Raw genomic sequence first — 1,110,325 nt, forward strand, 5'->3', positions numbered from 1 at the left:
CTTAGGCTATTTCCATGTTCTGGCTATTATGAATAAGGCTGCTATAAACATGGTTGAGCAAATTTTCTTGTTGTGTGCTGGAGCATCTTCTGGGTATATTCCAAGGAGTGGAATAGCTGGGTCTTGAGGAAGCCCTATTCCCATTTTTCTGACATAGCACCAGATAGATTTCCAAAGTGGCTGTACTAGTTTGCATTCCCACCAGCAATGAAGGAGTGTTCCTCTCTCTCCACATCCTCGCCAGCATGTGTTGTTACGTGAATTTTTGATCTTAGTCATTCTGAAGGGTGTAAGATGGAATCTCAGAGTTGTTTTGATTTGCATTTCCCTGATGACTAAGGAGGTTGAGCATTTCTTTAAGTGTTTCTCAGCCATTTGATATTCCTCTGTTGAGAATTCTCTGTTTAATTCTGAGCCCCATTTCTCAATTGGGTTATTTGGTTTGGTGGCAATTAATTTCTTGAGTTCTTTATAAAGTTTGGATATTAGACCTTTGTCAGATGCAGGGTTGGTGAAGATTATTTCCCAGTTGGTAGGCTGTCACTTTGTTCTTTTGACAGTGTCTCCTGCCTTACAGAAGCTTCTCAGCCTCATGAGGTCCCATTTATTAATGGTTGACATTAAGGCCTGGGCCATTGGTTTTCTGTTCAGGAAGTTGTCTCCTGTGCCAATGTGTTCCAGGCTCTTCCCCACTTTTTCTTCTAACTGATTTAGTGTCTCTGATTTTATATTGAGGTCTTTAATTCATTTGGACTTGAGCCTTGTGCATGGTGACAAGTATGGGTCCAATTGCATTTTTCTACATGTAGAAATCCAGTTAGACCAGCACCATTTGTTGAAGATGCTATCCTTTTTCCATTGAATAGATTTGGCTTCTTTGTCAAAAATCAGGTGACTATATGTGTGTGGATTCATATCGGGGTCTTCAATTCGATTCCATTGATCAACCAGCCTATTGCTGTGCCAGTACCATGCTGTTTTAATTACTATTGTTCTATAGTACAGCTTGAAATCAGGTATGGAGATTCCTCCTGAGGATCTTTTATTGTATAAGATTGTTTTTAGCTATTCTGGGTTTTTGTTTTTCCATATAAAGTTAAGAATTGACCTTTCAATGTCTTTAAAAAATTGTGTAGGTATTTTGATAGGGATTGCATTGAATCTGTAAATTGCTTTTGGTAAAATGGCCATTTTTACTATATTGATTCTCCCAATCCACGAACAAGGGAGATCCCTCCATCTTCTCAAGTCACCTTCAATCTCTTTCTTTAGGGACTTAAAGTTTTTTTCAAACAAGTCTTTCACTTGCTTGGTTAGCGTTACTCCTAGGTATTTTAAATTGCTTGTGGCTAACGTGAAGGGTGTAGATTTCCTAATTTCTTCCTCTGTATGATTGTCATTTGTCATAGGAAGGCTACTGATTTTTTTGAGTTAATTTTGTAATCAGACAGTTTGCTGAACATGCTTATCAACTGAAGGAGTTCTCTGGTGGAATTTTGGGGGTCACTTATGTACACTATCATATCATCTGCAAATAGGGATAGCTTGACTTCTTCCTTTCCCATTTGGATCCCCTTGATCTTGTGTTATCTTATTGCTCTGGCTAGGACTTCAAGAACTATATTGAAGAGATATGGAGAAAGTGGGCAGCCTTGTCTGGTCCCTGATTTTAGAGGAATTTCCTTGAGTATCTCTCCATTTACTTTGATTTTGGCTATTGGCTTGCTGTATATAGCCTTTATTATGTTTAGATAAGTGCCTTGTATCCTTGATCTCTCCAACACTTTAAACATGAATGGGTGTTGGATTTTGTCAAATGCTTTATCTGCATCTAAGGAGATGATCATGTGGTTTTTTTTTTCCTTTAGTTTGTTTATATGGTGGATTACATTGATGGATTTCCGTATATTAAACCATCCCTCCATGCCTGGAATGAAGCCTACCTGGTCATGATGAATGATATCTTTGATATGTTCTTGTATTCATTTTGCGAGTATTTTATTGAGTATCTTTGCGTCTATGTTCATAAGAGAAATCGGTCTGAAGTTCTCTTTTTTTGTTGGGTCTTTGTGAGGTTTAGGTATCAACATGACTGTGGCCTCATAGAAAGAATTTGGTAATGTTCCATCCAATTCTATCTTTTGGAGTAGCTTGAAGAGTATCAGTATTAGCTCCTCTTTGAAGGTCTGATAGAATTCTGCACTGAAACCATCTGGCCCTGGGCTTTTTTTGGTTGGGAGACTATCAATGATTGCTTCTATTTCTATAGGAGAAATAAGCCTATTTAATTTGTTTATCTGATCTTGATTCAATTTTGGCAAGTGGAATCGATCAAGAAAAATGTCCATTTCCCTTAGATTTTCAAATTTTGTGGCATATATGCCTTCAAAGTAGGATCTTATGATTCTTTGTATTTCTTTGGTGTCTGTTGTTATGACTCCCTTTTCATTTCTGATTTTGTTGATTTGGATACTGTCCCTCTGCCTTTTAATTAGTTTGGCTAACAGTTTGTCTATTTTGTTGATTTTCTCACAAAACCAGCTCCTGGTTTTGTTGATTCTTTGAATTGTTCTTTTTGTTTCTAATTTATTGATATCAGCTCTGAGTTTGATTATTTCCAGATGTCTACTCCTCTTGGGTGATTCTGCTTTTTTCTTTTCTAGGGCATCCAGTTGTGTTGTTAAGTTGCTTATGTGGGATGTTTCCATTTTTTTTAAAGGCACTTAGTGCTATGAATTTTCCTCTTAGCACTGCTTTCACTGTGTCCCACAAATTTGGGTATGTTGTTCCATCATTTTCATTGAATTTCAGGAAGTCTTTTATTTCTTCCTTTATTTCTTCCATGACCCACATGTTATTAAGTAGAAAGTTGTTTAGTTTCCATGTGTGAGTAGGCTTTTTGTTATTTCTGTTGTTGTTGAAGTCCAGCCTTAGACCATGGTGATCTGATAAGATACAAGGTATTATTTCAATATTCTTGTATCTGTTGAGGCTTGCTTTGTGACCTACTATGTGATCAATTTTGGAAAATGTTCCATGGGGTGCTGAGAAGAAAGTATAGTCTTTTGTGTTTGGGTGGAAAGTTCTGTACACATCTGTTAGATCCATTTGATTCATGGTGTTGTAGTGATGTTATTTCTCGGCTTAGTTTCTGTTTCAAAGACCTATCCTTCAGTGAAAGTGGAGTGTTGAAGTCTCCCACTATTAATGTGTTGGAATCAATGAGTGGTTTAAGCTTTGTTAATAGTTCTTTTACAAATGTGGGTGCCCTTGTATTTGGAGCATAGATGTTCAGAATTGTGATGTCATCTTGGTTGATTTTACCCTTGATGAGTATGAAGTGTCTTCCTCGTCTCTTTTGATTAATTTTGGTTGAAAGTCTATTTTGTTGGATATTAGGATGGCTACACCTGCTTGCTTCCTGTGACCATTAGCTTGGAATATTTTTGCCCAGCCTTTTACCCTGAGGTAATGTCTGTCCTTGTGGGTGAAATGTGTTTCTTGGATGCAGAAGAATGTTGGGTCTTGTTTATGCAACCATTCTGTTAATCTATGTCTTTTTATTGGAGAATTGAGACCATTGATGTTCAGAGATATTAATGACCAGTGACTGTTAAGTCGTTTCATTTTGATGTTTGTTTAAGTTGAGGGTTTGTGAGGTTGTGATTTTGTGATGGTGTAGTTATCTATTTCCTGTGTAGTTTTGGTGGTAACTCATTCCTGTGTAGTGGAGTTTTCCTTCTAGTAGCTTCTGTAATGCTGGATTTGTGGATAGGTATTGGTTGAATTTGTTCCTGTCATGGAATATTTTGTTTTCTCCATCTACGGTTATTGATAGTTTTGCTGGATACAATAGTCTAGCCTGGCATCTGTGGTCTCTTAGGGTTTGCAGGACCTCTGTCCACGCCCTTCTGGCTTTCATGGTCTCAGCTGAGAAGTCGGGTGTAATTCTGATAGGTTTGCCATTGTATGTTACTCTGTCTTTTTCCCTTGCAGCTTTTAAAATTTTTTCTTTAGTCTGTATATTTTGTGTTTTGATTATTATATGGTGGGAAGATTTTCTTTTCTGATCTATTCTATTTGGTGTTCTATAGGCCTCTTGTATGTTCATATGCATCTCGTTCTTCAGATTGGGAAAATTTTCTTGTATAATTTGATTGAAGATATTTTCTGGGCCATGGAGTCGGACGTCTTCTCTATCCTCTATGCCTATTATTCTCAGGTTTCTTCTTTTCATGGTGTCCTTGATTTCTTGGATGTTCTGTGTTAGGAACTTTTCTGATTTAGCATTTTCCTTGATGGTTGATTCAAGTTCTACAATTGTATCTTCAAGTCCGGAAATTCATTCCTCCGTTTCCTGGATTCTGTTTGAGAAGGCCATCTCTTTGTTGGCTGCTTTCTTCTCTATGGTCTCTCGGTCACATTTTTCTTCTGTGTGTTCCTTTATCATAGATTCCGTTTTTGTCCTCAGATCTTGAAGTATATTTTTTATTTCCTTCATCTGTCTGTTTGTATTTTCCTGAAATTCTTCCAGTGCCTTTCTATATGACTCTTTTATGTCCTCCACCTGCTTGGTTGCCTCCTCCTGCAGTTGTTTACAGATTTCATTCCTTTCTTCCATTATCATCTTCCTTACTAAGGACTTGAGGTCATTTTCTTGTATTTCAATTGGTTTTGGGTTCTCCAGGTTGCTTTCATTGGGATTGTTGGGATCTGGAGATTCCAAACTTTTTTGGTTTTTGGTTTTATTCTTTCACTGTCCTTTTGTCATTTTGGTGTCTCTGATGTTGGGAGGTAGCTTCTGGTGACCTTCACTGGTTGAGAGTGGATAATTGGTGAATGATTATTGGTCACGTGCTCTTGCCTGTAGGGATAAGGTAGTTTTCCTCCTGACACAGGCAGGTGACCTAGTTTCCACTCCTGGAGACTTTGCTCTACACCTTAGGCTCTGGGCTGGGTCAGCAGAAGTAGGCTTCTGACTGGTTCCTTTCACATTAGTGTTGTGATTCAGGCCTGCTGTTATGGGGTCTCAGATCGAGGCTGGCAAGCTCTGATTGGGCAAGATGTGCTCAGTTGTCTGCACTACCCGCGGCCCTGTAGCTCAGACCTCGCCCAGCTCAGACCCACTGAGCTAAATGAGCCTTTTAAACCAGCATAAACACACCTCTGGGGTGTCCAGCCTTTCCAGAGGGGGTGGGAGATCCTACCAAGGCTGTGTGTAGTGTCCACACTAAGTTCTAACTGCTGGGATCTGCAGGCTTAGGCCCTGCGCTCTGTTCCAATATGGGCCCTGTATGGCCCCACTGGCTGCACGCTGCTATCTCTGAGCTAGATGGACCCAAGCAGCTCAGTAACCAGCACTCTGTTCCAAAGTGTGCCTGGTTTGGCGCCACGGGTTGTGTGCACTCTCTCTGATCTAGGCGGACCCCAAGCAGCTCAGTATCCTGTGCACTGTTCCAAAGTGGGCAGGGTATGGTGCCGCAGGTTGGACACCCCTCTCTCTGAGCTAGGTGGATCCAAGCAGCTCTGTAACCCGTGCACTGTTCCAAAGTGGGCAGGGTATGGCGCCACAGGTCGGGCACCGCTCTATCTGAGCGAGGCAGACAAAGCAGCTCAGTTTCTGTGTATTGTTCCAAAGTGTGCCTGCTTTGGCGCCACGGGTTGTGCACATTCTCTCTGAGCAAGGCGGACCCAAGCAGCTCAATATCCCATGCACTGTTCCGAAGTGGTCAGGGTATGGCGCCGCAGGCTGGGCGCCTCTCTCTCTAAGCTAGGTGGGCCCAGTTGCCCGTGTTTCCATGCGGCGTGGGGGTCCTCAGTAGATTTGCGTGGGGCACGTGGATGGGACCAAGGGCAGCTTCTCCTGTTTCCCTGTAACTTCCACAGGCCCGGGGCTCCGGTACCAACCCGCACTCTGAACTCGGGCTTTATCTACCAGCTTCAGCCCGCAGGTGGGTTCCATCCGAGCGTCCAGAGAGTGGGTTCAGGGCCTCCGTGGACTGATACTTGCCTCGGGGCCGGGCCCGCCGGTGGTCTGCACTGTGCGGGACCCAACTCACCTAAAGTTCCCTGGATTTAACAGTCTGGCTCCATTCAAGTCCCTGGTCTACGTGCAGTTGATCAGATACAGTGCTTGCTGGGCGCCGCCATCTTGAGGATCCCTCTTGTAGTATATTTTAATAAGTATGTTGGTTAGTTTTTACTGTTAGCCTGACACAAACTAGAGTCAAATGGCAAAAGGGAGTTCAATTGAAGAACTGATTTTGTCAAATTGTCCTCTGGGCTTGTTTATGGTGAACTATGAACATGACTGGTTGATTTGAGGGGGCAAGCCCACTATGGGTAGCACCATCCCTAGGCCAGTGGGCCTCAGCTGTTTAAGTAAGCTCACTGAACAAGAATCTCGGAACAAGCCAGTAAGCAGAATTCTGTGGTAGCTGCCTAAAGTTCCTACCTTGAGTTCCTCCCCTGACTTCCATCAATGATGAACTGTGATGACAAGTGTAATATTAAAATAAATCATTTTAGCCTCAAGTTTCTTTTGGTCATATCACAGCAGCATATACAAGTAAATATAACAATGAGGAAGCTTGAGGTTGATGTCTCTACTGTTGTCAGTTGGTTACATTATTATTTCATCAACATAAATTCCACACTTTCTTTTTGAATAACATCATGTGAAGGGCACCCATATTTGTCTTTTATATCAGTTGAAATTTAAGACGAATGTATTTTAGGCAGAAGATTTTGGATAATGTTCAAAAATAGCACTTTTACAAAGTTGTGCAGACAAATAATGAGATTTCAAATGTGTATTTCAATTTCAGACTAGCAATTGCTGCCTGGCAGATTTTTTTTTTAAACCAGTAAAGCTCAACTAAATTATACAGATGACAAATTCAGAAGTTCATCACTTTCCTTTATCTAACAGTCTATTGTTGGTACAAGAGAAAATGGTTGACATATTTTTGAACAGTGATAACATTTCCAGAAAATGAGATGTTCAATTATCTTTACATCTAAAATTCCACTCAGGGAAGAAAATGCCATAACAGAGATGTTTCTTGTAGTCCGTATGTGAATTCAATGCTTAAATCAGAATGTAACAACCACACATGTATAAATCACAAAAAGAACACACTTTACCCAGATAATTTATACCAAACTGTTCTTAACAAGTAAAATTTACTTAGAAGCAGGGCTTTTGAAAATGTCTCTGATGTTCTAGGCCTTCTATACAGATTTATAAATTTGCTGTGTTATTTACCTTTCCACTGCTTTGACAAAATATTTGAGATAATCAAGTTATATGAAATAAAAAATTTTTTGACCCTTGGATTCAGAGATTTCAGTTCATGGTGAATTGGCCCCATTGCTTTAGGCATGAGGCAAAGTAAGTCAGGACAGGAACTCAAACAGGGCAGGAACCTGGAGGCAGATGCTGATACAGAGGTCATGGAGGAGTGCTGTTTACTGGCTTGCTCTCCATGACTTGATTAGCCTACTTTGTTACAGAACTCAGGACCATGCACCAGCCATAATGGACTGAGCCCTCCCCCATCAATCACTAATTAAGAAAATGCCCTACAGGCATACCTGCAGTGTGATATTGTGGAGAATTTTTCTCAATTAGGCTTCCTCCTCTCAGATGTCTTTAGCTTGTGTCACATTGACATAAGGCTCTGCAGCACATTTCCATGTTATAATGTAAAATGCACTCAATCCAAGTTTTAAGTCCGCATTGAGTCCAGAGCCTTTCTCTAAAGGTATGTGATTATGCAGCAGAGATTTCTCTTTGATAGAGCTAATCTTATTAACAATTACAGCTGCTGTGTTGACTGTACTCTTTGTCTTATATTGTGTATTTGCTCACATGCCTTTTCTCTGGCACTGCTGTTGCTGCTGCTCATGACGATGACGACAACGACGATGACAACGATGATGATGATGATGTTAGCAATAATCAATTATCTTTGAAATCAACTTCTCTCGAGTTCACACGGCACAGCCACAATGAAGCAGGATTCTATCGTAGGAACAGTCCCTATTCCAACTCCTTATAAAGGCGTTGTCCCCTCTGAAGCCTTGAGAGCAAGGTCTCCACTGTCAACATTCTCTCAGCACTCTAAAATCCTCCAATCAGAATGTCCCATTAACCATTATTTCCAGCATGCTATGTCATTTCTAGCCCAAAGTAACAGTTTTTTCTACGTTCTGGCCAAAGGACAGTCTGCAAAACGTTAATTTTTTTTCCTAGGATAAAACCACCTGACAAAAGCAACTTATGGGAGGATTTATTTTGGCTCACAATGCCAAGACATAAAATACCACAACGTGGACATCACAACATCGGAAGCTTGAGGAAGCTGTCCATATGTTGTCCACAACGAAGAGCAGAGAGCATGGCGAGTGTGTGCTTCCTGCTCAGTTTCATTTCTCTAACAATAATATCCAACATCCCAGCAAGAAAATAGTGTCACAGTAGGAGTGTCATCCTAACTCTGCAAATGTAATTTAAATATTCCTCTAAGAATATGAAAAAGTCCATCTTCAGAGTTGTTTTAGACCCTGCGGTGTTGAAAAATATAACCATACAACTACTAAGTAATTAAAGTCGATCAGATGTGAATAATAGCGTCATAGTCTTCTTGCCACTATGCCATCTAAAAGGTAGACCTTGGGGAGTTTCCAAGATGGCTGCACAGATTGCACAGTGCATCTGATTAGCAGGAAATACAGGATTGATTGAGCAGAGACCTAACGACCAAACAGCGAACTCCAAAACACCAGTGCTTCTGATTATCAGGAAAGAGGGATCCAAATTTTGTGGGGCACGGGTGGGTCTGACCCCCGGCCACACAGCTAACCCATGGAAAAATCCCTGGGAACAGCCCACATTAGTCGTCATCTTGGGAAGGACTGTGGGAAATGCCTGCAGCTTCACTGCTGGCTATCGCTTGCAGGACACAGACAGAAAAACTGTGGGATATACTTGCAGTTCTGGGCTCTCACTTCTCTACTCCAGCCCCCTTCCATGTCCGCTGCTTGCTAGATCTGGGGTAGGGACTGAACACACAGAGTTTGGTCCCGGCACAGGACACAATCTACATTAGCTGCCTCCTGAGAAAAGAGTGCAGGGGCACCAAGTACCTCTGAGCTCTGAGCTACCTCAGACACCTAGCTGCTCGCTGGCCTAGACTGGCTGGGTCATGGAGCAGATAAATATACCCCTGCCATCCCAAGAGGGCCTGTGGAACTTATGAGCAGCTTGGAGACCCAATCTTTTACAACAGCCCCAACTGCCTACTAGCTGGGAAAAACCTTATGGCTGGTGGAGCTGAATCCAGCTCCAGCCACAGTCCACATTAGGAGCCATCCTACGAGCAACTTCATGCCTTGGTCTGTATATGCACACCCACCTGAAGCACACCCTCAGATACAGCTGAGACCCAAGGCAAGCCTACTGAGCAGAGACCAACATGTGCCACATTACCTATTAACTGAAATCCGGCCCTGACCTGGATCTGGCCTGATCTGACCAGCATCTGGTGCTGATCTCACACCACCCACCTACAGCCTATTGGCCAAATCCACCTAGGTCACAGACCAGAGATTTTTGCAGGCCACACCCCACATTCACTACTGTTTCCTGAGAAGCTAGGAGCTCTAATCTCACTCCCTTGGCCTTACCCGAATGGGGCACAGACAACCATCTGTAACACAGCAGATAGACAGAGCCCTTCCATCTTGAAAAGGGCTGTAGGGTTTCTAAGCAATTTTGGGCTTAGAAATATATCAGCTCAATCCTCCCCTGCCTGACCCAACTGGCATACAGTCAGGGAAACCAGCTGAGTTGGGTTCAGGCTCTAACACCCACTGCCCAACATCCTAAGTAGGCCTCTGGGGAGCCCTAGCCAACAACTTTTGGCTTGGAGTTCTCCTTACTTGCTCTCAATCTGCCTGGCCAACCTGGGACACAGATAGCGACCTCATTGGAGGAACCCCTATGACTGCTAACACCAGAGACAACCAGACGACTAGAGAACAGCTCAGGAAGATTAGCAACAAAAATGAGAGCCCTATAACAACACAGGAAACCAGTGATCCTAACACAGCAAGCCCTGGAGATATGAACACCCAGGAAACACAAAAAGAAGGCTTTAAATCTGATGTGATGAAAAGGATAGAAGCTTTGAAAGAGGAAAATAAACCACTCAAAGAAACACAGGAGAATACAATCAATAGATGAAGGAACTGAATAAATCCTATAAAGAACTACAGGAAAATACATCCAAAGATATCAAAGAGATGAAGGAATTGAATAAATCCTATAAAGAATTACAGGAAAGTACAACCAAACAGATGAAGGAATTGAATAAATCCTATAAAGAACTAGAGGAAAATACATCCAAAAAGATCAAAGAGATGAAGGAATTGAATGAATCCTATAAAGAATTACAGGAAAATTCAACCAAATGTGAGAAAGAAATGAATAAGAGTATTTAAGACCTAAACAGGGAATTAGAAGCAACAAAGAAAGTTCAAGCTGGAGGCAATCTCAGAGTTGGAAAACATAGGGAAGAGAACAGGAATTATGGACATAAGTCACACCAACCTAATATAAGAAATGGAATAGAGACTCTAAAGTGTGGAAAATATGATCAAAGTTATCATTATATCAGTCAAAGAAAATGTTAAAACTAAAAAGTTCCTGACACAAAACACCCAAGAAATCTAGGATACTATTAAAAAGGCCAAATCTAAGAATAATATGTATAGAAGAAAGAGAAGACTCCAAGCTCCAAGGTCCAGAAAAATTTTTCAACAAAATCATAGAAGAAAACTTCACCAACCTAAAGAAAGAAATGCCCATTAGCATACAAGAAGCCTACAGAACTTCAAATAGATTTGACCAGAAAAGAAAATCCTCCCACCACATAATAATCAAAACATTAAATGTACAGAACAAAGAAAGAATATTAAACACTGCAAGAGAAAAAAGTCAAGTCATATACAAAGGCAAACCCATCAGAATTACACCTGACTTCTCAACAGAAACTATGGAAGCTAGAAGGGCCTGGACAGATGCCATGCAAACATTAAGAAACCACAGATGCCAACCCAGACTATTATACACAGCAAAACTTTCAATCACAATAGAAGATGAAAACAAGACATTCCATGACAAAACCAAATTTAATCCATACCTAACTACAAACCTAGCCTTACAGAAGGTACTAGAAGGAAAACTCCAGCCCAAGAAGGCTAACTACACCCAGGAAAACACAGGAAATAAATAACTGCACACTCACAAATCCAAAACACAGAAATACACACACTCTACCACCACCACCATCAAAACAAAAGGAACTAACAAACACTGGTCATTAATATCTCTTAACATCAATGGCTTCAACTCCCCAGTAAAAAGACACAGGCTGTCAGAATGGATGTGAAAACAGGATCCATCATTCGTCTCCATACAGGAAACACACCTCAGCAATAAAGATAAACATTACCTCAGAGAAAAGGGTTGGAAAACTGTATTCCAAGCAAATGAAACTAAGAAATAAGCTGGAATAGCCATTCTAGTATCTGACAAAATAGACTTTCAACCAAAGTTAATCAAAATAGATGGGGAAGGTCACTACATCCTCATCAAAGAAAAAATATGCCAAGATAATTTTTCAATTGTGAATATCTATGCCCAAAACATAGGAGCAACCACAATTATAAAAGACACATTACTAAAACTGAAAGCACACATCAAACCCGACACATTAATAGTGGGAGACTTCAACACTCCACTCTCACCAATAGACAGATCATCAAGACAGAAACTAAATGAAGAAACAAGGAAACTAAGAGACATCATGAAACAAATGGACTTAACTGATATCTACAGAACATTTCACCCAAACACAAAAGATTATACCTTCTTTTCAGCACCTCACGGAACCTTCTCCAAAATTGACCACATAATTGGCCACAAAGCAAACCTTTACAGATACAAGAAAATTTAAATTATCTCTTGCATCTTATGAGACCACCATGAATTAAAGATGGAACCCAACAACCAAATAAACAACAGAAGCCTACAAACTCATGGAAACTGAACAACTACCAACTTAATAACATATGGGTGAGAGATGAAATAAAAAGAGAAACTAAAAGCTTCCTAGAATTCAATGAAACAGAAGACACAACGTACCCAAACCTATGGGACACAATGAAAACAGTGCTAAGAAGAAAGCTCATACCACTAAGTGCCTTTATAAAGAAACTGGAGAGATCCAATACTAGCAAGTTAACAGCACACCTGAAAGTTCTAGAACAGAAGGAGAGAGACACACCTAAGAAGAGTAGATGGCTGGAAAACATCAAATTTGGGGCTGAAATCAATAATTGGAAAACAAAGAAAATAATTCAAAGAATCAATGAAACCAAGAGCTGGTTCTTTGAGAAAATCAACAAGATTGACAAACCTTTAGCCAATCTAACTAAAAGGTAGGCAGATAGAGTTCAAATAAAAAATATCAGAAATTCAAAGGGAGAGATAACGAAAGACACTGAGGAAATCCAAAGAAACATCAGGTCTTACTTCAAAAGCATATATGACACAAAATTTGAAAACCAAAATGAAATGGACAATTTTCTTGGTAGCTACCAACTACCAAAATTGAATCAAGATCAGGTAAACAAATTGAATAGTCCTATCACACCTGAGGAAATAGAGGTAGTCATCAAAAGTCTCCCAACCAAAAAAAAAAAAAAATGCCCAGGACCAGATGGATTAAACACAGAATTCTACCAAACCTTCAGAGAAAAGTTAATACCAATTATCTTCAAACTATTAAGTAAAATAGAAACAGAAGGAACATTACCAAACTCATTCTATGATGTCACAGCCACCTTGACCTCATAAGACCTCACCTTGACCACAGAAAGACTCAACAAAGAAAGAAATTTCTGACCAATTTCTCTTATGAATATTGAAGCAAAAATACTCATTAAAACACTCGCAAACTGAATTCAAGAACAAAAAACTGTCATTCACTATGACCAAGTAAGCTTCATCCCAGACATAGGGGAGTGGTTCAATATAGGGAAATCCATCAACATACTCCATCATATATGTAAACTGAAGGATCATCTCTTTAGATGCTGAAAAAGCATTCTACAAAATCTAACACCCATTCATGTTAAAAGTCCTGGAGAGAGCAAGGGTAAAGGCACATACCTAAATATAATAAAGACAATATACAGAAAGACCATAGTCAACAGAAAACTAAATGGAGAGAAACAAATCAATTCCACTGAAATTAGGGACAAGACAAGGCTGTCCACTCTCTCCATGTCTCTTCAATATAGTACTTGAAGTCGTACCCAAAGAAATATGAAAACTAAAGGAGATCAAGGGGATACAAATCGGAAAAGAAGAAGTTAAGCTATCACTATTTGAAGATATGATAGTTTACATAAGTGACCTCAAAAATTCTATCAAGGAACTCCTACAGCTGATAAACATCTTCAGCAAAGGGGCTGGATACAAACTCAACCCAAAAAAATCAGTAGCTCTCCTGTATATAAGTGACAAAGAGGCTGAGTAAGAAGTTAGGGAAACTACACCCTTCACAATAGCCCAAATAACATAAAGTATCTTGATGTAACTCTAACCAAGAAAGTGAAAGATTTGTATGAAAAAAAAAAAACGCTTCAAATCTCAGAAGAAAGAATTTGAAGAAGATTTCAGAAGATGGAAGGATATCCCATGCTCATGGATCAGGAGAATCAATACAGTAAAAATGGACACCTTACTAAAAGCAATCTATAGATTCAATGCAACTCCCATCAAAATACCCAAAAAATCTTTACTGACTTGAAAGACTAATTCTCAACTTAATATGGAAAATCAGAAAAACCAGAATAGATAAAATGATTGTGTACAATAAAAGGTCTTCTGGAGGAATCTCCATCCCAGATCTCAAGCTATACTATAGAGCAACAGCATGGTACTGGCATAGAAATAGGCTGGTTGATCAATGGAATTGAATCAGAGACCCAGAAAAAAACCACATACCTATGGACACTTGATTTTTGACAAAGAAGCCCAATCCATACAATGGAAAAATTATAGCATCCTAAATGGTGCTGGTCTAACTGGATGGCTACATGTAGAAAAATGAAAATAGATCCATATCTATCACTCTGCACAAAACTGAAGTCCAAATGGATTAAAAACCTCAACATAAGAAGACATATTAAATTAGCTAGAAGAAAAAGTGGGGAAGAGCTTTGAGTTTATTGTCACAAGAGACAACTTCCTGAACAGAACACCAACAGCTCAGGCCCTAAGATCAACCATCAATAAATGAGACCTTATGAAACTAAAAAGCTTCTGTAAGGTGAAGAACACTGCCAACAGAACAAAACAGCCTACAAACTGGGAAAAGATCTTCATCAACCTGACATTGGACAAAGGGCTAATATCCAAAATATATAAAGAACTGAAAAAATTAAACAACACCAAACCAAATAATCCAATTAAAAATGGGGTTCAGGACCAGAGAATTCTCAACAGAAAATATAGAATGGCTGACAAACACTTAAAGAAATGCTCAACATCCTTAGTTATCAGGGAAATGCAACTCGAAACAACTCTAAGATTCCATCTTACACCTATCTGAACAGCTAGGATCAAAAACTCAGGTGACAGAACATGCTGGTGAGGATGTAGAGAAAGGGGAATGCTCCTCCATTGCTGGTGGGAGTGCAAACTTGTACAACCACTTTGGAAATCAATCTGGTCCTTTCTCAGGAAATTGGAAATAACTCTACCTCAAGACCCAGCCATTCTACTCCTGAGAATATACCCAAAAAATGCTCTGCCATACAACAAGGACATTTGCTCAACAATGTTCATTGCAGCTTTATTTGTAATATCCAGAATCTAGAAACAACCTAGATGTCTCTCAGCCACAGAAAACTGTGGTCTATCTACACAATGGACCAGCTATTAAACACAAGGAAATCTTGAAATTTGTGGGCAAATGGATGGGACTAGAAAAGATCATCCTAAGTGAGGTTATGCAGATTCAGAAAGACACACATGGTATATACTCACTCATAATCAGACATTAGCCACATAATACAAGATAACTGCACTACAAAACAGAGTCAGAAACATCAACCAAGGACAAATGCTTAGATGTAGTAACACAGTCTCCTTGTGGATCTCATGTCTGGGTAATAGGGACTACTTCAGCCATATACTCTGGCCACTGAACTTCAATTCCTCCCTGGCAAGATGGCCATGCCAAGCTACAGAGGAAGCGTTTATAGTTAATACAGATGAGATTGATAGGCTGAGGTCAGATATTAGGAGAAGAGGGCTCCCCTGTCTGAGTACTAAGGGAAGGAAGAGGAGGTGATGAGGGAGAGAGGATTGGGAGGGAATGAGGGAGGCGGCCACAATCAGGATGTGAAGAATTTAAACTGCAGAAGAAGCAGGAAACATATATAGCTAATCCTACCATATGGGACTACCTCTGACCTGTCTGAAACGTGAATGTCTAGGCATAGACAATGATTCTCGTTGACTAAAGAACCACTATGAATTACTATTAGATGCCATTCTTCATATGTCATGAATGAAGATTTACAGATGTCTTCTTTTCCTGCTCATACAAAGAGCAGAAATCCAGCCTTAATTGTTCCATGCATCACTCACACATTTTAAACACTTATAATTTTAGGGCTGTATACTGCTTGTGAGAAATTATATGCTTTCATAACAAAAGAACCAGACACTGACATTGGATCAGACCTGACAGGAAGCATTCCTCAGAGCATACTGGGCATTGACACCCTGTTTGGAGAAAGTGGTTGAAAGGAAGGAGAGGGAATATAGACATGTACATGGAAGATAGAACAAAAATTAGATTAGTGAATCTACTCCTCAACTTGATGCCTCAATTGTCAATCACAGGATATTTTTAATTCACTGATATTGAATTTTATATATAGATGCAAAATAAGTTCCAGGTACAGTGGTATAGAATTCAAATGTAAGATTATTCTTTTCATAATATATATATATTTCTACTCTAATATGAGTTATTGTACCCATATAACTCAATTATAATACAAGGTTTACTTCCAATGTGTTGAAAGTGTTATCGAGCCATTTATGAGAAATAAGCTATACAATTTAAATGTTAGTTGATTAAATCATGCTCATGTCAATTTCTAGTCTACTTTTATCACAAGAATATGCATCTTAAGTACAGCAGATAGATATAACTCTATAGAAAAACAAGGTCTTCAAAAAACCCCAGAGACATGCAGAATATTGCATTTTTGCATTTAAAATTTTTTTATTACTTTAAAGATTCATTGACAATGAGACAGGTTAACTCCTGACAATACCCAGCCTACCTCAAAGAAGATGATGAGAATCAAAGAACCTCCTTATGGAGATGGCTTCAAATGTGGCAACCTAGCCACAGGGTAAAAGGTCCTCATTTCTACCACAGACAGAATTTTCCCTTAAACAAGGGCAAGCTTGGATGCAGGCAGAGTCAATGGCCAAACTCTGCCAAGACAAGGTAAGCAAGTCCTCAATAGTTCCTACCTCACAAATATGTCTGTCAGATATATTGGGCCAGAAGGCTGAAGAAGAGTTTTGGGTGACTACTCAGGTAGAAAACTGTCTCTGTCATCTTTTCATTTGGAAAGCTACTAATCTCCATTCCCAGCATACTCAGATAATCAAGTTTACTCCTTCTCAAGTCTCTGAGGGAGTTGAAAACCAGGTAGCTTAGTTTTACAATCAAGCTTAATTGTTTAGGGGTTTTAGGTCTAGATAGGTGTTCTAAGATGAGAATGACAATATGTGATGGAGATTAATGTACAATCAGAAATTTAGATGCACCAAGATAGGAAAGATGTCTTCTTCAAGACTGTCAAATACTGGCCATGTCCCCTTGATGGGGAGGCCTGATGGCACTTGGAGGAAGGATAGCAGACTACCAAGAAGAGACTTGATACCCTAGCATCACATTCAGGGGGAGGAGGTCCCCCTCAGTCACAGTCATAGGGAAGAGGAATGAGGTGAAAGTGGGAGGGAGAGAGGAATGGGAGGATGCATGGAATGGGGTAGCAAATGAGATGTAATATGAATGATTTTCATTTTTCAATTAAAAAAAGACTGTCAAATACAAATAGCCAAAACACTAAGTATGTAACATTTCTATAATTCCTGACTGTGTCGTGGTTCTTCCTGCCATAGGTAATCTATTGTATATATGTGCAATAATATAAATGTATATGTACAAAAATAAAATACTTTTTAAAAAAGTAGACCTCAGTTCATAGCATTGAAGCCGAAGTATAATACTGTGAATGTAAGCCTAAAATGGTCTCCAACAAATCTGAATTCAAAGACATGTGCTAAAATAAGCAGTGTTACTTCAAAGTAATAAAATATGAATAAATATTTAATATGGATGGAGATTGCAGAGATGTTTACATAAATGCAACAAAGAATTCTGGATAGTAATTTACATAAATAACTTACATAAGCTTCCAAAATGTCATTAAAGTCTATATATTGATTATTGGCACTATGCAAAAGCTAATTTTAAAGTTTTATTAATTATTTCAGATACTTTAAAGATACTTGAAATAAAAGATATAATGATCAATCTTCTGGCACAGTCTTATAGTCCCTTTTCATGGCAGCTGAAGGAAACCTTGAGATACAAGTTCAAGGCCCAGCCTTGAGTTCAAAACCAGCCTGTACAAATGGTAGGCAGGTATGCTTTCATGCAGCAGCTTTCTGGTGTAATGTCTAACTATCTGTCCTTAAGCATATCCTAGCATGCCTTTTTCCTGACAGCACAACCTCCATAAGCACAGGCATTGTTATAACAGGCCAGCCTTCCAGAAGAATCTAGCATCCCACTCAGTGTACATACATGTTCAGTGAAGGAGAGAGGGAGTGAAACATTCAGTCAATCAAATTGTAACAGTGTATAGCAAAAAATAAATATGAGTTTTCAATAAATAATTTATGGTAATCCATAATATAGTATATAACTTTGTTGGCTTCTCTTTTTAAATTTTTATTAATTAAGTAATTAATTACTTTACATCTCAACTGCGGTTTCCCTTCCTCTTCTCCTGTCAGTCCTTCCCTTCCCCCCGCCCCCAGTCCCATCTACTCCTCTTCACATTCTTTTCAGAAAATGGAGGCCTCCCATGGATATCGCCCAGCCTTGTCATATAAAGTTGCAGGGAGACTAGGAACATCTGCATCTTGTTCTATTGAAGCTAGAAAAGGCAACCCAGTAGGAAGAAAGGGCCCAAAGGCAGGAAACAGTCAGAGACAGCCTCTGTTTTAGCTGTTAGGAGTCCGACACAAACACCAAGCTGCACAGCTGTTACATGTGCAGAAGGCTGCAGGAGCCAGTGTGATGCATGCTCCCTGGTTGGCAGTTCTAATGAGAAATCCTTGTGTGTCTGACTTTCTCCTTCTTCTACTAGTTACTCAAACAGATTCACTCAATAGTGAGAACTCAATAGTAACTTCTTTTCTCTGTAGTCACCATTCAACACAGAATTTTCCCCCAAAAGTTTGGAAGAAAGTTTAACCTGATTTTCTCAGCTTTTACAGTCCCTCGGAGATAACAAACAGGCTGCAAGTCATTCTCAAGCACACATTATTTTTGCTTCTGAATGAAAGCTCCAATCCCAAATTATCCTGAACTAGACTATATTGTGATCTGTGCTCATGAAATTTGTAACACACTAATAGGAAACATGACAGAATTGAATCTTCATTCCCAGGGTTAGTAGGCATCATGGAGACAATTGTTTGGTGCTTTTGAACAATTTAAGTGGCCACAGATGCACTGACTATTCACTTCTAAAATATACTATAAAAGACAAAAGATTTATATGATCTGAAGAGAAACCAGAGTGTATGGTGGCACACGCCTTTAATCCCAGCACTTGGGAGACAGAGGCAGGTGGATCACTGTGAGTTCGAGGCCAGCCTTGTCTAGAAAGTGAGTCAAGGACAGCCAAGATAACACAGAGAAACCTTGTCTTGAAAAAAACAAAATAATAATAATAATAATAATAATAATAATAATAATAATAATAATAATAATAATAATAATAATAATAATAATAATAATAAATAAAAATATACTGTAAAGTTCTGGATGATGCTGAATTTAGGATGTATATACTATATGGAATAGTACCATAGACCATGTCACTTAAGTGCAGATCTCATGTGCTGACAGTTCTGGAAGTGGGAAGCACACATTCATAGCACCTGCCCCATTGATGTTGGGAGACCATTTCCATGTTTGAAATCCAGAGCCTCCAACACCCAGTCCCAAAGCCGTATTCAAATTTTGTTGGTATTTATTACAGATGATGTTCTTCACTTCTCAGCATCAATTTTTCTCTCTTAATTTACTGAGTTATAAAAATATTATGAGTGACTTATAAATAATAGCTGTTGATTTCTCACAGCTGTGAAGCTTGGAAGATGGTGACCAAGGTGTCCTCAAACACAGTCTGCTGAGGCCTCAGTTCCTGCTTCATATTGTGGAAAAGGAGGGTTCCCGACCCTAAGATGCCACCTCTAAATATCAGTGATCATAGTTCAACTGTGACAACTAAGGTGAAATAACCAGTCTAAACCATAGTTTTAGCATCTCTAGTTTAACTGGGCACTTACTTCACCATAGCAAAAAATGGGAAAACAATTTTTTAAATCTGGCCAAGAAAACAAACAAATGAACACCAACAGAAAAGCTCCATTGAAAATCCTTTCATGAGTAAAGGAGAAAATAACAGAAACACACTTTTCAAAGGGAGTGGTTGAATACAGAAGATAATGCAATGGGGGTTTCAAATGTAGAAAACATAGTCAAGTTAGCTCTCATCTTCCATTAACTATCACTCAACAACCAACTTGAAATGGTTTTCTTCCAGAAAGACCAAAGACTTTATGATGAGCATAAAGGTAATATAGTTAAGTTCTTGAGTTCATGGCTTTCAGAAAGAGGCAGTCCTATATAGAGAAAAATCAATGTACAATCAAGAGCAAAGCGGGGATTAAAAAGAAAAGAAATAGACGCATAAGGACTTAGTCACATTGAATGTGGTGTTTGATAATGGTAAGCCACAGATGCTCTCCCTCCTCATGGCTGTTCTTCATTCTAGCTAGCCAGGGTCTCTTCTGCTGAGTAGATCACAGTTGTTGTCTAAAAGATAAACACACCGAAAGTAACAGCAAATTGTGACTTCGGAGGGTTTTTCGGGAGTAAAAGAGTAAAATGATTTTATTAAAAGTATCATCAAACACTATTAGCGTCACTCTCTATCCCAGCTCCATGAGAAATAAACAAAATGTGCCACAAATAAAAAATTGAGAAATTTAGACATTCCTAGAAATAAATGATCTTAAATTAGTGCCCTTTTGGTGTGCAGTATTATAAAAGTGTGTATAGCTTTTTACAAATTGATAATAAAACCTATGAATTACACAAATATTAATTATACATTTACTACCTTTGATGCGTAAAGTAACACATTTGAGAAAATACCAAAAGACGGGATGTCAATCAAACAGAATTCAGGGGGATTGTAGGTGCAGGTTTTCTCCATATTCTGTAAATATAAAGTATTCTGTCCAAAATAAATTAAACAAAAATAAATGGTTAATAAATTATCAATTCATAATGCTATAATAATTTGAAATATTATTTAAATTAATTATCTATATGTCTGGCTTTATGGTAGTGAAGAAGACATTCATCAACCAGCAGTGTGACTGCCATCAACTCTTACGTTTGCTGTTGCCCTACATTTTATCACATTTGGTTCACAAATTTGAAGTCTAACCCTATCTATATAACTTTAGCAACATGTTTAAAATAAAATTTTTACTGTTACAAATTTACTCCTGCGACCAATCGAATAACTTATTTTTATTGTTTGAGGATTTTATACATACATATAATGCTTTTTTAAAATCAAATCCTCTACCCTCTCCCCTCCAACTCTTCCCATATTCCCCACATCTAGATGCAATATCTTACCTTAATTTTAATAATTATGTTTAAAACTTTGTCTAAATCATATATTAATATAAATATATTTAATTTTGTACTAAATATTTTCTTAGAGGCCAAACAGTTTTTAGCCACTGAGAAGATAGTCTTGTCTAATATTTTTTTGTAGACTGTGTTTATTAGAATTATCTCCAGCACACAACTGCAGTGGCTCGAAGAATTCTTAAATAGAACATGTGAACTCTTCTCTGTGAAATGAGAAAACAAAGAAGACACTGCAGACTATGGAAGGAAACACCATAGTCAACATTAAAGTGAAACATTGTTAATTTTTAATGTTGCAGTTTTTATGGTACGGATCACAGTAGAGTAATCAAGCATGTCAGAGGTGAGGCTGGAGCAGAGTTAACCCTTCTTCCAGTTCTGTGTCCCTGAAGAGAGGTGGGGAAATTTGAGGGGCGGGTAAAGGATAAAAGCTAAAGATCTCTGTAATTAATAGCTCACCTAGTTTCAGACTCAACAGAACCTGCAAAGTGTGGAGATTAATGAGAACAGTGGTGCACTTAAAATATATGAGGTTATTCCAAAGTTGGATATGTGGCCAGGGCAGCTGTGACCCTGCAACTGAGATTTGGATTTGTTGAGAATAAGTAAAGACCCCTCAATAAACAGACAGACAGAGAAAATACATGCACACACAAACATGCAAATGTGCACACGAAGAGGAAACTTACTTTGCTCCACCATGAGCCAAGAATCCTTCTCATGTTTCTGCACAACAGTCATATGCCAACATATTTTGTACATGACATCTGCATACAATGAGTGCAGGTTGTGTGCTATGTAGGGAAAACCTTGTCTTCTCTTATTTTAAGAGCTCAGGGCAGGATAGCTATCAACATTTACTGTGTTGTGGCAAAGGCAGAAATATTAAACAAAACACAGAAATGAAAACCGCAGTGACAAATGCTGCACAGTGGAACCTATCAGCATCATTTATCAAGTAAGGTGGCATTATTATTTAAGAAGTATAAGGCTTAGGTGATATATAGAGATAGTAATAGAAAGGTAAGATTGTGTCATTTCTGCTCCATGAAGTATGTGGGGAAACACATGGCTTGCCTGGCCACATAAAATAAATCAGGAAAATTCTATCAACATATTTTTATTACTAAACTATCTGCATTGATTAATATCTCTGCATAACAATTACTCATCTGGGGATATTTCTTACGTTTCTAAAAGTAATTATATATGTTAAGAATAAAATAAGTGAGGTGGCTTGTGCTTTTGGCATGTTGAGACACAAAGTCACAATTTCGAGGCCAGGCTTAGCTATATTGCAAGACTGACTCAAAAACAAACAGGTTGACTCACAGCTATAATTCCAAGGAATGAGGATTGCTGCAAGCCTGGCCCACATACTTGTGTCCTGGACTATATAGAGTGACCCTGTTTCAAGCAGAGATACACAAAAATCTTATGGGTCCAAAAAACAAAACACTCAAGAGAAAAAAAAAAGATTACTGTTTTACTTGGAGTTTCTAATGTGATATTTTGTAAATTCTTTGAGAATCCCATACAGTGTATTTTGATCATATATACTCCCTTATTCCTCCCAGACCCACCATACTGCCCACCTTCACACAACTTCATGGTTTTTTTTTATAGCCTAAGTCCAGTTTTTGTTGGTCATACACTCATAGACATGACACCATCTACTGGAGTGTCAGACCACCATACCTTAACAAAATAGGCTTTCCCTCTCCCAGAAACCATAGACTATCAGTAGGTCCTCAGTTAGGGGCGGGGCTTCGTCATCCCCTCCCCATCCCATGGGTTGGTCTTGTGCAGGGACCACAGCTGCTTTATGTTCATTGGTGCAGGGTCCTGTCAGGTAAGAACCTTTAACACCAAGAGCATCAGACTGTACTTTATAAATTTGTAGAAAATAGTAATGAAAACATTACTTGCTGTAAATTATGGAATTAGAACTTAAAGTTTATAAAAAATTGTTCAGACCCAAATATGCATTTTTTCACTTACCCAAATGGACTTAAAATATATTAGTTGGGTACTTAATTTCAAATCTTAGAAACAGACTGCAAACACAACCTGATAACAGTCAAGATAAAGTATTAGGAAAAATCAAAACGGAAAATAATAGCAATAAATATTGGCAAAGAACAATACAAAAATGTTAATGATTTAATTTAAGGGACACAAAGTTTCATCTAAGCAATGGGTATCTAATATACAAGATGAACTCCACTTAGCAGTAGAGCTTAACTGTGCTAAGAGTGGTCTTAAATGGACTTAACATATTACACACAATGGTAATTGTGAAGTGTACATGTTAATTACCCTGATATTTGTAACATTTCATGGTGTGTCCATGCAGAAAGTCATATTTTATTTATACACAATTTGTCAGTTGTGCCTGCATAAAGGTTTGAAAATGTTGAGAAAATATTAATTTTATTTACTTTAAATCTACAAACAAAACAACTAATTGAATGTTTTAAAAAAAGAAGCTTAGATTTATAAGAAAATTATAATCTCCTAAATAAAAAATATGCATTTAAGAAATATAAATTTAAAATTTATATCTAAATCTAATACTCTTCCCTAACATATAAGTAAGCAAGGTTTAATTGAGATGGAAAAGACAACAAAATGGTAAGAACTGACAAGGAAACACGTTCGCAAGTAGAAAGATAAGAAACTTGTCAACTCAATGCATTGAAACCGTCATTAAAGATAATAGAAGTACTTTGGGAACACTCGATGCACAATTCTGATGAGTGTGTCTGAAGAAACAAAAGCTCCCTCATGGTAAACATCTCCATCAAGTCCAGACTGAAGGTCACCCTTGAAGGAAAAACCCCTAAAGCATTTCTCTTAAATGTTAAGAATAAGACAAAAACAACGGCCACTTTGGCAAATAGTGTGAAAATGTTAATCATTTAATTTAAGGGACACAAAGTTTCATCTAAGCAATGGGTATCTAATATACAAGATGGTGACTCCAGTTAGCAATAGAGCTTAACTCTGCCAAGGTAGTCTTAAATGTAGTTAACATATTACACACAATGGTATCTATGAAGTGTAGATGTTAATTATACTGATATTTGTAACACTTCTTGGTGCGTCCTTGCAGAAAGTACCACTGTATACTGTACCACCTGTATACTGTTCATTGCAGAGTAATAGAGAAAAACTGAATTGATCATGATGGCTATCAATATTGCTGGTTATAATTTAATATGTAAAAATACATAACCTTTAATTAAACTGTAACAATCAGAAAAGCTATTGACACAGTGAATTCCTCATTCTGATGCAACATAAAATAGCAAGCTCCTAAGGCTAAATCTTAACAAACAACACATAAAACTTCTATAGAACCGTTATGAAGTTCAAATATTATGATGAATATAATATCAAAAATTTACATATAATTGTATGGTACTAGAATTTTAAAATCTAAATTGCAGAATCTCATTGCAAATTATGGGCTAGGTTTCAAGTGGCTATTGTCAACAGTATCTCGAGGGTTTTTTTTTTTCCAAAAATTTTTAATTAATTTATTCATATTACATCTCAATTGTTAGCCCATCCCTTGTATCCTCCCATTCCTCCCTCCCTCCCACTTCCCCCCTTCTCCCCTCCCCTATGTCTGTGACTGAGGGGAACCTCCTCCCCCTGTATACGCTCATAGGGTATCCAGTCTCTTCTTGGTGACCTGTTATCCTTCCTCTGAGTGCCACCAGGCCTCCCCATCAAGAGGACATGGTCAGAAATGGGGCACCAGAATTTGTATGAAAGTCAGACCTCACTCTCCACTCAACGGTGGAGAATGTCTTGTCCATCAGTTAGGTCTGGGTAAGGTTTCAAAGTTTACTGCCTATATTTTCCTTGGCTGGTGCCATAGTTTGAGCAAGGCCCCTGGGCCCAGATCTGCCCATCATAATGTTCTTCTTGTAGGTTTCCAGGACCCTCTGGATCCTTCTATTTCCCCATTCTCCCATGCTTCTCTCACATAAGTCTCAATAGGATGTCCTCCCCTCTGACCCACATTCCTGGTAAGTAAAGTCTTTGATGAAACATACCCCTTGGGCTAGTGTCTCGATATAAGTGAGTATATACCAATTGTTTCTTTTTGCTTCTGCATGAACTCACTCATTATGAGTTTTAAGAGCATACTTTATGGCTCTTTAAATACAGAGGATGCTCCAAAACTGAAAGTACCAGTGCTCAGAGGCACCGTGTTAGATAAGACATTGTTTAATGAGTCCTTCTAATACACACATTTCAATATGAAGCAAGATACTTGCTGTGTGGGCTCCTTAGTGAATGACTAAAAGACTTAAAACAATGCAGTTTCTATAGAATGCTTTGTGCTGGCCAGCCAGGCCGCGTGGTCTTCTTTCAATTCCTCACAAGCATCTGATATTTGCATAGTCCCAAACTGAACTGGCATCTCTCAGAGATCTATCTCAGCACAAACTGTGATGTACAGTTGCATATGTTTATTCTTCTTTTTCTTTCACAAAAAGCTTCAAAAACAGTTGCGATCTCCTTGGCCTGGTAGAGATATTTGAAATGTGGGCCTGTGCTGTTGGCACCATGGCTACTGCTCTGAAGGGTTTTAAAGAACTGCACTAATTTTAAGAAGTTTGGCTTGAGAAGTGATTATAAAATGAGCAATAAACCGGCGCTAACTCAGCGGAGCCGGAGTTCAACTGTTGTGACGCAGGCTAGGGGGAGCGCTCAGTTCCACCACCGGCACTGACTCAGCGCAGCTGCAGTTCTGCTGCTGTGGCCCAGGCTGGACAGAGCGCTCGGTTCCACCACCCGCACAGGCTCAGCGCAAATGGTATATACTCACTTATATCTGCATACTAGCCCAAGGAGCATGTCCCACGAAAGCCTTCACTTACCAGGAAACTGGGACAGAGGGGAGGACATCCTATGGGGACTCTAAATGAGAGAAGCATGGGAGAATAGCAAAATAAAAGGATCCAGAGCATCCTAGAAACCTACAAGTAGAACATTATGATAGGCTGATTTGGGCCCAGGGGTCCCGCTCAAACTAAGGCACCAGCCAAGGACAATACAGGCGGTAAACTTTAAACCCCTTCCCAGATCTAGCCAATGGTCAGAACATTCTCCACAGTTGAGTGGAGAGTGGGATATGACTTTCTCACATACTCTGGTGCCTCACAATTGACCATATCCCCTGGAGGGGGAGACCTGGTGGCACTCAGAGGAAGGACAGCAGATTGCCAAGAAGAGACTTGATACCCTATGAGAATATACAGGGGGAGGTAATCCCCCTCAGGAACAGTCATAGCGGAGGGGAATAATGGGAAAATTGGGGGGGGGAGAATGGGAGGATATAAGGGATGGGATAAACATTGAGATGTAACAAGAATAAATTAATAAAAAAATGAGCAATAAAACCAGATCAATGGCTTAAGTTAAATACAGTATTTTTTTTTTTATTGATTTTTGATTTGTACACAAAATAATAGATTTCCCTTTGGCATTTTTATGTATGTTTTGTGCTCCCTGTCTCATTGGCTCTTCCTACCCTTTTGCTTACCATCTTATTTATCCCTTCTCATAGGCTCCTTTATATCATTTTTGTACCAGTAGCCAAGTATACCCACAAAAATAAGCATGTATAGCAATTAGTTGGTCCATCTGAATATAAGAACACATGATAGTTGTCTTTTTGTTTTATGGTGGCTTATCTCAATATATTTCATTATCATCAATTTTCTTGTAATTTTTCAATTTTCTTTATGAATAAATAAAATTCCTTTATGTACATGGACTGCATTTTCATGATGTGTTCATCTATTGATGAACACCTAGGCTGAATTCATTGCATTGCATCCGTGACAGAACAGCAGCAAAAACAGACTTGGCAAATGTCCCTGTGATAGGGTACAGGGTCCTTTTTGTCTTTACCCAGTAGTGGTAGAGAAGGTCGCCTCAAAGGGTAGAATCTTTCACATTGGTCCAGATCAACACATGTGGACATGTGGGGCCAAAGAGCATTGGACGGGGGAGGGGGAGCTATCACCAAGATTGACAAGAGTAGAACAGCTCCCCGGACTGCTACCCTAGGCCTGCATGTCCCAGGACCTGTAGTCCTGTTCCCTGCCTTTCCTCTGCTGGAGAAGCTCATGTAGCTTGGTAGCAAAGTTAAATTTTCTCTCTCCTTATAAGGTCATGTCTAGCAGCACTGGGCATCCCTCCTCATGCAAATGATGCATCCCCAGATCTCTGGTCCCAGACAATGATGTACACTCAGCCCGAAAGTCCCTACCCACCCAGCAAAGGTTTAAGTAGCCTTTGTTCCCTCCAATTATGCAAGCCTGCCACTGGAGAGTCTGTTCTCATTGCACTCACAGCCACTGAGGTCTCTTTCACCCTGCTGTGGTTCCTGACTTGGCTTCCCCTCTCGGGATCCACCAGTCATGTTTGTTGGCCAATGGTACCATTATGAGCAGGGAAATGGAGCCTGAATGGCAGCTGCTGCTGCACCATGGTGCTCAGAGACTATCAGAGGAAAGGTAAGCGATCTCCTCAGAGGGGACATTAGTCGCATCTCTGAGCTGGATCTGGACTCTCCGTGATGAGAGCTGTCAGCCTGATGTTTCCTTCTCTCTCTCTTACTTGTGGTTTATGCCACTGCAAGGGACTGGTTATGGTAAAGACGAATGACAACTTCTGGCCAAGAATACTCCTTGGCATTGATAGACGTCCCCCTGACTTCAGATCCTGATAGATTGCTTCAGTGTCAGCCATAACACACACGTACTCCCTCCCTCCCTCCCTCCCTCCCTCCCTCCCTCTCTCTCTCTCTCTCTCTCTTCTCTCTCTGTCTCTGTCTCTCCTCTCTTTTCCTCTCCTTTTCTCTTCTCTTCTCTTTTCTCCTCTTCTCTTCTCTTCTCCTCCTCCTCTTCTTCTTCTTCTTTCTCTCTCTCTCTCTCTCTCTCTCTCTCTCTCTCTCTCTCTCTCTCTCTCTCTCTCCCCTAGAAATAAAATCTGGTGACATAATGTCCAGTTAAAAGCCCTTAGGAAGATTCACCAATTTCTCTGAAATTTGTGGACAGGCTTGTGCTAGGATTTTGGAGAATCCTCTGCAGATCTGCACCCCACTACACATGTTGCCTTTTTACCCTGGTGTTGATAAACTTTCTCTGTTGTGGGAAACCCTTCATCTCATAAAAAGGAATCCCAGATCAGGAGACTAAAGGTTTAAACCAAAACTTGTGGCATGAAACTTACCCCAAAGCAAGCCACCTCCTTCTGAGAAGAAGTCCTTGAGGCAGCCCCTGGGATGGTCGTGGGTGACCTTTACAGCCCTGCAGTACATGGACTTGAGTGACTTATCTCACCCAAAACCAAGATAGTCAGGAAGGAAAGCACCACTCCCTCCATTTTCTGCCCATTGTAGCTGCCCTCCACTAATGTGTGCATCCCACTGAGCCCACCAAAGACACTTTCCTCCCTCCCCCCATCAAATGATGATGAATGCCCTGAGGAGCAGCATCCTTTTGCAGACTCCAAGCGCTGGAAAAGGCCATAGACTGAGATTCATCAAACAATTGTCTCCTCAGTCTCAGCAACACACCCAATCAGCACTGAGCCTTCCCTGTGCTGCACCACAGGACAGTTCTCCCTGAGCCCCTCCCACTACCACCCAGCAGCTCTGGGACCAAAGTCATATTGCCACTTTAATCATGCCCCAGGATTGGCGAGGTATCTGCCTTTCCTCTTCAGCCACCTGCTCTTCCTACGGGAGGCTCTTCGCAGAAACGAATGCCTCCAGCAGGTCAGGCAGAATCATACGGAGGTAATATCCCATGGAGTGGTGATGAGTTTTCAGCTAGGGAGCTCTCTACATGGGAGCCCGAAAGACAGCTCAGCCAACAGGATATTACAACTGGATGCGCCTCTGCACACTTCAAGCCTGGGACAGAATACCCCGCCGTTCAGCTTACAAGACACTGTCTCTTCCCTGCTTTTCCTCAGTCAAAAAAACGAAAGAAACTCTTTGACTTTATTCATTCATAGAACTATATTCTAAACTAATACAAGTTTAGAAATAAAAATCCCTGGGCCTGTCTGTAGCCAAACACTCCCTTCTTAAAAACATCATTTGGGAGGGTAGGACTTCTGAGTGCAGGTTCACTTACCAAGACCTCAAAGATGAACACTAGAATAGATGGATTGCGGCCACTCAGGATATTGGGACAGAGTCACATCAGGCTGTTTCCATTGCCCCGGCCTTCACAGCAGTGATAAAAACAGAAGGAGCTTACTTATAAGTATGGAGAGAAGAAACACTTGAAAGGTGAATGACCTAAGAGGGCCTCCTTTACCAGAAATGTCACCGTCCCCAAGATAGTCTGTCCCCAATATAGGGGCTTCCACTGGAGGAGGGATTGTTGCTCCCATTATAACAAGGATGGGATGTCACTGAAGCCTTTAACCTAGAAGTTGGGCAGCCTTCAACCCCAACAGTAAGAGGGTAAAGTGTTCCAATAGAGGCCTTATGGATTTCCAGCATCTCAGAAGGCTCTCACCCAAAGATAACCATGAAATTAAATGACAAACCATTCAAATACCTTATTGATACTGGAGCAGATAAAAACAACTTTAAGACTACAAGAGCACATAAAAACAACTTTAAGACCACAAGAGATCCCACAAGACTGGAAACTAACTCTCAAGCCTCAACGTCTAGGCATAGGAGGTTTCTCCCAAACCATTACCACCAAACCAGCCTACACATGGGAGTGTCTACAAGCATGATACACCTTCTTGTGGTCAACATTGCCACCAAACTTCTAGAAGGAGATATTCTGGAGGGCTTTGAAAGTTACTCTCACTAGTCAGCCAAATGAAAATTACAGTAGGGTAAATGATTATACCCATAGTTAAAAATTATATTCATAAAAACATTTAAAACCCTCTCCCAGGTTTACCATCAATTCTAAGGAAGGACTGATATTAAATATAATACTCTTTGCATCAATTAGCTTGCTAACTAGCCTATCTGTGTTGAACAATGGCCTCTGTTGAGGAAGAAACTTAAGTGACTCACACAGTAGGTAAAAAGAACTCTCCTTTCCCACAGTCCGTGGAACACCCCTGCATTCGCTATAAGAAAGAGCTCAGGGGGATGGAGACTGCTACCAATTTAAGGGTGATTAATAATCCCATTTGGGTTTGGAGATCCCCCCAAATGGTGCTACCTCTCATCTCCACCATCCCTGCCAATGCCCTGTCTTAGCAATAGACATTAAAGATTCCTTTTTCTCTATCCCTCTCCACTCACAGGATTGACAGTGCTTTGCATTCTCAGTACCTCTCATTAAGAACTCTGGGCTGGCCTTATGATATGAGTGCACAGTCCTCCTGCAAGGGATGGCAAACATTTGCGCCATCTGCCAAAAGGCCATTTGCCACAGCATTAAGGCCATACTTAGACAAATGTCTCTCTATTTATCATTATATGGATAATATCTTGGTTTGGGGAGACTTCCACCCTCCCAACTTAAGAATAAACTAATAACTTCCCTATCCACCCTAGGATTTAAAAAGTTCCTCACAAAATACAGCTTGTGTCACACATTGCGTTTTAGAAAACAGAAAATTTCCTCTCCTCAATATGCCCTCTTAAACCCACCCTTTCCTTCCCTCAAATCGTAACTCTGGCCTCCCTCCAGATCTTTTTGGGAAACCTTAGTTGGCTTCAACCATGTCTTTCAAGGTTTGATATCTGATGAAAATGCCCTGGCTGACTGGATCACTTGTAGGCTTAGCTTTTTTACAGACCTACTTTATTTAGGGTTCTTAAATGCTTCTCTCTCCCTTCCAAGCCACCCTCCAGAGGTAGAGGAGAAGGAAGTTTAATAGGAAAAGGGAGTTGTGTACCTGTGTACCTGTTTCAAAATAGTGTCTTGGGGTGATTTCATTCTTTGTCAGGGTACCAGCAGTCCAGTCCAATAGCAAACATCAAACAGCAACATGAATCAGTAGCAATGACAGGATCCAGCAGAAACAGCAAGACTGTTGAATCAGCAAGAGCTAGTGGGAGAAGCCATACTCAGCTGGAGCACCAGAAGAAGTTCTCTAGAACATTTCTCTCTGCAAAGTAAAGACCAGCAAAGCGATGTAAATCATTGCCTGGCGTAGCAATGCAAAAGCGTTGTTGCACTGTCCGTGGGGCTCTATTCATATTCTTTCTAAACATCACAAGCATGCCCTCTCACATGTCTGCTTTCAGCAAAACCTCATCACATGCCCTCTCACAGGACAGCTTCCAGTAAAACATTGCATGCCCTCTTAAGAGTCTGTTCTCCACTAACAAAGGTCAAGAGACTGTCTTCAGTGGTGGAAAAAGAGTTCCACATCCTATACTTGGGACCAAAACAAAAAACACAAAAGAAACCAAAACTTTCACCACAGTCATCTCTACAGGAATGCTCACAGCCTCTGTCAAGCAAGTAGACCAATTCTGTTCACACACACACACACACACACACACACACACACACACACACACAAAAGGGCTTCACGTTCATCTCCCCCATATCTCTCTTGCTCAACTCAGAAGATAATAAAAACATGATTCTCTTGTGCATGCCTTATTACTACTCCATCTTTACAAACTATGGGCAGTAAACCCCTAAGAGCTCATATCCAATGCCCTCTGGTAAATTGATGTCACACACACTCTCCAACTCGGCTGTCCGAAATTTGTCTTTGTTACTGTTAACACATATTCATATTTCATATGAGCTATAGCCCAAATGGGAGAAAGCTCAAAAAAATTAATTCACCACATGCTCTCTACCTTTGCTATCATGGGATTTCCTCCACAGGTTAAAACCTGATAATGGCCCATTTTTTACTAGCGCACAATTCAAAACCTTCTTTTTACAATGGGAGATTGCCCATCACATGGGGATTCCTTCCAATCCCCAGAGCCAATGAATCATAGAAAGAACACATCAAACTCTAAAAGCCCAACCAAAGAAACAAAAAACAATCACCTACCCCCTAACATACAATTAGCAGTGGCCGTATTCACTCTAAGTATATATAATATTTATAAAAGTTCCAAACATCCTTCTATCTCCATCCACTGGCAAACACTTGGAATGACTCCTCCCATCCTGGTTCATGATGCTATAATCCCTAGACAGAATATAGAAAGGACCTGAACCCTCTCCTCACAGTGGGAAGGGCTCTTGTTTGTGTCTTTCCATAGGACCTGCTCAGGCCTATATGAGTCCCAGCCAGAAATGTTTGATATCATCTCACCAACCAAGAAGATGGCCCATCTATTGATGACTGGTCAAGGTGAAGGAGACTCTACCCCTGACAGGACAAGATCTCCTGGAAAGACACCCATGATCTGTAGCAGCTGCCCAAGCCATGCACTCAACACAGGTCTCTCTTTCCCCCATTCTTGTAGCTGTCTTTGTTATTCTCCATTCTAACTCTGCAACTACTAAGCTCTTCTCCAATCCTCCCACCACTGGATGGATATATATATATATACACACACACATCTGTATAAACAAAGTTACAGAAACAGGGGATTGCCCTCCAAAGGTTCCAGGAGCCTTTGAGAATCCCAATACATCTGGAGTCTCATGGCCTTCTTCCTCCTGTCCCCCCATTTCATCCAATTTCTAAAACACTGAGTAAGCATCATTGCCAATGTTACCATCAACCAGATTCTGTTTCAATTCTAAACCATTCATAATCAAGATGCTGACAACTATGATGATATGTCCCTTTACAAAACAGCAGGGAGGGTGTGGGGCTGGGGAGCCGTGGGACCACTCCCCCCACACGCTGCACTGGACCAGCATTTCAAGCAGCCTGATAGTCAGGTTAAACTTCTCTCCTAATAAAATCTGGGCAATACTTGGCTTCCTCCTCATGCAAAATGAGGTATCCCCGGCACCCTGGCCCCAGCCAAAGATGTACACTCACCCCCAAAGCCCCTATCTGTTCCCCAAAATTTTAAGTAGCCTTTGTCTCTCCCCCCCCTCCCAATTAAATGGGCTGTCTCACTCAAGATGTCTTCCAAGTCTGTTTCTCGCTGTGTTCTCAGCACCCTGAGGTCTCTTTCACCTCCAGATGTTCCTGCCTCTGCTTCCCCTTTCAGGATCCATAGGACGTGGTCTTGGTTTCAAGTGGATCTTGGCATAAAGGAAGTAGAGGAGCTGGAATAACAAATGAATGCTTTGCAGTGCTTTCTTCTGGGAGCAAATAAAACTGTGCCCCCTTTACTGAGTGTATTTTTTAAATACACTTAGAGTCACACTTACTAATTTGTATGTTTGCATACCACTGAAATTGAAATGCACATTTTTGAAACTGTGTCCTCAACATGATGTGCCCATGCCAACTACACACAGAACTATATAGTCCCTTTTGATATGTGTTCTTTTGTTTGTTTGTTTGTTTGTTTGATCAGTTGTCTGCTTATTTGTTTGTTGAGATGAGGTTTCACTTTGTAGCCAAGACTCGTCTCATACTTTATGGCAATCTTCCTGCCTCAGAGTCCCAAGTGCTGGGATTGCAGATTTGAGCTACCATGGCCATCATTATTATGTCAAAAATAAAATAAAATAATATGTTACTGAATTAAAATATATTATAAATCTGTGCCAATATTCCCCTGCACATACATCTTTCCCCTGCCTGCCCCATGATTGAAATATGTACAGTCATGGAGTCAGATAACAAAACTGTAGAAGTAACAAAGGGAAGATGGCATCTCAGAGGCTCTTCAACCAGTAGGGCATCAGGAATCCTGAAAACTATATTTAGAAGGCACCTCTTGAAATATGTACTTCAAAAACCATTTACCAACCAAATTCTTCCAGGAGAAATTGATACCCTGACTGGCTGTCTAATTACCCATAATAAAAACCAAAATAAATGAACTATACAAAAATGCCAACAGTAATAAAAATGACGCCTCCAGCTCTCATAGATAGTTTAAATGTTTTAATACAAATACAGGAAATCTTCCATTAGAAATAGGAGTTTATGTGTTGACATACTTTCAACTATACAAAACACAGAACAAAACAAAAAACAGAAGGGTTTCTAACTAAGGAAATGCCAGTAATAAACTAGCAAAGAAGATTTATATATAAATGGATATGTTCTCAGAAACATGGGCTAATAAAAGATCATGAAATTTTAATGTGGTAAAATAAGCTGTTTTTAATTATTTCAAACCAATTTTGAACCTCTAAAAATAATGTTGTATATTTTTAAATCAATTTTATAGTTTCAGAAACAGAAAAAAGACTTTTTTTTTTTTACCATTATCACACACATATTTTTTGAACAAATCTCTCAAATACCAATTCATCATAAAAGTTTAAAATAGTTGAACCTTCAAAATATATGGGCAATTGATTATGTTTATGTAAATTATTTTTCAAAAACTCTAATCATCTCCCAGTAGTTTTTTAGTGTATTTCTATCTCAAACAACATATTATTCTGCTTTTAATCATAGTTCATTCATCACAAATATTATTTCTCAAGAATTTAGAAATTACATAATAATATTACTAATTTTTTATTATCTTCAATTTTCTCAAGTGATTGTATATTTGAAATGAGAAAAACAAAAGCTTTTTTTCCTTTTCACATAATACTTTTTTTCTTTCACAAAATAACTGAAATAATAGTGAGGGCTAAGTGGATGTAAAGCACTGATAACTGGAATTTTTTTTTTCTGTCCAAATTGCCCTTCATTGTGTTTGCTTTACAATCCACAAGCTTCATGTTTAATTTATAAACGACTCTAATGTTCCCAAGAAAAGAAAAAAAGAACATGCTCTTAACAGGTGGGATGACACTTATGTTATCCTCCATGCTGTTACAAATGGCTTTTCATGCTAAATATGAAAAAAATAATTTCAGGGCTGTCTTTGTGCAATAAATCTACCCTTGAAATATGAACAGCCATGCCCCTGGGCACAGTTCAGTGGGTAGGCCATGACACCAAAGTAGCAAAATGGTAAGTACCCATTCTAAGATAAGTTTGTACAGTTCTAGAATATTCTTTAAAGTCAATTCTATTGTGATGGAAGATATATTAACAGTCAGTGTTGTATAACACCCTATAGGTAATTATCACAAAATTCTAACTTTCATGCACATTCTAAAAAATGGTAGCATTTCCTCAAAATAATACCTCATGACATGGATCATTAATATCAAAACCAGCCATGGATTCTGGAAGGAAAATGTTTAAAAATGAAAATAATAAAGCCATAACATTTCCTGAAAGAACTTGAAATGACATATCTATAGAGAGTATTATTTTAATAAGGAAAGTGTGTATACATACGGTGCTAAAACTAGTACAAAATGGCACTGAAGGAGAGTCAGTGAAGGAGACAGGGAAGTTTTCAAATTTAAAAAAGATAAATAAAAATAGAAGGAAGAGATAAAAAGAAAAGCCAACTCTCCAGAAAGGACGTAATTCACACCTTTTATAGCGTGGAGTAGGCCTAACAAAATGGCTTAGCTTGTGAGGAGAAAGCTTGCTGCAAAGACTCCATAGACCTGAGCTAAATCTTCACAGTCACATGTTGGAATAAGAAATCAACTTTGATACACACACATACACACACACACACACACACACACACACACACACACACACACACAGTGGTCTACTCATGTCCCCTGCACACAAAAAGAATTAAAAATATAATTTTTACACTTAAATAAGGACATACATATTATTGCAGAAAACATAAAGTTAGTATTTTTATGTCTCTAAAGTGCTTCAGATTCACTCTCCTACCAGCTCTATGTGAAAATAACAGTGAGAAGAGAAATAAAAACCATTTAGAGAAGCATGAATGTACTGAATAATAAAACTTGTTGCCGAATACCTGTAAAATGTGCTAAAGTAACTGAAATTGTGCTGGGTTTGGGTATGTTAGACAAAGTATCTCAGTTTCTCACTTCCTAAACTTTAACAGTGTCCATCCATTCACCTACAAGGATGCTTCCAATTCATTTCAGTGACAATCTGAGTGACTGTCAGGCATCTATGGAAATCCAAAGTTGCTTTGCAGTGTACTTCAAAAACAGAAATCAATTTTTCTTACACAGAAAGTAGGGCCAACTAGCTTCCCAAACCTTGTACTATTTCAGTGATTACAAGTTAATTGGTCTCTCCACTGTGAAAAAACAGCTGAAATTCACAGTTCCTCCTAGGCACTGTAATGAGAAATCATCTCTCTTAGGAGGTAGAGAGATTTTTAAGGCAATTTTCTGGAAGGGATCAGAAGGGAGATTTCTGTGTCAACATCTCCATTGTTGAAAATGTACAGTTAATTTTTACAATAATTTTATTTGGAACCAAGCTATAGGAATATCTCATTAGATATTGAAAAGTAAAGGTTCAAAGAAATAAGTGAGAAGGAAAACAAACTGGCCACACATCTAAAATCAGATATTTAGTGTTTATTGTCAGATTTCTTTTGTATACATAAATAGAGATGATGAAGTTTTGTTTTCTATTAAAAACTTGCATGTGAATGTTATGCACTTGTGTTCATGAGCTCCAACAATAGAATAAAAGCTACAAACAAATAACAACAGCAGAACAGTAAAGCCAAGGAAGCTTGGGCAGGTGTCATGTGAGGATCCAATAGCAACAGGACTGCACCAAGCTGTGAACTTCTCTCATGACATTGCATTTTCTTTTTTGCATTTTTTATTCATTCATTCATATATCATCTCAATTGCTATCCCATCCCTTGTATCCTCCCATTCCTCCCTCCCTCCTCTCCCATGACTTTGAAAAGGTGTCCATGTCTACACACTTCCTTGATCAGAAATAGGAGTAAAAGAACACCATCTTCCTTTTACTTACACAACAGGTGAGATGACCAAAATAAGGCTAATTCTGGCTCCTCTGTAGAAAATATACAACATTTCCTGTTGTTAATGTTGTATTATTTCTACCCCTATGTTATATGAAGTTAATACAACTTTCACAAATCACAGAGTAGGATCATATTATATTCTCATGGACAAACTGAGCCTTTATACTTTCCTTTATAAAAAACATTTGAACTTGAACACTACTGGGATGTCACATTTAATTATATTTTCAGAATTTTGAAAAGCCTTATGAAAACCTCAGTTAAGAGGAAGCTGTATATTGGAAGTAGTAAGAGTCAGATGAGCGATGACTAAATAAGCAAATGTCCAGACATTCATGACAATCTCAACATGTTCCTTAAACAAAAATTACCCTTAGCTCTAAGAACAAAATAATCTTGTATAATGGCACAAGGATACTTTTAGCATAGGTTCCGGAGACTGAGTTCGTAAAGTGCTTGCCTTGCAAACCTAAAGATCTGAGTTCAAGGCCCAGACCTCACATTTCAGCACCAGGTGTGCTTTCCTCCCATGCCACCTTATACAGCACACTTTGGTTAATATGAGAAATAGTCCCCAGTGAGGAAGCTCCTAGATTAATTCTCACTTTATTCCTGTAAGTATTGTGTCCAGATTGTGTAATATTTTCAATAAGAGTATACAACAAAATAATGAGCAGCCTGGAAATACATCCCCATTGATAGAATTAGTGCTACATTTATCTGAGGGGTAACAAACAGACGTCTAGTTGGATTTAAGACCCACCCGAAAGGAGACAATCAGTTTTTGGTACTGTGAATCTAGCAAACTATCACCGGCTAGTGTGGCTACAGGTGCTAGAGAAGAGCCAGTCACTGTCACTTTACTAAGTCAATTTATTTCTAATTGTCCTCTGGATACTTATCCTAGTACCTATAGATAAGTATGCTTTTACCTCTCATCCAAGAAACTTCTGCAGCTGATTACTACGAAGCTCTTCAATGAGTCAAAATGCAGAGAATGAGGGACTAGAGTACTCAGGCTCACTTAGTACATCTATAAAAAATAAAATACCCTTAAAGCTCAGAGAACATCCTAGAAGTAGGAGTAGAAAGATTGTAAAAGCCAGAAGAGCAGAAATGTATTGGTAGATAGTGTCTTCTAGACATGGCGGTAAACTGTATCCGTGAAATCGCATCAATATGGTTGTCTAAATAAGGGCTGAACAATCGATACTGAGAGATGGAGAACCTCCAGGGATACACCTTCCGATGGGTTATCTAATCCTAAGTATTCAGCCCTGAGTACAAGTACACGCAAGAACACTAAATGAATCTCTCTCTCTCTCTCTCTCTCTCTCTCTCTCTCTCTCTCTCTCTCTCTCTCTCTCTCTCTGTGTGTGTGTGTGTGTGTGTGTGTGTGTGTGTGTGTGTGTGTAACAGTAGTAATTCTAAAAGCAGAAGTTGTGGATTGAATTTGAGAGTGGGTGAGAGGACAGGAATGGGCAAGAAGGTGAAATGATGCACATATAACACACATGTAAAATAAAAATCTCAAAGCTTAAAAAAGCAAATTTATTAAAAACCCGGGTGTGGTGGCTCTTTCTTGCAAACCCAGTACTTCACAGATAGACACAGGACGAGCCCTACAGCTAGTCTCCCAGCCAGTGTAGAAGACTGAGTGACTTCAGAAGATGAAAGACTGTCTCAAGAGATAAGAGTGGATAGCACTTGATGAACAACACTAGCTGTCTCCTGGCTTCCAAGAGCATGCATATATATAATATATAATATATAATATATATATATATATATACCTATGTGAACATACACCCACATCCATAAATGAGCACAAAATCACTTGATTTGCTATTTTCAGAAGTTTTCTGATGGACATTCTTTCAGCTCATCCATAACTTGGATATTATATTTTCTCTTTTGGTCCTTTAAACATTTATAATTCACTCACAGATGTCTTAATCACAGATTTGTGAAGAAAAAGGTTGTTTTGAAAATAATTTAAAGCCATTTTTGTCGTTGGCAGGAAATCTGGATAACATAAAAATATTGTAATATGTTCCAGATGCCTACTGACAAATAACGGAATGCAATAAAGTTCTAGTATCATACTCACTCTATTGTTTGATGATAAAATAACTGCTACCAATGAAATACTTGTTAGTTTCATATCTGTTGATAAGTATTGAGAATAGTCACAATAGTCTGACTGCTTCACAAACTATACTTTAAATGAAAATAGAGATTTCCTTAATGTCAGTGCTGGAAAATTAAGAAAGAAAAAGGCAGCAAGCAATAAGAATTCAAGTAAGAATTACATTTCATGCCTCTTAAAAATGAATGTGATTATAAGCTCCAGTCAGTTAATGTCAACATCTGCAACAATATCTCTTTGTTGTTATCCCTAGCACATAAGAACATAAGTTGGAAGACTTACTGTTAATGAATTATTCCATTGTTGTTTTAAGGTTTTATATGACAATAGAAAGTCCATTAAAATAAATATTACTTCAAAGTCATGATGCATCTTATAAATTATTTTAGTATACATACCAGATGATATTGTTTTTTCCTTTACAATAAAACCTGAAATGTGCCAAATAGACTGCCCTACACACTACAATAATGTCAACGGTGTTGTTTTATCATCTTAACAGAGTTTCCACGCAGTAACACATGAAAGCAGGAGATTATAAAAACTAAAAATAACAATATGAAATCAGTTGATTCTAAGTCCCAGGTGTAAAGCTGCAGTATCTTCTGAAGCCAGTTCCCAAAGGAACAGAGAACATTTAGGGCAATTAAATGACACTATCTTTTATCTCGTGAAAGGGTCAAATTCTATTTTTGCATTCAGAAGCAATTATTGGCCCATTATCCCATATTTACTCCTGAGGATATTTCACCATCTTCGTTCTCCCCCAACACTTGGGCTCATCAGCCTTAAGGGAAATGCCATCAAAATGCAAAGGGAAGAAGGCTCAGCAATGGCCATTTGGGAAATAATGATATAATTGGCGAGATGAGTTTGCTTAGAGTATTAATACAACCATCTGGAAATGCACACCAAAAATATATGAGCAGGCACAGATTATTCTAATATGGCAGCATTTTAGGGAATCCTGACATAAATCACACTTTGTTTAATCATTTCATAGAAATAGATACAGGGTCTATGATGTAGAAAGCACTGCTGCTGCGTACTGCTGCTGCCATGAGCTCAACTTTAAAAGCAGAACTCAGCCTGCCTTGAGATTTAGTGGGAGCAAGTTCAGACAGGTAATGATTTCAAAGTGGGGTGTAATTATGAGCGGGTCAGGCCACGCTGCACAGTTATTGTCATTTATGGGGCTCTAACTAGAGCATCCAGGGACCAGGTAATAAAAGAAGAAACACCTCAGAGCTGCATTCTTCTTGGGGGGATCTCAAAGACACCAACACAGGGCAACTTTATTTCAGTGTGTTTTCTGATCCAGCTCAGATGAGAGCAGCATCTCTATGATTCAAACACCTTTTTGCTCCAGGCTATTATGGAAATTATTAACACATTAATCTTAAGAACGAATCATGGCTGCGCTTTCCAATCTTGCAGGTGCATGGTGTTCTAGGACGCCACAGACTTTGGCTGGCCGAGACCAGAAGGTTGTTCTGCTCCTGATCAACCAAATAGTATTAGGTTTCTTGGGAAAGGGGCAAGAAGCAGTCTCAGTGGTTTTGGCATCCCTGAGATTTAGAAATTATTCCACCTTGAGGAAAGAGCCCTAATTCTCTTGCACTCGGTGGCATAGCGTAGTAAGAGCTGACTGGATTCACTTGAGACACTCACTGTTTCTGCATTTCCTGGAATGTGACTCCACTGTTTAAAAACTCCCAAGATGGGAAAAGCAATCCCGGGTATCACCGCTATGCACTTTGTTTTACCCAGAGCTTCCTCTCCAGATATTGATCCAACTGGCTTCTCGTCTCCTCGCTGAGCCAGCACTTACACAAATTGACTACAGGACAGAGGACGGTCTCCAGGCTAGCAGCAAGGTGGTAGGAAGGCTAAGAGCTCTCTATTGTTCATGTCACTATTAAGCATGCTTATTTGTTTTTAGAATATTCTAGCTAATCAAGATGGGGGAATCTTCATAACACTTGCTTCTGACTAAATTTAAAAGATGAGGCTGAGGAGATAGCTCAGAATGTGGACCTGATGTCAGGTCCTCAGCACCTGTGTAAAAAAGATGGATGCCACATACACCGTTTCCCAGAACTTAGGGAGGAAAAAAAAAAAAACAAGTGGATCCCAAGAGTTTACTAGCCAAATGGTATAACTGAATCAGTTGGTAAATTCTAGTGTCAGTGAGAAACTTTGTCTCAAAAAAATAAACAAATAAATGACATGGAGAGTGTTTGAAGAAGGCACCCAATGCTTACCTCTGAGCTACGTGTGTACATGCATATGCATACATGCAAATGTGAACACATATGTATAACACACATAAATACCATAAAATAAAATCTTTTATATAATGTTTGTTTGTGCTCTAATATGATTTGTCATTATACTGACATATTTCACTATTTGTACACATTTACTTTATAAAACAATTATTCACTGTTTATTGTTTGGTCGATGAAATAAGTTATTTCAAGTGTAATAAAGAGAACAGGATGTGCCAGACATACATATGTTCCTGATAAAGCGATTTGGCACCCTTATAGATTCCTTAAATGTGAGGTTCAGCACGCAAAGTAACATGATCTACTTGGATTAAAAATTATATAGGCTCATTAATAGAAAAACTAAATAGCAAGACATTGGAGGAAATGTAGTGCCGCAAAACTAGGAAATTGGAGCTTTACTTTGAAAAATAAAAAGTATAAAGATTTTTACAGGAAAGTGAGGTGGTCAGATCTAGCCTTAAGGAAAATTAATCTGACAGCAATGGTTATGTTGAATTGGAATGAGCGTGACTGGAGTGTGGGAGAGCGTTTACTTAGACGAATTTAATGAGAATCTAAATTAGAGATGTGTCAGTGGAACTAAAGAGCAAGAGAGAGCTATGCAGAATGTTTTTGGAGTCAGACGCAGCTGCACTCAGACATTAACTAATGATGCAGCAACAAAGGAAAGGCAGGCATGCTCATCTAAAGTTCCAGGAGTGTGGTATCTACCTGACACGTTTATGGGGAAGGAGGGAGATGTGGGAAGAGAAGTAAAATTCTGAGAAGATGACCATCTCAGATGGACAACACAACACAACGAACATTAGCGAAACAGCATCTGGGCTTTTAAGAGATATGCATGGATTTCCATCCAAAATGAAAGAATTTAAAATACCCATAGAGACAAAGAAAACCTTGATGCAATGGATGTCTAGGAGAGATGTATAGAGAAAGACAAAGTGGGCCAAAGGCTTTCTTCTTCTTCTTTTCTTTTTAAAAATATTTTATTAATTTATTCATATTACATCTCAATCATTATCCCATCCTTTGTATCCTCCCATTCCTCCCTCCCTCCAGCTTTCCCCCTACTCCTCTCCCCTGTGTCTGGCTGAGGGGGTACCTTCTCCCCCTGTATATGCTCATAGGGTATCTTCTTTTAGAGGATCACAGTCCTCTATAAAACTATACTGATGCTTATGCAGCCCAAGTTCCTGGGTGCCAATGGGAAAATTATACTGGCTTTTGAGAGATTTTGAAAGGAAGACTTAGTTTGAGGAGGACCCCAGGACCCAGATCTGCCTGTCATAAAGTTCTTCTTGTAGGTTTCCAGGACCCTGTGGGTCCTACTATTTCCGTATTCTTCCATGTTACTCTCGCCTAAAGTCTCAATAGGATATCCTCTCCTCTGACCCACTTTCTTGGTAAGTAATGTTTTTCATAGTACGTATCCCTTGGACTAGTGTTTTGATATAAGTGAGTATATACCATTTGTCTCTTTTTGCTTCTGGGTGAACTCACTCATTATAATCATTTCTAGATCAATCCATTTGTCCACAAATTTCAGGAATTCCTTGTTTTTAATAGCTGAGTAGTATTCCATCGTGTAAATGTACCACAGTTTCTTAGTCCATTCTTCTACTGAGGGACACTTAGGCTATTTCCATGTTCTGGCTATTATGTATAAAGCAGCTATGAACATGGTTGAGTATATGTCCAGCCGAGGAGAATATAGGCATTAAACTTCGAACCCCTACCAAGACCTAGCCAACGATCATGATATTCTCCACCGTTGAGTGGAGAGTGAGATCTGACTCTCACATGAACTCTGGTGCCCCTTTACAGACCATGTCCCCTGGATGGGGAGGCCTGGCGGCACTCAGAGGAAGGATAGCAAGTTACCAAGAAGAGACTCGATATTCTAAGAGCATATATAGGGGGAGGAGGTCTCCCTCAATCACAGACATAGGGGAGGGGAGAAGGGGGGAAGTGGGAGGGAGGGAAGAATGGGAGGAAACAGAGGAAGGGCTAACAAGCGAGATGTAATATGAATAAAATAATAAAATGGAAAAAAAAGCCCAGAAAATAAAAGAAGAAAGGAAGATTTCCAAAACTTATTTCTTATTATAGGGTTGGATTCCCTCAATATGTTAGCCAAGGGATTTATATCTGCGATTATGGAGGCATTAATGAGGCTGATTTTGTTCCAGATGTTTCTGCTCCAATGTTTGAAACTACAGTGGGTTTATAACATCTCACTTATGAAATGTCTAATGATCAGTCCTGAAGGGAGGCTGAGGAGAGAAATTCTGACCAGTGGAGGATAGCAAAACAGGAAAACTGTCACTTCAGCAACCAGATCAGTAGGCCAAGAACAGCCTCTGCAACATGAAACCCACTCAGACCAGAATCTCATCAATGACTGTCAGCCCTAGCAACTGCTGCTGTAGTTTCCAACCCAGGATCAACTAGAGGAACAACATGCAGTGAGAGAAATCATATGAGAACTTCCCTTTCATTGAGTTGCGGTCCCCAAACAGATCTTCCTCAAAGACCTCTGCTTGTTCCTTGGTTGGCTGGCTTGGTTACTGTGTTATGTCAGTAAGCCTTTCTCTGTCTCCGTCTGCCTTTAGACCTCAGGCAAACACAAAGGATGACGGTTTGCCCGCTTGCTTTAGGCAACTCTGAACAGATACTTTATGTGTTTATTTGCTTTTAAATTTTAGGTGGTATTCACTTATTTCTAAAGTTTTCATGAAAAAACCATCAGGAAACAACGTCTTCAACTTTCAAGCAAGTACAGGGTCCACAACCTTTTGTGACTGTGGCTTGTCAAATGTGTGCTGGCATGCTAAGTTAGAACAAGTCAGGGTTGGAGCCCTTTGTGCAGAGTCCCCTTGGAACTCTTATGTTCGTGCTCAGATGTTGTTTAGATCTCATGTGAATCCCTCATGGAATCAGGCCATTAGGTTCCATCCATCTTGGCTCCTTTCTTTCTTCCTATCTTGTGCCATTCTGTGTAAATGCAGTGTTGTACATGAGGCGAATTTCGCTGTAGAATACAGCAGTCTCTGTTACCTTGCTGCAGAGCTGCCTTCATAGACTACTGAGCTTGGGGCTTTGGCCTTTTGGCATCCATCCAAACATTCCCATGAGTCACCAAGAAAACTGGATGTAATTCTATCTACTTGAATATTTCCTTCCTAAGATTATGACCGTACCCTAAGGAATGATTTCAACCCACAGAAAAGCAGAGAGTGCTGAGTCTTAACTTGAAGATGGCCGTTAAGTTCCTAGCCCAAAACACAAAGAACCCAATGGTCTCTGACTCGCCATTGCCACCAGACACAATGTCATTTGTGCTCTAGTAAAACCATACCTTGCATTGTAAAACATATTTCCTTTGTTTCTATGGAGAAAACTTTGTGTCTGTGTCTTATATCAATTCTCACTGAAATACCAATTTTTGTATCTAGCATAGAACTTGTTGAAAGTGGCTTGAAATAAATTTATTACAAGAAAAAAAATGAAATTATAGTCTGATGAGTCAATAAGTAAGATGGTTTTCATTGAGGCCGTCTTTTTACCTCCTTGTCTAGGTCTATTGCTAGAATTTATTTTGAGACTAATGAATGGGGGAGGTGTCCCCCCATGATTTCTTTTTCCACATGTTTTATTGTTATATAGAAAGATTACCAGTTTTATATGTTGACTTTGCATCTTGTCACTTTGCTGAAATTGATTGTGTCTAGACATTTTGTAGTAGACATTTTGGGATCTCTTATATATAAAATATCGCACCACTTATAAAGAAGGATAGTCTGAGTTTCCTTTTGCTTTTCTTCTCTTGTCATATTGCTCCAGCTAAAACTTCAAACACCATCTTCAAGAGGAGTGGAGATTGTAGACAGCCCTGTATCATTCCTGATTTTAAGAGAATTCCTACCAGTTTTTCTTTATTTAGAATGATGTTGGCTGTGGTTTGTCATATTATAGCCTTGACTATGCTGAAGTGTGTTCCCTCCAGTCCTATTCTCTCTTTTATCATGAAGTTATGTTTCATTTTCTCAAAGGCCTTCTATACATGTATTGAATCATACTAGTTTTGCCTTCAAGTACACTCATAAACTTCATTATACTTATAAACTTCTATATGTTGAGCCTTCTCTACTCCTAAGATAAAACAAAAGACCATACTGAATGACTTTTTAAGACTATATGACTGTATTCATTTTGAAAATAGTTAACTGAGAATTTTTCCACCTATTTTGCTCAACAATACTTACCTTTGGTTCTCCTTTGCTGCTGCTTTCTCTTTGCCTCACTTTCACAGAGTATTGTTAGCTTTGTAGGAATTTGGGGGTCCCCTTTTGTTTCTTTCTTTTTATTATTATTATTATTTTTTAATGATTTGAAAGGGATTGGTGGGGGTTCTTTTAAGGTAACGTAGAATCCTACAGTAAATGCATATAGAACTGGGTTCTGTTGTTGTGGAAGGGCTTTGTTACTTTCAACCTTTGTCTTTTTTATGAGTCTGTTTTAGTAGTTGAGAGGGTAAAAGTAAGGAAGAGGCAAATTGGACCTCAACCCAAATGATTATCTATTGATGAGGAGATAGGGTAACAGAAGACATACCAAATTTTTTAAGGTTTCAGCTTATAACAGGAAATGCAACACAAAGAAAAGACCCACTAGTTAGACTTCTTTAAATACACTCCAAAGAAGAAAAGTTATGTTTAATATCCTGTTTTTTTCTTGAATAATCAAGATGAACTATGTATATAAAAGGTCAACCTCATCAGTTCTTGGTACATATAGGTTCCATTATTTCTACACTAGTCCTTCTCTTTTTCCAGAGTAAATGTTCACACAGTCAGGAAGTATTTCAAATAAACCATAGATCTTTCTTAACTTCAGACCATAACTTTAACACTATGGTATTTATTCTTGGTTGAAGTACATTCCTTCAAACTCTCTAATCATAGCCATGCAAATCTGATAGTATGAAACATACTTTGCAAGAGAAATGACCAAAGAATATGTTTCAGAACACTAAGAACTTACTCAGTCATCATCACCACCACCACCACTACCCACACAAGGCTCAAGTCATCATGAAAGAAAGAACATAAAGATTATAAGAGCTGGAGGTTGAAGAAAATGGGAGCCAAACGCAGTATTCTGGACATGACAGAACTACTACACTCATGAAATTACAGCAGCTGTGGTTGCCTGCACAAATCCTGCGCTAGATCAAGGCAGTCAACATTCCTGTATGGTGGGAGAGGGATTTGGTCTCACAAGGCTCTACCCTAACAAGGAGCCAGCTGTTGACAGTTAGTGGGTTCTAGCAGAAGGAGGGTCAGTTTTCTTTAAAGCTGTGCTCCCTGGTAGGTTGACCACACTCCAGCAGAAAGCCTCACAAGCACTAGTATGTGGAGAGCACACATTGGACTTGGTAGATGTTTTAATAGGTCCGGGGGAGTGATGGGGAGTAGTTTTAGAGTTGAAAACAATCAAAACAATTTGTATGGAATTCTCAAAGAATTATTAAAAGTATCACACTCCAAAACCTTAAAGATTCAAGATGTACTCATAAGGTGCTAGACTCTTCACACTTCTAATCTTCTGGAAATGGCAAAAAAAAAAAAAAAAAAAAAAAAAAAATGGCATCCACATTTGAAACCAGCAAAGCTTTTAGAAATCCTTGAGCTCCTTTCTTCCCAGGAAGTCGCACTATACTTCACAGCAATAAGATCCATTCCACTGGGCCCTCATCACCTGTCTCCCTATGAGTGGCTGATTAGAAGACTCATAGCCATAGAGATTCCCTCTGAAATCTTAGATTCTTCCCTGCAGCACAAATAGGACACATGAAGAGACTTCAAGGGATTCAAATTTGTAGCCCAAATAATACAGCAGTTCAGTTCAACTTCATGCAACAAGTGCATCTTTGTTCCTAGCTCTCCAAGCATTGTTCATACTATACTTCTTTCCTTGTGTAGTGTCCTGACCTGTTTGCTTCATACCATAGAGTGGGCCCACCTGGTCCTGAATCTAGGACAGCCAGAGCTCCAGAGAAAACCCCTCTTTGGGGCAGATCTGGGCCCAGGGGTTCTGCTCAAACTATGGCACCAACCAAGGACAATGCGTGCAGTAAACATCGAACCCTTACCCAGATCTAGCCAATGACGAATGAGGACTGACTTTCACATAAACTCCGGTGCCCCATATTTGACCACATCCTCTGGATGGGGAGGCCCGGTGGCACTCAGAGGAAGGATAGCAGGCTTCCAAGAAGAGACTTGATACCCTATGAGCATATACAGGGGAAGGAGGTCCCCCTCAGTCACAGTCACAGGGGAGGGGAATAGGGTGAAAAGTGGGAGGGAGGGAGGAATGGGAGGATAGAAGGAATGGGATAACAATTGAGATGTAATATGAGTTCATTAATAAGTAAATAAATTTTTTAAAAAGAAATGAAAAAAAAAACCTGTCTTGAAAAACAAAAACAAAAACAAACAAACAAACAATTTGCCCCACACCCCACACTCTGAGACACTCTCACTAGAATATTCAGATTGTGTACACTAACTCTTTGTTGTTCAGTTTGTATCCATGATCACAACTTAGGACCAGCCTCTTCAAGCTTGATCACCTCTAACTTTGCCAGGTCAACACCCTCAAACAGTGCACACCTGAAGCTGCCCACTCCCTTTTCCATTATAAAGCACTTCCATGTTTCTTGGCTCATAGTTCTGCCAAATACAGAGCACATACCCTGGGGCAGGTATTATTGCACATGTCTTCTGACAACTCTGAGTTTTTCAAAATGCATACCTGCTTGGAGATAAGGTCTTTGAATAGATTGTTGAGTTAGTAAGAAACCACTGGGGTGAGATTTTCTAATATGACAAGTGTTCTTTTAACAAAAGAACAAAACCTAAAAAAACTACAAACAGAAAGGTGAGAACACAGCCTGAACATGGTTAGCCCCAAGCCAATTAGACACCAGGGGATAATTAGACATACTGGCATCATTATCTTGACCCTCCAGCTTTCATAACTATGGAGAAATGAATGTCTGCAAGAGGCTCCTGGACAGTGCCATTTTGTTACATCATCACCAGAGTACCACAGATACCTTTTCAGGTTTGAGTGGCATTCTCTTGACTTGCATTTAGTTGTGGGGATTATTTTTTGTTCTAATAGAGTGTTATAAACCAGGTACTTTCTGTTAGACTTTCAATACCATGATCAAAATATCTAGCCTAAACAACTTAAAGCAAAAAAGAATCAATACTGGCTCACAGTTTCAAAGGTACCATCCATCCTTAGTGGGATTGAGGCTTTGGTGTAGAGCAATTTACATCACAACAGGCAAGAGGTAAAGAAGGGGATGCTCCAGGCATGCCTGGCTTCCTCCTTTTTCTCTTGTTATTCTATCTAGGGCTGGAGCTCCCAGATGGCATTGGCCACATGCAGAGATGGTGTCCCACAAAAGTTAATCCTTTCTCTAAATATTCTCACCATCACACCCAGAGGAATGCCTTGTCAATCTCCAATAGGATTCTAAATCATGGCAGGCTGAAGATTAGGCACCACTTTCCTTACTCTGTGATACAAACACAGTGAACAGAGATCTGCATCTGGATTGCCTGTCCTGTGATCTTCTTAACCAACTAGGTAACAACAGCACCAGAAATCTAAATAAAAGTGTCCCCTCTCCTTAACTTTACAGCAAGCACCTCTCATTTATTTCAATGACTACTCTTTGGAAGAACTAATGGTATACATAAACAAACAAACAAAGTTCTCATCTCAAGCTACTTTAAATTTCTTTTTTATATTAATTAAACATTTTTTTATTTTTACATATACACTTATATTATTACAGGTATATACAATAAACTACCTATAAGAAGAAGAACCATAACACAATCAGGAATTATACAAATGTTACATTCTTTGTGTTTTGCCTTTAAACTTCTTCTCAGTACAAAACCCACTAAAATGTTATTTGATTTGCCAATCCAATTGGACTTACTTCCATGCTATTTCATGTGACCTTGAAGATACTTACTTGCTGGTTGTATGCATCGTGCCATACATCACAGAGAAACTCTTCACTTTCTTTGCTCTGGTCCCTCATATTATTAGATCACACATGCCACTGCAATTCCCCTGGTCCAATAACATTTCTTCTATTAAAACATAAGCTGGTGGTGTTTTGACCTCTATGCACATTCCTGAAGTTTCTTCTAATTATACATCTTAGACAGCAAGACTGCACAGCAAGGCTGAGACAACAGGGAGACCCGTCTCTCACCAGGCCACTGGGCAAAGGTCAAGAATTGTAATCAGGGCAACTAATGATGTTGAAATGAATAATAATTCTTATTATAAGCACTCCCTCTGCTGCTTATGTTCTTATAAGAAAAATGTTGGGGAAGGGGATGTTTTGACTCCCTGACTGACAGATTTTGGATGTTCACTGCTTCCTGCTGCCTTGAACAAAGGAGCACGAACCAAATGACCATCTGGGATGCCCTTAAGCCAGTGTTGGCTACTTTGAACACTGTAGGAAGTTGTACCCGGCTGTGACTATTTTATAGGATGTTCAGTTTGTACCAAATTTTTTGCCCTTACAAATCTTGGTGAATTATAGATAATTCTGGAATTTTTTCCAGCTAGACTAGAGAAAGAGCTCTTCACAGTGGCCTACCAGAGAGACTGCTATAACTGACAATGTGAAGACTAACAGAAAGATTCATCTGCATGGCAGACATACCACGTTTGGTGCCGATAGCTCCTTTCTAGCTAGAAAAGTGGCTATTCACTTGTTTACTGTTAGAAACCAGGTCAAACCCCAGCCCTCCCTCAGCTATTTAGTGCCACAGCCACCAAATGTGACACATTTCCACAGTTAGAGTACCCTTTACATAAGCCCACGCCATCATGGTCCCTTCTGTCTCTGTCTCTGTCTCTCTGTCTGTGTCTGTCTGTGTCTCTGTGTCTGTCTGTCTGTATCTCTCTCTCTCTCTCTCTCTCTCTCTCTCTCTCTCTCTCTCTCTCTCTCTCTCTCTCTCTCTCTCTCTCTCTCTCTCTTTCATCCCCATTCAGTGGGAGGCAGGCTTTCTCACATCGTCACACCCTACAGTAAAGATTTTGTGTGAGGTCTATTGCTATGATGTGATGTCTGGGGCATTCCTTGCCTCCATCCACTAAGGTACTCTTTTTCCACAAAACAAAATATCCTCTTGTGTCACGTGGTTTTGAGTCATCTTACCCTCTGTTGGCAGAGCAGGTTGAATTGCCAATGTAACGACTTCAATGAATGATCTTACATCCATTTACACACAGGCAGTCAGCACTAATTGAATTCAATGAGTTATAAAGAGAAAGAAAAAACACTAAGTGAAGTTGGGAGGAGATGGGAGATCTGAATTAAGTTGGAGCATGCTCAGTATGACAAAACTTATTGCATGTATGTATGGCAGTCTCAAAGAGGTAAATAAACAATTTAAAACTAATTGAAGGTGGAGAGACTAGCAGCCTGAGCCCCAGAGACGTCAGAGCAGGGAGTTCCTTCTAACTGACAGGAAGGTAGAGCTAAGCAGGCAGTAGGCCAAGCTGCAAGAGATGCAGAGTGGCTGGTGACTGCTGCAAAGGAGACAGAGCTGCAACTCCTGCCGCTGACAGTAGCAGCAGCAGCAAAAGGAGCCACAGAAGCTGCTTTGTAACATGTCACCCACGGCTATGGCCAGAAAGACAGCATGGCTTGGCAGCTCAAGAGAGTGACCTAGACAGGAAGAAGGACAACAGAATCAAGTTGGAAGGCAAGAGAGGGCATAGAGGACAGGTTACGGAAAAATAGAGAAACCTACTTATGGCTACTCGATCTGTCTCCCTTCCAAGCTTGCTGCTGTCAAATCTAAGGGATACAAATTTTCAGTTCTGAAGATAAAAACAATATTATAAAGACTGAGCAGGTTATACTTCTGTATTTAAGGGTGTGTGTGTGTGTGTGTGTGTGTGTGTGTGTGTGTGTGTGTGTGTGTGTACATATATAACAACAATTAAACAAATAAAGACACAAGAAATAAAAGGACATAAATTTGAAAAACTGAGCAAGGGTGAGGAGGTATGTGGCAAAGTTTGGAGGGACAAAATGAAGGGAAAATGGTATGATCATACATTTTTTAATTAATGCATTCATATTACATCTCAATAGTTATCCCATCCCTGTATCCTCCCATTCCTTCTGCTTTCCCCCTACTCCCCTCCCCTATAATTGTGACTGAGGGGGACCTCCTCCCCCTGTATATGCTCATAGAGTATCAAGTCTCTTCTTGGTAGCCTGCTATCCTTCCTCTGAGTGCCATCAAGTCTCCTCATCAAGGGGACATGGTCAAATATGGGACACCAGAGTTTTTGTGAAAGTCAGTCCCCACTCTCCACTCAACTGGGGAGAATGCCCTTTCCATTGGCTAGATCTGGGTCGAGGTTGCGACGGCCTTATTCATAACAGGCAGAACATGGAAACAGCCTAAGTGTCCCTCAGTAGAAGATTGGATAAAGAAACTGTGGTACATTTACACTATGTGATACTACTCATCTATTAAAAACAAGGAATTCCAGAAATTTGTTGACAAATGGACTGAACTGGAAATGTTCATAATGAGTGAGTTAACCTAGAAGCAGAAAGAGTCAAATGGTATATACTCATTTATATCTGGGCACTAGTGCAAGGGGCATGTCCCATGAAAGTCTTCAGTTATCAGGAAAGTGGGACAGAGGAGAGGACATCCTATTTGGACTTTAGACGAGAGAAGCATGGGAGAATGGGGAAATAGAAGGATCCAGAGGGTCCTGGAAACCTATAAGAAGAATGTTATGACAGGCGGATCTGGGCCCAGGGGTCCTGCTCAAATTATGGCACCAGTCAAGAACTGTATGTGATCATACATGTTTAAAAGCTGAGGGATTTAGAGCCACTGAAGACTAGCCTGGATGAGCTTCCCTCCACCCATGATCTTGTCTGTCAGAGCCTGATTGGTAGCAAAGATATGGCTCGTGAGAGCAGAGGACACTGGAGTCCACTGATAAATTGCCTGTGGTTGTTGGAGCACATATTTTCTTTTCTTATGTTCTAGTTTTGATTTTCTTAATCTGTAAAATGAAGAACATGGAATAGATGAGCAAAATGACACCATAGGTGGTAAATCCAAAGCAAGGAAAGCACTACTCCTGTTCTATGTGCCAGTGCATTTCCTGATAAACTTTACACTCCTGGCAATGCTCACCCACTAATTAGGTTTTTGCAATTAATAAAGTTTTCCTGGCTTTGAAAGGTGGGTGATGATGGAATACTTCACCAAGGGTTTCCAACGTGCTGGTGTTTGACAAAGTCCCTTGGAAAGGAAAATGAACTCTCAAGGCCATGTTTCCTAAATAGACACTTAAGCTAAACCACTGGACCAGACACATCTCTGCCACATTAATCTGGCACAATGATGTCAGGAAGCCATTGTATGTTTACCAATAAGTTAATTTTAAATATGTGCTCACAACATATCACATTGATGTTGAAAGTGCATTTACCAAAGGAAGCTTGCTGCTTCATAGTGGCTCCCTAAGGGTAAGATAAATCAACAGTTTGCTACTTAGTTGTAAAGATTATAAAAGGGCCTTTGAAAACATCCCATCACATTTTACTCATTCAGTGATAGTGACTTTTGTCTATCAATATGTTATAGAAGCATAAAACTAAATACAATCTGAAAATAATATTCTGTGAAAAATCCACTTAAAGTTGGTATTGTTGTACAGACTTTGGATTTAGTATCTGTAATAATAAGAACAAAAGCTAGTGTTGAGTATCCACTTCTGCTTCTAGAGATCACATTTGCTGAAAAAAATTCTAAGCAAAAGCATAGTCCCAGTAGGGTGTCCCAAGTGTTCGTTTTGATCAATTTGCTTCTCATAATTAATTGCACTCATAAAAACCAAACAAAATCAACTCTTCTTTGTTTACTGGTAAGATCACCTTTTTTTTTTAACCTTGCCCAAGGCATATTTAAATAACTTCTTAAAACACTCTTTTTACACAATATTCTTAATTACTAAGTGACCAAATTTAACTTTTATTTTATATCAAGTCCAAACATCTGACAATTATCATGGCCTTTTTCAAGATGTATCTGGATAGAATATAGATGCCAACAAACATCAAAACATTGAATGAATAATTCCATGATGATGGTGATGATGATGATGATGATGGTGGTGATGATGATGATGGTGGTGGTGGTGGTGGTGGTGATGATGATGATGGTGATGGTGGTAGTGGTGGTGATGAGGATGATGGTGATGATGATGATGATGGTGGTGGTGGTGATGATGATGGTGATGGTGGTAGTGGTGGTGATAAGGATGATGATGGTGGTGATGGTGGTAGTGATGTTAAATGGTGCTAACATGTTCTTAAAAATAATTTAAAAAGTCTTTAATGTTCAAAGCAGGACTTAGTACCCACTGTCTTATAAAACTATGTTTTCAAATGGTGTTCCTATCCTCTATTGATATGTGAGAAAATGAGGTACAGCAAAGATTTTTTCCATGAGACTCAAGTTAGTCCAGGGACTGGAAAGATGGCTCAATGATTAAAGCTCTGTTTGCCCTTCCAGAGAACTCAGATCCCACGTTTCAGAGGACTCCCAGCATCCACATAGTGGTTCACAACTATCTAGAAGTCCAGTCTCCCGGAAGATCTGATGTCCTCTTCTGGCCTCTGCAGGCACAAGACAAACATCTGATATGCAGGCACATGCAGGCAAAACACCCATACACAAAAAAATACAATTTTTATGAGAAGTTGCGTCATGTGATAGAGCATTATTTTCAGTCTGGACCACACAGCTAAGCACACTTAGTACCTCAACACATTAATCACCATATTTTCATTCAGCATCAGATAACCCATGTAAACTAGGTGAAGTATTATAAAAATTAGGCAGATTCAACTTAGTTTGTGTATGTTTATCACCCATAGATATGAAAAGGCTCTTACAAAATTAGAATATGCCCATCTCCTCATAAAAGGATTGTTTATTAATTTTCATTTCTATTCTACATGTGGGTGTTAATGGATTTGTACATTTTGTTGTTGTTGTTGTAGCTGTTGTTTTGTGACAGAGTTTTATTGTGTAGCCACAGTTGGCTTGTAATTCACTATGTAGACTGGACTAGCCTTTAACTCAGAGATGTACCTGCCTCTGCCTCTGGGATGTTGAGATTGAAGGCGTGTGCTACCACACCAAGCTGAATTTCATGTTTTCTTATCCAGAAAATGTGTTTAATTAATGAATTAGTTTTAACAATCTTTTGGTGGAGTCTGTAGAGTTTTCTACCTATAAAACTATGTTCTATAAAACCAGAACTATTTTTACTTTTCCTTCCCAGGAATATTGCTTTTGTTTTCTTCAAACAAATGTGCTAGTAAGAACCCTCAGTATCATACTCAATACAAGGTAGAGCAAGCATCTTTGTTTTATTCATGATTTTACAGGGAAACTTACAAGTTTCCACTATTAACTGTGGATTAGTTTTAGATTTTTAAGAACAGGTTGTATTGTGTACAGATCAATCCTTATGGATCCCGTTTGTAATATATTTTTATTAAGGAAGAATTCTGAATTCTAAAACCTACATCTATTCAAATTGAGTTTATTTCTATAATGTGGTTTGTACATGAATTGATTTCCATATAAAAAACCACGATTTCATCTCAGAGAATAAATCCCACTGGATTATGGGGTAACGTCTTTTAAGTTTGCTGGTAAATTCCATTTGCTGGTATTGTGTTGAGAATTTATTGTACATATGTTCATCAAGCTTATATTTTTATGGGGAAATTTCTCATCTTCCTTTCACTTATGAAAGATAATTTTACCAGGCATTTTGTTGACTTTTGTGTCTTTATTACTTTGAATATACCATTGTAATTTCTTCTCCTTTATTTACATATGTTTTATTTATTTATTTAAGTATGTATATGCAAGGAATGACAGTGGATGTCAGATGATAACTTTAGGAGTCCGTTCTTTCCCTTTTTCATGATGTTTTCAGAATAAGCTCAGTTTGTCAAGCATGACAACTATTACCTTTCCCCACCAGGCCATCTCACTTGTCCAACCCTTGTTCTGTTTGAAAGCTTTGTTTAGACGTTGGTATTGGAAATGGGTTCCCTCGTCTGTGTGAGTTTCTTCTTCTCTGAGGAAAAAAAGTGGGCTCTTTGCTTTTTATTTTTAACCACTTAGTGGTAATATTATTTATTGATGCACAATTATTTGAGTTTATTATTTTGGAGACTTCATGAATTAAAATGTTCATTTTCTTCTCCAAATTTGAGAAGTCTACTGGCACTTTTATTATAGACTTCCTGGCCTTCTTTCTACCTTTCCTGAGAAAAATGATGTATGTGAGCACATCATGGCTGGGTATTCTCTGCATGTCATGTCTGTGCTCTGCTATGTTTTTTCACCTGTATCAAATTGACATCAAATTTCCTGTCCTTCTGCTTCTGAACTGTCTCCTTGATGAAGTCTGTTATTAAAGCCATTTGTTAATTTTTGCCTCAATATTTATACTCTTTTTAGAACTTTTATTTATTTATTCACTTCACATTTGTAAAACAGCCCCCCCCTCGTCTCCTCCCAGTTCTACCCTCCCATTCTCTTCCCCTTTCTCCCTCTTCTTCTCCTCAGAAAAGGGTGACCACCACCACCACTCGCCCCATCATACCAACCCACACATCAAGTTACATCAGGACTAATTGCATCCTCCTCCACGAGGCCCAACAAGGCAGCACAGCAAGGGGGACATGATCCATTTAACTCCAAAATATCTGTTTAGACTTCTTTAAAAATTTCTTTTCCACAGTTTTCATTCTGTTGTTTTATTTTCATAATGGTGTCTTGATTTTTGTTTCTCTATCTGTGTCCTCTTGTAGCTGACTGAGATGTGAGACAATTGTACTGACACTATAATGGACAATTAGGACCCTACATTTCTTTAGAACCATATGGTGAGTATTTATATTTTATTATTTTGAGTGTGTCACTGTTTCTAATTTATTTATGTCCCTTGTATATGCATGACTTTAGCATTTGAAGAAACAACTACCTTTGCCTTGTTCTGTATCAAAATTTTAACAGGAAGAGACCAGCAGTCTACATAATGATACTGAGGTGCTTTTTCATCCTGTCTCAGGTGTATTCTTGGATTTGGGTATGCTCCTAGTGGGTGGTGTTTGGGGCTTTGTTTTCAGAAGCCTATAACCTCTGTTCTTTCTGTTCTTTAACTGTAGAGTCATAGGTTGAGGTGTTGGAAGAGGCTTCAATTCCTATCCCATATTGCCCCTGAAGAAACCACTTGGTTCAAACTGTGTACAGGAAGTCTCTTGTCTATTTCCATTTGCTTGTAGCTGATGGCATCAAACTCTATCAGTCCCTTGTGTGGTCCATGTTAAATGAGACGGAGACAACCCCTTTGGGATGTGGGAAGCTGTACAGACACTTCTTCCTCTATCTCTCTAGGAGGTCAAGCCTCAAGCATGGTACCTTCTGCCATGCTCACGCACAGGCAGCCATATCCTCAGCGGCAGCAGGTGTCCCTGCTCTGCTGCCTTTTTTTCTTAACTATACCCAGGCACCTGAATTATGCCAGTTCTGCCAAAGCCTGAAATAAATTGAAGAAGAATCCAGCTACCCAGGCAGCAAAATGATAGTCCTGGGTTCAGGCCATTTCAGTAAGTGCTGAGTGCTGGTGGCTTGGAGGAAGATGAGAAGCTTATAAAGTAAGATTGTTCCTACACAGACCATTGCAGCCGCTCATAGGAGTCTAGCATATGGACCAAAGAGAGGATCAAGCTTTTGAAACTTTATTATATAACATTATTATACTTATTATTTGCACATATTTTATTATATATTGAAAGTATATTTCTATTTATTACACTTATCATATTATACACTGCTATACTTTTCAATGTATTATGAAGTTTAGAAGTTTATTATGTTTGTAGGTGGAAACTTTAGAGAAAGAGAACAAGAAGAGATGGGGTGCCATCTAAAGTACCTACCTGATTGTTCATAAGCATTTCTGGGTTGATACAGGCAGCAAACCGGTCAGGTTATGGGCTGATCATTCCAAGTGGTCAACCAATAAGGTGTTCAGGTGCCTCTTCATTTCAGTCATGTCCTCCTATAGAGCTTCTAGAAAGTGCTACTCATTTACATTGTATAGAAGAAAGATCATAAGAACCGGATGAAGAACCAGAGCTGCTGCCTGATGTTTCTGGCCCCTGGCCAGGGCAGAACCAAGAGCATTTCAAGTTTGACCCAGGGACAGGATTTGCCCTTGACTCTAAAACTGCATGATCAGTTTCTATATGGTTTTCTCACCACTTCTTATGAAAGAATAAGAGTCCAGGCTTTGAGCAATAGCATCTTTCTGGTGTCACCTTTACTACTGCTTCAACCCTTGCTTCTCTTTGTGTCTGGGTACTGGAAATCCTCACTGCATTCATCATCCTCTGTAACTTTGCTTTAGTATGTCAACTAAGTTTGTATCCATCTAGTTTCTTACATAATTGTGTGTGTGCATGTACGTGTATGTAAGTATAGGCAAGCAGCCTGTAAGTTTGTCTCCAGCCTAACCTTGGGTCCTTATATTGATTAACAGAAAGTCTCTCTCTCTTTTTTTTTGTTTTGTTTTGTTTTGTTGTTATCGTTGTTGGTAGCAGTAATCAAGGAAGAATGAAAGCTGGAAGCATCCAGCCTAAGAAAACATTAACCAGTGTTGATGGCAATAAGAAAATTTAAACTGGTACCTTAGTTTGAGCGGGACCCCTGGGCCCAAATCTGCCTATCATAATGTTCTATTTGTAGGTTTCTAGGACCCTCTGGATCTTTCTACTTTGCTACTCTCCCATGCTTCTCTCATTTAGAGTCCGAACAGGCAGTAAACTTTAAACCCCTACCCAGCTCTAGCCAATGATCAGAACATTCTCCACAGTTGAGTGGAGAGTGGGGTATGACTTTCACACGTACTCTGGTGCCTCACATTTGACCATGTCCCCTGGAGGGGGAGACCTGGTGGCACTCAGAGGAAGGATAGCAGGTTACCAAGAAAAGACTTGATACCCTATGAGCATATACAGGGGGAGGAAATCCCCCTCAGGAACAGTCATAGGGGAGGGGAATAATGGGAAAATGGGAGGGAGGGAAGAATGGGAGGATACAAGGGATGGGATAAACATTGAGATGTAACAAGAATAAATTAATAAAAAAATTTTAAAAAATTTAAACTGGCTTTTTTCTCCTGGAGCCAGAGCTGTAGAAAGAGACTTTCTCAGCAAGGGGTTCCCGCCCCGCTGATTGTGTTGGAATTAAAGACAAGTGTTATCATTGCCTTGTTTAATTTTTTTTTACTTCAAATCTAGTCAAAAACCTTTGAAAATCTCATATTTTAGCAATGTCAAACACCTGCTATCAGGAAAAACAAAAACTTTCAGGAAAAATTAAAGCAAAGAGACAAGAACATTTTTAAGTTTTGGGCCAGTTGTGCCATCCCGGCTGCAGTGGTGGAGCCCTGTCTACCATTACTTGGAATGTAGGTGTTGTTAAAGAGTATTGGTGAGTCTTACTCAGGAAGATTTCACAAACATCTTGAAGCTACAGATTGCCAAGCTCCAGTTGCCATCAATTTTCTATTATCTATCGGACAGGGTTTCATTTCTTCCATTTTTATTGTCCATAACTTAGCATTCCATCCCTTGGCTTTTTCCCCCACGTCCTATCTGAACTTTTGTAGAAAGGGCATGGAAAGATGTGGTTGCCATTAAACACATTGCAACCAGTTCCATGACAACAACTGGCAGAACAAAGCCAGAAAAGGTCCAAGCACCCTCTGCCATGTTACTTTCCATTTTAACTGTAGTTCTAGGCCTAGCTCTGTCTAGAAGGCTGTCAGCCTCCAACTTTTGCCTCTCCAACCCACCATGTTTGCACAGCTGCTGCTGTCCTGTGAGAGTTGAGCCCATGGGTGGCAGCAGGAAATAGCGCTTGGGAAATGCATTTGTCTTTGATTCCCTGTTCTTAGAGGTTGTCTTTTACCTAGGATTTCTCAGGCTATAAACTTAGATTTAAAGATTCACATTGGGTGCCAATATGTTGTGGCTTATTTAAGTGGTATGCAGAATAAATGTTTATTATTAGGTTATAATTAATATGGTGGTGTTCTCTAACCTGCTCTCAATCAAATAAAAACACAGACACCATTGTGTTTTTCAGAATAAGCCTTTACCTAGGGGCATGGCAGATACTAACCTTCTACACTAACTTTACCTCTCATCCTCACCTCACTCTACCTTCCATCCACGATCCCAGAATACTTTGTTAATGTTCTCCATCTCCTCCACCCATGCTGACCCAACTATGGGCTCTTTTCCCATGCTAACCTATGGCACCAGTCCATTTCCTTCTCCGTAGATCCTGTGTTGCTTCCTCCTCCTTCTCCTCCCTCCCTCATGGTCCTTTAAGCCCAGCCTTTGAAGCCCAAACTCTGTCTCATTTTCTTCTGCCAAATCCCAGGCTTTAGCATTTTTTGATTAACTTTAAATTAGGGGAAGCACAGTTTATACAAGAAGGACAGGTATACATGAGAATATGCTCTTTTGAGCAAGAACCAGATCTTGGAGGCCAGTGATTAGCATTAAAATACATAGCATCAGACCAACACCCAGCTACAATAACAACAGCAATTAGAACAACAACAATAATATAAAACAAGCAAACTAGAATAGACAAAACATAAAAATGAGCCAAAGAAAAAGCACAAGAAACATTTAAAAATGCAGATACACATTCACACATATGGAAATCCCATAAAAACATAAAATTGACAAGTATACTATTTATGATAATATTTACCTGTAGGTTAAGAAAAGCTCAGACAAATCATATATGTATATGCATATACATATACATGTGTATATATAAATATATTATATAATATATGTCAATATTATAGATATGCAAAAATAGGCATATTTATTTTATATGTAATGTGTTACCACAATTATTGTTGTCCTGACCACCTCCCCAAAAGAAATGTGTATTACTCTTCTTAATCTGCCATACCAAAATACCATTGGCTAGTGATTTAAACAACAGGAGTTTATTTTTTCATGGTTTTACATGGCAAGTCCAAGATCAAGTTCCAGTGGGGTCAGTTTCTCCTGAGGATGCTCAACCTTCAATTGGATCCCTGTAACCAGGTCCTCACATGCCTTTTCTTTGTACATATTAGATGCGTAGAGACAAAATAGATAAATGTTTGTGTCATATCATCCTCCTTTATATAAGGATGTCAGCCCTATTAAACTAGACTCCACTTTCAAGATCTCCATTTCCTTAATTTCCTAAAAGGTCTCTTTCAGGACCTAGATGTTATAAGAACTCTTCCAGAAGATCAACAGAGCCAACTAGCCATGGCCCAGAGAGGACTGTGGAGTCTGAAGCACCAACAAAGGACCATGCATGGACTGGACCTAGGTCCTCTATGCATACGTACCCAATGGACACCTCAGGCTTCAGGTGGATCCATTAGTAAGGAGAGCAGGAGCTATCTCTGACACTGACTCTATCGCCTGCTTTTTGATAACTTTCTCCTGACAGGGCTGCCTTGCCAGGCCACAGCGAAAGAGGATGAACTCAATTCTGATGTGACTTAATGAGCTGGGGTGGGTGGGTAGGGTAGCTCCCTTTTGCTGAGGAGGAGGGGAGGGGAGAGGGGAAGCTAGGATGGGACTGGGAGGAGAAGAGAGAGGGGGTTATGACTGGGAGGTAAAGTGAATAAATAAATAAATAATTTAATTTAAAATAGAAAATATATTTTTCTAAGCACAAGGACATTGATGGGTGAATCTTCAAAGTATAAGTATGTAAGGATGCCTATTTTAGTACATAACAAATTCCTCAAACTTTTGCACAATTATACATTATCTCAAGTGGTGACATTTCAAATTGACTTTGCATAATATCCAGATTATACACAGTGGCCATTGCCATATTTTAACTATTCACTGTTTTTATCACTAATGAGACCACCATGCATGGCAATGTATTAACAGTCATAAATGATTGTCAGCATTTCCTAATATCCTATTCAAACTCTTAAAATTTAATTTTTATTTTATTAAAGAAAGATCAATAGTATTTTACTAAATCACACTACTAAACTTGAAAACTAATCACATTTTGTAGTTTTAGTTGTTACTAAACAAAGAATTTAAAGCATTTCTATGAATAGCATCTCAGAACTAAATTTTTAAAAATGTATTTTTGCAGGAATATTATTTGAATGGGTTGTCATAAATATTTGATGTTTACCTATAGTTATTCTCATGTATCTAATTGATTTTTTTATGTGCAGTATATTTTCAGAATAGTAACTTGTTTTTCTCCTTTACAGTCTGGAAAATAGTATTTTTGTGACTTTGGAAAATATTATTATTACAAAAAGAAAACTAAGAAATGAAGATATATATTCAATGTCTTCTTGAAATAAATATGAACTGGCTTTGATGAAGCTGTCCTAATTTTCAAGTGTGTGTGTGTGTGTGTGTGTGTGTGTGTGTGTGTGTGCGCGCGCGCGCTCGCATGTGTGCTTCCATCTTTTCAGCAAATGTAGGCTAGTGGCAACAGCTTCCCATGATATCATGAATTTTAAGGAGTATGTGCTTGTATCAAATTGCTTAGGAAACTTACAATGCTCTCAGCAATCCATTCTCATTTTCATGGTAACCTGCTATTATCACTATATTCAAACTAAATGGCACAATCCTTTTGACTGAGGGCAGGTCATGTTATTGGACTATCTCCCTGTATTGTTCAGTAGTAGATCTATCAAATAATAGGACTATGTTGATAGCAATGCTGTGTTTGTAGTGTATTTGCATCTTTCTAATAGTATTTAGTTAAAAATGGGTTATGATTAATGTGTGGCTTGTGGTCTGAAGTCTACCCTAACTCTTTCAACCTTTGACAAATAATTTATCTCCTTTATGCTTCAGATACAAAATAAGGGAGATCACATAAGTGATTTATAACACCCTTTTAGATGAAACAATCTAGGATAATCTTGTGAAATTAAAAACTAATTTCCTTCAGGCAACAAACATTTTAATCAGACTCATAGAAAAAAGCCTTGTGCTTAATGGCCCCTCTTAGCCAAAATATGATTTCAAATTCAGTCTCTCCCCTTTTAAAAATAATAAATATACATTAGCATCAAATATACATGTATTGAATCTATTAAAATGACAGATCAAAATTGAAAAAGTAATCATTGACCAGAAGTCCACTCTCTGCATCTGTACCTTGCTTCTTTCTATGAACAGGAATTCAAAGGCTCCTGGGGCTGCTCTGTCATCAGCACAAGGCTTGCAGTGCAGTGCACTTGCAGTCTCAAGTATTCAGGTATTCTCGTGTAGCTTGAGTGAGTTCCCAAGAGAAACAAGAGACTTTCTTAATACGTGTCTCGTGGACACACTACAAAGATTCTATAAGAAACGTCTATAATTTGCTCAAAGAAGCTTCAGCATTCGTGTAGATGGAGTGTGTGTGTGTGTGTGTGTGTGTGTGTGTGTGTGAGGATTCTTCTGTGCCTGCAACTTGGTGCATGTTTGCACAGTGGCCATGCCAGTTTACTCGGGTAGCTCACAATTTTTCTTAGCAAGCGAAGTACTTTAATCTGCACACAGACAGGCCCATCTGCATTTCTCTTGCTACATTTCCTGGGACTCTCTATCTATGGAGGATGGTAGATCCAACCTATAGCTTCAGCTTTCAGCTTTCAGTTAACTATGGGCAACTGGACTGTGTAAAAATGTTAAGTAGAAAAGTTAGTTATTGTTTGCTGTACCATGCTTAGTGTATAGACTAAGCTTTCGTAGCAATGGATACATGTGAAAAACACATTGTGTGTATGTGATGCATTGAATAGTAAAATAACGCCCCCTCCCCATAGGCTCAAATATTTGCACACTGCTTGGCCATTAGGCAATGGCAGTGAAGCTACTTGAGAGAGATTAAGAAGCTTGGCCTTGTTAGAGTAGATGTGACCTTGTTAAAGGAAGTGTGTCACCCAGCTTTGGGGTTTCAGGAACTCAGTGTCTCTCTTCCTGCTGCCTGCAAATCCAGATGTAGCAATATCAGCTCCTTCTCCAGCACATGTGTGCCTGCCTGCTGGTATGCCTCCCACAATGATGAAAACGGAATAAACTTCAGAATTGGAAGCCAGCCCCAATTAAATGCTTTCCTTTATAAGAGTTGCAGTGGTTGTGGTGTCTCTTCACAGCAAGAGGGCATTGATTGAAACAGTGGAGGTTTTAGTACTACCTGGATTTTATGCCCTGAGCTAGTAAAGCACAAGCTTTGTGGGTTAGGAAGGACTTCTGAACACTACAGTGAAGCCGTCTGTGCTGTTATGCAACCATTTTTAGAGCACAGCCTCTGTTTTGTTACCTTCTTTGTTTTCATGGGCAGTCTGACAGAAGCACCACAGTGTAAAGAAACCCAAGGTGCACAGAGATATCCAATAGATATTGGCATCTGGAGTTTCAGAAGATAGGTAGCATCATGTCTAGACTCCCAGAAGAAGAGCCATCCGCTCACCTTCCCCTACCATCTGTGCTTCTGTCAAACCTTCAGACTTAGGGCAGAAATGAACAACCCTCTATATCTGGGTCAAATCTTTATCCATATAAAAATAGGTCAATAAATGAATACTGGTGCTTCCTTTGTTTATTTGCTTAAGTGTCACAACTTTTTAAATGGTTCTTTCAACAACCTAATAGATGTTAAATTCTGACTGAATGAAATTACCACAAAATCCATTTCACAGGCATTGAATAGGGTACTACCCACACAAAATTATAATCATAATAGAAAACTCATTATTATCATAAAGATAATGATTTTTATATTGAACCGTAAAAGGGAGCCATGGTAAACAGAGGCATAACATGATTGACTCTGAAATTCTTCCTTTATGTATCAGTAGAAAAACACACATAATACTAATTGTACTATTACTTAAATTATTATTCATCAAAGATGTTAATTAAACAAAAAGACACTATTTCTTACCTTTTCTTGCTGTCCTTACTAAGCTTTAGTCCCTACCACTCTTAGCAACATGGAATTTTACATGATCTAGGGTGTGGCCAAGAGATCCACTAAATGGCCACAAAAGGTATAAGATCAGTCAGTTATCCTTGGGATAAACACATCTTGTTACATTCTCCATGACCCAGAAGTAACTGGACAGGAAGAGCAGTGGCATGGAACAGCAGAGGTAAAGATAGAGGACTCGGGTAAGAAGTAATAACCTGGGATTAGAGTTGCTTACCTGGGACAGTGCTAATGGTCCTCCAGATCTGTAGGCTCCATAGACATAAATTCAAACAACATTTGGTGGAAGACAATTGTAAATGGTGCACTGACTATGTGCAAATTTTCACTTGTCATTATTCCTAAATGACAAAGGGTCCCTAGTGTAACATTGACATGGTGCATTACTCAGGGATTTCATTCACTCTGACAAATGTCCAAGGAAATGATTTAAAGTGAGGATGAGTTTGTTTATGCTCAGAACTTCTGTGGGTTTAGTACTTGGCTACCTTCCTTCCTTCCTTTGGGCCTCTGGAAAAGCAGGGTACTATGGTGGCAGGAAGAAGAGAGGAAATGGTGCTCATCTCATGGCAGCCAAGAAACGTAGCAAGGCAGACACGATGGGGCAAGGGACAAGATACTTCTTTCAAGGGCATGTTCACAGCAATCTGCTTCCTACCCCAACTCCTACAGCTTACCCAACTCCCAATAACACCATCAAATTAAGAATGAATCAATGGATTGATTCATTGATAAAGGAGAGCCACCATTAGCCATCACTTCTCAAAAGGCAATCTATGAAGACTTCTTTCATGAACCAAGCCTTTAGTACATCTGATGGATGATGTTCTTGTGGACCGTGTACAGTTTGTCCTTGCTCATTCAAATGCTGATTCTCTACCTCACTATCTGGTTTCAATCTGAACATTGCACTGTGATGTTTATCCTAAGTCTTTCCTGGAAACATGCCACCTTTTGTTCTCTGTTTTGCCAATAAAAGACAACTAGCCAATGCTGAGCAATATAGAGAATAGGGTGGAGCAAGAAAGAGCAGGAAGGACAGGAGGGATGCATGTAGAGAGGACCAAGAAATATCAGGAGGAATGAGCTAGACCTAGGATATGAGTAAAACACAAGTATAATGTGCAAAATCTGAATGGAGGAAACTATACCAGCTTGGAGGTTTAGGATGGCGTAATTATTACACAGCATTGTGCTCTAGGGTAAATAAATATATCCTAGTCTCTCTGTATGGTTATTTGGGTATATAACTTGCTAAGGAGCAATCGCTGATTATACTAAAATTGTAAATCAATATCTAGTATTAATAATCACTCAACATATATCTTTTTAGGGAACACTTTATATCCAAATGTATTATATTAAGTATTATATATTTTAAGTAATCTAGAGATAATTTAAATGGAAAAACATTTGTGTAGGTTATATGCAAATTCTATGTCATTTATGTAAGAGAACCGATGATTTGCTGATTCTGTTATTAATGGGTGTCCTATATCCATAAACACTTAGAGATAACTGTGTATACATTCACTCAGAGGCATATATTTGTGGGTGCCTGAGTAGACACACACACACACATACACACACACACAGAGAGAGAGAGGAGAGAGAGAGAGAGAGAGAGAGAGAGAGAGAGAGAGAGAGAGAGAGAGAGAGAGAGAGACTTAGAAAGAAGCATACATAGGATCAAGTATCACAGGTTAAGAACAAAAACAGGACAGGGGCCAGAGCATTACCTAGGTGATTAAAAGGCCTTGTTTCTTTTGCAGAGAATCTTGAGTTCCATCCCCAGCATCTACATGGTGGCTCACAATCATCTGAAACTCTAGTCTCCAGAGATCCAGGACCACATTTTTACTTCTGTGGGCACCAGGCACACACATGGTACATATACATACTTGCAGGAAAAAATAGCCAAACACATAGAATAATGGAGAGGTGTGTGTGTGTGTGTGTGTGTGTGTGTGTGTGTGTGTGTGTGTGTACAATGTTTCACAAATATTTTTTAAAACCAGAAACAGCTTTGTGTTGTGGGTTTGTGTTTTCTGTTCCTATGATGCTCAAAGCCTTAGAGCCCAGAAAGTAACAAGGCACAGAATGGCCTTCCGTGCAAGGACAGACAAATAAAGAGGTCTCTAGAGGAACTCATGACAAGTCCTCACAGGGTAGTTAAAGAAGAATTAATTTAGTCTCTAATTTCATTCTGGAGGCTGAAATAAAAGAACTGAAAGAGACTCAGATCCTCTGAAGGTTCTTCGGTGGAATTCTTTGGTCTTTCCCAACCTGGAAGGCCCAGCCATAATTCCAGGTGTTTTAAGCTTCTAATCACTTCACTCTAGTCTCTGCCTCCATCTCGTGTGGTCTTCTTCCCGTCATATATCTGACTGTATTCTCTCTTCTTATAAAGATACTACTTTTGGAATTGAGTTCACCTAAAACCAATGTAACTTTATCTTAACCTTCTTACTTGTATTTATAAAAATCCTTTTTTCATGTATATGACCTTTTGAAGCTATAGATAGAGATAAATTTCAGGGGCTATGATGGTTTATTATATATACATATAATATATTATATATATTATGTTATTAGCATATGTTATAGTACATACATATGGTATGTATGTTATAATATGTTATAAATGACTGATTATTTGATATTCATATAGAATGTTATTTCTGATGCATCTCCATGCAATATCTCCTGCCCTTGAGTAGGCTCTGTATTTTGGATCTATTGGTTTCTAGGCCTTCATGTTCAGATTGTGCTATATGTTTCACTCATCTGAGGCTAGCTTAGAGCTGGCCAATCAAGAGATTAATGAGCCTCCATGCCATGTTGAGTCAGCCCCTCATATGTTATAAACTTGGTTCAGTTTCCAATTCCAGGTGGCATAATTTCTGATCCTTCTATTTAACAATAGAGTTAAAGCACACCCATGGACTGCTCTATTTCTGCCTTGCCCTGAAGTAATAAGAAAATCACACTAAATAAAGCTGAATTTGCATTGGATGACTTTTCCCCATTGTAAGCATTCCTACAGCATTTAAAATATGCTGTGGTGAATATTTCAGAAACATATATAACACATTTTCTATCTAATATTTAACTTTTTTGGTTTATGGGCATAGAATCCCACGGTAAATCAGGGAGTGCGTGCGTGTGTGTGTGTGTGTGTGTGTGTGTGTGTGTGTGTGTGGTGTTTCTTTAGGGAATGATACAGTGTAGTAACCCACGTTGAGGTATCACTGTCCTAGATGGGTTAATTGACTATGGCCACTAGGCAATTGGAGGTTCATAAACAAAGAGAATACAGTAAAATAATGACATTTAAGACATCCATAAAAATGTACTCTGTGATTTTATTTAACAGTTGTTAGTGTCCATATATTTGCAGATATTTCTGTCTATATTGGAATTCTAGCTCTATTAGTTTTGACAAACTTATTAGGATTTCTTTCTAGTTCAAGGAAAGTGAAACTTCCAGGGTTATATAAGAGGAAAATAATTTTGTGCTGGTAAATCATGTTGGTGACCCATATGGTGTCTAATGATAATATGTATTTCAATGCAAGAGGTTAATATTTTTTATCTGTGAAGTCTTTAAAAGTTGTACTGAGTTACACAGAGCTGATATTAAAAACTGCATGTGCACATGGGTGAGGTTTCCCAATAATACTTCCACCACACTAAGGATGGTCTCAGAAGTTCTTCATATACTAGCAGAGCTGAGATTTCAGATGTTATACCTATAACCCACTTTGTTCTCAGCCTGTAATTTTGTCAAAAGGTTTTCAGTCCTGTTCTGGGAAAACAATCTTCAAAATAATGTAGATGTCCCTGGCCAATCAGATAGATGGTATGCTCAGAGAGTCAACAGGACTGTGTCTTAGTGATAGCCAAGCTCCCCAGGCAGCTGAAAACATAGCAGTTGTTATACATAAATAGTGTGAGGATTGCATCCACCCCTACCATGCTACACTGAGCACAAGCTCCTTCTTGCTTTCACTCCACACATTAATATGAACAGCTTGTTAATATGGGGACCTTAAAAATAAACCATCAACACAAACTTAAATACATGTAGAGACCATTACTAAAATAAGAGGGAACAAACAAGTGTCATCAAGTGTTTAAAATGCAGACTTTTTTATCGAGACACCCAGGAAAAAACTAACCCAGTGAGGAAAAATAAAAATTTATCTTGAATCTGACATAATTTGTGTTTGCCCAAGAAACATAGTCAGGTGAAAAGCAAATGGTTTGGGAAACTTTATACACAGAGAGAAACCACAGAAAAATAACATCTAAAACCGTGGTCCTGTGGTGTAAAATATTATAGAAAATATTCCACAAACCATTATAATTCAAGGTAAGATTTTAGAAAAATTGCAATCAGGGTCAGAGTGAGATCATGCTGTTATTACTTCTTCCCAGCCGAATTATCAAGCAGAGTTATGGATTCTGAAGACCAATAATACTGAACAGGGTGTATGAGACTGGAAGGGGGGAAACACTAATAGATACTTATGCCTTAACAACATAATGGCAAAACTTGCCGTAGCGAACCTGGAAATCGTTAGAGAATTAAGTCATCAAGGTTACTACTTTCCAACATTAGAATGCGATTTGTGGTGGTTTAAGAACCATCACCTCTTTTTTAAAATTTTTATTTAATTAATTTATTCAGAATATATCTCAATTGTTATTCCCTCACTTGTATTTTCCCATTCCTCCTTCCCTCCCTCTTTCACTCTATTCCCCTCCCCTACATCTGGACAGAAAGGGACCTCCTACCCACTATATAGTCACAGCCTATCAAGTCTTATCCTGGTAGCCTGCTTATCCTTTCTCTGAACGGGAAGATTTTCTTTTCATGTCTATTCTATTTGGTGTTCTGTAGGCCTCTTGTATGTTTTTATGCAGCTCCTTCTTTAAATTGGGGACATTTTCTTCTATGACTTTGTTGAAAATATTTTCTGGGCCTTGGAGCTGGGTGTCTTCTCTTTCCTCAATGCCTATTATCCTCAGGTTCCATCTTTTTATGGTGTCATTGATTTCTTGGATGTTTTGTATCAGGAATTTTTCAGATTTAGCATTTTCTTTGATGGTTGCTTCAGGTTCTACGATTGTATCCTCTAGTTCTGAGATTTGTTCCTTCATCTCTTGAATTCTGCTAGGGAAGCTTACCTCTGTATTACTTGATTTCTTCTGTACGTTCTCTTGTTCCTGTCTTTCTTCTGTCTGTGCTTTTATCGTTGTTTCCATTTTTATCTTCAGATCTTGAACTGTTTTATTGACTTTCTTCATCTGATTGTTTGTATTTTCCTGAATTTCTTCCAGTGCCACTCTATAATCCTTTTTAATGTCTTCAACCTGTTTGGCTGCATCTTCCTGCATTTGTTTATGGATTTTATTAGTCTCCTCCATTATCATCTTCATGACTAAGGATTTGAGATCATTTGTGTGTGTGTGTGTGTGTGTGTGTGTGTGTGTGTGTGTGTGTGTGTGTGTGTGTGTGTGTGTGCGTGTGAGAGAGTTTCAATTGTGTTTGAGTTCTCAGGGTTCATTTCTTTGGATAGCTGGGATCTGGAGAAGCCATACTGTTTTGGTTTTTGTTGTTTGTATTTTTACACTGGCATTCAGTCATCTGGCTTTCTCTGATGTTGGAAGGTAGCTTCTGGTGTCACTCACTGGTCATTGAGAGCGGTTTGATGGTGAGTGACTATAGGTCAAGGGTCCTTGCCTGTGGGGATGAGGGGACTCCCGGGAAGAGGCAGGTGACCTGGTTTCAGCTCCAGGGAATTTTACTCCACACCCAGGGCTACTCACTGGGTCAGCAGAGGTAGGTTCTGGTGCTCTGCAGCCCCAGATTGGGCTGCAGATCAGTTTGAAATAGTGCAGGTAGAGCCGGTTAGCCTGTCTTTGGCTGGGCTTTGAATACCTTGCCTTGAGGCTTTGTGTCCTAGTGTCAGATCACCCTAGAGTGCCTGAAGCCCTGCCAGCTTATAGTAGTTGTTTGGGCTTCTGCCTGATCCATCTAGGCTGTGGGGCCTAGGTTCTACCCTCCAGGGAGAGAACAGATACTGGCTTCTGGTTGTTGTTGTTTGACTAGGTTTCTGCCCTATCCCCTCAGGATGGTTCACCCTCTCCCAAGAGCATGAGAGTCCCTGCTGTGCTGTGGAGATTGACTAGGCTCGATCAGTTCAGCTAAAATGTGCAGGAACAGTTCTCTGGGGCAGGTAGCTACATTTCTGCCCTATTGGTTTAGACTGAGTAGCTGTCGTTGCTCAGTCCCATCTGACCACACCGGAACTTCTGTTGGGTTAGGACTGATGGTTACTTTTCTGCTTTACCCCCTCAGGCCAGCCCAGCCTCTCCAGAGATCATGGAGGCCCTGCTGGGCTGTGGAGGCTGATAGGCCGGGTCAGACCAGCTGGGGCAGGTAGTTAGGTTTCTGCCCGATCTGGTTCAGACCACGTAGTTGTGGCTGGATGACGTGTCCACAGCCGCCTGGACCCCTGTGTGGCACCCGAGGCTTTCTGTGGACTGGCACAGGGCTGGGGAGGGGGATTAGATCAACCCCTTTTCCTGAGATTTCCCCAGGCCAGGAGCTCTGGTGTTTCACCTCCCAGAGTTCAGTCCCAGATACCGAGTTCTTGCTGCAAGTCACAGATGGGTTCGGGTCCAGACTCTGGGGACTAGGCACCCATCCTTCATGGGCCACTGGACGACCTGAGACCAGACCCACCTGTGCTCTGTACTGTGAAGACTCCTCTCACCTAGGGCTCTCTAGGTCTGGTGGTCTGTAGCTCCCAGTTGGGTCCTTAGTCTCCGTCCTGTAGATCAGATACAATGCATGTTTGGTGCCGCCATCTTGTAATCACCTGGCAATTTCCATCTCCTCTTTTAATTCCAATCCTTTCTCAGCTCCCCATGTTTCCCACTAACTGGAGCTTAGAGTTCTAAGGCCGGTTTCAGTCAGGAGAGCAACACTAATGCAGCTTTCCATGCCACGTGAACACTAGGATTTATGAACCCATTAATCTTATATCAAAATGAAAGTGCTGTGCACCATATAATAAAAATACTCCGCCAATATTTATTAGCCCCGCCAACAGTTTATCCCTTCTTTTTGCACCTACCAGGAGTCTCAAGGCGGCTTCTTACAACTTGCTCTATCTCTGGGATGTACATTTCTTAAAGAGAAGGAAGCACTCTGAATTGGGATTAAGTTGTCCGAACGGATGTGTCAGAGCTAATCCAATTGTCAAGTGGATAATATCTAGAATCATCTAGGCGATAGAGCCCTGAATATACCTCTGAGGGATTATCTACATTAGGTCAATCCCAAGGCTTGTATTGATTGTGTAATTTGAGGTGGAGTCCTGGGCTGGATTAAAAGAGAGAGAGAATAAGCAGAGAGAACATGAGAATTTGTCCCTCACTGGTCCTTGAATGTTGATGCAGTGTGACCAGCTGCCTCCTGCTCCTGCTTCTGTGGCTTCCCAGAGGTATGGACTGTAAGTGAGACCGTGAATCAAAATGAATTCTCTTTCTTATTGGGGATTGTTGCTGGGACCCATGCCCAGGACCCTGACCGGGGGGCAGGGCAGAGGTGAGCTGGTGCAGAGTCAAAGACACAGACTCTGGGAGTCCTGCATAAGGCAGAAGCAGATTCATTCATTGCTGAAACAGGGCATGCCTTTATAGACCCCTCTCAGTGTCCCAGTGGCTCCCAAATGGGGAGCTGCTGCTGTGGCTCCCCCTTTTTGATTCTCATCATGATGTCACCAGATTCTGGGCAGTCAGTGTCTGGGCACACCAGGGCATGTCCAAGTGACTCTACATGAAGGCCCCCTTCTGCACATGCATGTTGCCAGGAGGTTCTTGTTCCTACTCAAGGCAGGTCTCATTCCTCCTATGGGGGACCATGTGGGAGGAACAGCAAAACAGCTCTAGAATTCATGGAACATGGCCCACCGGTTAGCATACCCTTAATGGGAATGTCCTGGGTGAGGCGTAACCTTGAGAGCTATGTGTTCTAAGGACTTTATGCTATTATAGAGCATAGCTCTGCTTGCTACCTTTGCAATCCTCATAATCCTCCAAATATATGAATTGTGTGAGTGCTATGAGGGGTGCTTCCAGCCCCTCACTGGGCGATATCCCTGGCACTCACAATAACCATGCTTGATCTCTTTCAGGCATTGCTGCTGGAACAGAGTAATGATTCAACCACTAGCCTTGAAAAGAACCTGAAGATGTAGATTACTAATAATGACCCTTAGGAAAAAAATTGGGAAAATAGATTGTTTAACAAGGTTAGGTAAAGATGCTTTTTATACTGGCTCTGATGCAGAGAATCTTAAGGAACAATTTGAAGTTAAGAAAAAAAAATACACTCTTAACAGTAAAGCTAGGGATTTTTTGTAGTTGGTGAGCAAAGACAACACACCAATTAGCACTCTCCCTGAAGCTGGACTTCAAGATGACTAATTTTTATACTTATTTTTTTGCCCTCAGCTTCCTAATATGATTTTATAAAAATTATTAGTGAGTGCATGAGCACCTTTAGGATTTAAAGTAGAAATGGCTGTTTTTTTTTCATAGAGAGAAGTTTATACTTGTGATTTTTATAAGATTACTTTTTAAGATAACTGATTTCTTCCTTGTAACTGCAAATTGAAGCCTGCCAGTAAAGAAAAGTTGGCTGAGAAAATACCTTGCTTGCTTATACTCTGTTAGTTAAAAATGTATATGGGTTCTTGGAAATAAGTAACTTTTCATGTTTGTTTCTTACCCATAATACGTAAAACATTTGATCACAGGAAGGTATCATGATTTTCTTACATAAACTCATTGTAATCATTCACTTAAAGAGAAATAGAATGTAAGCACACTGTGATTTTTATACTGCTTGAAAGATCTTTCTGGAATATATAAGCTGTGAGAGAAATAATAAAGTTGTAACTCACTCTTTGGAGTTTGTTCCAGCCACCAAATGTATATATGTGCATATGTGCAATAGCTGGTTGAGTTGGAACTTGCTCTTTGTAGTTTGTTCCTCCACCATGATTGTACCTGTACCTGTACCTGTACATGTACATGTATATGTATGTGTGTAAGTTTGTTGGAGTCCATTTCCATCCACCCAATATGGGAATGAATGAGTGTACACACACATACACACACACACGTCTGTATGTATGTATACATACAGACATATACTATGTGTGTGTGTGTGTGTGTGTGTATGTGTGATTGTGTAACATAAGAGAAGCTTGGAAGAAGAAGCTTGTTGGACCCTACCTGCTGGAGTCTGTCTTTATCATCAAGGGTAAGTGTAAGTGTGTGTGTGTGTGTGTGTTTTCTGTCCTTCTTCCCATTTTTTAGATCTTGCTTCCATCCCTGGAAGTTCCCTCTAGGAGCCATCACCCTTAGCCCCCTGCTCACATGGTAGCTGTAAGTCCTTGCCAGGAAACTATCAGCACTGTCCTGCCATCAGCAATTTAATTATGGCCCCTCAATCCACCACTATCAGTAGAAGCCATTGCCAGTAATAATCAGTTCTGGGCTGGAAAGTTGCCCTCAGAGAAAGTCTGCAGGGAACCCAGCCAGCTGCTGGATCTATGCCCCTCCTCAGTTTCCCCAGTTGATGTGGAATCTGGTCTTTGATACTTTTGTCAGGGTCTTTGTTTTTACAGCAACAGGAAAAGAATTGAGACAGCCTGCATGCCCCTCAGGGCAGGACTCTCCCACTCCCAACAGGAGCTGTGCCTCTCTGACTCTTTTAGATTCTCCAGTCAGGAATATGACAGGCAGCACCCAAGAATAACCATGATGAAGAACACTCATAGCCTGTGAAACCGAAGTTTCATTGTCCACTGTCCAGGAATACCTACCCAGCCCTTTGGCATGATGCTCAGAATTACTATCTGTCATTAGAGTTTAGAAAACCACTGTACAAGTTTGTATACAATCCATTTTCTTGCAATGGATCATTGACTTTCTTTTTTCTTGTCTTTCTTTTTTTTTTTTTTTTTTTTTAATTTACTTTCCAGTAGCCCCAGATGCTGAGAGTTAAGAGCAAGGGTTGAGATTATTCTCTTTTGAACAGCACGCACCAAGCCCTTTTGCCATGAAGTTTGTCCTCTATGGTGCCCTGGCTGCTCTCTCTGCGAGTGGCTGTGCTGTGACCTTTTCTTATTAGGACACAGTTGAGAATGATGGTTGAGCTCAGTGCTTTAATGCTTGTCTGCTATGGATGATCCCTGAGATCAACTCCAGTGGCACAAACATGAATAAACAAATAATAAGGCAGTATAGTAGATTATGGCCCATACTTAATGACCTCTCTCTAATTTCAGTTGTCTCTTTCAAAGATCTTACCTTCAAAATATAGCCACATTCTGAGGAACTGCTGATTTGAACCTCAAATAACAATTTTTAGAAGAAAGTATCAAGGTGCCCCCCACCAAAATCCTTAAATATTTTTCATTGTATATGAACTTGTTGCATGTTGTTACTTGGCTGATACTCTTACGAACTGTGTGCTCTTGCATTCCTATTGGGTTTTTGATTATGCATTTTACTCATGACCACTAGGAAAGGCTTTATAGTGTTTATATATTTCACTAATACCAGATCTATGGTCAAAGTGAAACTAAAATAACAAAAGCATTTCTCAACCTCCCAAATCCAATACTTATTACCACATCCCACCTCTGAGAGAGAGAGAGAGAGAGAGAGAGAGAGAGAGAGAGAGAGAGAGAGAGAGAGAGAGAGAGATGACAGAGATAATGAGCCTCTAGCACCAAACAGACCTTGCTTGGGCTATACAGAGTTTCTGATCTCCAAGCATTTTACCACTCGCCTACAACATTCTCCCATAAAGCTCTATTTATTAAAAAAATATGTAAAGACTCAAAGGAAATAACTTCCCAGAAAAACTTTCTTTTCTCATTACCAACAGGGTCAAGGACTGGCAGCATTGTAAGATTTGGGTAATCTGGGACCTGACACTCCTTACAATGCTTACCTCTATTTATATCTTTCTCATCTTTGTCCTGGTTTGTACAAAAGCGTCATTCTACCTACTTGCTCCTCCGAGTGTTCCCTAGGCAGCAAATAGAACATTATATGAAGGCTTTAGATAAAATCATAGGAGGACCTGGTCAAAATCCAGCTATGCCCCTTCATCTTTGCAGCATAGAGGTTTTCCTCTGACCTAAACATTATGCATATACCGTGCTTGTTTTCCTCTGTCTTTTATATTTGCTACAACAGCCTTCTAGCTCTTACCATTGCTGTGCCATCTATTTAGAATGCATGCATCCAAGACGTTTACAAGATTTTTCTCTGTATTCAGACCTGAAACGCCGTCTACTCAGAGAAGTGCCTCCTAAACACATAATCAAAACCAACATGCTGTAAAATCTAACACTGACTCCCATGTTTTTAGGACTTAGGAACTGACATAGGATGCTATAATATGGAGGAGTCTGTTTCCCTACTCATTGCCTTTGTCCTCCTCTAGAGTATTAGTTCCCAGATAGCAGTGGTGACTGCCTGCCACTCCTGGCCCCACAACATGGCCTACAATTGAATAAGCCCTTAATATTTGATGAGCTAATGAATGAATGAATAATGAATTGATAGGGTTAGTGAAAGAGATCTGAACCCTCAGTTACCATTACAGACACCCAGCAGATGGTCACTCTTATGCTTAGAATAGTGGCCCATTCCCAAATTGAAGCCTTGATTTTCATAGCTTAGATTATGACTACTTTTGGAGACAAGGCCATGGAGGATGTAATTAGATTAAAACTAGAGGTGAAAATGCAGGAATCATAATCCCACCACATAAGAGAAGAGCAAAACAAGAGTTCAGAGGAAACTGAAAGAGGGCAGCCATTGGAAAGCCAGGGGCAGTCTCCATGGAAACCATACCTGCACACACCTTGATCTTGTAATTGTATCCATCTGTGGTGGGTTTTTTTCCCCCTTGGCATCTTTTGTAACCTAACATAGAATTTGAACTGTAGAGGAAGAGACCTAATGTTGGTGTGTAAATGTGAATGGCAAAACAAAGGGCATGCCTGATTATAGTGTGGTAGGCATGTTAAGCTGTGATGTAAAATCTACGTTTGAAAAGTTATATGTTGTTAACATTCAAATAACACAAAATTTTTCCTTTAGTTCTTTTTTGAAATGGTGTAAATTAAAATCCTAAAGGAAAAAAATTTCTATCTTCTTATGTATTAATTTCTGGCTTAATTATAGTGTTGTGTACGAACATAGTCTCATTTGATCTAAACATGTAAATCGTCTGAAATTTTCATACAGTCTAGTGAATTGTTTGTTGACTGTTTAGAAAATGTCCTTATCTAAGGTATTGAATAAAATCAAATTAGCTTCGATTATTTCACTCACATTCTTGGATTCAGAAAAGTTAGCCTCACAAATTCCAATGTTTTGGTGAATTTGTTCATCTTTTCTGTTTCTTTATCACTTCCTTGGCTTCTTTATTACTTTCAGCATATAGATCAATACCATTCTAAACATCCTGTCTCCTGATTCCAACGTGTGCAGCATCAGTGAGTCCATTTCTCGTCCATATGTGTTCATTAGATTTTGGTTGTTATTTTGTAGACATTGTTCACAGTCCTGACTAAGAAGTTGCACTGAGTAATAGGCCATATGTTTATAACATTGTGGAAATCTGCCTAAAAGAGCCTCACACTTTCCCCACTTTTCCCAGGCAGAGGGATCGCCTGTTCACCCTTTGTGTTCAGGGAATTCACTCATTAAAGATGAACCACTATAAACATACACCGTTATTATTCATTCAACTTGAGGTCCAATAAAAACAGCAAGACCTCTGCCAACTCCTTTCCTAAACCGTGGCTCTCTACCTCAAATCGCAACCTCTTCCACTGCTCTAGACTGGCAGAAGCTCCTGAGGAAGAGCAGGAATGTAATGTCAGCTCTGCTGCGCACATTTTGTTGTCTGGGATCTTGGCTCCTCTGTCTCTTTTTATTTCAGCAAGGCTCAGGACTTTTAAGGGAATATTTCTGCTCTTCATTCAAGATGTCTACTTATACCCAATGGAGACTGAGACTGGACACAGGCTAATCCATTCTTATAAACTCATATAGAAACTATTCACAACTGAAATGTCTATCTTTTAAAGTAATTGAGGAAGTCTTCATTAAATGTTTCTTGACATGTAAAACCACAGATAAAATGAAATGGTGGATATTTAGGGATGATCTTGCCTTGGAATAGATGCATGTTAGAAACAGAATTTAAAAGTATAAAGATACGGTTTTAAGTGAACACAAGGGTAGACATTTTATACTGTATCTCAATTAAAAAAAATATGAGATGAAAATAATACCGAAGTGTTTTGAGAGGAGGTGGTCTTGGTTTTTTATAAATTTATGAATTTTCTATTTTATTTAGGTAAGACTTGCTATTTTTATAACAATGAAAACAGAAAATATAATATATATATATATATATATATATATATATATATATACTGTAAACATTTGTTTAAAGAAATATAAAATATCACTCCTATGTATCCTGTGTGCAGAGACAAGGTCTCTTAAAATACAGATATCATTGGATAATGTATCTGTGAGTAAATCAGAGTGATGGACCCATACAGAACAAACAAAAACATCTAAAGAAGTATGATATTATGAGAAATAAAAAGGTAGGTAAGCTCCTTGAGTCTGGGGCATAGACTTGCTCATTTCAATTCCTTAAAATTCAGTGAAGGCATTTAATAGAGCTACTCTACATGGTGGAACTGATTGTGAAATCTCATATTAATCTGCATGATGCAATTGCCTGTGTGTATAAGAAATTCAGCTAATGTTTATTTGAAAAAGTGAATTTTAAAACACTTCGTTGCAACATTGCATGTTCTCTCTGTCCTAAAGAAAATAAAGGCAATATGTGTGTTTTGCTACAGGTAGACGAAGACAGCAGCAGTGAAGGGCATTTCAATGTCACTGCTCACACCAGCCATCAATTAACTGTGTCCATGGTCAGGCGCGGCAGCACTGACTATGGTAGGCTTATTCCCACTCAGCAGACCAGGCAACAGCATTTTGTTTTTTTAGTCAATAAAAAGAAACACTCAAGGGCTTTAGTTTACTGAGTAGGTTCACTTCATATTGTTTTTCTGCATACCATGTTGAGAGTAACACTTGAGTGGGTGGAAAACATGAAGCTGATTGATATCTAAGAAAGAAAAAAATTATCCATTAGTGAAGATGATAAAATATCACTGAAGTGGATGCTTTACACAAACTTCTGAATAAGATTTCATGTGTGAATCAGTTAACAAACACATCACATCCCATGCCAGTCACTGGCGTCCATTCTTATATGAGATTTTAGGCCACACCAAATATTTATTTAACTGAAAAGGTTTAATTTTAATTTAAGAGAAAATCTACATGAGGAAAACACTCACACAATTATCTTTAGTATGAGAAAGAAAGGGATTACAGGCAATCTCCACCTGGAATTATATATTATATATATTTGAAAATAGATGTGTTCATACAATATATTCTGATTGTGGTTTCCCCTCTCCTAAGTCCTCCTAGATCTTCTCCATTTTTTCTCTTATTCACATCCACAACCCTTCTCTCCTTTTAGGAAACAAACAGGCATCTACAGAATAGTATTAAAATTCAAAAAAAAAAAAACCAAACAATCCATAATGGGATAAAAACAAACAGAATAAAAGAGAGCAAAGGAAAACACATAATAAATGCATACGGAAGCAAAAATACACGTTTGCAAACACAGGAATCCCATAGAAAACACAAAACCAGAAGCAATAATATATACATAAATCCCTTGTAATTTAAAAGAAAGAAGGAAGGAAGGAAGGAAAGAAAGAAAGAAAGAAAGAAAGAAAGAAAAAAGTCCTACAAAACATTACAAGGCAGGGAACAGGAACCTCTGAAGATGACATTGAGTCCACTACTCCTCTCAGCTCTGGGACCCCATTTTGGCCCAGATCCATGAAGGTGCTATGCAAGCTACCACAGACCTTGTGAATTCATAAGTGCACTGGTCCTGTTATGTTGTATGTAGAAGGCTTTGTTCCCTTGGTGTCCTCCAGGCCCGCTGGACAGTACTTTCTCTCTGACTCTTCTTCTCCAGGGTTCCCTGAATCCTTCAGGGAGGGAATTGCTGAAGACATTCCATTTAAGACTCAGTGTTAGCAGGTCTCCACTCTCTGCACAATGTCCTGTTTCTGCCTTTGTTCCCTTCTACTGCAGGGGAAGGCTACTCTGATGATGGCCGAACGAGGCACTGATCTTTGAGTATATCAGAATATTGTTAGGAGTTGTTTATGGCTATTTTTCTGTAGCAGAACACTAGTATTTAGTTTCACTCTCGGCCCCTGGCCTGCCTGATCTCAGGTTCTCGGACACTTGAACAGCATAAGGGAGGGTCTTAAATACATGGAGTGGGCCTTAAATACAACCAGTTACTGGTTGGTTACTCTCACAAGTTTTGTGCCACTAATGCACCAGTCTATCTTGCAGACACATCGGTATTTTATATTGAAGACTATGTAGCTGGGTTGGTGTTTACCTTTCTCTTATGGTAGCATACAGAGCACATCCTACTCAGTAGAGGTGAAGGCTCTAGCTGGGCACCAGTTTGACTCCTTCCTGTTTAATGAGTTATGTTGGTGTTGTCTTCAGCAACGGGGCCTTACTATCAGTCTGGGGAAAGCAACTAAATGCTTTGGCAATAGTTTTGGTTGTTGGGGCATTTTCATTGTTGGGCATTTCACGGGGCTATTTTGGACAACAATTTGATTAGATGTAACCCTTTTCTGGTACAGGAAGCTTCATTTGGTGACAAGAGATGTCCAGTTGGGCTCTCTCTTCCCCATTATTTCATTTAGATTGCCTTCTTACATGTCTATTTTTTAGGGTGCACACACACACACACACACACACACACACACACATGCACACACAGTTCTGCTGTATTAGGTTTCCTCAAATGGCCCTTAATTTTATCTGACCCTGTATTCTTCTATCATTTATCCCTTCCTAGTTTGATCCTCCCATTACTACTCCACCCTTGTGCATCCACAGGAATTTATTCTATTTCCCTTCCTTAGGAAGATCCATCTCTCTTCCTCATGCCCTTACTCAATACCTAACCTCTGTGGTTATATGATAAAGATTTAACTACTAGCATCCATATATAAACAAATACACTCCATATTCATCTTTCTGAGTCTAGATTACTTCACTCAATATGATCTTTCTAGTTGAATCTAATAAATTTAATAAAATCATCTTTAATGGCTATATAGTAGTCTATTGTGTAAATATGTGTAAAAAATGTGGCAACATTTTCTTTATCCATTCATTCATTGATGGACATCTTGGTTGCTCCTAATTTCTGGCAATAATGAATAAAGCAGCAATGAGCATGGACGAGCAAGTGGCTCTGCAGAAGGCTAAACAGCTCTTTGGGTTTAGGTCCAAGAGTGAGTGGTTCAGCTGGATATCGAAGTAAATCAGTTCCTATCTTCCTGATGAACTGCTATACTGATTTACACAGGAGCTGTACATGGTTGCACTACCACCAGCAAAGCATGAGTGTTCCTCTTACTCCACATCCTCACCAGTGTGAACTGTCAGTTGTTTTATAACCCTTAGCTGTTCTGAAATGTCTCAGGGTAGTTTTCATTGTCTTGCTCCTGGGACCATGCCATCACGCCTTCATCGTGAACTTTAACCTTTGGAACCATGAACTTTTTTCTATAAGTTGCCTTGGCCAAGGTGTTTCATCACAGCAATAGAAAAGTAAGTGCCACAGAATATGTTCCAGCATCCAGGTAAAGCCCCCTCTCCTGATGGCGGTGGGGGTAATGCTGAATGGTCCTGGGGACTTTGTGCCCAGTCTCATCACTGTAATATAATGCAGTTTTGTAAATATTGCAAAGTCATCAAGTCCTGTTGGCCTAGACCCATGAACCACAGTCTATTTCTGATGATTAATGTGTGTCCTTTTCTATATATTACCCCGTCATATAAAACTCAGAGATTTAAGTACGGACAGTGTCCTTGATTCCTGCAAGGGCCTTTATTAGACCCCTCACTGAGTCCTGCATCTTCCTGTGTAAGTACTGGTTTCATTGTGTATCAAAAGAATTTGGCTCTTATATAACATGGCATGTCCTGGTTTTGTGTTAGGGCTTCAGGCACTATTTGCTTCCATGCTACCTATGGTGGTTTAAATAATGGACCCATAGGCTCAAATATTTGAATACTTGGTCTCAATTTGGTGCCTGTTTGGGCAGAATTAAAAGGTCTGACCTTGCTGGAAGACACCTGTCACTGATGTAGGTTTTACAGTTTCAAAAGACTATTTTGAGTTCTCTCTCTCTCTCTCTCTCTCTCTCTCTCTCTCTCTCTCTCTCTCTCTCTCTCTCTCTCTCTCTCTCCCTTTCTCTCTCTCCTCCCATCTCTTCTTTTCTGTTCAAGATGTAAGCTCTCAGCAGTTCCTGCCATCAAGCCTTCCCTTTACCATCATGGATTGGAACCCTTAAAACAACAAGCTCAATTAAATGCTTTCTTTTACAAGTTGCCTTAGTTACATGTTTTTTTTTTTTTTTTTTTTTTTTTTTTTTTATTCTGGAAATAAAAATGTAACTAACACGCCACTCATGCCCTGGCATAGTGAAGAAAACTGCTTGAGGAGACATAAACAATTAAGAAACATCAGAAGCACATCCAAGGAAGGTGGAAGAGGAGGAGGAGCAGGAGGAGGAGGAGGAGGAGGATGTTTTCAATCATAGGCTCTGCTGGATCTTCCTTTGATGCTTTCTTCTATTCTTATCCAATATCTCTAGTTTATAGTCACAGAGAATTTATCATCTGCTCTATTGTTCCTTATTGATTGTTTAAACTTATCCCAGTAGTAAACCACAATAGATACCCAATAAGCATTTTCTGAATGAATAAATAAAAGAATGTTCCTTTCTCATATGAACTTTGTAATAAAGGCAGATTACTTGGAGTGTGAAGCTTTTAATCAAATGGTGAAATGACCCTTACACTGATCTTCACAAGTGTGGTTAATGAAGATTTGTTACCCAGTTGTTTTACTGTCCTCAAAAAATAGTATCATTCTGACGTAGCGTGCTGTGTATTTCATGCTTAGTATATATTTGTATCATATAAATCATATGGCATGATTACACTCATGTGTTATTGTTATGAAAACTTTGTTGTAGAATTTAAATCATAATATTTAAAAGGCTTTATTTTTTAATTATGTATACATATGTATTTGCATTAAAGTGCAGTGTGTGTAGAGGCTAGAAGTGGGTGTCAGGTCTTCTAAAACTTGATTTATAGGTGGTTGTGCACTGTCCAACATGGATGCTAGAAACAAATTAAGATCTTTTTCAAGAGAAGTTGTGTTCTTAATCTCTGAGACATCTCTCCAAAATTATGAATTTAAAGACTTATTGGGAATCCCTGTATAAAATACAAGACAGCAACTAACATTGCTGACATGTAGTTATACTTCCCAATTTCAAAAGAAGTTTTTTTTTATCAATAGGTAATACGCTTTAAAAATGGTAAACCACTATTTTTAGTTGATTACATTTTACTAATATTAACACAGCTTGAACTCTGAATTATGATATGTCACTTCATAAAATCTTTTTCATTATTATATTTTACTCTCAAAATATAAGTCAAACTTTCATGTAAAAATATATTTGCTGAGAAAGTGCCAGATTGAGAAAGCGCCAGATTGATTTCCAAAGTGGCACTTTCTCAGAAAACTGAGAATAGGGCTACCTCAAGACCCAGCTATTTCACTCCTTGGAATATACTCAAAAGATGCCCCACCACAAAACAAGGACCATGTTCATAGCAGCCTTATTCGTAGTAGCCAGAACCTGGAAACAACCTAGATGTCCCTCAGCTGAATAATGGATAAAGAAACTGTGGCACATTTACATTATGGAATACTACTCAGCTATTAAAAACAAGGACATCCTGAAATTTGCAGGCAAATGGATGGAACTAGAGATGATCATCCTGAGCGAGATAACCCAGACCCAGAAGGATACACATGGCATATACTCACTTACAATTAGACACTAGCCCAATAGAGTTGTCCCCTGAAAGTCCTCACTTAGCCGGAGATTGGGATAGATATTGGGACTTGCTATTGGAATGCTATGTGAGAGAAGTAAGGAAGAATGGGGAAATAGAAGGATCCAGAGGGTCCTAGAAACCTACAAGAAGACCATTAAGGCTAACTGATCTGCACCCAGGAGAGTCACCTCAAACTGGGTTACCAACCAAGGACAATGCATGCAGTAAACCTAGACCCTCTAGCCAATGGACAACACATTCTCCACAGTTGTGTGGAGACCAGGAACTGACTTGGACATGAACTTTGGTGCCCCCTATTTGACCACTTCCCCTTGGTGGGGAGGCCTGGTGCCACTCGGAGGAAGGTAAGCAGGCTACCAGGAAGAGACCTGATAAGCTGTGATGTTATATTGGGGGACGAGGTCCCCTTATGTCACAGATGTAGGGGACGGGAATGGGAAGATATAAGTGAGGGGATAACATTTGCGATGTAATATGAATAAATTACTTAAATAAAAATTAAAAAAAATATGTTTGCTTTATGTTTTAAGTTGATTTGGATGTTATTTCTATAACCCAGTACTCTAATAAAGTGCAAACAGAAGATCAGCAGCAACAAGTTTTCATTTAGCAATGATTGGTATAATTTGAACAGAATAACAGTCTTCTGGACTCACAGTGAGTGTGAAAATTCAGGATGCTGCTTGTGAATAGAACCACCAGAAGCAGGAAGCAAAAGATGGCAGTAGCGAGTCATCCCCAGGCTCAGCATCACACAGGAACATTTCACCCTATTTTTTCAAAATCATCTAATTGAGAATTTAATACTATCTCCAGTTACAAATTATTCTGGAAAAACAGAAATGACAAATGTTTCAATGAAATGCATAGAATAATAAATTAACTCACTGCAACCCAGGCAAGGCATTTCTGCTTCTTAAGTACCCCACACCCACCATAAGAAGTTCTTCAGGGACTGCTCATGGGTGTTGCCACAATGGGCAATAAAAAAATCAATGGGAATTTTCCAATTGCTCATTAAACAAAAGAAAAGAAAAACTTTGGAAGAGCATTTTCTCACACTGCATCTGTTTGGACATAAAAATATGTGTATTTTCTGAGCATAGGATCTGTGCATCTACTACAATAACTGATTTCACCTTAATTTGCTCCCTCTACTCACTGACTGAGTTAAAATATACAAAGAAAAAAATTAGTGGCCCAGAGAGATGGCTCAGTAAGTAAATGTGTTTGTTCTGCAAGTGTAAGAATCTGAGTTGGGATCGCCCCACCCACACAAAAAGCCTGGTGAGGCCAAGCACAGGCCGCTATCTCAGTCTTGCAGGGACCTGGAGACTGGAGGATTTCTGGGGCTTGGTGGCCTCCAATATTATTTCTGCAGGTTCAGTGGAAGACTGTGCCTTAAAGGATAAGGCCAAGTGGGACAGAAAAGAGCAATAATTTCTCCCCGGATCTCCAGGCACCAGAACACACATTCACATATACCACATGCCTGACATACATACATACACATGCCTCTCCCCCAGGCTAGCACACACAAAACCACCAGCTGACAACAACAGGCACACTAAGCACATCTTTTTTATTAATATATATTAATATATATATATATCTCGGTGCTAGCTTGCCTTACAAGTCCCAAATTCATTTGGAGCTGATGTAAATTAACACCTGAAAAATGACCACGTATCTTCCCTCAAGGGAAGCCCGCTATGTTAATGTCATTCCAACTTCAGAGTAGTACCCACACTGCATAACTACTTCTGCGAGTGACACCAAGCCTACCAGAGGTAGGCGGGATGGTGGATTACATTTCACTGTTGAGAACAGTCTTTGCTCAGTCTCCTGCCTCTTCTTTACTCGTTGAGTCAGTTAACTCAGCTTTTAACCAACTCTAGAGAATAATAGAAGATGTGTGAGATTTAATAGCAGTAATTTGACTTTGTTGGATAATCTCTTTCGGACTGTTTAGAAACATCCCTAGGATTACTGAAGCTGGGACCCCTCTTACTACAAGTTTGTGGTTTCTGTGCCGGTTATTTCTGTCTCAGAAAACGGCTCTACGAAGGGGGTGGAGTGCAGTGGGATCTTCGGGGTTAGGAGAGATGAGTAGTGGGGGTACTGACAGGCTTTGCAGTAACACAGGAACATAGGTGAAGGTCCTGAGGGCTCTCTGGGCACAGGGCACGGTTTTATTTTTTAATAAGATTTTTTTCATTGTGTGACTTTGCTTGCTAGGTGTTGCACTCTGTGTGGCCTAATGGCTGCTGGAGAGACATACAGAAAACTCAGTTGGAAATGGAGAAAGCTGCACAGGCTTCTCCGGGATCTGTGGAGTAGGAACACCAAAGTTTCCATTTTAGCAAGGGGCAATGAGAAGAGGAGAGGGGGAAAGTTGTTGAGGTGTAGAAGAGGACAATTGGATAAAATGTGACGTGAGAACTAGGAGAAATGTTTAAAGCTCTCGATCCAGAAGCGACTTCCTTGTAGGAAGTTTATCCGTTTTCCAGATTTGAGAACAGACTGAGTTTGCATAAGGGGCAAAGTGTATGTGAAAATCATAATCAGAACAGTGGAGGTGGTGGAGACAAGGCAGAAGTCCTGAAGTGAAGAGAACCTCTCACAGAGGTAAAACCGTTCTTTGCTTTGGAACCCTAGAATCCGCAAGAGCATCCACACCCATCCACTAGCTTGCATGGCTGGCTTGGTACTCTCCTTAACTCACAAGCTATTCCAGAACCCCTCAACTGTCCCTTTGCATACTGGCGTCTGCCCCGCCAAAATCAACACTCCACATCAGCTCCAGCCCGGGTGCTGTGCGCTCCCGAGGATGCAGGGTCCTCTTCCAACCTGCGCCGCCTCCTCCCATCTCTGCTGCCGTTACTGCCGCCGCGAAAACCAGAAGTGGAATTCGCGTGGCGAAGCGCCCGCTCTTTCGGCGGCACTGGGCATGCTCCGCACCCGGGGCAGGTTTCGGCGGCGGCGGGGCGGACGCTCCCTCACTAGCCAGGCGCCGGAGCCGGCCGCCGCGGCTGAGCCGGAGGCTGAGCTGTGGCGTGCGGCGGGAGGAGCCTCGCTCTCGGCGGCGGCGGCGGCGGCACAGGTGGCGCGGGCCGCGCGCAGGGCGCAGCTCGGGAGCGCTCGGCGCCAGGCGCCAGGGCGGCCCAGGCTCGCGCCCGCGGCGACAACCGGCCGAGCGGAGCGGCGGGCGCGGCGGCTGGGTAGCCCAGCCAGAGCCCGGGGAGCCCCGCGGAACCCCGAGGAGCCCGCGGCGCCCGCGGAGTCGGGCAGGGGGCGCTACGCTCGCCGCGCTCGGAGGGGCGGCCGGGCCGGGCGCTGCGCACTCGCGTCGGGAGCCGCCTCTCGCCTGCCGCGCTCGCCCCTGCTCCCAGCCAGCATCACTTGTCCCGCGGCCGCGCTCCGACAACAAAAGCGGAGGATGCTGCAGCTGGGCAAGGTCAGGACCTTGCTCTGAAGCCGGGCGGCGGCGCGCACGCCTTTCCCCTGACTGAGGAGCTGTCTTTGGCGGCGGGTGCATGTTCGCCAGGAAGCAGTCGGGCGCCGCGCCGTTCGGTGAGTTGCCTTAGCTGAGCTGCTGGAGCCAAGCGCATCCTCCGGGCGTCGTCCTCGTGCTCACACCGCCGGTGGGGGTTGGTCCTCCGCTGCCTGCCGTGCCAGGGGTGGCGGCGGTGGCTGTGGGGTGCTGTCTGCCCCGGGGGAGGACCGGGATCGTGCCGGGTCCCCTCTCGGAAGAAGGCTTTGCCCGGAACGGGGTCCGGGGCCAGTGTCTTTCTTGGAGCGGTTACCAAGTGGCTTCTCCGCGTGCTCCCCTCCCTACCACCCCTCTCCCCAAGAGAACGCGTATGTAGGGCAACACCGGCTGTTCCCCGCCACCCTCCAGAGCAACCCGGTTGCATTCATGACGTCCCTAATATACTGGAGAAGACGGGGTGGGGGTGGGGAAGACTTCCTTCCAGTCTTTTGCCCTTATGTTCAATGTCATTACGATGTTTGGGTAGAACAAAATGGAAAGACTTAGTCATATGCGTCCATGGCCATTTCTTCAGTCTCCCGCTGCTCGCCAGACTCAGACCCCCTTGGTCTATATTTAGCGTTTCCGAGGACGCATTTTCAGAGGGATTCAAGGCTTCCAGGGCTTCTCTGTCCTGACAATAGATAGCGAGGCTCTGGAAAGCGCTGCCTAAGAGGCAGGTTTGGCAAGGGTGCTTGTGCATGGGAGATATGCGTAGTGATATTTGGGTGATTCGTAATTAATGGCTGAAAGCAAAGCTGCGTTTCGCTCTCACCCCCCCTCCCCTCCCCGACCTTCCTCCTCTTCTGGTGTGTAATGTGTTTTCATCGATTGCTACTCAGCATGTTTGAGCCCCTCTGTTCAGAATAAAGTCTCTAGGAAGGAGGTGCAACCTCTCTGGTCTGAGGGTGGGGGTCGGAAAACAGACTTGGGGGCTTAGGGGGTGTGTATCCCTGTATTTTCCACAAAGAGCCACTTATTTCTCAAATGCCCAAAGTTGCGTTTCACTGTAAACATCGGGGTAATGAAGGGTGTGGAAGAAGAGGATAATAGAGGGGGAGGCTGTGCTCCCTCATATGAGCTGATCTGGTGTGCTTTAGCTTTGCAAGGCTTTATAAATATGCATGCCTAATGTTCTCAAACAAATATGTTGGCTTAGAAAAGAGATGTGTAATGAGCAAAAAATCAGGCCTCATAAGCATGACGGCCAGTTCACTTTTAGGAACTGTGTGACTGGTATGTAAGACACCGGAAATTTTCTGCATTGACTTCCATGAAACAGGGAGGTGTTGCCACTGCCTGTGAGTTACCTCATTGTGCACTCTTCCACTGGCGGTAGTTGAGTGGATGCCTGTCTGCTGGCGGGCAGGAATTTGCATAACTAGAAGGATTCCCAGCCACAGTACTAAAATCTCCTGGAAGATTGTTTGATATGACTCCTTTTGGGGTTGCCAAAATAGATCTGGGCATGATTTGGGGGGGATCCAGTCTATGGAAAGTATGGCCAATAGGGGCCAGAATTCTTGTGTATGGCATAGCTGCCTTCAACTGCTGGACGGCTCTTCCTTTGGTGTTTCTCTGTGCCAAACAGAATCCATTATTAATGTTGACCAGTTCCCTGACTGCTCTGCGGGTGACAAGGTCCAGTGCTTGAAGGGAGATGGCTATGTTTGGACTTAGTTGTTGGAATTTATAAGGACTGTAGTTTTGCTAATAACAAGTGAGCGAGCGTGGGAAAGCACTGCCCGAGGCCACACTGCTCCACCTAAGGGAACGCTTTTACCAACATCGGTGTAGTTTCACCTTCATTCATGTTCCGGGAACTTCATAGGAGCCCTTTGAGCACACTGTTGTATCCCTTGCATTATATTAATGTAAATATTCTTTCAGAAGCATGCCTTAGAAGGAGGAATGCTTTTCTCCTCTTTTCCTACCCCCCCCCCCCAAATCTGGTGTTTCACTGTTAGCCGTGGCTCTTAGAGACCAGTTGACACCAGTGTGTGCCCGTCTGTGCCTTCAGAGAGCAGCTGCTGGGTGTGAGGCAAACTCCATGTATTCTGCATGCAGCTTTTATGCCACGGTGTGGGTTGAAAGTGATAGCACCTGACTGAATGGCACTTACAGGAAGCGAATGAGGTTATTGCCATAATGAAATTGTCTTGGTCTTGTGGAAAGGGGTTATTTAATTGTGTGCGTGTTTGTGCAGTTGTAAAACCCAGTCATTATAGATGTCACTAATGTTTGCATTGTTTGCAATAAAAGTCATGCACAGTCAGATTCCAGCATTACCAACTACACATCTTTCGGTATAGAAGAGAAGTCAACAGTTCTTTCTCACAGTTTAGTAGTTTATCACAGACAGGAAAAAAATGAAATTAAAAAATAGTGGTTGAAAAAGGCAATTTTTAGTTTTGTTAAATATTTTTCTATGTATAATATCACTTTCATAATGCAATGTAAAAGTGAAAAGTGAACTTATAGTATTCTCCAAGAATTTCTTCTTGTGCATGTAATTGAATCTGTGGGGCCTCTCTCAAAAATGCAACTCTTTGTGTTTGGCATGTATGTGGAATTATTGAAGATTTTTTGCACAGTTTTTTTGGGGGTCAGGTTCTTCTTATAAAGGACAATCATTACTTTTAAATTTGGAATGACTTGTAGTATTTTGTTTACAAAACCACACATTCTTTGTGTGGATCAGTATATCTAGTTGTGACAAGACTACTGAAACCAAGTTAGAAAATGTTACATTTCCAGAGCCCCCAAATGTCCCCCCACCCCCATTATGAAGAGAGTATGAACACACCTTCTTGGAGCTTTCTCTGTGGTAATGCATATGGAGCCATGGCGAGAACACTGGTTTTCAGTGAATGCCAACTCTTGTCTCTTAGCCGCTCGCCCTTGACCATTAATGTGGTCATCAGACCCAGCTTATTTACCTGTAAGATGGGTACAGTAATGTAGAATATCTCAAAATGGTGATTTGAATATAAAGTCACTTGTCGGTTTTAAAGGAAAGTAATGCTTGTCTTGCCCTTGCGGACATAATTTTTGTTTTAAAGAGACCCCTCATAGTTGGACATACTTAAACTCAAATTCAAACTATGAATACAATCCAACCACACACTTGTCAGTTATTTCTTTTAAGCCTGTAGTTTGGTTGAAGGTATCATGCAATGGGTTTCTGTTAACTGGCTTCTGAGTAAGCAAACTTTAAGTCCAGATTGTTCATTGTACTGGCTTCCGTGGGAGTTGTCCCTATCCGTATTCCAAAGGTGAAGCACTTTGATGAAGGCATGAGCTGTGTGTTGTTGTGTGTGAAAAGTTGATTTCAGGAAAACAGTTCATGATTCTTGTTGCTAGCTTCAAGTTTATCTGATTAGATGCCAAAGTAGCAGCTTTTTATGACTATAAAACATTAAACATGTCATACATAAATAGTTTCCATCATATTGTCTGCCAGTCCAGCCTACTGGTTAATAAGCTGCCGGGTTAGGTTTAATGAATCCAATTATATTCGCAAATAATACCTCCAACATGGGAAACTCATAGGAATATTTTTATCATTCTGTGGTTTAAAATATGAGACGATGATGACTCCAGCTTTTTGTCTTTTAATCACATGGAGGCTGAGGTGATTTCAAGGTTTATATCTTGGTTAATTAATCTATAGGAAATGGTTCAACATTAGGATATTGAAATTATATTCTGTGTCAATTATGTTTTGACAGGTTGCAAACAATGACCAAATAAGTGAGACAGTGAGTCCTAGAAACTTCTGTCTTAAACATGCATTCACCCATTTATTACCCTGGTAAAGTTGTGTGCTAAATGCTAAACGTGTGTGTGTGTGTGTGTTTGTGTGTGTGTGTGTGTGTATCACATATTGTAATACATCCCAGTATTTCAAATTCATACAGCGATCACATACAGGTTGTAGGGCATGGGCCAATTTTTTCTGTATATTTAGGATCTGCTATAAAAGTTATTAGAAAAGTGAATTTCAGTAATGCAATGCTGTCTTGCATTCTCCTAATGCATATGGAGCTATGGAGAGAACATTGGTTTTCAGTGAACGCCAACTCTTGTCTCTTAGCCGTTTGCTCTTGACCATTAATGTGGTCATCACATTACCTGTAAGATGGGTACAGTAATGCAGAATATCTCAAAATGGTGATTTGAATATAAAATATGTGAAAGAATGACTTGTAAATTTGTACTTATTAAGACATGTGTTATTAAATAGGTTATGGACATTAAATGATTCCTGTCTTCTCTATCTAAGATTAGACAGTGCTGTAATATTATTTGATATTGATACAGCATTGTAAAATCTGTATTTTATAGCTTGGCATGCAAAATAGCAAGTTTTCTGTCTTGAATATCTTGCAATTCTTTCATATATTGAAACATATAATCATTAAGGTAAAGGAAATTAAGTTATATCTCCCAGCACTGTTTTTCTTAAACAATTGTCACATCCCAGCAGTGAGACATTTCAAGACTTTGATATTCTTTATTATTGTTATGTCAGCCTCCTGATTAAGATCAAATTTTCTGCAAAGATTAATGTTCTACAGAGAATGTTATAGACTGTTTAATCAGCATCACTCTGTGAGGTCAGATATTCAACAGCTGCTCAGTTTAGACGCCGAGAGCTGAGTTCTCAGCCGAAAACCACTGTAAAGGAATATAAAGAAACAGAAGCAGCAAAAATTGTATGGAAAGGAGAGTGCATCCTCCTTTAAAGGATATCGCTAAGAACAGCACCGAGGATGTACACTGGTGCCTTGTACATCAGAGGTCGTTTCCACGGATTCCTTCATCCTCAGGATCTGCAGTGGAGGCTGGCATGTGGGTCCTCCAGGTTTGAGGGTGCCCAGCTCCTGGGTATCACTGAGTTCTCCCAAGTTGTTGTAACTGTGACCTTCTGCAGCATAAGCTTTAAGGTCACCACACTGTGATATGCCTTAGAATTTGTTACAGAATGCAACCCCATGTGAGAGCAGGCTAATTTATCTCTAGCCAAGAAAGTGTTTTGGCAATCAGCATCATTATTTACATTCAGATTTAGGTTTGGTTGTGAGAACTGCCAATTATCTTTCCAGAGTAAAATACATATTGTAGCGAGACGCATTACTTAAAAAAAAAAAAAAGTAAACAGGTAAACCAAATATATTTTGTTAAAATCAGTGTAGGTGTCTGTGTGTCAACTATTTCTACAAGTTTTGAATGATATAGACATACCACTTTCTGAGAGCAATGGTTCATAGTGCTAGATCAAGAGTGACATCGTGTCATTGAAATTACTAAGTATGGTTGTCCTTCATATGCAAGGGCTGAGATTTCTCAATAGCCCTGTTTTATTTGTGTAATCATTGCGGTGACCACACTGACCTCAGAAATTACATTTAAAAGATGCATGTTGGATGACTTTAAGCCCCTACCCAGATCTAGCCAGTGGTCAGAACATTCTCCACAGTTGAGTGGAGAGTGGGGTATGACTTTCTCACGTACTCTGGTGCCTCACATTTGACCATGTCCCCTGGAGGGGGAGACCTGGTGGCACTCAGAGGAAGGACAGCAGGTAGCCAACAAGAGACTTGATACCCTATGAGCATATACAAGGGGAGGTAATCCCCCTCAGGAACAGTCATAGGGGAGGGGAGTAAGGGGAAAATGGGGGGGGGGAGGGAAGAATGGGAGGATACAAGGGATGGGATAACCATTGAGATGTAACAAGAATAAATTAATAACAAAAACAAACAAACAAACAAAAAAGATGCATGTTGGTCAGCATACATTTCTGTAGATGTTCTCTCTAGTTTGTTCTCTTAGTTCAGGATATGCTTCATGTCTGCTGAAATACCTCCTCTCATATGTATGCATAGCAACGTTAAGAAATATTTATAGTCTGTTTTAAAACTATGAAATGCACAGAAGTATCGATTACTGATGTCTTTAAGGAGCCAAATAAATAACCCTACCCCCTTGTTCTGGGCGGGATGGGAAATTAGAAGCGGGTGGGGAGATAATAAAGGAATCCTCTCCAGGGACCAACCCACAGCTTTGTGTGACCACTGAGTGACATCCCAGGTCCTTGGTTCATTATCTTTCTTCTTCTCCTTGGAGATTGAGCTGCCCCTGAGCTGGCAGAGCCTAGCCTTGCTCTCCTGCAGACAAGGATATATCCAGAGGAAGAAAGAAGCCAGGCAATGAGATCCTGTATTCTTCCGGGGCCAGGAAAGTGAAGGGTTGGACAGAGGCCAGAAGTGTTTCATTAATTAAGTTCCCTTCACCTGGAAGGAAGCCTCAGAAGTAAGAAAGAAGTGTTCCCTATTGGCATGGTCTACAAAGAATTCTGCTTTGTAGAATTCAGGGCATAGAAGCATTCAAGCATTTCATTTAGTAGTTGAGCTCTTTAAATATTTCACGCTGTTTTGTGACTATATGAGTAAATGCCAAGGGAGCGCCTACTGCCCTGGCGGACTTACAGTGAGGATGATTCATGAAATTCAGCTGAGTTACGAACGGTTAACTAAAGTAACCTGTCCTCGGGGCTTCATTCTCATGCTTCATGTTAGTGTTTAACTAAAATCAATTTCATGGCCTCTGAAGTGACAAACATTGACCTGTCAGAAGCTAACTTCCCAAATCACTATGTTAGTACTGATCAAGATAGCTCTAACCCAGAGCATCCTTTCCCTCAGTGGAGTTACTTAGACTGTGATTGGTATTCAGTGTCTCAGGACTAACAGGCACAATCATGGGCAGAGTTAAGAAAGGAAAATTTTACATTAGAAATAAATATGTTTTACGTGAGTCGGAGTGTGACTGCTCAATCTAAAAATGTCTGCTCCTTATAATACTTTTTATTCTTTATCAAATATTTTATTTGGTCCTTCAAATATTAGGGTAACATAGTATTCATTACCTTCAACATAGAATAATTTAACTCCCAGAAAGAACAGTTCTTCCACAGTAACCCAAGTTGTCCAAATAAAAGAGAGCTATAAAGTGGTGACCTGGTGGCGCATGCCTGTAATCCCAGTCCTCTGGGAGGCAGAGGCAGGCAGATCTCTGAGTTTGAGGCCAGCCTGGTCTACAAAGGGAGTCCAGGACAGCCAAGGATATGCAGAGAAACCCCATGTTTTTTTTTTTAAAGCTATAATTTAGCCCCGATACAGAGCATATTCCTTGAGCCTTAGGGAGACTAGTTGAGAATTTTCCAGATGTTGTCAATGTGTCTTCCAAAGAAGTCGTATCATTTATATGTCAGCACAGAAAGAGTAAGATTACTCCCCCATGATGTCGACCACAGTGGGCATTGTAATTATAAAGCAAATGCCCAGCACACTGCAAAATCACTATGTTTTCCTGAGATTTAGTTTGATTCTTAAAAAATAAATAAAGGCAAGGCTAAGCATTTCATCAGTTTGTGTACTTTTCTTCTGAGAATTCTTTACTGTATACCCACTTCTCCTTTTCTGTGCTTGACTCTTGTCTTAGTGATTTAAATTGCACTAATTATCTTTCCCTTTCCCTTTCATTTTGTTAATTTGTATTTTGGGGAGCAGGGTTCTATTGTGCTTTTATTAAAGAGAATACCTCACCACTCACTGGTTTGTGTCTTTGTGATAAGTAAAGCAATGGGGGTGGATATCAAGAGGCTAGCTACAAGATAGACCCCCAAGAAGTGGGTTGCTACTGTCACAATGAGTTTAGGGGACACACCAATTCCTACATTTACTGGTTGCGTTGAGGGAAAATTACAAAATCATGTACTTAAAATACTTAGCAAAATACCTAATAAAGGAACAACAAGAGTGTTAGCTATTCTTTCTATGAAATAATAAAATGTCATTGTTTTTATAATTTCTACTTCCCCCCCCCACCCCCAGTATGCTTAACTAGGCACCTGCACCCGTATAGGGGCGTCTTCTTGAGAAAGCTAGGTGGTTGCGACCATCCTGGCTTGAGTAGATGGTCCTTACCTATATTACAGATGCATTTTTCAGTGCTGTTTCATAGTTCCCTTCTTGTCAGGTGCAAGCTCACTGGGGAAGGAGAGTTTGGCATCAGTCTAAGGAAAAATACATTTTTAAAACTTACATTCTTTTTTTTCTCCCAGAGATGTGTGCCTATCCCCGCCCCCTGGTTACATACAGTAGGTTTTCCACCATAATTAGCCCACTTAGGAATTTATTTTATTATTGATTCTCAAATTTTAGGTAGTGATTGACACATAGTAAATATGCTAAGAATTACAAGTTATATGCATCACTCTGTTTTTATTGTCTAAAGTGGTTCATGAACCTTCATAAGGTTTAGCTGTTGTTTGCTTTGGGTTAATTTTGGATGTTGAGATGAAACTCTGAGGAGTTGCAGATACCATACAGCAATTAATGTGAAAACTGTATGGGCCACGCTTAAGTTCAAAATGTGTTTTGGAACTTTTAATGTACTCCAAAAATATGGTTTAACTGTTATGAGTTGGAATAAAAGTGTTTCCTAGCCTGTAAAACAGAGTGTTTGAACTCCATTTCAAAGACAGTTACAACATGGCCACCTCGCTAATGGCTGCAGTGACTGCGGTATGGCGTAGAGGAAGGAGTCTCGGTGGCAGTGTATTTGTTAGTTCTTTATACAACTTCAAATGTTGAAAGCTATGCTAAATAGGTTCAGGAAACTTCGCTGCAATTTTCTTTTTGCACGAAAATTTGGTACTTTAAAAAGGGGGTGGCGTAAAGCCTCCATTGCTCTTCAGCAGGGAAATCTGTCAAGCTATCTCTGGAATATTATTTTCTCTCCTGGAGGGCTGCTGTGTCTGGCGCTGGTGAGGCTTTATCAGAACAGTTTTAGAAGTGTGAACTGTGCTTGGGCTTCCTTTATTTTTTTTTTATTTTTTTATTTTTTGTCTTCAGCATATTTCTTTAAAAATACTTTCAATAGAATTGCAGAGATTCTTAGCACTCCCAACTTCAGCCTGCCAATAGGAAGAAGTAAAGGAAGTTACAGAACTTGAGTTTCTTCCATTCTCCAAATTCTCGAAGGAAATAAGGAGGAGAAGGGAAAACTCCCTACTGAGAATATGCTACTTAGTGGGTAGCATGAGTTTAAGCACTGGAGGAGACATGGTTTTGTTGTTGTTTGTATCAGGCTTCGTGGTCTATTCCCCTTACAAATCTAAAGTACTTTCCTGCCACTCGGGTGCATGATAACGTGTAGAATAACACCGCTTTCCCCATTGGAGCATATGCAGGAGGTAACCTTACCTTGCTCTTTGGACACTGGATAGAAGTAGGCTGTGGAAGGAAAGAGCGGGAAGAAGGGGTGACACCCCTTGCTCAGCAGGATTATATGTGCACACACTGGATAGGCATGCGGTGGAGAATACTGATCTGGGGCCTCTGTTAAAAAGTGAAGACATGTTTGAAAACTGTAAAAGAATGAGCCAGTGGCTTTCCCTAACTACTTTCCCTAAACTGAGCAGAATTAAGGTTTGGATAAGTAAGAAACCTTAAAGGGGAACAAACAACATGTTCTGGGTATGTTCCCGCAGAGCAAGATATGCTGGCTTCCCTTTGAGGTGGGGGGGGGGGTTGTTTTTCTACATGAAGGATTGCAACTCTCCTGTTCCAAATCAGTTTTAAATGGTGGTACAGCCTTATTTCCCATCAGGTCTGACATAGTTGTGCAAGCTCCCCTAAAATACAGTAATAGTCATAAGGACTCTAGATCATTCGTGTTAAAAGTCCTCTCCGCCTCTCACAGTGAAGCATAAGGCGCTTACCTGTCTCTCCTGTGGATTGACACACTGTCTGTTACAGCATCCCAGTTTGTACACACAGAATGGCAGCTGATGCCAAGTTACAAGAGGGGGAACTGCTGACAGAGCCAAGCAGCACTGGCTTTCTTAGAAGAGGGCTCCTGCAGGAAATGAAAGCAAAGTTATTACTTTGAGCTTTCATAGCACTTGAGTTTTTACATGTGTATTCTAATATAGCCTAGCACTTAAAAATGATAACTATTTTGAAAACAGCATTAACAGATTTCTGTCCAGTGTATTTTGCTGTGCTCACAGATCTTCAGAACACCCTTCCATGATGGCTACCTGATTGCGAATAGCAGGAGGAAATATCCAGGCATTTGTCTTTGTAGCTTTTGAGGTGGGGTGAGTCAGGGTTTAATGACTTGCCTTGTGAGATTTGCAGCTCTGGTCCAAAGAAGATGCTAACACTAAGCTATCATCACATACTCTCTTAGTATCCTTCTTGTGTACACAACTGTATCTGTTGCATGTTACCCTTCCTTCTCCTTCTTAGTATTTAGAACAAATTGTTGTGTGGACTATGAGTGTGGTTTTTAAATTTGCTATAGCTTACAAATGCTCAACACGCACGCCCATAACTTAGGTTAAGGAGGATGCTCACATGCCATAGGAGTGATTTCAGTTTTACTGCCGAGTAACAGAGTGATGCTACCTAGGTGTTTATTGCTGATGTGTTTTTGAGGATGGCTCGCTGCAGGTCATGTTGAAATAATGCGGCTGCTTCTAAGTTCATTGCATGACATCAAGAAGGATGCTCCAGCTGGGTTCTGCACATGCTGCACAGCAGTTTGTAGTGGTTCTACCAGCTACCACTACAGTCAGCATGGAAGCTGTACTTTCACCCTGGTTTCAAATAGGGCCACACAATAGGGTTTCAGATGTTATAGGGTATGGTGGACAAGTGTGCAGAGTCCCATGATGCCAGAAGATTTTGGTTTTAAGGCAGCAGATAGTGTTTTTGCAAAGTGTCTGTGGATGATCAGTAACATTGGAACTTGAATAGAACACTGAACGGCATAAATCATACCTAAGTCAAGACTTAGGGACACACCATGTTTCCCTCCATTAGGTAAAGTCATGACAAAGGGCATTGTGTCTGTGGTTCCACCCGGCTTTGCAGAGCTTAGGCTTCTGTGACTTTGTGTATCCCTGGTGACCTTCAGCAAACCCCAGTCTAGTCATTGCCACAGCTCAGAAATGGTCAGATGCATATTTGCTGAGATGAGTGACGTCTCTATAGACAAGATGGCCAACCACTTCCCTAGTGAATGATAATGTTCAGTAGATAGTGTTGGCAATTCTTCAAATGGCTTAAAATTATTTTTCAGGTCTTGTTAAATTTATAAACCATAGATGATTGCGTGAAACTTGCTATGGAGCACTAGGCACACGTGTGTGTTAATTAATGTTCTGCAGAGTTATTTTTACATGTATCGTTCCAACTTAGGTGGATGCTTCTCATCTTGGTTGAACTTCTTGCTTCTCTTTACTTGAATTCATGATGCTGGTCCAGGGGCCTCCCTCTTGGATTTCTACTGCAGACTCCTGATGGCAGGAACACTTGCCTTCTCCTGGCCTCTCTCCAGTACATCATCCTCACAGCTTCCAGAAGGCTGGAATGTTGCCTTTGCTTATGACCCCTGTAAAGATGATCAAGTAAAGGATCAAACCTTCTGATTCTCACATTTCCCCCATCTATCACTGTCCTTGATTATTCAGCTACAGCTACTTTGACCGTTTTCCTGCTTTTTCAAGGCTAACACAGACATTTTTTCTAGTTAAAAAGTACCCCCCCCCATTTAATAGCCTTCACAATATACGTGTGAGCTAGATGCCATCTCATCTACTTATTAGGGTGCAAGGTGGTTTTCATGTTTTCATCCTTGAGGGTCGATCCTTAAAATATTTTAAGGGAAACATAATTGGGTACAGAACAAATGCACTATATGAACACTAATGCATGCCTGGCTTTTAGGCACATGCCTTATGAAAGATACATTTTTAATATATGATCACCACTGAAGCCTGCCTTAAGTGTGAGCTGAAAGCAGAGGAAAAGTTAGAAAGCACATAACCTAGTTGTGGATGGCTGTGAGGTCACTACAGATGTCAGTTAACAAGAGTTGGACCAAGTTTCCATAAATAGGGTTTTACAACTGCTTCCCCTGGTAAGTTAGCTGCCTTGTGTTACTTGACATCCTGGGACACAGCAGGTTGTTTCTCAAGGGCAGATCATCTCACCAAAAATAGGATTCAAAGATCCTGGGTACTTTGTTGCAGGATAACAGTAAGCAAACTTTTAGACCTTTACCCACTTCACATTTTCATGGAAAAAATGAGTGTTATCTCAAAGAAAAGTTGCATGCCATGAACCACATGGGAGATGCTGCCTTGCTTAAGGACTCGGAGACCATTCTACAAATATCATTTTAAGGGTATGCGTAGTTGAATAATGGTAACATTAGAAATGATTAGCACCGCATTGAAGTATCAAAAGCAGACTTATTTCCCCAAAGTATGTATTTTCTGTTGGATTTAAATTTCAGTTACTGTCCATGCAATAGAAATATGAGCCTGGAAAATAACTGATTTCAAACTCAAGCTGTGTCCAATGTTGATTCTGAGATAAGACCTTGATTGCCACATGTGGAGCACATTGTATTGTCTTTCATAAGGAATACATTTTAGTGTGTTTTGGTTAGTAGTAGCTTTTGAATACTGCAACAGAATAAAAATGCTAGGTCCTAATTATGTTACTTTAAGAGTAGAATTTTGGTTTCATATACTTTAAGTTTCCTGTTCTTTAATGAATTGTCTTCTAAACAGAAAACTTTCACATTTTGACTGTGTTATTGTAAAACATGTCATTACTTTGGGGAAAGTTCTTTTGACCTAGTAATTGTATTTCAAGTCAGTTTCCTTGTGAAGTTGTGTCCACTCAAAGAGCAGAGTGGACTGAGCGTTTCCTTCTTGGGGTGCTATAACACCTTGGGCTTTTGGGTAATTCATCTTGCTAAGTTCTGCTCACCCCTGACTCAGTTTACTTCTAGAGAGTGTTCTGGGTTTCCTCACTTAGTTTTCATTCTCAGTAGCTGTTCAAAGAGGCTGGTCACATCAGGGTTGGGCAGCAGAGACACTCTGGCCTCTCCTTGCCACCTTCATGTGCATTTTTGGCAATCTGTGTGCTATTGCAGATTTTGTCTTTGGGTCTCACGGAGGTAAGAAAAGGAGCACTCAGCTGACTATTTGCTAAAGCTGTCTCATGCCTTGAAAGTGTATGTTTAAGTTACTCAGAGAATCTGCAAAATACATGTTCTGTCCTGCTTTACCAGTGTTCACAAGGATGTGGGAATCCCTGAGGTGTGTCCTTTCCCTCCCCTTTATTCCTTTCATGTTTCTTTTCTTGAGATAGGGTCTCACACTATATAGATCTGCTAGTTTGTAACTCGCTGTGTAGCCCAGGCTGGCCTTAGAATGTCCATACTTCTGCATCAGCCTTGTGCGTGCTGAAATCAGAGCTGTGAGATACCATGCATAGCTTTTTGTCCATCTTTTGACTACAAAAAATAAAATCAAATTTCAATCTAATAATTTTTATTCTTCTTAATGGAGGAACTAATTAATAATTTGATACAACGTTTAAGTTTTTTTTTCCTCCACTGAAAACTTCCATTTGGTGGCTTACCAAGTAAGACACTCAAATCCTCCTGGGTTTTCAAACCACTAAGGGAGATGTGCCAATTGCTAGGTCACAGAGGACCTCATGATTGGATTAACATTGGTGTGGCTAGAAAGAATTATATGAAGTCCCCAAGCGACTCAAGAAAGTTTCGGCTGTGTGCCTCAGAGGACAGTTCTAGAGTCAGTCAGTCAGTCTCTCAGTCATAGGCAATTGTTTTACAAAAGCACTTGTAGCTTTCCTGGTTTGTTTGTTTTTTGAGATGGAGTTTCTTTGTGTAGCCCTGACTGTCCTGGATGCATTGTGTAAGGATAGCCTTAAACTCACAGTGATTCATCTGCCTCTCCCTCCCGTAATATAGGTTTCATATTTACTCTTCAGAGAACTTTACAAATATCCTTATAATATTCTAGCATTGTTTAGGAAAATTTTATTTACTGTTTGTCATTCATTTTCTTTCTTTCTTTCCTTCTCTCTCTCTCTGTCTCTCTCTTTAACTTATTCTTCTTTCATTCATTATATCCAGACCACACTTTTCTTTTCATTCCTGTATTCCTACCAACCTTTCCATCACCTTCCCTCTTCCCTAAATCCACTTCTCCCCAGTTTCCCTTCAGGAAAGGGCAGGCCTTTCAGGAATATCAACTAAACATGACATAATAGGTTACAATAAGGATAGGCACAAACACTTTTTATCAAGGCTCAGCCAGGCAACCCAGTAGGAGGAAAAGGGTCCCAAGAGAAGGCAAAGACTCAGAGTCCCTGATACTCCTGTTGTTAGGAGCCAAACAAGAACATTAAACTACACAATAGTAACATATATGTAGACCAAGCTCAGACCCCTAGTTTTATGTTGTCAATATTTGCAAGTGAAAGTGCTTAAGGAGTATTTGAAATAAAATTCTAATTTATATAAGATACTACTCAGTTACACAATACATTTTGGGCGAGGGATATGGTTGGGTGGGTAAGGGCTCTTGCCACTAATCCTGACAACCTGAGTATAGTGCTGGGAACCATGATGGAAGGAGAGAACCTGTGTGAGTTGTGTACGTGCGAGAGTTCCTGACCAAGAGTTCACTGCACTCTGGATATTTCGATGGCATATCTGGTCTTCTGTATCAGGTATTCTGCAACCAAGGACCAAATCAAACCTGAACAAAAGTAAAAACAGACTAATATTAGTACCTATACTAACTATACACAGAGCTATTTTTATTGTTTCTGTTTCTTAAAAAAAATATACAATGTGATAACTGATCACCTAGTGTTTGCATTGTTTCCAATGTTGTGGTATAAAAAGCTGTTATATACCTAAAGACCGTGTGCATAGGTCTTATAGACACTGCATCATTTTGCCTAAAGGGCTTGAATATCCAAGTACCATGGCAGGTGGCAGAGCAAATGCACTATGCATAGTGAAGGACCGCTGTACCAAGTTGTGAGCATTAAAATATAGTGGTGCATTCAAGAATATGAGTGAGCAGTTTACAAAGTTGTCAGTAACAAATATCCAGTTTGTGATCCTGATAAAATGTGCTGAAAGAAGCACTTGATCTTTGTGGGTTCCTGCAAGGATTGTTAAGGTCCTCAGAAAAAAGAGAAGTCTAAAGTATGGTCTAAGTTGACAGGAGCCCACGTAGATCTGATGGCTAAATATAGTGTGGGGTCCCCTGTGGGCTCCTCAAGAAGTAAGAGGACATTAGGAGAAGATGAGGTAAATTTAAAGTAACTCTAGACTTTAGATAATAGCAGTGCTTAAGTATTGGTTTATTAATTGTAGCAAATATACCATAACAAGTAGGGTGACTTGAGTACTAAAAGATAAGTTCCATATTAGAAGTTCAAATATTCCTAGTCAGAGTTTTCAAAGACTTCAGTAAGGAAGAGGTGGCTCACTTTACTGAATAATCTTGTACCCTACTCTAGTATTTGATGCTTGTTATTCAAACCTGACTTGCCGTTTATTAAATGGCAAATCAGCATAATATAATTATTGTCACCAGAAGTGCCATAGGTTTCTTGCTCCAGTAGCAGAGGGAAAGGGAATATGAAAACTGTTTTAAAGCAATAGATATATTTTTCATTGTCTTTTTTGGTTTCTTGTGATCGTGGGAAGAAGATAACTCAAAAGCTGCCGGACGTCTCGATTCGGCGTGGTTTTAGAGCAGGCCTTTCACAGAGGCAAAGGGCATTCCCATTTTTTCTTTTGAAGTCACTTTAACCAGTTATTAGGAATATTTTCTTCCTTTCCACAAACAAAACCAAAAGTAAAAAATAGTCTATGTCTTGTGAGTAATTTTTCTAAGAAGTCTCAAGGCCTCCCACTAACCTGTTCCACAAACTTATTCCACACCCAGGTTCTTGCTACCCAGGCTTAGAGTGGTTACATTCAGCAAATGGAGATATAAGATATAGGTAAAATAAGACTTTAAGCAACTACATTTCAATGTCATTGTTTTAAGGTTGTGTGTGTGTGTGTGTGTGTGTGTGTGTGTGTGTGTGTGTGTGTGTGTGTGTAAAATGTGCCCAGAATACTGTGTTGGCTATATACATTGAAAAAATGAACTTTTCTGCTAAAGTCCAAATTTAACTTGCACTAACCATGTGGAGTCTTTTGGTTGCAGAATCACAGTTCTCTCCTTTCACTCCACTGACATGGCTATTGGTAGTGCTGCTAACACTGGCAGTGGACCCTTGGCCACATTTTAGACCCCCACAGTTGTGATAGGATGCTTCTCTGTCTAGCGCCTCCTCAGCAGCGTCACTGTCTTAAGTGTCACTTCCTTGTGAAAATTCATCTAGTCCTAACCCCAGCCCTGTGGAACTCACACAGAAAGCTGCTTCCTGTTGAAGAGCATTGCCTTTTCTAGTAATTATGTGCTTGTCCACTTGGACACCAGGAGAGTCCGTTATAACTCTCTGGTCTCCTAATGGTAATGGCTGATAATGTCTTCAGTGGAATATTTTGTAACGTAGCGAGGAGAATGTGTGTCTGTGTGGGTACACTGAGTTATGCTGCTTGAGAAAACGGTCCCTGGTTTCAGCAGATGAAAGGAAAGCTTGGTGCGTTTGCTGTTTGGATTATCAAGGGCTTGAAATGCAGTCTTATATAATACTACTAACTTGGTTACTAGTGGTTCTATCAAAAAACATACACCTGGTTTCAGAACTCTTGTATTTAAGGCGAAACTTTGGTTTTTGTACATAAGTAAGAAAAAAGTGAAGCTTCACTTTGTCAGTGGCACAGACTTGCATGTGAATCATGACTGAGTATCAATGCGGTGATAATGTGCTCAAATAAAGTGGTAGCACGTTCCAAAGCAATCTTGTTGGCTTTCAAGAATTACTGCTTTGGGATATTATGAAAATCCAGACCCATTTTTGTATAATAGAGACCCTTGTGTGACCATGTTTGTTCCTGCGTATCTTAAACACATATTTGTGTGTATTTGGGTGATAGAGAGGTTGATTAGTGCATTGATTTTTATTTATTTTATTTTTAGTTATTTAATTACCCATTTGTTTGTCCCTGAGTTGGTTTTATTTGCATCAGCTGCATTCATGGGCCAGAGGAGACCAGAAGAAAGTCTCAGAACCTCTGGAACTGGAATTCCTAACGCTTTGGGTCCTAAGAGGTTGTGAGCTACCATATGGGTGCTGGAAACCAAACCACGCTCTCTGAAAGAATAGTAGGTACCCTTAGCTGTTGAGCTATCTTCTAGCCCTAGTAGATTGGATATTTGAATATTCCTGGAGACCTAGAATTTTGTCTCATTTTGGTAGAAGCAACGGATCATATCCAGAAACACTTGCTCAGTTTAAATGTCTCTCTTCTCATGTCACCCTTGCTGACCTCTCCCTGCATCTTCCTTGTCTATCACCCGTACCTCAAGAGTGGTGGTTCAGCTGTCATGTTTCCCTGGTCCACTTGGCAACTACCTCACCCTCCCTCTTTTCATGCTGGCGTGGTCTCCATGGCAACCCCAGGCTGCTCCACAGGCAGCTCACCATGCAAGATGGCTGAAGCTGGCTGGCAGAAGCGATCAAAGAGTGAGGAGGCCTTGAAGAGCCCTGGGAAAAGCTTCTGGTGAAATTGCAGCAACAGAAATGAAAAAAAAATGTTATTAATGTGAAATAGTCAGGCTGGTGGTGCAGGTCTCAGGAGGACCTGTCTTCCATCTGCATCTTGCAAATGCTAGTCTTCTCAGGTCCCCGTCTTCCTTCCATGGGTAGGTTTACTCTGTTGATAATGCAAAAAATATGGGGTAGGCAGGTTGAACATTGAGTAAGGGCCAGTGTCTGCACAGGGCAACTGTCACTGCCTTAGTTTACACACTTTAGAGTCTTTTGATTCACTTGTACTCAGTGTAAAGTCTAGAGTATAGAACGTTGTCAAACAGTTGCTGGTCCTGCGTCCTTTAGGCATCGATTTATCCTGAAGATGTAAGTGAAGCTGCAAAACAAGCTGCTTATTCCTTGGGCTCCTCTTAACCTTGCTTTGCTTGATTGACCTTTCTCCAGGGAGCCCACCCCAGAGACAAGTTAGCAAATGTTTACAAGAAATCGTGCACATAGTGGTGCAGAATGAGAGCAAAGATTGGGGGTGGTAGGGGGGATAGGGGCAGCGTGGGGTGGGGTGGGGTGAGATCAGGGTGTGGGGATAGGGCAGGACACACTCTTTCGGGACGAGGTTCAAGGAAAACATACTATAGTTATATTCCAGCTTAAGATACGTTCCCTGCAAGCGTTGGCTGCTTTGTGCTTCTTAATGCATAGAGCTGTTGTTTTTTCAAAACAAAGTGAAATACAATTTAGAAAAGATATAACTACGTCTTTAACCAGATTTCTTACTGCTTCTAAAATACGTTCCTTTTCACATGTCTGTGTGTGGTACGGATTTTAAAAGGATAAAGCTTGAATAGAAGGCAGTTGTTTCCTATGTTTCTTTTCTCATAGCATTCAGTTAACCCCACTATCAGAAAACACTAATAATTTTACTTAATGCTCTGTGGTGCTGAAACATTTTCAGTTATTAGGTTAATATTTATGTGTGTATACCACATTTGTATAAAATAATACATAAAAAGTGTATGGAATTTATAATTTATCTGAATTTCCTTTCACCTGTACTGTGGAGATTTTCCTAATGTAAATTAAGTATATGCACTCATTGTTTCAAGGTTTGGTAATGTTACTTGTCTTAAAAAATATTTGATATCCTCAAACAGACTTTAATGATGTGATAATGGCAATAACAGATTATCATCAAGTATGACAAATATTTTTCATGGATTGGATGGTGTCATGAAGTCAATGTTTTGCAATAAATAACTTCAGAATTATAGACAGAACACTTCTAAGGATATTCAAATATTGATAATAATGGCAACTGAAAATTACTTCTTTATCTTTCAAAACATTTCTTTTATGAGTTAAGTCTGATTTGCAGTGCTAATTCAAAAATTTTAACAGTAACTCTGAGATACCACAATGGCTTGTGGAAACCATATACTTTCATTTCCATTAAAAAAGCAAGTGTAACTCAAAGAACCAACCTAGCCAGACCTGACATTCGATAGCATTTAATGCATGTCCTGGAAGAGAAAAGTGTCTGATGGGTAGTGAGCACGTGCTTATCTGAAGACGTTAGCGGAAACGATGGTAACAAGTGAAAGAAAGCAGGTGAAAACTGGCCATTACCAGCGAGTGTGCTATTATCATACCTGAGAACCTAGAAATTGTTTAATAATTAAAAACGATCAGTTACAAGTCACTTCATCCGAGTGTCAGCTTACAAGTCAGCTTACAACAGGGAGAATTTAAAGGAGAGCATTGGGTGCATCGTTGTAGAAAAGCTGAGAAGCCAAACAAGAGAGTGGAGAATCTACTTAGGAACTGGCCTAAGAAGAATTCTGCCTGCTTTAGCCTCAGTCACTGGTCCTCACCTTGGACTATTTGAGGTCTCCACTGCCAGTTTGCTCACTAGCAGTCCTAACATCATAATCCATGTATTCACTCAAGGGAATATGAGGAAGCAGTAGCTCTTCTCTTCCGCTTTTGTAAATAAACATACTATTGAATATATTATAAAGAGAAGCCACTTGATATTTTTCTGTCATGATATGAAAATATAAAGCGTATACTTTTTTTTTACTACTTTATCTGCTGAATTCATCACCAAGAATGGTCTTTATAAGATTGTATTGAAGCAAAGTACAGCTTTGTCAGAGAACCAGCATTTGAGGTCTTGTATTGTTGTAGTAAGAATCAGAGTCTATCCATTATCGTGGTGTTAGTCACCTTGGGCTACTGTAGAAAGATAAAGAACGCATTCTGGTGTCCTTTTTTCTTCCAAGGACACTCACCACATCACAAGACCCCTGAAGTCCTAAAATTCTGCAAACCTTATTTCCTCCCCCAAAGTCCTGTCTGTCAGCAGCACCACAGTGGGAGTTCAAGTGTCCTCTGTGAGCTGAGGGAAAGAGAGCACACTCAGTCCACTTTAGTCACTGATCCGAGAGTCTGAAATGCTCCCAAACATTCATTCTTCGTTCTAGGCATGAAAGCTTTGAACAGAGGTACACGTACTTTGACTAACTGCCGTAAGAAGCGGTGAGTATGTGTTTGCAAATCTAACCAGGAATTACGGAGTTAGGAAGCAAGATCTGAGGTTGTGGGTAAAGCAAATAATTTCAAGTTGAAGAACTGAATACAATAGTAGACTAATAGTTAGCCTGAATGTAAGGTTGGAACGCAGAAGAATACAGGTTTCCACCAGAATTATTCAACAGTGTGGAAACCTTTGTTTGTGAGAGAATAGGGGCTTTGTACTTTTATGCAAGAAATATTTTAAAGCTGTCTACCTAAGCTAAGGGAATACAGCCATGAATACCATCTGAGGCCAAAAATCTTACTTGTCCTCTGTCTGTGCAAACCAACTTGGGATAAATAATTTAATTATTATAATAAGTGTTTGGGATACTCAAATTAGTCACCAATACTAAACATTCTTTCATGTCTATTTTTAAATCTATCTTGGTCACACTTTCTTTTCAAAGTTAATAAGAAGACTTGCCTTGCTTTAGGGCAAGCTACCTGGCTGACAAGTTACAGAACTGATTGCCTGGATTAAAAACCATCACATCTTCCTGGATCCATGATTCTTTTTTTTTAAAAATAATTTATTTATTTTTATTGTATGTGCATTGATGTTTTGTATGCATGTATGTCTGTGTGAGGGTGTCAGATCTTGCAGTTATAGACAGTTGTGAGCTGCCACATGGGTGCTGGGAATTGAACCCAGTTCCTTTGGAAGAGCAGTCTGTGCTCTTAACCGCTGAGCCATCTCTCCAGCCCTGGATCCATGATTCTTGATCCTTAGTGTATGTTTTCTGTGGTATGGACGTCAGGAGGCATGTTTCATGAAGAAGTGTTCAGGATGAGAAAAATATTAAGTCTTACTATTTTCTTTTTTAATATATTTTATTAATTTATTCATATTACATCTCAATTGTTATCCCCCGCCCTTGTATCCTCCCATTCCTCCCTCCCTCCCATTTTCCCCTTACTCCCCTCCCCTATGACTGTGGTACATTTACACTATGGAATACTACTCAGCTATTAAAAACAAGGAATTCCCGAAACTTGTGGTCAAATGGATTAAACTAGAAATGATCATAGTGAGTGAGTTAACCCAGAAGCAGAAGGACTCAAATGGTATATACTCATTTATATCTGGACACTAGCCCAAGTAAGTCTTCACTTACTAGGAAAGTGGGACAGAGGAGAAGACATCCTATTGGGACTCTAGGTGAGAGAAGCATGGGAGAATGGGGAACTGGAAGGATGCAGAGGGTCCTAGAAACCTACAAGAAGAACATTATGACAGGCGGATCTGGGCCCAGGGGTCCTGCTCAAACTATGGCACCAGCCAAGGACAATATGTGCAGTAAACTTCAAACCCCTACCCAGATCTAGCCAATGGACAGGCCATTCTCCACAGTTGAGTGGGGAGTGGGGTCTGACTTTCACACGAACTCTGGTGCCTCATATTTGACCACGTCCCCTGGATAGGGAGACCTGGTGGCACTCAGAGGAAGGATAGCAGGCTACCAAGAAGAGACTTGATACCCTATGAGCATATACAGGGGGAAGAGGTCCCCCTAAGTCTTACTATTTTCACTTGATGGTGACTGAGGCATAGATCTTCGAAGTTTGGCTTCTGAATTCCAAATTCTCCTTTGTTCTCTCTGTTTTCCTGGGGAAAGTATGTAAAAATTCTCACTCTTTTCACTGAGGAATTAGTGGCCTCAGAGAGAATGTGGGAAGGTGCTTCGTTTTCACCCCTCTTCCAAGTTTCTGTAGAAGCTCCCCCCTTTCCTTTATGCTATTAGTCTTTCTCTGCAGAGGCTGCCTTCTAAGGCATCCATAGATGACTACAGCTGCAGCTGATCCTGAGCCAGGTGTATCTGAGAAGCAATGTTTATACTAAAGGGCTGTGGGATAGGAGGCATATACAGCAGGGCCATTCTTTACATTTTAAATTTAATTTATTTTTCTTTATGTGTATGGGTATTTTGCCTGAAAGTGTCTGTGTACCAAACACATGAAATGTCCACGGACAGAAGAGGGCATTAGATCTCCTGGGTCAGTTGTTACAGATGGCTCTGACCCTCCCTGTGGGTACTAGGAATTGGAGCAGGGCCCCTCCAAAGAGCAGTCTGTGCTCTTAACCACTAAGTCATCTTTCCAGCCCCAACATGACCACTTTAACAAAGGGGTGAATCATATTTAGGGAGGAATAAGGAATCCTTATCACAATTTTCAGAAAAATGTGCAGCTTCAAACTTTATCTTTAGAATTTTCCTGTACATTAAAAAAAGTACATGTAAGGATATTTTGCCTACCTGCTTGTCTGCACCACATGCTTGCCTGCTGCCTACAGAGATCAGAAGAGGGTGCTGCATCTCCTGCAGCTGGGTTTGCTTAAGATTATGAACCACTATTTGGGTGCTGGAATTGAACTTAGGTCTTCTGCCAGAGCAGCCAGTGCTCTAATCAACCGAACCATCTCTCCACTTCCTAGAATCTTTTTTTTAAACTCTTTAAATTTTGGTTAAGTAGCGGTAACAAAAACTGGAGAAAGATAAACCATAGATAACAAGGGGTTACTAAGCTTTTCGTTTGACATTGGAGGGAGCAACACCCACCAGCTCCACTGTGTTAAACAGGTGAGTTGAAAATCAGACTTTTTTTTTTTTTCCTGCAAGGTTGACACTGAGCTGTGTGCACACTCCATCTGGCCACTTTCGTGCTGGTTGGTGTCATGGGGGCAGACTTGTCTTGACCACTTCCTCAGCTGGAAGGGTTTCAGTTGAAAGACAAGTTGTGGGATGCACGCTCTGGCTCCTGCCTCTGGCGGTTTTTCTCCTTCAGTAGTATGGTGGATGCTGTATTTTCAACTATTACATTTTATAACTGGTTCAAAATGAAGTGTCTTATATGCTGTGTATTCATATTTATTTTACTACTGTGATAAGGTGGTAAACTCAAGGACTGTCAATTAAAAAAATAATCTTTTGTGGCTTACTTTACATCGGAAGATACATGCATACTAACCACGTCAAGCAGGATACGTTAACTAGACTTAAGTCTGAGTGCTCCACAGTTCAGCCTTCCTTACGCTGCCTTTTTCAGATAGGACAAAATGGCATTTGCATCCTTCAGTCTGAGTCCTGGCCATTTCAGGAAAAATTATGATATTGTTTACCATTTATTTATTTTCAGATTAATTTTTAAAATGTAAATGTATGTGTGTGTGTGTGTGTGTGTGTGTGTGTGTGTGTGTGTGTGTGTTCCAAATTTGTGTGTGCCTGCAGAGCCCAGAATAGGCTGCAGTCTCCCCTGAAGGTAGCGTTACATGCTGTTGTGAACGCTTAGAGATGGGTCCTGGGAACTGGACTTCAGTCCTCTGGGAGAGCAGCAAGTGCTCTCAACTGCTGTGCCATCTGTCCGGCCTTCCTTGCACTGTAAATATGTCAACTTAAATGTGCTGCATTTTTCTCTCCGAAACCTTCTGCTTTTTTGTGGTGTTTAGAATGCTTTCAATGAATCTATTGCATCACTGTTTAAAGAAAATAGATTTTCTAGGAAATGTATCCAGAAAGTGTCTTCCCAGACACATCACTTCTTTTCCTTTCCTGAACAGTGTAGAGAAAACTCCTCCCTCTTGTTTTAACTGCTTTGCCCTGAAGACTCAATGAGTGCTAAAGATATGTTATATTTTAATTTATCAAAATATAAACAACATCACAGAAGGAAACAAATATTTAATGGCCAAGGTGAAGTCTTAAGAGGTGCTAGGGTGAGTCTCTTTGGGATAGCTCAGCTTTTCAGTATTTCCTCATCTTGTACTTTGTAGTGTAATATATTTATTTATCCTATGAGGATTTCAAACTTGCATACAATTTAATTTGATCATGTTCACCCTGTACTACTTTTCTCAGATATCACCTCCACCTCTACACCCCTTTCTAATTTAATGTCTCTCTGTCTGTCTGTCTGTCTGTCTCTCTCTCTCTCTTTCACACACACACACATACACACACACACCCCCACCGCCACCGCTACCACCACTGCCACAGCCACTGCCACAGCCACCACCAATTTCAATTTGTGCTGACTAGAAACTGGTGGGTGTGGAGCCAGCCACTAGAGAAGTCACACCCCCAGGAGCCACACTCATACAGAAAACTAAAACCTCCCTGCCCCTCAGAAACTGCCAACTGCCATTCGCTCCCGATGATCATGAATGTGTTGCTTCTTAAAGGACTAGATGACATGTAGAAAGCAGAGGATCTCTAGCCAACATCCTTACTGAGCCTGTCATGGACAGCGAAGGGATGCGATCTGTGTCAGACATCCTCACTCAGTGCTCGTGCACAGGTCAGCTGACCCTGACAACCTAGAGCACAATTACAGCCGTAGACAAGAGAGGATTCTCTTGTTGTCTAGGTGTGTGTGTGTGTGTGTGTGTGTGTGTGTTGTGTGTGTGAGAGAGAGAGAGAGAGAGAGAGAGAGAGAGAGAGAGAGAGAGAGAGAGAGAGAGAGTCACATGTTTCTTGCTGTGACCTGCAAAGCCAAACTGGCTCTGGAAATATTTTTAGCAACTTTTTGTACAGAGGAGCGTGTCCGAAGAGCTTCCATTTATCATCAGGCCTGTTTATGTCAGGGGGTGTTGCAAAAGCATGTGTGCAAAAAAGAGATTTAGGACTCCTGATATCTCTGACTGTGCAGTTTGGTCACCATGTCCGTGTTGTTCCATTTTTAATGGAATGAGTAAGCTCAACAGACTCTGTTTTCATATCGCCCACGTTTGTCCACCTTAGTACTATTGACAGTGTGGACTGAATGACATCCGAATGTCCTTTGCATTACAGGACTTTCTAAGCAACCTTCTTAGCCTCTATCTCACTGAGTGAGTGTTGGATTCCATCTCCCAGTTGTCACAGCTAATGATGTCAGTAGGCGTGGTATTTGTCTGCTGGAGAGAGTCACAGATGCGTAAGTAAAGAGCCTTTGTGGGAGCCCAAGCCCTGCACCTACACCCTGTGGCCCTGCCAACAGGTTGGGAGGCAGGATGCGGCCCCTGCAATTTGACCACTCCCTACTCAAGACATGAAGCTCATATTTCCCAAGTGGATGTCCTGCCTCAGGAAGGCCTCTGTCATCTCCAGAGTGCAGCTCTTCGGTCTGCTGTGAAGAGACATCATGACCACGGCAACTCTTGCAGAGGAAAGCATTGAATTGGGGCTGGACACAGTTCAGAGGTTTAGGCCATTATTGTGAGGGAGGGAAGCATGGGAGCATGCAGGCGGATGTGGTGCTGGAGAAGGAGCTAAAAGTTCTTCGTGCAGATCACCGGGAAGCAGGAAGTGAACTGACTTGAGCTTCTGAGATCTCAGAGCCCACCCCTGAGAGTGGCACACTTCTTTCAACAAGGCCACACCTACTCCATCAAGGCCACACCTCCTAATTGTGCCACTCCCTATGGACCAAATATTCAAGCACACCGGTCTAAGGTGGCCATTCCTATTCCAACCACCACAGTCATCTTCTAGAGGGACAGGCACTTTGAGATTTTTGTACCAATATCAATTAGTGACTGTATCTAAAGAGGTAGAAGGGGTAGTTTTTTTTTTTTTTTTCTTTTTTGCTTTCTTAATTTTTCTTATTGTATTCCCAATGCGTTAGTGTTACAGTGCTATTGTGCAAAGAATTAAAACATAAAATCTTCTATTCTGTGACCAACAGCCAAAGAGATTGGTCCTTGGAGCTTCTTTCAGCACTAATAAATGGTAATTTTAAAAGTGCTGATCTCTTACTGCTCACACGGTAGCCCCAGCGTCTTCTGCCAAACTGAACTGCCATCATCTCCCTGTGAAGGGGATAAAGGAGATCTTAAACAGCTCATTAAGGCTCTGATTGGCTGATTATAATAATCTGACATGTTCTTCTGAGCCTGCAATGTTTTCTGTGATTTGTATTTTCTTCTTCCAAATAAAAACAAAACCAGCAATTATTTCTTCCTTCAAATAATCATTGGATGTTTCCTCTGAAATGAGTCCAACATCTGAGCAAAGGGCATTTTTTTTTTCTGGCTAGAATTAATGTGATATAAAATTAGCACTTGAGCCGTTAGCGAGTTCACGCTTTTTTGGAATAACTTGACTTGTTGAATCTCTCCCTGGCTTCAGGGCATTTTTTGCGTCAGCCAACCGGCGGGGCCATTTTCCGGCAAGGTCATTGTGCTTTGGCAGTCCAGGAAGAGTGAAACCTCAAGCCTTGATCAGAATCATGTGGCACGATAGACAAGCTTGTGGTACTAAAAGGAAGCTGGGAAGGGAAGGTATAAAGCCGTGTCCTGCATCTGTCACGACGATGATAGATGTGTTTACAGATACCTGGAGAGATTGCTCCAGCTTTTCTCCAGCTCCTGCTAAGGTGTCACAGAGGCGGCTGCTTGGATTGTGCGCGTGATGATTGGAATCACGTATTGATTGGGAGCACACAGAGTAGCGCACAGTGATCGATCGTCCTAAGACTTCTAAGAGTGGCAGAGTGACACGTGACATCCCCCTCCGCCTGTGCATTTTGCATGGGCACCTGTAAGGTTTTTGATGAACTCAACACAGGAAGGGAACCACAGAGTTTCCCTGTCTGTCTATGAGAAAACACAATAGAAGGTCTGCAATAAGCATTTATTTAGAACTTAGGATGCTTCAGGCACTCTGCTCCACATTTCAGATGTAAAACCTCTTCAGATTTGTCCAGTAGCTCCCTAAAGTGAATTTTTAAAAACAATTTCAGTATTGTGAATATAACCTAAATTCTGATTATTTTATAGAGCATTAACTTGGCTTACACTGATTTTTATATAACCATTGAGGGTTCGGCATTCTGCATTAGGAAGTTTTTGTTCATTTTGGTTGGTCAGCTTGCTTAGACTTCCATGGCTTTCTTATATCCGATGGCAATAGATCTCTGTTGCCCGTTGCTGCTGAAACAAATCACTGTGCTGCAGTGCCAGAAAACATCACATTCAGCTCTAACGTGCTGAATACCAGAACTCTACCTTGAGTCTCGCTTAAATCCAGGTGCCGCCCAAGCTCTGATTCTTGTGGAGGCTCCTGGAGAGAATCCATTTCCTTCCTTTTCCACCTTCTGGGGTGGCCATGTTCCTTGACTGGCTTACTGGTCTTTCTTTCTTTCTTTCTTTCTTTCTTTCTTTCTTTCTTTCTTTCCTTCTTTCTTTCTTTCTTTCAAAGCCAGAGGCCGCAGAATAAGTCCTTTGCACTGTACATTGATTCCACCCTCTTCTTCTACCTCTTCTGTCGGTCTCATTCCCCTTTTTCATGCTTCCATTCTTTCTCGAGTCGATATGTTATTTCTTGAACCAGACAGTGTTTCTGAGTTGTGGAGGATTCTCTTCCTCTCAACAGCACAGGATGGACCAATGGTGGAGGGTGGTAAAAACAACTTCTGGGCAGTTCAGTGATCATCCTGAAAGGACTATCTGTGAGTAGACTACGTCTTCTTTTGTAACCCGCTTTATAAATGTAAATCAATAAAACATATCACCTGAGGTTTGATGGGTTGCTTGTGGTAGTTTCTCAATGGTGGATGCTGATGCTCATCCATCATGATTTTAGGCACTGACTGGGACTTTTTTTTTCTCAGCTGGGCATGAGGGATGGCACTGCTCTTGGTCTCTAGGTTCTAGAGTCCAGAGAAGTTTAGCATCTTGCCTTGTGTAGAGCCTCCATAGTGAAGGACTGTCTAGTCCACTGTATTGTTAGCATCCTAACACAAGTTGTATAGAGATAAGTGCTCAATCCAGTAAAGTTAACTGTGAAGCCACTGCCAGGTCTGCCAGACTGTCCCAGGGGGCTTGAGACTGAGAATGAAGCTTTTCTTTTGAGAGATGACACCTTGGGATACAACTGTAATTTTTCTCGCTAGAAGCTACTGTACTCGTGTTTTATGAATCATGATCAGGAGATTTCTAAATTTATCATACGGTGCTTTCTTTGCTTGATGTTAGTTCCACATTTTTTTGTGGTACTATGATGATTTTCAGTAAATACATTTCGTATGAGTTTCTAGGAATTTGCAGCATCATTTGTTGGACTTAACATGTGACTACTTGCTTCTGTCTTTTTTCTGACCTGGCTCTTGGAACTTTGGTTTTTCTTTTGAGGAAATGGCATCTGTTATTAATGAACACAGAGAAATCAAGCATCAACTTGTACATGGAGAAGCTGATCTGAGTCCTCTAAAAAACACATCAGTGTTTGATGGAGCTGTAAGAGGCCAGAAGAGCAGACCTAAGCTGTTGAAAGGATGACAGGTCTGTCCCTAGTGGACATGAAACCATGAATAAGTGCCTGTTAGCCTAGGTGTACTTCTGACATCAAATACTCACACCTCTTTCATACATCATTGTTGAATGAACTCTAGAATTTGGTGCTTTGGATGCGTCCCTTTGTCTCCAACAACCCAGTTTTATACTATCTTTAATTGTGCATTATCTTGTTTTCTTCATATACGTGATTATAATATTTTGGGATACAGTCTGGATAGAAATTACACTTTTATGGAAAAAGGAAAGCCTAGATGACAGCTTGAATTTTATATTGAATATGTGCTTCCAGTATACTCATGTTTATTTTGGAACTGATAGCTTCATTTTTCTGGGCTTGGGTTTAACTTTTTTTTTATATAAAAGTCAAGATTAATAAGAAAGAACTCCACTCCATTCTTGGTCTGACCATAGAGCTTATATGTAATCACCTATTATCTGAATAACTGAATTTACTGTGGGAAGTTATTAATAATTTTACTGTGCTAGTAGCATCTGCCCATGTAATGCCTATTTCAATCAAAAATAATTGGTTCCTTAGCTAGGGAATCTATTGTGTTTGGGGTCCTGGTGTGATATTTCTGGCCCTGTAATTTGATTTATTCCTGTTGAGCAAAATCCTTTGAGACCTACATTCCCAAGCTCTAAAAGAGAATATTTTCACTATACAACCTTCCTGCTAAGAAACAGCAATTGTTTGACAATCAGCAGTTTTATTATTGAGTATCTATTTGCATAACAATGTGCTGGGTACCATGGAAATGCAGATGGATATCGATGCATGATTCATTTTCTTGAAGAGAAAGTTTTCATCTTTATTGGGAAGAAACCACTTAAACAGATCAAATTCAAGGGTTAAAGGAAATGTGAGAGGAGAGATGACATCTGGCTACATTGCTGAAGTAGAATGGAGCCTACCATTCCGAGCTTCCGAGTCTAATTCTGAGCTCTGTTCCCCCACTCCGGAAGTCTGAATGGACTTACTATGTGATTTTTAGCCCTAACTTTCCTACTGAATTGGATGTAGAGGGTTTTTGATTTTAACTTAGGTCTCCAAGTGACATTCACTCTATTTGATTCATGTTCAATTTAATGTAGCTCTTGTTTGTATCACTGTCAATGTATTCAAAATGGATTTACAATAACTATAAAGCAGTTTAGGAATTGTCAAGAGGCTAAGAATGGAAGGGTTTCCTCATGTGCAGAAGGAAATAGATTGGAGTTAAACCTAGAGGCAATGCTAATAGCTATGATAAACAGAAGCCCCCTTTGACGGAAGGGTTGGAGTGTGAATGGAAGGTGTAGTCAGCAGCAGCAAGAAGATTATTGTTTTTTTGAGTTACTTTTCAAAATGCTCACCCATTTTATAATCATGGGTAAAGGACTAAAATAACTGCTTTAGTACTAATGATAAGGAATGCATCAACATTTTAAGTTTCCCAAATATGTATATATAGTGTGAGCTCTTTCAGCATATGAAATTTGAGGACTATTCTCTGTTGTTTAGTTTTTTTTCCAAAACTATGGGTCTTTTGAAGTGGACAGGGGTCATGTGGTTAGCGTACACTTTAGTGTTTCCAAGGAGCTCTGTATGGGAAATGTTTCAGCAAATATACGTAATAATTGAAAAACCTTCATATATTAAATGAAAAAATACTAGGGTTATGTTATATTAAAAAAAGGATTTGAAGAATTATTTTAAACTAATGACCCAAATTAACAGAGTACACCTATAAAAATGAGGTTAAATGTACACTTAAAAGAAGTCCTGACTTTTCTTTTTCATTGAATCCAGTCTTACACAATTTGAGTCTAAGAGATTTTTCAGGAGGTGGTATGTGTCTTTCAGGAGATGATGTGTCATAAGCAACCATAAAGCAACGTGTAAGGGTTGTGTACTTGAAGGTAAGGCATTGTTTTTGTTGTTGTTGTTGTTGTTGTTGTTGTAAATAGAGAGATCAGAGATGCTCATTGGAAAGATGTCATTTAAGATAAAATTTCAGGAAGGTGGGACAATAGACAGTAGATGCATGGGTAATTATGAGACAGTCAAGGAACCAGTATCTTAGCTTCCTGAAGACTGAGAAGGTCGAGACTACATGCGAATGCCAAGGAGATTAACTGGCTGGAGTGTGTGGGCAGGACATCCAATAAGAGATGCAGGAATGACATTGAGTTAAAATGGGAGGTCATACCAAGTGGTCTTTGTGATTCACTATGAAGGTTTTATAGCCTTTATTCTATAGGGGTTTGATAAGTGGCACAATCTAGTTGACGTTTTAAAAGGGTTATTTTTCTTCCTTAACTGTTTGGGGAGCCAAGGTTGGAACAGCTAGCTCAGTCAGGAGACCCTTACAGGGACCTTGACAAGGGCTGAGTTGGTCTGTGGATAACACTGGTTGAATTCTGCATGTAGGTTTCCAACAGATAAGGTATGGTGGAAGAAATGGTGCAATAAAAGGTGACTGTAGTAAGGTTGGGCATGGCAGAGTCTTCCAAGCTGTCTTTGAGAGTGCACTGAGTTACACCCGAGGGGGAGAAGAGTTCAGTAGATCGGCATCACACCGAGATATAGCAGTTAAACTTCATTGTGTTAGGCTATGCTCTCGTATGGAGGTTTACCAGATCTTTAAGTAGAGGGCCTGTTAGGTAACATGCTGCAAATATCTGGCATTAAGCAAAGAAACCTCATTGGGACTCTAAATATGAATGTGTATATAAAGGGCATTAATAAGAGAAGAATGAAATATTCTGTTAATATTCTGCAGAAATAAAAGTGGGCTGCACATAATGAGGGTGTGTAGGGGATTGTTTTCTACCTAAGCCATTTCCTAAAGTTTAAAAGTTACAGAATAGTGGGAACAAGAACATGCTTTTGCCCTTTAGAGTTACAGTAACTTATGATTGTCAACAGAGATTTCTGAAAATGTTCTCTTTATTTATCCTTTAGAATACAAATGAATTATGTTGTAGTCAGTTTATAGACACTCCACTGTAGTAGTAATGTGTTAGTGGCCATTTAGGCAGAGGCAGTGAGACAAGTTATGCTTATTATATTGATATGGTGGAGTATTTTATACAAAACTTTGAATAATGGAGATTTGGCAGCTATCTTTAAGAACTATTGTATTTAAATACTACATTGCAGCCATTGAGGTCATTGCTTGAATAAAAGTAAATTGCAAGTTCTAATTGGTTTCAAAATTAGTCAGTTTAGCTTCTTTTTACATGTATTGCGAGGTAGATTTTCACACTTGTATAAAAACAACCAGCCTACTTCTAGTTCCCATAGGAAACGGTTTATAAATAAAAGCAAGTACAGGAGCTTTACTTCTTCTTAATTTGTAATTGAATATTTCTCACCTCTTTTACATAATTTTAACTGTAACTATACAGTATTCAATTAAAATAAGTTACTAAAATTGCAAAATTAGAAATGAGCTTAGAAACATGTAATTCTTTAGATAGTTTGTTGCAAATCTGAATGTTAAGAAAAAAAGTACATCACTTGTCTTTTACAATATTCCAAACATGGCGTAAAGGCAGAGCCGTTGTCACAGAGCTTTTGCCCACTAAGAGCTGAGTTGTACAGTTAATGCAGTTAATGTAATTATGCAAGTGGTTTGAATAGTTTCATATAAGCACAAACAAGCAAACAACAAAACCAAAACTCTTTGTATGAAATAATTGTTGCTATCCCCATCATAATATTTAATCTCTTATCAATAGAAGAGTTAAAATAAGGCTAAGTTGCTGCTATGGCCAAGGATCTTTCTTATAAAGCATCTCTGCTGTAAAATTTTGCTGTTTATTATTATAATCAACACACTCATCTTTCTAAGGATTCAGAAATACTATAATACCATTAATACTTAGTAAAACCACATGCTACCTGAGTTCAGCAAACGTAGTGTACCGTGAACACTGCTGATGAAAATGCGCTTTAGAGTGCTAATTGCCTGTAGGAGCTAGTAATGTTTTTTAATTTTATAATTCCTGTATTTTATGTTTCCATGAGAAATTGAAGTGGAAGTGGGAAACGCTGATGGGAGCATCCTCCGGCAAGCATTTGGGAGTCAGGTTAGACACAACATATAAATCCATAAGTAGGAAGCACTGTCCATTCTTTGATGGAATCTGTAAGTTTACTGTCCAATAAAGTTGTTTGCGGTGTCACATTGTTATTTTAGTATAATCCCATTGGGCCTTGATCATTTTAAGAGACTTAATCTGATGGACTCATGAATGACACGTCAAACTCCAGTTTTCTTCTTATTGTGATGAGTCTTAAAATAAATGACAAATAAAAGATCAGGGGGAAAAAGTAGTCAGTCCATTCCTGGTAGAACCTACATAACAACAATACTGTAGGTTCTACACACACTGGGAGTTTAAAAAACATAGACCTAGCTTCTACTCACAGGGTGCTCAGTTTTAGCTAGAGGAAGAGGTTAGCCTGTGAACGATTGGATTTTGAATATTGAGAAAAAATTAAGTGTGAAGAAAACTGGATTGTGGGAGAGAGAGGGATTATGGAGACAAAAGCTCATGTTCTATAAGGTGCCTTCAAAGAAGAGGAATGTGGGTCTAGTGGATGACAAAGTGAGAGAATAAAGTTCTGCGGAAACAAGTCTAAAATACTTTGAGGCGATTTCCTGACTTGAAAGAAGATCCATGGGATGAGGGATGGTAAACAGTGAAACTCTGCTTCTGTGTAGAGATCCAGGGATTTCTAGTATGTAAAAGGCATTGAATTTTGCTAAGAATGAGGAGCTGATTCTTATAATCCTTGAATCTGGTGAGTGATGGTGGGATATTTCATTCTTCCTGTCGTTGTTTTGTTTTGTTTTTTGCTTTTGTTTTTTTTTTGTACTTCATGGCATTTTACCAAATCTGCTCTAGGAAGGTTGTTATATGGAATGTAACTCCTGCAGTGTCATATGATAATTTAGAAGTGAACTGTTCCAGTCATGCATTGAAAAGAAACAACTAGCTAGGACCAAAGCTAGGTCACACTCAAGATGAGAATCTCACAGTAAATTGTGCACTTCTTTGCCACCCTGCTCTTATTTGGCCGATGATGGGTAGATTAAAGGACTTTTAGGTTCTCTATGGAGTTGCCTACGTCTTTGGTGGACTTTGGGAAATACAATTTGACCTAATCTCACTGAACATGGAGGAGTTGGGATCTGAAGGGAACTGAAGATTCTATGCATACACGAGGGAGCTTAGGCTGTGAGTAGGCCACCAGGCCTGAAGCAGGCACTAGTCACACATTTGTAATAAAGGCCCAGGCTCCTCAGGATTGCAAGAGCCATCTTAAGCCTTGATCAGACGTAAGTGGATGAGGCCATGAAGATGAGACATTTAATCTGAGGACAACATATAGAAGCTCGCTGAAATATTAAATACCTTTAAAAAAATTGCTCTTTTGATTTTGTTTTGTTATTTAATTAAGTTGATAAAAAGAAAGGTTAGATGGGCTGAGGATATTTATAGTTTTGGAGATAAGATTGTGGGTCTGCGATAAGACTGGAGATCGATAAAAATGTATATACTATTAGCAGATAAGACGACAGAGAATGGAGCAATGTTGCTATATTTTTCCCTATATTGAGACCTCACATTGCAGGTAGAAATTATGCATCAGTTATTTCATAAACATTTCAAGGTTTTATGAACCATCCTTCTATTTTTTAATACCATTTCCCAGCAATTGGACATTTACCTTTTAAATTATGGCACTTTCTCTGTGTGCGTGTACATTGACATCACTTAAAGGAGCCATCTATTTTTGTTGTTAATTAGAGTCCTATGTTTAGGGAGATGTTTAAGAAGGCTTCTAGAGATACCATGGCAACTAGAAAAACCAATTTAAAACTAGAGAGGGAAGTGAGTGGAAAACAAGGACGAGCAATCCCCAAATAAAGTAACTTTAAAAAAGGTATATAGCTGTCTATGGTTGGATTCTACTGCAGTCATGCTGAGTGTCTGACTACCATTCTGATGCCATTAAGAGTCCCAGCCTGGTGCTGGCCCCTAATAACTATTCCTAAGGAAACACAATGTGTGCTTTCCACTCTAAAGTTTTCTTTGTTCCTTTAGGATTTGATGACTTGATCAGACCCCGTCAGGTTTTTGTGGATTTCTGTTGGAAAGATTGTGCTGAAAAATATTCACAATATATTCTGTTTTGGTTTTCATGTTCTTTTTTTTACATGCATGCGTGTGTATTATTTCACGCCACACCACAGAGCAGATAGGTGTAACTTCCCTTACATAAGACTTTTTTTTTTTTTTATAGCATGAGTAACCCTGATCAGACATGCAGAGCTCAGATTTGTTAAACATGACAATAAGTAGGTTAATCCACACTTAATTCATATCAACTCTGATGCTTGCTGACCAGAAAGTTCAGAGACATAGGATGAGTCAGAAGCTTTACGTTATCCTAGGTCTCATTAGAAAGCAAGTGTGGAGTCACTGGCAAGGGGCAGTCACATTCTGTTATCTTCCTGCTCAGTGCTCTCCCCATCCTCACGTGCACCAAGCAGAGCATCTTTCACATAGCCTGCAAGCCTATGGCCCCAGCCCTATTACTAGATTCCTCTTTCATACAAAACACGCCAATGACTGTCTCAGTACCTTTGTATCCGACATTCATTCCCCCACGAATAGAGCTTACCATCCTAAGCTCTTTCCATGAGGACATTACTGTCTTGGTCACGTTAGAGTACATAAGATTAAAACATGAAAACCAATGTAGAAATTATTTACTACACATGTAGGACATTGAGAATACAACCTATATATCAGTGATATAAAACTGCCTTTTAAAGCCAGGTGTGACAGTGCATGTCTGCAGGAGGCAGAAGCAGGTACATGTCTTCAGTTTGAGGCCATCCTGACCTCCATAGCAAGTTCTAGGGCAGATGTACATGGCCTCAAAAGAAAATAAAAAGATTTTTAAGTATATGTGGCTAACATGAATGATAGAAAAGAAATAAAACTCATGGTTTTTAAATCTACTAATTTTTTAAATCTACTAATTTTAATCTTCTAATGATCACTAGTTTCTAAAGTCCCTGATTCATAGATCAAGCACTCATGCTGTCACATTACCTGTGGTCCCAGAACATAAGAGGCTGAGTGGGAGGGTTTGAATTTCCAGGTCAGCCTTGACCACATAGAAAGACCTTTTTTTACAAAAATGAAAGACATGAGTTGTGTATATACTTCCTACACCTCCTCAGCTTTAGATTTTCTTTGCATTTTTAACCTATGAAGAATCTGTACAACCGCCCTTTCACTGACAGTCATTGGTTTGGAGGAGAAAATGCTCTGAGTTGGTGTGTTAAGCTTGTGTTTCCCCGTGCTTACCTGCCCAGAGCAATTGTTGCTGAGCTGGTAACTTGATTCCTGTGTGGATGTTGACCAATCCTCATAAGGATCCTGTGGCTTGTTCTTCCCTGTTTTCAGAGAAGGAAGATCAGGTTATAGGTTCATTGTAATGTGCAAAAGAAAGGCTGATGAACCAAGATCCTCGGCTGTGTCTGTGGACTTTGTATCCCATGATTGATTCTCTGCGCTCTCTGTTGCTGAAACAAGCTGCGGTTGCCCCTGTTTCAGCCTGTGAGATGATGTCTTTCCACTGATTCTTTTGGCATCTCCTATTAATCCCTGGCTGAAGGCTGCCCTCTGGGCATTAGCGGAGTTTTCTGCTTGAGTAGGAAGTCCCAAGTAGCCATCATTCTTTTAGGAACCGTGACTTAATAAGATTGATTTGGGGCTTTGAATGCAGCTGCACCTTATAATTATGGTATGTATTTTAACGGTTTATGAAAAGTGACAGCACATCGCAACTGGCCGTGTTCAGAAGGAAATAGTGGGTGGTCCTCACAGCCATCATATAACCTCCCCTTTGTGACTGTGTAACTCGACTGTATCAACATTACTTAATCTTGTAACCAGAACAACAAAAGCTGTGGAAAGGTGCTCTTGATTTTATAAAGAACTTTGTAAAAGAGAAGTTGAAGAAATTCTTCAAGGCTGAAAACCTAAAAGCCTTAAAACCTGCATCCAAGCCCAGCGCAGGCTTTGCGCTCTAGTTTTGTTTTGTTTTGTTTTGTTGTTTTGTTTTTCAGGATAGCTGATGTATGTCGTGAAATGGGATATTTACCTTTTATATAATTTAGGAAGACTTTTTTTTTCAGTAGCTCACTACAATTGCTATTTTATTCTCCTTCTGAGTAAAATAATGTTTGCTGAGTTTCTTGTTTTAAGTTAGAGGGTCTTGGAACTTCTTGGAATGTGTCAGTGACCAAAACACAACGGGACCTGTTTTCATGGAGTTCTGAGTGTGGTGGTTGGGAGAATGAGAGTGACAGCAAATTATATTGTATGGAAACTTCTATGTGCTATGGGAAATGAAGTGACAGTACGGTAGGGTTAGAAAGAGTGGAGTCCAGGCCATGGGAAAGTGGCGAGAATTTGCCTCAGGTTGCATAGAGGTGACACATAAAAAAGTGAAGGATGTCTGGAAATTGGTCCTGTCTGAGAAATCACTGATCCAGACATAGAGCACAGTGAGGGCCCTGGGACACATATGGGGGTACTTATGCTTCTTTAGGACTAGAGTCTTGGATGCTGCGGCAATAAGTAGAGCAATAGAGGACACTTCAGGGAGCCAATCAGCAGCTAGATGTCACAGGTCCTTGTAGCCGAGGGAAGGCTTTGAATTAATAGGGAATAATTGGACACAGCCTTAGGTCAGTCTAGTTCTATGATAAGGAAGGAATGGAGGTCCCAGGAAGACCTGTTAACAAACTGTGTGATCACTGCAGGTGATGGGTCATGCTAGGACAGGACAGTAAAGTAGAGAGGTGACCACATGTTGGTTCTATCAGAATGACAGAGTTTGGTAAATCACTTAGTCCATTGGCTACAGAATGGGAGACAGAATGGTAAGATCAAGATAGGCAGAGGTAGTGCAAGGACCAAGTGAGGGGGAAAACAATATGGGTTGAGCAGATTTGAGAGATGAATCAACGTATGATAAAGGTTTTGAATTCAAAAGTCCCATCAGGCAAGAAGACATCAGTGAAGAATATATGTATGGATAGAAGCAGGGTCCAGCTGGAGGCAGTATCTGAAGATTTATTAACATATGCATGGCATCTATTTAGACAGTCTAGAGTGCATGTCACCCTTGAGGAAGTGAGGGTACCTAGGGAGGAGCTTATAGGACCACTGAGCGAGAGTGGCATACACCAGCAAAGGCATCAGGGAGAACACCTGACAATCAGCCAGAGACTGTTTAAGCTGTGCTTCTCAGAGACTATGTCATAACTCCTTGTGACGAAAGGAGTTAGGATCAAGTGATAGAAGCAGAAATGTTTTAGAGTGAGCTTTTCATAATACAGGAGATTGGGTGAGGGGAGGGTGCAGAACAGGTGTGTTCTTTGCAGGTTTCCAGCTACTTTCCAGTTTTAAGAGGCTCTAAGTTCTACAAGTGTAAAAATGTGCTTCCCTTATTTGAAGCTGATTTAACAAGAGAGGGGAAAACAAAAACATTGGAAGAGAGACAGGGAAGTAGGTAAGAAAGACACTCAGTAAGAAACGGAAATAATATCTCTCCCTCCCTCTCTCTCTCTCTCTCTCTCTCTCTCTCTCTCTCTCTCTCTCTCCCCCCCCCCAATCTCTTATACATAAACATACTATCATTGCTTATTCCCAGCTGCCTCTTCTCTTTCTGGTAAATAATTAACAAATTTATGAACAAAAATTCAAATATGTATATTTTGGTCCTCTATGGTTTTTTCTTGACTGTGTCTTCATATGTACACCATAATTCAGTAAGATTCCAGCACGTACGGCATTTTCCCATGACAAATAGGGTTCTGAAAGTGGCATGTGCATTATCTTTTCACTAGATGCATGGATGTGGGTGGGACATTGCTCAGATCACCCCCAAGGCCTTATGCTCTATGGTGGTGGTAATTTCACAGTGTAAATTGTCAGTTACACTTTCTTCTCACTGTAGGTAGAAGTGCCCTGTGTTTACACAGGTGCATCCTCCCACTGTGTCTCTTCACTTTCCCTGTAAATTCTTATTGTGTTTTGGTTTCTGCCACTAGACTTTCTTTTAGGGTCAAGATAGGAAAAGTGTGTGGCTGTGATTTTTTTTTTTTTTTTTTTTTGAATTTGAAGAATAGACTTTTGGGATTTATTTTATTTTGAGATAATGTTGTGTAGCCTCGAACGACTTTAAGCTCAGTAGCATTTACTCTATAGGTGAGGGTGAGCTTTGACTAAAGATTCTCCTAAGTCTCCTTCCCTAGTGCTTCTATCATAGGTATATGATAGAACACAGTAGCTCTTTAGGTTCATTTGTGTTTTTTAATAATCGATTTTTTGTTATAATGAAGTGTATTACAAAGTTGCATTTGTGACATTCATATGGTATTTTGTAGGTTGTTGCTTGGGCTGTAGTAGGCATTGAGAAATTAACAACTGAAAATGAATAGACAAGAAGTTGTGGGTACACATCAGTAGGAAAAGAGTTTGCTTCACATGCAGCAAGCCTTGGGTGAATTCCCCAGTGGTGTACACATCTAGTCCCAGCACTTGGGAGGAGGAGTCAGGAAGAGCTCAAGTTCACAGTCATTCTCGGCTGTATAACAAATCCAAGGCCAATCTGAATGACATGAGACCTTGTCTCAAATAGCAAACTAACAACAAAAACAGGACCAGAGAAAGAAGACATTACATACATCATGTACATATAAGAGTTTAGGACAGTTAAGAGGAAGAAACCTATTTTAATGTACAGACGGAGAGCAGAAGTAAATGAACAAGGGAGAAAAACATAGATGACTTCAGGAAGAAAAATAAAATGCATCAAGGCTGACTGACTGGAAATACACTCAGAATCTTTTACTTGCCCTTTCTGGAAATCGTGGAATGAATTCAGCTGCCCTTTGTCCTCACCAAATTGTCTCATGCTGATTGAAAAATAAATAGCTTGTACTAGCCAGGGTTTTTAATATCAAGATAGTTTTTTGGGGGGGCGGGATGGAATTCCTTTTCCGATCAGTACCTTTTGAACATATTGTGTTTACCAAAATCACAAATGGAACCCACATTGCCCAAGTGAAGACTTGGCAGCAACAACAGGCCAAGCAAATTCCAGAAACACAAACACGCCTGCAGACTGATGGAAAGCCACAGCCACAAGACAGCACACTGCAGCAGGACCTGGGTAGAGTTGGATTACCAAATAGTCTTGGTATGAACATGGCCTCATAAGGCATGGCACTCCTGGATGGAGAATGGATGGAGTAAGTTGCCATGAAGGCCAACAGTGGGCTGAGGACACCTAGTTGAGGTCACTTTGCTCCATTTTCTTCAGTCATGGAGAATTCATACTTGTCATGGAAAGTGACTGTGCCCCGATGCCTGACAAGAAGTGACTTGAGAGAGTAAGGGTTTCTTATTGGGTGCATTTCAAGAGGCTCATTCTTTCTTGGTTGGGGAAGGCATGGAGTCAGGACCAAGATAGCTGGTCATATTTCACCTACAGTTTGGAATCAGAGAGTGAGCAAGAAGTGGGACTTGGCTACAAATCCTCCATACCAGCCTCCATTGATTAACTTCCTCCAGTGAGGCTCCACACCTCAGACTCTACAACTGCCCAAACTGAACACTTTCTTGGAACTAAATGTTCCAAATCATGAGCCCGTAGAGGATATTTCTTATTGAAACCACAGTAGTAGGATTCAGCCAAGATGTTTGCAGCGACGCTTAAATATCAAAGGAGAGAGCACTCCTGAGAAAAAGAACAGATGTACACACATTAGTAAAATGCATGATGTATGCGTATGTTCTGTGCATGTGCACACGTGTGCGTGGGGACTGTACTGTCAAATTGTTTGGCGCCTGGTTCTGTCATCTCATTAGTATTCAGTGTCATACAGGATTTCAAAATAAATGAAAATTTCCTGTTATTTTCTATAAAAATAGATAACCATTCTGCATACACACATACAGATCGTGTATTTCCACGAAAGAAGATCAGTTTAAAAAATAGACCAGATCATCAAAATTGACAAGTACACAATCTCTAGGACAGGAAACAGACTGTGAATTCAGGTAGGAGTTGAAGTCAAATATGAAGGGTGAAATCTGCCCACAGGTTCCATCCCAAGGAACAAGTCCTTCTGTGGGATGCTTCTGTCACAAGCACACTAGGTTAGAAGTATAATATGGACATGCTAGATCTTTCAGTGATGTGAGAAGTTCTTGAATAACAATAAATTCATGAGGTGGTTTTTTTTTTAAACCAGTAATTTTTCAAGTAGTCCAACTTCCCTTGATAGCTGCTCAAGGCAGATGTGTGGTCTTTTGTTCCAATATTACTTACTAATACTAACTCTCAGAACACATGCTGTCATTATGCAGTAAAGTTGACTGCCTGCCTGCCTGTCTGTCCGTCCGTCCATCCGTCCATTCATCTTTCTTCCTTCCTTCCTTTCTTTCTTTCTTTCTTTCTTTCTTTCTTTCTTTCTTTCTATCTATGTTACATAATGGTTTGTAAAGCTTTACCTATGCCCCATTAGAGTTTACAATGTTTAAAAGAGGACCAGGAGACAGTAGCTGAGAGAGATGCAAAGAGCATTTCTGTAAGCATACAATAATTACTGCAGTCTGAACTTCTGCTGGTGAGGCTACTGCTGTCATAGAATCTGGCTGCTAGATCACAGTTGGGCTATATCTGCAAGAGGTGCTATAGGATATAGCAATGATTGAACAGGAAAAACGTTGAATGGCAGGTCTACATTGGGTAAACAGGAGAGTAAACAGGAGACAGTTTGAGTAGGCCACATCAAGTGTATGGATTGAGTTGAGCTAAAGTTTGAGACAGTGGTATTTCTCTCACTGTAAATCCCTTGAGGTATACACAGGATTGAAAGAAGATAGGTCAGTGAGACCATTGCCATCACAGTGCTGCATTAATGACCAATTCTTAGTAAGGGCAAGATGAGGGACTTGCATATTCTTCTGTCTGGTGTGTCCAATACACTTTCAGACCTAGTTTCTCCTCATGGGATCTTAGTATGCACACATAGCCCTGTAATCCTGATTGACTTTGACATATTTGTAGGGTGGCAGACTTTCTACTTCCAAGGAATTGTTATTTATTAGTCTGCATCATGTAAGTGTTGCTAGGCAGGTGTACTGTTCCTGCTTCTATCAAGATGCAATGCCATCCTTCTTCCTGCAGATGTAGTCAAAGATGAATGTCTTAGGGGACAGCACAGGCTGAAAACACTGTTTTACGGAATATAGAGTAACCTTGGACTGGGCAAGGCCTCGTCTCCACACTTGTGTGCTATCTGATGTTGGATACATCCCTTGGCTAAGCTGACATGTATGGTTATCTATCACAGTGGACACATGTGGAAGCTAGAGATGTATTTACTTTATAAAACAGACACTATGTTTGACCTCTAAGGGAGACCATCTTATAGGATGCATAATGTTCTTCATGTTACAGAGTTGTGCTACTTGTTAAATGAAATGCAAATGCGTGGGGACTGTACTGTGAAGTTGAGTTGGCACTTGGTACTGTCCTCTCCATTAGTACTCAGTGTCATAAAGGATTTCAAAATCAATTAAGAAATAGTCCTGTTATTTTCTTGAGGAAAAAACAACCATTCTGCATTAATGCCATTTGCATCCATTCTCATTCCCCAATGCAATGTGTTCTGCCAATGCGATTATTAATTGTTATAAAGGAGGAGTTGTGTAAAACTGCTTCTGTCCCTTGTGAGCATAAATAATGCAAATTAGTCCCTGCCTTCATATAAAGGAGAAGCTGGTCATTACTAGCTTTTGTGTCACCCATCCATTATCATGGAATTATATCTTTGGGAAATTAATTTTTCTTTGCAATATAAAATACATTCATCAATCTTAATTGCCACAAAACTAGAGCCTACCCTTCCATTCACACACGTCCCTCTTTTCCTTGAAGGTTTTGGTGCAGAGGAGATGCAGGCCTTTCTACAGTGTTCTGTGTTGGGGCTTAGAGTACAAAGAAATCTGTGTTATCCACATTGCTTCTCATCCCTCTCATCCCTTCCTCTCAGCTGGTTGGTGTGTTTGAGAACATGTGCATCATATTCTGGTTGTTGGGGGAACCCTGTGACTGTTGGCCTGGGTGTGGCTAGTCAGTCTGCCAAGCCTCTTGATTTTCCGATCCATCCATTCCAAGTTCCGTCCATAGGTGGCTTGTGCCTTCTGTTTCTCAGGGTTTCTAGGCACAAAATCATTTGCTCTTTAGAAAGACTTGATGAAGGCTATGGAAATCCTCCCGAGTGCTCTGACCTGTCCCTCGAACCTGCACCTCGAGTTCTGGGGCATGTGGCAAGAGTTTGCTTGTGGCGTTGCAAACAGAGAGTAAATCTAAACCCTTCGCAAGATCCAACCAGGTCTGTGTTTCGCTCTGTGGGGACTTCCCAGGTCACTCTCTGGTTAGTTGAGGCTCCTTTTATTAAGAACAGGAAAAGCAATTTCAATCAGAATAGCTGGAAACATAGAGCTTGTTGACTCCGAACTCGAGAGCTGTGGTTTGATCCTTCCCATGTTTATCAGTGCTCACTTCTCTATTCCCATATTACGATCATATGTCTTCTTTCTGAGAGTCATCTTCAGCATGCTTTTGATGGGTGGTGCCAATATACTAATAGGCATACTAACACTTTGACCCAGGAAGTGAACAGACTTTTTTTTCTGTGGTTCCAGGTGCTTATGAAGTATGGCCTTTTCATGGTCCAGTTTGGATCTGAGGAGAAAGTCAAGCATAGTGGTGCATTCCTTTAATCCTAGCACCCAGGGGACAGAGGCGGGCAGGCATGAGAGTTAGAGTAAGTCCCAGGACAGCCAGGGCTACATAAGTAGGTCTCACAGGAATCAGTTTGGCAAAGAGAATGAAGTACCTAGTGCGTCCCTGAACATGACAAGCATGCCACCTATAGTGTGTCCTCCACGGCATTCCTAGCCTTTGCAGGTGGACATATACACGAAGGCCTGTGTTTCAGCAGTTCTGAGTATAGAGCAGATGTCCCACATGAAGAGCATGTGAAATAGCATGGTGGTGGTGGTGGTGGGGGCGGATAAGACATTTCAGCCCTCAGAGATCCAATAAGGAGCAGAGGCTCATGAAGAGAGCAGACATTGGGCTAGAGAAAAAAATCAAGGAAACATCAGGGTGCCTGTACCCCTGAGACCAAGGAAGAATTGGTCAACAGGAACATGTGGAGCGCAGCTAAGCCTGCCAGAGCGTCAGTGTGTGTTAGGCATAGGGACATGGAGCTGATTTGCCAACGTCATGAGCAGGACATTGTAGTAAAGTAGTGTAGGCAAGGCCATCTGGGGTATGCTAAGTAGAGACTTATACATATGTCTGCATCAGTGTTTTAAATCACCAGTACAGTGATATTTCTATAAGAAAGACCAAAGGTTGGCTGAGGATACCTACAAAAATGAAGACCACTGTGTCGGGATGAAGTTAAGATTTATTGTCTGAAAAAAAGTAGAATTGACACCACATTCCAAGAAATTAATATCTTGTCAGCCAGGCCCCAGATTCATGTGTTGTTGGTCACTTATCATTCACAACAAATATTATCAAATGCTATGTTAATACCATTTATTTGTATCTTATTTATTATATAATAATGAATAAAGTGCTTTTAGCTGAGTTGCGCATGATTAGGACACTAGAATAAGCATAATTTAAAACTGGATGTCTAATTTATTTTCTTGAAAGACGTGGTTTTGTGGAGCATGCAATTTTTTCCTCAAAAATGGCAATATTTGAATATAAGAAAGTAATTTGATAAATAGTTTAAAACTCATTGTGAACTAAAATAAATAAGTAGAAGGAGTAGGGCACAAAATTATACCTTCAATTGAAGTCAGCCTCTGAAAATGGTTTGTAAAAATGCAAAGAGCCTGTCTACTTCAGTCTCCATGACCCCTGCTACCTAGAGTCACCCGCATATCCTCCCAGAAGCCTACCCTGCCACAGGTCTCCAGTTTGTCACAGAAAAGCTCCCCCACCTATGATTTCTCAGTAACAACCCACCCACAAAAACATCAACCCATAATTCACCCTGCCTACAAGATATGCAGGGATAAAATAGAGCAGAGATTGAGGAAATGTCCAACCATGCTGGGCCCAACCTGAGACCCACCCCATGGAAGAGAGCCAACCCCTGACACTGTTAATGATACTCTGCTATGCTTGCAGACAGGAGCCTAGCATAGCTGTCCCTGACAGGCTCCAGCCAGCAGCAGATTGAAACAGATGCTGAGACTGAGAGCCAAACATTGGGTGGAGCAGAGGGAGACCTGAGGAAGAGTGGGAGGAAATATAGAAGGAAGGAGGCAGGAGCTCCACTAATGAGGGCCCAGGGGGCATACAGAGACTGAAGTACAAACACAGATGTAGGTGATGGACAGCTTGGTCTTCATGTGGGCTCCTAGGAAGGGGAGGGGAGCCTGTCTCTGACGTGGACGCTGTTTCCTGCTTTTTGTTTTTGCTTTATGTGTATTGATGTCTTTGCCTGCATGTGTGTCTGTGTGAGCGTGTCCATGTAGTTGCTGGGAATTGAACCCAGGTCCTCTGAAAGAGCAGTCAGGGCTCTTAACCACAGAGCCATCATCTCTCCAGCCACTGTTGCCTCTTGCCTGCTTTTTGATTACTTCCTCCTGTCAGGGATGCCTTGCCAAGCCACAGGGGAAGAGGATGTGTTCATTCCTGAAGAGAATTGATGTGATGGGGGTGGGCTGGTTGGGGGAGGGGCTCGCCTTTTCTGAGGCGTATGATGAGATAGGAGGAAGAAGGAGGGAAGTGAGACCAGGAGGCGAAGATGGAGGGGGCTACGATTGGGATGTAAAGTGAATCAATACATTTAGAAAATGAAAAGAGCATCTTGGATAAGAAGGATCTCAACTCCATTAATATTAAACTAGGTTGAAGGTAAGCACTAAATAATGTTTATAGAGTAGTAAAAAATTGGTAGTTTTAACAAAATATGATTATTGAAACATTTTCTTTCTGTCCATTGACAATGCCATCCACAAGTGATTAATTTGGAAAGGTACTGTGTATGTGTCTGCAAATTCATCTTTTTTAAAATGTGTGCTTTCTGCCTCTACATTGTACGTCTTTTAATCAGCTCTTTAAGAACACAGCAACTTTGCCACCTGCACAGTATGTGATAAAGTTTGGTAAATAGTTCTTTGATACATTCCAAATCCCATTGTGTTTGTGTGCTTGTACTTTTCTCTTGTGGACAACATATGAAATTTTTTCCTTAATTGTGTGTGTGTGTGTGTGTGTGTGTGTGTGTGTGTGTGTGTGTGTGTGTTACAGTTGATTAAAACATATGAAGTAGTTGTTTCTTGTACCTACTTCTGGTTTGGAGTTCTGATTTTTAGTATTTTGTGAAGTTAGTATTTCACTTGCTTGTGTATTTTGAATTATTCTTTTCTGCATTATATTTGTTTTTTCCCCTAAAGGTGTGTAATGTTTGTTTCTTTATTTCTCAAAGGGCTTCTGCTAATTTTTTTGACCAATTTAATTGATCTCTCCTTACTTCTTTGAGAGCAAACAGACACTATGCATTAAAATCTAGATATTGAATCTTAGCAATGTATTGCTTAACTTTTTTTTTTTTTTTTTTTTTTTTTGGTTTTGGAACACTGTTCATTTTATTTAAAACTTAAAAATCCTAGTTCCTTTAATAAAATCAAGGTACAGACTGTCTAGGCTACATTACTGCTTCTCGAACAACGGCCACAAAAATGCACTGCCCACTTCCAGCTCTGCAGCTTGGAAGCCTAGGCCTCCAGTGTCCTTCAGGACCAAGAGGGGAATGCTGCAGCTCTTCTCCAGCTCCGTGTGGCAGTCTTTGGTGCGATTGCTCTGTATCACTGCTGTCGTCTTCCAGGGATGTTCTCTTCCAAGTGGGCACTGGTCATTTCGAGTGCCAGCCTAGTTGCTGCACTCTTAGGACTTGTTTTCAGTGGCCGCATTGCAATGACGCCTTCTATTTCCAAATGAGTAAGACATTCTGAGGTAGTGAGGGAGTAAGGGCATCTATGTAGGAATTTTTTTGTGTGTGTGTGAGTCTATGGGATCTACATCAATTTATAGCGGCTACCACTGAGTGGAGGAGACTTATTTTATTGAACAAATATTTGCTGCTTATCTACTAAGTCCTGTGATAGGATGAGCCATGCAGTGTGCACAGGAAATAAATTAGATTAAAGCCCTCCTTCCCTTATAGCAAGTCCGCTTCTCAGTGGTAAAGAGGCGTGGACATCCTGGCTGTACAGGTCTAGAAGTTGAAGGCCGTGTCCACTTGTCTTAGATCTACCCTCCTAACACAAGTCTGTTTTCCTTCTCTGTCTCCAGATGTCCAGCACCAGAGAGTCAGGGCCCATTGACATGTCACTCGGGTGACTTTCATGGTAGGGTAGTGCCTGCTCGTGAATATGATAGCCCTTTGTGTAAGGTGGACTCTGATCTTCACCTGATACACATGAGCACCTTCCCAAGAAAGTTGACTAAAAATACTAAGAGAACTTATTGTAGATGAAGTTTGGGAGTGAAAAGTTATATCCTGTGGCTAGAGAGATTGGTTCAGTGGTTAAGAGCACTGCCTGCTCTTCCAGAGAATCCAGGTTCAATTCCCAGTACCCATATGGCAGCTCACAAGCATCTGTAACACCAGTTTCAGGGTATCCAAGACCCTCCTCTGACCTACACAGTAGCAGACATGTATGTAGCACACAGATGTACATGCAAGGAAAAAAATCATACATATAAAATATTATAATTAAAAAAAATGGTCCCCTGGGTAAATGTAGTCATTAATTAGAAAAAAAATGCCAGTTGTTGAGCTTTTGTTTTATTTTTTTGACCCTTCAATTCTTCTGAAACCTGACATTAGAATATGTCTGGCTTCTGTGAAAAACCCACTAATGTGAACAAAGTACTGCATGGATGGATTTGTGTCTATAATTAGAAACAAAGTGAGATAAAATTTCTGGCCTGAGCTGCTTTACCCGGGACATAGCTTCGAAATCTCAGAAAGAATGAGATACTTTCAGTTGGAGATCTACTTCATTTAAATGGGGATCTGCATGTGCCAATCCTAACTGGCATCAGGAGCTGCCTGATTAGACTTCAGAATCTGTCAAGGAATGTTGTGTGTGTGTGTGTTTCAATCTAACATTCACTACTTAGAGGTCATCATAATGCATTCAAGATAAATGACTTTATTGTTTTTATAAATGTCTTTGGGGAGTATCATGCAAACTTCTTAGAAACACCTCTTAAGCCTTCTAAAACTTTATTTCTTCTTAAATATCACCCACAGTTCTATTTGAGTAGATTTGGGCTTTATTTGACTAAACATTACACACTTGTCCATTTATATGAAAGTATGGAATATAGAAAGTTAGAGGTAGGAAGAAGCTAGGCAACACACCTGTCTCAGAGACAGATTGGGTGTGATGAGAATGGTGTTTTCTTTGAATTCCTTTGTTTGCAAGTTTTTAATCTTTTTAAAAAATATATTTTATTAATTTATTCATATTACATCTCAATTGTTATCCCATCCCTTCTATCCTCCCATTCTTCCCTCCCTGCCTCCCATTCTCCCCTTACTCCCCTCCCCTATGACTGTGACTGAGGGGGACCTTCTCCCCCTGTATATGCTCCTAGAGTATCAAGTCTCTTCTTGGTAACCTGCTATCTTTCCTCTAAGTGCCACCAGGCCTCCCTATCCAGGGGATGTGATCAACTATGGGGCACCAGAGTTTGTGTGAAAGTCAGACTCCACTCTCTACTCAACTGTGGAGAATGTCCTGTCCATTGGCTAGATCTGGGTAGGGGTTTGACAAGTTTTTAATCTTAAGAAGAGCAGTGCTTTAACCATTCTGAGTTACTGATAATTCATAATTTGGAGATAGATCAAACTACAACTATTTCATTTTCTTGTTTTTATATGTGGAAACAAGACAAAATACTTGACTTGAAAGTCAAATTATTATTACTAAGGACTGGGAAGGGTTTAAAGTGGGAAGAGGAATGGAAGAAAGATGGCAAGAACACAGTGCACCCATAAAAACCTTCAACCCCTAACCCTTTCTCACGTACTCTGGTGCCTCACATTTGACCATGTCCCCTGGAGGGGGAGACCTGGTGGCACTCAGAGGAAGGACAGCAGGTTGCCAAGAAGAGACTTGATACCCTATGAGAATATACAGGGGGAGGTAATCCCCCTCAGGAACAGTCATAGGGGAGGGGAATAATGGGAAAATGGGGGGGGGGGAGAAATGGGAGGATACAAAGGATGGGATAAACATTGAGATGTAACAAGAATAAATTAATAAAAAGAAAAAAAAACCTTCAACCCAAAAATTTTCTTGACTACAAGAAGTGTAGGGATAAAGATGGAACAGAGATTTAGGGAATGGCAAACCTATGACTGGCCCAATTGGGACTCATCCTGTAGGAGAGACCCAATCCCCCACAGTATTAGTGATACTTGGCTATAGTTTCAGGCAAGAACCTAGCATAACTATCTTTTGAGAAAGTCTATCCAGCAGCTGATGGAAACAGATGCAGAGACCCACAGCCAAACAGTAGACAGAGTTCAAGGAGCTCTGTGGAAGAGTGGAAGGAAGGGTAGAGAGAGGCAGAGGGGTCAAGGACACCACAAGAAGACTTACAGAATAAACTAACTTGGCCCATGGGAACTCACAGAGACTAACCCATCAACCAAAGAGCGTGCATGGCCTCTTAACATTTCCCCTAACAGTGGGAGCAGGTGCTGTCTCGGATTCTGTTGTCTATCTCTGGATCCTTCACCCCCTCCCACCCCAGCTAGCTTGCCTTGTCAGGCACCAGTGGGAGAGGATATGTTTAGTTTTGCTGTGACTTGAGATGCCAGGATGGATTGGTACCCATTGGGAGCCTTCCCTTCTCTGAGAAAAAGGAGAGGGGTGCATGTGGGGAGGGTGGGAGAAGAGGAGGGAGAGGACTGGGATCAGCCTGTAAAAAGATTAAATTAATTAATTAAAAAGAAAACAGTGTAAACTTACACATCTGTGGTGATATCACTGTAAATTCCATTAAAATTAGAATGCACAGTAAGTTTGTAAATCCTTTGAATGTGTCTTTGACGCAGTGTATTAGTACATATCAAATAGCATTTCTGGTGTACTTCTAGATAGAAGAAAAAGTACTTAGAATTAGTGAGATAGGAGCGAAAATGTAAGGTTTTAAGTATAATAAAAGGGAAGTAGTTATTTGCTTAAATTACAGTGTATTCCTGACAAAAGCATGTTGGAGGAGGAATGGCTTATTTTGTTTCACAGTTCGGAGCAGAGGCCCGTTGTGGTGACAGGAGTCTGAGCAGCTGGTTCTGGTGCATTTACAGTCAGGGAGCAGAGAGAGATGAGTGCCAGTGCTTGACTCCCTTTCTCCTTTCCAGTGAGTCCAAGACTCCAACCCACTGAAGCAAACTGCCTACCTTACGGTGAACCTTGCCACCTCACTGAATGTAAACTAGATGATCACTCACAGTCACGCTCGGCGGCCTGTCCTCTAGGTGACTGTGGATTCTGTCAGGTTGGCAATCTGTATTGATGATCACACATGACATCCTAATGATACTTGCATTATTTATTGTAGAACATTGTTGTCAGTCTGGATGCCACCTAGTTTAGGTCAGCATTGTAGACACAGGGTGATTTTATTCATTTGCTTTCACTCTGACACTGAAACAGGCTGACAGGAAGCTGGTTAGTTTCAGTACAACAAGAAGATGAGGATATTTGGCAAGAGCCAAAGGCATCAGCAGGAGTATATTCCCTTGGAGTTAAGAACACTCCTTCCTCTGGTGCTGTGGCTTTCTGTCTATCCAGTCACCATTCTCGACACACTCCATGATGATGACGTCACCAGGGGGAGTCAAATGGAGGATAGATCAGGACCTGCTCACAAGACACCGGTGTTGGATGGACTTGGCCCTCTCGTGCCATTGCCACCTGTGCAGATGCTTTTACAAGATAGAAAATGCAGCTTTTCACAAGTATGTGGATGGTGCTCAGTGTGAGTGATTACACAACACCTGGTGTTTGAGGAAAGAATGGTTCCTTTTGCATTTATGCACACAGTAAGATCCAAGCTTGGTTCTAATCCTGGTCTCTGGCTAGGCTGGCACTTCTGCTACTCACCAGTGCTCCACACGTGTAACGAGAATTATCTTACAGGTGTCAGCTTGACGGTAAAGCTGAGCTTTTCAGTAGGAATAAAACATGTTCCACGGAGGTAATTTTACCTTTCTAGTAGTTACATTGACAAGAAAAATAAATAAAAAAAAATTATCTTAGTCATCTATTAACATTTAATAAAATCCCAAATCATATTTCAATAAAATTACAGGACACATACTTTAAATTGCTTTCTCTTCCTGGTGTCCCAGAGTTTGTAGTTTGTTTTTGGTATACTCTACCTTACCAAGATTATCCTGATTTTTAACTCCTGAAAGCCAAACATGGCTAGGCCCACTGTATTTGTAGTACATTATGAATTAAACACTGCAAGTTTGGGGGTTATTCTTTTAGTTTCAGAGGTTCAAGCTTGTTTGTGAGCTGGTCCAAATGACCGGTGTCGTAATTGTGTCTCTTGGACCTTGGTGGAAGGGGTGTGCCCATTCTAGATGAAAGCTTCGAACCTTATTGGTAAGCCTTGGAAACTGTTTCTCCAGTCTTGGTGTGCACATCTTGGCAACCTGCAAATACTGATTCTATGGAGATAATGAAACCTGATTTTGTGTTCTGAATTCCCAGGCCATCCTCACACACCTGGGCCACACTGGGTAGTGGCAGCCTGGGGTGACTGTTCTGGGGAACCTCTTACTGTTGGTTACTTGGCTTTATACATCTATTTCTAAAAGTTCTAAGAACACTTTCTCCATATACATCATCACGGAGTTGTGGGTTTCATACAGTTTTTGGTCTATTTGCTTTTCTAAATTCAAGTCTAGAGCTGTGCATTTGTCTGTCTAGACTCAGCCCATCAAGGGTGAGAGGTCACTGTGTGCCTTCCTTCTTCAATGGATGTATTCAGAATTGGCTCCTCCCTTCAAATAGTCCCTATAGTACTGATTCCATGTACTAAATATGACGCTTTGTGCCAAAAAGTGGTCAATAGTTTTTGCACTGGCAACGAATCAAAGATATTTGTGAGTTGTGAGAATTTGGACAGTAATTAATAAATAGATTACACCACTATCTTTCTAGAGAAACTCAGCACCAGCCAATGTGGAATCCTGGAAAACTGTTTGGTGATCTTCAGAAACCCAGTGTCTCTCATGCTTAAATATTTATTACTAAATCTTAATGGATTGAAAAGAAGGGAGCAGCCATTCACTGCTGGGGAAAGGTGATACGTATAGAGGGATATGTTAGGACACTGTTGGAAGAGCTGGTCACTGTGAAGGTGTCTAGTGCTGAAAGGTGTCAAGTCACAGGATTTCAGAGCCTGCAGTTGCATGCTGTGCTACTCGAGTCTAGTTTTATAGATCAGCAGGCTTGGACATGAAGTGTCTACAACAGTAGTTTCTGGGGAAACTATGTCACCTTGGTAGAACTGGCACCAGCTGGGGGAGCCCTGCCATGACAGTCTCTTTCCTTTCCCCATCTCACTTTCTATTGCCTTTTAGCCTGCTGTGTCTCCACTTGCGCTAGGACATATAACAGTGACCTTTGAACTTAGTGCCCTGGTGCCTGACAGAGTGTGTATGTATGGTCAGAAACTAGTCTTACTGGTTTAATCAACCTATGGTCTAAATATAGAAACCCATATTAAACATATAGATAAAATATTTACCTATAATGACTAATGGGACTATGATTTTTTTTATCTGAAAATAATTAGTTGCCAATCACAAAGACTCTTGCGTGCCTGGAAGCATGTAACTGATTAGGGACTGTTGTGAGTGAAGATGACTAAAGCTGACTAGGGAGGGGAGGGTGACAGGTGCACACAGGGGTTATTTTACTTTTCCCTTCTTTGTTATTTATTGTGAAATGTCCAGATGACCTTTGTATCATTGTGAGAACTAGATGGTCAGTACAGTGGGTGCCTTGGATCCAGAAGAGAAGGAATGTTCCTCGCTGTATGGGCTTGCATTAATAGTGTACTCCTGACATTGGAGATCTCTTCAAATACACTGTGCTGTGTTGATCCTTGTGGAAGTTAATTTGATGGAGACAACCCTCTTCGCATATCTATGAAGGATTATCTTGATTCGATTAATTGAGATGGAATGGCCCACCTTGGTGCTGGGATTCTGGACTACATAAATGAGAGAACATGGTCTGAGCACTGAAATTCACTTTTCTCTCTTTCATAAGTGTGGATTCAGTGTGACCAGCTTCCTCATGCCCCTGCTGCCATGTCTTGCCAAACAGTGATACCTTGTAACTGTGAATCAAGATAAACCCGTCCTTCCTTACGTTGCTTGTTTCTGCTTGTTGAATCCAGACAAGTAACTAACAGTTGTTATTATAGTGCTCATAATTAATACAGCCCCAAGGACATGAAAATACGCTGTAAAGTTTGCTAGCGGCTGCTTGGCATGAAGCTATATACAGTGATGAGTATATATGCATAGATCTGTATGTATATATATATATATATATATATTCATACATACATACATGCATACATACATACATACATATGTACATACGGTCAAGAGTAGTTTCTACCATAACCCATAGGTACCTGAGCCTTTAGATTTTAGATAATTTCTATTTTAAAATTAAAGGCATTATTTACCAACATTCATTTCTAATAATCCTATAGCATTCCCCTGTGCCTACTTATCCTCATTGGCCCTTTATTACAGAATGCTAATTTTGGAAACATTTCTTCTCAAATAGCAAGGTGCTCTCGGTTTACATAGTCTCTGTTAACAATATTTGTATCAATTTTTGAGAATGGTATACAATATATTTTGATTATATTTAACTTCCCTTTCCCCAACTCCTTCCAAGTCCACCCCACTCAACCTGGTTCCTTCCCTTCTTCCCCCAACCCAGTTCAACTTTGCTGCCCAAATACTCTTGACTGTACAGCCACCATGGAACATAGGTGATTCTTGTGGGATTATTGGGTGAGTTTACATTTCAGCATTTGAATCTTAAGTTTTACAGTTGGGTTGAGATCACAAAGAGTGAGTGTTTGCCCATAAATGTTAATTTATTTCTGAAAATATAAAAGCATACAGGACATTTAATGTCTTTATTATTCAGATTGTTAGACTTCATTATTTACCTGTATGTAAAAATTCAATAAAAAGTTGTTACCTACTAATCTTAGATAATTTTAAGGACACCAATAATTTCATAGTATGTTCTGGAAAGTTTTTTTGTATCCAGTAATAAACAGTTAATCCTATAGGGGAAGCATTATTTAAGATTATTAACTTAAGAATCTGTTGAGAGATTCCAAATTAGTCTAACTTGTGTTTAAGGAAATGCCTGCATCCTGTGTGTTTGTATGTGTGCCTGTATGCATATGTATGTGTTTAATTGTGTGTGCATGCATGTGCTTGTTATGTGTATATGCATCTTATTATAAATGTGTTAATGTAACTTGTATGTATGTATGTGAATGCATATGTGTATATGTGTTTGATTTTTTTAGTTCTCCAATATGTATGTTTGTGTGCACATGCAAGCATATGTGTGTTTGTGAGTTGTCACACATGAATGTATATGTGTATATTCACTTGTAGGTCTATGAATGCATACATGTTTTTATGTGGGTGCATATTTTAACTCTTCTATGTGTGTTTGTGTATGTACATTCATGTGTTTGCATCTGAGTGTTTGCATCTGTGTGCTTGTTAATTCTCCCACACACATGTATCTGTTTACTTGTGTGTGTGCTTGAGTGTTCTTGAACATGTGTGTGTGTGCAGCAGAATACTTTGCCCTTTATTGAAGTCAGTTATGTACTTAGATGATGAACTTTCTCTACTCTGTATATTTCATTTCCCTACTATTTATATTTGAAATGCCTCTTCATGCTGGTTTAAAACTGTATCAATACGTTTAGGGGTTATACTGCTAAAGACTGGTTTTCGTGAGTTATTTCTAATCAGTGTGAAACCATTGCCTCGGTTACTGAGAAAGGACTAAAAAAGCTCTACACTTCACAGATTCTCAGGCTGTCTGTTCCTCCCTTGCCCCTCCCCCATTACCTGCCTCCTCTTCTTGTCTCTCCCCCTTTCGGAGCTTTGACTCTACTTATAAGGAGTGTGACTTCCCTGAAGTCAGGGACAGATTGAAAAGAGTGATCAGATCCTGTGTTGCCACTCCAGCTGCTCTAGTCTTTTCATCCAGGCACCACACCTGGGAACCACATCTAGATCCTAAATGAACTCCATATATCCAAACTGGAGCAACAGAACATAGAGGTGATAGTGAAAAGGATGTGTGTGGTGCCACTAACTCTGCGTCATTTGTTAGTCCAGAAAAGTCCATTTCTGTAGGATTCTCATCATCAAGCTGAGTTTTATAATGCTTAGATTAAGAAACAACTCATGGATGTGATGTGGCTCAGGCACTACCCTTCCCCAGATCTATAGATCAAATTGAGAATTAGAAGAAATAAATCTCACTCCCTTATTTGATAAGACACAATGTAAAATTAGAGAATAAGTGACTCTGTCATTCTCATCCCTAAGTGGGACGCGGGGTGTATATGTTAGGTCCATTCCTTCCACAGCTCAGAGAACACTGTGGAAGAGGGGGTGGAATTATTCTAAGAGGCAGAGTTTGTGGACATGTGCTTCTGAGCAAAGTTCTCTGGACATGAGAAGGCCATTGTATACATGAAATCATAGTGGCTTTGATTGCCTGCACAAGACCTACATGGTCAAATCAATTATGACTCAGCACAGCTGAAGGGCGTAAGGGGGGCTCACAAAGCTCACTTCTAGCTAAGAAACCATTGGCTGCTGAGGGGAGTGAGAGTCAATTTTCTTTAAAGACTTGACCCTGGTAAGTTGCCCATGGTCCAATGGATGGCCCTACCCACCATCCTGGCAGCACTAATCTATCTCAGTGAGTTAAAACAAAAATGAAGACATGAATCTGAACGGGAGAAATGGTAGAGTTTTTTTGTTTGTTTGTTTGTTTGTTTTTAATGGAATTAGAGGAGAGATTGAGGAATGGATATGGTCAAAGTAGTTTGAAATTCTCTAAGAATAAAAGTATATTTGAAAAGATATCAGTTACCTGGATATATGTATGTGTCTATATGTGTGTGTGTGTGTAGCTTCATCATCATCATCATTATCTATCTAATATACATAAATATAATATTTATTATTGAGTTTAATAATATGTCATTATATCACCTTATTTTCATAGTACTAGTTGAGTGATTTGGTAATTTCTTCTTTTTTACTTTGATTTCAAGTAATATTAGTTTGCTGCGGCACTTACCTAATTCTAAGAAAACGTGACTGCAATGCACACCATTACGGTGTACCTTACAGTGACGTGAAAGAAGTGGCACAATTTGAAGTGGCAAAATTAGGACATGACCTAATATCAAACACAATCAAATGTGAAAACATTCTCTCCAAGGTGGGTTCAGCACAATGTTTAATGCTATCTCATAATTACCAAAGAGTATTTGGAAAAAAAAAAAAAAAAGGACAGACTTCAGAGTGGGCGTGCATTGAGTGGACCTGGCCTTAGTCCTAAAGCATAGAATGTAAGGCATCTGTTAGAACTGCTTTCCTTGGCAGCTGAAGCGTGTTACCTCTAAATCCCAGAGATGCCGTTTATGTATGAATACATATCCCAATCCTTATCCTGAGTGCTTCTGAATCACAGACAGCCCGGACTTGTCATTTCACTAAATTGCCAGGCGACTCTGATACCCACTGGGGTGTCAGAAGCAGTATTCTGGTGCATACAACATCTGTCACTGATAATGGTGCATTTCAGATCTTGTAAGCATAGGTAGGGGCTCCTATCATGGAGAGTTAGGAAGGGAGAAGCATTCCACTGAGCATAGAAGTCAACCTAGGAACTGTAGTTTAGTGCAGGTGGGAGAATTAGTTATTGGGAAACTGATAATCACTTTTTTCCCTATGATACATTGGAAATGACAAATTTTCTGGGAAAGGATCAGGAAGATACAAAGGAGATAAAAATCAAAGGGTGTTGGTGTTATTAAAGATAAGTTGTGTACAAAATTAATACCCCCCAGTACAGTGGGTGACTGGAGTCGGGGAGCCAGTGCTTGGGCCTGCACGGTCAAGCTACAAGCTGAAGACAGTGTAAGCTTGCCATAGAGGAGTGGCTCCCACCAAGGCAAAGTAGAGAGCTGGAAGTACAGGGGATCAGGAATCTGCACTTGATTGTTTTCAGAAGTGAGTTCTTGTCAAGAGATGAACCAAAATTCCCAGCTTCACCTGCCTGTGGACATAGAAAATCAATATAGAAGGGGGGGGGGGGAGGAGAAAGAAATAAAGAAAAAAAGAAAAAGAGAAAGAAACCCAAAAAGTCTTTGACTTGAGGGCGTCAGGAGGAAGCAAAAAAAATTTTTTTAATTTCATGTGCCAAAGCTCTGACTGGTCTCTAAAAATACTCATTCAACACCTGGGCAGGATGGAGATGGCCTCCCTGGATAGGTATTCAGGGTGCCTCATCCTGCTGTGACTTTGCCTTCTGCCTACAAGGCATTTGTCCTAACCCTGCCTTCACATACTAATCAGGGGCAATGTTGCACCAGTCAGTATTTATGATTTGCAAAGCTTTTCCACTTACATTTTTCCTATTGAAAAATTCTTTCTATTGAATAAAATAAATTTCACATCAATAGCTTGCTATCCGATGCAAGTAATAAAATATAAAAAATAGGTAATTAAAAAAAACACCCAGTGCTCTGAGCCTAGCATTTTTTTCTTCCTGGTAGTTATAATTATACATTGTTATGGGCTGATGTGTGATGATTTTGTAGATTTATGCACAGCACACTGGTCAACTTGAGTACATAAACTATCACTCACTTTAAACACTTGTGGTCTGAGGTATTTTAATTCAAGTTCTTTGCACTTTCTCTTCCTTACCAGTTTTCCTCAAATCCTTGAAACTAGTTACCTAGTACATATTGAGTCACATAATAATATTTTTTTAATTGGAAAAGAGGTTGCAAAAGCTTGATGTTTGCAGTTTTATTTATTGCCAAGTCCTATTTTAACGCTAATAAAAGTGGAACCATGCAAACATAAAGGTAGCTTGACTAAAATTTAAACATATCAAACAAGTTCAAAAGTCAGGCTCTGCTGGTTCCCTGACTATTCTGAGAGACTCTCCTCTTCCATTTGCTGTACATATCATCTTCTGTCCCAACTCCACTTACTGCTGCTTACCACCGATCCCTGAGTTCCTCCGCCTGGAGCTTTGGGCCTCTGAACATGGCCCATATTTGGAAATGGATGTTTTCCTGTTAAATGTAAAATGCAAAAGAAGAGATATCCCAGATTCAGCTAAAGAACTTAGAAAAAGAAGAGATATGGCATCTTGACTGGTAAGATATAATGAAAATGATATTAAAAAGCTATGGGATTTCTCAGAGATAACTATTAGTGAAAAATAACAAAACGTGTATTTAGGGTGGTTAGATCTCTTTCAAACACTTTTTTAAAAAACTACAGCAAGAAAAGTTTGGTTTTTTTACTCACCAGTCCACAGGGTTCAATCCAATGCTGTTTGAGTCCATTGGTCCTGGGACTCGTTGGACAGGATATCATGATGAAGAGTGTCTGGTGGACAAAGTGCAGAGAAAATAGAAGAAAGGCCTGAGATCACTATGCCATTCCTAAAAGTTCTACTACTCCAGGTGTGCAACAGGGTAGAGACCATCCTTCTGTATGGGAACTTGTGGGGGCATGTGAAATCCAAAATGTAATAGGAATAATCAATGCTTTTAAGAATTCTAACATAAGAAGACAGAAATTACCAGTGTCAGAAAGCAAATGAGAAATGTTACCACTGATCCTGTAGATAATAAAATAAGAGGTACCATGGACAGCTCTCTGCATGCATTGCTCTGGCAAGTTGAATGTAATAGAACACATTGCGAAGACTTAGAAACTGTGAACACAAAGTTGTAATCAAATAGGTGTCCTGGATGCTCCTACTGCTATTATTAACATTGAACCCATAATTTAAAACTTCCTAGGTGAGACTCTTCCAATGAAGAGTTATGAAACATATTGAAAGTGGAAATAGCATCAATTTATATGACATCTTCTTTTGTGTCGAAAACAGAACACAGAAAGCACTTGCCAACTAATTTCATGAAGCTGCATTATCCTAATCCTAGCTCAGACAAACTTAACGGAGAAAAACTGCAGGCCAAGATAACCACCTAGGATAGATGATTATCCAATCAAATCCAAAAATGTATGAAATGAATAATTTGCCATGACCATCTTGTCTCGAGTGCATGTTTCAAAGTTGGGTCAAGATTAAAAACTAATTAGTATAATGCATGTATTATTATCTGTCTTAGGAGGGAAACTCACATAATCCTATCAGTTGATGCAATAATTAACATTTTCAAAAGAAACAATAACTATTCGTGATAAAAATGAATAGAAGAAACTATAATTTGGGAAAGAGCCATATGCAAAATACCTAAGCTATTTTACTTAGCAAAGAACAATTGATATACAACTACATGCTTTCCCTAGGACTAAAATAAAATAAGTGTGTCTATTCTCAACAGTGCTCACCAGGAGTGTGCTGAAGGTATTATCAGTGCGATAATGGAAGAAAATGTAGCTACACAGATTAAGGAGGAAAAAAATAAGGTTCTCACAGAAGATAGGATGGTGCTGGTCTGTGTAGAACACCTCAAATAGTTTACAAAGAGCTTGGTAGTAGATACAGGCTCAACATACACCAGTTTTATGATATTTAAATGCACCATCTATTAGAAATATTTTTAAAGTGACTTATTAATCTTCTAACAGAAATATGTGTACATCATGCTGAGCAAGCCACAAAATGCCTATAAAAGAAGTTTGTGATGTTTACAATAGAGGGACCAACAGATTCTTGCTGGCAGATGGTGAGATCGACATAGTCTGTGTGGTCAGTCTTATCTGTGGGGTCTCACCACACCTATGCAGAAGCCTTTGCAAATGTCAGTACTAAACGTCATCGTCATTATATGGAAAAGGAAAAATATCCTGTTTTTAAAGTAAGTTAGGTCTGAGCAATCAGTAGCTAATGTTAAGCTTCTTGACCACATACAGTCGGCAAGACACGTTAGTATTGGAAGGAAACCGATCAGGGCAAAAGAATAAAGACTCCAGTAATAGCTTTGCATAAATGCATCCGTTTGATTTTCAGGAAGCTGCTAGGGAACTAAGTGTAATAGCAAGTGGTTTCGTTCAGCTTGATAGTCACATTTAAAACGAAGACCTTTCTATTTAAATTTGACAAAATTAAATAAAAAATATCTCATACATATATATATCTAAGAAAACAACACAGTTAAATAATGTCTAAAGATTACTGTGGTGGTGTGTGCCTCTATTTGAAGCACTTAGGAGGCTGAGGTTGGAGGATTGTGAGTGTAAGGACAGCCTGGGTCACATAGCAAGGGCCTGCCTCAAAATTTAATGACGGCTGCCATGATGATGATGACGACAACGACGACGATGACGATGATGATGACAGGTGAAAAAATCAGAATGTCACCTTAGTAAAAAAGACTTGCTGTGGTGTTTTATGTTCTTTCCTTCATTTAAATATTTCCTCTTGGACAGAGGAGAGGGGTTCAATTGACTTACCACGTTTAGGAAAGTTCCGAGACTTTGGAAAGGTCAGATACTTACAAGATTGACAAGGCCCCTTTCCAGGATTACTACTGCTTTTTCGCAGTGACCAACGGCTAAGAAGAGAATCTGCAATAGAACTGCCTACAACTTGGGCAGGATGTTCTAGCTCTGTAGCTTTTCTGGGTTCCCACCCATGCACGTTTGGACTTTGCAGTGGTGCAGCTGTCTTTGGTTCACCATGTTGCTCTAAGAAATCCCATTGAGGTCACTGTGCCACCAAGATGAATTTGGGTTGGAGTGTGTCTTTGATCTGTGACTTGTGTCCTAAGCAGGATGACTGGACATTTCTCAACTTCTCCTCAGGAAGACTCACACATCATATAACAAATAAATCAACATGAATAGCAAACATTAAAAGATGGTAGAGATAATTTGAGTGTTAAGGAAATAACAATTAAAACCATAGTAGATTTCAATTTTTATATCTCATAGAATGACTCAAATAAGTAATAACAATAATAATTAACACGAGCTTTGGGATCTTAGAACAAGTAGGAGTCTTGGAGTTTCCTAGTATGAATTCAAAATGCCTTAGCCACCTGAAAAAGAATTTTGACATTTTAAAAGTATTTAAATTTACTTAAATATTCAAATATATACTATATTCTGTATATACATGTATTATGTGATCCAGAAATACACACATTCAATAGTATGTTGTAGAATATAAGTACATCTAAACTTGTAAAATTAAAAAGTTTTATTTACATATAAACTTGTAAATGAGTTTTTAAATGAGCTCTATTCACAATTCCCCTACATAGAACTGTATGGTGTCCTTTAATGAAGGGACATACTAATACAGTTTATTCAAGCCATTTTTTTTTCAGTGATAAAAATGAAAGAGTGCGAAACACCATTCTGACCCAACCTATGGGGAGTAGGGGAATGGTTAAGCCCAGTTGCCTGGGCTGTATAGGAGGAGTAGCTGGGCAAGTCGGGGGAAATGTGGCTTCTGCTTCAAGTTCCTGCCTTGGATATTCTCAATGACGGACTATAAACTATAAGCTAAAATAAAGCCTTTCCTTTCCCTTTTAACTTCCATGAACACGGGGACCTTATATGATTGTTGTCCTCATGATTTTTCTTTTCTAGGGTTTAACGTACATAGAATTATACTGCTTAGCTTTTCTGTGGTGGGTTCCTGCCATTTTGCTTAATGTATTGGAAATTACAATGCACCGCTTATTGTGGCACACACCAATACGGCATTAAAAAAACATCAGATTGATATTCACTGCAAAAATGTATCACACTTACTTATCCACTCAGTATTTAATGGGCTTTTGTATTGTTTCTGCTGTACAGCTATTACAAATAAATTGTAATAAATATTTCCTTACAGACATCAAATATTTTTCTTTAGCTTTATGCCAGAAATAGAGTATAGTTTGTGTGTGTGGGGCGGGTACTGGGAAGTGAACCTAGGATGCTACAAATGCCAAGCAGTTGCTGGACCACTGAGCTGTATCTCATCTAAATTTTAACTGTTTGTTTGTTTGGTTTGTTGATTGATTAGAGGGAGGCCTTCACTTATTTGTTCTCATTGTCCGTGGTCTCACCTTGTAGCTAGGGTGATTCTTGAACTTGAGGGCCTCCTGTCCTGGCTTTCGAAGCAGCTGCTGTTACAGGCCAGTGCCACCAGTCCTAGCAGGGATACATATTCCTAGCTGTGTATAACCTTTTCTCCTGCATCATACCCTCCCAAACTCTCAGCACATGTGTTTGTTTTGACCAGCAATGCCAAAGGGTTCTAATTCTCTGCATCTTTGAAAGCCGAGTTAGTTTTCTTCATACTTTGATTTCATTCATGCTAGCTGATGGGTTGTGATACTTCATTGTGGTTTTTCCAGCCCATCTCTAATGGACACTAATATTGAACACCTCCTTAGATGCTGTCTGTGATCTGCACCCTTTCTTCCATGATGTCTATCAGGATCCTTTGCCAACGTTTTAATTGAGACATTATTCTTAAAGCTTACAGTAGGGAGGTTTCTTTTTTCTGCATATGTTTCCTGGGTATATCCTCTCATCTAATGAACGTTTGAATTTATCTTCACTCAGTCTGTGGCTTACTTTTTCATTTTTGATAGAATATTTCGAAGAACAGATGTTTTATTTTGTTGTTCTTTGTTCTCATTGTTTTCTGATTTCTGAGTTTCAAGTTCTGTATTTGAAAACTTTTACTTGTAATTTGGATTTTTTAAAGAGACATTTGCCAATGGTATCATTAAGTCTTTGCAGCTTGAAGCAGCTTGTGTACAGTAGGAAATCTTTTGAACATCTGCCTCAGAGTTTGTCCGGATAAATAATCAAGTTGTTGGAAACAGCTTCTGGTTTGCTGAGGCCTTAATAGAAAATCTGCTGACCCTCTTATATGAATGTATGTATTTCTGAAATTTCATTATACCCTTATTTTACAAATATTGTCTTATGTCAAGGGGATACAATCTGACTCAGTTAAGTTTGAACGGGGACTTGAAATTTGGTGCTGCTCCCCTGCCCCCACATTTCATTTCTTAAAAGCCATGAAAAGATTCACTATTACCATGTGAAATGTTTGTATCAGATGCCCCATTTATGTGGAAGTGCCTACTGTAATTTTGACTAGAATTGTACTGAATGCAAGGAGGAGTCATTTGGAAAGAACTGTTGTACAGCCCACATCAAGTCTTTGAATCCAGTGCCATCATCCACACTTGTGAACATACTTTTAATTCTTTAGATTGTTGTTTTTTAGAGCCCTCCCTTTGTAACTCTTAACAATTACATTTATCCTTATATAATCCGTGTGGTTTAATGTTATAAATAGTTTTGGTTTATTTCAATATATAGCTGTGAATGATAAGTATATATTTAAAGCACGGCTTTCTTTTTGCATTGAGCTTTGTCCTGCATACTTATTCTTCTAGTAAATTTTTTATAGATCCTTTGAGAGCATTATCTAATGCATCTAATGCATCTAATATGTGAGTAATTGCTATTTTCTTTATTTTAGTCAAACAGTGCACCTTTTTATTTTTTATTAGTGTGCATTCCTGATTCTTGTTCACACCAGCAGGGAGACCGTCTGCCCATGCGACCCATCCATCACTGAATGCTTCAACTCAGGCCTTAGTCATTACCGTGCCCAGACTTCATAGCATTTTAAATCTACCTTGATTGACAGTGTTCTCTTTCATTCCTGGCTTGCATGATTTTTATTTTTCTGTTCAAAGTGATTTTTCATGTATTTATAATGATAATTTAATTTATGCTTTGTGTTCTTCAATACGAGTTGTATTTATTAATTTCTGCATCTAACTTTCTTCTATTAGAAAGTAGTGTTGAGTTACATAATGGAAACAGTGGATTTTTTTCTTTTCTCTATCCATTTCTTTTTTTTTTTTCCTCTATGCACTTCTATGCACTTTATTTTATATAAAGATCTGAATTTTGTGTCCGTATACAGAGAAGATTCTTATGTCATCATCATCATCATCATCATTATCATCATCATTTTGAAACTAGATATTAAACCCATTGTCTTTGTGTGCTAAGTAATGATCTACCAGTAGTTTCTTCTTGCATCTTCTGGATGGATTAGTTATCCTACACTAGTCCTTGTACTTATTATTTTGGAAGCTCTCATGTTTAGCAGAATGTTCCCAACCTAGGCATCCTTTGCCCGATATTCGATGTTACACAGGACCTGTTTCCTAATTACTATCTCACACGGTATCATTTTATACCTATTTTCATACATGCTGGCCACAAAGCGCATTGCAGGTGTGATGTTTCCCCTTAGGAATGTGTGGCCTACAGAGCTTCTGCTCCCTGATAGAAGTCAAGGTCCCAAAAAGTGTACGTTATGTAGAATGCATACCCTTCTTCACCGTAACAAGAAATCCAGAAGAGGAGCTGTTCTGCGTGGAGGCATCTGATGTGAGGGTCGCATGAAGCTTCTGCTGCTGTGTTTCTCACAGGTTTCTTCACTGCTTTGGACTAATTGGGGTTCCTCTCAAAGTGTTCCCTGGTCACTGCCACTGATGTACTCATCATGCTGCTTTCTTTTATGATTGTGCTTATAATGTAGACCTTTCACTTTTTGTTTATTTTTGGTTTCTCGAAACAGGGTTTCTGTGTAGCTTTGCCTGTCCGGCACTGGCTTTGTGGACCAGGCTGGCCTCAAACTCACTGTGATCTACCTCCCTCTGCCTCCCTAGTGCTGGGATTAAAGGTGGTGCCAACACACCTAGCTCCATTTTACATTTTATTGCACAGCTTATATATTTCAAGAAACTAAACATAATGTATTTTACTTTTATTAATTATATATTCTGTGCCATGGTTTGCATATGCTTTCCTCTAGTGTATCAAACCCCACAAGACAGCACCACATTATTTTAGTCGATTGTCTTTTAAATGATTAAAATACTTGGATATGAAATATCTGCCTACTGATTTTTTATTAAGAACATTTTTCTGTGTTTACATTGTATATCTGTGTTTACATTGTATAGCTCGCTGATTGCATGAACTTTTCCATGTATGCCATTCATAACTCTCCCATAGAGTTAAGTATTAAAGTTTTTCTGAGCAATGTATGCTATCCAATGGCCTAGAAGGCTTTTAAACACTCCTATGAACAATGGGTTTCACACTCTCTGACATCAAAGCATTGTTCTCCCTTATGAAATATTTATTAAATAAAGAAAATGTGTGACAGGAACTTTGGTAACAAAAATATGCTATGTACTATCTGAACATATGATAATTTTATAATGTCTCATATTTCTTTCTTCAGTTCAACAATGAAATTCACTGCTTATAATTTGGGCTGGCTTCTAGTGTGAATTTTTAGCTGTAGCTGCAACAATTTCAGGATCGTGCTAAAAAAACAAATTGTGTCTAGGGACAGATTTGAGTTAAGAAATTTTCTGATTGACAGTAACACTCCTTTGTTGTTGAAATTAGATTCATCTCTCTTACAATACCTCCCAAACACAGTTCCCCCTCCCTCTACCCCTCCTCTCCTTCACTTTCCCTCAGATCCATCCCCCCCCCCCCCGTCATTTTCCGTTTTCCTTCACAAAGTAGCAGTCCTCCAATAAGACTATAACACTGTTTATTACACACACAAAGCAAAATCCAAACTACAGTAATTGAAAAAAATCATCTGTTGTTAATGGTTTCCTATATCTATCTTTATATTAGTTGTTTGCAGGATACTAAATGTCAGTTTGAAATCTTTATTCCGTGCAGTTGGAGTCCTCATGTAACCCAGTAGTCTCAGATGTCCTACTCATTTAAAATCCCAAGTTGTTGATGAGAGTATTAAAGTTATGACTATAAAATGGTGTCAAGAAAATTATAAATAAATAAAAATTGTTAATACCTAAAGAATATGAATCATCTTAAAACAGCAGCTGATTATATGAAAAATCTATTGTTAACAAAATATTGCATATTCTAGTGGCCTATAATGTCAAATATCAGGGGTTGTAGAGGTGGCTCCTTGGCTAAGTGTGCCTATTGCTCTTGCAGAGGACCTAAGTTCAGTTCCCCAGACTCAAATCAGATGGGCCGCACTGCTTGTATTTCTAGGTCTAGGAGGATCAGGTGCCCTTTTCTGGGTGCCTCAGGCAACTGTATCTGTATGCACATACATCCACATAGACACACATGCATACACATAATTAAAAATACATCTTTGAAAAAATTTTGTGATGGTGCTGGGATTACAGCTGTTTGTCATTGCCCCTGGCTTAAAATATTTCTTGCCAAACTGGCAGTGATTGTCTGTTTATACAGATTGCTTGATGTTCTTTATATTAGAATTAAGATTCCTGGGAAATTTTCAACTCACATCTTATTTAACATTTTAAAAATAAATATATCATTAAAATTTCATCTTAGCCGAAGGTACTGTTGTTTCACCATAATACAACCTCTAGGGCAAGGGATGTAGTCCAGTTGGTAGAATGTTTGCCTAGCATGTATGAAACCCTAAGTCTGAGCCTTCGTATCATATAAACTGATGTGATAGCTCACACCTTTAATCCTAGGACTTGGTAGGTAGTAACAGGAGGGTCAGAAGGCCAACATTATCTCCAAAGTAATAGTAAGTTCAAGCCCAGTCTGGAACAAAATAATAGTAGGAGAGAGGAGAAAAAGAGAGACAGAAGAGGAAGGAAAAAGGAGTTACCCCACAGAAGGTAGTGTAAGACATAGACCAAGTTGGGTGTTATCACAGCCCCTCAGAGGCTTAGGAAAGAGCATCCCAAGTTCAAGTCTAGCCTAAATATATAGGGGTCTTGCTGGTAATATACATGCATACATATGTGTGTATAATGGTCAAGTTATTGTAAGAATAAAAATAGGCACAATGTCGAATTAATGTGTGATTTCATTCAAACTCCTGTCCAACCACTGTTTTTTTTTCTATTTCATCAATATTCTCGTGTGTGTGTGTGTGTGTGTGTGTGTGTGTGTGTGTGTGTGTGTGTGTGTGTGTGTGTGTGTGTGTGTTTTCAGATGGAGATAATAATGACCTTTTGGACAGTTTTATAGTTTATATAAGATGATAAAATAAAGCCTAAATGCCTTACAACTGCACTATAGTTTGTTCTGTGAATCAATACTATGCATACCGCTCCTCAGGGAAAGAGGAGCCCTGCTCTATTGATGAAAACCTACTAACTCCTTTTTAGTTAGCTGTGTTCTTTACTTACTGGGGCGGGGGGCAGTTCTGCTCTTATAATGGATTGTTAAGACGTAGTTCCAGCATATGCCCTGCTAAATTAGATGGTTAAAATAACATAATGCTAAATTAAACTTGAATGGCGTTAGATTTTTTCTCAATTAAATAGAAATGTCAATATTTCTAATTGACATGACAATGTGAGTTTAAGTGTCTCTTATGCTGATTTTAGGTCATTGACATTGACACTTAGCTTAGAAATTATTCCCAAGTGATGTATAATAGGGGTGGGGTAGGGTGGTAAATCATAGAAAGAAAGCCCAGCAGCTAAAACAGTGAGGTTCCAAACTAATAACTAACCAACAGTTCACATGTAGAAGATATGATGTTAAGCCTTGGGTTAAAATTTCTAGAATTTAATTTCTAGAAACTAACAGTAGAAACTTTAACACTACAAAATGTTGAATTTTCTGGTGATCAGCCACGCACCATTGTAATATAAATGACAGTTTACTACATTAACTTTTTCACATTTCAATTCATTCTGTGACTTGCTCTTCCACCAATCTGTCATTGGTGTCTGCTTCTTGGACACATGCACTGCACATGCTGTACATTAACTATTTTAGGTTGTGTACCTTCAGCTCCAACTCACGTTCTGACAAAAGGCTTTTAATCCTCAGCCTTTACATGATGAAAACAAGAGTTTTGTGACTTGATAACTGTTTAAAGTGTTTGGACAGTAATGTTCTCACTAAGAATGTTACAGATACAAGACTTAGTTTATAATGTGGGGTGGACGTTGTCAAAGACCGATGTGGACATTAGCAGCTTGACCATTGGTCCCTGGTTCTGAACAGTGCATGCCTGTGCAAGCCTTCCTTCCCTTTCAGAATCACTCCCATTGCTGGAGTAAGACTGACCGTATGAGGTTACAGTGGATTATCTGGTGGGACAAGCCTGGCATTGCTTTGTTTCATAGGATACCTTTCAAAGCCTACCATGTATAACTCCTCCGGTTTGACAGAATTCATTTCAAAGTTGTGTATGTCTTATAGACCAAAGTGGGAAAAAAATCTGATTTGTAGACAGCTCTTCTTACAGGAAGAAAAGTCTTTAGTTAGGGTACTGGCCAAGTGAATTTCACTTGAGACTAACTGTCTAATGAACTAAGTTAACATAGAATTAAATACGATTTGTGAGAACAAGTCCATGAGAAGAAAGTGATATAAAACATGGATGATATTTTGGAAATTAAGTACTTTCTTTTAGTTTATTTGTATGAACTTCTCTGGTACCATTTTTGTTTCTAAGCGCCATCTTATTAGGTATAGTGCTGTGGGGGATGAGAGCATTGCATCAAGAGGTAAGGCAACTTTGGGTCTCAGATGGGCTTTCCTGTCCTTTTCAAAATAAAGTAACCATAAATGTCATGGGTTGTATAGTCAGAAAAGGTTGTCTCTAAATTCCTATAATCCATGCACTAAATCAGCATTAAATACTGGCAGATTAGAATATATCACATTTCAGGTTGGGTCCAAGCAAACAAGAAACAAGAAGTTTACAGTGAGCGTGGGATGAGGCAGGCGTAGGGGTGGAGTAATATATGAAAACCAGACTGAGATACGTGTCACTGTAGCTGTGCTTCTAACCTGAAGGAAGGAGCTGTGTGTTCAGGGGGAATCCAGCACCAGAGGGCACTGAATTTACCTTACTGAGACGAAGCCAGCTGCGTGGGTTGCATTCCACTGTGAGACAGACTCCATTGGGGGTGTAGGCCTGTTTTTATTCATCCTATGCTTTGCTGAGTCTCCCCTAGTAACCAATCATAAGGTAGCAAGATCAGGGTGGACGTCTGCTGAGATGGTTCCGGGAGTGTGTCAAGATTGCTGCCATGACCTTGTTCAGGGGACACTGTCAAGAAGTCCTTTCTTTGGCTTAGAGTGATCCAGAACATATGCATAGGACAGCAGTTGCTTCAGCAGCCATGCAGGGAAATGACCAAGCCCTGGCTCACTAGGCAGAGATGATTCAGGAGTGAACAGCCTCTAGCTGCCCTTGCTCATGCTGACAGAACAGTACTGGAGCTGGTTTGCTGGCACTGCCCTGGGCACCCTCATTCTTCAGCAGCTCATTGGAAAGTCCTAGATGGAGAATCACACTTGCTGCTGCCCATGACCTAACTGAGGTGAGCACAGGAAAATCCACCAGCCTAGTTCCTGCTTTTCTTAAAGTTCTGGGGAAAACATTTCCTCTGGTCGTGGCAGTGTTTCTTTTTCTACTATGAGGCTTAAAGTGGTGTTGTTTTTAAACAAAATCCTGATTTTAACCAATAAAGACTCAGGAGTCGGGTGCTGGGCTGAAAGCTTACTAGCTCAGAGAGACAGAGAAAACACCCAGCTGACCCTCTCTGACTTAGCAGACATCCTAGAAGAAAGAAAAAAACAACAACAACAACAAAAAAAACAAACAAAAAAAAACCCTGCCCCCTCCTCCTCTTGCATGTCTTTTAAAAAATCAAATTGAATGTTCTTTTTTCCTGTTTCCTGTCTCTCTATCAGTCTTCTGAACCTCCTCTCACTCTCTTTGGTCTTTTTCTTATGTTCACTTCCTATCATCTGGTTGTTTGTTGGCCTCTTGATTTAGGGTTTTTGGATTAAAGAAGTGTGTTAGGTTTGCGCCACACCACAACTAGAAACAGTTTTTTTTCCTAGTACACAATCTTGGGGTTCACAGTGTGATCAAATGTCATGCAACAAAGTAGGGATGGAGAGATAGTGCCACAGTGAAGGGCACACACTTTTCTTACAGCGAGGCTGGGTTTGGTTTCCAGCACTCACAGAAGTCCATCTCAGACCACCTGTAGCTCCAGCTTCAGATCTCAGGCTCTTCTGGCTTCTGCAGGAAATTGGACTCATGTGCACATATGCACATGTGCATAATTTAAATAGCATTTAAAGGGAAAAAGATTTTAATGTATTTCTTAAGTTCTTTTACACTCTGTGCTCCTTTATTGTTCTAGATTTCCAAGACTTGATACCATCCTGCTAATTAAATATTTATTAGATTACCACTGTACAGATATATTTATATAGTGACTTCCTGGACCAACCCATAGAACCTGTCTACAAAGAACCATGTTCAAAGAGGAAAGTAGGGCAGTAAACACCATTTGGACTGAAAGGGGGAAGGTGTAGGCCCTTGTGACAATCTGTAAGTTTTTCTCACCTCCCCACTTCTTACCCTCATGACTATGGTTCCCTGCTGTTATGAGATAGTGTGCAATGACTGAGCACCTGCTGTTTTCTTTTGTTTTCATTTCATCATATTTGTTCCTCAGATTTAAGGGTGAATTTTACATGAGAGATGGACTTTCTGTATGTTGGTGTGTAGTCTATGATCTCCTGTCTGGGTGCATTTCTTATTCTGTTAGACATGTGTGTTTCAACATGTCATTGCTACTTCATTGCAACAGGGTGTGGAGGTTAAGAGTTCAGGTTGGAAAGAGAATGAGGCAGTCCAGATGTGACTTGGTAAGGTGAGGTCAGATGATAGGGGAGGAGGGCTCCCCCTTTCTGAGGATTAGGGGAAGTGAGGAAGGGGTATGAGGGAGGGCCTGTGGGACCAGAGGCGGCGAGGGAAGGGGCTACAATTGGGATATGAAGTGAACAAATTAAAAATAAATAAATAATTTTTTTCAAAAAGAAAAAAAGTTCAGGTTGGTCAAATTAAATTCTATTTACCAGCTGTGTGTTCTGAATATTAATGCATTTGTGACATTCCTTTATTCATGTTAAATCCATTATAATTATACCTAGATTATAATTACGACAGGTCCTTTTGTCTGTCCATCTTTCCTTCACACATACCTTTTACCTACTGCTAATTGGTTTCCATATTATAAACTATAAGAGTATATTAAGGAGCCACACTCATTTCCCAAGATAATGACATATATGTTCTCTGAGAATAAATATAATGTAGTCATAATATTAGGTTGAAGAGAAATGGCACACATCATTTCTCTAACATGAGCTTCTCTTAGTCAAAACTCAAACTCCCCAGAAATAGTTTTCTTATTGGAGCTGTAATTTGTTCATATGCTCCAATTCTGGTTGTGGATTATACCCAAGAAATATATATATATTTCAGGGCAAAGAATGTGCTGTTTAACATGAGTTCAGAATCCTATTTGAGCTGCATGCTCTCATGCAACAAGCAAGTGGACTCAGCTGCACTGGCTCCTAGAGTCCTTCCTGCCTCTCTCCACCTACTCTTTCACTTTCAGCAGAACTGTGGAATCCCTAACTACTTCCCTAATCTGCACACACAGAGCACAGAAACTCTATCCCAGATAATGGACTAAGTCAGGTTTTAATAACCCTATGACTTTCATTATTTTATGTTTTTATTATGTAAATCAAATGCTATTTTCTCTCTCTTTTTTTCCTTAATCAACTCAGTCTTGACCTAAGGGATATGGAGAATGTTCTTTCTCTGTCTCTCTCTCCCTCTCTCTATTCCTCCCCCCCCCCCCGTACCTCCCTCCCTCCCTCTCTCTCCTTCTCTTTTCCACTCCTTTCTGGGATAAGAGGAGGGGAGGACATAAGGGAAACTATCAGTACTTACCCAGACAACAGCAAGCCATCCATTTTGACAAATACCCTATGAGGCATCTCGGTATTGTGAAGTTTTATGTAGACTCTGGTCCATGAACTTTGCAGTTTAGCTGGTGGCAGGGAACACTAGAATACTGTCTTTACCTCTGCCCATCATAGAGCTTATTGTTTATCTTGCGTGCCCCATTGGCAGCTTGAGGATTGGCGGCATGAAGATTGTTGGCAGAGCCTTGCTCAATGCCGTTCTGACACAAGAAAGTCCATATCTCCCAGTAGCAAACACACGGGGATCAGTCATCTCACATGTGCTCCTGAAAATGAGCACCTGCTTTGGACCTTTGAGGAAATGTCCATGCAATAGGAGAGCTAAATCCTTCATCCTGCTAAACTAGCAAATTGGTAGCCCAGGCCATTTTACTTGAAAATAATACTTGATGTGTCCGGAGCTATTGCTAAATACTAATTCTTTCCAGTTAGAGGGTGGTACAATGTAATAGAGCAGAGAGAAAAATAGAAGCTCAGTCCACTTAGTTTTGATTGTGTAGCAAGAAGAATAACTGTTCTATAATTAGGTTTTCCTAAGATAAAGTTCTTAATGTTGGTCGATTAGTTAAAATAGAAATTGTGAGATAGTATCTCTTTTATATGCATTTGCTTGTGCTCATGTGATGAGGAAAGTAGCCTTAGTGACAGCAGTTATCTTCCCAGTTCACAATGGAGAGTGAGTTACAAAACATCAGTGAAAGTTCTACACTAAGATTCATTTAAATTTAGATTTAATGCACCTATTCTTTGTTGACACACACACACACACACACACACACACACACACACACACACACAAATGACATTTCTCCCCGGGTTTGAGTTAATTTAAATGTAGTTTCACTTTGCTTTTACCCATGGTTTTTATCATGCAATTTCTACATCTGAATACATGTTACTTTTTCAAATACATTATTTTGATTACATTTTTATTTACTTTGTGTGTTCATCTATGTGTCCATGTGGGCAAAAACACCCCCTCCCCCATGTGTGGAAAACAGAGGGCAATTTGTGGGAGTCAGGCTTAAGGATAGATGCCTCTTTTCTGCTAAGCCATCTTGACAGCACACATGTCACTTCTTAATAATATTTCCTGTCTTCATGAATTTTCATTTCATAGGGATTTTGTATTTGTATATAAGTTTTAGGTTGAATCCTTTTAGCAAGTATAACCTGGCATTCCGATAACTATAACTTGAGAGAACTTTAAAACAAATCCTTCAAATAGCTTTTATACCTGTAATACTCATCTATTGTTTTGGTTTATACCTCAACTCCCATTGATCTTGATAATGGAAATATGGACTCATTTATCTTATTTAGAAGTCTTAAGCATAATCTATATTGTGACTTTAAAGCCAGATATTTGGAGGTATTTTTGTAGTATGCTCCTTTGACATATTATTTTATTCTGTCATCCAGACCCGCTTCCCATTTGGGCAACCGTGTGCTCTGATTTAGGGTGAGGCTGGGGCTTGGCTAGGAAGATTGTTGTCATTAGTCCATTAAAACCTTCAGCTTGAATGTGATTGCAAACAGTTTTGATGTTAATAGAACTGTTTAAGTTAGCAGCCAGCCCATCACACTGTAAATGTTCACATTCCTCAATGGTACCCCACCCATGTGCAGTAGATAGAAGATGTGTAGAAGATAGAAGAAGAGGGCAAGGTTCTGGAGAGAAGGCTCAGCAGTCAATAAAAAGGCTACTCATGAAGAAGACCAAGGTTCAATTCCTAGCAGCTACAAGGTGGTTCACTACCTTCTAGTAACTTCTTTTTCAGAGATCTTATGCCATACTCTGGCTTCTGTGTCTTTCAAAAATAAATGCAAGATACAAGCATAAGGGGAAAATGTCTGTAATGGAAATACCATCCTGTTGGCAATTATTTCATAGTCATATTTGATTATACATTCAAATAATTATTCATATTCTTATAGGATTTTTCTGGATCAGTGAATAAATGTGGGCCTCATTGATTTTGAGTAAAGAGTAAAAATTGTAGTTTCATTTTAAAGCCTTGTTGATTTTTAGTTAAAATACTTTTAAAATCTTTGTTCTAAAACAGATGTGGACTATTTTAGAAAGTGGATGTGGCATAAAAGAATATACAGTGCCAGTTGACAGGAGATACGTTGATATGCATTTCAGCTTATACAAAACCCAATTAAAGGCAGAAATAATTGACTTCATTTTTTATAACAAGTAGAAGAGGAAGAGGGTTACTAAGTTTTATAAAATGAACAATTAACAGAGATCACTTGAGATTGTGAAAATGTTGCATAGTCTGATGGATGAGGCAGTCTGTTCTAGAAGAATAAAATATGAACATTATTCCATAAAAATTGATTGTATAGCCACAGCATTGTTGTTTTTGGTGGATGTGGTGGAAGTGGAGGAGGAGGTGGTAATGGAAGATCTAGTGGTAGTGGTGGAGGTGGTAGTGGTGGATGTGGTGATGGTGGTGGAGGAGGTGGTGGAGGTGGTGGAGGAGGAGGTAGTGGTGGAGGAGGTGGTGGAGGTGGGTGGAGGAGGAGATGGTGGAAGTGGTGGAGGTGGTGGAGGAGGAGGTAGTGGTGGAGGAGGTGGTGGAGGTGGTGATGGTGGTGATGATGGTGGTGGAGGTGGTGGTGTTAGTGGTGTTGGTGGAGGTGGTGCTAGTAGAGGTTATGGTGGTAGAGGTTGTGGTAGTGGTTGAGGTGGTGGTGGTGGTGGAGGAGGTGGTGGTGTGTATGTTCCAGAGTAGTGGTAATTTTTAATCTTTTGTGACCAATAAACAGGAAGTCATAAGACATTAACTTATCATAGGACTTTATTATTTGACATGTCTGCTAATGTCCTATTACTGTGGGTTTCCGGCATTCCATGATCAGCACTCCGATTACTTTTCTGTGATTGGCATCATGCTGCCCTGTGCTAAAATGTGGTTTGATCCTACCCAGGCTTTTGCTATAAAGCAGAGACTACCACAGTACTGAGTCTCACATGCTCAAATATATCAACCAAAGGAAGGAAACCTCTGTTTCTTGATCACCAAGCAATATGTTCACACTGCTGTCACTTTTCTTTTTTTGTCTACACCCAAGCTCTTCACAAGTCTAGTTTTGAAACTTGCTTAAGTGCCTACCATTGAAATCCCCAGTGTTTAGATTCAGTTCAGTGCAAAAGTCATGGCCATTGACAATGAGATAGAACACGATCCAATGTTGGAGAAAGTCTGTTTTTGAGGAGAGAGTGGAATATGAAGCATGGAAGATAAAATAGGCTGTGTGTGTGTCAGCCTGGGGCAGCTTCCCTCAGAAAAGACCCATTTTCAAGCTAACAACAACTTTTTCTTGTTCTTCTTGTTCTTGTTCTTCTTCTTCTTCTTTTCTTCTTCTTGTTTTTCTTCTTCTCGTTCTCCTTCTCCTTCTCCTTCTTCTTCTCTTGTTTTTCTTTGCTTCTCCTTCCGTCTTCGTTCTTCGTTCTTCTGCTTCTTCTTCTTCTTCTTCTTCTTCTTCTTCTTCTTCTTCTTCTTTTCTTTCTTCTCCTCTTCCTCTTGCTCCTCCTCCTCCTTCTTCCTCTTCAACACAGTTTCTTTGTGTAGCCTTGGGAGTCCTGGACTTGTCTTGTAGACCAGGCTGGCCTCGAACTCACAAAGATCCATTTGACTGTGCCTTCTCTTGTGCTGGAATTACAGGTGTGTGCCACTGCACTGGGCTCAAACTAACTTCTTAACAAGAGAGTAGTTTTACAGACTCTTCTATTTAATATGAAAGCTAAAAAGGGGAGCAGAGTGGAAAGGATTAGAAATGAGTCAAGAAAAACAAGAGTAAATTGAATATAAAGTTTTAGATTCCTACCCCTCAGATGCTACTGCACCCTTAGTAACATGACATTCTCAAGGACAGTGTGATCATTTAAAGAGCAATACTTACCCACTTCCCTTCTGCCTTTAAATTCACCCCACAGTGAAACATACATATTTTACTGCTTTGTTTCTACCTGTTTATTTTGCCCCTCTAGAAAATAAGCCACACAGAGGCACTGACAGGTCTTCCATTCGATGAAGAGCTTAGTGATCATTTGACAGGCATGTTACTCCGAATTCTTTCATAACATGGTAGCAACACTTGAAATTTACGGGAAATCACACGTCATAAAATAATAATCATTGTATATGAAAAGACATGTCTTTTTTTTTCCTGTCCGCATTTCTAAACCAAGATGTCCAATTTCTGCTCTTCAGCCAAGGATAGCTAACCTGTTGATCAGTGTTCGGGGCAAGTCTGCAACAAACAACCCGGAAGTTAGAAGCAACAGTGGATGCAGTGTCCTAGAGTCTTGCTAACCAGATCCGCACAGAATAAAAATAGGAAATGCATGGCCCGGTGTTCCACTTTCTTTACATTTCAAAAGGAAAGTAGATTATAAGCTTAATTTCTTTTTTATTCACTTTATAAGCAATCAAGGACTCCATGTGATCATGAGTGAATGAATAAATGAATGAATGGATGGATGGGTGGAAATTTGTAGGTAGAGATTTGCAGTGGACGAAACAGAAATGTTTCAAGCCTTAGAAATATCTTCACTTATGCATGGGGACTTCCGATGCAGATGAGCATTCTGTGTTCAGGCACTATCTTGATGACAACCTATGGAAACCCAACCTAAGGTGTGTAAGTAGTTAGTTATGAACATACCCACCCAGGATGGGTAGAAAATAGCCTAGTTCCATGCACAGTGTCAGTGTCCCCTTATGCAGGAACCTGGAGTTGATATTGTAAGTTCCAAAGCAGATCGAACTAACTTCTCTGAATTTAATAGTTTCCACCCAGCTCTGTATGAGCCAGGCTGTGTTGCTAAGAAGTGAGCATGATGCCTTAGTTGGAAAACTATGGGCAAGGTGAGCTCAGCCAGAACTTATGTGTGGAGGTTTGCATGATGTTTGTTGTGAATCCACAGATCTCTTCCTTCTTCTAGACTTACGTAGACCTCAAAGCTAGTGGGTCACTAAGAAATCAAGGCACTGTGGTTTGGCAAATTATGAAATCCACATAACTTTAGAATATTGGTTTTTAAGTACAAACATTCCATTTTTAATGTGGTCTCTTAAGGTTTACAATATAACGAACATACAGAACATTATACACATTATATAACAGGTCAAATGATCTGCTCAAACTATAACATTATTATTATTATAACAAGCATCCTCTCTGTCACATGTCATAAAGTTTACCATTCATTAAAAATAGTTTTCTGGGTGCCAAAACGAAGTGTTGCCTAATTTACTCTGATTGTAAGCTCTCATTTTAGGTGATATGACAATACTTAATTAACTAACTTAAGTGGTGTGTTGCTTTTAATTTTAATCAGTAGAATACATGTATGTAAATGCATACACAGGCACACCACCAATTTGGTTGGTTTCCAAATTACTTGTGTCTCGTAATAAGCATTAGAAACAAAGTTGTTTTTCAAGTTAATGATTTTTCTGACATGACACAATTGATGTACTTGCAAATTATGTTTTATAATGAGTGGAAAATATGCTCATTTTTAATTTAGAAATCAACGTTTGTTAAAAGTAGTAATCTACATTAAAACATTTAATTCAATGCACATTTAATTTTCAAAACATTGCTTCAGGCAAAGGTTTGACATTTACTTACAATTATAAGATTGATTTTCAGGATTAAGCTGGGAAAAAAAAGTTAATTTGCGATAGCAAATCCTTGATAAAAATATGAACACAATCCCAAACTTTATACCCATCTTTAATGAAGGGCTTTGTTCTTTGTCAAAGTCAGTGTCATAGTTACACTTAATTACTCTTTAAGCTTATGTCATAATCACAGCAATTTAGCTTAAATTAACACGATTGCTCAGATGGCAACATTAGCAAATGCTCCAGAAACATGCTTAACACCATGGGAAAACAGACTCAGTAAACACTGGAAGTGGCTTGTCTAATAGATTTAGGAAGATGGAATAGATATGGTGTCACACACCTGGGATCCCAGCTCTTGGGAGGCAGAGGCGGGAGGATTAGGAAATTATGGCCATCTTTGGCTACACAGTGGGTTTGAAGTCAGCTCAACTACAACTGGCCCTCCCTCAAGACAGCTGAAACCCAATGTATTTTAAGTAAGAAATATGAAATACAAAGCGTATGGGTGCTATCTTGTGTATAAATCCTTATATTTAAGTTGGTCAGGGGACAAGTTTTTCTCCCTGTTTAGAGTATAACGTATTGTCAGGTCAGATGTTCTTATTTAGGCATTGGCACTTTCTTTGGTACATTTCCTAAATGATTAAGGCAAACATTTATTTACACTTGCCAATGCAGCTTAAGGTACATTTTTCAAATGGAAAGGCTCCTTCCCTACTGTGACAGTATTGTTTTGCGTGCAGAGCGTATTGACCATCTCCACTTTTCCTACCACTGAGTTATTACTGTTTGTCGTGTTTACTTGGCCAGATATCATTCTGTTTACACTTGCTCTTCTGTTCCACCTAACTAAACTGTGAAACTTTTACAAGCCGTGACTCATCCCTATACCCTGGCCTTCTGAACGCCTGGTGGTTAGACACTATTTGGGCAAAATTAGGAAGTAATATCTGGAGTCCCATTATATTCCCTGGCTCCATTTCTCTCTTTGCTGGCACCATATCCACTTTTCTAAGCTGACTTACTTTTATTATTATTTGCGAAGGTTATGCTTATTAGCATCTAGTCATGGCACCGAGATTGTAAGATACATTCTAAGTAACAATTACTTAAGCCTTCCATCACGTCAGCTACACGCATGCGAATTTACAGTGTTGGGCTTCACAGCTTTGTAAGATTTACTTAGAAGTCATATTTGTGCACTTTCATAACGGGTCATTTAATATCAGTAACAGAGTAATGCGCTAGCATTAGTGAATACACGTTTAGAGTGTGATGTTTCAATATCCCAAAAGGCATCAAAATAATATGGGCACCATGAAAAGCTAGACTATGAAAGCATCCAGGATCCCCGTCTATATCTGAGAAACCCATGCTTTCACACATTTCACAACTATTTACAGTTTAGTGTAATGTTTAACGTATCTCATCAGTGAATTACAGTCCAAGAACATTTTCCTCATTGTTTCTAGTCATAGGGATAATCATACCAGCTTTTCTTCTGACTTCTGTTGCTGCCTCAAAAATATGTATATACACATATATAATCAAACATATGTATTATCAAGTATATTATACATACATATACTTGATTATATTTAGTATACATACATATACATGATTATATACATAAATTAGTATCTTTTCAGTTCTTTTGTTTGTAGTTGTTAATACTCCTGGGGTTTTAATCATTGTTGCTGTTTCAATAAGCATATAGTCGATTCATTAGTCCACTTACTGATCTGAAAATTATATGTGTATTTCATTTTTTTAGTTCACTGTTGGTGCTAGATATGAATACCCTATTGGGTGTATACTTGGCAAAGCTGTTCCTCATTTTGTCAACTGTCATTTCTCTTTGTTTATTGTTTATTTTGCTGTAGAGGTGCATTTTAATTGAATTCATTCCCTTCTGTAAATACTTGGGGATGTTTCCTATATTATTAGAATCCTTTTCATGAAATCTTTACCTATTCCTAAGTCTTGATGTGTTTTGCCTATATTTTTTCTAGTGATTTGAGAATTTCAGATCATTCATTTAGGTCCTTTATTCATTTTGAATTGATTTTGTATAAAATAAGAGATATAAATCTTTTAATTCCTTTACATATGAATTTCCCCCATGTACTACATTTTAGTGATATTTTCAACTTATTTTACAATGTCTGGTTTTGATATCTTTTGGCAAATAGGTGATTAATTATGTCACTGTGGGTCTATTTCTAGGTCCTCTATTCCATTAGTCTACAATTCTCTTTTGCTGACAGTTCTATGTTGTTTTATTACTATTGATTAGCAGTGTGTGTGCTGAGATCAGATATTAAATGATCAGTTGTTGGGTCATTGAATGAATAAGGAGTGAAATTTAGAAATCCATGGAACTAAGCAAAAAAGCGTACTATGTAAGAATCTTTAGGATATAGTGAAGGCAGTTCTAAAATGAAAGTTTGTATTTCTGAGTGCATACATTAAAACTCAGGCAGATCCCAAACAAACAACTTAATGATGTATCTCAAGGTCTTGGAAAAACACGAGCATGTCAAACCCTACAGCAGTGGGTAACCAGAAATAATCTACATAAGGGCAACAAATAAATGCAGCCTAAGGGAACAATCCTTAGGATCATCAAAGAGTTGGCTCTTTGGGAAAAAAATCAGCAAATCAACATACTTTTAGCTGACCTAACCAAAATAAAAAGAAGACCCATATTAATAAGTTAGAAATAAAATAAGATATGCTATAACACACTCCTGTGAAATTCAGAGTGTCATTAAGGGAGTACTTTGAAAACATTAGGGAATAAAACCAACCAAGCAAACGAACAAACAATGGCTCCCTATGGTGGATAATCTTCCTCCAGTCACCCTGCTTGAAAGGTCTCCTGTCTCTGCTTTCTAAAGCTGGGGTTACAGACAGACTTTACTTACCTGAGTCACTTCGTTTGTGGAGTCCTGAACTCTCTTCTTGTTGCTTGTGTGACATATTTTAACCAGCAGCCAATTCCACATGACTCCAGTGCGTTATTCTGTTTTGGATCCTGTGTTGGATAAGGGTATGCTGTGTATCAGAGCTGTTTTCACTGCAGTGGGTCCCCTACTTTGCATGTCAATATTCTCTGTTGGCCACATTCTGCTTTATAGTCTGTGCACTGGTAAGGTTTGCTCTCCACCTCCCAACTTCCAGATCATAGTTGCAAATAATCCCCCTGGGTGCAGTGGTAAATGCTCTAGCTGTCATATGTCACAAAGGGGTTATAAGTGGATGAAGCTTTGGTGTCGCTGCATGTGGAAGCTCTACTATCATACTTTCTCTATCTTGTAAGTACTGATCACCCCATGGAAGAATATCACAGTACACATAAAGTTTCCCACTAGAATTTCACAGATCTCTGGATACTACAGAAATGCATATTGGCATATGTATTTCCAGAGACTGAGCCACTTTTTGACCCCAGGTAAAGCCTTATCAACCTCCACATTAATTCTTTGTTGATGAGGTTCAACTCTGTTGCTTGTGGGTAGGTTCTCTTTCCCTTTGCATTTCGCTAACTAAAGTCCAGTCGTTGCCAGCATCTGTTTTCCTGTATCTCCACACCTTCATCTGGGCTACAGGCTGGTCCTGAGTGTGTGATGTAGTTATCTTTCTCCAGGGCCTATGGTCTAGCTTTCGGATGAGGCTTCTGTTTCTCTGCTCATTAGAGAGCTGTGCAGTCTGAGCTGTGTTCCATTTGCCTTTCTTCTCCTTTGCTAACTCACCTGTCTTTTCCCCCTGACTTTTTAGCTGATCTTTTCTTAATTTTGTGAACTTTTGAAACTCTCTTTGGAAGAGTCTTTTTAAATTAATTAATTAGTTAATTATACAATTTACATCCCGATCATAGGATCATAGCTCCCTTACTCCTCTCCTCCCGATTCTACCCTCCTCACCTCTTACCCCCATCTCCCTTCCCTACCCCTCAGAAAAGAGATTCCCAACCACCACCAACCAGCCCCAGCACATCAAATTGCATCAGGACTGAACATACTCTCTTCCTCTGGGGCCTGGCCAGGCAGCCCTTCCAGGAGCCAATGATCAAAAAGAAGTCAAAAAATCCATGTGTAAAACAGCCCCCTCTCCCCTTACTAGGGGACCCACATGAAGAGCGAGTTGCCCACAGTCTGCATCTATGTAGGGGGCCTGGGTTCAGTCTGTGTATCTTTGGTTGTGATTCTTTCTTTCTTTTTTTTTTTTTTTTTCTATCTTGTTTGACTCCCATTAACCAGGTCACATTTAAGAAGCTTGGAGTCCACTCTCTTACTCAAAACTTACCCAATATTATTTTTTTAACCTTCTCATATTAGATTGAGATACTGTTGATAATGCCCCCATGCTAATGTGGAGTGAAAGCCTCAGGTGCCTTACCTGAAGTTTGGAGCTGCCATAGTGCTGAAAATTGTAAGTTCATTCATATTTTCATGGACATCATGTGGGGCAAAGAGCTGATTTGTAATTATCTTGTATGTCTTGCATATTGTATATATTCATAATCTTGCTTCATAACTATCAACATAATTTGTACCAAGTGTTACCTGAGGCCAACCTTACTAGGAGTTACATAAAAATGATACATTTATTTTTAAATATCCAAAAAATAATTGCACATGGAAACATGTGGAATTTCAGAAAATTAATAGTTGATTTTGGGCTTAGGAGATGAGTGAGCAGTTAAGAGCACTAGTGTTTTATCTACAGATTCCAAGTTCAACTCTTAGCGCACACATGGTGGGTCACAACTATCTGTAACTCCATTCCCAGGGGATCCCATGCCCTCTTCTAGACTCCTCAGACACCAGGCACACATGCAGTACTCCACATCAATACAACATGAACACCCATACACAATATATACAATAACATGAAAGGACAGCAGGTAGCCAAGAAGAGACTTGATACCCTATGAGAATATATAGGGGGAGGTAATCCCCCTCAGGAACAGTCATAGGGGAGGGGAATAATGGGAAAATGGGGCGGGGGGGGGGAGGAATGGGAGGATACAAGGGATGGGATAAACACTGAGATGTAAAAAGAATAAATTAATAATAAAAAAAAAAGAGTCTGATAGAACAGGAGAGAGGCATATTTGCTTTCTAGAATTGGACAGAGGCATTCTTCCCCTGCCTCGAGCCATGAGAATCTGGGTTCTCAGGCCTTAGGTCCTGCAAGTTACAGCAGAGGGCCCACAGGCTGAGCTAGTTAACCTGTCTGCTCCCCTAGCTCTCAGGCCTTTGGACTCAGACTGAGCTGTGCTCTGGACTCCTAGGTTCTCCAGCTTAGAGACAGCGTATCATGGGACCCCTGGACCTCAATAACCACATGAACTAGTTCTTACACTAAATGCCTTCTTATGTAAAAAAATAAAAATAAAAATAAAAATAAATAAAGTGGTTCTTTATTTTAAGTAGCTGATTTTACTAAATAAAGAATTATTCACAGTCAGGCATAGAGTAATGTTACCATGGTTAAGTAAATGCAGACATTTTGCTACATATGTCTAAGTCTTTTGAGTGACTGTAATTTATATATTTTTTCAGTGTCTGTGTCTCTGGTAGAGAGCCGGAGAAAAACAGAGGCAGGTGCCTCCGAGGTGGTCGACACACCAGCTGGAAGGGGAGGCATTAGAATAGAAACCATGTAGTTGTAACAGACTTCAAGTTCTGGCAGCTATGGAAAAATACCACAGAACAGTTGGCACAGAGCTGCTCAAAGACTCAGGGCTACAGAAAAACCCGGAGAGGAGCTGATTCCAAGTGAAAGAATCCCCCATGGGGACTAGGGCTAGTTTGAGTAATGATTGATCTTGGTTCAGATTCTGCTTCGGTTGTAATTGCCTGTTTATATCTCTGTGCCCTCTCTAGACTGTGAGCGTGGGCAGCAATCTGTCTGTGCTACTGAGGGGGTTGGGGAGGGTGTGCACTCCTCAGACATCATCTGGCAGGTGGTGGGCGTTCATTAGCTATTTGGCAATATGTGAATGAAGTATGGTTAGCTAGGGTCCCATGACTTCAAATCTGCACATCACGTTTTCAGTGTTTGAATATTAATGAGTGGGTCACAGTTGGGCCACGGAAAGGAAGGTGCTGTGAGCCCCTAGACATTTAGGAGGAAGCGCATTGGAAGGACGGTAAGACTAATTTGACTTCACTGCTTATGACATCCTTCGAAGCTCCCATATATGATCATAGTCAGGATATTCCATGTCTGATGCGACTTGTTAATGCACAGCCACTGTGACTGATAGGCTCTTTTCCCTATTTGTTCAGTTCTGACATGGAAAATAAGGGTGAGAACAACTTCAGGGAAGTTCAGGGAAGAGGTCCACATCTTACTCAAACACATTAATGAATGATGAAGGTTAATCTATGGGCTTAAGGATTGTAATAGCAATGCCTGTTTTAATCTTTGCTGAAGAGTAAACCATGCCGTGCATGCATTCCTTTCGGTCAGTTGGGCCCTGGAAATTATATAGACAGGACCAGTTGGCCGGTGTGCCTCCAGTCCTAAAGCTGAGTATGTGCAGAAGACAGACAAAATTCTGAATGGAAGTTCTGTGGGACAAAAGAGTGTATATATATGTATGTATGTATGTATACATACATACATATTATACATGTGTGAATGCATGCATGCATGTGTACATAATTTAAAGCAATTTTCAGATTCAAATATATTTTGATCATATTCTTCCACTCCCTCAAGTCCTTCCAGATTCTCATCCCCTCTTTACCCACCAAACCTTAAGTTCTTGCTCAAAAAACAAAAACAAAAACAAAACACAGACACTGTTACAACAAAAATTCAACCTAAAACCAAGAAAACAACTCCCCCCAAACTGTATAATGAACACAGCTGTTTGTGTGCTTTTATTTGGTTACAGGCTAGTTGGGTTTTGAACATGCTTAATGCTAGTTGCCCCTCCTCTGCCTCCTCCTCGGCCCTAGCCTCCTAACCTCTCCTCATTGGTGTTTCCCTTTCACACCACCTCTGTTCTATTATCCCTCTTCTCTGAGATTATTCCTTACTCACAAAAGCAATGGCCATTAGCAGAATAGACTACTTCAAGTACTTTGTAGCAGTATGTCATCTTTGTTGTAGTGTGCAATATATTGCTAAACATAAATTACTTCTAGCTGAAATAAGCAATTTCTTGGAAATGCTGGCATCAATCTTTGTATAGCTTATTCCAGAAACCATGAAGACTCGCAAAGGGTGAAACAGATCCTTGAATCTTCAGAACAATGATCAGACCAGTATCTAGAATTTGTAGGCATCTTTTACTGACTAGATGGTAGTAGGGAGAATGAGTGAAAAGAAAAAAAAAAAGACAAATATAGCTGTTCACGTAAGGGAAAGAGTTGAAATTAGCAATAGACTGCAGAAGTCTGTATAAATGTGGCATAAATGTCAATATAGTAGTCCTAGGACAATTAATGTGTGATTACAATTTTAGTAATTTTCTATGTTTATTACAGTTCTATCCATGGTGAAAGAAAATAATTATGTATTTAACAATAGAAAATTGTTAAATAAATAAGTTTAAATCAACATAAATCTTTAGGACACAACAGGACTGATGCGTATATGAACTCACAGAGACTGGCAGCATGCACCGGGCCTGCACACATTCAAGCCAGATGGGGTACAGTGCTGGGAGAGGAAGGGGACAAAGGCTTCCATTTCTAATCAAGACGCTATTTCCAATTGACAACTTTTTGCAAAGAAAAAGTTAAGTTTCTCCAACAGAGTCTCACTGAGCATATTAACCACAATAGGTCCCGTGCCGAGCAATAGATAGGCTGCAGGAACTCAATGGTATTTTTGAAAGACTTTAGTCTAATTCTACTTTGTTTTGGCATTTTTCTTACTGGTCTTTTGTTTGTATATTATGGTTTCAAATTTTGTGTACTTAGGGAGTTTTTTTGTTTGTTTGTTTCTTGTGTTTTTCTTTAATTTTGGTTTGTATGTTTGGTTTGTTTGCCTGTTTAGAGAGAGGAGAGGAGAGGAAGAGTGGGAAGAGTGGGCAGGGAATTGGGTGGGCACAGAGGTGGGGAGGATATGGGATGAGATGGAAAATAAGATACTGTGATCAGAATATATTTAATGATTTTTTTTCATTAAAAGGAATCAATGTAGAGCCATATAGTAGATTGTTTTATAACAGTTGATATACTTTAATTGTATGTGATATGATAAAGTATACACTCTATAAGACCTTGCAACAAATAAAAAGGTATATATAATGTTATAAAAACATGGAATTACAGATGTCTGGAGAAAATTATTCAAATTCCTAGAGTTGTGTATGTATATTTTTCATATTTTATGAATATATCATTAATCATGAAATTGTTTTTAACCGCTATAATAATTAATATATAATTCTGTGTTATGAACTGTGAATTACTGATTCTTATTCACTTATTTGATATTTTAGGATTACACTTATTTTGATACTAAAACAGTACTATTTTGTGTTTATTGAAAAAAAATTTTTTTCTCATACAATGTATCCTGTTTAAAGTTTCCTTTCTCTTTACTTCTTCCAGTTCTTCCCCATCTCCCCTTCTATCTAGATCCATTCCCTTTCCTTCACTTTAAAAAAGAATAGGCTTCTAAGAGATAACAACCATGTATGACAAAATAAAATATGAGATAAAATAGAAATCATCACATTAAGGCTAGACCAGGCAACCCAACAGAAGGAAAAGAATCCCATGAGCAGGAACAAGAATCAGAGACCTTTACAGTTCATAACTCAAGAGTCCCATAAAAATACTAAGCTGAAAGCCATAATATATATGCATAGGACTAGTGAAGACCCTTGTATGGCCCTGTACTGCTGCCTCAGTCTCTGTGAGTTCATATGAGCCTTGCACACTTGATTCAGAGGGCCTTGTTCTCCTCCTGTCCTCCATCCCTTCAGGCTCTTACACTCTTCTGTCTCTTCTTTCATGTGGGTCCCTGGGGTCAAAGAGGAGAGATTTGATGAAGACATGCCATTTAGATCTGTGTGTTCAAGGACTCTCTCTTTCTTTGTCTGTTTAATGTCTGACTTTGGGTCTCTGCATCTGTTCTCTTCTGCTGCAGAGTAAAGCTTCTCTGATGGTGACTGAATTAACTCACTGACCTGTAAAAATAGCAGAATATCACGAAGAGTCATTTTCTTGATACCATTTTTTGGACTAGTGGTGTTTGGTTTTACCCTGGGTATCTGTATTATCTAGTCTCTGGTTCTTGGTCACTGGTTTTGGATATGGGTTCTATCTCATGGAAAGGCAAATAAGTCAAGTCAGACATTGATTGGCTCCTCCCACAAGTTCTGTGCCACCATCACCGTGGCATATCTTGCAGTCAGGACGTATTTTAGATCAAATGTCTTGGGACTGGGCTGCTGTTTACATTTCTGTTTTGGTAGCCTATTGGGTACCTTCCTACAACATAGACAGTAGGACATAGGGGTGAAGGATTCATGTAGGCACTCATTTTCAGTGAGTTGTGTGGGTGCTGGTTTCAGCAATGGGGCACAACTATCAGTTTGTGGAAATCCACCCAGTGTCCTGGCAATGGCCTAGGTTGTTTGGAGATTTCCATGTGACTCCCTTGGCCAACAACTCAATTAAACGTAACCCAGTCATGGTACTGGAAGCGTTGTTTGAGGACAAGAGACAGCCAGTTGGAACTCTATCTATCCCATTATGAGAAGGCTTCACTAGTATCACCTTCACAGTGTAAGGAAGTTTCCAGTGCACTAGGTTCCATGCCATCCCTCGAATGTCCCTCAATCTCAACTGTCTCTCCCTCCATCCTTCCTCAACCACATTTCCCTCCCATCACCACCTGATCTTCCTGTTCCTTTCCCCTACTCCACTCATAAAATCTATTCTATTTTCCCCTCCCAGGAAGAGCTGTGGTTTCCCCCAGTCCCTTCCTCTTAACTTCTCTTGGTCTGTGAATTGTAGGTTGGGTAACATTTATTTAATGGCTAATATACACATTTAAGTGAATAGATACTATATGTATCTTTCTGGGGCATTTTAATACTAACTCATGTGTAGTGAATATCCAAGTGCTTCCTGTACAGCACAACACAGTTAAGTGCCTATTAGCAGACACCAAAATATAATTAATATTGTTAGTAAGTTTGGTTTCTGCCTATGGAGTCCCCATTGCACACCTGGAGGGTATCAATCATGATTGCGTTGTACAAATGGAAACTGTAGTTGTCGAATTATTGTAGGTAAGAAAATCCTACCCTTGGCTTTACACTTCCTATTCCTACTCAGTTAAACTGTTAACTACTAAGGAAATGGCCCTTTTTGTTGGTGGTGGTGGCGTTTGGATCCAAAAGCAGCTGTACTGTCAGTCTGATGTTGAACCCTTGGTAAATGTAGTTGTCAGTGTTACTCGCTGTAAGTGATGGAGACTTTGCTCATTAATACATTTGTTCTGTATTGGCTCAGAAAACGCAACCACTGTGAATGCTTACACAGAAGCGCTACGCTTAACTGGTACCTGTCGGCTAGCAAGACATTCTGCCAGCATGCTATTTAACAAAAGGAACAACAACAACAAATGAATGTGTTCATCTGGGGAGATACAATCGTAAAAGATAATTACGGCAGAACAGCCCTAAACATGTCTAAGCCTTGTATTATGCCTGTAGGAGATGAGATTCTTAAATCGGTTCTTTCTTTATCACAGGTGGATGCAAAGATCATCTTCAACAAAGAGTCAGGAAACACTGTCTGCACATTCTGGTTAGAAATGTTCACACTGTGGCTTCCTAGCTGCAGTGCTCTCTGAAAGTACTGGGTAGGAGAAGGGAATCATACAGTGTTTACATGGGTTATAAATGTGACTTGTTAAGTGTCTACTGCTTTGCGTTTGGCTTTCAGATGTAATACTCAATTTGAGATAAGAATGTTCAGGATTCCAAAGGTTTGAAAATGTTGGGAGGAGGTGCTATTGTTTTGCTGAAAACAGACTATCTTTGCCTGATTATCTCAATTGGATTCATCTTTATCAATCCCTGTCGTGCGTATCGAGGAGCTCAATGAAAGCTTCATTTCAAGAGCATCACCAGTGGGATGAAGCGCAACCTGCTCCCCACTGTCACTGTCACCCGGTCACAGGATGGGGCCACTGCCACTGTCACCCAGTCACAGGAGGGGGCACAGCAACTGTCTTAGAGCTTTTATGTTGGTCTGCTTCTCTTTATTAACTGGATCAAAGGACTACCGATATCCTCCTTAGTCATCACGTGATTCTGTGACCATAGCACTGAGGACATTACATTTATATGAGGTTTAGGAAAATCTTCCCAGCGCTTACACCATGAAGCACTGTGAATGATATGTAATTCCCATTAGTTAGTATCCTGGCATCTTTCAGCCTCAATGTACCAAAGCACTCTTGTCTCCAACTGATCTAAAAATTACTCAAATAACGGCAGAACAACTAAAGATGCAAGTTCATGAAAATTTACATTCCATCTAAGAAATACTTACTCAATTGCTGTGCTATGGCAGCATTTAACCATGCTTTATTTTATTTTATCATCTTACTGCCCTGTTTGGTTGATATTATCACTCACAATCTGAAAAAGAAAAAAAACTACACATGAGACTAAGTAGCTTTTGTTCAGTTGATATAAAGTCATACATAGCCACTGTTGAAAGTCCACAATTCCGAAATGACAAGCTTTACCCTACTATCCTGTGCCATATTGGAATACTTTGACAAGAGGTGACACGTGTGACCATGCATGGGTGTATTGTCACAGTCAGATTATAGCACTGGCTGTTTGAGTATTGTACAAGAGATTAAAGCAAGGGATATTTTCAAACTCATATCCCTTTGTAGATGGTAACTTGTCTGGCACAGGAATATTGCTCTCCATACTATCAGCACACTGTTTTATTATCCTTACAGATATTGTTGGACCCTATAAAACATCATATGCCCATTCATTAGCCAAGGAAATGTCTAGACAGAGAAAAGTCGGTCTTCACAGAATTATAGAAGAAACATATAACATATTCCAATAAATCTTTCAAAATATGTACATGTTGTTGCAGAAAAAAAATAAGTGCATCAAAGATAAAGCAATACATCAAAATGATGTAGGAGAAATCTTAACAAAAGCCATAGGAGATAGCGGAGTGACTTGAAATTACACTCATATTTTCAAGAGGGCATGACACAATAAAAGTTTGTAATAGATTGAATAATATATGACACCATGACACAGAAATAATAATCAGAGTAACTGGTAAAGAACCAGAACCTTCACTCTAACATATAGAAAGGAGAGAAAACAATAAATTAAAATAACATACAATGCTAATGACACAGATTTCTGTAGGAATTAGACACCGAAAGGAAAGTTAAACTAGTGAGGTTCAAAAATTAACCATGGACGAACTACAGGAGGTGGGAGAATTCTTTAAAAGGAAACCAAGTAGATGACAGATAATTGGCATTCATAGGGAAGAACTGAAGTCTAATAGGTGTGTAGTTTCTCAGAGGTAAAGAACACATCGTGATGAAATAGCCACATATGGACATCCAAAGCAGATGGAGAAATTGGATTTTCAGTTAGAAATCATTTTATATAACTTAAAATATAACCAGGAGGCAATGAAAAGCAAATTACCATTCAGTTTTTAAATGGGAATATGAAGTATTGAACGATATTAATTGGAAATGGCTTATATGCAAATAAACTATTTTTAGTTTTTATGTATAATGGCAGGGGTGAGTTGATACATATAAACATTGAAGCATGGGTTTTGTACATCACTAAGTAGATGTGTAAATAACATGGTGGTTTTATTTTATGCGTTTTCTCATGTAGTGCTGAGATAAATTGATTTGGTGAGAAAGAACATTTCACCTCAGTGACTCTCTCACACTTCAGAAGCATGCTTACTCTTGAATGGAAGGTGGAACTGTTACTGTGGAAATACATGAATGGTGAATTTGCCAGCCAGGCAATTTTATAATGATGCCATGCCTTAAGAACTAGGGGCTTAGATGAAATACCTAAAAAGTCCAAAGTTTATCTCAGCACGATCTCAAGATGTTAATGGATGTCAGTAATTCAGGCATCAGTTGAAAATCCTGTTTGCACCCAAAGGGACTTGTTAATGGCCTAAGACAGACAACAACTTACATTTCTTTCCCCTGGTCTCTTAAATTGTGATATGATGACTCACCGAAGCCATTCCTTTTTTACTGAAATAAAGACTCCTCACTCATTGTAGCCACTAAAATATGAAGTAATTGTTAGCAAACCCAACTGCAATTAATTATACATGTGGCCTATAAAAAACATGAGTAGTAATTTGCTGGGTTTTTTTTTTTCAGCAGTGTTTGGGGCATAACCTGTAGCATTTGTCCCTGGCCTTGACTGTGCTGTGTATGGTCATGTGCTTTGAAAATAAAGTCATAAGCAGGCTACCAAGATGAGACTTGAAAGCCTATGACTATATAGAGGGAGAGGAGGTGCCCCTTGGTCATAGACCTAGGGCAGTGGAATAGGGTGAAATCGGGAGGGAGGGAGGAATGGGAGGATACAAGTGATGTGATAACAGTTTGGTTGTAATCTGAATAACTTAATTAAAAAAAGAAAGAAAGAAAGCAAAGTCGAACACTGCACTCACAAGTAATTTCTTGAATCATATAATGAAAAGAACTGCTGTCCTACCCGAGGCTGCTGCTTGCCTCATATTCCTTGGTTCCTGGGGACCTGTGTGCCCCAGCATATTTCCAATTGATACAGTAACTAGTTATCAGTATTGTTAGCAAAGCATCCCCACTACTAATAATGATTAAAATCTTAAGTACTTTTCCTTAGGAAAGTGCTACAAAGTGAAGTTCATATGTTTTCAATGTTTCAACATACTACTTACACTGAAACTGAGCCTGTTTTGGGGGGAAACCATTGAATAGCTTCTACAGACGTAGTCACTTCAAGATGAGCAATGGAAGTTCGTGTAGTGTGCACAGTGCTAAGTTCCCTGGGGAACAACGATGAAGACAAAGTGCATGAAGGAGAACTCACTTTGCTTAGAATGCCCTTGTTAATGTTTTATGAGAAAGCTAGCTTTTAGTTGTTTAAAATATATTCGTTTTAAAAATACTTTTTTAGAAGTCTGTACTAAAATGTTTGGAAAGTATGAACTAAAAATTGAATGTACCAGGCAATTTCTTTGTAGATTTTTCTCTTTCACACAGAAACATGCCACTCACTACTTACCACAAAAGTAATGTATGTCAAAATAATTTCCACTAAAATAAAAGTTTGTCACAAGCATATAATAGGAAATTAATATCTTGGTTTGAAGAAACACAAGTTATTAAAGTATACCCTCTCCATAATTTTGCTAGAAATATCTATCATAAATTTCTTTCTATCTGATAAACATTCATACCTACTCTGTAGTTACCACAGGAGTATTATATACCAAAGTAATGTCCAAAAGAATAAAATATAGTATATAAAGTCATAAAATAGTAAACCAATATCATTTAAAAACAAGTTGTTAAAATATTTTATCTCCTTACTTTTGAACAGTGCCTCAAAATCCATTTTTTAAAATAAAAAGTCATGCATAATATGTTCCAAGATTTCATCATCACCCAGGAGCAAGGGACCATGGAGCATCTGCTGGGTTTCACACACGCGCGCGCGCGCGCGCACACACACACACACACACACACACACATACACACACACACACTCCAAAAGCCAAAAATCACTTATTGGTTTAAATTTGTTCTTCACCTCAGAATCACTCCGTAACAGCCTATAGTTTGGAGACTGCAGAGATCAATTGTGGTTAAAAGACTCTCGCTGGCCTTTCTGAGGACCTGTGTTTACTTCCTCATATTAACAGCTGCCTGTAACCCTGCTTCCAAGGGAACCCACGTTGTCTTGCGTCCTCAGGGTCTTGCGTTCATGGGGCACCATAAACCCACATAAATATACAGCTGTCACATATACATAACCAAATACATAAAATAAAGAAATATATTAAAATATCACATTATTCTTGATTAAAAACAACTACTTTAACCTATTCCTATGCCATTTAAATAAGCATATGGAGCCCTTTCACCTACATTTATTACCCACACATTGGTGGGAAGTAACATTTACAACTGAGTTCACAGCAGATAGGATGATGGTGGTACAATACTATCATGCAAATTTTGTTTCAAAATTGAGTGATTCAATAAGTTTTATAATCCCTGGAGAGTATTGTGTTTCTTTCTTCCAAATTTCATAAGGTTGTGATGAGGAGAAATTGACATAGACGGAAATATGAGATTAATAAATATGAGCACAGTGTTGTTTGAAAGTGGATATTATTGCATTAATTTTCCATGGGGATAATAACATGAGTTATTAAATTAAGCCTTCTTATCATTACCACAAGGGTTTGAACCATTATGAATACATATGTTCATCCAAGTGGATGAAACCCCTACCTGTGAAGGAGCAGAACCTAGCCAGTGGGGAAAACCTATCTCATAGAGTCCTACAAATTTATTCCACAACCCATCAGTCACTCCTTTGCTGGCGCATATATGATATAAAGTCCAACTTAGTCAATGGCTGCCATTGATAGTTCTTGTCCTCTACTGATGGAAAGTTCTCATCTTTCACTTCTATTGAAAGTGGTCCTTGTGGACAAAGATGTTTAAGTATGCTTTCAAGTTTTAAATGAATTCTAAGCACTTAATATCCCAAACAGAGATTAATCCACAGACAACAAAGCAATCCAAAGAGAGAAACACAAAGGCACACAGCAAGACTCTTGTGCTCTGGCCAGCACTCATTGATCTAAGGCTGCTCTGATCTCTTACAGGGTGTAACATCTGCGCCCACAGTTCAGCCCCTGATTACACAGTGTGTTGCTCAGTAACGATCATTTCTCAGGTTCACAATCTGATTTGTTTTGAAAGATTAGCTCAGTTTCTACATTTTGAACAAACCAAAAGATGAATAAAATATGAATATCCACAAAGCCTGAGAACTAAACTTGCCACCATCTCATCCCTGGGAAAGACAATAACAAAGGAAACTGGCTTGTGAATAATGAATGCTAATTTGAGAGCTTGGGGTGATTTGGGGAAATAGAACCTCCTCCATGACTGGCATGGAGTGGTTGGATGAGCATGTTTACTGTGGGCCAGCCAGGGTACAGGGAACATCAAAACATGCATGGTACTTTGTCATAATTCTTAGCAGTAAATCTGAAATAATGATGTCATGTGCATAGAGGTTCAGTTGAAACTGACACTGTTTCTCAGAAAAATTTCTCATGATAAAAAGTCTAAGAGCAAGCCTATTAGAGGTGAGCATCTGCAGGGATTGTTTCTGTGGGTGCATAAAATATGTAGTTTTGGCTGAGTCAGTGAATACAGTCCAAGTTTATTGGGATATCTTTTCAAAACATGTTGGCCTGGGTGGCATACAACAACAGAGTTTTTTTTTGTTTTTTTTTACTGTTTTAGAGGCCAGAAGTTTAAGGTCAGGATGTCAGCTAGTCTGGGCTTTTCTGAACTTGCTAGGGAGTCTGATTCAGGCCTGGGTCTTAAGTTTCTTGCCTGGTAGAAACAGAATTCCAAAGATCAGATGACCAGTTCCAAATCTCAATTGAACCTTATGCTTGTGCATTTATTTATCTGTGTCCAACAGGTATGTAAGATTGGGGGGTTCACAGTACTCCAGTATGAATTTTTTTAAATAATTACATTTATTTAAAAAAAAACAAAACAAAAAAAACCCTCCATTTCAAATACAATCATATCCTGTTGAATTGAGGGCTAGGATGTTAATTAACATAGGAATTTAAGAGTGAGGCCAGTTTAACATGACCAGTAGAATCTGGAAAATGAAGAAAGGAGTCAAGGATGAGTAAGACTCTAGAATGTGCAACTACAAGAGTAGATGAAATACTTACTAGAAAAAGAAAACAGGGAAGATCAAATTGGTGGTCTGTCAGAGGCTAGGCTTTAGGAAGATTGATCTGGAAGAGCTCATGTGAATTGTGCTGTGTCTATACTGTGAACCAAGTATCACAAGCCCATCAAATGGTAAACCATGAAATATTTATTTAATTAAAAATTCTATTAATAGCTCAATATCTCTCTGTAGGGAGATTACAGAACTGATTTTGGTGACCTAAACTTGTACTGACATGCTGCACTAATAGATCATGGTGTGCACTCCTTGTTTGGCAAAGGTGAGCTTTTTACTCCTTCATAAATAAGGCTTATGTATTTATCCATGAGTCGGCTTACCATTTCAAGCCCTCTTGGCAAGATCTTGTTGACTGTGAATGGGATCTGGCAGAGGAGCTTCCCTTAGGGGACAAGGAAGTGCAAGGAGAATGGAAGCATTGTAAGCTGCTAGAATATTTTTCTTTCAACAGGACATTGCTGTTTTATTGGTGGAAGTAACCATGGAATTTGATAATTAAAAGAAAGAATAAGCAAAATTCTAGGCAACAAGAAGTGAGAATTTTTAAAAAGCTCTGTCAAGCATGAATAATATCTTGCACACACAATTCACTGGCCTTGATAAGCTTTCTTTTAGACCCCTGCTGTAATTGTATTTGAATATCTACAGATTTTCACGCTTACACAAAAAGATATAGGGAAAAAAGTGTTCAAGACTTTTCCAGTCTCTTATGCTAGGAGACCCTAGGATCATCGTAACCGTGTATTCTCTCATTTCATTGGTACTTTTGAATTACTTGAAAATCAAAACTCAACATAACATAGACCTAATTGTCATAGTTAAAATTTGGGCTACAGTGATTATTAACAATGAATTTTAATAGGCGTATTCAGACTTCTAAAATATGTGTGAATATATTTTAGAGGAAATGGGATCCTGGTGTCTAAATCAGCATCGCCTAACAGCTTATAAGTGTAGAACATTGCCATAATTATTATCAGTCCTTCTTGACTATGTAATTAGAGCACTGAGTTTGGCAGGAGTTCCCTCATTTAAATTGATTATCATCTGAGAATAAAAACTTTGAGACTGGATGGTCTAGCGAAGAGAAAGGAGAATTGATGGGGAGAAATTCTGGTTCCATTCCCAGATTTAGAATAGCTCCATCATATGACTTGGACAGCAAGTCAATTAATTCTATTTATGGAGTGTTAAATGCAGCCACCCCCTTCCTTGGCATGGCATCTATGTTGCTGGTCCTGTTTGGGCAGAGGGAATGCAGCATGACTTCCCTTTGCTTGCCTAGTGTGTCTGACCAGTACACACTAGTTGACTTTTCCCTACTCATCAATCAGAAAATAAAACTCCAGAGAGTAACAGCCATCCTCTGCAAGAATAATTTTGGATTTCAACATTCATCAGGGATGGACTGAGAGGACATAAGGGACAAGGGGAGGATGAGTTCCCATGCCCAAGATGTATTGTAAGGAGCAACTCTTATTGATACACTGGAGATTATGTTTGCATCTTTATGGCCCATGGAGTTAGACATTATTTTATTCTATGGCAGGAGAGTTAAGCATGTCATTATTCTGTGGCATCATTTTCAAAATACATTAACAAATCTGTTTAGCAGTTAGAAACAAAAGCATCACCCAGGAGAACTGAAAACCCTCAAATACAATGGGAGTAAACCCATCGCACTTAGGCATCATGCCTCAAGTGGCTGTGATTTTTGTTACCTTCCATCCACCCCGCTACATTTGCTCTGGCTTGCATGCAGTCAGGACATGCTCCTGTTTCTCTCCCAGTCGGGATAACATCTGACTTCCTGTCAGCATTTCTTGTTGCTGGTGGCATACCATCTGGCCCTCTGTTTACTTCATTCACATCCCGAATCTCTACCTCCTCTCCTGGCTCTGAGCCTTAGCACCACCTTCCCTGTGGCTCCCTGAATAAGGCAACATCCACGGGCATTTCAGAATAACGGAAGTGTATTAACCTCAGGCTTCTGGAGAATGAAGGGCTGAGATCAACGTATTGGCTGGACAGGAGGATCCTTCCATGCCATTCCCAGCCTCCAGCAGCCCCTTTGTTAGTAGTTGCATCAGCTCTGATTCTTCCTGTCACCCTGTAGCATTCATTTGGGTGCTACTATCCTTTGAAAGCTTTCACCAAGTTGGATCGGGCTCATCCTCATCCAGTGTGATTTCATTTTAGCCAGTTGTATCTGCAGAACTCCTTCTTCTAAATAATGCTATGTCTATGGATAGTGTGGAGTTATGCAGACCCTCTTCCTCTTGGTGGTGATGACGGTTACCTCTGCATACTTGCTTTCCTAGGTTGCTAGTTCTACCATATGATTTTTACTTTCTAAGGAGAAAGAGTGATGCACGGTCTGCATCAGATTCACGGCTCCAGGTTTTTCTCATAAGAGTACCAGTAGCCTTTCTTACATGGATGTTGTGGTAACTTAATGCAAGATTTTCACCTCTTAATAAGCACAAAAGAGCCAGGAATCAAAGGAATAAAAATAAATATATGAAGGACAACACTGAAGACAATTCCTAAGGGAGTGTTTCCTCAAGCAAGCAGAGTGAGGGCCTTTATTGGGAGCACTAGCTGCCAGTGCATTCTCACACAGGATGAAGCTCTCAAAAATATGTGTAGTGAATACATAACGCTTAGTTCTATATAGCTCTTCATACAGTAAGTACGCAAAAGAAGTAGCCTCTAACCCCGTTTACGTGGGATGCTCATGCAAGAAGATGAGAAATTCTAAGACTCTAGAGTAACTTCAAACACAGTTTAGTCAAATTACAGAGACTTGTCTCCAAATTTAAAACCAGTAAAAACAGACGTGGATACAGTTCATTGTTAAAGTACATAAGAGGCTCTAAGCTCAGTCCTCAATACTGGGGAGCAGGGAAGTATGAAAGCTTCACTCAGAGAGTTTAGTATGATAGTGATCAAAATTTGCCTCTGGGTCACATGCGTTGTTGTGTCACCGTTCATCTCAGACTGTCTGTAGGTGTAAAGGCTTGTGCAGGGTGCCACCTTCTGTATTGCAAGCTTAGGTGATTGCGTTTGAAAGAAGCAAATGATTATAGTGCATGTCTCCAGTTTATGCACAACGTTTTGTGCAGAGACCAAAATTGACAGAGAAACTATTTATGTCCCATTCATCAAGAAAAATTATCATCATTATGGATCGGGAGCCAGGGGGTGTCTGCTCAAACTATTGCACTAATCAAGGGCAATACAAGTAGTAAACATTGAACCCCTACTCTGATCTACCCAATGGACAGGACATTCTCCACAGTTATGCAGAGAGCAGGGACTGACTCAGACACAAACTCTGGTGCTCTATATTTGACCACCTCCCCTTGATGGGGAGGCCTGATGACACTCAAAGGAAGAATAAGCAGGCTACCAAGATGAGACTTGATAGCCTATGACAATATAGTGGGGGAGGAGGTCCCCCTCGGTCATAGACGTAGGGGAGGGGAATAAGGTGAAAGCGGGAGCAAGGGATGAATGGGAGGATGCAATGGATGGGAATAGCACTTGAGTTGTAATCTGAATAAATTAATAAAATTAAAAATAAAAAACAATCATCACCATCACCATTTACAGAAATGGTCTGTGAGCTTAGCCAGTTAGCAGAGCAGCGTGGAGACATGTGGTCATACACAACTGGCAGGGGAAGAGAACGTGAATAACGGCAGCTCCTCCCATAACAGGTCAAAGGTTCATGCTTATTCCATGTATCAAGAACGTCATCACTCACCAGGGGCATCTGGACTAGAACAAAGTATAGTGTTCTCTTGGTGGTCTCTCGTACCACACAGGCAGTACTCAGTAACTGGGTAAAACAAAATCTGTGGGATGGGTGGGAGTTAGGAGAAGCCAGTGAAACAGTATAAACCAAATTGAGTAAGCCAAGAATGTTTTCTCAGAGAATTTCATTTTTATTACAATTTTGAATTCAAGAGTCTAATGAGTGTAGAATAAACAGTACCTGTAACCAGAGATCAACCTCCGTTTTTGTCTTCTGAACAAAACTCAGAACAAAGCCGAAGTGCTCAACCTAATCCTAGGAAGGTGAGTCCGATTTCAGGAAGGCAGAGGTGGCTCAATTTTAGAAAACTAATGAGTTAAACTTAGGGGGTTAATAGGCATCAGCAGGACAAGCTTTATTTTCTTGCCAAATCATATCAAAATACATGTGAGAAACTATTTAATTAATAATTATGATCTAAAAATAATTATCTTACCAGAAAAACACAGTTATTTAACTTGTTAAGGTAGAGCAATATAAATGTTTTCAATAGTGAAATATTAGAAATGTTCCTGTTGGATTCTAGAATTGTAAGCATTGCATAATTAGTAACACTGAAGATTAAGATACTAATGGATCTTTAGAGTCAGGGGTAAGAGCCTGGAGAAGCACAAGGCATACAGTCATTAAGACTTTGTAAGCATGCATCCAGGAAACCTAGAGGAATAACCTGTAGGTCGCTGGAGCTAACACATGAGTGCATTCAAATGCTCAGATAAAATCTCAAACATAAAAACCCGAGATATTTACATAACAGATATAACTAGAAAATATAAAATGCAGCATTTTCAAAATCAAGTAAAATGATAAGAAACAGGTAAAATCCAAGTGGAATTATGAAAAACACTCTAGGAGAAAATTATAAAGCTTATTGGAGTTCATAAAAGAAACAAGAATAAACTTGGGCTATAACTGCTTTATGAGTGGGAAGGCTCAGCATACAAGTCTCGTCTAAAAGGATTAATGTTAGTCAACAGGTGTATTAGTCAGAATATCTAAGGTGTTTCAGGAACAGCAGAAAAGCCTTAAATATTAATTATTACACACACAGGAAAATGAGTAAAGTAATCTAAAACTATTAAAAATCGATGATTATCATGGGAAAGAACATGTAGATGTTGCTGGCTTCCATTCACGTGTTATTTCATTAAATCTCAAAACTATAATGCGTTATAACACATATCATATAATTAAGACAATGTGTACATGCGAGCATGTGCATGTGTATGCTAATACGTGTGCATGTGGGTGTGTGCATGTGTATGTGTGTGCATGTGCGTGCATGCATGTGTGTGTGAACATGCCTGTGCATGTGTGTGTGTGTGCATGTGAATACATGAGTGTGTGTGTGTAGTTTCCTCTGTGGGAGCAAAGGAAGAAACTCAAATTCAGTGCCACTTTACAATGTTGGGGCATTGAGTATCTGTCTGGAGGAGCAAGGCAAGATTGGGCTCTTTGTTTTGCACCATGAACATGAATTCCAGGTTGATTAGACTTGGAAGTCAATGTTTTTAATTTATAAAATGTTAAGTAAGGTTTCTGTAATTTGGTCTATGCTCAAGTTAATAGCCTCATCCCTTCCACAGTTTTTAATGAAAGATTCAACTTCCTTTACACTGTTGTGGATAGGAATTTAGTGGATTAATTAAAGTACAATGTGTAGGAATATGTTTACTAGCCAGACAGGGAAAGTCTGGAGTTTTGAATAGGTACATATCTATATATTTAACTTCTATCTATCTATCTATCTATCTATCTATCATCTATCTATTATATATGTGTCTATCTATCATCTATCTATGTATCTATCATTTATCTATTTATCTACCTATATAGCTACAAATGTCTGGGGTCTGGAAGATATCTATATTAACATAGTTAAACTTATGCATATGAATTATAGTATATGTATATACTTAGTTGCACTACTTTTAAAATCTTCTAAAAAGACTTTGAAATAACATTTTTATAAGAGAAATTTCTTGCGTTTTAAGTGCTGTCTTCTCCACTAACAGGAATCTCGAAGGACAATATTCTACAGACAACTGATTACCTTGTACTTTCTTGGAAATTGTCTTCTGATGAGCCCAGTGCACACTCATACTCATTTATTTCCACTTTCAAGTAAGAGCAAGTAGACATGTTGTTAACAGGAGATACAAATGTCCACACCAATAAAAAAGATGATGTGCCTGATGATGTGCCTGTATTTCACTCTTCTTATTGGAAGTTCAAGACTATCTATATATAGTAGCCTCCCTAGTGCTAATCCTTCCTAATGTATCTTCAGCCTAGAATCTATATGACTAAGAGGTCTACATACTCACAGGAAACACACATACCATGTCTATGTTAAAGGCTAGAAGTCCAGTGATTTCTAATATAATTAGTAAAACATTCTAAATATCATTCCAATAACTGTTCTTAATTTAAAAGCACAGATGCTCAAAGGGCCTACTGAGCAGTGAAAAGTAAATATTCTGAGTGTCTCAGGACCACGGTCCTTCCTAAGACAGAGAGTCAGTGTGGTCCTGACTGGAGACCCTGGCTCCAGTGTATGCTGCCATGTGACCTGTTCCTTGGGAAAGTGATCAAAGTTCAGTAAGTAAATAACAAGTTATAGTCCTGCTGTGGCTGCTTTTCCCTTACCTAGAGCTTATGTTCATTTCACAAAATCATTCGCAAGTTCGTAATGTTCCTGGAGACATTTACAGTGTCTTGATTGTCCACAGATGGTTCTATGTCAGTGTATGGCTGTATATCAGTTGTGCTTAGCTCCATTTGACTAGAGCATTGCTTAATGACAATGTTTTAACATCTGCTGTATTTACACCATCCAGGGAGTGGGGTAAGAATGCCATTGTTTAAATTGGGTACAGTTACAGATGTTAATAAAATCTTGTTCTTCTCTCCCACTTCAGAGTTTTAATAACTTGCCCACTGGCGAATGGCCCTGAAGTCTTATGAGAGGGTCTTGAGATCATTTCATTCATATCTCAAATAGATGTAAAAGTCTAGCGTGGGGAGAAATAAGCTGTAGCTTGCCACTTGTATGACATCTCTTTATTGTTTAGTAGTTGAATCTTTGTGAACACTGGTCAGTTCCTTTGTCTGATGCTGTGATAAAATACTCTGACAAAAGCTATGCCAGTGAGCAAGGGTTTATCCAGCATGGCAGGGGAGTGATGCTGGCAGGAGCTTGCAGTGGCAGGAGCTTGCAGCGGCTGCTCCTATCACTTCCACAGTCAGGAGCAGAGTGAGGAAACATTGCTTCTCTGGCTTGTTTTTTCCTATGTAGTCCTGGACACAAAATGAGGGAATGGCGCTGAACACTTCTGGAATAGGTCTTTCCACCTTATTTAGGCCAATCTGCATAATCCATAACAGGCATGCCCAGAGGCTAAATAGTCCTCACAGTATGCTTATGGGCTTATTGCCTAATTCAAGCTTCTGACGACTATCTGAACACTATCACACTTAGTATGTCTTCCTCAGACATTCTAACGATCATATTTCTTCCTGAAACTGTATTTAAATATTAGGTGAAAAATGTTGTCACTTAGTATAATAAAATTAAAATACTGTTACCCTAAAACCTACCCAGGATGCATAAGTCCAATTAGTACAGCTTCAGGACTTTAAGATTTGCTAAAGTAAATCCATGGAATTTATGGAGGGGAAGATCAAAATCTTAAGGAAAAGCATCCTGAGAAGAAGCTGCCTTTTCTTTTTTCTTCCTTTTATATTATTTTCTTTCTCTTTAGAGAAATCTTCAGCTTATTTTGACCAAAATAAGTTATAAGTGTGATGATCCTTGCATAGTTACAGGTTTTTCTTTCTATCCAGGGTCAGAGCCTGTTGTGTAACTGCATAGCTTATACACTTTTTAATGTAGGAAAAGAACTGAATTATTGGCATCAATTAAGTTTTCTAACATCTCTCTGGAAAAACAGTGGCACTTAGCTTTCTGGGTTAGGTACTGAGGGATTTAAGGTGTAATGCTTTATTTATAACCACCTCAGTGATTTATCTGACAGAAAGAATTGTAGGAAGCTGCCTCTCTTTAAAAAGTGTTAATAAATTAATGGCTTTCTGAAAGAAATCTCCATGAACTATGTAAATTGAATAATTCCCTTCTGAGAGGGAATTCAGCTATAGAAGTGTGCTATGATTACTGTGAGAAAAAAAAGCATCTCCTGCCCTTCCAGAGGAGATCCAGTACTCTAAGGGGTGTCTGTGGAGGGAATGGGCTGGCCAGGCACCCATAGCTCAGCCTAAGTGCTATCCTGTCATACATACTCTCTCTCTCTCTCACTCTCTCTCACACACACACACACACACACACACACACACAGAGAGAGAGAGAGAGAGAGAGAGAGAGAGACAGACAGACAGACAGACAGACAGACACACACACACACACACACACACACACACACACACACACGCAGAATTAAAATAAAATTACCCTATAGTTGGTCAGCAATGCCCCTACTAGGCATCCTAAGAAAACAAAAAACCAAATGCCAAGAATAAGTTACCTCTAAGTTGACCAGTGTGGTCTCATAGGTACTATTACTTGTTAATCTCCAGAACTTGACAGTAAGACTTTTGCTTAAGATGCCACATACTTAAATCATAGAACATGGCATTAATCTGGTACTGCTGGAAGCGCCATTCCTACTGGCCAAATTTCATAGCGCTGGAAGGTGCAAGTACTGGAGAAGAAAAGTAATCATCAATCATACTCAACAGTGAACCCTACAAACTACAGTGATGACTGGCCTGAAAAGACATCCCCACTGGTGCAATAGTGACATGAGCATTGTGGGCAATCATACTCAACAGTGAACCCTACAAACTACAGTGCAATAGTTACATGAGCATTGTGGGAATAACTAACTGCTTTCTGATTGAATGTCCATCCCGCTCTACAAGATGAATCCCATACCTGTCATCATTGCTAACTAGCTTTCTTGTATAGCACGAGCCCATCTGCCCAGGGGATGGTTCCCCTCAAAATGGTCTGAGTCTTCCTACATTGTTTTAGTTTTCATTCCATTCCTGTGAGAAAGACATGGAACAGACGCAAGTTGGAGAGGAAGGGGTATACTTGCCTTACACATGCAGATCATAGTCCGTCACTGAGGGACATCAGGACAGGTCTGAATGAAGCAGAGCAAGAGCCTGGAGCCAGGAACTTAAGCAGAGACCATGGAGAAATGTTGCTTATTACAAGTGGGGTCATCTGAAAAGATCTTTTTTCTCAGCTGGGAAAAATGCATCTATCAGATTGGCCTTTAGACAAGTCTGTGGGGGCATTTCCTTAATTGATGGTTAATGGAGAAGAGCCCACCTTGCTGTGGGCAGTGGCATCTCTAGGCAGGTGATCTGGGTTGTATAAGCAAGCAGACTGATATGGCCATGGAGAGCAGGCTAGTGAGCAGCACCCCTTCATGGTGTCTGCTTCAGTTCCTGCCTCCAGATTCCTGCCCTGGAGTTAATTCACAGTGGATCCTAAGGTGTAAGATGAAAGTAAACCATTTCCTCTCTAAGTTGTCTTGGGTCATGATCAATAGACCATTAGACAGGTATATAAAGCAAAATATAAAATATATCCATTAACAATGAAGACAAGCCCTCACAGATAAACCCACAGGACAGTCTGGTCTGGGCAACACCCCCCCCCCCAAGACTAGCTTTTTAAGTAACTCTAGGGCTTATCAAGTTGACAGTCAATTCTAGTAGGATACTCAACCAAACCAATTTCTTCTGCAAGATAAATTCTAATACTTATGAATTTTATACTATTTAAACCACAAGTGTAGGATCTGCCTTCACAGTTTTCTTCCCCTTACTAAAAATATGTTCACAGCATATTTCCATCCTGCTTTCTACTTGTTAAATTCTGTAGAATCACTTTGATGGACACATATTATGCAACCGACTCATACTTTATTCACTTTAAGCTAGGACTTAACTTTTTGAAGCAGTTTTTATATTTGATGTGCACATTGTTGGATAGCACTTTGAATGGCTATTTTGAGAATCTATATTAACAATTTTTTTACTTCAGCCATTATTATTTATGAACTTTCCATTTAGAATCTCTGTATAAGCTGCTTCTAAATATATATCTTACAAAATAATTATCTAAAACCACATTTAAATATGTTGGTAGCAGGAAATACAAATAAGTTTGACTGTATTTCTCTTATTGCAAGGCAAGAAGGGATGTAGGTACTACTCTTCATATCACTTATCCTTAATGATTTCTATTTCTTCTATTTTTGAGATTATCGTTAGATCACTTTTCATTACTTTTCCTTCCTCCAAACACTTCCATATACTCTTTTGTTCTCTTTCAAATGCATACCATCTTTTTTCCATTAATTATTATCATATAATGATGTAAATATATATATCCATATAATTTTCTAAATATAATCTGCTTGGTCTATGTTATTTGCATGTATGTCTTCAGGGCTGAGTGTTTGGTACTGGATAACCAATTGGTGTGCTGTTCCCTGGAGAAGATTAATTTATCCTGCTATCAGCATTCTTAGTTGCTTGCACTTTTTGTGTAGTGTTGAGGCCTTTGGGGCCTTTTCATTTTCACATTAACATATCTATTACTTTTATTGTTCTGCTCCTGTTTTGGCAGTCATGTTGGCAAGATTCTATGAGTGTAGCTTCTGCCCTTCCAAGGAGACACATTCTCACATTAATCCCCCTGCTCCTCAGGCTCTTGGAGTCTTTCTGCCTCCTCTTCTGCAATGGCCACTGAGACTTAGGTTTGGGAATTGTTTTATAGATATATCCATTAAGCAATGGCCTCCACAATTCTATATTTTTTAGATGAAGGAAGGAAGGAAGGGAGGAAGGAAGGAAGAAGGAAGGAACTTTACATCCGGACCACAGTTTTCCCTCCTTCGTGTCCTCCCAGTCCTTTCCTCCCCTCCCTCCTCCACTCCTCCTCCCTATCTCTTTTGTAAATGGAAGGCCTCTCATGGATATCAACCAGCCTTGCCATATCAAGTTGGAGTCAGACTAGATGTATCTTCTTCTATAGAGTCTAGACGAAGAAGCCCATTGACTGAAAACTTACACGTCTCTGAAAGTGTAGCTGTTAAGAAACGCATGACTGTGTAATATTTTAAACTAATAATATATATATATATATAAAATCACTCTTTTTACCTTGCATGAACATGGGTACTGAGTATTCATACATGTATGCACTTAATTATGTTGTGAGGCCAATGGGGGGAAAAACAGTTGCACACATTGTTTCAGTGTCAGTGTTTTTATTTCTATACTTTTAAAATCTTTTCCAAAACATTGTGTTACATATATTTCTTTACCCTGTATGTTTCTCCTTACAGGTTGCATATGCAGAAGGTCACCTGCCATCAGGTCTTCAAGGAGAAGGAACTTTTTCCAGGGTTTCTCTTTCCATGGGGAAGCCACACTCGGGAAATAGATGTAGTTTTTCTTGATCCCTCATTCTTCTTTTCCTGGGAAGGTTAGGGACCCAAAAGAAGATGAGAGTGTATGGTACCCCACTCTTTTCTTCCTGGGTTCAGTTATTTTCTCAATAAAATACATTTAGATGACCAAACGTCCTGAGTGGTTTTTGGTCCATCTCTGCATGATCTTTGACATTTATGGTCCCCTGGATCACAGCTCTAAATCCTGTTCTTCAAAAATCTATTAGACCAGCACACAAAAAGTATATTTTTCACATCTACAGAATCTCTTCTTTAGTCTTCTGGATCTGAACTTGAACACAGCTATAAGTAGCAAATTCCTCAGTTCACTGAAATGCAAACATTGTTTCCGGGTAACTCATTCTAATTGTGTGAACTAAGAATCAGCCTGTGAAAAGAAAAATGAAACCCAAACCTAAGAATAGAATATAGTAACTGTATATATAAGTTACTGACCATTTCCTAACTAAAGGAGATTACTCTAAGACCCAAAGCAAAGGTTACATTACACATAAGTGAATGATTTGGGAGCTGTTGGTGGGAATAAGTTTGTGGTCCCTGGGACATAATATTTATTAAAATATTTGAGTAGTTGGCAACAGAGTGTGAAATTTGATAAAAGAAGCAGACATGAAGCAGAGTCTTCGTGCTTCTGTGTGGATTCAGGGTACTTGTAGATGGAGTTTAAGCAAAGTTTCTACCATGCCAATCTCTCAAACCTTCCCTGTGTTCATGCATATGTAGTCAGAAATGTAGCCCCGGATGGATTAGTGACTCACTATGTCGCTGAGGATGAACTCAAACTATCTCCCTGCCATCTCTCACATGGTAGGATTACAAGGTGTCACCATGTTGACTCAATTTCACTTCCTTTAAAAAATTTTAAATGTACTAAATTTATGAAAGTGTGTCTTGTTTTAGTTAGTGGCACAGTGGTTGTCAGCCATTGAGCTTCTTCTTTCTTCTTCTTCTTCTTCTTCTTCTTCTTCTTCTTCTTCTTTTTTTTTTTTACAAATTTTAATTAAATATTTTTACATATACATTTGTATTATTACACATATATGCAATAAACTACCTACTGCAAGAACCATGAAACATTCAGGAATTATATAAATGTTACATTCATTGGGAGTTTTTTTGGCTATTTTTATTTGACAGCCTTGAAGAGAACATGTTTCCTATCTTAGTGCATCTAAAATTTTGAATGTAAGTCAATATCTGTCATATGTCATCATTATCAACTTAAAACATCTATCTAGAACTAAAAACATATCAAACTCTAAACAACTAAGCTCAATTGTAAAAACTAAACTATCTCTTCTTCAACTCCATTGGAGACTTGAGAAGAAATAAAATTAATTATCTGAGCAGACAGGGAGAGCAGGTTGGCAGCTTCCCAGATGAGAAGATGATAGAGACAGTTTACTGCCTGAGTAGCTACCCATAACTCTCTATTACTTTTTTATTATTTTATTTTATTAATTTATTCAAATTACAACTCTATTGTTATCTCATCACTTATATCTTCCCATTGCTACCTCCCTCCCACTTTCACCCTTTGTTGGAGCATCTTCTTCAGCCTTCTGGCCCAATATATCTGGCAGGCATGTTTGTGAGGCAGGAACTATTGAGGACTTGCTTATCCTGTCTTGTCAGAGTTTGGCCGTTGACTCTGCCTGCATCCAAGCCTGATCATTTTTAAGCAGTATTCTGTCTGTGGTAGAAATGAGGATATTTTGCTCAGTGGCTCGTTTGCCACATTTGGAGCCATCTCCATAAGGAGGTTCTTTGATGCTCATCATCTTCTTTGATGTAGGCTAGGTGTTGCCAGAAGTTAACCTGCCTCATTGTAAATGAATCTTTAAAATAATAAAAACATCTTTAAATGCCATGTTCTGTATGTCTCTGAGGTTTTTGAAGACCTTATCTAAATATTTTTACCATATCTTTCTATAGAATCGTATCTATCTGTTACATCTAAGATATATATTCTTGTGATAAAAATAGACTAGGAATTGATTTGATCAACTGATAATTAATTTATATAATTTACTTATCCTAAACAGCCTGCAATAGCACTTTCGAAGTATTGGAAGTAAACCTTGTATTATAATTGAGTTGTATGTATACAATACCTCATATTAGAGTAGAAATATACATAATGTGTGTGAAGAATATTCTCAAATTTGAATTGTTTACAAGTGTTGTAAAATTAATCTTACTTTGGATTTATATAAAAAATTCTAAACCAGTAAATTAAAAATATTCTTTTGCGTAACAATTAAGGCATTAATTTGAGGAGTAGATTCAATAATCTACTTTTTCTCCTATCTTCCCTCTATATTTCTATATTCCCTCTTCTTTCTTTTCAACCCCTATCTCCAAACTTAAGAATGAGAAAGATAAAGGAAAGGAGAGACAACCCTTAGTCCAACCTCATTTTTCTCTCTAAATAACACCAATAATAACTTATAACCAACTCCCAATGAAAATAAACATCTATTGCTCAAGAAAGCAACCAAAAACCTACCCAACCCCCTTAAGGAAAATTGGGCATAGTTCCCTTATGGTTTCTTCTGGCTGATTTGGGACAAATAATACCTTTGTAAGGGCCCAAATGAAATTGGGGAAAATGGTTAAACAAGCTAGGAATAGCATTTGTGGTCAATTCCAGGCTTAATTAGAGTCCTGCTTAGGATAGTCTGAAATGCTGGACCAATTGAGATTGGACGTTTTCTTTGAGGCTGTCCTGGGAGCTGTTCTGATGAAGAACAGCAGTTGAAGCACTTGGTGCTGGAACATGAAGGATGCAAGATGTCAGTGTCCAGCATGCTGATAGGAAAGAATCCTGTCAGGTCTTGTCTAGCATCAGTGTCCAGTTCTTTTGTTCTGAAAAACATATACTTTCTCACAACATTATACAGTCATAAAATCATAAATGTATAAGGTGTGCGTGATGCACAGAACAACTGAGACTGGTTCTCCCCTCTTTTTATGAGCAGGAAAAAAAGACGTCTGTTAATCTTCATTCATGCCATACAAAGAATAGCATCTAATAATTCATAGGGATTTCGTAGCCAACAAGAAGCATTGTCTATGCATAGACATTCATGACCGTTGAGCTTCTTAACATTGATTCCCTGGCCCAGACCATAGCCCATTCTAGTTAGTTCAGTATCTTAAATGTCAATTTTGTTTTGTAAACCCAGCTATAGCTTAAAAGTTGTGCATTGCTTAAAGCATTTTAAGGTAGAAATGTTGGGAAATGAGTATATAAGGCTAAATGTAATCTTGTTGTGTGTCATTGTGAGCATACTGCTGTGTGGAAAAATTGCAAAGGATAATAAGTTGATGTTTACCTGTATTCACAGTTGAAAATCAGTTGTAAATATGTGTGAATAATTTTATTTTGTGAATTAGCTATTAAATATATTACAGAGAAAAGTATAGATTTTCTTTCACATATTACTTTTTGTTTTATAGTGTGCTTTAATGTGTGTTCACAGGTTGCTATACGATTTTCTGACAATCTCCAAATTTAAAAATATTAATTACTGCAAAAGGCATTTGATGTACAGTGTACCACAAAATACAGCCTATGTCAGGAGGACAATTCTTCAGTTGGGAATAGTTTTTTGTGGCTTTGAAACACCTTGACTTTATCTAATAAACTCAGTTTTCAGCAACTGACCATCTTCAAGATATTACAGATGGAAATACCATAATAAAATAGCAGCATGGGAGGGAGGGATGGAAGTTACATAAGTATAGCATTCAAGTATGGAAGCCTCGACAAATAAAAAAAATAAAGAAAATGGTAACATGAAATTGGAAAGATAGATTTTGTTTTGTTTTGTTTTTCACAAGTTAGTTGAGCACAAGTTTGTGTTACTGCATTGTTTCTTCCTAGGTAAAGCACTAGTGTTTATTGTCTGTTGCTGGGAAGGTGATCTGAGGTATTTTCAGACCCCTAGTGACTGTCAGTAATAGGTATCTGTTTTAAAATTTAATTTATTAAAATATATTCAGATTACAACCTGATTGTGATCCCCTCATCTTCCCAGTACCACCCTCCCTCTCTCTTCCACCCTATTCCCCTCCCCTAGACCTCTGACAGAAGAGAACCTCCTCCCCCACCGTCTGACCACTGCCTATGGGGTCTCATCCTGACAGACTGCTTCCTTTCCTCTGTGTGTTTGCTTTTGATGAACATGACAGTTGCTAGGAGTACTACTCAGGCATTTTATGGAATATTCTTTCTTTGGTATCTGTCTCGTGTTTTTCTCATGATAAGTCTAGAGTTATGAATTTTGGGGGAACTTCATGACTTGGCTTCAGCATATCATTTTATGGGCTGTTGTTTCAGTACAATGTGTCCTTGTTGATGATGTTCAGTGGACCAGTGCTTATGATCTCAGTCACATTAAGAAAATGCTGGTCACTCAAACCCTAGGAGCTTGGAGTTCTGATCCCCAAATGAAAAGCTAGAGACTCTCTGTGGCCTGAGACAAATGCTACATGGATGTACTGCTTTATCTCCCAAGAGGGCAGGGCAGAAACTGTGTGAATCCAGGACCCATGCATGGGATTCTCAAAATATTAAATAAAAATTGTCCCCACAGTTGACTGGAGAGTGGGAAATGACTTTCTCATGTACTCTGGTGCCTCACATTTGACCATGTCCCCTGGAGGGGGAGACCTGGTGGCACTCAGAGGAAAGACAGCAGGTTGCCAAGAAGAGACTTGATACCCTATGAGCATATACAGGGGGAGGTAATCCCCCTCAGGAACAGTCATAGGGGAGGGGAATAATGGGAAAATGGGAGGGAGGAAAAATGGGAGAATACAAGGGATGGGATAAACATTGAGATGTAACAAGAATAAATTAATAAAAAAATTTAAAAAAAAGAAAGTTATTAATCTCTGAAAAATCACATGCTGCAACCATCTCATAATGGAAAGCCAGCTGCTGAAACATGCTTCTAGAATAGACCATGGGATGTCAAACAGTAGGGTATGTCAGATTAATTTGGAGGCATTAGCAAAGTGCTTTGAACAAGGCATGGGGCTGTTTACAGAACCAAGGCGACTCCATGTTTTTTCTTTTTATTAAATGAAAATTTAATTTTATTAATTTTTTCAGATTACAACTCAATTGTTATCCCATCACTTGTATCCTCCCATTCATCCCTCCCTCCTGCTTTCACCCTATTCCCCTCCCCTAGGTCTATGACCAAGGGGGACCTCCTCCCCCATTATATGGTCAAAGGCTATCAAGTCTCATCTTGGTAGCCTGCTTATTCTTTCTTTGAGTGCCATCAGGCCTCCCCACCAAGGGGAGGTGGTCAAATATGGAGCACCAGAGTTCATGTCAAAGACAGTCCCTGCTTTCCACATAATTGTGGAGAATGTCCTGTCCATTGGGTAGATCTGAGTAGGGGTTCAATGTTTACTATTGTATTGTCCTTGGTTAGTGCGATAGTTTGAGCATACCTCCCTGTGCCCCGATCCACCCATCATGATGTTCTTCTTGTAGGTTTCTAGGACCCTCTGGGTCCTTCTGTTTCCCCATCTCCTATATTTCTCTTATGTAGAGTCTCAGTAGGATGTCCTCACATCTATCCCAATCTCCTGGTAAGTGAAGACTTTTGTGGAACATGCCTTTTGGGCTAGTGCCCAATTATAAGTGGGTATATACCATGTGAGTCTTTCTGCTTCTGGGTTAACTCACTCAGTATAATCATTTCTAGTCCCATCCATTTGTCCACAGATTTTGGGACTCCATAGTGTAAATGTACCACACTTTCTTTATCCATTCTTCAACTCAGGGACATTTAGGCTGTTTCCAGGTTCTGAGTATTGTGAATAAGGCTGCTATGAACACAGTTGAGCAAATGTCCTTGTTGTGTGATGGAGCATTTTCTGGGTATATTCCAAGGAGTGGAATAGTGGGGTCTTGAGGAAGTCCTATTCCCAGTTTTCTGAGATAGCACCAGATAGATTTCCAAAGTGGTTGTACTAGTTTGCATTCCCACCAACAGTGAAGGAGTGTTCCTCTTTCTCCACATCCTAGCCAGCGTGTGGGGTCACTTGAATTTTTTATCTTAGCCATTCTGATAGGTGTAAGATGGAATCTCAGAGTCGTTTTGATTTGCGTTTCTCTGATGACTAAAGACACTGAGCATTTCTTTAAGTGTTTCTCAGCCATTCGCTATTCCTCTGTTGAGAATTCTCTGTTTAGTTCTTAGCCCTGTTCTTTCTAGAGGGGAATTCTGAAAGTTGGGAGTAGGGTATTTTTGCTGTGGAAAGATGGCTGTTGCTTTTTTCCTGTCCCTCATTCAATCCCCTGCTTCCTACAGCTCTCACCACTGATAAGAGAATATAGCCCCCCTCTCCTTTTTTATGATTTTCTGCTAAGACTCTGATTCTGGAATGAGAGTTTGGGCAAAATGCACCTGTCAGTTTACCCTATATTCGTAGTCTCAGAAGTCTGTGAAGGGCTGGAAACACTGACAGAAACCAGCATGCCTAGCCACAGATACACCAGGGGAGGCAACGGTGGACTACAAACGTTTTGCCCTCTGCAGCTCAAAACATACATTCTTTACACCAGGAAAGAATGGGTTTTGTTTCCATTCACAAGTGAAACTGTAAGTGACTAGAAGTGTCATGGCCACTAGGATGGCCAATCAATATTTCAGAATTGACCAAAAGCATTTTGTTTTTTATCAACAATGGTATGCTCTTGAAGTATATCCCAATGCACGTGTGTGTGTGTGTGTGTGTGTGTGTGTGTGTGTGTGTGTATTTCAATAATAAAGAATACAGTGTTTATTGAGTTGTTTCAGTTTTTAAAAAAAATGAAGCTACTACTTGGATTCTTTTTGCTCAATCACTTGATGACCATTCATGACCCTACATATTAATGTGGTTTCTCATCTTGTTTTGCTACCCATTGAGTGTTTTCTGTCAAGTAATGAAATGTTTAGAATATAAGTGTAAATTTTAGAAACTACATTCCATGGGCTAGCCTTTTACTGCTTAGTCTCTTACTATTAATTAATAATAATAATTAATAATAACACTTATTACTATTATTAGATTCTACATCGTCGTGGTTTTTTAAATGGATTGGTTCTGGATTTATACATTTCCTGTGTGCTTCCTTATTAAATCCTTATATATGGTACCTTAGTGAAATTAAAAAAAACCCAAAATTTCAGTATTCTGACTATGAATAGCATCTGATGCCAGAGCTGCATTTTGCATCCAGATAGTTTCAAACTCACTTGGCTGAAGAGATGATTAAATAATACCTGACTCTTTTCAGCAGTGTTATTATTCACTCTCCCAGTTTGCAATCCTGTACAAAACAGAAAAACTAAGGAAACTGAGCTTACTTCTTGATGGAGCATCAGTGTTTATGTAGATTTTGGGGTAGGTTGAACATGTTTGCAGATTTTTTTCTCCATCACTTACTAATTCAAGTGAGTGAAGCTAAGTCAGTCAGAGAAGTTATTGGAGTTCACTTTTCTCCACTGGCATTTGTGTTGGCTTTATAAAAGTCAACAGAAACTGTTGCGCGCGCGCGCACACACACACACACACACACACACACACACACCCTACATCATCACTCTGAGTTTGCAGGGAATCCAGTCTTGTTGAGGACACTGGCTTGGGTCATATCCTAGAAAAGTGCCCATTTGTCTTATTTAATCCAAAATGTAATTTATCTCTGATCCTAAGACCAGAGCCAGTCTGAAGTGCATGTGGCATTCTGGACTCGCTTTCGTCCAGCGGAAGAGCCTGGGTTCTGAAGGCATGGGTACCTTGAGCATGTCTGAATGCACAGTTTTTGTAATTCTTCAGTAGGTTCTGAACTCTCTTGTGAAACTTTCTAGAAAGATGCCCTTTCTCTGTTTGGCTGAGCGTGAGAGGAGGATCACTCACCTCCCAGAAAATTTTGAAAAGAACCTGAAACTTCTTAGTAAATAGATAAACGTCAGAGACAACTTCAAAGAAATAATGCACTCTGAGCTTTTCCAAAGGCTCAACAGTATGACCTCTTTCTACATTTCATATTTCTATTAACATTTCTTCCTTCTAAATTTGATATTTCTATTAACATTTAATTTCACCACAACAAAGCTAGGAGGAAAAAAACTCATGGCCTTTACTTTCCCAAAATGATCCATAGAATGGCTCTCACCTTAATATAACTTCAGAAATGAGAGAAGCTGTGAGTAATCATTTGTATAATTATGGAAGAGCAAAGACAGAGACAGAAAGAAAAAATAAATATTTAATTCATGTTTGAAAATCCTCTGTAAAATGTACTATGTATGAAAATAAGGAAAATTGTGGTAGATAGTGTGTTATTTAAAATACTCATAAGAAGAATGTTTGTAAAAAGAATTGCTGTCTCTGTAATTGAAAAAGGATCAAAGATCTCACATGTGGAGATTGCTAAATAAGAAATAACAATTTTTTAGTGTGACCCATCATTTCTTCTCTTCCTTATCCTTCCATCCCCTCCCATGTCCCCACTCTGCTCTCATTCAAATCACCACTTCCTGTTCCTCGGTTGTTGGTTTGTGTTTAATATGAATAGCAAAAAGACAATTATTCATTTCTTTAAAGATTTCCAAGAGGGGTGTAGGTGTTCATTCCCCTCCCATGGAGAACAAACCTGCTTTACTGACCCTCTGATAATCAGACTTGAAGAGCAAGCTGGGTACTTAACAGTTAGTCTCCTGCTCTACCCAGCACTCTCTTGAGAGAGGGATGCTTTCCTGTTTCAGAACTCCTAAAAGTGGTACAGTAATCTAAGCCCAAAGAAATGTGTTGCTTTATATTTGAGGTGTATGGGAGTCAGAGGGCAGCTTGTGGGAGTCAGTTATCACCTCCTTCCGTGAGGGGCCTGGGGACTGAACTCAGGTAGCAAGTCCTTCTTCTCCATCACCTACTGAGCCATTTTGACAGCCTCTCTCTTCCCTGAGAGTTTGTCTTCCTGACATGTATGGGTTTCTAAAGCTTCCTCTATATTCCGTAACTGGAAGTGGGGGACACCTTAGCTATGCAGAGCACTAGGACAGGTGAATACACTGTAAGCATCAGCTGTGGCTAGGGGATAACACCACTAAAATGACCACACAAATGATTTCAGCGTAGCAGGGGATCAGGAGAATGTATTAGCCGAGGAGTACACGTTATAAAACAACATCATGTAACATTACCCGTGTGTCTGTGAAAAACAACTCAATATCGGTATATTAATATTGATTTATGTGAACATTGATTTTTAAATAATGTGATTATTTTGTGAGTATGTTCCTTTTCTTTTAAATTCAAATCAATACAGCACCAGTGGTGCCCAGCAGAGGGCATTGTATCCCTGGAACTGATTTATACATGATTAAGAGCTGTCATGTGTGCGCTAAGAACCAAACCCATCATTGTTTTTCTTTCTTTCTTTCTTTCTTTTTTTTTTTTTCTTTCTTTCTTTAATGCACATATTTTCATTCCATGTTCTGAGACTTTGAGTTGTCATAATAGCAGTGCTGTTTGGTTGTGGCATCGCTCAACTCATACACATTTAGTAAAGGCAGTGGTTTTGTTTGATTTTAAATGGGTTTAGTAGCTTTTTTCATAGGCCAAGACAGGAGCAGAACTGAGTCCAAGGATTCACTGACACTCCCTGCTGCTCCTTCAGGGGCAGCTCCAGTGCCTGCTCCCACCCATTCCCTCTTCCCCCTTCTCCTTCTCTTCCTCACTTTCACCCCATCTGTATGGTTCAACGTTCAGATACATCTCTCACACATGACATCTTACAGCTCTCTTCGCTGGGAAGCCATGTGGCTAAGGTAGGGGGAACTGGAGGCAGTGGGATTCCCCAGTCTCAGGTCAGACTCTGTCTGTCCCAGACAGGTGACTCTGGTTGGATGCAGGTGGCACACCAGCTCCTTGCGTTACCGGTGTCACTTGCACAGCTCAGACCAACCCCCTTGCTAGTGAGAAGTCCCTAATCAAAATTACAAACATATTTACCATTTTCCAGAACATCTGGATTTTCTTTGGCATGCCACGTAACAAACTAAACCTGGATCTTCCTTGATGTTTTGAAGCCTTGACACATGCTAATTGTGTTTGTTTTATGTAGTCTTTCTTCAATACCCAGTATGCACAGTGAGATGACAAGATGAGTTCCTGTCAGGCTGTATGAGTTATGTCCCTCAGTTCAGGATCTGTACTGACAGCATTTCCTGTACTTTGCTCCAGTCTGTGATGCTGCTGCTCTGGTCTGTTCGGGTCCAGGGTGTCTGTATCTCCAGTTCTCTGCAAACACTTCCTCAGCTCTTCCTCCTTAGCGGTTTAACCCAGGATCTGATTATGTTCTTTGAAATCCATTAACCATTTTAGGTTTTATGATTTCCTCCTGAAACTTAGCAGTGACTATTCCTGAAAATACACAGAAAGTTATTAAACCTGGAATTAGACTGCCAACATATTTTCAAATCGAATGTTTAATTTCATAATTGGAAAATGATACATCTGCCTAGAGAAAATCAGTGGGGTTGGAAAACAAATTATGTCCACAGTGTTGGTACAGAAAGATTATACATATTTATGAATGGCCAAATCATCTTATTACTGGGATTTGAAAATATAATTATTAACTATTTATAATGTAGTGATTTCAACTGAATGCCTTATTCTGCAGCATGGATTTTGTGTGTGTGGACATGTGTGTTTGTGTGTGTGTGTATGTGTGTGTGTGCGTGGACATTTGCATATTTAGATTGACAATGGTATAGGGATCTCTGGTTAACATCTCATTTGATCTTTAAACATTTATTACTTATAACCCAGCGTCTGGTGAGCTAGCTGAGTGTGTGCTTCATTGTTATAGGCGAATAGGCACAAAGTGATATGATTGGTAAAGCAATTTGATATTTTAATCTCTAGAAGAGTGCTCTAATTTACAGCATCGTAACAAGGTGTGTAATTTACTCCTTAAGATCCTCATGCTATGTGTGCATATACCATATTAAACTGAGTTCCTTTAAGGGTATAGTTGTTACGATTAGAGTGAACTGGTTGTGTTCTGTTGAGGAGGTGTGGTTGGAGTTAATGATGAACACAGGTGTGCTATCCACCTAAGCTTCTGTTAATGTGGCTGGGAACCTTGTGCTCTCACCTTCAGGAAAGTCCTCTGGAGGGCAACAGGACAACCCCCTCACCAAGCTGCCCCCAAGACTCAGCTTCTTTCCTATGTCTGGGCTTTCATGTGAGGTTCAGGGTGGAAACGAACCAGTCTTGTGGCCCTAGAGCAATTAGAGAACTTTATACATCAGGTTTTCTGAGCATGCTGCCTAGAATTCTGGCGTGCAATGAATTTTGAGACCCACTGACTTGATGTGCAGGGAAAGGGGGTCTGTTCTAGCGTGTAGAATGAGCGAGAAGAAAACCCTCTCCTCTTCCTTATAAGAGGTAATTACTCTGTTACGTCAGCCAAGGGGGCCCTTTTCTGCAGCAACAGAGTCTGTGCCGAACAGTGAGGGCTGCACTTCCTCCACTGTATTCTCCATGTGTATGTGGGAAGAGGTGGGCCTGATGATGCTGGGAATCAGGCCTGTGGGAACTGTGGGAGTCTGTTTCTCTGGAGGCCTCCGATTCATTAAACGTTAACGTCTGTTGGTTCTCAGAAATAATTGTAGGCTTGTTGTTGTTGTTGCTGCTGCTGCTGCTATTATTATTATTATTATTATTATTATTATTATTATTATTATTATTATTATTATTATTATATTTTAGTAAGCTTGGAGTATTGTCTTGGTAAAAATCAGGATGGTGTGTTTGCTGAGAAAAGTCTCTTGCTGAGCAGGACTGTGTGAGTTCTTGCCCAGGTTTAGCCGGACTTGGTTGATAGGAACCTTCTCTGTGTCCCCTGTGCTCCGCTGTGTCTTGTTTGCTTCTTGACTTCCCGAGTGGGATGGATGCTCTCTGGCCCTGGATGCCCTTCATGGGCATGTTCAGTAGAGTCCTTCCATAACAGGGTGGAGGGCACTTGTCACAAAGGACATACGCTAATGAGGTGGCTGTATAGGACCTGCTGCACTTAATTGTGAAAAGCTTCAAATGAAGAAAGCCCTGTAGACGATTAGTACTGTATTGAAAATTTGCTATGACAAGATATGTCAGCCCCGTTTTGGATTATTAATGGAAGTAAAGGAACTTGTCATTTCAACCCAGAATCTTTATATTGTTGTTAGGGATTTAGTGCAAAATGATTGGAGTGTTGCCATAGTTGACAAATAAACGTGGGATATATTTCTGTCTTTGTCCTGTATTTGGCAAATACTGTCTGGGGAACATAAGATGAAGTAGCTAAGGGATGTTGTAATAAAGGCTTAGTCAACAGATGGAATAGGTAGCAGGTTCTGTAATGTGGGCTCAGTCAACAGAAGAAGTAGATAGGGGTTGTTGTAATACAGGCTCAGTCAACGGATAGAGTAGCTACAGTTGCTGTAATGCAGGATCAGTTGGCATACTTTGCAGAGCGATTTGTTAGACTGCCAAATAGCAAGTTGACCTTCCTAGCCTTTCGGGATACCTTCAAACGTCAGTTGAAAAGTAGCACAGATTCAAGGACAAATATGCCTTATGGTGCTTTCCTTTGATGTGTGAGCCCTGGAATCCACACTCAAAGTGCCTAAAAGTAGACGGAAACATGCAGAGATACTAAAAGGCAGTACGCAGACATCCATCTAACTCCCTCTGATGAGGAAACACTGTTTGCATTTAAAATAATCCCTTATAATATAACATACACACTCTGTGGTCTATTTTCGTTCTCGTTTTATAGATACTACTGGCCAAGAATGAAAGGAGATTGCAGAAATTCCTTGTTCGTCTATGACCAGATGAACTTATGTGCATGTTTACCTGCCTACACATACCTGATGCCACAGGGCACACTATTAATTAGTAGGTCACATGTAGCTAGTGGGTGTCTTGCATTAAAGCATCACAGATTTTATACACACCCACACACACCTATCTATATAGGTCTAGATTTAGATCTATAACTTAGTGAAAGCTAGAGACCATGAATTGGAAAGAAAGAAATGAGTGGTATATGGAGAGTTTGGAGGCAGAGAAGGGAAAGATGAAATGATATAATCATATAATCTCAAAAATAATGTTAAAAAAATAAAGAACTTAAAATTAATCAACAACACTGTGAAATATTATGATGCTGAGAGCTGCAGGGTCCTTGCCTTCTACAAGTTGATCAATTCACACTTCCTGCGCCCTACACTTGGCTTTTGAGCTCACAGTGATGGTTCTATTCATCAGTGTGGAGAGAGGTGGCATTTGCTACCTAAGCTGAGCTCTGTAAGAACCCGGAGACAGTGGGGATGATTTCTGGTCACAGCTGCACATGTTAGACACCGGCCAGCTTCCTGTGGCTTGTGAGTAAGGTGCACGTGGCTGTGAAGACTCCTCACCCACAAGTGTTCTCTCTGCTGCAGAGTGTGTTTGAGGCCTTGCGTCATTACGTTTTGTTTCTAGGATAGAGAGAAAGTAGAATTTGCAGCATATCTGTCTCGAGTGTGTGTATTCTTTCATCTTCCATTGGCAGTAACAGAATGCCACAGCCTTGGGGACTAAAAATGGAAAGATGCTTTACAGCTCTGCCTTCATCTGGTGACACCTGCCTTGCTGACAGAGTCCCAGGGCTGTACATGATATCATGAGTTGGAAACTACAGTGTGGCCCTTCTACCCACTCTAAAAAAGCCAATAGGATTCAATTGTGGGGTTGCTTTTTGGTGACTTTATCTCATCCTGATTTGCCCGCCCCCAAAGGTCCCACCTCTTCTACCCTTTTTAATGCTTCACAATAATGACTAAATCTTAGGGCCATATACATAAATCATACCCAGACCATACCAGGTGATGAAACAGGAGGGATTCCCACTATGGTGTTGTGGGATTTTCCATAATACCCTGGTTCAAAAGAAAAACCATTTCATTTTGCCCAGGCCACCAAGGTTGAGTATCACTCGCTCTGTCCTTACTTACACTAATACCACTGCAATTTGGGTTCCTATCCATACTGAATGCTTTCCACTTATTCTCATCATGGATCTGCTCCCGTTATCAGCTGAAGAAGTGCTGAACACCCAATAAACGGAGATACTCTTCAACATATTAACTGAAAGACCATCATATATGACTAAATATTCATTACAGGAGTCAGTGCACACTGTATGATTTTCTCTGGCTGGTATGCATTTTGCCAAACCCAAGTTTCTCTTTCCAGGATTGCTGGAAATGTTAATCATTAAGAAGTAATTCAAACCCCACAGTGAGTAAGTAGCAAAGCAGGCAGGCCGCAGCGAGGAAGGGGGTGAATAAGGAAGAAAGGAAGAGAAATAGAGAGGCAGAAAGGAGAAAGACCAAAGGAAAGATAGGAAGAGGGAGGGAGGAGGGAAAACAAGAAGAGAGGATGGAGGGATGATGGACCTAGTGAGAATATCAGTTACTTAATTCCGGAAGGCAGCCATTGAAGTGTTCACAGCAGCACAGGACTAATGGATGCTGACCAACTTACAGTCTGAGTTTGTACCATGAAATCAGGTTTCTTGCTGTTTGTCAGGACACTTTTTTTTCTGGTATTAGTTTAACTTCCTACTGCTCAAGTGTACAGTGTGGACTACAACATAAATGATAGTAAAACTACTTTTGTTGCTGACTTCCTGACCCCACAGCTCAGCCACTATCTGGCTCTCAGAAAATATATTTGAATTGTGCAACCAACCAAAGACCTTGCATAAGTATCTGAATGAATTGACCACTGCCTTTAGCATCTTTGCTACAGAGGAAAGACATTCAAGATTTGTTTAACGATGAAAAGAAAAGTAATTTCTGGGAACTGTATAAGGAAATCAAAAAGAAAAAGAAAAAGACAGCGATATGGACAGATGGATGGATGGACAGACAGACAGGTGGATAGACAGGAAGAAATGTCTAGAAGTCTGGAATGCAGAGACTCAGGAGAACTCCTGGGATACCGAGAGCAGGGATTGTTCCACTGTGCCACTGCAGGGTCACGTTGCATCGTTCATGAGGTTGTGTTTCTTCTCTAGGGTTTTACCAGCCTCCATTGGGCTGAGACTCACCTGCAGTTGGCCTTGGGAAGACAGTGTGTTAGTTTCCATTGGCTTCTATGAAAACTTATCATGAGTGAGGGAACACGAAGATACAAGTGAGAGGATAACAATTGGGGTATAATATGAATAAATTATAATAAATAAATAAATATTTTAAAAAGAAAAATATTCCTCTTAGTTTGAGAAGCCACACTATCATTTCATACTCTCTGACATCAGCGTTCTGAAGTTGGCATGTCCAGGCTAAAGTCTTGATGCTGAAAATGCTGCAGTGCTTCTGGAGTCTGCAGGAGAAGGGGTGTTTCCTCACAATTCTTGGTATCTGAACACTGGTGACAGCCTTTGACTCCTGGCTCCCTTCTGCCTTCAACACCAGCATGGCCTTGTTCCAGCATCTCTTGTTATGCCTTCTCCTCTGTCTCGTTCTCTGACTTGACTCACTTCTACTTACAATGGCTTTGTGACTTCATTGGGTTCAGCCTGGTCTCACAGTTAACTAATGTCCAGCTTACTCCCATCCACTTAGTATAGGCACAAGCCCTAGAGAGTAGAACAGTGATATCTAGGGGGACTATTGGTCCGCTTCACATAGACGATAACCCTTCACTAGAAGCCACCTGAGAAGCATGCAGCGCTGTATAAATACATTTAAGTTGCATTTCAAAGACACAGGGAGAGAGCTGAATACAGAAACAAAACACAAATTTTCACTACACATATTCACGTTCGTATTGTCTGTGTGTGTTGCTGAAGAGGGCATTTTAAGGGTGTTTCTCTATGAAGTGAGGAAGTATTTAAAATATTGTCCAGGTAAGGTGTTCTCTCTTATTTCTTCCTTTCTCAACCTAGAAGCTCTTCTAGCACTCTTTGGCAAACTGTGACAAGCAATTAAAGTCTGAAAGCTTGGGGAGAAAGGGATCTATTTCATCCTGCAACTCTCAAGTCATACTCCATCACAGGGAGAAGTCATTTCAGGAACATGAGCAAGGAACCTGGAGGCAGGAACTGAAGCAGAAGCCAAAGAGGAATGCTGCTCCCTGGCTTGCTCGGGTTATACCCCAGAGTCGCTTTCCTAGGGTCAGCACCACCAGGACTGGGCTGGGTCTTTCCATATCAAAGTCAACCAAGCAAATGAACCACTCATTGGCCTGCCTATAGGCGAGTCTCATGGAGGCTTTTTCTCAATTAAGATTCTGCTTTCTAGGAGACATGTCTAGTTAAAGGGTGGCCTCTTTGGTCTACATGACCCCCGCTACGTGGAATCTTAGCTAGAGTCACCCCCATATCCTCCCAGAAGCCTACCCTCTGTTAGTTCTCCAGATTGTCATGGAGATGCCCCCACCCGTGTTTTTTCTTCTCTCTGTGGGCCCTTTGTCCTGCCCCCACTATCTCTAAGTCTGCTCTCCACCCTCATTTCTCTCTGCCCTCCCTCTTCTATCTTGTTCCATCTCGCCAACCACTTCTTCTGTCTATTCCATTTACCTTTCTGGGTGAGATTTAAGCATCCTTGGTTCCTCTTTGCTCTTATCTTCTTTTGGTCTTTGAATTGTAGTATGTTTATCCTGTACTATATGGCTAAAATCTGCTTTTAAGTGAGTACATACTCTATATGACTTTCTGGGTCTGAGTTACTTCACTCAGGATGATCTTTTCTAGTTCAATCCATTTGCCTGAAATTTTCATGATTTCCTTGTTTCCTTTTAATAACTGAGTAGTATTCCATTGTGTAAATGTACCATAATTTCTTTATCCATTCTTTGGTTGAGGGACATCTAGGTTGTTTCCAGATAGTGGCTATTATGAATAAAGCTGCTATGAATATAGTTGAGTAAATTACCTTTTGTCTGGTGGAAGGAGGAGAACACCAAGTCATGCACAAAAAAAACTTTCACCCAAAACTTACCCTGCCTACAAGATGTGCAGGGACAAAATAGAACAGATGTTGAGGGAATGCACAATCAATGCCTGGCCCAACCTCAGACCCACCCCATGGGAGAGAGCCAGCCCTGACACTGTTAATGATACTCTGCTATGCTCACAGACAGGACCCTTGCATGGCTGTCCTCGGAGTGGCTCCACCCAGCAGTGGATCAAATGAGATTCTGAGACTCACAACTAATCACTGGGCAAAGCATAGGGGGTTTTGTTAAAAAGTGGGGGGAAAGATAGAAGGACGTGGAGGGGACAGGAGCTCTACAAGATGACCAGCAGAGCCAACTAACCAGGGCCCAGGGGTGCTTGTGGAGACCTCAGCCTCAATGAAGCACCTTGCATAGATTGGATCTTGGCCCTCTACACAGATGTACATGATGGGCAGGTGGGTCTTCATGTGTGTCCCCTAGTAAGGGAAACAGGGGCTGTCTCTGACATGGACTGTGTTGCCTGCTTTTTGTTCGCTTCCCTCTGGTGTGCCTTTCTCACCAGGCCGCAGGGAAAGAGGATAAGCTCAATTCTAATATGACTTAGTGTATTGGGGTGGGTGGGTTGGAGGGGCTCCCTTCTTCTAGGGGATGGGGGAAGGGGGTGAGGGAAGAGGGAGGGAGGGTGGAACTAGGCGGAGAGGAGGGAGGGGGCTACCAATGGGGATGTAAAGTGAATAAATATTTTTTTTTGTTTTTTTTGAGACAGTGTTTTTCCTGTAGTCCTGGCTGTCCTGGACTAACTTTGTAGACCAGGCTGGCCTCAAACTCACAGCAATCCACCTGCCTCTGCCTCCCGAGTGCTGAGATTAAAGGTGTCCACCACCACTCCTGGCTTAAATAAATAAATTTATTAGTTAAAAAGATTCTTCTTTCTTTATAACTCGAGCTCCTGCCATGTTAATAACAAAAGCAAGACAGTCAAGCAAGCAAACAAACAAACCAGGAAGCTCACAACTGCCTGTAACTCTGATCTCAGGGGTATCCAACACATGTGCTCTCCATGGCACTGGGACTCATGTACACACACACACACATACACATGCACGCAAGTACATGCTCCCCACACTTAATTAAAGGCAAACGAATCTTTAAAAGCAACACTGAATGATAAAGGTAAGTTGGCCTTCTATTGTCTTCTACAATAGTTTGCCTCACCAGCAGAGCCATAGGCCAACTGATAACAAACCAAATAGCTAGGTGACCCAGCCATAAGATGACATAAAGGGCTTGAGTCAGCTGCTCGTTTTCATAGCACTATGTGATTTGTATTACAGAGCAGAAAAAGTAATCACTAAGGAAGACTGGTTCCTCCTATTCTCATTGCCGTTTTTCTAAACCATCTCTCGCAGTAAGAAGAAAGGTAGTTACTGCCTAGATTAAGAACATGTATGGTTTATTTCATGAATTATTTTTTTTTCTTGCAAACTGTGGTTTAATTCAAACCCATTTGTGAGCTGGAGTGAAGAACAGGACAGGAAGATGTAGCTTCCCTTTGCTCATGCAGCAGCCACACCCCGTGAAAGGAGTTGCTTTAGGCAAGTTTGAGAATTTTCAACTTGTAATTTAAAACGGTCTATACAAATGTGCAACGTCACTGCAGAGCACGAGTGAAAGCAACCAAGGTGGAAATATGCTCCAGTGCTGGCTTCCATCTTAGGCTTTCCTTTGGAAAGTGCAGTGCACATTTACGGAGTCTCTCATTGATTTTTAAGATACTCCCTTTATGGGTCATGTAGCATCTTAGATAAGGAGGTGTTTGCTCTTAATCTGTGTAGCTCACCCGACGCCGAGTGCTTCATTTTTGGTACTTTTACAAGAGTGGAAGGTTTTAAGCATCCCCTGGACATTACACTTTGTATCTAGCAGCCAAAACTTATGGTTTTGTTCTCTGCCCCATTAAAGACTCCGGGTATGACCTTGGAAATATTACTTAATTCTTTTATGCCTCATTACCCACCCACTTACGTTGTCCCTGCAAAGAGTCCTTCCTCTCCTTGGGGCTGCTCAAGGACCACTCCCGTGCTTCTGAGCCCTTTGTTCTGTGCCAAGAAGAAATGTGTAGAATGGCTCCCATTATTTTAGGGGACTCTAGAATTGACAAGGGAAAATTGGAATTTCACCTCATCAAACCAGTAAATACTTTTCACATTTAAAACCACATTTCTCCCTGCACAAGAGGCACTAAACGTGTTAGAAATAACTTATGTAGCCACAGATGGCGGCATACAAAGGCGTGCAAAGGGCAGCAGGAAGACTGCTGGTTTAGGTCAGCCTGGGACTATATAGCACGATCCTACCTGAAAAACAAAGCGCACCAATGAAGTCACACATATCTGTAGACAGCATGTTTTATGACGGATTCCAACCACATAGGTTCTTGTAGTTTTATTCTCTAGCTTTTCATGATTACGTCATGATTATGGAATCAATTATTTTCACTAATGTGGCCAGTTTTAAGGTTAAACTGGTCGTTCTCTTGATGACCAATATAATCTACACATTTCACCCAGTATAAAATAGTCTGCGGCAATAATTGCCCACAGGTCCCATTGATGACGTGTGGCTGTCCGGTGATCTCTCATAGAAGCGGGACAGACTCCACTGTGCTCTGAGGGGGCTGTCTATAGTAGTGTTGGCCCTAACTCATGTGGAAACCTTGGATTCAGTGGTGTGTTTGCATATGATGGTGCAAATTTAGATATATAAAGTTCAGTATTTTGTTACTCGTCTTCTCTAGGTGTCTATCCATGTAGTTAACTAGTGACTTACCCATGAGTTTGTTCTTATCTTGAAAATAAAATTTACAAATACATTTCTAATTGGTGTTCATCCTCCTACTTTATTCAGTGTCTTCACTGTATCATTGGGACCTTAATTGTGTGCTCAGAGTTCAGAGAGCTGCTCCACTTTTTTTTTTTTTTTTTAAATAACTAAATGAGAGACATCTTTTCTCAATTGTGCAAATTATATGTGTGGTGCGTAGAAATTAGATAACGGTTTGCCAGTAAGATGATGTGTAGATTGGTTATTCGAAATTGAAATTCAGTCACTTGTACAATTTAAATTTAGCATCGTTCTGAGAGTAATTACCACTCCATAAACTCAGCCCGTCTGTGTCGCCTCTAGTGGATGTCATGCAGAAACACCCTTCCATGGGAGCAGAGGCAGAGTCCCCATAAACACAAAAAGGCCTTTAGAACTAGCCTTTCTTTTCCCTGGAGGAATTACTGACATCATCAAATGCCAGTAGCCACTTGGTTGTTTTTTTTTTTTTTTTTTAAATTTAGTTAATAAATGACTAGTTGATCCAAAAAGTAAATGATTCCAGGCAAAATACACATATTATGAAAAGATCTACTAGAAACAATCATTTAACAGATGGAATTGCTTTAAAACATGATGCAGTCACCCATCCCTCATTCTCTCGTCACTCCTTCCACAGATATTCCTGAAACACTAGTGGGAAAACAAACAAACAACCTTTCTCCCAGCTGAGCTGTGGAGACACGTGGGCTTTGACTAGCCATTCCAGTTAGGGAACCATCAACTCTGCGTGCTGTATTCCTTTCGGCTCACCAACCTTACAACAACCAGATTATTTTCTGAACTAGGAGCCCGTTCCCATGTATGCCAAATGAACATTCTAGCCCTGCATCCTCCTATTTGTAGTTTCTGTCTCTTTAAGGAGAGCAGGGGAATGTAAAACACTGGCGAGGCGTGCTGACAGGAGAGCCATTTCCATGTTTGTAATGTGTCCCTGGACATTTAACATCGGCTCCTCTGTAACTAATTTCACGGTGCTTTAATGGTTTATCTTAAAGGGGTTTTACCGAAGTGGGCGTTTAACAACAAAATAATAAAACCCTCTTCTTGGTTTGCAAATGTTTATTTGAATAATTATGAATTAAATGAGATAAGTGGGTTTGGAAGCACCTTAGCTAGCTTCTAGTAATATGCCTTACAGTCATTTTTGGGAAGGAATCCCAGGCTCCTGAGGCCAGCAGATGACCACAGGTGCTGGGACCTCTGGACAACAAGGGTGACAAGAGGAGATAAGTGAAAGTGCTTTTTTAACGTATTTTTTCATAGACACTGAAACACCTAAATCCTAAGCTTGCTGGAGAGCTTCGTGCTGCTAAGCGGTCTCTCTTCCTAACAAATATCTGAATGCTGTAACCGGTCACTGCGTGCACACTTTCTCCAGGCATTACTTCTCAGCAGGGATTTATCTCTTTCTTTTAGCAACAGTGGCTCTTTCTGGACCTGGATTGTCTCTGAGTAAGAGCTACCTTCTTCTTTGCTGTTCCGCAGTAAGGGGACTCCCACGGAGTTACAGCACAGCCTAGAGACTGGCAACCACAGGGTTTACAGAACAGCTCTTCCCTCTGATTCTCTGCAGGTGTCACTTCTCTGGTTCTCAGCCCTGCCCTCTGGACAAGGTTTGGTGGAGGGGATGACACTAGAACAGCCTCAGCTTGTGTGTTAATGAGTTAGTGTTGCTGAAGGGGTTAGCCTGGTGCACAGTAAGTGTTCGGTTAGTGCTTCTAGTACATGCGTTTGTGAAAAGAATTTGTTTCCATGTAACTTAAAACTTGGACTGTTGAAGCTGGAGAGAAGGCGCGGCATGAAGAGCATCAGCTGCTCTTCGAAAGGACCAGAGTTTGGTGCCTGGCATTTACAGCCACATGTAATTCCAGATCCAGGGGACCTGATGCCCTCTTCTGCTAGGCATGCACATGATGCACACGCATAGTTGCAGGAAAAACACTCACACACATAAACTCTTTAAAAATAAGTACAAATTTGAGCATACAGTCATTTTTTTTACCTCCTTTATATAAACATCTATGTGAATTTAATATTTTTTAGAACAATTGTTAAGGCTGAAAGTGCAAACTTTCAATTGCACTTTAGTCTAAGAAACACAGCAATGGATTGATATGGAAACTCCCTGGAAAAAAAGAAAGAAAGGATAAGTTGTTAAATGTTTGTGCATTTGTGTGTGGGGGGGGGCTCAAAGTCTACATACCTACAGTGTTTATTTTTAGGTTTTTTAAAAACCTATATTTGGAGTTATAGGCATCCCAGACTGGCCTTGAACTTCCTATGTAGCTGAATATAAAATTGAACTTATTCTCCTGCCTCTATCTCACCAGCTCTGGAATTACAGGTGTGCACCAGCTCACCTGGCTTAATGCAGTACTGAACATTGAACTCAGGGATTCACGCAAGCTTTCTAAAGTGTTTATGTAATGGAGAATTTTAAATTCACAGAGAAACAGAGGGATAGAACGGGTCACTTAATTTTTGGCATACAGTTTTCTTCTTTGGACAGCTGTATAAAAACAAACAAACATTAATCTCAAGAATTTGCTATTGTGTCTTGATAACAAGCTCAGGGCAAAAGGGTTTTCCTACTGGAAAGAATGCAAAATTACTCCTTCAGCTTTAGAAAAGTAATGCAGGTACTGATTAAAATCTTACCTAACAGTCATCTTTAGAGATAGGGGAAGTTAATCAACAAGGCAGAGATAGAAACAAACAAACAAACAAAAAAACTAGTTAATCTAATTAACTATTGGACCTTTCAATTCAATAAAGGCATAATTCAAAAGTTTTTGTTCCATATAGAAAGATAAGTATTTCCTCCCACCTAAAAATCAATTGTTTTAGTTAAACAATAATGCCACAGTTTTTTTCCTAATTGTCAAACTTCCTTGCTTTAAGTTTGTTTAAATATTTTAATGCTAGTAACAGACTATTTTAATCACAACTATACATCGTAATATTTAACATTTTATTCAATATTATAATCCTGTGAAGCATGGAAAATAATGCATAGGAAGAAAAAGAAGGAAGCAGAAAATGGAAAACCTAGTGGCAGGGGGAGAGTTTTCCCAAAGGCAGACTCACACATGATACAGTGCTCCAAAAGGACAGATTTTGAGGTAGAAATAAATTTTCACATGCTATGTATTATTATTAATCTTTAAATAAATAATCCTACATAAGTCTTTACACTCATCAGTGACTTAGAAGGTAATGTAATTACATAAAAACAATTGTACATATGAAGAAAACTTGTTTTTTAATAACTTTGTTGAACCTACCTTTTCAGCAATAATAGTCTCTAAAAGGTGGCAGACTTCACAACATTGGGAAGGTCTTCTGGGTGATGACTGGATTACCACTTGCCGAGGCACTAAAAATTCTAAATGTTGATCATAGGATTCAAAGTCTCCAGATACACTTTAGGGATTTATTGCATAGAACAGTGGGTATAATTATAATATATGTTATGTTCCTAATATTTGCATTTCAAAAATAAAAATCTCAGGTAAATGTACAAATTTAATTCTTTTTTTTCCTTTTTTTTTTATTAATTTATTCTTGTTACATCTCAATGTTTATCCCATCCCTTGTATCCTCCCATTCCTCCCCCCCCCCATTTTCCCATTATTCCCCTCCCCTATGACTGTTCCTGAGGGGGATTACGTCCCCCTGTATATTCTCATAGGGTATCAAGTCTCTTCTTGGCTACTTGCTGTCCTTCCTCTGAGTGCCACCAGGTCTCCCCCTCCAGGGGACATGGTCAAATGTGAGGCAAGAGACGCATGGGAGAACAGCAAAACAAATTTAATTCTTTATGATCATTTTACAGTGCTAACATAGGTGATAACATACTAGTCTAGCCTATACAATATACATAATATTATTTGTTAATTAGAATTTTACTTAAAAGATATCTGATACTGTAGTGGCTAAAAATTGTAGCATCCTATCTCTGGCTCTCAAAAGCAATTAGTATCTTAAGGGTGCATCTCACTCACATGTACACCGACACACACACACACACACACACACACACACACAAGACAGATATCTTGGCCCATGCCTATAATTCCAGCTACATGGACGGACACTGATGTTGGCAGATTTCAAGTACAAGACCTGCCGCAAGGGTACAGTGTCAAGCCCACCTTGAGCAACTTAATGAAGCTCTAATAAAAAAAATATCTTGGAATATAGCTCCATTGAAGAGCACATGCCAGATACCACAAGGCTCTAGGTCTGATCCGCAGTATGGCAAAAACAAAAATAAAACAAAACCCCAAACACTTGAAAGTTAAAACAAATGAGTATAGTTTAAAAGTAAGACTTGTAATATAAAATACTTACGGCACTTGTGACCCCCAAAGTTAGCTCTGTCTGTTAAATGTTTGCCTAGCAAGCCCAAGGACCTGCACTCAATCCTCAGAACCAGGAAATGTGGTAAAAAATAATAATAATAATAATGCCAGACACACTGAGGCAGACTTGATATCATCTTGCTAGGGAGAAAGAGACAAGGGAGGAATGTCGACCACCCAATTTAGTGGAATTCCTAAGCTTCAGGCCAAGCCAGACTGCCTCAACAGAGGTGAATGCTTTCCTTATAATGACATTTGAGGTTGTCCTCTGGGTCCTTATCTACCTGTACTTAGGATTATTCACACCTGCACAGACATGGTCCACTCCCCCTCACACAGGCATTAAAGAAAAATGAATTATCACAGTGAAGCATTAATAATGATGCAGAATAACCAAAAATTTAGTGCAAAATATTGGACTGAGAAGATGGATACATTTGCTCAACTATGCTTATAGGAGCTTTATTCATAATAGCCAGAATCTGGAAACAACCTAGATGTCCCAGTAACCATTGGCTATATCTAAAATGTAAGGTACTAAGAAGATATTTAAAACAGGTTTTCTTAAATCTTAGACTCAACTTAATAATAATTTTAATACCTAGACAAGAACTTCATAATTTCCAAAGTTTAATAATGAGAACAGTTTCGAAACTGACATAATCCTTGAACAGATATTATTCCCTGTTCTGTCAATTACAGCGGGGCATGAAAGTGTTTTTCCCAATGGTATGGTAATTAAACCTGATCACTTTCAACTCCTTAGTCTGCCACAAATTGCAGCCATGGGTTTCCAACCCTAAAGCAACAGAGAATAAAGGAAAGTGAAGAGCAAAATTTGTCGTTAAAAGAAGTAAGTATTCCCATGTCTTTCTCGCTGAGGATTCTTTGTGAGTGTGCTTCATCAGGACCTCTGTGTGGTGTGTTGGTCAGTACAAGCTCAGAATGGTGGAATAACATTCTCAAAAGCCCAGCGGCTTTCTCGAGGCAATGCCTGTTTGATATCCCAGGTGGTGTTTCTAGTGGAGTAGAATAAAACTTGGGATGGGATAAACATTGAGATGTAACAAGAATAAATTAATAATAATAAAAAAAAAACTTTGGCTTTTCGTAGCCATTCTTCAAATGTCATGCCTCTACCATCCACACACAATGCACAGACCTTTCCTAGAGCAAGGGAAAACATAGAATGAAGATTCACGAACTGATTTTGAAATACGTTTACTCAACCAGGTGTGTTAGAGAGTGCATAAAATTCTCTTTGTCATAAGGATCGATGGCAGGCATGCTTTTGGGTCTGTATGAGTTTACTAAGCGCACAGCAAGCAAAGGCAAATGAATGCATGTCAAGTAGCAAACAAACTTCAGAGTCATCCAGAATCACCAAATTCAAATAGGCACTTAGAGCATCCAGAATCTGTGACTGTAGAATCCCATCTGAAGCATCCATTCAGACAGTGGAGAGTAGAGTGTGATCTCCCCAAAGATGAGCTTCTAGCTTCTTGTTTCTAAGATGAACATTTTTATACCATTGAATAAATCATAGTGACCACAATTGGAAATGGTTCATTTATTGTCTGTTTCCACATGTGCAGTGCTTTTGGTTTCTACAGTTTTTTTTTCTTCTATCCCCTTGTTACATAGCTAGGAAGACAGTATAATGCAAGAAACGGTAGTGCCTTCCAGGTTCCAAAGTCTACTTTCAAAAAGTGCATATTCTGTGGGATGATTTACAGTAGAGTTTGTATTACAGTATACATATTCATCTTCTCACGAGGCTGAGACAGGAGCATCTCAGGTTTAAGTTGAGCCTTCAGCTACAGAGTGAGTTCAAGAACAGATTGAGTAACTTGGTTAGACTGTCTCAAAGTGAAAAAAAAACACAAAAGGAGTGGGGATGTAGCTCAGTATTAGACCTGGATTCATTCCCACAGAGGACAAACATAGATAAATTAATAAATATATGAATAAGAAAAGTGCATGTAGCCAATCATAATCCTAGTATCATGTCTGGTTTTAATGAACTATTTTCCTAGATATAACTTACAACAGAGAACCAAAAGCAACATCCATTTCTATCTAGGTACAATTTCACACCATCTTGTGTTGGTAAAGAATGCAATTGTTTCAGGCTAGCAGAAAAACAGAAACAGGCTTATGTGTCTAATGACTGGTTTCAACTTGAACACATCACAAGAAGTGAACAGGACACGCCAAGAGACTGTCATAAAAATACTTTCAGAAAATGCATCCCTGAAAGCTCAGTGGCAGCCTTAGCTGGGTAATTGAGTGTTATTTGGGCATTCACCAAGGGGGAACAATTGAAACTGTAATGCATAAAGATATATTTTTATATATTTGAGGTGAAGTATTTGAATAAGATTAGACCATTTTAGAATATTAAAACATTTTGTTCCCATCACAATTCAAATAAAATAGAGCACTGTTTTATGCATATTTTATGAAAATTATAGAATAGATTCATGCAAATTAACAGGATATCCAAAAATATCATAAATATAGCAATAACATGAACTACTTTGTAAATGTGTGCAGTGTTCACTCTGGTCTCTAGAAGACACAAGTTAAATGTCTTATGATGCCATTTTTATACTCAACTAATCATTAATACATGTTCTTGTTGATTTCTCAGTACTCTTGGGCTTTTAATGAAGGATGGTTTCCTATTGGAAATGATGAGTTTGTGATGCTAGCCTGGGTGTGGGAAATCTCATGGCTCTCCAGCCTTTGACAAGGAGCTAAAAGCAGCTGAATTCTGCCAAGAGGGGAAGAATTAGTCTTCCCCAGGGACAAGATCCGTGATTGTTTACCCAGCAGCATGTGGTCAGCCCTAAAACACATACATGTAAGCAAAACTACATAAACTTATCAGGTTATACTTATTTTATATACATGTGGTGTGTGCATGTGTGCGTGCGTGCGTGCATGCATGCATGCGTGTGCCTGTGCGTGTGTGTGTATGTGTATTTAGCAATAATAGGCCGTGTATTTGAGGGAGGCATAAAAGAGGTTGGAAGAAAGAGACGGAAATGGGAACTGATGAAATTTTAATTAAAAATAAAATGAATTTTAAAATAAAATAAAAGCAAAGAATGAGCTTATAAGTCATAAACTTTAAGCAGTTACCTGGAATAGATCTGGAGGTTGAAGGAATGAGTGTCTGGCCTGCCTTGTTTGTGGTTCATTCCACAAGGTCTTTCAAGAGGGCTGTCAGAATAATGTTAGCGTGGCATGGAGCATTCAAGCACATAAGAACTGACACTCATCTCACTATTGGTCATTTGTTGGTATAGAACATACTGCCCAAGAATATAGACAAACTAATACTTATCTTTTAGTTTTGTTGGCCACGAATCTCATAGCAGCTTAGGTACATGTCTATGTGTCTATGTTTCTAATACTGTATCCATGAGGCTGTCATTCAGGAATTTGTCCTCTGAAGAGCACCTGGCCGACCTTCCACCATAACCCTGTTATACTACTACACTTGTAGGCATCTGATTTTGGCCCTTGATGGAGCAGGCTGTGATTTCTGTGTATATATACTTCTTCGTGGGGATGTTCGAACTTTCTTTCAATGTGACAGTTTGTTCCATGAGCAAACAGCACAAATGGAAGTCACAACAATTTTTTTGCCATTCAGTGTCACAATCACACATCACCCTTTCTACCATTTTCTTTTGAAAGAATCACCAAATATTGTTTACTCTCAGGGAAAGTGTGTTGATTCCAGTTTCTAAAGACAACAATACCAAAGGATTTGTCAGCATATACCCTATGAGAATATACAGGGGGAGGTAATCCCCCTCAGGAACAGTCATAGGGGAGGGGAATAATGGGAAAATGGGGCGGGGGAGGAATGGGAGGATACAAGGGATGGGATAAACATTGAGATGTAACAAGAATAAATTAATAAAATAAAAAAAAAATAATCACAGTCTCCTAAATAGCCTAAGAAAATATTTTGAATCTATTAGCACATAAAATGTGCATGGAGGTGAAAGGCAAATGTTTATCACTAATTGATAAATCCATATTTACACCATGTAGCACTGATGCCACCCCATCATTATAGAGGCAGCAATGCTCTACATTCTAAAGATTAAACAGGGGCTGAGGTATTGGGTCCCTACAAATGGAACACTTGAAGCACACAGAACAGCCATGAGCTTCAGGAGAAACCTCCTTTTCTCTAAACTCCTTATAATTTCCAACCTTGAACTTTTGCAGCCAGTTTTGAGATCCCAGCTGTATGTGGTCCTTATTACAATGCAGCATTATAGTTGGTTTTTTTCCCGGAGGTTCTCAACAGACGTTAATCTTTTGGAGGAAACAGTGGTGTAAAATAATGAAAGAAATGGGAGCATGATTCTTGAAAAGCAGACCTATGTTTCTATGGGCAGTGTACGGATGTCTCTGTGAATAAGTAGGCATCTGGAATGGTGATATAATGTGATGGTATTTGGTCATTACATTGTAGCTTAATGTTTGCTGTTTATGTTTTATATAAAATGATGCAAATTTGATCTTGATCATCAGTCTTTGAACCAAGAACACTTAAAAGCCTTGTAATTTCCAGAGTCTAAAGGCAACAAGAGTATCTTATGTCATTCATAATAAGCTGCTTTCAAGCATAACTTGCTTTATGCTAATGAGATAACTCTTGATGGGCCCCTCGGTAGTATTAGGATGGGAGTTGACTATCAGAGCAAACAGCTATGTCATTTTACTAATAGAAATTTAAGCCCTTCCTTAACCTCTAGGCCCAGGGGACAAATATTATTCAATTACCAAATGGTGAAATGGGTTAATATGTTATGGATTTGTAATAGATATAAAGACTCCAAATGATGAGGAGGCTCCCAGCCTCTCTAGGTTGAGAAATACATGCCTAAAGAGTCCCATGTCCCATACGTGCAGTCATCATCAAACCCCTACCCACATCTAGCCAGGGGACAGAACATTCTCCACAGTTAAGTGTAGACTGAGGACTGACTTTCACACGAACTCTGGTGCCTCATATTTGGCCATGTCCCCTTGATGGGAAGGCCCGATGGCACTCGGAGGAAGGATAGCAGGCTACCAAGAAGACTTGATACCCTAGCATCATATTCAGGGGGAGAAGGTCCCCTTCAGTCACAGTCATACGGGAGGGGAATGGGGTGAAAGCAAGAGGGAGGGAGGAATGGGAGGATGCATGGGATGGGATAGCAAATGAGATGTAATGTGAATTATTTTATTTTTCAATAAAAAATGTGGGAAAAAAAAGAGTCCCATGTCCCATTGAATACTATCAACCCCACGCAGAACCCTTCCGAATCTGGTCCTGTGAACCTCCATCTATGATCCTCCATTGTATAATTTGACTAGTGTGTTCCTAATAAATAGTAATAAGATAAAGGAAATTGAAGAACGGTGCCAATAACTAAGATTCTCATTTTTCAGAAAAGGGGAAATTTGTGATTAAATTCTGTAACTGATGCTTGATGATAGTAATGATATTTGCAAATTCAAAGACTAGACAATGGGAAACACAGGTTTCAAGTATAGTACTAATGACTGAGAATTATCTTGCTGTAGCATCCAATTGTTTTTTATTTAAAATTATCTACTGATTACACAGTATGATTCTTGAACATCTAAAATATAGTATTAAATGACTATATATTTATTCTTACTCAAAAAAGAATGTTTTCCTATTTTGCAAGTTTCATAACAACAACAAAACATAGAAGACACCATACCCATGAAGAGATGGTGAACGCTCACTGGACTTAATGGGTTTAACTAATTAGTTAATTACAAAGGAAGGAAATAAAATTGGGGAGAGCCTGAGAGGAATTTGCAGCAGGGTGAAGAATGCAAATTGTTAAGATAGGTTATATGGGCATATGGAACTTTCCAAAGAATGAATTTTTTTGTACAGTTACAATTTAGAAGCAACACTTTCTCACTTTGTTATTTTCTTAAAGTTATATGTTCTAGTAAGTAGGATATGCAGCTTAAGATTTAGACACTCCATTGTGTTTCCAATATTTGTCTTATTACCTCTGAAGACCTAAAGGAATATATTTTTTAAAAAGTATTCCAAGCCAATCAAGGCAACTAAAGTTGCATAATATTAGTAGAAACCCTTTCCTCTCTCATTAGCAATGGCCCTGTTGGGATGATTAAGTATGTTGTCGGACAATGACTGTTTACTCACAGTGCGAATTCTGACCTTGGAAGCTCACTGATTGCCATGAGGGTGGCGTGGGAGGGTGTCAAGTGGTTTCCAGCATCCTCAGCAATGGTGACATGTCACATGGATTTTTTTTTTTTTTTTTTTTTTGTGATCAACATGAAGGGCAAATTGCTGTAATTTGAGAGGACACTTTGAAGTAGGACACGGTAAGAACTCGATGCTGACCAGTATAGGGCCAGTGTTTGGTGCTTTCCATTTAATGGATACTGACAGTCAGAACTGGTAATTCACAGGAGCTAAACTTTTGAGGACTGGCTGCTGTGCATCATGGAACATGCTTTATAAACTGAGATTTCATCTGAAAATCCATAATTGAGTATAACAATAGAATATAAATCTACATATTATTTGAGATATGGTTAAAGAGAGTATTTTGGAAGGCGTATTCTATTCAATGTCAAACTTACATTGTCCATCATCTTGCATAGTCTCAAATATTAGCTGGGCGTTCAGACTGCAGGACCTGAGACAGGAATTCTCAATATTCTGAGACAGTGACAACCTCCAAGGACACTCACTGTGTAATATGCACTGTGTGGTGAGAGGTTTTTTTTTTTTTTCATTTTATTTTAAGTTTCAGCTAAAATCATATTCAACTAACCTGATATTCTTCACCACATAGTTCATGAGAACCTCTCATATATAGAAAGTCAAATATTAATGTTGCCTTGCCCATTTTATGCCCACCCCAATGCCATTTACTACATCTTAGTACACCCTGGTCAGCTTGGAAATGCATCTGTGTTGTCTTGAGGAATGAGTGTGGATGTTGATCCCAGAGGCGACAATCTCTAAGTTTTACTTAGTATGAACTTGAAATGCTACTTTATTATCATCACTACTTTCACTTCGATATTTCTGTTGCAAATGGAGGCACAGTCAGCTGTGTGACTAGCAAAAATACAGTGTTTGAGTACTTTAATATTTGGTGTATTGCCCAAGTGTATTAATTTGTCAATTTTACAAACCTGGAAAGATTTATAGGACTTTTTTCTTTTTACAACAGTTTTAGGTCTAAAATTTCTTGACATTTTTAAATAAGGCTGCTGATTAATTGCCACTATATTCCTATTTTGATGTATTCAATATACGCTAATCAAGTCAAGACTTTTTAGGGCACAATTCTAGGCACCGGCATCATAAATATGAATGCGACAGTTTGCAAGCTCAAAGAATCTGTGATTTAATTAGGAGACATAAACTTTACATTTACAGTGTTTCCATAAATTGAAGTGTATCTTTGATTTAATAGCACTTTCAGTTACAAATGACACAAAAGCCTATCCAAATAACTTAAAGGAGAAGGGGACCATAGCCATATCAAATATTGTCTCAATTTCAAAAACATTAAATGACCTTTGAAAGAAAATTCCAGAGGGGATAGTTAGATATCACAGTGATAAACGCAGTGCCGGAGGAGAGCTCACACATCAAGATAAAAGTGAGGAGGAAGTGATTCAGACTGTCTGGGGTTTCCCAGAAGGGCCTCAGAAAGGAAAAAAATGTATGGATGAAACAAACAAAGAGAAAGTAGTGGTCTCGGTGATGATTAATACACGCAGGAGAACGTTATGTAGGGAGGATTCGGTGTAGTAAGGTAAACTGTAATGATAAACGCGTGAGTGGAAGTACCTGTGGACCTGTGTCTTATCCTTGGGACCTATATGGTGGAAGGAGAGAACCAAGCCCTGCACATGCCTGTGTTCACACACATATCACACACACACAAGAGAGAGAGACAGCAACAGAGAGAGACAGAAAGAGAGAGAAATGATAAAAAAAAAAAAAAAACAGGTGTACATAGAACTACAACAATCTGTGTCTATACCAGTAAGGTGTGGTGGGGGAGGGGGCACTGCTGGAGTATGTAAAGCAAGATTTAAGATTGGAGAAACAAACATAGTTCAGACAAGGACCACTGCTCCCAAGGCCAGACTTTATGCTTTATACCAGTGGTTTGCAATTGTTTCAAAAGTCATTTATTTATTTGGTGTGGGGTGGGGAGCAGAGCCATGTGCACTCCAATAGCAGAGACATGTGCACTCCAATGATCCTGGAGATGTCAGAGGCCAGCCTGTAAGAGTCCACTGTCCTTCTGCTATGTGCATCCCAGGGATTGAATAGGCATCGAGGCTTCGCATCACACCTGCTGAGCCATCTCGCTGGCACCATTACATCGTTTTTAATGAAATGGAAGGAAAGAGAATAGAAAGTGTAACAAGTCACACTTTGTGAGGCTTAATATTTGATGAGGTTTTTTTTTTCCCGTAAAAATTGTGTCTATGTTCTATTGTATGATAATTTAAAATATACTTTCTGCTCCAATAACCGGAAAGCTCCTTTGCAAGTGTCAGAGTTCAAGGAAACAAAGAGAACAGACTGGAATGACCAGATGATTGACAGAGAAAACTGACTCTCCTGGTAAAGGTTGTAATTGGAGGAGGCGGATGCATGATTCTGGGTGATTTTTGTTACTAGTCTGCTAAGACATAAGGAACTGTGCTAAGCATGGTGTCTGTGGCGTTCCCAGGGAGCAGGAGATGACAGAACATGACCTGCATGGATGGTGGGCTTCTACTCACAGTAAACTTACAGGTCCTCGTTTGCATATCCAGACTCAAATGAGTTGGGCTTTTCCATGGTGGAGTGTAGACAAGGTGCGGTGACACGCAGCAGGAGGTTGTACTGCTGGCAATGGCTCGAGTGAAGGTTCTGGATTTCAGTCTTAGTGGGCTGTGCACCAGAAGCACACAATGTATAGATTTCCTCCTGTCAGTCGGTAATGACATATTCAGCATGTTACAGATGGGTCGCTGTCTAACGTAACAAACTCACAACCATTAGCAAAGTCAAAGCTGTCACGGCACTCTAAGCTTGAATGCTGCCTGCAATTTCATTTTCCTTGATCTTCTCATCTTAATGTATTCAGTCTAGCCTTTCTTCTTTGCCATACTCCACTTTTCTGCTCCTCACTATTCAACCTTCTGCCGCGTTTCGCCCTCTCTCTGAATGCTTAGATTCCGGAGATCTTGATTGCACTGGAGGAAGTTGCCAGCTCTCACTGTGAACTTTTTCTGGTGGTTGACTTTGTCCACCTCCGGGTTAGTATTGGCATCTCAGGATTCGGGTGCAGAGCTGCTCACCGTCAGCTGCTCACCGGTTTTACTCAAAGGATCACTTTTTGCAAAAATAAATATTTGGATACCTTGTTGACAGATTCCTTTTGGCTATGTGGAAACAAAGTATCTCGTACTTAAAAGGAAAAGTATCAAAAGAGAGGAGGCCCCTCCTTTCTTATAGTCCTTGCTGTTCTAGAATGTGGTTGTGCAACTGCCTTTCCCTGTTGTAGCCTCCACAGGCCCTTCCATTTGACCTACAGATGGAATGTATGCCACTAAGAAACAACACAGACCTTAGGTGTGTGGCGATATTGAGTTTGGCTCCACCTTCCTTGATGAACAGCAAACAGGTCATGCAATGATACAGAATGTGTCTGTAGCTCTCCCAAGCTGTGATTCCCACAGGTATAATGTCTCTGAGCGCACAGGTAGAACACTTATCCTTAGTTTGTCGTGTGACTGGATGCAGTACTCACCCCAACAGTTCCTCATGCTGCCATCACGTGTTCCATCAAAGTAATGAATTGCAGCTGGGATTGTGAATTCTTCAAGTTCCTGTGTGGAAGTGTCCATCTCCAGACCCCCAGGCTTGGCTCTTGCTGTTCCGTGTTCTGAATATCGTGCAGTTTCTCATGCTTTCCGTCCCTCAATAGGATGCTGCATGCAGTTTTTTCTGGATTCTGTTTTCATGTATTAAGTCTCAAAAGGCTGTTTGATTGATGGTTGTACCTTAGCAGCCAGATAGCCAGGATTCACGACTGTAGGGAGCCGACTGAAGCCAAAGCCCTCAACTAGTCTTAGGATTTCTGAAAATCTTTCCTAAGACAAAATAAATCACTCAAGTACTGTATAGAGAAGTGCTTCCAACGAAAAGCCCATTTTGCTTATGTTACATGCTCTAGTAAGCAGCCTTTATTGATTTTACTCTAATAGTTCGTACATTAACTCAACAGATATTAACTGGCTGCTATATATCAACTGCTGAGCTAGGTTTGGCAAATTGAACACAGATCAAGACAGATCACACTTCTATCCTAATTACTCAGTTTTGACAGTGTCTAGCTATTATCTTGTTTATATTTTGACAAGCAGTTATTTTAAATTTTTCTTTTAAAGGACAGAAGAAAAGAGAGATGTATTTTATGGGTGCAGAGCTAATCTGATGGAGGACAGTGTTTTGCCTTTCTTTGTAATGACATATTATTTACACATTTAGGATTCAGCTTGAATGTCCACAGTGATCACCAAATGAGGAGTGTGATGTTGGTGTTTTGGTGCTAATCTGTACCAGCCATCGATTCTATATGGTTTTCTTTTCATAAAGATGTTAATGCTTATTCTTAAAGTCTTTGAAGTATTGCAACTGGGGTAAAAAATAGAAAGTTAAACATTGAAACATATTAAACTTTTAAACATCAAGTTGCTCATATCCATACATATTTAAATGGCAATACTTGAAGTGCTTCATTATTTAGTATTAATTTGATGTGAGTGATGATCCATTATGAAAGGACTAATGGAAGTAAAGCCGTCTGTTATTGCAGTGTGTTTGTGTTTTAGAGCAGGAGCAGGAGTGTGCTTTTGTGAGCTGGCTGGTCTCCACAGCGGCAACACAGGGATTCTAATGTGGTGCGAGGAGGAGTCCAGGGGAGTGATACGGCTTTTATTGAGTTGAAGTCATGTGTTGAAAGTAGGGAAGAGAATGCCAGAAGATGTGTAGACATCTTCCAGGCGATACTACAAAGCAGAAACCACCCAAGAGCTGGTTGGTCAAAAAGTGCAGTGAGAAATTTGAATGGCACATTTTTATAATATATATCGGGTAAAATGATGCAAAATGAGTTTTCTTAGGTTTTCATATCTCAATATTGTTAAATAACTGTAATGTATAACATAGAGTAAGATCATCTATGGAAATTATATTTCAGTATCAAAGCTAGGGTGTTCAGAGTGGGATAGCAGAGAATACTCTGATTAAGTCAACCGCACTGGCCCCAGAGGGACATGAAATACAGTTGCATGGGTTTGAAAATTACTTTTATTCCTCCTTAGCCTTTTATTAGGAGTCCACAGTTAGATGTTGTCATCGTTTTCTAATGCTTCCTGCATTGGTGACCATTGCTAGAGGAGATAAGCATCTGAAAAAGTAGTCTGTTTCTTAATCCATTCAAGCTGCCAGTGATGGAGTGCTTGCCTGCTGTGTAGAAGACCCTGGGTTCAGTCCTGAGCACTACTAAAATACATACATATGTACACACACACACACACACACACACGCACACACACACACACACACTTATCATCATCATCATCATCAAATCATCATCATCTCTCATGGTTATAGAGAATCAAGAAGTCCAAGGTCAAGGCATGGCAGAGTCAGTGTCTGGTGAGGGCCTACATCCTTGTGCATAGATGATTCTTTTCACTGTTTTCATATTATGGGATGGGGAGGGGTCCTTTTTGGTCCTCTTTACAATAGCACCAACAAGTTCATTTGAGTTTTTACCCAATAGCCTAATCAATTACCAAAGGCCCCACCACCTAATGCCATTACCTAAAGAGGTAAAATTTGAATTTCTGTAAGTTTGACCAATATAATGGCACGAAAGTAACTTTGGAGAATTTTATTTTAAGCCTGGATCAGTGTGTTCATTTTGCATTGGTGCTAACCTGGGTTGAGTTTCTGTTTTTTCCTTCATAAATTCAGACAAAACCAGCTGAAAAATAAAAGGGTCCCTGCTTGGTGTAAAGGCATGTTGTCTGCTCTCTGTCAGGATGTGAATGTCATAAACTATTAGTGGGATGGGCCGGCTGTTTAATGCACTTCACAATACCAACTAAGCTTCTTTCGGGTACCTCTTTAGTTACTGATAATAATTGCCCATTTACGTTGTGTGATTGCTTTTCCTTTAAATGGGGATATGTACTAGATCGTCTTCTGAGTTGAAAATATACCAAGAGAATAAAGTGATGAATCCGTGTAAGACAGATGCCAATCTGTAATTATATTAGATCCTTAGACCCAGTGTTTTGTCCCTTTTCTCATCATTATAATCTTGCTTCTACCTTATCGTAATGTGTCATCCTATGTACCAGATGACAGAGCACAAAAGTGTGCCTGTGCTACCTCAGACTTGTTCAGTCGGCCTTGATACAAAGTGACATTTGATTTGACTTCATTGTTTCATAATTACGTCACACTTGTCAGGACAGCCTGTCACTTTCACTCTTCCAACTATACTCGTCATAGCTGTGTCTGTTTACAGTGCTGTCTGGCTGGTCTGAACTTGTTCTCTTGTGTTATAGGAGCTATGCCTGTCCCGGACCAGCCTCCGTCAGCCTCAGAGAAGAACAGCTCCTTGAGCCCAGGCTTGAACACCTCCAATGGGGACGGCTCTGAAACAGAAACCACCTCTGCTATTCTGGCCTCTGTCAAAGAACAGGTAGACGCTTTCCATCTATGTGGCGTTCGTGGGGGGGGGGCATGTAAAAATGGCTTCTTTGGGTGGACATGGTTGCTCACTTTGCTTGAGAATCATATCATGCTAGTGCTTGTTACATAAAAAATACTAAAATGAGCTTCCAGTTGTTCCTGAGTTCATGTGTTACTAAGGATTTAGGTAGCTTTCTGAAAAACATAGTCGAACATAAGGAGGAGGAATGCACTCATGTAGGTGGACTTTTGGAAAATATGTTGATCAACTTGACATGTGTTGTTCTGGAAGGTTTCGGGTGAAATAGTTGGTGTGCGGAAGATATTTTCTAATAAACTCTCAATATTTACCCAGAAAGATAAAAATCACCACTATGTTGATAATAGTTGAGTATCGCAGTAGGTGAAAGGAAATTGCCCTTCTGGTGTTTCTTTGTGACTAGTCATATTTTTTAGAGGTGGGCAGAAACTGGATCTCACTGGTACATTAAAGATTGTGTGAAAACATAAATATTTGAGAGTTCAAGGAAAAAATCTATAGAATTCATCATATAAAACATGTTAGTTACAATACAGGAAAATTCAACAGCCTTCCCTGTCAAAGTCATCAAAATATAAATAACTTCTCAAACATGACATCACTCTAAAATGAATAAATAAGTAAAATCCAAGTGTGAGATTTAAAAGAAACTGTTCTATGAAAGCTATGTTTCTTCTAATTCAAGGATAGCAGGTGATTACAGATATCTGGATCAAGATTCGTATTTAATCCTGAGGATATGCTGGAGAATAAAGCAGGATTCTTAATTTTTTTAAGTGTAGTTGACATGTAACTTTTGTACTGATATAGAGAATACAGTAGAATAGCTGGAAACAAGCCCTGAATAATCTATAGATTGCTAATAAGCTTGTCCACCTGTAGTATGAGATGAATTAACTAGCATTTCTAACTGTGATGTGAATTCAGGCTTTTATACCCCAGTTATTTTGAAGTTAATGATGAATTCTTGCGTACTTTACACTGTGGTGCGGTAGAACATTAGAGCAATTCTTTGGTTTAATTAAATTCTGGTGTCCAGTATTCTACCTCGCTGTCCCTGCACACTCTGGTCTCTGAGGACCTTGCTCTGCTTTCTGTTCGCTTTGAGTTGTTTTCTTCCATGATGCTAGAGCTTTGCAAAAGCAGGAATGCTGTGGCACAGCACAGCCCCAAGGTGGGGCAGTGAAGAACTAACTGTTCTGTATGCAGAATGAACCGCTGCGCTGCAGACGGAGCAGATGATGCTTAATCAGAAGGGCTGATTAGATAAAGTATAAGAAGCCACCTATGTGTCAATCTATTGGTAGAACTAAAAGGGGATGCCATTGAGAGGAAAGATCGATGATACTGTCAGAAGTGTCCTCGCTTCAGGAACTGTATGGCTAAATAGGTCCACAGAGAAGAGCTGAATAGATCGATTTATAGTCTAGAGTGAGAAAATATTAAGTAGCAGCATGAATTTGCTAGTGAAAATCCCACTCATGTGTTTTCCGGTGTCTGTAAGGAATAGTGGACGTGGACGCCAACAGGGGCCCGTGACGTGGGCGCCAGCAGGGGCCGTGACGTCGGAGCCAGCAGGGGCCCGTGACATGGGAGCCAGCAGGGGCCTGTGACGTGGGAGCCAGCAGGGGCCGTAACGTGGCAGGTTGTGGAACGTGAGGTGCTTCCTCACTGCGGCCGAGCTTGCCTGGTGTCTTACTTACCTTTGAACTGGAAGTCCTTCCTGACTTTAGTTCAGTGACAAAAATAAGAAAAGGAAGGTGAAAACTTAGCAAGAAAATGGCAAGACAGACATGCCTGATGACACAGTGTTTTATGGTGGGACTCTTTCATAGTATAATTTATAATGAGTGAAAGTCATGCCATGTCAAGGTCCTGTGTGGAAAAACTTGAGGTCATTCACAGTCTTGCCATCCCCCAAAGAGACACATAAAGTTAGACGATTGTTTAGTTGTTGTTTTGACGTAGCCTTGTGTAACCCAGTCTGGGCTTAAGCTCACTTTGTGTCTAAAGAAATTGACTTTGAGTTTCTGATTCCTCTGGCTAGAATTACAAGCATGCACCAACATGCTTGGTTTATCAGATTCTGAGGATTGGATCCAGTGTTTCTTGCATGCTCAGCACACGCTCTACTAGGTTACATGTCCTGCCCATGTTTAGGCAGTTGTGAACTATTTGTTCACAAATTATATTTTAAAATCTTGTGGATGTATGAATATTTGAAGATTCAAAGAAGGATGGCGTCTACTTTAGCAAACACACTTATCAAAGTACTGCATAAATGGGTGCGAATAGGAAGCTGTATCTGTGTAGGGGATAAGGAAGGCCTTATTACAGATTCAGATGGGAGGAAGGACCCAATTCCTCTCCAGATAGTATTTCAGTTTACCACAGAGGAGTACTTAAATAATGTCAGTGCGAATCAACATCTTAAATAAAATTATTGACTTACAACATATAGAAAAATGTCCAGGGGAAAACAGTGCAGCCATAAACATGAAAAATAAGCATATCTGAAGAAATATGGACAGATAGTTGATAGAAGGCAGTGGGAAGGAGGGTGGTTAGGCAGAAAATGCAAATTCTCAGGGAATGTGTGATGTGTGAGGCAGTGGAGTAGTAACAATAATAAGGTTAACTAATCATTAAAATTTTTAAAAAGTTGGCTGAGAGATGTCTCAGTGGGTAAGAGCACTGGCTGTTCTTGCAGAGGACCTAAGCTCCATCCTCAGCACTGACATGGCAGTTCACAATGGTCTCTGCGGCTCTAAGGAGTCTGTGTCCTCTTCTGCCATCTGCAGGCACCATGAACATGGTGCACATATATAAAGGCAGGCAAAACAACTCATATACATAAATTTAGAATAAAATTATTTAGTTAAAAGTAGAAAATATCCAAGAGGAAATATGTACCACAGTGTCAGAAAATGTTGATAGGGCTAATATAACACATTTTAAGGTTGATGAGATAATGAATAGACAAGACTAGAAAACTAAGTAAGCCATAAACACAACATTCACAGAAGAAAATACAAATAAGCTATGGGTTTGTATTTACCTTTGCATGTACTCACTGTGAATGCTGAATTTGAAATACAAACAAATTCTTGTTTGAGTCTATCAACCAGTGGGGGGAAAGTGATATTTTTCTAGCTAGTTGTTAAGGTGTAAGGAAATCCTCCTTCCCCCCCCCCCCCAAGTTAAAGTGAATTGCTGTCTGTTTTCTTTGGTCAAATGATCTGTTTGTATGAACTGGCATTGGAAGTGACATTTTAAATAACCATTAAGAGTGCTGAGTCCTTCAAAGTTTAGACATATCTTCTACAATTTCAGATCCTATTTATTATTTATCTGTCTGTCTATCTATCTATCTGTCATCTGTCATTATGCCATATGTATCATCTATCTGTCATCAAGCCATATCTACCTTTCATCTATCTATAAATTATCTATCTATCTATCTATCTATCTATCTATCTATCATTTATACATGTATATTTCATATAGATAATCTGTCATCAACCTAATATGTAGATATTTAATACAATGATTATTAGGGGGGGTCACAAAAACTACAACAATATTGCCTAGCAAAGAGTTGAAGCAATAACAAACTTTTTCTGTTAATTATATTAGCATTAATAAACATGAGTTGGAGCTATATGTGCAGCATTTAAAAACAAAATTATGAGACATTGTATAAGGAAATTATCTATGATAGTGTTAGCATCTTTTTTAAAAAAAGAGAATAAACTAGGATTTAAAAACAAATAGTTGAAACTGGTTGGATAGGGAGTTGATGATCTCAGAGGAGTTGAGGAAGAGGAAAGAATATGATCAAAATATATTATATAAAAATAATAAACAAATAAACTTTAAAGTTACATGTCTCTGCTCTTCTAGAGAAGGTAGCAGGAAAAGGAAAAAGGTGTTAACTGTGATTGTTGTGTGTGATTACTTAGGCAGATATGTGACTATCCTGTGTTCATAGAGGTACAAAAGTCAGAAGTTAGTGTGTGGACTTTGTAAAATAAATATTTGTAAGATTTTATCACTAGGAATTGCGCTTCAGGCCGAGATAGTGTTGGATCAATATTGAGAACTTAGATGATGCACGTAATGCCAACTTCATTGCTGTAAATAAAATAGCTTCAACACCCCCTCCCCACGTGTACACGCTTTTTTCCATTATTGAGGTTGAGTCCAAATTCCCATTCATACAAAGCTAGGCCAGTAACACTGAGATACACTTCTACTCTCAAAATTCTTGAGGCGGAGAAAAATATAATAAAAACCTCAGAATTGATTTTTCTAAGTAATTAAAGAATTCAGTGTTTGGCTTTGAGGAACAAAATTAAGAATCTTTATAGTAGTTGATTAAAATGAGAGGGAATCAAATTCTTTCCTGGGAACTTAACAGAGTGAGCTGACGGGCCCAGGGGAGGCTTGTGATCTGATGTGCAGTGTTTGGTTAGGTGGGATGAGAAACCCACAAGAAAAATATAGAAACGTTCTTAGGGTGGCTTGATACAGACAGCCCATCACTTCTGCATTGGGAGATTTTAGTACTAAAGCAATTATAAGCATTGTTTTGTCTCTTCCTTAAGTATAACTTTTATCCATACAGTTTAAACAAATTAAACACTACGAGTTTAGAAAGAACTGGTTTTCATGTGTATGTATCCGTGTCTGTGTAAGTGTATGCCGTTGTTGCAAGTGCCCTTGAATATCAAAAAAAAAAAAAAAAAAAAGTATTGGCTCTGCTGCTGCAGTTATGGGTAGCTGTGTGACACCATCATGGATACTGGGAACTGATGAAATCTTCTGCAGGACCAGTACATACCCTTAACTGCTTAGCCTCCTCTACAGCCCCAAGTTATGCGTTTTCGTCATTAGCAATAACATATACAACATATCTCTGTATTTTTTTCATTTAAAGAATATAAATTTTCTGCTTTCTATAGGTAATTATGAAAACTGGCTTTCTTGAGTAGAACTTCAAGTATGATATTTTATGATATTACATCATGTTCTAATCCAGTCTCTTTTGGAGTCATTCATTCCTGCAACATGGAAGTCATTCTTTGTACAGCAGGCATATGCCCTGAATTATCATGCAGAAAGTTGAATAATTCATTAACCCATCTAGAAAACACCCTAAGAACTTTATACTGTCCGCAGACAATGCAGTAATATGTGCAATGAAAATCAGTAGAGAGTGTTCATTAGGATAAGTTGTTAATGGGACTTAGGCTGGTCGTTAACGTTGAATGGAAATAAATTCTAGTTTCTAACCACAGATTGAAACACAAGCCATGATGCGCCATGATTTATAAAATGCTCACTACCTCACAGGAAGGCATGAGTGAAATGTCTGTAAGATGAGTCCTTGAGCGCAGCAGTCATGCATTGTTCAACACGAATGTGCTCATTGATTTTCCTCTATGTCGCAATTTCCTATCTTGATTGCCATTTAACTGGTGGATTTTCCACTTTCATTTTAGCATAAGTAGAACCATGATAGATGATTACTTAAATCCCATGGATATGTTTCCTCGTCTCAGAATCCCTGCCTCATTTCCAGCTGTTACCAAGCCTCTCCTCCTATGAGGTTTTTGAGAGACACCTAATCTTCACTTACTGTCCTGTAATTGAGTGCGCCTCACCAAGGGAATAGGGAGGGATGGAGTTCATCGTGTGGTGAGGTTGTGAGGCCAAATATTTGGATAAACAACAGATGGTCATGGGTACCTTCCTTGATGTCAAAAGACATTATTCAGTAGTGTTGATCAGGACCCTACTGTTTGCTCAGGGTTGTGATATTCGTGTGGTTCTCGGGTTTGGAATCTGCCTTCATGACAGATATGTGATAGTTTTAGAATGCAAGGATGGCTGGGAGCATGTGGGTGAGAAGGCTCAGGTTTTCTTTCTGAGTCTTACACTGCTTGGTGAGTGAAAACAATCACTGACCGAAATGCTGATAGAGACAATGGATAACTGGAAAGCAACCATTGATAATGCCAAGGCTCTTGCAAAAAATCATAGAAATGAGAAAATTGAATAAAAAAGGGAGGCAGCACACCTCATATGTGTTCCCTTCTTACAGCTGGTGTGAGATGGAGCTGTGAGGAAGGCCTGGCACTCTCTCCAGTGTGAAAGAGAGAGAGAGGAGAGAGAAGGGGAGGGAGGAAGGGAGGGAGACGGGAAAGAGAGAGAAAGAGAGAGAGAGAGAGACGGAGGGAGGGAGGGAGAGAGAGAGAGGGAGGGAGGGAGGGAAGAAGGGAGGGAGGGACGGAGGGAGGGAGAGAGAGAGAGAGAGTTTATTCCTCACTACCAGAGAATAAGCTTGCCTGCCTGTGACCTTCTGAATCTCTCTTAGACAACAACTTATATCCAACCATGCTTTACAGCAGTTGCCTCTGTTTTATTTGCCTGCTCCATGGCTGGGATTACAAGAGGGCTAGCACACGTACCCAGCATTTCAGTAGGTGCCAGGAACCCAGACTCCGGCCCTTGCCATGGCATGGCTAGTGCTTTTTCTTTAATCCCTGGAGTCATCTCCCCAATCCTCCAAGGTGTCTTTTTGTATAAGGCAGAAGAAATTAATTGAGTTTTACATTCTTAGGTTGTGCTTATTGATATTTTCAAACCACGTTAGCTAGGCAAATGGCTTTTGAAGTAATTCTATCAGTTACATACACTGAAAAGTGACCAGGACGCACATGGTTTCTAGGTACATGCTAGTCTGTTTAAAGACATTTTCTGGGAATGTTTACCAGGCTCCCACTGTGTGCTCAGGGTTGTGATGACATAGGTCAATTCTTAGACTTGGAGTTTGCCTTCATGACAAGTAATTGATGAGTTTGTAATGTAAACATTCCAAAGTTTTACGCCTTATTAAATTTCAAAAGATTTATACAGAAAGGCACTTAAAGTTGTGAATATTCTTAGGTACTGGTGCCTTATTGCTGAACCAATTTTACTTATTCTTCCAGTATCACAAACATTGTAAAGAATATTCCTGATCTTAATGGTATTTTATGGGCCAGTGTTCAGTATGCTGATGACTCCTAGATAGGAAAAATAGTTCTCTTGTTTCTAGTCACTTACTCTATTCAACTTGAAAAAAGGAAAAGACAGGAATAAAAGCATTTCTGAGTTTTCACTCTGACCAAACCACTCTGCTGTATACTTGACATATAGTGTACCATAGGAAAATATATGTAAATTATGAGAGAAATCCCCCCTCTTCTGTGACTCACCCTTGAAAGCCCATTTCCACACTGGAGTCAGCCTGACTATTCCCCAACCAGTTGTCTTCTTGTTAAACCTTTATGATTCAAATACATGGTAAGCACATCTCCCAATCAACTCCAACTCTGATTCAAAACCTTTCTAATTTTATGTAAAACTAAAAGAAATTTCCATATTTCGTTCTGATCCATCAGAAGATGTCATACCTCCTTTTTTCATAGCGTCTACATTTATAATTTTAAAGAATGTTAAGACTATAGAAAAAATACTATTTTAAAGATAAGATTATCTCTTACCCTTATAAAATATTCTTTTAATTACTGTTCCCCAGTTCTGCATATCGTTGCACAATCTCTTGACATAATTAGTGTTACTGAGAAGACAGCTGTAGCACCGATAACACAATATGGAATATGACTGAGCCCTGCTAAGCATCCTCCAAACAGTATTTTGGAAAAGCATTTTGTGAAAGTAATGACAGAATTATTATCCATGGAGAAAAGGAAATTAAAACACCTTTGGGAAAGGTCAAGAACAGAGAGGATTATCTGCAGAAACCAGTGAACTTTAGATTCATTTAGTCAGAAAGGCGAGGATTATACATACCATAGTGCTTGCAGGGAAGTTTTTCCACATGTCAAAATTAAAAAGAAAGTTACTTTAGTCTTGACTTTTAAACTTTGTATCTTGTTTCGAGCTTAGCAAAGATCAAGGAGGATGGTTGCCCCTACACTTTCTTACTAAATCAGCTGCTGCTTTAGGAGCAGTGTGATTTTCAGGGTGTGGATTCAAATGTGAACGCATGACTGGAAGCCTACGTAGTGGGGGGGGGGGTCTCAGTAGTTTAAAATACACTTTATAACAAAGACAGGACAGAACCTCAGAGCAAGACCTACGGTCACAGACAAGGATGATGGGGCTGTGACGAGTTCTGTGTTCTGGAGTTCTGTGGACAGAGGAAAAGGACAGAATGGTGAGCCTATTGATTCCATGCACCTGACGGGGGATGAGTAAGCCTAGAAATGAGGGAGAAACAAGGTAACAAGCTATCAGAAACTGGGGAGTTAATGCTACCCATAACACTTAGGAGACAGTAAATGTAGACACACCATCTTTCTCTTCCACGCTGACCCCAGCTCATTTATATGTGCTTTGTTATGCCCTATGAGGATTTCATCTTTGTCTCCTAAAATATATTTTTTCCAAAAGTTTCTGAATGCATCTCTCCTCAGTACCTTCCTATATCTACTCATCTGTTTGAAAATCTCAACTCCATTCTAAGAGTGAACACATTGGCTGTCCTTGTACCCCTTTCTCTATAACTGTCCATTGTGAAGATCATATGACACCAGAGGCTGTGACAGTTCAGCTTTGCATGCTAAGTAGGAAGGATGCTTTCAGCACATAGGGTTCTGAAAAATGCTTCAGCACCTCTCATTGTTCTTTCATGTTTTCAAATGAAAGCATTGTTAGTATTCATCATGTGAAATCATATTAAATATTTTCAATGTGATATTTTAGTGTTCTATGCATTCCATGATGAAGGTGACCATTGACAATTATGGGAAATCTACAAATACCAAAATTTTCTTCTTTGAGTTTTATATCAAAGTATGATTATTGAGATACAATGTTTATTTTGCTTGATAACCTTTTGAACCTATCTTTACTAACTTGACATATCACTAGTATTTTTATATCATTAAATATTCTTTTTAACCTTTTTCTAATAGATATGAAATATAGAATCATTGTGACTCATTTAATAGTATAATTTTATTTGAATTTTATACTGTTGGGCTTTTCAGTTGATTCAGTTTTTTTTTAGTATGAACAATGTAGCAGCATGTCATACTTCCCTGTACATAAGTCACTGGGTCTGCTTCGACAGAGTCAGCCTGGAGCTAAGTTTTGAAAAAGAGTTTAATGACCCTTACAAACTCACTGGGAAAATATGTCATACTTAATTACTGATAAGGGCCTTGGGCAGGACAACAAAAGAGGAACTATTGGCGTATAAAAATCAATGCCTCCTAAGTGTTTTTTTTTTTTTTTTTTTCAGAGTAGAAAATGAACACATAGCAGTCCAAAGAGAGTAAACAGGCAAAGCACTTGTTCCTCAGGGAAACAGAGCCAAATTCTGCCAGCTTAGGATAGGCTTGTTCACAGCTCAGATGTATGGTAGGAATAACTGAGGTAACACACAACTTATTATAGAACCAGGAGGCAATTTGAAACAGTATGTCAAATAAAAATGCTTTTATTATTTTTTAAATTTTATTAATTTATTCAGATTACATCTCAATTGTTATCCCATCACTTGTATCCTCCCATTCCTCCTTCCCTCCCGCTTTCACCCTATTCCTCTCTCCCCTAGGTCTAAGACCAAGGGGGATCTCCTCCCCCACTATATGGTCATAGGCTATCAAGTCTCATCTCAGTAGCCTGTTTATTCTTTCTTTGAGTGCCATCGGACCTCTCCACCAAGGAGAGGTGGTCAAATATGGGGCACCAGAGTTCATGTCAGAGTCAGTCCCCGCTCTCCACATAACTGTGGAGAATGTCCTGTCCATTGGGTAGATCAGAGCAGGAGTTCGATGTTTACTACTTGTATTGTCCTTGGTTAGTGCAATAGTTTGAGCAGACCCCCCTGGGCCCCGATCCACACATCAAGATGTTCTTGTTGTAGGTTTCTAGGACCCACTGGATCCTTCTATTTCCCCAACACTTATATTTCTCTTTACTAGAGTCTCAGTAAGATGTCCTCACATCTATCCCTATCTCCTGGTAAGTGAAGACTTTTATGGGACATGCCTTTTGGGCTAGTGCCCAATTATAAGTGAGTATATACCATGTGAGTCTTTCTGCTTCTGGGTTAATTCACTCATTATGATCATTTCTAGTTCCATCCATTTGTTTACAAATTTCGGGATTTCCTTGTTTTTAATAGCTGAGTAGTATTCCATAGCGTAAATGTACCACAGTTTCTTTATCCATTCTTCTACTGAGGGATATTTAGGCTGTTTCCAGGTTCTGGCTATTATGAATAAGGCTGCAATGAACATGCTTGAACATATGTCCTTGTTGTGTGGTGGAGCATTTTCTGGGTATATTCCAAGGAGTGGAATAGCTGGGTCTTGAGGAAGCCCTATTTCCAGTTTTCTGAGATAGCACCAGATAGATTTCCAAAGTGGTTGTACAAGTTTGCATTCCCACCAGCAATGAAGGAGTGTTCCTCTCTTTCCACATCCTTGCCAGCATGTGGTGTCACTTGAATTTTTGATCTTAGCCATTCTGATAGGTGTAAGATGGAATCTCAGAGTTGTTTTGTTTTAAAAATGCTTTTAAAAAAGAGTACACATTAAGCTTCTTTAAAATGGCATTATTTAAAAAATACATTCATTAATTACTGTTATAAATTCACATGCAAGTCATTCTGCCAGGCATGTAATTAAATAAAAACATGTTTTATTTTGATTTTTTTCTTAATATTTTTGTTTGTAACAAAAATTCCTAAGACTAAAAGTTTTTCAGCTTACCTAATAAAAACTATATTCAAGGAGCTTGCTAGGAAACTTTAATAATCATCAGAGTGTTTTCTGTGGTTGCTTTAACTGCAGTACAAAGCCTCATTTCTTAAATATAACAATCGACTTGTGATATGCTGACCTTCCTAAGGAAATATTTTTCTACTATAAAGGTCCTTCTTACATTAAGTGGTCTGAGTCCCATTGTGATAGGGGAAGAGAGGGGCTGGTAGTTTGATTAGCAGTATCTGAACGGTCGTTAACAAGGATCTGATCAGTACTTGGACCCATCACTATCAGTGAGTTAGTTTTGCAGACTGTGTGTACTCCTCAGTGAAAACTGAGTTAAACACAGTTCTGCCTCACTGGAACATCCCTGTCACTGAGAGTCAGTGTTTTGGATGGGGGTTATCTGTATCATGCATCAATGACATAGGTAAGTATGCCCAAGGCAGGCTATCAATCATGTTCAAGTTGCTGTCACTAGGCTGCAATCACAAAAGGTATGTGCAGGTTCAAGCCTTGGACTCTAATAGAGCTTGCCCCGTGGCCTGCTGCCACCAAAAAGTGAAGATCAGCATTCTCCTTTTTCACTAATGATGGGTTCTGACTTCTACACTCATGACCTTAGGAAACAGCTGGACCACTTGCCTAATTATTGTGATAAAAGAACAGCTCGATACCAATAGGGCAAAAAGAGAAAAATTGCTTTTGGCACGTGATCCTCCCCATGTAGATAGACAGGGATAAATAGCGCCATTTACCAAGTCAATAGATTGAGTCAAGTGGGGTTGCATTTGCATCCTCCACAACTGGTGTGTTATGCTACTGGACGAAGAGGTTAGACTCAAGTGAATAAGTCAATGTCAGCTTATTCCAGAGTCGTTTTAGGCAATCACAGACAATTTCATGTGCAATTTTGACACTCATCTCTTCTGTTTGAGGTGATAGTGTGGGCCCCATGTGCTGTCCCCTGAAGCTGCACATCTATGGCAGAGGACAGAAGCCCTCTCCACAAACAAGTCTGCTTGATACTTAGATTACATATTAGCAAAGGAAAGCACCACTAACTAACAAATTAGACTGCTGCTCTGAGTTCTTGTCAGAGACCTGGAATTGCCTACTATCGGCCTCCTGCCAGAAGACCCAGGCAATTTATTCTTAAAATTAATAATCTTGATTGAAAAATCCTCACTCTTTCTTTTGAGAGCTCTGGTCAAATTGGGAGCAGCACCTCAGCCCTCCATGGAAAGCTGTCGGAGCGTTCGGCTTGAGTAACACCAGTGATAACATATAAGTGCACATTTAAGATAGTGCACAATGAGAAATAGCTATTCTAGGAGCTTTGCTAGGTTGTACAGAAGGCAGGCATCAGACACCTTTCCTATGCTGTGACTATTTAATATTAAAACGAAATTAGAAGTAGACATACAGTCCTGTTGAACTGGTAATAATGACTGATAGGAATTAACATGTTATGACACTTGGGCTAACTAATTCTCTCTCTCTCTCTCTCTCTCTCTCTCTCTCTCTCTCTCTCTCTCTCTCTCTCTCTCTCTCTCTCTCTCTCTCTCTCTCTCTCTCTCTCTCTCTTAGCGTGCATCCAAATCCTAACAAGTTTTGTAGCCAAATTATATCTTTGTGTTGCCATATATCACACTTCATTGGTCCACTCACCTGTTGAAAGTCATCTGGATTTCTTTAACTGTTGTGTGAAACTGTTCCTTGGAACTAGGAGCAAACATTACTCACCCCAGATAGGGAACCAAAGACAGACCAAAGGAAGGGCACCATCAAAGTCCAGCCTGGTGAGCCGATGAGTTTTATAGAGACCACTTACAGGAGTGGGCGTCGGGGTTACTTACAAGGACAAAGCCCACCCCAGAGTAGTGACAGTTCACAAAAGCTTGCAGGCAGCTCAGTTGGCCTGTGCCTCTTCTAGGTCTGGCTTGTCTAAGAGTATCTCTCAGCAGTCCTTACTGCGAATGCAAGCATTTCTTGTTTAGCAGGAGTAATAATGCAGTGAATATCCATGATCCCGATTTTGTATGGATTGTGCTTTATTTATCTTGGGTTAAGAGCCAAGAATAAAATGCTGCTCTACATGACAATTTGGTTCCAGTTCCTTTACAACTTTTCTAATGTTTGCTGACATCTTTCTATTAGACCTATACTAATAGGATAAAAACATCTGAAATGAACTTGATTTAATGTTTGATATAGAGTACATTTAAATAATGAACAAAATACAATGTGTTTCCTTTATTAATGGTATACATTTCATTATTATAATATTTCATTATCTTATTGTAACTAAATTACAACACATCTTGTCTAGATTTATGTTTTTTCAGAAAAGTTTTTCTTTTTTTATTTATTTGGGTCTTTTGTTTTGCTTTGTTTTGAGTCAGGATCTCACTTCTGGCCCTTAGTTGGGCTCAAACTCACAGAGCTCTGGCTGCTTCGGCATCCCTAGTGCTGAGAATAGAGTCAGGTGGATTTCAAATTAATAATAATGTGCTGTCACAACTGGCATGGGGCTCTGGTCTGTTTTGATCTCCGACTTGACAAGATCTGGAATCATCTTGGAGGCAAATCCATACATCCATTTCTGAGGGGTTTTCTAGAACAAGTTAATTAAGTTGGGAGGGTAGACCCCAATTGCCTGGTAGAATAAAGAAGAGAAAAGGTGTTGAATACAAACATTCATTTCTCTCTGCTTCCTGGACTAGATATAATATGGCCAGTTCTTAACTCCATGATGTCCTAGCCATGCTGGACCCTCAAACTATGAGCCCCAATACACTCTTCCTCCCTTAAGGAGTGTACACTTAGTATGAATCGATCAAGAAGTTTTTGTAGGAGACATGGAGCCTGTGTGCAGTGCTTCAAGGTCATGCTGACCATGAAGGATTGGAGGCCTGGGAGTGGCCAAGTGAACTGGTATCAACATCTGAGCTTTGCTGCGTCTTCTTGTCCTGCACTGTCACAGTGCAGTTCACTGACCTATAGCAAAACTTAGGTCGATTAGAAACCTTGTTCTGTTCTGTGAAAAAATCCAGAATGCTTAGTTGTTTGATATTTTTCAAATATTAAATGAGATATACAAATATCCTTTGATAATGTCTTCCTTGTTTGATATAGTTTGTTTTAGAGAAAACTTATTTGTTGCTGTTGTTGTTTGATTCGCCTGTGTTTATTAGAGTAATTCAAACTGAGCTGACACAACTAAATGATTCTCTCCAGGTTGCATATATGGGATTAATAAGGGTCCCTTTATAAAACTAGGTGACAGACATGACCTTTGAAATAGACCCATGTCATCTCCTTTTCATCCTGAAAATGAGTATACGAGTCTTTTGACACTTAGCGATGTGCTGCAGCATCCCATCGCATAGACTTCCTGCAAGACCTGCTAGGGCTGACTCCCTAGGAAAGAGTCGGTTGGGGAAATTTGCTTTCTCCATGTTTCTGTGACTTGGCTGGCATTCTCCGGTTAATTAAAGGCTATTTCCTTAAGCAGAATGGCTCATTTACTCATAGGTGAGGTCTACAATTAGGTCAGTCACTGTAAAGAAATGACTCCCAGGAAGCAGCCAGGATTGACTGAAAGGACCCTTTGCAGGCTTCTTGTTTGTTTTGCTTTCTTGCCTCACCATGCAGAAAGAGCAGTGGCATACCAGACATGACAGGCTTCTAGAAGGTTAGTCTTCAGCAGTGTTCATGAGGAACACAGGCATAAACAGCACCACTCACATCTTCCCTTTGAGTGAAACTGGACTGGGCTATAGACAAGAACATATTAATTTAAGCCCTCTTTTCCCAACCTCTTTGGACTTATGGACACTGAGGGACAGTCAGTATGCAACAAGAATGTAAGGTATTTTATTTTCCCACATAGCTATTTTGCTCTGCTTAATAATGACAGGAATAGCTCTCAGAAGTGTGCCAGAATATACATTTCCTAATTTATATCCCTGAATCCTTAATATTTCCACCATAAAGAAAATAGCACTATACCCATATTTCAATTAAGACAAGGCTCAGAGACTTTGTGGCTTATGTAGGGTCACAGACTATTAAGTTTCCAAGTGGGGTTCAAAAGAAATTTCCCTACATCTAAAGTATGTTCACTTCTCACTTCTGAATGAAGTATTGGAAAGGAGAGAGAAATTCAGGCAGTGAGGTTCAGGAAAACAAAACAAGACAAGTCAAGACAAAAAAATTGTTTTCATAAATATAAAAACATGCTGATACCCTGGGAATACAGAAACATTTAAGAGCTGAGGGGGACATGTGTTTCTCTGTAAGATCAACTGCAGTCAATTATGTTGGGGTCTGCTTTTTATCATTTTCTATGAATTTTATCTTGGTAGAGGTACTCCTCCATCAGATCCATTCAGATAGAGTTGCAAGAAAACATTTTGAAGTTCTCTTTAAAAACCAAATTAAACCATCACTCACAGAAAACATACACTCCCCATGGAATGAAATTAAGTGTAGAGTGTAACTCACAATTAAACTAACATGAAACTGGATGTCGGCACCACCATCTTTCAGAGGCCTTCATATTTGAATGGCTGTACTGCCGTTGCCCTCTCCGACTCTCTCAGCGCACCTCCAGGACACAGTTCCGAAAGGCCTGGTTACTCACAGTGCTGTGTTTCAATTCCATTGATGATTCTTTGGGCTGACCAGGGCTTCCATTGCAATGTGCTGAGAGCATTACAGAATTGTCACTTTGTATTACTTACCATTTCTTCCCATTTAAATAGACTTAATTGTAAAATATTAGAACGGTTATTAAGGTTGTTTGTTTTGAAAATCTTTATAATGAGAATATGCGAAGTGCCAGTTTATAGTCCCAGCACTCAGGAGGCTGGGGCATAAGGATGCTACACGTGAGCCCACCCTGTTGTATACAATGAGAGACTATCAAAGACATAGGCTATGGGAAAATGTGGTGTGCATGTGCATAATTGATTCTTCTGTGTAGATCAGTGCTAAATATCTCTACAAAGGACAAAGTCTTTTTAATGTGGGTTCTGTGTACATAACAATCATAACAGCAACAATAGGGTCCAGTTATGTGTATAACTTCCCCCAAAAGAAAACATACTAACTGTATTACTGCTTTCTCTCTAGGGAGAGCCAATAAAGTTTTCTCCAGGAAATTATAAGTCCTTGTCTCTTGTTACTTTCTCCTGAGTATGTGCTATTACATAACCATGTTTGCTGAGCAGGGATGGTACCTTCATTTTCCTTCGCATTCAGTGTCACCTCCAGGCTAAGATAGAAAGTTTTGATGCTGAGTAAACCATCATGCTCTCAAAGGCTGCTGTTCAGTCCTTCTCGTCTCTTCTTTCAAGGTTTTATATTTAGTTTCTTTTACTCTTTGTTGGTTCTCTTTTTGTTTGTTTGCTTGCTTGTTTGTTTGTTTGTTTGTTTGTTTTTTGAGACAGGATATTGCTATGTGGCCTGACTATAGGTCAGATAGGCCTTGAGCTCATAGAGCTTCTCTGGTCTCTGCCTGTCAAGTCCTGAGATTTAAAGCTGTAGCACCATGGTCAGCTGGGAATTTTTTTTTTCTTTCTAAATTGTTGTTATTGGATGAATTGGGTTTTAAATTTTTTTTTTATTTATTAGAATTTATTCACATTACATCCTGATTGTTATCCCCTCACTCGTTTCTTCCAGTTCCCACCCTCCCTCCCTCTTCTGCCCTAGTCGCCTCCCCTAGACCTCTGAAGGGGGGCGCTCCTCTCTGACCATCTGACCTCAGCCTATCAGGTCTCATCAGGATAGCCTGCATCCCCTTCTTCCTCTGTGTGCCCACAAGGCTGCGCTGCCAATGGGCAGTGATCAAATCAGAGGTACTACAGTTCCTGTCAGCGGCAGTCCCTGCTCTCCTCTCCCTGCCAATGGAACTAGAAAAGATCATCCTGAGTGAGTTAACCCAGACCCAGAAAGATACACACGGTATATACTCACTTATAAGTGAATATTAGCCCAACATAGATGTACTCTGAGAGACTCCACCCAGCGGAGGATTGGGACAGATACTGGAACTCATACCGGACTCTGGGTGGAGCTCTGAGAATAGAAGGACCCAGAGGGGTCAGGAGCTCCACAAGGAGACCATCAAGCCTGGCTGATCTGGACCCAGGGGAGCCTGTGCAAACTGAAACACCAACCAAGGACATGACGAGCAGAGAACCTAGACCTCCTGTTCAGATGTAACTTTTATTTTTAATTATATGTGTTCATGTTGTGGCGGGGGGGCGGGGAGACAGGAGGTCAGTTCCTATATATGTTCACGTAGTTGCCCACATGGTCAGTAGGGGCATCAGACACCCTGGAGCTGGACTTAATAGGTAGTAGTTGTGAGGTGCCTGATGTGGGTGCTTGGAGCTGAATTTGTTTCCTCTGCAAGAACAGTGCATTCTTTTTTAACTACTGAGCCATCTTTTTAGCCCTTGGCACTGTTTTAAACCATCAAGAGTGGTGATAGTGGGATGTTTCTGACTATAAAATTCTAAACACTTCAATAGCATTTAAGTGTATGTTAAAGTAATGCATATATCCTCCAATTCATAAAATTATTATTTAAATTATACTTAATTATTCAACATCTTTGGGAATGGAGTTTTAAATAAGCAACTTATAGCTAATGACAGTTCTTAACATTTGTACAAAACTCTAATTTTTTAAAATTTAAATTGTTTTATAAAATTGCTTTTACCTTGATCTGTATCCCTTGGTGAATTACGAACCAAAACTTTCAGGTGTTTGGACATTTTTATGGTCTCCAGTGTTATGAATAGGAAGTCTAAAGTTTCCTGGTCTTTACGTTGACACATGGTCTGCAAAACTGCTGAGCCCTGGTTTGTGTTATCAACTACTCCTGGAATCGTTTTACAGATAGTCCACACTTTGCTGTAAAAAGGAGGGAAAGCTTTATCAGTGTGAGCCCACAGAAGCCCAGGGACCTAGACAATTGCTGAGAAGGTAATTGTGGAATAAGAGGTCAAGGCGATTTTCTCCCTGTTGACTCAATGAACGTGATACTTGGTATAGTTGATATGGTTTGCTGAGTACCTCAGCAAATATTGTTCGATTTGACCTTGAACTGAGTGATGTGGTTTCAGGGGACATTTAGCTAATCTCACTTCCCACGGCCGGAAGCTGGGAAAGCAATGGCCTTACGTCAGTCCACATGGATTATAAGCTCTGGACATTGGCCAGGGTTTGAGCCTCTACTAATATCAATACTTACTGAAAATCACTGAGGACTTACTCTGACTCGGGGACCATGTCACTCACACTATCTTATCCCACGCTGGGATATATGCAGTCACACAGCCCATCTGACAGGTAAAGCCTACTCAGAGAAGGTTAGCTGGTTAACCTTCTCGTTAACTCCCTGTCTGATATATATATAAAAAAAAGTGTCAAGATGTAAAGATTATCCAAAAAATGGAGCTATGCATGCTTCATTTTAATCATAAATGGGAGAATTATAAGATATATTTTAATTGTGAAGCTCAACTATAAATGTAACAGGAATGTAATTCCTGAATGTTCTGTGGTTCTTCGGCTATATGTAGTTTATTTTATGTAGATGTAATAATATAAATGTATATGTAAAAAATTTAAAAATTAATAATATTTTAAAAGAAAAAGGTTATATTTTATATTTCTTTAACTTTTTTCTACTCCAGTTTCCTCATCTATTGAAGTCAACATCAGGAATGTCTACCTTGAAAGTTTATGAGAAATTCAAATGCAACATCTAATAAAAGGTTAAAATCATTTAGTAGGGAGAATACATAGGATAAATATTAGGTACCGTTGCTATTTGTTTTCATATGAAAGGCAATAATGAAAGTAGGGCATTTAATATAAAAAACTTAGAATGGAAAGTTAGATATTTCTATATGGAAATTCTATGTAATAGTACTGCTGTGTATGCAAAGTGGAGCACTTTAAAGTGTAGCCAATTAAATGAAAAAAGCGGTGCTATCAAATTGTCAATAGCAAGAAGAATGTGCCTCTCAACGACTCCCCTTTGAGACCTAAGTCAACAAGAAAACTATTTGAGGGCGGTTAAAGAGTAATAATGTCTGTGTAAATATTCAGAATGGCAGGTGATGATGACTTGTTTTCTTTTACCTTTTTAAAGTTGTTGCAGTGGTAAGGTGTGTTATTTTTCCATGACAGAGGACAAATGAATTATTAAGCAGAACTCTAATGAAAGTAGTTGGCTCATCTCTTGACATCTCTTCTTGCCAGTTGAAAATGCTGCCCTGACAATTTACTGCCTTGAATTTCAGGTGTGTCTAGTGGAGGAGACAGCACAAGAAGAGCCAGGTGCACAGAATTAGAGATTCGTCTGAAAATGGTGCCAGTGCAGTTCTGTGGTGACACAGGCAGGCATGCGGATCACCACCCATCCCTTTTCTCTCGCTTGACTTTCTGAATTACCTACTGTTTTCAAAGTAATCAGAAAAGACATGTTCAGGCACAGGAATTTTCATCATGTAGACGGCAGGAAAAAAAATCACAAAGGTAGAAGGAGTAGTTATGCTGTTGTGTGACACTACCCCTGGGAGAACATGAGCAAATGTCTATGCACCCCATATAGAGAAGCAATGACACACTAGAGTCCAACTTTGTGAACCAATGAGTTATAGGCATTACCTACAGGAATATGGGAGAGACGTTACTTAGGGGAACAGAAATGGCTCAAAGAGAGTTGTGACATTCAAAAGCCCACCCTAGGAAGGGAGACAGGTCACAAGAGCTGGAAACCTGAAACAAATTGTACAACCTGCGGATGGCTCAGTAAGTTGGAGAGTGTCCTTTTCAAGTAACTCAGTTGGTCTTATCCTCTTCTGGGCAGCTCAGCTCTTCCTATCTCTTTCAGGTGTCTCTGCTCTTCACTTCTTCCAGGAAGCTCTGATAGTGTGAGCTTACTCTAGGCAGCTTCAGGTGGTACTGCTTATGTATTGTAGTGAGACAGGTCAGTTTCAGGGACTCCTGATGCTGTTAAGTTGCTTGCTTCCTGAGCTTACTGAGTGACCTTGCAGAAAGAAATGTCTTGCCTCCCTTTAAACACCCTGTCTCTTAAGGATTTTACCTCTCAGACAGAAAGGTTTATCTCAAATGAAATTACCACCCTACATTTAGTAACTGTTGTTCTGTTTTGAAGCAAGAAGTACAATGAACCAAGTGCTCTTTTGGAAAATCATAGCCCCATTGGACTTGTGGTGGATGTTAATGCAAAGGTTAAGGGTTTTTATAATATGCTAGGAGAGAGGCAATGGACCAAGCCCGAGAGGAACACTGGGAAATGAAGTAAGATATGAGAGAGATATAACAACAAGAATTGTTCTATAGCATTTAGAATAGTTTGATCCACACAGGAAACCTCCAGCATGCAATTTTAGCCTGAAAGATCAATGAGTCCTTTATTCTTTCATCTAACTTAGGAAATGGAGACAAAGGGAAATGTTTGAGACACAGATGAAATGCTCTTAGATCCCTAAGCAAAGATATTTAGATGACTCCCTCCCCCATGCTGGCATTAGGGTTATAAATGTGAAACCCTCTCTTTCTATCTTCCCCTGTCTTTCTGAAAAAGGATTGTATTTCATATATCACAGAATGCATAACATCCATAGATTATAAATGAAACACTATGAGCTTCAAATCATCACTTCTGTAATAATTTATTAATATAGTTTTATATTATTCTCATATAATTTAATCAGATGGGCAGATGCTTTAGTGACATCAACATAGTATATTTTAGCTAATGAAACATAAATTTAATGTTAATGTTGTTTTGTACAACAATCGCTCCATGTTGAAATGAAACCACCCTCAGCCTTCCTGCCATCATTTGCCCATTTCTGAAATCTTCTGGATTCTTTGTCTAGACTATTTTTTTTTAATGAGGGGAGCAGTTCTCTTTGTGCAGCCTTTTCTGCATTCTGCATAATTTGAAACTTTTTTTTACATTGGCTTGAAGATCACTGTATGTTCTTAGGAGGCAGAAAAGAAATAACACAGAAAGTGTTTTGCATTGTTTTGTATAATTTTGGAATCCTGTGTTCATTCATCATCTTCCTTTATGTGACATTTCGACAAGCATCTTAACAGACTGGAGAATAGAGATGCCTTTACATGATTAAATTAGACAAAGAAACACGCACGCAAGCCATGTCATGATGTAGCTCTGTTTTCCCAGAGTCACTGAGTAAGAGATTCTTGACAGGTCTGTGTGCTGGAGGCTGGATCCAGCTATCTTGCTAATGCTTAAAAATAACAAGCAATTCTGATGGGCCAGTTAAGACACCTCCACTTTGGGCTTTTGCTATAAAAATGAGCATGCTGAATTTTGTCTTCCTAGCTTCTTCTGTGGCAAGGTGTCTCATGCCTGACTTGTGGTGTAGGTAATTTCTTACTCTTCCTTAACAGTGCTTAACAATTTCTTCTCCTGGGTAAACTGAGGCACATTTTATGGCATGAAATGCAGTCAGCTCTACCAGATATTTTCACATTTTACTACTGGTACATTCATGCAGCTTACTCTTACATTTCAAAAAAGTTAAAAGTTCAACAATATTTTTAAGTTTGTTTACTTAGAAATAGATTACAGAAAGTTTTCAGAAATACTTAAATTTGTCTCTTTGCTTTGAAGATGTATAAATGGAAGCTCCAAGAGGCTAGAGATTGTTCTGATTTCTATAGAGTGGGAAAATACTAAATTTTCCCTCCTGGCTTACTCTATCAAATGCTTGAACATGTAGCCCTCCCCATGTGCTGGGCTGCTGCATGACATGTGGTTTGGCTTGGGGCATGTTGAGTTATCATTCATCATCTGTCATTACCTTTCTCTGGAGCTCTTTCTCAGTCACAAGAAGAATGTGTATTGATAATACATTTCCAAGACTGGTTTTTGTTCAGGCCCTAGCCCTGATGTGGTTTTCAGCAGTTAGATTATTTGCATAAAACTGAGAAGGTGGAAGTAATTTGAGAATCATTATTTTGTAAATAGACACAGGGAGTCAGACAGGAGCCATTCATCCACGGTCCATGTGCTTTGATGGAAAGCTACGTCTACCAGGCCTGCTGTTTCTGAAGTCACAGTGGTTAAAAGTCACAAGCATGAAACACTTCCTCATCTTATTGTGTGTCATATTCCCTGACAAGAAAGTTCAGAAACAAACAAAATTACTGGCATGTGGGTAACAATTGACATTAGGCTACGAAGCCTTGTTTGAAGAGTAGAGGTTATACAATTTGTGGATTCCACAAGTAGATAACATTATAGACAGAAAGTGTTGGCACGTGCCTGGTGTAAGGGGACGATACTGATCAAACATCCTGTTCCTTGACTTGGTGACATGTATCCATATGCATTTGTCCAATTTTTCATAAAGTTTATATATACATGGTACATGTACAGAGTGGGAAACGTTCATCATTGGACTCATATGAGCACAGTTTTGAGGGAAGTATCTATGTCCTGCCCAAATTTTGCCACCATGCTTCAGGCCACACCACATTACTGAGAATAGTGTTGGGGGGTTGTTTCATTTTAGATTTGGTCTAAAACAACACACATGTATCATTTGCAGTGTTTGAGTTGGGCCTCATAGCTCAGGACATTACAGCAGCATTCAAGAGATTAGCTGGGCTGGGTTCTCATGGAAGTCAAATGGAGAACATTGTGCTCCCAAGTTTAAGGAGATTGTGGTTAGTATTCATTTAGACCTGTCATTCTCAGCTGCTTGTTTGCCTAAGATTGGAGTTACCCATGGCTCCCAGAAGCCTCCTGTGGTTCTTGAAGGTGTTCTACAGCTCTTGGCCCTTTGGACTTTCCCAGCAAGGCTGCTGACTTCAGCAACCTGGCCAAGAGGTTCTCGAAGATCCCGTCTTAATGGCAATGCAGTCCTCGATTATGCAGTATCTATGATGCATTGTGTTCATCGCATTCTGTTGTTTCGAGCAGGTCCTAAGCCCTGTTTACCCTCAGGGTGAGCAGACTGGATGAGACTAAGAGCAGACATCAGGTAGCACCTGAAAGTCCGTCTACAGTTACTGAGGACATGATGGTAGTAGATAGGGAATGGGGCAACGGAAGTAGGAGCAGGAGGGCATTAGACTTGGAGACAGTTGCAATGCTTTATGAGAGTTGTTCACACTTTAGGAGGATAGGCCCCATGCAGATTTTTATACAGTTATATATCAGGAAAACAAAACTGTATGAAAGTCAGTGTCCACTCTCCACTCAACTGTGGAGAATGTCCTGTCCATTGGCTAGATCTGGGTAGGGGTTCGAAGTTTACTGCACGTATTGTCTTTAGCTGGTGCCATAGCTTGAGCAGGACCCCCCCCCCATATTTGACCATGTCCCCTGGATGGGGAGACCTGGTGGCACTCAGAGGAAGGATAGCAGGCTACCAAGAAGAGACTTGATATCCTATGAGCATATACACAGGGAGGAAGTCTCCCTCAGTCACAGTCATAGGGGAGGGGAGTAAGGGGAAAATGGGAGGAAGGGAGGAATGGGAGAATACAAGGGATGGGATAACCATTGAGATGTAATATGAATAAACTAATAAAATATATTTTAAAAACTGTAACTATTTAATAAGGCATATTCTCCCTTCTGTCCCTACTCATATATGTGCTTTTCCATTTTGAATATCTTATCCTTGACATTATTGTATTTGTATACCTAAATATCTGTATAATTTACATACCGAGTATAGCCTTCTTATTACCCACAGACTAGACCTCTGGCTCACACTTGATTCTCCCAATCCTGGTTAATACCAGTTGGGTGAGAAGTGTTTTGGGTGATTCTCCATTCAGCTGCACTCAGTGTTACTCCACAGACATTTGAAGACACTTCCCTGGGCAGAGCAGCCAGGCACCCTGGTACAGGTTCCACACAATGTTTGCACCTTAAGGGTGTTTGCCTTACTACTCGGAAATTATTCATTCCTGCCCCACAGAGAAATGTTAGCTCTTCACATGCTTATGGATGCTTTTCTTTTTCATTCCCGCCCCCAGCTTTGTCATCAGATAGCTTGTCTAGTTTAATTGTAAGAAAAATGTCTCTTGTTTGTGAGGTCACTGGTCAAAACATTTCCCGTTTATTTCTAGCAGCATCTGCCTTTTGCCTATGTTCTCCAGAGAAGCACATCAGCTTTCTGTGGCTTCAGCTCTGTTTCACTGCATTTGCACTAGGATTGTAAATATTTCCCATATTAATATGTGTGACCGTGTTATTTTCCTCTGTTCCAGTGACTCTGAGGAAAAAGCCAAACAGACATGGGTAGGTGGTTCTCCTTCTTTCCTAACTCAAAGCTATAACTAAAAGGAGACAGCTGTCCAGTAATTAGAGAGGACAGAAGGCCTCCAAAGGAACAAGTCCAACCTCTGTTTATTTAGATTTCAAGGGCACTTGTCTTAATGTTAATCAAATGATGAGTTAAATTTATTAGGATCAAAATAAATGGGCTCGTCTAGAGCCAACACATTCAGTCCCCAAAATGAATTGAACAGCACCCATGTTTGTGCTCATCTGTATCCTGGACCTTGAGTTGCCTCTGATGCCAGGGCTTAGGGCCAGCTTCCTGCTACGTGGCTGAGGTGCCTTCAGGATCACACCAGGTGGGAACTGCATGGTGCTCACTCATTCTCACCAGGCTCATGTGAACCATCTGTTATTGTGTCATCACATCTTGACCCAAGTGAAAAATGGGACCTGTCGTTTCGACTGTGGTTAGGTGGCCTTCTGCACTGTGAGGAACACACTTAATGAGTCTTTGTGGAGTGAATGTCAGGCAGTGCCATGCATCAGATCTAGTCGGAAGTTGGAGCTGTTGTCCCTCCTCCGCAGGTGGCCCTCTTGGGTCAGGCCCAAGCTGGATCGATGGGCTGAGTGCTGTGGTTCTCACATAATAAATATGTAATTAGTTCAAGAAAATCTTATCTCTTACTCATTGTTTTAAAAATAGTGTGTTCAAAACTTTGGCCAAAAATCAAGTTCTTCCCTTATTGTCTTCATGAAAGAGACAAAAGTTGTAGGATTGTGGATTAGTAATGCTTTGAAATGAGCACTCCACTACACATATTGTTAAGACATTGTGGTAGTCCTTCTGAAACTCCTTCTGACCCAGAAAAGATAATGTTATGATTTTCTACCTCCTGGATTACATTCCTTGGCTTCTTGCTAATTATTTCAGTTACTTACTGATTTGGCCAAAGATACAGAGTCCTGATCATGTCATAGTCTGTTCTGTGATGCTTAATCCTATCACCTTCATGGGCTTAGTGTCACTATAGAAACAAATCTCCAGATATGTCTCGGAAGGATTTGCTATAGTCCTTTAAATAAGATAAGATCATTCACTCTAAAAGGATGGGCAACAGCATCCTAAGGTGGAGTCCTGACCTGAATACTAAATAAAAAAGCACAAGGGAGCTGAACTGTAACATCCATTGTTCTCTTATTCCCAAGGATGCAATGTAACCAGCTGCTTTAAACTCCTGCCTCCACAATGGACTGCATCTTAGAACTGAGAGCCAAATGAAACTCTTTCTACCTTAAGTTGCTGCTGTCAGGTGTTTTGTCAGAGCAGTAGAACAAGTAAACTAGTATAATATATTTATTCCAAGTGTTGGTTTCTTAGAAGATTTACATTACAATCAGAGAGATAATTTGTAATATCAGGGGTTTTTCCAAACCTGAAACACTGAAAGGAATCTATCCATTTCTTTACTAACTATCCCTGTGGAATGGTTGGCCTGCTTCCTGAGGCTACCCTCAGTGTTATTCCTAGCTAGTATCCTGTTTTACTCAAAACATCTAAATCACTAGAAGCTCTAACTTCCGTGTAATGTTTGCTGAATAAATACTGGAATGGGGGTTAATAACTTATCCCCATTAAATGTGATATTGGCAGGAGACATACCATGACATTGTATGATGGCATGTGTACTCTACTCTGTTGCTTTAACTCAAAACCTAGTTAAAGGCAAGTGAAAGTGGGACACTCTCAGCTGCTGGCAGATGCCACCCAACTATGCTGCCTGTGAAGAGGCATTTCCCAGCGAGTCAACCAAACCTGTGCATATGCCTTAAAGATGGTCTTGTTTGGATCACATTATGGTTTTTAAAAAATTACTGGCCAACTGTGTTTTTTTTTTTTTTCTGGTTCTTATGAAAATTAGTAAGATTGGAACTGGGCATGAGGACACATACTTGTAATACTAGCACTTGGGAGATATAGTTAGCGAAGTCAGGAGTCCAAGGGTATGTTGATTTCATAGCAAGTCCAAGGCCAGGCTGGGCTATATGGCATTGTGTTTCAAACAAATAAACAAACTATATCTTTGTGATCGAAATTCTTTGTTTTGCTAAGAATTAACTAGAGTCAGGTAGCTGTAGACCAGGAGTGCTCTAGTTAGGCCAGCTGCTGCCTTGTCTTAAAGAGGTTCGCCTTAGAAATTGTCATAATCTCCGAAGACTTTCCAACAGAATTTCTCTACTTGTCTCTGTGTCTCCTCTTTTCTTTCTCTCTCCCTCCCTCCCCTCCTCTTTTCTTTTCCTCTCCCTCTCCCTGCATTCTCCTTCCTTTCTTTTTAGCTATTCTATTTGGTTCTTCTACCTACTACTCTTCTCCACCCCAATCCCTTCCAACCCTCCAACACTAGGCAGGCAAAAAGAAGGTTAGAGGGTAAAGGGGATGTAGACTTCTTTGGACTACTTCCTTCTATTCAGAGGCTTTGGTTCCTATGGCGCAAGTACAATCGCAGTCATTAGAATATCCAGAAATACAGCAAAGCAGTGAACTAGCAATAGCAAAAGCAGCAACAGGAAACAGCAGCAGCAGCAGTGGGAGCAGCAGCGGGAGCAGTAGCCACCACCGGCCCTCTCAAGGCTCTCCCATTCATAACCTCTCCAGAGTCCCCAGAATTAAGCAATCTGCCGCTAGCAAAAAGAAAAAAACAAAACAAAACAAAACAAAACAAACAAACAAACAAAAAAAACCATACTTAATGGCTATGGGCAATCTGAAGCAGCCCCACGTGCCACACCTGGGATTAAAACAAAAACATTCACATAACATAATTGGTTTTTAAAGACACTGAAATTCTACAACTTACCATCTTGCATCTGTTTAGTGTTCTTTGCGTATACAAGATTTCAGCACTGACCACTTTATAATGGATAACCAGTTAGGGTCTCTGGGCATGAGTACTTTTCTCCATCTGTCTCAGCATCCTTTAGTTGCCTGTAGTCCTTTGCCTAAGGGTGGGACCCCATGAATTTTCTTTCCTCTTCCACAATAGGATGTTTGTTGGTTTGGGGTTCTGTTTAGACATCCACATTGTTGAAATATCATGGAAGTAGCTTCCTTGTCATTTCTAGGAGACATAGTCTTGCAGTAGGCCTTCTGGTCCTCTGGCTCTCACAGTCTCTGCCCTTTCCTCTGCAGTGCCCCCTCTTTTTGCCTTGCTTATGGGATGGCCCTATGATACTTGATCATTGGAGATATTAGCTTTAAAGTTGACCTTATCAGATGCACAATTATCCTTCAAGTTGACTGGGGATTTGGCTCTCTGGTTTAGTGTAGAGTTCACAGAGTCAGGCTCAGTTTACATCTAGAGAGAGTACAGTAAGTGAAGTGGGCTAAAACATCCTAGAAAAGGTAAGGAGAGTGAGAGGATAAGGCTCAGTCTTAGCATAGAAACAACTTAACAGACGACAGGGGACAGCTATTGGATATAACAGGACGGAAGCCTAGCAAATGAGCTCTCTCTACTCAGATGTCTACCTTAAGATTGCGGAATGGCAGTTCCAGGGAACTGGTTTGAGTTGCTGACATCCTCTTGTCTTCGAATCCTTTTCATGTCAGCCACTCAGGATGCCTATTTGTGCATGTTCTCACAGCAGTGGTCCATGCATGAAAAGGAAAACAAAGCAAACTGGGCATGTGCCCATCAGCCTTCACTGTTACCCTGCTTCACACTTCACCTGCTTCCAGAGATAGTATAAGGGGACACTGCACATTTAATTCTCATAAAGCTCTTGTTGACTCATGCCCTAAATATTTCTAGAGGATTCTTGTCATAGTATAATTCAGCCTAGCTTGACTAACAATTTTGTTTTTGTTTTTTGAAATAGTTTGTTTGTGTAGCCTCGACTATTCTGGACTTGCTTTGTTGATCAGGCTAGCCTTGAATTTACAAAGGTTCGCCTGCCTCTGCCTCCTCGAGTGCTGGGATTAAAGGCCTGTGCCAATACCACTCAGCTCTGACATGAATTCTTAAACATTCCTCCCCAGTATTTTTATGTCACAACGGGTCTTACAAGTGGCAAATAGCTGTCTTTGTGGCATGTCTATATGTATGTGGTATGAATTTGCTTGTGTGTATGTATGTTTGCATATGTGTATAACACATGTATGTATGCATGTAGAGACCTGACGCTCTCATTCATGTGTCTTCCTTAATCATTCTCCACTTTATTTACTGACCCAGGATCTTTTGATAAATCCACAGCTCATCAGTTGTGGCTATTCTATCTACCCACTTTTCCTGAGGATCATGTCTCTGTCTCTCAAGCAATAGAACTACAGGGGCATGGGGCAGCTCTTATGTGGGTTCTGAGAATCTGAACTCCACTCCTGAACCATCTCCTGAACCCTACAGATATTTCTTGGTCTCAAAGTCATGAGAAATCATTCTGTCTCTGGTCCCTGAGCAATAGGAACACAGGCATGTATCACCAGGCATAGTCTAAGTTTAAATATACAAATTAGGTTAGCCAATGTAGAGTAAAATTTCATCTTAAGCCTTTTTGCACACTTACAGAATCTTACACAAGGTTCACTGATTGCAGTTTCATGTTTCAGAAGTCTATAGTTTAACTCCACATAGAATATACATACTAAATGCATACTTATTTTTAAAAGTTTATATAATCACTTTGTGCACAGCAAATATTGACTAATCTGTTATTGTTACTGAGCTATTCATTCATTTCGGTTTGGACTGACAAAGTCTCCAGCAGCCGGGTGTTATCTAGCTGTTTTCTTTGATGCTGACAATGGAAGCCTCGGCACAGTGGTTCTTGGCTAGCAGGCCATTCTGGGGATGCTCTCCGGAGCATTCTGTCAAGGAGTCTGAGGGCCTCAAGTCTTATGGAAGCAGAAATAGACACCCCTCCAGCCTGTTTTACCATTAAATAAAGGGGGAGAAATATCCACCTATGCCCCGTGGTTATTTTTATAGCCCTTTTAGAGCTTTGAAAGTTGATTTAGACACCTCAAAAAAGTTATTCTCTACAGATTGGGTAGCAGATTACCAAGCAAAATGAACATCTGCTTAATGAAACAAGGGCTTTTTGATTGTGTGCAATGTTGCCAGAGAAGTATAATCTGTGTGCCAGCATGCTGAGTTAGCAAGACCTGTCTTCAATGCTTCTGGAGTGTTCTCTCAACAGGAGGGACGCACATTGTTGCCTAAATCGCCAACTTCAAGTACCCAGCTTGCTTTCACTAAGGCCTTTCTCCCTTTGTAGCTCAGTTGTTCAGTAAGAGTCTTATTTAAGGAACTTATCTCTTCTTTTCTTAAGCTCCCAGCCCAATTGTATCTTTTCGAAATGCTCTGAGATCTGAGAGTATTCTTTCTAGAAAAAAAAATCTTCTATTCATCTGATGTTTTTTTTTTTTTTTTTTTTTTTTTTATTTATTTATTTATTTATTTATTTATTTTTTTTATTTATTTATTTATTTATTTATTTTTTTTTTTTTCATCTGATGTTTCTATTGACTGTTGCCTTCACTAAGTCAACAGGGGACATGAAATGAAAAGGATGCCAGCTGAGGAGGATGACACAGTGTGTGTGTGTGTGTGTGTGTGTGTGTGTGTGTGTGTGTGTGTGTAGTGGAAACTGCAGAAACTTCCCCGTATAGCATACTTTTATTGTGGTTTATTTTCCAAACACTTCAGAAATAGACATTTGATATTTTTTTAACTTTCCTTTTTTTATTATGTTTCTTTTTTAACATATATATTTATATTATTACACATGAGTAAAATAAACAACGTGCAGCAGGAAGAACCACAAGACAATCAGGAATTATATAAATATTACATTCATAGTGATTCGGCCATTTGTATTTGGCAAATTTGAAGTAAACATGTTTCCTATCTTTTTGGGTCTAAATTTCTGAATTGAAATTAATATCTAACATATCTCAGCTCTATTAACTTAAAAGATCTATCTTGGTCTAAAAACATCTTAACTCCTAACCTACTAAGCTTAATTGAAAGACTAAATTATCTGGTCTTCAAACCCATCAGAGACTTGAGAAGGGATAAAACTTAAATACCTGAGTGAACCTGGAGTGCAGGTTAGCAGCTTCCAAAATGAAGAAATGACTGAGACAGTTTACTGCCTGAACAGTCACCCAGCACTCTCTATAATGTTGGAGCATCATCTTCAGCCTTCTAGCCCAATATATTCCCCCAAAATCAGCCTGCGGAAACCTCAAGAGAACGATGTCCCATTTCTGCTAAGGGGGGTTGGATAGGTTTCTGTTTATTCTCTTGGTCTGCAGATGCTTATTTTCATTGGAAGCTGGTTATAAGTATTGTTGGTTTTTTACAGAGAGGAAACTAGTTTTGACTCAGGGACTTATCTCTTTTCCTTTATCTTTCTTTTGTAGGTAAGGAGATAGGAGCTGAAAAGAAAGAAAGGGGGGATATAAAAATATAGAGGGAGGATAGAACAAAAGGTAGATAATTGAATCTACTCCTCATCTCATGGCCCTGATTTTACTCAAAAATAAGGTTACTTTTTGTATATTGATGCAAATCGTGCTCATGTCAAAAACCAGCCTAATTTTATCATAAGAATATATACTCTAGGCCTGATAGATAGATATGACTCTATAGATATAGGAGGTAAAATAGTTAAATAAAGTCTTCAAAAATCTCGGAGACCTACAGAATATGGCATTAAAATGTTTTTATTATTCCAAAGATTTTTTGACAACAAGACAAGTTATCTCCTCGCCACACCCAGCCTGCCTTAAAGAAGAAGATGAGCATCAAAGAGCCTCCTTATGAAGCTGGCTTCAAATGTGACAAACAAGGTCAAAATGTCCTTGTTTCTGCCACAGACCGAATTGTGCCTAAAAATGGGCAAGTTTAGATGTAGGTAGAGTTGACAGTCAAACTCTGCTAAGACAGGGTAAGCAAGTCCTCAATAGTTCCTGCCTCGCAAATATGTCTGTGAGACATTTGATACTTTAAGTATCTTGTTCAGAAATAAGCTGGAATCTACTTAATGTAGGAGCAGCCATCTTCCTAATTAAATCTTTGACACAAAAATTAACAAAGAGGATATTCTTAGAATAAAATGCGCGCGCACACACACACACACACACACACACACACACACACACACATGGGGGCGAGGGGTTAAAACCAGCATGCAATGATTGTATGAGCTTCGAAGTTAGTCAAGTGGATTTCATCAAAGGACCCAACTTCCTCTGCTGCTGAAGAAGAGCTACTGGACGCAAGAGAATCCGCCTGTGGAGATTGATTAGATTCACAGCTGGGGGCATTGTGTTCATTTCATGCTCACCTTTGTAATTTCTAACTTCTTAAAGAACTCATTCAATTTCTTATACAGGTACAAGTTAGAATGTTTAAACAAAGATTTCATTTTTTCACAGGAGCCCCAGGCTACACGTATGTAGCAGTGGCAAGGATGTAAAAATGCATGCCTAGAAGGAGGAAGTGAATGAGTGAGACTTTCTGTTTCAGCCCTATCAATAGCCCTCCCACTATGGCCCTTCTTCTTCTTCATTCTTTCTTTTCTTCTTCTTCTTCTTCTTCTTCTTCTTCTTCTTCTTCTTCTCTTCTTCTTCTTCTTCTTTTCTCTCTTCTTCTTCTTCTTTTCTCTCTCTCTCTCTCTCTCTCTCTTCTCCTCCTCAAAGTGTCTCCCTCTCTCTCATCTCTCTCTCTCTCTCTTTGTGTGTATATATATATATATATATATATATATATATATATATATATATATACTTTTGTCTTATTGAACTTAGAAGCTAAAAATCTGCCAAGCTTTGGTTTACTGATATTCAGTAATTTAAGCTTCTTTTCTCTCAAGCTTCCATGACCCCTGGACACACTGAACTCTACATACCCATGGCTGAGCCCCTTCCCATTGTTTCCACCTTTCTCCTCCTGCTGTTTCATTCTGCACCGGCTGATGCTCCAGTCACCCTCCAGGTCCTTGGAGTAACTATAATCCCTCCTTCAGTGCACACAGCTCATCAGTTACCAAGGCCTGGGTTTTTCCTATCTTATTTCTTGTGGCCATATCTGGCCTGGCTTCACCTCAGATTGTGCTCTACTCTCCCATTGACCTCTCAGAGGGCCTAGGGTCACTACTCTGAGATGAAGCAACCAGCAACATCTCCAATAATGCCTAAACCCTTTGTTCTAGTGTTTAATATTGTGACTGCTTATGAGAAACCTATTCTTAGCCACTTACTGGATAAAATTGACATACTTTGTCATAATTTTTTAGAAGTCTCTCTTTCTAAAACCAGAATTAGATGGATAGAATTATATTATTTTGCCTATATTTATATTTGAGCATATTGCATATATGTAGCTCACTAAACCAAGTTGTACAGCATTTTAAGAATAATATAGCATAGGGTTATAGCAATTGGTAAAAGATTTGATTACCTCCCCTTGGTGGGGAAGCCTGATGGCACTCAAAGAAAGAATAAGCAGGCTACCAAGAAAGAATTTATAGCCTATGACCATATGGAGGGAGGAGGTCCTCCTCGGTCTTAGACCTAGGGGAGGGGAATAGGGTGAAAGTGGGAGGGAGGAATGGGGGGATACAAGTGATGGGACAATAATCTGAATAAATTAACTAAATAAAATTTTAAAAAAAATTTTTTTAAAGATGGGCAATACACTTATTGATACCAGTTAGACTGGAAAAGTCTGTAACCTATAATATAGAATAAAGTACGTATGCTTAGTAATCCTCTGATGATTCTATTTTCCAAAAATAAATTATCAGAGTAATAACATATTTTATAATTCTTCAATTTTTATGCTAATCCTACCGCAATACCCTTAGTAACACTTCAGCTGACATTACCACTAACCAAAATGGAGAAGATCTTTTACTCCATGTTGCTGTTCATCTCCTTATTCATTTTCATTTGAGACATAGGATAGGAAGTGCCCTTCCCTTAGGAGAATGTACTGCATTCAAGTGGCCCAGAGAGCTAGGCTGGGATCTGTTTCCTTCGTGGATGTGGAAATTCCCCCTTTTTCTCTGCTGTAAATCACTTAAGTAAAAAATTCCTGATCTTCAACAACCTTTTCTCTCCCCCTTTGCATTCTCGTTTCCCAGCCCTTATCATGCAATCAGTACAGCAGCCAGACTGATGTGTTAAAGTTAGATTGCCACTGGGATCTCACGCTGCCCTGTCTTTGGCTTGCTGGTCCTTGTGATCTCTGATAAAAGAATTCTGAAGAGGCGGAGCGTAGAGTAGAGGCAGAGTTTATTAGAGACTAACGTGAACTGCTCGCAAGGGATAGGAGTGGATGATGGCGAAAGGGATCGCTGCAAAGCAGAGCAGTCTTTTCACAGAGTGAGAGGAGGCAAGGCCTAGAGAGATTATAGCAGCGCTCCACATTTTATGTAAGCTTTGCATCATTTCCAAAGCCCCTAGATTGGCAGTTTTCCTTGAAGGGTATTGTCCTGCCCAGATGATGGACAGGCTCATTTGGATTAACCCAATGGACAGGGTGTCTTTTTTCTTCACTAAACGTCCTCCATCTGGATCGTAATCTTAGAAGATTTAGATGGTTATCTGCTAGCGATCTCTGAGGCAGTCCAGAATAGCATGGCTCCACTTCACCATCTCTACTGAAATGCGGCTCAGATTCCATTCATTTTGAGTTATCAGATTTCAGCAGGTGTAATCCCTGGTTTCATAAGCTATAGATTATGAGGGAGGAGTCCATCCCCAGTGAGCGCCAAGCTTTTCACAGCTAACCACTCAGCCTAACAAAATTCTGATTTGCAATTCTTCCTTATTCATCTCTCTATTCGCTTATTGTTGTTGTTGTTGTTTTGTTTTCTCATCAAGAAACTCACTAGTGCAGGCTTGCTGTAAACTTGTGACCATCCTGCCTCTGTTTTGCAGACTCTGTAGCTTTTCATCATTAAGGGGTAAACATTGAGCTCCTAACCAAGGTTCTCTCATCTTCCAGGAACCTCCACTTCCTCTCTGTTCTAGGAACAATGGAGTCTTCCAGAAATAGAGGATTCACCTGCTCTATTTGAAATCTCCCTCTTCTTGTCCTTCGGGCACGAGCTTAAATCACCATTACTAAGAAAGACTTTCTTTGTCCACCCCTCCTCAAATGCCCCTCCCTAAAGTTTATTCTTTAAACTTAAACTATCAAGTGTAAGATCATAGACCTAGACCTCCAACTGCATGAGTTAAGATCCAAAAACCTTCTAGTGTGCTGCACTGCCAGCATACTCAGGTAATCAAATTTATTCCTTCTCAGTTCTCCGACGAAGTTTAGGACCAGGTAGCTTAGTTTTACGATGAAGCTTAGTTGTTTAGAGGTTAAGATGTTCTTAGGTATAGATAGATGTTTTAAGGTGATAATGAGAATATGAGATGGACATTGATTTACGTTCAGAATTTTAGATGCACCAAGATGGGAAAGATGTTTTCTTCAAGACTGTCAAATACAAATAACCAAAACACTAAGAGTGTAACATTTTTATAATTCCTCATTGTGCCATGGTTCTTCTTGCTGTAGATAGTTTATTGTATATATGTGTAATGAGATAGATGTATATGTAAAAAATAAAAAATGTTTTTAAAAAGAGATTAAAAAAAAAACTAATGTAGGCATGCTGCCTCACGCCTTTATCTCAGCTCTCAGGAGGTAAAGGCAGGAAGAGTTCCTACCTGCCAGGACTGCACAGTGAGGCTTCGTCTCCAAAACTGAAAGAAAGAAAATTCTAACCCACTTTTAAAGGATTGTGTTCATATCAATAAACTCATCGGTTCCATTATCCTTTATTTCTTCATCAGAACAGCGAGTTTAATAATGGCACTTCTCTCATAACGATGCGGTTTCGATTATATTTATGTGTCCCGCGCTTAGGATTTCCTGGCATTCCAAAAGATGGAAGCTATTATAACATCCTATTCTTATAAAATACTAAGTAACGTTTCATCTATGTTGTTTGGTTGTCTCTTATACTCCTATCTGGAATGTCAATTTAGGAATGGTGTTTGCCTTTCTCTTCAATACGGTCCTGGCAGATGAACACTAGAGGAACACCACACGTGTTTTATTGAAGAAAGGGAAACCGGGATGAGCCTTTTACACATTCATTAAGCACACAGTTGAGGCCTGTCATTCTTCCCAGGCTACTCCTGTAAGCACGGAATGGCTGATAGTATTCTGAGTTCTAACAGTCCTTTTAGGCAGAGCCGATCCTCAGCTGCCTTGCACTGTACAGCCATGTCCCTCCTTACATACTGCTGTTCTGACTCCAGCAGGCTTAGACACAGGCAGCACTCTACCTAAATGCCCGTCATGGGCTTAAGAGATACTTGCAAATATCACTAACCTGAACAAGGAGAACTCCTGTCTAGTAGCTGTTGTGTTAATGAACCACCGATTCGCCTATGGAAGCTCGTTCTGCTGAAGCTTCACCGAAATACCCACCATCATCAGATAGAAGGGTTAGTGAGTCACCTGTGACAGCTCCTCCTTGGAGGAAGAGGCTTCTGGTTGGAGGGAGAGTCAGCCTGTCCTGGAGCAAGAGATGCTCAGGGGGGCTAGTAGTTAAATCTGCAAGTGGCTTTGATTAGGCAATCTATGAAAATACAACTAGAGGTCAAATTCAGTCTGCTGCCTACTTTTCTATGGCCTGTGAGCAAAAATGATTGTCATCTTTTGGGTAGTTATGATGACTTAAAAGAAGGAAAACATCACACACGTCATATGAAAATTATATGAAATTCAAAGTGAATTTTTGTTGGATCACAGTACATTCACTGATTCATGTCACAACGTCACTTCTATACACCACCATGATGGTGTTGGATGCTTCCAGGAAGAGGTACCATTAATAATATAAAACCAGGTTGCACTTCCTGGTTTAAACTACCATAAAGGCAATATCATGTTATCAATAGTAAATATTTCAATTACACACACATATATATCTCCATAAAAACTATAAAATTATTTTTAGTACTAATGGTAGATGTTGAACTAGTTCAGGCATGTCAAAGTCATCTATTTTCAAGATTGTTTTATGACATTAGACAATATTCAATGTATTTTAAATGATTAAATACTAAACAAGATAGCCAGGCATGGAGGATGCACCCTAAATCCCAGCACTTAGGGGGGAGAGCCAAGTGAATCTCTATGAATTCAAGGCCAGCCTATTCAACAGAGCACATTCTAGACCAGCCAAGGCTGCATAGCGAAAACTTGTCTGAAAAACAATTTTTTAAATAAGCGAATAGAAGACCCAATATATAATATCATCTCACTTTAATTATTTAATATATAGGCTCATAATACTGTTTGTTTTTAATCAAGAAATGCATGGAATAGTTTAAGAGGCTATGAATAACCGTAGTTTTATTTGCATGACATTTATAAAGAAGTCTTCATGTCTTTAAAATACTAAGACTACACACTAACATGAATCATCAAATTCATGTCAATGATTAGGAAAAGGAAGCTTTGTGTAGTTCCTCATTTGTGAAGTAAACATAAGATATTCCATTTATTTTCAAGAGATAGAAAAGCATTTCTGTAACTCACAAATGGGAAAATAACCCCAAATGGCTTCTTATTTATCTAGTCTGTTTAACAGAGTAAAAGGAAATGGTAGAATGTTCTGTACCCAGTCCCTAATGAGTCTGTAGACAGCGACTCAAGCCGTGAGCATCAGTGCAAGGAAAAGCAATAAACCAGGAGCTGCCGAGAAAGAAGATGTTTTTTCCTCATTGTTATTGCCACTAAACAACAGATCAGGTAGATAATGATGGGATATTAATTTCCTATAAGGCCACTTGTTAAATACTTGTCTGGAACAATAAGCAGTGTGACATGGTATGATAGAGTTGGTCTTTTTAATAACTGATGGTATGAACTGTTTTCTTCCATCGTGTTATTCCAATTCTTCCAGGCCATCTCTTCCTAATCTAGCTTCCTTATATAGCATTCCTATAAATGGCTGTAGTGGCTTCCTTATCCATGGGAGTATATTTTAATATGCTACCCACTTACGCACCCACCTATCCCCCCACACACAATGGATACTCAAAACCTCAGATAGTAACCTAACTTGTATATTCTGTATTTTTTTCCTCTATAACCTGCAGTGTTGACAAATAGTATTAGAATGTATCTTATTTTCTGTGCATTATACCCCAGAGCTGCCTCTACAGTTAATATTCTTAAGTCTATTATTAAGTAAGATAATGGTCACTTGAACACAGACGCCCAAAGATATTGAGACATTCAATCTTATGAGAGGATTAAGTGACCTATCGGTGGATGGGATAATGTATATAATGTATACACAGGTATATAGAAATGTTCATGCCTAAACAGAATGGAACCAGAAGACATGAGATTTAATCATTGAACTAAAGCAGTCATGCAATTTAAAAATGCTCAAACTTCATTTCTTGGGGATGAAGGCCATTTTATTGAAGACTTTTGTGTTTGAGGATAATGTAATTTTTAAATCTGCGCTGTATGTCTTTTCAAGGTATGTGCTTCAGTGACATCATCAACTGATAGAATTTTAAAAATCAAAATAGGGTAGGCGCTCATCCTTGTCAAAATAACAATGTTGTCCTAGCTAAAATTATATATATCATTTTTTAGCACATGTGCTGCTTGATTTTTTTTCTTCCTTCCTTCCTTTTTTTTTTTTTTTTTTTTTTTTTTTCCAACTTGATACTAGTTAGGGTCATTTGGAAAGAAGGAACCTCAACTGAGAAAATGTCTCCATCAGAGGGCTCAGCTCACTGTGGATGAAGCTACCTACCCCTAAGATGCTGGTCTTGAGTATATAAAAAAGCAGGCTGAGAAAGGCAAAAGGAGAAAGTCAGGAGGAACAAGCAGTTAGCATACCTCCTCCATGGTGTCTACTTTTGTTCCTTCCTCCGAGTTCCTGTCCTGTTTGAGTTCCTGCCCTAACACCCAGCAGTGGGCTATGCTTAGGATGTAAAGCCACTTAAACCCTTTTCTCTCCAAGTTACTTTTGGCCATGGTCTTTATCTCAGCAATGGAAAGCAAACTAGGATGACAGTGTTCTGTTAATATGAGGAGATTCATCTACGTCACTGTCAGTTGCATCTCACCCACAGTGCCTGCAGCAGGGGTTTATGCTACAATTACAGACAGTATTCACCCTTTTGTTTTGGTAAGGGGACGTTCATGAGAACACAGGTACTTGCTTGAGTGGGTAGCAAGGCTGGGAGTCTGTTTAACTTCATGTATCTCTGTAACTGTAGAGACTGAGCAGCACTACATTACCATGCAAGTTTCATTTAATAAACTTGTGTCGTATAATATCTGGCAATTTCTTACCTTTATTTCCAGCTGTCTACTTGAGTTGTATATTTGTTGTGTTGTAGCTCCAACTGTTCCTTTGTTCTGAATCCTATGACACTTTGAAAGTCTTATCTCTGACTCTTGATCTTATGACTTCATCAAAATCCAATTTTCTTTGAGTTTATGATCCCCTTTAAAGTCATTTTTTTTTAATTAAGGCAATTTGAAAGTCCTAAAACTTGGAAACATAATATTTTAAAACTTCCACTGTGGTTATTATTTCTAAATAACAAGCCAGCTTCCCACCCATGTTAAATGGCTGCTGAATAGTCTTCATGGTCCTGCATTGGAAGGCGGAGCAGGGATTCGCCGAGTCTGCTCTTTACTGTCCTCTATCCATGGGCTGTGGTGCTGCTGTAATGAGAGCTGTGCCATGTTGTATAGAGTGCTGCCAAGAAGAGGCAATGGGGTCCTGGTCCTCATGTTAAGCTGGAGCAAGTCAATTTTATTATTGCAGATTTCAAGGTGAGTTCATACAACTGACCCCATGTGATGGACTCTTAATGCTTTCATGTCATATGTTACAACTCCGACATAACCAAACACAGAACAGCATTGCTGAACGAAGTGCTTACTATACTATTTTAGCAATATAGACATTCTTAGCTGCATAAAAGTATGGCACTATCCATGCTTCAAAAAAAGCACTTCCTCCTACTCTGTATAGCGGCATTCACAGGTTGATTTGTATACTTAAATGAGATGTTAAGATATGAATAAGTTTGAAATACTATTTTGCCTTTAACTCTTAATGGTTATATAAATGGTAGAAAAAAACATAATTTCTAATTGTAACAGGATGTTATTTAATTTTCAGGCAGCATAATTAATCCTGATATATATATATACATATACATATGTATATGTATATACATATATATGTGTATATATATATATATGAAAGAGAGGTATTATATTTGTCTTGCCTTTATAAAATACTTCACTCTATTTGGTGTTCTCCCACACTGTGCATTCTAAAACACATCCTTTTTATTATCTTTTGTTTTTGAGATTGCAATATAGTGACATCATTTCCTTCTTTGCTTTCTTCCCTCCAGACTGTCTCATACATCTCTGCTTGTTCTCTTCAAATTAGCATCATCTTCCTCCAGTCAGTGGATCACGGTTATCCAATACCAGATGGTCGGCCATGAAAACATAAGTACAAGTGACATTATACAGACTGAGCAGGTTATAATTGGGAATAGATACATATATACATATACACATGTGTTATAATAATTACTAAAGAGAGAAACCATGCATTTGAAAGGAGGTAAGGAGGGGCATATAGGACTGATTGTAGGGAAGAAATTGAAGGAGGGATGATACAATTATATTTAATATCAAAAATAAAAGAACTAGTTAAGAAGAGGAAGGACAGCAGGTAACCAAGAAGAGACTTGATACCCTATGAGAATATATAGGGGGACGTAATCCCCCTCAGGAACAGTCATAGGGGAGGGGAATAATGGGAAAATGGGGGGGGGGAAGGAATGGGAGGATACAAGGGATGGGATAAACATTGAGATATAACGAGAATAAATTAATAAAATTAAAAAAAAAAAAAAAGAAGAAGTCCTGGAATACTTCTTTAAGGAATGTCTAAGATTTCCTGTGAAATAAATGGAAATCTCTCCCAAGTCTAGAACTATGTTAGTTAGGTTTTATGGTTGCTATGGCTGCACTGTCTTCTCTATGCTAATACTCTTACAGAAGAATCAGAGTTTGACAAACTACAGGATGCAATATGGAGATTAGACTTCAGCAGCAGCCACGCGGTGTTGTTCATCCAATGCTGTTCATCCCAAGTCATCCTGATGTCTCAGAGCAACGCATCTTATTTTGTGTTCCTTGCTGTGTTGGTCAGTTGAGGGTGATCTATCTGTGATCAGCGAACACAGTGGAATTCCTACTGCTTCTGTCCTCTCCTCTCACTCCCTAGACTCACTTTATCTCTGTGGCCTGTGGATGTTTTTCCTGCCTCACTATGATGCAACTCTGGGAAAAGGGTGCAGGCTGTGTGCTTGGAAGCAGCTGCAGAGCCTTTCTCACAGCACAGATTCCTGATCATGAGACTGAATTTTCATTAGTTTCTTCATATTTAGACCTCAATTTCCTTTCTTGGAAAATGGAGATGTTTAAATCCAAATACCACAAGGTTATTTTTGAAATGTGTTTAGATAACACATGCAAGAATTTTGAAAATAAAATGAAATAATCTTAGCAAAGTAGCCGAGCACTGCTGAGGTTTGTGCTGACATTGCTTAAAAATTGAAAATATGATGTCAGCGGAGGGGGTGAGCTTATTTCCTGTCACTATTTTCAGATTCCTACAGAGGATTCTTAGCTCTGTGTGGCATCAAGCCGTGTGTGTGTGTGTGTGTGTGTGTGTAGCTTTTTATTTTTCACTTGTTCCTTCAACATAAAGTCTTTGTAAGACCACCCATTTGTGTTAAATAGACATGTAGCTCTGGAGTATTGAGATAAATACCAAGCTGGGCCTCCCAGGAAGTAACAGAACAAATAGAAGTGTGACCACAGTAAGTGCCAAGAGAGGAGTGGACTGTTCTATGGCAGCAGAAATCTGGACGTGGAGGAGGAACTGCAGTTCCAGAGGTACAATGAGCTGCCCTTGGCCTATAAAGCCAGGCATGCTCGACATAGATCTTTGGACCTTGGTAGCAGTGACAGTTGTTAGGGACTCCACATAACCTGAACCCAAGAACTCTGACTGGAAATGGGATGGAATGTGTTTGGAGGTGTGACCAGAGCATCTCCTGATACGGGCTGGAGATTGTGGCTGGCCCTGCCAGGAGCTGAAGCTGGAGAGGTTGTCAGGTAGCTTTGTTGATTTTGCAGTATGGTTTGGTTACCATCGCAGTCACTGAAGGTTTCATGGGAGTAGTGGTTGTGTAGTAGGAAAATCACTCTTGATATTAGTGTAAAGAATAAATGGGAGGGATGAAGGAAGGGAGGTAGGGAGGGGCAGAGAGAAAGTCCACTCCAATCACACAATTCTGAAAAAAAAATGAAAGAAAGAAACCCTTTCTTTCTTTATTATATTTTTTTATTTAACTCTGAGTTAAAAAGATAAATAGATAATACACATTTATATATTCCTTATAAAATTTTTGTTTAATTAATATACTATGTAATTATATACTACTTATATATTTATATATGGATACCCTATGTCCTTATATTGCATTTACACACACTATATATATTATTATATAATATACTTTTGTCTATGCTGTATATATATATATATATGTGTGTGTGTATATATATTTATATCCTGAACATACATTTATGTTGTATTTAGTCATATATAATGCTGAGAATTAGTCATGTGCATGTTTTCAGTTATGAAGTGCTATGGTTAGGCATTCATTTCCTTTCCTCCCCTCACACTGTTCCTTAGTCAGAAGATTTGCTTGATTAAGAACCAGGAAGTGAAAGTAGGGATGTCTTCCTGGAAGTCTCACATTTCTGAGAAAGACACTCTGACTAGAAGCATGAAATACAAGTATTTTTGTTTGATGGAGATACTGGGAGCCAGTATTTCTAAGTAAATACCAACCATAGTAGGCTGTGACTATAGGCTTCCTCCTTGAAAACACTATTTCTTTTTTACTGTTTGGAAAGAAAATTTATTGAAAATGAAAGACCATGACTACTTGTATCAAATGAGATGGCCTGGTATGGCAGGACCTCTATTCTTCCTAACAAAATTGTCCACAGTTCAATATTCCATCATCATCATCATTATCATCGTCGTCGTCATCGTCGTCACCATCGCCATCACCAATAGTAACCTCCTGCAGCATACTTTTTTCCTTAAATCTTTGAGCTTTTAAAAAAAATAAATGTAATGAAAAGGAATGTGTGCCTAGTTATGCCATACAGAATTGACAATAATAGATAATTTTAGGCTACAGAATGGCTTTGTTCAGTTCACCTGCCAGTGAGATGAAGGGGATGGGGCTAGACTGTGAAACATCAGTGTAATGCTGATGAGCAGATGCTTTGTTCCTTTCTCATTGTTAAGAACAAAGACCTGACAAGGAGAGACCTTAAGAGGGAGGGGCTTACCTCAGCTCACACTGTGGGGGTGCTGTCATGGTGGCAAGAGTGTGAGGCAGCTGAAGTCAGGAAGCTGAGAGAGAAGCTTTCTACATAATGCAAAGGCTCAATGGGTTGGGTACCGCTGCTCACATCTGGGGTGAGTCCCCACATCTATTCACCCAATCTGGAAGCTCCCTCATGAATGTGCCTAGGCGTTGTTCCCTAAGGGTTTCTACATCCTGTCTAGTTGTTAATAGATATCAGTTGTCACAGGGTCAGCACCTTAGTAAGAGGCGGGTGGGGGCCATCGCATTGTTCTAACTCGTTTAACTATCGTTACTGGGAAATATCCTAAGCAACGATGTTCAAGGAACTGTAGAAATGAAGCAAGATCTTGCTATCTTAAGAAAGGTGAAGTAGGAGCTTCAAGAAGTGTGGCTGACAGGATTTACCAAGTAGACTGTGGATGCTCACACAATCATCCATCCCTGGTGACTAAGGCAACAGATGCAAGCACTGTAGAGCTGGCATTGTCCTACGTGAGGTGGAGCATGTCTGCAGCCCACTTTCCACTTCCGCCTGGAATCTGGAATAAGCCTGACACTGTGAGCTCCTTTTCCGCCCTGATCTGCCTTCATACTATGGGAGTGTTTCTCCTCAGGCCTCCGTTTGCCCTTCCAGTCATCTGTCTCACTAGGCAAAATCCAACAGTGAGTTCAAAAGTGTTGCTAAACATGCATGCTAGTTTCTTGGTTGGGTGCAACAAGCCCAGCTGCCACCTTGGAAGCTATCTTGACATGTAAAATTGGAAGGGCATTTTCTGAGGGAAAAGAAATGAAAACGAAACGCCTCTCTGTCTAAGACTCTCCCTGCTGCATCCAGCACATTCTCTCTAGGCTACCTCACCGAGAACCACAGAAAACAGGTCCTAATCTGACATACCCTTCCCAGTCACCGGACCGCAGTCAATGTAAAATCAAGCAACCAGAAAACAAGACAAAAATAAAAAACCAAGCCAAACCAAAAAAAAAAAAAAAAAAAAAAAAAAAAAAAAAAAAAAGGGCACCGAACACCAAAAATAAAACAACGGCTTTTAATTCAGCATATACATGTGGTATGTGTACGTGCGTGCGTGCGTGCATGCGTGCGTGCGTGTGTGTAAGCCAGGGATTAGCGGTATGTAGCTTTTCAATTACTTTCCACCTTATATATTGGGGAAGGGTTTCTCACTTGAGCTTGGAGCTTGCTGATTCAGTTAGTCAGCTAGCCAGATTGCTGCAGAGATCTCAGGTAGGCAGTCATGACCACCTGGCTTTTATGCAGTCGTTTGGAACTCTGGTCTCATACTTGCTCAGAAAGCTCCTTATCCCCAGAGGGCTCCCCCCCCCCCGCCCTCATGAAGCCCCTTTTGAGCATTGTCGGTGTTTTTGCTTACTGTATACTTTTGGTCATTCATTTACTTTCAACATAGGTTATTCAAGTGGGAGTCACAGAAGTTTAAAAATTAATTATACTGAGAGACTTTATTACAGAGAAACCAGTCCTAGGGTGTTTAACCTCCCCCCCCCTTCCCTCCATTCCATAGTGCACATTACAGGGCATTTCTTTAAAGATTTTAGATGAAGTAATGGATGATTGTATTATTTTCCATTCAAAACATTTTGTTCAGCCAGGTATGGTGTTAGAGGTCTTTAATCCTAGCATGTGTCAAGATACTGTCTCAAAAGCAAACAAACAGAAAAGAAAAGAAAGAAAGAAGAGACTGACACTGTGAGTAATGTATTGTGTCTATGCATAATTGATTTTCTCTCATGTAAGGAAACCTGCACCCTTCATAAGTACACATACACAACTTCAAAGGTTTTTATGTGTATTTATTATGTATGCAGGTGCATCTGTGTGTACATGTGTGAGTGTCAGCATGTCTCTCTGTGTGTCTGTGTATGCAAGTATTCAGGCTAGAGGACACCCTTAGGTGTCATCCTCAGGAAGGCTTTCTTAGGATTTCTCACTGTTCCAAAGGTCATTCCAGACTAGCTGGCCAGGAAAATTTCAGGCATCTCCCCGTCCCCACCTTCCCAGGGATGGAATTGCAAACACTCCATCATGACCAGCGTGTTTCCACGGGCTTTGGGGATTTGGTTCAGGTCCTCAGGGTTGTAAGCCAATCTCTGTGCAGAGTGAGCCATCCTCTCTACCCGTAACCTCAGACTCTGACTTCCCGTTTCTGCTGCTGGGAACTGGGAATGTTGGCATCACAGTGCATGCATCATTGTACACCCATCTTTGTACTCTGGGCTCGTAAATGCCTCAATGCACGTCATACAAGTTTTGATATACATACCTAAAGGAAGTCATGTAGAATATTCTACTCTTGCTTAAAGTAGTGAATGTGTTCAAGAAAACAGGATCATTAATACTTTTTCTCTCTAAATATTTTGTGCTATTGTGTGTTCAAATTGTGATAGTGGCTGCCTTTCTGCATTAAGAGCGGATCAGCCCTGCGACGGTGTGTGTTATTACATCCCCATCCTCTTCATTCTCCTTCCTCAAACCTCAACATCCTAATGCTTTTTCTGTCACAGCGTTTTAGAACAATTGGGCGTCTGGGTTTTATTTCCTCCAAACTACTTATATTGCAGTAGGGAACCAGAGACATGGCAGGACTCTGACTTGCAGCTTTGACCTAAGTGTGTCACTTAGTCATGGTGAGGGAAACGCATGACTGGGACTCTGAATGTTGTCACTAGGGGATTTCAACAGATTTTCAGGTTATTAACTGGGATTCTGCATGGCATTTTGAAGGAGAGAAATTGGAAACTCGTTGTCCAGGGCGCACTTGTCCTGAAGCTTCGGAAGTTGTACTTTCATTTCATCATTTATTCATAATCTCTCTCTCTCTCTCTCTCTCTCTCTCTCTCTCTCTCTCTCTCTCTCTCTCTCTCTCTCTCTCTCTCTCTCTCTGAACACCTTATGAAGAACAGTTTTCCAGAAAAATGAACAACAGTACTAATCATTGCAAAGCACCATTTAATGCAAAGCAACAGTGTCAGGGATAAAAGGTTATGCTAAGATTCAAGAAAACTGATAAATTTGAATTTTGAAAAAATGGTTTTAAGTTGAATTTTATTATTTTTGTATTATGAAATGAAGTTTAAGTATAGTTTATAAGAGAATTTGGACAAAATAAAACTTACCTGTTTTCTGCTACAGTTTGAAAACTGGTGTGTAAGGCTGAGGCATTTAATTATTCTGGATGGATTCTTATTTCTTTATTGGACTCTGCATTCTGATTTGGAGATTTAGTATCCTACTTATTGGATTTATCTTCAAATAATAATTAAGTGTCTTGAGTCTCCATGATGTGTCTGTGGATTTCTGACGATTAAAGTATGTTATAAAGTAGGTAAGTAAAATATTAGCATCAATACATTAGCATGACAAACAGAATAACTATAAAATATAGTACATGCCCTCACATATGCATATGCACTTCATCCATGCACGGTACTCACAGAAGCCAGAAGAAGGGACCAGATCCCCTGGAAGGATAATTGCAGAAGGTTGTAAGATGTCATGTGAGTACCAACAACTGAATCCAAAGTCCTCTATAAAAGCATCAAGTGCTTATAGAAGCTTAGCATCTCTCCTGCTCCTCTTGTAACTGCACAGAAGATCACATGTCTCCATGTGAAGTTGTGTTTCTTGCCTCTCCCAAGAGGAGAGACCATTTCTGTTACCTGCCTCCACTCACTCCACACATCTCCTTGAACACTGGGTGCTCGGGAACTGTAGTGCTGCTTGCTGTAATCTGGATCTGCAACAACTCCTAAAAAGGTAATGTGGTAAAGGTTTAGTAACGGCTTACGGCACTACAGGGACATGGTGAAACTTTTAGGAGGTGGAACCTACTGGAAGGATGTTAAGTCATTGGAATCATGACCTTAAAAGGGAAGGTAAGACCCAAATCCTTCTTTCTCCTTTGTATCCCTACCATCAGGCTGTACCAGACAGAGCCACCAGGACATGGTGTCTTGCTGTCTACCCAGAAGCAATTGTATCAATTAGTAACAAACTGGACTCTGCAAAACTGGGAGCCAAAACTGGTCCTTTCTCCTTGTGGGCTGATTACTTCAGGCACTTGCTAAGATGACAAGAAACTGACTAACATGCTGCCTTTGAGTACAGAACAGTTCACCTTCCGTATACGTTATATGACGTGCACAATGCCCTGTATTCATTTGTTTTCTATTGCTGTGATAAACACTGTGACCAAAAAGCAACTGGGGAAGGAAAAGTTTTCTTTCCTCTTAAATCTGGATATTATCATGAAGGGACGTTAGGGTACAAACTAACAGCAGCAACCTGGAGGCAAAAAATAAAGTGGAGACCATGAAGGAGTGCTGCTTATCGACTCGCCGCTCCCCCCCCCCCATGCTTGACTCAACCTTTTTTCTTAGTCTGCCCAGGCTCACCAGCCCAGACAAGGCACTGCCTGCGGTGCTCTGGCCCCTCTTATGCCAAGTAAGAAAGGTCTCTACGGAATTTCCTACCTGAAAATCTGATGGAAGCATTTTTGCAATTGAGATACCTCTTCTTAGATGACTCTGGCATATATTGACAAAATACTAACACACACACACACTTTGACAAAATATTCGACTTATATTTTGACTATTAAGATAAATCTCAAGTAAAGTTCTTATGGGTTCAAGTTGTACATAATCATAAAGAAAAGACATACATACCAAAAATATGTTTTTTTTTTCTGTAAAGGAGTATAAAGATAGTTTTATTAAACATTTAATTAAGGCACTGCAGTAAGATATGATGAGTAACCTAGAGTAAACTCTCTATCTGCTACACCTAGGAGGAACATGAAAACACATTCCAAAAACAATTCTGTGAGTTGAAGAAACTGAAGTCTTGTTTTCTTGGCTGCACATGCACAGAGAACTCTCACATAAATCCATTCCTGGATGGTGTTCCCACATGTATGATCTCAGAGCTAACTACCTGGTATTGTATAACCAATTAAAATTTACTATAAATATAAACTAACCAGGACACAGAGCCAGGTATATGTCCTATTTATAAATATAAGAGATATTGTAATTAAATAAGGGAGTCTGGGTTTCCCTTGAATTTATTCAAATAAATATTCTTCCAGTATGAATTTTGAGACCTTTTTATTTCGAATACATTCACCATACAGAGTAGACATTCTTAGTATGTTACTGGTGTATGTTCAGATTTTTGTAAGAAAAGTGCTTTGTTTGCGATACTGTGGAGTAAGCATAGAGCCCTTTACATGCTAGGCAAGTATTCTACACTGTAGTCTGTCATTATAGAAACAAAATCTCAAATGTTTGATTTTACCAATAAAAACTCAGGAGCCTGATATTGGGGTGAAAGCCTGTTAACTCAAAGAGGCAAAGAAAGCACCCAGATGACCTTCCTACTCAGCCAATGTTGGGAGAAACCTTCAAAAAAAGGAAGAAAAAGAAAGAAAGAAAGAAAGAAAGAAAGAAAGAAAGAAAGAAAGAAAGACCCTCTCCTTCCCCATGATATCTTTAAAAACCCTTCAAACTGAATGTTCCACTTTTCTACTTCCTGTATGTCTATCTGTCCACTAGACTTCTCTCTGTTTTTTCCCCCATATCTACTTCCTGTCCACTGGTTGTGTTTTCTACCTCTTCACCTAGGATTAACTTTAATTAGCTCTTATTTACAGAAAGATTTTTGGTTAAAGGTATGTGCTAGGGCTGAGCCACACCACAATTAGAAATAGGTTTTTCCAGTACATGATCTCTGGGTTCACAGTGTGGTTAAGTATTCTGCAATAGTAATTCTTAAAAAAAAAAAAAAAAAAAAAAGTCTCTTGCTAATTCACCCAATTTTCCATTAAACTTACTCCATAACCTAGGCAGGCCTTGAACTTATGATCCTTTTGTCTTAGCTTTCTGAGTAGCTGTGATAACAGACATGCACCACCAGGCCTGACTGGTAAATTACTTTTGACCCCCTACAGAACATTGCATACTGAAATACAAGGGCAGTCTTCAATATCTGGGCAGGTCCCTATAATCTTGCCTTCTGTCTGTTGTTTTCTAGTAAATATCAGGCCCAAATGTCTTCCCCAGGCTTCATATACTAGGGATATCTCTAAAGTAAGCTTTTGAGTGTCCAGTAAAAGAATAGGAAATCGCCTTTTGTTAAGGCAAAATGGAGCATCCCACACAGCTTCTATGTCGGGGCAGAAGATAATTCAAATGCTGTCTGTCGTTGTACTGTGACTCTGTGGTAGGACGTGACAGTCAGGCCAGTTGCTATACCCAGGTACCCAGTGCTAACAAGCTGCCATTCACCTATGTAGGATGACAGCATGCTGTTCCAGTACTCTCCTATACAGACAACTGCTCTGTGTTTTACTGCATTGTGAGAATCACTTCCAGTGGTGACCATGGGGACGCTGCTGAGAAATATTAACCCATTCATGATAGGTCAGTAGATTTCTTACAGGTAATTAGTAAGCACACAGGTAGCTGGAAAGCTCAGCCTTTCTAACAGGTGTGTGTAAACCAATTTGTTTAAGGGAATTGGGCGCCGAGCTCTAACACATACATAAATGTCATGGCCAATGGTAATTATATTGTGATAAATGACTATATAATTAAGAATACTGTATAGATATAAAATTGTTAGTTTACTCAAAATCAGTATTTATATTTTCTGTTGTACTTATTATCTGCTCATTATCTCTGCCTGGTGAAAATCAAAGGTGTTTCATTTCTTAGAGTCAGAATTGCTTAGAAACTCCTTGACCAGGTGCGAGATAAAAGCCAAGATCGAGTATACTTAAGAAGATAAACTAAGACTGAGGTTAACATGAAAGGAAGGACGTGTGTTAGAAAAGATACAGGTTTTTGACTTCCATTTTGAAAAGAGTAATTTCCATCTGTTAATTCAAGTGAGAGATCTGCAAGTGAAGTGCTGTGCTATCTGTGGATACGTTTTGTGGGTTAGTCTATCTGATGTTCTTCTTCCTTTCTTTTCTTTTTAAAAAGTTTTTTATTGATTCTTTATGAGTTTCACATTATGTACCTCAATTCCATTCACCTCCCATCCCTATGTTATCCACCCTCTGCCCTTGCAAACCACCCCCAAAAAAAGAAAATTTAAAAACTAAAATAAAAAGAGTTAAAGCAAGCAAACAAACAAACAAAAATAATCTCATTGTGGAAGCTGTGGTGTGTCACCCTGTGTCCCACAGTATTGCCTTTTGTCCACACTTCTTTACTTGCAAGGGTTAATTGCAAGCAATCATTGGTCTTGTTTGAGGCCTCTGGCTTCTATTACACCATCAACTCTGGATCCTCACCAAGACTCTTCTTGGATACCCTGTTGGTACCTTCTGTCATGGAGATGCTGCATGCAGTTTTGGATCTGTAGGACTGTCCCTTTCTCATACTCCTGCAGTTCACAGATAAGATAGATGCTGAGGTGGGCTAACTTAAAACCGTGTATCTGGGCCTGGATGGGAGCCTAGTTCGTCAACCTACCAGCTCCCTGGCACCCAAACCGTCAGAGTGAACTCTCCAGCAATGACCTGGCTAGCTCTCCCAATGTTGCAGCTGGCAAGGGGTTAACCAGCTCTCCTGCTCTCATGCCCTTTGGGCCAGCTCATCCACACCCATTACCTGATGCAAGTAGCACCCATGCTAGCACCTAGACAGTTAATGTGGGGTGGAGGGTGGAGGCAGTGTCAACTTCCCTGTGCTCATGTCCTCACAGCAGGCTCACCTATTCCCCTGTCACCAGGGCCAGCTCTCCTGTGCAGCCCACGAAAAATACAAAGCCCACTCTTCCAAGAGCTGTAGCAGGCCAGCTCTCCCAATCTCATGACTCCAGGGCGAGCTCTCCCTGCTGCTGCAGATGATGAGGGGCGAGGGAAGAAGGGCATCTTTCTCCATGCCCACAACATCTCACCTCAAGTGAGTGACAGGGCTAACCCTCCCATTCTTACAGCTTGGGGCTAGCTCATGCTCCCTCTCACTCTTCCACTCTCCAGAGTATAGCTGCCAGGGAGGGGAAGAGCCAGGTCTGCACAACCCTTAGACACCAACATGATCCTAGGTGACAGCCCAGACCAGGGACAACTGCATGGTCTTTGTGGTAGTATGGGCTATGGGCATCAATACAATGCCCTGTGGCTGCATGGCCACAGTCCCAGACATAGCCCTCAGAGGCAGCATGGGCTGGGACTTCACCATAGCCCCAGCTCGTGAGGCAAGCTACTCCCAACAGGCTATTCCTTTTCACTCTTGTGTCCCCAGTTCCGCCTCTTGTCACAATGCTCAAACTGTCCCACTTCTCTTATTTTTCTCTCCCATCTGCCCACCACATACTTATACATTATAGTAGCTCCCACTGTGGGTCACACAGCTAGTGGGCCTCTGCATGTCTACTGCTTACCTGTGCTTGTGGCTGTGGCTGGGGGCGGACCCCTGGGTGTCTACATATGGCCTGTCCTTATTCTTCCTTCTCTGTTGGGTTCAACACACAATCTTCCTCTGGGTTATCTCGTACAGCTCCGGCTATTCCTCCCATTTCCTTCACCAACACTATCTTCTCTGCCTACCTATTAAATATGTGTACCACAGGGGTGCACCCGAGGCCTCATAAGACTCAACACCCTCACTACATCTTCCTACACTCACATAGGGTCACCCCTGCCTTTGTTAAACATTCTTCAACACTGAAGGCTTCTCTAAAACTCCCCACATTCCTATTTTATAGGTCCCTACACTCCAAATTAATTATCGAAGTAGAATTTTCTCGTCAGAACTGGGTTCTCTCCTTGCCATGATTAGTATCTCTGTGTATTCAACTAGGAAACAAAACAAGGGAGAACACTTCTTGTTCCTCATGGCCGACTGTGGACAACCTGTTGGATTTTCAGCATGCTATTTCTCACATATGCCCATATCACCTTCTTTTACAGGCACCATGTTGGTCTGTGATATTATTTTTATCCTGAAGCATGGATTATTTCTAAATTCATCTTCCTCACACATACATGTTTGCTGTCTTTTTATTCATTTTCCTCATTGGGCTAGCAGAGTTTGTGCATTTTTTTCTTTTTTTTTAATTTTTTATTATTAATTTATTTTTGTTACATCTCAATGGTTATCCCATCCCTTGTTTCCTCCCATTCTTCCCTCCCTCCCCTTTTCCCATTATTCCCCTCCCCTATGACTGTTCCTGAGGGGGATTACCTCCCCCTGTATATGCTCATAGGGTATCAAGTCTCTTCTCAGTAACCTGCTGTCCTTCCTCTGAGTGCCACCAGGTAATTGCATATTTTATTACAGGGCTTCTCTGCTGAAAATATTTGCTGTCTTCCCATTGTGTTAAGGCAGTGTCGGTGTTGTTCTTGTTTAACACTGACTTTCCGTCCAGATGACCCTCTGTTGTGGAGAGCAGCTTTCTGTGCAGTGTATGTTTAGCAGAAAGGCTTAAACTATACCAGATGGAAGCCTCTTAAACCCCACCTACTACCCATGACATTTGTGACAACCAGGATCCTATGAGGTACAGAAACAAAACTAATATTTGAAAACGACTCCAAAAGCTTTATATAAACCTTTGTTGTGCACTGTCTACATCTTTTCTTGGCTCCACAATCGCTTTATGCTTTCCTCCTCTGTCCCTCACACTTTCCTAGTCTGGCTTCTTCATAGTATCTCAGTGCGTCTTTATCTTTTCATCCCTGAGTTCTGGTTTATGTTCACTTTCTATGGGTCTAGATGACCTGTTACAAGTACCACCAAATGAAACTGGAGGGTTCTGATGGAATCTAGAAGTTCTGGGTGGGAACCACAGAATCTCTGACCAAGCTAAAATTGACTTACAGTGTTCTCTCATATTTTGAGAAGTGTTGACTGAAACAGCGCAAAACAAATTTAAGCACATGGCTTTATAGAAGGCGATATGTACACTTTTCTAAAACTTGGATTTACCTAAATGTGTTCTCTAAATATATTTATTAAACATTGCAGTTTTGACTACTTGTGTTCATAGCTTCATTTGCTTATACCACATGCTCATATTAACTCTTATTTCTAGGCAATAGCCATCACTATGCTATTTCATTATCGACTTAATTGGGAGATTATTTAGCACCTAAATTAATCAAGCTATATACTTCTTTAGAAGACAAAAGTTACTTCATTTAGTTATTCTAATCTGTTGATAGTTTTTCTGGTAACTAGATAATCTCTTGGGATTCATTAAGACTTTATTTGAATTGATCCACCTTAAATCTTGAACTTATCACTAATAATTTGTGTTTAGAAGTCATGTCAGAAAAAGAAAATCTTACCACCAAACCAGCATCTGTAGCTCACTTCAGTTTTTTTTTTTTATTAATTTATTCTTGTTACATCTCAATGTTTATCCCATCCCTTGTATCCTCCCATTCCTCCCCCCCCCTCCATTTTCCCATTATTCCCCTCCCCTATGACTGTTCCTGAGGGGGGATTATGTCCCCCTATATATTCTCATAGGGTATCAAGTCTCTTCTTGGCAACCTGCTGTCCTTCCTCTGAGTGCCACCAGGTCTCCCCCTCCAGGGGACATGGTCAAATGTGAGGCACCAGAGTACGTGAGAAAGTCATATCACACTCTCCACTCAACTGTGGAGAATATTCTGACCATTGGCTAGATCTGGGAAGGGGTTTAAAGTTTACCTCCTGTATTGTCCTTGGCTGGTGCCTTAGTTTGAGCGGGACCCCTGGGCCCAAATCTGCCTATCATATTGTTCTACTTGTAGATTTCAGTTTTTTGTGCTCCAAATTCAGGACATGTCAGCTATCCAGTGAGACCCAGGCTAGCCACACTCCACTGTTTTAAACAAATACCCTCTGTACTAGTTATTTTCTGTTGCTGTGACAAGATACTTGCAGTAGCAGCCATAAACAAAGGGGATAGGGTGTATTTGCCTTTTTATTTTGGAGCTTTCAGTTAATAGTTCTTAGATCAGTTGATTATGGGCTCGAGGCAAGGCAGAAAACATCGGGACTCTGAGAACATGTGGAGGGAGAAGCTGTGTATGGAGGAGGAAAAAAAGTGACAGCCAGGAAGCAGAGCACAGGAGGAAAAAACACATCAAAATAGAAGCCATGAGGATATGCCCCCACTGACCTTCTTCCATCTTGAATGAGGTCTCTGTGAAATGTCATCATATTGTGACTCCTCAATGTTATTTAAACCCTTATCAGTTCAGAGCCTTCCCGAGCTCTTACTTCTTAGAAATGCTCTCTGAAACACAGCAACCATGCTCTCTCCAATGAGGTTAACTGTCAGATGCAGCTGCCTCACGTTCTGTCACAGAAGTTGTGAGCAAAGCCACGCCTACATTGTCAATAACAAGCTAATCCCTGATCCTGAGAAAGCGCTTGCTGGAGCCAACTGGCTTCTCGATGCTTTTTACTTGAGGCCGTCGCAGAACTTCTGGCAACAATAAAATACAGCCAATATAGAGGAAAGCTCAGACTGGATTCCTCATCGCAAGTTAATTTTGACTCATAAAAAAGCATATAAATGATTATTTACTATAGTTTCGTATTGGTCATGTTAGAGCAAACTCTCCAGGTCAAGATACTTAGCTTAAGGATTCAGTTGGACATCATCCACTTAGCCAAGGGACCACCCTAGGAGGGTAGACTCACAATATGACATGCTGAGGAGATGGGCAAAATAGTTAATCCACAGATGAGATGCTGTACTCCTCATGCACCAGAATTCCTGCCTCTATAACAGTAGCTGAAGGACCCAGCCATGCAGGATTGTACATCTGTCCAGTCTTCTGATTTATTCAGAAAAGCCTAAGTTTTCCTTTTCTTTCGTCTATCTCTTTTTTTAAGTGTGCTTTCTTTAACATTTTGAGCTACCTTAGTCTTCCTCTGTAGCCTCTCTCCACTATGTAGCTGCTTATCAACCCTGTGTCTAACACCCAGTCCAGCTTAATATGGTTTCTCTCCCTAACTCCCTCCCTCCCTTCCCCCTCCCTCCTCCATCTCTCCACAATTCTTGTCTGGAAAGCCACAACCCATTGAGGTTTTACTGCTTGCCTGCTCTGGCAAGTTTTTTTTTTTTTTTTTTTTTTCTTATACACTCTAATAATCATCCTTGGCCTTCTTTTGGAGTCTATTCGTAATGTCTTTTATTAACAAACCTGAAGTGGGGACCTTGATTTCTCCTGTGTTAGTCTGAGTACAACATTAAAACAATTTTAAAAATCTTTGAGAGCCACAAACATGTATTTCTAGTAGAGTGACATTCATATCTTTTTATTTTTATGCACGTGGCAAGATTGTATCTCTGAGAAGACCAGTATAACACTAGTTACAGAAATAAATACAGGCAGTAAAAAAATTCCCATAGGAATCATCCAGTAAAAAACTACCCAGGTCCTTTCTATTGCTCCTTGGATAGGAAAGGCAGTCCTTGTGAGAAACCTCCGAACTGGGTTCTTTCTACTCTGGAGCCCAAACTTGCTGTCTGTCATCTTTTTTTTTTTTTTTTTTAAACACATTTTTATTGAAAGATAAAATAATTCATATTGCATCTCATTTTCTATCCCATCCCATACATCCTCCCATTCCTCCCTCCCTCCCACTTTCACCCCAATCCCCCTTCCCTATGACTGTGACCAAGGGGGACCTCCTCCCCCTGAATATGGTGCTAGGGTATCAAATCTCTTCTTGGTAGTCTGCTATCCTTCATCCGAGTGCCATTGGGCCTCCCCAACAAAGGGACATGGCCAAATATGGGGCACCAGAGATCCTGTGAAAGTCAGTCCCCAGTCTCCACTTAACTATGGAGAATGTTCTGTCCCTTGGTTAGATCTGGGTAGGGGTTTGATAATGGTTGCATGTTTTGTCCTTGGTTGGTGCCTTTGATCAAGCAGAACCCCTGGGCTGAGATCCACCCATCATAATGTTCCTCTTGTAGGTTTCTAGGACCCTCTGGATCCACTTACTTCCCTATCCCCTATATTTTTCTCACCTAGAGTCTCAATAGGATGTTCTCACCTCTATCCCACTTTCCTGGTAGGTGCAGATTTTGATGGGACCTGCCCCTTGGGCTAGTGTCCAGTTATAAGTGAGTATATACCATTTGAGTCTTTCTGCTTCTGGGTTAGCTCACTCATTATGATCATTTCTAGTTCAATCCATTTGTCCACAAATTTCGGGAATTTCTTGTTTTTAATAGCTGAGTAGTATTCCATAGTGTATATGTACCACAGTTTCTTTATCCATTCTTCTACTGATGGACACTTAGGCTGTTTCCATGTTCTAGTGATTATGAATAAGGCTGCTATGAACATGGTTGAACAAATTTTCTTGTTGTGTGCTGGAGCATCTTCTGGGTATATTCCAAGGAGAGCAATAGCTGGGTCTTGAGGAAGCCCTATTCCCAGTTTTCTAAGGTAGCACCAGATAGATTTCCAAAGTGGCTGTACTAGTTTGCATTCCCACCAGCAATGTTTGTCATCTTTTAGCAGAGAGTTGGCCTCCTTTCCTGGCATGCAGTTGTTCTCCTTATCAGTTTCTTAGATGTCACTTTCGCTCTCCATTTGAAGTGTAGAATTCACTCCTTTACATCACAAAAGAATAGTTAAGGATCTTCAAGTGTTCTCTTTTGTAGCCCGCAGGAATGTGACAAGCAGTAAGCTGGTCTCTACAGCTCAGATGCTAAAGAGAGCAATTCCTAGGATGAGGCACAATTAGTTCCATTCTCTGATTTCATTACACTGCGCTTTTATTTTTACCCAAATATATTCCTTCAACTTAGTCTCAGATTTTTTTTTTATTTTGTAATTTCTAGTTGTTAAAATGATCCCATGTATGAATACTCTTTAAAATCTTCCTCTCTGTAGACTGCAGTGTTTACAATTCTTTCCTTAGTCTGTGCTTTCCTGAAAGTGCTTATTGCTTGAGGATGAGCCAAACATGCTGACTTGAGCCATTGCTTCTTCTAAAAGGAAGTAGCTCTGCTCCAGGATGCCATGAGCTTGGGCAGTGTGTGACCTGCAGACATAGGGGGCCAAGAGGCCATTCACTTATCTGGGGCACCATATATATACACACCTTTATCTCCCTAAGGCTCACATTTGGAATTTAAGTCTCATGCATTATCATCTTACGATACATCAGCATCTAATTCAAACTAAGTTTACTATCCAGTGGGTATTGCATTCAAGTCTAGTGAAGCCCTCATATCTGATAAACATTCTTCCTCCATCCGATTAAATGAGCCAATTCAAGCTAAATGAAACTTTATAAATTCAGGTTTATTATGGGCAGTTCTGGGTGGGTTCACTAGTCCCCAAGGATCAGGCTCAGGAAAGTTGCTATGCAGAGGCTTGGGGAAAGGGGGGGCGCTTGCAGGGGTGGGGGGGTCGCTTTTATGTACCAGACTTGGCCCTATGATGACCTCACCTGTTCCTGCCATTGAAAGGCAGGTTGGTGAAGCGCCTAATTTATAACATTCTTCACTCAGCTGTTCCTAAATACACATATTTTCCCCTAATTCCATGTCAGTGTAAGTTACATAGAAAAAATTTCCATTGTTCACTTAATAGATGAATAAATATATGTCTCTCTATAATGTTAAAACTACCAGCTGGGCACAGTGGTGGCTCACATCTTTAATCCCAGCACTCTGGGAGGCAGATACAGGTGGATCTCTGTGAATTTGAGGCCAGCCTGCTCTACAAAGCAAATCCAGGACAGCCAATAATACACAGAGAATCCCTGTCTCAAAAAACAAACAAACAAAAAGAACAAAAGCAAAAAACAAAAATTACCTAAAGGTGGATATAGTTGCATAATCTGCCCTGTAAAGCATGAACAATAAAACAAAATTGCAACCTTTGAAAAGAAAACAAGCCCCTGAGTGATCTAACCTTTTTTTTTTTTTTTCATCCCAGGAAATCCCGAAATACAGCCGTGTTTCTGTGTTTTGGAAATATCAAAAGAATTATGCCTGAGTCTCTCGGAGGCTCTGTGTTTTATTAAGTAACCGAATGTGTGCTATAACTAGATGACATTCAGAAGAATGTGTGTGAAATGGAACTACAACTTTTTAATGTCAGTTTCACTGCCCCCATTTCAGCAATGAAGCAGTCAGCTGGAATAATTTGATCATTTTATAGCTACTAAGAAGTGGAGGACCTGAGATGCATAGGCTAGGTTCCCAGATGTCCCACAGACTCACTGACACACACACACACACACACAGAGAGAGAGAGAGAGAGAGAGAGAGAGAGAGAGAGAGAGAGAGAGAGAGAGAGAGAGAGAGAGAGATACACACAGACATACACACACACAGACACAAATATACATGCAGACACACAGAGAGAGACACACCCACAGACACAGAGACACACACACACACACACACACACACACACGCACGGTTGTGTGGTTTCACTGGCATACTCTGATGGGAGATCTAACATGTACCAGTTGCACACATTACCCTGGCTTTCTGAAAACTCATGATTTAACTTATTCTTAATAATTATTATTGGGAAATTAATCTTCAGTTCATCCTCTTGCTTACTGATCAAAACCCACCAACATCTTTGATACTAGAATATCAGTAAATACAAGTGAAGATGATACTAAGTAGGAAACAGTGATTTCTCATGATAGGAAACCATTCTTCTTCCTTGGATTCTTTCATCATAGTGTTTTGTCAACTACTCTGCTGTCATTCTGCAACTTGCAATCTTACAAGAAACAGTGACTTCCCAGTGTCCTACTAGAACAGTTTGTTCTGTGCGGGAAGGAAGGCACAGTGGTCAGTTGTAGCTTCCCTTAATTAAGTGTCCCTAGGGAACGTGGGAGCAGGAGTGACAAGGGGCAAGGACAATGAATTCAACTGACATTGATAATTTGAAGAAAACAACCACAGCCCAAAGACTTTTTGAGACTTGAGAATTAAACATATTTTTCGGTGATGAATTTTTTGTGCCTTTTTGAATTGCAACATTTAAAGTAAATTATTTAATTCTTATAAGTCCACTTAATGTACACATTTTTGAAAACTCTTTTATTTGTTCAAAGTTATGACACAGCAGTGATCTTTTCTTAATGGAAGCACGTGATAGGTATGTGGCATTTTGGACAAAGATATTAATGATACCTGTCCATTTATAGTACTATAAAGTTGCATTTTCTTTAGTATTTTCGTTTACAATATTCAGATGTAAATAAATTTCTAGACTAACTCTTCTGATGGCAATTCATGGAATTTGAAGATGGAACAGCATCTGGGCTTGTGGTGGTTTCTATTGTGACAAGTAAGTTCGATGTCACAAAGAAAGAATCACCAGTCCGAAGTGTGTGGGCCAGTCAAGCTTTACGTTTCATGAAAGAAGGTTGTGTTAGAAGAGTAACCCACACCACACCTTCTATGGAAGGTATGACTGTGTCTTTCCTCTATTTGCTGCCCCCTCACTTTTATGCTATATAGTAATAAAAGGACCATTTCACCCCATTCCCATAGAGACAAGCATGGTTTTTCAATTAATTATTTTATTATTTACATATACATTTACCTTATTACATGTATATACAGTAAGCTACCTACAGCAAGAAAAAATGTAAAACAATCAAGAATTATATGTTACATTCATAGTGTTTTGGCTATTTGTATTTGGCAGCCTTGAAGAAAACATCTTTCCTATCTTGGTAAGTCTAGAGGGTCCTAGAAACCTACAAGTAGAACATTATGATAGGCAGATTTGGGCCCAGGGGTCCCGCTCAAACTAAGGCACCAGCCAAGGACAATACAGGTGGTAAACTTTAACCCCCACCCAGATCTAGCCAATGGTCAGAACATTCTTCACAGTTGAGTGGAGAGTGGGATATGACTTTCTCACGTACTCTGGTGCCTCACATTTGACCATGTCCCCTGGAGAGGGAGACCTGGTGGCACTCAGAGGAAGGACAGCAGGTTGCCAAGAAGGGACTTGATACCCTATGAGCATATTACAGGGGGAGGTAATCCCCCTCAGGAACAGTCATAGGGGAGGGAAGAAAGAAGGGAAAAGGGGGGGGGGGGAGGGAAGAATGGGAGGATACAAGGGATGGGATAACCATTGAGATGTAACAAGAATAAATTGATAAAAAAAAATTTAAAAAATAAAATAAAATAAAATTCTGAATGTAAATCGATATCTATCATATCTCGTCATTATCAACTTAAAATGTCTATCTAGGCCTAAAAACATCTTAACGCCTAAACAACTAAGCAGGTTTTACAGAAGCAAGAGCAGCTGTTAATACTTCATGGCCCATTACCCTATTCTTACCTTACCTGCAGGCTACTAGGATTTTACAGGTATTCCAGAGCAAAAGGTCAATGGCCCTTAAGGAATGTCTGGCTTTTTTGATGACTAAGTTTCTTTAGTCATCGCAGGGAACCTGTGTAAATTATTACTCATGTCTGAACACTCTAATGACTGGGTTAGAGCAGTTCATTTTTGTGCAGGTGAAAACACAGTGCCATCCGGTCAGGGCTGGCTATCACATCCCCACAGTTACATGATGACTCACAGAAATGGAAGAAATCACTACTGAATGAAAATTGAAATCACTACTGAATAAACCCAAAAAATGAAATTTAAAACTTTTTACAGTTGAATGCCAAAGAAAATACAGCATACACAAATCTAGGTGACATAATGAAGGCAGTTCTAAGCCGTAAGATCATAGCACTGACAGTGCACATCAAAAAAATATATGGAACAATATGATAGGCAGATTTGGGCCCAGGGGTCCCGCTCAAACTAAGGCACCAGCCAAGGACAATACAGGAGGTAAACTTTAAACCCCTACCCAGATCTAGCCAATGGTCAGAATATTCTCCACAGTTGAGTGGGAGAATGTGATACGACTTTCTCACGTACTCTGGTGCCTCACATTTGACCATGTCCCCTGGAGGGGGAGACCTGGTGGCACTCAGAGGAAGGACAGCAAGTAGCCAAGAAGAGACTTAATACCCTATGAGAATATACAGGGGGAGGTAATCCCCCTCAGGAACAGTCATAGGGGAGGGGAATAATGGGAAAATGGGGGTGGGGGGGGGAGGAATGGGAGGATACAAGGGATGGGATAAACATTGAGATGTAACAAGAATAAATTAATAAAAAAAAATATATGGAGAGATCTCATATTAGTAACTTAATGACACACATGAAGTCTCTAGAAGAATAAAGAACACCCCAAAAGAGTAATTGGTAAGAAATAAACTTAGGGCTGAAAGCAATGAAATAGAAACAAACATCAAAAGAATTAAGAAGAAAAAAAATGAATGGAAGAGTTGGCTTTTCTAAAAAAAATCAACAAGATTGATAAACACCTTAGCCAAATTAACCAAAAGAGAGAAGATCCAAATTTATAAAATTAGACTTGAAAATGGGGACATTGCAATATAAGCATCAGAGAATTATGAGGACATACTTTAAAAGTGTGTATTAGGCCAAACTAGGAAACCTAAGTACATTGTCTTATTAAGAGTACAGTTATTGCACCCATCTTCTTAGCTTGTCTTTAGATGACTCTGCTTCCCTGAGGGATAGACTCTTAGCAAGGTGACTGATAAGCCCAGATAGATTAACAGCTTAAGAAAGAAGATATTAGTATGTGATGATCCAATCTTTGAAGGAGATCTGATTTGTCATTGTTGGCCCCACTCACAGCCAGAGGTAGAAGATAAGATTCCATTTTTTGACCAGCATGAAAAATAGCTTTTCCTTGATGGGCCTCTTCAAAGCCCCTGTGATCTCCACCATATTTCCTGGGAAGTTGTGATGTTTTTCCTTTTAGTGTTACCAGGGAAACAGGTTGTGATCCAAAGCATGATCTGAAGCAGGGGTCCTTCCAGGCTATGCAAATTCCTGGGAACAAGCTGTGGGCAGTGGTTGATTGACTAATTAGAATTTCCATGATGCAGGGAAGTTGGAGTATTGTAGGCCTAGGGCCTAATTATAATTTATCTTTAGCTGTGTTCAGCCCCTAAATAACCCATCTCTGTGTGGATCCTGAGAGCCTTTGACTCCAGGAAAAGATGAATCTCACGTTCTCATAAACAGAGTAAAATCTTTAGAATGTGTTATCATAATACAATCCCTGTTCTCCACTAATAAAAAAGAGCTAAGGATGCTTGCAGATAGTCTGTGAGACCTGAGATTTCTCCATTGTGTGGCAATCATCTGCTTAATGTCTCCACTTGTTTGTGGTAAAAGATTCTTGCTTCAGCTTTGTTCTATTATTATAAAAACTTCCTGAAATTGCTACCTCATTCCAACATGAATTGGAGAGCCCCTAAATCTGTGTTTCTAGACCATTGTCACTCATGTCTAGCTCTTTATTTCTTTTGGAATGAAACCTGTGGGGTTTGTGTGTGTGTGTGTGTGTGTGTGTGTGATTGTACTAATCCCTATAACAATGATAACAATGCTGCTTCATTTTAGAATGGTATTAAGATAAAAAATATCATGTTTATGAAAATATATAACCTCAACTTACATGCACATATTGTATTTCACAATGTTAAGAGCATATTATATTTTAATATCTTTCCCGGTTACATTTGTAAGTAAAGTGTATTCCAAAAATAAACATCTTTTCTTCCAAGAACATTTTTATCTTGCTCATTAAATATGTAAATTATGAAAGTATTGGTCATTATTTATATTGATAAGCTATATGTATATAGTGTTTGTAGCTAGGAATAGTAACTTATGTTCTTACTTGAGTTACATTTTCATGATGGAAAAAAATACCATTCACTGCAGACTAATCCTCAGGCATAGAACTTTCAGATGCCTTTTTAAATGAGTATTTTGTTTTCTTTTTCTTTCTTTCTTTTTTTTTTTTTTTTTTGAGGTTATAATATAGTTACTTTATTTCTACCCCCTTTTCCAAATTCTTTCATGTAGCCATCCTTGATGTTTTTCAGATTCATGATCCTCTTTTTTCACTAATTGTTGTTATACACTCTCTCTCTCTCTCTCTCTCTCTCTCTCTCTCTCTATATATATTATATATATATATATATATATATATATATATATTGTGTGTATGTATTATGTATATACACATCTATTTCTAAATGCATACATACAACCTGCTCAGTCTGTATAATGTTACTTGAAAGTAGTTTTTCAGGGCTAATCATTTGGTGTTGGGTTAACAATTGGTATGCTCTTCCCTGTGCAAGACTATTGAAAGATTGGCATCTCAATAGATTGTGTAAATATATTCTTTTGCAATCCCATGATAATTTACTCTCTATATCACAGAGGCATGGGAGATCATCTCAGTGTGTGCCTTCTCTTAATGTAGACCCAGACTGGAAGACATCTTGAAAATAGCTTGAGATTTTTAGTTGTCATCTTTACTTTCATATTATTATTTTTTAACACATAGCTAAATTTAGTCCTGTATTTGACATCATGATCTGCTAATTTATGTCCTAAGTAAGTACAACTGGAGTCATTTGGATCATTTTATATGCTTATTTTTTTTAATTAATTGTTTGACTGGATTTAGTGTGTAGTGGTGTGTGCCTGTAATCACAGCATTCAGGAGGCTGCGATAGATTCAATAAAAAAATGTTGTGGTCATTGGGGATATCAACATATCAACCACAGTAGCTAATATAGCACACAAATAAAAACAGTATACACAAAAATATTTGAACCACCATTGTGAGTTTTGTGCAAGGGCACAGACGGTATCAACAAAACATAATAAAGTTGAGAAAACAACTCTCACACCATTTTTTTTAATAACAAAGTAATAAGTTGAGGCTCGTTCAAATGTGTGAATAATTCCAGGAAGTCTGAACCTTAGGGAAGCTTAAAATAAAACAACATTCAGGGTCTATGGTGGTTTGAATGAAAACGTCTCCCATACTCTCAGATATGTTAATACTTGGTGGTACTGTTTGGGTATGCTTTGGAAGTGTGGCCTTGCTGGAGGAAGTATGTCAGTCGGGGTGGGCTTTCAAATTTCAAAGACACATGCCATTGCCAGCGCAAGGTCTGCTTCCTGCTTGTGTTGCATACTGTGAGTTCTCAGCTCTTCTTTCCATGGTGCTTGCCTGCTGCCATGCTTTCTCACCAAGGTGGTGATAGATTCTTATCTTTCTGGAACCATAAGCCCAAACAAACCCCTCCCTCTGTAAGCTGCATTGGTTTTGGTGTCAAATCACAACAATAGAAAAGCAAACTATTACAGAGTCACAGTTACAGAGGCAAGGTGACAGCCATTCATCTCAGCATGACAGTGTAAATACAAAAATGTTAGGAGAGAGGGGGTGGGCAAACCATTAAAGTAGCAAGAGGTAGGATAGCAAGTGATAGTTGTGATATGTGTTTGAACACATGGAGGGGACATCGTACTTGTCTGGGGCCATTTGTTGAACAGCATTATTGGCCCTGATTCTCATGGTCCTTTGTAAAATGGTGTTCCAGTTCCAGATGTCAGGTCATGTACTAGTGAGGTACACTTGTGATAATGTACGTGCTTGTACATAGAAAAAATAGTGTAAAACCTTCAGTTCCACAGGCTTCGCCTAACTGTCGTCTCTTGGAATTAAAGATTCACTCTAATATCCCATCTTACATTAGAAATAAGTGCAAGAAATTATCTATTACAATGCCGTCTACTAAAATGAATTTTTAAAATCTTTTATTAAACCGCTAAATGATTTCTAAATGCTCTATAATTATAATCAGTTTTATGATAATATTTAATTCATAGTACATCTTTAAGTGCTTTTTACTCATCCTTTGTAAACTACAGGAAAAAAGGAGAGATTTGTATTTCTTAGAAAAGACTGAGTTTTCAAATTTCAAGTTCCATACCTCTTTTTCAAATTCATTTTAATAGTCGATAATGCTGATTATAGGAAATGTAGTCATATCTTGTGTGTAAATTTTTAATTCATTCATTTGTCACTTCCTTCTACCAGCAATCAACTGTCATTTGTGGAAAGCTTACAAGCTGAATTCATGGAGCCAGAGGGCTTAAGTGACTTCAAGACATTGACTGTAATGTTTTTAGGGCTTTGACAAAGATGAAGGATGTCAGGATTTTTCAGTTTAGTGAGTTTCCGACTGAATATGGCAATGCCCATGGCATTTGAAGCCAGGAAATAAGAGCTTTGTAAAAATGGATTTGGTTTAGTTGTTGGCTCTTTATAATTTGACTTGACTGAATCTGATCCACTCTGAATAGCAGGTAGATGCAGAATGCCCAACACCACTGCACATCCCTGATGCACAGAAGCTGTACTCTTTCATAAGACAAACTACGTAATGGGAGCTAGGATTTGCAAACCAAGTATTTAATGAGTGATAATGCCCGAGTGCACAAGAACCTGTAGAGCTCTATAGTTTATCTAACAACTAACCTAGCTACAAGAAACAAGAAAGGAATAGGCATTCTTTTTTTTTTCCTCAGAGAGCACATATAAATAGCTGACTGGCTTATCAAAAAGTGCTCAACATTGTTCATCAAAGGTGTACATATCAAAAGTGCAATGACATATTTCTTTATACCTGATGTTAATGGCTATTGTCAAAGAATACAATGATAAATGCTGGCAAGAATCTGAAGAAACTGGGATCATTGTATAGTGTTGTTTTGATGATGAACCAATAGAGCTATTATACAATATTGTATGTCAATTCTTCCACAATTAAAAACCATCATATTTTACACTGCAGTGAGCCAGCTACTGGGTATATATACAAAGGGGGAAAAGTCAATATCTTGAAAAAATATTTACAGTTCTATGATTTTTGTAGCATTATTAATAACATGCAAGATATGGAAACAACAATCCAGGATCTTTCATGGGTAAATGAATAATAAAAATATGACGGGGGCACATAGGCACACACATACAGTTTTTAAATTTTATTCTTTGACATTTTCATTACGTATGTAATGGATCTTGATTATATCTATACTGTGTCGCAGTGTGTCTCACAGCATATCCTTCTGTCCACACATCTTCATTTGCAACCCAAGACTCTCTCCATGGGAGAGAGCCAACCTCTGACACTATTAAGGATACTCTGCTATGCTTGCAGACAGGAGCCTAGCATAGCTGTCCTCTGAAAGGCTCTACCCAAGAGAAGATCAAAGTAGGTGCTGAGACTCACAGCCAAACAGTGGGTGAAGCATAGGGAGTCTTGTGAAAAAGTGGGAAGAAGGATAGATTTGATGATTGTTATGAGTCCTAGGCATTTGACAGCTTTGGCCACCAACCTAGGCATGAGCAAAGGACAGTTTGCTCTGTCCCTGGCTGATTCATGAGGACAACCCCATCAAGGTGTCTCTTTGCCCATTGTCTGGGGGTGAGTAGTTTGCTTGTCTTGAAAAATATTAATTTTTATAAAATAGTAAGTATAATGACAAGTAAAATTACTATGTTTTCTCAAGTCATATTATTTCCTTATTTTTATTTGTATAAGAATTTTGTAAGAATGTATATACATAGCAACTAGAAGAATGCTTTTTTTTTCCATTTAAAAAGTAACAATTGCACAATATAAAGCAATACAGTAAACACGGCCAGAAGTACTAATTCCTTTTCCTTCATTTGGTACATTAAAAAGATCCTAAATTTATTGGAAGCACATAGGATTTGTTATATATTCAAATAGCTGGGCAAAAATGTTAATGCATGGCTAAATTTAGCATCAGTAACTTGAGAACGTAATTTAATGTCATGTATTTTCAATAGTGCTGCAAGATGAACAGGATTTCTGGTATGTAGCTCTGTGTTCTGTGCACCATTTAGAATGTCGAATAATGTAGTACATATGGGAAATGCATTTTTGTGAATTGCAACCAAAAGCCGAGTTAGGACTTTGCTAATGTATGGTTTTGGAGAACATCAAGAATTCTCCCATATTTCTACTTTCACAAAATTATATACAAAATGAATCCATGTCCCTATTTATCTTCAATTTGATTCCTATGAGATAAGCATACATTCTTCAACTGTGTGCATTAAAGTGTCAATAGAGTGATCCCATGAAAGACAGCTATAACTGACTTCCTCTGCTTCTCTGGAGCCTATATATATATATATATATTGCTGGATGATACTCAGAGACTGTATTATTGAATGATTAGTAGTTTGCCCTTAAAATGCTTTAGATGTTTAAAATGAGAAAATAGTTGCTATGAAATGTATCACATAAGCTGCCACCTTAATCTTTGTGTTCTGTATCTGGAATAACGTGTGCCTGACATAGTTTCAAGTACAATTGACACTGTATAACACTGCATATATACTGGATCTAGAATGGCATGTTCCCATTACATTCAAACACTATTATTTTGGTTGTTTTTATTTCCCCTTATTGATCTGCATATTGAGTCTCCTGTTAATGAGACATTCTCACTCTGGAGAAAATAGCGCACAAACCTCAGACTAAGCAATCATGTTGTACTTCATGCATTAAGTATTTAGAAAAAGGGAAATCAAGACAGGCTTCCTACCTGTAAGCTACTATATATGTTTGACAGTTGGCATGAGTCTTTTAAAAGATTTCCTCCTTCATTCAAATAATTTTCAATAGCCATCATAAAATCAAATAGATTCTACTGTAACCATATAAGAAATAATGACAAATATGAATGAAAATTTCTGTCATCATAGTTTATATATTCATGGTAATAAAAAAAGATGATATTGCAGTAGAATAAAAGGAAACAGAAAATACAGTATCTATGCCTGTATTTTTGAAGAAAATATTACAGAAACATTATTGCCTTTACTTGTCATGATAATACATAATAACACAGTTTAATAGCATATAGCAATTTTACATAATAATAATGTAAACATAATATTCCTAACATATATGTGAAAGTAAGTAAAATAAGGTGTGTACAAACTGAAATAGCATGTGTACACCTACAGACTTGACATCTAACGGCTTGTGATCTATTTCATTATTTCAATTTGGGGCACAAATAAATAACAAGATGCTAGGGGTTTGATATGTAACTAAGAGTGAGAACAGATGCTTGGCCTGTGCCAGCCATAAGTTTAATCCTCAAAACCTAGGAGATAAAAAAGCCAAGAGCTCACACAGAAGCCATCGGAAGATCTTTGCTCTGGTAATACCTGAGTGATCATTATTTCTAAATGCAGGCTCAATTTTGCCACAGAATGCAGCTGTTTAAATGCTTCAGATAGTTGACTGCTTCTGATGCTAATGTGTATTGCTGAGAGCACATATATAGGACTGATTACACAGCAAAGAGCTACATGATACATGTGCATATTGGTGATACTGGAGTGCAGCCACAATGATGTAGAGTAGGACCAACAAAAAACGTTAGTGTCAAGGAAGATTGTGTCTGTGGCATCAGTTAGAATTGTTGTTATGTGTGGCTGACTTCCTCACCTCAAATTCTTTGATCAGAATCATGTTAGAAACACCTGCTTTGGTTTTCCTACTTCAGACTGCATTCCCTATCTGTCATATTCTGCTCTTCTTTAGAAGTCATGATTACCTCCTTGGAACATAATATATAATTTGTTGACTTACTATAATGTTCTTTAGGATTGCTGTCTACCTCTTGCTCCAGGAAGATAGTGCTCTTTATGTGTTTTCATCACTGATACATTCCACACCTGCTAGGTGATAGGTACCTGACAAACATGTCTTAGTTACTGTTCAATTACTATGACAAACCACCGTGACCAAGGCATTTTAGAAAGTGTTTAATTTGGGGCTCACTGTTCCAGAAGATTAGAGTTCATGACCATCATGATGGGGAACATGATGGGCATGGTACGGTAGCAGAAACTGAGAGCTCACATCTCAATCCACAAGTACAAGGCAAAGAGAAGTAAGTAGGAAAGGCTTGGGCTTTTGAAACTTAGGAGCCCATCCTTTGTATCACACCTCCTCTAGCAAGACCATACCTTCTAATCCCTCCCAAAGAGTTCCGTCAACTGGGGAACAAATATTCAACCGTCTGAGCCTGTGAGTGCCACTTTTAGGTAAACCACCACACATCGATACTGTTGTTGTTAACATACATGAACTTTATAGATCAGTGGGCTTCATTGTGAAATTTCAATACGTGTATACAGCGTAAATTGATCACACCTGCCCACCCTGCCTCCTTCCCACTCGTCTTCCTGAGTCTGCCTCAGCAACCTCCCACTCCCAAGTACATTAGTTATTGTCTCACTGTTGTGACAAAGTACCAGACTCAGCAATTTAAGGGACTAAGAGTTCATCTTAGCTAAAGGGGCAAAGCTTACATCACGCTGCTGGGAAGCTGCGGTGATGGAGAATAGAGAGCAGCTGGTCACATTGTATCCAGTGGAGAAACAGAGAGAAAAATTGACTGTGATATTTAGTTCTCTTTCTACGTACAGCGCCCAAGACGGTGTTGCTCATGTAAGAAATGTTCAGTATTAGTCTTTTCTATCAAATGCCCTAAAACAAGGCTTTTACAACAAGGAATTTAAATCTTTATATCTCCTCCCCCTTGAAAAAACATATACAAATATTTTAATCCCCCCCAAAGGGGTTTGCCACATTTGGAAGTTAAGTGATTTAAGTGGCAGGCTACTGCCTGCTTGCCTTTCTTCCTTTACGTTGCACTGATTTTTTTTATAGCTAGCCAATAGAGACTGACTATGGGGTCTGAGCCCAGCCACCGGGGAAATACTCAGCACCCACATGCTCTAGAATTAAAACTGAGTGCACTCCTACCCCAGTGTTCATGCTCTTCTGAGCACGTTATCTTGATCAAGACGAAAATATTGCCTTGTTGAGCGTGGTCTCTTTGTGATCTTGAACTCAGTTCTCACTCTAGCGTTAAGGATAAGTCCATCTTCATCGCTGAATCTTTTCTGGAAGCACCCTCAAAGGCACAGCGAGAGGTGTGTTTCCCTGATACTCTAAATCCAGCTGGCCTGATAGTGAAGACTAATTGTATACCTAGTAGTGAAGACTAATTGTATACCTAGTAGTTTGTACTTTTTCCTTCCATGTGTAAGAGGTAATGTGTTATAAATATTATTTCCATGTGCCTTACTTTGTTTTACCCAGCGTCCTCCAGTTCTCTTACATAGCTGTGAATGACAGGGTTTCATTTTTCTTTATGGTAGAATCACATTCTATTGCATGTGCATAAAACTTAAAGTTTATTTATCTTTTCATCTGTTGGCTGATGCATGTGTTGGTTCTGTGTAATGGGTACCATAAGTAGTGCTACAATGAAAACCAGTAGATGTCTCTTCTGTATGCTGGTGTGATGCTTTTTAGCTATATATTGGATATACCCTGGAAGTGGAGCCTCCAATCCTATGAGGGCTCTGTGTTGAATGTTGTTTTCCCCTGGATTTTCAATTTAGTTGCTGTCTCAGTTCTTTCCCCTGTTGATCTAATAAAATACACCAGCAAAGGCAAGTTAATGGAGAAAAGGGCTATCTTGGCTCACAGTCCATATTGGTAGTTGAATCAAGGCAGCAGATACTTGAAGTAGCAGACCACACTGCATCTATACTTAGGATGCAGTAAATTCTTATGCTCAGTCTGGTTACACAATCAGCATCCTGTCAGAGAGTGTACAAAGCCACAGTATACAGCTCTTCCTAATGTAATTTGCTTACGATAACCATCACAGGCATGACCAGGGGCTAACAGACTTGAGTAATCTCTCACAAGTGTGCCTGAAACTGTCTTCTAGACTATGCTGGATCCTGTCAAGTTGGCAGTTGACTCCAGCCATCGCACTTGTTATAATATTTTATACATTCATTAACAGTGTCTGAGAGTTCTCTTTTTTCCATATCCTTACCAACAGTGGTTATAATAGTTCTGCAATTGGGGTGAATCCTATGCAAAAATCAATGTTTGTAAAAATGTATTTAAGAATTTTGTATTTTTTTAATTTTATTTTATTAATTTATTCCTATTAAATCTCAATGGTTATCCCCTCCTTTCTATCCTCCCATTGCTCTCTCTCTCCTGCTTTCCCCTTACTCCCCTCCCCTATGACGGTGATGGAGGGGGACTTCCTCCCCCTGTATATGCTCATAGGTATCAAGTCTCTTCTTGATAACCTGCTATCCTTCCTCTGAGTGCCACCAGGTCTCCCCATTCAGGGGACATGGTCAAATGTGAGGCACCAGAGTATGTGTGAAAGTCAGACCCCACTCTCCACTCAACTGTGGAGAATGTTCTGACCATTGGCTAGATGTGGGTAGGGGTTTGAAGTTTACGGAGAGAAGCATGGGAGAATGGCAAAGTAGAAGGATCCAGAAGGTCCTAGAAACCTACAAGTAGAACATTATGCTAGGCAGATTTGGGCCCAGGGGTCCCGCTCAAACTAAGGCACCAGCCAAGGACAATATGGAATTTTGTATTTAAAAAAGAAATTCTTCTTTTCATTTACTTATTCCATGATTTCAGGTCTTAGATTAAAGTTTTGTTTGTTTTACAAAGTGCAGGGTAAGTGTTGAATTTCACTCCTATGCACCAGGTTGTTTTGTCCAGCGTTCTCAGGACAGTTGTTGAAAATGACCTTTTCTCTAATGCATGTAGCCCTTTTCAATGTGTAGAGCTGTGCTTAAGAAAGGTTTTGCAAACTTTGCATCTTTTTTTTTTTTACTCTTAAGAAAAGATTTCTCTAATATCACCAGAGAGCTCCTGCAATTTAATATTCACAAAGAAAAACAAGCAACAATTGCCCTAAGCTTTGTGAGAGCAAAAGCTGTGATTATGTTATGTGCCATAAAGAAAAGGCTGCCGGGAAAGCAATAGAATCAGTGACCAGCTTTATCATCTTTTAACCATATAAATTGTCTTATATTACCTAAATGAATACTTTCAATTACCTTGTGAGTGAAGGAAAATGCCCTTTATTCTTGTTGTAGGAAGAAAGTAGATACTAAAAGAGATTGAATCTCTCTTCTACTATTAAATGGCAAAAGCTAAAGGGAGCTTAAGTTGTGGTTTCTCTTATTCTTTGACTGGATTTGTTCCCATTATGAACACACATTAGAACAAATCTGAAAGACTGAGGTGTGATCATCACATTTGTCATGATCTTAACTCTAAAAAATTTCAGCCATCACATCTGGATTCGGGAAGCAAACATGGCTCACCTTTTCCAAAATCCTGTGCCTTGAATGAACTAGAGCCTTGCAAAGCTGACAGCAGAAATCTCTCATCGCCTTGAATCCATCATTTGTCATATAGAAAACACTTAGGGCAAGGTGGATAAAAGTCAAGAACATTGCACTCTGCGTGCTGTGTGGCTATGGTCTTTTATTACTTCATTGGTCAGCAGGATTGATTGGGGTTATCGTTCCCTTATCACCTACTGACCTTCATAAAAGAACGACTTTGCTTGTTCAAAATGACTATTTAGCATCCAAGTGTGTCTGAATAGCTAGGACATCTTAAAGATGGACATGTGTGTGTGTGTGTGTGTGTGTGTGTATCTGAGATTGTCCCCAGTAGTGGAGGTAGAGACTTGCTTTTTTTGCTATACACTGCTGCTAGCAGTCTATTATTTTCAGACCTCCTGTCCAGCAAAACCAAATACTTCACCAAGGAACACTCAGGATGAACTGGTCTGAAGCAGAACTGAAATTTATTAAAATAAATTTAGACACAGATTTTAAGCATGGGAGAAATAGAGGGAAAGGGGCTCTTATGTAAAGTATAGGACACACTGGAGGACCACAAGAGCAGTCCTGATTTCACTGTTTTATAGTAGCCACAGTTTCTGGTGGCTTCAAACAAACCTTCCGTTTTTGGCAAATGCCATCTTAGGTTGGTTCCTGATGTAAACTGGGTAGGGTCAGAGCAGAAGGCCACCATAGATCAAGGGCTCCTAGGTGGTTTTGATGTCTGTGATACAAAGGCTGCCTCGAAATATCAGTGAAGTAAACCCACACATGAAGGTCATGTGGCTTTAAGCCTTAAGAATGGTTCATTACTATTTTAACATTTTTATTATAAAATATCTCTATTTCTGACATATATTGGAAAATATATGAAAGAAACATTTCTCTTTGACAGCAATTTGAAAATTTGTTTTTTTCTCAGTGTGTATATGTGTGTACATGTACATGTGTGTGCAAGTGCCCATGAAGACCAACAAGAGTGTGTCAAATCCTCTTAAGTTGGAGTACAGACATTTGTGCGCAGCGTGATGTGGGTGCTGGGAACTGAACTGGAGTCCTCTGTAACAGCAGTATACACCCTTAACTGCTGAGTCATCTATCTGGCTTCTGACCACTCCATTTTGAAAAAGACATATTTATTTATTACGTGTCAACTGTCTTCATAGCCAGTGTTGTAACTTGTGCTGGAATCCTTGACTCTCAGCTTCTGAAAGGCTTCAACATGGCTTCCTTTCCTTTCCCTACCTCCTGTATTTTCCTTCTCTTCCTGTCTTGCCTTAGTGATTGCTAATGGACTGTCTGAAGAGGCTGCTCATGTGCTTTTTCATGTGTCCTGAAGTTCGTGTCACGCTTTACATAATGTTTGATAGGTCTGTCCCTTTCCTCCATTTGGGTGTGGTGTGAGCACGTCAGTGGGTTTGAGGAGAGGGCTGCACACTCAAGCCTTGTTAGTCATTAGTCATCTGCAGGAACACTCTTTGTGGTTGTCTTTTAAAAAACTCTTAAGCTGAATTTATATGCATAACAACATATCAACATGAAATATCAGGGACACAAACCCAGGCTGCGTGACAACCTGCAGAATTGCTAATTGCTGAGGATGTGCTCATGGCTCTGCAAAACTGTCTGCACTAAGGCAATTGCCTTCATTAAGTAAATCTTCAATAATTCTAATATAATTAGCGATGAGAAAAGACAGTCTGTGACTGCCTATAATTTATGTGCATAATAAAGTCACCATTGACGTTATGAGTCACTTATGTTTTTCCTTTCTCTTTCACAATTGTTTTTAAGAATTGCTTGCTAAATTATTTTCCCCTTATTCCATACTGGGCTAAAGCAGCTGTGCGATGTGAGGGAAGTTTGCAACGTGATGTCTGAATGTGGAGAATTCAATCCTAGCCCTAGAGTTTATTTGTTCTTTCGGTGTCTATACCAACACTGCCCTGGATGTTTTTTTCATCTTGCTTTGTGTATGTGAGAAAATGTCCGCTGCAGGATTCTCCTCAGTTATGACTCACCCTTTCCCTTGTGAACTTCTTTGTGATTTTCATCATGCTATCTTGGTTGTGGTGTGCCCTGGATGCTGCCCTTTGTTGAGGCAATAGACATCCTCAAGGATAATTGGTTCAAACCTCTGTTAAGAGAAGTTTGAGTTTATTCAGTTTCTGTTTTATTTCCACACTGAGAAAAGAAACCATGTTCTGTAAAACCCTACTAAATGCTCTGGGGAAAATAGATTCTGCAGTTAAATAATTTTGCGGAATGATAATTGTAAAACACTCCGCTTGCAGATTCATAAGGTGCATTTGCCTTTTAGACGTTCTGTGATCCATGTATTTCTTTCACATAGAAAATTTCACATTAACGGATCACTAAGTTTCTTTGTCACTTTGTATGTAGCACTCATACCCACTGAAAATAATGACAGTGTTGCATTAGAGACAAGATGCTGTAGCAGGAAGTCTATTATTTAAGTAAATGGTATTCCTTGGGGGCTATTAGACACATGCTCTTTTAGAATATTTAAGGTTTGCCTAAGTATTATATGGTCAGTGCTCTCCAGCTTGACAAATCATTTGAATCAACTGTTGCTTTGATAAATATAGATTATCTGAGTAGGTTTGTGATGGGCACTGCTTTTCTAGCAAGCTCATGGAAGAAGCCAGAGCTACCTGAAGACAGTGGTTTTTTGGAGTAATAGTTTAGATCAGTGTTCTTACTCTTCACTCTTAACATCCTGGGCTCTGCATCATTTTGTCCTGTGTATGTCACTACTGGCGTGAGCCTGAGCCATTCATGATCCTGTGACTAGGAATTATCACTAAAGCTATGACAAACTGGCTCATGGGGGTGGGAAGTGGGGTTAGGTAGGAACTAAATTGATCTGGGGGAAAGAATGATTGGGTCACATGATTTTCTTTCAGTTGTCTGTCTGTAGCTTGTCAGGATCTCAACTTTGAAAGGGAAGCTCAGCCAGTGCTCCAAGTCTATTCAAATCGGCAGAGATGAAGGATATTATTATCTTTTTAAATATTTTATTATATTTCTTTTTAACATAAGCATTTATATTATTACATGTGAATAAGGTAATATACATACAGCAGGAAGAACCATGAGACAATCATGAGTTGTATTAATGTTACACTCATAGTGACTTGGCCGTTTGTATTTGTCAAGCTTGAAGTAAACATCTTTTCTACCTTGTTGGGTCTAAATTTCTTAACGAAAGCCAATATCTATCATATTTCATCTCTATTAAATCGTCTATCTTAAACATAGTAGCTGAGAAGGTAGCTTGCCGATTGAGCCCTTGCCTAAAATGCACAAGGAATTAACTGTGATATTCAATGTGGTACAAACCAAAACAATATCAAGGAAAACATGAGTAAATAGAAATAAGGTCAGAGAGAATATGGAAATATGGTTGAATGAAGATATAAAAAACTAGGCTTTTTTCAAAATTGTGCTGATTTGAAAGGGAGTGGAGAGCTATGGTTCTGTTTTGTTATATTCATGGTTAGTATGCATGTTTGCTGACCTTAGCCTAAAGAGCATATTTGTGGTGTAAGTGGACTTTATAATCAAGGGAGAAATAGTTGTTAGATAATCTAAGGTTCTCACACACGTAATAAAGAATGAAGGTATCTTATTCTCTCCTAGGTAGCCTGACATTCATTTGACAAATGCCAATTCTTTTGCCATTTTTAAAATTAAAAATGAAAGCATAATTACAACAGAAATAAAAGATTGGCAGCCATATGATGAGATACCAAAACAGCAGTGTTACTAGGGTTCAAAACAGCCCAGTTCTCGACTATGAGATCATAGGCAGAAGGTTTGGGAATGTGACCCTTTCTAGAGCCAACCCTTTCTAGAGCCAAATGCATTATCTAATAAGGAGAAGAGATGTTCCTGCGTACATGCATACTGTCAGTCTCCCAGAAAGGCAGAGAGGGAAAGGAAATGCTGCTTCTGATCTTCTTTCACCAATCTAAAGTGGAAAGAATATATTAAAAAGTTTAATAAACCTGAAACTAATTCATTTGACCAAAAAAAAAGATGCTATTATCTTTTCTCATTAAAATCAAAGACTTTCGAGACCAGTACTTTACATTAGATTTTACTGATGGCTTCTTACAAGGTATTACTTTTCTTAAGCGGATTAGTCCTGCATCCAATTTATATCAATTCTCCAGGCGTCACGCCCCAGTCTATAAAATGAAGCTTAGATAAGGTGGTCTCTAAGGGCTCATCCAGTTTCAGGACACCACGATCCAGCCATCCTGTAATGGGTTTGGTGAAGGACAGGGAAACCAAATTAGGTAGGAATGAGAAATTAGAAATGACAATTTTGTAGGAGCAGTTTAATGAATGAACACACCTTTTGCAAACAGTTACTTGATGAAAACAATCAATAGATAGCTTTTTAATGGTCAACATGGGGATGCTTCCCAATGTCATGCCATTCAAAGTTACCTAGAAATGGTCACTGCAGCATTGTGCCGTGCTGCTCTGACTTCAAGTGGTGGTGTTCTGAGGCTGAAGAAGTAGAACTCTACAGTAAGTAAGCATGTGATAAACAAGTGTCAAGCGATTTATGTAAAAAGATACTTGGGCACATAAAAGTCTGCAGCAGCTACAGGTAGCAGCTTAGCGGGTGCAGGCGCTTGCTATAGAGACTAGTGACCTGACTGAGATGCAGTGAATCCACACGATGGATCAGAAACCCAGCCTCGTCATATGTGTGACATGTGCACACACAACCCCCACCCCCTACAAACACACACACACACACACACACACACACACACACACACACACACACACACACACACGCCACCTAATTAATAAAGATAAGCAGACACCACAGCTGGTGTGGCTAGGTAGAAATTGCCTATTAGTTATTTGTTTCCATATTAACCAGGTGAAAATGTTTCTCAAGTCTGTTTTACTGAGGCCAGTTGACTTGGGTGACCTGCATACTAGGGCATGAGGCATCTGTGCTCAGCCCTCAGCAAGACAGATTTAATCCATCTCTGCTCTTGGGGGTCTGGGTTATCCCTAAGCATTTCATTGCAAAGTACCTCAGGATATTTAGCACTGTAAATATTTCTTTTTCTATTAGAGTTTTCAAATTTTTCAGTATGCATTAATAGTGAAATTTTAAGGTAAACAATTATAAGCATAAAAATATTAAGGTAAAGTTTAAGTATTTTAGGGTAATATGTTTAAAATTGAAGAGGCTATGAACTGCTAAATGACATGGCTAGCCTCCTTATTCTGAAATTGCAATCTGTCTGAGGTAATGCCCTCCCCGCTTTTTTGCTGGTAGCTGTGGGTTTTGTTTTGTTTTGTTTTGTGTCTCTGTCATGGTTTTCCAGATCACAATATTACTCATTCATATTACAATCCACCTGTACCTTGGAACCCAGAGAAATAAATTCGAACTGCATAAAAGCATGTGTGAGGAATTGCCTCTAACTCCCAAACGGAAGGTCATTGCTTAGTATTTATGTGACCTGCTCTACTCCTTCTTCATGCTCCATTCAACACCGCTGTGCAAGCCTTTAGTTCGCTCGCTGTGTGTGCTGATGAATAGGTGTGCTTCAAAATGGTCGCACTCCAGCTGCTTGCCAAGATGATACACTTTGTAATGTCTCAGAAGTGTCTCCCCAAACTTGGGCGCTGGACCTGATAGCCTTTGATCAACAATGTTCTACTCTTCCTGGCAGTAGAGTCAGCCTGCTGGGTTGTGTTGTGGGATGAGAAGGATCATGGGTTATAAAGGCTCACTGATAGGAGTTTTCACTGCTCTACCTGTGCCTTGCCTAACAGTTCACACAGCTCAGCCATTTGGCCAACTCCATCACCACAATGCTGTATTTTCTTACTACTTAAAAATCTAACTTCTATAAGCACTGAAGGCATGGGGTGTCTGTCATAGCCACGATCAACATGGATGTACCTCCATACATAGAGGTACCTCCTACTCTAATACATGTTTTTAATCCCCAAAAGGAAAGAGATGTGAAGGTAATGATGTCTTAAAGTATAGCTGTGTGTACATATCCTGGGACAGGCATAAGCTTGAGGTTGGCAGTGGTGTACTTAACTTTTGTTGTTTTTATTATTCCCTGTCTCTCATGGCTAGTAACAAAGGGATAAACCATTGATGTAGGGAAGGTCTGAGGAATTTGAAAGTATTTACAGAGAGGCGAAACTTATGGAGTCATTTGCATTTATTATATAAAACAAGAGGTATATAGTACACCTACCAAAGAAGTCATAAAGGAGTCAGCGCAGGAGCAACCTTTAGCAGGACTATGAGTTCCTCAGGCAGTACACAAGATCAAAAGGGCCATTAAGCCATGTCAGAAGATGAGCAGTCTGAATTAGGTTTTCAGCACACTCTGTCCTGTGTGTAATGGATAGGCTGGTCTGTGGTGCTGCAGTAATTCCGAGAATACAGGAGACGGAATATGCACATTTAATTAAGGCATTGCTGTCTGATGGAAAAATCGAGGGAACTTTGGAAAAGAGCTGTTGCCAAGTTAGAGTGCTGTAGAAGTCAATACTATCAGTATGTTGCTATCCAGAGCTTCAGTGGTGACGTCCAAGCTTTACTGTTACAGGCGATCTCTCGTTGTGGTTGTTTTGTTGTTGCTTGTCCTTGGTTTCATTTTTCCTGTTCACTCATCTTCTTCCTGGGATCACTTCCCAATTCCATTCCCATTCCTAAGGGCTTTAGTGTTTTACTCCATCCCCATCCCTAGAACTCTGGAGCCTTCCTGCCCCAAGATGCCTACTCTGTGTTTGCCCCTGTACTCAGTAGGTGACCTTAGGACTTCAGTTCCTCTGTTTTTCCTTATCCTCACTTTTCACTTATGGGTAGTCCCTTCTTAAAAGCAACTTTGAACCAAACCCACAGACAGTCTATTACATAATATTAGAACATTTGTATTTTCTTTTTTTTTTTTTTTTTTTTTTGAAAAATTGAAACCATTCCCCTCTTAAAGCAGCAGGTTCCTGCTGAAACACATAGCAAAGTACTGTCTTTACACTTAAATCTGCAGAGTGTTTTATTTTTCTTTCTCACTATCCGTTCCTTGCACTTACCACCAAATGTCTTAAAAAACAGTTCTTTAAATTCTTTCTTGCATATTTTTGATTGATCTTTCAACTCCTGCCTGCAATATGATACTATAATTGCCATGAAAGTTCATGATCTTTTGTTGCCTGAAAGTAATAGTCTTTAATACTCCTTAACACACCTGATATATTCATGGATTCTGATGTCGTGAGCTATAGTCATAGGAAAACCTTACTCTGGATTTTTCTCCCCCTCTCCCTTTCACTCCCTGTCTCCCCCTATTATTTTCCTTTTCTTCATCTCACTTCTGTCTTTGCTTCATTTCTTTAATGTTTCCTTAAACATTATAATGTCCTGTGGTTCCTCCTTGAATCCTCCTGTCATTGCACACGTACTTCCTGAGAAGTTTCATGTTAGGATACATTCTGCTGCTACCTCACTAGAAAGGTCATGCTCAGCCTTTTTTGGTCATTCTCCCACATTATGAAGTTTTCAGAGACAGGACATAATATGGAGAACTGTGACTTGTCACTTCCTGTTACTAAAGAGCAAGATGACAGACAGAAGGAGAGAACCAACAAGTAGATTGAGGTGGCGGGGGGGGGGGGGGGAGAAGGGGGGGGGGGGAAGAGTAGGGTGGTAGGAATCAGCTATCAGCTTTTGCATGCCCATGGAGCATGACACTGTCCAAGGTTCTGAACTACCTTCGGGAATGCCTGTGTGAACTTAGGTACCTTTGAGCCTCTGCTTGTGCTGCTGGTGCTAAAGACAAATGCTACAAAAATATGCTGTTATGTCCACCTAGGTAGGTTCTCTCCTTCTGCTGAATGCATGGTCCCTTGAAAATGGATGTGTCTCATATGTCCAAAGTTACACAAGTTACAGAAAAGAGTACACGGGGTCAGGATAGCTGGCAAGGAGCTAGCCATATGTGTTCAGAAGCATAAGCCTGATTTGATCAACTTAAGTTTGAACCAGATCTCACAGGTTCTGCTTCTCAGTTCCACCCGGGACCATTCCTGGATGAGTGCCAGTCTCATCCAAGTAGCACAAGCTTCCGCACCTTTTTCAATATGCCACAGTGGTCAGAACAAGAGGCATATCCATCATGCCAAGACTGCGATAGGTTGCTCTCATGCTTATAAACAATTAATGAAGTCAACTAGTTTCAACGATGGATTCTTAAGAAAGCCTGTGTCCTTGAACAATACTCAAGAAGAAGAAAATGGACAAAGTTCATTCACAGTCTCAGCCTCAAAGACACCCCTCGGCAAAGAAAAGAAGCTCTTTCCATCAAAATGAATGATTTAAAACAGTGGATAGGATAAAAATCCTACAAAGAAAAAGCTTAGAAGAAAGGTATGGATTCAGAATGAACTGTCAGAGAAACTCCACTGCCAGCAGGAAACAGAGAATGCCAATCTTTGCTACATTGTCGCATTTCTTTCTCGGCTTTCAATTCTATTCCATTGATTAAAAAAACAAAAACAAAAACAAAACACTGTGTTAAGTGCTTTCATCCTTTTAAGTAGTATATTTATTCTCATTACAGTTACTAGTTGTTAGTTTGTAAGCAATCCTTACTGCTGCATTGTCCATGTTTCAGTTCTGTCTGTTTTTGCTTTGTGTATTTGGAGGTGTCTGCATTAGCTGCATCTGTGTTAACTGTGAGTGTTTTACCCCACTGTCTTCTGTCCTTCACTGTTTAACAATTGTTCATTTCTTGGCATTCCTTTCTTTATGTGGGACCATGTTCTCCCCCTTTCAACATTTCATTGTACTATACCTAGCTTGGACCTGTCTGTTTCTCCCTCCTTGCAGCTTTGTGAGCTTTTTGGATGTGTGCGTTAAGGTTTCCCACTGAATTCTGGAAGTTATAGTCATTATGTGTTTGACTTTTTTCTCCCTTCTCTGTCCCTCCTGCCCTTCTGAATCCTGACTGGTGCCCCTCATCGTTCTGATCTTTTGCTCAATTTTCTCCAGTCTCTTTTCTATCTGCTCCTTGGCTTATATGTGGTGTAATACTCTTGTCTTCCAGTCCTCTGAGGTATCTTCTGTCAGTTTAAATCTACTATCAATATTTTCTGGTAAAATTTTCATTCTAATTATTGTCCTTTTCTACCACAGAATTTCTTTTTTTTAATTTTATTTTATTAATTTATTCATATTAAATATCAATGTTTATCCCCTCCCTTGTATCCTCCCATTCCTCCCTCCCTCCCATTTTCCCCTTACTCCCCTCCTCTATGACTGTGACTGAGGGAGACTTCCTCCCCCTGTACATGCTCATAGAGTATCAAGTCTCTTCTTGGCTACCTGCTGTTCTTCCTCTGAGTGCCACCAGGTCTCCCCCTCCAGGGGACATGGTCAAATGTGAGGCACCAGAGTACGTGAGAAAGTCATATCACACTCTCCACTCAACTGTGGAGAATATTCTGACCATTGGCTAGATCTGGGAAGGGGTTTAAAGTTTACCTCCTGTATTGTCCTTGGCTGGTGCCTTAGTTTGAGCGGGACCCCTGGGCCCAAATCTGCCTATCATATTGTTCTACTTGTAGATTTCTAGGACCCTCTGTATCCTTTTATTTTGCTATTCTCCCATGCGTCTCTCATTTAGAGTCCCAATAGGATGCCTTCCCCTCTGTCCCAGTTTCCTGGTAAGTGAAGGCTTTCGTGGGACATGCCCCTTGGGCTAGTATGCAGATATAAGTGAGTATATACCATTTGATTCTTTCTGCTTCTGGGTTAACTCACTCATTATGATCATTTCTAGCTCAATCCATTTATCCACAAATTTCGGGAATTCCTAGTTTTTAATAGCTGAGTAGTATTCCATAGTGTATATGTACCACAGTTTCTTTATCCACTCTTCTACTGAGGGACACTTAGGCTGTTTCCATGTTCTGGCTATTATGAATAAGGCTGCTATGAACATGGTTGAGCAAATTTTCTTGTTGTGTGCTGGAGCATCTTCTGGGTATATTCCAAGGAGTGGAATAGCTGGGTCTTGAGGATTTGAATAATGTGTGTGTGCAATGGGCAGGTTGCGCACATGAATGAGGTGTCTGCCAGGAGAGAGCATCTCATCCCCTGGAGCTACAGTCACAAAATAGTGAGCGACCTTCAGTGGGAGAAACTAGAGCAGCCGTGCTTTTGATGGCTGAGTCATCTCTCTGGTCCCAGTTCTCTCATTTCTTAATTATGATAATGAAACCATTTTTAATTGGCTACAAATAAAATATTCTGTATTTTTAAAAGTCACAGTCGATTTGATCCATGATATCTGAAGATACTCAAGTTTGTCTTGGAGAAAACTGGTTTAACTGCAAGTTATCAGCATTTTTTTCAGCGACATTATGAGTGATATTCAAAAACCATCTATACTAAACATGAGACTGTCGCTGTAGAAATGCTGATGTGTTTTATGGGGCATGTTGCTTCTTTTCTGTTATGAGGCCTTTCCTGGTGTTAACTGCATGTGGATCTCATTCTTCTGTGTCATCTGGCGTCTCTCATCTTTAAGTACGTCACTCTGCAGTGGCAGATGTTGCTGATTCCTCAGCTGGCTGCTGCATGGCATCTGAGGCAAGGCATGAAGGTGACTGCACAACTGAAGCCTTCCTTCTAGGAAATTTGTCCAAAAATGAAGACAAGGAAATGGCCTTTTCCCCCACTGAAGTTTCTATTTGGGTGATTTTTATAGGCTCATAAAATTTTTAGAGCTTAAACAGACCTTCAACATAATCTTGTCCATTTTATTTTAAGATAAGAAAGATGGGTCTTAGCACTATATTTTAGGAGCTCTTAAAAATGAAAAGTCTTTGAGTCTTACTAATATTTCTGTGTATGAACAAGTTTCTTCTTCAGAGTAAACATGATAAGGAGAGTCTTAATGAGTATGCTTGAATTGCCTTTTAGTAACTTAATTCAGTATTCTCAAGAATGTAAGGCTTTTATTAGAGACTGCGAAACACAGAAGTCAGTGTCTGAGTATAGATATCTGATCTTTAGTATACAATTGAGATATCAGGGTATCTTCTTGGGAAACAGTAAAAAATGTTCATAGAAAAATAAAATCTGAATTTGTTTATGGATAAAAAATATCATTGTTATAAAACAGCACAGACAGTAGAAGCATGAATATATATGAATATATCGATATAGATATATCTCCTTAGATTTATAGAAAAGAAAAACACTTACCTAGAAACTTGCCTTCTGTTTGATGATCCTATTAAATTTCTGTGTTAAAGAACTAAATGTGAAGACAGTCTGTATTAGTTAGCCTTTTGTTGCTATAACAGAACACCTGAGTCAGGCCACCAATAAAATAAAAGAAACTTATTTAGATTGCACTTTTAGAGGTTCAAAGGCCTGGGGCTGGTATTAACTCTGATCTGGGGAGATTGCCTGCTCCCCCCTCCATCATTTCAGAAGGCCATGTTGGAAGCCATTGCTTAAATCACTGTTGAGGACACTGTAAAATCAGAGTGAGGCTTCTGTAATTGTCCTCTCTTCAGAACTAACCATAATCCCACTGGAAATGAATATCTTTTGAGGGCGTGCCTTTTTTTTTTTTTTTTTTTTTAACTGAGTATCTCCCACTGAGTCCATCCTTAAAGGGCTCCGTCACTTTTGAGCATCAGCTAACCTGGGATCAGGAACATCTGAGGTGAGTATCCTTTTTTTTTTTTTTTTTTCTCAATCAATTCTAAATTATAGCACAATGTCATGATCTATAGAAAGACTCTTAAGAGCTTTAGTGACACCAAGGAAGGAAACACTTTCGTAAGCATTTCATTCATTTACCCGGTTAAAAAAATCCTAAAGGCAAAAATCTCCCTCATTATAAATCCATTTAGTGACTAAAAACAATGGTTGTTTAACAGAAGGAAATGAGTTCTCAGAATAAATAGGGAAACCATACAAATGAAATAGATCAGGGCCCGCTTCCTCCTACAGAGTGTGCAAAGGGCATCACTGCACAAGCTGCAGAGGGGAAGCCAGAACCCCTTCTTGGTAATTTGTGGGTTTCATTCAATTAAGACAAAGATGTCCCAACTGAAACAATCAGTTTGGCAAGCTCGTAGGTATTAAGTGCTATCTGAGATGAGGTGCTGAAAGCTCAGCTGCAGCCTGGTTGTTCATGTGGTTTGAACCTAGACAGTCCCTAAACTCACACAGGAGCAAGTTGCCCCTCAGAAGATAGCTTTATCTGACTGTCAATATTTTAAAGTGTTTCAAAAAGACTGTCCTCCACGAAGAATTTAGGCTTAGATTTGATCTTTTAGAATTGTATCTTGATAGCCTTTGCAAGAAAATAAAGAAGCCATCCTGTGATGCGATCCTGGCAGCCCCTCAGCAGAATCCATGCTGTGTCCTTGGGCATTTCAAGTCCAAAAGCATATGCCCAAATAACCCTCTATTCTTTATGAATTAGCCATCTCAAGTATTTCATTACAGTAATAATGACAACACAGAGACAATTACCGTGTTGTGCTAGCTACTCCCTTAAGAATCTTAAGGTGATAATAGCGGTGAGATTCAGTTTGTTTCTCAGTGTCCTTCAGTCCACTGTGATGTACATTATACTCTCCCATGGCTCATAAGAGCTTTAAGAAACATTTACCCCATAGCACTGCTCAGAAAAGAAAGGCCAGGAACTCCCCAACTAGTGCGTACATAAACTGTGGTTCATGCTTTGGTCTAGACTAGTTATCATGTATTCAGTACAATACCAGATACACATATATAGTCTGAAGTAACAACAGCAGGAAGGAGAATTAGAGGAAAAGGCATACTGTATTTTTTACAGATTCCCTAGGTGCAAACCATACTCAGGTTGAATTCAAATGACATTAATTTACAGCAATTAGTTACAGTGAAGGAATGGGGATTGAATTGAGGATGACAGATATATAAAGAGATAAACAAAACATACAAACACAACATGCAAAGAGAAATGGCATTTACAGACCAACGGTAAGAGAGAAAAAATATATATAAAATGTTTGCATTGCCTATAAAAATAAGACACATTAACATTCATATCGTTGTAACTAGCATTGTTCTCCCAACAATTGAATTATCGCAAATCATAGCATAGCCTATTTGATATGGAGACCATTGATAGATTAAAATAGAAAGACCAAGATATGCTTGAATGTTAAGTGATATGAGCTTACAAACACACAGCTTTTAATTTGATAAGCTAGAAATGTAGAGATAGAAATACTTCTGAATGACAAGTGTTACCATGTGCTGTCTTGTCACCAGCCTGGTGAGTCTCAAGGTATCTGCCTGCATGGGGAGTGGGCAGGTTGCTTTTGTGAAGGACTTGAGGAGAGCAGCTGTCATTCCAAGCACAGGAAAGGTCTGCCCCACAGTCTTCTTGTCCTTTTGGTTTGAGGATTATCGGCTGTTTTACCTTTTCTCTCTTTCCTCAGTTAGGTAGTGGGAACATAGCTAGTGTCCTGTGATTCAAAGAAGGACTTCGCGTGCACTATTCCAACAGTGACATTATGCTCACCGCATCATAGCTTTAGCATTCCCATCTGTTCTGACTGGTGGTAGATCATGGGCAAATAGTCATGGGTACCAGCACCGGAGCAACTAACTTCCTTCTCTGCTTCCCAACATGCCAGCCCTGTTTAGCTACCCATGGTTTTTCTGCAGAGAGGACTCGACATCATGATGTATTATTAGTCTATTCTAATTTTGGAGGCTTGTGATTGCTGACATTGCTTCCTGCCAGCTCCTATCTCACACGTTCTCGCAGTGCAACAACAGTTATAAATGACGTCCAGTCTACGTGTGGCAGTTCTAATCCATGGAGAGCCTCCTTCATTCAAGAGCACTCCCATGTTCTTAACCTCCTACATTTGTTGACTCTATTTTCTCTTTATGACCTTTGCCATCCTGGAGTTCCTATAATTTACATAATTATAATGTTATCAGAGGTCAAGGAATATGTAATGAAGAATAACCACCCTGAACAGTCTGAAATGGATAGTGTGAGAACCGCGGGTGCAGTGTTTAGCTTTACTGGCACCAGGAAAGGACAAATCACACGTTAGCATCTTTAAGAATCAATACGGCCTGGTGGACATGGGCATGGATGAGCCAAGGATGCTGTTTGTACATGGCCCCACACGTTGTGTATTTGTGTGACCTTGACAGGCTGCATAAATCCGCTGAGTTTCAGCCTCCTCGGCCTTCCTTGTTAATTCTGTTCTCACTGCCATAGAGTGCTCTGAGGATTGGGTTATGTGAGACTTGTACACGGCTTAGCACTTTGACCAAGGCAGCATACACGATCAGCGAATATCGTACCCACTATTCTGCAGCCTTAAGTGTGTATTATGATTCAGTCTCTTTATCTTGGCCTATAAACCTTTTTATACCAACATTAACATATTTTAATTCATGCTAATTAAATTTCACCTCTCAACTTTTAGGATTCACTCATTTTTTCCAACAGTTTTTTTAAAGAATCATTCTTTTTAAAATTAATTTATTTATTAATTCATTCATATTACATCTCAATTGTTCAAATAACACTTTTATAAGGGTATTGGCTCAAATTCAAATATTCCCACAAACCCACAAACATCTAAATGTTCTCATATGGTTCAAGCTCCTCTCCTTGAAGTTTGTGTGTATGTGAGTATACATATCTGTGTGGGGGGTGATGTGTACACAGAATAAGGGGACAACTCATAGAAGCAGATTTTCACCAGGCGTGGTAGCACGTGCCTTTAATCCCAGCACTCAGGAGGCAGCAGGCGAGTTGCTGTGAGTTCATGGTTAGCCTGGTATATAAAGAGAGTTCCAGAATAGCCCAGCCTATTATACAGAGAAACCCTGTCTCAAAAAAAAAAAAAAAAAAAGTTCATTTTCTCCATCTGCCCTGTGGGTTTTGGTGATTGAACTTGGGTTGTCAGATTTGGTGGCATGTGTCTTTATCTGCTAAGACATTTAACTGTCCCTTAACTACAGATTCTATTAATAGAGAACCAAGATTGCCTAATATTGTGGCATCTTGTTCAGAAGAGACTGGTGTTAGATGGACTGTTTAAAGCTTTGATGCAGAGCTGATTGAGTGGAGAGTCCCTGTCCCTTGAAGCCCAAGGGGACATTCTGGTGTCTCTTCTTTGATTAAGCATCACCCTCACTTTGGAGCCATTGGCATCTGGAGAAATATGGAAACAAGATCACAAACCTGCATGCAGGGCTGGCAATGGTGGTGCTTGCCTTAAACCCAGCACTAGGGAGGCAGAGGCAGGTGGATCGCCATGAGTTCCAGGCCAGGCTGGTCTACAAAGTGAGTCTAGGACAGCCAAAGCTACATACAGAAACCCTGTCTCAGAAAACAAACAAACAAAAAACAAACAAACAACAACAAAAAAATCCCAAACGATGAGAGTCAGAAGGGCATCCCAGGACACTGTGACCAGCCTTCTTTGGCCGAAGGCCAAGAACATTGTTTTTACCCAATTCTCAGTTCTTCCAGCTTTCACAAATCTAGCAGAGACGCCAAGTCAGCCTTGAGGGATTTGCTCTTCATGACCCAATTTAGGAGCTTAGTGATCAGCAGTAATTTTTCAAGTGCTTTTCAGAGGCCTCTGTGAATTAAGTCTGGTTGAACTCATCATGTATCTGCCACCTGACAACTGAAAATAGACAAAATGGGTTCCTGGCTTAACAAAAACAGTCAAACAGTCAGAGCCCGGAGCACACTGAAGAAAAAAGCAAGAAGAGTCAGCACTCTTCCTATGACTTAGAAAGAAGTAGCCAGTTCTAGCTCATGTTTTTGCAAGCATAATGTCTGTAAATACCGTAAACTCTTTCCAACCCTCTATGTTTGAATTTGCACATGAGTTCCTTTTTCTTTTCTTTTCTTCTTTCTTTCTTTCTTTCCTTTCTTTCTTTCTTTCTTTCTTTCTTTTCTTTCTTTCTTTCTTTTTTCTTCTTTTCTTCTTTCTTTTCTTTCTTTTTTTCTTCTTTTTTTCTTTCTTTCTTTTTCTTTCTTTTCTTTTCTTTTCTTTTTCTTTTTCTTTTTCTTTTCTTTTTTCTTTTCTTCTTTTTCTTTTCTTTCTTTCTTTCTAGCTGTATCAGAGAAACAAAAGCAAAGCATGACTCAGTACTTTGAGGGCTGCGATATGTATTTAAGTGGCCTTCTATACTTGAAACAATGTACCTCTTGCTGCCTCTGCTGCTCTGAAGAAAGTACATTAATTACACAGTGGCAGCCACTAGAGACAAAGTCAGAGTATCTAGCAAAAAAAAAAAAAAAAAAAAAAAATGAAAACACATTCAAAGGCTCAACCACTTAGCAACTTGTTGAGACTTAAATACCCTGACTCCAGAATTTGTGCTAGCAGATGGAATATAATTTTGTAATTAGCAGTGTGTACCTTCCTAATATGATGGTGTTTCCTGTACTCTCAATGAATTATGCAAATCTCTTTACCTGTAAGTTTATGTTTTACTTCTCACCTCGTTACTAAATATCATGCATAGTGTAGTGTTCAGTCTGAAGACAATGCAATTAAAACCTTTAAATGAAGCAATCAGTAGGCCACAACAAGCAATCAAGGCTGAATTTGCAGTCACACAGAGTAAGAGGCACAAACTCAGCTGCAGGTTTCTGGGGAAGCAGAGAGGCGGATAGGAGCATAGGACCAGAGCCCTGAGTGGAGCTGGTGTCTCTGTGCTGAGCTTGCATTGAGAGCTCTGTGATCAAGTAGGGTCTGACCACTTTCTTAGATCTCACCTGCACTGGGGACTTGTGAATTGTTTATTTCATAGTCAATCTTTGGGAGTACCTATCTTATATTCTTCTGTGTGTATTGCCAGAAATGCTATATAATTGAGGAAGTAACACAGTGCTCATAACATTTATTCAAATTAAACTTGTTTATACTCTACAGCTAAATTCCATGGCGAACATTTAAACCATTAAGTTTCTTAAAGAGATTCACTGAGGCATCATCTATGAATTGTAAAGCTAACCAACATCTAAAAATAATGTAAGGGATTATTAATTTATTTCTATATTATTAATGCTTGTATGTATGTGTAGGCACTTCATGCCAACTTAGTGCCAACACATACCAGAAGAGGATGTCAATCACCTGCAACTAGAGATACAGAAAGTTATAACCTGATATGTGGGTTCTGGGAACTAAATCTTGGTACTCTGGAAGAGCAGCAAGCATTCTTAACCACTGACCCATCTCCTCAGCTCTTTTTTTTTTTTTAATGACACCTTTTAAGTTTATTTCAGCAATTTTTTTTTTATCATTCAGACTTCCATCTTTTTTTTTATTAATTTATTCTTGTTACATCTCAATGTTTATCCCATCCCTTGTATCCTCCCATTCCTCCCCCCCCTTTTCCCATTATTCCCCTCCCCTATGACTGTTCCTGAGGGGGATTACCTCCCCCTATATATTCTATTGAGAAATGGGGCTTGGAACTAAACAGAGAATTCTCAACAGAGGAGTATCAAATGGCTGAGAAACACTTAAAGAAATGCTCAACCTCCTTAGTCATCAGGGAAATGCAAATCAAAACAACTCTGAGATTCCATCTTACACCCATCAGAATGGCTAAGATCAAAAACTCAAGCGACACCACATGCTGGCGAGGATGTGGGGAGAGAGGAACACTCCTTCATTGCTGGTGGGAATGCAAACTAGTACAGCCACTTTGGAAATCTATCTGGTGCTATCTCAGAAAAATGGGAATAGGGCTTCCTCAAGACCCAGCTATTCCACTCCTTGGAATATACCCAGAAGATGCTCCAGCACACAACAAGAAAATTTGCGCAACCATGTTCATAGCAGCCTTATTCATAATAGCCAGAACATGGAAACAGCCTAAGTGTCCCTCAGTAGAAGAGTGGATAAAGAAACTGTGGTACATATACACTATGGAATACTACTCAGCTATTAAAAACAAGGAATTCCTGAAATTTGTGGATAAATGGATTGAGCTAGAAATGATCATAATGAGTGAGTTAACTCAGAAGCAGAAAGAATCAAATGGCATATACTCACTTATATCTGCATACTAGCCCAAGGGGCATGTCCCACGAAAGCCTTCACTTACCAGGAAACTGGGACAGAGGGGAAGGCATCCTATTGGGACTCTAAATGAGAGACGCATGGGAGAATAGCAAAATAAAAGGGTACAGAGGGTCCTAGAAATCTACAAGTAGAACAATATGATAGGCAGATTTGGGCCCAGGGGTCCCGCTCAAACTAAGGCACCAGCCAAGGACAATACAGGAGGTAAACTTTAAACCCCTTCCCAGATCTAGCCAATGGTCAGAATATTCTACACAGTTGAGTGGAGAGTGTGATATGACTTTCTCATGTACTATGGTGCCTCACATTTGACCATGTCCCCTGGAGGGGGAGACCTGGTCGCACTCAGAGGAAGGACAGCAGGTACTCCTCAGCTCTTAAAAATATAAATTTTCATTTAAAAATTTAAAATTATTTTTAATCCCAGCCACAGTATCCCCTCCTTAATATGCTCCTAGTCCCTCCCCTAACTCCTTCTTTCTCTCCCAAACCCTCACCCCATTCACTTTTCCTCCTTTTCAGAAAAGGGAAGGTCCCCCCATGGACATCAACCAGCCATGACAGATCAACTTGCAGTAAGACTAGGCACCTCCTCTCATACTAAGGCTGGCAGTGCAACCTAGTAGGAAGAAGGGTCCCCAAAACAAACAACAGCATCAGAGACAGCTACTGCTCTCACTGTTAAGAGTCCCCCAATAAGACCAAGCTACCCAACTCTAAAGTACATGCTGAGTACCTAGGTCAATCTCATGCACGCTTCTTCATTGGTGGTTCAATCTCTGTGAGCCCGTATGAGCCCAAGTTAGTTGATTCCTTTGGTAACCTTGACCCCTCTGGCTCTTACAATCCTTCCTCTGCCTCTTCCACTGGATGTCCCAAGCTCTGCCTGTCTAGTGTTGACTGTGGGTCTCTGAAACAGTTTCCATCAGTTGCTGGGTGAAGACCTTTCTGATTACTATTATGCTAAACTCCTGTCTGCAAGTACAGCAGAATAGCATTAGGAATCATTTTCTATGCTCGGTCTCCAGGCTATCCAGGATCTGGATCCTCACCCTCCAGGATGTGTTAGGGTAGATTCCCTCTCATGGCCTGGGTCTCAAGGTAGACCGATCATTGGTTGGCTACTCCTACAATTTCTGTGCCACACCCTAGCACATGTTGTAGGCAAGACAAATTATAAGCGGAAGGTTTTGTGGCTGGGTTGGTGTCCCAGTTCCTTCACTGGAAGACTTGCCTAGTTATATGAGATAGCCAGTTCAGACTCGATATCCTCCATTGCTAGGAGTCTTAGCTAGGGCCACCCTCATAGATTCCTTTGCACTAGGTTCTAGCTTGTCTCAGAGATGCCCCTCTATTCCAGTTGTCTCTCCTAGCACTCTCTCCCTCCATCTTCCTCTCACTTTATCTCTCCTGTTACCAGAGACTAGATAGCTCAGAGAACAAGGATAGGACCAAACAGAACTGTCAATAAATAAATAAATAAGTTAATTAATTAATACAAATTGACTTCTAAAACTTTAGTTTCAAAATTTATTTCACTTTTAAGATTATGTTTACATCATTCCCTCCTTTTCCCTTTTCTTCCCATGTACCCCTCCTGACTGTCTTTCCAATTCATGGGCTCTCAAAGGCTTGCCATCATGACTGCCTAAAGATGAGATGAACAAAGACAACAATAAAAATGGTGTTGTGTGGACAGTTCAAACCCCCAAGAGGCTTCAACTCTACACAAACAACTGCCGGTAACTAAGGAATGCTGAAAGCAGGAGAAATAGTCTTCCCCAGAGAAGAACACACCAATTGGCTAGCTTCATTTGATGACAGTTTCCTGCATGGTTACTTTCACTCCCTGCGCTGTTCTGACTCCCTCCCCCACAATCCCTTTCCCACATTCATATCTTTTTGTTTTTGTTTTGTTTTGTCACCCACTGAGTATAACCACGTCCCTCTGTGTGACCACAGGTTTGCAACTTTCTACTGGAACCTATGGGTAGCACTGCACACAACAAATGCCCCTTCCTCAGAACCCACCAGTTGTCTGTAGTTCAGTATGGAGGTGTAGTGGCCCTGAACCTCTCCTGGATCTGTGACTGACTAACAACAGGGCCAGTGCTGCTAAGCTGACAAGTATTAGCAGTACCATTCAGTACACATTGAAAAACTTATTAAATACCTTAGGTACACCACAGTTATGATGGAGCCCCTTCTCCCTAGTCTGTGTGTCCCCTTGTGTCCCGGGGAGGTCAGTGACCTCCTGTAACTCCCTGCCATTGCATCCACTCACCTGTTTTCTGTCACCTTTCCAGGATGTCATAAGAGTGTTTAGTCTTTGGGTGACACTTTTCATTCCAACAAAGCAAAATCCTGGTAGATTGAAGTTGTAAAGCCAAAGTCACTCTTTGTTAAAGCCTAGAAGCTATAAACAAACAAGAAAGCGTACACTTATTCATAGTAGTGTTCTACTGGTTAAATATTTTTTAACCTTCTATCACGCTCTAACAATTGAGGGCATCTGGGCATTTCCATGGATGTTGTGTCTGTAGTGAATATTGTTAGAGTGCATTTAAGTGTTCAAAATAATATTCATTAAAGGTCTTAGATTGCTGTTTGTCTCGGTTTTGTTTCTTGTTGCTGTGATAAAATACTCAACCCCCACCCCTGGCAGAAGCATCTCAAGGGAGAAGGGATTCATTTGGCTCAAAACCACAGGTCACATATGGTCCATTGTTAGGGAGAAGACAGGAGGTAAGTGCTTGAAGCTTCTGGTAACATCCCATTGTAATACTAAGATCTCCAGTGTAATACCAAGACCACCCAGATAGCGAGACCTCAAAAATGGAGGCTGGATCTTCAGGGAAGTTGTGGGTCACAGGAATGTCGATCTTTTGGCAGGTTTGGTGGAAACTGAGTTGGAGGGGAAGGGTTTTTTGTTTTGTTTTGTTTTTGTTTTTTTAATCTCAGAGGAACATTGATGGCTAAATGTATGTAATCTGTAATCGCTCCAGTGGAGCTTCTGGAGACTTCTGACAGGTGTAACTCCCAGAAGGCAGGGAGAAGGGTCACCTAGAGGACAAGCTCTCACACAGACCATGGCAGTAATGTTGCCTTTACACCATCAACAGTCAGCACAGAGGACTCAGGGGCTTTGCCAGCCTGAAGTTCAAGGTCTTCTCCTTATTCCTTCCATAAAATAGTCCCAAATACTTATCTTTGACACAAGTGATGACCTCACTCCTGACACTACAATGTGTGCTAGTCAGGGTTCTCTAGAGGAACATCATGAATAGAATGGCTATCTATTACAAGAGGATTTACTAGGTTAACTTGCACAATACGATCCAGGTGGCCCGACACTGGTCGCCTTTTCACTCCTTGTCATGCTGTGAGTGGAAAAGTGCAGTATCTCACAGGAGGTAGACGAGTCCTCTAACACCGAGCTAAATCCCCAGGCCTTACTATTGTTTTGAGATTCCCTCACACAAAGTTGCTTAATCTAGTAACTGGGCAGGTTACAGAGTCTAGGACAACTCTAACTCAGAACCCTGGAGCTTCTACTAACAACAAGCGTGCCTTGGATAAACCTCATTGGCCATGGCACTGCCGCTGCGCAAAGCCAGGCCTTGAGCTCCTGATCCTCCTGCCTTGTCCTCCTACGTAGCTGGTATCACAGGCTGTTTCACCAAACCTGGCTGATCACATTTTCTTTTCAACCTTGGGGTCAAAAATAATGAAGGGGTTGTAAAATAATGATGGGTTGTAAAGCTGGCAGAAGGCAAAAGGGCAATTATTGATGTACAAGTTTCAACTATTAATTTTTCTTAACTAGAGAATAATCATTCTTGTTTTTTTGTAAGTTCTTATATAAAACCTCACTGAGTACCTTTTCAAAGAAGCTAATTCTTGATAAAACATTTTTTTCCTGCATGTCACTGTTCCGTTTCTTTCAAGTCTCCTTTTAATATTGCACTTGAAAGTACATGTTTATCGAAGTTCCATGTGAGATTAAATTTGTTTAATAAAATAGAACCTGCACAGTTATTTTTGACTGATCATGGTCAATGAGTGCAGCAACACCATTGTCACCAAATGTTAAAGGAATTGTATGCAGTCTTGTGCAAATGAACACACCAGGGTTATTCCGCACTGTCTCATCAAATACTCCGTTTGCAGCACGCCTCTGATTTGTATGGGCAAGCTACTCCTAAGACAATCACAAGAGCTATAAAATCGAAGCTGTGCCTGTCAATCTGATCATTTTAGCAGCACGGTCAGTCCAGTTTATTGTGTCTTTTAGGATGGCTGTTATAAACCTAAATAATCAAAACTGCTTCTCTTTTGAGCCCACATGAATGCAAAGGAGATCACTTCGTTGGACAAGGATTCTCTAAGAACAATCAGAAACGTCTTACATTACCGATGTGCTCACTGCAGAACTGTTAGATACATGTGTCTACATATACATATATATGATGTTTTCTACTGAGATGACTTCTGTCTTATCCTCAATCAACATTAATCATTTTTATATTGGGAAGAAAGTAATTCATAGTTACAGAATAGGGTGTATTCAAAAAAATATCTCCTGGGGATGGAGAGGTAGATTAGCAGGTAAGAGCATATACCGCTCCTGCAGTTCCCATCACCCATGTCAGAAGTCTCATACCTAACTTCCTGTTACTTCTGTTCCTGGGATCCAATGTTCTCTTCTGCCCTCTAAGGGCACCTGCATTCATGTATACACATGCGTACACACACACACACACACACACACACACACACACACACACACACACACACCATCACAATTATAATTCTAGAACACAATTCCTTACCAGAGTTTGTGTTCAGTACCTGTTGGTAAAACTCCAAGAAGGCAGACATGTTTTTCCTGATTTTCTCTCTGAGGTGTTGTTTGCTGTAGCTACAAAAACAAACAAACAAACAAACAAACAAACAAACAAAACAGGGTCAGATCATATTGGCATTGATATTCCTTGAGACCATTCTGGCAGTTTGGCATCAAGGAATGCTGCAGTAGTATCAGAGTCACCAGGATCTGTCGCCTGTCACTGTTTTCTGGGATTTAGAACAGTTTCAGACTCTAGGTACATGGGAACTGAACCAGAAACTGGTAACAAGAAATGGACCTGGGGGTCTAGTTGCTAAACACTGGTTTTGCTGTTAAAAAATAAGGTGAGTCCAATAGATTAGGAAATAATAACTACTCAAAACTTCAAGAGGTAGCATGTGATACTACATAGAAAAGTGTGTGTGTGTGTGTGTGTGTGTGTGTGTGTGTGTGTGTGTGTGTGTGTGAACACTGATTGTCAGGGGGCAAAGGGAATAAGGAGCAAATATTTGCAAGCATCTTCATTACAGATTTGGCAGAAATGGATGAGGAGGCCTGGTAAGTAGGCTGAGCATGGGCTAGTTTGAATAACCTCATCAGGCCACAGAGAAAATATCTCTCTTGCGATCTAGGCTCCTGCCCTTGGATGGGTGGGGCGGGGGCAGACATCTTTGAATATGGGTTCTTAATAGTGGGGACGGTGGAGACCAGTCTCTAGTCTGCTTAGCTTGCTTACAGAAGATACCCAATAGAAGCTCGTTGTTAACGTTTCCAAGGCAGACTGGCTATGGGAGGAACAGCAACTCTCTAGTCTCAGTGATCTCCAGACTGTCTAGGCATCATCAGAATTATAGAATTCCTAAAAATATTATTGATACATCTTTGAGTCATAGTATCCTTTTTAGGAAGCAAAGTGATAATAATATTACTGCTATTTAAAAGCATTCATTTAAGATTTGCAATACTATAAAATCAAAAAGTATAAATCATCATTTACAAAAGTCTTTGTGTTCATATTAAAAATCCCTTTGGTATATTACTTGAGACACTTTTGGGAAAAGTACAACAAAAAAAGTCACAAAGTGTTCTATGTTTGCCCTCAAATTAAAATAAACTGGAAGCTGCATCCTGAGAGAAAACATCAGCAGGACACTCACATCATGTGGAAGCCTGGAGAGGTCAAACCAGGGAGAGCTTCAGAAAGGGTGATTTCAGGCTTCAAATGCTAAGATGCCTCCCATGACTTCCTTCCTCGAGATTTCCAAATACCCACCAGTTCGGATGCCATTCCATTAGTACCAACAGATGGCACCAGTAGTTAATGGAGAAGGGTTATGACTCTAGCTGAGATAAGTAGAGGGGATTAGAGAGTCCCAGCTACTTGTGCAGCATTAAGAAGCTGGGGTGTTTCAGATAATGTCATTTTTATGTCCTTACCTAAGCCAGAACGGCTGTGCCATCTGTTTGGAAAGCTCAGATTTCCTACTCTGCCATCTTATGAACACACTCAGAAATTTACAATATATTAATGGCAGCCAACGTCGGGAGTGCAGATTGCTTTTGATCAGCAGGGAGTCTTCTTATGCATTTGATTTTTAAGAATACTAAATACAAGGGATGGGATAACAATTTAGATGTAATATGAATACATTAATAAAATATATATATATATATATATATTTAAAAACAATACTAAATAACAAACAGTGGGTCAGGGGCCACAGTCCTCTCTACCCTTAAACTACATGTAGGACCAGGTAAAGGAAAGAGAACATATTGGAAATCAGTTTTGAACTCATTTTTTGGACTTACTTTTACATTTTTCGAACAGTTCTTACAGTGTGCTACTGGCAGCCGAACGCTCACTTTTGGCCTCGGGCAACTCCCATGCTTCAGTCTCCCAGGTGCTGGAACTGTGGCCTGTGCTGTCATGCTTGGCCATTTGAAAGACTGTTGAGTCAGCAGGTTGTGTCAACAAGACTCACAGTGTAAAACTCTTGAAAGAAGACACTGGCTGCTAAACATGATTGCCTAATAATTTTGCAAAATATGAGGATTTATGAAAAGCCTAGGGTTAGATGATTTACGGAGAATAATGGATAAGAATAATATGATTTTCAGTTATTGAATAGCATGTTTTACTAGAATTTATGTTATTCTACCTAAAATGAGCAACTCAGAGAATATTTAAATCAGGTTAGTAATAAAAATGAGGACTCAGAATATTCCTCTATTAACTACAAGTTCATCTCATTTCTGTTGTGTTGATCATGATTGTTTGATTTTAACTGGAATAGACTATGGTTAGTGACTATGAAAAAAACTCAACAGCAGCATGTATTTGTGTTAAATTGCCTCACTTAATGATAATGATTTAGTGTTTTATCATATGATCGAAAGTATGTAAAAAGTGGAAGTCTTGGGCAGTATTTTTATGAAATTTCTTATCATTTGGCTACAAAATCTCTGAGAAGTGTGTGTGTGTGTGTGTGTGTGTGTGTGTGTGTGTGTGTGTGTCTGTGTGTGTGTGTTCAAGTGGTGCATATTTATGTATGTAATGTTATGTCTGTGTATACTGTGGTATGTATGTGTGTGCTCTGTGTGTGGGTGTTTATTTGTAATGTGGTATGTGCTGTGTGTGTTTGGCATGTTACATGGATATAGTGAGTATGGTATGTATGTGACTTGTATGTGTGGATATGTAACATATATGTAGTCTCTGTGTGTGTGTGTGTGTGTGGGGTGTGTGCAGCGTGTGGTATGGTTAGAGTGTGTAAGATGGTTTGTGTGTGTGGTGTGTATTTGACTATAGTGTGTATGGTATGTGTAAGTAGTGTTTGTGTGGCACTAGTGTGGGTATGCTGTGTTTGTGGTATATATATATATATATATATATATATGAGTGTTCTGTGATGTAGGTATATTCCGTTGTGTTTGTGTGTGTGTGTATTATCATGTGTATAATATGGAGTATATATGTAGTATGTGGTATGTGTGGTATGTGCTATGGGTGTAGTCTGTATGTGGTGTTTCTGTGTGTTGTTGTGGGTATACTGTGTATTTGCTGTGGGCATATTTTGTGTATGCAGTGTGTGTACTGTGTATGTGGTGTGTATGTGACATGAATGCAGAGAATCTTGTGAAGGTGCATCCTTGGAGCATTCAGCAGAGCTGGCGATGAGGTGTGGAGGACACAGTGATCAACGGCCTCTGCTTTTGAGTCTAAATCTCACATGAACGTGTGTGAAGCTGTTTATGGTGGTGTTAGTCTCACACAGATATTTGAAAAGCCATAGTTGTGCTGGTTCTAGGTGCTTCTTCTTAACTCTGTGCCATAGCACACTAATACTCTGTGTTTACAGCTTCCCAACGGGGTGCTTATCCAGCTTCAAGCAGTTTTGTGAGGGACCATTGTCCCATGATTGGTGGAGTGTACTTTACTCGTCTACTCCTCTTAAGATGTTTTGAAGTATGTGTCATCAGTCAAGTGTGGTCAGCTTTAAATGCAACGAAAAAAAGAGAGAGTTTGGATTGATGAGAACACATGAGAAAGGCTGGAGAGCCGGATGTGTAAAGCTAAACATATCCAAAATGAAGGGAAATGCACCTAATAGACTTTAATGGCTATGAGCCATCATTTTACAGTGTGTTACTATAACTGAGGTTCTTCATCCTTCTGTGGGCACCAGGCATAATGCACACACACACACAAACAAATGAACATCTATATATCCATTACACATACACACATCCCTTCATACACACATGTGCACATCCATACACCCATACATGCATTCATCCGTACACACATGCACATGTCCATACACACACACACACACACACACACACACACACACACACACACACACTACAGCCCTCCATACATACATAGGCACATCCATACACATATATGTACATATACACATATATTCCTGGACACATATATACACATACATAAATGCAAACTCTACCAGTCTGAGAACAGAGTGTTAAATCTCCAGCAAAGCAGTTTGGGTAACTTGTTTTACTTTTCCTTCTAAGAGACGCACACTGTCCGTTAAAGTATAAATGGCTTTGAAGTTCAGGTAACAAAGCTACCCTTGATCTCCTTCCTCTATGCTAGAATTTATTTTATGCTAAATTTCTCACTAACATTTCTGGAAATATTTTCCTACCAGATGTTTTGGGAAATGTCTAATATTTCTCAGCGCATACATATTAAGCAAGAGCCAATGCTATGGCCCATTTTTTTTGGAATTCTTACTTTTCTGCACTACAAATATAAAACAAAACATAACAGCTCATTGAATGATTGTCTATACACAAAAATTATTACCAAAGTCTCTGGCCTATACTTGAATTGTAAACAAACACAAATAAATCTACACAGGCCTACATAGAAAACACATGGTTGAAGTGTGGTTATGGTACCTTGTGAGTGTTGAGTTAGTGAAGATTGGATGGTACCAAGACCCAGCCATAGAGGATGCTAGAAGAATTTACTCCCAGGAGTAATAAACACGAGGCCCCTATAAAGGGCCGAAGAGTCATGCTGACATGTGCTCTTGGACTTTGAAATTAACATACAAGTAACTGAGCAAGAGAAATCAGAGTCATTGTCTTGGTTTGGAATCTGGTGAAAGACTGAAACATCTTAAGGAAGTCAGTAACAGGAGTATTTATGAGATAGAGAAAATATCAGCAGTATGATGTAATAAACACAATGGGCAGTGAATAGTGGAAGACAATGATGAAGAAGACTTTACCCCACAGAAGAGGTAGCATGATGCTGCATAAAGGAAGCAGGGAGGTTGGAAGCAGGAATCTACCAGAAGCAGAGATGAAGGACATATTAACACAAGTGCCACAGAATGTGTAAACAGTGTGTTGATGGAGGCACCATACATAAGTACACCACAGCCAGGAAAATCAGTTTCTCAGAAGACTCTCGCACCAAGAGGTCAAGAAACCACTGATCAGTTCAACTCAGCGTGCTTGTACAGCAGAGGCCATCGAGACCCTTTTGCAGCAAGCTGAGACAAAGATGGAAAAGAAAATTTGAAGAAACTGTTCTCAAGTCTTTACCAAAATTTTTTTTTTCAAAAAAGGGTTGAAAAATGTAAAAATGATTTTAAAAATATACTGAATGAAATAGAATGGAGAGAAAGAGATTAACCGTGCAAGAAAAAATAGGGGTTTACTGAGTTGGCCATTCCCTGGAGGATGCAGGCAAGAACGCGAGGGGCCTACTGTGGGAGGGAATGAGGAAGCTGCTGCCTGCTTGCCCAGCAGTGTGGAAGTGGATGGAAGTCAGAAGCCATGAAGTTAATCTTATTGGGAATGGGTCCACTAACAGTCTGCTGGAAGCAGAGGTCAGAGAGAAAGAAGTGCTGGTCAGCCCCTCAGCATGTTCCTGCGTGGGTATCTTGGAGTTTGCTGCTTAAACAGTTTCTGCCTTGCATACCGAGAAAGCCAGGTTATTCTTCCTAGTTGTTAGGGTCTCTAGATGTCCACCACACAAGGAACAAAGTGACAATGGTTCCACAGTTAGCTTGTGCATCTGTCATGGTTTTTGACACATTATTTAAAACAGGTCTCTACCGGTAATTCCTACACAGGGCTCTTTTTTTTTTTTTTTTTTTTTTTTTTTTTTTTTTTAAGAGAAGTATGCCTTGATTCCTATGTTTCTCAAATTAAGCTGGCTGCATTGGTTGCTTTGAGAAGTGATTTAGTCAAAGAGACCAAATCCCAGATCCCCGTCTGATTCCTCAGACTCTTCTTTGGCTTCAGCCTTGGCTGGGGCAGCAGCAGCCGGAGCAGCAGTGGTGGCTGCAGCCACAGGAGCAGCAACCACAGATGCCGATGGATCCGCCAAAAAGGCCTTGACCCTCAGCAAGAGGGAAGGTGTAGTCAGTCTCCACAGACAAAGCCAGGACCCTCTTGTACCCGTTGATGATAGAGTGTGGCACCGAGGCAGCAGTTGGGTAACCAATCTGCAGACAGACACTGGCAACATTTCGGACACCCTGTAGGAAACAAGGGTGCAGAGTCTGCGCGGTGATGTCAAGCGCTTCAGGGTCAGAAATGCTGCCATTGTCAAACACCTGCTGGATGATCAGCCCAGAGGAGAAGGGCGAGATGTTGAGCATGTTCAGCAGTGTGGCCTCGCTGGCTCCTACTTTGTCTCCGGTTTTTATCAGCTGCACATCACTCAGAATTTCAGTGGTGCCTCTAGAGATTTTAGTGGTAATGCCCAAAGCCTGGAAGAACGAGGTCTTCTCAGGCCCCAGACCCGTGTTCTGGGCTGACACAGGGGCCTCCCAGGGGGGCGTTGGCACCGGCATGGGCAGCCGCGGGCACCTTATTGGTCAGCAGCATGTCCCTAATTTCGGTGAGGTCCTCCTTGGTGCACACAAAGCCCACAATCCCCCGGATGCCTACACAGGACTCTTAAGAGTTCCACGTGTCTCCATTCATTGTTTTGTCATAATCTCTTGTAATTCTACATAATTTGCTAAATTCTTTAGGTCTTTGCTGTCTTTATTTGAAAAGTGCAAGGCTTTAAAAAGACTCCAGGTCCCAAATTCATCATAGTTTAGATGTTTTTTTCATTTCTAAGAATCATTTCTGTTGGGTGTTTCTGATGGAATGGAAAGGTTTTCTGGTTCTCAGGAGCCCAGGGTCCACAACCACACAGCTCTGAGAGGAAGGCTCCTTGGCAGAGGCATTGCACCCCATCAGGGAGGATGCCCCTTGACTGATCCGGAGGGCTGCAGTGTAAGAGCTTTGGCGGCTCTTCTTCTTCAGTGCCGCAGCTTTCAAAGGAGTGTGTCCCCAGCTGAGATGAGGAGTTCAGCAGCCTCAACCCGGCTCCATGCTTCTCAGCTTCTTCTGATGAGTCACACCAGACAGAAAATCTCCTAAAAGAGATTTATTAGGAAGAAGTAATCCAGGGTTTGGAGGGAAGGACAAATCCAAGGGTGGCTGCCTCTGCTCACCAGAGAAGACAGCAGGGAGCAGACAGTTTACAAAAGGGGTCCACTTTTCCTGGTGCTTGAGTAGTTTCCATGAGTAACTAACCATTTCTACCATTTGGACTCTGTGTTTAATTTGAAATGTATAGTTATATGAATATGGTTGTCTGATGAGTGATCCTACATTATTTCCATAAGGAAGTTCCGTATAAACATATGACTGGAAAGCATACCAAATGTCTGTATGTTTCTTTGAACAACTGGCAACATAAAAAGAGCAAATGCATATAAATCATCTGTATATATTCTGACTGACACATTTAGTGTACACACTCACACATACACACACACACACACACACACACACACACACACACACACACACTTCTCATAATGACCTTATAAAGTAGAAGTCACTATCTCCACTCTAGAGAGATAATAATTCACTCTAGTGAATAAACTGGGGAACAAAGTGGTAATTCAGTGACAACATTCACACAGATGCTCTCTTCTCTTAGGCTCCCATGCCTCATACTTCTGCATTCAAATGATAAAACATGGATTTAGAAGCCTGCATGTTATATCCCATCCACTGTCTAGAGTGGCCCATCATGTAACTCCTGTCCTCGTTTGCCCATCTTCGTGTAGTCACCTAACTGGCCTCCAAGCTTCTGCTGTTTGTTGGTTACTGTTGCTGTGGTTAAATATCCGGAAACAGCCACTTGAGGAAAGGGTTTGCTTTGGATTACAGTTCCTGGTAGGGAAGACTGAGCAGCAAGCAGGCAATGTGTGGTGTCAGAAACAGAAATCTGCCCACCCACATTGCATCTGCACCCAGGAAGCAACTAGTGGGGTCAGGCTGTAAATTGAAGAAGTATTACTCCTGGGAGCCACTTCCCCATGCAAGACTTCACCTTCTGAAGGTCCAGAGCCTCCTTAAACAGTCCCAGAGTCTAGGAGCCACGTGCTGAAACAACATGGGAGACATTTCGCTGTTCCACACTGTGCTCTTGTAAACAGCCTTTAAAGCTGGGCATGGTGATGCACACCATTAGCCCCAGCCTTTGGGAGGCAGAGGAAGGTGGATTTCTTTTTTTTTTTTTTTTTTTTTTTAATTCTTTTTTATTTGTTAGATTACTAGAAAATGACAATTCTTGGTGACTAGCCCATTATAATCTTGAGAAGAATGTGTAATATGAAGAAATAATTTATAGATTTCAATTACAGAATTCCAAAAATGGCAAAACTCTGGAAGTAACCATTTTATTGGTGTTTTGTTGTTGTTTTTAATTTTAATTTCTTTAACTTATTCAGATTGCAACTCAATTGTTATTCCATCACTTGTATCCTCCCATTCCTCCTTCCCTCCCGCTTTCACCCTATTCCCCTCCCATAGGTCTAAGACCAAGGGGAACCTCCTTCCCCACTATATGGTCATAGGCTATCAAGTCTCATCTTGGTAGCCTGCTTATTCTTTCTTTGAGTGCCATCAGGCCTCCCCCAAGGGGAGGTGGTCAAATATGGAGCAGCAGAGTTCATGACAGAGTCAGTCCCCGCTCTCCACATAACTGTGGAGAATGTCTTGTCCACTGGGTAGATCAGAGTAGGAGTTCGATGTTTACTTGTATTGTCATTGGTTAGTGCAATAGTTTGAGCAGACCTCCATGGGCCCCAATACACCCATCATGAAATACTTCTTGTACGTTTCTAGGACCCTTGGGGTCCTTCTATTTCCCCATCTCCTATATTTCTCTTACCTAGGTGGATTTCTGAGTCTGGGTCAAATCTGGTCTACAGAGTGAGTTCCGGGACAGTCAGACATATACAGAGAAAGCCTACCTCAGAAAAAAATAAATAAAATAAAATAAAACAAACAGCCTTTACATGAATCAGGGTTCACACTTTCAAGTTTTCATATGTTACGTACACAAGAGTTAAAGTTGATCTTAATAGGCCAACAATATTATTTTCCAAAATTTTTACCTAAGTTATGTCCAAACAGCAATAGAAATGATTCTGTTGATTGCTGTTTCCTGCACTGTTGGACCATATTTACCTTGGTTGGCTAAAATGGAAGTGAATTACTAGACTGGAAAGAAGGGATACAGTGTTCTTGTTTCTTTACACACGTTATAAACCAGACATCAGGACATTACTAAACTCTTTTTGAGCGTTAGTATGTACCTTTGAAAAGTAAGGATAGTTCATTTAAGTCACTAAAGATAGTATCTACATAATAGGTAAACCTAATAGGCATATCCCAGAGCTGATAAGGCTGAGGTGGGAAATGGTGATTCAAGGACAGCCTCCACTACACAGCAAGAACCTCTTTTAAAAAAGTGAAGGGCATAGAGGCAATCAGATGTGTAACGATTCTCTCAAGAATCAAGTCTTCTATAAATAATTAAAACAATTACATTGTTTTTAGAAACAAAAATGTAAGATGAAATTTGAATATCAAACAGGAAATTGCCTGATGTGTTTTTGAAAATATGTATGCATTTTAACTACATAAGTACCAATATGTTTAAAATAAGATTCCCATGAGGCATAAAAGAAGTTAGTATATCTGATAAAATGTGAATAAAGTTTTTTATTGAGGGGCAAGGAAGAAGAGAACAAAAGTTATCAGACTCTGGTGGATTTATAGGATATTAGACAACTGTACTATTGTCACATCCAAAACTTAATCCTGATTCCCCAGCTAAGATGTGGAGAATAGGGGAGAAGTGGAGAGAATTGATCTTATTGCTGAGGGAGCAGGAGGGACAACATGTACCTTCCAGGAACTCCACCTGAGTGGAAAACATACAAGGCTATAGTCACATGATTTCATCAACATGCCCCCATACCTCCCTTTTTAAAGTTATAATGTATATTCTGTGTCATTGTATCTTGGAGGTAGTCATTTTTATTTTGACTTTAAAGGAGTTTATAATTCTGAGTGTATGTTAAGTCTCAGAAGAGACTTTGGACTTTAAAACTATGTTGAGACGATGAAAGACCATGGGGATTTCTTTTTAATTGACTAAGTCCATTTTTCATTATGATATAATCATAACTCTATAGTGGCAAGATAGTAGAATGTGGTTGTTTGAATCAGAATAGACCCCCATAGGCTCATGTATTTGATTACTTGGTCCCCAGTTTGTAAAACTGTTTGGGAAGGATTAGGAGGAGTGAACTTGGTAAAGCAGGAGTGTTAATGGGGATGAGCTTTGAAGTTCCATAAGCTCCTCCCCACCCCCCCCACCCCCCTTTTCACAGTAAGCTTTCTTTCTCTGTCTTCCTGGTGGTTGTGTGTCAAAATTTAAGCTCACAGTTACTGCTCCAGGGCAATGCCTGTCTATCTGCTGTCATGCCCTCTGCATGATGGACATGGACTGTCCCTCTGAAACAGAAAAGTAGCTAAGACAGTCAATTCTGAAGAATTGTGCACACAAGAATTAAATTCAGTACAGGGCCAATAAATTGCCTGAAGAAAAAAAAAAGAAAGCTCAAGTTATTGCATAAAAAATAAAAGCATCTGTTTGAATGTCTGAAAGGACTCAGCATGGGCCAACTCTTCACTTCCTGCTTCATTCCTAGATTTTTTTTCTTTCTTTTTTGTTTCTTGCACCATTCCTTTTCTTGTCATTTTGAAGGAAGCATGGGGTTTACTTACAATTGTCACAAGGGCCTTCAGAAACATTATTCAGTGGCCTTTACAGACGTTATTTCAACTTAGGGTTCAGGAATGAGAATTATAGACCACAAAGTTGAGGTAAAGAAGCAAAGGTTTTGATTTCATTACTTATATGTGTTATAATTGGTATATAAATGCTGTCTTGATAATAAAATAAAAATATCTCCAAAGCAAAACAAGTTTTAATGAAAGAGTCTTGACATTGGTGAATCTTCTTGGGAAACATCACAGAGAGGAATGCTGGACTACCCATGTGTCTCATTGATATTGTCAACATGAAGCAGGACAAGCCATACATTCGAGAAATGGGCGCCACCATGGGGAGAGGATGCCTGTGCCCATAGATAGGTGGAGTCCTGAACCCAAGCTGCTGTCAGTTGATCCTAAGCAAGTTTTAATACTTTGATTGTTGTTGTTGTTTGGTTGGTTGGTTTTGGTTTTTTGAGACAGGGTTTCTCTGTGTAGCCTTGGCCATCCTGGACTCATTCTGTAGACCAGGCTGGCCTCAAACTCACAGAGATCTGCCTGCTCCTGCCTCCAGAGTCCTGGGATTACAGGTTTCCTCCACCATGCCCTGCTGATTTTTTTTTTTATTATTCTTAGACATAATACTATAGTCTTAATAACAAATTAATCACTGATTTTTGTTTTTTGCAGCAGTGAGTAATTTTTTCTTTATATTTAAATCTACTTAATGCACAAACCTTGGAAAGGTAGGAAGGTACATAGCTAGGGTTTGGTGCACCTTGGTATAACTATGCTTATTTTGGATGTTAGCACTTTAAGGATCTTTTAGAGACAGACACGCTTGATGTTGTTTTTAGAGAGTAATTAGTCAGTACTCCTGACAGCTCCTTATTGTATGAAACACAAGCTTCCAAATAGAAAGCATGAGTAACAGCTTACTGAAAGAAAGGAAGTGTAATCAAGAAAAAATAATTGACCTTCAAATTATCCTTTCGTAAAGTCATCTTTCTTTTTATTTTCTTCAACACGTTACTTTCAGATGAGCACTCACTCTGTAACCCTGGCTGTCCTGGCACTCATTATATAGAAAACCACCTGCCTTTGCCCTGGGAGTGTAGGGATTAGAGATGTGTGGCACCATAACTACTTTCTAAAGCTCATTCCATTAGCCTATACAGTACCACAAAAGAATGGATTCCCTAATAATGGTTTCATACTTGTGTGTAGCATACTCTTTCCTTTTCTCAAATACACTCTCTTAACTTTTCATTTCTTTTGAAATAGGTATTTCTTTGATAGTTTCATGCATGTATGTAATGAAGTCTGATTTATTTCACCCCCTTGCTTTTTCTAATTTTCCTCCCTGTTCTGTAACTTCTTGCCTCTCTACCAATCCTTTTCATACATTCATGTCTTTTTGTTTACTTGATTTGTTTGTTTGTTTTTCATTTCGACCCGTTGAGTTTAACAAGTTACCTCTGTGTGAAAATGGGTTTGAATTATCTGTTAGAGCCTGGTGGGGTTACCAGTACATTTGTGTATTTTTAATACCCAAACTCAACAGTGTTGAAATGGCACTATGGAATGCTCACTTTCTGGAAGATAGGATTTCCTATCATACTTGCTCTTGTGTTTTGCATTTTATTCAGCTCAATGTCCTATATTGTCTGTAGCTGTGGCTTGCCCTTTCATTCCATACTTGTTGAACACCTGGACTTGATATTATGCCAGTGGTGATCAAGACATAACTATATTTCAGTCAAAAAATACTCTGTTTGGAATGGCAACTATGCCTTGATTGCTTGTGTGAATTAAGACCGTGCACATTTAATAAAACCGTTGCTCTCAATTAGCTGTATTTCAAGGGGTCTGAAGGTCAAAAAGATAAATGTTTATAATATGTAGTGACACATAGACTGGAGGACATGCCAGGATTGTAAGTGCATATAGTGACCCACTTCCTTGGGAGGAACAAACACAGTTTGTCCCTAGAACAAGAAATGAGGTTTTCCAGACCAGAATAGGGGGTGGTGATTGACTAAAGACTGAAGATACAGAAAGCACAATCATAGATTGGGGGAAAGAATGGATGCTGTTACAGAAGCAAAATTGGTACCCAGGACTATGTGCTATGCAAGGCACCATGTGAACTGTGTGCTTTTAAAATTTGTAGAATTATGGCCAGCAGGAATGTTGCTCAAAGTATTGTAAGCTATCTTCAGTTCCATTAATAGCCATTTGTTTCTCATCTCGGTGTTTGACTGATATTCTTGTGACTATCAAGTCAACTCCTTTTAGGAATGTGCCAACTTTGCTGTATCCAACCTACCTGATGTTTCCTCCAACATAATTTTGAAATACCTTGATCCATGACTTTCTTTTTTCTGTTACTAAAAATAAGTCATGAAATTATTACCATGTTGCGACATGGAATTTGTGGAAACCTAAATTTGGATGTCCAAGCCCTTGTTACTCTTATTTTTTTTTTTAATGCAGAATAAACTGTCTATTCTCTTGAAGGTGAGCACTATGCTTTTTTTCATCAACATCTTCAACATTTTTAAGTATCTGATTTGAAATGTTTGGCAGGGGAAGTGAAGCTTTTCAGTATTCTCTCCTTGATAATGAAAGCAAAATGTTTGCCTCATTTTTCTGCACGAGAATTGAGTTTTTGCTTAAGATTACCTTATGAAGGTCATGACTGCCATTGGATTGGCTATGTTTTACTGAGCTTGAATCCACAGGATGACCTAGTGATTTCACTGGAGTGGCACAGCGGGAACTCAGCCTATGGGCAACTAAAGTGGCACTTTGTGTCCAGAACAAGCAGTAAAAGTCTTTCATGGACACTTATATTGTGATCATAAATCCATATAGCAAATACTAGGACTCACACCAAATTGCTGTCAAATAAATCAGTTCCAAATTTCTGCTCGTATTTAAAGGAGGTCATTGTGTAGGTTAAAGGATTCTCAGTGTGGCTTTGTTAGGAAGGAAAACTACAATGATACAAGGTTAGTGCGGCCTGGCCAAGTGGAAGGAGCTTATTGCTTTCTTACCTTGGTTCCATGAGATGTGGACGGGTGGGGACCACCTCAGGATCAAGCTTCACTTGGCTTTAACCCAGCATGGGACTAAGCCAACCTAGACACCCTCACAGAAAATTCCTTCTTGCTCCTTCATTGGTAACAGGTGCATATTATCAGCTATACTGTGAAAAGCATTAGGTGTTGAAAATCTGTCTAACATAAAGTTCTAAGCAATTGAATTCTATATGTTCCAAAGTTCAAGAAATGTCTTTCTTCCATTAGGGGTCAGTGAGCAATGAATAGTTCTCTCACAGTTCCCTAGCGAGGGAAGCAGAGCCCACTGATTCAGAGAGAAAGTCATACTCTGAAGAGCACACAATTTTGCACATTTATATAAGAATCAACTACTTGTAGTTCATAGAAAAGGAATAAAACACTCATATTTTATGGGAAGTGAAAAAGAAGGCACATTTATGTTTCACATTGACTTACTGGGAAAACAAATAATAAATATGTAAACAAAATCACTAAAAGGCAGTAGCTCACAGCTGTAGTGACTGAGAGTGGTGTCAATACAATAAAGCCATGGGACATTGAAACTGTAAATTGAAGGGCAGCCTTAGCAGAGGAAAAGGCCACCTGGATGAATGTGACTCAGATCCGCTAAAGGTGCTGGGAGGAAAGTCATACACTGGTAAAGATGGAGGGCCACAGAGGATGAAGGGATTGCCTCGGTGGTTCAAGAAAGACACGCTCCAGCATGGTTAAGATGTGGGGAAAAGACGGGAGAACTGAAAAGTTAAAAGAAAAAGAGTTCTGTTGCACGCAAAGGGCTCAGACTCACTGTGAGTGATGATGATGTTGGCGAGTACAGCGATGACTATGATGATTTTGAATCACACGACAGCATTGTGCACATGAGGGGCGTTGTAGGTGACATGTTTCACCTTGCTGATCACCAAGGTTGACTTGGCTGATCAGGCTGGCTAGGTGCATGTCTTCGTTACCTTACCACTCTGTGTGCACCCCTCCCAAAGCTATGGGCACTCAAAGACAAGGACCTTCCAAGTAGGTATATACCCTGTCTTAGTCAACGGTCTGTGAATAGCTACACTCCTCTATTAAAACCTCCAAACAAATTCACAAGGAAGCTATTTCAGTATTTGATACAAAATGATAAAATTATGTGATTGAAATTAAAAAGAGAACTCTGCTATGTGGACGTTAGAGTGGAGACAATGGATTGAGCTTAGGACAAGTACTTAGGGAAACTAAGGGAAACACTCTTACAGAATTTATTTTATTTTATTGTTATTTCTTTACTTTTTGAGGTAAAGTATCACTGTGTTCCCCAAAATGTTCTTTTAACCTTATAAGATCCTTCCACTTCAGCCGTTTGAGGAGCTGGGTCTATAGGTATATACCACACAAAGCTAGACATTTAGGCCAGAGATGGAAGGGTAACTGCATTAGTAGGGAGTGTGGGAATGAGCTCAAGATAATTTGCAGGAGAGTGAAATGAACTGACTCTCCCTGACGTGCTTTTGTGGTGTACAAGGAAAAAGAACTTAACTAGAACTTTTCTGTGAAATTTCCATCCCCTTGGCATACAATGCTGAAGATCTCATTTACAGAGGTGGAGATGACTTAAGGACTAGAAAGGCAAGCAGGGATTGGGCAGGGGCAACAGGAGAAATAACAAATCTGTTCTGGGCCATGAACTTCAAGAAGTCAGATAAACAAATACTAAGAGGATGGGGGAGGTAGGCCATTTACTCCATGAGCCCAGAGCTCCACAGGGACTTAGAGTTGAGATGAAAGCCTTAGGAACCATCAGCATATAGATGGTGTTTAAAGCCTTAGGCCTCTCAGAGATATCTGTGCATTAATTTCTACTTCTAACTAGGTATATTCTCAGTTTCTATGAATCATGGTGATTCAGAATTTTAACAGACTCTTCATAGTTTCCAAGAGTTGCTTTGAGTCAGTCTATGTATTGAGTCAGTGTGTGCATTTAGCACAATACATTAAGGTGGAGGATTTTATTCCAGGGCTTGTTGCAAATTGTTGATAAAATTCAGAGTTCTTCCATTTTATGGGAGTTTCTTCCCTCTGGGTTCTTTTTCATGCTTTATAATGGACTTGAGAATTTATTACAAATGCATACTGTCAACCTTAACCACATTCCTTGCATGAGGCCTAATTATGTATCAATTTCTGCTTATAGCAGAAGGCATGCCCCTTTTCAAGTTGGAGGGGGATAGATGCCTGCCGTGTTCACAGACTTTCAGCTCAAATTTTGAATTTATGCCATTTGGGTTGTTGACAGTTTGACATTTTTAACTGCTCTAAGTTAAATAAAACATTACTTGGGTAAACACAAAGACCACCATGCATAAATGGCTTCATAGTTAAGACTCTGAGCTATTTTCTTTTCATAACTTTTCATAAAGGATTAATAGTTATTTATAACAATTGAATCTCAGAAGATTTTGTCACAGATCATGTAATAAAAGCAAGTCATTTGTAAGTTCATTTATGTTTGATAATTAATGTATGTTTTCTGTTTCTTAAAATGAACATTTTAAACTATGATTACTATTGTAATTGAGTAAACAAATTATCTTTCATTGCCACATTTTTATCTCTTTCATCTATTTATTAAAATATATTAATAGGTGAAAGGCCAGCATGCTCAAAATAAAGCTTACTGGCTATTTCATTGGCCAATTTTTCCATACTAGGTATAAATTAATTTGTTAGGCCTGCTATCACAAAGTAGCTGCCATTTGGTTTCTTAAACAACAGCAATTTAGCATCCCAGTCTAGAAGCCAGAAGTCCAGTTCCAGATGTATGTGGAAGTCTGTTTCCTCCCGAGACTGAAGGTGAATCAGCCTCATGTATCCTCTGGCCTCTGGTGGACTGTGGGTCATTGCTACCATTCCTCTGCTTGTAGAAGCACTGCGATGCTCTGTGCTGTCATATTGATGGGTCAAGCTCCCTGTGTGTAAGTCTCCATCCTTTGCTTTCACTCTTACAAGGACACTGCTTACTTAGTGGGATGATGACCTACCTGATGACCTCCTTCTAATTTTATTACATCTATAAAGACTCTCTCTAAATATAGTCACATTTACATGTGTTGGAATCAGGATGCCAAGATTTTTTTTCCCTTAAAATTTAGCTTGCTCAAATGTGTGACCTCTTCCCATCCTTTATGTTAAAGCCTTTCATGGAGACTTGTAAATGCACTCTCAAGGCTTTCTCACTTCATCGTGTGTAGCTCTACATTGGTGCATACAATTTTTATAGTCATGACACAGCATACGTCTCTATTCCTCATGCCCTCACTGAACTATGTGTTTTATTGTCAACTGCAACAGAGAGAGACAGAGAGAGAGAAGAGAGAGAGAGAGAGAGAGGAGAGGAGAGAGAGAGGAGAGAGAGAGAGAGAGAGAGAGAGAGAGAGAGAGAAAAGAAGAAGAAGAAGAAGAAGAAGAAGAAGAAGAAGAAAAAGAAGAAGAAGAAGAAGAAGAAGAAGAAGAAAAGAAGGAGGAGGAGGAGCGAGGCTTCTGAAGCTCAGGGTGTTCAAAATAAATGTTAATTTGTCCCCCTCCCACAGTTGACCACCAGCTCACCATAGAGCCCTTTTAGGACCTAGACTCGATTCTGTCATGAACCATCCAAATGTGTCTTTCCCGTAGTCTTTCCTAAGTACGATCCTACTGCTGTTTGGGTCTGTATTGCTGTACCTATCTTGTTTGTGTCAGAGAAGGATTTCTTTCTCTGAAGACTAACGAGACCCTCGCTGGAATGATATCAAGGTGCAGTAAAGTTAGGTTGTTATGGGGACAGGGATCTAGAACACAGCCTGCACCTGGCCTTATTGAGGTTGCTGACTGAGTTCAGCAGTGCCATCAGTGCAGGTGTGGGTTCCTTGCTGTTTCGGTAGCTTTAGTGTCCTCTCCACCTGGAGAGAATATCTGTGTTCTTGGGCTCCTAGCTCCCTTCCACCATTTAATTTTGATCCTCTGACCTCATCTTCTCTGTCATCTTCTCTTGTTTCTTCTATCTTCCTCTGTTGTGGCCAGAGAGCACATTTGGTGTCTATGGACTCCTGTGGCTTAATTTGATTAGCCGAGATGATTCTAAAGGCTTCCTATTTTATGTCAACTATCCAGAAATCTTAGCCTGATTTCAGAGCCCCTTCACAGTGGAACCCAGGTGAGTGCTTAATTGTAAAGCTGAGCAAGAAGACATAATTCTTCCACTAACAACAGCCTTTGCTCATTAGTTCCTTGCTGACGCACTCTGTCTGCTCTGTCACAACCATCCTATTTCCCAGGCCCCACCGTTTCTGCGTAATTACAGTAACTTCCTTTACCGTTGTTCCCTAGATGGCTTCTATGAATAGCGGGTGGGCTGATCCTTTCAAAGACAATACCTATAGATCATTAAACCTAGGAATCTCTTTTGTTTTCCTTGATGAAGCAACCTAGACTCCAGGAACAAAGAAGAACCAGCCTGGGCATATGAGAGCTTGAAAACACATGATAGTAACTTTTCTCATTTCTAACATCTATCTAGGATAGGACAGAAATCAACATAACTTATTTGTGAGCTATATTTGAATACTTGTTCATACTTCAATTTAAAAGGAAAATGCTCATTTAACCTCTTAGGCCATAATTAAATTTTCACCATGGAAAATTCACTGTAGGCATTAAGAAATTGATTTGCTTAGCAGAGATAAAACAGTTCCTAGAAGAAACACTAGGAAACAGATAATTGTTTCCAAGCTAAACTGGACTATATGCTGTATGTAAGTGTGGTCGTATCTGCCAACTTCTTTGTCCCTCAGTAAGATTTCCATAACAAGGCAGGACATTAATATCTGTGAATAAATGAATGAGACAATAAAATTTCTTAAACTAATAATTCATTTAGTAATATAATAGACTTTTATATTTATAATTTATTATACTTTTAAGCTCTGTCTGTACCCATTGCCTTTTATTTTTAAGGAGCATAATCTTTCTGGGTTTTACATTTCATGCTAAAATATGTGACAATGAAAGCCCATGCAGCAAAGTCTATAATTAGCCATTACTCTGGATTCCATTGGGGTTGCAGTCTATTTCAATTCAAAGCAGATAAATGGAGGGATAATCTTGGTTGTCTAAGGACAAAGAAGGTTCCTGGCACAGTAGTTGTGACACTGGAAAGGGGTATTAAGGTAGAAAACAATTAGCAACTACAGCCTTGGTAGGTAAAAAGCAGGTAAACTAATCGTGTTTGCTGCATAGGATGGCATGTTGGCATGTACTGAAAGTTACAACATTTAGTCGCATATTCTGAGAACCACAGCTGACAGTATTAGCCCTGAAATTTTAGATGGTTACCTTTTGAGTTTGCTAGGATTTACAGTGTGATGCAGCCATCCCATCAAATTGTGGGTGGGAGCTCCATTTTAGAATGAAAAGGGCATAAACCGTCACCAGTTTTCTCTGGCTGATGATACACAGGTTATGAAGTTTTCGCTTCTCTGTTCCTTCACACAGACAGGCACTCAGCCTGCTATAGATAGCCTTCCTTTTACATTGCTGGTGTATTTATGCTTATCAAGATACTCCAAGGAAGGATTAGCATTTCCTGTGATGTAATGTACCAGATTCATCCTCTCGCTGATGTGCAAAGATCGTCATTCAGTGTATCGTAATACTATCAGTCTGGCAAGTGAGAAGTCAGCGCTTTGGTTCAGTAATTTTTATTTCAGCATTTAAAAAGAAAGTGGATTTGTGCGCTGGTTTCTTGCTCCTTTCTGAATTTCGTATATACGTCTATTCCATTAGTGTTCCCAGTGGCTTAGCGTGTCACTCCTCCATCTGGACTGATGACTGGGAGAGACACTCTGGCCTCTGTGGCCAAAGGGCAGTGGCCTTGTTTCTTGCTGCTACTGCCAGGAAAGTGTTTGAATAGCACTATGGAGTGTCATTGTGATTATTATGCGTACTGACACATGGCCCAGGGGAACTTGCCCAAAAAGAAATATTCTTTTGTGTTGCTTTAAATTTCCAGATCTTTCCAGATGACAAAAAAAGAAAAAACAAAAAACAAAAAACCATGAAACCGTTTTTGGTACTAACAATGAAAATAAATAACTCACATACACTTCTCCCCATAATTTCTCAGTATGACTAGATTGATACAGAAACAGGGGGCATTGTTGTGAGCAAATCCCAGAATTAAAAGTTAAATTATTATGGTGATGCCCTTTATAGTAGCAACATGGATCAAAAGAGAAATGTTTTTATCTTTTGTAAGCAGAGAAGCAGACTCTTTTAGTGTTTTCTGTATGTCTCAAGTCTTAGAAGATCCTTGCTGCCTGTCTGAAACTTTGAGACACAGGTCACTAGAAGAAAGGGGCTCCCTTTGCACTCTGCAGAAATTCTCTTTAGGAATATCTGTGGAATATGAACTTGGACGCAGCTGGGAAATGATATAATATATAATAGTAACTAAGTGTGTTCTCAGTAAGCAGACAGGTATATTTTTAGATGCCTGGGCATTTTCTGTAATTAGCCTGGAAACAAGTTCCCAAATAAGAGTGCTGTGGTGATTGGTCTGCACAGGGCCCTGAGGCATATGTTCTCGCTGTTTGCTCCATGTTCTTGGGTGACTCCTAACAGTAGGGCCTGGTGTGCCTATGACTATTGCCTGCTCTGGTCCTGGGGCTCTTTTCCTCCTGTTGGTTTGCCTGGTCTAGCCTCAAGCTGAGGGCCTTTGCCTTGTCTTAATGTGTTTTGTTTTGTCATGTTTGATGATTGTCTCTTAGAGGCCTGTTTTTTTTCTGAAGGGAATTAGTAGGGAGGAGATCTGGGGTATGGGGGAGACAGGGAGGATATGAGAGGTCTGGAGAGAGAGAGGAAACTGTGGTTGAGATGTATTGTATGAGAAAAGAATTTATTTTCAATAAAAGAAAATGCTGTGGTGGTATAAATTAGCATATTGCTATTATATTAATAATGTTCTAGTTTTAGATATTAATAACTCCCTGAAAGATTATTAAGAATATCAAGTGATGATTTATTTCAAATCACTTAGTAAACCATGAGTCACGAGCTATATTTAAGTATTATCATAATGATATATTTTCTCATTTAGAAAATTGTAATTTCCTAAAATCGTAATGAGTTCTAAGAAATAAAGAATTAAATATTTTCAATTAAATCTAATAAAATCATTTAAATAAAATTTAAATGATTAGGAATCTTCAAACAGATTACATTAAAATTTAAATCTAATTTTTATTTTTAATAACCTAAATAAAATATGTTTCAGTTATCAACATAATGTTTTAGGAAAATTTTTTTTCTACAAAAAGTAAAATTCACATAAAACAATATGTCATTTTTTTTGTCTATAGTGATGAAAGAAATCATCAGTACAAATAGCAGGGATAACAAAATGATCATTTTTATTAGTTCATATGCTCGAAAGTAGCTGCCATGCTGTAATGGATAAAAGGAATCACTTGTGAAATGAATTTTCTATAGTTACTAATTACATATTGGTCAATATTATGAATATGTGAAATGTGTTCTTACATGTTCTGATGTGTACATATCAGAGCACAATATTACATATTCTCTAGTTAAACATTAATATCAGAGATGAGTTGCTTTAAAGTGTATCTATGTCTGTGTGGAAGATTAGGAAAACAATAGCCACTTGGCATACGTTTCTTTATGTTTGTTCACTTGTTCCAGGCTGAATCTGGGCTTCCAGTGGCATCAGCAAACAAGTGCTGGCAGCGCCGTCACAGCGTCTGCCTGTCCACGTGCCTGTCCACGTGCTCCCCGTGAATTTTTCTCCATCAGTGTTCTCATTTCGTGCCTTGGCAATTGCTGACTTTTTTTTTTTTTTCCAGATCAAGCCTTTAGTTAGTAGTGTCACTGTCGGAAAATGCTCTACTCAGTCATTTTGAAGTAAAAATGTCTTGAGCTTGTCCTCATTTTAAAAGATGCATGCACTTATGTGTTCACTTGTTGACATATTTTTCCTACTTTCAAAAACAAAGCACAAGACATAGTCAACTTACATATAGAAAAAAATTTGGGATATATTATACATAAGCTATTTTTATTATACATAAGCTATTTTTAGCTTCTTTGTCCCTCAAAAAGTCATTGAGTACTTTTCATAAATGATGCAGCCTACATAAACAATATATTATGTATATGCATGTTTTTAATATATTATGTATATGCATGTTTTTAATATATTATGTATATGCATGTTTTTAAGTCTTCCCCCTGTGCAGTACATAATAAAAGTCCCAGGTTCCTGGTTGTTCCATAGTAGCATATATATGCATAGACAATAAGTACCTCATTGGCTGTCTTGGACATCCAGCGATATCAGATGAGGAAAGCTGAGTCACACGTTTCAATCATAGATCACTTCAGCTCAGATCTGTACTTATGGCTGTAGTTCACAGAAAGAAACAGTGTCAGTATTTGAGACATCCCAAAAGTAGCTATACTTGTCAGAGTCAGTCCCCACTCTCCATACGGCCATGCATAACGTCCTGTCCCTTGGCTAGATCACAGTAGGGGTTCAATATTTACTGTATGTATTGTCTTTGGTTAGTGCAGTAGCTTGAGCAGACTCCCCTGGGTCCAGACCCACCCATCATGATGTTCTTCTTGTTGGGGTCTAAGACTCTCTGGATCCTTCTATTTCCCTATTCTTGTATACTTCTCTCACCTAGAGTCCAGTGGGGAGGTTTGGTCTGGTAGCACTCAGAGAAAGAATAGGAAGGTTACCAAGATGAGACTTGATAGTCTGTGACCCTATGGTGAGGGAGGAGGTTCTCTTCTGTCACAGACCTATGGGAGGGGAATAGGGAGAAAGAGGGAGGGAGGGAGGAATGGGAGGAGACAAGCAAGGGGATAAAAATTTAGATGTAATATGAATAAAGTAATAAAAAATAAAAGAAAAAAGTAGAGATACTTGATTCATATCAAACTGATTCTTCACTGGAATGCCTCATTGTGTGACTGACGTATCCCCTGGATAAAAAGAAAATGCCAACAAAAGAGCATGGAAATCTCCCACCTTTAGGTGCCGGGGCACAGAGCACAGCTCTCAAGAGAGCAGATGACCGAGTCTATGTTCCTCTTCTCATCACTAAAATAATCCAAAGTTATCAGATAGTATTACAAGCACATAAAATATGTTGACAACGGTTCTTTTTTGTACATACACCAACAGAAGCATCACATGATCTTCCCTTGCCCTTTCATTTCGGAGATGAAGTGCTTTAAGACATGCCTGTGGCTACATACAGGGCTACACGATAAAACGTCCCAAGTGACAGGTCTAGTTGCCCTGAAAGTAACAGAGCTGTACTCTGTGGGGAGCCAAGGAAGCCTTGAGTGTATGTGTATGGATCAGGTGAAGTCCTCAGAGACTCTGTGTCCTCTACATGAGCACAGTCACCAGCCCCAGCCCCATGGACAGTTGGCACAGTCTCGCTCTGGTCTGCGTCAAAACCCGGCATGTGTGCCATAGCTTATGTCACTCCCCACTTCCACATAAAGCGCATATACATCATGAATAAGTGCATATTAAAAAGTTAAAAACATGAATCTTTCTGTGTTAAAAACTTGAAAGCATACAAGTGTTGTAAAAGATTTATTAGAGGTAAAATGTCTGCTGTATATGAAACCTCCTGGATGGACAACTCTTCTTTAACATATTTCCTCCCAGTTTTGCGGAAACTGTAGCACCCTAACTTGCAAGGCAGACTGACCTGTATATTTTGTTTTTGAGACACTTCCTTTTGATGGTATTTAGTTTAGGATTTGTTGTTGTCGATGGTGGGTTTTTTGGATTTTGATTTTTTTTTGTTTTGTTTTAAGCAAGTCATTAACAGATAGTAGTGCAGTAAAGGCACCTACTGGTTTTGATTGAAACCCGGACTTTTCACAATGTTTTATGCGCATTAACAGATTTTTCAGTTCCTCATCCTCAGTCCTACTTTTAAAGGACTAACATGTGGACAATGCCTCTCTGTCCTCAATTTGTAAACCTTTCCACAGGAGGCTTATTGTAAAGGAAGGAGAGATGTGTTTCCTTTTATTTAAGAAAGTATAACTGCACCATTCAAATGCAGTCAAGCTATAGTATTTTCAGTTCTGGGGTGTGGTATGGGCTTTCACTGTGTCGAAAGTGACTGAGGAAATCATGTCTGATGAGGAATTGCTTAGTGGATACATGGGAACGGAGTCAGCCACAGGGTGCGCATTCCCGAGGAACTTGGCTGACTTGGATGGAACTGGAGATTTCACCATAACTGTGTTTTGTGTTCAGAGGGAAGAGGAGTGGGAGGTTTGAGCCTTAAGTATGGTGTAAACATTTTAAAGGCATAATGCAGTGCTTCTGCGGTGTGATTCCTGGGAGACAGACTGAAGGCGTCATAACGGAGCACAGGTCACTAACGGGCTGTTAAATTCAAATGTAGCTTCTGCCACTTAAAAGTCTGTGAGATGTGGGAAAAATTATTTTGCACGCTGTTTTATTGTAGGCTGCATCCAGTGTAAATACCATAGCTAAACCTTGTGAAATAGAAATACAGGAAAATTCAGAGAGTTTAAGGTTAAGGACTGACAAGTGAAAGACTGTATGTCACGGCACATGTTATAGAGATGCTTTTGTACAGACTTCAATTTTAGTTTTCTTGAATGTTCACTGGCTCATGAAAGGCGGTTTGAGAAACCTTGAGATATATGACTACAAGAAGGGCCAGACTTTCTGGGCTCTAAAGGGATTTGTACTTGAAGGCACTTGAGTCAGAAGAGGGTCCTGTTGAGCATTCTGCAGGCAGAACTGTTTCAAGCCTGCAGCTGCCTGGAACCTTCACGCAGTTGAGCCACGCATCCAGCCGGAGCTGCTGAACCACCTTCTTCATGGTGGTGATGCTACAAGAACCGTACATGGTGCTCAGGATAGCCATGCCAACTCATCAGTCAGGAAAACTTTTTTGGTCACAGAATCTCTTTCCTCATTGATGAAATGAGACCATAACATGCTTTACTGGAATGTAAGCATAAAATAAGTGATGTCCCATGTTATACCTAAGCTGCTGTTTTGATATAACTCAAACCCAGCTATTACCTATCCTATGAACAGGTGTGTACACACGCACTTTCAGTAGCACAGGAGGTAAGTTACTCTTCTCTCTTCTTATCCAGGAAAATTACCTAAGTTGAAAACTGGCTTTTCTTGGCTTTGCTCTTCTTTAGATAATTTTTGGTCCAGGATGTTCATATGTAAATAACTCATCTTATAGACTTGGTCCTACTTAGTATAAAGTCAGACCAAGAGTTAGAAGGCATAGCATGAACGAACGGAGTTAAATAACCCTTATTTTTTCGCCTACTCCTTTGTTGTATGAAAGTAGTTCTGAAATGCCAAGAAATCATTCCATTCTCATTTGTACTGAAGATGTAAAGGGGCAGACTTGAGTATTTAGGAGCCTTTATAGAATAGAGGTAAAATAGATAAGATCTTCAAAAGCTTCAGAGACATACAGAATATGGCATTGAAAGAGGTTTTTGTTGTTTTAAAGATTCCTTGATAATAAGACTGGTTAACTCTTGGCAATACCCAGTCTACCTCAAAGAGAATGATGAGAATCAGAGAACCTCCTTATGGAGATGGCTTCAATTGTGGCAAACAGGCCATTGGGCAAATTATTTATCATTTCTACCACAGACAGAATTCGGCCTAAAAATCGGCAAGCTTGGACACAGGCAGAGTTGACAGCCAAACTCTGCCAAGACAGGGTGAGCAAGTCCTCAATAGTTCCTGCCTCACAAATGTCTGTCAGATATATTCAGCCAGAAGGCTGAATATAATGATCCAACATTATAGATAAATTTGGGTGATCGGGCGGTAAACTGTCTCTGTCATCTTCTCATTTGGGAAGCTGCCAACCTGCGCTCCATGTCTACTCATATAATTAATTTTATTCCTTCACAAGTCTCTCATGGGGTTGAAGACCAGATAGTTTAGTTTTACAATTAAGCTTAGGTGTTTAGGGGTTAAGATGTTTTTAGGCATAGATAGATGTTTTAAGTTGGTAAAGATGAGATATGATAGATACTGATTTACACTCAGAATTTTAGATGTACCAAGACGGGAAAAATGTTTTCTTCGAGGTTGCCAAATATAAACATCCAAAACACTATGAGTGTAACATGTATGTAATTCCTGATTGTTTCGTGCTTCTTCTTGCTGTATGAGTTTATTGTGTATATGTGTGATAAGATAAATGTATATGTAAAAAATAACTTTTAAGAATTAGAAAAGGAGGATTCTTACCTTGAATAATTCAATATTAATTCTAGAACCAGCTTGACTTTTGGCAAGCATTTATGGCTTCTGGTATCTTAGACTTGTGTGACATTTTCAGGAATGAAGAAAGACACATTCAGAGTGTTATAGAAAAGGCTTCAGCATTCATAAAGGAAAATGCAATAAATACATCAACAAATAGCAATGTTCTGCTCCTGTTGTGATTCGTTTTAGCATAGTATAGAGTGCTGCTGCCACATTATGAGCAAAATCCATTCTCTGTTGGTGTCGGGGATACCTGCTTACCAGTTCAGGCCCATGTGCAAGGCGGAAGTTGACATAGGGATATCTTTCACCATTGTTTCTCTATCTTGCTTTCTTTTTTCTTTGTGACAGGGTCTTTCACATAATTCAAAGCTTACTGATCAGCTGCATTGGCTATCCTACATGCTAATGGAGTCCACCTCCCTCTCTCCACCCCAGCACTAGGGTCACAGATGTATGCCACCAGGACCTAGCTGAGGAGTAGACGCTGAGGAGTGCCTACATAATAGCTTCATGAAATCTCATTTCACCTACATAAAATATTTTCATTTCATGAGTATCTCATGTCTTCATGTTTCTGCGGCAAGGACTGCACCTGCTGAACCATAACCCCACTCCAAATTTATTTGATTACAAATTAGTTCGGTCCTGTTGAGTTTAGTGCCCTAATCTACTCCACACACAGCTAATCCTACTCTAAGACCGTGTACTTAAATGTTGATCTTCACTACTGAGAAGAAATATAACAGAGTACAACCCATGAAGGATTGATGATAAACCAACTTGATGGTGTTATTGATTTTTTTTAAACTACAGACCATCGAGCTAAAGCATAAAGAGAATACTAAAGTTCAATAATTACAGAAATAGTTGTTGTAATGAGCCAGCCTGGCCCAGTGTATTTCTTTACCTTAATGACTACACACTGTCACTACAGCACTCCACACCTAGCCAACATGCAAGTTAACTCTTCGGATAGAGGGCAAACTGTCCCAGCATCCATGTTGGAATAGTGTGATACTATGCAAGTATTGCGTAACCTACCAAGAATAATCGTACGCACATATTTGTATAAGTATGATTTGAAATGTTGAGTGACACTGTGTTTTTAAGAATTTATTCATACTCCTTTTAAAACCTTCTATTGGTTTCTTTCATCTTGCTGTAGGTTCTTGTGTGTGTGCCTGCATGCAAAAATAGTTTTCAAGTAGTCTATTTAGCTGGTGTCTTAGCCAAGCACATTGTGTGAAGAACTTAAAATGCTTAGTCATGTGCATTTTCTTATTGGTATTCCTCTGGCGCCTCCGCCAAGGGCAACGGCATAATACATAAATCCAACCAAAGAAACGGGGTTCACTCTGTTTGGACGGGGTATTATTCATGATCGCCATTTTATATAAATGTTAGAAGAATGTAAGGATAAAGACGTGAACTAAGTGTACAGAAACTTAAACAAGTTTTTCATGTTGGGAGATTAATGCAATTCTTAGCAATCAAATGAGCTGAATTATTTCTCCAAAGGTAATGTGTTAAGCATACATGTTAGACATAAAAAGAGAACAATATGGTAGACTTCATCCATCCAGTTTTATACCGTGGTGAAACTTGTCTTTCGTAACTTAAGACACATTGCTTTCTTCTGTGTGTGTATGTGTCAGAGAAGGAGAAAGAGACAGGGAGAGAGACTCCTTTACAAATGGAAATCCTACATTTGTTTTATTTCTATTATTTGGGGGAAAATATATATTGAGAGCAAACCCAGCAGGGCCATGGTGCTAATTATTGTTACATTATTATTATTATTATTATTATTATTATTATTATTATTATTATTATTATTATACCTCTTATTAATTAATGCATTTGCAAGTGTGCTGTCCTTGCTCTCAGGATGTAGCATAAAGATTTCTAATTTCCAAATTCTACTTTTCCCCAAGACATAAGTCATGGATTTCATAGAATAATTATTTACAACATCAGGAATGCCAAGGACGGTCAGATTAACATCCTGCTTGAGAAACTCAGAATGCTTCTAAAACAGTGAAATTAGTTTCATGCCAGGATGGAGAGCTGCAACTAAAGCTGTTTGGTCCTAATCTGTCATTACTGGAGCTTTACTTTGAGTTAAACTGAAGGAGGGAGTGTAATTTGCTAGATATCATGATGGAGCAAGTAGTAACCAGAACACATTTGATTACTGGGATTTACAGTTCTCTGCATTCCTTGTGACAGAGTTCAAGTTTATATCGGATTGACAGTATGAGCTAGTGCATGGGGGTGTGCATTTCTAGTCTCTCAATCAAGAGGCTTGCTTTTTGTGCCTAACGAGCTTCCATGGTTTGACAGAGGGAGGCAGAGACAGCACTGGGGTTCTGGTTTTATGTGAGAAGCTGTCACTGCCACATCCCAGGCAGAAGAAGTCCAGCCCTGTTTGCAGCTCCCTTCCTCTTCTGTTTCTCCTTTCTTCCCTTTGCCACCCTCCTACAATTTGCTTTGGCCGTGGAGCAGAGATAACTGCAGGCCCTCACAGGGAAGGCCGAGCTACTTCCAAAGCTGTTACTCCTCGCTGTTATTTAACTGCCGAAACATCTCCATGCTGGAGTTTCTCCATTGCCCTTGGAAGGCAGACTCAGTAATTTGACTGTCCACCGCATGCCATTCTGTTACTTAGATGTTGGAAGGATAATACGTAGAATTATAGGCTCTTATATTGGAATGCTTATTCTCACAAAAATGAAGAGACAAAATTTATGGAAAGATGTGAGTTTGAAGAGGATTCATGGGAATATCAAAAGTGTCATTAAGTAGAAGATGTACATGCTCGTCTGACACTTACCTGCAAATCACTACGAAGCCACCTGTGTATAATGTCAGAGCTTTCTGTGTTTGTGTTGCCTCCCTTCCCACCTGCCTTTACTATTAGAAGATAAACACAGCCAAGTCACTAACTATACCTTTGCATCTGTCACAGTATGAGAAGGCCACAGCCTACCGAATTACTTTTTTAAATTAATGATCCTGTATTGCATGTTTTCCTCTACCTTTGCGTACTGCTTTTACTTTTTAAACGATTAAAAAGTCATTTTCTTTTCAGTGATACTGCTGAAAATCTCTGAGGCTATAATGTTTAGTAAATCATCACTGTTTAGCAGCCAAACAATGCTTCCATTTTTCAAATGCACATTCCTGGTACAGCCTCCAAAACTCTAGCATTGAAAGTAACTTGGGACTTAAAAGTGTTCTACTTGTAGGTTTCTAGGACCCTCTGGATCCTTTTATTTTGCTATTCTCCAGGGGTCCCGCTCAAACGAAGGCACCAGCCAAGGACAATACAGGCGGTAAACTTTAAAACCCTTCCCAGATCTAGCCAATGGCCAGAACATTCTCCACAGTTGAGTGGAGAGTGTGATATGATTTTCTCACGTACTCTGGTGCCTCACATTTGACCATGTCCCCTGGAGGGGGAGACCTGGTGGCACTCAGAGGAAGGACAGCAGGTTGCCAAGAAGAGACTTGATACCCTATGAGCATATACAGGGGGAGGAAGTCCCCCTCAGTCACAGTCATAAGGGAGGGGAATAATGGGAAAATGGGAGGGAGGGAAGAATGGGAGGATACAAGGGATGGGATAACCATTGAGATGTAACAAGAATATATTAATAAAATAAATAAATAAATAAAAATTTTAAAAAATTTTAAAAAATGTTAAGATATTGTTAGTCTTCAGTACTCGAAGTCAAAAGTGGTATGATATAATTTCTAATATAAGTTGAGATGTCAATGTCTTCAGTGGATTGGTGTTTATGGAGTGTTTGCTATGGATTTTAACTCTTGAGAATGTGTCTTGGAGCATCCTCAAACTTAGAAATACTAAGTGTTTAGTGTGACTGAGTAATCTTGTATTTATAAAAATAATTTGATTAGCATGTATTCATTGTTCATAGTGATGGGTTTGATGAAGACATTTTCATTCGAGTATATCATATACGTTGACTATATTCACTGCTAACTTACCTGTGTCCATCCTACCTCTCCTGCAGCTCCATTTCCATGTGTAATACACAAATATAAAAGTCCCTAAGCCACAAAGAGCAGCTAGCTCACTGTTTGTCTAGACTCAGTCTTGATATCAAATGTGGCTTCTGCTGATGTGTTTTCTTTTTTGAGTAGTAATCCACTGGGCACACATGCCCTTCTGTGTCTATTATAGTAATGAGACACAACAGAACTGTAGCATACAGACTGTTGGTAGCATCAGAGTGAGTGAGTCTGGGAATATTGGCGTGCATATTATAGAACACTGTGTGTACACTGAATGGGGCCTCTGCCATGTCACTGTATCTTCAGCCCCTAAAGGTTTCGTGTTGTTTTGTTTTTAAGTTGCAAGCTATGCTGAATTTTTCACAAGCAAATATTAATTATGTGTGTCTAAGATTTACCTTAAACCATTTAAAAATTTTTTGTTTGCAATCTCACAAGTTTAATTTCATTCTATTTCGTTTTTGTGAACACCGCAAAGAACCAAATGCCAAAATATTGGTGAGAGTATAAAATTGCTTTTGTAATCATGCTAGAAACAGAGTATTCCTGGAATCAATATGCTGAGTTTAGGTGTGTCTTCCCTGATAACATAGTGTATAGTTAATTTACAAAGGAGGAGAGGAGCAGACAAGGACAGAGTATGAGGAGGAGGAGCTTAGACTCCTAACTTGAATCTTCAGCGGGAATGCCAAGTTATAAAGATGTGAAGAGAGGGACACAAGTGGCTGGGAGCCTCAGGTCACGCCCCAGGGCAACAATGTCCTGTTGGGGGTTAGGACTAGAACTGAGGGTGGCACAAAAGCTAAAGCATTGGCTGACAGCTGCTTCCCTTGTCCACCATGCCCTTCCATTCCTGACCTGTTTGTTAGTCCTGCCTGCCACACCCTTCCCTTCCTGACCTGTTAGTCCTGCCCGCCACACCCTTCCCTTCCTGACCTGCCGTTACAAAACTCAGCTAAGATAAAGTTTCTGTAATGTGATTCCTGAAATATAAAAGGTTTTAAATATAACTGTGTTGGTGCTATAAATTTTAAAAGGAGAAATAAATCAAAGGAAAAAGAGATTTAACGATATGCAAAAGGTCCAGAAATTATATCCCCGGACCAAATCATTACTCCCAAGGACTATAGGAGAAGGCTAACTATGCTCTGTGTTATAGCCTAACTCGTTTTAAAATCATGAAAATATAAATTAAAGTTGATGTAAGGCAAGGTATGAAAAGGCCACCTGAACTCTTGGAAAATAGAATAGAGAGACAAGTAATAAGGCCATTGTCCCAGTGAAACCTTCTCAAGCTTCAAGAGAAACAATGAATAGTGGAGAAATAGGGAAAGACAGGAAAATAGAGTAGGGAGCAGGAGAATCTCTCTCTCTCTCTCTCTCTCTCTCTCACACACACACACACACACACACACACACACACACACACACACACAAAACATCCAAAAAAGAAGGAAATATGTACTGAAAAGACATGTCTGGAAAAAATCCCATCAGCAGTTACAACATTCCTCACCTGGATAGTTTGTTTACAGTCAGGAAATGTCTCCGCTTTGCACATCTTTTTGCTGTGTTCAGTGTTGGAAAGCATCTGCATGATTTCCTCTGAATTGCTTGAGAGTTAAAGTGCATATTTCTGAATCCATACCTACCAAACTGGGCAGGATCCCAGAAATATTTTCGCAGAGAGTGGAAGTGCCAATCACCTACCATTCACGGATCCTTCCTGTCTGGATCATGTGAGGGGCATTAATAGAAAACCATCTCCAATAGACTCACGCATGGACCCTTTTTGGAAAACTTTCTTGAAAACAGGACAAAATAAATCAAGAGTTAAAGTGAGATGAGAAATATAGATTTAGACATGCAATTATGTTAAAACGCTATAGAAATTGGAGTGGGAATCTGAGGCCTACCACGTCACCATAATGTATGAAATTTGATATTGGTTGATTCTGTTGGATTTTTTTTTCTTTTTTTTTTTTCTTTTTTTTTTTCCATGGGGACACCTTGGGGCTTTAAATTCAGAGCCTTGATGGCTAGTAAAGTGTTCTCAACTAATTTATCTTCCAGTCTTGAAAGTGTGTGTGTGTGTGTGTGTGTGTGTGTGTGTGTGTGTGTATGTATGTATGTATGTATGTATCTATGTACGTATTATGTGAGAGTTTGTGTATGAGTAAATACATTTATGTGTATATGTGTGTCTGAGTGTGTGTATGTGAATATATGTATGTGTGTGCATGCACAAGTATGCATCTATGACTGTAGAACCCTCAGGGAAAGCCTCTGCTGTGTGTTTTTCAGGTAATGTTTTGTTTTCCTTTTTATTTGAGACAGTTTCTCATTGACATAAAGTTAGCTAACTAAACTAGGCTAGCTGCCAATAAGCCAAGAGATTAAATTGCCATCACCTCCCCAAAACAGTTCTATAACAATTATAACATTCCTGGCTTTTAAAAACCTGGTTCTTGGACTTATAATTTATGTCTTTGTTCTTGGTAGTCAAGGTACTTTACTGCCTGAGCTATATCCACAGCCTTAGTTGTTGTTGTTGTTGTTGTTTTTATGTGCATGTGTGATGTATGTATGGGAAGTGCATATGCAATATCTTTGAGATGTGTGTGTAAGATTGTGTGTGTGTGTGTGTGTGTGTGAGAGAGAGAGAGAGAGACAGAGACAGAGGCAGAGACACTCAGAGAGAGACAGAGAGAGGTGGCACATAGGTGCGTAGCACCCATGTGGATGTCAGCCATAGCTTTAGATGTGAATCCTTACCTCCCACCTTGTTTGGGACAGACTGTCTTTATTGTTGGCCTGTAAACTTTCAAAAAGTTTACAACTGTCTTCACCTTCCCCCCCCCTTGGGATTATCGCTGGCATTATAGGCACGCGTTCGCACCCCACTTGACTTAACATGAGTTGTGGGAATTCAAACCCGAGACTTTCTGCTTTTGCAAGTCCTTTGCTCACCTAACAATCTCTCAAGTTTTGATGTTTTAGTAAGCTTGCATTCACCTTACAAGGTTGCTATGTGTTATAGTTTAAGTGAGAAGGGCCTCTGTGGCTTGTTTGAGTACGTGGTCCCCACTGGTGTGAGCTTGTTGGAGGAGGTGTGTCATCCAGGGCAGGCTTTGAAGTTTCAGAAAGCCATGCCATTCTCAGTGAGCCATCTGCTTCGTGGACGTGTCTCAAGATGTAAACTCTCAACCACTGTTCCAACAGCATGCCTGCTTGCCTAATGCCATGTTTCCTGTCAGGATGGTCATGGACAGCAGCCCTCTGAAACCCTAAGCCCAAACTTAAATGCTTTCTTTTAAAACTTGCCTTGCTCATGATGTTTTATTATAGCAATAGAAAAATAACCGAGATACCACCAGTGCTTGTGTGAACTGACATCAAATAGAGTATCTGTGAGATGGGTACTGGAAATATTGTTTTATACTCCAACCAACATTATCCTGATCTCTGGCTAATAGTTGTCTGCAATTACAAAATCGAAGTCTGCGTGTGTTCACAGCAACCTCATTAAATAGGGTTGTGTTCTCCAACAACTTTCTTTGAATCTAGTCATGGAGTTGACCTGCTACTAGTTTGGTCCTCAGTTAAATTTTTAAAAATGTTTTAAAACTGCAGAATTTGTTTGTGAAGCTGTGACTTTAAAATTGAGAGACTAAGTTTCTGTTTGAGGTATACAATAGCTATGGTGGGTGGAAGATTATACCACTGTATAAAATGTAGCCCTGAAGTGAAAAACTAGACAAGTCTCTTTTCTGTGTGCCTGGTGTGTGCCTTTGATTTTTGCCTCATTTTATTCTCCTTTTGAATTGTAACCTCATTTCAAAAATAAAAATTATGAGAGTAAGCACGAGTTTACCCCCAGCAACTGTCCATCTTTGAAACCAACACTGTGCTGCCTATAATATGAGGTAGGTGCGAGCTTGCTTTTTAATTCATCCAGGAGCCAACAGCTACAATTGGTTTGAGAATCTTATTTTATGATCTCTGCTTTCGGGTTGATGCTGTATTTGTTCGCTCTGTTTCTTCAGATTTAGATAAGGATAGCTAAGAATGCAGGTACAAATCTGGGGCAAAGGAAAAGAAGAGTAGAAAGCTAGGATTTGCTGGGCTGGCTAGTGGGAGGGTCCTTTTGTGATGAAATGTTGCATAAATAATGCCGGTGGGGGTCTAAATTCACTGTTGCCATGGAGACCTTTGTGCCTGGCTGAACTCTGTTCCTTTTTCTCTTAAGACAGCCACCACTAGGCTTGCGCTATCTGATGCTTCTTGCTTTGCTTTCTCTTTACACCATTAACTAGTGGAAGCAGAAATTAAACTGTGGAAATTCAACATCCTGACTTTTTTTCCGGAGTGTTTTTCTTTGACTTCTTGGTTTTTGAGCCCCTCTGCTTGCTCTTAGCCTTCTTTCCAGGAGGGAGGAGCAGGTGGGTGTAAAGCCTGGAACAGCCCGTTCTGTGTCTGGGGTAAGAAGGTGAAGTAATCCTGTTCGTCTTTGGGACTGGTGGACTTGCCTGCCTACACCACTGTGTTCAAGTTCTAAAGGATATTTTATTTCCAAAAGTCCAGCAAAGGTAAAAGAAACGATTAAAAAAAAAATAAACTAACCTCATTTGACTTTCCAATGCATTCGTTGTTAGTTGTGGTATTTTGCGATGATTGTCAAGTTTCATAACTGCAGAGTGAGAGTCATGTTTAAGTATATATGATAGGAAGAATTCATTTCTGACCTTCACAATGGGTGGTTTATTCAGTGTACGAACACTGACCTCGGGAGAGCCGAGTGAGGGAACTAAACAGAAAGTGATTGTGAGATCTGCTCTGCGACTTCCATCCGCACCAATGATGGTGTCTTTTCAACGATTGTTTCTAGCAAAACTTGCTGTGTCATAGATGCATGCTTTAGAATTCATGGAAGTTAGGGTTGTTCAAGTCAAAAGTTTTAATTTATTAAGAAATGTGATTTTATTTGGGAGCTTGATCTCATTAAAATTTTTCTTTAAGTAAATAAGCTAGAAAGAAAATATCCATAGGGAATAAAAACTATGGGTAAAAACTAGTATAACTATGTGAAGTAAATGCAAGAACCAGCACAGTGGGCCACGCACATGTTGCTTGGCATCCCTTTCTTAGCAGAGGTTGTTTGGTTCTCAGTGAGTTTTACATTAAAACCACAGCACCATAATCACATGTTTATGATTATTTTAAATGGTGCAGGTATAAATAGGATGCATGCATCCCATAATTATAGAAAGCCATTACTATGCAAGTGTCTCCACTTTGTTGTGATTCAAATAGTCCACTGAACATATTGGTGCCCCAAACTGGCACTGGCTTCAGATTTCAGCAGCTTTACCACAGTGGTTTAAAAAGTGTTCGAAACTCTAACAGGTTATGGCAGCAATTAAGAGCAGACCAGAAAGACATGTGATGACATGTGACGATGATCAGCGTCCTGACAATCTGCCAGTTGGAACCAGACATTAAGATTGTCACATCTGTGGCTCACGTGTATAGTATAAAATTGTGACTGAAGTAACCTCGTCAGGAAACACTTACACTTTTGTCTTTAAAACTGAAGTATTTCTGAGTCGCATTTCATGGTAAAAGGAAATGATTTCAGATCAATGATACCAGTTATGGTTGTGTCATGATCAGTTCCTGGAATTAGTTATCTGTTCCAGGGGATTCTAAACAACTTCTTTAATGTAGATACTAAGATGCTAAGATAAAGAATTATAATATTGATCTAAATATGACATTGAATTTTTTTTATGGGAAGGCTCCTGGTAGACACATTAAAACTTTACTAAAATGCTGGTAGTTTCACTTCATCAAATTTTAATTGCCCACCCTCGGATGGGTTTTATTTCAAAGATGCTCACAAGGAAAGATTGCACACACTCTGAAGCTGTTCCTTTAGCTCAATATCTCATTGAATTAAAACGTGTAGTTTGTTCTAATCATATTAGGCTTAAGAAGACATTTTGCTTGTAAGATGTGAACATAAACTTCGCTGAGTGGTTTGAAAATAGTTCTTTAAAAGTTGGAGATGTGGCTCAGTGGCAGGGCAACTGCCTGGCATTCACAAGGCCTTTGATTGGATTCCCCAGGGCTTCAATAATAAACTGAAAGGAGTGGGGATTCCGGAAGACTTTAACCTTTTGCAATATGTTCTGCATTGATCATTATTTAATAATATTACCAAAATATTAAGGTAATTGCCAGTGAAGCTTAACTTTAGGAACACATGATAGACACACACTTTTGAAATCAATGCAGTCCATTTTAGATGACTATACACCTACATACTGTGTGACGCAATACATGTGAGTAACCAAATAGTTAATTTTAAGCTAACAAATTAGATAGTATGGCTGTCTACTTCCCCCATGTTACCTAGCTTAGGTATTTGATATGAGAAAGTGATTTGAGCAGTACTTTAAATGCAAGTTTCTATATCAGTTAGATGCAGTGAAAGACACAAAATAAAGTCCCCGGCCTCTGAAAGCATAAGAAGATTTGAATGTAATTCAAAAAGAAAATAAGCAATGAGGCTTTCCAAATGCCAAGCTGAAAAATGCTATCTGTGCAGTTTTGTTTCTAAATGTTAGCTACACAATTAAAAAAAAAAAAAAAAAAAAAGAATGAGACAATTTCACTTGTATAAAAGCACCATTTGCTTGACGGTCACAGATCATCTGATTCAAGTGGCCTGGCTCTGCCAGGCTGAGAGTCCTGGCTGGAAAGTCTGACCAAAACTGTTTGGGCCAGCTTAAAACTAAGGCTTTTACGTTCCTCCAGTTAGTAATGTCTGCAGTTCTTTAGTCATCTGTATATTTTGTAACACCTTATATTTAACACATTTATTTTGAACTCCTCGCTGTGTTTAAATACAGTAGGAAACTCCAAATGGGTAAAGTGTTCTCTGGGGTCCAAGAAGTAAGCATTTGGACGAGATGCAGGTATGAGAACTAGGAACACTGACGTGGTAGGGTGACCTGCACAAAATAACTGTTAATAAATGTCAGTAAAAAATTATTCCCAGATAGATGCCTACCAAAGCCTACAAAAAGGTTAAAACTTTTCATCTTACCACTCCAAAGAGAGCAGAACGGGACTATTTATGAGTTGAAAAAAGGCTTCCGTGGTCCCCCAGCTGCTTCCTCGCCCTTCCCAGGTCCTGAGACCCTGATCCCCGTTTGCTTCCCCTTCTCACAGGGTTTGCTGGGCAGAGTATGCTCTCAGCCCTCGGCCTCTGCTTTGGCAGTTTGGTTTGCCGAGCCATCCCAGCTCCCCTTCTCAAGCCTTGTGCCCACATTGTTCTGCCTTCCCCTCTCAGTCTCTGCACATGTCTGTTCCTGTTTCCCTGGGTTTGCTTTAGAGCATCCTGGTTATGTTTCTTCCCTGACATCCCACTTTTCCTGAGTTACTGTCCTTTACCTTTGCTTCAGGTCACACTTTACACTAGTTTCTGGCTTGGTCACTGTTCTGGGTTGTTTTTATGTCAGCTTGACCCAGGCTAGAATTATCTGAAAGGAGGGAACCTCAAATGAGTAAATGCCTCCATAAAATCCAGCTTGCTTGCTTTTTTTTTTTTAATTTTTATTTATTTGTTCACCTTACATCCTGACTGCTGCCCTCTCTCTTCCCCTAATCCTCTAACATCCACTCTTCTCTGATACTCCCCTCTCCTTCTCCTCAGACAAGGGCAAGGTCCCCCATGGGTACTAAGCCACCCTGTCACATTAAGTCCCAGCAGTCTCTTCCTGAGGCCAGATAAGACAGCCCAGTTAGGGGAATGGGATCCAAAAGCAGGCATTAGAGTCAGAGAGGAGCCCCGTTTCATTTGTAGTGGAATCTACATGAGACTAAGCTATGCATCTACTACATAAGCATAGGACCAGTCCATGCATGCTCTTTTGTTGGTGGTTCAGTCTCTGTGAACCCCCTATGTGCCCAGTTGAGTTGACTCCGTAGGTCTTCTTGTGGAGTTCTCAAGCCCTCTGGCTCCCTCAATCATTCCCCTCAACTCTTCAGTGGGACTCCCCAAGCTCCATCTAAAGTTTGGCTGTAGGTTTCTTCATCTGTTTCCATCAGCTGCTGGGTGAAGCCTTGCAGAGGAGTTATGCTAGGATCCCTCTACAAGCAAAGCAGAGTAACATTAATAGTGTCAGAGATTGGTTCTCTCCCATGGCATGGGTCTCAAGTAGGGCCAGTCTTTGGTCAGCCATTCCCTTCCATCTTTGCTCCATCTTTGTCCCTGTACATCTTGTAGGCAGGACACATTTTGGGTTGAAGGTTTTGTGGGTGGGTTGGTGTCCTGTCCTTAGCCCTCCAATGTAAGTCCTGCCTGACTACAGGAGGTGGCCACTTCTGACTCCATAACTCCCTATCCCCAACTCCTAGGAGTCTCCTCTAGGTGACCCCTATAGACTCCCTGGGCTGTCCCTTATCCCAGGTCTCTGGCAAACCCCAGACATGCCCCTCACACCTCTGATTTTCATTCTCTCACCTGGGCCCCCTCTCCCCTGCTCTCCCTACTCCTAATCCCCACCTCTGCCCCTCTCTCCATCCTCTCTCCTATCCAGTTCCTTCCCTCCATCCACCTCTAGTGCCTATTTTATTTCCCTTCCTGAGGGATATTCATGGATTCCCCCTTGGGCCCTTCTTGTTACTTATCTTCTGTGGGTCTGTGGATTGCAGCATCGTTTCCTGTACTTTATGGCTAATGTCCAGTTATACCGGAGCATATACCATGCATGTGTTTTGGAGCTTGGATTACCTCATTCAGAATATCCAGTTCCATCCACTTTCCTGCAAATTTCAAGATGTCCTTGTTTTTAATAGCTGAATAGTATCTCATTGCATAAATGTATCACAGTTTCTTTATCCATTCTTTGGTTGAGGAGCATCTGGGTTGTTTTCAGTTTCTGGCTATACGAATGAAGCTGCTATGAACATAGTTGAGCAAGTTTCCTTGTAGTTTGGTGGAGCATCTTTTTGGTATATGCTCGGGAGTAGTATAGCTGGGTCTTGAGGTAGCACTATTCCCAATTTTCTGAGAAACCAATAAAGCATTTTCTTAATTAGTGGTTGATGCAGGAGAGACCAGCTGATTATGGGTGGAGCCACTCCTGGGCTGGTGGTCCTGGGTTCTATAAGAAATCAGGCTGAGCAAGCAAAAGGGCATAAGCCAGTAAGCATCACCCCTCCCTCCATGGCCTCTGTATCAGCTCCTGCCTCCAAGTTTCTGCCCTGTTGAGTTCCTGTCATGGATTCCTTCGTTGATGGACTACAATGTGGGCATGTAAGCCAAAGAAGCAAGCTCTTTTCTCCTCACCTTACTTTTTGCTCATGGTGTTTCATCACAGCGACAGAAAACATAACTAAGACATTCACTGTTTTCTCCATTTAGAATATATACTTTATGTCTGATTTTTCCCCCCATTTCATCATCTTTATCTTTGCTCAGCATATTTGTCGAATGAGAAGTATGTATACTCCCTAAACACAGTGTTCTGCTTCTTTTTCTAGATTCTTTACAAACAAAGCAAGTAGTGAATGTTCAAGGTTATCACTTGCAACCCAATAGTCTGTCTTGTGAGAGAGAAAGTGGCCATTGCTGATACTGACGTACCCTCAGCTAAGGCATCATGACTAGATGAGGGTCCCTCTTCCACACTGTGTGTCATCAGGTAGACTTTTAGTGAGAATACACAAAGTCTTTATTCTATATATGTTTATTTTTAACTATGTGTGTAATGTGTTGTCTGTGTGTAAATGAGCATGCCTGGACACAGGGGCCCTCAGAGTGCAGGAGGGAGTTGGATCTCCTGGAGTTGTGAGTTGCCCAGTGTGGGTGCTGGAAATGGAACTTGACTGGGTTCTCTGCAAGAGGAGCAAGTTCCTTTAACTAATGAGGCACCTCTCTAACCTACATTTGATATATTTGATTCTACTCAGCATAAATCATTTTGAAATAAACTGCAAGCCCTGGGAAGTTGATAAACATGACATTGTGCCTAATTATACAATATGCTTTCCACTGTGTATGTATTATGCAGAAATATGAGTTATTTTTTCCTAGGAATAAAAATGCAGAATTAGCGCATGACTTTTGAAGCTCAGGTTGATCTTATTTGCTTTTTACGATAGTTACTTTTCTACTGCTGGGCTAAGATACTATGTATAAGGAAACTTGTAGCAGGAAGAGCTTATTGCATTTATTGGAGCCTTACCGTTTCAGAGGCTTAAAGACTCCATCATGGTGAGGAGTGTGGCGGCTGGCAGGCAGCTGCAGAGCTGGAGCATTTGGAACCTCACACTCCTAGTGACACACCTCTTCTCACAAGGCCACGCCTCCTAACCCTTCCAACAGTTCCACAACTGGAGGACAGCTTTTCAAATATGAGCCCATGAAGGTCATTCTCATTCAACTCACCACATTTTTTTAATTTTGTTTTTATAAAGTGATAATTCTGTGGCCCATGGCACGGCTTAGTGGTTAAGAGCACTTGTTGCTCTTGCAGAAGACGCAGGTTCATTTCCCAGCACACACACAACCATATCTAACTCCAGTTTCTGGGATCTGATGTCTTCTTCTGACCTCTGTGAGTTCCAAGCTCACACGTCGTACATACACACATGCAGGCAAAACTCTCAGCCACAATGTTTTCAATTCTTAAAAAACAGAAGCTCTTTCTAAAAAAATATATTTTATTAATTTATTCATATTACATCTCAATTGTTATCCCGTCCCTTGTATCCTCCCATTCTTCTGTTTGTCACCTGTCTGATTGTTTAGATATAGAGCAAATAGATGATATCGGCTTTTTGCCTGCTGACAGTGTCACCTCCATTTTAGACACAGGCTGTGACCCTACAGTGCATGTCCCTATAAGAAGAGAAGCTCTGGGTAGGATTACTTATTGCACAGCTTCCTCATTAGTCACACATAACCTCATTATGAATTGCATCTGCTCACTCCATCTCAAGCCTTCCTGCTCTTCTGAACCAATTTCTGGTAATTTTCATCAGCATTAATGGAGTTTCTTCAAGAGATACTATATTCAGTGTTGAGTTGTTAAATGTAATTAAATTGAGTTGCCGAGGTTGAAGATTGATGTGTACACATTACCATGGAGTACTTCTGAAAAAAAAAAAAAATCAAAAGCTTAACTACAGAGGTGGAGACGCGAAGGGATTAAAGAGACAGTGAGTTTACTGGGGGTGGTGACCCTGACATCCCATGCCCATTTGTCTAAGGGGTCTGAGGGGTCTGTACTGTTAGGAGCTGTCTGTCTTGGCCTGGACCTCATTGAATTGCTTTGCAAACTCGGGTGTATCGTGTGCTATAGTTGACCAGTCGTGAGCACACGTGATGGCTCAGGGCCATTCATTTGCACTTAGGAGTAGTAAACTTCCATTTCAATGCTGTGGTAATATGTTGCTTGCATTGAACAATGTAGATGCTTTATAGGGTTTTTTGTTCGTTCGTTTGTTTGTTTTTGTTTGTTTGTCTTTGAATGCTGGTGATACAGGAGTCTCAAATTAGATGAACATTCTCCATGAAGACAGCAGCTGAGTTTAGTGACCTTCACAAACCCTGTTACTGTACCGTGATTAATGCTTTCCGCTCTTGCAGAACACCGGTCGGGCGGCAAAGTGGAGGCTGAGAGCTCGTCTCTGCGCCCTCCAGTTTCTTCCGTTTTCTTTCTTTGGTTTTTGTTTTGCTTTTTTCTTCCTTTACTTGTTGGCCTCCCTATTGGCAAAAAAAAAAAAAAAAAAAAATATATATATATATATATATATATATATATATATATATATATATATATATATATATATATATATATATATATAGTTTGAGACTGGGTTAGAACCAGCTCTGGTATTAGCTTTACTTCATTTTCTTTTCTTTGGTTATGTCCCATGTGTGCTTTCAAACTGCATAGTCTAGTCATCTAATCCCTCTCCACCTCCCTTTCCATAACTGCAGAATTAAAAGCTCCCATTCTATGATCCCTTATAAATGAGTAGGATTTTGTTGTCTGTCCTGTGGGGCTCCCCAGTGCAAGTCTGGAAAGTATATTTTAGCTGTGGCTAAGCAAGTCACACTGGCTCAGGTGAACTGTCACCTGAGTCCCTGGTCCAGTTTCTTCCCGCCCGTGATTTGACAGCCACTCCTCCCCCCTCCCCGGCCTTTGTTTTTGTTTTGTTTGTTGTTTTCTTTATTTATTCACTTTACATCCTAGGCATAGCCTCCTCCCTCCTCTTCTCCCAGTCCCACCTTCTCTGCCCCATCCCCTTCCTCTATTCCTCAGAAAGGGGGAGCCACCCTACCTACCCACCCCAGCTCATCAAGTCCTATCAGGACTGAGTTCATCCTCTTCCTCTTAGTTTCACCCTTGGATGTTTCAGGTAGAATGTGTATTCTGTGCTCACTGAGCTCTACAGAAGAAAAATGCTCCACTCTATCAAAATATACATGTCAGAAAATAGCCTAGTCTTTTAACGTATAAAAAAAAGCAATACTTGTAAATATAGGTTTGAACCTTTACGCCCATGCTCCGTGGGGTGCTTGTGTATTCCTTGGTCTAGGGACAGCTGCTGTTCCCAGGCTGAGTTGGCCAGCTCACATGAAACAGGGAAGATAACATTCCAATCTTCAATCCGAGGTACAAGAGACAAGCCATAGAAAGAATTTAGGTATTTGTCCTCCCAAGCCTCTCTGTGTTAAACACAGTCTGAATTGAGGCCTCTGCAGAGATTTGTCATACACTTGTGTATTCACAACATTTGCTTGTTGCTTACCGATGAGGTTACAGCTGCCTGCCTTTCTGTAGCTAGCGGACCACTAAGACAATGTTGACAGCACAGTGCACTCTGTGCACATGCTAGAAACCCATTCAGTTCCCACTGACCTTTGTGTGAAAATGAAGCGAACTGGGTATGTGTTTATGTATCACGGTGTTGTACTGATTATGAATCATTATTGGTATGAAAGGGAGTGTCAGAAACCAATGAGCTGTGCACTTTCTATTTAAATCTGTCATCAAAGAATTGAACCAGTGTCGTCAAAATAAACACAAGCATGTGATAGACAATATATATATATATATATATATATATATATATATATATATATATATATATATAAGATACAGCTGCTTTTTGAGAAGAACACAAAATGCTAAAAGCTATGGAGTAACAATGAAGATATTAAACTGTTTTTAGACCCAAAGTTATCAACTACAAGCTATACAGGGTAGAGATGTCCAGTTCAACAGAAGGTTATGAAGAATAGCTTAATTGAATTGAGATTTCATACACAAGTACTTACCAAAGTTATGAAAACTCATATTAACACAAGTTATTCCAATGGGTTCCCAATTGGGATGGTAAGGCAACTGTTGGTACTTATGTACTCCACACTTGTCATGTCATGTCTGGAATAATATGTGAACTGTTCAAGGTTGACAAAGTGAGGTAAATGGAATCAAAACACAAGAAAGACAACAGATGTGGCAAGTATGGGAGGACCTGTACAAACCATGATGAAGACGAAGTGCCCCATCTCAGGCACTGAAGATGCAGGGCTTTCCCAGTTCAGGAATGCATGCTATGAGCATAAGAGTCAGCTTGCTGCTGTAGTAAATCTGGCAGCAGATGGAATGGAAGTCAAAGTCAGAATCACTCATCTGAATCTGCCAAGAACGAACACTGTGACTTTGGTGATCAAGGCTGACACTTGGTGGAGTTGAGGAGCTCTTCTTGGTAACCTCCAAGGAAAATGGACTATATGATCTTCTAGATGCCATCCTCATAAAATAACCACGACACAGTAAAGGCCCCATGCCTATAGTGATAAGGATAACCTGAAGTTCACTTGTGTAGACTCTGAAAATCCCAGGCTTGAGAGATAGTAAATAAAGTGTTTGCTTTGAGGACATGTGGAAATAAATGCAATCTTCAGAACCTGTGTAAGAGTCAAGTGCTGTGTTGCTCAGTTAAAGTCCCAAATTTGAGGAGATGAAGACAGATAGATTCCTGGGACTCACCAGCCTTCCGTCCTATATTAATCAGTAACCTATCGATCTATGCAAGTCTATGAGTGACCCTGACTCAAAAACAAGGTAGGCAGCTCCTGAGGAATGGCACATAAGGCTGTGTTCTTTTTCTGTGTGCTCACACAGAGCCACATGTATGTACATATATATGTGGACCTACATACACTTCCACTTAAAAGTTTAAAATTATATTTATGGCATGCAACTTTATGTATGCTGAGGTTTCTGGAATGTTATTAGCTGATGCTGGAAGTGTTCTCCAGAAGATTGGTGGATGCCTTCTGGTTAAAGTGTAGAAATGATAAGAAAAGTAGATTGTTCATAGAAGAACTTAGCTATCCTGTGCATAAAACTGCCTAAGAATACATTTAATTAAATAAATATATAAATCTATATCCATATTCTAGTCCTGCTCCCTCATCTGTAAAACAAAACTAATTGTTAAAATAATGGTTGTATTTCTCCTGTCCTTGAAGATTATTTGCATCACTTGGGGAAGGAAAATGGGACATTACTTCTATGGCAGAATACATTGCCTAAGTTTATTGAAATAGATCTTCCATGCTGAGAGAGACAGGACTGGATTATATCACTTGATTTGACTAAATACCAGTTCTGTAGTGTTTATTAGGTACACATATCTTGTTGACTATTTAATTTCCTCCTAGACTATTGCTTTCCCCACTTGATTAGCAAGGGAAAATTGTTTGGGCAAAAATTGGCCTAATAGGTATGAAACAGCTGCCAAAATCATGAGCAGCCTGCATTTCAGTCCTGCAGCCCCGGGGGCTAATGCCAGTCGGCCCTGTCCTCACTGCCAGGTAAAGCTGCAACTGATGGAAATTTTAGTGCCTAGTTCCAGGGGACAGGGAGATAATTTGGCTGTTCCTAAAAAGGTATAAACAAAATATTGGCTGAGTGTAGACAGATGCTAAGGTTGTACTTTGTACATGAATTCACATCCTTGAATTCACTTTAATGGAGGCTAGCTTATGGTGTGGAGTCCTGCCGCCCGTTATAACTAAGTTGTTATGAGCTGCTCATTTGCTAGAAGCTGCTGCATCATGTGCAAACCCAACTGCCTTGATGGGTCTCATGGTACTTACTATGGATTAAAGTGGAGTCTTTTATTTTTTCCACTGTGGTCTCACATAATGATATTAGCTTGTCTGCAGTGTGACAAATTCAGTGTACCAGGAACATCTGGTAAGCTGTTCCTGATAACTGAAAATAGCCCGCAGGCTCAGTGATGCACACCCAGTAAGACATTTCTACGTACTGAGGACTGTGGAAGGATGGCGACTACGGAGGGGGACTCATCGTCACAGTTCATGTAGCTGCAATGTAAATGATTCACACTGTGGCTCATTCATCAACACAGCATTCCTACAAGTTCCTGTTTGATTGTCAAGAGGCAAATATGAGCGTGTTCCTTGTCAAACCATGCTTAATTTATTCCCAGTAGAGGAATTTCAAAACGGGGGGGGGGAGGGGAATAATAAAGGGAAAAGAAAGTAAAACCTTCACAGCTTGAAGACAGGTATAAATTCAGTCTTTTGATGTTGATCTGAGAATAGATCACACTGATATGTTCAAACCATAAAGTTACTGTAGTAAAGAGACTTTAAAATTGAACCCATAGTACGGTAAGAAATGAACAATACATCAGATTCTGTTGTCTCATTTAAAGATGTTAATATAAGGATGTTCCTGTTTTGACTGCTACTACCTAAGCTGGGGAAAATATACTTCATGGATGAAAGGCAAGAGTTGACATGTGTATGCATATTAAATACCTTATCAAGAATGGGAAAGAGCTCTGGGTCGTCTCTTGGTTTTCCTGTTATACCACTGATTCTCTGAATAATCTTAAATTGTTTACTTAACCCCCTAATTGTCAGTTTACTCCTCTTTACACTTGTGGGGCACATCTCCTATTCTAGAACTTTCACTAGGTCACAATGAGCTTGGATGCAGTAAGACTGTAGCTTGTTGTTATATAAATTACAAAACTCTTACACTATCACATAAAGTACAATTGTAGTAGTGACTCATTGTCTCTAATGTTGCTCTAATGATGACCTGAGACCCTTCAGTCAGTATCAGGAATCATAACAGGAATGAAAATGCATATAGATAAGTGCTTAGTGTATGTGGTAATTACTTATGTCCCAGTGTTACATTATATGAAGTGTGCCTGTGTTTTGATCTGAGGCATACAGCTCAGTACAGCTTTGTGACCAACTTATATTCAATGGATAGATTTAATCAAAATATAATTTTTATTTCAGGAAAAACCATACCAACGTGAAATAAAGCATGCAACCAGACAAAATCACCTCAGGGCAATGAGGAAAAGAGGTTCCCAACCTTGTGTACCACAAATGAATAAAGTATTGTCAGCAACAACAATGAGACAGAAGGAAATGGGGATGTTCCTTTGGATAAAATGACTAACAGTTCCATGTTCTAAAGCCATGTGGGATTTTACTGCGTACTTAGTTATGGAAAGCTTGGCAGTTGGCAATGATGTGTAGAGACGGGCAAACTGAAGACATAATAGTGTAACTTTGTGCATGGGCCATGTCTGTTTACACTATCAGTCCTGAGATTTCTCAGAGTAGTCATTCACATTAAGTGGTTGCCAATGAAACAAGAGAACTATAAAGTTATTAAGGGGATTTTTACTAACACTATGAAAATAGGAGAGACAGTCCAATGCTATTTATAATGAGGAAAAGCAGGATTCCTTTTGAATATTAAACGTTTTTGTCAAGCGGCTCATTTGGCTGACAGTCTGGCCCCTACTACACTGCAATGACATGGAACAAGTAGTTGGACTTTGAGTCACACACCCACATAGCCTCAGCATTTCTCCTTTCCATTTGGTGACTTACACTGTTCTTACTGTCCTGAATAATAACTTGTATGCCTGACATGCCCTTGAGTTCTTTCTTCCCTCTTCCCTGATAAGTTATCTAAAACCTCCATTCACATTTCCTGCTTTCCACTTTCAAGTCTACTTTGTAATAAAGTAAATTTGGAATAGAGTCCAACTCTGTTGCTGGAGTTCAGCCCATCATCCAGATCTGTGCCTTACTAAATTAGCTATTCCTCTCTTCCCTGCCTGTATCCCTCAGTACCACGTAGAAGCCTTTAAGCAATATACTCTTTTCCTATTATTTATTTTTAACAGTTTTTATTTGTTCATAATAGGAGTGCACACAAGATCTTTGAATGAGGACAATACAGTTTTGTTTTTTAATAAAATACAATTCTGTAAGTATTCCTGGCACTTGCCATTTATTGCCAACATGTGAAGATGAAAGAATGTACACATATCTTTGCCAGTTGTATGAAGGTGGTGTTTCTTTGACCCTTCATTAATTCAAGAAAGAGAAATTCCCCATTACCACATATGTTACAGACAAATTTTACTTCCCAGTGATCCAAAAGAACTCCTAGGAACTGTGGAGTTGACAAAAGAACATAAGATATTTCCTCCTCCTAAAATACTAAGACGTGTCCACCTTTCAACAACTACCACTAAACTTATTAAATGTTATGTCGGTGAGACGATAAATTATGAAAAATGAATGATTTTGACATAGAGATGAGGTGGGATAACAGTATACAGGACAAGTATCTCAATTTAAAACTTGAATTTTCCTAAATGTGGACTTCAGAATTTGGACATAGGCCTTTAGGGCAGAGTAATGAGTCAGTGGAAGGGAAGCGTGTCTGCGTGGTCAGTGGAAGGGAAGTGTGTCTGTGTGGTCAGTGGAGGGGAATCATGCCTGCGTGGTTTTCTCACGGCCAGAGAAGATTGTCTTCACTCTGAAAACTGTCATAAACATTCTGTGCTTATCAGGCATCTGTCCATTATCAACTGACATATTCTATATTAAGTGAAAGGAAAATAATAAAGCTAAGAATGGTTTCTACTGTCAGACATAGGCAGTTAGAGACAGAGGAAACTTGTGAAGTGAATACCAGAAGCTGTCATTGGTGGGGTGAGAGTGGCGGTCAGTTCTTCCGAGGCTAAGACGAGAAGTGAACCTACACAGAGCAGGTGGCATTACCTGATACAGGGCTGAGATTTGTTGCCACACAATAGAAAGGCAGAGGCATTGTTCCAGACTTTGGGATCAGGAGCCACAGAGAAGAGAAAGTGGGTTTTTGGAGCAGTGTGGTCAGATGAGCACATGCGCAGTGCTTTTGAGCAAATGGGTTCTTCATTTTCACTGAGCCCACGCTTTCCTTCTGCGCCCTCTAAATATCAGAAGGCTACTTCCTCGCCTATTGAAGGAATGTTGGAGAATGACGCTTCTGTCCTGCCATCGCCTCTGTCCCTCTGTCGGATACTCCCAAACTTCACAGCGACCCTCTTGAAAGCTAAGGATTGTTGTTAGTAGGAGTGATTTACATTGCAGTGTGAACTTGAACACCATGGTGGTTATTCTTCCTACGTGTAGGTAACCCTGTCACATTATTTTTAAATGGATGTGCAGGGATGCGGGGGAGGAGCAGAGGGAGGGGTTAAAGGGGAGTGTGCAATGACGAGTATTATTTATTCCTCAGTAAAGAAATGTATAGTTCAATTATGGCTGCATGACTCCTCGCTCAGCAGTCCACATGAAAGCCGTGTATGGGATTAGCCTTAGAGTTTTGAGACAGTGGGATTCTGAACACGTAGACTGGGTTCGACCTTCAGGCCCAGGCCCAGCTATCTTTGTGGCAACCACTTAGCATCTTTACTTCTGAGATTCTCTAACAATTAAATGCTTGTTTTGCTGGGAAAATGTGAAGAATGAGTAAGTAAAGTCAGATGAAACACTTGGCCAAAGAGGATAATTCCTCATTCACCATTTACTGAGGACATTCTGTACCAACTGAGAAGAAATATTTGGGTAAAAGCATGGTCTCCAAGACAATGGATATATTTTAAGAGAAAGAATAGGATGGGTTAAGCGAGTTCAGTAAAGTCCAAGACTGCTTAGATTCACTGCCCTTGAGGAAGCTACAGACCCAGAAATAATATGACCAATGCATGTGAATAAATAGTTAAAATGTTGGCTGTCATTGTTATGTGCTATTGTAATAAGTATAACAGGCACCTGTAGCAGATGTGTGCATCAAACTTGTTACCTGAAAAAAAATCTCAAAATACATACTCTGGAGCCCTTGTATCTGCAAATTTATACTCTGCCATCTAAGAGATTTACAGGGCATTATAAGTTTTCTTTAAATTCCTTAGTATAGCTAAAAGTAATCAATGTAACAGTATTTCTGAACTTTTAGTCAAGCCTAATAGGAACAGTATCACCTTGAACTATGTGGAAATATTGTCTTCCTAATTTCAAAGAGGCCCATCTCCCAGCTGAATTAAGCGACTCAGCTAACATACCTTAAATAGCTAACAAGGCTTTTTGCCCAGATAAAGAGCAAACAGATTAGAGCCTGTGAATGAGAGAAGTGGTAAAAAAAAAAAAAAAAAAAAAAAAAAAAAAGATGCTTTGTTCCATTGCATTGAAACTGCTCTGGAAAGGTGCCTAAGAGTCTGCTTCAGAGTGCTGATTCCTGTCATCTGCTGTCTTGCTAGGTGACCCGGAATGACACCGTGGTTGTTTAAAACATTTATCTGTCAGCTTTGTAAACTTCTGCAGACAGCTCTTTGCCGTAGTTTTTGACTCTCCAGTGAGGTCTACACAGCTGAGCCGCTGACATTGGTTTGTTTCATTCCGTCTCAACATCACGGCATGTTTCCCCCACATTTGTGCGACACATGGATGTGAGATTCCTATTATTACCCTGTCATTTTACCATCCTTTCTTCGGACGTGCCTTGCAACATATCTCGGTGGGATGGAATTAACATTGCCAGAAGGTGGTGGCTATGAAGTCAACTCATTCATGTGAAATTGGAATTAGGTGTTATATAAGAAGCAAGATTACTCAGGATTATTCATAACTCAGACCCTTGATGGGTACGAATAAGAGACACTAGGGTGCAAAATATTATGTTTGCACTGAGATGCTGAGGTAGAGAAGCTGCCATCTTGTATTGTGGTCTTCTCCTGGGCAATCAACACCCAAAGATGCTGTACATAGTAATAATGACCAAATTTTACTTGAGCCAGCATTTTGTTCCAGGATTGAAAGTGTGATACCAGGGCTAGAGAGATGGCTCAGTGGTTAAGAGCACCGCCTGCTCTTCCAAAGGACCAGGGTTCAATCCCCAGCAACCACATGGCAGCTCACAACGGTCTGTAACTCCAAGATCTGACACCCTAACACCAATGCACATACATTAAAAAAAATTAAATTAAAAAAATATAAAAAAAGAAAGCGTGACACCACTACAGAGACCCTAAAGCTATTGTCCTAGTACCTGAAGATAGAGACAACAATGATGTTTAATCCTCTCATTTTACACGAGGCCAACTTGACTATGTTAATGCATTGGTGCTTGTAAGAACCAGTTCTCATCCGGAGACACAGTGGCTGATACCTGGGTAAAATGGAAGAAGTATTGAACCTTTGTGTGGGTGTGAGGGCATCTAAAGAAATGGACAACTTTGGTTATGATGGAATTGGATGTTCTTAAATAGGAGTGAGAAAGTGGCCAGCTTGGAATGGGATGGAGGGGCGTACATTAGGACTAAATTAGTCAGTAGACAGGCAAATCCACCATCAAATGCAGCCAACAGCAGGTGCAGAAAGGCTATGCAGAGGCAGAACATTGGTCCCCCAAAAGGTTGAAGTGTTAAAATTCCTCCTGTAAAGAGTACATGTCTGAAAATTGACTGCTATCTTTATTTCTCACCCACTGATTTGCTCAAAATAAAACGAAGTATGAACCCAAATTCCAGAAATATAGGACACAGGAGGAAAGCTGACCAAACCTTAAAGCATCAGACTTCAGGGGGAAAAAAATCCAAATCAGGAATGCGACAAACACCTTGATGAAGGAAGTGTTGCTGCTTTAACTGAGAGCACAGGGACCAGCCTCTATACATCAGAGTTTTCTAGCTCAGAGTGCTCCACAGATAGTACAAAGGCTTGGAAAGTTTTAGGTTCCCTGTTCCTCTTAGGTGTCCTTCTTTGCTCTGAAACTCTCAATTTTCCTTTAGAAATTAACCTGAACTCTGAATAAAGAAGGTCATCTGAACTTGCATTAACCCCTCCTCCTGGGCCCAAAGGCCAAGGAAACATTTCTAAAGGAATAAAATGGATACATGCAGATGGGATGGATAAAGAAGTGTGATGCACCAAGGCTGCAAAACGTCAAGTGTTAGAATAACTTTAATTTATCCCGTGAGCAAAGCAACAGTGCATTTTAACTCAATAGCTAGTGAAACCTAGATCCCTAAAGTGAAAGAATTATCTCAGAGTGTCATATTCGGTGATATTGACATGGTAGATGGACAAAGTAGCAAGTTACTCATCACATCCAAGAAAATGGAGTTACAAAGAATGAAGAAAATGTAAATCATAAGGCGGTGTGAACAGAACTTATTGTCAAAGCTGTGTGGGAACAGAGGTATGAGTAGAGTGCAGCACAGTGTTTGAGGAAGGGGGCAGCTAAATATTTACAGCCATCTCTCATCGGATGCCACATGGTGCTCATTATGCACACTCAGAATTATCTAAGGAAAACACAACTAGGGAACTCCACTCAATCTGTAGCCATCCGTTTGTATATGCAGTACACAAATAGGAACCATTGGCTAGCACACTAGGATATTTTCAAAGATGTTATGCCACGGTAGAGTCTACCACATATAGGAAATAACTATGAAATTGAGAAAAAGTAAACACCAAAATACTGGAAAGGAGAAACAATTTCATGCTCTAAATACTCCATGATAATTAAAGGGAGTGTTCATAATATGATATTTATCTGTTAGAAATTATAAACCCAAGAACAGCAATAAGCTAAAATTAAAGGAAAGAATGTTTGCAGACAAGGAAGCAGAAGATAACATGAAAAGTGAAAAGAGAAAAGTTGAGCTCAACAGCTTGGGGACAGGTACAGATTTTACTCTATGAATAATAAGGAAACTGGTTAAAAGAAAAATTCTAAAGTAATGAGGGAAAGCATTAAAAGTATACAGTAGAACTGTGGCACTGAACTCCATGCTTCACAGAAAATTCTTCTGAATATCCACCAGAATTCCTAACAATAGCTGTTAGATTTAAAAAAAAAAAAATCACCCAAACGTTTGTAACATGAGGAATCCAGAGAAGATCTAACACACATCCCAGGAGAAAGTAGAAAAATGTTTTTCTTAAATTAATAAATACCTCTGCTAGTGTTCACATTCTCAGTGGCAACATTGACAAACAGAAAAAACAAAATCCATTTTGACACTGGGAAAGGAAATAATATCCCCCTAGAAATGCCATACTTTTATACCCAGCTCTATTATTAGCTAGATGTACATATGCTAAAATAGGGAGCTGGTGAACGTCTTAAAAGAATGCTCTTCATTCTCTCTATCTTGGAAGATATTTTGTCAAGAGAAGAAATCAAGAATAATAAAGAAGAAAAATCCACACACTAGAGTTAGACAGTCAACACTAGACTGTAGAAGCCTGGCAGTCCAGTGATGCACAGACATGAAAGTATGGAGCAAGCCAGGAGCTCTGGCAAAGATTTCCTCAATACTTTACATTGAGGGCTTCTTTCATCACACTGGTAGTTGGAATATTTTCAAAGACACTATACCATGAGAAATATATTTAAGTAAATTAGAAGAATGTTAGGTTGGACTTATAATAGTTTCACAGACAAATCAGCAAAGGAACAATAACAACAGCAAAAACATCCAACTGCGCTAAAATAAAATGTAAAACAAAATTGTAGCTATTAAAGGATCTAACAGTTTGCTAGTGGTCCTACAGCACAGCCTCCACTTGTTTCTGATCATGAAATATCTTCGGGGGTAAATTGCCTTATATTAAACAACCTGATTTATCTACTCAAGAAGCTATGACTTGTGACACTGGACAATTTATTATAAACAAGCATGTTCTAATCCAACTGCTGGCAAAACTACAGTTTAGAAAGTTGTCCCTTCTGCATATTTATTTTTCCATCTTGCAGGGACAAACATTGAATAGGTAGTGATTAGAAATGAAGTATAGTAACGGAGTTTCTATTGTTGGTCCTTTGTGTGACCTCACTGTACATTATTTTCATTTTACTCATCTATTTTAACTGACAAAATTGTGTACATTTGGTTGCACAGTATATTTTGACACCTATATACCTCATGAGATTGCTTAAATACTTCTGTCATCTCATGTACTTAGCACTTTTGTGATGAGAACCTGAAAAATCTAATCTCATCAGTTATCAAGAATATAATATGTTGTTATTAATGATAGTCAACACAGTACACATTAGACTGCTTGCTTGAACTGGTCCCTCCTACCAAAAAAAAAAAAATCAAGATTTCTATCCTTTGACCAGTACCAAATCTGTGTCATGACACACATTCCCAGGTAACTTCTATAAGTTCAATGTTAGACTCTGCAAAAAAGAGGGGTTACGTGGTATTTTGTCTCTTTATGTTTGCTGTGTTTTATTTAACATAGTCTTCTCTAGGCGATTTTTACATTTTTACACAATTTCCTTCTATTTAAAGCGTGGATAGGATCCTATAGTAGTGATAGATTTCTCATTCTCATGTAACTATGCACATGGGGAGGAACATGTTTTCCTCACAGTGTAATGCTGAGGATCCTTGAGTCGTCACTGGTGTGGTTCTATGCGTCATCCTTGGATCTTTCTACTCTTTATCCTAGGGTCTGTGTCAGAATGCATGATGATGTCTCTTGGCACTTCCAATGAGTCCTGTGCATGGAGTCCTTTTCATCCTCTTGGTAGAAGGAAATCAATAAAAGCATCAATAGTCTCCCATGTTAAGTGCACATGGCACATCTTCAAACATGTTTGGGAACCCACTTCCCATTTCATCTAGTGCCAAGCCTAAGTGCTGGAAGTTTGAATCTCATATCATTTATTTCCTCCCAGCAACAATCAACACTGTAGCGTAAGCATCCATCACTTCTATCCTTGTGTCTATTTTATCGTCTCTTCACTGCTCTAATGCCTGGTCTGCGTTTAATCTTCCCAGACTAATAAAATCATCACAAACTTATTATACTATTTAACTCATGACTCAGTCAAATTTTCACTATCCTCAAGTCAGTTCTTTCCTTCCCAGCTGATGCTCCATCACAGTGCTACATAAAATATTTATTGCAGGGATTAGATGACCTATGAGTGTTCTGATTTCAGTTTCCAAACTAACTAGTAATGCCGCCTCAGGAGACTTTATATGCTTTTCACAGTTAAAAACATTTAATAAACTCCATTTAATTAAAGGAAATAAATTATTAATTTGGCTCCTCAGGACAAAGTTATAAAACTATATGATAATGCTCATAATAATCCAAATATATTATATGAGTCGGTGATGTGCTGTTCTAAAAGCAAGACTATTTATATTGCTTGTGTACATTTTAATAAACTAGGAGTCATATATCTGATGTTTTCACCAAGGCTTGTTGTCTATGAATCACAGAGCAACATCTATATAACTGAGCTAAAGGGCTTAGGATTACCTTGTACTTCTTAAAATGTCCTTCGCTGCAGGTCATTCTCTGACCCTCTCATTGCACAAGAATCTCACCAAATCCTGGTGCCTTTGGCCACTTTCCATATTACACATTTTATAATGTAATCTGTATAATTTTCTTCTCTACTGGCACTGTGCAAGCCAAGGCATTAGTAAACAGTTTTCTAGCTCCCCCCATCTGACTTTTATTATTTAATCTGCTCTCACAAGTCTAGAAAAAAAAATCCTTGCATGTATTTCCTCGGTCTTCTTTTAGGAAAGGTTTATTTTCTTTTCATTAAGCTAGTTAAGTATCATGGAGCTGTGAACAGCTGGGTTTGACTATTTTGCTATGTATTTTTCCCCAGTTGATCTCCTCTAAACTTTTGTAGGTCTGACAAGCTCCAACCCTCTTCTCAGTTGCTTTGCCACCTCATAACCTCTGAAAATAATCTAACGTGGGAGCCTGTTCAGGGCTCACAGGTCTGTATTCCCTCCACACACCATGCTACCTCAGCATGTCATCTTCCACCACCACCACCACCCTTTCAGATCCTTCCTAGGCACAGGGTCACCTCCATTTTGGGAAGATAGTGGCTTCTCTAGATGTTGATGCATTTAGGTCACGTTGGGGACCCATGTGCATGGAGAAATGAACCCTCCACTGAATGGTCAGTTACAGGCCACATCAGTTACAGCGCTTCCCAGCTCAGCTCTTAATCTCAGTATAAGGTTACATCAGGACAGGGTGGATATAGCCCGAGAGTTCCCACATTGAGGGAATGGCACACCATAGCTGAAATAGGCTTCCTAGTAAGGAAGGCAATTTGAACCATTTTCTTGGGAAAAGGGAGGAAGTTACTATTTATGATACAGGAAGGCAGAAAATGTGGTGGAAAACAGGTAGACAAATGCCACTGGAATTCCCAGGCTCATCTATGAGAAGGGTTTTCCTTGGGAGCAAGAGTCTTTTATTTAGAAGTATGTAGAGAAGGGAAGATGTGTACAAAATTTACCAAAGAATAGAGAAAGAACCATCTGAAGGCAGAAGAGGAAATGGTTTCTGGTGTTTAGTCAGAGATGGAAATGCATGCCAACCTCCTTCAGTAGGCGTAGGAGTGCCCCCTCGTCATGAAATACTGAATAGAGTCCTGAAAGGCTCTTGGGGCATAATTGCAACTAGGGTAAATGCTCTGTTTTTCTGAGCAAATTTTAAAAGAAGACTTTCAAAGAATCAAATTATCTTCCAGTGACATCATAGTGACTCAGAAGAGAACTGGTAACATTTGTGGGAATATGAAGGTGTTCAGAACCCAAAAAGGGAAATGCAAGAGATTTCAGTGTCCAAAGGTCAATGTGTGTGCAGAGGAGCCCAGGCTGATCCACACTGACAAGAGAAGTGAATCAGCTGGACTTGACATAAGATGCTGAAACTAACAAACAGAGACATCATAATTGTGACACAAGTGTATTCCTCCATGCTAATGAAAAGCCCAGCTGAATGTCTCCCCAAAAAGCTATTGGGATTTTTATTTATCAGGGTCTGGGATAAAATACTCTGGACAGAACTAATGAACTCTTGAACAATGCAGAAGGAAAGATTATCTAACTTGAGTACAACAGCAGAAAACAAATAAAATGAAACACAAAGAAAATTTAAATAAACAATTTGTGAATTGAGGGTCAGTTCCAAGTAACATATTGTATTCTCACTGAAGGAAAGCATGCAGTGAAGAACATTTGTAAAGATAATGATTATTTTTTACATATGATGGATACTAACAATTCACAAATCCAAGCAGTTCAGTGAATTCCGAGTTAGAATTTTGTCAAGTGAACATTGCCAAGATTAACATAATCAGTGAAGGAGAAAGTTATCTTGAAGGCAAAGAGGAAAAAAAAAACACCTTATCTATAATGCTATAAAGTTAAGGCAAATGTAGACTTTTATAAAATTTTGGTTAGAAGCTGTGTAAACAGACATTATGGGAAAATGCCTTTTAAATGAGATTTTTTTTTCTTGACATCTGAATAATATTTCTTCAGGAACATTTCAGAAACATGTACTACATTTTGTTTGTCTGTTTGTCCATTGTGGGACATTTAGGTTGTTTCCATTTACTAGTTACGTGAATATAGTAGCAGTGAACATGAATGAGCAGTTATTTGTGTAGTACGATGTTAAATTCTCTGGGCAGATGCCAAGGGTGGTCTAGGTCATCCCTGGACATAAATATAAATGAGTCATACTAAATGTACTTAGCAGATTTTACACACACACACACACACACACACACACACACACACACACACACACACACACAAGAATACTTTTAAAAAGTCAATAGTTACAGAGTCAGCGTTCATGAATGGAGTTGGAAAGGAGAAAGACGAGTGGGTATGGATGTAAATATAGTTCCCATGTATAAAATTCTTAGAAAGATAAACTTTAAATTTAAAATAATTAGTGCAAAATTAAGATGCATTCAAGTCTTACAGATTTTCATGTATTCTCCCTCCTAAAAATTTACTCTGTAAAAATTATTCGGGATGTTTTTTCATAAAGAAGAATGCTATGTCTATTCAGAGGGGTTCAGAGTCCTGCAGATTCTTCCTACCTCTTCACAGGGCTGTTTTCAAATGAATGTGTGCCGCTGTGCAGTCTTCTCACATCCATGCTCTCCCATGATTCCTGAACAATGACTGTCTCCTGTCACTCCCAACCATGATGCTCTTCCCCCATCACTCCCGACATTTGGCAGTCGCTTTTTGCACTTAACTAGTGACTATCCGTGGTCGCTCCTGGCCACTGACTGTTTCCGTTGCTCTCAACCAAGATACTGTTTCCCGTGGTTCTGACAGTTGAGTGCCTTCCATCCCTTGTGACAACTCCCTGTTTCCTATCACATCTGCGTGTTGACTATCTCCTGTCAGTCATGACTACTGATTGTCTCCCATCTCCCTGACCATTCACTGTCTTCCATTGTCCCTGGCTGTTTGATTGGCATGAAGAAAGCGCACAATGGGAGCAGGGCAAGCAAGCCTTGTGTCCTAAATGTGCGTCACTTGAACTGTAGGTAAATGGCTGCGCTGTGTTCTCATGATAGTCTGCAGGGAAAATGAAAGGCAGAAATTTAAACACAAATCATAGGTTTACATCTGGCTGGGAAGAACCCTGCGTGGTCTGGAAGTTCGCTGTTTTAAAAGCTGTGCGCGATACAGGTGTAAGACTGGGTTTCTTGTCCTGTAGACAGATTTAAGATACAATATTATGTAAGTTCTGGAGATAAGAAATGGGCTATTTCTGTGAGGAGTAACTTCCAAAGAAATAGATCCTTAGAGAGGAGGCCAGGCTGTAGATCTGAAATTCACCCAAGAGTAATCTTCGTGTTCAGTTTCTCCCAGAACTAGTTAGTGCCTTTTAGATACGATGAAGGAAAGACTAGACTTGACCAACATTGCTCCTCTGATAAGAAGGGGCTTTCTCATTGCCGAGTGTTTCATACTTTAGTCCTCCAAATAATGTCAACATTTAAGCAAATTCCACTTTGACGGGCAATATCTATTTTAATAAAACTAAAGAAACTATCACAACCTGTGGTATAAAAACCTCATTTACAAGTGTCTCAAGGTGGCTAATAAGATAGTTGACTGTTCTGGAAAGCAAACCCACTAAATTTTGAGAGGTTTTTACTTCTCTAAAAAATATACCTCTATCCTACTTTTAGGTTGCAATAATGTTTTCCTTTTCTCATCCCCAAAACATAACTATGCAGGTAAATTAATGTCTGAAAAAGTTAAATATGAAATTGTAAAATAATAACTTAGCATTTTCTTACATACATGACTTCTTATAATTTTACTTGCTAAAGAACACGGTGAAAATGTTAACTAAGTGACAGAAGTGCTTTAGCTAGGTATCTCACTTAATTCTCACTTCCAACTTACAAAATGAGTATTTTATCCCATTTTAAAGATGATTAAACAGGTAATAAATAACTTATATCAGGGTCTTGGGACCCTGCCTAATTTCAAGCCCTTGCCTTTTTCTACAGCAATGCCCTCTGTTTCTGGAAGTTGACACCTTAGAACACTTTACTTTCACTACCTGTTATCCTGTCATCTTGGTTCTAAATGTTGCATTTCACTTAGATGCTACCATTCATCTTTTTGGTGTGTTTCTTTCAGGAATTACAGTTTGAAAGGCTGACCCGAGAGCTGGAGGCTGAACGCCAGATCGTGGCTAGCCAGCTGGAGCGATGCAAGCTTGGCTCGGAGGCAGGCAGCATGAGCAGCATCAGGTACACGCTCCATGCGCCCTGGCTTTGCTCTACACTGAGCGGCCGCTGAACATAGTGGGCTTTGCTTCCTTTTGAATCTAGCCTGGCAATTGGGACACTCAGTGGGATGTGGGAAAGAAATTGTAAGTGACGGGAATTAAGATTTAAGCTGTTCATAAGGTGTCCAGAACAGCCTGATTTGTACTTGAAACTTGTCTTAACAAAATTAGTATGAATGCAAAGTTTGCATAATTTTACACAAAAGGAGGCTTTGCTGTAGTCAAATTGTTGGGAATCAGAAGATGCCAAATCACAAATGATACAGAACTGCATGTTACGAAGAGGAACACTTTGATAGAATCCAAATTGTTTGCGAATGTGTAATTACTGTTAAAAATTACTCCTCCAGTAACAACTGCCTATGGAAGAATATTATTAATTCATGGCTGAAAGTGGTCAATTATTTAGTGGCATTTATTATCTTTTTCAACATTTTTATAGTCATTTGATTATAAAATAAATTGTCCTCATTTGGACCGTATATAAGGTTTAACTTTCCATTCTGAGTTATAGTGTGTTTCTCTACCGTCTGTTTGATGCCATATTTTGGGTACTCAACATCTGCAGGAGGATTCCTTGTCCGAGGAAACATTACCACCATGGCAAATGGATTCCAGCTTCTGTCTAACTGAATGCAAGAGCAGTTTGTTTGTTAATCATTAATAGACTGAGGCAGGGAGGCTGTAGCGAGGCTTTCTCTCTTCCATACCATGTACTAAGGACCAACGCTTCTTCCACTCACAGGGCTCTGACTCACCTGTGGACTCCCCAGTTGCATTTTTAAATGCACCACTGCTTTCACTGTGCACGTGGGAGAGCCAGAACCATAGCCAGTCATGTGTGGAAATGTGACAGAGATTCTATTCTTTGACTCTTCAGACACTTTCATTCTGAAGGCTACATTAATGTGTTTGGTAATCTCTGTGTTCATCACTCCCAGGTGAGAATTAAGATAGATAGCATCACTAGGCTTCTAATACCATTCTCTTATGATGCTACATGTGACCACAGATAGGAGGTAGACAGAGGTAGAAGTGGGTGCCCCACTGGCCTTCTCCTTTCTCCCTGATGTTTCTAGTCTAGGATAATAGTACTAGTAGATGCGATACCCGCCTTCAGGTGGAGCATCCCTCCTCCATAAAACCTCTCTGAAAAACCTCTCACGCCTTGCCAGGTAGTTCTGCCTGCAGTCTGTCTGACAGTGAGCGTTAAGCATCGTGCAGCCGTGTGTGTAGCTGCTCGCCAGTCTTTCTGTGGTCTCTGGAACTCATCACAGAAATGTCAAAGCATCCAAACTAACCAAGGCAGGAAGAGGAAGGAAAGGACTAGTGTGCCGCATCTGCTTAGATTTTGTACGATTGTTTAAAAGTGAGTCCACAGTGAAGACAAAAATAAGTGCATATTCCTTACCAGGAAAATGGGATAGTGGCGAGGACATCCTAAGGTGGGAGAACTATAGGAGATAGGGAAATAGATGGATCCAGAGTGTCCTAGAAACCTACAAGAAGAACACTATGATGGGCAGATCTGGGCCCAGGGGTTCTGATCAATCTATGGCACCAACCAAGGACAATATGTGCAGTCATCATCAAACCCCTACCCAGACCTAGCCAAGGGACAGAATATTCTCCACAGTTAAGTGGAGACTGGGGACTGACTTTCACACAAACTCTGGTACCCCTTATTTGGCCATGTCCCCTTGATGGGGAGGCCCAATGGCACTCGGAGGAAGGATAGCAGACTACCAAGAAGAAACTTGATACCCTAGCATCAAATTCTAGGGGAGGAGGTCCCCATCAGTCACAGTCGTAGGGAAGGGGGATGGGGTGAAAGCGGGAGGGAGGGAGGAATGGGAGGATGCACGGGATGGGAAAGCAATTGAGATGTAATATGAATGATTTTATTTTTCAATAAAAAATATTTTAAAAATAAAAATAAATAAAATAAAATAAGTGCGTGTTCATCTCACAACGTGGTTGTAGGTATCCGAGGAACTTTGGACTAAAGTTGAGCACCTTCTATGAGGCTAGTAAGTCTGATTCCATAGGTCTATATGTACCACTAAGTTGACATGTTTTGTTTGAATTCTGGTAAGTTCTTCTCAGTCTATTTACTTGCCAGTTCACATTCTCAATTTTGAATGACGTTGTCCCAGTTCCTGTTCCAGAGAACAATCAATTTGGAAAAGTGTAAACTATTACCCCTTCAAGCAGGATGTACACATTTCTCTAAGCAAGAAAACGTGTTTGTTGACTTGATGCCACAAGTCACTTTTGCAGTAATCATTTCTAAAGCATTTTAGATTATATGCTTTACTTCTATAAGAAAATGCAAGAACTGTAGACATATTGTGAAGTTGTTTTTCTGAATTGGTACTTGAAAAAAAGTTTCTCTTTACTTTTTAGGGTAACTTTTGGAGCAAAAGTACACATCACAAAGATTCCTAACTTAATGCTTTTCAGTGAATATATCTCTTTTATAGCATCTCTCTTTTTTTTTTTTTTAGTTCCCTATCCTTATATACATTGTATTTCAATCCTAAAATTATTACAATTATTATTACTACTAATATTTCTTAGTTCTGCCTAAGTTAGGAGGAATATTCCAGAATGATTCTGGGTCTGGTGCATCAAAAATTCTGCTTATGTTTCCAGTCACCTCTTTCTTGTCCAGAAACTGTAAGGGCAGTACATGTTCATCTAATCCTTGGTTTCCCCATTATCAGTGCTCTCTCGTGTGGGCTAGAGTCTAAGACTACTTCGTAGAGCCACCTAGAATCATCTCTGTACAGTAGCAAACATAAAGTAGATTGAAGCTGCTGCCTTCTCAATAATACTGAGTCAAGTGGGTCTTCTCACACAGTAAGTAGGTGTCCGTCCATCCTCTTGTCTCCTCTGGTCCATAGGTAGTTCCTCCAAGGCTGACCTTTAGTGTATACACAGGCAGTGGCCACAACTAGTAACCATCCCATTGGTGATGATCGTGTAGATAGTTTGAGGATATACAGAACTCCTGTTAAATTTCTGCTGTGCGATTGTTTTGGCAGTACCATCAGCCTTACACATATAAATATTTCCCATCCCAGAAAGTATAGAATGTATCTTATGGCAACCTTTCCTTAGATTATGTATTTGTATATAATGTCACCACTCACAGCATATGGCATTTCAGTCAACAGTGAGCCACATTCATGACAGCAATGCCATAGGATTATATATCCTTGTTATGTTATTGTCTCTGTGAAAGTACATATAGTGCTGTTTATACAATGATAAAATTCTATGCACTTCTTAGAGTGTATAAAACTGTGGTTAACAAAAGACTACACACACTCGTCCTGAGTACATTAATGTAGAAGTACATAAACTATTATACATGTAGTATATAATCATAATATATGAAAAATACCTGACATTTTCAAATAAGAACATGTATTCTCACTGTTCATTTCAGTTAGATTTTGTAAAAATGTTTGCTAAGATAATTACATGAAGGTTAGGTCTAGTTGGATTATTAAATGCAGACTTGTGTAAGTTCTAGGTTTATAAAATTTCCTAGTCTGAAGATGATAATAGCTTAAAAATTATAATAATAGTAATAATTTTAAAATTATTAAAGATAGCACTTGCTGAGCAATTCCATAGGGCAGACATAACACTATATGGTTCACACAAATCATGCAACGTGCCCTAATTATCCTATGAGTTAAGCTTTAATTTTTCATTTTGTAGATAAAGAGATTGAAAACATTTTCTCAGATACAAAATGTGTATACTGATTATTGAACCCTGGTATCTTTATTCCCAAACACAAATGCTATGACACAGTATCTTCTGGTGTCTCGAGCCATTTTGTAAAGAACTTTATCCATTCTGTCCATTTTCATTTCCAGAGCACAAACACTCTTTAACTGACTTTCTGCATTTTTCTATCCATCTGCCAAAATGACAATGATTATCTTGAGATTATTCATCTGAATATATTTCTGGGATTTATTCTTCTACAAGTGAGATTAAGGTGTGGCTAATGTAATTATTATTAACTATATAGAGAGACCATTCAGTATTCTCCTGTGAAGTTCTGGTACTTTCGTATACTCTCCATGATCATTTAATAATCTACTAAGATTTATGTTTATAAAACTAGTTACTATGTGATATACATTGTTTTACAATTGACAATAATCTTTCCTAAGAATTTTGTGTAGGTTATTGAAAAGTTTAACAACTTAACCCTCACAGTTACTGGACAGATTCATGTGAATAATGTACCTAAACCTTTCTATAATTTTTGAAGCCAAGCTTCTTTCCAAAATGTCGTTTAGAAATCTATTATGTATTCTACATCTAAAAATAATCAATTCACAAAATCTTATTCACAGATATTTTACATAAACAGATGGTAGAGGGTAACTATAATGAATTTTGAAATTTAACATTTTCATTGGGAAGGAATTGAAATCTGTAAACGTTTAATTAGCCTAGAAGATTTGTGTGTGTGTGTGTGTGTGTGTGTGTGTGTGTGTGTGTGTGTGTTTCTATCTTTGTAACATTTTCCCCCAGACATGTCAAATGATGAGTTTTTAGTTGCATAAATTATATTTAAATTTCACCATTGTTGGCTGCGGATATGACTCAGTGGCAGCAGCACTTGCCTAGCCTGCATGAGACCCTCAATTCAATATCCAGAACCCAGTACAAACAAACTGAGCTCAGGACCACTGTACTTCTAGGTATTGACTGGTTTTGCCTGGAAATACATTTTCAATGTCTTTGAATTTCAGTTTCCTAGATGCAGAAGTGTGACAATGCTTTTCTTCATTTTTACAGTAATAAAAGGAAGAACACACATAAGTAAGGACCCTCATGGGTGATCACTAGGAAATCATGTATGATTTTTCTTTCTCAACAAACATACAGACAACCCTTTAATTTCACTCTCTGGCTTAATTATTAAGGAACACAGATTATACAAACCAAACTTCCTTTCATTCTGAACAAAAATATGTCAGGTAATACAGTATTTGTGTCCACAGTCTAGACTAAACACTCAGAAAATGACAAGGCACAATGGAAGAAAGCTCACACGGGGCATCTTACAAAGAACCAATTTTGTTTAGTTGATTATATGTATTTTTTTTCCTATTTCACTGATATCAGCATAGAGTTTTGTAAGTTCTTCCTCCTGACTCTCTTTGGGTTTTATTTCCAGGTGTTACTTTCAGTTTTTATTTTTATTTAGACACTTAGAGCTGTGAACTTTTCTATGAACTCCCTTTACTGGGTCCCACAGATTTTGTTATATTGTGTTTTCACTTGGTCTTGACTTTTGTCTTGACCCAACTTTCATTTGGTAATGTGATTTAGGTTCCATGAGTTTGTGTGTTTTCTACCATTTCTATGCTAGTTGATACTTAGCTTTTATTCATGGAGGTCAGATAGGATACAAGGTATTATTTCAGTTTTCTTATATCTGTTGAGGCTTGCTTTGTTTCCAAAGATGTGGTTAATGTGGAAGAAAGCACTGTGGGCTTCTGAGAAAACATGTATTTCTTAGTATTTCTATGGAATTATTTGTAGATGTCTAGTAGGTCCATTTGAATTAAAATATAACTTAACTCCAGATTTTCTGTTTATTATTTTATTGGATGAACTGTCTTTGGATGAGAGTGGAGTATTAAAGTCACCCACACATGGTGTGTGGTTCAATATGTTATTTTGGCCGTAGTATTATTTCTTTTATGAACTTGGGAACACTTGTGTTTTGTGCATAAATATAATAGTTATTTTAATGATAATATAGTGTCCTTGCATATCTTTTCTGATTAGTTTTGGTTTGCACTCCCATATGTAGGATAGTTAAATAGTTCCTCCTGCTTGCTTCTTGGGCTCATTTGCTTAGGATGCCTTTTTCTATCCTTCTACCATAAGGTCATGCCTCTCAGTGATGGTGAAGTGTGTTTCCTGGAGACAGAAGAAAGAAGAATCCTGTTTTCTAATCGAATCTGTTTCTTTTTATTGGAGAACTGATCACATTAATACTGAGAGTTATTATTGAGCCATACTTATTAATTCTTATTATTTTGTTGTTATGGTGTGTTGTTATTGGTTTTTGTTTGCTTGTTTACACTTCTTCTGGGTAAATATCTGTGAGTATTATTCCTCATATCCTCTTTGGTATAGTTAACCTTCTCTTTAGGCTCAAGTTGTTATGCCATGGGTGCCAGATATTTGTTTGTATTTAGGATCAATGGGTGTTCCCTCAACTGTACCTCACAAAGTCAACTGCTCCTGTGTTTGTTTCAGCTTTCCCTCTCAAGGTCTTTGTCTTGTTCATGCTGTCCATTGCAGTCAGCAAGTGAATAGTTTTCTTGCTTTTTTTGCATATGTGAGTCTGTGGGCGCACTCCTGCACAGGGGCACGTGTGCATGGAGATACTGGAGTTCCATGCTGGCTGTCTTTCTCCATTGTGTTTCCTCTGATTTCTGAGACATTATCTCTCACTGAACCTGAAGGTCATACATTAGGCTAGAGAGGCTGGTAACCAAGCCTTGGGGATCTGATAGTACACCTGTTTCTGGAGATAGGCCGTAGACGTTAAGCAGAAGTACTCAGTGTGGCCAAAGGTTTCAGTGTTACACAGAAGTTTCTGGGAATTCCTTTTAGTCAAAATGATATAGGAAAGGAATGGAAAGCAATTGTTTATTTATTTAAAACATTTTTACGACATTCCATGCTCTGGACCAATACCACAATGCTTAACTTCTACTAGAGGCTTTGCCATTTCAAACAAAGACTCCTTGATTTGTTTTACTACCATCGTGTGTGAATGTATTCTAATTCTCTTTTATCCAGGAGAAACTATACGAGTGTTAAATATAAGAGACTGCTGTGTTAGCAGCAGGCAGCGAAGATGTTGCCTAATTTGTTGACAGTGCAGCGGTATTCATAAGCCCCAGTCTTCACAAACATCTGCTTGTTTAGTGCCTGAAAAACTGAGGAGGTTTAAAAACTGCCTCACATTGTTGCTTAGTCTTATGCACTTATTTCAGAATGTAGCTCTCAGCAGGATTTTATTGAAAAGATCTGTCCAAGGAATTGACTGCCAACTTTTCTCAAAATTTAACAATTAACCTTCTTTCCCTAACGTGTGAATGATTGTGTCCACCTGTTGAGAACTCATTGTCATTTTAACACGCCTCATGTATGGTAAATAATTAAATTGTGTCTTTAGAGACTCACATGTTGCCTGTTAAATCACGAATGTCTAAAACATGCTTAGATTCCAGTTCAGGAGTTCCTGTAGGGTGAGGGTGAAGACTATGGAGTTGACACTTGTGAGTTCCAGATCCGAGTGTCACCTTTACATATTGCTAACTTCATAAGGCCCTTTTAAATGACCCCATAGCACTTGAATTTGGAGACTGCTCACCTTCAAGGTTTGTTACAAGGATTACTTGTGGAAACAAGGAGAATTATAGTCTTTGGCACTCAAAAAGGATTTGATACATATGGGCTGGTTTTAAAGTATTACTTAATTTGTCCAGTATGAAGGTGTTTGTGTCACATGCAGAAGAAAGGAAATGGCCTGATTTATTCATTTATTCTCTCTCTCTCTCTCTCTCTCTCTCTCTCTCTCTCTCTCTCTCTCTCTCTCTCTCTCCCTCCCTCTCTCCATTTCTCTCTCCTCTCTCTCCCTCCCTTCCTCCCTCCCTCCCTGCTTTCCTCCTTGTCTCCCTCCTTCCATCCCTCCCTCCCTCCTGCCTCTCTCTGTTTCTGTCTCTGTCTAAAGATAAAGTATTCTAACTGTTGCCATTTCTGTCCGGAAAAAAGTATGATAAAGTTATATATGTGATAGGTGTGTGATATATTGAAATATCATACTGTTTTGGGTGATACCTTTACTATGAAATTTGTAGTTACTCTCCCACTGATTGTTGCTCAATGCTAGTGAATTCTTGGGTTGATGTTGAGCTATTTATAAGGTGCATTTAATTCTCGGCAACCTGGCACCAAGAAAGATTTTTACCAATGAGAGATTAGCATGGGAATAGACAAAAATCATATCATCTCTTAAACCTCAGAATTGTTAGTGTTCCTTGAATACTGTGGAATGTTTGAAGAGTTATGGAAACTAAAGGAATTGTGTCAAACTTGCATTTAAAAAAAGAACTCCACCTGTTGTTATATTGGTATGGCACAGAAGGTAAGTACCAAAGGCAGAAAGAATGAGCACAGGTTCTGATATCCTCTAGTAGGAAGAGGAAGAATAAGGACAATCAAATATCCATCCATCTATTCACTCAATAAACATGAGTTTTGGGCATTACTATATGCCCCACACTATAAGATACTGGAAAACAGCTGTATATAAGAAGGGAAATTTGCCTTCCCTCATGGTAAGCTACAGGCTTACTGAACTGCACCAGAAGGCTGTTGTTCACTGACAGATTCCTGAAAGGAAAGAGTAGGGGATCAGAAAATTAGGAAAATAGGAAAACTGGGGGCAGGAGGTCTTGCACAGGCTATACATTATGCCAACCACGTTTATTAAGAATCCCAGCATCTTATGTATGTTTTTAGGGGGTAGTTAGACAGAGTGTACAGAAAGTTATTATGTGATGGCATGGAGTCAGCAGCAAGCTATTCAATACAAGGGGAGCAGGATATCTCCCAAACTGTGCGGGAGACCATGTGCTCAGCACCCTTGGGATTGTAAATCCAATCTCTACAGGGGAACTTTCAAGATACCCTGAACTGAACCTTAACTCCTTCAAGCTCCTGGCCCAACCCCCAGATTAAGCCCTGCAGGGGCTGCCCCTGCACAAGAACACAGGACTGCTTCTCTCTGTCCTTTCATGGGGGCCTCTGGGAAAGCTTTGGTTGGCCTGGCCCTCAATGTTTATTGCTGCTTTAAGGATGATACTTCATTTAGCAAAGATGTGACAACATCTTTCCTGGGTAAGAATAGTCCTCTCAAACGCCCACAGCACAGTGTCTGTTGAGGTAAGCATTGTGTACTTATAGACTAATCTTTCCCAAAAGAACACACAGAAATGATCAAAAATCCAAGTAAGGAAATTAAACTAGTTTCTTTCTTTCAGAACGGGGCCATAAAGTATGGTTTAACTTTTTAAAATTTTTTATTATATTTCTTTTTTAACATATACATTTATATTATTACACATGACTAAAATAAACTGCATACAGCAGGAAGAACCATGAGACAATAAGGAATCATATAAATGTTACATTCATAGTGATTTGGCTATTTGTTTCTGGCAAATTTGAAGTAAACATGTTTCTTACCTTGTTGGGTCTAAATTTCTGAATGGAGATTAATATCTATCCTATCTCATCTCTATTAACTTAAAACATCTATCTTGATCTAAAAACACCTTAACCCTTAACCTAGTAAGCTTAATTGACAGACTAAACTATATTGTCTTCAAACCCATCAGAGACTTGAAAAGGGATAAAACTTAAATACTTGAGTGAACCCAGAGTTCAGGCTAGCAGCTTCCAAAATGAAAAAAATGACTGAGAGAGTTTACTGCGCTTTAACTTTAACTTTGAACATGTCAAGTGTTTATTAGCTTGACTAACGAACTAGCATTCCAGAAGGAAGAAGTTAATCCCAAACTTGTTTTCTGTGCAACTCTTTGAGCCAGAACAGAAGAATCATAAACTAAAGAGAAAGCAGAGCTCCAAAGAATACAGGAATGGTTTTAAGGAAATAATGAAAACTGAAGAAAGAGAATCTTAAGTAAAGAGAAGAGGAACTGTTGGTGGTAATGTCGTGGGATTGGATTTCCAATTTTTCACACAAGATTTAACTGGCTTCATTCCATGGAGAATTTTTTCATTATAAGTCAGGAAAGTATGAAGCAAGTGAATCTCTGAGATGCTAATTAGATCCAATGATATTTTCAAGGAAATTAACTCTCATGTAGTAGACTAAATTATATACTGTTTTTTCTAAATGTTATCATCTATTATAGGGCTGTAGTTTAATGTAAAAAGAATATATTTGAATTATAATATATAAATATAATTTTCAGAAGCAAATACTATTTTAAGATAGTAGCATGCACAGTTTGAATAAATAATATTTGTAAGTTCATGATTTTAAGAAAATGTCTCAGTTCTGCTGGACAATAGCTACTGATGACTCCTTATTATCTCTCTATTATCTCCCTCAGATGATAGGTCAGACTAATACATTTCTAAATTTCCGATTTATTCATTTCCTTCAATTCTTTATATTTTCTCACACAAATTCATTAAATATATAAAATGTTTCATTTTCAGGTTTTTGAATTTTACATGTATGTTATACTTTTTTTTTTTTTTTTCAAACTGCTTTTGGAAAAACCTAATTTCTGCTTTGGGGGATCATTGTATTGGTGACTGTGCCTTTAGTGCATGCATTTTCTTAGTTTATACCTTCTACTCCATCATATGACTATATCCTAGAGAATTTGTTATGTATGTAGAATATTCTCTAAATTTGCAAGTTTTATCTCTGTAAACATATGGCCAGGAGCGTGCTGAATGCCTCTTATGGTATGGGCAAGCATTGCTTCTCATAAGTATGCGCTGAAGAACAACCAGTGAGTAAGGCTAAGAAATTTCTCAATTCTTTCCACATACTCTCAGCAAATGTTTTCTGAATTATTATTTATTCCTTTAAACCTAGTGGGTTTGAAGCATTTATTATTCTAATTTCTTCTCTAATAGAAGACTGAACACATTTATTAGCTATTGATGTTTACAGTTCTAAATGCTGTTTGTGAATTTTGCATATTTTTTATATGGACAATTTTATTTTAACGTATGCATTCTCAATGTATTCAGTTCTGCTACTCGGATATATCACAGTCATGGTCTCCAACATCTCTGGCTTTGTTTACTTTCTTGTGTCACCTTTTATGGACAGAACTTTTTTCTTATTGGTTTTTATTGGTTTGCATATGTATTTCCTTTCTAGATCTAGGTTTATGTTTCCTAGGTACCTCCCAGCCCTCAACACACTATTTTAATATATGTGGTTACCCAATTTACTCTCCGGTTTTGTGTGTCAACTTGACACAAGCTATAGTCATCAGAGAGGAAAGAGCCTCAGTTGAGGAAATGCCTCCATGAGATCCAGCTGTAAGCCATTTTCTCAATTAGCAGTCAATGGGGGAGGGCCCAGCCCATGGTGGGTGGAGCCATCCTAGGGCGTCCTCCTGGGTTCTATAAGAAAGCAAGCTGATTAAGCCATGGGGAGCAAGCCAGTAAGCAGCACTCCTGGATGGTTACTGCGTCAGCTCCTGCCTCCAGGATCCCGACCTGTTTGAGTTCCTGTCCACACTTCCTTTGGTGATGGACAGTAATATGGAAGTGCAAGGTAAATAAGCCGTTTCCTTACTCAACTTGCTTTTTGACCACAGTGTTTCATCACAGCAGTGAAAACCATACCTAAGATACCCAGCCAATGTTTCTTGCAGGTTTTGGCTTTAGAAACATTTTTTTTTTTTAATCTTAAATAATTTAAGGAATTAAAACAATGACCTCTGATAGTCCTCCCGTTCTTTGAGACAGTAAACAATGTGTTGATTGTTTTAAGTTCAGCACATGTGGATAGATTTGAGTTTCCTTTCCTTTTCTTTCTTATGTCCATGTAAACAGCTGATTGTCCCGACAGCCGCTCTGCGGTAGACTGCCTTGTGCTTCATAACCTCCAGCAGTGTCTCTGTAATGAATCATGCTTCGCAGCTGTGCAGTCTGCTTCTGGGAAATTGATGCTTTACAATTGCAGGCCATCCAATTCATGAGCATGATCCCCATTTATTTCATTCTTTATCGTGAATTTCAGTGGAATTTAGACGTTTGTCCCTGTGTCATCCCATCCTTATGCTGTTTCATGTGTCTGTCACACACACTAGCTGTTCCCTGTGAACATTTCAAACCGATATCAGGTTCATGTTCCTTAGAACATTTTCATGGGAATTAACTGAATTTCAACTATTGTATTCCCAGGAAGATTTGTGTTTGTCCTTCCAGGCACAAATGCTCACCACTTAACTTCTCATGCCTGTGAACAGAACTGTCATTCCATCCTGGGAGAGCATAACAAAGAATATAAGCTCAGGTACCAAACACAAGGAGTGAAGACCTTTCTGTACTTAAATGCCTGACTCTCCCTTTCGTTCATGTTTAATGTTAAGGGATGGGATGCTCTCTGAATTTCCATTGTCCAACTACAGCGCCCTCTCCACTTAGTGACAGCAGCACCACAAATAATATAATCCTGGTTTCAGTCTACATATAAGGCTTTATGATAAAATTTAGCTTAAAAATGGGCACGGTAAGGCACTAAAAACACTATGTGATAATATATACAGGACCATTGTAAATCATACAGTTTAATAAAAATTAATTGAATGGGGTTCCTCTTTCTACTTCTCCAAATATCTCCTTGTATTTTGTCCTCTTCTTCTTAAGATAGGAGACGATAGAGTGACTTGGTGATGAAAGGATATGGCTTGAAGGATGTAGGCATTGTGGCCTGGTGTTCAGCGGCTACTGGCCTTCTGCTGCTGCTGGCCCAAATGTTCTCTGAGCCTAAGTGATATCAGATGATCACATTTAACTGGAACTGTAGAGAGACAACTTCAGATAGGGCGAGACTCTGTGCCCATTATGAGTTTAAACAGAATTTGTGTAATTATATAGCAGCCATGCGTCGTTTATCATCAGCGAGTATGTCACAAGGAACAAAATATCAAAATACAAGGTAATAAAACTCTCTCAAACCATCTCTTTGCAAACATGAAGTACCTGAGAAGTATCAGTCCTTTTTTTTTTTTTTATCCTATAGTTATAAATAATTTCCTTTTCCCTGCACCCTGGGGCATTTCCTGGTCTTTCTCACTTCAAGAAATGTTACCCCTTGAGTGGAAAGCATGCTGCCATTACCTTTCTGATTATACTTCCACATCAGAAAGCTGCAGCCTGAAATGAGTGCAGTCTCAGTCAATGTAAGAAGTGGAAGAGAAACCACCCATCTTGGCTGCTTGCAAGTACCCTTCAGAAACAAACCTGAAAACACGATCGTGATCAGGGCACTTGATTAAGCATCTCATGAGCAATGGGTGATTCCACTTGCTTGAATACTTGTGTGTTCTCAGGCTAATTAATATCTAGAATATATAAATAATTTTTAAATGGAGCAGCAAGAAATTAAATAATCCAACCAATTAATAGAACGAAGAAATGGATCATTTTCAAAAGACAATGTACAAATAGCCAATAAAACTGAAAAAAAAAAACTTCTTAACCATCACAAAATCATAAACCAAAGCTAAATTAAGATGGTGCCTCACATTTGACCATATCCTCTGGAGGGGGAGACCTGGTGGCATTCAGAGGAAGGACAGCAGGTTGCCAAGATGAGACTTGATACCCTATGAGCATATACAGGGGGAGGTAATCCCCCTCAGGAACAGTCATAGGGGAGGGGAATAATGGGAAAATGGGGCGGGGGGAGAATGGGAGGATACAAGGGATGGGATAAACATTGAGATGTAACAAGAATAAATTAATAAAAAATAAAAAAATAAAATAAAATAAAAGATTCTATGTCACCCCAGTCCAGACAGCTATCATGAAGAAAACAATGACTTCTCAAGTAGATTATTAAGAGAATTCATCATTTCTGAACCTTCCTCTTAGTAAAGTGTGGATACTCATTATGTATTTTTAATGGCAACAGCCTACTTATCATTTATCGCCATTAGTGACAGAACGTTTGGTGTTACTGGCTTGTTCATATTACTGACTTATAGTTGCAGCTGTAGATGTTTTCGCATTTATTTCAAAACTAATCAGAGTGAATGCCCATGAGTTTCCTTTGGAGACTTTGCCATAGAATACATGGAAATGTAGCATAAAAGATGTTGGAGCTGGACCATAGAATCGTTCTTTATTTTGAAGCTGTTCTTTTCTTTACTTTCCCAACACAGAAATTGTTTTGTCCCAACAGGAAGTTCCCTGCAGTGTTCTGTAGGTTCTGGGTTACAGCCTCACTTGAGTCATTATTGAACAGGACAGTTTGTTGTCTCTGAGACTGGAACTTTTGCCTGTTTGCATAAACCTCAAGTCTCATGCCTTTTGCTGATGGGGCCATTGTACTGATTTGTTTTATGTCAACTTGACACAAGCTAGAGACATTTGGGAAGACTGCACCTTAACTGAGAAATTGGCCTTGGGCAAGCTTGCAGTACATTATAGTTACTGATGATTGATGTGGGAAGTCTCTTCTCTCTGTGAGTTGCAAACCCTGGCTGGTGGTCCTAGGTCCTATAAGAAAGCTGTCTGAGCAAACCACAGGGCATAAGCCAGTAGCGGCACTCCTCCATGGAGTCCACATCAGCTCCTAACTCTAGCCTTCTACCATGAGTTCTTGCTTTGACTTCCCTAAGTAATGGATTGTATTGAGTTTGGCCAGTGGCGACTTATCCCAGCAATAGAAATCCTAACAAAGAAAGCCATTTAAGATATACTTTGTATTTTTGTATATATTAATTATGCAAAATATGGAGTTTCATTGTAACATTTTCATAAACATATAAGAATATACCATGATATATTCAGTCCCTCCATTACTCTTTCTTATCCCACTTTCTATGTTTTCTTCTTCATCAGTTATTTTTCACCATGTGTTCATGGCCTGCTTTCCACCTCATATTCTGCATATGAGAGAAAATTGTGACATCTTTCTTTGTGAAACTAGCTTATTTGACAATATAATCTGTAGTTCTTTCTATTTTCCTGAAAACTATTTTGTTCTTTATAGCTAACTAAACTTCCATTGTGTGTATATTTAGAGTCTCACTTTTTCCATCATCCATTGATTGTTAGCTAGACTGAATCCTTCATTTAGCAATCCTGGATGTCTTCAAAAGCATGGCTGTGCATGTATTGCTGGACTAATCCAACTTTGATACTTTTGTGTAAAACACATTAGTGTTATGATTCATCATGTCATGAAAAAAATTCAGAACGTCAATTCTGGCTTTCACGTGGCTTGACGTAATTTACAAGCCTACCACAAGTTTATTTTTCTCCATCACCTCCCATCCTCACCAGCCTTTGTTTTTGCATGTTTTCCCAATGATAACCATGCCAATGCCAAATCACAATGTAGTTTTAATTTTTAATATTAATAGGTGGATGGGAAGATATAGGTCTTCAGGTGAAACAAATGTTGTTATTATTTTGATTTTTAGCTAGATAGTAGTACCAGAAAGCATTAGATATCATTGTGGTTTGTGATCATCCAAAGGCCAAAGGGCACAAGCAGGCTTAAGTATACCTTTTCTGGCATAGGATGTGGTGAATTGAGAGTCAGATATGTCTTGCAGTGTCAATAATGAGATACCACAGCAGTAGATGAGGAGCAGAGATATCTTCTGAGGAGCAGGCATTGACATAACCCCTTGTTTGAATTCAAAAAGGAAAAAGAAAATGATATCAATCTTGATCTGCTGAATTAAAGAGCAACTACAAATATATCAGGAATTTTAACAGAAAAAAACAGTTAATGGCCATAACCTCATAGGAAATTACTTTGATTCTTTAAATTATTTAAAGATTGGAAACACGTTTCTGGGAGCCATAAGTCAAAAGGAACACTGACTCAAGCAAGGCTACCCAGTGCATATACTTTTGAGAGAGAATACATCGTATTGCTGATATCCTGCAACTTAACTTACTACCTTACTGAAATAGCAACTCTATTTGCTTCAACCTAAAGGAGCAGTTAAGATAGAGGAAATAGCATGTGGTGTGGGGATATCTGCTATAGTAAAGCTGTGTATCCCACTAGCCCATGGCATTGCCCATGGCTTGCTGATTGCACAAATGTCACACCCAGATAACCCTTGCAGTTGAAGGATTTGCTCACTTAGGCCATGGGCCTTCAGTTAGGGTCCCTTAAAAGCATCGATCCCAGGTGATTCAGGCATCCTTCAGGCACATGTGAGTGACAAGGTAAAGAGATGACCGGAAGCTGGGTGCTGGACGAGGTCAGCACAGATTTTGGAATGAGAGCTCAGCATAGTCAGGAACTTTAAGGAAAGGTTTATGGGACTGAACCCCTATTGCAGAGGACAGACGAGGCCTTGAAGAAAAGATGGGTGAATATCAATTGCCAGATTTTGTGTAACAATTTAGATACGCATCATAGTCGTTCAGAGTGACGTTCACGTCAATATTTATGGTATGGTTCATGTATATCATGTGTAGCATCTTCTAAAAAGTAGAAAGGCAGCCCTTGTAGTTTTATTACTGCTATCCTTACTTTCTGGGCATAAGATGCCAGTTGAATTAACTGTGTTTATCAAGCATCTGGACATCTGGAAATAAACAGTTTTTGTTAATGGAAAATATAATTAATTTAAAAAGCAATAGAGTTTCTTTTTTAAAAATGCACATGCAACACATCGTTTTTATCCAGTTAACTTTTCATGTAGATATCCAAGTAGAAGATGTTATTGCTATGCCAGAAAACAATTTCACATTTTGCATGAGAACACCCTTGTTAAAGAAAAAAACATCCTATGAGTTTTCAGGGCACCGTATGAAACAGAATACATTGACCTTAGTATCCCAGCCAGTCTGATTAGGTGAATGCTCTTCACAAACAATAACTAACAAGACGAGACAACAAGTATATATTGCTTATTTTTCTCCTCATTAAGCATCTGAACCTCAATCTGGATGTCTCTGAGTAATGATGGGATGTATAAAATATAAAATAAATAAAATAGCCCAATAGTTGTGTTGTGGGCCTCCTGGGATTCCATGGGGCTTATGAAAATGCCAAAAGCAATGCCAATTAATCTTTGGAATCAGAATGAGAAGAAAATATTGTGATAAATGTTATTTTACCCGTTCAGTGCACACTTTATTACTTTGGTATGCTAAGAATGCAATTTCGGATGATGATTATTGGTCAAGGGGAAACTGATGTAGTTAATAAAGACGCTGAGCTGGTTCATTAGAAGAGACTTTTTGTTGGCAGAAAGTTAATGTGAGGTAGCAGAATCCCACCTGCTTTTTTGAGAACTTACACTGGAATGTACATTATTATTCATTTCGCCCACTTGTCTGTTGCATCAAAATTCTCACTTTCAAACCCTCCTAATGAAATTTAAAAGTAATTCTTTCTAAAGCTTATGGAATTTGAAACTGCTGTCGGTCAGCTACGCCTAGGGAAGGAAGTGCCTTATGGCAGGTGAACATCCTCCCACTAGAAGAGCACAGTGCAACGTGGACAGTCTGCTCCAAATCTGCAGCTCGCTCAGCTGTTTCCTTGCACGGAGTCCATAGTGAACCCATCAAGTGGTAGGCAGTCTCTTGAAATGCTTCAGAGATTGTTTGGGACTGTCACTAGGCAATACAGAGAAGCTTCTGCTGGTGTTTACTCAAAAGTGGCACTTACAGTTCCAAATTCTGCATCAGCTTCCAGAAGCTTGTAGTGAAGATATGTAAAATATATGACAAATATGTATTTTCAAAAGTTTCTCTTTTATATTTTTATAGGGTGCTAGGATATACTTTAAATTTCTCTTTTTACTAAAGTGAATACCACACTTTAAGTGTGCTTGCTGACTTCTTGCTCCTGAGTATGCCCTAGTTCCTAAGCCCTCCCTTTGCCCACTCCCCCATGGAAGTCTATCTTTAGCATTTTACCATTTCTTTCCATGAGTACAAACATAAATAAAAAATTTAGGGCAAATATTTATTCTCTGTCTATTGGATGCCAAATCCTAATTTTAAAGTCATGGAATGGTTAAGGGTGAATATATTTGTAGAGCTACGAGTTTTATAGTATATATGCATTTTACTCAGCTCCATAATTTCAAACAACTCTTAATTGTAACTTCTGCTTTTAATTATTCAAGGTTATAGGCAAACTTTAATTTCATGTATATTGGCCATGCTTTGATAGTGAAATAAATGAAGTAATAAACAAACTATAAATAGAAAAAGGTTATTTTAATCCATATCTACAAGAAATTATACCTACAGGACCATCTTCTGTCAGCTGTTTTTAGGTGAGTGGAAGGTTGAGTGGTTTAGCAGAGCCTTCTAAGTCATGAGGCGAGTACTCAGCAGCAGCTCTAGAAGGAAGCCCGGCACTTCAGGTCCACACACACGCTTAATGACCCAGCAACAAGTGGTGCTGCATCACATGTTTATTAGTTATATTCCCCAGTCTACATTGCTATATGTTATGAATTGTATTTTCCTTAGATAGCTCAGGCATGGAAATACTATATTCTCTACAGTAGCAGATGTAAAAATGCTTTTAGGTTTTTTTAAAATAATGTTTAAATATGCAAGGAAGAACCGCCTCTTTCAAGATTATATTTGTGACAAAAATGTTCTTTTTGTAATGGAGAAGAAAAGAAAGAGAAGAAAATTCATGCTTAGCATGACATTGTACATATAGGAAAAACAAACAAAAAACAATATATGTGTCATAGTGTTCACAAAGGAGAGGTCTAAATTGTTGGGGTACATTATATGGGAAGCTAAGGATTTTTATAGAAGAATTACAAGGCGTATAGCTCAGTGTGAAAGTAAATTACTTCATTATAATTCCCTCTGTACTTTGTATTAGCACAGACGAGTGAGCACTCCATAAGAAGTGGGACATATTTCCTCATCTAACGGTCACTGAAGAACAAGTCAGAGCAGAGAACGGTTGTCACAAAAGCCTTTCAGGAAATGTGTGTTTCTGAGGAGTTGTGGTCCACAGATAACCAAGAGGGTTATCACACAGTGTTTAACTTAGTATCACTAGATCCCAGAGGAGAAAAGGAACCAGTCATGTTGTTCTCTGGTTTTACTCTAAGGAATCAGGGCTTTATTGTCTACAAAATCCAGAAACAGTGTGGGAATCCTTGGGTTCATGCAACCACTGTGTGGTCGTCAATTTTTCTGCAAGACATTCCAGTTACATTAGCTAACTAAGGAAAATAAAAATGGTTCACAAAACAAAGACAATATGAAGTGAAAGTCTAGTGAGGAAAGCTGTTTGTATATTCCTCCCGTATGAGAATGAAAAGACAGATTGCTGATGTTGTTTTTAAATTTGAGGAGGCATCAGGGGGAAACTGCATGAGAGAAACCTGAAGGCAGCACAGTCTGCCTTCGTATGAGCAGTGTGACCATAGATGCTTCACCAGCATGGTGGAGGAGGACCTCCACTCTTCACAGTGTACACAACTAAACCAGTTACCCAAAGTGAGGCTATGGGCTTAGAGCGCATTCCTGCCTGCTGAGAGCTTGTTAGACACAGAGAATTAAAGCCTGCATCCCAGACTCCTGGGTCCAACTGCAGCTTAGCAGGACCTGGGAGTGTTGGGAGAGACATCAAGGTTTAAATAAGTGTCACGAGTGGTCTGCGGATGATGTAAACTGCCTTCCATGGAGAACAAGAGGTAGAACTACATGAGGTGGTGATTCTAATGTTTAGAGCTTTCTGTTTCACCATGGGAAAGGGCTGGGCAATCCCATAATTTCAGTCTCCTGATGAAATGCTGAGCAGTGGTCAAGACTGAGGTTCATGTAGCCTTTGTTTCTGATACCCAGTGAAGCCAGTTGGAAAATATTTTCTCCAGAAGGCTCTACAGTGTAGATTCCATGCTATCAAGTGACACCCCCGTTGGAGGGAACCTTGAGGCCAAGTCCTCTTAGAAGTTAAAACACCTTTCTCAGTATTGTGGCGAGCCCACTATTCACTGCTCACTCAGAAGTATCAACACTTTCTACTACGTTGTGTCCTGAAAAGCGTGTCTCTGTGTTCCATTGGGGCCTGTGGATTTAATGAAACAATTAACGCTAATTCAGAGTTTTTGGAAGCAAGAGCTGCCTCCTCTACTTATGGATGTTAACTCTTCTTGGATTCTCTTAGTGCTGGGAGCCTTTGTGAACTTCCATCTCCACCTTCCCTCTTTCCAGCTTTCTGTGGCTGCCACTCCAGTGTTCTACTTCCTGTGTTGCAGTCCCAATTAATGGCTTTGATATTTCATGAAGAGGCATTTATTGCTAACTTATTGTTCCTTCTTCTCCGAATGGATTACCCTTTTAGTGCAAAGTGACTACTTCTAATTCCGTTCCATTTGTACCCCAACCCCAACCCCTACACAATCCTGCTTGTTTGTTTGTTTCCTATCCGTGGAGAATGGGAGTTCACATATTGGGGTGGCTCCAGAACTCTCTACCTACTACAGCACTGGACTTTGGCTTTATAATGGAAAGTTTATTCTTTGACACTTTACTAGATTTCTGTTTTCCCCAAGCCCATTCTTGGTGATTTTTGTTATTATTATTTTTTTTTAAGTTCATACCATTTTAACTCTCCAGGTACCTGCCTTAAAGTTTTCATGATCAAAGTCGTTGATTAAACTTGAGCTGGGAAGCAGGTGTGAAATGAGGATGCCAGAATAGCTCATCATATCTAAGTTTATAATGTGTATGCCAAGGGAAAATTCCTTGATAAGAATGGGTAGCCTCAGATTGTAAGAAATTGGGTAGAGATGAATTGTCTGAAGCCTGTCCCTACAATGCTACATCAGTTTAAATGAATCTAGTACTAGACTCAATCCAGCCTCATTTTCAGTAGTCATCATCTGGCAGTCATAAGCATCACATAGCCCATGTATGTGCTCCATCGAGCCCTTGTCTCTACTCTCAGAGCATTGGTTACAAGAATCAAGTCTGCTTAGATAAGGAGAGGAGCATCCATCAGGACGGGTGTCCCAAAGATAAGTCAGTAGCAGGAACAACCTGTCTCTAGGTCAGTTCAGAAATCATAGCCTTTTTAATGCGGTTATGGAACCTACAGGACTTTATACCCTGAGCCCTGGGCAGTACACTCGAAACACTAAAACGTGGGATTTCCCAGAATCTGACACCTCTCACATAAAGGTGGTAGGGTGGTGATAATCTTCCTAACAACACAAAGATCTTATCATTATTCATTGTGTCCATTACTAGCCACTTCTAGAGTCCCTTGTACCAGTAATCCAACCTGATTTTAATCCACAGAGCCCAGGGATCATTCCTAGACCATGGCCCCTCTCTAGAGTTTTTCCATTGACATCTGTCTAACCTTTCACATTAGCCTCCACATATGTCAGTGCCTGTTGATGCTCTAGCATCTTCAAGGTAAGTGAATCTGGAGAGAATACGGCACATGGCTTTCCCTCCCTGCAAGGAATGGGAAAAATCATCTTCCAGATGGGAAGGAGCTATGGGAAAAGCTGTGCCCTTCTCAGAGGCGACCATTCGAAATTCACAAAAAGGATCAGCTCCAATTTGGGTACACAAGAGTGGTCGCTCCCAGTGTCTGAAATGCAGTGCGCCTGGCCAAGTGACATGTGAGGAGTCACCAGAACAAGTCATATAGAGGAGATATAGAGATGAGTGATGACATCGCTGAGGCTATCACAGTCAGCTCTCAGAGTCAGATAAGACCCTGCTGTTTGGGAACATTGTCCCATGGTACTAACTGAAGTCACACAGATATAACAGTGACCACCCTCAAGTGTATCTTCCAGGCTTCTTCCCCATGAGCATTTCACAGAGTAGAGATGTTATATATGGAAATTTCCACCTGCTTCCTTGTCTTTGCTGCTGTGGCTAACTTTAGATGTTGGCCTCACTGTATAGTCAACTAGCAGAGCATTCATTCTGGGTTTGTGACCGTGAGTCCAGAGCACAATGGTCTGCATCAGTGAATGGCATGGGGAGGGACCACCCTTGAAGTGGGTGGGTGGAGACATCCAGCTGGCTGGGACCCAGGTAGACTGTGAAGAAAAGTATTTCCTCTCTCTCCTGCTCTGTCCTGGAGCAAGGAGATTCCTTTCTGCCTGTCCTTGGATATATGATCCGTAGGCTCTCTCGCTTCTGGCTTCTGAGGCTTAAACAAAGGACCCTTGGGTTTTTAGCCTTTGATCTCAGGCTATGGTTAAGTCATGAGCATCAAAAGTCTAAGCCATTGGGACTAGAAATGTGTCATTTCTCCACCCTGTGAGCCCACGTAGCAGAGAGCCTATAATGGGACTTGTCTGCCTGCATATTTAGGTGAGCCAACTGCCCTAATAAATCCCTTTGCATCTATCCATAATTTGTATTAGCTTCTATACCTGATTGTGCCTGTAAGTGATATAGAGCAAAATCATCGATTTCCAGTTTATCCACCTCTATCTTATGTCCTTACCTTTAGGGACATTAGTTAGGGAGAATCCTGACTAATAAACGCCCTCGTTTTTCCCTTCTCTTTCCTGTGTTGATCTCCAGAGAACCCCCAGCAAGCTGCTTGTGTGTTATACTCCTTATCCAAGTCTGTTTCCTGGGAGAGGGAATAGCTTGTTTTTAAACATATGGTATTTATCCCCAACTATTTATAGAAAAACTTTTCCAAGCCAACTTCAATTCCAGGTTATTAAAATCTTCTAATTAAATGGACGTTAAAGGACTTTGAACTCTAAATTGTTATTAAACTGCTGAACAGCTACTGTGGAACATCTATCTTTCTGAGGGACTGAAATTGATGGTTAAAACGCTATAGCTGCAGTTACTGATGATAGTTCTTATTGGGGGGGCGCAGTGTCATAAGATACATATTTGTGTGCTGTGTTGAGATAAACAAGTTCTGTGGTGTGAGTATTATCTGTGTATGGTATATATACTGGTGAATTGTGTATGTTGTGCACTGGAATGAGATGTCTAAGAGATTCAAATGGTTTAATTTACAATGTGAAATTAGCAAGGCTGACAAGAAGAAAGCCAACTGCGCATAGAGAGATGTTATTCTATTACTTCTGTAGTGCACGTTGCCACCTTTACAGAAACAGTTTAATATACAAATCTAAGCTTACTACAAGATAGAATACTGCATAAATTTCAGGATAATGACAGCTTTAAGAAAGCAGTTTTATAGCATATGTTATGTAATTTCTAGCATAAATGACTTTCTACATAATAATAGAACAGTGGGACTATACGAACGAAATTATTTTGATAATTCTGCTGCAGATATAAAATTCAGATATTGAACAATTTTAACAATAAATCAAAGCAAGCTCTCTCACATCCATGGTTTCAGATAGTTTGAAAACACCGTTAATCTCTTTAACCACCCTTTTTAATGAAATATTTCTATTTGTTTGAAATTGCTATATTGAATAAAGCTTAAGATACCTCCATAATCACGGTCGACTCTGAAGTTCCATTCATATTCATTGCCATGCTAAACACCTACCGAATGCATCCCAGCCCTTTGTTTAGCACAGACAACCAGTTTCCAAACTCAGCTTTATTTGACTGTAGTCCCTGGGGGGATATTGCTTTTTATTGAATCATTTCCTCTGTGAGTTTCCCTTAAGCACCAAAGCAGAGTTAAAAATAGATCAAAGATGGCTCAAATCATGCGGAACTACAGTGTGCATTTCTTGTTTATGAACTATATAAGATTTGTCCTCATTTGTCTCCTTTTCTGAGCATCTACAAATTAAATGTTCTTCACTGAAAGAGGCTTTGCCTTGTCAGACTGTTTGACATTTTAACTGAGATTAAATAATCTGTTTAGAAACTTTGCCAAAATAACAATATTTCAGAATAAAATCTGATTTTTTTTTCCTTTAAGCAGTCATAGTAGGCGATTATGACTAAGTAAGATGAAAACATCAACGCCTTAGGCAAGGCATGTCTCACCCTTGGATATTTGAACATGATCATCTTCAGAGTTCATGATAGAGAACCAGCACAATCAACTGACCAAACATAGATAAACAAATAAAATAGCAATACATCCCGTAATAGTTTAATTAAGTGTAAGTAACCTTGATTTCCCAGATCTCAGAAGCAATGCCTGCAGAATATCTCTCTATCACCATTTACCACACAACCCCTATTTGCCCAGGTTAGCACTGTACATGCTAATGGGGCTTCTTTTCTAAAATACTGTGTATCCTAGTGTAAGCATAGATTCCATAAAATGAACATGATCTTAGGCGAATCTCTTAAAACCCATTCACACCAATTAGTTATCAAACCCAGGGGAGCTCTCCCGGATCCCAGAAGCCTTTGCGGCCACCTTCCTGCTGCTAAGAGGAAGCCTGATGTTCCTCCCTAAGCCAGGGATGAAATCCACCTCCCAGCAATGGCTCCTGCTGCTCACACAGCCTTTCATCATATGTCCAGCAGGGAATGGCCAGCCAGCATGTCTTGTTCTCCAGGCCATTTTTTCTGATGCTCAGGAAGCACTGAACAGAGTTCAACATCATTCTGTAAATGGACACATGGGACACGGTCTATAGGAAGTACATGGAAGCCTTTGCTACCATCCTCAGCCTTAAAGCTTGCTTTCTTATTTACTTATTGTTTTTATTTATTGTGGTTTTTTAGATACTATTTCCCTCTCTGGTCAGAGCTATCACAATCCCTCTGATATATTTCAATTACCATGAGTTTCTAAACTCTCCTTGAGATAGAAGACCAGCTTTTGAGTACATATGAAATTTCTTCATGTGTATATACCCATACACCTACATATACATGTGTACATGCACATGAAGAAATTTCATTCTCAACATGTACCGCTGGAAATAAAAGTCCTTTGTTTCACGAGTGCCTGTGGTTTGCTTGACGAGCCCTATGCATGGGAGCATAAAGGGGAAGGCACCGGGCCATGCTTTCAGAGCATTGCTTTGAGCCCTGCGAACAGTCACAGATCCAAAGAGCCACTGTGGGGACAACCTGTGCACGTTCAGCTTCCTGTTCGTGTGCCTCTGCGGTGATGGATGATATTGTCACTTGACACATGGTACAATTTCAGGGGGAACAATATGTTCATTCTTTGTGAACCCTGTACGAGCTGCCCAAGTCTGGAGACCAATTCTGAAAGTGACAGTGATTGATTAGTCCCACTGGGAGCTTTTAAATGCACCTTTCTTTACAGGGATGCTCAGACTGCAGAGTGTTTTAAGAATTGGCTCTATTAGCATTGTTGAGAAATAATCATTTCAGCTTATCTACTAGAAAAATTCTGCTTAGAGAAAGCCACTCGGCCCTTCTGAATCTCAGCATTTATGTCAACATTGCGCCCACTGTGTTGATATTCCCCCTAGGAACCCGTTAGGAAGACATGCATGTCATTTACTGCACACCTGTGTTTCCACTGTTCTCTAAAAGCAGGAGAGGAAGTTAAAAGTACAACCTCACTGGTTATCATTAGGAATATGCAGCAAGGTTTTCAGGGCAAGCTTATGAAAAGTGGAATATACACAATAGCTTTAAAGAATGGCATCGGTTCCCATCCTTAGTAAGAAAATAACTAGAGGAAGAAGTAAAAAGTCTCAGCTGCATTACAGTGACCTTTGACCCTACCCTTGGTTCTGTCTATCCAAACGAAGTGGACTTTGATGGGTGACTGTTAGCATCTAGAGGTATGGGGAGGGCCATAGGGAGCGTGCTAAAGAAAACAAAATGCAAAAGTCTGGAAGCTAGGCAAAGGTGAGTTAGAAGTAAGCCTTCAAGGCAAGCTGCAAAGTAGGCTGGCAGGGTAGCCTATGTCCCAGGAGGAACGGAGGCCGGGCAGGATGAGCTTGCCACATGACCTGCTCATTTCATCAATGACGAGAACGGCTAACAGGGGTGAATGCAGCGTGGCATGAGTCTGCCGGCTCTCGGTCAAGCAAGGCTCCATGCAGGAGCCTGTGTGAGTTGTCAGCTGTGTTCCACTGAGGGCCAGGCCTGCTGGAAACAAACAGGACATTGAACTTTTTTGTAATATATACCCCATACCTTTTATATGTGTTTTATTAAATATGTATAATATATAATACTATATGCTATATGTAATATAGTATATATTATTAATATATAATATAATGTATATACTATATAGTATATTATGTATACTATACATATACCTACTAAACTATATATGATATATGCTATTGCATTTATATATTATATGAGTATATAATTATATAATATATAGTATATAATTTATATTTTTTAATATTTATTTTTATTTTATGTGCATTAGTATTTAGCCTGCATGTATGTCTGTGTGAGGGTGTCAGGTCTTGGAGTTACAGAGAGCTGTGGTGCTGGGAATCGAACTCGGGTCCTCTGGAAGAGCAGACAGTACTCTTAACCACTGAGCCATTTCTCCAGCCCCTACTTTATATATTTTATAGCACTAAATATGTGAATATCACATTTTGCTAATGTAAAATTTTGTCCTTAGATATTTAGTTACTTCAGTCTTTTGGCTTATTGCTTAAAATGCTGATATAAATATCAGTCTCTGTCCTTGGTTCTTTTGTAGAATTACTGGACCAAAGACCATACTGCATTTAACTTTGCATGTCAGTTTTTTCCTGGCTAAAATGGGGATATAGGTGTTGCTGGCAGGCAGTGATATTGGAAGCATGAAGTGTTGGTGAATACAGACTGCTTAGTCACGTGTGGAAGCAGGCTGGCACAAGAGAAGCTGTAAGCTAGTGTTGACTGCTCCGGTTTTGTCTTGGCCAAGTGTTAGGCCAGCTTGGAAAGCACCTATAGGTAATATCTGCTCCTCAGCAACGTCTGTAAAGTAACAGGAATTTCAGCTACCTGTGGTCTTGACTAACCCAACCTGTTTACCTGTGTGAGGTTTCTTGAGTCCCGTCATTCCTTCAGCTTTGGATAGTTGTAGCAGGTGAGGTAGGTTATCCAGCATACTTACCCACAAGGACTGAGATCCAAATCATAATATTTAATTGTATACTCTGTCAGTTTTCTCTATTGAGAAATGCTAAGTCGGTGTATACAAAGACAGTATAATGGTTTTTACAGCTCCCAAGTGTCTTTCTCTGAAACATTCTGTGTGCTGACAGGAAGCTCCAGGTGGAAAGACTGTCATGAAAAGGAGATTTCAAGACACAGCACTTTGAATTGAAAATGGTGTTTGTTGGTCTGAGTAAGAAAATTTTCCTTTGATATTAAGCTCAAACATGCAAGCATAGCCATGGCCAAAAAACATGAGTGCTCAGTCCAATTTATTTTTTCCTGTACAAGTTCTATGACTACATTGCTTCTTGTCAATAAAGAAAGGTCAGCTTACTAAAAGAAAAAAAAAAACAGAAATGAAAACAAAAAAACATGCAAGCAAAAGCAAAACAAGAAAACCTTTGAGCCTCTTTTGACAACCTGATTTTCTAAAATAGTAAATTTAGTCAAATATTTTATTTTAGTTCCTCTGTATCAAGTAATGTACTTTGAGGAATTCTAAGGATTGTAATGAACACACAGCATGTAGGAGTGACTCAAGGAAAAGGAAGATGGAGGAATGGAACCTTTTACAAAATTGAGTTGACTATACAGGTGTCAATCAACATAAGACAAGAGCTCTACTGTACATAGATACCAGAAAACTTTCACAAAATGTCTAGTTTACTCGGAACAATAATTATGTTAAAAATGAGTAAGTGTTTTGTTGAAAAGGAAAAAAGAAAATGTGGGCTTTTGGAGACCAGACAAAAGCTATTCTCCCTCATTTGCCTCCAGCATCCATCTTCAAATTACCTGTAGTCCTTTAGAGGGTAGAGGGATTGCTGGGGAAAGAGACTATTAAAGCTGCACTCTCTGTGTCACCATCAATATTCTCATTCAGAGACTATTAAAGCCTGAGGACTGGAATGTCCCCCATCAGACATTCCTGACATAAGTGAACAATTAAAGTCCCTTGGTTGCTGCTGTTGAAATACCCTTATCCAAGAACAAAAGCATTTCAGTCTGCCTGCAACTTGCTACAAATGGACTTTTGGGTACCTGATTTAGTGTGATTACATTTGAGTTGGAATACAGTTGGTCCAACAAACAATTCAAGCGCCCCCCGCCATGCCCCATTTCATTCAGTGGTGAAAGGGTATGTGTTGTTCTGAGAGCCTTGGTGCAAGATGCTGGCCAGAAGGGCCAGGGCTAGGTTTGGGGAGGGGCACTCGAGGGATGAAATGCCAGGGAATTGCATCAAAAATGCCCATATGAGTTTCCAGTCCCCTCCCCGCTGTCCTCTTGCCTTTAGCTGAGGAACTTCCCATAGGAACATGCCTGCAAAAGAGGTTGTTTTTTTTTTTTTCTTTTCCTGAACAAGCATTTCTGCCTATCATGATTCATGAGCAGCATCACATGAAACATGGCTGCATTTGTATATAACCAGGGACTTCTTTAGCTGGCGACTCACAGTGACAATAGCATGGATAAAGCACCAGGACCCTAAAGCCGTGATTGGAGGCTCTTGTTCAGCCAGCACATGGTGGAGGGAGGATGTGCAGCCCAGAGAATCTGTTCCCTGTAAAGCCAGCATGGCTCACTGAGAACTTGCTGCAGGCAGGGCGGAGAAGATAGTCTAGATTTGGAAACGCGAAGAGAGGACGCCTGCCAAACGCTGTATCTTTATGGACGGCACTGAATAGTTTCATTGTCTTCTACCTTGAAATGGCAGAGGATAGTCACTTTGCTATTTTCATCAAACTTACTCTTCGAAGAGGCAGAGCCTCTAGCCTATAACACTCTGCATCGAACAAATAAAGGTGAGAGTACCCTGGTCTGGAAAGCATTGAAAGTTCCCATTGTGGGTAGTAAAGTTTAGGACCATTGTGCTATCAAGAGTTATGGGAAATCTGTTCATGGTTGTTAGATGATTTGGGGAAACCAATGTCCACATTTGTGATTCTTAGTCTCATTAATAAAAATATTTAGGAAGCACCCGCACTGTTTTATTAGTTTATTACGACAGACAACCTGTAAACTCAGCAGATAAAAATTAAAAGGAGAAGCAAAAGTCGTACTCTTCTTAGATGGGCCAGCAGTAGCCAGGTCCAGTGCAACTCATGACCACCTTATGGTGCCTTGTAGGGATGGTGAGAACTCGTGTGTGTGTGTGTGTGTGTGTGTGTGTGTGTGTGTGTGTGTGTGTGTGTGTTAGGGGGAGAATTCTGTGAAGGAAAAGGTCATTGTTTCATTTTTTCTTTAAAGAAGTAGCCATTACCCCTCTCTCTTTAGCATGACTTAAGGTGAACCCACCTTCCTTGGGTTGTTCCTTGAGTGACACACCAGACCCAATGAAATGTTAGGTCTCCAAACGCTCCTGTTCTAATGAACAGGAATCCACCCCCATTGTTGGCCATTATTGCTGCTCCAACAACCAGTTGTCATAGGTCTGTATGTCTCTACAGTTCTGTTGTAATGTGTACACCCCATGTGCCTACATTTACCCTCTGTGGTTATGTTGGTATTCTGTGTTAAAATTATAAAAATCTTTTTAAAGCTTAAAGACAACTCCAAATCAAAAGTCAGGAGATTCTAAGAAGTAATCTCACGTGATGGGGATGGGAGGGGGACAGCGGGCAACACTACCACTTTTTTTTACTTATTAGCACAGGTCTTACACAACGGTTTGAGTTAGAACTTAAGGTGTCCCTGGAGAATGTTTGCTTGCTGTCTTCTAGAATCATATTATATATTAGGTTTTCAACATGGCCAGTATTTGTGCATTAAGAAAGCTATTAAGAGTGACCATGGACTTTTAAAAATTCTACATGTTTAATAGCACCTGACATGAAGACTCCAGTCTACGGCATAACCATGTCAGATAGTTCAATTATAACTTTTCATAACTTACTGATCTTTGATTTATAGGTGAGGTATATATTGAAAACATGTTTCTTTCATTTACTTTGGTATTAGATAAAGTGTGTATATATTTCTATACAATCATCAATGTACACACATAGCATGTAGAGACTGAATTTACTGCATGCCATTTTTCTTATACCCATTTTTTTCTCCTTTACCATCCAATATTGGTAGCTTTGTCTATAAGGAATTGGGAGATCCAATTAGTCTTTACAATGCAGTCAGACACCTGCTGTGGTCCTGCCTGGCACTCTGCCATGAGCTGGCTGTGATGACAATGAAAGGGGAATCCAGCGTAGGGTAGCCATGGACCCTGTGCAGTTTCAATTTTCACTGACAGAGTCTCGTTCACATGGAGACAGAGCTGGTGGCTGTATGCAGCACACTCTCATTGTGAATGCTGATTTGATATTGTCTCCCTGTGGATAGAGCCTGGGTGGGATGTTGAATTCTGACTGGGATAATAGAGTTGATTGTAGTTTGTGGCAATGCTTTGGGAGAATGACACTAGCAAAACAACGGATTGTGTTGGTAGACTGTTGTTAGGAGCTTAAGATTTTATAGCTACAAGGGAAAAAGACAAATTTCAAATAAAAACGAAGGCCTACCTGTAAGATGACTTGTCCAGAATAAAAAAAAACTCAAGACTGAGATTCAATAATAAATCACACTTCCATTATACCTGTAACACAAAACTTACATCCTATCCCCACATGCACAGACACAGAAATTTGTTTATGACAATGTGAAATTCCATACTGTTTAATATCTACCTTTCTGTTCAGCATTTATTGTTTTAACCCTCACAGTCTGTGATGAAAGAATTAACAGGCATTATGTAGTATGTGCATTTGATATAAGGTGGATCTCTCCTCACTGGACGGTATGAAGCTGGCTTCATCTGCTATGAAGAAATCAGGGTCAGCCACGTTCTTGAAACATGTGCTTATCAACAAAAGCAAGAAAGCACAGTTTACAAATTATTCTTATTTAGAGTGCATCTGATATTACTGGCACAACAACGGAAAACATAAAACTTTCAATAGTTTTCTAGTGGATATTCAACACTGGCGTTGCAGTCTTCATTCGATGAGCAACCTTGTGCTATCCAGCTTTGAGAGGTAATACAGCATAACCCTTGCACCATAACTAACACTTAGAATGCATTTACTTAATGCCTAGTTTCTGCTGGAAACTTTGTTTAAAACTGAAAACTGACATGTATAGCAGACTATTGAAGGAATGTTCAGGAAAGTTAAACAAAGTTAACTGTGTATCTGTTTAATCGTGATGATGAAGAAAATGAAGAAAAGCACATAATGAACAGTTACCATGAGTCAAGTGTTAATGCTTAGTACTTGTGTGGATTATTTAATTCAGTCTTTAGAACAACTCACTGAGTTATGCCATCCCCCTGAGAAGACACAGAAGAGGAAATGCAAGGTAAAACAGAATTGATAGATTGCATAAAAATACACAAGGAAGGCTCACTTAGAGCCATGAGCCTTTTAATCCATGCTTGATCTTAAGATAAATTTTTATTTGGTTGGTGGTTGGTTGGCTGGCTGGCTGGCTGGTTGGCTGGTTGGTTGGTTGGTTTTTTTTTTTATGGATGGAGGGATGGATGGATGGTTGGCTGGCTGGCTGGTTGGTTGGTTTTTTGGATGGATGGATGGATGGATGGATGGATGGATGGATGGTTGGTTGGTTGGTTTTTTTGATGGATGGATGGTTGGTTGGTTGGCTGACTGGCTGGTTGGTTGATTGGTTAGTTGGCTGGCTGGCTGGCTGACTGGCTGGCTGGTTGATTGGTTGGTTGGTTGGTTAGTTGGTTGACTTAGGTTTTTACATTTTTCATTGGATTGCTATGGAGCAAATTTGGAGATGGTTTTGAAAGGTAAATACACTTTAAAATGTGTCAAAAGGCTAGCCTTGAACTCAAGCTCCACTTCCAGCCTCCTCACTGTTGAGATTATAAGCATGTCTCATCACACCTCATTGGGCCATTTCAGTTTTGACAAATTGACTATATCATCTTATCAATATAACAGACTTTCCTTTCCAATAAATATTTATCTTGTTCCTGGTAGTAATAAATGTATCCGTTTAAACATTCACATTTTCTCATTTGCTTTTCTGTTACTTCAAATTAGAAATTTACTTTAAAAAAAAAAAAGAAAATAAAAGAAAACAATGCAGTTCCATTAAGTAAATAAACCAAACAGCACAAAGCAACTCATTCTCATATCCTCCCCCCCAGGTTCTTATAAGCATGATGTTTCACTGTGAAATGTGAATTTTACCAGTATTAGCATTTCTTCCAGAGACCTCGCCTATATTAAGTCTGTTTCTTAAGCTGCTAGGTGCTGAGCTCTGGCTTGTGGCTGTTCTAATGGTGTGGCTTCTCACTTGCAACAATTAGATATTCAAGCTGCCCAGCCAATGAGGGAGAACAAGATGCATGGCAGTCAACTAAGTAGCACTCGGTAAAGATGAGAAGAGGCACAGTTCAGAGCAATCTCAACAGCGCCAGCTACAACTCAGAAGAAGAGAAAGGGGTTTTGGGCAGTGTCATAGTGATACACTATGAGACTGGAATCGGGGTGTGATGTTAATCAAAGGCTTCTGGAAAACTCTGGGGGAAAGAGAGGGTTATTACTTAGGCTTGGTACGTTGCCCTCATGATATCAACATCGCTGCTCAGAGGTCTCTACATCCACGATGTCTGTTTTTCCACCAAGGATTTATATTCACAGCAAGTATCACATGAAGACTTGTTCCTCTTCCAAATGTATGTTGACTTTATATGTTGGCAGGCTGTGATAGTATTTGGAGTCAACATTTTTAATGCAATTGGCCTAAGATCTGGAATACAGGAGGATAGTGAGTGTAGAGAGAGATTTTTTTTAAATTTTTTATTAATTTATTCTTGTTACATCTCAATGGTTATCCCATCCCCTTGTATCCTCTCATTCTTCTCTCCCTCCCATTTCCCCTTATTCCCCTCCCCTATGACTGTTCCTGAGGGGTACTTCCTCCCCCTGTATATGCTCATAGGCTATCAAGTCTCTTCTTTGTAACCTGCTATCCTTCCTCTGAGTGCCACCAGGTCTCCCCCTCCAGGGGACATGGTCAAATATGAGGCACCAGAGTTCATGTGAAAGTCATACCCCACTCAACTGTGGAGAATGTTCTGACCATTGGCTAGATCTGGGTAGGGGTTTAAAGTTTACTGCCTATATTGTCCTTGGCTGGTGCCTTAGTTTGAGCGGGACCCCTGGGCCCAAATCTGCCTATCATAATGTTCTACTTGTAGGTTTCTAGGACCCTCTGGATCCTTCTACTTTGCTATTCTCCCATGCTTCTCTCATCTAGAGTCCCAAGAGAGAGAGATTTAATCCTTGTCAGAAGAGAGAACTTCCCACAGCCCTTCTTTACTATGTAATGTAACTATTTGGGGGTAAGATGTAAACGATAGATGCTGGCATGCTTCCACCCCACATCCTGTCTCTTGATTCCACGTCTTCCCCCATCCCTCACTCTATTTAGCAATCCAGTGAATTAGTTATAAACATTTTTGGTATGTTGTGGCTTATCAATCCTACATACTACTTTGAGAAAATAAAAAGAAATCCAGCAAGTAAGGAAGTGAAGTCTAGATGATATCAAGTGTAGGTCATGCTGCCTTAGAAAGTTCTAGTGTGGAAGCCATGATGTCAGCATACTAGGTCGAAGCACTGTGGTATCTAGAATCTGACTAAAAAGAATAAATCCACAAAATAGAATGAAAACTAAGCAAATAATCCTTTAAATCATGGTGACCAAGGATCAGGGACTTTCAGTGCTGCTAAAAACATAGATAAGATGAATGATGTCTGGGGAATGTTAAATATATATTTAATATGCATTTAAAGAAGCATTTCTGATGTTGTCAAGATCACCTGCAGTAAGATGAAAGGACAAAAGTCCAGGTAAAGCCCTCGACAAGTGTCTCAAGTAGTGGAAGCAGTTTTGAAAAGCTTTTTTTAAATGAATATGTGAATGGCTGCTGTTGATGTGTGATCAATTCAAGCCTGCATTGCTATTGTAAGTGTGTGCTTGCTCGCCGTATTAGGAAGAATTGCTACCGAGCATTCCTGAGTCCCCATGACACCTTACAAGTAATAAAAGTCTCAGTTATGCTGCACAAGGAAGAATGCTAGTTGAATCTTCTCTCTCTCTCTCTCTCTCTCTCTCTCTCTCTCTCTCTCTCTCTCTCTCTCTCTCTCTCTCTCTCTCTTTCTCTCTCTCCCTGTAGCCTGACTCACCCCAGGACCTCTTCTGCTTAGACCCTTGCAACCACTCTTCTAATATGCGTCTGTGTGGTTCAGTATTCTAGATCTTATATAAAAACAAGATCAATCAGTGTTTGATGTGTGTGTGTGTGTGTGTGTGTGTGTGTGTGTGTGTGTGTGTGTGTGTGTGTTTGTCTGGATATCTCATATATGACGTGCTGGTCATAATAATACCCTATTATAGGCTTGAAATTTGCTACAAGAATAGACACTAAGAATTTTTGCTGCATACAGACAAAAAATAGAAAGAAAATGATGACTATAAGAGATCATGGAGGTATTAATGACTCTGATGTGGTAATGCATATACACAGAATGTGCAGCTGGACACATTTGATATATGTGCCTTCTCCATTAAGTCATCTGTTAACGTTTCCATGAGTACAAAAGTCACTTAAACTAGAGCTATCCTATCAGAGAAGGAAAAACATAAACCTTCTAAGAATCACCTTAACGTCATTCTGCCTGCAGTTTATTACATCTTTGGAGTGGATAGATATGGAAATTTGCTTTTTAAAATTTCCCCTATTATTAAAAAGTCTTAATAGTATATCTAAAGTAGATGTAAAATTTGAAAGATGAAATGTCATATTTTAAGAAATCAGATAATTGTGTTATTTAAGTGTGCTTGTGCTTAGGTCTTAGAATATAATTCACATAATTTATATGGAATATGCCCACAGTGGTCAAATATTGCTTATTAAAATCAATAGTACTGGAATCTATTTTAATATTAGAAAATAATTATACTATATTTGCCTGGGTATGTATATTCATACACACATCTATGATGTAAAACTGCTGTATAATTTTTGTAAAAATATATATTAAATTTTAATAAAAATTTGTAGTAATAACTACATAAACTTCAATAAGCTTAAATTTGGGAATCCCAGTTATTCATTTTGTCACGTTATTAATTATTCTATGTCATTCTGTCTCCATTTAAATTTCTGATCAGCTTATTAGTTTCTGCAAAAACGGGAAAAAGCACCTGGTATTTTTACAGAAATTTTGATGAGCCTGTATGTTCATTTGGTGGGGATAAGTTTAGAAACATGACAAGTCTTTGACTCAGTTCATCTCTATATTTTGAGTACTTTTAATTTCTTTTCATGCTACATATATTACATGTATTTTTAGTAAATTTACTTTTAAATAATTTAATGCTTGTTTAAGTAAAATCATATTTCAACTTTATTTTTGGATTAGTTGATTTCTAGCAAGTGAAAATAATTTTTTTCTACAATGATGTTGGAAACTTGGCTGAGTTTGAATGTCAGTGTAATATTTATTTCCTGTAGTTTTAGGATTTATTGTGTTCAAGACTGTATCAGCTGTGAGTTGGGGATGAGTTTATTGTTTCACAGTCCTATGTAGATGCTGTTTATTTCTGTTTCGTGCCTAATTGTCTTGGTCAGGACTTCCTCTACCATGTTAATGGAGGTGCTGAGAGCTCCCAGTTTTATGATTGTGATTTGCTGTTAGAAGGGATTACTCATAATTACATATAAATGATGTATGATCACTGTACAGGCAGCTTCTGGTTTTTCTCTTTTATTATTTAATTGCACTGTAGTTATTACAGTTTATAAGTTAAGCAACTGCTTTAACTGAATTGAAATATTAATAAGTTTTCTATTCGCTATAGTAAAAAGTTTCCATAATTAGATTTTTATAGATTCTGTAACTACTTTAAGCCCTTTTAAGAGAAAGTTGCACCTATGACTATTTAGATTTTCCCTGCAAGCAACATACACACTTCTGCTAGAGTTCAAACGTGACTGCTGTTTAAAATCTCAACGTGGTGCTATGTTCATAAAAAAGGAATGCTTTGTGGCATTGTAAGGCTCGCATAATGGCATACTTAAGGATTGCTTTTATGTCAGGGATTGTCACATTCAAAGAAGTTTGAAGATACATTGTAATACAGACCGTGGTATAGGCCAACTAGGTTTGTTCTTTGAGTATAGCATCCAATCCTCTTAGGCATCGATTAAATAACCATGCGCGCTGGTACACGCTATCTAGGAGAGTGTATCCCCTACCAGTTACAATACATCATAAGCTGCCTCTCACATGAGACACAATGCTGCTTTTCCTGACTTTTCATATTGCAGTGGTGCAGTCTCGGCAGCACAAAGAGGATAGTGGCTTCATTTTGTCTGCAGAGTCTCATGTCATTAACCTTCCAGTGTCACGTTTATTATACAAGGAAAATGAATGGACTAATATCTGAGGAAATATACCACAACATCCCCTGTGCTGTGATGGCCACAGTGCTTAGCAAAGAGAGCGTCTCCCTTGCATCAGAGGTTTTGTTTTGTCATTGATTCTGTTTCATGTACAAATTACATGGAACAAACATGAGGAGCCATTCTCTTGATGGTCCTGAATCCACAAGTATTTGAATATGCATCATAGAAACAACACTGCCTGTGTCAGCACATAGCACTTTTCAGTCAGATGGCAACAAGTTTGGAGCCAAATGAAACGCATCGATCAGGGCTGGTACTCTCTGCACTGGTGCCCAAGCCGCCGGTACTTTTGTGTCTCTTCCTGTGCACACTCATGTCCTATTAGCTTTTGAGGTCACTAGTTTAGTAACAAGACATGTCCATGCCTGTAATAGCACAACTTGGGTGTGATGTAGTAAGTGGAATGCAAGGCTGGAATGTAGACAGGCAGAGTGGTCCCCACACTGGTCCATATGTGCCTTGTACTTACTCATCGATGCCTCTAGTGAGCACCCCTGTGCAGACCACCAACTTTGTAGAAAATGCAGTGATGGGAATGGAATTAACCATGATTAGAAGTAGACCTGTTCATACCAACTACAGTGACAGGATCCTGAGAGAAAGGATCTGGGATTTTACAATAACCTAAGATGAGTTAGGGTATTGAAGGATCTGTTGGGTTAGGTTCATCTGTCTTCTCTCATGCTGCTCTTACTTAAATCCAAGGTTAATTAAGAAATCATGTAGTTTCATACATGTTTGCTCACCTGTCTTCATCACACGTGCTGCCATAAAGAAACCCAGGAGCAGAAGAGATCCTTGAACCAATGAGTTTTTACTGCTGCTCTAACTAATGCGGTTGAGCAGAGGCGATGAGCTCCCCAGCATGGGTGCAGGAAGGCCAAAAGCCACCACACCGTACGCTTATACACGATGCTTGATGAATGAGTTGTGTGTCAATGAGTAAACTCAAGTCCATGTGACATAAGCACAACCACAGGCAGCCAGGGCACGCAGCCCCTTGCAGACAAACACATACTGGCAGTCTCAAGGCTAAATTCCGAGATGCTTTCTTTACAGTTACTCTCTGGGAAATACAAGACACATTTGAAAAACTGTTTTATGTGTGTCTCTAAAGAAATGAATGCTAAACATGTGCAGGTGCCCCAAGGAGGTGCCAGATCCCTTCGAGCTAGAGTTACAGGTGGTTGAGTGCCACCTGACATGGGTGCTGGGAACCAAACTTGGATTCTTGGTAAAGACAGCAGTCACTCTAACCACTGAGCACTCTTTCAGCCTCTATTGGAAGAATTGTTATTTCATCATTTTTTTTTTTTCCTTAAGGAACGGGACTGTCTAGACACAGGGAAGCATTTCCAGCTGCTCTGTGAATGGGCTGTCTAGAGAGAAGCACCAGGAAGGACACAACTGATATAGTTGGGGACCAACCAGTCATGCAGCCCACAGGATTGAATTTAAAAATGAAGTGGAGGGGCTCTTCTTCAAAAGTGAGGGTCTTAAGATAGAGGGCTGACAAAGTGACCCAGCAGATGCAGGCATTTGCCACCAAGCCTGACAACCTGAGTGTAACCCCTGTGGTCCACATAGAAGGTGAGAACTGACTTCTGCAACTTGTCCTCTGACCTCCACGCACATACATATATGCATTTTAATAAATAATAAATCAATAAACAGGAAGGCTAAGTTTTAAAATTAAGATGGTATCATCGGAGAATTGAATCAAACACCGAATTTTCCTGATTTTGAGTCCTAGGAGACGGCACAGATCACATGACCTTGGGATGCGGTAATGGGTGAGCACTGAGTTAAATTCGTGAAGATGCCAGCATCCCCATTAAATGATGTAGAACTCACAATCTGGCACAACTGCATTCAGAGTAGTCTTCAACAGAGAAAATTATTTGGAAGTGCCGAGAAGAGACCGAAATTAAGTCTTTAGCTCACAAACATGAGTGAAGCTTGGAGAGAGCTGAATGTACTGATGTGTGAGTGGTATAGGATGCCTTATGGAACCTAGATGAAGATCCAGAATGGGATGGAGGATGGACAAGGATATCAACTGTGAGGCATCATCAGTCAAAATTTAGAACATTTTTTTTTCCTATGAGACAGAGACTCACTGTGTATTCTGGAAAGAAATCAGAGTTGTTATTCTTTTCCTCCAGACTCTGGAGCTCAGGACTGCAGGGCTACAGGGTATGTGCCGCACTTGACTGTAATTTGAGGAGTGCTGTCAGTGGTGCTGAAGACGGAACATGGTGCTGTACTCACGCACTACCATTCCACAACATCTCCTATTATGCAAACCTGTTTTAAAGGTTTATTTCTTAGCATTCCAACCTCAAGTTTAGCTCTTGGCATATAAGTGGTTAATTAATAGCAAGAATGAAAAAAAAAAAAGTTATTTGGAACAATGTGTATATTTTACTGCATATCTTTAAGAAAAATCACAAATTTTTCAAATGGACAGATCACTCACAGTTTTGGGGTATTGAATGGCATTTTATTCACTCTTTGATGAATTTCTAGGGTATCTCGCTCCCTACTCACTAAGCTTGTCATCGCATAGCATTTCCGTATTCCCAGCCCCAGTGTCTTCCATTTTTACAGCCAAGATCAGCCCTGTGTAGGAGCCTACTGGTTCTAGCCTCCTCTAGGTCTTTATTTCCACCCCTGACACATCCGGGTTAAAACTGTGGTTTTGATCTTTGCCGGTTACAGATAGAAACCAAATAGAATGTTATGCCTGTGACTCATTAAATATTAGGTTTTTTTCCCCTTAAGAATGTGAAAAGACCTTTAACATTTTCCAAGAAAACATGACAGAAGTGCTGGGAGTAATGATTCCTTTAAAGAGTAACTCCAAGTCTCTCCCAGCAAGAAGATGTGAAATGCCACAGGGTTTCCACTGTGTGAGCCCTTATTATCATAAAGTTCAAATTCCTGGACACGGCACCACATTATCAAAGCCTCCTGCCCTGACATGTAGGAATGGCCGTGGGCTCCATTTCCAGATGCGATGTGAAAGCTAGCGATGTTGTCTACTTGAACGTCTCTGAAACTTGTTCATATTTCCTTTTTCATGACTTCATTTCTTATATGATTTTAGTGCCACTTACAACTATTTAAAATTACTTTTAAAAAAAAAAACACTACACTACCGATAAATAATGTTTAAGGATTAAGGTTACTGAAGCACGCAGACTGGACTGCCAAGCAAAACTTGCCAGATATGAAATTCAGACCAGGCTAATTTCTCATTTCTAAGTTTCCCTCTTCTACGAGTTTCTGCAATAAGTACTTCTTAGCTTTCCTGATTCGGTGGGGGAGTGGGGTCATTGATCTTCTTCCTAGATGCCAGTTATAGCTGGGTAGTTTGCAGGGGCAAGATGCTGCTTTGCAAACAGATATCTTAGATGATGCAACATTGCTGTGCCCATGGACCATACTTAGGCTGTTGGGGGATAACTAGAAAGAAATCTTATTTCATTTTTTCTGACTTGTGCAGCTGTGCTATCTAGAGTGAACAGGAATTCTACCTAGAAAAAAATGAGAGAGGGAAAGACTTTGGGGTGTGTGAAAGAAAGAAGGTTATGAGAGAGGAAAGACAAGCTTTAAAGAGGAGGGGAAAATGAAGAGAGAGCAAAGGAAAGAATGGGAGACAGAACAGGGGCGTGGTTTGAAGACAGATGACCAACAAGCCAAGGAGAGACAGAATAGGGGACAGTGGGTTGGGAGATAAGCTAGAAGCACACACATAATATGAAAAATGTCACAATGAAACCTATTTCTTTGTGTGCTAATAATGAAGAAACATTTTGAAAATCACTTCGACCCTCTCCTTAGTTGGCATCTCTTTATAAGATAAAGATGACGAGAAAAAGAAGAGGAGAGGTTTGGCACACCCCCTCACAATCGCTGTCTGGAGGCATCCTGTGCTAAAATTAAAATCCGATTCTGTCTAAAGATAAGGAAGGAAGTTGGATCCACTTTTTTCATTTTTCTACCTCAGAGATTCTCTGAGTTACAGATTAGCCATCTAGACAGCATACTAAGTTCTCACCTATCTACCTTGTATTTATTTGTTGTTTTCTTTTACCTGCTGTTTCTTTTCCTTTGAAATGCTTTGGCATCTTAAGTTCAAGGCTTTGTCTGTTCATCCAAAATAAACTCTTCTCATAGGATTCACTTTTAAGTCATCATGGCATTTCAGAACAGTGTTTATTTTCCATGCTTGCTTTCTTCTCTTGTCTTCTCCTTCTTCCCAAAAATAAGGTTTAGATGTGGGAAACTAGAGAAATATAAACTTGTTTTGAACTGAATAAATGTTATAAAACATACTGGGAGATGTTTTTAAGATTTTTTTTTAAATAGCTTCACAATGTGTACAATCTCTAGAATCTTCTGTCTGTTTCATAAGCACCTTTTTGTGAGTCTAAATGGCTGTATTTACTGAAAATTGTTCCCTTTAGCCAATAAAGCTAAAAGTCTGTTCACTGCTGCTGTGCCTTAGGGACAACTGGAGAGGCAGACCTTAGTGTCTGGCTACGGGGTCCTTTTTATTAACACTTGGTTATTTGATCTCCACAGTGCTCTTACATTTTAAAGCAGTAGTTTAGTTTTCATCTTAACAAATGGCAAAGTTAGCAAAAAGTTACCCATATCACAGGAGAGTCACCTGGATATCTTAAAGACCTGCTTTATTATATTTCTAGTTTTTTCCTTGTTTTCCAGTATTTATATTATCTGCTCTAGCTTTAATGATGGCGTGGAAGGAGAGCTGAAGCCTCAATTTTTCTGTACTGTTTTTCTTTTCTGCTTTTAAGCATTTTTGTTATCTCCACATGAATATTGAAATTTCTTTAGAGTACAATGTGATGGATATTATTTCACCAGATAATGTGTTGATATATGACATTTGGGGCTACATTAAAGAAACTAATCTCCTTGCTGGCATTATTATGTCAGAAGCAGAGGGAAGATTTTCTTTCTGCCTCCACACCTGCTATTTCGTCCTGATGTTTCAGAAACCTGGCAGTTGTTTGTTTAATAGACATTAACGGGAATACAAAGGGGAAATACCACGTCCCATTTCAAACTAAGATTTGCTTTCAGGTGCATCTGTTGTTGAGTGAACCTTCACTATAAAACAGATTCTGACTTTTTTTTTAACCAACATTACTTCGGACAGAGGAGAGCCCAATCATTTCCAGCTGCTGCATTATTTCCTTAGAATGACTCTCTGGAAATGAGAACATCATTTTATATCCTGGAAGTCATTCTGAGTCCTAACTACCATCAGAAAAAAAAATTGTCATTATACCTGACCTTCCTTTTCCATTAATGCAACAGAGTATGAGCCAACTATATTATACGTCCAAATCACCCAGTTTCTTAGCCTTAGTGTTTGGTGATTCTGAGCACTGAATGTGCTACTCCTTGCTTGACTTTCAGCAACTTGGTTCCCAGTGTTCTCAGTGTGCAGTACAGGCACAACCATCTTTCCCCTTTTGCTCAATGGCTCTCATCTTGCAGCACCAGGCTATGGGATGGCACCCTGCATCCGCCAGTTCACATTGCATAGATAGCTCTGGGGAAGTCCAGAGAGAAAGAATGGGTGATCCCATTCAAAGTTTCTCGGTGCCTTTGGGTGAAGATATTACACTTCCTCACCATGTTCCATATCCCCTTAGAGCCTGGGGTCACCGATTATGTGACACCAAGCAAAGAGAAGATGCCATCCCCACTCCAAAGCCTGGCCCCCTTATACCTCTGGATGATGGACTTGGAGACCTCTCCATCAGAGACCCCTGCCCATATTTTCAAGGCACATCCTGGACGCTACTGTACAACTTCCATTAGGACAGATCTTTTAGATTAAGTGAATGGGGCTGCAACCATGAATTCCAGGTAAGAATCAAAGGATCCAGTCCCTAGCCACAGATTTCCTTGAATGTAGTTAGCAGAGTATCATACTCCATTGTACCTGTCTCTCATCACCACTTCTTGTATCTTTTGGAAAGCCTTTGTGGACATCTCTCAAGAATAAAGATGATGTCAGGCTTGCCGAACTTTACTTTCTCTCTCTACATAGTCACTGTTTGGCTAAAACTCATCCAATCCATGTTAGTAAACAGTGCTTAGGGCTGCAGCTGGGGTGTCAGTTGTGTTCCTGCTTGCCTACCATCTCCATGGCCAGCCAGAGAGCTTCCCTAAGTCACCTTTCACTTTCCCAAAGTAGTAACACAGTCTAAGGCCAGATTTCACGTCAGCGTCACAGTCAGTACCTGCTCTGCTTATGGTCCTAGGGATCCAGCTCCAAGATCCTTCCTCTACACAGGTATCACCATGGACCCAGAACATCATAATTAGTCCAGGATAGTAGTCAGGAAGAAAAGAAAATGGCTGCCCTTCTGGAGGTGTCTCGTATAGTCCCCAAGGGTGTATCAGGTACCCCAGGATTCCAGAACACTGGCAGTGAAGCATAAACACCACATTTAACCATCTAAAGCCTGGCCATTTAAGTCCTATCAGATCTTATTCTTTCCATTAGTCATCCCATAAACACTGAGGCCCTGAAGCTTCTGTGCTAAGAATTTTAATAACTGCAAAGGGAGACGCATATTAGTGATGAAAATAGTTTGCGTTGCTACAGAGTTATGAGTGTTCTAGGAGTCGGATTATAAAGCATTACAATCAAGGTATGAACTGAGCACAGGTAAAGAGGCTGCATTTGTCTTGGAAGCTTTCTTAGCATCTTGGGGAGGTAAGGGTGTATTTCAGCTTACATGTTCTAATCACAGCCCATTCTGAAGGAAAGCAAGGCAAGGAATTCATATTAGAAACTTTGGATGCAGAGGCTGATGCACAGACCATAGAGGAGTGCTGTTTATAGGATTGCTCTTCATGGGCATTTCGGTCAGCTTCTTGTACTATCCAAGTCTACCTGTCCAAGGTAGCATCACCACAATGAATGGATGTTCCCACATCTATCATTAATTGAGAATATACCCTCACAGGCTTGCCTACAGGCTGATTGTAAGGATGAATTCTCTCAGTTGAGGTTCCCTCCTCTCAGATGATTCTAGCTTAGATAAAGTTGACAAAAACTTAGCCAGCACAGGAGGGAGGGAGGACTCATACACACACACACACACACACACACACACACACACACACACACACACACACACGCACACACACACACACGCGCGCACACACACATATACATACATGCGTGTGTGTGTGTGTGTGTGTGTGTGTGTGAGAGAGAGAGAGAGAGAGAGAGAGAGAGAGAGAGAGAGAGAGAGCAGAAATTTGCTTATGTTGGTCTAGACAATTGGTAGAGAAAAAATCAAAACAGTCTGTGTCTCTATATTCTTTAATAAGGTGGTGGATGCTCACTGAACCTTGCACACAAATTATAATTAGACCTCCCTGCTGTGGGGACCTTTTGATGGGGTTTTGATGCCTCTTTTTCTGCATGGCTTTTCTTAAGGAACAATCTAAGCCTTGTCTTTCTCATCTGAGTGGCTTTTTGGATCGGCTTGTACCTTATTTATAAACAGAAAGCCACTCCCAGATACCATGCTGCCGAATGTTCTGGTAGGGACTCCCCTCAGGTGAGCAGACTCCAGATACCTAATTAAGAAAGGATACTACACTCCTAAAGAACATTTCCTCTCTGCAAATTTAGATTGGTACAACTTGCTCATCTCATAATTACTGTTGATGGGGATAAGGGGTTAAATCTCAAGGAAAAGTGTAACCAAAGATGCAGAGTAGGTTGGTTATTCCAGACTGTGCAAAATCAGAAGGCAAAACACTATTGCAAACCCAGGAGCACTAACAAGGCTTGAGTGTTGCTACAGAGAGATGGGGGTGGGGAGGGACAGACATTTAACAGGCACTATTCACAATTGGTATAACAAGGATAGTTCGCATGACTAATGTTCCTGTAACAGCCATAGATGAGTCATCTATAGGCAAAGTAGCCTAACTTAAGGTGATTTGAATTCTGATCTTGTTTTTTCCCCACCAAGAATTTAATTTAGATTATACTAAATTTTGAATAAGCCAGTACGGACTGACTAAAAATCATTTGGAGTTCATTATATATGATTTTGAAAAATGTGTGGTTTCTGCCACATATTCTGTAACATGTTTTTGAACAACATTACTCATAATTAGATTTATGCACAGCATAACATGTTTATACATATTGAACCCTTTGTGTTGAGTGGAATCATGATAAGTAAAGTCCCCAGTAAGAATATATATGTTCATATTATACATTATATAATCTACACCATGTATAGATTATGTGTATACATAGATAATATATTTTAAAGGGCTCAGAAAGTTACAAAATTTTCTGCTGCCTGAAGAACCAAGCCTGGGCTCTATGGAGAGGGAGCTGTGAGCTAAGTTCTCTCTTACTCAGTTCTGTCAGTGCACTAGCTCCCAGGTGTAGGGAGGCACCCTGCTTCTTTGAACTAACAAGTTACATATATTAGAATGAGTGCTTTAAAACAGTTCAAGACGCTATCATGGACCAGTGGAGAAGGAAGTACGTGCTTCCAGAATAGTTTATTAGTGAGACATTGAGGGAAGGAAGAGGACTTAAAATTTATCTAGTCCCTTTTTGATCAGTAAGATCCTTTCTGTACCAAGAGACCCAGTTCCTGGAACTGGAGAAAGTGCTGTATTTTAAGAAGCACTTTTAGGGACCTTAAAATGTAGGGATGTCACTGATTGTGGGAGAGGAGAGAGAGAGAGAGAGAGAGAGAGAGAGAGAGAGAGAGACACTGAGGTTTTGTGGGCGATCACTCACCAGGGAAATGTTTGTCCAATAGTCTGTTTAGAAGCCTTATAGATGTCAGACAAAGATGCTGAGGACATGAAATAAGTTACAGACTGGGTGAGAAATGGAAGGCCACTATTCAGTTTTAAAATTTAGATTGCTGGTTTGTATGTAAGAAGAAGGCAAGTCTTCTCCACTGACTGGCCTGGACCCAGGAACTCAGAAGTATTGAATGACTTCAAGATGGATCAGTAGTTTCAGTAGCTAAAGATAAGGGTGAGTTGTGAATGAAGTGGAGGAGAGCATGAGAAAAATGAGTTTAAGGTAATATAGTAGCTTAAGTGTTGGACATACCGGATGTGAAAGTTAGATATGAGTGGGGTTCTATTTAATAAGACATTTCACAAAGCTGCTCTACAAAGGGTGTGTGCCAAGTGGCAGTCACTTATAACATTTGTCTAAAACAACAATAAATAGTAAGTAAGTGTGGCTCTGTATATTTGACCTATATAGCCTGTTTTTATTGGATAATTGGTGATGGTAAAATGGTTACTCTAGTAAGGCAAGTTAAGACATGCATCATTTCATACTGGCCTGGACCCAGGAACTCAGAAGTATTGAATGACTTCAAGACTGATCAGTAGTCTCAGTAGCTAAAGATAAGGCGCCTAGTTTTCAAAAAAATATTACCCTGTAAAGGTTTCTCATTCAAACAACCGCAGGCAGCGACAGCTCCTAGTCTGTAGATTTGGAAATCGTCACCAGTTCAAGGATCATAGTATAGTTTGAGAAGTTGACTGCTAGTCCACTATCTTTCAGTCAGGCCACATCAGCGCCCAAGCAGAATGCTCTGAGTTGTGGTCACATTCGCAGTAGGTGCCACCCTACAGTGTAAAATAAAGTCCTCCTGTGGAATCAAGGATTTGTGAGGAAGTGGCGGAAGCTAACAGCCATGACATTGGGCCATTGGGTACACATGACTGTAGAGAGAAATGTTAGTAATAAAAGTTAAATAAAGCCAAATACCATAGGAACCAAGAAGTGACGGGTAAGAGTATTATGCTTCTGGTCTATAAAAGGAAATGTGAGCCATAAAGAAGAATGAATTTCTGTCATATGTAGGAAAATGGAAGTAAACAGATAGTCAGATTAGGTGAATTATTCTACTCATATGTTTTCTCTCATTTACGCCTCTTAAATTTTATATAGACACATAAAATTATATACTGATATACAACATGAACGTAGAAGAAAGCATGTGTGTAAGACAAAGGGGAAAATTAGAAGAAGAGAGATGAGAAAAATAGGGTAGGCATTTTGGGAGGAGTATATTCAACATAAAATACCTAGTTATACAATGCTTAAAATAAATTAATTTTAAAATGACAAAGACTGTAGACATTATCATTTCAACTTAATCAATTACCTTCTTAAAAATTTAACCTGCAAGAGTGTGCAAAGACCAATATGTTTAAAAGTGAGACCAAGAAAGAAAAGCAGGTGTGTGAGTGCACTTTTTGAAGGACAACCAATTTAGGAGGTCTTGCTCTTTTCTGTTCTGTAGATGAAATGGTAGAAAAACATTGATCGATGCAGAAAATCATAGATGTGATGTATGTGTTTCCTAACATGCTCATTTTAACATGAATTGTGAGACTGTGACCTTATCTACCAACCATTCTCTGAAGGGCCATGCCATTGCTTGGCTGTGTGTTTACTGTGTTTTCTCACTGGCTGGCATCTACAAACTGCATCTCCCATCAGCTCTTCTGCACAAGTTTTAGTTTCTTTCAAAGGGGAAATGTGGAATGCCTTCTGAAGCAATTTGAAAAATAGAGATGCCCTTGTTTCTATGAGTCTTTCTATCATCCCCGTTTTCTTTTTCACATGCAATTCAACAGTTTCAGATGATGCTTTCCCAAGCATTCCACTTAGTTTCTATAGAAACATCAAGTCTATTTTCACAGAAAGATTCCTCCAATCCACAGTATAGCCCAAGTCTACGTCAGTCTACAGGCATGGGATTAGCTGAAGTGTGCTAGGACAGGAGAATTCTCTGTCAAGGAAAGTAAACCCTTGCATTGCACGCTGCTAATGCTGGAGACTAGATATGGACATAGCAAACAGGGTTCTTATCAGCGTATGTAAAAAATGAGTTCCCGCTTTTCGCCAAGATGGCACAAAGAAGGACGCTCTTGCCTCTTCCAAAGTTGAAGCCAAAGCAAAGTCCTTGACAGCTAAAAAGGCAGTGCTGAAAGGCGACCACAACCACAAAGAAAAGACGCACGTGTCACCCACCTTCCCGTGGCCCAAGACCCTGCCGCTTCAGAGGCAACCCAAATAACCTCCGCCTGAAAGAGTGCACCCAGAAGAAACAAGCGTGACCACGATGCCATCATCAAATTTCCTTAACCACCGAGTTAGCCGTGGAGAAAATAGAGGATAACAACAACAACAAATAGAGTTCACTGTAGATGCCCAGGCTAACAAGCACCAGGTCAAACAAGCCGTGAAGAAACTGTGACATTGATGTTACCAAAGTCGATACCCTGATAAGGTCTGACAGAGAAGAAGGCGCACATTCGGCTGCCTCCTGATCACGATGCTCTGGATATGGCCGACAAGATTGGGGTCATCTAAACTGAGTCCAGCTGGCTAATTCTAAATATACATTTTTCCACCATTTAAAAAAAAAAAAGAGTTCCCTCAGGAGATCAACCAAAGAAGAAGGGCTGTAAAAGCAGCACTGTCAGATGGTCGGCCTCTGAGACGAGACCATAGAGAGAGCTATTGCTAGTAGGCATGCCCTAGCAATGGCTGCCAGATGTTCTCCGGAAATGCATAAAATGCACCCAACAAGGAAAAGGATCAGCTTCCGGTAGCCATCTACACTTCAGATACCAAGGCCCAGCTATAATTCAACTCAACCAAGCAAGAAGTCCCTGTCCCTAAACCCCCTACCCTAGAGGAAATGAGACACTTTGGTGGCAGCCAGTGAAGAATTTGAGGAAGATAATGGTCAGGGTGCGGAATAGATTAGAAGTGGTTTCTCATTTGAAGCAATTGCTGACATAAAGCTAGAATATGGACATATAATAGATACTTCCATTCCCACCTCCTCCCCTTCCACTCCTCTTAACCCTTACTTTAGGTCCTTTGCTTCTTGCTGCTGCGTTTTTTATTTTGTCTTGTGGTCCTCTGAGTTTAACTAGGGCTGTCTGTGTGACTATAGCTTTGGAACTATGCAGCGAAGCTGGGTGGGCTCTCAGTGTGTTCCAAGTATAGACAATAGCATCCTTTCCCCCCAGAATCCATCAGTAGCTCATAATTCAGCAGAGAGGAGGCAAAATTTGCAAGTCTTCCTTCCCTCCATGACTGTTCACTGGTCCTGTACTGTGGAGGCCCAGATCAGGCAGCTGTGGCTCCTGTGAGTTAATGAGTGAAATAGTAGCCATACTATTCTGCCCTTATCTCTGTCTTCTGACTCTTGCATTCTGTAGCCTTCTCTTCTAAGGTGTCTTTTGAATGTAGAAAAGGCTCATAGAAGGCTGATCACGGAACCAATGCTTATTCTAAGCCCTCTGGTCAGTCAAGAGTTTCTGTATTCAATGCCATTCATTGCAATAAGCTTCTCTGATTAAGGTTGGAGTAGCTTTTTTCTGTGGCTATAAATATAAATGTTTAGAAGGTGATTTGATGACATGTCCATTTAACTAAACAGCAGTATTAAAATTTTGCCCTAAAGCCTATGGTTTCCCTGGGAAGGGTTTTTTTTTTTTTTTTTTTTTTTTTTTTTTTTTTTTTTTTTTTTTTTATTGGGTTTACAGTACCAAGCCTGGATTCATTGCTATGGTGCAGGTCTTAAATCTAATCTGAGCACCACCATGGGTTGCCCCGCAGCAGGGGTGCCATTATAGCACCGAAGACATTATTGCTTAGCAGATTAGTGTTATAGTTTATAGTGTTCACAGCTGGAGGATACCTTTGCTCCCTCAGGTGCCTAAATAACACCTCCTGACATTATGACGTCCAGCTGAAGCCATGTACCAGGGAAGAAGTTTCCGTCTCAGTTCCAGCTTCATTTCTCTATATCTTGCAGGTAAAGAATGTAGTGTTTTCAGACGTAGGGTCTTATCATCTAGTTCTTGAAGACAATCCAGAGGAATGGCAAGAAAGAGCCTGTGTCATTTTAGGGGCCTGTGATGCTTCACTAGCCAACAGCTTATAAGGAATACCCTACACTTGCGAGTTGTGTTTAGTGGCTAGTAAACAATATTAGAACCTATGGCTTCTAATCACGTGGATCTAAAAAGCTTCTATACAACAAAGGAAGCAGTCAAATGAGTGAAGAGACCACCTATAGAATAAGAGAAAATCTTCGTCAGTTATGCATCAGAGAATTAATATCTAAGAGGCACAAAGAACTCAAGAAACATCAATAAAAAATAACCCAATTAAAAAATGGGCCCTAAATCTGTACAGAGTTCTTTAAAGAAGAAATGTAAATGGCTTAAAAAAAATTTTTTAAAGTGCTCAGCATCATTAGCTATAAGATAAACGCAAATTAAATCTATTTTGCAATTCCCTTTTACCACAGTCACAATGACTATTATCAATACAACTAATGAAAGAAAATATCAGAGAGTGTGTAGGCAAACAGAAACCATCATCCCTTGTTAGTTGGAGTGCAGCCAACATGAAAATCAGTGAAAGGTCCTCTCAGAAGTAGAAATAGACCTAATGTATGACCCAGCTATACAACTCGGGTATAACTTGAGTATGTAGCCAAAGGACTCCATATCTTATCACAGAAATGGTTGCTCATCTGTGTCCATTGTTGCTCTATTCAAAATAGCTACAAAATAGAATCAGCATAGATAACTACTAATGAATGAGTAATGAAAATATGGTGTATAATTGTGATGGAATTTTATTCAGCCATAAGAAAAGAGTGTTAAAATTCTTATTTTTACATTTGTGTATTTGTCTGCGAGGAGTGTAAACTGGTGCCATGGTGTGTATGTGGAGATGAGAGAACTGCTTTAGGGAGTCAGTTCTCTCCCTCCATCCTGTGGGTCTGAGGATTAAACTCAGGTCATACAGTTTGGTGGCAACTCACCACTTGTCCACTGAACCATCTTGTATGTGCCAAGAAATTAAAAAATTGAAAATCACAAATAGATATATGAAACTGGAAAAATTATTGTGAGTTAAGGGAACCTGGATCCAGAAAGACAGATGCCACATGCTGTCTCTCACATGTGGATCCTAGCTTCAGATCTTTTATTTGGTAGTTTAACCTGGAGCACCTGCAAAACCAGCAAAACTAAAAAGGGGTCATTGGAGAGATGACTTAGGGGGGAAATAAGACACAAATGTTATGAATGTAGCGATGGGTGTCCTCAGGGCAGAAAGGCAGGGGTAAATGGGGAGAGGTGGGGAAATGGGATAAGAAGTTAACTAAGAGCAAGGGTGTATAAAATCCACAGTTAGTTAAATATAAGAAGATAAGAGAGACATCCTGCCTGTATTTTATGCTAGTGGTGAGTTTGGCCCCCTCAAGGTGAATAGAGAACAGGTTAGAATTAAGTAGGCTGTCTGCGCTTTGTGGTTATCCTACTAACATATAAAAGTTACAAATAATGACCAAAATGTAGTTCGTTTTCAAAAGAATCCAAGGTATAAATTTAATGAGTCTTTTGCACCCTCATTCATATCCTTTGTGTGTTTACAATTATCTTTCAGGATAAAGTAATAATAAACCCATGTAAATGGAAATATCAATATCTTTTAATTCATGAAGAACTTCTTTTTTTTTTTTTTTTTTTTTTTTTTTTTTTTTTTTTTTTTTTGGTTTTTCGAGACAGGGTTTCTCTGTGTAGCCTTGGCCATCCTGGACTCACTTTGTAGACCAGGCTGGCCTCAAACTCACAGCGATCCGCCTGCCTCTGCCTCCTGAGTGCTGGGATTAAAGGTGTGCACCACCATGCCCGGCTTCTTCCTTTTTTAAATTTTTCTATCTATAGGTTTTTCTGTTGAACTATGCCCCAAATGGCTTCCTCTCCCCAAGACCAGATATAGCCAAAAGAGATGGAATTTATTAGATATTTTCTTGTACTATGTGTTTCATGTAGTACCCCTACTTGTCCATAAATAGTTAGCGCATGGTATGTGTAAAACATCCTGGAAGGTACGAACATAAATATCAAATGTACAAAAGAAAAATAAGTACAAATAATTGTGAGTTTCCATTGTTCACTTCACCTCTCTCTGGCTTTGGAGGAACTTTGTTGAATTCTTTGACATTTGTACAAACAGGGCAGAAGTCCCTTTTTTACCAAGTCAATAAACTTGTGAAGGCCTGTTGGTTTAGGGAGAAACAAAATTGCCATGATAGTCTGCTACCATTTGACATTGCAATGATGAGGTGATTTATTGGCTGGTTGATTGATTAAAGATTATTTCCATATGATTTACACCCTAAGTAATTTGTTCAACATAAAAGCAAAAGCTTTAAATGGGAAAACCTCATAGAAGTTGCCTGTGACATTTAGGGTCACACAGGCAATAAGTCTTTAAGCTGAAGTCATGACTTTTAATCTAAATATAATAGGCTAGAACCCCAACATTTAGATCACAGTTTGTTTTTTATCAGAATGAATTAAGAACAGAAAATAAGAGATGCAACCTTCAGTAGGCATGACACTAGACACTTAGACCATTTAGATATTTTTAGTGAAGGACATTTGATCAGATATGTCTTCATCCATTCGATTTGTTGTTAGCACTAACCATTATGTATATGTTCAGAGTACAGATTCATCTGAAAATTCATCTGAAGAGGCAGAGATAAACTGGTTCCTATAGTGTCTTAAATATTCAGTCACTACAATCTATGTATTTATTTCTATTACAATATAAGTTTCGTTCAGTGATAACCCTTTTGGTATGAACGTAATACAGTTATTTACACATTGTTTAAATTTGGTGGAAGTAATTATGAGCACTCCAAAGTCTCTCAATACATTGCATGTTTGATGTTAAAGTGTAAAACATATCATTACAACTTTAGACAGCTATATTGGTGAGATTTCATGGTGTAGAGGAGAGGAGAGGAAGCTCACAAGATCTTAGCCTTAGACAAAAAACTAGGAGTGACTACAGAATGCTGAAAGCAGGAGAAATGGTCCTCCGCAGGGAATAGCACACCAGTTGGCTATTAGATAAAAAGAAACCTCAAAATGTAGCAAGACTGTCAAACATACATGTTTTTACATTTTTATCCAAATTGTAAATGAACAAACAAAACCACTTCCAGATGAGGATTTTTCATATCGATGAAGACTTTGGCCACATAAAGAGTTTCTCATAGTTGTCCTGGGCATTTCTAGCCAATCAGGATAATACAGGGAACTGCTTGAAGCACTTTCAACTAGGGCTGGGGAGATGGCTCAGTGGGTAATATACATGGTGCACAACCGTGAAGACATGAGTTCATATCTGGGAATCCCACAATAAAATCCAGGAAAGCACACTGGCCATATGTAGAGGCAGAACCTGGGGTTCCCTAAGGAAAGCTGGTTAGCAAGACTAGAGAAAAGGCTGAGCTCAGGGTTAAGCAAGAAACCCTGCATCAGTGAGTGCATCAGACACCTGGCATCAACCTCAGGTTTTCACATGTGCACATGCGCACACAGATATGTGTGCACACATATGCATATATGGACACCATGCATACACACCCAAAAGATGTGGTAAAGAGGCTTTAAAGTCCTTCATCTGAAAAAATGGGAGTAAGGTTGGTAGATAACACAAGATGATCACAATGTTAAGAAAGTATTGAAGCCGTGTGATGGATATAAGAATTTAACAAGTTTCCCTTTACCTCCCTCACCCCTCTCTTATACATACATATATGTATGTATGTGTGTGTGTGATGTACATGGATAATTAGATGATAAGTAGGTAGATAATAGATATTGATGAGTATGTAGATGGATATAAATGACAGTTAGATGATGAAGATGGGCAGACAAACAGATTTCAGAGCAAGTTGATAAACAGTAACCTCAATGGTGTCTGACCTGACTGTGATTTTGATGACTACAGTTTGTTAAGCAATGGGAAACTAGAGGGACAAGAATAAACAATGTCTCTCAACTAGAATGTAATATAAAGTCATTTTCTGGAGACTGTTTGGAACACCTTATAACTATTTATTGAATTTTGACAAGGCTTACTGTTTTTCTTTTCTTTTTCATGTGTGTGTGTGTGCGCGCGCGCACACACACACACACACACGCGCGCGCGCGCGCCCTCTCAGTTTCTCTAGATTTTCAAAGGGAATTCTTATACAGAAAACTTTGGCCACACAGGTTACAGGAGTGGTAAAGCACTTTCCATCACTGAAAGTCAGTAAGCTCATGTATCTTTGAGGAAGAAATTTAATTGTTCTATTTTAAGAATTCGTTGCACAGCAGTAAGGACTCCAGATCTCATGAAGTTTGAATGTTAATGTATTAAGACTCTTGGGATAAAAATGTTCGAGACCTAGCAAATACATTTACTCAAAGGGGGAAAATCACATTGTGGTCTTAGACTGCCTCAGCCATTGACACAATGGCCATGAAATCAATAGATGCCCTTCAGTGCCATCACAAAGTCTAATTAGTAAAACTTCATTGTTAAAAAACCTGTTTCGAAGAGAAATAAACACAAATGGTGGACAGAATAAAGGCAGCATAAAAACCGCAGCTATACACAAGAGGACAGTGTGACAGCATCTTACTGGCTGCAAGGCACACTGGAGGCATCTGTAGCCTGGAATGGAAGTGATGTGTACAGGAGACAGTACTGAATTGCTTTTTGCCACTGCATCTTGCAAAGCATATTTATTTATTTTCTATTGCAAGAACAAATGCAACTTTTTATGGTAATTTACAGCTAGTTTTTGTTTACTTTACAATATGAAGAATTGTATAGAATGGGATTACAAGGAAGCCTAAAATGATAGGCTTAGAAATACAAACCAATTGTAATTCAGTTGCTAAAACTACAGCCTTGCAAGCAAGCCATATCTGCTACTGCTGCACTTCAAGGCTGCAGCGCCTCTGCTGTCTTGGCTCCGAGTTATTGTCTTCCAGTTTTGTTATCAAGTCTGGGTCTGAGCCTGAGCTGCTTTTCCGTGTGTGTGTGTGTGTGTGTGTGTGTGTGTGTGTGTGTGTGTGTTAAAATTTATGTTCATTAGCTCTTGCTGCAACAAAATTGTGTAATAAACCACATGAACACTCAATGATATCTAGTATCAGGGTATCATGCGCACTCACATTTCTGTACACTGACAGAAGGAAGGCTTTCCAGGTCTGGACTAGGCATCCTTGATTGAGGTCTTGACCCTATGCTTCAGACAGCATTCAGACCACAGCAGTGTGCAGGCATCCTGGGTCTGGGATGAAGGACATGCGCTTCTAGTGATGAATTGCCAGAGAGCATCTGGCAATCTATTCTGCATAGCCTCACTTCCTATTGGCAGAATTAAGCCACCCATCCAAGTCGAATGCCAATGGGGCATGGAAGACTATTCCATAGAAATGGGGAGGGGAGGAGTACAGATGCTGAAAGATAATTGAATTTATCACAAAATCATTTCACCACATGATATTACACAAGCACATCATTAATTTTTCTCGCTCAATTTCTGGATAATGTCTTATATAAACACATTAGATTTATGTTTGACTCAAACATGCAAATCAATGTCCAAAAAATAAACCCCGGGACTGACTGTAATTTAACTATTTCCTATAAGTCTGTTGCCTTTTCAAGATGTTATTCAAGATGCCCCACCCTTGCCTGTCTTTACAGATCCTTCCTATGCAGGGGACCTTTCAGGTCTCCAGGATGTCTTCTATGCCCCAAGCCTGTGTCCCCGCTTCCCTATCCAGCTCTTTTGCACAGTGCCATTAGAGTCATGGCACCTCACTTCTTCCCTCATAGCTAACCACATAGTTTCTGAATAGACCACTCCTGCCGGTCACATTACACCGTGTCATTGATGCACAGATGACATTTCCTCTGCATTCTTCATTGGAAGCATAATTTGAGTATTTAAGAACATATGCCCAAGTTAGTGAATTAATATCTGGGAAGTTGAATTTTCTCTTTTCGGGTGACTAGTCTCCATATTTAGAGACATATAGACCAGCACAAGTTTGAGTCCATGCTAGTCATTGATTGAGCCTTTGTCCTTCACTGAGTGACTGATTGGACTTTCTGTGCCTATATTAATAACCCTTTGTCCCTAACTCTGGCTATGGTTTTGAGGTTAAGTGAGATTTGACTGTAATTTCTAGCTCAATAATATGACAGTCAAACCTCAGCAACTGAAGATGGGCTTGATCTTTCTGCTCTCCTGAGTGTTGTTTTCAAGCCATATCAAGTGGATTTTAGAATCTTATAGTACCAACATTGGGTGTGGCCAAGAGTGGTCCTAGATACTACAGTGATTATGAGACAAACATGTTAAGGAAAACAGAATGACTGCTGTGAAATCTATGTAGAATCCACAGCAATGGATGGAAGGGCTTCAGGAACACTGCATAAGGGCCTCTGTCTTAAAATGCATGCAATACAAAAATCCTCTAGTTTTGTTACTCAAAGCTGTGGGTAGAGTGTGCAAAGTCTGTAAGTCTTTGGTTTTTAAGTCATTAATTTAACAAGGTATCATGTTAAAGGTGATAGAGAGAACACGGAGAATGTCAACAGTACTGCTTCATGCCCCTTATGACAATTTTCATGAGTGTATCTTAATTGTTCTACTTCTGGAAGGGCACTTTCATGCTGCCTCGTAAAGTGCACTGGCCATCCTTTCCCCACATCCAACCCAACCCTCTTTCCTTTGCTCACTCCAGTCAGTCTACATATTTTTCCTAGTTTCACTTCTACTTTAGTGTTTCATATATACACATGGTCTTATAGATCAATATAAGATCTAAGATCCACAAGTGACAGAAAACATATTTTTTCTTGCATCAATTCAGCTCAAAATAATAACCTCTGGTTGCTAGTTATGTATACTTTCTTGCAAATGGCATTATTTTGCTCTTTTTATGGCTGAATGAAATGGCATGTGTGTATGTGTGTATATATGTATGTATGTATGTATAAAACATTTTCCTTATTCATCTGTTAATTGACACTAGGCTGAACCCATAATTTGCTGAGAATAGTGTTAGTTTTTAAGTGAAGAAATTTTTACTTGGTAACTCGTGACACGTATTTTAAGGCCTCGAGACAATAAAAATGACCTGTCCCTTAATGTACCATAAGAGAAACATCATTAATATACCCAATTCATGTGAAACACAGATTGTTTCCCCATTTCTGAAGAGCATGTTTTTTAGAAAGTGACATATTAACGTTTGAAAAAAATGGCTTCATGCCAATCAGTTTCCTCTGAGACCTATCATAAATGGTGGAAACATCCAAAGAAGAAACCATGATGTGACGGCATCGCTTATTGTTCTGATGTTCACAACGTCCCTTCAATGAGCAGCTTACAGTGAATGGGACGGTGAGCACATGCCTCATAGAGCAGCTGCCAAGAAGTAGTGATACAGCTTTAGAAAAATATTTATTTCACATAGAAATTTTTCTTCTAAATAGTACTTATAGATTTGGTTTTTGAGCCATGTGATGATACATACTTATAGACTAAAAAATCTCCTTCACTATGCAAATAAAACATGCCAAAATAGCTCAGTCAAATTGAGTTTCTGAAAGCATTTATTCCCAAAGAGTTGTTTGTTTTTACATGTATGAACTGAAATGATAAAACAGCTTTGGCTGTACAACCTCTGACTCCATCTTCAGAGTCAGAAAAGTTTGGTTTGTGTTTTGTTTTGTTTTGTTTTTCCGAACATTTACTTTTGTAACATTTTTTACAATTCTTTTTATTATAATTTATTTACATTGTATCTCCATAGTAATCCCCTTGCTCTTATCTTCCTGTTCCCACCCTCCCTCCCTCTTCTGCCCTACTCCCTGAGTCTGACCACAGCCTATGAGGGCTCATCTGGATAAGGGGATGCAGGAAAGTTTTACTACCATCAAATGATCCATTATTGATTACTATAGTGATTCTCTATAGGAAGGCTTTGAATCTTGCTCATCAAGATATTATGAAAAGCAATGTGTTATTATGGGTTATCAATAAATCTTTTTTTTCCCCCAAATGGTAGATACTGAGTTGAGAAGTCTTTAAATTGATTCTGTCTCTCTTAAATTCACACTCTACTATAGGCCTTATGAAGACGTTTGCGAATCACAGTACTGTTTGACAGCTTTATACTGTTAACTATGTATTTCATTTACATTTTTTAACTGGCCAGCGTCAGAACAGGAAACGATGCAGGAGCTACTGCTCACGCCTGAGTACCAGAGCTTGGATTCTCAACACCTGTGTAAGATCTGGGTGTGGCTGTAAGCCCATGTTCTTGTGCAGGCCTGTAACCCCAGCACTGGAGAGGTAGAGACAGGATGATCCCTGTGGGGCTGCTTGTCATCCAGCCTAGTGGAAAACACAGTCCCCAGGTTCAGTGAGCAATTCCTTAAAAAAAAAAAAAAAAAAAAGAAGGAAAGTGTAATACAAAAGAAAAAGATACATAAAGTCAACCTCTAGCCTGCACATGTGCAACATGTGTGTATACATGTGCAACCCTCATATACATATATACACATACACACACACATATATATATATAACCTCTACACATATGAAACACAAAAATTTAAAAATAATTTATATAATTATAAATGATCAGAATTACATGCTTCTGACTTTCCTAGATTAGAGATTTTTAGTTTTTTCTTCACATTTGTTCCCATATTCGGTGAGTTTATTACAAATTAGTGATACCAAATGAGCAGTACTTCTTAAAATAATAGTCCCCCCTCCTGACATGAGGCACTAAGTTAAAATTCAGTGATCAGAGTTTGAACACCCTAGTTCTTTCTCATGGATTCCATTTCTGCTGGTGTTTAGAGACAACGAAAGTTGAGTCCCAAAGCAGCAGCCCTTGTCCACACTCTGCTTTGACATACAAATTACAAACTTCTGGAAACGACCTCTATGCAATTAGTCAGCTCCAATAAAGTAGCAATATTATATCAATCTGGGTTTTGCAAAGATATAGGGTGAATAAAGGTGGCTATAAGAACACAATCAATGTAAAGGTTAACGTATCTCTTTAAGTCATTAAATTATTAAAACATACATCTATATGGGACTTTGAGGCCAGGCCTGTTTACATCCTTTGAAAAAGGTTTTCACAACAGCCTTGATGTCGAATGTCTAGTGCCTTTTGTTTTTATGAGTTTCAGTTCCTTAAAAGTGTGGCACGTGCTTCGATCTCCATTCCCTCTCACACTTCCTGAAACTTAACCCTAAGATTTAGGACATTTGTGTTTCATGGCACCAGTGGTGCTCTCTCTCTCTCTCTCTCTCTCTCTCTCTCTCTCTCTCTCTCTCTCTCTCTCTCTCTCTCTCTCTCTCTCTCTCATCGGCATCTCGTGTGTGTGTGTGTGTGTGTGTGTGTGCGCCATATATCAACTTCCTGTGTTGTTTCAGATTCTTTTCTGTTGCTGTGATAATACACTATAATCAAGACAACATACAAATGAAAGCATTTAATTTGAGGCCCATGGTTCCAGAGGGTTAGCGTTCATGACAGCCACGGCCTGGAGCATGGCAGCAGGTAGGCAGCTGTGATATTGAAGCAGTAGCTGAGAGCTCACATCTTTATACACAGCCACAAGACAGAGAGGGCTAGCTAGAAATGCCATGTGCGTTTAAAACCGTAACACCCTCTCCCAAGTGAGACACATCCTGCAGCAAGGCTCTGCCTCCTAATCCATACCAAAGGATTCTATGTACTGGAGACCAAGCATTCAAGTATGTGATCCTCTGGGGGTCATTCTTTTTTTTAATTTGATATTTATTTTTCTTATTATTATTTACATGTTTTATGAATGTGAGTTCTCTGTCTTAATGTACACTAGAAAAGGGCATCAGATCACTGATGATTGTGAGGCAACATGTGGTTACTGGGAATTGAACTCAGGAACTCTGGAAGAACAGTCAAGTACTCTTAACCACTGAGCCATCTCTCCAGCCCTGGGGGTTATTCTTATTCAGACCACCACAGGTGTTAATCCTTTCTCCATCTTAAAGCGCAAGTAGGCTAAACTAGCTCGCCCATAAACCCAAGGGTTCTTTCTCTCCCTCTGGAGATGCACATCACCATATCTGACTGTTTTTCTTTTTTACTGTGAGTTTGGGACATTCAACCTCAAGCTTTGTTTGCATTGAGACCTTACCATTCCAGCTCTTACATTAAGATAATTTAAAACCAGTCTCTGCATTCCAAATGACAAGTCAATGTGACCATCGAAGCATCTTGACAAAGGACACAGAGATTATGACGTATCCCCTAGTAATTGTCAGGCCATTTTATGAACAATGCCTGTACGTGTATCAGAGATTTCATATTACCCACCTTTGTATTTCATAAGGAAAAAGGTATCTCACTGGAGAAAGAAAGTCTTGATGATGGTATAGATGTAGATGAAATTCAGCTCCCAGGAAGGATCCCGTACATAGACATCTGCACAGTTATCACAGATACATTTTGATATTTATAAATATGTATGTCATACCCACACTTATAAATAAAACTATTGCTTGAGCCAAGACCCAAGGAAGTGAAGACTGCAAGCGTTCTGTATTGGGAAGCACACTAATTCAGAAGCTGATTCATCAGATGGCATTAACACTGGGTTATGTTTTCATCCTTCATCCTTGATGGCCTTCTCCAAGACCAACTAGTAAAATGTGTGGTCCCCTGCTCTGCTCACTGAATGTAGAGGTTAGGAAAACCACAGGAGTAAGCGTGGCTTGTTAACAGTGTGCCCCGAGAGAATAGATATGTTATAGAGTCTGAGGTAAATACTGAAGTGTTAAAACTGGTTCCCACCTCACCCATGAAGATGCCCAGTAGCTAATTTTGTAATTCTTCGCATTGCAAAGGTTATGATAATCTTTGACAGCTGTCCTTGTTCTTTTTCAAAATATTTTTGCTAAGCAAGTCCTCATGCATGAAATTGTGGTGGTTTAGTGACAGCAGAGTGTCTAGAGAACCAAATGTTCAATGGTAATTAGAAAGAAAGCGTCACACATAGCTGCTGAGTCGTCGGATTCTGTGTAAAATACTTTACTTAAAACGTTGGCTGAGTTCTGCCTGGAAATTGTACTTGTCGCTTTAGTATCCTTCCACGTTGGCCCCAATAGCTGCTTCTTGAGATATTACTCTGACAGAGAGCAGTTCAGAGGCCGAGAAGGCTGTACTGTGAAGACGGGTGCCATGAGGCCTTTGGCCTTTACAGAGCAGTGAGGTAGAGGCAGAGGCTCAGTACTGTGTACTCCGGTCTCCTAGGATACAGGGCATTGGTAAGATTTTCAAGTCTTGCATGAGAATATGACTCAGTGAATAAAAGTAAAGCACTGCTATTCAACATGAAGTACAGATTCATTAGACTCATCTAAGTGCTGGGCAAATGTGGAAGTGCTCATGAGAGGGAGATCGAGGACCCCCTGGAAAAAGCTGGATAGCAAGGCTAGCTAAAGCTGAGAGGTCTAGGGTCAAAAATGGAGACCTTGCCTCTAGGTATAACAGTGAGAGAATTAAGCAAGACATCCAATGTCAATCTCTGACCACCACATACATGTACACAAACATACATGCACACTTACACATATGTATACCCAACACAAACATAAACACATGCATGGACAACTACACAAATACATGTCTATCCCACTTGAACATACAAACACACATGCATGGATGCACACCCACCCAAACACATGTGCATTAGACATGAATACATATACATGCATACATACACATCCACACAAACAGATGTATACCCTACAAGAAGACACATATACACACATGTATGCACATACATAAAACACATGTGCACCCAACATAAGTATACATATACACATTCACCAAAACCATACATATTACATTTTTTAAAAAAGAGCCAGGCTGCCTGGGTCAGGATCCAAACTACACCTTGTCCTAGGTCTCAGATACTGAATGTTTTGTTTAATAACCTCTTCATGCTTACATCCTAGTGCAGTTGGGAGGCATTAATGGGAAAATATAGGCAGCTAAGGTAAGACTTGTAGCCCAGAAAAGGCTATTTAACTATTTGCACTTCTGGCAGTAAGAGAGCAGTCCCATTGAACACCTCAAATTCTGTTGGCATCACACACATACACACACACACACCTAGGCATTTCCATGTGTTGCTAAAGAAACAGCCTAGTACTAAGATAGCTGGCTCCTAGGCAGTAAGACTAATCAACAGGACTTGGTAATACTCTGGGGTTTTAACCGCTCAGCCCTTATAAAAATTCATTCTGCCTCCTCAAAATCTGAAAATTGCTAATCACATTCATGACTTTTTGATTTCTTAATCATAATTACAGCTTCCGTCATAAACAGTCTCATGTTTTTATTTTAATGCACAATTTATTTTGCATATTTTATTCCAAGGACAGGGCTTACTGACACTTAGGCTCTGTTTTTGATAAACTGGCAGTTATACTTCCTGGTATGTTTATTTATGTTGCTAATGTGAGGATCCAGACTGAGTAAACAATGTAAAGACAAGATGAAAAGTGTGCATGGGTGTGTCTGTAAAGTGTATATTCTTTTTATTGTTTGTTTGTTTCCCAAAACAAATACTTGTCAGGCAAAATTTTTAGACTGTAAAACTCAAAATGAGTTGAGATATTAAGTATCACTGTCTGGCATGTTGTGGATCGTTTTTGGAGTTTGTAGTCACTGCCTGGTCTATGTTTGCCAAAAACCAAATGCATATAAACTTGCATTTAGCTTCCAAAGCTATGAAAAGAATTTAATAGAATGGATAGTAAATTTTATTTTGTTCTTAAGTTATGTTATATATATATATTAAAGATAAAATGTGATCCTTAAATATATTATCATGTCTTAGCAGGTAAAGCAGTTTGAATTCTTTAAAAATGCTTTGACTCTAAAATATTCAGTCTCAAGTGAAAATCTCACCAATTCGAGTTCTTTAAAATGCTGTTGATTAATTGCCTATAGCTCTTTGTATCAAGGTGGGACAAGGAAACATTTCCCTTTCCACAATAACATGTTCATTACAATTGCCACTGTTCTGGTTTTGTGTGTGCAGCCATGACTAGGAGCAAATAAACAAAAGTGCAATCCCAAGTTCTGTGCAGCACATTGCATGTAACTTATCATGGGTCAAGACCAAAGAGTGGGACAAGAGAACGGTAAACTGCTAAGATGATGCCTTTCCTCGGGGTTTGCACGTGATACTCACGAGCGTGATCCTAGATCCCAGGTATTACATGTCTTCCCTGTTAGCTGGACCAGGAAGATGCTGAGACGGTTGCAGAATGTTCCTAGACTATGTGCCTGATCCATTACCAGAGCAGGCAGAGACACGAGACACTAGAATGAGCACCGTTGGTGTTAGAGCTAGATTTCCAGGCAGCCTCGCTTGTATTCACTAAGGTCTCATTTCACACACAGCTGTGCTTGCAGATGATAAAGTCCCTTCCTAATAACAAACCTAGACTTTTTAAAAGACTATAAATAAAGTGAATGACAAGCAAATATGTATCAGGACACCTCAGTGAGCATGCACAGGGAATAAATTCATGCAACTGTGAAAGTGATACGGGCAGCTGGGTGTCAATCAGCACATTAGTATCCATTAGCTCATCTCTACATATTCAGCCACATGATCCAGAATGCATTTTCCTAAAAGTATGTGCTGAAAAGATCCTCCGTTTGGATGTTTATTCCTCTTCTGTGGTTGTCAGATCATAGTTTATTTTGTGCTGTTTTTGTTTTGTTTTACTTCAGGAAGGAAAGCCAGTAGACAACCAATGAAACTCTAATAAACTAACAAATTCAACCATAGTTAATATTCTGTAAGTTTTATCTATGAATCTGATCCCTGTGGTTGAAAGTGGAGGGTGACATGGAGGTTCTAAACATACACTTCACCAATAAGAACACAATGATGACAAATAAGCTCATGGACAGATGCTGAACAGCATCAGAGCTCAGGACAGTGGCATGCTTACGTCAGCATTACCCACTTAGCACCATGGCTGCGTACCAGGTGCAAACTCTCATTAGGACGTAATTGCTGAAAGAAATAAAAAAAAAGCTATGAGTCTTGGCAAACAAGTTGGTAATTTCTTAACAAAGATACACTCACCAGGCAACTCAGATTCTCACCTGTGGACATCTGTGCTGCAGAAAACGAAAACATGCGTTTGTACCAGAAGCTTACGGATTAGATGTATTGCTTTCCCTCAATGGTGGAGAAGGCAAGGTCAACCTTTTAATGCTTAAATGATTGTCATTCACATCATAGGACATACCTCTGCCACAAAAGGATGACCTATTGATGCACACAGCAATTTCAAGGAACCTTAGCACCCACCTTAGCCACTCAGGAAAAATACATGTGTGAGTCTCCTGCAGTGTTCTCCAGGGATGATAGCTCCGGGTTGAGAAGCACATCTGTGGTTGGCAGGGGCTGTGAGGACGGTCAAGGAAGGAATGACGCAAGGTTCAAGTGAGACTGAGAACGCTACCAGTTGTTCCCTCTCTCTCTCTCTCTCTCTCTCTCTCTCTCTCTCTCTCTCTCTCTCTCTCTCTCTCTCTCTCACACACACACACACACACACACACACACACACACACACACACATTAAAATTCATAAAACTGTACATGACCAATACAAATATCATTTTATAAAGATGTACTTAGAGGGTTTCTCTTTTTTTTTAGTATATTCCCATCTAATCTGTTTGAAAATCTGAAATTTTCTCAGGAAAAGATGCCAGTAAAAATTCAAAAAATGCAAATATTTAATAAAATCATGTTCTTGGGTAGCCTTTTCATTTCCAATCTCGTAATCCATAGCTAGGCAGTGCTTTCCTATGCTCTTCACTTCCGTAATTAAATAGTTACCTTGTGACTATTTAAATGTATATAAAACTAAATCAGATCCATGAGTGTATACTTTATGTTGCTTAAAGGAAGGCCTCCGGTTAAAATTGCCAAGTTCAAAGCATTGATACAAGTTTATAAATAATATATAAACAAAAGAGAGCCCAAAATCAGATGAAAATTGAGAAAACTGAATAGATCGCTGTTTATGGGGACAATCACCCATTTATATCATAGATACCAAAAGAAAGCATGTTATACGAAGATAACATAATTTGAATAAAATAACCTTATCTTCCTGAAAATGGGAAGTAATATTGGATCACGAATGTTGACTCTTTAAATGTAGCAGTGGATGTGTGAGTCATTATACCACCCAACTAAACTAAAGAGCAGGCTGTAGAAACTTAGAGTGTATTTTATAAAACAAAACCTAAGGGTAAAAGAAAGAACAAATCCAAACCAACATTCTGTCTCATTTTATCCTCTCAAATTACATCCGACATCATCATTTATAGCCTCAGTTCAAGTACTTGGCCATGCACATTTCAATAAGAATGGTAAAATCTCACTGCTTTACAAACAAATGAAAATAATTAATTTCATATTTTCCTGATCTGAGAGCTGTTTTATATGAACATAGATATGTATATTAAAAAGAAGTTTGTGATTTTACATATTGCACAGTTTGAGGTTATTGCGATATATGTCATTTGCTGGCATAGCCTATGGGTAGTCTAAACTATGTTTCAGCTACCTTTATGGTTATTTATTTCTCATTTGGGTTTCACAGGTCTCGAGTGGGCTGATCTTGCTGAGGTATATTTTTAATATTGTATAAGATAGTCATTCATTTTCCTTATAACATGAAAATACTATGCTTTTGGAACTACTGGCTGAATTTATTTTTTTATTAGTAATAAATGGTCTCTACTAAGTTCTCACATGCTCCCGATATCAGCTGGAATCCCACACAATCCTGATCCACTCAAGTGTCTTCATCAGTCTTAACTACAAGGTATTTGAGATATTGCTTCTAAAGATGTTCAGTTGGGTTTTCTTTTGTTAAAGCAAGTATGTAGGTCATCTGGAAGCATGTTATTACTTTTATCTGGATTTGGTTTTTCTAGTAGAATGAGAATCCACATAGATCAGGAAAGTGCATCGAGTATAATCAAGTACACACACACCCACACACACACACACACACACACACACGCACGCACGCACGCACGCACGCAGGCACATGCACAAACATGCACACACACATGCATGCACACACACACACATACACTCACTTTGGGTAGAAGTAGTATTTTAAGAGTGCTCTGTCTTTTCACTCAGGAATAAAATGCCCTGTTTCCTGAATGGATAGAATATTTACTAACAAGAAAAAAATTAATTTAATTCTAAATTTCTTTCATCTTTTCTGTTGATCCTATGCAGGAATTGTTACAGTGTGCAGTGCTGTGGAGAAGTTTTCACTCTGTGATGTGCTTTTGTAGCCACTTACAGAATATTTTGCTTCTGGTGTATACTACACCATTTTCTACTAAAGCAGTTTTCAGGATAGGTGGTTCTTAAAGATTTCCTTAGCTCATATATTAGATTCTCTTGGGCATACACGGGAATCAAATATAAACAAATAGGGATCATTTAGCATGCTCCATCCTTGCACCTCGCTTAGGAAATTATGCTAAGTTCTTGGACAGCAGAGGACTGTCTGAGTCCTAGGATCCAGATGACAGAGCAAGCCTAGTGAACACTACTCTGCACTGCTGAACAGCTCTTTGGTTTGCTGGGTTTACCTTATTTTTCATTATGTGTAATCAGTTTTAGTTTGGCACAAAGGCTATGAGATTGGCAATCACATTTCCAGGAACACTGTGTTTAGCCCTCCTGCAGGTCCCTTCCACTGGCTAGTAATACCCTTCTGCTTTATACTCTCGCCATGTGTTTCCTGGGAAGAATGATGTCTCTGCCTCCAGCCTGTAAAATTTATGCTTGTATTTATAATACCTGTGGAAACTTTCTGTCATTTGAAGGAACAGGATATAATACATCATTGGCATCAAAAATAGCTGAAATGGGGACTGTTCTTAGTAAGCTAGCATGTGTTGGTTAATGACATGTAGTGTAGAGAAGAGTGTGGCCTTAAATTTCCGATCTACATTTAATTCATAGTTTAATATTGTGACCTTTGCTTCTTCTTAAAATCCATTTTATGGTCTTTGTAGTGCAGACACCACCATTAGCAGCATCTGTCATTTATAGACTCAATGAAGATTTCATTGGATAATATATGAAAACTTCAAGGTTTGCCATGTGACACTATTGAGTAAACATTATCTGTCATAATGATTTCTGCTGTGGTTATCTTGAAATTGCAACTCATTCCCAACCCTACTCCTAATGCCTTAAGATACACCTTTTTAAAATGATCCTATAAATCTTTTTTGTTATACAAAGTCTGACACATGTTCTGGCCTTCTATTCTCTTCCATTGGCTATAGTGTTAGTATTAGACTAACTGACTCTTATGCACCCTACATTTACCGTGGTGTCTTAAAACTCATAAGGTAACAAGAAGACACAGTGTATTTTATGGATGACTACACTGCAAAACTTTCTTACTTTTTCCTCCTTTTTTCTTTTCTAGTCTCTGATTCTTAATTTCATTGGTGAAACTCATTTTACTCATCCACAAAATACCAAGTGATTGTGGTCAAATTTAACCCAAACAAAACCACGTTTCATATTACAAATGGATCTCAAAATGAAAAATATACCCTTTACACACACACTGATCTTTCATCAAAGGAATTATTTTACAGTTGGCTATCAAGAATTAAGTGAATAAACAACTGATTGTGTTGTGAATGTGATTAAAAATCAAAGTCAAATCAAAAATGGCATATAGAAAGTAGTTGTTCTTCATGGCATTTCCGAAAGATATGCCAGGAATCCAAGAACTGATCTCTGCAGAGTAAATCTGTTGCCTTTTCTGTTGAGGAAGCTGAAGAAATGATAGACAACTTCCTTTGCATATAACTTGTTCCCATGACAGCCTTACATTATTTGTCTCTATTTCTACATCCTGTGTGACATCAAACATGATATGCATTCACCAGCTTTTATATGGTTATCATAGTGGGTCTACAGGTTAGGATAAGGATGTCCAATTATATGTCACATACTGTGATAGAGTACTTGGTCCTGTGAAGTAAGGATGGGATAATACAGAAGCAGATCTCTTGGTTAGATCTCTGATATCCAACAGGACTTCTTCTCAGGTTGACTAGATGAGTGTGTGTGTGTGTGTGTGTGTGTGTGTGTGTGTGTGTGTGTGTAGGTAGGTAGGTAGGTATGGAGGGAGATAGAGATGCAGTTAAGGCTATAAAGATGTGAAAGAACTTGGTGTGTTTGTGGAATATGAAATAGCTCTCAGTTTGGCACCTAGAGCTTTGAGCATGAGGTAGAATTGCCATGGGAAAGCCTGACATGGTGAAATCCAGCATGGGACACTAATAAATGCAGGATACCATGTGGACTCCACTGGCTTTAATCTCTTTTTCTGCATTCCTTTTTTGTGTCTATATTCAAGTGTTTCCTCAAGATTCACTGTACTTTATTGCAAGATGTATGCTACATCATTGAGCCCTAGGACTGAGGCCCTGACTTTGGAGGAGCTTAGGGAGATCACAAGCATCATCCACGAATGAAGAAAACATTAGAATAAAACAGAAGTGTGTGATGGAGTAGAAACCAAGGTTATGAGCTTCCTGAAACTCACACATTTCCAGTTTTTTAAAACACCGGCAGCAAATTGAACCACATTTCCCAGTTGGAACCACTCAAATTTGAAATGCCGTCCACTTTCTGCCAGCTGCCAACTACCAATCTCCTGCATGGGATTCTTCAGAACTATCTCCCATGTTTGCCAGGAATGTTGCATAGATAACCCTGTGCTCATCCAACAGAAAAGTGAACCTTGATATTACCCACTCAAGACTCCATCTTCTTTGCTCAGCATTCTGGTCAGCAAATGACAATTCCGGACTTCCATGTGCTTGGGTGTTAAAATACAGTGTTGCCTTTGACTGATAGCATTTTATCTTGTAGCTTGTTTAGTTGGAATAGGGTAGAGTTCAGCCATATCGTATCTTCTCTGTTGCCAATGTTATCCACAATTCACCGTGCTTCTGTGCCCAGCTTTCTCACTTCACCTACCCCACTCCCTGATTTCTGCCTCAGCACCTTGAGCTCCTGTCTGTTTCCGAATAATCTGTGTAAGCTCCGCTATCACTAGAGAGGATTTTCCTTCACCTCTCTGACATCACCTCCCTCCTTTACCTCCAACTGTGTTTTTGAAATTGCTTCTTGGAGGAGACTTTTTTATCTTTTCTGATCAACTGAATTAGAACAAAATCTTGTCTCTGTCAACCATTCTTGCTTTGTGTTCCACCCTAGCACTTTTCTTTGTTTTACTCCTATCTGCTTCTACGCAACCCCCGCTCCCCGCCAGAATGTTCCCACCCTGTGACCAGGGATTTGGGGTTTTTATTCATTATTCCACATTCGTTATCTAAAAGACACTCAGTGCCTCTTTGTTTAATGAAGGGAGCATAGGCATGCATTCCAGGAGCTCCTTGGTCACTGAACCTTTACTTAGGGGTGAATATTGATCATCAGATGGTATATGTACACTGTGATTAGGAGCTTGTGCCTTGGGAACGTGTTTTCTTGACATCACCTATGAAGATACACCGTATATTGCAGGCATAAACCCCCTCAGGTGGTAGAGCTGCTAGGAAGATGTTGTAAGTGGCAGCCTGCAAGCAAAGTGTCCTGGGAAAGCATAGAATGCCAGTTCTTGTCGTATTGAGGTCAGTGCCGTAGCCTCGAGAGGCCATGTTTGGGTCTGAGCTTCCATGGCAAGAAAGTGGTAGATTTCCCCATAGCTTTTGTAGTGATACAAAGATATGCACCTCAGACCCAGAAAAGCAGCAGCAATGAGCTTTCCCTTTCTTTCTTTCTTTCTTTCTTTCTTTCTTTCTTTCTTTGTTTCATTTCTCTCTTTCTTTCTTACCTCATGGCTGTTTTCTGTTTTAAACTTTACAGTCAAAAAACTATGCAAAGTAATTCAGAAAGGAACCGTGTAGGAAAAACCTCTCGGGATGCTGTGTCCTGGCTTGAGAATTTTTTGTTCGTTGCCTGTGCAGCTTTCTAGTTTGGCCTACAGAAGGGAATCCATGTCCTAGTTCAAGCCCGGCCATGCAAAAGTGACAGTTAAAGCAAACAAGACTGAGTCCTTTTCTTCTGGGGTGCTCAAAAATTGCCTTTCAGCCTAGTTTTAGTTTATTAGTGGTGTTTTAGGGTGCCTGTTCATAAACGTAAACATAAAAATGAAGGCTAGGCATACAAGAAATTCATCAAAAGCTCATCTACAAGTAGAACAATATGATAGGCAGATTTGGGCCCAGGGGTCCCGCTTAAACTAAGGCACCAGCCAAGGACAATACAGGAGGTAAACTTTAAACCCCTTCCCAGATCTAGCCAATGGTCAGAATATTCTCCACAGTTGAGTGGAGAGTGTGATATGACTTTCTCACGTACTATGGTGCCTCACATTTGACCATGTCCCCTGGAGGGGGAGACCTGGTGGCACTCAGAGGAAGGACAGCAGGTAGCCAAGAAGAGACTTGATACCCTATGAGAATATATAGGGGGAGGTAATCCCCCTCAGGAACAGTCATAGGGGAGGGGAATAATGGGAAAATGGGGGGGGGGGAGGAATGGGAGGATACAAGGGATGGGATAAACATTGAGATGTAACAAGAATAAATTAATAAAAAAAAATAAAATAAAAGAAAGAAAGAAAGAAAGAAAAAGCTCGTCTAGCTAGCCCAGTTGCACTGGGGTCTAATATCTCAGTCTTCTAAACACTAAGGTTACAGGTGACTCACATCACCCACTGGCATTTACGTAAGTTTTGTATCCCTGGACTTCGGTCCTCATGTTTTAACTTAGCAGCATCCCTATCCCTGTCACTCTTCTTTAGGTAGCAGTGCAGTTTTAAAAGAGGTAAACATGCTGCACAGTCTCTATCCAATGTCTCCCTTTTCAAAAGTAAGTGCATTTTTAATAGTCAGCCTTAAACTCCTCAGAGTGTGTGAACTGTTTCTACATTTACAACTAATTGCACTGATGGCTAATGCTGCTTTCAGGAGCCTATGACTCAGAAGCCACTGCAAATTCCAAGAGACCATAGATTAAAATGCATAATTAATGTAGGTCAGTGATTAGCTCTGACCATTGAAGGAGTCCATGGCCTATGTCTTTGGGATGTAATGAAGCAGCCGTATGCCTGATTTAGGGTGATCTTAAAGAGTTTTCCATGCTTCATGTAAATGAGCAGATGGATCTGGTGTGCTACATTATGACAAAGCACACGGAAAGCATGCTGCTCGGAAGGCTGAAAAGCCTCTTCATCAGCATCCCCTGCCTCCCAGAGTCATACTGTCCGATTTCACAGGCCTCATGAAGGAAATAAAGCACTTTACAGGAGTGCAGGGGACATGGGCAATTTTGAGCCATGGGTAAAACGCAAGATTTTTACATTCAATCAACTGTGTGATAAAAACCACTTTAGTAAAATAGATATCAAATTCATGGGTCCCCCAAGCACAGCAAAGGAAGTAGGGCCCACGGTAAACTGGATAAAGGTTGATAAAAAATAAAGTGGGAATTTGTAAAAAGAAATTGCAGACGTCTACACAATAGAAGAACAGAGTGCAGACAAAAATGCATACACACACACACACACACGTGCACACACACACACACACACACACACACACACGGGATGAGACCAGAACCAGCATGTGAATCCTACAGATTAAAAAACACTTTTATTGAGGAGGTTATTCGAGAACGTTTGGTTTTTTTCCAGAGTCACAGTGTCCCTGATCTTTGAGTAGATTTGGGGACTCATGCAAAGCTGGATGACTTACGATATTTAACTCCCTGTTTGATGTTCTCATCCCTGATGTTTTATTAGAAAGAGTAAATGCCACAATTCATGAAAAGAAAATTTTAACATCTCAGTATAAAATGGGGGAAGGATAAGTGTGAATGGTTTTGTAGGAGTGTAAAGATAGGCGAAGCGTGCCCATCTCACGAAAACGCTTTCCCTCAGCTGAACCTGAGTCGTGGCTTGAGGCTGAACTGTGGCTGATGGGCTCACGTGTTTGAAAGTCTGGTTCTGTGCCAGTCACACCCACTGGGTGAGTCACATGGGCGGGGCTTTGAAGGTTTCCGCTCAGATCTGCCGCCGGTTTCATGTGGTCTCATGTTTTGCTCTCAGCTTACTCTGTGTGACTACTTGTCTCATTGTTCTGCCTACATGGTTGACCTCCTGCACCCACCATGCATTCTCCTTCCTGGTGGACAGAAACTCTGTACAGACATGAGTCAGAATAAACTCAGTGAGCTGCTTCCGTCGAGCAATTTAGCAGAGTAATGAGGAAAGTGGGGAAGAGTATAGCCTATATTCCTAACTAACAAAGCTGAAAAAATGATGAAATAAAGGTGCCATGGTGTTGAGTGTTAATTAAGGTTCATGGAATCTAATTACCATGGTAACTGCAGACTAAATCATTGTCTATGAGTAAAACCGTGAGATATAAAGATCTGTCTATAAAGTTAAGGAGGTAAATTCACAATGCATTCGGTGGCTCTTCCTGCCTCTTACCTTCTTCCAGTTCATTAAGAACAAAATCATTACAAAAGGCCTATTATTTCTATCATCTGATATCCCTAATAGTGAGAAGCCCAGTTTCGAGCATTAAAGGTTTGTCTTCAAGCAGCTCACGATGAACTGTGATCCGAACACACAAATATAAAAACAACTATAAAGACAACAGACATCTCAATGTTGCTTTTTCTATCAGCATTAAACATCTAACTTTTGGAGCAGAAAGGTGACTTGATGGCTAAGAGCACTTCCTTCTTTCACAAAAGACATAGGTTTGGTTCCCAGCACCCACACGGGTGCTTGCAACTGCCTCTAACTCCAATTCTGTGAAATACAATGCTGTCTTCTGACCTCTGTGGGCACCAGACATGCATAAGGTGCACAGACATACTTGGTGACACTCACAGATACACATAAAGTAAAATAATCTTTTGAAAATAAACATTATTTTATATTGTACTTTAAAATGTTAATTTTTTGAGGTATATGTTAAATTAGTTCTAAATATGTGATTTAATATGTCTCTTACGTTGATGACTGATTGTCTTTGGACAGAGTCCCCTAGTGGGGATGACATATGTGTGATAATCACAGAAGATCGCATGGGGGAAGAGTTCGGGTTGCATGTCTGCGTGGCGTTTTTAAAGGTGAAGATTTCTCATCATCTCCACCTCATCTTGAAAGCGGTATTATTGCTAAGTTTCCTGGCCCAGCTAAGCCCCCCTTCTCCTCACCTAAATACAGGAACAGTAATTGTTCTCTTTTGTTGTTCTTTGCACACTTGGTTGTAATTGTACATGGGGCTCACATGGCGTGTTGCCTGGCCCATGCGAAATGGTCTGCATAATTATAGGTGAGCGTGGAAGGGTCAGGGGAATTCAGAAGCATCCCGAACTTCCGACAAGTCATTAATATGCAAAGCTATTGACAGAGTTCCATCTCCTTCAATAGATCCCCTAAGTTAATTAATCTCCTGAATCTTCTACTCAAAGTCCAGTTGTGTTTAACAACATAAAGTCATTTACTGTTTTCCTTTATGTGTATATAAGGCATAAAATGCCCATGTCAGTACTACTTTAAATATAGAAAATCAAAGTTTCATCTCTTTTTTTTATTAATTTATTCTTGTTACACCTCAATGTTTATCCCATCCCTTGTATCCTCCCATTCCTCCCCCCCCCCCCCATTTTCCCATTATTCCCCTCCCCTATGACTGTTCCTGAGGGGGATTACCTCCCCCTGTATATTCTCATAGGGTATCAAGTCTCTTCTTGGCTACCTGCTGTCCTTCCTCTGAGTGCCACCAGGTCTCCCCCTCCAGGGGACATGGTCAAATGTGAGGCACCAGAGTACGTGAGAAAGTCATATCACACTCTCTCAGCTATTAAAAACAAGGAATTCCCGAAATTTGTGGATAAATGGATTGAGCTAGAAATGATCATAATGAGTGAGTTAACCCAGAAGCAGAAAGAATCAAATGGTATATACTCACTTATATCTGCATACTAGCCCAAGGGACATGTCCCACGAAAGCCTTCACTTACCAGGAAACTGGGACAGACGGGAGGGCATCCTATTGGGACTCTAAATGAGAGACGCATGGGAGAACAGCAAAATAAAAGGATCCAGAGGGTCCTAGAAATCTACAAGTAGAACAATATGATAGGCAGATTTGGGCCCAGGGGTCCCGCTCAAACTAAGGCACCAGCCAAGGACAATACAGGAGGTAAACTTTAAACCCCTTCCCAGATCTAGCCAAAGTTTCATCTTATGGGCCTCTGCTCTTCAGTACCAGTTGATTCTTTCAGTCCTAAGCCGCATTAGAATATATCATCTGTTTGGACATTTGTGTTTTGGTTTTGGAGCTGAACTCAGTGTTTTGGGGAAATTGTAACTCACACGTGTTAAACATTTAACGCTCTTTTACTTAGCTGTTCCGCCTCATGCATCTATGTCTCCTAGCTTACTTGACAGCAAGGGTCTAGGAAATCAGAAATCTGTTTGGTTTTTTTTTGTTTGCTCTGTTGCTGTGTGTAAGAAGTTGGTTTTGTTGTTGTTGTTGTTTTTCTTTTTGTTTTTGCGTGCTCAGATGAGTGCATAATAAATACTACTAAGACCAAACCGATTTAAGATGCCACACCAGAAAATGTTACTTATTATGTTCATTGCTGGCTTTTGTGAGGTTGGTAAGGAAACGGGACTAAAAATGACTAAGTGACTGTTCCTTGAGTATCTGAAATATTAAATGTAGCTCTTGAAGAAACTTTTCTCACCCCATACTTTGGCTACCAAAAGCAACTGTGGCAGGTCCACATTCTTTCACTTGCTGCCAATATGTCGTAGAGCTCATGGGTCATAGAAGAAAACAAAGCCCCTGGGCCAACTGGCTTGCAGTATGCCAAGAATGCTGACAGTGCCTGACATGCTTAATGCATAGTCCCTATCTTCAGTAGTTGTCTCGTGGGCAGTTATGACGACTGTAGCAGCAGTGGAGGTAGGACATGGGCCTGTCTAGTCAAGTGAAAACACAAACACTCAACCTATTAGAGGCAGGTGTGTATAGACAGGCGCTGGGAACTCTGAGCATCATGGTGGGCCACTGTGACAAAGTGCCTGAGTTTTAGAAGTTTTGGCACATAGTTGTCTGGATTCATATTTTTGAGGCCAGTGATAAGATAGAGGCATCAGATTGTCAGAGCTCGACAGAGGGAAGCTATTTGCCTCACCAGTACTAGGAAACAGAGAGAATGAGTCTTACTGTCCTACTTACCTTTCTTTTCTTTTCTTTCTTTCTTTCTTTTCTGGCTTTTAGAGACAGGGTTTCTCTGTGTATCCTTGGCTATACTGGACTCACTTATACACCAGGCTGGCCTCGAACTCAAAGAGATCTACCTGCCTCTGACTTCCCAAGTGCTGGGATTACAGGTGTGCAACACTATACCCAGCTACTGTCACATTTTTTCTTTTTTTTCTTTTTTTTTTTTTTTTCATATTTTTCAATAACAGCATTTAAATTTTACTCTCTTTCCCTAGGGTAGATTAGAAGATCCTTCATGACCCCTGCTCATTAGGTAAGGACAAGCATTACATATATTCCAGTGCTAGAGTCAAGGCTACCAATTCACTGAATTACTAAACAAGCAAACTATAATTTGTCCACAGCAATAGTTAATTGATATCTTAACCATATAAGCCATATTGGATTCTCCTTTCCCAATTTCACATGGACAGGATGCAAAAATCTGCAGCTAAAATCTTGAGTTTTCATCAGGTTATAGAAATAAGAAGAGAGAGAGCATGAAATTGGGAGGCAGTGAGGAGTGGCTCTGCAAGGACGTAAGGGAGAAGATGGGGGAGAAAGAAGGAAATGACACAATAAGAACCAGTTTGGTATAATTATGTAGTCTAATTTTTAAAAATCTGGAATTTTTCTTCTAAAAAATGGTGCTGTAATGATTATGTTCCTGTGAGTCTCTGCTCCAGAGTCTGGATGGTGAATTCTCTTAAAACATTTATTGGCTTCTTATGAGAATACAAGAGGCTGATGGAAGTTACACTTAGTCACATGACCATGTGCCTTATAAATATAAATGCCACATCAGACCTCTCACAAGAGAGTCACTAGGAGCCGTGCAACCCCCCTTACGTGCTCATATGTGGCCAAGGTCCAATAGAAATATCAGTGATTTCCACAGAACACTGGACACTGGAATCTTACCCTTTTGTCCACTGGTATTCTCTATGGTGTCTAGTTATGTCCTCTCCTCTCTGGCTTGGTCATAAGCCTTGTCTCAGTATGTTGTCTGTGCCTTGTACCTCTCATTACGGTCCGGTGTGAGCTTTTAACTTTATACCCCACCCCACCCCCAAAGTTGATTTTACTAGTGGATACTTAGCAGCAGTGAGGGCAAATCTAGTCCCCTTTTTTGCTCTGGAAGCTTCTACATGTGCTGCCCCTTCAAATATCACTTTCTACTTTGGGGGATAAGTCAATACCCTTGGGATGTCCTGTATTGCTTGGGTCTTTATTGTTTGGTCCAGAAAGGTCTAGGGCTTACAACAAAGTACATGACCATTCAAGGCCAAGTATAGGCTAGAAGACTCTACAAGCTGAGTACTTCTTACTGAATTTGCATTGCTCCTCCCTCTTCTATTTGGCTTTCTTCTGTGGAAGACATAAGAATCTCTACCTGTTCTATGGCCACCTGTTCTACTTAGGTCCCTACAGACAGCAGATCTTCCTGCCCAATGAAATCGGTAACTCCTGTTCTTTCAGCATTTTGTGACTTCCAGTAAATACTGAGTATTGTCACTGATCAAATTTAAGCAGTAAGCATCTCTCATCTTCAAGAAGAATACAAACCATTTCATTCTTTTACATTTCAGTGTAGAACCTCAATGTCATATAATTGCTGGTCAGTCTAACATTTCTTCCTGTGTAGCTTCTCTAAATCAGGAAATTGACTATAATGGAAAAATCAATAGGGTTCTATCTGCCAAACCTTAGAAAGTCTAATACTATAAGACTGCAAAATACAAGTGAAAAAAATCAAGGTCATTATAATCTTAGAAGTCAATTTTTTTTTAAAATGCATTAAAGTCTAAATACAGAGATTATTGAAAATAAAAAACTGTTTAAAAAGCATAATTGAAAGAATGTTTGTCAATATCACTCAGTACACCTATATACTGAGCACAACCCTGACATTCACACAGAGCAGTAAGGAAGAAATGAGATCACAGAGACAAAAATTAACCTGAATTGTATTCAGAAAAGCCAGTGAGTAAAACTAAAACATTTTAATATCAAAAGAAGTAAAATTTCCCTTCAGCTGTGAAAGCAAAATTGCAGAATTAGGTAGACCTACATGGTACCTGCAAAGCCAGGAAACATGCATAGAGTCGGGACAGCTATGAGCACACTCTACAGAGAGAAAGTGGCATTTGTGTCACTGGCTATGAAATAAGAGCTAACATGGGAGAGGTTCTATATTCAGTTTAAAGTTGTCATGAGTTACAGGGATTAAATAACAATCTGTCCAGGAGTGAAAGGATGGGTGAATAAATCTATGGGAACTGAAGTCTAAACAATGATGACTTTCGTTTTACACTTTACATTTATTTATTTGTTTTGTGTGTTATAATTTACTGTCCCTTAATTTTAAAGACAATGTCTGCGTGTGGTGCACACCTGTAGCCCAGCTGTAGGATTGCTGAACAAGAGGGAATTACAAGTTTAATAATGATAATGATAATGGCAGGAAACGGACATGGACTTAGACTATCTTTGAACATTGTGACATTTACTTCTACAACTAAGCTAAAGATTGGGTTGAAGTACATACAGTAATTTGATGAATAGTAGATTTTACAGTCTGTATGATGCACAGAATGGAGTCAAGCATAGCTCTTTCACCAGCCTGTTTTTGGCCTAAGTCTACCCAACTTATTCCTTACAACTTCATAGCTATATCAACATGTATATAGTACCAATTTCCAAACTGTGGGATTTTTTTTCACTTTGAGAATTATTATGTTAAGCATAATTTCTCCTTTTCCTGAAAGTTACATGTGTTCTTTTAGGCATCAGTAATTCTTGCTTAGAGATCAATCCTTGACAATGACAGGAAACTCCTGTGTCACAATTTCTCACAATGACTTTGATGTGGCATTTAGTGCGCCAGGGTTTGGCCTTTAGAGAATGAACTGTGTGAGCTGTAAAAAGTCATAGTCAATATGTATCCGTCAGATAGAGCAGAACACATTAATTAACCACATGATCTCAGTATTTGCCTAGCATTCACTGTAGGTAAATATCTTTATCAAAGCCAATATTCTCTTCCTGGAATTTTCTGTTTACAAACACTGATAAAAAATCAATGTGGGTTGTGAACAGTAAGGATCAATGCTTTCTGAGTATAGTCAGTCCTGGCTCTCCTTTATCAGATAAAACAATGGGTTAAACTTTTTTACAGCAGTAGAAAAACAATCAAATGTGCTTAAATTCAGTCCTGAAACTAGAAAATGTATATGGAAATATTATAATTTGAAAATATATGGCTAAATTAAAAGATAAAAATGCATGAACATTATAGATTTTTCCATCTAATGATGGGATAAAATGTAACCATGCCCATATTAGCTGTCAGGCACCAGGAATCAGCAAAAAAAAAAAAAAAAGGAAAATCAGACGTGCACCACTGATCAAAATCAGCATCCACAGTGGCACTCAATACTTGGAATTTGTAGTCTTGCCACAAAAACTGGTCTTTCACCTCCACAACTACATTCACAATGGAACACAGGATGCCAGGAGTAGACATTTTACAAAGCTTCTGACTAGCACTCACCAAAGTTGCCAATGCCATCAGCAAAAGGAAACAATGAGAAACTGCCACAGCCAAGAGGAACCTTTAGAGACGTGATGGAGAAGTGTAATAAGGAGTCCTACATGGCATCTGAAACAGGAATAAGACATTAAAGACAAAATAAGTCTAAGCAAAACCAAATGCATCAGCTAATGATAATATGGCAATATTTATGCAATAATCTTAACAAATATCCCATATGCATATAAAATGTTAATCATTGGAGCGAAATCATGTATGGGGCACACAGAGACTCCTTGTGAGTAGCTTTTAATTATATAGTGGCAACAAGAGCAGAGTGGGAAAACACAGAGGTGCTTGTGAGGTGCTCAGCTCTTTGGATGTGTCTGGTCTGTACATGGGGTCCCCTATAGCACTAGTGTTTAAATGGGTACTGTGGTAGCTCTCATGATCTCAGTATTTGCCTAGCATTCACTGTAGGTAAATATCTTTATCAAAGCCAATAATCTCTTCCTAGAATTTTCTGTTTACAAACAGAAGCTCCAGTTAAGAAGAGCCTTGCAAAATTTGGAAGAGACAAGGTCAAGTGCCTGCTCCAGGCAGTCACAGTGACACTAAACCAGACACCAAGCTGAGACTGGAGAGCTATAGAATTGGAAGCACTTAGTCCTGAGTGAAAGACACATACATGACCAAAACAGAGGAGAGTGTCCCGTACTGGGCTTCAAGTCAAAGATGGATATTTGTAAAAGTTGACAAAGTTAGAGAAAGGCACTACATGTAAAAGGTACTCTCAGGAAAAGATGTGTCTCTTGAGAAAGGCCACAGGTGAAATGTGCAGAGGGTAGAATGTGGCAGCAACGTGGAACTGAATATGTGGTTGTGGCTTTTCTGGTGGCAAATAGAGATTGTGTAGATCAGTGTTATCTGGTTCAGTTTGGTGCAACAGTTTGCATTTTTTGCACCAAGGGTGAAATGGACCCTGAGTTTATGATACTCCACAATCAATTTACCCAACTTCTAGCAGTGTTTCTGATAGAGATCATGTCACCTGACCTTCCTTCTGTACACACAAAGCCAACAAACCAACCCACTGAAAATTCTCCCCCCCCCCCAATATCACAATACACAAGCTTTTGTGGAAAGGAAGAAAATTCTGTCCACACAGCAGAATGTACACTGGAGATTCACTTCTGTAGACCCAGCTACCATCCACCAGCAAGCATGGCAGGCACTGTGTGCTTTGCATAGCAAGGACAGGGATTTAGGCTGGCTGAGGGAGAGGGGCACCAAAGCAGCATCTCTGTGGAGTGTGCATTGTCACTGGGCAACCACAAACAGAACACTGATTCCCTGTTTCATACACTAGAGCCTTCCTGCTCTGAGGACTGGAGGATGGCCATACTGAAGGGATGTGACATTGAGTCATGGGCCTTTTTCCTCTACCTACATTATATCTATCCTACCATCCTACTTACTTATGATGGCGAATCCTATGTCATGTGGAAACCAGAAACTTTAACTGAAGGTCAAAAGAAACCCTTAGAATCTCAGCTTAGGAGGAAAAGATGCTATTTCTCTGGAGGGCCATTTTCACAAAGCAGATCATGCAAAAATCCCACAGGGAAAGAGACAGAGGTTTGTAAAAATGAGCTCAGAGTCAAAATTTTACAATGACAGGATGAAGTCACCGAACAGTATTCAACAGTTTCAACTAACGGTGATTAGCAACCCAGAAATGCTAGCTCCTTGAGCAAGCTGAAAGAAGAGACTCATAGCCATGTTAGAGATAATGATGGATGAGTGCTCAGCCCTAAATAAGACACTTACATATTTTCCTGCAATACCTGGAAAACAATGACCAGGAATGGGAGGAGACAAGAGAGGGCAGTGGGCTGAATGTGGCCCAAATACATTATATACACATATGCATACGGTACAATAAAACTCATTATTATACAATTAAGTTTCCATCCCCAGTATTTGATACTTAAATAATAGTAAAATCTCCCTAAGTAAAATGTTACCCCATAAAGCACAATTTACTTTTTTCTAAACTCTATTTAACATATATTTACTTGTCTGATCTTATTTAGTGTCACCCACACATACAAACATAGAGAAAAATTATATTTTAAAGGCTGAAACATGCTGCAAATGGCTAACACTTACTGATTATCCTGCCTAGGGTCAGGCCACTAAGACTGCAAGCAAGATTGAACACAAGGAAAACTAAAGATAATCTTTCCATAGCCTTTACAACTAGACTCTTTCACCTGGGTCCTCCATTGTGACATGACTAGATGAAGGATGGCCAAGACTGAGACCAGACATGAGAGAAGGGCAGAAAGGCATCAAAGAGCCAGTCCATTCCCAGTGATGCCAAGCGGAGACCACCCAGGATGAGGAGGGCAGGGCCTGAGCAGGGAAATAAATAAAAGCCTCCATCTATAAAAGTCTGATGTAGGCCACAGTGAACACTGATTCTACAGAGACTTTGGATTATAGAGAGCCTTGGTGTAGTCACCCGCTATTGAAAGATTATTAATATTTAGTATTGGATTATTATTTTAGTGAAAACAGTGGTTACTCTTAACCAGCTTTATACCCAAATAACATACAGAGAGGCCAGGATCTATTTAATTAGCCTATAACACAATACTATGCAATAATTGCTCCATCCTAAATCTCCATGCTACCGTAGTTTCCTCCCATTCTGATTTCCCACTTTGTACTTGCTTTTTCCTCGTATCCTAGGTCCAGCTTATTCCTTCTGATGCTTCTCGGTCTTCTCCTCATGGCTTCACCCTCTTCTCCCTTCTCCCTCCCCTCCCCTCACTGGATCAGGATGTCCCACCTCATCCTCTGTTATTGCTCAGCATTTACTAGTTTATTTTATTGGGAACACAGAGAACAAATGGTTGCATGTTTACACAAACTTGAGACAGGAGATTCTTAGAATAAGCATCACAATGCAATGTCTGGATTGATCCAGGTAGTTGGATAAAGAAATCAGCATTTGATTGAACAAGGGTAAACTGTACACAATCTACAACCTCATTATGCCAACATTTATCCCTTTAAGTACAATAAAAGGCTCATTTTCTTCCAACAATAAACTAATATGCAATAATAATTATGGAACTATCATAATTATGAAAACTATCAGGAAAGATCTAAATTCACAAAGTCCAGTACATATGCATTTGGCAACTTAGGAGAAAATATTATCTACCCTATCTATGAGAGTCCAAAGTTTTGTACCTAAATCAATCTCTATCATATCTCATCTCTATCAACCTAGAAACATCTGCATAAACCTAAAAGTATCTTCTTAACTTCTAAATAACTAAGCTTAACTGTAAAACTAAACTGTTTGGTCTTCAACCCCATCAGAGACTTGAGAAGGAGTAAGATTGATTTCCTGAGTAAATAGGAAGTGAAGGTTAGCAGCTTCCAAGATAAAAATACCAGACAGATTGCTGCCCAGATAGTCAGCCCAAAACTTTTTTTATAGCCTTCTGGCCTAATATATGTGATGGACATATTTGTGAAGCAGGAGCTATTGAGGACTTGCTTACCCTGTCTTGGCAGAGTTTGGCCATCAACTCCACCAGCATCCAAGCATGCCCATTTCATGCAGAATTCTGTCTGAGGCAGAAACAAGGAGATTTTTATCCAGTGGCTTGTTTGCCACATTTGAAACCATCTCCATAAGGACGTTCTTCGATGCTCATCATCTTCTTTGAGATAGACTGGGTGCCTCCAGGCATTGACATGGTTCATTGTCAAAGAATCCTTAAAATAGTAATGTTTTTAAATGCCATATTCTTTAGGCCTCTGAGATTTTTGAAGACCATATTTATCTACTTATTTTTATATAATCTATCTATAGAATCATATTTATCTAATAAACCTAGAATGTACATTCTTGTGATACATTAGACTAGTGTTTGACATGACCATGAATCTGATTGACTATTTATTAACTTTCATTATTTAATTATCTTCAACAGTCTGCAATAGCAGTTAAGAAGTATTGGAAGTAAACCTTGTATTATAAATGAGTTATATGGGAACAGTAGCTCATACTAGAGAATATGTATATAATGTGTGTGTGGAGAATAACCTTAAAATTGAACCCTATGCCAGTGTATCAAAATTAAAATTACTTTTGTATTAATATGCAAATTTCTATACCAATGAATTAAAAATAACTTTATTTGTGAGTAACAATTAATACCTTAAGTTGAAGAGTAGATTTAATAATCTTTTTGTCCTATAATATCTATTTATTTTCTATATTTCTCTTTCTTTTTTTTTCAATTCCTATCTTCATTTCTAAGAAAGAAATAAAAGTAAATGAAAAGAGAGAAATCCCTGAGTCCAAGCTCATTTTTCCTCTGAATAAGACCAATAATACCTTATAACCAACTCCCAGGGACAATATACAACCATAGCCCAAGAAAACAACCAAAAACCTACCCAACCCCCCTTAAGGGAAATGGGGCATCATTCTTTTCATAAGACTGCTTCTTTGCTGATTTGAGGGTGTAGGATACCTTTGGGGGCCCAAATAAAAATTTTTAAAAAGATTAATTAAGCTAGTAATAACATCTGTAGTCTAGTCTCTAAATATTGAAAGATTTTTAGGCTTAATGAAAGTCCTGTTTGGAACTCTGAAATGCTGGGCCAATTGACAACTCACAGTCAGTGACCTGGCAGCACTCAGAGTTGAGCCCTGAAGGAGGAGCTACAGGTGCCACTATGACATGATCTCACCAGGACCTGGGCACTAGAGCCCATGCTCTGTGCTACACTGTGTCCGGTCCCTTCTTCAGCATACTTGGTGGCTTAGAAAGTAACAGACACCAGTTATTTCAGATCACTTATATTTGTGGAGTGTTTTGGGTGAGATCTGTGCATCTGTGGGGATACAGCCACAGTGAAGGGCATCCTTCACTCAATCTAGGCATTTGTCAGAAAGAATTGATTTTTGTGGTGTGGGTATAAGATGAGAGAGATGATGATGAAGACCTCACTACTGACGGGCTCTAAGAACTCTGTAAGCGGTTACAGAGATATTGGCAGTATCATCAAATCATCTTAGGTCATTTTCTTGCCGAGAGCTCTGTGCTACAGATTGGTAAGTTGTAAAGAAAAAGCAGTTTATTTTTTGCTGGCTATATCTTTTCGGTGCAACTCTGAGGAAGCACAAGGCAGTTTATGATAAGAAATGCTAAGTGTGAGTGTGAGTGCATGTGCGTGTGCGTGTGTGTTTGAGGGGGAAGGGATAGCGGAGAAAGAAGAGTACGCATGTGTGCGTTTCTGGAATAAAGCCACCAAGAGATTCAATCATGGGTGCCCTGCCCCAGTGATTTTATCTGATTTTCATCTCATTCTCCAAAGAACTACCTTTAAACACTATTCAGATTAAATTTCTATCACATAATACTGACAGCAAGGATGAGATTTCAACATGAGATTTCTGGATCAAACTCTACCCATCATCTCCTCCTAAATGCCTCAGGGGATTTGACAGGTACCCATTCTCAGCACAAGGGCTTTGTGGTTACCATTTTAGAAGCTTGTCTTTGTAAGAGTACACCAAGATAAAAGGCAAGTTCCTAAAAAGTATTCAACCATTTGGAAACAAAGTGGAAAGAAATAACATTTCCTTTTACACTTCCATTTTTAGACTTTTTCTTAGGCATGGTATGCCACATTAATTTAGGGTTCGTTCTTATAAGATATGGTAGACATTGTCCGTTTTTCCATTTCAAACCTGAATCAGAAGGGACTCTGTAAGTTGACAGGCCAGACTTAGGACACTGATGAAAGAAAGTCTCAGAACTCAAAGTAATTACTAGTTGTCCCATGTGCACTTCCTTCCAGGTGAATGGCTGGAGGGCAGAGCACTCTGTGTTGAAAAATGCTTTTATCTTTGTAAATGAATCACAAAGCTTCCATGAAGTTCACTTTTAGTTGTACCACCATAAAATTTCCATAAAATCTGCCATTAGGGAAGACTGTCCAAAAATGTCATCTGCCCCTCTAGATTTATGCTGACTGTCTTCAAGCGCTGTTCCCTCGTCAGCCATCTGTGAAAGCTGTGGCAGCACCTCCATTTTTAATCAGGAAATCCCAAGAAATGACAGAAAACTTCAGTAGCATTCGGGGTCATCTTTTCTGGAAAGGATGAGCTAGTCCAGCCTGCTTAGTGGATTTCATTGCTTTAATTGGTTTTAATATTTTCAGAGTCTGCACCACGTGGAAGGGGAAGCAGAGGTTGAGTCACAGTGTAGAGCTTCTAAGCAGCTGCTGCCGAAATCCTACACATCAGGATCCACAGAGTCAGAAGTGATCTCCATTCCAGTCAGCTTGGCACAAGTGAAGGGGATAGGAATGAATGCTGCCTGCTTTCTGTCTAATTGACCCTCACAATTAAATACAGAGCACTGGGCTGGAGAGATGGCACAGCCGTTAAAGGCTAGGCTCCCAACCAAAAATAAAATACAGAACACATAGGAGTGCCCAGGTGCAGAGTTCCTGCATTAATTATGCTTTTATTTTTTTACCGTTTGCCAAGACATGTATGCTATAATAATGTGGAGAAAGTCCCCAGTTCTACACTGCAGGGTAGGTAGACAGTGCTAAAGGAATAGCCCACGGTGGGGTAGTTTGTACTACGTCAAGAAGAGCACCAAATGTGTATACTTACCTAAGAGAGACCTTTTAAGAAAATACTTTAATTCCTACAAATGAGCAAATTAACTCAGGCTCGTAACTTGAACAATAACCATATAAGAATGTTAAATATTTTAATGTAATCCTTTAAGAAAAATATGTCTCTCCCAAAAGATGTAAGCTACTTAGGATTTTTAAACTCTCTATTATACCCAGTAGCCTGTCTTGCTCTTTTCCCCCCTTGTCCTCACATGTGTATCCAGGACCAGTCGCTTCCTACTAATCATCTGTAGGGTCGCTTTGGCTCCATAACTCCCTTGCTAGTTTCAGGTCTCCCAACAGACTGAACTCAGCTGGAGCATCTGCTTTTTCCTTAAAGACAGACATTGGATCTCTTCCCTAACTAGTGCAAAAGGTTGCCAGGGGCTTTCTGGCTCCTTAAGGGCATCATGGCAATGACCGTCGTCCTTGTCTCTAGCTACCTGGAGACATCACCCAGGATGTCAACTACTGATGATGGACACTACTAGCCTACAGGTCCACTGTATTTTGAGGTCTGAAATTTCAGGGAGGATTAAGCTACCTTTCCTTTTGCCGTGATCTGCTTGCCTGTTTTCCCCCCTAATACCTGCTCGATAAAGCCTCTCTCCCTGATACCATGTAATGTTTTTAATTGTTTACCGCCTCCATTTCTGCCTTCCAGCTAACCTCCCCCAAACCTCTCTCATGTCCCCGCTCTCTAGTTGATAGCCTTTGTCTTCGATTATTATTGTGACACATGTGTGTGTTTGCATATGTGTTATGTATATGTATGCACTGATATAAAAGTACAGCCTCCTGAGTCTGTTGTGTTGTTTGTATGGATATGGATTCGGCGATGATGATTTTGCTTTGGTTTCCCACTAATGGGACTCATCCCTGGGAGACACTGATCCTCCTCCTCCCAACAGTCATCAGTTGCCTGTAGCTCTTTGCCTAGGCATGGAACCCCATGAAATTCCACCCATTCCACATTAACTTGTCTGTTGATATTGCTACGGTTCCAGTCTTGATTGTCCAGCTTTCCCAGGAGGTACTGTTTCACAGCAGCATCCCTGATATTCTGGCTCTTACAGTCTTTCTGCATCCCTTCTGAGGTGTTTCCTAAGCTATAGATGCAGAAGCTCTGTACTGCTTAGGACCAAACCCTTGACACCACCGTCTCTCTTCCTTTATAAAAGCACTTTCTGCTACTCTAAGTATGTATGTATGTGTAAAATTTGTGCAAATATATACATAAACATATATATACTTATTTGTTTATTCTCTTTCCTGCTAAAGGAATAGCTTTGTCTATTTTAATTATGACAGAATTCTGCAATGACTAAACATCTAGTCATGTGAGAGAGAGTCAGTCAAAATCTGAATAATGAATGACTAAAATACTTAACATTGTAATTGTTAATAATATTATTCACACATACTCTCAGAGGTGAATTTTAGCATCAGCTCACCGTTCATTATCACAAGTTAGCTCAAAGTAGCCAATTGAAATTCCTTTAAGGTTTACCCTGATGTTGGCAATCCCTTTGAAGAACTTATTTCATCAACCAATAGGACATGGGAGGAGAAGCCAGAAATCCTTCACTCTCATTTACAAATAAAATCCTGTGCATGAGGAGCACTTGCCTAGCTATCAAAACCTAGCTGACTCTGTAGCTCATAAACACCTGCATGTTTTGCCCAGTGCTTTCCAGTTTGTTTTGGAAAACCACAAGAAACTGAGGCAGTATTTCTGCCTGTGGAATCACAGAATTAAAAAGATGCTTAAGATTGGTTACTTCTTAATATTGAAAACACATGTATATACATATTCTTGGATATATAGTACAGCCATTCCAAAAAAATCACCGCACTAACTTAACCACAGTGCCCTTCTGACAGAGACAAACTTAAAAGTTGAGACATAAGAAAGGATTCCAAACACCATTTTCTTCTACACTGAAGAGCATCATGCAACTATAAACACAGCTGTGGTTCACAGTCCCATATCACAGGAAGCATGTTACATTGTATGCAGGTTTATGAACGAGAGCGAGCAGTGGCAGGGCCTCCAGAGTAATTTTCTCTTTATAAATCTAAATAGAAGGTCGGACTGAGATGTAGCTCATTGACAGGATACTTGCCTGATATGTTCAGTTCTTGAGTTTGATCACAAGCCCCCACCAAAGTGAAGCAAATGAATAAATGAAAAGTAAAATGTAAGACAGGAAGATGGCTTACAAAAAGCTAAGACAACTAAATAACAACTATTTGTCTTACTGAATTTATTCTTATTTATGTACCTGTACAGGTGGGTGGATAGATAAATGACTCTTAGTTCTGAAGATACTTATACATCCATTTTCAGTTTTGTACATAAATTAACATAGGAGCAGTCCTGGGAATGTATCACATACCAAAATAGGGTTATTATTTAAATGCATTTCTCTAACTTAGCCAGAAGCTACAGAGTATAATTACAGTACATTTGAAATGAAATGTTGAAGAGGGCGCATTTAAACTGGCGAAGCTATTATGTTGGGCTTGTATGACTAATCTCCAAAAGGAATGGCAAGCAGATTTTTAATGAGTGTTAAATGTAAGACCAAGATTGAGGGATAGTCCACACATGGTCTCAAGACTGAACACTATGCAAAGGAGGTGGTGGGGAGGCGGGGGCATGTGGGCAAAGCCCACATGGCACAGGGATGGTTTCTGGATGGCTAACTCTGCTGCTATTTGTCTTGTTTCTTTGCACTGTAATTGTTTGTGTGCTACCAACCAGTGTTAAGAAACACACAGATTACAATCATAGCAGCTCATTTCTTTGTTGACATTTGCACAACATATCATAAAAATAAATTACTTTACAGATCTGAGTAATAGAATTTAGCTCTCATTTATATTTCTGAGTCTGTCTTTTCTTTTTATTCCTTTTTCGGTTTCAGATGTCTTATTGGTATTTTTCTTTGTGGTCTATTTCTATATCATTCTGATTGTTCTGTAGAATAAAATCAAAGGCAATATTTCTTTCCTGGATGCAATTCTGATATCCTACGAATAAAGCCCGAGGCTGCACATGGTAAACGTTGTCACCATCAGATTTCAATCTATTACCACAACAAGAAATGAGCCGCAGAGGGCAGAGGAGCCAGCAGAGACCAGACCAGGGCTGCAGGCGGGAGATGTCTGGCATTTATCAGTGCTCTGTAGTAGGTCAACCCAGAGTGAATGGTAAGAAGTCACACCATGCCTGGAGGAGAGAAAGTCCTTATCTGAGTCTTAGGCTTGATTGTACATCAAAACGGGGAGTAGACAACTAGCTAGTGATACCTCAGAATTGGAGCTGTGGCCTTTGTGGCCTCCGGCTGTTTGCTTTGGCCAGACATTTGTGTCTTTGGCTTGGTATGAGTATCAAGCCATGCTTTTGGATACTAGAGGACTATACTGCTGGTTACAGGGTGGTGCTCATGCCCCAGTAACCCTCTGCAATGGTTGTGAAACCACCCCAGCCACCGCCAGTGAACTTAGCACAACCATAGCGCATAACATAGCCTGGACTTCAAGTATCATTTGGAATATAATTATGAAGCAGCAAATGTTATGCCAATTAATTATTGTACAAATATTGAGCTTCACCTAGAATCTACACAAATGTTTTCTATAACCCCATCTTTATCATCTGCAATCATTTATTAGAAAATAGTTTCACCAAACTGTGAGTGTGACAGTTTGATTCTTTTCTCAATATATTTCTATGGTTTAGTTACTTATGAGAAGTGCTAGTTAAATTACCTAAAAATCTATTTCAATTTGAAAGGGAGAGGTTTTATGAAGTTTTCTCATTGGAGCTAGGCTATGCTCCCGATGAGTTGGGTCAATAGCAAACTGCACAGTAACCTTACAACGCTCTAAGTAAAAGTAATTTGAAGTTAACAAAACTGTTTCTGTTGAGACACGCGCAGTTCTAATAGGAAGTTTATGAGCAGCCCTGACCCTGTTCTTTCTTATTGGATTTTTCCCACCTGGTTTATTCTGATTTCCTGGAATTATGCTTGTGTTTAACATAGCATCGCAATTTTGAATCACTTTGTTGTAATCTGCGTTTGGAACTTCTGTGCTCTCTTCAGTCTCAGTGCATCTGAAGGTAAGGAGGAAAAGTCTGCACTGGCCTCGTCCTACATATTCACTCACCACATAGATACATATTTGTCAGGGGTGCTTTTGTGTCATGATCCTCTAGAGGCTGAAGGGCTGGTGAGATGACTCAGCAGTTAAGAGCACCATGTGCTCTTTCAAAGGACCCTGGTTCAACTCCCAGCACCCACATGGCAGTTCACAACTGTCTGTAATTCCAGGACCAAGGGATCTGACATCACCACACCAAAGTATAAAATAAATTATTTTTAGGAAAGAGAAATATGTGACGCATGAATGTTTTAATTATCATTAAATATCAAATGAAACATTGCTTATTATATTTGTGTATGTTTCAGTGTAGAAATAAATGAACAACCCAAATACGATCTCCATTCTTAGAACAGAGATACCTGGTCCTGCGCCTGTATAACAGGCAAGTTTATGGCTACAGGGATATGTGGTGTTTCTCTTCCTACCTGTAAAAAGAGAGAGAAAAGCCCTTCAGTATTTCAACACTGTATTTAATAAAGAAATAAAATCTCTCCAAATAAAACTTCTCCATTATATGATGCCAAGTGAACTTCTTATGTTAGATTTTAATATCTAAGACTCCACATATTTTTCTGCAAAAAGTAATAGTTAATCCTGCACTATTGTTTACAGAAATGAAATTTAAAAGAAAACTTAAGGCTGCAGTATTTATGCTATGGAAAGTAGGGTACTTTTGTCCATGAAAACGTTTGCACTAAATTATATAAGCTCTATTTTACATTTATTTGGTGTGTGTGTGCACTTGCATGCATGTGTGCGTGCGTGTGAGTGTGTGTGTGTGTGTGTGCATGTGTGTGTGTGTGTGTGTTCCATAAAAAAACCATGACATACTTGTGGAGGACAGAAGACAAGTTGTCAGAATGCATTCTCTCTTTCTATCATATGATCCTGATAATTAAACCCATATTCTGCAAGTGCCTCAACCTACTGAGCCATCTCATTGTCACTTGTTTGAACTTCTTAACTCTGTAAACTATGCAGTGAAGTACAAACACTAGTAAGTAGATAGATGATGGATATGATAGATAGATAGATAGATAGATAGATAGATAGATAGATAAGTAGATAGATATGTAATAAATAAATAAATAAAATGTCTGTAGACTCTTACCTCTTTTATTCCTGCCTTATAATTCATAGGAGTTGGGCAATCCTTATAATAAGTATCCAAGTTGTACTTTGTCAGTCTCCTGAAAATCAGGAGCTGGGGTAAGTATTTTAGGATATTTCTACACAACCATCCAGTATGTATGGGTTCCAACTGGACATGAGAGACAGTTGCTGTGCCTGTGCAGACATAGTGGGGAAAGTGGAGGAGGAAACTGGGCAAATCACACACCATTCACTCATCTTTTCTGTGAATGGGACCAGGGGAACAAGAGCTCTGAAGATGCTGAGAGCTATATCCTAATATGGCCACACAAATGTTGAAACCACTAAGAATATCAGGTAAAAGTGATGAATGTCCTGTAATGGTTCCTGAGTCTAAATCCACTCAGCCCTCCTTGCCCTGCAAGCAGTCTGGCCTGAGAACGGCTATGCATGACTAAACCCAGTGCTGTGTCCTGATGCAAAGAGGAAAACCCAACAATGCATAATCCCTTGGGGCGCATCAAGAAGTAGTAGATCCCATTAAAATTTACTGTCTAGATGATTGAATTACATTGTGAGTGATGGTAATAAGTGCTTATTTAACCAAATGGGTAAAAATTGAACTATAAATTGCAGTCTTGTGGTTGCTATACCATATGCAGAATCATATACAATACTATATAAAAGTTTCCCTGCCTTTAATTGTATTAATTTGCATTATTACTTCTCTTGGCCTGTAAAAGGTTTGCTTTTTCTATAATAAAGAAGTGCATGCCTATTGCCAATGGGGAAGATTTATGCTGACAGATTCTAATAGCAGACATAATCTTGTTTTTCACAGGCGGCTGAGTAAGCACAATCTTGGTTTGGATGCAAAGCAAAATGCTAAGTTCTTATTTCGTCTGATCACTAATTTTGAGTGAACAAACCTTCCTTGATAAGCATTAGTTACTATTATCCAAAGTAAAAAGTTATTTTCCCTCTTGCCCTTAATCTCTCTCCTGTGAGAAGTAAATAATCACTCCTTGAATGACATGATAGACACGTCAGGATGGAAAACAGGAAGGATGAAACAGGAAGAACAGAGTACCACAGAACTTTCTAAGCTGTCTCCGGGGCATTGTAAGCATCACCTCTTACTGCTTAATCAGAAATCGCTGGTGCATCCCAGAAGTCTAAATAGAGAGCAATCTCACCAAAGAAAAGTAGGGACATGTCCAGTTTGTGTGCAGCCTAACGTTTCACCCGAATAGATGCTTAGACAGTGTTTTGTGTTTTGTTTTTTTACTAACAATGAATAGAACATGATCAGCATGTACACCTATGTCTTAGTAAACTGGAGAAAAGTAGAAAGGGGTCCGTGGAGGGGCACACTGACTCCCAGTTCTGCTTCTGACAACAGCATCTTTGCGTGTGCCGTTCAGTTCAGCTTTCAGCTCTGTACGTGCTCTGTTTCTAGTCCAGTGGTGGGGTGTGTTAGCGCTCTGCCGCTATGCATTCTTGTAAGCCGATCCCCAAAGCAAACAAAAATAAACCCCAAGTACTGACTCTCTGCCTCTCCCACTTAGACCTTGAATAACTCTCAATCTCCTATCACTAGGGTTTTGATACAAAAGGAGAGAAAAGCTCTTTGCACGCAGTTGGTTTCCTCATACTCAGAAATTGCGTCCTATTTTAAGGAAGCATCCAAAAAAACGTGATCTCCTTAAAAAAAAAAACACATTATTTTTTTATGATAATTTAAAAGTCACTTAATGAAAAAATACACATCATGCCTTCTGATGCTGATATTCTGTTATGTTATATCCTAACACACAGCGTGCAGCAATCAAAAGATTCATTTAAAGGATAAATGTGATTTGAAGATAAATAGAATTTGTGTTTACCACACAAAAACGTGCTAATTATATTTAGTTTCCTTACTGAGTTTTGGTAAGAAAAATACTGATGTCACTAATAAATACAATGGGAAATGTTTCTAGAGAACAAAGGAACAGTTCCACGTTAGAGCAGTCAGTTCTGCCCTTTGCTTCTCTTAAATGTTAAGGTTGTGGGCTGACCATTTGGTGTTGGGTAACCAAGTAATTGGTCTACTCTTCCTTGGGGGCGACTATTTCTCCAGCTCTCAACATTCTATATTTGCCTGTAGTTCTTTATGTAGGATTAGGGCCTCTCGGACTTTCCTGCATCCTCTGTAGCTTGTTTATTGTCGTCATGTTGGTGAGTGTTTATGGGTATAGAATATGGGCACACACGCACGTACACACCCACACACATACACAAACATGTAACAGCAACTAGTGAAAGGAGGCTGTGAATTTGAAAGGAAGCAAGGAAGGGTATGTGTGAAGGGAGGAAAAGGAAGGAATAAATGATACAAGTATAATCTCAACAAGTAAAGGAAATATTAAAAAAAAAATAAAATAGTTCTAAACGTCTTTAAATATAAGACAAGAACAGAGCTTCTCAGACTGTATTCTCTTATTTGTCACAGCTGATTCTGGCTCCTTGCTGGTCTGGGATTCTGAGTGTTTTGGTGCAGACCTCATATGGTCTGTGGTAAGCAATGACAGGTTCTGCAGGGATGGGAGACTCTGGGGCAGTGAGGAAGAAATTGTGATTAGGTGTCAGTAATCTACAGATGACTTAGTTTTATATCCTTAACGCGCCTTTCTCCCATAAGAGCTAATTGAAAACACTGGGCAGCTTGGAGTCAGGTGGCTGAGATGTCACTGTTAATACATGGGTTTGGTTCTAGAAATCTGCCGGTGATGATCGCTCTCCAGTATCTGCCTGTTCACTTGTGATGGCACTGTGATATGTTGGTGGAGTGGTGTGCTTCTCAGAGTCCAACAGGCATCATGCAGAGGGCCCAGCATTTGAAGGTCCTGGCATCTGGTTTCAAATCCAGACTCCTTTGCCACTCGGTCTGTGAGGCTTTGGGCAAGTGCTTCAGTGACCTAGAGGGTGTAATGGGGAGGGTGCCACTTTCTTCTCAGGGTTGTTGGCATCATCTGGGTGGCCTGTGACACTTCTAAAGGACAGCGGGAAGTCAGCACCTTGAGCACAGATGAGGCTAAGTGGCGGGTGAGTGGCAAGCTTGTTCTCCAGAAGAAGAAGGCTCTTTTCCTTCAGTCTGACATCATCACTGTGTTGTGCATATGATGCACTTTACACAAGCACTTGAAACAAATACATGCGCAAGCTCAAAAGTTCTTCGGATTTAAGCAAACGGTTTCTAAAGCAACTTGATTTCTTTGTTTGAAAATTTTCTCCCTAGATGAGATGATATTGTGGGCATTGCTGGGTACAGATTGGAGCACTGGTTGACGGACACACCGCTTTAATGGTACCAAAGTCAGGCGTCATACATATGTATTTACAACATTAACAATACAGGTCAATGTTAGCAAGAGAGCTGAGTGGGCGGAGGCGTTTTCCAGACAGTCTGAGGACCTGAAATCGACTCCCTAGCACTCAAATGGTGGCTGGAGAAAACTGCATCCTGAAAGAGTTACCCTCTGGCCTTCACATGTGTACAGTGCATGTGTGTGCACACACACACAAATATACACACACTCAGAAAAAAAAAGCATAATGACTAAAGTTAGCAGAATAAATTTATTTATTAAGTGAATGAAATAAAATGACTTCAAAATTATAAAACTATAGATGAACTATTATAATTATACTTTAAACTTCACATATTCTTTAGGTTTTTAACAGAATTGACCTTCATGAGATGACTCTGCTGGGAGGAAAAGCCCAGCAAGACTCTCCTAACTCTTTCCTGTTGGCAGTAAAACCTTTTTAAAATTATGACCTAAAATGTTTGAATTTCTGAAAACCTTAAGACTAGCTAGCATTTAGAAGAAGCTTATAAGTTATATTTATTTTCTGTATTTTAAAAGATAAACCATAAAATTTTAATCTTATTTTGCCTTGTATTTTTCCAAAGCAACTCAATTTCTCTTTGTGAAGCACAAAGTGCATTTCTATTTACCAGTATGTTCTCTTCATTAAATCAGAGAATTGCAATAAAATTGTGTCAACCATAATAGTTGAAAGACTAGGATAAAGAAAGCAAATATTGAATTCATATGCTTTTTTATGGATATTCTTTAGCCTAGCTTGTCATCCTGTCTCTATTGGCATTGAATATTTAGCCCATGGGGGATAGAAGAATTCTTACCCATGCAAACATGTGACATCATTAAACAAACTAATCTATTTTGGAGTTCCTTTCTGAGTACGATTAGCCTTAGATTTTACCAATATGGCTAGGATTATCCTTGTAAAGACTATAGAATAGATCTCATTGACTGTGATCATTAGACATCTGCAGTTACTGGTTGCATTTATCTAAGTATAGATGACTAACATAGTAATATGTGTGTTTATGGAGCATGTGCCAAAGCCTTTACTTTTTAATTAAAGGGTGATACATATCAACATGTATTGTTCGTCTGAACATGTCTTCATCAGTTACTTCTTCAAGTTAAAAATAGGCATATAATAGGATTAAGGTAAACACATTAGATCTTGAATATGTGAATGACATAAATAATAATATTGACTAAGCTCTCCACTATGGGTAACATGCCCAGAGGAGTAGACACTTGCCATACTTTGTCATCTGTTATGACCAGCATTGCTTTAAAAAGCCAGATTAAAGAAAAAGATCATGATGAATTTATTCAATCCAAGTTTTTGTATGGCTTGAGAGACAGGAAATAAAAACACAGGTGAAAAACAATGGTACCCATGTAACAACTGTGAAGAATGGGACAGTAGTGATGGAGAAATGAGAATGATGAGTGGTAGGATCTGACAGCAAGACCTGTTCATTCATAATCTTCTGTAGCATCCTCTTCTCTGATGGAGCGGGAGTCCTTGGATGCAGATGTTTAAGGGAGAATACAGAAGAGAGAGATTGACCATGACTGGTATATGCTTGGAGTATCTATGTCCAAGCACTGTGAGGAAATAAAACTGTGGTTTCTAGTACTCCTTTAGTAACGGAGGAATGGCAAAAGACAAGAGGGCAGATATGCTTATAGACACAGATCTCGAGGTCTGCGAACTTTTTTTTTTTTTTTTTTACAGAATCCAACTTTATTTTATGACAAAAGTCCTAGAGAAAGTAGGACTGAAGGGAACATCCATCAACATAATAAAAGCTATATACAACAAACCCATAACTAGCATCATCCTAAATGAGGTCTCCCAATTTTTTAAGTAAAGATAGCATTATCACATTTGAGGGTAGGGTGTTCTGATTCCCAGCACAACCTGAGACTTCAGTATTTTGGTATGACCACACCATCCTCAATGCACCTGAACCCAGCTAAGTAAGAAGTTAAACAAGTTCAAGCATGTTAGTAGTAGGACAGGAGAGGTCAGTATTTTACTCTGGTAACATCGCCACCTATGAGACAATCATGCCTTCTTATCTTCAGATACATCCATGGAAGAAGAGAACCATACTGTTTTTAGAGCCCCTATTTCTATCTATAGCTCTGCTATACCAGTGTATGGGTAAGAACAAGAGTTAAACATGGCCTTGTACAATACGATGATGCAAAATAAATACCAACAACAGTCAAACACACAGCACCACAGATAATGATTAAACTTTACATAAAGAAGACACATTGTTGCAGGTTAAGATGTATAGGAGAGAGAGAGAGAGAGAGAGAGAGAGAGAGAGAGAGAGAGAGAGAGAGTTAGTTGGAAACTTTATAAATCATATATTTGTTGTAATTGAAGTATAGCATGCCATGATTTGATATTTTGATAGAGGAAACTGCTTCAACACATTTTAATCTCTTGTTACTGAAAATGATTATATTAGTTATTTTTCTGTTGTTGTGATAAAACACCCCAACTAAGGCACCTTTGAGGAGGAAAAGTTGAGTTTTGCGTAAAGTTTCAGAGAGATAATAGTCCACAGTTGCAGGGCAGAGGCATGGCAGCTAGAGCAGAAAGCTAAGAATATTTATCTTTAAATCTCAAATAGGCAGCAGAGAATAAACTAGAAGTACAGAGGACTGTAATCCCCAGAGCTGCCCCAGTAACATACTTCCTTACCCCCTAATCCTCAACAAATACTGCTGCCAGTAGGTATCCATAAACCTGAGACTACAGGAGGCAGGTCATTCAAACCACCACAATGGAGGAACATATTTGTGATTTATAAAGTTGTTGTGAGGCCTGGTAAAAAGCCTCTTTTCAGAGCCTCTTCACACTTGTTGTGCAGCTCTAGTACAAGGTGCTGTAAGGAAGCTTCCTATGCTGTGTGAGCGGCAAGGGTGGGAGGGTGGAGGGAGGGAGTTGGGGGGTGAAGAGTGTGGGGGTAAAGCTTAGGCTCCTTGGCTTCCTCTCCCCTGTACTAACACCCTGGAAAATGCATGTGCTAACTGTGGATGTGACTCCCTCCAGCAGTGTGAGTCACTTTTCAAAGACTTAGGTTTACTCACTGGCACCATAGCTAGAGGCGTGAGTTATACTTGCAGAGTGTGATTACTCAGCTCAACACTGTAGTCACAGGAACTTGGGAATGCCATCTGGAATGACACTTCCTATAGATTTTGTGTAGCTTAGCCAATAGGACCTCTGACTGATCCAAGTTCAAGGTGCATCACATCCAAAGAAATGTTGGTAGTGAGGTGTGCTTGGAATGCAATAGGTAACCTGTTATATTCAATAATACTTAGGTTGGGAGGTAGGTTGGAACAGCACAGGAGGGATGTGAGCACAGGATGTTATTCAGTCCATACAAAACAACCCTAGCTACCTTTGCAAAGGGATTTTCTACACCCATCTTATGCTAATTCTGAGAGGGAAAGGCTTTCTAAAAGTCCTTTAGAGTGAAATTGTAACAAATAATACTACCTGGCAACTACACAGATGGTGAATCCCTTAACCTGACATGATCAGAGGTCCAATGACTTTTCTCTTCTGTAGATCTGGGATTTATTAAATGCCTATTTGCTAAATGTGATGGTGGTAACCACTACCTTCATCTTTGGGGAGGGTATATTCTGGTGAATGCACCATATAATAGATAACTGAGCAATAAGTATTTTGACTTAACATAGAAGCCAGAGTCACACATGAAGATTAGTAAAAGCACATCAGGATACCATCAGCTACATGTATGGAGAACCCAATGCCCTGAAGCACCCTATTAACTTAGAGGGCGAGTCAAGGCTGGTATTCCATCAGCTGGGTCATTGTCATTTACAAAAACCACGTGATTTCAAACTCAACTCAAAGATGTGTTTGACCCATGATATGTGATGCCCACCTCCATTCCTGAGGCTGCCAGATGGCTCCCAGCATCTATAGGACCACCTGCTCCCACTAGGTCATGTGGGACGACAGACTACTATCTTGGTGAAAAGATGGTCCAAATCTTGGCAGATACTAGAGCAGCTAATAGCAATACAACTTCACATGCTGACTGCTAAAGCCTGAAGATGCTTCCCAGGTCATGGGAAGCAGACAGTCAACTATTATGGCATCAGAAACAGGGACAGTGACCGGATTAACAAGACTATAGCTTGCCATTACAACCATGATATAACTTTATATCCCTTGAAATAAATAGAAGGGCACCAACTGACCCACCTCCTTCCTCCACTCCCTTCAGGAAATTCTGTCTTTCTCTTTTATCTGTTGTTTTCAAATACAGTTCCCCAAGACTTGACTTAAGGTTCTTTTCCACATTTCATTGTCAGGAGAACTAACTACCACAGACTTGCACACCAGACCATCTCTGAAAGACTTACTGAACACCATCGAGAAGACATTTTCTCCAGTTCCCTCTAGTCCTCTAAACCATATTCAAGCTAAGAAAGTTCATCATTGGTTACTATGTCCATGACAACCGTGCCATTTATTAAAATAGTCACACTCTTGTGCCACCATCTGTGTTGAGTTACCCTATCCACCCATACGAGTGATGGGCACCCTAATGTGTCCCCGTTACCAAACAGAACTCTCATGGTCTGCAAATAAAAGATATGACAGGTGACTTCTTGGACCGTCTACCTGGTGCTGTCTTCTGAGTTGATTGGTACTCAGGCCACAGTGACACTGGACTTTTAATATATGGTACTAATTATTATTTATTTTGATTTCAAATAGAATCCCAATTTGGTACTTGTAACTTTTAGCACCTTGTAGTATCCAAAACTTCCAGTAAGTTATTTACCCTTGCTCCACAAAAACAGCTAGAGGAACAAGGAAGACCTCCAGAAACACACGGTAAGGGGCTCACTGTATGTTGAGAGAACGGGGGTGTGCATATATGGCTTAAATGGGGGCATGGGAAGAAAGGACATCAGATTGATAGTAGGAAAGTTCAGATTCATTTGTCACTGGGCTCCTGATATCAGCACTCCATCATCCCAGCATCGTGACCAACATTTCTAAGGAAATGTCATCTGTAGTCTAATGGTGTTGTGCGCCCCAGCTGCCCTCTGCCTATTGCTCTGTGGCCTGGCTCTCTCGGTCTGGATTCCCTTAAGCTCTGAGGCACCGCTTCTAGTCTACAGTTAGTCCATTAGCTCTGTTTTCCTTCACCAACCTGCTCTCTGACACAGCTTAAGCCTTGCTGAGAAACCTTGTGCAGCCACACAGTCTGCAGCCAAACAGTGTATTTCTTAGCTTCTCCATTTTCAAGAGAGGATCTCAGTTCTCTGGGTCATCTCAAAGAATGACCACTGCGTTGGAGGCAGAGGAGCCTCCCCCAAAGGACCCAGGGTCCTAGAAAAATATGTATCTGGCTGCACCTCCCTTGCTCTTGAATCTTGTTATTTGTCTGTGCGCATACTTCCTTTTGTGACATTTGCATTTGATTGTTGAGGATGAGAGAAATTTCACTTTGCAAAACTGGTTTCATTGTTATTTATAGAACTTATTGTCAGCAGAATCTCCAGGCAGTATGAAGTGCATCCTTATTTTCAACTCTTGCCTTCTGGAAGTTCCACTTCACTTCCCTTTGTTCCAATCATCGTTTTAAGTGACCTTCTCTGACTCGAGGCTTCTGTTAGCGGGCCTCTGTCACCATGAGTCCTCAATTGATAAGGGCTCGCTCCCAGTGTAGCAACAATGTGAGGACTCTCACAGTTGTGAAGAAATTGAACATGGAGCCAAGAAAGGCAGCCAGACTACTAGTCCCAAAGCGGTACCCAGAAATCTCATTTTGGGGGGACTTCATAGTTCACAGCTATAGGAGGAGGTGGAACTTACTATTTAATTCCTATTATAAGTTGAATTCTGTCCCCTAAAACAATGCTTATATGTGTCTTAGGTTTCTTTTATTTTTTAATCTATTGCTGTGATGAAATAATCTGACAAATTAGAGAAATGGTTGATTGGATTCACAGTTCAAGGTTTCAGTCCATCATTCCAGGAAAGTCAAGGCTGCAACAGCTCATCACATAACCAGGAAGCAGAGAAGGATAAATGCATGTGTTCAGCTTCTTTTTTCGATTTTATGTAGTCTGGGATCCACAGCCAAGGGAATGGTTCCGCCCACAAGAAAGACGAGTCTTCTCATAGCATGATCTACATTCTGTCAAGCTGACTCGAGGTACCACAGTATTTAACTCAACTTGACAAAGGGTCAAGCAGATGGGTAGAATCCTAATGGACTGAAGGGTGCGTCCCCTACCCCACCCCCACCCCCCGTGAATGATGTTCTTATAAGCAGATGGCTTTCCAACAGAGAAGCAATCAGGTGAAGATGCAAAGTAGAGTGAAGTGACCTGTCTGTAACTCGTCCAAGGAGGGCACCAAGAAAGATGAAGCAGAGACCCTCTTCTGAAGGCCCTGGAGGGAGCGCAGCCTAGCTTCCTGCTGCCCTCAGGCCTCCAGCCTGAAGAACTCTAAGACCATGCATCGCTGTTGTCAGAAGATGCTCTTGTTCTGCTCCTCCAAGGAAACTCAAACTGTTCTGCTCAGCCTGTGAGCGTAGCCAGAACTCACACACTCCTTTGAGATGGATGAGCCATCACTACTTCAGGCAGCCCCCAGCATGTTTGGCCACTCTTCGCTGGTTTATATAATGAATGCCACATCCCTGGGCACCAGGAGAGGATCTTTGAACACCTGAATGCTTTGCACGCACTCCATTGGGCTTGAGAAGCAACTGCAGTTACGCGTAGTGAGCATCTGAGTGGTCACCTGTAAAAATTCTTGTTTCACGTTAAACTCCGCAACTTTTCCCTGTTGTTACTTTGGGTCACTTAAGGCTGGCCCTGTCAAAAATATTACGTTTTTAAAATCAGTTATTTGGGGGACAACTAAGTCAGAAAGGGAAGATGCTTTGCACATTCATCACATAACTCTTAAACTTCAATAACATATTAAAGTGATCGGGTGGGTAGGTTCTTCAATAGAATCCTAATGACCTTTAACTGTCAGCTTGATGCAGCCGAGAGTCATCTGAGAAGGCTATCTCTCTCTATTGAGAGAACGCCCAGACCAGACTCATCTGTTGCCTGTCTATAGGGGATTGTCTTCATAGTTAGTTGGTGTAGAAGGGCCCAGCCAAGCGTGGCCAGCGCCATGCTCTCAGCAGGTGGTCTTGAGCAGTATGAGAAATAACAGCCCATTATACTGTAAGTGAGCTAGAGAACAGTGTGTCTCTATGGCTTCTGCTTCAAAATCCTGCCCTGGCTTTCTCCAGTGATAAGACAGTAGCCTACAAACCGAAATAAACCCATTTCTCCTATAAGCTGCTTTCAGTAAGACTATTCTTAGCAACAGAATGTAACTAGGACACATAATACTTTATGCAGGGCCCTGTGTCACTAGCAGAGCGTGGTTAGGTCAGTTGTGGGCTGCACACTTCTAAGTCTTTGAATTGCCCTGAAGCTTGGCATTAAGTCAATGCCGGGATAGCGCAGTTAGCATCTTTCCGAATTACCGCTTCTGAAGTGAGTCACACAAAGCCAGCATTCCACACTGTTGATGGAGAGTAATTAATCACTTCACTTATCCATATGTATAAGTGAAATTGTGCCTCTGTCAAGCAGCCAATTGACAGGTGGTACGCATGTGGAATAAATGGATTAAGTCTAAAGAATGAGTTCCTACCCAATGCCTAGTTGCTCTGAGCCCAACTGCAAGTTTAGTATTATACTGACATCCTGGAGAAGAAACCTGTAGCTCACAGAGTGTTTAAAACTCTCTCAACTGGATACTGTGGAGAAATACAAAGACAAAATTTGAACTTGATTTTATGTGATTTCCAAATGTCTCCTAACGGATAGATTTTTTTTTCTTCCATTACTTAAAAGTACTTTTTTCTTAAGGTAGCAGTATATAGCTAAAAGGAATATATAGATAACTAAGAAAATAAGTAGAGGCGAAAATAAATTTAGAAGAGGAATTTTGACTACAGAATTTAATCTACATATATCTGCATACTTGTATATAAAGACTCACACATGCATGCATCTCCTTTCACACACACATACACTTGTAGAATGAAATCAAAGGCAAGTCTGGGTTTACTGTTAGGGCCTTGGTTTGTGCCAATTCTACAGGACCAGGGTCTTTTTATTGAGTCAAATCAATGCATATTCAATACATTTGTGAAAAAATGCCAGTGAAAACCAACATCCACTATTCTTTAACCCTCTCTACATCTTTCTTTGTGTCTCTTCACATGCCTATATGAAATGGAGAATATTTTGAATTGTGTATGTGTGTGAAAAGTAAAGATAACGCACCCACATATATGTGTATATATACACACAGATAACTGATAGATAATAGACATGGTTGATAGGTATTAGAGATGGTTGATTACAGTCCCGTAGGAGTAGAACATACCACCTGTTCTCAGAATATCTCTTATTACAGTGTCTTTTTAAGCTTTATAATTCATTTCTATTCCTAGCCAGAACACAATGCATCTAATGTTTAGCCTGTGTTCACACTTTGAGCACTGAGAAATCCTCTATGGAAGAGAAACACATTTTCCAAACCTAGCCTTCAGTTCAAATCTCAGTTCAGACCTTCAGTGAGTAAAACAGAGTTAACTCAAAGCGACACTTTTTTCTTCCACAGAAAGTGAGTTAACAGTTTTCATTAATGTAGCACGGTATCTAGCTTCCACCAACATAGGTCTCTGTGCCTGTGTGTTCAGCCTCAGTTCTAGCTGTATTTCATAAGACTGAGTCACTAAACAAGATCTACACAAAATGCTCTAGTTTCCCAGCCTCCCAAATATAAAATTGTATCTGCACCTATTCTGTACTCTTTTTAATACAGAAATGAATTATTAAAAAACTCAATACATAAATTGTTTTAGTAAAATTCATGTATTATTACCATATTCTATTTAACAAAAGAACTGTTGTACATAATGTGTCTGCTTACCCATTTCTCCAGCTGTAAAAGGAAGATATATTTAACAGGGTTTACTGAGTGAAGTACATCTACATGGAAATGACAGTAAAAGAGAAGATATAATCACAGCCTCAATTTCATGCAAACGTCAGGATCAAACTCCTGAAGTTCTGGAATAACATCCAAAAACTTTTTCAGTTCTAAAAAGAAATAAAAGAGTGCACACATAAGCCTTACAGAATATTAAATAACATGAGAAGAATCATACATGCCAAATATTTTTCCAGCAATTATAGACATAACTCCTACATTGGAGCTTTCCATATATGCACATTTTTTCACATGTAGGTGAAGTTTCTATATATTGCATGATAAGAACAACATTCAGCACAGCTTAACGGTTGACCCTTAACACGCTTCCTGTGAGGGGTTCTTCACGGCGTAATGGGCTTAAGAAGGTTGAAAGTGGTTTCCCAGCTCTATCAACACAGAACTCTGTCCAATCCTCTTTATTTGTTAGAAATAACAGGGAGCGTTGCATGATAAATATTACTATAAAGAGAAAATGAGTTTTGTTAATTTATAGGCATTTAGTCATCTAAATTAGATTCAAAGTGATATTTTTTTGTAAGCCCAGTATAAAGCCATTAAGGGTAGAATGGCTAATGGCGCTTTGTCAAGTTCTCATTCACAAAATTATTCTAAATAAAGCAATAACACACTGAGAAATATAGTCATTCTTTCCTGCTCTATTTAGGTGAAGTTGATTATAACAAAATAAATCAACCACATACATATAGACATTGTCTTTAATATTTAAGAAGATTGCTTCTGTAATTTCTTAAGAAAATGGCATGACAAAAATAAAGATGTACTGCTTTATTAAGAAGTAGAGTTTTCAGCATTCTAATCTGTTATGGACTTGGTCAGCCTGCAACTTATTGATTTTATATACTCATGTTAATATATTTTAAACAATCAGGAAGCTAACTTATTGAGACTCCTGGGTGTTTATTGATTTACATATAAGTCTTTTTTTTGATTTACATATAAGTCTTAATATTAAATTCAGATACTGAAAAACCTTGTGTGACTTTATTTGTGAAAGTTTGCCAGACTTCTTCTAAACAACATTTTTTGGGAGGAAGTTGTATAGTCAATTGATAACAATAAAATAGTTGTGTTTGCTGTCTGAATCATTTCAGTGCCAGCTCTGGAAGAACCAAAGTCTCATGGGGAAATTGATTACGGAAGCACAGAAATGTAGATAGAGCACAGGTCTCATAAAACAAACTTTCTAGAATACATAATTAAATTACTACTAAATCAACTAATGGTTAGAAATGAGGAATATGAAAATATATTCATAGCAGTCTGGTATAAGCTCATTAAAAAATACTTACTCAAGTTCTGAAGAAATTATACCTAATAAAAATATATGTTGGCATATAGTAATGGGAAAAATGCAACCAAATATCAATGAAGATTTTGTGACGTATAAAATTCTGAATGTTTTAAGTATTTTCAAAATTACTGTGGTTTATTTTTTTACCATAAATATTTTTAACTTAGTTTTTCAAAAATAATCTCAATCAAAAGATATTTCACTCCTTATCAGAACAGGACAGCTCCAAGGATAGTGTCAAAGAAATCTTCCAATACCCATTCGTCCAGCATTTCAGACTAGCCCACACAAGACTTTAATTAAGCCTGGAATTTCTCAATATTTAAAAATTTGACCACAAATACTATTCCTGGCTTCTTTAACAATTTTCCCCAATTTTATTTAGGCCACTACAAAGGTAGTATTCTTCCCAAATCAGCTGGAAAAAAATAATATGAGAACAACACCCCATTTTGCTTAAGGGGGATTCGATAGGTTTTTGGTTACTTTCTTGGGCTATAGATATTTATTTTCCTTGGGAGTTGGTTATAAGTTATTATTGGTCTTATTCAGGAAAACAAGGTTGCATTCAGAGATGTCTCTCTTTTCCTTTATCTTTCTTTCTTAGGTATGGAGATAGGAGTCGAAAAGAAAGAAAGGAGAATATAGAAATAAAAACAGATGAAAGGACAAAAAGTAAACTATTGAACCTAGTCCTCAATTTAATGCCTTAATTGTTACCTACAAGGTTATTTTTAATTTGCTGGTATGGTATTTTGTATATTGATGTAAAATTTAATTCTTATACATTGGTATAGAATTCAAATTTAAGATTATTCATATATATATATACTCTAATATGAAGTATTGTACCCATACAGCTCAAATATAATACAAGGTTTACTTCTAATACTTTGACAGTGCTATTGTAGTTGGCTTAGTATAATTAAGCAATACAAGTTAATTTTTAGTTGACCAAACCATGGTCATATCAATTACTAGTCTATTCTTATCATAAGAATATACAACCTAGGTGTAACAGATAGACATGATTCTATAGATGGATTGGGTAAATAGATAAGGTCTTCAAAAACCTCAGATACCTACAGAATATGGCATTTAAAGATGGTTTTATTTTTGTTAAAGATTCTTTGACAACAAGAAAAGTTAACTCCTGGCAACACACAGCCAGTCTCAAAGATGATGAGCATCGATAAACTTCCTTATGAAGATGGCTTCAAATGTGGCAAACCAGCCACTGGGTAAAATGTTCTTGTTTCTGCCACAGACAGAATTCTGCCTAAAAATGCTTAAGTTTGGATGCAGGCAGAGTTGGTAGCCAAACTCTGCCAAGACAGGGTAAGCAAGTCTTCAATAGCTCCTGCCTCAAAAATACGTCTGTCAGATATATTGGGCCAAAAGGCCGAAGATGGTGCTCCAACATTATAGAGAGTTTTTTGGGTGACTGTTCAGATAGCAAACTGTCTCTGTCATCTTCTCATTTGGGAAGCTACTAACCTGCACTTCCTGTCTACTCGGATAATCAATTTTATTTCTTCTCAAGTCTCTGATGGGGTTGAAGACCAGATAGTTTAGTTTTACAATTAACTTTAGTTGTTTAGGGGTAAAGATGTTTTTAAGTCTAGATAGATGTTTTACATTGATAAAGATGAGATATGATAGATATTGATTTACATTTAGAATTTTAGATTCACCAAGATAGAAAAGACGTTTTCCTCAAAGTTGCCAAATACAAATAGGCAGAACACTATGAGTGTAACATTTATATAATTCCTGATTGGTTCATGATTCTTCTTGCTATATGTAGTTTATTGTATATATATAAATGTATATGTAGAGAAAGAAAAATAATTAAAAAATTAAAAAGATACTTAAAAAAAGGTACTTCACCAAAAAAACACATAAAATGCTTTCATATCTGACTACATTGGGAACAAAGTCAGGCAAGAAAGCCACATGGGCATATTTACTAGTGCAAATTTTATCAGATAGTTAAAACGGAATGGAATTAAGATAATATGCCCCATAATTACGCTACTGTAAATGCATATTGGAAAAAATACTTTGTCAAAACTCACATTCACGAGTGATTAAGGAACAAGACTGTCTGACTGATACTACAGCCTGTTCAGGCCCTGGAATGGAGCTGAGACATAGCTCACTAGCTTCCTAGGCTATCATAGAAAGAATTTCAATCTCTTGTTGAGATTTGAATACTTTTCATGCTTGCAAATTACAAACATAATGAACCAGTGGGAAAAGGCTAGAGGAAGTGAACTTCTTCCTAGCAAGTGAACTCAGATATTCTAAGACCTTTGATGTAGCTGCAAGAATAACTCTAAAATATCACTAGAGTCCTGGGTATTGATTGTCTGACATACCTTTCAGGAAAGTAGTTAGCAGAGTGGTATTCCATTGTGTAAATGTACCACAGTTTCTTTATCCATTCTTTGGTTGAGGGACATCTAGGTTCTGGCTATTACAAATAAAGTCACTATGAACATAGTTGTACAGATGTCCTTGTTGTATGGTAAAACATCTTTTAGGTATATGCCCAAAAGTGGTATATCTGGTTCTTGAGATAGAGCTACTCTCAATTTTCTGAGAAAGCACCAGATTGATTTCCAAAGTGGTTGTACAAGTCTGCACTCCCACCAGCAATGGAGGAGTGTTCCCCTTTGTCCACATCTTCGCCAGCATGTGCTGTCACTTGAGTTTTTTTATCTTAGGCATTCTGACAGGTTTAAGATGAAATCTCAGAGTCATTTTAACCTGCATATTAAAAACAAGTAAATCATTAAATTTGCAAGCAAATGAATGGAACTAGATAAGATCATCTTGAGTGAGGTAACCCAGACCCAGAAAGATGCACATGGAATGTACTTAATTATAAGCAGATTTTAGCCATATAGTACAGGACAAGCATATTACAGTTCACAGACCTAAAGAAAATAAATGACAAGGAGAACCCAAAGGAGGATGTTTAAATCTCATTCATAAGGAGAAATAGAAGACAAAGTGGAAGTGGTTGAAGAGAGTGAACCACGTAGGGGAGGGATCGTGGAGAGAAATGAGGGTAGTGGTCAGACCTGGGGAGAGTGGTGGCAGGAGGACAGAGGGCCTGCAAAGAAAAGAGAAGCCACAGGCAGGAGCATCTCCATGACAAGCTAGAGATCTAAGACAGTGTAGACTTCTGGGAGGATATGGGGGTGACTCTAGTTGAGACTCCTATTGGCAAGGGTCATGGAGATTGAAGAGGACATCCTCTAACTAGACAGGATTCCTATTGGAGGAAGGGGAACACCAACCCACCCACAAAAAACTACCCAAAATGTACCCTGCCTATAAGATGTCCAGGGATAAAGATGGAACAGAAATTGAGGGAATGTCTAACCGATGTCTTGCCCAACCTGAGACCCACCACTTGAGAGAGAGCCAACCCCAGACACTGTTAATGATACTCTGCTGTGCTTGTAGACAGGAGCCTTAGCATAGCTGTCCTCTAAGAGGCCCCACCCAGAAGTGGATGGAAGGGGATCCTGACACTCGCAGCCAAACATTGATAAAGCTTGGGGAGTTTTGTGGAAAAGTGGGGGAAAGATAGAAGGGCCTGGAAGTGACATGAGCTCCAGAAGAAGACCAACAGAGCTAACTAATGAGGGCCCACAAGAACTTGCAGAGACTGATGCACCAAACAAGGACTATGCATGGACTATACCTAGGTCCCTTATACAGATTTAGTCATGGGCAGCCCAGGCTGCATGTGGGTCCCCTAATAAGGGGAGTGGGGGCTATCTCTGAAGTGGTCTTTGTTGCCTGATCTTTGATCACTTCCCCCGTGGAGGGGCTGCCTCCCTAGGCCAAAGGGGAAGAGAATTCACTCAGTCCTAATAAGATGTGATGTGTTGGAGAGGGTTTGGGAACACTCTCCTTTCTGAAGGTTAGGGGAGTAGGGGAAGGGAGAAGAAAGAGGGAGGGTGGGACTGGGAGGAGAGGAGGGAGGGTGCTACAACTGGGATGTCAAGTATAAAAAACGAAAATAATTAGGAAGTAAGATCCTGGTGTACTGTTTTTCGATTTTTCTCTTACAGCCAAATCAACATCATTTGAAAGAATCAGTTGTGTGTCAAATGGTGATGCCACCAGGCTTCAGTGAACAATTCCATATCCATGGTCATACAGATAGCCCTGGATGACTTAGAAGACAAAGGCGAGATTGTAGGAAAAGGACCCGTAAAGGAGTAAAAGTAGTAGAAGGGAGATAACAAGGGTGCAGTGGTGCCCCTCCCTCCCTCCCTCCCTCTGTCCCTCCCACCCAACTTCTCCCCCTTTCTGCTATATGTGGATGTTACATGCTATCAGGATGTAAAACTCTCACCCAACACTCAGTTCTATGCCCATCTGCTTCCCGCCATGACAGTAAAGGACTAACCCTCTGAAACTGTAAGTGAGCTCCCAATTAAATACTTTCCTTTGTAAGAGCTGCCTTGGTCATGGCGTCTCTTCACAGCAACAGAACAATAACTCAGACACAGTCCGACAGCAGATGTCCTGGTCGCCTGGCTCTTACAATCTTACTACTCTCTCTTATGGAATATACCTTGAGCCATATGCTTAAGGTTTGTATAGCCACAATTGATACATCCATAGCGTGTACTTTTTTTTTTTTTTTTTCAGTTTAAAATGAGATGAAGCAGTTCACAGTGCCCAAATTCTCCGATTTCGGCACTATGAACATAACCATCGAGTAGAATAACTTCAATTTTTTTCTACTAGTTCTTTTCCAGAGGTATGAGGGAATTCAGAGGTGGAGTAAGATGTATTCCATTGGGCTAATGATCACCTCATACTTCTGCTTGAATGTTAGCATAGGCGTCAGAAGAGCTCTGGCTGCTCACGGGGACAGCACCCTCTTCTTGTTCCTACAATCTACCTTGGCGTACGTCCTCATAACCTCACTCCCTTATCTTTCTCTCCCCAAAGCTGTTTGACTTACACTTCAAGTCATCCATGGGCGGTTATATACATCTCTTCTTCTATGTGTCCCATCTTCTCCAGTGGAGCCCACTAAAGAAATAAAGGATGGAAAGCGGACGGATATTGGACTACGCCTTCTTGAATAATGGTGCAAAGAGGGGCTGTAGGTCTGTAAGAGTGGGTAATAGGGCTGAATATATGCAAATGCATGAAATGTATCTATGAAAAAAAACCATAATAAAACCCATTATTTTGTGGAATGAATATATCCAATAACAACAAATGAAGAGGTTTATAGTGTAGTTAGGATTCACAGAGGAGGCTGCTCTGCGTTTTCGAAGGCCCATGCTTCACACTCACAAGTTAACATTTTAAGGCATGACTAATTAGGTAATAAAATGCAAGCAAGACTGTTCCCTGAGAGTCTGTTTTCCCTTATCTCCTTTACATTCATTTCCATATTTGTATCATTATAAAACTATCACCAAAGATGTGGGAGAAACAATTTTTATTTCATTTCGTACATAGCGTGGTTTCTGTTTTAATGCTGATTTGATATGAATTGTCAAGTGCTTGACTATTTTACTAAATAATCAAAACCTGGAGAAAACTTAGTGAGCACCATGGATAAAGCATTGGCAATGGCTTCTCTCTGAGCCAGAGAGAAATGCCGGCACAAGGAAAAAAAAAATACTATAAAGTATGACATCAAATAATTTAAATTTAATTATTTAATACATCGGTGTATTCCTATATTTTCTCACATCTAGTATCAAGTTCAATTTTAAAGTGATCTGATGTGTCACATTTGGCTTTAGAAGTTTGTCACTGAATACTTCCAGAGCTGCCTCTGGTGCTTCCAATTGGATCACTTCCCCTCAGTTGGGGCGGCCTTGCTGGCACACAGAGAAAGGGGATGCTGGTTATCCAGATGAGACCTGATATGCTGTGGTCAGATGGTGGTGTAGGAGCCCCCCCCCCCCAATCAGAGGACTAGGGGAGGAGAATAGGACAGAAGAGAAAGAGAGAGGGTGGGAAAGGGAAGGTATGAGCAAGGGGGTAACAATCTAAATGTAATGTGAATAAATTATAAAAAGTAATTTTTTAAAAAAGAACAAAGTAAAAGACTCAATGGCCTGGAAGACAAGCCCCACCCACATCTAACCGGGCATACCTTCCTCTCTACCTCACCAGCAAGTAAAATTCTGAGCTACACCTTAGTCCTCTGTATCGCTACTGTGCATGGCCACTAAAATCACATTCAGTTAGGTACTCAAGCAACCGGGAACTGTGAATAGTTGATACTTGGTAAATCCAAAAGAAGAGCAGGGCTCTAACGTCAACCAACCCATGATAACAATAAAGAACACCAAATGAGATCTCTCTCTCTCTCTCTCTCTCTCTCTCTCTCTCTCTCTCTCTCTCTCTCTCTCTCTCTCTCTCTCTTTCTCTCTCTCTGACTGGTGTCTTTAACTTAGAATGCCTATCAAGACCCGAGGCCAGGAAACAAGAAAGGTGTCATCAGAGGAGAGGGAATTAAAGAGCACTTAAGGGAGGGAGGGAAGAGGAAGGACACAAGCAGTGTAAAATTAGAGGTGGGGCAGACTAGGAGTGGAAGGATTTAGGCTGGCATGGGAGTGGGTGGATAAGGGAGAAGCAGGGTGGGGAAGGGTAAACCAAAACTAAGGATGCATTACAAAGCCACATAGCAAGCTAATATTTGGAAAACTTGTTTTGAAATGCAGTATAACTATTTGAATGGAGGTGACTCACATGGGTGGATAACACTCCTCTAAGGCAGCCATCCGTGATGAGGCTCAGGGTCAGGTGTGGGATTCCAGTCGTTGGCCATGGAGACCTTCTAGTTTTTCAGAGCTCTCCAGGCTGTCGCCATTGCTCTCCTTTGCTTAGCAGAAATGAATGGATAGATGTTCTTGCCGAAGATACTTTATCCCTTTGGTTGCAGGATCTAGAGAAATCAAAGGTCAGCCTCCTGCTGCGGGGCGAGAAACGTTATCAAACCAGCTGTGACCCCTGTGAGCTACAGTAACAACTTGCTGCTGTGCTCAGGGGTTTGGGGTTTTGGTTGGCTTCTGGGTTTGTTTGCTTTACTTTTGATCTCTGTGGCTGCTTTTGGGTTTTTTGAACGACAACAGCAAAGTTGGGTAACTGCTTCAAAGACCTGTGTCCTGAACAAATTGAAGTATCTGGCCTTTTGCGGTCAGTTTACTAGTCTCCGTATATATGAAACTCTTTGTTTTGTCTGCAGTAGAATGAAATTTATTTTGCACATTATCATGCTAGAAGAACAACTGTAAGCATTTTGCTCAGTGTTGTTCCAGTGTGTTATACTTGTGCACATTGTATTTTCTATAGAGCTAACAAGCTAGTCTAGTGAGATAGAGGACTTACTGCTTTTGACATACATACCTTATCGCATGTTTGATCCAGAAATTTTATCAATGCTGTAAGTAATTAGTTTCTTATATTTAAGTTTTTAAAGTTAGGAATTTACTTCTACTGATAAATCTTGCAACCACCATAAAAAAGCTTTTTTTTTCTTAATTAATTATTTACTTGATCATTTTACATTCCAGTCATAACCCCACTCCTTCCCCTCCTCCCAGTCCCACCCTCCCAACTTTAATTATTTAATGTTAAATATTAAAAGATTTTAATAGGAACTTCTGAAAATAATTTAACACACTCACCAATTGCTATTTCCCAACAATACTTAATATTCTTTTTTTGTCCAAGATTTATTTATTTATTACGTACACAGTGCTCTGCCTGCATATACATCTGCAGGCCAGAGGAGGGCATCAGATCACATTATAGATGGTTGTGAGCCACCATGTGGTTGCTGGGAATTGAACTCGTGATCTCTGGAAGAGCAATCAATGCTCTTAACTGCTGAGCCATCTCTCCAGCCCCTACTTAATATTCTTATGTCTATCTGTTCATCTGTCCATCTCTCTGTCCAGACCCTTACTGACTGCATTTGTTGCTGCATTTAGTATAGATTCATAGACACCAGTATTCTACCCCTAAACGTTTCCTCACATGTAGCCATATCCGGACTTTATTCTTTATTTTCAGTTCCTTTTCCACTTTTGAGGTACAATTTACACATGAGGAAATGCGCGCGTATTAGAGGTGCCGTATTAGCGGCTTCTCTATGGCTGGGATGAAAACACCATGACCAGGTTAGGTTATGGGAAGAAGTGTATATGTTTGGGCTTATGGCTCCCGAGAGAGTAAGTGATGTCAGGACAGCATGGCAGTACGTGACACCTGTCCTTTTGTTAGGCTTCTTTCACTGACTGCGCAGCTGTGAGATCCCTCCTCACTGCCGCATGCCTGCAATCCTGGGTCACTTTCCAGTTGTGTAGTAGGTTTCCATTGAGTGATCATACTCTGTCTATCTGTGCACTTATGGGTGAGCAATGGGACTCCGTCCATGTCGGAGAAGTTATGTGTGAAGTTTCTTTCTTCTACTCATCTATTTGTGCTTTGCGTTGTCTTGCAAAAGTTCTTGGGTTAGGTGTAGTTTTCATAACACAAAAAACCTTCCTCCCAAGTACTCATGTTTGAACAATTTACACTCCCATAGCAAATTGCTTGAATTTTGGTGGCATCACACATTTGCTAAGATCCGTAATGTCAGTCTGCTTAAAATTGCTCTCTAGGGCTGACGCTTTGGTGTTGGATAACCTGCCTTTGCTTCCCCGGGGAAGACTGTTTCTCCTACTCTCAGCATTACTTAGTTACCTTTGGTACTTTATGTAGGGCTGTGGCCTCTGGGGTTTTCCTCTGCCCACATTATCATGTTTATTGTTGTTATCTGGCTATCCCTGAAAACATAGATACAAGTAACATTATACAGACTGAGTGTGTTCTACTTACATATTTAGGAATATATTTATATATGCATATATGTGTGTGTGTGTGTTTGATAACAATTAGTAAAAACAAGAGGCTATGAATTTGAAAGAGAGCACATATTAGAGGGTTTGGAGGGAGGGAGGAGAAGAAGGGGAAAGGACGTAATTATCTTATAATTTCAAAGAGTAAAGAAAATAATTAAAAATACTTCTTCAACTAGATGTAAGGCATTTGCTTTTAATGTTCCTCTTTCTGATGACTAGTGATGTTGGGTATTTTTTGTTTATTGTGAGTTATTATAATATTAGTGTTTACCACCGAGATGATTGTTAAGGTTCCTATAAAATTTGATGTGGAACACGCACACACACACACACACAACTGTTATGATGTTATGTTATGTGTCCCCACCCACACCCCGTGAATTGTCATTACGTGAGGGATTTTGACTGCATTCTCTGTGGGAGCACCTATGATACATGCTGTTTCAAACATATACCTGCACATCCAAAGAATTACAGGAATCTAAAGCCAGATACCACTGGGGCACAGCCTCATTTCTGTGCCTCTTATGACCGCTGTCTTATCATCTCATTTAGCTTCTCCCATGGCAGAGACTTGCTCCTTCTGTACTTTCCCCAGTATCACAGTCCATCTGGAAGTGTGGCCCGTGCACCTCTGTTGCACCATGGTAGACTGGGGGTATCTCAAAGTCCAAATTACATTCTGCACAGCCATTCCATCCACCTGTAGAATCATTGAGAAATGTTAAACTGACTTAAACAAGTTATTGATTTTTTTCTTTAGTTTTTCTCTCATGTCAGAAGTCTGCCACATCAATATTCCCATATAATTCCTTTTCTTTCTTTGGCTGAATATTGTCCTGCCATTTCTTTCAAGACTTGTCTCAAACCACAGTTGCGCCCAGATGTCCTCCTTGGTGCAGAAAGTCTGGAGTAAATTGCTCTGCAGTCTGGGCCATAACACACTCAATTTTTGCTGTTTTACAGCACTTTCTATATCATCACTTGCCGATAGTCTGTATGTTGTTTTTATTCTGAAGTATTTTTTTCAGAGTAATAAGACTTAGCACGTCAACAGCTTTTGAAAAATTGTTTAAATTGTTTTAAATCTCAATTTCAGAAATCCAGAGTATGGAGAACACCTAGCACTTCTTTTTAAGAATTACCTAAAATAGAAAAAAGGCAGAATTAAATAAAATACAAGATTGGCTCATTATGCAATGCAAACAATACACAATGCTTAACCTAGTGCTTGAATCTTTCTCCTAGGGATAAATTTATCTTACAGAAATTCAGTATGACTTGCACATTTAATAGTCAGTCATTTGGCCTGACTGTTAGCATTGGCTGCCATGGAGCACTGTGTGCTATGCACACTATTTTGACTATTGATTCCACTTGAACAGACCTTCCCAAGATCAGGGGCATGAATATACTTGCTCCAGATCCCGGATGTAGAGAACACAAATGGGGCGTATGGAGGCAGCTCTCCTGTTCCTTGTGGCATCAGCCCAGGTCATTCACTCTAGCGGCCTGTCTCATGTGTCTGCCCACTCAATATGCCTGAGTGCAGCTCCTGTTTCTCCAGCTGAACAGCTTGGGTTTTCTCACACCATGCTTGCCATAGTATAGCCAAACAGCGCCTATGGAAGCCGGCATCCCAGAGGTGCTTCTCTTTATGAAAGGGACAAACAGTTGAAGACCTTCTAAGACCCAACCTGCAGAAGTTAGAAATTAAGTAGCCCTCCCCCCCCCAACTCCATTCTACCTCCTGCATTTTTTTTTTTTTTTTTTTTAGTAGAAACAGGTCACTCGCCAGTCTAGTCTCAAGGTAGAGAAGCCACTGTTTCTTCACAAAGGCTGGAGGTGGCCAGAGTGTTCCCAGATGTTCAATGTGTCTTGGCATTGCTCATTAGAAGTGTGTCTAGTTGGCTGGTTAGACTTGTTTCATCAGGATTGACTGCTTCCTTGGAGCTGTGGAGTATTGGTCCAGTGGTTATTATTTCATTCCTTGGCATTTCCATGAATTGATGGTGGGCTTTGCTGAGTCCACCTCCAAAAGCTTTTTGTCACCTTTCAATTTAAGCTGTAAAACACAAACTAGGGGCATGCAAGTAATTTAACAGCTGCCCCCGCAAAAAAAGCCCAGGGGGAAGAGAAAAGAAAGTTCATACAAATCTGCTGCTATGTAGACTAATCTCAGTAAAGAACAGCTGCTGTATACTGTTGACTTTACAGAAAAAAAATTTCAACACATAGCTCAGTAACTCAGGCTTATTCTTTCCTTTAAACAGTTGTGAGAGCCTTTGAAAATTCACGAATTCAACTGCTCCTCCCCACAGAATATATAATTCATGCTGATAGCATGAAGAGTTCTTGATTGAGTCTCTACAGAGGAAGAAAATGAGAGACATGAAGTATGACCCTTATGCACAGTTTATTTCACCCAGAGAAACTGAAATTCCCTTCCCTGTGCATCATTAACCCTGGGGTTAAAGACTGACATTTCTCAAATGTCCCCATTCTAAATTAAGGCAAAAAAGATGGTCATGTTTTTGTTGTTGTTAAGTGTAGTGATTGTATGCTGTGTGTGTCCACACACTCACCTATATATGCACATGTATGAGCATGCTACTTAAAAGTTTCCATACTAACATCTTCCTCCATTTTGTCTGAGTTTTTCATGTTAATGCAATAGTTTCAAAGAATCGCTTTATATTTCAATAGAAAAATCAGATTAAGCCTATAAATGACAAGTGAAAGAAAACAAAAACCACCTTTGATTTTTCTGTTTCTTCTTGAATACAAAAGGAAAATGGAGAAAATTCAAACCCTGCGAGAATCAGGGTTTTCTTATTGGTGGACAGATAACCTGTTTCAACCTTACCCACTCCCTAAAAATCCTTCCCCTGAGTGTCTCATGAAAAAAAAAAACAAAAAAAAACAAAAAAAACAAAAAAAAAATCCCAGTTACCTCACTTCACTCTCCTTTTCAATTACCTTACAAAACATTGGCTTTTTGTTCTAACATTTGCATACATGCATATCATTGCACGTGCTGCCTTTTCTGTGGAAATGGCTCGGTCCAGCAATTTGTCCGTGGGTCTGGTAAGAACTAAGTCAATACCACCCACTCATTTCCTTAAGGTCATTAAGCACATCAGGTGAGGAGGATTTTCTGAGCTCCTCTCAAACCGGATTAATCCAACAAATTAAAATGAAGGATGGCTGCAATGACTGTGAGTTTCCTGTGCTGCCTCATCAAGCCTCACTCCGGAGCCTGAGCTCCCTGTTGTCTTAAACAAACAGGAAGTCCTCAGGAGCAGAGCAGGGATATGTTAATGACAACTGCCACTGCTGAGTTTAGATTTATCTTCTTATAATTGTCCCCAATTAGAAGCCACTAGGAGCACATCACAGAACACCGATAAGTAAGTGAAAATAATGTTCCATTTAACAGGAAGCTTGAATGAGGGAAATACTGCAATAGGCTTAATTAGAGAGAGGAAAATTAGTTTGCACAAGTTTGTACATTGGACAGACGTAACTGAAAACAAAAGACACCCAAAAGAAGGGGAAAAATTCAATGATATTTGTAAAGTATGTTCTTTTTGCATATGTAAATGCCACCTTTGTTGGGAACATGAAGCAATAATTTCACTTTTCTCTTTTGGAAAGGAATATAATGAGTGTGAGAGAAAAATGGCTGTCGTCTCTCGTGACTCTGGCTTTTCCGGTCTCTTTGCTTCTTCTCTTCTGCTCTCCCGCCTCTTCCTTCTGTGCTGATCTCTTAGCCTTGGGAGAGAAAGTGCAATGTAGAAGTGTGTAAATTCACAGCAGCAGTGATTGCACAAACAAGACTTGCAAGATCAAGCCAGACAGAAATCCCAGCATACATGGGAAAAAGTGTCATGGATTCCCACCACTAGCTGGGGAGACACTGACAATCAATGGCTGGTAGGGGACAGAGAATCAATTTTCTCCAGAGATGTGGGCCCATAAGGATTATCTGTACTCCAATAGATAGCCCTACACCCATGCACAGAAAGGCAGGAATGACTAGGGTTAATCAAGACATAGGGTATACGTGTGCATGGAATTCTCGAGTAATATATAATAATTAAGGAAGCAAAAAAGAGAAATGGTCATATAAATCTAAATGTGTAAAATATAAATTAAAATTTCACTGTTGATGTAAATTATTCTGTTACGCTGTTAAATATAGTGTTATTAAAGTATTGGCCACTTAAGATGACGAGGGGCGGGAGCAGGGCATTTCTAGTTAGTGGATTCCAAACAAGGTGTGCCAAGCAAAACATTCGCTAGGTGGGCGACTTATTTACTCCAGCAGTGCTTTATGGGAAAATATAACGAAGTGTTAATTTCCTTCTTGTCACAGTAAATATCTAACGAAGATGGAATTTTTTTCTTCTTCTTCTTTTTTTTTTTTTTTTTTTTTTTTTTTTGGTTTCTCTCTGGAGTCTTGACTGTCCTGGACTTGCTTTGTAGAACAGGTTGACCTCGAACTCACAGAGATCCACCTGCCTCTGCCTCCCAAATGCTGAGATTAAAGGCATGTGCCACCACATCCAACTGATGGAGTTCTTACAAGAGAAACAGAGAGACAGAGGGAAAGAGAGGGAGAAAAGGAAGGAGGGAAAGAAGCACAGAAGGAAGGAAAGAAGAAAGAAAGAACCATAGACACATATAAGAGTAAGAGGAAGCTCTGCACTAAGGCAATTTCCACCCATGAGCACATGACCCAAGAGTTCCAGTCCCCAAGCTTCGTGCAGTGGTCTACAAAAATGGGTGTTGCTTCGTCTCTGTCTTCAAGAAGCCCATGGGTTCAGCAAAGACAAACACTAAAAAACAAATTATGTCAACATGTGTTGATAAGTCACAAACCAAGTGTGGAGTCGCAGATGATGCAGAGCCTGATTGAGGCATCCCTACAACAGACAGCCAAGGTGAAGGCAGGTGGGAGCTGTCTTTGCAAACCCTCCAGGCTCTTCAGAAGACGTGGGTTTTACTCAGCGGACAATCTAGGGCAGCTCGTGAGCCAACGTTGCTTGATTGGATTCTGCTTTAATATCAGTTGCAGTAATGAGTCTTACTCATGGCTCCAACAGGGAAGGTCTGTATGGGAGCTGTACATTAAGAAGGGAGTTGGTGGGTTGCGCACCTGGTCCTCTCCTGAATGGAGAGAGTCGCTCCCGTCTTCTAGGTACGAGCTCTGTGTGTCACTGTGTAGCGGCAACACAGAGTTCTAGCCTTGGCGATTAGGAACATGGGCATCAAAGGACATATACAATGGAAAAGAGGCCAAAATAACTGCAGTTGGCTATGAATAGATTTTTCTGGGAATGTTAGTACATCCATTGAATTGTTTACCAAACCATTAGGTGATGTCAGGTGGCTCATAAGGCAGGCTGCTACTGCCGTTCAGGAAGTAAAGACTGAGAATGTCAATGCCACTGCTGTCCGTGGGTGCCCAGTGGCTTCTGCTGTATAAGAAGTCAAAGTGTTCCATGGCTCTGTAAGTGGAAGAGGAAACAGAGGAGGAAGTGACAGTGCAAGTAGTTCTATGATCAGAGTTCTCTCCAGCGTGACTTCTGGTTTCTGAAGCCCGCACTTTGTCTGTCTTCAGCTTAGAAATTGTTAGAATTTTGCCATGTTCCATTAAAAGGGAGTTTTATAGTAAATTAAAGGGGCTAGGCAATGGAAGTACAGACCCTTAATCCCAGCACTCTGGAGGAAGAGGTAGATAGGCAAATCTCTGAGTTGAAGGCCAGCCTGGTCTACAGAGTAAGTTCCAGGACAGCCAGGACTACACAGAGAAACCCTGTCTCTGTGAAAATGCCAAAGTGAAATTTTATTTTTACCAATTATGTATTGTTACTCAACGTTTTTTTCTCTTTACTGACAAATAGAAGACTGTTATTTGCATATACTTCCATTGAAGAGCTAAGAGGAATAAACTATATTTATAAAACAAATATTATTCCATTCAAATCAGTGCCTAGGCTTTAACATTTTTGTAACTATATGTTTCCATATATATAAATATCGAAAGGAATAATGGGTGAATGAAAAGCCGGGAGATTTGTGTGCCTTAAAGGAAAAGCAAAGCAAGTGTGCCCCCTGCACATGCAAACACTTTTATAGCTTCATACACATAAGTACACAGGTGCTCCTGAATCTAGACTCACTCACACTTATACACAATCACAGGAAACAAAAAATAACCCACAAGCTTAACCTTCCTTTTACTTGGCGGTTAAGGAAGTCTTTTAGTGAGACTTAGAGAGGCAACCCTTGTAATATCGTGCTGGGAGCATCATGTCCATCAGCAAATGGTACCTTCTCCTTCCCACTCCCACCTCTAAAACACGGCAACCAGCTTCCAGACCAGAGCATGCTCTGCTCTCTTCATCCTACAGCTCAGAAAATGAAGTGTTCCAATTGGTCAACATCTGACTGGAGTTATAAAGAATCAGGAAGTTAACTGATCAGTGTGGCAAAGTACAACAGGGTAAACATATAAACGGCACAAACAGTTCTATTAAATGCTTCGGAGAGCACTTTACAATAGTATCCCTAGTGACCAAAAATTGCAACTTTACTGTACTCCAATCTGTGGAATGCCCACTGGCAGAGATATTATGGTGGTTTATTTTCTAATGTGGTTCGATGTATCTCTTCAACTACAATAAATGTCTTGTGTACTAGTAGAAATCGTTTAAAAAATAATTTCTAGCCCATGCATGAGAGGATTCCCAGGAATCTATGGAAGGAGATACAGCATGAGAAATTTATATTTTATAATGCACCATTTGTTGCTGCTTCCAATATTGTATATTATACATAATATGCCTCTTGTAATATAGCTACAATCAACTCTGAAACCATAAAATTAATTTTAAGAAGAGAGACGTGAATGTGTTTCTTTCCCACGGTAAGAGCTTGGCTTTTGTGTAGTTAGCACATTTGGGATGATGGAGCCTCAGGCTAATTCTCTGTGGTTGTGACAAACAGGAGTGTTTATTTGGAAGGAATTAAGCTCAAACAGAATGCCTGCTCTTTCTGCCTTGCTTGGCTCTAAGTGGCTCGCTCCCACATGTGACTGCTTTGTGGCCCTTTGTGATTCACATGGGGGCCACTCATACCCAGGCTACCCTAGGGGGACATTTGTGCTTTGCTGGATCAACTGCTTGCATATTTTGTCACTCGTCAATGCCAACAAAATTAGCTTAGGAATGTGGGATTTATTCTGCCCCTAACTGAAAAGAAATCCATAAGAGCACATTGAGCTTGATATATTTTCTCACACATGGTTTTGAAAACAACAACAACAAAAAAAAAATGTTCCTGGTTTTCACTATAGCAAAAATGACAGCAGGAAACATGGCCTGTAAGGTGAGGATTGGAGAAATTTACATTCCAAAAACAAGCCATCTTTATTTTTAAATCATACATCCTTTTTTGAAATCTCTATTTTAGTTTTGGTGAAAGATAGAAAGCATAAATTCTTTAGATTCAGGGGCATATTAGTGTGCTAATATTTATCTGTCCCCAAGCAAGAACAAGTTGAATTCTGTGTGACCGTCCCAAGGAAGCTCATTTTGTTCTGTGAATTGGCCGTTCTTTCTCAAGCTTTTGTTCTTTGCACTTCTTTTCAGGATTTCTCTCATAATATCAAGTCCAATGCTCATGTCACTGTTTAACTTCTTTATATTCTTAAGTTTAATAAAATCCCTATGAGAAAGATATCCTGGTCTTTCTTTCTTTCTTTCTTTTTCTTTATCAGGCATTGTTTTATTTTATTTATTTTAAATATATATTTTATTAATTTATTCATATTACATCTCAATTGTTATCCCCTCCCTTGTATCCTCCCATCCTCCCTCCCTCCCATTCTCCCCTTACTCTCCACTCCTATGACCGTGACTGAGGGGGACCTCCTCCCCCTGTATATTCTCATAGGGTATCAAGTCTCTTCTTGGCTACCTGCTGTCCTTCCTCAATTCCCGAAATTTGTGGATAAATGGATTGAGCTAGAAATGATCATAATGAGTGAGTTAACCCAGAAGCAGAAAGAATCAAATGGTATATACTCACTTATATCTGCATACTAGCCCAAGGGGCATGTCCCACGAAAGCCTTCACTTACCAGGAAACTGGGACAGAGGGAAAGGCATCCTATTGGGACTCTAAATGAGAGACGCATGGGAGAATAGCGTGGTGCTTTCTTGTACCAGCTGTTCACATTTTCCCTTGACTACTCCCTTTTACACCGTCCCACAGCCAGCTTCCATGTACTACAGACAAAAAAGATAGAGTAAGTCATAATCAATCAACTAATAATTACTGACACTGACACCAATAATTTACAATAAATGATTATAAGCATGGCCACATATAATTTATAAACAATGTTAAGCCATTGCATCCTTCTTACGTGCTCTAAGCCCCAGATCAGCACACATTTAAACACCTGAAATATAGGAACTGATTGAATCCTTACAGTGTTTCCTTCCAAGTTTAAAAATTACCTACAATTTTGTGGAGAAAACCTGTCACACCCAGTCTGGTTTCAGAGACCACCTAGCTCATTTTTGCAATGTGATGTCCTGATTTAGCCTTTGTAGCCCTATGAACATGTTTATAATAGCTATACATTATATATTTTGTTGAAATAATCAAGGCAGAATGATTTTTGCTATGAGAAATCAACATCATTTTCATGGAGGATACTGTGACTATGATGTTCAATTGGGGCTATTCGGGGACAGACGCCAAAGGTGTAAACAGAGCTATTCACCATGGCAGACTAAGAGACAGAGCACACAGATAAGAAGGCAGCAATGGCCTATAGCAAAACACCACACACCACGCAGATCAGTCCTCATCATTTTTACCATACACAAATCATCCCCACACTATCTAAGCCTTTTAACTAAAGTCATTTTATTTTGCAATCACTGCCTCCTAGTGTGAGGTACTGCGTGCGAAACTAACTACTAAAAGCTGTTTTCTATTAGAGCTAGGGTGGAGACCCACAGATGCCATCAGTATGAGGATCATTGTCCCTGAAGGGTAGAGCCAAACATTATTTGGAAACTATTTATTTTACAGTAGCTTCCCCTGGTTTATGTTTTAGGTGCTTAGCAAAGGCCTCATAGTTCTGCACCTTTATGTTATTTTGAAAGAAATTGGGAGCAATAATATCCCACCTGGTTCAAGGTGGAGACAGATGCTTCAGGCACCTGAAAGTTGCAAAAGAAAAGATATTCGAACAGGTCTATCAGAGAGAGTCGGCAGTGATGGCTTGCTCTGTGCCTTTTCCTGGAGTTAAGAAAACCTCTGAACTTTCATATATATATATTCTATATTTGAAATGCCCGTAGGTGGGTGTGATGATCATCAGAAAAGGCAGCAGTGTAATCCACTTTACAAGGAGCTCAAGGTGATTCTCTGGTCTAAGCTAGTCTCACCGCACACATTTTTCTTGCCCACAGAACATGGAAGCTCCTGGTTGCTAATGAGAAATGTTCAAATGCCCCTACTTTAAGATTTTGCCAAAGTGATTCTGCCACTTTCTTTACATGTGACATGGAAGGGAAATGATCTATAACTTTCTAAAAGTGGATGTTTTTCCATTGTAATAAATTTACTTACATAGTTGAGAATGTTTACTGAATGTAACTCCTAACACTGGATATGAGAGAATCTGAGAATATAGGCTAAGTCCATGATGATTTAAGGAATAGTTAGGTTTTGTTTGTATCTTTGTAAGTATCCGTCTTGCAAGACTTCTTAAGAAAATCAATCAAGTGCATAAAACATACAATTACATAGAATCCTGGAGCAGAGAAAGGGTAGTGTGCACTTAAGGAAACAAAATCCAAACCTGTTTCCTCTGGGGAGGTCTGCAGTCCGTGATCATTCTTACTGCTAATGCATTTTAACTGTATAAAAGGAATCAAGGAAGCCACTGAAGTGATTAATGCTTTTTGTCTGCCCCAAAGGAATATGACTTCTTTTTCCTGCAAGGATATTTCTATATTACCGTCAATAGTGGGGTTTTTTCCCTATTGTAATAATAATAATAATAATAATAATAATAATAATAATAATAATAATAATAATAATAATAATAATAATAATAATAATAATAATAATAATAATAATAATAATAATAAAAAAACGTGCCTTCTCATTGCTGTGGTATTATAAAACCGAAACACTTCAGAAAGAGATGATCCGAAGCATAGCTGGGTAGCAGCATGATGAAGTTGCGTCTTGCGCCGTGATTCATTCGCCTGCTATTGCAGAGGAGCAGACCAATGGGCCCCACCTCCTCTGTGGATGGACACCTCCATCCAGCTCCATCTGTCTCAAGGGGAAAGTCAAGAAGGAAGAACTACCTGTGAACACCAGGAACGGCAGGCTTCCCTATGTGTTAGGGTACTGAAGTTCTACAGAATCGACCTTCAGCTTCAGAGTTTCTGTACCAGAATGCTTAACTTCTCACTAAGCACTCTCTGTGGGCTGGAGAAGTGTCCATTCTTATAGACCCATCCAAATACCGGGCTTATGCTGAGAGGAAGTTTAGAAAATCCATGCCTGCCCTTCTGTGCTGGGACAGGAAATGACACCCACCACTTCCTCCCTTGAGGCTTTCTGTAGCCCCATCTACATGGAACAGGCTGGGCAGTGTGCTTCTCAGTGTCCCACTGGGAGAGAGCAGGACACTGCTGCGCCAAAGGGGTGGTTCACTCGCAGGTCTTTAGATTCAAGGAAGCGTAAGAGGTACCTACTCTCTACAAGCCAGGGAGCTACTTTGGATTGTGGATGAGGAGTTTGCGTTGTGGTGTTGAGCAAGTTAGTTCAAGGCTTTGATGAGACTATTAGGAGCTGTGTGGTCACAATCCCTTAATATCACTAAGCTCTGCTCTTCAAAGCAAAAGAAAGGTTGATGAGTGTTGAGAAATAGCAAAACTCTGCTTACATAATAAACATTAGTGCCAAATACCTGTTGCTATGGGCCTGTAGTAGTTTGGAGGCAGTAATGATTTCTTTATTGGATCAGGAAAAAAGTAGTATTAGAATTCCCTGGAACTGCCATAACAGTGACTACATCTGCCTGGCTTTAGACAACACAAAGTTATTCTCAAACATATTTTGGAGGCCAGAAGTTTGTAGTCGGTGTGTCGGCTAGGTAACAGCTTCTAGCACGAAAGGTGAGGAAGCTTCTCCTAAACTGCTTCCTGATGGTGTGGCTTCCATTGAGCTGCCCCAGTCCTCACCCCCATCTTCACCTGGCCAGCTCATGTGTGTGTGGGTCCTGTTCAGTCTTTCATAAGTTGATTTCATTTAAATCCCTCCCATAGATGACCAGACAGAAGACACTCAACCATTGATACAGCCTCAGCACTCTCTGGCCAAATAACTTAGCGTGCACAAGTTTCATAGTTTTGATCTAGAGTTTATTTGGGGGGGAATAGCCACTATCCAGCCCACGACAGCATGAGAATGCTTTGTGTTCCTATGTAAGATGGTGTTCAGGCTTAGGAGGTTTTAGGCCCCACTGAGAGTTTATCCAGCCTTAAGATACAGAATAACAGAGCTTGGATCAGCACTAAATTGACAGTGTCTTACCTAGTGTGTCTACCATTCATAGCACATGAGGACTATAGAACTTCAAAGCAGACACTCAGCCAAGCTACAGGTTTTCTGAGCCTGTAGACTTCTAGTGGGACTTCACCTATACATGGGAGAAATGCTATAGATGATTACGACACAAGTACCATGCATGTAGAGTCACTTAGAATCAATATGCCCAGGTTCTAGTGCAGTTCCAGAAAAGGTCCGATGGTATCGATATGTGATATTAGGATCATGCCAGCACATGCTTGATAAATAACATTCTTAAAGGAAAAGGATAGCCGTGATGCCTATGGTTCAGATGCACCGTGGTGGTTCTTGAATTTTAATATATGGAACAGCCTAATATGCAATGATACCCACTAAGGGAAACCATCTTATCATTTAAAAAATATTGATGTGTGTATTACATTCCTATGGCAAGGGTTGAACTTAGTGGTTAGATATAGCTCCTTTATAGTGCTCTATCTCTTTAATGGATGGAAGAGCTTCATGGAAATGAATTTGTAGTTAACTTTTCATGTGTCGGATCTGTCTTTAGCTCTTAGCATTGTAAAATTCTTTTCCATTTTGCTAATATGAGTTGGCTCAGGAGCAAGACACCCTGTAATAGTCATTCGTTTCTAAAGGGACCGTTCTTCTTCTCATTTACATCAATCATGGCTTTTTTGAGTGCTGATTTATACCAGGATCCCCCTTTCCCACATGAATGTATTCAGAGGCTGCCTCTAAGGTACAAATTAAGGGTCTAAAATCCACTTACTGTTAAAGGACTGATGAGCTATTCATAGAAGCTGCTTGATGAAGGCAGAGATCTGGTGAAACACATGTAGAAAGCCATTCTCAAAATGGTGTCTGTCACTGTTACTGCCACTTCTTGTCAGTTAGTGACAGAGAATGGTGGCACCATTGGAAGAACATTCAATGGAAGTTGCTCACACCAGGAAATTTCAAATGTATTTATCTATTTTATATTTAATAAGCCATGTAAGTAAATCAGTCATCTTTGCAGGCCTACTCTAAAATGTCATTGGTATGTATATATATATATATATATATATATATATATATATATATATATTAGCAACTCCTAGGTTGATCATTTTAATAAAAATTATTGTTAGGAGGGAAAGTTCAAAATACATATTCAGTTTTTGGTAATACATTATTATTTTAAGTCCCTTTATTTAAACCACAACAATCAACTGGAAAGAAGGATTCATAAGAAATGTTGAAGTGAAGGCAGAAAGTTATTTTATAATGTTTTTAATATAAGGGGATATAGATTTTTTTACTGGGCTATTTTACAGTGTCATGCAGACTTTAGATATTTTAAATAACTAAAATTGAGTAAAACTGAACTATCCATATGAACTGGTCTTGTGAAAAAAAAATGGCTATCTTTATGAAAAATCCTGAACAATGTCCATTTGTAGCATGGTATTACCCATGAATCAAAAAGAGATGTACAGCAAATGCATGAAAATTAAAATTCTATCTCAACGGGACCGCTTGCTTTCTGAGGAATGAGAGCAGGTCCCAGGAGCCCAGCTCTCCTGCTCTGAGGTCCTGCAAAGCTTGTGTGTAGAGTCCCTTCCTTGCTGATTGGCTCGTTACAGCTGTGTGTTCTCTTTCTTGCAGTTCAGCAGGAGAGCAGTTCCACTGGCAGACGCAAGGTGAAGTATGAATGCTTGACGGCAATCTTACTCCTTCTATGTGTTCCTCTACTGATTAATTTTCTGATGAACTTTAGATTTCTAAAAGTGAACTAGGGGGGAAAAAAAAGCCTGACGATGGTGAAAATTAAGTAAAGTTAAGCTAACTCATGATTAGGGGATGGGGGGGGGGGAGGTTAAAGCCTCTTAATTTTCTGATAACTTAATCTTCCGGGATACGTGTAATTGATTAACGTTGGTTTCTGTGCTTGACGTCAAAGCTTGCGAATATGTTGTCTAATAAATGTAGCACTTGATTGTCAAGAGATAACCTAAAGCCGTGGTTCTCAACCTTCCTAATGCTGTGACCCTTTAAAACAGCTCCTCGTTCTGTGGTGACCCCCAACCGTAAGATTATTTCATTGGTACTTCATAACTGCAATGCTGCTGCTGTTATGAACCGTAGTGTAAATATCTGATGTGCAGCATATCTGATATGCGATTCCCCCAAAGAGGTCTTGACCCACAGGCTGAGAACCACTGACTTGACGCTTTAGTATTAAACTACCATGTTTACCACTTGAATGTATCTCCTTTCAGATGGTCAAAAGGATATCGAAGACGAACTTACGACGGGCCTTGAGCTGGTGGACTCCTGCATTCGCTCTCTGCAGGAGTCAGGAATTCTTGACCCACAGGACTACTCCACCAGTGAAAGTAGGTCTCACAGCCACCATACTGCGTTTTGTAGCTTGAGTTTTCTTTGATCCTTAAGACAGACTCAGGTGGCCCACACTGTCTTCCCAGTGACTATGTTTATGCCCAAAGAAAGACCTTGAGCCTCTGATTCAAATACCTCCATCTCTGGGATGCTGGGATCACAGGCATGTGTCTCCACACCATTTGTGTGCAGTGCTAGGAACGGAATGTAAACTTCATGCTAGGCAAGCGTTCTACAAACTGACCCACATCCCAGGCCACAGCAACCTCTACAAAAGGCAGGGAGAGTACAGTAAGAGTACTGTGACTTTTCAAAACATAATGGCATTACAGGTTAGTCTTGTTACTTTTGTTGTTCTGGCAAAACACCTTGATAAAGGTGAGGAAAGCAGGACGTGGGGCGGGGCCTGCCAGGTGATGGTGGGTAATTCCTTCAGGAAGGAATTCTCCCTATCCTAAGCCTCCCTAAGCAGCACCACCAGCTGAGAAACAAACGTCAGGTGTTCAGACTTTTCTCATTCAAACCACTGCACAAGCCACGTGTAGTACAAGCTTCATAATCTATTTATTCTTCACTCTGAAGAGTCCCCCTGCACGAATTAGGTTACAAACTCTCCTACGTCAGCAATTAGAGTAGAGATTTTTCACTTTCTAGACAAATATAGTTTGTGAACACATATGTATGTGCTTAAGCAACACAAGGACTGCCTTAGAATTGTGCATACAGACCATTGTGGGCAGAGCTCTTCCTGATCTGCTATTATATAAGATTGATTTCCCACATAATACAGTCACTTTTAACTACTTTGTGCTCTGCAATATGTGACAACTTTACATCTCTATACTTAACGAATACCATTATTAAAGATTTATTCATTCATAACTATGTTTTTTCTCTAGAAAGGTTGAAGCTTAGTTTAGGCATTGGAATAAACCTATTCTTAACAAATTATAAAGTCCTGTTGACTTATTTTAGCAAGATTTCACAAATGACTGAAATGTCACACTATTAAAGCACACATTATATTTGTAATCCCAGCATCCAATACATCAATTAAGAATTTAAAAATGAAATAAAATATAATTTTCTTGAATGCACATAAAGGTTTGTCATAAAGGGAAGGCCGAGAGTAAAATGCCATAGTTGTTTTTTAAATAATTTAATTTATATATTAGCTCTTTTCATTATAGTATATGTAATACCACTATTATTTTTTTATTTATTGCATATGAGAGCTTTATCTGCAGAAGAGGGTATCAGATTACATTAGAGATGGTTGTGAGCCAGCATGTGGTTTCTGGGAATTGAGCTCAGGACCTCTGGAAGAGCAGATGGCGCTCTAAACCATCTCTGCAGCCCACTATTATTTTAGATAGTCTTTGTGCATCTTCAGGCATGTTCAAAGCAAAATTCCTGCATTTATACTCATAAAATAAGTTGCAAGGTTGACATTATACTTGGTTGCCACATTCGTATTTTAAAATGTACAGTTGTCACTGCTTTCCTGGGAGTCATGGTGCCAAATTGTATTTAACTAATATTTGAATACATGCTCATACCTTATTACAGAGTAAAGAAAGCAACACACAGCACGGTCATCTTGCTCAGAAGGACCATGAAAGTAGATGTTTCATTTTTATGTAATAGAGTGGCATATTTGATTATGAGTTTTGGAAGATCAACATTGAATAAATAGAATGTAGAGAAAAGATGAAGGGAAGAGAAAAATAAGAGGCAAGCAAATTACAACAGGTTTAAGCTCATTATATTAATCTCACACTTTCTGTAAGCCAACAAAAATAAAATTGTTATGTGTACATGAAACAGGATCAATGAAATAAATAGAAATTAAAGGACTGGACACAATTATGCTGGCAGTTGCAGTGAACACAGAGATAAGTGAATCACACTGTTAAAATAGAATAGAAATGAATACAAAAGAACTCGCCATCGTTTCAAAGAGGGCAGTGAGGCAGCGAAGCTTGTTTCACCTATAAAGATGTGATAAACCTAAGGCTACACAGAAACTGAGTAGACTAGCACAGAGCATGGGTGTTAAAACAAAAACATCAAAACTAAACATACACACATATAAATAGCATCATGCAAACTGAGCAGTTTATATTTAGGATTATATATGTATGCATATATCCATGTAATGATAATTAACTGGAACAGAGACCATGAATTTAAAAGAGCAAAGAGAGGTCTATGGGAGGATTTGGAGGGTGGAAAAGGAAAAAGTAAATGATGTAATTATAATTTCAAAAGCAAAAGCAATAAATAAAAAGGATTACTTTCACCTTTTCAGTGCACATTTAGATAGAAAGCTAAAAGAAAATGTAAAAGAAAACTGGACCTTACAATTGACAAACAGAGGCTGTGGAAGTGGTTCCATTACCAAGCTGCTCAGGCAACACATACAGACCCCATGACTCAATCCCTCAGGATGGGCCCTATCCAAATCTCAACATTTGGTGGATGGAGACAACAGAAAGTCAAAACTACAGAGAGAGTTTGAGGCCAGCTGGACTATGTAAGAAGAATCAATAAAAACAAATAAGTAAATATTTTTAAATTGACATATTTAATATATTTTCAATATTTATGCATATTATTATAAAAAATTTTAGTTAGGAAATTTTGACAAAATGATCACATATAAAATAGAAACATCAAATTACAACTTAATATTCACTGATAATAATTCACTAAAGTTAAAAACAAATAAGACAATAATAAATGTAATCATATCATAAGCAAGGAACTGTGCTTCTGGAAAGCATTGACTCAGGTGAGAAAATTATACACTATTTACAAAACAAACCAACATTTCATAATAAAACTTGTTCCATGGAAATCTAAACTTTATTTTTTAAATAAAGGAATGCTGTGTTTATTTTCTGAAAATCCTAAAAAGAGCCAAATAAGGGCTGGAGAGTAAAGGCTCAGTAGTTTACACACACAGGACCTGAGTTTGGCTGTCAGCACCCATGTCCAGAAGCTGACAATGGCCGCTGATTCTGGTTCTGGATTCTGTCTTCCGGACTCCATAGGAACCTACACACCCATATGCACATTCTCACTCAGATACACACAGAAATAAAAACAGCAGGAAAGTTGGACATGGTAAAAGTATTTCAAGAATAAAACAACTTAAAATGAAACGGTTGACACAATAAGCAGGAACAGGGATGTATGCGTGGCATTTTACTGTAATGAAACAAGCGGCCACACTCACCTTCTCAGCTGAGAAGCTCTGACAGATTTAGGCCATTAAAGGAATGTTGGGTGGACGAGTTTCTTCTCCTGCAGTGTGAGCACAAGAGCCACCCACAGATGGCATGACCCTTTACTGTTACACATTACAGGGCACTTCAACGCTCCAGTTATCGCGGATACGTTTTGTACTTGCTCTGTGTTTTCAGGAATAGTATCAACTTTCTATAATGTACAGGGGACTCCGATTAAAGACCGCTAAGATTTTCACCTAAGCGCTCCATCCAGCTTAAAAGAAAGGAAAAGTAACTAAAGCAAACACAGGAACTCAACCCATCCACTGCCTTCCCACAAGGCAGCTGCTCTTCAGACCTTTGTTTGCCTTCTGGATCCATCCATGCACACTCACATAGTATCTTCTTGTTTTGCTTTGCATTGCAAGCTGTGAGATTTGTCCATTTTGTTACAAATAGTAGTTAACTTTATCAGAAGTAAATAGAGTTACATTGTAAAAATGTACTACAGCTTAATTGTCCTTTGGAATGTTGGTTGCTTTTTCACTGTTTTCTAATTTGGGCCATTAAAATAGTACATACATACACACATACATACATACATACATATGAAAGCAGCACCCAAACATGAGCCACAGCCATCTTGGGAATGTTGTTACTCAGGACATTTGTTCTCAACACTTTGAGACTAATGTCACCGTATAAAATTTGGGAAAATAATCTGAAAATATTGAATGCTTAACTACAATTTGGGATATCAGAACACTGCTAATGTCAAGTGTTGAAAGGATTTAGAAATTAAAATGTTGATTGTTCCCTGTGTGTCTATCAGTTAGGGGTCGGACTAGGATAAAGATTCTATTCAAAGGAGTTTAACAAAAAGCAATTTAACTAAGAGACTGTTTACAAAGAGGTAAGTGAGATTAAAGGAACAGACCGCACACACTGAAACATCCAGTAATTAGCAACAAACTGACGGAGCTGTCAGCACCCTTGGACCTGAAGGAGCTTGCTCCGTTGGTAGGAGCAGAGTCAAGCAGTGGCATGCTGTACTGGAGTAATCTTGCCCTCCTTGCTTCTTTTCTAGATGGCCTCCAGCCACATCCAACAAGTGCCTGACCTCCTTGTCAATGGAGGGCTTGAGAGGAGGGATGAGGAGGTCAAAAGGCTAGCCAGCACAGTGGTCTACTGTGTAGCGCAATAGTATCCAATGTGGGTGCCCTTGGTCTAGAAACAGCACATGGATATGTACCGCTCTTGGATACATCCATCTAATTAGCGGAAAGCACATCAGATTTGGGGAGTCCCTTGTGATTATTCAATCAATGGCTTCATTAGCTAGAATAGCTGTGAACTAGCTAATGCTAAATTGAACCTGGCATCCTGCCCTTGAGAACCAACCTCCTAGTCCCCACTCAAAGGGAACTAAAACAAAACTAAATAAGTCTAAGTCAGCCTGCAAAAAAATATTAAATAGAAAGCTATTTCAATACCTGAGCAGTGGTGCTTAGCCTGTTATATTTAAAGCTTTTGTTATTTTTCTTCCTAAGGATTGATTAAAAATAAATGGTGAAATATAGTAATCTTTAGTAATACTGTTCATGCCACAATGAACAGTAACTACCCAGCTATACTAGCATTGTGACGTGGTAGTTATAAATATTTTCCACTAAAAAAAAACCCTCTACTAAACAGTATGTAAAACATGAACAACCTTTGCCATTCTGCCATTTTCTCATGGCTGCTGGCGCTCTAATTTCAGTTCCAATAAATGTGTGTCAGTCACTAGAAGGTGGCTTCAGAAATTGTGGTTGCTTTAGTTAAATGAAACAGAACATATAAGCAACAGCAACAATTTACTGATGGGTGCTGGGAGCCATGAGGTCCTCCGTGTCGTGTGCAGTTTGGCCCGAATGAACATGGATCAAGGACTTCATGTACCTCAAACGACCTTGGAGATATAGACTCAGAGACAAGAGAGAGATAAGGCTGGTGGCATCTCACTCAGGAACTAATAAAGATACTGTCCATCAAAATCAGAACTAAAGTAAGAACAAATTCCAAAATAAAAGGACATCTCGGGAGAAAATGACATGTAAGTTAGCCAGAAATTAAGTTGTCTAATATATTTTAAAAGAGCAGTTATTCCTTTATCTAGTATAGTAAAGAATTAGAGCGCTGGTATATCATGGATAATTCTACCATTCAGTGGGCAGCTCCTGAGAGCTCATCTATGAGGAATGTTTTTAAAATGTATATAATTCTGAGCTTTCAAATCAGCTTATGATAAAATACCAGGAATCAATGATGTACAGACGCCCACACACAGTGGACAGGACCCAAATAGAAGGTATGCAATTTGGTGACAATGAATGCATTATCCGCTACAAATCTACTGTCTCTCCTTTTCGGTTTGTTATTAGAAAACTTAATTCATGTGAGAACCTTTGAGACAGCAAGTTAGTAAAATGATGTACACCATATATCGGTATGACTGATAATATTAAAAGTGAGAGGCACGTTGTGAAGTGGCTTCTCACAGTCTCAGGAAGGAACACCAGAGAAACACACGAGTCAAACTCATCCAGCACATGAAAGCTGTGGTCAAGGGAAAGGGGCAGTTTGGTTTTTTGTTGTTGTTGTTTTGTTTTGTTTTGTTTTGTTTTTCCTTTCTTGTCTATCATGGTGGAAGCCAAGTCTAGACTTGACAGGATAGAAAGCCTTAGGCTCTATATGGATACTCTGTAAACTTTGTCCCTATTTCTTGTGGCATATCTTCCTACATGGAGAGATGCTGATACTCCAGACGTAAACATGGCGATCTCTTAAATGTACTTGGGAATTCTTGGAACAGGGTAGTAGTGTACATCAAGAATCATACAGAGAACCCTCAAAGTCAAATGCACTTTATGATAATGCTAAAAGATCAAATGCCTTTCGATGATTTTTATTTTCTCCCATGTGACAGTTCAGGGCGTTTTCCTGTGACCACAGGACATAGGGGGGTATCCATGTTACCACAGAAGGAAATATTGGCTGACAAGTCTTCTGGCTTAAATAGTCCCCTGTTCAGATCTAGTCAATGGACAGCTCATTCTCCACAATTGTGGGGAGAGCAGGGACTGCCTCTGACATGAACTCTGGTGCCCCCAATTTGATCACTTCCCCTTGGTGGGGAGGCCTGGAAGCACACAGAGGAAGGGGAAGCAGGCTATCTAGATGCAAGCTGATAGGCTGTGGTTATATGGTGGGGGAGGAGGTCCCCTTCTTTCAGAGGTCTAGGGACTGGAATAGGGCAGGAGAGAGAGAGAGAGAGAGAGAGAGAGAGAGAGAGAGAGAGAGAGAGAGAATATGAAGATACAAGTGAAGGGAGAGGTTAACAATTGGGATGTAATCTGAATAAATTATAATAAATTAAAAATTTTAAAATGTCACTGCATGTAATCTGGGTCAATAAAAGCTGGTAGATGGAGGCCCTAGGTAATGTATAAAGGCACAACTGGTTTGGGAGACCAAAACTTTGAGAGCCCCTAGGATTGAGAGATGACAGAGCATCAGTAAGATATGACAAGATATATCATAGGAAATAAGGACAAATTCACAAAGAGCCGTGTGCACCCCAAGGATAAGGACAAGTCCACCATTATGAAATGTCATCATGAGCCAGAACAACCCACACACTGGCTGTGCCATTTTTAGATTTAGTTTTAAGTCTTATTTCTTTCATAACTGGCCTCCATTGATTTTCCATTTCTTTTCAAGATGATTGGTACTCAGAGATGTGTCTGTACTCATTAGATTTTTAATTATTAGAAGAACATACATGTAGATTTTATTTTTTCTTCTCATTATAGAATAGAACTACCTAAGAGTAAACAACCAGAAGATAAACCTTTGTAAAGAACCACTTGGAAACTGGAATGTGAAATAAAAACACTGTTCCCAGGTTACACTCCAGGAGCTGTAAAATTCCTTAGCAAAGCATTGCGAACTAAAGTTACATATTTGGCCTTTGTGCTTTTGACCAAATACACCTTCTCAGTCCCCTCTTTCATGTACAACTCAAAGAAACAGACACTGAATTATGTGAGACCCTTACCAACATCAGGCCTATGGGTCTGCATCAGCCAAGCTTGCAAAAGCAACAGGACAGCAGCATTTGTTGGATTTAAGTCAGTTTAAAGTCTATGTGTGTGCGATTCAGTCTTTTTGGGACCTTCAAAGTTTTAATTCTCACATAAATCATTTTGCATATTGGAATCAACTGAGCAGGTGTAATGTGTATTCTGGATACATATGGATATGGAGACAAAGGTGAACTGTAAATGCCTCTCTGCTCACAGAGCAGCCCAGTGCACTCCAAGCCCTTCTGTATATCACGCCCTGGGAATTTTGTCCTCAGTTTTGTCTTGAGGTGGTGGGTGGGTTGGGAGCCTCCTCTCTGGGACTTCTCCAAATGGTAACTCATAAATAAGTGACTAATGAAGCTCGGGGAGAAAAAAAAAAACAGTTTAGTTCCACCAAGTACATCTTCTAAGTGGCTTGGTGAAGTAAAAGGTTCTCTTAGAACCCAAAGAAAGCCTCTGCAATAGATAAAAAGGATACGTGGCTTATTATTAAAATCATTTATGGTTTATATTCTGCAGAACAATCTGTGATTACTATGACCATAATAATCTTAGAAATAATTATCAGTTTTCTCCTTTAGTTTTTAATTTGTAAGAACACCTTGATCCTTGATACAGAAGCACATCATTTATTTCTCTCAGCCCTACCTACTATTGGTGTTAGGCCAGTCCTCCCCTCCGTCCCTCCGCCCCCCCCCCCCGCCCCTTTAATTGGTATTGTTGTAAGAGTTTACTTTCATGTAAAAACAAACAAACAAACAAACAAACAAACAAAATAAGTTTGTCTTCAAATCATTCTTAATGTTCTTCCTTGATCCAGAAATGAAGTAGCAAGAAGGCAGGGATAAGTACAAATTTCTCCATTGTTACAGATGTGTGTGCAATTTGGTAGTATTATTTTTCATGGCTTGCATAAAAATGTCAGAAATGGTCAGAATGTATCATGTTTCTATTCTTCCTGATAATCATAAATTTAGCCAAAACTGCAAGCATGGCCCTCTGAAAGTGGGCATCACTTGCATTTTAATTTTTCTGCTGATTGTCCTAAATTAACAGTCTCACAAATCATCCCTTTGGGTGTCTGTTCAAAGCCAATCCTCTTAGGTTTTTTTTGTTTGCTTGTTTTTCTTAATGCATTTTAAACAACAGTAAATAATTCTTTGAAATTAGTGGTATAAACTCTGGCCTTTGGAAACCTGTCCTTATTCTCAAGTCTTCACACTCCTCTACAGGTGACTTTCACAACCATACTTCTGTGCATATATGTATGATTGAAATATGCTTTTTAAATTGCTGGGGAAATTATTAAAGACATAAAATATTACATGAGTCAAGTTCCATTAGAGTCCGAAGCTGCCTTTAACTTTGTAGATGAATTCCCACCATCTTCTCAAACTCCAGGACTGAATCAGTAAGCATCAAAGCATTGTCCTACTATCAATTTAGATGTCTGCCATTTCCTAAATGTACCACATGCTAACCCATGTTACCACTGGAGGGGGCATCCATGTTTCTATAGTTTCAGCTTTCATTGCATTTTTCCAAGAACCTTTTATTATACTAAACAGTACTCGTGAATCTATGTGATAGACTGTTAAAACTTTCCGTAGTGGGTCTCAGTCGCATGACAGGATGCGGTTAATTTTTCCCCTGGGCAGTCAGAGATCAGGGCAAGGTGCATGGATGAGGTGATATTTACACACTTGACATTTGAGAATAAGCTTCACAGTTAGCAGAGAAAGAAAGCTCAGGTTGAGAAAACAAGAACAACTTTCTCCTGATGACAACAAATTTAGCTTTTCAGCTCTTGGATGTGACAATAGATGTTTGTTTGTAATTCTTTTTTTTTTTTTTTTTCCCAGCATCATTCAAACAATGCAGCCAAAAAAAATAAAATCATAAAGGGTGTTGAAACAAAGCAATAAGTACTATGTGGAAACAACACTATAACAAGTTTCTAGGAAGACAAAACCATGTGGCTCTGTGATTGAGCAAGTAGTTAAATAATAGTGATAATGAAGCCGGGCGTGGTGGTGCATGCCTTTAATCCCAGCACTCTGGAGGCAGAGGCAGGTGGATCACTGTTAGTTCAAGGCCAGCCTGGTCTACAGCAGTGGCTACACAGAGAAACATTGTCTCAAAAAAAAAAAAAAAAAGTGATAATGATAATAAACAATAATGTGGCATAAAATAATTCACATTAAAATCTTGCATTCTGTGAAGAATCTTAAAACTCATCTTTGGACATATTAAGATGTGGAGCAGCAAAATAATGCAAGGCCTTGCTTAGGAGTGGTCCTGAAGCCAGACAGCAATGTTTGATCCCTGACATCACCATGGACCACATAACTCCAGCCAGGGAACACGTTGCTTCTCTCAGTAGCAGAGGGATTGATAGATATTCCTTGCTGAGAGAGAGCACGTGCCAGCACTGTCGCCACCGCCACCACCGCTGCATCTGTGGCTGTGTAAATATGTGGGAAATCTAACCTCACATCTGCTGACTTCTGCTTCCGGGTTGATTGCTTTCAACAAGTATCCAATCATTTTTGCTAACGTGCTTGTGACTTAAATGACGGCTTGTGAGTGTCATTTAGGAGGCCTCTGGCCTTTCTGTGTTATGGCACACTGTGTGGTTTAATTAGGAATTAATGTATCTGGGACAGACGTTCAGCTAAATCAGGCAAGAACTGAAAATTCCAGATAAGGTCTCTTTAAACCTGTGCGAACATCAACCATGCATGATCACAGATATTCTTAAGAGCACCCAGTTAATTTCATGAGAAATGGACTTGGAGTATAGTGTCTATGTTGATATAACTTGTGAGTGGGTCTAAAAATCTATGTTTAAAAAACAAGATTTCAACCTTCGTATTTACTGAGGTTGACTTTGCTACACCAGCAGTAAACATTGAGCCCACCCCAGTCCTTGGTGGGACCTGAAAGTAGCAGATCACTGGGGAAATACGATGAGCTGAGAATTGAGGGGTTTTTTTCTGCAGCAAGAGGGTGTCAATTCTGTAAGACCCTTTCGTCCTCAAAGTGCTGATGTGTGCAGGAGACGTGAGTATTTAAGGGGGGAAATGTCCTCTGTTCCCTCGCTAAATCCTTCCACATCAGACCATCATCCTGGGTTATACCCTCCGTTTCCTCACATCGTTGCCTGAGTTTGCCTCTAGCCCCGGCAAGCCTACATATAAATCCAATCGTTCTAGAGGGAAAAAAGAGAGAGAGAAATAGAATTTAAATCCCTACACTAAATTCCTTAAAAATCTTAGGCAAATTTATATTTTCTGCCTCAATGCACAGTCATATTAATCAGCTAATGGAGATCTGTATGCAAATTTGGCTTCCATTATAAAGTGATTTAGCGATTTTGCATGATTTAAAAAAAAAAAACTATCTTCTAGCTATATTCTCATGTATGCCTGTTCGCCAAAACTGGAAATAAAATAAATCTTGCGATTTGAAGTTTAATGAACAGTGGGAAAAGTCACTGTAAGATGCACACAGGGTCTGGGATGTTGTCCTGACTGCTTTGTCCTTGGCAGGTGACATACCAGCATTGTAATGCTATGATATACTGCTCGTTGGTGCAATTACTGTTGTCAGAGCACATCTTGGTTTCAGGGCTTGAGATGTCTTAGCGGATAATGAGCTAGGGAGTCTTGATTTGTTTTCATTGAGTATTGATCAAATACATGACTGAGTCTGTAAAAGATGAGCAGATTTGATCACCCCGAGACGTATTTCTCAGGAGCAGATAAACCACAGTTTTAATTGAAATTCTTTTTTTTTTTTTTTTTTTTTTTTTTGCAAAAGAACCTTGCAGTGTTATTTGAAAATCCTGCATGAACAACATTTGTACATTTCCAGAGATAATTGTATGAATCTATTCATAAAACACAAAATTTAGTTAACTTGCTACTCAGGAAAGTTCATTGGAGCAAATTGACACACTCTCTTGAAAGGCAAATAATTAGAACATGTGACCATCTTGCCTTATGGATTATGTTAAATTATGTGAAATCAAAGGTTCTCTTTTATTTTACTTTGCTGAGATTTCCAATTCTGTTGCCGTGTCTGCTCTAACCTTCCTTGCCCTTGCACCGTTTTGGGAGGCCGACGTGCCCAGTACAGGCTGCTATGTGCCCATCTAATTTCCTGAATGAATTAACAAAAAGAAGACAGTGCAAAGCTTCCTGTTTCCGCTGTATCAGTGACTATCAAGAAAAGGCATTGCCCTCTCACTGTGCTCCCTCCATAAAGTTGTGCTCCTCTTTCAGGATCAGGACTTAACCACTTGGCCAAAACTCAGCACTGCTCTTCTAGTAAGGACGTCTGTCTTCTCTCCATGGTTAGCCCCTGTGTCTCACTGCCCCGGAGTTTTCTACTTGCTTTCTGAAAGCTTTTCCTGAACTCTGCCTGCCTGTGTTCTAGAGCTTAGAGACCAGCTCTTGACTTTGCTGTGTCTGGAGCTTCCACCACTGCTGTCAGGGCGGTGCACTCCTGCTACCCTGGATGAAGCAGATGCTTCACTCCACAGAGGCATCATTGGTCTGGTGATTCGGCTTGTAGTACCATCAAAGCAGACTACATGGTCTTTTGGCCAGCTGTTTAAAACACAATTTCCTGGTGTATACTGTCTCGGGATTTTGTTTTGTGTTAAAAGAAAAAGAGTTGCACTCTGGCGCCCCCTATTTGAACATTTCCCCTTGGTGGGGAGATCAGGTGACACTCAGAGGAAGGGTAAGCAGGCTACCAGGAAGAGACCCCTTCTGTCACAGACCTAGGGGAGAGGAATAGGATGAAAGAGGGAGGGAAGGGGAGCGGGAAGATACAAGTGAGGGGATAACAATTGAGATGTAGTCTGAATAAATTAAGTAAAATGAAAAAAGAAAAAGAAAAAGTGGCAGTTCGGCTTTTGTGATACCTTTCATGATAAAATTGGGACTGGAGGGAACCACGATTTTAAATGATATACTCGTGATGTTTAGAAGTGCCAGTGAGGAATGGGGAAAGACAGACTGTAAACAAGGCTCATGAGAACAAACACTACTAAAAATAGACATGTAGTAGTTGTGCAAAAATGGTTCTTGTCACACCTAGGATTTCATTTAAAAGAGAACATCATAATTAGAGACAAGTGAGGATCCAGTGATTTCCTGCTTACCAGAAATGATACTGTTATCTCAAAAAGGATAGAAAAGAAAGTATCAAGAATGTCCCATAGCTGAAAGGAAAGAAAGTATGAAGAATGTTCCATGGCTGTCCTGTAGGTCCTGTGTTTTACTACTCTGCATGAAGAGGAGCTGGCTTTGTACCATGCTGCTAAGAAACAGGAAGAAGTTGTATTGACAAGCTTTTGCCTACCACTGTTCTTACACCAACCACCTCTCCAACACACGCGAGGGAAACTAGCAAGTACATGCTAACTTCTCCATGGGCGTTTAAATTCCTAAAGTGAATACTGAGCTTGAGTTTTGAAATAAATATTTTTCCCTAAAATAAGATGTGCGATCTCATGCAAGAATTCCATTTAAGTAGAATATAAGAAAATAAAGCCATTCTTCCCAGATCTAGCCAATGGACAGGACATTCTCCACAGTCTGACTCTCACACGAACTCTGGTGCCCCATATTTGACCATGTCCCCTGAATGAGGAGGCCTGGTGGCACTCAGAGGAAGGATAGCAGGCTACCAAGAAGAGACTTGATACCCTATGAGCATATACAGGGGGAGGAGGTCCCCCTCAGGAACAGTCATAGGGGAGGGGAGTAAGGGGAAAATGGGAGGGAGGGAGGAATGGGAGGATACAAGGGATGGGATAACCATTGAGATGTAATATGAATAAATTAATAAAATAAAATTAAAAAAAGAAAAAAGAAAAAGAAAATAAAGCCAAACTCGCAAGTTGTAACTAACTCTTAAAGCCAGGACCTGGCCATCCTTTCTCCTTGCCTATAATGCATGCCATGTTAACAGCATGGATCTTAACACCATATCTTTCTCTTTGTTCTGCTGTGATGGCAAAGATAACTAGTCCTCAGGGACCACATGAGACCAGGGTGAATCCTACATTGTATGAACAGCTATTAATATTTTAAAGTCTTCTCTCCAGCATTATGGTATTACATCATTATTTTTACAATAGAATCTGTTACCAGCTTGAAGATTTTGAGTGCTTTAGCATGCCAGTCATGAAGCAGGAGATATAATTATATTAATGCAATTAACATGTATAAAAAAGTGGATTTTTTTTACATTATTTCAAATGTTTCTGATATTGTCTGGCCCAAAAATAACTACTTGATTAATTTGCCTCATAAGAAATATCTCTATGTAGGTCAGGATGAGATCATTTGAAAAATCTACTCCTCGGAGAACTTTTAAGCCATGAAAAAAAAAAAATCTCATCTGAGAGTTGGAGCCGAATTACATGGTCATTTTAGTTCTCAGAACTCAAAGCATAGATGGCTAGAATCATGTGCATGTGATAATTCTAGGCTACTCTCAATAAATAATACATGTCATTTCTGCTTCACTGAGACTGTCACTGACTGCTCTAAATGACTTTCAACGCAGGGCCCAGCTTGCTCTCCCAGAGTGCACTTCAGCTCAATTCCAAACCTGAAGGGTCTTTCCAGTATCCGGCCAGCTACCATAGCAACCAGACCCTGGCCCTGGGTGACACAGCCCCTTCTCAGCTCCCAGCACGCAGCACGCAAGCCCGAGCTGCCAGCCAGAGCTTCAGCCAGGTAAGGACCCTTTGCTCTTTTGTGTGGGTGCACTCAAGGGGGACAAAAGGAACGTGGGATCCACACAGTTTCTGTGGGTGTGTCGTACAACTCACAAAAGGCCCTTTGCTATGAAGGAAGGAAAGAAAAGAAAAAATATGAGTGGAGAGTAATGTCAAATGGGAAACATTTTCTTTAGGAATGTCTGTGAGTCCCTGATCTCATTGTGTGTATGTAACTGCATGAATATGCAAATGGAATATAGTTACCATATTTGCATCTATCTATGTTATCAGTAGATCAAGCATCTTGAATTTCTGAGCTCACCTCAGAAAAATCAATAGTCTTTATTCTTTAAAAAAAAAAAAAAGTCATGCAATTATTCTTTGAAGTTTAATCCTATCAAGGAGCAGTATAACTCTTAATCAAGTGTATAGAACTACACTGTAGATAATTGTATTTAGCTTAGGAATAGTTACACTTTGTCAAGTCACATTTTTGAGTATGTGCTTAATTTTTTCTTTAAGGCGTGTATTTTTACAGTTTCACTGGACAAATTTGTTATCGGTAGTTAAAAACAACCAGGTTAAAAGAACCAAGTGTAAGGCCACGCACAGAGGCATGTACATAGACACTCACAGATGCACACACAAACACACATTCTCCTTTGAAAACTTTTATATCACCTAAAAGAAAATCTCGTGTGCGTGCGTGCATGTGTGTGTGTGTATGTGTGTGTAACATTTCTGTTTTTATGACTTGTATGTAGTATATACTAAATAAATCCACCAAAATTAATATACTTCAGGCTTATCTTCTTTAATGAAGCATTGAACATATTCTCAGCTATATACAGTACTCTGACCGTCTATGCTTTTGATCCCGGAATGAAGGACCAACAATGCCCAACTTTTAAATGAGAAGGCTGGTTATGTCTTAGACACTTAGGGAGTGCCACATTTACCAGGAATCATTCCCAGGGCCCAGGGCCCAGGGTCCAGGGCTCATGGCCCAGGGTCCAGGGCCCATCACTTAGTCCTTGTAAGCCTCTAGCCCATCTGTCTCTCTTGCTGATTTCCTGAGAGGTGCTTGAAGGCAGGGTCTCCTCTGTGTAGCAGTAGGACCTCTAAAGCCACGTGCACCCACATAATGTATGTAGAGAGATTTAGGTTAGAGTGGTCTAGTGTAGCAATCAAGTGACATTGTGCATTTCATTTCTTATAGTTAAAAATTATTCTGAAAATTATATTTTAAAATGACTTCTTTCCTCAAGCAACTGTCTTGCCAGCTGTGGTTTTTGTAAATGTTACCTTCTTGTGTGCTGGGCTATAACAATGTGTGGATAAAAGAGAATTATAAAGCACTCCGTGGGCTTGAATGCTTGGCTCTCTGCCTTCCATGAAAGTTTAATCAGAGAGTGTTACTACATCGTAAAGATGCCACAGCCATGTATTTGGAGTCATCGGAGTTGTAGTGTGAAGACACCAGTGAGTGTGAAAGCTCAAGATATAATAACCTCAATAGGAGTCCAGTGCTGTGGAGTAGAAGGTGGGATCAGGAAACCTGAAGACTCAAGCTAGCCACTGGCGGACTAACGCACTTTCCCCGGCAGAGATGCCAGGAGTTGACCATTCAATGCTAGAAAGCTCAGAGGTTGTTGGTGATTGGACACATGGAGAACTCCAGCTGTGTGCTGTATGTGAGCAGCTGGTTTGCTGAACACTCCATAGGACCTATAACTAACTTCAAAGTATTAGCACTGAAATGCTGAACCAGAAAACTAGCAATTTAACCCATTAGTATTACACCCTTGGGGACAGAGCATCCAGGTACCATTTCAGTGACTTCTCACTCAGATCTATTGGCTTTACAAAGTCCATGTGAAATATTCTTGTCAATATTCTAAAGGGTATTACACTCCTCCTTCAAGAGAGATTAATTTTTTGCAAGTCCTGTTGTTATCAAATGCTACAATGACTAGTAAGCCCAATTTGTGGCTAATGATAAGCTGAGTAATAGCAATGATCAACTGAAATGTATTTATTAATTCTCTCTAAAGATTTTATTTCCATTTTTAATATATTTTATTAATTTATTCTTATTACATCTCAATTGTTATCTAATCCCTTGTAGCCTCCCATTCCTCCCTCCCTCCCATTTCTCCTTACTCCCCTCTCCTATGACTCTGACTGAGGGGGACCTCCTCCCCCTGTATATGCTCATAGGGTATTAAGTCTCTTCTTGGTAGCCTACTATCCTTCCTCTGAGGGCCATCAGGCCTCCCCATCCAGGGGACGTGGTCAAAAATGGGGCACCAGAGTTTGTGTGAAAGTCAGTCCCCACGCTCGTCTCAACTAGGGAGAATGTCCAGTCCATTGGCTAGATCTGGCTAGGGGTTTGAAGTTTACTGCATGTATTGTCCTTGGTTGGTGCCATAGTTTGAGCAGGACCCCCGGGCCCAGATCCACCTGTCATAATGTTCCTCTTGTAGGTTTCTAGGACCCTCTGGATCCTTCTATTTCCCCATTCTCCCATGCTTCTCTCACCTAGAGTCCCATTAGGATGTCCTCCCATCTGACCCACTTTCCTGGTAAATGAATACTTTCATGGGACATGCCTCTTGGGCTAGTGTCCAGATATAAGTGAGTATATACCGTTTGACTCTTTCTGCTTCTGGGTTAACTCACTCATTATGATCATTTATAGTTCAATCCATTTGTCCACAAATTTTGGAAATTCCTTGTTTTTAATAGCTGAGTAGTATTCCATAGTGTATATGTACCACAGTTTCTTTATCCATTCTTTTACTGAGGGACACTTAGGCTGTTTCCATGTTCTGGCTATTATGAATTAGGCTCCTATGAACATGATTGAGCAAATGTTCTGTTGTGTGCTGGAGCATCTTCTGGGTACGTTCCAAGGAGTGGAATAGCTGGGTCTTGAGGAAGCCATATTCCCAGTTTTCTGAGATAGCGCCAGATAGATTTCCACAGTGGCTGTACTAGTTTGCATTCCCACCAGCAATAAAGGAGTGTTCCTCTTTCTCCACATCCTCGCCAGCATGTGGTGTCACTTGAGTTTTTTATCTTAGCCATTCTGATGGGTGTAAGATGGAATCTCAGAGTTGTTTTGATTTGCATTTCCCTGATGACTAAGGAGGTTGAGTATTTCTTTAAGTGTTTCTCAGCCATTTGATATTCCTCTGTTGAGAATTCTCTGTTTAATTCTGAGCCCCATTTCTCAATTGGGTTATTTGGTTTGGTGGCGTTTAATTTCTTGAGTTCTTTATATATTTTGGATATTAGACCTTTATCAGATGCAGGGTTGGTGAAGATCTTTTCCCAGTCTGTAGGCTGTTGCTTTGTTCTGTTGATTCTTCGGTGATATGAGCGGTTTCTCTCTGGCTCACAAACATACCCGATGTTGTTTTTATATTATCTATATTATCAGTATGCTGGCCTAGCTTTCAATCAAGACATAGACATTTCTTATATTTTAAAATAGCCTTAGTTAACCTGGGGCAGGGCAGATATCAATCCTCTAAACTACCAATCCCATGCCATCTGCTTCTAATAATTTCTATCAAGCCAACTCCCATCCATAATCCCAAATACTTGCTGATGTTCTTCATCTATGCCAAATCTCCATCCACGCCAGCCATGTGCTTCTTTTCCATCTATCCCATGGCAGCCTTCCTCTTTTCCCTTCTCCTTGGGACCCTCTTCCTCCTCCTCCTCCTCCTCCTCCTCCTCCTCCTCTTCCTCCTCCTCCTCCTCCTCCTCCTCCTCCTCCTCCTCCTCCTTCTTCTTCTTCTTCTTCTTCTTCTTCTTCTTCTTCTTCTTCTTCTTCTTCCCAGAATTCCTCTCTTTTCAAGCCTGAGAACTTTAGCCCAAGAACCTATCTCATCTGCCCTGCTCAGGTGGGATGGCTTTTTGTTAATTAGCATCAAAATACATCAGACCATTCCCCCAACACCCCAGTGTGAAGATGAAGTACCATCATCAACGTGTAAGATCCTGATTTCAATCTCTACAACGGCTCTGGTTTACCCAGCCCCTGGGAGTTCACTGAATGACCATTACCACTTCTGCAGTAGGCCTTGGAGATGGAAACACAGCCTCACTGTGTCCATCTCGCAGTCTCATCAGTCACAGAAGTGGCTTTCAGACAGTTCTCTTGTGTTGCTAGCTACACCTTCCTCACATACTAAGGTGAATTCATGAAATAGAACAGGAGGACAGCAGGTGAGCAGCTTGCCCCAGCACATGTCACATCCTTTCCAGGAAGAGATGTAGCCTGGTTTACATATAGCTCTCTTTTCTCCATCACAAAGGCTCGGCTCATCCAAGTTGCACACTTGTCATAACTTTTAAGCAGCCTGTGGATGACTGCTCCCCGTCTGCTTGCTTTTTCTACACCAACTCTGGCCCTTTGGTTGGCTCCTGTAAGTAGTCTTCATAGACTCGAGCTTTCTCCCATTCACTTGGTCTATTGCCTGGTTATTCATTGATTCATCAAGACATTTTATTCCATGCCTGTTGATGTCATGAGCCTGTATTCTTAAGATGATGAAATATAGAAAACAGACATAGCCTTAGTCTTTGGGGACCCCTTATCCTAGCAGTAGGCATGGAAATTAGGAAATCAATACTTCAAATAAGCAAACTGCATAGAATTCATAAAATATTAGAAGGCGAGGGTCACTAAGGGAAGGACATGGACACAGAATAGGGTGGTGTTCACAGGAAAGTAAAAGACTATGAAATTTTGTGGAGGAGACATATGGGCAAGGACTCATAGGAGAGGCTCATGGCTATCTAGGGAATGGGGTGTGCAGTGGCCTCCAGGTATGGTGGCCTGGCATACCAACAAAACAACACATAGGTCATAGGTCAGGACAGCTAGAGCAGGAGTCGGGGATCTGCAATGCAACAGGAGACTTTGAAGCATCCTGAGCAGAGTGTGGTGATATGTAGAAGGATTGTCCTGGAAGATATTCTGACATAAAAGGTCCCTATTAGTTTGACTCAATGCAGAGCTTCACATACAGAAAATTATTTCTACACCCACAGTAACCAGCCCAGGATCCACCAAAATCTTCCAGGTTCTGCCAGATTTACCATAATTATACCATACCAGATTCTGAATAGGTTGGAGAACAAGGAGCTACTTCTACACTTGCAAAATGTCTTGTGTGTTACTTGAAATTCTGTACACACAACTTATGGCATAAAAGAACTACTCTGAAAAATGAATTTTTCTCATATTTCAACATAATATCATCCACCAACTCACTCCTCAAAGAAACAAAATAACATGAGAAATATGAAATTACATATCTGCGGACACAACACTGGGAAAGTGTATTGGAACTAAGAGGTTTTTTAGTTTGTTTGCTTTTGTTCCCCCCCCCCCCACTCACATGTTTCTAGGAAGGATTAAAGTCAGCTATTGTAATTCTAGGGAAATGGCCTGTGGGAAACTGAGAATCGTGTGACAGTTATCAAAAATGAAACCATACAATAGTGGACACTTTAGAAGAGCAACAGGCTCTTTTAAAGAAGAAAAAGAGTCATCGTTTCTTTTCAGTCTGGCCTAACTGTTTAATGTTACACTGACTCCATAATCTTAAAATCCCTGTGTATGCTGTATCACGGTTTTGACTACATCAATGCTTATGTCTCCCAAAGACAGATGAGAACATTGTTGGAACACTGACAAGTGGGTGACCACTGTATAAGCAGTGTAGGATAGTCCATAAGGCCCCATGCAGTGCAGAGGAGGAGAAAGTTCCCAATAGTCAGCCATTGTGTTGGTCTCAGCATGGGGAGGGTCCCTCTTACTTGCCTAATTATAAAATAAATTGTCCTGAATTAATACTTTGATAGACAAGTTACTGATACATTTAGAAAACACAGCTTTGCATAAACGTATCCCATGGAGAATTCACAGAATGCACTCAGCATGCAGCATTTAGAGGAGAAAACATGTTGTTTTACGTATTTTTCTTGGCATATCTGTGGGACTCTGGCAGGAAGACCTTTTTCCAGATAGTTTTAAAATGCTTGCTTCTTGTAAATCTGCATTCCTCACTTTGCTTTCAAGGCTTCTCCCCTATTTTCTCTCTCTAGCATAAATATGTTTAATCTGGCTTTGACAATAGAAGTGTTTTGTATTGTAGGGAGTGTATATTTGTGTTCCAAGCTAACATTTCCTTTTCTGTGCAAATATTTAGATTATTAAAATTGTACTGACAGAGCTTCATGCTGAAGTAAAAGTTTTCTGTGATACATTTTTGTCAGTGCTCATGTTGACTTTAAAAAGAACTGCCACCAAGCTACCCTTACTATGTATGACTTAGATTAACTGTCCCTAGGATCTTTGTGTCACTGTATTGTATTTTCTTCTCTACTTTTCTTTCTCTTAAGACTTAAAAAAAAAGGCCATATGTAATACTTAATAGAATATTTACTAGAGACAACCCTACCAAAGTCTGTAAAGGGGAGGCTAAAGGACAGGAACAAACCGGTATCCAATGAGTCAAGGAGCTGCGCCACCATGTTTGTCCTGATGACATCCTAAGGATTTGATGGTTGGGAATTTTAATACTCAGTGCTTCCTGTCTGTGTTGCTAGGGGTACAATGGCTTGCAGAACCTCTCAGTATCTGTGATGTATGCTCTCATCCTCCCTCCTCCTCTTCTTCCTCTTCCCTCTGTCCCTTCTCCTCTCTCTCTCTCTCTCTCTCTCTCTCTCTCTCTCTCTCTCTCTCTCTCTCTCTCTCCTTTCTCTTTCTTCTCTTCCCTTTACTACTATCCATACTTTCTGGACCCTCGGGAAAAGAGAGAGCAGTAAGGATTGCCTTCATGTTGATCAACAAGGTGATAACTTGGTCTTTTGGTCCTTTATCTGAGGTGGGGGTAGGGGGGGGGCGGCGGGAGAGGGAGAACCTATCTTTATTTTCTTTGTTCAAAAAAGCTGAATTTGTCAGTGAGCTGTGACTTGCAATGTTACCAGCCCTTCCTTTCCAGCTGATGGCAACCACTGTGGCAGCGAATGCCTTCAGGGACAATACAGGCCCTGTGCATAAAGCCTGTCTCTTCTCTTTATGTTATTTATCAGTTTTTATCAAAGCCAGTACCCCTCAAGAGAATCACCAGACAAGCATCACCTCATTTTACTTGACTTGTTTCCAAAATCAAATCTTTCATACAGCACCAAGGTTTTTCTTCCTTGGAAATTAAAGGTTGGCATTTCTTTCCACAGACCACTGCAGAGGGAAAGTTATCAGATTCCTGTAGACAATGGTAATAATGCAGAAGCAAATCTTTTGTAATCCAGAGAGTAAATTCGGGGGGGGGGGGGGTGGGGGGCAGGGGGCACTGTTTATTTGGGCATGTAAATTTATCCTCTGAGCTACAATTTACACAATAATTCAGTAAAACCATTTGCATTTTTAGAGTTGGTAAATTTTTTTCTCATCTGAAAGGTGGGAGACTCAAAGGCTTTGTGGGTACTTGTGTGAACGTCTGAGCAGGAAACAAATGTATCTAAAGAAAGCACAAGATTTCTCTAAAAGTTTACTCAGCACAGAACTGATGTTACACAATCACCTTACTTGATGGTTCTCAGTGAGAAGTCAATGTCTCCAAAGATGTCATTGCAGTGTCTGGTCTCTCATTCCGGCTTCCCTGAGTCACTGGAAGAGTACATGTCAGTCATCAGGTTACTGTCTCACCACTTTGTCATCACTTAGATCACCTGGTGTTAAGACACTTTCTGCAAATGGTAGCCCAAGTCCTTCCGGATGCAAGCCACATTCCTACACCTCTCTTGACATCCTGGATGTGGAGGCTCTGCTTCCTTTGAAATGTGATGTCCAGCCTTTACTTTGATGACGGCTGTCCTGACCCAAAAGCACTTCTGCCAACAGAGACTTAGTCATCACCATTCGGAGCTCTCTTCAGAGGGGGACACCTTAAGTGACAGGTCTGCCCATGTGTTGTAACTGCGGGAAAGGGAGAAAGGGCAAAAGGCGGTAAAAAGGAGGCAGTAGACTGTGATGGCAATTCATAAGGCTCACTCATCTCGGGAGGACACCAACCAGTGACTTCGGTAGGTCATTCCTGACTTCACTGCCCCAGCTGCCTAGCATTCTGGGCAGCGGTCACTTCTCTCCCAGAGCTGGGCTCCTGCTGACCGCTTCAGCAATCTTGGCAGGTCTCACTGTGTCCTCACAATGACTGTCATAAATCGGGGACCTGTTCACTTAGTGTCAGGGTATACCCATGACTAGAACTCAACGTTCCTGAGAGCTTGTAGGCTGTGTGGTCACTGAGAGCTGGCTGTAAGCACTGGGGGTTTTCTGCCTTCTTCTCTGTCCTTTTTGCTGTGCTTTTGTGTTTGTTTATACTGTCAGAATTCCAGGCAAAGCGAATAAAAGCGACACCAAGCCTTCAAGAAACAGCCCCCATCTGACCACTTTGCCATCCATGGTTTTTCTGTAGAAGATTTAGGATGAAGAACATGAAGCAATTGTTTGCTGTTGAGGCTAATACAACCTACTGGACTAAGATCACCATATTTGCAGGGCCTCCATTCTTCCCAAACCGAACAGTATCAGATTTGTGAGCCAGAGAGTATACCCCACACTTGAATACAATGACATTATGTCAAAGGAAAGGTCTGCCTTCAAAAAAGAACTGCAAAGCCTGCTTCTAGAGCATATGTCTTATCAGTGCTGGGGACACTGGCTCTAGTTAGTGACTTGGGCTCTGTTTAGTTGAAGCCTGCTTGGAAGCAGTTTGTGCATTGCCTAACTTTCAGATCCAATTATATTTCTGTAGTAATGGGAAAATATATCCTCTATTAAACAGTTCTGTCAAAGAGGCATGATGCCACTGCACAATTGCATAGAAGGTCACAATAAACCAATGAGTAACACACACACACACACACACACACACACACACACACACACACACACACACAAATAGAATATAACATTTATAACTGCAGTATATCCTAAGTCTGTCTCAATCAAAATTTACATACAAAGAGATGAAATATTTCTTTCATAAACACATTTATGAGTTTATGGTTTCTATTTTTTTTTGATGATTTTCCAACAATAACAGGATACATCAGAGCGTATACCCAGCTCCAGCCTGTTGGAACCTGTTGGTTCACATCACCTACTTGATAGCTGATTCCCTCTCAGTTCCAAAGAAGCAGATCCCACCTTGTCAGGAGACAAAGTAACATTGGTGCTGGGACTGACTGAAGGAGCTAGGAAGGAAGACATAGGTAGGAATGGTCCCTACCAGCATCCAGAACCATGTTTAAGGACAGCATCAGGGCTGACTGCACTCCAAGTTGTGAAATGTTTTGTATCTTTCTTTTTCTTTAAGGGTCTCCTCAACAATGACACATTTCTTCCCGTTCCCATTGATTATAAATGTTCAAATATCACTATGGGCAGGAGTCCAGGCTTCAATTTAAAAAAAAAAAAAAAAAGGCTATTTTTTCCCAAATTTGAAAACTAGATTTTACATTTTTATTGTATGCAACTCATGTTTGAGGTACAGCTGAACCCCTACAGGAGTGGATTGAGTTATTTTCATCTAGTGTGTATTGTTCTTAATTCAATGGTGAGTTATAATAAGCCATCTCATCAATTGTGAATTTTAAAGTAGACATGAACTGCAGCCTTCTGTCTCCCAAACTGGCTAAGAGTCACTAAATGAATTTATGCAATTAAACAGAAGTCGATGCTTGTTCCCAGATTCCCATTTTTGTGCAAATGATGAGCTGTTCTTAGAAATTTATTGCTTCATCAGCCACTGTGATGGACCACAGCACCTCTGGACCATTTGTTATGAGCTGCAGATGAGCTTGTGCAGCTGTGCAGCCCAATAAGGTACCTTCAGTTACATGTGGCTGTGTAAATCGGGATTAATCATATGCATGCTAAATCCAGTTCTTCCGTTGACAAGCAACATTAAAAGCACTCGGTGAGCCTGTCTGCCTAGTGACTGCCATATTGGGAGGTGCCAGTTTGAGATATTGCCAGACCTAAAGAAAGTGGATGGGGCCATGCTGCTCAACAGGTACCAGTAAGGCTGGCATCCTGGGAAGGTTGAGTGATGGAGGCTTTTAAACACGTGGAAACAGCAGGCTGTGTTAAATTCATGTTTTAGTACACAGTGAATAGCACTACTTACTGCCTCAGAGAGAATGTAAAGTGTTATTGTTTCTTTCTCCTTCCCCTTGGTAAAAATTCTATAAAATTTCACCCAAATCCTCCTATAGGCCTGTTTTCGGCTTGGACACCTTAGCTTTCAAAATGCATAGCAGTAATGTGGCATTTTCCAAAATCTCTACATATTTGGGGACCATTTAAGGAAACTAGTAGATGTTAATAGTCAGCACAATTAGTACACTCAGATTAGACGTTCCAACAGATCAAAAGAAAGGCAGTCCAGTTAGTGCTGCTTGTGTGTGCATGAGTGTGGCGACATCCACTGGAACATAGACAACCTACTAGGGCTACACCCCTCCCTCAGCAAGAATTACCTTTCAGTGTCTCCCATGTTGAACCTTTTGAGGTACTCTCCCATTCCTGCTGGAACTGACTTCACTTTATTAAGGTCTTCTGCAGGCAGCCAGAGCCTCTGTGAGTTGCTGTTGTAATGGCCCCGTCGTGTCTAGGAGACACTATTACATAGCATTCCTCCCTTTTCTCTGACTCTTATAATCTTTCTGTTCCTTCATCCACGACGTTCCTGAGCTTTGAGAGGAGGTAGTGTAATACTATGGCTTAGGGCTGAGCAGTTCACAGTCAATTATTATTTGCACTCTGACCAGTTGTATATCTCTGTATCAACCTTCCACCACTGCAAAAAGGACAGCTGCACTTAAATTAGTTACATTTCTCAGTACTTATTACGAAGTACTCCATTTGGTAATGTCATCGTTAATGTATTATAAGACCATAGTTAGTGTCATAGAAGACAGAAGAAAGAGTTTTGTTGTAAACAGGGTGCTCCCCCATTCCTGTTGTCCCTGCCCCACCCCCCATTATCTTCCACCACTTGCTGCCTGGATACCAGGTGGCAGAGGTCCTAGTCAACAACAGACAGAATAGAGCTTCAGAGGGAAACTGTCTGTGGGCTTGCAGAATTTTCTAGATCAGTAATAGTCTACTGCCCTTGACAGACTATCACCAACCCCAGGACCCACATCTGAGCCCCAGAACCAGATGGCCTGCTGTGGTTGGTCCTTACAGTTTGGTGGGATTGGCATCTCCCAAAAAAGCTTGTCCAAACAGGCAGCTTGGCCTCTGCCAGAGTTTCTGTTCTGTCCGGGGCGACACCGCTGTTGTCTGGTGAATAGACAGAACACTCTAGAAACCACAGCTCTTAAAAGAACTGGTTCTCATGTATGCTGGGCATCGGGCTATCCTGGGAATCCCCTGCCTGCTGCTTAGGCCCCACCTTCAGTGGCTCTGAATTAAATGTCTAGGGTAAAGTCATAGCCATCCCCTGTAGGTCCCCTGTAGTCACAATTTTCTTAACCAAAATATTTTATTAACAACTTATTGACCGAGCCTATGTCAATTATAACCTCGATTAACCCAAACAGTAGGAAATGAGGATTAATTGACACAACAACAAAATCTTAAGGATATCAGTCCCAAGGAAGGATTCTCAAGTCAGGAGCTGCAGTATTTCTTCCACTGGAACCAGGGCGGGGGAGGGGGGGTAATCAGACCCCAGAGCCTCAGCAGGAGCCGGAGCTCTGAAGCCTTCCCTCAAGTGGTTTTCTCTAGGAGCGTCTTGAAGGGCAGCAATGAACAGCCAAATCTATCCCAAGTCTTCAATCCGCGCAGCCGCCAGTTCTGGGCTCATTTTTATATCTCCTCTCAGAGTCTGTTCACAGGATCTTTTTCATCTGGTAGCAATTAAGCTCCCGCATGAGGTGGTTGCTCTTCTAGTGAATTAACCTCACCTGTTCTCTTACTAGATCGTTCGATCCCACACTTGGGATCCTAAAGAACAGGTTTCTCTCCTTCAGTCCCCTGACAATTTTCACCTACAGTTGGGTTTAAGAAACCCAGTCTACTATGTTCCATGCTCAATGTGAAGGCTGAAGGAGAAGCTCCACATTTCTCACGTGGAGTTTAGATCATAGCTATGGGATTCCAGGAGACACAGGAGTTCTGCAGATCTTGTGTCTCTTTCAAACACCCAAGGCCAAAACCCCAGGCCAAGTTTATGAACCACTTCCCTCCTTTATTTACTCAGCAAATGCTATGCAGTCTCTTTGTGGAGCAGGTCCTCTTTGAGCAAACGCATGGAACTTGAATTCTATGTTTACTCCTACTGTTAAGCTCAAAATAATCCCAGTTCAGATTAGGATACATAATATGCTTATGAAATTTATATTAAACATACATATTATATAGAAACAAATGTGTGGGATAGCAATACACACATACACCGTCCACAGAGAATGTCTCCCAACAAACGGTTGTCTCCCACACACGAAGCTGTGCTCAGACTGTACGTATATGTGTGAGTGTATGTGCCTGCACGTGCCTGTGCCTGTGTTGAGGCGGGACAGAAAAGTGCCTCAAGTGTATTCCCCTGGGTTCTGTACACTTTACCCTCCCAAACAGGGTCTCTTGTTGGTCTGAACTCTGCAAAAAGCCTATGATGGCTGGCCTGCCAGTGAGCCTCAGGGACACTTAAACTAAGTTCCCCCCTTAGTAAACCGCAACAAGAACCCTGTTCCTCACCCCCACCTTAAATGTGGGTTCTAGGATCAAGCTGGGCTCTTCAATCTCATGAGATAAGATTTTACTGACTGCCTCCCCAAGTCCCAAACTGATCTTAATACAGGATCTTGATGCTGCCCTGTTCTGTCCGCAGTGTTTCTCCTGACATCCAAGAGACAACTTGGAATGCTGTGTGTGTGCACGTAGATCAAGTGCCCAGCCTCCCACTCGCCAAATGCCATCCCAAAGGGCAGAGACACAACTGAAAATTTCCGTGAAGAGCATCTATGGGCTCTTCTTTCTCCCTTCGCTCCAGCCCCTTGCTCTCTTCCTAGCATTCCAAAACCTTATTTTTCCAGCTTCTCTCTCACACATTGTGCAATGCTAGATAGAAGCTTTTCACACCAGGGACTCCCCAGACCCTTTCTCCTGCCCTTGGTGACGCTTAGCAAATTAAGAGCTTCTCTTTGGAAATAGTTGTCTACGTAGTGTTTAATTCTAATGCAGATTTGTCTCTGAGGGAGATTTGAGGGAACTGCCTTCCCTACCCCACTCCCCCGCGCCCCGCCCCCCACCCCGGCCTTCGGTGATCTTTCTAACTCCACCCCAGCCCTTGTCTCTGTGTTCTTGTGTGAAAAGGAAAGCAACTGGCCCTCAGTTAGAAGGCACACCAGCAGGGGCTCTTAAAAGCCTACGAGGGACAGGCGACACACTGAGCCATCTAGAGTACACTTTTTAAAACCCAGAAAAGGGACGCTCTTCTACTGTTTACAATTTTAATTGATGTCTCCTCTAGGTTTTTTTTTTAACACTGAAAAACCAAACTTACTCTCGTGCCGTAGCTTTTTTTTTTTTTAACCTCTTGCCCAAAAAGAGTCTTAATGGCAAAGCAGCAGTAGTACATCTTTTATGTCTCCTATCCAAATACGTAATTCAGTCAGTTTTTGGTGGCCGAAAGTGTGCCTCCTGAAATAATGGGAGCGTTTAATGCCTGGAGTTTTCATTAAAACTGGTAGATAGGAAGGGCGTTGTAGGAGATCACCGGTTGGGTGGCCTTTAAAAAAAAATTTTTTTTTTCTGTGACTAAAACCTTTTGGAACGCCCAGCAGAGGCATGCCTTTCTCCTTAAAGTCAGCCGCCCTCTCCTAGCCCGCCCCTTTCTCCTTGAAAAGGAACCTAGCTGAAAACGTGCTGGGCGTGGGTTCGTGCCCCTCTCTACGCGTAGCCTGGATTCCCGCGCTCCCGGGCACAGAAGTTGTCCTCGGCAGCCGGGAGGGGCGTGCGGGCGGGCGGGTGGCTGCTTCTCCACCGCTGAGCGCCCGTGTTCTCTGCTTTCCCGGCACAGGGCACGACCGGCCGCGCGGGGCACCTGGCGGGGTCCGAGCCTGCGCCACCGCCTCCGCCTCCGCGGGAGCCGTTCGCGCCCAGCCTGGGCAGCGCCTTCCACCTGCCGGACGCGCCGCCCGCCGCCGCGGCGCTCTACTACTCCAGCTCCACGCTGCCCGCGCCGCCACGCGGGGGCTCCCCGCTGACCACCACGCAGGGTGGCTCGCCCACCAAGCTGCAGCGCGGAGGCTCGGCCCCCGAGGGCGCCGCCTACGCCGCGCCGCGCGGCTCCTCGCCCAAGCAGTCGCCTAGCCGCCTGGCCAAGTCCTACAGCACCAGCTCGCCCATCAACATCGTCGTGTCCTCGGCCGGCCTGTCCCCGATACGCGTGACCTCGCCCCCCACCGTGCAGTCCACCATCTCCTCTTCGCCCATCCACCAGCTGAGCTCCACCATCGGCACCTACGCCACCCTGTCGCCCACCAAGCGCCTGGTCCACGCTTCCGAGCAGTACAGCAAGCATTCGCAGGAGCTGTATGCCACGGCCACCCTCCAGAGACCGGGCAGCCTGGCAGGTAAGGGTCTTCGCGCCCTGGCGCAGCTCACCTGGGTGTACGGCCAGGGAGCCGGGAGGCTGGATCCAAGCCTCAGAGCTAGCCTTGTCTTGGGGCCAGTTTTCAGATTCCGGAGCTGTGGGGGATGCAAGGGTTTGTTTGAAAAGACTGTCTGCATCTTTCATCAGGTGTGCCTATCATGTGGTCTCTTGGCCTCTAACACCTGCCTGCCTTCACTCTTACCTCTCTAGAGTCTGCAGACTTAAACAGAGCAACAAGGTTAATTTCGTAGGACCACACAGACCTACCTGTTGCTTGCATCCAGAAAGAAAACCAGTAACTATCTCAGAGGGTATGATCAGTGTTAGTTCCCAGAGAAAGTTAGATTTTCCCCCCAAAATCAGATTCTTAACTTACATAGGTTTCAGCAGCAGCAGCAGCTGAGTTAAGTAACCAATATTAACCAGTAGGAAGTAGAGTAAAGTAACCAATAGGGACCTGTTTACTATAGACACGGTGGGGTTGGGAGTTGGGACAGGGAGACGCTTAGTTGGAGGGGCTGCTTCCCTCTGCCAGATCTGAAGAGGTGACATTTCTGTGGTGCCTGTCCCTATCACAGACCAGACCGAGCTGGTGACTCTGCTGTTAACGCCATATGCTCAGTTTAAACAAGACACTGTGATTGAAAGACTAATACTGTCTCCTAAAACACCTGACAAGTAATATGGATTTATTGCCTATTTCTCTCCTTATAGAAGTATTTGGTAATTTTGTGACTCTAGTAACAGATGCTGTGCTCATATGCTTCTTTTCTTGACACAAATAGATGACTGTGAAGATAAATAGGATTTTAAAAAAAGGAACTTGTTGCAGGCACAAGGCAGGTGGCCAAGGGCTTCTTTAATTCAAACATGGTAATTGCCAGAAGGACTAGCCTAGTTTAACTGGATAACCAGGATGCAGGCTGGGGTATAGGTAGGTGTGGTTACAGAACTGAAACACACTGCTCTGCCCTGCTCTGTTTTCACTGCTTTGCCAGGAGACTAGAATTTTGGAGGTAGACCATCACCAATGCCCCGATATCTCTTAAGGTAGCTGCTGGTTTGAAGAACTGCCTGGGGAACAGACACCAAACTTGAAATTTTATGAGATCATACCAAGAAGCAGAGAGGCAAAAGGTCATAGCAGACCAAATCTCGAGGACGTCCTCTCATTAACCCCCTCACTGTGGAGCAAGCAGACCTAAGGAGACTTCCAAAGGCCATTCATTTCTGTGTTTAACTGAGAAAGAAAGCGAGAGTGGTTTGGTTGTTGTTGTTGTTTGATTGATTGTTGAGGGGGTTCCCAAATCTTCCCTCACCTGCTGATGTGTGGCAGACATGTGCCATTCATGTTGTACCCCTGCAGTAAAGCAGTGAGTGTGGCTAGGTAGCTCAGTCTGTGAGATCTTGAAGAAAGGTTTAGGGCACAGAAATATGGTAACCAAGAATACAAGAGTTCCTTGTACTGCTGAATCTGGAAAAGTGAGTGGAGTTTGAAAATGGCTTATGCTTTAATGTCTACAAAGAATGATTCAAAGGCTTTGCTGGTGGCAGTGGTGGTGGCAGTGAGTGTATGCATTCAAGTTTCTGTTCGTTAAAAGTGAGGATACTTCTCTGGTCAGAAGGAGAACTCCAGTTGACCAGCACATTTCCATCTGTTCCTCATATTTTCTGGCCATGTCACTTTTTTGCTACCTAGTGTGAATAAAAAAAAAAAGAAAGAAAGAAAGAAAGAAATTCAGTGTGCCATTGAAGACTCTTAATTTTAGAGTTGCAGTGAACATTTTCAATGTTTGAATTCATTTGTTTAACATACATGTTAAAATATTCATTTAAAGATTTCTTCATGCAAATTGCTACTGGTTGGTTTTGAGTTCAAAATTATCCTGTCAGAGTGTAACAACGATGGCTTTGAATACGATGTTATGTTCCATTTAGAAAAAAGCAACCCGTGGCCCAAGAGAGATATAAGAGTTCACAGATATCAGAGCTTTCATACTCTGTCTGATGCTCTGCGTTTGAAAGCATTCCAAACGTCATGAGATTTGGAACCACCTGGCTTGCTAATTGAAAGAGCCCAAATCTATTGAGATTACACCGTATCTTTTGTCCAGCAGAACTGTGAGTCTGGAGTTCTTTCACTGGCCACCAGAAGTATCAACAGAGAGTTGTGACACTCACCAGCAACCAATCTGACAGGTCTTCCCTATGTCACTCTCATTTACCACCACGAATTCAGTCTCCGCAGATAACGCTGCCCCTGACATCTCTGGCCTCTTCTCAGATAGGACAGAAAAATTACACAAAATAAAATAAATACTTTCAATAGGGTGATTCTGGAAGTGACTTTTGAGTCTTTCCTGAAGTGGTGAGCCAGCTAGCCCTGTGAGTGCTTGGAGAAAAGGGAGTCCAAAGTGAGCCTGCTGTGTACAGCAGGGAAAGAAGTGAGCAGGGGGCAAGGCTTGGCCAAGGAGTGAGGTTGGAAGTTTGCCAAGTCGCTGGAGTAATAGGCTAGATCAGAAAGGCCTTTTAAGTCAATGAGGGCAGGAGCAGAGTTAAAGCATAGCCTGCCTTACTTCATATCAGGCCTACTCTGGCTGATGTGTTAGAAGTAAAATTTGGGGATCAAAGGCAAAAGTACAAATTTAACTTGGGAGTGATTATAAAAATCGAAGTTAAAGGTAACTGTGTAAACAAGATAATTGCATTGAAGGTGATAAACAACAGACTGTGTGTGTGTGTGTGTGTGTGTGTGTGTGTGTGTGTGTGTGTGTGTGTGTTTGCGCGATCGCGCCAGTGTGGTTTTCTCATTTGCTCAGCGATACTGGGGAGAAAGAAGGGTCCCAAGAGGATGGAGTTTCAGTGACTGGGCTGGGCGGGTGTCAGAATCCCCTGTGTAGGTGTAGGGAGTGTGGCTCGACACTAAGACCCAGTGTTTTACAGGTGAGGGCACTCTTGCCAGAATCCCAGTGCACATGCCACGTAGAACGATGGATATGTGGGTCAGAGTTTTAGCCAGGGCTTGTTTCGTTTAGCTAAAAGCACATCAAGGATTGCAAAAATGTGGTCTAAGGATTTCAGACTGTGAGTTGCAGAGAGCACGTGGGCAGGAAGTCAAGTCTCCCTTGTCTACAGGATCTTCCTGGTGACTGAGCTTCCTAGCCCAAGATTTCAGAGATGTCACAATCTGGATTAAACCCAGAAAAGTATAAGTTGTTAAGTCACTGGACACTCTTGATTTCTTAATAGTGTTTCTTTTCTTATGCAATTATGTCTCTTATTGTACAAAACTGAGTGGAAATCAGTTCTGCATCGTTGAAGGTCCCAAACACACTAAATGGCCACTTGGTGTTGAGGAGAAGGTCACTGTAGTATCAACTCTTACCTTTTTACAAGGAACTAAGGTAGTATACATGGACTACTTGTGCATTTCTGACTCTTTAAAAGTTAAGTTATTTAACATGTCACCAACATGGGAGCTTAGAAATGGGCTGGAAAGAAGTCACATATTTTTGCAGTTGGCACAAAGCAGCTCTAATAAACTGGAAAGCATGCCATAGCCTGTGGTTAGCATGTGAAGGACACATCACCACTGGGTTCAAAGTGCACAGCTTCAGCTGAGGAGAGTTGAAAACAAGGTTTCACACTGCTGCCTGCATTGGCCTGGAAGTTACTGTGTAGCCCAGGATGTCTCAGAACACACAGTCTCTCTTCCTCTGCCTCTGCCTCTGCCTCTGCCTCCAAGATGCTGAGACTACAGTCATGAGCTCCCCTTTTCAGTTTTTCAGTAAAACTGCTCCAATATCAGTTTTAAAGCTGATGTGGAATGAGACAGGGCTTAGTTATGACGGAAAAAAAACCCATGAGGGACAAAATAGTGAGATCTCATGTGTGCCCAGCATGCTTCTTTGAGGGGACCATCCCAGAGTTTTAGCTGTAAATGAGGAACTAGTGAGAAATGTAGCTGAAACTAACTCAAAGCCTTGATAGCTATATGTGATGTGGGGCAAAGGACAGAGGACCAGCAGCACATCAGTGTTCAGCAAAGATGACTGAGTCATGAGAGACATCAGGGGAATGAGGAAACAAGATGGCACAGGAAAAGAGGAAGTGGATCCCATCCTAAAGGGCTTGGAATGTCATCCTCTCTGCAGAGGGCTGGCAAGTCCATCTTTACCTCTTAGCAGCTGTTGGAGCTTTGTGTAAGGTGGGTCCAGAGTAATGGGCAAGCAATCAGAAAGGCCTTGAAATTGTTCTTTCATCCTTGACGCAAGTGTTAACAACTGTCTCCTACTTCTCTCAAATGGGAGATACATAGCATAGAGGAAGGAGGCTCTCTAAATGACATCACTCGTGTTTTACAAAGTTCTCTTGACAATCGAATCGCATGGCTTAATTATCTGTACACTGAGTTAAGTGTGTTTATCTCAATGAATGTGCAGATTAAATAGTAATGATGAACAACATTATATTGAAAAACACATTATGCTGCAAAATATTTGTGTTGTATCTCTTGGAGTGCCACACTCTGTGATGTGCATATTACGTATCTCCAACAACTGACTGAGGCAGTGGGATCATTACCTCCATCCCTCAGACTTGAATGACAAGGCTCAGCAATGCTGTATTCCTTGCCCAGATGTGCAGGTGATGGGAATGCCATCTGACCCAGACAGTGTTGAATAGAGTCTTAAGTATAGTCTAAGCTATATGTAATCCATGAGTAGAGAATGTTTCTGTTATTAAATAAAAATAGTAAAGACATAGATATTTAGTATAAAGTTGGTTTTTTTGTTGTTGTTGCCTTTGGTTTTTTTTGTTGTTGTTTGTTTTGCCCACCATTGTACTTTTTTAGTAAATCTCTAGTGATTTTGAAGCAGAAGAAAAGCCTCTTAAGAACGTGTCAGCATCCTATTGAGTATGACTTCACTTGTGCCAATTTTTGTTCCTTTTTTGTGAAGAAAATAACATGATCTTTCATTTTTCTAAGTTTAGAGCCAAATTAATCCTGTTGGAAACACAAATACAAGTTGTAAATATGTATTGAAGTTGTCAGGCTTCAGAGGCTTAGTCTGAGAGAGAGAAATGACACGTGAAATGTAAATTCTCAACCAGTGATTTCCACGAGAACCGGCCTTATATGGAGAGTTATTTAGTCGAGGCGTGACGGTCCAGCCAAATGGACCATCCTACATGGAGTGGACCATACGCTGTAAACAGTGCTAGCCGTTTGGAGACAGTGTTCACTCCCTGACTTATTGGCTCCCATGCCTCTCACTCTTTTAGTAAACAAAACGGAAAGTGCTGATGAAAAACCCTGTAGGCTCTGCTGTGCCCCGTGTGATTCCTGGAGGAGATGGTCCCAGAGCCGAAGGGCGTGGTCACTGGACAGAGTCCTAGTGAGTGTGTTTAACCCTCAGCTCCTGGGATACAATCCAGAGGCAGTGAACTGCCTGGCCCCCGTTTTTCTGTTTCTCTTCCTAGAGCTGATGGGTTCTTAGCCCATAGACAAGAGTCGTGCGGACTCTCCCGAACATCTGCTTATTCATGCACTAGACATCACTGAAAATTAGACCTTAAAAAAATTTCCCTGTTCAGATTTACATTTTCTGCTGATTATTTGACCAGCCTGAGATCTTAATCAATACCTTCACTTGGGTAAGAAGATTTCCTCTCAGCTGTACCGTCAGCAGATGGCTTAGGAAGAGACTCCTGGGCAGCTCTCCAAGCCAACCAGACCCCTTACATTTCCACTGGCCAGCCTCCCACCCTCCCAGGCTTTTGCACTGGAAGGCCAGTCAGTTCCTGCCTGGGATATCTGAATCTGTGGAGGAAGAGTGCATCCCTCTTCTGTGTGACAAGTACACTCAGCCCACTTGCAGGCCAGCTTGAAGGCCATTTTACCACAAACTGACCGTATTCTTCAGATACTCGGCACCTCTACTTTACAGTAGCCCCCATATTCTGACTGTCCCATTACAGGGTCCTCTCATCTGCCTTCCTTTCCCTTAGGAAAGCAGACACTTGACTCCAATGCTGGCCTTCCTGTGTGCAAGTTAGCCCAGTCTAAGTCTCCATCAGCCAATAGCCTGGAACTCACAGAAGAATCAGATCCTCCATAGCTGTATGCCACGTTTAGTAGCATCTGCATTATACGTTCTGTGCTATCTACTTTCTGTCTGATCAATGTGCAGGTAAAATAGGTGTAGGGAAACTGCTGGTTTCAGCATCCTCTTCCAGGAAGCTTATGGCTTGAGTCTTGAAACTGAGCTCGCTCTCATATTTTTTTTTTTAAAGCTTTGACTCACAGATGACAGTAGCTACCCTTCTACCGTGTCCATCTTACACCAACCCTTCCCATGAGAGTGTGCTAAACAGATTAACTTGTTAAAGAAAAGGAAGCGGCACCTTGATTTTTGACTCCACTATTATTTGAATCCCTCCAAATAATACCAATGGCTCTTTGTACTATATTTCATTTGACTGGGGAAACGTAAACGCCTAGTTGCGATCAGGAGTAGCGTTTCGGCAGGCAGCCTCTGAGTCACATTTGCTGCCCTGTTGCTCACACAGCATCCCCCAATACAAATGTAGAGATACAGTGGAGAATGAAGTCACAAGAGAGACAGAACACAGACTCCATTATCACTAAGAAGCAAATAAAAAGTTTTCTAAAAACTGGAAATTAAGAGGCAGAGCCAAGCTGGGACTTCTGAGGACTCTGAGGCATGGAACTGAAGATACCAAGGAGAAATGGAAAGCTCGTGTTCGCCCAGACCCTATGTCGGCATCCATCTCTCCGTGTATGTCCTTTCTCCTGTCAGAGTGGCTAGGGCTTACTCCAGGAGAAAATAGTATTGTCTTGACTGAACCATAGTGTGAGAGTTGGACTCCTGATTCACATGTTGGCATCCTGAGTGAGGTTCAAGTCACACAGGCACACACAGGCAGGAAGCGGGGAGGGCGGTCCCTGCTTCAACCCAGTCATTCTGAAGGAACATGGTCACCATGCGTGAGCCTAACACTTTGTCTTATATCTACATGGGGAAACCACAACTGGTGGGAAACACTTCTGTTCACGCCCATGGGACAAAGCTGCCTCTGGGTTCTTCTTCCCCAGATATGATAAATTAGCAAGGATTATAGGGGGACAAGAGAGAATTCCTGGCTTGAAAAAGACAGATTAAAATAGAAAAATAAATTATCTGTTAAGGGAAACAGATAATTGAAGGGATGCCACAGATTAAAAGAAAGAAGCAAAAACTTTATGCCTGGCATTGAAGAGGATTTAGAAAGATCTTGAATTCATTAAATAGAAACTGAATAAGCTTTGTAGAAGGAGCAGAGACTATGAAATTCCCTCTAGGATGTAAAAATATGACACATAAAACTAAAAAAAATAATTGATAGGATGACTGGGAAATATTTAAGGACATAACCCAGAAGGTAGAGAATAAAGGGATAGAAACTGAAAATGTAAGAACATTGCAAGAAGAGGCAAGAGAAGCTCAAGAGATGTGATGTGTGACTAAGGTCTCAGAAATGGAGTAGAGGAGGTAAAGTATTCAAGTCATGGGGAAGAATTCCTCAGGGCTCAGGCCTTCGTCAGAAGCACCATGTGCTAGGAATTGAAAGTGTCCCTTACTGCACATCATGAAAATTCAAAGTACCAAGATGAAAAGACCCCATGTCTCTGGAGAGAAATAAAAGACTTTACCTGACTAAGCAGTCACAATTTTGGACAACAGAGAACATGAGGTACTGCCTGAGCAGCTGAGGGAATAATTCTCAACTCCCAACCTCTACACAGCCTGCTTCTCGTCATGAAGGGGAAAAAAATATCAAACATGCTCTAACACAGAACTCCTCAGAAAATCCATCTTCTAGGGACACTGTCCTTGAAAAGCTATCATATTTGAATGATGTGTCCTAGCTAAACAAAAGTATGGCATGGGATGAAACGGTATCCAGAAATAACCCATACTGACTAGCAGAGCAGTGTCAAGAGGTCCAGAAAAAGTCCCCCAAGTAGCAGGTTAGGAAGCAAGAGAAGGACGACGCAATCCAAGTCCCAGAAGGTCTGTGCGATGTCAGAATCAAAGGACAGAAAACATGCAGTGGCACTGAGCTAGCTTTGTTGCAGACGAAGGAGAAAGAGTTGTTAAACTCCTCAGAGTTCTGTGAATCCAGAAGGCAGTGGTTGAGAGATTTAACCAGACAGATGTGTGGGCATATAGCTCCAGCCTTCCTTAGCTCTGTAACACTGTGCCATTTCACTGAAGCCAGTGGAATTTAAAGAGCACCAGGTTCATATCAGGCTTTCCGCTGGGGGCTGGGGACTCACTCACTCACGTGTGAGCAACAGTGGCAAAAGCCTTGGTGTGAGCTGAGAACATCCCACCAGTAGCGACTGGGGAGTAACGGAGGTCAGAAACAGAGCAGCTGGAGACACTTCCCAGAGAGAGAGAGAGAGAGAGAGAGAGAGAGAGAGAGAGAGAGAGAGAGAGAGAGAGAGAGAGAGAGAGAGAGATCGCTGGAGCAAGGAAGGAGAGAGAAAGTACGAACCTGAGAAGAGTATCTAGGGCAGAGAAAGCATGTAGCCCGAGGGGGCCTGAGGGAGAACCAAGCACTGCTCTCTGGGATGCAAAAATGGGGTTTCTCAGATGCTCGGCTTGCCCTGCAGGGTTAGGAAAAAGAAAAAAAAAAAAATGACAATTGCAGTCTTAAAAAGATCCTATGAGATTGCAGCCGTCTCTTGTTTAGTATGTCTACAGGTGAAACCGACTTCATAATTATGTCTTGTTACCAAGGACACCATAATGTCTGGCTCTTCAGGGCATCCAAATATACACGTCAGAACCCAGGACTTAAGACTCATGCTACCCAGAGAGTCAGAGCCAACTTGTCTAACACAGCATGGTGTGAGAAGGGATCTGATTGAGGAAAACCTAAGAGAGAGGCGTTTGGGGAGGGATGTCAAGGAAGGGTTGTTAAAGGGGGCCATCTTTGAGATCACTGTGTCACATGTACATAAGCACGGGGTGTACACGGTTTCCCACTCACGTGAATGAGTGAGCAGACAATTCATGACTCTTGGGTGGAGTGCTTTGACTACATTAGTTTGTTTTCTGCTGCTATCACAACATGCTTGAATCTGACTCCTGGCAAAGACAGAAGAGCAATTTAGGCCAAAGACTGAGATGCTTAAAGACAATCTAGAGTTTACCTCATCGATTTGGCCTCCACTGACAGCCCCTTAGGTTATGTCCCTATGTGACAGGTGAACTCAGCAGAACAGCATATGGGAAGAAAGTCACATGGAGAGACAGGAGCCTAGAGATTCAGGAGCCGTGCTTGCTCTTTCTTCTTCTTCTTCTTCTTCTTCTTCTTCTTCTTCTTCTTCTTCTTCTTCTTCTTCTTCTTCTTCTTCTTCTTCTTCTTCTTCTTTTTCTTCCACACCATTATCTCAACATCTAACCCAGGTCCCACAAGAGCTGCATCAATCACTTCCACAGGCAGCATTCTCAGTGACTGACTTGTGTCGCTGATAGGCCCTGCCTCTTAAAGACTCCACCATCACCATCAGAGAGCACCCACTCCTAGGACTGAGCTTCTACCATGTGACCTTGGAGACAAACTATACTTAAGCCATAGCAGAGCCACTTTGCAATTTTCTTTAAAGCAAGGACCAATTTTTATTTCTGAAAGAATGAATTATACAGAAATCCAAATAAGACTCTTTGCACATTACCCTAAAGGTCCCCAGGAGAATGTGAGCGAATACTGATAGCATCAAAGACTGGAGGCAAAGTGAGGGCAGATGAGAAAATTAAAGAGGAGTCAATTAAGACAGGACTGCTTCTGGGAACCGAAAAATGAACCAATTGCCAGAAAATTTCTTGTCCTCTGAGAAATAGGCTGCCTGGTGAATGAGCCCCGTGGTTTGCTGGTGCTGTAAGTGTTTCTTCAGGGCCTTGGAGAGATGGCTAGTACACTAGGCATCTGCTTGGAAATGCTCTTCTGTACAGTCTAGACTGGCAAAAAGAAACCACCAGACGGGAACAGGAAGACCCAGAAACAGGAATCTGTGTATCGCTGGGAGGCCAGGACTGCCATTTTACTGCAGTGAAAGGGCTTGATGTTGGGGTTGTTGGTGAGTTTAACTCTAAATTCAGAGATTTCTACCTGAGAATGCTTAAGTTAATGGGACTACAAGGAAAAGATAGAGTAAGCGCACATATTCACCCCAGATCAACTAAAACGGAAGTATTTAAAATCTCTATGAGCTAAACCCAATGAGGCTTTGTACCTTCATTATGGGAAGCACTGACTTTGATGCCAAGAAGAAAATCTGAATTTTTCTGGCAATCAATGGAAGCAGCAAGTGTATGTAACGTTTATTGGACTCCTAAAAGGCATTCTATAATGTCTCTTAGGCATCTGAACATTCTACCATGTCACTTCCAATAGATGCCAAGTCTTCAAATATGTTGCCTGTCTAGGGAAACAAACAAACTAGTAAGTGAAGCTGGTATAATTGGTAAATAACCATGTTTATATCAACCAAACTGTGACTACAAAGGGATACTAGGTGTGTTAGTTCAAATTCATGTTCCTGTGGTTCAAATACCTAAAATTAAAATAATAATAATAATAATAATAATAATAATAATAATAATAATAATAAACCCTTAAAACTGATAGGTTTATTTAGCTCCCAGTGTCAGGGATTTTTGCCTACTGTATCAGGGAGAGCTCAACAGACTAGCTCACCTCACACCAAACAGAGGGAAGAACAGTGAAACAGTAGGGAGGGAGCCAAGGCAAAATGTCACCCCCCCCCCCCCCGCAAGGAAGCACCTCAGCATCATGCTTCCTCAACTCTGCCTCACCTTCCACAGTTCTTCCTCCTGTGGCTCTAATGAAATCTTGAATCTCTTGGTAAATTAAACCATCCATTAGGTCAGAGCCCCCATGAGCTGATATGTCTGGAAACTAAAAAAAAAAAAAAAGCCAGAAAAGTGCTTTACTAATCTCATTGGTGGTTTTAATCCAATCAAGGTGGTAACCAAAATTAACCGTCATACAGGCTCTGCCCCAAGTGAACAAAAAATCAACAGAAAAATGGTGACTCTGTGGGACATTAAAGGCCTATAGGACTGTTTCATGGTCCTCTAGGAAATCTTGTGTCTGTCTCTCTTAGGTCTTTGATGTGATGTGTATGGATACGTATAGATCAGGCCGTGGAATACTGTAAGTTTACCAACCAAGTGAGCAGCCACAAGTGTAGGCCTGGGAGAGAAGGTTATAAAACCAGATGACACCTGCTCTGCATTATTTCTTGACCATATGCACTGCATTGCAAACCTCTCAGGAGCCCGCAGCAAGAAGAATCTAAAAAAACCTCAATAATGAGACTAAGGAGCAAGTTTTAACAAGCCATTCCAGAGAGACTTGCCAGCCATGGTTTCTGCCTGCTTGCCCTTCCTGGATGGCCCCTGAGCCCAAGGCACTGGGTCACTCCAGAGGTGGAGTCCATGGTGAGCTTCATTGTGGTAGCTTCTGACCCCACCTTAGGTCTCTGTGCACAGCCTAGCAAAGTGGTGTAAGTAGATTCAAAACAAAACAAAACAAAACAAAAAACTGTAAAAAGAAAGAAGCATACATGTCAAGAACTAGTGTAAAAACAGAAGCCAGTGTTCCTTCTCCTTAGCATGAAACATAACTTGTAAACAAACACCATAGCCACACTTACACACTTACCCATTCAAGGTATATGCTCAGCAGGTTAGACATAAAAAAAAAAAAAAAAAAAAAAAAAAAAAAAAAAATCCCGTAGCCTTCTATTTGAGTTGCTATAACAAAATTCCACAAATATCATTGTTTTTTTTTTAACAATGGACATTTGCATCTCACCAACAATTCTGAAGGGAACCCTCCTCCCAAAACAAAACAAAACCAAAATAAACAAACAAATAAAACCTAAGGCCAGGGCGGTAGTAGTAGATTGCTGTGTATAGTGAAGGTTACTTTCTGGTTGATTGAGGAAGCCTTGTTGCTGTGTTCCCTTCATGGTGGAAGGGATTTGAGAGACCTTCCTAGGGCTTGTTTTATAGAGGCCAAAAATCTCAACTGTGAGGGCTCTGTGCTATCCCTGTTTAGTACCTTGAGGAAACTGAACTTGAGAATTTGTGGAAGACACAGAGGATCACAGTCTTCGATTAACTTGTTGCTGTCACATGCTGACAAATAGCCCCACTTTGTCTGACGATGCTTGGTCACATTTGCTCCCTTGTGGAACTTTCTATCCTAGAGAAGCATCACTTATACCATAGGCTGTTCTTCTCAAATAACTGACGGCTCGTCTATATCTTTTATGATAGGGACGTCTAAAAAGGGGATGGGAGAATTTAGGTAGACATCGGTGCCCTTTATGTATGCTATGAAGAAGGTAATGTTTTAACAAGGGTGGCTGGCACTCAAACGACAATGATACTCAATCTAGAAATTAATTGAGCTTTAAAGTACACATGCCAATAAACGCATACTAAAACTTTTTAGAAAAGAATAAAACCCGGAAGCTAAATTCTCCTGGAAACTGCCTATTTTGCAGTATATTTCCTGTCTTCTCGAAGCCTCTTTATATACAAAACTCCCTATGAGAGAAATTACAAAAATTAATTAAACATCGATACATAAAAAAGGTTATAAAATGTAAGCAAAGGATAATCTACAAGGTCTATGTCTGGCATTTTCTCTTTGTAACTCTTGTTGTAAGTTAATGAGTCTTTTTCTTTTAGAACGCCACAAACCCTTTTTTTCTGCTAGTAAAACTATGGAAAAGATGTCAGAGAGAATGCACACTTGCATGTTTTTGAAGCTTAGCGTCTATCTTAAAGGAAGTTTGTACAGCCTATGCACGTTACATTGAAATCAACCTAACTAAAAGACTTTCATTTAACATACAGGACATAAGCCATCTCTAGTCACATATTTTTAAAATTAATTCTAGCACTTGGGAGGCAGAGGCTGGTAGATTTCTGAGTTCAAGGCCAGCCTGGTCTCAATAGTGAGCTTCAGGTCAGCCAAGGGCTACACAGTGAAGCCTTGTTTCAAAAATCTCACAAAGAAAACAAACACAGATGTGATTTCTAGAAGCACCCATCTGCTGCCTTTCCCTTTTGTTGAGGTAACTCTTCTCCTTTCCACTCTGAGAATTTCCTCTGTGGCGTGAGGCAAAAGCCACAGAGCCCCAAAGGGAGACAGCTTTGTCCCCCCTGGCACTCTGTATAACTAATAAAAGTTGTCTTGAAGTCCTAGCCTGCCTGTGCCGCTTAGATACAGACGTGTACCAGGCCCACCTTGCTCTGGATCCTCTCCATGGAAACACCCAGGATTGTCCATAGTAACGAAGTCTGGAAGCCTAGTGATGCAGGTGCACTGTCCAAGAAGGCACTGGTGAGATATTCAGAAGCAGCTGTTGAGAAATAAAATGGCGCTCATGAGTTTTATGCCCCTTGATGATGAAGACGAGAAAGCTTGTGTGTAATAAGGCTGACCGTTGAGAACTCCGTGCAGTGACTAATTGATAAGTTACCAAATCATACATTGCTTTCATCAGTGGTTATCAGGACAGTGAGAAGGTAGCTGTGAGCCAAACTTGTGGTCCATGATGGCCAAAAAACAAAACAAAACATATTTTGAAGGAAATTATAACTACAAGGCCCCTCTCAGGTAAAAGTTAAATTTCATGTGCTAAACTTCTTTTGCTTGCAGATGCTCAAACGTTTTAGTTACAAGTGTGAATCTAATTGTGTTGCCCTACGTAAAAGTATAAAAATTCAACTCTCCCTGCCCTTGCCAGGAAAGGTTTGAGGTGCCTGAAGCTCCTTCTGCCAGGCTGAGTCTCAGGCTGTTTTGGGCAGATGCTGGAGAATGCATAGAACACTCATGCTCATGGCTCATGGCTGACTCTTCTGAACCCACAGCCCCAAAGTAGAGACGCCTCAAATCTTTGTATTCCCGCATATCCCACTCTTTTATCAAAGAACTGCAGGAGGGAAGGAGGTGAGGAGTGAGGTGGAGATGGGGAGCAGGGTGTGTGTGTGTGTGTGTGTGTGTGTGTGTGTGTGTGTGTGTGTGTGTGTGTGTGTGTGTAAGCCCAATGTCTATATTTGGCCACTACCTGTCAGGTCCCAGGGTTTCCCAGAAAGATGCTAATTGAAGCACAGAATAAGACAAGCTTAGGGCAAAGCCCATATCCTCTTCTCCTTCCCATCTCCGAGTCTCAAAGGCATTGCTTGCTTTCCCTGAAAGCACCAGAAACTAAACCCCCTCTAAGAGCCGCTATAAATATCCACTGAGGAATAGATAGTCCTGCAGCTGTTTTGACTCCCAGCTTAGGGGAACTACGAAAGGCCAAGGCTAGGATTTGCACTGAAGATCCTACAGCTTTCCTCAAATCTACAGTGCCCATTGAAACCAAGTTGCTTTTCAGAAGCATCCAGATACCATACTGTTCTGTTCACTGGGCTTCTGAGGTCCTTGTCCGGAGCGGACCTCCTGCATAAATCCTCTCTGCTGTCTCAGAAGAAAATGCTGCATAGATCCCTCTACTCACTCACCCTTCCCCCCAGGGGGTGTGAGGGAGAAGTACTATTTGTGCTTACAAAGAAATTGGAAGATCAAGGAACTTTTGTTTGACAGGAAGTGTGCGTTGAGACCGTGCAGGGAACCTAGGCCCCTTCAGAGCCACATCAAAATCAATATAACCTCCACAAATGTGTTCCAGCCCATCCAGATGTAAAAAGCCTGACTGATAAAAAAGATGAACCCTTTTTCCCCCCTCCTAGAAATGACTCTTCCCCCACTTACGCTTTTTATTAACTCTCTGGGTAGCCCAAGGAAGAGTCAAAAAAGTCATCTGTGGCTCTGGTGTAGAGCTGGCCAAGGGGAGCCATGCAGCAGCCACAAGATGTGTCATCATAGTCCCCAGGGCATGAGCATACAGAGCTAGGCTGTTGGGAACCCGCCAAAGTCCACCTGTGTGGCCGGCATCCAGCTACTCTCTGCCCTGTGTTTTTGTTGAGGCTCAGAAAGGCAGAGATTGTCACATTGATGTCTCTGCTCTAGGAATCAAGATGGGTTCCTAAGTTGAACTCTTCCAGTGATCAGATAGGCTTTCACTGCTAGAGCAATAGACCCTGCCTTCTCAATCGGTAGCTGGAGTTTCCTTGAGAGGCTATTAAGACACCCAACCTCAGGCCCTCAGAAGTGCTGAGGGAGAACCTGAATTTCCATCAGGCCGTTCTTACACATGGTATGCTGAGAAACAAATACCTGGCTTGTACCTGCGCCTGAAGAATACTGGCTTCAGGAACAGGTGCCCCAGCACCACTGTTTGCCTGGTGTGTGTGCCTCAGCAGGGGTATTTTAGACAGTGCACCACACATTTCACAGTGGAAAGTGAAAAGGTGACAGTCAAACAGCCCATCTTAAGAACACAGTGCTATCACAGGTCACACTGTTTGTGTGTCCTGTCACTCCTGCTCTGCAAAAGGCTGCCTGCCACAGAAAGGATCCAACAAAGGAAATCTATTTTCCTGAAAGTTAGGAAGGAATGCATGGGCTGAGACAGAAGGGACAAAAGCAAAAGACCTCGGCTTTACAGGAGACTAGATCGCATAGACTGTGCTGTGGAGACCAGTGATTTTGGCCAATGATTTTTTTATTTTTTTAGTTTTGTCATAAAATGCTTGAATCACAATTGGTGACAATATTCATTTGGGAAAGGGGCTGATAGGGTATAGTAATTACAGAGTGTTGTATTAGATAGTTTATCAAGAAAGTGATGGGGGGAAAACCCTGCCACTTTGTACACCTCCACAGGTTCCACAAGTGTCTAAGGCCTCTATGGTAGTGGCAAAGCTGTATTACATGTAGAATATAAAACTCTACTAGTTGTGAGAGAGAGGTATTAGGAAGGTACTTTTTCTTCCAAAAACCAAGTTATCATGGAATAGTTTTATATCATTACATTGAAATTATTAGCTTACAATGCAATTTTCTCATGGAATACATATGAATTAATAATTTCTCGCAAACATTGGTCTGAAATATGGCTCTTGATCTACTTGCAAAATGTATCCATACAGTTTTGCATTTATAACACATTGTCAAGGGAATCCAATGAATTGATGTTCATTTGCAAATAAAATTTGGTGCATGAATTTAACTCAGATGATGTGAAGATTAGTCTGGAATTCTTTAAACACTAAGACTAAGTTTTCAATTAGCATAGGAGTAGGAAATAAACTTTGGAAATTCGACTTGAACTAAAAGACAAATTCAACCTATACTTCTACAACGGATAGCTTCGTTTCTAGGATCTCGAGGTCAGTGGCCCTGATACCAGCTGCTGTAACGTCATCAGGTGCAGAGACTTGTGCACACAGCCTCTTGTTTTCCAGGCTGCCCGCTGTCTGTTCTTCAGTTTTATACATATGAGGCAACGAGTGTTGAGAGTGTTTTAGTGGTCTGTCTTGTTTCCTTACAGTGTTTAGAATCAGATCTGGGGTATAATTCATGTCTAACTTCAGCTTTGCTCTGCAAAATGGACACAGTAGAAACTGTACAATGTTTTTAAAAGGACGATTTCTGTTTACATCAAAGTTTTTTGGTGTTTGTTGTTGTTTTCGGTTTTTTGCATTTTTTATTAATTAAACATGTTTTATTTTTTACATATACCTTTATATTATTACACACATATACACATATAAACTACCTATAGCAAGAAGACCCATGACACAATCAGAAATTATATAAATGTTACATTCTTAGTGGTTTGGATATTTGTATTTGGCAGCCTTGAAGAAAATATCTTTCCTATCTTGGTGCATCTAAATTTCTGAATGTAAATCAATCTCCATCACATCTTGTCATTATCAACTTAAAACACCTATCTAGACCTAAAAACATCTTAACCCATAAACAACTAAACTTCATCGTTAAACTAAGCTACCTGGTCTTCAACTCCATCAGAGACTTGAGAAGGAATAAACTTGATTACTTGAGTATGCCAGGAGTGCACGTTAGTAGCTTTCCAAATGAGAAGATGACAGAGACAGTTTGCCACCAGAATAGTTACCCAAAACTCTCTATAATGTTGGGACATCTTCTTTAGCCTTCTAGCCCAATATATCTGACAGACATATTTGTGAGGCAGGAACTATTGAGGACTTGCTTACCCTGTCTTGGCAGAGTTTGGCCATTGACTCTGCCTGCATCCAAGCTTGCCCTTTTTTAGACAGAAATCTGTCTGTAGTAGAAATGACATTTTGCCCAGTGGCTTGTTTGCCTCATTTGAAGCCATCTCCATAAGGAGGTTCTTTGATGCTCATCATCCTCTTTGAGGTAGGCTGGGTGTTAACAGGAGTTAACCTGTCTCATTGTCAGCGAATCTTTAAAAAATAAAAACATTTTAAATGCCATATTCTGCATGTCCCTGAGGTTTTTGAAGACCTTATCTAACTAGGGTCAACATGCCAAATCCACCGTTCCTGAGCATCATGAGCCGGTGTGCCAACCTTCTCCACAATGTGAGTGGCAGCCATGGAATAATGGGGGTAATTGAGAAACATAGAAGTATGAAGTCCTGGGCCCCCCAGTCCTACAGATTACCCCACCTCTCCCAGGCCCTAGCATCCTAGCATAGAACTGAACTTTTCTTCCCAACCTCTGCCAAGCAGTCAAGTGTTCTGACCCAACCCTAAGCACCCATGAGAAGATAGCTGGTGCCACAGAGGTAGTTGTGGTAGAGCTGCCTTACCCCAGTACTGTGTCAGCCTGAAGGCTCTCTCTTGGGGCGTCACCTCAGGGAGCCATGGCCTGCACAGAGCACACATGGCAGACACACCATAGCCATTGTGTATCACTGAGTTGGCATCTATACATTACACTTGCATTCCAGTTGTGAGTCTTCAAACATGTTCTCAGAAATAGTGTATGTTACAATTGCTAGTTACTGAGTTCTGTGGCCCCTGGATTGGTTTGAGAAATACAAAGAGCAGAGACATATGGTAGAATTGAAATCTGAATACTGAATGATTGCATAAGTTCTAAAATGATGTGTATTGGCATTATCCTTGCAAAAGTATGTCTCTGCAACAGCAGTGAAAACTATCAATGCAATTGATCTGGTATTTTCTTTGCTCCATCATGCTTTGATTGCATTTTGCTGCTTTTTAGCTCTGAGCTCCTAGGCTTTGTTAAGGTCAAGTTCCCAGAACTGTTTGCTACCAACATAATTGGTAAGGGCACTTGCCCTTGACATTGGTGACATTTTAGACCCAGTCAGAAATTTCCCAGCATGTTTCTTCTTATAATAGCATAGTTCCTGTTCCTGGGAAAGAGATAAGTGCTCATGAGTAGTGTTTAGCATCCTTTATGGTGCTTAGAACTTACTGTCAAGTAGACTGTAATGATGAAAGGAAATTTCTATCAAAGGAAAGTACACTTTGTTTGAATCAGGAGATATATAAAGCACCAAGTGAGATTTTGGTGCATATTCCTAGAATTGGTAAATCTTTTCCTTCATATGGGCCAAAACAAAATAGATATTTATATGCATCTGATGATCCGTATTCCCCCTGAGCAAGGCCAGTAAAAACTGATTTTAACTTGCTTCTTTAGTCGCTCTTCTGTTCCACTGTCCTTTTCGTTTGTCTAGATAATATCTGTGTCTACTCATAAGGCCTTGAAACCTGACCGCAATGGATAAAAAAAAGCATAAACAGTGTTTTTTGAATAAGACTTTCACAATGCTCTATATACAAGTTAAATATGGAACTTATTTTGCACAACTCTTCTCATGGGAAAACACTGAAAGCTGTTATTATTCCTAATGATAGTCTAATATTTGATAAGGTCACTATTGTGTTTTTTGGTTACCATTTGCATTTTTTTATTGTTTGAGAATTTCAATGTGCACACAATGCATTAGATACATCTCCTTCCCTCCAGCTCTCCTTTATCTTCCTACCACTAGTCCCTCCGATGTTCATAGGTTCTCTTTCATTTTCTTTCGAGCCCACTGAACTCACTTCATGCTTTCAGTAGGTTCAGGGTGTAGAGCCATCTACTGGACTAGATTATCTCCCCAGGGCCCACACTCCTGAAGAAAACAGAATCTCTCTTACCTAATAACCATAGATTGCCAACACCTCCTCAGCCAGAGACAAGACTTCTATAACACCTCCCTACTCCAGGCTTGGATTGTGTCTGCCTTGATCTTCTGTCGGTGTTGTACATGCTGTCACATCTATTGTGTGTTCATAAGTGCAGTTAACCTATTGATTCTAGAAATTACTGTTTCACTATAGTCATCTTCTGCTTCTTGCCCCTACAGTCTCTGCCTCCTCTTCAATTGTGAGCCCTGAGCCTTGGGAGGAGAGGGTGTGGTATAGGCATCCCATTTAGGACTGAGCACTCTGTAGTTTCCTATTGTTTTCACATAGACCAGTCTCTGTGTAATATCATCACACTGAAAGTATGGTGTCCATAATGGCAGGCTTCATGCTAAGATACTGGCTCCTTGCTTAGCACCCAGATTTTTAAATGATGAATAGTACCAATAAACAAATTCCAAGAAGCATTTGTACACACATCTGAAAGTCACCACCAAAGTTCAGTATCAATCCGCATTGTCCATCAGTAGGTAGGACTGGTTCTTTTTTTGAGACTCAGAGAAAAGAAATGATGATTAAAGTTAGCACTCTGACTCCTCTAGCAATGTTTAATTTTATTCAATCATATAACATTAGAAGAAAATATATGTCTCCCTGTATTTTAGACTTTGGGGATCTCAGCAATATAAACTGAGGCCAGGAGGAAGAGTTGACAACAGGAACTCAAAGCATACTCTACTTAAGTATATTCCTGGGAAACCTTAAGCTTGAGATTCAATGGGGTGCTGGCATTTGGGAAATCACATGCCATGAACCTAATTATACAAAACAGTTATTTCCAGTCTATCGTTCATCACAACTGTAGCTAAATCAGAGATTATTTAATTATCAACAAAGGGAAAGAGCTCACCTGCCCTGATCCTTCCCTTCCAGAAGAAAGCACCAGTGCTTTTATGTTATTTATTTTTTGGAACTAAAATATGATCACATCATCTCCCCCTTTTCGTCCTTCCCTCCAGTCCTTCCAATGCAGTCCCCTGCCCCCTAGGAATGAGCTCCAACCCATGCTATGGAAAGGCATTTATCAATTCATTCCCACGATGGCTGGTGGGTTTCAGTTTGGGGGGTGTGGGTGAATGGTCAGTCCGGGAACAGACTGCAGTCCCCGTTGGTTCTGATGTGTGTTCTCTGCTCACACGGCACTCCTCCATGCTGCCGTAGGTCCTTCTAGTGACTCCATTGCCCTGACATGTCTTCTCTTGATATTGGCTCTAAATCCGTGTCTCATTTACTGTTGGCCAGTACAACTAATGTAAATACATTTCCTGGTGTGGCTGGTCTCTTTCCTTCAGAAATTTCCTCATGGTTCCCTGCTTTGTAGCCTTGCTCCCCAGTAGCACATTTTCCAGGCTATGCAGGGAGTCTTGTGGATAAGGATTCACAAATTCTAAAAATCCAAACCACTTATAACCATGATGTGCACAGAAGCCCACTTGTGAAAAGCATTTGTACATTGTTCAAAGGGAGGCAGAATAAGTGTCAAGGCTCCAGGTGGTTAGCCAGAGGAAAGGGAAGTGGGATGCAGAATCTTGTCCATAAAGATCTGCTTCTCTCAGGAATAGGGCCTGCTGGGAGTCCACTTTGACGCATCCGTTGTCCAGGACAAGACCTGCCGATGGCAGCAATTTCTCGTGCAGTTTCTAGGAGTGAGCATTGGCAGTGAATGGGAGCTATGCATTTGCTCTCCGTTTAGAATAATTTCCATTGTACTAAGTGGAAAGGTGCATGGACTTTGAAGATTGTCTCTCTGCCTGACGCCTTGGGTGAAGAGGCAGGTTACATTCATTAGGCCATGAGGAAGAAATATGTTTCAGTGGTCCTATCTGGTGTGGCTTTATTTGAGAAACCCCAGCGTCTGTCCTCTGGTAACATCAACTTTGGGAGCAGAGGGAGACAGCTGGATGGCGTGATAAACTGATTAGCCTGACATTTTGCTGCCATTTGGTGTTTTTTGTGTGAGTTTTTTGTTGTTGTTGTTGTTTTTGTTGTTGTTGTTTTTTGTTTGTTTGTTTGTTTGTAGATTTCAATCACTATGCCCTTCCATTCAAATATCCTTGGATAAAATACTGTTTGGTTTGGATATTGGCTGAGTATTAATGTGCCCATGTTCATTTATTTCAGCAGGGTCCCGAGCCTCATACAGCAGCCAGCATGGGCACCTGGGCCCTGAGCTGCGGGCCCTGCAGTCCCCAGAGCACCACATAGACCCCATCTATGAAGACCGTGTCTATCAGAAACCCCCTATGAGGAGTCTCAGCCAGAGCCAGGGGGACCCTCTGCCGCCAGCACACACCGGAACCTTCCGCACGAGTACAGGTGTGTATTAGGGGTACATTCAGCATTCAGGCCTGCCCACTGGGCATGGGGGACATAGACCTCAATAGCATCAATGAAAGCTGTGTGTGTGAGTTGTGTGTGTCTGTGTGTCTGTGTGTGTGTGGTGTGTGTGTCTGTGTATATGGGATATATCTGTGTGTGTGATGTATGCATGGGTGTGTGGGGGAGCGTGTGGAATGTTTGTATATGTCTGTGAGTGTCTGTGTGTGTGTGTGGTGTGTGTGTGTGGTGTGTGTGTGGGGTGTATCTGTGTTTGTGGTATCTGTGTGTGTGATGTATGCATGTGTGTGTGTGGGGTGTGTGGAATGTGTTTGTGTGTGTGTGTGTGTGTGTGTGTGTGTGTGTGTGTGTGAGTGGGGATTGGGGGGTGTCCGTGTGGTGTGTGTGTGTATGGTGTGTGTGTGTTTGTGTGTGTATGGTATGTGTGTATGTGTGTGTGATGTCTGTGTGTGGTATATGTATATGTGTGTATGTGTGTGGTGTGTACATGTGTATGGTATCTGTGTGTGTGACATGTGTGGTGTGTGTATGTATGTTTGGTATCTATGGTGTGTGTGTGTGTGTGTGTGTGTCTGTGTGTCTGTGTGTCTGTGTGTATTTACTATCAAGCCTTATGACCTGCTTCTTTCATCATTATCTTTGATTTTGATGATGACTGAAAGAGAGTGAAACTCCAACTTAGCTACCTAGTTATACTATGAGTGATGGAAGTACAAGGGAATTATAAAGTTATTTTATCAAGTAGAAAAAAAAACAAAAAGAAAGCATGATTGATGTTTTCTTTGCCTTTGGTTGTTTACTTAATGAATATAAGTGCTCCACAAAAGCAATCAGTACCCCTGTCATAAAATGTAGGTGTATTATTATGGTAAGTCATTTTTAATGAAGTAGTCTACCTTTTAGCAAGCTTGAGGATCAAAATATTTGTGAAAAGTATGACATATTTTGAAAGATGGACTTAGCATGTGTTTCATACACACTAATAGACTAAACCATTCAGAATTGTTATTTAAGTGCTGGAATTTGACAATTGCTGATAACCTAGTCAACTGTGTAGCTCTGTAGGATTAAATATGTATTTTTAAGTTGTACATAGCCACAGGACACATGGAGAAAAACAAGTGTTTCCTCTGACCTGTAGCCATTCACAAAATAGTCCAAGGTTATGATTATATTCCTAATGACACTGACCTTAATAATAAAAAATACAGGAAAATTAGACACATGTTGAGAGGTACGCTTATGGTAAAACCTCATGCTGCCGGGTAAGCAGCAGAGATGGCTCTGTTGGTTGGTTAACTGCTTGCCCCTTCCCTGCCCCACATGCTGCAATCAACAGCGGAGGCACAGCATAGCTGGCCTTCCCTTAGAAGCTCAGCCCAGCCCTCTGTAACCTCAGCAAATTGTAACTTCTCCTGACCGCTAAGTACGGTGCAGTGATTTTGTTCAGCTGCATGTGATGCTGAATTACAGGTTTTGAAGTCAAGGGAAGCTGCTCTGGTAGTTGATTTTGGATATTTACATTTCACTGTTCCACTGTGTCAAAAGACGAAAGGCTCAGTGTCTTCCTTATTTGTGACATCGCAAATGCCATCTAATATTAATAATATATACTTAGATTTAGATAAGAAAGGACACTGATTTATCCTTGTCAGTTCTCTGACCCTCAGCCTGCTACATCTGCTGCTCCCTGGAGTTAGGCCACTTGAATATTTATTTGTTTTTTTCTTTTTTGCAAATTATCAATTAAGATTATTTTATTTTCATGTGTACTCCTTGTGGTGAAAAAAAGGTGTCAACCTCAGTGGCATTCATTAAACACTTATTTTGAATAAATACAGACAATAAAAGAACGTTATTGAGCCTTTGTTATATATGCCTTTAGGATTGTATCTTGTTAGTAAATTTTTGGAGGATTATTTAAAAATTAGCTATGATAACCTGCTGTGCACCTACTTCACATTCTAAGCAGTAGAAGGTGCTCATGCATAAATAAAAGGGAGTCATTTCCATCAGTTACTTTTCTATTACTGTGACAAAATACCCACACAGGGTAACAGCTTAGAAGAGAGCAGGATTCATGCTACCTTACCATGATAAGGACGCAGGACAGGAGGCAGGCCTAGGGCAGGGACAGGAAGCAGTTGATCGCACTTCCACACACAGGAAGTGAAGAGCAAGAACAGGAAGTAGGGCAAGGCTATAAACTCTCAAAGCCTACCCACGGTGACACACTGTCTCCAGCAAGGTTGTATATCCCAAAGGTCCCATAACCTCCCAAACACTACCCACTGGGAACCAAGTGTTAAAACCCATGAGCCTAACAGTAGTATTTCTCACTCAGATGGCTCACTGTAATATTTTCTAAGCCTGCGATAGCCAGACAGTGGCCCATGGGCCAAATCCAGATTGCCACTTCATTTAGTAACACTCAAGAGCTAAGATTGATTTTTTAAGACTGTCCAAATGACTGGGGGAAAAAAGTAAAAGATGAAAAATCTTTTCTGATACGTGACAATAGCACAAGAGTTAGTTTAGTGTGCATGAATAAAGCTATAGGTCGCACCCACACCCTTACCTTTCAGGGTCCCCTACAGTTGCTTTGGCACTGCAGAAGCAGCAGTGTGAGAGACTGTGACAGGCACCATACAGTTCAAAGAACCTGGCCTTTTGCAGAATGTTTGCAACCCTATTCCCAGACACCAATGGCGAGCCATCTGGAGCAAAGGAATGCTATGCTTTTGTTCTTCTTTTGAGGGGAACCAACAGCCTCCCCAGAGTGCTTCAAAGAATCCTATTACAATAACAACCACAACAGAGACCGGCCGAGATGTGGGAGTCGGAGGTCTAACACCTTATGCCAGCTGGCACGGTGGAACTTTGACATAGTTTTGGGCAAGTGTGATGATTCACACAATGCTACGAACATTTTTTTTAAAGTGCATGGAGAGAAGACAGAGAAAGGCAAGCTACAAGCTTCCAGACACAGGCTCTCAAGCCGCCCCACTCAGGAGGCCTTGTGCTTGCATCTGGCCGGCTGACCTCACAGTTTTCTAACCCCAGGGCCCACTCCTTTAGAGCCCGAATGTCTGAGATGATACCTTAGCGTACATGTTTATTTCACTCATATACTAAAAGCATACAACAACAACAACAAAAATAATAGTATTAAATTATCTATTACAGCATATACCTAAAAAATGTAAAGTATTATAAATAGAGGTCAAAAATAATGACCGAATTGCTGTAAGGAAATATTCTAAGATTGCCTCTCTGCATCTGGGGCTGTTTTATTCATATTTCCTGTTTGGTACCCACCAGAGCAAGAATAGAGACCTGCAGGAGAAGGAGTCATATTCTAATGAGGCCCTTAGATTTGAGGTACTTTTGGTCACCATCCTCAGTAAAGATGGATGGCTAAGGTGACATGAGCAAGCAGCCTTATCTTCATGCCTTTCAGTGGCAGGGAACCAGCTATGTAGCTCGTTCATTTCTCTTCCCCAAACGTGTCAGACAGTGAATGCTGCAGCAACACAGAAAGCCCACCACTCTCCTTCACTGCACCTACTCTTGGCAATAAACATGAGGGAAAGGTGCGTTAACAACTAGGGAATGAATAGTTGGTGCTGAGAGGCAAGGGTAAGGTCTTAAGCCCATGGCTAGATCGTACATGGATACTTTCAGAGACATTCCTTAGTGCATTGAGTATGGTTACGAATCCTGTGGCTGGGGCACATTTTAATGCTCATCCCATACATTGTGAGGTCGACGTGGAGATGTGGAATCCAAAGACACAAAAGGTTGCTTGGAGTCAGTCTTTGAAATGGCACACCTAGGCTGTCTTGTCCTAGATCCTGGTCTTGTTTGACCTCATGTTTTAAAATACCATTTGCAAGCAACATAGATTTATTTCCATCCATGGAGCTTAAATGGCTTTAGACAGTCAATTATTAAAGTCGTATCTGCTACCACCCACTGTTTGTTTGAGGTACTGCCTTAATCCAGTGTGGCTCGCAGGCTACTGATTATCTTTCCACACATTTCATCTCATGTAGTTTCCTAAAATAGAAGAAATTGTCCAACAAAGGATGGGAATATCTGAAAGGTCAATGCCATGGATCTGTTTTCAACCTGTTTGGTCTCCCAAGCATCATACTAAGTCCATGGCAACTGTCTCCTGCTCTTCCCTCTTACATGCTGACCTCGTTTCTGTGCCCCCAAGGTGCCTGACTACAGCTAAGCTCAATAATAAGCCACTCTTGAGTAGAGAGATTTGTAGGGAGATAACTGCACAAACAAACAACCACCACAAGCTGCCTGCAGAGGTTGAAGGTAAGGCAGTTTAAGGCTCTACAAGCTTCTCCATCACAGCGGATGTCTGGACTGTCTTCTTGTGCTCACTCACCACTATCATTTTTCTGCTTCTTCCCAACTTCCGTTCTCTCTTTCCTTCCTTCTCCACTTTCGAACAGAAGCCACCAGTGTCAGTTACTTTGACATGGGGACTGTCTCAGATACCAGCTTAGACGGTGCCACCTTTCTCCTTTCCATGTATTCAAAAAGTCCCTTGAACTCCCAAGCCATGCATGGGCTACTTAACCTTCATGTGATTGACCTCACGGAGTATTAGAAAGCCCGTGTCCTCCTCACACAACAGTTCACTTCTCACATTGGAATTGTTTGGATTCCACAAAGCTAAGTAGATACACAGTCCATGGAAGCCATGCCAGAGGACAGGGTCTGAGGAATCCTCTGTCACTCCCTATTATAGACTCAGCCTCAACACTGTCTTGCCCAGGCACACCAGGCCACTGCAGAGCAGGACCTGCCTCCTCTTTCCTCCTCTCAACCTAATAGAAGGATACAGGTTCCAAGGATGTTCTTGGAAGCCTTTCTGATCCTAGATGTGCCTATAACTAGAGATACACCAAGAAAGTTTTGTTGTCTGTCCCCTTTTACCTGAAGACAGCAGTGATAGGCAGAAGTCAGCATGGTACTCCAGAAATGCAGCAGCCTAAATTAGGCAGGCACTACCTCATGAGTCTGTAGTGGTTCCTACTCAACTACAATGTCAGACAGTAGTATCCCATCACTATCCACCAGAGCCCTTCCTTTCTTTGAGGGTCTATAAATGTGGGTGGTGAGATAAAGAAATAGGGCTATATACTGGCAAGTGACAAAGGTAGCCTTGTCCTGGAAGGTCCATGGTAATACCTTGAATAGTTCTCTTCATACTTAAGTCAGAAGACAGAGCAGTGCTGAAAAGAGTTAGAGCCAAGGATGATGTGTCAACTGACTAGTGACTATGATACCATTTATAATTTTCACATAAGGGCTTAATAGTGCCAGAAGTTGAGACTTAAGAACAATTAAGATGTCAGCAGAAAGTATACCTCCATGGACCAATAATTACAGGCTAGCAGCCCGTTTCTTCCACTCTAGACATTATCTATCAATTAAAATGGTTAGGAAGCTCTAGAGTTTATTTTTATGGCCATTCCAATCCTTGGCTCTATTTCAGACTTTGAGACAAGTGAATTGATCAAGATCAGAGCATGGCACACATTTGAAGTGGAAGTGTTTCATACAACAATAAAAAAAATGATCATAGCACCTGTGGCCCCAAGTCTATCAGATTCCAGGCTATGACCTGGACTCAGGTTTCCACTAGCTAAGAAATTTTGCTCGGAGAGTTAAGTTTCCACAGAATTTCTTCTTGAACTTTTTATTCAGCAGGTGTATATTTGTGTGCATCCAGAATATGCACACAAATCACAAAGACATGTTTGATGTAAAGTCATTTAGTACTTAAGACAGTGAAGCATCTTAATTCTGTTTTGCAGCCAGCCAGGCAGATCTGTTTCCACTTTTGAGCCTCCTATAAAGCCAATTAATGTTGTCATATCTGTCTAAAGACAGGAAGCTAGAAGATCTGCTCATGTTCACTCTGCAGAATCCCTCCCTGCCTTCTCCTCTTCTCCTGTGTTGGTTTGGCTTGGCCCCTTTGTGTCCCTCTAGGTAATAGAACTGACTCTACTATGGGTACATAAACATTTCCCCATCCAACCATAATGCCGTTTCCATCATTATAAAGATTTACCTAGATATGTTATATAACATCTTGCATTCTACTCTTGTTTGGATTTTTCTGCAAAACATATTATCTTTCAAAGCACGTGGGCTATAGATTTCTGGGCATACCCTAATATCTAGTGTCCAGCAGATCAAATGGGATGAAACAAGTGGAGAAGGGTCAGTCAGCCTGGGATTTGGTCCCCAGTCTACCCCCTCTGTCCTCCACTTTCTCCTCTGTGAAGTAAAGAGTTGGCATCAAGGAATGGCATCATTCAGACAAGTTGTTGTTAGCTCTAAATGAGCCAGTATGTGCTGGCTCATCACATGGTATCTGCACACAAAGAAGATGCATGAAGATAGAATTGTTTATTATTCTATCCTCATTTCTAGGCAGGGAGACATCACCACACAGAACTGAAAATAGGTTCAGGGTGTTTAAAACACATGGCTATGTTATCATCCATTGGTACCTCACTGTAAATGACAGGAAATAAATATGTATAGCATGAAATATGAATATAAAATTCATAGGAGGATACACATCCATATATATATATGGATTCATTCATTTTCTAGTGTGGCCACTCACTTGTTCACATTTTACTTTATTTTTTTAAATAAAGGGTTTAATTTTATTTTATTTTTAATTATAATTTATTCACATTACATCTGGATTGCAACCCCCTCACTCTCATCTTCCTGTTTCCACCTGACCTATTCCTCTCCCCTAGACCTCTGACACGTGGGGTCCTCCTCCTCTACTCTGACCACAGCCCATCAGGTCTCATCCAGACAGTCTGCATCCCACTCCTCTATGTTCCCTCACAAACACTGAGATCTATTGTACATAGAAATACCTGGACAAGAGTAGCTAAACTTGAATATTGAAAATGTCATAGTAATTGTTTTTCTATTAATCTATATTTTTAAGTACCTTGTTTTAAAAAAAAACTGGGAAAAGTTCTACCTCAAGACCCAGCCATACCACTCCTGGGCATGTACCCAAACGATGCTCCACCATACAAGGACATTTCCTCAACTAAGTTCACAGCAGCTTTATTCATAGTAGCCAGAATCTGGAAACAACCTAGATGCCCCTCAACATAAGAATGGGTAAAGAAACTGTGGTACATTTACACAACGGAATACTACTCAGCTATTAAAAACAAGGAAATCTTGAAATTTGTAGGCAAATGGATGGAATTAGAAATGATCATTCTTAGTGAGGTAACCCAGACCCAGAAAGACAGGCATGGTAGGCACTCCCTTATAAGCAGATATTAGCCACATAATACAGGATAACCACACTACAATCCACAGACCTAAAGAAGCCAAATAACAAGGAGGAGCCTAGGGAGGATGCTTCATTCTCATTCAGAAGGGCAAACAGAATAGACACAGGAAGCAGTTGAAGAGAGGGAACAGGGTGGGAGTCTACCATAGAGGTCCTCCAAAAGACTCCACCCAGCTGGGAATCCAAGCCAAACTTTGGGGTGGAACACAGGGAGCTTTACAGAAGAATTGGGGAACAGAAGGACCTGGAGCAGTTAGGAGTTCCACAAGGAGACCAATGGAGGCCAACAAATCCAGGCAGAGGGAGGAAGTGCTGCAGAGACTGATGCATCAACCAAGGGCCATGCACGGTGTGGACCTCTGCTCAGATGTAGATAGGCAGCCCAGTCTCCATGTGGGTCCCATAATATGGGAGTAGGGATTGCTTCTGACATGAACTCTGGCCCCCACACATTGGTCACTTCTTCCTGGTGGGGCAGCCTCGCCAAGCCACAGAGGCAGATGCAGGCAGTCCAGATGAGGCTTGATAGGCCGAAGTCAGATGTTACGGGAGGAGGGCTCCCCTGTTCTGAGGTCTAAGGGAGTGAAAGATAGGGAAAGAGGGAGGGAAGGTGGGGGTATGAGGGAGGGAGGGTGGGGGGTGGGATGGGGAGGCAACTATGGAGGGGGCTACAATCGGAATGTAAAGTGAACAAAGTTTAAAAAAAAGAATATATAGAAGAAAAATAACTTCTTAAAATTCTTAGATCTGGCCTTGGAGAAATGGTTCATGGTTAAGCAAGCTTGTTGCTCTTACAGAGTACCTAGGTTCAATTTCCAGAACTTACATGGCAGTGCACAGCTATCTATAAGTGCAGTTCCAAGGGATTCAACACCTCTTTTAGCCTCTGGTCAGCAGACATACAGAGGGTGCATAGCCATCCATGCACACAATTGATTCAAACACATGAAATAAGATAACTATGTCTAAAACAGTGTTTTTTTAGTTGTCTGTGCTATATATATATATATATTAAAAAAAAAAAAAAACAACCAAAACTGGTCAACTGTTTGAAATGGGATTTTGTCCCCTTCTCTCTTTCAAACCTGTTATATTCAACTCATGACGATAGTGCCTGTGGCATCCTTACATCTGATCCCACGTTTCAGGGGACACTTATCCTCTGCTTCAAGTAGGAGCAGTGAGGACAGCCTGAACGTCAGTCATGAGGGTTCCAGTGAGAGTGTGACCATGCTGAAAATACTTCTCTGTGAATAGATAACGACAATTGAGATTACAATACCATGTTGTATTTATTCTTGAATAGTATTCATTGACAATAGACAGGCACAACCTGTGTTAAGTACAGAAACTTGGAAGACACTTACAGTTCAAGTCTGTAGTGTCTTTGCTGAGAGTATTTCAGATTAGGAGCCAAAGGCGTTTTACCTCTAAAGTAACGGACTTGACATCCCCTGGCCCCACTATCACTCAGCCATTCTCAAGTTTTAATTAGAACCACTATTTCTTAATTGTCTTCTTATATGTTTTTTTCTGTACTAAATTATCCAGACAGCACATGTAAATACATGCTGTGTTTTCATTTTTATCTGGTTATACAAATATATATATAGAAACATAAGACCACAGACATGGTGTAGGCTCCACAAGATTACATTTTCCTCACAACATGACTCAGCGGTTAAGAACATGGGCTGCTCTTTCAGAGGACCTCAGTTCACTTCCAAGCACCCACATGGTGATTTGCAAGTTCCAGTCAGCCTCTACAGACACCAGACAGCCACATGGTACACAGACATACATGAAATCAAAACATCCGTACACGTAAAATAAAATTTAAAATAGATAAAATATAAAATCATGGGTAAAGAAACAAAAAAAAAATTATTTTTCTTATTCTTTATTGAACTCTACTTTATATTCCTCATAACAGTTTCTTGCAGTGTGCCCAGATTCCTGAATTTTATTCTCTTCTTGTTTTTCCCTTTTTAGTAAACAATGCTTGGGACCATCATTCATAAAGCAATGTTTGGATTTACTAACAAGGATACACTGTCCCTCTTTCAAATATAGCAGCCCACAGAACATCTCTGTTTTGCCTCGACAAACTAAGGTTCTATTTGTGCAGCTTTGCAGAAAACAAACAGATAATTTCAGCAGTGGCACAGGTGTCTGTCCAAGTGTCAAGTCCACTGCAGAAGACGCAGCTTGTTAAAGCTCCCCAGAGAGGATTGGCGGCACAGTTCATTGAGTTCAGAATGCTCATAGAGGGAGAAGGGGCTGTTTGTAGAGGAGGTGAGAGGGTAGGAGCAAGTGTGTGGAGCTGATGAAGTGACAACCCCTCCAAATGTTTGCCAGGAGCATGTTTGGTTGGATGCAGTAACCTACAGGGTCAATGGAGCTCTCATGCTCAGATGGGAGAAAATGTCTAATGGCAGAAATTAAGGTGAAGGTGAATTAAAGGAATGCCTTCTAGTAGAGAGACGGGTGTTATTTGTCCACGCTCACACAGAGGCCTGCTTTGTGTGGGATGCACAGAGAACTACATAGCTCAGCAAATCAGAGGGCGGTGTTGAACCTTGACTCGTACAGTTCTTCCTCAGAGCCACCCATACAGTCCCATAAAATAGCAACTGCGACACTGACGCTTTTCTGAATCAAGGTTTTGCTGTGTAGTCCAGAATCTCTTCAGTCTCCCAGTGTAGACCTGGGTGGGTTGAGCTCACAAGCCTCCTGCCTCGCGCTCCTGGTAGTAAGGACAGAGATGCCCATCACTATATTCAACCAGTTCCATTTTCTCTAATGCTAATACAAGTATTCATTCAGTGAGTGCTTTCTGTGTAGCAGAAACCTTGGGATTCCATGATCCCTTGGGATCATTTTTAAAAACATTTGCCTAAAATAGAAGGAATTTCCTCTTGCTTTGCTAGAGATTATAGCTTCTCACATTTGGGCGGGGGGGAAACAAGGTTTCTCTTGTAGTCCTGGCTGTCCCTGACTCACTTTGTAGACCAGCCTGGTTTTGAACTCAAAGAAATCCACCTGCCTCTGCCTCCCGAGTGCTGGGATTAAAGGCGTGTGCCACTATGTGTGGTTGCTTCTCAAGTATTTTGTTCCCCACAGTCACAGGATCTATTTTTTCATTAAAGAGCTATTGTTGCCCTCTTTGCACTGATAGAGACCTTATTTTTGTGGCTGTGTCATTCTAATTTATTAGTATAAACGTTAATTTGACAGTATAAATTTGAATTATAATTTTCTATCTTGAAATTCTCAAAAACTATGTTTTTTACTGAGACCTACACAGAGATTTAAATATTCATTAAGGTCTGGCAGGATATCCAAGCCTGTTATCCAAGCATGAGGCTCTGAGATTGGTCCTCGGTATCCTATAGGGAAAAAGCCACTGTGGTACTATGTGTCTCCTGTCTGAGTGCTGGAGAGGCAGAGAAAATAGCATCCCAGAAGATCAGTAACCAGCCAGCATAGCTGGATGGGTGAGCCCTGTATCCTGTGAGCGATCTCTATCAAAAGATGCAAAGTGGGGGTGCCTGATCATGAGGAAAGGTACCTAGGCTTGATCTCTGGTCTTCACATATGTGTGCACCAACATGCACAGCTCCCTGGGCTGTATCTGCATACATGCATGCGTATGTTCATTTAACCCTGTGGACACACAAACTAAGTTTGTCTGTCCCTCCCTCCCTCCTTTCCTCCCTTTCTCCCTCTCTCCCTCTCTCCCTCTCTCTCTCTCTCTGCTCATGGTTGATACTTCTGGAGGGCCACTTATCAAAGTAAAAATTACGAAGTGAAAGTTATAGCAATTTTTAAAAATCTTTTTTTTTTTTTTAAACTTTTGCAAAGTTGCTCATCCATCTCAGATTTTATAGCCGACATTCTTATAGCTTAACAGTGAAAGCACTGGCGAGGCACTGTCAGGACACTTTGGCCTTAACACAGCTACATGCACTCTTACTTTTTGTCTTCTGCAACTGAAAAAAATGTGAGATGTTTTGAATTTTTTATATCTTTTCTACATATCTTTGTAAATTCAGTTTTATAAAAATAATACAAGCTGGTTTACACACCAATCTGTCATAACTTTTCAGTGTGGTATTCAGGTGTTTGATTTCTGTAATTAACCCACCTCTTCCCGCTACCTTCAGTCAACATTTCCTCTAATCCTATGCTTCTTATCATTATTTAAGATCTGATCGTTCTACTAAGTAACTCACAAACATCTGCCTTTGGGGTACTAAGCCTGGTCTAGAGGTTGGTAATAAGCATATCATCCAGAGACTAATACAGAGGCTTGAGTTCATTTTCTATTAGAGACCAGCCTGGCAGGTGTCTTTATCTCTCCAAGGCTCAGTTTCCCACCTGTAAAGTAAACTGACAGCGAATCAGGAGCCCTCTGATGCCCAGGGACAGGACCCTTGGCATAGATCCTTGGTATAGTGTTATTGATTTCAGCCTTGATAGTGGAGTGATGACGACTCATTGGTGTACTATTCATTGGATGCTTTTCCTGCATGGAATCATACAGTAATCCCTGGAGGCTGTTTTGCTCCCTCATACAACTCCAGAGTTTCATCTCGAGGAAACCAATTACCTTGTCCAAGACCAAGGACTAGAGCAGGAGTCCAGATCTGACTGAATGGTCCATCCCTGGAAAAGGGCACAGTGGAAATCAAATAGCGGGCTGGAGAGTTGACTCAGGAGTTAAGAGCACTTTGTGCATCTTACCCAGAACCTGTCACTCCCCTGATAGCTCACAAATATCCATATCTCCAGTCCCAAGGAATCTGATGGCTTCTTCTGACATAGGCAGGAACCAGGTACACATGTATTGCACAGACCCACATACAGGCAAAATGTTCATATGCTAACTAAATAAACAAATGAACAAATAAACAAATAAATAAATCTGAGCAGAACTCCAAACCAACTAGGAACTTAACATTTTCCACCACTTCTTCCTTACTCCTGTGCATTTTGCTTCCTGTTTTGCCTTGGTAGAATTCCACAGTGTTGCACATTTTGAGCCTCTTCCCTTATATTTTTCACAAGGTTGGGTCATCAGTGTTTCCTCCAGCTCTTGCTTTTCCTTTAAAGATGTAGATGTCTGGTATATGAGTGTATGTGGACACGTTAGATGTGTGTGTTGGTACGTTAACAGGTACATGTAGGGTATGGAAAACAAGCTATGTGCCACTCACCGTTGAGGCAAAGTCTGGAGCTCACTGGTTAGCCTAGGCTGGCTGGCCAGGGAGCCCCAGGGAACCCCCTCTGTGTCTGCCTTTGCATCACGGGAAGGTCATGCACCCACCTCCACGCCCTCCCAGCTTTGTTCCGTGGGTCCGGGGACTCTCTTCCTTTCACAGCTCACTCTTTACCACCCAATCATTTCCCAGCCACCAAAATGGCTTCTCTAGGTGGCGGTGTTATTTCTTGGACTCTACTACATGTGCCTGCTTGTGTGAATCACCAAGATTCACAGAACTACATTTTTAGAAAGGAATTTATTTTTGCCCAAAAACAATTTTCAGCAAGAATAAACACTGATGTTTCATTTCCTGAATGAAGAATGTAGTTCTACGAAAATGAGGCAGCGGGCTAAGTTTCCCCTTTTGTCCTTGGTTTTCTAGCTAGCTTACCACTGCTCACGATGAAAATGAAGTTTTGTGTCTAGGTTCTTATATATATATTTAAACTGCTTTGGTTATAGTACATAGTGTAATGCTAAAGACATCTCAAATTTTTATTACATTTGTTTCTTTATCGTGGCTGAGAATGGGCACCTGCTGCAACTTGTAGTCAAATACAATTAAAAACCACTTATGTAGTAATCACTTTAAAATACTACTTCCCAGGGCATATGGGCACTTTTCTTAGATTTTTCATAAATGTTTCAGTTTTATCATGCCATTGAGCCCTGTTCTCCTAAGTTTTGCCCATTGTATGATAAACTATGGAAAGTTAATTGGAAAGGTAAAATCCTGAACTTATAGATTCAAATCAACAGAAGACTGTCTTACTCAGTTTACTTTCAGCATTTGTTGCTTGTACAGAATTTCTTACATGCTCTTAGCAAGTGTTTCCTTGATAATGATGTAATTACCTTTTATATCTCCTTTGGTATATGACCCTTATGAGAAAAGATGACAAAAATATGCACTAAGAAATAATTCTTTGGAAGTCAGAATTGTGCTGTGTGACTTGTAACTGGAATCTAACTCCATATAGCGCACATGGGGGATGGGGTCCTGTATCTAGACATTTCCTGTAACTCCATGTCTGTTCTGCTGTACAACGTCACAAAGAGAGTGTCCTCATAATGACTGTGCCTGACCATTGCCAGAACAGTAAATAACCAGTCACCTCCCTCTCAGAGGAAATAGGAGATCCTTATCTTATGTGTCAATTTGACATTAGATGTGAATATTTTTTGCAAGACAGATAAAAACAGTGCCTGACATAATCCAAAACAACCGACCCCAGGAAAGAAAAAGCGGTGGAGACTGAGTTAGGAAACAGTGGAACTGACTTCAGTAACTCGTGTGATATCTCAAAGCAACATAGGCGTGTTGGAAGATGCTAAGACTTTGGGGGAAGCCACGTCAGCTCCTTACTCTGCCTTGCGGCTGGGTGGCTTTCTTCTTCCCTCACACGTCTTCTGTCTCCCAAGTGCATTCATTCCCGTGACAGCTCTACTGAGAGAGGCACATGAAATCTTCAGAGATTTACTTTACAGAAAGGAGGCGAGCCCGGCACGGGAGGCTGCTGCAGTACTAATTACATGTGCAGCCCCCTTTCTCCACACACACACCCTGCACTCTCTCTTCCCTTTCCTCTATTCTGGAAAATGACTTTGCGGTTACATTTATTACAAACTTAATAAAGTTAGGAAAATGCTAATCTGAGCACATCATTGGATCCTCTCTACTAGAATGATAAGAACTAACTGTCCATGTTTTCTTATAAAATAGTTTCCGCTGGGTTTTAGTTTTAACCCGTGCTTGAGATCAAACCTCAAGCCTTATGGGCACTCAGCAGCAGGCACTCGGCTAGAGTCACACACACGCGCGCACACACACACACACACACACACACACAGCGCAGGTTTTAGTTTTGAGTAACGTTCACACGTGGAATGCGTGCGCCTTTGATGTTGGTTGACAGTGTGTACACCCAGCAGGTCTGCTTCCTCTCAGCTATTTCAGTTGACATCTGAAACAGCATATGAACAAACTGTCATTTGATTAGATAGCATTGACTACCTTGGGTCACCTGTGACAGATTAATTTTGTCTTATTCTTTCAAACCCCTATTTTTTTTTTTTTTTTTTATGTGTGTAATGTTCCCCCTACCTAGACCTGGTTAACCATTTCTGTGAGCAGATCCTCAACTTTTTGCTTTGTCCCTACTTTCCTGTCCTAGCCCCATCCTCCCCTGGTGTCGACTCCGTCCCCTTGCAGCGCACAGGCAGCCAGCATGGGCCACAGAATGCCGCCGCAGCCACCTTCCAGAGGGCCAGCTATGCTGCCGGCCCAGCCTCCAACTACGCAGACCCCTACCGACAGCTGCAGTATTGTCCCTCCGTTGACTCTCCGTACAGCAAATCTGGCCCTGCCCTCCCACCCGAAGGCACCTTGGCCCGGTCCCCATCCATTGACAGCATTCAGAAAGACCCCAGGTGGGTAAAACCGTATTTCCTTACTCTGAGGTGTATTGAAGAGGTTTTATAACCTAGTTTTGTGTTGGCAAGCTGTGACTTGTTATTGCCTTCTTGTTATTGGCTGAGAATGAAAAGGTTGGCTTTTCTCGGGTTTTACGATTTTTGTTTGATATGAAATATGGACACATAGGTCAACACCCAGAAATAAAACATGCTATTATAGGAACAGCTCTGAGTTCCTGTGGATGCACCCATCTAGTTTGATCTGGAGGCGTCTGCGGTGATGTGGGAGCAGAGGGCAGGAGCCGGGCAAAGTCCTCGCCTGACCTTCAGTGTCTTGGTCCGCATGGGCTAATGTCTGAGAGGAAGAATTTATTGTCACCTCTGTCTTTCTGTTCATCAGAATTAAAGGCTTCCTTTCCAACTTCTCCTCAAATTTGATAATTCAGAAATTCCATATTACTTTCATTCTCTAAGCATGGACATATTAGGCTGTGTTGTTTACGGACTGGTAAGAGTTTCTCCTGTGGACTCTCCAAGAGATGCTTCAGTAAGGCGTTTGTCTCTCACGTTCTTGTTTCCAATGGCAGCAGGGTGCCTGGCTTCTGAAGTTGGAACTGACTCTCTGTGGATTTATGTACATACAGTCCCATGTATGCACATACACAAATCTGTATGTTCATACACACACACACACACACACACACACACACACACAAATAATCCGCACCTGTAAATATTTTAGGTAAGCCAAGATCCTGGCATTTCTTCAGGGCAGGGGTTGAGCATGATGATAAATTTGAAATTCATCTCCAGGCAACTCCCTGACAGAGCACACAGCTTCTTTCTTATGTACTATTTCGAGAATTTGCGTGATTTCTCTTCTAAAAAGAAATTGTTTCTTCAGACATGAAAGGCGAGTGGAGTCATTTCATGGCGTGTTTTGAGATAACTGCCTCCGTACAAATGAAGCCCACATGGATGACCTTTGCTAAGTGTGTGTTTGGTACAGTCTGCATTCTACGGTTGAACTGGACGTAAAGGCTCAGGTCTAACTACAGGAGACCAAATGCATAGCTCACCCAGAGTGCTTGGTACTGGTGTCGGGATTTTCAAGCTTTCACAGCAGTCAGAAAGTCTTTGAACTTGAAACCTGCCCTTAATTTTTAAAGTATGCATGGTTAGAACATTCCTTAGAAAGCATTTTTATCACTGTTTTGAAATATATGGAAATAAAACATTAGTGAAAACAGAAGAGGTGTTCATATGGACCACTGGACCAGACATGACATTGTTTGACTTTAACATTTATATTTAACTTACAGATACGCAAGTGTTTATGTTGTTTATTCTATATTCTAGTCTTCCTTTTGCTGTAGTAAAACATTGACCAAAAAGAGCTTGTGGGAGAAAGGGTGAATTTTCTTATACTTTCCTGGAAAGAATACATTACTGGGGATGTCAGGGCAGGAAACCAGGGAGGAGCTTGAGGCAGAAACATGGAGGACTGCTGCTTCCTGGCGCTCTGTTTCTTCACAGGCTAGGGCTTGGGCAGCTTCGTTTCACAGCACAGAATCACCAGCCTAGGAATGGTGCCACCCACTGTGTGCTAGGCCCTTCTGCATCAGTCAATAACCTGGACCGTTTCCCCACGGACATCCCCACAGATCAATCTGATAAAGACAGTCACTCAGCTGAGACTTTTTAATTCAGATTACTGTAAGCTGCGTCATGTTGACAGATGCACTAATAATATGCCTTCAGCTGACGCAGGTGTCACTCTCTGGGCAAGGCCGTCTCCTAACTCGCTGTGTATTCCAAGTGAGCCTCCACTTCCACTTGTACCGTGCCTCAGCTTCCCAAGTGCAAAGCTTATAAGCATGAGCTACCTCCTTAGGAAAAGATTTTATCCGCAATAAAAAGCATTTAAAATTTCACATTAAAGAAATTTGGCTTAATAAAAAACTAAATTTATATTTCTCTGGACGCAGCCTAACTTCTGTGTTTTATACTGTGCATTAAAAACACGTTATTAAGCGGACTATCCTTCCTTTTCTATATTACTGTCACTTTGATAGGCTTGCTTCTTTCTGTATGCTGTCACAGCTCTCACAAGTTATGGATTATGTCACTTTTGTTTATTGAGTGCATGCTTTAAACCAAAGAGAAAAACATCAAGAAGAAGTGGTAGAATGAGTAAGAAAGTATTAGCCACTTATCTTTCATGCATGTTAAACTTACATGCGAGAATTAGTGCTATATGGATTATAAGTTTATCTTTATTTTCAAGTATGCTACCTACTGGCCTTATATAGATGAGTGTAAATTCTGAAAAACTCCAGCATGCTTAGCACTGATAGAGACAAGAAAATATAGGGACTCATGGCAAGGACCAGAATCAGATTGCTTTTTCTTAATAAAAGTAATATAAGAAAATAATTATATATAATAAATAATACAATAAAATTATAAAAATAAATAAAATAAAAGTCACATCTGGAATGAAGAACAAAATATTGTGATGCCTTCTTTTTTTATAATTTATTGAATTTTTTTTATATGTATGCATTGGTGTTTTGCCCGCATGTATGTCCTGTGAGGGTGTCAGCTCTTAGAGCCACAGAGAGTTGTGAGCTGCCATACGGGTGCTGAGAATTGAACTCAGGTCCTCTGGAAGAGCAGTCAGTGCTCTTGACTTCTGAGCCGTCTCTCCCGCCCCCATAGTAACGTCTTCTTGCAGAGTTTTCCTAAAGTAAAAGACTCTTATTGCTGTGGTTATGGATTCAAACCCATTCAACTGTAAGTCCAAAGCATTAACTGTACACAGACATTTTGTATTTTCTTCAAATGATAATTTTCGGTTGCTTCTAGCCAGTGACTAGAACTAAAGATGCTAGAACAAAGATAACTAACTTTTAGGGCACAAGAATATTTACTTTGTTGCTAGAAGCTGTTGACTGGAACCTTCAAGCCTCTTAAGTCGTTTCCTGCTTTTATACATAGTATTCCCTAGACTAGATGGAATGTCCAGCTTGCAGCCTACAGCCCAGTGAGCTGAGGATAGCTACGGGTGCTGCCCAACACACAGACCCATAAGCCCACTAGTGACGTTATGAGAGCATTTTGTGATTTTTTGTTTTGTTTTGTATGAGTAGTTCTGCTCCTTGTATAGGCTCTATGGCTTCTTCAGAGGTGTGGTCAGTAGCTCCGGGCAGCGGTACAGCAGCAGGAAGCGGTTCAGGTAGCTATGCCAATAGCATAGCTGTCGTGAGGTGTGTGCTTTCTGTTACAGTTCCTCAGGTTTTCCAGTATCAGACACTTTGATCTTAACAGAGACCAATTTCTTTTTCACTAAAGAGCTATATATTATTATTCAGTAAAGTTTCTGAGCAAATACTGACTTTTTAACATAAGGATTTCGAGTCAAGAGAGTCTTATTTGCTGTCTGTGCTGAAGCCTCAGAGAGTGACTGTTCCTGAGGGCTTGAGATTTCCTCCTTGGTAGTAGTGGACTCAGTCACAAGGTCTTTCCTGCTTTTAACTGTAGATTCTACCAAATGCGTTATCCAACCAGATGGCAGCATCGAGTTTCTGTCTTATGGTCAAGAATCTTGGGGGAGTGAGGTTTTTATACATACAGAATCCAATTCTCAGGCACATTTGCTGGAGGTTTTTGTTTATTTATAATTATATATTATTTTCTGTAGGATGCAAACCTCCTGACTATGAAAATGACTAATATATACTTCATATATGATACAAAATATTAAATTGTTTCTATATATGTGTAACATATGTTTTTATATATGCTTATTAACAGGTTAAATATGTATGTAAGTCACAATAGTATGATTGTTTTAAAAGTTAAATAATGAAAAAGGAAACAAATTAGATACGTAAAGAAAGATGCATCACTGTCTCCTGGAGGTACTATAAGTGTTCTCATGCATAAAAGAGTAGAAGTTATGTTTAGTGCTTTTGTGACATGATGTACAAGTCCAAGAAATTTCATCATCTTTAGTGAGTTTGGTTACTTTTTTTTCAGGCTGTTGAAATTGGTGCACTTTCTTTCTCTCTTTCTTTCTTTCTTTCTTTCTTTCTTCCTTCCTTTCTTTCTTTCTTTCTTTCTTCCTTCCTTCCTTCCTCCTTCCCTCTTTTCCTTTTTTATTTCTTTCTCTTTGTATAAGTTTATTTATTCATTTTACATCCTAATCATATTGTCTCCCGCTCTCTTGCCTGTACCACTCTCTCACCATTTTTCCCCTTATCCCCACTCTCCTTCTTCTCAGAAAAGAGGACCCCCACCCCGTGTACCAACCTACACCAACACATCAAGTTGTATCAGGACTAATTACATACTCTTCCACTGAAGCTGGCCAAGGCAGCTCTACGAGGGGCAAGTGATTGAAAAGCAGGCAACAGAGTCCATGTCAGAGAGCCAGAGACAGCTATTTCAAAGAAAAAATTTAAATGTGCTCAAATATTGTGGTGTGTGTGTGTGTGTGTGTGTGTGTGTGTGTGTGTGTGTGTGTGAGATGTTGGCACATATATGGGGGTGGGGATGCACATGACAGTGTGCACACAACAGCCAGAAGATAACACTGGGTGCCCTACTATGTTGTTTCCACCTTATTCCCCTGAGACAGGGTCTTGTACTGAAGTGGCAACCAGCAATCCCAGCAGTGTTCCTGTGTCTGCCCCGCACAGGGCTAGGTTTATAGACATGTGCAAGGCTATGTGTGGCTTTGTATGTATTTTGGACATTTGAATGTAGCCCCTCGTGCTTGCACAGCAAGTGTTCTTATCAGCTTAACCATCCCTCTAGTGCCAAAAGTATTATCTCATTTTAAATGCAATTAACGAAATGCACACAGTAGCATTTTTTAAATGAAGACATTTTCCCCAAACCAGCAACTATGTTTTCAATCGTATATTCCAATTCGTTGGAGTTGTTTTAAGTTGAAAAATTGATCAATAATATAAAAAAAAAGACACTTTTAGGAAAATATTTATTCATGACTACTATTTTCTATTTGCTATTTAGAGATAACCTGAAAAATTGTTTTATTTGAGACATTATATTGACTCATTAAATAATATTTCTTATCTATATTTTATCAATGTGCAAACTTCAGTAAAGAACATTTTCAAATGTTTTTCTCATTATTCATCAATGTGTATCACACTCACAATATTTACATTAAGTTGAAACTTTAGAGAGACAGTAGAATTTTATAATGTTTCTAGAAAGGTGTTGATACCTTATGAGCATATACAGGGGGAGGAGGTCCCTCTCAGTCACAGTCATAGGAGAGGGGAGTAAGGGGAAAATGGGAGGGAGGGAGGAATGAGAAGATACAAGGGATGGGATAACAATTGAGATGTAATAAGAATAAATTATATATATATATATATATATATACATATATATATATATAAAGAAGGGTGTAGGTTAGAATGTTTTTGAAATCTTAATGCTTAAATGATGTTCCTGTGTAATTTGGATTATTATATAGCTTAAGTCACATTACTGCGATGTTTGCTGCAAAGTATGTGTAACATCCCCGTAGTCTACTTCTCTTGGGTTATGTATCTCTGCAGAGCCTAATACTCATTTTCAACACCCAGCTATCACTCACGTAACTGGACCTCCCAAGTTTGAAAGTTGTTATTCATTTCACCGAGTGACAATCACCCTATCCCTTCTCCGTCCCACCCAGTCCCTGCAGCTGGCCTTTCAAACTGACCCTTTTTGCAGAGTTATTGTAAAATAAGCCAGACTCAAGGATATTCGTGATATTGATGTTTGTTGCTTTGTTACTGTATTGTGGCTTTTATTTTTATTTTTATTAATTTATTCAGATTACATCTCAATTGGTGGTTTTTATTTTGGGAAGGTCTCAATGTAGCCCAGGCTATCCTCAAGCATTCTGACAACCATCACAATTAGAATTAATTCATAATATGGCTCATGTCTGGTGTTAAACATTTTATATCCATTATTTAAAATCGTCATTCCAAGACCTCTTTAATTACCACCTAACACTCATGCTAAAGATGTTCCTGTCCATGGCTGCCATCTTTCATCACCTTAACTATGTAAGGCTATGCATTCTGCACATCCTGCTCCAGTATAAACCAAGTGCAATATGATATCAGCAATGACTCTTCATTGCACTGATTAAAAATGTGACTGTTTGTCCTCTAAGTGCTTCTGAGAACAGGGCTGAAGTGGCTGGATGCTTCATTCAAGGTACTTCTGCTATTAGATGGTACCACTGGATTTAGCATCATCTTCAAACCCTGTATGTCATAATATAATTAATGTCGGGAGCTGCTCGACTATTTTGAGTCAAGAGCAAGATACCTTTAACAGAACAAAGAACAGATAGAGCCTTCGTTAGGTAGAAAAGTTAAATGGAAATTCTGACTGGATAATTCCTATCATATCACCCTGTTATTCCACCACAGCTGAAGGTGTGAAATCCCCCCTTTCTACCACGTGCAACCAGTACTGATGTGTCACTTGATGTCATAAGTGACTTTTCTTTACTATCTTGCACTGAACATTTAATTGCCCACAAAAATGGACACTCAAAATATTTGTTGTTGCCAGACAAGTGGTAGCTGACTGTCAGTGTTAACCAGTCACAATTAATTTCCATCGCCTCTTGAAAACCTTCGCAGCATAGTGAGGTCATTAACTTGGAGGTTCTGACAGTGGCAGAAAGAAGATTCGCATTTCAAACTCAGGGCAACAATACACTTTAGCATGAAGTTCCACTGTGCATGGCATATTATAATTTGAAAACTCCACTAACTGAGACTCTTCAGTCTACTGAAGATCATTCCTAACCACTCTAATAGGCTTGCTGTAGTAGGTGTGTGTTATCAGATAGTAAATGTGTTAGGAAGACAAAAATAGATGATAGATAGATAGACAGACAGACAGACAGACAGATAGAGAAAGAATGGAGGAACAAAGAGAATAAGAAAAAAGTCATCTGGAATAGCAACGAGGCACAATTACATAAATAAAACATGTCGGTTGGTGAGAAGAAAGAGTATTCACATATCTTCCTTGTATTACCTTCTCAACTTTCTTTTTAAAATATATTTATTTTATTACATATGTGTAAAACAAACTACATACAGCAGGGAGAACCATGTGACAACCATGAGTTCTGTAATGTTACAGTCATAGTGGTTTGGCTATTTATATTTGTCCAGCTTGAAGTAAACGTCTTTCCTGTCTTGTTGGGTCTAAATTTCTGAATGAATCTATCCTATCTCAACTCTAATAACTTAACCTCTTTATCTTGACCTAAAAAGATCTTATCCCCTAACCAACCTAACTTGATTGTAATAGTACACTATCTGGCCTTCAATGCCCCTTAGAGACTTGAGACACAGTAAAAATAAATTCCTGAGTGAACCAGCAGTGCGGGTTAGCAGCTTCCAAAATGTACAAATTGACTTAGACGGTTTTCTGCCTGAACAGTCACCTAGTTTTCTAAGACATTTCTATATTTGATTTGCTCTTTTCTCATATCTGTTATTTAAACTTCCCCCTTGGAGCTCGTCACCTGAGCAATATCTTGGGAACTCCTTTAGAGGTGGGACACCACACTGATAAAGCTCACACTGTGATAACTGGGTCATTTGTGAGAAGCCCTGAAGTGTCGCTTTCAGTCAGCCACATCAGCTGCTGTGTACTAAAGGGTCCTTTGCTAGGGGTGGGTCTCCTGACTTTCAAAGTCAGCCCAGTGGGTCCCAGTATATTTTTGACTCTACACATCAGTTTATTTTTGAAAGCTTTGTGGGTACCAACAGAGAGAGGCCACTCTTTTACCTTGCCTTGAAGCATCCCCAATCACTTATGACATCATGAAGAGAGACATGAATTCTCTTTGAATGTAGGACAGGTATTTCAATGGCATAGAAGTAGTCTTAAGAAGAAAACAAAGTTGGATAAAGATACACGTTTGGAAACCACTGACTTAACAGCCACAACAAGAGAATAATTACTTGTCTGAACGAGGAAGTAATGTAAGATTAGGTCAGCCACTCTTATGTATCCACCTCTGTGGGTGTGAAAAAGTAACCCTGGCCTTTTTTATTGAATCTACCAACATACACTGTTTTGAGTATTGTTGATGAATAAATGAGTAGAAATAGGGTATTTCTTCTGTATATATTTTATGTTCCCCCTAAATGTAATAGAATTTACTTTTGATCCTTTAAGAATCTATCTGTATCTACCATACCATATAAAATTAATAGTCATAAAGTTAGAGGTAACAAATGTTCGACATGACTCCCAGGAGCACTGCCTTCTCCTTTTTCTACCTTGTGTCATACTTGTCCTTGTGGAAGTCGAGTGGGCCTGTGTGCATAGGCATAATGCCGAGGGGAAGTTTGTGGGTTGGGAAAGCAGAAAGCAAGTCAGAATTCTAGGGACATGCAAGCGCTGCTATGAGCCGAGCTTGAAGGTCAGTTTCCCACGGCCAGTTGAGTCTTTAGATCTGCCAACTTAGCTCTCAGACATGATGGGTCAGAGATGATCACCTCTGCTGCCTCCTGTTCTGGGTCCCTGTGCAAAGACACTGTGACATAATAACTAATGTGACTGCCCTCTTCAGTCACTGAGTCATAGGGTGAGTTGGTAGACTGAACCCGAGTCACTTTCTCAATGAACCACCGACCTGTCCTTTCAGTGTGTCCTCTGAAACCCTTTACTCTCTGCTTTTGAAAGGGGGAATAGTCAGGATGCTGGCACAAGTGGCATGTTCAGAAAAACACAAATGGATAAACAAAACGCAGAATATGCACACAATACTCAATGTAGATATGGAATGAAGGAAGTACAGCTGCGTTATAACATGGATGAACCTCAGGGACATTCTTAGTGAAATGAGCTCAGGATAGGATGATAGATTATTCTGTAGGACATTATAAGGCAATGAGAGTATCAAATTCACACAGCCATAAGGTAGTGGCTACTAGGGGGTGTGGGAGAATGACAGCTGAGGTTTAATGACCATCAGCTTTATGTTCGGGAGAGTACTGTGAAGGGGCCTTGCACAGTTTGTGAATGTGCTTAATAGCACTAGTTTTGAAATAGCCAGAATGGTGCGGTCTCTGAATATGTTATAAGGACAAGAATGTAAACAAGGAAGCTGGTAGGATATAGCTCAGCAGTAAAGTGCTTGTTGTCTAACCATGAGGACCTGAGCTCTTATCTCCCAAACCTCTGTATAAAGCTGGATGTGGTGTCCAGCACAGGGAAGGCAGACAGGAGGACTCCTGGGGTTTGCCAACCAACCAGCCTAGGCAAATTTGTGTGTTGCACATTCAGTGAGAGATTTTGTCTTTAAAAAATTGGGCGTACAACTAGAAAGATGGCTCAGTGGTTCAGAGCACTCACTGTTTTTCTGCATGACTCAAGCTCAGTTTCCAGCACCCACATCAGAGAGCTCACAGTCCCCTTCAACTCCAGTTCTAGGGAATCCAATATCCACTGGTGTTCATGGGCATTTTCACTTACACGATGCCCATAAAGTCATATAAGCACACAAACACACACATACACACACGCACACACACACACACACACACACACACACACACACACACGCAGAGAGAGGGGGGAATTGTGCGTTCTACTACCATGTAGGAAATGGCAAAATTCATTCCTGTGGAGGTTACCACTTTTACTTTGCACTACTCCCCAAATGGGCTACTAAATTCTAAAAATATATTATAATAATATATTGCCTAATTATAATAACTGTGGTACTGTGTTAAAGAATGACTATAAAGTAGCTTTTTAAATTAGATGCCATATTATTCTACAGAACAAAAGCATTCATACCACTTGAGAATTAGCATCTTTATGATGATCAATTTTAGATATTTTATTCTTTTACTCAGCGAATATTTACCGAACAAACGGTCCGGCACTGTTTTGGATACTGAAAAACCTTTGCATTGGGTAAATAAGGTGAAAATAGTAACTAGGAAATAGCCATGCTTTAAAATTATATAAACTTTAAATCGAATGTAAATGAAAAGTTATCTCTTACATTTTTATTTAAAATTACCCTTAGTAACTGCTGATGCCAACCAGCTCATAATTCTCTTTAATAACTCTCGTCCTTGTCATGATGCCTGGTGGCTTCAGAGCCAGTTTCAGCTCACGATTTCTGACTCAGTTGATTTCCACTCACCACAAGGACAAGGCGCCAAATCACCACAAAGGCCCCAAGTCATCAAGCTTTCAACCAATACCAAGGAAATCGATAGAAAAGCATTGTGTTCTCCCATGAGCCCAAAGGAGCCCTCTCTGTGTGTATCCATAAAGACCTTGCTGTGATTCCAGCCAGGCCTGCTTATATTAGAACATAAGTCACTAAGGTGAATGAAGTCGGTGGCAGCAAAGTACTTCTGACACCGGAAAGGTGACGTGTTACAATGCCCATGCGTCTTTATATAAAGAGGTGGGTTTCTGTTGGGGCCTCATGGTGTGCCCATTGTCCCCTGTTTTGAGGATGGCTGAAACATCTTAAATTTGTCATGACTCAGATTGAAAGTAGCAAAAACTGACAGTGTTCACATTGTGCATGGAGCTTCAGTGGCATGAATACTGTGTGCCTGTGAAGCAATATATAAATATTTTTCTGGACACATCTACACAAATATCCACAGACACTTAAAACAATATACACAAACATATAACAACACACACACACACACACACACACACACACAGACACACACACACACACAAATTGAATCTGCTTCTGTCTAGGTGGCTTTAACACTAACCCTAACCTCAAGGACATTGGCACTCTTCAGTTGCAGTTTTATTCCTGACGTCATTGGTTTATTAAAAATGGAGGCCAAGTGGGCTATGTAGAAGAATCCCTTCAGCCCCTGGGTCAGGACTATGCACTTGCCATTCCAGCCCACTCTCCAGGCTGAAGCGTCTGTGTGTATCACGTGCTGCGTTAGCTCATTCTACACAACGAGCACTTACGAGTTGCAGGGAAAGAGAATGCACTGCGGCAAGCTCAGTCAATAGCAGCTTGTTGTAAGTTTCCAGAGGGGTCTGAAAGAGGCAGGAAATGGGCTCTGTGGCCTCAGCCAGGAGGGCCTCATTGAAAACCAGCTCACAGGCTCAGATACAATAGGAGCTTTCGGGTGCCCGGGCAGGAACTCTGAGGCTGGTGCAGTGGGTGGAATGTGTGTGCTCTGGGCCTCACTACAGCCTGTGGTGAGAGGTCCCTCTGTCACCTTGCAACGGCACTTTCACCTCCTCTTTGTCCTGGCTCTGCTCACTGGGCCCATTATGGCAAAGACTAGGTTTTGCCTTTATGTGCAGAATTCTCCAGCACCTTGAGTTTCACAATGCTCAAGTGATGTGCTATGGACTCAGTACCATCCTCCCAATCTCTGTGATGAAGTTTTAACCCCTAGACTCGTGATACATAGTAACAGTTTCCAGGTGGGTGATTACGGTAAACTGAGATCAGTGCATGGAAGCCCTCATCCCATAGGGCTGGGGAGAAACGCTGCGCTGCGTGGACAGTTTGAATGCAGCCATGTGTAAACAGGGGAGAGAGGCCTAAGAAGGAAGCCTCTGCCAACAACACCTTGACTCTTGGGTCCAGCCTCCAGAGCTGTGAGGAAATGAGTGTTGCAAATGGCATACAGTCAGTAGTATTTTATCACCACAGTCCCAGCTGGCTTTAGGACCTTCGGTGAGCAGCCATGACAGTGCATAGCCAAACAGGTTTGTCTGAGATTGCATCAGCTGCCTGATGCTTAGCAGAGTCCCCTTTGGTTGATGTGAATAAGAAAGCTTTCAGCTGTGATGGGATTCTGTAGGAAGGGTTCAGAGCTGTGTCCTCGGGTGGAGCTGTGGTTTGTGACAACTTCTCTGGGAGGCTACAAGGAGGCTGGCCTAGCTGGCCCAACACTTTCTTCATATAGATGTGATGTCTCTGATGGTTAATGTAGCATAAAGTATAAAGGTCATTATAGATCCATTTTTCAGCTCAGAAAAACTTGAAAATGAATATATAGGTTCCATAAAAAGATTTGAAAATGGACAGCTTTAAATTTTTCCATGTATGTACCTATATATTTGTGTGTCTCTGTGTGTATTTATGTAAATGATCCGACTACAGGAGCATGCCCAGTTACAGAAGTGCACTGATCTCTAGGATTGAATAATCATTTCATCACTTAAGGTTTAAAATCACTGAAAAACTATTCATCCCTCCATATTTTGAATTCTACATTAAAACATATCCTTTTACTCAAATACGTTCTAGAGTGAGAGAAGCTTACTAGCACTTAGAGGCTTGCTCTCCAAAGTGCAGACTTGAGCCTCGGTGCTGACAGGAAATTTAGAATCCCAGGCCCTACTCCATGCCTCTGACACCATAATCTACATTTTAACCAGCTCCAGATGAGAGCTATGCATGTGGCAGTCATTGTCACTGACTCCATCAGAAACATCTCCCAACCACTACATCCAGTTTGCTGCAGAAGCCGGAACTCAAACAATGGCATTAAGGTGTCACTCTGATCGGACCATGTTACATGTGCCTGGTATTATATTGCAGTGTTTTGGCAGAATAAAGTATTAGAATTATTTTATTTTTATAGACTTAGAATGTTCCTTAGTTGATGTACATGTCTGAATTTGAGAAGCCAGGTGTTTCATGAAATTCATATCGTGATCAACAAAGTATAAACTCACTATTTAAAATATCGGAGTCTAGATTTCTAGGTATATTTTACCTAATAAAATTTTTGGGTTTTTGCCTTTTGAAGGTTTCTGTCTTCCCATCTCCCTTCCCCAGCCAAATCCTTTAAATATCTCATTTTTTTTTTCTCCTATTGAACCATTCTCAGCTTGATGAAGGAGCTTTGAACTCTTCATCTCAAAATTATTTATACATTCCAAAGCCTTATTGTTTCTATCTATAGTGCTTCATTTCACTTCTTGTCCTCATGCCATACCGTTGACCTCCATCAGTCTCCATGACATCACTACATCCAGTCTCCTCTGATTACATCTACGCAGTAGCATCTCTCTCCTCTCTGAGATCCCTGGATATGGACATGGACATTTCCTGCAGTGTCATTCTTCACAATCTGTATGAAGCATTTTGTTTGTCCCCTATCAGATAGATGCTCCTCAGGAACTTTGGTCAGGTATATCTTATCAGCATGTAAAACATTTATGTCAATGTCTTCAGCCAAGTGTATCACATTGCAGTCTGCAATTTCTTGTTAGAATTGAAGAATCTACTCCCATATCTACTCCCAGACCTGCAGACCAAAATCTGTAGGACCACATAACGACTCATTCTACATTGAAATTTAAGAAGCTTTGATTGAAAAATGAGTATTGCCCCAGCCCTTTTCCTTCTGAATCATCAATAGGAGGTAGCAACATGTCATATATCTGGTTATGGCAGTGAGCGCCTTTGATTTAGGGCTCAACTCTTAGGGACCAAGAATGAAGGGCGAACAGCTGATCCTGACCTTTGCAAGGGAAGAGAGAAACATAGATGCACTAGAGAGAAATGTAGATGCACAAGAAGGAAGCAACCATGCAAGCTGTGTCATTAGACTGGATGTCCTCGAAGATTAGCAATAGGAGACACATGCCTTGAGTTGCAGATGAACAGCTCTCAGGCCGAGGTAGTGTATCTGAGAATAAGGACACTCTTGTTCAATAGCTGGTCTGAGCCTTCATTCCTAAAGGCCCCGTCCTAGTCCCCTTCACAATTTTTCTGCACCTTCTTCACAAATAGTGAGATGTCTCTCTCACCTTTGAAACCTACTTACATGAATAGCATTTCAAAAAAAAAAAAAAAAATTCGAATGGGGCTGGAGAGATGGCTCAGAGGTTAAGAGCACTGACTGCTCCTCCAGAGGTCCTCAGTTCAAATCTCAGCAACCACAAGGTGGCTCACAGCCATCTATAATGAGATCTGGTGGCCTCTTCTGGCATGCAGGTGTACATGCAGGCAGAACATTGTGTACATAATAATAAATAAATGAATCTTTAAAAAAAAAAACTTGTAAGTATAGAAAACAAAAACAGAAATATAGGTTGAAAGCCAACCTGCCCCACTGTAGAACATTTGTTCACAGAAACAAAACCACCTCAACAAAAAGTTATGTTTTCAATAAAATTGTACTATTTATTTCATAATTATATACCAAAGTATTATGGCTTAATATATATTTTTGTTCAGTTCTATATTATTAGTCATGACAATCACCTCATTCAGTAATTAACAATGATATCTTCAGTGTCAGGAGAAATGAACTACACATGTATGTTCATATATTTATGGATGTGTGTGTTTTAATGATTTATCAGAGTACGCTTTTAACCATTCCAAAGGGATAAAACATGGAGCTTCCTTTTACACATGGGAATGCATCACAATCTACATTTTATTGGGTCAAGTTCTGACTCTTTCATTAGGCCTATAAAGGAAAATAAAACTTTGAAGCTTCCATTAGAGGCTTCACCTTTGAGCCAGTTTCTCAGAAATAAGAAAGGAAACAGTCTCAGCCCTTTCCAACCCCAGATCAGGCAAAAAGGGGTCATTTCTTCAGCTACAGACTTTGATTTCCATTTAAGGCTTTTACTCTTTAGAAAAACAGAATAATGTGTTGGGTTGAAAGCTGGAAAAATGAAACTTGGCCTTGAGGTTTTTAAGAAATCAGCACCCATTCCTTAGCAGATTTCAGAAGTGAACCATTTTAGCCTGAAAACAAATGGTTTCTTTCAATTAATACGCAACAAATGAATATGTCTGGAGTGCCTTCGAAACAATGGTGACTATACACTTTCCCAGCCTGGTGCTCTTCACGTTCAATGGCACACTGTCTCAGCACTGGCACGCTGTCCTGAAATGGAGAAGACTTGGGCATTTTATCTTTTCAAGAAAGCCAGAATTCTCTCTTGCCAGTAACCTGAGGTGCCCTGGCCTTGTTAGAATAGGTATCATCTCATGTCCCATTATTATTTGCTAAAGCGAAGAAGCCAAAAGAGATGCTTTCAGGTACCTCCCAGATTCTTTATACAGGCAGAAGCCAGGCTTTCTAACAGCTCTTCCAGCTACTGGGGTAAGTTCTTTCAGTAAATTTTTAACAAGAAATAACTGGGCCTGTGATCACTTATTTAAGGGCTGCCATGGTGTTCCACTGTTAACAACTGGGGAGTAGTACCTTAGACACCTCGGCATGTGTTCTGTTGCATGGTGATATTGTGATGGGGCAGTGGTCTATATTACTGTTTTGGTCTCATTGGTGTTTGCCATGGAAATCTCAGAAAAGGGTTACCAGGATCTGTTTGAAAGCCTCTTACACCCAGAACAAGTCCAGACATGCCAAATTCTGGAGACAACCCAGTCCATGGTCAGAACACATCTAAGATGGTGGAGCTCCGCATCTCTAAACTCGACCCTGTTCTAGAGCGGACTATGTGTACAAGCCTCATGATGAGTTTTCCACAAAGTGAAAGTGCTATAGGTTCAGAGAAGCATCAAGCCTAGCATGGAAGTCACAGATATGGAGGGACGCTACTCTCTAGAGTCTAGGTTTTAACTTGTTCCTGCTCTGATGAGTTTTGATGTCTTTATTGTACTTCCAGTCAGGACCCCAAGGCATAGGAAATGGGACTGAGCTTTGTGAAGTTCATCTCGGCCTCACGATCAGACATGAGAGAGCTGTATGTCAGCCAACATCCATATCTGCAATCTTTAGGGAGCCATTACAAGGCACTGCGTCTGTATACGCACGAGCACATACTGTACCATTAGTTCTCCCATCTCTTTAAACTTCATCAGTCTGCAGGGACGCGCTTTCTCTCTTCCTCTATTAACCCAGCACTTTGCATCTCTTGAGCTTCACACAGGTCCAGCTTATATCATTTCAAGGTGACATGTGTTGATAAAGCAATAATATGGGATGGCTTTTCAGAAATAATGGGAAGGTCCTGAGTAACAGAGTATGAAGGCATGAGTCAGAAAGTTGCCATTGTGTTTCTGGCCCAGTGGCTGCTGGACTCTGTCCAGTTCCAACTATAACCTGGGAGATGTATGGAGCTATTACTAGGGTACTGGGCCATTGGTCATAGTGCTGTTCTCCAGAATACAGCATTGCTTTGATCTAATGACCTTTATCACTGATACAGCAACAGGTGATAGAAATGGAAATTTAGATTTCTTTTTTTAACATAACAGCATATGTTTCTGTTTCTTAAATTTTTTCTATTGTTTTGTAAAATACTAGCCTTTTATGTTGGTTTTTCTGATAACTGAAACTGCTTTGATTCTGTGTCTCTTGGTGGCTGGTTCATTATCAGCTTGGTTGTATGTTGCATGCTATCGGAAAGATGGTAAAGCTGTATTTTAGAATGCTTTGTTGAGCTCTTCATATAGTCAAGGAAAGGAGAAATGAGAGGTGTAAGCTTTGAATTTATACAAATATAATTTGTGGTATCCTTGTTCTGAAAATACCTTCATGCTTATTAAACTAAAGAACAGATTACGTAAATCAATGTTAAGTTCTGTTAGCCCATTCTTGGGAATTGGTGTCATTTTAATAATGTTGAATATTAAACAGCTCTTGTTTTCAGTGTTGCTCTAACACGCTTTCTCTTTTTCAGTAGCTCAGCTGATTAAATGCTTGGTATTCTGCCCTATTCTTTCACCCACAGAGCTTTTTTTGAAAACCATGACATAGTCACTTGCTTGTTTAAGGCCACCAATATTTAGATAAACAAAAATCGTAATGGGAAAGGCAAAATTGAAACAACTGTTCTTCTGTGCCTGAAAGTGAAAGGTATTAATTCCTGAGGAACATTACTGTTTCTGCCAAAATCTGTCAACTGGATCTTTAAAAACTAACAGCAAAAAGAAAAAAAAAAGTTAGGTAGAACGTTGTATTTGACATTGACTTAATTTATTTTTGATTTGTGTTGGTCTTACCACTCAACCCATGCCAGTCGATTGCAGTTAGCCAAGTCCTATGACCGACGGGGAAAGATGCTAACTCTCTGTGGAATGGGCAGAAGCCCGCAGCACCATTCTCAGTTCAAGTTTGATTAGTACTCTGAAGTATCAGGTCAGTGAGGGGCACCTTGCCCTTTCTGCTTGAGGCTGAATGAAACCTTCCCAAAACCTCATGGAAATTGAGAGCATGGCATCTGCTGCAGAGTCAGAAGTGACATGCCAAGGTATTCTGAATGTACAAAAAAAATCCAAGGTAATTGAAGATCTATTTTGTGCTTTGTCACACTTAAACCTTACCAAATAGCCTGTCATTTATATATATATATATATATATATATATATATATATATATATATATATATATATATATATATATATATATATATATATATATACATAGTACGTAGGCGGTCACAAGGTGTCCAAGGAAAGGCATATCTTAACAGAAATGTGAATAAAAGGTGAATACAAACCCAGCAGAAACCCAGAGCTCAGGGCTAGAGGGAAACCAAAATGCAACGATCCTGAGAAACTGCAGCTCAGAGGTCTGTGAGTCTAGAAACACTGACCTGGAGAAATGGGGCAAGGAAATGTAGAAGGGATTTTGCAAGGCACACTTTTGGGGTGATCCTGTTAAGACTGGGTCTGTGACAAATTGGATGGAGAAGAGTTCAGCATTTTTTTACAGATATGGATAATAGATTTTAAAGGACCATTGGGGCTCCAAGAAAAGCGATGCCGAATGGGAATGATGGGGGGCGGGTGGCAGGGATGCCTTGTAGAGGGCACTGCAGAAAGCAGTCAAGCGTGGAATTAGGAGGGCAGATGTCTATCAGAAGTCTCCAAATTGGGAGTGTACTGAAGGTGGCACCCACAGAGTTCTTTGGTGAATTTAGTTTGGAATTCTCAGAGAAAGAGGTGAGAGTAGCTGCAGTGGTGTTGTCCTGAACAGCTGCGGGGGCAGGGGAGGGGGTGGTGGTGAAGGGATGAATCTCCTTTCTCAAGATCAGCCATTCCAGGTGGCATCAGTTTGGGTGGCAGGAGAAGAAGCAGGAGGAAAGGCTTGGCTTGTCCCTTTCTGTCTAAGTATAGATGTGGGACTAGCGCTGAGGGCACAGACAGGGCTGGAAGGAACATATGGGGTCCCAATCCTGTGGCTCCACATGGGTCAGACACTGGCCTAAGCTTTTTGCCCACATCACAGCAGTTTCGTGATTCCTAAGGAAGTGAGCACTATTGTTATCCTCGTGTGACACCTGAGCAACCCCCTCAAAGCTGGCAAAACAGCTTTGAGCGGAGGAAAAATTGGCAGAGCAAGCTGGAGTGAAAGTAGGAGATCAAAGAGGGAACTCACCCTCTGAAACCCAGGAGACCAAAGATAAGCTTGAGTCCGCTGCTGCTCTGCCATCTAGCACAAAGGTGGGCAGGGAGCTACCAGCGTCTGCAGCTGTAGATCTCGGATTGGAGGCAGTAAAGCTCAGTTTGCTGGACTTACCAGAAGATGAAGGTGAGAAAGAAAGACCTCAAGTGTAGTGAAGTGTAGAATATGGCCTTCAGGAATATGGGCTGTCTTCGTTCAGATCTGTTCATCTCGATTCTGGGTGATGTGATCATGACTTATTTACCCTACCTGCCACAATTGTTCATATCTAGTGTGATAATAATAAGTATCATGCCTTATTATCAGTCATAGAGCTCTTGTGTTAATATACGCAAACTCTGTAAAATAATGCCAGACATTATATAGGTATCTATCATTATCAATATAGCATTGTTTTCTCTAGTGATTTTCCTAAAGGTGAGCCTGGAAATGGAGAGAGGTAAGAACCTAAAGTGTGTGTGTGTGTGTGTGTGTGTGTGTGTGTGTGTGTGTGTGTGTGTGTGCTTTCTTTCCACTGACAGACTTGCTAGCATATTAGCTGCTAGAAGGCAGACAGATACGATGTGTGGTGAGGGTAGTGTAATCATGAGAATTGTGTGTGTTTGGCAGAAAGATGGATTTAGTGGCATGAAAGGAAAGTGGGGCGATTTAATTTATTTTAACAATAGAAAGGTCTGAGAAAATGGGAATCGGTTCAGTGAGAGGGAATGGTCTGAAGAGATTGTCCCTTCTGTTTTCCTGCAGGGAAAAGATTCCAAATATCTCAGGTGAGCATGAGGAGAGGTCTGGAATCTAGAAGCCCAAGGAGCCTCTGTGGGGTCAGTACCTTGAGTGAGGTAGGGCATGCAGCCTGGACTGCTCACAGGCAGGGCTGAGTGGTGAATAGTGGTGAGTGAAAATGGACCTAGCATGATGCTTTGGTGTTGGCCTTGGCCATGGTAGCAAATCAGATGCCACAGTTTAAGAGGTGGGGCACTGCCAGGAGACTGCGAATGGGCAGTAAAGGATCCAAACCTTGATTCTAGGTGACTCTGAGCCCAGGCAGGGCCTAGCCAGGATCTGAATAGTGACAGATAGCACACAGATCTGTCAGCATACTAAGGGATTGTTCTGGGGTAATAGAGAAAGCACTGGACTCCCTGAATCTTCACAGCCTGGAGCCATGAGCTTAACCAGAAGTTATGCCCAACAGAGACCTTCTTAAGCATCCCTGAGATGCTCCAAGCATCTTACATGTGTTCCTTAGCGGACACACAACACTTGATCAAACTCCTAAGCCTAGGGCTCTTCAGCTCTGACAGGGCCTTTGACGCAAAGAAACTGTATTCTATTTAGTACTGCACTAGAGATCTTGGGCCCTTCAAACATCCGAGGAAAGGGCCTCTTCACATTTCCACCTTTGCATAGATCCTCAAATAACCTTGATAGTAAATGCAGTACCCCAAAGTCTGTCACTATAAAGATGGCTTTAATGTACTTATAATTAGCACAAAAATATATTTTAAGTGGAGAAAATGCCATATAAAACTATATAGAGGGTAATTTAGTGTTTATTACAGGGCACCTTAGTTAGGGTTACTATTGATGTGATGAAACACCATGACAGAAACCAAGTTGGGAATGAAAGGGTTTATTTCACTCTTACTTCCGTATAATAGTTTATCATGAAAGCAGTGAGGGCAAGAACCTGGAGGCAGGAGTTGATGCAGAGTCCATAGAGGGGTGCTGCTTACAGGCTTGCTCAGCTTGCTTTCTTACAGAACCCAGGACCATTATCCCAGGGATGGCTCCAAGCATGCTGAGCTGGACCCTCCCTGATCAATTACTAATTAAGAAAATGACTTACAGGCCTACCCACAATCCAATATTATGGAGGTATTTTCTTAATTGAAGTTCCCTCTTCTCAGATGCCCCCAGCTTATGTTAAGCTGACATAAAGCCATCCAGCATACAGGTGAAAATTGAAAGTATAATGCAGATAGATACTTAGAACATTCAAGAATGTGCCATCCTTTGTTCAGTCCCAGTCCTCTCGTTGACCTTGCTGCCCTCACTACCATCCTGCAGTGGCCAGTAAGCAGAAGGTGTAGCCTGTGGTGTACAACAGCTATGGCAGTTAGATCTACACTATGACAGAACTTACACACTAGACTGTGGCTAAGGGATATCAGCCTATGTGTTAAACCTCACAAAAGCTTCAGTCTCTAAACCTGAAGAATCAGGATAAACTGATGGTACTTGCTTTGTTTGGCTCTTTTTGGGAGAGAGAGAGACAGACAGACAGAGAGAGAGAGAGAGAGAGAGAGAGAGAGAGAGAGAGAGAGAGCGTTTAATGTCTAAATAAGTTACTTTTTGCAAGGGTGACAATTAATGGAGAAACTCATAACTGGTTAAAATGCTGGCTAATAATTAAATAAAAAAGATAATTACTAAATGGATGTGAGTGCTCAGCCCTAAATGGTACATCTGTATCACTTTCTCCATGATCTAAGGAACACCAGGGAAGAGGAGACAGAATGATGGAGAAGATAGAGACTGGTAGGAGTCTGTGAAAACACTGTCTCCTGGCTATGGTGTGATGGCCACTGCAGTGGTAAACAGAGAGGGGCTATGCTGTCAATACAAGACATGCACTGGATAGGTGATAGATAGATGAGAGATAGATGAGAGATAGATGATAGATAGATAGATAGATAGATAGATAGATAGATAGATAGATAGATAGAGAAAGTTGGAGGCAAACTAGTTTGGAAAGAAGAAGGTAGTTTGTAGAAGTGAGAGATTTGAATGAGCAATAGTGGGTAAATATGTTGACAATATATTGCTTTTCATATATGAGAGTGTCAAGATTAAATTAAAATAGAAAATGTGTCTAAGGTCTTTAATCAATATGTGACAAGGTGAGTGTTCAAGCACTAGCAGCTACTGATCCTACTTTTCAGTATTAAGTAAGAAAAAACAAATAAACTACTGACTTTGCATTCCAGAAAACCCCCTTTCCCCCTACTGTAACCTAACTGGCCTCTGAAATTACATTACTGTGTAGAATTCTTGTTAGTAAAAGTACCATAAACAAATCATAGCTAATGGAGTAAACACAGTTTACCTCTTGGTCTTAAAGCAATTTAGTCTGGATGGGGAATGGTCATTGTTGTCCGTTTAGCGGCTACTCGGGGCAGAATGGGAAATTAATTTGTACTTTCTGACTACTTAAGGCTTCTTAAGGTTTTTTACTTTCAAGGCACTCATTCTGTGCACTAGAAATATTTTTGTGACCCTGGGTATGAGATATACAAATCAAACATGTACTGTTAATAAATCATAAAGATAACATTTAAAAACGATGCTTTACATATAATTTTAGTATTTATCAAAGACAAAAGCAGATTTGCACAAAGACAGATGTGCTATTTTTACATAAAGAGATTTCAGCTGAATAATTAATACTGCAGGCTATAAGGCATCTTCAGCATTTTCTGGGTTGATCAATATTTTGGTTTTATAATTATCAATGTTGAGAATGCAAAAAGGTTTGCATAAATACTATAAAATGGCAAAAGCATGTTCGGGGAAATTTCCGAAATAGTTGGCAGCTCTGTCCTAATCCTAAGCCAAAATTTTTGTAAGCACTTCTTATAAACCTTGAGTCACCAACTCACAGCATCCTTAAATGCCAGGCACTCTGCAGCAACACAATGAAAAGAAGTCACCATTGGATGTATGAAGGGGAATGATGGCAGGAAAATATCAAGTCTGTTTTCACAATTTAACCATTGTATTTCTATTTAAAGAAAAAGAAAACTTGTATGTACAGTGGAGACACTGTAATTGGTAACACAGTAGGTCTGCAGCCTAATGCAAAATGCTTCCGGCAGTGTTTGCTGTCACATGGTGGGTCAACATATACAGTGAAACCTCACAGTGCAGTGCAGGTGAGGTTAGTGCTGTTAGCACACCTCAAACGGGTCACATGTTTCACTTATTAAGTTTTGCTTGTTGAGGGTTCAGAAAACTTATTCTTGCCAAGTTTTTCACACGCCCACATTCAGCAACATGGCCCCCATGTAGAGTGGTGACCTGAAGTGGAAGAAGCGAGTGACTGTGGGATGACTGTGAGTTCTAACCCAGTGCTATGGATATTTTAAACAGGTCAAGCTTTGCCCCTTAGTTTGCTGTGCACAGAACCAACCAAACAGAACTAAGATGCAGCCATCCATTTTCACAGCTAAGACAGAGAACTTGTCATTGAACTGAAACACCAAATCCAGAGTTGTCACTGAACTATAAGTCTTGGACAGAATTCATCAGCTTTCAGAACTATTAAGAAAAAAACTGCAAAGACACACATCTTCATTCTCTTTCATGAAAAGCTAATGTGTGACATAAATACACATTCACATAGATTCACATATTAATAATTTATTTCAAAGAAAATATCATTAGTTATAATTCCACAATTGAGTTATACTGTGCTGGCAGTGAAAACTATAATATAAACCCTGCGTTGAAATCAGTTTTTATGGGTAAAAATTTCAGTTTTTTTTTTTTTTTTTTTTTTTTTTTTTTTTTGGTAGGCAAAAATGGTATCAACCACAGAGACTTATTTATAAACTACTTTAATACTTTTCCAGACATGGAATATAAAGTCATTTAAGGTCTGTGCTATTCCTACAATGCCACTGTTTTCAAACTAATAAGGTGACACAAGATGCCATCCTAGGTGACATCCATTACCACACTGAATCATTCATGGTTTTGGTCCATTCCTTCTTCAAGATGGAAAAAAAAAATCATGGCTTGACAACACTAAAGTGACACCTCTCATTCCTAGTGAACCCTCAGCTATTAGGTTTTATTTTACTACTCTTATTGATTCTATAACAAAACAGAATCATGGGTAATTGTAAATAATTATTTTTTGTTAGTAAGATGATATAAACGGCACTCAGTTATATTTGAATTCCAGGTAAGCAACAAGTAATTTCTAGTATCTTTGTTAAAATACTTTGAACATACTTTGACTACATATATTTATTGTTTATATAAAACTCACGTGTGACTTGTCAGCTCTCTTCCCCAAGCTGTCCTTGCAGCTACCCCACTTCCCCTTGCACCAAGGAACTTCCTCCAAGGGACAGAGAATGAGGAGCAGGGGGGTGCTACTATTGCAAATGCAGACGAGACAGGAAGATTCTTTGTTTTGCAGAAGCCAGTGTGTAGTCTCTATGAGGGTCAGTGGGAATAAGCGGGCTACCAAGATGAGATTCGATAGCCTATGACCATATGGTGGGGGAGGAGGTCCCCCTTGGTCACAGTCATAGGGGAGGGGAATAGGGTGAAAGCGGGAGGGAGGGACGAATGGGAGGATATAAGTGATGGGATAACAACTGAGTTGTAATCTGAATAAATTAATAAAATTAAAATAAAAAAAAAGAAAGAGGTGATGGGAGAGGATGGAAGAAGTAGAAGAGAAAGAAGATGGAAGAAGGGGTGGAGGAAGTCTAGAACTTAGTAAGATAGGAAGAAAAGCAGTCACCACTCTGTGTAAACACCTGGTAATGCCCAGATGTCCCTTGCTCTAGTAGAAGTACTAAGTACTAAGTACTTTACTAAGGGTAAAAAAGCTGCAGACCCTAAGGACTGACAGAAAGAGATCCAGATTCTCCAAAGGGGGAGCGGATTTTAAAATTCAGGGAAAGGTATTCTGGAAAGATAAAATGTCGTAAGCAGAAACCCATACAGAGAACAGAGCATGTGCAAAGAGTGTGTAGTCTGCAGCGGTGAGCCCGCCTCTAATGAGCTTGTGGGGCACGATAAGTGTAAGAATGGGCCTGATAGTGTGAGGGAGTGAGTCTGTACTGTGGATGAAGAGAGGTGTTTGATGGTAGACATTACTGCCAGTGTAAATATACAAGAAATTGAGCATCAGGGTTTCAAGTGTGTGTGAGACATGATTTGTGTGGGGGAAAGTGGATTTATGAGTGATGATGGGCATGGGTGTTTAAGAAGCTAAGGATGCACATGTGAGAGTTTATGTGATTATGTGAGGGTAAGGGTATGCAGGGAATATGAACACATTTGTATATGTCTACAAGGAGCAGTGTGTGTGTGTGTGTGTGTGTGTGTGTGTTTGTGTGTGTGGTGAAGTGAGTGTCTTGCACATGAGAAGGGGCCTCTGACGCAACCAGATGGAAAGGTCAGTGGAAGAGCTGGTCAATGTCCTCCCTCAGTGGTCTCACATGAAGAGGCAAGGAGCTTTGTTTCTGAAAGCCAAGAGCTCCCAGGTGTTAGGAACAAAGATTGACAGAATCAGAGCTGAGCTGCAGGAGATTACAGTGATTTTTAATGTGTGGGATGGAGTGAAGAGATGGATCTATGAGCTGTCACAAGAGATGAGTATGGAATTTTAAACCTTAGAAAACAGGGTTATAAATAGAAGCACTGGAGGTAGGAAGTGAAACAAAGTTTGAGGGAAATTAAGGATTCACTTCTGATCTGTCAAGTAGAAGATGGCAGGCCACTTGGTCAGCAGACATGCTTTGAACAGCGCCTCCAAGCCAGGCCTGTGCTCAGCACTGGGAACGGCTGGGAGAAAAATGAGGAAGATGATGAAACCGCAGGTGGAAAGCTGTGCTGGGGTGAGTTTAGTGTATTGCTGTCTAGCAACTGCTGAGAGTAAGGCCTAGACCTTTGGGATGACCCAAAAGTGTGTCACTAAAGACTAGAACATCTGAATGGAAAGATGCAATCTGAGCAGTGGAAATTTTCCCGGTGGATTTGCACTCATTCATGTTCATTCAAGATTTCCCATTTGTTTGGGCTTGACTGAGGCCAAATTTATTTTTAAAAATGAAATCACAACAGAGTCAAACTGTTAACACCTACTTAACTTTCTATGTCTTATCTCTAATTCTGCCTTTGTGACTGACACACCCTCGGGGGAAGTATGTCCCTTCTCTAAGTCAGGGCTGGCAAACAAACAGCCTAGAGGTGAGGTCTGGCCTATAACCTGTGATTCTCAATAAAGTTGTCCTGTCGTGCTTATTTCTTAACACACGCGAACGGCTGCTTTCACAGCATAACTGGACTGGTTGACAGACCATTCTTCAATACCTGAAATATTTATTCAGATGTGACTCTTCCGAAGAAAAAAATTCACTGAACCCTATTTCTAAAAGAATAAATAAGAAGTCCAATTCTCATTTGCAAATGCCGTATATAGATAGTCCCCCAAAAGTAATTATAATTAAGCAAGAATATGTAGCATTCTTAGTTTGCACTACTCTAGCAAGATACCATTAAGTGGGTGGCTTATAAACTAGAGAAATGTTTTTCTCACAAGCCTGGAGGTCAAGCAGCCCAAAATGAAGGGTACCCCAAATTCAGTGTCTGATCAGGACCGACTTACTAGTCAATGGCCAGTAGTCATCTTGTGTCCTTTATGTGGCATAAAAGGAGTTCGAGAACTCTCAAAAGGGCACTGTGACCCCAGGACCTCACACTGTGACCTTCGGGAGGAGGACTTCGACACATGCATCTAAAATCAACATGAACTTTGACTCCACAGCAAAGATTCTACCACCCCTTTGTGCTAACTATGGCCACGCTTTAACAGGGAGTGGCGCTGAGAACTACTACAATGAGAAGTGTGAAGAACACATTTCATTTCATCCTGAGCATCTGTTATTTGTGTGTGTTTTTTACTGTAGACTGGTACTTGTTTCTTTTTCTTTCTTTCTTTGTTTTTGCTTAAATGAAATCAAGGTCTTATTTGGGGGGAAAATATTTAGTTAATGCTAATTACAGTGAGCTCAACTGCCCTATGCAGTGGTTTGTGTCTACAGTTCCAGTGCTTGGCAGGCTGAGGACGGAAACATCCTTCCTGTGTGTTCAAAGCCAGCTTAGTCTGACAGAGATTCTTTACAGGTCAGATTATAAGAAAAGAAAATAAAACACAAAATACTTAAAATGATCCTATGATATCAGTGGACAGTAAACTGCAGACATAGTGCACATTATTAAGAGGAATGAGGTGTAAAGTCTAGGCAGCACTTGGCCAGTGAACTGACTCTCACCCTTTGGCTTGCATTCTCAAAGCAGGTCCCCAAAATGGCTTCAATTGGTCTGTCTCATGCTAAGAATAGACCTTTTCTCCCAGCAGGCTGCCTTCTAAATTTGGCTACCATGCTTTGCAAGCCTGACTCATGAGTTAAAACACCACATGCCAACATACACACACACACACACACACACACACACACACACACACACACACACACACACAGGTTGCAGTATAACCTTGAGGACAAAGGTCTCTGATCTCCCTTTACTTCATTACTGACACAGGCACAGAGAGAGAGAGGAATGACATTTCCAAGCCAATGATATGAAAAGAATTGCTGTCGCTGTGAAGACAAATTTGTCTATGGAGATGGATAAATAGCCTTGAAGGCAACTCAGAAAAATGTTCTGGATCTCACTCTGAGTAAGCTGGTCTCATTGAACTAAGCCCTCGGACACAGGGTCCACTCTGCAGGAGGCCGTGCACTTCCACCTTCACCTCAGAAACTTTGCTCACAATTCTCAAAGTGCCAAGGTTAGCCTTGCATCCAAACTCAAGCTTTGTCAACACTGCACAGAAAAGGGGCATCATCCTCTTGGGGGGGGGGTGGCAGTCATCTCTGTCCTGTGGCAGATTGTGACAGTTGTCACTAATGATAGAAAACTGGATTGTATGAATTTTAGACCAAACTCAGCCCTTTGCCTTTTTGTTTGAGAACCACACATGCTGAACTTTTGAGGTGTTTTGGCATTTCGATTCAGAAGCACGATAAAGGATGACAGCGTCAAATACTGGTGTAGTTAAAAGCACACTCATATGGGCCTCACTTGCCAAGGTGCAAGGTCAACCTGTAAATTCTACAAAGATAGCGAGTCAAGGAAGCAACAGTCTTTCTGTTTCCAAGGCAACAGAATCACAAATAACTTGATTTTTAATGCACCAGACAGTGAGATGCTTCTTGCAGCTTTTCAGTTGAAAACTGTAGGAAAACAGATATCCCGGGATCTGCCCTGTGGGCTTGCTTTCCTAGCAGTGCTTCCAAAGGATGCCCTAATAATGTTGATAGAAGCAGCTTCAGATTTCTAATTTGCTATAGGAACAAATAAAGTCACAAGAAAGACTACATGAAACACGGTATCATAACAGTTACTAGTGGTGTAGGGTCTGTTTCAGTGCCTTACTAAGTAACTTAGAAAATTTTGAAAATATATACTGATGGATGAAAAGGAAAAGAAATCAATTAATCACACTGCAGAGTTAAGAAGGTACAGGCTAGATATATCCACTGAGCCTTGATGGACAAGTAGCAATTGGAAACAAAGAGGTGAGAGGCTTTGTGTAGGGTGAAGGCTCCTGGGCTTTCCTGCATCCGTGTTACCATGTCTACTGTTGCCCCTGTTCAGGTCATGCTTTGGTGGTTATGTTGGTGATGTTTACAGGTGTAGCTTCTGACATTACAGATAGCTAAAGAATACTAAGAAGAGAAGAAATAGTCTTTCCTGAGGAAGAGCACAGTATTTGATTATCTAATAGCAAATGATCAGCCCTAAAAATATGCATATTAGTAATACCATACATCCTGAACACGATATACTTATGTATTTTATGAGACTAGAAATGTATGTGTGTGTGAGTGTTTAATACAACAATTAGTGGGGGAAAGAGGCCATGAATTTGAAAAAGAGCGGGGAGGGGTTATGTGGGAAGGTCTGGAGGGAGGAAAGGAAAGAGAAAGAGATGATATATTACAATCTGAAAAATATAGAAGAAATAAAAATGAAGCAAGGGGCTCAGGCAGGGTGAAACAGACTGTCAGCATTGACAGTGGGAAACTGTTGTTAACAGCTTCTTGGGGGTAGGCAGAAGACACCCAGAGGCTTACCGTAATGGAGAAGAAGGGTGGGCAACTTCAGGGAGGATGCTGAAGTTTTAGCAGTTGCCATATCTGGAAATCTGGGTGTTATCCTCCAGCCACAGTGCCATCGTTAAATGTCTCTATTTAAAAGGGAAATCAAGGGAGGTGGGGTAGATTTGGAAAGACTTGTGTTGGGGAGGGGAGATGAAAATGATCAAAACACATTATATGAAACTCTCTAAAAAATAATACAATATTTTTGAAAGAAATTTAAGTAGGATCAAGGAGATGTGCGGAAAATGTGATTATGTCCAAAGGCTATTTTTAATGTACATGATATTTTAGCCATTTGGGGGACATCTGTAATAATAGGAAGGCTGATACAAGAGCTAGTATCAAACAATGGCCTGTTTGCAGCACCCTCACGTGGAGGATGACAAGAAAGAGAAGGCAAAGTGAGCACCTTAAAGCCCGTTCTTTCTCTGATGAACTCACTCTGAGGATAATAAAGCCACTGGGGTGACAAAATGAACTCACTCAATATAGCAGAAACTTCGGAACCTAATCATCTCTTAACTTCAGTGCCGAGGACTGAGCAAGCTAGGCAGCCTCTCCCCTGTAGCTTTTATCCTCAGTTTATCCATTGTTTAGCTTACTTAGTTCAAGAAGCTAAATGGACCAACCTCACTTCTTCCTCAGAACCATGCATCAGGGTCATCTTTGTTGGTCACTCCCGTGCTCTTTGTCATTTGCCCACCTTGCTTGTTTTCCAGATGTGCTTGAGGAAAATGTGTTCTTGGAGCTCACTACTGTATGCTCCTCTCAACCAGATCTTTTGTTGAAAGCCCTCTTACCATCCTTCAGCTTTCCACCCTACGTCCAACCATACATTCAACCATACGCCCAACCATAGTTTGCAGTAGTGCACCAGGATCTGTGTGTTCATCGTTGACTTTGGATTTCCCATAGCACCTGTTGCCCAAATCATTGGCAGGCTCATGGTAGGCACTGAGAAATATTTATAGGCAGTATGGGAGACACAATGCTGAGTTTGGGCAGGGTCCATGAACAATTCAGTAGAGCATGATGTGTGATACAAAGCAAGTACGCCTGACAAGGCACATGGACCTGGCTAGGGAGGCTTCTGTAGGTGTGTTGCTGGTGGTAGTAAAAGGGCTATGTGTCATGGACCGTCTCAGTTGGGTATAGGTCCTTGGGAACGAGAGCTCTCAAAGCATCGGTGGGCAAAGATAAGCAAAGTGACAAACGAGTCAAACACAGGGGAGTTTGATCTGAGTGTATTTTGCGGGCAAGCAGTCTAGATTTGTATACACATTTTTTGAAACAGGAAGTGTTTTGTGGTCACGTATTTTTATGGAGTGGTTCCAAGGGAGTCAGTGAAGCAATCAGGCATACACAGTACAAAGTTCAGAATGCAAAGTAATAGTGTTGTCATCATTCGTAAGTCATTAGCTTGGTATCAGTATGCATGCGCCCTCTTTATCAAGGGTCAGTGTTCTCTCATTATGCCAAACATCTGTGTGCCAAGACAGTTTTTTCCTAGTTCTTCTTTTGATCTGAGCGCCAGTATCTGGAGCTTTCTTAAACACTTTATTTGTAAGTCATAATATAAATTACTAACTGATGATTAATTCTTAGTCATGTTTTTTTTGTTTTGTTTTGTTTTTTTGTTTTTTTTAACAAGTGGAGCAGAACTTAGTGGTGAACTCTGGGCCTGAATGGTGTTTGGCTCAGTCCCATGTTAGGGAGTTTCACAGAAACAGTCATCGTGTTTTGAAAAGTTCTTATATGAGAGTAAGGTTAGGAGCAAAATAAAGACAGAATATGTCAATACACTGAGAAAGAATGCTGCAATCAGTTACTCCTGGCAGGAACATCAGACCCATTCCAGGAGGCTCTCCCTGGGCAGGGGTCGTCGCCTTGGGTTGCGCAGTAACGTTTGTCACACAGACTCCACTGGAGGGGTCATGACAACTATGATGTTATTAGCCTGAAACTGAAATGCTCTATCCTGAAGCATAGGAATGCAGAGAAAGAGAAACAAAGGGGTTGAGTCTGTGGACTGGGAGCCAGATATTGAGGTCTTCTTTTTTTTTTTTTTTTTTTTTTTTTTTTTTTTTTTTTTTTTTTCTTCAATTTTCTCCTTCCTATTGTGTGATCCTGGAGAATCCACTTAAACTCCCTGGTGCTGGATTCCTGGTCTGCTAAAGGGAAACACTGAAATGGTACCTTCCTTGCCAGATTGTAAGGCACAGAGGAGTTGCTGTTTGAAAGGCACTCTGAACAGCACCTCACCTCGTATGTAGTAAGACTTGGGTCAGCAGGTTACGTTTCCAATTGTGAAATGATTAGGAGGCTGTGGAAAGCCTCACTGCAGCCAGACGTGCTTCTAAGACTGCTGACTGGAAGCTGAGCAGAGCCTTGCATGCTGCAAGAAAATGGGGATCTTTCCTTGACCTCACTAGGCTCCTCAGTTGATAGGAAACACACGGCATTGTCCACAAGAGGGAAGAATAGGTGGAGGTGTAGAGGCAGTAGAGAAGATGACCCACTTCCTGCCTGTCATAAAGAGGCATACCTTGCCTGGTTAAGCATAGCATAGTTATTTGATCACAGTTTTGTGCCACATGGAAGGCTTCAGATTGAAAACTCAAAGACCAGAGGAATTTTTTTAACTTAGGTTCACTGAAGCATGCACAGCTGTGTGGTAATGGTATTGATCTAAGTGATAAAATCCAGCAAAGGCTGTCAATGTTGTTGGCATCTTTGTGCAGCCAGGGTGTGAGCCAGGACCTCTTCTATAAAGAAGGAGGGTCTTGTGACCTACTATCAAGCAAAGTGGGTTATTTATAGACTCTCGTTTTTCTCTACACAGAATGCTTTGGAAAAGGTTAGACCTTATGACAGCCTCTGAGGAAAAGGGGCAATGGGTTTCTATGACACACTTTGGAGAAAAGAAATTCTAGTTTGTATAACTCACGTTGAGATTGAAAGACGAGAGGGGGGGCGTCTCTTCTCTTGCAAGCGTCCCTCCCATTACCTCAGCGTACTGTCTCTTGCCCCAGTTCTCTTTAAGCAAATGACCTTTAAAAAAGGAGAGCCTAGGGGTTGACGAGATGGCTCAGTGAGGAAAGGTGCTTGCAATCAGTCCTGACTCAGTGTGAACACTGAAACCACATGGTAGGAGAGAACCGATACCCCACCCAAGGTCTCAAGGTTGTGGCAGACCGACTTCACCCTTATAAATAAACAAAAGCGAAAGAGCTCTAATTCTGAGCAGTTTCATGCTTTTGTAGTAGAACCCAAAATTATTGTTCCATTTTGAGGCCTGCAGATCCTGGCTGTCAGGATAGACATTGGGGCTCAGGGGTAGAGCACTTGTTTAGTATGTAGACAGCTCTGAATCTGATCATCACTAAACCCAACAAACACAATCTAACAATTAAAAACATCCTGCATAACTCTGTGGATGAGAAGTACATAAATATGAGCAGTAAAGGAAAGATAAAGGGAAAATACTCCTGTGTGTAGGGGTTATGTATGGGAGAGAGAGAAAGGGGGCAGAGACAGACTCAGAGAGAGGAAGACTCTGTGTCTTGTCTGTCTGTCTGTCTGTCTGTCTCTTTCTGTCTGTACATGAATGTATATACATTTAAGAAAGGCCAATTTGAAATACCAGATTGCTTTTGAAACATTTCACAGTGTTTTAATGAAATACTATCCCTCAACATCCCTCAATACATCCCTCAAGTGACAACACTTCCATTTTAGAAGGAACACTGAGGCCAGACATTTGGAGACTGTGAAGTCAGGTTTGCTTTCTAATGGCACCCACTTCCTACTAACGGGCGCAAGAAGCTCCAGGAGAAACATGGACCTATAGCTAATAAGTGTAAATCATGTCTTTGCCACCACAGATAGACACATAGGACAATGAATGCTTACTCTATGGCAGATGCCTACTTTAGCAACTTGCATCTTGTATAGCACAAAGTCTTCACAAGAACGCCAGTGAAAGAATTTATTTTACTACCTTTTCTAGGAGGAGGAAACTGATACACAAACAGCATGTGATTGACCCAGGACTTCTAGAAAGTGAGAAGAGGCTGGAAGCCATCTGCTTCCCAGTCTCTGCTTGGAGCCATCATGATAGCTACCAGGGGCAGCCTGTACTAATCAGAATAAGTAATTAGGTTTTAGTTTTGTCCTAAGATGAAAAGAAATATTATTTCTGCCCATCTTAGTCTTGATTTGTGCCTCTAATTTCCAAGCTAAAGTGAGTGAACGTCTGCTGTAATGCTAAGGACTATACTAGGTAATGTGGAAGAGAAGCGAGTTCATGGCACAGCTGATGGCTTGAAGATGTTCACATCCTTGAAGTACAAAGGGACATGGAAGGGTTATGGAGTGACCAGATGAGCAGTGATTAAGACACCAACTAAGGCTAAGGGTCCAGTTGTCCTTGTGAATGTGGGCACGTGGGAGAAGTTACCCAGGGCAACAAGAGGAGAGATGGGGGATTTCTCTGGGGAGGTGGAGCTTATGAAATCGCTGACCTCTCTGATTTGACTCTGCTTTTGCAAAACCTGCCAGGCACTTCTTTCCAACCATGAGCATGTGCTAGATTGGACATCCTTTGTTTGCCCTGGAGGTCCTTTCCACTTTGGAGCTGTCAGTAGTCAGAGGTGGCCTCAAAAAGCAGGGAAGCTGTGGCCACAGTAGGAATCAAACCGTGACATCTCCATGCAGAGAACAAGTCACATTTTGTCAAACTACTGGGAGGCCTCTTTATTGGCTGATGCCTCTCTTTCAGTTATCTTTAGATCGTGTGCTTAGTCCTTGGTGCTAGAATCAGTTCAGGATTTATTGCATAGTTCCAGCGCCACCCACACGAATGTATAGCCTTCTTTTTTTCCTCTTCTGTGGCCCCCGCATAAGTTTGAGACAAGAGAAATTGATGTAAGAACAACTTCTTTGTTGAAACGCAGCACATGCCCTATCCAGATTGTAGCCAAGAGGCTCCTGAGGGTAAGGATGCTACAGGCAGGAGACAACTGAAGGATCTTCATCTGCCTCCCCTGACCTCTGTTCGCTGTCTTCTCCCTGTGGTGGCTGTGGTTGCCGTCTGCTAAGAGATGAAAAGAAGATCCTATGAACTACAGCCTCTTCCCTTCCCCATCTCAGAGCAGATAAGGGCTGACCCCTGGCATCTGAAACCACAGATACCAACTAGTCACACAAAGGAAATGCTAGAAACACAAGCTGAGCAAAGCCGGTTACTGCTTCCTAGTTGACAGCTAGTGACCAGACCAGCACAGAGGTTCCTAGGTTCTACCTCCCAGCTGCCCATTTGCCTCCTTAGGACCCACCCCTATCTTCTTTGATTTACCCACTCTTCCAGAGGACACAAACCAGCCATTCAGGGTGAAGCCAGCCCAGAAAGAGGAGAACTGACCAATGAAGAATCAGTGAGTTGCACAAGTATCACTATCCAGTTGGAAAAAAATGAAAAACCCGAAACAGTAGGTCTTCTCTTTTTCTGCAGTGATATTGTTTGTAACTTTAATATAAATGTACATATTAGAATTAAAACCAACACAATGAATAATGTGTTCTCACCTGTTCTTTGCCTGTTCATAAACCATACTTTGTTGTAGGGCAGAGGAAAAGAGCTTATAAATGTAATTTATTTTCTATCAACAGTGAAACTTCAGGGGGAAGAATAACGTTTGATATCTTGAAGGAGTGTTAGGAGGAAAAGCAATGATAGAAACACTTGAAGAAGTCTTCCAAAAATGAACTATTCATGGTTATTCCTATAAAATTTAAAATATAATGACACACACATTTCCCAGTGTTGGGACCACAGGCCAGGATGGACTTGTGGTTTCTTTCTCCTAGTTCTTTCACCTGCTCCAGCTGAGGCCTTCAAAGCTATTTTCCGATCACTGGCACCTAGAATGAAGAAACAGATGGAGGAAGACCCCATACCAAGAGTTCTTGTTTAATTCTTTTTTATTGTCTTCTCCTGCCACCAGCTTTGATGCTCTCTAATCTCCAGGGAGAAATGTGCTGTAGACTTAGATTATCTGAAGATAGTTCCCTCCTGTTTCCCTGTTGGGAAGTCTGTGTCCTGGAGAGGCTGGCACAGGGTCTGGGGACGCTCAAAAGATTTATGTGTGCAGCAAGGAAGGGCTGGGGTTGTTGAGTGTGGTTAAAAAAAATCCCACATAGGTTGAATTCCAGGTAAACAAAAGCTGCATCTTCCATCCCAGAGACTACCTGAGACACAACCTGAGCTAAAAATATGCGTTATTAGAAAAATCAAGTTTAATTAGGACTCAGTGATTTTTATTGAGACATCTCCAAACTGTGAGAGAAAGAGCAAGGCGGGCGAAGAGTATGTTCAGTCCATGGAGCTCCAAGCTGCATCTTCGTGTGGAGAGTTGAAGTAGCAGAACCTGCAGGGGAAATGTTTCCTGAGGAGGGTGGGTCATAGTGTCCTGAAGTGTGAAAGTGTGAACCATGGGCCTCCATGAGATTTCCAGTGAAATGCAAGGACTAGATGGCTACAAGAACAGTTTCTGTTGCTTAACCTTCCATGGTGGCAAAAAATAAAAAATAAAAAATAAAATAAAATAAATCCCTTGAGCTTTATCTGCCTCCTCTTCCTCTCATAGGAAGTGGGCTTGGTCCCACCATCTCTTTCTAGGACAACTGCTTATATTTCTTTATCCTGGAAGCCAAAAGGAACAAGTTTATCACCTGTTTATTGTCTTCAGAGGATCTGAGCATTAACCATGGAATCTCCAGCACATTAGATAAGGACTGTAGAAATACTTCTTAAAAGAGGCACCAGCCAAGGACAATACAGGTGGTAAACTTTTAACCCCTACCCAGATCTAGCCAATGGTTAGAACAGTCTCCACACTTGAGTGGAGAGTGGGATATGACTTTCTCACGTACTCTGGTGTCTTACATTTGACCATGTCCCCTGGAGGGGGAGACCTGGTGGCACTCAGAGGAAGGATAGCAGGTTACCGAGAAGAGCCTTGATACCCTATGAGCATATACAGTATACAGAGGGAGGTAATCCCCCTCAGGAACAGTCATAGGGGAGGGGAATAAGGGGAAAAGGGGAGGGAGGGAAGAATGGGAGGACACAAGGGATGGGATAACCATTGAGATGTAACAAGAAAAAATTAATAATAAAAACTTAAAAAAAAAAAAGAAGGTGTACACTGTCTCCCAGAGGCCACAGCTCCATAGCACCCAGCATCAGATTTAAGTGTGCAGCAACGAGCTTCAGCCCATTGGCGTTAGTCTGCAGTCTTCACTGGCCTCACTCTAGAAGCGACCTCTTTGAATGATAAGACACGCACCTTAGCAGAGGGAATTTCAAAGGAGAGGGAATGCTGCCAGTAAGTAGGTTAGCCTCCCCAGATGTAGAATGAAAGTGTCTAGAGGTGTCAGAGGGAAGTGGGAACAGGAATGATTGTTGTCCTAAAGGGCTTGTATGAAAAAGTTCAACACCTGTCTTAGGGTTTCCACTGTTATAAGGAAACCGTTTAATTGGGGCTGACTTAGAGTTTCCGAGGTTCATCGTCATAATGGGAAGCATGACATTGTGCAGGCAGACATGGTGCTGGAGGAGCCAAGAGTTCTATTTTTTTTTTTTTTTTTTTTATCCTGAGACAGGATTTCTCTGTGTAATAATAAACCTGACTGTCCTGGACTCACTTTGTAGACCAGGCTGGTCTCAAACTCCTGGAGATCCACCTGTCTCTGCCTCCCGAGTGCTAGAATTAAAGGCGTGCACCATTACACCCCCGAGTTCTATGTCTTTTTTTTTTTTTTTTAACAAAAAATCTATTCCTTAATTAGTGAAAGAATTCAAATCCAAGCCTCACCTAATGCTTATTGCCTTTCCTTGCAGGTCTAAATGCTAGATCTACTGACTGTGGCAGCTGTCTCATAGATGTTCCACAAGGCAGAGCTCCTTCCTGCCACTTTCTTCAATGTTTCAGTTGCTGTCAGCAGATCTGGCTGGCTTCTGGAAAGTTTGTCACTATCAGCATATAGTATCTGATGCCTCCACTTCTCTGTAGCTGCAGCTCTTGCTGCTGGCCTCTCATTCTTTATTTATGCTGACTTGTCCACACTCAAAGGGGATGGGCGTGCTAGTGGTTGAAAATGCTGTCTTATTGCTCTAACTCTGGGCCTCTGTGCATTATTAATATTTGGATGCATGCAAGGCCAGCATGGAACACTGGTCTTCACAAACACTACAGTTTTTCCAGAAAACACTCATACTCATAAGCCAATACATGTACCAGACAACGTTCCATTTGTTGATGGGCACATGTGAATAAGCAGTGTAGAGAATAGGCTCATGTTAGAAAATATTTACATCCCTGATAACTGAAAGTGTGGCAATATAAGTGGACACAGCACAGCCAGTATTGGTAGCTTAAACCTGGGTACCTGGTCCAAATGCTTAGGAAACATTAAAATTGAGTAAATTTGTCTCAAGTCCTTTTAGTCATGAAAGGACTGAAGGAATTGGGGAGGCTGACATTTCTGGGGTTTGTTTGTGAAATTGTTGACAGTATCCTTTAACTGCCTCGGAGGTCTATTGTATTGCTAACGGTTTTTTATGTTCTCGAACTAGCATAATAGTGAAGTATTCTTCAGTTAGTTGATGTTTACAACCTGTATTGGGATGAGATCTGTATGTGACCTGCTTATAAGTTGTACTAGGTTAGCTTTGGTGAACAGTGTGGAAGAGTAAGCCATGAGTGACTTAGCCAGCTTTAAAGGATCTTAAGTTGTGCTTTTTAAGCAGCATGGATCAAAGGAAACCCACTAAGACAGGACTTCAGCAGCCTTTTGAGTTCTGTGTCTTAATCCACAGGCAGCAGCAGGAGACTGTGTGTCACACTGGGTTTGAGCATAGGAAACCACAAAGCCCGCCCCCCACAGTGACATACTTCCTTCAGCAAGGCCACACCTACTCCAACCAGGCCACACCTCCTAATAGTGCCACTCCCCATGTGCCGAGCATTCAAACACATGAGTCTATGGGGGCCAGACCTATTCAAACCACACACCATCTGTCTCCATTCTGTGACTTTAGGAAAGATGCTTCCCTCTTTTATTATTTTTAATTTTTATTTTTACATATATATCGGTATTATTACACATTTATACAATAAACTACTATAGCAAGGACACCCATGACACAATCAGGAATTATATAAATGTTACATTCTTTATGTTTTGGCTATTTGTATTTCACAGCCTTGAAAAAAACATCTTTCCTGTCTTGGTGCATCTAAAATTCTGAACATAAATCAATATTCTTCAACAAAATTGAAGATGACAGGCCTTGCAGCGTGGCTTAGTGGTAGAAGCACTTGCTACCACCTCTAATAAGTTGTGTTGATATCCCAGGACTCGCACGGTGGAAGGAAAGGGCAGAAATGAGAAAATTCTCCTATGACTTCCATGCACGTTCACTGTGGTGGTATCTCACACACATACACAATAAACATAATTTTAAAATACTGAAAAATAAGAATAAAAAGAAGGTGACAGTGTGAAGGCTGCAGCTTATTGAGATGTGACACATAAAAAGAGAGCTAGCAATATTTGTTTCCTGCAGTAAATATACAGCTGGTAACTAAGCTCCCCACCTTGATTGCAGAAAAAATAATTACTAATGCAGGGTAGAAAAGCTTGTTGAACCCCTAAGAGGTGATCTTTAAGCAAAATAAATAATTGGAAAAGTTTTTCTTTACAGAAAAGTAGAAATAATAGATGATACATATCACCATACTTCTTTCTCTAATACGAGTTCACCAAATGACTCTTCCCAACGCATCCAAGGTGAGCATCCTTACATGTGAACTCAGAGTTCCTCCATACCGCCGACAAAAATGTGGCCCAAGTAAGGATCTATATGAGTTCCATAAAGACTAGGTAACCATCACTCAGTGGAGGCTTTGCTAGTCTAGGAACAATTCATCCGCTCACTTTATATTTTACAACACTCCCTAAAGAGTCCCGTGTGGTCACGCATGTGTGTAATCCGAGCTCTGGGACCAGACTAGGCTGTACAGCAATGGAGTGGATTTGTGCATCCCGAGGTGATCCACGCACAAGTATACAGAGCTTATAGCTTAACCATCCCCACTGCTCCCACTTAGATCCTCTAGCCAGAGGTTCACAGTTTTTCTTAATTTGAGGGACCTCCTTTTATACATTTAAAAATTACAGGACACTTCAGAGAGTTTTTATCCGCGTTGTTCATATCTATTAGTGTTTACATGCGACACTAAAAACACAAATATTTTAATTTGGTGTTTTCATCCTAAAGTAAAATATAAACAAAACTATTATATATTTAAATAAATTTCATTTAAAATACTTATACTTTCCACATATAAGAAAATTGCTTGGGGATAATTAGCCTTTCCCAGGCTTGAGCCCCCTTATTGGTTATCTAATACAAAGCTATCAGCCTTGAAGCCACACACATGCAAACAAAAGCAAACTCAGCAGGCTGTATTTATATTTTCATATATAAATATGCATGTATGTAATGATAATAAAGAAAAAAAGACTATCCATTTAAGTGTGAGATGGGCTGGAAGGAAGGACGTAGTAGAGGTTGGGGGGAGAAAAAGGAAAGATGAAAATGAGTAATTAAATTTTATTTAAAAGGATATTTTATTTTATCTTTATTTTTATTTATTTATTTATTCTTGTTACATCTCAATGGTTGTTCCATCCCTTGTATCCTCCCATTCCTCCCCCCTCCCATTTTCCCCTTACTCCCCTCCCCTATGACTGTGCCTGAGGGGGACTTCCTCCCCCTTTATATGCTCATAGGGTATTTTAAAATAAAATAAACTTTTAAAAAACAGAAAAAAGGAACTATATTTGGTATCATTGCAAATACACAGAATGTTAGGCTCAATAGAAACAGCTGAATTTTCTCATCTGCATCTGGAGATATCATCAATTAAAATGTTTGTCTGAGTCACATTAAGAAAATATCCCCACACTCATTCTTTTCTGTGGCTGTGATAACATACCTTGACAAGTGTAACTTAAGGAAGAGGCTTAGGAAGCTGGAAAAACAATTTCATCCTGTTCAGAGAAAATAGAGAGAATAGGAAGTAAGTCCAGGCTGTAAACCCTCAAGTACCACCTGCAGTGACTTATGCCTCCAACAAGGCTGCACCTCAAAGGTTCCATAGCCTTCTAAAACAATGATGGGTGTCTGTCATTCGAACTGCATGGGCCTGTGAGACTCATTCAGGCCACAATGATGGAAAACAATGAATATTTCCAAAGCTTTTTAAAGTAATTGTAGATATTCTGTGAAACTGCACCACACTCTAAATTGCATTATCTTAAAGGTTACTTGTAATATGGACTTGAAAACACCAATGAGTCTTTTCCTACTGTTACTCAAAATCTATTGCAATGTCTTGGATGGACCTTGGCGATCTTGAGTAGATTTTTACACAATTGTGTGTGATGTTGACATATTTCATAATAATTTTCTTTCAGATCTTCTGACTGCTAATGTCTACTATACAACTTCTGAAAGTCCCATTTGTTAATATCACTGACGATTGCATCAGAAATCATTAAGAACTACAGAATTGCCAAGGTCTATAGGGTGAATCTGAGTTTCCTCCATACTGTCTTTGTGAAAGCTCATGGTTGAGGCATGGCGAGCAGTGATGTGGGTTGTCTTCCTTGAAGTGAGACATTTACTTTGTTCATCTTCAGGAAAATGACATGCACTTTCTTCAAAGTAAATAACCACATTTAAGGGGAAAAAACCTGCCTGATTAGAAAATGCACAGAAGGAGTTACAAGTGAGAGCCACCACACAACCAAGTGTTTGTGTGCTCATCTCTATCACTACAAGGTTTAAAAGACTGGCTTTCTTGGGTCAGAGTCCTTAAAACTGACCATTTTTATTACACAATCAAGGTCAAACAACTGGAGCTGGCTTGGTTGGTTGGTTGGTTGGTTGGTTGGTTGGTTGGTTGGTTTTGTTTGTTTGTTTGTTTTTGTTTTTGTATTCTTTTTCTATAAAAGTTTCACTACACCATAATGTCACTGAAAGTAAAATTTGGTGTCACTTCAGAATTCATGCTCAGTGCTTTTTGTTGTTGTTGTTGTTGTTGTTTTGTTTTGTGTTGTGTTTTTTCGAGACAGGGTTTCTCTATGTAGCCTTGGCTGTCCTAGACTCACGTTGTAGATGAGTCTGGCCTCGAACTCACAGCAATCCACCTCTGCATCCCAAGTGCTGGGATTAAAGGCGTGCACCACCACGCCTGGCTCTAGTGCCAGATAATTTTACCACCATTGCTTCTTTGGTATAAACAGGAGTTTGTCAAAGGGGGAAGAGTGGCCTACCACCAGTGTGCACCTTGCACAGGCCATTAAAGGAGTGCTAGGTTCAGATACCTGAGTCTGTGAGCCCATTTTTCACTGAGCCACCACAGTGGCTGTATGGATTTTCAGAAAGCCCCACCCAGCATAGCAGCACACGAGCAGTGGTGCTGGGGATTCAAATTGGCCAAGGCAAAGTGAAAAAAACATTTCTTGTCTTTAATATGTGACTGAAATACCGAGGTGGGATAGAATTTTGTCCCTCAAATTGTCATGAAGGAAAAAGAAATTTGTGTAAGTTCCTAGGTTAGACCATTTGCCTTTGACTGACTCATAACACCTGTCCAGCTGAAATATGGGTCAGGAGTGCTACATGTAGAAGACAGTACTGTGCTGGGTACTAACCACCAAACACTATTCCACCAAACACTAACCACCAAACACTAACCACCAAACACTAACCACCAAACACTAACCACCAAACACTAACCACCAAACACTATTCCACCAAACACTAACCACCAAACACATATTAACTATGTGACCACTCATCTTTCCTCAGAGTCATGTACTCAAATTCTCCCCACAGCAACATAATCTGATCTGTCAACATTCTAATGTAACTAGGATTCCTAGACCAGTAGTTTTAATGAATCTCACAAAACCAGCTGCCATCATGCCATCCTCTTTAGGGACCCTTGTGCCCTGCTTCAGTATATCCAGTTAGAGAGACAATGGCCGTCACTTTATGTTAGAACGGGAGGGTTCTTCTGAAAAGGCTCCATCTTTGATCCGTCTCTTTTCATGTAAAAGATATGAGCACAGGCTTCACACCAAAGCACCAAGTGACCTCCATGATCATAAAAGTAAGGCCAATACTAGGCAAAATTGATGTTTTTGATGAAATGTTCCCTTTGATGGAATTTCTTTTATACTTTGTTGAAAGCCCCTTCTGAAGGTCAATTATAGTGGAGCCCTAGGTCATTGTTCAGCAGACGCCTTGAAATGATAGTTGTTATTTTGAGTGCCATCCTTCACATACAACTAAAAGAAGGTGTTTTTGAGTCAGGGCCTCAAGTCGAAGCTTGACCATAACTCATGGTTCTCCAGAACTTCTTAACCTGTTTGTTCTAAGGTGGAGTGCCAAGACTTCAGGCATGCACTGCACCACTCGGAATCTAATCGGGAGCCTAAAGCTGGTATGTATTTATATCTGGGGAGATAGTGCAATTGGCTAAATGCTCATCTTGCAAGCAAGAAAACCTAACTTAGATTACCCAAAACACACATGTATAAAAGCCCAGCATGGCAGTGTACCCTTTTAATTCAGTGCTGGAGAGACAGAATGTTGGGTTCTCAACCAGCTAACCTAAACTAGTTACCAAGTTTTACAGAATGATGAGAGAACCATGACTTTAAAAAAAAAAAAAAAAAAAAAAATCAAGATGGAAAGCCTGTAAGGAAATACAGGTGAGGCTGACCTCTGACCTCCACAGGCACTCATCCACTTTCACCTGCATGTATACAGACACACAAACACATACAAAGCAGTTATTATTTAAAGTCCTAAAGGTGCCATGAAGATAGAAACTGTGAAAGACCAGCAGTCAATGTCACTGTTGGATCTGAAGGTGAGCATTACAGACTGCACCATCTTGACATGAGCCACATTTGCCCTGATAAGAAACCTCATGTTCCAGGTGCACAAGGTGTGGTCTTACTTTATCATCAGCATCCTGTTACAGTTCTGTGCAGAAGGCTACAGACAAAAGGAACAGGTGCCTTTGCTTCCATATACCTCTTAATCTGGTCTAAGGGAAAATATGCAGAACCTTGAAAATTACTTAAAGAGGCCTATGCTTTAAAATAATGAATCTTTTCTCGTAAGCAAAGAGCAGACTGCTCATATTAATGCATTTTAAACAGCAGAGCATGGAAATAGTTCTTGGAAGCAGGTTGCCCAGACATGATTTCCTTAACAACTTTCTTGAGCTCCTCTCTGGGTGGTTGCTGAGGGAGCCTGGCACTCTGGAACTTCAGGTGTGCTTCATGACTATCCCGGAATGACTGGAAGGCCCACATCCTGGTGGCAGTAACTATGTTACTCTTTAGTTTCTTGGTTGAAGTTAAGTCCCTGTGGCCCTTTCCCTGGGACTTTAGGACACGGGGGGCCAAAAGGGGTGATCTGCATTTATATCTGAGGGTCAACAGTGAGGAATGGAGCCAAGAGTGGCCTCTGAAGTGATGAGAGACCACACTGAGAGAAGCATCAATGGTCACAGGGAAGGTGACTCCCCTGAGACGCCTTTGAGCCTGCTCTTTCCTAGGTTTCAATGTTTCTGGGAACTCAGGCCGCGGGAGTGTTGTTCTTCACTCACTGGTTGGCTGGTTGGTTGGCTGGTTCGTTGGGTTTGTTGGTCGGTCGGTTTGATTTTTATCATGTGGGTTGTTCTCCTTTATATGAGTAGCATCCTACCTGGCAGTAAAAGAATGTCCCAGCAATTTGGCCTACAGGATAATGCCACTATACTCACACTCTAGGGGCTATTTTGATGAGACAGAGCTGTTCCTCTGCAAGTATACCATTTTCTCAGTACCCTGAAGGTACTCTTATGGCCAAATTCAGTTGGGCAAGAGAAAGTGCCTCCCTTACAGAATAATAAGGAAATGATAATGTTCCTTGGCTCTCCCGTGTTCACTGTTGTGTTAGGAAATGGCAGCTACAGATGTGTCTAGGAACATCTATGTAAAAATTGGACATGTGGGATTTGGTTCATCTTCCCTCCCACCTGTTTTTTTTTTGTTTGTTTGTTTGTTTTTTTTTCTTTCCTTCTTCTTTTTTTTTTTTTTTTTTTTTTTTTTTTGTTGTTGTTGTTTTGTTTGTTTTGTTTTGTTTTGTTTTGTCTTGTACTGCTTAGATGCTCTGGGTCCAAAAGGGAGTGGAATGAGTGCTGAGAGCCACACAAGCAAACAGCAGCACAACAGTATAATCAGACTCATTCAAAGACAGAAGATAAGGCATGGGGAAACGAGAAAAGGTTTATGGGAATGGAACGGGACACGTCAGAGCTGAGATTAGCTTGGTGTCTGTAGTGAGAGGAGGGATGTTTTAGGTTGGGGACACTAAGGACAAAGGCATGTTTGTGGTTATGTAGCACTGGAGCCAGGAGAAAGTGATAAGTTAAACAGAACTGATATTTTATTGCTGGGAGAAGCCTAGAATACACTAGAGATAAGGCAATTAAAGTTATAATTTTGCAAGTGTTTTATGATTTCTTCTTGATATTTGAATTCAAAATATGAGAGTATATTATTAAAAGACATCTTGGTAAATATATTTTTCTAGAAAATATATAAAACCAAATGCAATTTTTAATCTTTACGGGGGTCCTCTGTTAACTATTAACATTAATGGAATATAGAGAATATGACCTGATGCTCAGTGAGGAATTTGGTAAAGGTTGTAAAACTCCTTGAGAGACAGGAAGGCCTGCCCTTGCCATTCCACCGTACCCTTTTGACTTTACCAAACAAGACAGTGAGATACAGGGAGAATGAGTGACTCATTCAGTTTCCTGGGAAGAGCAACCTAGACTAGCGGTTTTCAAACCACGTGCTATGAAAACAACTGTAAAGCACAAAGCAGAGAAGGAGAGAAAGACCACCTGGCAAGGTAGAAAATGCCAAGTTGCAGTGCTTGTAGTGAAGATAGAGTTTTTGTGTCTTTTGGCTTCACTTATAATAGACAGTAATTAGCAAACACACATGCACATATCCTGCACATACAGCCATGCATTATGGTTAGAAAGCATGGGCAGGGTGCTCTGGGCACTGGGAGCCTGAGCTACACCTGAAGTTTGGTTCCTTAGGTACATTTGTTCCTGGAAACAATGATGCTCAGGGGCCTCTGCAGAGCCTAACAGATGGGCTGGTACCTCTTCACCAATCAATGGCACCCCACCCACCAACAAGAGACAGTTCTTTGTTGAGTAAAATGTGGGTGGCCATGGCCAGGGAACACAGATTAGGTTGCCCTTAATAATTTGGACAATATGGGAGGAGTTTACTGAAGGTTTTATAATTACAGGACAAAAAAAAAGGAATCATAAAGTAAGGCACATTTCAGTAATGTTAGTGGAAGCATCAAGTAGGCAGATTACAGCCAAGAAGAAAACTGTCTGCTTTAGGTCTCAGGTATTGTCCGATGGCATTCTTAGCTTCTGAGTTAGTGGAAGCCAGTTTGTTAATTTAGTAAGTCCCCAAAGGTAACAAGATAGTCACAGGATGCTGGGTCACATATAAGTAGGCTGCTAAAGGCTTGCATCTTATAGCTCAGGCTTGAAACGACAGCCCGAGGTAATTCGACTCTGGATGCCCTACACTCCTTCTCTCACTGTCATCAAATTTTGATCAGTCAATGAACCTCATGGAATCTTCAAGTCAGGAACTTCTTTAATATGGGAATGACAGCACCCCCACACATGTCCTTCCCAGTTCTCACCCCGTCTTCCGGCTGCCTCCTTAGCTGGGGATGTTCCTCCTCCTCTCCCTGCTGTAGCCATGCTGTCAACATGCAGCAACTTTGGCAATGCATTTTTGTGATCACAGTCTTCACTCTGTCCTAATTTTGAGATTGTTACAAGTAGAACCTGAGACAGGGGCTTGAGTGCATATCTTATATTTAGGAAGGAGGGAGAGACAGACACACATTGGGCACTGAGTGAGGTCTGGCTCTCTTTCTTTGCATGTGAAAGAAACAGGCAGAGTAGCTCTACTTGCAATATACCAAGACAGACTTAAATCTGCCAGCTCCCACTGGTCTTTCTTGTCCTGAGAACCTTAACTTCCATGTACTTCTGGGCTGCACTCAGGCGAAGGCAGATGGTTTCTGTAGCTTAGGGGAACGCTTTTGGCAGAAAAATACAAAACAGAGGCTTAGCTGTGCACCTGAGCTCACAGGGAAATGTCCCTTGCAGTGTCAGTTCAGATTAGTGTTGGGTTGCAAAGCCTCTGTTGGTCCCACCCACCTTGTGGTGCTCATCATGTCTGTAGCACGAGGAAGCCAGGAGTGCCATCCAACACCCAGATTCCTGAAACAGCGCCTCCTCCCACTCACCCATACTGCTGCCAGCACTGTTAGCTCCTGTCTCTTTTGTTAAACTAATTTGCCTGATAGTCCCTTGAGTGTCCCTATTTTATAGCACAGGAAACTGTATTTACGCAGGCAAGTTATTTGTTTTCTCTGCAGAAAATGATCCTCTCTATTCATTTGAATTATTTATTTTCCTTTGAAAAACGCTGAGTGTAAAGGTTCATTTAAATCCCTGGCATCTCACAATGGATCCTGTCAGGAATCCAGTCCTACAGGCAGCCTGGGACTGGCACATACTGGAGACAGGAAGGATGATACCTCACTGGGCCTTCCCTCAGAAGAGACTAGCCTGTGCTGGGCTTTGCCACAGCACACAGCCATCAGGCCTATTGGCTCTAACTGCAGAGCCATGTACAAGTGTTTTCAGGAACATACAGAAGGCTTAATGCCATAGAGGCCTGCCTCCCATTGTGATTAGCTCTCCAAGTTCTCTTCTCTGGGCAGAGTAGACTTTTTAGATATAAAAGTGTGTGTGTGTGTGTGTGTGTGTGTGTGTGTGTGTGTGTGTGTGTGTGTGTCTTATTTGACACAGCTCCTGGTTTTTCAGTATAGATGGATTCACAAGTGGTACATGTTGGGTTGGATGGAGAAGCCAGGGGTCTTTGAGACTCATGAGAAGTTTCCTCCACCTTACACTGAATGTTGTCTTTGCCATAGCTCCTGTACCTGATGGTTGACTGCAGGCTTTGCTTTGGGCAGCAACAGCCTAGTTCGGTTACTCCCGTCCTTTCCTCTCCTTACACACTGTGGGTGGGAACTACAAAAACTAATAGCAAAGGTTTCTTGTCTGCCATCAGTCAGTGGTTTTGGCCCAGAAAATTGATTTGCCAGCGAAAGGAAGGAATTTTCCACGTCAGTCTTGTTCTTTTTGGTGGGTCACAAAACACCCTTGTGGCCTTGTTCCTGCTTCTCTTCATAGTATTTCCTTTTATAGATACACTGCTCCCTGATGGCAAAGTTTTAGTTGTAGAGAATATATTGCTCTCTAATAAAAATATTTTCTTCCTTAAAGATGCGCCCAGTATAAATCTGTTTCCTTCCCTCTCTTTTTCAACCCTTGTTCTCTAAAGACTCTGTTCATCTAGAAGGCCATTCTTGGTTCTCAGCTGTGGTAAGTGGCCCATCAGAGCACAATACATGCTGTATTCCACTTCCTGGTTTGCTGCCTATACTCCTGCCAGGGAGCCTCCTCCTTCAGACAGGATCTGTGCCCCACTTAATGGTGTTCCTAGAGATAGTAACAGGCACACTTGGCTTTATTGATAATTTGCTCAGGGTCTTAATGTTCTCCAGCGGCTCATGTCTTGAAGGCTTGAGGGCCAAGCTGGTAACACTATTAAAAATACCATTTAGGAGGTGGGGCCTAGAGGCAATAAGTTAGGTCACTGGGACTATGTTCTTGCCCTTGATGGGTACATTGACACCCTGGTGGCATGAACATTCTCTGTCTCTTGTCTCTCTATTTCCCTTCCTCCTTCTGTTTCTCTCTCTGTCTTCTTCCCTTCCCATTTCTCCTCTCTTTACTTCCCAACCATCACCATGTGACTGCTCCATCCTGCACTGACTGCTAGTAGGTCTATGTCACAGCAGACCCAAAGCAACAGGGCAAGCAACTGTGGCTAAAACCTCTGAAAGGATGAACCAAATAAATGTATTCTTCCTTGAGTTGATTTCTGTCTTGTCTTTTATGTCAATGAAAGAAACTAATGTGTACTGTCTGTATTTGAAAGAACTTGAGGTCACACATATTTTCCATAATCAAGGAACCCTGTATTTCATAGCAGGAAGAAAGTTTCATTATTCTTAGTTATACACTTTCATAATAAAGTAATATTCAACTTGTCTACCCACTGCTCCAGAGCCCTTTTAGAAAGCTGCTTGTCAAACTTCAGTCTTCCCTGCTTTCTTGTTTGATTGATTTCCATCATAGGCATCCATTTTATCCAGATAAAAACTATGTAGACAGATCCGTATACAATGAAGCCCAGAAGATAGGCTCAGGAGTGAATAAGTATCTGGTGTCTGACAACCTATATAATCCTTACACTCATAGAAGCAGTGAAGGACTGATTTACATAACAAGGGATTTAATTAGAAATCTGTTAGCATAATCGACATGGTGTTAAAATTAATTAGCAATTGTTTTTCTTGGGCCTTAAAGGCATCACTTGAAGGTATAGCAGGAAGTATTTTATGAGCTGTTTTTATAACAATAAAAGCTATGTATGTAGATGGTTTTCAATATATATCTGTCACTTAATGTTACTTTTCCTTGGAAATCCTAATCTCATAGGACTTTAAATATACAGCATATGATTGCCGTATCATACCACCTTAAGATGTCGATGTAATAGTTTATGAAAAAGAGAAAATTAAGCTATAGCAATGCATCCGGCTTCAATTGAGTCAAAACTGAGAAGACACTGAGTAATTTGTCATACCTGAATGATGTCTGACAAATTAGGACAGCGTATTTTTTGATAACTCATACTTACAACATACATTATAAATTATAAAACACATTGGAATACAAATTACTTGCTATTATAATATGTAAAAACAACAGCCCAGAAATAGGAATAATTTTAACTATTCCAACAACTGACTGGCTGGTGTAGAGCCTCCACTCTTGAATTAACAGTTTTATGTAGGTTTCAAAACTGTCAAACTGTAATTGAAGAAAATCAGCTCAGCTTCATGTGCTGGAAATGAGGCATAGTCACTGTCCTGAAAATGAGATTCACTTGAAATCAAGTCTCAGGATTGTCTGAACCTCTTCCCTGCAGTCACATGCTAGGGAGGCTCTTTAAGCAAGCCTGTGAAGACTGAATGTAGACTGCTTTAGTGCCTGTTGACAAATAGCAGCATCCAGGTACATATTTGCCCGTCAGTCACTTTGTGTCTTTTAAATACATCACCAAAATCTGTTAGCTGTTATTATTTTAAAAAAACAACCAATGTAAGAGTCAGATGATAAATACATAGACAAACAGACAGAAGCAGAGATATTTATATTGAACCATTGGCTCATGACTTTGTAGACTGTGAGCAAACTCACATCTGCAGATAGGCATGCAAGTATGAAGACAGTCTGCTGGCAGAAGTGCATCTTCTAAGCAGAACAGCTTTGCTCAACTGATTGATTGAGGCTCACCCATGCCAATCTCATCCAAACAATACCTTCACTGAAACAGTAATGATAATATTTGACCAAGTGTCTATAGGTAGTCTAGTGTAGGTGGCACATGACATTGACTATTACTCAAACAATACCAGAGATCTCCAGATTCTGTGGTCTAATCCAGGTGGCATATGGTATTGACCACCATGATACATATACTAGAGATCATGCTAGAAGTTTCACTCTGGAGACCTATCCATTCAGGACTGTAAGTGCATATTCCATTACTTTTGGCTGTGTTGTAACACTTTATTGTGTGTATATACTGTAGTTCATTATCTGTTTTCAGATCAGTAGATATGTACATATTTGTCATTCTTGTCTTGCTTGCCAACTTGACACAGCCTAGAGCCATTTGGAAAGAGGGAACCTCAGTTGAGACAATACCCCCAGCCGACTGGCTTGTGAGTAAGCTTGTGGTATGTATTCTTCATTAATGATGTGGGAGGGCCCAGCTCACTTAGATGGAGCTACCCCTGGCCTTGAGTGGTGGTCCAGGAGTCTATAAGAAAGTTGACTGAGCAAGCCATGAGAAGCAAGTCATTAAAGTAGCATTCTTCCTTGGTCTCCTTTTCAGTTCTTGCATCCACATTCCTGCCCTGGCTCCCTTCAGGGATGGACTTATAAGCTATCATGAAATAAACACTTTCCTCCTCAAGTTGCTTTTGGTCCTGGTGTTCTATCACTGCACTAAAGATGGGCGTTTGACAGGAAGCACTTGCTCTAAGGCAGATGTTGAAGTATGTCCTTAAGGCAATAGAACTGCTGTGATAGAGGTATGCCCATCTCCAAACTGAAGGGTTACTTTCTATCTTCTGAAATGGTGGCTTTGTTTCTGCATCTGCTATGAACCTATGCCAGTTCCTTTTTCACCATATGTGGCAATTCTTAGGTCAGCTTTATAAGTACTTGCAAATTTGATGGGTTGTTGCTTCTATTTGTTTAGCCATTTTCATTTTTATCCATTTGATAAGCTCTTTGCTTCGTTTTGCATTTCTTCTATTATGTTTAGTATTCAGCATTTATTGAGAACAAGAAATATCTAACTTGTTCATGCCTACTTATGCTTGTTCTAGTACTGGATTGTGGGTAATGGTGTTAGAAGTACACCTGGGTGTAAGTCCCAATGCTTGTTATCGCTCATGAGTTTAATCCTTATTTCTTTAAGTCCTTTTTAAATCTTTAAAGTGTTGTTTCCACTTTCTGGTTATTACAATAAAGCTACTATGACATAGTTAAGAAAGTGTCCTTGTGGTATGCGGAGCATCTTTTGGGTATATGCCCAGGAGTGCTATAGCTGGGTCTTGAGGTAGATCTATTCCTAATTTTTAAGATACCTCTAGATTGATTTCCACGGTGGCTACACGAGTTGGCACTCCCACTAACAATAAAGGAGTATTCCCCTTCCTCCACATTGTCACCACCATGTGTTGTCACTTGAGTTTTTTTATCTTAGGCATTCTGATGGGTGTAAGATGGAATCTCACAGTTGTTTTGATTTGCGTTTCTTTAATGACTACTGACATTAAATATTTCTTTAAATCTTTCTCAGCTGTTAGATATTCTTCTGTTGATAATTTGGTTTAGTCTTATACCCCATTTTTAAAAATTCGATTATTTGGTTTATTGGTGTTTAATCTCTTGAATTCTTTATATATTTTAGTTATTAATCCTCAGTCAGATGTAGGGCTGATGAAGAGCTTTTCCCAATCTGTAGGCTGTCATTTTGTCCTATTGACAGTGTTCTTTGCCTTGCAGAAGTTTTTCACTTTTATGAAGTCCCATTATTAATTGTTGATCTTAGTGTTATAGTTGCTGGTGTTCTGTCCAGAAAGTTGTCTCCTGTACTAATGCATTCAAGCCTATTCGTCATTTTCTCTGCTATTGGATTTACATATCTGGTTTTATGTTGAGGTCTTTGCTCCACATGGAATTGAATTTTGTGCACGGTGATTAATATATACCTATTTGCATTCTTCTACATGCAGACATCCAATTAGACCAGCACCATTTGTTGAAGATGTTTCCCCCCCATTGTATGGTTTTGGCTTCTTCGTCAAAAATTCAAGTGTCTATGAGTATGTGGGTTTATTTTTGGGTGTTTAAGTTGATTCCAGTCTTTTTCTATGCCAGTACCATGCAGTTTTTATTACTATTGCTCTGTATGTATTACAGCTTGAAGTCAGGGATGGTGATACCTCTAGAAGCTCATATTGTACAGAATTGTTTATAGCTATCCTGGGTTTTTTTTCCATATGAAGTTTAGGATTGCTCTTTAAAGGTCTGTAAATAATTGTTTTAGAATTTCGATGGAAATTGCATTGAATCTGTAGATTGTTTTTCGTAAGATAGCCATTTTTGCTATGTGCGATGTTTCCAATTTCTTTTTAAAGGCACTTAGTGCTATGAATTTTCCTCTTAACACTGCTTTCAATGTATCCCACAAATTTGGGTATGTTGTTCCTTCATTTTCGTTGAATTTCAGAAACTCCTTGATTTCTTTCTTTATTTCTTCCCTGACCCAGGTGTCACTTAGCAGAGAGTTGTTTAGTTTCCACGTACGTGTAGGCTTTTGTTATTTCTGTTGTTGTTGAATTGCAGCCTAAGAGCATGGTGATCTGATAGGATACAAGGTATTATTTCAATCTTCTTGTATCTGTTGAGTCCTGCTTTGTGACCTACAATGTGATCAGTTTTGGAGAAGGTTCCATGGGGTGCAGAGAAGAAGGTATATTCTTTCTTGTTTGAGTGAAAGGTTCTATAGATATCTGTTAGATCCATTTGACCCATGGCATTGATTAATGATGTTATTTCTCGGCTTAGTTTCTGTTTCAATGACTTATCCTTCAGTGAGAATGGGGTGCTGAAGTCTTCAACTATTATTGTTTGGGGATCGATGTGTGGTTTAAGCTTTTTTAGCAGATCTTTTACGAATGTGGGTGCCCTTCTATTGGGAGCATAGATGTTCAGAATTGTGATGTCATCTTGGTTGACCTTACCTTTGATGAGTATGAAGTGTCCTTCCTCATCCTTTTTGATTAATTTTGGTTGAAAGTCTATTTTGTTCGATACTAAAATGGCTACGCCTGCTAGCTTCTTGTGAACCATTTGCTTGGAATATTTTTTTCCAACCTTTTACCCTGAGGTAATGCCTATCATTATGGGTGAGATGTGTTTCTTGGATGCAGAAGAATGTTGGATCTTGTTTATGCACCCATTCAGTTAGTCTGTGTCTTTTTATTGGAGAATTGAGACCATTGATGTTGAGAGATATTAATGACCAGTGACTGTTAAGAGTCTTAATTTTGATGTTGTTTCCAGTCGAGTGTTTGTGTAGTTGTGTTTTTGCCATGGGATAGTTATCTATTTCCTGAGTAGTTTTGGTTGTAGCTTGACCCTTTGGGATGGAGTTTTCCTTCTAGTACCTTCTGTAAAGCTGGATTTGTGGATAGGTACTGTTTGAATTTGTTTTTGTCATGGAATATTTTGTTTTCTCCATCAACGGTTATTGATAGCTTTGCTGAGTAAAGTAGTCTGGCCTGGCATCTGTGGTCTCTTAGAGTTTTCAGGATCTCTGTCCACGCCCTTCTGGCTTTTATGGTCTCTGCTGAGAAGTCGGGTGTAATTCTGATAGGTTTGCCATTAAATGTTATTTGGCCTTTTTCCCTTGCAGCTTTTAATATTTTTTTTTTATTCTGTATGTTTTGTGTTTTGATTATTATGTGATGGGCAGTTTTTATTTTCTGGTCTATTTGGTGTTCTGTAGGCCTCTTGTATGTTTATAGTCATCTCTTTCTTTAGATTGGGAAAATTTTCTTCTATAATTTTGTTGAGAATAGTTTCTGGGCCTTGGAGTATGATATCTTCTCTTTCCTCAATTCCTATTATCCTCAGATTCTTCTTTTCATGGTGTCCTTGATTTCTTGGATGTTTTGTGTCAGGAGTTTTCCAGCTTTGGCATTTTCTTTAATGGTTGCTTCAAGATCTGTGATTGTATCTTCTAGTCCTGAGATTCGTTCTTCTATCTCTTGGATTCTGTTAGAAAAGCTCACCTCTGTGTTGCTCGCCTTCTTCTCTGAGGTCTCACATTCTCGTTTTTCTTCTCTCTGTGTGTTTATCATTGAATTCATTTTCATCTTCAGATCTTGAACTGATTTTTTGATTTCTTTCATCTGATTGTTTGTTTATTCCTGAGTTTCTTCCATTGCCTTTTTATAGGTCTTCAGAGATTGAACCGTTTTATTTATTTCTTTCATCTGGTTATTTGCATTTTCTGAAATTTTTCCAGTTCCACTCTATGTGCTTCTTTTATGTCTCTCACCTGTTTGGTTGTGTCTTCCTGCATTTGATTACGAATTTTATTTGTTTCCTCCATTATCATCCTCATTACTTAGGATTTGAGGTCATTTTCTTGTATTTCTGTTGTGTTTGAGTTCTCTGGGTCATTTTCTTTGGGATAGCTGGAAACTGGAGATGCCCTGTTGTTTTGGTTTTTTTTTTTTTTTTTTTTTTTTTTTTTTTTTGCATATGCTTTTACGTTGTCCTTTAGACATCTTGCCGTCTCTGTTTTTGTTGGGTAGCTTGCCGTCTCTGTTTTTGTTGGGTAGCTTCCAGAGTTGGGTGGAGGGAGTCTGATGATAGATTCACTTGTTTTCTCATGATTTCTCTAGGCGGGAAGCTCTGATGCTTCACTGGTGTGGATGGCAGGAGGCTAGCCCTGTCGTTTTGGACTCTCCCAGCCAGTGATTCTTAGCTCCCCTGTACTGTGGGTCCTGCAATCATTCTGGGTCTCTGAATGAGCGTTGGGTCAGGCCAAGGTATCCACAGCCTTCTTGGTCCCCTGCCAAGTCCAGCCAGGGACACTGGGCCCAAACCACGCGCCGAGCTCAGCTAGATTCTCAGGGCCCGAACCATTTGCCGATCTCAGCTAGGGACTCTGGGCCCAATCTGTGCACTGAGCTCCCCTAGGGACTCTGGCCCCAAAATGCACACAAAGTCCAGCCAGAATTTTTTGTGCTGGGACTGCGCACCAAGCTCAGCTAGGGGCTTTTGGCCCAAAGTGCATGCTGTGGTCAGTTATAGACTCAGGGCCCGAACCGTCTGCCAAGCTCAGTCAGGAATTCTGGATTTAAACTGCACACTGTGTCCAACCAGAGTCTTAGAGCCAGGATTGTGCCAAAAGCTCAGCTAGAGTCTCTGGGTCCAATCTGTCTGCCAAGCACAGTTAGGAACTCTGGCCCCAAACTACACGCTGAGCTCCACCCGAGTCTCCGGAGTGGAGTTATGCACCGAACTCAGCCAGGGGCCCTGGACCCATATTGCATGCTGAATTCAGCCCGGGACTCTGGGCCCAAACTGTGTGGAGAGTCCAGCCAGAGTCTTAGAGCTGCCGAGCCTGTGCATAAAGCTCAGCTAGAGTCTCTGGGCCCAATCTGCCCAGCAAATCCATCTAGGGACTCTGGGCCGAATCTGCGTGCTGACCTCAGCCTGTGTCAGTGCCCCAGATCTGCATGCTGAGCTAAGCTAGTGTCTTGGGCAAAACTGCTTGCTGAGCTGAGCTAGCGCCTCGGGTGGAACTGAGCGCTCCGCCTAGCCTGTGTCACAGCAGAAGAACTGCGGCTGAGCTGAGCTAGAGCCTCGGGTGGAACTGAGCGCTCTGCCCAGCCTGCGTCACAGCAGGGGAGCTGTGGCTGAGCTAAGCTAGTGCCTCTGTCAGAACTGCTTGCTGAGCTGAGCCAGCATCTCCACGGCACTGCGCACTGAGCTGAACCCGGGACTCTGGGGCTGAAATGTCCACTGAGTCTAGTTTGGGTCTCAAGGCACCGCGCGACCCAAATCCTGCCCAGAGTCCCCTCTCCCGCAGCAACTCCCACCGGCTACCACACCAATCGCCTCCACCGGAAGGCTCTGAGCTACAAACCTCAGCCACTGCCGCTGCTGATGCTGGTGCCGCTTGTGCCGCTGGTGCCGCTGCTGCTGCTGCTGCTGCTGCCTCTGCCGCTGCTGTTCTGATCCAAGAAAATCCGCGCTACTCCCATGTGCAGGGACACGCAGGTCCTCTGTACCCTGGTCCTTCCGAACCGTGGAGCACTCCCGCTACTGTGGTGTGGGGACCTCGGTGTTCCTGGCTCAGAAATCTGTGTAATTCCCTGAATTGTTCACTGGAGCTTCCAAGCACAGTCCACACTGCTCGCTGCCATCTTAGATTTTCCTCCCCCTATTGATGGTTTTTTGTACGTTAAACCATTCCTGCATTCCTGGGATGAAACCTACTTGATCATGGTGGATGATGTTTTGATGTGTTAATGGATTTGGTTTTCAAGTATTCTGTTGAGTATTTTTGCATTAATGTTCATAAGGAAAATTGGTCTGAAATTCTCTGTCTTTGTTGAATCTTTTTGTTATTTAGGGATCAGGGTGACTGTGGCTTCATAGAATGAGTTTGACCATATTCTTTCTGTTTCCGTTTTCTGGAATAGTTTGAGGCGTATTGTATTAGCTCTTCTTTGAAAGTCTGGTAGAATTCTGCACTGAAACCATCTGTCCCTGGCCTCTTTTTCATTGGAGACTTTTAGTAGCTGATTTTATTTCCTTAGAGTTATGGGTCTATTTAAATTCTTTACCCTATCTTGATTTAACTTTGGTAAGTGAACTCTATCAAGAAAATTGTCCACTTTCTAATTTTGTGGAGTATAGGTTTTTGAAGTAGGACCTAATGATTTTTAGGATTTTTCTCAGTGTCTGTTCTTATGTCTCCCTTTTCATTTCTGATTTTGTTAATTTGGATGCTGTTTCTCAGCCTTTTAGTTAGTTTGACTAAGGTTTTGTCTGTCTTGTTGACTTTTCTCAAAGAACATCTTGTTTTTGTTGGTTCTCTGTGTTGTTCTCTTTGTTCCTAATTTATTGATTTCATCTGTGAATTTATTTCCTGCTGTCTACTCCTCTTGGGTATGTCTGCTTCTTTTTGTTCTAATGCTTTCAGGTGTGTGGTTAAGTTGCTTGTATGGGATCTCTCCAGTTTCTTTTTAAAGACACTTAGTGCTATGTCCATTGCTCTTAGCACTGCTTTCACTGTGTCCCATAAGTTTGAGTATGTTGTGCCTTCATTTTCATTGAATTCTAGGAAGTCTTTAATTTCTTTCTTTATTTCGTCTTTGACCCATTGATCATTGAGTAGAGAGTTGTTCAGTTTCCACTAGTTTGTAAGCTTTCTGTTATTTCTGTTGTTGTTGAAGTCCAGCTTTAGTCCATGGTGGTCTGATAAAATACAGGGGTTATTTCAATGTTCTTATATTTGTTGAGGCTTGCTTTCTGAGTGACTATGTTGTCAGTTTTGGAGGAGGTTTGGTGAAATGCTTAGAAGGTATATTCTTTTGTGTTTGGATGCAAAATTCTATAGATATCTGTTAGGCCCACTTGATTCATGTCAGTTAGTTTCATTATTTCTGTTTTATTTTGGTTTTGGTTTTTCAAGACAGGGTTTCTCTATGTAGCCCTGGCTTTCCTAGAACTCACTCTGTAGACAAGGATGGCCTGGAACTCACAGAGTTCTGCCTGCCTCTGCATCCTGATTGCTGTGATTAAAAATGCAGGCCATCTCATCAAATGCTTTCATTAGAATTCTTAAAAAGTAACCCTTCAGATTTATTCTTGAAGGGGTTTTTAACTTATTTTGTGTATCATGTGAGATAATGATAGTCCTTTGTTCCCATATCAGTTACACTTATTTTCTGGTACTTTTGCTTTTCTGACCTTTCTTAATCTACTTACGTGCTGTGGTAATGGTATATCTCTACACTCTTAGATGCTGTTACTAACTCTTGCTTTATGATAGATATTCTTCATGGTTTTTAGAATGACCGTTGCTTCATCATCTCCTAGAAATCAATCCTGACCTCTGACCTCAAGTTCTTCATGTGTGCAAGAGAAAGATGCTAAGCTTATAGTAGGTAGATGTACCTTGTTCTGGAGGGAGATGGAGAAGATGGGGAGAGTGGAGAGAGTTGTATCTCTAAGGAGCTCAGTGTCCTCAATGTAGTCATACCCACCACTTCTTTTGATTTCCCTCTGGTCCTTGCCAAGACTCTTCCTTCTGTTCCACAGAGAGTGCTGGTGTCCTCAACTATGCCAACGTGTCACCTCAGCCCTATGGCTTCTGTTAACTTCAAAACCAGGCTGTTTTTAACATGTAAATTTGTTCATTCACTTGGTTTCAGAATCCCCCAAACATCTCTTCTTTTTCCTTTTTTCTCTTTGTTTTCCATCATTCTTCTGTCAACACTCTGAGGGGACAGGTGTCTCCTCAAGGAACTTATACCACCATTGTCTCCTTGTTGCCTTCTAACTGGAAGACTGGTTCCAAAGTGCTGGAAAAATGTCCTCAATACTGACCTAGTTAACAGTGATTTAACTTATTTTTTATTTCCTAGAAATTTCTGAACAGTCTAACTTATATTTGTTCAAACTGGCCTTATAGTGACAAAAAGAAAAAAGAGAAAAAGAAAAAAGAAAAGAAAAGTAAACACCAGCTTTGGTTTAACAATACTTATCACATAGTAAATTCTAGAAGTTTCCCACTACACTAGCCATGGGAATTAACTGAGATTTGAGTTATATTACTGGAGCAGAGGGGCCTCCATATTTTATCTTACTAAAATCAGTATTTTTTTCAGAATTGATTAATGATTAGACAGCCTAGATAAAAGTTCCTCGGGATTTCTCAAACATGATAAAACAAATGATAACTCTAAAATTAGCAAAACATTTTCTAGTTACTGAAAGACACCAGCCCCCATGACAACATGAACCCTGTGAGCTTGTTAGGACAGCTACAGGCTCTTAATTTATCAGATTTTTATCTTAACGAATCAGAGGAAGAAAGAGTGCTGGATTGGGACAAATGTGACTTTGGGTCTTTTAATTTGGATTAAAGCTCTCTAGCAAAATTTATCATTAAAAAGACCACCCAATAGCAGAGTCTTGACTTGTCATTTACTGTTTGAGTTAAAGCTGATAAGAACAATTAAAATAGTAATAGTGTTAAATTTACTCATGGTTCATTGCTCTGTAAATATTAATTGCAAGAATTTGCATATGAAAGCTTAATTTTAATAACAATTAATTGATTTTAAAAAGATATGCAAATCAACCTGCCTGGGTGATCTTAGTCAGTGTTAACTGCCTAGCAACTAGAGACCCAGCAGCCATTTCTCATTCCCTCTGCAGCAGAATGCAGGTTCCAGTTGGCAGTCTGTTGTTATCCAAGGCCAGCACATCCACCTGAATGGGGCTTGGAGCTTGACAGAACAACTCTGCAATGATTTCCAGAGCAACACCTCACTATTCCCCATCCCATATCTAAGCCAGGTGTTTTCTTCAGAGTGGGAGAATGTCACAATTCTCAGGTCCCTGGAGTCAACCTAGGGAGAACACCTTCTTCTTTGGCCAGTAACACAGATTTACCACCTACTTTCTGCCAGGTTGTAGCTGGGTGGTGTGACAGAGATCCAGTGTGAGCATCATTGCATTCTTTAGAACAATGAATGGATGAATTAGTGACAGGGACAGGGACTGAGGTCTCAGAGTGTACCCCACTACTGGTTGACTGGCCATCAGTTGACACCACTGGATCAAGCCCAGGAGGTGTGCTAGTTACTTTTCCCATCGCTGTAAAGAACTATATGATAAAAGCAACCTCAGGGAAGAACATATTTTGGTTTATAGTTTAAGTATACACTGTTATCATGTCAGGGAAGAAAAGGAACAGGAGGTGGCAACTCACATTGTATCCTTAGTCAAGGAGCTCCATCACACCCAGAAAGTTTTGCAAGTTTTTATGAATTCCTTCAAGTAATGACTGCAGAAAGGGTAACACCTCCTGATGCAGTCACCTCTCTGTCATTAGATCTACCACATGAGGACTTGTTGGATGTTACATACCTAAAGGATAACAGGTTCATTTTGGCTCTTGGCTTGGGAACCTAGGAAGTCTAAGAGCCTGGACTAACAAGAGCCTTCTCCTTAACTCCTGGTGCAGAGAGGGAAGGCAACAATCCACTCTCATGGTCACTCATCCAATCTTATGAAAGTAAGAGCTCACGCCCACATGGAAGGAACTGATCCATTCATGAGGGCTGTTCTCATGACCCAGCGGTTCAACTAGGCCCTACCTTCTCAACATTGCTACATGAGGGATAGGGCTTAGCATGGGTTCTGGTAGAAACATTTTCAAGGTGCAGTATCCTTGTAGACATGTTGTTTGCATAAGAGAGCAGAAGTGTGGTACGACATGCAGGAAGGTATACTGAGGCACTGCTTTCTCCTCCATCAAACAGCATCAAAGCTAAGAGAAATGAAGCCATCTGAAAGAGTGCTTGGTGTTGGCCCTCAGGGTTTTTATACATTAAGTGTTGTGAAATTCTTTAGATGTGTGTGTGTGTGTGTGTGTGTGTGTGTGTGTGTGTGTGTGTGTACATGTTTATAGGGATGGTTATTCATATGTATGTGTCTGCTTGTACGTGTGGTGGCTAGAGGTCAATGTCAGATGCCTTTCTCAGTAGCTTTGCATTTTGTTTGTATAAGATAGAGTCTCCAACTGGAACTGAAATCACTAATTGGACTAGTCTGTATGGCCAGTGAGCTCCAGAGATTGCCTGTCTCTGGCTCCCCAACACTGGTGTTGGATGTGCCTGGTCCCTAGTCTCTGGCTCCCCAGCACTGATGTTGGATGTGCCTGGTCCCCTGTCTCTGGTTTCCTATCACTGGTGTTGGATGTACTTGGTCCCTTGTATCTGGTTCCTAAGCACTGGTATTGGATGTACCTGGAATTAGATGTGGACGCTCTGGGTCCACACTGGATTATCACGCTTACATACCAAGGATGCTACTGACTGAGCCACAAGGAAAGTGTGGTTTTTTTTGTTTAACATTACAAACGTTTTATTTTTCTTTCTGGACACTGCTTGTAGATTTGCACTATAGGAGTCAAAGCAAAAATAAAAAACAAAACAATTTTCTTAAAGACCGTTTCAATTCCTTATTTGTAATTAAATCGGATCAGTGAAACTATACCATTCCCACTCCAAATACACATCAAAGAACTTGCCGGTAGCATTTGCATACTGGTGACAACTGCATTCAACTATTTTAAATCAGTGACTCCATATCCAGAATGCAAGAGCATTCAATAATGCTGCTACTACTTAGGCAAAAAAAAAAAAAAAAAAAAAAAAAAAAAAGATAAAAACCACCAGAAGGTATAGGAAATGGGGTCATGTGTAATTTCTAAAAACCCTTCAAATGTAAGTTGTCATTTTAAATGAATCAATTATCTTGCTTTTAACTGAAAAAGGAAATTATGAAAGTGAGAAAAAGTGGTGGTTTCTGTTTTCAATACAAGCTACCAGCTTGAAATATTCTCAATTTATTTCATAGAACCCAAACTTCTAATAAGCTTCATAGGGTTAGATCATGCTTAGATAATTTTATCAACATTTTTCTTGGGCTAGCAAGATGACTCAGCAGGTAAAGGCACATGACAGCAAGCCTGATGACCTGAGTTGAGGTCCCAGGACCCATCTCACAAAAGCAGAGAAAAGACTTCTACAAGCTGTCTTCTCACATCTACATACTTGCCCTGGAGCACGCATGTGTCTCCCCTACCACCACCACTGCCTCACATGCTTAGACATAAATGTAATTAGAAGTATCTCCTCTCATTGCTCGAGAAAGAAGAATACAGAGGCGCAGGGCTGCATTTAAGTAGTACTACACACTACACACTTGGATTACATGCATATAATCTTCAAATGGCTAGCTTGTCTGTTTCCTAGGGCTTTCAGAAGAAATTGCCATAATATTGGCAGCATAAACCAATAGAGGCCAGTGATCTACAGCCAAGGCACGAGCAGATCCCTGACAGCTGTCTCCAGCTGTTCTTAGCCCACTCTTCTTCTTTGTCTTATGTGACCTTCCTCCCAGGTAACCTTTGCATCTCACACTCCCTCTTTTTTGTCTTACAGGGTTACAGGTCGTTGAGTCCACCCTAAAATGATTTTTGTCTTGAGACCTTTAATTTTTATTGGCAAAGACACAATGACAGGAACTAAACTTAGCACTTGGGTATACTATTTTGTTGTAGGCAGATTTCCAACACACTGCACATGTTTTTGTAATTTGAGATGTGTTTTGTTTCAGATCAGCATGCCATTGTTTTATGTTCTGGGAAGTCACACCAGTTAAAATAATTATATAAATAAAGGTGTTTTGAGTTTCAAAGAAATGAATACGAGTATGTTTTAAGTGTATTTTGAAGACCCTGTACCAAAAATAGATGGCATGGGAATTAAAATCAGATATTCTGCCGTTTGAAAATTGTATGTTTCTCTTGATGGAATTAAATTGTCTAGAAAACACAATTAGTAAAATGTCTGTTGAAGAAATACATTTTGTTCAATGCATTCCCCCGCGGGTTAGCACAAAAGAGTATGCTGATTGATTTGAAGTCATGTCAGTCTTTAGTTCTAGCTGTTTCAAAGTTTCGTTTCCCTTAAATGTAAAGCTGCAGGAGTTTATACATTAGCAGGAACTAGAAAAGTCCTGCTTGTGTGGTGTGAGGGAAAGAACGTTAACATCAGTTTCACAACGCTTCTTGTGATGAGATCTCCTTCATCACTGTGACTGGAGCAGTGATGGATGGGTTGCCCTTCACACCTGCTCCTGAGCAATGGTGGAAAAGTGGATTCACACACATACACATAGTCAGGTACCTACCTAGGAATCCTTCTGGCAAAATTCAAACCCAGAACATTAGGTTTTGAACTGGCTGGTTGTACCAACTAGAGCAAGAGAGGAGATTTAGGGATGAGGTTCCCTTCTGTCATGAACAGCTGTGAGGTGACAGACAGTCTAATGTTTTTAGTGATATAGGTTATTAACTGCATACTGTGACCACAAGAAAAGGAGGTTTGATGCAATAGTTTCCCAAGAAAAAGGTTTTTGATTTTGCTACAATGGATATATATTTATATATTCCACAGAACGTAATAAGCCGCCCCACAATCCCCTAGTGTCTGATTGCAAGGCATTGTGGGACACGGTTTCACAAAGCTGCACAACATTGGTTGCAGGAGAACTGTAGCTCCAGTGAAATCCCAGTAATAGGCCTGGTCTCCTCCCAGTTGGTGAGAAAGTGACTGATAGGTGTTCAACGTGGGTTGCTGTTGAAGCTTTTTACTAAGAAGTCCTGCAGAGATGTATTTCTGAGAGTGGGAGAACAGGAATAACGTGATAACAGTAAAAATTAAAAGCATAAATACTCCCCAGGGAATCTACATAAACATCGGATTGTGTCTTCCCTTCCGAGGGCTAAATCTTAAAGCCTGAGCACCCAAAGCAAACAAACAGACAAACAAACAAAAACAAAAACAAAAACCAAGCATCCTTGTCGGGAAACTTGACATGATAAAGCAAAGTGTTTTCCTTTCCATGTTCTTTTTCCTGAGAGAAAACAATACGCAGAGCCACATCACGATGCTTCGTGTCAACACAAAAGCAGACTACCACGTCTTGACTGTAATAGACACAATAATACCATCTCCTGGGTCTACAAGTAGTGGCTTCTCAGATTCACCTCCCTTTGCCTGGAAAGCAGGAAGCAGCCACTTACTGAACTTCCTGGGAGATGCTCTTTGAGTGGAATGCTTCCCTTTTGTAGAGGTGTGCAGCGTCACAAGAAGTCAGGGGAATTCATAAGAAAGAAATTTGATTGGATGAAAAGTCTAGTTTTTCCTTTGAGCTTATGACTCATAATAAAAAAGAGTAATAATATTTAGTTACTTTTAACAAAGACATCTGCCTTAGCTCAAGAGGAGTCATGATCAGAGGAGGGCCTTTCCTCCAGCCAGCAGAGATGGCTGTGCAGTGATGCTCAGAAGGATGTGAGGCTCCTAGCCCAGCCAGTTACGCCTCTTATGTGCTCTCTTATATTCATTTCACGCGCATCCACATAGGTGCCCCGTGTCTTTTTATTTTTTAATTGAAAATAGATTTTTAACACAATATATTCTGATTATGCTTTCCCTTCCACCTAAGTTCTCCTCGTCTCCCCACCAACCCAAATCCACACTATTTTTTGCTCTCATTATTAGAAAACAGTCAGGCATATAAAATTAAAAAAGAAAAACAAACAGGCCAGACTAGGGGAGAGGAGGAAGAGGAGGAGGAGGAGGAGAGAAAGCATTTATACGAAAGACCTCCCAAAGCACCACTACATCCATCACAGGAGGAAGCTTCTCTTATGATAGCTGACCAAGCCACTGATCTACAAGTATGGCCAAATGTCATTAAGAATCATTTTTATTGCTCTGTTTCTTTTTTCTCTTTTTTTGAAGGAGAAGTATTTATGTTTTTTTTTTTTTTTTTTTTAGGAATAGTTATTTGTTTAATAAATTACAAACACATTTACAATATTATCAGCACAATATCAAAAACATAAATGGAAATATAAGGACATCATTTGTTAGAGATGAGTGTTTATGAATTTATTTTCTTTTTCCAGTTTCTGTTCGATTTTTTTATTATTAAATATTTTTTTTATTTTTCCATATACTTTTATATTATTATACATATATATAATAAATTACCTACAGCAAGAAGAACCATGAAACTATTAAGTTGATTCTGATGAGATATGATAGATATTGATTTACGTTCAGAATTTTAGATGCACCAAGATAGGAAAGAAGGTTTCTTCAAGGCTGCCAAATACAAATAGCTAAAACACTAAAAATATACCATTTATATAATTCCTGACTGTTGCTCTGTTTCTTTAGCAGAACAGTAACTTTTGGTTTTGCCGTAGGTCCCTAGCCCTCTCTAGTTTCCTGTTCTTGGCCACATAAGTAGTTTCAGGAATGGGTTCCACCCCATGGAATGGGCATTGATTCCAGTCAGACTTTATTTATGGGTCTCAATACAACATATATACAAAACATTTCCCAGAGACATTTGTCTTTCCAAAACCACTATATTCTGAACAGTATCTCTAAGATTCAGTTAAAGAATCAATAGTGTAGGGTACCATCAGTGGGTGCAAAATAACATAGGTGGCCATGGTGGACTGTTGCATTGGCTGGTGAGTGATCGGACAGAGGAACGATGGTGTGTGTGTGTGTGTGTGTGTGTGTGTGTGTGTGTGTGTGTAGAGAGAGAGAGAGAGAGGGAGAGGGAGAGAGAGAGAGATTGATTTTCAAACTGAAGAACCACAACTCATTCATGGGCAGTAATGACCTAATCACAAGTGCTATTTTAAAAATGATTTAGAACTGAATAAATATACACCACTCCCATCAAGGCTATTGGCTTTTTACTTAATTATACATAAACAAACCTGTGATTGGGTGAGTGAGTTGAGTGACAGTATTAATAGTTCATATTTAGCTCCTTCTTTTAAATACCTAAAACTTAGAGATATAGTAGTGACGTCAAACACGCTTTCTTTCTTATCTTACATGCTTTAATATTTTATTGCCAAGTGCTAAGGCATGGTAAGTGTTGGTATGTTACTTAATACAATTTAATTTCCATAAATATTTTTATTTTGTCTAAACAAAGTATTTGCACCAGCCATTATTTGCTTAGCTCTTGTCTACCAGGGTGCTGTTATTGGAGGTTTTTTAAATCTGCTGTTTTAAGCTTTCTTGCAATAATAAGGAATAAGGATTGGGTTGCAGTAATCCAATAAAGCCACACAAAAGAAGTATTAAGAGACACAGCCCAGAAGCACAATGCTGGATACTCATTTAAAGAGAAAGGAGCTTGATCCTTCCTAAAGCTGCTTCTAACCGCGCCATGTCTTGAAGCGGGATCCTGTATTTCTCATGAGCCTTGCATTATTTTTTGTTACACAGCCATGTAAAGAATCAATCTAACCAGAAATATTACATCAGAAAAGTACAATCATTTTTGAGATTAAGCATTAGAATGCTGGGTCTATGTTCTCTTTTCTACCAGATTGCTTTCCTTGGACATATATAACAGGCTTATAGAAATATGATCATGTATCTGACGGCCTGTGTCACATATTGCATGGTATATTTCCCCAGCACTTCTCAGTTACTGTAGATTCATTATGTAACACACCAGGTCAATATGTGAATCTCTGGGCAGGCACATAGGTGGTTAGATGTCAGAACGTCGGGGAGTTAATGTAATAGAGAAATATTCTCCTGTGCTCACGCTCTCTGCTTATGAACAAAACGAAAATTAAAAAGCTTCATTGAAGGATGTTCTTTTTATTTTATGTTAATTAATTTATTCGGATTACATCTCAATTGTTATACCATCACTTGTATCCTCCCATTTCTCCCTCCCTCCTGCTTTCACCCTATTCCCCTCCCTTAGGTCTATGACCGAGGGAGACCTTGGAGGAAGTTCATAAAGGAACGAATTCAAGTACATTCTAATATTCATGGAAAGTTGATTCAAAATTGAGGGCTTGGATCAAATGTAGGCCACTTCATTGTGGAGGCTTAGTCTCTGATTTAGAGTTCGGTGAGGAGCTTTCTGACTTTAATTGTTCTGTGGTTAATAGTCCCACGATTAACACAGTCACATAGCTCAAGAGTCCATGTCTTAAACCTTTCCATCTGATTTTATAATATGGAGTTTCTGGATGAATATGTGGGTCCAAACATGTCTGCCGTATGGGGTATGTAGAGAGCAATGATGGTGGCCTACCTATCCGGGGGCGGGAGATTACTTCTATAAAATCATTCTGTTAGGAGATTCCAAGGGGCAAATCCAGAGAGGAACTCTGGTCTGGCAGCACTTTCCAAAAAGAGCCATTTTTTTAGATAAGTATTTACCCTTATGCAGTCTGTATGTCAGACCCCACCTGCGTGCAGTCCTTGTGAGACCAAATGCTTGGGTCTCTCTTTACATTAAACTTCTCAATATCTTTGCCGGCTTTTAAAACACCAGGGGCTATGTTCTGTGGGTATGGTCATAATGTAAAATTTGGCTGAAATTTAGATTCTTCTAAACAAAGTATTTTGGCTTTGGCTTGATTTTGAACAAAATGCTCTCCTGATTTTGGCCAAGATGAACTAAGTCAAGGAGAGCTGGGCATCGCTGCCTCTGTTACAGTGGACCACACAGATGCCAATAACAGGTTCTGCCGCTGTAAGGGCTTTAATGCCCTACAAACCTGTTCTCTTATATTTTCAGAGACTAAATGAGTGTCATGAGGGGCAATAAAACCCAATTTCGCCTCTCAGGTGGGTATTGCGAGGCAGGCTACCTGGCTTCTCTCAATCGCTGCCCTGCCACCCTATGGACATGCGAGGCTTACCCTGGTTTCTGTCATTTCCCAGCAGAGCAGGTGGAATGTCTGAGAGCCAATGTGCCCTGTCCCTCAGTGATGTCGCTGAAACCAACCATGACAGGCTGCTTCCAGAGAACATGCCGTCACCCACATTATATATTTTTAATTAAAAGTTTCCTACAACAAAGAAAAAGCAGCAGAATGAGTATGAAATCTTCATCATTGAATAAAGCGGCCATTCTTAGCCGGCTTCTCTATCCAGATACCTGTGACCATGTTACTGGCAGCACTTGCAATAGTGCAAACATTTAAAAGGGTCAGAGTACACACAGCTCAGTGCGATGGAAAATGGAAATTAAAAGAAAAAACCATAAATTTCAGGACAGGCCACAGTTGCAAGTGCTCACGGGCACATGAACTCTCAGTGTTAAAATGTTTTCCCTGTGAGAAAAAAAAAAAAATACAAATCGTAATGACATCAATGGGTCATCATTTTACAACACCTTTAACGTAATTCTTTCTATGTGCTTTTTAGGCCATTTTAAAGGTAGCAAAGTAGATAGAAATGTGACAGAAATTACTCTTTCACTCACTGACTCTGCTTTTTAAAATGATAATTATTAGGGCTTGGGAGCTAGCTCGACTGGTAAAAGATTTTTGTTCCTAGCCAAACTGGTGAGTCCCAGGGAAAGTGACATGCTGTCCCCAAAAGAAGTGCCTTGCAGACTTCCCTGCTTATAGCTGCATGGTTGGCTGCTATTGGGACCCACAAATCCTGAGAGGGCAAGCAGATCAGCAACACACAGGAGCAAAAGAGACCACAGGGTGTGGTTAGTACGGGGAGAACAGACTCTCAGGAGGCAGGCTTCAGTGAGACAGCTAGCTCATTTAATTGAGGAGGAACAAAGGTTACTTAAACCCTTCGGGAGTAGGTAGGGGCTTTGAGAGTGAGTGTACATCATTGGTTGGGGCCAGGCTTCTGGGAAGGCCTCATTTGTATGTGCTACTGGGCATGACCTATAAGGGGAGAGAAAGTTTAACCTGGCTACCAGACTACGTGACCTAGAGTGGGGCAGGCAAAAGTAAGGACACAGGGTGATGTGTACCAGGACAAGGGTTAGCATTCCTACTCAGGATGAGATTTCCACCCTCTTACTCCTGGTGGCTCCTTACTCCCTCCCCCACCTCACTCCCTGCCCCACAGCTCCCCCAGGCCCCACAAAAAGGTGAACAGCACTGGGCACCAGCACCTGAGGTTGACATTTTAACCTCTACATACACATACACACAATGTGCAGGCACAGCTGAGCATGCACTCAACTATTAATGCTAACGGAAGCATGAGTGGACTCCACCGAGATGTTTCCGTATGCTGTTTGGTCACCAACACTGCATTTTAATGTTCATCTCTTCAGTACACATCTGGAAAAGTAAATGAGAGATCCAGAGGAGACCCACACACCCTTTCTTCCCTACCATGTCTTTAGAGACCTAATTCGTCCAACTTCTCCGCATCCCACCTTCCGGCGTGAGTTTCTCTGTCCCGCGTGGTGATTTCTTCCTTCTCTCTTGTTTATCCGCATGTGCACACAAGGTCCACTACTTTTTATTCATCACCATGAGAGTAAGATGCCTCATTTCTTCTGAGTATCAAATCCATAGACACAGCCAATGATCTAGCTAAACTGTTGTCCCCAAACATTGGCAAGCCCTGTTTAGTGAAGTTCTTTTACAGAATGTTCATGTAAAATATAATAACATTTATGCCACTGTTTTTGTTTGTTTGTTTGTTTGTTTTGCTTTTTTTCCCCCCTTATAATTATCAGGACAAACTTATCACACACCTACCAAATGTATACAATCTTTTAAAATTCCGTGGTGAGGATTTGACATTTCAGGTTTGGGCAGATAGGTTGGTTCCCTCTTGTTAATCAGTCTCTCACAAGGAGGCTGTCCAGAGAACAAGTTGCTAGGGGAGTCTCTGGAGTTAATAATTTCTTAAAGTGCTTCTTTATCTGAGACTCAGTTAATGACTGGTGACATCTAGTGGTAGCTACTGGTGACTGGATTTGAGGCACTCAGGTGGCTATGCTAGAGAGGCAGAGCCAAGATAAAGGAAGTAATCAGTTCCCAGCTTCTCATGGTACTGTTGCCTAGGCACCAGTCTTCTACCATAACTGATGAGGTCACGCCCTTAGCTGCCCGTGCCTTGGGAGACAGTGGCAAGCTAGAGGAAATCCCATTGGCCCACGTTTTGAGACGCCTGCCCTCCCTCCTCACTCATCATTCACAGAAAGCACTGCCAGATGGGCTTGGTGCATCAGTGACAGCTCAAGAGAAGAAGGCTTGGCCTCCTGCTTGTGCTCCCTGGAAGAGTTTCCACAGGAGAAACCAACCCATAAAGGCAGCTTCTTTATTAAATATGTGCAGTGGAAATTATGCTAATTACACTGGAGTGTAATTATAGACTAGAAAGATTCTCTCACAGCCTGACTTGAATTGTTGTAGATAAATGTGCATTAACTTAATAGTGTGCTGCTAATTATGAAAGGTAAAGGGGAGGCAGGGATGTAATCAGTTACTCAGGGTTTTTAGGATGCCTGGTCCCAGGCAGAATGTACTCCTAAGTCCCAGGTATGGGAAAACCCTGCAGTGAAAGCTCTTCATCCATTTGTGTCCAGGGTTTCAATAAAGCACTGCAAGTAGTCACTGGTGACCAGTTAAGCAATTTAATTCTATTTGTCTGTAGCATTCTTACAGCGAAGAGTTAAATGTTGTGGCATTTTACAGCTATATGTTCTAAGTATATATCCAGAGTTAAGTTTTTAGATTTTATTTATATTTGTGTGTGTGTTTCTAGTAATCATGGAGATGAAAAAAAAATACCCATTGGCCCAACAACGTGATTTCAGATTTTAACAGAAGGTGTATTCTGGGAACTAAGTTTTACTTACATGTGTTTAAAGAAGCTCAAGTGGTGGTCAAAATTACCAACTCCAAGAATGGCATGAGTGGGTTGGAGTGGTGAGATGAAGGACACATTCATTCTTTTTATATCGAGCAATTAAAAATTTCTTAAACCTTCTAGTAAAATGGTACCATCAAAGCCCCAGAACCAGCTAACTTAAAGGTAGTTTTTAAAAATGGCAGGCATATGGGAAATGCTGGATGGTTTTGCAAGTAATATGAGAAGAAGTAAGGCTCACATGTCTTCTGAGTCAAATACTCATAGGGAGTTTGGAGAATTCCTCCATGAAAGGAACAGAGATCCAACAAATGCAACTGTCTTATAAAGGATTTGTGCTGAAGAGGAGAAAAGGCCAAAGCTATGGTGCTGGAAGAGGTTTACTGTTGGGACTGTCCTATGAAAGAAAAGACTATGTTGTGGGAAAGCATACCTATTTCTTCTGATTCCAGTGAGCCATTAAGATATCATTATATTTATGAGCTTTCACAGCTAGAAAACCAAGGGAAAAATAGAGATATATATCCAGCTTTTACTGATTTATTTAATATATTTTTAGCTGATATTCATCATACAAACTAATGAGTTTCATGACACTGCCATACAACTATGTTATGCACTTTGACCATATCCACCCCCATCACCCTCAGCTGCCCCACTCTCCACTCAATTAATACCATTATCTTTCCAAATGGTCCATCATATGCTTTCATGCCTGGTGTGTGTGTGTGTGTGTGTGTGGTGTGTGTGTGTGTGTGTGTGTGTGTGTGTGAGAGAGAGAGAGAGAGAGAGAGAGAGAGAGAGAGAGAGAGAGAGAGAGAGAGAGAGAGCGCTATATTCCCATATGAGGAAAAGCACATGACACTTGTATCACCGAGTTAACATAATGATCTCCAGTTTCATCCATTTTCCTGCAAATGACCTCATTTTGTTCCTCTGTCTGGTTGATAATTCTCCAGTGGGTATGTTCCTTCATCTACCCACCCCTACATGTTGATAGCACCTACGTTGATTCTGTTAGGTGGCTACTTTAAACCAGGTGGCAGTAAACATGGACATGAGCATCTTATGTGGGTGACTCCACTGTGCATATTCCCAGGAGGAGCACAGCTATGTGATGAGGCAGTCCTTCCTTCTGACTTCCACAGTGACTGTGCTCACATTTCTTTGTCAACGTGTAAAGACTCCATTTTCCTTGTGTTCCCACCAGCACCTCCTGCTGTTTGTCTTCCTGGTGATAAGGATTCTGACTGGAGTGAGATAGAGCCTCATTGCAATTCTGGTTTGCCTTTTCTGACAACTAAGGATGCTGAGCACTTTTCTCATTCTCGTTGGCCAGTTGTATTTCATCTTTTGAGAGTGATCTGTTAAATTGCTGTTTTCCCATTTCTCTAATTTCATTACTCTTCTGGTCTCATACATAAAGTGTTTGAAGTGCTATCAATCAACAGGTCTCAATTTTTAATTCCCTATATCTTTTCTGGCGGTGTCTGTCAGTTTTTTAGAACATTTACACTAATTTATTTTCTGACTTAATAAAACTTAGCCTAAACTTGTTTTGCTTTTGATGTTATCGTTACATTTCATTTTTTGCTAAGACAATAAAGGCATCAGGACATAGAGTTTTGAAAAGCTCATTATTTAATGAATATACTTTTGATTAAAGTGAGAAATTATTTTTTCCTATATGATATATAACTGAATGACTATACCATAAGTTCAGCTGATTTATGCCCAGTACTGTATATAAGCTATATGATTTCACAAAAGATTTTTTGCTTTTCAATTTTAGTTCCTTCCCCTGTGAACACTATATAATTTTCTTAGATAGTTTCAGTTTATGTCAACAAATTACAGTATACTGCTCAACTCTGTACCACCTGCTGCCTGTTTCTATAAAGTTTTATTGACATAACTTTGACATAACTTTATAGAATAAAGCCATGCCCATGTATTGCATCTTCCTGTGCCAGCTTTTATGCTACAAAGGCAGTTAAATATCTGTAACAGAGAACATGTGCAGCTAAAGTATGAAATACTTATTATTTGACTACAAGAAAAAGACTTCTTCATATGTGTAAATCCTATACATGTACATATGCACCTGTAATATACATATTAGGTCTTCATAATGGACTTGACACATTATAAACAGTCCATATATGTTGGTTGTTAAAATATTTATTGTCACGTAATTAAATCAAGTTTTGCTTATCTGTTTGAAAATTAGAAGGGTGTCAGAAGAAATAGTTTTGAAGTTCTTAGAATAGAATGTGAGTTAAAGTATTTCTCTTTGAAAGTACTTTATAAACAATTTTATCTCTGACTGTCATTTAAGCAGATTTGATAGTAACAATATGTAATGTGGCACCTTTGGATGTATATTAGGCTCTGGCTGCTTAAAGAATGCTGCAATTTCAGTGGAGGAGACAGTAGGATTGTTTTATCTCACACTCTAAAGGCAATATTTGAGACCAGGTGTCAATATGTTCATTCTATCACTAAAGGTTCAAGAGAGAGCCTTCCTGCCCTCTTCCAGCCCCCTTGGTGGCAGGCCTTGGCTCTCCTTGGCTTACACGTCTAACCCTAACCCCCACCCTGCCCTCACCTAACCTCCATCTGTCTATCTCCATGGGATCTGGAGCCCAAGTTCTCTCTTGGTGGAAGGGCACTGGGCACTGGGTTGGAGCTCACCCAGAACTTTATGATCTCTTAACTCAATGTACCTATTTAGTGCCTTTACCCAAGTGCCATCCACAAATTACAGAAATTCAGATGTCAACACTGCCTTCTGGGTAATACTGCTGAATCTCAATCCTGAGGCACTGTTGTTGGAAGAGCGATGAAAAGCAATGGCTCTTTGTGTTTTATACTACATGTTAGACAAAAAACAGACAATTAAACCACATCTTCCAATCAGGTAGCCTGGTATCAAACTAAAAAATAAGGCTGGTCAAAATGCTCTTGGCCACATATATCTCTAAAAGAGTCTCTACATTTACTTAACTGGAAGATAAGGTTAAGAATATGGATGAGAAACCATGAGAAAGAGTGTGATTTTAGACATGTGGCTACAAAGAGGTATTGAGAGCAGAGGACCTTACTCCACACCACCAGAGCTACTCCCCAATAGCTGGGTCAGTCTGTGGCAGAGACACACGTACACTCTGCAGTGAGTAAGAGGAGATAAGGACACATTCAGACACATGCCTGCTGAGGGAGGAATACCAACACTGGATACAGTAAGGTCTGAACACTGTGGGTAGGAAGGCCATAAATGAAAGGCCTGCAGAGAAGTTGTAAAAAGTGCCTCATGGTGGGTGTTTCCACAGTGCTCCTGTTCTCCCAGGCTTTCCATGATCTCTTGTCCATTCTTCCCTCTCTTCCTCCATCCCTCCATCACACATTTGAGATACTTTCTTTATTAATTGGAGTCTTGTTTTCTAATCAGCTACCATCTCTTGACTATTTCCCGTCTATTAAATAGAATTCACAACATCCTTTTTTTTTTTTTTATTGATTTTCAATATCCTTCACCATGATAGCTCCTTTGATCTCTGTAGTTAAAATGCATTGAAATCAAATACCGAAGTGTATCCTAAATGGAGACATTGCATAGCTTAGATGGTTTGAGATGTCAGTGGTACAGCCAAGTGGGCTGAAGCATGCTTGGTGGTCAATAGGAAAAAATTAAGAGTAGATGCTTCCTGAAAGGGGTATGTGTTGACTACAGGAAGAGAAATCTCTTGTCCCTTACATGTTGTTGTGGCTTTTTCTTTAAGCTTCCATTTGGGGCTCATGTAGTCACCAGATCCATTGTGCATCTCTTGAATGATCTGTTTGCATCAGAGCCACTGGGAGTTCCTTCTGCAGATCCCGCCATGTGTAAATAAGTTGAGTGATTCTATGACAAAAAAGTCTTTTCTCGAGGCCTGCTTTTTAAAAGCCTGTTATTGAAAGGAGTTGTAAGGATCAAGCTAATGCAGAGTTGAGTCTGTGAATGTAAAACTGATGTCAAAAAAAAAAAAAAAAAACAAAAAACAAAAAAAAACTCACCAAATGTGGTTTCAAAGATCTAATTGGTTTTTAGTATTGATTTATGAGCCAGGCAGCATCCACTTAACAAAACGGAAAGGTGCTCCACTGGGAGAATCATCAGGTTTTGTAAGACAGCTTTAGCTGGTCCAGGGAAGCAGTATTACCCAGAACTCACGCTGGTCATTGTCAGATCATTTTCCATCTGTGGCTAGAAGCTTGACGTCCATCCCTTTTTGCTATGTGCTATGTGCTTTTGAATATCTGTGGTTGTTTGGTTTCATTTTAAACCATTCTGTTTAGAAATTAGCTGTTGCCTCTCTGTCAGGCCAGATTGTATAGATCAACTTCACTTCATTTTAGCACTGGGACTCCTCAGTATGGATGGCTGCACGTGGGCGCAGACACTTTTCTTAACACTCTTGATATCTTTCATAGGAATTGTGAATTAAATGACTGATGTGTGGCCATATTTTAGCACATCTTGATTACCCTAGACGACGGTGTGTATGTGTGTAAGTTTGGATAGTGCCCCAATACCATTAAGATCGGTACTGATCAAGTTGGGTTTTTGTTTGTTTTTTGTTTTCTGTTTTGTTTTTATTATGTAATTTTTTAAAATTATAATTTATTCAGATTACTTCCAGATTGTTATCCCTTCACTTGTATCTTCCTGCTCCCACCTTCCCTCCCTTTTTCACCCTACTCCTCTCCCTTAGACTTCTGATAGAAGGGGACCTCCTCCCCCACTATATGATCATAGCCTATCAGGTCTCATCTGGATAGCCTGCTTCCCCTTCTGTGTGCTACCAGGCCTCCTTACCAAGGGGAAGTGATCAAATTGGGGCACCAGAGTTCATGTCAGAGGCTGTTCTAGCTCTGTCCACAACTGTGGAGAATGAGCTGTCCATTGGCTAGAACTGAACATGGGTATAGGTTTACTGCATGCATTGTCTTTGGTTGATACAACAGTTGTGCAGGCCCCTCTGGCCCTGGATCTGCCAGCCTTTATGGTCTCCTTGTGGGGCTCCTGAACCCTCTGGGTCCTTCCATCCTCTCATTATTCCATATTACTCTCACTCTCACTCTCATTCTCACCTGCAGTCCAGTAGTGAGTCGTAGCATCTGTACCCATTTCCCACTGAGTGGAGACTCTCAGTGGACATCTATGTTGAGCTAATATCTACTTTAAGGGAGTATATACCATGTGTGTCTTTCTGGGTCTAGATTACCTCACTCAGGATGATCTTTTCTAGTTCTATCTATTTGCCTGCAAATTTCAAGATTTCCTTGTTTTTAATAGCTGAGTAGTATTCTATTGTATAAATGTACCATGGTTTCCTTATCCATTTTTCAGTTGAAGAACATCTATGTTGTTTTCAGATTCTGGCTATTATGAATAAAGGTGCTATGAACATAGTGGAGCAAATGTCCTTGTTGTACGGTGGAGCATCATTCAGGTATATGCCCAGGAGTGGTATAGCTGGGTCTTGAAGTAACACTATTCTCTATTTTCTGAGAAAGCACAAGATAGATTTCCTAAGTGGTTGTACAAGTTTGCACACCCACCAGCAATGGAGGATTGTTCCCCTTTCTCCACATCCTCACCAAGTGCTGTCACTTGAGTTTTTGATCTTAGCCATTCTGATGGATGTAAGATGGAATCTCAGAGTTTTATATTGCAGTGTCCATTATTTCAACCCCAGGTTGACTTGAATGATAGGAAAATAGTGAGTCTGATTTCCTCGACTTCAAACTACAAAACCCATTATGCTCCACGTTCTCCCTTTCTTTACCACTTACCAAATCAAGTTGTGAGTTGGAAAGGTCACAGATGGCAGTGGCAAGAAGTCGCTTTCCAGCTCTCAGAGAGAGGAAATAAAACATGTTGCTTTCAGAACGACCCACCAGCTAGAGAAGTAAACAGTCCTTGGTTTCTTCAGCAGGACCGTAGGAAGCTGCTTTCCTGACCGAGATAGGAGCCAAGTAAGAGGCTGTGACTTTGCCTACTAGAGCGTCAACTGCCAGTTCAGCTAGAGGACTCTGTAACTGGGTGTTTGCCTATCTCAGTTGCACACTTCAGGAGGACACTGGTTAGCTTGCCAGATCCTAACCACAGTATCAGCAGCAGTAATAACAAAGACAGCTTTCTCAGAGCAGGTTCTGGGGGAAGGAACTCTCAGTGTAAAATTACACCCAGTGTAATTTTAGGGGCAAGATAAGAAGAAGCGGCCTGAGTCCTTTGAGACCGGGACTAGTGTCAGACTTTTGGAAACTTACTTTCATTTGTCTCATATTAGGCAGCATATTTTTCCTTTTTATTGAAAATAATTTTTCACATAATATACTCTGATTACAGTTTTCCCTTCCTCTGCTTCTGCTTGTTCTTCCTTGCCTCCCTCTCTATCCAGATACACTGCCTTTCCGTCTCTTGTTAAAAAAATAAATGGGCTTCCAAGGGGTAATAATAAAATAAAATAAGATAACATCAGATAAAACAAACAAATAGATGGAAAATAGCTCAAGAAAAGGCTCAAGAAACAGGCATTCACTCGTCCACACACTCAGAACTCCCATACAAACAATAAATTTGCAACCATAATATATACAAAAAGGACCTAAAGGGTAAAAAGAGAGAAGAGAATGTGTAAATAAATGAAATTAAAATAAAAAATAACAAGATAAAAGAATAAAGGAAAAGTCCTGACATGACATGATGAGACAAGGAACATGCCAACACGTCCGTGAGTTCGTTCTCTGTTGGCCATCTCCTGCTATGCATGCAGCCTACCCTTGAGAGTGGGTTGTTTCCCAGTGAGACTCCCTTGGAGGAAACTAAATATTCACTTGCAAGTGGTTATCAAGTGGAGGTAGCTTCTGGGCTAGGGATGAGGGCGTGTGTCCATTTCTCTGTTCTGCCCTAGGACCACATGTGGTACAGGCCGTGTAAATGCAGCCTCGGTCTCTGTGACTTCGTATGTGAATTGATCTTGCTTTCTTGTTGTCCTCTATCCCTTGTGGCTCTCACACTCTTTGCATCTACTCTTCTGTGGGGTTCTCTCAGCCCCGAGGACAGAGAATTGACAAAGACATCACTTTTATGTCTGAGTGTTCCAAGATCTCTTCCTTTCTGTATACTGTCTGGCTGTGACTCTCAGTATTTGCTCCTTCTGTTCCATGGGGAAGCTTCTCTGAGGATAACTGAGCAAGGCAGTGATCTATAATTTTATTAGGAAGTCATTAGGAGTCGTTTTATTGCTGCTTTTTTTCTTCTTACTTTTTCCTTCCTTCCTTCCCTCCTTCATTTCTTTCATTAGAGCAATAGTATTTGGTTTCACCCTAGGTCCCTGGACTATCTACTCTCAGGTTTTTTTTTTTTTTTATTAATTTATTCTTCTTACATCTCAATAGTTATCCCATCCCTTGTATCCTCCCATTCCTCCCTCCCTCCCATTTTCCCCTTACTCCCCTCCCCTATGACTGTTCCTGAGGGGGACCTCCTCCCCCTGTATATGCTCATAGGGTATCAAGTCTCTTCTTGGTAGCCTGCTATCCTTCCTCTGAATGCCACCAGGTCTCCCCATCTAGGGGATGTGGTCAAATATGAGGCACCAGAGTACGTGTGAAAGTCATATCCCACTCTCCACTCAACTGTGGAGAATGTTCTGTCCATTGGCTAGATCTGGGTAGGTGTTTGAAGTTTACAGCCTGTATTTTCCTTGACTGTTGCCATAGTTTGACTTGATCACCGAAGAAGTGTTGGGTGTGAGTTCCATCTCATGGGGTGGGCCTTAAGTCAACCCCTTCAAGCTTTGTGGCTAGTAGAATTCTGCACTGAAGCCATCTGGCCCTGGACATATTTTGGCTTAGGGAGTTCTAATGATTACTTCTGTTTCACCAGGGGTTAGAGGTCTGTTTAAATTGCTTATCTGATCTTGATTTAACTTTTGTAAGTGATATCTATTGAGAAAATTAACCATTTCTTTTCTTTTCCAATTTAGTAGAATACACGTTTTTAAAGTTTGTCTCATTATAACCCTTTTCATTTCCATTTTTAATAGTTCTGGAAATTCTCTCTCCTCATTTTAGTTTATTTGGATAAGAGTTTGTCAATCTTACTGGCTTTCTCAAAGAACCAATACTTTGTTTTACTTTTTTAAATTTGTTTTTTCTTTTCGATTTTATTGATTTCAGCCCTGAGTTAGATTAATTTTTGCTGTCTATTCCCTTTTGTTTTCTTTGTTTGTTTGTTTGTTTTGTTTTTTCACTGTTTAAGGAATTTTTATTAAAGCAAGAATTTTATAATCCAAATTGACTACTGCCTTTTGATGTGATTTCTTCTTCGTGTTTTACAGTTTTCAGGTTTGCTGTTACATTGCTAGCATGCAATCTCCTGGTTTTGTTTTGTTTTTTCTTTTTACATTAAGCACTTGATGCTTATGAACTCGCAGCAGCTTCCGCCTCTTAGTCTTTATTGTGTCCCATGTGTTTGGATATGCTGCATAATTCATTATCATTCAAATATTTAGAATCTTTTGTTTGCTTCTTAATTTCTGTGCTGACCCTTTTTTTTATTCATTAGCGAGATGTTCCATTCCCATGAGTTTGTAAACTGTGGTTGTTGATAATCCAATTTTAATCCATGGTGGTCAGATAGGACGCAGGGTGTTATTTCATTTTCTTGTATGTATTGAGACTTGCTTTATGACATAGCATACTTTTTTTTCTTAAAGAAGAAACCACATTTAAATTCTTTCAGGGCAAAATGGCATACAAGCTTATACATGACTATAGCTATATATCATTTTGAAAATGTTAGTCCCTTGCCTGACATTGTCGTGTGTACCTAACAACAGATTCATCACTCCATGATGTGTGAGCTAATGACAATTAAAATCCTCAGAGCCCTGCTCTGGGCCCATTGTAATTAGAAATATGTCAGAATTAATTTAATAACCTTTGTATGAATTAATTTTTTACCCATTAACTCATCAACTTCCCAGTAACACTAAATTTTACATTGCTTCTCTAACAGTTGAAAAATGATCATCTTTGCCAACTTGACTCTTTTCAGATTGTTGTCAACTCCTATATATTAAAATGTGTATTACATAAAATTGAAATATTTTTCTATTTTAAAAAACTTCCTTTTCATTGAGTTTTCATGTAAAACATCTTTTGGTTTTTAAGTCCAGAAGGAAAAGGAACAAACTTAAAATATGTCATTATGTCATTTATTATCACAACCATTTGTTAGTTAACAGTACTTATGAACTAGGCATCCCAGAGAGCTGAGCATAACAAAGGCCATTCACATGGAAATGTGTTTTTCTCCTTCCTTCCTGTTTCCTCCTTCTCCATGGTTACTCATTGATCATGCCTACCTGCATTGTTTCAAAGCAGTAAATTGGAAACATGCACACACCGGTCAGGTAAAAGCCACTGTAAAATGTCATAAAAATCACACCTCTTATTTTGCTGACCACATGGACAGCTCTGCCTCTGATGAGGCAGGAAACTTAAGATATAATTTTAGTACTTCCATTTTGATATAATTTCTGGATGGTTTAAGTATATTCACCCCTTAATGTTTTAAATTTTGCTTTATGTGTATGGGTGCTTTTATCTGTGTACCACATGCCTGACTGGTGTCCATGGAAGCCAGAGAGCATGTAAGATCCTCCTGAGCTAGCATTAAAGACACTTGTGAGCTGTCATGTAGGTACTGGGAATCATACCAGCATTTTCTGAAAGAATAACCAGTGCTCTTAATGACTGAACCGAATCTCCATCCCCCTCATTTATCCTTTTTAAAAATAGTAATTGCTGAGCATAAAAGATGAAGCCTCCTTTGATCCACAGCCTTGGTGCAAGAGAACCATATCCATTTACCACCATCATCCGGGAGTCATCAACAATTCAGAGATGCTCTCAAGTAGCTCGTTGAAGACCTTTTATTCTTGTCTCATGAAAAAGACTGTAACATAATAAAGTACTACCTAGACAGCTGCATCCCTCTTTGGAATAGTTTTCATCATGAAAAGATGACTTGGGTACTAAAGAAGGAAGAACACTGCTTTCTTTGGTCTTGCTTCTTCTACCTTGCTCAGATGCATTTGGTCTTGCTTCTTCTGCCTTGCTCAGATGCATTTCATGTATAGCCTAGTGGAATGGCACTGGCCAAAGTGGGCTGAGCCCTCCTACATCAGTTAGTAATTGAAGAAAAGATCTATGGGGCTGGAGAAATGGATGGCTCAGCGGATAAAACTACTAACTGCTATTCCAGAGGTTTGAATCCCAGTACTCACATGGTGCTCAGTCCCTTTGACTCCAGTCCTGGAAGATCTGACCCCTTCTTCTGTCCTTCTGCATACATGTAGTGCCCAGAAAGTAATACAAGTAAAATACCCATATCCATAAAATAAAATTTTATAAAGAAAACACTCCACAAAAATGATACAGGTGAGAAGCTACTAACCTGTACTCCCTGTATACTCAGCTAATTAATTTTATTCCCTCTCAAGTCTCTGATGGGGTGGAAGACCCAATAGTTTAGTTTTACATTTAAGCTTAGTTGTTTAGGGGTTAAAAAGTTTTTAGGTCTAGATAGATGTTTTAAGTTGATAATGATGAGATCCTATTGATTTACATTGAGAATTTTAGACTCACCAAGATAGGAAAGATGTTTTCTACAAGGCTGTCAAATACAAATAGCCAAAACATTAAGAATGTAACATTTATATAATTCCTGATTGTGTCGTGGTTCTTGGTTTGGTAAGATTCGAGCCTTGAGCCACACGCTGTCAGTGCAGGCAGATCCCACAGGCCACCCAGTTTCAAAGGGAGTGTGATGACTAAGCTTGACCATCTACTTGGCAGGACGTAGAATCAACTGGGTGAAAGGGGCATCTGGAAATGTCCATGAGGAACTTTCTAGGTTAGGTTAGTTGACACGTGAAGAACTACTCTGTTTGTAGATGGCACCATGGATTGTGGTCTTGGACTGAATAAAAAGGAGAAATCAAGCAGAGCAGCAGCTTCCACCACCATTGCTGCTTCCTGACGGTGTATAATATAAACAGCTTTCTCAAGATTCTGCTGTGATCTCTGGACTGTACTAGCAAGTTCTGAGCCAAACCAAACCCCGCCCCCCCCTTTGTGTTGTTTTTGACAGACACTTTGTCATGACAGTGAGAAGACTAGCTAATATAAGCAAGAAATTTAGACTATATCTCATGATGGGAGGAGAAAGAATAAGGCCACAGCAGGAGGTGGGGGCTTGTATCTTTGTCTTTGGTAGCCATTTATCTTTTTATTGCTTCCACCAGCAGGAGTATTCACACATGAGATCTGGAATAGGTGATTTCTAATATCTTCTTGGTTTTTATCTACTGATCTCCATCAACACACACACACACACACACACACACACACACACACAGATGGGGGAGGGATAGAGGGGCAGAGAGAGAGAGAGAGAGAGAGAGAGAGAGAGAGAGAGAGAGAGAGAGAGAGAGAGAAGAAAGAAAGAAAAGAGAGAAAGAAAGAGAGAGAGAGAGAAGTAAGGTATTTTAATCAAGGTTTCCCAGGGGGGGGGAAAAAAAAGAATTGCAATCCCTGCTATATCAGGGTGTGTGTGTGTGTGTGTGTGTGTGTGTGTGTGTGTGTGTGTGTGTGTGTGTGTGTGTATTTCAAAGAGTTGATCACGAAATTGTGGGATTAGCAAGTCTGAAATCTGTAGGGAATGCTGACAGTCTAAAAACTCAGGAAGAAATTGGTTCTACGGTTTCAGATGATGTCTTCTTTCCCAAAACTGTTTTTCTCCTTTCTATGACAAGAAAATACCTCATCTTTTCTCAGAGGCAGTTGGTTATAGTCAGGACCACATAAGGAATACCTTCTGAGCCACACCTATGTTCATGTTTCATTATATGACTGTGAGCTGTGACCTAGTCCAGTTAACACAGAGAACAGCCTTTTATAAAAAGGGACATGCAGATTCATACAGCAGGCACAGGCCAAGAGCAGCAGAGGGATGCAAAATCTTTTAAGTAGCTAGAGCATGTGGAAGAAGAAATCAGATGTTAAAAGAAAAGAAAAACATTGTAGCATACATCCTTTTGTGGTTCTATTGAAAAATTTTAAGGCCAGTATATTATCTCATATCATTATGTCATACCTAAGATATATTTTGTGGTTCTGTTCTCCTCACCTCCCAATCCTCTACTACTGTTCCCCCACCCTATAACCTCCTCAGACTCTTCCTCTTTCATTTGACATGTGTCTTTCTGCCACCCCAGTTCTTTTTCATCAATTATTACTACCTTGTCTTGGCCATCTTTCTGGATTTAGACTTTAAACATTCTAACACCTTCTTACATACTTGTACACTATAACGTTAGTATTCACATGTGAGAGACAACATGTTTTTTGTTTTTTGTTTTTTTGTTTTGTCTTTCTGAATTTGGGTCTCCTTGCTTAACATTCTACCTTCCAGATGCATCCACCGCCGTGGTTCCCCTATTCTTCACAGCTGCTATAAGAAGCTTCTCTAATGATGTAGGAAGCATAGGTATTTAGAACATGATTAGGAATGCCATTGGTTTTAAGAAAGTGACAGGAGTCCTCTAGGGTCCATGACCTCACCAGCCATGAGTAGTTGTTTGTGTTTACAGTACCACACATGAAATCCTTCATGTTGAGTGGAACCTGGATGTCTTTCTCTTTCTCACCTTGAGCCACCTAGACCAGAGCAAATGCTTGTGGAAAGTAATTGCAGCGTTGATGAGTAAATGTTTTAAAGGATTTGGAGGTGACCAGATGGACACCACAGTGATTTGGGGGAGAGCAAAGAACTGAGACTGAGCCAGCCCTGCTAAGTGCTTTCTGCCTGGCCGGGTTTGCACCCCTGATTCGAGCCACATGTCTGTGGAAGACACTGTCACTATTGCAGTACTGCCAGGCTCCCTAACAGAAAGGACTTTATGATCCTCCAAAGTCCAGGTTTAAAAGCACATCAAGCCCTAAGGTGCCAGACTCGCTTCAGATAACTGTCTTCATGAATGCTCTGCTAAGAGGGTCTGACTTTCAGACAGACCAGAGTGTTTGAGGAGCATTATTTAACTCTGTATTATGACATTGGAAAATTCTACACCACCTCAACCTTTGATGGAAGAGGGCCGGATTGGATGATAAGAGGATAGTATCAATGTGAAAGTGTTTGGTGACTCTAGGTACCTTCCCTTGAGCATACTGCAGAGTTGCCTGGAAAGAGACAGCACAGAATAGTCACTTTGTCGCTCCATGAACTATATTTGTTGAGCACTGAGAAGACTCCTCAGCCATCATGATGCTTTTCAGGTGGCTGAAAGCTCTGGAAATATATACCTATAGCCTCTGTGTGTTCTGTTTCTATGCCCCATGGCTAGTCATTCACTTAGACTGCATGAACCAAAGGTAACAAGAGGCCATTATTGCACATCTTTCCTGCTCACTCTTCTGCCTCTGTAGTTCTGGTCCCAAACTCACAGAGCTCTAGTTCACAAAGCTTGCCATCAGGGATAAGTACCTAACATGGATTGTAGAGCGTGGCTGAGGGTGATGGCTGTGTTGGGTCTTTCTCTTGCTACTTTGGGAAAACTACTTCATGCTTGTGCTTCTTAGCTAGACATTACACACACACACACACACACACACACACACACACACACACACACACACACACACACGTACAACACACACATGCACATGAAATAATTTTCAATAGCAGCAAATATATTTAGCTGGCACAATGTAAGGGGATTATATGCCCTTGGTACCTAATTGATAGAAGGCAGAGATACTTCTTAGCATGTTACATTGCAGGAAAGCCTCTTGTTTCTAGCCATGAAGTATCTGATCTAAACTTATGTAGTACCTAGTCTAAGAAACCCTGCCTTACACAATGCCACTCAATCATAGTTGCCAAGAGCCCCTTGGTTTTAGTATTCACTAGTCTTCATTGGCAATCCATGTTTAGTGGATGACTGTGGTCTCAAAGGCAGGATAATGGAGACAGTGAACATCTATTCAGTGATCTCATAAAACACTGCAGATGTCATTCATTATTATCCCATTGTCTTTATTTACTGTGAATTAGCTCTGCTTACCTCTCAGACACTTACTTTATCAGAGGCCACATGTTGAAAAGGTTAAGTTTTGAAAACATGCAGAAAAGTTAAAATTGGCATGCACCTCCTGTTGGCAGGAGATTACCCACCCAAGTGAAGAAATATCACTACACGATTACACAGTGAAACTAAAGTTTCCACGATAAAAGAGCTATGAGTGGTATTCCATAGCCACAGCAGAGGCCAGGCAAACTTCCGTGATGTCAAGAACCAGGCAGTGTTTTAAACCTCAGAGTAAGCCAGACTCACAGGTGGCATTTTAATCCCATCAGCTCATCATATGGATGGGAATAGTATCAATTTGTTCATCCTTGGAACTTTTTACAGGTGCTCACAGGCCTAGAGCAATAACAGGTGTCCAAGCTGACAGAGTTGGTGACAAACTATAGATAGGATCTGTAGAGGGTTAAACAGATTTGGGTCTGGGCACGTGATCCTTACAGGAGATAAACACAGATCTACAATGTAGCTGAACAAAGGGGTAGAATGTAAAACTGTCCTGGAGTGAAGTCCTGGGGTAACAGGGAAGAGGCCAGGGCTGCTGGGAAGTCAGTGGAATAATGGAACTCATCATTAAGAGCCTGAAGTGGCCAAGGTGTTCAGGGTCAGTGGAAGGGGACACCGCCTGGAACAAAGAGCCCATTAGAAAAGCATTTAAATCTCCAAAGCAACAAGGGCTTGGGAATATTATGGAAGGTGAGTTTATAGTTCTTTGTGTATTAGAAGTTATAAACCATTCTTTTATTCCCGGTAATTATCTAACGGTTACTGAATTAGTAGTCCTTTGAACTATGTGTTCTTCTGGAATAATCTTGTCCTCTCACCCTTTCCATGTTGATTTATGATGATGATAATGTCATGGGTTTTGCATTTCAAAGAAAAGGAAAAAAACAGATGTGGTTGAATTTTGATTTATATAACAGTGTTCCAAATTTTCGTTCTATGATAGACCTTTTTTTTTTTAAATAAAATAATTGAAACTTTCCTACCTGCTGAATGAACGTAGAATGTGCTAGAATTCCAGCATGTATCTGTATCATCATTTGCTGGTTTGAAGTTCTGGTTGGCTTCTCTGTAAAGCTGCTGTGTACTGTCTGATCTTTCAGAGTGGTACCTAGAAATAGCCGGGTGTACAGCCATTACAGCAAGTAGATATAGAGGCAGAAGAGTCAACCCTTCCTAGCCTACCACAAAGTCCACAATTGTCCAGTTAATAAAAGAAAAACAGAATAATTACTTGGTGATTATTCAATGTGACTCGGGGAACTTTAAACTGAAAGTCAGAGATGTAAACACCCACCTATTCATGGGTCCAGTGCAGCAGGTCCAGGTCCAGCCACAGACATATATGTCGGGACAACAAAAACATGAACTGATGGTGACGGGCTGTAGGAGAAACCTAGGAAGTTCTGTTCAGATTCTTCTTGGCCTCCGCATTCAGTACTCTGTCCTTTTAGGTGTGAGGCAGGACTCCTTCTGGAATGGGGTCCTATTATCAAACATCGTGGGAGCGAGAATTTCTGTATCCAAAGCTTCTGCGCAGAACAATGAGACCTGGCTAGGTGACTGTAGTTTTGTTTTGTGGCTAGCGTATTAGTTATTTTTCTTGTCATGAGATCACCTTCATTTCGCTCACACTTTAAGGGGATATTGCCCATCGTGACAGAGAAGGTGTAGAGTAGGAGCATGAGGTGACTGGTCACATTGAATCCACAGTCAGGAAAGAGATGGACACCGGGGTTAAGCCCACAACATTTTTATTCAGTCCATATGTTGGAGCTTCCACACTGAGGGAGAATCTTCCCTCCTCAGGTATGCCTCTCTGGAAACCTTCACAGATACTCACTGAGGTAGATCTCCTAGGTGATTTTAAATCCCCTAGAATGGCAGTCAAGAGTAACCAGCATTACAGCTGGCTTAGGTGAGCAAGTAGCTCGTGGGCTCCGCGATCTGCCTTGGAATAGCAGGTTTCAGTTTTTGTGCTTCCTTTGTGGAAATTGGGGGCAGGGCAGGAGAAGGTGAGGGACAAACCTGGTTTTTAAGGCCTCCAAGGCCACCTCTGAAGCCCTCATTCTGGGGTATCTTTCAAGCCTTTCCAGACCACACGTGTGACAAGCCCTCACGGAAATCCATATGCAGAAAGTTATCCCGAAGTAGGATTTGGCATCCTCCCCCCTAACCCCAAATCTTGAAATTTACAGGCAAATGGATGGAACTGGAAAAGACCTTTGTCTTCTTAATGCAACTTATCTCGCTTTGATTTGACTACAAAGGCAGTATTAACTTACACAATGAACCGTAAACTTGAAATCTCACACACTCAAAGACTTAAACATAAATAGGTCAAGGGCTATTTAGAAAAAAGTTACAGATGAGGCAAGCACGACAGATGGAAAGCAGAGCACATCTGAAAATGTACCATTAGCTACTAACTCTGCCATGCTTAGAATAACAATGGCAGGTATTTGGCCAGCAAAGGGGCTTCAGTGGGTAAAAAGTGATGCCCTGAGTTCAAGCACTTCCGGTTGATGTTCTAGGCTACCAAAATGTTCATGATATTTTAGTCAACCACAAGTACTTTCATATACAAATAAGAGCCGCATTGACTCTCCTTACTCGGAGAAGTATAGATTTTTTTTTTTTTTTTTTTTTTTTTTTTTTTTTTTTTTTTTACTTTTCCTGGCAGAGGAAAACACATTTTCACCTCCAATGGTGCCAGATGAGTTTGAGGGCCTCCCTTAGCTCCAGGAAATGCACCTTCCTCTGACCTAGTGGAACAAAAAGTCCTCTTTCCCTCTGGCTTCCTGGCTCAGTCTGCACCTCTGATACCTACAAATGGAGATAAAATGCTTATCAAAGGACAAGAGAGAACTGAGTGGTGTTCAGGCCTCTGTGTGTCACTGGAGCAAGATTCTCTGACTTTCATAGGATTACATTGCCTCACTTTTTATGTGGAGCCATGCAGCTTCTTTTACCGTGGTTGAGACTTTCAGCTGGCTTTGTGTGTGGAGCAGAGGGGTCGAGTCCATGAAGGCTGCCTGGGGACTCGTGAACTCTGGACAGGTCACTCAAGCTCCCTCAGTCAATAGAAACTGCCAAAAAGCAAGCAGCTCCCAGAATGTTGGAGAAGATTAGGAGTTGAGTGTGAGCGCTTACTGAGCAGCTACTTTAAAGCAGAGAGAGTTGTACCTTTGTCAGCCGAGTTCAGGCTTTCGCTCCCTACAGTTGATGACCACACAGTCATCACTTTCTGAATGGTCACTATTTTTCTAGTCATCATAATAAATTTTAATAAAAATATCTAGGCTAAAGTAACATGTTATTCCAGGGAAATAAGTGAGTACGGAGACTATAGACAGTTACATGTTTTATATCACATCACGCATAAAGAAATTGTGAGCTTAAAATCTTAGCAGATGGATTCTGATCGGCCTGAAAAAAAAAATCCCTTTAAGAAGACATTAATATGAAAATATACTAAGATTGGTAGGCTAATGAGAATAGTGGAAAAGTATTTTACCTGGAGGATGTTTTCCCCACTGAACTAACAAGTAACACAGCTCTCTTGTGGAACAGGGATGTAGCCAGTTTGACCACCATGATGATTAGTAAAATGAGTGACAGCTGACTGACAGGAATGCTAGAGAAATAAGAGATGTAAATTAGGAAGGAATCTAGAGAAGCTGGCTCTCTGTGGACTGGAGAACAGATCATGAATTAGAAGCAAACAGGCTGTGCAGGCGTTGGTGGAGAGGACCCATCTTTCCATGCTCCATCACCTGGCCCTGGACCCCTGAGAAAGCATAAAAGTCATTAATGTAAAATATCACCACATGAGTGACTAATATACGTATTTTAATCACAAAACTGGATCTGAAATTTCAGTCTGCCTTGTGTCTGTACTAAATTCAACATTTTTTTTTCTGGTCTGAATGGAATTTTTGAGTGGCACAAATTTATTCTTGTACCTAACTTGTAAAACAACAACAGTAGCAGTAATAATAATAATAATAATAATAATAATAATAAAAATAAAAAGCTTGATGAGACAGTGAGCATCTTGGTTGTGACCACAGGTCTAATAACCATCTGATTATGAGCTTCAGGAAATGTGCTGGATGACACAATGGCTGCATCTGTGTAGGAGAATTAGTATACCTTCCTGATGGGACTGGGGTACGTATTAATGAGCGAGGCGGTTCCCAGCTGCACAGAGCATGCCCAGTACACGTTACTTCTTACTGAGCTGATGTCTGTCCATGTGGAGGGAAAGGCATACCAGTGCATACCGGGAAGTAATGCAGCATCCAGCAGACAATATACCCAGTAACTAGGTAATAATCACCTCTATGGTGATAGAGAGAGACACAGCTGATCACTCCAGTGCAGCCAAACCCAAGACAATTGCTTGTTACGTTGACCCCAGAGTAGGGCTTGTTCATCACTGAACTCCTTTTCTTTTCCTGGCTCTCGGCTCTCCTGTGTGGTTTCTCTTTCTGAAATCTTAAGTTCATCACAGCCCAACAAAGGCTCTGGAGAAAGGGCAAGGAATGGCAGGAAGGAAGGTCCTTAAGATCAAATAGGAGATTGAAGACGTTGAGACCAAGTTTATACTGTGAAGAGCATGTTGTATGTAATGAAAGAAGTGTTTTGTTTTGTTTTTTTTCACTGACAGCTGCCACTAAAGTGGTACTTGTGTCACGAGCATCACATGATTCTTGGACTATCCATTCCATTACCAGGGGTCTCTGTCTGGTGTTTCCAGGTTCTTGGCATTCGATTCAAAGAATTAGAAAAGCACACATAACTAGCAAACAGCAAGAAGTTTTATTTAAAGAGACAGCACAGCACACACTGCAGAAGAGGGACAGGCTCCTTGAGCTGGAACCAGGAGCAGCAAGTCACTGTTTGGTGCTTCCTTTATGGGCACAGCAAGAGAAGGAGTCGATTGCCAAATTAGGTGGTTTTCTGTGTCGATTGACAGACTTGAATCGTGGAAGATTTTCTTCATTGCCCATACTCTTTCCTTAGGTACATCTTACTTTAACCATATGCATGACCAGTCACATGTAGCCAAATATAAGAGATTTTCCCCCTAAAAGTTCACTCAGAGGACAAAGGCTGTCCTACTGCATCTGCATCCCACACCAATCCAGACTGGAATGGTCCCCTCCATTTAGTTCTGAGTAATTCCCTGATATGGTTGAAAGGAGGCGGGAGTTACAAAAGGCTTCTTGCATGATTCAGTGCCGTGTGCACTGCGGTATGGGTCAGGGTCCCAAGTGCATTGTGAGGTGTGTGGACTCACTGAGAGCCAGGCCTCAGTTGCTAAGCTTTGCCCACACTTGCTGCCCTCCTACCTTGAGGAAAGACGGAGAGGGAGGAGAATTCTGAGAACAAGGATACAGAGGACACCTTAAAATGATCTTCTTGTCCCTGGTCCTCTATTCATTAAGAAATGCTACGATTTATGTTCTTCGCCATCATAAATAGCATATTTCAAACATATTAAGAAAAAAAATTCTTAGAAATGAATGAAAATCTATTACCCAAAGGACAAATGTTTACGTTCAGCTGACTTACCTGGTGAGTCATTTAATTGAAATTCTAAAATTAAACTTTCCAAGACTGACTTCCATTCATATGCAAATGACATGCCCTTCCTCCAACAATTACCCATTATGCTAAAGCTTTTTTGTTTTGTTTTTAACTATGATTTAAGTAAAGCTATTATAGGGACCTTTCACTTATCCTTGCTGCCAAACTGTTCCATAGTGCTATCTTACTCAGGGACAGGCAGGAATTTAAAAGGCACAGTGGTTTATTTTAAATATTTTGAGAAACTATTAGACCAGCAAGTATGGAATAAAACTTATATGAACATAGTATAGTTTCAAATTCTGATTATGATTCATGCTTGTATTGTCTTCTGATTAAGTTGTCATTTAGCAACCTGAGTTTTCAGAGGTCTCTATAATTTAAAAAAATCAATTCCTATCAGCAAAGGAGAGGAAATGAAAATGGTACAACCTCTGCAAAGCTTTCAGTCTTAATTATTGAGGGAACTAACAGACATGATATATGCATTTATGATTTGAATATTTAAGCCTGTATTTCCCTGCCATTTTTCCTTTTTTCTGCCATGGGACCTCCTCTATCTGTCTGGGTACCATCTGCCCATTTTAAGCTGCAAGTACTGTGACAACAATACCTTGCAAACTTCTAGTTAATTTTCAAATTTATCAGAGCCATTCTGCTAAGAGTTAGGCACATACCTAAGGTATCCCTAAGCCATACCTAGGAACGTATTAACAAAAGGAATCAAAACATAAGTAGACACTGCTTTTAAAAACCGAACCTTTTAACAAACTATAGAAATGATCCCTGGAGGGGAGTAAAGGGAAAATGGGAGGGAGGGAGGAATGTGAGGATACAAGGGAGAGGATAACCATTGAGATGTAATATGAATAAATTAATAAAAAAATTTTTAAAAAGATAGAAATCAAAGAAAGGCACCAACAACCTGAAAAATCTAACATAGAAAGTAAATGATAAGATATTCATAGATATGCCAATGGAAACCAGATGTTTTTTCAAGAAAGAAATTAATTAAATTGTTGTGTGAATTAAATTGATTTTTTGAAAATTAAAAAAATAACCAAACCTTTTTTTTATTGTTTTTGTAGTTTGAAAAGAACTTTATGTATATATTCCATTGCCAAGCCATAGACTCCTCAAGGATAGTTCTCTACAGATCCCTACTTCCACACACCTCTGTTTACTCCACCCATTGGCTGACACCCATTGTTACTTGTTTGATTCAAACTGAAGTGACAAAATAGTCCCCTTATTGTATATTTAGAAAAATCAATGCAGTAAACTTTGAACCCCTACCCAGATCTACCCAATGGACAGGACATTCTTCACAGTTGAGTGGAGAGTGGGGTCTGACTTTCACACAAACTCTGGTGCCCCATATTTGACCACGTCTCCTGGATGGAGAGGCCTGGTGGCACTCAGAGGAAGGATAGCAGGCTACCAAGAGGAGACTTGATACCCTATGAGCATATACAGCGGGAAGAGGTCACCCTCAGTCACAATCATAGGGGAAGGGAGTAAGGGGAAAATGGGAGGGAGGGAGAAATGGGAGGATACAAGGGATGGAATAACAATTTAAATGTAATATGAATAAATTAATAAAATATATTTAAAAAAGAAAATTCCAGACCTTGGGTATGGATATAAGTTAGTAGCTTTATAGTAAAAAGCATTAGGATTGGATCAAAGAAAATACCATGGACAATTGCCCTGCATTTGATGCCAGGGATAAGAAGTAAGTGCATATTGACTTGGGCAGCGCTGTGCTCTTAAGAAGCTCATGCGTGGATGAAGAGTAAATATCAGAAAGAATCCATGCCTTCCATAGGCTTCCTTAAGGGGACAAGTGGAACTGCGCTTAGAGATGTATTTCAGTTGTTTTGTTAGGTGTGTGTTTGTTTGTTTGTCCTGGTGAGAAGCACCAGTAGCCTCAGACTTAATGAAGCAGGGGCCTTCCTTCTGCTTCCCTGCTCTAGCAGCTAACCACTACTTAGTGTTGTCTCAAGCTAAAACAATGTAATCTATGGACCACTCTTCAGGAGCTACACTGAAATGTCAGACTCGCTATCTGCAACATTTCAAAGTACACAATACCAAGAAGAAAGAAGTTTTATACAAGCACTGTGGCTTCTCTCTTTTATAGAAGTTGTAATTTTGCCATGATTTGCAGAGGGCTTGGGACGTCACTTTAGCCCTCAGCATACTTGAGGTAGAGAGCTGTAGAGTGGAAAGTTTCTAGATGGCACTACCCCCTTTCTTCCTATACTGTCGAGATCTCTTCCCTGAGCAGCCCCAGCCCAGGCTTGTAGGGTCCTGGTACCCTGGACTAGCTTCCACCATGGACAGGTCTTGGTTCTATTGTATTGAGCACAAACACTTCCGTAGCTCACCAACCACAGGCAAGGTCTAACAAAACTGTCAACTGTCTAACAAAAGCCACATCCTCTATAGTCATGTCTGAGAACAGTCAAAATATGAATGTCATCCAACACACGAAGAGTAGCCAGCAGTCTCCCTCTGCTGCCCAAATAAATGACTTGTGTTTCTGTGTCAGGCACAGGGTAAGCACTGTTCTCTTTTCTGGCTCAGGTTCTGTCAGGCACAGGGTGAGCATTGTTTTCTTTTCTCTTCTGGGTGAGGGTCTTTAAGATACCCAAGCACGGTTTCTGTGCATGCATGGTAGCAGCCAGTCCAGAAGAAAACCATCCTATTAGGGTACCAATACAGCCAAGTTTTGGAATACTTTCCCTGCACCAGCTCAAAGCCATGCCCCGCAGTCTCTGTAGCATGGGTTCTTCCTGTTAAGAACAGCAAAGCCCAATTTTGCTTAACGACAGGTGATTTGGTAACCTTGATTAAATACAATGATGTGGCACTAATGTGGTTCGAAATACCTTTCGAAGTTTACTGTTCCACAATGCTACCACACAAGATTTATTTTCACCAGAAAAGTAACCCATAGATCATAAAGAAATGTATTATCTCCTTTCTTGGATTGCATGCATTTCATCTTATATAGTTCTGCTTCCTCCGTTGCCAACTAAATCCAAAAGTAAGGAGTAGAGGCTGAGGGTACATGACAAAATTTTATAGCAGATAAGGGTAGAGTCTCTTGAATTTGTCTTTAAGGGTGGTATCTTTCCGGGATGTTGTCTTAAGTAGAAATAGCATATTTTAGAGAAGTAACGTATGATGATAAATGTGAATATATATGTGGAAAGCATGCTACAAGCGGTTTTTTCAAAGAGTAAATACAACAGTTGATAAGCTTATGTAATGGAGTGGCTGAGGCCACACTCAGGCAGGCAGATGACCTCAAAGCCCCCATGGATGTGCTTATGACTTACAATGTAAAGACGACAGTGTACTGTGACAGGTGTCATAGAACAGACCCATCTTTATGTCCAGAATAACAAAGTCTAGGGTGGAATGCCAAGAGACAATCTATAATTAAAATATGTCTCATCATATCATTGTGTCTTCTAAGAGAAGCTCTAAGCTTTCATATGTAACACTCATCAAATGCACCACTTTGTACTGAGAATTGGCAGATTACATAGCTGCTCAATTTGTTTGTTTTTATTTTTGTTTTATAATATAGTTATAAGATCCCCTTTAATTTTCCTCCCTCCCAGACCCTCCTACAAGTCCCCTTACTCTCATTCAAATCCGTGGCTTCCTTCTTTTATCAATTGCTGTGACTGTTTTCAGGGTTGAACACTTGGTATTGGATAACCAATTCATGTGCTAGTCCTTGGGGAAGACTATTTCTCCTGCTTTCAGATTTCCTTAGTTGCCTGTAGTTTTTTGTTCTTGTTGTTATTTTTGTTTTTGTTTCATTTTGTTCTTGTGATGGGTTAAGGCCTCATGGCTTTCCCTAGTCCACTTTAGCATGCCTATTATTGCCCTAGCACATAACTAGGCAGTTAAGATTTATACACAGTATTTTAGTGTTGATGTGTAATATTTCTTGGAAATATATATGTGTGCACATTGTATAAGTATACATGTATACATACATATACAATGTGCAGTCAAGTATTATATGGATGTATGTGTGTATAACACCTATAGAAATGTATACATGAATGTGCAATCATGCATGTATATCACATACAAAAAATATCCACACTTAAACATTCCAAAGGTGACTGTTTACTCTCAAATTGCTAATCTAATATTAAGGCAAATGTTGCATTTTCACTGGCATGGACAAAGGAAAAACTGGTGATCCAACATCCTTAAGTCCTACACTCCTAACCCAAGCATATTGCGCTTCGGATCCCTTTTCCTCTCTTTGGACAGAAGGGTCACAAATCAGGCAGTTTTCTTTGATGCCTCATGGACTCACTTTAAAACACCCAGCAGCAGATCAAAACAGATGTTTGGACTCATCGTCAAACACTGGGCAGAGCACAGGGAGTCTTGTGGAAGAGTGGGAGAAGAATAGAGGGAACAGGAGATCCACAAGAAGATCAACTGAGCCAACGAACCTGGACTCAGGGGGCCTTAGGGAGACTGATGCACCAACCATGGACCATGCATGGACTTGACCTAGGTGCCATACACAAACATAGCTGATGGCAGCTGGGTCTTAATGTGGGTTCCCTAGAAAAAGGGAGAGGGACCTTTCTCTGACATAGACTTTGTTGCCAGCTTTTCGATCACTTTCCCCAAGCGGGCTGCCTCACCAGGCCATAGGGGAAAAGGATGTGTTCAGCTCTGATGTGACTTGATGTGCCGGGGTGGGTTGTGGGGGGGGGTCCCCTCATTTGAGGAGTAGGAGAAGGGGATGTGAGGGAAGAGAGGTAGCATTGGGCTGGAAGGAGAGGAGGGAGAGAGCTTTGACCAGTATGTAAAGTAAGTAAGTAAGTCAATAAGTAAATCTAAGCATCCTTCCATGAAATCATTATAGTTTCTAAGGTAAATTTCATGGCATTATTGTACAGTTTCTCCCTTGTTTTTTTTTTTAACCAAAGGCAATCTTTATGACTCTCCAGGACACCCAAGTTCATGTGTTGTGTGTGTATACATAAATACATACATACATATACATATATATATATATATATATATATATATGAAATTAATTTTCCTCATGGAACATTTATAAGTAAACCCATTTAGCAACACTAATGAATACATAACTAGCAATTAAAGTTCATTGACATATCTCAGAGGTATTACAGTGACTGAGTATCTTTTACAGCCTTGTGGCCTTTTAGAATATTTAGATCTTTAGTAGAAACAGAAATTCGTTGATTCTAAACTACATGTAATTAAAGTTAGTAAGTAACAGCACTAATTTGGCTGGTCCTTTCATTTCATTTTTCCTTTCCAACTCTAAATAAACTGAACTCAAAGAAGGATCACACAGCTGGCTAAGCTTAAAGACCAATGTATGTAATCCAAATAGTTCATAAATAGCGAGTTTTCTCATCATTATCCTATTTGTCTCTCTTCAACCACTAGGAAACATGCCGTCTCACATGTGGCTATCCTTCTCTGAAGCAATAGATCACAGGGTCCAGCAGTGGCCTCCCCTAAACAATATGATAGTCTGATGGCTTTCCCTGCGCCATGCACTAGACCCCACTCCTTGCCTCTCAGTACCCCTGGTTTCCATTGCCGCTCCCCACTTCCACACAGTTCGTGGGTTCTGTTTTAAACAGAGCAGCCAGAAAGATCCTTTTATCAATTCTGCTGCCTCCATGTGTAATTGACACTTTTACCTTCAGACTGTGAATTTTAACAGATGCACACAATGCCCCATTAAAGTGGTCCTTTCAAAACATGAGCCTGATTAAAGCCTTCCAATTGTACGCACGTAGCTCCGTGCAGTCATGGGCTGCAGTAGTTGACATATCCTTCAGTATCTGGATCCTTTTGGCCTCACCTACTGAGGCTCAGAACTTATCCCCCTTATCCCACTGCCCTTTGAGCCTTTTTTCCTGATGTGCTGTGTACACTCTTGCCCCAGAATCTTCTTACTCAGCATCATCTCAGACTCTATGTGTCCAACAGCAGTCTCCGGAAAACTCTCACAGGCCCAAGTGTTGTATGTGTTGGTAGTTTGTCTCACTGTTTTAATTTCCCAGTCACAGTTCTCTGGCCCCTGGTAGTTGTGGTATAGCACTACAAGTGACAAACACAAAACAAAACAACAGGAACCAATTTCTCACCATCTAGAAAGCTGGACGTCTGAAACAAAAGTGTTGGTGGAGCTGGCTCTTTCCGAAGGTCATGGGGCAGAGTCTGGCCCTCCCTCCTATGCAGTCAGGAAACTTCCACATGGTTGGCTTATGTCAGCACACCATTTCTGGCTCCATCTTCACATTCTGCCTTCTCTCTTTATTTATGTGTCCTTGTCTATCTTTCATAAGGACACTTTCCTTAGGCATAGGGACCACTGTAGACCAGTATGATTTTTTCTCTATCTTTACCTTAACGATGTCTTTCTAAGGCTTCAGCTAGACATGAATTTGGGGGAATAACACACCTTAGGCATATACCAGAACCCAGGAAGGAATCTCTTTTCATCTTTTGACAGTTAATTATCAGTTACTGTTTGAAAGTAAGCTTCCCAAGACAAAAGTAGCTCTGGTCAACCTCAGTGGCCAGGTACTCTAGACGTGCAGTAAACACTGCCAGAGGAGTAGGAAGCTTTGTGGCTGGATCCTAAGATAAAGCAGGAAGGTAGATGTGGATATACACAAAATTAAGACTATGAGCTTTTATAGAAATAAGATGAAGATTAAGAAAACTGTCACCACAAATATGTAGATACCCAAAAAATAGTAAGGAAGTCACGGGAAGTCAATAAATTGTGCCTCATAATTGGAAAGGAAAGAGAAGACACTCAGAATTAGATTTAGAGGCTATGTCCCATGTGGTATGCCAGGCAGTAGTCTCCACCTCTTTGCCCTAATAATGAGGTTTCTCTCAGGCTTTTCAAGGTTGTGTTGTGACAGTCTAAACTCCTGAATTCATTGCTTGCTGCTACTACAAATCAACACATCGAGGGGCTTAAAACAGCACATTTGTTTTCCTTTGTGGTTCTGCAAGTCATAAATCCAAGTTCAGGTGCATCATGACACAGCCTAGGAGCCAGGGTTATCACTGTCTGTGTGGAGGAAAAAATCTCATCCCTTGCCTTTGAAAATTCCCAGAGCCGTGCTTTCCCGCCATCCCATGGATCTTGACCCTTTTGTCCACTCCTGAAGACATAAGCCTAACTAATCTCAAGCTACCATTGTCATGTTCTTCTATGGCAAGTATCCTCCCTTATGTCTTTTAAGAATGCTTAAATTAGCATCAGAGAACAGTGGGTAATTCAAGATAGTATCCTTGCCTTATAGGGTCCTTCAGTTGGTCACATCAGTAAAGTGTATTTTTCCACATAAGGAAGCCCTCACAAGTCCAGGATTAGGTCTTGGAGGACATTAGTGGCTATGAAGTGACTTTCCATAATATCTTTTTCCTTAGTTGCTTTTCTGTTGCTGGGATAAGACACCATGACCAAGGCAACCTATAGAAGAAAGAATTTATTTGGGGCTCATGGTTTCAGAAGATTAAAGTCTGTGACCATCACAGTGGAGAGCATGGTGGCAGGCAGGCCGTCGTGGTGCTAGGGCAGCAGCTAGGACCTTACACCCTGATCTACAAGCAGGAGGCAGAAAGAGAAAGAGCTAACTGGGTGGGACGGGCTTTTGAAACCTCAGAGCTCACCCTCCTCCAGTGACACATCTCCAATAGGCCACACCACCTAATCCTTCCCAAGCAATTCCATTACTTGGAGACCATGTGTTCCCATGTATGAGCCTATAGGAGACTTTCTCTCTCAAATCCCCACATCCTCTAACCAGAGACCTATTGTACCCAAGACAGGAACAGATATTGCAGACCATTCTTTCTTGATTTCCTAATGGGATTCAATTATTTCATTTAACTGTCAAATATGCTTCTTTACATTTTTGTGACTTCCTATTGTCAAGGCTGCTTGTAGTATCCCCCATGAGCTAGGCACATGTGGCTGGCTTGCTCTGTTGTGACGCTGAATCCAGGATCATAGCAGAGGGAATGCACACTTATGATTCGGCTGAGTGGAACCATTTTACTAAAACTACAGTGGGAAGAAAGCCACTTCTTTCTATAAAATTATGACAATTCACTTTCTTTCTAGATAGTCCTATTTCTAGTACTATTTATATCAAAGCAAATATAATTAACAAATTTTTGGCAGATTTTTGTTTGGAATTGCAAACTACTTAAGAATAAAGTAGATGACATTCTCTCATGTGAGTATCATCAGATAACTTCACTTTGGTTAGTGAAAATGGAAATGATCCCCTTTTTATTATTAACGAATGCATTCTGCCTACTTTCTAATTTGATCACCTCTGAGCTTCTCCCAACTTCTTGCAGATAAAGTGAAATGAAGAACAAAACAGCCTACCTCGTGGCTCTGGATCTAAAAGTTAAAATTAGTAGTCTTTCAAGTTTTAGAGTTCAAAAGTTTATAGTGATTGAGGGCCTAGAAAAGATAGTTGGTAAAGTGCCTGCCCTGCTAGTATGAAAAACTGAATTTGGATTCCCAAGCACTTCCATTTGAAGAAGTGGGTACAGCATCAAGCTCATTAATCTCAGAGTTTGTGGATGAGAGGGGTAGTAAGGTGAATCTCCAGAGCTGATTGGCCAAACAGCCTAACCAAGTTAATAGTTCAGAGACTCTGTCTCAAAAAAATAAAATAAATGAAGTGGAAAGCAATTGAAGAGGTCACCAGAGGAAACCACCTCTTGTTTCCACACAGTTGCATACATGTGTGCTTGCACACACACACACACACACACACACACACACACACACACACACACACACACATGATTGAGGCTTCTTATATTAAGTTTAAACAGGCACCAATAAAGTTGTTCATGCTGCCATCAAAGGGAGAATGTCTGCCCTAACAGGAAGCTTTTCTAAAAGTGAAATTTGAATTGGGAGGACCCTGGCTGTCCTCAGGCTCTTTTCCTTGGGGGACTTAATGAAATCAACCAGCGTGGCATAGTAAGGAATTTTAAAATCTGCTATCTGTTTAGCTCTGTGCTCAGCCTTGTGATCCCAACAACGCAAACAGCCCATAAGTGAGTGAGGGTGGAGTCACAGTATTGCTGGTCTATGTGACAAGCTATAATGGAGGAAAGGGTACATTTGCATATTCTCCGGTTCCATTAACATTTCGAGGGTAAAGCCCAGTAACAAATGAGAGTTATGAGTCCTCCTTCTAGGAACTATAGATGGTTCTTATTTATTATTCTTCTCTCCTTCATCTAGTTATATGGAACCCCTGACATTTCTAGAGGGCTCACACTGGGTGCCAGCTGTAACTGTTATTGCTAACCATCACACCAGTAGTCTAAGGTAGGAATTATAATCTCACTCCAACAGATGGGCTCAGTGGGCATCCACTCAGCCAGTGCCCCCTTCCACTGTATCGGTATACAGATCCAGCAGAGTAGAGAAGGCATTAGGTACCCAAGCCTCTCTTCCAAGATGCTTGAACCAGGAAAGTGCAGTCAAAGCCACACTGGAATGTCTAGAAGAGCACTGAGGTGGGAAGTGACTACAGAGGCTTGCGGATGAGGTAGGAGGGGATGCCGCAGCCTTCCTTGGACCTGCCAGAGAACAGTTTAGAGGTTTTATGGAGTCCCTATGCTTTTGGAATGTTCACCTGCTAATCTGACTCTGGTGTGTGTATGTGCGCGCGTGCACACGCACATACATGGATGCAAGAATTCACAGATGTTCAAGAGCACGGAAGAATTTTTCCCTGGCGCTCTTGATCAAAAGGCATTCTTGATGTATGCCCTATAAGCCATTGCCTAATAGAGCAATTACCATCCGGCTAATAAACTAGGCCGGAATGAGTTCTTTACTAATTGCTTTCTGAAAGTATAAGTTTACCTAAATTCATCTTAGCCATGCAGTGTCTTTTCATGGAAGCTTAATTTAAATTGAGAGGAAAACTGACTTCTCGTTTTTTTTGACCCATGATTATTTTCCTCTGTGATCAAAGAGGATTCAATGCCAGCAATAATTCCTTTTTTTTTTTTTTTTTTAGCAAATATGTGCTGTATATCTTTTGGGAAATGTGTCAGCATAAGACAGAATGCAATTTTATTGAAGTCTTCCTGCACATGAAATCAAATGCTTTATCTTCCCCAATAAAAACTAGCCATCTTCTGGAGCCTTCCTATTGCGTTTGTCTTCAGCACCAATATGCTTCAGGGTTTGCTCGACAGCTCTCCGGGTTATGGTAAAGGAAAGATAAAGAGAACGAGTTAGAATCTGCCAGGAAACTTTTAACCTCTGTCTCTCTCTTTTCTGCCCCATTTTTCATGACTCCCATGCTCAGGCAACAGCTTTGCCCTACAGCTTTAGGATGTATGCTTCTGAGTTACCGCACCAGGAGTAGGAGTGGCTGCAGAGTCACCCCGTGTCTCCTCCAGATAAATGTCTCCTTTCAGACAAATGGTCCCCACTGTGCCTTGTGAGGTCAGGTTTTTATCTGTGGTCTCAGAGGTTGCTTTTTATTTCTCTGTTAAAAATCAGCTCTCTGCTATAAGAATAGAACCTGCAGAGTTTTCCCTACTGGCCACGTGATCTACCCGAGTGAGCAGAGAGATTTCATACAAGAATATTCTCATGAACAGCCCCAAAAAGTTGAGATTTAGAATAGATGTAAATAGTTTGGAGCATATATCTTGAAAGTAAATGAGCAACCAACTTCTTGGACTGATTCTTCTTGTAAGGAAAAGACAACAGAAAGACAGAACACATAAAATTTGCTAACATGCGTTGAGTAACTCTTTTAATAAATAATTTACCTTCATAGAGTCATTGCACTGCTACACTTCCAACCTCAGATAATCATATAAAGTCTATTCTCTCCATTTGTTTAATTTTGCCTCTTAAAAGGCTTTAAATACATGGTTTTTGCAGTGTTGGGGATGGTCTCCTTTTGAAAAAGACGTTATGAAAATAATAATAAAATGACGGGTCAGCATGCTCGCCTCCTATCATAACAGTTGGGATTATACCTCTTATTTTTTTCACCTGATAATTTAGTCAAATGCTATGTGCCTGTCTTTTGAAATCATATACTAGAAAAAAAATCTGCCCTCTACCCATTTAAGCCCATGTGAAAAATGAGGGATGTTTTAACTTTTATTTTCCTAATCGTTCGTAAAATTTCTGTTATGAAGTTCAGATCACATGTATGTAATCTTTATGGAGTATGAACATATACACATGTGGATTCTTAGAAGCTGCACTGGACCCATGTAGGCATGAGGAAGCCAGAGCAGTCATTGTGAGATGTTGTCTGGACTGTTACGGACATTTGGTGGGCTTTAGGAGAACCCTGTGTGTGCTCGACATATCCCTCACGGTCTGCTTCCTTTCAGGGAGTTTGGATGGAGAGATCCAGAGTTGCCTGAAGTGATACAGATGCTGCAGCATCAGTTCCCATCCGTCCAGTCCAATGCTGCAGCGTACCTGCAACACCTCTGTTTCGGGGACAATAAAATCAAAGCAGAGGTGAGTGCTGCCGGCACCATCGGGTGAATGGCGTTGGGTTCATAACCACTTAGGTATGTTCAGAGTCACATCCGACAGAAAAATGAACATTACAAAACTCCGCTGTCAACTTGTAGACTTATCTTTGAGACTGAGACATAAGGCTTGTCGTGTAATTAGTTGCATGTGTATGCATGCGTCCTCCTTTTCTGGTTCAGTACTGAGGATGAGAGGGCCAGGCACGCCTTCCTGTCTTAGAGAAGCTGGGTTTTCAGTGCCCCATTGTTATCTGCTCAGATTATAGTCAGGAGTCATGATGGCCTGTCTGTCTTGGAGAACTTGCTAGTAGGATGAGCCCTGGCGGCTTTGCCACGTAACCAACTATTCTGAGCCATTTACAAAAGCAGCACTGGATATGATATGGATGGATGTGATGCATTAAGTAGACTGCTGTCTATGACCATCACATAAATGGTTGTTAAAATTCTCCGTGTTTTTGGAATTCTCTAAGGTACATACTACATTGTAGTGTGCTTTATTTCTGGAAAATCACCATGGTCACCGCAGCTAACTCAAATTCCTTTTTTTTTCAGATAAAGGACACACATTTGCATGTAAGAAGCTGAGTGATCAAATTTTTTAAAAGATTTTTATAAACCGTAATGTGTTAGCTGAGAGTAGTGTGTTAGCTGTTTTGAGTATGAGTCCAAATTGGCTTAACAGTGAAAAAGGAAAAGAGTTGAGGATGTCATTGCAGTTTATTGTGGATTTTGGCTTGCTTGCCTTTGGATGTATATAGCCCAGAAGATTTTCATTTAAGAAGGTAGTTCATGCCCATCATCAGGGAAAAAAAAAAAACCCACACATTTGTTTGTACTTCTCAGCAATCTGTGATTTGGTCCTACAGTTATGTTTGGTAGCTAGATAAATTTTTAACTGTCACAGTTGGAGAGGGATGTGGTGGTGGAACTGGTGTCTAGGAAGCAGGGACCAGGGATGCTGCAGAGTCTCCTGTAATCCACAGGGCAGCTACACACAACTTGGAGTTACCTAACCTCAAATGCTAACATAGGCAAATTTAGACAAGGAAAATGTTATGGTTAATTTATGGTTAATTAATATTATTAGGCTTATAATTATTATTACAGCAGTATTTTCTAACTTGCTAGCAATCAATCAAGACATAGATGCCTGTTATATTTTAAACTAGCCTTAGATAACCTGGAGCAGGGCAGATATTACTGTCCTAAACTATTTCCCATAGTGGGGCAGGTATGGGGGATCCCTGCCCCAATCCCATGCCATCTGCTTCTAATAATTTCTATCAAGCTATCTCCCATCCATAATCCCAAATACTTGGTAATTATCGTCATCTGGGCCAAGTCTTCATTCACGCAGGCCATGTGCTTCTTCTCCACCTAACCCATGACGCAGCCTCCTTCTCTTGCCCTTTCCCCTGGTCTCTCGCCTCCCAAGATTCTCTCTGTCTCCCCAAGCCAAGGAACCTTAGCCACACCTGTCCCATTTGCCCTGCCCAGGTGGGATGACCTTTTATTGGTCAAACAGGTTAGGGCTCTTAGGCAAAGTACAAGGTCGGACACAGAGACTGCAAGCAGTAATTAGCATCAAAGTACATCAGACCAACCTCCAACACAAAAATATTGACCATCAAGGGTAAATTTAAAATGTAATACCGTACTTACTGTAGGATGACCTAAATCATTTTACAGTTATCCGACAGATGTTCCATATAGACACTATCTCATGGTCCCTGCTTTGACACACCCTTAATGCGCCGTCATTGTGCAAAGTGAAGGGCAAACTCCTGTTTACAGTACCATGTACTGATGTGCTCTGAGAGCAGAACTTTTCGAGTTTTTCCCAAGGTCAGGAAAATTTGTCATTCTGATGTTGGCAAAATGCTTTCAGGAGCACTTGGTGTGTCAGTCGCAAGTGAGTTAGGATTCTCCCCCTAATCTGGTGCTGATTTTGAGATTGCTGACATCACTTATACCCTGAGAGAGAGCATGTAGCAAGGCATGGTGTGGCTTTCAGGAATAGACAGAGTAGCTCTTGCGCAGTCCAGAAGTGGCTTGCAAGAAGTTTGGAGAGGACACTGGCTCGGGACGATGGATAGTCAGTCAGTGAGCTCTTACCTAGAGACTGGTACAAATCTCCCGCTGATGTCAAAGAGGGGAAATAGCCAAGCTTTCTCTCAGTTTTTTTTTGGGGGGGGAGGACAGAAGGAACAGAGGGGAGTGACAGCTTTTAAGCTTTCAGAAGCCAAGCATCAGAAAACTAAGTCATCCAGTCAGGCCGCACAGGCACCATGTCCAAGGGCAGTCTGCACGTGCTTGTCTGACTATCTTGAACACATGCTCTGTGAACTGGCCTCAAGCCTATTGGCTGCCATGCAGCCCAACAGCAGATCTCAAACTTACTTGTAGCTATATCAGAATTAGCCTCTGTGCCCTGTGGTGGACAGAGGCTATGCAGTGAAGGGTAACCATCACATCTATCAAATCATATAGAGGAGATGTCCCATGCCAGCAGCCAAGCCTGTCATCTGGAACGGAAAATCTCTTGTCTTCTGGAACCTTCTGGCTTGTCTTTAAAAAGTAAAGGAGTGAGAAGCAAGGGGATGGTGTAATTAAATTTTAATGTAAAGAAACTTTAAAAGAGAAAAATACAAAAGCAGAAATGTGTGATGCTGAAAGTGTGTATTGGTAGCATTGAGTGACTAGATTTATGCACATGGCTTAGTGAATGAACAAACCTCACCCACAGTTTAGTGGTTAGGAACACAAGGCATTAAGTGATAGTTTTAGCTTATGAAATTATAAACTTGTCAGAATTTGTGTTAAAAGCTTGTATGTATATGTCAGTGTATACATGTGTATGCTGTATGCCTTGTGAGCATAGGTAGACATGAGTATGCCTGTGCACCTGTGCGTACACCTATGTACATGTATGAGCAGTCTTTTGTTTGTATATGTCAGTCAGTGTGTCCACACGCACATGGAAGTGTATGCAAGTCTGTGTGTGCGCACGGGCACGCGCACGCACGCACATTGCACATGTAGTTCTTTCCTTTTGCTGTGTCACTGAGCTGCTTGTAGCACTCTCAGTGTTCAGAGTTCTCTTTAACAGCTAGCTAGCACTTGAAGGACAGTTCATATTATCAGTGGAACTCCTCCCCACCGGTGCTCCCATCATCAACTCCTACTCCTCTTGATGATTGTCCTCTGGCTCTCATGAGCTAGGATAGAAGGAAGAGTATGGTGGTGTAGGGCTGAGGAGCTGAGAACATGGGGGGAGAACATACCCCCCACTTTCTTCAGTCATGTGGGGAGATACACACATAAGTATGCACATATGCACACACAAATGTGTGAACTCTAATAAGAATTCTACACATACTCGTTTTGTCCTCTCATCGTTATTTAGAGTCGAGACTGTTAGTTATTGCTCCTCCTTTTGTGATGGATGGCTGCCTGTCATGTTTTCATATACAGGTATTGATTTTTGTAATTACCTGTTGTCCAAATACTAATCTGGAAGGCACTAGCCTTTCCAAATTTACTCAGTCCTCTAGTCTTTCTATTGCATTTTATGGAATTGATTTAGCCCTTCAGTCTACATTTCATTATTGGTATTGACTTTGCTCACACAATGGATAGGCCATTGAGCAGAAGGCAGAATTAAATCTCTACACAGAGAGCCATAAATCATAGCTCCCCCATTCCTTATCATGGTGTTTTGTACAGTTTTTAAAATAATGAAGTCCAGAAATTCAGTTTTGTTGAAAACGATGCTGGAACCTCTAGGTACAAAGTCTTGGACTCAAACCCTTAAATCAGCGGGTGAAAGCCAGACACCTGCCTTTCCTGTGGAGCTAATGAAGTTGAATGTGAGCATCCTGCAGTGCCCCCAAGTGAGGAGTTAGTATTAGGTGGTGTCAGTGTGACAGTGTCCAGTCTTGGCATCCCACCAGGTGCCCCAATCCTGGGTAGCACATTTAAGTCTATATACTTTGAAGATCAGCAAGCATTTGAAGATTAGGAGAGATGGGAAGGCTACACACAGGTCCTTCAGAGCCTAAGGCAAGATCACAAGAAAAGCAGCTGAAGAAACATGAATAGAGAGCACGGGAGCTGGAGGGATGAAGAGAGGATCCGAGCACCCACAATGCAGTGTGTGAGGGTTGTAACACACTGCACTATACACTTCATTTCCATGGGGCTATCTAAGTGGGTAGTATTTTAAATGGGTAGAAGCTTGGGCAGCATGGGTGGATATCAACAATATGTGAACAGTGCTTGCCACATGTGCTAAATTGCTGGGGATGTCACAGTAAATTAACTCTTAGTCAAGGGATATAGGACATGGAAGCTTCCTTGGGAGTATGGCCTGCAAGCATGTCCGAAGAGATACGTCAAGACTGATGAGTTTTGAGCATCTTTGTCAACCCTTTCTTTATTCTTTCTGGGAGCTTCTCTTCAGTTAAGCATGCCAGAGCATCCCGTTGATTTGGAATTTAGATGAAAAGTATTTATGGGTTGTAAAATGTTTCACTTATCTCTACTCTTCCTTCTGGCATTTTCCTCATGTCTGCTTTTGTATACACCCTTGAGTAGACAAGAAGGTGAGCTTTCCTAGTCACACCTGGAGAGCTTTCTGTTCTGTGCAATTCAGTAACATTTAAGTAGTACACATCCTAGAGATTAAAAAGCACTTCTGCCCTTCTAAGTCACAACAAAGGGGTGTTTTATAATAAAAACATTAATATTTCATTCTACTATACATTTAAATTAAATGTAATATAATTAGTTAATTAAAAGGAAATTGGTTTAATAAAAAGTGTTAAATGTTTAAATTAAGGATGTTTTTTCTTTTTTTATTAAACTTTTTTTACTTTTTACATATACATTTATAGTATTATTCATATATTCAATAAACTGCCTATAGCAAGAAGAGCCATGACACAATCAAGAATTATATAAATGTTGCATTCTTAGTGGTTTGGCTATTTGTATTTGGCAGGCTTGAAGAAAACATCTTTCCTATCTTGGTGCATCTAAATTTCTGAATGTAACTCAATCTCCATCACATCTTGTCATTATCAACTTAAAACACCTATCTAGATCTAAAAACATCTTAACTCCTAAACAACTAAGCTTCATCGTAAAAATAAGCTACCTGGTCTTCAACTCCATCAGAGACTTGAGGAGGAATAAACTTGATTACCTGAGTATGCCAGGAGTGCGCGTTAGTAGCTTTCCAAATGAGAAGATGACAGAGACAGTTTGCTACCTGAATAGTCACCCAAAACTCTCTATAACATTGGAGCATCATCTTCAGCCTTCTGGCCTAATGTGTCTGACAGACATGTTTGTGTGACAGGAACATGTATATAGATGCAAAATAAGTTTAATTTTAGATACAGTAGTATAGAATTCAATTGTAAGAGTATTCTTTATTATATATATATATTCTAATATGAAGTATTGTAACCATATAACTCAACTATAATACAAGGTTTACTTCCAATACTTTGAAAGTGCTATTGCAGGCTGTTTAGGATAAATACGTTATACAAGTTAATTGTTAGTTGATCAAATCATGGTCATATCAATCACTAGTCTATTTTTATCACAAGAATATAAATCTCAGGTGCAACAGATAGGTATGGTTCTATAGAAAGATAAGGTAAAATAGTCAGATAATGTCTTCAAAAACCTCAGAGACATACAGATTATGGCATTTAAAATGTTTTTAGTATTTTAAAGATTCACTGACCATGAGACAGGTAAATTCCTGGCAACTCCCAGCCTACCTCAAAGAATCTCCTTATGGAGATGGCTTCAAATGTGGCAAACAAGCTACTGGGCAAATTGTCCTCATTTCTGCCACAGACAAAATTCTGCCATAAAAAGGGCAAGTTTGGATGCAGGCAGAGTTGACTGCCGAACTCTGCCAAGACAGGGCTGTTTTTTCTTAAATTTAGGACCACTCGCTAATGTTGTGTTTATCTAGAAAGTCAAGTGTAATGCACCTTCATGTGGCAAAAACTTACAAATGCCCGACTCCACCAATAATGAAGATTTAGTGTAGTGCTGTGAACTGATCCTTCCTTATAAGAAAAATTAGCTTGACTATCAAATATGCTACTTAAGTACTTGAAGAATCTATCACCAAACTTACCATTCCAAGATAAGGAAAGTTGTACTAGAAAAACAATTCTGGTTGTATTTGCCTACCTCAGAACACCCTCTTCCCAATGGTGTCATTCTGGTTCCTAATGCATGGTTTTATTGTTACAGAAATATATTTCTAGTGGAGATAAAGAAAGGTGGCTTGCAGCTGGGTTTGCATTTAAAAAAAAAATGTGGATATTATAATATGTGGGTTAAGAATCTATATGCACCAGACAAACATATGTAACCATGACACTGTAAAACTAGGCATTACACACACGGGAAGGCAAACTGCAGCTCCAGAGTACTTGGAGTGAGTATTTAAGTCGAGTTAGGGAAGCTGCCTGATTTCTGCAGTGATGAATAGCCCGAGTTTAGAAAAAAATAATCGGAAAAGCAGAGGTTGCCAGAAAAAATGCTATCCATGATACACTCATTTAGAGCTAGTGGAAGAGGCATGAGAGCTAGCCTTGTGCTTCAAGGGTTATGCTTATGTGCATCTATGGCACCTCTTTTTCCTTTCTCTTGAGACGAGGGTTCACCAAGTCACCCAGGCTAGCCTTAACATTAATCCTCAGCTTCTAAATGCTGAGATTATATGAGATTATCGATGTGTGTCACCACTCTCAGTTGTGAGTATGTCTTCCTGTGTGTGTGTGTGTGTGTGTGTGCGTGTGTGTGTGTGTGTGTACATGCATGCATGTGAACACAAAATGTACAGTTTGTATCATATATGTATATATATATTCATATATATACACATACATATACTATTATTTTCAACTTGAAATTGTCTTTATTTCACTGGAACACAGAAACTGATCTTTATATATAAATGTCCCATTCTCCATAACATAGGTTTTATTCAGACTGATTTAAAACATTTCAGATGTTAAAGAAATTGGGACTTGTTCCTGTCTACTACGTGTTAAGTGTTTCATGGTTTTATTTCCCTTCTGATTCTTTCTATTTCATGTAATTCAAAGGAAGGTCCTATCCATCTTTTCACTCAATTGCCTTTGAATGATTCCTTCTCTGCCCTCGTTGTAAATTGTTCCTAATTTCCCCCTTTAAAGAGCATGCATTTGGTTGCTAGGCATCAGGAAGCAGAATGTCTTGCTCTTCTCAGAAGACGCTGGAGCCAGGCCTTGAACTCTGGCTGTTATGCTACTATGTGGCTCCGTGACCTTGTGAAAACTGCTTTGCCTCTCTGAGTCCTAGATTACCAGACTAAACAATGGTCTGGGGGCTGTGTATCCTTGTGACAAGGACACCATTGTGCTGACAGCACTGAGCAGATGTCAACTAGGAAACTTTATAATATTTAAATGTGAAGCCAGTGTTGTGGTTTTATTGACAAAAATGTTCGCAGCCACCCTCCTTGCCTGTCCATCTCCTATGGTCTGCTGCTATCAGCTGGAGGATTCTGGAAAGGAGGTGGTGATGTTAACAAGGAGTGCTGTGGGACCTGTTTCCAAGGAGACTCGTAATCTCATCAGCTACAGTCAAGGCAGGAGGAGGAAGGACTGCAAATGTGCTTAGGGAGAATACACTGGCTCTATGGTTAGCGCTCTGGAAAGCTGCAAGCTTGCAAAGATCACAGCCCTCGCAGACACAGGAGGAAAATGATGTGTGGTCCCTCATGAGCAGCATGCTGCCAGAGCTAATATGGAATGAGTGGAGATGATAGCCAATACATTTTTTAAATTTTCCTGAAAGCCTGGTCCTTCACACTTGAAGGATGATGGAGGAGGTGGAACACCAGTTATGGGGCCTCAAAGGGAAAGGACCGTGACTCACCCTCGCTGGAGGAGATAATAGGTTGGCAGTACTGTTAACAGGCTGCGGCAGAATTAAAAATAAAGAAGACAAATATGGTTCCACTGAGGCATGATTGATGAGAGAGAAAGTCAGAATTATGAACTTTTGGAATACAGAGAAAGCAGCAGACACAAAGATATCCATAGAGACCAGGAGAGGGTTATCAACAGGCTTTTCTACTCAAAGGAAGGAGGCCTGCCAGGGGTTCTGCTCAAACTATGGCACCAGCCAAGGACAATACGTGCAGTAAACTTCGAACCCCTACCCAGATCTAGCCAATAGACAGGACATTCTCCACAGTTGAGTGGAGAGTGGAGTCTGACTTTCACATAAACTCGGGTGCCCCATATTTGACCACGTCCCATGATGGAGGAGACCCGGTGGCACTCAGAGGATAGCAGGCTACCATGAAGAGACTTGATACCCTATGATCATATACAGGGGAAGGAGGTCACCCTCAGTCACAGTCATAGGGGTGGGGGAAGGAGAATAGGGTGAAAGCAGGAGGGAGGGAGGAATGGAAGGATACAAAGTATGGGATAACAATTGAGATGTAATATAAATGAATTAATAAAAAATGGAAGAAAAAGGAAGGAGGCCTGGGACCTGGGGGTGTTTATCACTCCCTGTCACATGTATCCCTTCATCACCTGCTCTGGAACCCCTCCCCCCTCCCATCTCCATCTCCTGCTCCTGTCCCTTCTTCTTTTGAAGATTTTGTTTCTTGTGCCTGAGCCTGTTAGATCATCCCTCAGCCAGTCAGGCTTGTCTGACCTTGGAAGTATTTTTTCAAGGGCTAAAGAGACTAAGGGTTGACAGAGCCCATCACCCTCTAGGTATCCAGGAGACCTCAGATACTAGCACAACACTTTTTATGTGACTGTGACGCACCAAATGCGGGCTTCTCACAGGCCCAGAGGACACAGCATATAGACGTGAGCAATTTTCCTACTTGGAACAAAATGAGTTCCTGAGGATCGGGACTGATTCAAAAAGGACCCAGTCCTCGATAGAACTACATCATGATAGTCTATTCAGTGGTTTCATGACCATTTCATGGGATCGAAGAAAAGGACAGAAATCCCACTGTTGGAAGATAGGATGGAGGGGTGGAAGGGACATGGTGTTTATAGGATGGCGAGGCTGCTTAGCCTCACATCTGACCAGGTGCCTTGCCTTGTGTGGCCATCAAGAAGGGTGGCATGAGGATCCAGTTAGTCCTGGGGAATCTAGGACTGCCCTAAGATTGAAGGATTCCCCAAGGTAGACCATTGTGGCTTACCTTTGGATAAGAGAATATGCTATCCTCTGTTGCACTCCAGCAGAGGAAAAAGACATGGAAGAAGAAGGAAGGAAGGACTTGGGTCTGGAGGTTCTGCCCTCACATCACCCTGTGAGGGAGGAGAGTGGTGTTGGAGATGGCAGGGATAGGGTATGGGGGTTCTAAGTAGAAACATGGCCAGACTTGAGTCTGTCTAACCATTCTTCCAGGTGGACATTCAGGAGTCAGACCACTGTTATAGTGGAGTTTAGGAACCCAGTGTCAGGGCAAGAAACTTGATTTAAATCACCGGGTGCATAATGTTCTCTCTGCAAGACAAGGATGTGTCAAGAGCCACAGCCAGAGCACGGTGGTGACAGGAACAGCCATGCAGCCAGTGTCTTTTAAGCCCTGATGTTTCTAGTCTTGGTTTCTTCCATTTCACTTTGTGTTGTTTTCATTTCATTTCTTTTGTGGGTCACACTCTTCTCCTGTGCAGATGGTTTGTCCCTTTTTTAAAATTTTTTATTATTAATTTATTCTTGTTACATCTCAATGGTTATCCCATCCCTTGTGTCCTTCCATTCTTCCCTCCCTCCCCTTTTCCCCTTATTCCCCTCCCCTATGACTGTTCCTGAGGGGGATTAGCTCCCCCTGTATATGCTGTTAGGGTATCAAGTCTCTTCTCGGTAACCTGCTGTCCTTCCTCTGAGTGCCACCAGGTCTCCCCCTCCAGGGGACATGGTCAAATGTGAGGCACCAGAGTACGTGAGAAAGTCATGTCCCACTCTCCACTCAACTGTGGAGAATGTTCTGACCATTGGCTAGATCTGGGTAGGGGTTTAAAGTTTACCACCTGTATACTCACTTATATCTGCATACTAGCCCAAAGGGCATGTCCCACGAAAGCCTTCACTTACCAGGAAACTGGGACAGAGGGGAGGACATCCTAATGGGACTCTAGATGAGAGAAGCATGGGAGAATGGCAAAGTAGAAGGATCCAGAGGGTCCTAGAAACCTACAAGTAGAACATTATGATAGGCAGATTTGGGCCCAGGGGTCCCGCTCAAACTAAGGCTTGTCCTTTTTAACCTGCCCATTCCTAGAATCGTTTCTAGTCTTTAGAGTTAGGAGAAGGAGAAACGGATGTTGGATGCTGGTTGGATCACATGTGCACGCTGCACCAGGATTTCTCTCCAGGCTTTGCTTTCTGGCTGCAGTTTATCTTATTTTTTCTGACCCAGTCTCATGGCTTGTAGCTGACCTTGAAACATATCTAGTTTCCCATAATACATTTCTGTAACAGAGCTATGTCATGTTTTTAAGTAGCTGAAGCTGTAGCTGAAGCAGAGTCCATCCCTCAGAACGTGATCAACATTATATGCAGTCTAAACTACTTCATGTAGCATTTTAGACGCCCCGCCCCCCTCACACTTTTGTCTTTGAGACCAAGAGCAGGAAACCTGGGACCTCTCTCACCTCTTAGTAGACATTTGCTTCTCGTTGTTGCCGACTGACTCGTCACCCTGAGGCCTCGCTTCCATCCTGAAAAAAAAAAAAAATCTCTAAATCATCAAATCAAGGAGTACCATCTTGCTTATCTGTCATCTTCTTGATTTTCCCTTCTAAAACTCCTCTAGGGGTCCATGGCATAGAGCTAAGGAAGACATTTTACCAAAACGCTGCCCGCAACACCACGGGAAGACTCAGTTAGTATACTTGGCCCATACACAATGCGCTGTCCTGTGGGTTTCCATCTGATGTCTGAGCTAACTGGGTATGTCTGCAATGTCTGTTGCCCTCAAGAAGTGAACTTGGTCTCACTCTTGAGTCCCAAATACTCTCCCAAAATTGCCAGCATTATTGCCTCATCTCATTCTAAATCAGAGCGCACAGACCCCCATCCCATTAACATTGACAGTGTGGAAGTACCTTGTTCCCGGGTTCCTCCTGATCCCCCTTGGAAGTGTTCAGTTTCTCTGAAACTGTACACTATGCATGCACACACAAGACGTTTCTGTATTCTCCAAGGATCTGAGCAAGGCTAATTTTAATTTCTATAACTGTTTAGAAAAAATTAGAATTTTACGAATGCATGATGTATGAAGGTATATGGTATATGAAGAGACAAGCTTCCCAGTAGAGCTCACCAGAGCCTTGTTAAGCCAAATTGACCCTCGAAATCTAATTGAAAGTAAACCGTACTATAATAGCTATTATGTGTGCAGTTGTAAGGAGGACCAGTGATTGTTCTAGTAAGAATTCTGAGAATACCTTCAGCACTTAACCTCAAGGGAAGCCATGGTCTCCACATCATGTCTTCATGGGTTTTGGGGTGGGAGTGAGGACAAGCTACCAACCATGGGTGACAGAATCTACCCTAGAGCAGGGGCTTCAGCACAGTAAAGACAGATGAGGAAGAACATAGTGGCAGAGTCATTATCTATAGAAGTGGGTGAGTTCATGAAGAACAAAAGGAGGAAAAGGGGACAATGAATGCCAGATCCTTACATTACATTTAATTCTAACTAGGTTAGCTGAAGTCCTGGCTGTCCTTCACTCATCATCCAGGTCTCACGTTCTTGCTCTGCATGATAGGCACTGTCACCTGCCAGCTATTCCTTCTTTCATGTGCAACACAAACACACCTTCAATGTGGATGATATTTTAGGGACTTTTGTCATCTTGTTAGGAAACATAACCAAGAGTAAAACCTTTCTTTCATAAATGCCCACATGTCCTTTTTCTCTTATGTTGTGGAGATACGATATCTCAGAAAATGATTCCTTCTTGTCTTGGACTCTGAAAAGAAGGGCCCTGTAGATGGGACTTCTTAGCATCTCCCACCCATGATTCCTTTCCACATGAGAATTTTTTCTCATGTCCCATAGTATGGAATATATAAAATAGATCTACATAAAACATTTAGTGATAGAAAGTCATATACTTAAAAACGATTCTTTTACAGGCATCTAACACTAACAAATTTGCATACCAGTGAGCCAGGTGAGCTTATTTGTTTTTACACAAACAAATCTTAGATGAATATTTAATAATATAGCATGAACAACACATAGCTTAAGTTTTTCAGAATTGATCATCTTTTGATTTTATAGTTTTCATTGGTGAGATCACCTCTTTGTGTAAATACATATGCATAAGTGGTGCAGATGTGTTCAGAACCATTTCAGAAATTGCTGAAAGTTCTATCCTAAGCCCAACTCAGATATCAATTTAAAATTCAATCTTTCCAGCACAACACTGTTCAAAGATACTTCAATCTGGTACTCACTTGCTAAGGAACAATACTAGGAAAATACTAAAACTCTTTGTTTTCCATGATTGAACCGTAGTGCTTCTATACGAACAGGATACTGTGCACGTGTGCAAAAGCACTGTGATTCCTGAGGTATTGTGGCCTCAAGACTGAGCTGTAGTGCTAGTGCAGTACTTGCTGGCACATGGTGGCATGACAACATATGCACTGTGACGTTCTGTGTGTGTGCTCTGGGAAGCTGTGCAGTGCACCCCAGGGACTCCTTGAACTTACTACACATGAGATTTGAATTATTCTTTGGATGTTGAGCATTTGAGAATCTCCTGCTTCTCAATGGCACATGACTGCCACACTCAGATGTACAGCCATGGGACCGCAACCCACAAGTTGTTTGGAAGTTAAAGTTTTTGTGTTTAAGAAGTCCTGACTATGCCCAAGATCACCTTCACAGAATTCTCCTTTGCTTTTATGTGTAGATATCTGGGGACTGTTGGCAAGAGGCAGGCCAAGGTGAGAATTGGACCTTGTGTTCACATCTGGGCTTCATCTTGTAATCATACTTGGATATTCTTTGAATGAATTGGAGGGCTGTCTGAGAATGCAAGGAGGATTCTTCAACAATGAAAAAACATTATAGTGGTGACAATGCTTTTATTAGATGCAAGCATCAAAATAAAGACCCAGGTTTACCCGAAAGTTAAATTCATATTGAGTGCAGCTAGAGAGTTCGCTCAGCAGTTAAGAGCATGCATTGCTCTTACAAAACACCAGGTTCATGGTTCCAGCCCACATAGGAGCCACCTAGTCTTAACTCCAACTCTAGAGAACCCAATGCCCTCTTCTGTCCCCGCCCCAGGCAGTGCACACACACATAGCATAGACATACATGCAAAAAAAAAAAACCACCCACACACATGAAATAAAAATAATAAATCATTGGAAAATGAAAGTAAATATTCATAATTATGATTTACAAGTAAATATCCAAGTATTTTAGACACTCAATGCTTGGGTCCTTGATTATTAAAACTACTTAACTGTGTTTTATCCTAAGTCTATATAGAGGACATTCAATTATCAGTTATTTGTCAGTAACAAAGCTTATTGATACTTCATGTAGGCTCTGTTTACATTTTAAATGACAGAAGGAAGACAGAATTAGTCCACACTTTTGTAATCTGACAATAGTTCAATAAATACCTGCTAAAGAAATAAAGAGAAAAGTCATTGTTATATTTTGCTTTTGTTATTCAACTTCCCAGGCCCCTTAAAGGAGAGGAAGACTGGGAAAGAAAGAAAATAAGGAAGGAAAGGAGGAAGGAAGGAAGGAAGGAAGGAAGGAAGGAAGGAAGGAAGGAAAGCCAGTAGTATAAGCCAGTTATTCACACTGACTATAAACCACTTGACAGCCAACACCTAGCAATCTTGAAATGAAAACAGCACACGTGTCCTGGAAGATTCTAGCAACATCTCTGCTCACAGAGGGGGCAGCAGAGCTGATCCCGTGGCTCCCAACACTTCTTAACACAAATGACCTGTTGGACTAGAGCAGTCAGCCAGCCGTTCTGAGTCAGCTTTATAGATTATTAACTTCTGAATAGAGGAGAGCTCCCATGACTCTGGCAGCATCAGAGCCAATGAAGGTCAAGCCAATAAAGAGGCTCGATAGGTATCAAAGGTTTACAGGGCCATTACAATCTGGAATCCTGCTTGCTTACTTTCTTTTTCTTTTTTCTTTTCTTTTTTTAAATCCATGCCTGAGAAAAAGCTAATCTCAAATTCGTTTTTATCTCAGATACATGCAATCTATTATAATGGTTTTCACAGAAGATATACTAAGTACCTTACTCCTAGTCAAAACATTCTGTGGCAGGACCCTAGTTTACTGTATACCCCAAGATGTGGTTTTGATGGCATGGTGATTACAGAAGAGGAGGGTGAAGAATGGAGTGTGATTGGACGATAAGCTGAGCTGGGTAGAAAAATGTACAGAGCTCAGAGCCTGCTCCCATCTACTATTATTTATCAAAACAATGATGAGACTTATAAGCGAGAGCACCAGGAAAACAATATTAACTATTTTAACAGCCACCTCCTTCTCGCCTGCTGTCCTAATGACAACAGAACAAAAGACAAAAATCCAAACACCAGAAAACATCTTCTGTGTCCAGTCTGTATTCCTCTGCCTGAACCGTCTGTAGAGATACCCCTGTGAAGCAGGGTCGTCTATCTCTTGTGCAACCCTCTTGGCAAGGCTTTCTGCCTCTCCTCATTGAGATCACCTGAAAACAGAGTCATCAGCTCTGGCCATTGGCCAATAGCATGGCTGTAAATCAAGCAATGAACTCCTTACCCTTGGTACTTCTTCATGCAGAGCAGATAATCATTTGTCTTGTTGCTCTCAGACCTAGGTTCATCCATGTCATTTTCAGATTACTTCCTCTAGTTGCCCAAAGAGTCCTGGTGATAGGAATATGGGAAGATGATGTACAGGTCACCACAATTGAGACAGGAAGTTGGATGGCAGAACAAGAGGGCAGAGCAGCCTCCTGCTGTCCACACATGTGCAAATAAAAGAGCTGCTTTGTTATCTACTGAAGGCACAAGCTCTGCTCATGAGAACACAACCTGGGACTGGACCACAGCCCTGAGTATTAGTTTCCTGCTGCTGCTATAACAAATTACCACAAATCCAGCTGCTTTGTATTAAATAACATTGTCATCTTAAACCTCTGGAGCACTGACATACAAAATCTGCCTAAGCTGAAACTGTGTAACAAGAAGGATTTGTGTTGCTTTTCAAAATTGCTGTCATAGAAGCTATTTGCTTCTCTTTCTTTTTTTCCTTCTTTTTTTAAAACTTCTTTTAAAAATTATTATTATAAGTTATTCACATTATACCCTGATTGCAATCCCCTCGCTTGTATCTTCCCATTCACCCTCCCTCCCTTTCACCCTATTCCCCTCCCCTAGACCTGTGACAGAAGGAGACCTCCTCCCCCACCATATGGTCACAGCATATCAGGTCTCATCCGGATAGCCTGCTTCCCCTTCTTCTGTGTGCCTCTGGGCCTCCCCATTCAAGAGGGAGTGATCAAACTGGGGGTACCAGAGTTCATGTCAGAGGCAGTTCCTGTTCTCACCACAATCTTGGAGAAGGAGTGGTTTCCATTGGATCATGACCCCCTTCAATCTTTCAAGCCAACAATCTCTAGTTGAATCTTCCTCACATTGTCATCTCCTTGATTCAAAATATTTTATCTTCCTCTATCCCATTAGAAGGAGCTTTGAGATTCTGTTGGGCCCATCAGAGCATCTAGTCTAAGTCTTTATTTTGAGGTCAGCTTATCAGCTACCTCATTCCATCTATAATGTGAACTTGCCATTGTCAAGTAAGATACTCACAGATGCCAGAAGTCAGACCATGTGGCTGTCTTGTGGCACGAGGAGTGGGAGGCATTGCTCTTAGTACTGCAGCCTCTTAAGCAAAGAAATGTGTCTCTCAGAAGAGCCCTGGGAAACCATGCCTCAGGAAGTAAATGTCCTGTTGCCTTGCTCTATGGAATTGCCTTTCCTCAGATAAAGTTGAGGACTCCCTGACTAGGATATGGGCATCAGTCCTTTCCTTCTTGGTGACCTCATGGTCTTCAGCATTAATTGCATTGATCAGAAACACCAACTGTTATTGTGAAAAATCCCCTTCCCAATACTTGAGTGAACAATTACAGTTTCCTTGATCTTCACATTCAAACTTGCCTCTCTCCACCCTTGTAAGTGTGTCCACGTTAACAAACCCTTCGGAGTTTTTAATACACTCTCCCAGAAAAAAACAGAACTGATGTTTCCTTCCTCCTGCCAGTTTCTCTGGCTCTAGATAGAATTTGTTCTGCAATGAACGTTCTAAGAAATGAATCAATAGATGATAATTTGTTTTGCAATGCAAATTTCTCTATTTTAATATTTTAATTCTGTCTTCTACCCAGAAGAGTGACAGCAGAATGTGGAGACTTTTCATTATGAATAATCTGCCTTATTGTTCTGACTTTTGTCTGTGTCTTTACCTTATAATCCAGGCACACCTCATAGAAATTGGAATTCATCTACAGGTCTGAGTGATACCTATTTCACATGACTTTATATATTTTTACATTATGGCAAACAAGACATCTGCATATCTATAATTAGCTAATATATTCAGCATCAGCCTCTATAAACAAGACGCAGGTGCACATAGTGGAGGAGCACAGTGGTGGCATTTACTTGTGGGAAATTACTGTTGCTTCATAACCAAAGGAGTTCTAAGAAAAATGCTTTCTACATATGCAAAATGTTTCCCTGAGCTCCTGTCTATATGTTCAGGCTTGTATAATATTCTAAAGTTCTGAAATAGCTTCTTAGGCATTGAAGTCTTTGTGTAAATACTGCTTTGCCTGATATGTCTGCTTCCCCAAAAAGGTAGACTGGAAAAAATAGGATTATTATAAAGTATCCAAGTTCAAAGGTTGACACTTCATTCTTTAAAAGAGCATGGAACGTCTGCTCAGTGCCAGATAGTCCTCTGGTCCCTGAAGAACTGAGTTGAGTATTTCTGATAATATTTCTGTTTTCACAGTGTTTGTATCTCCTAGACCTGGTTGGAAGCAGAATTTCAAGGATGTTCATAAAAGAAATAATCAGGAAGTAAGTATAACAGGGCCTAGAGACGGAGAGCTAAGGCAGAGAGAAGGAGTTCCAAGTGAGCAGTCTTCTCAGGAGCTATGCTGGCTTTTGATGGAAAGGAAGCCATTCTGTAGCCCTGCTGGTGTAGGCCTGCATGCTCAGCAGTGTCCAGAACCCCAGAGCAACAAAAGCCAAATGTGCTCAGTAAGAGATGATGGCAAGACAAGGCAGGGTGAATGGGCAGAGCCAGACCCTGAGGTGGTGACCATCTGACCTGGGATGTGCAGGATTCTCAGCAGTGATTGGCAGGTCTGATTATGCGTGTTTAAGGAAAACAACTGTAATTACCATGTGTCTATAATTTAAAACTCAACCCAAAACATTCTTCTTGGTCAGTTATTCTTAGGGTCTGTAAGCCAGTTAAAAACCTGATGTGTTCCCACTGCCTGCCTTTGAGTTTGGAGAGAAACTTCATATGCCAGCACATAGAATGCACTGGAAACTTTTTGAGGAATTAAAAACAGAAGCCAGGTCATCACTTGTACAAACTCTGTTCCTATAAATGCTTAACTAGAAAATCAATAAAGAAGTAAACTTGATAGCTTAAACATGTCTAGGGGAGGGGAAGAGGGTGAAAGAGAGAGGGAAGGTGGGAACAGGAAGATACAAGTAAGGGGATAACAATCATCGAGATGTAATCTGAATAAATTATATAAAAAAAGAGTCTGAGCTCTTGATCAACTACATGAATCAAGAGGTGAAGTCTGAAAGCAGGGTAAATTCAGAGCATTTAATTACTTATAATGCAGATTGCAGATGTTTAATCTGGTAAACAACAGGGAAAGTTTTGGAACTGAAGTTATCAGTGCAGAGAAATAATTGATTCTCAGCCTTGGTGGCTTTCTATCTATTGAAGAGTTGCACACCTCAGGCAGAACCTTTGACTTTGCAAATGATGAGTTAAAAGGACAAAGAATATCAGTGTTACATATTTTTAATTGAAGCCAAATAAGTCGCTGTCATTTTGGTGAAGAGGCAGAGGCCCCTCCCCTCTTTAAGTGATACATTATCTATATTGTAATTTTATATAATTATAGTATACATGTATACTACACTCACACGTGTGTGTGTGTGTGTGTGTGTGTGTGTGTGTTACTTTTCTGTTGCTGTGATAAAATTTCATGGCTAAGGTAATTTGTAGAAGAAAAATTTACTTGCTCTTATGGTTCCAGAGAGATAAGAGTTTATGATGGCCACAGGTGGAAGTCATGACAATAGGAACAAATGAGAGCTCATATCATGAACCTCAAGGAAGAAGCAGGGAGTAAATTGGAATACCGCATGATTTTTAAAATACTAAAGCCCACCCCCAGTGACACACTTCTTCCAGCAAGGCCCCACCTCCCAAACAAACCTAAACAGTGCCACCAGCTGGGAATCAAATTTCCAAACATCTGAGCGTATGGGGGACATTCTCATTCGAACCATCACTGTGTGTGTTTGCACATGCACATGCACACTGTGTGTGTGTGTGAATGCTGATGTGTTGTAGAATTATAGTAATTTAGTACTACCGACTTTAATATGGTTGAGAGAATTGCTAGGCCTTCAGGACTCTTGAAGAAGTCTTTCATACATTCTCCCAAACAAATCCTCTTTTTCCCTGAAGGCATAAATAATAGCGTTGGTGTGCTTGATGGGATTTCTTAGCACTTATTTTTTCTTTAATTTCAAAGGTTATGGATGCATCAAAAAAAAAGTGACAAAATCCTAGTGTCATGTAAATGTTCTGCTTGGGTTGATGGACACAATAGTAAGTGAATAACACTGAATCCACTGAGCAGCACCACTGAGGGCTCCAACATAGACACCATGCTGCAGAGCAATTTCCAATCACAGCTTTGTGTTCAAGAAAAACAGGAAGAAATAAGGATGGCATCTGCTGCATGGATTCTGAACATAGCCGTTCACAGTGGGTTGAGTCTGGTAGAGGCCCAGGATACTCTGGGTGGTGGCACTGTTTTCCCTGTTGCTCAGCCTTTGGGATTCCCTGCAAGCTGTCCCTCCAGATCTAGTGGCAGAGCACAGAGAAGAATCACTGATAGGCTCTACTGTTACTTTCTGGGCTCCAGAAACAGGACTATCAAATTAAAAATAACCATTATAGTGTACACTGTTGAGATGTGTGAAAAACCTCTCATTTGTGTTAGTATTTATAAAATCACAGATGTGAAGGAAGGGGAGAAATAGACTCTAAGACACACATTTACACATTCTAAAATGAAACCACTAGAATCGTTGCGATGCCTTTTCAGACAAATTTTTGCCTCTGAAGCCACAACCTCCACCGCTGCTCCTCATCCTCTGCTTAGGAGCCCGAGGTTCTGCCTCACGTGCTGCCATGTCCAACACACCCATGTTCCTGTGGATTCCAGTGTCTTATTAGTGTGTCCAGTGCCTTCCATAGCTATGTGTAGGAAATGTTATGTTCAGGCAGCTGCCCCTGATCTCACCACCTGCCTCTTCTCCACCCTTTCAGGCCTCTTTGTCCTTGAAGCCACTCAATAAACACACAGACTGTAAGGAACAAGGGATGATGGCCAAGGGTGCTAGCTGTAATCATACAATTTGACTTGGATCTCTGTTTTTTCTTTATAATTATCAAGAATCTTAAATTCTGCTCCACTAAGAATGCAAAGTATCCTCAGTCACATAACAATGTTGAAGTTTGAAGATCAAGAAGACATACAGTCACCTAACACTAATGCCAGACCCTCTCCTCAGACCTACCACATGTATACCCCACCAAAAACGTGTCGCTCTCTGGAGCCAGATGCTTCATGGGTAAAGTCTGTTTCTGGCAAGGCTGAAGGCCCAAGTTCAACCTCCTAGAACTGACGTGGTGATAGGAGAGTGCTGACACCTGAAAGTTGTCCTCTGGTCTCCATATATGTGCAGTAGCACACTGCACCCACACAGATACACACATTCCCATACACACAAGAATAAATGTAAAGAACAGAAGTGTAGACCTGCTGCACCCTAAGCATTTTAGAGTTTAATTGTACACTGTTTGCCTCTGTTAACTTTCCAGTGGGCTTTACCATACCGTGTCTACCTTCACTGTGGATTCTTCCAGACCTGGTCAAACATTTAATAAGTATCCTCCCTCTCCATAATTTAGTCCCCTGGATATTTGTTATTACTGCAACAAAAAAGAATAGGTTTTGGAATATGTGGAATGGTTCATAACTGCATGCGGAAAGAAAAAATAAATAAATGTATAAAAGAGGACCTTTTCAATCATGTAATTCATATAATAAAGGCTATTTTGGGATGCTATAAAATTTCAGGAGGTTTAGTGAAAATCTTACTTGAAGTAGCACTTTTAAAAATGATATGTAATTTTAAAATAAAATAAATGTGAAGGGAATTTTTGCTAAACATCCACCGCTGCTCTGTCAGTGGAATGTGTTCCTTTGTCTTTACTGTTTATCATCAGTTATAACTGTGGGCTATCTGAGACACAAATGATTTCTCTATTATGCTTTTGAAAGATGCCATTTTTCCATTGTGCATGGACAAGAGAATAATAATTTTTTAGTGTATGCTTTTGTGTCAACACAATGAAATTTAAATGAAGGGCTGTGTCTCTCATAAGTGCTTTGCCATCTGTCAATCAACCAGAAAGTGTGGCTGTGATGATTATCAACAGCGTGCCTGTTTATTAAAGATGAAAAAGCCAAAAATCATAGTCAGCCATGATTCTTCCTTGACTCGGACAGCAAACATACTTACAACCTTATCTACCAAGCAGATCTGAGACTTGACACCGTACAGTCATCTTCCTGCCAGTCATATGGAAGCTGCTGGGTTTCCTTCGCTGGGGTGGTCTTGGTGGCTTTGCCTAGTACCCAGTCTGTCCTCATTCATATTCACTGGTTTGTAAGGTCGTGTTTTAGAGCAATGCTCCTTTTCACTTTCTCAAAGCCATCACCCCGTCGTGACAAAAGTCCTCAGATCCAGCCCTGCAGCTTGACACCACTTCCTACTGTAGCCACTTTTCTCTCCTTCCATCTCTTAGTCCCAGGCCTGTGGCCTCCTTTCTCATCTCAGGAACCCTCATCACCTGTTTGTACATCTCCCCCCATCCTCAAGCAATCTGTTGCCACTGGCCCTCCCACCCTCTCTCCTGGTTCTCCTGTCTCTTTGGTTCTCACTTCTCAGGTCTGAAACTGCGCTTACAATTTGCCTGATCTTCTGTAAGGTGGAACTGCAGACTGATGACCAGAGGATTGCCAGCATCCCCATTTTCCACTGTTCAATATATTTGCCTCTTTTCTGGGTCCTTAAATGAAAAGTCTAGACTTTGTAACCCTCCCTTAAAGGCTAGAAAGAAAGATGAATCAAATGGGCAGCGGCCTGATCTTCACAAAAGTGAAAACGGCTTGGCGAGAATATTGCGAGCGTCCTAGACTCTGACTGGCTCAGAAGTTTTCAGATGATTAGGTTGTATCTCTACCTTTTGGCATTTGGATCTTCAAAAATTACACCAGCGCATACCCAGAACGTCATCCCATGATAAACCACATGGGAAATTCAGTTCTCTATACATAATCACGTGAAAGTCTGTCTTTTCCTAATGAAGAAATGAATGACTGTTAGCGGTTGTTAAAGGGATAAATGTTTAGACTCAAAGGCGATGTCTAACATCTTAAGATTGGAATTTGAAGAGCACTTTGAGCCCACACTTAATCTTTGAGTCAGTTGTAAGTGTAGACCTGCTCACTCTTCCCCCACATTGCTGCTGAGAGACTGAGAAGGAAGGGAAAGAGAGAAAGGAGGGGATATCTGGACCACAGGCTGTTTGAGGGGTGTCTCCTCAGCCCAGGACGTAACCTCTAGCAGGTTGGTTGTATTACACAGTCTTATTCACACATCTAAGGTCAGTGCTCCAAACACTGGAACAATTCCTTGTGTCTGCAGACAAATATGCTTGTTTGAAAATGTTCTTTATATAATATTTGTGGCATTTTTTCAGGATTCCCTGTTCATCTTTGAAATCATTTTTACATTCATGTCAATTAATTTTTATCTTTATTTGGTATGAATAGCTCCTCTTTGGTACACATGACACATGACCACCTCCCCTATGAGCCTTCTGTCATGTAACTCAACCCTCCCACATTGGATTTTAATGTTGCCTTTTATCACACAGAAGATTCTAACTGCAGCCAGTTTTTTTTCTCAGCTATCCCTCAGCCATCTTGACTCTGTCATCGATACCCCAATGTTTTATTTATTGAAATGTCATGCAATATTTATCCATGAGATAAAATAATCCCTTTCATTCCTCTTTATTGAAATGGTCTTTATTTTATGATGTTCTAAGGCTATAGATCAAAGTTATGCTATGTTCAGAAAAATCCATTTTGATCAAAATGTTGTTAAAACTATAAATGCATTTTGGCAAACATTGACTTTTCAGTATCTACTCTTTTCATCCATGATCTGGGCCTATTGTTCTATTTCCTAATGTATTTCTTTGTATTGCTTAACAAAGCTCTCCAATTCCATCCACATGGTCAGAAGAGTTTATTTGGAGTCTCATCCTCACCAATAAGAGAATGATTAAAACTTAAGCCTGATGTCATTTGTATAAAGTAGATTGGGAACATTAAAAGCACTTTGAAATGTGAATGCCATAGGTGGCTCTCGCTCGCCCACAGTAGAGTGCAAATTAACTGTCACCTGTCAGACTACATCAAGTGGTTGAACATGTGCAAAATCTATAAGCCAACAACCCTAAGTGACTGTGAAAATTCCTTCACTGTGCAGTTGTTGCTTGTGTCCCCAAAACAGGCAGCAAAAAAAAAAAAAAAAAAAAAAAAAAAAAGTCTATCCTCATGAAAGTAGAAAAAGAAGCAGCAGCACACACTTAGAGAGGAGAACATTCCTAGCTTAAATGCAAATGGAAAATTCACTTGTTTTTTTAAAGATAAGTATCATTTGTATCTTTACTAAAATAAATATCACCAACATCATTTTTGATAAATTCAAGTAAAGAGAAGTAAGTTCACCACAATCCCATCCCAAGGTCGTGCTGTGGGTGAGCCCCAAGAGTATGTGGGCTTTAGAAGCACAAACTAGATTCAAACCTTAGCATCCCTATCTAAAATAATGTTATAAGCATTTTGTCCATCATGTTCACAGGCAGTAATTTCCCTGATCTGTCTCTCACTAACGTTTACTGATATGATTGATGAGTGTGCATTGGACTCTGCCATCTGTCTTTTATGCCAGCCTTAGCTGGATCCCCTAACTAATTTCTAAAGGGGTTTTAGTTGATTTTGATAATTGTGAATCTGTTTTCCAGTAGGCTTCCTTCTCTCCATCAACTCTTTTCAGTCCTATGGACCACTTCATCCATGACGCAGCTAAGGGTTGGTCACCAGCATTCTCACACTATTTTTCATTTAAAGTGACAATGTTTCTTGTGTTGTGCAAATGCGGAGTAGTTATGTTTGCTATGGGTCTAGCTCAGGTTTATAGGGTCTGCTCACACACAGAGCCTTTAAGCAAGTGTTCTCAGAGGCAAACTTAAGGCCCAGATAGAAGCTCAGGTAAAGGAGCTGAAGGAAAGGCCAGAGCCAAGGCTACACCCCATGGAGAAAAGTGTGTGTCCTCCCTGGTAGGGCAACAACAGCACCTCCTTACCCCTGGGGTCAGGGGTCAGGAATTTTCTGGAAGAAAAGGAGAGATAAGTAAGGAAGACTTAAACCAATATTTAACACAAGTGCATTGAGAGAAAACCTGTCCTTGAAGTGAGCTCTCAAGGGCAAAATCCTCATATTCATGTTCTGCACATGCGTGCAAGACCAAATGGGGAGTATATATGCCTATAATTGTGGGAAAACAGATTTTCCTGAGTTATATAATAAACTCATCATCTGCCAGTCATTAATGACCCACCCTGTTCTCACTGCTGGGGCTCCTGCTTTTCTTCTCCTGAGTCATGAATAGAACCCAGAAAATACCTCTGTCCTCTTGAGCTATTCCCACTCTGTAGAGTTTTGTTTTTTGGTTTTTTTTTTTTTTTTTGCTGTTGATACATTCCTACTTCGATGATTGGGATGATGGCTCAGGAAGTAAGACCACTGTAGCTCAACTATGAGGACATCAGCTTGAATCCTTAGCACTCATGCAAAAGGCTGAGTGTGGCCTTAATCCCAGAGCTGTGGAAGATGAGACAGTGGATGAGAGGAGAGCCTAACCCCAGGTTTGATGAAAAACCCTATCTCAAAGGAACAAGTAAAGAATGATAGAACAGGACACCCAAGCGCATCTCTGGCTTCCATGGATGGTCCCATGGGCACCCAGATATGCATACACCAAACACACACACACACACACACACACACACACACTATATATATATATATATATATATATATATATATTATATATATATATATATATATATATATATACATATATATATATATATATATATATATATATAATGCATTTTGTCTAGTTAATTGTTTGACACTCAAAGAATGTAGACATGTTATTACGGCACATCCTGAAGGTAACATTTGGGAAAATAACTTGGGGAATCACCTACTATATTTTTCCCTCTTGTATTTCTTTTTAAATGATGCCCTACCTTCACTGCACTAACAAAGCCGAGAGAATCTTCAGGGTTCAGTTATTCTCATTGTTGAGAACTGTATGGAAGATGAGAGATCCCCGCCCTCAGGAAGGTGACTTGCGTAGCAGCACTAGGCCTCTCTGTTTGTTTCTTGGCAGGGAGCCAACTACTCATACACTCACGCCCAACCGTACCTCATTCTCACACAGTGTAACTCATCCGAATCCTTCACGGCTGTTCTCGTCAGCAAGAGGGAAAATGGTAGACAGAAACCTGTAGTGGATGGGGGAGGGATTTCTTCGCAGTGTTGCAGCTACTTTTGTGCCTTTTAAGTATCTTATATGAGTGTATCACCGTGTGGAAGATAATGATTTATGCTCTGTCCAAAATGCAGCGCTTTCTTCTTTTATCTCTGTAAATGATGGGACCCTGAGGTGATGTGTACTTGAAAGTTAATACAGCAGTAAAAATAGATCATTTCAGAGGTTCCCATGAGAAATGGTTTTCTCTAGCCGGTGATAGACGGAAATCTTTCCTAATATGTACTGCAGTAGCAGCCACTTCCCTTAAACGAAAGGTAGTGCAAAAGGATCAAAAGTGTCAGAGTCTCTTTTCCAAGGTGTTCTTCTGGTCACATGTTCCTGAAGAGCCTCTGTGACGGTCTTATCTGATGTCAGTGCCAGCCAAGGAAGGACTTGTTGATGGGTTGGGGTGTGTGTTGGGACCTGTACAAGATGACAGGCTTTCTCTGGATTGTAGGGAATTTTAGAGTTAACGCCTATATGGAAAGAAGAAAAGGAATAACAAATATTAAGATGTTCATAGAATTGTTTCCTCTGCCAGCACCCCTCTATACTGTGTCATTTCCTTTCCAACAATCCCCTGAGTAGGCAGGGCAGAAATGCACACTGCAAAAAACAATTGCTTGCCAGATCCAGGTGGAGATGAAACTGCGTATCCGCCACTAAGGCACATGAGTAGTGCCTGGGGAAATCAGTATAAGATAAGACGTTCTGCACCATTTCAGTTCTTATTGGTTATTGGTTCTTATCGGTTGCTATGGTGCTGGTTTCTCACCTACTTACTGGAAGTTACTTTGTTAGTGAAATGAAAAGTGTTCTTCTCTTTAGTCTGTTTTTTTTTTTTTTTTTTTTTTTTTATTTAACCAAAACTACCCTGAGAATGGGAGTTTGAGTCCTTTTTTTTTTTTTTTAATGATATGAGTTCTTTACAGGAAATATTTTTCTTAACTATATATAGAGACCTAGGGTTGCTCAGAATTACTTAAATATCTTTAAGAAAATATATTAAGTTATCATAACAAAAAAAGTTAGTATGATACTCCCCTTAAAACATATATTAATTCATTTTTCATTATGATGGAAATATAGCTAGCAAAATATCTCACTGGAAGTATTTATATATATAAAATTATTTCTTAAATGACAACTATGTTTTGAGAAACAAAACCAATCAATACAATGGAATAGAACAATAAAGCCCCTATTGATCTCATTAGCCACATACCAGGTGGGATTCTGAATGTATTAGGTAATATTTTTAATTTTCACTAATACCACCTTATAAAGATACTACTAGGAACTGCATTCCTTTCACTGACTACTACATGTTGTGTTATTCTATTAGTAAATTAATTTACATATTGACCAGGTAATATTAAATAAGAATATCCTTTAACAAGTTGCTTTACAGTTACAATTCCTTGACAGATAATCTTTTTGTAAATATTTTTTTATTATTTCCTTGGAAGTTTTGTGTTGTATGTATTTTAATGGTATTATCCTTTTCCCAACTTCTCCTGATCCATACCTACCTCCACCCACCTCACTTTTAGTCTTCAGTTTTTAGAAATAATTTTTAAAAATCACCAAGTCTAATTTGCACTGTTCTAATACTCCTGGGGATGGGACTATCCCATAGGCGATGGTGGTCTGACCTAGCAGGGTCATATCTTTAAAGAAAGCTGATGTTATCTCTATCTTTAGCTTTCAATTGCCAATAGGTCCTCAGCTATGGGTGAGACTTCACACCTGCCTCCCCTTGCTCCATGGCAGAAGCTGGCTCAGGTCTTGTGAATGCTGTCATAATAGCATGTCACTATATTGGTATATTAGTGCCATCTCTCAGCCCTCATCAGAGAAGCTTCTTCTTGCAGTCATTATTTCTTAACACAGAGATGTTGAACTGGTCAATGCGCAGCTAATAAGGAAGGCAATAATGACCCATGCCTTTAATCCCAGCACTCAGGAGGCAGAGGGAGGGAGATCTCTGAGTTTGAGGCCAGCCTGGTCTACAGAGTGAATTCTAAGACAACCAGGACTACACAGAGAAACTCTGTCTTGAGAAACAAAAACAAAAGAGGTGGGGCTGGGGTCAGGGAGGCAGAGAATAAGAGACTACAGAGTTCTTACTACAAATGACACATCCGTATCACACCCCATCCTCCCAAGGCTAAGGGAACATCATGGACAAGCAGGTGGGAAAAAACTGTCAGGAGCCAGAGTCGGTGCATTACTTCAAGAGAGCAATGTTCTCTGGACAGAGAATACTTACTGAGCACTTTGTTAAGCAATTCACAAATCTCATCTAATCCTGTGGCCAACCCTACAAAGTATTTCTATGTTGTCCATATTTATAGAAAAGTAAATTTCTAGAAGGTACAGAGGAGCCACAATTTGAACGTTGATGAACCATAATTCTCATACAATGTTCTATCTATGAGACACAATTGAAAAACAAATATAGTTCGTCTTGATTTATCTATTAGGCAATGGAAGCAAGTTGTTTCATATAACTGGAGGGAGATAGTGAGCAAATAGATTATTTTCAAAATTCTTCAAAATAATTTCTACCATGTAACTAAAGCACATTCTGGACCTTATGAAGTAAACTTGCTTATTCTTCAGAGCTAAGTACATGGACCATGTTAATCCAGATTCTTTGGAAACATCCATTGCTTCCCTGATTTAATTTCCTAATCTCATTATTCAGAAGCATAAGGGATCTTGAGTTCAAGACCAGCCTGGGCACCTTAAGAAAAAAAAATAAAGGAAAAGAGAAACAGCAAACGAAAGAATATCCTGTCCATCAGCAACCCAACAGGACAAACGACAGGGCATAGTTTTGCTTTCCTTGGCTAATTCACACATCATCACTGGAAGTGGAGGCCATCCGCCTCCATCTTTTTAATTCCTGTACATCCCAACTAGCCAGAGAAATAGATATTACACATCATCATAGAAATCATTGACCAAAGTCAGCCATATATGAAAGAGCTATGTAATAAACACATTAAGACTAGCTATCTGGGTTAGGAATAAAACCCTTTGTAATCATTTTCTGATTCTATCATGTTCAGAGATATAGTCCTTTCAAACGAAGCTGTGATTGGCCCATCGGCATTTCAATATTGATTTTATTCAACCATTTGCATTGGTGCAAAAAAAAAAAAAACCCACCTTCACTTGTGCAGGAAATCTTAAAAGAGGGGGAACACAATGTCATTCCAGTGCACCGAGACCTTCAAATGCTGTGCAGTCATGGAGGAAGCAGTGGGAAGCCGTGGTCCTGTGCACAGTGGCACAGCTGCTCTTCAGGGCTGTTTGGCTGCATTTGCAAACCTGATTATTTTCATAAGACTCAACCATCATTCTCTTGTATTTGCCCAGAGAAATTCAAAGGTTGAGTGCGTACAAAATTGAACATATGTTTAGGTGGCTTTGTACATAATTTCCAAAAACTTGGAAGTACCCAGTATAATAACACCCTGTCTAATAGACAAGCAAGTAAATTCACTGTAATATATCCAGAAATGGGAATGTGATTCAGTTCTTTAAAAAAATTTTTGGAGGCAGGAGAAGACAGAAAAGAACTTGAAATGCATACCAAGTACTACAAAAAGAAGTATGGTGCCTCACATTTGACCACGCCCCCTGGAGGGGGAGACCTGGTGGCACTCAGAGGAAGGACAGCATGTAGCCAAGAAGAGACTTGATACCCTATGAGAATATATAGGGGGAGGTAATCCCCCTCAGGAACAGTCATAGGGGAGGGGAATAATGGGAAAATGGGGGGGGGGAGGAATGGGAGGATACAAGGGATGGGTTAAACATTGAGATGTAACAAGAATAAATTAATAAAAAAAAAAAAGAAAAACAAACAAACAAAAACAAAAACAAAACAAAAAAAAAGAAGCCAGCTAGAACATTGCCACATACCATTCCTTAATCCATAATAAATATCAATTCACTTGAGAGTAATGTGACAGATATTTTTCTAGTGAATTCTATTTTGTTGTTGTATTATGTAAAACATTTCATATTAGCTAACATATAGCTTGCATTTTAATAGTCCAAACACTAAAGTCTTAGGATTTGACTTTTTAAAGAGGCATGCAGATAGAGTTGGGGGGAGGGCGATTCCTAAGCGAGTAAAGTGTTTGCTACGCAGGCCCGAGGACTTGAGTTCAGATCACAGCACAGGCGTGAAAAGCTGGATAAAGTGCTATGCATTTGTGATCCCAGCACTGGGAGGATGTGACAGACAGATTCTTGGGGATTGTTGGCCAGCCAGTCTGGCTGCATCCCAGAACTCCATATCCAGTAAGAGATCATGTCTCAAAAAGTGTCGTATAGAGTGGGAAGAGAGGTTGAATAAGGCACCCAGCCCCACCCTCTGTGACTATGATACAGAACACCATGTGAGCAGCCATAGGAAGAGGAGCACACTGAAATGTGGGGCATGACTGTAAACTCTCAAAATCTGCTCTCAGTGGGAGGAGCCAAGCTCCTTCTGAAGGTTTTGTATCGTCCCTATACAAGGCCACCAGCTGGGACCAAGTGTTCAGACGGATGAGTCTATCGAGGACACTCTCATTCAGTCACAGAGCGTCATTTTGTTAGAGCAAACTCAGGTTCAAGGGAGCAAAAGCTTTTCATTTAGATGCTCTGACTAAAGATAACAGAGGCAAAGGATTACTGTCCAAGCTGGATTCCGCTAGATAGAGTAGAATAAAACATAATGTCTAACAGTAGGTTTGAGCATATGGTATTTAAACAGAAAAGACTATCTTCTGTTGTATTACTAGGTGTTTGCACTACATGAATTTGTTTTCTCTTATAATGAGTTGAAATAGTATTTTTGTATATTGCTTTATGAAGGATATGATCATAAATTAAAATAGTTACAAAATTTTAAAATTGACTGACTTACTCTCTTTTAATATCTATGCCTGATAGGTTCACTATATGGTTAGATTTATTTCTTCTTTCTTGATGGCTTCTTCTTTATTTGAAACCAGAAAATTGTAAAGCCCAGAACACATACACACAGAAGCGAGGGTGTTGGGCGGGGAGGGGGACATTCCTTTCACCCTTTCTGTACACATGGAGTACCCTTCTGAGGCGAGGTAATGAGTAGCTGTGCCTATAATACAGATGTCCTCAGTTCCTGTCACACTTGCAGCTAGCTCTCCTGAATGCTGCCAGACAATCCCAGAGTAAAATTGTTAAGGCGTGACATTTGTTTCTGGTGCCATTGTTTCCTTATAAAAATCAATTCAGTAATCCTGAGAACCGCCCACAGGCTGTGCAGACAGTGTGAGGAAAGGAGCCCAGCATTTACTCAGCAGTGCTGTGCCCTGAGAGGCCTTCTGTGGTGCTTTTCCCATGGGAGGCACAAGAAACAAGACACTCCAGCATGCATGCTTTCCAGATTAAAGAATTTGGGTTCTGTGAGCACTGTAAGGCTTTCTTCTCTTTATGTTTGCATTTTGTGGATGACTGAAAACACTTGCTTTAGGCTTTTAATGAACCATCAGTGTTCCACCCTGTGTGCCCAATGCCTGCCTTCCTTATATGTGCGAGCTGGTGTAGGAAACGCCACTTGAGACCCCTGCATACATCCTTGACTCTTCACAAAAGGCCTTTTTTTTTCTCCTTTACCAGGCATATTACTCAGTTTTGAAAAGAGGTGTTATAGCAAAGCTGTAGAGCTTGATGGTGGCAAGTCATGTATTAATCAATCCTCCTCACGCATGCATCCCTTGTGTGTGAGCATTTGCTATGAGCCTGGCTTTACACTTGGGATAAAAACATATTGGTGAAACAAAGAGCATAAATGGACCGGACCTTGGGCCTCAGAATGTTGGGTTGGGGAGGAGCTGTGCTCAGATTTCAGCTTGAAGCAGTGTGGTTAAGCACACTCGAGAGAGTGGCAGGAGGCAGCCGTGTTTCCTAGCCTCTCTGTGGCATGAATACATTTTCTGGAATATGAAAATTAAGTTGTGGAGGTGTCAATCCTTCAATCCTTAGTATCACTGAAGTCTTTTTTTTTTTTTAAAGAAGTCCTTGTGAGTGAATCAGGTGATTTCTTCACACAAATGCAGCAGTGTTCAGATGATAATGTCATGAAAAGTCTATATATTAATTAGCCACTTTGTTCTCTTTTCAATGTAAATATTTAAGTCGCCCCCAATGTCAGTGAGTAGCGAAAAGAGCTATCTCTGGAAACGTATCACGAAAACATTTCTTACATTCCTTTCTAGAAGGTTACTGTTTTCTTTGAAGAAATAGAACACTAAACTGAAATGTAGTTTTCACTGTTGTTAATCAAAGACTGAAGTAAGACATGCTCTCCATGGCCACCATGCTGTGCTCCCACTCCCAGTGGCCTGCTTGTACCCCCACAGCTTCTGAGACAAAACCCCCGCGTCAGTTATGTCAGATTCTCACCTAGTGCCAGTGCCTTTCATGTGATTTCAGTATTTTGCTGTTATGTAGAACATTGTTAGTGTTTTCTATAACAATACGGCTGCCCTTTAACTCAGAAATAAATTTAGTTAAGTCTCAGAAATGGGAATCATTCTAACTCCAAGAACATGGAACATTTTTTAAAGAAAAGTCTGAGGCACCCAGTATGAAGTTTAAAAAAAAAAAAAATCACCTTTCCAAGATTCTACAGTTGTACACTGATCTCTTATTGGTGGTGCATTCAGTTTCTTATGGGTAGCATACTAAAGCGACTGTAGGCTATGGCATCCAAGAGGAGCACTTGATTGTTTTCTTTCCTTTTCCTGATTCTTAGTTCAGATCAGTGCACTTGGCTGCAGCGGGTTTTGGGTGGAAAACAGTGCTTGGGTGCAGCAGAAACCTGAGTCTCTGAGGCCAAAGCTGTGTCCCTTGTTCTTTCAGATAAGGAGACAAGGAGGGATACAGCTCCTGGTGGACCTGCTGGATCACCGGATGACAGAAGTCCACCGTAGTGCCTGTGGGGCTCTGAGGAACTTGGTGTATGGAAAGGCCAACGATGATAACAAAATCGCCCTGAAAAACTGTGGTGGTATCCCAGCGCTGGTGAGGCTCCTCCGCAAGACCACAGACCTGGAGATCCGAGAGCTGGTCACAGGTTAGACTTCTTCCTTAATGACACTGTTTTATCTCTGGGTACTTGGTTCATTGTCCGAGCCAGAAGCAAATGTGTGAACGCAGTATTGCAACGCAGAGCCTCTCACAGGTGCTGATAACATTGTCATTCTCCACTTGGATTTTAAATGACTGAGTAAAATGCCATCAAAGGTAACACACATAAGTTGATCGTATTCAATTATTAGGATGCAGTTCATGTAGTTATCGCTATAATCCTGTGATCTTACCTCCGTCTTTCTCATTTGCTTACAGTACCCACAGGCCACCATTAGAGTAACATTCGAATAGCTGGCAAAAGGACAAGGCATTCGAGATATTGGCAATAAGCCATATGTTCTGGTTTCTAAGTACACTGGGGGCATACTGTACGTGTGGTGTTAACTATAGAGTAAAATACCCCATGCGTGCTCAAAGTCCCAAGGTTATAGTACCGAATGTTAAAGAATTTTTTTGAAAGTTGACCTGAATGCCTTTCCACACTCAGGCAACTTTTGGGTTTAGGATTTAATAACGGTAGCTGGTAGAGTAATGACAGCTTAAGGACTGAGAAAGTTGAAAGCATTCAGTACGTACCTTTCTAGGAATAATTAGGTAGAGTAAATGTTAGCCATTAGCTCTTATCCCTCACTTTGTAAGTGTGCGGGCTTAACTTTCTGGAGCTCTAATGACGTACGTGTCCCCAGTATGGGGCTCCAGACTGTTCTGACGTTGCCTCTTTCTCATTATGTTCACTGCTCTTGTAGGTGATGTTTGGCTTCTGGTTCATTAAAGGACCCCTATAAGCGCGTATTTGACAATGAATTGCAAATGCAATTCTCCAAAAGATCTCTTAATTATCTTCTGTACCACTGCACTGACCTTCTGTCTCCAGCCTAAAATTTCCCTGTTACCTGTGCTGCTAAAGTATGCAAAAATATACATAACTCAAGCTACAGAATTATAAGTAGGAACCCAAAGAACCCAAAGCTAGCCAAGACTCCTGATTTCACTTCATTTCCTTGTGGGTTTTTTTTTTTTTTTCCCCATCAAGGTAGTTGTTCCCTCTCTTCCTCATCCTTGGCTAAGTTTAAACTAGACTCAAATTGGCTCTTTTTTTTTTTTTTTTTTTTTTTTCTTTCATTGGCTTCTTCTGCAACCCTTACTTGCTTGACCCTAGCTTGCTTGCTGGCTTTATTTCCTCTTCATTTTTTTCTACAAGTGGAGAGTTGTTTTGTAGAAATAATCATTGGCAAGGGTTAGAGTGTTATTAAAGTAATGCTTCACGCTAAACTCAGATGGGTCAGGCAAGGTAAAGTGGTCATTATCAGCATTTTGTGATTTCGAGACTGTTTTGATGTGAGTTACATAATTTAACATAGTTCCTGTCGTTACGGTTATGCAGGCCCATCTTTATTTTCATGGGTTGTGTGTGTAAGCTGGAAGTGCCTGGAGGAAAGACTCAGTGTGTGTGTGTGTGTTGGAAACAAGATGCTTGGTACATAATGATTCTGCTACTGGACGCACAACACCAAGAGAATAGAAGTCTTGCCCAATACCTTCTGCACATGCAGTACTGACATTTCATGCTTAGAGAAGAATTGGAATTTAGTCACCTTTGTAGTGTCTTCAACAAAAAAACAAACAAACAACAACAAAAAAAAAAAACCTGTTATCTGCAAGCCACCTCAATGCCATTTGTCCCATTAGCAAAGAAACTGTGTGAAAGGTTGAGATGGCTGATGACTTACAATTTAAAAAAAAATGCAGCAGGCCCAGTGCATGGCCCATGAGCTGCTGCTGGGGTTCGTTATAAAGAAGTTGAGAGCAACTGTTGCATCCCCAACTGCTTTCGGAAGGTCTTGAAGACCACCATTTTAATCCCAACTAATGGGGAACGTGTCTCTGTGATCTCCATTTAGAAACAAGAAAAGCATCCAATCCTGAGAGGTCCAGAAGATTCCACTTGTGGTGAAGCTTAGGTTGTGGGAAGGATGTAGTACTTGGCATACAGACGGAAATCTCTTCTTACTCCACTTCTCCTGGGGAGATCAAACAAGCATGTCCCCACGGTGGCCAATGCTTCATTCACTTCCCTTCCTGAAAAGAACACTGCCTTTGCAAAGTTGGTGAATCAATTATGAGCAACTGAAGTCACTACCTTCACAGAAGCTCTCTGCATTCCCAGAGGCAAGGTGTTATATTCTCCCTGTAGCTCGGGTTAGCATTGTAGGCGCTGTCGAATGGCAGAACTTTGGCCACAGTACCATCTTACAGAAAAGAATGAGAAGAAAGGAAGAAAACACTTGTAACCACAAGCTTGTGCAGAGATATGGGTGCTGGGAGCACAAAGCCTTCTATGTTTCCCCTATAGCTATAGCAGAGACTTGAGGTACCAGGAAGGCCATAGGGCTCAACTGACTTCTGTTTAGATTTCGCACAAGTTGAACTAAAGCCAGCCTCCCGTCCCCACCTGAGGAAAAGGAAACTGAAGTGAATTAAATGTATCTCAGAGAGCCTCAGAGACAAATTTTTATCTTCATCACTGGACTATGGTCATCTGCAAAGTGAGCTTTGAAGCGCCAATTCTCTTGGCTCCTGAAGAGCTTGAAGAATTCAATATTTTAGTTCGGCTATCCCAGTTTATCCTCAAGGTCATGGGACCCTGCTTTTCACTTATACTCTATTGTATTTCACTCTCTTCCTCTGAGACACTTGTCTCTACCCAAGTCCAGTGATCTCTTTGTAGTGGGCCTGCCTGTGTGAGCCCAAGAACCCCATCCCTTCCATTCATCCTCCAAGCACTTTAGAGTGTACAGGTGTTAGGTATTCTGCTAAGTCGTGCCAGCTAGCTAATTCTCCATCTAGGACTCACTGCCAAGGTGAAGCCCTGCTCTGAATGGCCAGTGCCTGGGCATTACTGAATGCAAAACATATAAAGACACATCTCGACAAATGTGCCTGTCAGATTTTATGAACGTATTAGACAGGCCATGAAGAAGTCAGTGTCTATGGAGGGTAGAGGGGAATGTAAGAGATGCTTCCTCCACCTCCTTTGTTCCAAGGAGCCTCCTCCACAACTCCTTTTGGAAATGAGGTCAAGTGTCCATGTGTGAACTCAGTAAAACTCTGCCTTTCGGTTCTCCAGGAGTCAGGATACATAATTCAATGAGGACTCATGACATGATGCATTATAAGAGATCCCCTCGGTTAAGGGGCTTATTCTTCTGTCTCAGACTTCTTTCTGCCTCTGAACCCATACATGAAAATATAATGTGTGGGGGAATGTTGGAGGAACAGGTAGAAGGAGGTTTTTTTTTTGAGTCATTTCACATATATTTATATACTAAGATGCACAGAATTTTAAGATAAAAGATTTAGTGATTTTAACATGCTTTATAAACAGGAATGTTCATAAAATCTAGCTGTTAAGTCTTGGGATCAACCTATGTATCCATCAGCAGAGAAGGAAGTAAAGAAAAAAATATACATATGCACACACACCATGGAATTGTATTCATCAGTAAAGAACAACATGTTATTCCCAAGAAAGTGGATACAACTGGAGATTATCATATGAAGGGAATTTTGTCAGGTCCAGAAAGCAAATTCTGTCACTTGTGGATCATAGAATTTATATAGATACATAAATTTTCATAAGTATATGTGACAGGGAAGTAGACATGAGCTCTCTAGGGAATCTCAAGGGGCTCACAGGAGAGGGAAAAATGAGTTGGGGCATGACGTGGTCAGCTGCTATACACACTTGCATTAAAATGTCCCCATGAAATGCATTACCATGTGCAAGGTATATACACCAATTAAAAAAAGAGACTGAGAAAGCCAAAATACAAACAATAAAAGGCTAAAATAAAGCAGTCATCTTACAGTTCTAAAGTGACCTATGTAATAAATCCTTGAAAACTTTGAGCAATAATAAAATGCTAAAAATATAGGTTTCTGCATACAACAGATACCCGTATGTGCAGGAAAACACTTGCCTGCTCACTTCAAAGCCTCGTCTCACAGGCAGCGTGTATTTTGTCAATGCCTAATAGGCCTGGGAATACATGATTTTCCTCATATGCAATAACTATGATGAGATAATGATCAGCGTTGTATTTAACCCCAGTTGAAGTTACTCTCTGCTGCCTGTTACTCACAATGCTTGGGAGCAAACAACCCAATTAGAAATGCTGCATGTCCTTTGGGCTTGGCTCGTGGAAAGTTTTCTCTCTCTGAATGTGGAAATAATCAACATATGCACTTTGAAGTGCACAACTGAAGTGTTGAGAATGCTTCACAAATCATAATAAAACTGTGATTACTGGAGCATAAGACTTCATAAGTTTTACATTGGTTTGAAGCAAATGTCCCTGGGGACATCACTTCTCCAACATTAGGGGGTATTTATTCTGTTTATCCTGTGGGTCTCCAAATGGTCCTTTGTTTTAATTAAGGAAACCAGCCACTGACTCAACCTTGCCAAAGATTTCATTATTTTCATCATTGGTCTTTAAGTTAGCATACAAAGCAATGGGTTTCACTTCAGCATCTTCCTATATAATATGTTGTAATGTATACTTCATTCTGATTCACCCTACCCCACACTGTTGCTCATTCCTTCCCCTTGCTCTTTTTTATTTAGTTTTGTTTTATATTAGTTGGTGTTTTGTCTGAATGTATATCTGTGGGGCGGTGTCACGTCCCCTGCTACTGAAGTTACAGACAGTTGTGAACTGCCATGCAAGTGCTGGGAAATGAACCTGGGTCCTTTGGAAGAGCAGCCAGAGCTCTCTCCAGACCCACTTTCACTTTTTATTTTTTGCTTGATTTCTTCCCTATAAATAGTTCCCTTTTCTTTCATACTATGTATTCTGTCACCTACTCTGCTTTCTCTCTTCCTTCTGATTGTACCCTTCTTGGCTTTATAACGTAAAGGTGCACACACACACACACACACACACACACACACACACACACACACACATATTAAGTCTTGCATATGGGAGAAAACATGTACAATTTTTGCTTTTAATACTTGCCCATGACTTATGTGATTGCTGACTTCTCCCTGTCCACTCCCTGCATCATATCCCAAAACTTCACACATGTGGCAACATGAGGGTCTTGTACCCAGATCTATTACACAGCATCCTGGCCTATAGTATTTGTCTCCTGGATCTGAGTACCCTCCTCCCTAGTGTCTTACTGCCTTACCTAGTCCCCAAAATGAGCGTTTGAGAGATGTAATGAAGAAAATATTAGTTTTAAAGTTGAAGATGTAATCAAACTTTACTGCATGTGGAATTTAGTTTAAGTTATTATTTTTCTTGGGAATATTTTATAAATTTAATTTTATCTTTGGTATTATAAGATTCTGTGAAAGTGTGTGCTGGTTTATCTATCTGTGTGTTTCTTTTAAAAGTCTTCTTTGGTACTGAACACTTGTACTCTAAAAGAGTGACCTTCTCCAGTGCTGAAATGCTACTTTAAAAAAAAAAACAAAACCCTAACTCCTGTAGCCTATTTTTCTCTATCCTCTATGTAATTAGTCAGATTTTGACCCTCAAGTTATTTTTTTCCCTTCTTATGTAATTTGGAGACCTTTGCCATTTCTCTTACGTAATCTCTGAACAATTTCTGCTGCCTAACAATTATTTGTGGCATTTGTTGTCCTCACTCTCTGGGTAAGCCTCAGGGAGAAGGAGTGTCAGGGAGGAGGAGCATCAGGGAGGAGGGGCCTCAGGGAGGAGGAGCATCAGGGAGGAGGAGCCTTAGGGGCAGGATACCATCTCAGTGTCACGGATTCTCCTATGCCCTTCCTCATTTCATGGCCTCTATCTTTGTTTTACTAACAATGCTATTGAAGAAGCTCATACTCTGCCCTAGTGTCCTGTCTCCTGTTTGGGGGTGATTTTCTCTTCAGTTTTGCAGTCATACTTTGGCTGGACAATGACCCTAGGGTGTCTAACCTTGCGACAGAAGGAAGCTGGGGATTGTTTAGCCCCATGGGCGCTAATGAAATGTTTTAACTGTGTGGTGAACTTTTGCTCAAGGTGGACTGTTAGGGTATGCTTTGTGGCGAAGCACCTTTAAGTGTCTTTGTTAGGTCAGCTTCTCTTCAAGACTGAATTTTAGCCCACATTGCAGCCTGTGAGTGTTTGTGGGACTTACTTGGCTGTGGTGAAGCAGGGACGAGCCCTTCACAGCTTGTCACTTTCTATTGCCTTTCCATGTACCACATGCTTGCCTTCTTTGAAAATCTCTCAGCAAGCCCTACTAAGACAGCCAGTCATTGGGACAGAGGCCCCTGTATAGACCTCAACACAAACTTGCTCCCCCCACAGCCCCACCAGTCCACTAAACTCCCTCCGTCTGCATGTTGCAACATGGGATGAGATTTCTCATCTCTTAGAGTCTATCTTTCCATTCTCTTTCTAGCTCCATCAGATTCCCAATGAATGCCATCTTTCCTGCTTGAGCTCCAAACATTGGACGGATAACAAGAAGTGTAACTGTTAGTGAATGTTATCCCTCTCCTTTGTGGAAGCCAGGTTGGAGGTATTACACTAATCAGAGCATCTAATTGAGCTTGTGAATTCGGGAGACATCTGGGCAGAAAATTAATTAGCCACGCTTGCACAGAAAGGGTCATTGGAAAGGAAAAACACATTTTCTCTAGCAGCTCCTGGGCTGCTAACATTTGGACATTTGTTTAGTGTTGCCATGGAGTAAAGCCACACTCCCTGAGCACGCCTCCGCTGAGCTACATCCCCAGCCCAGGGCACTTTTCTTTTTACCCAGTTTTCTATACTCACCCAAAGGCTCCTTCAAAAGTAGGAATTACGTAGTTTATTATGATGGCCTTTCTTCCGTCTTCACGGCTTTTGAGGGAGAGGTCCATTTATAATTCTGGGCAGACAGTTCACACATCCCAGCAAGGGGCACTGGAATGGGAAAGAAGAATAAGATTTTTAATCAAATTTAGAGCCACCGTGTTCTCAGCATTCAAAATTAAACGCCAATTTCATTTTTTATTCCAAACCACATCTACCTCTGTTGTCCAGCACAATGAATTAGTACTCCCACCATAAGAGAAAGTCACAGTGCAGAGATGAAAATGAATAACAGTGTCTCAGAAGAACAGGGCAACAATGTAGAGACACCAGATTTCCAAGGAGAAATTAAAATCAAAGGGTGAAACCTATTTCATGCTGAAATCCAAAGACATTAAAGTTCAAAAACATAAAGTTTAAAAAGCCAGTATAAGCAGGTTGCCAAGAAGAGACTTGATACCCTATGAGCATATACAGGGGGAGGAAGTCCCCCTCAGTCACAGTCATAGGGGAGGGGAGTAAGGGGAAAATGGGAGGGAGGGAGGAATGGGAGGATACAAGGGATGGGATAACCATTGAGATGTAACAAAAATAAATTAATAAAAAAAAAATTTTTTAAAGCCAGTATCTCTTGCCATTGTGTGCTCTAGATCAAAGTGAAAGAGGGTGTAATCATGACTTAAGGGGCTAAGATCAGAACATCTTTGATGGGTTGTCATTTTGCTCCCTAAAGTATCTGGACAGAAGGACACCCTTGAACTCCAGTTGGAGAAACAGTCCAAGTCTGGTTTCAATTGGCTTCAATAGTCTATTATCAGTAAACTTAAATTTAATCAAGAGAAAATTTGTCTAGGTTAATTGTGGTGTTAGGGGGCTGGAGAAATAGTTTAGCAGTTGTTAAGAGTAGTGGCTGCTCTTCAGAAGATACAGGTTGATTGACAGCACTCACATGGTTGCTCAAACCCATCTCCGTCTCTAGACTGGTAAAATCTGGCCTCTTTCTGTAATGTGCATACATGCTACACAAACATACATACATGCAAGCGAAACACACATACACATCAAATAAAATAAAGCATTTCATTATAGTGTTAAGCATTTACCATCTAAAGTAAATTTGTCTGCACTCTGTTGTTTATTATGAAAAGAGCAGCTGTGTTTAAAGCCACCTTGCAAATATCAGCATATGGTGTGGAGGCAACCTGCCCCATCACCACGTATATCACCTGTGGTTTCACGGGTGGAGCAGAAACCCTGTAAGTGGCATGGACGATGGATCGCTGTCAGAATAAGACCTGGCATTTTAGTCAGAGCTGGCGAAAGGCTTTGCATCTGTGCCGGATGATGAGCTGGGAGGGAACACTGGTCAGCAGGCTGCAGTCAGGGAGAAAAGCTGGCCACAATACAGGAGAGAGGTCAACAACCAACCAGGACCCGCGAAGACAGACTGACTGTGCTCTGGCCATGCGTGGCGCTTCAGCGCTCTCACATGGGCGGGTCTGGGGAAGCTGAGAAGAGATGTGGTGTGAGCAGACAGGTCTGTGTTCCGCATGCTGCCTCCTACCCAGAAGCGAAGCAACAGAGCAGTGAAAATGCAGGCAGGCCAGAGTGTTGGCTGTGCCCTCCTGGAGGTCCTCAGAACTCCTGGCTGCTGCCTCACTAGTACTTGGCAAACTGCAGCATTCTCTGTGGATAGCATCACCTGGAGTCACGCAGGGAAGGGAATTCTGGGAAGTGTAGTCCCAACTCAGGTCATCCCACTTAGACAGCTCTGTATAACCCACTGTTTCAGGACTCAGGTGAGGTAAGATTTTTTTCCTTGATACGTACGCGTATACCGCGAGCATGCATGCCTGGAGGCCAGAGGAGGATGGATACCTGCTGGCATACTCTATCACTGCCCACCATAGTTCCCTGAAACAGAATAATCTCTCACTGAACCTGGAGCTCAGCTGGATTCTAGCAAGCTCCAGCATTCCCCGCTCTCTCTCTAAATTCTGGGGTTACAGACCTGTGTACAGCCACACACAGCTTTTATGTGGGGCTGGGGATTTGCACTCCTAGTGCTTGCTCAAGTAGCCTTGCTTTGTGAGCCATCCCTCCGGGTCTCTGGGAGTTTCCCTAGCTGTCTGATGCCATGGGCAGGAGGGTATTTACTGTCTGCTGGCAGCCCTCAATCCCCTGTGGCTTGTTAACAACACGCACTTCTTCATCCAGTGCCCAGCAGCTGGTGTTCTTCTGTTTGCTGTTTGCTCCTGTTTGCTGTCTGCAGTTGGATCTGCTGTCTCCACACAGTCTTCAAGTCAGCCTCTCCTGATGAAGCAAGGGTGTGTGCACCTGCCACAGTACAGTGCTCTGTGCCTCCTACTTCCAATTTCTGCTTACTCAGAAGCTCCTCATACCTCTATCCTGGGACCTGCTCCTGGTTTTCCTTTCTTCCCTAGTCTTTGGCAGATCTCTGGAAGGACCAGCTAAATCTCTGTCTGCTAAGCATGCAACTCTAACACATCCCTTCCGATTTCAGAACGGGACTTAGCCAACTCTGTATAGGTGCAACTAGAAAATTTTTCAGCTTATAGATCCTTGAGTGGCATTAGAATCACTGAGTCTACCTATACTAGGCAACGTAGCACAGGATATACTTAGCTACATAGGTGTGGCTGTGTCTGCAAAGCTTTATTTGTATACACGGGTCACTGTTTTTCAGGTTACAGTTTATAGAAGCCTCAATCACTCTTTTTTTCCACTGTCTACTGTGGGTGGCACTATTCCCTGAGTAGAATCCTGGACTCTCTAAGTGGACAAAGGAAGTTGAACAGTAGCATGCATTTGTGCTCCATGCTTCCTGAGTGTAGATGCAATGGGACTAGCCAACTTCCTGCTCTTGACACCATACCTTCGCTGCCTGCTGCCATGCATTCCCTACCGTGGTGGACTGTATGCCTGTGCAACTGTAAGACAAAACAAAACAAAACAAAACTAGAAACCCTTTCTTATATAAATTGCTTTTGTCAAAGTGTTTTCTCACAGGAAAAGTAGCTCAGTTGTTGACATATGCATCAGGACATGGGCAGCCTCCTGTAGGGCCTGGAAGCTTCTGCTTCCTCCTCTACCAAATGAGAAAACATCTCTTGTGCAGACCAGGAAACTCAAATCCCCTGTGATCACTCTTATAAGAGGAAGAAGGCTAGAGTTTGACCTTACCACAAGCTAACAGGAGGCTTGGCAAAGCCCCTCTAGCATTCTGAGAAAGTGCAAGAGTGGTTGGGAGAAGCTTGCATTGTATTAGGTACGGTCCACTCACAGAAAGGAAGATTTCCTGGGGAGGAATCTTTCCTCAATAATGCATGACCATTATTAATTCCAGTTGATTGCTGAAGGGCGCAGAAGACTAAGTGTGTTGGCCTGGTCTCTTATGGACCACATGGCATCTAGCCAGCTTCTAATTAGTACACTCATTACAGAGACATTGCCTCTTCTTATCTGCTATAATTTTGGCCATTTTAGAGTCATCTCTCTACAGTGATCAGCCCAATTGAAGTCTGCATGCAAAGAAGCAAAAACTTCCCGTCCTCATCACTGTTCTGACGTCCAGTTTCCTCCCTACCAAGCTGAGTCTAATCTAGTTGAGAAATGTGTACCATCAGACTCCTACCCATCTCCACACTCCATCCTAGAGGGAGATGCAGGTGTTTAGGTTATTCTCACTCACTTACTTATTAAACATATCAGTGAGTGCCCACTCTATGGATGTGAGGCCAAGATGCTTGGTGTAGCAAGAAGGGAAATCCCACTTTCCTTCTGGCCATAGGGCAGCTTCGCCACAGGTACAGATTCCTTCTCTCTATCCAGGATTGTGGTGAGGGCTTTGTAGAGGCCCGGCTGGAAGATGGGGTTGGGAATGAGCCAAATAAAAAGATATTCTGATATTTTAAGAATTATTATGAGTATGAATACCCTAAGTAGAATTTCAAAATCATTTCATAATCATTGCTACAGCTTTCAAGCGGAAACCCAGAGACCTGTCTTCATAGCTCTTGTGTGGTGCTAGGGAAAAAAAAAAAAAAAAAAACAAAACAAAACAGAAAATGAACCAAATCAATAGATCTAGCACCATGAAGTGGCAAGAGCTGCCATGAAAAATTGAGTGATCTGTTTTCCTGAGATCAGAGAGGTATGAGGGCTTATTATAGACAGGGAAGCTCTGCTTGAGAAAATGAGGCCTGAATGTGGTTGTGTGTTAGGGTAGAGGGGAGTTTGGTTCTCTCATACTTAGAGTCTGAAGGGTGTTTTAGAGTGATGCCGCAGCTCAGTCCTTTGGCGTCTTCAGTCTCATGTTCCTCCCTGTTGTGACTCCCCCTCCCAGTAGTATGTCTCTCTTACCAATGTCTAAGACGGTGCTTCAGAGGGTAAGGTATTTTATGTCAGCTTTACAAGAGCTATAGTTTGTTATGGTAAGATTAGATTGTTGATATTTGTATCTATCCAAGTCAGTCTTACATCCCTTCGTTATTAACTGTAACGCAAGACATAGCATGTAAGCAAATATCATTGGCGGCACGGTGTTGGGGGCCGGGCTTATTGTTATCCATGCTTACATACCTAAGAAACATTGTAGAGTTCTAGCTGTTGTAAGGATTGGACTGGTGGCTCAATTTTTGTCCCACACACACAAAAAAAAATAGGGCAGTGAGTTTAGATCCCCAGAACTCAAAGCAATACACGCTTTAAGTCTAGCACAGGGGAGGCAAAAAAGCAGTACCCTCCAGTCCAGTCAGCTGGGTAGATCTGGGCTCAGTGGGAGGCCCTATCTCAAAATGAAGCATCATCAAGCTTTAGAAACAGTTGAGAAGGATACCCAGTCTCAACATCTGATGGATGCACATATGTCTCTCTCACACACATACTTTTATGCCGATAAGCTAATATTAGGTGACCATCATCATCCATCCAAACAGCCCATGATGCTGACATGAGCGCCCCACAACTAGCCTTGGCTTGAGAGGTCCTAAGGCCTCAAAAGTGTCCAGCAGTTGGTGCTCCATCCCTGATACTCAGCACTGGGCTGTGGAACAGCCCTTGGTTGCTGAAAAGCAGGTTGCCCACATAGACTTCTGGTCTACCCAGCAGTGGATCAGTGCCCACAGACCCAAATTCATTTGGTGGCCTCAGTTTGGAGCTGTCGATCCCACCCAAGGCTCCCATTCTCCTGCTAGAATACCAACCAGTAGGACGACGAGACTGCTTGAACCTGATGGACTTTTGCTCAATCCAATGCTTGCTCCTGACCAGCCCTGCCACGGCCTCAGCTCCCAAATGCTCTCCTGCTGGAGACCTAAGATGAACATTCTCTTACATGCCCTTGCCAGACACACTGGAATCTTAGGAAGGCTCACAGGAAAGCACTGGTGAGCACTTTTGGTTTTCATTGGCTCACCAACTTGCAAATGTACAGTGCATTTGTGCTCGTTAGGGCTGACAATGCGTAACTGATTTCTGTGTCTACTTTGCAACTCAGGAGTTACAAGTTAATTAGAAACACTTTTCCCTAATTATATTTGAGAGTTTACTCTATTTGCTCTACAATTATCACGCACAAAAAAAAAAAAAAAAAAAAAAAAAAAATCCCATTAACTAGTGTTAACAAACACAGCATAGAAATCCACACCGGATGTTGGAGGTGAGGGGCAAAGCATGCAGTGTCAACATCCCTTGCCCACCACCTGCTTTCCTAGCCAGCAGATGTTTTTGCTCTCTACTTAGAGGAAGGCATCCAGAACAAACTTCCTTCATGCTGTGTCTTAGAAGACAAGACCAGTCTGACAAAACGGAAACTTTAGTTTTGCTCACTCGATGCCAGGTTTGTTTGGTTACTTGCTCCTTCAGGGGGCTGCACTCTCACTGACGGCATGGTTTATGTTACATAATGGTGGCTGCGAGTCACATGTCCTCAAGCAAATGCTCAGGGAAATTACTTAGCACAGGCATTGCGTTCTAGGAACTCAAGAAACAGGGAAATCGGTCAAACTCTAGGTCTCCTTGTCATCCTCTTTCTTTGCCGTTTTCCAAGGTGTGTCTGAGCCACATGTCACTCTGTCCTCAAGGAGAGTGGTCAGGTACGAGGAATGGATCCATCCTCTATAACATGAACAGTGAGAAAAGCATAGAGAAGCTTAGAGCAGGAAACATCACCAGTTGGCTGAGGACTCTGTGCTCCGCTCTGATATACATTGTGGATAGACAAGAAGCTCCTCCAAGAGCTACATTCTACATTTTTGTAACTTGCCTTTGCCCCAGTGTCAGACAGTAGCGAGTAGCAGCCATAGGCTGGAAGCAGCAGCAGGAGCTGCCCTCTAATTTTGTATTCAAAAAAATCCTTGGTCCTTGGTAGGCCAGTGTAAACATCTCTCAGGCCAGGGACCTTCAAACCTTGCCTCTACAGACTTGCCACCTCTCTGGAGCATCTCCAGTGACTGTAGTTTGTAGACTCTCCTCTCTGGCTCCTTGCTGTGTTTCATCAGCTCTCCAGAATCCCTCTTTCTCTCTCTGTTTCTACTTCTCTTCCTAATGCGCAACTCTAGTTGTTAGTAACTGTTGCCAGGATGATTTGGGCCCTTGCCTCTGTCAGGAGAGCATTTGGGAGCTGAGGTCCCTGCAGGGCTGGTCAGGAGCTGGGCATTGGATTGGGCAAAAGCCTGTCAGGTTCAGCAGTGTCATCCCACTGGTTGGTATTCTAGCAGGAGAATAGAAGCCTTGGGTGGGATCGGCAGCTCCATACCTAGACCACCAAGTGAATTTTGGGCCTGTAGGCCCTTCTGGTGGATGGATCTGAAGTATTTGTAGACAACTTGCTTATCAGCAAACAGGGCTGTTCCATAGCCCAATGCTGAGTATCAGGGATGGGGCACCAACTGCTGGACACCTTTGAGGCCTTAGGACCTCTCAGGCCAAGACCAGTGGTGGGGAGCTCAGGTCAGCATGCTGGGCTGTTTGGAAGGCCCATGATGTTGTGAGAATACTGTTAGAAGCTCACTATCTGAGTTCAGATAGCACCCACAGACTCTTTAGCTGCCAAGTTGTAGGGAGGTGTACCCGAGCCTGTAAGATCAAGCTGGTGCCAGTATTGAACTGATTCGAGCACTTGTTCAACTCAAGACCACTTGAGATAAAGCTTTATCAGACCAGATATGATTACAAATAAAAGGTAGCCAGAGAGTGTCTCTCAATGGAGTAAATTAAGCAGGCTGTTCATATCCATGGATAAGGAGCATTTGAGCCAGTCACAGCTGTTGTTTGGACAGCCTTTGATTCTGGACCAACCACTGTCATGAAGGCTTGTGTTTTGGATAAACCATAATCTCACTACCAGTGGTAGTTGTTGTCTCCCCTCCAAGGGGAGTGCTCCTCCAATGGCCAGAGTAAAAATGGCTCATCAAAATGTGTGATTGCAGAAAGTCTAGTTCAAACTGTTTAGAGAGTCCTCCTGGCAGAAACTCTGCTATCAGGAGCCAAGGAAGTCAGAGACAATCTTCGCATGTTTGTCTCAGGGTATCTGCAGACTCTTCCAGATGGCTGCTGCTAAGGGCAGTCTGGCTGATGTCAGACTGAGAGTCTTTGTTTGTTTGTTTGTTTGTTTGTTTGTTTTTCAGAGTAGCATAGATAGCAAGAGAGAATCCAACAGCTGATAAATAGGAAGCCAACTGGCCACATGCTCATTGTTTTTGTTTGTTTGCAGGAAAATGATCATCAGAAAGGAAATATACAAAATTAATAAAATCCATCACTAACAATGATAATTTGACAAATAAATTTTAAGTTCAATAGATCTTAACACTGTTTTAGCAATGCTTATGTCTTCCCAGTGCCCACAGAAAGGTGTGTGTTCCTAACCTGATCTCCAGTGGGATCATCAAAAGGTTTTCACGAAGAATGTAATTTGTGGAAAGGATTTAAGGATGGTCACTTGACTTTAAGGTAGTCATAGTAGAAAAAAAGCACAAGTCAAGAAGGATGTTGCTACCAACCCCCATGAACTACTTTGGCAGGGGTGTTTGCTTGTCTTGGTAAATGCGTGCAAGCTTACACACACCCAGAGATATGCACACATTGGCACTGAAAGTAGAAACCTTCTCATGCCTGACAGTTCCTGTTTCTTTTATAAAAGCCCAGTGACACATGTTTCAGTCTGGTATTTTTCTCTTCAATATGTGCCACCCCCAATGTGCTCTCTATGTACTTCTGTGTGGAGGGAGTGATGAGAAGATGGTGTGAATTCTGACCCAGTTCACACAAATACACACTTGGCCTACATTTTGCTTGCCTTCAGTCTATGATGAATTATTTTTTGCAATAAATGGATTTTAATTGAAGAGTTCAGTTTTATTTTCAGGTGGTGTGCCCACTATGCGCGCGCGCGCACACACACACACACACACACACACACACACACACACACACACACATGCACACATCATCTGTGCAGTTGCTTAATGAAAGCAGAAATGAGCCTGCATTCCAGTTAGGTGTCCACGATTAATCACGTTCACAAATGCACTGACAAACTCCCTGACAGTTCATGTCACAAGCTGGTAAGTGCATGCATGATGTCCTCAGATGGTAAAGAACTACCCATTCTCATTTTTGTGTGATTCAGAACCTTCCTTTTGCAGTGAATGAGAGGCAGTAAGACCCCAGATGTACAAGGCTGTGAAATGCAAATCACCACACATTCAGAAAACATTAATGAAAAGGATCCTGGGCATGTAAACTAACAGTTTGGTAGTGCTGGTGCTGGTGCTGGGATTTCTGTTTTGCTTTTATTTTGTTTTAGTTTTTTCCTCGCCTTAAATAATTCTATAGTCCTGATGTAGCAGGTGTTTGGGTCTAAGCATTCTTCACATTTTTTTCCAATGTCCAAAAGAAAGAATGAGAAAGTGAGAAGGAAAGAGCACAAAGCTGACACAGGTTGGCATTAAAGTGACACCATTCCTCTCCTGTACACCAGTCTCCAAGACAGGAATCCATTGGCTTGCACGCACAGGCATGTACAAACACATGTGTCTGCACACAGGTGTGCACACATAGTGAATTCTCAGCTTCAGTGTTGCTTTCCCAAATAGCTGTTGAGTGTAAACCAATTTCATCTCTTTCTCTTGGCTATTGATCTTGGCCCCAGAGGTGTTTTCTATGATCTGTAATCACCATGTACAGCTGATCATGTCCACCCTTTCTTAAGGATGTTGGTAGCAGAATGATGTTAGCATGCCTCACTTTCTGTGTAGCCTTCAGGGGACTCCTGGTTCTTCCCTGTATTAACAGGAAGTGGGGACTTGTATTTAACACATCTTTGTGCCTCTGAGATGAGTGTGGCTCATTTAGGCCCTTCGAGTAGTTAATCAATTTAATAACTTTCTGCAAAACTGTCTTTGCTATTAACTTAGTTATTGGAGTGTGTAAACACAGATGTGAAGTCTTATTGTCAAGGGGGAAAACTTCACATTGAGCATGCCAAGTTATTTATAAGTTGAACCTAATGAATCTAATGTGATTGAAAGGGGGGAAACTGCGTGGTTTCTGAAGAGGAACCACCCCGCAGCAAGCACAAAGCTTCGTTAAGCCAAACAGTAAATGGAAAAAGAACAGTCTCGTATTTGCCAGTTAACCTCTGTGTGGTTGGAATGAGAAATGTTGCCCATAGGCTCAGGTATTTGAACACTTGGTCCCTGGTTGCTGGTGCTGTTCTGGAGGTTTAGGAGGTATGGACTTACTGGTAGAAGTATCTCATTGGCTGCCGGGTGCCATGCGTCCATACCATGATGGAGCCATCTCTCTAGAACTAAATAAGTTCGTCTGGTTATGGTATTTTATCACAGCAGCAGAAAAGTAAGTCAATGCAGCCCTAGATATTAAGTCTTCACCTCCAGGGCGTTCCCCTTACCATCTCCGTTAGGGCTGCACATTATTTAGGTCTGATGAAATGGTGTTTGCTATGGTAACAGCCAACTCTACACAAAGTCCTTTCAGATTAAAAAAAAAAAAAAAAAAGGACTAGGCCACCATAAGTCCTGTGACATGGAATTTATAAGAATTCCAGCTCATAGCTACCCTTGGAACTACCCTACCCCTGCCCCATGTATCTCTCATTAGTTACTTTTTCTATATGTTTTCTTCAGAGATGATACCACTGAGGATTGGAGGAGAACAGTGACACTAAGAGCTTTGAGGCATCCGTGGGTTGTGGTGAAATAAAGCCACTTGGACAGGGAAGAAGGAGGAGACAGGTTGCACTTAGAGCATGTCCACTTAAAACAACGAAAGGAAGTCAAGTCGCCATCTCATCAGTGATCTAGCCCTGAGTGGTCAGCTCTAAGTACACACACACAGGAGCAATACTGAAGGGGCTCAGCGGGCTGCGTTTGCAGATTCGTGTGTGCAAACAGAACAAGAACTGAAGAATAACAGGCCATGATCTTGAGAGGATGTGGAGCAGAAGACAACATGAAAGGAGTTGAAAGGAAAAATGAGAGGCAAAAAACTAATATAAATACAGTACTCATACATGAAATTCAGAAGAAATAGAGAAATGTTTTAAGGCAGCAGTTATCTCCCATCCTCCAAGAGAGTGAATCACTTGCTTTCACAGACTGGCACACACATGTGCTCATACACGGGGTGCATACACAGGGTTCAAACATACCTTCAACCATGCCTGCAAAATATAGGCATGTTCAGACATGCCTGTGTAGACATGCAAACACATATGCAATTATGCAACACACACACACACACACACACACACACACACACACACACACACACACACACACCAGTGCCCTTGGGTTCATCATGCATTTGTAAGATGAAGTTCTGTGTTTGAAGGACATTTAGCCCAAGTCTTTTGACTTTGTTTCTACATGTTTTTTTGTTGTTGTTGTTTGTTTTTTGCCCTGAGCCTAGCAAATCCTCTGCAATGCTCCTAGAGATCTGCAGGCCTTTCCTCCAGATTGTCACTGCTCCCCAGAGCACTGTGCATTGCTGCTCTGCTGGCTGCTTCAGTCTCATAGGCCATTTTTTCAGGCAGAGTCCCCCATGGGTATCATCCTCGAGCCCCCAGAGAGCTGTACCTGCAAGCTGTTATGTGACCCGGGAAGGATGGCTTGCTGCCTGCCCTCTCGCAACATGGTTATTGTAGGACTCCCTGAAGAGTGTTCCCAAGGCCCCAGGCAAGAAGGAAATAACAATTTCTATGTCTGCCTCTTCCCCTGAGATGAGATGCATGCTTCTCCTTGCTGGGCTGGGGCAGACTCTGTTCCAGTTCTTCAGACCTCGCCCCCACACCCAAGACTGCATTCTGTTTCTGGAATCTAGTAGCTGGTTGCTGTCTGGATCAATGTCTCACCCAGGAGCTTTTCTGCCACTTCAGTCAAGACCCTCCCAGCCCACTTGACCAATCTAGACAGCTCTCAGGTCTCCACGTTGTTTTCATGCCCAGAACCTCCTGTGTGAATACACCACAGGTTGACGATTAATCTTATGAAATGTGTGGAAACAAAAGTGCTTTTGATTCATGGTTTCCTTATATTTAAGAATGTGTTATGCAATGCGCATTATGAATTATCTTTGAAATGGGACACGGTCTAAGCATAGAATTCATTTCTCTTTCATGCTCCCGTCTTATACACTGTCTGAAGATAACCTTAAGCACCTTGTAATAATTTTGTACCTGGGAGTGGGCCTTATGGTCTCTTGGTGACACTAGGCAAACTGTGCAGTGCTCCTGCATTTTTATGACAACTTGTCACATAATAGTTGGGAGTCTCATTTTCCACCTGAGCCTCTTGCTAGCCCTCAACACTTTCGTATTTATGAACAGTTCAGGTTTGAAGTTGTCAGCTTAGGCATATGCTTAGCCTGTAGTGGATTCTGTCAGCCTTGTGTCTCCAGGCTGCCTGGAGAGACAGGTTCTGTCCAATCTCATCAGTAGACAGAGGCACTCGGGACCGTAAATGCTGCTAGGCTGTGTCACTACAAGCACATGCGTTTGTTTAGCTGTCTACAGATTTAGGCTAGCTTCCCAGTGTTTGATAGGAGGTGACAGGACAGAGAGAGTTTCGCTCCACTAAGTCCCTGGTCAAAGGTGGAGAGGGACCAGGTACCACATCCTCCACTGATGGGCCATGAACAGGTCAAGCTGTTGCATGAGCATCATGATGCTGAAAATCCATGATATATATGTGAGGTGCACAGCCCCGATACTTTTGTTAAGTAAAGCTTAAAAATGAGGGACACTGCGGGCGAGGATGGTTGAGGATGGCAGTATGGTCATGTGCCATTTGCATCTTAGGTGCTGGGCAGTGAGCACTATACAGGTCCTGAAGCATTGGTTTAGGGTGCCAGAGGGAGGGAGGCATACCCTTGGGCCTGAGGCACAGCACCTGAGATCAATCCAGTATTCCTCTTACACTGCCTCGCTGTACCTCAGAGTGGTCAGCTAATAGATTCTACTATGTTCCCCGGCTGGTCACTGAGAATGGCTTGGTTCTACTGCAGCTTGTCTGTGTCCACTGGCTGCCCACTGACAGATAGGGTCTCAGCCCATCGGCAGTAAACATGTTTCAATAATGCTTTAAATGTCAGCTTAAGAATCTACTTCTAGGGGGGGAGAGAGGAATGGGAGGATACAAGGGATGGGATAAACATTGAGATGTAACAAGAATAAATTAATAATAAAAAAAATCTACTTCTAAAAAATATCCTTATACATTAAGACCATGTGTCCAGATTTCCTTTGCTAGTGGCAAAAACTCAGTAAATTTCTCACAAAGCATAAAAACGGGACTGATATTCAAAGAAAATAAGAAGTGCTTTACCACTACTAACTATCCCCATGTTCAGTGTAAGAGGCATTAAACAAATTCAGTGTCATTGTTTCAAAACTAATGCCACCTGTTTCTTCTTGTTTAAAAAAAAAAAAACCATTTTGGAGTACAAATCAATTCTCCAAGAAAAATATGTAATTTTTTAAGATGCTAGAAACTCTTCATAATGGTGCGAATTAGACATGTTCTCAGACCAGGGACCTTCTGGCCAGAACAAAACCTAGCATATAACATATAGTTTTTAAAGGACATATTTACTGTAAGAGTCTATCCCTTTGTGAAATAATTTAAATTGCATGTGTTGCAGATGCCAACATTATGCACAGTCAGATCTGTACACTTAAAGGATGGTCCATATTATAAATGGTAGCCTTGATTTGGAAAACATCGTAAATTACTGCTTTATCTTTAAGAATAAATGTCTACATCTCTTATCTTAAAAATATCCACACACTAAAAAAATGTAGCATATGAAAACTAATGTAATAAATCTATGAGGTATTATCCAGTTATTTCTATACTTGCCATCTTTATAACTAATAACTGTAAAGTATGAGCTGTTGTCTCAGTTAATTTTAAATAAATATTTTCCAGTTCTGAGCTAGCAAGGTTCTATATTCTATAAAACATCACTAAGATACGGAGTTTTCTGACAAGGTCAAGAGCTCATTATATTTGTCTTTCTTGTGTAATAAATAGATAACAACGATTACATTGTCTTCAGCTTCAAGCGATTAAATGTGGTCCTTCTTGGCCCACTTCAACTTAACACCAACATTTTATGTGCTAAAGTCATAATATGAATATATATTTTTTCTTTTTTCTTTTTTTTTTCCTCGAAAATATTTATTTTTTTCTTTTTTTTTTTATTAATTTATTCTTGTTACATCTCAATGTTTATCCCATCCCTTGTATCCTCCCATTCCTCCCCCCCCCCATTTTCCCATTATTCCCCTCCCCTATGACTGTTCCTGAGGGGGATTACCCTAACCCTGAATATATATTTTTTCTAACGAGTGAGGTTATTGCCTGGGCTTCTGTCATCACATGTCAGCCATTCAGCCATGCTTACCTCTGTTTTGTTAGGACTCTCTCTCCTGGGAGGCACTGTTAGTGACATTCCTCTCATCAAGGCTGACAGAACAAATCCCATGTCGGGTAAACTTGATTTTCTCTCGCTCATGGGCATAAATGCACAACTTCCTTAAGGGCAGAGGAAACAGCATATCACCAATGGACCATCCTTGGATCAATCTGATGGAGACTCTACTCCAGTTTCCCCTTTAGGCTGCCTAACTACACCTCAACCTGCTCTTCAGCTACTGACCACTTCCGTGTCCTCTCTCTCTCTAGCTTGCTGAAAAAGGTTTTACCCATTGATGACGTGTCGGTGTCTACTGGCCACTCACCCATCTACCTTTGCTTGCACAGCAAGACCTCACCTGCTGTGAGAGTTGGTGTGGCTGGCTATATCCAAACACTTCTGTAGATGCCTTAACGCTACTGTAGAAATGCAAACAGGCATTGAGAGATCCCATTTCTTTCTCCAGCAATATCAGTCCTGCTTGAGTACTGAGCCAGGTCCTACTCTTCTTCCTTCTGCACTTCTGCTGCTTTACCTCCACCGTCACCAGCTCCATCATGACACTGGATGCCAGGAATCAACAAGTGCTACTACCTGTGTTCACCTGTCGCAGTTTCTACATTCGTGGCTTTGAAATTCCCTGAAATAGAATTCATGTTATTATTTTTTTTACCTGATTACTTTACCTTAGCCACCACTATCTCTGATTTACCTGGGAAAATAGTCCTATTCTCTAACTATGGCAGTAAAGAAGTACTCTGCATCATGGTTCACAGAAGTTATGTTGGCAAGATATTTTTCAGAATTTAAATTAATAATACAAATGTTTCCATCTAATGTTAATGCTGCATGATATGATGAGAAATATTATGAATATAATGAGCTCTTCATTGATGGAAAACATACCTTACAAAAGTGTCACTTTCCCTCAATATTTTTAATCTTCATATATTCTTAATAATTTGTATTGAACAGTGTGTGTGTGTGTGTGTGTGTGTGTGTGTGTGTGTGTGCGCACGCGTGCACGTGCATGCATGTGTATTCTCTTGACCCTGAGAGAGGTTGATTTTAATGTTATTTCGTTTGCTCCTACTGGCATTGTAAGGAGTTCTATGGACAGTGGATCAGTAAATCCCACAGACTTGCCCTTTAGGCAGTTTCTCATCTGTCATTTGTTCTCAAGGCTGCAGATGATGGAGACAAGCAGATGGTTGCTGAGTTGGGCAGTGACATGAATCCCTCCTGTATGGTACCAACATTAATCTGACAGCAGTGGTGTGATGAATTGGCATTGTCTGCCTTGAGATAAGCAGAGGGAGTGGGAACAGTTCGCTCCCTTGATTTTTAAAAGTAGACATTGTGACCAGAGTCCGTTTAAGTTTATCCCAGATCTTGGGTTTCTACTATTACCAGTTAGGATGAGGAAACTGGTCTTCACAAAGGAAGGGGCCTGGATGCAAGAACTAGAAGCCTTAAGGTTGATGGACAAGAGCTCAGTGGATGAAAATGCCATCCTGCTTTCAACCATGCCCTTCTGAACCTACAAATACAAGCTAAGCCTTATGCCTACAATAGCTAATGGTCAAAGCTTTACACCCTTAAACTCTAGTGGCAGAAGACTTCAGTAATGACACCATAAATGGTTAATGCTCATTGAAAGCAGTACATGTGTATGCCCAGTGGCTACTTGTCTCCAGAACCTGTGTATCCATACTATTTATTTATACTTGTGGAACCTTGATCTTAGCAGGACACCCAAAAGAAGAATCATGTCAGTAGGAAATAGCAAAACTTCCTGCTAAAATTTTTAAGTAGGATTAATTGTAGAAAAGTAAATTAAATGAATTAAATAACACTGTGAAAAATATTAGCACAGATATCAGTAGACAAAAGTCCCCCAAAAACATTAAGAAAGGAAAAACTAATGGTTTTGCACATCAATACCCATTCTGATGCTTTCTGAACTGTTTGGTGGCTCCACGGTTCTTCAGTTTAATATGCTTTCTCCCAGTGCAGTCACCGAGAAAGAGAGGGTCCAGCAGACAACCCGCAGGTAGCTGAAGCAGAGCCTTATGGGGAGGAGACAGCACCTGCATGGTGAGAACCCCCAAGGTCAAAAGAGTTGCTTTTCCACCTAGAGAAGACCTCACACTAAGTAGTGCTAGGTGGAATGGTCATAATGTTTTTGGAGCACATTGGCAATTTGTTTCTTTAAAATATCCATGATTTCTACCCAGTCACTTAAGTTTTTTTTTTTTTTAACTCAGTAGATGTTAAGAAGAGTTTCCTTTGAAGTTGAGTTAAACATAGAATGTTAAAACATATTGTTGACATAGTATGAATTGGTGTAAGAAAAATCACAGCTAAAATGTCTGTCGGCATGTTGTTGGATTAAAATGGACCGCTGGTACATACTTTTAACCTAGTACTCAGGAAGCAGGAACAGGTAGCGCTCCAAGTTTGTAGCCAGCCTGTTCTCTGTAGCAAGTTCCATGCCTACCAAGGCTACATAAGACCCACCCATCTCTCAGTCAATCAATCAACAATATTGTCCATTCAGAAGATCATTACTAAGCATGAAAATTATCACATGGCCACATATTTGTTGAAATCAAAATACGCCAATGTTGTGTGCCAGATGTAATAATACTAGCAAGCAGCATGTGTGTTGACTTCTGTAAAATGACTTGTGAGTGTCTGCTAAGTGAAAACAATCATGGCCGTCTGTCCTAGCCACTCTGAATATTTGAGGCTGGATTTCTTTTTCACATTATCTCTTTTTTTCTAGACTGGAGATTTTAAACTTGCAGCCTGTTAAATTTAAAGTTATACGAGGGGAAATAACAACTTATTATCTTAGGGAGCTGTAAAACATATACCAAAGCATGCACTTTTTGTGAACTTGAAATTTGATAATGATTAATTACAGTGTAAATTGAAATTATTGTATAGTCTGTGTATTCATATAGAAAAAATAGAAAATGCTCAAAATAGAAGCATCGTAAAAGCTTGGTTGAAAAAGAAAGCATGGAAGCTCTACTTTTTAGCATAATGGCTCAGTAAATGCTGCCTTTGATTCCCAGGAAACAATACCATTTCCACTCACCTGAGGGTTAGTCAACAGATAAATGCATTACACGTGTTCTGTATATTCAACAATATCTCTGGAAGTCATTTTTATCAATTTTGTGATTTAGCTGGAGGAGTAATGCTGAATGTCACACAACATTTAAATAAGCAAGATTGTCACTTTCCCTAAATTGTTTTCTGAAAATCCTATTACACTTTACATTCCAGTCATAATCGCGGCCCCGTCATTATGCATCCTTTGCCACACTCTGCTTATGTTGCTTTGATTCCAAAAATGCCTAAAATAAGCGATTTTACCCCCTCCTGCCATTTGTTCTGCTTATAGTCACTGAGCACCTTACGTAATGATCAACCTTCTAACTCACATCTCTTTGTCCTCAATCAACCTACTGATGGCCTAAACCAGATGCTTTGCAATGAAAATTGCAACTCAGTTGCTGGTGGGTGTTTTTTTCCGGGGCGGGGGTGCACAATAAAAGGAAGTTACAGGCTGGGGAGATGACCCCACTCAGAAAAGTGCCTTCCTCACAAGCATGAGGACTTCAGTTCAGATCCAAAGATCCCCTGGGAAAAGCCAGGCAGTGTGGGAGGTACCTGTAATGCAATGTATGAGAGAGCAGAGTCAGATGGGAGAGCCAGTCACCCATCCAGCTTCTCCTAATCCCTGAGCTATAGCTTCAGGGAGGGTCCCTGCCTCAAAAAATAAAGGTAGTGAGGAGAGCACCTGCATGCACACAGGCACAGACACACCAACAAGTACACACATCACATGCGAACAAAATAACACACCAATACCACACACACGCATTCATACCGCAGACATTCATACCACACACACACACACACACACACACACCAACACCACACACACACACATACCAGCAGTATACACTCACACACATAGACTCAAACACAACAACACACACTTACATACCACCCACCCACCAGCACCACACTCACACACAACACCACACACACACACACACACACACACACAGAGGATATTTTTACCTTCCTATTACCTTTTTAAAAATCTGAGCACTTGTAAGTTAACAAAAATGTCAGCTGAGATCTTAAACCCATACACCGTGAGACTAACAATTTGTGGAGCTTAAAGGTTCTATGTTTTTCTTGTAAAGCCAAACTGTCTTCGCCGTTATCTTCTTAAATGCCGGCCTGCTAAAGGCCAACCTTGGACTGTTGGCTCTTCATATGAACTCTATTTCTGACTTCATTCCATCCTGTGGCTCTAAATACCACCTAAATGCAGAGGCCTCTGTGTTTCTATCTTTAGCAATGTGCTTTGACTTGCCCAGCAGCTGCCTCCTTCGGTCACCCCTGGATAGTTAGTTGGCATCTCCAATTTAACACTCCCCATCCTAGAAAGCACAGTCACATGCCAGATCACTTTCTTCCTCCTCCATGTCTTAGTCCAGTCAGACATGCAGCCTCCAAAGCCAGCTGAAGCATTTGTCCCCTGGAACCACAGCATAACCTACAACTTGGTTTGCTTACTTCTAAGCTCTTAGAAACACATTCTGGGATGAGCTCTTTAAAAACAGTGACTCCATAAGTGTGGCATCTTGCTAGGATGATGAAAGCATACTTTTCTAGATAAGATTGATACCTGCCCATCACTGTGAATGTATTCATGTACCCTTTAGAGTACTAAATGATGTTGTAAGACTTTTAGCTTTAAAAATTGACTTAAAGAGTCTTAAGTATTTTATACATGTATAAAACTCAAAAGAACAAATTTAATTAATAAAACAAAATCTAAGAAAAGAAAGTCCCAGAGTGTTACACTCAGTGGTTACTCAAAAATACTTATTGAACGACTACAAAAAAAAAAAAACAACAACAACAACAACAACAAAACTTTAAAGCTAAATAGCCAGTGCTTCGTTTTCACACATGATGTGCCAGGGAGGAGTACAGTATTGGGGGTGGGCAAATAAGTTTGAATTTGCTGGAAAATCTAATAATGAGATCCTCTTCACAAAGTGTGATCTGGGCTAATTTAGGGCTGGTCAGACAGCTTGTGTCTTATGACTAAGAATGTCTGTAGAGCATGTAAGGACAGGAAGCCATAAAAAGGCGGTGCCATCACCAGAAAGGCTCAGAGCCTCCTGCCTAACCAAGGAGGAGGCACAGCGTCTCTACACTCTCCCTCCACACCCTCTGTTACTCAGACCTGTTACTCAGATCCGTCTATTGGCTAAACCCCACTGCATACGTGAAGGACACACGTTCCATGGAGTTCTATATCACAACGGTACCTTCATCTAAAATTACTTAACAATTGTATACACATCTGGAGTGCGTTGTGATTACCACTCATTATCCTCTCCGATCCCTCCCCCTACTAACTCTCGCTAACTACCTTCTTGCCAGCTACTTACCATCCTAGGCCCATATCCATTTTTGTATGCATATCTTGCTCTTAGAGGATTGCGGCCTTCAAGCCATCAGCCATACAGTGAGAGCACCACAGTGCCTCGCATGGTATATTCCTGTCAGTCTAGACAGTAAATCATACAAGCAAAAGAATTTGCCTGGAGCCTAACACGTAATATATGTGCATGTTCTCCACTTGGAGTCCCATCCTTCTGGAAGGTCTCGAAGCATGTGGAGACATCGGATGGAGCGCACAGCACACCTCCCCCCCACACACAGTTTTTACTTTTAACTCTTGAGTAAGATGGTCTTTCTACCTGGATGACTTTTATAACCTGTTTTGACATTCTGATCTTGGAAGACCCTGAGACTCTAAAGTAGCATCACGGTCCCAAGGCTTCCATTTACCACGTCGTCACTGTTGCCTCTCCCCGGCACTGCTCCTGCCTTGAATGAAGTACAACATGCATTTGTCCTCTTGGCTCAGCCTCCTTTCCCTATGAAGAAACTCAAGGCTTGAGCCTCCTTCTTTCCTCTTCTATTCTTTGTCTCCCAGCTCCACAAAGCACCTGCACAGACTGTAGAATCTCAGTAAAACTGACCTCCTACCAGTTACCTCTTTCTAGCACAGTGGTTCTCAACCTTCCTAATGCTGCAACCCCTTAATATAGTCACTCATGTTGTGGTGACCCCAACCATACAGTTACTTTTGTTGCTACGCCATAACTGTAATTTTGCTACTCTTGTGAATCATAATGTAAGTATCTATGTTTTCTGATGGTCTTAGACGACTCCTGTGAAAGGCTTGTTTGACCACCGGACCAAGGGTTCTCGAGCCACAGGCTGAAAGCCACTGCTCTAGATCTTCAGACTGTGTAGTTGAAGACTGTCCTCTTTACTAAATAAATGGAAAGCAAAGTGGATCCACAGTAGATAAGTGATAATGGATGATGCTGAAATACAAGGGTCTCCTTCATCACTTCCCTCAGTCTTAATAGTTTTCTCTACTCCTCAGGAAGAAGGTACCTGGGAACTGGTGCCGATGAACTCCATTCCACTGGTCAGAACTAAGATGCAAGAGTGAGCAACCTTAATGGCTCTTTTTAACCCATTCTTTAAATCATGGTGGCACGCTGGGCTAAAGAGACAGCTCAGAAGCTAAGATCACTTGCTGTTCCTACAGATGGCCCCACTTCAGTTCCTAGCACCCATGAGAACACTTCATAACCACCTCTAACTCTAGGTGCAGGTGATTCAATGCCCTATTCTGGCCTTCTTCTATGGGCACTCGGTCCCTAGGCCGTTTCCATTACAGAAATGGTAACCGGAAAGGTCTTTCTGAATTTCCTTGTGTTGGAAAGTTTAACTGCTGATCTGGTATGTGTTTGTAATTGCCCAAATGATAGGTATCTATTGGATAGTTGAGAGGCATACTTCCTGACTAAATATTTTAGTTAACATCCACCATGCAACGAATCCGCTAGACATCAAGATTTAATCATTCATAGCTGCAAGCTTTCACTGTGTCATTCTTTTCACCTGAATGTCGCTGTCCTTTCCTGAATAGCTCTGTGCATCCCTCAAGGGTCATTTTATGGTTGACCCCTGATATTGATAGTTCTTCTATTCCCCCCCATGGAGATTTTTCTTACCTGTGTATTTTTTGGCATTGGGCTCATGACTCTTGTTATGTAAGACCATACAGAGTCAGTTTCAAATTGTCACTGAACAAATGCACATGTTTTTTTTAATCTCCACAGGTGGCCTCAGTTTCATTAACTAAAATTTTTCAGAGTGACTGGCAATGCCTTGTGTGAATGGATATTCATAAATTATCCGCTGAATAGTTAAAACCACTAAAAATGGCACAAGGAACAGAAGTGCCCCCAAATGTCTGATGAAGCAGTAGATTAGTTTATGGAAACTGAATGGGAAGAATACTTACAGGAAATCTGTAGTTATAAAAATGAAACTGAGAAGCATAAATCTGGACGTGATCACCAGTGATTGCACTGCCTGGGTGGTTATATCCACTGCTGTCATATATTTCCCATGAAATGACTTCCAGGGCTATCTCTAAGGGGCAGTAGAGTTTGGTGTATGGGAACCAGCATTTATATCTGAGCTCTCTTGCTCCAGCTAGCTTATAACTTCTCCTTGGGATTTTTTTTTTTTTTTTTTTGCAAATTATTTAATTGCTGGCTATAAATCTGTAAAATGGCATCCACAGCTATACCTCTTTCCTAGGCTGTAGTCAGAGTTATGACATGGGTTCACAGTAGAGCATAGTATCTGATAGTTCTTTTTTTTTTTTTTTTTTTTTTTTTTTTTTTTTTTTTGACTGAAAACAGGGACAATTTTGATATAATCATGGAGGACAGATGGGGATTTAGCTTGAGGTTCCTTTCCATTCCGTCTTACATTTATTCACCCTTCCACCATGGAAGACTGATTGTGTTACTGTAGATTTTGTTTTGTTTTTTAAATAGTGATAATAGAATTAAATGTTTGCAAAAATTGTTAGGAAAAGTAGTTTCATGGTTCTAAACATTTTTTATTTCGAAAATTCAAATGGCTTCTTGAAAATTTTTAAGTTACCTGACCTGGAGCTAAATGGAAACTGGAGAAAAGATGAGAAGCAGACCGGCCTCCTGTGTTCATGCACTCTGCTTCCTGTGTTCATGTACTCTACTTCCTGTGTTCATGCACTCTGCTTCCTGTGTTCATGCATTCTACTTCCTGTGTTCATGCACTCTACTTCCTGTGCTTATGCACTCTGCTTCCCGTGTTCATACACTCTGCTTCCTGTGTTCATGCACTCTGCTTCAGAAGATGAGGAGCTACGTCACCCCTTTAATGCATCTGCTATTTTTCTCTGTGCACATGTATCCTATCACATCTGACCTTCATTCTCACCTACTAGAGAAAGGCTTTGGACAAGGGACTCAACTGCTCTTCCTCTGGGTTTTCTTATTTGTCAAGACATTTGGGAGAACTTTTCAAGTCACTGTATAGGAGGTGCTTAGCAAAGACCCTAGGAATACTAAGAACTCAAAGATGCGAGATTGGCCATTTTAACAATGATTTTCTTATTTTTCTTTTTACTGCAAATAGCTTCTTTTCTCATGTTATATATTCTTATTATGCTTTTCCCTCCATCTCTCTACTCTTCCCAATTCCTCCCACCTCCACTTCCAGCTGGAGTCACCTCGTTTATGTCTCTCATTAGAAAACAAACAGATTTTTAAGTGATAATAATAAAATAAAATGTAATAAGATAAGGCAAATACATTGTAATTGGATGAAATGAACAGAAGGAAAAGAAGATAAGAGAAAGCACATGAAAACAAGTATAGACATAGAGAACCACTCATTCACACACACAGAAATCTCATTAAAAAAAAACAACTCTACACTGGAATCTGTAACATATATACAAAGAATAATCTTTCTGCCTCCTCCTCTAGAGGATTACCTGAGCTCTGAGAGGAGGGATTTTGATGGAGCCATCCCATTTAGGACCAAGTGTTTCAGGCACTGAACTATAACTACAGCAGAATGTCATTATGAGTCATTTTACTGTTTTTGTTTTTGTTTTTGTTTTTAAGGTGGCTATATTTGGGTTTTACCTAGGCCTATGGCCTATTACTTTCAGGTTCTTGGTCACACGAGCAATGTTGCGTATGGATTCCATATCATGGAGTTTGCCATAAATCAAACCAGATAGTAGTTGGTTATGCCCACAAGCTTTGTACCCTCATTGCACTGGCATGCAGGCAGGACACCATTACAGATCATAGGGATTGGTGCTTTCATTTCTCCTTTGGTAGCATGCAAAGTACCTTCCTTACCAAAGACACCAGCACACAAGAGTGAAGGCTGTGTAGGCACCAGCTAAACTTGTCCATGTCTGGTGAGATGTAATTGTTTAGATGTTGTCTTCGGCAATGGAGGCCTTGCTGTCAGGTTTTGGAGAGTAACCTATGGTCTTGGGAACAGCCTGCATCGTTTGAGGGTTCCAATAGAATCCCTTCGGCTAACAACTCAACTAGACACAATCCAGTCTCTGTACTAGAAGCTTCATTTCATGACAAGAGAAGCTCAGTGAAGCTCTACCTCCCCCTTTATTTGGCAATTTCATTTCGATCCCTTTTATAAATGTATATAATTTACGAAACTTCCACTGTAATGTGTTTTTATACTATCATTCAAATGACTCTTAATTTTAGCTATCGTCCCCCATATCCCCTTCCTTGCCCCCACTTTTTCTTCACCTTTTCTACTTAACATAAAACCAGACACACCAAATCTGTTCGAAGAAAAAGTGGGGAAGAGCCTTGAACTTGTTGGCACAGGAGACAACTTCCTGAACAGAACGCCAACAGCTCAGGCTGTAAGAACATCAGTTAATAAATGGGACCTCATGAAACTGAAAAGCTTCTGTAAGGCAAAGTACACTGTAAACAGAACAAAATGACAGTGTACAGACTGGGAGAAGATCTTCATCAACTCTACAGATTGGGAAAAGATCTTCACCAACCCTACATCTGACAGAAGGCTAATATCTAAAATATATAAAGAACTCAAGAAATTAAACACCAAAAAAAAAAAAAAAACAAATAATCCAATTAAAAAATGGGCTACAGACTGTTGGTAAGAGAAATATAGGAGATGGGGAAATAGAAGGATCCAGAGGATCTTAGTAACCCACAAGAACAGCCTCATAGCAGGTGGATCAGGTCCCAGAGCAGTCTGTTCAAACTATTGCACTAACCAAGGACATTACAAATAATAAACATCGAACCCCTGTTCAGATATAGCCAATGGACAGGACATTCTCCACAGTTGGATGGAGAGCAGGGACTACCTCTGACATGAACTCTGGTGCCCCACATATGGTGACCTCCCCTTGGTGGGGAGGCTTGATGACACTCAAAGAAAAAATAAGCAGGCTACCAAGATGAAACTTGATAGCTTAAGACCATAACATGAGGGAGGAGGTCTCCCTTGGTCATAGGCCTAGGGGAGGGGAATAGGGTGAAAGTGGGAGGGATGGAAGAATGGGAGGATACAAGTGATGGTATAACAGTTGAGTTGTAATCTGAATAAATTAATTAAATATAAAATTTTAAAAACATACCAAAAAATGGGCTACAGAACTTGCACATTTCTTTTTTGTTTGGTTGGGTTTTTTGTTGTTTGTTTGTTTGTTTTTATTAAAGAGGGTTAACCATTTAAATTTCCTTTTTTTTTTTTTTTTTTGAGAATTTCTGTTTAGATCTGTATCCTGTTTTTAATTGAATTATTTGTTCTCTTGAGATCTAGTTTTTTTATATTCCTTGTATATTATGGATATTAGCTCTCTATCAAATGTGTATTGGCTAAAATCTTCCCCTATTCTGTAGGCTGCCACTTTGTCTAAATGATGGTGTCATTTGCCTTATAGAAGCTTTTCAGTTTCATGAGGTCCTGTTATTAATTGATCTTAGTATTTGTACTAATGGTGTTCTATTCAGAAAGTCTTCTGTGCCAATGAACTCAAGGCTATTCTCCACTTTCTATTCTTTCGGGTTCAGTGTAGTTAGTTTTATGTTGAGGTCTTTGATACATTTGGAATTGAATTTTGTCTGGGTAATAAGTATGCATCTATTTGGAAGTTTTATATGCAGCCTTCCAGTTTGACCAGCACCATTTGTTAAAGATGTTGTCTTTTTTTCAGGCTTCTTTCTGGCTTCTTTATCATAACTCAGGTATCCTCAGGTCTGTGAATTTATTCATGTCTTGGTCTTCAGTGATTTTTCAATGTGGTCTTATTTTGGATATCTCTCTCGGCCATCCTATGTGATAATTTACATATCAGCATTTGTATGGTCCAGTAACTTTCCTATTGCAGACAGAGCCACCACATGTGATTTCTTAATTGTGAGATCCGAAATATCAATCTCTTTATTTCCTTCTCACAAGGCCCAGAGAGACTCTAGAGCAGCTGTGGGGTGCTGCCAAAAAGTGAGGCTGTGTGAACCCTGGGGTGTGGCACTGAATTGGGCTGCAGATATCTTTGGTCTCCAACTGTTAGTCTTTTTATTCTGCTATATAACTCATAACTGTGGCTCCTGCCCCTCCTCCTCCTCCTCCTTTTTCTTTTAAAGTCATACAACTAAGAATATTCTTAAAAATGGACCTAATACAGAATAGATGTTTCCAGTTGCTCTCTTCCAAGAGTATATTAGTTTATTTTTAAATACCATAACCACGTATCATCTGAATCTAGATAACTTCATTTAAAAATGGATTATTTAGCTCATAGCTTTGAAGACTAAAAGTGAAGAGAAAATCTGATATCCTGTGTATCTAGCCTTGGATTAAGGACTTAGCATAGATGTCACCATACTGAGCTTTCATACAGGAAAAAGACTTTGCATGGCAATTCAGGAAGCCACAGCGGTCATGTCCTGGGATAATTTCCTAGGCCATGCCTTCAAAGTTCTAAGCACTTCCTGCAGATTCCACCTTTTTAAAATGCTGACCTCTGCACTGAGGCCAAAGCCTTTTCAAGTGAACTACTGGGAAACAAACCAGCTCCAAACCACAGCATAGGGATGCTTAGCTAGGCCAAGTTCAAACTCTTGACGTCTGGACCAACAGCATGAAAATAGGCTGCAGTGCTGTACATAATATAACACAGAAAGCTCCAAAGTGGCTGGCATCCTATTGTGATAAAGGTTTATAGCTTCACTTTATTTCCTTCTCACAAGGCCCAGAGAGACTCTAGAGCAGCTGCAGGGGGCTGCCAGAAAGTGAGGCTGTGTGAACCGTGGGGTGTGGCACTGAATGGGGCTGCAGATATCTTACCCGTCACCCCACTCTTCATTAAGATCTCTATCATTAAAGAATCTCCTGTGCACTTAAGAACCCATGTGGTCTGTGTTTCCAAAGAGATCACCCATTCTCAGCCATTCATATGATTTGCAAATGTCTCAAATGGCAACAAGCAAAAGAGCTATTAATCAACAAAGCTAGGTCTATTAGATTTGCAGGTTGTGACACTGATAGTCTTAATTATGAAAGGACCTGCGTCAAAGACTGAGTTTTATGGGGTATTAGTCAGGTTCTTGGGGCCTGTAGCAGTGACTGAGTGGGTAAGAGTGCTTGCTGTGCAAGCCTGGGGGCATGAATTCAGATCTCCAGCACACACATGAAAAGCTGAACACAGATACACATGCCTATAGCCCCAGTGTTAGGGACCGGAGAGTCAGCTGGAGCCAGAGAGCTCACTGGCCAGCTAGCCCAGTCAGAACAGTTAGGTTCTAATTCAGATAAAGACCCAGACTCAAGGCAAGATGGGGAGTAAAAAAAAAAAAAAAAAAGACATCAATGTCCTGTTGTGGTCTCCAGATGCACAGGAACAGGCATGCACCCCCACACACTTACATGTATGAACCACATAAACATGCACCACATATACAACACACACACACACACACACACACACACACACACACACACCAGCTAGGCTCAGGATGGGGCATATTTCTACTTGTGGCACAGTACAGGGAGAGTGTTGATAAATAAACTCTGGGCTCTTTACAAGCCCATTTTCCAGTCATCTTCTGACCTTCACTGGCACCAGACACACACACACATACATACATACATACATACATACATACATACATACATACATGCCAGACACACACATGGGGCACATGCATACATGCAGGCCAAACACAGATAAACATACAAATTCAAAAATAAGTATAGCTTGAAAAAATAAAGATAGTTTCCTAAAGGATTAATCAAGAGTTTAGATGCACATAGGTCTCTTGTCTGTTTTCATCTTACAGTCTTTGACTAAACTTTTTGCCCATTTAGTTGGTACAGCAATTTGAATATGAGTTCGTTGTCAGGATCCGTTCTAGCTTCAGAGCAAGAAATCTTCAGTTGTTATGCTGTGTCTTTGCAGAAAGTTGTTTTAGAAATGTAGTCATTCAAATCTCCCTCACGGAAAGCAGGTAGATTTAGTCCTCTCAAACGGGAATGTGACGCCTTTATTCCAGCAGTGGTCAGAATCAGTTTGAAAAGTAAATACCATCCACTCTTTATCCATTCTGCAGTTAAAACTGATGATAGACAGACACACTGACTCACTGACTGACTCACTGACTGGCTGGCTGACTGACTGACTGACTGACTGGCTGACTGACTGACTGACTGACTGACTGACTGGCTGGCTGGCTGACTGACTGACTGACTGACTGACTGACTGACTGACTGACTGACTGACTGACTGACTGACTGACTGACTGACTGGTTGATTGGTGATTGATTGGTTAGACTGACTGACTGACTGACTGACTGACTGATTGGTTGATTGATTGCTTTTCCTTGAAAACAAGCAAACATTGATTTGCCTTAGTCTCAGCCTTTATCTGTATGTGCTTACTTAAAATGATCTGATACTTGCATCAGAATCTGTACGTGGCAGGAGTGGGATAAGAATGGTTGGCCATGCTGGTGATGGTGGCACCTGGTTTACGTTCTCTTCACCCTCAAGTTGACCAATCCCCACAACTCATTCCCCTCATCACTAGCTCTAAATGCTTCAGAGAGATGAGATTTCCAAGAGGATTACTCTTCACTCCACAACCCCTCCCCCCACTCCATAGAACTAGGAGTCTTACTCTTTGGGAAGATTAAGGAGAACTGGCGGCATCCTTGGTTCTGCATCCTGACTCTTTGCACTCCTGAAAGAAAGCTTGAAGGGTCTGAGCCCCAGGAACTGCCCTTGTTTATGTGCACCATTATGGGAAATGTGACCATACAGTTGAGTGTCTTAGGGTTTCATTGCTGTGAAGAGACACCATGACCACAGCAAGTCTTATAAAGGAAAACATTTAATTGGGGCTGACTTACAGTTTCAGAGGTTTAGTCCACTACCATTAGGGTAGGAAGCGTGGCAGCATGCAGACAAACACGGTACTGGAGGATCTAAGAGTTCTACATCTTGATCCACACACAGGAGAAGAAGACTCTGTGTCACACCGGGAATACCTTGAGCATAGGAGACATCGAAGCCTGCCCCCACAGTGGCACACTTTCTCCAACAAGACCACACCTACTCCAACAAGACCACAGTTCCTAATAGTGCCACTCCCTAGGGACAAGCTTTCAAACACATGAGTCTGGGGAGGAGGTGTGGGCATACCTTTTCAAACCAACACATTGAGATAAGTTATTTTATTAACCAATATTGCATAAGTGTCAGGCATGTGTGTCTTACACCCATAACGACTCTCACTATAGTACAATTCCTACCCGTTCTTTGAGGGTTTTGTATCTTGGGTGCACATTCAGGATAAATGAGCACTGTTGGTTTGAGCACAGATATTCAGATGTACCTACATACAACCCAATAGGAATTCAGGGGCTCCTTGGCCCACAGTTTAATCAGCAGCTCAGCCCCACTTACAGACGATGGGTATGAAGGAAACAAGATGGGAAAGGAAGCAATAGGTTCCCCCTCAGCTCCCTCTACACAACCTCACTAAGCCAAACTCTCATTTTATTACAAAATAAATGGATCTGAGGCTGGAGAGGTAGCTTTGTAGTAAAGAGCATTGGCTCTTCTCTCCAAAGACCTGAATTTGAATCCCAGCACCCATACAATGGCTCACAACGTGTTTGTAACTCTAGTTCCAAAGGACCTGACACCCTCATCTTGCTTCTTTGGGCACTGCATGACTATGGTACACAGACACACATGCAGCCAAAATACCCACACATACCTAGAACTCATGAAAATCTCCCTACCTCTGCCTCCTGAGCACTGAGATTAAAGGTGTGCACCATGATACCTAACCTATAGGCCTATATTTTTTAAAAGTTAATAAAAATTATTATTCCATTTCTCTTTTTGCACTTATTTTCTTGGGTACACAAACTATCACTTTCAAAATCAATACTATTCCTTAAACTAAATCTTCATAAGTGCATACCTTAATTTTCATGATCTGATTAATTTTCAATAATTTTAAAACATTTAAAAGAAATTAGTCCCAGACTTCTTCTGTTCATTGCTTTGAGTGCTTCCTTTTATTAGGATTCTTCCTCAAGTCTTATAATAAAAATCAAAATAACTTTTAAAATAAATGGAGGATAGACTAAAGCCCCATATAGCCCCAAGGCCATGTCTGAGACCTGCAGTTGTTTGAGTGTGGGTGTTGTTCATTTTTTACACAGAGATAGTCATCTCTTTCAGGTTAAAAAACAAACCCACAATTACCCCCTATTAAAACAAAATAAAGGATCAAATGAAAGTAATTAAGACCTTATTAAAGAAATTTTAATAAACCAACTACTGCTCATGAATATGATAAACTCAAGAAAAAGAGCCATCCTTTGCCTGAAATGAAAATAAAAATCTCTTAAACATATTTAGTATACATCATTAGTCATTTAAATTTCATCTGAACTAAATCAACTGTCCATTATATTTGGAGCAGTAATAACTTTATACTGATAAAAGGTTGCTTATGGATGATGTGATTAATGGACCATTCTATAAAAACAGTCTTATTACAGATTACTATCAGAAATAAATTAGCATACCTTCACCATGGAAATTAAAACTTGCCAGTTACCGATTACAACATTTTTTATGTAACTTCTTCTGGGTGCTGGTACTTTGTGAATTCAGATTATTACATACTTCGTCTATGAGTTATAGTTTCATATCTCTTATCACCCTGAGTAATTTAGAATTATTGGTAAGTTAAAAATAATGAAACTGTCCAGATCAGCTGCAAGAGATGAAACTGCTAGTGCTATATCAATTAGTGTTTTTCAGAAGTATAAATATTTCTCTTCCAGCTACAAGCAGAACAGAATGTTTGTAGACTCAGGGTATACAATGCTATTTAAATAGCTTTTTTATGCTCGAGCCTGGATTCATTATTTGTCTTGCATCTGCTGTTCTAGTCTCTGAGCTCCTTATACCATCTTGGTAGCATTGCAATGCCTTAGAAATGCTTGATACCCAGAGCCCCTTGCATCCTGCAGGGTGGTATCCTACAGTTACTAACTCGCCTTTTTTGCAGTAACTACTTGGCAAGCACCTCCTGGGTGTTAGAGCACATTCTGTGTGCCACAGATGCTGAATGCTGAGTGTGCTCTGCATCCCTCAAACACGTAAACAAGTGCCTCCTATTGTTTCATGGCTGGGAAGGGAAAAGACAACAGATGTATCTTGGTAAATTAAGGAGCGCCCAGGGGGCAGGCATAGCCACTCAAGGTGAGGTGAGCCCTTTGGACAAAGGGAAGGGACGCAGAATGGTTGAGAGAGAGACAGAAATTTTTGAAGGAAAGGGGGCACAACAGATGAAAACCCAGAGTTTAAGAGCTAGAAACAGCAAACACCTAGCCCACACAGTGTCTAAGGATCAGGGATCCAGGAACCACCACATTGTGCGGCCCTGACTCTGCTCATTTGCAAGACTCATGTCTCCAAAGGTTTGGGTGGAACGGTGGAACAGGAGAACCTGCTTACAAAGCGGTGCACTCCCGTGACTGTTCAGTGATGGCCTGCCTCTTCACCACAGTGCCAGGTCTGCGGGCCACCTGCAGGTCCTGCGGCATGGACACTAGGCAGCAGGACAGCAGACAACTCCAGAGGGGAAACACAGAAAGAGCCACAATGATGTGCACTGCAGGCTGGAGCGAGCTCTCAGGCTGCCATTCTGCTCTGTTGGACACAAGACGCCACTGAGTCTAGTTCTTTCTCCTGTGTTCAGGGTTTGGATGCCCCCTCCCCCACTTTGCATGGACTATCAGATGATCGGTGGATGCATCTTAAAGTGCCACAAGGGGTAAGGGGGAGGGTAAGGACTGGAGAATCAGTCTCCTTCTCATTTACTCAGAGAGGAGGGTGCCCAGTTTTCTAGTTCCCTACAAATATCCTACAAATTCTCCTTCTTCCCGTTTATTCTCTCTCTCTCTCTCTCTCTCTCTCTCTCTCTCTCTCTCTCTCTCTCTCTCTCTCTCTCTCTCGTGTGTATGTGTGTGTGTGTGTGTCTGTGTACGTGCATGTGTCTCTGGGTGTCTGGGTATTTAGCAGGACAGCTGTGGACCCAACTCTCACACAGTTGTGACCTCTCTCAATATATCAACCACTGCACCAACCAGAAACTACTGGTTTGATATTCAAGCCACTGCCTGTGTTCAGATAACTGTTCCAAACTTGTGTTTTGAAGGCACCCCTCAAATAGCTGCCTGGACTCCTTGCAAAAGAGTACCACAATGCATCTCCCTTTCTGACTCTTCATCTGGAGGTGGTAGTTGTCTTTGGTAGAGCCATGGTCCTCCTTTCTGGAGGTGCACTGTGGGTCGCGAAGACTTGTGAAGATAGATGGGGGGCTTGGAGATGCAGTCCAGCAGCTGTTGTAAGTTCACTGGACCTTGGTACACAATCAAACCTGTGTGGAAAGGTAGACTAAATATGAACGGAAGAACAGGCCCATGCTCAAGTCTCAACTAGTTTGAATCAACTAATAAATTACCAAAAAAGGTGAGGGAGACACAACAGTCCAATGAAGACATCTTTTCCATCTTCGCACTTCTTGTCAAATAGTAAATCGGTCTTTATATTTTCCTTTAATTTCCACCTCTTTCTAACTATTTTATTAAGTGAAATAGCAAAAATTATTTACTATCACAGACTGGCTTTGGACTTCTAGACATTCCCAAGATGTGAAAAATGTGCATTTTACTGCTATGCTTTGCCATGAAGCATGCTACCCACATTTTAAAGCACTCTCGTACAGGCCCCAATTTGTATGTGTTAGTGTTTTTATTCAGGAGCTGGTAATGAAAATACTCATTATCATCTGTCACCATTTTTTACAGAGTGCATACAACTGCTTAAACATGACTTTCTGAATAGTTATTCTCAAATACTGAAATCAATATAATTTATTTTTTATATTCTTTTTAATCCTGAAAGAGTGATTGTTTTGGTATTAAATAACATTACGACACTCTAAATGAATGCTGGTACACATTTTGATTATTTCAGTGATCAGGCTTTAGTTTTATTCCATAATTTCATAATTTCATCATGGATGCATTAACAGATTTACTTTTTGAAATGATATAATGTATTAATATTTCTGGTATCACAAATCGGCCCGACTCAAAACATATATTCTACATCCGCTATTTACCACTGAACATATTGTACACTCAATTTTATTCTCAATAACGAGAATAAAGGCCACACACAAATCATATGAAGAAGCACTGCTACATTAAAAGGTAGTTGGGAATATGTTTTTCTGGAAAAGACAGGGTGGCAAGTTGTTTGTAGACAAAAGCGGAGACAGGAAATATGTGAGCGGACAGGGATGTCTGGGTCAAATACAACTGTGTTTGTAGAAACAGGCAAACCAAACCCGCCCTCATCCAACGTGCTGCACTTAGATGTGCAGCTGGCTTATACATGCTGGACAATTGCATTCACTTGGATAAAATTCTCAGGTAATGTTACTTCTGAAGACAGTTGGAAGCTTATGTCTAAAGTAGTTTTTACACAACTGTACACTTGCTTACTTAGTAACAGTTGGATTCTGCTGTCAGTGGCTTTGGGAATGCCAGGAACAGTGCCCTGCTCACCTAACATGGTAGGTAAGGTGACATTTAATCTGGTCAAAAGGCCACAAATCCCATAATCAAATAATCAGGGAGCTTAGTGGTTACTCCATCTTAAGTGAAGAAGCTGCCTTTTCCTTTATATCTGTTATTCAGATGAAAAAAATAAATTGAACAGTTATTTTAAAAGCATTTTTAAGTGATGATATAACATGGAGACAATGCCTGTGATTTTGTCTGGAATTAGTTTTGTTGTATGTAATCCATCTTTCAAAACCAGAATATTTTTTGTGGTCTACAGTTTTGTTTTTGCTCCGTCTATATTAACTACTGTTATACTCAATCAGTCACTCTCCATTGCTTCCTTTCTAAAACTAGTTTTTCAAATCATAATATAATCATTTCTCCCCCTCTCTTTCCTCCCTCCAACCGTTCTCATGTACCTACTGATCCTAGCCATGATTTCTATTTTTGGGTGGGCCTCACATCCAATTGGAGAGTTGTTGGTTTCCACCAAGGTATGTGTGCCATTACTGCACCCTCAGGATTATTGTGCTATGCTGGTGGCTGTGGTTTATAGGTATCAAATTTAAATAGGATGGTTGGTTGCTTCTCCCATGGAAGCTTGCATGCCACCTTCTGGTACCAAAATAGCTAGTCCTCATGGAGAAGGCATTCAAGGGAGATCCAGTTCAGGTCCTCTGGAGCCTGTGTTCATAGTGGGTGGTGTCTTCAGCAATGGATACTTGCCTTCTATTTCTGGAGGGCAACAGTAATAGACTATACTGTTTTTGAGGGTTTATTGGATAGCCCTAACCAATAACTCAAAAAAGGCTTCTCATGCCTGGTCATAGGGTTGTTTTTAGCCTGTGACTCTTCACAGTGCTGATCCTCTTCTTGTTGTCCTCATTTTCTGTGGAGAACTGAGAAAACACCTTTTGACCCCACCTAGGGCACCTATGAAAGACCAAAGAGAAGTTTCCAACCAAATCCATCTTTGTAAACCAGTGAGTTTGTCTTTTTTTATGGAAGCATGGGTGAGTGGTTCCCTAGGGAACATGAGTGACCCTAAAACATCCCTATCACCAAAACTCTCTTCCCAGCATAGATGATATTCCCATGAGTGCTACATTGCTGGAATCCATCACCCACCACCAGCCTTCAGCTTCAGGTCTTTAGAACTTCTCAGACCCTGTGCAGCTTGGCAAGACAGAAAGGAGGGAGTGGCTGGGATCTCAAGTAAGGTTCTGAAGAGACTTCTCTTCTTCCTGCATGGGAGAGTAAATTGGTCCAATATTAAGAGGGTCTCATGCAGTAATTATAACTGTTATCATTTCAAGGTACCAGTAGCCATGTGCATTCTAAAGAGCAGGGTTCCAGATCAGTCAATGTTCATGAGGAAGAACACTATAGTTTTTGGAGAATTGCCTTCAGAATAAAGCTATCAATGCTGTCATGGTGATGATGTTTAAATTGCTCCCTGAGCCTTTGTCAGTGGATCTGAGGCTGGATCTCCATGGTTTCTACGCAGTAGCAGCTGCTTATATTGAAACAGATGCAAATAGACTAGACAGGCAGGCTGAGATCTTGGTTAAAATAAAGAACTACCAGCCTGTTGTGAATATCATTCATTGTCTTCGCTCTTGGGTAGAATGTGGGAACTTGTGTCCATTATATTAATGGTGAGCCAAAGCCTGGTGGGTTCTTCAGTTCAATCAGATCCCTCCACCTTGGCTCTCTTCCTAGTAAAATGAAAACTGATCATGGCAGTTTCCTCTTAAAAATCAGATTTCCAGAGCATGTTTCTTAACAGTTCATACAGGTGTTTTAAAATTACGGACAGGCTCTATGACTCGTGTGTGTGTGTGTGTGTGTGTGTGTGTGTGTGCGCGCGCGCGCGCGCGCACACACACCCGCCACAGCACATGTGTGGATGTCAGAACAATTTGCAGAGTGTGGGTCCTTGTCCTTGAATTCAACTCTAGTCATCAACCTCAATAGCAACCATCTTTACCTACTAAGCCTTCTCACTGGTCCGATCTGTGCTATTAACTCCTTCCTGACAGCACTATTATCTTCAGGAAGGAAAACTGTGTGAGATGAGAAAATGTGGTACCCACTCAGTAGCTCTCCTTGTGTGTCTCTTGCAGGAGTCCTTTGGAACCTCTCATCATGTGATGCACTCAAAATGCCAATCATCCAGGATGCCCTGGCAGTTTTGACCAATGCGGTGATTATTCCTCACTCAGGCTGGGAAAACTCACCTCTTCAGGATGATCGGAAAATACAGCTGCATTCGTCACAGGTGCTGCGCAACGCCACTGGGTGCCTAAGGTCAGTCCCTTCCCTGCTGAGCTCCTGCTGCGGGGACTTCTTCCTGTAATCTTGATTGCTGCTTGCTGAGGATCAGACTGTTCTGCAGAGACAGATGTTGTCATGGCAAGTAGACAGCTAAATGAAAGCCCTTCACCCTCTTACTGAAGAAGTAGAGGCGTTCTCCACCACTCTCCGCCTAGTTAAGTTAGCTTACTGTCTTAGCTTACTAGTTAAGTTAGCTTACTGAGTTAGCTTACTGTCTTAAGTCTAAAACAAAACTGTTTCATTTAAACCAAAACCAGGTCACTTTCTGTCACTGAAAACAATAGTTTGTAAGTTATTCAACATGACACTTGACATGGAAAGTCACCAGATAATTGCTTGGGAAGAGTCTGTAACAAATGTACAGTGATCTAATTAAATGCCACCAGGCACTGCTTTTATTCTAGTCCCCTCCCCCCTTACTTCTTGTATGACTATAAGAGTCTTTGAAATATCTCCTTAATAATGCCTGTTTTACTTAGTGTTCTCAAATGATAAAAAATTATACATGCATATATTCTTTTATCGTGCATTAAAAAAAATCGCCACACAGAAATATATGAAGTCTCCTTGCCTTTACACCGTGACTGACTTTTAGAATAGGAGATACTAAGCAAGATAGATACTCTTCTAAAGCCAGCCTGTGTTTCCAGGGAAGGTTTATAGTAAAGTTGGATGTTTCTACCAGATGGATTAATTATGGAATAGGAGCAAAAGGTTTGTTGAATATGCTTAATCAAATAATCTATATTTCAAAACTAAAATGTTCAGAGTGGTTTTAGCTGTGCTGTCACAGACCTGCAGTTTCTCCTACAGTTGGTCAGCTTCTAGATGCACATCCAGTCTCTTCTAAGAAGGAACAAAAGTGCATGAGTAAAAACTAATAATAACCATCTTACAAATATCTGTACCAATGTTCTTGGGCCCTAGTATTGAAAGGACATGTGTGTTTGTATTAGTGTGTGTGCAGGGTGAGGCTCACAGCCAGCCTGTGGATATCTTCACATACTCAGAAACAGTAATCCTCTGACACCTTCACTTTTCCTCCCCCACATGACATATGAACCTTTGGCATGATTTCTCCGGATAGCCTCTACCATTAGCCAGATTTACACTTCTCCCAAACTCCCTGTTGTAGCATCCTTTATGACTTCTTAAATTCTATTATCCTTCAGAGGCCCCTATATACATGAGAGCTCTAACTCTTCCAGCACCAACACTAAAGGAACTCCTGACCTTCTGTGCCTGGTTTTCTATCTTAGCTATCTGCATATCTCAGTTAAGGGTGATCTTCCTCTTTTTGTCTTCTTCTGCTTGCAAAGTCTGTTGTCATTCATAGAAAAGCCTGGGGGCGGGTAGGGGAGAGCCTCAGAGTCAATTGCATAATAACCACTAAAAGCCTGGTCAACTCTGCAGATGAAACACCGACTAGTAAGTGCATTATTGCATCTTCATGACATTTGATTCAAAGATGAGGTACAGCCACTGAGTGCGTGTTCTGCACCTTCGATGATAAAATAGATGGGCCAATATATGCCATGTGACATTTCCATAAGGCCTGTGGCTGTTTAATGTCTGAGATGTGACCCAGAATAAGGTGAGAGCAGACCAGGGTGAAATCCCAAACTTCTCCACACAGAGGCCCAATCCTTACTGCTTCTGCTTCTGCGTGTAAGTGACCACAACATGAGAAACTAAAGAGTGGAGGTTGTGAAGTTTAGGACAAATATGTTGTAGCCAAGTCAGGCTTACTAAGATATGATGCAACCAGATTTGGAGATTTCCCACATTTTTGAGTGTGTTACCACAAGTTATAAGGCAAAATCCATTAAGCTGTAACAAAATTTTGCTCTTCGGTTCATTAAACTTTTGTCCTACAGAAAGCAGTAAGCTGGTGCCACTGTCATTCAAATGTGCTGGCTTGTCATGCCGCACAGGTAGTCTCTTTAGACTGGGAGTGGAACAGAGTGAAAGTGGCAAGATAAATTTATCAAACAAAGAATCCATAGACAAAAGGTTTCAGGGAATTGCCGTGTTCGTCCAGCACGGTTCACTGAGAATGAGGACAGCACAGCTGAACAGTTGGGCATGCCTGGGCTTCACAGAGGCCTCAGGGTGTCCTGTGGGAGTGTTTGCACTCCTGGTCTTCTTGACAGATCTTAGATCTTCATTCACACTATCGACATCACGTCCAGTACTCTTCTGCCTCTTAGCACTTTGATCCTATGAGCCTTTGCTGAGTGAGTGACAGCAGTGTGCCAGGGAGGGACCTGGGAGACAGAGATGCCCACCACAGGTCCTGCCATGCAGTAACTCTTAACCCAGTGGGAGGGGGTTACACCTACACAATTGACCCTACTGTCATATGAATGCAGTGACAGTATAGGAGGAAAAAGCTGTGTTATTTTGTATCAGGATTTGAGTACATATGTGTCTTGGAATTCAAAGAAAGTCCTGGTCCAGATCTCCATAAATAACAAACTGAATCTTACTTTCTTTGTTAGCACTGAGGCTAAAACACAGGGCCTTACACGTGCTAGGCAGGTAGTCTTAACACTAAGCTGCATTGCTAACCCTCTGCACAGTTTTTTTTCTCCCACTTTTTATAAGCTCAGTAAATTTATATTTACTTAAGCCATGGAGAGCTACTCCTGACCTTTGACCCACACTCTGAGTTCTCTGCAGACCATCTCTATTTGGCCACATAAGAGAGTGTGCAGGTTCCTATGGCAAGACAGCTCTGCTGAGGTAGCATGCAACAACCAGTGAAGATATGAGTAGGCTACAGAGTCCTATGTGTTGGTTCATTTAATTTCCTTCCTCTTTTTCTTTTGGTGTTTTTGAGACAGGATCTCACTCTGTCATCCAAGGCAACCTTGTACTTATCGGTAATGGTCTTGCCTCTGCCTCCTGGGAATGCAGCATACACTATTATGCCCAGCCATCATTTCTTTCTTAGCATTTACTGAGTGGCATTCATGTGGCCAAATATCTGTTTTACCGTTAGATGCCAGCTGTTTTCTTCTTTTCCCCTTTCCTTACTTTCCATTCTCAGTCCTGGGGTCTTTGGTTGGATGTGAGCTGGCCCCATAGTCCATATGCTGGAAGTTTGGTCCACACTATGGAGATATAGAAAAGTGATTGTCACCTTTGGGGATGGGATGTAGTGGGAAGTGGCTGGAAGGAACAGCTATGGATCCTGGCTAGTTCCCTGAGACAGGTCCTCACACAGTAACTGGAATCCCATCCTCATGCTGTGTTACTGATTCCGTCCACCTCTCCTATGGTGATGGATCTGCCTCAGGCCATCACTGGAGAACAAGCGGGAAGCATCACCTGGCATTGATGTCTGAGCCTCCAAAACTCAAAATCACTTATTTTCATAGAGAAATAGAAAAAGAAAGAATAGAGCTAAGTGTGAAGTGGGCAGGATTCTTGAACAGTTATCCAATGAGCCTTATCTTAAACCTTCATTTAGAACCTTAAATGTTTTTGAAAACTACGTGTAGATATATTTTAAGAAACATAATAGTCAATCATATCAGACTCCTCTAAAGATGAGTTGATATTTTACGCTTGTATCTGGAACTACAGTTTAGGAATAAATAAATAAAATGAAATATAAAGGAAAATAAAACCGTTTTCATGTCATAGGATTTCCTAACCTAGCATAGCAAATGGTAAATAAAAGTAACTATATCACTACTCTTGGCTTTTGTTTATAGCATAATTCAGATTTGTTTTGTCATTTCAGGAAGAGAAGTAAGGCTAAGAATTTAAGCAATTAATATTTTTTAAACAATTTTGCTTTTCAGAGGTGAATGTAAATCATACCTGCTCCTAACTATCCAAAAGCTCAGCAGAGGAAGCTTCAAGCCAAAGAAGTATAAATTTAAGAAACCAAAATCTGAATGTCCAGAACCCTCTTTTCTCAGGCACTCATGCCTTGATTGACAGTCCAAACTTGTGTGTGTCACTCCATGACATATGCTTAATGCATCCGTGGTAGCCACTTGCTCCACCAGGATTCACAGAAGCCACATTCACAGAGCAATCTACAGAGAAGAGCCAGGGCCTTCCTTAAGGAGGGGAGAATCATCTCCTGTTGACTCAGAAGAAAGTTCAAGCACAGATGATACTTAAAATGAAGACTCAATGCCTTTAGTCCTTTTCCATTTAACATTCATTTTGGGTAGGAAATGGAATTTTTCCCAGGCAGATCCATCTATTTGTTCCTGAAATACCTATTTATCACTGATGAAATAAGATAGAAATCGTAGCAAAGAAGTCTCTTAAATTTTGTTGAAGGAGTGAGCTGATTTTCAAGAATGACAGTAGCTGGATCATAACAGGCCTTAGAACCACGAGCCATCAAGATGCAGGGAAGGGCAAGACTGAGCTCCATCCACTGCCTCCAGCATGCCTCCCTCATCCCCAGTCCAGTCACACGCATTCTCACTTACTTCTTTCTATTTTGTCATTCCATCTTTCATTCCAATTCTGCTATGGCCAAACTTTATTTTTAGATAAAAACCATTTTAAAATATTGTTCAAAATAAAATACAAATCACTTTAATATAATGTCTAGAATGAATGTGACCAATTGTTATAGGCTTGGGACATAAATCTGGGTGAAATTATTGCTAATCTTTTTCTTCCTCCTTTCATGATTAAGAATTCCTTAGGGAAATGACTTCATGCAGAGCAGGTCAGACCTGGGAATAGATTTGGGTTTGTAATGATGACTGTTTTGTTGGTCACTGTGTAATCAAATGTGCCTCTTAACCTCTGGCCATTTTAGTGATCGCTTTCATCTAAAAACACGTATTAACAGACAGCAATGAGACCAGATCTGATCTATGGACAAACCCTTGCTGGCTGAGGTCAGTATGGTGGCTAAAATACACACGCCTCCAAAATCCATGTCTGTCTGTAACCTTGCCTGGCGACCTTTCTGGGACTTGGTGTCTTTGGAGATCACTGCTTAGATTAGGGTGGGCCTAAGTTCAGTAGTGCCATTTTAAGGAGAGAGAACACAGAAAGATGCATGGAGGAAAACAGAGAGCTGAGAGTGAGGCAACTGCATGTGAAGGAACACTGAGGATGCCTACAGGCCACTATAGAAAAGATGCCCTTCCTTCCTGGACTCAGTGTGAGCATGGCCCTGCTGGGCCACCATAGAAAAGATGCCCTTCCTTCCTGGAGCCTTCAGTGTGAGTATGGCCCTGCTGGGCCACCATAGAAAAGATGTCCTTCCTTCCTGGAGCCTTCAGTGTGAGCATGGCCCTACTGGGCCACCATAGAAAAGATGTCCTTCCTTCCTGGAGCCTTTAGCATGAGCATGGCTCTGCTGGCACCTGGAGTTTGGACATCCATCCTCTAGAACCCCGAAAGGACACATTTCTGTTGTTTTAGGCCATGAGTTTTCTGCGACTCTGTTCTGGCAGACTCAGAAATCAAATGCATTTTCCCTCATTAGATCCAGAGACTGTCAGAGCAGTGGAGTGGAACATCTGAGGACACAGGACTGGGAGGAAAAAATCAGTAAACCATTGTTCCCAAGGATTCCTCATACACGAGGACAGAAGGCCCAGAGGGAGACTTGATTTTTGTCCTTGTATAAAGCCAATCACCTCTGTTGCACAAGTTAGAGAAGAAGGGCATTACCCATGCAGGGCTAAGGTCTGCCTGCATGTCCAGATGTGAGCACCACAGTCGATAAAGGCTTGACTCCAACCCCTTGCCTGTATATGAGAAAGCAAGAGGCTTCCTAGGCGGTGTGTGCTTTCTTTGTGCCCTGTTCTTTCCCAGGAGCCTTCTTTCACGTTCTCTCCCAACTCTGAGTCAATGTCAGAGCACAGCTAGGATTTATAGAAGACTGTGTGCAGCCAGAAGTCATTCTAGGTTCCTGTACAGGGAACGTGACACGATACATGCATCATCTTCACAGTTCACTCCAGCAGCTGTGTTCAGAATGAAACGCTCCCTGAGTTTTCTGGAAAAGATGACAGTGTCTCCCATTTAAAACATCACAAATCAATACCCTAAAGATCCTTGGCATGGCCATAATCATCATTTCAGAAGGAGCTGTAGGTAATGCCTTGATAAGCAGCCCTTTTTTCCTCCCTTTTAATCCAGCAAGTAGCTCAATAAGACAACTCAGATGCGTTCCTCCATGGCCGTGGTGCATTTCGTCATGGGTGCTTAGGACTTTATCAGCAGTGAGAGTGTGTGCATAAGGCTGGCTTTAACTTTCACAGCTCCTTTGCCCATGGCACCAAGTCACTTATTTATTTTTATTATTCTATTCCCACTTCAGCATCTTGTCCTGAAGGACAACAATATACAGCCCTAATTTTTCTCATCTATCTCTGTGTACACGGAATGTTATTAAGCCTGTCAGAGGAACTGCACTTTGCCTGTGCTTATGAGTATAATTAAACTCAGACCCTCAATTAGTCATTTTAACCCATATAATGGATGAGTGCTTGGTCCCACAGTGCCACTAATTCTAGAGTGACCTTGAGAAAAGCCATCACAGAGTAATGCTAATGATAATCACACTGAGGCTAGAAGGCTCTGAGGACATTATTTTTATCTGGTTTACTCTTGCATTAGCCATAGGTAAGAAGAGGAAAAATTACTATTTTTAATGTCGAGATCACACCAGTGTTATCTATCTATTCAGATGAATGTTGTTTTTAACATTTTATGTAATATCCATACATACATATAATATGCTACCCCCATTCTTTTCCCTCTAGTCCCACTCATGTCTTCCTTAGCACCTTCACCTCCTAACTTCATGTGCTCTCTTGTAAAGCTCACTAAGTCCATTTAGTGTTGCCTGTGTGTGGGGGGGTGTGTGTTGGGGTGGGGTTGGACCATCTACTAAACTAGTAGAGCCTCCCAAGGCCCATATCCCTCTCCCCACAGTAATAAATTGTCAGTAGTTCTCCTGGCTAGGTCTATGGCAGTGTTGTGCAGGCAGCCCAAGTCACTATGAGCTCTTGTGTGCCACTGCACTATTCACTTCTATCACATATTGCTCTTGCTGCAGACATGTACTCCCTCTTGCTCCTTCAATCCTCCTGCCTGCCTTCTATGATGAGCTATGAGCCCTAGAGGGAGGGAATGTGATAAAGGTGACCAATTTAGGATTGAGCACTCTATAGTTTTATATTATCTGCACACAGACAATTGTGGGTCTGTGTATTAATTGTCATCTACTAAAAAAAGACTCTTCAATGATGGTGGTTGAGAAAAGCCACCATTTATAGGTATGAAGATAAGAATATACAGTGCAGTTTATTTTATGTCCATTTAACAGAATAATAGTACAATGTTTCCCCCTAGTCCTGTGTCCCACATTTTGAGGGGAGGATCTAGTTAATGGTTCCTGGGGTTCCATCTTATGAAGTGGTCATTAAATCCAATCAGAAAGAAATTAGCTACTCCACAGCAATCATACCACAGTTGCACTAATGGTCACTAGTTGGCAGGCTACTTGTTACTATAGGCAGGGGTTGTAGATGGGCACTGCTGTTGATTAATCTCCTCCCCTAGAAGCATTCAAAGAACCATCCAGAACTGCAGAAGCTGGCCAGTAGGGCTGAACCTTCACATTTTGAAGCTGTTGGATGTTGAACTCTAGGCTGGCTTACCTATCTGTACCAGGATAGAGACATATGATGGCATGCATGGAGTATTCTTTACCTTGGTTCTTGGAGTGGAAAAGGAATTTTTTTTTTCCTCTGAGTAGTGAAAAGGGGTGTTGCACATAACTTGTTCCCTCTCCCTCTTTTCCACATCTGGCCTTCAAGCAGCGCTACCTCCCCACTGGATGCATCTCACTGACCAGAGGATCTAATGTAAGTGGGACACAGCTTTCTTGAGTCATGCCTCAGCAGCAACAGTCATCCAAGGTGAGGACACAGAAGTTAGTGGCACAGAACGAGGGAGTCTGAGAGCTCATCAGACTAAGTAGTTGCTGCCTAACTGGCAGACACACTGATAACAGGGCTGTGAACCGCATCACTTGTAGCCCAGTCATCTCAGTTAGCTCAGTCAGCAGAAGGTAGAAACTGATTTATATTTGCCCAGTTGCTATGTCAAAGTATCGTGGGCATTAGCTCTTCTTTTAAAGTCTGGTAGAATTCTGTGCTAAAATTATCTGGCCCTGTTGTTTTATTTGGGGGGGCAGGGGGACTTTTGATAACTGATTCTATTTCCTTAGGGGTTATAGGACTGTTTAAACTTTTTACCTGATCTTCATTTAACTCTGGTAAGTGAAATCTATCAATAAATCCATCCTTTCTCTTTAGATTTCCCAATTTTGTGGAATACAGGCTTTTGAAGTAAGACCTATTAATTCTTTGGATTTCTTTAGTGTCTGTTGTTATGATCCTCTTTTCTGATTTTGTTAGTTTGGATACTGTCTCTCTGACTTTTAGTTATTTTGGCTAAGGGTTTGTCTATTTTGCTGGTTTTCTCAAAGAACCAGCTCTTAGTTTCATTGATTCTTTGTATTGTTCTCTTTGTTTCTAACTTATTGATTTCAGCCCAAAGTTTGATTATTTTCTGCTATCTTCTCCTCTTGAGTGTTTTGCTTCTTTTGGTTCTAAACCTTTGAGGTGAGCTATTAAGTAGCTAGTATGGGATTTCTCTAATTTTTTTATGAAGGCATTTAGTGCTAGGAAGTTTCTTCTTAGTTCTGCTTTCATGGTGTCCCATTGTTGTGCTTTCATTTTTACTGAATTTTAGGAAGTTTTTAGTTTCTTCCCTGACCCAGTGATCATTGAGCAGGGAGAAGTTCAGTTTCCATGAATGTGTAGGCTTTTTGTTATTTCTGTTGTTGTTTAAGTCCAGCTTTAATCCATGGTGATCTGATAAAGAACAATGGGTTAATTCAATTTTCTTGTATTGGTTGTGGTTTCCTTTGTGACTGACTATATGGTCGATTTTGGAGATGGTTCCATGCAGTGCTGAGAATAAAGAATATTCTTTTGTGTTTGGGTAAAAAGTTCTGTAGACATCTATTAGGTCCAATTTATTCATGACCTCTGTTAGTTTCATTATTTCTTTATTTAGTTTCTCTTTCGGTTATCTGTCCACTTGTGAGAGTGGGATGTTGAAGTCTCCTACTATTAATGTGTGGAGATTGATGTATGATTTAAGCTTTAATAATGTTTCTTTTACAAATGTGGGTGTTCTTGTATTTGGGGTATAAACATTTAGGATTGAGATGTCATATCTTGGTGGGTATTTTTTTTTGATGAGAATGAAATGTCCTTCCCTATCTCTTTTGATTAGTTTTAGTTGGAAATATATTTTATTAGATATTAGGATGGCTACTCCATCTTTCTTCTTGAGTTTATTTGCTTGGAAAACCTTTATCTAGCCTTTTAGTCTGAGCTAATATCTATCTTTTTTCCTCATGTGTGTTTCTCTTATACAGCAGAATGTTGGGTCATATGCATCCATTCTGTTAGCCCTGTGTCTTTTTATTGGAGAACTGAGTCAAGTGATGTTGAGATATATTAATGACCAATGATTGTTAGATCTTTTATTATGATGTTGGTGGTGATAATGTGTTTGTGACCTTCCCTTCTTTTGATTTTACTGTTGTGGGTTTACTTACTTCCTATGTTTTATTTGGTATAGTTGACCTCATTGGGTTGGAGTTTTCCTTCTAGTTTCTTCTGTAAGGCTGAGTTTGTGCATAGATGTTATTTAAATTTGGTTTTGTCATGAAATATCTTGTATTCTCCCTCTATGGTGATTGAAAGTTTTGCTGGGTATAGTAGTCTGGGCTGACATCTGTGATCTCTGAGGTTCTGCATGACATCTGCCCAGACCCTTCTGGCTTTCATAGTCTCTAGTTTCAGTGTTTTGATAAACCACCATATGGACTTCTACAGTTTCCAGTTTACATCCCACCCAGCAGTGAACAAACATTTCTTTTTCCTTACATCCCCACCAGTATTCACTGTCATTCATTTTCTTTTTGTTATCGATTTTGACAGAGAAGACATGGACTCTCAATAATTTGCATTATTCTGGTGCCTAAAGATAACTATATATTTTTAAAAATATCAATTGATCAGTCATTTGTTTATCTAGCTATTTAGGGCATTGCTGCATTTATTGGTTGGTATTTCTGTTTTTAATTGGCAGTATTTAATTAATGCTATTCTTTATATAGTCTATATGTTAACGCTGTATATGAAGTGCAGCTAGCCAAGATTTTCTTCCACTCTGTAGATTCCATGCTCACTCTGCTGACCTTGCCTCACCCTTACTTTGCAGAATTACTTTTATTTCATGTAATGTAAATGATAATATGTGAGTTCTGGGAGTTATGTGCTGTTCTATTAAAGTCCTTGTCACAAAGTCCATGCCTGAGTCTTGAAGTGTATTCCCACTTTTCCTTGAGTAGTTCCAGCATTTCAAGTTGTAGGTTAAAGTCTTTGATACATTTGTATCGATTTTTTTTTGTGAAGAATGATATCAAGTTTCATTCCTTGGCAGGTGTACATCAAGTGTTATAAGTCCCATTTGTTGAAAAGGCTGTATTTTTTTTCTGTGTGTGCTTTTTACAGACCCATGCCAAAAAATTATATGGTTGTAACTGTGTAGGCTTTTTCTTAAGGGTTCTTCTCTAGGCTGTCTTCTTAATATCTATGTTAGTATCATCCTTCCTTTGGCACTATGGGCTCAGTAGTATAATCTGAGGCCAGTTATTGTAATACTTCCAGCATTATCCCTTTTGCTTACTTTATTTTGACTATGTGGGGACTTTCTATTTGCATATGAATTTTACAATCTTTTTTTCTAAGTAGGAGAAGAGTGTCTTAGAATTTTAATGAGGACTGCATTCAATGTGTGCACTCTCTTTAGAGATGCAGCCATTTGACCAGTCGGTTATCAAAAAAAAACAAAAAACAAAAAACAAAACAACAACAAAAAAAAAAACGGTCTTTGTATAACCAAGCATCTTCATTAATTTCTAGTGTCTTGATCTCATTGTATGCGTCTTTTACTTCATTTGTTAGACTTGTTTCTAAGTATTTTTAAGCTATTGTAAATGAACTATTTTCCTAATTTCTTTCTTAGCAGGTTCATGATTGTATGTAATAAAGCTATCAACTTTTGCATGCTGATTTTATATCTTTAAAATTTGATGAAAAGTATTTAGCTGAACTAGGTTTTATTTTTGGTGGGGTATGTGAGTTCTTTTGAGTATAAAAATCACATTATAGATAGGGATAATTTTTATTTTTCCCGTTTGTATCCTCATTTTCTCTAATATATTGTGCTGGCTGAGACTTCAAGCACTTTGGTGAATAAGAGCAGAGACAGTAGACACTTGTGTTTATTCTAGACTTAGAGGAAATCTTCTCAGTTTGCCCTCTTTCAGTATAAAATCGGCCATTTTCTCATAGGTAGCCTTCTTTGTGTGGATGTATTTTCCATCTGCTCCTATATCCTTTAGGACCTTTTTCATGACTTCGTGGTAAACTTTGTCAGATGAATTTTCTGGATGTATTGAGAAGATCATGTGACTTCTGTCCTTAAATCTGTTTATATCATGTGTTACATTTATTGAGTCACATATTTTGAAACAAGTCATGCCATTTTGTATCATCAAATTAATTGATTTATAGTGTTCTTTTTATTGGGCCTTTATCTGGTTTTAGCATCAGGATAATTCTGCTTTTGTAAAATGGCTTTGGTGGTGGTGTTATTTCCCTTTACATTTTTAAAGAACAGTTTGGGAAGTATTGATGTTAATATCTTCTTTAAAAGTTTGATAAACGGTCATCTCTGTGATGGAGGTCATGACCCTAAGAAGAACTTAGTACTGTTGGTCTGTTAAATTAACACACCACCAAACTGCCTTTTAAAGTATCTTATAGCTTTGCTTCTGGTATTTTACTGGTGGATTTTTGAGACTCTAAAGGAGTATGGAAAGCATTCTTACCCGCTCAAATTTACTTTTGCATGTTAAGGACACTGTTCCAGGTTCCACAGCACATTTCCCATTATCCTATGCAACTCATCCAAATAATTGCCTGAGAGGATATGTTGTCATCTTTGGTGAACATCTCACTTTGACACCTCTCTCCAGCTCCTGCCAGTTCTCCATGAATGCCTTATCCAGCCTCTCATCACATTTCAATAGCCTAGACCTTCTCTCTGGCACGTGTGTCACCTGCCCATGGGCAGCAGTATGGTATAGCCAGCTGCCAAAAGCTTGGCTCCTTCTTTCTGGATAAATTCTACCTCAGCATAGTTTTGTTTCCTTTAGGTCTTTGCTGATGTGAATAACAGCTACTGGACTTTATCGTAACCTTTCTGCAGCCATTGCTCGGTTATACTCTGCTAACATACTAGGTGCTGACAAGGTGGTAAATAACTTTTAATAGATTAAAACCTTTGTATATTAATGCCATGCTGACCAGCATGAAGTATATTTGATTCATTCTATAATATAAACAAAATGCTTATTTTATAACCTAAGTAAAAAATAGCTAAGTTAGCTTTCAGGTTCTATTTCCAAGTAAAAGTGATCATAAACAGAGCCCGTGAAAATGTCCCATATGCAGGCTTCCTTGTTCACTTTCTTACCACCACAGGAAGAAGCTATTGTTCCGCACAGTGGCAGAGTGTGAGGCAGGAATTCCCAGCCTACTCTACTTCTTCCAGGAGTTGGTGCTCATAGAGCGACTTCTTCAAGACAGTTAGTGAGTGAGGGGGTCATATTGTATGACACCAGAACTAGGCTCCTCCTCAACAAACGTCTGTTTATTTATAGTGAAACAGATATGCTGGCCCAGCACCGTCCTCTAAGATCATCAAAAAGAAATTAGCCATTCACGTAATGCCTTTACTCAGAGGCCACACCTCTGAGGAAACGTGGGCTGAGGAGCCAAGAGAGCCATCAAAGCATGGTTCAGGTTTCCCTCAAATGAAGAGAAAAAAGAAAGAGGGAGAGGGAAGGGGAGAGGCAGGAGGAAGGAATGAGGCCAAGAAGAGGGCTCTGGAATGTCTTAGTCTGACAGATATCATCAAGCCACTAGAGAGTTCTTTAGCCCAGTTATCCTTTACAGGAGCATGCCTTGTGAATGCTGCTAAGGTCTGTCAGTCACTGCTTGTAGCATACATAGGAGATGAGGCTTTAGTGTGAAGGCAGACACAGTGATGGATTTCAGGGCCCAGCAGCCAGGGCCTGTCAGTCAGTAACACTCCATCATCTGTAATCTAGCAGTTCACACTCATGGAGCCCACACCAGCATTTCCATTATCCATAGACTAACTGCCTGATGTACTGATGCATAATCAGGAAGTTGCCTAGTGAAATTCAGGCAAGAGGAGTGAGTTATATCAACTGAAGGCCTGGTTCTTTTAGTGAATATTTTTTGGGAGGTCTCCTCCATGTACCAGGCCACAGAGTGTTGCTATGATTATACTGGGGAATAAATGGATGGTATCCACAGGATTAGCAGCAGATAGCCTTCCTATATTATATAGCCTGGGGTAGGCAGATGGGTTATTTTCTCTAATTAATATATCACAAGACAGTACTGTGTGTGTGTGAGTGTGTGTGTGTGTTCTGCATATCTCTATGCATGTATAAGCTACAAGGTAATGTTAAGTGTCTTCCTCAGTTTCTTGCTACCTTATTTTTTGAAACAAGGTATAGCAGACTAAGTGCACAGACTGGCCGACCAACAAGTCTCATGGATCTTTTTGTCTCTGTCTCCCCATAGCTGTGATTATAGACACACGCTGTCATTCGGGGATTTGTACATGTCTGCTATGTATATAGTTTTATGCTTTTATGTAAAGGACTTACTGTAATTATCCAAAGTTCTTTCCAGCATTCATATTTCATGAACTAGTAATGAGGACTACTTCTTCCCAAACATATACTGTTTCCCTCAGCCAGAAAATGTGAGCATATAGTGACCTCACCTTAAATAAAATTGATTAGCATAAGATATCCCATCATGCCATTCATTCCACCTTACAGACAATAACTAACTTTTTAAAAAGTATATTATTGTAATTTGCTTGTAAGTATTGGCTTCTTCTAGTCGTGTTTCCTAAGTATTGAGCATCGCTCCAGGTCTAGCTCAGTAGAAAGAATCAGGGTTGTTGATTGTCGCTTCAGTCCCTGTGAGCCTTTATAAGTCCTTAGTTGAATTTGTGAGTAGTTGATTTTATGAGCCCTCGACCCCTCTGGCTCCTACACTCCTTCCTCTCCCTCTTCTGCAGGGTTCCCCGAGCTCTGCCTAATGTTTGGCTGTGGGTCTCTGTACATTCCTTAATTCTAATTTGAAAGTGAGGCAGAAAACTTTTTTGTTTTCCCCTTTGGAAGGGAGCCAACAGGACTGCCCTGTCTAGGTTTCATGTTGTATGCACAAGTTCTTTCATCTTTGTGTTGTTGGGACACTGTACTTTTCTGTCTGGGTCATGAGTGTATTTCTCAGTCTCTTGGTCTGCCAAGAGAGCGGACCGACACGCTGGGACTTCCGATTAACTCGTGTCCTTTACTATTGTCCCCAGGAGGTGCAGATGCATCATTATTCCCCATTAACAAGCTCTGTACCAGCATGGAAGACACGCTGCCACGCAGGCACTGACTAGAGCTAATGAATTCCTACAATTAATTACAGTTCTCTTAACGTAACTTATTACCAAAAGGAAGCTATGCTAGTACAAAGCGTTTGTGTGCAAATGTCTCTGCCCAGGAGAGGCCAGCCGATTCATCGTGCCACACGAAGCTCCATAAGTGTGCTATGTGGACTTTCATGTCCTTACCATTGTTCTTCCTGGGGTTGCACTTTTACCCGACCTTATTTTGGAACAACAGTGTAATCGCTAATTGCAAGCTAATTTAATTAAAGCAGACAAAGGTGGCATCACATGGAAGTGTGACCACCAGAAGTGGTCCTGAGTGATCTCCCAGCTCTTTGTTTTGCACAAGGGTGGGTCAGGTGGTTGGAGCAAATGGAGCTTATTGAAAAAGGTAATTACCTCAAGAAAGACTAAAAAGCACTATGCCCTTCTTGCGTGTGCCAGGAGGCATAGCTTCTGGCCTGTCACAGCGAGGGAGAGCATACAAGAAGAGCCTGGTGCTGGCCCTTGGCTCAGAGTCCGGTGACACCTGAAGGTCAGGCTTTCTCCCTAGCATGTGGGAAAGCAACACCAATAAGCTACTTTCTAGAACAAAACGGGATGTTATTTATTTTCCACTATGAGCATTACTATCTTCTCAGCTAACAAACATGATTACATGCCATTGTCCTTGACCCTTGTCTCTCCTAAGCAGATAAAATAGATGAACACCACCCCTCCCCCAATCAAATAGAGCATAATCTCACCCAGCCCTGAAGCAATAGGCTTAATGAGGAAAAGAACATGCTCATTAGGATTTTGCAGGGCTAATTCCTTTTAGAGGGCAGACCATTGAGACAGATCTTGCTCTTATTTCCTATCAAGCACCTGGGGATGCTCTGAAGCCACAGGAGTCCTTTAGACTTGGCCTGTCTGACCACCTACCTTTGAACGGTGCAGGTGCTCCCACTGGGTCATGGAGGCTGGTGGAGAAAGGGGCACCTTGCCTCTTACCTTAGAAACTCAGTGAACTGTGAAGACTTGTTCATGAGGCCCAATGGGTTAAGGAGCACAGAATCCTAGGGACTCAACTTTCCTGGCCTGAGCATGCTGTTGGCCATGAGTTCATAACAGTGAGCATTCTGGCTTCACACCAATGTCCACGAAGAAAGGACTGGCCATCAATGAGGAAGCAGTTGGTTCAGCTCCCTAGTGTCCAGTCACACAGTCCTCCCTCCGCCCCAATGCTGTTGTGTTTGCAGTAACAGCCTCCTTGCTCCCACTCTGGATCAGCACAATAATTAGACCCAGTAGTTAATATCTGCTCCCCAAGGCCTCTTTTATAAGATCACGGATCCTGTTGATGAGGGTCCCACTCTCTACCTAAATCACCTCTGAACACCCTTACCTGGGAAGTTAGTTTCAACATATGAGTTTGGGGTAGGCTAAGGGACGACACAAGTATTCATGCTTTTGCACTGGCCAACACTACCGTAAAGGCAGACGTCACTCCGTAACCCACCTCCAAAACTCACAACAAATGGAGAGCAGGCATATTCATCTCCATTGCTTGTAACTACATTGAACCACAGTGCACCATGTCTCACCTTATAGAGAGTAGCCAGGGTGGATAGAGAGTGCGAGTCACAGCCCTTCAAATGTGGACATGTGCAACAAAAGACAGGGACCTGTTACTTTGAAGGCTGCAGTACTTTGTAATTTCTTTGAACTTGGAATAACCTCCTGCTGCCTGTTTGAGTTGTTTCACATTCTAGAAGAGTATTGCATGGTGAGAACTCATGGTTAAAATTAAAGTGACACACCATGTTTCTTGGGGATCTTAGCAACTATAGGGTTAAGAGAAGTCAGTTGGTGTCTAGCAGAAATAGCCATAGCTTATGCATTTGTATGGCATATAAGGACCCTCTGGCAGCATACATTTCAAACAAAGAAAAATCACCTTCTCTGTCTTCTTGTAGCTGTGTTCATTACTGGTCAGCAGATCTCTAAAACCTTTCTGTGTTAGTACTCTCAAAAGGATTCATCATAGGGTAATTATGTTAAGATGAAATTTTTAAAAATCTTCAGTTTCTGGCTTCTGCTCTGTAGGTCATTGCTACACCACACTGATGTCTTGGAATGGTTTGTGCCAGTCTTCTAAGAGTTATACTAATCTACAAAGAACAGTGGGGACATGACAGACAGATGTTCCCTAGTCTGGGTGTGAAGAAGAAACGCTTTCTCTTTTGTTTTTTAGCTTACTTGGGGAAGACAGTAAGTTGGTTAAATGTGTAATTTTTAATTAAAATATGTATATTTGCTCAAAACCAAGAGTGATGAAAGAACTGAAAACCCTTAGATGGTAGTGCTTGGAATTTAGCTATTATCTGCCATGTTGTGACCTGCTTAGACTGGCCCTTTGTGGATTCTCAAAGTGTCTTTGCTTTCGACCCTTTGACACAGTGTTATAATCCATGGATTTGCAAAACATCATTCCTTTCACAGTCACAGCAGTAAAATGAGCTGATGCACCCTGCAGTACCATTATCCTACACTCACACTGAGTACCAGCCATCTGGTGGCAGTCAACAGGGAGGAGCTACTGTTAGGTGTTTCCTAGAAATAATGAGAATCTTGCTCAGATTGAGTTGCTGCAACAAGAGGCATCTAAATGTCATAATGACTGTCTCCTAGCTTGTTGTTCAGAGCATCTAAGATGTGCCCGTGAGAAGAAACAGAAGGCTAGTCTAATATCCATTAAATCCTTAGACAGAAATATTAAAATGAAGATTTATGTAAATTTATATGGTGAGTTTCAGGCTCTGGTGAACTGTCATGACAATTCTGCATACTAGAGTCACAGAATGTATACTTTTATTACCACAGAGTTTTGTGCCCCAGAAGCACAAGAGGCTTGCTTGATTCCTCTGCTTGAAATTGATTGTGTTTGATATTAAGGTGTCCACCCCACCATAGTCTTCCTGAAAGACTATGGGAGGATCTTATTTGCAGGCCCTACTAGCTTTTGACCAACGTGAGATCCAGGCAGCTGCAGATTGACCACCCTTTTTTCCACATGGACTGCTGAACAGGAGTTGCTTCCAGATTCTTGAGGCTACCATGGCGGCCTTCCGGAATGCTGCTCCCCATCTCTCCGACTCCTTCTTTAATCCACAGTTCTTCACCTCTTCTGTCTTCCTCTGCTGCTTGGAAAGGTTTGAGGGACTACCCAGAGCCTGTCAGAACAGTCAGGCATCTTATGGTCAGACATCATCTTCAAGCCTCTCTACTATGTTCGTATTTCAGTCAGCCAAGAGGTGGAAAGTCCAGAGCGGTGCCTTTAGAGCTCATGGCAGCCTTGCTAATGAATGGCATACACTCAGCTGCACAGTGTTTTTTTGTTTTGTTTTGTTTTTTATCCTTTGGCGTTTCATATATAAATACAATGAGTTTCTGTTGTATCCACGCCCTAATTCCTTTCCCAACTCTTCCAGACCTTCTACCTCCTTCCAAGCTCATGTCATCTTATCGTCTTCTCTCTTTTTTTTTTTTTTTTTTAATTTTTTCATCTCTTTTAAAATCCCACTGAATACTTGGCAGCGCCCTTCTAAGTGTGAGTGTAGGATGCTATCCATTGCGTCTTGGACAACCATCTATGGGCTATACCTCTTTCTTCCTCCTTGGACATCATTGCCGCTTGCTCCTAGCTAAGGCTGTGGTATCATGAGCCACTTCCTGCTCCAAGCTGGAGTGCCCAGTTCTTAAGTAGAAATTCAGACCAGTGTATGAGCATAAAGGCCTCAGTGGTGCCTGTAAGAATGCAATGACAGGCTACGGCTACTGCTCCAGCCACAGGGCCCTCAGCTCTCACAGGTACTGAACAGCTGTGACTCTCCAGCCAACAGACTTCCCAGGGAAGTGAGTTAACATCAAAGGTATAATAACTTCATAGCCTGCTCCCCACTCTCTTCCTTGACCCTAAGGTGGGAATTGAAGAGCCTGGCTGTTCAGTCACCTTCACTCTCAGATGGTATAAGAAGAGACTCCCACTTCCGGCACTGAGGCTCTGGAACCTCTCTTCAGAGACCTTATCATGTTGTCTGTCTCTGGTGCTGGAGCCTGAACTCTCTTCTGGGCCTTCACTATGCTGTTGCCTATCTGTCCATTTTCCCTTGACACTGCTCATTTATCTAACTTCTTACACAGCAGCCCCTTCCAGTGTACCCCTGAAACCCCACCTGAGACCCTTCCGTACTCTTCTTTACAAAAGCATACGCTTGCTTCTAGAAAGTCTTCCAGAAAAAAAAATTAAGTATAGTTCAATAATTAAAGTTAAATGTATATCCTTTTCTCTTTCGGGAACAAGAGAGCCAAGCTCTTTTCATTTTCCTGGGCTTTCTGTGCGATGTCCTCTTGTACTTATGGGGCACAAATGTATTCAAGAACATTTGGCCTCTTTGTTCATCTCTTTCTTTGTCTTCAAAGTAAGAATGGGCTGCAGACATCCTCTACAGTGTGAACTTGTCAATAGCTGAAAAATCACATTGTTTCCAAAGGGCAGTATTCACCTACCAGAACTACACAGGTGTCTCTAGCCCATCTACTGAATTGTCTACCAGTTGTGATATTTTTTGGTCCAAGTAACACCACCAAATGAGTTTTCAAGCTTTATGATTTATGAATTTATAGACTGGTATATTTATAAGACAGTAAAGAGATGATATATTTTTTAATTACTTCCATGTGGGGCACACTTTTAAGTTGTTTTGATCAAATGGAATTTACTAGCATTTTTACTGTAAACTAAGAGTCCCTCCATGCAGGGAAAAAATATAAAAATATAGTTAGGTTGGGTTCCCATAACAAAGTGTTGTTGACTGGGTAGCTTATAACCAACATAAATGTATCACATCTCTGAAGTCTTGGCGTCTGAGACCAGAGGATGAGCATGGATGGGTTCCTAGATGTGTGTTCTTCCAGAAACAGAGAAAGAAATTCCAGATCTCGAGAGTCTCCTTTATAAGAGGAATGATTCATTCACATGAGTTCCACTCTTATAGACTAACAGACAGCAAAGATGCCACCTCCTAGAATCATCACATTGAGAAAAACTCAGCCTTCAAATGTTATGAGTCCATCCACAAACAGCAAAAATTCAGAAGGAAAAGGACACCAACTCGGCTTGGCCTGGCCTGGAGCAACAGAACATGGGGCCTCAATTGCTGCCCCTACCTTGGGCTGTTTATTCAGTCATTCCAGTGTGCAATGCAGGGCAACAACCATGAACAGCATGTTAGGGAAGTGCTGGTGGCAGCAGTTAGCAGGGCGGCCAGCCACATAGGTGGAGGAGGTCATATCCAGAAGCACATGCAGTTCATTCGCAATATATGTTCAGGGTCCTTGTAGTTGTTATTGGTACCCAAAACTATCAGTGTGTGATCAAAGCAATCATGCAAATAAGAAACACGCCTGGAGAAAAAAAAAGAGCATCTAGATAAATGAGCTTTAAAAAAAAAACCCACAGATTCCCAGCTTTACTAAGTCTTTGAAGTACAGCTTGTTAAAATTTCCTTCAAATAAATAAATTTAAAATACATGGCCACATATAAGGAATTATGTGAAGAATAGAAATGAAAATTAAAAGGCTGACTGGTCTCAGTATTTACTAATAATCCAGACTGCCAGTTCTTGAGAGTTTTCAAACCACAATCTGACACATACCGGTCAGGTGGCCAGTCCTCAATGGTGCCTTATTTGTCATTTTTGTTCATCTTCTCCTCAGAAGATGGAGAATTAGAGCTGGATGTACTAGTGCAGCCTTTAATGCCATCACTTGGGAGGCAGAAGCAGGTGTATCTCTGTGAGTCTGAGGCCAGCCTGGTCTACAGAGTGAGTTCCAGGACAGGCAGCGCTATATAGAAAGACCGTGTCTCAAAACACAACCCCCCCAAACAAGCAAAGAAACTACAACAAAAACAAACAAGTCAAGGGAAGGGTTAATAATGAAACACCTTGCATCATCATTTGATGCTTATATTTCTGGAGGCTCAGTGAAGTTAATATTGAATTTATAATTTCAGCTTCACTTCAAAGGAAACAAAAGATTGTTTATTCTTGAATTAAATATGAATGAGCATGACCCTGGAAACACAGATTCACATGGCATATTAATTTATATACATATACATGTGCATATTATGTAATATACATATTTATATATGTATAACATATATATGTAAATTTCAATTTTTATGATATCTCTTAGCAAACCACATCTCACTAATAAACAATCTGAGTTAGCAGAAAGGGAAGAAAACACTTGCTTTTATTAAATTTTGAACTTAGTTTGCTTTGACTCTTGGACTTTTTTCTTTATTGCTGTGTTTATAATTGGGCTATTACTAGCTCATTAATATGCATGGCCTAAGTGCTGGCTGTGGTGGTGTATGCACTTCACAAAGGCATTGTTGCCAGATCTGTAACTAACATGGGGGCTTCCACATGTAATACACCCTGGTTTCCAAGTGATGGACAGGTACGTAAAAGTCTTTGTACACTAGCGTACTCAAAGAATGTGAGCACGGCCTGCAAGGTGAATGACATGGAAACACCCCAAATTCCAGAAGTGGTCACCAACAGACCAAATGCCAGAGAGTACAGGCCTTGCTCCTAGCATAGCCACATAGGAAAGAAACAACCGCGAACAGCGTGGGCGTGTTTGGGAAGCACACAGAACCATGTGCCCAATTAGGTTCCCAGCTAACGGTTTTAGCCACACAGCATTCGTGTTCTCAGTGCTATGATTTGCCTGTAATTTAGCCCAATGGAAAACTTTTAGCAGACATTTCATGGGGCAGTTAACTCCGCAGCAACCATCTAGTCTAATTGGAACCATGTCGCTAAAGCCCCAGGTAGCACTTGACAGTGAAAGGGTGTCTTTCAACTCAGGTACCTCTGGTTCTGCTTTGGGCTTCCCTGGAGCAATGTTCCCTGATGCATGGCTGACTGCAGAAGGCACATACCCGGGCAGCCTTAAAAGGACAGTGTTTAATCGTCAACAGAGGAACTCATCCGTCACCTTCTGATACCTTTCATTTACGAGGGGACCTGGGGGCTTGGGGGGAGTGCAGGAAGCAATGACAGCTCTGAGTACTGAATGGCAGCAGGGTTCTCTGCTGGCCTCAGTAGGTAGCTGGTCTTTGGCCACTGAAGCATTCCATCGCTTGCAGTTCAGCAAAAGCAATTACCACGCTCTCCTTGTCTTGATTTATAAAGAAATTGCCTTCCTCAGGGGGAGACAATCAGGCCCACAGTAATCCAAACAGCTAGACTATGCTAATCCTTTAAAAAATTAAGGGAACTCAATTCTCAGGAAACGGTTCTAACTGGGCCTTGATGAGGTACCATTTGTACTCAGCTGGAAAGAGGCATGGGGGGGGGGGGCAGGAGAGAGAGGTATCAGGACCTTTAAGTCAATTCAGCTCCCCAGTGAACTATACAGAGGCGAGGCTCGTCCTAGCATGGCTAATATTGCTTGGTATGTATGGCTGATATTTCAGATGATACCTTTGAAAACTTTGATCATTTTTAATTAGCACACAAATAATAGATTTGGTTATGGAAAGTTATGTAAGTTTTTGTTGTGTGCCCCCCCTACACACACACACATTTTAATCCCAGATCTGCCCCTCCTTGCACCTCTGCACCTCTGGGAGCCTTCTCCATGCTTCACATCTCATGGGTCACTTACAAACACACACACACATGCTCCTGCTTCCTTAAAACCATTTTTCCCTTGTTCGGTTTCTTAATCTACCCTGCATACTTACACTGACACACATGTGTGTGCGCGCGCGCGCGCACACACACACACACACACACACACACACACACACACACACACTCATACACACACTTGATATTAGAAGCCAAGGTCTACATTTGAAAAAGAAATGTGCTCTTCTGAGACTGAGTCACATTACTTAACATAATGGTTCTCAAGATGACCCAGTTTCCTAAAAATTTCATAATTGTACTTTGCTTTAAGGCTGAATAAAAATCTATTTTGTGTATGTGCCATATTACATGCTTCCTTCTACATTCATCTGAAGGTGGATGTCTTGGCTGATTCCATTACTCACTATTATATCCATGAGTAGATAGCCTTTGAGTAAGACAGGGAGTCACTTGAGTACATGCCCACAGGTTTTATAGCTGGATTTTGTGGTAATTCTAATTTTCGCTTGCTAAGAAATCTTCATACTGATTTCTGTAGTGGCTAACCAGTTGGTGCTCCAGTCAGCAGTGAGGAAAGACTCCTTTTTGCCTCACATTTTTGGCAGAATTTCTCTTCTCTTTTTTAATGATAGTCATTCTGACTGGAACGTGATGGAATCTTTTTATTTTAATTTTCATTTTATTAATTTATTCAGATTACAAGTCAATTGTTATCCCATCACTTGTATCCTCCCATTCCTAGTTCCTCCTGCCTTCACCCTATTCCCCTCACCTAAGTCTAACACCAAGGGGGACCTCCTCCCCCACTATATGGTCATAGGCTAGCAAGTCTCATGTTGGTAGCCTGCTTATTCTTCCATTAAGTGTCATCAGGTCTCCCCACCAAGGGGAGGTGGTCAAATATGGAGCACCAGAGTTCATGTCAGAGTCAGTCCCCTCTCTCCACATAACTGTGGAGAGTGTCTTCTCCATTGGGTAGATCAGAGTAGGGGTTTGATGTTTACTACTTGTATTGTCCTTGGTTAATGCAATAGTTTGAGCAGACCCCCCTGTGTCCCGATCCATCCATCAAGATGTTCTTTTTGTAGGTTTCTAGGACCCTCTGGGTCCTTCTATTTCCCCATCTCCTATATTTCTCTTACCTAAAGTCCCAGAGTCTCAGTAGGATGTCCTCACATCTATCCCAATCTCCTGGTGATAGGCGCCGCCATCTTGGAACCTCCACGTGATGGAATCTTAAAGTACTTTTCATTTGAATTTCCCTGATGCCTAAGGATCCTGAACAACTTCCTGGATGTTTAGTGGATATTTGTGTTTCTTCTTTGAAAACTGTTCAGTAAATTAGCCTATTCATTGATAATTTGATGTGAGTGGCATTTAATTTTGCATTTCTTTATATATAGTCTATATATTTACCCCCAATCTAAAGTGCAGCTGCCTAAAGTTCTCTTCTCAAGGCTATCTGATCTGATCGCTCTTCTGATAGTTTCTTTTGCTGTGGAGAAACTTTGCAATTTCACATTATCCCATTTTTCTGGGCTACTGAAATCCTAGTCACAAAGATCTTGTCTGCACCTCCATCTATAAGTGCTTTCCCTGTTTTCCTCTAGCAGTTTTCTCATTTCTGATTAATTTTATGTCCTCTATTCTTTTGGAATTGATTTTTGTTTGGGGGAGCAGAGTGAGAGATATGGATCTAATTTCACCCTTCTGTAGGTGTGTATTCAGACAACACTGTCTTTTTCCCATAAGTTTTTCACCGCTTTGTCAAATATTAGGTGGCAAAAGTTATAGGGAATTTTTGCCTGCATGTTCTATTCTGTTCTTCTGGCCTGTGCATAAGTGCTATACCAGTACCATGCTGTTCTTGTCACTGTGGCTTCTAGAGGTAAATGTTGTGATACCTCCAGCAGTGTTCTTTCTGCCTCACATTACATTGGCTACCTGTGGTCTTTCGCATTTCCATATAAACTTTAGGGGTTTTGTTCTTGTGGTGGTGGTGGTGGTGGTGGTTGTAGTTCTGTGAAAAAAAAATATCATTGAAATTTTGATAGGGGTTGCACAATTAGTAGACCTAATTTGGAAGTACAGTCATTTTCACTCAATGAATCCTGTCAATCCACAAGAATAATGTGTGATAATATCATCTTATATGTTTCATTTATATTTTCAACATTAAACTTTTCTTTATAATGGGATCTCACCACTACTCTTTTGGTTAAGTATAGTCCTAGTGCTTCTTTTTTTAGGTATTGTAAGTGGGGTATTTATTCCTAATTTCTTAGCAGATTTGTTCTTGATATACAGAAGAGCTAATGAGCTTTATATGTTAGTTTCAGGCTATAACTACTCAAAGTATATACAAAATCTCAAAATTCTCTGGTACAGTCTGTATGTTCTTTTAAGTATAGAATTAAGTTAATGTATGTGTGCTGTCTTTTATTTCTTGACACATACTGCTTTTGAATTTACCTTCTTGTTTTTCTAAACCTTCAAGGCACAACACTACGTTATTTATATAACATTTTTTAGGACTTCCTTGGCTGAACTTTCCTGGCTATACATTCAATAAAATTATAGGAAAAATGTCTCAAACCTAGAGAAGGAAATGGACATCCAAACAAAAGAGGCTTAAAGAACCCCAAGTAGACATGTCCAGAAAAGAATCGTTTCATGACATGTCGTAGTCAAGATGTCAAGAAAACAGAACACAGAGGTTATGTTCAATTGTGCCATTGTTTTCATATGATCATGGGGATATTTTTAGCTCCTTCTTTGATTTCTTCAATGACCAATTTTATATTCTAAAACATATTACTTAGTCTTCGAGTATTTATGTTGTTTCTAAGGCTTCTCTTAGAGTTTATTTCTAGTGTTTTGATTGTGATTGGATGAGATATAAGGAAATATTTGAGTTTGGTCTTGTTTCACTTTTTTCTTGTTTTAGTCAGAAGAGCTTGCTTTGTGGCATGTGATGTATGTGTTCAAGTTGATACAAAGGGCCACATACTGTTGAAAAGAAAATGCATCCCTGCCTATTGGATGTCATAGTCTCAGATATTTGTTAAATCCGTTGATCTGTGGCATGTTTGTCGTTGACTTTATTTCTAAGTTTTAGTTTAGAAAACCTTCTAAACATGAGAATATGAAATTGAATATCCAAGTATCATCTTCTCAGAAACCATGGGATATTTTTATGCCTCTAGAATTTGTTTTCTGAAATTGGGAGCTCCAAGATTTAGTGCATAAATATTTACAATAAAAATATCTTCTCAATTATTCTTTTCATGAATCTGTAATGGCCTTCATCATCTCTTTCTGACTAGTTTTGTTCTGATGTCTACTTTGTGAGATATAAAAATTGATGTGCCACCTTGCTTGCAACTTCTGTTTGCCTGGCAGATTATTTCCACTCATTGACTTTCATGTTTTGGATTTCTTTACAGTAAAAGTGTGTTTCTTGTAGGCAACAGACAGTTGGATTTTGTTTTTTTAGTCTAGTCAGTTAGTCTGTATTGCTTAATTGGTGAATTAAGACCATTTGGATTAAAGTTTGTTATTAAGAGGAGTTTGCTATTTACTGTGATTTTGTTAGCTGATATACATAGGTTGACTGGATCATTGGCATTTCTCTTCTTTTTTCCCTCTTACTATTATAAGTTTACTGGTTTGATGTATTGGACATTTTCATTTCTTTCCAACTTGTCTCTGTGTATTTGATTCTCTCTTGTAATATATTGCTTCCTATGTCCTCATGAATAAGAATGTTTTTCTTCCCACTCCTTATATATTATTTTTTTAAAACTATTTTGCAAAGCTGACATGACCTGCAAATCATGAATTGTTTTCACTTGTGCTTGTCTTGAAATCCTATTTTTTTTACTAATTTTAAAAGAGAATTTTGCTAGGCACAGTGATCTTATTTTTAGGGCTTGGAGTATCATTCTTTGATTTTATAGTAGCTGATGACACTCATGATGTTATTCTTGCATTTCTACCTTTTCATATGAGCTAGAATTTTTTCTTTACAGCTTTTAACACTGTTGCTTTGTATTTTTAGAACATTACTATGTGTCTTAGTTAGGGTTTTACTGCTGTGAAGAGACACCATGACCACAGCAACTCTTATAAAGGACAATATTTAATTCAGAGTGGCTTACTGATTCAGAGGTTTAGCCCATTAATGTCATGTCAGGAAACATGGAAGCATACAGGCCAATATGGTGCTGGAGTAGGAGCTAAAAGTTTTACATATTGATCTACAGGCAGCGGAATGTGACTCAATACTGGGCATAACTTGAACATAGGAGATCTCAAAACCTTTCTCCATGACGACACACTTCCTCCAACTTGTTGGGCACACTGACTCCCCAAGGCCATACTTCCTAAGAGTGCAACTACCTATGGCCAAGTATTCAAACACATGGATCTATAAGGGCCATTTGTTCAAACCACCACATTCCACTCTCTGCTTCCCATAGGCTTTTATCCATAACATAATGCAGAAATAGATTCTGTTCAACTTCAAAAGTCCCCATAGTCTATACCAGTCTCACACTTATTTAAAAGTGCAAAGTCTTTTCTGTGATTCATACAATCTCTTAACTGTAATCTGTGTAAAATCAAAATGAAAAGCAGATTCCACACTTCCAATATATAATGACACAGAATATGTATTACCATTCCAAACTGGAGGAAAGAGATCATAGTGAGGAAATACTGGGACAAAGCAAGACCAAAAACCAGCTGGGAAAACTACGAACTCTGCATCTTCATATCTGATGTCAAAGCACTCTTCAGATCTCCAACTCTTTTCAGCTTTGTTGACTGCAACACACTTCCCTCTCTTGGGCAGGTTCTACTCCCTATTAGCAGCTCTCCTCACAGGCCTGACTAGTCTTTCTTATTTCTCAGTACCTTGCACATTCAAAATAGGATCCAATTTCTTTTTTTGAGGAGACTGAACTGGAGTCAAATAAAAACTAAAATAAAGAAAATGTTGGAATTACTATTGACAACATCCAATGTTGGTGAAGTTGTTTTTCCTTGCTACTTCCCATTGTCTGGTCCTGTACATTTGTTAAGTACTGGAGAAATGAGGCTGATCATTATGGTCCTGTGAAAGGAGGTAGTTTGCTCCCACCATGAGCTTAAGCAGAAAGAACTGAGAGAAAGTACAGGTGCTAGGGTGTACACGAACCATCTCTATGGAGTCTGGATTCTATAATTATTTGAAAACACCACCATCACCAAGCAAAAGTCATACATACACACACATTGCTACCCAACATTCTTGCTATGAAAAACTAACTGGATTTTTTGATAAGCTTCCTGAATGTCTTCAAAGCTCAACCTGGTTCAGATCATTTCTAGGCAGCATGATCCAGAACATTCTTTTATAATGGCCCTTCTAATTTAGAATGACAGTGCCATGCCTGTCACACATTTTTTTCATTATTTAATTTTTTTTATTAATTTATTCTTGTTACATCTCAATGTTTATCCTATTCCTTGTATCCTCCCATTCTTCCCTCCCTCCCATTTTCCCATTATTCCCCTCCCCTATGACTGTTCCTGAGGGGGATTACCTCCCCGTGTATATGCTCATAGGGTATCAAGTCTCTTCTTGGCAACCTGCTGTCACACATTTTCTTTTTCTAGCAGAAGTCTACTTCTTCTGCACCAGATATGTTCTCAGAAACAAAGGCAGGAATTTATATGAATTCACATTAATTTTTTTATATTTACCTAGTTGCCTTATCTAAGCAACCAAAATCTTCTATTTATATTTTAAGATCAGTAAAAAATCCTATTTAAATTGAATAACCTTTTATAGTGTTATATTAAAGTACTGTCAAATCCTATTTTAACCTGCCCTATAAAACATTTAGATATCAAAGTAAACAGTTAGGATCAGTAGCCTTTTAACAGCATTAGGCATGTTCTCTTTTAATTAAAACAAAATCCCTGTCAAAACCAGTCACCCAGATTCCCTATCTATCTTTTATTTCTCAGTTTTCCTTCTTCCACTGACGTGTTTCATTGCATCCCCTCCACTGACTCACATTAAGTGTTTTTAAAGAACATCTCTGGGTACAGCTCCTTCATCTACAAAGCAGTTCAGTGCCTGAGAAAGAAAGTTGGTGAAGTGAGAAAGCAACATGTCAGCCAAGGTGACGACGGAATCCAGTCACCCTTTTCAGCCTCTACTCCGTCCTCTGTCAAAAGGCACAGATTTCTGTTGGCCCCTTCAGCTCCCAGCAGTCAGCAAGGAGTAGGACTTCTGCAGTCATCCTATCCATGGAGCTTCAGCCCAGGTCTCATGCTCTGTGTTATCCGGGAGCTGCACAGATATCAAGCTTTTTGAGTCAGACTCCAAAGTAGAGTCCCAGGCTCCATTCTAGCTGTCTTCAAGGTCTCTATCAGGATTCCCAAACGTAGGGACCATTGGACTATCTCATTCTCTACCACTCATTTCCCTTATGCTCTCAAATTCCTCCAATCTTGTAGTACCTTCCATGAGTTCACCCCTTCCAGCACTCTTTCTTTGCTGTCAATAGTCATTGCAAAAATTTCTCTATTGGAGCAGAATCAAGACCCTAGTGAGAAGGACATTCTTACATGACAGAGTAACTAAACAGCACCCCCAAAGATTCTCTCTAACAGCATGCCAGAGGGTCTCCATCTACGGGGACATCACACGGCCAACGCATAACCACGCGAAGTATTACAACAGGCTACTTCTGTTGCCTTTTGCTCAGGAAATGCAACACGGGAAAGGGCGTGGCACACCTCTTTTCTGTGGGCTATGTCAGAGACATCCCGGTGACACAGAAACATTACATCTCTAGAATGAACTCCTACATGTGCAGCTCTGACATGGCTATGGAAGGTGTATGTTTACAGCATTAAAAGAATATGTCTCTAAGATACTTAGTAAGTTGGAAGCTCTGTCTGAAAATATTTGAAACTTGTTACAGTAGAATGTTCAAAAGGCATCTGATTCCCTCTTCAATTTTAAATGATAATACCTCAAAATTTTTTTGGAACTCTCTTGATTCTCAAGAGTCCTGGGACTCTGACATATCATGTTGGGAATTCTGCATTCTGTATTTGTGACCAATGCTTATGCCTTAGCTCCAAGATGTGTTTGTTGAAGCCATGTGTACTTATTAAAGCTACACTCTCGTTAAAGATTGTAAAACGGATGAGAGCTTCCTTGTGAGAGGGTGTTCTCTTGGAGACCACAGTGAAGGTCACTGACATGCGCGTTTGCTTTTCAGGAATGTAAGTTCAGCTGGAGAGGAGGCCCGCCGAAGGATGCGGGAGTGTGATGGGCTCACAGACGCCTTGCTGTATGTGATTCAGTCTGCGCTGGGGAGCAGTGAGATCGATAGCAAGGTTGGTGGTGTTTGCACAGACCCAGCTTCTTAATGATTAAAGGAACTCAAGAGAGTAAGCAACAGCTAGCAGCTGTAGAAAGCTGTCACAGTATTTCATAATTACATTCTGAGCTCTATTTTGGTATAACCTTATTGTGTATGAGAACCAGCATTTGGATTTTCAACCAGTAGTAAGTGAAAATTCAGATTTTTATAAGTAACCCGAACCATGTCTGTACTGAGTAAGTGTAAGTGACCACATACACCTGAGCTTGCAGCTTACACTTAAAAATAATATCTACTTTTAAAGACAAAGATATTGATATTATCTGAGATTAGAAGAATTGTACATTATTATAAATTATATTTTAATAACTAATTATATTAAGAGCTGTGTTAAATGCTTGCAAAATCTTTCTTTCAATTTTCAAATGTTCAATCAAAGATTCCAATATGCTATGTCTGAATGCCACTGTACTGTGTTTGTTCACAGACTCAAAGAGAATTAGATATTGGGTTGTCTTTTCCAGTATTTGAGACATTTTGTTTTGTCTTTATTAAATCAATTTTAATTCACAAAAACTTGAAACTTGTAATTTTACAGTATCCTGATGTCACCTATACTTTTAAAGATAATGCATGTGATGAATGTCACTTTTAATAAGGGACTTCTCTGGAGCTACTAATATAGACATTTGGAGCAGAGTAAACTTGTGCTGTGAGAGTTTGTGCATTGGCTTCTTGAGTGCCCGTTCTGGCCTCTGCGTATCCACTGCATGCCAACAGCTTTCCCCACACCCATTGTCCATATGGCACTGTTGACATAAAACCACAGCTCTCAAGTCAAAGGGGATGAGAGAGTTTATTATGAAGCCATGTTTGAGTGGCCATCATCCGTGAGCATGGATTTAGGTTACTCCAGGTTCCAATTTTCCAACAGGGAATTAGTTTAATAGAGTTTTTTTTTTTTTTTTCATAATGTTTGTATTGATCACTTGGTAATTTCACATCATGAACCACAATCACACTCGCCTCCCAGTCCTCCCGGGTCCACCTTCCTCCCTTGTGATCTCTCCACCCTCAGAAAAAAAGGGGGGGAAAGTCCTATTTGTGTTGCCTGTATACTCACTGGAGGGGTGTGGGTGAGGAAGGACTCAGTTTTTTTTAAGGGGCTGGCCACCAAGACTTTCATGGAGCATTTAAGGTAATAAAACACAGAAAACTATAAATCAGAACTTTAAAAAATACAATGGAACAAACATGAGAGGAGGTGTGTTACAGTAAAATGGAAAGAAATATTGTTTTAAGCCTTGGATACTATTTGACAGCACTCTTGGCCTTTCATTGGTAGAAAACTAGAGTTCTATTAATACATTCCAGAAGGCTTAGCTAAGAACAGGATGTTAGGTCTGATGGTAGGAGGGCCCAAGATGGTAAAGAATAAATTTTTTTAAATCTTTAAAGTTAAAGATCTCCCTTAGGGAACTGACTCTGGATCTGTAACATTCCAAGCACATCAGTCATTGAGGTCTTAATCAGCCAATCCCTGCAGACATATTCTCTTCAGGAATTCTCACCCATAGTGCCAAACAGCAGGGTCTCCAGACATGGAACATGCCATGGTAGGAACACAGCATTGCTGTGCACGCCTACCTTGACCCCATGGTTTGCAGCACTAACCCCTGCTGGGACGCCATTACCACCTTGCATATCTAAATACCTAACTCTAGCCTCAAGAATTTATCCCTATGTAAATGAATCATGATCTGATGATACTATGGATTAAAATCCTGCCTGGGCAGATGGACCTTTGAAATGGACTACATAGGAAGCACATATAAAGCAACATAGTTATAAAGTCAGGTGAAAAACAAACAAGTGGGTCTCAGGTTGTGTGGTACTTGCTTACAGCACTTGCAGGAATGCCCTGTGTTCAAACCCCAACACTACACAGACTGAACAAAGTGGCACACACATGTAATTCCAGCACTTGGGAAGCTCAGAAGTCCAAGGCCATCCTGTGTGAGCCTGGGCTACATGAAACCTTGTCTCAAAAAAAAGACAACCACAAAAAAAAAAAAATGATAATTTTGGTGCTGGAGAGATGGCACTGCAGTTAAGAGCACTTGCTGCTCCTGTGGAGAAGCTGAGTTCAGTGTCCAGATCTCACATTACAGCTCATAACTGTCAATCACTCCAGTTCCAGGGGATCCAATGTTCTCTTCTGGCCTCTGTCAGCTCCTGGCACACACAAGGTACAAATACATACTTGCTCACAAGCAAAACAATCACACACACAAAATAAAAATAAATCTTAAATAGTAATTCCATATGCATGCCCATTATAATGCTTCATGAGTGACTTAACGTGGCTCCTCGTAACCTTGACTATGCATTACAGTTACCAAGAAACTTAGAAAGCTGTACTGGTGTCTGAGCCTGTCACCCTGAAGATTTGGGATCAAGTTATCTTGTGGTTGTATGGTCCTATGAACACTGGCTCATGCCAGTTGTGAACACCACTTTTTCTCCCATCACTGATGCTCATTGGCCTATGGCAAGACATGCACCACATATTACTCATTTCAAACATAGGATGTGAAATAATAAAAATGTACACACCCCTCTTTTTGTGAGGGCCCTTAATAATCACAGTAAAACTATTAATATCACTGACAAGAAAATTAAATCCCTAAAAATTGTGACCAGTCAAGGGATCTTGAGTATTTACAGGGGTCTGCCAGCATAATAGACACACGAGTTATGAAAGAGCTCAAGGAGATAGCTCACTGTCGTGCCAATGCTAAGCATCTTGCTATTCATAGCAGCAAATGGCTGAGGCATGGAGATGCTAAGCCTGTTGGTCTGATGGATACAAAATGGCTTTCTCACTATCTGAACCTTGCAGGTGAATAAACTAAAAGTCACTGCCTCAAGTCTCCAGCAAACTCCCTTGCTCCCATCTCTGGAGGCATGTGGCTTGGGCACCCGCATGCTCTGTGGCACAAGCCTCATTGTCTGACTGTTTGAACGATCTGACTCTTAATACTCATGGGAGACTTTGAAAATGTCCAGTTTTTAATATCCATGGTTCTTTTTTCCAAAAGAGAAAGTTGAAACTGAGGGCTTCTTCAGGCTGGAGCGGAAGACCTAGAATGTCCCTGCTGAGTAGGGAGTGTGCTGAGCTGGACATCAGAGCAGGGATGGCATGCATTACCCTCTCCATCCCCTACATACTAGAGTGCTGTACCCAAGTGCCCTCAACTTGTGACAGGAAGGACTGTCATCACTGCATGGCCCGACTGTTGAAGGGCTACATCCAGTGTGATAAATTACTCCACCATGCCTTGCTGGCTGGGTTGTACTATTGACTTTTAACGTATTATTATCACACCATAATTTTCCACTCAGCCCTTGGCTTGGCCGCTTCTGAGCCTTCACAATGACAAGTTAGAGGGGGCAAAACACAAGTGTACATTTTCTTTAAGGCCAAAGAAGTTAATGAACAAGAATCTGCATTCTGTGTAAGCTCGTGGCTCTGCTCCTATAATTGGGACAGTTTATTGAATGGCTAACATATGGCAGCACACTCCACAGATGACTTCCAAATTAGCCCGTTCTAATAGAAAATAAGGAGTCAAAATGACCCTGGTGACCAAGAAGAGCACTAAAAATCACTGCTGACAGTAATGGATGTCACATGCATAGCCACTAGATGCCATAAGCCATATGCTGGTGGCCCTAGTCTTTAGTCTCCTTTTCCACATCCTCTTTAGAGGAACGCTCTTGGGCTGGGCTACCTAATGGCAGCCAGAGTGCCCACTCTAGGAAGTGTTATAGGGGCAAGGGTTTTCTCTGTGGGTGTTCCCTCTCTCTCTCTCTCTCTCTCTCTCTCTCTCTCTCTCTCTCTCTCTCTCTCTCTCTCTCTCCCTCCCTCCCTCCTTCCCTCTTTTTGTCTCTCCCTCCCTCTCCCTCACTCTCTCTTGCTCTCTCTCCACCTTCTCCACACATCATTTCCCTAGATGCAGAGCAATTAGAAAGCACTTCTTGCAAACTGCAGATTTACTCTCCCTAGTCCTGTTGGAGGAACAGCGAAGCCCCAGGGGAGATAAACAACAAGATGAGAAGGAAGCTTATTCTCTCGAGTCCTTGATGGAAGAGAAATCAGGTTGGAATGATTAGAAAATTGTCCTGACTTGTGCTGTAACATCTTCCTTCAAGGGGAGACGTGTCTGTCCTTCATGCGTCCTCTTACACTTACCTGCTTACATGCCAGCTTCCTTTCCTCATGCGGAAAGGATGCTCAGAAACCGAAAACCAAGTTGGCTCAAAGCCTGGGGGATTAGCAGTCATGAAACCTTGGCAAGCTGACAAAAAAATCACCAGGGATGGCATGGGCCCCAGAGTGTATTCAGAGAACTGCTTTCCCTGATTGGCAGTCACACGCACTACCCCTAATCAGGCAGACAGCACAGGCTGCCCTTTACCAGCTTCCCGCCAGTGAGGGAAGCAGACCAGGATTTGGACCCCATGGCCCCTGCCTGTCCTGACACTGAGCCCAGACTAGAGAGGAACAGCCTTCAGCAATGTGCTACCCACACTTTGCCTCACCTGTGCTCTGCCCTAGGCTGCACTAAATGAGGTGTCCTGCCTTCAGTGGCCAAGGAGCAGGTTTGTGAAACATGACCAAGGATGCAAGGATTTTCAAAATAAAACTTGCGGGGGCTTCTTCCCCTTATTGTTTTCCCTTTCTTAAGATGATAATTGTATTTCTCTACCTCCACTGCCCCATTTCTTAAGTCCAGAACAAAATTTAAAAGGTCAATTTGGGGTCCCCCATGACATAGCTTAGCCAATAAGCATTGCTTGCTGCACAAGGCTGTACACAAGACTTTGATCCACAGAACCCACAGGGGAAGGGGAAAAAAACTTTTCCAGAAAGTTGTCTTCTGACCTCCACATGTGTGCTGTGGCACACATAGACACACAAAACCACAAACATGCAGACACGATAAATAATTATATATTTTTTAAAGTCAGCTGTCTTAGGGAAGCACTTTTTGCAGGTGGACAGAGGACAAATGCTTTGGGCCCTGTGGGTCACCTAGCTTCTGTCTTGACTCTCTTGTCATCCAATGGCAGCCAAGGGCAGTCTTGAACATGTGCCCATGCTCGATGTGGGGGATGCAGCCTACTGAGCCTTTATCTCGATGTCTGAAAGGCACTTGTTTTAAGGTACTTGTTTTGTCTCACCTCCACAACTCACTGGTAACAACGACAAGTGGTCCCCATCTGTAGCCCCACCCTGGCCTCTCCACAGTCCCATGAAGCTGGTGCTTTTATTGTGACTTATCAGTCAAGAAACAGAGGCACAGAAAGGTTAGTCACTCTATTCAGGGCCACACATCCATTGGGTACATCTAGGACTCACACCAAAGCCAAGACAAAATATCATACGTGCCGGCCGTGCTCGGGGCCCGTGTACTCTCCAGCATATTTCTTGGTCAGTGATTTGCAGCAGCATCCTCAACCAGAGTCAAACTAATTCCACTACCTGTGCTTTTTAATGACTTGGGTATCTAAACCCCAGGCAGCACTTGCCTATAAATGGCTTGTGGTCTTGTAGTTGTAAAACTGTCCAGTTTTCACAAGTGCGTTTCGATGGCCCATGACTGCTGTTTATTGAAGAATCTAGTATTGATGATTGCTGTCTCGAGTGAGAAATGGTCATAGAACTTTCAGAGCTTGTCCACATTCTTTTTGCTGCAGCTGCCAGCGAAGCCCTTGAAAGCAGGAACTAAATGCATGGGAGGACCAACGTGTCCATGTACACTGCCTTTGCAGGGGTGGAGGCATTGGCTGATCTACTTACACTCACTCCCCCATTTCCCTTTTTCTTTTGGGGGTGCTGCAGACCGTTGAAAACTGTGTGTGCATCTTGAGGAACCTCTCATACCGGCTAGCAGCAGAAACGTCTCAGGGACAGCACATGGGCACAGACGAGCTGGACGGACTGCTCTGCGGGGAGGCCAATGGCAAGGATGCGGAGAGTTCTGGGTGCTGGGGCAAGAAGAAGAAGAAAAAGAAATCACAAGATCAGGTGATGCTACACACTCGCAGCTGCATGCAATTTCACCCTTCCTTGCTATGATACTAACACTGCATCAATATGTATAGGCACAGAACTCTTCATTTACAGTGTATGGTAAAATCGCTTGTGTAGCTGCATGATTTTCCCACAGGAATTTCATATAAAGTGGTGGAAGTTAAATAACTTCCTTGTGTCTTTATTGAGCCAGGATAAGAACTTCCAAAGTAAAGAAAAAGTCATCTGGTACATTCTGATGACCCAGCTCCTAGAGTGTAGGTAAAGGCTGATACTGATGCTTCTGTGTTGAGTGACAAATGCATTGATTCTTCTTTGGGGATGGGGGAAGGCAGCTGCCATGCAGATGGCGGGATACCCAGGAAGAAGAGGGTAAAAAGGGAAGTTGCCCAAGGAATCATGATATACAGTCTGTGTTTGGCCGCGGGTTTCAGAAGGCTTGGTTGTTGTCTTGTTCAACCCTGGGAAGTTGTGGTACAAATTCATGGGCTTTACAACTAGGTGATGTCAGAAGTTTGGTCTTGGGGGACAGTTCTGGTAAATTCAGAAAAGTGCAGCCGAGGAAGGAGACCTCGTCAACATAGAATGATCTGTGCTGCAGACACCTGTAAGAATGTTCACCTGCTGTGCAGTAAAAGCCTCTAGGGCAGCTCCCCTTGGGCTAATGGTGAGAGCAGCCTTCACTCTGTCCCTGGGGGCCCTGGGAAATTAAATCCCTTGCAAACAGTGCCTCTAGGAAAAGGCATGGAGGAGCTGCCCATCTGTTAGAGAAGACTGTGTTCCCAGACACTGCACCCATCCGATGAATACCGAGGCTCTGCCTTTCCCCCTCAACCCTGCCCAGCCACGTCCATCTTCCCTCAGATATAAGTCTCACACTCTGCAGTCGCACATCCAGTGCCCTGCTCTGGACACTGAGATCACATGGCCAGCTTTTCCTGGCCATGTGATCATGCCTCCAATTGATGAAAGCTTTGCCAACCCGTGACCTGACAGACCTGAGGAAGTATCTGCTAAAGAGAGACAGGGCCCTCAGGCCTCTATGTAGCCAAAGAATACCTCTCTGAAGCCAAGACAGTGTGCCAATGTATTTGTTTAGATGATAGTACGGTATTTTTAAAAGCTATTTGGGAAATAGTTTTCCTTTGAGTAAAGTTTAAAGAAAGTGTTTTAATTAGGGAAAGGACTCACAGGAATGCCCTTTAAATCTCGCTCATGAATTTTCCTGGAAGGCCTCAGTATCAGAAGTCTACGGCTGTGAATATGAGCTATGTGCAGCTCCTGAGAGCTGGGCCTGCATGAAAGAGCCCTGCTACCTGCCTTGGGCAGAGCTTTTCCACTCTGAGATCCACTCCCCAGTTCTGCCTTTTCCTGTTAGAAGTCAGAACTTTGTGTCCCTGATCTCCCTCCTGAATGGATTGAAGGACTCCACTGTGATTCTTAACCCAGCCACTTAATACCCTCTCACCCAGGGGCTGCAAAGGCATCCCGTAAATGTTCACTGAATATTTAAATGCTGGTATTATATTGTATGTGATGTCATCCTTCCGTGTTGTGCTAGAGCACCCCAGAGAGCCAGAAGGTACAGTTCTGCGCATTCTCGCCTTGAGCTAACTAAGACAGGAACTGATGAAAACATAATAGGTTCTCCTTGCCTTCAGCCATGCTCTGTAACCACAGGACCCATCCTGCTTACTCTAGAAGTGCCAGGCTCAGCATAAAGGTACATAGGAGAAAACTTCTCCTGCCACCATAGAAATGTGCTGGGAAACTCCTAAAGGCTGGACCACCTAGGTGGACCAGGTCACTCCGGAAGGCACATTCAGAAAACAACTCTAAAACAGCATCAGTCTTAACTGGAGATGCTTTTTTCTGACATCGTATCCACTCCCATGTCCACCTTCACCCCCCCCCCCCCCAGGTTTAAGCAGCTATGCCTTTGTTGGAGCCTCTGGTCTGACACTAGTGTCTCACTTCATAAAACCTGACCGGACAGAGAACCATCCCAGCTCTGCCCAGATGCCCCTTATGCACCTCAAACTCTCAGTGGGCCTCACCCAATCACAGCCCTTCTTTCATGGTTGGAGCTTTCCTGTGAAGCCCGAAGGAGAAAGGACGTTGCAGGCTTCACATTGTACATCCTATGATATTTTTCAACTTTTCAACATTAAGTATGAATTTTATGAATTTCACCATAAGTCCATATAAAATTGTTTATGGCTCATTGCTCCCATTTTCAAAAAGAATTTTCTTGAATAATGTTTTGCTAAAACTTTCAAAAGTTAAAATGCAATATAATGTAGTTGTTTAAAAAACTCTGCAGTCTTAAGTCTTACAGGTTTTGGTTTTGGTGTGTTTGTTTGCTAGTTTGCTTGCTTGTTTTTTTTTTTTTAATTTTCATCATGAGCTAAATATATACAAAAATACTTGGAAGTGCCAAAAACTCAATGTCAAATTTAATGGGGATGTAAAGTGACAATTATGCTTATTTGAGAAATCATTTAGTGTATTTTGTCAATTTCAATATATTTTTGGAATAGTCGAAATTGAAAACCATCTTGTAGTTTCAGACTGGTGGAAAGAAAACAAGGGTGAAGGTCCAATGAACAAAAAGAGGGTGACTGCAGAATATAAGATAAACGGGGGATGCAGGCAAGGCTCTAGGGGCTTGGTAATATTAGCAAGGGTGAGAACTGTGGTGTGTAGTATTCCTGCCCGGGAAGGATGGCGCCGCGGCCAGTCTACCTTCTCAGGGCTGGACTAAGCAGTGATTTCCCTAGGAATATTCTCTAGTGCTTTCCAGGAGTCAAGGAGCCTACAGGAATTAGAGATATGACCTAGGGCCCCAATTCATCACTGTTACTAGGTTGGAGAAGGCTGGGCAATGCAGACATTGTAAGGCCTCTATAGGACAAAACATATCTGTCCTCCCTAACTTTAGAACACCAGACAACCTTCTGCCTGGAAAGTACAAAATGTGCTGAGAAGCATCCAGAGCATTCTTAAAAAAAAAAAAAAAAAAAAACTTTAAATATGGTCAAGCTATCATCTCACCCCAGAAGCTCTGCAGCCCCAAAGTCAGGATGGCGCCTTGCCTTTGCTCAAGTGTTCAACCCCAGCCACACTACCATCCTTCAAACCTGGGTTTATAAGGAGTATTTAGTGATTTGAGAAAATACGTAATAAAAGCTTTAAAAAGTGGCAGAAAACATTTGTGTATACAAAGAGAGATGTATTGATGACAAAGACATAGGTGAACCCTGCTAAATTTTGTGATATGCATGTCATATGAAAAATAAAATGCATGTGTGCACAAAATATTCTAGAAAAATACAATGAGGTGACTGGCTCTGCTCGCACTCGGTAACATCCTTAAAAGTAATGTTCAAGCTGGATACTGGTGGTACACATCTGTAATCACAACAGCCGTGTCTCTAAACAGAAGCCAGAAGTAGGGATAACATTCAGTGGTCGAGGGTTTGCCAGCATGCATAAGACCTGGTCTGAGCCTCAATACTTGAACACATTTATAATTCCAGAAGGTTCTGGGTAATGACTTCCATGCTTTACTATGAATATGCATGCTTCTTGAGGAAGGTAGATGGGCCTGTATAAAGTCAATGGATTTATATCAACAGCAGAGACCTCCCACTACAGAGGAGCCAGATGCTGACTGGGCAGCAGAGCAATGACATCACAGGTGGTATAGTGATGGCCGTGGAGCCAGCTGTGTCCTAGACATTTGCTGCCACCCTTAAATGTGGCTTTGGTGGCCATGCATAGTAGTACACCCCTTTAATCCCAGCACTCCAGAGGCAGAGGCAAGTGTGTTTCTGACTTTGAATCCAGCTTGATCTATACAAAAAGTTTCTGACCATCCAAGGCTACATAGTAATATACTGTCTCAAAAAAACAAAAACAAAAGCAAATCTGCAGATCAGATTTAGTTATAAGGTAAAAATCTCAGAAATGTTTCCTATTAGATCTTGATAGGGGTCATTCAGGAAAATGTTCACTAGCGCTATGAAGATATGTTACATTCTTGATTTCACTTAATTATGTGATCGCTATGAAAACACGCCTGAACTATTACCCTGAGTGTAGACCTATGTGACAGGTGTATGCATTGCCCGCCCCTAAAAAAGCCCTTAGCAGTTAACCCTGCTCAAGTCCTGTTGCTGAGCCACAGAGCTGGTAATTCCCAGTGTCTCTTTCTTGATAAAACTTTCCAAAGTGTCAATCCAGTGGGGTTGGTTCTCTCTGTCCCACAGTACAGTTTTGTTCTAACACTGTAGTGTCTCCGAGCGATGGGGTGACCTGGAAAAGTAGAAGACAAAATTAATACATTTCCCCTTTCCCACTGAGAAGTCACTTGGAGTTTGTTTTTCAACTTGGCATGTGTCCAGGACCCAGTGACAGTGCTCAAGGGTCATACCACAGTGTGCTGCTACTGGCTGCAAGCCAAGCAGACCTTGCCCTCATTCAGCACGTGGCTGAGACCAAACAGAGAACACTGCTGAGATCAAACAAGTACAAACTCTAAAGCTCAAATCCCCTGTCCCATAAGCCACCAAGAAAGTCCCCTCTCAAAGGAATGAAAAGCCAGGCATGTGTTCAGATGAGTGACAGGAAGCTGAACAGACTCCAAATGTGATTCTGTCCAGGACTTAAATACGTAGATTTCCTCTTGTGATCATCTTGGTTGCACAATCTATTGCATCATTATCAAGGTAAGAGATAATGTTTGGCTGTTTTGCAGATCTCCTCCTTTGGCTGTTGATGCTAAATACTTAAGTTAGTGAGAAGTTTCATGCATGCAACTCTCCTTGGCATTCCTTCACCACTTCACTGGGAGAATGATTCCTCTCAACCAGATTAAATCTCAGTTCCACCCTTCCAAACCAACCCCATGTAAAAACTGCCCACTGGTCCCCAATCTACTCTCCACCATTATACTTAGTGAGACACCTCTCCTAGTCCTTATTCTGGAGTTGGGTCCCTCACTGGGTCCCTCAGAGACTGGATTGAAGGTCTGTATGGATCCTATTTCCATATGTGACTTGCAGTCCAACTGCCACCCCTTACACCATGTGGCCCTCAAAGTGTAGCCTCTGCAGTCTCTAGGTCTTGCTAGGGTCTTGTTTTAAGTAGATGGTCACAGCCAAGATTTATCCAGATGCATTTTGTTTCTTCTCCATAGAGATTTTTTTTATTAATTTATTTAGATTACATCTCAATTGTTGTCCCCTCACTTGTATCCTCCCGTTCTTCCCTCCTTCCCTCTTTCACCCTGTTCCCCTTCCTTGACAGAAAGAGATTTTCTCCCACACGATATGGTCACAGCCTATCAAGTCTCATCCTGGTAGCCTGCTTATCCTTTCTCTGAGTGCCACCAGGCCTCCCCACCAAGGGGAAGTGGTCAAATATGGGGCACCGGAGTTCGTGTCTGAGTCAGTCCCCACTCTCCATGCAACTGTGGAGAATGTCCTGACAATTGGCTAGATCTGAATATGGGTTCAATGATTACTGAATATATTTTCTTTGGTTGGTGCAGTAGCTTGAGCAGACCCCCCTGGGTCCAGATCCTTCCATCATGATGTTCTTCTTGTAGGTTTCTAGGACCCTCTAGATCCTTCTATTACCCCATTCTTCCATATTTCTCTCATCTAGAGTCCCAAAAGGAAGTCCCAGCATCTCTCCCAATCTCCTGGTAAGTGAAGACTTTCATGGAACATCCCTTTTAGGCTAGTGTCCAATTATGAGTGAGTATATACCATGTGAGTAGAGATGTTTTTATATCCAAGTGGCTGAGATGATATACCCCACAGTGTTGTTCTCTTTCCAGGGTTTTCATCTCCTCTTCACAGCAGCATGTTGACAGTCAGCATCTGAAGTTATCAAGAAACCTAATCTAATTCACACTCCACATTATCATCATTTAGGAACTTAGAATATGTGGACGGGGAAGGTGGCTCAGTCAGTGAAGTACTGAGCTTTCTCTCTAGAATCTGCATAAAATAAGAAACTGAGCATGACAGTGTGTGCTTCCGATCCCAGCACTAGGGATGGGGTTGGGGGCGGAGGCGGGTAGGATTCCCTAGGCTACTTATCAGTTCTTCCTGGTAAAAAAGACACTGTCTAAAAAAACTAAAAGATGGATTGTGCCTTAGGAACAACACCTGAAGTCATCATCTGGTCTACATACATGTACATGCATGTGACACAGACAATGCAAACTCATACACATGCACACACTGCATACATACATACATACATACATACATACATACATACATACATACATAACTTATCATTTGCATGTACGAAGTATACATATATGTCAAAGCATCCTTGTAAATGTTGTTTTAGATCATATTGGACTAAAAGATTACTTTAACCTGGAGGGCTTGGTATGGTATTCTTGAATGGCACATGGGCCCCTCCGCCTGACAGATGTGTGATAATTGGCCTGAAAAATGAGACTCTGATACTAAGTAGCATGCAATATCTCAAGGCGAAAATGTGAATTTTATTACTCGTTCAATATTGCATTGGAGATTTGAATTCATGTGATAAAGTTTTCTATCAGACAAACCAATTGTTAATTATGAAAAGGAATCTAAGAGGCCTCCACCTCTGGATTCTGCATCCACAGATGCCGCCAACTATAGACAAAATACTAAGGAAAGGGTCTGGTCCAAACACGTTCAGACTTTTTACTTGAAATAATTCCTGAAATAATATAGTATAGTATGTGTGTACTCACAGTTTTCACAATATTATATACAATAAGTCATCTAGAGATGATTTACAGCAAATAGAATTTGAACATAGGCTGTAAGCAAACCCTACAACATTTTTGAAAGCAACTTCAAGCATGGATTTTGGTATTTGCTGTGGGTCCTGGAAGTGATGTCCCCCAGACACTAAGGGATGACTGCATATATACCCATCATGAGTAAATATCATGTGCGCAAAACAGAACCACACCACAAGAAAAATACACATACATGCACAGCAGCCTTGTCTGTTTCAGTTCTCAACTACAGTTCATAGGCGAGCACCCATCATTTTGGATATTTTTCTACACATACCCATAGCTTTGTCCGACCATTCGGATGCAGAAACACAAGTCCCCACCAGTGCAGACCATTACCCTATAGTTGTCAGGGGCAGATCTTCCAGAGCTGTTATCTTTAGGATGCTGCCCTGCTCTTCCTGGTCCAAGCCCACAGGCAGAAACAGAAAGAAAACAAGCATTGCCTTCCCTGTGGGCTCCCACTTGGAAGCTGCACACATCACTGATGCCATCTACGTGGCCCATGATTCACAGCCGCACCCCAGCTTCTCAGAGTGCCATGCAATCTAGAGCTTCACTAGAACAGTTAGGATCCTGGGTAAACAGCCCTTCAGCATTGCCTTAATGAATAAGAGGGGGATGCGATGGAAAGTTAAGTGGGTCTGGCATGAGATCTCTCTGAGAGGAGTATCATCCCTTAAGTTGTGCAGCAGTACCTATGAATCGTAGGCATAATGGAACTCTTGTTCATTTCCCTGTTGATAAGCTCCCTGCAAAGAGTGAAGCCCCTTCTTACCTACACTCCCATGGCCTCTCCACTGCCTGCCTTGCCACATCTGTGATGGAGAGACAAATGAGGGAGGGCAAGCCCACTGTTCTACTGCCAGCCACATCTCACCTGATACAGCATGGCCTGTTTCCTTCCTCCAAATAGCCCTTTATGCTGGAAAGCAGAAAAGCTACCAAAAGCCCCATCCTGGACTCATGCCATGGTATGCTGACCCAAGCCTTCACTTATAGGAACTTTGGGTTGCTTCTACATCTTTACTGATGTAAACTGCAGTAAATATCTGTGCAATTTGATCTCACCCACGTCTTTAATCACACCTTTAACATTTATTCTCTACCATTGAGCCATCTAGACCAAATGAATGTCTTCAAGCTTTTGATACACAAACAAGTTTTTATTTTTGCGTGTATGTGGCATATGTAAATAGGACCATGTTCACATGTAAAGATGCATGTTCACATATGAGTGTATGTACACATGCATGTGGATGCCACTCATTTCTCACTTGTACCCCTCCCTTTCTTTAGACAGGGTCTTTCACTGTACCTGTAGCTCACCCATATTGCTAGACCAGCTAGTCAGCCAGCTTCAGACATCCTTTATCCTTGCCTGTCCGGTGTAGGAATTATAAGTGGGTGCCGCCATGCCTGGCTTTTTTTGGTGGGTACTGGATTTCCAAACCTAAGTTCTCATGTTTGAACACACTAACTGAGCCCCCAGTATTTGGCTTAATTACTCTGCATGTGATAATTTAAATATAGATAAATAGATTGTTTTACATATATAATCACCTAGACATTCTGTCCTTCATGGGATTATCGACGGCCTTACATTTTCCTATCTTCATGTCACAGTTGCTTTCTCCTTTCCAGACAGTTTTCCGTTTCTTATTAATAACCACATTTTTATTTTGCTGCTTGATACCACTTCCTTTCTAGCCATCTGCTGCTTTCTGTCACTCCTGCTGCTGGCTGCAGCCTTGTCTCACTCTGCTATTACCCCACCATATGCTAGTATCTTGTTGACTCAAGACACCATATTTAGTGTCCCAGAAGCAGCAGCACGTGGCATATTCCCAAGATCAGCTGCACAGCCCCATGGCTTCCATCCACGCACGAGATTCTTCTCCTTCTTCATCACTTCTTATAGCACTGGAAAGGACTCTTGACGGTTATTGAGTTCACAGATGGAGAAACATGTCTGATTTAATCTGCCTAGTTGTACCTTACTGCTCACCCCTCCATGACATCAAAATGGTTTCTTAGCCTATTGAACTGGGGTTTCCAGGTCTTGCACTAGAAACATTTTGTGCATTAGTGCTTATCAGCATCCCTAGGCTGTACCAGGAGATGCATCTCTTTCACCAGTTATAGTAACCAAAAACTCCTTCCAGATATTGCTCATTGCCCCTTCGAAAGGGACAGCTCTCTAGTGAGCAAGACCGTCTGAATCCGGGAGCCCAAGAAGAATTCGGTGGGGGGGGGGGGGGGATATAGTGTTGTTCTAGTGCTCTCAACACTGGAAAGAGGGCACGGATGAGTCCAGTGAGGCTGAGTCAACCTAGTAACACATCTTTCATCCCGGGGGATGTATGCCCAAACCCCCATGGGGTGGGCGCACAGACCATACAAGGATATGTAGCAACAGGGCTGTCATGGAACTTCTTTGTCCTGATGCTTTGTAGAGAAAACCCCTATCTTGTGTCCTCCTTGACACAAGTACCCAGTCTCTCAGCCACAAACCTCTTCCCATTATCTGTAAGCAGAGCGTGGGGACAGCGCAGTGTCTGGAAAACCAGCTATGAACTCTTCCCAGCTTCGGCTGGACCCCACAGCCCCTGCATAGCCCTTGCAGAAATTCACACAACTGAGCTGCCCTTGCTTTTAAATTCCAGAGAGACAGCATGGAGTATCCTTTGTCTTCTGTTTTCTCACAGTTAGAATTTTTAAATCCCTGTCTCCTCTGTCTTGCCACCTCCTCACCCCCATCCCCCAAAGGCTGGGGGGTGGTCAGGAAACACTGAAGATGAAATCATCTTTTGCTGTTCAGAGCATGCCTTGCCACAATGGCAGCGAATGAACTCGGGATTTGATTGTTACTTCCTGGGGCATTTCATCCAGACTGCAGCCCTCTTAAATCAAACTCAGCTTGAGAAAACATTCTCACTGCCTACTAACTTACTTTGCCATTTTATATTTGGGGAGGGAAAATGGGATCTTCAAATCAGACTGTTCCTCCATTGCTGTAAACGCAGCCCCTTTGTCTTACAGCCATCCCCGCCTCTTTAGTTTACTGGAATTTCTTTGGTAGTTTTCCTGTGCACATGTAATGGCTGCAGGTCCCTAATTGGTAGAGAAATCTAGGAACTAGAGATACATTCTTCTGGGCTCTCTGCTGACTGTGTTTCTTATACACAACTCACCAGGAAAATGTGTTTTCAGAGCATAAATTTAACTGGCTGAGACAAGAGCGAGGCTATGACACTTTGGGGAGAAGAGGCCAGTCTATCTAGCACTTCTCCTTTGATGGGGGATCCTTCTACCAGTATGATACATGGTTTTTATTTGTTAGCAAGTCTGTTGTACACAGCTTAGGGCATGAGAGACCAGACAGGGGGCACTGAGAGCTGGTAAAGAAGAGCTGAAATGGTCCACAGTTCTCCATGTTCACAGACACTCTGGAATGTAATAAAGAGAATTGCCCCACCCCGACAGTCTCCTTAGAGCCCTGCTGCAAAGTCCCATTGTACTTTGTATTGACATTGTTACTTGGTCTTATTGATTTCTGATTCTTAATCCCTAAATTACTTCTTTCTCTTCATATGAAGGACAAATAACTTCTATTTTCAATCCTCGACCTAACCGTACTAGAAACATTTTAAATAGAGTCCAGACCCAACCGATGCTCAGCAACTGTATGGAGTCTGGTGCTTGTACAGCGTAATACTCTCGTCCCTAGGGACAGTTACAATAATCACACGAATGGCATTCCGTCCCCTAGAGCACGCGTCATCTCTTCATGTTGGGAACATGCAAGCTCCTCTCTACCAGCTACTTTTAAAGCATTTAAAAATATGTTTTTCTTTCATTGAAAATACATGTTTTTCATACAGTGATTCATACTCACTTTGTAGCTGCCGCTTGTCTGGAATTTTGTACCCTTCTGCTTCCACTCGCCACCGTGGGGATTGCAGGTCGGCCCTGCCGTGCCAGCCTTCCTGGTGCTCAGCTTGTTTTGTTCTGTCCAAGATTGTTTGGTTTTGCTTCATCTTGTTTTGCTTTATTATTTTTCCTTAGATAGCAAGAAATAGAAAAGTTGTGGGTTCTGATGGGAGGGGAGATGGGGATCATCTCTGCTAGCTATTTTGTCAGGCAAGAATTCTACCACAGAATCGCCAACACCCTTCTACTAGCTATTTTGAAGCCCTAGGTTCTTTGTGTCAGTTCCCGTCACAGTGCTGTGCTACAGAACACTGGCAGTTATTCTTCCCGCCCAACGGCACCTGAGCATGTATGACCCACACACTGACACAGTGAGTAAGGTTAGTTTCCTCACGAACACATTTTTCTTCCGAAAGCCACTATGTGTCATCACCCACCCTCACGCCACCAAAAAATGGCCATAGCAAAAGGCACTGCCACCAAAATTTATAACTCAAGCAGCTTAAAAAATTCTCTTTTCTTCCAAAAAAAAAAAAAAAAAAAAAAAAAAGAAAGAAAAAAGAAAAATGTTTTGTGCATGGCCATCTGATGGTCTGATGAGAAAGTACTTATTTTTCATTCTAGGCACTTTTTTAAAGTACATGTAATAAGTGACTTTCTCCTGGTATTCATCATGGCCTTGTATATTTGAAGGTCGTGGGGAAAGTGTAAGTAACATGCCACTGAAAGTGGTACTAGCCAGGGTGGCAAAAATAGCCCTCCATGTCCACTCAAGGCTTGTCCTCAAGAGACCTTCATGGTCGAGAAGTCACTGTGCAGCTAGCTGGTTATTGAACATTCTGTTTTGTTAGCGCTTAGTGTGTTGTCCTATTAAAAAAAACTCAAAGTCTCTGGTTATAACCCACTTAATCCTTTATCTTTTGAACTGTGAATACATAAGCAAGATCCTAGATTCCAGTGCATTAGAGGATCTTTAAGTATAAATATACTCTCCGGATGAAGTAGGTGACTCTGTTTATGGAGGCTATTGCCTCCAGTGTGATCACAAGAACCCACGGTGGAAGCAGAGAACTGACTCCCGGGAGTAATCTCTGGTGTCCACATCGACACCATGGTATGCACCTGAACTTCATGTGCATGCACGCACACACACACACACACACACACACACACACACACACACACATAACAAATATAATTTTAAAATAAATAAGGAACACATTTTCTTGTATATTTCCTGCTTAACTGCAAAAAATAATTTGAACATTTAAGGGATAAAACTTAAGAACCAAAGGTGCTAGAATTTTAAAATTCATTTTTACTAAGGAAAAACAATAGATTAAAGCAGTGTTTTTCTCTGAAGCCCATGGTGGGCGGGAACTCACCATGTAGCCCAGACTGGATCAAACTCATGACAGTCCTCTGGTTTCTCTCCCAGTCTCCTACGTCAACCCCTATAATTCTGGGATTACAAGTGTAGACTATGCTGTCCCTTGTTTATTTTTTATGGTGGTAAAATTTAAGTTTGTTATATTAAAATTAAGCCAGTGGTTAACTATTTTTTTACTAAAAAAAAAAAAAAAAAAAAAAGTAACATGTTAAAGCAGATTTGTTGTACAAACTGGAATACTTAGTTTACTTCTTAGTTTAATTCTCAGGTCTGAGGAGGGAAACCGTGAAGACAAAGGGATGCTTTCACCGAAATTTCCCCAAGTCTGGCACAAGATGAGCCCTAGCCAAAGCTTTATCCAACAACAACACGTCTTTTTCTCCTCTCTTTTGTTATATATTCTTCTCGATTCAATTCTTCGGCATGCCATGTACATGTTTACTATCTTGCCAGTGGTACAGATAATATAATCAGGAAGTGCTCTACAGTCCTTGCCCTTGTTGGTGTCTTTTTTTTTTTTTTTTTTTTTTTTTTTTTTTTTTTTTGATGAGCAGTAACTTTATTTATTTTTTATTTTCCCATTGTTTTCTTTTTTATTAATCCTTGTTGGTATCTTGCAAACACTTTGTTTCCTGGTAGTTCCCCCTATCATGGAGAAAGTCCTCTCTCTTGGCTTCATTACATTTTCATATTTCAAAGTCTTAAAATAATTTTGGAAACCTGTCTTGAAGATATAGAGAAGAGTGTAGTATTTTCAAGGTTTGTGAACTGGGTCCTTTGTTCTAAGAACAACACAGCTGTTAAAGATTAGCCTTGGGCTGCTTGTGGTGGCTGTAATCCCAACACACAAGAGGTGGAAGCAGCAGTGATTTTAAGTTTGAGGCCATCTTAGAGGGTCTCAGGGACTTGACACCCCAAGGACTTTGAGGTCAGCTTGAATAACATAAGGAAACTCTGTCTCAAAAACAAAATTAACAAACTCTGCAAAACCAATTAAGTGCCACTTCCTTCACTCAATTTACCACTTTTGTAAAAATGAGAAATATCATGTATTTAAATTTATAGATGATATATTACCTTTATTGTAAATAGTCATAAATCCTATAGACATCTGTAAAACGTTATTCAGGAATATATTAGCATTAACAATCTGTTCCAGTTCTGTGGAGTGGGTGTTTTGACTTGGAACTCTGTTGAATTTGTATATTGTTTTTGACAGAATTTTTCATTTTCACAATATTAATTCTTCCAATCCATGAGCATGGGAGGTCTTTCTCTATTCCAGTGTCTGCCCCAATCTCTATCTTCAGGTAGATATTTTCATTAGAGATTTTTCACATCCTTGGTCAGGTTAGTGACCAATATTTTTAAAAGCTATTGTGAGTGGGAAAGTTTTTTCATTCATTATCTCTTTTTTGGGATATTTGTTATTAGAAAATAAAAAGGCTGCTGACTTTTATAAGCTGACTTTGTTTCCTGCCACTTAAAAAAAATTTTTTAAATCCTAAAATTTATATGGAACAACAAAAGACTCCAGATAGTCAAAGCAATACAGAGCAAAAAGTACAATACAGAAGGCATTGCCTTCCCAGAATCCATGGTACACTACAGAGCTATAGTGATAAAAAATTGCACAGTGGTGGTACAAAAAAACTCATGTAGATCAAAAGAAAAATGGAAGACCAAACCATGAATGCAGAAAGCTATGTGATATTTGACAAAGATGCTAAAAGTCGATGCACACTGATGAAACAGAGAGTGTCTTCAACAACATGGTGCTTAGAAAACTGGATGTCCACATGTGTAAGAATGAAATTGAGACCCATATGTGTCGCCCTACACAAAAATCAACTGCCAATATATCAAAGACCTTTATGGTAAAACCTGAAAGTGCTAGAAGAAAACCTAGGCAGAGCTCTATATGATATAAGTATAAGAGATGACATCCTGAATAGAACTCCATTTGCTCAGATATTAAAGCCAGTAGTTACCAAATGGGACTTCATGAAACCGAAAACTTCTGTACAGCAAATACAACACTCTGTCAACTGAAAAGAAAGCTCTGAGAGTGGGCGAGAGTTCTCTGCACTTGATAGGGTATTAACATCCTGAATTTACAAATAAAAAACAACCAAGAGAATAAATGACCGAATATTAAAAGTAGGGATACAGTTCTGAACAGAGAATTCACAAAAGATAAAATAAAAATAGGTAATAAATATCTTTAAAAGTGTTGAGAATCCTTAGAAATTAGGGAAACATATATTGTAACTGCTTTGAGATTACATCTTACCCCACTCAGAATGGCTAAGTTCAAGAAACCAACCATTAGAAGGAGGAAAGAGAGGGGAGAAATGGTACACATACAGTACTAATATATGGAAGTGTTAACTACTACTATATATCACAATATAATCTAGTTTTAGCTTTTTGAGAATTCTCCATACTGATGTCCATCATGGCTAAACCAGTTTGCAGTCACAACAGTATATAATGTCCCCCCCCCCTTCCTCTACATACCTGTCAGCATTTGTTGTTCATGTATGGTATGAACATGCATCACACTGCTGAAGATACCACACACTTCGGACATAGCACTTGGAGAAGTCAGTGGAACTGGCCCAAAGGGATCCTTTCTGTGAACTGGCTCTCTTAATATTTAAAGGTGTTCTGAATATGCCAAAGGAGAACAGCAATCAGTAGTCCTTCCAGATTTAAAGAATATGAACCACAACCATTTGCAGCAGAGCAAGATGTCCACAAGGGTCTAGTAGTGGCACGTATATCTTGCAAGTAGCCAACAGCTATCTAACTGGACTTAGAACCTGTTCAATGGGAGGAAATTCATACCTGGTCTTGTAAATGCAGCCAACCACCTATGGCTGGTGAAGTCATAGGTCCCGGAGGTGAACATACTACTGTCTCTTTCCTAATCAGTTTAACTTCTAACTTCACTCTAAATACTTAACCTTATATGCAGAGATATCTTACTCATTTTTCTAAGAAGGAAGGTCTTTTCTTTTTCAGCAAATGGGGACCATTACATAAATCTATAACTTGTCAAAACACAGAGAACAGGTGACTGTGGGATGCCCATCTCCAGTTGGCATATCTACACCTCACTTCTGCACCTATGGTTCAGGGACTATTGTGGAAAATGGGGCAGAAAGATTGTTAGAATGAGAAGACTAGAGCGTCCACTAGGAGAGACTGTCAACTGCACATTATAGGGATGCTATCTATACCTATAAAATCTCAAAAAATACAGTCACCTAAGCAAGAGCACCAATTGACATGATGGGACAAATCTCAAGAGGCCTCACCCCTATGTAAAGAGCTCCAGGCAATTAGTGGCTATTGAGAGAGGGAGAATCAGTCTTCCTTAAGGACAATCCTCCTGGTTAGTTATTTAATTCCAAGTGGTCAGCCCTAAACACATAGGACTTAACAGGATATATTCATTCTTACATATTCAACAATAATAAAGAAGAAAAAGATCATGAATTTGAGGGGGAGCTGTGGGGGAGCGTGGGAGGAGTTGGAGGAGGGAAAGATGTCGAAATGGTGTAAATACGGTGAGCATGAATGGAAATCTAAAGAAAAAATTTAAAAACTTGTTTCTACGTATAGAATAGTTTCACGTGCATCCATTAAATCCACTCCAACATTGACCTGCGCCTTGTTGACGTCAATTAGCTAGCTAAACAAGGTCACGTGTATTGACGCCATCCTTAAAGAATGCTTCCAACTCTTTTTTAATGGGAAATTGATGCTTTCCCTTTGATTGGCTCAATAAAAGTTCGGAGAATGTGCCCAGATAAAGGTTAGTTACATTGACTGGCTTTGAAATGGTTCTTTTTCTTCAATATTTAACATGTGTGGGTTTCATCAACTTCCTGAAATAGCAAAGATTTCCCCCTTTGAACTCCAGCCCCTGGTCACCATCAAAGCTCATTCACATTCGTGTCAATTGTCCTTTTATTTCTTCAGATTCCCTCTGAAGCAGCCAAGAAAAGATGGTAATAAAAGGTACTTAAGGCTTACATAGATGACATGTCAGAGCAGAAGAAAATCATCTAGTGATCTAATCATTTATCCTGCTTTATAGAGCAGAAGTTAGGGAAAAGAGAACACGTTGGATCCGAGCCAGAGAGAATGCAGCTGTCATCCCCCATATGTGTAAGCTGCCACACTCCGGAGTAAGCATGCCAACATGTCTTCTGTATATGTGTGGCTGTCCTGTTAGCTCTCACAGAGGCAAAGCTCACTCAGGCTCAGTTGAAATTTTCTGTTCTGATTTCTGTGAATATTAGTAGACCTCTATGTGAAAACAATAGCTGGAGATGTTCTAAGAGGTGACAAACCAGAAAATGAAACAAACAAAAGACAAATGAAGCCTCTTGTCAATGTCTTGTTGTACTACCGGATAGACTCCATATGCCAGACTGAACTCTTGAGAAGCCTGTGTTATGCCTGCTCATCATTGGAGTAGGCAAGCGACAAGAGATGGCTGCTGTTTCCCTGCTGTTATCTTTCTGTTTAGTACAACAAGCCAGTAGGGCTGCCTTGCCTTTTTTCTAGTGTTTAGAAGGTGTAGACTTCTGTGGGTGGCTGTTCTCAGACTCAGAGGCATCTCAACATAGTCAAGATGAGGTCTTGATAAAAAGAACAAGAAGCCTTGTATGCTCAGATGCCCTTATTACAAGGTTGAGACTGAGTGTCACACTAATTAGGAGTGACATTTTATTGCTTAGCCAGCATCCATCTGTGGGATGACATTCATTGCCAAGCCACAGTCTTGACTTAAACCAAGCTACAGCGTAATTGAGAGAGAGAGAGAGAGAGAGAGAGAGAGAGAGAGAGAGAGAGAGAGAGAGAGAGAGAGAGAGAGAAGACATGGGTGCTTTGTCTTTATTTGGCAACTAATGAACTTCTTTAAACTGTTTGTGAGAGTTAAGTAACTTTGAAGTGTCTCTCACGATGTTTCCATTTTTACGTAGCTAGTATGTAAGGTAAGCCTGTATCTTCCTCTTATAAAAATTTAAACACCTAGTGGAGGTACTCAGATTCTGAAACATAGTATGGTTTTCATGTTGGTTCACCTATAGATGTAACTGAAGATGCATGTATGTACATAAGAAGTAGGTAAGAATACTATGTATCAACTATTTTTATTTTAATGTAATTATTAATGTATACAATAAACCAAATAGTTTTAGTGTCTCTACTCTAAATTTGAAAGGAATTGCTTTGTCTGTGAATTATTACTGAATTAATGTAGTATTTTTTAGTATATATCACATTTTGACCAATACTCCCTGCTTTATGTGATCAAAGATGAGTATAATTACCTTAATGTTATTTTTAAGAGTAAGAATGATAAGTTATATGGTATATAAAAAATATAATTGAGTTTATTTATTAATGCTTTTTGCGATTGTTATGAGCTTTTATAATGCATTTGCTTGGGATAAAACACTAATACCCACACTGATCTTTACTTTTTCACTTAACTTTTTGTGTTTCCATTTATCCAAGTAGCTTCCATCCTCGTGACTATAATTTTCACTGGTGAACTGGGATTTCTTTGTAAATATAAGACATAATTTTTAAGTAATCTGCAGTTAATTTAGTCAAAATTTCTCTTATTACTTGTTATATTTAATAGGAAACAAATTTAACTATCAGGGTAGTTGTAAGATCTAAATTTGCTGCCTGGTGTGGTGGTGCATGTCCTTAATCCTAGCATCTGGGAGGTAGAAGTGGTAAGATCTCTGTGAGTTTAAGGCCATCCTGTTCTACACAGTGAGATCCAGGACAGCCAGGGCTACATTTGCCTACAGTTCCTGTCAATGCATATGCTAAATGTAACACTTTTCCTCTCCGTTATACATTTTTACTTGTTTGTTAGAAGCAGTGATGGTTATTGGAACCCACATTAGGCATAAGTTATATGGAAACTTACCAGAGTTTCCCAAAAGTTATCACAATTATGGAAAAGAAGTAAAAGCATTGGGTTGGATAGGTTGTAACTTACATGCAGTGGCTCCTTTATGCCAATAACAAAGCACATGCTTGTTAATCTTAGCATAAGACCACTCCAAAACTACCCATCTCTGTTTCACGTATGATCATCCTCCACTTTTGTTCTTAGTTCATTCTCAAGTCTATTCTTTAGTGGTTCATAGATTGCTGACCTCTCGGCTCCATTGGTTTGCAGCAAACACTATGATGTCTGCATCTGTGTTTACTTGTGATTTGTGCAGGAGGCAGTATCACAATGCATAAAGATGTTAAAGATATTTACTCTCTCATTTTTCTCTCACCAGTGGGATGGAGTAGGACCTCTTCCAGACTGTGCAGAACCACCAAAAGGGATCCAGATGCTGTGGCACCCATCCATAGTCAAACCCTACCTCACACTGCTCTCTGAGTGCTCAAACCCAGACACGCTGGAAGGGGCAGCAGGCGCCCTGCAGAACTTGGCTGCAGGGAGCTGGAAGGTATGGCTAGTTCATTGCAATAAAAAAAAAAAAAAATCTGGAATATGAGCAAGCCTTAAAAATGATACAAATAAAGCTTGAGAAATGCAGTTCTAATAAGTAATTTAGGACATTAGAGAAAAACCAGTTATATTAATCTGTTGGACTTAGATTGCCCTTAACCTTTTTTCCTCAGGGTACTCCAGCATCCTTGAAGACCATTGTGAACATAAGAGAATAGATAGAGTGCAGCCTCCAAAAATGCTTATCATTCCACATGGACAGCTAACCTGCTTCTCTTTCAGGAACTATTTTAATATGTTGATGTTTAAAGTATTATCATTGATCATCAAGGGAGGTAAAACTAAACACCTTTTTATAAAACCATGTGAGCATATAACAGTGTTGTGCTGATTCCTGGTCCTTAAACCAAGAACCCCTGCACTTTTAAAGCACAGACTTTCTGAAAGGGAATAGTAAATGCATGAGTTTAAGGACCAGAAGGAGACCCCTTTCCTTCAAGGTGCAAACAGATACTGCTCCTCACTGATTTTCATAAAAAAAAAAAAAAATTATCGTCCCTTCATTTCTGGGTAGAGAGGATTCTCCTTATTAAAAAGAAGCCATTGGTGTATTCACCAACAGTTACATGCACCAGTCTTTCTTGTTGAGTAAAAGAGTATGGTCCCTGAGAATGCTGAGGATGCACAGGGGAAATGTCAAGAAAAGAGATCAAAAAGTTTTGAGTAGGCCCATCATGTTCCATCCATTTAATACCAGTGCGTGAGTTTAGAATGTTCATAATCTGTTTTGTCCTCTAACACTCATTCTCTTTAAAAACATGTTAGCATTGACATGTAGACACATGTATTCTTCAGAATCTCAGCACCAGAAATACACAGCACATGGTGCAGTCTCACAGCTCCTCTACTCACACAATCCAGCATCTGCCTTCTCCCTCCCCCTCATCCCTCCTTCCAGTTGCTATAGTCTGAGCTCTTGCAGTTCCTTTTTCCTCACCCATGACACCATAGCCCTCTGGGCCCAGCCATCATAACTTCTCTTGACATTGCTGGTGGGTGGAGAAGCTCACCTCTTCTCTTGAAGACCTTAGGGAGGAACGAACTGATTCTTTCACCCTGCCCAGTGCTTAAAGAATTCAAGGCAGGCTGGGCTCTGAGTGAAGTGGTCTCTCATTTCCAAGCAGATGTTGGAGAGAAAAATTTGGAAAGAAGAGCCAGACTCTTCAGAAGGCCAGCACATAACATCCCATGGCTAAGAAGAGCATAATCATGGAAGCCACTCCTTTGAACTAGTCCTCAGATCTGACCGTGCTCTAAGCTTTCATAGTCTCAAAAGCTTTGATTAAAATCACAGTTCAAACCTAGCCTGGCCTCATCTTTCCTGAGCATGAGCAGCTTGGGCAAATTATAGCTCTTCTGTGTGTGTCACGTCACTTCTTAAACAGAGCCCATTGTGATTGTCTCCCTCTGTGGCATGCAGGGCCATCAGTGGGTGGGAAAATGTTAGACAATGTAATAGGCCAAGAAGTTGTCTGTTAAATGAGAGTACGCACACACTCGCAGTCCCCATCCATCCAGGGTCTCGTCCTCAATGCACTAACTGGACAAGCATGAGAAATGGGGCTCTGGGTTGAGCCTGACCTGAGGCATAAAGATTTCAATAATAGCAAATTGCATGTGCCATTTTAAGATACGGTTTGAAGTTACTTCATGTATTTGTCAGTATGCTTTCCTTTCTTACTACTTTTCATGTTCCTTGAGAAATTCCCATGACCTTATAACAATTTAAAAGTGGATAATGTCTTGGATACTACACGCTAAATGTAAAGATTTTTCACCTAAATTCTGTATTTCATGTGTTCTAAAAGTTAGGGTAAGATATGTAGAAGACCTAAATCAGATCTCTGGGGTCCTCCCAAAAGTAATGTCTGAAATTAAAAACTGTATAAAACAGAATTAATGGTAAGCTAAATAATGCAACAGGGGAAAAAAAAAGCTCAATGGAGTTAAAGACAGTGTAGGAAACTATTGAAAATGAAATGCACAGAGAAGGAAAACAATGTAGGCATAGCTGTGCCAATAGGCTGGTGTGTGTAATGATCTCCACTAAAAGAAGAGGTCAAGGAAGAGAGCAGGGAAGAGATAAATAAAGTGAGTGTTTTTCATGTTTAATGAAAACCATTCATTTACATATCAAGGAAGTTAGAAAAGTCCAAGCACACACACACACACACACACACACACACACACACACACAAAGAAGGAAACTACACAAAGAACATTGTCATCAAACCTAGTAATAAAGAGAAAAATGTTTTAAAAAGTATCTAGAGAAAAGAAAGTTGTTATGCCAAGCAGTGCACCATGTTTAAGCCCAGAGTACAGTTGGTATCACTAAGCACTATCCATGTTGCAAGGCCTTGCTGAGCACATTGCTGAGCACAGACATGTCTCTAGAAGGGGTGTGGTCTGGTTTGTCACACCCTGAACTGCTGAAGCCATGACACAGTTTTCCCTTTTTTTTTTTTTTTTTTTTTTCCTTGTGCTTTACTGACTGTCCTGCCAGTCCTTAGATCAGCAGAAGTTCTGAAACACTAGCACTTAACCCCAGCCGCTTCTGTCCATATATCTCTATACACAGCTACCAGTTTTGGCTCTTAGCGTATCACTATATATTTATAACACGTTTTATTCCCAGGCCATCCTTAGAGGCTCACACTGTATGACTCTTCATTTGATTGTGATTATTTAATTCTAATACCACCATGTTTTGCTATATTTTCATACCTCTCTCTCCCTCCTCCTTTCCCTCCCTCCCTCCCCCTCACACACACACAGAGGGAGGGAGAGAGGGAGGGAGACAGACAGAGGGGGGGATGAAAATGAGAATGAATGCACATAGGTGGAGGTCAGACAACTTGAAAGAGTTGATTCTCTCCTTCCACCATGGGGGTCACAGAGATTGAACTTGGGTCCTCAGGATTGGCAGCAAGTGCCTTTACTCACTGAGCCATCTCACTAGGCTCTGCCTTTTTTTAAATGTAAAATTGACAATGAGAAGTCACAGACTAGTGACAGTTTCCCCAGTGCCTAGGCCCAGCACTGCTCACTAGTGCTGCCTGGGTCCACAGTATCCTCCTGCAACGTAGAATATTCTGTTACTTACCAGCTGCTGTGTCTTGGAGTAACCAGGGTAATATGGACAGCTAATCAGAAGTGTCTCAGGACTTAATTAAAGGTATAAAATTATAGAGTTTTTTAAATTACTATTTTTACATTTTCAACTTAATTTTACCTCAGATCGCATAATGGAAGGAGTGGAGGACATGAGACATGACGCCATGACCTCCAGCAGTCACATTATGCTCCTCTCAGCATGAGAATCTGCACATTAGTTCAGCACAGCTCTCCCCACTGTGCACCTATCCCCACACATTCAGAGGATGTTTGTTTACTAAATTTTCCATTATCAACAAAGGAGAGATTAGTAACTAGGAGGGAGAGAAATGTCAGAGAGTTTAACTCACCAACTTACCAAAGGTAGATAAAGTTTAAGAACTATGACTTTTCACTTGTCAGGTCTACATTAGATTGCAGACAGGAATTAGAAAACACAATGTCATAACCTTATAACCAGGTACAAAGATGCACCATAAGAAATGAAGTAAATATCTCAATGACAAAGAAGAAAGTAGATAATGTAAATATATGTATACAAGAAAGAAAGCTGCCAAAGACCACTTCAAGACTCCATGCCTTTGCTTCGAAAAACTTGAGTGGTGGTCATAATACCATCCCACAGTCATCAGAACAGTTGTTATTGGCCTTTCAGAAGACAGAATTTAAAAAAGGTTTCTATCCTGGATGGACAAAGTAGACTATTGGCTCCTAGGGTGTTAATTATATTGTAGCCCCTTCCTTTGCAACAATTCAAGGCAAATAGGTCAGTCTTCTGTCACAGCAAAAGGCTTCTCAGTAATGTCCTGTGAATTTACGAATATGCATACCTGTAATGTCAATGCTTAGGGAGGCAGAGGCAGGTGGAGCTCTGCAAGTTTGAGGCCAGCCTGGTCTACAAATCGATTCCAGGTCAGCCAAGACTATGCAGAGAAACCCTGTCTCAAAAAATGCATACATACAGAGACATGTATGGATGTATGTGTGTGTATGTATGTATGCTAATTATACACGTGTACGTGGAAATCAGGCACATTCCCACAACCTACTTTATTCACTCTGTTATAGGGGAAAGGAGATAGATAGACAGTTCTTAGAGATTATTATTACACCAAATGCTGACATTATTACATTCAAAAGTGGAAGTCTAATATAAAAATGAGCAGAAATGTCTATACTTGTCAGAGACAGTCTTAGGTCAAGGGAGATGGCTTAGTCTGTCAGTCGCTTGTGGCTGCAGAAGCTTAAGTCCTGAGTTCAGATGTCTAGAATTCATAAAAAGGCTGCTACAGTCCCCAACATTGGGAGACAGGGACACCCATGGGGCTTGTCATATTGATGAGCTCTGGGTCAAGGAAAAACTGTCTCAAAAACCAGCTGGAGAGTGGCTGAGAAAGACACCTGATTTTGACTTCTGGCCTCTGTGTGCACTTTCACACAAACATACGAATGTATACACATACATACAGCGTACTCACACATGCGTGCAAAAAAATGCTTTTTAAATCATGAATAACCAAGACAATGGCTTCCACACTGCACTACCCTCAGCAAGCTAGCCTTCTAAGAATGTGTTTTTATAGCAACTGTCAAATTTTACTGGTATTTCCTAGTAGTCCTTAACTTTTTATGACCCAACAAAACAGAAATGAGGAAGTAAAACTGGAGAATTTTGCATGGAGAGAGCTCTTTATAGAGCTCTGTGTCTGACACAGTAACTTCTCTTTATGAGAAGAACATGATCACTCTTTGGCTGTGACAAATTGACTAGCAAACTAGATCTTCCTAATGGCCCTAAACACTTTCAGAACTTTAAAATGTTCATTATTTGCTTCGTGAGCATAAGACAAATGTAATGACATCACGGCAGAAACAAAGTGATAAATGTTTCTCAGAACCAGCATGGACATTAGTTGCATCATTCTTGTTCACAGAACAGTGAGTTTACTTATGGTGGAATATTAAAAATGAGTGGGTGCAGTAATTTGAAGATTTCCAAAATGTGAATGAATGCTTTTTCAACTTGTTTATAGAGTCGCCTGCTTGTAATTGGGCCTTATGAAAATCTAGCTTTTTAGTGGTATTGTAGAAATATTTCTGTAAAGGCAATGAAGCTAAGCCTTTAGGTAGCTCCATTTGATCAATTCCTATTAAGATATGAATATTCTATAGAAACATTATCAACCTATTTTAAGAAATAAAATACAATAAAGAGATGTGCAGATAATAGCCCATATTTTATGAAGCATCATGATTGCAGCATACGTTTAAAGAAGAAAAAAAAAAAGAGAATCTCTGGCCATAAGGCCCAACTGAATTTTCTTAATGTAAGAGAACTTGGAAATTTAAGGCTTATGCTTGAAGAAAGAAATGACAACCTTTGAGAGGGAGAGGGAGTTTAGCTTGGTCTAGCAGTTATTATGTCTTATAAAAGAAAAGCAGAGGAGATTAGTAGTCCACAAAAGAAAGCAGTACTCATGGCCTGGCATCTAAGACAGTGACTTATCTCTGCCCCAGTTTATGTCACAAGACAATGCACAGGTTTTAAATGCAAAGAAGAAGAGTTTTAGAAGACGACTTTTGAATTATAGAGTATGAAGCTTCATGTCTGAAGGATGAAAAAAAAAAAGAACCAGCCCAGAATAAACACAGAGACTATCTGAGGCCTCAGCCTATGTGGGGGATAGGAAAGGCAGTATACTAGGAGATAGGGACAAGATGGCAAAGGTAAGGAGCAGGGGGTGAGGGACCAAGCCTATGGCTGACTCTTGACCCTAGTCATGCATGGTTCAGCAGCCTCCCCTACACAAAGCTGGGAAGTACAACTGTCTCATGAACTACAACAGTATTGGAAAGGCTACACGTATCCACATCAACCTGAGGTGGCCCTGTGCTACTTACCTGATGCGGCATTTGTTGCTGCCTGTGGATCATATGACTTCTCCTCCAGTTCTAACTCTACGTTCTGAAAGTGGAGAAACTGCTGAACCAGAAGTACCAGACAGTGACAAATTCAAATTTACAGTCTTCTAAGAAAGGCATCTAATAAAAATAAATACCTAGAACAGTGGGATTTTTTTTTTTTTTTTTTTTTTTTTTTTTTTTTTTTTTGTAACACTGAAAACTGGTTGGTAACAGACAGGGAACTTGAATTAGGAAATAAAAATTGTGCTGTGGTGGCACTTGCCTATAATCCCAGCACTCGGGGCAGAGGCAGGAGGATCTCTGTGAGTTCAAGGCCAGCCTGGTCTATAAAGTGAGTCAGGATAGCCAAGGCTACACAGATAAACCCTATGTCATTAAAAAAAAAAAAAAAAAAAGAAAGAAACGTAAATGAATAACAATGCCTCACATTTGACCATGTCCCCTGGAGGGGGAGACCTGGTGGCACTCAGAGGAAGGACAGCAGGTTACCAAGAAGAGACCCTCCCCTATGAGGAGGTAATCCCCCTCAGGAACAGTCATAGGGGAGGGGAATAAGAGGAAAAGGGGAGGGAGGGAAGAATGGGAGGACACAAGGGATGGGATAACCATTGAGATATAACAAGAATAAATTAATAATAAAAAAAATTTTAATGAAAAAAAAAAAAAAAAGAATGTGAACCCTGTACCTGAAATCAGGAAAACTAGAGTTCAAAGGACGGAATGCCAAAGATCCTGGGTAGACACAGAAAAGTCTTCTAGCATTTAGCAGAGACCATTCATCATGTGTTTGTGAGCAAAGCACCAAAGACTGACAAAGTCCACCTGAAATTACAAGAGACAGAAAATAGGGTCTTACATTAGATGGATATAGTATGTATTCCAGGTGTCATGGATAAACCTCACAATACATGGGCCACTGGATAAAGTACTCAGAAAAAAAATCTTATTTAATTATAAGGGATATTAGCCATGGACTGAGTGTATTCTATCCTTTCCTATAGAACCTTATAAGCAAGATCCAAATTCACCAGCAGTTTTAAAATTTTCAATTGTAGCCTAAACAACGCCTTAAATCATCCATGGGAATGCAGGTATTTTCAGTATTTCACAAGCTAAAAGTAGGAATTTCTGGCATTCAGTTGGAAATTACTCTGTCAAAAAATGAAAAAGGAAAATGCAATCCATAATGAAAGAGACAGAGACAGAGACTCAGGACTGATGTTAAAATTAACAAACATGAGAAAATTATGATGGCATTGTATATGTTCAGAAAGTTAGAAATGGGGAACCTGTGTTTGAATTAAGAGTATCATGTTCGAAATGAAAAAATACATGGTAAGTAATAAATACCAGTTTAAACACTGACAGAAAGCATGAAAGAATGGCAAAGTAGAATGATCCAGAGGGTCCTAGAAACCTACAAGAAGAACATTATGATAGGCAGATTTGGGCCCAGGGCTCCTGCTCAAACTAGGGCACCAGCCAAGGACAATACAGGCCATAAACTTCAAACCCCTACCCAGATCTAGCCAATGGACAGGACATTCTTCACAGTTGAGTGGAGAATGGAGTATGACTTTCACACAAACTCTGGTACCTCATATTTGACCACGACCCCTGGATGGGAGACCTGGTGGCACTCAGAGGAAGGATAGCAGGCTACCAAGAAGAGACTTGATACCCTATGAGCATATACAGGGGGAGGAAGTACCCCTCAGTCACAGTCGTAGGGGAGGGGAGTAAGGGGAAAATGGGAGGGAGGGAGGAATGGGAGGATACAAGGGATGGGATAACCATTGAGATGTAATATGAATAAATTAATAAAAAAATAAACATTGACAGAAAAAAATAAGTGCACTTGAGGGCAGTGATATATCCAGGATCTTCAGCTGGCCCAGTGCACACATCATTGGATGCACAAATGAGAGGCCACAAGGAGGATCAAGAGAATAGAAAAAGTATTGGCATGAATAACTGTTGGAAATTGTCCAAATGTAGTAAAAAGCCATAGTATCGCAAACCCAAGAATTTCAAAGACCCGCAAACACAAGAAACCGATTAGACTTCAGCAAGTTCTTCCTAATCAGGTCACTCAAACTCAGCAATAACAAGAAGGGTGGAAGTAGCTGCTCTCAGTAGCATGTGTTGCATCAGCACCATGGACAGCAAAAAATCGTTTCTGATGAAGAAAAAGACTAAGGAAATGCAGGGTTTGCTAGGCAGATACAACTCCACTTAGAGCTATCTTTCTGAGTCATATACTATGCTGAGAGTCAACATGTGGTTGGTCATGCCAGAGGGAAGCTGTGACGCAGGAACTTGAGTTGAATTTCTGTAGCATTGGTCAGGGTATTTGTCATGGCACCTCGATCTCAAGATTCTGACCTTTCATCCTGGAGAAAAATATCTACACATAAGCTCTGAGTCAACTGTTGTAAGCAGCATATACACAGGGGTACAGAGTTAAAGGATTCATTTAGCTATAGAAAAGATTACCATGACAGGGCATAAGCACTTAGGCCTTAGACGCTTTTCTGTGGAAAATGATTGGAAATCTCTGGCCCCACCAGTGATGGCAGTGTCTTCAGACCTTAAGGCATAGTCCCTTCCAGTGGAGACAGTCTTGCCTTACATAGTAAGCACTTGGTGCTGCAAATCAACCTGACAGCTTCTTTCATCAATTAAACACTTTAATCTTCCACTGTGGACCAGAAGCTGAAGACAATTGAAAGAAAGATGAATGTCACTTGGTCTCTCCTTTACTCTGTAATAATGATGTAAGTAAAAGATCAGAAGAGGCCATTGTCATGGTATGATGAGAGTATGTCAAGGTCCAAGAGTCTCATAGGTCATTTTTTACAAGAAAACAGTAAAGGAGGAGGGGGCACATTCCTAGCAGTGCTGCTTAAAATCTCAGTATAGAAGTCGATGAATTAGAATTACTTCTGGCAGACTATTATGAGAGTCTGTTGCTTAAAGGAATACCAGGTGCTGTACCACAAAGACCCCCAAATACATAAAGGCTCAGGCAAGATAGGAGGCAGAAATTTTCTCCTGATACCACACTAAAGGCTAGAGGAGAGAGGCAGGATGAGCTCACACAGGCAAACAGCTGTTCTGCCATCTTCAACATGTGACTCTAGGGCAATTCTTACTGTTGCACCCACCAGCAAGAAGCACACGAAAAACAAAATTCAATCCCTGGCCAAAAATAAATAAGTTAATCCCATGCAAAGCCCCTTCTGATAGTCTAGGATACAGGGAAAAAAAAAACATGTCCATGTTGCTTTTCTCCAACCAAAGTGGACAGGAATTGTGGTGAGGTCGTATAAATCCAGATTCAAGAATAAATCCATCTTTCATTGAAAAAAATATTCACTAATATAGTCCAGTTCTGCTGCAGAAGAAAGCATTATATTAGTTTTTTTTAAAGTAATTGTAATTGCGTTTTTCTGCTGCATAGGACTTCCACAGAAGCTATGCTTTATCATTCCAATACTAAAGTCCTCATCACCATGATCCCTCTGGACTGTTCCACATAACAAAATGCAGATTTCTTCCACCCATGTCATCAAAAGAAGAAATGTTCTGATATTCCCAAAGTGGAATTCATATGGCTCCATGAGAAAGATGTAAAGACAAGTCTCCTATTTACATGAGAAACTACATTTACAAAGAAAAAACGCAAAGGGAAAATTTTGACCTAGTATCGAGTAAGGAAAAAATAAACAGTTGCTTTTCTTGTCTTATATTGAATAAAAAATAATCACCAGCACAGGATTGTTTGTGTGCAGTGGCTAGGAGCCTGCCACCTCTACTCCACCCTGCTGGGTAGAGGTCACAGTGCTGTCCATTTGTCCTCCTCAAGTGTGTTCACAAGGTGCCATAAGGAGGAACCAAAGGTGGCCCAGGATGAGGTCTGAGACAGTTTTCCTGCATGCAAGACCTACCACTGCAAACAGGTGCCTCAAATTTTCTGAACGGTATTTCTTTTTTTTTTTTTTTTTTTTTTTTATTACACAAGTCTTATCTTTATTTTTTTTTTTTTATTAATTTATTCTTGTTACATCTCCATGTTTATCCCATCCCTTGTATCCTCCCATTCCTCCCCCCCCATTTTCCCATTATTCCCCTCCCCTATGACTGTTCCTGAGGGGGATTACGTCCCCCTATATATTCTCATAGGGTATCAAGTCTCTTCTTGGCTACTTGCTGTCCTTCCTCTGAGTGCCACCAGGTCTCCCCCTCCAGGGGACATGGTCAAATGTGAGGCACCAGAGTATGTGAGAAAGTCGTATCACACTCTCCACTCAACTGTGGAGAATATTCTGACCATTGGCTAGATCTGGGAAGGGGTTTAAAGTTTACCTCCTGTATTGTCCTTGGCTGGTGCCTTAGTTTGAGCGGGACCCCTGGGCCCAAATCTGCCTATCATATTGTTCTACTTGTAGATTTCTAGGACCCTCTGGATCCTTTTATTTTGCTGTTCTCCCATGCGTCTCTCATTTAGAGTCCCAATAGGATGCGTTCCCCTCTGTCCCAGTTTCCTGGTAAGTGAAGGCTTTCGTGGGACATGCCCCTTGGGCTAGTATGCAGATATAAGTGAGTATATACCATTTGATTCTTTCTGCTTCTGGGTTAACTCACTCATTATGATCATTTCTAGCTCAATCCATTTATCCACAAATTTCGGGAATTCCTTGTTTTTAATAGCTGAGTAGTATTCCATAGTGTATATGTACCACAGTTTCTTTATCCACTCTTCTACTGAGGGACACTTAGGCTGTTTCCATGTTCTGGCTATTATGAATAAGGCTGCTATGAACATGGTTGAGCTCCATACCTGAACGGTATTTCTAAATGGCAGTTACACAGGGTGCTTTTTATTTCCAATGTTTGAAAGAAACCTCAGAAAGATTCATGTTTCAAAATAAGTTGTTTTAATAGATGATTGCTGCTCTTTGACATGACAGGAGGTTAGGTCCAGCTGTTCAGATTAATGGATTCTTTCTCCAGCTCACTGTCAGTAAAGCCCCACCTCCTTCACTCTTTACATGAACACATCAACACCCTTTTCCTTCTAGGAAACCCTGTTACCTGGAAATTAGTACTTTCAGCAAATATATATGAGGACATGCAATCTTTGCAGTGACCTCACTTACATGTAAAAAGAACAGGGAAAAACCCAAGTTTTAGCATACAACATCTGACTCTGCCTTAACCAATATCTGTGTTTATATACATCACAGCTTTGCTAACTGGGAAGTTCTTTCGCTTGACTAGACATTTAACTTCTGAAAAGAAATATTGAAAATTTGAAGACAAAAGAGTATCACAAACTTATATACCACATGATTGAATTGAAAGACCAACACATGAAAACGATGTAGAGGAACTCTCATGGGGAGGGCTTTGTGTTGACACCGACCATCTATTACATGAATCCTACAGTAACCTCCAATCACAGGCCTATTTCAACTATAAAGGCTTAGTAACTCAGACAATAAATAATAACAATAATAATTACAATAATAACAATAACAATAGTAGTAACACAAACCATACAACAGAAACCACATGGTTTCTGAATATTTAATAAGCCTTTTATAATAAAAAAAAAACTTCCAGTAAAATAACACTGAATATATAATTTGGCCAGTGGGATACTTTCTGCCCTGATATAATGCTGATCAGATCGCATAGAAAAGAGCATGGCATTATAAATAAATTCAGAAGCAAATTTGAGATTCTCATGTAATTTATTCTGATGTTGTTAGGTATGTTTTATTCTGTGGAATAAAAAACATTGGGGCACCAAGCCTGGATCAGACCTGACAGGAGACATTCCTCTCAGTAAGCTGGATGCTGACATCCTACTTCCTCTATGTTCCAGCCCCAGGCGCCTCAGTTGCTGTTACCCATCAGAACAGGACAGCATTGTAAAAAGCTTCTGATCCCAATTGGTCCAGCAGTTCAGACTGTCCAACACAGAATTCCTATTAAACCTGGAGTTTTACAACTTTTGAAAAATGGACCACAAATGCTATCCCTGGCTTACTTAACCACTTTCCCCATTTTGGGAGGGAGGGGAAAGAGCCTTCAAAGGAATTATTCACCCTAAATCATCCTGAAGAAACCTTAAGAGAAAGATGTCCTATTTCCTCTAACGGGTGTTGGATAGGTTTCTGTTTACTCTCTTGGTCTACAGATGCTTATTTTTATTGGGAGTTCATTATAACTTTATTGGTCTTTTACAGAGAAGAAACTAGGTTTGACTCAGAGATGTATCGCTTTTCCTTTATCTTTTGTAGGTAAGGAGATAGGAGCTGAAAAGAAAAAGAAAGAGATATAAATATATAGAGGGAGGATGGAACAAAAGGTAGATTATTGAATCTACTCCTCATCTCAAGGCCCTAATTGTTACTCACATATAAGGTTATTTTTTTAATTCAATGATATTGAATTTTGTATATTGATGCAAAGCATGCTCATGTCACAGATTAGTCTAATTTTATCATAAGACTATATATTCTAGATCTAGTAGATAGACATGATTCTACAGATATATGTGATAAAATAGTTAAATAAGGTCTTCAAAAACCTCAGAGACCTACAGAATATGGCATTTACAGATGGTTTTATTATTCTAAAGATTCTTTGACAATGAGACAAGTTAACTCCTGGCAACACCCAGCCTGCTTCAAAGAAGAAGATGAGCATCAAAGAACCTCCTTATGGAGGTGGCTTCAAATGTGGCAAACAAACCACTGGGCAAAATGTCCTCATTTCTGCCACAGACAGAATTCTGCCTAAAAATGGGCAAGTTTAGATGCAGGCACAGTTGACAACCAAACTCTGTCAAGACAGGGTAAGCAAGTCCTCAATAGTTCCTGTGTTGCAAATATGGCTGTCAGATATATTGGGCCAGAAGACTGAAGATGATGCTCCAACGTTATAGAGAGTTTTGGGTCACTATTCAAGCATTAAACTGCCTCAGTCATTTTTTTTTTTTTCATTTTGGAAGCTGCTAACCTGCACTCTGGGTTCACTCAAGTATTTAAGTTTTATCCCTTCTCAAGTCTCTGATGGGTTTGAAGACCAGATAGTTTAGTCTTTCAATTAAGCTTAGTAAGTTTGGGATTAAAATGTTTTTAAATCAAGATAGATGTTTTAAGTTAGTAGAGATGAGATATGATAAATATTAATCTCCATTCAGAAATTTAGACCCAACAAGATAGGAAAGAGTATACTTCAAGTTTGCCAAACACAAATAGTCAAATCTCTATGAACGTAACATTTATTTAATTCCTGATTGTCTCATGGTTCTTCCTGCTGTGTGTAGTTTATTTGACCCATGTGTAATAATATAAATGTAGATGTTAAAAAAGAAACATAATAAAAATATTAAAATAATAAAATAAATTTAAAAAAGAAAAATCATTAGGCCCTGTAACACTGGAAGATTCAAGAATACTTCCATGAAGTTTAATTATGAGATGATAGGTCAGTTGATATAACACTTGACTTGCAAGTCTGAGGACCTGAATTCAGTCTCCAGAATCCATGTTTAAAAGCAAATAAACTAGGGTCTCACATGCATGGGGGGAGGGCTGTTAAATTTTGTTCAGACAGCCTACAGACTGGGAAAAGATCTTCACCAACCTTACATCTGATAAAGGTCTAATATCCAAAATATATAAAGAACTCAAGAAATTAAATACCACCAAACCAAATAACCCAATTGAGAAATGGGGCTTGGAACTAAACAGAGAATTCTCAACAGAGGAGTATCAAATGGCTGAGAAACACTTAAAGAAATGCTCAACCTCCTTAGTCATCAGGGAAATGCAAATCAAAACAACTCTGAGATTCCATCTTACACCCATCAGAATGGCTAAGATCAAAAACTCAAGCGACACCACATGCTGGCGAGGATGTGGGGAGAGAGGAACACTCCTTCATTGCTGGTGGGAATGCAAACTAGTACAGCCACTTTGGAAATCTATCTGGTGCTATCTCAGAAAAATGGGAATAGGGCTTCCTCAAGACCCAGCTATTCCACTCCTTGGAATATACCCAGAAGATGCTCCAGCACACAATAAGAAAATTTGCTCAACCATGTTCATAGCAGCCTTAGTCATAATAGCCAGAACATGGAAACAGCCTAAGTGCCCATCAGTAGAAGACTGGATAAAGAAACTGTGGTACATATACACTATGGAATACTACTCAGCTATTAAAAACAAGGAATTCCCGAAATTTGTGGACAAATGGATTGAGCTAGAAATGATCATAATGAGTGAGTTAACCCAGAAGCAGAAAGACTCAAATGCTATATACTCACTTATATCTGCATACTAGCCCAAGGAGCATGTCCCATGAAAGCCTTCACTTACCAGGAAACTGGGACAGAGGGGAGGACATCCTATTGGGACTCTAGATGAGAGAAGCATGGGAGAATAGCAAAGTAGAAGGATCCAGAGGGTCCTAGAAACCTACAAGTAGAACATTATGATAGGCAGATTTGGGCACAGGGGTCCTGCTCAAACTAAGGCACCAACCAAGGACAGTACAGGCGGTAAACTTTAAACCCCTACCCAGATCTAGCCAATGGACAGGACATTCTCCACAGTTGAGTGGAGAATGGGATGTGACTTTCACACAAACTCTGGTGCCTCATATTTGACCATGTCCCCTGGAGGGGGAGACCTGGTGGCACTCAGAGGAAGGATAGCAGGTTACCAAGAAGAGACTTGATACCCTATGAGCATATACAGGGGGAGGTAATCCCCCTCAGGAACAGTCATAGGGGAGGGGAATAATGGGAAAATGGGAGGGAAGGAAGAATGGGAGGATACAAGGGATGGGATAACCATTGAGATGTAACAAGAATCAATTAATAAATTTTTTTTTTAAAGAAAAAAATTTTGTTCAGAAGCATTAGGTTTTTAAATGGGGTGTTTCTTTACTATGTCAATGGGTAGAGAAATGTCTACTTTAATATCTTCAGTGAGGAAATGATCATTTAACAGACTGTCTTTTAATAGCTGACTGTACTTCTAAAACAACAAAAATTGTAAAGAGAAGAAAAGTCATCTGTTTGGAATTTTAGCACTATTATCGGTTCAGCTTCAAAAGAGACTATTATTCTCTACTTATTAGAAACCATTATCTTCCGTTATTTAGTGCAGTCCTGGGATTTCAAGATGGGAGGAGTCACCTACAGAAATTACCTTCTACCTGCATGAGTCAGCTTTAGTAGAATTATCTCATCTTCAGCATGGGGCAAGTTTTAGAGATAAAATAACCATCGTTTGTGCTTTATTCTAGCTGCTGATATTTTTAAACGAAGCCCCCAGGAAGTCCACGTTCTAATCAGGGAACCTGGATTTAATGGGCTAAATAATATCGGCTTTAGATCTTTCGATTCCTTAGTGTAAGGAAATTTATTAGACAGGAATAACTTCATTTCGGGGTAGTTCTCTTTAGGCTCATCCCCGAGCTTCAGTTTTCCTCATATAGCCAGACGCTTGTAGGGAAATTCATCAGAACACAGCTCTCTCCCTTTTGCTGTTGGCACTTGTCTTCTACTGACTTCCTCAGTTAATGGTGACTTTGGGGTTCTGAAAATTTGGGGTATCTCTGAAGATTAGGTAGGGATTAGACTGTGCATTGACCCTGTTTCTCTATCTGGAACCAACTTCATCCCATAGTGCCTCCTGACTGGGGCGTACAGTGGTGTGATGGTTGGTGGCTGGACCACGTCTACTCTACTGTGCGCTCCGAGCCTCACTTCCCTATTGAGCATCCTTGAATGTAGCCATATCTCTTCCAGAGTAAGCAGCACTATGTGTCACCTGCTTCCTGGACAAGTAATCCCTCTGTAATTCTCCTTCACACTTCAGCCTCTAGAAGCTTCGGGGATTCCCTGGTGACACGGGTCACAGAAGCCATGCATACTCCATGGATTCCTCAGGGAGGATATAAAAAACTTTGCTAGTTAGTTCTTGCAGACTTCTATAGTCTAAGAAGGGAAGTAGTTGGTTGACTCTCCATTCTTCCATCTCTGTTGTTCTGGGGACAGGGGAAGGGAGACAACAACCATACCTACATCGGGGGCTTGACCCTGGACATTCTAGGGTTGTGGTGACAGCTCTCAAAGTACTATTACCTGTCTTATGTCTTCCCATACGGTCTCTCCCCACTCTGTGGGGTACTCTGTATGGACTCTGAAAAGGTAACACACTGTTTTCTGCTTCTTCTAATCCACTTTCAATATATTCAAGCTTTTACCTGGAGTTGCGTGCTAGCTTTTAAAACAACCATTTGCTTTTTCTTCTCTGCCCCATTCTCATAGCATCTTATGGAGCCAAACAATGGCCCAAACCTCTGGTGAGAAGAAGAAGGAAGGAAGCAGTGTTTACTGTCTGAAGTATCGTCTCATTCCATGTAAACAGAAGTGGCCTTTTTCTGATACAAACAAGAATAGATTGGAGTGCCCAGAGGGACAATTTATAGTACTTAACTATATTTAACTCAGGAGTTTAGAGAGAAGTTAAGTGGATTATTGGAAACCAAAAATAATAAGATGAAAACTAGCGTCAGTTAATTAATTTGTAAGGAGTTAAATGAGCTATGGAATGAAGATGTTCAAAACTGATACTGTCCTTCTGAAGGACAAAGGAGAATAGAGGTCAAGCACAATGACTCAGAAATAGTGCTTCATGGATTCAAGACCACACTGAATATTCCCAGTCTGCATTGTGCCACACCTCCCTTGTCTCGCCTGTAAAAAGGGCTAACCATGGTACCTGCTTCACAGAGTTCCGGACTAAATGAGTTCAAACATACAAAGATGTTCAGATGTCTCCTGGTACATGTTTTGTTAGATGCTCTCTAGGATGCTTTGAGGGGTCTTGCTCTCTTGAGCCATCTGGGAGAAATCACCATATGAAGGACAATTTGCATCTGGAGTCCTGTTCTGTCCTGGGGCCTGATCCTCATGTTCTTTTTTCCCCTTCCCCTCCTGCTCCCTGTTCTTGCTTCTCTTCTTTTGCCTCTTTCTTTTTGACCTTTGACAGTACTGAGCATCTTATCTTCATCTTCATCTTCTCAATGGAATTCTTGTCACACCTGGTTTGCCCCTCCCCCTTTGTGCTGCCCTGCTCAGTGGTTACTCCACTCAGTCTGTTGATAAAACATGGGCATTCAGTAAAGTTGTTAACCCGAACCAGGATCACCTTTCTCTAATGTCTATTGTTACATCGGTGGCACCTATGCTGTACTTTCCAATTAAACTGTTTGGCAACCCATACTCCTTTTAAGCTACCACTGGGCTTAAAGAGAAGCAGCTTAGTCCTCTTCTAGAATGCTGTGTAAACCTCATGCTCCTGTACAACTTGGAGCTGTGGAGCTGTTTGGAGCTGTGAAGCATCCACAGCTCCAAAGCATCTTTGTCTACTCATGCTTTCTGAGCTTTAAACTTCTCACTCGGTGACATGTGGATTCCCAGTCCACTCTTGGGACCTGCTAGGCTGATGTCTTAAGATCATTACAACCTTCTCTCTTGGAGTCAAGAAAAATACATGCAAATTTGCAGCACCTTTTGATTATGGTGCAGATGGCAGGCCATAAACTGTGGCAATATGAGAAAGCTGTCTTTCTGTCTCTGTCTCTCTGTCTCTGCCTCTCTCTGTTTCTCTCTCTGTCTCTCTCTCTCTCTCTCTCTGTGTCTCTCTCTCTGTGCCTCTTTCTCTGTCTTTCTGTCTCTGTCTCTCTGTCCCTCCCTCCATTCCTTCCCCCTCCCTCCCTCCTTTCCTTTCTCTCTCTCTGTCTCTCTCTGTCTCTCTCTGTCTCTTTCTGTCTCCCTCTGTCTCTCTGTCTCTCTCTCACAGACACGTGCGCACACGCGCACACACACACACACACACACACACGTGCGCACACGCGCACACACGCAACCAGAAAGCAAAAAAAAAAGAGTCCCAAGAACAAAAGGTTCTGTTCGTGGATCATCTGAGGTTCAAATCCATTGCCAGGCTATCACTTTTCATATCACAAAATACATGCCTCAAACTCATACATATGGGAAGCCTACATGGTCATTTTTTGGGTTCAGTTTTGTTTTGTTTCCTCTCATGTTCCCAACAGAGTTAAAGTGACTCTCTTCATCCATCACTCACCACACCATCTTTTCATCCATCCTAGGGGAAGGGAGTGTAGTCCTGGACCTTCCAAAACTACCATAGCTGTGCTGCTTGGAGACATTTCAGAGATAGCAGTGCACCTCTGTGTGGAAGGATGGAGTTCAAGGATAAACCACAGTCTGAAGCCTGATCATAGAAGATGAAATGGTCAGCAGTGAGACAGCAGCAAAGAAAAAAGGCATGATACATTCAGCCTAAGGACAAATAGATTCAGGGACAGAGGTATTTCTCCTCACAAGGTTACTTAATATTTTGTATTTAAATATTGTTAGTTATAAAGTGATGGTGCTGACCTCCCTGTGATCTGGAATTGGACTATACCTCAATTATACAGCCCAGGAGCATAGGAGCTGGAGGTCTTGGCAGTAGAAAGGCCTGAGCTTAGGATGCCAGGAACCGTTAGCAATGGTCCCGCAGGACAATAGCATCCCAGTACTATTTACTGTCAATGTGCACCTTTTAATTCTTCCATGTTGACCAAAGCTTGGAATCCTGTTCTCTACACTCCTTATTTTTACCAATAAGGCCAAGCATATGGCTGCATAAGCTTAGGCTTCTGTTCTTTTCTGGATTGGGTGCCAGACCCTCAGAAGAAGACAAGTGTCTAGAGGAGTTCATGTTCCTTTGTGTACAACAAACACACACGCAAGTGGACACTTGATGCCAGGAGAAGCACTTCCTCCCAGGGAAATGCTTTCAGAGCTTGGTGACTTTCAGACCTTTGTGTTTCTCCACTGTCACTGGACTCCTGGACATTGTTTCCTTCACTTCTGAACTGTGGGGCTGTTGAGTAGTTCTCTGCATCCAAAAGACACCCCGATGAGTTTGTCTGTGTGCCTACTCCTCAGGCACAAAGGGGAAAGGAGCTTGCATTGTTGGATGATGGTGATAAGAACAATGTGAATGTGACTTCTGAAGTAGGATGGGATGAAGTTGTTTGTTTTTTTTTTTTTTTTTTAATCTCATATTTCATGCAGGGCTGGGCTGAGGATGTGGCAGGCATGGCGTATGCCCTACGTTCACTGCCAGAGGGGGCTCCCTGCCTGCCACAGGTGAGAGCCAGCTCTGGGGTGCCTGTCCCTAATGGGAATGGGGGGGCTGGAGTGGGCCTGGTGGGGGAGAGGTGGGGAAGGACTGGTTCCCTGAGAATCTGAATCCTCTTTCCTGAATGTATTTTTTCCAGATCCTAAATGGAATTGCAACCAATCCACCCCTTACAGCCGGTCTTTCTCACAGCTGTCTCTCTGAGACACTGTGGAACAATGTGAACGCATGCACCCACATTTGCAAAGGCTCCCTGCATTTTCTTAAGTGACTCTGAGTCTGAGGGCTTCATCTGCCCAACAGTACCTCTCCATTCAACAGGAAGCAACAGCTGTGTTCTGTAAGGGTACCAACCCCAAACCAAAACGGATTATGTCTTTGAAAAAATAGGACATTGAATGATAGCCCTGGAAATAATACATTTTTATCTTAATGTTCTTTTTTAAAGAAATGTTACCATGTCACTCTTCTTTCTCAACGTCATATTTTCCCCTTCCCACTCCTATACTCTTTTTTTCTACTTATCTCTTCTCTATTATTCAACAGAGGGCCTCTTCCTTTGCATGCATGGCAGTTGGTCTCTAATGGCCTACCGCAGAGCTCTTGACAAAGGCCACCCATACTCAACCCATGCCACTCTCTGCATTGTGGTGGGTCCTAGCTTACTTCTCTAATGTCACTGGTCACCTGTGCCCACTCCAAACCTTCACATTGTACACCCTCACCTGTGGCCATTCCCTAAGTGGCTTTCAGCCCCAAATGCTGAAAACACTGTCTCAAGACAAAGGACATGTGGTCCATGGAGTGGCCCTGGAACCTTTACCTTACGTTCAGAGGGGGGGAAGCAAACACCTTCCGATGCATGTCTAACGTATTCAGCCTGTTCTGCAGCCAGGTCACGGCAGTTCAACCGTTTTGGCTCCTGCAAACAGCCGCCTGACAACCCTCAGTTCTACTGGCTTGACGACGGGGTTTCTCGCCTCTCTTCCTAACCTCCTTCGCCTTCCCTCTTTTGGCAGTGGTCTGTGTATATCCGAGCCGCTGTCCGGAAAGAGAAAGGCCTGCCCATTCTTGTGGAACTTCTCCGAATAGACAACGACCGTGTAGTGTGTGCAGTGGCCACGGCACTCCGGAACATGGCCCTGGATGTCAGAAACAAGGAACTCATCGGTATGTGTTCTCACTCGAGGTCCTAGTTTTTTTTTTCTGCACAGCTATGTGTATGTGAATTTATGGGAACAGTGTGTCTATTAGGAGCTTGATGTTTTCCAGCTCTCCTGCTTTGATGAGTGCACTGGCTGGCCCTTTAGAACTGAAAAAGGAAAATGAGGCTTCTAAGCTTTGCCAGTGGAAAGTGGCCCCTGTGCTTCAGGTTTAATCCTGTGGCCCTAATATTCTGAAGCTCAGCTGGGCTGTTTGTTTGCTTCCTCCATGATGAAATTAGGATGTCCGGTGGAGTGTCTGCTCCTTTTCTCCCACTCTGTATCTTTATTCACTTATATGTTTAGTTATCTCTTACTATATTATTTATTTTCATTCTACCTAAGATGGAATAATCTCCCCTAAGAACTATGAAAGGTCTTTGGTTAAGGAGGCATTAAGGAGGTAATATGTGCATGCGCCTCTTCTACAAATGATTCTTCATTCCCTATTAGTTCCTGGTCTGCTCTAAAGATTGATGCCAATGAGTGAAGCAGACAGGAAGCCTTGGGACACTCAGGAAGAGTCCATATATAATAACCAAAACAAATGCATCAATCACATGCTGCCTAGAAGTGTTCTTTAGGGGAAAGTGGCAAAGGAAGCTGATATTGGTGAGCTTGCATTTTTTTTTTCCAGTTGTGTTTAAATTCTCCATGTTCAAATGTGCAATGCCATGGTATTGGGTGTTTTTCCAATGTCAGACAGTTGCCACCTTTTGGTTTCAAAAGTTCTTCCTCATCCCAAAAGGAACCTGTACCTATGAAGCAGACACTCACCCTCCAGCTATGGTGGCCACCAAGCCACTTTGCACCCAGTAGACTCCCCTGGTCTAGATGTTCCGTACATGTAGAATCATTAATATGTATGAGCTTTTGTGTCATATGTCCTTAATTTTTAGAACAGTTGTGGTTTGTTTTATTGCACATTAATCAATTAATGAATTATAATTGTATAATTGGAATGCAAAGTGGCATTAATATACACACAGTGTACAATAGTCAAGTCAAGTTCCAGGTAACATAGAAGCTCACTAATGTTGTCAGGATCTCCCTATGGAGCGCATGCTGTCCTTGGGTATGTTGAATAGCTGAGGCTGGCCTAGGAGTTGTAAACATCCTGCCTCAACCTCCCTAGTGCTAGGAATATAGGCCTGAACTACCATGCTGGCACTGGTATTCATTTGTAATACAACATTTGAATGTTATTCTGTAATTAAGAATAAAAATGTTCAATTTTTTAGAAATGGCTCAGCAATTAAGAGCACTGGCTGCTCTTCCAGAGGTCCTGAGGTCATTTCCCAGCGACCACATGGTGGCTCACAGCCATCTATAATGTGATCTGATGCCCCCTTCTGGCCTGCAGGTGTACATGCAAATAAAGCACTCACATACATAAAATAAATAAGTAACATTTTTTAAAATTGTCCCTTTGACTAATATCATCCTGTCTCTCCCAGCCTTCAGCCTTCAGTAACCAACATTCAGCTCTTGCATCTAAGGATTAATTGTTTATATCCTACATCTATATTTCCCTTTCCATGGACGGCCCCTAGTTCTATCCATGATGTCACAAATGCCATCGTCTCTTGCTAGTTCAAGTCTGAGGAACAATCTATTGTATACCCTACTTTCTTTATGTACTCATCAGTTGATGAACACAGCGTGTGGACATGTACCCGGGAGTTGAATTGTTGGGTCATACGGTAATTCTATTTTCACTTTCTAAATGTAAGTTTCCTAACATTTGCCATGATGTCTGTACTAATTTAAAAAATCTCACCATAGAAACACAAAGAAGGTTCCTTCTTCTCCATCCCTGTCGTTGTTTATAAAGCATGAGATGGTGTCTCATTGTAGTTTAATTTGTACTTACACAATAATTAGTAATATTGAGTATTTTCTCAATGGCACATATATTTTATATAACATACATATATATTATATCTCCTGGACATCTCTACACCTCCTCTTGAGACTATGCCTACTCATATCCTTTGCTCATTTTTAAAATGAGCTGTCTTCTTGTTATTGGATTCGATTCTGTATGTGCTTTGTACTAACCCTTTGCCAGGTTTAGGCTATGAGACCTTTCATCTCAACCCACAGGTGACTTTGTTGTGCTGTGAATCATTTACATCCTCAGCAGAACTGTTTTAGTTTGACACAATCATGCACGTACGTTTTGACTTTTCTCGCTGAGTTTTTGGGGTCAGATCTGTAAAACAAACAAACAAACAAACAAATACTAATGTCCAGACCATATGTGTAACTTTTCCCTATATGTTTTCTTTAAATGTTATGCAGTTTCACTATTAACTATGTAATATATTTTGAGCTTAGTTTTATATATTGGCTGAGATAAGAGTTCACTTGCATTCTTCTGTATGCAGCTTTTCCATGTTTAGGCTGTGATTTTTTTTTTAAATGCGGGCTTAACTCTGGGAATAGTTGGTAAGGAAACCGTTTGGAAAAGGCCTAAAGGAAGATAGCTACACAGCTGTGTAGAAGACAGAGAGCCCAAGCTAAAGGTGCAGCCTCTGCAGATGATGCCCAGGAGTGGGAGCTGGCAGCCAGTAATGGGTTTGGGGCCTTCAAGGAGCCTCTTTTGACCAGCAGGAGTGGTGGGATCCTAGGTCAGAGAGGCCTTCTTGTGCCCCTCCCAGTAAGTGGGAGGACACAGGCCAAAGGCTGCTTGATGCCTGGAAACTGAAGAATCCCCAGAAGGCTTCCAGGAAATGCCACAGCTCACCATAGATCACTGTCATGATGGTGGCATTGAAATCGAAGAGATGGCAGAGTTCCTCGTGGGCTTTCTGTGTGACTCCTGGACAGTTTACAGGCTGAAATCTGACATTACAGAAGATGACAGTCACCAGTAGTGGGTGGCATCTGGAATCTGATGGATTCTGGTCCAGGAAGACAGACCAACTACAGCAGCCAAGGTACAGCTTACTGTACCATCTGGCAAATTTGGAGAAGCAAAGATATGAGTGCAGAGATGGGCAAAACTCTATTCCTGAACAGCTGAAGAACCAGGCCTGATGTGCTGAATAAACCCTGAGTGATCCAGGAGCCAGATGCCTTCCCCTGCCATGTCTTAGTGCACACTAGATCCTCCACCCAAAACCAAAGTATTTGCAGGTTTTCAGCCATTTATTGATTCAGAATAAAATCAGACTTCAGGCCTGTGTCCCTTAAGTGCACTCACTCATCATCTAGCCAAATATTATAAAGAATGAAGTAAACTTGCAAATTTGGTATTTGTAGTTAGTTTCTGTTTAATTTTGGTATTTGCAGATTCAGTGTGCTTTGTATATTTAAACTAAGCTATTGGATCAAAAGGTCAGAGAGCTCTCTGCATATACACTTTTCCTTTCCTTAAATAGTTATTCCAAACAGGACCAGCACTGAGTCTTCCAATAAAAGCCTCATCACTCCTCTATAACACAGAGAAAAAAATCAATAGCTAATCAGTATACTGCCTGGATGCTAAGCACTGAATATTGTATGCTTGCGTATTTTATTTCTTTTGGCAAATTAATATATAACATAGTGGGCCATCGATTGGCTTTCCAGCTCCTGGGGAGCTCTTCTTTCTCCGAAGCCAGTTATCCAGTGGTTCATCTCAGCATGGAGCACTTGAAGCTCCATATTGTCCATTAAGCTGTTCCTGTCAGGCCAAGTAGGAGATGGAGATAGTCATTCAGGGACAGAGTTAAAAACACTCATCTATGGGCTTGATGAATGCAGTAAAGTTTTGTAAATGAAAGGAGAATTTAGCAAAATGTTAGATTCTGTTTAGGAGAAAGTACACATTACTCTTGTCGACTAGTTGACTCTAAATATTGTATCAAAGTGATATTATTTATGTAGAGAAATGCTATACAGAACTTTATGCATTGAGGAGAAAGAAACAATGATTTTGAACCAAGAACAGCAGCAAAAGAAACACACATGTGACCATCTTGTCCTGTCTGTCACCTCTCTCTGAAAGTTTTGGTGACCTCAAGTAGGTTCATGACCTTAAAGAATCCTCTTTCTGATAGAAGATGACCTGAGAAGATGGCATGATCTTCCTTGCTCATGGATCGGGAGAATTAACATAGTAAAAATGGCCATCCTACCAGAAGCAATCTACAGATTCAATGCAATCCCTATCAAAATACCTACACAATTTTTTAAAGACATTGAAAGTTCAATTCTGAACTTCATATGGAAAAACAAAAAACCCAGAATAGCTAAAACAATCTTGTACAATAAAAGGTGTTCCAGAGGAATCTCCATACCTGATCTCAAACTGTACTATAAAGCAATAGTAATTAAAACAGCTTGGTACTGGCACAGCAACAGGCTGGTTGATCAGTGGAATCAAATCGAAGACCCAGATATGAATCCACACACATATGGTCACTTGATTTTTGACAAAGAAGCCAAATCCATTCAATAGAAAAAGGATAGCATCTTCAACAAATGGTGTTGGTCTAACTGGAGGTCTATATTTAAAAAAATGAAACTGGACCCATATTTGTCACCTTGCACAAAACTCAAATCCAAGTGGATTAAAGACCTCAACATAAACCAGAGACACTAAGCCACTTAGAGGAAAAAGTGGGAAAGAGCCTGGAACATATTGGCACAGGAGACAACTTCCTGAACAGAACACCAACGGCCCAGGCCTTAATGTCAACCATTAATAAATGGGACCTCATGAGGCTGAGAAGCTTCTGTAAGGCAGGAGACACTGACAAGAGAACAAAGCGACAGCCTACAGACTGGGAAAAAATCTTCACCAACCCTACATCTGACAAAGGTCTAATATCCAAAATATATAAAGAACTCAAGAAATTAAACACCACCAAACCGAATAAACCCATTGAGAAATGGGGCTTGGAACTAAACAGAGAATTCTCAACAGAGGAGTATCAAATGGCTGAGAAACACTTAAGAAATGCTCAACCTCCTTAGTCATCAGGGAAATGCAAATCAAAACAACTCTGAGATTCCATCTTACACCCATCAGAATGGCTAAGATCAAAAACTCAAGCGACACCACATGCTGGCGAGGATGTGGGGAGAGAGGAACACTCCTTCATTGCTGGTGGAAATGCAAACTAGTACAGCCACTTTGGAAATCTATCTGGTGCTATCTCAGAAAAATGGGAATAGGGCTTCCTCAAGACCCAGCTATTCCACTCCTTGGAATATACCCAGAAGATGCTCCAGCACACAACAAGAAAATTTGCTCAACCATGTTCATAGCAGCCTTATTCATAATAGCCAGAACATGGAAACAGCCTAAGTGTCCCTCAGTAGAAGAGTGGATAAAGAAACTATGGTACATATACACTATGGAATACTACTCAGCTATTAAAAACAAGGAATTCCAGAAATTTGTGGATAAATGGATTGAGCTAGAAATGATCATAATGAGTGAGTTAACCCAGAAGCAGAAAGACTTAAATGGTATATACTCACTTATATCTGCATACTAGCCCAAGGGGCATGTCCCACGAAAGCCTTCACTTACCAGGAAACTGGGACAGAGGGGAAGGCATCCTATTGGGACTCTAAATGAGAGACACATGGGAGAATAGCAAAATAAAAGGATACAGAGGGTCCTAGAAATCTAGAAGTAGAACAATATGATAGGCAGATTTGGGCCCAGGGGTCCTGCTCAAACTAAGGCACCAGCCAAGGACAATACAGGTGGTAAACTTTAAACCCCTTCCCAGATCTAGCCAATGGTCAGAATATTCTCCACAGTTGAGTGGAGAGTGTGATATGACTTTCTCACGTACTATGGTGCCTCACATTTGACCATGTCCCCTGGAGGGGGAGACCTGGTGGCACTCAGAGGAAGGACAGCAGGTAGCCAAGAAGAGACTTGATACCCTATGGGAATATATAGGGGGAGGTGATCCCCCTCAGGAACAGTCATAGGGGAGGGGAATAATTGGAAAATGGGGGGGGGGGGGAGGAATGGGAGGATACAAGGGATGGGTTAAACATTGAGATGTAACAAGAATAAATTAATAAAAAAAAAAAGATTAAAAAAAAAAAGAATCTTCTTTCTGCAGATGTCCACACACTCTACCCTTACCTCATCAAACACCATTTTCCCAAGAGAATCTGTGCTGTACTCCATCCATCGTACCACCCTACCTCCTTTCCTGATTGATTTTTGATAGAGGTGATCCCTATTTATCGATTCTATAATAGTATGGCAATAATAGGCACTCAGAAAAGAACTTCTTTGAATTTTAAATTTTCATTTCATCCCATGGTGATGATTCATTATGCAGTTTGTTTGTTTGTTTGTTTGTTTGTTTGTTTTCAATCCTGGCCAGTGGCATTAAGTGGCCACTCTCAGTCAGCCATAGTCTCAATTTACAATGGCTTGTTATGACATAACCCCAACATGATGAGGGTCGCTATATGTAGCATTACCTACTGCTCTTGTTTCTTTCCCTACCACTGGGACATGAGCTAATAAGGAGTGGGTGCCTTGTCTTACACTCTGATGTATTCCATGTGCCCGGAAATGTATGTGAGTGCTAGCATGGATTTGATAAATGTTTGCTGAATGGATAACTGAGTTACATTTTTCCCTATCCAACTATCATCTTAAATATGCCATATCAGAAAAACATTAAATAAACAAATTAAAGAACACATCAATCAGAGAAAAGGATTTAGTGGTGATGAACAACCAAAGTCATTTCATTTTCTCCTTAGCTGTTCTAGATGCATGCAGGCACTTAGAATTTAAGGCGAAATTCAGCTTTTTCCATCACTGATTCTGAGGTTTCAGTTTAAATTACAGCTCTCTTGGACTGCTCTCTTAGTTGGTGTGAGAGTGGGCAGACATCTGCATGTGTGCTTGAGGGGTGGAGGACTCCATTATCAGGAAGTGGTTGAGTGAGCTGTAGTCACACTACTCCATTACGTCTCCTGGGAAGCAACTAGTACTACACTCAGTAGCATAGCTGCCTCTGAGCTCCTCGTCTTCCCAGGGGGCTGTTTCCATGATTATGTGCATGTCTCTTCAAAATGATGATAAGGGGGCTGGAGAGATGGCTCAGAGGTTAAGAGCACGGACTGCTCTTCCAGAGGTCCTGAGTTCAATTCCCAGCAACCACATGGTGGCTCACAACCATCTGTAATGTGATAGGATGCCCTCTTCTGGCCTGCAGGTGCACATGCAGGCAGGACACTGTAATGTATATGTATATGTAATGAATAAATAAATCTTTCTAAAAATGCAAAATGATGATAAGTGTACTATAGATAGACCCTGAATTTTACTTAATGATGTGGCACAGTAGCCAAGGTTAATGCACATACATACATTCTGTGCAACCTCAGAATGGTAATAATTAGCTTCTGTGAAAAGGGTGTACCATACTGCATCCCTTCATGTTTCCAGTTTGCCACTCGTTTCAGCACGTGGACAGTTCCCAATGGAGGCCCAGTCCCCACCCATCACTAACAAGTGTATGTGAACTTGTACCTCCTGACCTCCCATGTCATTGGAAGGCCAGCCCAGGTGTCCCTTCCTGATGAAAACTGCTGCCTTCACTCAGAGCTTTGCAGGCAAATACTTGGAAAAATCTTTTACTTTTTATTGTGTGGTTTTCACATCTGCACTGCACCCTTCCCTCAAGCAGCGAGGGATCCAGTTACAAATAGAGCTGTAATTATTATTTTGAATTTTAAATTTCATTTCAAGAATGTTATACATGAATATTGTCTTTGTGTCATACCTGCCCCTTCCACTCCAACTCCTTCTTTGTCCCTCCCCTCCTCCATCTCAAATTATTGACCTATTCTTCTTTAATTATTATTATTGTTGCATGTGCACACAGACACTTGCTGAGTCCAGTTAATGTTGCTAGTGTTTATATGTGCTTAAAGCTGACCACTTGGGATTGGATAATGTCTCGGGGTTCATCCCTGAGTTGTATTTATTTTGATGTTCCATAATGCCTGGAGCTTTTTTGAAGTCCATAATAGGCACTCAGAATATATTTGCTGAATGAGTTCACAGATCAATGAATAGCATATGTTACTTATTGTGAAGAGCAGGTCTAGAGGGGGATTATGGGATCACAAGTGAGAAGAAGAATGAATAGGGGAATTATCTGGCTCAGCCTTTTCCCACCGAGCTCAGGAACACAGGGAGATGGTGCTGATGCTCTGTCAAATCCAGGATGCTAAGCAGACTCATTCTGCTGCTGAGTTGGATGAGATTTGAGATTGGGTGGGAAATAACACTTTCCACATATGACTTATTTACTCCCAGAAGCTGTGTTGGCAAAGCCCCTGTATCTCCAAAGTCTGTTAACAGAACCCATAGAGTACCTCCTGTGGCTTGCCTGGGTGGCAGCTTCTGGCTACATGTCTAGCAGGCAGGCAAAGACTAGAATGCTGCAGACATCCTTATGGCTCATTTTTGCATCTCCCTGAGCTGAGGAGAAAAGCATATCCATCACTTCATGAGCCAGGGCTCCTTTGCCTCTGCCCTCTGCCTTGTAAGGCTTTACCCACCCACTGGTGTCACCATGGGTTGCTTGACCCACCCTACCGTTGTGAGCCACCAAAAAAAAAAAAAAATGACCCTTCTTTGGCTCGCCCTAGTGTGGGCTCGTATTACATGAGCTGTTCTTCATTTTGCAGCCAGACAGGGCTTCTCTCTGTGCCTTGCTCTCTCTGCCTGTCCTAACACCAGAGGAAGCACAAGGCAGATCTGGCTTTTGTGTGTGTATGTGTGTGTGTGTGTGTGTGTGTGTGTGAGGTCAGCAAGGAGCCGTTTCCTACCACATGTCCCTAAAAGACAAACAAATGGAGCACAGTCTCTCCATGTGTACCAGGCAAGATGCAGCTCATACTTACACACAGTAATGAGATCTGGAATGAAATAATGGCCATTTTCCCCCCTGTGAGTCATTTTCTCTCTAAATCATAAACACACCACAACTCTTTCACCCTGGAAAGTTGTGAATCTCTCTTTTCTTTTATTATGGGCATTCAGTGGGAGAGGGGTGAATACTCTTTCCTAGCTTTCTTTTCTTGTCCCAATTTATTTTAAATGCTTAGAGTTTTTTTTTTTTTAATTAGATTTTTTTTCCATTGTAAAGTCTGAATAGAGTGTGCTGGGGATATTTAAAGAATGACAGAAAATGTTCCATATTTAACCAAAATGAATGAGTAAGTGAAAGAAGTAGGAATATTGTCCATAGAATTACAAGTTCCCCTTTCCCTACACCAGGTCTTCATTTAGTGAGACCGTGCTTTCTCTTGGAGACCTGCAAGAGGACAGAAGGTGGGAATCTCCATTGTGCTGAGGCTTGCTAAATTTCCTCTCTCATTTACTCATCCCATGAGTTAATTCCTGATGAGTAACTGCACCTATGGAAATTCTAGACCTGGAGACTTATTTCTATTTAAACTTTGACATGCATTCTTACTTAAACTCGGAATCGCAAGTGTGTGTTCTTTCAGAACTATTCAGATACCTGCATCTTTGTCACTGCCTCCATAGCGATGACTTCACTTAAAAATCATTTTGAAAACTCTATGTAAATTTAGAAGCTTAGTATTGAGAAACATCCTAGACACCATCCTATTCATCTTTGCAGTGTGGTGTTGTACTGTGTCTCTTGGCAAAACTGAAAAGCACAGGGCTCCATGAAACTACATCAGTTAAATCAAACAGATACGTGCATGTGTGGGGTTATTTTCCCAGCTTATGCCAATAGACCAGATGTAGCAAATGCTTCTGGGACACATTAACTCCATTCTGGGAAGCCGACCTCCCAAGCAATATCCATCACGTGACACCATAAGCACCTTCTTTATCTGTGCCTTTGACCCTGACTAATTTCTGAGTGCAGAGAAGGTCTTGAGGCTCTGGAAACCTCAGGACACTCCAGGAGGCAATGTGCCATTCCTAATACTGGGAATGTGTAGGCTTCACTTTATTAAGTAGATATGGAGACATTTTAGAAACCTACCTTCCTCCTTCTCAAAGCACGCTCTTCAGCCCAGGGCAGATGTTGTTTTAATTAAAACACATGTAATTTCAATTAGTATTTTAAGAAGAAGCCTGATTTCCCATATAGGGTGATTTATGAGAACACTCTCTGCCGTCTCACATTAGTAATTTGGTCTCAAAAGCCAGGTCCTAGAAGAAGAAAATCTCCGTATTTCAGCCAAAAACCCTCATCTTCAGATCGGTTGCTTGTGTCCTGACCCACAGAGCCCAATTTCCCAAAAGCTGCTTCTCTTTTCTGTGAAGCCCCTAGTTCTTTGTTAATTAAGTTTGGACACCTACTGGGGAATGTTGGTGACTGAGTCTGGCAGATAAGAATTCCTTGGCAGGGTAGTTATAAATAAATTAAAGAGTCAAAAATTATGTTATTAGACAGGACTTTAATGGTTCATCCCTTGGAAATGTCTTATTTGGTTAAAAGCAAAGATGAGGATTTTTCTGGTTGATTCCATTCCTCTTAAGGACTTCAGAGAAGAGGAGGAGAGAGAAAGGGGATGGGGCTTCGTGTTGACTAGGCATCCGTTTAATGCTTAGCCAAACAACTTACAGAAAATGCTTAGAGAAGAGAGTGTGTGAGAAATGAAGTGCTTCTCTGCAAACACCCCATCAAATCGTGAGAACTTAGAAGTAGAAATGAGCTTTAGAAGGATAAGATGCTTAAATTGCATTCCCTTTGAGGCATGAACTGTCACCTTTTCCCCTTGGCACCTGTCCTGTTCCCGCTTGCCACATACACACCAAGTCTTGATCATACGGAGAGAAAGTTTTACTCCCTAATACTAAAAGTAATGTTGTACAAAGACTTTACAGTTTTAAAAATTAACTGCTTTTGACCATCCTAGCTGACATTTATTATTTACCTTGCTGGCTCTTGAGGAATGACCAAGCATGTGAGTACATATATGTCATTAAGCAGTCATTAAGAATCTAACTGTGCCAGGTAGTAGCCTAAGTCCGCTAGGCCAGAGGTTCTATGCTGTGTGTGAGCATCAGGCAACACGAGGAGGTAGGCATAAAGGAGGGAGGGCACGATGACTCCCCAGGTGCAGATCAAGGAAAGAATGATCTGGAAGCTGAGAGATGCAACACTGTGGCCATCCTGGTAGCCTGAGGCCAAGGCAAGGTACAGGAAAAATGAGGGTTGTCTCCTTGGAGTATTTAGGCATAATACCAGATTTTGAGAACAAACTGAAAAAGAAGCTTGAAGATAATTTTATTAGACTTTCAAAGAAGAACCCCATGGTGACAAGCTGTGAATCTGGGCATTGTCTGAAAAGGGAAGATAGAGAATAGAAAGAGAAAAGGCCATGTTGTTTGAGATAGGCCATCAAAAAAGTTAGCCACGTAGTAGACAATCAGCCAAGTGGCAGGGAGTGGAACATTAGAAACACCACAAAAAGCATGCGTAGGCACAGGCCAGTATCCAAATGAAAAGATAGAAGGAAAGAATAAGGAAAGGTTAAGACAGAGCCAGTAGAACCACACAGCCAGTGGCTCTGTAAGCAACTGCACCACTGGTGGGAATTCTGGGAAGGCAAAGGACATTGATGGGTAACTATTCCTCCTGTCTTTATCGTGGCTTCAGGAGCACCTGCCTTCTAGAAGAATGGTTCTGAACCAGGTGACTGATCTGCTGCTAAACTTAACTCTTGGAGGATGTGGTGTGTCTCTGTCTAGAATCCGTTTAGAGACAGAGTCCATTCTTTTCTGTAATGATTTGAAATGGCTTTCAGAAGAGTCAGTTTTGATCTGAAGTCCAATGTGTCAAAAAAAAAAAAAAAAAAAAACATTTCATTATGTTCATGCTGCCAGACAGGAGCCAATGGAACAGTTACTAACAGGCGCGATAAGTCAGGAGCCAATGGAACAGTTACTACAGGCATGATAAGGCAGGAGCCAATGGAACAGTTACTACAGGCATGATAAGGCAGGAGCCAATGGAACAGTTACTAACAGGCATGATAAGGCAACAGCTAGAGCAGCTCCCAGGAGTCCCTCCTAAATGCTCCTGAAAACTCTTTCACAGACCTTTGATGTACAGAAACATTTTCATCTCTCACACCCTAGGATATTCAAGATCCATTACTGTCTCATAGAAATGCCTTTTATTTGTAATAAAATTACTTATTCAATTGTATATATTATGCCTTTAATCGGTATCAGGTAGTAGCATTGAAGACTACGACGATTCAAAAGACAAAAGAAACTAACACACATCTGTCCAGTGAACGGCTGACAATATCACCCTTGTCATCATTTGATAAAGACTTGGGACAGATTGGCATGGGGTGAAGTGGACAGATGCCACTATGTGATGAGCTTATTTTAAGTAGGCATGAGTAATATGGTAGCTCCAACACTAGAGAGTATCCGGCACTCCAGACAGAGCAAAGGATAAAAACCCCAGTGGTTCCTCTCACCTTGAGACTTAAGCAGTTTAATTTGCTTGTCAGAAAGAAAAGTTATAGGCCGTGGAATGGAAAGGAGTGGTATTAAATTTTTAATTAAGTTCAGAGACAAATGTACCTGATGCCTGTGTGAGTCAGGCCATTTTAAAAGTGACCTTATTGCATTTAAATGTTAGAAACTCAATAGTTTTAACTTTCGGTTACCATCAAGTTCACTCTTCAAGTTCTGATTGGAACCAGGATGCTCAGCTTGCTGCCCTTTTCCCAGTGAAGAATGCATTGAAATGCTGATTCTTCTGTCTTTTCCTCCACTCCATGGGGTAAAGCCATAAATTCATTTCTTCTTGATACTTTTCTGGGGAGTTTTGTGAGTTCTCCTTCCCTTCCTCCCTCCCTCCCTTTCTCCTTCCCCCCTCCCTCCTTCCCTCCTTCCCTCGTGTTCTCTGTTGCTTATTTTTATATTTTATTCTTTGACAAGTTCATACTTTTAGCGATAAGTCATTTGTTCTTGCTGAGGTTTCCTTGAATGTATCTGTTCTATGCTGGCTGGTTTTAAATCATTGTGTAAGTGATTGTATTTACACTGATTTTTGTCTATTTCCAACTTTCTGGGATTCTAGCAACATATATGTAGCCTAAGTCTTACTCGGTTTCAGCTATCCCATTGCTCCTTCACATTGCATTTAGTTCCGGGGAAACCCAACTCTCCGCCTTCCCACTCACGTTCTTGTAGTTCTGCTGCCAGTTTTCCGTAAGCCATCCTATAAATATCTCCTTTCTGAGGTGTTTTCTGAGTCCACAATTTCTACTTCACGCTTAGAAATGGTCTCAGTTCTCGGCTAATCCTGTCCACTTTTCTCACATTCTCCATCTTCCCACTGGAGACCTTTTACGTGTGTCCAACGAAAAGTCCTTTTCCATCGTCCAACACCTGGACAAGAGTAAGACCGCCACCACAATTTTGAGCCAAATATGAAGCAAATGTTATTTAAATACTGACCAGGATCTTGCACTGTAGCCAGATCCACTTAAGGGCTCCAAAGAAATAGCCAGGGGTCACATTTTGCAGAGCCTTGTAATGGCAAACCTATAAAGCTGTGTATTTACCATGAGGTCCAGTCAGGGTCACGCATGTACCCTGCCTTTGTACCTTCCACCCACATGTGATCAAACACATCCTTTGCAGTTGGGTCAAACAACCTTGTTTAGGGAAGCAAAAAAAAAAAAAAATGTGGCCTCTTATGTTACATAAAGGATAATGTCCAGCATTTTGGGATGTATCTGTCCTTGAGCAATGGGCTTACAGGTTAGAGGTATTTTTGTTTTTTAGATTACTTAGGCATATCAGTTAAAACCTAAAACATAACTTTGGCTCTCACAGTTACCACAGATTTGCCTATAGTGACTCTTCTTACACTGTGGTTTCATCTTCTTTATTCTCCACATATCATGTTATGGTATGCCAGGAATTTCATGTTAAAATAATACAATAGACTGAATTAAATAACTCCACTAAAGAATATGCCATCTCTTCTATTAGGTTGCTAAGTAGGGGCCTGGGTTAATTTAATGCATAGTTAAGCCATAGCTCTGCTTTATTTAAATTCAGTCTAGTCCCAGTTTCCATTAGATTCAATTGTCACTGAGCTCAAACTTTCTAAGAATATGATCAGTATTTAATGTTCAGTTGGGCATAAAAGGGGGCCACTGAAAGGTTCCAGAGAGTTCTACCCACTCACTCTGCAGTCCACCAGGCTCCAAGTTTCCGGGGCCTTTGTCTTCCTGGTTATCTTCTTTTCCTTTCCTCTCAATAGTGAGATTCAGCCACAGCCTCTGGACAGGAGTGGCACTGACATTTCTGGTCTTCAGTAACACTTTCTACTGTATTCCTCATCCATCTTCCTTCCCAGGGCACTCTTCCCTCTCTTTCCACTCGCCTGGTCCCAGTCAACTCCTGCACTTCAGGTATTTCTCCAACCCTAAATGCTCACCTGCTCTCTATCCTGCCCCTACTCCTCTTCAACCAGAATTCCAGCTGCCACTCTTTCTCAAACGACCTGTGAGAATGCCAACATTTCCCAGATTTGCACTCTTTCCTGTTTATGTACAAGTACTCTGAATTTAACACTCCAGAATGCTAAGGACAGCACTCAGGTATGCCCATACACATCAGGAGTCCTGGGGTCATCGACTTATCTTGGATACTAACTTCTTCTACCAAAGGAACTTACTTTTTATTTTTTTTTAATTTTTTATTATTAATTTATTCTTGTTACATCTCAATGGTTATCCCATCCCTTGTGTCCTCCCATTCTTCCCTCCCTCCCCTATTCCCCTTATTCCCCTCCCCTATGACTGTTCCTGAGGGGGATTACCTCCCCCTGTATATGCTCATAGGGTATCAAGTCTCTTCTCGGTACCTGCTGTCCTTCCTCTAAGTGCCACCAGGTCTCCCCTTCCAGGGGACATGGTCAAATGTGAGGCACCAGGGTACGGAGAAGTCATATCCCACTCTCCACTCACTGTGGAGACTGTTCTGACCATGGCTAGATCTGGGTAGGGGTTTAAAGTTTACTCCCTGTATTGTCCTTGGCTGGTGCCTTAGTTTGAGTGGGACCCTGGGCCAAATCTGCCTATCATAATGTTCTACTGTAGGTTTCTAGGACCCTCTGGATCCTTCTACTTTGCCATTCTCCCATGCTTCTCTCATCTAGAGTCCCAATAGGATGTCCTCCCCTCTGTCCCAGTTTCCTGGTAAGTGAAGGCTTTCGTGGGACATGCCCCTTGGGCTAGTATGCAGATATAAGTGAGTATATACCATTTAAGTCTTTCTGCTTCTGGGTTAACTCACTCATTATGATAATTTCTAGCTCAATCCATATATCCACAAATTTCAGGAATTCCTTGTTTTTAATAGCTGAGTAGTATTCCATAGTGTATATGTACCACAGTTTCTTTATCCATTCTTCTACTGAGAGACACTTAGGCTGTTTCCATGATCTGGCTATTATGAATAAGGCTGCAATGAACATGGTTGAGCAAATTTTCTTATTGTGTGCTGGAGCATCTTCTGGGTATATTCCAAGGAGTGGAATAGCTAGGTCTTGAGGAAGCCCTATTCCCATTTTTCTGAGATAGCACCAGATAGATTTCCAAAGTGGCTGTACTAGCTTGCATTTCCACCAGCAATGAAGGAGTGTTCCTCTCTCCCCACATCCTCGCCAGCATGTGGTGTCGCTTGAGTTTTTGATCTTAGCCATTCTGATGGGTGTAAGATGGAATCTCAGAGTTGTTTTGATTTGCATTTCCCTGATGACTAAGGAGGTTGAGCATTTCTTTAAGTGTTTCTCAGCCATTTGATACTCCTCTGTTGAGAATTCTCTATTTAGTTCCAAGCCCCATTTCTCAATTGGGTTATTCGGTTTGGTGGTGTTTAGCTTCTTGAGTTCTTTCTATATTTTGGATATTAGACCTTTGTCAGACATAGGGTTGGTGAAGATCTTTTCCCAGTCTGTAGGCTGTCGCTTTGTTCTCTTGACAGTGTCTCCAGCCTTACAGAAGCTTCTCAGCCTCATAAGGTCCCATTTATTAATTGTTGACATTAAGGCCTAGCCTGTTGGTGTTCTGTTCAGGAAGTTGTCTCCTGTGCCAATATGTTCCAGGCTGTTCCCCAATTTTTCCTCTAAGTGACTTAGTGTCTCTGGTTTTATGTTGAGGTCTTTAATCCACTTGGATTTGAGTTTTGTGCAAGGTGACAAATATGGGTCCAGTTGCATTTTTTTACACATAGACCTCCAGTTAGACCAGCACCATTTGTTGAAGATGCTGTCCTTTTTCCATTGAATGGATTTGGCTTCTTTGTTGAAAATCAAGTGACCATATGTGTGTGGATTCCTATCCGGGTCTTCGATACGATTCTACTGATCAACCAGCCTGTTGCTGTGCCAGTACAAAGCTGTTTTAATTACTATTGCTTTATAGTACAGTTTGAGATCAGGTATGGAGAGTCCTCCAGAGCACCTTTTATTGTACAAGATTGTTTTAGCTATTCTGGGTTTTTTGTTTTTCCATATGAAGTTCAGAATTGAACTTCCAATGTCTTTAAAAAATTGTGTAGGTATTCTGATAGGGATTGCATTGAATCTGTAGATTGCTTTTGGTAGGATGGCCATTTTTACTATGTTAATTCTCCCAATCCATGAGCAAGGAAGATCATTCCATCTTCTCATGTCATCTTCAATCTCTTTCTTCAGAGTTTTGAAATTTTTTTCAAACAAGTTCTTCACTTGCTTAGTTAGAGTGACTCCTAGATATTTTATATTGCTTGTGGCTAATGTGAACGGTGTGGTTTTCCTAATTTCTTCCTCTGCAAGCTTGTCATTTGTGTACAGGAAGGCTACAGACTTTTTAAAATCTATTCACTTTACATCTTAAATGTAGCTCCTTCCTTCATCTCCTCCCAGCCCCACCCTCCCTCCTTCACCTCCCTCACCCCTCTGCTAGTCCTTAGAAAAGGGGAGCCCTCCTCCTCTATTATCTGATCCCAGCCTATCAAGTCTCATCTGGACTACCTGCATCCTCTTCCTCTGTGGCCTGGCAAGGCTTCCCTACCAGGGGGAAAGTGATCAACTAGTGGGCACCAGAGTCCATGTCAGATGTAGCCCCTACTCGCCATATTTTGGGACCCACAAGGGTGCTGCCTTTCAACTACATCTGAGCAAGGGGTCTAGGACTTCATCATGCATGGTTCATGGTTGGTTTATCAGTTTCTGCAGCACCATCACCCCCTGCCCCATCCAGATTTTTGGCTCCCTAGGTCTCCTTGTGGAGCTTCTATCCCCTCCCGGTCCTTCTATCCCTCATCTCTTCCATAAGACTCTCTGTGCTATGCCCCAAGGTTTGGTTGTGAGTCTCAGCATCTGTTTCGATCCTCTGCTGAGCAGAGTCTTTCAGAGGATCTCTATGGTAGGTTAGGTACTAACTATTTAAGATAATAAAAATTACATTCTTTGTTTTCACCTTTTACACTTCTCTTGAAAGCTCTGACTCTGCCTGGCATTGTGTAACGCAGTGGTGGCAAAGGTTTGAATCATTGCACCTTCATGCATATGAGTTCCACTAAAGTACACAGTGTCTTCCTCACTTGCTGCCACACCCCGAGCACAGAGCGGTTCTGGGACCCTAGGGCACTAACAACACCGAAACGTACAGTGACTTAAAGTCATAGTATTGTGATTTCACAGCCGAGCTTTTATTGTCATGTGTAGGCTTTTAAATTATTTTCAGTAGGTTTTGAGTTATAGCCTGCATTATAGTTTCCTTTACAGAAGAGAAGTGCTTAGTTTCACCCTCCTTCCAATCTTGAGCAGCTCAGCCTTTAAAACGCAACTATAGATTTGACTGTTGCTATGGAAACCAAGTAGAACACCAATACCATTTGCAGGACAGGCTCCTAATCTCAGATGTGTATTGTGGTCTGAGCCCACACCCAGAAACCTCAGAAATTAGTACATATTTTAAGATTCTCTGAATAGTTCTAAATGTCCAAGCCTGAGAACTGCAAATTCAGAGTTTGTTAAAACCCATCATAGACAAAAACATCTTCTGGAAAACTGTCTTCTTCCCATTTTGAAATGTTTTTAATGAATACATTTTAAGCTTTGTTTTCTCTGATACATACATTTGATCAAAAAGGCAAAAACGTTTGTATGGCAATTAAACTTCTTCGTATTTCCTCCTTTATATTATTGTTTATAAAGAAATTATTTGTAATTAAACTGTCAGCATTAACCAACATTGCTACTATTGGCAATTTACCTAGAGGTTAATTTGGGGTGTGTGTGTGTGTGTGTGTGTGTGTGTGTGTGTGTGTGTACAGTAGAAATATCAAGAGAACATTAGCCCTTGTTTTAGTGCAATCTTTGATAACACACATAACACATGAAGATACCATGATTCTCTTTAACTTAGCAAAGGACTCTACCAGTCCACTTAATGAAATGCATCATCTTCAAAGACCAGTTTAATTAAGGACAGTTGAGAAGAACTGCTGGAAATACTGAACAAAAGTATAAAGATCCAGCAATGTGCAGGAATGGCCATGTTGCAGGGGCAGTCTGTTGTATAACGTGGCCTACATTGATCTCTCTTTGTAGACATCAAGACTTCCCTAGATGGCTTACAATAGTTAGTTAATGTTCTATAGTAATGAATGCTGCTGTGTAGAGGATATTGACAAGCAAGTGTCTGTTCGGTACAGATATGGTCTTTTTTAAAAAATATTTCCAGGAGGGCTGGAGAGATGGCTCAGAGGTTAAGAGCACCGACTGCTCTTCCAAAGGTCCTGAGTTCAATTCCCAGCAACCACATCGTGACTCACAGCCATCTGTAATATGATCTGATGCCCTCTTCTGGCCTGTGGGTGTACATTGCAGGCAGAGTACTGTATACATAATAAAAATCTTTTTGTTGTTGTTGTTAAGTATTTTCAATCTTCACTTAGTGAACCAGCAGATGCGAAAGCCCACAAGCGTGAATGAGCAACTGTTGGCCATTCTTCGCCTGCTCCTGCCAGAATAGTTTTTTAATGTACTCTCTTTGGTACAGAGTTGAGGCAGAGGAGGATGTGCTTTGAGTGGCATGTGAATCTTTAAAATGCATGTTGTTGTTTGTTTTGTTTTGTTTTGTTTTGTTTTACCATCTTCCATCTTGCCTCTTTCCCATAGCCTGGCTGACTGGTCACATGTATCCTGTGAGGGACACCACTGGACTTCACCTCTCTAGGCAGGGCAAATTGGCCCTCTCGAAGGCCAAACCTATGACCTTGCCTTTAAGACAGTTGCTAATCTACCAAAGTAAAGAATGACAAAAAGTTAGGAAAAGCCAAAGAGTTTGCCTGAATTGACTACTCTCACGTGGCACTCAACATTCCAGGGTTAAGAGGTGTGTGTTACCTTCTATGACAACTCATTTACACCCCCACCCCATACCCAACATTAGAACGGCATTTCTTTCTGGATGATATTTCTTGATCATTTAGGCCGGGGAAGAAGAGATAGTAGATTGGAAACAGGGAAGATAGGAGATGAACACTGGCAAATGGAGCTTAATAAAGAAGAAAGTATATTGTTCCTAATCATCTTCATCACAGAAACAAGGCAAGTGTTTTCCATGAAGAAAAAGACTAGAATTAGGTAAAAAAACAAAAACAAAACAAAACAAAACAAAAACATGTGGATCAACATACAGCGGGCCTGTAACTGTGAACCTTGCTTCTCTGAAGTGAACAGTAATGATCTATGAGTGAGAAACCATGAACACAGAGCCCACATTAAGTGGGTCAGAGTCCTCCATTAATGCACCACGCAGCAAGCCTAACTTCAGTACGTCTGTGTCCTCCCATGTGCCCATGGGTTTTATCCACAGCAGAGACAACAAAAGAAATGAGACCTTCAGCTTTTCCCCACGTTGGCTGAAGGCAGTGGCACATCTAGCTGCCTTGGTTTTTATGTGTATGTGTTTATTTTTTTATTAATTTATTCATATTACATCTCAATGGTTATCCCATCCCTTGTATCCTCACATTCCTCCCTCCCTCCCATTTTCCCCTTACTCCCCTCCCCATGACAGTGACTGAGGGGGACTTCCTCCCCCTTTATATGCTCATAGGGTATCAAGTCTCTTCTTGGTAGCCTGCTGTCCTTCCTCTGAGTGCCACCAGGCCTCTCCCTACAGGGAACATGGTCAAATATGAGGCACCAGAGTATGTGAGAAAGTCAGACCCCACTCTCCACTCCACTGTGGAGAATGTCCTGTCCATTGGCCAGAATTGGGTAGGGGTTTGAAGTTTACGGCCTGTGTTGTCCTTGGCTGGTGCCTTAGTTTGAGCGGGACCCCGGGGCCCAAATCTGACCATCATAATGTTCTTCTTGTAGGTTTCTAGGACCCTCTGGATCCTTCAAATGGTATATACTCACTTATATCTGAATACTAGCCCAAGGGGCATGTCCCATGAAAAGTCTTCGCTGCCTTGTTTTTTATCTTCCTACATGGCTCCCAAAGGGACATCAACTCTGATAGGTCCCATGCAACATAGTGGGGTTGGAAGCAGAGAGATATTTTGGAGAGTGTTGTTGCTGCATTTGGCAACATGACATGACCTGGGAGAGTAGAGCCTGAACAGGAGGCTGACTAAAGTCTCGTGTTATAGCTGCCTTTATTCAGGGCATCAGACAGTTTATACTCTGAGGGTTACACAAAATCTTGTGGAAGATTCACTTGAGTTCAAGCTGTTTACAGTCACAAAGCCGCGGTCACATGAGTTTAGGCTGCATAGAGTGACAAGGACAATTCATGCTTAAAAGCTTTTTCTAAATAATAACAGGCCAGATGATGGCGATGTGAGGTAAACCCACTCTATTACATCTGTGAGGGACACAAAAGCACATTTCAAGAACAACCCATGTTATGGAGAAAGGGAGGTGACAAGACTTTTGCCTTGTCTCCTTGGAGTTATCTCACTAGTCCTCAAGATTTCTCCTCACACAGCTTCATTCATGGACCGTTTCGACAGGAGAACAGAATAGGACACCAGACAGCAACTCTGGCCCCTGACAAGTACCGCTTATTCTGACCCACCAGCTCCTGGGGTCTCCTGCCAGCAGCGGAGGGGCTTGGTTGAATGGAATGAACACCTCACACACAGGAGGAATGTGACTGACATGACTTTAGACCCGAGCATTGGCTAAAGTCATGCCTTTCCCTTTAAAGCATCCTGATGAACTTTCAGTTTGTTTTCTTACTTGTAAGACAGAGAGGATTTTAGGTCATGGAGTCCACATAGCTGGCTACATCCAGCCCAGCTCACAAGCCTTGGACTTATGGTAGAACAAATGAACAGTTCCAGGGCACCCTTGCTGTTAGGAGCACAAAGAGAGAAGCACGAGGAAGGGAAAAACCGGGAGCCTGTGGGCTTACCCATCAGGGCAACACCCCTCTGATGGCGCTTGCCTCCCCTGCCTTCTGCATGCTTGCTCCTCGGCACCAGGGTGGGATCAGCTGTGTTCGCCCTGGGTTCCCAGACTCTTCACAGTCTGTATTTATTACTTGTGTCCACTCTGTGACCCAAGTCACTAGATTTTAGTCCTTGGTCGGTTCCCCTCCAATTCCAAAGACATGTCAGATTCCTTATTTTACGCACCCAGAGGAGAGAGCCCAAACAAGTGCTACAAACAGCACCAGCTCAGGGCTCAAATGGCGGAACATCTTAGGTTGGAGGAAAGATAGGGAAGAACTAGAAGGATTTGGGGGGAAGAGAAGAATATGAACAAAGTATATTTAACTTTAAGAACTGTTTTTAAATAAATAAATAAATAAATAAATAAGGAAAGAAATGGGAGGAGCACACCCTGGCTTCCCCCTGCACCTTCCTGTCAATGCACATCTCTCTCCCTCCCCAAAAGCCACCCTGCCTGATTCCCCAGGTTCCTGCAGTGTGCTGGTCTCTCCTCACGCCCGGTAATCTCCTGGGGAGAAGGTTTCAGTGCTCAGCCAGTGTGGCCCGCCTTCTGTGCAGGAAGGGGCCCAGGTCACTGTCTGACGAGGACGATCACTATCAACCTTAATGGGAGACCAGGGGTTTGCTTTGGGTCCATTTCATGCTTGTTAACTTGCTAGAAGACATTTCTGTAGATGTTTAACACACACACACACACACACACACGTGTACGCACACATTTACTTCACATTTGCATTTTAATCATTGTTTAAAACCTAACTTTCTGTGTGGTATTTTAAAAATAAAACTGACTTTTTAATTTATATTTTTATTTGCAGTAGACTTTTTCATATAATGTATTCTAATTAGTTTACTCTCCCTCATATCAACCTCCCCACCCACTCAAATCCATCCTCTCTCTTTATCTCTCTCTCTCCTCTCTCACTAGAAAACAAATAGGCGCCTAAATAAGAAAATAAAATAAAAGCAAATCAGACTAATACAAACCAAACAATTTTAAAAAAAGAACCAAAGAAAAAGCACAAAACCATACACACACACACACACACACACACACACACACATTTGCACACACAGAAATTCCACAAAAACACAAAATTAGAAACCATAATATATAGCTGTAAGGCAAAGGGGGAAAAGTGCCTAGACAAAACACTATGTGACAAAATAAATAAATAAATACCTCCAAAATACCACTGAGCTTTTCTTGTGTTGGCCATCTACTGCTAGGCCTAGGACATGCTTTTATGTATGAAAACTAACTTTCAAAATATACCTAAGACAAAAAATAAAATAAAATAAAATACCTAAGACAAGCTGTATGTCAGTGGTTTAATGTCTGCTATTATCATCTTTCACAGTGTAAAAAGCCTCATTAGTGGATTTAAGTGTGTTAATTCTGAATCCTCTTTGCACTTCCTTGAACACCGGCCCCTTTCACAGACCCCCACACACTTTAAACTTGCCAGTTTGTGCATTGTGTGCTTCAGAGCCTCTTTTGATCACTCTTTCTATTAGGAAAAAAAAAATCAAATTAAAATTACGTTTTGGATATTTCTCATGGTATCAGATTTCAGACAATCAATGTCTTAATTGTTATTACTTTATCCATTACTATAGATATTAGCAGAATACAGTTAATCAAAGCAATATATATGTCATAAATCTTAATTAAAATTTTTAATATGAAAGTAAAATTATATTGGAATGCGATCCTCAGATGGATGGGCTCTTTTTCCTCAATCGATTTTTATATTCAAAACTGGATGCTTCTTATTGCTTGAATGAACAGACTTCACCATCATTCTGTTTTCATTATTGTTTTGTTTTGATTCATAGACTTAAATCAAGGAAACAGCATTGGGTGTCTAAAGTCAAGGGTCGGCAAAGGTCTCATCAGGGTCTATCATCAAAATCTATTTCAATCACCTGTTAGTGGGCAACTTGCTTTAATTTCCTTTTGATGTTGTTGAAGTTAAGGTACTGGGGGGCTCTATGTTAGAAAACACTGCTGCTCCATCCTTGGTTGTATTTCCTCTGCAGCCCAGATTGGGGCCACTTTGGGGTACCACTTTAGTTTCAGCCTACAGCATGCGAAGCGCCCTGGGGCAAAGAGATCGGGTTTGTCTTGTAAAGAAAGAAAGGGGAAACCATAAGGAATACACCGGCATGCTTTCTAGTCAGGGTTTTGTCTGGTAACAGTGCAGCAGGGAACCGAGACTGTGACATGGGATCTCTAGACTCCACCCCGACCCTCCAGACAAATCACAAGCTACCTCAGAGCCCAAGGACTGCAAAGCACTGTCCCAGAACAACTGGACCTGGCAGAATGTAGCTACACTCCCTGAGGTCAATTTTGAGAAGATGGCTTCCTGGGGGGCATGAGCCCTGGTTTTCCCAAGCCATTTCTCTGAGTCCCTCAGGTCCCCAGAGGCAACATACCATAGAGAAAAACCAGCCACTGAGTGGAGTGGAGAGCACTGGGTGAGATTTAAGAGTTGCATTTTAAGTTAATAAGTCCACAAGACAGGTTTTATGCTAGATCATCATTTCTTATCTACACATAGAGAGTCGTTATTGGGAAAATGAGTGTAGTATTTAAAACTTTCTGGAGACCCATTGGATATAAAGAGGAGTCTGGCTCTCTGACTGCATGTGTCAGAGTCCCGCTCTTATGTCTTAAAAGTCTAATGAGACTGTTTAATGTAATTGTCATGGTCTTGTGGTTTTTTTAATTTTTTAATTTTATTTTATTAATTTATTCTTATTACATCTCAATGGTTATCCCATCCCTTGTATCCTCCCATTCCTCCCTCCCTCCCATTTTCCCCTTACTCCCCTCCCCTATGACTGTGACTGAGTTGTCATGGTCTTGTAATAAAGATACTTAACTATTGTGAGTTTAGTGCCATGTCATTTTCTCCTTGACTCTTGGCTTCCAAGAAGTGGAATTTATTTATCTTGCTGTGCATCGGGCGTGGTTTAGCATTAAATATTCTGCTTCACTGAGCCATGGTCTACCAGCTCAGAAGTCCACAAAGCATGCGACCAGTATTTACTTTCTGGTATGGATAAAATAGGATAAGAGGTGACAGGGTGTAAAGGAGAAAGGGTGTTCAGTGTGGTCTTCAGGAAAGGACTCTTGAATAGGGGTTAATCATGGAAACATCCTCAAGCTCTGGGCAAACAAGGGAGCATAGTATCGAGTACAGAGCCCATGGTGTAGGAGGCAGCTCGCATGCAGCAAAAGTGGGTCATGCATGAGAGCTGGTCACTGAGCTGGCAAAGGTTGCAGCCGGGGCTGCGTGCCGTGTCATGCCCAAGTGAGAAACTGGGTTACTCCTTAAGGGGTCTGGCCCACAGAGGTCAAGCCTGGATGACATAAGGGTGTTTCCTGGATGAGGACTAGTTTCTAGGCTGTGCGGAAGGAGAGTGATCAGGAAGGCTTGACATCACTCGGGAAGAAGACCTGGCTGCCCTGGTCCAGGGCTACAGTAGAGCATCGAGGAAAGGAATTTTAAGATGAAACCAACAAGATATGCTGATGGGTAGAGAGCAAAGGGCATTGAATGGGGAAAGGACAGCGGAGGAGGATGAGGGGTTAATAGAAGAAGGCGTTCAATTTTGAACTGAAATTTTAAACTATCTATTAGACATGAAAGGGAAACGGATGGATAGGAAGCTGGAAATGTGAGGGTGAGGATCAGGACAGCAGGATTTGGGTCTGCTTTGTAAAGTTAAAAAAGAAAGTTTATGTTAGTCTTTTAAATACAGAAAAAGAAAACTCAAGGAAGTTTCATTTTGAAATAAAATGCCAAGGGTTCTGGGGAGATGGCTTAGTGTTTAGGAGCATTGGCTGTTCTTCCAGATGTCTGGGTTAGGTTGCCATCATGTACATGGTGGCTCAAAATCATCTGTCAGTCCAGTTCTAGGGGATCTGGTGACATCCTCAGTGCTCCAAGACGTACACATGGTGCGGTCATACATGCAGGCAAAACACACACACACACACACACACACACACAGGCACATGGACATGTATGCATGCACACATGTCTACTTAAAAACAAAAGTGAATAAACAAATAAAGTGCCTAGTCACTGGTAGGCATACATTCTGTAGCTCATTTACCAAAGGTGAATTTTTTTTTAACTTTTCTGTTCCTTTTTTACTTTTAAATAAAAAGTAGTGTTTCCTCACATACAAAAAAAAAATCTAAGCCCACATATGTTCACATAATTTCAAGATAACCTGTAGGTTATATTGTGAAGTGTTCTGAAAGATGTCATCCTTATTTAAGCACAGTACCTAATCCTGAGCTCCTGGATGCAGTACACGTGGTCCAGCTTGTTAAGCAGCCCTGGAAAAGCCAGTCAGTCAAGAGGGCTGGGAGTCTGGGCCTCTGGTCGGCAGCCTGCACCCACTTGTTGGCTACCGTTTACTTCCCTGTACTCATTATTCCAGATGGTCATCTTTTACTACTGAAAATTTCATCTGTCGTGTGTGTGTGTGTGTGTGTGTGTGTGTGTGCCATCAATAACCCTTCATCTTATCACCTTTGGGGAATTGCTGGATACGTATAGAGAGGAAAGGTGGTCTAGTCACTCTGTCTTACTCAGTTTTGTGTAGGGTAGAAATTACTTCTAGATCCTGTATACAAAATGTCACGTTATTTATGCTTGGGGTATATTATATTGAACACACATGGGGTGCATCTTTGCTAGTGTCTCTGAGCATGCAGAGGGGTGCCTTGGTCCTCCATGGACTCCATCCAACACACTGCCTGTGAATAAGCTCCTGACTTTCAGCGGAGTGCAAGACTTGGTGGAAGATTTCCACAATTAGAAGTGAGAATAGCCTGTGGTGAGGCAGATGCTTCTTCTGGGATGGATAAATCTAATTGATGTGGCTCATGGGATGCATTTTGTAGTCAGGGTCCCTTTATTTTTCAGTAAATGGGAACACTGTAATTCCATTTCTCATTTTAGGTAAGGTTCAACACTCTCTATATAGTATGTATTTGCATATGTATTTACATATGTGCATATGTACATATTTGCATATGTATTTACATGCATGTGTGTTTACATATGTGTATATTTGCATATGTATTTACATATGTACATACATACATACATGTGTGAAATAGATTTTCTGTGATACTTTTCTCTTATAAATTTAGTGCTCCACCATTTCATTTGAATTTTAGTTGTCTATGAATGAATGGCTTTCTTAACCGTGCGTGCACATGTGCTCGAGTGTGTGTGTGTGTGTGTGTGTGTGTGTGTGTGTGTGTGTGTCTTTGTATGCCACAGGGTTTTTTAATACGATTTTGTCCAAAGTCATCTTCAGAGATGTATGTGAGTAGGACTAAGAACACAGACTAGGAGACCATGTGGGTTCTGCCTTCAAATTCCCGAGACCTTTTATGTGTTTCTTTATAACCAAGACTCAACTCTACAGTACTAATAATCTACACAGGAGGCCTTGATATACAGCTCAAAATGTCTCATTTCATTGTTACTCTTCCTCTGAGACTTGGTCCTGGTCAGAATAGTTCAGGATGTCGCTCTTGGCTGAAGGAAGGCTGTTGGCAAGGACACATGAGTTCTCTGACTTGAATTATGGGCATCCAAAGTTATGGATCACTGCAGTATAGCACAAGGCAGGGTTCTACATGCTGTGGTTAACAAAACAACAACAAAATGTTTAGTATGCAATATGTCACCTTCAGACATGTCTGGAATGGTATGTGCCCTAGTCTGACCCTGGAGTTCCTGAGTTGGAGTTTCTTTCAGTGGCCCTGGGCACCTGTCTGTCTCAGAGTCTCACAGGTGGCACTCATGCATAGCCCAGGCTGAGCATCCGGTGCTGGGGAGTGACTCAGCACATCAGCCTTTCTCCTCAGGAGGATGCTGCTCTTTTCTTTCCTGTGAGGATACTGCCCTTTGAATCCCAACTTACAGCTTACAAAGGTTTTTAAGACCTTAAAGGAAATCTGAGCCAAGTGCCACTAAGATTATGCAACAAACCCATGTGTTTAAAATACCTAAAAAATTAGAGTGACAACTGTGTCATTGTTAACGCACAAGAATACAATTTAAATGTTTCTAAGCTTCACTTGACATTATCTACTCTGTTTCTCATTTTAATATTATCTTATTCGTAATTATATTAATTCAGTCAGTGAACACTAACTGAGTGATTGTTTTATTTAAGACATCAGGCTAGATGTTATGATTCAGTGCTCATTATCTGCTTCAGTTTCCAATTCAAAAGAATTGCTAAGCAGTATAGAAAGAAATGTGCAGTGTATATTCTCAGAAGTAAAAACTATTGCTCAATCATCCCATTTTAATTCACACATATCCTTAGCAAAGTACCAGTGGTAGGAAACATTTGTGCCACACCTCTGTGGTCCAGAGTCCTAGTGTGTTACAGTTATGCATAAGGATCAATGAGAACTCTCTATTCAGGAGTCAGTATATGTGAGATCTCTCACTATAATGTCTGCTGTGGCCATGAAGCAGACCTCTTTCTGCAGGCTGGAGACCAACTAAAACCAAACTCGGGACTAAGGTTGATTTTTCCCATCTTCCTCACACACAGATGTCCAAACATGAGCCATCCTTGTATGATCACGTGCCTGGGCATTCTCTGCTGGGGTTCTGTCCTTCCCCAGAGCAAACTCAGATGTAGGCTGACAGGAGTCTCTCCCCTGTCTCACCTCCCTTACATTTTCTCTTTTTTTAAAATACATTTTATTAATTTATTCATATTACATCTAAATTGTTATCCCATCCCTTGTATCACTTAGCACATTATGGCCGAGCAGAGCTCCCTCCATAGCAACTCCGGCTACCTTCAGCAGATCGTGACCAGGGACATCCAGTTTAGGACGGCCAGCTCTGAACTCCAGGTGCTTCAGCATAAACATTCATGCGCCCCACCGGTCTCTGATGGTTAGATACAACTTTCTATATTGAACAATCAAGGTGTTTACCTGGTGGAAGGAAGGAGCAATGGATGGATAACACCAGGTTACCAAAGAGAGACAAGTTTTATTCTCAGGCATGTAATAAGAAAATCACTGGACAATTAGGAGCATAGATTGGGAAAGAGGAAGCTGGGGCTTCATCCAGTAGAAAGTGGGCTTGGAAGAACTCAGTGGTGGTATAGGTGCAGCTACTCAACCTGGTGCTGAGGGTCCATCTCCTTCTTAGTTTAATTTTCAGAAAGCTTCTGCCTTCAGCACAGAAGCTGCTTCTAAATTCTGTCTTTGTACCATTCTAAGGGTCCATCTTTGTCGTGGCAGAAGCATTTAGGCAGTCTTCCCCTCAGCCTCCATAGTTTTAACCCCTTCATCTTTCACGCCTTCTCCCTATCCCCAGTCCCCGCTCTTTTATCAAGCTTAGAGGACAGAGAAGGGAGGCAGGTCTTGCCAGACTTTGGGCAAGCCCTTATGTGACAGAGAGGAAATAGGCCCCTTAGTGTTGCAGGCTCTCTGCTCATACAAAGCTGAACTTGTTGTGTACTATACTGCAGCAAAGGGGGACAGTACCCAAGGACACGGGGTAGATGTGTACTGTAACTAAGGACACAGGGTAGAGGTGTACTGTACCTGAGGACACAGGGTGGAGGTGTACTGTACCTAAGGACACAGGGTGGAGGTGTACTGTACCTAAGGACATGGGGTGGAGGTGTACTGTACTCAAGGACACGGGGTGGAGGTGTACTGTACTCAAGGACACGGGGTGGAGGTGTACTGTACTCAAAGGCAAGGAGTGGAGGTGTACTGTACCCAAGGACATGAGGTGGGGGTGTACTGTATCCAAGGACACGGGGTGGAGGTGTACTGTACTCAAAGGCAAGGAGTGGAGGTGTACTGTACCCAAGGACACAGGGTGGAGGTGTACTGTACCCAAGGACACAGGGTGGAGGTATACTGTACTCAAGGGCAAGGAGTGGAGGTGTACTGTACCCAAGGACACGGGGTGGAGGTGTACTGTATCCAAGGACACGGGGTGGAGGTGTACTGTACTCAAAGGCAAGGAGTGGAGGTGTACTGTACCCAAGGACACAGGGTGGAGGTGTACTGTACCCAAGGACACAGGGTAGAGGTATACTGTACTCAAGGGCAAGGAGTGGAGGTGTACTGTACCCAAGGACACGGGGTGGAGGTGTACTGTATCCAAGGACACGGGGTGGAGGTGTACTGTACTCAAAGGCAAGGAGTGGAGGTGTACTGTACCCAAGGACACAGGGTGGAGGTGTACTGTACCCAAGGACACAGGGTGGAGGTATACTGTACTCAAGGGCAAGGAGTGGAGGTGTACTGTACCCAAGGACACGGGGTGGAGGTGTACTGTACTCAAGGGCAAGGAGTGGAGGTGTACTGTACCCAAGGACACGGGGTGGAGGTGTACTGTACTCAAGGGCAAGGAGTGGAGGTGTACTGTACCCAAGGACAGGGCTGGAGGTGTACTGTACCCAAGGACGCGGGGTGGAGGTGTAGGGTACCCAAGGACAAGGCTTGGAGGTGGGGCTTGGAAGGGCAGAGAGAGTCTGAGATCTTCAGCTTGACTTACAAGGCAGAGATTTCAGTGCTGGGACTGGCCAGAGTTCAGGATTGGTAAAAGCAGGAATTCAAAGTGTTAGGGTACAAACTTGTCCTTTGATACCTTCAGTTAAAGCCTTGGCGGCTCTTCCCACAACGCTCTGTATTGAGTAGTCAAGCTGTTTGCCTGCATCAGAATCTCTTGAAATAGCAAGTGATACTAATGAAGATAATTGAGTAATGTTAATGAGGAGAGTCACACGTGTATGTAAATTCATTGTAAAGCTGTGTGCGTGCGTGCGTGCGTGTGTGCGTGTGTGTGTGTGTGTGTGTGTGTGTGTGTGTGTGTGTACAGTGAAGAGGCAAAGTTGGTGATACAGGGGAAATTGGGATCCTCTTTGGGGCTTTTAGTCTAATTAATGAAAGAACTTAGGAACAGACTCAAAAGCACAAGGATAGGCAGGTGATCTAGTTTCGAGGAACTCCCAAAATTTTTGGACAAATGGTTTGAACTAGAAATGATCATAATGAGTGAGTTAACCCAGAAGCAGAAAGAGTCAAGTGGTATATACTCACTTATATCTGGACACTAGCCCAAGGGGCATGTCCCATGAAAGTCTTCACTTATCAGGAAAGTGGGACAAAGGGGAGGACATCCTATTGGGACTTTAGGTGAGAGAAACATGGGAGAATGGGGAAATAGAAGGATCCAGAGGGTCCTAGAAACCTACAAGAAGAACATTATGATGAGCGGATCTGGGCCCAGGGGTCCTGCTCAAACTATGGCACCAGCCAAGGACAATACATGCAGTAAGCTTCAAAGCCCTATGCAGATCTAACCAATGGACAGGACATTCTCCCCAGTTGAGTAGAGAGTGGGGACTGACTTTCACACAAACTCTAGTGCCCCATATTTGACCACTTCCCCTTGATAAGGTGGCCTGGTGGCATTCAGAGGAAGGATAGCAGCCTACCAAGAAGAGACTTGATACCCCAGGAACATACAGGGGAGGAGGTCCCCCTCAGTCACAGTCATAGGAGAGGGGAGTAGGGGGAAAGTGGGAGGGATGGGGGAATGGGAGGATACAAGGGATGGGATAACAATTGAGATGTAATATGAATAAGTTAATAAAATATTTTTTAAAACTCTGAAAAAAATAAAATAAGATAAATAAGCAAAAATAAAATTTTTTTTAAAATTAAAAAAAAAAAAAAGAAAACAGAAGGATAAAAACCCTAGCACAGGCAAGGCATATAGCCTCAGCAGCTGCCTGCGAAGAGTGGAGGTGAGAAGAAAAAAAAAAAAAAGGCCACATCATGTAAGCTGCAACCACACAGCAGGAAGGGAGACTTTGGAGAAAGTGTTAGAAACCCAAAGTGTCAGGAGGAAAGCCTATAGCTTTAAGGAAAACACTCTTAAACAAGAGAGAGAAACAAGAAAAAAAAAAAAAGCCACCGTTTTCTGAATAGTTCAGAGAAGCAGGCAGATTAACAACCCTACCTAGCTGTGCTGTGGTCTGTAAACTTCTGTAATGAGATTGAGATTCTGAGAAAGACCAAATACAGTACCTCATTGAAGAACTAATTATTCAGTGTAAGTCTATAGTATGGTTTAAGGCTACCACCTTGCCACAATGGTCCCTTAGCCAAACTGACATAATGGGGCCAGCTGGAGCATTCAGTTTCCACCAAGAGAAGATATTCTGTTTTCTTGACCAGGAGTCTTCCTGCTCTGACCCTGGAATGGTCTCAGTTTCAGTTCTCTGCAGTTGAGATGATGCATTCATCTCAAAGCTGATGCTTCACAACTAACAAGCAGCCTGATGAAACTCAAAGAGATGCCCAGGAAGATGTTCTACTCTCATTTGGCTGGAGGATGAGCATTAACCCATTTGAAACCTGCTTCCATGGTCCTGTTGCTCAGATGCATGTTTGAGAAGTGCTTTGGGAGTTCACACAAGGGCATGATGGGATGGCCATGCTTATTACATGCACAGCCTTAGGCCAGCAAGATGATTCAGAGGGTAAAGGTGCTCCCAACATGAGCCTGGGGATCGAGTTCAACTCCCAAAACCCACACATAAGTGGAAGGAGAGAACCAATTTCATGGTTGTCCATGACACCCATGTACATGCATACACACCTCTGAGAATAAATAAAAACTTAATGCATAAAAGTAAGTCACAGAGAAACAATAGATAATAACAAAGGCTTTTAAATCACATTTTAAAGCTGGGTCTTAGCTACTTTGTAATACAAGTTCTGAGCACATAGCCCATATTTGTCATTTGAATGAGTCCAGAGTATCAAATTTTCAGCCTGTCAACAATTATTTGTGGAGTGGAAAAAAAATAATTGTTATTCCTGCTTTAACTTCCTAGAGAGCAGACACTGTAAGACCTATAGCTTAAAAATGCTGGGAAAAGTGTGAAATGACCCAACTCTCAAAACTTATGGTTATACCCTGGTTCCTCGAGGAACAGTCTTTCACCGTAAACACTCACTGATCTGTATATTTTTCTGTCCCTGACCTTAAGAGCTGTAGACACATCAGGAGATGTTCCGGGTGCACAAGACTGAATGATGACTTACAATGTGGTTCAGATTCTCATCAGTGGAGGCAAAAACTATTGTCAACTCATCTCCCATTCCTAAGACCAGTGAAAGTAACCAGGGAGCAATCTGGGTCTCCATTTCTCACATACCCTTTGCCCTGGCCAAGCTCTATGCTCATTTCCTCTCCGTCATCCAAGATTCTCCACAAGTTCAGGTAGCCCTTGTATCTCTCTGCACGTGCTACTTTTTCAGAGCACCAACCGGCAGTCTGGCCATTGAGCAAACATGTTCCATTGTAGAGATGGCAATGGTTTTTACTAAGGAGCCTTTTGGAGGCCTATGAGGTGGAATCCCAGTAGACACATGTTGATAAGGTGCAAAGTTCTGCCAAAGGAAGGCAAAAGTCACGTACTCTGAACTGACTATAGCAGGGATGCAAACTACCATCATTGGTACTTGCCAGGCACCCATAGCCAAGACTCAAGACTCAGTGTAGCTTCTCCTGTGTGTGTGTGTGTGTGTGTGTGTGTGTGTGTGTGTGTGTGTGTGTGTGTGTGTGTTTGAGGCAGCAGGGTTCTGTAGAATGTGTACTCAGCTTCTTTCAGTTCTAAATTGGAATCAAATGCAAAAATTAGAGAAGCTGTCAGTCTTTGAGGCCTGATCATTAGCAGCCAGTTATTAATAGAAGTACTGAATGGTGCTTAGAGATAGCATCCTGGTTTCCTGCAAGAATGACTTTCAACAGACCAGCTTCCAAGGTCATCTATCATATGTAAGATGCCAGTTCCTTGGTCAGGTGACTGTAGACCATGAATCAGATCCCTGATGGGTTTAGTCTTTCAGTAGAGAGGCAAGAGGGTTTCTTTCCATAGCTGAGGACCCGGCCCAGGGCCTCAGGCTTGCTAAGCAAGTATTCCACTAAGGCGATAAATCTCCCACCCTGAGAACTAAGTTTGAAGGCAGCAGAGCTATTATTCTAGCATACTTGATATTAACTTTAGTTACGATTGTAACAAATGAAGCAGAGGTATTTTGGAATAAGCTATGCGTTTGCTATGAGTGTCTCCCCTCTTGTGTTGTGTATAAAGCTCCCACCTGTAGAAATAGAGAGGAATATTAAAGGAGAGCGTTGTGAAGCCTAAAACAGCAGCAGGTCTCTGTCTGCTTTCTCTTAAGTCCCGCCGAGGTGGAAATATTGAAGTGACTTTCTTGTGGAAAAGTGTTCGTGATCTCTTGGTGCACAGTAGAGGGCTCAGTAGATGCAGAAGAGGTACAGTATGGCTTTAAAAAGGGAGAGAATGCTTCAGGATTTAGTTACAAGGAGAAAGAGTACACACTCAATATTCCGGGGCTGCAGAATACCTACAATAATTCCATAGCATAAACTATTTTTAAAACAACTTTTAAGAATATGCTTAGAGAAGATCCACATTACTGAATTTTCCTGACCCTTGCACTAAGCATTGTTGTGCCCTGCTATGAACCTGGTGCCAGCAATGCCTCCCTCAGGATTTGTCTGTGATTATCTACAATGCTACAGGGGACACAGCATATACCTCACTGAGACAAATGGATTGTAGCTTACAATCTTAGCACTTAAATTGAATGACAACAAAGAGATATAAATGGCAAAGTATATTCCTCCTAAGGAAAAGGCACATTTTATGTTAGTTTTACAACTATACTCTGAAAACTGGCTATTTCCTGAAGATGTACTGTGCAACAAAGGGCAGTCATGTACCTGCAGAGTGGAACACACACACACCTACGGTACTTGGGGCTTGCTGGTATCTCAGGGGAGCCCATGGGGAGCTATCACAAGGTATTTGACAAGTTCATTGCTCAGGTTCTAAGTTTTCCTGCATAACATCTGTTCTAGTGCATGCTTAGCCCATTCTTTTCCTCCGTGTAGGTGCTCCCCTGTGGGTACACTCTGCAGACAAGTGAGGAGGAACTGACAAGCAATTTGTATTATTTCAGTTACACGAAATCACATCTCCTGTCTGCCCCTCTGTCACACCAAAGCTTCGAAAACCCCATAAAGTGTGCAATGCCCAGAGCTTATGAGCCTACTGAGCCAAAGAGAGGAGTACAGAACAAACACCATGACACTTTAACTCCACGATTTTCACAAGGCCAATTGCCTACCACCTATCCAGAAGTTACCGGCTCCCACCTCTGACGCTCCTGACCCATTGCTCTTAACAAGTAGCAATTTAATTCTCTTAGGACACATTTAACAATGTCTGGAAATAGTTTTGGGGGCACAAATGGTATAAACTGGCAGTAGAGGTGGGCATGGGCAGGACAATCCGCACCACCAAGTATGACCTAGCCCAAAATGGTGGAAGCATCAAGGGTGAGCATCTTAGACAGACTGTCGCCACGAGAGATCTTAGACATCTCCTGAGAAGCCTTGGAAGCCAGAAAATGGCATCTCTCCCCAACAGTCTTTCCTGTGTTTAAAAGAAACATAGATTTTTGTCCACATAAAACTGAAAATAACAACTGAAAAATCCACTGAACTTACTTTGTAATTCAGCCAGGTGATATAACTGAGCCAGACCCCCTTGTGTAACTGCGGAAAAATTCAGATTCTTGATTCTCTACAAGTAACATGGGCACAATGCACGGAGGGTTGACATAGGAAAGACTGACCACAAGGCAATGTTCTAGAAATATTTCTGTAGCTATTAGAAATACTTCTCTCACTGTGTGGTTCCTCCTAGTTTCATAGATGACGCAAGCTATGCTAACAATCACAGACGTACAGAAATCCTTTTGGGAAAAGCCCCTGGCATGTGGGCTGGAAGATGTCTGTCTCCCCATCGCCCAGGGTGGCCATAGAGGCTCAGCTGTAATTCACCTGTAAGGTGGAGCAGACATTCCTCCCACGGAGCAACCTGGGAGGCTGTCTGCATTATGAGCTCTGTGATTGATTGAGAGACCCTGGGTTAATGAATAAAGCGGAAGAGTACATGAGGATGGGCCCAACATTAACCTCGGGCCGCTATACATACTTTTCTACACCCGACCCTGCGTACACGTGTGTACCAATATACCATACATACACAAACATGTGAAAAAAAACACAAACCAGACACGGCACACAGCATCATGTTAAATCTGAACTAGCATTCATGACAGCTCCCATCATATGGAGAATGAGTAAAAGCTACGTTGGGTGACCTGACTTTTGTTTGGTGTACTCTGGACTTGTGCTTTATTAATATCTAAACAGACACAGAAATTGGACAATGTGTGATTTCATACAGTAGTTGGTGAGTACAGAGCAGTTCAGATTCTGGGAGCTTAATCGATGCCTCTATCTCACACCTCAGGGAGACCATTGAGGTCAGCAGACGCTTGGCTGTTCTTGGAAGGATGCGTGGATTTAGGGTGCTGAGGAGGACCACTAAGGATGCATTGTGTGGAGAATCATAAACTACCCCAAAATGATGAGAGCCAAGCACTGCACCTTGAAAAGTTGGCGTTCACTAGGCAAAGGAGGAGACCACACAGGAAGCAAGAATAAATACCAGAGCCAAGAGGCGTCCTCTTCCTTCCACAATACCACGACACGTGGGCCTCTCCACACACACCATGAGCACACACTGAGCACCTCCACTCCACACATTATTTGAAGAGTTAAAACAGTACCACCTGGAGGGCAGGGTGGACCCCCAACTTTGGAGGTCCTATTTCCTAGTTTCCAAAAGCTGGTATTTATCTGACAAGTGAGGGAGCCACCCAGCTGGATATCAGTAAAAGTGCCATGTGGCTCCATGCTCCCAAGTTAAGTTCACTAGGATTGGTGCTTACCACAGCATCTCTAGACCTATTCCTCAGTATCAAATAAGGATGTGTGTGCATTCCACAGTTTTGTTTGTTTATTGTTTTTTGTGTTTCTCTGTGTAGCCTTGGCTGTCCTAAACTCAGTTTGTAGACCAGGCTAGCCTTGAACTCACAGCGATCCGCCTGCCTCTGCCTCCTGGGATTAAAGGCATGCAACACCACGCCTGGCTGCATTCCACATTTGTATTGACCTCTCAGTGAATGAAAATCACAGCATGTGTATATACATTGTGTGTGTGTGTGTGTGTGTGTGTGTGTGTGTGTGTGTGTGTGTGTGTACTCTGTAACAGAGCACTGGCTAGCCTCCTCCTCAACACTTCCCCATGGACAGACGGAGGCGGGCACTGGCAGCTTTTTCAGCTTCTATGGAGCACTTGAGCACTGCTTCCCTGAGAAAGCCTCAGCCTCACTGAGATGTTTGCAAGAATGAAACCCACCTAACTAACCCTTTTGAAATCCCAAGGGAGCCGACACTGAGAGCAGTCATTTAGGATAAAATTCAACAGCCTTTCCTACCTGCAATATCGCTGGCGATTCCGCCAAGGGCTTTATGCCACTGCGAAAGCCTGTCTGGAGACCAAGAGATTCGGTTTTGTTGTCTCACCTGGCTGTGCTCGGTTAACCTCATGGATCTCACAGCGCGTTCTTCTGAGAGCACTAGGACAGCCGAGCACAGTGCTGGTGGTGATGCCAACAGCTGAAGGGCTTGCTGAAGCACCCTCACTTGGATGGGAGTGATGCTTGTGTGCTTTTCTTTGTTTTGCCTTAAACACTAACCTCAGCTCAATGGTGCGCATGCTTTTCAAGGAGACTTCCAATAGTCCTCAGTGAGGATTGATGATGAACTTGCCTGTGAGTGGTTGTGTGGGCACAGTCGTCAAGTAAACCGAAGTGCAGTTAACTGTGACCAGTGGTCTCCTGCTCAGAGTGTCCGCTTGGAGCATGTACTTAAACCTCAGCATTGGCCCAGGCATTAGCTTGCTAGGGCCACCATAGGGAGCCGGCACTAATGGGATGGGTTAAAAAGTCGATATTTCCTGTTTGTGAGTGTGGCCTTATCTGGAAAAAGAGAACTTTTGAAGATATAGGCAATAACTCACATGGGCCCTAAATCCAAAGATGAGAGTCCTCCTGAGACACAATCAAAGGAAACAACGTGCTCACAGAGGAGAGGTCCATGCAGAGACACAGAAGTAATGCAGTCCACTCTGGAAAGGCTGGCTGCCGCCAGATTCTAGCTAGAGGGGAGGAAATCCCCTTCTCCAGATGCCAGGGCCATACAGCCCTGCCTGTCTCTTGGTTCCAAACCCAAAGCTTCTACCGTGGTGAAAAGAAATGTATGTCTGATTTTGAAACACTAACCTGCTCAAGTCATTTGATAACAATCACAGGAAATCAAAGCAGAGGAAGTAGAAGTCCCATGTGCAGTGGCTCTCATGTGTCTGGCTCTGCTCAGCAGCCATGCGGACACTGTCTCTGGGGCCCTCAGTGCTCTCCACCTCTCCTCTGCTCTAGCCAGTTTTTCTGAGCAGAATGGTTTGCTGCTGATGTTGCAAACAGCTTCCCAGCTGACACTTTCCTTTAGGCTTCCTTTAGTACGTTATTCTGAACTCACCCACTGTGTACTTAGGACAATACTTACCTCCACTTGACCTTAGAACTTGCCAGTAAGAAGAAAACAGTTGCATCCTCAACTTGTCTTAACTAAAAGAATTATGTCAGGCCAATCAAATATCATTGACCCTTCAGACTTGCCAATTATTAACTTCCCAGATCTTCTTTCAAGCATCCTCAAAATGTCTAATGATTTTGAGTGTAGCAGAGCACGGGCTGTTTATACGTGTGTTGAAAATACTCCTCTGAGATGAAGACACCCGAATACATTTGTCTAACAAGGAGCTTGACTTGCATTTAATCTGTTGGTACTGACCATGACTGTTAAATAATGATAACTACAATTTTTTTTGTAAATCAAAGTTCGAGCTTTTGCAGATTCCTTGCAGGTAATTAATGTTTCCCTTGCTGTTCTCCGGCCAAGCATGTTGCAACACACCTGAGAGCATGCCAGGGCTCTGTAGAGCACACATTTAGTGTCCATGCTTCAGAAGGTAACGCTGCTAGAAAGGCATTCTTACCAACCTCTGGAACAGCCAGGAGAATAAAGAAGGGCAGGGGAAGCTCTCCCCCATTCCCAGGATAACACTACAAGATGTCAGGCCAGTGCCCTGTGAGCCAGTTACTTTCAGACTCCTGTGAATGGCAGTGTCACCACTCCTTCCTTGAGTGCCACAGTAAGCAAGACAAAGAAACACTTGGAAATTTCAAAAAAATAACTGCATAAGTAAGAAAGCTAAAACATCAGGTATTTGCTGGTCCTTGGAACAATTGAACTACAGATACCCAGTGCCTAATATTTTTCTGGTTTTTTTTTTTTTAATCTTCCATGCAATCTCTCCCATTCATCATGCCTTTCTCCTCTGCAGCAAGTGAAATCCCACCACAATAAAGAAATTGCCAAAGGACTGCCCAGCGCCTTTTCTTTCCCTAGAATTTTGCTGTGTTAAATATTGCTTGTAATAAGTGGGTTATCAGCTGGGCTCAGATCTCATATGTAGCCGTTTTGATTGAGAGGGATTAGCAGAAGTAAACTTCGATCCATTCTTTGTTCTCTAAGCTCATTTTTGTTTCTGTTACATCTACTTGGTCTCTCCTTTATTCTTTCTCACTATGCCCACTTCTGAGTAGTTCACATGATTGTTGTGATTGCTGGAGTTTCTTATGGTTCCACAAACACAAACGACTTTTGAATTCATCAAATATAAATCCAATAAGTTTTAATTTCACGCACACATCATAGGCCTGGAGTGTATGCACTGGTAGATTAATAACACTGGCAGTGCCATTTAGAATGTCCACTGTGGTTAATTCACAAAGAAGCACTCGATATTATGTGGCCCAAGACATTTCTACAGTTCATAGGAACACTATTTTCATGAACTAGGGAACTGGGAGAAATATCCAAAACATAAGCCAACTGTTATTAAGATAATTTTTCAATATCTTTGGGTTCCTATGTTCTTTCAAATTCCACATCTTGCAAAAAAAATGAAAGATGCTGAGTGTCTTTATCATGAAAAAAAGCTCATAATATGTCAGTGCATAGAAACTGCACAGTAAGCTTGATACAAACTTCAAGAATTATAAACTCACACGAGCAAAAATCAAAGTAAGAGTGAATGCTGTGGTGTTCTTTTTGCCTTTTGTTTTAAGCAAAAGAGCTTGTTCTCATTAGCTTATCAGTCAGCCTGACACAGCCCAAAGTCATTTGAGGGGATCTCATCTGAGTAATTGCCCTGATGAGATTGGCCTGTGCCTGTGTCTATGAGAGGCTTATAATTGATGATTGACATGGCAGGGCGCAGCCCACTTTGGGCAGCACCATCCCCTAGGAAGATGGGTCTGAGATATCTAAGAAAGGCAGTGGAATAGGAGCAAGTAAAAGATCAGTAAGCTGCATTCTGCTACGGCTTCTGCTTCAACCTTGCTGACTTGAGTTCATGCCCTGACTTGTGACCTGGAGGCATATGATGAAGTAAATCCTTTCCTCAAAGTGTTGTTTGAGGTTGACTGTTAACCACAGAAACAGAAGAGCAAACTCAAACAGAGCTATTGCTTTGCTTAGAAGAGGCTGTACACAACCCCTCACACCAGGATAGTGTGTATCCTGGTACAGGACCCTTAAGCATGAGAGAGATGGGGGGTTTCAAAAGATCTAGAGCAGGATTGGGTCTAGTGGCCTGTAATTTAAGATGCATCTTGTGTTGGGAAAAGAGAACAAGTAAGTGTCCAACCAGCTCACCACCACCACACCACCCCCTGCTACCCGCATGTGGACATCTGCCTCCTGAGTCTGGCCTCCGCTCTACAGGAGACCCTTCTCAAGCCCCAGTTTTACAGGGTAGAATCATGTACTGAGAACCAGTTAACGCCCATAATATGAAGAGAATAAAATTAGAAATGACTGCTGGAGAGAGTAGTCAGCTTCTTGGTAGATACCAAAATAGAAAGCAACTATTTGATTTTTAAGACAAAAACTGAAGTGAATTTTAAAACAGAAAGCTTCCTGCAGTTGAAGAGCAACACTGGCAATTCTTCCACATATACCTAAATTGGTTAGGAGTAAGATGAAAGTTTAGGTAAATACTATGTCTTCCTTATGCATCTTTATCTCTCTAAACAAGGCATGAATGCATAGGGTTGCAGGAAGCTTGCATCTGTTAAGTCAGAATAAGTCAGGTGCATTTTAGGAATGAGGCAGCCATTGTATTGGCTCCTGTCAGCCAATGCAAGCTCACATTTTTTTCCGTCATCTTGTTATTTTAATGTTTGAAAACTTTGTATGTGTGTACAGTGTGTTTGGATCAAATATACCCCCATTCTTTCCCCGTGAAGTTTCTCCCTTATTTTCCCCACTATTTATCCTTCCCAGCTTCATGCGTTCTTTAAAGCCCATTGAACACTTAGTGATGCCTGTATGCACACGGGGACAGGACCATCTAGTGGACCGTGAGAAGCCTCTCGGAGGCCACAACCCCAAAGAAAACTATCCTTCTCCAAGCAACCGCCACTTACCAATAACTCCTCAGGTCGCTGAATTTTTTTCTAATTTGATCTTATATCCTGGGTGTTCTGTCATACTCACTCTGAGTTCATATGTGCCATGATGCTGACAAGTTCCACAGATACCATCTTACTGTAGATGGTCACCACCTCTGAGTTTTACAATAGGGCCCGCCTCAAACAAATTCCTGAGCCTTGGAGAGAGGGGTATGGTCTAGATGTTTCATTTACAATCTCCATTTACTACAAAAAAATATATATATATCTTCTCTGGTGAAGATTGAGAGATGCACTAATCTATTAATATAAGGATTAAAAACTTAAGGGGAAGTTTATAACAGTGTCAAAAAGGCAAGTCCAACATGCCAGTCACAGTAAGCAAATCTGACGAATGTCAGTGGAATGCCCAACTGAAGGTAGAAAACTGTCCCAGTGTTTGTAAGGTCAGTACCTTCCAAAGACCTTAAGGGAAGGACTGGTAACAGTGAAGAAGGAACTTCAGCACATGAGACTTGCAGGATACAAGAGGCAACCTGACACATGTCCTTTAACTTCTCGGAAGTGCATTTGTCTCCTACTTAAGTTGGAAATTGTATGTCTCTTTTCTGTACCCATAAGGCAATGCACAACAGAAGCAGCAGTGACAGAGGTGAATGTTCTTGAGAAAGTGGGGCCACTGTGTAACACGGACTGTGAGGAGCAGTGCATTCCTCTCTTGGTAGCATTAATTGAAGCCTTTTTTTTTTTTTTTTTTTTTTTTTTTTTTCCATTTTGGCAGTGGTGCAAATCAATTTGATAAACCAAGAATGAAAAATGTGATTTTATAATCCATCATTAGGCTGCTTGTTTCACAGTGTCCAACGTGCTCAAGTCGAAGGACAAACCAGACTTTATTCCTGAAACCAAACTTGTATTGTGGAAATAGGAACTCATTCTGACTCAGGCAGATGATTGTTTAATGAAAATTTTGTCTTGGGAAAATGCTTGGATCTTTGATGGATATCAATTTTAACCAAAAAGGAAAAAAAAAAAAAAAAACCTTTCACAGGGTTTTCTCTCCTAAAGTTATAGTCAGTTAAGTTTGAATATTCTCATTTCTGCTAAAATTAGGCGATGAGTTGAGATAATTATTTGAGGGCTATCATACTTAATATATAATCAAATTAGCTGAATCCTCTTCAATTGCATCATTTTCAATATTTCTAAAAATCAATTCATTTCTGGTTCAGAACAGTACTGCAGCCATCCTCCTTTTAATTAGCTGCCATTTTTTATTTTTAGAACCATTCTCATGCTAGTTAAATGTGCATAACCTAACCACCTTCTTACTGGCATTTCCACTGATTTCCTTTCAGTCCTTGACACCCAACAGTGTGAAAAATTTCTCAGATGTAATTCGATGACTTCCTCTGGATAGAACCTCGAGGTGCCAAAAATACAATTCATTTTATATTCCCAACAGACGAAAGAGGGGTTATTTATTGGGTTGAATACTCTTGGGAAAGCATACCACACAGATTAAACTTAAAATATTCAGCCTCTTTTAATATTATTTCCTTTTCAAATCATTACTTACTCTTTGGCCATTTTCGCAGACCAACTGCTTATCAACTCGGGCATGTAAAATAAGTTCTTGTATGTGTCATAAGTTGGTACTTGTTTTTGGGAATCACAGTTATTAGATAAACCAAAATACGCTGTAACATACCTTCTAGAATGTGTCTCAACCCATGCCCATCTCTTGATATAGCTGCTTCAATCTAGCTTGTGTAGAACAGGGTTTGTGTTGGAAACAGGAACTGAGGTGACGGACCTACAGGGCCGCTCTTGTCACTGCCACTTTCCCACCAATCAGTGGCAAGTCAAAGAGCAGGCTACCAAGAAGAGACTTGATACCCTATGAGCATATAAAGGGGAAGGAAGTCCCCCTCAGGAACAGTCATAGGGGAGGGGAATAAGGGGAAAATGGGAGGGAGGGAAGAATGGGAGGATACAAGGGATGGGGTAACCATTGAGATGTAACAAGAATAAATTAATAAAAAAAGTTATTTTTGAAAAAAAAAAAAAAGAGAAGAGAGGAACTGGAGAAAACTAATTTTTCCTCTGCAAGTGGATATCAATTGGAGATAGTTCCTTAGTTAGGGATGTGACTCCGTGCCCATTTCCCCCTCTCATCTGGGACCCCATCTGACCTGAAGCTGTGCCGGCCCTGTTCTTGCTGCCACAGTGTCAGAGTTTCATGTGTGCATCAGCCTTGTCGTGTTGGAAGGCAGTGTTTCCTTGGAGTCATACATCTGCTCTGGCTCTTACAATCTAAGCCCCATGCCAACAGTAGATAGCCAACACAAAATGAGCTCAGTGATATTTCTGTAGATGTTTTTTGTCTCATATTGCTTTGTTTGTTTGTTTTTGTTGTTGTTGTTGTTATTGTTGTTGTTGTACTGGTCTTGAATATTAATTATGGTTTCCAATTTTGTGTCTTTATATTTTTGTTTATATGTATGTGTTGTATTTTTTAAATTAATTAATTAATTTACTTTACGTCCTGGTCACAGCCCCCCGTCCTTTCTTATCTCCCAGTCCCACCTTCCGTCCCTGTCCCCCTCCCTCTCGCCTATTCCTCAGAAAAGAGAGCCCACTTCCAATCTACCCCAGCTCATCAAGGGCAAGGCAGTCCTACCAGGGCAAAGTGATCAAAACACTTACAACAGAGTCTATGTCAGAGAAAGCCCCTACTCCCCCATAAAGCCTGAGCTGCTCATTGGCTACATCTTTGTAGGGAGCCTAGGTTCAGTCTGTGCAGGGTCCTTGGGTGCTACTTCCATCTCAGTAAGCTCCTCTGGGGCCTGGTTAGTTGGCTCTGTTGGTCTTCATGTGGAGATCCTGTCTCCCCCAGGTCCTATTCCCCCTCCCCCATTTCTTCATAAGATTTTCTATACAACTCCCAATGTTAAGCTATGAGTCTCGGCATCTGTTTTGAAGAGCCACTGCGTGGAGCCCCTCAAAGGTCGTCTCTGCTAGGCTTCTGTCTACGAGGATAGCCAAGTATCGTTAATAGGATCAGAGGTTGGCTGTCTTCCATAGGGTGAATCTTGGGTTGGGCCAGGCATTGGTTGGACAGTCCCTCAATCTCTGCTCTATCTGTTCTATCTTTATCCCTGCACATCTTGTAGGCAGGGTGAGTTTTGGGTTGAAGTGTTTGTGAGTGAGTTGGTGTTCCCCTCCCTCTCCTAGGAAACTCATCTAGTTAGAGGGTGTCCTCTTCAGTCTCTATGCACCCTGCTACTAAGAGTCTCTGCTAGAGTCCCCCTCATATCCTCCCAGGAGCCTTGTTAGGTTTGCAGCTTGTCACAGAGATGTTTAATTCCAGTTTGTTTTGTTTGTTTGTTTTCTAAAGAGAGAAAGAAGGGGCTTAGAGTTGGGTGGGTGGGGAGATCAGCAGGTTCTGGAAGGAATTGGGAGAGGGGACATGGTAATCAGAATAATTGTGTGAATTTTTTTTTCAATTAAGAAAGGAGAGAATTTTGTTTGTGAATTATTAGAAGGGAGCCTTAATAACTGGTGTCTATCTGTAGAGTAAAAGAGTACATGTTTACCATGATGCATAAGGTTGTGCATGCTCACACAGTGCTGAACGAACAGCAGTTCACATGCAGAGTAACCTTGCTATCCATAACGATAGCCCATGCCAGAAATGAAGTTGGTTTGGAACCTAATATGGGACTGCAAGAATATGATGGTGTGTTTCATTTGCTTTGTTTTGTTTTTGCTTGCTTGCTTGTTTGCTTGCTTATTTGCTTCTCTTCTTGCTTTTGTATCGCATGCACTGATCTTCTATGTCATACAGTTTTTATGTTGACGTGTATGCTGCCACAGGAAGACAAAGCAAGGGACTGGTTTTCCATACTAGTCTCCTCTTATGCAGAAGTACAGACATCCCCACAGATGTTTGCTTAGCTATCTTATTTATGACCATTTGTTTGATGGTCTGTCTCACCAGGTTTATAGACACAGACAGCAAGCCATGCTGAGCCATTCAGAAAGACTTCTTTATTAGTAGCAAGGCGAGAGGTATATGATACAAGTCTCAACAGTTGGTTTTTAATGGCTTTTGACAGAAATGTTTCATTCCTTTGCATCTCAGCCACTAAGATCAAGAACACAGAACTTGAATGTGTGAGAGTCACCCCTTTCAAGTCTCACCTCCAATTCTGGACTCAGATTTTTCTAGGCTTCTGAGCTCTGAGTTTCCAACAGTCCTGGTCATGCTAACTTTAGGGTCCAGATCCCCTACACCATATGGCATGACCCAATCAAGTATCCTAGGCAGAGGCTGCAGACACCAATCTCACATGCAAAATGCTCGAATTCCTTAATGGACTTGTCATATCTAATTAAATTTTACTTGCCTTTAAATTTGGCGTATCTGGGAAGGTCATGGTTACAGACTGTGTTTACTTGTTTACATGTTGATGAGATCCATGTTGATTATATACCTTGGAAATCTATAGTTAAGGAAAGTACACAGATAGAAAAGTCATTTAATGTATACATATATGTAACTTTTTATATATAATAAAATTATTATATATTAATATATAAATATACATTAAAATATAATATATATTAAAATATATTATATATGTATGTAACTGTTAGCCTCTGTTGCACTGACCCAGACTGATCAGTGGATGCTGTTACATTTCCAAATATAGTATTAGTAGTCTTTGCTGACAGTTTTTTGTCTTATCATGTGTTCTAGAAACTGTCACAAGGATTTTCCTGATGAATTCTAAAGGATTCACTAGAAGAGGGTTCCATTTGAAGCATTCTTTATCCACATTTTATAGTATAACCTGATAATGTTAACTGCAATTATATGTGTTTCATTTAGTCATATATGATTCATTGCTCATAAATCTTTATTTTATTGATCTTGGATTAGTAAGCCATCCAGTTTCTCAGCATGGTCTGATTCGAATCTGAATGAGCTGTGAGAATTCCTGCTTTTACATTGTATTGATGATGTCAGCTTTCCTAAGGGTGATTGAGCAACAGCCTAGAGTTTGTCACACCAAGTGTGAGCATCCTGTAAGCAGCCTTCTACTTTGACACTTAAAAAAAAAAGGGCACAGTGGCTGAGCTGGGACTTCAGACAGGCAAGCATCAGGCTTAAAAGAAAATCAAAAATTTCCTGCTGGCAGAAAGCTAGGTGTCTGTGGTTGTGTACTCCTCCTAACCAGTAGGACCAAGATTCTGACTAGTGTCCCACCACCAAAGTTAGTAGGTGACTCACATAACAGAAAGCGTACTCTAGTCCAGTGGTTCTCAGCCTGTGCATCATGACTCCTTTTGGAGATGGGGAAGAGTCAAATGGCCCTTTCACAGGGGTCGTCTAAGGACTTTGGAAAACATAGATATTTACATGGCAACTCATAAGCATAGCAGAATTACCATTATGAAGTAGCAACAAAAATAATCTTATGGTTGAGATCACCACAACATGAGGAACTGTATTGAAGGATCACAGCATTAGGAAAGTTGAGAACCACTGCTCTAGACACAAGGAAGGTGTAAGAAAGCTCCAGGCCTTAAGCGTGTGCATGTCATGATGACCACCAAAGGAAGTAGCTCTCTGAAACCTGTTTCCATTTTTTTTTTTTTTTTTGAACTATTGACCATTATCATTTCATCCTTTGAATGTAGGGAAGCAAGCATCTCTCTGAAATGCTGTCAATCACTGCACACACTGGTCATGACGAGGGTACCTGTCACAGCTAAATGGGAGCTGAGTTCTCCTTTGTTAACGCCAAACCATTTTGTGTTGGTTTATTTGTTTCTTGTAGTAGTAGTAGTGGTAGTGATGGTAGATACAGTATTACTATGTAGCTCAGCCTGGCTTCTAATTTGATGTCAGTCTCCAAGTACTAAGATTTTAGGTAAGAGCCATTACACCCAACCCTTGTGTTAGATTTTTAATAAGCAGGACAGTTATTACCGCAAATGTCAGGTAAAATAAAAATCTGAAGTTTTGCATCTTGTATTTCCAAAGGTAAAGGAGAACATACTTTGGTGCCTGGGAAATGCCAAAAAAAAAAAAAAAAAAAAAGGTCTACATAATTTTTAAATTTATTTGTTTATTTGTCTTTCTTGAACTTCCTGAAGGTTAACATGAACATGCATACTAAGAGCAACATAGTTTTACATCAGCAAGTGTATGGGCCTTTGGGCGCATGTGTCCTCAGTGACCAGTAGTTTCCCAGAAACAGACATTAATATTGGTCAAATGGAATACGTTAGTCCACAGAATCTACACAATTATTTTTGGCAACAACAACAAAAAACATTTTGTAAAACACCAGTCATGAAATTTCAACCTAGCTAAAATTTTAGTTTGTACCATTTTCAATAAAGAGTGTCAGCTTAACCATCTAATAAGGCCAAAAGAGGACATTCTCCACAGTTGAGTGGAGACTGGGGTCTGACTTTCACACGTACTCTGATGCCTCATATTTGACCACGTCCCCTGAAGGGGGAGACCTGGTGGCACTCAGAGGAAGGATAGCAGGCTACCAAGAAGAGACTTGATACCCTATGAGCATATACAGGGGGAGGTAATCCCCCTCAGGGGAGGGGAATAAGGGGAAAATGGGAGGGAGGGAAGAATGGGAGGATACAAGGGATGGGATAACCATTGAGATGCAATATGAATAAATTAATAACATAAAATAAAATAAAAAAATAAGATAAATAAAAAAAATGATGTCATATAAAACAAAAAAACAAAAGAGGAAACTTACAATGTCTGTATTAATTCCCAAACAAGGAAATAAATGGGATCTTGCATAAGATGATTCCACTAAACAACACGCCTGAAAATACATGGACTATTTGTACCTTAGGTGCAAAATATCAAAACCTGTTCAAGTCTTTAAAGTCATATGCCTCCCCTTGCCTTAACCAAACTATCAACTTGTAGTCCTTTGATTCTCATTTTTTTGCATAGCAGACATGACTATTAATTTGCTCACTGCTAAACATTTTTGCATTTCACTTTGGTAAAGGATTTTTTGAGAAAATGTTATTCTAAAAATACATCAATTTAAAGTAGTCTGAGATTGTACTGTTATGGGATTCTTTTAGCCCTTTTATTGTCATATGTCTTGCAACACAGCATATATTAACAATAAAGCATTACATACACACACACACACACACACACACACACACACACACAAGTGGACTTACCTGTTTACCGAAGCCTCTCCATGCTGTTGGGCTCTGTGTTCCATGTAGGTGTCTGGCCCCACTGGAAGTCCCACCTGGATATAAGAGGTGGCAACTTCAGTCCTCATATACCTTATTGCTAGGAGTCTCAGCTAGACTAAACCCCCATAGACTCCTGGGAGCCTCCTCTCTCCCAGAGATGCTCTCCAACTGATTTCTCTCTCTGGGCCACTCCCTTCCACCACCACCACCACCCTGCTTAATGTAACACAGTTTTCCTTACAAAATAGCAACGAGATCTTGCCCCTCCTTCCACCTACAGAGTGTTCTCAACTGACTGTCCACACCTCCTGTTGTGTAGCCTTCCACAACTGCCCCAAGCCGCACCAATCTTCATCGTCCCCAAACTGCTCTTATAAGCCTAGAGCACAGGGTCACTCATGACTATGACCCATATTCCCCTTTCCCCCTTCAATTAGCCTCAGACTTTCCAAACACTGGAAAGATCTGACAAGCTTTTCTACTGCCCAAAGTGCCTAAGATAATAGTATTCATATTCAGATGTGAGAAGGTGTGCCTTCCTTTGGTCTCAACACAGAAACAAAGACATTAACAGGGAACATTGTATTCTTTTTTTTTTTACATGCATGTTTTTATTTTTAATATTTTATTAATTTATTCATATTACATCTCAATTGTTAGCCTATCTCTTCTATCCTTCCATTCCTCCCTCCCTCCCGCTTTCCCCCTACTCCCCTACCCTATGTCTGTGACTGAGGGGGACCTCTTCCCCATGTATATGCTCATAGGGTATCAAGTCTCTTCTTGGTAGCCTGCTATCCTTCCTCTGAGTGCCATCAGGCCTCCCCATCAAGCAGACATGGTCAAAAATGGGGCACCAGAGTTCTCATGAAAGTCAGACTCCACTCTCCACTCAACGGTGGAGAATGTCCTGTCCATCAGTTAAAGTAACCAGCAAAGTCAACCTAGAGGTCTTTATCTGCAAGTGGTGGCATTTGATTGCTTTCTTCATTCAACTGGTTAAAACAGACTGCACATCTGATCCTCACCCCCTCTCCCATCCACGCCCCTCCCCCCATCTGCTTCAGATGTCTATTTGATTTCCTCTTTTGAATGAGATTCCAGCATCCTCCCTTGGGCCAGCCTTGGCTTCTTTGGTGCTATGGATTTTAGCATGGTTATCCTGTATTTTTTGGTAACTTGAAAAAAAAACATCCCTAGCAATCTAACAATGTTTCTGTGTGCGGTAGTTGACATACTGGGAAAGGAAATGGTTTTAATCAGCAGCAATGACTCCTGGTCGGTTGCATATTGGGCACATGGCATGGTGCACAGGGTTGAATGGGACGCTGCTTGGTAGTGGGGTGGTATCTCTGCCATGCCAGCCTTACAGGAATAGCTGGTCTTTTTTTGGTTTTTTTTTTTTTTTTGGTTTGTTTTTGTTTTTGTTTTTGTTTTTTGTTTTTTTTGTTTTGTTTTGTTTTGTTTGGCCTTATAAGGTGGGGGGGGCTATAAAGAAACTACACATTCAAATTCTCTAATATAATTTTAATTAATTAATTAGAGACAAGGTCTCATGTCATCTAGGCTGGCCTCAATCTTTCTATGTATGTAAGGATGGACGACCTTGAGCTTTTAATCCTTCTCGCCCCACCTCCCAAGTGGGAGAAATCCAACCAAGCCACGCCCTTTGCCCTTGACATTGTTTTTTTAAGCCAAAACACCAACCAAAGCTAAGAAATTCTGGAAGCAGTTCTTTTCTTCTCAACCGTCTTTGCTTTTCAACCCCTGATAATATTAAGGTCACAAGACCATTCTCCCACACTCAACAATTGAAGTATCTCTCAATCCTGTTGTTGGAATATTCCCCCATCACTTCCTTTATAGAGGCAGGAGGATAGGACATGCCCATCGTCTCACAGAGGTTGTCAGCTTTGTTTTCCACTAGCTTAGGATAGAATCTCAGGCATGCTAAGCTCAATGGCAGCAAACTCTTCATCAGAGTTGAGTTGATCTAATGATAGATATATCAAGCAATTTTCTCCAAGGACTATCCATAGTCAATGTGCTGTCTCCCAACCGCTTTGAATGTCATCATTAGAAAGTAAATATGCCACATTTGGGGGTTTTTGAGTCAAAGCACTTCTGTCAGAGGATGCTTCCTCTGCTGTCATCAAGTGAATGCAGACACTCTTCTATTTCTGTAATTTAAACATCAGCATTTTCTGCCCAAGCTAAAATAAGCCACTAAAATAAGGATAAGAGCAGATATCAAAATATCATATTACAGAGCTCTCTGTTTTATTTATCACTGCCTGGTGCTAAGATAGTGCCTGTTCCCATGAGATTCTTTCTTTTGCCCTGAATTGCCAAACACTAGACATTTAGAGGCATGCTACAGGTAATTATATCATGTAACTATTAGGAACTAGCTACATATGTCTAGTTAGGGGATGGGAGGTATGTAAGGGACCTACCTTGGAATATCTGCCAATTCCAGTATCCCGAATTTTAGGGACAGCCAATGTTGCTGCAGGCTCTTGTTTACTTCCAAAAGTAAATTAAAGGAACAGAATTGGAAGCTGCGGGTGGGATACATTAATTGTCTTGCTGGGCTGTTGGTAATATCTAAAGTGCTTTGTAGTCTAAAAGCACTCCATAAATCTGTCCCTGTAAGCACCTTTATCATTGGGAGAGGCAAGATTAGAAATGATAAAGTGAATTAAGGAAACACCATCGGGTGTTACTTTATTTCTCACACAAAGAAAAGCATGCCAGATTAGTAAATGCTGTGTTACAGAACCGTGCAATAAAAGCTCATTGGAGAGACAAGGTTACCACAGTGCACAGGACACCTCACAAGATGACTGGTCAAGGTCACCCCAACTGCTGTGAACCAAGTGCTGCAGTTATACAGATCCCAACTAAAGTCTACATGGATACCAACATGACATCTGTTAAGGATGTGCTCTGTGTTAATCGCGGAATAAATGCTTTCCACATGTCTACTCATTTAATCTTTAAAATAATTTATGTTGGGTATCATTATTGTTCTTGCTTTAAGTACCGAAAACATTGAAGTTTGGAGCCACAAAGTTACTCCTAAAGAGACTCAAACTTAGATGCGTGGAGTACCAGACTCTCGGCCTTTGCTGTGAGCAAGAATAGTTGGTTCTCTGTACTGTGTGTTTTTCAGCCAACACTCAGCCAAGGGCAAGTAAAAATTATTTGATTAATATTCATGCAGATTTTCCCTTTTAATAAATACGGCATCACCTGCCTTTGCACAGCATTTATATTGGATTGGCTAAGAGAAGTAATTGAGAAATAATTAAAAGTATGAAGGAGGGAGCACATGTGATCTTTTATGCAATACCTGGGCATCCATAGATTTGAGTATACACAGTGTGATGGTAAGGTGTCCTGGACCCAGGAGCCATTGGTGGACAACCTTACTCTTTCTTCTATGTGTGTATTTTGAAATCACCCTGCATAGAACATCCAGTGTCATTTCGTGTGTGTGTGTAGTTTTTTAAGAAAGGGGTTCTCTGTGTAGCCTTGGCTGTCCTGGACTCCCTTTGTTGACCAGGCTGACCTCAAACTCACAGGAATCCACCTGCCTCTGCCTCTTGAGTGCTGGGATTAGAGGCATGCGCCACCACGCCCAGCTTCCAGTGTCTTCTTGCACCCTCTTTTCCTCCTCTGCTCCTATCTCTCCATTGTCCATCTTGTTCCACCTTGACCTTCCCTAAACTTTTCCCTTTCTTTTCTTTCCTAAAGGCAAATATGCCATGCGAGACCTGGTCCACCGGCTTCCTGGCGGGAACAACAGCAACAATGCAGGGAGTAAGGCCATGTCAGATGACACGGTGACGGCCGTGTGCTGTACCCTGCATGAAGTGATTACCAAGAACATGGAGAATGCCAAGGCCTTACGGGATGCTGGCGGCATCGAGAAGTTGGTTGGCATCTCCAAAAGCAAAGGAGATAAGTAAGTCAGAGGGCGACATTGGAATAAGTCGGGGGGTGGGATAGGGGCGGCGGGGATGACACTGTCTTTTCATTGGTAAGGTTGGCATTGCCTAAGACTCAAGTAGTCTTCATGTCCCAGCCAGCAATCTGAGTTCCTTCTGCACAGGGCAGCCAGCCAGCTTAGCCTGGACACATGATGTTGTCTCCCTGCAGCAGCTGAACCTCATCTGCGGGTGTCAGCCACTGTGTGTCAGTGGGTTCACATCCTTTGGTTCTGTGTTGCAAGTCATCACGTAGGAGTCTTCTCTCAGCATCCTCCCCTTGGAGTCAGAAAGAACTAAAATCAAATCTAGTCTCCTCCTTTACTCACTGTGGGGTTCTGGGCAGGCTATTTCATTTAACAAGTTATTATGTTCTTTTTTTTAAGATTTATTTATTTTATTTATTGCATATGAGTGCTTTATCTGCAGAAGAGGGTATCAGATTGCATTATAGGTGGTTGTGAGCCACCATGTGGTTGCTGGGAATTGAACTCAGGACCTCTGGAAGAGCAGGAGGTGGCGCTCTTAACCACTGAGCCATCTCTCCAGGCCCCCAGTTATTATGTTCTTATTCTCCAACCTACAACTGAAGGCAGGCCTGTTATGACAGCCTTCCTGAAATCAGTGACCTTAAACTCCAAAAAAAAAAAAAAAAAAAAAAAAAGGGGGGGGGGAGGAGGAAGGAGGAAAATGCTGATGTAGGGCTTTCAGCCAAAGAAGCAAAAAAAGAAGCAAGTCTTGGGACTTGGTGTCCAAGGCACTGCACCTCTTCCATAGGTTACCATGTTCCCTATGATTTAAGGATCAAGGGAACCTTACCGTACGCAGCTTAAAAACAAAACCAACCTTCATCAGCCAGGGTGTTAGTATATAAGCAAGCACATCAACCGTTACAGAAACTTTCACTACCCTTAATTAAATTTTGTCTTTTGGAAGTCCCTTGGAGTAATCAAAGAAGATTAAATGGGTAAACTTTTTATTATCAAGGGCCCCGCCTACTCCTTGCCTTTTCATCCCCCACCTCCCATTCCTTTACATCTGAAGGCTAAATAATTAATTTTTCTTTTGTCGTTGAAGATGGTGAGGAATGCTCTTTGAGACTCTCTGGAAATTCTATCTCATTATTTCATTTAACTCAGGTTATTGGCAGTATGTTATAAAACTTTCAGGGGAGGCATTTAAATATCCTGAGACCCTTAAATAGGTTCACCCCGCAATACGGCGTTAGACTTGAATAGTGCTTGCATCAAGGAGTAAAGCCCGCTGGAGTCAGGCTATTGTACAACGTAGATTTGGAACTTGAATTATATACAACTTGTGTTGTTGTCTAGAGGAGAGTAAAACACTATCGTTCGCAGCCAGGAAGCTGCACAGCTTTCTCCTTTTTTTTTTTATAATTTTTTTTATTAATTTATTCTTGTTACATCTCAATGGTTATCCCATCCCTTGTATCCTCCCATTCTTCCCTCCCTCCCATTTTCCCCTTATTCCCCTCCCCTATGACTGTTCTTGAGGGGGATTACCTCCCCCTGTATATGCTCATAGGGTATCAAGTCTCTTCTTGGTAACCTGCTGTCCTTTCTCTGAGTGCCACCAGGTCTTCCCCTCCAGGGGACATGGTCAAATGTGAGGCACCAGAGTACGTGAGAAAGTCATATCCCACTCTCCACTCAACTGTGGTGGAATATACCCAGAAGATGCTCCAGCACACAACAAGAAAATTTGCTCAACCATGTTCATAGCAGCCTTAGTCATAATAGCCAGAACATGGAAACAGCCTAAGTGTCCCTCAGTAGAAGAGTGGATAAAGAAACTGTGGTACATATACACTATGGAATACTACTCAGCTATTAAAAACAAGGAATTCCCGAAACTTGTGGATAAATGGATTGAGCTTTCTCCTTTTACAGTTTCAGCAGACTATGGGTCTCAAGAAAGAGAAATGCCTACTTCCCTTGAGCATTGTTATTGGGTTTTTTTTTTTTTTTTTTTTAAAGCATATACACTTAACAACATAGTCAAACCACAGTTGACAGGAGCACCCAATTTGCTTGTATTTATGAGACATTTTCTAAATTTAAAGACAAGAAATCCAGGGGTGGGTGGCTGGGCATCTGTCCAGTCCTTTCAAGTGTCTTAATATCTCACAACAGTAAATGACACTTGGTGGGCCTTGAGGAGAAAAGATGCCATGGTCAGTCTTATGGCCAAAGAAAACTATTTAAAAAGTCTTTTTTTTTTTTTTTTTTTTTTTTTTTGGAGAAATAACCTATGACGTAATGCAACTCCTCGTTGGTAACCCAGGAAATTGCCCTGCAGGGTGTGGTCCAGACTTGGTTGTTGTAAATGCACAGCTGCTTTCCCCCCTCCCCCTTTTTTCTTTTTCATCTGTAGATGATCTTAGGAGTGACCTCTAAACATTTTAGACTGAACATTTCTCCATGGACAGTCACTCCTTTCATCTGATTCTTTTTTTTCCTTGTCAACAACCTGGAGCTATGACTTCAGTAACAGGTGTTAAATTGAACGGAATCGGATCTATTTCCACTGCAGTTCTCACTCTTTGTCAGCCCTACCATTTTTCCATGTGCTTTATGTCTTTTGCATATGAACACACTGACTAATTGGAGGATCAAAACAAGGTGTCTATAACTTCTCATTTCCTACCAACACTCTGGTTTGTCATTGCTTTTCACTGCTTTTAAAATACAGTGATATCAGGGGAATTGCTCTGAGTCTTAGCGTGAAACTCATTTGTTGATCACCCAGTCCTGTGATGAAGGCAAGCATTAATATTCACGTGAACTTTTAGGTGTGTTTTATTAAGACAGAAAACATTTTCAGGAGTAGATTTTTGAGCTAGGGGATCAATAACATGGTAGTAATGCCAGTTCATTCCATTTAACTTATCAAATTATCACAAATATGTCCACACCAAATTGCCCTCAAGAGCTTGGCTTTTAGAACTAAACTCAGTCCAAATCTGGTTTTTATTTGAAACATCATGAGAATAAATATGACAAATCAAACAAAGAAAAACATAAAACAAACACGAATATGCCTGTGTGTGGTCCTTGTTTTACTTCTAAGTATATACAAGCCTACCTATAAAGTCATACAAACAAAGCAAACTAGTAAGGTGCCAGCATATAGGGGAACCACATCCTGTGGCATTGCAGAGACACTCAAGGCAACTGATGCTCTGGGATGCTACTCTTGTGCAACTGAGTTGTTCAGCAGTGAGGAATTACACCATCAGACATCTTCAGCCACTCCTGATTTGACAGCTCCCATGAAGATCAAAGCACTGTAATTGTTATCAACACTTATAGGAGCTGATATGCACTGTTTTGAAGCCTGATGACTTACTATTTTCGCATCATTTTTAAACACACATGGCAGACATTATCGTGTCCATCCATTTCAAATGCACATTTTCATGATTTCAACAGTTATAGAAAATAGTGTTGAATGTGTCATTGCATCTTATCACAAAGCAGAGACGCTATTAGGAAACTGAGCTGTTGCTTGTCAGTAGATAACTGTGTGTACTATGGCTCAGTTTATAATCACTTAAGGACACTCAATTGTTCTAGTTCCTCTGCCAGTAGATACAGCTTTCAAGTAGATATTTCAATGACGTGAGTCTAGTGGAAGGATCAAAAATAAAAATAAAGACTAAGAAGAGGACAGCATTCCTTTCGACCTTCACATGTTATTGTAACGCGATAGAGAGGCTAACCTGCTTTTCAATACGCATTCACAGTTTCTATTTTGTAACTAAGCAAGAAGTTGAAACAAAAAAAAAAAAAAAATGATTACAGTGTCAGAGAAATTTTCCGTGCTAAATATGTCAGCCCACTATCATTACTTGAATTCTAATAATGTTCCTTCATGGTTGTCTGGCTATTTCCAGAGACAAATATCCATGTAGCAGGGGTAAAAGTCAACAAAAGCATTTAGTCTTTCTTTAACCTTGATTGTAAGGTTAGAGGGCCTCTAATCTGTATCCATGAAAAGGTCTAAATTTCTCTAAGTTACAAGAATTTTAAACTATAGGAGCAACATGATATTATCATAAATTATAGAATAATTAACAATCCATTTTAGTGAAATAAAGTAAATATTTCCTTATCATAGCTAAGCTATTATGGAGAAAATGGTAATTTATAGGACCTCATTTTACTTTTTTTGTTACAACACAGCCAAAGTTAGATTGTTTCTCAGAAGTAACCATCACTTCTGCTCTTCAGTAAATGGATGAAGATGCTTTAATCGTATCTCACATAAATGACAACCATGAAGACCCAGAAAAGCAGCAGCCACACTATGCACAATGTCCTGACATCCAATTATTTCATTACAAAATGCCTGTCCACAAAATGTTCATTTATTTTAGCTCTCAAATCCCAGCCTACCCCAGCTCATCCACCATCTGCTTCCTTTGAATTTCAAAGGCCATTGTGTTTCAAATGTGTATTTTTATTTAATATTTTGACAATTTCATGTGAGCTCTGTAGAGCAATTCCACCTTCCCTCTCCTCCTTCCAACTCCCCATGCCCCAACTCCCACTCAAATTCATGATCTCTCAAGACTCCTGTAATTTTTATTGTTGCATGAGAGAGAAAGAGAGAGAGAGAGAGAGAGAGAGAGAGAGAGAGAGAGAGAGAGAGAGAGATGTGTGTGTGGTGTGTGTGTGTAATCTGATGAGACAATTCATTGTTGCTATTATGTGCATGTGTTTGGGACTGACCACATGGTGTTGGATAACTTATACCTGGGGGCTTGTCCTTGAACAAAACTGTTGTTTTAAATGAAAATCCCGCCAGACATGGTGGCTCACACCTTTAATGACAGCACTTAGGAGGCAGAGGCAGGTGGATCACTGTGAGTTCGAAACCAGCCTGATCTACAAAGCTCCTCAGCACAGTCAAGGCTAACACAGAGAGACCCTGTCTCAAAAAACAAAAAACAAAAACAAAAAAGAAAAGAAAAGAAAAAGAAAATCCCTAATGTTCTATTTTATAATAGACTCAGGAGCTAGACGGTAGGTTGAAAACCTGTTAATTCAGAAAGGCAGAGGAAAAAGCATCCAGCTGACCTTCCTACTCAGCTCACATCCTGATGGAAAAGGCCCAAAAGGCTGACTAGCTCAGCTGACAGCCCAGGAGGAAAAGGCCAAAAAAAAAAAAAAAAAAAAAAAAAAAACCCAAGGCCAAAGGCTTGTCAGCTCAAAGACCAAAAAGCCAAAGGCTAAGGAGTGGAGGAGCTCAAGAGCTAAGAGCCAAAGAGCTAAAAGCTAAAGAGCTGCTTCTACTTCTACATGCTGTCTTAAATACCCCTCAACTCAAAGTCCCTCCTACTCTTTAATTCCTATAAGCTGGTTTCTTGCTCCATCTCTTGACCTTGGGTTAACTTTATTAAACCCTGTGCACAGATAGCTCTTGGATTGAAGGTGTGTTCTAGGGCAGAACCACCCCTTAATCACCTGTTTACAATAAACCGAAAGTTCTTGGATTAAACGTGAGTGTTAAGGCTCGACCACGCTAAACAAAAGACAGATTTTCATAATTCACAATCTCAGGGATCACAATGGGATCAACTATCCTGCAACACAAAGCTGATTCTCTCTCTCTCTCATTAATTGCCTATAGTTCTTTATGTAGGTGTAGGACCTTATGAGATTTCTGCCCCCATGCACACTGACTTGTCACCTCATGTTTTCACTGTGCAGATTTAGTGTAGGGAAGTGGTATTGTTGAGATCTGGGGGGAACAGCGTCCCTGTCATGATTAGAAGACACTGTCTTCAGGAGTCCTGATCATTTGGGTCTTTAGGAAGACAGAAGAGAAAGGGCATAAGAGTCAGGTAAACCTTTCGTCTCCTTTCTGAGATTGTTTCCAGTGGATCCATCATCCATATGAGTCAGCATCTGGACTACTCATTGCCTAGGAGGCCTTCTGCCCAACACCGGAGTCACGTAGAGCACAGGCCCACAACTGAAGCCCACGGCCCAGATCAGCCCTTCTACTTCTTGTTTTGTCTCCATACAGTATCGAAGGCTAGAAGTTCAGTTGCCAGAATATCGAAGTCCTGCTTCGTTATCATGTGGCATACGTGCCAAAGTCCAGCTTTGACATGGACTGGGAAAACTGAGACGGGCTGTGGGTCCCAAGGCTGGCTGGTGACTCTGCAGACTTTCTCTGAGGGCAATCTTCCAGGCTGGAACTGATTGTTACTAGCAATAGCTTCCACTGATGGTGGCAAGTGTGGACTAGGGCAGATGGCTTCTAGCAGTGGCTTCCACTGATGGTGGCAAGCATCTAAAAAAGAAAGGGAAAGAGAGAAAAGAAACATACACATACACATACACACACATGTTATACTTGATGATGGAGCAAGACACATTCCAGCAGGTTGGTTTCAACAAGCTTCTTCTTCCAACTTTCTCTTATTTTACACTTTCATATACAGACAAATATACAGACACACACACACACACACACACCTGCAAATATACACATCTTCATTGATGGAACAAACTCCAAAGAGCAAGTTCCAACCTAACCAGCTATTGTACATATGCATATATACTTTGGTAGGTGGAACAAACTCCAAAAACTGAGTTCCAACAACATAATACACATAAATACAAACATATACACATCTTTGTGGATGGAAAAAGATTCCAACAACCTCATTATCCCTCCCACAGCTTATATATCCCAGCAAAATCTTTCAAGCAGTACAAAAATCACAATGTGGTTACATTCTATTTTCTTTAAGTGAATGATTACAACAAGCATATGTAAGAAAACATCTTCCTCAGTACCTGCACATGATCAAGTGTTTTATGGTTATGAGTGAGAAACAAAGATGATAAGCAAGTTATTTCCAAGAACCTACATACATTTGTAACTAAGAAACTTGCTATATAGTAAGAGAAAATAAGCAAGCATGGTAATTTCTCAGCTTCTTTTTACTAGCAGGCTACAATTTGCAGTTATGAAGAACGAGTCAATTATCTTTAAAAGTAATCTTATAAAAATCTTAAAAGAATCACAAATCTAAACTTCTATATAAAAACAATCAGTCATTTCTACTTTAAATCCTAAAGGTGCTTATCTACTCATTAGTATTTTTTATTAAATCATATGAGGAAGCTGAGGGCAAAAATAAGTGTAAGAAATTAGTCACTTTGGCATCCAGCTTCAGTGAGAGAGTCACATCAGCTATTGCTAATTGGGGCATTGTCTTTGCTCACCAACAGCAAAAAGTCCCTAGCTTTACTGTTAAGAGTGGACTTTTTCTAAACTTCAAATTGTTCCTCAAGATTTTCTGCATCAGAGCCACTAGCAAATACATCTTTACCTAACCATACTAAGCACTCTATTTTTCTCTAAGTTTTTCTACGTCAGAGCCACTAGCAAAAACATCCTTACCTAAACTTGCTAAACAATCTATTTTTCCAAATTCTCTCTAAGGGTAGTGGTCATTGTTAACATCTACATCTGTAGGTTCTTTCAAGGATGGTGGTTGAATCATTAATCTGCTCCAGCAGCAATGCCTGAAAGAGATCAAGCATTGTTATTGCGTGTGCCAATGATACTGCCCATCGAGAGACTGAAAGCCCCCTTAGAGTACTCATACAGTTTTATATATTAGGACGATTATAAGGACTGCAAAGGTAACAAGCAGAGCTATGCTCCATAACAGCATGAAGTCCTCAGGACATGTAGGTCACACCCACCATGAGCATGCTAACTGGTGGGCCATATTCCATGAGTTGAAGAGCTGTTTTTGCTCTTCCTCCTGCACGGACCCCAACAATACAGTGTTGTAAGTACAGAAATGCAACCACGTTTTTCCTGCTAGAGTGACAGTTAATTGAGTAACTCTGGTCAAGAACCATATGCCCCCCAAAACTATCTTACAGAAAAAAATGAACTGGCCTTTAAGGTAGACCATATCAATGGTGGCCACTAGAATTAGGCAGTTAGTGGTTTTAAAAAAAAAAAGCCCAGTCTGTTAGAACTAGGTATCTACAATTAGTTAGCAGCTTCTCCAAGCAATCTCTAGTCAGAATGACTTTCCAAGAATCTGGTGGGACTGAATCCATATGGCTATATTGGCCTAGTCTCTGTTTTGACATGCATATTGGCACTGAGCCAAAAGGTAGGAGTTGTGTCTTCATAGCAATTGCAAAGGCAACCTAAGAAAATGTCAATAACCAATGATTATAAGTTTCTGTGGTCTTGATCCAAAGGACTTGAAGAGTACATATGTCTTCATAGATTCTTGTTTATGGGCATTGTTAGGTGTGTGTGTGTGTGTGTGTGTGTGTGTGTGTGTGTGTGTGTGTGTGTGTGTGTGTATTCAGTGAAAGACTGTTGTGCGTAGCATCTACAGGCAACAAGGAGAAATTGTTTGTGCTACCACAGGTCAGTGTGCCAGCCCCAAAGCTGCACTTATGCATGCACTGGTGTGGCACAACACAGCTGTAAAAACTTGCTAGATTCAGCCAGTGCTACTGAATCACTTTTCCCTCCAAACTTCTCTTCCATTTTGTAATTAGAGACTATATCTGCTTCTTCCCTAAGCATCACAGTTCTTGTGTTTGCTCTTTGGAAATTCCTCGCCAAACAAATTCTTGCCTGTCACCTTCCCAGGCGTGTTGCTGAGGAGGAGAATGGGGATAGGTGAAGCAATGTTTTACTGAAGAGAGAGAGAGAGAAAAAAAAAAGAGGGCGGGGGTGGATTTTGATGTTTCCTGAGAAGACAGTGAGGTTGCAAACCAAGATGCCACCATCATCTGCGTTTCCTGTCTTTTCCTTATCAGGCACTCTCCAAAGGTGGTCAAGGCTGCATCTCAGGTCTTAAACAGCATGTGGCAGTACCGAGACCTGAGGAGTCTGTACAAGAAGGTAAGATTGCTTTTCCTTACCGGAGGCTCCTGGGCTCACAGGTCTTAGGCCCAGAGATGCCAAAACTGACCATAAGAAGAAGCTATCCCGGGCTGGAGAGATGGCTCAGAGGTGAAGAACACTGACTGCTCTTCCAGAGGGCCTAAGTTCAAATCCCAGCAACCACATGGTGGCTCACAACCCTCTAGAATGTGATCTAATGCCCTCTTCTGGCCTGCAGGTGTACATGCAGGCAGAGCACTGTACACATAATAAATAAATAAATCTGAAGAAGAAGAAGAAGAAGAAGAAGAAGAAGAAGAAGAAGAAGAAGAAGAAGAAGAAGAAGAAGAAGAAGAAGAAGAAGAAGCATCCCAGATAGAGGGGATGTTTGTCTGAAAGCCTTGGCAGCTGAAACAAGAGAATCGGGGGGGAGGGGGAGGATGAGGAGGAGAAAGTTCCTATCTGTATACCAGCATACCACGATGTGAGCCCACTTGACTAATCAGATCCAAACTCACGGAACTGTACACACCAAACCATCCTTTTAGATTCCCTAAGAGCCTATACATTTTCAAAACTTTTATTTATTATCATCATCATCACCGTCGTCATTCTTACTTTTACTGTGTTGTGTTATATATGGGCACATATACCACGGTGTACTTGTGAAGATCAGAGAACAGCCTGAGAAGTGGTTTCTCTCCTCCTACCTTTATGTGAGTTCCAAGAACTGAGCGCAAGTCTCCAAACCTGCATGGGAAGCACCGTGGCCTGCTGAGCCATCTTGTTGGCCCTCTGGTTGCTTTTATCTTAAAATATTCCCTTACTTACTCATCTGTCTATTTTGTGTGCGCGTGTGTGCCATGCGTGTGTTATATGGGCCATGTGCAGGCAGGAGACCACAGAGAACAAAAGACATTAGCTCCCCAGTACCTAGAGTTACAGAGATTGTGAGCCACCACATGGGGAAACCTTTGAAGAGTACAGAGTGAGCTGGACCACTGAGACAGCTCTTCATCCTCCTCTTTCATTTCAGAGTAACAAATACATACAAATTTTAGAGAGTACAGCATGCCGGTTCACTACCATGCATCCATTGGTTATTGAGGCACTCAAGATATTTACTTCATCCACTCTCTTAAGCATGTGTCTCTTTTCATAGTGGAAAAAATTCAAGAGATACCCTTTGGCTATCTTGAAATTCACGATACAATATTTAGGATACTACTAATTCACTTTAAAGAAAAAAGAGCTGGTGTATTCCAATGTAGACCAAAAGATCATAAATTTAGGGATTTTGAAAAAAAAACATTAATTTTAAAAGCACAAATACATTTGAATAATTGCAGAGAGTACACAGAAAAAAAAATAGCTCAAGAACAATCGAGGGAGTCAAAAATATGGCAGCTGAATAAAAATCACCTGCAAGATGTGGTAGTTGCTCTGTGTTCCTGGTCCCTGAAGACCTTAGCACATGACTGCCCAGAGAATAGAGATGAAGGTTGCCCTGGCCTGCCTGGATCACAGGAGGCTTGGTGTTCCTGCTGTATGCTTACACAGTGAGCAGGAATTCATATTGTGCATTTAGAAGTATCTGTGTTCTCAACATGATCTAAAACTAAAATCTGAAAAGTCCCACTTCAAGAGAAATGGCTTTGTACCCCACGTCTGAGATCCACCAAAGAAAAGATGCTTACATTTTCTAATTTTCTTGGGAGCTGGGTTCTGGGTGGGCATTCTTAATAATATTTTCCAAGACTGTTTGTTTTTGTTTTTGCTATTCCTAGTCAAACACTATGAAGAATTTAAATTTCATTAATAAGTAGAGATGGGGAACATCATAAATGCACACACACAGAGAGAGGGCAGGGAGAGGGAGGGAGGAAGAGAGAGACAGAGACAGAGAGACAGAGACAGAGAGACAGAGACAGAGAGAGACAGAGACAGAGGAGACAGAGACAGAGATGGAGGGGGTGGGGAGGAGAGGAGAGAGCACCCGGCCGGGTTCAGAAACAAAAAGCGGGACTGGGAAAAGTGGATGGCTCCACCTGCCATAGAGCCTGGTGCTGAGAGAGCCAACTTCCCTGTGTGTACCTCTGCCACCAGCCCCTGCATCCAGCAAGCTTCTAGGGCAGGATGTGAGGGCACACACAGTGTCTCACATCATAAGACACGAGAGACATCTTGCCAGAGGCACATTTTGTCTTTCTCTAAGCCTATGGGGAAAGTAAAATATTTAATACCGTGTCTCCTATGTTTCAGTCTATTTTTAGATTTCCCCAAGGACCCTTCTTCTCCCTTTAAGCACTCAGTGCTTTGCACTTTAGTTTATAAATTTTAATTTATGCATTTCTCTTTCCAAGCTTTTCTGTGCTTCTAGATATGGTGTGGTTAATTGAAAACAGAGATCATAAAATTATGAGTTAGAAGAATACCCCAGATTGGTGATAAACATCTTTAAATATTTTTCCTTTTTAAAATGGTCAAATGTTTGAGGTTCTTTCTGTTTGGCATGAAATTGTGACGTCCATGGTCTTTGCTTACTCCTTCTTGGGCTCCTCCAGAAGCCAATAGAAATCTCCACCAGTGAAGGTTCCTCAGCTAAACAGACAGGCAGAGAGGTAGTTCCAAGCCAGTGGCAGCAGAAGCTCCAGTAGACGCTGCCTCACACAGGACCTGCACTCACGTCCTGCACTTCCGCCCCTCAGCTCCTGCTCATTCTGTGTGCACCAGGGAAAGCAGCTCAGAGAAACTGCCAAGCTACTTACTGAATGGGTGTATGAGCTTTTCACTGAGGGTTTTTTGTTTTGTTTTGTTTTTCTTTGTTGGTAGTAGGGTTCAAAAAGTGTAATTATCTTGCTATTTTCCTAGAAAGAAGAATGTGTTGACAGGAATTTAATGGAGCTAGAAATTCAAGAGCTGATATGGTTTAAATGTGTTTCATATGAGCGCATGGAAGAAAGAGGGACTGGACAAATCAATGTGATGTTTTTAGTTGGCCCATGATTAAAAAATGTTGAGAAAGAGCTGTTCTTAATCATTTCCAAATTATACAGTTGTGAAATGAAACAGGCACCTCTGAGCCCAGTGTCATGCACTCCCTTGATAACAGGGCTGAGATTTCCTAATCACTTTCCCTTTCAAAGTCACTCTTCCTCTTCGATTGTCTTTAATTGGCAAGGAGGCTAGTTTCTTTTCTGGTCTTCCCTGCCAATTTACATCCCATGGAAAAGCTGTCTGATCCATATCTTTTAATTATTCTTACTTCAAATCTACTTATTTGAGTCTATTAGAGATCAGTAAATGAAGGGCTCTGAAGAAAACTTAAGACACAGAGGCCATGACTGTGGGTGAGTGTGAAGGGACGGAGGGACTGTTGGCAACTCTGTTAGTTTCTGAATTATATACTTTAAGTGCTAAAGCATGGATCAAAGGGAAGAAATTATCCAGCTAAATCTTAAAGAATGTTTAAAATTTGTATAATTAAGAGTTTGAGGTAGAGGCATTCTAAGAGGGAGAAGATGATCGGGAGATGAAGATTGGGATATCTGAGACCCAATTTGGCTCCATCCATCACCAACTTTAGTTCAGCCCAGCCAGGCCCAGAGGCCAGACATGCATATCATTAGCGGTATTATTCAGAGATGCATTTAATCAGCTAGAATACTTTGGCTATGTGAGTTCTGACCAAAACAAAAACAAAAAACAAAAACAAAAAAAGAAGAAGAAACTGTTGTTTAATTGTGATGCATTTGGTGCCCAAAACACATTCATGGTATTTGAGCCTTCAGTGTGAGTGGAGTTCATCTGTATTACCCTCTTCAGGGAAAATAAGCAGAGGTTATCACGGGAGCATTGCTTAATGTGTCACCTTTTTCAAACAGCTCTCATGTTTTGCTAGCCTTACATAGAATTGTAAAATCCCTTCTCATCCTTAAATGACTAGTGGATGGCTCATAAAAGAAAGGAAGGGAGTTTGCAAGAGTGCTGGAATCAGCAGTACTTGGCTTTGTAGAAACTTAGGAATGAAAATAAGCCCCCTGACTGACAAAATGAAGTGTGTATGTTTGACCATGTTTGTGGAGTGTTAGGATGAGTGGCTCGGGGAAAGGGGAAAGAGTTCTAGCTCTACCCAGGGAGCTAGAACTCAGCCACCAGGGTGGCCTGGAAAAGTGATTGTCCATGACTGCGTTAGAAAGGCTATGGCAGAATTTCTATTGTTCAGATGTTCCTAGTGTCGGTGGTAAGCCTGACCCAGTGAAGGGTGTTATTCCAAGTCAGCGTAGCTGCGATTAACCAAAACTCCACACGCATCTCTTTATCTGCAACTGCTGTCTCCAAGCCACATGAAGCAAGTCCAATTTCTCATCTCTGCAACAGAAGAGCTATCTGTCTTCAGGTCACCAGGAGGCCACGCCCAGGTGGCCAGACAATCTGAGTTTTAATGCATCAGGATAGCCTGAGCCTTTACCACTGGTGTAACTGGTGGCCATGGGCAGGCAAGTCCTTTCACATGTCCTGTGTGTTGTAGCCTTCCTGAATGAATATGGGCTCCAGGTTTCTGTGAGACAGGGGAGACAAGTGGACACTAGGCTTCCCTGATGCTAGACACAGAATGTCTGCTAGATTCATGCCCGTAAGCCTTGTCATATTACTTGAAGAAATAGAAAGGGAAGCAAATAGCCCAAGGTCAAAGGCATAAACCAATCATTTCCTGGCATCGTGACTTCAGGTAGGTCACTTGCCAAGAATGTTGGCAGACCAAAGATGCACCAAACTTCACACCAACACAGAGATATAGTAGACTGTTTGTGTTCCTTTTTCCCTTTCCGGGTAGTTGCCAGATTATTAACTAGCCTTGTCCAATACTCTACCACAGTTTGTGTTTTACCAGCAGAATCTTCTTTCTGAGTATCTAGGCAATGGGCGCAGAAACCTGGAGGTCATTACCCAAAGCCACCCTTCTATCAGATTTGGGAACCTTCCTCAACCTCCATCCTTCAAAGCCTTTGATGGAGACCACAGGCATGTGTCCTTTCAGACCCTCTCCAACTTTTATGTTTCCATGGGTGACATAAAAGCCATAACCCCTGCCTGTCTGGGCTTGCCGGTGGTCAAAGGGAGAGTAATCATCAATACGCTTTGTATACACAAAAGTAATTTGCCCACAGAAGTCGCTGATAGGGAAACGATTATCATGCCATCTGTCCCTGTTGTCCTCCTCTCCACAAGCTGCTGGGGGATTGGGGCTAAAGATTTCATTCTGTCATGATTACTACCAAAATTCACTCCTATCACCATTCTCACTGTCCTTCCCACCCCCACCCCACCCCCATGATCCTCTGCTGCTTTCTGCTGTCTAGAGATGCCCAGACAGTGTCCTTTACCCACAGTCTTTCCCTAAGCAACTCCACCTTTGTAATGGAGCCCAGCAGGAAGAACCGTACATATGGAGCCTTAGTAAAGAAAGTCAAGAAAGTTATGGGCTCAGAATTTTGTGACATGAATTTGAAAAGCTAACTGCCATGGGATTTGTGGGTGGGTATTTCCGGGGTGTGTCAGTGCCAAGTGAGTTAGGTATACTGAAGACCCCTATTACTCCGAAGGTCAGAGTGAAAGTTAAGGAAGAATATGATATGAATTCCAGTAAAGTCTGTCTCTGCCCTCCTCCACACAAGTGTCCCCACTTTGGCCCCATATGCCTCCAGTTTGGAAATGTTGTGGAACAAATGAGCAAAAGCAGTCTTCCCGTGGCTGCATTACACTCCAGCCTTCCACCTTGCCTCTGGCTCTCCATCGTGCCTTGTCCATCCTTGAGAAGCTCATCTTGCTGTTCATTCCTTACATTTTGATGTGCTGAGCTCGTGATGCCTGGGACTCTTTTGCCTGGTGTACATATTTCCCCTGAGTAGACAGAACTCTTCCCGCTAGGTTGGGTGCAGCTAGGCAAATGTGGCTATTACCCTCCATCTAGCTCCCTAGCCCTAGCCATCTACACCCCCTGTTTTAAAAATTGTTCTTCAGTACCACATTGAGATCAGATCCCAAACAGTCTGCTCGTTCTCCCTGGACCCCCTTCACTGTTAGCACAGACTCGCACTCATCTCCATGACGTTGCCCAGACACCATCCCTGGCTCTGCTGTAGAGCTGGAGACCCCAGCCTCTACCCACCTCACGCTACATTCGAGGTCAGAGTAAACAACTGTCTCTTAGATGCTGGATGGCTGGGCTGAGCTCTTATGTGGGTTTTCACCTTTACACTCGGCCTTTGCCGGCCCACTGTCCAGAGAGCTGCAGGAATAAACGTTCTAAAGGGTCAGTGTGATTCATTCCTCTCTGAGTTCACCCCCCACCATGGTTCTCAGGACAGAGTCCTGACATGGCTCGTGAGTCCTTCCAAAACCAACCTGGGCCTCTCTCTAACTCATCCCGCCTCCTGCAGCCATATCTGACCACTCTCAGACCTTCCATTAAAGATGTGTTCTGTCCCATGGCTCTTTTCAGCCTTCATTCACCCTTAATTTTGATATTATCTCCCTTGAACAGAAAATGTCTGAACTCTCCTTAGTCCAAACTGAACACTGCTTAGTAATGTGAAACAGTTAGTTTAGAAGTATGATGAGTTTGAATAAATTATTTTTAATTCACACTTCAAATGACTTTTCAGTATTAGAAGCCCATGGCTAAGCATATTCCACCACACTGGCACTGCACCATTTGATGGCTGCACAATTAGTTATGTTTCTGATGCAAACGGTTTCCGTTCCTGGCTCAGATATTTGTTGCGGGAGAGTTTGCACCAGTAACTTATTTACACTGCAAGTCATCTGTCCCTCCATAAACATTGAAACCACGTTTGCGTCTGACCCTGGAACAGTTAATATACACCCTAATGAAAAGCACCAAATAAAGAAATTCCCAGATATATAAACGCCTCTGGAAAGAGACTTCATCTGAATGCATGAGAAATAAGACTGCAATCAGTGAAAGAAACCAACGCTGTGTCACCAGCAAAAGTAATGGAGATGCTTTTTAACTTCTTTTTTTAATAAAAAAGTCACAGGTCTTAGTTTATCTCAACTACTTTGATTACTCTCTGTGCCAAATTTAAAATTTCCTCTTACAGACACCAGTATCTGTGAAGATACAGCCTACAGTTTAATGGCATAGAAAATTGAGGCTTATCTCATCCCCAGCCAGTGCAGATCACTGTTTTATGGGTCTTCATGAGCCATTGTGTTCAGGACCACTTTAGCAGGCCTTCCTGAACACAGACTGGGTAACAGGCATTGACTTTAAATTTCACGCAGCCCATTCTGCTTCCAGAGAATTATTTACACAGCAGTTGCTTAAAGAGTAAGCTTGTTAATCATTTGGACTCTGAGTTTTTTTGTTATTTTAGTTTGCTGTTCCCTATTAAAGTTTACATCTTTGTGTTTCTTAGGGTGGTTTTAAGTTCATACAAAAACTAAGAGGTAGTACACACTTCTCATATGACCCCTACTTAATACATGGACAGCTCTCCCGATTGTAACATGTGCTATCACTTCAGTACATTTGGTAAACACATAATCAGCTGGAGTCCCGCTGAGGGTTTGCTACTGTGTATATTCTATGGGCTTGGACAAATGAATGATGGGATGGATATATCATTGTAGTGCCCTACAGGTTTTCACTGGCCTGAAAGCTTTCCGTGTCCTACCTGTGGACTCTGGAATTGGAGTTGAACAAGACTCTGTGTGTGTGTGTGTGTGTGTGTGTGTGTGTGTGTGTGTGTGTGTGTGTTATGTTGTGTATGTGTGTATGAGCATGTGTGGTGTGTATGCATGGTGTGTGTGTGTGGTGCATGTGCGCACAAGTATGCATAGTGTGTATACACGGTGTGTGTGTGTGTGCTCACATGCATGAGCACATGTGGTATATACGCATGGTGTGTGTGTGTGTGCACATGCAGAGACTAGAGGAAGATGCTGAGTATCCTATCCCTGTCTAGCCTTGTTCTTTTGAGACAGTCTCTAGTTGAACCTGGAGTTATGTTGATGTCCAGCAAGCCCCTAGAAACCTCCTGCCGCCACCTTCTGTGGAAGTGCAGTTCCAGTCAGTGTGCACAGTTACGCCCAGACATTTGCATGTGTGCTGGGACTAGAATTCACATCATCCTCGTGCTTATGCAACAGGCCTTCCTCCCATTGAGCTGTCCCTCCGGCCAATGCATGGGCTTTGAGTTAAAGTCTTCTTCAGTTATAGTAGAGCACTATATTGGTTTTAATCAGGAAAATTCCATATTTTCTCTCCTGTTGTGACAAAATGGCCTCTTACAAAATTGTAACCAATGTGCCTGAATGGTTCATCAGCAGGTGGATCACCCTGATTGTGTTGGCACCTGGGCTAATATTATTAGCTAGCATCTTCCCTGTGATCCCCATATATCTTTCTGTGTATGCCTCGTTCCTCATTTTTGGAGAACACACCAGCTCAGCTCATCAGACAAGCTTGTCATTCCCCAGATCTCACTCAACACCCATGATCTGGTCATGGAGTGTTAATGGGACTTCCGTAATAGGACCAGTCTACTCAACCAAGGCCTCTTGGGAACTCTAAGCTGCCCTTGGCAGGTTTTGAAGACAGCGACACTATCACCTGAATCATCCTTGTCATCATGGATGATGACACAGTCCCCTTCTCCTGATAACTGATTTATTTACAGTTCAGTTTTGGATGTTGAGGTACAATCAGCCTTGCTTTGTCTTCTGAAATGACAATCATGCTCTCAGAAGGCAGATGGTAGTGGCAAGAAGCTTCACACCAAAGTGAAAATACTTCTGAGCAGAGAAGGCAAGAAGGATGGAAAAGTGAACATCTGTGCTCTTTCTCTGTCCTTAGCACAAGCCCTATCTGTGCGATAACTGTGGAAGAGACAGGTCAGTCCCTATGGCTAGGTAACAGATGATTCATCAGGCATTTAACATTATGCTAAGAAATTCAAAAGTGCCCCAGAGAAAAGACTTCTCCGTGTCCCTAGGAGAATTAACTCACTCTTTCATAAATGCCAGTAGCAAACCAAAAATAGATAAAACATCAAAATCCAATTCTTATGGACAATTAGAGGAATTAGAAATTAATTATCTCCCCACTAATATTTCTGGTGGATGGGGATTCATTTTAGGAATGCCTCTCCTCCATGTGAAACACGGATGTCTCATACCTCAAGTTCTTGTTTCTAAGAAGGCTGGACCACCTATGCTAGAAACTAAGCGGCGTCATAGTAGTGATACTGGATTCTCCATTTTGACATGGGAAACAAGACATAACTAATTTTAGATGTTCTTTCCTTTATCTTCTAGGAGGATAGACGTGGGGTTGCATCATTCATTCATCAAGTGAATAAGACACTTTGGAAGGAGTATGCCCATGCCCTTCCCAGCCTTTCTAACACAGATCCCCATTTCTGCCTGATGTTGTATTCGCTTCATTGGCCATTGCTACTATTGCACAGACGAAACAAGAAATCAATAAGTAATTATGGATAGGCAAAGGAATGCTGCAGATTGCCTCCAGTGCCCAAGTCACTGTGGGTGACAGAGTCTTCTGAGCACTATGCACACATGACCCAGCTGCCCCAATCGTGTAAACGGGACTTATGGGTGCACATTCAACATTCCTTCACAATCATCCTCTGGGCCCCCTCGTGAATTAGAATACTGTTTTGAGATAACAGTCAAAGGAATTCACAGCAAGGTCAAAATTTAAATTTTTTTAATTATCAGCTTTGCAGCAAGGACAGTGAGGGCTACTTTAACACCCCTTTACTGTGTTAGCAAGTATCTAACATGGTGATGGAAGAGCAGTAAATCCTCTATAAAAATCCATTAAACTCCTTGATTGGAAAGCTATTGTTTTCATCAAGGAGCTTGCTCACCAAGAGTTTATTAATCCTTCTACTATGCTAGAAAATTCTTCTCCAAGGAATCACTAGAAAACTGAGAAGACTTGGGCAAGATTCTAAAAACAAATAAACAAACAAATCTCCAAGACGAGGCTTCTGTCTCCAGTCTCTCAGTCGCAGCTCTTCAAGTGTTTTCTTTCCGTATCACTTGATGTCAAGTTAGGTAGCAGAGAAAAGGCTGAGGTTAAACTTGTCTCAGAAGTGCTCTCCTCCATAAATCTGTGAATTTACTTGGTGATGTTTGAATTGACAAAGAGTGTCTTTCTTCATGAGGTCCCTTGACCTCTAAGAGACGATTCTCAGACACTCATCATATGATATCTGTCCAAAACCAAATGCACAAATGGGAATAGTAGCAAAAATCAATTGTGCAAAAGTGGAAATCGATGTAGGTGGCAGTTTGTGAGCAAGAAGTGACTACGTTACAGCTCTTGCTCAAATAGATCCCCACAGAAGGGAAACCCACATAGCTGCGTCCGAATTAAACATTTCCTCTTTAATTCTACCCTATCACAGAGATTTACCCATATGGCTTTAAATCACAAATCACAGAGGGAAAAAAAAAAAAAACAGGGAGGAAAAGACTCAACAAGTTAAATGGAAGTTCACATACATATAGGAACGTACTTTGTGCTCTTAACTCAAACTCAACTGCTTACCATCTGGCACTTAGACTGGATGATGTTACAGCCACCTTAAGTTCCTACCCTTTTTTTTTCCAGCTACTTCTCTCTCTTTCACATGCTGTACTTCCATCCATCCTATGCCTGCAAAGCTGGTTACATAGAGGAAGAAAGTGGCCCACGGTGAGGAAAGCCAGCCTGGCTAAATAGTTGCATCTGGTTTTAGTCACTCTGCCCGGGAGACATGTCCACATGTTGCCTCCTTCTCTCCTGGGGAGCAGGGATATCATTTGCTTGGGTACAACATAGCTATCACCGAGCCTTTCTCATTGGTTGATGGATCTGTCGTGCCTGGACTTCTTCACTGGGCTATGCACAACTGTCCCTTAACTTTAGACTTCTGCTAGACCACTATAAGCAAACCACACTAGAAACAAAAGCTGTATCCTTATATCTCACGCAGTTTTGGAAGTCCTGTTTAAAAAGAAATGTTTATGAGCATAAGATCATATAAAATCTCTGGAAGGCTGTCATGCAGTGGCTTGACTTGGAACATAAGCCCCAAGAGCAACTGTCAAGTCACCTCTTTCACTCAGCCTGAAGATCATTCTGTTAGCACCACTTGGGACCATAGCCCCTGCAGCCCCCAGGTTCCCCGGAACCCATAGCTAATACTCCTATCTACTCTCAGGTTTTCTAAGAATGGGCTCTCCATCCTATATCTTCCATGTCAGTGAAAATGCTACAGTAGTTACTAGTTGCTTCAATTTCAACAACTAGCTGACACCAACAGTCCCTCAGTCCTATATGACCCTGCACTAGGAAAGACCAAGACAGCCTCAGAAAATCTGTCACCAAGTGAACAATACGAAAAATGTTATCCATGGGCAAAGAACAAGGAAAGACAAAGAATTCAGAATCTTGATGCTATCCTGGAGTAGCATGATACCCCCCTTGACAGGGTACCCCCAATGAGACAGACACTGAAGCCCCATTTCCTCAGTGACATATGAGTCCAGTTAGGTCTCTCCCATGACAGTATGTTCCGTGACACCCATTTCTTCAGTCTCCCAGCCTGATATCCCGTATGGCCGCCCTCCCATCCCTACCGGCAAACAGCCATCTCCATATTCATTCAGCACATACCCAGATGCCTATTTGATTGTCTTCGAGGTTCTAGAAATTTCTAAGTGTGTATATTCATATTGGATTCCCTTTCCTCACTTCTTAAGAGTGTGTTCCTCAACAGTTATTTCTTGAATGCCTTGTTTAATTTTTTCTGGACTCAATTCCAATACAGACATACATTTCTCTTGTTCATGGCATGATATTCTGAAGCTATTTTCTTTTTTTAATATATATAAATATATATATATATAATTTATTTACATACATTATCCTTTTTTTACTTTTTTTAATTTTTATTAATTTATTCATATTACATCTCGATTGTTAGCCCTTCCCTTGTTTCCTCCTATTCCTCCCTCCCTCCCACTTCCCCCCTTCTCCCATCCCCTATGTCTGTGATTGAGGGAGACCTCCTCCCCCTATATATGCTCTTAGAGTATCAAGTCTCTTCTTGGTAACTTGCTATCCTTCCTCTGAGTGCCGCCAGGCCTCCCCGTCCAGGGGACGTGGTCAGAAAAGGGGCACCAGAGTTCATGTGAGAGTCAGCTCTCACTCTCCACTCAACGGTGGAGAATATCCTGTTCGTCGGCTAGGTCTGGGTAGGGGTTCGAAGTTTACTGCCTATATTCTTCTTGGCTTGTGCCTTAGTTTGAGGAGGACCCCAAGACCCAGATCCCCCTGTCATAAAGTTCTTCTTGTGGGTCTGAAGCCATTTTCTTTTGCTCTGAAAAAGAGCCAGAGAAACAAGAGGGAAATTTTCTCTTTATTGTTTCTCCAGCCTCCTCTATTCATTCTTGCTCTATAGCTCTGCATTCTCTTTGTGCTGTCTTTGTCTCCTCTCCTGACCACCCTGCTCCAACGTTCTCACTGCTATCCCCTCATACTTAAGTTTCCCAGCTGGTTTGGAGTTTATGCTCTGGGTCTTCCCAGCTTTCCATTTTATACTTCTGTCCCCTGCAGGTAGTCCTGGCAGCTGCCCTCACACTGTGATGGAATCATTTTTCAATGCAAAATTGACAGCATGAACCAAAGAGGACTCCCTGCTAAAACCCCACCCTTCATGGTTAATCATCCAACGTCAGAGGTTTAATTTCCTGCTTGGGTAGCCATCTTGGATGACTTGGTGGGTGAGTGGGTGGGTCACTCCCCCCTCTCCCATGCACACTCTGTCCTGTGACTCCAGTATGCTATATGGCTCATAGCCATCCCTGTCATTGGTGACACCATCTCCTCCATTGAGTAGAAACCTTTATCCATTAGAGGATCTCACTCTCCCATATCTGGTAACGCCGACCTATAGTCTCAGCTTCTTCACAAGCTGGGACAGAAGGACCACAAACTCAAGGTCTGCTTGAGCCACAAATTAATATCCTGTCCCAAAACTAAAAGCAAGAACTGGAGCTGGAAATGCAGCTTGGTGGTAGAGCGCTTGTTTCTATATATGCAAGCCTCTGGATTCAACTCTCAGTCCTGTGAAACCTAACAAAATTAAATAAAAGCTATCATATGCAAGACAGGTGGGGAATGTTGTCCAGGAAAAAATGAAAATGAACTCTGGAGATCAATCCCTGACACTTGATCCCCAGGGAAACAAGCTGCTCTTGGGTTTTGACCACTAATTTCCTTGCTTTCCTCTTCCCTTGCTGTTTTACAGCAAGACATTTCTTCTCCATCTTTTTTTAAACTCCCTGATCTTCTCTGGGACTTTGCTTTGCATCTTATCCTATGAGTATAGTTGATCTCGTTGGCTCTCATATGAATGCATTTAAACACCATTGGTCCCCACATTTATTTCTCTGTCTGCTATCACTCCTGTATTTTAAATCTGTATGAGAGCCTAGCTGTGCACGTGTCTATGTGATGTTTCCACATGGGTAGATGTCCTCCCCAATGGTCCTCACAGCAACACTTAGCTCTCATTTCTTGGTACAGTAGCTCCTTGGCTCTATTGCACCACCTTTCCCATTCTCAGAACACACTCTTCTTGTTCTATATTTGGCGTTGCCAGGCTCCTGTACAGTCCAATTCCTCTTAAATTCTACCCTTGTCTCTGAGACTTTTGCAGCCTGCCTCCCTCTCAGATATTTAGGCTCTCTAGCCTTGCTTCTCCTTGTCCTTCCTCTGCAGGCTACGCCAAGGCCTGCATTGCCTGCTCTCAGATTCACTCTCAGTTTGGCTCCATCCCCTCCAAGCCTAGCTATTTAGAACTCCAACTTAACTGTTGCTTCTTCTGAGAAACCTTCACAACTCTCTCGAACTCTCTGAGGTAGGAGACAGTAGTTTCTCTCCAGGGCTCTTAGGCTAATGGCTGTTGCTAAGGCTGTACTGAACTGTTCATCTTTCCTCCATCTCTGTTAGGAACCACACCTGTCACTTTCTCTCTTCTCATCTAGTACTGTGCTCTGTGCTTAGCAACACTTACTGTATAATAACAGCATGTCTCTGCCTCTGGGTTCAGGCTTGCCAGGGTACATGCATTGTCGACCGCTCTTGCCCTGTGTGGGGCATTCTGCAGGAGGTGGGACCCAAGTGAGCTTCCAAGTTACTGATCACGAATGAGCATGCATGACTTGCAAAGTCAAAATGACATATTAAAAGCCCTCTATTCAGATCCATAAACATTAAGGATAAACTTTGTTCAATTTTATCCCAAATTTAGCTTTATAGTGCTAATTAGAACACAGAAGAAACAGTTAAAAAACCATTAAAGTCAGATTTCAAATGTTTCTAATTGAAATAGAATTACATCAATTCCCTGCTCTCTTTCCTCCCTCTGTCTCCTCACTATTACCAGTCTTTGACTTTTTCCCATGCCCCCTCACTCTCAAGTTCATAGCCTCTTCTTCTTTAATATTGTTACGTGTGTGTGTGTGTGTGTGTGTGTGTGTGTGTGTGTGTGTACACAAACATATATAAATACAACCTAATGAATCAATTTTTGTTGGTGGTGTATATATGGATTCAAGGCTGACCACTCTGCATTGGACAGCCAGTAAGTAAGCTCATCCCTGGGAGACACTAATTCTCCTTTTCCTGATAGCCATTAATTGCCTGTAGTTCTTTGCCTAGAACAGGAACACTGAGAAAACTCCCCGCTCCCCATTACGAAGTCCAGTGATATCGCGATTGTTTTGGTCTTGTTTGTGCAGCCATTTCCAAGAGAAACTGTTTCACAGCAGACTTCCTGGAATTCTGGCTCTTCCAATAGTTCTGTCCTTCAATGTGCCCTGAGCCACAGATGCGGGGACTGTGATGTAGGTACAGCTGTACCTGTTGGGATGGGACTCCCCACAATCTAGTGATCTCTGCATTGTGTCCAATTGTGTTTCCATGTGATGATCTCCATTGGCTGTTAGGAGAAACTTTTTAAAATTAGAGTTGGTGTCTACACTTATCTCTAGGTATAAGGATAAGGTTTAGAATATAGTAAGGAATTGTACTGGTCTAACACGTTGTGCTCGCAAGTTCTTTTCTGATGTCCATGACTTCACTAGCCCTGGGAAGCTGGCTAGATATCCAGTACAAGGCATAATTTGCCTCACGTTGAGTTGGCCTTAATTTAAATTGGACAGCTTTTGGTTGCCACCAACACATGCATGCCACTCATTGTATCTTTGCACATATCTTGCCACACAGGTAATCGCCACGGTTCATAGGTGCTGCAGCTGGATATGGCTGCTCATTGCTTCCTCCCCTCGGCAGCCTGGGTAGTATTTTCTAGAATCATGGAAGCTAAACCACAGGAAAGAGGCTAACATGTCTAATGGTGTCTTTATTAAAGTGGCCCACCCCCAATTCCTGAGAGTCAAGCAACTACAATCAATAGTCTATATTGTTTTGGGAGTCACTTAGACTTCACTAACTGCTTGTGCCTGACACTGGGGTAGTCTGTGGTTCCTAGGGGGAACATTATCAGTCCAAGTGGCTTAACTCACACACACACGCGCGTGTGTGCAAACACATACACTCATATGTCTTGTATATAATGTTTGGTAAATATAAAATAATATTATCTGCTAAGGCTTTGTCAAGAATCCTTGGTGTTATTTGTCCCTCCTCCTCCCTAGTTTTAGGCCCATCTCAATTATTCTGTTTACCATTTCATATCACCTGTATCCTACTGTTTGCCTCCCAAGACCCCTGCCCAGTATGACTCCTTTATACTATTCTGGTTTCTGCAGATATTCCATGCTATATACTTAACTTGCATCTGAGGATGTGGAGCTTGAGAAAACATGTGGCATCTGTCTTTCTGAGTCTGGGCTACCTCACTTGATATGGTCTTTCCTAGGACCATCCACTTATATTTGGATTTTATGATATAATTTTTCTTTACAGCCAGAGAGTATTACACTGTGTATATGTGCCACGTTTTCATATTCCATTCATTGTTGCAAGACATTTGTGACCCGGCTACCCCACTGCTTGGCATATGCCCAACAGACTCAACATCCTGCTCTAGAGATACTTGCTCATATGTTTTCCTTGACACCCTACTCACAAATAGGAAATGAAAAGTCATCTTTTTTACTTAAAGTCTCAAAAGTGACACCAGAAAAGAGGCTTCTGTGGTCTTCTTCTGTTTCTTAAAGTCTTGGTTTTAATTCTGTTGGTACCTACTGAGTCTCAACAAGTAATGGCAGTTTACCTGCTTTGTCTAAAGTATATACATTTCTTTCCAAGTTGTCAAATCTTCTTGATGATGGTAGGTATTCAGAATTAGCCAATTGAATTAAATTGAGTTCACAAAATGGATTTATAAGTATCCGCTTTTAAAAGGTGGTACTTCAGGAGAGCCACATTCTTATATATACTGTACCTTTAAAGCCCAAATCAATTTAATTAAATTTCTTTAGAAGCAGCAGAGCTGAAACAAAGTAATGAAAGCCAGGGGTCTGTCAGGTAGTATTTATTTCTACATTAAACTGCAAACACTCCCTTTTGGCCCTTAACATTTAGTTTAAATATTTAACGCTAAAGGCTTCTGCAATTGTTGGTGGAATTAGCTTAAATGAATCTTTAACAAACAGTTTATGTTAAAAATAGAGAAAATTGTGTATTATTACAACAAAGAACTGCATAAGGTCTCATTGCTATGCAAAATCTGGCTTGGTCTTCAATCACCCTAGGCATCAATCATTCTGCCTCCCTGGTCTTTGAGCTGCTGAGCACTTTCTATTTAAATAGAGACATAAGGAAGTAACTCCACTAATTCAGAATATTTTCTTTCTCTGCTTAAGGTAGTTACATTAATGAGTTTGTTTCACCTGGGAATTACTTGAAAGCAGCACTTCTTTGAACAAGCATTTTTTTTTTTTTCATACAGGAGCAACAGTGTGGGCCTTTCCAGAAGGTGGCCACGATGTGTGTTTTGACTATTATTTGAACAGTTGGTTCCACCGTGTAGAAGTCTTGAATGTGAATGTGAGTGATGAGCTCTAAGTACCTGAGGTTGATAAATGGATGAGCTTGAGTTACTAAAAGCCCAAAGGATTGGCAACACACATTCCTTTCTATCTCAAGTCACTCAAGGAAAATTAGAATTGACAGGCTTTATGGGCTGTAGCGCCTTCAAGGACAGCAAAGGCGAAAAACTTGTATATGTTACTTCAACACCAAGTAGTTTCTGGGTGTCCACTGAGAAATCACTGCTCTGAAGCCAAATAAATCTTATCAGAGGAAGAAAATTCTAAAGCAGTTTATAAAACAAAAAGAAGGGCCAGGGACCGTACACAGGCAACCACTGTTAAGTGGTCACGTTAGGTTTCAGCTGATGTCCCCGATGTAAAGAAGCAATGTTTATTGTCAAAGTCAATTATTTGGTGAAGCTTGTGCCAGTCAGAGATGTCTATTTATCATAAGAATTTGCCAGATCTAAATTCTAAGCGTAGAAAACAGTATGCCAAAACTGACTGTGGCGAGTGTTGTAAACAGGGCCATCAACATTGAGCCTAACCAGGCTGTGGCTCTTCACTGTCACCATTCACCCAGCTCTGACATGGCCTCCCAAACTCATCTCCCAGAAGCAGAAGTCAGAGGCCACAAAATAAGTAATTCGAAAATCCTATTCCCTGCTAACCCTCACCTGTTTGCTGAGATTCCGCTATGTCTGCCCACTTTCTCTCTCCTGACCACCAAGTCTTCACACTTTCCATTTAGCAGCTGAGCCAACTCAGTTCCTAACTCCCTTCCTCCTTGGAAGTACATTGCAGCTGCCCATCCTTCCCCTGATTGGATGGGAGCTGGGGGAGGGGCAGGTGGGAGTCTGTGCACCACACATGGCAGTTCTCATTCGATCTCACCTAAGGCTTTCCGATCTGGATGACATGGTTAGCGCACCTTCTGAACTCAGAGTCTGTTGTCACTGCTCCCTTGCCAGTAAGGGTCCCACCAGGCAATGCCTTCAGGAACCAGTCCCTCAGTGTGCTAGGCACATTCTGTACCCAGCCTTGAAAGAAACTGGAGCACATCTAATGAGAAATGTGTGTGCTCTTCCCTCTCATGCCTTTATGCCCAGTTCTCCTGAGGGTTTGTGGCTAGGGAAATGTGAGTGTCTTCACTCTGGGCAGGAGCTTGTATTCTCCTGAGACAGCAGAGACGAGGGAGCAAGGCCACAGTGCTCTAAAAGATGTGTGTGGAAATGTGTCAATCCAGGGACCAGAGGTGCAGATGGATCGCTGTACTCCACACTGACACGTGGGCAGCCGAGAGAAGCTACCACCGATACTGATGGAGCCGGGCTGAAGACTTCCTTCTGAACTATTTCAGCTGAACCTCTGAGCGTGCCACGGCCCATCAGCAGAAAAAGATTCCCGTGTGCGTGATTTCCACTACAACAGTACCAAAAAAGATCAGAAGGCTCTGAACAGCCTCGCGATAGAGCCAGAGAGCACAAGACCTGTAGAAGCTAACGGCAACACCCACGGAAATGATGAGCACGTTGTTTTTACAATAATTACTGCTATTATCTTACATCATAAAACCAAACTAGCATATGTAAGGCATCACTGTGTCCCTGCATTAAGCCCAGCACCAGGGCTTCAAAACCAACAAGGCTCTCTGCCTCCCAGCTGGGAGACCGACAGAATCACTGCAGTCTACAGTAGGCTGTGAGCATTCAGTGTTAATGGGAAAGGGAAACCATAGTGTATTCCTAGATTTTCCAAGCCTTGGCGGCAGCACACATTTAACTATTATAACTTGATGCACCTGCATCTCCTGCCTCCTGTTTACCTGGCACAAGACAGAGTCAGGCTGAACGGATTGTAAAAGGGAAGGCACTGCGCTGGGTGCTGAGCTAACAGCTAGAAGGTGTGCCGTGTAAAAGGGAATCACAGTCAGTGAGGTTCCATACTCAGGTGTGACTGGGCTGGGCACGAATATCTCTCTCAGTTTGCAGAGTGTGACCTATTTTTGCTCCCATAGAAGTCAACATTGAGAATGCTTTATGTGACATTCCTGTGTGTGTGTGTGTGTGTGTGTGTGTGTGTGTGTGTGTGTGTGTGTGTGTGTGTGTGTAGCTGTGTGTTCCACTCAACTGACATCTCTACCTATGCAGAAAAACTACCAGCCAGTAGTTTGCAACTAGGGTGAGTCAGTCATTAGCATCAACCAGAGGGAGAAGGGAGCTTTTACAAGGAATTATGGGTGAGCAGGCCTTCCTCAGAACACTGCAAACAGAAGGTCGAGGGCTGCAGTGTGGGTGTTGGTATTCCTTAAGCCCTCCCACTCATGAATTCTGTCGTCCTTGGCTAACAGAGGAGAGAGGAACCAGAACAGAGTTTCTGGTTGATTACACCACTAATGCTGGCAGAGGGGGCATGGCCCATCACAGCCTTCTGCTCCACTTCTCCATAATGACAGACCTGTCAAGTATGGGAGAGGGAGGCCCTGAGAGCCGCTGGAGTCTTGACCAACCGCTCTGGTTCAGTCTGTGAGCACATCTAGCAGACTCCACAGTGATGTGGGCTCAGTGTTTTGTTTCTGTAATAAGAAGCTATCAGGCAAATGCATGCTGTCTGTCCTAAGCAATTTGCAAACTGCTCAGCCCTGCATCCCACCCTATCAGGGAGGTCTCTCCATTAATAGCATTCTGTCTGGAAATGTTTACCATATGATCAAAACTATAAAATGAAGGGGTTGAGGAAATGGCTCGGTGGGTAAAGTGGTCCAAGCATGCAGGCATGAGTTCAGATTATCAGCCCCCACACAAAAAGCCTGGCATCTGATGTACACCTATATCTCAACATTAGGAGGGGGGTGGTCAGGGAGATCTGGGGCCTTATTTCTCATCTAGCATCCTTAAGAGGTGAGCTCTGTGATCAGTCTAAGAAGCTGACTCAAAAATAATGAGGAGAGCCATAGAGATGACACTCAAAGCTCACCTCTGTCCTCCACACGTACACTGATGGGCATACATGTATATATAACACGTGGTGAGTGTGTATGTGTGTGTGTATGTGTGTGAGTGTGTGAGTGTATCTGTCTTTCTTTATATGTGTGTGTGTGTCCTCTCTCTCTCTCTCTTTCTCTCTCTCTCTCTCTCTCTCTCTCTCTCTCTCTCTCTCTCTCTCTCGTCTCCTCCCTCTCTCTCCTCCTCTCTCCTCCTCTCTCTCTCTCTCTCTCTCTCTCTCTCTCTCTCTCTCTCTCTCTCTCTCTCTCTCGCTCCCCCCGTGTGTGTGTGTGTATGTGTGTGTGTGTGTGTGTGTATGTGTGTGTGTGTGTATGTGTGTGTGTGTGTGTATATGTGTGTGTGTGTGTGTTGTTGTTGTTGTTCATTCGGGGGCTTCACAACAGCTAGTGACCAAGCACTAGACTGAGAGTGAAGACCTGAGATCATGAAGTTGAGCCCTGCCTTAGCTCTCCTGCCCTTGGAACCCCGGAAAATGTCACCATAGAAAGCTACAGCTTTGGAGGTTAAGAAACTTCTTAGAGAAACACATAAGAAATGTTGTCACAAAAGCCAGAACTGGTGGAAAGACAGTAGGAGGTGACATAAAAAAAAAGGTCAGGTGATTTCTGGTGGTGAGTTAAACCACAATGACTTTGGACTTCTCTTTGAATTTCCATCTCTATCTTCTTGGAACAATTTAACAGCCTCCAGTTTTAAGTCTAATGTGTTAAAAATAAAAACCAATTTGAAGTGCCAGATATCATATCACATTTTTGACAGCTTAGCTGGGTCTCTAGCTGAAGGGCACATCTTCTGGGTCGCTGCTCAAGGTTTGCAGAGTCACGGACATTTTAAAAGTTTCTTATCATCAGCCTTGAGGATTAACAGCTCTTCCCTAGCCACTGTGGCTGTTCCTCATCCTCCATTTTTCTTCCCTGAACTTTCTTATCTAACCCCAACAAGCCATAAGGATGTACAAAGGGATCCTTGGTTAAGCATTTAATACAATAATGCGCACGCGCACACACACACACACACACACACACACACACACACACACATAACCAAGAAGGAGTTAAAATTTAAACCAAAAACAAAAAGTGAGCAAAGAGACAAATGATAAACAAAAAGATCTCCTGGAGTTGTAGATTTTTATAAACCAGTTTTGAGCCTTTATAAGGGACATCAAGAAGTAAACAAATGATAGTTTATTGCTAACTAGATTACAAATATGCCCATGGCCAGTGGGACCAGAAGCATGTTCACTTAGCAATAACATTCTCCTCATGAATATATATCTTCATTTTCTGAGCTTATTTAGAACACAAGGAATTGAATGATCAAAAATTCAAACAGTAAAAGATGTGGAGAGCAATGAGGCTTATCTTCACGGTACTAAGTAGCCAGCAAAATTGCCCATAATGAGCTGTGAATGATCTATACCCTGGTCCATCTGGACCCTGGTCTCCAGCATCCAATGCTATGCCGTACTCTGCCACTTGTTAGGATATGACTATGGGCCATCAGAATAGAAAAACCTTCATGGCTCATCCAGTCGTTTCCGTATGCAGTCGTCTCAAAGTTTGGCCATTACAAGATTCCTGTTTCACTGCATGAGAGGAAAGAGGGAAAAGGTGACCTCTCATCCAGGGTTGTTGTTTGTATGGTGTGTGTGTGTGTGTGTGTGTGTGTGTGTGTGTGTGTGTGTGTGTGTGATGCATGTGCAGAGGTGCACATGTGTATGCGGGCCTGTGGAGGCCTGCTGTTGATAACTGGTTTCTTCTTGATCACTCTGTTGTATAGCTTGAGACAGGGTTTCCCTTTCCCACCTCAGCCCAGAGCTCACTACTTTAGCTTCTCTGGCTGCCATAATGCTCTGAGGATTCATTTTCACTTCTCTCCATCCCTCACGCACTTCAAGGACCTGGCACTAGAGGTGAACCACAGCATCTGCTCAGAATGTACTAGAGAGCTGAGCTACAGTCCTCGTTCTTGCTTTGTGTAACAAGCACTTTACCCACTGTGCCATCTCTCCCGCCCCAAGAGCCTTGCTTTCTGCTCGCCTCTGGAACTTCTTTCTCACCCCCCTCATTCCTATTTCTTCTCCTGTTGTCTAAGCTATACTACTGTTTTTTAAATTACATGTATTATCTATAGGCCCGGCTAGCAATCAATCAAGATACAGACACTTGTTATATTTTAAAATAGCCTTAGTTAACCTGGGGCAGGGCAGATATCAATCTTCTAAACTACCTCCCTTAGTGGGGCAGGCATGGGATCCCTGCCTTAATCCCATGCCATCTGTCTCCAATAACTTCTATCAAGCTACCTCCCATCCATAATCCCAAATACTTGCTAATGTTCTTCATCTGGGCTGGATTCTGTATCCATGCCACCAGCCATGTGCTTCTCCTCCATCTAACCCATGGCAGCCTTCCTCTCTTCACTTCAGGTCTCCTTTCTCCTCATGGCTGTCTCTCTTCTTCGCAGAATTCTTCTCTGTAAACCCCACCTATCTCCTTTGCCCTGCCCTGGTGGGATGGCTTTTTATCAAGCAAAAAGTGGGTCAACAGACAGCAAGCAGTAATTAGCATCAAAATACATCAGACCATCCCCCAACACTATACTCCTTGCTTTCCACAGGTGACCTCATTTCTCATTTTCATGGGGAAAACATGTAAAGCCATGGGAGAAGACATCCTAGACTCAAATCTCCCCACTTCCCCATCTCTTGACTGAATGGCCTGTCTCTCCTCACCCTTTCCTCTGTGGCCAGCAACTCTTGGTTCATTGAATCCTACCAGTCCTACATCATCCTGTGATGTTCCCTTTTCCCCTATGTCGTCAGCTTCTTTGTCTTGGATGCAGAGTCATTCCAATCAGCACATAGAAGATCCGAGTGTCTTCCAGACCATCTTTTTGAGTGTCTCTCCATCCCTCACTCTCTTCAAGCCCCATGTTGCTGCTTCTCTCGATTCTAGAACTTCTCGAAGTTCTTCCTTTCATTAATTCAGTCTTCTGATCCCATGTAAGATAGACTTTACCAAACTTCTCAAACGAAGCCCCTCAATCCCCATCACAGCGGTTTCTACCTTTCCAAGAACAGCGCAGGCGCTTGTCCCTGTCGCGTGCTTGGACTTCTCTTATGCATTTCTTCCCCCTTGCCTTGCCTGACATCACACCAGCCTCAGCCTCCTTCCAGACGTTGCACTCAGTTCCTCTCAGCCTCCTTAGATGCTGTTCTGACTCTGATTCTTGGAGCATCCCTTGGCTCGTGTGGCTGCTGCTTTCTGCCTTTCACAATTTGCATTCACTTTTCAGGTTCTTTCTGTTCTTTTGCTTGGGATAATATCTGTATTCTGAACTCCAGAGCTTTACCTCTTACCTTGCTCCTGAAAGCTAAACTTGCAGCTTCTGCTTGATTCTTTATCCTACATGCATGTCTTTCAGGCATTTCTAACCCAACATGCTCCCAAAGAAGTCTTGGTTTTCCTTCTAAAATTGCTTCTCTGTCATTAATTCTTCTCAGGAGCAGCACCTCCAGTCCTCTAGGCTCACGGCAGGAACACATGGTGAAGCAAGGTTTCTCTGTCTAATACCCAAAGACCAAGGCACCATAACTTCCAACAGAGATTCAAACATTCCACTTCTCCCCGGGACCTCCATCTCATGTGTTCTCTGCCTCCCCCAGGAGTCACTGGCTCTATTCTATATTCTAGGAGCTGTCTTCAATTCTCAACACTCAGAAGGCTTTGTGTCTCACTGGACCCTTGGTCACTCCTCAGTCATAGCAACCATTCTGTTTCCACCCCGTGCCTTCACATCTGTTTTTCCTTGGCTTCCCTAAAGCATTAACTCTCCAAAGTGCTTCCTCGACTGCGGTCCACAGCGCAGCCGCACTCGTGCTCTGTGCTCTCTTCCAGGTACAAGAACATCACACTATAATTAGCAGCATCTTTAATTTGTTTCCTTTTCTACTTTGAGTGGCCACACTATCTTCCTTCTCTGTGAAACGGAATCCAGCTCTCGGAACTGTTGAGAGGATGAATCTATCACGCCATTGCTTGCCCAGGACATGTTGAGTAGCCTCTTTCAAAAGAACCTGGCTTCTAGTCCTGGCTTCTTCATATATGAGTAAGAACAGGAACTATAAAATCAGATAAACAAAGAGATAAACAAATATTAAGGCAAGTATTAATTTTGTTCTTAATTGTCATCTATTAATATTTGCAATGATTCCTCATAAAACATCAAATTCTTTTAAAGTCTAAATATTATCTTTAAAAAAAGAACTAAATGAGTTAGAAAGAGTTGTCTCTGTGATGAGGGAATTGGGAGCAGGGCTGGTGCCTGCTGTTCTTTTTTGCTATGCCAGCACTCCTTGGGACAGTTGATAAAAATACAGTTGAATTTTTCAAAAAAAACCATAAGGAAAGTTGATGACTCTTGGCTGCTTTAGTTTTCTTCTTTGTTCTCATCCACGACATGACCTGTAATGCATTTTTGTGGGACTTATAATAAAATAGAATGTATGCATTTCACATACTGACCAGATACCTGGAAAGTTAGGGAAGATGTGGTGGGACATGGAGAAGCTCCAATGGGAGAGAGAGACAGAGCGTGGGGCACATTCTGAGAAGTGGAATTCCCGGGATTTCCAGGGAATGTATCATCATCCGGTGCCTTACCAGAGCCTTAGGTCTTGAGGCAGGCGGCGGATGCTTCTGTGATCCAGAAAGAATTTGGAAATTACAGAAAGGGGATAAATGAGAGAGAGGACAGCTGCCGCCCCAGTACTCTGTTGCTCACAGATCTATCCTACGAATAAGAAAGTCAACACTCGAGAAAGGTTCACTAGCAAATGGAGAGCAAGCAGGCACAGCTGAAGCCCGGTAGGCCGAAGTCAGACATTTTGAGTCATCTACATTTTAGGCAGTGTGTTTGTCTTTAATGATGCATTTGGCACAGAATAAATGGCACAGAGACCATTTATTCAATATTGGTGGGGGAAAAGCAGGCACAAACCACCCACCTTCCCAGCCAGGCTATCTGGAGGAGGAAGAGGTGTGTCCTCAATTTCCATTTCTGTGGGTCAAGGCTTGGTGACCTGCAGGAGGAGGGGGTGGGGCTGCTCTGTAATCTCCTCAGACACCTGCAGAAATGTTTTGCAAATTCAAAGGCTTGGAATTCCACACAGTTCGGAGATGACACATCTCCTTGCCTTCCCTACTTGATAGGAGTGCTCTGTCTTTTGCAGGATGGATGGTCACAGTATCACTTTGTAGCCTCATCTTCAACCATCGAGAGGGATCGGCAAAGGCCCTACTCCTCCTCCCGCACACCCTCCATCTCTCCTGTGCGTGTGTCTCCCAACAACCGCTCAGGTAAGAGGCAGCCCAGGCCTTGGCTTCACTCCCAACCCCTCATCTGGATCACACTGGGAATTGCTGTCTGGCTTGTACACTGGGCAGTACGTGAGTGCATGTTCTGTTGTGGTGGCAACCCTGTTGGGTTCACACAGACAGAGAACCGGTCTTGGCTGAACTTGCTTCCCAGCTATGGAATGCCCTCATGCACCCAATGAGGAAGGAGTGTAAAGGACACAGGCAAGATTCACATCAGAGTTACATAAGTCTTTCTAACTATCTCATATCAAGTTCACTTACTATATAGCCTATGAATTATCAGTAAGTCTGTACCATAACCAACTTTTATTTATATTTTTCTCTCATTTTACCAAATCCCCAGCACTTGAGTTTTGATCTCAGTTCTTTTATCTCTAAAATACTTTATATGCTTTACTGGTCATTTTGAATGATCCCAAATATGAGATGGGAATCTGAATGGTAAATGTGTACGTGACTTAGTAACATAAGTGCCCTGCTGGTCTCTTCTTCAAAGTATATAAGGTGTTACGCTTATCTTTCCCAGTTTGAATGTTTATTTGTTAACTGGGGAATGAATGAAGACAAAATAATCAGATACCCATCTATCTAGGCTCTTATTTTCAATGTCTTTCTGTTCCCCTCCCTGGCCCACAACCCCCACTGAGGAAACCCTGGTCTTTGAAATAGCATCTTGGAGGACTGGATAGAAAATCTGCCCAGCAAAGTGGCTGACTGCTCTCCATCTTTTACACCAGACTTACTGTCACAGGGTTGAGGAAAAGCAGAAACAAAGAAAGGAAGTTTGAGTGAAATCAGTTTCCTTCTCGAAACTTCTTGAAAGTTTGTGTGTTCAAGGTATGGTTGTCCGTAGGACATTTGGTCCAACTATAGGTGAGAGTCAGAAACTTGGAAGCACAGAGGCGGCCACTCATACTTCTAACTCTACAATTCTGAGGCTTAGCATGCACCTAGGATACATAAGAGGGCAGCTGGCTAAATGCTCTAAGTAAGAGCTATAGTCAACCAATCAATGTCAGGAGAATGGACTGAGAGCATAGGTGGGAAGATGCTGGGATATGGAAGAGCCACCTCCAGAGTAGACAAGCAAGGGCCAGCATGGGAATTCATTCAACGCGTGTTCTGCCTTGCTGTTTCCTAGGCCAGGCACATCAAGACACTTAATAAACATTTGTTCGCATGAGTTGATCTTTCCTGGAGCTTAATCCTGATTTACTGGAGACTCGAAGCATCACCGTGTGCAGGGTCTCAGGAGATAATTACACACTTCATGTAGCTTAATAAACACCACCATCTGTAAGATATTAGGCTCTCATTTTAAAAGCTTTGGTCAAAAGGTTCCAAAATACTGTGCCTTTTTGATTGATAGCACAGACTCCTAAATGGCCAGCTTGTGTACAAGGATACCCAGGAGCAGAGGGACAAGGACAGAAGAAGGACTTTCCCAGAAGGTTATGGAAGTCCATGAGACCCCAGCAGCTGGTGGGACAAGAATAGGCAGGAGTGGGCTGAGCACAGCCACGCTGAGGATTGTGGGAGCCTGGCTTGTTTTTGCAGTAACTCTACCTTAAGCTCAGGATCCTGAAGACACATAAAATGCAGCGTACCCGCCCCCACAGTACCCCTCATCTCTACCCAGCCTGAAATGGACAGAGGTTCAGTCCTGCTCTGATCCCTCCTTGAAGATCTGGAAGCCCTGTGTAGCAGGAAAATGCGCCCCTCTGTCAGATCGCTGAGATGTCAAGTGTCTCCGTGACAGATGAGAACACAGCAGGTTGTCATGTCCGTTGCTCATGGATTTCCACCCGGTGCTCTGACCCAACCTGTATTATATGGGGCTCAGGCATCTATATTTTAGGAATTTGTGGATTGTTTCTGATGGAAATCTCGGAGCACTGTAAGAGCTGAGCAAGTGAGCCCTGGTTTCAATTTGAGCAGTTTGGGGTGCTGTGAGGTTTTTTTGGGACAGCCAGACAGCGCCTGTTTGCTTTTCCAGAATTCGCATGGGACCTCTGAATACTTTTGACTCCAGTTCTAATGTCTTCGCCTGCCCATTCCCCTCCTTTACTGGGATTCCCTGAGTTTAGCGAGTTTAGCACAGTTCACACCAGTGCTTCCTGCAATGTCTGGCACAGGGATTTGCATGCAGAGTCTACTGAGTTTGACAGAATCCAGTGACTCACATGCTGGGAAAATGTACATTCAGGGTATAAGCAAGGCCTGTGTGCTGGGCCTGAGGAACCTGCACCGGATGTGAGTGATATTTTGAAAGGTAAACTGAGGCATGGCTGGAAAAGTGGCTTTGACACTGGCAAGGCAGGCTTTATGTTAAAGAAAAACAGGGGTTTTTTGTGTTGTTGTTGTTGTTTTAAGTCACAGCCTTATTCATCACTGGGTACGCTTCTTAGTGGAGTAGATTCCCAGGTTCTCCACACAAAATTCAAATTAAAAAAAAAAAAGCTCAGGATTTGGAGTAGAGTCCCTAAACTCTCAGGCACATATTTGGGTAAAGCAAGATTATGGAGCACTGCGCTGGCATTCAGGAAGTCAGATGAAAATGAAAGACAAAAGAACCCTGTGGCTGGGGTTCTCACACTGCATATGATGTCACCATCACAGTGGAAACAGGCCTGGCCAGCACCCCTGAAGCACCTCACTGTTTTCTGCTTCTTCCCACATCTCTACACTGGCTTACTGTTGAGTTGCTACCAAGCTATCCCATTACCTGTGGTTTCCATGTTTCTGGTGCCGGTCTACTTTTTAAAAACATGGAATTCCCTGGGGGAAGTCCTCTCTATGACTACGTCTCTTTTAGAAACTGGAACATGGCTGATGGTGAGATATATCCCTCGTGCTCAGCAAACAACAAGCAGATAAAATTTATGGGGTGGGGGGGCATTATCAGCATGATCACCCCAAGAGCCAAAGCCAAAATGCCCTGTCAGGAAAAAAGTGTTCTGCACAGGCACCCCAGGCTGCCTGGAGAAGAGCCCAGTGGGTAACGTGGCTTCAACCCAACAAAGTCCCTACATAGGAGATGCCGATCCTGTCTTACATAAGGCAGTTTGCTGGGCAGCTCTGTGTAGCATTCAAACTGCATTTCTTTTCATCACGGATTCTTCAGTGTCAACATGAGTCTTTATTATCCTTTATCCAAATGGCTGCGACCAGAAATGGTTCAGGTTTTTCTCATCTTGAAACATTTTTTTTTAGGCTGCAATAATTTCATATATGGAATTTCATATATGGAGTCATCATGAGCAGAGAATACAAGTCTAAGCACAAAATGCATCCGTGCTCCCTGTAGAACTTTTACGCAGCCAGGAATTAATTTTACATAAAAGCTTAAGTTATTTTGAGTGCTTTGAGTGCAGCCAGTGCTATGAGATAGGGCGTGTGGAATTTTCCACCCCGGTTGTCATGTCAGTGCTCAGAAGGTTTCAGACTTCAGAGTGTCTCTGCTTAGGGTTTTCAAATTAGGGATGCTGGGACTCGAAGCGCTCCTCTGAAGCATATCTAATTAAAAAAGAAAGTGATGGAGAGAGAGGGAAGGGAAGGCCAATGGACTCAAAAGACCAGATTCATTCTTAAAGGTCGTGTGTCCTCCTAGGAAGGCCATGTCTCCACTGTTTCTCCCCAAGGGACATGATCCCAGGTGGTGATCCTTAATTGCCTGCCTCCAAGTCAAACTGGTCCCATTTATGATAAAGCAGCAGCAGTTGCTGTGGACCAAAGGAGGACGGCAATATCAAGAGCCAAAAGTAGCAAAAATAAGTGATCCCTTTACCCATAGTGATGTCTGTTGGGCCATGTGTATTTGTGAAGTTAACTGTTTATGTGAAAAGCCATGCAGACCATGAAGTGAGACGCAGAAGATAATCTTTTTCCTTTCTTTATACAGCAAGTGCCCCCGCTTCACCTCGGGAAATGATCAGCCTCAAAGAAAGGAAAACAGACTATGAATCTACTGGCAACAACGCCGCTTACCATGGAACTAAGGGAGAGCACACTTCCAGAAAAGACGCCATGACAGGTGAGCCCAGTCACATGCTTGACCAGTACAATGCTCTGTAGCCTGGAGGGAGGACTGTCCAGAGCACTTGAGATCTTGACGGTCCCAGGAACTGGAGGAAGGAGTCAAGCACACCCTTGCCCCAGGACTCCTATTAAGACATTTTCTTTCTTTGCCATGATGCCAGCCTCTTACTTAGCAATGCCCGTGAAGCTTCTAGAGAGCGGATGAGCTTTTGACTTCCTTCCTATCTCAGTCAGAACCGCCATCTTTCCATCCCATTGGCTGGAACTCTAGGGAGGCCAAAGCTGATACTCTCGTGCCTGCTGGTTCCCCTCCCAGAATGCCTTGCTCACCCTGGCTTGTAAATGTCTGTGGCCTTACCTCCCTGTCTCCTTTGTACAGTTTTTCACTGGGCATTTACAGCTGTCTTCATGGTCTGCATACACCCTGAGGTATGGGAGGCGCTTGTAGGGGGCCTAGGTCTTTACAACGAGACTCTCGGAGCTACACAATTTCTTGCCATGTGGATGCAAAGAAGGGTCCCTCCTGAAACTAGACTATGAAAAATGGCCTTTAAGAGAAGATCAGGTGGTCATATCGTTGATACAGCTGGGGTGAAGAGGATACAGCCCTAAAGAGTCACAGAGACGCTCTCATCAGAGTACCCTGAGAAGTACAGGGCATGGGCCTCTGATGTTATTTATGCACAGACCTGCAGGGAGGCAGAGCAGACAAATTGGATGATTTATTAAATGTCTCCCAAACCCAGGACAGATAAGATAAATTTTTGCAATAACAAATGTATTTGCCCCAGCAGCAGTGTGTGCTGTGTTAACCCTGCACAGCTGCATAAAGAAATGTACACTAAACAGATGTATCCCATCTGCACCCCAGGTCTACATTCTGTCCCCTCGTGCAGACCCCACGGAGGCATGTGTCACCCTTGATCGCGAAACACCCCTTGAGTGGCAGATATGAATTCATTCTGCCACCATAGCTTATCCTTTCCTTTCACTGTTTTTCTTTCCTCTGCCCCCATAATGTTCTGTGTCATCGTTGAACATGGACCAAGAAATCTGAGAATCTGAGTCACAAGCACAGAGGTGCCCAGCAGAGAATCTAATTCATATTGATTAGCCTGAATTAGTAGTGACAGCAAATTCATCTAAGCAGTCCAATTTATAATTATTATTGCCCCGGGTAGCCACGCTGCAGGAAATCCAAGATGACAGATTGAGATTATAGTTATGAGAGTTATAATTGTAAGGTTGATTGCATTACTATCATTTAAGTTTAGTGTTGCTCTTCAACTCTCTGGCCCAGTAGAGTCATCGCGAAGGCTTGTAAGAGCAACGTGTTTATGTTGGAATGCTGCTAGTTTGCCCACACACACAATAAAATAAGACATAAAACGTATCATGTGCCTGATATTCTTCCTGCCTAGAAGATGGCCAAGATCTTGGCAATCCTGCTACTGAGATACATGGAATTCTTTCAACCTACTTAGAGGCTCAAACAGCACAGCTCTTACTTACCTAAGAACTAAATTCAAAACAATGCTGTCAGTCATGTGGCCAACCTAGAAGAAACCTGAGATCATCACTGAATTTGTTTATATAAAAAAGTTCTTCTCAAGTCAATAGGTATTTGTATAAAAAGCTGGTTGTTATCAATGGCAATAGTGAGAGTAATGGAAGCAATAAGAGGCATGGAGGTGATGGAGAGGTGGTGGAAGCAATAAAAAAAAGTGGAGGTGAAGTGAGAGTGGTAAGGAACGACATGGAAGTGAGGATGGTGACGGTAATAAAACAAGTGGGGGTGGTAGTGAAGGCTGCATTGGTAATGAGAGAAGTGATGGTGCTAGTGGTTGTTGTGGTAATGAGAGATGGGTATCTAATTGTGCGGGTGACTTTGTGACTGATAATAGTGGATTGTGACAGGAATGAGTAGTGGAGAAAAAGGTGTTAGCAAGGGTGGTAGATGGCAGAGGTCTGGCTCCCTGACATGCTGTTGAGGGCAGTGTGGGATGGGTCAGGAATGATGGAGGAGAAACGATGAAAGTGAAGACTATGAACATTAAATATGCTGGCGGGCATGGCAATGGTGGGGTGAAGGTGCTGGCAAGGATGAAAGTGGAAGCTTAGGTAATGAGCCTGACAGTAGTGATGAACTGAATCACCAGCCATGCCACAAGAGGACACAACACATCACACTGGAATGAAGTTGCTTCACCGACTTCTACTTTGGAAACGTTGGGAAGTGCCCATTGTTCAGGAATTCATGTATATGTCAGGTTTCTTAGGATCTCCACAGCAAAACTATTTTTTTTTTTTTCATTTAAGATTAAACCCAAGGTGTGGTAGAGTTTTGTGGAAGAAACCTCAAATGTTTCAATCTTTCTTGGCCCTGAGGCAGCAATGAGAGCTTTGGCACTCACCAATGAAGAGAGACTATCTGCTGTGGGCAGTGATGGGCCATGCCCTCAAAGACATGTGGTGGACACATTCCTTGCCTGTCTGTCTTCCCCTAGCTCGGACCCTGTAAATCTAGATCCATGAAATTCTCATCCTAACCATCCCACAGCTTTTTCCTTCTACATTCCTTTTCTTTCTTAGATTATGGTTCTGAGAATATCTTATCAGAGATTTTTATCCCCTTGTGTCCCTCGGCTACCAAGGAGCATTCAGAATCCCAGCATCAGCTGTGCGTTCAAGCACGCAGGTTGCTGGCTGCTGTTTCTCTGGTTGCCTAGGAACCTCCTGTGTGCCACCTGATCCCTGGATACACAGCCTAACTTTTAGGTTTATTGGGGACTTTGCCTTTCCATCTGAACTTTCCTTTCCGTCAGGTGATGCCTGCCTTTGTTCGTGTCTCTCTTATGCCTTTTAAAGCCATCCTAATCCTTTTGGTTAGAAACTGGGTGTGCAGGGAATGACACCAAAAAGAAAGGCACTTCTGTGTGAAGAACATCCTTGAGATCCTTCACTTTATATGTATTTACTCTCAGCCAGATTCTCTTCTCCACAGGCCAGTGAGCCAAAGAGCTGAGGACAGAGCTTCAATCAGAAACGTATTCTACTTAAAAGCCAACAATGCAATGTAGAAAGAGGCCACGGTTGTTAATAGAACAAATATCCCAGCCCCCTGGAATGCATTATTTCAAATAGGGAACACCAGCCTTTCACCTCAGCCTTACAGGAACATATATAGCACATGTTTCGCTGGGCAGGTAGACCAAATTCTATGGTTGATGCCTTTGTTAAGTCACTTGGTAATTATATCTCTTGCCCTGTGAAGATCCGCTGAGACCAGGCACCATCCCAGAGAAACAGAGGAGAAAAGACATACTTGTTTTTATGGGGCGTCTGCGCTAGTATACAAAGGCAAGCTAGCAATAAACAATGTCAGCATAAGAATATGTTCTCCTACAAGTTAATGTTACATGATACTGGTGTAATCGGGACTGAGAGGGGGACAGATAGGAAGGGTAACTTTGCATGCCGTGGACCACAGGAAGGCATCTCAGCTGATGACTGAACACCAACCAGATCCCAGAATCGGGATTAAGGAAGCTTTGCAGGTAGAATCTCCCTAAGTGCACACAAACTTGACTCACTCAATAGAGCAAAGAGGAAGAGGGTAGCTAAGAGACGGTGGGTGAGAAATATGATAGACAGTGAGATGGGGAGAGATCATGTGGAGCTTGAGCACTAGAGTATTATCAAGGAGGGAGAGTGACTTAGTCCAACCCAGAAAACAAAAGGATACCCCTGGCTGTTGGGAGACTGGTGAACAGAGAAGACAGAAAAGATGGGAAGCTGCAACTACTAGGAAGGTTCAGTGACCCAAGAGAGATTGTCTCCACGGTAAGAAGGAGAGGTACAGTGTCAGAGAGTGGTATGAAACTGAAAATGAGGGGCTGGGGAAATTGTTCAATGAATAGAAATATGTGTTTTGCAAGCCTGAGGAGCTGAGTACGAGTATCAGATATTTCTGTAAGGAACTGGGCGTGGCTGCATGTGCCTGCAACTCCAGCATTGGGCGAGCAGAGACATGCAGCTGTGGCGTGCTTCACAGCCAACCATTCTAGTCAAAATGGTGAGATTCCACTTCGGTGACAAGGCAACACGGTGGGAGCAATAGTGGACAACACCTGATGTTCTGCTCTGTCCTCCACATGTACCATGCATGAGCAGGGTACATGTGCCCACACTTCCATGTGCTTGCGACACACACAGAAGGTAAATAGATGAGCTCTCAGCCTCACTTTCCAAGCAAAGTTTTCCAAGATTTTAACTGCATGGCTACTCTACGCCTTTCAGGCAATAATGTTAGCAATGCGTGGTGTGACGTAAAGCCTTGATAGGCTGCCCTGCTCTGCTGTGATTTTCATTTCAAGAGAGTAGGTGGTGTGTCAATTTCGTTATCCCCGGGTCCTGAAAGCCAGGGATACATTTTAAAGGTTTGTGTGCCCTATTGACCTGACCCTAAATAAGTAGCGTTTTCTAGATCTTTCTCCCAGTATATGTGAGAGGAATGGTGCTCTTCATCTGGGCCTGTGGCATGGACCTGCAAGGTACCAACTGAGGAAATGGGCACATCTTCTAAGAACAGGATACCTCCCCCCTCCTCACCTAGACACCAAGCATATGGAAAGATGGAGTGTGGGCTTCTGTCCCTGTACCTGACAGGACTTTTAAGCTCCCCATTCCCTATGGCCAGATGTACAAGGAGTGGTGAGATGGTGTCATCTGCACGGCCTTCAGGCCTTGGAGAACAAACTGTCTGAAAGATGACCAAGCATGTGTGTGCGTTCAAATTAGAAACTGCATTCTTGTCATTCTCCAGCTAAAAGCTGAGCTGCTGATTCAGGCTCCTGCACGCTCCAGCGCAGGTGACAAGCTTTTATTATCCTTTGGTTTTTACCAGGAAAGAAGGCAATAAAACTTGCAAGATGACCATCTGTCAGCCGCTCCTGCCCTGACCCTGTCCGCGATGCGAACGTTATTAGAATAAGCTGACAGGTTACCGGGAGCGCACAGGGTGGTTTCTCTTCTTTCTGAATATGTAAAAGGGGACTTGGGGACAAAGAGGTCCTTCCACTTGGAATGGTTCGTGAGAAACCAAAGCTGTATCAGGCCACGAACCTGCCTCGGTACTCGGAACCTGGCCTTTATTGCTAGTAACTTTGTTTTCCTTTTGCTTGTAGCTCAAAACACTGGAGTTTCAACTTTGTATAGGAATTCATATGGTGCGCCCGCTGAAGACGTCAAACACAACCAGGTAAAGCACAAGCATCATGTCTGTATTTTTATTCCTAGTGACTCGCATGGTTTAGGATTATAAATTGGGTTTTCAAGGAGTAAACCAACTTATATTTCGCATTCATCAAAACGCATGTGAATGGGGGCAGTAGCATGCTTTAAACAAGCAACCCGTGGTTTCCTTGTCACTTCCTGCCTGGCAGGAGAAAGTAGGTGTCACGCTGTGGTGCTGTCATGGCTTGGATGTGGTGTATCTGAGAGCTTCATGTGTGGGGCATATGACCTTCAGTGTGACAGTGTTTAGGAGGTAGGGTCTGTACGAAGGTCATTGGTGACATTGACCCTGAAAATGTCTACAGTAGATGCTCTGAGGCCTGGGGTTAGCTCTCTCAGGAGCCCGCCCTTCGCTGGGAGGAGATTCCCATCTCCAGGTGGTGTCTCTTGCATGCATGTATGCATGCACTGTAGCCAGCCCAATGCCCTCTACCCTGAAATCATCATCACGGTGAGCCAGTGCTGACACCACGCCTTGAACATCCAGACCTGTGAGATAAATAGTCCTCATTTCTTTATAAAGCTACCCAACCTCAAGCATCCCGTGACAGTAATGAGAAACAGAATATGAGTTGTAGCTCAAATCAAGCCCCAAATAGACCAGTAGAAGACACCAATGACTAAAGCATAATTGTTTGTTGATTAAGCAGGGACTGGGTAGCTTTTATGCCCCAGTCACCTGTGATTGACAGAAAAGCGTTACTTTGCACATGATATTTACCAACAGCAGAAACAGCACTGTAAAACACTAAACAATCTGGGTCTCTGTTTGCTTTATTTGGGAACCATTTGTTGAAGGACAGCTTTGCCCATTTCTGTGTGGCTATGAGAGCAGAGGCAGAGGCTGGGCCTCCTGACAAGCAGCCATATGTTGTTCTCGCTCCTGTGGTGGGCATCAGAGAAAGACTGGCTCTTTGTGACTATTTGTGGCTAATAACCCTCTCCAAGGCTAGCTTCTGTGGATGCCTTACAGTCCTGCCACACTTCAGAAAAGTTATATAGAGAGGAATAACCAAAACCCATGCACTTGATTGCAGTGGCCAGGGGTAGGAGAGCATGGAGAAGGAGGGCATGTGGCTTTGGAATTATATCATCCCCCTCACCAGGTGGCCACGCCCCCTCACCAGGTGACCACGCCCCTCACCAGGTGGCCACGTCCTCTCACCAAAGGACATGCCCTATGCAGTCTCATTTCTAAGGAAGGGTAGGGGAACACTACACTGTCTTTGAACTCAACTTGCTTTTCATGTCTGATCAACCATCAGCAGGAAATGTGATCCTTAGCAGAAGAGTTAACCCCCTGCCTTCCTGTTTTCCAGTCAGTGCACACCCACTCTGGAAGACATCTGGTGTGGTTGTAAACCCCCCATGAGTGCAATGGCCCAAGAGTCTGCCTGACATATTGCTAACAGCTAACTGCCCTCTCTGCTAAAAGCCAAAAAGCTAGTGAATAAATAATCTGAGTCATAAGCAGTAGGAAGGAGATGACCAGGGTGGCCCCAACTATTCTCTTGCCAGTGAACCTGCCTACATGAAAAGATGGAGATGAAGTGTGTTAGAAATATCGACTCTATTTATGGAAATCAACTTTTTTTTTCTTGTAGCAAATATCATGAAATTCTGTAGTTACAGGGAGCAAAGAATCTCCAGCTCTCAAAGAGGTTTGTAGGGATGAGAAGGAAGCTCTTGATGTTGCAGCCAAGGGTACAGGATTAGCCTGTAGTTGAGCAGGTAGAATGATGCTCACAGCAGAATCAGCACGTTCACAGCAGGTTACCTGTCCAAGCGATTCTGCTGTACCTGGTAATAAAAACAATCTAGTATAGCTCAGGCATGGTTGGCATATCATGGTGTGACTACAGTAGCTCCCAAGATTACCTGTTCCCTACATTTATAGAACAGTCTATAATGTTCTCAAAAGCACATCTTTAAGAATATTCTGATCATTTATGTAAATTGTAACTAAAGCTTGCAAAGTCCCAGAGAGCAGATACTTGACCTGGGCCATGTGTAGTTCCCCAGACCATAATCCCAGCACTCAGGATGCTGTTGCCATTAGTTCAAAGCCAGCCTAGGCTCCATAGTGAGTTCTAAGTCAGGCAGGGCTGTAGAATGAGAACCTGCCTCTAAACAAAACAGTCACAGTGAAGGTGTAGACAGCAGCTGACCATAAGGAGGTGGGTCTCCAGGTCAACACAGAAGACTGGAGTACTGAGACGGGGGCCTAAGTCCCGGCACCCGGCATGTGTGCTAATGTGGTAGGGTAGGTAGGGCAACAGCCCTGAACCACAGTCTCTGTGACCTCACAAAAAAGAGGAGCCAGGCTCTGAGGCACAACTCATGTAACTCCCAGGAACTCCGTGCACATTTCCAGTCAATTATGTACTTAAAGTCTCCTAGGAGACACAGCCAACAGTGTAAAGTTGATGATCCGTGGATTTTAGGCCTGGGGTGACAGGTCACATTCTTTGAACACTTCCCTCCCCCCCCCCCCAGAGTCCCAGTGAGCCTACACTTGCACATGCAAAGATGCCTGACTGCACATGCCTGGCTGACAGTGGGAGGTTTTGCTCAGAAATTCTCTACAAAGGGGGTGCATGTTTTAATGACCTTTAATTCTCGTATTGGTGTCCTGAGTCCCAATCTTAAGTAAGAGAACAAGTATTGTTGTCACAAGAGATAAGGAAATGATTATCAAGGGACAGGGAGGGGCAGTTTACCTTCAGCCCTCTAGCTGGGAAGAAGCAGACTCAACCTGAATCACTCGCCTCTGTGTTCTACTTCCTATCTCTTGTCACCTCAGTGACCTTCAAATCTGGGCTGAAGCCGCACTCCCACCCCCATTTCCCACCCACCCACTGCACTCCCACCCCACCCCCTTTACTGCTATGAAACCATAGCTTTGGGGGCCCCGAAACCAGACCTTCTGATTCAATCAGTATGGAAGTTAGCCCAGTAATTTTCATCTTGGACAACTTGCTGCTTCTGTGTGACTACTCTGAGACACAAGAGACAAAGTAAACAGAAGTCCTTAGCACTTGACCCACGCAGTTAATGGTCCGAATCTTCCATTTTCCCTCAATGGGGAACTCAGAAGATCCTGTTATCAGCAGCTGTTCGTCCTTGTGTTCAAAATAAATCCGGTTTGCTAGTCCTCCTGATCTTGTCCTCTCTGGTGTTGTTGTAACAGAACACCTGAGGCTGAGTGCCACATAAAGGAAGTATGTTTACTTAGCTCCTAGTTGGGGAAGCGGAAGATATGGGATCAAGAGGCCCCACCTGTTCATTCTCCTGTATACCTGTCCTGGCTGCACAGTGTGGCTGAGAAGTAGAAAAGCAGACACGGTCACTGCAGAAAGGACCAGGCATGGGTGGCCTCGCCTTACAAAGAGCACATCTTGTGACAGTGACCCCACTGTGCTTCCCCAGCAACAGTATATCCTAAGGTGGTGCCTCCATGACCCACTCAGGTCCCATTGAGCTCCAGTTCTTTTTATGCTGTTGTTTGTTTTGGAAGGCCAGGCTATCCCAGGACTTACAGTGAGCATCCTGCCTAGCCATCCCAAGTGTTAGGACTGTAAGCTGAGCTAGCATGCCTGGCATAGACCTCATCACTTACAGCTCCCACTACCTCAGCACCACCACATTATAGGCCAGCCCTTGGAGAGCAAACCACGGCACTGGCAAGCTCCATGGAGAATAAAATTAAAGACTTTTTCTGTCATCACATTTAAGAGGGTTTAAAAAAAAAAAATATTCTTTGTAATTTGACCATTCTGGTAACTGAGAAAAGTTTTAGAGATGAGTTTGTGGGAACATGAGTTGGAGGCTAAGTGCAGTATGTGGGCCCCAGTAACTCCCACCCAAGCTGGCATGTCACACCTTGCTTCTTAAAGAGGATGTAACCTTAAGACAGAATCTATCTCAACCTCGGCCTTCTGCTCCTCGGGCCTTCCTCCAAATAGTATGGATGTGCTTATAAACCCCCACTGCTAGTAGAATCTTCCCTCCTAGAAATCTGGTTTGTAAAAACTCTATGAAAATGACATACTAGGGGACTATTCATTTGTCACACCTTTAGAGTAAATCACAAAAGCACAGCCAGCATCCCTTCCCTGTGAGTGTCTTTCACTAGCCAACATTGCAGGTGATGCAATCAGTCCTTTCAAGTATGGCATACCACCCACCATGTAATCTAGGTAGTCTGTGTATGGACACACCCAAATTTGAGGCACTAAACCTTAGAAGAGATTAAACTAAGGACTTCATGCATAATACACACTCAGATAAGGAGCTCAGGCCTAATTCCAAAAATGCCCACCAACCAGGGGGTGTATGAAAGAAGGGAGGAATGAGGGACAAAAAGAGGGGAAGAAGAGGAGGAGGGATGGAGGGAAGGAAGCCATAAGCCTGAGGAGTGACTTCCCCTAAGGACATCCTTGGCTCTGGCACTACACGCATTGGCCACCAAGGCCAGCACAGAAGAACCATACCTTTTCTGTCTCCTCAAGGAGACTTCATTTTGGTTGTTTTGTTTTGTTTTGTTTTTATCACAGAGCCCAGAGTTAGCCCAGTAAGGTCCATCCTCCAGGGTTTGACCACAGTGGCTCTCCCCAGGACTGGGCTAGCACAGTGAAGACACAGGGATCACTCAGGTCCCAGCTCCATGGCTCCACTCACCATGATACCTTAGAGAGGCTGGTTAACTGCCAGAGTTTCTGTTTCCTTCCCTACAAAATAGAAGTCGGAAGGACAGACAGATGAGTAACTAGACAGATGGAAGATACAGATACAGGTCGATGTGGCATGCACATATATACAGTTCTGTGATGCTTTGAGGAATAAGAAAAGAACAGTTGATTCAGTGCTGAAGGTGATGCCTGTGAAACACAAACACTAAGTTCTAGCAAATGGCCTGTACTCACTTTCAAGCTTTCTGACTGGGCCTTTCAGAGCTGCTAGCTTGGACAGCAGCACAGTCTTGCAGAGTGTGCAGCCCTTTCTGGAATGGGAAGGGCACACTCCCAAGCATGCAGATCACTAGACCTGCATGGTCGCAGGCTATTTCCAGAATTCTGCTCACGCCTAGCATCTTGGGAAAGTAGAGGCTAATGCTCCGTGAGCATGCAGACTTCCACAGGTGGACTGAAATCTTGGTCGTTCACCACCACTGTGATGAAGTTCTCCACATACTGATCGATTGCTAGTATAAATCAATTATACATAAAAGAAGGAGTTTCGCCTACTTGAGAGAAGAATTACATTCGGGCCATTAGAGGTATTCATTTATACACAGTCCGCTAATTACAAATCACTACCTATTAACTAAACCCATTTCTAAAGGAGCCTACCATACCGAGCCTTAGTAAAATTAATAGGGAATTACTGAATCTGCTGAAAAGTAATCAAACTGTGTCCTTCCCAGAGTGTTTTGTAATCCATGCCAAACGCCATGGCTATTACAAGCTATAGAGCTTTGCACATCTCTGTGGACACCGGCATGGGGTCCCACTCATCCCATACCTTAAAAACATCTGCTCATAGTGAAGGGTCAGGTACCTGAAAAGGAAGCCTAGACTCAGTCAAAACAGGAAGAGACTGGGGAGAGGGTGCGGGGAGTTCTTTATCTCACACCCTCTTAAGCCAAGCAGAAGGAAACAATTTTTGACTTCTAACAAGGCTCTTGGGACCCTTGGATGTTTCTAGATCCTACCTCTGACAGTAACCCACAGAAGCCAAGTACGAGGAGTATTGAGAGTTGGGCTGGAACACCAGAAAGTACTGCAGACACCACCTTCCAGTGAATTCTAGCTCTTGGGCATGACAGGCAGGTGTTCCTCCAATGAGCTGCACCTGAGCCTTTTTAAACTTTAACTTTGAGGCAGAGTGTCACTAAGTTGCCAAGGCTGGCCTTGAACCACCCAGGCCTCAAACTTTGCATCCTTCTGCCCAGCCTCCCTTGTATGTGGTATTACAGGTGCAAGCCACTGTTCCTGCAGCATTCTTTAATCAAACCAGTTTCTAATTGCACCAAGTCTTAGAAAATATTTGGTCTTCCACAGAGTAGAATATTTGAGTGTGTATCCGTCTGAGGTCCTGGTCCCTTGGGCAGCTGTGACAGAGTGAACGAACCACAGGGACACCTCGGCTTCTCACATAATCACAGGAACATGTTATAAGCAGGAGATATGTGGCCATTAGACCTTATACATTCACAGGCTGTTTGATGTTGCAGCATCTGAGTGCAACAGCAAAAAGTGCAGAAAAGATAAAAATGAGCCTCTTTATTCTGTAGAGTTAATTCCACAGCTCACCTAGCATGATTGTACAACTGCTGTGGCAAACAGTTGGGGTTTCCTCAAAGTGTTAAACACAGAGTTTCTGTCTGATACAAGATACATCCCCCCCCTCCAAGACAAACAAAAGGACATGGGAATCAAATAGACAGAGGTGCATCCAATTATCCACCAAAGACAAATGGATAAACAAAATGTGGTATGTCCATTCAAAGTAATATTATTTGTTCTTCAGAAAAATATTCTGAAATATTCAACAGATAGAAGTGATGAAAACATACTGAGGGAGAGCAGCCAGTCACACAAGCTAAGTACTGTGTGCTTCCACTGGTGTGAGGCTCCAAATGTAGACAAATTCATAGACAGAAGTCACCATGGACAGCTACAGGATCCAGGAGTGGACAACACATTTTAATGAGTACAAACCTAGACCCAGTGATCCTGTCTAGCCAGCTTGACCCCGGAGTCCTCTGACTCTACCTCCTCAGTACAGGGGACAGCCACCAAACCTACCACCCTTTAAGTGGGTTCTGAGCACTCAAACTCTGGTCTTCAATTCCATGGCAAGCACTTTATCCACTGATGCATCTCCCTAATACCCTGGACAAGTTATGGAACCTCTCCCATATCCCTTTCCTGGCTAGAACACCACAAAGACCAAATATATTTGTTCTTATACACGGCTGCTAAAACCCAAGTTGCTTTCACAGAAGCACCAAGTAGGACAAGGAAGAAAGAAAGGATGCCAGCTAAGGGCCCCTGGACCCCTATGAGGCAGAGAGAAAAAGGCACTCACATCCACAGTACCACAGGGTGACAGTCATGGTGAGTTTTGTGTACTTTATAAAGAACTATACAAGGGAAGTTTGAAGGTTCCCAGAACACAGAAATAATGTGGTCGAGGAAGTCGAAATGCTAGTCGACACATTGAATGCCAGCATCAAAGTACCAAACAAATTGCATCCCAAACACATGAATTGAAAACATGTCAAAATACATGGAAAGAACACAGCCTCCGGCAGTGTGTAGTGAGCCTGAGGCAAGCTCCAGTCCTTTACGTACAGGGTGGTAGAGTGACATGGGGAGAGAGGGCAGGTCAGGGAACCCACTGACCCAGAGTGACACTTTCTCTCTGCCAGGTTTCTGCACAGCCCGTGCCCCAGGAGCCCAGCAGGAAAGACTACGAGCCCTACCAGCCGTTTCAGAATTCCACACGAAATTACGATGAGTCCTTCTTTGAAGACCAGGTCCATCACCGCCCTCCAGCCAGCGAGTACACCATGCACCTGGGCCTCAAGTCCACCGGCAACTATGTTGACTTCTACTCCGCTGCCCGTCCTTACAGTGAACTGAACTATGAAACGAGCCACTACCCGGCCTCGCCTGACTCCTGGGTGTGAGGAACCAGGACACGAGGCACTCCGGGAACAGTGCATGTGCATGCATACCACACGACATTCAGTTTCTTTTCTTTTTCTTTCTCTCCCCCCCCCCTGCAAATTTAGTTTGTTAAAGCCTGTTCCATAGGAAGGCTGTGATAACCAGAAAGAAATACTCAGAGCTATTTTAGAAAGCTAAATGAATCGAGAGTTAACTGGGAAATCAATTGAAAAGCTAAACGCAACCCTAAATGTGATCATATTCAACACCTTTCTAGTCTGAACTATAGAGTTTTTTAAAGTGCTTTATAGTCCGTGTGGCTGAAGGAAGGAGAGAGGAGACAGTCAGGGTGGTAGGCGTGGAGGTTATCGCTAAGCACAAGACAGAATAGTTTACACACTATGGGGACGGCTTCTCACGCGTTGTTTACTCTTCTCTTCATCCGTGTGACTCTAGGCTTCAAGTTGCATTGGGGTTCCTCTGTACAGCAAGATGTCTCTTGCCTTTTGTTAATGCATTGTTGTAAAGTATTTGATGTACATTACAGATTAAAGACGAAGAGTGCATTGTGTATATTACACCAATGCCACCGTGTTTCCTCATCAATGGTTCTAAATATTGCTTCAATTTCAAACTTTTGAAAGATGTATGGATTTCCAGTTTTCTTTTTCTTTTCTTTCCCCCCAGTATGTTTTAACAAAAAAGAGAAAAAAAAAAACAGGAAAAAAAGGAATATTTAGCAGTATTGTTCGTTCTGATATGTGATTTGTTTGTGGCAACTAATCAAAGCATCCAGCAGTTTCTCACAGCTAACACGTCATTCCACACTCCGTGTCAACAAAGTGCTTTTTCACTGCCTAAAATTTTAGATGTAGATATTTGAAATAGACTTTTTCATTTATACCAGTTTTCTTTATGATGATACAGTGTTAAAAGAAAATAAATTCCAATTGATCTGTCATCCACATTTGCTAAGAATGTCTATTTCCATGGACCAATCTTACAAAATACACATTCTTGCTTGTGTGTCTGTGCGTGTGTGGGTGTGTGTATGTCAGTGTACGTAGAAAACTGACCTGTGTGGGATCTTATTTGGATAGAAGCTATTCCATCCACTGTCCATCGTGTACAAGCCTTTTGTTTTTCAATATCAGTGTGCATCAGTTCGTTCCTTTTGTAATGTATCTCACCATCTAGTGGCTCAGGATATTAGGCCAGCTGAACTAAAGTAGGATGTTCACATATTCACACATTGTTGGATACCAACTCTTTCTACAGGCCAATCTCTTCCATATTTTATGCCCTCAGAACATGCTAAACCATGGTCAACTCAATTGTTTCACTTTGGGGCCAATTACTTGAAGTATCCATAGAAGATGTAAACTGCTCACCTTATTCCCTCTCAAAATTTTTTTTTGTTTGTTTGTTTATGTGGCAGGGAGCAGTAGACAATTATGGGCTAGATGATTTAAACTGAACTTGAAGCTAACGTTAGACTAGTGGTTAACAGAGCTAAGAAATAAGGCTAACCATTTCAGAGAACATGGGCTGTGGGTAAATTAGCTTTGCTCTTTAGATGCAAGTGACTGAGGCCAACAGGTGCCTGGCAAATGTTAACTGTTCTTGGAAAAAAAAATAAAAAAATAAATAACGAAAAAAAAATTGGCTGACATCTTCCTTTAAAACTTGACCCCCTTTCTCTATATAGTTTACTTCAGCTCAAAGTCTAAAAGCAATGGTTTTCTCAAAGTTAACAATGGTCCAAATAAACTTTGCTTGTGCAAAGTCTGGGCAATGGAAAGCTAATTTCCAGAGTAGAGCAGTAGTCAGAAGCTTGCATGTGGTTTGTCCAATAAATTGCATACTGTGTGGCTTTGTGTAGTATGTGCTCTCTGGGTTTCCTCACAGAAGTGCGCCCCCATCTGTGCAGAAAGATAAATATGTAGCGTCAAGGACGAGAATGCTCTGCACTGCCTGTGTCGTGGGATGAAATAGTCATGTTTCTCAAAGCAGAGAGTGTAGTGTCACTTACCAGGGCCTAATGGCTGGTTTGCTCTTTTTAATTTCTTGCTCATAGCTAAGCAGAGGGAAGTAAACACACGTGTTGAGGATCTCCTTTTCCCAGAAACAATTTGTTTTCTTTATTCTTGAGTCTCAATGCATGGCTCACAGCAGCAACTCTTGGAGGTCAAGGATGTCTTTGCTATCTGGTTCTTTAAGAGTGAATTACATCCAGATGTGATTGACTAATTCATATAGGAGCCCCTGGCAGCAGAGGTAGAGGTACAAAAGAATGTTTAGAATGATCGAAGTTATTTAAGCCAACCATATAGATACAAGACAAATATAGACAATGAGGGAAAGAAAGATGACCAACAATGGAAAAAGGAAGGAAGAAGTGGGTGGATAGGTAGATAGATGCATGGAAAGGCTTCATTTGAATTGTAAAGTAGCCCAAAGCCCCCATACGCTCCCTTGGCAAAAGGTGATCAGAAGTTGCATCATGATTTGTAAATGGCATTCGCTGGATAAAATATCAAGATGACCCAGGACCCTTCTTTGGTTTGCTTTCATTGTGTTGATGACCAAGTAAGACATACTCATCCCAAGTGGCTGCCTTTTGGTTCTTCAGAAGCCTCTATAATATGGATCCCCTATTGAGAAGAGAATGATTTTTTCAGAGGAATGTACATGAACCTCAACATTTCTTTTTCTATTCAATTCTTATAATAGAAAATAAATGTGCTCAGTGTACTTAGGAGATAAAATCCAGACCTTATGCATGAAAAATAGACACCCCTTTTCACTTAAGAATGTCAGCAGCAGCAGCTAAGGAACACTTGGCACTGTTATAGTTAACCTTAGCCTATGAAGTAGGCCTTTCAACACGGGATCAATTGTAATGTCACTCACTCCACTGATCCTTATTAACAATCTTGACTAAGCAATAGAATAGCACAGTTATAAGAATTAGGATAACTTGTGACATCACATCATTCCTGATGACAACCTAGTCTGACCAATGACAACCGCTTTTGTATTAATAAGACATAATAGAAAGCTGCTACTTAAAAATCAGAAGGCGGCATTTAAAACTCAGGAGCAAAACAAGCAGCCCCACAGGGCTCTGTGTACTTCATGCCTTGTTTCTCTCACCTCAGCTCTCCTTGGCTATGTGGTTCTGTCCCCTCTTGTTCTCAGGAATTGTGCCTCCTGAGGTACATTTCCTGTCTGAAGAAACTAGGTACCATTCCATGGGTGGAGGGGACATAGCACAACTCTTGCCTGAGAAGCCACTGTTTTCAACAATGCTCCCACAGACCAGTAGGGACACTCTTCAACACATCACCCAGGATGCCTAGGAAACCATGGCGAGCAGTCTATCACCCAACTAAAGGCCACACTGGAGCCTCCATAAGACTGAAGAGGAAAAACCAAGCCTCCAAGAAGCATAGGATGTGGGTTAGAGATCACTAGTTGCCCAGCCCTCCCACACCTATATTTTTTGGAGAAATGTCTTCCTGTAACCATGGTATCGAAAGCCCCAAAGCCCTAAAACTAGTAACAATTACACAGCTTGCTTTGGGGCAAACAACCTTTGCGTTTCCAAGTTCGTCATGGCCCCTGCTCATCCTTCTTCTGTTGATCACTCAGGAAGTTCTCCTGTCTGTGTTTGGACACCAGGTTCTGCCCAGACTCTGCGTATGTTAAGGAGGCCACATCTGATCACTGAAAATCGGAATGTTTCTGAGTTTCCTTAACCCTGAAGCTCCACACAGACTCGTATGTGAGTCCTTAAGAAGAGGACCTTGGCTTGCCAAGGCTCCATTCAGGTTTTAGACACAAACTTCTTTCCGTGGTGCACCTCAAGGCAGGATCTCACTGGCAGTGTTGTGCAGAAGGCTCTGTGGACAGAGTTTCCATATGGAGTATCCTCTTCTATCCTGTAAGATGGCGTGGAGTATGTAAATGTCCTTGGCTAGTCCTGGCCTTCCAATGAAAAGATAACAAGATCTCTTGCTGGGACATGAACTGCAACACCCCAATGTGTGCCTCTCATTGCATTTCCTATTCCAGTGCCACCAGGCCTGTAATCCCAGGTACTTGGGAAGCTGACAGGAAAATCACAAGTTCAAGGCTAGCCTGAGCAATTCACTGAGATCCTATTTCGAAGTAAATGTGATTACGTTCAGTAGCAAACTACTTAACTACTATGCATGAGCTTCTGGGTTTAATGGCCAGTTTTTAAAAAAATCATGTGAAATATGACTTCTGTAAATCAGTAGTGGTGGCTGCCATTTGACTGGTGGAGGCACCTAATGATTCTTCTCAGATGTGAGCCTTGGTTTCCAAAAGCCCAGAAATATAAAAGCTATCTGTAGGAATTTTTAAAAGAGCATTTACACCAAATAAAATTTACTGTATTTGAATACTTGGAGTCATAAACATTGACGGCAAATCCAAGAGGAATGTTGCAAGAGGCTATTGGAAACCGGAACTCTGAAATAAATACAATACAAAGTTGAGTATTGTCTCTCTAGGGTGGAGAGCTGAAGAGTTGACATGGCTAGAAAATATATATATATATATATATATATATATATATATATATATATATATATATATATATATATATATATATTTTTTTTTTTTTTTTTTTTTTTTTTTTTTTTTAAGTGTATGGAGAGAAGGGAGTCCAAGGTTGGTGAAAGTCCTGGGGGAAGCTGAATGCTTCGGGGAAGGAAGCTGAAGGAGAAAGCAAAAAGCATTATGCTAATATAAAATTAACATAATAGGAGGGGCTTTCTTAAGAGAGAAGTGGCAAACTCCCCAACTGGCACAGGAGATAATGAGGAGGAAGATGGCTGAGAAACAGCCTTTGCAGAGCATGTGGGGCCCTGGAGAGGGATGCAAAAGCAGGCATATTGAATGAGGAACACTGGCCAGAGTAAGTCAGAAGTGGACGGAGAACCATTTGGGGAGAACTGAGAAAACTTGCAAACCATGGGGCGAAGCTCCTTCCTGCTCTGATGATTTGACAACCCTTCCCATCTGCACTGTTTTAAGCAAGTGCAGGCACCATCTTAACAAACACTCTTCTCTGTGTCCTGCTTACTATCAGGTGACTCCTAGGAGAACCAGTCCCATTTTTAAAAGAGAAAAACAAGTTCAGTAATATCACGTAGCTTTTGGTGGTATTACACAGTTAGTCACAAACCTGAGGCTTTTTAGCTTGTCTATGATTAGCGCTCTGCCAATCATAAAAGCCGTATGGAAACAACAGTATGACTGGCATCTGCCCTTCACTTAGCACCATGGCTTCCATATGGAGCAGTGGGGAGCAAGTTTAATCCTTAGCTCTTTAGGGTTATGGACTGGTCTACAGGCTTCCTCAAGCGAGATAGTTCACACTGCATCCTACGTCACAGCTACTGTCATCCTGGCTACTGTTACCATGGGTCTCCAGATTCCCATTCTTCACACCCATCTCACCTGTCTTGTCCAGGCCTCTTCTGGTTTCTCCTATGTGCACAGCCCTGGCTGCACTGTCATCTAAGAAGTTCTGGGCTGGAGCATTTCCTCACCATCATTCCTGTACTCTACTCGTGCATCCAGCAGAGAAGCAGGCATCCATCCTAATGCTTCAAAGAACCTTTAAGCTCATAATTGCGGTCAGGCATCTTTCAGATAGTCACACCTCCCTGCCGCTTGCCCTGAGATGTGATCTGCCTTAAGCCAGTGCATGCTTTCCCAACCTCTGTGAGCTAATATGCACAACTGCTCTGTTGCATCCAGAAAAATACCATGTCCTTGTAACCATTCATTGACTCTGATTCTTAAAACTTTTCTACCCCTTTTCCATAGAGATGCTGAGCCTTCTGAGCAGGGGGGAGGGGGAGGTAATATAAATGTCTCATTTAAAGCTGAGTACTCCATAGCCTCTCTCTCTACAACTGACTAGTTGTAATCTGTGTTAACTATCATCTACTGCAAAGAGCAGCTTCTCCGAAGAGGACTAAGAGACGCGATAAACTAGGGGAATAGCAACAAATCATTAGAAGGTGACTTACTAATATATCCAGCTAGCAGAATAGTTGTAGCATGTTGGCCCCTAGGGCAGTGGTTCTCAACCTATGAGTCACGACCCCTTTGGGAATCAAATGACCCTTTCACGGGGGTCACATATCAGATATACTGTATATCATATATTTACATTATAATTCATAACTGCAAAATTACAGTTATTAAATAGCAACAAAATAATTTATGATTGGGGGAACACCACAACAGGAGGAACTGTATTAAAAGTTATCAGCATTAGGGAAGTTGAGAGCCACTGCCCTAGGGCTTATGACCTGTCTTGACCCAAATAGCAGTGCCAGGAATGAGTTGCATCTTGTGGAATAGGCCTTAAATATAATCCAAAAGTTATTAGTTACTCCCGTGACATCCATTCCACCATTGTACCAGTAGGCATGCCTTCCCAGGACAATCATTGTTACAGCTTGTCAAGTTCCCCATGACTGAGAATGATAGATGATTACTTTCTGCCTGGGTGCAGTACATAGTACCTTCAAGTATGTGATGGCTTCAACAATAGGGTCTTATTGTCTATCAGAGCTGCAGGGTAACCAATAGTGTTGACAATAGACTTGATTGCCGGGAGGCCTATGATACATCACTGGCCAACTCAAAAGTGATAATCCCTTTCTGACACTGGGGTTTTTAATTTGTTAGCCTGTAGTGTCTATCTGAGGGCATTGTGATCTTGTTATAGGGTAACTCCATTAAAACTCTATCTATGTGTAGGTATATATTGTTGGTATCTTCCACAGTAGTAAGTTTCCTTATTACTTTTTCCAAAGGTGTTTAGTATTAGTTATTCCTGAAACCAGAAGGAAAATTTTTTAATTCTTAGAATTTAATGAAGATAAAAACATGGCATACCAAAATCTATGGCACACAAGGAAGGCAGTCCTAAGAGAGTCATCGTTATTTAAAGATTCCTACACATAAGTTTGTGAATAATTATACATGTATGGTTTGAAAGAAAATTTCCTATCTGGGCTGACAGTGATCTCTCTAAGAGCCAAAGACCACCTCTTTTGAGTTATTGGTATGAGTTTTCCAAGAGACTCCCAAAACATTATTGTCCATCGATACTGCCCTTGGTTGCCCCCCAGGGATGGGAGGTAACCCCCTATTAATGAAGTCATCACATACTCCAGACACAGGTCCCAGAGACTCCTGAGCTGGGACTGGCCTGAATGCCTTCTCCATGAGAACTGTCTTTTATGGTACCAGAAGGTGCTTTGTAACTTTCCAAATTAGGGAAGTATTCAACAGTCCTACCCAACTATGATGCTGTGGACCACAACAATGGCCTGCATGGAACGTATGATAGTGGCATGCATACCTTAGCAGTAAAGAACAACTCTCTTATTGGACTTAAGACTAGCTCAACAAGATGAAAAACATCCTGGGTACTGGAAATCAACCTGGGGCTATTGAAGTCATGAATCTTAAAGGAGGATCTTCACTTTACTAAGCTAGCATAGTCACTAACTACCTTCTAAATATGTATCTTTATACTCAAGATAAGTATAGAGCCCATCCCTCACCAAGAAAACTTCTCTTTGCAACGATGATCATTAATTACAAAACCATAAATAGTCATAATGCTGTTTTGGAGCTTAATCCCAGCTAATATATCTACAATACAATGTTTTCACCTAACACATGAGGAGCGCTGTGGAAGAGGGGACAGAAAGGTTGTAAAAGGGCAGAAGAATTGGGAGTTTTCTGTGTGATTATGTCTCTTAGGATGGCCAGAAATCTATACCCATGAAGTCTTACCAACACGACTGTCTAAACATGACCTGAACAAGGATGACACCAATGTATATATCAAAGCATATGAGGAAAATCTTATTATGTCTCAACCCTATACAAAGAACTACAGAAAACTACTGCATGCCAAAAGTGGCAGAAATGGTCTTTGCCAGGGAAGAGCACACCAGTAAGTTATTCAATGTCAAATGTTCACTCTGAAAGCAGACATACAAATAACATTGTACAGACTATCAGGCTGCATTTGTGTATTTATGAATAGATAGACACATGTAAGTATGTATACATATATATTATGAATATATTTACATATGTATATGAATATATGAATATATGTATATTCACGTACATATATATGTATGTATACATATATGTGAATATATGCATATGTGCATATATGTGAATATATGTATACACACATATGTGCATAATAATAATTAATGAAAAAAAGAAGTCAAGTATGTGAAAAAGAGCAGGGGATATGTGGGATGGTTTAGAAAAAGAAAATTATGTAATATATTATGATCTTTAAAAAACATGACTTTTAAAACTCAAGGCTAAACTTAATGAACTAGAAGAGAAAAAAAAAAGTCATATGAAGAATTAGTTTTCAAAAGAATTAACAAGGTTGGCAAACTTTTAGGAAAAGCAACCAAAAAAAGAAGATTCACATTAATAAATTTATTTAAAAGGGGAGATATTACAACAGACATGGGAAACTGAGGGGCTCAAAAGTACAAATATTTAAAATTTATGATCACTAAAATGGTAACTCTAAAATAAATGAATAAATGTGTGGAAATATCTAGCCCACCAAAGCTAAGTCAAGATGAATTAAATAATTTAAATAGACCCATAACATCCATAATACCCATAACAATATGGCTGATTGTTCTTGGTACAAGTTGTGATTCTGACAGAGCCCTTTGTGCCAGAGATGTTCTCCTTCTTGTCCTCTGTCTACCTCTCTCTGTCTCTCTGTGTGTCTCTCTGTCTCTCTCTGTCTCCCTCTCTCTCTCTCTCTTTCCCCGCTCCTTCCCCTCTTCCTTCCTTCTTTCTTTCTCACTCATTCATTCATTTACTTTTTTCTGGTTTAACACAAGTAAATCCATCTTAATTATAACAGTCTTCACAAAGCAAGGCCATCAACCCCAATACCCAAAGGCAATTTGGTTACAAATCTTTTTCAGTTTTGCAAGTCAATTGTATCTCACTGAAAGTAAGGAGGTCATCTGGAAAGATCAATAAATAACTGGCATCCTTGGAAACCCCATGGATCGGGGGTCCTTTCCTCCAGCACCTCAACCCCCAACTTTCAGGCTCATGTTCCTCACAGACCTACCAGCTTCCTCAGAGGCCTGAAGAACATAGGTTTCATTAAGAAAAGCTGGTGTCACAAACATCAGTGATTGCAACAGTCCTGTTCACCAGGGACGCCACAGCATGCTTCTATTTCCCTTCAGTCTTAACCCAAATTTTAGCAAGGTCCAAGAAGGCTAATTAGCAAGTCAGTGATGGCACAGAGATGACCCTGGGAACAAGAGGGGAATTCCCATGAATCCACGCTGTGACCGAGCATGGGCTGCTTCTGTGTGGCTCATGATGCCCACAAGGGCCAGGCTTTGCACTGGTGCCTGCAGACCAGATGCTAGAGTTGCTCTGAGTGTGTTTTACTTAGTCATAATTGGTCAAGCTCTAGGTACCCAAAGAGGGCTATAAAGATGCTGGTGCTGTGACTTTTAGGGTACCATCTCTAAGCTGGTAACTGAAAAAAGAACCCAAAAAACAAAACATACAGCAGATACCTCAGGTTAAAGCACCCGTGAAGTATGAAAAACAGCTGGCCTGGGATCTAAGAAGAGGCAGATAATTAGGAAAAGACTTGCTCTTGATGGCTCCATGCATGGAAGAAAGAAAACAGAGCTTCCAGTTTGGGAATTGACATTAAACAATGACAATAAAGAGCTAAGGATGTGAGGATGTCTCTCTGGAGCACTGCAGCTGTCACAATTCTTTTCTTGCATATGAGTAAAACCCTGACCCAGATTGCAAGAAGCAAAATGGAATTAATTGGCACATGTAAATCAAAAGTCTAGAAATGATTAGACTTTGGGCTTGGCTAGATTCAGGGACCAGAGTTACCCTGGGCTTGTTTTTCTCCAGCTTTCAACTCTGTCTCCAGATGCTTAGGTTTTCATCTCCAGATTCAGAGGTAATAAGATCTCCAGGAAGTTTGTACTCTCAGCTTTGAGTCCATTAAGTAAGAATAAATTGAAGAAGGCCCAGCAGAACACTTGCATGCCTGTTATCGTAGGGTCCTATGCTTATCCCTTAATGGACCCTTAGAGATGGAAGAACAGAAACCTCTTAAGATATAAACGGTGCTTTTAAGAGAATCATCAAGTACCAGGTACCATACTAGAGGCTTTACTGGGCATTTCTTAAGTGGATTTTTAAAACAATTCCTATGAAATATCTTTGACTATTCTGGTCTTCTAGGCAGGAAAGAAAGGCTCAGAGAGATTAGATAGCTTGTCCAGTGCACTGGAGTAGTGGCTCTGTGGACAAAGTACTTATTGCACAGTATGAGGACCAGAGTTTGGTTCCACACAACCCTCATAAAAGCCGGACAAGCATGAGAGCTGCCTGTAGTCCCAGTGCTCAGAAGGCAGTCAGGGAACCCTGTGTGAGGCTGCCTAGAATTGGCCAGCTATAGTTTTAGTGAGAAATCCTGCCTCAAATAAAAATGGACAGCAATTAAGGAATATGCCTGAGATAAACTTGAGCTCTCTCTATAAATACACATGTACACACCTGTGTGGGTACACACAGGCATGCATACATACATGTGTACCTTTACAGACATCCACTCACATGCATGTGACCATTTGTATACACAAAAGTCCAACACACACACACACACAAATAACTTATCCAGAGTAACAGAGTAAGTGATGGGAGTTAGAGGGTAATGCTGGACTCAGGACTCTTCCAGTTGAGTCACAGTATAGCCTAGAGATGCCTAGTCCAAAACAGAATGGTCCACGGGCTCCAGATACACACTAATTTGTCAAACCAATTAATAAAGTAAACAACAAGCCAGCTCCTAATAGTTCAGCTGCCGCTACACTCCCTCTCAGGATCTGTTTTTAAGTTTGTTGGAACTTTTGAAAATTTTTTTATTAATTTATTCATATTACATCTCAATGGTTATCCCCTCCCTTGTATCCTCCCATTCCTCCCTCCCTCCCATTTTCCCCTTACTCCCTTCCCCTATAACTGTGACTGAGGGGGACTTCCTCCCCCTGTATATGCTCATAGGGTATCAAGTCTCTTCTTGGTAGCCTGCTATCTTTCCTCTGAGTGCCACCAGGTCTCCTCATTCAGAGCATGTAGTCAAATATGAGGCACCAGAGTACGTGTGAAAGTCAGACCCCACTCTCCACTCAACTGTGGAGAATGTCCTGTCCATTGGCTAGATCTGGGTAAAGGAACTTTTTCTCATCTGACTTATTCAGCACAAATTTTCTTTCTGTTTTTTGTTTTTTTGGTTTTTTTTTTTTTTTTTTTTTTTTTTTTAACAGTTCTGATGTACTCTACACCTCAGTCTACTCAAATTCTAGGTCTTTTTTGGTTTGACTTCACTTTGTGTTTGTTTTTCCAGATATGGACTCGTGTTACTAGGAGCTTCTCTTCTTATATCTATTCTTGGTCTTCCCAACTGCACTTGCATTTCATCCTGCTCCACTTCTGCCTTATGCACCTTCACTCATGACTGAAGGGGCATAGTACTTTCCATAAGCCTATCACAGACCTTCATCTACATCTCAAATTGCCCATCCAGAGTCATGGAGACCCAGAAGACATCTCAGAGCCAATTTTTATCTCTGAAGACTATTGCTTATGTCATATATAGCACAAAGAAACCAAGTGAGCCTTACCTGGCCAAATGTGTCCGGAGTTGTTGATCACAATGGCTGCATAATGTGGAAACAGCGACACAATGACCATTATAGGTAGTAACAGCGTCACAATGGCCACATTATGTAGTAACAGTAGCTCAGCCTTAAAGTTGCTACACTGTAACTTTGAGGAACCTTAAACCTTCTGCCTTTATCTGTCCAGGCTGCTATAACTAAAACACCATCAACCACTTGGCTTAAACATATTTCCTCTTCAGAGATCTGCAAGTTGGAAGATTGAGATGGAGGTACCAGTAGATTTGGGGTCTGAATCATTGTCAACAGGAATCCAAAGCTTTATTGCAGCCTTTTGCTATAGTAGAAGAAAAGTAAGAAGTGTGTGTGTGTGTGTGTGTGTGTGTGTGTGTGTGTGTGTGTGTGTGTAAACACACCCATTCTACACTGCATATGTGAAGGTCAGAGGACAACCCCACATTCAACCTTGTTTGAAGCAGGGTCTCCTTTGTTTTTACACTTAGCACACCAGCTAACTGACCTGTGAGCTTACACAGACTTCCCTGTCTCTACCACATCTCCCCATAAGAATGCTGGGACTGCAGATATGCTTTACCATATATGTCTTATCCTTGGGTTCTGGGTATTAGAACTTGGGCCCTCAACTTTGGACAAGCACCTTACCCACTGAGCTATCTTCTTGTCCAGAAAGCCACTTCCTTGTCTGAGCCTTTTCTTTCTCCATCTCCAGAATAAGATGGTTAACCTAGAGAGACTCCTCAGGTCCTTTCCAGCAGATTTACTCTCTGATATCTATCATTTTGTTCAGTGATACTTCCCTTACTTGCTATTATAGTTTTGAATTCAGACATTATTTTTAAAACAAAATTTTGTTCAAGGTTAAACAACAGCTCACTCAATGTGCCCCCTTATCATCTTCGCAGCCCTTATACAAAGGTCTTTCACAGCAAAGTAGTTCCTTGCTGGTCCATAAAAATCTCACCAAGCACTTCTTGGTGGTGACACAAATGCTCCATTTAGATTTTAATATGCATTTCTGCTTGCCACAGCTCCCTCCAGAAACTCAGCAGTATGCTTTCTAATACAGGATGGGGTAGATCGTCTATTAGAAAAGGACATAAGCGGGGCTGGGGAAGTGCTTCAGTCTTTAGAGTTCTTGAGGTGTGAGCCTAAGGACCTGTGCTCAATTCCCACCATCCATGTTTAAAATGCCTGACATGGTAGTGTATGTTCATAATCCCAGCACTGGGAAAGGAAGGTCAGGGGAATCCTGGGTCTTTCTGGCCAACCAGACTATGAATCAGTGAGTTGCAGGTGAAAGTGAGAGAACTTGTCTCAAAAACCAAGGTGAGGAGCAATAAAAGAAAATGACCAAGGTAGACCTCTGGCCTCCACTTTCACCCACTTACCTACATATGTGTAAATACACAAACACACACACACACACACACACACACACACACACACACTGTAAGATAAGCAGTGCTTCTTCACTGACTCCTTGAAGCTGCCTCTCCAACATCTTAGAGTTATATAGGATTACATCTTCCAGCCAGAACACCCCACACTGCTTCAAAAATGATGCACAGTTACCCATGCAAATAACCTTGGTCTCTGAACCACGTGAGACATGTTCATCTTTCAAAAGAATAAATTACAAACACAGGGCTTCGTGTTTAGCTTATGAATGTAAAGAAATGAAGTTACAAAATGCAGGATGCTGATTCCAAATCTCCCGAGAGAGAGAGCCATTTGTCAACCATACACACCCCACTCCTTGATTACAAATGTCTACCTGTGAAGACATTGTGGGAGGAAAGAAACTTACTCAGAGAATACAATTTGTATAGTGACAACACAGGTTATAAAAAATTCCAGTAACAATCACTAACAGAGGTTTTATTTCAGGTAGAAAAATTGTTACAGCTGGCAACAAGAAGAAATAAGACCTAAAATAATTTATGCTAACATGCTTTTCTGGCCTTCAGCATCAGTCTGTGACATACACAGATGGCATGTAATGAAGGACTTTGATCTCCTTAGGAGCACTTCTTTCAATTTATCCTCTTTTAATGCGTAAGACACTGTTCTGTTTTCTAGAAGCACCTTTGTTGATGATTTGCTTCTTAGTCAAATAAGATCGCAACCAAGACACAATTCTTTCAGGTGAGTGTTTGAGTGATAATGGAGAAAAATGGCGTGCATGGAATGCTGGAAGTCCTGGTGACACAGACAGAAAGAGATAGTTCCCACACAGGATCTGAAACCCAACCACAGAGCAGACCAAGCAGGAGCAGCTGTGGGCTGCAGAGGAAGTCACCATCACATAAAGACCCAGGGAAAGCTGAGGGAGAATGCCTAGCACTCTACCAGGTTAAAGTCTCCTTAATTTCTGTGTCTATTCTCCCTGATCTCTTTGGTCCCTCATTCCCAGGTCAAGGGACAAAGTGACAGGAGCCAGTTTTGTCCTCTCATACTCAACAATTAGAAAACTGAAGGTGAAAAATTTTGGCAACACTTATGTATACTATCATCTGCAACTAGTGATACTTTGACTTCTTCCTCTCCAATTTGTATACTTTTGATCCCCCTTAGTTGTCTTATTGCTCCATCTGGGACTTCAAGTACTATATTGAAGAGATACAGAAAAAGTGGACAGCCTTGTCTTGTCCCTGATTTTACTGAAGTTGCACTGAGTTTCTATCCATTTAATTTGATGTCAGCTATCAGCATGCTATGTATTGACTTTATTATGCCTAGGTGTGTGCCTTGTATCCCTGATCTCTCCAAGAGCTTTATCATGAGGGAATGTTGGATTTTGTCACAGGCTTTTTCTGCATCTAAAGAGATGATCATGTGATTTTTTTTCTTTTAGTTTGTTTATATGGTGGATTACATTGATTTTTTCATATGTTGAACCATCACTGCATCTCTGAGATGAAGCCTATTTGATCATGATGTATGATGTATTTGACATGTTCTTGGATTCAGTTTGTGAGTATTTTTGCATCAAAGTTCATGAGTGAAATGGGTCTGAAATTCTCTTTCTTTGTTGAGTCTTGGTATGATTTAGGTACCAGCGTGACTGTGGCTTCATAGAATGAGTTTTGCCCTGTTCATTCTGTTTCCATTTTATGGACTAGTTTGTGGAGTAATGGTAGTCTGATAGAATTCTGGGATGAAACCATTTGACATGGGCTTTTATTAGTTGAGAGACTTTTGATGACTGTTTCTATTTCCTTAGAGGCTTTAGGACTGTTTTGAACTGTTTATGTAATCTTGATTTAACTTTGGTAAGATAAATCTATCAAGTAAATAGTGTGCTTCCTTTAGATTTTCCAATTTTGTGGATTACAGGCTTTTGAAGTAAAACCTAATGATTCTTCGGATTTCCTCAGGGTCTGTTGTTATGTCCCTGTTCTCATTTCTGATTTTATTAATTGGAATAGTGTCTCTATGCCTTTTAATTAGTTTGGCTAAGAGTTTGTCTATATTGTTGATTTTCTCAAAGACTAGCTCTTAGTTTCATTGATTCTTTGTATTGTTCTCTTTGTTTCTAATTTATTGATTTTTAGCCCTGAGTTTGATTATTTCCTGCCATCTACTCCTGGTCCACTCCATGAAAGAAAGCCAACCTCTGACACTATTAACAATACTCTGCTATGCTTGCAAACAGAAGCCTAGAAGAGTTGTCCTCTGAAAGTCTCCACCCAGCAGCTATTCAAAACAGATGCTGAAACTCACAGCCAAACATTGGAAGAAGTGTAAGAAATCTTTTTGGAAAAGTAGGGAGGGTGGATAAAAGGATATAGAGGTCACAGGAGCTCCACAAGAAAACCAACAGAGCCAATTAACAAGGCCCTTCAGGGTTTATGGAAACTGAAGCACCAATCAGATGTAGGAAAGAAGAAGTGAGAGAGGTGGATTGATGCTGCATCCTGAATGTTCATGACTCCCCAACCTTCATCTGGAGGAATCATGTATTGAAATTCCAAACTGATACTATTTGGAGGTGGGGACTTTGGGCAGTGACCAAGCCTCAAGAAAGTTCTTACGACAGGATCAGTGCCTTTACAGAAGAGGTTAAAAGGGAGAGAAACACATCTACAGGTGACTTCTCTGCTTCACTTGATATTGACTCTTCCCAAAGTACTTCCCACCATTGAGGAAGACAGCTCATCTTCAAAGATGCTTTTCCCCAAATATGGCTTTGGGGCCCCAGTTCTATATAGGCCTTACAACAATGGGAAATACTGTCAAATCTCATCAATTCACATTTCATGAGATTATCTTTTCATGTGCAACAATGTACATCATGAGTTTTCAGGTTCACTTTACAACTGAATATATACCTCTCATGTGGCAGTTCTTAACATGCCAGGAAACTTGTATTCTAGAGAATTCACAAATTCTAAATTGCAGCCCTGCCTTTCCAGCCACCCCAGAGAGTAGAAGGGCACGACTCCTTTGCAAAAACCAGGTCATCAGATGTGGGATGCCTGCCAGGAATCTGGTGACATGGTTCTTGAGGCCCTCATTCTCTATAGAAAATTCTGGATAGGAACAGCTCAAGAAGATGGACCCAGATGAATAGTCAGACTGAGGGACTCTAGTGATCTTGGGACATTTATGACTGTTTGGGGGTGTGTAGTAAAGTAGGAATTGGGGAGGGAAGAGAGGCAGGAAGAGGTGATGCATACTTACATCTACACTAAGAACACCCGTTGGGATGATAGATGCACAAAATTTACTTGTTCTATAAAATATTGGTAACGGAGAAGCATGCCTATCAATGTGGAGTGAAATGATATTTTTAACCACTTAATAGCGCCTTTTCTCTTTGTGATAGAGACTCTGGCATCTTTAACTCATCGCCATGGGAACAAACTTCATGGGTGGCAAGCTTTGTATAATTTTGAAAGCCATCATCCTTACACTGAACAAGAACACGTACACTGTTTACGGAATTTGGAAGAGACAGAAAGGATCTCTCACAAGTTGATAAAACTGTAAATGAACCTACAAACACTTGCTCAACCAGCCGCAAGCATTTCTGTCCATTGTAGGATGTGCTGTGTATGCTGAAGTCTTATTTCTGTCATGTTTGAAACACTGAATATGTGCTTGAGCAGATGAGACTTTTAAACATTTAAAAATCAATAAAATGCATTTTATTCTCTGGAATGCCAATGGAGATGTGTCATGTAGCTACTTGCCATGCCCACTGGCAAGTGTAAAATGGAGCATTTTTCATGTGGCTGCAATCCCCTGTATTCTCCCCTATCTGGTCTCATAAATCATCTGAATGAGAGTGCACATTATTAGGTACAGGCTATATGTTAACCTGATAAATTAAAGGTATGTAGTCATTACTCCTGCATTAGGCCTTTCAAAATGGATAAAAGCAATGACTAAGTGTGAAAACTGAAAGATAAGAAAGAGAGGTGGTGAAGCATGGAACACAGACGAGAAAAATGGAGAAAACAAAGCAAAGGTGGGCCCTTCTGGGCAAGATCACAGGGCCTGGGCACTGACTTCCTCCCATGTGGACACCGACTTCCTCCCACGTGGAAACTGACTTCTTCCTATGTGAGTACCATCGTTGTAATGATTCCATGGTATGGAAAGTACTGCAGTTATTAGCTGAAGTCTTGAACTCAGATATATTTGGTCTCTAGAATATAGAAAGGGGGAGGAAGTCAAGTCTTCTCTGAAGTTTTCAGAAGAAATGCATTCACAACCACACAGCCACATACTGGAAGCCTATAAGATTCTGGCTTCCAGAAGTACAAGAAATAGATATGTGTTGTTTTAAGACACAGTCTGTGATAATTATCATTGTAGCAAGAGATAATTCATATAGATACCATTCTACATAGGCCCCTAGGCCTTTTTAACTACTCTGATGGGTACTTTGCTTAGAGGATATTTAAGGACATCAAGTAATAGTGGAAATTGCACTGGTATGTCAATTTCCAATTTTGCCTAGTCTACACATTTGGGCTGAATCTACTTAAAGAAACTTCTGAAATTGGTAGAAGTGTCTTTAAACACAGCCATGTCCCACTCATCTGTTTAGAACTAAAAGCCAGCAATCAGTACAATGTGTGTGGCTACTTTCTTATTGGGCTATTTATCCAATCAGCACATCTCACAGCATGACTTTGTCATTTTATTACAAAATCTAAAACTGAGACAAGAAGCACTGAAAGGAGTGGGGTCTTTGGAGTGATAACTAGCCAGTGCTCTGATAAACTGGGAGCAACCAATTTAGAGCACTCAGCATTGATCATTTCTCAAAGAGGGGATTGTGTGAGCCCAAGAAGCAGATGGAGGGTGCCTGTTCTAAAACGAATCACAATGTAATATAGCCAGAGCTGGCCTAATATACTGAAAATTGAGACAAATGAAGGCAAAAGAAGGTTTGTAAGAACACTGATAGTAGGCAAGCTGGTCGAGACATAGTCAAGAAAAAAAAAAACAAACAAATGCTAAGGAGTAAATAACATAAGGGTGAGCTCATTCCCCCATGGACTGAGAAAATGAATATAACATTGCAGTGATTGAGAAAACTTATGAAAGAAAATATCCTGCTATTCCAAGTCTTTGCAGTTTTTCAAGATTTCTCTAAACATTTAAAAATATTTATGGGTGGTCAGAACTTTGCATGCCCCCAAGGGGAAAAACAGCCTTTTACAAGGTATATAATGTGCAGGTGATAATGCATGGCACGTCATCTTTTTTAGTCACTCAGACGAGGGCCATCACAATAAAAGTCATCCAGATTTGAAGGCTTGTATAGAAGAAGAAGCTTCCACTCCTTCTAAACAACTCACAGTGGGAAAACAGTGGAATGTGTACCAGAGGAAGCAGGCATGGAGCAACACCACATGGAGCAACAGGAGCTGTAGACTAAAGATTCTGGAATAATCTTGGTCTTTCCTTATCCCTTGACTTCTTTCTTGATGTCTTGTAGTCTTCCTCCTCTATTTTACACCTAAACGATGAACTTCCTCCAGCTCCTCCCCTTCCTGCTCTGGCTTCCACTCATCGTCATGGCAGATGTCTAATGTTGCCTGGGTGTACACAAGTCTCTGTCTTCAGTCAGAATCTGGCTCTTGAGTCACAGACTTCATAAATAACCTCATACTACATGCATGGAAACAACAGCAATCAAACTCAGTGGGCAGCAAGCAACAAGACAGTATGAAAGTGGGGGGAACATGTTGGGAAGAGGAAAGATTTCAGCAGGAGAGGAATGGGGTAAGAGAGGAGAACGAAGATGAAAACAACTAAAATTCCATCATCTTCATGTATGAAACGATCAAAGAATTTTTGAAGTTGAAGACTATAGTGTGGGACCACCTTGTAAAGCTCCTTGCGAGGTATCTTATTGTGCATGTTAGATATCCCTGTAGACTCATGAGTCTGAACTCCCACCCAAGTAGCTCTAGAGTTCACTCTCAATTTTTCCTCCTCCTTTGCTTTGCCTGTCTCAGTAAGCAGCTTAGAGCCACATACTCCCCAGGCCAGCATTTTGTCTTTCCACTGTCTCCGCTTTCACCCAGCCTTATGTCTTCCCAGCTGGTTCACTGCACTGCATTTCCCCTGTCTTCTATTCCATAGAACGACCTTCTGGACTCCGTCATCTACTTCAAGGCTGGATTTTTGCCTCTTCAACATAAATCCAGTTCCATTGCTGCATTGCCAAGACCTCCCAGGATGTAGTCTAAATTTCAAGAACCAGGAAGTACCTCCCCAGCAGCTCCTTCAGCTTCATGCCTGGGTCTACCCCACTACTGATGCCAATCTCTTCATGCCACAAAGTCTTTATGGCTTACTACTCAGTTTACATTCTGCTACCATATAATGTCTATTCATGTCTGCTATGTGCTCTAAGTAGGATTTTCTGCTCCGATGGCATGACCTATTCCCATTATATCTTCATTACATCTTGTTGTAAGCACTTTCAGATTTGCTTTGAAGACTTCCTATAAGATATTAGCAATTCAAGGCCGTCTTGAGTGTCTTGAAGACTTGACCACCTAGTACAGGGTCTACCACATGATGGTAGTCAGTAAATGTGGTGGTATAAAAATGTGCTGAATTTGTGTTGGGGTGAAGTTGCTATGATAGTAAAAGGGCTATATGGCACCAAGGAGCATCTTCTCAGAAAAATCCCTCATGTTTGTGCAGGACTTGAGCATGTCACTCAGAAGGCAAGTAAGAAAGAAAGGTATTATTGAAATGGAAATACACTTTGTAGCACTTAGAGATTGGGTGCAATTTTTGTGATTTTTCTCCAGAGAAAAGGCAGGTGGGAGATTTTGGGTCCCTAAAAGAGGAAAACTCTCAAGTAAGCCAGTACTCTGAAACAATGATTGCATGCTCTGTTTCATTCCTTTGTCTTTTTTTATATTTTACTCAGGCCATCTCTCAGAAATCCAGAAGTAGTAATAATGAGAACTGCCTTTATTCCATGAAGTAAATGTTTTATTAGAACTATAAAATAACAAACTCCATGCAAAGTTTTTCCAAAATAATCCAGAAATACTATCATGTTTGTATTCAGAGAATACAACCCACTTTCAGTGAATTTAATTTAATTAAAAATTTTTATTCTTTGGCAGTTGCATGCACATGTGTAATGTAGTTTGGTCATTCTCATCCCACTTGAGTCTTTCTCATGCTTCTCCCTCACAGTAACTAAACTTCTCCTTCCCATCAAGCCTTCTTCCTCATTCAATGTATCTTCTGTTGTTCTTTGGGGGTTTGGTTCATCGGTTACACACTGAGTTTAATTAGGGTTGCTTGTATGAACATGGGCAAATGGTTGCTTACTGGTGCATGAGCAAACTGCCAGTGACTACTACACTCAAGGAAATTATGTATCTCCCTCAGCACTAACTGCCAATTATTCCTAGGGGAGCGATGTGGCCCATGACTGACTATTTGTAGGCCCCATGTTTTACAGGTCTTGTGCAGGTAACCCCAGCTGGAGTGAGTTCATGAATGGAGTGTTCATACATTGGCCAGACGACAGCATTTTACAACTTTCCTTCTCATCCTCCAGCTCTTCCATTCTTTCTGTCCCCTCTTCTGTGATGTTCACTAAACATGCAGGGGTTGATATTGGTGTTTTACTTATGGCTGAGCACTCAACAGTTACCTGTTCTGTATACTTTGGCCAGTCCTGCATCTCTGCATTGAGCACTGCCCACTGTGTAAACAAGCTCTCCAGTCATAGTTATATTACTAATCATCAGATATCAGAGTCTCCTCTACAAGCCTCTTCTTTGAGGATCTCCCCCTTGGTAAATCATTGAATATTTCCATGTATTTATTACTTCCTCATTCACACAGTTTTTCAATTCATGAGAACTTTTATTTCCTCTGACAGTTGGATATTGTAGGTACCTGAAGTGCAAAGAGAGCAAGATACACAAATGCGTTATGGACATTGACAGAGGCTCGGTGGTTTAACTGCTTCTCATTTAGTAAAGAGAAACCCACAAACCTTCCACCCTTCAGGAGAATTTTTTAAACTTCAGTGAGCACCTAGGATGTCAAAGCCATTTTCCTTATCCACTTTGTGACCTCACGTATAAGAACAGCAGAGTTCAGACATTAAAACGCCATTAACATCACTTTGGTTGTGGGATTCCCACAGGCTCAGCAAATCTAGGTCTAATTACTGCTGCCTTCAATGTGAAAAGAGGGTATTCCAAAGTTGCTTACAGGAAAGGCTCACATGGTTAAAAAAAAAAAAAAAGAAAGAAAATCAACACAGTAAGAGACCAGACAAGTATAACTTAATTAAACATAGCTTCTGGTGAGAAAAATCAAACTGTACTCAAGATTGCTGATACTGAAAACAGCGAGATACCTGAAGTGATCTGATAATTAAACAATCAAAACTCCTTAGCTCTTCTGTATTCCTCATGTTCTATAGCAGAAGGGAGATGGGGTCTAGGAGGACCCGGGAGGCCAGAAGAGAGAAAATTCACAAAGGCAAGCCCCCAAGTGGTGAAGAACATGGGGTATTTACCCTCTCCGCACCCACTACAAGCTGATTACTGCCTGGGCCATCCCTGTCAGCAATTCTGAGCTCTGCAGCAAGCCAGGGGAAAGCCCCTGTGGTCCCCCTTAGCTGCTCTGGAATAGCAAGTGTCGAGGTAAAATAAGCAGGAAGTTAGACGTTTCTGCCTCAGAGATGGTGAGTCACCTGTGCAGTTCTCAGACCCCATCAGTGAAACTTCAGGAGTATTTGGAGTTTCCTTATTGTACTGCCCTATTCCACTATACCATCCTGACAAGACCTGAGGTGTAGTAAAATGAGCACATTTTCCCGGACTTGACAAGCCATGGCCAAGGCAGAGCAAGAAAAAAGAAAGAAAAAAAAAAAAAAAGAACAGGCAAAGGTAATGACGTGTTTATGGTTTTAAACCCAAAGAAGGATTTAAGGGACAGGAACTCCAAGGGGCTTTCTCTAAGGAAAAAAAAAAGGGGGTGGGGGGGACAGGCACATATTAAGGGCTGAGGTCTTACTAGCTTTCTCCCAGAAAATAAAAGGAGACAGGAGACTATTAGGGGCCAAGGTCCTACAAACATTAGTACCTCAAAGGCTGGGTCATATAGTCAGCTAAAAGAAAGGGCACCTGTGTGTCACCACTGAGAGATACTCTGCCGTTGGGCTGTGACACAACCAACCCATCCAACGCCAGCTTCACTCTATTACTGAGCCATCTTAGAACAGCCACTTGAAAAGAGCTTCAGGGAGAGCAGGACTTGCTCTTCAAACTGTGTATCGCCTACAACTATGAATGGCTGGGATACCACAGGCCTCAATCTAGACTTAAAAAGAGATTAAATATTGAACATCAACGTCCTATACCACTGCTACTGTTATTTCTGTCACAAATCCCCCCTCCCAGGTCCCACTTCTCAATCCATTCTGCCCTTCTCCCAAGTTCAGATTAAGATCTGCTCAGCTTGATTTATCTCTGTGACAGGTTCTTATGTCTCGGTCAGGAGACGTAAGCCACACCCTGGCCATGACCCTCACTCTAAGATGACAAAGAAGCAAAACCTTGATGCACTATATCTCTAACATATGCCCTTTAAAAAAAAAAAAATCCATCCCTTTCACACTATGCAAAAAGTCAAAACCTGTGACTATGTGACGAGAACATGATGAAATGACAACTCTCCACTTCCACCATTGAATTATGTAGCAATTAAAACTGCTTTCAGAGACAGTCCCCGCTCCTCATATTATGGGACCCACATAGAGACCAAGCTCTCCATGCATGATCCTTGGTTAGAGCATCAATCTATGCAGCCCCCCGTCCCCAGGCCCAGATTTGTTGGTTCTGTTAGTCTCGTGGGGCTCTTCTCCCCTCTGGGTCCTTCTATCCCCCGACTCTTCCATAAGACTCCCTGTGCTCTGGCTGAAGTTTGGCTGTGAGACTCAGCTTGTTTCTGTCCCCTGCTGGGTGGAGTCTTTCAGAGGACCTCTATCGTAGGCTCCTGTCCTGTTCCCTCTCTTCAACTGCTTCCTGTGTCTATTCTGTTTGCCCTTCTGAATGAGAATGAAGCATCCTCCCTAGGCTCCTCCTTGTTATTTGGCTTCTTTAGGTCTGTGGAATGTAGTGTGCTCCCCTTGTTGATCACTTCCTCCTGGCAGGGCAGCCTTGCCAGGCTGCAGAGAAAAGAGGATGCAAGCAGTGCTGATGAGACTTGAGGGGCTGGAGTCCATTGGTAGTGGAGGAGGGCTCCCCCTTTATGAGGACTAGGGAAGGGGGAGGAGGGAAGAGAGCAGGGGGGTGGGACTGGGAGGAGACAAGGGAGGGGGCTACATTCAGGATGTAAAATGAATAAATTTGAAAAAGTAAATTTAAAAAATTTTTAAATTAATTAAAAATAAAACTGCTTCAAGCTACTGGAAGAATGATGACTACACCGGAACTATGGTTTTACCTGGAAATAACATGTCAGTAAACATCTCATCCCTGGCTCTCCTAGTTATTCTAGTAGTATCCTAACATCACAGAAATTCTCCCTCCCTCTCTCTCTCTCTCTCTCTCTCTCTCTCTCTCTCTCTCTCTCTCTCTCTCTCTCTCTCCTGGGGATGGTTCTAAGACAGGGTTTCTCTGTGTACCCTCGGCTATCCTGGACTCTCTTAGTAGACAGGCTGGCTTGGAACTCACAGAGATCTGCCTGCCACTGTCTCCTGAGTGCTTGGATTAAAGGCATGCACCACCACGTCCAACAAAAGCTCATTCTTAAAAATGTTACTTTGTTGGAGGTTGGTAGCAGTTAGATATGGTCTTAATGCTAGCAGCTTATTCTCCAGTGTGGAAAGACTGAAAGGTGATAGAGCCTTTGTAGGCGAACATCAACCATAGAAGGAATTCAGAAAGATCCATGAGACCACTTGGGTTCCCACAAGAATGAGTCATAATAGGAACCATCCTATCTCTTCTAAGCCCATTGTCCATAGCCCTTTCACACATGACAAAAGATCCTCACTCAAGCTCTTGAACCTCTAGTATTTTGAGGGAGGAAATCACATTTATTTATACTGACAAAAAAAAATACTAATGCTGTATTAGCATGGATAAAAGGTTTATACATATATAACTACAATGAAAATACCTCAAAAGGCGTAAGATCGACCTCCTTTTGTTCATGTTAAACTCCTTTATCTATGAATTCTCTTACCTATGAAACGAATTGCACAGGATCAGTCTTAAGGAGGTGTCATGGTACCACTTGCCTCTGATACTTTTCAAATGCTGGAGCTCATGCATACTTTTGAGCTTGTAGCTTCAGCTTATCATCACCTTCCCCAAGACTTCAACTTTTGTTCTAATACGACACTCCTCAACACTGCAAATGTGATGGAATGCAGAGAAATGACCACACTTGACTGCTACTGAGTACTAGGTGGACTGGGAGGAACAAATGCTTCTGGAGGCTTCCCTAGCCAGAGATGATCAGAGCATATCCCACAGGTCCTGATCTGAATCAAGCATATATAAAAACAGCTGTGTGCTCTCTTGGGCCTCCTTGTTATTTAGCTTCTTTGGATCTGTGGTTTGTAGCATACTTATCCTGTACTTGATGGCTAATATACACTTATAAGTGAGTACATACCGTGCATGTGTTTCTGAGTCTGGGTTACATCACTCAGGATGATTTTTTCTAGTTTTATCCATTTGCCTGCAAATTGAATGATATCCTTGTTTTTACTATTCCATTGGGTAAATGTACCACATTTTCTTTATCCATTCTTTGGTTGAGGTTGTTTCCAGTTTTGGGCTATTATGAATAAAGGTGCTATGAACATAGTTGAGCAAGTGTCCTTGTGGTATGGTGGAATGTCTTTTGGGTATATGCCCATGAGTGGCATAGCTGGGTCTTGAAGTAGAGCTATTCCCAATATTCTGAGAAAGTACCAGATTGATTTCCAAAGTGGTTGTACAAGTTTGCACTCCCAGCAGCAAAGGAATACTCCCTTTGCTCCACATCCTTGCCAGCATGTGCTGTCGCTTGACTTTTTTATCTTAGCCATTCTGATTGGTGTAAGATGGAAGCTGAGAGTCATTTTGATTTGTATTTCCCTGATGACTAATGACATTGAACATTTCATTAAGTGCTTCTAGGCCATTAGAAATTCCTCTGTTGAGAATTCTGTTTAGTTCTGTACCCCATTTTTTAATTGGGTTATTTCATTTGGTGGTGTTTAATTTCTTGAGTTCTTTTTTTAAAAATGGATATTAGCCCTCTGTTGGATGAATATAGGATTAGTGAAGATCTCTTCCCAGTTTGTAGGCTGCTGTTTTGTCCTATGGACAGTGTCCTTTGTTTTACAGAAGCTTTTCAGTTTCATGAGGTCCCATTTATTAATTGTTGATCTTAGTGTCTGAGCTATTGGTGCTCTGTTCAGGAAGTTGTCTCCTGTACTGAGGGCGAAATAAAATAGACATCTGAACTGAGTAAGAAAGGGGTGGGGAGGGGAATAGGGGTAACGACTGGGTGTGGGGAACGTGGGGGAGGGATGGGAGAGAACGAAAATTGGTGGGAGGGCATCTCTGGAACAGGGGAGGTTCTTGGGAGTCTATGGCGGTGACCCAGCTGAGACTCTTAGCAGAGAAGAATATGGAGGCTGAAATGGCCACTTCCTGCAGCCAGATGGGACTTCCAGAGGAGGGAGGGGACACCAACCCACACACAAAACCTTCAACCCAGTAAACCAATGACTGGTACAACTTGAGTTCCATGCCATGAGAAAGAGCCACTGCCACTATTAACAACATTCTGCTGTACCTGTAGACAGGAGGCTTGCGTGACAGTTATCTGAGTGTCTTTGCCCAGCAGCAGCAGAAAACAGATGCAGAGAGCCACAGTCAAGTGTGGGGAATCTTATGAAAAAGGGGGAGAGAAGATTGAAAGAGACAGAGAGGTTAAGGACTCCACCAGAAAACCTACAAAGTCAACTAACCTGGTCCCATAGGGGTTCACAGAGACTGAACCACCAACCAGAGAGCATCCATGGGAAAACTCTAGCCCCCCCCCCACACACATATGTAACAGATATACAGATGTCCTCATGTGGGATGTCAAACAGCAGGAGCAGGGCCTGCATCTGACTCTGTTGCCTGCCTTTGAATCCCTTTCCCATAACTGCATGACCTTGTCTAGTCTCAGTAAAAGAAGAAGAACTCAGTCCTACTTGATATGCCAACGCAGGTTGATACCTGTGGGAGGGAGGTCTCCCCTTCTCTGAGAAGAAAGGTAGAGGACATAGGGAGATGGGAGGAGAGAGAGAGAGAGGGACTGGGAGAAGAAGAGAGATGGGTAAATTCCTCCAGGATGTAAATAAATAAATCAATTAATGAATGAAAAATGTTAATTCAACCCCCTCCTCAAACACAACAACCAGCAATATGTACAAGCAGGCTCCCTCAAGAATACCACAGAGACACTGGCATCTGCCAAATGGTGCTGATAGGGGTACACCTAGCGCTCTGCTGGCATGAACAAATGCAGTGGCTGCTGCTAAGCTTGGTAGTGGCCGTATCTGATATAACTGCTCATATGTGTGAAGAAAAGGGAGAAAAACCCAACCAACCTTATAGAGAATTGTTGACAAATAATAAGTATGCCTCTTTCTGTTCAGCTGTTGCTAGAGGGGGGTGATAAAGCCCAATATGCAATATGTACAAGGCAGTTTCTCTGTGCTCTAACACAAGGATTATCCTCTCGTATAGGATCCAATTTCACCGCACCCTCCCCACCCCCACGCTCCCGCCTTATATTCAAGATTAAAAGTCCTGTGTGCGAGATGTCTTCTGCACATTGCTTGAGCTGATGAGGTAGAGATTCCTCTGGACTAAAGCAGGCAGTCACCAGCTCCAAAGCCTTCTTTGAAAGTCCACTCCCACTGGCTTCTCTAGGGGACTACACCCAGAACCTTCTACACACTCAAAAACCGAAGGGTGCTCTGATCTACTCATGACAAAAATGGCTGCCATCTGCCCCTGTGGCACATTTTACCATGTGCCCATGAGCGAAGCACTTTTTAATGTCCTGGCTGCCACAGAGCAAACACCTTGACTGCCGTGACTGCCCTTGTCACTCCCCTGGGAGGCTTAATAGGAGGGTTCAGTTCCTGTCAAGGCCCCTGTTGCAGCTCCAGGCAGCTGGAACTCATCTGAACACCACCACCAAGAGATGTTTGTCAGAAACAGCATATATTCAGAAGAGACAGATGCGGAATTCTTGTTTTTTTTTTTTTTTTTTTTTTTTTAACCTACCTTCCTATTTAGCTCTATTTCTAGACCTAAAATTACAGATTTGCTTTGCTGCAGGCCAAAGGCAGACAAAAGCTCCCTTGGCAGCCCCACAGCAAATACATCTGACCCAAGCGTTTTTCAGCCCTCAGCCTGTGGGTCACCACCACCACCACCCTCTCTACAAAGATATAAATTGTGAGATGACAAAAGTGGGCAAGTCAAGATGTCAACTGGGTCAGTTCTTCATTTTTCTGAATAGAATTTTTTTTCATGATTTACAAATTGAAATTTAAAAAAGTACCTGGCTGTTCATTTGGAATGGTAGTGGGAAGCACTGTCAAAATCCATTTTGTCATTTTTTTTTCAGAATTGTCTTCCTTTAAAGTCCCACTCTCAGTGGAAGGTTAATATCTTTATCTCTCAAACTGCATTTTACTCAAATCTCTGCATTTAGTTAAGTAGTGCATTTTTATGGCATCGTCATAATTTATTTGGACACAGAGTTCACATCGCATCCAGGGGATTGATATTCAGACAGCCTTTTTAAGCTCTTGAGAATCTAAATGCTACCAACCTTTATCTTTGTTCCTTTCAACACATAATGTATAGTGAGGACTTGGGAAACGCTTGTTGAATTGACTTGTATGTGGATGAATACGAATGACACACAGGGGACGAATCCTTGGCAATGGTCACCTACTGGATGAGAGTCTCTGACTCACAATGTCATCTTCATTGAGCTGGTTCCTGCGGCCAGGCACTTACCTGTCTGTGCAGTAGGTAAAGGCACCACCAAAGTGAGGAAAGTAACAACATCTTATCGTGACTCCACTTTGTATCTGGTTACACACTTCTCAGCCCTCTACACACTCCAACAGCCATACCTGCCTTGGCAACACATTTGAGAGTACCATGATCCTGACCATGGTTCTATACATATTAGGCAAAATAATTAATGTTTCTCCCAGTTAAACATAAGCTGAAACGTATAAATCAAACTAATCGTCATTTTGGGTTTGAAATAACTACTATGTCCTGCCGAATTTTACAATGTTACTTTCATCCTCACCTAATATTGAAGCAATTGTAGGTTTGTTTTTTTGTTTTTTGTTTTTTTGTTTTTTTTTAATATTGTGACTCCTGAGCTTTGGTAACAACAACAACAACAAAAACCCAAGACATTGGCCTGTTCTCAGTCTCCGGCCAAATTTAAAGGACTCAAAGACTCTAACCAGCATTGTGGTCTGTATCTTTCTGTAATGGACTATTTCACCACCCCATGGGGTCACCCGGGATCAATTTAGAGTTATGCTTGATGCTCACACCTTCCTACAAAAGGCACCATTAGAATCAGATTTTCCCCAAAGATCCCCAGGGAACCCAAGAGCATAATGTAAGAGATGGCGCCCCACAGCTCTGCCCCCATGGCAGCTCACACCCTGTGACCCAAGTCATCGCACTCCTTACTCAATGGTCTCGCCATAGAGGAAAATAAGTCCTTCTGAGGTCATGCATCAGGCAGAAGGGCTTCCACAGTTGTAGAGAGGAAAAGAGGTATGGAAAGAAATGAAAACAGAAGGGACCCATCTCATCACAGGCATGCCAGCCACATGTACAGCCATGTAGACCCAGTGGTGGCTGCAATGCTAATGTCATAAACGGGAACTGGACCTTCTGAGGGGTGATCAAGACACACGGGAAGATGACCATAAAGACTCATGCTCCTCACCTCAGAGAACATAATCCAAGAATGGATTTCAGTGGGAGGAAAGAACGTGTGCATCAAGGTGAATGAAAAGTATCAAATTCAGAAGGGGAAAGGGGGGATTCTGGGATGAGAGGACAGAGCAGCCACTGAGACTGATGTAGCCCAGCACTGTCAGTGTGTGCCATTATTTCTCAAATTAAAAATGTAATTAAGACGGCCTTCTTGAAATATCGAAAATGCTTATAGTCATATGAAGTAAAATGGGAAAAATTAAAAAGCAACAGACCGTGGTTATGGATTAGAGTTACTTACAAAATATGTGTGTGGAAAAGGTTTGAAAGTACTCAGAATTTTAAAAAGGGCAGCCACATAAAAGCTATTAGATAAAAGCTCTTTTTTTACTGTTAAAATTACTTAATGGCCACTTCATCAGCTTTTGAAAAGTGTTTTTATTTCCAAAGTAACATTTGTTCATGTGTGTTCATGTATATGTGCATGTTTATATGTTTCCACATGTGTAGGTGTATGTATATGTGTATGTTTATGTGTGTTCTATGTGTGTTTGTGTGTGTGTGTGTGTGTGTGTGTGTGTGTGTGTGTGTGAAGTGAGCATGCACTTTCAGTGCTAGTGTTCAACCCCAGTGCCGTGCATATGTCATGCTACTGAACCACATCCGCAACCCCAGAATCCCAAGGGAATCTGATGTAGCAGTGGATGGAACGTCTCCTGTTAGCTGCTAGGCACTGCGCACACAGGCGCAGCTTTGAGAGGGACACCCTAAAGAGACTTATGAGTGTTAAACACAAACTCTCTTTTTGACTTCCCAGAACTGGAACAGCCACAAGTATAATGGGGACCAACAGAAGACCCAGCTCTGTCTGTCTCAAAACTAAATCACTGTACAACAAAGCCATCCTATCAGTACTTGCACCTCACTGTCCAAAAAAATTGTCTTAAAGATATGTCTGGTGGGAAACAATGGGAAAGGGACTCTCAATTCTTTTTAAGTGTTTCCTGCAAGAAAAGGGAGTTATGACACATTGTGCCTGTCAGACTCAGCTAGAGTTAGGTGGGCTGCCCAAGCAGGTGTTGGGTCTCGAATGTTCTTCCATCCTCTTTTAGATACTGCAGCTCATTGGCTAGTAGGTCTGAAATAAAAAGGATGTGACATTGGTTGGAAGCCTAGACATAAAGAGGCCCATGGAGAAAGCTGTTGCTTTGGCCCCTTGCCCTCACTCCTTGCTTGTGAATGCAACTGTTCTGTTTTACCACTGCTGCCACCACCACGGCTACTGCTTAGCTAGCATTGGAACCCAGTTTCCTGAGCCTTCCGTGTGACTAAGGACCAGTGGCTCTCCAGGAATCCTCTAGGCCTGCGGCATCATCCTGGGACTTCTGAAGCATCCAGCTTTGTGCACTGAGAAGTTACTGGCCACTCCAGGAGGAAGACAGCCATTGTTGGACTACTAGCAGTCCACTCTAAGCCAATCTAATAACTTACCTTTAAATGTACTTAGTCATTTTGTTGGCTCTGTCCCTTAGAAAACTCTCTTAGGCTACACAAACACACCATGGGTTGAGCTAGATGACAAGCCCCCTTAAACATCACTTCTCACTGAATAGTAAGAACAATGGAGGGGAAAGGTGAGGCATTTGATCGGGTTATGAACACTACAAGTGCTTCAGGGGTTCCACAGGATCCCCAAGCCTCAGTATCAGGAGAATTTATCAATGATTGCAGCCTGTTGGTCCAGACAGAATTTAGAAATAACTTTGAGTGTGACACAAGAGCACAGCTTCCTAAAATCCAAATGTGAACAAATTATTCTTAGTCTATTTCATATTGTGATAATAAGCCATCTGAAGCCAGAAACTTTGTAGAGAATATTTTGTGAGTTTCATCAGTCTAGACGCAGGGAAATAGAGAGCATGCACTCAGCATTTGCTGAGCTTCTGGAAACCTTTACAACAAAGACACTTCCCTAACAGTCCACCGCCTTAGGATCACATGATAGCCTCACATGTGAGAGCCACCCATGGCCCAGGAACCAATAAATGTCCCTTGCCTGAACACTATTGACCTGAGTTTGGAGGTTAGATTCCCTGTATATGAATTCTAGAAGACACACTGGAACTGTATCAGATGCCTCACACCACTTCCACTGCCCTTACTATATTTCAGAGGATGCTTCCCTTATAAAAAGATGCACAGCTCTGATTTTAAAAGTAATATCTTGATGTGCCAGAGAGCTATCAAGCTTGTGGTGATTTGGATAGGCATGGCCCCCATAGACTCATGGGTTTGAATGCTTGGCCCATGGGAGTGGCACTATTAGGAAGTGCAGCCTTGTAGGAGAAAGAGTGTTGCTGCTGGGCGGGGCTTTGAGGTCTCCTGTGTTCAAGCTACACTCGGTGTGGCACACAGTCACCTTCTGTTGCCAGCGAATCAAGATGCAGAACACATGGCTCCTTCTCCAGCACCATGTCTGCCTGGACACTGCCTTGCTTCCTGCACGGTGACAGTAGACTAAACCTCTGGCACCGTGAGCCAGGCCCAGTTAAATATGTTCCTTTATAAGTGTTGTCTCTATCGTGGTGTCTCTTCACAGCACTAGAAACCCTAACTAAGACAAAGCCCATGCCCACTTCCCTTTCTAAATCTCTCACACGGTAGCTTTTTCAGCAGTACCCAGCAGTGTGTTTGCAATTTATTCTACAAGCAACTGCCCCCACATCGTCCCCCTTGCCCGCACCTCATGCCCAGCAAATAACATGGCAAGATTCTTATTTTTTAATTATCTCCCTGTCTGCTTGTAAATGTGTTACTGGCAAGAAGAGGTGGCCTGACAAATCTACCGAATTTTTTATTTATGATGAGACTGTGTGCAAAAGTTTTTCATTTCAAACATGAGGCGATGTTCTACCCTCCAGAATTACAAACCCTGTATGAATGTGCCTAGTTAGATCTCTTCCTTCTTCCCTCAGTGCTGTGGAGAAGTGAAAACTATGCACTCGGGTGACAGCTGGTAGAACTGCACCTGGCAAGTTCTGGGCATGGTGGTGTCATCGCTGACATGTCGCCATATCAGTAAAATAAGCTCAAATGACTAAATGGTTTGCAGAAGAGAAAAGTGGTGAACATTAGAGGAGAAAATAAGACAGTTGGCCTTAGAGAAGGAGAGATGCAGTAATTATATTCATTTCCTGCATCGCTGCAAACAGCACTGGAGAGTCCTGCAGGCCAGAAGTCTCAAGTAAAGGTCAAAGTCTTGCAGATGCACTAAAGTTGGAAATCACAGAAGGAAATTACCCTGAAGTTAGGATGAGCTCCAAAGGCAACAGTTGATATGTTTTTATGACAAATAAGGATTAATTTCAACGTGCAAGCCAAGGGGGCATCCATGGTCCTCCTGGAGAGAGAATGGTGCGCAGAATGCAACACAGCGGTCATGGCACTTTGTGCTCAAAACAGTCTTTGAATATGAGATGTACAGACCGAAAGTGTAATGGGGGAGGGGGAAAAAGACTTTTAAAGTGCTAAGAAACTTAAGCCCCCAAAACACAATAATTACATAGCTAAAATGACAGGCAAAGACAATTGTCAATACGAAATGAATACAAGGCTAAGGAGAAAGGACTCTCAAAATTTAAGACAAATTAAAGAATTTTTTTTTTTTGCCAACAAACTTTACCAAAATAAAAGGATTATATTCAGATGGAAGAAAAATAGTATTAATTCAAAGTATAGCGATAAAATAAAATAAAAAGATAAAAGGAAATAAAATAAAAAGCAGCATAAAATATAAATAAATCTAACTAATGCATAAAATAATAAGAATGTGTTATAAAATTTGAGACATATGAAATTAAAATGTATGGTGAGAGTTCCAGAAACATAGTCTGTGGCAAATATTAAAATTAAGAGGGATTTGTGTGTTCCTGATACTCAGGAAGTGGTGACTAAGTCCTATTTGAGGTGAAGAAATTAAGGACACATGTTATAATCACCACAGAAGGCACTAGAAGAATAGCGGAATAATAAAAAGCAAAACTTGAAAATTCAAAGGAATTACGAATTTTAAAAAATGGAATGTAAATAAGACTAAGCGTGGCACATGTAGAATGTGGTGACTGGAAGGCCCCCATGTGGCAGGGGTCATAGGTCATGTGCAGTGAAGAAGCACCCTCATGGACAGAAACATATAAAACGACAAAATTAAGGTGAACAATACACTGGCTACACAAGATGTACTTGAAAATGAGGACAACGCATCAGTTAAAACCAAAACACGTTAAAGTGCAAAAGTGCTGGTCAACATAGCATGTGCCTCTAGTCTCAGGGCGCCAGAAGCTACAAGCAGGAGGATCAAGACCCACCCAGGCGACACACCAAGACACTGTCTCTAAAACAAGGTTGGTCAAAGCAAGCAGATGAGGTGACAGCATAGTAGATTAGGTAACAAGCATTGATAGCAATAAGGGAGGAAAAATTTTATAAAGAAAAACAAACCTGCTGGCCCACCAGGAAGATTAAACAACAGTTCAGACCAGAAAACATTGCTTAGAGATCCAAAGCGAAGATTGACAGCCCTGCATGGAAACCGAGCCCACCAGGGGTGTTCATCATCTCCCCCAGAGGCTGACAGCCCACAAGCGTGAGAAAGCGTGGAACAGACTGGAACACAGTTCATGAGCCTGGCATAACTGCCATATAGAGGGTGCTACATTTGGAAGCCAAGCACCGCGTAATATAAAAAAACGATGCCAGTCAGGAAAGGCTAGACAGGAGGGTTGTGAGTTCAAGACAAGCCTGTACTATATAGTCAGACTGTCTCAAAAACAAAACAGAAATCCAAATAAGGAGCCGGGAAAACCACATCACCATAGTCTGAACAATAAAGAAAATCTCAGTCATTCAAAATGCATAGTCTTGGGCCCCATTAGGAGTGAGCTAAATTTGTTCATTTCGTTTTTTTTTTTTTTTTTTTAAGTGCTACAAAATGCTAAACTTCTGAAATTAAGCAATAGATGTATAAAAATAACCCACAGATACCACTTTTATTGTGTGTTTGCTGATGTGATGAAGTTTTAAGCTCCATAAAAGCCAAGAAGTTCCTCCATCTTCTTTTTATAAGTTATAAATTTCTTTTAATTCACTTATTATTAAGAAAATTCAGATTACATCCCAATTGTTATCCCCTCACTTGTATCTTTCCATTCCTACCCTCCCACCCAAGTTATAAATATTTTTAAGACATATAAATCCCTAAAGTACCTTTTTGCAAACCAGTGCTTTGGCTTTCTCTGCTTTCTGTTGCTAGAGGCGAGATACTCGCTGCCCATAACAAAAGCTATCCTTCCATTTCTCCTAGATGAAGATAAAAGGCTAACGTCGTATAAATTGCTGTTTTGACCATCAGTGTTCATATTGGTAAACAGACTCAGCATCCTTTAACAGTCTTCCTCTGGTGGTTTAAATGCTTGGCCTCTGTTGATTCAGTTGTTTGGGATATGCTTCACCTGTGGTTGCTGCTGACTCACTGGATGAAAAGTAGACACAGGGTCTTGCTATATAGCCCAGGCTGGCATGAAACGTCACTCTCCTTCCTCAGCCTCCTGAGCACTAGGATTACAGGAACACATCACCAGACTTCGTATCTCACTTCTCACCCACATGCCTGCTCATAATACAGGCCATCATTTCCCATGTGCCATCCAGTATTTGGGTATCATAGGAATGGCCTTGGAGGGGCGGGGAAGAGTAACACATAGGCTCCTAGTTCATTAGTATTAACGTGCTTCCTTAGGAAGAACTGTGCAGCTATCAATGGGAAGGCTATCCCAGCAAGAAAAAGCTTCCCAATGCAGCGGCCAAGTGGAAGATGGAGGTCGCTGGTACTGAGGAAGGCATGCACACCTCAAGGATGAGGGGGTTTTTTTTGGGGGGGGGTGTCTTTCATACTTAACAAGTGCTTGGAGGAGACTCTCATCCGATGAGCCATCCAGCTCTCTCCACGATGTGACCTAGACAAACCATCAGCCCAGATCTGCTCCTTATGACATGGTGTAAAGATTGATTGGCAAGGCCATGTCACGGCAAAGGGCCAGAGCGGAGAAGCCAGCTTCAGCTCTTGCTCCATTGGCTGAGGACTCATGCTGCCAGAGGTGAAAAGACCATCTAAAGTGTCCCCACCAGCTCTGGGCAACCCATTGGCCTGACCATGGGAGAAAGAGAAGGTGACTGGAAAAAAATGGAAGAGAGTGGTATTTCCCCCAACACCTGATCCTGATTCTAGAGAGACATTCTCAATCCAGAGATGATAAGGGTTTGTTGTTGTTGTTGTTGTTGTTTTGAGAATTATCTTTAAACTGTTGTGTTTGGTATATTTGCCTATATTTTTAAGGGGAAATTTTTGATAGAAAAAAGTGAATTAAAACCAGCAACTAATTGAGCTGATGTTAATGGAAGGAAAGTGTGATCTGCCGACAGGCACATCCGTGAGAAGCACAGCGCTGGCTTTCTGAAGTGTCTCATCAGGAAAAGAGAAGCTGTTCTGATTTCAGCCTTTCTCCTCCTGCTGTGTGTGATTGCTCCCTGAGATTTTTCTGCTATTAGCAAGATCCACAGAGACTCTCATTTCAACCTGGGGTTACAATGGAGCACTGTTAGATTTTTGTGAAATAAATTGCCAGCATGCATTGAATTACTCATTGAAGGGTTGATTTAGCTACACAGAACTGTAGAAGTGAGGGCCATATTCCAAAGAAAGATTTGTCAAGCCTCCATTTTAAGTAAAAAAGGGAACCTCTTTTTTATTTCTGGGCTATACTACTCTAATGATGAGTATTTATTCCATCAAAAATAAAAAAGATCCTAGGATGTTTTCTCTGGGTGATGTACCCATGGACAAATAAATTTTGAGGGTGGCTATTTGTCCAGGTTTTTGGCAATATTCAAAACTAATTTGATCCCCTGACCCCAAGCTAGTGAGTGAAGCCACAGGCCCCTCCTCCTTCCCTTCTGTTGCAGCCACCAACTGGCCCTGCCAGAATTGTGAAATAAATTACCTTGGTCTCCATGTGCTTCCTCCTGCTGTTCCTCTCTCTCTCTCTCTCTCTCTCTCTCTCTCTCTCTCTCTCTCTCTCTCTCTCTCTCTCTCTCTCTCTCTCTCTCTCTCTCTCTCTCTCTCTCTCTCTCTCTCTCTCTCTCTCATCTCTATCTCTATCTATCTTTTTAAATATTCTTTGCCTTAATTCCTGTGTTTTGCTGGGGTGCCCTTGGTCCTCTGACAACACGAAGTCACTGGTGTACCAAGGTAGCCCACCAGTTTAATCTTGAACTCATCTCAAACTTCCCTCAAAGGTGCGTGGTTCCAAAAAAGAAAAGTAATTAAGACCATCCAAAAATCAATAGCCTCAAATAGAATTTTCTCTAAGCAAGAGAAAAAACCAAGACCTGAACCAGAAGTAAACAGAGCCCAAATGCTAGCCACAACACAAGGGTTGTCGCATTCCCAAAAACATATTTCACACATGTAAACCTTGCTTTTAGGAGCCATCTATGTCCTTCAATGCCCATTTGACTTCCCAGCTCATGGAACATCCCAGAAGGTCAGATTCCCTCTGAACAGAATTGAAGAGCTCCCTTTGCTGAGGCCACAAGCACTATAGGTTCTGTTTTCTGTTCTGGATGTCCAACTCTTAAATTTAGAGTTCTGGAGAAAGAGAAGGGGTTTAAAACCTGGATGGCTTTTTCAATGTTCATCACTTATGTGTATAAGCCTTTGCTTTAAAAAAAAAGAGAGACAAATATCTTTACAAGGTATTGAAGAGGAAATCAGAAATCCAATAAAATACAATGGCTATTTACTTAAATAACTACCAAACATTTATAGGCCCTTGGAAAGCAGGACAAATTGCTAGATTGTGCGTTACATTCATTTATAGCTATCAAATTATTCTAAAGTGCAAACTTTTTTTTTAATTTCTTTTTTTTTTAATTAATTTATTCTTGTTACATCTCAATGTTTATCCCATCCCTTGTATCCTCCCATTCCTCCCCCCCCCCATTTTCCCATTATTCCCCTCCCCTATGACTGTTCCTGAGGGGGATTACCTCCCCCTATATATTCTCATAGGGTATCAAGACTCTTCTTGGCTACCTGCTGTCCTTCCTCTGAGTGCCACCAGGTCTCCCCCTCCAGGGGACATGGTCAAATGTGAGGCACCATAGTACGTGAGAAAGTCATATCACACTCTCCACTCAACTGTGGAGAATATTCTGACCATTGGCTAGATCTGGGAAGGGGTTTAAAGTTTACCTCCTGTATTGTCCTTGGCTGGTGCCTTAGTTTGAGCGGGACCCCTGGGCCCAAATCTGCCTATCATACTGTTCTACTTGTAGATTTCTAGGACCCTCTGGATCCTTTTATTTTGCTATTCTCCCATGCGTCTCTCATTTAGAGTCCCAATAGGATGCCTTCCCCTCTGTCCCAGTTTCCTGGTAAGTGAAGGCTTTCGTGGGACATGCCCCTTGGGCTAGTATGCAGAAAAATATGGAACGCTTCACGAATTTGCGTGTCATCCTTGCGCAGGGGCCATGCTAATCTTCTCTGTATCGTTCCAATTTTAGTATATGTGCTGCCGAAGCGAGCACGCAAACTTTTTTTTATCTTTCCCCACAGTCTGAAAACTTTGGCTCATTTTAAAATATTTTATGAACTCCTGAGTATCATTTTATAAAGAGCCCTTTATACTGTATTATCTTATACTGTACTATGTCTAAGTGTGACCAGGCTATTGACTTGATAGTAGTAACTGTCACAAAACAACAAAGACAGCAACAACAACAAAAAATGCAGTATTTCCTCCTTAAAATTTGTGAAGTTGAATTAGATGAGTTTTGGTAAGCATGACAGTTAAGAATATTAGCTCTAAAGACAATGCCAATAACAGCAATAAAGTGTCAGCCCTGTGACTCTAATTAAAGTCAATAAAATGAAAAAACGAGGACCTGATGCTATCTTGTAGCTTGGGGCCAGGAAAACTTGTCAAAATATGATCTGTGCTGTGCGGAGCGTTTACTTTGTGAGTGTATTTATTGTTCACGTCATCCCACTTTTCCTCCATCCTCCCCGAAGTTAAAGAAAGGAGACAGACATCCTTAAATTACACCTTCCGAGGTTTAAATTGGATAGATGCTTTCCAGGGGCCTTTCCTTGTGGATTCTCAGGGTCTGTCTAGTTGAAGACAATTGTGTACAAGGACAGCCACTCAATTACCTCGTGCCATGATGGCAAACAGAGACTTTGAATAAAGCAACCCATGCCAACAGCCTGCAGATGAAGCACTCCCAGTCTGACCAATTTCAAAATGTTGGCGTAAGCGCCCATCTCGTTGCTTGCTTTGATCTCTGCCTCACCCCCCCCCCCACCCACTTTACCTGCTCTTTTTATTTGCAAGCTCCATTTAAATGCTTCAGGGGTGCACAGCAAATAAACAAATTATCTTAGGGAGTGTGGAGGAGAACTTGGCAACAAAGGCCAAAGTAAATGGAAACCCACAGGTCATGTTTCGGCGACAACAAAGGCAACGCAGCAAGCCACCATCCCTGATACCAGCACTTGCTTTTGTTGCAGTCGAAGACTGGTGAAACCAATTCAGACTACAGCATCCGTATGCTGATGTCACAGACATATCATCCCATCGCTTCATTTTCTTCTTCACAGCACTTAAACACAGTGAATGTGTCCTTCTAATTACCAAGCTGCTGTTTGTTTTCTGTTTAAATCTTCCTCATTTTCACTACCTCAGCTGGGCATGACATTGTCAAAATGCTTTTCGTAAACTAAGGTGGTGATTGTGTCAAAGAGAGAGGAGTTGGTGTATAATTAGATCACTCTGGACTTGCTCTTTTTTAAAAAATGCATTGCTGCACATGTATGGATATTTTACCTGCAATCACGCCTGGTGCCTTCAGAAGCCAGAAAAATGCACCAGTTACCCTGGAACTGGAGTGGCAGATTGCTGTGAAGGTACTGGGAATGGAAGCCCAGGTCCTCTGGAGGAGAAGCCAATGCTCTTAACTGCTGAGTCATGTCTCCAGCACCCACTGGAGTTTTCAATGCTCACCTTTGATGTCTGAACATCAGCTTAGAAATACAATATCAGAGACAATACCTGATTCATCCTCAAATGTGATCTGCACAAGGGAGCCACTGGAGAAACTGAGATGCTGGCAGAGCATCCCACGCCCTTCCTTCAACTGCCTGGTGTTACCTCTGTGTGCTGCCCTTCCTGATACACTGTCTTCCCAGTAAGATAAGGCACACTTGTCTGAAGAGTTGTCATCTGCTAGTCACTGATCCCTTGCTGACCGTCCCAATGCAGACAGGAGAATCCTAAAGTCCTATGTCAGAGACTTATTTTGTTCCCTCTGAGCCTAAGAAAATGTGACATTTGGATAGTGGGTAAGAATGTTGTCAGATAAGTTAGCTTCAAAGCATGTTTAATTAACAAATATGCTTACAAACATGGCTGGAGTTAGTGGCTTGTGAAATAATACCTTCAACAGTGTCGTAGCTATAACCTTCTTGGAAGTCATCCTTTAAGTGTCCATGTCACAGAAACAGAGTAAAAAGGCAGTCACCAGATACTGGAGTAGGAACTTTTGGAGGTGCTGGCAAATGAGACATACTTCTAGGTCAACATGAATTATTTTTGAAATACCAATGACTGTCTTTTTCAAAATGAAACATTTACATAAAATACAGAGTAACAAATGTAATTGCATTTGATTAGTATGTGATTTGCACATGTAACCCATGGGATTTTCGGCCTCTTGAGATAAAAAAGCAGGAACAGAATAATGTCTATATTATAGGAACCATAATGAAAGGGTAGGAAGAGCTTCCTGTCTGGGTGAGAAGTCCCCTGCTGCCTCCACACCTGCTCTGTCCTTGCTGGAGTCAGTGGGTGACTGGAGAACATCTGCCCATCATTGCAAAATATATTTATGAGCATTTCACACATAAGTACTGAATTTACATCATTTCCACTTCTACCTCTCCCTCCTCCAGTTCCTCCTCTGCCCCTACTCCATCTCAGCTTTGTGACCTCTTCTTTAATTATTATTGCTTTACACACACACACACACACACACACACACACACACACACACACTCAACCAGCTGAGCCCATTTAGTGTTACTCATGTGTATATTATTGAGGTCTGACCATATGAAATTCGATACCCTTAGATAACCTTCCAGGTGGTTCATCCATGGAGAAGACATTCGTCCTCTTGCAGCAACCATTTGGTCATCAACAGTGGGACCTTGTGAGAGTCTCCCTATCTCAGTTGGCATGTCAACTAATGCTGCTACTGTGCTGGTCTTGTTTAGGCAACAGTATTGTTGAGCTTTTGTGGGTGCAGTTTCCATGTCATATATGGAAGACACACTCACTCTCTCAGCAGCCATCTTGGTCCCCTGGCCTTTGAAACCTCCCACATGCCTGTGTCCACAATGTTCTGAGCCTTAGGTGCAAGAGTCCTGTTGTAGATATATCCATTGAGGTTCAACACGGTCTGTTCTTTTCCTTTTGGCCAATTGTGGTTTCTGTAATAGTTACCATCTTCTACAAAGGAAGCTTCTTTGATCAGAGCTGTGGGTGGAGGGCAAGTTTTGAGAATGCAGTTGGAAACGGTACCGGTTTAGGAAAGTGGTGGAAGTAGTTCCCCTCTAGGGTTCATGACCTCACCAACCCTTAGTAGTTGGGTTGCAGTACCAGGCATGGATTTCCTCCTACCAAGTGGGCCTTGAGTCCAATTAGACAGCAGTTGGATAGCCCCAACAGATAAGTACCTCTATAGTTAGAGATTACAGAAATCAGGTGCTGGGAAGGGACTTAAAAAGTGGGGGAAATGTGGGGGAAGGACTACAGCAGGGGAGGGAGGAAAGGGGTAATTGTTAGAGGGATGAATAATGGATAAATAACACTAAGGATGTTGGGGGAAGCCATAGAGAAACATTACTTTATGCTTACTTAAAACATACATAATATATATGAATCGAAGTAACACCATTTGGAATTATAACGTCCCCTGAATGAGCCATAAACTGACTGCCTAACAAAAACTCTAGTGCCAAGCTTGAAAACCTCCCTTTGAGTTGGTCAGGGGAATCTAGAAAAACAAAACAAAACAATGTAGACTTTTACTGTTGCTGAAGGCCCCCCACACTTTGGGCATAGGACTTGGAGGACTCAAGCTGAAAGGTTCCTCCCTGAGAACTTGCTCTCATTGTAGCCAAAGGTACTATGCAAGCCAAAAGAGGACAGAACTTCGGCAGTCCTGCTGAATTGTAGCGCCTGCAAACCACATCAATAATCAATCCAGTGAGATAACATGTACACTCCTTGAGCATAACGACCCTTGGGCACTGATAGTAAGGCAGTGATGCAGATGGCTGGAGCTGCCTCCCGGCTGAGTGGGACTTAACCCCACCGTGCCTGGACCATTCTGCTTACGTTGACAGCTGACTCACGATTGGAAATGGCTACCACATGGTTACAAAGTTGAGATTCCTGAATGATGAATTAATTAGCTGTGGTGGCTTCATTTTATATAAGTCCTGCTTGGCAGCCACTATTGCCTTAAATACAGCCCTTTCCAAATAAACCGCACTATGCACTGGAGACTGGAAAAGTAAATTATAAATGAAAATGAATCTCCCAAAACCATTTTCCCTCTGGGTAAGCTAGCCAAGGTTTCATAACTTGTGTTCATGTGGGGCTTTGTCATTCTCGTGGTTTCTACTCAAAATACAAGCTACAAATCATAGTAGTCCCTTCCTTAATTGGATTTTTGTCAAGTATCAGGGAAGAATCTTAACATTTTTAGACCCACACAACTAAAAGTCGCTTTCGGAGAAGGAGCCCCATTCCTCAGCGGAATGCTCACTGAGCCGGCAAGCACAGTGATTCCCTGGAACAAAGCCAGGCCCATCCTGTCATCCCTCCTAAACGCCCTTTCTCCCTCTTCCTTTCTTTCCTGTTGTTCTTTATTCTTCCTTTCTTCTTAAAATTTTAATTGAGATTACATATATAGAGAACGATCTTTACCATCGCAAACCCCTTTAACCATATTGTTCACTAGAGTTAAGCAAACTCAGTGTTGAACAGGCCATTCCTGGAAGGTTTTCATCTTGCTGAAATGAAACTCCAACCCATTAAACAAAACTCTCCAAACTGATTCCACCTTAATTAGGGGACAGCCACTGTTATACTTTATCCAAGGGATTCTAGCTCCTGTTCACTTTTTGTAAGTGGGCTTGCAAGGGCGTGTCTTTTTGTGACTGGTTGGTTCATCCATATTACAGGCACCTCAAGATTTCCCTCCTCTTAAAATTGAGGTATATTATAATATAATATAATATTATATTATATTATAATCATCTTTGGTTTGTCCTCCTTTGTCAGATGATACAAGCTGCTTTCCTTTTTTTTTTTTTGGCTGTTGTAGAAAATGTTTACTGCAAATGCATGTTAGAACCCAATTTTAATTTTTTTTTTTTTTTTTTTTTTTTTTGCCACAGACCGACTACATGAGTCATTCTCTGAATGGGCAACTATTGAGAGACTCATGTGTTCACACAAAGCAAAAACAGCTTGTTCAGCTAACTTTTTAAAGGGGAGGATGAATGCAGCTGATCAATAAATAAAGAAACCAGAGGGTGGAGAATGGACCTGTGTGAGGGGCTCTGGAGAAGAGCAGGCAGGGGAGGAGGGGGCTTTCTTGTAGGGGAAAGTGGCCCTGAGAGGCTGAGGGAAGAGAGCCCTGGGTACAGAAGACATGCCCTGCAAAGACCTTGAGTCAGGTTCGCAGCTGATGTTTACAGCTAGGAAGCGTATGCCAAAAAGTCACCCAGTATACTTTATTATTGACTTAAAACTAGAACTCAATCACGAATGTCTTTTATACAACAAAGTATACAGCTTCCTCAGAGAATTTTGTTTTGATCTTTAAAATAAAGCCATAGGCTATATCTCTTACTTTTATTTTTTTACTGCAAAACTTTCGCGCAGTTAAGTTGTGGTAAGTGGCTACCCTCTCCATACTGAATGGCTTTTTAATAGGAAGCTAATACAGACACTTAAAATGATCTTGTTAAGTGGCTATTTTTATATTGTGTGCTCACTTTTCCTCATCTTGAGGTAACAGGACTACACACGCATGCATGCACGCACACACACACACACACATACACATACACACACACACACACACACACGACTCATGTTACAAATGCTGTCAATTAATTACATTTCCTTTTAACATTGTTAAATGTACTGGCTTCATTTTATCTAAGTTCTTCTTAAACCCACATTGTCTTAAACAAAGCCCCTTCTAAATGAATCACGTCATACACTGAAGACTAGAAAAATAAATGGTACTGAAAATGATTATCTGTCAGAAAACATAGTTCTGCGTCATGGTTCCAATGACTGAAGAGCCGTACAATGTGAAGGGACCTTATTAGCCATGACAGTGGCAGCAACAGAAACTTACAGCGCCTTGCTAATACATCAGGTGTTCTATTAGGCACCCAGCGTGTGCTGCTTCATTTAGTCCTCACGACTCGAAAGGGTGTGATTAATTACTGTCTGAGGTAAGTCTGAAAAGGCCAAGGCTTAGGAAACCCTCTGCCTGAGATTCAAAAGCAGTCTTGTCTGGTTCCTGGTGTGAACCACTCTGCCCCAGCATTTACTCTTGCTCCTTTCCCTGCTAGTGACTGTCTAGAAGTAGACTCTATGTCGTGCATAATTTTATTTTTGAAACATATGTAAATTTTCCTATAAGATGTGTTGAGTTTCTATTTCTTTCACCTCATACCCAGACATCCCTAGACATCCCAGCATTGCTTGAATGGTGTTATGTTTCTTTTCTCCTGATGTCTGTGAGCTAGGCTTTTCTTTTGAGGTGTTATCTTATGTTGTATATTCACATAAACTGTTAGATTAGACAGTCAACCCTCATAAACGATTTTGCGTTCCTGTTTTCTTCCTGGTGATATATTGGGAGGTTGTGCTGTTTCAGCTCACAGGGCCTCCCTGGAAAAAGGAGGTCTCCCTATCTATGCTGAACTGTTGCCTAAGAAACCACAGCCCAAAATAGGCTTCTCTTCTTCTTGGTTGTTTTTGTCAGGTATTTTATCCCAGAGATGAGAAAAGCTACTACGGCAGAAAAATTGCTATTGGGGTCATAACTATGAGAACCCTGGGATGACAGGAATGATGTCTTGAAACTCTGGTGTGTAAAATTAAAAGTGTACTGGGATGCTTTTGCTTTTAAAAGAAGAGGGCTTGTAAGCAGAGTGCCTGACAACCTCAACAAGGCTACCTAGGAACATGTTTTGCCCATACAGGCACTCAGAAGCCTCCACAACCATGGTCCCAAAGTTCCAACTACATCTCAAGCTGGCATCAGAACTTGGTATCACCCGTGTGGCAGTTGAAAGCGTGACAAGGGTCCATGGAAGCTTGCTCCTCAGTTACAGAAAAAGCCTACGAAGCCCCACACGTATGGTGGCATCTGAGTGCCACAGAGTCTCTGAAAGGACAATCCATGGAAAAGTGAAGATGAAGTCTAGCCTGCAGTGGAGAGCTTGGTAGTCGTGAGTGACAGGACCCTGACATGGCTGCCATCCTTCTCTTTCCTCCTTTGGAAATAGGAAATCTCAGTGTGGTTGTATGTCGGGCATGTATACCTTGCTTCTTGACTTACAGAAGCTTAATTTAGGGGTCTTCCTTTGGTGTCAGAAGAGGTTTCAGGATTTTGAATAGTGTTGAAACTGTTAAGACCATGAGGACTCTTGGAGTTAGAGGGAAGGCATCTTGCATTACTAGATAGCCAGGAGACTTTAGACCTCAAGAAGAGTGAAACTTGCATCTGAAACGCCCCCGCAATAAGACTGACCTTCAGTTGGTTGTGTTTGAGGAGGTATGGCACTCTAGAACCCTTGAGCTCATGGGGCCCATGTAGTGACTAGGGTGTGGCAGAAGGAACATAAGGTCATGTTGTACTCACAGGAAGAAGCAAACTAATGCTGCTGCTCCATTGCTCTATCCTCTGTCTTCAGCCCAGGACCACCATGGGAACTATCACACTAAGGTTGGGCCTTCCTTCCTTGGCTAAATCTTTCTGAAAACACCCACTCAGGCACATGCAGAAGTATGGTGATTACAAACCCTGTCAAGCTGGTTATAAAGACATTATACTCTGTCAATAGATGGTCTTATATTAAACCACCCTTGCATTCTTGTAGCCTGCACTTAGAATGCTGCTTTTGAAAATGGTTGAGTTGTGAGTCCAGCTGTGTTGGGGGTCTTTAGTCATCAGAGAAATGCAAATCAAAACAACTCTGAGATTCCATCTTACACCCATCAGAATGGCTAAGATCAAAAATTCAAGTGACACCACACGCTGGCAAGGATGTGGAGAAAGAGGAACACTCCTTCATTGCTGGTGGGAATGCAAACTTGTACAACCACTTTGGAAATCTATCTGGTTCTTTCTCAGAAAACTGGGAATAGGGCTTCCTTAAGACACAGCTATTCCACTCCTTGGAATATACCCAGAAAATACTCCACCATACAACAAGGACATATGCTCAACCGTGTTCATAGCATCCTTATTCATAATAGCCAGGACCTGGAAGAAAACTAATGTCCCTCAGTTGGAGAATGGATAAAGAAACTGGTACATTTATACTATGGAATACTACTCAGCTATTAAAAATAAGGAAATGCTGAAATTCATGGACAAATGGATGGGGCTAGAAATGATTATACTGAGTGAGTTAACCCAGAAGCAGAAAGACTCACATGGTATATACTCACTTATAATTGGGCACTAGCCCAAAAAGCATGTCCCACAGAAGTCTTCACTTACCAGGAGATTGGGATAGATGTGAGGACATCCTACTGGGACTCTAGGTAGCACAAATATAGGAGATGGGGAAATAGAAGGACCCAGAGGGTCCTAGAAACCTACAAGAAGAACATTGTGACATGTGGATCAGGGCCCAGGGGTGTCTGCTCAAACTATTGTACTAACCAAGGACAATACAATAGTAAACATCGAACCCCTACTCTGATCTACCCAATGGACAGGACATTCTCCATAGTTATGTGGAGAGTGGGGACTGACTCTGACATGAACTCTGGTACTCCGTATTTGACCACCTCCCCTTGGTGGGAGGCCTGATGGCACTCAAAGAAAGAATAAGCAGGCTAGCAAGATGAGATTTGATAGCCTATGACCATATAATGGGGGAGGAGATCTCCCTCGGTCTTAGACCTAGGGGAGGGGAATAAGGTGAAAGCGAGAGGGAGGGAGGAACGGGAGGATACAAGTGATGAAATAACAATTGAGTTGTATTCTGAATAAATTAATTAAATTTTTTTAAAAAGAAAATGGTTGGGTTTTTTTTTTTTTCTACCTACTGGTTCTGTGCTGCAGTCACTGCTTCTACAATTCAAGGTGGGTTGAATTGCACAGTTTTGTTCTGCCTGTATCTAATATGGTCAGACTGGCATCCATAAGTAATGGGGAAACTGTACTCTTTCTCCTTTAGGGGAAAATCCTAGGATTAGTCAGTTCCTTAAAGACATGGAAACCTTACCATGGCGAGCACAAACTTTGAGGTGGGATATGTACAGTCCTTTGTTAACCATTTTCTTATTCTCTCCCTTTCCAGGAATTTCTTGCCATCTTTAGAAGTGAGATCCAAACACACACACAACGTTATCTTCCAACCATCACATCTGTGATGCCATAAAATTTTACACATTTTTCTGCTGCAGATAAAATGGTTCATGTGCAGCCAGAAGGTATACTTGGCCACCTTCTGTACATGAGTGTTTTATTTGCAGAACTTTATTTATTTATTTTTTTTTTAAGATTTCTCTTCTGAGTAATATCAAATTGCTTCTGCTGTTCTTTCCTGTTGTGATTCTCCACATGAAAGAGGGTAGAGTGGAGAGAAAGCAACCACCTTTTATCTGTATTATAACTTCAGTATGTCTGACAGTAAATTTTCAGCCAGTTACAGATCATTAGCATTATTAGCTCACTCCCCTTATTTCTAAGAGAGGAAAGGCTGCTGTCCCTGGGCTGAGTACATCTATTCTACTCATATGGACTAGAGGGTTTTCTAGTATCTTGACTATTAAGCATTATGAGCTGAGCTGACCAACTCAGGAGATCATAGCTTCAATAACTGAGTACTAGAGATTTGTCTCAGACATTGGAAGCCAGAACTTATAGCTTCATGTGCTCAAAGCAAAGACTTGATTCTCTGAGCTCTGCTTGCCAGTGAGCTGGCACCCAGCCCTAGTTAATGAAATCTTGGCTCTAAGCAGTAGTTAGTAATCGATGCCAGCTGGTGTCATGGGTCCTAAGCCTTGGGTCTCAAGACTCGTGGCTGCTAATGATAGATAGTGCTGTAGCTTGCAATGTTTAGGTTCCACGACCCACCAGGGGTTCCTGTTATACTTCCCAGACTTTGGGACCCTTGGCCTTTAGGCCATAGTAGCTCTCTGGAATTTTCCAGTGGATGGATCCTATAGTTCATCTTTGGTTTCACAAATCTGCCTTCTGAAGTCTGGGCAACCATCTTCATTTACCTTCTCTCTATTCTATCAGCCTTGGTCATCTTTACCCTATTATCATCCCAGCAACACCCCAGCTGCATTGTGAGCAGCTCCTGCTGCTGCTGCTGCTGCTGCTGCTGCTGCTGCTGCTGCTGCTGCTGCTGTCGTATCCCCTTTGTGATACCATCTAGGTCTAATTTACCCATAATGAAGGTGAGAAGTGGGAAAGAATAGATTTTTTTTACATTTTTATTAATTTATTCATATTACATCTCGATTGTTAGCCCTGTTTCCTCCCATTCTTCCCTCCCTCCCACTTCCCCCCTTCTCCCCTCCCCTATGTCTGTGATTGAGGGAGACCTCCTCCCCCTATATATGCTCTTAGAATATCGAGTCTCTTCTTGGTAACTTGCTATCCTTCCTCTGAGTGCCGCCAGGCCTCCCTGTCCAGGGGACATGGTCAGAGAAGGGGCACCAGAGTTCGTGTGAGAGTCAGATCTCACTCTCCACTCAACGGTGGAGAATATCCTGTTCGTCGGCTAGGTCTTGGTAGGGGTTCGAAGTTTAATGCCTATATTCTCCTTGGCTGGTGCCTTAGTTTGAGGAGGACCCCAGGACCCAGATCTGCCTGTCATAAAGTTCTTCTTGTAGGTTTCCAGGACCCTGTGGGTCCTACTATTTCCCTATTCTTCCATGCTACTCTCACCTAAAGTCTCAATAGGATATCCTCTCCTCTGACCCACCTTTTTGGAAAGTAAAGCTTTTCATGGTACGTATTCCTTGGACTAGTGTTTTGATATAAGTGAGTATATACCATTTGTCTCTTTTTGCTTCTGGGTGAACTCACTCATTATGGTAATTTCTAAATCAATCCATTTGTCCACAAATTTCGGGAATTCCTTGTTTTTAATAGCTGAGTAGTATTCCATAGTGTAAATGTACCACAGTTTCTTAGTCCATTCTTCTACTGAGGGACACTTAGGCTGTTTCCATGTTCTGGCTATTATGTATAAAGCAGCTATGAATATGGTTGAGCATATGTCCCTGTTGTGTGATAGGGCATTTTCTGGGTATATTCCAAGGAGTGCGATAGCTGGGTCTTGAGGAAGCCCTATTCCCATTTTTCTGAGAAAGCAGAACAGATTTTTTAGAACTCTTTTCTCGGGTTTCAATGTCACAACACTAAGTGACAGCACAGGGGGGATATCTTCTGCCTTACTTGAAAAGTCAGCTTAATAGCATTGTTATTCAAATAGAAAATGTGTGTGTGTGTGTGTGTGTGAGAGAGAGAGAGAGAGAGAGAGAGAGAGAGAGAGAGAGAGAGACAGAGACAGAGACAGAGACAGAGACAGAGACAGACAGAGATACAGACAGAGACAGAGAGAGCGAGAGAGACAGACAGACATAGAAAGAGAGAGTCTCTGTGTTTGGTGTGCGCGCATGCGCGTGCACTTGCATAAATTCTGTTTCATCAACAGTAGGACTTACATAATGACCAAATCTTCAGGCCTCCAATTACAAACTCCCTCTGAGACACCAAGAGAAGTGCACCCTACTTGGCCTGACTGAGAATAGTTCAATGGAGAATGTGATCATTAATAGTATAAAAGGCTTGTTCTGGGGCCTACAGAGATGGCTCAGAGGTTAGGAATACTGTCTGCTCTTCTAGAGGTCCTGAGTTCAATTCCAAGACATCATGTGGTGGCTCACAACCATCTAAACTGTGATATAATGGCCTCTTCTGGCCTGCAGGTGTACATGCAGACAGAACATTGTATACATAATAAATAATTTTTTTTAGAATTACATCATTTTTTTAATTTTATTTAATTACTTCAGATTACAACTCAGTTGTTATCCCATTACTTGTATCCTCCCATTCCTCCCTCCCTCCCACTTTCACCCTATTCCCCTCCCCTATGTCTATGACCGAGGGGACCTCCTCCCCCATTATATGGTCATAGGCTATCAAGTCTCACCTTGCTAGCCTGCTTATTCTTTCTTTGAGTGCCATCAGGCCTCCTCACCAAGGAGAAGTGGTCAAATATGGGGCACCAGAGTTCATGTCAGAGTCAGTCCCCACTCTCCACATAACTGTGGAGAATGTCCTGTCCATTGGGTAGATCAGAGTAGGGGTTCGATGTTTACTATTGTATTGTCCTTGGTTAGGGCAATAATTTGAGCAGACCCCTCTGGGCCCCGATCCACCTGTCACAATGCTCTTCTTGTAGGTTTCTAGGACCCTCTGGGTCCCTCTATTTCCCCATCTCCTATATTTGTGCTACCTAGAGTCCCAGTAGGATGTCCTCACATCTATCCCAGGCTCCTGGTAAGTGAAGACATGCCTTTTGGGCTAAATCTTTTTTTAAAGGCATGTTCTGGAGTCATGTATGTTAAGACTGCCCACGTAGTCTAGAATAGTTGTAACTAAAGTAAGCTCCTAAAGCAAAAGTGGTGGCTATGTTGGTCTGCAGCTGCTGGAGTGCTCTCAGTTGGTGGTAAAGTGCCAACATCACTCAGGCCTGCTCTGGAGGCAGTCTCCACAGCTGCCGAAGAAGGGCAGTTTGCTCACAACAGTCTGCCAAGAGTAAGGACTGCTGTTCAAGGAATCTTCAGCTCACTTCTGACCATTTCACCCAATCACAAAAACAAACAAACAAATAAATAGATAAGAATAATACCTTCAAAAGAGACTGAAAAGCTGAAGGCAAATCTAAGAGTCTTAGTAGCACTGAGTGATGTGTAACCCCTAGCTAAGAGCTGAAGAAAACTGAGGCAGCTCTAGCTTGTACCAAACCAATGAAACATGGAGCCTGGGGAGCAAAAAGTAAATGTAGATGTTTTCATGGCAGCTTATCAAGGTAGTAACCATAACAGCCCTTGTATTTGCTTCTGAATGCTGACACCTTTCTACCAGGGGGTAGACACTGGCTGTTGATCAAGATTATTTGTTGAGAAATTTTAGGCAGGATAATAAAAAAAAATTAATGCTTCAATTACACTAGCAAGATCAAAGTGAACACATGGAGATTTATGGATCATGACTTTCCATCTCACATGCAAAACATACTGCTGAAAATATCCTTTATCCATCTTTCCTTCCTTTTGGGACAAGGTCTCACCCTGCTGCTTAGACTGTCCTTGAACTTCAGATCTCCTGCATCATCCTGATAGGATTACCAGCATGCACCACCAGGCATGCACCAAATCTGAAGTTTTAAAGTCACCTTGTATTGTTTTATGACTAACTTAGAACAGAATTTATGAGTCACAATTAAGATGACTGCCATCATTTTCTAAGTGGCCTAGTTAACATGCGCTAAAACCGATTAGATAGTTTTAGCTACTTTTAAAAAAGATAAGATAAGATCAGCTGCCGGGATCTGGACGGTCACTCTCCTTGCTGTGTCTATTTCTGAAATAATGACTGTAGTCTTCTTAGGACTAAAGTGCTAGAGGCTCTTTCATTAGAGATGTTCGCCATGAGCATTTGGAAAACCAGCATCTCAGGGTTTGCGGTTTAAATGCAGACAGATGTGAGTGGCCATGTGGTTGGTGGGAATTGAACCCAGGTCCTCTGGAAGAGTATTCAGTGCTCTTTACCACTGAGCCATCTCTCCAGGCAATGAAGGTTAGTTTTTATCTTGCCAGCTCTATGTACAATGCTTAACTTGCCTGCAACTGCATAAGTACAAAAATGTCAGGAGGCAAGAATTTGGTTGCAGTTATTACAGAGTCCTTCCCAGGTTCCATTCTGTTAATTCTTCATCTAGTCTTTCAGCCCTTCAGTAACATTTAGCAAATTCATCTCTAAACATCTGTCTTCCCATCACAAAGATGCCCCCACCATGGAATAAGGATTAAGCACAATGTCATTTATAAACAACATATTCTTATTTGGAGATAGTATATTATCCAATGGCTCTTGAATATTACTTCAAAGGCCTTGCCAGAGTACTCCAAACATCTATTCTCTTAAATTCCCCAAATAAAGTATTTCAAACCCCATCAAGGTTAACAAGAATATCATGTTCTTGTTATAACTGTGATATTTTAAGAGTGCTATTACCTGAATTTCAGTAATGTTCTAAGACCATGCCTCTTAGAGTATGGTGTATGCAATAAGCTAGGTGTTTTATGTTCCCCCCAAGTGGGTAAGTTGAAATTTAAGTTCCAAGATCATGGTGTTAGGAAGGAGGGCATTCAAAACATGGTTGGGTCATGAGGAAGAGTCACCCACAGACAGAAAGCATCAGTGCCTCATTAAACAGACCCTAGAAAGTCAGTTTGTCTCTTCTACAGTGTGAGGGCATATCAAGAAGGCATGGCTTATGAATCAGGAGGTAGTCCATCGCCAGGACCCTACTGCCACCTTGAACTTCCCAGTCCCCAGGAGTACAAGAAATCAATTTTCTGTTGTTGATGAGACACGTGCTCTATGGTGTCTCAACATAAAATCCCCATCAGACTCAGACACTCCATCTGTGTCTGTAAACTTGGAGCCTTGCTCTCTAGCTGTAGACTCCGCAGGGATCTCATGGTACTTGGAACAAAGAGATCTGACAGGAGAATTGAGTTGTCATTGCATAGAAAGGAGTACAGTCAAGCTGAAGGATCCCGTGTGGTATACCAGATGTAACTGTAAGCCTCTCTTCACCTGCACTGGGTGCCCTGATCAGGTCTCCACCTGGAGCAACATGTTGGCAGAGGGCCACAGCACGCATGAAAGAATGGCGTTAGTTATTTAGAAAATACTTTCATGCCTCACCTTTAAACCTGGGGGCCACTTCTGTCTTAAAGGAGTTTTCAAAATAACTCATCATAGACTCTAAATGAGACTATAATTCAAAATGAACATTTAAAAATCCATGATTAATACTGAAAAAGTATGTTCTATTGTAACACTGCCAGGCATCCTTTTAAGTGCTTTTAAAGCATTATTTATATATGCACATACATAATACCCTTTAATTCTTTACATCAACCCTAAAAGGGGAAGGATACTGTTTTGTTCCAATTTTTCATGAAGAGATCAAGGCAATTTTAAACACCGCCGAGTGGAACTTTTACATCAGTCACTCAGATGGTGGGTCATTCTCAGCAAAGTCGTAAGACAGACTAACTGGGCCAAAAATATACATTCATTCCTAAGTCCATTGTAGGAAATATAGGTTCATAAAAGCAAGACATGTCGAATTAAATTAGCGTGGGTGTTAGGCTTGGTGGAGCATGCCTACAGTTCAAGCACACAAAAGGATTAGGAAGAAGAACTGCACTTGAAATGAGCCTGCGCTGCACAAGGAGTTCAAAACCAGCAGAATTATATAGTGAGTTCAAGGATAGCCTGCCCAATAGGAAAGCTTTGTCTCCGATGTCAAAAGAAAAAAAAAAAACTACTCTATGAATGTTTGGGTCTAACTAAGTCATGTTTAGTTAGTAATACATAAATATGCTATGCTGTGATTCTAAGAATCTTGCACTCATTCCTTATTTGGGACACATTTAAATATTTTTTAAGTGAACAGTGGAGGGTCAAAACAGTTTTATAGTATCCATATATGCTATAATTGAACACACAATGGGGAGTGGTTCTCCCACTCACATGCTTTGGTACTTGCAGCAGTTTTTCTGTGAGACCCAATAAAAGTTTTCTTTTTCCTCTTTCTTTTTTTTTTCCCCTGTCACAATTTTTGGCTTTAGAAAACTATGAAAGCACATGTCACTCACATTACAAGGAAAATCCCCAAGTGTTATGTTCCATATCACTTACTCGCTCCAAACTTACCTGTGACTTATGCCACACAGGGCTTCATGTTTGCCTCTGGGAGGTCCAGAACTCTTATTTTTCGTGTCTGCTTGAACTCTGGGCAGAACATGCTGGGATCAGCACATAATAAGTGTTTGATAAATGGCTACTAGATAAATTAACTTCCAAAAACCAAAAATCTAACCAAAGACAAAGACCATCCAACACAGCAAACCCACTTGCCCACGTTTCATGATGTCTGGTCAAGTTCTACAAGCTCCCTGGAGCATCTGTGCTGGATGCTCATTTGAGGGGTAGACAGGTGCCATAAGGACGTACAGGGAGGCAGACATTGGAGGGCAGGCAGCATACCAATGAACAGGCATCTTGAGTAACTCATTAGTCTCTCTTGACATTGAATTAGAGAGTCTACGGCTGTGTCAATTATACTCTCTGATATTGACCAATCAGAGCCTGCCTTCCCATCCAGTACAAAGAGGTGTATGACAAGGTGTTTTTAATCTTCATTTTCCCAAGGGTTCCTGAGGCCCAGAAGAGTTAAGCCATTTGCCTAATGTCACCAAGTTAGCACAGATATTTTTTTAAAAAACCAGTTTTCAAGTGTTCATAATGCTCATATGAACTTGGCCATCTGGGTTAAAAGCTACAAGAACATGCAACCCATCTTTCCAGTCTACCTGCACCTTCCTAAGACCAGTCTCAGAGCAACACTGCCCTTCTGCAATGGATGAATAAATACATAAATTAATGGCTCTGAGACACAGACACAGAAGAGGAATACCTCCATACTGTGCCCTACAGTTACAGAAAGCAGAAATTAGCTAGTGCTGCTTCGTGGAGGAAAGCCACGAGGTGATTCATGAGACTATTTGGAGATGATACAGGACTCTGGAGAGATCCTTGCCAAAAATGGAATACCACAATATGCTTCTAAAAGAAGCAGCAATTGGTATCTTGGCTCATGAGGCAGACAACATGGGAACAGCCTGAGACAGCACTTGGCTCTGTTCCTGCACTTTCCCCAATTCTCTCACTAGATGTAACAAGAGCCTCCAAAGAAGATCAGTAGGATTTGCCCTCACAGACTCAGAGCAGAGATACTCCGCTTTGGGTCCTCAGAGGTCATACGAGTAAAACTAATACAGCAGAAGATGTCACACTCTTGCTTTGTAGGCTTCTTTGGTGGAGGAATGGCAGAGCCCACGCATCCCATACTGAGGACGAGGCAGCCCTCTCCGGTCAGAGCTTGAGGGATCTAGAGGTGAGTGTACTCAGTGGACACTGAATCCAGCAGTATGGAAGGGAATAGATGCCTTAGCTCTGTGCTGACTTTACTTAACCTAACCTGCCCATGCGTCAGTATCTAGACTCTGACTCCCAGACAATCTTGAAACAGAGTCTCCAATCTGGCCCCTCTTCTAGTCTTCCAAATTTATATGCTTCAACCCCTGAGCAGCCCATTTCATGTTAGGTGTTTTTAGGAAAGTCACTGTGAATGAGTTTATCTCTCTAGTAGATGAAGGAAAGATATTGTCCTTGAGTTAGTTTTTTTTTCTCTTCCACAGTTTCATCTGATAGCTTGTTAACATCCCTCATAAGTCAAATCCAAGGGCTGATGGACACATACACAAAGACCTAGTTTACCCATTGCCCACTTCGTTTGCCTCCTGCCTTCACTGATCTCTCCTCCTACGTGACCTACATGTCCAGTGGTTTCCCTGCCCGCTGATCACCAAGATGTTGGAGAGCAAACGGTTCTCTAAAGGAGAACTCAGCTTGTGGTGCATAATACTTGAATTCCTTTTCTTATCCTGATCTTCTTTTAAACATGTGCCTTTCGTTTTTCTTTGTTTAAGAATAAACCACACCACTGAAGACCGGAGCACCCTGCACAGTCACATTTGAGGATGCTGGGGTCGGGTGGACTCCAGTGACCATCTGCTGTTCATTATTTCTTTATTAGATACAAACCCAACTTTTGACTTCCTCTCTGCAAAGAATACTTTTATCTTCCTTTTTTTTAAAAAAAAAAATCTTTTTTTCAAAAAAAAAAATCTCATTAGCACATTTTGTCTTTCCCCAAGAATGTTACTGAGTTTTAGCCATAACAAAGGAATTCTGTAATCAGCCATTATCTTTTAATAATTCTTCTTTTGTCTGTGAGTGGGATGAAATCATCAAAGCTGTCTTTGACCCCAGGAAGAAGACTGAAATCATCGTGATCAGACCCAGAAGATGAGTCTGCTGGATAAGTTACCTCAACCATAGAACAATAATAGTGAACCATCATGCAGACTCAGAAAAGTGAGTCTGGTGGGTAAGTAAGTTATCTGAGTCAAAAGCATTGAGCCACCGTGAGCCAGAGGTCATTTAACCATAGCCATGGTCCCTTGTTCCACAGGAGGCCACTTAATTACATGTCTCAGCAATGGCCACCACTTGCAGGCTCTCCTACTGCCCCCCCCCTTTTTTTTACTAGATCATCACCCAAAGGATTCTACCATCAGTAAATCATAGAAAACCCTTTGTGTACTGATAATGTGTTTTAATGTGTTACTAGAATGAAAGAATGGCCTCAAGCAATGTCTGGAAGGAGTGTGGAATGCTGTGATTCAGTGTTTGAGGGTCCTTTCTTCCCAGTTCCCACTAACTCACCAGAATTCATTTTCAGAGGCCAAGCCAGAAACTAAACATGTACTGAAATCTTTCTCTTTTTTTATGAAATGGTATAAACCAGAATTTTCTAGTGAGACAAAACCAGTGTATCATATAGTCATTCTTTGGTATTCATGGGGAACTGGTGCCAAGGCCTGCCTTTAATACCAAAATCCATTAATGATTAAATTCTTTATATACAATGACATGATATCTGCACATCACACATATATTCTCTTGTACACTTCAAATTATTCTAGATTATTTTAATACCCAATGCAATGTAAGAAGTTGTACATTCTTAGAAAAGAACAGTAAGCAAAAAGAAGTCTGGAAGTGTTCAATACAGACAAAGGTTTACAAATATCTCCAATTCGTAACGAGTTATATCTGGTAGCATAGAATCTGTGAGCACAGGGAGAAGGCTAGATTGATAGATAGATGGATACATACATACATACATACATACATACATACATACATACATACAATAGACGATAGATAATAAATTAGATGATAAGAGGATATAAGGTAGATGACAGATACATACATACATAGATACATGCGTATATACAATAGATACATAGATAGAAGCATAGATACAATAGTTGATAGATAATAGATTAGATGATAAGAGGATATGTAATAAATATATGTGAGATAGATAGATAGACAGACAGATAGACAGACAGACAGACAGATAGATAGATGTTAGAAAGAATTTATTGAGGGAATTGGCTCATGAGATTGTGGAGACTGTTCTCAGACACCATATGCTGTCTGCAACCTGAAGACCTGAGAGAAACTACGGTGTAACTATGACCAAGTTCCAAGCCTCAGAAACAGAAAAGCCAATGGTTTAAGCCCCAGCCAAAGGCTGAAGACCTTAGAGCCTAGAAGTGTAAATTCCCAGAGCCAAGAACTAGAGACCCTGGAGTTATAATACGCAGAGCAGGGCAAGGATGGTTGACCCAGCATCAGAAAAGGGAGAAATGTTGCCCTTTCTCTCTCTAGAACTGTCTAGGTCCTCAATTAAGATGGTTCCTGCCAGTTTTGGATGAGAACAGATCTGCCTTCCCTAGTTCACCGGTTTATCTGCCAATGTCTCCTGGAAACACCCTGATAGACTTGCCCAAAAATGCCAGCTATCTGTGTAAATCTCCATCCAATCAAGTTGAAACCTAAAATTAACCACCCAGACAATATACATCTTAAAATTTATTTAGTTTATTAAGAGCTTAATTTTATTGCAACCAAATATTTTAAAATCAAATTTAAAATTTGAAAATCAAATATTTTAAATGCCCCACTTGTCAGTTATTTGCTTAAGAAATAATCACAGGACTAACCAATTGGTATTGGATAACCAACTGCTGTGCTTTTCTTGGGAGAAAACTATTCTACTCTCAACATTCTTTAGTTGCCTGTGGTTCTTTTTTGGAGGGTTGAGGCCCTGTGGCCTTTCTCTTGTCTACTTTAGCATGCCTATTGTGCTATCCAATACCAAATGATCATCCCAGAAAACATACATAGAAGTAACATTATCCATAATGGGCAGTGTGTGTGTGTGTGTGTGTGTGTGTGTGTGTGTGTGTGTGTGTGTGTGTGTTAGAGAGAGAGACAGACAGACAGACAGAGTGACAGAGAGAGACAGGGAGAGAGAGAGAGACAGAGAGAGAGAGAGAGAGAAAGGGAGCCGAGAGAGACAGAGACAGAGAGAGACGGGGGGGGGGGTGAGACACAGAGAGACAGAGACAGAGAGACAGAGAGAGACAGGGAGACAGAGAGAGAAACAAAGGGAGCCGAGAGAGACAGAGACAGAGAGAGACGGGGGAGGGAGGGAGAGAGAGAGAGAGAGAGGGAGAGGGAGAGAGAGAGAGAGAGAGAAGGAGAATAACAACAATTAGTGGAAAAGGAGGTTATTCATTTGAAAGAGAACAAGGAGGGGCAGGAGAAAGAGAGTTTTGAGGGAGGAAGGAGAAGGAGGAAGTCATGTAATTATAATCTTAAAAAATAAAATAGTAATAAAAAAGAAATGAGCATAAAACAAAATTTTTTTAAATGAAGGATTTTTACAGCAGGGTTAGAAATATGGCCAGGTCACCTCGCCCAGTCTTATTTCTCATAGTCAGAGTTAGTAAAGCGAATCCCAGTGAGAAGGATGTCACATCCACCTGAGGTTGCTCATCAACACTGGCTCACTTGAAGAGTGAGAAATGATACTAAAATGTCTCTATTAATTCACCTCCACTCTTGTCTGCTCTCATATTCACGATGGATGAAACCATGATTCTTTGTCCATTAGGATCATCACACATTGGCCTCCACACTGGGCAGAAGTTTCATTCTAATCTAGATGAACTCAGCCATTGCTGTAATTTACCTCATTCCCAGCCCAAGCCCTGCTGGATGCACGCACCAGTCACATCCCCTGGGTCAGTAGTGAGTATCTCACCAGCCCCACTCCCCAGCTTGTGACTTATCCTGCCTCTGTCTTTCTAGCTTACTGATCCCAGCTCCTATCTCCCTGACCCACATCTCATCCTAAATTCTCCATCACAGCCTATGGGTTTTCCTCCTCTCTAACCCCCACTTCAGTCTTGTGAGTCCTTGGCTCCAACTGCTTCTCAACAATGTGCAGCAACTCTCCCAATTCTTTCTCCAAAAAGACATCCCAGATCACTGTCCCCCGCCCCCCAACACCTCCAGGGCCTCCACTCTTCCTGGAACGGGATCCAGCTTTCCAACAGACTCTCCCGCCCTCCATCTTTCATAGAAGAACAGCTGAAGTATCCTCCTCATCCCTTGCTGTCAGAATACGTGCCTTTTTTTTTTCAAGGAAGTTGTACCCTGATCACTCACAAAGAAGGAACTCATACGTGTTTATATCATCAGAGAATCCTATTCATATCACAGCTTCTAAATATACAGTTGCTTTGATATCTGTTTGTTTAAGTATCAGCCTTCCATTAAATTGTGAGCCAATTTAGCTTCTACTCTGCTCCTTGCACTAGGCCTGTCGCTCAACAGAATTAGTAGCAAAAAAAGAACATGTTGAAGAATGAATCAATGGTATCTTCTAAACTGATCTCCTCCCTTCCCCCCCCCCCACCCTCACTTTAACATTTTATTCTCAGGTTAGAAAGGTCTTACTAAACTGTAATGTGATCTCATCATTCTGATCCTTGAGAATTTTAGACTGGAGTGAGCATGGCGGCACACACTGCCATCACGGCACTTGGCAGACACAGTCAGGACACTAATAAATCCAAAGCCAACCTGAACTCTAGCGTGAGTCCTTGTCATGATGCTGGCTCCTGAGTGGATTGCCTTGGGAGGACATTAGCAGTACAATGCGTGTGGCTCTCCGCAGATGTCAGAAGTTATCATTTTTCTGTACTCAGCACCTTCCTTTGTCTTCCTGCCAAGGGAGTCGAGTTTAATTTTGTTATTCAGGCATCAGATTGGATTGAAAATGCACAAATACTGAGCTGCAAACTGTTTGCATCTACTGTCATTCTGCTCGCTGGGCTCAGTGCTTCCTTGATTATTAGAACATTCTTGTTTATTATAGAATCTCATTTTAAATTTATGTTTTCCAATGTGGTATTTCTTAGGTGACAAATATCAAGCAGTAAATATATAACCTGGCAGTATCTGACACAGTGTGGCGTGATTTGCTTTCTTGGAGTACTGTCTGCTTATTTGCTCTGGGTTTGAAACTCCATGTATCCTGGGACTGGGCTTAATTGAACATTGGATTGGCAGTGTCTAGTAGGTGGCCGGAAACATTATTCTATCTAGTTACTGAATGAAATGATGGCACAGATCTCATGACATAACTGAAACATGGGACAACACTTCAACTGGCTCAAAGTTCTAAGGAGAGGGAAGTAACCACATTGCTTTAGTGGGGGTAGGTGGGCATAAGGCCACCATCACCTTAAATACCTATGACAGCTACATTCTGTTAGGCACACAGGGAAGTCTCATACCTGGTGCTGCTTACAGGGAGTTGATGATCTAATTGGAGGACTGACCAAGGAAAAGAAAACCAGGACAAGGCAGGGAACACTCAGCTCCAAAACTGAGCTTTCTACACAAACCAGCAATGCTTCCTACGGCTGGACCAAAGGTTTCAGAAGAAGGTGAGAGAAGGGTTAAACAGCACTGAGACAGAGGAGAGGATTTTGTGGAGCAGTGGGATGCATTCTGGACTTCTAAGGATAGGTGAGATTTCAACAGAGAAAAAGGAAGAGCATCCCAGAGACATGGAAACACTTCTGGCCCATTGGAGGCTATGGAGCTTGGTCAGAGTAAGCCTTGCAGTGAGAGGTGGGCAAAAGAAAGAGCTGAGGTGGAGCCAAGACAGCAGGTCAGACATCAGCAAGGCAGCTGGGATGCTGGTTGATCTTTCCTTGACTTGCTTATCATATGAATCATGTGTACATGTACAGGTGTGTGTGTGTGTGTGTGTGTGTGTGTGTGTGTGTGTGTGTGTGTGTGTGGTGTATGGAGAGAGAGAGGGAGGGGGAGAGAGAGGGAGAGAGAGAGAGAGAGAGAGAGAGAGAGAGAGAGAGAGAGAGAGAGAGAGAGAGAGAGATCCACCCCCACAAATAACACCCAGGAAATATTGTAAAGTCTCAACCTCTTGGACAATGCTGTGGTCTTACTGAACCTGAATCTACAGGACTCTCATTCTAAAAGTCAACCAACAACTAATAGTTTTTCCGCTACAGACGGGACCTCATGACCACCCACCCTCTCTATGCTAGGAATTTGTGTGGTTTGAGCTTGTGCAGGTCTTGTGCATGCTGTTACAACTTTTGTGTGTTCACTTGTGTAACTTCCCCGTTGTTTCTGGGAATCAGTGCTTTCTTATACTTATACATGACCTCTGGCCCTTAGAGTTTTCACCCTCCTCTTCCACAGTGATGCCTGAGCTTTGGGAGGAAGAGAACTGACATAGGCATCCCATTTAGGGTTGAGCACGCCACAGTTTCTTATTCTCTGCACCTTGATCAGCTGTGGGTCTCCAGGTCAATCAACATCTACCTCAAGAGGCTTCTGTGATGAAGTGTGAGAGATCCCTTGATCTGTGGGTACAATGCGAAGCCATTAGGAGTTGGCTTAATACTATGCGCTCTTAGCAGGGAAAGAGAAGTTGGTTCTCACTAGGGTCTACTGCTGGCAGATGGATGGTTACTTTTCTTTATGGATGTAGCCACTTAGGTCCAACATGCCCCAGTGGATGGTTGTACATCCAGAGTATATAGCCAGCACTAACTGAACTGGGTTTTTAAAAATGAGGACACAAAGTTGAGTGGCTATGGGGGTAGATCTGGAAGGAATTGGTGAAGGATTATGAGTGAGATCAAAATAAAATGAATGAAATTCTGAACAAACCATTAAGTAAAAAAAAAAGAGATATAGATTTTAAATAGAAAGGGCAGAATCATTCAATAATATGAAATATATAACAGGGTTTTTTAAATCCAGACAACCGATTGGTTAAGATACATACTGCAAGGAAGTTTAAGGTGTACATGGAAGTGTGACCAACAGCTGTGAACAGGTTTGAGCACAGACATAACCTGGTTTAGGGGAACTAACTTTGAAGTGACTGGAGGTTCAGGGTAGGGGAGAAAAGGCTAGAGAGTAGTTCAGGTGGCTGTAGGGGCACAAATGAAGGTAGAGATAGGTTGTCAACATAAAGCCTTCAGTGAAATAAAGCCAGTGCAGTGGTGTGAACAAGATATCACAGATCTGCCAATGCGGCAGAGGAGGAAAGAAGGTCATTTAGCAACTGAAGGTCGCTTGGGCATAGCAGGGATGGTGAAATAAAGTACAGAAAATATAAATTTTCCAGACAGGAAGTAAGTATTTATCAAGGTGATATTGGTTGGAGAAGTGCTTCTAGTAGTGGTGGGCGTTCCTTTGGGAGAATTTACTAGGATGCAGCCCTTTTCTGTAAATAGGGGGCAGGTAGTACATTTGCCCCAGGGTTGCTGGTAAACTCAGTAAAATGAGAACAGAAAAAGAAACACAACACACTCAGACCTCACTTGATGTTCTGCCTGCCTGGGAAGGGAAGGCACTGAACTGCTGATCCGCCCCGAGCGTGCTGCACCCGCAGTGCAGAACCCTCTGCATGTACGTAGAGTGGGTTGGCTCAGCTCCTCTGGTGAGGATTACATCCCTCTGCCAGTTCGGCATGGTGTCTCCTCTCTTACACTCATCAGCTAATTCTCTACGCGACTTCTGTCTTGGCATTGTTTTGTTCAAAATACATCTTTTCCCATCCTTGGCGAAATAAAGCAGAGTTGACAAGAAGTTCTGATCATTACTCCCCGAACAATAAATCACTCTGCAGCTGAACCGTGTGAACTCCACATGGGGTGTGAGAGCGTTTCACTAGAAGCACTCAAAAAAAAATGGCACCCAGTAGTGATTACAGCTCACACAGGCTCACAGACAAGGCTTTCCTGACTGCCAGGGTGGCAGGAGGCATCCAGAGCAGACATCATGAGACTGTTGGGGAGATAAAGGAGATCTGTCCCTCACCCTTGGGGAAGGCAGAAGGAATGAGCCCAGGAGGAAATTTTTCAGGTTTTTTTTCTCTCCCTGACTCACCCCCTCCAATCCATCTTTCCATCCATCCATCCATCCATCCATCCATCCATCCACCCACCCATCCATCCATCCATGCACTCCTTTATCAGCTACAGGATGATGCTCAGCTCATGCACAGCTTTGTGCATAAACAATATGTATAGCCAGCATATGTCTGCTATACTCATCTTGACCACTATTACCATGCTATACAGGATGCTGATTCTTGCAAATACTGCCTTATTAATCAACTTAATGCAATTGAATTCTCTATTAGTCTATAATCACAATGAAAGGAGTATAACTATATAAATGAATGGCCTAGGGTTCATCCTTAAGGAGTTTACCAACAGGCAGGGTGATGATACTGCTTAAGAATGAAAGGATCGCCGGGCGTGGTGGCGCACGCCTTTAATCCCAGCACTTGGGAGGCAGAGGCAGGCGGATCGCTGTGAGTTCAAGGCCAGCCTGGTCTACAAAGTGAATCCAGGATGGCCAAGGCTACACAGAGAAACCCTGTCTCGAAAAACAAAAAAAAAAAAAAAAAAAAAAGAATGAAAGGATTTGTTTCTACACTAACCAAGGACAATACAAGCAGCAAACATTGAACCCCTACTCTCATATACCCAATGGACAGGACATTCTCCACAGTTATGTGGAGAGCGGGGACTGACTCTAACATAAATTCTGATGCCCCGTATTTCACCACCTCCCCTTGGTGGGGAGGCCTGGTGGCACTCAGAGAAAGGATAAGCAGGCTACCAAGATGAGACTTGATAGCCTATGACCATATAGTGGGGGAGGAGGTCCCCCCTCAGTCACAGTCATAGGGGAGGGGAATAGGGTGAAAGAAGGAGGGAGGCAAGAATGGGAGGATCCAAGTGATGGGATAACAATTGAGTTGTAATCTGAATAAATTAATTAAATAAAAATTAAAAATTTTTTTTAAAGAATGAAAGGGTCCTAACAAACTTTTATGTTTAGTAGAAGTGAAAGCACCCCAGGGGGCAATGTTCAAAGTCTTTCAAGAACAGACAGTAAAAGTGTGGAAGGAGTATGGAAGAGACAGAACCCAAAAGGCTTGATTGACATAGAAATGGCGGTTGTTTAAGATAACATAATGGTTTAAAAAAAAAAAAAAAAAAAGTCCCCAGTAGGCCCAAGTATTTAAACACTTGGTCCCCAGTTGGTGGTACATTTTAGGGGAGGGGCTGATGGTGTGTGGCCTTGCTCGAGAAAGCAGGCCAGTCTGAAGAGTATGAAGCATCACCCTATCTCCAGCCTGCTCTCTCTGCTTCCTGTTTGCATTTGAAGATGCGAGCTCTCAGATTCCTGTTCCTGCCACCATACCTGTTGCTCTCTGATCTGCCTTTCTACCGTGATGAAATCTTATCCTTCTGGAAATGTAAGGCAAAGTAAATTCTTCCTTCTGTAAGTTGCCTAGGTCATGGTATTTTACCACAGGAACAGAAAAGTAGCTAATACATATGGGTAACCTGCAAAGAGTCCCAGTGTGCATCCTCAGCTGTGTAGGGGGAGAAATAGGTCCGTGATGTTTTAAATGAGTTCTTGCAATTCTCTTATTAAAATCTGTCTTCTTTTTCCTTCTCCCCTCCCTTCTTCTCTCCTTTCTTCTCTTCCTTTTTTTACTTCCTCCTCGGTCCCAGATAACAGCATGGGATCCCAAAGAGTGGACCCACACACTCCCACAGAACAAGAAGGCAGACTGGACACCGGGCTGCAGATCACCCAGGGTATAGCTCCATAATTCTTTCCACCAGGTCACACTGTTTTGTAAATAAGATACAAGTGCTCTAAAGTTTCAAAAATAAGAGCAACAGTGAACAGCCTCAGGAATCTGGGCTCGGCACTGTAGTGACCATGTGTGTTAATTCCCTCTAGCCTCCCATGTAGTCAGCCTATAAACATCATTCCTCCCCTCTGAGACGAGCAGACAGAGGTGCTGTGCTAGCCCGACTTATTGCTGCTGCGACAAATATCCACAAAAAACAACTTATAGGGATTCAATTTTATTTTTGTTCACAGTTCCAGAAGTTTCTATGATTCATTTATTCTAGAGACATGAGCTAAAGCGAGACTAAACACCATGGAATAAAGCCGTGGTGAAGCCAAGCAGCTCGCCCCATAGTGAGCAGTAAGCACAGAGAGACATGTGGGGAAGAAGGGAACCAGAGGCATCCCTAATGGGCATGCACCAGTGGCCTTTCTTCAAGCAGTCCCCACTCTGAAGTATTTCCATCAACTCACAACAGTGCAATCAAGTTATGACCCATCCACAGGTCACAATCCAATCACCCCTCAGATCCCACATCTGAACACTGTTTGCACACGAATGAAGCCTTTCATGCCAGAGCCTTTTGCAGGCACACTTCATATCCAAACACAAGTAAGCATGCAGACACGGTAGACTCCACCACTGTCAGCAACTGGTGAACAGGACTTTGAAACTAGGCAAGTTGGTGTCAACTCCAAATCAACACAACTGTCCTGGTCTGGTCCAGCTGGTTCTGCCAAAACAGACTACTGCAGAGTCAGACGCTTGCAGAGAACAGAAGTGTATTGGCCTCGGGGTTCTGGAGGCTGAATATGCCAGCTGTTGGTGAGGACAAGAAGGAGAGAGGTAAAGGAAGGATATGGGCTTGTGTTCTGTGGGGAGGCCACTCCTCAACGTTAAACCTGCCCGAGGCAGCTGAACTAACCCAGCCACTTTGTCCTTAAGCCCCAGTCACCTCAAGTGCATCCTCATCTCCCAACTGTTACACTGGGACTTAGGTACCCACACTAGAGGGAGGTGCCTACCCTACTTATTCCCGTTCTCAGGACGAACCCTGGGAATCACCCTGTATCGCTGAGCTCTCACTGAGGCAGAACTTTTGAATGCCCACCTTAATGAAGGAGGCACCATGAACACTTATAAGGAGCCATTTGGGAGGGATTTGCCACAAGATGAGAAAAAAAGAGGTCGTTTCTGGGATCTAAGCTGTTAGGAATAAGGGATAATTTTTCAATTTGTTTAATTTTTAATGTTTATATGTTAGGCATTCTGAGATACCACCCCCCCCCCCCCCCCCCCGCGCATCTCTCCTCTACATGGAATTATTTTCCTCCATCCCTTCTACTTCCTCCAAGGAGCCTTGGCTTGGGCCGTGTGCTTGTTATCTTCAATTTATTAATAGCCACCTCTGTCCAACAGCAGGATACCGTCCTTCTAATAGGAACAGAAGGAGTAAGGAACGCAGTGTTCTTTTGAGTTGAAATAAATAAGAAGACTGTGTGGGAAGTGTGGTGCTGCAAATTAAGGAGAGGAGAGTGTCATGTCTGCTCCAAGGAATAAAAACACACTGTCCTGAGAAATGAATCAGTCCACTGAGCCTGAATTCAACCTCTGTCTGTCAGAGATGAACCTCAAAGACTTTTTTTTATTTTTCCAATGACCCGTATTATGACTCAAGATGGTTTGGAAAACACCTGTTCTGCTCCACTTTTCTTTCAGATGATTCAGGCTGAGTGCTTGGATTCCCATGCGCTAGGATTCTCTGGGCATTTCTAAGAACTGTGCTGAGGAGGAAGCTAAACTTCAGGGATGAATGATCTAGAATGAGACACTAACACTGAAATAACGAAGGAGAAGCATCAGCAATGGCTAGCTGGGAGCAGGGGGTGTTCCGGAGTGGAGAAGGCTGTGGCATCAGCCAGATCACACCTAGCTGTGCCACCGTTGCATTACGTTGCCGAGGCAGAGAGGTAAGAGGACACAACGCTGTTTCATGATAACAACAGTTAGGATGAAGAAGGAGAATCCCCCAAGCTATGCTTTTTAATATTTTTGTTAATTTTTATTATTTTCTGTATTGTGTATGTAAGGGAGTGCAGACTAACAGATATGGAAGTCATAGGACAACTTTGGGTATCCGCTCTCTCCATCCACCATGAAGGACCTCGGGTTTCAAAACTTGGGGCATGTGCTTTATCTCTTGAGCTGTCTTGCTGGCCAAGTTCCTCTTAAAGCAGTTTCTCTCATCCCCCATTTCCTCTCCCAATGAGTCAGGTAAAAACCTTGTGAATTCTTCCTTCTACGCCACACCCCATGAATGCCAAAGCTCCCTGAATTTCTCTTCTCTGCTACCCTAAGGCTACAGCAAGAAAGGGCCAGGGATAAAAGGACGGTTATAAATTCAGAGAAAGAGAGAGAAACACACATGCTGTCTCTGCATTGTTGCCATGCTTGTCACCCATGGGTCCCACCCACACTGCTCTTGCCACAGTGACTAACATCTCCAAGTGGCTTCTCAAAGTACCCCCAACATCTAAATGGCACAGGGCATGTGATTCCTGACAAGATGTGGGTGAGTTGGAGAAGGCAATCTCTGTTTGCCTCATCATAGTTCATGTTTTCCCCAGGTGGCTGGGGGTGTGGCTCCCAGCCCTGACTACAAAACCACAGCAGAACTGTGGAACATTGAGGTGAATAAAGAGACCAAGTAAAGCCCAGTATGGCTGATTAGGACAGACTCGGCTCCCAAAATGTCCACTTTGTGTAAAAGAGTGAAATTCCCAGGGAAGATGTTACTGAAAAAAAAAAAAAGGAGGGCAGAGAGAATCACGAACAGTCAGTAGAAGCATCCAGCGGGGGACTAGCAAGTGACAGGCCATCCACTCAAGCAGTCTGCCAATGCCAAGGGAGTAATTGGGTTCTCAGAGACCAGCACAAGGAGAGTAAAGGACTCCAAAGCAGACATTTTGCTTTGAGTTTTCACACAGGAATAGTCTGTTGCTACAAACAATTTCACCACTTTGGGCATAATAAAGGGGGGAGAAACATTCTTCTCCCAGCAACGCTGCTCCTGACATAGACCCATCACAAACCCACGCTAACCTTCAAGCAGAACTGACTGCCCCACCCATGTCTGACCGGTCTTAGAAGAGCCCTGCCCAGCCATTCAGATTTCACAGCTTCCTAATTGATTTTTGGTTATGTGTGCATACTTGTCAGTATGTGTACCACAGGAAGGAGGGAGAGGGTATCTGATACCCTGACTCAGTAAGAGCAACAGTTGCTTCTACTTCCTCAGTCTTTTCTTGAGAAGATAAAAGCAGAAGAAAGACAAACTCACTGATTGCTCAGGTCTCCCCGGCAACAGTGTCACATAATGCTACGTTTAGTGACTGCGTTTGGTCCTCTCCGATTGGAACCCAGGCAGCCTCTTGGGTGATGCTGGTAAAACAGAAACTGTGAACACCTGTCCTCCTGGTGCCCTACCTAACATAGCAGGGATGGAGCATGTAACAAGCCAGGCACTGCAGTTTGCAAGGGCTCAGAGACATCTGCAGCCAAGAGCCGCTTCTCTGTCTCCTTGACTGACCCCAGACAGCTCACCTACACGGCAGGGAACATAAAACATCTCTGCCAAGTGTTACCCTCCAGCAAAAGTCTCAGTCGTTCCCCCACTTCCTTCTACTCCAGATTCCAAACACCATTTTATAAATATGATTGATCACAGTGTTCACGGCCCTGCCATTTATGTTTTGTTTCGTAGGTAAGAAAAGTGAGTTTTAGATGCCTAATATGCCTGAGGTCCCAAGTTCAAGCACTAACGCTGGGGAAAAAAAACAGGATAAAGAACCTAAAATGTAAGTTTCAGAGAAACCTGGCATGTCTTTTTCCTAAATATGCAGCCAAGTGAGTGGATAATTGGTTTATTTGGTGTTGCAAGTATCGCAATAAACTAGCTTTTTCAAAAATCTGAGATATGAGTACATTCATCATAATAAAAGTTTCCACGTTTTAGAAATATGAACTATAAAGCATTTATGAGTTTTGGTTAAGATCAATGACTCAGTTATTCAATTCAGGGGGAAAAAAATATATCCAAACCACAAGCCCACACAGCTCTGGGTGAAGCATCCAGAATAAGTAACCACACTGAAGAATTGTCAAAGTTTCCATTTCAAGAAGTGCGGGTTTCTTTGTTTGTTTGTTTGCTTTAAGGGTGTGATAGGTACCATACACGAGAGAGTAGACCCTATGCTCATGCACAAACTGACAGCACCAAGCGGACTCAGTGCACTTCAAAAAGAGCATGTGGGAGCAAGGAAAAAAAGTGGGGTAGGGCAGTATATAGAAGGAGTTGAAAGGGAAGAAATGAGAGGTGGCTTTGATCAAAGTAAATGGTTTGCATGTATGAAATACTCAAACATTAAATTTTTTCAAAGAGTAAATATTTTAAAATTTCCAAACAAGTGGCTTTAAAATGATAGCATTGAGATTGTTATAGGAACCTGCAACCTGCATTGTCTGTACTAAGTTAAAGCAACGGAGACAAAGAGCAAATGACATCACCTCTTAGAAATGACAAAATGTAGTGAGCTCATATTAGTCTCTTGTGGTGGCCATAACAAAATATTGTAGTCTCGCTGCTTAAATCACAGAAATTTGTTTCTGACAATTCTAAAGGCTGGAAGGCAGAGCCAGGCTACTGGCGAAGTGTAGCCTGAGAACTGTCTCCTTGGCTTACAGTCTCTCTCCCTGGGCCCTAACCTGGTCTGTCTTACAAGCCACCAACACCAGTGTCTCTTCCTCTTCTTACAGGGACATTCATCATGTTTGGTTATTGTCCCACTTTTATGACCTCATTCAACTTTAACCATCTCTTGAATTGTTTCCTCCTGCAGTGACATGAGAGGTTACAGCTCTGACATGGATGTTGAGGAGGCCACAATTCATTCTGTAGTAGTTCCTTATCAACCAGAGCACAGCTGAGGAGCCATGCATATTCAAACACACCGCTTTATAACTATCAAATAAGGGATAGAATCTCTTAAGTCCCTCTGGAATCACAAACAACAATTTGGAATTAAGAAAGGCCCTTTGCAAGCGGACTTCATACTTGAGTCTCAGGCTGAGAAGATTCCCTCGGAGCATACTGGAGGGCGGGTGCGGCTGCGCGATGAGGCATGGCCACACCATGGTGGACGAAGAGCTTCCAGGCACTGGGGAGGCAGAGGCTGGCCAAGCTGCAGGCCAAGCATGAGGATCCTGGTGATCCAGCCCAACAGGAAGCAAAGCAAAGGGAAGCAATAATGGAAAACAGTATCTTAGCATAAGTTCTGGATCAGTCAGCCCAGGCCAGGTTAAGTAACTTAGCACTTGCTAAGCCTGAGAAAAATAAAGCAGTAAAGAACCTCCTCATACAGATGGCACGGTATGGACGGACTGACTCCATGACAGACTGACCTCCTCCATAACAGACTGACTCCATGACAGACTGACTCCCTCCATGACATTCTGACCTTCTCCGTGACAGACTGACTTCCTCCATGACAGACTGATCTCCTCCATGACAGACTGACTCCCTCCATGACAGACTGATCTCCTCCATGACAGACTCCCTCCATGACAGACTGACCTCCTCCATGACAGACTGACCTTCTCCATGACAGACTGACTCCCTCCATGACAGACTGACACCCTCCATGACAGACTGACTCCCTCCATGACAGACTGATCTCCTCCATGACAGACTGACTCCCTCCATGACAGACTGATCTCCTCCATGACAGACTGACTCCCTCCATGACAGACTGATCTCCTCCATGACAGACTCCCTCCATGACAGACTGACCTCCTCCATGACAGACTGATCTCCTCCATGACAGACTGACTCCCTCCATGACAGACTGACACCCTCCATGACAGACTGACTCCCTCCATGACAGACTGATCTCCTCCATGACAGACTGACTCCCTCCATGACAGACTGATCTCCTCCATGACAGACTGACTCCCTCCATGACAGACTGACCTTCTCCATGACAGACTGACTCCCTCCATGACATTCTGACCTTCTCCGTGACAGACTGACTCCCTCCATGACAGACTGACTTCCTTCCATGACAGACTCCCTCCACGACAGACTGACCTCCTCCATGACAGACTGACTCCATGACAGACTGACTCCCTCCATGACAGACTGACTCCCTCCATGACAGATTCCCTCCACGACAGACTGATCTCCTTTATGACAGACTGACCTTCACCATGACAGACTGACTCCATGACAGTCTGACTCCCTCCATGGCCGACTGACACCCTCCATGATAGACTGACTCCCTCCATGACAGACTGACTTCCCTCCATGATAAACTATAAGCTCAAACTTAACCCAAAATAAGCCCTTTATTACTTAATTTGCTTTTGCCAGAATATTTCATCACAGCAGCAGAAAGAGTAATTAATGTGCTCTGCTTTCATGTCATACAGATTTTTCCATTTTTATTCCACATAGAAGCAGAATATTCATAATTTCTACACATGAGAGGGAAGTTACACACATCATAGCTCAACAGTATGACCACCTGTATAAGACCTGAACAATGACGACACCAATAGGTATGATGATATGGAAAGAACACATCGCACAGGGCTCAGCTCCTAGACAAAGAACTCTAGGCAATTGATGACTGCTGATAGAAAACTTTGTCTATCCCAAGGATGTGCCCCCTAACTGGTTATCCAACACAAAGTGTTTATCCCTGAAACCATATGCACATAAACAAAAAAGATCCAGCAGTTTTTATTTATTTAATCATATGTATGTATATATTACATCACATTTATATATGATTTAACAATAATCAAAAAAGAAGACATAATAAATTTGAAGAGTGAGGGGAAACATGGGAGATGTTGATGGTTGAGGATATGAAAGAGGTTGGAGGGGAAAAAAGAAGACAAAAATGATATATTATAGTTTAATTAAAAATGTAGAAGACCTTAAAAAGAAACATTTGCTTTCTGAATCTTCTTTATTTTGCTTAATACAATGATCTCTAGTCCCATCCATTTTTCTACATGTGACATAATTTCATTGCCATTTATGGTGGTGGTAGTGATGGTGTGTGTGTGTGTGTGTGTGTGTGTGTGTGTGTGTGTGTGTGTGTGTGTGTGTGTGATGTCTTCTGCATCCATTCCTCTGATGACAACACATAAGCAGATTCATATATTGGCATCTGCGAATCATTCCACATGGGTATGCAGACAACTCCACTCTGAAGGTTTTTGATTCACAGGGTCATTATATTTTCATTTATGTTGAAGAGCCTCCACACTTACTTCCACAGTGACTAAAATAATTCATATTCCCATCAGCATTATGTGAGATTACTCTTTCGCCACACCATGGCCAACATCTGGTGCTGCTCATTTTCCTGATGGTAGCCATTCTAGATCAGATGCAATATCAATGCAGTATTGATTTGAACTTCCATGATGACTAAAGATACTGAATATTTCTCATATGTTTATTGTACATGTATTGATTTGATATTGGGCATGGGGTTCATAATTAATTTTCAGAGTTGTTTATATATTCTGGATATGAATCCCCTGTCTGGTGTATAGTTAGCAAGGATTGTCTTTCACTATATAGTCTGTCTCTTTGTTAATTGTTTCCTTTGCCACGTAGATGCTTCATAATTTCTAGTAATCTCTGTATATTCTTACTAGTGGGACATTTTTTTCAGAAACCTCTTGACTTCACCTGTAACTTGAAATGTTTTTCTTTAGAAGTTTCAAAGTCACAATCTTTGATCCACTTGAATTCATTTTTTCCTAGGGTGAACTATAGGATCAAATTTTACAGATGAATATCCAATTTTGTTGGAGAAACTACATTTTCTTCCTGTATATTTTGGGCACTTTATTTTAAATTAGTGGCTGCAACTGTGTGGGCTGATTTCGTGGTCCTTTGTTTATTCTATCAGGCTGTGTGTCTGGTTTTCTGCCAATACCACAACTCTGTGCTATAATCTGAAGTGAGCTGTTATGCTGCCTGCTCTCTATACCCAGGATCGCCTTAGTTATTTCGGAGCACTTGTGTTTTCTTGTGATTTTAGGATCGTTTTTCTAGTTTTGTAGAAAATGTTGGGATTTTGGTGGTGATAACATTGGATCGGTAGTCCACCTCTGATAACATAAGCATTTCACACCTGATGATCTGTTGATGATGATCTGTCTGTGTGGAAGGCCTTTCTGTCTCCTACTGTCTTCAGTTTCTTTCTTCAGTGTTTTGATGTTTCTATTAGAGACATCCATCACAGTCTTGCTTAGGCTTAATCCCAGATTTTTAGAAGATATTTCAAATGGGATCATTTTCTAGAATTTGGTCTCGGTGCATCCATATAGATATAAAAAGTTGGGGCTTTTGTGTGTTGGTGTTTGTGCTTTGCTGAAAGTGCACGACAGACCTACAAGTGTTCTGAGAGAATCTGTCCTTTCGTTATGGAGTCACATTGTCTACAAACAGAGCTACGTCAGCTTCTCTTTGCCTATTAGTTCCTTGTATTTCTTTTGTTGGTATTGTTCATCTGGCTAAGAATGTAGGCGTTGTATTAACTAAGAAACAGGTGAGCAGCAAGCTTCTCTCATTCCCAATGTTAGATGAAACGTGCTGAGTTCTACCATCCAGAATAACGTTAGTTTTAGGTTTGTTACGGGTAGCCTTTCTTACTCTCAGAGATGTTCCTTCTCCTTCTAGCTTCTTTTTTGTTTTCTCTTGTTTTTTTTTTTTGTTGTTGTTGTTGTTGGTTTATTTGTTTTTGTTTTTTCGAGACAGGGCTTCTCTGTATAATCTTGGCTGTGCTGAGCTTGCTTTGTAGACCAGGCTGGCCTTAAACTCACAGCAATCCCCTTGCCTCTGCCTCCATGAATGCTGGGAGTAAAGGCGTGTGCCACCGCACCAGATTTACTTCTAGTTTCTTTTAGGCTTTCAGCAAAACTACGTATTTTAATACGACACTTTGAAAATTTGATCAGATTAGGCAAGGAGTGTATCTTGATAATAAAATACTTGTGCAAGACCCTGAGTTTGAATCTTAATGTCCAAATAAATACACAAATAAATACATGACTCTAGTTCTATAATCATGGATCAGAATTTATTATTTTTTGAATTGTTTTTATTTTTGGTTAATAATTATTTTAAACTTCCTCTTATTTTTATTAATTTAAACTGTTGGTAGTTTTTAAGCATGATAATATGCTCTTAACACTTATAGCTTTCTAACCTGACGCTTTTCTGAATATTTCTGGATAGGGCAACAATTTTTTAATTTCCAACAATATTTAATGTGCAATATGGATTATCAGTGAATTATGAACAATGTTAGGACATGCCATTCTATTGTCCTTTTTGGTCTCTCATAATTGGCCTCTGACTCTAACCAATTAGCCTCTGTTTATTCTGTTTCTACTGTGAGGTTGATTTCTTGTGCCAAGTACATCAGCTCTCATTGGCCTTCAGATAGTTGTCCACTTGTATTCTTGCTGAAGCCATGCACACTTGAGATGCTCTTCTGTCTCACTCTTAACCCCACCTTTCGAACCCCTGTTGATGTTAAGACCAGGATATGGCCATAGTCACTCCCATTAACTGCTGTATCTGCCAACAGCAGATCAGAGAAAAATCTAGACTAGGGATGGCTGGTGAATCAGAAGTCCCAGGAATGTCTGGACTTGAGGGTCCCAAGTATACTCTATTTCTTAATCTGATACTCAGTACAGAGATGTAGTTTGTGAGAATTTACAAGACTGATGGGTTGGTGTAGGATGTTTTAGTATATGACAATTCAGCATGCCTTCTCTCCATAAGCACTCAGTGAGAAACAACGCAAAAGACAATTTAGAGAATCATAACAGCAAAGAAAAGTGCTGTTTTACCTGTTTCTTCTATGCACTTCATCCTTGGCTCTTTGCATACACACCTGTGAGTCCATGCATCCATCCTTGCATCCTGCTTTCCATTTAAGACTATGTAATAAGCTTTTATATAAGTTAGCTGCTATAATTTAAATTTTTTCATGATTTCATAATTTATAGTTAAATAAAATGTATGAGCAAAGCCATTATTTACACTGAGCTCTTCTAGGTCCCAGATCAAATAGACTCTATCATGCTCAAGTTCCAGATCCCCTGTTAGTGGCTGTTTATTAGAGAGATATAGTGGCCAAATACCCCCCAGAGACCAGTTTCAGACAGCTCAATAAAGTAAGATACCAAGAAATCAATCTCAACTGACCAGGAAACTATCTCCATGCTGCTTGGCTTCCGTAGACCTAGGAACTGCTTTGCAAGCTGCTGGGGAACAAAGGACCTCAGTGGCTTTACCCACTACTGACCTTACATGCTACAATACCAACCTGCCAGGCAAATTATGTCTAATGGTGCAACAGTGGCATGATGTTTATGGAAGTAGCCATCCATTTTATGATTGGATTGGGAACTCTCCATAAGAGGGATACGTGTCTGCTGCAATAAACCTGGCCAAACGCCCATTATAGGACAAATAACAAGCCATAGCAGGTATTCTACTGATATCATTGCACTACATGTGTTGTCAAACTAATATTTTTTAACATTTATTTTTGGTGTATAGGTGTGTAGTATTCTCAACCTGAGTCACAGAGGCTTCTTTTGGCAGTGGCTAGTTGTTAATGCAAAGTCTTATAACTGGCCATAACTAAGAACAAATGGCGATGACTGCTCAGCCACATATATGTCATCAACCTCCCCCTATCTAAGGCTCAGAAACATCACAGAAGAGTGGAGAGAATGGATGAAAAACTAGAAGGTGGCATTAAAACTATATTTCAGCAATAGAAACAACAGAAAACCTACAAACTCATAGAAACTGAACAACTCTCTACTCAATTACCACTTAGTCAGGGAAGAAAGAAAGAAAGAAAGAAAGAAAGAAAGAAAGAAAGAAAGAAATTTCTAGATTCAAAGAAAATGAAGGCATACCATAGCACAGGACACAATGAAAGCAGTGCTACCTCATAGCACTAAGGGCCTTTATAGAGAACTTGGAGAGATCTCATACTCAAAACTTAACAGTGCATCTGAAAACTCTAGAACAAAAAGAAGCAAACACACCAAAGAGGAACACATGGCAGGAAATAATCAAACTCACATCTGAAATCAGTAAATGAGAAAAAAATAGAACAATACAAAAAATCAACAAAATTAAAGCTCGTTCTTTGGGAAAATCAAAAATGTAGATAAACACTTAGCCAAACTAACTAAAAGGCAGAGAGACAGTATTCAAATGAACAAAATTAGAAATGAAAATGGAGTTATAACAACAGACACTGAAGAAATCCAAAGAATCATTAGGTCTTACTTCAAAAGCCTGTATTCCACAAAATTGGAAAATCTAAAGGAAATGAATGATTTTCTTGATAGATGTCACTTACCAAAATTAAATTAAGATCAGGTAAACAATTTAAAGAGTCCTGTAACCTCTAAGGAAATAGAAGCAGTCATCAAAATTCTCCCAACTAAAAAAGGCCCAGGACCAGATGGTTTCAGCACAGAATTCTACCAGACTTTCAAAGAAGAGCTAATACCAGTACTCCTCAAACTATTCCACAAAACAAACAGAAGGAACATTGCCAAACTCATTCTATGAAGCCACAATCATACTTGAAGTTTTATCTAGAGCAAAAACACAACAAAAGGAGATCAAAGGAATAAAAATTGGAAAGGAAGAAGTTAAAGTATCCTTATTCACAGATGATGTGATAGTATACGTAAGTGACCCCCAAATTCTACCAGAGAACTCCTACAGCTGATAAACATCTTCAACTGGAGTTACAGAATAGAAAATTAGCTCAAAAAAATCAGTAGTTCTCCTGTATACAAATGACAAATAGGCTGAGAAATAAATTAGGGGAACAACACCCTTCACAACAGCCACAAATAATATATAAGTATCTTGGTGTAACTCTCTAGCCAAGCAAGTGAAAGACCTGTATGACAAGAACTTCAAATCTCTCAACAAAGAAATTGTAGAACATATCAGAAGATGGTAAGATCTCTCATGCTTATGGGTTGGGTGGATCAACATAGCAAAAATGGCCATCTTACCAGAAACAATCTACAGATTCAATGAAATTCCTATCAAAGTACCAACACGATTCTTTACTGACCTTGAAAGAACAACCTTCAACTTCATATATAAAAAACAAACAACCCAGAGTAGCTAAAATAATCCTTTACATTAAAAGAACTTCTGGATGTATCTCCATCCCTGATTTCAAGCTGTACTACAGAGCAACAGTAATAAAAAAAAAACTGCATGGTACTAACAGAAGCATATTGGTTAATCAATAGAATTGAAGACCGAGAAATAAACCCACAAACCTACAGACACTTATTTTTTACAAAGGAGCTAAAACCATACATTGGAAAAAAAGAAAGCATCTTCCACATATGGTTCTGGTCTAACTAGCTATCTCCATGTAGAAAATGCAAATAGACATATATAGTTATAATCCTGTACAAAACTAAAGTCCAAATGGATCAGAGACCTCAACTCAACACTAGATACACTAATTTTATTAGAAGAGAAAGAGGGGAAGAGTCTTAAACTCATTGGCACAGGAGGCAATGTCTTCAACAGAGCACCAACAGCTCAGGCACTAAGATCAACAATTAATGAATGGGACCTCTTGAAGCTGAAAACAACAGCCTACATACTGGGGAAAGCTCTTCACCAATCTTACATCTGACAGAAGTCTAATATCCAAAATATATAAAGAACTCAAGAAATGAAATGCCAACAAACTAAATAACCCAATAAAAATAGAGTACAGAGCTAAATAGAGAATTCTAGATACAAGAATCTCTAATAGCCAAGAAGTACTGAAAGCAATGCTCAGTGTCCTTCGTCATCAAGGAAATGCAAATCAAAACAACTTTCAGATTCCATCATACACCCATCAGAATGGCTAATATCAAAATCTCAAGTGGCATCACATGTTGGTGACAGTGTGGGAATGAAAACTTGTACAACCACTTTGGAAATCAATCTGACACTTTCTCAAAAAATTGGCAATAGCTCTACCTCAAGACCCAGCTATACCACTCCTGGGCATGTACCCAAAAGATGCTCCGCTATACAACAAGGACATTTGCTCAACTCTGTTCATAGCAGTCTTATTCATAATAGCCAGAAACTGGAAACAACACAGATGTCCCTCAAGCAAAGAATAAATAAAGAAACTGTGGTCCATTTGCACAAGGGACTACTACTCAGCTATTAAAAACAAGGAAATTAGAAATTACTTTTTTAAAATCTATTTAAAGTTTGGCTTGAAGAATGCCATCGCTGACTAAATGGCCTTGTGTTGCTGGGTGTCTGTTCTGGGTATGAGTGTATGCAAAAGAGGTTTAAGCCAAATCTGTTGTCATGTTAGTAAATGATTTGAAAACTGTAATACTTGAGTAGATTTATTTGTAGTTTGGAATTTAGTTTGTTTTTTGATATTACTAATACTGTATTGTATTGAACAAGCTGTTAAACTCTGATTGTGTGTGAAGTTGTAACTTCCAATCGGTTTAATATTCAAGGAAAGAATAGAGATTATTCAAAAAATTTTTAAATTCTGTTCTAGACCTGATTACTGGGGAGGTCATATAGATTTCAGAGGTTCACACTGCCCTGTGACTTTTTCCTCTTTAAAATGAGAGACTATTTTTTCAAAAAAATAAAAAATAAAAAATAAAAAATAAAATAAAAACAAGGAAATCATGGAATTTGCAGGCAAATGGATGGAACTAGAAAAGATCATCCTGAGTGAGGTGACCCAGAAAGACACACATGGTATGTATTTGCTCATTTATAAGCAGATATTAGCCGTATAGTAGAGGATAGCCACACTATAAATCACAGACTCAAAGAATCTAAGTAATAGGAGGGCCTGAGGAAGGATGTTGGGAGAACAGAGACAGGAGGACAGAGGGCTTTCAGAGAGAAAGGAAATCACATGTGGGATATCCCTAAGACAAGCTGGAGAGCAGGGTAGGCCTCTGTAAGGTTATGGGGGTGACTAGCTGAAACTCCTAGTAGTGGGGGTCATGGAGACTGAAGAAGCCATCCTCTAACCACACAGGACTCCTAGTGGAAGAAGGGGAACATCAAGCTACCCACAAAAATTCTGACCCGAAATGTACCCTGCCTACATGATGTGCAGTGATAAAGATAGAGTAGAGATGGAGGAAATGTCCAACCAATGTCTGGTTCAACCTGAGATCCACTACATGGGAGAGAGAGCCAACCTCAGACACTATTAACAATACCCTGCTATGCTTTCAGACAGGAACCTAGCATAGCTGTCCTCTGAGAGACCCCACCCAGCCTCCAACCTAAACAGATGCTGAGACTCACAACCAAACATTAGGTAGGGCTCAGGAAGCCTTATGGAAGAGTCGGGGAAGGGTAGAAGGACCTGGAGGGGACAGAAGCTCCACAAGATGACTAACAGAGTCAAGTAACCTGGACCAGGGTGGGGGTTGGGGAGGAAGCTTGTAGAGACCAAAGCACCAATCTAGGACCATGCACAGGCTTGACCTAGGCATCCTATGCATATATGCCCGATGGACAGCTTGGTCTTCATGTAGGTCCCATAATAAAGGGAGTTGGGGATGTCTTTAAGAAAGGCCTTCTTGCACATGCTCTTCTATCATTTCCCCTTGTGGGGCTCCATTGCCAAGCCACTGTGGAAGAAGATGCACTGAATCCTGAGACAGTGCTGGGGTGGGTTAGGGGAAGTGCTTCCCTTTTCTGAAGGGGAAGTCTGATAGGGGAAAGAGAAAGGAAAAGTAGGACTGAGAGTAGAAAAAGGAGTGGGCTATGATTGGGATGTAAAATGAATAAATAAAGAAATTAAAGATTAAAAAGAAAACGAAATGAGACTGCCCTGCTGTGACCAGAATGCTTTTTACTGAGACAAAGAGGATTCAGTGGGATAGTGACCGTGGCTGTGGTTTGAATACAAGTGCCCCACTGCTGCTCCTGAATTAAAGGCATCACAGTCCCTTGTGCAAGTTCAGAATTGGGGCTTTGGGGGGAGTGACTGAATCACAAGGTCTCTACCTTAGGCAACAGATGAATCCATTGACAGCACTATTTGAACATCCTATTAAGAAATGATAAAACTGTGGAAGGTGTGGCTTGGTTCAAGGAAGTAGGTCATAGGGGGTGTGACTTGTCCTGGGTGTCTTTACCTTGCTCTGGCCTTTGGTGTTACTATTCTCTGGCTTCCTGGCTGACATGAGGTAAGCAGCCTCCTCCTTCACAGTTCCTGCCGTAGTGATGCTGTGCTCAACTCAAGGCCAAAGTGATGGAGTAAGCTTGACCATGTACCACCATGGAAGTGTGATTCAGAAGAAACCTTTCCTCTTTAAAGTGTTTTCCTCAGATACATGTCACAGCAATGAAAGTAATAATCAAACCTCTCCTCTAGTCACCCACCTCACACTCTCAACTTCCTCTGACACACAGATGAGCAAAATTCTTTTTTAGGGCTCTATCTGAAAACACCAGTGGCTTTTTGTTATGCATCAAGTGATAAAACAGCATCAGACTCCACATTCTTGCCCTCCAGCATCCAGCCCCATCCACTCTCTGGCTGCACCATTCATGAACTGCTATTCCCTCCCCAGACTGGCCCAGTCCACTGTGACTGAGCCTGAATTCCACCTCATGCATTCTCCTAGATACAGTTGTACCGTTTCCTTCCACATTTTGTTGGTTAGCTTTTGTCTATTTGACACAAAGAGTCACTGAGAAAAGGGGAACTTCAGTTCAGGAGTTGACTCCATTGAATTGGCCTGTGGGCATATCTGTGGGGTTATTTATTGATTGCTACACAATGTAAAAGGATTCAGTCCACTGTGGGTGGTACCATTCCCTAGGTGGATAGACCTGGGCTGTATACAAAAGGTAACTGAGCATGCAGAGGAAGCAAACATGTAAACAAGTTTCCTTCATGGTCTCTGCTTCAGTTCCTGCCTCCAAGTTCCTGCTTCAGTTCCTGCCTTCAATGATGGACAAGTAAGAATGGCATTATAAGCAAAATAAACTCTTTCCTATACAGAGATGGTTTTGGTCAGTGTATTATTACAGTCTCAGATGATAGAAACTAGGATACCTATTCATCTCCTTCTGAAATTCCATTGTTCTTCAGTAGCCGTGTGATCTGGGGAGATCTCATTTATCCTCCCAGTTTATATTTCTCAGGCATTTTAATCTCTTAACTCTTAACTTTTCTCTTTATCCAGTATTAACTAATCTATGGTGTTTGGTTTTGTGTTAATCTTTATCCCTAGACCCATACCACTGCTGGGTTATAATCCTTTCAGGCTGGGAAGACCACGTCTAGTCTGAAGTTTGCAGTGTGCTCACTAAAATGTTTGTTGAGTTTTGTTACATTTGACTGGATCCAGAAGATAGTTCACGTGAATTTTGGGGGTTTCATCTTAAAACATAATTCAAAAATCCACTTAGCTATCATATTATACATGCTTTTTTTTTTCTATTCGTTTTTGCTGCTTTTGATGAGATTCAAGATGGTATTAATAACCCACGTGTATAGTAGAGTTGGCTGGAGAATTAATTGCACAAATACAGGGTGCAGGCAGCCAATTGTGAGCAGGGAGTTATGTGCATGAGGAGGCTTAAGGGAGCCAGGCTTGTAATGACAGTGACATTTCTGTTTTTCTTTTTTCCTTTTTTTTTCTTTTTTTTGGAGGGGGTTGTTTGTTTTGTTTTTATAAGATAGTGTTTCTCTGTGTAGCCTTCGCTGTCCTGGACTCACTTTGTAGGCCACAATGGCCTTGAACTCACAGATATCCAACTACCTCTGCCTCTCTGAGTGCTGGGATTACAGGCATGCACCACCACATTTCTTAACACTTTATATGTGTTCACGGACATGACATCAATTCAAAATACATAATCATATTTCAGAAAACCTTTAAGCTCCCGGAATGGTTCTAACATTCAGAAAAAGCTGGCAAGTAGTGACTTAACAAGTCTGGGGTCCTAACAGGGCCTGAAACATTCCCTTATCCACCTGCCTGATTTTCCCTCTCCTCTTCCTCTTCCTCCACCCAACACACTCTCACGCTGTGAACTTGTATTTAAGGAGTCCATGCAAAGGATATCTCCCACTGGGGACAATGCCTGTCGCCATCACAGAAGGCACTTGGTAATACATAGGAGCACTTTGGGTTCTCAGCCCTGAAGGCAGTCTGACTAGAATATGAATTATGGGAGGCAGGGATGCTGATAAGGATGCAGAATTCGCAGGCAGCTGCCTGCAATGCCAAGGGCACAAGCCTTTGTCTCCAGGAAGCTAGGACAGGCTCTGATAGCCTTAGTTCCATGGTTTCACAGCCTGGGCGTGGGAAGGGGAATAAGGAGGCCGGGCCTAAACCTCAGGCTCCAGTATCCCTCTCTCACATTCCACATGGAGTGATCTGCTCTTATCCAAGTCAGCCAGATGAAGGGCCTACAACCATAAAAAGAAAAATTCCAAGGAGACCAAGATGGGGCCAGACAGAGGAGGAAAGAGGATAGAGAGAGGAGAGGGAGAAGAAGAAAGGGAAGAGAGACAGACAGGGACAGAGAATGTGTTATTTGCAAAGTCCATAAAGTCAGCAGCTATATTATAGCTGTACAAAACTATTAGCCCATGAAAAATTAATTCTAGTTTTCATTCAGTAGCAACTGACATTAAAATGAAAATAAGAGCACTCAGGTAATTCTGAGCACCAGCGTTCCCGCCAACACAGACCGGTGGACTATCTGGGGACGGTGCTGTCAGTCACCAGGCCCATGAAGCAGAAAAACAGTCATTTCAGAGGGCTTGCAAATCACCCGAACGGCAGCCTGTTTTCTGTTTGCTTTCCCATTTAAAAGCATTCAAGAGTCAGTTCAATGGAAAGTACCCCTTGGAAAATTTAAGATAGCAGGGTTATTGGTTCTCCTCAGACCAAAAACAGGAGGAAATAAGGCAGCAACCACAAAGCAAATGAAGTGTGCGTTTCCTTCAGTGGCACCTAATGAATGGTATAGTCAGGAGAGTGACTCAGCTGGGCTCTGAGAATGAGCTGTGTATGCTTGATTTGCAGCTGTAGGCAGTGGGTGCCAGAGCCAAAAGAAAAGAAAAAAAAAAAAAAAAACCAGGGTCCTGCTGCCTGACAAATAAAAACACTTGCTTGGAGAAAACATGGCATGTGTTGATGGAGGCTAAGACTATGGCTCTGAAGACTGACAGCCACGGACATCCAGTCCCAAATCCTGGACTCTGAGACCCCTAACAAGCTAGGCTTGATACCCGTCTTCAATAGATCAATAGTTTGAGGGAGGATATGAAAAAAATATTTAATATAGTCACAAGGGAGAGAAATGAAGATATCAATTGATCCCTCATCTTTGGTTGGGTAGGGACATGAAGTTTTTGGTTTAAATAAGAGCAAGGGGTATATATAGCTGAGCAGTCCTGGTCAAGCAGTGTCATCTCTACCACTGGCTCTTCATTGTCTGGCTCCTAAGGCCTGGTCTGCCTTACAAGTTATCAGTGTCATACGGATTCTGTCTCCAGGAGATAAACTACCCCTCAGGCTGACACAAGGGCTCTAGCTTTCTTTCTCCCTCAGGACAAGACTCCTGTGAAAATTCCAGTTCCTTGGGTTCCGTCTGTCCAGAGAGGCACACATCTCTCTTTAGAAAATCTCCACTTCCATCTGAGTGGTTATACTTCTCCTTCTATTTGGAGCCACGATCTTCCAAGATGACTAGCATTGGCAGGAGTAAACAAATGTCTGATGAGGGACATGGATTTAAGGGGTCACCTCTGGGTTAGGATGGGTGGCCTTGTCTATGAAGACAAGGTCAAAGTGAAGTCAGAAACTCAGTCACATTCTTTGCTATTTCCACAGTGGAGCTCACTGAAGGAGGAAGCAACAGTCACAAAGGGTCAAATGCTGGTTTGTTTGTTTGTTTGTTTGGTGTGTGTGTATGTGTGTGTGTCCCAGTTGCTTTGTTCATTCCCTAATATTTCTCTTCTTATCCCCTTTTCGCAGAGTCCTTTGGATCTGAGATCACAGAAAAGAGCATAACTAAATATCCAATGATGATGAAATAACCATGGCTGAACACTCTCAGCCACCTAGAGCTCCAGTATAAGAAGTTGTCTCTATAAAAAGAACAAAAACGAGAGAGAGAGAGAGAGAGAGAGAGAGAGAGAGAGAGAGAGAGAGAGAGAGAATTCCCGGTATTCAAAGAATGGATGGTCTGGGCAGTAAAAGTGGAGGCAGATGGAGGTTGTGTGTCAGAAATGACGGTGGCCAGCCATTGCTGTCACTGAGTGAAAGAGTCTTATGTAAATTTGCCGATTGTCACAACAACCGAAAGTCAGTTTCAAATGCACAATAGTCCTGGCATGTTGCTGGCAGCACTCACCTGTGTGGCTGCATCAAAGACATTGCTGCTACCTTGATTCTGAACATCCAACATGCAGACTGTGTCACACAATGCCAGCAAACACTTTTGAAATGGACTTTGGTTTGAACTCTGGAAAACTATGTACCGTAGATCACACTGTCTTTACTGTTATGCTTCATTTACTTATAGAAAGGCTTACTTGACATTTTTGTCTTTGTTTCTCAAGATGTGAGCATCAAATCAGTGTGGGTTTTTTTATTATATTGTTAGAACGTTTGATTTTTGAAATCACCATTTTAGTAGCTGACTTGAATTTCACTTTAAAAAAAAAAAAAAAACACTGAATAAATTTTGTCTTGTGATTAGGGCAAAATTTCCAAAATCACCCTGAAATTTTTGTATTATGTATTAATATGAAAACTAATTCTCAGCACTGGCAATTATAATCAAAATATCAATCAAGTCTGAAAACATTGAAGATGTTCACCCTGCAATACCAAGTATTGGGCCAAAGCATAATCCTTTATGTAGAAATAATCAAGTACATCCATGTTACAAGTATGCAAATTTTGTAAATGGCAAAATTATATACACCAGAAAATTAATTTAAAATACATTTATTTGTAGTTAATTATCAGTACATGTTTGGTTTATGTACATATTAACCTGAGCCTATGTAACAATTTCTAGATTGAAAAAGAGTCATAGGCTAAAACAGTTTAAGAAGCTCTATTCTTCGTGTGTAGGTCATTTAGTTTGCTATACAGGAACTTTTTACTTTCATGAAGTCCCATTTGCCAGTTATTGTCTTTAATTCCTGGTCAAGGGAGTCCTGTTAAGAGCTGGGCATGGTAGTACATGCCTTAATCCCAGCACTCGGGAGGCAGAGGCCGGCGGATCGCTGTGAGTTTGGGCCCAGCCTGGTCTACAAAGTCAGTCTAGGACAGCCAAGACTACACAGAAAGACACCATCTCAAGACAAACAAGCAAACAAACATGCAGGGTAATAGATACAGATCTGACTTCATTTTTCTGTATATGGACATCAAAGTTTTTCCACCGCCATGTATTGAATGTTTAGAGCACCCTTGTCAAATGTTAGATGGCTATAGTTGTGTGCACTCATGTTTGGATTTTTTGTTTGTTTTGTTTTACTGATCTACATTTTTAAGTCAATATCATGCTGCTTTTATTACAGATTTGTAATATATCTTGAAATCTAGAATGGTTATCTCTCTAGGACCGGGCAATAATATCAGTATTATTCTTTTTGCTCAAGATTTAACTATTTGGGGTCTTCCCTAGTTCTCCATGACTCTTAGGACTTTTTCTATTTCTAGTTAATGTTATGGGAATTTTGACTGGAATTGCATTAAATCTACAAATTGCTTTAATACAAAGTGAGAGAGAATGTTTGTCAGCTATCCATCTGACAGAGGATTAATATCCAAGATATATTTAAAGAATTCAAAAAGTTGGTAAAAATTAAAAAAAAAAAAAGTTTAAAAAAGAATTCAAAAAGTAAAGAGTTAAGAAAACAATTTACCCAGTTGAAAAGTGGGAAATGGATCTGATCAGACCATTCTCAGTAGAAGAAAAAAAAAAAAGGCTAAGAAACACCTCAAAAATATTCATTGTTGTAGGCTTTGAACTTTTCCAAACCTACTTTATTTGGGGTTCTTTAATGCTTATACCTCCCTTCCAACTCACCTACCCTAGATAGGAGAGAAAAGAGGTTAATGGGAACAGAAGAAATAGACCTTTTTTAGACTCAGTTCCTTGGAGCGGTCATAGTCAGGATTCCAGGAGACCAATTAAACAGCAAAGCAGCAATTCAGCAAAGGTAACTTCAAACACAGCACCCGGAGCTAAGATCAGCAGCCGCAACCTTGACGTGTTCTCGGGAGCGGATCTCTCTAGGGGCATCTCAAAGTGAAGCGGTGAACAGCAAAATGATGGGAAACAATACCCAAAGCAAAAAGCCAAAGCCTCTTGTTTTGGGACACACACACACACACACACACGCACGCACGCACATATCCTCTCAGAGTCCGTACTAGGATGTTTATCATTTAGCAAAGACTATGCCCTTGCAGGAAGCAGCTCCTCAGCTAATGGACAAACACCACGTGCTCTTTCACAAGTCTGTTTCACATCCCAACACTCGGGATCAAAACAAAAACACGCTTACATCCACTACACATTGTCCTTAGCAATTAAGGAAATGCAAATTTTAACAACTCTAGATTTCATCTCACCCCAGTCAAAATGTCTAAGATTAACACAACAACTGGCAACAAATGCTGGCAAGGCTGTGGAAAAAGGAACCCTCGCTCACTGTCGGTGGGAATGAGTGTAAACTTAGTGTGGCATTCTGGAAGTCAATATATGGAACCCTGAAAATCATATCTTAAATGAAGATATGCTACTTGGGAGGACAATGCTCCCCACAAGAGCCATAGACTGACAAACCCCTAACACAAGGCATGAGAAGCGTCCGTTCAAGTTGTTAGCGTAGACGAAGAGACTCAAAACAACATAGGCTCCTGCTGTTGCCCTTGGCTGTCTCACACACTTCAGACATGGGACTCGGAAATTTTGATCTGTGTCTAGCCTGAAAGCCTCCTTCCTGTGGTTTAGCCTTCATAGAACCAAAACATGCTATGCAAGCCGCTAGTGGGGGTGGGGGGCAATCCACAGTCCTGTGTAGAAATGATGCCTATGACCCACAACAATGCCCAGCAGGGAAAGATATCCCTAATGGTGGCACAGTACTCATATGTTGGTGGTAACCAACTGGATACAGCGGGACTCACAGTCTATCCAACAGGAGGGGAACCATGCCTAGCGCTAGACGTTAGAAGGATCCGGCTCGATTGCTGCTGAAGCAGGCCAGGTGATAAGATGTGGGCGATGAAGGGGGGGAATTTGATCAGATATAAAGGATGGAGGATTTTCACTTAACCAACCCACAAGGTCAAAGCTAAAGGTCAGGAACTTGAGGGATTAAATTACCTTGACTAGAACTAGGTAGAGGAGAGACCCTTTCTCACATAGAGGAAATGCGATGGTCTGGGCTGAGTAAGTCCTACAAAGGCCCATGTGATCAGTCCTGGTCTCTCCAGTTAGTTTCTAGTGCTCCTGGGACCTTACACAGCTGGGTACTAGCTGGAAACAAAAGTTAGGTCACTGGTGACAGGATCTTGAAGGGGATGTTGTAAACCTCTCCGTGTCTTCCTTTGCTTCCTTGCCTTCATGAGAAGCATGGGCTCCTGTGAGAGCCAAAGTTACGCTTTAAGTTTTAATTATTGTGCCTAAGAGATGCATGAAACAAAACCACCTATAAAGTGTAAATCCCTGGCCAAAGGACAGATACTTCCTGAATGGCTGAAGGCTAGAGTTTATGGGAGGTAACAAGCCACAGGTTTTCACTCCCCAAATCAAGTTTGTTTGACTCATCTGCACCAGGTGTGTTTGATCACATGTGGGTGGGAGGTTCATGGACAAGAAATGCGTCAGGATGTGTGGTTGCCCCTGGTCGCACGTAGACAGGAGGTACATCAGGATACATGCTTGGCCCTGATAGGACCTGATGGAAATACAGTGGCCTCATGGTTGTGCCTTTTTAAGCCCCTGCAAAACATGACTCTCGGCCATTTCCTGGGAACCCTAGAATGGACTTGGCCAGAGTCCACCAAACCTGGCCAGTATTTAATTAAAGTTTGCTTCAAATCTGGCTTTCAATTGTGGTAGTGGTCTTCTTCTCAACTGTTGGGATTAACACTCCCTCTGTGGACCCAACTTGGTAGACTGTGCTGATACAGAGCAGAAGAGCTTCACGAAACAAGGGCTTAAACCATGAACCAAATAAATCTATTTTTGTTTCTCTCATATTTTGTAAAATAATGCATATCTATCACAGAGTTAAACAAAATTCAGTGACAGTGGTTTTGAAAGCATCACTAAACTGGTCTAAGCTGCATCTTTGAACTGGGCTGCAGATACAGGACACTCAAACCCTAAGCAACCCGACTTTAGGGCTTTTTCCTTAAATATTTTTCATTAGCTTTTGCTTGACCTTCTGCACAATTAATTTATTTCTCCAAACCCCTCAGAGACTGAAATAGCACCATGCCTGTTTTTTAAGCCACTTTAACTTTGGCAGGCACCAATCAGAATTTCATACTAACAAATGATATAATTTCCAACCCTCCTTTCTGGTTTATAGCTATAAATACCACCAAAACTTTGTAAAAACCTCACAGCATTTTCACAATTGCTTGAATCTGTGTTTTTTAAGATTACATTCCTAATTAGCCCCAAGCAAATGCCATTTTCTTCGCTCTCCACTAAGCTGATTTTATTCTCAGCCAACAGTCATAAAGGATTTGATTTCGAGTCTCGTCCTCTATACTGATACAGCTTGAATCTGAAATGATCCTCAACAGGCTGATGTTTTGGATGCTCCTTTACCAGCTGCGGGTTCTATTTTCAGAACTCTTACCTGGTCTCTGGTTTCTGCCACTCTCTGTGCTTTCCCCTGTGCTCTGAGAGGCCTCTACCACACAATCCTCCACCATGATTTCTGCTTCTCCATCTTGCCTTCCCTGACATGATGGACTGAAACCATAAGACAAAATAAATATTCCTCTGTTAAGTTGTCCACATAAAGTACTTTGACGGCAGTGCACAAAAGTATATAATGCAGAAAAGCAATTCCAGAGAAGTGTCCTTTTACAGGATCTTTGATCCCAATGTGGTCCCTGAGATTGTGAACTGTAAAAACCTGCCTTCTGTTTGGCATGGTTGAGCCCTAACACACACCTTTAACCCAAGAGCTTCCTGCACACAGGATTTAATATAGTTAACCCTAGATCAAGAGGGGGGAGCAAGAAACCAGCTGACAGGAATTAAAGAGTAGGAGGGACTTTGAGTTGAGGGGGTAATTAAGTCAGCATGTAGAAGTAGAAGGGCTTGGGATTTTATCTTGAGCTCTTTGGCTCTTAGCTCTCTAGCTCTTGAGTTCCTCTGCTCCTTGGCCTTTGGCTTTTGGGGCTTTGAGATAGCAAGCCCTCGGCCTTGGGATTTTTGGTCTTTTCCTCCTGGGCTGTCAGTTGAGCCAGTGAGCCTTTTGAGCCTTCTCCATTGGCACATGAACTGAGTAGGAAGGTCAGCCGGGTGCTTTCTCTGCCTCTCTGACCTAGAAGGTTTTTCACCAGAGCATCTGGTTCCTGAGTCTTTATTGGTAAAAATAAAATGATCCGAGATTTTTCAATTAAATCAACAGTGTGTTTTTTGCTGTGACTAACGCCGACCTATGGGTCTCGGCCTTTGCTTGTGGGAAGAGTGTGGAAGGAAGTGCAAAGGCAGGCTGCTTTTTGAAAACCCTAGAATTCTGTAAGTAAAGCTTAAGGGCACTGTGGCAAGGGTTCGGAGAAGGTCATTCATGTTGTGTTCTTGCACAGGGTCTGCACACATTCAGTCAAAGAAATTGCCCATGTCCTGAAATTCAGAGTGAAGCTGAATTCAGAAGCAATGAGCTAATCGCTTTGGTGGAGAGAATGTCAAAACAGCACAGCACTGAGGTGGGCTGTGGTCACTGCTTGCCGCTTGCAGCCAGGTTTACACTGAGAATTGGAAGTAAAGAGAAAGCAGAAAGGTGTGGGGGAACTGTGCTTTTTAGCCGGGAAAATGGGCAGTGTGCTTCTTTAGGGCCGCATGCAAAGAGGACACAGGGACTGAAGGATTAAAATTAAATCTTGCACAGTTTAATTATGAAATGTCCTCCACGGTGGGTTTGAACATGTGAAGCTTAACTTGTGAGCCTGTTTGAGGAGGTTGTATGACCTTAGGATGAAAGATGTGGCTGGTAGCCATGGTGGTGGGTCACAGGGGGTGACTTGAGGGTTGTAGTCTGACTCTTTGTCTGGCCTGAGCTCTGACCCACAAATGTACCCCCCAATGGGCTGATCATTGCAGTCCCCCCATCCGTTCTCACCATCATGAACTGTATTCCAAAGTTCTCCTTCCTTGGGTTGCTTCTTACCCAACTCAAAAGGTAACTCACACAGAGACATTTAAAGACAAATTTGCACCAGGACAATAGAAAAGATGCCTTTGAGAGCAGCTCAGGACTTGGCAAGGCTCCACCCATTTCAGGTTCTAGTGCATGAGACTGCAAACTCACTTAAACAAAATCAAACAGCAACCAAATAAACCATCTGTTGAGAAGAGATCCTCCAAGATGTCCTGTTCAAAAGAGGCAACATAAGGAAGAGTTTCCTAGGTTCATCATCCTACAAGCCAGAGGCAACTGCAGCGGCTCACAGGGAATGAATTCATCTATTGCCTCAGCTGGCAGCAGCACTTGGCACCATCTACATGGTAAACAGGATGCATAATTTACAAAGTTATAGAGACTTCTCCCAAGGCTTCTGAGAAAGCTGAGTCAGGGAGGCAATGTGCATCAAAGTCAGATTCCCTGCATGGAGTCATGGGAGCCCATGCCTACAGCCATAGGAGTAAAGTCCGCTAGCCACCTCGGTTACTGGCCACACTGTAAATGAGGACTGTCTGCTGAAAATCTAAAGTTTAGCCAGGTTGAAGGGGCTTCAAATGACAGACCCATCACCTGCTGTCACATCACGGCACCATGCATCTCAATGCTTAATGTCCAATGTTTGTACCACTAGACTCCAGTCTATTCTCACCACCAGTTCATTCCATTTGAAAAATGCCTCCCATGTTCATAAGGCATCTGAAAACCAAGTCAATGTCCCTGCTCTTCACCTTGCCGAAGAGCTGAAATCAACCTTAGCCATGACTTCCTGCTTATGGGCACACGGTTTTACTATTCAGTGTCCCATGCCAACGTGACTTTACTTTTTGAAGGAATTCTTGCCCACAAAAAGGTGCTGCAGTCTGTTTCAGGAGCCTGATGAAAATCTATTTACCCAGATGACAGGTGACTCAGCGAGACCCTACCAGGGTAGGAACTCATGTCTTAGTTTTCCATAAAGTTTTCATATAGTTATTCATTCCTCAGCCAACTTCAAAGCTGGCCTTGTCCTATGTACCATACCTGAATCATACAATCCCATTTTCTCAACTCCAATTAGCATCTCCTTTCCATGCATGGAAAAAAAACTACCATAGTGTACTCCACAAATTCTGTGAATAGCTAGGCCCTCCCTTCCCTGCCACTCAGCCAGCCTTTGAAGCAATCCTAAAACTGTTGTTGGTGTTATGGAGTTGCTAGGCTTCACATAGTCACCAGGGTTCGGCATGACCCCCAAGGGCATCTGGTGGTCCTTTTAAAAGCTATTACCTGCCAGGCGCTGGTGGTGCACACCTTTAATCCCAGCACTTTGGAGGCAGAGGCTGGTGGATCTCTGTGAGTTCGAGGCCAGCCTGGTCTACAAAGCGAGTCTAGGACAGCCAAGCCTACACAGAGAAACCCTGTCTCGAAAAACCAAAAACAAGCAAACAAACAAACAAAGCTGTTACCCTAGGTGGTGTGACCCAGGAGTGGCTGTTATGAGTATCCTGGGCCTGCCTGGCCTATCAGTGGAAGTCAGTGAGAAGCCACTCAGACACTTGGATGCCCAGTTTATAACCAGCCATCATGAATAGCCAGCTCTTCCTCACAGCTGACACCACCCACCCCAGCTGTACACATCTCCAACCAGAGAACCTGACATTGCGAATGCATCAACATCTATAGCTTTTGAGAAGCACCCTGGCATTACAAGTCAAAATGTTACACCTGACCGCATGTTATGAGTTATAGGCAAAACACAGGTACAAAACATACCTAATGTCATATCCAGGCTACTGCAGGAGGTCACATGTTGAACTTAGCTAAATTTCATGTTTAGATCTGTGTTCCTTCCCTCAAGATTTCAGATTAAAAGTGTTCAAATAACTCCAAAAATTTAAAAAGTCTCCAAAAATGCAACTTTTGGCCTTCAGCATTTTAGATGAGAGATCCTCAACCCTTAGCAGACCCCAGGGTTCCCTATATGACACTGTTTGAAAAGTGGGGGCTAAGGCAAGAGGCATATGGCATTTATTCCATGACGAAGATTGGGCTGTGAGTCAGGACAAAGAAGGTGGCACAGTTGGACCTACTTAAACAGCCAGGATCCAAGAGTAGACGGCAATGTGTTTCTAAGCCAAAGACACAAATCCTCCTGTTACTCGGCTTTAATGGACAGGAGTAGGCTGTCAGAGTTCCCCCTTCCATTCACATTCTCACTTCTTCTTCCAGCAGGCCTGCCCTCAGAATCCCTAATGGGAGGTGTCCTCTGCCTGGAAAGACAGAGCAGGATAGAAACATCACCAGACTCACCGGACAGTGGGAGAGCCTGTGGCCTAGTTACTGGATCTTGAGCCTTGAGTTTGGTTACCAGAAATATATTATACCTCATATAACTTTATCTCCATTCAGGACTTAAGGGGAATGACTGATGAGTTCCTTAGAACCTTCCTGTGGCAAAAGGCAAAGCCATGGTTAGAAGATGGGTGACTGTGAGTGATTTGTCATCCCCGACACTAGATCATGGTCTTAGGCTTTCAATGCAAACTTCTTAGAAACTGTCAAAAAAAAGGCTGAGTTGGCAATATTTATTTTACCAACTTTTTCACATCTTGGAAAATAGTTTAAGAGAAAACACACTACAGATCACCTCTTCCAATCTCCTGGAACCCTTGGGGACATTAAGTGGAGAGCTCCTGTCAAGTCCCAGGGACAAAATCCAAAGTCGTCTGTCTGGGCTGAGTGACAGAACTCCTCAAGCAACTGGAGTGTCTTTCCATATTTGTCTCACTTTACCTGCAGCTCAGCAGCTTCTATGGTGTGCCATCCAGCCTGCATGCACAGTTCATCATGACATTGCATTGGAGGCTTATCAAACCAATCTTGTTTAGCAGCTATTTAAAGGCTGTCCCACCTCACAGGTGCACTGGTTTGTCTATGCAGAGATTGAGTCTATGAACAGCCTGAAGGCAGTGGAGTTTGAGCCTGTCCGTCTCCTTCCCACAGCTTCCCTACTTACAAGCTTGCTTCATCTGGAAGGAGAATGTCAGCTGTGGCTCCCATTTCCGTGAAAACAAAAAACAAAAAAACAGAGGACCTGGGAGGAGGCCTGGTGGCACTCAGAGGAAGGATAGCAGGCTACCAAGAAGAGACTTGATACCCTATGAGCATATAAAGGAGGAGGAAGTCTCCCTCAGTCACAGACACAGGGAAGGGGACTAGGGTGAAAGCAGGAGGGAGGGAAGGACAGGAGGATACAAGGGATGGGATAGCAGTAGAGATGTATTATGAATAAATTAATAAAAAAGTAAAAAAAAATTAAAAGGAAAAAATAGAGTGCCTGTCTAGTACACAAGGAGTCCCGGGTTCAACCTCCACCATCACATAAACTGAGCATGGTGACATACGCCTATAATTCTAAAGCTTAGATGGTAGAAGCTGTACAATTAGACTTTCAAGGTCATCCTCAGCTTCATTGACCCAGTTCAAGGACACCATGGGCTACAAAAAGCTTTGACTACAAACAAAGTGCTCTTCTCATCCAGGTCTTTCTCTGCTGTGCCCTGTAAGAGGTCCCTTCCTGGTTCAGCCATTCGGAAACACTAAGTGTGGGTTGAGAGCATCTCTCAAAAAGGTGACACTGGCATTCTGGGTCCAAGTGCACATGAAGGAGGAAGAGTGGGTGGCTCTGAATCCCCCAGCTGAGAAAGCTGCCTCAGTGCTTCTCCACACTTCTTTCTCAGCATCCGGGCACAGCACTTGGTTGCCCTGCCCACCCTTCCTTCCTTCCTTGATGAATTATTTATTGAGCAACTTCTTTCAGTAAGAGGGAGACTTTGACTCCTACACAGCTGGGTCTCCAGCTTGAGAGACAAGATAGATAAGCACCCATAAAATATTTAATAATGATGCAAAGGCCAGAACAAGCAATTCAGAAATAATGATAGCTGTAGGATTCAGGAGGAGAAAAAGAGCCACAAGGGTCAACATGTTTGAGAGAGGCTTTCTAGAAGATACCAGATAAGATGAACTTTAGGCAGTACAAAAGCTAGAGAGCGGCCATCCCAGGGGCACCAGAAAGAAACAAGGAGAAAATGAGCTGATAGGTTTTACTTTGTTCTGTTTTAAACAGAATATAGGTTTTATTTCTTTCACTGGCATGTATTCACTGTAGATAGTGCTGGGTTTCAGAAGACAATTAATTTCAAGTGTACCATGAGCTGTGTTCACACTCATGCCCTCAGGCCCTTCACTCCCCACCCACCCACCTACACACACTATTATCCTTCTCCTCACCAGTCTTTCTTCTGCTTTCATATTGTGTGGCGATGCCACTTTGGAGAAGCATTGAGAATATGTGAAGCCTAGTGTGTTGATTTGTCCTGGATCCTCCAAGAAGAAGAGTGAGTTTGATGGTCAGTGGAGGGCTGAGATTACCCTCACTTCCTTCCAGAAGAAGCTATCAGTGGCTGTGTCCTCCAAAGCCATTGCTAGACTTTGTTTTCTTCTTGAAACCTGGAACAAGATAAGATCTGTTTATGGTGAACTCAAGCACTTCATCAACTGAAGGGAGCAAATGAGTATTCAAAATATTTTAATTAAAGAAAAGCTATTGGGGTGAGAGTAGAGAGGTCAGTGGTAGAGTAATTGCCTAGTCTGAGGATCTGGATTTGATGATCCCCAACATCATTTTATTTTATTTTAAATTTATATATTTATGTATTTTTAAACATAGGAGTATGCTGTCTGCATGTATACCTATATTCCAGAAGAGGACATTGGATCCCTTTATAGATAGTCAAGATGCACCATGTGGATGCTGGGAATTGAGCTCAGGACCTATGGAAGAGCCGCCAGTGTTTTTAACCACTGAGGGATCGAGAGAGAGAGAGAGAGAGAGAGAGAGAGAGAGAGAGAGAGAGAGAGAGAGAGAGAGAGAGAGAGAGAGAGAGAGACTATAATTACATTATAGTAAAACAATAAACCCTAAAAATAATCTAAATACTTGATTTTTTAAGAATTATTTTTATTTTTATTTTATCAGTGTCTTGCCTGTATGTATGTATTAGCACCATGTGCATGCAGATGGTAATGGAGACCAACAGAGGTCACCAGGTCACCCAGAAATGGAGTTTACAGATAGCTGTGAAACACCAAGTAGGTGCTGGAAACTAAACCTGGTCTCTCTGCAAGAACATCAAGTGGTTTTAACTCTTGTACCATCTCTCCAGCCCTACATCTAGTTCCATATAGCAACAGTAACTTTGCAGATGTTATTAACTAAGGAAGGCAGGGGGAGAAGTTGACATGATCAGGGGCAGAGACTGAAATCATATACTTGAAGGTGAAAGACGGAGTCATAAGCCAAGGGATCTAAAAGGCTACAAATATGGCCCTGCCAAGATCTTGACTTTATCTCAAAGAAGCCCATTTCAGACTTCCATCCCCCAGAATTGTAAAAGAGATGTGTGTTATTTTAATGCAATGAGTGGTTGTGGTAATTTTCTATAGCAATGACAAAAAGTTAACGTAAAAGGTTTTCAAGCACTAAGAAGAAAGATTGGATCTTTCTGTACATTGCATTGCCACATAGAGAAGCCACTCAGCGGCATCAGGCAGGTCCCACTCACCAGAAACAGCCACCTGCCAAGTCACACTTTGTCAGGATGGAGATTTTATTTGCACGGCCCATTACCTTCCCACTGACACTTACTCAACCTCGGATGTCAAGTTTCAGGATTCAGAGATTGGATTCTGTTGCTGTATACAATCTCTCTGCATGAGAACCAACCCAACACACATTCATAAATCATTATGTACATGCTATGATTCAAGTTCAGACTTTGGCCAGAGCCTGTGAGAGAGTAGATCATCAGAAATGTGGATCCCAGTGAGGTTGTTTTTTAATAATTAAAATTACCTATGTACAAACTGAGATCTCCTTGGCTTGTTATCATTTGTATTAAACACTAATGAAATGTAAGTGGCAAAGGTTTCTAATACAAATGAACCAAGCTATTGTTCACTCCTAAAATTACTCTTAATTGGATATGCTGGTCATTTGAAAGATTCAAAATTGTCCAATTGATCTTACTAATTTTAACGGATTTTTGCTTCACAAAAATTATCCAAAGATAAATTTTATCTAAAACATTTTCTCAGGTACAAGGAAAGAGATCTATAAACACTCTACAGTTCCCAATTTCATTTGTAAAGTTTTCCTTTCAAAATACAGGTTTTAAGCTCTGTGTTGTTTTTTCATGCCTAAGAAGGGCAGCTGTTTTTGAAAACAGAATTCCTAGCAATGAGTTTTAACTATTTGATGGTAGTTAAGTAACGCATCATCTCTCTCCAATCCTGGGTGTTTTCATCATCTAGAGATGTTGAACTGTGGGACTACAACATGAGAGTTACTAGGTCGTTCTCTTCCAGAGACAATACTTCTGGAAGGAAGAAACTAAGAGGTCTGTGTGAAATGGAATCAGAGAGGAAGGATGAACCAAGAGTTCACATCACCACTTCTTCACTTTTAAGGAAACCATTGTGATTGTGAAGAGCTGTGTTTCACTACAGCCCCTGCAACTATTAGCACCACACATGAGGCAAGACTCCATCCACCATCTTCCACCTTTCTGGGTCTTTCTTGTTTTTGTCTCTAGTTTAAAAAAACAAGACCCTTTCCATCTCTAAAAGGGGCCACATAAAATAGTCTGTGCCTAAAATGCCCATGCTACAGGGTCCTGGACATAAGAAAAACTCAGTCTGGCCTTCTGAAGAGACTTAGCTTCTTCTGCCCTAGCACAGCACATCTTGACTACATCCCTGATAAGGAGATATGTTCTAAAAGAATATCCAGAGCTAGGCTGTGCAAAGAGGGAGGAAAGAGCTGTGGCTACTGATTCCTCAATCCCAGTGGTGCATACTGGTCCTTGAGCCGTCCCTCACATATACACATCAACACTCTGCGTTCTCTAGGATATGGACTCAAAGACTCATTTTAATGGCTTTTCCAAGGCTAGTTTTTCAATCTCATTTCTTTCCATCCCCCAACAAAATACTTTTACTTTTTCCAGGCTTGAACACTGTTTATCCAAGTTTGCCTGACAACAGCAATAGTGGCAGGAAGACTCTGTAGGCATAAGGTTATTGTGTAATTAAAATGCTTATTTCTGTAACACGCACACATGTCTGGTTGCAATCCTTGTTCTGAGAATCTCCTGTCTCAATGCTGTCTAAACTTTGCTCCCCAATTGCCAATAAAGTAGCTTGTAGCCAATCACAGAGCTAGGGAAAGAATAGAGAGCTAGACTTCCTGCCAGCCAAGGAGGAGGAGTTAGAGGAAGAAACATGGAATTGAGCCTCAAGCAGAGGTCCAACAGACACAATCAGGAGAAAAGGGGGAGCTGGAGCAGGAAAAGCTACAAAGAGCAAGTATTTCTGGGATGTACATTGGGAGGAAACAGATCAACTTAAAGGGTTAAGAATAGAGTAATAACTGCTCAAAAGTGTTACAACAATAGTGTTGCAAAGCTTATTATTCAACAAATATTAAGGAGTCTCAATTATGTGATAGCCAGGTTAAAAGAGAAGTTGAAGGAAAAAGCAGTTTTATAAAAATAGCACTAACAGATTCTTTCCTGATCTATTAACCACATTACTTACTGGTTTTCTCTGCTGTCTCACTACCCCTCTCCTTTCTACGTCCTGGAGTAAGAGACACGGTCATTTGCTCTTTGCATCTAAGCAAACAGGGTTATTTCTCAGCTCAGCTATGAAAGACAAATGGCCACCAGGAGCCAGGACTTGTTCTTTCTAGAACAGCAAACCTTTAGTTCTGTTGCCTCCAATGACAAGACTTGGCATAAAAAGAGTATATAGGGTTTGTCTGGAGACTGACAGTTTTATGTTTGCTTCTGAATTTACAATTGAGCCTTGCATGCAATACTTGCTATAGTCAAGTTGCAAGTGGAGGACAAGGGTGAAAAAATGGAAGGATGGAAGTGTAGACTTTGAACTTTTTCAACCCTACTGTATTTGGAGTTACTTAATGCTTATGCCTCCCTTGCCACCCACCTACCCGAGACAGGAGAGAAAAGAGGTTAATGGGAACAGGAGAAGCAGACCTTTGTAGATTCAGTTCCTTGGAGCGAATCCACTCTTCATTGTCAGGATTCCAGCAGACCTGTTAAATAGCAAGCAGTTGTAACCTGCAGAAACAGCCGGAACCCGGAACCTGGAAGTGTTCTCTGGAGCATTTCTTTCTAGGAGCGCCTTGAATCAGAGTGATGAACAGCCAAATGATGAGAAACAATACCAAACCAGAAAACCAAGCCTCTGGTTTGGGATATATAATATATATATATATATTATATATATATATATATATATTATTATATATATATATATAATATATATATATCTTCTCAAAGTCTGTATTAGAATGTTTATCAGCTAGCAAAGACCATGCCCAGCAAAAGGCTGTTCCTGTTCTAGTGGACAAACACCAGGTGTCCTCTCACAGTCTGTTTCCAGCAGACATACACTGCACACCCTCACACAAGTCTGTTTCACATCCCACACTTGGGATCAAAACAGAAACATGCTTCTATCCACGACATGGAAGTGGGGTAAAAAGTTTGTGTGGAAACTTGAAGGTAATCGCTATATACAAACCAGAGGAGTTTACTGAATTTCTTAAGCTTCTATCCACTTCACCCTAAAATGGATCACTGATTTTGCTAACCATTTCCCCAAAAATTTTAAATGCCAGGAGAATCACCTGCACTGGGTTTTGCATCTCTGCAGCAAAGGCCATCAGATTGCCACAGGGCCTATTTTTATGGCCTATGGAGTCTGAGATAAGGAACAATGCCCAAGGAAAGTGGACAGCTTGCAGTCAGTGGATGCTATCTTAAGCATTCCCTCAAGCACATTCCTTGGGGGCCAGGGCATCACTGACCTACTGGAAGATGCTATGCTAAGGATCTCTGGTTGACCATGCTACCTGCCCATAGAAGGCCCTTGGCAAATGGCAAGGCAACCACAAAGAGAGTTGCTGAGGAAAAGGGTGATTTGAAGGACTCTGCATGTTGCCCTGTAGCAGTAAGCATGGTACTAATATGTGACAATCTGCGGATACTCCAAGAGGCTCAGTGGAAGCTCTGAAGCAAAGAGCCAAAATGATAGATGTGTCCCACAAACCTGAGAACTTTGTGTCCATTGTCACACCCAGAGGGTGGGTGTGTAAGTCAAGAAGTCAAGAGTGGAGTTACAGCAAGGCAGATGAATTCTTCTTGTTGTTTGTTTTCTTTCTTTCTTTCTTTCTTTTTTTTTTTTAGACAGGGTTTCTCTATGTAGCCTTGGGTGTCTCAGATTCACTTTGTAGACTAGTCTAGCCCAGAACTCACAGAGATCTGCCTGACTCTGCCTCCCAAGTGCTGTGACTGAAAGTATGCGCCACCATGCCCAGCTGCAGATGAACTTAAATCAGCTTTAAACATTAAGAAATACACCCCTACATGTGGGGTACGAAGAAGTGTGTTTGCTTGACCCTGACATTGCTTTAGTCTGTTGTGTAACCTCTATTGTCCTTATAGCTTCCTCACAATGGATATGATCACTACCTGGCTATGTATGAACACTGAGAAAGCTTGGGGCTTGGGCAAATACTCTTTATATAGCTGTTGCTGCTCAGTGTGTTATTCTCCAAAGAATATAGACTTTATGATGTCTGGGAGCCATTCAGTGCTTCTGCAGTAATTCTCAGCCCATGGACTTGATGCAGTAATAACTCTAACATTATCCTACCCTTTCACCCGCCTTGCCTTTCTCTCTCTGGTCTCTCTCTCTCTCTCCTTGCTCTCTACCTGTAACTTAGGTATAGCTAACTGCCAACACAGTGAAGCATTTTATAGCATACAAAGCACTTTTGTATCCACTGTCCAATTTTTGTTTTGTTTACAATTTAATTTCATTTACAGTTTCTGAATGTTCCACTCCTACAGCTCTACCAACATGATTGTTTTGATAAACACCACCGAGGAAGGCTTACCCAACCCCTAGCAGAGACCAGGCCCAGGGCATCCACCAGGAAGAACCCCCAAAGGATGCTAAAGGGGAGTGCAAGGTAGAATAAAGCAAAGGGCGCAATTCCAGGTGAGGTCAGGGTCGGCTTCTTCACCACAAGCCCCTGAAGTTTGCACCTTGAGTTTGTCCCAGCTCTGAGCAAAGGAACCTCTTGCCTTGTAAACCATGACCTGGCGAAGGGACACAGTGCCCAGAGAACATCCTCACAGATAGCCTTAGCTGGGATGTGGGAGGGAGGTGACAACAGGCTTGACAAGTGTACTGGGCTGGGGACATGGGCCAACATTTGACTCCACAGGTTTGCCACAGTCCACACGCCTTCATTCTCCTTCCACACATTGCACTTATCAACCATGATGGACTCTTTCTGTTGCTTTAAACCCAGCCCAGGTGTCAGTGACACATTCTTTGAATGCTGCTAAGCCCCGAAGCCACCTCTGTCCTTTCACATGCTTTGTTTACCTTGAGCATCTGCCTAAAAGGAGCACTTCCCATTATCAGTTTAATGAGTTTCTCTGGTGTCAGCTGTGCTCCCCGTTAGTGGGTTGAGTCCTAGGTAACCGATATTAATTCATCACTCCAGGACCCTAATTATCTCCAGGAAGGTGGTCAGAGAAGTGAACCAGGTAGATGACAATGAGTAATGTTAGCACCCTGACTCTCGGCCACAGCCTGTGTTCTTTACAGTGGAACACATTTCATGTCAAGAGCTTTATACAAAGTGTTTCTCAAAACCCCAAGCTTTCCTAATTGTCATGGACACTCATACAGAAAACACATTTCTCTTTGGGATGCTAAGTGGGTATTGAGGCTTACACCAAAGAGTAAAGCAAGGCCACGGGCAAGAAGATAATCTTCCTTTTGAGCCACACATGGGTGTACATTGCATGTGTTTCCTAATCAGAAACACAGTGGGCAAAGAATTCTGGTCTTTGAAGTTCTTTCAACTTTACCGGGCAAGCTTGCAGGTATTTCAAAAGGCATGTAGACCAAAAGGGAAGGGAAGAAGGAGGAGGAGCAGGAGGAAGAGGAGGAGGAGGAATGAAGAGGAAGAAGAAGATGGGGGAAGGTGAGCAGTGGGGGAGAGATAGAAAGGAGAGAGGAGAGAGAGGGAGATCAGTCTACTACTTAAAGAGGATCTGGGTCAATTTTATAGATTTATGCCTACATGAAAGGCACGAAAGTACAAAATTTGGGAGATACTGGTTAAAAGAAAAATCACACCATCTATCAGAATAAGTTAAATTGCAGTATGTTTACAGTTCAATAAATAGACACTATCCAGGATCTTCACCAAAATCAGTTTCTTGACATCTTACAGAAGCTTGCATGGATTCTAGTACAACTTCTCTCTCTCTCTCACACACACACACACACACACACACACACACACACACACACACACACACACAAAGCTAAGTATAGCAGCAAAAGTTCCACTTTCGCTCATCAGGATTCCAATCGATTTTACTCGAACAAGCTGTCCGCTCAATTCACACTGATTAACCTCCGTCCAGTCACTGGAAATCTGTGGTTCTGGGATATGCTTTTAATTGTCTCCATAATGTACTTGGGCAATCACTGGGGAAATTTCACACACAACATTTCCTGTAGGGCATACTGACAAGATAAAGCCCGGGAGCTGGTGGTACCCAGGTATCCAGAGCCTCCATCCTAAATTGGCCTCTTCCCTGCTCTTCCCGAGTTCCTCGCTGCTTCTCTCTGTGTGGATATTTATGCAGATGTCAGCTACATCCCTGACTGTGTATGGTTTGCTCTTCCCTAGGCCTCTAACACAAAACCCTGATACATTTTATTCCCCCTCTATTTGTAGTAAAAATGAGGCTTGCCTCATAAGTTTATGGGAATGCCATAAAGCACAATAATCAAGATAAATATTGTCTGAAGGTACCACTTTCCAAAATCAGAAACAGTGCAAATGAATTGAGACATGATGACTAAAGGATCAAATGGTTAATGCCCCTGCCTCAGCAGGGGCTCCGTGGTGGTCATAAGTTGTCTTAAGTGCTTCTTGGCCCATAATACATTATTTCTGACTCCCTAGTCAATACAGGTAGGGACAAGGTGTCCAAACAGAAATAGCCACTATCACCTCTAGACAGAAGCACGTGTTTGCTGTTTCAAGGCCATTCTCAAGAGCTTTTTTTTTTTTTAACATCAATTTGCATTGCAAAGCTCCTAAATAGGTTAACCAGAGCCTTCCTGCAAACCCACAATGGCCAGGTGGTTTAAGCAGTAAATAAATCTGAGTAATTCAAGCTGTCTAGGTTCTGTTTGTCACAGCAGCTGGCCCAACCTCTTGTGACAGATACAGACCACAAACAAGCTTCTGACTGGGGTTGTTCTCAGTTTTCAAGTGAGAGAAACCAAGCTGTCCCTAGCACAGAGACCCTCCACTGAAACTTCTCTACTGAAGGCAAACTGTTTCTCCTCTCCTTTTCTCTCCGGTAGATTTTTTTTTTTTTTTTTTTTTTTTTTTTTTTAATCCAGTATCTTTGCAGATGAACAAATGTCTACTAGAAAACTCATTTTATGTATCACAAGCACCTAGAACTTCAGACAGCTTCTGCGAAAAGAATCTTAGCTCTCAGGTGTATAAAGTCAGGCCAGAAACCTCCCCACCTAGAATATCTATGAAATTAAATACGTTACCACGCAGAGCACTTGGAACCCAGATGATGATGTGGCTTGATGAGCTAGGGTGGGTTGGGATGGGGATTCCCAAGGAGAGAGGGTAGGACTGGGAGGAGAAAAGGGAAGGGGCTACAGTCAGGACGTAAAGTAAATTAATTCATTAATTAATTTAAAAAACAAAGAATAGATTCTGTCCTAAGGGAAAGACTCAACACTCCCACTGTTCAAGGGCCGGGCAATCTGAGAAGCCATCAGGAGGTGAGAGAACTTCACCCAAAGGCGTGTGTGGCAGAGGCTGCAGTATTCCACCCATGGCCTGCTCTTCTGCTCTTCCCTACTGTAAAGTTTGGTTGGAAAGCATGGCATTGTTGTCCCTCTTTCAGATGCATATGGCCATGAGATACCCATTTATCTACAGGCCCCATGACAGCATAGGGGCTTGAAATGGCAGCATTTTATTGCCTCCAAGAGCTTGAGAACAAAAAAACCCAAGATGAAGGTATTGGCTGAGCCCTATACTCTATGAAGCTTGCTTCTTTTTGGCTTCTGTTGGTTCTTCTACATTCCCTGGCTTGCATTAGCATTTCTCTAACCTCTACCTCTTTACCTGTGTGGATTCTGGTGTGTCTCCACAACACATAGGAAGACAGGAGCAGGAGTTGCTGCTAAGGGTTCTGGGAAAGGGTTTAATACGATCATAGAACTTTCACACCGCTGAGATGTCTATTTAATCTTCCATCCTGCTTACATCACAGCTATTTGGGTTTTCTGGCGTCTGCAGCTGAGTCGAATCCCACAGACTTCACCAAGGCAATAGGCACAGTGTCTCATTTAGCTTGCTATTGCTGTGATAAAACACCACGAGCAAAGACAGCTTGGGGAGGAAAGAGTGTCTTTATCTCACGTTATAGTTCGTTGTTCATCATTCCTGGAAGTTAGGGCAGGAACTCAATCAGGACAGGAGCCTAGAGGAAGGAGTTCTTCGTGCCTTGCTCATCCTGCTTCCTTATGTGTTTCAGCTCTACCCACCCTAGGTTGGCCCCACAGCCAGTGAGCTGGGCCCTCCCACATCAGTCAATAGCCAAGACCAAAAGACTTGCCTATAGGCCAATCTTAGATTCTCATCCCTCTTTAAAAATGACTCAAGTTTGTGTCAAATTGATATAAAACTAACCAGGACATGTGGGATAAAAGAAGATGGGAACAGTGGATACAGATGTGGATACATATATGGATATAGATACAGATGTGGGTATGGATATGGATACAGATGTGGATATAAATGTGGCTACAGATGTGAATTTAGATGTGGATACAGATGTGATATGGATGTGGATACAGATGTGGGTATGGATATGGATAAAGATATGGTATGGATATGGATACAGATGTGGATACAGATGTGAAATGGATGTGGATACAGATGTGAATTTAGATGTGGATACAGATGTGATATGGATGTGGATACAGATGTGGGTATGGATATGGATAAAGATGTGGTATGGATATGGATACAGATGTGGATACAGATGTGAAATGGATGTGAATACAGATGTAGCACAGATGTGGGTACAGATGTGGATATGGATACAGATGTGGATACAGATGTGGTATGGATGTGGGTATGGATGTTGGCCAGAGTAGCTGTTCATTCTTTACCTTTCCACACTGTGAATCTGCCATACCACAGCTTCAGGAAATCAGGTTGCCATGGTCTGGTGACAGTCAAATAGCAAATCTGGAGGGACAGGTGGTGTCGCCCATAAGTGCTCAGCTTGCCACTGATGCAACAGGAGCCAGAGCTTCTGTGCATGTCACTGCTCTGTGGGCCTTTCATAGCATCTTACTTGCAATCTCTTCTTTGCCGGGATTCTCAGATAGTGTGGTCTCAAACATTCCTGGAAAGGGCTTGAGAGCAAACATCTTGAGTTTGATTGAGAGATTTACTGGCTACTTTTCTCTGTCATCATAAGAGTTGACAGAAACAACTTGAGGGAGGAACTTTGTTTAGGCTCAAGGCTTCAGAAGGTCACAGAACAACATGGCAGAGAAGGCAAAACCAGCAGCCCAGAGCATAATTGCTTCTCATGTCATGGCTGACAGGAAGCAGCAAGAACAGGCAGGAACCAGATGTTTAACCATCATAGGCTTGATCCTAATGACCTAATTCCACCAGCCAGATCTCATCTCTAAAGACTCCGTAGCCTACAAATGTCACCACAAGCCAGAGATGAAGCACTCATGGTGACATTTCAGCATTAAACCACACAAGGGCCATACTGTCCCATTGTTTCTACCCAACATTGTCATCATTCTGCTAAAGTTGACAGAAACAATATGAAAATTCACAGCCATGGTTGTCACTGCCTGTGGAAAACACACACACACACCAAACTTTAGTGATGCCAGTATAATCTTACTAAAAGACAGAGAGTTGGGAGGTGACTAGACCATGTGTGGGAACTTTCATGAATATCCATTACATTAGTCAGGGCTTGGCCAGCCCCAAGGTTTGTCAATAAAGTTTTATTGGCCCACAGCCCTCCCATGCATCCACATAATGTTTATGTCTATTTTTGTGCCGCACTGGAAGAGGAGAATTATCCTGAATGAGACGGCTCATCAACACCTGAAGTGTTTACTATCTTGCTCTTCGCAGAAAACACTTGCTGGGTCCTGGCCCAGGCTGAGATCTAGCTCCACAGGCAGGCAATGCCAGCCCTGTTATCTGTGCCTGCTGTTCCAAGAGGCCTCTCCTGCAGGCATTCCTGTGGGAATCAAGGGCATCCATTCAACTATCCTTTCTCATAGGGCCAACCTACCACTGTGCTCAATGCTCACTAAATACCCACCAGGAGTCTCCAAAGACTAAAGAGAAAACCTCCTCCTTGGTTCTAGCATGCCCCACAGCTCTGTCCATTGCTCTGATATTGATGACCAATACTGATGACAGGGCGCCTAATGAGATGTACAGAGACAAAAGGTTCCTCTTAGTGAGGACTACCAAGGAGTCACACTTCTGCTGTTTGTTCAGTCGTGTGAGCTCTAGTAAGTCAAGACACCTTTGGGACTCAGGGGGGATGCCCCATAAGGGCTCTTGCACATGAAGGCTCAAAAAAAATGAACAAACAACAACAAAAACCAAAAAACAGTTCACAAAGGAGAAATCCAGGGTGCAGAAAAGTCATTCGAAAGGTGATTGCACTTTTCCCCTTTAACACATCCCCCTGTGGATCCCAACCTGGGAAAGTGTGATAAGTATCAAGTAAAATATAAAGCAGTGATTTCATTCAAATCTCCCTGTGGCAGTGAGAGCATAAGGCAGTAACTCCTAAGGATTGCCACTCAGTGAAGGATGCCACAAGCAAGGCAAAGAGACAGATGGTCCACTCACAGAAGATGCTTTCGCTATATAAAACAACAAGAGATTAATGTGTAGAAGAAACAACGAATCTCTTTAAATTGTTTTTTAGAGACAGGAGGTATTTCTGTAAATGGCAATTATCTGACACAGAGACACAGAAAGTCTTCTATAATGTGGAGAAAATTAAAACAGGTGAAAACACAAGAGCACAATGCAAGCCACTGGAAGGAGTCCCCTCTCAGCTGTAAGAAAGGATGTAAGAAGTGTCACTCATGAAGCCAGTACAGCCATGGGGAGCCATCTGTAGGATTCTGGGAAGATAGGCATACTGTCTCCAGTCTTGGTGTGCACACCTGATGACTGTTGACCCAGGCATCTGTCACTCCAGTCCAAGGCTCCACATGCAAGGAAATGCATAGAGGTTGTGTCTATGGTTACATCAAGGAAGAGGCGATCTGCTGTCATGTGTAAGTGGTAACTCCACTATAAACAAGGGATGAGCAGAGAGCTACACGAATAAATGGCACCAGGAGAGGTCCCATAATGCTCAATGGGAAACACAGAGTCAGTCTCTCTCTCTCTCTTTCTCTCTCTCTCTCTCTCTCTCTCTCTCTCCTCTCCCTCTCCTCTCTCGCTCTCTCCTCTCCTCCTCTCTCTCTCTCTCTCTCTCTCTCTCTCTCTCTCTCTCTCACTGCAAATCTACTTTGGGAACCTAGAAGCAGATCCTGAGAGAGGGTTCAGATGTTAGTGACTGACCGAGGAAGGTCTGCAGGGAGAAGAAGGGGGCAAGCAGGAGAGAGCAAACTGAGCCAATCAGCAAGAATGGGACTGGGGGAGGGGTGCTAGAAAGAAAGGCCCCTTGGAGGAGACGTGGGCACTAACCATATCCCAGATTTCTCCTCCTGTCTCAGGGGGAGTGGCTTTCCACACCCTTTATCACAAACGTCTTGGCTGGAGCAGGGGAGAGACTCTCAGCAAGAGTCACTCATGGTCTGCAGTCAGTAGCTGTTAAGAGCACGCTGAGCCAGCGGCTCCTATGTCAAATGAGGTGGGCTCCGGGAAAGGGCAAAACTACAGAAAATATAACAGAGCAGATCTCAGACAGTGGCATGGTGGGAACATACCAGAAATAAGACTGCATTTAACCTCGGGACCCAAACCCCACCTTGTAACTTGTAATAGAGAGGGGGACAGTCAGGACACAGTGCTCAGAACAAACCCCAGGGAAGCTTCCATCAAAACAAGCAGGATGGGCCCTGCCACCTGCTGGCAGATGGCACAGTACAGAGTCTGTGCATCTGGAAGAAACAGGGCTCGGAGCCCACGTTTATTTGTGAACAAAGAAATCATAGAACTCAAATCCCCTGTCTGTGAGGTAAAATATCTATAGCCTCAAAACGAGCTGCTGTAGAAAGCAATAGCAACAAAAGCAAAAAAGGATTCTGAAGTTCCCTCTATGTAACCCACACAGAAAGGCAGAGTGGGGATGAAAGCCTCCGCCTGACTGGAGGGCTTCACTGCATCAGGGAGGAAGGTTGGAAACAGCAAATGTGAGTTCTTTGGGAACCGAAAGTGAAGAGATCTTTCATACAAAAATAGATGGCTACAAGGGGGAGGGATGGATCCGATAAATGGGATTTGCTTGCTTGGGGTGGGATTCTTAACACCTTTGTGGGAGAGTTACAGGTGCTGGTGGCTTTGTCTTGCCCAAGTAAAGAATATGGCTGCACTTGCCCTTGGTGAGGAGGCCTGGTGGCGCTCAGAGAAAGAATAAGCAGGCTACCAAGATGAGACTTGATAGCCTATGACCATATAGTGAGGGAAGAGGTCCTCCTTGGTCATAAACCTAGGAGAGAGGAATAGGGTGAAAACGGGAGGGAGGGAGGAACAGGAGGATACAAGTGATGGGATAACAATTTAGTTGTAATCTGAATAAGTTAATTAAAATTTAAAAAAGAATGCAGCCACATCTCTGCTTTATGCATCTGTGTACCCCAAAACCTGTCTGCACACAGGTGCACATGTGTTCCTGCACATGGCTGCATGCTTAATCACATACACATGCATGCATGTGCACAGGATACATGCAGTTATACATATACACACACATGAAAATTCATCTTCCTCTTTTCTAAACCAAACCTTGCCTCATCTGCCCAAAGGGGTAGTGTTGGGGACTCCTCTGCTTCACAAAAAACATCACTTCAAGATTCTGCCCAGTTTACTTGTAAAAACTGAAAACCAAGCCCAGGAGCTGGCCTCAGAAATCAGCCTTTGACATCATGCCAATCCAAGGCCCACACAGACCTTTGCATGATTCCCCAGCATCCAAACTCCCATATGCAAATTAGAGTCTACAAACCACCCCTCACATACTTGCCCTCCCAGGCCATCAATCCTGCAGGATTCAACCCAGTGAGATCCCATCAGGCCAGGTATCTCAAGGCTGTGAGACTAAAAGCATAGTCCCAGAATGAATACCCACAGCTCTGGAAGCTCCTTAGCATTGCCAGCTTTCATACTCCACCCCAGACTTAGACTCTTAAGTAGGATGGGGAAACTGGGAGCCTCAGAGGTTGAGAATGAGCTGTGCCCTCAGAAGACAGCTTCCATAGAAGCTTAGCCAAAAGTGAAGGTTTGAGTGCTCAGAGAGAAGCATGTCCCTTCAATTGAAGGAAGAGAGAGAAGTGGAAGGTAAGGGAATAGTGGAGTGCAGGCTCTGCGGGAGAACATCTAGACCTGACTACTCAGAGAGATGATAAGCATGAACTCACCCAAAATGTGACACAAGAGGGTAGCCAGCCTCTGCCACCATGTCAGCCAGTGGGTCGTAGGCTAGGGGCTGCCCTCTCCTCCAGGTACTGTAGGGCTTAGGCAGGGCAGCTTCCATTCCTCAGAAAGGTTTTCTCAACACAGGCAGCACCTAGAAGCTGTCAGGCTCCCAAGCATCCAGAACCCAGAAATGCCAGCTGGGACAGGAAGTAGAGTTAGTTGCGTGCCTCTCTCCCTTGAACAGTCGCTAGGTCCCTGCACTGTTCCAAGCCCTCACGATTTCAGCCCCCAAGAACTGATGGAGATAAATGGATGAGGAGGTGATTTTCTGTACCCTCTTGTTTTCTTGGACTGCTGGAAGGCAAAGCAGGTGGTTTCAAACAACATAAACTTCTCCTGTGATAGTTCTGGGGGTTGTGAAGGCTGAAATCAAGGCATTGATGACGCTCTGATCTCTGCAGAGGCTCTTCTAGGTTCTGGGGCTCCATGTCCCTTGGCTTCTAGATGTGTCGCTCCAAACCCTGCCTTAAACACTGCACACCTCCTCCTGAGCATCTCTATTGGTATGTGTCCTCTCCTTTTCCTCGAAAGTCACCTGCCCCTAAGGTAGCTGCTCCTTTAGGTCTAAAAGGATCCTTTCCACCTGCAAAGACTCTGTCCTGGACATGTTCCATGTACTGGAACTTCAGCCTATCTTTGGGACAGACATGGATTATCCAAGAATAATGAGGACAACCTGAAGGCCACATCTTAGTAGATGCAGAGACCACCATACCCCAGGGGATGCTGGAAGAAACTCAAAGTTGGGTCTCTGACCAGAAAGCTGCTTATATGAAATATGAGGGCCAATTTTAAGTGGCTAAAGAACACAGGTGTGGAGGCAGAGGCAGGCAGATCTCCGAGAGTTCCAAGCCAGAGCTGTTACCCAGAGAAACCCTATCTTAAAAAAAAAAAAAAAAAACAGAAAACAACAAAGAAAAAAGAACACAGGTGCCAGGTAGCTTTCTGAAAGATGCTTGTGCTGGGAGAGAGCATTTCTTCCATGTTGATGCTCCTGAGTGGAGTGGGCAGAGTTTGGCATCCCAGATTTTCAGATGGACAGGCAGTGGCTAACAAACATGCCCCATGAGGGTGAGATGAGCCAGTGCTTCTAAGGCTGGGAGAACACTGATGCTTTCAGAGCCAAATCATGCTGTAATCACACCAAAGTGCCATTCCTCCTCAATGATCATTTCTGCCCTGAGATATTTTTTTTTTCTCCACTAAAGCAAAACTGTGAGAGCCAAGGCTCCCAGCTTCAGGAATGAGCAGGTCTTTAAGAGGCAGCAACATGAGCTATTGATCTTCCCACCTAGAATCTGCAGAACCAATGTGGGGATGGAGACTAGAAGCACGTTCTCAGAAAGCAGGGATGTGGCCACAAGGCGCAGGAAGGGAAGAAAGGAAGGGGAAGCGTGTGTTCAAGTCAAATCAAGATCCACAGTAAGGAAACTTAGGACCAAAAATCCAGCCCAGGACACATGTGGAAGAGGAAAAGTGCTCTTCCTGGACTTAGAGAGTTCAAGGACCCAGCACAGCAGGATTTGTCTGAGTATCAGGAGGAAGGAAGCTAACTTCCAAGGTCCCTATGGTTGCGTTACAGGTTTACCAGGGAACCAGAGCCAGTAGGAGATCCAAGTGAAAATGGAGATGAGAGGGAGAGGAAGAGGGAAAAGGAGGAGAGAGAGCTGGGGAGGGAGGGAGGAGGAGAAAGAGAAGAAGAAGAAGAAGAAGAAGAAGAAGAAGAAGAAGAAGAAGAAGAAGAAGAAGAAGGAGAAGAAGAAAAGAAAGAAAGAAAGAAAGAAGTAAAAAAGGAGGAAAGGAGAAACAGGGGAGTCTACCAGGTGGTTCCTGGACACCTATAGCTGCCTTGGATAGATAGACAGGGTACCTAGCTGACTCGATGCCTCTCTCCCATGTGGGATGTACAAGGACAAAAGTGCTTGCTGTTAGAGTAGGTTGCCAAGGGGACTGGGTCTCAAGGACCAGAATGGAGAACAGACTTTGCTAGGAGTCCAGGGACTATGGCAACCCAAACTGGACACAAGAAGAGGTGATGGCAGCATCTTCCGAGGCTGAGACAGGATGAAGCCAGCAGGGATGGCTGCCCAACTCCATGGATGGATCAAAGCTTGCTGTCCACCTGGTCAGAGGTCTGCTCGCGTCCCAGACAGCTTGCCTCCTTGCCGTGCTTCCTAGAAAGCACATCATCCCCAGGAGAAAAGTATTAGAACCATGAAGTAACTTATTACCCCCCTAAAAGATACCAAGCTTTAAGCCAGGATTTGCCAGAACTGGCTAGAATCAGCAAGATAAAGTTCAGTGCCATCTGTAGGCATGAGGGTCTATGAGATAAATTAAACTCAATTATAGAACAATAAACCTAACATTTCTCCACACCCGAGTTTTCTGGTGGTGAAATTTGTACCTACTGTGCAAGGACTGGAATTACAATTCAAGACAGTGTGATGTATACATATCACCTCCATCAGAGAAGCAAAGTGGTTTATGAGTTCAAGAAAAGGGGAGTTATGTGCCTAGCTGAGCTTTAGAACCTGTCTCCGCTCATAGCTCAGCCTCTCCATCTTAGAGATTGCCTGACACTTTCCCTCAAACCCAGCCTTCCATAACCCTATTAGTTATGGCTCTTTTGGCTGCAAGTGACAAAGACCCTAACTCAAATGAGCTTAAGAAAAGAAAAGCAAGGATTTCTCTGCTCAAAAACTGAAGAAGCCCAAGGGCACAGCGGCTTCAGGCACAGCTCAATCCAGCCTGCACAGGGCCCCCTGGGGATGGAGCATCTGTCTCTGAACTTTTCAGCCCTGCCTAGTTCATGTTCAGGGCCCACATGCTCACAAGAATTTGGCCACAGTTCCATCCTTTTGACTGCTTTATCCTCATGCCAACAGGAAAAGCAGGCCACCATGACAGCTTGAACGAAAGCCTAGATCTCTCTGGTACCAAAGGTTGGAACAAGCTGATTGGCTTAAACAGAGAGTCAGCCTTGCCCATGTGCCTCATCGGTGAATGATGGAACACTGACTCCCGGGGCAGGGTGGGGGTGGGGTTGCATGAGTGGCAAAGGAAGCGCCCAGTATTCTATCTCACATGACCACTCAGTTCAGTAGCTTACCATTCCAAGATACACAGGCTATTCCTGAGCCTTGACAACTCTCCAGTTCTTTGTCCCAGCTGGAGCTGTGATCACATGCTGAAGACTTCCCTGGATCTGTCCAATGCAGGCTACCTTAATGAAAAAGGAGGAAAGGAAGGAAGAAAAGGCAGCAGGGAGAGGGGAGGAAAGAGTGGAGAGCAGAGCACAGGGGAAGAGAAGGAAAATGGGATGGAGAGCACAGGGCATAGGACAGGGAGAGGGACAAGAGAGAAAAGTGGAGGGGGGAGAAGATGGAGGCAGCAGAAAGGAGAAAGAGAACATACTATACCAGGCACAAAGCAATCAAGACTCAAAGACTGGGTCTGCAGCAAGCCCCAGGCACCAGGCCACAAGGACCTTTCTGTTTCCTGCTTTATTGTTTCTGCGTGCTTACGTCAGTCTTCCAATTTAGTCGGTGACCCTCTGTGTCTCTGTCTGTATCATCCCATGACTCCCATGACATCCCATGTGGACGTTTAACAGTTTGAAGCAGTTTCTTCTTGTTGCTCTTCCTATTTGCCCAGCTCTTTGACTCCAGCCCTAGGCCCTGGTGAGCCATGGTCAAAGCTACAGAGCTTGGTGTAGGTGTGGGTGAGTGATTCAAGCAAAGCCAGTGAGGTGGGAGGTCTTTCTTGGTGGGACTTTGGAGAACTGATGATGCGTTCAATATCCCCTATGCACTTTGACCGAAGAGTCATCGACTGGAACTTCTGCAGCCTCCTTGGTACCAAAGCCTGAGATTTCACCAACCTATTGAAAACAGAGCCAAGAAATAGAATGAGTCTTTCATCTTGCCATGATTAATTAGGCCCTTGGATTAAGCTAAGGCTCTGGGGATCACCACCCTTAAAATGTCCTTCTGTGTAAGCCAGTTGGACAGGATACCAGTCTTCTCTACCTGAAATATTGCCTTACAGATGTGTCCCCATTCCAGTGCCACATGTCAGCTCTTGATGAAAATACAAATTCTTTGGGAAAACATCTAGTTGTCCCAGTAGAAGAGGTGCCCATGCCTTGTCCATCCAACTTGGCCAGAGGGTTTTTGTAGGTCTGAAGAATCCCTACAGAATGGACCACACAGGTAACAAGGAAGACACCCTGTCATATGAAGCTCAGCCTTGTGTGCTCAATGCTTAGCAGCCCTTTCTGCACCTGAGTGGAAAGACTAATTCTTCCTGCTTGGCTTATAGTCTGTCTATTAATGAACCTCACTGCAGGCGATCATGAAAGGCAGAACCGTAAGTGATGGAGGCTGGCCTGCCTGACATCCCTCCCCCCATCCCTGTCTGTGTGTGTGTCTGTGTGTGTGTGTGTGTGCGTGTGTATCTGTGTCTGTGTGTGTGTCTGTGTCTGTGTCTGTGTCTGTGTGTCTGTGTGTGTGTGTCTATGTCTGTGTCTGTGTCTGTGTGTCTGTGTGTGTCTGTGTGTGTGTGTCTGTGTCTGTGTGTGTGTCTATGTCTGTGTCTGTGTGTCTATGTGTGTCTGTGTGTGTGTGTCTGTGTGTGTGTCTATGTCTGTGTCTGTGTCTCTGTGTGTGTGTGTGTGTGTGTGTGTGTGTGTGTGTCTGTGTCTGTGTCTGTGTCTGTGCAGTTGCTTCTTTTCATGGGCAGCTCCACTAGCAGAAAACATATTTGCTGTGTTTTGCTCTACATTACCCACATACTCTCCACTCTGTCCCTGGCTGCAGTGGTTCCTCCTTGGTGGAGTCACTTTGCAGAGATTCCACAGTATGTTTCTCACTGTGCACAACCTCCCTCAGCCTGAGGAAGCATGTGGAGCTAGAGATCCCCCTGCCCAGTACATACTGCAAAGATGCCTGTCAACAGCCAAATCACAAATGCACTCAGCCGTGAGGACACATTTAAATTCTTCATCAGAATTACCCTTAGGTTAATTGGATCTGCTTCTCCTTTTAAATTTGATTTATAATCAGTGTATGGAGACATATGTATGGCACAGTGTGTGTGTGTGTGAGGGGCAGAGGACAACTTTTTGGGGCAGGTTTTCTCCATTCATCTTTATGTGGGTTGTAGGGCTCAGGCTCAGGTTGGCAGTCTGTTTCTTCTCTCTTGTGATGGAGTGAATGTTTGTATTCTACCACCACCCTTAAAAGCCCATATGCAGACGCTCTGGTCCCTAATAACACAGTTTTTCAGTTTATTATAATTTATTCAGGTTACATCCTGATTGTTATCCCTTTGCTTGTATCTTCCTGTTCCCATCCTCCCTCCCTCTTCCACCCTATTCCCCTCCCCTAGATCTCTGACAGAAGGGAACCTCCTCCCCTACCATATGACCACAGCCTATCAAGTCTCACCGAGATAGCCTGCTTCCCCTTCTTCTGTGTGCCACCAGGCCTCCTCACCAAGGGGAAATGATCAAATCAGGGGCACCAGAGTTCATGTCAGAGACAGTCCCTGCTCTCCCCACAATCATGGAGAATAAGGTGTCCATTGGCTAGGTCTGAATAGGGGGTCTAGGTTTACTGCATGCGGTTGGTGCAACAGTTTGTCCAGGCCTCCTGGGTTCAGATCTACCAGCCTTGTTGATCTCCTTGTAGGGCTCCTGAACCCTCTGGGTTCTTCCATCCCCCAACTGTTCCATACCACTCGGCCAGAGTCTGGTTGAGAGTCTCAGCATCTGTCCCATTCCCCTGCTAGGTGGAGTCTCTCAGAGACATCTATGTTGGGCTAATATCCACTTATAAGTGAATATATACCATGCATGTCTTTCTGGGTCTGGGTTACCTCACTCAGATGATCATTTCTAGTTCCATCCAATTGCCTGAAAATTTCAAAGTTTTCTATTGCTGAGTAGTATTCCATTGTGTAAATGTACCACAGTTATCCAATGGAATCATATTGAAAACCCACACACCTATGGGGAAAAGATAGTATCTTCAACAAATGGTGCTGGTCTAACTGAATGCCCATGTGTAGAAAAAATGCAAATAGATTCATATCTATCACCCTGTACAAAACTAAAGTCCAGGTGGATTAAAGACCTCACAAAACCAGAAACATTAAATCTGTTAGAAGAAAAAGTGGGGAAGAGCCTTGAACTCACTGGCACAGGAGACAGCTTCCTAAACAGAACACCAATAGCTCAGGCTCTAAGACCAACAATTAATAAATAAGGACCTCATGAAACTGAAAAGCTTCTGTAAGGCAAAGGAAGGACATGGTCAACAGAGTAAAACATTTTTAGAGTGAAATTTTGGGGAGCACTTAGGCTTTTGTGAAGACAGGAGGCTGTGGTCTTAGTGATGGAACGGATGTCGTCAGAAAAGAACAAAAACAGCCCGCCACCTTCCTCTTCTCCTTTACTTCTCCTCCCCCTCTTCCTTCTCTTCTGCTTCTCCCCCTTTTTATTTTTTTTTCTCTCTTAGTCCCTCTGCTCCTACCTCTTTGCTCCCCCATGTACACCACTTACGAGCCAGCCCAAAGGCCTTCTCCAGGAACTGACCATGCTAGCCCCATCTTTATGAATGCCTAGCCTTCAGAATTGTAAGGAACACATGCCAGTTGTTTCAGTCACCTGCTCTCTATTATTTTGTCTGGGAGAACCAATGTCTCTTGACCCGGAAAAAGTTGAAGAGTCATCCGGGTAAAAAGAAAGAAGGAATATTTTTTTTTTCCTTAATGTCAGTATTTTCAGGGTCAAATTTAGATATAAATATATTCTGATATTCTAAGGAAAATTTCCCCTCAGACACAGCTTGCATTCAAATGTTATTTAAATCATCGAAATGTATTCAGCTTTGCAAATCAGTGAGGATTGCAGCAGTTGTAATGTAAACAGGGAACAGGTGCAGGATGCTGTGAGCAGGAACCAGAGGCAAATGGATGTTGAGTGCCAGTGCCTAGAGGCAAATGGGAGTGGGTAAAGTGGAGCAGAAGAAAGCCTCGCTATTGAGAAATGTCTATAGGCAATTGCTATGTATGTCAGTGGGTTTCAAAGAAGCAGACCCCTGGAAATGGAAATGTGTAGAGGTGCATGTGCATGGGAGTACATACACTATATATTATATGCCATATGCTGTATTTACATAGTAGACAGCACATGCTCTACATTCTTTTTTTTTTTTTTTTTTTTTTTTTTTTTACAATTTTTATCAGTTCTTTGAGAGTTTCCTGGGATGCGTTTTGATCATATTCATTGGCTCCCCAACTCTTCCCCAATTCACTTCCTTACCCACTCAACTTTGCATTCTTTTTTTTTTTTTTTTTTTTTCCTTTAAGTCTTCAAGACCAATTTGTACTGCACAAATATTCTTGTGTGATCTCTCTCACTGGAGAGTGGTCAGCGTTTGTGGAGAGCACTGTCTCGTCCTCTCCCAGCTTGGGGTGGGAATGTGTGCCCAGCGCCCGCCCCGCCCCCCTCCATGCTGGGATTCCATCTGGCTTGGGCTTGAGCAGGTTTTGCACAGGCTGTTGCAAGTTCCATGAGTTCATCATGCAGCTACTGCAGGCAATGTGTCTAGACTACAACGTCTGCTTGAACAAATCTGTATTAGTCAGGGCTCTCTAACGGAACAAAGTGATGGAATGAACACACACACACACAGACACACACACACACACACACACAGAAAGGGGCCGGGGGAGACAGAGACAGACACACAGAGAAAGAGAAAGGGGATTTGTTAGAATGGCTCCCAGGCTGTGATCCAGTTAGTCCAACAACGGCTGTCCACCAACAGAAGTTCCGAGGATCCGGTAGTTGCTCGGTTCACAAGATTGGATGGCTCAGCTGGTCTTCGGTATATGCTACAATCCCAGAGAAGTAGGTTCTAGTGCCAGCAAAGGAATGGACTAGCCAGAGGAAGTGAGAGCAAGCAGAAAAGAGTGAAAGCTTCCTTTGTCTATGTCTTTTATATAGCTTGTCAGCAGAAGGTGTGGCCAGATTAAAGGTAGATCGCCCTACCTCAAGAGATCCAGACTTAAGGTATGTCTTCTCCCACATCAAATGATTTAATTTTAAAAATCCGTCACAGGTGTACACAGTGACCTGTGCTTTAGTTAATTCCAGACGTGGTCAAGTTGACAACCAGAATAGCCTTCACAGCATCAACCACCCCAGGCTCTTACACTCTTCCCACGTCTTCTTCCACAATGATCCCTGAGACTTGGGAGGGAGATCTGTGTGTGTGTGTGTATGTGTGTGTGTGTGTGTGTGTGTGTGTGTGTGTGTGTGTGTGTGTGTTATATAAATAAGGTATCTATCTATCTATCTATCTCATCTTGTATACCATAACGCACACACACACACACACACAATGTTCCATTTAAGACTGAGCATTCTGCAGTCTTGTAGGTGACTGTTAATCACCCTCTACTGCAAATAGAAGCTTTTCAGATGAAAGTTGAGAGGTGCATTGATCTATGGGCATAACAATAAATCATTAGGGCTTGGTTCAATACTCTGTCCATTAATAGTAATAAGTCCTCCCCTAGGGTCTATGACCTGTATAGGTCACAGACCCTCAGCCTCGTAATGTTTACAGGTATGCCTTTCATCTTGTTGAGTGGAATTTAAATCCAAAAAATAAAGTTGTGGTTACTTCCATGATATTTATGTCACTATTGCACTAGTGGACATATCTTCCCCGGCCAGTCATTACTGTCACTTTCAAAGTCCATAGCTGGATATTATTGATAAGTACTTTTCTCATCCAGTAGCTTTTCTCATCCAGTAGCTTTTCTCCTCCGCATGAGGAAAGCTAACCATTGATGATGAGCTTCCAAGTCCATACCTCTTTGATTTTGCTAGGTTCAATGACTCAAGTAGATGATGTTTTCAGCAATAGTCTCCTAAAGTTCTGGAGGGTAGCCAAGAGCAATGGCATAGCCTGTACTATTTCAGGGTCTATGGGATCTCACTGGCCAGCAGCTCCAAATGACATAACACATACTTGACTCTAGATTTTTTTATTTATGTATGATGGGGCATTATTAATCTATTATAGGATAACTTCATTTTAAGTGGTGTGTGTGTGTGTGTTCATGTGTTCAACTTCTACAAAAGGAGGTATACGTGTGTCTTTTTCAAAAGGATAGTAATAGGCTGTTATCCTTCTGCATATACTCTCTTCTATCGTACCATTCTCCCTGCTTCCTTGGGTGACATAAAAACAGCTGTGCCACATTCTCCTGCTGCCATGATGTTGATGCCTTGGTAAAGCCCATGGAGCCCATCAACCACAGCTGAAGCCTCTGAAGCTGTGAGATGGTTTTTTTTTTTTTTTGCTTAATTTGTTTCTACTTGGCAATTGTTACAGTGATGAAAAATAAGTAACACGGCGTTGTCTTCAGGCCTACATACTCCAATTAAAGTCTACACGGCCACTTAGCTACCTTCATGTTGGATAATTCACTACACCATTTATTTGCAACTTTTATTAGTTCTTTGAGAATTTTGTTCAATGTATTTTGAGCATATTCATAGACACACAGCCTTCACCAACACCTCCCAGATCCACCACCACCCCTTTCCCTGTGCACCAACTTCATGGGAAGACAATAGCATTCAGCCACCAAACACAGCAAGGTGAGGTCACTTCTATGCACAAGTGACTGCGGCTTTTTCTGTAATAACTCAGAATCACCAAATTCTTGGCTTCCACTAAATTATCACTTACCTATAAATATTGAATAACTTTCTATAAGGTGTTTATTTTATTAATGTAGTAAAGCAACAGGTATCTTTGTAGGTTAAAAGATAAATTAAAAAGATATCATGGATATGTCACATGGGTAAGGATGAGAACTTTTTAAATAGTACCTAACACACCCTGAAGGCTGAGGAATTCCAGGATGGGATGCCTGGAACAGAATCATGATCTTTCCTAAGCTCCCTTTCTTCCCAGCACACATATATGCGTGCACACACCTGCACGTGCACACACAGCTTTATTCGTTATCAGTTATTCAAGAAAGAATGGAAATCTATTAAAACGTGACTCTTTACCTGACCCCCCCCCCAACCTGGAACGACACAAAGTGAAAGTCCTTTGGCAACTACACACTATGGTTCAACTTTAAAAGGACACCGAGAACCAGAAGGGATGCTTGCTCCACGTGGTACCGACAATGTCTCCCTCTCACTACATATGACGCTGCAGAATGTGTTTGCCAGCCATAAATAATCAAGAGTCCTTGAGTGAGACACACCACCCAGCAGACTAAACTGGCCACATAACCATGTTATGATAATGATCCTCACCATGTGCTGAGGCAGAAAGGGGTTACCTACTTGTCTCCTCTAAGCTTCTGACCATCAGGAGCAGTCAAGATGTGAGCGCTGGCTGTGCGATGCTTCATGAAGGTAAAGTCAGCATGTGCATTTCTGAGACCTGATCCTGTGACCTGTAAGTCTGAACCTCTGTGGCTCAATCATGGAGAGCTGTCCACTCTGAAACCTTCAACATTTGTGATGCTATTTTTGATCCAGATTATGATGGTGGTTTAAAAAAGCATGTGTCTCATCTAGAGTCCCAATAGGATGTCCTCCCCTCTGTCCCAGTTTCTTGGTAAGTGAAGACTTTCATGGGACATGCCCCTTGGGCTAGTATGCAGATATAAGTGAGTATATACCATTTGATTCTTTCTGCTTTTGGGTTAACTCACTCATTATGATCATTTCTAGCTTAATCCATTTGTCCACAAATTTCAGGAATTCCTTGTTTTTAATAGCTGAGTAGTATTCCATAGTGTATATGTACCACAGTTTCTTTATCCAATCTTCTACTGAGGGACATTTAGGCTGTTTCCATGATCTGACTATTATGAATAAAGCTGCTATGAACATGGTTGAGCAAAGTTTCTTGTTATGTGCTGGAGCATCTTCTGGGTATATTCCAAGGAGGGGAATAGCTGGGTCTTAAGGAAGCCCTATTCCAAGTTTTCTGAGATAGCACCAGATAGATGGGAGAATAGCAAAGTAGAAGGATCCATAAGGCCCTAGAAACCTACAAGTAGAACACTATGATAGGCAGATTTGGGCCCAGGGGTCCCGCTCAAACTAAGGCACCAGCCAAGGACAATACAGGAGGTAAACTTTAAACCCCTACCCAGATCTAGCCAATGGTCAGAACATTCTCCACAGTTGAGTGGAGAGTGGGGTCTGACTTTCACACGAACTCTGGTGCCTCATATTTGACCATGTCCCCTGGAGGGGGAGACCTGGTGGCACTCAGAGGAAGGATAGCAGGATACCAAGAAGAGACTTGATACCCTATGAGCATATACAGGGGGAGGAAGTCCCCCTCAGGAACAGTCATAGGGGAGGGGAATAAGGGGAAAATGGGAGGGAGGGAAGAATGGGAGGATACAAGGGATGCGATAACCATTGAGATGTAACAAGAATATATATATATATATATATATATATATATATATATATATATGTGTGTGTGTGTGTGTGTGTGTGTGTGTGTGTGTGTGTGTGTGTGTGTGTGTGTGTGTGAAAACACTTTATAAACTTTAATGAATTGTATGAACGTCTCTACTGGTAGTTATAGATGTTTGTTCCCAAAGATTACCTGTAGGAACCCTAATCCCCAGAGGAAGGACATCAAGATGCGAAGCCTTTGGGGAACATGAATTAGGTCATGAAGGTTAGGTGGTGCTTTTATGGTAGAATAAATACATCTTTTAAAGGACACAGATTCTGTCCTTCTTCGGTATTTCTCAATCTTTCCCTCCTGTACTAACAAAGACCATGTTAGTACATAATCAGAAAGAAAATTCATCAAAAACCCACCATGCTGGCACCCCTCCCGAGTTTTCTCCAAGTGCTGGGCTCATACATACCAAGCTGTGTTCTGTCCCTGAGCTACATCCTAGCCCTAGTTTTTGAGATGTGATTTCGAGTTGTACAGCCTAAGGTAACCTTGAACTTGTGACCATTGGTTTTCATTCTTTAGTGAGGAAGATTATGCTAGTTTTGCTAAATGCTTTTGTCATGGAGCCATTGCTCCAAGCGGTCCAGATGCATGAGTGCTAGGTGCTGATTTTCACACACTACTGTGACAGAGTTATCTACTCGACAGAGTTACTGTGGCATGAGATGACTGGTCCACTATCAGTAGCAAAAGACCAAAAGTACCTCTCTCTCTCTCTCTCTGTCTCTGTCTCTGTTTCTCTCTGTCTCTCTCTCTGTCTCTCTCTCTCTCTCTGTCTCTCTCTCTCTCTCTCTCTCTGTGTGTGTGTGTGTGTGTGTGTGTGTGTGTGTGTGTGTGTGTGTAACATGGAGTCTCCTTTATGTTGGCCAACTAATCCTAGGAATGAGAACTGCGCTGGAGTGTGACTGATATACCCAGTATCACTCCATCGGTGAAAACTGAGTTTTCGAACTCTGCCAGTAGGTATCTGTTGCAAATAGCTTCTTGGTTAGAAGTGTAACTTTGTGCCCATTTGTGGGCAGTGCCAAGATAAGCTTTTTGGAGGCCCATCGAGAATGGCAAGTGAAGCCTCAGCAGCTCCTACAGTTCCTCGAATGCTCCTGATCCACTGCACATAGTGTTGATCTACTAGAGACTCTTAGCACACTAGTGAAATCCCAAAATGGATCCGAGGTTAGGGTGGTGACTGCTTCCCCCTTCTTTACGGAAGTCTCCAGAGGTGACCTTTCCCTACCCCTCCTCCCATTTCCTCATAGCTACAACAACCCAATTGATTGCTATTGGTGCCTGAGGCTAGCATGGGATGATGGTCTGATTGGCCCTTCTGTCATTTAAAGGCTTACCCACTGCACAATAAAGTGGATTTGCATCTTGAGTTTGGTCTACCGAGTCTGATTCCCAGGATTCTGTGTGGGTTCCATCAGCACTCATCCCCTTCCCTCCCCCACTTTTCTGCTTCCCGCCCCCGATCCTGATCCCCATGCCCACTTTGCCTTCTCTGTGCTGAAGGCTGAAACTTGTGCAGGCCTTGTATGTGCTGTCACAGTCTCTGTGATTTCATAGGTGCAGCAACCCTATTGTATCTGTAATACTGTTTCACTGGAGTCAACCACTTCTTCCAGCTCTTACCACGGCTCTGCCTCCTCTTCTGTATAGATCCCTGAGTCTCGACAAGAAGAATATTATAAAGACCTTCTATTAGGACCGAGTGCTCCAAGGCCTTTCATTCTGCACATTGAACAGTTGTGGGTCTCTGTACTAATTACTATCTGCTGCAAGAAGAAGTTTCTCCAATGCTGGTTAAGCAGTGAGCTCATTGGTATAAGAAAGATCTCTCTAGATAGTACAGACATCAAGACCAATAATTAATAAATGGGACCTTGTGAAGCTAAAAGCTTCAGAGAAAAAGACGCCATCATTCAAGCAAAGAGGCAGCACACATAATGGGAAGTATGTTTACAAACTATGTGTCAAACAGAGAGTTACTATCTAGAGTACACACACGCCAAAAAAACAACAACAACAACAAAAAACAAAACAAAAAACTAAAAATGATGAATAATAACCCAATGTTAAAATGGGATATAGAACTAAATAGAGAGTTATCAAGAGATGAAACACAAAAGCCTGAGAAGCACTTAAAGAAATGTTCAGCATCCTTAGCCACCAGGGAAATGCAAATTAAAACGACTTTGAGATTTCATCTTACCCCAATCAGAATGGCCAAGGTTAATAAAGCAATTGATGGCAGATGCTGGTAAGGGTGTGGGGAAAGGAGAGCACTTTTTCATTGCTGGTGTAGTGCAAACTTGTACACTGTAAAAACCAGAGTGGAGATTCCTTATTAAAGTGTTGAAAGTCAATCTACCATAAGATTCAGTTATCTCAACTCTTGGGCATATACCCAAAGGTGATACTTTACACCCTACTACAGAGATACCTGCTCCTCCACGCTTGCTGCTGCTCTATTCATGATAGCCAGAAAGTGAAAACAAGTAGGATGCCTGTCAGCTGATGAGTGGACAATGGAGGTTTGCTTCACTCATGCAACGGAATGTTATGCAGCTTCTTTAGGACACGAAGTCATTAAATGTGTTTGTAAATGGATAGAGCTAAAAACATTTGTCCTGAGTGATGCAGCCATGATGCAAGAAGGCAAACATTGCATGTCTTCTCTTACATATGGATGTTAGATTTTATTCCTTAGTGTAATTTAAAATATCCGCAGAGGTTAGCTAGCTAATAAGGGACTGAGGATAAAAGATATCTACCAAAAAAGGGGAAATATAATATAGTGCCATAAAGGGATAAAGGGGAAATTAGAATAGGAGGTTTACATAGGAAGTGGGGAGGAAGGGCAGGATAAGTGAATGAATGTGGGGAGGGGCGATTAACACTAAAGGCTTTTTGAAAAGCTGCATGGAAACCTACTACTGTATAATCATGTGTGTGTGCGTATGTGCGTGCGTGTGTGTGTGCGCGCGCGCGTGTGTGTGTGTGTATGAATTTAAATGAATGCACCATATAATGGAGGAGACAAGGCCCCAACTGTACATTATATACTACTATAAGTAAAACACCGAGTATCACAAGTGGATTATGTATTTTTGAGTAGATGGCCAAAGGGTTTCCATAGATGCCACTGAACATTATAGGCTATTACCAATATCACTGGTTACCCCCTGCAACTCAATGGTACAGCCTTATTACTGAACACGACTTACTTATGAGTATGGAGGAATCAAGCTGGTGCCCAACCAAAAGCTTCACCCCTACAGACCGATGTTCACAGTGCTAGAAGGTGCTATACATTCTACCAGAGAAGAAAAGTAATGATCATTCTCAAGAAGCTATGAGATCTGAAAGCTACAATAGTTGACCAGCCTCCAAGGCACGCTGGTGCAACAGTGGCACTAATGTTACGGGAATACTTAAAGTGTATGGTGATTTACTTAAAGTCTACTCCATGGGATGGAACCCATACCTGGTACTGTTAATGAAGTAAAAAACATGGGACTAGGCAGGTCATGAGCCTTAGACGGGACACATGAGCCCTATTAGTCTGCTAAATGAACACAGCAATAAACTGACTCCTAATGGCACATTGCTATATCATAGATTCCATTTATATAAAACTGTAAAAAAAAAATTGAAAAATAAAAGAAGCAAAGCAAAAGTACAGCACTGCCACTCAGAGCAAAGTTTGCCCTTGGAGAGAGTGGTAACCTGCAAGGAGCAAAGGGGTTTCTGGAGGGCTGCTAGCTTCCCACTTCTTGCCCAAGGCTGGGGACACACGGGAATATTTCATCACCACACATTTATTGCACACATTCTTCTCTATGAATCGAATGTTTCAGTATATTTTTCTCATTGTCGTAGAAGTGAGACCGGAAGGGCTGTATTGGAGGGTGTTTCCGGCTCACATTTTGACCTTGCATTACAGTTGAAGAACAAACACAAAGCCTAAGACAGTGAGGCTATGGTCATCCCAACTACTGGGGAAGCTGAGGCTGAAGGAAGGCTTGTGCCAGGACACCCTTTCTCCAAAGTATGTGACAGGAAACACGCCTTAGAACAAGCAGGGAAACAACACCCTTTATAAATTACAGAATTGATAAAGGATACTCATTTAGCTTACTGGCCATTTTGGAGAATGAACACAAACACACACACATTCACACACATACACCACACACATGATACTTCACACACACACACACACACACTGCAAGGGGGCAGGGAGTGACAACACAGAGTTGAAGGAAAGAAGTACAGGTAACGTCGGTCCTCTAAGCATGGTAGGCCACTGCTAAAGTCCAGGAGGATCTTGAAGCGGGAAAATATATGACCTAACTGTGCAAACCCTAACTTTTCAACTCTCTCGCTCTAAAATAAGACAAAGAATTCCTACAATGCAGTCTTGTTTTAAGGAACAAATGGCATAAACTGTGAGAGTGTATCTTTCAGTTACAAGGTACCGTGCAATGGAAGATGTCCAATATGAGAGGTTTTATCTTGTGCTTCGCACAAACCAAGCTTAAGAAAAAAAAAACGGTCACTTTTGGTCACAGTGAGTTTCTGGTCTGAATGCTTGGGTGTGTTTTTCTACTTCAAGTTAAAATTACTCATCCCAGGCAATCTAACACAAGAAATTGGAATGCTGTTTCATCATTCATTCTCTAAACGTTTATTTAAGACACAGGATGCCAAGACTTTGAGACAACACCATTTTAATTCAGAATTGCCCTTGCTAATCCTTCAGAGACGTGAGAGATTGCCTCATTATCCAATGTTATGCGACCAGTTTCATCACTTTGTGATCAGCACTGCTTGCACTTTCCTTTTTTACGAGGTCCTTCTTCCAAGGCTGTGGCACCTAATTCTAATTTAGTCTAATTTTGGAACCACAAATATAAACCTGTGTGGCATTTCACTTATCTCTAAAGTAAAGTTATTGCTCTGGTTCTAAGTTCCTTTTTAGAACACATTATTGTTTGTTGAGTTATTGATCTTACTTGGAAAATTAGAATATTAGCGTTCGTGTCCTTTACATTAAAATGTCATTTGTTAATTTGCATTAAATAGCTGGCATTATGGGCCCACTGTGAATTAATTTTGCTTCTAGCTGTTACTAATTATTAACATTTTTATCTTTGTACTTCGAGTGTTTGTTTTGATATCCTACTTTCCTATCTGTTCCAAGTCATAAGTCATCCGGGAGGAAGCAATTAATCCACCAGAATGCCCGCACGGCATTCATCCTGGGAGGCCATTTATATTATGAACCAGAGATTACCTTTTAACAACTGGTAAAGATCAATCTGTTTCAATATTGAGAAGTGAAATGTGGAGACTTCTTGATGCTTAATTATCCCGTGTAGGAACAGCCAGAGCCTTTTGCTTGACTTTGATTTCTGGCAGTGGGGAGAGAACAGGCTGCTAGGGACATATACTTCCTCCTAAAACACAGAAAAGCCCTGGGTAATGTGCAAAATATTTAGAAAAAGATAAGTTCAAGAGTAAGAGAGTGGCTGTGGAGATGGCTTAATGCCTGCTGTGTAAACACAAGGGCCTGAGGAGAGTCTCAGAATCCAAGTCAAAGAGCCAAGCACAGTGGGGTGAACCTATAGTTCCTGGGGAGGCAGAATCTCTGGGGTTCACTGGCTAGTCAGCCTGCTCTAACCAGGAAGCTTGAAGCTAGAGAGACTCTGCCTCAAAAAGCAAGGACGACAGCGCCATAGAAATGGACGACCAGCCTTAACATGCATGTATGCACATGTTCACAGGTACATCGTACACATATTCCACATGAATGTACACAGAGAGGGGGATGGAGAATGGAACGTTTAGGTGTTTCTAGAAAGTGAGAAAGAGGGTGAATGGTGCCCAACAGGCAGATCCATATCCTGGGGCCCAAAGGCCGAGGGCCAGCCATAAATGCTTGTGTTCAGAAAGAATGAATTCTGGCACTTTCAGAGGATGAGCAGAACTAGAGCTTGTAACTTTACTCATAGTCAATGTGTTCAAAGACATTTTGAACATAGTTCTGTTATCAGAAGTAGAGTTGCTTAAAACAAGAATCATGCATGACCTCACAGTTCCTGTTGGTTATGCATCCTGGCGTGGCTGAACTGGGCCTTCCAACAAAAGTATCTCTTAGAAAGGTCCGTTCTCATTATCAAATGGACATGGATCTCTTCCCACAATCACTCCTACCAGTAGGGTTGGTTCTTCATCAGCTGTAAACCATTGGCAGACACTGATCAAGGGCTTCCCTCTGCTCCTCACCATGGGGCCTCAACACAGAGCATCTTGTAGCAGAGTAGCCAGTTTCCATGGCAGTAAACAAACAAGAGGCAAGATCCAGCAAGACAGAAGCCATAGCTTGAAGCCTTGCCTCATCTCAGAGGCAGCATCCTATCACTTGTCATTAACACTCACACTCAACAGTTGCAAGCACCAGAAACGTATGATGTGGGTCTGCCCACCATAGACAGCTAGCTATTTCTCTCCACTCATGTGTTCACACCAAAGGATGAGATTGTTAAAAACTAACACCCTGGATTAAGGCCTGTCTTAGTGAGGGTTTCCATTGCTATGACCAAACACCATGGCCAAGGCAACTACGTTAAAGAACATTTAATTGGGGCTGGCTTACAGTTTCAGATGTTTGGCCCATTATCATCATGGCGCGAATAAGGCAGCATCCAGGTAGACATGGTGGCTGGAGAAGCCAAGAATTCTACCTCTTGATCCAAAGGCAGCCAAGAGGAGACTGGAATTCCACACTGGGTTGAGGTTAAGCATAGATATTCCAAAGTACACCCCCACAGTGGCTCACTTCCTCCAACAAGGCCATACCAACTCCAACAAGGCCACACCTCCTAATAGTGGCAATCCCCATGGGGCAAGCATTCAAACACATATATCTATGTGGGCCAAACCTATTCAAACCACCACAAGGTCCCTACACAAATAAGATCCAGACTTCAATGACTGGGTGCTACCATCTGGCACAGTGTCTCTGAGGTTGGGCTGGATACCTTGAAAAAGAAACTGGAAACCAGACCTTGTGCCACTGTAGCTGGGTTGGTGGCCAAGGAGTGAGGACAGCTACCAAGTGGCAAGTCCTTTCTCTCCTTCCTTCTTCCATTGTCACGCTGAGTACCTTATTGGCAAAGCTTTTAGCTGGTGGCAAAGCATGCATGTGGCTTGTAGAATCGCAACCTTGGGGCCATACTGTGCATACAATGTTCTGCCTGCATGTGCTCCTGCCCACCAGAAGAGGGCACCAGATCTCATTACAGATGGTTGTGAGCCACTTTGTGGTTGCTGGGAATTGAACTGAGGTCCTCTGGAAGGAAGACCATCCAGTGCTCTTAACCTCTGGCAGTGACGTTGAAGCTGAGATCTTGCCACTTAGTAGTTAGCACATAAGGGAGCAGGAACTTGCTTCTCAGTGGCCTGATGATACTGTTCTCTGTCTAGGAATCAAGACAAAAGATAACGTTAAGGTCTTCAGTAAGAGGTCAAAGCAGAGATTTTGTACATAGGTTAAGCATAGAGTCTAAATTTATACTATCAAAACAGTGCAGGGACCTCAAAATATAACAAAACAACAGCAAACATCTCAGAATAGTGAAACCCTGTGGTTACCAGTAGGGATTACTGTATAGCCTCTCCTGTTGATGAGGTGTATGGGCTCTCATGTCAGAAATGAGAAATGGGAGAGTCAGAGCACTGATTCAGCAATCACTAAAAGAGGGAAAGGTGAAAACAGGACAAGAAGAAGCATAGTCAGGCCTTGAGGGACTATAAAAACAGGACAGAAACGACAAAGTTCATCCACCAAAAATGATCAAGGACATAAACAAATGTAATCACCATGGAAGAACAAGAAAACATGGAAGGAAGAGGCAGGCTCTCCCAGCAGGACAAATATGGCTTCCAGAAAAGAAAATATGCCTGGAGAAGTTGGTATGTCAATGAGCAGGTTACGTGACAGACTAAACAAAAGTGAAAAGAGGATCAATCAATGGAAAGCTCTGGGTTTGAACAAATAAATATCCAGTCTGCAGCAGAGAATGGAAGAAAGAGAGAAAATGTACACACACACACACACACACACACACACACACACACACACACGAGAGAGAGAGAGAGAGAGAAAGAGAGAGAGAGAGAGAGAGAGAGAGAGAGAGAGAAGAAGAAGAAGAAGAAGAAGAAGAAGGAGGAGGAGGAGGAGGAGGAGGAGGAGGAGGAGGTGTCTGGCTTATAAAGTTTCAACTTATGATTTTTTAACCTTATAATGAATACCTCTAAAGCAGTATGTATCCAGTAGAAAATGTGTGTCCATTTTTATGTTTCTTATGGCTTGACATGTGTGGTGAGATGCTCTTTCATGTAGTCTTGGACCCTATCAGCAAGTTGTCCCTTCTTATCAGTCCTGAATTCATGAAGGGAGAAGGAAGCCAGCTAGCTACCATGTTCTCTAGGTCAAGTAGATTGACCACATCTGCAGCTTGTGATTATTTTCAACTTATGGTGGGTTTACTGAGACATAACTCCATCAAAACTAAGGTGTATCTGCATGTATAGTGAAAGTGACCTTAAGAGGCATGTAGAATTTGACCATGTCCCCTGGATGTGGAGGCCTGGTGGCGCTCAGAGGAAGGATAGCAGGCTACCAAGAAGAGACTTGATACCCTATGAGCATACACAGGGAGAAGAGGTCCCCCTCAGTCACAGTAATAAGGGAGGGCAATAAGGGGAAAATGGGAGGGAGGGAGGAATGGGAAGATACAGGGCATGGGATAACAATTTAGATGTAATATGAATAAATTAATAAAATAAAAAATATTGGAAAAAAAGAGGCACGTAGAATAAAAACAGTAAAGTACTATATATGGCCACAAAACTGAAGTAATAGAGAAAAATGGAGCAAGAACTATCTAGAAACTGTGGCTTTCTGAGATGCACACTGATCAAGAAACTCTTCAAATCTCAAGCAAGATGAAGTTATTACATCTCTCCTGTTCTGCATTTGATTTATGACCTCGTCTTAATGGGATTTCCTTTTCCTGGGGTCATAGAAAGGATCCTGTTAGGTGGCTGAGCCCTGGTTTCTCCTGTGCATCCCTAAGGATCCTGGCTCAGATTCCTTCCTAGAATAGCTTCTGAAATCACTCAGATGACATTTACCACACAGTACAAAAGACTAGAAAGAAAATCTTTCTGTTCTTTTCTTTCCAATTCATAATCCTGGGCTGAGTTTCTAGGACAAAGGAACTACAGAAAATGTTGTTGGAATCAGTGGAAAAGCTAGTCAGATTTGGCTTATTATCACAAAAAGGCCCAGAGAGACAGAGAGTACAGCATAGCATAGCATGGCATAATACGACATAGTGAACGGTTTACAAGTACGAGGTGGAAAGACACCTGGGGAAAATATAGGAAGAAGGAAATGAGAAAGGCAACAATGGTATTATTTTAAAACAGACTCAGGGTAGACAACTCAAACCCCCATAGAACCAAAGAAAACTGTCCTTTAAAAACTGGCAGGTGACGTCTATGCCCTGCTGACATATAGACCCATGAACACTAAGTAAGTCTGTGGTTCCTCCTCCACCTGGAACAATGCACTCTGCTTACTAACACATGCAAAAACTCATGAACTACACTGGTGGCTGTGATGCTTCTAAGTCAAGTAGCCATTACAATTCTTGCTGCAGAATTTAGCATCACTTCTTCCTGGTCTTGTGTCCGCCCTTCCTCTCCTCAGTCTGTTTCCTAGGCTCTGTGGCCATAACTGGCCTCTTGATAGTGTTTCTTACTCCCTCTCTCCAAACATCCTGAATTCTGAGCTTTTACCCACATAGTCCTGGTTCCAACTGTTGCTTAATGCTCATGGTTTCTACTGCTTTTTAATGTCATCAAGCTGAAGCCCGAGCTTTTAGGGCCTTTGGGGACATTCCAGATGTAAGGATCCAGGCTCTGTCTTCCTGCAGTTTCCACATGGCATGGAAGTGTTGGGGTGTGTGGGGCCCGTGGTCAAGAAGCATGTCTTCCAGAGGCCAGCACAGGTCCTCACAATGGGAGCTCCTGGAACAGCCAGCATTGGGAGAAGAGCAGCTTTTCTATTCTTTACTCACAGTCCCATAAACTGGCCATTTACCCCATGCCACTGTGAACTCTCTCAGCAGCCAACAGCACTCAGAGGAGCATAGAACAATAAACTGTGCAACCCAAAGCGACAGACTAGAGAATTCTAAAACAGAACAATTTTCCTTTGTTTGAAATTGCATGGCTTTTCCCCCTAAAATTCATTAGTTCTTCTACAAGTATTTTTACCTTTAAAAAATAATGTCGATTGAATTTAACAGGAAGTTTTGCAAATGTGTAAGGTCCAACTGTATTGTATCTAATGTTTGCCCAGCACTTTCAAGCCCACAAATGTGTTTTGATACCTACACTTCATTTTCACAGCACTGTGAGTTAAACAGACCTAGCTGAGCTATTTTCATTCTTAGATGAAGGAACTTTGGCATAGAGAGCTTAAGCCCATGGCTTCAGATCAGGTATCAAAACAGTGGGGATATAAACACCCACCATGAGATTCTCATTAAAGCCATGTCCGTCATGCTACAAAGGCTGTGTTGACTAAAGCATGGGTCCCTATCATGCCACTGTGATTAGATCTCTGTTCCTGAGAGTCGGGTGTTCAACAGAGATGTGAGACAGGGAGCAGAGATCTCAAAAGCCATAGATTCTGTCTGAACTGAAAAGGGAAGAGCACATGATAAGTGGAGGGCATCAAGAAAGACAGCACAGAATACAGTTGCTTGAGCAAAATCAGATAATTCTTAGAGTCCAATGAGGCAAATATCCGCAAGTCAATCCAATTGTAGACTGATGCAAATGCGTTGAGAGCTTAGCTTTTTCCAAATGAGACCACAGAAGTCAGAGCATGAGCACGGCCGAAGGGTCTGTAGAATTAAGGGTCTTCAAGACTTCCCAATACCTTGCCCTCTAGTCTTTCATATGAACTAACGTATCCCCAGTAGAGACCCCTAGAAGGAAAGATCATGCACAGCTGTCATTTTGAGATATGGCCTGTGGAAAATATGTGTTGCAATGAGAGGAACCATGCAAACCAAGAGTACAGCCTGGCCCCGTGTCTGTCGTTGCACAGAAGCACTCAGTTTTCACAGTGATGGTGGGATTGAAACAGTTGATCTTTAAGGTCATTTCTTGCTTTGAACTTCAGTAAGTTAGGGAAGACTGAGGAGAACATAAATGAGTTCCTGAGGTTTACTCAGGTCCCTAGGCGCTCTAGCCTTTCTCTTGCCATCTCTATGTCCACCCTGCACCTTTACTTTTCCCCTCTCTGAACATGGACTGACAGCCTTCTGTCTCCCACCATGTTTATATTGCAAACTCTTGGGTCTACATTCAATTTGACGAGGCCAAGAGTAAGAGCTGATGTACACCATGGGAGGCACAAGGAGGATTTTTGAGCTCTTCCTAAGCCTTATCCTGGGGGTGACCTGGCTTGGATCATTTATGAAAATCTGAGACTGTGCCTAAGAGAAGTGTGGACGAAGGTTGCATCTTCTTACCTTCTCTGCTTTTCACTTCTTCAAACTCCATCTGTCCCCAGAGAAGTACTGGAGAGAACGGCACACATCCAGAGAAATCCAGGTACTAGGATATGAAGAACCTTCTTGTCCTTGGAGCTTGAGTTTCTAAAGACCGTCATCTCAGGTTGCCCACATTTGAGAAACTATGTCTCTACATTTACACAGGAGTGGGGCTTGTATACTGTGTACTTTTGCTCGCTCTGAATGTTGGAAATAATAAAGCAGTCTCTCTGCTCACAGGTATTTAATAAGAGTCTACAGAATGCTGGTGCATCCCCATCAGAGTATGTGGCCTGTCCAATTCTAGCTTTTCTGCACATACAACTGTCTGTCTGTCTGTCTTTTCTTCCCTCATCACTTTGGTCAGATCGATCTCTACGGCCATGCAGGTTGCAGCAGTGAATATTTCTTCCTGCTGTTTTTTTACTATTTAATTGCAGAATCTCGTTCACACACCTCTATCCCTCTACTATACTCATGGTATTTAACTGTGTGCACTAAAGTTTCCTTTCCTAGAATGTCTGCTTCTCAGGCTTTCTAGAACTTTCCATGTTCTTCTTTAGGCTGCCAAACACTGCTTCTCACATGCCTGGATCTCCCTGGCTCTCTGGCTGTGTACTCTTCTATTCATATTTTTACCTAGAGATTTTCTTTCACCAACTATGTTAAGGGCTCTGCTCCCAGCTCACTGCATGTAGAATTTAACTAGCAGATGGCCATCTTCTTGTGTGGCTCACAAGAAGATGATACCCCAAGGCTTTGGGAACGTGGCACTGCCCTCTGGTTTTTGCCAGGTTTTTCCCTCAGGCTCCTCACTTACACCTCTCATTTTCTTTTTAGTACATTAGCTGTAATTCACTGAGAAATGTATGTGTCCAAACACAAGAGTAACTAAGAAAGTGGAACTCAACCTCAACTCTAGAGTCCGACGGCTCCTTGGGAACTACCTGTCTCTTACAGGTAGATATTCATTTTAAATCTAGTGACAAGTCATAAACAACTCCCACTGATCAGAAGGCATCTTTGCAGCAGGTACAAGTCCATAGCCCAGCCAGAAATGGAAAGGTCAAAATGAGGAGAAAAAATCAAAAGTTGGAAATGAATATTCGGAGGTTTTGTTTGGTTTTGTTTTTAACTAACAAGACCACTCATAGTCATTTTGTCATTTTGAGAGCAAAAAGACTGAAGATGGCTTGTGATGCTACAAGCTGTTGGGAACCTATACACCTCCCAAAAAATAAATGAGGGTTTCTTCCTTTTGCTAGAAATAGAATATTTAACATTTACACTCATGCCAGAAAGAAAAAGTAAAGGAGGGGCAGAAAAAAAAATGAAAAACTGCCTTGGATCAGAATGTTTTAAAATAAAGCAAAAACAGTGACTCTGTGTGTTAATCAACTGGAGAGGGCCACATGCGGCTTCCCAGTAAGTAGTTAGTGACTTCTGCACTTCAGAGACTAGGGGCAGAGGGGAGGTGTCACTTCAGACTCAGTAATTTAAGTAAAACAGCAGTTAGTAAAGTGTCAGCAGTCTCTCACTGGGCCAGGGTCCGCGGGTTGGTTCCGTCGTGACCCAGGAAGAAGGAGGAGGTGTAGACACGCTGAAGCCAGAGGAGTCTGTCTTCGCCCTTTGCTGAGTCATTACAACAACGCTGGAAAGAAAAATGTCAACAGTCTCCAATTTCCTTCCGAAACATCAGGGCTGTCTGTCGAATCCAGTTAGCAGGACAAAGCCACCGTCAGCTCCACATGATGATACAGAGAATAGATTTTGCATGTGTGCACATTTGAGTAGAGTTTCAGTTAAAGTATTTTTAAAGCGTATTTCTCTTTATATAATTGAATACCCATGAGGTTAAGAAGATGACTAACATTTCAGGGTCAGAATTTCCATCTTTCCCCACCCGTCTTTTATTCTCTCATTGATGTGCCTATGCATTTACACACACAGTGCGTGTGTATGTACAGGCGTGTGTGTGTGTGTGTGTGTGTGTGTGTGTGTGTGTGTGTGTGTGTGTGTGAAATGCAACGTATAGCGCCTTTCTGCCATGGATAATGGCAACCTCATTCCAGGATGTCTGGAGACCTCAGTTTGGGTGCTGGGCTAGATCAGACAAGTTTCTTGCCCTGAGTTAACTCTATCTACACAGGTTACCAACACTGCAGCATATATATTCATGGAGGAAGGCCTGCCTGCCCCTTAAGGAAGCCATGGAGATATACGTACTTATCCCCTCAACCAACGGGAATGATGATGCCTGCTTGGCGTTTACATGAAAGTGGAGGCAAGCTACTGAGAGCAGTATAGACTGTTCGTGTATTTGTCCCACATGCCATCTCCCAGCTTGACAAGACATCAGGTTGTCCTCTCTTCAGAGACCCTGTAGGGTGCTTAAAACAAAGCCTCACCCCACTCCTTCAGGACATTCAGGGAGTGGCCCTAACAAGTTCCTGTGACCTGGTTCTTATCTTGGTTCAACTCTAAGTAGTGGCTTGGCCTTGAGAAAAATTGATTTATCAATGGCTGGCTGAGCTCTGGACTTTCTTCTCAGGTGCCTTACCATGGATTATCCATGGGCAGCTGCTCAAGAGAATGGGGAAATAGAAGGATCCAGAGGGTCCTAGAAACCTACAAGAAGAACATTATGATGGGCAGATCTGGGCCCAGGGGCCCTGCTCAAACGATGGCACCAGCCAAGGACAATACGTGCAGTAAACATCGAACCCCTACTCAGATCTAGCCAATGGACAGGACATTCTCCACAGTTGAGTGGAGAGGTGGTCTGACTTTCACACGAACTCCAGTACCCCATATTTGACCACGTCCCATGGATGGAGAGGCCTGGTGGCACTCAGAGGAAGGATAGCCGACTACCAAGAAAAGACTTCATATCCTATGAGCATATACAGGGGGAGGAGGTCCCCCTCAGTCACAGTTATAGGGGAGGTGAGTAAGGGGAGAATGGGAGGGAGGGAGGAATGGGAGGATACAAAGGATGGGATAACAATTGAGATGTAATATGAATAAATTAATAAAATATATTTTTAAAAAAGAATACTTAAACATTATTTAAATTACCTTGTTATCTATGCTCTTGCCTGACTCATTGTGGAAATCAAAAATGATATGAAATATTTTTGCTATTATGCAAACTGTAGTCCAGTGCCATATCTAAATCCAGATCACCTGAAGTGCTAGAATGTACTGATAGTTGCTAAATAAATTGCTCATTTGATTAAGCATCTAATCACTGTTGCACACCCTTATGTACTTTCCTGCACTATTGAACATGAAGCAATGATACAGACCTTCACTGCAATGTTTTTCCTCAAACTGTGGATAAGACTCCAGGGGACGATGATGTTACTGACCAGCAGTGTTCTAGAGCCCTGATCAGCCTCAACATCTCCCTGAAAACTCTGGGATCAACCCCAATTTTTTCTTCAAGTAAACAAGTAACTGAATGATGCAGAAACTCTCTGTTTCATTGTGAAGAGTTGACATGAAGGAATCAGCCAATCAAAGCAATGATAGGAAGAGATAACACTGGAGTCTTAACTCATGTCCTTCAATTTCAGAGCCCTAGCCCATTTTCATCTTAATGTTGTGTGCTTCTCTTGCCTTCATTGTAAGTCACAAGATGGCCTCTAATCCCAAAAGTAAGCTTTTATCACACAAGCTGGAAGTGATACGCTACTGAACCGTGTCCTCTGAGCCTGGCCGCCAAAGCTGCGGGTCCCAACACCCTACAGCTCGCAGCTTCTTTCCCTCTCCACCCAGGCTTCAGAAGTTCTGCGAGATGCCTTCTTTGGAGCTCTTCACACCTGTTACGATGGAGGAGGAGTAGGTCAGTAGAAATTAATTAAAAGAGTTACTTAAGCATAAAAGTGAAATTTACCAAGCAATTTCCCACTTCTTGGTGAAAACCTCATCCTAGGCCATGTCTCCTGAACAAGTGGCTTTATTTTGTGATTTAACAGTAGGGTGTTTCATGGCTCATCCCATCTGCATCCATTTTCACACTGACTGAACAAATGCAATTAGCTTGCAGTGAGCCAAGTAATGGTTTTCTTCAAGGATTGGGAACACTTTCTTAGACTCTAATATATACAAACGTCTGTGGCGGCTTCTTCAACCCAGGCTCCCGATAGTGCAACCACATGTCTTTCCCACTGGACCAACACAAAAGTTTTGTTGCAAGGAATCAATACCGTAAGACTGGAGAGCCAGTTGAGATTAAGAGGCGATGGGTCTCTGTCACCCTAGGTTGTGGTGTTGACCAGGAAAAAAAGAACGCTAACCTTGCCAAATGTTGGGCACTACACTGACATGCTGCCGCACAATAGGGGAGCACTCTGGAAGCTCAGGTCTACCATTTCAGATGTCATATCACCAATGTAACACCACTGTGATGTGTTTATCACCACTGTACCTCCCACATGTGTAAAGGGAGTGTGGTGTGTACATACAGTAGAGTGTACATAAAGAACTGTGAGAATCTGCTGTGCTAAGCAAAGGATAACAGCTCCCAAAAATGTAAAGTATTGATAATAGCTGTTTTAAACTGCTGTTCAACCACAAGGAAGGAATCATGTCCTCAGCAAGAACATAAGCAGAACTAGAAATTACCAAGATAAGTGGAAAAATCTAGAATGAGGGAAAATGAATAAAAAAAGAAATTTAAAATACATTTTTGGGGTACCTTAGAGTGGGGGAAGTTGACTTTTCCTGGAAAGGATTTTGCATACAGATGCCAAAGACTTTATGATTGTAACAACATCTAATGCTAAACCTAATTGATTTCTAAGGCATAAAAACTTGATCACAAAAGCAAACCATAGTTCTTGAAAGGCTCTTATGGCCATATCACAGCAGAGGTGCTGGGGGACAGAAGCAACAGGCCAAAAATGACATTCCCTGAACTGCCAGCTTTGCACAGCAGCAGTGTGGGTGCTGGGTCTCAGGGTGCCTTGTATATGCTCTTAATATTTAATGAGTGAAAGGATGGCTGGACAGATGGATTTGTGAATGAATTAGTGAGTGGATGGCTTGAACATTCATTCATGCAGTAGTAGGAAAACCTGCTTTGTTAGGCAAAGATAACAGTTCCCAAATTGTAGAGTATTAATAATAGCCTTTTTAAAATGTTTAAGTGAGCTGGGAATACTGCATACCTTTAATTCTAGCACTCAGGAGGAAGAGGCAGGAGGATCATGAGTTCAAAGCCAACCTGGTCTACACAGAAAGACCCTCTCAGTAAGTGGGGAGGAGAATGAAAAGAAGAAAACCATATGGATTTTCTGGATTTTCACTGTAGGGAAAGACTGAACTTGAGAACAAACTGGCTAAGATGAAATTCATTGATTTCTGGGATGGTCACAGGAGGGATGCTGTGGTCTGTGGGTTGGCAGACTGAGTGTTCACACAGTCCATGGAAACAGACCAAGCAGAATTGGAATGAAATCCCAAATGCAAGGGTTTTAAGAGTTATAAAAGTCAGGTGGTGTACACAGTCTTCTTCTGTTACAGATTTGCAAGACCCCGAAAGAAGCTCACAATGCCTTACAAAGCTAGGGGACTTTAGCTTTCATATCTTGGAGAGTGCACAGCCCTTGAGAAGATGGTAGCCAAGGTCAAGGTCAATCTCAAACCCATGAGTCCCCAAACTGGTACCCAGAATTTGTTCTCCTATGACAGGTGGTTTCCAAGACTCCTGCAGAAAGACCAGGAGCCTCTCTGTCAGATCTGAGTCCTGAGAATAAATGAAACAGAGGCCATGGGAGAAGAGTAGTCTTTAGACTCAGTGTTTGCCATTGGTCATGTCACATCTCCGCATCAAGGCGTGAGATATAGATTATGGCCTTGAGGAGTGGTGCCACTACACCTGAAGCTGCTGGTGAGAGAGTGGGAGGCCCCCAGCGCATCTCCTTCTCCTGACTAAAGCTTCTTCACCCTGCGAGAACTGCTGAGCTGGTCTGTGCTGTTGCCGCAGGTGTTACAGGCAGCACTGTCACTTAAGCCTGGATTGCTGAATCTTTATTCCTGGCAATGAGGCGAGAAATAGAAAGTGCACAACTGGATTTTCTGATCACAGGTGGGGTTTGCAAGGCTTAGGGGCGTGGAGGGAGTTGTCTTTTACTGTGCTAACTGAACAGCCAGGCTGGAAGTCAAAATCCATAAAATCGAAAAGGAAATCCCACATTTGTGCCTGCTTCCTCTTCTCAGTGGGGAAGATTCTTGAAAAAAAAAAAAAAAAAAAAAAAGAAGTGGCAATTTTGTTTGAGGTAATTAAATGAGACAAGCAAGAATCTCCCCAAAGTGAAAATCGTTGAATATAAATAATTTCAATACAATTCCTGTCTTCTCTTTACAGGTAGTCTATAAATTTCCTAAGACAGGGGATGTTTGTCCACCTCTTTTATTGTCCATGGTACAATTTATGGACACACACACACAGCAGGGATGAAAATTAATTTTGAAATGAGTGGAAAAAAAGTCCCATAGTTCTGGGTGCTGGAGAGATAGTTCAGCAGCAGTTAAGAGCACTGACTGCTCTTCTAGAGGACCTGGGTTCAAACTCCGGCATTCACATGACAGCTCACAGCTGTGTAACTTCAAGACCAGATACTCTTACATAGACATGCATGCAGGTAAAACACTAATGTGTATAAAATAAAGGTAAATCAATTTTTAAAAAGTCACATGCTAAAAACAAACAAACACAGCTCAGACAAAGCCTCACTCACCACCAAAAGGGGAGGGAGGCATAAAACAGACATCAGAATTATAGAGAACAAGATGTCTGTACTTAATACATTAGGCTAGAGAGATGGGGCAGAGGTTAAGAACACTGACTACTTTTCCAAAGGCCATTAATTCAGTGCCCACTAAGCATATGGTGGCTCACAACCATCTATAATGAAATCTGGTGCCCTTTTTTGGCTTGCAGGCAGAATACTGTATGCATAATAAATCGTTGAGAGAGAGAGAGAGAGAGATGCTTGCAGCAGACAGGACAAGGACTGGGTTCAAGTCCTGGCTCAATCCCTTTCAGAAAGTCATTCCATTTCTGTGAAGCCAGACTAATGACTTTGGGGACTGTCATGCCCCTGCTCTAAGAGCTCCTCCATGGCTTCATATCTCCTGGCAAGTAAAAGCCAATGACATACTAAGAACTTAAAAGGTTGGATTAGAGGCTCATGTCTGTAATCTCAGTACTTGGGAGACTGAGCATGTGAGCATGTGGGTTATGAAATGAATGAGTGAGCTCTTGGCCAACAGAACAAAGCAAGAACGTAAAAGTTTTCACCCCTTTCCTGCCCGAGTCTGATGCATCTCATCCCCTGTACACTGTGACATCTCTTTGGGTTGCTGACAATCTGCTTTTCCCTTTCTTAGTCAATGTTCTACATCTGCCTCATCAGCAGTAAACGGACTAAGAAGCTAGAAAACATAACCCCGAAGTGAAAGGGAGTTAGCACCCCACGGGGTGACCCTCTTCCAAGCTGATAGATTCTGCTCTTTGGTGACCACACCAAGACATTGTTCGTGAGAGCAACAGTGGGAAAGTAACCGGCTGTGTCCTTTTTTCACTCAGATGAAGGGATGAGCTAAGAGCCACACCCAAGGTTTAGGAATACATGGCTTGGGCTGAGCCCAGAGCTTTTCTATCACTGTTCTATCTACCCTAGGCCTAAGCCTGGAAGAGTCTAGCCTCCATACAATCTACCCTTCTGTAAGCCTGGACCTGCAAGGCTTCAGCTTCCAGCCTCCTTCTGCTAATCTAGGCCTGGAGTGTTTCAGCCTGAGATCTCCTGCTGAGTAAGCTTGCCCTTTCTAGTTCTTTCTGAACTCCAGCTGTTAGTTCAATTCAGCTGTTCTGGCTCAAACTCCTCTCCAAGCTGACTGATTCAAACTGGCTTCTTTTGGCTTCTCACTGAATTTCTCTGCTTTGAAAAACTGTTTCTGATCTCCACGAACTAAACTGTGCTGACTGCAAACTGCACTCAATTGAACTGCACCCAAACTCAAACTTCTCTTTCCCTGTACTGCTCTTTGGTGGTGGTGGTGGGGCATTGTGACAGGGTTTCTTCCATGACAGGGTTTCTTTGTGTAGCTTCGACTGTACTGGACTCACTTTGTAGACCAGGCTGGCCTCAAACTCAGAAATCTGCCTGTCTCTGCCTCCCTCAGTACTGGTACTACAGGCATGTGCCACTGCAGCCAGCTGCACTTAGGAATCTTAAGAGTCAGAAGGATGAGGAATTTGAAGCCAATCCTGGTGACACAGCAGGACATGGTGGAGAGAAAGGGGAACAGGAGAGAAAAATCAAGTGGAGAAGAACTTCAGTTTTAAGGGGTAGAGTTAGCAGGATCCATGAGAAAAGAAAATTTTTGGATGCTGTGGCAGTCTATGTAAGGAAAGAGAGAAGGGGAGGGAGGAAGGGAAGAAGAGAGGGGGTGGCAGATGCAAGGAGAGAAGGGAGGGAGACAGAAAGAGAGTCTTGTATGTAGTGGATGTAAACATGTTTTTGTTTTTGATCCCAAGTGTGGGATGGGGAACAGACTTGCGAGAGAACAGGTGATATGTATCCACTTAGAAGTTGAACCATTTCATGTTGGGGGCCGGGCGTGTCTTGCCTTTTACTAGCTGAAAAACATCCTAGTATAGACTCTGAGAGGATATATATATATATACCCCACAACAGAGGCTGGGGCTTTTTTGGGTCTTGGTATTGTTTGGCTGTTCATCGCTCCAGTTTGAGACGCTCCAAGAAAGGACTGCTCCAGTGAAGGCTTCGAGGTTCCAGGCTTTGGCTGCTGTTCCAGGTTCCAGCAGCAACTTTGGTGGAATTGCTGGTCTGCTGAAATCCTGCTGACTACTCCAGGGGAATCGCTCCCAGGAACTGAATTCAACAAGGTCTACTTCTCCTGTTCCCCTAAGCCTCCTTTCTCTCCTATCTAGGGTAGGTGGATTGGAAGGGAGGTATAAGCATTTAAGAACCCCAAAGAAAGTAGGTTTGGAAAAGGTGAAGCCTACATTTGTACAAGGTCACTTTAACTTAACAAACTTAATGCTGTAGTTTGAGCACTTGAAATTCACTTTACCTTTCTTCTTAGGGTTATATTTTCTCCCTGAGTTTCTAGGAGAGTTCAGCAACTGCGCTGATGCCACTCTAAGTGGCACACTTTCTCAGAGATTCAAATTCCGAACATTTGAGTTAGTAATAGAAATGAGTTTATAATACATAACAAATAAATAATATAACATATAAATATATTTGTCATTTAATTTATTATTTATTAATATTTATAGTCTGTTAATAAAATATATAATGAATAATATAAATAAGTTTTTAATATAAGTAAGGTTTTACTTTATGGTTACATATTCAGAAAATTCAAACACAGCAGAGAAATGATATACCAGAAAAATTTAGTGAGCTTGAAATACTTAAAATTAACAAATAAAAATAGTCATTGGAGAAGAGACTTGATACCCTATGAGAATATACAGGGGGAATGGGAGGATACAAGGGATGGGATAAACATTGAGATGTAACAAGAATAAATTAATAAAAAAAATAAATTAAAAAAAATAGTCATTGGATATTTAAAATGAAAAATAGTAAGAATATGAACAGAAGAGCATATTTCTGTTATTTTGCTTGTCTAATTTTTATTTATATTTTTTTTAACATGTGCCTACACTGCTGGCTTTGAAGACCACATTTATGATAGGGAAAAGCAACACAGAAGAGAGTCTAAGTCATCCTAAGGAGGAGCTAAGGCTTGTGTGATGAAAACCAGTAAACATGCTGAGAAACACAAAGGTACACTTGAGCAAACGGAAAGATGCCCATGTTCTCCATATAAGCCCTGCATAAATAAGAAGTCACTCTTGGTTAATATGTAATCAAATGGAATTCATATTTTAAGTTACCAGGAATCTTATGTGGGACAGTCCAGTGTTTGAATTCATTAATAATAATCTCGAGTCACCAATAACGTGTTGGTGCCATATTATGGAAGAGTTGCCCCAGACTTTAGTTCTCTGCTCACTCTGTCTGTCTGTCTGTCTGTCTGTCTGTCTGTCTGTCTGTCTCTCTCTCTCTCTCTCTCTCTCTCTCTCTCTCTCTCTCTCTCTCTGTGTGTGTGTGTGTGTGTGTGTCTGTGTGTGTCTGTGTGTGTGTCTCTCTGTCTCTCTGTCTCTCTCTGTCTCTCTCTCATGTGTGTGTGTGTGTCTGTGTGTGTGTCTCTCTGTCTCTCTGTCTCTGTCTCTCTCATGTGTGTGTGTGTATGTGTGTCCTGCTTTCAGTATTTATGCTGAATATTTCTTTTTGTTAGGCCACTTTAAGCCTATTTTCTGTTTCCAGCAAACGACTATCTTAACACACATTCATGGAAGAGCACACAATTTAAGATTACGGCTATGAACTGGCTTAGGTTGTAAATGTTGGTCACATGGGAAACCCAAGGCAAGTAACGTTGATTGTTTCATTGTTCCCTTAAAGGCAGGTTAAACAATCAGGCTGAGTGCACAGTCGGGTAGGCAGTCTGAAGTCTTAAGTGACCACAAGGTGTGTAAGTATGGCTTCGAGGTCCAGTGAAAGCTCTTAGAATGTAGAAGTTTTTGTAAGGAAGCAACACCACAGGCCTAGTAGTCTGATTATACAGTCCATCTGAAATAACAAGCAAACATGCATAGGGTCAAAAAAGAAGAGCAACGGGAGGAGAGCAGAGGGCAGCTAGACTGACCATTAAGGTACCAAAACACTATATGACAGTTCTGTCATCCAGAAAGCCTCACATTGATGCTCAGACAGACAGACTCCACATAGAAGAGACAATCCAAAGACAGACTCACATGACTGAAACTTGTCACACAATAAAGATGACACTGCACTAACCCAGTAGACAGCATCTTTCCCACAGGCAACATTGGTGGGAGAAAAAAAGGCTGAGTCTTTACCTGCATTGTACATTCAGACAAATGCCCAAGGATATGTATTTAAATATAAACAATATATATAGTAGAAAATAGTGTGGCTAAATTTCTCTTTTAACTGAGAATAAAGAAAAGTTCCTGCCCGGGCGTGGTGGTGCACTTCTTTAATCCCAGCACTTGGGAGGCAGAAATTGGCTGATCACTGTGAGTTTGAGACCAGCCTGGTCTACAAAAGAGTCCAAGACAGCCAAGGATACACAGAGAAACCCTGTCTCACAAAAAAAAAAAAAAAAAAAACAAATACAAAAAAAAAAAAAAAAACAAGCTTCCTGATTATGATCTGGAATCAGAAGAAATAAAGGAAATGTCTGCTGGGGAAGGAAGAACCAGTTTTCTCTTGAGTCTCAGAGTATTGTTTCTGTAAGCCCATCATGCTCCAGGAAGGCCACATGCCCAAGAGTGTATGGGCAGCAGGAATTGGACTTTATGGGTGAAAAAAAATGAAAAGATGCAAAGTGGGATGGGTCAGGAATAAGAGTGGATCTGGGAGGAGATGGAGAGAGAGTGAATGTGCTCAAAACACATTGTACAAAATTCTCAAAAGGCTAATCAAAAATAAAGGAGAAGCCTCTCTGATGGCAGTTATGCTAGACTCCCATCTGCAAATATAGAAGAGTATCATTAATGGTGTCAGGGTTGGGCTCCCTCTCATGGCATGGATCTCAAGCTGGGCTTCTTATTGGTGACTAAGGAAGTTGAGCATTTCCTCAAGTGCTTCTTGGCCATTTGAGATTCCTCCTGTTGAGGGCTGGAGAGATAGCTCAGAGGTTAAGAGCACCCAGAGGTCCTGAGTTCAGTTCCCAGAAACCACATGGTAGCTCACAACCATCTATAATGAGATCTGGTGTCCTCTTCTGGCTTGCAGACAGAACACTGTATACAAATAAATAAATCTATCTTAGCAGGGTGTGACATGCCTTTAATACCAGCACTCGGCAGATTTCTGAGTTTGAGGCTAGCCTGGACTACAAAGGGAATCCATGACAGCCAAGGCTACACAGAGAAACCCTGACTCAGAAAAGAAAGAAAGAGAGAAATTCCTTTGTTGAGAATTCTCTATTTAACTCTGTTCCCCATTTTTTAAATAAGCAGGTTATTTGGTTTGTTGATATCTAATTTCTTGAGTTGTTTATAGAATTTTGGATATCATTCCTTTGCCAGATGTAGAGTTCATGACGGTCTTTTCCCCATCTATAGGCTGCTGTTTTTCCTTTTGATTGTATCCTTTGCCTTACAGAAGCTTTTCAGTTTCATAAGGTTCCATTCACTAATTATTGATTTTAGTGCCTGATCTATTGGTGTTCTGTTCAGGAAGTTGTCTCCTGTGCCAAAGAGCTCAAGGATATCAGAGAGGCCACACCTGAAAACAGGTGGAAACTGACACAGAGACCCACATCCAAACATTAAGTGGAGCTTGGGGAATTCTGTGGAAGAAGAGGAAAGATCGAGGGAACCAGAGGAGTCAAGGACACCACAAGAAAACCACAAGAATCAACTCATAGGGGCTCGTAGTGACTGAACTGACAGCCAGAGAGCATGCATGGGACAGACCAAGGCCCTCTGCACATATGTAAGAGTGTGCAGCTGGGTCTTCATGTGGGACTCCTAAAGCAGAAGAGGGGGCTGTCTCTAACTATATCGTCTGTCTTTGGAGCCCCTCCCCCAAACTGAGCTGCCTTGTCTAGTCCCACTGTAGTTTGAGATGCCAAGGCTGGTTGATAGGCATAAAAGACCTCCCCTTTTCTTTCTTTTTTATTTATTTAATTAATTTATTCAGATTACATCTCAATTGTTATTCCATCCCTTGTATTCACCCGTTCCTGCCTCCCTCCCACTTTCACCCTCTTCCCCTCCCCTATGTTAGTGACCTAAGGGGACCTCCTCCACCACTATATGATCATAGGCTATTAAGTCTCATCTTGGTAGCCTGTATATCCTTTCTCTGAGTGCCACCAGGCCTCCCCACCAAGGGGAAGTGGTCAAATATAGGGCACCAGAGTTTGTGTCAGAGTCAGTTCCTGCTCTCCTCTCAAATGTGGAAAATGTCCTGTCCATAGGCTAGATCTGAGTAGGGGTTTGCTGTTTATTGCATGTATTGTCCATGGTTTGTGCAGTAGCTTGAGCAGAACCCCTGGGCCCAGTTCTGCCCATCCTGATGTTCTTCCTGTAGGTTTCTAGGAACCTCTGGATCCTTCTATTTCTCCCATACTTCTTTCATCTAGAGTCCCAATAGGATGTACTCACATCTATACCAATTTCCTGGTAGGTGAAGACTTTCATGGGACATGCCTCTTGGGCTAGTGTCCAGTTATAAGTGAGTATATACCCTGTGAGTCTTTCTGCTTCCAGGTTAACTCACTCAGTATGATCATTTCTAGTTCCATCCATTTGTCCCCAAATTTCAGGATTTCCTTCTTTTTAATGGCTGAGATTTAGATTGTTTCCAGGTTCTAGCTATTATGAATAAGGCTGCTATGAACATGGTTGAGCATATGTCTTTGTTGTGTGGTGAAGCATCTTCTGGATATATTCCAAGGAATGGAATAGTTGGGTCCTGAAAAAGCCCTATTCCCAGTTTTCTGAGAAAGTGCCAGATAGATTTCCAAAGTAGCTGTACAAGTTTGCACTCCCACCAGCAATGAAGGAGCATTCCTCCTTCTCTACATCCTCGCCAGCATGTGGTGTCACTTGAGTTTTTTATCTTAGCCATTCTGAGGAGTATAGGATGGAATCTCAGAGTCATTTTGATTTGCATTTCTCTGATGATTAACAACTTGGTGGTGAGCATTTCCTTAAGTGTTTCTCAGCCATTCGATATTCCTCTGTTGAGAATTCTCTGTTTAGTTCTAAGCCCCATTTCTCAATTGGGTTATTTGGTTTGGTGGTGTTTAATTTCTTGAGTTCTTTATATATTTTGGATATTAGACATTGTCAGATGTAGGGTTGGTGAAGATCTTTTTCCAGTCTGTAGGCTGAAGCATTGTTCTGTTGACAGTGTCTTCTGCCTTACAGAAGCATCTCAGCCTCATGAGGTCCCATTTATTAATTGTTGACCTTAAGGCCTGGGCTGTTGGTGTTCTGTTCAGGAAGTTGTTGCCTGTGTCAATGTGTTCCAGGCTCTTCCTCACTTTTTCTTCTAACCAATTTAGTGTCTCTGGTTTTATGTTGAGATCTTTGATCCACTTGGACTTCAGCTTTGTGAATGGTGACAAATATGGGTCCAATTGCATTTTTTTTACATGTAGACATCCAGTTAGATCAGCTCCATTTGTCGAAGATGCTATCCTTTTTCCAATGAATAGACTTGGCTTCTTTGTCAAAAATCAAGTGACCATATGTGTGTAGATTCATCTCTCGGTCTTCAATTTGATTCCATTGATCCACCAACCTATTGCTGTGCCATTACCATGCTGTTTTAATTACTGTTGATCTATAGTACAGCTTGAGATCAGGTATGGAGATTCCTCCAGAGGATCTTTTATTGTATAGGATTGTTTTTGCTATTCTGGGCTTTTTGTTTCTCCATATGAAGTTGAGAATTGATCTTTCAATGTCTTTAAAATATTTTGTAGGTATTTGGTTATTGAAAGTTTTATTGGGTATATTAGTCTAGCCTGGCATCTTTGCTCTCTTAGGGTTTGCAGGATGTCTGTCCAGGCCTTTCTGACTTTTATGGTCTCTGCTGAGAAATCGAGTGTAATTCTGATAGGTTTGCCATTAAATGTCACTTGGCCCTTTTCTCTCACTGCTTTAAAATTTTTTTCTTTGTTCTGTATATTTTGTGTTTTGATTATTATGTGATGGGAGGTTTTTCTTTTCTGGTCTATTCTATTTGGTGTTCTGTAGGCCTCTTGTATGTTTATAGGCATTTCCTTCTTTAAATTTGAGAAATTTTCTTCTATGATTTTGTTTAAAATATTTTCTAGTTCTTGGAGTTGGGCATCTTCTGTTTCCTCAATGCCTATTATTCTCAAGTTTCACCTTTTTATGGTGTCCTGGATTTTTTGAGTCAGGAATTTTTCATATTTAGCATTTTATTTGATGATTGCTTCAAGACTTACCATTGTATCTTCTAGGCCCAAGATTCGTTCCTCCATCTCTTGGATTCTTTAGAGAAACTTGCCTCTGTGTTGTTTGCTTTCTTCTTGAAGCTTTTTCTTTCCCATTTTTCTTCTGTCTGGGTCTTTATCATTGTTTCTATGTTCATCTTCAGATCTTGAACTGTTTTATTGATTTCCTTCAACTGATTGTTTGAATATTCCTAGATTCCTTCCAGTGCCTCTCCATAGGCCTCTTTTATGTCTTCTACCTGTTTGGCTGTGTCCTCTTGCATTTGTTTATGTACTTTATTTGTTTCCTCCATTATCATCTTCATCACTAGAAATTTCAGGTCATTTTCTTGTATTTCAATTGTGCTTGAGTTCTCTGGGTTGCTTTCTTTAGGATAGCTGGGATCTGGAGATGCCATATTGTTTTGGGCTTTGTTGTTCATGTTTCTATGCTGGCCTTTAGTCATCTTGCTGTGTCTGATATTGGGAGACATCCCCTTCTCTGAGGAGAATGAGAATAAGCATAAATGGGGGAGGAGAGGGGAGGAGACAGGGAGAAAAAGAAGAGGGGAAAGCTGGATTGGGATGTAAATAAATAACTTAATTAAAAAACAAAAATGAGGCAAAATTTATTTATCTTTAAAACCTTTATGTTTCCTTCTTTTGAAAACTTCCCACATTTTAAAGTTATGCTACATCATATTTCCCCCTCATTGCTCTTTCTTTATGGTAGAAAAAAATCCACATGAATAAAGCAAAAATGTCAACTAATACACTAAGAAAAAACACTAAGATCAATGAACTTACTTTGTGAAGAAGTTTTAATAAATAAATAAAAAAAAAGAACCTAGGAACATAAGCAGAACATGTGTAGATAAATGAATGCAGCTGACTTACTGACAGTTGAAAAGATGCTCCGTTTTGATCATAATAAGACAAATGCCAATTACAATCGTCCCAAGATACCATGAGACAGAAATGTGTTAAATGCATAACAATACAGATAGATGAGAAAAGAAAAACTTCCCCATCACTTGTGGTGGGTGTGTAAGAGCCAATTCATTATAGTAAAAGTCAACAAGGGAAGAGAAAGACTCAACTTCCAGTCTCGACTTTACTAAATGCTTGTCATTGACTCACACACTCAGAGATGTGATAACCAGGACCTTCTCCAGTTTTTGAATAAAAGAAAATGGAGTTTAAAATCACCATTTTGCAACCTCAAATAAAGCCATGCATTGGCAGAAACCCAAATTGACAAGATAAGACTGTTAGCCCACATTCAGGATCTAACCCAATGGGTTACTAGCAAAAGTTAGAAAATAAAACTTCCAAGGGCTATTCATTGTATAATCTAAAACAAAATTAATTTTAAAAATAATCCCTAGAAATTGAACGGTAAGTGAAGCAAGGGTATTTCCATAGCATCTGGTCAACAGCAGAGCTGTGCATCTCCACCAGCAAACTCACAGTGTGAAAATAACTGATAGATCCTACCTACGCTGTCCTCAGTCACTAATTGCTCCTCACATGCTGATGTTATGAACGCCGCGTGTTCACACATAGACTCCCTATGGAATACACTAGTCTTTTACCATTCATCTCCAGCTGGACATTGCAAGGCCACATCCTCCCAGGGCAGCCTCCCTCCACAGCACACAACCCGCACACACAATGTTGAGATGTGTTTGCTATAGTCAGGAGTGAATGGTCCTTCTCCCTTTACCCAAACAAGTCTTAGTGTGTTGGAGTCCCAAGCCCCAGGATTTCAAAATGGGGCCTTATTTAGAGACACTGTAGGAATCTATCTCTAAGCTTTGTTTAAATGGCATGTGTGAACATAAACATGATGTTTGTTTGAATGTGGGTCTCATATCCAAGATTTCCTAATATGTGTGTGTACACAAATATATATGTCTGTATATGCAGATATTTCAAAATCTAAACTAATACCCAACACCTGAACATTTTTTTCTTTTTAAGTACTTTTATTTTGGTTAAAAAAATGTGAACATAAAAGCATAAGGAATAACTATAAAATATATAGATAGATAAATAGGAACCTAAACATTTTTTATTCCCAGCACTTCGGATACACTTTGTGCTAACAGCCGTGGCCGAAAAATACAGTGGAGAACTCCTTATTGTTCCCTTCTCTGACTCATGTCCCTCCTCTCTAGGGGGAAGTTGCCCCACCCAGCATCACTACCTGTGACAAATGACCACCAGGGACGGGTCATGTGGTCCGATTCATGCTGCAGACCTACTCTGGGAGCTGGCAGGAGCTAACCAGACAGCTTTGTGGACTTAGCTCAACGTCTGATCCATCTCCCTTCTGCTGAGGACCCTCCCTTTATAACTCCCTTGCACAGGCTCCCTGGCTGCTTATATTCTGGGAAACCAAGTTTAAGGCAGCTGGCCTGTTAAGTCAGGCCTTTGTACCCACAGCTGCTTCCCAGCCTGGAGCCATCTGCCTTGTCCTGCTGTTACACACACAACACCTATCTCCAAGACCCCAGCTGCCCTTCCTCCCAGCAGTCCTTGCTCATATGTGACTGGCCAGGGAAGACAGAAGGGGCGGGTCCTAAAGCCTTGCTCGGTTAACACTCAGAGGAAAGGAAGCTGAGGAGGTGTCTCCTAAGATAAAGCTTTTGCTTTGCAAGGACAAAGACTCAAAGTTCAGTCCTGACACTCAGATCGAAGCTGGGTGTGGCAGTGCATGCTGTGAAAGCGGTGCTCTGGAGCCTGTCTTCTCGAGATGTCTAGGGATTGCTGCTCAGACAGCCTAGATTACAAGGCAAATTCCAGGCCAGTGAGAGAAACACCCTCTGCCCAGGCACAAAAAGAATAAATAAATAAATAAATAAATAAATAAATAAATAAATAAAAATAAAAAACACAGGTGGATGAGACCTAACGAATGACAACCAAGATTTTCCTTTGGCCTCCATATACAGGAGCACACACATGTACACACAGAGATGTATATAAAGTAAGAGGCTTCCCACGAGAGAAATCCACCCACCTCAAACCAGATTCTGCAAACTCACGTGGCATTTCTTCATGAAGAAGTGAGAAAGGGGATGCTGCCCTGAGTTTGCAGGAGTCAGAGAGAGAATGCGCAGGTGTGCCTGTTTCGCTCGTGTTTCAACTCTAATTAGGTTCTCACCCCAGTGAAACAGTCCAGGGAACAAACGGATAAGCAGTTGCACAACTGTTCTGCCTTTGATCGAGTAGAAGATCAAGGCAGTCTCTGTATCAGCCTAGTTATTGGTTGTTTTCCAGGCTTGTGTTAGCCCTCAGAATACTGCTACTTGCCCAGTTCCAGTACGCAGCCTCCACTAGGGCATCTCAGAAGCAAGTCTCAGAGTAAAACCACCTCAGAGCTATTCAAGCCAGCCAGCCTTCCAAGCGAGGCTTTGGCTGAGTTGTCTCGGGACAGCAAATGTTTATCTTCCAGAACAGTCATCTGAAATTCCATCTTCTGTGGCTTTAGATACATTCAAATGAGCTGCATTTGGGGGACACTGTGACTCCCTTCTTCTCTCCAGAGTTGCTCCCTCCCAGGTTCTCACCTTCCCCTGGGTCAGACTAAGGCAGGCATCACATTAGTTCACGTTTGCTATTTCTGCTTTCGTTTCTGACTTTACCTTTGAGCCTGTATTCCAGGAAGGCCCTGTCCTTCTTCCACGCACATTTTGTGAATATATGCTACTTGCCCCACCCTTCTATATGGACTCAAAGAAGGATGAGTGAAGGCATGACCCTGAGAGAGGCAGCACAGAGGGAGGCAACTGGCTTTAGGTATGGAAGATGGATGCGGTCTTGATCATCAGATTGGAGGCCGTCATGGAATTTTACTGAGGGATGCAGGGAAGCTGGGCTGGTGATCTCACTCACCGTGGCCTTAAGGAAATGGCACCGGAGTAAGTCTGAAGGATTCATGTGTTTCAACAGATAAAGAATGGAAGAGGCAGGAAATGAAAACTGTTTCCTGTGAAGAGAGTAAGGTACAAAAAGGCACAGAGCCAAGGCCGCTGATGAGAAACCAGCCAGCAAGACCATAAACAGGACACAGAGAGGATGGAACGGACACTTTAGTGACAGAGCAGCAAGGCCCTGGCACTTCAGTGGGGCTCAGACTCGCTGTAAAGAACTCTAAACACCTAGGACATGGGAATCAAGTGTGAGTCTGCTCAGCTGCCCTAAGGAAATGGCACAGGCTGGGAGACTCATCTCTCACAGTCCTGACAGCAGCCTCTTGCTTTGCTGTGTGGGCGACCATTTGTGTTTGCACATGGCCAGCCTATGAGCGCCTATGAGCATCTCTCGTATAAGGATGCTGGTCAAACTGGACTCAAGACCTCAACATCCTTCACCCCATCTTCTTCATTTCTTCTCCCATCCTGGGAGGCTTTTACTACACTGTTGACTTAACTCTGGTCTTTACCAGGCTCAAGACATCTCCAGGAGGGACAGCCAATGGCCTCTACTTTGAAGGACCCCTTGGTCACTAGGCTAGTACAGTTCAAAGCATTCTCATCAGCAGAAAACTCTTGGCTTTGGGTGAAAGTCACCAGTTCCTCCTTGTCTCCTCTGCCCAGATTGGGGGTAGATTCTGGAGGGTTCCAGTGCAGAAGCCTGAATGCTAGGGCTCTTCCCAGGGGAACGTGGTATGTACCCATAAAGCGTCCTCTTGGAAGTGTTAGCCGCTCCACACAAGGGCGATATTTACAGTGACACGGCAGGAAGAGAGGAGGGCCTGTTGACTAAGGATTGCTCAGTCTCCTACGAAGCTCTTTAGGTTTGTTTTGGCTTCAGTTATTGCCCTCCAGAGGAACAAGGAACAAGCCCAAATCCCTGAGTCACTCTGGCTCACTCTTTACTTTGCTCATTACTAATACTGACTTTTTCACCCAGAGGCCTTCCAGATTCAACCATCACCTGGGCATGGATGCGCGACCTTCACCTGTGCATGCGGACTCACATGCCTGCTTCTGCATGTGCGGGTCACTCTTTCCTGTGAGAATATATGTGGTTTCCCCTCAGCAGCAGACCCTCGCTGGCCTCGTTCGAGGGGCTCTGCATTGAGAATGGCCCTTCCTTGCTACACGTAAGCCCTGGCCCTCTTCTGCTCTCCTGGCTGTGCCTGTCCGCTGTGGCCCCAGCTACACAAGAACTTGAACAAGCCAGTACACTTTCCTAATAGTCGAGCCTGCATCTGCTGTGCATGGCTGTGTTGAGTCTTACAGAGAGGCAAGATTAAAAGGAAAAAGCAAAGGGTCAAGAGAAGGCAAATACTCCCCCATCCTGACATCTAGTCTGAGTTTCCTGCTGGCTGAGTCAAGAAGCTCCACACAACCAATAAAAACCAAACTGCCTGTACAGATGGTGCTTATCTTTCTAAAAACATCTCAAATAAAGGTGTGTTAAAATCAACAAACTTGTTTGGATGTTGAATGCTCCCAACAGGCCCCATAGTTGTTTTATTATTATTATTATTATTATTATTATTATTATTATTATTATTATTATTATTATTATTGTTGTTGTTGTTATTATTATTTTGTTCACTTTACATCCTGATTGTAGCCCCCTCCCTTGTTGCTTCCCATTCCCACCCTCCCTCCCTCATTCCCCCTCCCCCCTCCCCTAGTCCTCAGAAAGGGGAGCCCTCCTCCCCTAACATCTGACCTCACCCTATCAAGTCTCATCTGAACTGTCTATATCTTCTTCCTCTGTGGCCTGGCAGAAGGTAAGTTCTCAATGAGTGAGCACCAGAGTCCATGTCAGAAGTGGCTCCTACCTCCCATATTATTTGGACCCACAAGAGACTATGCTGCCTATCCACAACATCTGAGCAGAGGGTCTAGGTCCTCACCGTGCATGGTCCTTGGTTGGTGCATCAGTCTCTGCAGCACCCGCCTCCTCCACCTGGATTTGTTGGCTCCACGTTCTCCTTGTGGAGCTCCTGACTACTCTAGGTCCTTCTATTCCCCAACTCTTCCATAAAACTCCCTGTGCTCCACCCGGAAGTTTGGCTGTGAGTCTCAGCATCTGCTTAGATCCCCTGCTGGGTGGCATCTTTCAGAAGACTTCTGTGGTAGGCTCCTGTCCTGTTCCTTCTCTTCAACTGCTTCCATTCTATTTGTCCTTCTGAATGAGAATTAAGCATTCTCCCTAGGGTCCTCATTGTTATTTAGCATATTTTAATGACACAATCCTCCTGGTGACACTACTGAAACTGATGGAGCTTAAGAGAATTGGGACCTGGAAAAAGGCACTTTTCACTATGGGTTTATACTCAAAGTAGATAGAAGACCTCTCATGCACTTTTGTGCACTCTCTCTCTCCTTAATGTCTTGACATATGACTGTCTGCTCTGATGCACATTCCTGATATGACATGTGTCATTCACCTTATACTTTACACCCACTGGACCCCAGATCTTGGTCTTTGCCTCTAGAAACACAAGACAAAACAAATCTCTCTTTATTTCATTAAAACAAACAAAACAACAACAACAACAACAAAAAAAAATTGTATCAACTTATGACCAGAATGTTTGTGACCTTATGCTTAATTGTGTTAGTGATTCATCTTGCAATTTCATTTTCAAAGGGAAATTCTTTAACAGAAATGAGCCTGGGACTGGCGAGACAGCTTAGTTGGTAGAGCATTTCCCTTGACAGAATGAGGACATGACTTTGATCAGCAGAGCCAGGTGAAGTCAGCGGAGGTGTGGTCCAGCAAGCTTGCAATTCCAGTGCTGGGAGAGGCAGAGATAAGTAACTGCTGGGGGCCAAACAGTGGAAGCCTTGCACTTCAATTTTGTGTATGGATTTAATACAGGTCCAAGAATCTGGTATATTCTGTTAAGGATTCCTTTGGGCTTGTTTCTTCCCCAGCTGTAGATGGGAAAGGGGGCCAGAAAAAATGAGCCTATGTGGGATTTATGAAACTGACAAACTCTTGTGCTCAGCAGATGGTAAACTCTGAAGGAGCCCGAGAGGAGAGTCATGGTGGGAGAGGAGGCTGCCTGAGAGAGAAGGGTGTCGCACGTTGGTGAAGCTAAGCTTTATTTAGTGAGCTGGCTAGACAACAGAAAACATTAACTATATTTACAAAATGCTTACTGTTCTTCAGGAATACCAGTTAGTTATTCATTGTTAACCAAATGCCTCCAAATTCCATGCCTGCAAGGCACGCTCCTCAGTTCTGACAGTAGGTTCTGCTCCTCCGAGGGTTTTAGTTTCATTAGCTTATATGCTTGCAGCTGGCAGGTTAACAAGCTGGTTGAAGCTGACTTCAGCTGGGACACCTTGGCTCTACCACACATGCCTTCCATCCTCTAACAGGCTGGCTCGCTGGCTCAGTCCCATCATAGCAAATCCCAGGAGGATGAGAGTGGGTGGGTATTGTCTCTGAAGGTTCAGGCCATCTTTGTTGTCAAATCATAAACTGGGATACACCCAGGGGTCAAGAAGCTGAAGCCACACCCTAATATGAAGAGCGTCAGAACCTCAGAACAAGGGGGAAAGAGCAGGGCAGGAATGGGGCACTGGTGGACACACTGAGGACCAGCGGAGCACAGTGTAAGACTGACACCCTCTTTTCTACTCTATAGAAAATAGTCACTGCAGAGAACCCGGTTCTCTTCACAGTGCCCACTTCAGGTAGCTCACCATTGCCTGTAACTCCAGTTTCAGGGGATCAGACGACCTCTAGTGGCCTCCATGGGCACCAGCCATACACTCTCAGTACACATGCATGCACACAGGCTAAGCACAAATACACATTTTTCAAAAATTAAAAATTAATTAACTTTGTACAAGAGAATGCAGTGGCCTTATACCCCAAAATAAAAGAACAGACCATGGAAGCTATTGTGTGTCAGGATCAGGGGCTTCAGCCAGCTGCCCACGTCCAGAGACAGTGCATGCTATGTGAAAAGGGCCGAGACGGGCAGTGGTGGCGCACGCCTTTAATCCCAGCACTCGGAAAACAGAAGCAGGTGGATTCTTGTGAGTTCAAGGTCAGCCTGGTCTACAATGGGAGTCCAGGACAGCCAAGGCTACACAGAGAAACCCTGTCTCGAAAAACCAAAACAAATGCAGAAAGAAAGAAAAAGGCTGTAGACACATAGTTGTGTTTGTGGTCAAGGCATTTAAAAGTAAGAGATATTCTAAGATGTGATGCTAAATTTCACTTAGCATATCCCTGAACCCTGATGGAGAGAGCACACTTCGGTTTATCTGAGATGTGTCAGGAACACCTCTTCCACGGAAGTTAAAATGATTCCTTCCATGCTTTGAGTTGCACAAAAGAGGTTGTTGCTATTTCCAGCTAGGCCCCTCGGAGCTATAAAATAGCTTAAAGTTTCACATCCTTCTATTCAAGGCCAAAATGCATGGTCAGAAGAAAATAAAATAGCTGACACAGGCTGTTCTGAATATACATGCATATACACACATATACATATACATGTACATAAACATATGGTTTTTTTTCGAGATGGTTTCTCTGTTCTCTGAGTGTCCCTGGCTGTCCTGGACTTGCACTGTAGAGCAGGCTGGCCTCAAAGTCAAAGAGATCTCCCTGACTTTGCCTCCCCAAGTGCTGGGATTAAAGGTGTGAGCCACCACACTTGGCTATAATTTTTTATTATATAATTACAATTAGTCAACTATGGAGAGCTGAATATCAGACAACCCAGATACAGTACTGGGTAAAGAATTGGTCACCTCTCAGTGGAGCAAACCCCACCTGTGTCTTTGTCTCCTGTAATAGTTTTCTGATTGACCAAATACATACCTTTGCAACAACTGTCAATAGATGGAGGTATAGATTTAGCAGAAAATCCTCAGAGGAAAATTTTTTTGATTAGGGAATCTACAAACGTGCAGCATTCAAGCATACTTGCTTTTAGGAATCAACAATAAAATGTCATTGCCCAGACAAACAAGGGATTACAGCTAAGAGAAGGAATGTAACCAAGGCTTGGCTGCCCTGGAGTTGCTCTATAGACGAGGCTGGCCTCAAATTCATAGAGATATGCCTGCCTCTGCCTCCCTGGGATTAAAGGTGTGCGCCACCACACCCAGCTCTAAGAAGATTCTTGCTTAGGGAAAAAAATGCATCTTGCTTAATGGAGACAGACAGGTGACACTCAGTGCTATTGGCATGTCCTCATTGAGTTATTTGTTCATTAGCACATTGTTTGAGCACCTGACCTGTACAAGGCAGCTCCTCAGAAATTCAAAATACCCTCTTGCCCATGCCTGAACATTCCATAAGGTCAAAGTGTGTGGGAGAGCAGAGCGTGGCCTCAACAGTCACCAGAATTTGCCTCACTTCAACTGTGCCCACTCTGATGCCATAGTGTCTACAGCCTCAGCACGCATTGGGCACATTTTTTTTTTTTTTTTGCCTCTATTCAAACTTATTCTGTGCCTCTTCCTGCATCTCATCCCAGTGGCCAGTAGTTACATTTGATCCCTGCCAAGGAGAATCCATGCACACACCATCCACCTACCAGAAGAACCAGCTGTATCCAAATAAGAAAAAATATGGAATAGTTTTGAGCTGCCCTGGCAGAGCCTGGGGCCCATGAGAAATCTCTCTCTCTCTCTCTCTCTCTCTCTCTCTCTCTCTCTCTCTCTCTCTCTCTCTCTCTCTCTCTCTCTCCCCCTCTCCCTCTCCCTCTCCCTCTCCCTCTCCCTCTCCCTCCCTCTCCACCTCTCTCCTAAGCTTACTTTCCCCCAAGGTAGAGCAAAAGGTGGATTTAGCAGATGGACACCTCCTTGGGTATGAATCTGTTGAGAAGCCATGAGAGGACTGTCTCCTTTGCTCAGAAAAATCAGATTATCGAATAGTGTCAGTGTCCCATTAACATGACAGGCTCAGCCAGGAATGGTGACCCACAACTTTAATCCCAGCATTTGGGAGGCAGAGTCAGGTAGATTGCTGTGAGTTCGAGGCCAACCTGGTCTACAAAGTGAGTCCAGGACAGCCAAGGCTACACAGAGAAAGCCTGTCTCAGAGAAAAGAAATTTAAGCCAGGCAATGGTGGCACACGCCTTTAATTCCAGCACTTGGGAGGCAGAGGCGGGCAGATCTCTCTGAGTTCAGGGCCAGCCTGGTCTACGAAGTGAGTCCTGGACAGTCAAAGCTACACAGAGAAACCCTGAATTGGACCATGGAAAACTGGCAGCCATAGGAACTGGAATGGTGTTACCATCTAGAGTCCAGCTCTCTGGATTAGGAGCGAATCTGTCTCAGCTTTAGGGTACTTATAGACTTTGCCGACTTCCCCCATGGGCAGGTTCAAGGTACCAGTGTAAGGTCACTGAAAACAGAGCTATAAACTCTGGCGAGGACCACACACAGGTACCCAGGAGCAGCGTGGCTCGAGTTAAAAGATGGATGTCCAAAACCAACAGGAAACAGGGATGCTGCACCATCTCGTTTGCCAGCTGATGCTTCCGTATTCTGTTGACATTGTTGATCCAGTAAACCAAAACAGTAGGGGAACCCTTAGGAAGAAAGCTTCCCTCTGACTCTTGGCACGCTGTACAGCTAACAAATGTAGCAAATATTCCTTGTAGAAATTGGCAAAATGACAACTAGTACTGACTACGGTCTGGGAGACAGCCACTCTCCAGGGGTTAGTTGGCTTTGTTCTGGTTTTGTTTATTGTAACTTTGAGCAGCTTTATGTTATACCAAGTTTGAGGGGGAGGGGGAAGGAAATCATGTTAGAGATGTAGCTTGCTCTGGAAGACACCAGTGTGGAAAGCCTCTCCACAGCATGTGGGAGGTAGTTTTTGCAGATTGGTGGTCACCTGAGTCCCTGGGAATGGCCAACTATGTGAACAAAAGCAACAACCCCCTGCCTAAGAAATTGACTAAGACCCACAAGCAGTAGCCTTGCACTGTTATTATTTTGCAAAATGCTCACGAAACAACTTCTCTTCATGCCTCTGCATCCACGAGATTGTTTGCAGCTCGCGCTATTAGGCTTTCTGGATGCAAACCTGAGATGGCTCCCAGCACAAACAGAGAGAGAAAGAGAGCTCCGTTACAGTCCATTTGAAAAGCTGCACACTGGAATTGAGGAAGAGAAAACACATTCTGTATTTATCCAAAAGCAATGGACCCTCAAACAATAAGTTAAGATTGTATTCCTGAGGGAGACAAAATCTTCAGTTCTAATATAAACTGCACGACTGGTTATCGCTCTATATCGTTGACAAAGTTACCCAGCCAAATGAACTAAATATACTCTGGGTAGTGGAGATGCTTTACAGAAAGTCAGTCAGGTCATAGACAAAGGAAAGATTAAACACAGGATGCCTGGCACTGCACTGACCTCCAAGCAGAAGGCTAGGGAGCCGATAAACGGGTGTTGAGACAAAACAAAGCCTTCTGAAAGGAAAGAAGAGACACTTTATGATGGAACTCAAATATGAATAACCATGCCTCAGGAATATCAATTATGTAATCCCAAATACAGTGTTCCCACCTGGAAGGAGTTTCATGAAGTTTTTATGGTAACAGAACAAAGAAAGTTATAAATCAAAGCATTTGTTTAAATAGATGCGACCACCAGTGATGGGTTGCCATAAGATGGGGGAATCTCAGCTTTAGGTTTTAGTTATTACCAGATAGCATCCTTGCCTTTCCATCAGTAGAGGGTAGGGCTTTGTTAATACACTCCAAAAATGTTTACTAGGATGTTACGTCTGACACAGAGGTGGACAAGGTGTGGCTCTTAGGATGAGGATGAGCAAGTAAAGATAGCCCAAGAGAAAGTGTAATTAGACTCCCAACCTTAGTTGGCCTTTGTAGACACAGCCTATTCTCATGAATTCTCCCTGACAAGTATGAATGTAGCCTACTGGACCCCAGCCCCTGGTTAATGGACATATGAGCATCTGAGCCTATGTGTAGGAGGCTGCAGCTTCTCCACGCCCTCAGATAAACACTGAAGCCACACGTTATCTAAGGAAAGGGTTCAAGGACACTGGGTGTGACCACTTTAAGTGATACCCAAGCCTCACTCAAGTAATCCACCAATGAACAGAACAGGAAGGGCAAGGAGCCTGTTCATTTGGCTTCAGTCAAGCCAAACTTCACACAGCTCCCTGGGAGCTCCATGATGAAACCACCAAGTCTTGGGAAAGTGGACTTCCACTCACACCCCCATAGCTGGGTTCGCTTGGCTAAAAGATGAACTGTCTTTCTATCTGCTGATGCCATGCTATTAAAATATTCCTTCTATAATTGTCTCTTTAACAATAACGTCCCTGTTACAGTAAATGGTATCCGTTCAGCCTATGAAGCCATTAACTGACACAGGGAGACTGAAATGTACTTTAAAGCTGCCAGCACTATGCCAGGCAGAATCTAAACTGATTCTAATATACTCGTAAACTAATATAAACTACTCTAAACCTCATAACATACATATATCCCAAGCACTTGCCACTATGATCCTTGGGCCCCATGTCCTCCTCAACTGTAAGCCGTCTTTCCCTCTCAACTGCCAATCTTCATTCCACTCCCTCTCCAGGAAGTCCAGCCTTCCACTTCCTGTCCTTTCGCCCAGCTGATTGCCTAAACAGCACTTCATTGACAGTTGTTTCATCCACTCAAGACATTCCTCCACAGTCCTCTTTCTAACTTTCAAAGATACAAGGCCTTAGATCCAAAAGAGGCCCCAATTCCCTAAGTTCCAAAAGGCAGTCCAAATGTCCAGAAATGGGCTCAGCTTGGACTATCAGAAGGTTTCTGGTGGTTAGAGAAAAGCCAGCGCTCTTCAGAAACTTGTGAAACCTCTTTCCCTCTACCAAAAGGAGTCATTTTGCTTATCACTGGCACAAGGGACATGTGGCTGCCTGTGGTGTCTGTTAGAATATCAAAGTGCATGCTGGCCTCCAGGCTCCCTCTGTATCACAAGTTATACATCTCAACGTCCATGCTAGTGTCCTCTACCCTCAACTCCCTCCAGCTCACAAGCTTTCCTCCCCTCCGCTACAAGTTCTCCTTATAACCCTGCTATTTTGTAATATATATTCATTCTATCCCCTGTTATTATCTCCTCTCTTGCAGACAGCACTAACCATTTCCAGGATGGTGCCATATTCAGTTTACTTCTTTCCCTCTCTGCTCTAGACTTTTCCCAATGCCTCTGGCTATTCTGTCTCATATCTACAATAAAAAGTCTCTCCCTTAACCATTCCAGGGAGTGGTCATATCATCAGGTTATACTGCAACACAGTGCATCTTATCTTATGAACATTCTAGAATCTGTGCTTTAAAGAACCTGAGATGAACCTGTTTGCTCAGGTAATAGGATAGTACAGTGGGGGATAGGGCAAGGAGCTGGAGACTTGTGACCCTGAGCTCACAAGAATCCTGACAGGATTATCTTGGGAACTGGAGTGGACTTCCATTCCCGAAGGAGGAGAAAACCTCAAAGGCCATCGCTTGGCTTCAATTCAAGTTACATCATTTCTCCCTTAAACTCATTAAGTCAAAGAGCTACCATGATGGAGGCAAATGGAGGAGGAGGAAGGGTGGATAAAAGGAAATTAGGTTCAATTGATGTAAACCACGTGCAAAAGCAGAGACATCACACTGAATCCCCTTCACTTGTGCAATTAAAACGTGTAAAAACTAAAGGAGCTAATGTGGACATGCTAAGAGGGCCATTTCATAGAGGTGTCAAGGATCATATGTGGCTCAAGGGGAAACACTTGCAAGAAATGCAATATAAGATCATGGCAAAGGAGCTACGGCATTAGATAAAGTGGCGTCTTAGTTACTTTTCTATTGCTGTGATAAACACCATGGACAAAAGAAACTTTGGGAAACAAGGGTTTATTTTATCTATCACTGAGGGAAATAAGGGCAGGAACTCAGGGCAGAAACCTGGGGCACAGGCAATAAAGGAATGCTGCTCACTGGCTTGTTCCTTGTGGCTTACTCAATTTCCTTTCTTACAGCACCCAGGGCTACCGCTGGGGGTGGGGGTGACACTACCCACAGTGATCAGGAATTTAAAAGGAAGGGTTACAGTCTTGCCCATAGGCCAGTCTGGTGGAGGCATTTTCTCAATTTGGGTTTCCTTTCTACAAAATAACTTCAGTTTGTTCAAGTTGACATAAAACACAATGTCAGCAATGTTTAAACAAAAACAATAGCAAAAAAAAAAAAAAAAGAAAGAAAGAAAGTAGCTTGTTGGAATTCCCACCTCCATTTTGGTTCAGTAGAAAGAGTCTAGAAGACTCCAGATGACTCTGTGATGCTAGTGTTGTCTTCCTGAGCCCCAGAAAAACAACACTGTGTAGAGCTTCCTCTCCCTCCTAGGATTCAAAGGCTCCTATCTCACACAAAATGGACTTTCCAATGTGAAGACATTCACTCTGCTGTGTCCCCCAGCTTGGCTGTGACCTTACCAAGGTAGGCAAGGTTATGCAAGTCTGACATTCCTCTTCTCAAATATATCGGCCTGTTGGGATTCGGTACCTACAACACCTAGGGGTTCAAACTCATGAGGCTCTTGAAAAATGTTCTTCCCTTGGTTCTGGTCAGGGTCTTCCAGGATCCTGATCCTGATCCTTCATCTAACCATAAATAAATGACACAGTTGGTTGTCAGCCTGCAGTCCTCTCCAGTATAGATAAACAGAGAAAATTGGTTCTTGGTTCTCTCTCTCTCCTCTCTCTCTCTCTCTCTCTCTCTCTCTCTCTCTCTCTCTCTCTCTCTCTCTCTCTCTCTCCCTCTCTTTGTAGTACAACATTTATAATAGAAACTGGCTGAGAATACTACATGCTAACAGACAATATGATACACAAATAGGGTGGGAGTAGACAGAAAAGGCCAGAGGCCGCAGGCCTACACCAAGAGCCTTTCAACAGACTGCTGGATAGACTGGGTCTGCTGCTTTAGCTGAGAGCCTTCTTTGATGGTAACAGAACAGGTGATGGCAGGCCTGGAGACCCCACAGGCCCGTCCTGAAGCCTGCTTGGAGTGCACAAATATATAGGGGACATTCTTGTCTTCACACAGCAGTGGGAGGTGCAGAATGATCTCCAAGGGCTCGGCATCTGCTGCCATCACAGTGAACCCAGAGATGCCTCTGTTGAGTGTTTTGGTGGCTTCATTGGCTCCTTTCTGAAGCTGCTTGTAGTTGCATGATTGCTGAACAAGGTCCAGTAGCTTCTTGGTAAGGTGGCCATCTGCGAGGGGACAGGCCTTCGGATTCACATCCACCTCCATCATGGCTGCAATGTGCCGGCCTCTCACTGATCTGAGCACAGCCCACCTCGGACAGACTTACAGATTGGTTCTTAAGGAGCTGAAGAGGGGAGGAAGAGCATAAATGTGTATGTGGAAGGACAGGAAACCATCCTGCCACAGCTCTTGGGTTCTAGAGAAGATAGGTCCACGGAGTCACTTCATAGAGATGTCCAGGACCATGTGACTTGGGGACAACACTTGCAAGAAGCACCTCTTTTTGTTAAGTCACCTGACTGCATATGTGAGACCTTCAGTTTCACAACTGCAGAAATTCAAAAGCTACTTCGTAGAATCCTACCTAGTAAATGAGAGAATGACGCAGGGAGACTGCTGCTACATCAGAGCAGCGAAAGTGAATGTCAGTAAAGCAGGAATGGGGGGGCAGGAGCGGGGTTCTCACTAGAAGACCCTAGAAAGGTTGGCACACACATACTCACGCACAAATTCACGTGTGCACAACCCTTACTTTACCTGTGTTATTTCTGTCATGCCAGTTGCCATAACTTGAATGTGTTATTTACTTGTCTTGTGCCAAGAGCTCAGCTTGTGATCTGATACGATTGCATGAAAAGATAAACCTTGGCGTAATGGAACATCATGCCCAGGGGCTATGAGGCTTCGTTTATTGAGAACACACTAAGCCACTACATTTGGAAAGGACAGCGTCCAAATCCGCCTGCAGTTTGCAATGGAAACCTTAAGATGCTCATCAGAAAACTGAAGGGCTCTCAGTCAGAAGATCTAGGTTATCCTTTTCAGAGAAAGAATGGCGGGATGCTCTCTGGGGGTTAAAAACTGGGTTTTTCAAAGGGCATCTAGGATCAACTGCAGCCGAGAAAGTGGCACATGAACTCTGGCTACAAAGGGAGAACAATAAGGCTTCGCTGTTGCTTCACTGTTCCCCGACAACTGAACATCTGAGTAGCATTGCTGCTGGGTTCATTCCAGCTTAGACTGGAGTCCCACCTTCCCTTCTACCAGTTATAGACTGTTGCCAAGCCACCTGGTTTCTTTAAGCCTCTGTTTTATCATCTCTGAATCAGGTGTTATAATACCTTCTTCAGAGGTTGGGATAAATAAAAGCGAAGGGCACACATGAAACACAGCACAGACATAAAGCACCCTGAAAGCCCCAGCCATAACTGCTGTCTAATCACAGAATGTTTAAATACCTTTCAGTTGAAGGGTTTGTTGTATAAATTTGATGCAACTCTCCCAACCTCCCGCAAAAGGATCTATGTTGGATTCCTGGTTCCCAGGACCTCCAAATGTGAGCTCATTGACATTAACCTCACTACAGAGTCATCAAAGCCCAAAATTAGGTCACTGAAGAGGAGGCCCCGTTCACTGAGGCTGGTGTCTTCATATCACAAAGAAATTGGTCAGAGATACGCATTATAGGAAGACACTGGGAATGCACAAAGGGGGAAAAAAGCTTCCCACAACCCAATGGAAATGCAAGAGCAGACTCTCTTTCAGAAGGAACCAACACTGCTGCTACAGTTCGGAGGTTGACCATCCCCAAAGGCCCCTATGTCAAAGACTTGGTCCCCAGCCTGTGGCACTCGGAAGGTAGTAGAACCTTTAGGAGATGGAACCTAGTGGGGGGAAGTGATGTCATTGAGGGCTATGCTCTTGAAAGGGTCATTTAAACTCTCCCCTCCATGCTGAGTTCTTCAGCTTGCAGCCACCATGAGGTAAACAATCTCCTCTGTCATGTGCTTCTGTCATGATTTAGTTTGGTGCCAAAGGCCCAAATCAACAGGGCCACACAGAAGGTGTGTCTGTGTGGGACTCCATGCATTGATTGTCCTAAGTTTGCGTCCATGTACAGAAAGCATCTTCGTTTCAGGAGTCCACACGTGTGGGGGAGTAGAGAAAAACAAAAAGCATAGGTCAGATTTTTCTTTCTCCTTACCATCCTGGTCTCTCTATCTAGACCCGAGCCATACCAGCAGCCACCAAGTCCTGAGCTTCTGCCCTCACAGCTCTAGCGGATGGCCACAAACATTCCCTGGACTCTGTGGCCACTCGACAGCTGTCAGAGCCTAATAATCAGCGGGGACAACAGCATGTGTGGTTGGCAAGGACACTGGGCAGTGACAGCTGCACAGACCTTGGCTTCTCTGACAGGCAACTGCTTGTTCAGGGAGTCGATGGAGCATGAGAGCTGTTCACCAGACTGAATACAGGCTGGAGCTTGAGTTTGTACACAGTCCAGACTCTGAAAACTGTGGTATGTATAGCTTCGTTATAGAAAATAGAGACAGCATTTTAGTCCAAAATGGGCATTTTCTCACATTTGTTTGAAATAAAATTAGCTCATTTTTTTTTTTGTGCATGAGGCTATGATCCTATATGCATTATTAAATTACTTTCAGACATAAAAACGTGAAAACCTGCCTGAGACATTTGCCCATTTTCAGAATAGTGTGAAACCCAGGAAAAGATAATTGGGCCCTGGGAACATCTGACAGTAGATGAAAACATGTGAACTCATGTCATGACAGTATCCATGGACCCACATCAACAACAGTCTGAACATATTCAAATTTTAAAGTGAAATTTGATCTAAATTTTAAAAGCATAGCAACTACCCACATAGCACTAATAGTGGGTATTACAAATAACTGACAAATGGTTAAAAGCATAACAGATGGAATACATAGGTTATATGCCAATTGCATGCTGTTTCATGTAAGGATTTGCATAGTGAGAACATTCATATCTCTCGGGGGTTTCAGAGCTGATTCTCTGGATATCAGGGATGACTATAATGCTGAAGGGTGATGTTGTCAGTGCAGACGCCCACAACTGGATCATGTGCAGAGAGTGAGTTTGGAACACTCGGCCCTAAGTAAAATATCTCCATTAGATCACACACACACACACACACACATACACACACACACACACACACACACACACACACACATCACATCACACACACCAGGGCTCAGGGGCCTCTACAGAAGAAGCAAAAAAGATCGTAAGTGCCAACAGATGAGATAGAAGACACCTAGGAAACCCAGCAGGTCTAACACACATATGAACTCACAGAGACTGTGTCAGCATGCACAGGGCCTTCACAGATGTAAGCCATATGGGGTGTTAGTGCTGAGAAGGGAAAAAGTGATCACAAGTCCCTATCCAAATCCAGACGGTATCACCAACTGAGAACCACTTGCAAAGGAAAAAAGATCAGTTTTCTCCAATGGATCCTCACTGGGTACACAAGCCACCCTTAAGGACAGATCTCAATCCCAGGAGTAGATGGTCAACATAAAATGAATTCAGTGGTATATTTGGGGAGTTATGTTCCCTATGTGATATTTTTCAATTTGTGTGTCGTGTGTGTGTGTGTGTGTGTGTGTGTATGGCATGTGTGCAAGTGTGTGCAGGTTCACACCTGTGTGTGCACATGCAGGGGCCAGAGGAGGATGCTAGGCATCTTTCCCAGTCTTTCACTACTTCAAATTGAGCTCAAGGCTCAGCTTGGGGTTGTGAGTGTGTATCTGCTTCTGAGGCCATTCAAGACTACATGGCCTCATGGTGTCCTCAGGTAAGGCATGCAGACATGCAGACTACCAAAGCCTGGCTAATTTATAATAACCAAATTGTGAGAATGGCCCCACAAAGGTTAGATTCATATGTTTGGATACTTGGTCACCTGTTAGAAGAGGTATGTCATTCAGGGTGGGCCATGAGGTTTCTAAAGACTGGCTCCATTCCCAGTGCCTTCTCTGAGTCCTGAATACACATCAAGATGTGCGCTCTCCACCGTTCCTACCTCCAGGACTGTGTTCTGCTACCATGGCTCTAAACCTGTGAAAGTGCAAGCCCAGCCAAAATCTCTCTTTTGTAAGATGCCTTGCCCACACTGCTTAATCACAGCAAGAGAAAAGCAACAAAACCAGAAATGTGCTGGTTCAGTCCTGGAGGCCAGAAAGTCCAGGGCTGAACAGTCAGGATGTAGTGAGAACCTCCTTCTGCCTCACCCCATAGTGAAAGGGGAAAGAGCTGCTAGAGAGCAGGACTGGGACATGAGCTAGTCCTTCTGTATGGAACGCAAACGTCTGGTACTAAGTCAGATTTTTTTCATGGACCATAGTTTAGCAGCCCTGCACAGACAATAGCATATATCCTATATGAAAATAAGGCAAAACTAAAGTCCAATAGAACTAATATGCCACCAAGTAACAAAGCATTAACCAAACATGCATTTTAAAAATGATTTACCATAAAGAAGACAGAAAAAGGCTTACCCTAGCATCTACAGATTTAATATCACGAGGCTGAATTAGCAATCGCTGTCCAAATGCTGCAGGTGTGACCTATGAGCTCCACCATCTATAATCATTTAAAAGGTGGTATGAAGCTGTTGAACCTATGAGGTAAAGGTGGAAAGATCTGGAATTCAGGCTAATGATGAAGTTCTTCCTAATCAACCAGACCAGTGGCGTGACGGTTAATCTTGATTGGACTGCACAGAGAGGAATGGATCAGGTCACTTTAACCCACCTCTGGGTGTGTCATAGGGGGAGGAGGGGAGCCCAAGTCTCACTGTGATAGTAACTGAGCAGGAGCACAGTGTCCTGAACGTGGCTGACATCGGCATAGACTCTAAGGACCCAGATGGAACAAAAGCAGAAGGAAGCCCAGTGGTGCAGACCTCGTCTCTGCTCCCTCTGCCTCTTGCACACCGGGGATGAGTAGCCCCTTCTCCTGCACACTCCCTGCCATAAGATGTCGCCTCACTACACAAAGGACCAGGAAGCAACAGAGCCCTGTAACCAGACAGAACCCTCTAAAGTCATAAGCCCAAACCAAACACTTTCTCTCTTGCTATTGTCTCAAGATGATGTCACGATGACAAACACTAGCACATGCTGTGTACAGCATGCTTCCATTGGTCATATGACAAAGATCCATGAGGAAATCCCATCTGTTTGGGGAACACAGTTAACATAAGTGAAAGTCCCCTTAGTGACTGATGATTACTAAGCCTTCAACGATGACAAAGGAAGAGACTATTTGGCCTTTAAAATTATTTTCTCTTTTTTTCTTTTGCTTTCATATTCTGGTGTCCAGAAACAAGAGTTAGTTAGGTTAAACATTCAATGAGGTCTGGAATCTTCTCACTCATAATCCATCTGTCTAGACAGAGAAGCTTGTTATTTCAAATGGTGGTCCAACAGCTCCCAGGGCCTATCCTTCCATTTCCTCATCCTCATGGTGTCTTCAATATCCCAGACGCCTAAGCTCAATTTGGTGTATGCTCATGATGTAAGCTCTCTTCTTTACAGGAACATACTTTGGTTTGAGTGTGTCCCTCAAAGTCTACACATTAGAAAAGTAATCTGCAATGCATTAGAATTGAGAGGCAGTCCCTTTAAGAGACAATTAAGATTCAGGGCAGAGCACTGCTGAGTGGGCTAATATGATCAAGGTGGCACATTCATTAATATCACCAGTATTTGTGTAAGAGTTCACTACTCTCTGTGTGCTACCTTCCACCATGTTGTCATGCACATACGGCCCAGGCTGTGGTGCTCTGCTACATAGGGAAAGGCAAGGTAAAGCAGAACACCCCTGGGAAACATGCTCAGATGCAGTCGCATCACAAATCACCCTAGTGAGGATGGACCTAGGGATGCCTGCTGTGCCTACTGTTTATTCATAGCCTCCCAAGACAGCGTGGAAGCTGTTGAGGTCACAGCACACTAACACAGCCTCTTACCATCCTCTGAACTGTAATAAAAAGTTAAATTAACAAAGTTTAGCCTGAAAAGGGACAGGAGTATGATGTTCAGATTACCAACAAACTAGATATCAGCCCATCTGTTCTAGAATCAGCTAACAATCATTTCGTGGTAAACACCATTCTTAAACACACCGTCACATCTGTCATCTTTCATACAAAATATGCCTTCTAAAAAGTAAGGAGACACCAGGAATCCAAAACTACTGCAGGCTTCTGACTCTCTGGAAGTTTCTGGCTTCCTGAAAACTATGGATTGTTTCGTCATTCTGTCTTGTCGTTTTGTCATGATGTTTTGTTGTTCTGAATCCTAGCCATAGACTAGAATCACGAGGAAGGCCCCGCTGTCAGAGATTCTGACTCGGTAAGCCTGGAGGCACATGAGAATTTGAAGTGTCACAAGCTTGTGGTGATGCGTATAGTGTCTGGCTGGGGACCACACCCTCAGAGCAACCGCTGCAAGAAGAGGGCTGCAAATGCTGTTACCAAAAAAAAAAAAAAAAAAAAAAAAAGCCAGCAGTGCTTTTTACAGCGCCTCCATGTGCCATCACAAGGTAAAGCCCACCATTGGCAGCACGTGTGAGTATGCTCTGGCTGCGTTCCAGGAAGCATTCGGTGCAAACACAGGCAGCAGGCTGAATCTGGCCTCTTGCCATGGTTTACTGATCCCTCCAGAGAGAATGAAGGACTCTTCAAAGGACTCCCCCTGGAGGAGCAACTGAAAGGGATAAGGCCTAAGCAGGCTGCCCCTCCCTCCCCCACACTTCTTCCTGAATACATATGATTAAAACAACCAAGGCAGTGGCACCTGCCTTTACCTTTGAAAGTCTGTCCCAAGGAACCACAGATAGTATTTGATCAGAAACAACTCAACATACTAATGTCACAAAGCTTCAGTATGTGAGGTGTTTGTTATTCGGCTTTGCAAAGTGTTTCAGGGAATGTCATTGCCTATTTCTGTCATGAGCTGCCAGCGAACAAGACTATAAATGCTACAGAAGTGGAAACCTTACTCTACTTTCTAGAAGGGCTCTTGGCGTTCAGTGTATTCTAAAAATATTTGCTGAATGAAAAAAAGTCTGCAAGATCAATATTTCTTTAGCCTTATGATTCTAAATTGGGCCTTGGTGCCTTGGAGCCAACTGTGTCGTTCTCCCCCTACCCCACCCCCACCTCACCCCGCCTCCACCATGACAGGTCCAGGATTCTAGGAGCAGGAAGTGACCATAGGAGGGAGGGAGTGTTCATGTAGCTAAGACCACCACACTTGGAGGGATGACACAGACAGGGTTCCTTTTGTTCTGGCAAGTCTGGGGAGCGCCACATTAAATGTTTCATGTCGCCATGGGATTTGGGGTTCCCTCTTTGGGTTCTTGGCCTCGCTAATAAAAAGGTTCAAGAGTGAACTCAGAAGGAAGCTCAGGGACAGTGTTCTTATTATTTAAAAAGAAAAACTACAGGATGGGGAAGCTGACAATCTCAGCATCTGTCGGGACAAGGAAGATGGAGAAGAGGAGATTAAAACCATGCCACTTGAGTTAGGTATGGAGGTGAGCTGTGTGGCAGGTGAGTGCACACATGGCAAAAGCAGAGGGAACGTCAGAGGAAGCATGAGCTCACCTCAAGGACCAGGGATGGGGCATCTAGGCAGTGGCAACCATTCCAGAGAAAGAAAAAGGGACGGAAGGAAGAGGTGTGCTTTTCTGAGTGACTCACAAAAGCAAGGCAGGCTTAGCACGCCAGTGGTGGCAGAAGCTCTGCTAGCAGCTGCTCTGAGAACCAACATCTAGGACAAAGGCTGAGACCCTAGAGCCCTTAGCGGAGAGGGATGGGAGTGGTTATTGAATCTGATGGGACAGGTCAGGCTCAGGAACCGGAAGATCAGCAGGGTACTGGTGTTCAGTTCGAGTAAAGAAAGAGTGAGGCTCAAGACTTCCTATTGAGTAAAGAGTCAGTTGCCCAGAAATAAGAGAAGGTAGTTCTGTACAGAGAGCCTTTAGGCAGAAAAAAGAAAGAGGAAGGAAGAAAGAAAGAAAGAGAGAGAAAGGGAGAAAGAGAGAAAGAGAGAAAGAGAGAAAGAAAGAAAGAAAGAAAGAAAGAAAGAAAGAAAGAAAGAAAGAAAGAAAAAGAAAGAGTGAGCCAGGCGGCAGAGGCAGACAGATCGCTATGCGTTTTAGGCCAGCTTGGTCTGCAAAGTGAGTCCAGGACAGCCAAGGCTACACACAGAAACCCTGTCTCAAAAAGAAGAAGAAGAAGAAGAAGGAAGGATGGATGGAAGGAAGGAGGGAAGATGTGCAATGTGTAATAGGCACCTAGAAACTGCTTGTGAGGCACAAAGACCTGGAATCCCTCCTTTGTTGTAAAACGTCTTCAAGCCAGACTTCTAGTTAAGCCTGCCTTTTGGCAGGATAGCCACTCAGAGTGTCTTCTCTAGACAATGGGTTCTCTGGCTAGCTCAGTGAAGCACGAGACTCTTAAAATGTGGAAATGAACCTATGTCATCCCCCGTCAAGGCTGAAGGCATGAAGATAAGAGCAACAGAGACATCTTACCATCAGCTTTCACCCTTAATGTCTGCAGTTATCCTCTTGGTGTGCATCTCCCTGGTGTTCTACGAAAAGCAAAGTCTCACAGACAAGACCACCCAGGGCGGCAGCAGTCGTCTCTTGGGAAATTGTTCATCTCTTTAGTGATAAAGACAGCTTCAGACCATCTTGCATGACCAGAACTGAGATCAAGACTATCCAGACAACACTGTGACCAAGACTATGTAACCACGCACACCACTCACCTCCTACCCTGTTTCTCCCTCTATCTGAACCTAAGCCAACACCCCAAAGGTGGGATGAAATGCATGCTTTCCACCTTCCCCCAAATAGTCATTTTTATTGAAATCTTTTCTTCGGTTTTCACCATTACTTTTGTTTACTCTCTGTAATCAGTGACTCTTACCTGATGCTTAGTGAACAGCCTGTGTTGGTGAAACAGGTTGAGTTCGTGTGTGTGTGTGTGTGTGTGTGTGTGTGTGTGTGTGTGTGTGTGTGTGTGTGTAACAGTTTATGTGCGCACATGCCTTTATTCCAGGACAAACAAGTGTTATATGAACCATGGGCAGTCGGGAGGGGTTTCCTGAGCAGATACATTTAATTGGCTGGGGCTAAGATGCTGGCAATGTTCTATTTGCATCTAGGTGCCAGCTATGTGACTGACCGTCTGACCATCTTGGGGGTCTCCATGGTACATGCTCAGGAACATAAGTGGAAGCAGGGAGGGAGCTTGTCCCGCTCCCGCAGCCTCAGGATGGGATTTTCAATGCCAAGGCTGAAATTTCCAGGGTTTGAACATGCTCCACTGGTCCCATGACAGTTCCCCTGGTGGCACGGTCCATGTGACTCACAGCTGCCTTTTAAAGCAACTGGATTGGGCATGTGGGAATGTAGTTACATATGTAGCCAGCTAGGAGTGTAGTTACATATGCACCCACTTAGATGAACCTTGAGGGAAATATTTCAAGTGAAGTAATGCAGTCACTGAAGGACAAATACTGTACAGTTCTACTGGAGGGAGAAATGTAAAGTTAGTTGGTATGAGGTGATAGAGAAAGACATGAATGTGCCAATCAACTTGATTGATATAGTGTGTAGTCTCTCTGAGATGAGTACATTCCCAAGGCATGCTATATAACATTGGGACGAATGGGGACAATCCTGTCCTGTGTGTTTGTTTTGTTAAAAGGGTCACTATGGTGTTTGTATTCCTATTATATTTTAACAATCTACCAGAACTTTGTTTTAATTCTGAGAGGTCCACAAGTTAGAAAAGAGAAAAAGCTAGATTCTAGGGTCTGAGAATCTTCTAATAACAAAATAATTTACACACACACACACACATATATATATATATATATTCTAATGAAATTTTTTATTATTACTGTGAGCAAATACCCAAAAGGATGCAACTTAAGGAAGGAAAAGTCTATTTTGGCCTGTAGTGTGAGGGTACAGTTTATGGAAGCAGATTTATGGGTGTGTCTGTAGATACAGCAGGCTCCTGAAGTAAAGGAAAGCCCTGCAGCCCTCAGCTTGAGGAAAGACCAGGAATTCCCCCAGCATGCCAACAAGTGTGACCTCTCTGGGCTATTGGCTAGTGTGAGTATTTCACATGTGGACTTAGGCTACAGGCTCAAGGCTGGAGTCAAGAGACACACCTTCTCAGTGAGTCTTGCTTCCTGAAGATTCCATCACTTCCCAGAAGGGTACCAGCGGCTATTGACCAAGTGTTTAGACGCAGGAGCCTATGGGGGGACACGTCACATTCACACCTCAACAGACACCAACAGGGGGAGTTGTAAAAAGCCAACTTGTGGCATTGCAGTGGGTCTTTCCTCTGTTCAGGTTTTCCATCATTGGGCACACCTGTGTCATGGAGGGCCAGCACCTTTACCCTAGATTTGCCAATTAAAATACCCACCCCACCTAAAAACTATCTCCACAAAACCTGTAGACTCATATTTGACCACCATTTGGGGCCTGTGGCTCAGTTAAGCTAACACATTAGATGGAGAGTCATGTTGTGTCATCTGCTGGCAGTGTCCAGACGGAGGACACTCTTGTTGGCATGCCCAGAGCTTCCCTGGTTACTGCTGAGGCTGCTGGTGTCTTTCCTTAGCCTCAGGAACCCCTGCTGTGTGCTGCAAAAATTCCCATAAGGATCCAGAATGTTCTCTTTCAAAATGGGTAGTGGAAAGAGAATGAGAATGGCAATGCCCCTAAGTGACAGAAAAAGCAGTAGCCAGGCAAATCTGAAACTGGCCCAGAACATTATTCTGTAGCATTTTTGCTGAGCGATGTCTTGTTAAGCTGTATCTTTGCTGAAGCTTCACATGGAATGCTCAAGTGGAGCATTTCTTCCCCCAAATATCCCACCGCTCTTCATTAAGATAAAGAAGATGGGACGGTTACCAAAGAGCTACTGAAATTGTATCTTTTCTCTTCCATGGCCAAGGGTAGCTTATTCATTTGTGCCAGGGAAAATAAGCTCCAAAATGGCACCCAGAGGGTCCTTCCACCCCAAACGGATGGCTGGATATTTGTCCTTATCTGGATTTACAACAATTGTATTTCCCAAGCTTGAACATTTTCTAGTATTGAACAAGCACAAAACCAGCTTTGCTGTAGATGCTGAGGACCAGGAAGCGACAGAAGTCATTATTTACAGTCTCCTCCCGCCTGCAAAGTCACACAGACACTCTGATGGGAGCAGAATAATTAATCAATGATGGGAAATCACCAACAGAGAAGAAAAATGGTTTTGAAAGAAACCCAAGTAATTTCAGCAAGAAAAATGGGCTTTAAATTTGTTAGGAATATTGCTTTGCCACCTCTAGCCTCCGGAGACGTAGAATAAGGAGGAGATGGAGAAAGCCCTGGGAAGTATTGTCCAGAACTGTGCCCAGAGATAAGCTTGTTAGTACAGGCTCTTAGTAAATATTATGGGACTTAAACTACTATTGTATTAGTCTGGCTTTTTTTTTTTCATTATTATTATAAAATAGCAGAGGAAGACTTTTTCAAAAAGAAAAAGAAGATGTCGAGTGGTGGTGGCACAGGCCTTTAATCCCAGCACTCAGGAGGCAGATGCAGGCAGATCTCTGTGAGTTTGAGACCAACCTGATCGACAGAGCTAGTTGCAGGACAACCAAGGCTACACACACACACACACACACACACACACACACACACACACACACACAGTACAAGATTCAGAGGCCTCATCTACAAATGATCTTCTTTGTTGGCAAAGTCTCTGGTCAGTGCATTCATCACAGTTAAGAAATGAGTGTGTGTGTGTGTGTGTGTGTGTGTGTGTGCGTGTGTGTGTGTGTGTATCATAGATAAGAAATGTGTGTGTATCACAAATAAGAAATGTGTGTGTATGTGTGTGTGTGCATCACAGGTAAGAAATGTGCATGTGTTTGGGTGAGTGTGTGCATCACAAGTAAGAAGTGTGTGTGTGTGTGTGTGTGTGTGTGTGTGTGTGTGTGTGTGTGTGTTCTCAACTCTTTCCCCTCTTTATAAAGCTGCAAAGATACAGTGGTGGGGCCTCCACAGTAATGCATTCAATCTCTTCTGAACGTCTCACCTCTAAACAGCAACCTCCTGTCAAGTTTTCATCCTTTCTGTGAGGGTGGAATTTCCATGTTTGAAGTCTTGAGGACATTGACACCATATGCAAACACAAAATGTCCAACAGTTCACAGTGGTCTGTTGGAGGTTGGTCTGATGTATTTTGATGCTAATTACTGCTTGCCTGTCTCTGTCCCATCTGTACTTTGCCTAAGAGCCTAACCTATTTGACCAATAAAAAGCCATCACACCTGGGTGGGGCAAATGGGATAGGTGTAGCTAAGGCTCCAGAGGTTGGGGAGACAGAGGGAATCTTGGGAGGAAGAGAGACAAGAGGGGAAGGGAGAAGAAGGGCCTGCGTCATGGGTTAGATGGAGGAGAAGCCCATAGCCAACATGGATAGAGGACTTGGCCCAGATGAAGAACATTAGCAAGTATTTGGGATTATGGATGGGAGGTAGCTTGATAGAAATTATTAGAAGCAGATGGCATGAGACTCTCTCTCATGGGAAGTAGTTTAGAGGACTGATATCTGCCCTGCCCCAGGTTAACTAAGGCTATTTAAAAATATAACAGGTGCTTGTGTCTTGATTGATTGCTAGTGGGTTAGAAAATACTGCCATAACAATAATTATAGGCCTGATAATAAACATCATTAGGCCATACTAGTAAATTAACCACAACAGTGGTCACTAACAAAGAGCTGACCACACCAACACCTAACAAAATTGCCATATTTTAAAACCTTGTGTACCATTAGGATGACAAAGGGCAACATCTCTTGTAACAAGACACACTGACAGCATGCACTCCCTTTCCTAGTGTGAGGATGACATCCCAGGGGGTTCCTCCCCTACCCGGTAGCCACTGGTAGTGAGGAAAGCACTCAACACCAGGTAAGGAACACTCTACAAAACAAGATAACAGGAAAAGGCTCTTTTTGCTCACCTTGTCTGGTGGTCTGGATGGGCACAAGCAAGGACACAGCGGTCACCTCCGTGGGCTGGTGAGCTCATGAATGATGGCTTTTCTCTTCAGGCATGACTCTGCTGTCTGGGTTTTTTTTTTTTTTTACAAAGGACATTGTTGCATGGTTTTCTTCCTAAATGTGCTCACGGCATGCCCATCTTCCCTGGAAGCAGTTCAGAGATCCAGGTGGCCAGTTGAGGGAGGCACAACCCAGAGCTTTGAAGGAAAAAAATGGCAGCAGCCTCATGGCAGAGTCCTTTAGCACTTCCTCTCAGAGAAGTCCCAAGATAGGGAAAGGGGTGCACTCAGTGCTCTGAGACTGACAGCCTACCACACAGAGATCCAGAGCAGGGCCCAGAAACAGCTGCAATATATGGCTAAACATCTGGGGGCGAAGCAGAGCCCATGCAGCCTTCTACTAAAGGGGGATGCCCTGTCTCCCTGAGGTTGAAGAAGAAGGCAAGGCCATAGGGTTAACCCTTTGACTGGCATTCTTGTTCACTGTCCAGTGTGGTGGTGATGTTCCTGCAGCCTCCTCTGGGGTGCTGCACTGAAGAGTGAGATTTGGAGGTTTGTTTCCCTTTTTCTATTTCCATGTGTGCCTGTGACGTAAATGTATGTGTATATGTGCTTTTGCTCGTGTGTAGATGTGCATGCTCATGTGTGTGTGCATACGTGCATGTGGCTCTCCAAGGTTGATGTCAGAATCCTCTTTCATTGCCTTTCTACCTTACTCATTGAGGTAAGGTCTCTTGATCAAAACACCCAGAGTGCTCCCAAGTAGCTAGTCTTGTGGCCAGCTTCCTCTAGGGATCCTGTCTCTGCCTTCCGAGACTGGAATTACAGCAGGCAATATACCCGCCAGACATTTTACACTGGGTGATCCAACTCCAGTCCTCACACTTGGGCAGAAAGTGCTGTAACTGGTCCGTCGCCACCTCAGTCCCTTGATTCACCTTTATTCTGCATCTTCAGTCAGTGTCAAAGGACTGACCTACGTCATCAGTTCACAAATGTCCGGTGGCAGTGAAAGGAAGCTAGACCTTCCTATACAGAGGACTAGGAGATGTTTATATTTATGATACAGTAAATCTTACTGTTTCCCACTCTGTCTCAGAGGTACCGTGGAGCTTTCTGATAGCTCCATGACGGGACATAGCAAGGGACTACACAGATAGAGAGATGACGCAGCCATCTTCCCTGCACCAGACTTAGGGCAGTACTTCCTGTGCATGCTCACTTCGTCCTCACTCCAAGTGTGGTAAGGACTTGGTCCTCAGTCTCTCACTGTCTGTGCCTCTCCTCTGCACCTCCTCTATGTAAGCCCTCTCTCACATACAGCCAAGTTGAAAGGCTCACGTCCTTGCTCTTCGCCTCGAACAGCTTTCCCTGATCCACCACAAAGCAGTGGGAGCCCGTTACTGTTCTAGAGTGCTCGTCATGTTCTGCCTTGTGTTGTAAATATGTTTTATTTCAGGTTTTCTCTCAAATCTCTAAACAAGCAATATGCTTTGGCTATGCTTGTGTTCAGTCCTTGTGGTTTACACAGCACTCCCACTGTGTTATATCATCAACCCACACACCTCCCAGAGGCACTCTAGATGGTACATTACTGTGTCAGTGCTGAGCCTGGGACACTGAGCCTCGCGGAGGATGTGGTTTTTTTCTGGAGCTCATAAATTGATGTGTAGTCAGGGTGGGTCCTAGAGTGTCGGCAGACATCCTCCAATGACTCTTCTTTCTAGTCTGCTAGAAAGACTAACTTTTTCCCCCATAGGAAAAGGCCAAGCAGAGCCCTGTGGGCTTGAAAAGGGCATGATGACCTCAGCTTCTTCCTGCTGCACGTCTCACATCTATGGCCTCTGAGAACGATGGGCTCACAACCAAAGAACTTTCTGAAAGGGTTTTATGTGTTTTTAAGGGCAAAGTCATGTCCTAATAGCACTGTCTCCAGGATAGATTCTTTAAAAAACAAAGTAACAAAAAATATTTTATTATTCGATTTTAGATTCTGGGCTCCCCTGGGATTATTTTGTCTTGCTGAAAGCCTCTTTATCCTCAACGTCTTTGTCATGTTTATTTTTATACTTATAGCAATTCATATACCCTCGTAAGAAATTTTATACAAGGAGATAAATGCTAAGCCATAATATTGAATAACTATTTGAATCCCTAAGATAAGTATTATTGCCTCCAATACAGAATCATAATCGCGGATGGTATAAGGACCTTCCAAAAGGTCAAATCACGGCACAGAGGACAAGCTGTAAGTGCCATTTGTTCATACCCTTCCCCTCATTTCTCCACTAAACACATCTTTTCATAAATAATTGAGAACGCGCTCCGAAGGTCTGCAGAGAATCAGTATTCGTAGTGCCATGACTTTCATCTGCTTTATAGTTCCTATTTTCTACCTTCCAAATAAAGATAAGAGGAATATTTGCCGAGGATCAGCTTGGCCATTTCTTTCTTCAAATGTCTTTTTACTAAACTATAAGTTTGTATGGGGTGAAATTGACTCCGGATCCTTTATCAGGTGTTGAATAGCTTCTGAAAATCCCTTGGATGAGTTCTCAGTCTCTCAGTGACTCAGGACAAGTTGAAACCCAAGTAAAAACCCCCAAGGATTGTTTGTCTCTGTGCACTTGTGTGTGTGCATGTGCATGTGGGGCCATGTGCCCGTGTGCAATATATGCCACAATCTCATTTTTTCTTTGGCTTTTGGAATTTCCCCTATGTATTATGTGTGAATAGCAAATCAATTATACTTAATTTTATTTATAACTTCTATAGCATAATAAAGAAACATCAAGCTGGGCGCTGTGGCACATGCCTATAATCCCAGCACTGAGGCAGGAGCAGGAGCGGGGGGTTGGGGGGGAGGCAGAGGCAAGTAGATTTCTGTGAATTTAAGGCCAGTCTGCTCTACAAAGCAAGTCCAGGGCAGCAAAGACTACATAGAGAAACCCTGTCTCAGAAAAGCAAAAAAAGAAAAAAGACAAAAAAGAAAGAAATATCTTTGATGTTATGAAGCTGTATCAAGAATGACAACTACCCTTTCTTTATGAGCCAAGCCAACAATGTGAAAGAATTCTGTGTGGTGAGGAAGAATATAAAAATTCTCATCCATAAGGCAGCATCACCGAGAGACAGAAAGAGAGGCCAGCATGGAAAAAGAAAGCAGTGTTCTTTGAACTGGCTGATACACAGAGTCATTTTAATACACCATGGGGGCAATTCGTGTATTTCATACAGAGATAAAAAAAAAAAATCCAGTGCAGAAATAAAAACATATTCTCTAGTGTATTATGGTTTACAAGTAATTTCAAGCATGCAACTGAGCAATGTGAAGAGCCGTGTTCTCTCAGGACTCCCCTTCCAGACCCGGCCCCTTACAGCCCTTCACAGTCTCAACTTTTCCATCAGAGAAGCCACGCCTCAGGAGGCTGTAGGCAGGAACTGGGATGGCAACAGAGCTGCAGCGGCCCTGAGCCCTGAAACCTCACCCCACCAACAGCTGCTATGATTTAGATCTGGAGTGTTCCTCACAGGTGCGTTTGGTAGA

At 41.0% G+C, this 1,110,325-nt stretch overlaps 2 protein-coding genes, 1 long non-coding RNA gene, 1 other non-coding gene and 1 pseudogene across 7 annotated transcripts; 2 read left to right on the forward strand and 3 right to left on the reverse strand.

The window, feature by feature from the left end:
* Window positions 1–87,277: 87,277 nt before the first annotated feature.
* Window positions 87,278–931,192, forward strand: Ctnnd2 (catenin delta 2). Of its 4 annotated transcripts, none has more exons than XM_051151017.1 (23): window positions 87,278–87,530; window positions 230,276–230,412; window positions 384,364–384,476; window positions 510,796–510,830; window positions 511,410–511,526; window positions 525,476–525,648; window positions 539,750–540,305; window positions 561,691–561,885; window positions 576,716–576,971; window positions 677,626–677,758; window positions 709,819–710,032; window positions 752,108–752,291; window positions 781,958–782,075; window positions 787,971–788,156; window positions 806,632–806,805; window positions 826,093–826,167; window positions 827,179–827,329; window positions 879,453–879,663; window positions 888,526–888,610; window positions 913,940–914,066; window positions 917,989–918,120; window positions 923,312–923,385; window positions 930,856–931,192. In XM_051151017.1, the coding sequence occupies exons 1-23, from the start codon at window positions 87,494–87,496 to the stop codon at window positions 931,114–931,116; spliced, it is 3,744 nt and encodes a 1,247-aa protein (XP_051006974.1). In that variant the 5' UTR covers window positions 87,278–87,493; the 3' UTR covers window positions 931,117–931,192. The 4 variants fall into 4 exon arrangements, with proteins under 4 accessions (XP_051006974.1, XP_051006975.1, XP_051006977.1 ...); XM_051151018.1 differs by having other exon boundaries at window positions 561,694–561,885; XM_051151020.1 differs by lacking the exon at window positions 826,093–826,167.
* Window positions 349,734–350,014, reverse strand: LOC127193792 (guanine nucleotide-binding protein G(I)/G(S)/G(O) subunit gamma-5-like; annotated as a pseudogene).
* Window positions 856,471–857,137, forward strand: LOC127193793 (uncharacterized). The gene is made up of 4 exons (XR_007831184.1): window positions 856,471–856,506; window positions 856,717–856,776; window positions 856,897–856,926; window positions 857,077–857,137. It is a non-coding gene; the product is annotated as an uncharacterized LOC127193793 (long non-coding RNA).
* A 37,751-nt stretch (window positions 931,193–968,943) lies between the features above and the next one.
* Window positions 968,944–969,050, reverse strand: LOC127194062 (U6 spliceosomal RNA). The gene has a single exon (XR_007831201.1). It is a non-coding gene; the product is annotated as a U6 spliceosomal RNA (small nuclear RNA).
* Window positions 969,051–1,093,500: 124,450 nt separating this feature from the next.
* On the reverse strand, window positions 1,093,501–1,093,887 carry LOC127193790 (NHP2-like protein 1). The gene has a single exon (XM_051151023.1). The coding sequence runs from the start codon at window positions 1,093,885–1,093,887 to the stop codon at window positions 1,093,501–1,093,503; it is 387 nt and encodes a 128-aa protein (XP_051006980.1).
* Between the last annotated feature and the right edge of the window lie 16,438 nt (window positions 1,093,888–1,110,325).

Source organism: Acomys russatus, chromosome 9 (assembly GCF_903995435.1).
Source record: "Acomys russatus chromosome 9, mAcoRus1.1, whole genome shotgun sequence".
In the NCBI taxonomy this organism is placed as follows: domain Eukaryota; kingdom Metazoa; phylum Chordata; class Mammalia; order Rodentia; family Muridae; genus Acomys; species Acomys russatus.

What these genes read in the sequence shown, in the direction of transcription:
- Ctnnd2 (XM_051151017.1), top strand. Translation starts at nt 87,494, where the DNA reads ATGTTCGCCAGGAAGCAGTCGGGCGCCGCGCCGTTCG. An exon ending in GGACTACTCCACCAGTGAAA is followed by an intron (nt 511,527 to 525,475) that starts GTAGGTCTCACA and finishes CTTTCAACGCAG; the next exon opens with GGCCCAGCTTGCTCTCCCAG. An exon ending in GGGCTCCCTGCCTGCCACAG is followed by an intron (nt 826,168 to 827,178) that starts GTGAGAGCCAGC and finishes CTCTTTTGGCAG; the next exon opens with TGGTCTGTGTATATCCGAGC.
- LOC127193790 (XM_051151023.1), bottom strand. Translation starts at nt 1,093,887, where the DNA reads ATGATGGAGGTGGATGTGAATCCGAAGGCCTGTCCCCTCGCAGATGGC.